This window comes from Myotis yumanensis, unplaced genomic scaffold (assembly GCF_028538775.1).
Source record: "Myotis yumanensis isolate MYYU_CA2020_CCGP unplaced genomic scaffold, mMyoYum1.0.hap1 SCAF_15, whole genome shotgun sequence".
NCBI classification, from domain to species: Eukaryota; Metazoa; Chordata; class Mammalia; order Chiroptera; family Vespertilionidae; genus Myotis; species Myotis yumanensis.
This window is the reverse complement of record NW_027223766.1, coordinates 45,743,685-46,882,860: the sequence shown is the minus strand read 5'-3', so window position 1 is coordinate 46,882,860 and position 1,139,176 is coordinate 45,743,685. Positions and strand designations below refer to the sequence as shown.

General features: G+C 40.6%; 10 protein-coding genes, 3 long non-coding RNA genes, 1 other non-coding gene and 1 pseudogene across 29 annotated transcripts; 5 read left to right on the top strand and 10 right to left on the bottom strand.

Annotated features, from left to right (window-relative positions):
* Positions 1-298,109: 298,109 nt before the first annotated feature.
* TRIQK (triple QxxK/R motif containing) lies at positions 298,110-748,280 on the bottom strand. Of its 7 annotated transcripts, XM_070392283.1 has the most exons (10): positions 748,232-748,280; positions 712,055-712,139; positions 611,551-611,791; positions 607,710-607,791; positions 606,554-606,764; positions 506,808-506,873; positions 496,875-496,972; positions 404,632-404,713; positions 396,127-396,212; positions 385,067-388,470 (listed from the first exon to the last, which is right to left on the bottom strand). In XM_070392283.1, exons 7-10 carry the CDS (start codon positions 496,935-496,937, stop codon positions 388,357-388,359), a joined length of 345 nt encoding a protein of 114 aa, XP_070248384.1. In that variant the 5' UTR covers positions 496,938-496,972; positions 506,808-506,873; positions 606,554-606,764; positions 607,710-607,791; positions 611,551-611,791; positions 712,055-712,139; positions 748,232-748,280; the 3' UTR covers positions 385,067-388,356. The 7 variants fall into 7 exon arrangements, with proteins under 7 accessions (XP_070248379.1, XP_070248381.1, XP_070248377.1 ...); XM_070392278.1 differs by lacking the exons at positions 385,067-388,470; positions 496,875-496,972; positions 506,808-506,873; ... (3 more) ...; positions 712,055-712,139; positions 748,232-748,280 and adding exons at positions 298,110-298,624; positions 306,618-306,830; positions 416,150-416,309; positions 422,539-422,577; XM_070392280.1 differs by lacking the exons at positions 385,067-388,470; positions 496,875-496,972; positions 506,808-506,873; ... (3 more) ...; positions 712,055-712,139; positions 748,232-748,280 and adding exons at positions 298,110-298,624; positions 306,618-306,830; positions 416,150-416,309; positions 422,376-422,528.
* Positions 476,133-481,565, top strand: LOC138993153 (uncharacterized). The gene is made up of 3 exons (XR_011468236.1): positions 476,133-476,300; positions 478,253-478,411; positions 480,258-481,565. It is a non-coding gene; the product is annotated as an uncharacterized lncRNA (long non-coding RNA).
* A 323-nt stretch (positions 748,281-748,603) lies between the features above and the next one.
* CIBAR1 (CBY1 interacting BAR domain containing 1) lies at positions 748,604-772,051 on the top strand. The gene is made up of 9 exons (XM_070392274.1): positions 748,604-748,682; positions 749,114-749,348; positions 751,983-752,051; positions 753,040-753,141; positions 756,219-756,224; positions 757,250-757,354; positions 763,080-763,193; positions 768,839-768,958; positions 771,035-772,051. Exons 1-9 carry the CDS (start codon positions 748,657-748,659, stop codon positions 771,122-771,124), a joined length of 867 nt encoding a protein of 288 aa, XP_070248375.1. The 5' UTR covers positions 748,604-748,656; the 3' UTR covers positions 771,125-772,051.
* A 2,329-nt stretch (positions 772,052-774,380) lies between these two features.
* On the bottom strand, positions 774,381-784,310 carry RBM12B (RNA binding motif protein 12B). Of its 5 annotated transcripts, none has more exons than XM_070392272.1 (4): positions 784,226-784,310; positions 783,340-783,607; positions 779,147-779,194; positions 774,381-778,576 (listed from the first exon to the last, which is right to left on the bottom strand). In XM_070392272.1, the coding sequence occupies exon 4, from the start codon at positions 778,546-778,548 to the stop codon at positions 775,699-775,701; it is 2,850 nt and encodes a 949-aa protein (XP_070248373.1). In that variant the 5' UTR covers positions 778,549-778,576; positions 779,147-779,194; positions 783,340-783,607; positions 784,226-784,310; the 3' UTR covers positions 774,381-775,698. The 5 variants fall into 5 exon arrangements, with proteins under 5 accessions (XP_070248373.1, XP_070248371.1, XP_070248374.1 ...); XM_070392270.1 differs by having other exon boundaries at positions 783,834-784,270; XM_070392273.1 differs by lacking the exon at positions 783,340-783,607 and having other exon boundaries at positions 784,226-784,305.
* A 2,579-nt stretch (positions 784,311-786,889) lies between these two features.
* Positions 786,890-787,487, bottom strand: LOC138993034 (cytochrome c-like; annotated as a pseudogene).
* Positions 787,488-798,542: 11,055 nt separating this feature from the next.
* Positions 798,543-838,502, top strand: TMEM67 (transmembrane protein 67). Its single transcript, XM_070392267.1, has 28 exons — positions 798,543-798,741; positions 800,572-800,660; positions 804,317-804,410; positions 805,625-805,724; positions 807,213-807,282; positions 807,392-807,466; positions 809,488-809,550; positions 811,331-811,485; positions 811,601-811,709; positions 812,868-812,954; positions 813,281-813,346; positions 815,501-815,657; positions 816,474-816,597; positions 818,517-818,622; positions 821,516-821,572; positions 822,591-822,689; positions 824,606-824,704; positions 824,891-824,977; positions 827,322-827,421; positions 827,518-827,657; positions 830,074-830,214; positions 832,921-833,001; positions 833,480-833,596; positions 833,888-834,004; positions 834,106-834,210; positions 834,755-834,857; positions 836,705-836,847; positions 837,306-838,502. The coding sequence occupies exons 1-28, from the start codon at positions 798,549-798,551 to the stop codon at positions 837,384-837,386; spliced, it is 2,958 nt and encodes a 985-aa protein (XP_070248368.1). The 5' UTR covers positions 798,543-798,548; the 3' UTR covers positions 837,387-838,502.
* Positions 802,529-876,400, bottom strand: LOC138993157 (uncharacterized). Of its 2 annotated transcripts, XR_011468238.1 has the most exons (4): positions 876,327-876,400; positions 851,368-851,456; positions 808,569-808,701; positions 802,529-803,798 (listed from the first exon to the last, which is right to left on the bottom strand). It is a non-coding gene; the product is annotated as an uncharacterized lncRNA (long non-coding RNA). The 2 variants fall into 2 exon arrangements; XR_011468237.1 differs by lacking the exons at positions 802,529-803,798; positions 808,569-808,701 and adding an exon at positions 841,071-843,307.
* Positions 876,401-876,696: 296 nt separating this feature from the next.
* PDP1 (pyruvate dehydrogenase phosphatase catalytic subunit 1) lies at positions 876,697-886,032 on the top strand. 3 transcript variants are annotated; one of them, XM_070392262.1, is made up of 3 exons: positions 876,701-876,778; positions 877,556-877,590; positions 881,764-886,032. In XM_070392262.1, exons 2-3 carry the CDS (start codon positions 877,560-877,562, stop codon positions 883,419-883,421), a joined length of 1,689 nt encoding a protein of 562 aa, XP_070248363.1. In that variant the 5' UTR covers positions 876,701-876,778; positions 877,556-877,559; the 3' UTR covers positions 883,422-886,032. The 3 variants fall into 3 exon arrangements, with proteins under 3 accessions (XP_070248365.1, XP_070248363.1, XP_070248364.1); XM_070392263.1 differs by lacking the exon at positions 876,701-876,778 and adding an exon at positions 877,264-877,283; XM_070392264.1 differs by lacking the exon at positions 877,556-877,590 and having other exon boundaries at positions 876,697-876,778.
* Positions 886,033-910,606: 24,574 nt separating this feature from the next.
* LOC138993170 (uncharacterized) lies at positions 910,607-921,810 on the bottom strand. The gene is made up of 3 exons (XR_011468240.1): positions 921,222-921,810; positions 917,117-917,477; positions 910,607-910,760 (listed from the first exon to the last, which is right to left on the bottom strand). It is a non-coding gene; the product is annotated as an uncharacterized lncRNA (long non-coding RNA).
* Positions 921,811-924,134: 2,324 nt separating this feature from the next.
* Positions 924,135-977,829, bottom strand: CDH17 (cadherin 17). Its single transcript, XM_070392257.1, has 18 exons — positions 977,722-977,829; positions 965,017-965,088; positions 961,530-961,628; positions 960,064-960,198; positions 959,060-959,198; positions 956,344-956,502; positions 956,041-956,240; positions 954,324-954,455; positions 953,879-954,029; positions 949,333-949,548; positions 944,460-944,536; positions 942,305-942,496; positions 937,415-937,659; positions 934,248-934,378; positions 932,705-932,935; positions 929,288-929,404; positions 929,038-929,151; positions 924,135-925,017 (listed from the first exon to the last, which is right to left on the bottom strand). Exons 2-18 carry the CDS (start codon positions 965,065-965,067, stop codon positions 924,917-924,919), a joined length of 2,490 nt encoding a protein of 829 aa, XP_070248358.1. The 5' UTR covers positions 965,068-965,088; positions 977,722-977,829; the 3' UTR covers positions 924,135-924,916.
* A 13,168-nt stretch (positions 977,830-990,997) lies between these two features.
* Positions 990,998-1,000,171, bottom strand: GEM (GTP binding protein overexpressed in skeletal muscle). The gene is made up of 5 exons (XM_070392844.1): positions 1,000,111-1,000,171; positions 998,404-998,734; positions 995,850-995,926; positions 994,301-994,505; positions 990,998-992,277 (listed from the first exon to the last, which is right to left on the bottom strand). The coding sequence occupies exons 1-5, from the start codon at positions 1,000,129-1,000,131 to the stop codon at positions 992,000-992,002; spliced, it is 912 nt and encodes a 303-aa protein (XP_070248945.1). The 5' UTR covers positions 1,000,132-1,000,171; the 3' UTR covers positions 990,998-991,999.
* A 31,049-nt stretch (positions 1,000,172-1,031,220) lies between these two features.
* On the bottom strand, positions 1,031,221-1,084,838 carry RAD54B (RAD54 homolog B). 2 transcript variants are annotated; one of them, XM_070392253.1, is made up of 15 exons: positions 1,084,658-1,084,838; positions 1,082,331-1,082,481; positions 1,079,795-1,079,915; positions 1,054,710-1,054,904; positions 1,053,152-1,053,433; positions 1,051,373-1,051,535; positions 1,048,478-1,048,703; positions 1,048,009-1,048,216; positions 1,045,045-1,045,184; positions 1,041,833-1,042,123; positions 1,038,384-1,038,559; positions 1,036,500-1,036,761; positions 1,033,570-1,033,636; positions 1,033,168-1,033,368; positions 1,031,221-1,031,517 (listed from the first exon to the last, which is right to left on the bottom strand). In XM_070392253.1, the coding sequence occupies exons 2-15, from the start codon at positions 1,082,463-1,082,465 to the stop codon at positions 1,031,297-1,031,299; spliced, it is 2,688 nt and encodes an 895-aa protein (XP_070248354.1). In that variant the 5' UTR covers positions 1,082,466-1,082,481; positions 1,084,658-1,084,838; the 3' UTR covers positions 1,031,221-1,031,296. The 2 variants fall into 2 exon arrangements, with proteins under 2 accessions (XP_070248354.1, XP_070248355.1); XM_070392254.1 differs by having other exon boundaries at positions 1,038,384-1,038,451.
* FSBP (fibrinogen silencer binding protein) lies at positions 1,064,639-1,069,797 on the bottom strand. The gene is made up of 2 exons (XM_070392255.1): positions 1,069,424-1,069,797; positions 1,064,639-1,065,266 (listed from the first exon to the last, which is right to left on the bottom strand). The coding sequence occupies exons 1-2, from the start codon at positions 1,069,795-1,069,797 to the stop codon at positions 1,064,741-1,064,743; spliced, it is 900 nt and encodes a 299-aa protein (XP_070248356.1). The 3' UTR covers positions 1,064,639-1,064,740.
* Positions 1,084,839-1,086,997: 2,159 nt separating the features above from the next.
* LOC138993604 (U6 spliceosomal RNA) lies at positions 1,086,998-1,087,102 on the top strand. The gene has a single exon (XR_011468319.1). It is a non-coding gene; the product is annotated as a U6 spliceosomal RNA (small nuclear RNA).
* Positions 1,087,103-1,088,385: 1,283 nt separating this feature from the next.
* Positions 1,088,386-1,138,322, bottom strand: VIRMA (vir like m6A methyltransferase associated). Of its 2 annotated transcripts, XM_070392251.1 has the most exons (24): positions 1,138,223-1,138,322; positions 1,132,287-1,132,402; positions 1,128,836-1,128,922; positions 1,127,698-1,127,746; positions 1,125,744-1,125,912; positions 1,123,626-1,123,748; positions 1,121,669-1,121,929; positions 1,118,613-1,119,753; positions 1,114,763-1,115,254; positions 1,113,631-1,113,785; positions 1,111,310-1,111,392; positions 1,108,342-1,108,435; positions 1,107,661-1,108,205; positions 1,106,881-1,107,116; positions 1,106,157-1,106,409; positions 1,103,296-1,103,513; positions 1,100,279-1,100,411; positions 1,096,929-1,097,081; positions 1,096,078-1,096,238; positions 1,095,349-1,095,445; positions 1,092,444-1,092,610; positions 1,091,072-1,091,403; positions 1,089,536-1,089,679; positions 1,088,386-1,088,937 (listed from the first exon to the last, which is right to left on the bottom strand). In XM_070392251.1, the coding sequence occupies exons 1-24, from the start codon at positions 1,138,283-1,138,285 to the stop codon at positions 1,088,783-1,088,785; spliced, it is 5,427 nt and encodes a 1,808-aa protein (XP_070248352.1). In that variant the 5' UTR covers positions 1,138,286-1,138,322; the 3' UTR covers positions 1,088,386-1,088,782. The 2 variants fall into 2 exon arrangements, with proteins under 2 accessions (XP_070248352.1, XP_070248353.1); XM_070392252.1 differs by lacking the exon at positions 1,096,929-1,097,081.
* Positions 1,138,323-1,139,176: the final 854 nt, after the last annotated feature.

Genomic DNA, 1,139,176 nt, shown 5'->3' with positions numbered 1-1,139,176 from the left:
CCCGGCTGGCGGCGGCCTCCCTCCCGCCGGCCTCGCCCTCTCGCGTGCGGGCTGGACGGCGGGCGGGCGGTCCCTGCGGACGCCTCCCCGGGCCGCCTGCGCCCCGGCCCGGGCGCCCGGCAGTCACCCAAGACGAGCGCTCGCCCCGGCCATCTGGACCGGAGCGCTCCCGGCCGCCCCGCCGGTGGCCCTGGCCGGAGAGGCAGCTCTGCTGGGCAGCCAGGCTCGCCCGGATCTCCTCTCTAATCCCCTTCTGTTAGCTGATTTAGACTATTTGCTTTCGCATTAGATAATAGCCTTGGAGAAAACAGTTATTTTTTCCCCCCTTTGTTTTTCTACTTCTCCCCTAGATGACCACGAAGAGGGGCCTCTGGCTAGCTGACGTTTTTTTGTGGGATGTGTTCCCCTCCCCCACACGTGAATATCAATACTTCAGGAGGGGGGCGTCCCCAGAGGACAAGATAGGGTGAAAGAATTCCAGATATTTCCAGAGTAAATAATCTCAGAGTGAACAGGACTGATCATTTGTTTAGACAGAGTAAAAAAAAAAAAGTCCTTAAATGATAATGAAAATATTAACATGTAAGTCAACTATGATCAGATCATGGCTTGCAATGAGGAAAATGGCATCTTTGAAAATGATAGAATGGTGCCACTGCAACAAACGTTATTATATTTAGTACAACAATTTGAAATCCTGCTCTAAACCCTGTTTTTTTCCCAACTGGCCTCAATCAGTGCAAAATATCCTGTGTACATGTTTCCAAATCTCGTCTTTACAAAGGAAAAAATGCTTCAGGCAGAGTCAGAGTTGGCCTTATACAGTGGGAACCGATGAGACGGTCCTGGATTTTAATTTTAAAAATGGCTCTTCAAATATTTCATATCCCTTCCCCCATCCTTTTAACCCCAGCTGGAGCTTCTAATTCTGAAGTCTTTTCATACTCCACTAATTTTTAGCAATTCATTTCCAGAAAATACTCATTGTACATTCTTCCCTCTCCTTGGGACATTTGACTAATGAATTATAATGGATTGGATTAATGAATTGTAATGTTAAGTCTTGGTATTTGATATTATGATGCAGTTCATTTGAATCTCAAATCTTATCAAGTTGTACATTCTGTAGTAGTTTCTGCATGTACAGCTCATTTTTTTCTATCCTTGCAAATCTTAGTATTAATAATCTTCAAACATAAAATTGTATGTACACTACTGTAACTCCATTGTGTAGGAGATTGTGTCAAAGCACCTTATTTTTTTTTTTTCAGAGAAAAATATTTTTATATTTTATTATCCTGTTACTTGTACTATTTTCTCTGTCCCCCAAATTGAAAACCAATAATTTGGATTCTGGAACTACACATTTATCCTTACTTAAAATTAATAAACTGATATCTGAATCAGGAATGATTCTTTTGAAATAGTGTTACTTCTAAAATCATTTTAAAATGTAGAATTAAAGTAAGTCAACAAATTTTAGGATGTAATAAACAGGGGGAGAAACAAAATATACATATCCTGCCACATTTTTCTTGTAAATTGCACCAATGTAATTATATTAGAAACATTAAACTTCAAAATCAATGTTATGTAACTTGGGGGAAATCAAAACAGTTTAACACTTTCAGGCTATATTCACAACAACAAGGCATGTATTTTATAAGATTCTACAAATCTTCCAGGATCTTCCCTTTTGCCAGTCATACTTCTGGAAAAAATAATATTCATTGTTCTAGTTATACTTTCTTTTTAAAAAATATGGTAATGTTTTCTACTCAATTTGGCTTTACATCAGGTAGAATATGTCACTAAATCTGAGACTTTTTTAAAAAATTGATTCTATTTAGGAGAGAGAGAGAGAGAGATCAGTTTGTTGTTCCACTTATTTATGCATTCATTGGTTGACTCTTGTATGTGCCCAGGCTTGGACTCAAACCCACAACTTTGCCTTATCAGGATGACATACTAACGAACTGAGCTACCTGGCAGGGCTCAGATTTTAATTTTTTTATTTTAATAACAGCAGTTAAAGAACTTGACTCCGCTTATTTCCACTTCCTTTAAAGGCCTGTGTTCCATCCACAAAACATAGAATGTAGTTTTCTGTAGGGTTTTTTTTTCTTGTATTATGTTCTAACTTCTTTATACAAATAATAACCATGTATATGGACCAACTGAAGCATGAGGTGAATCTTGAACTGCGAAGTCTAGGAAAATAAAACATTAAATGAAAAGGGAGGAGCTCATTGATATGTGTTGTGGGAGGGTGTGAATTACCTGAAAACAGCACAAGTCCACGAAATATTTGGATATCATAGCCTTGGGGTGGGAAATACACACCACATCACATTCATAACACAATGAACTATTAATAGATACTTTTTATAAAACTAATCTTAAGGAGACAGGGGTCAGTATTAAGTTATTTTACCTGCCACTCACAAGAGAGATCAGGTTTCCGTAGTTTCAAGACTACTTAGTTTGCTGAGCCAAAAAAAGTAATAATAATCTTAAAAATAAATTGTAAAAAGAGGAGGTTGTTTAGAAAAAAATAGGCACCTACTCACCCTAATGAAACCATTAAATTGAAAAATAAAGTAATATAATGTTAAACTGTAACAAACCCTTACCAGCAATTTTCACATATATTTAGTACACATTCAAGGTATGGTATAATGCATTATCTCTTAGAGACTTTTAAAATAAACAGATTTTAAATGAAAAAATGTATAAGTTAAACTAAAAATGGCTCTCGCTATCTGTGCCAATAATTTGATCAGATTGGTCTGATTTATCTTCAAGCCTGCAGACAATGAGTTCAATTTTCATTTATGATCTCTAGGTGTTCAGATAATCATGTGTGTTTTTCTGTAGTACTTTAAATCCAGTCTGCATCCAAAAAGCCAAAGTCGAAGAATTTCAGTTACTTATTTAATTTGCAAAATGAATTGTTGTTAAAGTTTCAATGTTTTACAAAATAATTCATAGTAATGTTTCTTCAAATGAAGAGTTTTACTTCTTAAGTATTTAAATATTTCTATTTGTCAGACGTTAACACATTAAACTGCAGGAATGTGTTTATTGAAAAATAGAAAACACACACATGATTGCATGCCATACATATAAAAGTGTTTTTATATGCACAACTCTGTAATCTATAAATTATCTCCTGTGATGGTTTATAGCTAATCCATGAAAAATAATGATGCCAAATAAAAATATTATTCATGTTTCTAATTTCAATTGACTATTTCCCACCTCTATTTTTGAAAGTTGATTATTTAAATACTATAAATCAGAATAAAATCATATAACACCCTTCCCTCACTGAAATTCTATATTTTTATTTTCTATTGAATGTGCCCAGAGGTTATTTTTCTTTTTACACTGTATTTTTTAAAATATATTTTTATTGATTTTTTCAGAGAGGAAGGGAGAGGAAGAGCAAGATGGAAACATCAATGATGAGAGAGAATCATTGACTGGCTGCCTCCTGCACACCCCTCACTGGGGATCGAGCCTGCAACCTGGGCATGTGCCCTGACCAGGAATTGAACCGTGACCTCCTGCTTGAAATAATGGTTAATTTGATGTGAAAAAAAATATACATTCTTATGTGTTTTTGTTTTAACTGTTTATAAGATTATTTTAGATTCTACGATAGACTATAATGTTTCTGAAATTTCTGTTTATTTAATAAGCTAATTTTTTTCCTTAAAAAACACTATGGAATGAAACTTGAACCTAGGGGGATCTTAGAAATAAGTAATTCTTTCCTTCTAATCATCTACAGTAGTTGAACTGTGTGTTCTTCAGTACACTCATCAATATGCAGTAAAAATTCATAAGCTGTTTAATTTGGAGCATGTTCTTATTATTTCCTTTCATTATTATCTCATCGATGGTTTCTATAATCCATATTGTTTAACGGTGATTATACTCCCCTAGTAATCACTTTTATTTGGAAATTCATGCCTTAGTTATGCAGAATAAATGTATCCATGTTCACACTGAATCCACCCTTTAAAAGATGCATATGATCCAGTATTTTAATCATTTCATTGTCTCTAATCCTTTAAAAATATCAATTTACTCTATGGAACCTCTAGTCTGATGAATCCCATATTAACTTCTAAGACTTTTCATGTGGGACTCACTAGTGCATCTACCCCTCAGGGGAAAAAAAAACAAAACAAAACAAAAACACAGCAGCCACCTGGCTCATAGCCTAGCTGTGGAAGAGAAAAAATTGGGGGGCAATAAATCTGTAGCCAATCTAGACTGCGCATAACCATGCTTGGCATCGAGCTGCTTTGCACAGTTCTGGCTTTCTTCTCAGTAGGCCTGGCTACCAACTGAGAGACCCTGGTGTCTCGGTGGCAGACACTAACGGTGCCCCCACTGCCCGAGACCAAGGGGATTCTCCTTCCTAAATCTCCCCCAGAGGTCATCTCAGGAGGATGTTTCTTCGAGGACATCCTTTGATCAACGTACCCTTAACTTAGGCACCGATAAACCACGGGACCTGTTATGGGGACCACCCAAATTGCCTACATGGGTTGCAATTTGGTCCAATCTCTTGAGTTGGGAAAAAATTCTACAAGACAGGAAATGTTGATTTGTCACGTTTTCTAGGAAAAATAATCACTTGTAGACTGATGTGTGTCCTCAATGCTCAAATTTTTATTTTTGTGTAAATATTCCCTAATATTTTTACAACAAAGATGTGTACCTACATCTAGTTTTTTACAATTTTAATACATCTCATAGAAATGAGACGTGGGTCCTCAATGCTCATATTTTTCTAATACAGAAGAACAAATAGATTTTCCTTTAGAGCAATGCATGTCAAGCATTAACGTGCATGCTAAGCATCCGGAGGATTGTGTTAAGTTGCAGAATCTGGGTCAGTGGGTCTGGGCTGGGGCCTGAGATGCTGCATTTCTAACAAGCGACTAGATAATGCCCGTGATTCTGGCCCACACGCTCAGAAACAAGGTTTTAGATGATTGGAAGCATGGAAAACGCCATACCTTACCACCATCCTTCCCAGAGCATTATTTTCACAGTTTGCACAAGAGCCAACAGCATTTACCTGCTCAGAAAATACACAGAACATCATATGGGGCTGTGGGAACCCTAATCAGAGTACGCCAGATGATCAAGGCCAAGGTGCCATATGCATGCGTGCAGGCGAGGACAAGGCAATATTATTAGGTGAAAGGCCCCTTTGCCCTACGCCAGTGGTTCTCAACCTTGGCTGCACATTAGAATCACCTGGGAATCTTTTTAAAATCCTGATTTCTGGGCCTCATCCTCCAGACATTCTGTTTCTTTGTTATGGTGTGAGGCCACAACATTAGTAACAGAGAAACAGAATGTCCGGAGGATGAGGCCCAGAAATCAGGATTTTAAAAAGATTCCCAGATGATTCTAATGTGCAGCCAAGGTTGAGAACCACTGCCCTACGCAGATGTGAGGGCAATGACTCAGCAGTGGCAATATACGTACTGCGCAAGCGCACCCTTCTGTAACCTGTTTATGTTAATGTAGCACGAGCATTACTAATTGGCACAGGCCTCTTCTGTTTGAGCGTGTGTGGAAGTTGCTACTGACCAGCGGCTACGCGGCTGCTTTTGCGGGGCTACTTTGAAGAACTGCTTTGTCTGATGGCTCCTGTAGTATGAAGGTAAAGGAAAGGCCCTTGGAGCAATGGCCCCTTGGATTATCATAAAGTCTCTCCTATATGTGCCTACAACTCCTCATGTCTTCATCTAATGCCCGGTGTCAGCTGTGCTCCCACAGGGGCTCTGAACCTATAACAGAAGAAAAGCACACTCAGATACGGATAGGTTCCTAACATCCCCACTAGCTGTTCAGGCACCTGCAATCAACAAGGAAGCCCTGTTATCAGAGAGTATTAAAATCACCAGTCACAAAACTGCTTATCTCATCAGGAGGGGAAGATCTTTACAAGTTGAGCCCTGGGTGGGTGATTATACAGGAGCGTCAGGTCACAACTCTCCCCTAAGGGGTCAGTGATAGCCATCCCTTGCCTGGGACTCTATTTGTCTCCTGCAATGTGTAACTGAGAAAAGCTACTGTAAACGAATTAATTCCAGGTGTGATAGGCAGCAGGTAATGGCACCAGGTGCATGACCAGTGGGGCCAGACCACACCTGGGTTCGGCAACATCGGTACTTGGGTTCTGGCTAGGAAAGAATTCAGAGCAAGACCCAACTGTAAGAGCACATTTACTTGGTAAATGACAGAGGTAGAAAAAGTAATTCCTAGAAGAAATGGGCTTAGGAAACAAGTTATGAAGACAAAAGAAGGGCCCTTGGAGCTTGAGAATGAGGAAGCTAATGGTAACCTGCCCGAGGGAGGTGCGGGAGAGGGAAAGGCGGGAGGTCCTCCTGGGAGAGAGAGCGCGCTGGCTCCTCCATCCTAAGCGTTTTAAGGGCAGAGATTTCCGGGGAGGCACCAGGGGAAGATCTCGATAGAATATGCAGCAGGTTTCCAGGTATGTCCTCTCAGGGTCCTGCGCCACTGATTGATCGGCCAGCACCGGGGCAGGGGGTCATTATTCAATGCAGCTGGTCCTGAGGTCAGCTGGGGCTGGTTTGCTGCTTATCTGGGCCTGGGGCTGAAATACAACTGGAGGCCTAGATGTGATCTCTAGGGAGGAAAGGTCAGGGGTCCAAACCTCAGGACCAGCGATCTGCCAGGGGAGGAACATCAGCCTGGGGTGGAAAGTCTCACCCTACAATTGATTGTCCATTGCTGGGCACCTGGGGCTTTCCATCCTGGTGACCTTCTGTACCTGCCCATCTTCCTGGCTCTGCTCACGTCTGTTTAACTGTCTACAGCACTATGATAACTTCCTGTGAATAACCACAGGCCATTACCCCCAGAGACACACACACACACACACACACACACACACACACACTCCCTTGCAGTGGTGAATGGAGGATCCCGAATCTGGGACATCACATCATGGACTCTGTGGCACATGGCAGGGCTGGGCCCTGCTCACCCACTCTGGAAATTACTTGACTTCCCCCTTTTGACATGTTATGACAATTATGCCACAGTGTGCTGGTTTAATCGAAAGGTATAGCGCCTTTAACATTTAATGACAGCTAACGATGACTAAGAAGAGAGAAATACATATATTTTTCCTAAAAGCAATCATGTAGGTATTTTTATTTTTCTACGCATTCTGTTTGGGACTCATAGAAGAGACTGGAACCTTGAGGGAAGGCCAGGCCAGATTGATTTCTTATAATTGGGTTCCAGTCTTTGGAGCTGGAGGAGCATCCACTGAAAGCCTTGCAATTGAAAAACAACAAAAAAACAAACACGTTCATGTCATCTGACAGTGGTTCTAACACAGACTCTCTTCCTATCAGTAATTGGGCATGTTTTTGTGCTACAGGCCTCTTTTTTTTTTCATCTCATTGGGTACCGTAATGGCAAACAATTTACGTGCAGTTTACCAGAATGCCGCTTCTTCCCATTTAAAAACACAACAACAATCACAACAATAACAAAACACACGGTGATAATCGGGAACTCTTAATAATAATTGCTTGCTGCAATCTAAACGAATCCATACTTTTTCCACCTCTCGCTACTGTTTCTAATATTGGAGGAGGTTTTACATTTTTTCTAAACAATAGATTTTAATTAAGAAGATTTATTAAAGACAGTTTTCATTCCCGTGATTGCATTTCCAGTTCCAGAGACATCTGCATTTCAAAACGCACCACATATTTTCATAAATATTCCACAATTCCCTCGGAGCTTTTTGGTATTTCAATTTCCTCCAACCTCTTCTTAACATCCTCACATGCATTTGCGTGTTCCACGTGTTTGTGCCCAGTCAGTATAAAACATGTCTTCACACAGGTATTGTGTTAGAAAGCAGATTCAAAGCATTCCCCTTCTCCGTGAATCAAGATTTTCAAAAAGGAACAAAGACAACCTCAGCTCAGTAACATGTGTCTGACAAAAGAGTTAGATTCCTTACAGAAGTTCTTAGGGTGGCGGGGTAAACAACCAGGCTGGGTTTGCTTTGAGGTTTAAATCGTTGTTATTTTAATAGAGTGGGAAATTCATTTAGATAGCGAAATCTGATAGTTACCCAATGAAAGCTCTCTTTGTCTATGCTAATATAGTTTTAAATTTCTAGTTTTTGAAACGCAGTTTTGCCAGAAAATTATTTGAAGATAGAAGCCGTTTTAGCGGCTATCTTTAGATGCCCCTCATGAGTGGCGGTAAATTGTCCACTGGACCTTGTGTTGTTTTTTTTTTGTTTTTGTTTTTTTTTTAAATATATTTTATTGATTTTTTACAGAGAGGAAGGGAGAGGGACAGAGAGTTAGAAACATGGATGAGAGGGAAACATCCACCAGCTGCCTCCTACACACCCCCTACTGGGGATGTGCCCACAACCAAGGTACATGCCCTTGACCGGAATCGAACCCGGGACCCTTCAGTCCGCAGGCCGACGCTCTATCCACTGAGCCACACCAGTCAGGGCTGGACCTTGTGTTTTATCTAAAATTGTAAACCAGCGTATTAAGCTTGATCCGAAAGGTTATTTCCTTTACCTCATGAGGGTTCATTGTAAGGATATGAGGGGACATGCAGAAGGCAGGGACCTGGCAGGGTACATACAAGCCTTACAACAGCGGTTCTCAACCTGTGGGTCGCGACTCCTTTGGCGGTCGAACGACCTTTTCCACAGGGGTCGCCTAAGACCACCCTGCATATCAGATATTTACATGACGATTCATAACAGTAGCAACATGACAGTTTATGGTTGGGTCACAACATGAGGAACTGTATTTAAAGGGCCAGAAGGTTGAGAACCACTGGCTTACGGGCTAGACTACACCTGCAGTGACCCGATTATCTTTTTTGTGCTTCCTTGGCAGCCACCCCTAATGTCCCGTTGGCTCCCTGCCTGAATGTGCTGGCCTTATCATGACCCTGTGCTCTCCATCCCTAAGCAACTGCTCCTTTCACTACCAGCTAATTGCTCGGTCCTCTCTACTTCTCATCGATACAGTTATAATGAACTATTTATTAGTAATAGGAAAGGAGCAAAGGGAAGGCCAGATATTATAGGCATGTCATGTAGGCAGCTTCACCAGGAAGCTACAACTTTCACTCCCTAGGGGTCCGACAGAGTGGAAATAGGTGCATGGCCAGTAACGTTGGGGGGACTTTCAGAGGTGCTTGCTGTCAGTCATACCTGGGGACAGAGATGGTTGGCCAGAAAGGGCAGGGCCACTGCAAGGGCTCAACGTTGGGCTATTTAATCCCCTGAACAAAGAAGTTCACTCTCTTCTGCTCCTGTGCTCTTACTGCTCTTGGGGTTCCTGGGACTGGTGTGATTCTGGGTTTGTGGGGCTCCCCTGGCTTTTGGCAACATGGCCCATGGCCATGCAGACCCCACACACAATGGACTAGCCGAGACTGACATGGACCCGGCTCCAACATGGAAAGCAAACTGTGGACATTGGCTTTGCTTCTCGCTTTACTAAAACCCAGTTACATTTCTTCTGTGACTGGACTAAGAGAAATGGGGCTTTGGAAACCCAGGAATGGAATTCCAAGAAATAATGCTTTCTACCATATTTCATCCTCCCGTGGGGGCTTATTCCAGCGGTACCCCAAGGACCCCACTTCCATCCGTAACAATAGATTCTGCTCATTCATTCTGTGATTTCTAATAACTCATTGCTTCTGCTTAATCTCATGTCTTTCAACTCCTGGTCTCCTGTGAACTAACTTATGAAAGGGCGAGGGCTAGGCCCTCCACCTTGCCCCAGGGTAAAGGCTACGCCCTCCATCTTACCTTGGCCACGTGCTTGGCAAGGAGCTTCTTCCCGGAAGTCTAAGACTCTGCTAGCCACACCCAGGAACAAGACATCAACTTGCGCCTGGCCAATCGGCAGAGCACAGTCCTTTCTCCTCCCCTTACTCCAACCCCCCCTTTAAAACCCGTCTCTAGGCGGGGTTCTGTCTCTCAGCCACTTGGCTTGCCATTGTGTCAGTGAGTCTGGTGGACGGGGAGCTCAAGCTAGCTTGAAATACAGATTCTTATGCTTTTGCATCGGATTGGCTGGCTCCCTGATGTGGTTTCTTGGGGATCTTGAAATCTGGGCATAACAACTTATACTCTTCTAAAATGGAGAGACAGAGAGACTGATGGGATCAGTCAACCACTGACTAGACTTGGGAACTAGGTCACCTTGCTGGCTGGAGGCTGGCTCAGGATCCCATCCCTGGTGCAGTCTTCTGTGGTCAGGGTGGTAAGGTCATGTGCACAACTTTCCTCAAAAGGAAGACCTTCTTCACAGTGTCCCCAGACTCTTCTCTAAAACACCAAAATAACATGAAGGTGCTTTGGAAAAAATGGGATTGTGTTTTTGTTGTTGTTGTGTTTGTTTGTTTTTGTAAAATATATTTTATTGATTTTTTACAGAGAGGAATGGAGAGGGATAGAGAGTTAGAAACATCGATCAGCCGCCTCCTGCACACCCCCCACCGGGGATGTGCCCGCAACCAAGGTACATGCCCTTGACTGGAATGGAACCTGGGACCCTTCAGTCCGCAGGCCAAAGCTCTATCCACTGAGCCAAACTGGTTAGGGCTGTTGTTGTTGTTTTAAATTATATGTGAGGGTTTATCCCAATACTGCTGGCAGTATAGGAGGACAGTAGGTCATCCACAAACATGGGCTCTGCAGCCCGAAATAAGCCAGCCGTTTATATAGGGCAGGACAAAGATTACACGGGGAAGTAGGGATTACAGACATGGGGAAGTAGGCAATTCTGGCTGGGGTGGGACTCCATTGTTTGGGCAACAAGGTTGTTAATCTTTCCATGATAATAGGCAGTGCTTGAATGAGAATGGACCACATTCCTAGGTTGACTACAGGTCCAAGGTTAACTCCCAGTTCCTCGGGGCATACAACTCAGGTTGGAATGTCCTTTCTTTAACCAGAACGGAGGCAATCACGGTTAACCGAGCATGATTAATATTTCCCATAACTAGTCCCCAATATTCTTTTTGCCCTTAACATCTCCCCAGAAAATAGGATTGTTTTAAGCTGACTAGATATTTGCCTGGTCTGAGAAAGGGGAAACAAATAAGTTAACATTGGCATTTAATGATGAAATGAATACTGTAGGAATTCTGAATATTCCTGAAAGGTTTTTCAGTTTCTATCCTGGGGTTCACTATGACCTCTGTAAAGACAGCACAGTATTAAGAAAGCTCTCGGGCTTTGCAATCTCAGAGACCTGGAACTGAATTGCTTTTCTGCCACTGGTAAGCAAGGTGGCCCTCAATTACTTCACTTTCTTTAAGTTTCCATATCCTCAACTGGAAGTGTTTACCTCTCAGGGTATCTACAGAGCACTCCTTCCATGTTTCCCCAAAGTACATGCGCCCGGCCGGCGTGGCTCAATGGATGAGCATCGACCTATGTACCAGGAGGTCACGATTCGATTCTGGTTCAGGGCACATGCCCAGGTTGTGGGCTCCATCCCCAGTGTGGGGTGTGCAGGAGGCAGCTGATTGATGATTCTCTCTCGTCATTGATGTTTCTATTTCTCTCTCCCTCTCCCTTCCTCTCTGAAATCAATAAAAGTATATTAAAACAAACAAACAAAAACCCAAAGTAAATGTGAGCTAGTATCCAGGCTTGGTGTGAAGGGTGGTGGATTTTTAGAATAATTTGCTGCTGCTTCTTTGGGAAGAGAAACCTAAATTCTTTGTACTTCCTTGCTCAGTAGGGATGATAAGAAATACAGCACTCTTTTTATTTGTCATCACTCCCCTTCAAACATCTTCATGACTTGACCTGTCTCTGCTTATATTAAGAGCTGATTCTTTTCTATATTTTAGCCACAGCTCTGATATTATTATTGTTGTTGGCTTTAAAATGGGAACTAGAAAAGGCATAAGTGTTGTGGAAAAATTATACATAGTTTATATGGCATATTTTACTTACAGTTTTCACTCTGTAAGCCATTTACTCCAAAACGTAATGGCACATACAACATACATATCTTTGTGCTAACAGTTGGAGAAATAGTATTACTAACTGGCCATTATAGGAAGTGAAATTGAGAGCTATATAATAGATTTATGGTCACTTGGAATATAACAGTTTATATATATACTAGTAGCCCGATGCATGAAATTCGTGCACGGGGGTGGGGAGGTGAGGGGTGGAGCCTGACCTGCACCCTCTGTCATGTTCCGGGACCCCGGCCACTCCGGGCCTAGGCACAGGCCTACAGGCTTGGGGTGGCCTGGCTCCCAAGGCCCCATTTTATCAAGAGAACAAAGTCAGCGTTAGTTACAGCCCTCACCGAACCCAGTACACTGCATCTGTGTGTACAACTGCCTCGTTCATGTGCCTGCTTCGCCCTACTGAATTGCTAACATCTTGAGGACATAGCTCTGTCTTATCCTGCTTCACCTTCAGTGCCTGGCCTGGTACCAGGGACCTGAGAGGGTTTGCTGAGTATGTGAATAATGAGTGAGTAAGTGAATGAGTGAATGAATGAGCGAGTAAGTGAATGAGCAAGCAGCTACGGGGCAGGAACTTCTGCCGCGTTCTCGCCCCACTCCCGGCTGCCTGACGCCCACCCCGGGAAGTTCCCGTCCCACTCCCAGTGGCCCAGCGCCCCTCTCCTGGCTGCATAGTTCCTGCTCTGAGCAGTGGCCCGGCACCCCTCTCCCGGCTGCGTAGTTCCAGCTCCCAGCGGCCCGGCACCCCTCTCCTGGCTGTGTAGTTCAGTGATGGCGAACCTTTTGAGCTCGGCGTGTCATTATTTTGAAAAACCCTAACTTAACTCTGGTGCCGTGTCACATATAGAAATTTTTTGATATTTGAAACCATAGTAAAACAAAGACTTCTATTTTTGATATTTATTTTATATATTTAAATGCCATTTAACAAAGAAAAATCAACCAAAAAAATGAGTTCACATGTCACCTCTGACACGCGTGTCATAGGTTCGCCATCACTGGTATAGTTCCTGCTCCCGGTGGCCCGGCACCCCTCTCCCGGCTGCTTAGTTCCCGCCCTGCTCCCGGCGACCCAAGCCCTCAGCCACTCCTTCAGCAGAGGCCAGGGCAAGCGGGAAGCTTGGCTTCCTACATCGCGGGGGCAACCAAGCCTTCTGCTTGCTCCAGCTCCATGACTGTTGGCCGCCATCTTGGTTGGGTTAATTTGCATATAGTCGCTCTGACTGGCTGGTGGGTGTGGCTTTGGGCATAGCAAAGGTATGGTCAATTTGCATGTTTGTCTTTTATTAGATAGGACTAGAGGCCTGACGCACGAAACTTGTGCAAGGGGCTCGGCCCTCGCAGCCCATGCTTCGTCCAGAAGGTCATCCGGAAGGATGTCCAGAAGGTCATTTGGCTGTCTGGTCTAATTAGCATATTAGATGTAATTACATGTAATTACATGCACTTTTACACATGCATATACCTAAAAATACCTAAATATATGCATGTGCTTAATCATATTACGTATGAATTTTCTTTTTTATCTTCATTTTTAAAAAATCAAATTATATCTGATTTCTAGTCCCTATCCCTGCATGTCAATGGGAAGTCCAATCGAGGGTGGTCTTTTTCTTTACACCCTGGGTTCTGTAGAAGCCTCTGAGCCCCACTGAACTAGATTTAGAGAATCTAGTCCAGTGATGGCAAACCTTTTGAGCTCGGCGTGTCAGCATTTTGAAAAACCCTAACTTAATTCTGGTGCCGTGTCACATATAGAAATTTTTTGATACTTGCAACCATAGTAAAACAAAGACTTATATTTTTGATAGTTATTTTATATATTTAAATGCCATTTAACAAAGAAAAATCAACCAAAAAAATGAGTTCGCGTGTCACCTCTGACACGCGTGTCACAGGTTCGCCATCACTGATCTAGTCCTTACTTTCATCCACACTGGTGTCACTGAGGTTTCTCTCGCCTAAGTCACCAAGGCCTCTTGAAACCCACAATCCGACTTCAATACTTTTCTAGGGAACAGGAATATTCGCAAAGGTGGTGAATGTCCCATCCCATCATAGTTCATGCTACATGCCAATCTCAGTTCTATGTAGCACTTTCCAGGTATTACCTCCCCCCCCCCCCCCGCCCACTCCTAAAACAACAGTGCAAGAGAGGTACTAATATGTCCCCAGGAAACAGCCCAGAGCTGGAGTAACTTGCCCAAGCCTTCTCATGTTGTAGGTGCAGGAACCGGTGGGGTCAGACCAAAACTGGGTTCAGCAACCTTGGTACTTGGGTTCTGGCTAGGAAAGAATTCAGAGCAGGACCCAAACTGTAAGAGCACATTAATTGGGTAAATGACAGAGGTAGAAAAAGTAATTCCTAGAAGAGATGGGCTTAGGAAACAAGTTATAGAGGTAACGGAAGGGCCCTTGGAGCTTGGGAGTGAAGAGGCTAATGGTAATGTGCCTGGGAAGGGGAGGGGGAAGAGGAGAGGAGGAGGGAGAGGTCAGGGTGCTTCTGGGAGAGAGAGCACACTGGGTCCTGGCCCATAGGGAGGTTCCAGGGGAAGATCTCAATAAAATATTCAGGAGCTTTCCAGTGTGTCCATTCAGCGTTGTTGGTCTCCACTGATCGACTGGTCAGCCATGGCTGGTTTTGTTGCTTATCTGGGCCTGGGGCTGAAATACAACTGGAGGCCTAGATGTGATCTCTAGGAGGAAAGGTCAGGGGGTCCAAACCTCATGATCAACCATGTGCTGGGGTAGGAAAAGGTACCCTGGGAGTAAGCTCCTACCCTACAATTGATTGTCTGTTGCTAGGCACCTTCTGTACCTGGCCCATCCTTCTTGCTCTGCTCTTGTCTAAACTACCTGCAGCACTCATGTCACGTAAATCACAGAAGCAGGATTTGAACCCTGGTGGTCTGGGCTAACGTAAGTCTAGTGCAGTCTCCAGGGCTTCCCCTACCCTCTAGAAGTTACAGTTGAAGTCTCTGGGATCAGAGTTGGTAAAAAGCAGTGTTTCCCTTCTCCTAAACTTCTCAGGAGAAAAATAGTCGAAAGAATCTCCGAGATCATCCCACTGATACCGAGTTCTATGAGCTAGCCTGCCTGGAATCAAAGAGCAAAAGGCCTTGGCAGTCTGCTGCAATCCGAGCTCTCTCTGTGGGGTCGGGAATCTCAACACTTGGATCCCTGAAAACTGTCTCTACTTCCTTAAATGGGAGTTGACAGAATGCTGGTAAAGCAATTTCTAACTCCGTGGCTGCTAACCTGGGCAGAAAACCAACCAACCAACAAACACATCTCAAGGTTATTCCAGGGAAGGAATGGCCTTCTTAAGGAAGAGGACATCTAACGTAAAAGTGTTTAAAATTATTTATGCTCTCAATGAAAGAGAGATTTCTAAAAGATTGAAAAAGAGAGAAAGAAGAAGAAAAGAATGAATGAGAAAAGAAAGAAGAGAAAGGAACTAAGGTCCAAATCATCTCTGCCCAGGTGTTTAGGAAAAAGTAGCAAAGTAATGCAAATGTCAGTATTATCTCGACTGTTCACAGTCACCACACCTCTGGGTAGGACACAAGCCAGCACATCCCACCCAACATGAATATGTTTCAAGGCTTAAACCTTAGCTTAAGGAGAGAATCCGCCCTTCAAAACACCTACTTTGCCGGTAGGGAAAGCCTTTCTGACTTCCTCAATCATCTCCTTTTGTTCTAACTGTGTGAGACAAGTACATAAAGAGTCTATTATTTTCCCCTGGGGTAGGCTCATTCATTCACAAATATAAGGATTTAGGGCCCCTGGATATTCTCTGATAACTGTATGAAATAGGTATAGGTAAGAAACATAGAGGATATATATCCTATATGTGTATATACTTTTAACACAATTGGTTTTTTTTTCTATTTTTATACTTTTCAACCACTATGATGTTATTTATTTTCCTTAAAGTAACAAATACTTGTATTTGGTGCTATTTTACTATTCTAGTTAAAGTGCCTTTTCTAGGGAAAAATGTAAGAGCCTCAAATATATTCTGAGATGTTACCTAGCATATAGACTCTTGAAAATATACCTACTAGCATTTAGAAATAAACATATTAAGAAAAGATTACATTATTGTAATTGCTGTAAAAACACAATTTTAGAAAGTGGTGATTACATTTTCAAAATTGACTTGAGAGTATTTAAATTCACCTTACGAGTTTTTCACAACCATTATCCTTCATGGCCTCACCTATTCTTTGGCAGCAAATACAATATCATGTGCTAAAAAAATTGTTTTCGCTTAGCCTGGTTGGCTCAGTCATAGAGCATCAGCCCGCAGACCGAAGGGTTCCAGGTTTGGTTCTGTTTAAGGGCACATACTTCGGTTGCAGGTTCCTCCCCACCCGGGCCCTGGTCGGGGCGCCTGCAAGAGGCAACCAATTGATGTGTTTCTCTCACATCGCTATTTCTCTCTGTCTTTCCCTCTCTCTAAAAATCAATGGAAAAATATCCTCGGGCGAAGATTAAAAAATAGTTTTTACATTCTTCCCAGACACACACTAAACAACATTGCCCAGGCCCCTGTACGTAGATTGGGGCTCTGGGACTGAGTTCTGGTTAATGAAATATGAGTAGGAGTGATATACATCACTCCCAGAGCTGAATTATACAAATCTCCCAGGCTTCAGCATCCGGTATTTTTGTTTGTTTGTTTTGTTTCTGTGGTGACTTTGGAGGTTGCAGGTTGAAGGCAGCATTGATGGGAGCAATCTGGATCCTTTCGTGAACATAAGGAGCATCACCCAATATCCCCCCTCCTAACCCCATTAATTTCATTGGATGGTATCCTTAGAGTTAAAATATTGAGTGTTAAATTACTGAGGGTTTTTTTTTTTCTTGCGAAATTACTGAGATTTGGAGGTGACCTGTTACAGTGGTTACACTACTCTGATTAATAATATTCTTAAACTTTGACTCTTTTTTAAAATTTTTCCACTACTAGTTGATAGTTTATATACTCATTTATCATCTTAAGATTTATTTTTATGGAAATTACACATTATCCTTGATTGACTTACCTCTTCTCAAATAAGTCAAATATCTGAGAAACCATATTTAACTGCATTATATGCTATTGCTTTTGAGTTTTAATATATAGATAAAGATATAATATATATATACACATACACTATATATACATGAACACATTCATAAATACAAACCCACAAGACATTATTATTTTTTTAAATAGTAAATATTTATTCAGAATTTCTCAGCTTCTGAATCTTGAAAAAAAAAAGGCCATATGTGGGGGACAGGAAGAATGGTGGTGAAGGGATTGAGCTGAGAGAAGAGAGAGAGGTCTTATATTTGTGACTATCTTTAATAAATCCTGAAATTTAAGAAGGAAATGGCATGGCTTATGTACCAATTTTAGTGCAGTAAAGAAATGGAGGATTTATCCATCATCTTACATATGTACTTAATATCTACTTAAGTTAAAGGGAAGGTTCAAACTCTTTGAGAAAGACTTAGTAGTCATCCTTTCTTTTCAACAATTCAAGCATTACTAAAAAAATTTTAAAAATCTATATTTTTTCTCTCTAGAGAATTATAGAATGATATATTGCTCTTCTTTAGATTTATCAAAATAGGAGACTGTTGTTTTTCATTATTTTGTTCTATCAATGATATTATTTGATTTTGTACCAAATAATGTGTTGTTACCTTCCTCTTCACCAGTTAGACTAGGGGTACAAGAAGACCAAATCAGAGAGAATGAACTCACCTATGGGAAGTAAGAGAATTAGTCATTAGGGTGTTGATAGAAACTGAAGAATTTCTGACCAGTGTGGCTCAGTTGGTTGAACGTCATCCTGTGCACTGAAAAGGTGCCGATTCAATTCCTGGTCAGGGCACATGCCCAGGTCGTGGGTTCAATCCGAGTCCGGGTGCCTATGGGAGGCAACCAATCAATGTCTCTCTCTCACATCATATATTTCCTTTCTCTCTCAAACCAATAAAGACATATTTTTTAAAAAAGTATTTCTGAAACAAACACTACAGGTATGAGGTAGATAATAACCAAATTTTCTAAGCAATTAAGCTACTTAAAAATATACTAAATAATTTTGGTGATCAATTTCTACCTGACTATAGAAGGGGACCAACGTAGTATATTGGAATTAAATAGACTGGGCATGCCCTGCCTGGTGTGGCCAGGTGCTTGAGCATCACCCCGTGCACCATAAGGTGGCCTGTTTGATTCCCAGTCAGGGCACATGCTTAGGTTGTTGGCTCGATCCCTAGTAGAGGGCATGCAGTAGGAAACCAATTAATGTTTCTTTCTCACATCAATATTTCTCTCTTTCTCCCCCTCTCCCTTCACCTCTCTCTCTAAATTCAATAAAAACATATTTTAAAAAAATAAATAGACTGGGCCTGGATCCTGCCTCCATCTTGAGAAATTTACTTATTCGAATGTAATAATGCATCTCAGAGAATTGAAGGGAAAGTTGAAGAACCACTCAAAGAAAATGACAAGTATCCAGTCAATACTTGAGGGGCAAGAGCAGGACACAAGTGAGAGTCTTAAAAGGCTGCTGCTGCAGTAATGAACATGCTCCAAATGTGTTTTCCCTCTCTCCTCATATTACTCTACTCTAATACCTGCCCATGCAAATGAATAGGTGTGTGTGCTTAGGTTGCATGTCTATCTCTTGACTAGGTAGAGCACTTTGATAAGAGCATACTTCCAACCTGAGGCTATACCCAGTGAGAAACAGCTAGTCTCCAAAAGAAGACAGGATGCTTTTATTTTTTATTTTTTTCAGAGAGGAAGGGAGAGGGAAAGAGAGATGGAAACATCAATGGTGATGTTTCCGCTCCTTTCATGAATACACAGGGAAATGACATGTGAATGTGATCTATGAAAATCATTACAGAACAAGGCAAAGTTGCTTTTAGGGTTAGTGAGGTGTTATATTGAATATACTTTATATTTGAGTACAAAGAGGAAGCTAATTCAGAAGAAACAGAAGCATAGCAGACCCCTGAAAATGACTTATTTAAGGACCCTGAGGACATTTAATAGTTTGACATAAAAAGAAAGCTCTATATCATTTTTTAAAAATATGTTTTTATTGATTTCAGAGAGGAAGGGAGAGGGAGAGAGAGATAGAAACATCAATGATGAGTGAGAATCATTGATTGGCTGCCTCCTGCACGCCCCCTACTGAGGATTGAGCCCACACCCCTAGCATGTGCCCTTGACTGGAATCGAACCTAGGACCCTCTAGTCTGCAGGCCAACGCTCTATCCACTGAGCCAAACCAGCTAGGGCAAAGCTCTACATCCTATCTAATAATAGACAAACAGGGTAATTGACCGTACCTTCGCTACACCTCCCATTGGCTAATCAGGGCGATATGCAAATTAACCACCAACAAAGATGGCGGTTAACTTGCATACGTAGGCTCCAAGCGGCAGAGCGAAGACTGAAGGTGAGCCAGAGCAGCGAAGACGGAGGATGGAAGGCGGCTCTGGCCAGAGTGAAGGCCTGGGCCCTGGGTGCTGGAGGAAAACCGGTGCCCGCAGCCAGGAGAAGGGAAGACCTATTGCATGAATCTCTTCGTGCAACAGGTCTCTAGTCTTATATAAATTGGTATCCATGGCAATTGATGCAGGATCCACTTTACACAATCTCTACATTAGTAACATATTCGGCCCTAGCCTGTTTGGCTCAGTGGATAGAGTGTCAGCCTGCAGACTGAAGGTCCTGGGTTGGATTCCAGTCAAGGGCACATGCCTGGGGCGCTGCTTTGATCCCAAGTAGGGGTGTGCAGGAGGCAGCCAATCAATGATTCCCTCTCATCATTGATGCTTCTAGCTCTTTCTCTCCTTCTCCCTTCCTCTCTGAAATGAATAAAAATATATTAAAAAATATGTAACAGAGTCATCAGCGTTGTTGCCTCTGGTTACCTCTGTTTATTCTTCCCACAGGTCCTAGGATAGGTGCTTCAGACCCCTGCTTTCCTTGTTTCTAGCCATTCTTACCCCAAAGTCTGTGTAGGATTTCATTGGTTGACTACCATCAACCCTCAAATGGTTCCATATGCCAACCCTGACGTTACCACTGTTTCCACTGATCCTTTACCGAGGGTTCCCAGTCTTTTCAGACTTTTAATCTGGTTCCTGTGGCTTTTGCTCCTTGGCTGCTCATGGCCCAAATAGCCTTCCTTCCCCCTGTGGTTGTTTCATAGCCCCGCTCGCAAGCAGATGCTCTGGCTCCTTCCACAATGAATCCTGCCAGTTTCACAGTGTTTTCTTGCTGCTTTTGGCTTAGCTCTCAACTTTCCAAGGTCCAATTGTAAGTCACCATGTGGGACAGACCAAAGAGGAGGGAGATGGTGGGTGAGGGGAGGGGATATTGTGAGCAACATGTGAAATAGAACTAAAGTTATTCTCAAGGCGTAAGTCATATTTTTCTATTGTTGATTTTCACATATTTCAGATGTCAGTTGATTAACAAGAACACTTTTCCTATGGGATAGGAAGAATACTGATCAGTGGGAAGTGTGCTTTTAAGGAATTAAATTCAAGGGGCCTGTTTTTGGCAAAAATTCTGTCTTTATTTTTTTTAAATCTATTTTTATTGATTTCAGAGAGGGAGAGGGAGAGATAGAGAGAAACATCCATGATGAGAGGGAATCATCGATTGGCTGCCTCCTACTGGGGATTGAGCCCACAACCCAGGCATGTGCCCTTGACTAGAATCAAACCGGGGACCCTTCAGTCCGCCGGCCCACTGGATGGATCGTTCAATCCACTGAGCCAAACCATCCAGGGTCAATTTCCTATTTTCATAACTATAATAATGATGGCGTAGAGCTGATAAGTTTCATTTATGCATTTTAGCTTGAATTAAAAAAACACAACTTGATTGGCCCAGCCAGCATGGCTCAACCACAGAGTCATAGTTGGATTCCTGGTTAGGGCACATGCCCAGGTTGTGGGCTTGATCCCCAGTAGGGGTGTGCAGGAGGCAACCAATCAATGATTCCCTCTCATCATTGATGTTTCTATCTCTCTCTCCCTCTCCCTTCCTCTCTGAAATCAATAAAAATATATTTTTTTAAAAATTGATTGATTGATTTTAGAGGGAGAGAGAGGAAGAGAGAGAGAGAGAAAGAGAGAGAGAAACATTGATTGGTTGTTCCACTTATTTATGCATTCATTGGTTGATAATTGTATGTGCTCTAACCAAGGATCCAACCTGCAATCTTGGTGTATTCAGATGATGTTCTAGCCAACTGAGCTATCCAGCCAGGGCAATACTTTTTTTTTTTGGTATCAATTTGAGGAGAAAGAAAGTAATTCTGACCTAATGATAAACTTTTTAGAGAGTCATATGCCCTACGACACATAATATCATGCCTCCATTTCTCCCATGCAAACTTCATTCAGCCCTCCTCAACATCTTCCCAAACAGATGTTAGGTAACTAACAGTGTTAACAGTGTTAACAGTTAACATTTATCAAATCAATGAAATCAATCTCTACAGTGGCAGGAAAAAATGCAGTTAATTTATATCTTTGGACTCTCTGCATTATTTCACTTTGCTTTTATTGCTCAAGGTAAAACTATTCTCTGTTGATCATTAATAACTGGAATGAGACTGTGCAGTATTATGGAAATGATATGGGATGGGGAGACAAAAAATATATATCACTATCTAGTTCTGTGACCTTAAACAAGCCATTTTAATTTGTGCCTTCGTTTCCTTATCTGTAAAGTGAGGGAGATCACCTAAAAAAACTTCTATGGTGCTTTCCAGATCCAAACTGTAAAATTCTATGACTTTAAACTATAGATTGAATATGTATAATGGCAGATGTTTATAATCATGGCCTCCTGAGTAGAAGAAAAATTTTGACAAGTCCTCAGTTATCCAATATATCTAATTCCTAGACCAAAAAAAAATCCAAATATTGAGATAACTTGTTTCACTTAAATGTGCATCAACTTCTATTTCCTCAGTCAGTTCTAAACCCATATTATGTTCATGACAGAGTTTGAAGCTATTTGCCATGTCTCCATCAATGAAAATGTACAGAAGAGAGTGCTTTCTAGAAGTTACCCACTATAATGATAAAAATCAAATGATTCTGCTGTATCAAAAGAGGGAAAATAATCTGTGCTTTAGACGAGGAACCTCAAAGTCTAGTGGAGGGCCGGCTGTGGTTCCATTTGTTTAAAACCATTTAACTTTTTAGGTTCAAGGAGTCAAAAAAAAAAAAAAGGTTTTCAGGAGGGAGAGAAACTTTTGATGGTTGGCCTAATAAAATAGAACTACACGTTAGTAAAACTGAATTCAAAGATGATTCCAACACAGATGAGCCTCTTGCTGGACGCCATCCAACCCCGACGGCTGCACACACTGTAAGCACCATGTGTTAGATGCAAACCAGATCGTCTCCATGTGGGAGAGGCCAGCCAGCTTTCTTGGCCAAGCTGCTGCCATAAAGTACACTCGCGATATGGTTTTTCATGTTTTTAAGGATATTATACTTCGATGCACAGTATACATTTGGTCTCAAATTGTCCAGAGCACCATTGCAAGTGCCTGGTTGATGACTGTTTTAGCAGAATTAGGTTATATATTGCCAAATTGCTTTGTGTCACCGCAAATCATTGCTCTACAATGCAAACTGCTGCTGCTTCTTCTTTTCTTTCTCTTTTTTCTTAACTTTGAAATCTTCGGCAAAAGAATACAATGTGCAATTAAACTCTCTCATTAGGACTAATTTGCCTGGAACAATGTACGTGCATCGGCTGCCTTTTGATATCATCTGTGAAAAGCAAACCATTATGGGATTTCTAAAAACACTGGAAACCTAAATGTCAAAACTGCATTTTTACACTTGGCTAGGAAAGTCCCTGCCTAGTACAAAACACCTATGTTCCCAAACCTGGTATTTGCTTTGGAGACTTATAAAGAGTTAACACGACTTGTCTGGCATCAGATATCGGTATAATGGGCTTTTACTGATGTAATTAAAATTTGCTTATAATTAATACAGATGAATTAGTTTCTGCACAATAATAGTTAGGAGATTAACAAAGGCCACATTTTGGCAACAAGACTACATTCTTTTCCAAGTGCTTTGGGACCTTATCCAATGAATGTCTGTCCAATGCGGCTGATTCTTCAGAGATGCCATATGGCACAGCTATGCATTCTGACATTTTTTTTTCCTCTAAAAGGCAGCCATATGACACAACTGATCTTTAAAACGTTGTCAGAAGGTATTACCTGGGTAGGCTTCGAGCCGCTTTCCAAAAACTTAGCAAGCACAGGGGCTATTAATTATGAGCAAAAGAAATGTGCACGCACACACTGGAAACTTGGCATTCTTTCCTCTCTAATCACAGCTGATCATCTCCCAGCCTGTTCTAGCTGGGGAAGTAAGAAGCCCTCCCATCTTTCAAACTTCCAAGAAAAAAAAAAAAAAAAAAATATATATATATATATATATATATATATTCTGCTTTAAAACATATATTCAGCATTTCATTATAAAATATCTGTGCAGCCCTGGCCGGTTTGGCTCAGTGGATAGAGCGTCGGCCTGCAGACTGAAGGGTCCTGGGTTCGATTCCAGTCAAGGGCACATGCCTGGGTTGTGGGCTCTATCCCCAGTAGGGGGCATGCAGGAGGCAGCCGATCCATGATTCTCTCTCTCCCTCTCACTTCCTCTCTGAAATCAATAAACATATATTTAAAAATAAAATAAAAATAAAATAAAATATCTGTGCACTTGCTTCTAACATCCAATTATTTCACCACCTGTATTTTCACTATGTTCACTGATTTTATTTTTTTAAATATATTTTTATTGATTTCAGAGAGGAAGGGAGAGGGAGAGAGAGATAGAAACATCAATGAAGAGAGAGAATCATTGATAGCCTGTCTCTTGTACATCCCTCCCTGGGGATCAAGCGTGCAATCCAGGCATGTGGCCTGACTGAGAATTGAACTGTGACATCTTGGTTCATAGGTTGAGTCTCAACCACTGAACCATGCCGGTCAGGCCATATTCATTGATTAAAAAAAAAAAAAAGATTTTTAAAAGTACTTAATTGTCTAGTAATAGCCATTTATGGTAAAAGCTTACAAAGATACTATACTTTTCTTGCTGTCATAGCAACTAGTATAACCACACAATTTTTGTCCCTGCCTGGTTGCCTTTAAATACTTTAAATATGAAATGTTAGTGCTCATTGATCTAGATATTTACTCCAGTGTGTATATTCAGGGTGGATTGTATCAAGGCCTAAAACAGCCGTTCTATTTTTTTTTTTTTTAAAACAGCAGTTCTTAAAGTATAGCTCCTGGACTAGCCATATCAGCATCACCTGAGAATGTGTCAGAGATGCAAAATTTGGAGTCTCGTCCTAGTCCTACTAAATAAGAAACTTGGGAAGGTTGGATGTGGGGGAGGGGGGCAGGGAGGGGAGATAGCAATCTGAGTTAAAACAAGCCCTACAGATAGTTCTGATACTTGATGAAGTTTGAGAACTGTCAGACTAGAGGATGCATTTGCTCAACACATTTGCAATGGTTACTTAGTAAGTACCTGGTTTCTTCCTATGTGCTAGGCTGTAACTTGGTCCTGCCCCTTAAGGAATATGTATATGGTGTCAGTTGGTTCTGATCAGAGAGACACTAACTGCTTTAAATATTTAAATCAGAGGAGATTTAATATAAGAATTGACTAGACAGGAAATGGAAGAGCTTCTGAAGACAACAAGTGATGATACTGAGGCATCCCAGAGATTATTAACAGCCAGAAGTAAACGATTACCCTTGGAATCCAAAGGGAGGAGGTGCTCAAAGGGAGGTGGTGTTCTCAGAGCTTATGGGTCAAGGTCACCTGGTAGACCTCTTCTGTAGGCGAAGGGAGGTACAAAGAGTGGTAAGTGTTGCTATAGACCCGAAGTTCCTGGGCAGAGAGCGTTGAGTGATATAGTCTGCTTCTTTTCCCCTATCATCCTCCCACTAGTAGCCCCCCCGCATTGTCCAAGCCCAGTAGGAAACCTGCTGGCCAAGGTCAGCCTACAGGTGATATTCTAGGGCAGCGGTTCTCAACCTGTGGGTCGAGACCCCTTTGGGGGTTGAACGACCCTTCCACAGGGGTCACCTAAGACCATCGGAAAACACATATAGCATATCAGATATTTACATTACGATTCATAACAGTAGCAAAATTATAGTGATGAAGTAGCAACGAAAGTAATTTTATGGTTGGGGGTCACCACAACATGAGGAACTGTATTAAAGGGTCACGGCATTAGGAAGGTTGAGAACCACTGTAGGGATCCAGAGCAGAGCGGAGAAGGCTGGGGAACCAAGAGGGCAACTCCCCCCAGCACTAGTACATGTACCTTCAGGGGATTATGATTATTATCCAAATGCTCTACCCGGACTCTTCTTTGTAAATTGCAAGTAAAGGTTGAGAAATACTTTAAACTTGCACAATATATGAAAAGTCTGAGTAAATTAAAAATAAGAAGGAATATTACAGGGAAAATAAAATTCCAATTTATTTTTTATCCTGTCAGTGTAACACATTTGCATATTCTCCCACATGAAGGAGATATTCAGCACGAAGGAGATATTTAGGCTCATGTGCAAATAAAATGGGTGAATTAATTATACCACATTTACTAGAAATTTATTTTTTTAATACTGACTATAATGACTTAAGCTCTCAAAAAGCTAAGCTCTCACACAAATCATGTCTCCAGTGCTTTGTGCTGATCAATAATTGTTCTGTTAATTATGCAGATATAGGACACATTAGGCCATTTATGATTCTGCCTACTGAAGAACAACTCTTCAAAGCTGAAAACACCTTTCTGTTTAGGTTGGCTTAATGCACTGGAAGATGAGTAGACCACATTCTCAAGTAATCTTGTGGCAAGCAATGTTTTCTTATTTTTCTACCAAGTATATTTTGATTTTGAAAAAACTAAAAACTAAAAATCACTACCAACCTACATATATATTTTTTTCCGACTGGGTTTTTATCTAGCTTTTGAGCATTTCTGTGAAGTGATCTTTCATTCATTCAACAAATATTTATTGTGTGCTTGTGTAGCATACAATGTAGTGGAGGAGAAAAACACTTTTAATAAGAATGAAACTTGTGCAGAGAGCAGTCGCCAAGGCTGGTTTTCAATAGCCTGCTGGTCAGATAGGCTCTACTTGTTAGATTTGTGACCATCCTTTAATTAGTTAACTTGTCTGAGTCCATTTCTTTTTTGGTAAAATGGGAACTGTCAGATCTATGTCGTAAACAACTAAGATAATTAAGAATAATATACTATGTTGTTATGGGTCTAATGCTGTGTGTAATACAGTCAGTACTATTGTAACAATAAATTTTAGTTTTCTTCTTAAGTTTTCTGCACACTTTGCCTCTCCCTAGATAATTTCATATTTTTATATTTCTTCTCTAATGCCCCCTAAGTCCCTCTGTGCCTTTCTCATCGTCTTTCTACATTTTTTACTATCAGAATGACTGACCAACGTTGGCAGCTAATCCCAGTGCAGAGAAGAGCTCCCTTTGTCATTTATAATCTGCTTTGACAGTGGCTTCATTCACTCAAAGATATTTATTAAGGGTCTGGTATGTTCTAAGCACTCTTCTGATAGGTCTGATTTCTACTAAAACAGACAAGATATTTTTCCTCATTCAAGTAAAAAGGCATTTCAACAAGTACTTACTAAGTGTGCTACATCTTTGCCCCATGAAATTGACGGACTCCAATTAGCAAAGACTGACAATAGGCCAATTACCAACCAATTATAAAATAGGCCATACAGCGGGAAGAACTTTGAAGACAAATACAGCAGGGTGAAGGGACTGTGGGAACGGTGTCTGATCCATGCCTCTTGGGCATAAAGATGCATGCAACAGGAGAATGGATGCTGGGAGTATCTGTTCGAAGAGGGGCTCAGGCTGCAGAGAGGCCGAGGGTCATGGTTAAATGCCAGGACAGGGCTGGCATGCAGGACAGTAGAGGTTGGTGAGGAAGAAGGGTGAGAAAGGGGCAGGGTAAGGAGATAAGGACTGAGAGGTAGTGGGACCAGTCCCCAATGGGCCTTGTGGGCCAAGGTAAGCACTCTACTGTCATTCTGTGAAAGGAGGAGTGGTTTTTCTGACTTCTGTTTCCAAAGGCTCCTCTTGGCTACTTGGTGGAGGACCTTCAGTGGGAGGCAGGCTTGGGAGTAGGGAGGTGGCTCCCATGGGACAGAGGTGGTGGCTGGGATGGCTTTAATAGAGCTAAAAGTGGTGTGGAGGAGGCAGATTCTGGATATATTTTATTTATTTATTTATGTATTTATTTTTAAAATATATTTTAATGATTTTTTTACAGAGAGGAAGGGAGAGGGATAGAGAGTTAGAAACATTGATGGGAGAGAAACATCAATCAGCTGCCTCCTGCACACCTCCTACTGGGGATGTGCCCACAACCAAGGTACATGCCCTTGCCTAGAATCGAACCTGGGACCTATCAGTCCGCAGGCTGATGCTCTAGCCACTGAGCCAAACCAGTTAGGGCTGGATATATTTTAATGGTGGGGCAAATAGAGCTTGCTGAAATTTGTACCAGGTATATGGGAGGTGAGAGAAAGAGAAGGCAAGTGTGACTTCATGGGTTTTGATTAGAGCAACTGGAAAAACGTTCTCATGGTGTAGATTCTGGTGAGGGAGGAAGGCAGTGAACAAATCCAATTGACCCTTGAGCAGCATGGGTTTGAACCACAGGTCCACTTACACATGGATTTTTAAAAATAAATATATTGGGAAAAATTTTGGAGATTACCTCACTACTGTGAAACAATTATATTGATTATACTAGGGTACCATAAAGCAATCATATTACTGCTTATTCATTATCATTATATAAGTCGTTACACCTATAAATAAATATGAATTTCTTTTCTATATTGCTTTGTATTTTGATGACTAGTGTTGGATATGTATAATATGTACCGTGTTTTGTATAAGACAATATTGATGTAGGTACTGACAGACAATTCATCCTGTAAACAGATGATGTAAACTCACAGTGTCAATAAATACAGTATAGGACTGTATATGTATTTTCTCTTCCATATGATTTCTCTAGATTACTTTATTGTAAGGCTACAGTATTTAATACATATGACATATAAAATATATATTAATGGACTTTTATGTTATTGGCAAGGCTTCCAGTCAACAGTAGGGTATTGGTAGTTAGTTTTTGGGAAAGTTAAAATTATATGTAGGTTTTAACAGCACCCCCCACCGCCGTGCTATTCAAGTGTCAACTGTAAACCTAAATGAATTGCAGTTATTAACTTGATGGGTGTTAATTGGAAAGGGGAGGTGTGGTCAGGGATCCTTTTCTGGGAATCCTAAGCTGAGACCTGGAAGGTGTGTGAGAGTTAGCTGGGTGCAGTATGCATATATGTCTTTAGGGAAAGGATAAGGGGAGGTGGGCAATGCACAGCATGCATTTCAACATTTGCAAAGACCCTGAGACTGAAAAGAGCTTTATCACACATCTGACTGTTGAATAGACTCAATAGAAAAACTCAGACTGGCTTGTTCGCTTCGATCTCTTCAACTAATGAACAATTTTTGCCCTAGTTTGTTTATTTTTTTCACATTCAGCAAAGTTTCAGTTAGGAGTTATGGTAATGTAGCTCTCTCATTTTAATAACATTATAGTTTTTAGCTTGGGAAAGAAAATAAAGTTAAAAGAACAATAAAACACTCATATGCCCACCACCCCAAATCAATAGGTATGAACCAGATCAGTTTCCAGTCTTTTTTTTTCTTTTCTTTTTTAAAATTCTTTATTGTTGAAAGTTTTACATATGTCTCCTTTTTCCCCCCATTGACCTTTTCCAGCCCACTCCTACCCCCCAGCCCAGGCCCTCACCTCCTATTGTCTGTGTCCATTGGTTATGCTTATATATATGCATACAAGTCCTTTGGTTGATCTCTTATCCCTTCCTCTTCCCCTCCCCTGCCTTCCCTCTGAGGTGATGGTCTGTTCAATGCTTCTATGTCGCTGGATCTATTTTTCTTCATCAGATTATATTGTTCATTATATTCCACAAATGAGTGAAATCATGTGATACATATCTTTCTCTGACTGACTTATTTCACTTAGCATAATGCTCTCCAGGTCCAGCCATGCTGTTGCAAAAGGTAAGAGTTCTTTCTTTTTTACAGCAGCGTAATATTCTATTGTGTAGATGGACCACAGGTTTTTAACCCACTCATCTGCTGATAGGCAGTTAGGCTGTTTCCAGATCTTAGCTATTGTAAATTGTGTTGCTATGAATATATGGGTGCATATGTTCTTTCTGATTGGTGTTTCTGCTTTTTTGGGATATATTCCTAGAAGTGGGATTACTGGATCAAATGGGAGTTCCATTTTTGTTTTTTTCAGGAAATCTCATACTGTTTTCCATAGTGGCTATATGCATTCCCACCAGCAGTGCACGAGGGTTCCTTTTTCTCCACATCCTCGCCAGCACTTGTCGTTTGTTGATTTGTTGATGGTAACCATTCTGACAGGTGTGAGATGGTACCTCATTGTTGTTTTGATTTGCATCTCTCAGATGATTAGTGACTTTGAGCATGTTTTCATATGTCTCCTGGCCTTCTGTATGTCCACTTTCGAAAAGTGTCTATTTAGGTCCTTTGTCCATTTTTTAAATTGGATAGTTTATCTTCCTTTTGTTAAGTTGCATGAGTTCCCTATAAATTTTGGAGACTAAACCCTTGTTGGATGTAACATTGGCAAATATATATATATTTTTCTCCCATGCAGGGTTCTCTCCAGCTAGTCTTCAGGATGTTTTGTTTGTTTGTTTGTTTGTTTTGTATTTTAGTTGTAATTCCAGTTTGGTCCTGGGAGCATGTCTGTGTAGCATCCACTTACTCCATCACCATTTTTAATCTCCCTATTAGTTTTTCGTGAAAATATTTTATGATTCAGTAAACTGGCCAATTTGATGGTAACTGAAAATTGAAGTGCTTTAATTTACCTATTTATGTAGTCATTGGAGTGTCCTAATTTTCTGTAACTTTTCTTTTAAGGAGATGTGACAACTGGCACCTATTATTTCTTATTTGGTTGGTGTCAAAATTCGTTGGCATACTCTGCTTCCTAAGGAGATAAAATAATCCTTAAATTTAAATACATTGTTTACATTGATGAAGCTAAGTAAATAAAGCACTAATACTGCTCCTATAGTATGCTGGCTTTCATAGTGAGAAAATTGGGAATTTTGGTTCAGATATGCTTCATATCTGAGTGGTGATATTAGTGTTTTTAGAATTATTCAATTTTTATAGTTAATCCAATAGGACACAATTTTTTTCCCCACATGGGTTGGTTTATAGTTTTTTTTTTAAGGGCTGGTTTATGTGATTTCAACTGAAATAATCAAATTAATTGAATGTAAATTTACTCTTTTTCTTTTCCAAATTATGCGTTCTTAGTTGGTCTGAAAAGGTTGTTTGGTTGAATTTACACAAGTTTAGCAATGTGCATTAAAGCTGCATTTCCCCAGAATAAAGAGATGAGTTTTCTGGCCCTAAAACACACCAGGAGTTAAATACCACTTATCCAGTCAAATAAGCATCACAAAACAAAAGAATAGACAAATATTATGGTCCAGTGATTCTGATAAATACAAATTATCCAAAACCTTCAATCCAGGAATCAATGATAAGCAATGCCCAGTTTTCCTGAACTCCCTGCATAAGAAGCCATAGAAATAATTGTAATGCTTAAAAGCATAACAAACAACAGTCTAGCGAGGTTCCCTGTACAATCTTTGGCAAAGACAAAAAGAACTTGCAGAGCCACGCCCATCGTGTAGGTGAGCATGTGAAGTTCTGATCGCTTGTCTGAACTCTCCAGCCTTTGGCTGTGTGCCCGTCTTGAGGGGAGACCTTGTCATTTTTGGCATGAAACAGAATGAGGTGATCTGAACCTAGGAGTCTATTTTTTTTTTTTTTTTTTTTTTGCTAGATGCATGTGTACAATTTCTATTAATTTTAATGAGAATTATGTTTGCACGTTGAAGCAGGATAAATTCAGGAGGAATCTTGCCCTTGGATGCATATTTGTAATTTCCATTACAGGGACAAAACCCCAGGGGAGCCTTGCAAGGGTGCCCAAGGGCAAGCTCGGAAGCTCTGCATAGAAAACACTGCACAGATCACCAGGTCTTCTTACACTTGTAATGTCAGAAATATAAGAGGTGTGTATGCACTCTGTAAGCCTGAATCTTGTATTGGATGTGGATTTCCCAGAGTATTACCTTTATTTTTTATTTTTATTTTTTTAAAATATATTTTATTGATTTTTTACAGAGAGGAAGGGAGAGAGATAGAGAGTTAGAAACATCGATGAGAGAGAAACATCGATCAGCTGCCTCCTGCACACCTCCTACTGGGGATGTGCCTGCAACCAAGGTATATGCCCTTGACCGGAATCGAACCCGGGACCCTTCAGTCCGCAGGCCAACACTCTATTCACTGAGCCAAACCGGCTAGGGCTAGAGTATTACGTTTAACCTGTGGTCATATAAATAAGAAATGACTACCAAACAATAAAATTCGATCTTATAATTAAAATATCATTAAGGAATGATATTAGGTGAATAAAGTCATGTATATTTTTTAAAGAAATAACATAGCCCTAGCTGGTTTGGATCAGTGGATAGAGCGTCGACCTGCGGACTGAAGGGTCCCAGGTTCGGTTCTGATCAAGGGCACATGCCCAGGTTACAGGCTCGATCCTCAGTAGGGAGTGTGCAGGAGGCAGGGATCAATGATTCTCTCTCATCATTGATGTTTCTATCTCTCCCTCTCCCTTCCTCTTTGAAATCAATAAAAATATATTAAAAAAAGAAATAATCCAATTGAAATAAAAGAGGCAATGAAAATTGTGTAAATGAGGAAATTGACTCTTGCTTCCAAAGCAGACATTGAAGATTATGGACAATTTAAGTCTGTACATTGGTGCGTCCTGTGTGAAAACTTTTTAAGTGGCCCTCATATATAATGAATAATCTCATAGCAGAGATCTGTTTGAAAGAGATATGATTGATGGTCTATCATTCCTAATTCACTGTTTATACTGGTAGTGAGACTACTGGGAAAATACCTCATTCATCAGGGTATTAGTGAATTCATCCAACGTATGGCACCTTCATTTTAACAAACTAAAGGAGAACAGCTTAATGGGGAGAATTGACAACCATCTCTGATTCCATGGTAATGCAATTAGGCTGCTCCTCTCCAGAGCTTTTGCTAATTCACAAAACAGCTTCAGTCGGCAGGTCATAAGTATATGATCATTTTTCACACTTTGAAAACTAATGATTTCTTGACATGAATCAATAAATCTTGGTGAAGTCCTTTATACTTTTTATGTTCAGCATGCAAGTCAGTTTTAAAACTCATGTGTATTAAATCTGACTTGCTATCCAGCCTGTGTTTACATAATCCAATTTAACAAAATCTCAAATAAATGTGTAAATGAAGTGTTTATAGTAAGCACAAGGAAAGTTTCCCTTTCATTGAGAAAGTGTGATATGGTGCATCAAACTATTTTAATTTGCGCCCTGAAATACCCATATTTGCAAATGTGCCACATACAGAGAACTGTTGCTCTTAAAATTTCTATATTAAATTTTGTGTATGTTATTCTCAATAGATGAGTAGAGAAAATTTACCACATATGACACAGGATGTACTACATTATTTATCTAAAATGAACCTACTGCAAACTGACGAACGGAGTGGATCCAAAGACATGGAAGCATGGAACAGAGTACGGAATCCCGGAGGGAAAGTGGGGGAGGGTGGGTGGTTGGGAGGTAATCAACCAAAGACCTTGTATGCATATATGCATAACCTATGGACACAGACTATAGCGTGGTGAGGTGAACGCCTGGGGTGGGGAATGGGCATGGGCTAGAGGGGGGCAATTAGGGGCAAAAAAGGGACATATGTCATACATTCAACAATAAAGATTAAAATAATAATAATAAATAAAATAAATTAAATGAATCTATTACAAAACATCCAGAAAATATTAATAACTAGTTTCTAGGCCAAAAAAAATGTTTGTTCATCTTTCTAAAACAATTGCATAAAAACAGGAAGAAAATGTATATACATGTATTAAGTAGAAAATACACATAGCAGGATAGCATTTTTCTAACAATTATAGTTCCGCATTCTCTATAGGGAATAAGAACATGGACAGGCTAATGAATACAGCAGGTAGCAAGCAGTCGAGGTTTGCTTAAGAATGAATTATCAAACCAGCTACAAAAGAGGTTATACTACGAAGTACACGGCATTTTATTTCTTATTCTTGGAACAGTTGACAATTTTCCTGGGTGCAAACTGAAATGATACTCAATCATAAACATACCTGCTGTGATGTCCTTCACATTAAGTTTGTTTTATTCACTGTCATGGTTGTAAAAATGATGCGCTTTATAACAGGGGTTGACAAAGACGTGGGCAACAATATGTTTTTAAATTAAAAATAAAACAATTGGCACTTGGCTCATGAGGTTTTTCACAGTTATTTGGGATTGTTGATGAAAATAAATTTTGCATGGAAAATTGTTTTTCAAGTGCTCACGCATTCTGCTGCACTTCCATTATTTAATATTTGCTATGATGAGTGATTGAGATGATATACTATCTTGAAATAGACTGTGTCTTTACAATGCAACACTAAGGGGGTGAGGGGACATCAATTTCAGTGATTGGAATTTCCATTTAGTCTTGTGCTCTATAAATCCAGCCAGAAGCACACATACTTCCTACAGACACCATAATACTGAGCAACTGTGGGAAATGGCCAACATAAATTACAGATTCTTAAACACTGAACATTTTTAAACCAGATTACTAAATTGCAAATCATGAAGATAGTTTGGGAAAGACATTTTAAGAACATCCTTCATGTGTTCACAATCCAAGAGATACTAATCAGCACTTCACAACTAGTATCACAGCGGGACTTACATTGTTCAGATCGCACAACACACTGATCTTTTGCACATCTTACTATAGTGGATTTTGGATTGATTTTGGGTAAAGGTTGCAGTTCCCTCTAAAATAACCAACTTTCTAACAAGACAGGCTGTAAATGTGATGTGAAACAACTTCTAAAATGATTGGACCTCATCTGGTGCCTTGCCCTCTAATTCTGATCATGAATCTGTTGGAGGCCTGGCATCCATTTTATGAAGGTTTTTGAAAGGAAAATATTCGGATTAATGGTATCATTATGTGACAATTTAGTGACAGTCGGTCTAACCAGTGATGGCGAACCGTTTGAGGTCGGCGTGTCAGCATTTTGAAAAACCCTAACTTAACTCTGGTGCCGTGTCACATATAGAGATTTTTTGATATTTGCAACCATAGTCAAACAAAGACTTAAATTTTTGATATTTATTTTATATATTTAAATGCCATTTAACAAAGAAAAATCAACCAAAATAATGAGTTCGCTTGTCACCTCTGACACGCGTGTCACAGGTTCGCCATCACTGGTCTAAACTAAGCTAAGCGACAGTAGAACTGGAAAAGCAAGCCAGTGGGATAGACTCGACTGTGGCTGTTGGGGCAGTAGCAGGAGTCACCCTGTTGGCATCGTCACTTTCCCCACTCATCAAGGAAGGTCAGACTTCCCGAATCATTTGCCAGATGGGCAGCTCGTCAGTTTAAATACCTGATATGAAGCCATCCATCATCTGATAAGGTGATCGTTGGGCTGCAGCTGGCTGGGTGCTCCGAAGCCCGAGCACACACGCGATGGACTGAAGCCAGGGAGGTGGACTTAGTCGGTGGCCCTCCCTTGACAGGATTTGCAGTTCTCCACTGGACCATGGAACAGGTGGAGGCTGAGGGAGAACCAAAGAATTACCACGTGCTGCAGGGATCAGCGCCTCACCAACTCACCACTCCACTTGAATACCAATCAAAGCCAGACACCAGAACTTGAGGCAGACCGATGTCAGGCGTGGCCAGAGGACAGAAAAATAGAAGAGATGCAAGTAAAACAAACTGGAAAACCTGGTTTCCTGTCGTCAGGCCAACTTTAAAACATTTGTAACCTGCCTACATTTTTTCTAAACCAAATGGCTGGAGATGAGATTTTTCTCTGAAAGTCAACTTTGTCTTATTCTTTTTTTTTTTAAAGTAAAAATAAACAAAGCATCTTGAGCATTTTTAAAGGAGAAAGGGGAAAGAGTAATCTCTAGGGAATCATAAAAAATGATGTTATTTTATGCTCACCATGGAGAAAAACTAAGGCAACAAAGAAAATTAGATAAAGACACAAGTTATGAGCTCTTAAACCGAGAGTGTTTATTGCATGCGAAATAGAATTATGCTGATTTCAAGTGCTTGCTGCTCAGACAGTCGAGAAATTACTGGAGTTAGGTCAAACCTTTCACTGGAGACAAAGGCTTTTGCTGAATTCTGCAGTAGTTTCGAAAAATGGGGCAGTGTAGAAGGGAGGCCTCACTCTGGTGGACAGCCCTGTGGAACTATTCTTTATTCGTAAAAGTTAAAATCCTTCAGGTGGAGAGCCTACAACTGAGACAACAAGGTAACAGGGATGACTTAATCCTTTTATGTCCAAGTGGATAATGTAAAAGTTTATTCTGCTTTGCATATGACACTCTTTATTGTCGCACTTTTAAAATATATATATATATATATTTTATTGATTTTTTTACAGAGAGGAAGGGAGAGAGATAGAGAGTTAGAAACATTGAAGGGAGAGAAACATTGATCGGCTGCCTCCTGCACATCTCCCACTGGGGATGTGCCCGAAACCAAGGTACACGCCCTTGACTGGAATGGAACCTGGGACCTTTCAGTCTGCAGGCCGACACTCTATCCACTGAGCCAATCCGGTTAGGGCAATTGTTGTACTTCTTAGCGAGGGACTATTCTAGTTGTTTGCAGTTCCTCACCAACAGTAAGCTCTCGCTCTCATTCTCTGTCTCCGATGAGTGAGTTGGTGTTTCCACCAGACATTACTTGTGACTGGCAGATACTTCCCCGTGAATGTGATTTTGCAGCTGTGAGGGGAGGAGCCATTTCTGAAGCAGATTCTACAGCTAGTTTCCACTTATTCCTCTTCCCATTTTCCGCTTAGGGTACTTCATCTGTCCATTCTCAGGCAAATGAGGAGTATAAATTCTCACAGTTTGGTCCAAAAAGCACTGTTCTGATTGGTCAGAATAAAGCTTCTCTGATTGGTTGAAGATGTTAATTAGGATTTAGCTGCACAGCTCTGATTGGATGATAACAGTCTCAATGTTATTGGTTGAAACATAATTCCAAGATCTCCTTTTCAAGGGCTGGCTCAGGTGGCAGGAGCGCAGTGGGAGGCTGGCAGTTCAGTGTGGTTCCTGGGAGAGGGCCGTGTTTAGGAAAGGATTCTAGCCACCAGGACTTCATTTAGTAGCCCTCTTCTTTCCCAGGGTCAACACTAGTTAATGTGAGTGAGCCACTAATATATCCTGACTGGCTCAGGTCTCACTTGTATTTATTTTATTATTAATATTATTAATACTTACAGGGAGCAAGTAACTCAGATTGATGGAAGGGGAGAGTTGGAGGGAGAAAGGAATTAGAATCACAGCCAAAAGTGAGAGAGAGAGAGAGAGAGAGACAGATTGTTGCCAGGCCCTGGAGAATCTCTAATATTAACCTAAAAAGTTCTGATGATATATTTTAGTCAATGGACATTGTTGAGATACTTTTATCAGGAGTATGTCTTAGATCACATGCTTAATAAATTATTATTGACGAAATGTGAAATTGCATGAAGCGTGAATAGAAACTCTTCAACAAATATTTTAAATCAATTTATCACACCCGTAGACCGTTGAGAGATCTACTTAGCCATGAAAGAAGCTGGCAACAAAAGATATGAATGAATCTATTTGTAGAGCCAAGGGCAACCTTGCAATCAATGACAAACTATGTCAGCCCAGGTGGAAATAACTACTGGTTATAGACTGATATCTTCAGCTCCTTGAAAGACATTCCCTGGAGCCTCCATATACTAGTACAACATTACTTTGGGGCACGTACCATGGAAACACTTTTGATGCAACTACCTTGAAAGGAGATCTTTTGCTATTTAATGACATAATTCTCTTGGAATTGGTCCAGGCTTTCAGAAAAACTTTTTCATTCCTGTGAGCAGTATTATAGCGAGGTTTTAGAAATGTTTACATTTCAAATGGACAGCTAGTACTAAATATGTCCTAAGCATGTTCTAATGTTGGGGAGACCTTGAAAATAGAGCATGAAGCATGTGATTGCCTCAGCTCATGAAGACTAGGCCAAATGAAGGTGTAGCTAATCACCAGGCTTTATTTTCCATCACTATTGTCGTCATTATACAACTTTGCTAGGGCATCAACTTTCAGTTCTTTAACATCATTTCTGAACTTATATTGTCTATGGATATCAAAAACCAGAGAAATGGAGCAGAAAGGAGCCAAAATAAAGAATGCAAGTAGTTTAGAAACAAGAGCATAAACCAAGCAACCAGCGAATTGTTCCATACTGACCACACATAAAAGAAGGTATTTTGATCTGTAACTCACTATAGTCAGATCATTTACTCCTCGGTAGACTTGGCTTTGTCTTTGTAACAATCAAGTGCAATTGTAAAAACGAGCTAGTAATCAACAAGGTGATGGTTGCCAGAAACTCTTAGACTGATGTTGGAGTCACCCTTTTGACCAAGCTTTTATATAGAAGTCCAATTGGCTACTGAGGTCTAAATAGACTTGTCGACTAGTTAGAGACAAATGACCCAGCGATGAGAATCTGTAACAGGAAATGTGAGAAGCACATACTCTGAGAAACCATTCTATTAAAAATTCAAGGGAGCAACGTGGGCACTCATCCAATGTTGTTTAGTAAAGAAAATGATTATGAGATATTTATATTCATAAAAATTAGAGAATTAATGTTTATGAAGGAAGAACACTGTTCAGTCAATAAATAATTAAAGCTGCACTTCCTCTTTGCTTCTACTGACCTTTCAGTCAGGAAAATAAAAGTACTTTAATTAAGCTTAAGATCTTCATCAGGTGGCTTAATTCTTTTGGAAGAGCTACTTGGGACTAATGTGTCTAGTACTCCCATTGTCATCAGTGGGAGGTCTGCCAGTTTCAGAATAGAAAGAACGGAATACATGATTATAAATGACTTACCCTGTTGGAAATTATCCCAAAAGGTAAAAACATTTTCTTGAGGATAGTTTTCTAACATCAAACTGCCCAGGGTTCTAATGTAATATTATCACTTTATGTATGTATTTATATATGTATGTATGTATGTAGTTATTTTTTAGTGCCCCAGTGCATCTATTCAACAAAGATATTTACCACCTGTACTAGTTTTGATGTGTAAAAGAGATAATACATGAGACATGCTTACAATCATGCCTGGCATATGGTGAGGTCTCAATATATGTTAGTTATTGTTGTTGAACTAGAGACCTAGTGCACAGATTTGTGGGGTCCCTCTGCCTGTCCTGTGCCCTCTCACAATCTGGGACCCCTCAGGGGATGTCAGACTGCCAGTTTTGGCCCTATCCCTGCAGGCCAGGCCAAGGGACCTGACTGGTGCACGAATCCATGCACTGGGCCTCTAGTATGCATATAAGATCTTTGGTTACTCTCTTCCCGCCCTCCCCCTTCCTATCTTCCCTCTGAGATGCATCAGTCTGTTTCATGTTTCCATGCCTGTGCATTGAGCGTCTGCCCCTTGGTGGTCAGTGCTCATCATAGCTACCGGTTGAACGGCCGGACGGTCACTTAGGCTTTTATATAGATAGATAGATTATGATATTAATTCTAAGTTAGGGTGGGCATGTGTCAAATAATAGGTGAAAAGTACATACTACAAGAAGTATTTGCCGGTACTATGATACAGTGCTGGCCATTTTCCTGTTAGATATGAGTAACCAACGAATGGCTCTTGATTTCACCAAATTCATTTGGCAGGGATTTTCCAGTGTTGTAGCAGCGAATATAAGTAAATGTGAGTCTGGAAGAAATGTAAGAGAAAGATGAAGATTTATGACTAAGAAGGGCCAGATACCCCTGAAAGAAGATTTCTGTGGTATTATTGAAGGAACACCCGACCAGAGTGAGAAAACTTCCATCTGCCTCCGCTAGACTACAAGCCCTCTCCTACTGGGCATCATGTTTTATTCTAAAGAGAACCCTCCATGCCTTCTACAGTGTTTGGTTCACAGTAGGCATTCAATAATTGCTAAATAAATAAATGAATAAATGAACCAAACATTCAATCTTATAAAAATCACAATTTATCTGAATCCCAGTATAAATTTAATTTCTTTTATTCTTAAAATTATGAGTTTTTTGCTACCAATCTTTACATTTTTACAAGATCTTCATATAGTAAATATCTCAATTATAAAAAAATTAGGAATTTCCTGAGAATTTGAGCTATTACATAGAACAGTGTGTCTTAAACTTTAATGCTCATACAACTCACCAGGTGATCTTGTTAAATGACGATTCTGATTTTGTAGATCTGGGGCTTGAAATTCAGAATTTCTAAAATGTTTTCTTGTGAAGCTGATGATTCTGTTCCATGGATCACAGATGTCAAATAGGAAATTTTCAGAGGGTTGTTGTGAATAGCCTCTCTTAGATCATTGGAAATAGGGAAGAGTGACTTTAAATATATATTTTATTGACTTTTTACAGAGAGGAAGGGAGAGGGATAGAGAGTTAGAAACATTGATCAGTTGCCTCCTGCACACCTCCCACTGGGGATGTGCCTGCAACCAAGGTACAAGCTCTTGACCGGAATCAAACCTGGGACCTTTCAGTCCGCAGACCGACTCTCTCTCCACTGAGCCAAACCCGTTACAGTGGGAAGAGTGACTTTAGACAGATACAAATACATTACTATTTGAGTTCAGAGAAGAGATGGAGGACTCTTATTATTTAGAGACTTCATGAAAGATATGACATTTGACCTTTAGTTGAAGGGTGGGTAGGATTTGTGACAGTACTTTACAATTTGCAAACTATTTTAAAATTTCAGATTCCAGTGGTTGTCTACAGAGATTTTATAGGCTCTTTTAGTTTTACAATAACCTGAAGAAGTGGACATAGATTTTTAGCTCCATTTTACAGAACTGGAAAAAGTACTAAAAGAGATTAGTGAGTTTCCTGGCTAGTGCATAGCAATTCTGAGGCTGAATCATAGGTAGCGTTTTTATTCAAGCACATCACATTTCCTCTACGTAGATAGGGCTAAGCCGATGATGCTATGAATTTGTCACTTATGAAAATTGACATTGTTTACCAGGACCTGAATAGTGAGGAAGCCCTAATGAACATCATTGCCATATGATAGAGTGAAGCCACCACAGAGACTATACCTACTTCTCTCTTTACTTACAATCTATTCTCAAGACTCAGCTAGGAAATTAAAAGGGACAGAATCAATAAGCTCTGATATATCCATTTTTTTTCCCTTGTAGAGAAAAGTATCCACGGAAAATGTCAAACAATATATTAAAGGCCTATGCAACTAAGAGTTTGTCAATAGATTTGGTCTCTAGCTCTTACTTTATAAGACCACACTAATACTCAGGCAATTGTTTTAAAATTTTGAAGAGGTTTTTGAATTTCATTATCCTATGTTTTTCCCTCTCAGCATTCATGAAGGCCAAAAGTACAGAGATCAATATGTCTGAGAAAACATCAAACATTAACAATGTATTAGTTAACCACCACATAGCACAGGTATTTAGGCAAAACTCTGTTCAGTTCTGATTGATCTGAAACAGCTTTGACTCCATAGAGATTTACCAACGAAGTGAGCAAAATGTAAATGCATTTTCAAATATTTTCCTGTGCTTCCAGGTAAATTTTTCCTATAAAATGAGAAGCAATGTATTCATTCTTACAAATGTAAAACAATTCCCATGTCCTAATTCTGGTTCATAAGGTTGCCCACAGAAGTGCTATCAGTGGGGTGTCCTCTGTGCCCCACCTGTTGCTGGTGGAAGTGGCTTCTTGGGGTGCTGTGGGCACAAGAATTCCCCGAGGCTCCCACAGGAGGGTGAGCGATCGTGGAAAGTGTTACCGATGAGGTCACATTAAGGGAGTTCCTCTCCAAGGTGCCACCATGGGAAAGTCCCATTTGGTCTTCAGCAGGGCTAGAGTCAAAGCCACCACCCAGAGTCTCACTCCACAGTCAAGTCCATTCCAGTCCAGTATCTGGCTAGCTTAGCTCGTGTTCCCAGCTGAAGTCCATAGGGCATGGGGTCCACATGACCGTGGTCCATGCAGCTTCTAGGCCACATGGTAGACTAGCATGGGTCACGGAAGAAGCAAAAGTGTAAGGAAGCAGGAGCAAAGCCAGAAAAAAGGGAGAGAGAATTCTTTGTTTGGGAATTTAACTAGGAGCTGAACCAATGAATCCTTCAGGATTTTGCATGCCTGCTGTGGCTCCACCCTCCCAGCCACCCCAGGATTCCCCAGCCTAGACTGACAGGCAGGCACCTTTCCTACGTCACCCCAACTTAACTGTGCGTGTGCCTGATCACCGTAGCAATTAGCTAGTTATTAATAATAGGAAAGGAGCAAAGGGGGAAGGCCAGACAGTGTGAGCATGCCATTTACGCAGCTTCATCAGGAAGCTGTACCTTTACACTCCCCAGGGAACCCCCAGCCTATTCCCTGCAAAACATTGGGAGAAGGGATCCAGCAAAGGAAAGATAGACGCATGCCCAGTAAAGTTGGGGTAACATAGGGAAGGTACTTGTCTGTCAAGCATACCTGGGGACAGAGGATGGAGATGGTTGGCCGGAATGGGCGTGGCCATTGCAAGCACATGGACATTTGGGAATACATAATCCCTTACACAAAGGAGTTCTCTCTCTTGTTGCTCCAGTGGCTCGTGGTGCTCTCGGCATGCTTGGCTGATGACTCTTGCGACTTTTGGCTTCCTTGCATTTGATCCTGTGGCCCATGGTCATGTGGACCCCCACACACAATGGACTAACGGAGTCTAGTGGGAAACGCAAACCCTGATGCTGGATTGGACTCAGCTCCAATATGGAAGGGAATCTCTGGCCACTGCCTCTGATTTTTAGCTCCACTAAAGTCCCAGCTACACTTCTTTTATGATTGGACTAAGGGAAACGGGACTTTGGAAACTCAGGGGTGTAATTTCTCCAAAATAAAGGTTTCTACAATATTCCATCCCCCACTGGGATTCTTATTTCAGCAGTACCCCAAGAACTCTACTTCCACACGCAACTGGGGGAGATGAGGCCTTCTCCTATCCTGTAACAAGCCCATCTTCCCTTTTTTTTTATTAATTGGTTAATTAATTTTTAAAAATATATTTATATTGATTTCAAAGAGGAAGGAAGTGGGGGAAAGAGAGATAGAAACATCAATGATGAGAGAGAATCATTGATCGGCTGCCTCCTGCACACCCCACATTGGGGATCGAGCCTGCAACCCTGGCATGTGCTCTGACCAGGAATTGAACCATGACCTCCTGGTTCATAGGTTGACGCTCAACCACTGAGCCATGCCAGTTGGGCATCTGCCATTTTTAGAACCTTCCCCCAGTGATCTGCAGGGAATGGACCAGTGGTTCCCTGGGGAGTGTAAAGTTGCAGCTTCCTGGTGAAGCTGCCCAGATGACCATGCTTATCTGTCTGGTCTCTCCTTTGCTCCCTTCCTATTATTAATATTAGCTAGCTAGTCATGATGGTAACAGAAGGTATCTGAAAAATAGCATATTCAGCTGTAACTATATGTTAAAAATAGCCAGGGTGGAAGCTATAGGATTAGTGTAGTGGCCTATACCACTCAAAAACATGCATTCGGCCCTAACTTCTCATTGCCTTGCGTTTTAAATCCGTACCAATTCTACTTTTGTGGGCCTGCGTGTAAAAATAACGAGAGCAGATTCTTCAGAAGTTGAGAAAAACCGTCTAGCCTCACAATTGCTCTCTCAAGCAACAGAGATGGTACCACAGGATTTGAGACAGATGGCAGCCAATCCAAATTCAGTATGGTAAGCAGGCACCACTCAATAAAACTTTAATTGATGCATATGTTATCTGCTAACTTGTTTAGAAAATGGATCTGCAGCATTAGCTCAAAGCATTTAAATGGCCTGATAGCCCAGGACAGCATGTTGGGCTGCCACCTGGAAGACCTAAATTTCATAGCAGATGCAACAGTAGTTGAATGAAGCTGGTGGTTGGTAGTTCTAGAATGGAGATGGCATAGTCAGCACCCAGCTGTTCCGCCACCTTTGCTGACTCCTCTTGTTCTGGTGTCGCTTCCACCGGTACCTGAAATCACTCACGTATGGCATTCTCCTCCCAAGGAGAGAGAAGCAAAGCTATACACCATCAGGCTGCCATGGGAAGGGGTGTATGTCCCTACTACACCCTGGGAAACGTGGAAGATGCTTTAGAATGCAGTTCAGTGAGGAGGGGAAAAAAAAGAAAAGATAAGGATCTGGATGAAGAATGCCTGACATATGTGCAAATTTGTGCCAAAGGACGGGAGCCAAGACGGAAGAGAAGGTTCCTTCTGAGAATGCCAAAGAGATCTTTGCAATTCATCACTCGCATTTGTCTTGCTCTGGCTAATAGTAAATAACACGTTACACAAGCCTAGGAGGTCAGCTTATCAGAGCCCTGACTTCAGAGAGAGATAAGGAGTGAAACTTATCATTTCTCAAAACAGGGACTCTTTACCCACCTCCAAGTTAAGTAGGGGAATGGGTAGAAGAGAAATAAATCTCAAGATCTTGGTCTATTTAAAGACAGAAAATATTAAAGGAACAAAGCAAATTGCTTTTCGGAATGATCACAGAGGAATTTTTGCATTTGAACATTAGTGCGCTGCTCTGCAGAACCCCAATCTAGGTTAAGAAAACTCACAAATGGCCCTAGCCGGGTTGGCTCAGTGGATAGAGCGTCGGCCTGTGGACCGAAGGGTCCCAGGCTCCATACCTCGGTTGCAGGCTCCTCCCCGGCCTGGGCCCTGGTCAGGGCGCGTGCAAGAGGCAACCAATCGATGTTTCTCTTACATCCATGTTTCTCTCTGTCTTTCCCTCTTTCTTTCACTCTCTAAAATCAATGGAAAAATATCTTCGGGTGAGGATTCAAAAAAGCAAACCCACCAACGCACTCCCCTGATACAATATTGGTTTCTGACCTAATTCATGACTCTATTACTCTCCATGCAAAGGTTTTGGAGCAGATGAGGGTCTGCAGTAGCTTGGGTACTTCTCAGCGGCAATCTGCATAATGTTTAGTATTCAGTGAGTTAAAGCAGGCAATGAAAGGGAACTGTCAACGCAATCTAGAAGATATAAAAAAAAAGGAAGGAGGGGGGGCAGCAGTATGCTAATAATCCACTCAGTAATTAAGTGAAGATCTCTGCCAAGCTCCACTGCCACTTTCAAAGGGTAATTTGTACAGGAAATCATAGAGTCATTGTCAAATCATTTCAGGATAAAAGGAAAGTCATCAACTGAGATAAGATAAATGCCGGGTGTCTGGCAGCATGTGCCCTAGGAAATGCCTTTGCTTTTCAATTTTTTTTTCCTAAAAAAAAAAAAAAAAAAATGCAAAAGTGAGGCCAGGAAAACTTGACAGGTTGGAATCTACATTTACTATTAATAACAGGGGCAGTCTATGCATGGGCACATTTTTAAATGGGTTACTCGAACAAAAAAATGGTGCAATAAATCTGTTAAGAGCACTTAACTTGTAACTAGTATACCATGTGTGGTTTTTCTGTCCGCCACCCCCACTTTTGTACCAGGAAGAGACTTTCAATCATTTTCCTTTCGCATCTCTATTTTAGCTAAATTAGGGTATTTTCATGTGCTATTAAGCATCCTGTTCTCTTAAGAAGACAATGCTTCCATTTCTGAAAACTTAATTTTTTTAAAAGAAAATCCAAGGTGTGGGGAGGGGGGGGGGGGGAACAGGTCCTCCCATTATTTTCCCTTTTATCCCTTGAACTCAATATTTTAATTTTGATCTTATTTGATCTTACACATAATAGTATAAGATTAATGCTTAAGTTGGTGAGAGACTATTGACATTCTGTAAAAGTAGAGAGCACAGCTTTTTTCTTTAATGTTATTCTTATGGGAAAATCTCAACAAAACGAGATGTCTATTTTCTTTGTCATTCAAATGTGCATGCTACCTCATCGCCCCATTCCGGCTAACCTGTGTTAGACAAATGTCTCCAAAAAGAATAAATGGATGCATGCATTTGCGGGTAGCTATTTCTACACAGCTAAATTGATTGCTTAGATGAAATGTTTCACCCAAATATTTTCTTAAAACGGATGTCTCCTGTCATGCTGGAAGAGAAGTCTGTTTGCTCTAGGGAGCAAAATGTCGCAATGTTTGAGACTCGCTATGAAAGGACTCTCTCCCTCTCCGTATGGCACTGCTCCATCCATAAAAGCATGGACGGGGAAAGTCAAGAGAGCAGAGCTTTAGGAGCTGGCTAAACATAGGAAATACGGAGAGATTGTTCATTCAAAGCATTTACCTCTTATTTGATTGCTAGACAAGCCTTTTTCAGATGGAACCACATATTTTATAATTTGTGAAGTTATTCATTTAACCAGCCTATAAAGAGTAACTATCACTGTGCCAGGCACTATGTTAAGTCACTGAGCAAAGAGTTTACTTCTAACGAGAGAAGGAAACAAATAATTAATGAATTTATTTATTCTATTGACCTTGTCTTTAGTCATATCAGTTTGCATCACAGGATTTGTTATTTGGTTCTTAACTAAAAAGGATTTTCGGTTAATTTTGTGTAGATTTCTAATGATTCCTTAAGAGGAGTTAGGAGCCTGTAAATTTTTCCTTCTTTTGTTCCTTTCTCCCTTTCTTCCCTCCTTCCCTTTATCCCTCCCTTCCTTTTTCCTTTATTTCCTTCCTGTCTTTGTCTCTCCCTTCCTTCCTCCTCTGCATTTATCTACTAATCTATCCATTCAACTCTATAGAGCAAGTACTATGTAGTAGATAGTATGATATATGTCAGAATATAAAGCATTTGTGCCTTTGAAATTAGAACTGAATGAAAAAGTGATGGGAAAGAGGACATAAAGTAAGGGAAAAAGAAGATGATTGTCATGAAACCTTAGCACTTTATTTTGTGAGTTAAGCAACTATGTTTTAGGTAGAGTTTACAGAATTCATTTTGACTATAAAATTGAAGGTATTGACTTAACAAGATCAATCACTTCTATTTATTTATTTTTATTAAATTTATTGGGGTGACATTGGTTAATAAGATCATACTGGCTTCAAGTGAACATTTCTAAGATTGACCATTTGATTCTCCTGAAAATCTTCCCTTAAAATGTAATAATATCAGAAAGCAGTTGAGGAAGAAGACCATAAAGCAGACATACAAAGAAGGCTGAGCTGACCATAATATTATATATTATTAATGTCCACTAGGAGAAAACAAAAACTGATATTCTTAATAAGGACCTGAATTGTCATGAACCCCTTAAAATATGTTATTCACTGTAAGATTAATTTTATAGGGTGCTCCCAAATTGAAATGTTGGGGAGCAGGGGAGATGAGCAACAATAAAATAGGCCTCAAAGTGCATAGAGCATATAGTAGGCAGCTTATTTTCAATCACATATTTTGGTTTGATTATTGTGCATTTAGATTTTGCTAATGTTTGGAGGATGACAAGCATATTTCAGAAGTGATTTTTATTTTTTAAATATTTTTATTGATTTCAGAGAGGGAGATAGAAACATCAGTGATGAGAGACAATCATTGATTGGCTGCCTGCTGCATGAATGGAGCCCGCAACCCGAACATGTGCCCTGACAGCGAATTGAACCCTGACCTCCTGGTTCATAGGTCAACAATCAACCACTGAGCCATGCCTGCCAGGCAGAGAAATGATTTTCAGGATCCAAAATCCTAAGTAGCCATGCTATTTAGAAACAAGAGCTATTAACTATTGTTTAAAAACTAAATAATTGCCATTTTTCCCAGCAGAAAGTTTTATTTAGTAAGGTTGATTTGCAATAACTGGATAATCAACTTGCAATGTGACTTGCGTTTCATAACTCAAATCATAAAAACAAAGCCCCTCTATTTCTCTAAGTGTCCCTAGACTCACAGATTTCTTAGTGCATGAAAATAGCTTCTCAAGCCTTTCTGTAAAAGTGGCCAATTCATAGACCTTCTCATTTGCTTTTTTGTAAATGAAGGTGATATTCATAACCTTATTGGAAATTCTAAAACGCTAGGTAGTACCAAAGATATTAGAAAATATTAGTTAGTCCAGTAATTTCAATAACAATTAGTGAAAATTATTTTGATTGACACTAATTAATATTAAATAGGAATAGGTTTAAAATAGCACCCTTTTTCTCGAGTATCACAGGAGATATTTACAAAGTAATAAGTTAAAATACTGGGAACAGTGTGACTGTGCTAGCAAATGAATTAGCCATTATGTGCCCAACAATAGCTCACACACGTATAAGTTATTAATGTCCTTGGAATGTACTTCATCATACTTACTTTTCACAGTGTTAAATTATTACCCTAATTTTTATTCCAAAGACTTTCCTATTTATCTGGTATTCAATTATTTTATTGAGTATATTACCATTTAATTTTAAAAATTACTATCATTTTAATTATTTTTTGAAGGAGCTTTCTAGTTCATTGCTCTGCATATAATCTCATGTGCCACTTGAGTATTATAAAAAATTTAAAAATAAGAATGGTATAAAAATTAATAATACAAGTTAGTTGCTTTATTTCTCTATTTGTAGCCATAATAGTCAATGGGTCTGTCTTTTTAAATTTGTTTTGAAAAATATGTATTTGTGTGTGTGTAAAATGTGTGATTACTTTTGTTCTTCTCTCATGAAACAAAAACAGATGTCTCCATGTTATTACATTAAAGATTAGACATATAATATTTTATATAATATGTTCATTTGTTTTTTTTTATAGTTTTTTTCATAAGAGAATTTTCAGATTAGCTTAGAGGTAAGCTACCAATATCAATGATTCATCTTTCAAAACCAATGTAATAGTTTTACCCAATCAGTGAGTGGCCAAGATTTCACAAAGGGTGCTTGCTGAATGCACAAGGTTAAAAACAGAACACTATATGCCGTGGCAATAAATAATGTTTGGTCTTACAGATCCTAATAATTTCATGGAATATCTGAACAGCAGTTATATATGTTCTTTGAACTCCTTTCTCTGTAACAATATTTAGATTTTTTTTCATGCTTCTGTGGGTGACATTTTCCAAATCAAGCAAAGGCACAGAAAACTTAATCATTGCAAAGCATAAAGCAATTTGTAAAATTATACAGCTTTTTCCTTCCTCTACCCCACTCTCCTTCCCACATCAAGTGTAGACCATATGCTGAGGCTACTTCTTAACTCTCACTGACTATTGTTACTGTAATAATCAGTCTGTGTCAGAGCAATTACTTAAATTCATCCATCCTGGTTGCTTTCCACCATCCACAGCCCACTGAGCGGAACAATGCAGCTGACAATCCAAACGGCGCAGATGGAAGGAGCACCCCGCACGCCCTGCCGGCCTGACAGTTACCTGCAGGAAGGAGGAAGGACCCTGTCATCTGGAGGAGCAGCTTTCTTGTTGCCCAAGAGGGAGAGCGAGAGCCCCCGTTGCACATTTGTCATCTAGGGACTCAGCAGCGACTTCCTTGTGGCACGTGCAGAACAATGACATGATCCTTCCGGGTGGGCCTTATCCATGTTGAGACACTGGCTTTACGGTAGGAAATGGCAGGTGTGGCTCTGTGGTTGGGCTTCATCCCTCACACGGAAAGGTTGCCAGTTCAGTTCCTGGTCAGGGCACAGGCCCGGGTTGCAGGCCTGATCCCTGTCACGGGGCGTGCAGGAGGCAGCTGATCAGTGTGTTGGTCGCACATCGATATTTCTCTCTCTCTCCCCCTCTGTTTTCCTCTCTCTCTCTCAAAAAGAAATGTCAATAAAAATTCTTAAAAAGAAAAAGATATTAAACCGGTTAATCAATGGGTGCTGAAGCCTTTGTAAGACCCTCACTAGCAGACCATATGGGTTCAAATCTAGTCATCTCTTTGCCTGTTACCAGATCAATATTTCCTGATTAGAAAAGTGTTTGTCTCTTATATATATTTCCTAATCAATAGTTGTTTGGGTGTTTGTGATGTGTGTGCATGTGTGTGTGCGTGCGTGCGTGTGTGTGTGTGTGTGTGTGTGTGTGAAAGAGAGAGAGAGAGAGAGAGAGAGAGAGTTCTTAGAACACAGCCATGCCCATTTATTTACATAATGTTTGGGGCTGCTTTTGACCAGAAAGCCAGAGTTGAGTAGTTAAGGCAGAGACTGTCGGGGATGCAAAGCTAAGCATATTGCTGTCTTGCCCCTTACAGGAAAAGACTAGGTCCATCTAGATTCCTCTTCACAAATCATTCTGCCTATTAATTAACACCTTTTCCTTAGGAATTGCATTTTGGGGCTTCTTTCTTTTCAAATTTTATACCTCTTGGATACGCTACTCCCATTTCTTCATACACATAAACTCCTAACATTTTGTTTGCTGCTTGTAGCTCTTTCTGTAGTGATGTTGTGGTCAGAAAGCCCGGATTCCTTTCTGGGCACTGCCCCTTACTAGTTGCCCGTCCTTGAGAAATCTGTCCTTACTCTCTCTGAGGCTATGTTTGACTGTCTGTTATAGAGGGATAATCATTCTTACCTCTCAACAATTGTGCTGACTAGCCCTAGCCGGTTTGGCTCAGTGGATAGAGCATCAGCCTGGGGACTGAAGAGTCTCAGGTTCAATTCTGGTCCAGGGCATATGCCCTGGTTGTGGGCTCGATTCCCAGTGTAGGGCGTGCAGGAGGCAGCCAATCAATGATTCTCTCTCATCACTGATGTTTCTCTCCCCCTCTCTCTCTCCCTTCCTCTATGAAATCAATAAAAATGTATTTTAAAAAAATTGTGGTGACCATGAAAGGACCTAAAGTCATACCTTGGACATAACAGGTTTCTCTTCGTTCCCTAAACTCGGTCCCAAACCAAGATTGTTTGATTCTCTGTTTGTACTCATGGGTGAACACAAGTTGAAACTGCTTTTTATCCATTCCCCTCATCAGTTATAGTGTTACTTCTAATGTTGCTTCTATAGCCTTTCAGACTGTCTTAAGGAGAGTATTTCTCTCATTAACATTTTAAAAAAATTTACAAATAGGTAGGTCAGTGACCACTACTAATAGCAGTGATCTCCTGAGAAGGGCCGCTGAAACAGACTGCGAAGGCAAAGAAGAGGTTATTGAATCCAGTTTGTAGTTGACCACATGCTTAGAAATAAAAGCGATGCCATGTTGTCTTATTGCTGAAAGCGAGTAAATAACCTTGCAAAGAAGTTCAGAATTAATTGAAGTTGCAATAACTATGGTATATATGGTGATAAGCCAGCCACCAGAGAAATGCAATAAAAAGTCAGGCCGGGTGGTAACAAATACATTGATTAACATATGTTAAGACAGCACAGAATGTAGCTGAGAATCCTAGAATTATGAAGGTGGAAAAAAAAACAACCGGTTTCAATAACAGTTTTCAGCTATAGCTCAGTTCTCTATTTCTCAGATCAGAGAGACTCCATTAAAAAAAAAATCTGTTTCAGTGAGAGAGAATTTCAGCCCGAAAGGCCAGCCTGCTGCATGACCAGCAAAGTCACTGATTTAAATGAACAAATGTATTTAATACGTACAGAGATACATATGTTGATTTTCCAATCAACCAATTAGTGGGCCATCCCCAGCTCTTGCAGTTTGAACGAGGCTTGCCAGGGTCAAACGAGGACCTCTGGACTCCTCAAAGCATCAAGTGATCTATTAAAGCTGAAATGCCTTCCGCTGGAGATCTTCAGAGAAACCACTGCACCTAAAAATGAGCCCACTGCGCACAAAGGGACTGGCATGTGACCGGTGTGTAGCCCAGAACGGAAAAGGAATCCTGCAATAGCCCATGTGGCTTTCGAATTTTCAAAGTGCTTTTCTCTCCATTAACTCATGTGAAAAGACCAGGCCCATGAACTTACTGAGAGAAAACAAGGTTGCTCTTTGCAGATACAAACCTCCTCTCACCCTCCCAATTTTTCCCCCCCCACAGAATATAGGACATGACTCAGTTTCTTAACACATTGGGACACATTTCTTCAAAGAATGGAGTGATGTGTGAAATGAAGAAACAGAAGGAGCATAAGGAAGACAATATGGTGACACACACTTAAGTTTCCAAGACTTGATAATATATCTCTTGCAAAATATCCCTGTATGCTAAAGTGCATTCTGTTTATTATAGCTCAGTGGCTCAGCTGGCCATGTAACATGTTAGCAAATGGCAGACAGAACATGTAGAGCGAGGTTGGACTGTGGGGGCCCTCATCAAGAGGGACCTCTGGGGCTTGGTGTGAGTTTATATAGTCTGGGGGGCATCAGAGAGTGACTAAAATTGTGTGATGGGGAAAGGGAACTGAAAAATGAAGAGACTGAGGCTCCCAGACTTAATCAATGGTAGCATCCCTAGCCCATCACAGAATCTTCTGTATTAGTAAAGCATAATTGTATCCTCAGAGAATTTCAGTTTAATTGAGATTCTTATTATCCAAGTCAATATGGGCTCTCCCTAGAAGAGAAGTGTCACTGTAGGTGAACATTCGTTTGATGTCAGCGTCTGCTGGTTGAAGGGAGGATGCTGTTCCCCACACCAACGCATTCAGAGGAGAGAGTGCCACGCGGCCTGAGCAGTTTATAAAGAACGAAGCCAGCTGGCCACATACTTCTATGGCAAGTGAGTTCTTGCTAGGGAAGTAATGACCAACATTTCATATTTTGCAAAAAGCCTTATAAGCATTGAGTGCAATATGCCCTCATCACTCTCCTGCTGTTTTCACCAACATTTATAGATCAGGAAACTGAGGTTCAGTGGCTTACAGAGACTTTCCAGTAATTCAGCAGCAATATTTCATAATATCACACTCTCACAATAACAGAGGAATTAAAAAATTGCCATTTAATTCATTTACAGAATGCATTATACCTACAAGGCTTTTTTTTTCCACTTGAAAAATGACATGTCTCTCTACCTCCTATACGCTGATCTCATTTTATTATTACTAGAGGCCTGGTGCATGAAATTCAAGCACAGGGGAGGGGGGTGATTCCCCTCAGCCCAGCCTGCACCCTCTCCAATCCGGGACCCCTCAGGGGATGTCCGACTGCTGGTTTAGGCCCCATCCCTTCTCACAATCTGGGACCACTGGCTTCTAACTGCTCACCTGCCTGCCTGCCTGATCGCCCCTAACTGCCCCCCACCCCCCACCAGCCTGGTCGCCCCTTACTGCCCCCCTGCCAGCCTGGTTGCCCCCAACTGCCCCCCCCCACCAGCCTGGTCACCCCCAACTAACCCCCCGCCCCCCCGCCGTCCTTGTCGTCCCATGCAACCTGCTGGTCATTACTGTTACTGTGATGGTGTCCTGGACAATTTGCGTATTCCTCTATTATTAGTATAGACTATTATTGTTGTTGTTGTTGTTATTGCTGTTGTTAATCCTCACCTGAGGATATTTTTCCATGGATTTTTAGGGCAAGTGGAAGAGAGAGGGAAAGACAGAGAGAAACATTGATGTGAGAGAAGTATACTGATTGGTTGCCTCTTGCACCAGCCCCGACTAAGGCCCAGGCTGAAGAGGAGCCTGCAACCAAGGTACATGCCCTTGACTGGAATCAAACCCAGAACCCTTTGGTCCGCAAGCCAAGGCTCTATCCACTGAGCCAAACCGGCTAATATTGATCTCATTTTTTAAGATAATAGATTTTTCAGAAAAAAAATTCCCCTTACTCTTGAAAATAAAAGTCCATTAAAATAACCCATAGAAAGAAGCAGAGCATATTGTATATATTATAATGAATATTCTTATGTTTATGATTATTCTGATTTATTTATCTTTTACTCAGCACATTGGCCAGTGTTTATTTTTAGAGTTGTGAAGGTTATATCCAACCACCAAATTCACTGCATCAGGAAAAGACAATTAATTGCTACTTGTCTCTAAGATTTGCAAAGATGAATGCTCCATAGTCTCTTCAAGAAGCCCTCTCAATTGGTTATGTTTTAATATCGAGCCATTTTTCAAAATTTCCAAGGGCATCTGAAAACTCATAATCAACCTCCAAGATCTCTGTGGGTCATCTGCTAACCAATTACTCCACTGTATCTTTATTCCCCAAACCCTTCATTTTTACAAGCCTAGCAAGTGCCTCCTGCAACTCTATACTTACTAAATTTGTGCTATTAAATTTGGACTACAAATAAGATAGTACTAAATATCCGAATTACCAAATTCAGCCCCTTAAGTTGTTATTCTCTCTTGGTTGAATAAGGGCTGTCATAAAAGAGAAGTTTAGAGCTATAGTCTCAACAGAGAAAATTAAAATTAAACTTCATTGACTAAGCAAGGTAAGATTCTTTCTGAGTTATAGTTCATGAAAAAATAAGAACTACATAGAGAAAGAATATGAATGAACAGATCTTTACCAGTGTGAAATATCCCAGAATTGTGTTTTGTTTTTTTTAAGATTTCAATAGTTTCATGATTAGGTTTATTTGATTTTTTGCCTCCAATATTTCACAATATAAATCATTTTGAAAATTAGTAATAGGTTACTATCCTTCACATTTTATTCTCATTTGTCCTTCTGCACAGAATCCTCACTGGTTCCCAGGTGCTGGAGGCAATAAAATTCTCAAGTGGTTTACTATCTAAGGCCAGTTTCTTTCTAGATAAACAATTTTTTTGTGATAGCTCAGCTGGCCTACTCATTGTTCCCAGAATATATCAACAGCTTTTCAAAATATCTTCTGTCTAAAATGTTCTTCCACTTTTCTGCCAAACCTTCTCTCTTCTTCAGAGTCCGGTGTAGGTCCCACATTTTCTATGAGACGACTCGGAGAACACTACCCTTTAATAACGCTTTCTCCCTAGCAGCCTTACGATTTCTTTTATTACAACATTCATGTAATATCTAATACATGCCACCCCTATTATTACGGATCTTAATCTTTGTCCTTTTAGGTTCTGTGTAGGTCATGTGTTGTGTTCTTGAGATCCTATTACACTTGATACTGTCTGGTGGCTTTGGTGATTGCTGACACTGAATACCGTGTGTGAGATAAACAAAGTGGACCAAGCACCTTACTAATATGAATTCATTTAATCCTCACAGTAATCCTAAGAGGTAGCTACCATGGTCATCTCTGTTCTAAAGATGACAAAACTGAAGTACAGTGCAAGTAAGTGCCTTGCCCTGTGCCAAGCAGCTGGAAAATGGTGTACTTGAGATTTTGAACCCAGATGGTTCAACTTGATTCCCAGTCACTTAAAGTGTAATCCTGGAGATTATTGATGGGAAAAAATGTGAAATTTTATAATTATAAGCTAAGCCCTAGCTGGTTTGGCTCAGTGGACAGAGTGTCAGCCTGTGGACTGAAGGATCCTGGGTTTGATTCCAATCAAGGACACATGCCCAGGTTGCAGGCTCAACCCCCAGTAGGGGCCGTGCAGGAGGCAGCCGATCAATGATTCTCATCATTGATGTTTCTATCTCTCTCTCCCTCTCCCTTCCTCTCTGAAATCAGTAAAAATATATTAAAAAACACAAAGCAAAAAAACCCTCACAAACAAAACATTGAAATGATTGACTTATCATTGAATATGTCCGATATATCTTTTTATAAAATGATAAGCAAGGCTGCCTTCATAAAAATACAACAGTTTAATGATGACAGATGTCAAAACTTTATCCATTATTTTTTTGTAGTTTTTCAAGGGACTCTAAGCAGCTGCCTTGCATATTGGACATATTGTGTCAACCTGGGCTGGACATGGGGATGGAACTGTTTTGATAAAAATGAGACCTGTCATTCAGGAGGCATTTTATTGGGGTGAGAACTCAATAAATATTTTAAATTTCCTATACATTAGATATCTAGAGATACCTTAATGTGTAAACTAATAAATGGCAACTCTTAATGTTTAATAATTTTTATTTTTACTATATATTTTATAATTGATATTTTCATTAAAATTAAATCATGTAAATTAGTAGATACAACAGTTTGTTTGAGAAGCCTTAAAACTTTGTGACCATTAATTTAACCTATAGGGATCTATCATTAGGAAATAATAAGAAATGCCAAAGAAAAAATTGGAAGCTATAATGTTTATTGTAGCATTACTTATAAAATGAAAAATAAAATCTCTGTAAATATCTTAAATTAGAAGAAAAAAATTACGGTACAGTTGTACAATAGAATATTTATGTAGTAATTAAAAATAAAGTGCTTTGCCCTGGCCGGTTTGGCTTGGTGGATAGAGCGTCGGCCTGCGGACTCGAGGGTCCCAGGTTAGATTCTGGTCAAGGGCATGTACCTTGGTTGCAGGCACATCCCCAGTAGGAGGTGTGCAGGAGGCAGCTGATCGATGTTTCTCTCTCATCGATGTTTCTAACTCTCTATCCCTCTCCCTTCCTCTCTGTAAAAAATCAATAAAATATATTAAAAATAAATAAATAAAGTGCTTTAATGACATGAACATGATTTTAATAATCAGTAATGTTAAGTAAAATATAGCACACAAAATTATATGTAGTGTGATTACAAGTACTAAGAGAAAAATAAATTAAAAAAATAAGAATAAGAGAAGAACGAAGATGACAGCATAGGTAAACGCCAGTACTTGCCACCTCCCACAACCACATCAAAATTACAACTAAAATACAGAACAACCATCCTCAGATCTGCCTGAAAGCTGGCTGGAAGCCCTACAACTAGAGAAGTAACGAAGAAAGCACACTGAGACTGGTAGGAGGCGCAGAACCGGCTGGTCCGGCACCCATGTGGGCCGCTTTTCTAATTGGGAGGGAGATGGCCTCTGCAGAGGCCGCCCGGAGAAGCAAGGGTCCCAGACCCCCAGCCCAGGGTCCCAGAGCTGGGAAAGAAGTCCTTACAGGAAGTAAGAACTAGGCTGCTGGAGACCCATGTGTCCCTCTTAAAGGGCCATGCACGAACTTACTCAGACTTGCTTCCTCTGAGCCCCAGTGCCAGGAGGTGTTGGTGGACCCAGACATATATGGGGAGGAAACAGATTGTCTGGCATCAGGGCAGGAACTCAGGGGCAGCTTTCTCCCAAACGGAGGTGCTTGCAGGGGTCATTGCTCCTGTGCTGGGACCTCCCCTGTCGCAGGGCTGACTGGCAGCCATATCAGTGTGGCCCACACTGTTTGCTCTGCCCTGGTGATTCCCTGAGACCCTGCCCCATCCAATTTGCAGCCCCACTCAACCTGTTTGCAACAGCTTTTTCCTATGAAGGGCCTGCCCTGGCTCAGGCTTCAGACTTTGCTAAAATATCTCAAACAAACTGTAGCTGGGTCAGTGAGCCCCAAACCTACCAATAAAAGGCCCAAGACCTGGCACTAGCATGAGCCTGCCTTGCTTCACAGCTGGGCCTGGTTTGGGCACCTCCAAACCCAATACAAATAGCTCCTACTGGGTGTCCCAGGAAGTGGCTGACTTTGTACCTCCCTGGAGGCTCTAGAGCCAGTGCACTCAGTGGACAGCTTCAGACCATAGCAGATTACAACTTTACACATCCTCAAGTGACACACTCAAGAGGCAGACTCAGTGAGCGCCAAAGCCCCACTGAAGCAAGTCTTACTCCATAGGGGTGTCTCCTGCACAGCAGCTCTCCCACTGTAGCCACAGCTGGTCCTCACAGCCAATTGGCCTGGAAGTCAACTCCTCCCAGTGACACCAATAGCAATCAAGGTTCAAGTACAAGACTGTGCACACAGCCCACACAGGGGTGCACCTAGCGTGCCTAGCTCAGGTGACAGGGGAGGCTGAGCCATTGGGCCCTACAGGACACCTACTATATAAGGCCACTCTACCAATTCCAGGAGACATGGTAGCTCTACCTAATACATAGAAACAAACACAACGAAGCAGCCAAAATGGGGAGACAGGTCACAAATGAAAGAAATGGAAGCAAGCAAACTTCTGGATACAGAGTTCAAAACCATGGTTATAAGGTTACTCAAGGATCTTCATGAGACTTCAAGGATCTTAGTGAAGAAGTCAAAGACATGAAAAAGAACCAGTCAGAAATTAAGCGTACACTAACTGAAATAAAGAATAATTTACAAGGATTCAACAGTAGTGTAGAGGATCCCAAGAATCAAGTCAATGAGGTGGAATAGGAGAAATCAAAAAACACCCAGTCAGAAGAACAAAAAGAAAAAAGAATCCAAAAATATGAAGATAGTGTAAGGAGACTCTGGGACAACTTCAAGCAAACCAACATCTGAATTATGGGGGTGCCAGAAGAAGAGAGAGAGCAAGATATTGAAAACCTATTTGAAGAAATAATGACAGAAACGTCCCCTACCTGGTGAAAGAAACAGACTTTCATATCCAGGAAGCACAGAGAGTCCCAAATAAGAGGAACCCAAAGAAGCCCATATGAAGAGACATCATAATTAAAATGCCCAGGGTTAAAGACAAAGAGAAAATCTTAAAAGGAGCAAGAGAAAACCAGTTACTTACCGACAATGGAGCACCCATACGACTGTCAGCTAATTTCTCAACAGAAACTTTGCAGGCCAGAAGGGAGTGGCAAGAAATATTCAAAGTGATGAACAGCAAGGACCTACAACCAAGATTACTCTACCCAGCAAAGCTCTGATTTAGAATTGAAGGTCAGATCAAGAGCTTCACAAACAAAAAAAAGTTAAAGGAGTTCATCACCACCAAACCAAGTATTACATGAAATGTTGAAGTGTATTCTTTAAGAAGAGGAAGAAGGAAAAAAATATGAACAATAAAATTGTAACAAATACATATCTATTAACAATTGAATCAAAAATAAAAATATACAGGAAATCTAATGAACAAAGTAAACTGGTGAATAAAATAGAATTAGAGGCATGGAACAGACTGATGAATCTCAGAGGGAGGGTGGGCAGAAAGAGATTAACCAAAGATCTTACCTATGGACACAGACAGTGTGTGTGTGGTGGTGAAGGCCTGGGGCGGGGTGAGAACCAGGTGGAGAGGGGCAACGGGGGGGGGGGGGGGGGGGGGGGCGGGGAGGAGGAACATCTGTAATACTCTCAACAATAAAGATTTAAAAAATAAGAAGAACATATGCTACATACAAATAGAAAAAAAGAAACCTATAGAAAAAAGACAAGAAGTAATTATGAAACAGTGTTTATATGGGTATCACTGCACAGTGTTATTATGGGTGGCCAATTATTTTCTTCTTTATGCATGCCTGTAATTTAAAAAAATTTAAATGTGGCTTTACTACTTTTATTATCAGAAAAATATCTTTGACTTAAAAATGTTAACTACAATAGAAATGGGTAGTGTTCAGAATAAGAAGATGACAAAATATGAGTTCTCACATTTTATTTTTTGAAATGATTATTGAAGTTATTAATGTCATACAACGGTCTTCAGAGCTATGACCAAGCAAAACCCATAAAGGCTTATCCATTGAATGGAAAATATTAGCTATATTGTAGGTAGCCTCCGGATCTTTTGTGTGTCTTGCTTATGATACCATTATTCAAATAGATTTCCATTATACGTTTATTAACAATTAAGAATTATGTAAAAATTCTTTCTCAAACTATAGCTATTACTTTGTGCAATTGTTTTGTGAATAAACGTCATGAGGTTATTTCTACAAAGCAGGAACATGCATACTTAATTACTTATAAAAAGTACCCTAGAGGCTGTATTATTTACTTCTAGCCTAATTCACTTTACTCAGGCAATTTATTCATTCAAAAATACTATTTTTTGAACCAACTTATTTGTCATCTCCAGAACTTCAAGGGAGAATATTTCTGACAAGGGGGTGGGCAGGATTATACTCTCTGGGCATCTGAGTGAAGCATAAGACTGAGTGATACCATGGTTTACCTGTGATGGGTCTACCCCTGAGTGATGTTTATACTAGAGAAATATATTTATAATTCTTGCTATCACTTTTATATTTCTAGTGTGTTCCTTTATGTATGTATGTATGTATGTATTAAAAATATTTTATTGATTTCAGAGAGGAAGAGAGAGGTAGAGAGTAATAGAAATGTCAATGATGAGAGAGAATCATTGATCGGCTGGCTGCCTTCTGCACACCCCACACTGGGGATCGAGCTCCAAACTGAGCATGTGCCCTGACTGGGAACTGAACCGTGACCTCCTGGTTCATAGGTCGACATTCCACCACTGAGCCATTCCAGCCAGGCTATTTATTTATTTTTAAAATCTTTATTGCTGAAAGTATTACATATGTCCCCCCTTTTCTCCCATTGATCTCTTCTAGCCTGCCTCCGCTTCCCCACCCCAGGTCTTCACCACCTTATTGTCTGTGTCCATAGGTTACACATATATGCATACAAGGTCTTTGGTTGATCACTTCCCATCCACCCTCCCTGCCCCACCTTCCCTCTGAGATTCGACAGTCTGTTCCATGCTTCTATGTCTCTGGATGTGTTTTGTTCATCAGTTTATTTTGTTCATTAGATTCCACACATGAATAAGATCATGTGATACTTTTCTTAATGTTTTTCATTTCTCAGAGAAGCAGTGAAAAAATATTTTTACACAAGACTTCAAAATTGCCTCTCGAACGTGTCTTCGCATAGAAACATGCATATAGAGGCATTCCATATGCAACATAAAAATTTTGGGGAAAGATGTTCTTTGCAGTATTATTACATTTAAAAAGGAGAATTCTTCTAAATATTCAGAATTGGGAAGAATGAAGTCCATTAAGACTTTAAATTGTCATTAAAAATATAAAGTACTATTTAAATGGAAAAATTAATTTTTAATGAGTAGAAATGTAAAGCCCCAAACCAGGATATAAAATTACTAATGGTGGTTAATGAACAAGTAAATTCTCAGATCTCTCAGTCTCTAATTGTTTCTTAAGACAAAAACAGAGTTAACTTTGTTTAAAGGAAACAGTCTTAAGTCTTTCGGAATGCTCCAAAGTCTTTTACTGACCTAAATGTTTCAAACTACATTTCTCAATAAGGAAATAATGCAAAGTAATACTCTGTTAGACAAACTGTTGCAGATCAAAATCATAATTCCAGTTGAGGCTAATTTAATAAAACTTCCTATATAGACTAAGCATTCAGAAAATATAGAGAATTTTGTGGTTGTCTAAATAGGTTTTACAGATGAGGAAACAATTCCAGCTACTTCTAAAAGGAGCCAAAAAGAGAAACAGATTTCCTTTTATCTCCTTGCTCAAGGCTCATTCTCTGAGACAAAGTCAGGCTCTTGTCTCTGGAGGAATCTATGTACTGTTCCTCAAACTGAGCGTATTCCTTTGAAATCACTATTCCTCTAAGCCTCGTTTCAAAACAAAACAAAACCCAGTCCCAAACACCATGTAAAGTGAAATTACAAATGTAACATTTGATTATCTTGATTTACTTTAAATTATCTTTTCTACTTTTTGTCTTAATGGGACAAAGGCAGTACAAACTTGTTAGATGCAATTAAGTGTAGTTATGTTCAAAGAAAGTGGAGTCCTAGATTAAATCTTATTTGGACTGACTCACAGTTCAGTGCATTACATGAAAACCAAAACAAATATAATATTTAAAAAAGCTAATGAGTTTTAGTAAAACTATCCTCACAGAATAAAGTGCTGGCAAATTTTATTGAATTGGGAGTCTATTAATGTTTTCCTCCCTCCATACAAAACAGCGTTTGGGGAAAGATTAGAGTATTTTGAATTCAAAACACTTTGAGCTGTCATCTCAAAGCTTTACTTAAAAATAAATCTATGGCAGAATTCTATGGAGCTTTTCTTAGAAAGAAATAAAAGCACATTAGAAAAAAAAAAAAGAAGCACGATGACAATAGCACTTTTCTAGGAGTTAAAAGAAATTAGGTCATGCTTAATGAAATCAGGCAGCAGCCCTAAAATCAACCGGAATGTTCTGCCTCCTTCTGCTTAGTTTTTGTGGGAAACAGAGTTTTTGAGATTCCTCTGAGTGTTTTTCTTATAAGCTTTTAATTAATATTTCAAAATATATGATGAGCAGCAGAAGTACATATGATGGAAAGGAAAGGAAATGAACATGTATTATGCAACTACTTTATGGGCCAACATCACTCTGGGTATGTGTTATTTTCTCATTTAATATAAATGGAGGGGTTACTATAGCTACTCAAGCCATACACAATGTAAACATAACAGAATAAATTCCATGTTGGCTGCAAGAGCAATAATTCATGTATTCTTTATTCTGTATCTCCCAGTGTTATAAGGATCCCCATTTAAAAGGCTAGATGTATTTCTATGCATAGAAACTGCACTTTTGCCATGCGACTTTGGGATAGAGGGGAAAGAGAACTACTATTTAATGGGCAACCCGTTTTAATTTATTCAAGAGGTATTTATTGAGCATTTACTATCTTTAAGACACCGTTAATAGTTATGAGAAAGAGAGATCTAAACAATGCAAAGTTATTATTCTCTAGGAGATTGGACATGCTCAGGTGAGGCCGATATTAAAGAGGTAAAGAGCCGTAGCTGGTTTTGCTCAGTGGATAGAGCGTCGGCCTGCGGACTGAAAGGTCCCAGGTTCGATTCTGGTCGAGGGCATGTACCTGGGTTGCGGGCACATCCCCAGTAGATGTGCAGGAGGCAGCTGATGGATGTTTCTCTCTCATCGATGTTTCTAACTCTCTATCTCTCTCCCTTCCTCTCTGTAAAAAATCAATAAAATATATTTAAAAAAAAAAAGAGGTAAATAAGCAAATGTGCCGGATAGTGATAAATGTTCAGCAAAGATTTGAACCGGAGTGATTTATACAGACTGGCTAGCCGTCTACTTCAGATGGGGTGGGCAAGGATGGTGTTCCTGTGGCTATGGCAATGTACAACATTTTATTTTACCTTTGCTATAACTCTGCAGGTAATGATAACTTTATCTTTACAAAGCTAAGTCTGTTTAAGTACATGTCACACAGATCACACAGCTATTACTTTTCCCTTCCCAAATTCATGTTGTGAACTCTCAAGATTCCTTATATAGTTTGATACTGGGGGTTTCTCTCTTTATATTTTGATAATTTTTGTTCCAGCATTCTGAGTTTTTAAAGAGCTTATAGTTTATGGAGAGCAAGGTGGGCTTTCCCCTGCCCTCACAGGGCAATGCCAGGACAGTGTGGTGGTTTTTCTTTTAGTTAATCCTCACCCAAGGATATATTTCCATTCATTTTTCTTTTAGAGAGAGTGGAAGGGAGAAGGAGAAGACAGAGAGAAACATCGATGTGAGAGAGACACATCCATTGGTTGCCTCCTGCACGCTCCCTGACCAGAAGCAGGGATCGAGCTTGCAACCAAGGTACGTGCCCTTGACCGGAATCGAACTCAGAACCCTTCAGTCCACAGGCTGACGCTCTATCCACTGAGTTACACCGGCGAGGGCAGTTTTTCTTGTTTAATCTAACAAAATAATTAACGGAGGAAATGACGCTTATCACTATCCTCAAACTTTTCAGCAGTCATCTTTCCTGTGGTGAACACTTAAAAACAAAGCTCTGTTTTCTGTCTGGCTGGTGTGTTTGTTTTAAGAAACCTTCTCCTCTCTGGAAAGCATGTTTGTGCTGGAAGGGAGTATCGCTGCCAAAGTCGCTCACTGAGGGCTGCCCCTCAGGATGGCCTCGCACAGAATGTGTGAATGTCTGTCATCAGCTGAGACGTGAGCTTGAACAATAGCCGCTTGGCTCCCCTCCAGCCCGAAATAAAGCTGTGGAGGGGCCAGGGATTCTCCCTGCGCCCCTGGGGGAGGCAGGGCAAAGGCTCGCAGTGTTTCTGATAACATTGAGAGACTCTCTCCTTAAGAAAAGCTCACCCCTTTCACCGGGGCCAGAGAACTGGGGGGGCCTCCTCTTTTCCCAAATGAGGTCATCAGTGGTGTGTTTTCCCTGTCGGCCCAGTTGTAGCCGGGGTCCTTCTAAGCCTCATATTTCCATGGGGAATTCCTACCCACTTGGTTCTTTTCTAAAGTCAGCGTAGCACAATCTTGTTTTCTTCCTCTTTTTCCTTCTAGGAAATGCTATCACATGACAAAGTTCGGTACTTTGCCTACTGCCTTCCTCCATCAAATCAAGGACCAGTTTGTAGAGCGATCACCTTTCATTCATGGTACAGTCATGGACTGGAGCATTTCAGTTATTATGTGTGGGGAGGGGGTTAGTGAATCAGACCAGACTTTGACCCTATCTTGTGATCCCTAACTTTCCCCCTCAAATGTCTATCCTGCATGTCCAGTTGCTGCAGGACATCTCCATCTTGATGTCCTACTTTTCCTCAAGTTACAATGACACCTCTCCTTCCCTGCTCCCTCTGCTGGTTCTTCTTCTGCGGTTTTCTGTCAAGAGTGTCATCAAGCCCTAGCTGGTGTGGCTCAGTGGATAGAGCGTTGGCCTGCGGAGTGAAGGGTCCTGGGTTTGATTCTGCTCAAGGGCACATGCCCGGGGTTTGGGCTCGATCCCCAGTCAGGGACGTGCAGGAGGCAGCTGATCAATGATTCTCTGTCATCATTGATGTTTCTATCTCTCTCTCCCTCTCCCTTCCTCTCTGAAATCAATAACAATATATTAAAAAAAAATAAGTTTGTTAAAAAAAAGAGTGTCATCATCTTTTTTTAGTTATCCCTTTCCAGTGGCAAGTCTCTCAGCTTGGTCACTGGACTTTGATAATGTCTGTTGTTGTCTTTCTACTCCAGTGTCAAGGATGCTAGTTGTCAACCTTATCAGCTCATCTGGGTTATTATAATAATTTAATTTGTCTCCCTGCCTCTGCCTGGTTTCTTTCCCATGCATCCTAGACACATGCCCCTGCTATCTTCCACATTCCAGAGCTTCTTGTTATCTAAAACAAAACTATGCAAAAATCTCCATGGCTGCCCGTTAGATTGGCTTTCAAGGTCTTCCACATTCAGCCTAACTAACTGCTAAAGTTCCTTCCCCAGGCACCCTTGCTCTGATACTCCCGGCCAGCCAGGTTAGCTACCCATGCCTTTTCACTTTGCCTTTTACTTCATGATAACCCATCCTTTGCCAATGGTTTACCACGGCAGTCCCGTGCATATAGCTTAATCCTGTCTTATACAACTTGGGTCAAGTCTGACTTATTTCCTGAACTCTTCTTCACGGTGTCAGATAGCGATGATTCCTCTCTTACCTACACTCCTATAGCACTCACTCTGCCCTGCTTTGCATTGCTACATGTTATGGACTAAATGTTCGTGTCCCAGAATTCATATGTTGAAGCCCTAACCACACTGTGATGGTATTTTGCAGATGGGGCCTTTGGAAGAGAATTTGGTTTAGATTAGGTGATAAGGGTAGAGCCCACAGGATGGGGTTAGTGCCCTTATAAATAGCTAAAGAGAAAGAGAGGAAAGTGAGAGGGAGGGAAGGAGGGAGGGAGGGAAGGAGAGAGGGAGAGGGAGAGGGAGAGAGAGAGAGAGAGAGAGAGAGAGAGAGAGAGAGAGAGAGAGAAAGAAAACCTTATGAGCATGTACCAAGGAAAGACTATGGGAGGACACAGAGAGATGTTGGCCATCTGAAAACCAGGAAGTAGGCCCTCATCAGGCAGGAACTACCTGCACTTGACCTCGGCCACCAGAATTGTGAGAAATAAACATCTGCTGTTTAAGCCACCCAGTCGATGGTATGTTGTTCTAGCAGCCCGAGCTGACTAAAATGCTATAGTCGCTCGACTGTATCTCTTGCCACCTTCCTCTTTGCTCAGTTTTTCTGGCTACTTTAGCGTCGAAGAGGTTTCTGAAACACATTTAGCAAATTCCTGCAAGGGGGAGCGCTTTTGTACTTAAAATTGCCTTTGTCTGGGACACGACTCCTCAAGACATGCATATAATTTGCTTGCACACTTCCTTTTGCTTTTTGCCCAACTTGTTGTTGTTTTTTAAATCCTCCCCTGAGGATATTTTCCCATTGATTTTTAGAGAGAGTGGAAGAGATAGGGAAAGACAGAGAAATATCGATGTAAGAGAAACGTATCAATTGTTTGCCTTCTGCATGAGCCCTGACCAGGGCCCAGCCAGGGAGGAGCCTGCAACCAAGGTACATGCCCTTGACTGGAATCGAACCCGAGACCCTTTATCACAGGCTGACGCTCTATCCACTGAGCAAAACTGGCTAGGGGTTTTGATTCCTTATCATATGAGCTAAAATAGTAACTTCCATCAATATCTCTTCCCTTCTATAGTTCTCTTCCCCGCCCCCCCCCCCCCCCCATGCAAGTTCCGCATTTGGCATTACTGTATATGATTATCCATTGATTTAGTGCATATCTCCTGCACTGCAGTGGAGCTCCATGCAGGCAAGGGTTGGTTTGCCTTCGAGGTGCATTATTCCAGCTTCAGAGCTTAACATGGATAGCAATGCCCTCAACAAAATGTGTTGAATAAATGAATGACTCTTTATGGTCTCCTACTTTCTTCAGAGTCAGAAAAACCTCGTAAGAGCATAGATTATGTCTTATCAGTCTTTCCGTGACCAGAACTGAGTAGGAATCCAGTTACCTCGGCTGCCACTGTCCACACGACTAAAATCACCCCCACTAAGGTCACCACGGTAGAACAGACACATCCGAACCCTATCTTCTGGCCTCATTGTACAATTTGTCGTCCTGTAATTATTGAACACACCCTACTTCTCAAATCCCTTCCTTTCCCTTGGCCTCTAAGACCCTGGTCTCTTCATCTGTCCATCTACTCCTCCACATGCCAAAGCTCCTCTGGGTGTCCTACAATTTGACTGAAGTCAGACACTATCTACCTACAGATAAGAGTGGGCTCACACAGGGCAAGGGCTGAGTACAACAAGACTTTGCTTGAATTAAAACAAGGAGGCCATAGACCGGGGTGGCTTTAATGTGGGGGCCTCCGTAAGCAAACTGAAATCTAAGTCTGTAAATGCCTCAAGGCTATGACATTGACACCTGAGGATAACCAGTCACAAACAGCCAACTAGGCTTGAAGCTGCAATCAATCCAATAATTTCCTTTGCATGCTTCTCTGTCTTTCCTTTAGCTCCTATGGGTGAGCACTCTTGACCACTTCCAGTTTGGTACTGCCCAGTTGGAATCGATGTTTCTCAAATAAACGCTTAAAAACGTATATGCTCCAGTTTATCTTTTGACACCCCCGCCCCCTAAGATACAAGCTGCAATTTGCCACTTAAGCTTCTGACTATCCTCAGTCACACAGTGGGGCAAAGTTATAATGGCCAAGACTGAAGCTTAAGACTGAAGAACAATACAGGCAACTCTATAGAATATAACAGAATTTATTACAGAGTAATTTCATTAAATGGATGTAGGGTCAGAGCAGACAGATGACCAGCAATCTGCAGATCACTTCTGCTAACAGACTCCTGTACACTACTTTTTTATAGTATAACACAGATACTAATGATTGACAAGACAATGGGACAAAGAATGTAATGTGTACCATGGGCCATATCTCCTAGCAGTTTTGTGACAGATGACTGTTTATAATTGATACTATCAGCAGTTTGATATTTATCTCAGTTGTCCATGTGATTCTAGTAACACAAATGATTGAAAGAATGTCATGTGGTTTTAATTTTTTAAAAAATATGCTTTTATTGATTTTCACAAAGAGGAAGGAAGAGGGAGATAGAAACATCAATGATGAAACATTGATTGGCTGCCTCCTTCACACCCCCTACTGTGAATCAAGCTCGAAACCTGGGCCTGTGCCCTGACCTGGAATAGAACCATGACATCCTGATTCATGGGCTAATGCTCAACCACTGAGCCACATGAGCTGGGCTGTGGTTTTAATTTTTAATTTAAGAACAGTGAATAGTGAATTTGAATTTAGAATACCTTAATTATGGAATCACTCACTTACCCCGCCCCCCCCGCCCCCGAACCTCAGCTTCTTTAAAACTAAAACGGGCGAATAATGCCCAAACCTGAGGGTTAGTGTGAGATGTTAAGGATTTGGTGCTTAACGTTCTCTTTGTGAACAACAGAAGAACACTATTAAATGAAAATAATTATTTTAGTAGTTAGGCCTAGTTATAAGGGGGATTTCCACTTTTGGTGAGAGCAAGATACTTGTCTCCTTCATCCTAACATCTTTGAAGTTGTCTCATAACTTGGGTCAGAGAAACCATTTCACCCAAAAGGCATAGCCTGTTTTTTTGTTTTGCAGAAAGCTCTCGAAGCAGAACATTTAATACATGTTTTACACTTCGACAAATAGTTCTTCACAGACAGATGCTGGCCACATGTCTTTCAAGATCAATGAAAAATGCCAGCAAATGGGGGATTGGAGGGAAGGCAGAACAGATATTTCCCGAAGCAGCACACCTCCCCGTTGGAAACCTTGGTGTCTGTGTGAGGGTCTGTAGCCATGTGCGGAGCACGCCGGGCTCTGGGTGTGGTTCTGTGCAGCTGACTGCAGTGTAACTCAATTAGGGAATTCTCAGTGGCTGGGCATCTGGGATCTCAAATGGTTGTTTATGTTCTCCAGATGGCCAGGGACAGCAGAGAGGATACATTTAAAAGGAAAGAATACAGGGGTGGGGAGAGAGTTCGAAAAGTAGTTCAGCTGCTTTTGTCTTTTCCTTCTTGTAGTCTGGTTTTGTAGGAAGGGTAATAAAAACTGCTCCAGAGAAAAACGCTTTGCACGCATTAAAGGTGCTTCAATATCTTGAGTGTTTCCTCATCATAAAAGGAAGCTCTCCTTGCAAAGAGGAGGCACAGGGAACAATGCCTTTTAGAATTGCAAAAACGCTTGGATTGCATACTCATTGTTTGTATAAGTCAATGCATACCTTAATAGTGGGGATAAGAAAAATCTTCCTAATGAAAAAAGGACAATGACTAAAGATCACATGGACATCTTTAAAGACAAAATAAACAAAACAAAACAAAACACCAGGATATATGGGGACATGTTTGAGGTGGGAGTTTGGTGACCTTTTCATTATAGCCTCAGCACCGATTATGCGGAAAGTTGGTGGAATATTTGAGACGAGGTGTTCTATGATTGGACAAGGTGTTTCTCCACAGATCAGTGTGATTCTTGGTTTGCCATCTATGTGGCCTAGAATGGGTCCCGCATCGGCGAGACTGCGTACCCAGCTGCTCGGCATTGTCTGGTCCTTCTCATCGCCTACCAGTTTAACCCAGAACGGTGCTGGTCTCACTTGAAGAGGCACAGGGGTGCCTGCGGGGAGGCTGCATGGTGTCACCTGAGGGCTATGACCACCTCCCCCATATGTTGCTGGAACCTTGCCAGTGGCCGCATCATCCTAATCCTAGAGGGTGGTCATAACCTGACATCCATCTGGGAGGACATGGCCGCCTTCACTTGTACCCTCTTTGGAAACCTGCTGACCTGCTGACCCTGCCTCACACAGCCCCCACTATCAAGGGCCCTGGCCTGAATCACTTAGACCCGTGGTCGGAAAACTACGGCTTATGAGCCACATGAGGCTCTTTGGTCCCTTGAGTGTGGCTCTTCCACAAAATACCACGTGCGGCACGCACGCACTGTGCGATTGAAACTTCATGGCCCATGCGCAGAAGTCGGTATTTTGTGGAAGAGCCACACTCAAGGGGCCAAAGAGCCGAATGTGGCTTGCGAGCCACAGTTTGCCAACCACTGATTAGACCATCCAAGTCTATCACAGATACTGGTGTCACTTGTGGGTCATAAAGGTGGAAGACAAAGAGGCACCCTCCCATTATAAGTTAATTTCTGAGGAGGTGCTCCAACCAGCCAATTCTGGGTCCACCAAGGGGCTGACCACGCCAGAAGGGAACACCGTGGATGCAGGCATGGGGAAGGCCACCTTAGCATCATCTGAGTAAGAGTTCACACCCGCCCAGACTAAGCAGAGCCAGCTGTGGTGGAGCTCACTCACGCAGGACCAGTCTGGACCAGACCCCCTCAGGGGAGGCTCAGGCACTGACCACCGGACTCCTCCAGCCCCACCTGTACGAGGAGCCACACTCCAGATATCCCAAGGAAGCTGAATCTCAAGAGCGTGGAACTAGACAGCAAGGCTCAGGAGGCCCTAGAGCAGTGGTTCTCAACCTTCCTAATGCCTCGACCCTTTCATACAGTTCCTCATGTTGTGGAAACCCCCAATTTCATTGTTACAAATTGAACATAATTAAAAGCATAGTGATTAATCACAAAAACATTATGTAATTATATATGTGTTTTCCGATGGTCTTAGGCGAGCCCTGTGAAAGGGTCGTTCGACCCCCAAAGAGGTCACAACCCACAGGCTGGCGACCCACAGGTTGAGAACCGCTGCCCTAGAGTCTCGGGTCCCAGCAGAGAAGTTACTAAGAGAGGCAGCTGGAGAGCAGGAAATGGGTGATTTAGTGCTGATGCATGCCTTTGGGGACACTGACCAGGCCAGTTTTATACTATGACACCACATGACACCACTGCCCTGGGGTCCCCATGTGGTGGCAGTAAGCCCCATTCTTGAAGCAGGCCTGCACATGACTCAACCTTGTCAGGACGGAGAGCATTCCAGAAGAATGGGTGTGTCTGTCTTGCTATGTGGTCTGTGGTGGTAACATCCATTCCCATAAACTCCAGGATCTAAAAGGCTCAAGACCCCCATTGGTCCTCAGCTACCTTGACCTGTCTACCTATTGTTACCAATGCCAGGCCTATGGACCATCACCGGGCTCTCCTAGATGCAAAGAACATCGTCCATCAGAACAAGTATGGGAAGGACATGTCCCAAGCACATGAACTCCCAGAATGCATTCTTCTTCTCCCCTTCCTGAGGCCCAAGACAGACCAGCCTTGGTTCATTCCAACCTGCACCTCCTTCCTCATCCTGAAGACCCTTTCCAACTCTGCAAGGTGCTGATTGAAGTGTAAGTACCTGTAAGAGGACCGTGATGCTGAAGTGTAGATCTCCCCTTGCCCACTGCTCCTGGTTCTCCCTCTACTCTGCCCCAGAAGAAAACAGGGGCAGCTCCGTGGCCCCAAGAGGGGGCTGATATCAAGAAGATAATACTTCGTAGGGAGGGGGGGATCAACTGGCAGGTATAGTGGGGTTGCATATGTAACAAAGTACAAGCTGTTACAAAAATAAATGTAAAATAAAATAGACAGCCCTAGCCAGTTTTGCTCAGTGGTGGGAGTGTTGGCCCACAGACTGAAGGGTCTTGGGTTTGATTCTGGTCAAGGGCATGTACCTCAGTTGCAGGCTCGATCCTGGGCCCTGGTTGGGGTGCATGTGGGAGGCAACCAGTCAATGTGTCTCTCTCACATTGACGTTTCTCTCTCTCCCTCTTCCTCTCCCTCTCCCCCTTCCTTCCACTCTCTCTAAAACTCAATGGAAAAAATATCCTCGGGTGAGGATTAACAAAAAATAAAAACATAAACAATAAATAAATAAAAGAAACATACTCGTGCTCCCGTATAAAGCAACTATGGGGTTCTAGAACAGAGCAAAAGATGTACACCGCTTTCCGATGCTGCCTAGGCCTTTATGCCTGGTGGAAACAGAAGTTGTGATTCAGGGAAAACGTGTTTCCACCATTCGGTAGCTTCCCTCCCCCAATGCAGCTGCATCAGCATTCGCTTTTTAGGTTCCCAGGTGAGTAGTATGGAGGTAATTACATTTTTGTGTAATCTTAGCAAAACCAAAAGAGCAATATCCTCTTTGAAATGCAATGAGCAAATGCTATGCTTTGTGATGGCGCGGGCCTTTGTTCCTCTGTAGACGCACTCTCAGCCCCTGCGTGAGAAGAGGAAGGGGAGATGTTGGCAGAGTACATCTGCTGCTCCTAAAGGTATTTGAGCAGAGGTCGCGCTCTTGCTGTGTGAGTCCCTCTCCAAACCACAAGCAACAGCACCTGGAAGCTTCCTCTTCCAACTATTGCTCAGGTTGTACAGATGGATGTTGTGGTGTGGCTCCCGTCAGATCAAAAGGAAGCACAGCTCAACCCAAGCAGGTTGCCTCTGCCCTTTAATATGTAAAAAGCAAAACCCAACAAAACAGGTGCCTGTGTTAATTGCTATTCCCAAGGGCCCGGCACTGGGAGCAAGAAAATGAGCTGCGCTTTAAAACTGTAGTCAGAGCAAACAAAGACCTTGAGAGACCGGGTTAGCCAAGAAAGATTAAAAAAAAAAAATCATCTAGTTAAAAATCTCACCAGTTGAATGGGATGACAGATGAATGATGGATGCAGGTGGGAAAATGGGATTCTCTTCAAAGCAAAGAGTGTGATGTGCAAGGCAATGAGGAAATTCCCATCCTGGAGGATGTGTGCATGGGGAGCAAATAATGCCTGTCTTGTGTGCTCATTGTATTGTCAGAAGCTGCTGGAATAGGTCCTCCGGGGAGCTGCTATAAAAGGAGGAAAAACCAAGAGCAATTTCCCATTTTGGTAGAAATTTAATGGAATTGTAATTGTCATTGTGCTACTCGTTAAGGTCAAATTTTTATGAAAGGAAGAACAAAATAAGCAAAACTCTGAAGACATGAGCTTTTAAGCCAGACACATGAAAACCCTGCTCCTCTGTTAACTAGTCGTAGCGTGCTATGATTTCTAACCTCCCCGAGCCTCCATTTTTTTATTCTGTAGAAGGAGAGTAACAATAATCCCCCTTCTATTCTTTTAAAGAAAGTAGCGATACTGAGTTTAAAGTAACTACAGCAGACCCCGAATAGGTCTCCCTGAATAATAGATATCATTTGGGTTCTGGAAAAAGTAAAAGAATATAAAACCTTGATGTCAGTGGTACAGCGGGTTTGCCACTGTATTATGTAGCTGAGCAGAACATGCTCTCTGGAATGCTAAAGGAGACGAATGGACTTGGGGATGAACGTGGCAGTGAAGAAAACACCTTCACTTTGTGGACTTGCATAGTTAGCTGCTTCGAAACACGGTGGTTTCCTTTATTGAGTTTCAAGTATAAGATTGCTGTAGTCGTATCGCAATATTCAGTGGTGAAACCTTGTTTGTTACTGCCATTCCCATCTCCTTTCACTTAGAATCAGGAGAAAGTTACATTTCAAATATTAAAGAAAGAAAGAAAGCCAGCCAGCCTTGGGTAAAGTCTTCAAAATATGTCTTATCTTGGATAGCCAATGAGTTCTATTGCTCTTTGTGTACTGGTAGGTGAACATCATTGATCATACCCGAGAAACAAACACCCAAATGAAAACAGATAGAAAAACAGCAACAAAGGTGAAAAGAACCCCAATAAGCCCAAACTAAAACCAGTACCCAAACAAACAAACAGAAATACTTTGGGATTTAAATAAACAAATTTGTATGGATTAGGAAAGTAGTAGAGCCATTCTTTTTTTTTCTGATTGAATTGTTTATTCTTTTGAACAGAACTACTTAAATGGTCTCCCAACCTAATATTTAATTTGAACGGAGTGCTGGCACTCTGTATATTTGTGAATGAATGAATATGTAAATGCATGAATGGATGTAGATCCTTATGCTACCAGATTAACTTTCCTGATAATCATTATTATCCTGGCACAGGAACCAAGTCCTGTCTTTCTCCAGGGATGAAGGAAGGTCCTACAGTCACAGACAGCCACGATCTGACACCTGGAGCCGAGTGAAAGAACACTCCTCAGTCCAGCAAGTTTTAGCTCCTTATTTTCACCAGCAGAAAACACCCTCAAAATATCCCCTAAGAAAGAGGTCAAATTGCATCCTTAGCATCCTTTCCCACCCCCACCCCCCTTTTTTTCTATGTGATCATCCTCCTGAAATCAAATTATTTCTAAATTTGCAGCTATGCAGTTCCCAACCACTCAGCTGCTGGCTTGTTTTTTTTTTCCTCTCAAGTTGGTACTTTGCCCTCCTTTTCCTTAATGTACAAGCTCAACTGTCAGTACCTCCAGCTGAATAAGAAGCTGTCAGGAATTTCCACAAATAATTAAAGCATGAAAATAAATAATTAATGACCAGTGTGAGAGAACGTTCCTTTTCTTTCTGTCACACACACTTTGTGAAGGATGAACGCCGGAGAGCCAAGATAATCAAAAGCCCTGCGCTGGTTTTCTCTTACACATTCACATTGATCCTTTATTTCCCATGAAGTATTTATTGTCTTAAGACAGTAACATTTTTATTTCACCAGCATAGAGAAACTGTAATTTGAATTGATTTCCTTTAAAGAAAGAGTAAGGTATATATCTATTAAAGTAATTAAAATATAGTTTTATAAATATTCTAGCTCAACTCTGGACAGACTGTCTCTCTCTGTGTCTTTCTCTCTTCTCTCCCCGTCTCAGAAACATCTTTCTTCCATATTTTCCTCCTATTTTCTATGTATTTGTCATTTGCAACAATAGAGAAAATATAAATAAGGTAGAAAAGGAGATTGGTGGGTCGAATGGGACAGCATTAACTTAGCTTCAAAGCAGAACTTTGAAACTATCTGTTGCTTGTCATTTCATTTACAGCTCAGAATTATAGACCAGAAAACATAATGTCTTTTTGTGTGTGTAGGGGGGGTGGGGGGGTGGGGGGGTAGGGAGTAGGGCGTTCACCACTGGTTGCCAGTTTAGTTACTGCCTTGTAAGGTATAGAAGGAAGAGAGTCATATAACTTCTACAGAAATGGAACAGATCCCCAATTAAAACAAAAACAAAACCAAAACCAGTAACTTATTAAGGAATGTATTTTATATTTTGTTTATTTACCTGTTGTTTCTTTTTTGTACTGAAAACCCCAGGAAGTCAGCAATCATATTTGTTTGTTCATGAATGCATTCCTAATGTCTATCAAACAGCAGGTTCTTAATATATATTTGCTGGGTGAGTGACAATAGCTCACATGTATTGATCACCCTTGTGTTATATCACAGCTCCTAACACTTTCAGTGAGAGATGAGGTGCAGGTGTAGATGACTTACCAAGGACACTTGCTAGTGAGCACAGAGCTGGGATTCAGACTCAGCAGGCTGACTCCAGAGCCTGCTAATAAATATCTCTTGGCTGCTTAGAATATTAAGATAAGATTTAAGTGGAGAGTATTTCCTATCTCCTGGGTAGTTCAGCAGAGAGGGGAAGGCCATATGATTTTATGTTCCCTTAACACAGTCAACAACCTAGATCAACAGTTAGATCATATCACTGAGGTAATATTTGATCTCAACGTGACTTAGTCATTTTATACTACTTTCATAGGTATTGGTTTAATCAAACATTGAGAATTCTTGCCCAAGTATTAGAGCTGTGTTCTGAAATATGAGCTGGTGGACCCTTTAGACTGTAAAAACCTTGAGGCTACAGTAACCAATTAATTTATTCATTTAACTTTTGTTGGGTACCTATTACATTCCAAGTACATGGCTAGGACAAGGTAAACATGTATTATGCATCTCTATATCTTCAGAGTCTAGCAAAGTACTCTGAGAATATACTTCAAGTATAGTGTTCAATAAAAGTTTATTTGCTCGGTGGATAGAGCATCGGCCTGCAGACTAAAGGGTCCCAGGTTCGATTCCAGTCAAGGGCACATGCCCAGGTTGTGGGCTTGGTCCCCAGTAGGGGCATGCAGAAGGCAGCTGATCAATGATTCTCTCTCATCATTGATGTTTCTATCTCTTTCTCCCTCTCCCTTTCTCTCTGAAATCAATAAAAATATATTTTAAGAAGTTTACCAATGAACAAATTCAATGATGTGGAGATACAGGAAGTGGGAGAGATTGGAGGTGAGAGATAAGAGTACAGACTGGACTCTGTTGTTTTGGAGGTATCTCTTGGACGCTGAAGTAGAGCTAGAACTGTGTGAGATTTCCTATACCAGCTTATGGAGTTAGAACAGAAGAAACCCAGGGAAAACTCTAAAGCTCAACAAAATTTAATAAGAGGTGGAGGAGACTGAGAAAAACGACTGGAATAGTAGGAAGAACATCAAGGAAGTCTGATATTTCATAAGCACAGTTTTAAACTTGAATTTCCCTGATCACCAATGATCACTAGCCCACTTACATGTGTTTACTAACTGTAAGATATTCTTTAGTATTTAGAGAGTTTAATAAATAATGGAGTTGGTCATGGTCAGTAGTGCCCATTTTTGAAGATCTCCATAAGAAATATTTCTTGCTTATTTTTACCTTCCACTTGAAAAAATTGTAAAATTGAACATATACACACAGATGTATAGACCACATAATATACAACTTATAAAGCATTACAAACTAAACAACCACATAGCCACGGACCGGGTCAAATATTATCCCAGAAGCTCTTCACGTCTCGCCTGCTTTCATAGGTTTGGGCTAGAGTCTGCACAAAGCTATTCTAACAAATATCCCAAATGATCCTGAAGTAAAAACAGATCCACTGTTCTATACCAATAAAATAATGCAAAAATATAAATCCATTTTCTGTATACTTCAAGTCCAGAATATATTTTGCTCTTAACTGCGAGTAACAAAGACAAAACTATTCATTGTTTTGGACACGTTCGCTTGAATTTCCTTTTACGCTTGTTTTAAAACAGGTACACCGTAAAGACAACCAATAGAAATGTACATGTTAGATTTGTTTGTAAGAAGAAATAGGAATTTAAAGGTGAGATCCTTTTAAAAATATTGTGGTAGGGCAAGCTAAGAAATAGATGTCTGGAGAAGATGTGGTTGAGTGTTTTCTCTCTTGGCTGAAATCTCAACAAACAACAAGCTACAGTGAGTAAATCATTTTAAATGGATGAGAGTAGCATCCAGATGTTTGGAAGCAAGATGCTCGCTGGTGATATGCTGTGGCTCATCATCCAGGCCCTTCCTGAGGGAAGTGATAGCAAAGCCAGACTCTCTGCTTTCTAAATATCCTCTGGAAACCAATCCTGTTGTCACCAACATCACAACTTTGTTTCAGCTGGCAATTTACCAACATCTGCTTGGCAAGGACTTACTGTCCTCAACTCTCAGATATCTATTTTCCCATTTTGAAGCCATGAACCCAACATAACAGCAAAAAAAGAAAAAAATGATTATTGAAAACACCATGACTGTATTTCTATCCACTTTCAGGAAAACCTCCAATCTTCTTATTTAGATATTATTTTTACCTCCGGAATCTTGGCAGCATAAATTATAAGCGTGAATATCACTAGTTGGGACTAATCCAAAGGAGTGAACACATATATGCATACACAACTACCCAGGGAGTCCTTTCCAGTTATTTGGACTTTTGTAAAGAAAAGGGGTCGGATGCAGCAGGATCACAGCATATCAAAACTGGCATTTTTACTAGCAATTCCACCTGAAGGGTTTATGGATTTTAAAGATGAAATGGTTGGCAGAGGGAAGATTTATGAAACATACAAAACCATCAGTAACATCCATTACATTTGGGCTGGGACAAGGTCAAACACACCTTTTCAGTTCTTTGACAATGTTAATGATGGCCAAGATGGTCTGGTCATTTGTTCAGTGTAAAACTAGTGTCATTAGGAAAGGAGACAGAGCATTTCTTTGGCTGCTCAGAGGCCAAGTTGGCCAGAAAGATCCCTTCAGCATTGCACAAGCCAGCTGAGAGATAATTAAGTCATTTGAATGTGAGCTTTCTTGGCTTCTCTTCCCATTTTTCCCTCGTCTCTTTTTGGAAGCAAAAACCATGGCTCTTGTCCCATATCCCCCCACCCCCAACTCTTTTTAACATCCCTTCTTCTGCCTGAGGTAAGGGAATGATATCTGTTCTTATTGAGAAAAAAGTATTGAGAAAAATTACTAGCAAAGATTCATAAGAGAAACCTTGGGTTTCTATAGAGCCCTGGGCATATGTTTCCCTTAACCCTATGTTATCTAAAAATGACCTACTTATGTATAATCTCCCCTTGAGACTGAATATTCTGCCAGGATAGGCATATCGTATTCCTTTTTGCACTCCTAGCACCTAATATAATAGGTGATGAAGAAATACCCCTCCGATCAAAATGAACCAATCATCGAATCCAACTTATTTTATGGGTAAGAAAACAGCCCCCAAAGGGGAAGTGATTTGCCGAAGTTTCCAAGTGGTAATGTCCTTCTTCTCTGCTGAAGAGTTTTAAAATTCAACTTTTTTTTTCTATCACAGATCATTTGTTCACTCTGTGCTGTGCAGGCTCAGCCAGAGAGGACCACGTTAAGCTCGGAGGTCACTTGGAGACATTGTTAAGAGATTCTGGGCAGTGGGACCGTTATTTGGCTGGTGATGCTTGGCTCTCTACGTTTTGTTCTGATAGTCCCAGATGGTAGCAGGACTTCACATGCCTAGTGCCTGGCTAAATGATTTTGTTCAAACTCAATATCAATGAGATAGAATGAGGCAATTTGGGTGGGGCAAATAACTTGGAACCAACAACATAAATAATCTGGCTTACTTTGCTTTAATGATTAAAATACAATTATAACTTGCTGTACAAAGGCTAAGTAGAGGTCAATTATATATTTTTATATCTTCAACTATAAGTAACTTTTAAAAATTTAAAACCTTTAGGTATTTAAGTCTTTAAAACATTGTCTTTGTCCAACCAAACTGATACTTTCCCATCTATTCTATATATATATATAGCCAGTGTCCATGATGACTGTGATGACCAAACAACCGGTCACCCCAGCCCACGAGCAGGGTGAGGCGGGACTGGGGACAGGCGAGCGAGCTGAACGGCTGACCTCTTGGTCCCTACCCCCAGCCCGCAGGCTCCGATGGATCAGTGATGGTGAACGGGGGGGAATCGGGGTGGGTGGTGGAAGGATTGGGCTGGCTGTCAGGCCGTTGGGATCACCAGCTCATCCCCAGCTGCTCGGGGGCTCAGGCCTGCGGGAAAGCAGGCACTGGCAACTTCACCTCCATGCGAGTGCGCTGGGCCGCCGCTGATGTAATAATGCGCTGAGGCGCTGACAGAAGCTGCGGGTGCGCCCGCAACCTACCCGCCCGTCACGAGCAGCCGGAGCTGGCAGCGTGTGATCCCAACGGCCTGACAGCAGAAGCAGAGTTTGGCCTGGGGACTGGTGACCGGGCAGAAGTTGGCCCTGAATGCAGGAGGCTAGGCCCTAGGGACCCTACCTGCACGATTTCATGCACTGGGCCTCTAGTTTATACATAATGAAGACAAACCTATAGAAATATTGTGTTAACAATGTGAAATGACTTAAAATGATGATGTTCTTGAGATGTTTGTTCATACATATATTAGAATGGCAGTATTTTATTACACTTAAACTCACAAGTGATGTTATTTTTTAAGAAATTATTTTGTGGTATTTCATTGTAAGTTAATTTCCCTTGAGTATTTAAAATGTTTTTTCTATAAAACTAAAGGTTTGACTTACTTTCTTTAAAAAATAGGGTGTATTATTGAAAATAAAAGGTGTTGGTTGCTTTCCAAAAAATTGGTATCAACTATCTCGTTCACATCTGATCTGTAATATAGCATTGTTTCTGTCTTGACTGCTGTTTTTACTTAAGCAGAATCATTCTCTATGTAATGTCCAACAAATGTTAAATTTGAGGATAGAATTATATATATATATTGGATTAAAGATAGTATACAAATAAATGCAGTATGCTGCTGTTTAAGGACTGAGGTGCACTGGAGAAGAAGAGGTAACACTATTGAAATCAACAGAATCAGGCATTCCCAGTCACCAATTTGGGCTGGAAAGTTAGCAACGAAGATTAAAAAAAAAAAATACTGGTAAAGCTGGCAGAATGACAAGGTCCACATACACAGCCATGCACACTCTACAACAGGGATAAAAATGTCTACCTAACAGAGGGGTAGCGACTAGGGAATCTAGTTTTTCTATAGTCCATTCTAAGTTGCCTTTGCATCATTTGCTGGTCTCTCACAGCATACCTATTTAGAGGCAATGGAACTACCTTGACATATTTTGTGCAGTGTATCCTCTTTCTGGCTAAAGGCCAATGTATGTGGTCAGGTTTAATTTATAGTCTCTCTGTTGTAAAGCTCAACTTCAAATTTGAACTATTTAAAACCAGGAAAAACTTTATAGAAATGAAAAAGTTGCAAACATTTGTTTTTTGCTTAGTTAGCAGGATATAATAGATTCAAAATGTGTATCACCTTGGTGCTTTGTGGTGTTTGGGTAGGATTTAGCAAAAGCAGACATTCTTGGCATTTCCAAGAGCTTTTATTGCTATTATCTCCAATACTTTAAATTTCAAAAAACAGTTTTGGTGCTAATTACTAGATTTTGACTTTTATGAAAACCCCACACCACATGTCCCGATTTTATAGTTGCATGTGGAATAGGAAATGTGGTTTCCTCAAAATAAACTTACACTTGGTATGCGGAATTTCACTTGTAAAATAGAGATCAGGATTTCAAAAACAAACATAATTTGCACTGGGTTTTGCTTGAAAAAATAAAACACTTGGCTGTGATCAGATGAAAAATGTACTCGAGTATCGGATTTCCTCTAAAACTCCTCTATGGCTGGAGCCAAGTGGACGTGAAAAGCGTCATCGCCCATGTAAGCACCTCGCCATCTCCTTATGTGATGGGCATTTTGAAGGAGGTTTTCCCCCCTTACCTTTATGTTGTGTTTTGAGATGGTCCTAAACTATCACTGGAGTGATTGGAGATGGCAATCAGGGTCCCTTAATGCTACATTGTCCCGTCAGAATTCTACATTATCTACACATAAACCTTAGTATAGAAATGGTTGTCAGAGATTATTACGTGTTTGTTGGTAAAGTTATACTGTGGGGCTAGTAGCCTATGAAAAGACAGACATGGGTGCTAGATATGGTGGAAGATATCCCCGGCTTGTAAGTCACAGTCACTACCTGGTCACCAAAGATTGTTCTTTAAAAAACAGGACTCCTGAAAGACAAGGATCAAGAAAGATCCTGCTTATATGAATATGCAGCAGATCTATGTACTGGAAGCTGCATAATTTGAATATTCTCATGATGTACTATAAAAGCTCCACAAATGGCAGGTTCATTCAGTTAGGTATCTCTGGAATCGTGGATCCTACCCTGATTAGGATCAACTGGCTTATCTCTGTTATGATATTCTGGGTGTGCTAGACAAATCATAAAGAATAGTCCCGCCCTAACCGGTTTGGCTCAGTGGATAGAGCATTGGCCTGCGGACTGAAGGGTCCCAGGTTCAATTCTGGCGGTCAAGGGCATGTACCTTGGTTGCGGACATATCCCCAGAGGGAGGTGTGCAGGAGGCAGCTGATCAATGTTTCTAACTCTATCCCTCTCTCTTCCTCTCTGTAAAAAATCAATAAAATATATTAAAAAAAGATTTTAATTACAAAAAGAATAGCCTTAATATAAAAGTTGACAAGAGAGGACTCAGACAAACATCCTTTTCACCTCAACTTATTGCTGAGCTAGTAAACAAGCACACTGAAAAGAGAAATGAATACATGAGGGTGGACATAGCTATTCAATGACTCCATGGTTTCTCTCCTCTAGGAGGAGTGCCTAAAATTCCGTGATCTATGTCTTCAGCACAGAGAGTAATTCATTGTGGCACATGAGATTAAAGACAGCTGAGTTTACTTCCTGTGGGCTGGGGTTGCAGCCATATCAGCCCACAAACTTATTACTCTAGGCCTGTGGTTGGCAAACCGTGGCTCGTGAGCCACATGCGGCTCTTTGGCCCCTTCAGTGTGGCTCTTCCACAAAATACCATGGGCGGGCGTGCATGTACAGTGCGATTGAAACTTCGTGGCCCATGCGCAGAAGTTGGTATTTTGTGGAAGAGCCGGTATTTTGTGGAAGAGCCACACTCAAGGGGCCAAAGAGCCGCATGTGGCTCGTGAGCCACGGTTTGCCGAGCCGCAGTTTGCCCACCACTGCTCTAGGAGACAATTCTTACTGCACTGAAGTCATATATTTGTGGGATGCCATTCTTGCTGTATCACCAGGGTGGGAGTAGGTCTGATTATGGATACACACCTGCCCAGGTATTTCATTAATATATTTTATTATCCAAAACCTATCCCCAGGCCAGTGAACAAGATAAATACGCTAAGCAGACACTAAGCTTCATTCCTAAAATGAAACATGCATCTGTGATGTTTTTATCTTAATTAGGTATTTTTGTTCTCCTAGTATGCTTACTTCTTCGTTTTTATTTTGGTTATTTTGCTCTTCCCAAATCTTGCCCCTGGTTCTGTGGTGAATGCCTTAGGAATGGGCCTGCAATCTTGCTTGGTCAGTAGAACATTAAGACTCAATCTCAGAACTTTTATGGGCAACACGGCACTCACTCTTGCTGCTTTTGAACAGGGGGTGATGTGAGGCTGGAGCTGTGGTGGCCAATTTGTCAACAGAATGTCCCTTTTTGAAAACGAAGCCAGCACAGTGGAAGAAAAGTCCAATGGTGGAGGCAGAAAAAAACAGTCTACTGATGATATCATTTTGTCCAGATGGTTTAGCCCTGCTTGTGCGTACCTGGATGGGTAAATCCTGTTGGCTTAAGAAAGTTTGAGTTGAGTACTTGTCTGTTGTAGAGTCCTATCATACAGCATGCCCAGTTGAAGGAGAATCAGTGGCTCTCATTCATGCACAAAGGGGGTGTATGTGTGCCTTACCTATGACCTTGTCCGCGTCTCTCCACCTACAGCACCGATTGTTTACACTCACTAACCGTAATCGTATTCATGGACTTCACAAATGAATGTGTTTCATAGTCTTTGTGGCTCATGAATCTTGCTGGACGGCTGCGTACCAGCTCTCAGAGCTTGAGGGGGACGTCCCCCTATTAGTGCTGCTGTGGCCAGCCATCCCGGCTTCAGACACCCCCTTACAGATGTCCCGTAAGTACTGGTGTGTGAAACACTCCAGCAATCCCGCTCTGTGAGTCAGAGATAATCCGAGTCATCTGAACAGGCCTCCCGTGCATCTGTCTCGTATGCTGCACTCGTGAGATGGGTGAGAAGTATCCCTCCAGTTTTCTCATAAAACGAACATCAGTGTTTACCTATAAACAGACGCAGAAGTAAATGCTGACTGCACTCTGCTTTGTATACAATCCCATTATACAAAGAGCCCAAGCCGCGTGTCTGTCTGCCGAAATGTGTGTATTCTCCTCCAGCTGCCAACCACCTAAATTATTCAGGAAGCCCCGATCATGCCAAGTTTTTTTTTTTTTTTTTAGTCAACAATGGAGATCCTGCCAAAGAGCTAATAATGTTAAAAAAATGTTTTTGACAATTAACAGAGCCTGCAGCCTGCAACACGCGTTGGACTCATTTACAAAGAAAAATGTAAATGATATGCTTTCTTATAAATGGTCCCACGCAGCCCATTGCTAATCAACCCAAGCAGCTTCCTTTCCCCCCCCACCTTCTCTTCGGTCCAATCCACCCCAAACGGCAGCCCCGTGTCAAGGCTCTTGGCCACTGACTGCTGTAGCTATGTGCGAGGTGGTTATCTATCACGACTCTAATCAGCGTAGGTCAAACTGAATAATTAGCTCCATCATGGATGAATAAGGCGCCAGCCCCTTATCTCGTCTATTAATAATCACAAGTATAAGTTCACAGCCCAATCAAGAGGGATGTTACTGCTCCTCGGAGAGTCCGTTTGGGGTAAAAACCCCCGTGACTACACCAATCTAAGTGGTGCAGATGGGACAGTGAGCCCATAATGATGGGTTGACAGCTGCCAAACCTGCAATTCCTTCCCCGCTCTTGGTAGAGAGAGAGAAAGAGGTTGATTGGGGAAGTGGGGCTGATTCTCTATGCCAAATAACTATTATTTACCAAATAATGGTTGGAGATAAAGGGAGAGGAAAGAGGAGAAGGAAGACAGAAGACTGTGGCTGGATCTTCAAATTACAGATTCCACAGCCCAGCCCAGCCCAGCTCATGGGCAGCACATGGGCATCACATACCTTCATTTTTTTTTAAGAAAATATTTTTTATTGATTTCAGAGAGGAAAAGAGAGGGAGAGAGAGACAGAAACATCAATGATGAGAGAGAATCATTGATCGGCTGCCTCCTGCATGCCCCCTACTGGGGATCGAACCTGCAACCCGAGCATGTGCCCTTGACTAGAATCGAACCGAGGACCCTTCAGTCCGCAAGCTGATGCTCTATCCACTGAGCCAAACAGGCTAGGGCACGTACCTTCATTTTAAAGCACGTTTTTCTCTGCTAAGCTACCTCACATAACTAGACTTTTCAGCCATAAAAATGTGTCATTTATAGAAATGATCCCCATTTGCCTTTTTAACGTAAATGGTCAAAAGCGTTTATAAGGAAAAACACAACTCGATATTTAGTATATTATACTTTTAAAATCAAGTTCTCGTATACACTGTGGTTTTCATTTTCTTCGGATAATACCCAGAAGTGAAATTGCGGGGTCATACGGTAGATAGATCTTTAGTTTTTTTGAGGAATTGCCAGACCTTTTTCCATAGTGGCTGCACCAATTTGCAGTCCCACCAAAAGTGTACAAGACCCTTTTTACCACATCCTTGTCAGCACATGTTATTTGATGACCTTGTGAGAATAGCTATTATGATTGGTGTGAGGCGCAGTATCTGATTGTGGTTTTGATTTGCATTTCCCTGATGATTAGTGATGTTGAGCATCTTTTCATATGTCTGTTGGCCATCTGTATGTCTGCTTTGGAGAAATGTCTTTTCATGCTGTTGGCCCATTTTTTCAGTTGGATTGTTTATTTTTTGTTAGTGAGTTGTATGAGTCTCATATATTTTTTACATATTTTGGACGATAGCCACCCCTTATCAGATAAATTAATTCCAAATATATTCCCCCATTTAGTTGATTGCCTTTGTTTTGTTTATGGTTTCCTTTGCTGCACAGAGCTTTTTAGTTTGAGCAAACCCCATTTGTTTAGTTTTGCTTTTGTTTCCCTTCTTGAGGGAACATATCCAAAAAGATAATACTCAGGCTGATGTCACATGGATTACTACCTGTTTTCCTCTAGGAGTTTTATGATTTCAGGCCTTACATTTAAGTCTTTAATTTATTTTGAGTCTATTTTTATACATGGTGTAAGAGAGTGGTCTAGTTTCATTTTATTTTTACATGTGTCTGTCCTGTTTTCCCAACACCACCTGTTGAAGAGGTTGTCATTACTTCTTGTATATTCCTATCTCCTTTGTCATAGTTTAGTTGACCATATAAGTGAGGGTTTGTTTTTGACTCTGTCTGTTTCATTGATCTATGTGTCAGTTTTTTGTGCCAGTTACATACTGTTTTTATTATTCTAGCTTTGTAGTATAGTTTGAAATCAGGAAGCATGGTATCTCCAATTTGTTCTCCTTTCTCAAAATTGCTTTGGCTGTCAGGGGTCTTTTGTGGTTTTAGGATTATTTGATCTAGTTTTGAGAAGAATATCTCTGGTATTTTGGTAGGAGTTGCATTGAATTTGTAGATTGCTTTGGGTGGGATAGTCTTTTTAATGATATTAATTCTTCCAATCCATGAGCAGAGTATAGCTTTCTATTTATTTGTGTCCTCTTCAATTTCTTTCTTTAGTTATTATACTTTTCATAGTAAAGGTTTTTCATTGCCTTATTTAAATTTGTTCCTAGGTATTTTTTTTTTCTTTTTGATGCAATTGTAATACAACTGTTTTATTAATTTCTCCTTCTAGTTTTTTGTTATTAGTGTATGGGAACACAATCTTAATCTTATAATGCTATTTTTTTTTTTTTGCACATACAGATACAAAACAACAATAACACCCCACATTTGTATTTGGAGGGATTTCCAAGAGGAAATGAAAATAGCATTGTATTTTTTCTGATATTCTCAAACAAGAAGTTAGCAATCATTTCTTAACATGTTTATTGTAGGAGACATTTATATTTGAACTGGAATCTCAGAGTTTTCCTAGTATCATGAGAAACTGATGGAAGAGAGATTTTGGCCAGGGGCACTTTCAAACTTTCTAAATCGACATCTGGCAGAGGCTACTAATTATATTAATTCTTCCGCTGTCTGTGTTGATCAGGATTCCTTTTGCTCAGAAAGAGAGAAACCATTTTCAAAATATTTCAGCCCCAATGTGGCATTTGTTGCCGCACATGACCAGATTATGGGAAGGTGAAGAGTAGAGCTGACCTTGTGGACAAATGAAAATGGGGATTTAAATGTCATCAAGCTTTCTTTTGCTGTATTTCTCATGCTTGTTCCTTTATGTGTCAGCTTTAATCTTTCGGACTGGCTGAACCCACTGTAGGGGATTCAGTGATAGGTGGCTCCAAATGTGCATCTTTACAGTGCCGTGTACATCATAAAAAGACTATTTTTCTCTGTCAGCACCATCGTGGAAAACCTCCCTGTGGAACAATTCTGATCAAGCTGGATAGATACCTGTAGCTGTCCCTGCAGCTCTCATTTTAGCTAGGCTTTGCCTTGCCTGTGTCTAATCAATATCCAAAAGAAGCGTTGGTCATTATTGGAATACTAGAGGCCTGATGCATGAAGGTTCGTGCGAGAATCCTTCCTCTGGCTGTTGGCACTGCCTTTGCTCCGGCCAGAACCGCCTTTCCGCCTTCCCATGCTGCCCAGAGGCCCGGAGCAGCTGGGGCAGTGTGGAACACCTGTGTCGTTGCCATGGTGATGATGCAAGCATCCCGCCCCACCCCTGGCTGCTCTGCGCCTACGTATGCAAATTAACGTGCCATCTTTGTTGGGCTAATTTGCATACTCACGCCTGATTGGCTTGTGGGCATCACAAAGGTATGGTCAATTTGCATCTTTCTCTTTTATTAGTGTAGATCAGTGATTCTCAACCTTCTGGCCCTTTAAATACAGTTCCTCATGTTGTGACCCAACCATAAAATTATTTTCGTTGCTACTTCATAACTGTAATGTTGCTACTGTTATGAATTGTAATGTAAATATCTTATATGCAGGATGGTCTTAGGCAACCCCTGTGAAAGGGTCGTTTGACCACCAAAGGGGTCGGGACCCACAGGTTGAGAACCACTGGTGTAGATGGTAGTGGGGAGGAAAGACAGGGAAGGTCCCAAACAACAGCACTACACAAATCTGTGGTTGTAAGACATTATAGAGTTGTTTTTCATGTTGTCTTTTTAAGAGCCATGTTGTATATATCATTTATTTAGTTTCTTTCAGTTAAGAATTAAACAGAAATGAAATGATTGTACCACTGGTGGGAGGGGAGAGAAAAAAACCCCACTGATACAAAAATTTGCCCTGTTTAATTTTTCAGGATAGTTGCACTTCACTGAGAGATCAAGTGTATCTATCTTTTTTATACTATAAAAGCATAAGGTGACCTTTATAAACCATATTATTTGTTTGAAATCTCTTTAAAGACATATCCAAAATATAAATACTTATATGAGATGCTCAATTTCAAAGCATGTGACAAATCAGTTGCTAAAGGGTAAATGATAGCCAGCTCTCAAAAGAAAAAAGATCTAAATTTTATTTTATTTTGTTCTTTTGAATAGCTTTGTAACTTTTCCCCAATCAGTCGTGGAGTAGTTTCATTCTATTTATCAGATGAATGGAAATCTCAAAATTCCTTCTTTCAGGGAAAAACAGCTGGAAAGAAGTAAAGTGAGAAATGTTTTCTTATTCTTTTGTGAATTTTATAGAGATAGTAACTTGGCACAGGTCCATATTTCTAGCATCTTACCCCTAAGGAGCTAGTTAGTGTAAAAAAAGAGGAAAAAAAAAAAAACCACTTGGGCAAATGCAAGCACCAATTTCTTCTCTCAAAAACAAGCGAATGAGAAATAATCCATTTTCCTGGTATGTTACCTACAAGTACAAACATGACTTTTGGTAATCATGCCTTTGTTGCACACAGGCTATAAAATATGTATGGAGACAATGTGATTTGGGTCAAAACATTAAATAAAGTAAAAGTTGCTTTATTCAATATGTGATGAACAGTATCCATATTAAAAACCAGAGGGAAAAGTGTTCAAATGAAAAAATATGTTTGAAACAGATTTATATGGTCAATGTTCATAAATGTTTTAAGAAATGCAGACAAACAAGTCTTAAAATCCATATTTACTGTCCACAGTTGAAAACCTAATTGCATTTATTTAATCCAAAGGGTGAAGTAACTAAAAATTTGGCTTTTAATGATCAACAGGAAATACTTTTCCTAAGAAATTACCAAAGTGTTTGTTGTCAACTAAGCTACAATATTATTACTCTTCTCTTGGCAAACTGCTAATGCTATTAAACTAAGATTGATTTACAAAGGAAGGGTTTCTGCCAGACCTGCAGAAAATCTTAAAATCTGCCTCAAAATTCTGTCTGGGTTAAGGGAATGTGTGTCTGAAGGATGGAAATTCAAGTGTTTACTTGAGACTTGGGTATTACTCAATGGCTATTATATAGCAAATTAAGAAATATTCACTCAGTGATATTATCGACTGCTGATTAGGGTCAAACTGTGAGGTCTTATTCTGCTGGGTTATCCTCCAATGTCTTTTCAGAATTCTTTTTTTTAAATAAGCTTGTTTATTTAAACAAAGAAGTAAAACACAGCTCCGCCGGTTAACTGTCTTTATCAAATCTGCCCTCTGTAGCCTACGTTTGGGGTTACCCAGTAAAAGTAAGGTTAAGTTGATTATGACAGTTTCACTCTCTCATTCATTTCATATTTACTAATTATTTATAAATTCCCTCTTGAGAAGAAACGAGTTATCTATTTTCACCAAAGCAAACTTCACATAGGTGTGAATCCAAATTTGGCCTTAAGCATTATACAAATTAGTGCGTGCTTTGCCTTCTGGTGTAAAAATTGCAATTGTAATTTAAATGAAAGATGTTGAAAAGCCTATATGACTTGGTTTGGGTAAGCTTGAATCAAAATTCAAGTCATAAACTAATAGCCAACATTTATTAGTAGCGAAGAGTATGGTACACATGAAGCCTGTACTACCTGCTAGGCACGGTTCTAGGTGCTTTATTTACATTAGCAAAGTGGTTCAAATAATTTTTGTCCTTGACTGAATCATGAAATTTTATATAACATGGCAAAGACATCTTCTATTTTTTTATTTTGCTTTTTATGGGCACAAAGCTTTGTGAACCAATACAAACTAATCATAGGAATAATGCTTATCTGTGAGAGGGTTTCATGAAAGAATAAGACAAAAAAGAGGCTTAAAGAATACATGCAAAAATAATTAAAATCATTATAGTTCAAAGGAAATTTAAAAGTTAAGGGATAGAAATTGCCTCTTTAACTAGGTGTTCTGTTTGCTTCTTGGATTCAGGATCTAGTTCTTTCCATCAGTTTGGGAAGTTCTCATCCACTATTTGTTTGAATAAGCTCTCCATTCTCTTCTCCCTCTCTTCTTCTTCTGGTATGCCTATTATTCGGATATTGTTTTATCTGATGGAGTCAGATAGTTCTTGTAGAGTGCTTTCATTTTTATGCTCAGGTCTCTCTCTTCTTCCCTCTGCATCATTTATAGGTTCCTGTCTTTGAGATCACTAATACTTTCTTCCACCTGTCAGCTCTGTTTCCTAAGTTCAGTAGTTTTTTTGCTGATCTCCTTAATTGAATGCTTCATCTCCAGGATTTACATTTGGTTCTTTTTAAAAGTTTCAATCTCTTTGGTATAGTACTCATTTTGTTCATTAATTTGTTTTCTGGGTGCATTCAATTGCCTGTCTGTATTTTCTCACATCTCATTGAGTGTTCTCAGAGCTGCAATCTTGAATTATCCATCGTTCATATCACATAGTTCCATGTGTTCCAGTTTGCTTCCTGGAGATTTTTCACTTTCTTCTTGAGTTGGCTTGCTACCTTGGTTATTTGTGATATCTGATGGGCTCCTTCTCTGTCCAGGCATCTATGTACTGGCAATTCTCTAGCAGATTTCTATGAAGAGGTCTTTCTACTATTTTCCAATAGGTGGTGCTGGGTCACAAGTTTTTAAGCTCTGTGGAATCCCAAAGTTGACCTTTTGGCTGCCATCAATATAGCTGCACTGCTTGGAAATGGTGACCCTGGACCTCTTCAGGGTCTCCCCCACCATGCACCCCAAATAGGAGATCAGTCACAGAGGGAAATAGAGATTTTGTGGTAATAGTTTTCAGTTTCCAGGTAATGTGCTCTCAACCCAACACCAAGGCTGACTGGACGTGACTTTTGGGATTCTAATTGGCGGCAGAGTTCTGTGACTCCATTTCTTTGGAATACCAATAGCCTGATAGCAAACAGCTGTGGTGGAACCCCTGTGCTGTGTCCTTGCCCCAGTCTATCCACTGGCTCAGCCACAGTCTGCACTGCTCACTTCTGATGGAGTGCCTACTGAGACTCTCTGCTCTTCCCAGCTGAAGGAAGCACCTGTTACAGCCAGCTTCCTCCCCTCTCTGGGCCAAGCCCACCATAAGCTCCCAGCTGCAGGTCTGTGTCCTTGGCCATATGAGCTCTTCTCCCTTCTTGCCTCCCCTATTTGTTCTCGTTTGTCCACCTTTAGATGGTTCAATGCACGCATCTCTTAGCCATGTCTTCATGTTGAGAAGGGATTCCTTTGTTGAGTTATGACTGGTCAACGTGTTGAAATTTCAGGGGGAAAGACCACGAGGATCTCTTACATCACCAGTCCTCTGATGTCACTGCTCTAAATGTTTTTGTCTGTAATTTATTAATCTACATTTTGTTAATCAGACTTACTTATGTACATATATTTTCCAAGAGGATTTATGATGGCTGGTTGTGTTTTATTTTACCGGTATTAACTAAACATTGTTGCCCACTCTTGTTTCATTTTTGTGGTGCTAGTTCTCCTGTTCAATGAAAATATACATGGGAAATATTGATTGAGAAAACAACCTGTCTAGGAAAGAAGGGCAGAATCAAGATTTGGAGGACAACCTCTGCCAAAGTCATAAGAAAACTTTTCTTTTACCCTCGTGGCTCTGAGCTTTCTCACGCCCCATATAGTGAAGATATCTATCACTCAGCGAGGCAGTAGCTATACCAGTGGGAGGATGAGAGCCAGCGATTGCTATACTGGCTGCTGAGCTCTGACAATAAACTCATAACTATATTGTGGGTTTGGTTCCCAGAGGAGAAAAAAAACAAATAAAAAGCTCAGGGCTCCTTAGTAAGTTATTTCAGAGATAAGATGAACAGTTATTAAAAAATTAGAACTTGATATTTTGAACAGATAAGTAGTCCATTCTCATTCCTTCCAAATTGTCTAGGTGATTTGCAGAAGAATGGGGAATTACTTGATTCCCCTTTACTTTCAGAAATAGATGAAGTAATTAAAAATCCTTCCCAAGAGAAAGCACGGGGCTCTGGAAGAGCTACAGGATATATCTCTAAAACCTTTGACTTAGTCCTCTCTGTAAATTTTCTTGATGAGCTCAATCACGTGAGGAACTCAGGTGGACTCATCCCTGCCAGCCCTGACCTTCAGACGATCTTAGTTACTAAAAGGAATAAAGATATAGAGATACCACATCTAGGTTCACACCCCAGATCAAAGTGGATACCAACTCTTGGGAAGGATCCTGACACTTCTGATCATTATTTGGAGTCTAGGACACAGTGATTGGGCAGTTGTTTGGAGTTGGGTCATTCTTTGCATAAGGTGATAGTTTGTTTTTAAGCCTGGATCCCAGTTCTGTTAAAATCACAGAGCACTAACAAACCCATTATTTTTCTATTTCTCAATGTCCTCAGGGCTGAAGTGGGAGGCTGATATTACATTACACCATTTTCCTACTGCACGAACACACACACACACACACACGGAAGGGACAAATAAAAAAACATCTTGCAGTGTGATTCCAATTATATGACATTCTGAAAAAAGCAAAACTATGATGCAGCCTGACAAATACAATCCATCTGTAGGCTGCTGGCAGGAGGATTGCAGGTAATCAGAACTGGTAGGGTTAACTAAAACAATAGCTGAACAAACAAATAAATCCAACAAAATATTGGGTATATCTTGGGTAAGTAGTGGGATGTGAAGTTCCCCCATCATTTTGCTTATATAGAATAGAACAAATTTAAAATGAGAAAAATAACATTGTATCCCATGTCCTACATGTCAGAAAGTAAATGGTAGGAAAGGGAGAATTTGGGGACAAAGTTTGAATGGGAAACTTTGCAATAGGACAAAGGGAAAGAGAAAAAATAACCTGAAGACATTAAAAGGTTCTTCTTAGCATTTCAACATAGACACATTAAGGGGTGTACTAAGGGTAGTTAATAAAAGAAATGAAAAGCAAGGAACATTTAGACTAAAGTGCAATGAGAAGTGCTTCATGTTAGAGAACTTTAAATTTATAAAATGTCATTCAGAGCAAAATGAGCGAAACTAGGATTTTTGGCATCCATTAAATGTTGGGCTTTAACAAAAGATTGTCTAATAATTTTCTAGGTGATAAAACTAGAAGCCACATGGGGCTTTTTTGCTCCCCCTATATTTCTTTATATAATCTAAGAATCAGTTTACCTATCTGTAAAGAGAGCACATTATCATATCAAAGCTTCTGTCTATTTTTACTTGGATTTAGAACCAAAATTACATATATATATATTTAAGTAATCCATTTCCTTGAGTCTGGTTGTTTTGCTCTAATATTTTTAACTACTTTATTCCTCTACTATTGTAAAAGTAGTATTACATTTTACTTTATCATTTCCTCCCCTATGTCTGTATATTTTTTCCCTTCACCCAGTTCAATCTACTCTGCTGATGTTTAGAAAGAATATTATAACTCAACCTTTGTGTAATGGTTTATAACCTCTTGATTTGTGATCTTTTCAAGGGCTCTGACAGGTAAATTATACTTACTTCAGCTAATTGTATGTATTTATGTCATTTTAAGTTTAACTTTATCACTAGTTGTCAAATTCACTCCTGTGGCCTTTTTAATGTTCTGATGTACTTGGCAATATATTTTTATTGACATTTCAATGTTGTTTTGCAGCGTGCTAAAGTTATAAGAAAACAAACGACGGAAAGTTAAACCTGAGCCAACCCAGGCTAAAGTTAAATTGTAGGACTCTTTGGGAAGACATTACTTTTGTTGAATACCTTGACTTCCGGACCAATTAGGACCAGGAATCATTCAACAGAGATCTGGATGTTGAGCTCTGTTTGGTAGGGCATAAGAACAGGGACAGGAGAGCCTCGCAAAACAAGTGCAAGGTTTAGATTGCATGACTAGCTTTACGTTCTCAGTTTTGGTTTGGTGGTCAGTGAAACCAGCTCTTTTAAACATGTTGGTTTGTTAGTGATTAGCATTCACCATTAGTACATTAATTAATATTTTGCTTACTTGTTTATTTTGTTTCTTACTCCATGCTCAGTTTAAGCCGGATGTTATGAATTGCTTTTTGCATCCTTTCTTGTCCTGATCTCTGCTATTTTTCTTGTGCACTTAGGACCATGCCTGGTCCTACTAAATAATATATGTTCGATGGTTTTCTGTTGCTATGTCTCTCACACAGACAATTCACACTTTAAACAGAAACATAGATTGCACAGTACAGATTATGATTTGTGTGTTTTTCCTTTAATTTTATTAATTTTTTGGGGGGTAGGAAGCAGTGAACTCTTGATTTGCTACTTCTATTGGCTGTAACTCCTCATAGCCCATGCTGTCCAACACAGTAGCCACTAACCACATGAGGCTATAAAGATTTAACTTTAATTGAAATTAAATGAAACTTGATTAAGAATTCCATTTATTTATGATTTTATATTCCTTTAGGAAATATCTGCTAGTTCATATCTATAAAGACATAGATATGAACTAGCAGATATCTATGGTGGCCAGCGGAACAAAATGATATTAACATTACTGTCATCAAAATCTCAGAATAAGATTGAAATGCCAGGAGCTATATTTGTCAAATGATTTTGTAGTGGTTCTTTGGTTCTTTTCAGAGCAGTTTAAATCATGCATCAATGTCTTTAGAGATTGGCTTGCTTTTTTGTAAGGGATTGCTGTTGGACAATGGAGGAATTTATACATATAGCATGTTTCTGGATATTCTGTCTTCAAATAGAGACAAAAATCACTCAGAATGATGAGAGTAGTGACCTCATCTCTTACGCTACCTCTCTTAGCTGCTACGAAAGGAGGTGTTCTGTTCACCCTAAGGAGATACTCATTTTTCAGTTGAGAGACATGAGGAAGTTATGCTTCCTGCCAAAAGGAGATTTAAAGACTGCACCCTCTGATTGGCTTATTTCGCTTAGCATAATGCTCTCCAAGGTCCATCCATGCTGCTGCAAATGGTAAGAACTCCTTCTTTTTTACCGCAGCATAGTATTCCATTGTGTTGATGTACCCCAGTTTTTTAAGCCACTCATTTGCTGATGGGCACTTAGGCTGTTTCCAAATCTTAGCTATGGTGAATTGTGCTGCTATGAACATAGGGGTGCATATATCCTTTCTGATTGGTGCTTCTAGTTTCTTGGGATATATTCCTAGTATAATGAACAACATAAACTGATGAACAAAAATAGATCCAGTGGCAGAGAAGCATTGATCAGACCATCAAACCTCAGAGGGAAGGTAGGGGAGGGTGGGGGTAAGGGGAGAGATCAACCAAAGGACTTGAATGCATGCATATAAGCCTGATCAATGGACACGCACACCAGGAGGATGAGGGCATGAGTTGGGGGTGGGGTGAGGGGGGGGGCAATGGGAGGATAAGGACACATATGTAATACCTTAATCAATAAAGAAAAAAAAAGAAAATGTTAAAACCAAAACAAACAACAAAAAGGACTTCACCCTCCCTGTATCATAAAGAGAAAACAGATCACCCCAAACCCAGATAGCAAATAACAAGGAGATCACTCTAATAGAAGAAGGAGATCTAAGAAACAGAGCCCAACCACTTTGGACTGTAAAAAAGAGAGAACCTTTAAGAAATCTCTTGTTGGTTCTCCTATAATAACCTCTTGATAAACTATACACAATGACTAAGATTAAAGGCCTCCATATGAAAAATTGACTATCATAAGCCAGCAAAGACCTACCTAGAAAAGTATGGGCTATTAAAACAAAAAATAAAAGAAAGACGCAGATGGAATCAGAACGCAAGCTGTTCTTTTTGCCATTCTAGCTGAAGGGTTTCACCAGCTCTTGATGAAGAGAAACTAGAAGTGGGTATCAGAAGCCCAGTATTTTCTCGTTAATTTTTTATGCGAACACTTTCAAAATGTGTTCTCTAGAACTACTGGCTATAGAAGAAAGGTTCCACGCTAAAGAAATTTAGAAAATACGGGGATAAGATTAAATAAGTTGGAAAAATAACTGAAAGACTTCTCAAGACTTGGTATACAAATGTTTGTTGTGATTCTCTAAAAGGCTAAAGGAGGGATAAAGTACTAGTATGCCTTAAGCTTTCGTAATATTTACTTGGGATTTTAGACAGAGCCTCGAGGCAGAGGAAACTTAGTGTCAGTAGCTTTATACTACTAAGGGTAGCTACTCAACACATTGCCAAAGGACTTCAAGGGTGACAGTCTGAGCATGATAACGTGAACATTTAATGAGTGGATACCTAGAAAACCCTTTGGGTCCTTGAGATCCAAGACAGCAGTGGAGTAGATAGAAACCACACTCACTTCTTCCCAGGACCAAACTGGAATTACAACTACATTATAGACCAATCATCCTGAATGACCAACGGAAGTCTAGTTGAAGAGAAGTCTTACAACCTAGGATTTCCAGTCATTCACCTTGAGACTGACTGGAAGGGCAGAGACATGAAACAGGACGGCCCTGTTCCCACGGGTGGCAGCTAAAATTCCAGAGGAATATTGCAGCTTTGGGGGGTTTGCTCTGAGAAGGCCATGATGGGCTCCTCAGCCCAGAGCCCAGAGCCAGGAAGAAGTGCCTACATAACATCTGGCTGTGAAAAGCAGCAGGGTTTCTTTCTGTTGGGGAGAGATGGCAGTCCTAGAGACATAGGTGCTGTCTTAAAGGGCCAATGTACCAAATTTCATTCAGAGCCACTCATCCTGGAGGGAGGTTGGAGCGGACTAGAGTGGCATGAGGAGAGTCTGGGGTTGGTGGTTCTGGGACAGCCCCCAGGATTCCTTTACTGAGCCACTCTCTCATATTGCAGACACAATCTTCCCTCCCTCTTGGTGAGTGTGGTCCTACATTGGCAGGTGTGTGATCTGTCATCATGCTGGGGTAGCCTTGACTTGACCAGTCTTACCTTCCTTTTTCCTCATGACAACTTGCTTTTCCATTTTATGTACATGGGTTCCTGCCTCCTCCTATTGTTGTCTTCATATTTGCAACACAGTGTCTCATGTTAAAATAAAAATCTTCCATTTGTGTGATTGCTATAACCTGCTGATGGGACTCGGGCCACCTACATTTCATCAGAATGAATGCAGAGGAGAGTGAGTGCAGCAAAAGCAGGGGAGCCAAAGGCAGAGCCTCTGATGGTGGGGCCCTCATCGCAGGCATCAGACTCATTTGGGTGCTGGTTGAACATTCAGATCCAGGCATCTTACAAAATCAGAGCCTTAACTGACACACCAGCCCATGAGATTCTCAGAAATTCAAGAACATGTGCATCAGGATATAGTTTTAAAGTGTAATATTGAGAGGATTTTTAAATTTAATGTACCTCACGCTTAAGCAAAATTTGGAAAATGCTGAACATCAGGAAAGTGCTTATAAACCTACAAATTAGTGAGTTTTCTTAAATTGTAAGCTTCTTGAAGGAAAAACAAAAGCCTTAGCATCATCTAAGCCAGTGATGGCGAACCTTCTGAGCTCAGTGTGTCAGCATTTTGAAAAACCCTAACTTAACTCTGGTGCCGTGTCACATGTAGAAATTTTTTGATATTTGCAACCACAGTAAAACAAAGACTTATATTTTTGATATTTATTTTATATATTTAAATGCCATTTAACAAAGAAAAATCAACCAAAAAAATGAGTTCGCGTGTCACCTCTGACACGTGTGTCATAGGTTCGCCATCACTGATAAGCTCAACATTAGAGGAGCTCAGAAAATAGACATCCAACGAATTGTATTTTGATTTAGTAACTTTGAAAAGCAGAAATGTCAGGTAGGGAACTTGCTATTTAGGCATTAGATTTTTACCTGGTGCCAAAGGCAATTTCTATAATTAATTGGCATTTTCTAGGGACACAGAAACTCCATCAGGGTTTAGCCCTAAGATTAATTGCATGCGCTGTTTAGCAAATTTTATGTTATTGCTGTGCCTCAAGGTTTTTATCTCTCAAATGGGGAGCATACTAGTACCTATGGAAATTTCTATTTCAGGGTTTGCTGTAAATTTTAAATATGGTTTGACATGGAAAAATGGTTTTTCAACTATATTTAATAAAATCCGTACCAAAGTATCAGTCACATTCATTTTTTAATCAGCAGTATTTACTTAAGTGGTTGCTGGTTCAAAATCTGCAAATCTCTTCCCATATAGGCCTTTAATAATTGCCTACTTAATGAGTGAATGATGTAATGGTGGACCCATACCCTGCAAAACATGCTGGCTGTTTTCATGGCACCCAAGCCTTTTTAAACTGCTATTTTGAAAGTTATTACACATCATCATTTAATTATTATATAGTTTTAGAAAATGTACTTTATCTGAATGTTGCTAATTTGCTTCAGCATGACAGCAGCAATATTAAAAATATTATCCATCCCATCAAGATTTGGATCAAACTTATGATCTTGTAGTTACTCTACAAATAAGTGAATATAGATAGTCCTCATCCTGCAGTCCTTAAAATTACCTTTTTATCTTATATGTTGTTTTCTATGGGTTTTGTTTGTTGTCCTTTCTCCTTCTGTCCCCATATTTTTCCCAGGAAAAGGCTGAAGAAGATCTGATCTTATGCTTTCTGTCTGATGGGGACCACAGTTAGGTCTGTTGGGAGTCTGGACATTTTCCCACCCCCTTCACGTTCCCAAGGCACTGGGGTGGAAAAGAGAAGAGAGGAAAAGGACCAGTGGGAGCACCTTTACAGCTTTCTTTTAGTTCCTACTCTGTCTGGTTCCCTTGCTGATTCAAGGATGCTGCCTTCTGCCCTGTCTCTCTCAGGGTTGTTAAGCAATACTCATTCCTGCCTCTTCCTGGGAACTCCAACATTGGAGAGGGTATACCTCAGGGCATTGGACCCCACCCTCAACCCTCACTGTGGGTCACTTGGTCAATAAGGAAGTGCTGCAGGCAATGGAACAGGTATCCTACCTCTAGTCTGCTCTGGACTGAGAAAAAACCAACCTTTTTCAGTGTTTTGCTAATGAATGTGCACTCTGCTAAGGAGTTTACGACTGTCCTATACTTAGGCATTATCCAGCTTATTTTTGACTGAATGTAGCTAATATTGCTGAGTATGCTTACCTAATACCTTCCTCCTAAAAAGATTATACTGCATTCACTGCATTGCTAAGGACGAATTCTATTTCAAAACAAGTTCCAGTGCAGACACTTCTTTTGTTTCCAGTATCTGGATTTCCATGCTCGTCATTCCTATAATTAACAATGTGTACTTAATGATTAATACAAAGCAAAGATTGCATTTATGAAAAAGAAGGAAATATTGCATTCTACATGTATTTAAGTCTTAATCGCACACAAAAGAGCCACACAGCACAGAATGTTATATAATTTAGAATATGTTCAGGGCTGACCATTGGGACAATAATGAAGTGATGTCACTTGCCTTTTAACATCCTTAGCTCCCATTTTCTGAGTTCTTTGTAACATTCTATACTGCATATCATTATTCTTAATGACCAAATATTTAAAAAGCCAAGTCAATGAATCTCTAATTGTTACAACTTTTTAAAATTAAAGGAGATATTGGGTGTTGGTTGAATTGTTTTGAAATCACAACATGGAGGTAGGATCCTGTAGTATTTGTGAGAAAGGGTGACCCGTAGCACTGGCCTCCCACAATCTTAGAAGTAAGGTCTCACATTTTAACGGCTGCAGAGTATAAACGAAGCAGAAATACTGAAATCATTCTTTGAAAAATAAAACCAGGCTAATAAGATGGCTGGCGCTCGTGTCCAGCTGCACTAAAGACAGAAGCCTCTTCCGTGTTGGTTCTGACTGTCAAGACACTCAGAGTTATCTCTGTACAGCTGCTGTCAGAAACGGGTGAAGACAAACTCTTGCTTTTCTCCTAAATTGTTTTTCTTCCTATCAAGGTAGGGACAGAAACCTCAGTTCGAGGTCTTCTATTAATATTCCAGAATAAGCAGGCAGAATTGTAAAAGGTTCTATAAGCCTTTAAATTTCCATTAGCTAATCAGAATCATTGTTCAGTGATAATTATCTTTTATTAAATGACCATTGAATCAGAATGTTCATACTGTTTTTCAATTAAAGTGTAGAATAGCCAGAACTGATTCAATAGCAACAATATGACCCAGTGAAGCAGCCATTACCCAGAGCTAATTGGCCACTTAAGAAGTTAACTTCTTGAAGCAGCCAGTTATTTCTGCTATCATTTCTAAAGGCTTTTCCTTTATAAGAAAGAGCATTCTTTTAAGCAATATAGCCTGTAATAGGGTGTTCAAGATGAAAACTGCTCATAATTTTTAAAATTTCATCAAAGCATGATGCTATTTTTTTTCTCATCATTTGTTAAAAATTCATACCATATCCTAGGGTGATGAAATGAAGAAAGGTGATAGCAAAATAGAGGCAATATGATAGTAAAGGACTTTATATTAAATTAAAATGTATTTACACACATGCTTAGACATACGCACAGATATACACAACTCTCTGAAAGATCAAAGCAATTGATGGCAAAATGAAAAACTCAAACATGACAATTAATTCAAACATGACAGCAGACTAACTTTACCCACTTCTTTCTCACAGAATTAACAGAATTGTCCTTTTAATTGTTTTAGTGTTGTCCCATGAAAAGTAGAAAGAGCCTAAATTTACCAAGATAGAATGAACTAGCTACCAAAGAGTTAAGTTTCCTATGGGAAAGAGAAACACAGTTAAATACTACATCACAAATTACCATTTTTATGTCACTAACCCAACATGACTTTAGCACTAAGCCTGCTACATCTTCACACTCTCATTAGGATATAATGCATATTCATGGTCCTAATTATATAGGCACTTTCTTGACTTGTTTTAATTGTGCATAAAGACACTGTGACAGGAGACCTGACCTTTTCAAGATCATTTTCTCTCCATTGCTTTTCACAAAGCTATTAACTTGTCTTCTTCCCAAGGATTGCAATAATTTATTTCCCATTAATAAAAAATTCCTGGTGCCATGCAAATTAAAATTTATTCAGCAAATAGAATTTTTTTTGGATTATTTTCTAATGGCTTTAAATACTTCCAGCTTAGAAAGAAAAATAATATTAATGAGTACAGGCTGAGTGGATAATTGCATACATTAGAGAAAAATGAATATACAACTGATGCTGTAGTTTGCTTTACATCAATTACCCAGAAAAGTTGCTTTACTTCTTTCCCTCCCCCCCCCGCAATATATTAAATCATTTATTTCAGGGGGTATTATTATGATCTTAAAATTATCCCTATTGTATGAAAAGCTCAGCAACTTACACATATAAATAACACATGTTGGTATAAGAAAACAAGACCAAGTTAAATGTGTGTAGGTGTAAATGAGATTATTTAAGGGGATCACTTAGCTAAAGTGGCAACTGAACTTCAATTTAACATAATCAAAGGATAAATAAAATACAAAGAATTAGAACAGGTATCTGCCTTGCTCTTTGTAATCAAGATTACCCCATGAGAGAGAGAAATATCAGAGAATGTTACTTTTGAGCCTCATTATCTTGAAGAAATATATCTTCTTCATACTATGCTTATTTTTCTTTTTGTTTCATGTTAATGTGATGAAACTCTGGTGTTCAAATGTTTATATACAAGATGTTTTAGACCTAAAGCTCTGGGGGTAGCACAAAATAATTACTGTCAACCTATTTACTCCATATAAAAATAATCAGTGCCTAAAGGGTGACATTTCCATATGACACGATACTGCTATATATAGAGAAAAAATTTACTAACACTGATAAATGAGTTCAGCAAAGTAGCAGGATACAAAATTAATATTCTGACCTGTATTCAGAAAGTTATAAGACATTCAAGAAACTGAAGAAAATATAAATAAATGAAAGCATATACCATGCTCATGGATAAAAAGAATTAACATTATTAAAATGTCCATATTACCCTAAAGTAATCTATAGATTCAGTGCAATCCCTATCAAAATACCAATGGCATTTTTCACAGAGCTAGAACAAATAATCCTAAAATCTATTTAAAACCACAAAAGACCCTGAATAGCCACAGCAATTTTGAGAAAGAACAAAATTGAAGGTATCATGCTACTTGATATCAAACTATACTACAAGGCTATAGTAATAAAAAGAGCATGGTACTAGCATAAAAACAGACACATGGGTGAAAGGAATAGAATAGAGAATAGAAATAAACTCACCTCTATGTGGTGAATTAATATATGACAAAGGAGGCAAGATCATACAATTGGGTAAAGACAGTCTATTCAATAAATGGCATTGTGGGAAAAAGACAGATATATGCAAAATAATGAAAATAGACAACCTTCTTATATACTATACACAAGAATAAACAAAATGGATTAAAGACTAAAATGTCAGATACAAAACCGTAAAACTCCTAGAAGAAAACATAGGCAGCAAATTCTCTGACATTGCTCTTAATATTTTGTCTGATATATCTCCTTAGACAAGGAAAACAAACAAATGAGACTACATCAAACTAAAAGGTGTTTGCACAGCAAAGAACACTATCAACAAAATGAAAAAACAACCTATTGAATAGAAGACATTTGCCAATAATATATCTAATAAGGGATTAATATCCAAAATTTATAAAGAACTCAGACAAACTCAACACCAAAAAACAACAACAAACAATCCAATTAAAAACTGGGAAGAGGACCGAAATAGACAGTTCTCCAAAGAGGACTTGCAGACAGCCAATAAACATATGAAAAAATGCCCAACAGAGAAATGCAAATTAAAATCATAATGAGATATCACCTAACAGAATGGCTATCATCAATAAATCAGCACAAGTGTTGGCAAGAATGTCAGGAGAATGGAACCTTTGCACATTGTGTTGGATTGCAAATTGGTGTAGTCACTACAAAAACACATTCTTTAATAATTAAAAATAGAACTACCTTATGATCTAAAAAATTCTGAAGAAATCCGAACCACTAATGTGAAAAGATATATGCACCACTATGTTAATTGCTTCATAATGTACAATAGCCAAGATAAGACAATTGGATAGGCAGATATATGCTATGAAACATTAAATAACGAAATCTTACCATTTGCAACAACATGGAAAGACCTAGAGCTAGAGGTCTTTATGCTAAGTGTATTACGTCAAACGGAAAAGACAAATACCATGTGATTTAATGTATATGTGAAATCTGAAAGACAAAATAAACTAACAAACAAAACAGGAAAAGTCTCATAGATACAGAGAACAGACTGAAGATTGCTACATGGGAAAAGGTGAAGAGATTAAGAAGTACAAATTGTTATTTACAAAAATTTATGAGAATATAAAGTACAGCATAGGGAATATATTCAATATTATCATAACTATGTATGATGCCAGGTAGGTACCAGAATTATTGGGGAATCAGTTCATAAATTATATAATTGTTTAACCACTATGCTGTATACCTGAAAATAATATACTAGTAAAATAACATGGAATGTCAAATGTAATTTAAAGATAAAAAATTAATAAAAGAATGACATTTCTTTTATATATTTTATTGATTTTTTACAGAGAGGAAGGGAGAGAGATAGAGAGTTAGAAACATCAATGAGAGAGAAACATCGATCAGCTGCCTCCTTGCACACCCCCTACGGGGGTTGTGCCCGCAACCAAGGTACATGACCTTGACCGGAATCGAACCTGGGACCCTTCAGCTTAGGAATCAGACAACCGGAGAAGAGAACATGAAGCCCACCTTTAGCTCTTACTGGTTTCTGCATTGCCAAAATTGCCAGTGTCTTCAAACATTGGTTTCCTATTTGGTAAACTAGGAATAATATCAACTAGCTCCAGGAGAGTATTAAAAATATTTTACAACTAGTATAGTATGGATCCTGACCGAACAGAATGAGTGCACTGGCCAGTCAGAATGAATACGAGCTGTTAACAACCAATATGACCAGACCAGTCACTGACCATCAGCCCTGCCTTGTTCACAAGATAGTAAAAACCAGCAGATAATCAACATTCAGTTGATAATGTGTTGAATGGATGGGCAAATGAACGAATGTGTGATCTGTCATGTTCTTCCCAACTCCTCAAGGCACGATTGTCTGAATTCCCACACACTGTTAGCTGTGTTTGTCTTTCGGAGCCCAGCTCTGGATTCTCAGTTTAATTCCTCTATCATTTCACCAATCACTGCTTCCCAGAGCGACCAAGAACCACATTAAAACATCAGGGGAACAAATATATCTTCCTCTCACTAAAAATGATTATTTTGCTTGACCAGGGTTCGTTTCTACCTATGTCATCTCATTATTCCTGTTTAAACAAAACTGTGACTTTTAAAAAGATATACCTTCAACAATACCTTAGCGTTAATCCATTAGCCCAACTTAACGAAACTCGTTTTCTTCTGCACCTAGAGAAAAGGAAAGGAAAGGATGCAGATTGAAACGGAAAGTATGGAAACCCTGCTGTTTCTCATTTGCCAGTGTAATCAAGACCGCAGGAGGAAGTTTCTGCCTCCATTAGCTCATGTTTTCATTTTCTATTTCTCTCTTATTCTTTCAGTCTTTATTTTTTATGCCACACACCTGCGTCTTTTACACCTTTTCAGCACAAAAATGAATTTTATTCAAGCTTACACTAGCCAAAACACTGCACTAATTGTAGTACAGCAACAGAGAATCATTGCAAAGGCATACAATGTGTTTTATTTTTATGAGCACTTTTCCTAAATAAAAAAGTATACGTGTCCATTTTTAGTAAATTTGGAGACCACAGAGAGAGAAGCACACTAGACAGCACATACAAGTGCTAGGTCAGTGGTGCTGACCATGAATAGCTCAGCGATGCGCTCATGACTGATCAGATAGAATCGGTGCTCTGAAGTTCAGAAGGAGAACCCTGACCTTTGTTATTTTGAAGGAGACAGCTCTGTCCTCACAAATTTCCTTAGTTTACCTACATTTTAATCTTTTGGTCACATTTCAAAAAGATTCCCTATTTAGCACCTTTTCTTACCCATCACTCTTCCGTAGCGTTTGATTCATTGCAAAATTTTATATTAGTCTTAAACAAAATGCTCCTGATCATAGAAATTGACATGAGAAATGCTGCCAAAACTTGGCAGACCTGTTTGGGGGATTTCTGTCAGCAAAGGCCATTTTTGTTGAAAGTGACTTCGCGAGCATTTTTCTGGAGATAGCCATGAGATATCCACCCCATACACCCATCCCCCTGAAAGGTTCTTATGGGTACCCTAGCATATGTGGCCATTTAAAACTATTGATTTATTGCCTAGCGGACCTGGAGATATGGATGCTGAAATCAGGACTGAATTATGGATTAGTTAGTTGAAAATTCACTCTGCGGATCCCTATCTGCTTAATTAAATAGAAGTCATATACTCTTATGTGAGACACTTGTTCAGCTTTGCTTATCAAAACAAGAATATAAAGCAAAGATGTCTGCTTAGGAAGATGAAAGGCCGCCTAATATAACAAGCCTGTAGCTATTGATCAGCCTCAAGCTCCAAAACACATTATAATTTGACGTACCCAGCTGAGTAACTAGTCTTTGAGTTCCACTTTTACCTCTGCAGGGAATTGTCTTAGCACTTCCTGGTGTATCTAAATAATGAGGCTGTTGCCCCTGTGAAATAATCATCACACAACCCACCACTACCTATGGGATGCTCAGTGCAGCAGATGTTTCAACTCTTTTCTACTGGTGGGCTGTTTTCCTCCTCACACTATTTGCTGCCTCTTCAATGCAAACATGTTATTTAATCAAATGAAAACGAACTCAGCAAATAGCATAAAATTCATTGGCACCTTCTTCAAACAAGCACTGAATACAAATGTCCTCATCTTCAATTTTCTGTTTGAAATATGGTATGAGAATAAGATGGTTACATTCAAGGGCACCAGAGCCTCTCTGCTAAATGATAAAGGGATATGAGAAACGGATGGAGACACCCATGGGTCAAATCTCATTATTCGAAAAGAAAAATCAACAAATCATAAAGTATTTTTTCTTTCTCACACTGAGAAAATGGCAATTTCATTAAACACACAGTGATATAAAAATTTCCCTTTTGGGTCCTATGCAAATTTCCACATATAAAATGCATATGTAGATTGGGACATTTTTGGACTCCAGGACATGGACAACTTTATCGTAAACTTAATTTTCACATAATTACAATATATATGTGCAGTAGAGTCTGTAAGTCTCTGAAAATAAATTCATAGTAATTTTTAAAATCAACTCATAATAATGCATCAATGATTTATGTCATAGCTCTGAATATTAAATATCTGGGTTAGCTTTCTCATCCTCCATCTAACTCTCTTCTAATTAGAGATTTGAAAAGTTTAAAACTACTTTTTTTAATGTTGCCTCGCAAACACTATTCTGATTTCAAAGTCAGAATTATGCTTAATAAGAGATTTGGAAGGTAGACTTCAGGAGAGGATCACCTTCTGATACCTCTACCTAGGTCAGGGGTTCTCTAATTTTGGTCCCTGGACCAGCAATAGTACCATGACATGGGATCTTTTCAGAAGTACAGATTCTTAAACCTCCTGAATCAGAGATTGCTGAAGTGGGTCCATCAGTCTATGTTTTCACAAGACCTCTGTGTGGTTCTGATGCATGCCGAAGCTGGACAACCACTGCAAGGTTGTTGGCAGTTCATCAACAAGATGGTAGACACGTATGCCTTCCTTGAAAACAGTCCATTCTCCAACTTCCTGGGTGTTGAGAAGAAGTGAGAACAGTGACATTTTCTTGACCTGATGTCTTAATTGAACAGATGGGTGTTCATGCTCTAGTTTTTTTGGATGTGAGAAGCAGATACACTCCTCACATTGGCATCTTGTGTTCAACAGGGTTCTGCAGGCTGATCTCCCAACCATAGCTGCCCTAATGAATCGCCTGTATTGTTCTGGAAGTCATTTGAGAGGGACCAGCCTAGAACTTGCTTCTTCTGTCCTTCTTGTAATCTTCTGAGCATCTGCCTATATTAAATATTTGATGCTTAAAATACCTAAAATGGTGTCTGTTTCCTATACTGACCTATGATTGAGTCACTCACCGAGGCAGTTTTGAAGCATGACCTCAATATTCCTTGAACTTGTTTTCATGGAGAGGCAAAATCTATGTGTTCTTTTCTTGATTTGGAGCTTTGTGATTGCTAGACCAATCACATACAGCAGAGGTGACATGGTGCTAAGGTTTTAAGAAACTGGCAACGTCCTGTCTCTTTGGGCACTAGCTCTTGCAACTTAGACACCAGCCTGTGAGGAAGCCAGGCGACAGCCAGCACTGACTTACCAACCATATAAGTGAGCCGTCCTAGGTGTGGAGTCTCCAGCCCCAGGCAAGCTGCCCCAGCTGATGGCACACAGAGAGAAGATGAACTTTTGCTGCTGAGAGCTGCCCAAATAGCAGACTCATGAGAAAAAAAAAATTAAAAATATGTTAAATGTATAGCAAATGTCAGCTCGTCATTTTAAGAAGTCTGATATTCTTGATCTGCCTTTCTATTATTCCTAAATCCATAGTTTTGTAATATATGTTACATTTAAGGTAAAGCTAATTAAGTGTAAACCTTGCTCCTTTTATTTGGATAAAGACCCTGCTATTGTTATGTCATGATCTTTTATGCAGCAACAGATATTTGGAACAGTCTCTAAGTCAGAATATTTGTAAAATAAGAACCAAGATGTCAAATATAGGCCAAAGTGTTGTCATAGTTTGGATTTCTCTAAAGTGCACCCAGATGGGAGGTCGCTGGGGTATGACGACATTAAGAACAAATAGGAAGGAATTTTGAAAACAAGAGGACCTACCATGGCTCTCACATCACAAAGTGAGTTCTAATATTTTCCCCATTTAAGCCTGGTTTTGTAAAAATACCATATTTTATGCCATGGAAGCACCTGTGTAGGGGATGTATGATTTTTTCCTTCTTACAGCTTGAGTGTTAATGTCTATTACAAACCTCTAGAATTAGGGATGATAAGAGGTAAATCAAGAAATAACAACTTCTTAGCCAACAGATGACATTTGCTGTAACCTGAACAATTTCACAGCAATAAGTCCGAGAATGTCACGTCTTCCCCTGGTAGATTCTTCTTCAGAGACAAACCATCTCACATATTTTCCAAGAGGCATGATTATCCTCTTTTCCAGATGAAAATACAGAAGTGCAGGAAGGTTAGGTAACTCTAACAACATCGTATGTTTAACAAGTGAATAAAATAATTAGGTACCTGGCCCTGGCCTCTCTGAACTCTAAGCAACATTCAATGAGACAGAACACGGTGAAGTGAAGCAGAGATGTGGCTATACTTATAGAAACTATAGGCTTTCTTAGTGTGATCAGGCAAATTATACAATTTGAGATTATAATAATTAAAACAAATTATTTATATCTATTAAGTATTATTGCCTTAAATAGGTCACATATATTTCAGTTGGTTTTCAAAAGAAAATATATGCGATGGACGGGGCAAGGACTAGGCTTCATGTATTTTATTGTAGTTTAGAGTAATAAGACTCAGAATGTATAAGAGATTTTCCCAAATCAATGTTTGACCTGAGTCATCTATTTTGATTATGAACATGGAGCAAATTTTGTGGGTGATTCCTAATTTTCCACCATTAAGGCATAACAAATAGGTCATTTTAGTACCCTTTATTAATAATTAATTGTTCTATGTTTTAATGACCCTTTCCTTTGAAATATTTTGTTTAATTCTATATTTATATCTTTACTAGAGGCCCAATGCACGAAATTTGTGCAAGGGGCTCAGCCCTTGCAGCCCTGGCTGCCTCAGCTGGCCCTCACAGCCCTTCACAGCCTAGGCCGGCCCTCGCAGCCCCAACTTCGTCCAGAAGGTCATCCGGACAGTTGTCTGGAATGTCATCCGGACGGTTGGTCGTTCGGCTGTTCAGTCTAATTAGCATATTAGCTCTTTATTATATAGGCTTTACTGAAGTTAAGGATTAAGTGTAATTAGTTTGAACTCTTTATTTTTTAAATAAAAAAATCATAGAACCACAGAAATTTAAAACTTGGAAAAGACCTTCAAGAAGATCTTTTCAAATGTTCCCTTTTACAAATAAATGAGGGCTCTGAGAAGTAAAGTGACTTTTCAAAGGTCAGGGTTAGATTATGCTGAGTGGGACCTAGGACTCATAATTTCTGACTTTTGCTTTCAAGACAATGCATAGACATGCTGTCTGCTTTAAGTGTGTGTACAATGCCTGTAGCAGTGTGGGCCTTTAATGTTTATTGAATAAACATTATTCAGAACCGACTGTTTTCATTTCTATGATAAGCCACTTGAAGGCAAGATTTATGTCTTATTTAATTTTCATTTCTTACAGTGCATAAGATGGATTTTAAGCTTAAATTAAATACCCAAACAATTGGTTGAATTTGATTTGAATGACAACCTCAGAAGGCACATCTGTATCCAATAGTAAGCCATTCCCTAAAGAAATATGTATGCTCTCTCCACAAACACTTTCAGTTGTCACAAAACGACTAACAACTAAGGTTTGTATGTCTTCTTCCAAAGTACTTTTGCATGTATGCTTTTATTTTTTCCCCACCACAATCACATGAAGGTTTGTGTGTGAAGGGAACATGTTTTGTAGAAAGTAATTGCTTTACGCAAAACTACGCAAAGCAGGAGATTTAAACCTAGCTTTGTGTTCCAGAAGTTATGCTCTCTTCAGGTCCTGCCTTACCAAGGGACCACAGAGAAGATCATGCAGTTAGGACAATGGGTCAAGAAAGAAGAAGTCACCCTGGCTGGTGTGGCTCAGTTGGTTGTGTTAAACCATGGTCTGGGGCTCAATCCCCAGTAGGGGACATGCAAGAGGCAGCTGATCAATGTTTCTCTCTCTCTCTCCCCCTCTCCCTTCTTCTCTCTCTAAAATCAACAAAAACAAATTAAAAAAGGAAAAATAAAATAAAAAGTCATGTTTGAACAATAGTTTTACCAAGCATATCCTGTCACCTCTAATAATTCTAATTTGTTTATGGAAAAACCCCACTTAAGACAATCCCAGGAGGAAGAAGAAAGGCGTGGAATGAATAGGTACTTTCCCCTTTGTATGTAGCGTTTCTAAACGCTGTGTTTCAAGACGAAAAATTCTAAGTCCCCTAACATTTCAAACTATTTTATTATCAAATAAAGATTTTCGATTGAATTTGAAAAAGAAGATAATACTTTATATAGGTACTAGGTTTCAGCTAATAAAAATGTGAGAATACTAGTTCACAGTGAATATTGCTTTCATTTCTTCCAGAGAATAAATAGCTGGGTGTTCGTGTTCTATCTATTATGCTATTATCACTTTATTTGTAGTACATAATAAAACCCAAAGAGACATCTCTTTTGTTCACAGTGTGACTCTGCAAAAGAGTTGGCCAGTCTGATATTCCAAGAGAGAAGGGCTGTCATTAAAATCTTGCATACTATCAAGTAAGAAAGCAGACTGATATTGCAATTACTTTCCTATTAGCTGCTGCCCATTGCTCCTGACAGGTATAAATTAGGTCTCACTAGGTTGCCTACAGATTAATGAGTTCCAAAATTGGCATTCAATTGTTTGAGAGTGAAAGGCAGAAAAGGGAGGTAGAAGCAAACTCTTTATGTACCTGTGATTAGAGGATATTTCCTTTCATTTCATATTTTTTTCTTTCTTCCTCAGGATGGCTTGGGTGCTAACTGACACTTCTATCCGAGGATTCCTTTCCACGCAGCAGAAACTTGCAGCTGAGGCAAGGCCAGAATTAATAATTTGCGTGAGCAAACACACAGCTGCTGTTTGTGGAGAGAGATTCTATTAACGAACAGTGAATTCTCATAATTAGCCGAGCGGTTTCTGCAGCTGCCTGCCTGACCCCCAGACTACGCAAATTGTGGGTGGTGTTCGACTTCAAAATCAATCTTACCTAATTACTATAAGCATGCTCCTCCAGTTCTAATGACTGCAAAAATAAGTAGACTTTTCTTCCTCATTTAAACACTCTTCTTATTAGATTCTCTTTTGTACTGAGATTCATATTTGTCTATTAGCCTTTCTAAGAGTGTACAGGTGTAGTTGCAAATCAGACACAGAGAAGTATCAGTTGTGTTTCTGCAAGCGTGGGCCCACAGACATCTCCCCTGTATAAACAAGAGCAGGGTCTGTGCTCCCTGAAACCATCCTTTCCCAAACAGCATTTAGAGAACATTCTGCAGGTTGGTAATTACTCAAGGTCCCACTTCTATTCTACCTCAGGCCCCCGTTCACTCACCTGCCACTTCTCCCCTCTTCCCTCCTCCAAGGCCCCCAAACTCTATTCAATTACAACAGAAGAGAGTGTGTGCGCGCAATAAGCCCAGCCTCCTGGGAATCAGGGTTTGGTTTGGTTTTTCTTGTCATCCTGTCACCTGAGATCAAACCAACTTCTCTGACATTGATTTTTCTTGACAAGGGTGTGGCCTAGTGCCCCACTCTCCACACTGCCCACCCACACTGCAGAATGTATAAGACATGGTTAGCATTAGGTTGTTCAGGTAACTCACTACATTTTCTTTGTAGAAGCAAATGGAACCGTCTCCCTGCTAGCCTGAACATCTTGCTAGTCTTCAGTCTGCAATGCCTGGGCATTCGGCATTGTTTGCTGCTACAATGGGAGTAGGTGCCTATAGCCCACATGGATTCAGCTATACTGTTTTTCACTGAATCTTAAGAAATGCAAGAGTGATGATTTTGAAGTAAGTTATTACACTCAGGCAGTGCACGGTTTGGGCCACATTGTCCTGTCTGCACTTAGAATAGGGTTTGAGTTTTTCCCTCCATAAATAGTCTTAGCCAGGTCTGAGATGAAGGGGTGTGAGCACCAATGAAATTAACTTTTTGGTCAATGATAGGATCATTCAATATTGAGTTAGTTATCTTCTGCTCCCCTCCCCATCTCCCTTCCCGCCCCCCGCCCCCTTCCCCTCTTCCTTCCTTTCTTCCTCCCTCCTTCTCTCCCTTCCTCCTTCCCTCCCTCCCTGTCTTTCTTTATAAAGTGCCTAGTATCTGCCAAATACTGTGCTAGGTATTAGGTTAACATATGGACAGAATCAATGTGTTCCCTCACTTCATGAATCTTCTACTTGAGAGGGGGAGACATAAAATAAATAAGCAAATACATACATACATTTATAATTACTAATTAAAAGGCGCAGTACAGTGTTATTTGACCAACATGAACTCTGGAATCATGAGACTTGCTGTTTGTAAACAAGTTATTAAATATATAACGTTTCATTCCTCAATTTCTTCATTTTTAACATAATAAAAATATGTGTACTCATTTTTAAAATGAGAAGTGAACTGAAAACTGCTTAAAACAAAGCATGGTTTGTTAGGTGGGAAGAAGAAGAATATTAGATACTATTATAATTGTTATGAAGGAACAAAATAAGCTTTCATACCAAATAAAGGGGAAACTGGATGGGAAGGGTAGGACTTTCATTGTAATAAACATTAAGCAGAGACTTCGAGTATGTGGAGGAGCTGACCAGGAGGAGACTGACACGTGCTCTCTAGGTAGTGAAACCATATAGGCCAAGGGTCTGAGGTAGGATATGCTTCATGTGTTGCAGAAACTAAAGAATGGCCAGTGCAGCAAGGGATCCATAACAAGGTAGATTAGAATAGTTGAAAGACAAGATGCTCCAAAGAGTAAGCATGAGGAATACTTTTTAATATTATTTTGAGAAATATATGTCACAATTCCATGGTTATCTTAAATTCTATTAGAATCTTTGATCTAAAGATGAGAGAATATAATCTTTTAAAATAACACTCTGATGATAAAAGAATTACATGTACGTTGTGAAACCATAAAAATCCTAGAAGAAAACATAGGCAGCAAAATTTCAAACATATCTCCTAGCAATATATTTGATGATACATTTCCTAGGTCAAAGGAAACAAAGGAGAAAATAAACAAATGGGACTACATCAAAATAAAAAGCTTCTGCACAGCAAAAGAAACATCAACAAAATGAAAAGGGATCCCACTGCATGGGAGAATATATTTGCCAATGATACATTTGATAAGGGGTTAATTTCCAAAATATAGAAAGAACTCATACAACTTAACAAGAGGAAGACAAACAATCCACTTTAAAAAAATGGGCAAAGGACCTAAATCATCGGTTCTCAACCTGTGGGTCGCGACCCCTTTGGGGGTCGAATGAACCTTTCACAGGGGTTGCCTAAGACCATTGGAAAACACATATTTGTAATTAGAAATAAATATTTCACAATATATAATTACATATTGTCTGTGATTAATCACTATGCTTTAATTATGTTCAATTTGTAACAATGAAAATACATCCTGCATATCAGATATTTACATTACGATTCATAACAGTAGCAAAATTACAGTTATGAAGTAGCAATGAAAATAATTTTATGGTTGGGGGTCACCCAAACATGAGGAACTATATTAAAGGGTCGCAGCATTAGGAAGGTTGAGAACCACTGACCTAAATAGACACTTCTCCAAAGGGGACATACAGATGGCCAAGAGACATATATATAAAAAGATGCTCAACATCACTAAACATCAGAGAGATGCAAATTAAAACAACAATGAGGTATTACCTCACACCTTCCAGAATGGCTACCATCAACAAATCAACAAATGATAAATACTGGCAAGGTTGTGGAAAAAAGGGAACCCTAGTACACTGCTGGTAGGAATGCAAACTGGTGCGGCCATTATGGAAAACAGTATGGAGTTTCCTCAAAAAATTAAAAATAGACCTGCCATTTGACCCAGTAATACCACTTCTAGGAATATATTCTAAGAAACCCGAAACACCAATTAGAAAGAATATATGCATGGAGGGACCTGGAGAATATTATGCTAAGAGAAATAAGGTAAGTATTTCAGAGAAAGATCAGTATCACATGATTTCACTTATATGTGGAATCTAATGAACAAAATAAGCTGATGAACAAAATACATCCAGAGATACTGAAGCATGGAACAGACTGACAAGTCTTAGAGGGAAGGGGTAGGGGATGGGAGGGCAGAGATTAACCAAAAAACTTACATGCACATATGCTTAGTGCATGGACACACATAATAGTGCCGGGAAGGCCTGGGGGGGGGGAGGGGGAGGGAGTAGGTGAAGGGGATCAACAGCTGGGGGGGAGGGGAGGGAAACATCTGTAATAATGTCAACAAAAAAGATAAACTTAAAAAATAATTTAAAATGAAAAAAAAAAAAGGTCCTAGTCTGTGTGTATGTGTGTTTTGCTTATTCCTATAAGGACTACTGTGGTGCAAGTTTTCTCTGCATTGTTTCTGTAAGTTAATTTTATTAAGTGAGTATAATATCCAGGGGTCAGCATTAAGTTACTGTTTCCAATTTTGAAGGAAATATTCTGATTTTTACTCTTCAGATATTGCTACTAGAAAAGACCCAATAAGAAAATGAGTACCCAGAGGGTGTAGACTTGTGTCCATTTGAAATAATGGGTTGGGAATCAACCCTCTGTTTGCTTTTCTCATCTTAGAAGAAAGAGTTTCGATGAGCATTCTCTTCCCCAGAGGTTTCTCAGACAGAGGAAAGGGGATCATCTACCTCTGGGCTGGCGAGGACAGCTTTTTCCAGGTAAGTTGGGGAAGAAACATTTCCTTCATTTAAAAATGTTTATTGTTAACCAGAGTACCAGAATGCTCCTATTTCTCACAATTGAGTTTGAGTTCCACATGTTCAGGGATCTATCAGGAGCTCCAGTATGAGGACGTATTATTCACAGTAGAAATATGTGTAATGCAAACATCCACTCATTAACATAAGAGAATTTGTTGGGCTAGCTATGGATGTTTGCTTTGCAGATTTGTACATCATGTAGACATTCATGCATAAAAATAAGTTCTCTGTGAGGTTCCATGGCAAGAAAAAGAAGCTATTTCCTTGACCATGAGAAGATGCTAACTTTTATCTGAACATTGATTTAGTCTTTAGGTAAGTCAATAATTTCACAAGACCTGTGAAATCTTTTTCTTCACCTTTCTATTCATAGGAAATAACTCATTGGGGCCTCATCTGATAGCTTTCCCTTTAGTAGGGGGTGTTAAATCCACTGGTTTTTGATGGTAGGATTCATTGCCTGGGGCCAGAATACTTTAATCATGTGGGCAAACCAACATTTATCATTCACTTCTTCCCATTTAAATTTCAAGAAAAGAAAGGGAAAGCAAGATGGAGGATTTTTCTTATATATATTCCAATATCTAAAACTGCTGGTTTCCTTTGTTCTAAATGATATAACAAGAATTTTAAAGACTTGTTTCAACCTCCCCAAACAAGTTCTGGCTTTATCTAATTTGTGGGCCCATTTTATGAGCAATAGAATTTTTATTAATATAGTAGCCATGTATTTTTGTCTTCTTTTATCTTCAATGCAGAGATGCATTTCCACCAATGAAATGTTTCAATAAAAGTCAAATTTTTCTCCTGTTTAAATTAAATTAGATATGATTACAATCTTTTTAGGTTTTATAAAATGTACCCATAGCATGACTATGTCTTGGTTTGGAAACAAAGTCATATAAATAAAAACTGACCTGCAATACATGTCATAATTCTTCTTGGATTCTAAAATAGGTTTGAATGCGTTATCACCTACTCAAATCCTTGATATGTGGACCATGAATCTTTGAGACCCATGTGTGTTTACACATCATATATATTTCAGAGGGCAAAATCACAACCATGGTAAAGCTTAAAAATCAACAATTTGATGAGTTAATTCAAAATGAATCAGAAACATATGGATGAAACTTCTCTTACCAAACACGTGGGTTTAAAAAGAAGAGAGAACTTGGAAAATGTTTTGAATTTTCTCAAACCCAAAATATTTGAAAAATAATTTGAAGCAATTGGTGGAATCAGATGTGTTTGATACCTCCCAATCGTGAGTTCACCTACCTACTGAGTCTGCAGGGATAACATTTCATCTTTTAGTTGAATAACAAATAGCAAGGAGACTCAGTTCTTCCTGGACATTCCACACATATGAACAATGGGGTACGGAGTAGGTAAGGGCATGGGTACTGGGTCAAGCTCCCTGCATTCAAATCCTGGTTTCCATTACTTACTAGCTGTGGGGCATGGAGTGAGATCCCTAACCTTTGGAAGCTTCCACCCCCATCTGTAAAATGGGAATAATAATATTAATATTGATATCATCAGGATTGTTCTGAGTATCCACTGAGATAATGCATGAAAAGAGCTTAGGCTGCTGCTTAGTAACTAGCTATGAAATCAGCTTTTAACATTATTGATAAGGAAAAGAGCCTTGATTGTAGGAATTAAAGGAGAGAAATGTCTGCTCTTTTACATACATCAGAAAAGTGCCTACTCTATTAGAACTCACATCTTAAATTCTAATTATTATATAAAAATAATGAATATTTTCTTAGAATTAACTAGAAACATGGTTTCATGCTTCACTTACAGAGAAGAATGAATGTAAGAAAAAACAAACAAGAGAAATTTCTGATGTAATTGAACCAGTTTATACACCCCTTCTAGACCACTTAATACAAGACACTTATCTGCAGAAAGGGTAATAGAATTCTGGTATAAATTTTAATAATTGCATCAGTGATTACCTTTAGATCCTGCAAGTTCATTACTGGTTAAACAATTCCAGAGGCTTTTGTTAAATGGCCCATGGAATGACTCAGGCGTAGAATTAAACCTATCTTTAGTTCCCTAAAGCTTATGTCCCATGAAGGAGTACTCATATTGCTGTGTGTCTATCAACCTATACCCTTGATTCTTTTTAAAAAAATATATATTTTATTGATTTTTTACAGAGAGGAAGGGAGAGGGATAGAGAGTTAAAAACATCGATGAGAGAGAAACATCGACCAGCTGCCTCTTGCACACCCCTCACTGGGGATGTGCCCGCAAACAACGTACATGTCCTTGACTGGAATTGAACCCAGGACCCTTCAGTCCCCACGCTGACGATCTATCCACTGAGCCAAACTGGTCAGGGCACCCTTGATTCTTTCAAAAAATATTTAAAGGGGTTAAACCCTGAATCTGGTTCAACTGACCCTTAAGTGATTAAAAGTGGAAAAAATCTGGCAGCAAAAATTATTTTAAATGACTACCATCTTTTTCTTGCAGCTACTTTAACTGCCAATTATTGGCTATGCTCAGTGGTTTGGTGCCAATTTCAAGGGAGCTGCCCTGTCCCACCCTGGGAATTATCTACAGGGGAGTCTTCAGGGAGAGGTATTTTGTGCAATGGAAGGATAAGTATTGGGTTAATAACCACTGAGGATATATCTTTTTCCAAAGCTTCAGTGACATTCAAGTGACATTTTAGTTGCTGAAAGTGTTTCTGTCTAATAGGGATACGGAAATGGGTTCACTGAATTTGTGAGAAGAGTCCTTGGCCATATAATTTTTTTTCTACCATGGAAGAAGTGAGCATTGCTGCTTTAAAATTGTTGTCCTGAAAGTATCTTATATAATAAAGGGGTAATATGCAAATTGACCGAAAGGAGGAATGACAGGTTGCTATGATGCGCACTGACCACCAGGGGGAGGACACTCATTGTAGGAGCTGCCCCCACCCCAGGGCCTGACGGCCATCCGTTTGGACCCTTCCCCCAGCAGGCAGGCTCCGATTGCCCGATGGCGAATGGGGAAACAGGGGTGGGTGGCGGTGGGGGCAGGGCCGGCTGCCAGCAGCTGGGGAAGATGGCCCTGATCTCAGGCCAGGCCTAGGGGCCGTACCTCTGCACGAATTTTGTACACTGGGCCTCTAGTCTTTAAATAAGATGCTATTTTAGAGACTTGCCATTTGTGAATTTTGGAATATGCTTTTTTTAGTCCTTTTTTTTGCGGGGGGGGGGGGGGGGAGCGGGCTCTAAACCATTATAGATTAATTGAATCTGAGGGTTTGCAGGAAATCTCATCCAATCTCTAAACCCATGCTTGAATCTTTCAGCAAATCAAATCACTTTATAATATGCACTTCCAATATTAAAGAACTCACTGTATCCCAAGGCAGACTATATATGAGGTAGTTATACATTAGAAAACTCTTCTATATTTTCCTGGGAAGTCAATTCCTTTATAAAACTTACCAAGTAGCCTACTTATATTAATTGACATCATACAGTATGGATCTAATTCCCTTTCTACATCTACAGTATCTGCTCTCAATTCAGTTTATTTCACATGCTGAGACTTATTGTGTGCAGGCAGGCATTGCTCATTTAAGGTCATTTCAGCTCTCTTACCATCTGGTTTACTCTTGGGATGCTCTAGTTCCGTGGTCGGCAAACCGCGGCTCGCGAGCCACATGTGGCTCTTTGGCCCTTTGACTGTGGCTCTTCCACAAAATACCACGTGCAGGCGCGCACGTACAGTGCGACTGAAACTTTGTGGCCCATGCGCAGAAGTCGGTATTTTGTGGAAGAGCCGGTATTTTTTGGAAGAGCCACACTGAGGGGCCAAAGAGCCGCATGTGGCTCGCGAGCCGTGGTTTGCCGAGCCGCAGTTTGCCAACCACTGCTCTAGTTCATCTTTGTCTTCCCTAATGGGTAGACAATGATATTCCAAAATGTGACCAATGCACTATATAGTCTTGATTATCATCAACTTTGGGCCAATAAAAATGAGTTATAGAACTGACTCATGATAAGCTTGAGGCTATTCCAGGACAAAGAAGAGAAGCAAAGAACAGACCTGATGCTACCAACATCCACCTCACACATGAATTCTGGCATTAACCTCACTCACAGACTTATGAATGTGAAAAGGCTGGGGTGAATCCACTGATCTCATAACTTCATGGAGAAACACATTCTTCTGTCATTCACCTACTTTGTCTTTTCCCAACCCTATACTGCTATATACTTTCCACAAAGAATCAAATGTAGAATTGGGTACTTACTGCCATTATCATCTTGTTACATTTAGAATGCTTACCAGATGTTTTGGGAATCTATTTTGTCATATAATGTATTCACTATCCTTCTCAGATTTTTTTATTCAGTTTGATCTGCTTATTGCCAATTAGCAACCAAAGTCATTCATATCCAACATTTACCAAAACTAAAGAATTTGATCATATTCCAGGTTCTGGTTCTACCACTTGTTGGACGGCTTCAGAAAAAGCAAGTTTCTTAAGATAATTTGTCCAAGACTTTGAAACCACAATCTCTAGGAGACATCAATACCCAGTTTTATTAATATTCCCAATAAACCATTTAAGGGCTTTCATACGAGTTAAATTGATGTGCAACAAACAAATGCACTTGTGATGGTATGGATCACCGACGCGTGATCTAAAACACCTCTCTCCTTGACATGGAAGACTTGGCTAGACATCCTTTATTTTATTTGTCGTGGATGTTTTCTCATAAGCTTGGAGTAGGTAAAAACAGGATAACAAGTTAGTTCACAGTTTGTAGGACCTCATGTATAGTTTTATATTGGATTGCTTTTATGGAGAACAGCACGGACCACAGTATTAGTTCTACTTACGTCCTTTAAGAAACAGGATCAAATAGGAATGAAATTTTCAAAACTTAAAAAGCTTCACAGAATTGGTTAAGATCTCTCGCCGTGCCCGATGGTAGAACTATTGAATAAAACACACATGCACATACACACACACACACACACACACACCCCAAAAACAAAAACCAAACCAAAACAAAACCAACCTCATTCACCCTAATCACTAGTCTTCTCCAGGTATTGATTTATTGGACTCTTTCCACCAGCTGTTTAGAGGCTACAGAAAATGCACCAGGCTTTGCTGGTGACCCCACGTGCTTTAATTCTCATGCTTGCATATTTTAACATTATTACAGAAAGGTTTCATTTGCAATTTTCAGGCTGAGTAGCAATGAGTCTGTTTCGGAGAGGTCAGTGCTTTCACCATTCCTCCGAGTGATGGAATTATAGTTTAAACAGCTGGAGCGCTGTCCCAGGAGAGACGCCGGGGTAGCGCTCCTTAACAGCAGAATAAATCCGTCAGACATATTTCATATGTCTGATAACATTAATAGATACCAGGGCGGTTTCAATATTTAATGGACTCACTCAGAGGCTGTTTACCAAGGAGTGAAAAAGAGCGATCAGAAAAGATGGTCACGTCGTTTTGATCTACAATGACAACAAAACCCGAAACCTCAGCCACTGACTTCTCTTTCTGGCCGCAAACGCCATCAGGGAAAGCCATTTGCTACATGACATGTTTCATTTCCACGGTGTGCACAAGTCTGTTTTTACTTTTGTAGTTCAAAAGTTAATCATTTCCATGTGGCGCACGACTTAATAGAGATGCCAGAAGTCACAGGATCGTTTTCAACTGGGATGGAGAAAACAGGAGAGGATAGACCATCGGAGACACACAGAGCCAACCAACGGTGTGCAGTGTACAGAGCCCAGAGGCTCTGGGTGTGCTAATGAGAAAGCATTCACTTGCAAAGAGCCAGCCAACAGGATTAAATTGTGGCTCCTGGCTACCTTTGCTCTCAGTCTTTAGGATTGCTCGCTACAGAGTCCTTGTGTCTGGGGATGAAGAATTGGTCATTAACAAAAACAAAATAATGGTCTGATATTCGGCACCCGTTTATTTTAGTCAGAGAGGCATTTTGTTTTGGTTTACAAAATTCTACGAAACGTGGTTTGGCTAGGCAGAAGAAAAATGGTTTTATTCGGTGGCTTCAGACGCCTGGTCGGTCACGCAAAAAATGAAACAATAGCTACATCTGAAATGGTGGGAAACCGCTGGCATGCGGTCCATACTGTCTGCTGGCGCCAACTAACACTAATGTTGGAAAATGGTTTATTGCCCACTTTCCAGAAGATTTTTTCTCTCTCAGTTACATTGTGTATAACCTGAATACAGTTCTTTTGATGGGAATAAAGCTATGGCTCGTCCTCGTGTACACCTTTGTGGTCTGTTCAAACACCTGAAAACTCAGCCTGGTTTAGAAGGAATTCAACATGCCTCCTAGACCTGGTTGAAAATTTCTGTCCATTTGGCAATTTAACTCAAAACCAGAGTGTGGATATATATATATATATATATATATATATATATATATATATATTAGTGGCAATTTTCTTTGGGGATTAAGAGGATCTTGGCTTAATTAGAAATGCATACTTTTTAAACATCTCAAATGAATGCCATTAGCATTATTTATACTCTGTTGTCTCTCAATTCTGTTTTGGTGTAGGTTTGCAATTTGTAATAAAAGCATAAGAAAGCAGATGGCAGATTTCCTGAGTGCATAGTGTTGCTCTGCTTTCTGAAGAACTGCCATTTACAGAAATGAAAAACCTATCCTAGGCCATACCTTTCCAAACAAGTCATTTTTAAGTATATAAAGAGTATAATTAATCACAATGGAAATATAAAATGTTTAATTTGCAGATGGACTAAAACAAAGAAACCTATGTATAAGACTAGTTGAAATGTTCAATGCTGCAAACTTTTAATATGCTTGTAAAATGGATTTTGGGGACCATGTTTTCATTTAAACTTGATTGTTAGAATTTTTTCTTCTTTTCAAAAACAATAAACAGCCCACCTAGCTGCTGTTTTAAGAAAGCAACCAAATCACTACCTGGCAGAAAAGAGAAAAGCCAGCTAAAGTAGCTTATATAATAAAAGGCTAATTTGCAAATTGACCTAATGGTGGAACAACCGGTCACTATGATGTGCACTGACCACCAGGGGGCAGACAATCAATGCAGGAGCTGCCCCCTGGTGATCAGTGTGCTCCCACAGGGGGAGCACCGCTCAGCCAGAAGCCAGGCTCACAGCAGTGCTAAGGATGTCTGATTGCTGGCTTAGGCCCGCTCCCTGTCAGTCAGACATCCCCCCAAGGGCTCCCGGACTTCAAGAGGGCGCAGGCCGGGCTGAGGGACAACCTCCCCCCAGTGCACGAATTTCGTGCACCAGGCCTCTAGTACATTTATAAGGAAACAGTTTGTACTCTTCAAATTCTCCCTATTATAATAACTGATAGCAGAATTTCTGCATGTCCTGGAAAAGAAGACAATGGTAGAAATGCTCTGTGGAACAATGTAGTTAGTGCACAAAAGGCACAGAGCTTTGATATGGATTATAACTTTAAATATTTTAAGTTAGTGCACTTTAGGAAAGGGAAAATTCTGACAGTGAAGGAGCAGGGAACTCCTTTTGGAAATCAAGTCTGGTTTGGACTAAATTCTGCAGCAATGAGAGCTGAAATTAATTTCCAGATGGAATAAATTGGTTCCAGAGTTTCTGAAATTTGGGTCAGCGTGTTGCACAGCTGCAGCTGATTCTTGCTCAGCCCTGTTACCACAGGAGAAGGGGAGGGAAGGGTGGGAACACTCTGGGATACGGTTCCCAAGAGAGCCCGAGGTTGGGCCGTTGGTGTGGTCCTGTTTGCTTCAGCTATCCATTTCTTTGTGTTTCAAAGGATGGTGGTTTATATTACGTCTCTGAACTTCATGTGGACTCTACTTCTGCCCCCACAGTTTGTCAGACAGACTGGCAGACACAGTCTGTCAGGGTAATTCTCCCGGCAATAGAACAGTAGAACACATTAGATATATGGACTCACCAGGCATTTGGTCATATTCTGAACGTACTGAAGTGGGGCTGTGATGTATGGGGGCCTGAGAACAGACAGATATTTCTTTTCTAGAAAAAAAAAAGAAGTAGATGCATTGCTAGGCACTTTAGAAAAGAGCTTTGAAACATCCTCAAGTAGACATAGGCTATAATTTCCTGAAACTGCGGCCGTCTCCTCATGGCATCATCATGGCGTGAAGGCCTAGAAGAGCATCTGATGTCCCTGGTATGACCAGGCCATTAGGAAGAAGGTTGTCACTAATGCCCAATGGGCAGTATCATAGCAATGACTGGGGAAGGCCCCAGGGTGTGGCATCTTATCTCCCATCTAAATAAGGCCCCCAAAGGGAAACCTCACTTTAAAGATGCCATTAAACTTTTGAAACCACTGAGGCACCAGTGCCAAAAATTTGCCACACAAGGTTAATAACATACTGAGTTGTACATGGGAAATCCTAAATAACTGATATTCCTCAATGTGGCTTATCTAAACCCAACAAGTACATTATTCACCTGAAGGACATAGAATGATTCACTCCTCTCACGCTTCCATCCTTCATGCCTTCACAAACACTTACAGATAATTACGCTGGGCAAAGAGGTAAGTGCGTGTCTATATAGAAGCCAAGTGACTTCTTGCTGACAGAGTTGCATGTCTGTGCCATGAATAAAAATATGAAGAGTCATTTGGAGAAATGAGTTATTTGACATTAATGATGTTTTCCAACCCACTCATGATTGCTTCCATTTGCAATTGCCATTAATAAAGGAAAATGTTCTATGTTTAGTATGAGTGATTCCATAGGAAATCTAATAGTTAACCGAAGCATCTAAGCTGTTTACATCTCCCAATTGTGTGAAGATGGCAATGTTTTCATCTTGAAATTTAGTTTTATACACATATCCCATGCCATTTAGAGTTTATACAAACATGAGGCAACTTACCTTTTGTGTTTAACAAATAGCACGGGTGGCACGTTTCACCTTCGTTATGAAAGCCTGTGTTTCTCTCTGCTCAGAGAACTCTCCCTAGTGTGTACATCTCAAAAGTGGTCTTTATATAAATACTCAAATTAGTGAGAACATTCACAACAATTATTGGACAAAGCCATGCCACATACTGAATACTGTCACATTAGTGTTTTAAACAATTTTCATAAACTTGTCATGCTGTTTGGTGAAATGAGGTAATAATATCATTGTACATGAGGCTGTTAGAATTACATATGTTAAATCTATTTTCACGAGTATTTTCATTTTTGATAGCAAAGGTAAGGGGTTTAATATTAAAATAAGCAGGCTTTTTACTTTTTATTATTCTTTTTGGGAAGCAATTTTTATTTTTATTTCTTGAGTTCCTACATCCAATATCTGCTCTCCAGAAAACAACAAACAAAACTCTAAATAAATACTTTGAGATTAAATATTATTAACCATCCCAGAGAAATTAAACCTCATGACTTCAGTTGCTTTCACAATTATATCTCTCTTCATCTCAATTGCCCCTCAGTTCTGTGATTTAAGCTCACAACATAGGGCCAACTTGTGAAATCAATAATCAACATATAATGACAATAGTTTGTATCATGTCATTAATCAACATTGATGCTGAACTAGGACTTGAGACTAGGTCTTAAAGATAAGGAACACACACTCTAAGAAGACAGTATATGATGTTTCCAGTGCAAATACAGAAGTCAGACATTTTTGGCTTGCATTAACTTTCAGGTTAACCTGGAATTGAGCAAGAGAGAAATAGGGACATCTTTTAAAATCTAGGTACAAAACACACGCAACACCATGCACACAGGAAAAGGTCATCCTTTGAGAGGTGGTAAAGCACTGAGGTTAAACGCACAGAGCCTGGAATCACTTTGCCTGGCTTTGACTTCTACCTTTGAATCACCTAATAATGCCCAACCTCAATCAAGCCTTTTAATTGCATGCGTATCTCAATTGTATTTATAAAGTGGATGTAAGGTAGCATTTAACTCACAGAGTTGTCCTGATGTTTAAATAAGGACAACTTATTTAAAATTTACTTTTATTGTTGAAAGTATTACAGATGTCCCCCCTTTTCTCCATTGATCCCCCTCCCCCAGGCCTTCACCACACAATTGTCTGTGTCCATAGGTTATGCATACATGCATATAAATTCTTTGGTTAATCTCTTATTTCTTTACCTTATGGAATATGACTCCTAATATTAACCAAATAAACCATGACTTCCTAGGGATTTTCAGACATGTCTCAATTTCAGAGATGTCAAATGTGAAAGAAAATGCTAAGAGAATGGATAACAATGTAGTCCATCTGAACACCTGGAACAGTGTCTGGCAAATTGCATATGTGTATTGGATGTTAGATGTTATCATTTGAAATGTTTAAATAATAATGACACTGAGAACCGTCAATAAGATGTGTTTGTGTTGTTTCCATTTTTAATTTTTGGAGAAGGGATAATTGTGTTCTTCCACAAAACAGGGCCTTTGGAAAGAAAAGTATTGCCTCTGGTCATATTCGCTAGCATTTCACTGCTATTTAAAGATGACTCAAGGGAAGTGCTGGTTGGAGAGGCCACACACCCCAAAGGCACAAACAGCGTCCAAGGCAGAGCTTTCTCTGGTGGGCGAAGGAACCATCCCTTAGTCTCAGTTAGATGAGGTCCTGCATCTCTTGCTATATATATTCTCAGGTCTCATGTATAAAGTTAATGAATGGTAGGAAAGACCATAGAAACCTTCATAAGATTAACTGTTTAGAAACTCAAAAATTACAGAAAATAAGATCAAGTTATTGATAGCAAGCAACTTATTCTTTTTATTAATGAAACTGAGACTTTTTTATGGGCTATGAGCATAGTATATGTATGCATATATGGCTTCATCCGTATTTTCTCAGGCTAACACTTAGATGATTTTAATAAAGAAAAAAATTAAGCGCCTGAAACAGTAGGTTCCTAAGTCCTTTTCTTCTGTAGGAAGCAGTAACTACTGTTTGCTGAACAGATGAATTAAGACACGAGGCAGCAAATTAAGTGAATGGGTTAAAAATGAGTACACGTATCAGTAAGCTCCTGTGGCATGGCAGGGGTAGGGATGTCCCATTTCAGCCAAAGTGCTGTCCTTGTCATCTCTCTCAGAACCAGGGTCACAGGGACAGGGAAGTATATTGCCTAATAGAGTAACACAGAAAGAAAGGGTTCGGCTAAGTCCCCGAAAGGTCAAGCAAAGAGTATACACTAAAATGGAAAGATTTGTTTCTGTGGCTCATGTCAGCAAGGTCCGGCATTTCCTTGGCTAATAGCCAGGGAACCAACGAATGGCACAGCATTAATGGATGTCTTAAGTTATGGGAAGGAATCGGGTTTCCCAAATGAATGTTCTTTCAATGCACTAAAAAGGAAATGATGGACAACCTAGAACTGGAAGAGCTTTTACATTAAAGAGTTTCCTTTACATCTTGAAAAGGGCATCGGTAGTTTAGTTAAAAAAAAAAATGAAATGAAAGATGACTAACCTCCCACAGGAAAAGACAGTACCATGTTCCTGGTGACCAGTTGGGCCACATCTCCACTCACGGCCAGTGGCCAGGATCCCAACTCTGAAACGGATATAATTCTAAAGTCCACGAAATTAAAACAAAAGCCTTATGGCAATAAGCCAGGGAGTGACGAGTTAAAAGTGATGGGGTTCACTTAAGTTTCGTTTTGCAGGTCTTAAATCTGTGGCTAAAAATTGGGCAAGATTTGTCTGAAGGAAAAAGGAAAGGATTTGGCTGCTTGATTTCCACGTGCCTAGTATTATCATAACACAGCCGGATAAGAAGGGGAGAGCTGTACGACCTCCCAGGGGTTGGAGAGAGATTTTTGACCTTCACATAGGATTTTTTGGTTGACTAGATATCTGATACCATGGTGGGATTTTTCTCTTAACCCTTAAGTACCTGTCTCTATTGTAGACAATAAAACTCATGAGAGCTATCACTGGACACACAAAGTCCAATTCATCATTCCACTGAATCACAACAGTGTCCTTGTGGAGCATCAAGTCATGATCGCTTTGTCAATCCCCTTAGCTGATGGAAAGTGAAAACCATCTTTGAGAAGGCTATTTATTGCACTCTAGGTTAATGGTACTTGTCCCTCTTTTCTAAAGAAGCAACGTGCTCTCTGGGGTCACTGTTTCATTTTCTCCATGTCCCGTACTGCAGATTCCAGTTTAGTGATACGCGCTGACTTCAAGGGGGCTTCATGGTGCATGAAGAAAGACAGACGTATGGCAGGAATATTTAAGAGATGACTTTACAAGGTCAAGTTTTCTTTCTTCAATTTCCTGAGGCACATCTCAAACCGTTTTGTCTTTCTATTTCAGGAACCAAGGGATGTGTGGTCCGTTTCTTATCCACAACCCTCATTAAAGTCACGAAAATGTTTTGTTTGAATTCTACACACGATACCATGGTTACATGGACTCTGCTAGTCTGTGCACGCAGTTCATATTGTCTTACTTTGAAGCTCTCTCATCAGTGCTCTGTGGATAAAATCTGAATTTCAATACTGACTTGTAGTCTCTGCCTCACATGTAAATAAATATACTTGCGAAGATGATGAAAATCTAAACCTAAAATGTTGCTTTTCTAAATATAGCATCAAATTCCGTTTCATCCATGAAAATTATTTTAGTTATCTCCTCCCCCCTCCCCTCAATTGTCTAATGCCATCATGTTGATAATGGTAGAGAATGAATGGATTTAAGACCTTATTTTCTGTTGAGCCTTGGGATAAAGTGCTTCTAAAAACATATTCCATTTATAGACAATTACTATACATGCATACACAATCTTTACCTATGCCAAAGCATGTTCCTTATTATAATGAGATGCTACTTTCTGAATTTTCTGCACAACCAGAATGCAGTTCAGCACGGGATGACACAGGTAAGTGCATGAGTTGCCAGTTCAATTACAAGAGAAAATGCCTGTTAAGTATCCATTTGTGTGACGTTCATTTTACAAGGAAGATTCAGAAAGCTACTCTCTCTCACACATTTCCTTTTAGATGTATATATGTATTTACACACATGTATGTTTTCACACTAAAATCGTAGACTTCATGTCACATGCTAGAGCTGCTGCCCCATGCACTGCTCTCATCCAAGAGAATATTGATATATATTGAAAATCCCCATGAAAAATAAAATGCTTGCATAAATTCATGTAGGGGAAGGGGAAAAAAACCAGCCAGGACCCAGCAGGCTGAGTCAATGTATAAGCTTGCATATGGAAACAATGACATGATTGCTTACTCACTGGTTTAATGATATGCACTGTCTCCTAATGGCAACATGGAAAATGTGGGTGCCAGATGCTGTTCTCAGCGCAGAGAAGAGAGAACAGGGGAAGGTCTACAGTAAGAAATTTATCTTAACACCAGAATGTGGTGTAGCTCTTCAGTTTATTAATGCTGTGCTTTATATATATAAAACTTTGAATGTTTGCAGCTTAAATTTCCATATTTTTGTAACAGTTCAGCAACAAATTTACATATTTCCTGGAATCTGCAGATATAAAAGCGGTAAAACACTCCAGGCATTATTAGACAGTAGATTATAACCCATTACTATTGTTTCCAATTAGCAATGTAAAAGTGACCTGCAGTGTTCAGATGACCCGCTAATGGATTTAAACGCTTTCAAATATTAATGCAGGTTTTATAAAGATAAATCCCAAACCCATTATTCCTGGAAAAACTGTGAGCTGAAAAGCTGGCAATGATTGTGTATTATGTGGAAAGGCTCATGGTTAATTAAATGAATACCTAGCATTACACTATTCACTTTAGTGCTACAACATTATTGCTCATTGATTTTTACATTCTGAGCCGATGATTCAATTTACTTCTGCAATTTGTGTTGCTGTGTCAATAAAAGGGAGCTGCTTGAAGATGGAAGCATTAGAGACTGATAAATACATTAAGATCCAAAGAAAATTGCTGCTTTCCTATTGTTTTCCTCTACTGAGATATCATTTGCAGCAGCACTTGGTTGCACATTATTAATACAATTTTTGTTTGCCTCCATCTGCTCTCTTTTACACTTTTCTATTCAGGACCTTGAATGCTAGCGATTCCTTGAGGGTGAGTAGCTAATTTTTCAGTAACAAGTTCTCTCAATATCAAGAACAAAAGCACCATCAACACAAATCTGTTATTTCATGTTAAATGAACTAGAAGGCTAGATTCTTCATCAAGGACAATGGGGGAGTTACCGTGTGTATGTGTGTGTGTGTGTGTGTGTGTGTGCGCTTTGATCTCAACAAGTAAATGGCACTCCTGTTTACTAAACCAGGAAAGCTACAAAAATAACAAATAGCTCTAACCCCATTATTCAATTTATAACATGTAAATGCCATTTAATGCATGTATGAAGTGCACATTTTATTTAAAAACCTTATTACACCCTAGCTGGTTTGGTTCAGTGGATAGAGCTTCGGGCTGCAGATTGAAGGGTCCCAGGTTCGATTCCGGCCAAGGGCATATGCCTGAGTTGTGGGCTCAATCCCTGGTTGGGGGCATGCAGGAGGCAGCCAATCAGTGATTCTCTCTCATCATTGATGTTTCTCTCTCTCTCTCTCTCTCTCTCTCTCTCTCTCCCTCCCTCCCTCCCTCTCCTTCCTCTCTAAAATCAATAAAAATAAAAATATATTAAAAAAGAGTTCTATCCTTTAAAAAAAAAAACAACCCCACCTTATTAGACATTTTACAATTAAATCTACATGTTTCTTTTCGCAAATAACATGGACTCAGTTTTGTTAAAGTCTAAAGTTGTAAGTTGAGGTTTGTTTTTAACAATTTTCTTTACTCCAAAATGTTGCAAACTTTCAGTTTCTTGATGTTGAAAGAGAACTTAGATGTGCTATCTTCATGCTATTTAGACTCATAAGCTGGGACGTGTTGTTTAGAATGTAAATTTAACTTTTCCTGAGAAAAGTAGGTTTACCAGTAATAGAACAATCACTATCTCATTGGAGATTACTGTGCTACAATTGTCTCCCTGGGGATGGCCAGTCGGTCTCATCACACTGCATGTCTGCATTTGTCTGTTCTCTACCTTAGACCCAATGGAGAATCAACTCTCAGCACAGGTGACACACCCTTTGCTAAGGAGCTCCCTTTTATTGTCTGTAACCTCCTTACAAGCCTTATCTTCAAGTTGTTGTTTTGCATATTGAACTGAGTTGATGACAAAATTTAGTTTGACTATTGATTTGATATCAAATGTACAACAATGAAAATTTTATATTGAAATCATTTTGCAAAGAGTGTTAAGAAAAGACCATCCAGTTGGAGAAAGACAAGTAGCATAGAACCTCACTCATAAGTGGAAAATAGAACTACCAAGCAAATAGAGACAGACTCATAGAGAGCAGACAGACAGTTTCTGGGGGTTGGACGTTGGGGAGATGGGTGGAGGTGGAAGAGGGAAGAGAGGGACAAATGGTGTTGGAAAAATAATAATAAACAAACAAATAAATGAAAAGATCATATACAGAAGTAAAAAATAAAGAAAAGAATACAAATGACCAACAAACACAATAAAATTTCAACTTCTCTTCATTAATCAATGAATGCTTATTTAAAATAATTAGCTATTTTTGCCTATCATTGTCAAAGGTGAGAAGAAAGAATATTTCCTATGGGTGAGGGAAATGAAGCATGCATAAACTTTCATTGCTGATGGACTATAATATGATGCAATATTTTATAGGTGGTTTGAACACATATATTTTTTTAATTTTAGAAGTTTTACATGCCCCTTTACTCTGAAATTCTACTTTTTGGAATTTAACCTCAAGAAATAATTATGAATGTGTGCAAAAATTTAGATATAGAAACTGTCATCTACACTTTATAGCAGTGGTTCTCAACCTTGGCTGCACATTAGAATCACCTGGGAATCTTTTAAAAATCCTGATCTCTGGGCCTCATCCTCCGGAAATTGTTTCTTTGTTACTATTGTTGTGGCCTCACCCCATAACAAAGAAACAGAATTTCTGGAGGATGAGGCCTAGAAATCAGGATTTTAAAAAGATTCCCAGGTGGTTCTAATGTGCAGCCAAGGTTGAGAACCACTGCCTTATAGTGTCATTCATGAAAATAAAAAAATTTAGACATGTAGAACACTCATGTCTAAAATAAAAAATCAGCTAATAAATTATAGTGCATTACTGTAATTGAATATCATTCAATGACTTAAAATAACATATAAGAATATTTGTGATATGGAAATACATTTATTTACAACACTAGAGGCCTGGTGCACGAAATCATGCACCAGTGGGGTCCCTCAGCCTGGCCTGCAGGATCAGGCTGAAACTGGCTCTCCAACATCCCCCAAGGGGTCTTGGATTGCAAGAGGGCACAGGCCAGGCTGAGGGACCCCACCCGTGCATGATTGGGGCCGGGGAGGGATGCGGGAGGTTGGCTTGCTGGGGAGGGACCAAGGGAGGGCTCCAGGGCATATCTGGCCTGTCTCACTCAGTCCCGATTGGCTGGACCCCAGCAACAAGCTAAACTACTAGTCAGAGCGTCTGCCCCCTGGTGGCAGTCATAGCGACTGGTCGACTGTTTGACTGTCTGCCCCCTGGTGGTCAGTGCAAGTCATAGTGAGCGGTTGAGCGACCTTAGCATATCATTAGCATATTATGCTTTGATTGGTTGAATGGATGACCAGACAACCGGACAACCGGACACTTAGCATATTAGGTTTTTATTATATGGGATTGTTGATTAAATAAAACATCACACATACACACACAAACACTCACAAGTGACCAAACTATATAATGTATTTGGTGTTTAGACAGTCATAGTATATAATTTCTTCAATAATTTTGAAGTTATTCTAAAGAATTTGAATTATTGTTTAGAATAACTTTTTTTTTTTTTTTATTAAAAAAGTAACTCAAGTCCAGCCAGTGTGGCTCAGTGTTTGAGTGTTGACCTATGAACCAGGAGATCACTATTCGATTCCTGGTCAGGGCACATGTTCATGTTGCAGGTTCCATTTCCAGTAGGGGACATGCAGGAAGCAGCCGACCAATGATTCTCTCTCATCATTGATGTTTCTATCTCTCTATCCTTTCTCCTCCCTTCCTCTCTGAAATCAATAAAAATATATTTCAAAAATGTAAAAAAAGAAGTAACTTAAATTCATTGCACCACAATTTAAAATGCCTTTAAATGAACCAAAAAGACCATCATGCATCTGTACATTCAGAAGGAAGGGTAGACTGAAAAGGTGCAAACTAAAATATTATCAAAATGATTTTTGAGCTATTTATGAGTTTTTCTTATATTTTAACTTACATATTTCAATATTTCTACATGGGTAACATTTTTTTAGTAGTTAAAGCTATGACTGAGAATTTTATTTTAGTTTTTCTACAAAGAAGTCAAGTGCAAAGAAGCCCTTGTAATGTTTATGGAAGGAAAGAAGGAATAATTAAAAACAAGCATAATAGAGGAAAAAATACTGATTTACTTGTCAAAACCCTGCATTAGAATGCTAGCTCTCTGAGTTACCAGCTGGGGGACCCTAGGCAACTCATTTAATTTCTCTGAACTTCAGTTTGCACTAAATATAGTACTTATGTCTTTTAAAGCAGCAATGGTCAAATGCAGAAAGAAAATGCCTGTGTAGTTGCATCTAAATATTGAAATATAATGACTTCTGAGAGGACTGCAAATGGGCTTAAATGTCACTGATCCCTTCTTCCTGTCCAGTTTACTGCTGTCTTCAGAGTCATGCACATTAAAAACCAATGCGACCAACCAAAAGACTTGTATGCATGCATATCAGCATAACCCATGGACACAGACAGTAGCGGGTCGGGGGAGCTGGGCTGGGAGGCGGGAGCGGGCAGGGAGATGACAATGGGGGAAAAAGGAAACATAAGTAATACTTTCAACAATAAAGAATTTTAAAATTAAAAAAAAAATAGTAAAACACAGACACATACACACACAATACCAAACAAAAAAACCAAACAACTTTTACCTTGTGATATTTGCTCCAAAGAATTTTCTGTCATTAAAATCAAATGTGCCTTTTCAGAAGAAAGTGGAGCAATAAGTAGCATAACAATGTCCATAACAATTTCACTCCTAATAGTTAATAACACATTATACTTCTTGTTTTGGCCTTTGGGTGACCTCCTAGAGGACAGGGTCTGTATCATATTTTGCTCGCACCTGCATGGCCTGGGTGTGCATATAGTTGATTCATATTGTCCAACAGATACAGACAACACACCCAAGTGAGTTTCAACATTTGAGCACTGAAGTTTTACTGAATACTTATTCGCCTCCATCGCAGCAAAGTTGAAACAAGAAACTAAAAAAATAATTACATAACACTTTGCTAATTATGTAGCTGCTAAATAAAAACGGTGTAATACTAAAAACAAACAAACCACAGTTGCTGCTCTTAGAAGCTGAGGTCATTGCATTTGGTAACTAGAAAACTAGCTCTTTCCTTTGTCAAAGGCCCTAACCACCCGCACCCCACCCCCAAGTCCAAGTTGCCCAGCTTGGAACTGGCTCCTTGTGCCCCGTAGGCAGAACCTGTGCTTGTTGAGGTGTTACTGGCTAGTGAAGAGGGTCAAGGACAGGCCTTTGGGCCATGCATGTAACTCTCTTTCTCTGGAAACTGGGCAAGGAGATATTTAAAAAAAAAAATGATTTCTTTATCACAGAGTTTTTCTGTATCCAGACCACTATGTAATCAGCATCAGTAAGGCTGACTCCAAGGATGACCAAACACACTTTTAAAAGATATTTTGGGTTCACGCTGGCTCTCAGTTCAACATATTAACGGAGAAGAAACCTTCGAAACTTACTACCTCAGTTTGCTCATCCTCAGAATGGGGTTATGACAACATACAAATCATCAGGTTGCTATGAAGGTGGAATGAGTTCCTGTGTGGAAAGCAGTTTAAAGAGTGAAGCCACCGAGAGTTAGCTCTCAAACACTAGTTCCTCTTTCTATGTCTACGACACGACTACTCCAGCTGGAAATGGGACTCATGTGTTAGGAGGTCTCCTCTGAGGTGAGACGGAGCAAATGGGAGTCTCCACAAACTCAATGGTAAAGTGAGAGGATGGTTGAGATCATTAAAGCCATGAAGATATTTGATATAAATTCTTTTACAAGTCCCCTAATCCTGTACGTGGTGCACACAAACATGGCTATAAATATGAAGAAGGCATCGTTAGTTTTCTGGCAGAAAGGAACCTCACGGGGTATTTAGCTGGTCACGTTACTTTATTCTTGCATCGGAGAGGTAGGATGTATCGCTGGGTGGTGCCCACCCAGATGCCGGATGAAACCTAGCTCTTCTCATGCTGCATGGGACAGATGCTACCGTATTTTTTTTCCTTAATGGCCTAGAATAGACTATCTTTCAATTAAAACAAACAAAAACTAACTACAAAAAAATCCCTAAGAATACAGTTGTATTCAAATCCTGAGGCATTAAAAGAGACACAATACTTGTGGTATTGCAGTATTGTATCTTAACAAATTACCTTATATATTCACAAAACACAGCACGTGCCTATACAGGGCAGAACAAAAGTAGGTTTACAGTCGATCATATGAACAATAACACAATAACTAATAAATAATAATACAATAATAAACTGTGTTTCATGTACTCACACCTGTAAACCTACATTTGCCCCACCCTGTATGCATGCATACCCTCCATCCCTAATTATGAACCAATATGCTGCCAGATCTGGGGCTTAAAAATACATTTTATAGAAAAAGTCAAGATTTCTATGTGAAACCACGTTTTCCGTGGGTTTTGCGGAGAAATGACTGGAATAATAATGAGGCCGGCTGGGTTGGTATTCAGGGCATGGGCGGGCCGTGCGGCAGTTGTCTTGTCAGGGGTTCTGGGAAATGCGGAGGGAAGGGCTCCTTGTCGCTGCTATACCCGGGAGCACCCGCTCAGAGCACGTGGCGCCCATTCATTCTGAAAATGCCAGGCAGAATGAAAGGGACCGGGGACGAGGCGCACAGCTCTCAGTCCCACAGAAGGGACTACTGTTGTCAGCAGATAGAACATTATTCTAGGCAGGATGGTGTCACCACCTGTACCTTCTGTAAGTTAACAGGCAACGTGAAACCCTTCACGTTCGCTCAAAATTCACACGAGATGGATTTTCGTTTCGATTTTGCTGAGATTGTCTTTACTTACACCATGACCTGGTTAATAAACAAACAGATAATAGGATACAAATATTAAAATAACGGCAACCTAACTATACGGCTAAATACAAATAGAGTGGAATTTAATAAAAGAGTACTACACAGCTGTAAAAAAAAAGGAGCGCCTACCTTTTGTGAAAGTATGATAGATCTTTTATGCTAAGTGAAACAAGGCAGTCAGAGAAAGACAAATACTATATGATCTCGCTTATATGTGGAATCTAATGAGAAAAATAAACTGACAAACAGAATCAGAGACACCAGATACGTGGAACTGACTGACAGCTGTCAGGGGGGTGGGGTGGGTGAGGAGGACTGGATGAAAGAAGATGAAGAGATTAGCCATGGACACTGACCACGGTGTGGTGATGGCCAGAGGCAGGGGCGGGCGGGGGGGGGGGGGGAGGGGGCTGGATGGAGGTGGGTAAAGGAGGGGAAATGGAGGGCATCCATAATAGTATCAATATATATTTTTTAAAAAGAGTATTTTATAATGAAATACATAAGGAGCATTTTAAACATGAATTTTCTTTTAGAAGTGTTTTTATGAAGTTGATAACTATATTTTATTTAAAGTTAGCGAATATTAACTTAGACCAAGAGAAAAACAAATCCTTTGTCTTGTACGATAGAAAGTATTATAGACAGAAAGAATCAGAACACAATAAATGATATAGATATTAGAAAATTACTGTCTAAGGCAGAGAGTTACACATTGATAAGCTAGGTGAAGTTGTATGGAACAGTATTTATTTAGAAGCGAGCTGAATAAAAATGCCAAAATTATTAAGATCACAAAAAAGATGTTTCACACAGAGAGGGAGGGGAAAAATGCTGGAATATGTAGTGTCAGAAATAAGCAAATAACAGAATTATGTGTTTGTGAAGACATATTGCATAAAAATACTTTTTTAATAGTTATATAAATAGCTTCATTTTTCAAAACAACAGGAAGTACATTATGCCTCACATAATCAGAGCAGCAAAACTGCATTTTTGTGCAAAGCTTACTGTGAATTCATTTTGTTTGTTATGGCTTCACTGGCCCTAGTCTCTCACCTCGAATCCTGACAGGCTCTTGGTTTAATTATGTTTCTCGTTCCAAAGATGCGTTAAGCACTTTCACAGGGAATTTGACTTTCATTGACCAGGGGTGGGGTGTGGGTGGGGGGGTGGTGGTGGGGAAGGCTATGATGTTCTGATTAACCATTTAACTGACCACCATCCTAGCTCCTTGAAATGGTTCTCTTACAGGCCTTGGAGTTAAGAAGCCAATATATAGACAGGATGAAGGACCTCCTCAGACACTCAAAACAACTGCAAAGAGTGTTATAAATTAGTTTCTCATTAAACACACAGAGAGCCAAAGAGCTGAAATGAGAGAGGACTTTAACTCCCCTGAGAGACCAAATGGTAAAGAAAATTACTGGAATGAGTAGGACAATTTAACCTGAACTGTTTTGTGCATCATATTCTTTTGTCCAGCTAAAAATCTATAATAATAAAAGTGTAATATGCTAATTAGACCGGACATCCTTCCAGAGGACCTTCCGGACGAAGCCGGGGCTGCGAGGGAAGCCCGGGTCCCGGGTGCCAGAGGGAAGCCGGTGCCGGCAGCCGGGGGAAGGAAGGCCTACTCTTGCACAAATTTCATGCATTAGGCCTCTAGTCAATAAATAAATTCCTCAGCTTCCTCTTGCAATTTAATTGGAAGGCCAGTGAAACCACAGAACAGCAAACATGAAATTAGGTCTGAAAATATGTAATTTACTTTGGCAATCAAATAACAACATACGGCATTCTTTTTACTTATATACTGAGCATGTGTTTTTAACATATTCTGAAATGCATGTCCACTCTGTACACACATATTATAGTTTTTGCAGAAAGTAACTGAAAAACTAAACATTCATTTGGAATACATATCAGGGTTCTGGACAGGGATTACTGAACTTCACATTGGGTTTTGTGGCAGGTTTTCCTATGTTGAGGCTGTAGGAAAGCAGATTTGATATTTAATGTTATTCTCTCTCCTAGATTCTCTAGATATGAAACTAAGAGCAATGATGTATACATATGAGAGAGCTTGCTATATGATGAACTTTCTTCAGAACTATACATTTCAGTGTAGACATGAATTAGCTCTGTGGATTTAACCCATATCTATTCTCAATGTTTATTTTCCAGTACAAGATTTGCTGGACACTATTTCAAATTTCCAAGTTCCTGCTGCTCAGTGAGAAAACACAATTTTCTGTGATCAATAATACAACATACTGCTTAATATAACCAGAGTTACTTGCCTACCTTTAAAATGAAAAAGGCAGGGAAATCATTTAAAAACAGGCAAGAAACACAAAAGGCAACAGCATGTGCCTTTAAATACTTAAGATTTAAAAATAAAAGTATGCAAAATCTATGGAAATGTAAAATATATATGTATACATATATGCACACACATTATATAGTATAATATATATGTGTATATATATACACACACACACACATATATATATATATATATATATATATATATATATATACATACATACATAAAACAACCTAATTTAAGATTACACTAAAATTCTATGAGCTGAAATTCACTGTTAATAAGAAAAGAACATGTTTGACTTTACTGGAACTTACCTTCATTGGACCTTAGTATATACAATATAATAAATTCACACTTTTCTATGTCAGTTCATATAACAGAAGCTCATAAAAATATATAGACTAAAGAGTAAGTCGCCTAATGAGATTTAATCTATATAAAATATGCCCAGAAGAAATGTCCTTTACTTTGATCATATCCCTTCAAACAAGATTCCCTGCTGGAAACCTCAATAAAACAATAATCTGTAAAAAAAATAAAAATAAAAATAAATAAAAAACTCCTCTGGCAAGTGAGCTTGCTTTTTAAAACAAAAATTTATCATGCCCGCCCAGCCCAAGATGCAGGAGTGGGCTTAATTAACGTCGATGAAGTCTCAAAGGTTCCCTGAGGCTTAATGCGTAAATAAATCTCAGTGGGTTCTCCAGGCCTTCTTCTCTGAGAGACTCAGATTGGACACACGGACACACACACACACACACACACTACATATGGGCACATGTGTCCACAGACATACACTCCACATGCACATTAGGTATCTATTTCCTTATGAAATGCCCTTTATAAATTGTTCTATATTTCAGAATAGGTTCACACATCACTTCCCCATCATTTTCAACATGGATTCCGAATGTCGACAGCTGCACTGTGATCCTATAATCAGGATGACTTAGCATATTGCTCTAAGTGGACATGATAACATTCCTGCCTTTCCTTTTGGTTCTGCCATTGACTCATTCTTATACCGAATCTACAGAGCTGCTTTCTCAAGCTTTACTGAAAAGAGATAACCCGGGTACCCGAGTAGCGTCTCCAGCTATTTTTTTCATTAAAATTTTACTTCATGTTAAATAATCTCTCATGGAATTAAAAGAGTTGTGTTTTTTTAAAGTACACAAGCCATTTAACTTTACTCAGATCAATGGGATTCTGGACCTAATTACATAACCATCTAGAGGACTCAAATGAATACAAATGCCAATGAAATGTTTAATTTTCTTTTATGTTGGTTGTGTATTCAATAAACATATCGAGAGCAGGTTCACAGATCACATGAAACCACCTTGTCCCTAAAAAATCTATAAGGAGGCTAGAGATCAGGTTTCCTTAATAGCTAAATACACAGCTAATGCTGATTCTCTGGCTTAAAAGTTACAATTCCACTCTATAAATAGCACGTGTGACTTTCAATGTGAAACACACACACATACACACACACACACACACACAGAGTTTCAAAATCATTAAGCTGCTGTCCAACCCAGGAAAAACCATCATATTCACACTGAACAATGATCATTTAAATATTCTCTTCCAGCTGTTCTCTCTTTCCAATTATGCCAGCCACATCATTTTGAACCTCTGTCCCAGCCACTTTAAAGGTTTGTGTGTTTTTTTTAAAAATGCAGATTTCAATTTTCTAAAGAGCTCAGAAATATACAAGTGGTCTTAACAAATATGGTGTGACTGCAGTGTGGCTTTGTGTGGGCTTTGTAGTTTCTAAGACACTCTAACATTATTTAATTAGCTAAAGTTTCTCTTCTCTTGAGAAATGGAAACTCAATGAAATGTCAACAGAGCTGTCAGTCTGCTTCAGGCTAAACTCATTACACAAAAACTAAAGGTAAAAATGGTCTAAAGCAGAATTCTTTGTCATAGTACGAGGCCTACACCTTATGACAATGAAATCTGTATGTGATTATATGAAAATGCAAAATTGGAAAGGGTCGCTAATAAATTGTCTCAACAGAGGCAATAATTGGCCAATCCTTGCATAGAAATTTATCTAATTAGCCAAGTAACATATCAAGTTCTGTTGGGGATTATCTGAGTACTACATTTATTGCTTGACGAACCTTTGCTTTTCACTTCTAAAAAGGCCAAAAACGTTCTGTGCTCCTTTCTACTCCTAAATGAATTTCTTCCCCAAGAAAGCAAAAAACAAAACAAACAAACAAAAAAACCCCATTGTCTTTTTAAGCCACGTAGAGCCAAGAACTGAAGAAAAATGTCCCACTTTATCTGAATTATCAGGGAGGGCTTGGGATCTATGAACGTATTACTAAAGATAATAAAATTTGGCATTTTTATTGTCTGAGGGTTTATATAGGCTAAATTTCATGATTTATTTGAATTGATGATAGGAAAGAGCAAACTACAAAAACAAGTGCTATCTACTGAAGGCATGTGAATTACCTCCTTCCCAAGGATGATGCAAATTAGAAGCATGTAAAGCTTTGTCTGCACCTGGGATCTTTAATGAGGATAAAAAAAAAAGCAGACAGAGATTCTCCTGGGGGAAGAGAGGATCGTTATTTAAATAACCTGCAGTGAATTCTAATCAATGCAACGTGACTTTGAAAATGAATGTGGTCTTTCAACCCGTTGTACTTGAGCTGTGATATTAATCATAACTTCATGGTACAGTAAAGCTTATGACAAATGATTATTCAGTGGACTCAGGAAAAGACTGGCTTGGGTATGCCAAAGAAATATGGAACCACGGAAATACAAAAGTCTTTTTATTTCCTCCTTGCCAGCCCTTTTATTTGCCGGTATATTCTATCTTTCTTTGATTATCTCAAAAGAGGTTGATGCAAATAGCATGTCATAACTGTAATTGTTTTTGTTTTTTTCCAAAGGTGACATTTACATGCAGCTTATTTCCTGACACACTCCTAGGAGTGTTCTTTAGCATTAAATTAAACCAGGATGCGGGTGTGCCAATATGCCATGAGTGCATTAAACAGCACAGCAAACCTCGGCCACACAGGAGGGAATTTTAGCCCTGCCCCATTAGTGCTCTGTATTCTCTAAAAGCGCATCTTTGACCTGAAGGTTGAGCACACATATAGCAGAATTCCTAGAATGCTAGGTAGAAAAGTGGTGCTGACTTAAATAATTTTCCAAAAATAAAAATAAAAATCAACCAAGTTTTCTGTGAAATTTGACAAGTTGATATTAAAAGAAGAAACATGTGTTAAAAGCCAATGCTCAAAAATCACACAAGTAAGGTAGAAAATGATAAAATAAACATCTTAAAATAATTGAAATAATCTTTTAAAAAATATATTTTATTGATTTTTTTTTTACAGAGAGAAAGGGAGAGGGATAGAGAGAGACATCGATCAGCTGCCTCCTTCACGCCCCTTACTGGGGATTGAGCGAGCCCAAGGTACATACCCTTGACCAGTATGGAACCTGGGACCCTTCAGTCCATGGGCTGATGCTCTATCCACTGAGCCAAATCAATGGGGCTAAAATAACCTTTCGTCAGAAAGTATTTCCAGGGAAAGAAGAGGCCTGGCATACTAGCTTTGGCCTAATGGAAATAGTGTTTAGTAATCAGTCGTCAGCTTGGTTATTGCAGTTGCTATAATCCACTGAAGAAAAAAATGTGTGTGACTCAGACTCACCATCCCTCATGTGCCATTACCTTGTTCATAAGGCAAAACAAAATTTAATTTTTCAAATATACATTTTCAGAGGGGAGCAGTTTCTAGATTTCAGGTATGAAGTAAAAGAGAATGTTAGGTGGTACTCACAAATCTGAGAGCAACCAAAGTAGACAGATATATCCAAACTTACTCTTGTTTTACAGAATTTAAGAACCAGAAGATCTCATAAGACATCATACATTTTATCTCTTGCTTTAGTGTCAAGCTCAAGTCATCATGTTCTCTGGGATATACTTACATGCATACACAGATGGCATATATATTGAATATAAATGCAATGTTTATAATTATGTGTGTGTCTGTATATGGACCAAATATGGAAGATAATGCCTATATATGGAACAAACTTACATATATATAGATATAATGTAGATAAACTTGAAGTCATACTCAATCACATCATGCACACACTCATAAATAGTTCTTAATAAGTATTTTTATGTGCAATTTAATGACATTTTATGGAGTTCTATTCCTAGACAAAATTATTAATCATGAATAATTTCAACTTGTTTGTGTGGGACTTTAAAATTTTAACCCTCATGCTGATGAAACCCAACTTTTTTTGGCTTTCCCAATATGCTAAGTTAAACACTGTATGAAATAGATACTATTTTTATCCCCATTTTAGAGTGAGAATCTAGGGCCTTGGGGTTACTTTCTTAACTTAACCCAAGTTGCAAGTGGCAGGGCCAAAAATCATATCTATATTTCTAACATTAACGCTTCATGCTTTTAAAAAACAACTCTATTGAGTTAAAATTTACATGCCACAAAATTCATATGTTTTAAGTGTACAATTCAGTGATTATTAGTAAATTTACTGAGGTGCAACCATGACCGTAATCCAACTTTAGAACATATTCATTTCCCCAGTAAGATCTCTCATGCCCATTTACAGTTGACTTCTGTTCCTATCCTCAGCTCTGGGCAGCCACTGATCTGTTTCCATCTCTATAGGTTTGCCGTTTCTGGACATTTCATGTAATTGCAGTCATAGGGGAAATGACACTGGGAGTGAGAGGAAGAAGATCTGGGGTTGGGCCTAGGACCAAGGCAAGTTAGATCTCGTTGATGCCTTACCTGTAAGATTTTGCTTACTGAGAAGACCAAATAAGATAAGACTCCTAATTGTATTTGTGAAGCCACATAAAATGATGATAGTTAATTATTGTATTTATTGCTTCATCATGAAGTAAATGACTCAAGTTTTCAAGATCAAATTACCTCTCTAAACTATAAAAACAAATTGGATCTGGGGTGAGAAAGGTTGATTAACATAATTTCAACAGTGATAAATAAATCTAAGATTCTTCAGTTCAGGTAAGCATTCTCTGGCTATAAATTTGATGGGAACTCTGGCTCAAATGTATATGCCACAAGTGGTAGTCTTTAATTATACAAAACTCGTAAACCATGCCCAATACTAGTCCAGGCAGCCCGAAGTAGTGACCACCAGTCCCAAATTGAGGAAACTGCATCAGTGAGAATCACCTGTGGTGTCCCTTTAAAATGCAAGTTATGGATTTAGGAGATTTGGAGCTGTAAAGATCTTCATTTAAAAACATTTTGAAGATCCATTTATACACTAAAATTTCAGAACTGAACTTGAGTGAAAACAGTTCTTAGATATGTTACGCGGGAACAGCGTGGTCAATAATAAAAGTTGAGTCAAATTCTCATTGTGCAGAGGTTGCTGTTGGCCTCCAATATCCATTCTCTCTTCTCCCTTACAGTACAATCATACCAGGATTTTTAATTGAGTACATGTTTGTCCAGCCTCCTTTGCTGGTCATTAGTGATACATGCTATGTTTAGGCCATGTCCTTAAAAAGAAAGTGGCGTGCTTTTTACTTCTCTCTTCCTCCTTCCCACTAGCTAAACTATGGATGGAGTAGCGGTGAGCCATCTATTACCATATGAATAAGGACAATATGAGTGAATCATCGGGATCAAAAGAATAATCTCCTGGACTGCCTACTAGCTCAGTCTAAAGTATAGAAAAATAACTTTCATTTGTTTTGAATTATTATTTTCTTCTCTGCTAAAGAACTAAACCGATAACAAATATACCTGCTAAAAGCATTCAATATTCAGAAAACTCAAGCAAGCTAACTTTCGGATGTTTTCATTCCCATGGGTATTTTTTTCTGAACACATTTACTTCACATAAAGACATGGGTTTCTCTGCTATTCTGTGCAATCAGATGCTCAATTTGAAGAGCCTGAGAGGTCAGAGGAACATGCCACCATAAAAGTTTGCGGAGGAGGTGGCAGAGAAACATCTAGTTTGTATGGCAGGGGTTTGTACATTTGGTCTCACACTTTTGGGCTTGATAAATGTAAGATCACTGGTCTGAGTGAACGGAGGCCAGGGGACTGGTGTTAGTGATCTTTGGTTTCTCCAGAGGACTTGGCACACCGTGAACACCCAAAACTATCTGTCGATTTATTAGTATCTTCAGGAAGGCCTACAGCAGGGAAGACTGCTGCACAGCATGAGTGCAGATAGAATGAAATTTGTAGACTCATCAGTAGTTAATGCACACCCACACTGGAACTATCTCTTTAAAAAGGAGATGTGAGAGTGTGCAATATTGGGCAGGTGGAACTGGCAATTGCTGGGTTCCTTCCAGCTCTAACACATCATGGCTTTCTCTCCCGCCTCCCCCAAATCTGTTGCTGATTCTCTACTATTTTAAGAATAAAGTAACCAAACCAAGTTGAACACCTTTCATAAATGCACCCAAGTTCACTTTCTTTCCAGTTTTATCTCTTTCTATACTTGCTCTGAATTTTCCCTGGCTTTTCCTGACCTCACCTTCTGTTTCACCTGTCTCCTCTGCTTGGGGACATATCTACCTATTAAATTCCCATCCACTCTGTGTGAGTGAATGCCCTTCAGTGTTGTGTGCATACAGAAATTCCCTGATGGCAGGAGAGGTAAACAGCCCTGACAGTTCCTGGACGTCATTTTAATAGATTTTGAATGATGATCTCTCACTGAAGAGACTCCATATGGCACAACTCCAAGTCAGAACCTAGAGCTGTAGATGCATGATGATCAATAAGGACTATGCCCATATTCCCGGTCACTGATGTGTGCCCCAGGTGGACTAAGATCAGAACTGATTCTCTGCCGTAGGCCTTCCTGATGGCTACTTCCATTTAAGAAATCCTGTGGGGACACTATCACTAAAGTACCTTCTAAATGCTCTCATCATCTCTACCATATCTGGGTACCATCCACACCTCCCTCACCACTACTGTCTTGGTCACTATTAGCTCCTACCTGAATTCATCTGAAGTACTGAAATAGCCTCCCTAATAGTCTCTCTTCTATTCTAATCTACCCACTCCAGTTTACTCTATACAAAAAGATCTGAATGACTTAAAGTCCACCAATGACTTCCCAATTGCACTGATCATATTACAACAACTCTAATTATCTGACTCCTACCAGTCCTTCTGACTTCATCTTGTACTACCCTCCCCGAGTCCACTGTACTTCAGTCACACTGACCTGTTCCTCAATATACCAAGTTCCCTGATCCACAGTCCTTGCATTTTTAGTATCTTCTGCTTGGAACACATTGTTCAGCTTTGCGTGGCTGGTTGCTTCTCATCAAACAAGCCTCAATTCAAAAGTTACCTCTCAGAGAGAACTGTACCTCACTAGCTAACATTCCTCTCTCACCATATCAGACCATTTTCTTCAGAGCACTTAATATTATTCAAAATTAATTTATTTTCATTGAGTATATTATTAAATATCAATAAATTGCTGTTAAGTAAATGAGTTTAGCATTATGTTTAAGAACTCAAGTTCTGGCCTGGCCAGCATGGCTTAGTGGTTGAGCATCGACCTATGAACCAGGAGGTCATGGTTCAAATCCCCATCAGGGCACATGCCTGAGTTGTGGGCTCAATCTCCATTGTGGGGCTTGCAGAAGGCAGCCAGCCAATGATTCTATCTCATCACTGATGTTTCTATCTCTCTTTCCCTTTCTCTCTGAAATCAATAAAAAAAAAATTTTTAAAAAAGAACTCAACTTCTGGAGCTAGTCTTTCTGAGTGAGTCTTGGCTCTGACATTCGAGATGTATGTGTCTGTGGGAAAGTTTCTTATGCTCTTTGTGACTAAGTTTCCTCATCTGTAAAATGGGGGCGCTAACAGCACCTATTTTACAGGATTGTTGTCAAGATAAGATAAATTAATACATGCAAAAGAGAGGAATGATGCTTACATCAAACATTTGATGCACCCAGAAAAGTCAGCTCACAATTTAAAGAATTATATTTAAACCTCTAACCATGATGAAAGCTGAAAAGTGTTTTGTTACTACATAGGTTTAAAAAATGCTTACAGCTCTCGGGGGAACCAGAACCCTTAGTGATCATTATATGCAAAAATTTTTGGCCCCTGAATTGTTCGGGGAAGCTGTTGTTGAGGGTTTTGATTTTTCCCTCATTAATTCCCTCATTTATCAGAGCAGTTTACGGAATTATTATATGTAATGGTTTGTGCTGGGTTCTAAAATAGATGGATTGCCCGTAGACTTGAGAACAGATAGAAACAAGCACTTACAGTGCGATGGACATCAAGATCTATGTTTCCAGAACCATGCGTACACTGAGGAGGGAGCATGGAGAAAGCAGTACCTACCCCAGCTCCCTTGGGGTCAGAGACGGCTGGCCAGTAAAGATCTTCGGTCCTTGCAAGGCAGACTCTAGCCTTGCAGTGCTTGAAATCTGGGGAGCACCGGTGGACTCCCCACTGTGGGTTCAAATACCACGCAGGAAATATGCAGTCCCTTCATTAGTGCACGTCCGGGAAAGAACACAGAGTGGTTTGCTCTGCCCAGAAGCACGTGAGTAAATGTGCCACACATATGTGTTTACACAAACGCAGCATGAAAGGCTTGCTCCGAGCGGGGAGGCGAGTGCTGAAACCTGATTGCGGAGCAAGCATTTCCTGAGGGATGCTGTCCGTCGGTCTGTTTGTGCTAGCTGACTGAAAGTCACATGTGGCTTTCAGATGTAGGAAAGGAAAAGTATTTTCATTTAAAGACGGGAAGGTTTTTTTTATTTATTTATAATGCTTGACATAAGCCACTTGGACAATCAAACAATATTTCTGGGTAAATCTTTGGGCACACATTTTTGGAAAACCTTCTAAAGACCATCTTATTGGTCACATCCCCCCCCCCCCCCCCCGTTTTTTTTTTCTCTGACCTTGTCCTCTTTCAGGAATGGGGTGTGTTCTAGCCTAGTGCCCCTTATTTCTCTATTTCAGGGAGATGATAAGGGGGTGAAATTTAGTTTCTCCCTGGTCTCCCTTTACTCAATACCAAATCTTACTACAAAAAAAAGTGAATGAGAAATAAAATTCTGGTAAGACTGATGTTGTGAATAAAAAGGTCTGAAGGTAAGTTTTTAAATAGGGGGTTGAGGCCTGTGAGAAGGACAGTCAAGAAATGTAAGAAGAAAAGCAGATGGGCTGTTTATCTAATTCTCTCCTAATGAAAAAGTAAACAAAGCCACCCCGCATTGCTCAGTGGTTGAGCGTCAACCTATGAACCAGGAGGTCACGGTTTGATTCCCAGTTGGGGCACATGCCCAGGTTGCAGGCTCCATCCCCAGTGTGGAGCATGCAGGAGGCAGTCGATCAATGATCAATGATTCTCTCTCATCATTGCTGTTTCTATCTCGCTTTCCCTCTCCCTTCCTCTCTGAAATCAACAAAAATACTTTTTAAAAAAGTAAATAAAGCTTCAGAAGAGAAAATGATACAGCCTTGCAGCTGAGTGTATTAGTTTGGGAGTCACCTAGATGTAGATCTGAAACTGGCCCGCTAGTTACTAATCATTTTACCTTGGTGGCAGAGCCAGTTAGGGGGCCTCAATATTCACCCTCTCTTCCTCCTGGGCACGTAGCCAGGTTGCATTTCCCAGCATCCCTAGCAGTTCCATGTGGTCACATGATTGAATTCTGGTCACTGACCATCTCCACCCTGATCCATGGCCAAACTACACTGGAATATCACCTGAGTTAAAAATAAAGTTTTGATGGGTTAGGCAGCAGAAATTTTGAGGTTGTTAACAGCTAGTCTATTCTTACACATTTGATTAAAATTCCTAAACTGTGCATTAGTTTCATGTATATGGTTGGGTTAACATCACTACCTTATAAGTTTATGAGGAGTCCCAGGTGGTTCCTTTTACTAGTCTTTCAGTTATTTTCTTCTTTCATATACTTATATTTTCCATTATTAAAATAAAAAAAATCATAGTCTTCATTCTCTGATGCCCACTCTGTTTGCTAGTTGGAGAAAACTTGTAAGAAAAGTAAAGTAAGCAAAGAACTGTGACTCTAAATAAGCCATCAATGGGAAGGAGGAGCAACCTGCTGTTAAGTCCTTCATTCAGTGTAAGATAGAAGCTCGGGTCTTGTGGGGCCAGTCTCTGAGCAGTTCTATCAATCAGAAACACAAGGTGAACCTTGGATGCTTTGAAGGTTAACACAGACCATGACTAATCTTCTCAAAAGGGATGCCACAGGGCTTCACACAAACACGCTGCACGGAGTTCCTCAGAAATACTTTCTAGACATCAGCCTCTCTCCTCCAATTTCACACTCACGCCAACCACTCAAAACCTCTCCCACGCTCTAATCCATTCGGTTTCCTTTCCATCAAAGTTATCATGGCCTCTGCTCTCTCCTCCCCCTCCCTGCTGTCCCCCCGCTGGAGGTGACGGACTTTCTGGCCCGACCCACCAGACGAGCCAGACCACACATTGCCTTGGGTCTCGGGTTTTATCATCTCCTCCATGGAGGAAGGTACAAGCCCTGGTAAGTATGGTTCTAATTTCCTCCATCAGCTGAACTTGTAAATCATTCACACAGGGTGTTTTCAGTGAGTAAAGTTCTCTTTTTGTTATATGATTTAATCGAATGGCTTCTCAGTGACCTAAGAAGAGAAAAATCAGAATGGGAATATTCAAATCTTCATTCTGACAATACTGTAAGCAGTTATGAAGCCGTTACTTTACTTCACTGTCAAAGTCAAGCTGAGAATTTATTTCAAGAAAAGGAAGAATGAATAAACCTGGCCTAAGAGGCCTGGGTAAAAAACACCAATCCTTGACCTCTCTGAAGGGGTGGGCAGAGCTAGTCAGACGGGAAGGGTTGGTGCAGTCCAGGTATACTCTGATTGAGTTCACTCAGGGAGAAGCCTCTCTTGCTACTAATACCTCTTGCTTGTGGCTTCCCGTGGTACCTGAAACGCCCACATTTCTGATATATAAGGATAAGACACTGTGAAAATGCAATTTTCATGTATGAGAGGTAAATGTAATAATCACTTCTATTACTTTAGACGGTCATGTTTATTCAGGTAATGGGGAACTGAGGTCCTGGGTGACTAACCTAAGTTGAAAATAGGACAAACCAACAACTTGGGGTCCCAGGGGAGTAAGCAGCTAGGAGCAATCCAAACCCTTGTGATCTCTCACACTACTGAAAGCATGGTTGTGAGGGATTGCGAAGGGTTTGAAATCTTGCTCTACTTCTAAACTACCAAGAGACATGTGATGGCTGAGTGAGAGAAGGAAGAATTTATTACTCATAGAACAGAGGCAGCATGAGCTGTGTGTGTGCCTGGGCTCGCCTTGTCACCCAGGTCCCATGGGGGGCACTGTGCGTGCAGTGGGTTTGGGGCATATCTGAGTGACATTGAAGTTAGGGGATTCTGAGAGTCTATAATGGATTGTAAGCAAACCTATCCAAACTTTTCCCCACAGGGAGATACTATCTTTATTATCCTGGACAGCAAACAAATTTGCTCTTTTCTCTGGAAGGAGATAGTAGCTCTACCTTTCAGTACTGTTGGCTCTATACACATCCTTGAAAAGACAGTCCTGAACAAAAGTTGGTCAGTGTCTGTTCAACAGATGTGCAGAAATTTGAGAGATCCATGGAGAAATATTTCCTAAGGGTGGCGGCAGTGGGTACTGAACCAATCATATTGAGAGTAGTTGAATCGACCTGGGTCCAAGTCTAGCTCTACCATTTTTGTTTAGCAGATTTCAAGGAAGTTACTTAAACTCTCCGAATTTCAGTTTTGTCATTTATGAAATAGGAAGGATATGTAAGGTTTCCATCAAAGTTGTAAGGATTAAAGAATATGCTTGGAGATATAAGGGTTAAATAATATGCTCTGTAAAGTAGTAACATGATTATATATGTATATTGTATGGGGAATGTATAACATATTTTAAATTTTATAATATAATGCTATATATTATTTTATTTTGTACTTATTAACATGCATTGTGTACACTAGTTAATATATATTTACTATATATATACTAGTAATATATATATATATGTTATATATATATATTTGTTTTGACTAATAAATCTAGTTAGGTTTGATTTGCTATTTAACTTGTTAATACTGAGCACTGTACAGAGCCCTGACAAGAAGACAGGGTACCTGGGTTCCAAGTCCACCACAAGCCACCTGTGAAGATTTAGCCCGTCATTAAAACTCACTGGTCAGAGGAGGAGACTGGACAAGCATTCAGAGATGACAAAGATGTGATCTTAGTGCCAGGCCTGAGCAATGGGTAGTGACTATCTGCAGAGTTGGATTGAGCAAAATTTTGAGCCCGTATCTAGGCTCAGCAGAAAAGTGTGCCCAGGATGAGTTAGCCATACCTTCAAAGTGCAGCCATATCTTTGTTGTGAGCCTGAGTGGGGCTGGGGTAGGGTGGGTTGGATGGGGTAAAAATGTGATAGCACCTGGTCATTGTTTTACGTATAACAGTTGCTAAGTTAATACGTGTTAAATTATTAACAGAGGAATTAAGCAGGACGTAAAGTGATTGGCAGGTGAGGGGGTGGCATGTCACTTTGGGATGAAGGGAGGCCTACTTTTAGTTAGGCCATGACCTCTAAGCCAGGTTAAGTACTTCTGGAAATCCCAAACTGTTATCGGGCTGTATGTGGAGCCCAGATGGTCTTTTTTCAGATGGCCTGGTCGGCTGATGCTGCCTCTGGTTTCTCCTGGGCTCCAAATTACTTCTATGAAGCAGCTGCTCAAACATTTTAATGGCCGCAATTAAACGTCCCAGAGGCTGACCTTTAGACATGGCAGTGGCTAACTGAGCCAACTGCCCTGGACGCTGCCATGGTTGACAAAGCCTATAAGTCCAGTATGGCTCAATATTTTGTTTGGGTTTCCAGCATATGTTTAAGGGGAAAGCTTACTTCCAATCACACTAGTAGAAATGGCAGCAACCTGGGGACGAGGCAAGAATTTTGAAGAAATACCAATGTCTTTATAAGAAAAAGATCTTGTAAATGGCAAATTTGAAGGGCTCTCAAAATTATCTAGACTTAATAAGTTATTATTAAACAGGTAGAGCCAAGCTTTACCTGGAAAAAAGTCGGGGGGGGTGGGGGGGACAGTGACTAAGAAAATCAGAAATGAAACAGGCAAAGTAACAGCTGACATCACAAATGCAAAGTATTTTATGAAAATACTATAAACAACTCTATGCCAATAAATTGGACAACATGGTCGAAATGAACAAATTCCTGGCAACATACAATCCCCCAAAACTCAATCAGGAAGAATCAGAATCCTGAATAGACCAATAACAACTAAAGAAATTGAAGCAGTAATCAAAAACTCCCAGCAACAAAAGTCCTGGACAGGATAGCTTCACAGGCAAATTTTAGCAAACATTCAAACAACTATCACCTATCCTCCTCAAACTATTCCAAAAAATTCAAGAAGATGGAAGACTTCCAAGCTCTTTTGATGAGGCCAGCATTATCCTAATTCCAAAAACAGATAAAGACACTACAAAGAAAGAGAATTACAGGCCAATATTCCTGATGAACATAGATGCTAAAATCCTCAACAAAATTTCAGGAAAATGGACACAACAATACATTAAAAAGACCATACACCATGACCAAGCGGGATACATCACATAAACCAAATGAAAGGTAAAAATTCCATGATCACGTCAGTAGACACAGAAAAAGCAATTGACAAAATCCAGCACCCATTTACGATGAAAAAAATCTCAGCAAAGTGGGAAGAGAAGGCTCAGACCTCAATATAATAAAGGCTATATGTGACAAACCTACAGCCAAAGACTACACTCAATGGGCAAAAAATTAAAAGCATTTCCCTAAAGATCAGGAACAAACTAGGGATGTACGTTTACACCACTCTTATTCAACATAGTACTGAAAGTCCTAGCCACAGTGATCAGACAAGTAGAAAAATAAAGTAAAAACATCCAAATTGGAAAGGAGGAACTAAAAAGCACATGACATGATATTGTACATAGAAAATCCTAAAGACGCCACCAAAAAATGACTAGAGTTAATAAATGGATTTGTCACAGTAGAATACAGAATTAACACACCAAAATCAATGGAACTTTTATAAAATCATGAACACTCAGAAAGAAAGTCAAAAGAATACCATTTACCATTGCAACAAAAAGAAATAAGGTTCCAAATCTTAGCTATGGTAAATTGTGCCGCTATGAACATAGGGGTGCATATATCCTTTCTGATTGGTGTTTCTAGTTTCTTGGGATATGAACAACATAAACTGATGAATAAAAACAGATCCAGAGACAGAGAAGCATCGATCAGACCGTCAAACCTCAGAGGGAAGGTAGGGGAGGGTGGGGGGGTAAGGGGGAGTGATCAACCAAAGGACTTGTATGCATGCATATAAGCCTAACCAATGGACACACACAACAGGGGGGTGAGGGCATGAGTCTGGGGGGAGGGGTTGGGGGTCAATGGGGAGATAAAGACACATATGTAATACCTTAATCAATAAAATAAAAAAAGAGAAAAAAAGAAAGAAAGAAGGTACCTAGGAATAAACTTAACCAAGGAGGTAAGAGACCTTTACTGAGGAAAATATAGGACATTGAAAAAAGAAATAGACCGAGTACAAACAAGTGGAAGCTTATGCTGTGTTCATGGGTTGGAAGAATTAACATCATTAAAATGTCTATACGACCCAAAGCAATCTACAGATTGAATGCAATATCTATGAAAACACCAACAGCATATTTCACAGATCTAGAACAAATATTTCATAAATTTACATGGAACCAAAAGGGACCCTGAATAGCCCCAGCAATCTTGAAGAACAAAGTTGGAGCAATCACAAACCAGATATCAAAGTATACCATGCACCCATTGTAATCAAAAGAGTCTGATACTGGCACAAGAACAGGTATATAGATCAATGGAACAGAACACAGACCCCAGTAATCGACCCACATCTTTATGGTCAATTAATATTTGACAAAGGAGGTAGGAGAATACAATGGATAAAGAGAGTCTCTTCAATAAATCGTTTTGGGAAAATTGGACAGGCACATGTACTCATTTTCTAGAAAGAGCACAAGCAAGGTAAATAATATGTGATAGGTATTGTGTTAGGTACTTGACATGTGTAAATAGCCATTCATTGTTTGGATGATGGTCACATTTAGGAAATGGGCATGATCCGCTACCCAATCAGTAGGAATTAACTCAATTAATTTTCTGGCATATGCTCCTGAAATCCAGAAATGATTTTCAGTAACTACCAACTGGAGTCAAAATAAAATTTCTGCAACAGATTTTTAAAAAGGCTTATTTTTGCACTTATCTAAAGGTGGTATGTGTTTTAATTGGCAATTAAGGCATACCTAACACACTCTGGGGCCGGAGGATGACATCTGGGAACATGAGCAGGTGGAATACCTGAGAAAACCACTTGTGTTTTTAATCTGGACCCCAGTAGTAATTACACAAGGTGTGTGTCAATTTCTTTAGAAAAACCTGAGTCCTTTAGTTGTGTTTTAATCTAACTTGTTCACTTGACACATTTATTCTAATTGCTATTACTTTGAAAATTGCTAAAAATATGAAAATACGAGGGGTTGCCTTACGAGGAGTTCTCCAGGAAACTCCTGTGAGGGAATACTAGTACATTCAATAGCTGGCTTTTTTGCACACAGGCTCACAGATAATTGTCTAAGTTCGCCTCACAAGTAATTCATAGTTGTATAGAAGACCCAAATATAAGATTTAGAATAATGCTTTTTTACTTCAGTTGTGTCGCTGACAATAGCCTGTAGAGAGGTAAGTCAAAAGTTAACAAAAATGTTTCTGGATTGAAACTTGCCTTCCACCTCATCAATTGTGGATTTATCTCAGGCAGCAGCTAACCCAGCCTTTGAATACTAGTAGCTATCAAATCATGACACTTTCACCTGAACCAGAATAAAGGCTCCTTTGAATCTTGTTTCCAAATCTGTAAGTTAAGGATGATGATAATATATACCTCACACTGCTATAGTGAAGATTAAATAAAATAAATGATCAATGAATATAAATCAACCTCAAAATTTAATTTAATTTTCTCCAATAATATTGGCAAAAGGCCTGGGAGGGGTGGGTGTAGGGTGGAGAGAATCAATAGAAAAAAAAAAAGTAGACATCTGTAATACTTTCAACAATAAAGATAAATTAAGAAATATATATAAAAACAAAAGCAAACACAAAACACCAAATTATATATATATGTATACATATATATATAATTTGGTGTTTTGTGTTTGCTTTTGTGTTTGCTTATATATATATATGTATATATATGTATATATATATATGTACACACATATATATACACACATATATATTATATACACACACACACTAGTACAGCTAGTTTTTTCAAATGCCTATATTCACAAAAGCCTGTGAAAATTGTCACAAATAATTAAGGAAATATTTAGTTTTTAAAGAGTATGTGTAAATATTTATAGTTTGCTATATGCAGATGTGTTAAATGTCTTCCGATGGAGACAGCCTCAGACATGCCTTCAAAGAAACACCCCTTTGTTTTCCTGTGGCTGGTGATGTGATACTCTGCCCTGTAAAGAGGTAATGCTGGCGCACTGCTGTGGCAATCTTTATGCCGATGGTTTTAGTAAAGTAGTCCCACAAACAGGATTGAGAGTTAGGGGTACGTTCAGGCTGCAGAGTTGGGAGTGTTGCTTTCTTCTGACCACAGGCAGGATTCGTCTCTTGTTCATCTTGGGTGTTTGTTTCTGCCTTGCACATGGTAGATGTTCAGTGCCTTCATCAGAGTAATAACCATCATTATAATAAGCATGAGGTCAGATTTACTTGAGGTGTTGAATGCTAGCATTGCCTTTTTAGAATTTATGCCTTGTACCCTAAAATGTCAAAATATATATTGAGGATAATTTCAGTTAGCTGCACTAATGTAAATGGACTTATATCTGTAGAAGAGTATGGTGAAAAGATACATCACACTCAGAAAGAAATACTCAACTGTGTTCAACCTTTGCGATTATAATGTATGAGGTAATTTTCAAAACTCAAGAAAAAGGGCAATGTAAGAGGAAGGCCAGTTATAATATATCTATGACCTCAAAGGAGAGATGATTTCGAAAGGTATTTTAAAAAAGTGATGGAAGATACTAAAAATATAATTTTAATAATCTAAGCATTAGATGATTGGGGGATAAGCCAGTGTAATCACTAACTATTTAAGTGATGCGTAAAGCCGCAACTATTCAAATGATTTGACAAACTTGGAAAACTAGACTCAATACATGTGTCCACTTAGAAGTCTATAGTGAATAGCTTAATGCCATGGTCATTCCTGGATATTTCAGAAAATATCGCTGTCTGAAAAATTTTTATTTTTTTGTTTTCCTATTTCCAAATTTAGAAGAAATAAACTGGCAACATCATATTAACATATTTACATGATGAAATATGTAGATGCAGTATAATTTTTTGCAGATGGCAGAATTAGAGAATCTATACTGAACAGGAGGAAGGCCCGATATTTGAAATGTCAGTCATGACACTATTTTTGAAATAAATTTCCTGATTGTTTTTTCATTAACGGAACTGAAGTTCTTTTATTAAAAGTGCTTTACATGTTTGTATAGAGTATTTGTATGCAGAATTTTGAAAATAAAGTCTTTAAAAGAAGGTGAAGTGATGGACAATTTAAGGTATATTCATGTGCACATTCTATTTGTCAGGCACTTCACTAGCCATTTAGTAAAGTAGGTATTACTTTACTACTCACAATAAAGTAGGTATTAACACTCCATCGTACAGATGGGAAACCGAGGCTAAAGAAAATAAATTCCTCTCCCAAATGCCCACAGATAGTAAGCGAGAGAATCAGAAATCACACGTGAGCCTGTCTAAAAGCAAAGTTTACTTCCTAATCTTCTAATCGTTCTAATTTTTTAACCTTTTAAACTTAAATTTTCACTCTATTCCACTGTGCATTTTCAGATTCCTGTTTTCTATTCTGTTAGCCCCTTCACCTTCTTAACAATAAAGCAAATCCAATGAACATTCTTCAGGGGGCTCTCAAAAGAGGTGAGCTCTAGTTTGTCATAATATGCTAGACGGGAAGTTCTTTGCAACGGTGCCAATTGCAAGTGCTTAATTTTTACCTCGTGACAGCTGTGATACAGAAAATGCAGAATATTTCAAAGATAGGCGTAGGAACGATACCAGCCTAACCAACTAACTCTTGACAGTCCTTACTATGTGTCACTCATTAGACCACGTGTTTTACCTGAATTATCTCATGTAATCTCCATAAAAATCATACAGGTTAGTTATTATTTGGACCCACTTTTATTTATTTATTTATTAAATATATTTTTATTGATTTCGGAGAGGAAGAGAGAGAGAGAGAGATATATAGAAACATCGTTGATCGGCTGCCTCCTGCATGCCCCCTACTGGGAATCAAGCCCGCAACCCCGGCATGAGCCTTTGACTGGAATTGAACCCGGGGCCCTTCAGTCCACAGGCCTCTATCCACTGAGCCAAACCCACCAGGGCTTATTTTGACCCTCTTTTAAAGATGAGAGAATTAAACTTAAATAAATTCCTCAGGATAACCCAGAATTTGGTGAAGAGCACGGATATGTCCATGTGGAATTGGTGTACAGGCTTTGTCTCACTGGAGCGCCCACCTATTTGTATTAATCGTTACCTCTGTGACATGGACATTTAGGAGGCATGGCACAGTTTTATTTATTTCCTGACTCAAAAGAAACAAAACTTACCCCAAATATTCTCCAACTGTTTAAGTTTTTGGCAATTTTCAGTGTCTGAGACATACAACTAAAATAATTTTATTTCCAGTTTCTTTTTTTTAATTTTTAAAAAAGATTTGTTTTGTAAATTGCCTATTTTTAAATATTTTTAATTGATTTTTAGAGTGAGAAGAAGGGAGGGGGGAAGGAGGGGGAGGGAGAGAGAGAGAGAGAGAGAGAGAGAGAGAGAGATGAGAATGAAACATTGATGGGCTGCCTCCTGTATGTCACCTACTGGGGACCAAGCCTGACACCTAGGCATGTGCCATGACTGAGAACTGGCAACCCTTCAGTACAATGCTCAATCACATGAGCCACACTGGGCAGGGCCTTTCCCAGTTTCTTAAATATGATATACTAAATATTTGAAAGATTTTTCTGTTCTTAAAGGTTTGTTTCCAATTCTTACCCTAAAACAACTGTGTCACCTTAGAAATGATTTTAAAACGATATGCACTAAGACGCTGTTTCAGTTTGACTTAGGAAAGCTTAGCATTTTAAAATGCTTCATAGAAAAAGGAAAAACATTTGAACTAAAACAGGAAATTTGGCAGTGTGAGCTGTGAGCTGGTAAAAATAGGTGTCTAATTCTGGAGAAATCCATTATTAAGCACTCCAGAGTGAGAAGATAAAAATACAGCATCCCCCCCCCCCCCCCTTTGTGTCTGATATTTCGCTGGGGCTCCTAATGCCAATTTTGATGCAGACAGTCAGTGTGCAGCAACCAGCCACAGAAGCGACTTTCTCTTCTCTTCTTGCTCTTGGGATTTAATTCGACACGTTGCCATCCATAAAATCAGGCCCACGCGCTTGGAAAGTGCTAGAGAGGTGGGAAGACATGCGATTCACGTGTGCTGGTCTAGGTGGATACACCCAAAGGCAATGCTGCTGAGCAAGCCAATGGCCTCGCATTCATCTTCCTTCTTCTTAGATACGGGCAATTAAAAGTTTTAAAACTTTACATATGCTGTGTAAAATGTTTAAACACCCTCCTTCCGCGGAGATCACTGGAAGAGTCCCAAGATTTTCTTTCAAGAAAACATCATATTAATATTCTTGTGTATTTGAGATTTAACATTTCCTAGTCTTTCCGCGGCACCTTTTCATTGTTCCTCTTTGCAGTGCACCTGAATCACATTGTGCACTTGGCAGAGAGCCCAGATTTCCCATTTAGGAACAGTTTGATGATTTCACTTTTTCTTCTTCTTCTTCTTCTTATTTTTTTTTCCCTCCCAAACAGCAGGTGCTCTACTTTGTAAACAATGCCAGTCGCCCTAATATTATTAGCTTTTGAATTTTTATTACATCCTCGCCTCCCTACATATTTTTAAACTTCAGTGCAAGGAATCTTTTGGCACCAGCTCAGCAGGCTCCTTATTTCATAAGGAAGATAGATTCCAGCAGATAGAGTGCTTCATTGTCATTTATAATGAGAAAGCATAAGATTTACCTAATCATAAAATTAGCCAGTATTTTCAGGTTTGTCTCTAATTTTTTCTTTCTTTTTTTTTTTTTTTTAGGTAATATGTGCACATCTGTCCCGTGCAGCATGCTAACTCCCTTTCAGTGCATTCATTTCACAGATGTTTAACCCTTTTCACCCATTATCTAAAGGGAGTTCTCCTTTGGCTTGTGTTCACTGTGAAGGCTGTAGTTAAAAGCTATATATATTTTTTAAACACTTCACAAATGGCCAAAGCCCACAAGAACCGATGCATTCAATTGAGTTATTGTAACAATCAATATGTATCACTGCATGATCGATTTGGCTTCAGCAGTCAGCATGAAATAAGGAGATGGCTGAGGTGATACAATTGACCATGCTTGTTGTCAAATGTAATTTATTATATTCCCAGCAATGGTGACCAAACACTGGGCAAGAAAAGTCTTTTGAAAATAGCAAGTGCTCAATAAGTATTTGTTGAAACAAATTCATATAAAAAATGTCCCCATTGTCCTCAGAATTTTAAGTTTTATCCCCTATGATACTATATATTTATGAAATTTTTGTAAAAAACTGTTTTCTAAAATCAGTTCAAGTCACTCTTGGAAATGCTGAATTCAGCTAATCCATGATGAATTGACAAGAACTGCTGTGTGTAACTGATGAGAAACAAGAAATGATTTCCAGCCCAAGTCTAGATATTCCTTTCATTTTCCATTTTCTGAGATGAATTTTAAGATAACACTCAGCATAAATAATATTAAAAATTTTTTCCCCTTCAGGTTGTGAGGGACTTTCCATGAGCTAACCAAAGGGGAGAGAAATCAAGCTATTTTAATTCTACAGCTATGATCTTTCCCGTTAAGCTGCATTTAGAGCTACATTTTTTCCAGATCACTTCAATAAGGGAAAGCCCAGCAGAGAATAGATGCAATAGAAGAGCCATACAGGAAGAAAAAAATTAAAAATCCTTTGTTCTCCCTGCAGATTTACCACCATAAATCTATTAGCATTATTTTCCTTTCTTCTCTCTTCCTCCTTTTTTTTTGTTTGTTTGCTTTGTTTTGTTTTGCTTTTGCATCCCAAGCCAGATCTCAAGTTCTCTGAAGCAACCCTTAATCAAGCTCCCCAAAGGCCTACGACTGCACGCAGCAATTTCTCCCCTGCTCTCAGCACAGATGTTTCAAGCACATTCCATTACACCTACATGCCATTACAGCTAATGGCTTACTCTGATGAAGAAAGCTGCTTTCTGCTCAGTGCAGCAAAGGGGAAAATTTCCTCCTGCACCGTTCGATCCCTGCAACAATGAGATGTGGGGGCAGGTGGTACAACAGAACTCTCTAATGTTAATTACATACTGTATTACCCCCAAATTTGGCTGGTCATTAATTATGCTAATTTACCTTCTTGAAAATGAGCACCATCCATGTGAACATTTGAGCAGATGATAGCAAAACGTAGCCTATCATAGCTGCTTGTAAACCTCTTGAACCCTCTGAGCCATCCAAAGAAATGCTGACCGGTCTTGGACATAGCTAACTTAAGAAGAAATGGTTTCTGGCTAAACTTGATACCCCTCATAATAAATATTCTGATTTTTCAGAAAAATAATAATGGCAGGAAGCAATTTCTGCAAGTCCTGGGTAGAAATGCATTTTATTTTTTTTTAAATGTATTAAATCTAAAAAAATAAGTATACAATCTAAAACACCAAAGAAAAAAGGCTAGTTTACTTTGCACTGAGTAAAAATCATAAGGTTCTTTTGGAGCAGAAAAGGTGGAGAAAAAGGGGAAAATAAAACTTCACTGGCAGTGTTTAAAATTTTCATGACATGGAGAGAGAGCTGCAGTGATTTTTTCCTATGCATTTTTCATTGAGTTTTGATAAAGGGAGATGAGCATTGTCTTTAACAGCCCCTACAGTTGTAGATTGTATTTTTAAATTTATTACCTCATAAAAAATTAACACGTGTCTCCTTCCAACTAAAGCTCAGGTTTTACTATATTGATCATCCGTGTAATAAAGTGCGCGAATCAGGGTAGGCTATTTTTCCCTGAGTTAAATACATATGAATTAAGTACAATTTCATTTCGATCTGTAGACATTGATTGGATTTCAGGAGTAAACAGGATCTCTTTTCTATGAACAGCCTCCCTTTCCTCTTTAAGGCTGCTGTTTCCTTCTCTCCATCTCCAAGAAGCCATCATCATATTAACATAGATGACAATCTGGCAAGGAGGTGCTGATCAAAGATAAATTTCACACTCTCACTTCGAATTTTCTAATTACACCATCTGTGTCAGACTCTTTCGTGGCAGTTCTGCCCAATCTGTCAAATGCTGCGTGCCTATGGGAATGCAGAGGAGCTGAGAAAACCTTCTTGTCTCCCCCCACCCTCCCCGACAATCCATCACCCCCAATCGGAGCTGGGCAGATATATTAGTCTAATTGGGGACTGGAATGAAGTTTACAGGTTGCATCAGAGATGAGGTGTTTTGGGGATGCAAGACATGAGACTGCAATTTGAATAATATTACAGGGCCTGCCCCAGCATGTCTCCGAGCAGGCGGAGAACAAGCCATGCATGCAGTATCAGGAGGGGCGGGGGGAAGCCAAGAGAACCATCTTTAAAGGAATCGTGAATGACAAACGTGTCTCCTCTCATTTCTCTTTTTTAAAATAAATGATTGTGAACAGGCACTGATGGAAGGCGTTTATCCTTTTATTGTAATGTTATAAAACATAAGTATAAGGAGTTAAACGCAATGACCTAGCTGATGTGGCCAGATCTATTTGAATCAAGGCCCAACAAATAAATACAATAGTTCTTCCTAAATCACACAAATTAGTTCTCGTGGAATATACATGACGCTCCCAATTGGACATACTAGATTAAAAACAAGAGACACTGGGGGCTGCAAATACATGTTGAATTTTAAGATCAACTTTGATCTTTTTTTTAAATTTAGGATAAAAAAAGTCCATGAAATACCAAAGAAAAACAAAATGACTGCCCTTTCAAACTAGAGTCATGGCATAGTAACTATTTCTAGTTATTGATTTCTCTCTGCTCCGTGTCACTGCCTGTAAGTCATGTTGCAACTGATGCCAAGGTATGTGACTAAACATAATAAATCATTTTTAACTTTTCAAGGGTATACTCTTATGTGTGTTTATCTAAAAATGGTACTGCTCTGAAACCCAGGAGATCCATCCTTTATTTTTTTCATATAAAAAGTTCTTATAATAATAATACTTCTGTTGCCCTTGAGAAATTTGTAATTGCTTTGTATCCTAGTCATGGTCAAATAAGAAAGTCTCTGGTCAAAGGGAAACAGGAAAGTAAGGTCAGACAATTTGACTCTGGACCAAGCTGTGTTCATTACTTTTCTGATTCTCTGCTTTCTATCAACTTCACTCTTCTCATTCCATACATTTGTGGCATACGCATGTAAAGGCATCTTAAAGATTAGACAACATCTCCAACACGATAATATCATGTTGTTAATGCATTTAATTATAGTTAATTGGAGAGATATTTTCCCAAATATACTAACCCAATATCCACATGCAGCAGTAGGACCTCTCCTGCAGGCATTTCACCCTCTGAGAAAGCAAATTTGGAAGAACAGGGCTACCTGTGACAATTCTGTCTTGCATATTGTATATGATCACAAGCTGTTTATTAAATAGCCTTCCTGGCATATTTAATATTCGCAAGGAAAGGAAAATGCTATTTGAGTCACGGAGCAAACCAGACTGATGATGCTGACATGACTGCATTTTAGGGAAGGAAACCTAACAACCTGTGCCTTTAGCATTTTCTTGCTTCTGAAAATCAGGACTTTGCCATCAAATATTTATGCAAACTTTGCAGGTTTTTTTAAGATTCTAGAATGTTTCCTTTTCAAATCATGGACAAGGCAAACTCAATATGGACAATTTCTCAACAACTCCCTTGTGAGGACATGTGTAGGTAAAATTTAAACCTCTGCTTATGGAGACTGTCTTCTGCAACCTTGGTAATAAATCCTTGGGTATACTGATTTTATCAGAATTTAGAGTTTCTTGATTTATTAAGATGTAAATTCACTATTAGCTTCTTTCTCATAAGTATATATACAAATATACACATTGATATATGTCACATCTATCTATCTATCTATCTATCTATCTATCTATCCATCCATCTATCAATCATCTTATCTATCAATCATCTTATCTATTATAACTTAAGTATTTAGAGAAAATGTAAAAGAAGAGCATTATAGATGATCAAGTTATAGCCCAGAGACTGGACATACAAAGAAAACACTAAATAAATCTATCCTTTGCATTGAAGAGTAGAAAGATGAGGAAAAAATTTAAAAACAGTATTCAATTTCATGACGAGTTATTGCCCATGGTGAGTAAAAAAAGTGTTTTTCATATCAAACCTCTTGAATACCCTAACATGGGCATCTGTGAAGGTTCCATTTAGTACATGTTGTCATTGAATTACTTAATCATGTCACCTGCTAATTCACATGTGAAGAACATTGGATATTAGCAGAAGCTAATTATCACCATTCAACAGCATACAAGATCTAAAACTTATCTTTGGTCTTATTCTCATGAATTCCTAGACAACTAGAAATAAAATATTCATAAATCCTGTGCACTTTTAGAGAAAGTAAATGACCACTTCCATCATTATTTGCAGAAGTGTACATTTTTGGAGTATTAACTTCTCTCCATTCTGCTTAAAGAACATCTCTCTATATAAAACCCTAATATGCAAATAGAGCAAATGGCAGAACAACCAAACAACCGGTCACTATGACATGTGCTGACCACCAGGGGGTGCACGTGGAACATGGTGGGCATCGGCAGCAGGCTGCAGAGCACAAAACATGGCAGGCATCAGGCATGGCGGGATGGTGGAGCAGGTGAGCGGGGGCGCCAGACCAAGGCGGGGTGCCAGTCACTGTCATCAGGGCCAGCCTCTGGTGGTTACTGAAAATTCTTTGCTCCTGCACACCATGGTCCCACCTGGCGCTTGCACCTGCTGCTAATGCCATCCCTGCCTGCACCCGCTGCCAGTGCCTGGTGCTGGCCCCAATTGCCCCTCAGGGATTCTCTACCTCCCCCTGCTCCTGAGGGGCGATCGGGGCAGCAGCTCCCACTTGCACCCACCCCACTCACATCCACTGCTGATGCCGGCCCCAATTGCTCTGCACCATCAGCAGGTGCGAGTGTGGCCGGTGCCGTCAGTGTGTGGGAGTGGCAGCAGCAGGAGCGGAGCTGTTGGCACAGACAGGGGACTGGAGGCCGCAGAAGGAGGGCCAGGTGGGGGCACGGAGGATGGGCCGACACCCGCTACTGTGCCCACCACAGCCTTGCGACCCACAGTTCATTTTAAGGTGCACGAATTCGTGCACTGGGCCCCTGGTTGGCTATAAAATAGGTCTGTTATAATGAATAAATCTTCAAATTTAAAATTGAGCTATTGCAGGTGATGCTTTATTTATATGAATATTTTTTCCTTGATAGATATTAGCTAGAACTTTAACAGCTTTCAGATATTTTCAATGTAGTTTCAGGTTTGAAAATACTCATGTTTAAATAAAGATCTTTGGAAAGTTCACTGTTTCATTTTATCACAAACACCTTAAAACACGAAATGCTTTACATCTTTTCTAAATTCACAGATAAAGCTAAGAAAATAGTTGATTGTTTTGAAGAAGGAAAAGGATGTAGAGACTTGGGAAAATCAATAACACTTTCTTAACCATTCACAGTCACTTCTGCAATTTGGTTTCTGCCCAAACACCCACTTCCATGTCATGTTTCCATTAAGCACTAAGAACTAAAAATAAAGTAAATATATCACAGCTATGTAACCCAGTCCAAGGAATCATGCATTCTTTTTCAGTAATGCTTCGATGTATAAATATTTTAAGATTAAAGATTATTTTGTGTTTTCTGGCTCACTAAAACTCTACAACCAGAAGTATAATATTTACAAAAAGAAGAGTAACATTTTGGGCCAGTATTCACAGAGCTGTCTCCTAGATAAGGCATTCAAGATGGTAAACCTCCAGCTTCACCTCCATCATCCTGGAAACTAAATGGGGAAAAGCCCTGCTGCCAATTCTATTTTGTCTTGATCACTGTCCAATCCCACCCCAACCTGTGTTTCACACCCCATTTAGAGCAGGCTGGGGTGGGGGGGAACACCCAAAGATTTGGAAATAGGCTCAAAGCTTATCTAGACTCTCCAGACATCAGCAGTGTTAAAAACAGGACTTTTAAAAATAACGTTTCCTGCTCTTCCTGCTTCTGGTCAAGCCAAAAATTCCATACAAACTGCTGTTCTCAGGGAATTTTGGCACTTCCTCTGCAAGACACAGCCAGAATCTTGAGGTGCAAAGGGATGTGGAAATTAAAACTGATTGAAAAGTTTCAAATGAGGACCACAACAAATGTTAGGAGAGCACATCTAACAGGGCTGGAGTTCACAAGAACACTAAATATAAGAGCATAGTTTCCCGGATTATATAGCTGAAGTCCAGCCAACCTCCCTATAATTCATTCTCATCATGGGTGTTTTAATCAGAATATATGGGGTACCCATGTAGATTCGCAACTAGCAACATTCCATTCAAACCAATCTATAATTTTAAAAAGTTTAAAAGGACTCTACAGTTAAAGGTGTTGCTTACTGCAACCAAACACGATTGAATGGCAAACAGAAAGAACAGTAAGTGTAAAAAAAAGAAATATTGCTATTAAAAAATGAAAAAATTTTCTATGAAGGTAACATGTTTTAAAAAGAACGAGATTTAATCATGTAAGTGCAGATGGTCCCTGACTTACAATGGTTTGATTTATGATTTTTTCATTTTACTATGGTGCAAATGCAATACAAATTTAGTAGAAACTGTACTTCGAGTTTTGAATTTGATCTTTTCTCAGGCTAGCAATATGTGGTAGGATACTTCCTCACGATGCTGGACAACAGCAGTTGAGCCACAGCTCCCAGGTGGGCACGTGACCACCAGGATCAACAACCATACTTGATAGCATCGCCATTGTGTTAGAGATGATTTTGCCCAACTGTAGGTGAATGTAAGTGTTCTGAGCAGATGTAAGGTAGGTTAGGCTAAGCCATCATGTTCAGTAGGTTAGGTGTGTTAAACATATTTTTGATGTAATGATATTTTCAACCTATGATAGGTTTATTGGGATGTAACCCTATCGTAAGTCCAGGAGCGTAGTTTCAGACAGTGATAAAATATAGTAACTGGAATGTACAGTGAGCATACCAATAGGTACTTAAGGATGGAAATGCAGGTTAGTAAAACTTTTTATTTTCCAAGGTATTCTACAAATGTCCCTCATTCACAGACATTTTTGTTTGAAAATTCCATTGTATTAATGGTCATTGTTTTGTGAACCTATTGATTTATGAAAGCATTGTTTGATGGGATGATAAAAAATGGGCAGTTAAAATTACAGCCACTTTTGGTACATTTTTTAGTCAGAAAACTTTATTCCCTACCTGGATTGTTTTCTCTCAAATGATTTCCTCTTCACAATTTAAAAATGGCATCTAGTTATGATCAGTTTTTGTAACTATCATTACTGGGGATGTGGCCCTTGTTCCACTCCTATCTTCTGTATTCTTGATGGAATCTGCCCTTTCCCAATGTACCCAGAATGTTCTTGACTCAATGTTGGAAATACCACGAGTGATCTGACTCACAGAAAATGGGTAAAACTTCAGTTTACTGTTTTATAATATATGCTCCTATTTTAGCATTCATTTTATGATAATCCCCAGTAGATACAAACAAATCTAAGAGAATGGAGAAGGTGTATTCTGTATACAACAATATTACAACCACTGATGTTGAAGTATCTAAAAAGGTTCTCCCCCAATTTTCTGTGGACAGATGTTTGCTCTCCCAAGAAATACTGAAAGCTATAGGCTCCCTCAGAAAACTGCTGTCCTGGGCAGTAGATTTGGAAGTATGTAGCATGTACCAAAATAGAAGATTTCTTTTCCTAGACTCCTTCTCTGAGGATCATAGCTTCAGTACTAGATCTTTGGATTGTCAAGGGATGTAAGAGAAGTCAGGCATGACTCTTTACACTGAAGGATCTCTTTAACCGGCAGAGTAAACAAGGAATTTAACCATCCAGGAGAACTATGAAGCTGTCTTCTATGTAGGCAGAGTCACATACAATCTGGCTCAAAGTTCAATATCTAGGCTTCTTTGCCTCAACTCTTTGTCTTGAAGTTACCTGATACATCCCTGCAGCAGCTATGCCCTTACAATGACCTGAGGGCAGGCCAGCTGTGCCCATCAAAACCATTCACAACGTTCCTTGATTTTCCTGGATAGTTGCCCAAATCTTTTCCATTGCCATATACACACACAATCTCATTCACTACTGTCTCTCCTATCTTAGACTTTGCTTTTTGCTTCCCTTGCTTTTAACTTTTGGCTTTATTGATAAACTTTAGTTAAAACTCACCTCTATGGCTCTTCTCATTCCAGGTTGGAGTACCTTGGCCAATATATCTTGCTTTTGCTGGGGGGGTCTCAAATCCTAGCTCTGTCTGTTGCCTGGTACCCTAAACCCAAACACCAGGTTACCAACCAAAGGAATTCAAGCAACAAAATGGTATCAAGTAAATTCTGATCTTAAAAAAAAAATACATGAGAAATAGTAATATTTTCCCAAACTTGCCTATTGTACATTGAGTTAGTTTTATTGTTCTGACTTACATTTTGGTTATTTAGGCATGAATGGAAAGTTGGATTAAAGTAAAGACCAGCCGAAACTGGTTTGGCTCAGTGGATAGAGCGTCAGCCTGCGGACTGAAAGATCCCAGGTTCGATTCTGGTCAAGGGCATGTACCTTGGTTGTGGGCACATCCCCAGTAGGGGGTGTCCAGGAGGCAGCTGATCCATGTTTCTCTCTCATCGATGTTTCTAACTCTCTCTCTCCCTTCCTCTCTGTAAAAAATTAATAAAATATATTTTAAAAAAAGTAAAGACCAAAGGCAAAAACAAACAAAACAAAAGACTGAGTTAGATGAAATATAAGTACCACAGGTGCTTGAGATTAGAGGAGGAGTTGGACTTTTATTCTCCCACAAGCACAGTTATGTTGAACTAACATTTATGGAACACTTTCTATACGGCTGACACTGAGCTAGGTGCTTATTCACGAAGTCTTTCTCTATCTTTTCAGATGGATGACTAAGTCCACTTGCGTTTATTTTCACTTACCAGCGATTCTCAACCTGTGGGTCGCGACACCTTTGGCGGTCGAACGACCCTTTCACAGGGCCCCCCTAAGACCATCCTGCATATCAGATATTTACATTACGATTCATAACAGTACCAACATTACAGTTATGAAGTAGCAACGAAAATAATCTTATGGTTGGGGGTCACAACATGAGGAATTGTATTTAAAGGGCCAGAAGTTGAGAACCACTGACTTAGGCCATGCTTCCTTTCATGTAGGTGCAACAAAGCTCTGCTCTGTAATATTCATAAAGTGTCCACATCTGCGTAACACCTTGCTACCAAAAGGAACAATAAAAGGCAAGTGAAAATGACAAAGGCCCTGCCCTCTGGCACTTTACAATCGATCACAGATGGGCGGAGAGGGATGGGAGGGGGACCTGGCCCTCAAATAAATACTCAACAAGCTGCAAGGTGAATGGAGACCCAGAATCAAGGTAATCCAACCACAGGATCAGTTGCCACTGAATCCACAGGGTCCGCCTGGGAGAACAACCAGCTAAAATTCTGTCACCGCGAGGGAGCGAGGGGGGAGGGTGGGGTGTAATCATTTTAACCTGGGCAAGGACAATCTACATAGCTTTAGATTTGTCCAGTCTCCTTACTCATCCGCTATCAGCTGTCTTCCATCAATTTGAAGCAAGGCTTTTAATCAGCTGTCAAATTAGTGAGTTCTTCTGTTCCTCTGAGTATTTTGTTTAGCTATCATGTCACTCTTTGCTGTTTCACTCACTGTACATGTGTGTTGAGAGGACTGGGGTGGGAGCCAGGCTTTCAGTCATGTGGACCATCTCAAGGCAGACAGTGATGGAAAAGTGGCTCAGACATCTATTTCAAAGTGACTGTGTTTTTTCAATAACGTTTCAAAGTAAAATAAAATTAGGAGTGGAGGCATAGTAAGGTGCTTTCCACAGTCAAGAAAAAGACATTTCTTTATATTTGAAAGCTTGGACTAACAGTAAATTGGTATAAATTGCCGACTTGGCTTCTTTCCGTTCAGCTTATTAAATAACAACATTCTGTATAAGGAAAAAAAGTTATGTGAGCTGTATGGCTATGCATGAACTGGCTAAAATATATTTAGACTGTCTGAAGGCCAAGAAAGTAAAGAGGGAGAGGGAATATTTGCTGGGGAATCTTCCATTGTAAACGCATTAAAATATAAGTTAATGGAGGAATTATCTTAGCCATGACATCACATAAGGACTACACAATCTGAAAATAAGAATGGTTATTTCCCGAAAATTGTAACCCTTTTCTTGTAAACAGCCTGGCAGATTCGTATTGCATTCACATATATACATTCTTATGCAATTGCTTACTCTAGAGGGAATTTCAGTTCTGTGAGGACGTGGGCACTGAAAATATGATTTTCTGTCTTCTCAGGAGAATTTTTCTTTTCCGAGATGCACTATCCCCTTGCAGCTTATTACTCAGAGAGAACAGTATTAATAAAGAAGCAGTTCCTGTCCAGTTCTGATGTCAAACTCTGCTGAGAAAATCAACAGCCCCGCTGGTCTAACAACCCAGCACACTCTTCCTTCTCCTGGTGGCTGTCCTCCCGGGCACTGACAATGACGTGCGTGTACGATGTCATTATATTGTCCAGGGGTTTATGCAACTCCATTGCATATTTCATTGCTTTCTCCGGGTCTACTTATTAAAACCACATGTTACATGTCTTAATAATGAAATCCAAATTGTACCAAACATGAAACCCTGCGGTGCAACGTTGGGGAATGACGCCCACGCCGTTTGAACGGATTCACCGACGGACAGGAGACTTGTGTGTATTGTAAGGAGCTGCGGAGGTGCTTCGGGCTGCTTTTCCACGTGTGAGGCTGTGTCACCTGCCTTCCTCTCGGCATCTAAAGCGCCCGGCGGCTCCCATGGAAAACTTGGATGCGTTTCATACTAGCTTGCTCTCATCCAAGGGAAGGCGGTGGTACAGGGAAGGGGGGGTGGGGGGTGGGGGAGGTTTGCTGTGGGTTTACAGATCATCCGAACACCCATGGGATGCTTTTCAGAATCCAAACAGAATTCAAAACATAAACATTCCACGTCATTTGTTGTTTCCATACATCATTTGCCTCTTTAAAAAAAAAAAAAAAGACTGGAAAAAAATGTGAACGTGTGACTACAGTGGCAGAGAGTGGGTGCCAACAGCTCTCTGGATGGCTTTTTATCTCATCCCCTTAGTGAAAACAGTTAACTAGGCACTGGTGAGAGATTCTGTAACTGCGCGACGCAAAGCTGGCGCCAATGCCAAGTGCACACGCCAGATGTGGGAATACGTTCCGGAGCGCAGCATCAGCAGCCCCCACAGCCAGGCACAGCCATTAATCTCCGGGCCTCTGGGAGTTCCCGGTAGCGCTGTAAAAGCCGGCCCTGCCAAGGCTGCATCAGATAAAGCTATCAATGCATTGTAAAAAAAGACACAAAACCTATTTCATGGGCTGCACTGATCAAGCAATTACAACCATTGACTACATTAAGCAAAGAAACAGTGGGGTGCCCTATAAAATTGACTGCCAACTTGAATAATCAATAGACTCCATGTAGAGTAAATTAAATAACTGAAAAACTATTTGGAAAAGCCGAAGTTAAAAAGCTAATCAGTAATCCCTCATCCATGGCAAAACAATACTGCTTCCAAAAGATGGCTGGGTTAGGTCTCATTCTTATCCCTGGGAAATCCTGGGATGGCCACTCGCTGGGGGAAGAGGAGGCTCTCCCCTCTTTTATTCTTCTCCTTTATCGCTGTACCTGTGATATGAATGCTGTTTACAATCCACTGATGTGCTCTTGCTGCCATCCGTAGCTGCGTGCACACCCAAAGCAGGAAGGTTTTTGACTGAAAGTCAACGTTCTGGCTAGAGGCATTCAGGTTTGACATGGCCCATGGCTGAACCTCGGGTTCACAGTAGCAACGAGGATTTTTTCTTCTCTACGTAGAATAATTTGGGATTTGGGGATTTGTAATCACTAGATTTTATTTAAAATAATGCCCTTAGGGCAAGAGATAGAGCTGCGTGAAAGCCCTTTTTAATATTTTGCTGCGCTACCTGGTCACCATGTTAGAAGACTGAGCAATCACAACCAAATTCCACATTTCTTTCCCCATGAGTTGTTTTTTTTTTTGTTGTTGTTGTTGTTTGTTTTGTTACCATTTTCTCCACTGGAGAGTAAACATATTCAGAAAAACAAACATTAATTTATACTTTATGTTACTGGTGCCAAGAAAAGTGTGCATTACTTTGTAAGAAATTATTTTTTCATTTGCACACACATTTATGTGTTTTGTTTAGGGCTAGAAAAAAAAAACATTTATAACCAATTTCCCTATTGTCTTTTTAGAAAACCCAGGAGAGAAAAAAAATGATAGAAATATGAAAATAAATTTTCCTCATATGCATTAAAAAAAACCCCACCCAAGTCATTTTAATGGATTTCCTTCATGATTAAAATGTAATGATAATAATTCCAGAGTTCAGATGTCATGTTAGTTGGTAGCATATATCTGGATAAAATTGGAAAAATTACCAAGATTTATGTGTGCTTAACAAAGATATTTTCCACCACAAGAGAAAAAAACATTCAAACCATTATTGCAGAGACAATACAATTTTCTTTGTAGTCAAGCCTATTTCTGAAAACAATATGTAATAGTAATAATACGAAGACACCTACGGCACTGATGAATATCGTTAAGCAGTCATTATTGCCATTCCCACTGAATGGGAAGATCACCTGATATGATGAACAATTTTCCTATTAAAGAAAATAATATTAAGGTGTATTTAATGTGGCATTTGAATGAACTCTTAACGACATTCAAGTTCTTTGGAAACAGGTAGTGAACAAACTGCAGGATGAATTTGAAAATAATTGTCCGTAGTGAGTCTTTGTGAACCAAGGTATCTAGGAAGTAACTTAGTGGCATTATTTTTAACACGCTGATGGGTTTTATCGAGCCTCCTACATTGGAACACAATAAATTAGGTGTCAATAAACAGCCTGTTTTAACAACATTGCTTCCTTTCCTATTAAATCTAATAAGGACAAAATCCTCTGAAATGGTGAATTTAATGAGCAAACTTTATTTTAAAAAAATGGCACAAGGAAAAGGAGAAATACAATGAACTAAAAATGATTATGTGTCACAGTAAAATTCTCCAACCTGTCTGCTGATGAGATGATAATGTTGCTCATAAAAGCAGGAAGAAAGTGCTGCTGAGCTCTTGATAAAATGTCTTCTTGAAAACTATTGTATTTACTTCTTATTAGATTCTGCGCTCAAATAGATCTTGATTGTTGAAAGCTTGGGTATTTAAAAGCTTTAAGATCATCAATTACATTACTCATAATTTCCACATCTGCTTTTTCTGCTACAAGTCAGAGAAAGAGAGAGAGAGAGAGAGAGAGAGAGAGAGAGAGAGAGAGAGAGAGAGAAGAGACTATTATAACAGCCTTCCAGCAACTTGATTACTCGGAGTCTCTGTTACAATGTGCACTTGAAATGCTGTTAAGATGTGAACCTAACTGCAATTTTCAGTTACATGGAACTGCTCCTGCATGGACAGCATTTGGTAATAATAGAAATAAAATGGCCAAAGACCTGCCTGATGAGCTGGGAGAGACAGAGGGCCAGCCGAACACCTAGACCCCTGCAGGGCCAAAGAAAGCTTACCATTTCCAGGCCCCCTGTTGTACCTTCCTCCTCGAAATTAGCTTTGTGGGAGCTAATGCGCATTTTGATTTAAACAAAATACTAATTAAAATGGCCATGAGGTAATGGAGCAGCCATTTGGTTATGTTTATGCCGGACAGAAGCTGGCTGTGGGAAGCAAGAGCCCAGAAGATTCTCACTGCCCATGTCGCCAAAGCAGCACAATTCCCCCTCTCCCCTCCAAATTCCTTGTTTCCTGATTCCTAATGGAGAGGACATCTTAGGGGCAGTTTTCACAATCTCCTGAACATTTGCTCTGTGTTCAAGGTTCAGGTGTCCCCACGGGAGTAGTTTAAAATAACCAGTTATCTTTCAATAAAGCAGCTCAAAGCACAGAATTGTACACATAGATATTTCCTTTGTTTCATTGGATCTTACCACATTCAAGGAATGGAGCATGGGATGGTCACACAGTTCACGAAGTGGGAATCCCAGGTTCAAGTTATGATAAAAATTCTGTATTCATTCTGATTGTGGAGTTTTTTTTTAAGACACAGGTTTGCATATACACATACGCAAACACACACATATGCATACATGCATGCACACACACACGTGCACAATTATGAACATGTTTTCTCAGAAGTACAAAAACAGCATATTTGAATGCTACATTGCAAATCTTGGGAAAGGGGGTGGGGAGAAGACTAAGGAGATATTTTTCTAAAAAATTGACTCCTCTTGGAGAAAAGTCTATTCTCTGCAATTATATATTTTAAATAATACTTCTCTCTCTCTCTCTCTCTCTCTCTCTCAATAATTAGCTCTGACATCACAATTGGAGAAGATCGAAGGTCTCATGTAGTAGCTATTGAACACAACAGCTAGTGAATGTTTTGGGTATCCACCCCCCAAATTTTAAAACATTTATTCCAAATATATAAGCACCCCTATGTTCATTCTGGCATGTTCACTGCGGCCAAGACATGGAAACAACCAAAGTGTCACTTGATAGATGACTGAATAAAAAAGATGTGATATATATGAATACTACTCAGCCATAAGAAAAGATGAAATACTGCCATTGGCATCAACATGAGTGGGTCTTGAAAATGTCATGCTAAGAGTCAGACATAAAAAATGAAGAATGTGATTTTATTCATATCCTGTATAATAAAAGTTCAGTGACTGAATGGCGAACAACCAGAACAACCAGTAGACCAGTCGCTATGACACACACTGACCACCAGGGGGCAGACACTCAATGCAGGCGCTGCCCCCTGGTGATAAGTGCATTCCAGATGGCGGGTCCACAGCTGCTCCGCTGACCAGGATGAGTGGTGCTCCCACAGCAGGCTGATCCCTGCAGGCCACGCCCCCCACCAGTGCACGAATCCTATGCACCGGGCCATTAGTATGGGATATAAAACTGAAAGCAACAAATGAACAAACAAGATAAACAAAAACTCAGAGACACGGGTTCCCAGAGGGAAAAGGGGGTAGGGAGCAGTTAAGGGTAGAGGGGGTCAACTATATGGTGATGGAAGGAGATTTGACTTTGGGTGGTAAACATACAATGGAATATACAGACGATGTATCATAAAATTGTACACTTGAACCTACATAATTTTGTTAACCAATGTCACCCCCATAAATCTCATTAAAATGTGCTCAATTATCACCATCACATTTTAAATGCCAATAATAAAGTTATGGAAATAAAAAAAATTTATTTCAATCACCATTATGACTCTGATTCTTGAATTACTTTTACTTAATTCCCTTCAGCTGACAGTCTAGCTTTCTCTGCCCACCTTACTAGGAGAGAATTTGCTACTTCTCTAGTCTGTCTGTTTCATTTATGAACTCAGATTCTTAGAAAGTTCCTCTTTAGAGCTGACCTACGCTTTCCCAAGTTCTTTATTGGTCTTATAGGAATAGGTCAACTTTCTCGTTTTTACCTGTGCCTTTCGAGTATTGACAGGAATGAATACATCTCTATCTGAGCTGACTGTTTTGCAAATTAAACAGTCTATTTATTCACCAACTGCTCATGTTATACCGAGGGCCACTTCCTGTTTTGGTTACCCTTCTCTTACTAAGTTTGCTTCAATTTATCTATATTTTTGCATTAGTCTATTACGAACTTCTACTCATTTTTTCTCTTTCATTTTTAACCCAAAGTTAATTTTTCTTTAGCATCAAAGTTCTGCAACTATCTTTACTCAAACTGTGGCAGGAGGCATCTGGATGGATGGAGATATATATATATATATATATATATATATATATATATATATATATATATATATATATATATATATATGCCATTGTCCCTAAGATAAAAATGTGGCATTTGATAGACATCATTATAGGAAGTGAGAAAAAATGATTTTTCCAGGTTGAATTTTCAAAGAAAATATGTGTTAATTTAGTAGAAAGAGCACAGGTTTCTGAGTCCAATGAACCTGTTTTGAAATGTGTTTCTATCCCTAGTAGTTACAGTGTTAATTCTTTTAAACCTCAGTCTTCTCTTGGGTAAAATAGGGAAAATATCCATTTTGCAGGGTTGTCTGAAGAATTAGAAACATGAGTCAACTGTGAAAAAACAGAGCTGAGCCCACTATAACTAATCAATAATAAGAGTTTCCTTCACTGCTCCAGGAGTGAAAGAATTGTTTCTAGATCATGTTGAATAATGATGCAAAATTGGGGAAAACCAATAGAGGTCCTGTCTTTAAGAACTACTTATGCTAATTACACACTTTTGGAGTATGGCTCTTGCCCACTAACAACAAATTTAAGACCACCATCAATCATTCACAGAGATGGCTCCACTGAGCTCACTCAGCACTGGCAGTATCTCACCCTGCTCTGCATTTGGCGTCGACAATACAAAGGCGAAGAGACCATGATGGGCTTTCTGTCCCCAGAACATCCCCAGTCCTTGAACACTGTGAATTTTGCATCATATTGTTTCATCAGTTTAATGACAATTGTGCTGAAATAACTCCTTTAGTCTGGGAATTTATTTTATTGTATTTTGTGCTTTTTGTTTCCTTATATTTTGGGGGGTGGCAGGGAATACATTCTGAATAGAGGACTTCAATACAAAACACTGAATACTAGTTTTTCTTTATATAATGCAGCTGAGAAATAATTATATGGATATTCCAGTGCAGAAATACCTCCTACCCTTAGTGATAAAGCAGCATGTATGAGACCATGCTGTCACAGACTCTTACTCGTGTGTATTTTTGTCTTCTCCACCCTGGCTTCTTTATACGTGGCATGCTGATTTTACATTATTTCCACTCTGTTAAAAGACAGCGTCAAATAAAATTAGTCCTCTCAACTCTGTGCTATAACAATGTCTATACAAGTGTATATAGTCTTTATTTAATTTATTAGCTACATTTGTGCCTATGTGTCTTTATAAATCATAATGAAAGCCCTAATGCATTTTAGAATCCAGCCACATGTGAAGATTTCTAAAAAAGGCCCTCTTCTGAATAAAGTCTCACTTAAATGGGAGGGAAACGAAGACATATAACCTTGCTGAGAAGAGATGTGATTTGAAGAAGATGGAAGATTTACCATTGCAGGGAAAACTTGTAACCTATACATAAATTACAGCATCTTAGGACGAAGCATCTGGTTTGTATTCATATTCTGCTCTGTGTGTGTCTGTGTGTGTTCCATGTGATAGGAATAAGCCAAGAAGTCATATCACAAACCAAAAAAAAAGAGAAACTGACAAGAGGAATGCATCACCTTCATAAGCATTAAAAATTATATGGGCTCTTTTACACAAGGCCAATGAATTATCAAACCAAAGGAGAAAGTTCTACATTAATGGCTCAACTGGACACTAGCTCACACTCTTCATTTCTAAGGTAGCTGACGATACCTTAGAGGGACCAGAGAGAAAAAAACCCTACTCTTCCATGTGTGTTTGGCAAGTAACTGAGCCAGTGGGGTAAACAGAGCTGAACAAGTGAACACATAAAACCCAGCACATTACACCCCTCATGGCCTCAGGCGAAAAGCAGCTAATGAAGAAGATGATAAGTGAGTTCAACTCACATTTCCATTCTCAGCTCTGTCTCACCAAACCCCCAGGCTCTGGACTAGATGTTCTATTTCCTGCCTGAGATCATGGTTCTCTGATTCCAGGATAAGCAAGTCAATGTCCCATCTGGCTGAAGCTTTGCTTTCTTGGAACTTCATCTGAAGTTTCTGTTCCGCCAAGCATGGTGACATCCTGCTTTCTTGGTTTCCTAAGACTGTCTTCTGATTATACAGCAAGTCAATGGAGTTAAACAGCAAATCCAAACTGTAAGTCTCAGGGTTCCTCTTCCTTGACCAATTTGTAAACATTTATTACACTTTGTAATATGGGTAATAAGTGTGATATGCACAAGCAAGGTATGCTTCCATGGACAAAAACCCCAAACAAACAAAATATCTATGTTTATGCCTGTACAAACTGCCACAATTAAGTATTTTCCGCTCATTTGGAAAAAATGTTATTGTAAGCCAGAAAACAGAATTGATGTTATGTTGTTGGGTTTTGTTGTTGTTTTTTTTTGGTTTTTGTTGCTTGAACTCACTTATGTTTTTGTTTGTACTTGAGTTTAGCTGGTTAATCACCACCCACTCAGTTTTATAAATTAGAAACCAGGATTCATCTCTGCATTTTCCTTTCAGCTCACTCCCTATAGCCCATCACTCCTCCCATGAGAAGGCTGCCTCTCTCCATACTGAGCTGTGGGGCTTAGAAGGGCTGGGGGAGAGGTGTTGGGGGTAATGTAAAGCTGCCTCCCCTACCCTCTTGAGTCAATTACTTCTTTTATTTCTGTGCTCCACTCAGCTGCTGTCATCCCTCACATGGAATGCTTAGCTCTTGGGAAGGTATTTTTATGTGGAGATAGTTGTTGACGTTGATGTTTCTAAGAGGTTATGGGTGCTCAAAATTCCTATACCCCTATACCACCGTCTTGCTATCACTTCCGTAACTTACTACATTTATCTCCTATAATAAAATGTTTTGAGTAAAAATTTTTGAGTAAACATTCTAGAATGTTTATCCTGTAAACACAGTTTTATAAAAATAATGTATCAGTATCTTGCAAATAAATTACACAATTATTCTAGAAAAGAAAATACATTAAAATAATTAAAGATCGTATTGCACCAGAGAGCAACATGATGACCAGTTATTGTTCTATAAATGTAGTCAGTCAGTCAGTCACTATTCAGGTACACAGGCAATTTTAAATGTATTCACTCAATACACATTTAGCAAATGTTACTCACTCTTGAACACAAAGATAAATAAGATACAGTCCCTGATGGAGCAACTCACATTCAATATTAAAAAAAAATAGTCAAGATATTCATTCAAACACTTGAAATTTATTGAGCACTACTGGATGATGGATAGTCAAAGATGAATTGTCTTTATGGCCTCTGCTCTTGAGTAGCACTCCAACTAGTGAGCATGATAAATCCCAATAATATGTTCAAAGCTTTATGGTAAAGGACAGAGGAAGAAACATCTGGCTCCCTGGGCAAAGCAGTGGTCAAAAGGAGGTGACAACTGACCTGGAGGATGAGTAGAAATAACATCATGGACAAAGATAGAAATATCTATTAGCAGGTTTGGAGACCTGGAAATAGTTCACAGAGTATAGAACCTGAGTGAAGGGAGAAGAGGCTGAAAAGTCAAGAGGGAGACAGACAACATATGACCTTTTACCTCTGTGCTAAAACCCTGGGCTTTATCGTTTTGGCAATGTATGATCTTAGATGGTTTTAAGTAGAGTAGTCACAAGTTCATCTTGCATTTTTTTAAAAAATAACTCTCATGGCAGCATGGAGGATATTAATAAAAATATGACAACCTAGAGAACATGTGTATCACAGAGAGGAGGGTGGTGTATGTAAGAGACATCCCAGAAGCAGAGCTAAAGGTATTGCCGGCTGCTTGGGTGTGTGAGGAAATGGCCAGTGAGTTTGTAGTGATGCTCTGCTAGCTACGGGATATGCAAGAGAACTGGGGGAAGATCAAGAGTTCAGCTTCCACTTGTTGCGTTTTAAGTGTCTAAGGAATAAACAGAGAAGAATGACCTTGAGGGCAAGGATCACATTTAAATCTCTATAGACCTTTAATCCAAATCCATAGCCTTGTTTTTCATCTGATGAATGGCAGTAAGACTGTTTTCAGAGTTATAAACGAAATGTGTTTATGTTAATGGTTACACTTTTCTACTGAAAGCCTGATAAACCCTTCAGAGCAAGAATAAACTCTGTGGTCCCTGTTCCATAGAGTATCATTAGTCCTCTGTGAATAGCTCTGTAAATATCCAAAGCCCCATTTCCTCCCAGGGAGTCATGCATTTTCTCCTCCTCTAAACACCCCACTCTTAACACTGACCACAAAACAATTAAAAAGAGATTTTAGATAGTATCTGTAACTAAAATAAACACTATAATTTTGAAATTTTAAAGAGCTGAGAGCTGAATTGATCTGCGACATCAGTCTTCTCTTCCTCTCTGTATGCAGTTGTTAGTAAAAGACAGTCTTATTTTAAAGTCTGAGTCAGGCCCTAGCTGGTTTGGCCCAGTTGATAAGAGTATGGGCCTGCGGACTGAAGGGTCCCCAGTTCGAGTCCAGTCAAGGGCACATGCTTGGGATGTGGGCTCAATCCCCAGTAGGGAGAATGCAGGAAGGCAGCCAATCAATGATTCTCTCTCATCATTGATGTTTTATCTCTCTCTCTTCCTCTCTGAAATCAATAAAAATATATTTTAAAAAATAATAATAAAGTTTGACTTGGTGGCCTTATTTTCCAAAGCGAACACTCTCATTATCCTGGTGTGCTATTTATTTCTTAAATAGCCACTTAACTTTTCCTCCTGTGCACACATTATTTCCCTAATTACATCACCAACTCACCGAGGGTGTATCTTTAAGTGTTTTTGTATCTTCAAAGACCCTCAGCATAGCACCATGTATGCAGTCTGCACTTAGAGATATTTGCTGATAGTTATTTTAACTAATCAAATGATATAATTAAGTATTTTAATAAGTCAAAGCTAAGCTGCAAGTCTCGACTTTGACAAGTAAGAAATCTGGATCTTCAAAATGGTGCAAATCTTAGAAAACATGCATCATGCCTCTCACAAAGTCAACTTCCCTAAATCCTTGTTGCTGCATTCTCTGACTTGTAAAAGGAAAAGAAGTTTGATTCATAAAAGGCGAGAGGGTAACTCATGTTTTGATACTCAGAGTGTTAATACCAATGTTTCTCCCTGCTATTGAACCTGATGATTTGCCAAAGAAAAGAACAAAAAAACCCCACAAATCCAACAGTGACCTCACTTGTGTCCTGCTGGCGAACCACTCATCATCAGGTGGACAGCTAGAACATTCCTCAAGGCCATAGGGCCTTCACAATGAATTGGTAGCCAGAGGGTCTGTTTGGGGGAACCTGGCACATTGCTATTGTCAAGGGACATTCCACAATCCCGTCCTATTTTACAAATTAGAATCAAAGCATGCCACCAAATTCAGGAGAGACAACGGTGATTTTTGGGATCAGCGAGGTCTCTGCCCTGAATATGGAGGACTCTGGTGAAATCTCCGGCGGCTCCTGCATGCGTAAAACCTTGCTTCCACAGAGACCTGCTTTTCTCCCCAGAAAGGAATTCATCTCCTTGTGGATGACCAGTGGAGCATGAGGAGTCTATTGTCAAACAGTGATGATCCCTTACCTTGAGCTATTTATGAGCCTGGAATGCCTCTGCCCACTAGGACAGGAAGCTTAAAGGTGGTAAAATTGATAGGATTTTAAGGTAATTCTCTAGGTAAGATAATATCAAAGCAACACTAACTTCATTAAAACTGAGTATTAAAGTAGAACCATTTCTCACCCAGAGAGCTCCCTCAACCCTAACTGAAGGAAGGGTTTAGTGCAGAAGATGTCAGATGACTAAGCCTCAGAAGTCTGCCGGGTTGTGTATAGACAGCTGGCTGGATCCTTTTATTGTATGTTGGTTCTTGTAGCACTTAAGACCCAGAATATTCAGAGACAGTTAATGCAAATGCTTCATGCTTTACCTACTCTACTTTGAAAGAATTCTTAAAGTTACCCATCACCTATTAAATCCATAAAGTTGATGTGTCAATTGGTCCAATTATTTGATTGCTGTTAAATCAGTGGTTCTCAACCTCTGGCCCTTTAAATACAGTTCCTCATGTTGTGACCCAACCATAAAATTATTTTCGTTGCTACTTCATAACTGTAATGTTGCTACTGTTATGAATCATAATGTAAATATCTGGTATGCAGGATGGTCTTAGGCGACCCCTGTGAAAGGGTCGTTCGACCGCCAAAGGGGTTGAGACCTACAGGTTGAGAACCGCTGTGTTAAATGTTTACTGAACTAAGCCACAATATAGCAAACATAGTATAGACCAGTGATGGTGAACCTTTTGAGCTCGGCGTGTCAGCATTTTGAAAAACCCTAACTTAACTCTGGTGCCGTGTCACATATAGAAATTTTTTGATATTTGCAACCATAGTAAAACAAAAACTTCTATTTTTCATGTTTATTTTATATATTTAAATGCCATTTAACAAAGAAAAATCAACCAAAAAAATGAGTTCGCGTGTCACCTCTGACACGCGTGTCATAAGTTTGCCATTACTGCTACAGTCTTTGTTTACAAAACCCCTTTGCATCTATTATCTCATTAAACCCTCATAATTACTGTATTTTTCTGTGTATAAGACACCCCCCACTTTTCCAACCCAAAATTAAGAAATCAATATTTTAAACATTTTGCTTGTTTTCCTCTTAAGGCCTTCTTCTTTTTTTGGTATTTTAAGAAGTTGTTCTTCCTGTTTTCTCCACTGTCTGATCATACACTCAGTGGGAGGAAGTCCAAATTGTCTCCCTGCAGCTCTATTTCCATGCTTTTTTGCATAGCCGATAACATTCAGTTTGAATTTTGCAGAGTAAGACAATTGTTTACCGGTGTTTAGTACCTTATTTTTTGACATCTTTATGGGCTCAGAACACTCTGGTCCCTGTTGCATCTGCGCACTCTCCACCTCCACCTCCAATTATGGCATCAGCTGACATCAGTAACAATAGGCTCATGACTGGAAGAAGCCTGTTTGACAAGGTATGGGCAGCTACGCTCCCGCGCTGCTCCCTCCTCAGCTGACTTCCATGTATATGATACCCCTCAATTTTTAGTCTAACGATTTTAGAAAAAAATAGCATCTTATACACGGAAAAATACGGTACCCTTTGAGGGAATGCTTATTGTCTGTATTTAACAGATGAGGAGGACAAAGCTCAGAAGATTGATTTGTCCAAACTTATGAGTTCTTACAGAGGCAGAACTTAAATCCCAGGGTCCTAGCTCCTAGCTTTAGAAACCAAAAATCATATCAGAATATCTGCTATAATCTAGAGAATAATCATGCTGTGGAATATTTCTGGAACTTCAGAGATCAATTCATAAAACACGAAACAGAAATCTTAAGAACAGGCTTAAACAGGAATGCTTCTAATTGACTTGTATTTTTTCAAAATATATCTTTACTGATTTTTTACAGAAAGGAAGGGAGAGTCAGAAACATTGATGAGAGAGAAATATTGATCAGCTGCCTCCTGCACACCCCCTACTGGGGATCGAGCTTGAAACCAAGGTATCCTTTTGCCGGAATTGAACCCAGGACCCTTTAGTTCTAGGGCCGAGGCTCCATCCACTGAGCCAAACTGGTCAGGGTTCTAATTGACTTTTTAATGAATGGGATCTGTCCTGGGATTCAGGACATTCATGTAGTCCATATCTCTCACTGATCTGCGTATGGAGATAGAGTGGAAGAAGTGACCCCAGCACTTCAGAGCCATTGTCCTTGGGGAAGTACTGAACCCAGAAATGTTCTCAGTGGAGATGGTAGAAAAAGAAAAGAAATATAACCTCTTGAGAGAAAAAAAAATCAAACTTTTCCTTCGTAATGACTGTAGTTTGCCAGGATGAAAGCCAGAGTGGGTCAGAGTCATCCTTACCCCAAAAGGCCATGGCAATGGCTGAGCTGGTAATGCCAACCCTGGCTAGGTTAATACCACTGGGCTAAAATAGTCTTTTGAACTATAAATGATAAAATACTGTTGCTGTTGTGATTGGGAGGGAGAGGGAGCAAAAGGAATTTGTTGTACAAACGTGCTCCCAGATGTCCTAAATTGTAATTAAAAAATAATCATTTGAGCTGTTTCATACAAATAATTTGTAAACAAATGTATTTGCAGTATTGCTCTTTAAAGGGGGATAAAAGACAAACATATCTTTTTTAAATTAATTTTATTGATATTTAGAGAGAGAAAGGGGGAGAGAGGCACGGGGTGGAGAGAGAGAGAGAGAGAGAGAGAGAGAGAGAGAGAGAGAGCGATGTGGGAGAGAAACACTGATCAGTTTCCTCGCATGTGCCCCAACTAGGGATCCGACAGCCACCTGGGTATGTGGCCTGACTGGGAATCGAACAAACCACCTTTTGGCGTACGGGAGGATGCTCTAGCCTAGCAACTGAGTTACTCTGGCCACCGACATTACATCTGAAGCAGTGAGGAGTGGCTGTTGGAGTTCTGCTTCAAAAGTACCAGATACTTTTATCAAAGACATGGCTCACAGAGGGAGGATGGACTAACGATTTGCTCATTTAGCCCAATCTCAAATTTCCTTACAAGATACAGTTGATCCTCATTATTTGCATAGTCCATATGTGCCAAATGCCTACTTGCTAAAATGTATCTGTAACCCTCAGATCCATGTGCACCACGCTCCTGTGGTCACGCACAGAGGCGCACAGCACAGTGTGAAGTGTGTGTGGCTCCTGGAGCACATTTCCAGCAGAAGCAGACCAGGCAACATGCTACCTCCTCGTTTAAGCTCTCCTACTGTATACAAGTTCTTTTAATGGTCTAGTTTCATTTTTTGTTTTGTACTTTGTGCTTTTTGTTGGTGATTTTTCTATAGAAAATGGACCCCAAGCCTAGTGCTGAAGAGTTTATTGTTCCCATGCACTAGAAGATTGTGTTGTGTCTTATAGAAAAAAATAATACATGTTTAGAAAGCTTTAATCAGGCACGAGTTGATGAATCAACAATATACATTACACAATATACGTGGTGTCTTTAAGCCGAAACTCATAAGACAAGATTATATATATTTAGAAATATTTTTAAATATATTTTTATTGATTTCAGAGAGGAAGGAAGAGGGAAAGAGAGATAGAAAAGTCAATGATGAGAGAGAATCATTGATTGGCTACCTCCTGCATGCCTTCTACTGGGGACAGAGCCTGCAACCCAGGCATGTGCCCTTGAATCAAACCTGGGACCCTTCAGTCCGCAGGCTGACACTCTATCCACTGAGCCAAACCGGCTAGGGCAACAAGGTTATGTATTAATCAGCTGATGAAAATGTTGTTAGCAGAGGCTTGCAGAGCAATGGTTAAATATTTGCTAACTCAGTGTTTGCAGTGACTTTATAGAACATGTAACCACAGCAAACAGTGAAATTCAACTATAGATTTGGCTTCTGGTATCCAGACATCAATCAGATAAAAGGTCAAAACAATAATTTTCATTACTGCTGAGAACTACAGAAACTATAGCTACAAACCCAAAATTGTGAATATAGTTGCAGGTTTCAAAAAAAACCCCCCATATTTTAAATATATGGTTCCAGGCATACCTTTTCCTTTTTAATAGGCATACAATTTGGAAAGCAATTCATGTTGAGTAAAACATTTCATAATGTTGTGAAAGGGTAATATCATAAAATAAAGTTTCAATAACCTCGAGTTGGTGTTATTGAAATATAAACACTACATACATATTTGCACATTAATGTTTATTGCTGAATAACAATAATCCTCTTATTTGTGTAGTTTTGCTGTGGTTTTAAAGCCTGTTCATGTGCATCAGACCCCTTGTATCTGTAGGAGGGTGGACAGACATTCAGGTATTACCACTACGATTTCGCTGATGGGAACAGTGGGCCTCTTCGGTCATGTGACTTGCCCCTAGTAACGAACACCTGCCATTGTCGAAATTAAAATTCAGAAGACCCCGGATATTTACACTTAGCCCCGTGTTGCCAGGCCAAGGGCCATTTCTAGCCTTGAGACATGTTTACCACATCTTATTTGTCTATGGATGAAATCAACTCCTAAGGCCATTTGACAACGTCGTAAATGGATGGCTGTTAAACATTTTTCATTTTTAATTCGACCTACCTATAGTTGAAATAGGGCCTTAAATAAGCACGTTTTATTTTACATTTTCTTCTGACTCGGAGATCCATTATATTATGTCTATTCTATGAGATGTATTTACTTAGCTACAAGTTGAATTTGTAACCTGTGTCTTAGGACTCCATGCTAAAATTACATTCCTTAGTTACACAGTAAATCCTCGGTGGGGCGGTGAGTATTTAAGTGTAGGAGACATGTACGTCTGGTTTATATCTTGTACCAAAGAATATTCAGTTTCCTTTTCTGGAGCATTCAGTTTTATGCTGAACAGAAAAAAACAAACAAACTTCAAAATAAGGCAAATGTGGCTGCCGTGAAAAATTATCTTTTGAAAACTTGCTGTCCTGTCACCCTCTAACCCAGTGGTTCTCAACCTTCTGGCCCTTTAAATACAGTTCCTCATGTTGTGACCCAACCATAAAATTATTTTCATTGCTTCTTCATAACTGTAGTGTTGCTACTGTTATGAATCATAATGTAAATATCTGAAATGCAGGATGGTCTTAGGCGACCCCTGTGAAAGGGTCGTTCGACCACCAAAGGGGTCTCGACCCAGAGGTTGAGAACCGCTGCTAACCAATTAAAAAAACTGTAGCTGTGTTTTGTATGGTAGCCACAATGCTAAACAAACGAGGGAAACGCATTTATTTTTGCCGGGGGTATGTGGTGGCACGTATTTACTTGCACTTGGCAGGTTATCTTATTTTCAATGGATTCAATAGTCAATGAGGGGGCAGATGTTCATGACAACAAAAGGAGGACAAATTAGACTTCGTCAAAAAGGGAGCATACGGGAATAAATACAACACATGGTTATTAGCCTACAGAGTGCTATAAGAAATCAAAACTTGACATGAATGAGCAAGCAGGGTGATGGTGTCTATCAGGGAAACAGAGAAGGAAGACAAGTGGCAAGATTTTGTCAAGTAAAAAAAAAAAAATTATGTGCCAAAATATCAACATCTCACGAAATACTTTTTATGATTCCATTCTCACTCACCTCCTCAACCCATCTGATGTAAAAGAAAACGTAGGACTGCGTAAACGTAGGACAGAACTCAGTGGTCAGACCTGAAGAACTTAAAGATTCCTCAGCAGTTCAACTAGGCCATAGAGTCACTTAGAATGCGGACACAATATTTATTTCCATCACATTTTCAGGGAACAACACAAAGTTAGCTAAATGGGTAAAGCCTGTTTTTGGTATACCCAGGGGACAGAAGTTTCTATAGTAAAGTTCAGGAGGTGAAGGGATGTAGTATACTTTGCTGTGAGTTTGCTGGGACAGGAAAGAACTTGGTTTCGTGAGTATTTGAAATCGTATGGTCAGGGCTAGAGATGGCTCTGCTCAAAAAACAACAACAACAAAAAACAACTCAGCATGGTGCAAAAGGGTAACCCCATGATGTTTAATTAGGATGTGTTTAGAGACCCTCTGTGATACGGTGCGGTAAGAGGCATTGTGTTAGAATTACTGCTGATTTGTTCAGTGTTGTTTTGACCCTTTGAATCCTGTGAGGTACCCTGCCAAAAATTAGAAGTGTGACTTAAACACACTGAAGATTATAAACAGCTTATGTTCAGTCTTCATGGAACTGATATTGTCAGGGAACATTCAGTTGTTTGGATGAAAAAGAGAACATGAAAGAAAGGAAGGACTAAATCCAGCCTTTGAATGAAAAATAAACGTGAAACATTTTCAGTCGCACAATAATTTAAATTTTCTGAATTAAGGTTAAATAGACCCTGTGGGAGAGGCAGGTAAGGCTTTACTCAAAACATTCCATTGACAATTAGCGATCAGCCCCCTGAGGCCGCCTCTATATACTAACATGGTGGATTAAGAACATGAGGCTGTTTGCCCCCCCCGCCCCCCCCCCTCAGGACATAAGAAGATACCATTTATTTTAGAGAGATATAGCTTTACCTAGTAGACAAATTCCTCAAGAGTTATTAAGTTTTTGTTCCTGAAAGCATTTTTGTGAGCATCCAAGAGACTGTACTGAATGTAAAACTAGTAAATTCTAATACTTATTTGATAGAGGTAGACGTTCAGATATGGCACTAATGCGAAGTGGAGTGGGCTTAGGCAGAGCTCCTAGTGAAAGAGTTAACTATGCAAGTGCCTGATTTATCACAGCGTTCCTTTAGGCTTTGGGAGCATCTGGCTCCACACGTACATATTTTTCAAGTACAAATTAAGGACTGAGAAGGAGGCCAGGAAGACGCTGTTCTGTGTAGCAATCGCAGAGTCGCAGAGAGAAAGAGAGAGAGAGAGAGAGAGAGAGAGAGAGAGAGAGAGAGAAATATCGCCTCAGATTTTAATAAGGATGAAACCCCATATATCACTAATGATTCTTTCTTTGAGATCTTGAAAACCTGCAGTCATTACACTGGACCCTTGCTTAACCGTGTGCATGTGTGAACCGATGTGGGTTGAGGTGGATTTAAGAGGGCGGGGCATTCAAAATAAGACTCCTCTTTTATATGAAGATGCTTATTAAAGAAAACTTGCTTCACGTGGCTTATCTTGCAATTTGTGCCAACATATGTATCTGCATACCCACTTATGTCTGCCCTGTATGATAGATAAAAGACTCAACAGTCATTTTGCATACTCTCCAATCATATTGATTGTCCATCTCTCTTTATATTTAAAAAAGTCAATCTTAGTTATGGTCAACTGTGGTGGTGGTAGTGTGTGTGTGTGGGGGGGGGGGCGGGGGGGGGGGTGAGCACAGAATAAATCTTTCGCAATTGCTTTATTTCTTCACAAATTCTCAAAATAGCCAAAATCAGTTAAAAGGGTGTTATGGGGGTAGGGGAACAGGGCAAGCTTTGATGAGAGAAAAAACAATGACGCTGCCAATAGGTTCTAGTTTCTCTGATGTCACATGATCTATGTGGATGATGCATGTTTCCTTAGATCAGAAATCATTTGTTCAATCTGCCCCAAGCAGAGTTACAGGCACGTGCTCAATTGTCTTGGGAGTGTAGGGAGATGCCTGCACATCAACAACTGGCTGTAGAATACATGGAGGTGCATGAAACGTGGATGGAAAAGCTCAACACAGAGAATGGTAAGGCCTGGCCATGGGTTAGCTAATGTTGATATTCGAGGTGAAATAAGAACCCAATCTCTGTGGAACCGTCTCCAGATCTGCTCCGACACACACACGACAAAACATCTCACTTTGGGAAATGGAACTCTAAAATCTCACTAAACACAATTTTGTTCTAAAGTCCTAATAGAAAGAGTTCATGGAAATACCCAAGAGGGACTATTTTTTTCAGAAGAGAAAAAGACAGGGAAGACGATGCTACCTCTTACTCTGCATTACAAAGGCACCCAGCCCTCAAGGTGACCAGCTTGACCTTCCTCTTAAGCACTAATTTTTTAAAAAGCCCTTAAAGATGCCAACTTGCAAATTGTATATAAAATATTTAAAATGTGAGTCCTCACTTTGAAAAGTTGAATTAATAAATTCATCCATCAAAGCCCCGAAGTCCTGAAAAACCTCTAATTTAGTCTTGTTTTAATCCAGTGAGAGAAAAGTAGCCTTCCTTTGGACAGCTCCACAAAAAATGTAATTAACTTGCTTTCGATGGAACAGGTGGGACAGTAAGTTGAGTTAGATGATAAATAAGATACACACACACACACACACACCCTGACACACAATTTTACAAGGCTCTTCCTGCCCAAGTTATTTTTAGGATCAAAATTTGAAAATGCCTTGGAACTGTAAATTACTTTAGAAAGATAAGGTGCTGTTTTTAGAAAGAAGATAGAAAGATAGATAGATAGATAGATAGAGGCAGACAGACATCAAAATGTTAACAAAATATCCTAATAATCTGTTATAGAAATTGAGCTATTTTCTTTCTTACTGAATTTTCTAATGATTTTTTTCAATTAAGATGTATTACTATGAAATAAAACAAGTTGATATACCAATGTTTCATTATTTTACCAATAGATACACACATAGCTGACCCCCACACATATATATTCAAACATAAAATTTGTAGCATATGGTCTGACAAATTATGTAGACAAGTCATGTACGCAATGGGTCAGATTTTCTGAAATGAAGACTGCCCATAATACAGATTTGATTCAGTTCAAGAAAGCTAAGAAGGTAACCCTCTTTCTGTAAGACTGAAGTGTGTAGATTAAAACGGGATGCTGTAAGCTCTTTCCTACCTCCCAACTCTTGTCTTTTCCTGCTTCAGGCCAGACTTTGCCTTTTTCCTCACTGTTTCTCAGTAAACCTCCAACTTTTTCTCTCCTTTGCTTAATGAACTCAAAGTTCATTTATATCTGATTCTAGTCCACATTAAGGCTTGACAAAAGCTTAGGAAGAGGGCGAAGGCATTTTGTGTCATGTGGACCATCGGGTACTATACAGAGAAGAAAGATTTACTCTTCCAATTTTTACAAGTTATTGCTCCCTTCATTAATTTTACTTCTACAGGTGAAAATGGGTGTACCATTTCTAGGAAAAGTAAAGAGCCCAATTTAAAAGGGGATAATCTATTCCATGGAGAAGAAATGAATATGCCTTCTTTAGCGTAAGTCACCCATATATTCCCGTGGCTCTGATTTCTTCCCAGGGTTGTTTTTTGTTTTTAATCTCACTCATTAAGGAATTTTTGGGGGCCTCTAGCGTTTGTGTGTATATATGTGTGCACATATACATATGTGTCTCAGAATAGAACCATAAGGGATTTGACATTCTTTTTCAATACAAATATAGTTTGTGTAAAACCTTATTTAAGCAACCAGGACTCCTGCATTACCTGTCATTTTGCTTTAGTACAGTGGTTCTCAACCTTCTGGCCCTTTAAATACAGTTCCTCATGTTGTGACCCAACCAGAAAATTATTTTCGTTGCTACTTCATAACTGTAATGTTGCTACTGTTATGAATCTTAATGTAAATATCTGATATGCAGGATGGTCTTAGGTGACCCCTGTGAAAGAGTCGTTCAACCGCCAAAGGGGTCACGACCCATAGGTTGAGAACCGCTGCTTTAGTAGGAATCACTAAATTCAGGTTGGAGTTTTAACATGTTCTTCTTTCTTTGAATATGCCCTTTCTCCAAATGATTACGTGTTTAGCAAAATAAATAAATAAATAAATAAATAAATAATAAAAAAATGTGTGTATTAGGGGAACGCAAACATTTTAATAAATCACAGCTCCAGAAGTTCCCTTTAAAAAAGATCCAGAATAAGTCCAAGAAATGGTTCTGCTTTGATGGATCAGGCTATATTTTAAAAGACGATCATAATGACTACATATCTAAGTATCATATGCACATATGTACACACATATAAATTATAAGAAGATTATACATATGTATAAATATTATCAAGACTAGTTTTGTGTGTATATATAACCAGAGGATAAATTGCGCACTGGGAAGGTTGTAGAACCATGCTCATCTCGCTCCCGTCCCACTTCCGTTCTCTAATTTTTTGTATTGGGAACAGGTATTAGTGGAAGACCTTATTGTTCCTGCCTTGTGTTGGTTAAAACCTTTGTCTTTGTGTTTGTAATAGGTCCCTGCACACTGACTGTGAAGTTCAACATGTGATAGAGCTGTTTTTCTTGAAGTAGTGAGCACATATGAGACCATGTAGGTGAGCCTTTATGGCTTCCTTCTCAATAAAAAGTAAATCTTTAGTTTTATTAGACCTTATAATTATTCAAACAAAAATGGTCAGAGTGCCATGAATAGGTTTGGCTAGCAACACAGTTTCGTACAGCAATGTGATTTCCCTCAGTAGGAGGACCATGAACTGCTAATTAGCATCTCAGACCGCGAATTCTCTAGCAACCAAGAGTAATATCAGCAATTCTCAGGTTTATGCAGAGTACAAGTCTCCAATATTACCAGTGCTCTGTTTCATTTGTAATTAACTGCAATCAATTATTAAAGTCAAGAAAGTATATCCTAATGCTCCTAGGTAATAAAATAAAAAGAAATATTGTTTGTAAAACTTATATACGTGGTATGCTGATTGACTGGAATCCTTTGAAAGCCTTGAGGCTCTGTATATATCAATTAAATGTTTTTTGTCTACACGGGTATCATTCTTAATTTTCATCTGTAACTTTTATTTCACAACTTAATTCTTTGTCCTTTGCTTGTAAACAAATATTTATTAGATTGGGTTTTGAATTCACAGATACAAAACAAAAATTTTTAAAGCTAGTAAGTAGGGGGAGAAAGTCATGATATTAGCTGATTGTTTCAAGAGATAGTTAATGCACATTTCTTAGGTAGGGATATGCAGGGTGGGGCAAAATTGGGTTTACAGTTGTTCTTTTAGGAAATAATCCAATACTTAATAAATAATAATGTTAAGAATAAACTCTGTTTTGCATATTCACAACTGTAAGCCTACTCTTCCCCAGCCTGTATTATGCACAGGAAGAATGGTTTATGAGGTGGAAATAAAGACATTTTATTAAGATTTTCCCATGAAAGTTATACTTCTGTGAAAGTCAATAGAAGTGTTCTATAAAAATTTAAAATGATATTTACGATGATTTCTTACATTTAAGAAGAGAGCAAACCCGTCTTTATCTAGAACTGTGAATTATCATTTCCTGTGTGATTTTTTTCTCCTACATAATTTGCCCTTTAATCATCAAAACTGTATTAACTTCACTTTAAGCTTTTCAGGTCCTAATTTTTATTGCTATAAGTTTACAGTTCTCTAAGTCTTATGAGTAAAATCTTAAGAGTAATAAAAGCAGATTTTTACAGTTTTTTTTCTGAATCAGTCCCCATGCCCAAACAAACTTCCACAACATAACTGCAATAACTTTGAAAAATTAGCCCTATATATAGAATCTGATGCTGATGCTACTATTAATGAATATACATAATATTCATAATATTCTAAATGTATGCCTGGCATCCCACTGTGACTGAAACCACTAACACATTTTTTTTCAAAGTATGTCATACAATGGCTTAATGCTTATGTATCTATACATACAACTTGAAATAAAACAAAATACGTATTTTCCATATAGTTCCCCTTTTTGTAATGTCTAATAGGCGGCTCCTGCCTTTAAGGAGATGACTTTTCTGATGTGCAGTATCATCCTAGTCGTGTCTGTTTCCTGCCAAGATTGTAAGGCCCAAGGACAGTGAGAGCACTTCCTTCTGGATCCAGATTACAGATCAGCTTTGTAGTTGTTACTAAAGTACACAGCCAGGAGAACACCAGACATGTAGTTGAAGAGTAATAGCCTCTGTTTGGGAAGAATAACTTCACATTCACTATATTCTCTGGAAAACCTAAGATGAGATCTTTGAAATGTTTTTCAGGATTGCTTTTATAGATTCTAGGAGATAATTAGAGCACAGGGCTACATCTGCTCATGAACTGTGGAAATGAAGTGACCTGAGGGAAAATTGGAAACTGCGGCATTACTTCCTGGGAAAAGGTTGGAGGCTGAGGCTTACCTTAGAAGGGCCTCCAAGCCTTGATCTGTCTTGGGTAATGAATCAGTAACTCAGGGGGGGAGAGGAGAGAGCTGGTCCCAACTTTGGGAGGCAAAGCAGGATGTGACCACAAAGATACCTATCACTGCATTGCTCAGAGTCAGAGGGCAGTGGTGGTTTGGTTTGTAGGGATGGTGGTGGGGGGGAGGGGGCGGGCATAGGGAAACAAGTTGAGGTGTATTCTGTAAATGTTATTGCATTATGAGCTAAGGAATATGATAATCAAGAATGTATTCCCAGAATATTACTTTCAGGCTGCCTATGAATATGCTACATCTCAACCAGGTTACTGGGCTGCCCTGGTTTTGGAGACTCAAGGATGGAGAAGTTGAGGATACACAGAAGATCTAGCACAGAAAGAACATAGAAGCAGACTGCTCTCTGCATTGAAGGAGAAAGGTAGTGCTGAATCTCCATTCTAATTTATCAATATTAGCTTCAATTTACTTCTGTGCAACGAGGGCAATGGATTCTACCTCATGGTTGCTATGAGGGTAGATAATGCAGTTCTTTGTGCATAGTAGATGTTCAATCAGTAACTGCGATTAGGGTTAGAGAAGGTGCCTCTGGTGGTGTTTAAAGAGGTTAGGAAGTGGTTACTTTCACAAGTCTCACAGAGCTACTGATGATGCCCTCTGAGCCTTAAACTCAAGAAAAGTCTCATTGTCCCTGGCTGGGTAGCTCAGTTGGTTAGAGCGTCATCCCGAGATGCCAAGGTTGCAGGTTCGATCCCTAATCAGGACACATACAAGAATCAACCAATGAATGCATAAATAAGTGGAACACAAAAATTGATGTTTCTTTCTCTCTCTCTCTCTCTCTCTCTCTCTCTCTCTCTCTGTCTCCCCTTTGTCTCCCTCTCTTTAAAATAAATAATTTTTTTGCCTCATTTAATGTAGGAAGGAAAGGATAATTTTCTAATTTTCAGATGATTGGGTACTCCTTGCAAAGAAGAAATTGATAAGAGAACTAAAACTTCTACCCTTTGGGGGAAACTAATTTTCCATCAATATGCTAGATTCGAATCTTAATCACATTAAAGTCAAAGTGAAGTTAATACCCTAAAGAACCCGAATAAATTGTAACACACCTACATTAGGCACATGGAAAGGAAACCTAATTTTCTCAATTAAATGAATCTCACATGGTCTAATAGTCCCATTTGCAACTAGTATTGTTGATTCACATGAATGTGAAAATGATGGCTTGAATCCAAGAACCCAGAAGACAATGCTAATTCCCTAAAATTAAAGTGATAATCAAAAGTCTTTTCAAAATGCCCCCTGCTCGTTTTTTGGTAAACTAATTAGAAAATAAAAATAGCACTAAAATTTGGAATTTGATTGTTGCTAAGTTGTTTGTGTATGTGGTGAGTTGCCTTTGAACATAGGCATTCTTCCATGTGTGAAATAAAAAGTCATGTGAGGTCTTACTTAGTCTTTTGTCACCCTGCTCACTTTGAATTTTGGAATTTATTGAAGAGTCAATGCAGGAAGACCTGATAGACAGTGTTTTACTTTTAATATTTATAACACGACTATTTAAACTTAGTCTGGGTTATTCTCTGCCATAAAAATAAGTATATCACGGAATATTATTCCTATGTACTGAAAAAGCTGGCCATGTTCTGGGTTTAGAAAGTAATTAAATACTAGTTTTTAAATGTTTTGGTTTTGGAAAGTTGCCAAATAAGTTTTGCCAAACACATTTTTCTGTCATTTCACACCCCATGTGTGTGTTTTAATAAATGTGTAATCTTATGTTCTGATTCTCTTAAACTTAACTTGACAAATCTCTTTTAAGAGTAATATTATGCCAAGAAGACTTTAGAGCTGTCCTAAGAAGCCACATCTTTTATTTTTAAAAGGGAGTCATAGTTGATGATGAATGAACAGAACTGATCTATAAATTTGGACTATATTTCTAAATCTGAGAGCCACATTTTAAACAACTCCCAACAGTTTTTAACTAACTCATGCTTAGTAAAATAAATAAGAGATTCAACTCTGAGTTGTCATTATTCTGTGTGAAATAGAAGGTATAGTGAAACATGGTACATCTTTCTACTTCTATTAATTATACCAAGAAGGAAGATAGCAATGGTGGAAAGACAGGAAGAAAATTGTATCCTACTATGCGTCTTTTACACAGCATACTTGACCTAGGAAGTTCCTTACACAATAATTTACAATACACATGTTTTAAAAAGAAAATAAACAAAAACAGCTTGGGAAAAGCAATGAATAGTGATGCGAAAGTAATGTGCTCAGGGAAATGCAGATACCAGCTAGAACCAGGAATCATTCTGGGCTCCACAATGAAGGGGAGATGAAGCCTGAGAGGGAGAAGGACCACCTAAGATGGTCCTGAGGTTGGTGGCAGCCCTAGAGCACAAGTAAGGAAAACAGAAATTTTCACTAGATGAAAGCATTGTCTATTGAGGCCCTCAGAATGTTTAGAGAATGATGTGATATGCTATTTATATGCCTAGAAGTTAAAACAAACCTAAAGTTATATGCAATGTGTGTTCACAACCTAAAAGAAGGAATAACACAAACAAAGCAATGGCAGAAGAAAGCAAGCTACCATAATTGAAAGTGGGCAGAAACAATAAATAGCAGATTAGATCTTCAGGCACTTTAGATATTATAAGAATCAAATATAGTATAACTAGAGGCCCGGTGCATGAAATTCATGCATGGGGGTGGGGTGTCCCTCAGCCCAGCCTGCATCCTCTCCAATCTGGGACCCCTCGAGGGATGTCTGACTGCCCGTTTAGGCCGGATCCCAGTGGGGATCGGGCCTAAACGGGCAGTCAGACATCCCTTTCACAATCCAGGACTGCTGGCTCCCAACCACTAGTCTGCCTGCCTGCCTGATTTCCCCTAACTGCTTCTGCCTGCCAGTCTGATCACCCTTTAACCACTCCCCTGCCAGCCTGATTGATGCCTAACTGCTCCCCTGCTGGCCCAATTGCACCTAACTGCCCTCCCATGCTAGCCTGGTCACCCCCCAACTTCCCTCCCCTGCTGGTCTGGTCGCCCCTAACTGCTCTCCCCTGCTGGCCTGGTTGCCCCCAACTGCCCTCCCCTGCAGGCCTGATTGCCCACAACTGCCCTCCCCTGCTGGCCATCTTGTGGTGACCATCTTTGATCACATGGGGGTGGCCATCTTGTGTGTTGGAATGATGGTCAATTTGCATATTACTCTTTTATTAAATATGAGGATTGCACATAAAGAGTTTAAAGAAACAAAAATATAATTTAGCCCGGCTGTTGTGACTCAGTGGTTGAGGGTCGACAAACCCAGGAACTGGTGATCACAGGTTTGATTTTTGGTCAGAGCATGTGCCCGAGGTTGTGGGCTCAATTCCCAGTAGGGGCATACAGGAGGCAGCTGATCGATGATGTTTTTCTCTCATTAATGTTCCTATGATGTTCTTTTTCAGGTAGTAAGTCTATGTATTTTTATTTTTTCTTATTTAAGTTCCTCACAATTTACCCAAGTATGTTATGTATATATCAAACATTATATAATGCAATCTAAAGAAAAAAAGGTTTAACAATAATCCTTTGGTAGTTCAAAGTTTTGAAACCTGAGAGTCAATTGTGGTAGATGCTAACACACCCTTTTTAATTTCCATGAAATAATAGATGACAGAGGAGAGGAATTCAAGAACTTTCTGGCAGGAATTTTGGACTCTGAACAAGCTACAGTGGGAAGTTATGTCTCCTGAGACACTTGAGTGTGGGTTTGACCATTATATATGTCTTCTGGGCTTAGGAATGGTCTTATTGTTCAAAGACTGATGTTCAAGAGCTACGTTAAATGACCTCTGTGATCCTCTTTAGCATATGGTCCTTGGTCTTTCCGTCTTTTCCTTTCTCAGGGCCTTGGCAACAGCATGGTGTCACCCCTTGCCTGTCTACCTTATCAGTCTGCCAGGAGACAGACATTCTATTTTCAAGTGAATGAATACCTTTTACTTGGACAAAACATGCATTAGAGGCAGCATATAAATCTAACAAAGTAAATTACTGACCCTGGACTTTGAACTGTTCACTTTCTTCAAGGAATGTTAGTGTCCCCAGGGACTAAAGAGAGTACATGCAAAGTATATCCATACTATGCATTATTATGTTAAAGAACCTGTGTGATGCCTTTATCAGCAAAAGATTCACGAAATGTATGCATCACAGCAAATATCTATGTAATTAAATGTATAAATATGCATTTTATACGCACACACAAAGATATACACGAAAAGCAATTTCTAAACAAGATCCTAAAACTACTAACCAGAGTTTTAAACAAAGTGATAATATCTGTATTGCTGATCTCTTGGTGGTACCTCAGCAGTATCTTGGCCAAGGAAGCCAACGACCCAGACCCCCAGTTCCCAGGGATGCCCCAGATGCTGCCAGCTTCATTTCACTACAAACACAGGAGGGAACTTCAGAATCTGAAATCAGCCACGTGCTTCTCACTTAGAGCACTTGTACTTCAAAATAATTTGAAGGTCAGGTACACAAGTATCTTCACACTAAACTTTTTAGGCTCATCAAACCAATCCAATATTCTCCCTCCCCAAACCCTCCTCCATGGCAATGTACATTAATATACAGCTTCACTTCTTGTAGGGTATTTTCATTTTGTGATTTAGGGTAGCTTAATGAAGTTATATTTTTCATTTGGAAAAGTTTTGGAGGTCTTTGAAAATCTGCTGACAAACAGATATAAGACTAATTTATTTTTTTATGGAGAGGAAATTTCAACTCCTTAGAAAACATCTCACTTATTCTATGTGGTGGAAGAAGGAGAACTTTCTTTTTGGCTCTTACAATAGAAGATTTTTACAATAACAATATATTCATGCATTAGTTGTGTCCCTTAACACAAATAAATGAAAACAGAGTAAAAAAAAAATAATCAGAATGAAATGAGACATGAGCAGGGTGTGTACTCTAACACACATGACCACGACCTTTTGTTTTCAAGGCAAATGTCTGTGTTGGATTTGCCACTGGAGTCTCACGGCAAACATCATACTTCCCCCGTCTACCCCACCCTCCATGCAGCAGCCAGCTGCAAGGCAGTCCCACCCAGGCGGAATGCAGGTGAAACATCAATACAGCGAGAGCCCAGTCAAAAAAGCACATGTGGAGTTTGGAGAGTTTTAGAAAATTTTATTGCAGGAACACATGTGTTCATGTAGCAGATGGAAGCAATTATGGCAGGAAAACTTTGCCCTGTGCTGAAAACCAAATTCCAATCGTGTGAGCTCAAGCTAATGACTATCCTTGAGGACAAGTAAAATCGGACCACAGTGAATTTTGAAGATCAACTTCACTTGCATTAGGTCGTGATCGGCACTGCTGAAAACTCATCAAAAGTTGGTATTATCTCTGCCTCATTTTTCATTGGAAAGGGATGTGACCTCAAACTCCCTCATCTAAAATTAATATGCTTTCCTGTCATTTCTGTTAAAAACCTCACCTCACACCGGTATTTGTAGTCTGACTTACAGAAAGTACAATTAGGATTGCTAGCGGATAGCATAACTATTCCAGACAAGAGAAACTTGCTTTGTTTGGATACTTCTGTGCATGGGGTCATTTCTAAAATGTTCTTCTTCTCTTTGAAGGAGACGGGCAGATCCCTGACATCTCCCTTAATAAATAGTATCATGGGAGTTAAGATGAAGACTATAAAGCAGAACGATGTTGAGTGCAAATCTGTGACCTATAAAGCAGTCAGAGGGATTAGAAATCAATTCAGCCCCATGAACTCTCTTATCTATGGGTTTATCCTATAGGATTGGGCACTACAGTAATTTTTCTCCCTCTTTGGTGTTGTCATATGATTACCTCTCCTTACTGGTAACTCAAAAAAAAAAATCTGACTGGTCATGGTGATGGATGTATAGGTTTATGTTTGTTTTACAGTGATATAGTATCCGTCATCACAGAGTTCAACTCCTTTACTATCACGGAAACACTGGCTGAAGGATTTACTGAAAAAGGAGCAGGAGTAGAAAGGCATGCACATTCAGGGCTGAGAAGGAATGAAGTAAATTGTCCAGTTTCTTACATTGTCTTCCGTGAATATGCACAGGCTAACTTTCTACTGAAAGATGAAATAATATGGATATTTAAGACTTGACTTTTAAAATATTTTGTTATTTTTTAAGTAGAGGAGTGAATGAGAATGTAAGCAAGTAGAATATTTGTTTTAAGCTGTTTAGTTAAAGACACAGGCCAAATTCCATAGGTGGTTCAGACAGTCACGCTAGCTCACTGCACGAACACAGCTGGGAGGAAACGTGAACGTGGCGTAGCAGAAAGAGCACAGCCCAAAGTTAGAAAGTGTGGTTTACATTCCTAATTCTTCCCCTCATCAGGCTTGTTCCTTTGAACAAGCAACTTTACTTCTTCAGTTCTTAGTGGCCACAGGCAAAATGGGAAGAATAATACCTGTGTATTTCTTTCTTTCTTTTTTTCTTTTTTCTCCTCACTGAAGGATATTTTTCCATTGATTTTTAGGGATATTTTTCCATTGATTTTTAGGGAGAGTGGAAGAGAGATGGAAAGACAGAGAGAAACATTGATGTGAGAGAAACACATCAACTGGTTGCCTCCTGCATGAGCCCCAACCAGGGGCCAGGCCAGGGAGGAGCCTGCAACCAAGATACGTGCCCTTGACTGGAATGGAACCTGGGACCCTTTGGTCCGCAGGCCAACGACACTCTATCCACTGAGCCAAACCAGCTAGGGCGCCTCCAGAGTTTCTTAATCTCCTTCCTACAGCTTCCTGGAAGGGAGTCTACGTGGTTTCTGGTTCACCAACAGTCCCATGCGGACCCAGCTGCGGTTCCAGGAAGGGTGCTCACAAGGATAATCCTGCATCACGGGGGCATTACGCAGCCTCAGCCTGTGCGCTGGGTGTGCGGTGAGGCCCTCGGCAGATGTTCCTGGGCAAGAGCGTTATTAACAGGGCAGCTGTGCACACATAAGGCAGTTTAAATTTCCACTGTTCCCTCCACAGGCCCGTTTGGAGTCTAATCTTCCATTTCCCCATCCCAGAGCCCTTTGAAAATTTCACAGTCAATTTTTAAAAAATTGAATTTAGAGGCCTTGGGAGATTCACCAATGCAGGTGCTAAAAGACAACCTATTCTAATGTGGCTGATATATTTTTAGGGCTGTACTGTAGCTGGGGGAACAAAATAAAGGCTTTTTAATCTCCCTGAGAGAAAACTTAACTGCTAGAAGTTAAAGCCATGTCTTCTCAGAGTGAAAATGTCTACCTCCTTTCCGGGCCCCGATCGCCCCAGGCTATCTGGGGAGAAAAAAGGTTATTTCGAGTACGAGGATACTTCTGCACTTGTACTTCCCAAGAAAATAAAACGCCTCTTCAAAAACCTGACAGCCCATGAGCTGGCAGGTATTCCGTTGTGGCCCCTGCTGAAAATGCCTCATCTAAGTGAATTTTCTTTTTCAGCTTGACTTCCCTGGTTTCTCTAGCTATAGTGATCACATTCACTACACTGTTGCCAGATCTACGCTTGCTTGCTTTGTTTCTCGGACATATTTTTAAGCTTAAGCAGAAGAATCATAAGCACCTCCAATGGATACAACCCAGGAGACACAAAATTTGCACACATACTTTGTGACCACCAAAGCCCGTGAAAATCCCGAGGTCCTGAAGCCAAATATACCTCCTCTCAGTTTTAAGAAAATGCTCTTCTATAAAAGGGAGGAAGAGAGGACCATGAGCAGAATTTTGCCCAGAGTACAAGTCAAGATTTTCAGTGTGTATGTGGTTGTGTGTGTGTTGTTATTGTTTTTTGTTGTTGTTAATCCTCACCTGAGGATATTTCCCATTGATTTTTAGAGAGCATGGAAGAGAGGGGGAGAGACAGAGAGAGAAACATCGATTGGTTGCCTCCTGAATGTGCCCTGACCAGGGCTGGGGATCAAACCTGCAACCAAGGTATGTGCTCTCAACCGGAATCAAACAAACCGTGGACCCTTCAGTCCTTGGGCCAATGCTCTATCCACCGAGCCAAACTGGCTAGGGCTGTATGTGGTTTTTAAAGGGTAAATCGGTTTGTGAGAACATTTTGAAGAGATCCATGCAGCATTTACAAAACAGAGTCTGAGGAAGGCCACACGGACTTTCTTCTGGTTTGACCATAGTCATTTCAAAGGGGCCGGGCAGGGCTAGTGGGAGTCAGTTGCTCTGGTTCAGCTCTCCCTCCAATTAAGGTTGCATGTTAACATCACTGTTGACTTTTGCTTTTCTTTTATGGTGGCCATTTTCATGAGTGTGTAAAGGTTACAGGGGTTAATGAGCGCGGCAATTGTCAGGTTTGGTTAACTACCCCGACAACCACTCTGACCCTCAGTGGCTTTACACAATGCAAGTCGATTCCTTGCTCCTGTCATGGTCCAGCAGGACCCTCTACTCAGGCTCCTCCTGTTGAAAGCCGTGGAGACCCCACACACCTTCCCTGCAGGCAGGGCAGAGTATAGAGGGCTAAGGGTTTTATTGGCCTGGCCTGGAAGTGGTACATGTCGCTTCTACCCACCTTGTACTGGCCAGAATGCAATCCCACAGCCACTCGTGACCATGACACAGGCTGCAACCAGTGGCCTCGCTGTGTGCTCGAGGGAAAAGCAAGCAGCTGATGACTAACTAGGCAGACTCTGCTATGAGGGCAAATAATAAAGGAACTGGTCTTTTTTACTTCACAAAACTACTTCAACACTTCTGCAGGTAGACACTCCCTTCAACTCTTTTTTTTTAAAGGATTGAGGAAGGAGAGCTATTTCTTTCAGAAGAAGACTCGGAGAAGACTAAGACGAACCAAGCACGCAAGCAAACAACAACAAAGCCACGTGGCATGGAATGGGCACACAGGCCACGTTTGTGGGGTCCAGCGAAGAAGAAATCACACTTTCTGCATTGATTCCTTTGCACGTTAATATGTTAATGTTACCAAGCGATTTTGTGAGCATAAAAATAAAGCAAGCTGCAGATTTTATAAGTGGGAAATCTCATTATCTTTGAGGTGAGTCGGGAAAGGAAGTAAAGGAAAAGTGTCTATTTTTAGGTTCTGAGCACAGCTGAGGAGCCCTCCACGCCTGCCAGCGAGACACAGCTGGGAGAGCAGCGCGTGACTGTCAGCCACCTGCACACTGAGCAGAGCACCTGGTGATTTTCTTGTCATGTTTCTGGTCCTCTCTCCTGAAAGTTATAAAAAGCAGAACCAAATATGACAGCGTTTCCAAAAGTGTTAAGTACCCTTTATGTGATTCTGATAAATAAAATATTCCAGGCAAGACCAGCACTCATCTACGGAAAGAAACCTCGTCTAGCTGGCCAAATTTAACTCTCCTAGACTTAAATGCATGTTATGAGCAGCAAGATACCTTAGTCTTGCTTCTAATCCTATTTATTCAGTGGTGATGGTTTCTTGGTCATTAGAAACCACATCCAATCTAAATACTTTTGAAGCATATGACCAGGACAGTTGCCAGGTACAGTAAACACCGGTTTAAAGTGGTATAACCTAGCACTATTTTATAAGACCATTTAAAACGGTAACCTGGCAACCAGCTTGCTTTTGTCCAAATAAATTACAGAGCCATAATTTGCACTCAGAATTTCCAAATAAGTCTCTTAAAAACAAAAGACACTTCCAAGTAAATATTTAAATGGGCACATACTTGGAAAATGTTCAGCTAGAACTTGTTCTAGAAAAAAAAATGCTTGCCAGAATTTCTCTAAGTAAATCAAAATGAGACAAAGATATGATTAATCTAATTTTATATACTAAAAGGTTCCAAAATCTTTAAAAAGTGAAGTAAAAGTAAGCTGAATGACATAGATAAATTAAGAACAAACCCAAGTAAGTAAACTGAATGACATAAATAAATTAAGAAACAAACTACTATTGGGTTAGTTGGGAGAAGCAGAGCTTTATTCCCCCTCAGACAGATGCCCAATGGCAATTCATTCATTCACTAATAGGTAATGAGCACCCCATATGTATCTGGTGCTGAGGTGGCACTAAGGATATTAACGATGCATAAACAGATATTGGCCTTGCGCAAAACCAGAATCCAGGTATTGACAAAGGGTGACATCTTACCATTCAAGCAGTCTGGCATAGCCCTGGGCAGGTGGCTCAGGTGGTTGGAGCACTATCTCCTAAACCTAAAGGTTGTGGGTTCAGTTCCCCGTCAGGGCACATTACCTAGGTTGTTGGTTTGATCCTCAGTTGGGGTGCGAACAAGAGGTAATATCTCTCTCTCTCACTCTAAAATCAATAAACATAGCCTCAGGTGAGGAAGGAAAAAAAAATCTGGCATATTCTGGGAGTTACCAGGAAGTATATTTCAGGAGAGGTGACATTAAAGCTAAATACTGAAAGATAGTAGAAGCTAGATAGGAGAAAGAAAATCGGGGAGGGTCAGGGTTGAGAGACAACTCTTATAGATTGTACAGCTTATTTAAAAAGATCTATAAATCAGAGAGAGCAGGACAAGTTACAATTCAAAGAAGTCAAAATGCCTGGAAAATAGTAGACAAGGCCCAAAGTGGTGGGAGAAGAGGTTGCAGAGATGAGCACTGGGTAGAGCATAGGAAGAATGTTAAACACAGGGACAGAAACATTAAAAAAGTGTAACAGCAACAACAACATTTATTCCCCTCATTTTAAAAAATATGTTTTTATTGATTTCAGAGAGGAAGGGAGAGGAAGAGTGAGATAGAAACACCAATGATGAGAGAATCATTGATCGGCTGCCTCCTGCATGCCCCACTCTGGGGATTGAGCCTTCAACCTGGGCATGTGCCCTGACCAGGAATCTAACCGTGAATTCCTGGTTCATAGATCAACTTTCTGCTATTACCCTGGCTACATCTGGAATCCCTTAACTTAGTGGTTCTCAACCTTCTGGCCCTTTAAATACAGTTCCTCATGTTGTGACCCAACCATAAAATTATTTTCGTTGCTACTTCATAACTGTAATGTTGCTACTGTTATGAATCTTAATGTAAATATCTGATATGCAGGATGGTCTTAGGCGACCCCTGTGAAAGGGTCGTTCGACCGCCAAAGGGGTCTCGACCCACAGGTTGAGAACCGCTGCCTTAACTTCTTTAGTTAGAATCTAATTAGCCTCATTTGAATAATAATAATCTGCTAGCGAATGCCTTCGTACTGCCAAGCACTTGCTAGCTTCATTCACAGTCATTATCTCATCAGATGAAGGTAATCCTGTGAGCTAAAGGTCAGAGTGGTTCAGTAACTTGTCCATGGTCACACAGCAAAAGAATAGCAGGTTTCCTGTGTCTAGGCTCTTTCTCCTCTTTCTACTTCACTACCGTTTGAGATAGGACTAGCTGCAGTTTACCAGCTTTTCCATGTATGTTAATATCAATATCAATAATCTCCAGGGGGCAGAGCTTCTTTTGAAATCACTTTGACCAAGAATGGCAGCATAAGGTTTAGTCAAATACACATCAAAATATCTTTATTGTACAACTGAGGGATTGTGAACTCATACTCATTCCACTGTCTCCTCACATAGTTCCTCAATTGTTCCAGGACTCAAGGAAGAAAATAAAAATGACAGTACTTTGAATATTGTATAATTTTAAAGTCACTGAAAAAGAAAAAATAAATTGTAATACTAATAAAGGTATTGCTACATTAAATTTTTCTCTTACTAATAGTTGAAATTAATTTAAAATGGCATACTATATGCATGCAAAAATGCCTGAAATGAAACATCTGCAATAAAGGATTGAAGTTTGAAGAACTAATTTTTTTATTTGCTATGATATATTGATATGTATACAATTTTTAGTCAGAGAGTAAAGATTAATCTATATATGTCTGTTGCCTGACATATATCAGTGGTAATATATAATGACCTGACAGACATTTCCCCTGCAAAAAAAAATGCAATGATGTATTGATATGTAAATATACTGCTTCAATGCATTGGTGATGAAGGAAAAATAAGATTGTCCAGCCAGTGAACAATATATTTCTCAAGACAAAATTAACTACTAGCAAGACTCTCTGTAGAACCTGACAGCAACTTCAGTCTCTGTAGTAAGAAGTCTGCCAAATTTTCTCTCTCCTGATTCTCTACTCACAGTCATTTAATGAACTTCATAAAAGCTAATATCCCAATGTAGTGGTCCCCCCATTGTGTTTCCCTGAGAAAACAGGTCGTACAATACAATAAACAAGCATAAAGCTGTAGGGCAAAGGTATATTCTGCACACAATTTTAATAAACACATGTTTTACTTTGTGAAGAAGAAATACATCTAGCAATAACCTAAAAATATATCATAGAAACCTGTGTGAGGAATCATCTCTCTCAAATATCAGAATTATGGTATTTCAAATCTCCCCATTTCCTTCCATCCATTAATTCAGGGCAAGGTTTATGTCCAAAGCAAAGACAGAGAACACGTCACAGAATGATGCTGAGATGTTCAGAAGGCACGATTAGGGCGTGAAGGCCGAAGTTGTTTGGAACCAGAATGGCGTGATGAAATTGGTGCCAATAAAATGTGTGCTACTTAGTCCAGGGTAGTCATTTTGTTAGCTGAGTGGGAAGGAGCTGGGGCAGATACCAGTCCATTCTAGCACACAGTTCGGAGCTGTGTTTCAGTTTGAAACTGCCAAGGAGTAAATAATAAAGCCCAAGAGGAACTCTGGGGATGGTCCACAGTGTCCAGTCCCCTCCTCACTCGAAGATTCTGATCTGCATGGGAATGTTAATTGAGGACTCCCAACAAGATGGGCCATCTGATCAACCACCATTCTCATTCACCAGGAGAATGCAGTTAGTATCTGGAGAGATCTCTGAATCCAGAGAATACTTCTGGGGATGAGCTCCCATTCCTGGAAAAACAGAGCCATCTGCCTAGTTGAGTAGGGCTTTGAAGAGTAATTATGTGTGTGCACGCATGTGTGCCAAAGTTCTTCGTACATAACGAGTACTGTACAATTAGAATTTATATACTAGTCAAATGATATTAATGAAAAGAAAACCAGGTAACTCTACTTCATTGATAATTCTGTTTCAATGCACATATTTATTTGTCTGCTCATATAGAGAGGCTAGCAAATTTAATTACTTTCCTTGTTTCAATGCCACTGCTTTAAAAAAAACCCAAAACTCAACAACAGCCGTCAACACATGTCTTTTCCCCTTTCTGGCTCCCTATAACCACATAGCTGCTGCTACCATCATGCCTGCCCTCTTCTATATTTTCTTTTTTAAAATTAAATCTTTATTGTTCTGATTATTACAGTTGTTCCTCTTTTTTCCCCCCATAGCTCTCCTCCACCCAGTTCCCACCCCACCCTCTGCCCTTCCCCCTCCCACTATCCTCATCCATAGGTGTATGATTTTTGTCCAGTCTCTTCCTGCACCCCCACACCCCTTTCCTCCCAAGAATTGTCAGTCCACTCCCTTTCTATGCCCCTGGTTCTATTATATTCACCAGTTTACTCTGTTCATCAGATTTTTTTATTCACTTGATTTTTAGATTCACTTGTTCATAGATATGTACTTGCTGTTCATAATTTTTATCTTTACCTTTTTCTTCTTCCTCTTCTTAAAGAATACCTTTCAGCATTTCATATAATACTGGTTTGGTGGTGATGAACTCCTTTAGCTTTTTCTTATCTGTAAAGCTCTTTATCTGACCTTCAATTCTGAATGATAGCTTTGCTGGATAAAGTAATCTTGGTTGTAGGTTCTTGCTATTCATCACTTTGAATATTTCTTGCCACTCCCTTCTGGCCTCCATAGTTTCTGTTGAGAAATCAGCTGACAGTTGTATGGGTACTCCCTTGTAGGTAACTGACTGTTTTTCTCTTGTTGCTTTTAAGATTCCCTCTTTGTCTTTTGCCCTTGGTATTTTAATTATGATGTGTCTTGGTGTGGTCCTCTTTGGATTCCTTTTGTTTGGGGTTCTCTGTGCATCCTGGACTTGTAATCTATTTCTTTCACCAGGTAAGGGAAGTTTTCTGTCATTATTTCTTCAAATAGGTTTTCAATATCTTGCCCTCTCTCTTCCTCTGGCACCCCTATAATTCGGATGTTGGTGCGCTTGAAGTTGTCCCAGAGGCTCCTTACACTATCTTCATATTTTTGGATTCTTTTTTCTTTTTGCTTTTCTGGTTGGGTATTTTTTGCTTCTTCGTATTTCAAATCTTTGACTTGATTCTTGGGATCCTCTTGTCTGCTGTTGGATCTCTGTATATTATTCTTTATTTCAGTCAGTGTATGCTTAATTTCTAGTTGGTCTTTTTTCATATCCTCCAGAGTCTCACTAAATTTATCGGCAGTTTCTAGAAAATTCTTGAAAAACCTTAAAAGTGTGGTTTTGAACTCTATATCCAGTCATTTGCTTTCCTCCATTTCTGTCATTTGTTACCTGTTTCTTTGTCTCCACATTTTTTATGCTTCCTTGTGTTGGTAGAGTGGCTTTGTGTGCTAGGTGTCCTATAGGGCCCAGTGGCTCAGCCTCCCCAATTACCTGAGGTGGACACTCTTGGTGCACCCCTTTGTGGGCTTTGTGCACAGTCCTGTTGTAGTTAAGCCTTAATTGTTGTAGGTATCACTAGGAGGAATTGTTCTCCAGGCCAATTGGCTGTGAGAATCAGCTGTGTCTATGGTGGGAGAACTTCTGTGCTGAAGACACCCTTCTGGGGCAAGACTTGCTTCAGTGGGGCTTTGGTGCTCACTGAGTCTGCCCCCTGAGTGTGTCCCTTATGGATCTGAGGAGTTGTAATCTGGATGGTCCCACTCTAACCACTGTGTACACTGGGTCTTTGTCTAAGGAGGTGCTAATTCAGCCTCTGCCTGAGGCTACCCAGCAGGAGCTACGAAGAGATCTGCAGATTCCCCTTCCTTGTTTGGGGTTTGGAGGTGCCCAGATGAGGCCCAGCTGTGAAGCAATGCAAGCTGTTCTGGGGCCTTGGGCCTTCTCTTGGAAGTGTCTGGCCCAGCTGCAGTTTGTTAGGTAATTTTCAGATTGCAAAGGGCCAGGGCATTCATATGCAAAAGCCTCTGCCGCAGCTTGGGTGGGGTGGGGTCTCAGGGAATCAACAGGGCGAAGAACACAGCTATGGCTGATCCTCAGTCCTGCCCTAAGAGGCTCTGCGTCTCAGTGTCCCGGTAATCGCTGCAAGCACCTCTGAGAGAAAGCCGCCCTCGAGTTCCGAGTTCTGCCCGCTGTCAGACAGTCCAGTTTCTCCCCATATGAATCTGGGTCCCCAGAGACTTCCTGGAACTGGAGTTCAGAGAAGTCGGGGGCTTGTGACTCCCTCCCAATTCAAAAAGACAGCCACGTCCTCAGTTGCCAGCCCTTGCCGCGTGAGCCTCTGTACCTCTGCACTTCCACACCTCCTCTGAGTCTCAGTGTGCTTTTCTCTTTCCTTCTAGTTGTAGAATTTCCACTCAGCCAGCCTTCCTGTAGTTCTGGATGATGTCCGTTTTGCCTTTTAGTTGTATTTTTGAAGTTGTTGTGGGAGGCAGCAATTTCCGGTGTTTACCTATGCCGCCATCTTGGTTTCTCCCTTTTCTATATTTTCATTGCAGCTGGTACTTTTATAACACTGAGTCCACTGGAATTCTATAAATATTTATATGGTGAATAAATATATATTTGTTCCACAGTACTGAAAGCCCACAATGGTAGGAGCCAAATTCCTTTGATTTGTTGCTGTGACTATGAAGTGACTATCATAATTCTGGTATATAGTAGGTGCTCAGTAAATATGTATTGAGTAAATAAATGAGTTTACTTAAACATCAATCAAGTTTGTGCTAACCACTGTGAGGGATTCACAAGTAAATTAACAAGGATTTTTAAGAAGCGATAAGTCATGTTCACAAAGAACTATACAGCAAAGCAGAATGTCATCAACATTATTGTAGAAATATAAGAACTAAGGAAGAATTATTTGTGGGGAGGGTAATTAATTCTGGTCACTAATGAAGACAGAATGATTTCATTATATAAACACTCATTAGCTTGTGTGGAGATCTGTAGACAGTGTGTAATCCACTAACTTCTTGATGGCTGATGCTGAATATTGTGTTTTACTTTTGGCGTATGTATCGGAGAATGGAATGCCAATTTGAACATTTACTTTATAATCCAAAAGAAGGCATTCTATAAACAACCGTACATAATGGAACAGAAGTACTAACTAGGAAAGCATGACTTCTCCATTATTGTAATTTTGCTCTTCAGATCCCATTCAAGGGTGACCATTAATTAATGCATCATATTAAGCTCCTTTAAAGTTGTTTGTGATTGTTCTTACTCACATTTCAACACAAATAATTAGAACATTTCTTATTTTAAAATGTAAATGAAAGATTTAACAAAGAATAGTCAATGAATATAAACTAGTAAATACACACATGCTGCTAGTAGGAAAGAACATTGATATTTCAGTTCTAAGAAAATTAACCTTAATACATTCATACTCTCTAAGAAATCTCATTTCAATGTAGCATTTATATTTCAAAATATTTATAGAGGATATGTTTATTTAAATTTTTATCTATAATAGTAAAAACCTAGAAACACCCACAATTTAAAAGTAGAGAATGGGTTAAATCATGGAAATTATGAAGCCATGAAAACCATGATCCCAGAAAACATATTCTCATTTTTTAAAACAAAATGAAATCTTATGTGAAATCCTATGCCTCCTACATCCATTGCCTAAACATGGTTCACAGTTAACTACTGCTAAGGAAGGATATTAATTGATGTGAGATTTTTTAAAAAATAGGCTGTTATAAAGTTGTACAGGGAAGATGGAAAGACAATCTCATCTGAAAATACATAACAAAATATTAACAATGCTTTTCTTTGACTAGTGGAATTATAGTTCACTTGCTTCTGCTCTCTTATAGTTTGCAAGTTTAAAAAAATATGCATTAACTTTGCAAATGTGAAGAAAAGTTATCTTAAATAATAAATGCATCCTTTTTTAAAAAAATTTTTTTAAGCCCAGCACTGCTTAAAATATGATGCTCCCACACTTTTCCCGATGCTCACTTCTTCTCAGGCCTCTTCTGGGAGCACAGAGGGAAAAAAAAAGGTCTGCAATGTGTCTGTGGCCCTAATTCTGGTCATTCTCTTTCAGCTGAATTAACATAGTACAGGAAACTGTGCGCCAGTACCAGGTCCTCATGGACGTGATAATGATTATGCAGAATTTTAAATCTGAATATCTGAAAGCGTATACATTATGAAGAAAAATCATCCTCTAAGTGAATATCTCACAACAAAATGAGCTCATACAAATATTTGGGTATGCAGATGCTATCTGAGTTTGCAAGTGCCAAATGGGAGGTCTTCTTTCCCAATATTAACTGTGGTGTTTTAATGTGTTTTGCCCCCAGAATAAAAAAAGTTTTCTTTAAAGTGATACCACCAATAAACAACCCTAAAATAACTTATGCCTTTTGGGCATGTGTGGGAAGGGTTGCCTTAAGGGGAGTTGGACAGGCTATTCATTGCCATCGTCTTATATTCTTAGTCTACAATGAGGCAAAAATAGAATAGTTCCTCTTCTCACTGACCCTAAAGCTTTCCTTTGGGTAGAACATGACAGTCTCAGCCAGCGGTAGGGGATGGATATGCAAGTATTGTTAGAATTCTGCCTAAACATATCCCCTCTGGCCTGCCTCTGTAGCCGACTTTATTTTCATTAAATCAACTCATATTATTGAGGGAAAAATTTTTAAAGTTATTTTTGTGTCATAATGTGCATAGAAAACATATCTGCCTTCCTGTAGTAAAATCATAATAAAGGAATGCTACCAAATTTTGGTTGGGTGATATCATCCACTGGGCCACTGTCCATAAAGGCTGCTTGTATCTTTGTAAAAAGAGATAGAATGGGGTTATAGGAAAGGAAAGGAAGGGTTGAATAGCCCTAATTTACTACTTCCTCCTACACTTACCCAGAAATATTGAAAGTGGATGAAAAGGGGATAATTTTTTAACAATGTAATTCACTGCTCTTCAGTACCATGCCTGTCAATCACCCAGCAATATCCCTTGTGCTTCCAGTGGTATGTGTCTCCTACTTTGAGAAGTGCTTATTTATTTTATTATATTTGTTAATCCTCACCTGAGGATATTTTTTCCATTGATTTTTTTTTTTTTTTAGACAGATCGGAAGTAAGGGGGAGACACACAGAGAGAGAAACATTGATGTGAGGGAGACACATTGATTGGCTGCCTCTTGCACATGCCCCATAGGGGCCGAGGATCAAGCTTGAAACCGAGGTGTGTGCCCTTGACTGGAATCAAACCTTCAAAACTTTAGTGCACAGGCTGAGCTCTAACCACTGAGAAAACTGGCTAGGAAAGGAATTTTGTTTTATTTATTTATTTATTTATTTATTTATTTATTGGGGGCAGGGGAGGATTCTGTTTTAGAATGATGTTGTGACCATATGTAATTGTTAACTATGATCTTCTTGCCTATATCTCTCCTTTCCCATTTTAAAAGGACTCTAGGTTGATTCCCTGTAAATTATTCTTCATTTCAGCTAGTGTATCCTTCATTTCTGAATGGTCCTTTTTTATGTTGTTGATATTCTCACTAAGTTCCTTGAAGTTCTCATTAAGTTCCTTGAGCATCCTTATAACCATTGTTTTGAACTCTATACCCAGTAGTTTGCTTGCTTCCATTTCTTTCATTGGTGACATGTTTCTTTGTCTCCACATTTTGGCTGCTTTTCTGTGTTTGTTTCTATGCATTAGGTAGAGCTGCTATGTCCCCTTGAGTTGACAGAGTGGCCTTATGTAGTAGGTGTCCTGTAGGATCCAGTGGCTCAGCCTCCCCAATCATCTGAGCTGGGCGCTCCAGGTGTGCTCCTGTGTGGGCTGTGCGCATTGCCCTGTTGTAGTTGAGCCTTGATTGCTGTTGGCTTCACTGGGAGGGAACGACTCCCAGGCCTATTAGCGCGTGGACCAGCTGCGACTACGACAGAAGAGCTGCTGTGCAGGAGACGCCCCTGTGGAGAAGGACTTGCTTCAGTGGGGCTTTGGTGCTCACTGAGTCTGTCCCTTGAGTTCAACTTGTTTGGGATTCTCTGTTCTTTCTGGACTTGTACGTCTAGTTCTTCCACCAAGTAAAGGAAGTTTCCTGTCCAAATAGGTTTTCAATTTCTTACTCTATTTCTTCTCCTTCCAGCATCCCCAATGATGCAAATGTTGGTATGCTTGAAGTTGTCCCAGAGTCTCCTTACACTATCTTCATATTTCTGGATTTTGTTTTCTTTTTGCTGTTCTGATTGGGTGTTTCTTGCTTCCTCATAGCCCAAATCACTTATTTGATTCTCAGCAGAAAAAAACACACAAAACTCTAACATTTCTCAGGGTCTTTGCTTAAGCTCATTCACTCTCATCTCTCAGCTTAGTTCTTATGCTCAATGGAAAAAATGGAATTCAGTATCTTATGTCTCTCTCATATATTTTCCTGTGTGTCTTTATGAGACTTTTAATATTTGGCTTTTCTTGAGACAAACTCTATGTTCAAATTCAGCCAGGTGCTTCACTTTCCACTAAGCATGGTGTGTTTTTAAGGCACTAAATAAATAATAAGTAATGCCAAGTCTTACTTTACTATGTGCTGACAATTTAGTATCTGCTTGTGTACCAGATGATGTCATTGCCATGAGCTTTAATACTTTTTTTTATTACAACCACGCTAGCATTATTTTTAGCACAGCAGGTGTCAAAAAGGTTTATTTTGAAAGAAAGAAAACATAAAAATGAATTATTTATGTGAGTTAAATCAAAATGTACTTGATATAAATGTTTAATCAGTTTTCCACCAACTTCTTTCCATATGCTCTGCCCTGCTCGATGGTGCAGTTCTAATGGAATTACTAAATATATCTTAATAGCTCAGCAGACAGCATTATGCAATGGTACTTACACAAGAGGATTATTTCAACTTATATTAAACAGGTCAAATAATAAAAATTCTGTAAAATGCTCACTGTTTTTACTGAAGGTTACCATTTAATCTACATGGAAAAATTCAGTGTTTGACACTTAAAATGTGCTATGTTGACTATAAAGTTTCTCATTCCTTAATAAACATGAGATTAGAAAATAACTTAATTTTTACTGTAATTGCAATTTTCCCCTGCTATTATAAGTAACCGGCAGATTTGCTGTTCCTCTAGGAATGTGAATGACACAAAATTAAAATAAGGATTCCAAGGAAAACTATCTTGTGACTAAAGGACAATTTTTATATTATGAAAGAAACTAAATTTCTAAAGGCAAGACCAATATTTTGTTATCTATGCCAGCTTCTTGACTGACTTTCAGCTGGTTGCTTCTATAATTCTGTTCTTTGATTTATTTACTCCTTTAAATTCAATAAAGTCTGATTCCTAATTTTCATTATGTCATTTTTTTTTCAGCCAAATCAATGTCTGCAAAACACTCCTCACTACTTTTATATCCAAACACTTCACACATCAAAAGTTTCCAATTTTAAGGCTATAATCTGAGAATCAAGTAAAAAGCCAGTGTCCAAGTCAGAAACTGATTTCACCATGAGGATGCTCAAACTTCAACTGAGTTATTATGATAATAATGATCAAAAGTATCTTATTAAATGCTTATTGAGGTCTTTGCACATGCCAAAAAAACAAAACAGAACAAAAAAAAAACCCACACAACAATAACAACAACAAAAAACCCCTGTTGAACATTCTCTACATTCTATAAAATATTTTCTCCATACAACCCTATATGGTAGGCACCAACGATAACCTTACTTTCCAAAGAAATAGTGGGAACATTAAGAAAGGGATACACTTATATATAAAAATAGAATGCAAGAAGGTATATTAGAAATAGCAGCTGAATCTCAAAAAAAAGCCTGAAGATTATTTGGGGTTGACAGTCAACAGGTAAACCTATGGTCTGACTTTGGGCCTTTATCTCCAATAATATCAGCAACACACATATCTATGTGTAGACTGTGCTCACCACACCTTAACAAAAATGAGCCAGCAGCAGAGACAATCAAGGGAAGAACAAGTAAAATGGTTAAAGAGTTAGAAGCTTTCTTAAGGGAATAGACTAAAAAGATGATCGACTTTCAGTACAAAAAGCTAAAGGCAACACAGGAATATTTTAAAAAATGGTAAAATGAAAAATGTGGATTTTATGGGCTAAGAGTTTGTTACCAAATTCTGGACTATCGGCAGTACAAGAATCTCCTTGAGGTGTGAACAAAAAATACACACCCACATATTTAGAAAAAAAGCTGAAGTAATTATGCTGCTAATTTAACCAACAAATAAACATAAGATATATCTTATAAGAAAGCATAAAAAAAAAAGCAAATCAGCCCAAAGGGTTAGGTAGAATGATCTAGCATCCAGCTAAGCACATTTTAAAGAAGGCATAGGAATATTTCCCTAATTTTCTGCAATCAACCTCATGAAGCATCGAAATTCCCTGCTACACAGCACTGACAGTGTCACCAAACCCAAGAACTATGGAACTTGATGCCATAAAGCGGAAATCTGTAATAGACAGAGAGAAACCATTGTAGACAAAGCCTTTACTCTATGGTTGTGTATTGACAATGTCCAACATGCTGATGGGGACCTATCCCTAACTTCCTGGCACCACAGACATGTAGGAGTCTTGCGGATTTGGGTTGAGAGGCCAGGCCATGTGTGACGATGGTGGGTGCTATTGGTGGAATCCAAGGGAGAATCTGGTTTCCTCACACTCTCTGGACAGTTTTTAGAGGGAGCACCTATTCAAAACATCTCCGTTTCCTACTTTAATCTCTTTTGTCTTTCCTCTACAGTGGAAAGTGCAGTAATAAGAGTATTGGCTAATGGTGGCAATAACTGAGAACTTGCTATGTACCAAACACTCTGGTAAGGCCTTTCATACATAGCTTCATTTTATCCCCTGACCACATGTAAAGAGTGTCTCCAGCTTTTGCCCGTTTAGTATTCATTCCCCTCTTCTTCTGATGCCAGCACCAGACCCAATGCTTGCTACTCCCTGTTTACATGACCCCAAGTCCCCTGGGTTCATGGGTGAGAATGGGGCTAGGTGATATTTCATTATTTTGGGCATGGTGACAGGTTCAGGGATAGGCAATTGTTTTGAGTCAAGTTCATAATAATTTGTCAGGGAAGCGTTGGTGGAATAATTGGGGAAAACAAACTTTCTTTCACTATATGTAGGGGTGATATGAACCTGGAAAAGCAGAGCTTAGAGGTTGGGAGAGAAAGTATGACTGTGAGAATAAAAATGAGAGCATTCAAGCATGTGTGTGCATACGTGTGTGTGTGTGAGGGGGAGAAGTTTGCTGATTGAGTGTGTGTTTCTCATATAGTCCTTACTGTTAATAAAAAAAAACTATGAAGAATGTATTATCATTTTACAGATGAAAAAACAGCCTCAAGAAGATTAAGGACTCACTCTTCCACCTGATATTGTCTGTATCTTTAGAAATCTTAGTCCAATTTTTCTCAGGTCTTGATTTTCAATTTTTGTATTTGAATCTGTTCATTTTTTTTTTTTTAGTTTTATGGGTTACTTTTTCTAATTACCCTTAATGAAGAGTTTTTGATTATACAACCAATAGAATGAAATCATAGTCCCCAAATTATCCCTGAAAGGTTTTCATTGTTCCTTGTCCTGACTCACCCAGGCGAATATCCACCTGAAAAAAATGGTTTACATTCACTATTTCTTCTCATGGTTTGAAGAACATTTTTAAAAGAGATGTGAATATTTATAGGCTTGGTGACATTACTACTGCATTTAGAAGCTTTTAAACCAAATTACAGATTCATGTAAAGGTTATAAATTAGAAGCTTTACAGAAAATGTCTAAATATTTATGAATTTAACTACATTTAGGAATAAATTTGCAAATTTTACACTCGCTTTTTTCACATTCATGAGGAAATATGAGTTTTCTAATAATCTATCAAAATGAGTCAGCACTCAGAAAAGCACAAACTTCAAATGGAAATGTTGTTTTGTTTCCTCTGGGCAACACCCTACCCCCTCTGTCTCTCTCTATCCTCTCCTTTTCTCTCCTCCACTCCTTTACTCACTAAAAATAGGACATGCAAAATTCACCAAGGAGATTTCAGTGCTTCTGACAATCTCTGGTATTTATAATTTATCAATTATATTATCTCTTTATTTTTAATCCTCTAATCAGTCATCCATCAATCATCACTATCCAGGAGGAAGAAAATATACACTCTGAGGTTTTTTAAATATTATGACCTTATCATTTAAATTCTTCTATGGTCCAACTGAAATAGTTGTAGATTCAGGCAAAGCTATTATTTCTTGTTGACCACACCCCTGGCGAGGGGGAAAAATAGAAATTTCAAGGTTTTCTGCTTCTTCACATCTCACCATTGGGAGTTAAGGGAGGTAGGAGACCATCTCAACTTCTGGTCCTTCAGGTTAGACTATCCCTCGACCAGTTTGCCATCTCACTGCTCTGCTATACTGAGAACCACAAAGAATCAGGTCAGCCAGCACCCAGGCTACACTCGAATGACCAGCTCACACCAGGGATCTTTTTCTGCACCCCACCATGGCCACTGGGCCTGGTCATCATGAATAGCTACACTAACACTGAAATCTCACCTGGCGTGCATCCTACCCCTTGAACCCACACACTTTTAAACATTTCTTTGGCCTCACTGGGACATTCAAGTCATAAAAACTATTATCTTATCATTGTTTTTAATCTATCGTATTATCTTAGACAGCTAACAGTTCATGGTCTGTCTTTATACTCATCTCCTTGAAACACTGATCTCTCTCTCTCTCTCTCTCTCTCTCTCTCTCCAACCTAAGTACCTAACAATTGTTGAATATTTTTGGAGATTAACTAGGTTGACTTTAACTTTGGAATAAAAAATATCAAATTAATATTTAACAGTTCTGACTCACACCTTCAGCTGCAGTGCTGTCATCCTTCCCGTGTTATTATGAACCAGTTTAGGTAACTCAGGACGACATCGCACAGAATGTGGAAATGGTCTAATGGGACTGGTTCGGGAATGGGCATGAAATACAATTATGGGAGATGAGGTAGAAAGGGAAATTTCATGTGGCTTTCACTTATTTCAGAGAGCCACCGGGATCTCGTTCTCCTGTTCTCCCTGTCCATTTTGAGTATATGAATCGCAGGTATAGAATAGGCTGCTTCAGCACTTTCCTACCATCAAGACAGCAAAGCCTCCTCTGCTTTATGCCAACACTATTAAAGATAGAGCAGATAAAATGAAAGAACTTAGATCCTTTCTGATATTTTTGAGTTTATGAATCATGTAGCTCACCCTACCTCCATACCTTAGGTAATAAAAACCCTTTATTGTTTAAGCTGATAAGACTTGAGTTTCCTCTTACATGCTATAAATAAGAACCCCAAACTGACAGACTTACTATGATTGCTTTCTTGCTCTCCAATAACCTTCTTTAACTGTCTCTCCTTTCATTAAACAGAGACATAAAGGGTTGTCAGAATAAATGTTTGCTTCGTGTTGTTTAATGGCTACTTAATATTTCACCCCAGGCTCCAGGATGCTGTAGTAAGGCCATTAGGAGAGATGTGGGAAAGTAGCATATGGGAAGAGACCACAGATAGTGATTTTCATTGTATTGGGGATATACATCTTGAAGTAACTCTCAACCTCAAAATTGTTTTTTTCCCAACTGGAGTCAAATTGGCATATAAAACTCTGCCACCTTCATCTGGGAAGGGCTGATGCTATGCTTAGGTATTGGCAGGCAGCGGAAGCTGTCAACAGTGTAGAGTACACACCAGAAGAAACCCATATTGAGTTATTGCATTAGTATAAGTCCTACAGTAGACACAACTCTACATAATAATAGGAGCAGCTACTATTCATTTAGAATCTATTACATGGTAGGCATTGTGCAATCAACCTAAGGCACTCTAATCCTCATAACAATTCTACAATAGGCATTTTAACCTCTACTTCACAAATGCTAAAAACTGAGATTGATCAATGCTAAGTGACTACTCAAGGCCACATGGATAGTAGTGGGTGGAATGGTGGCCCCACAAGGATATGCCCATGTCCTAACCCTCAGATCTGTGAACATGACCTTATTTGGAAAAGGGTCTTTGCAGGTGTAATTAGGTTAACTATCTGAAGATGAGATCAGCATGGACTTAAATGTTCTAAATACAATGACAGGTATCCTTATGAGACAAAGGCAGAGGAAGATTTGAGACACAGACACAGAGGAGCAATCACGTGAAGATGGAGGCAGAAATTGGAGTGCTGTATCTACAAGCCAAGGAATGCCGAAGACTGCTGGTAGCCACCAGAAGTTAGGAGAGAGGCATGGGACAGATTCTCCCTCAGAGCCTCTAGATCAGCATTTCTCAACCTGTGGGTCGTGACCCCTTTGGCGGTCGAACGACCCTTTCACAGGGGTCGCCTAAGACCATCCTGCATATCAGATATTTACATGATGATTCATAACAGTAGCAACATTACAGTTATGAAGTAGCAACGGAAATAATTTTATGGTTGGGTCACAACATGAGGAACTGTATTTAAAGGGCCAGAAGGTTGAGAACCACTGCTCTAGATTCTAGGCAGCCGTGGGCAAACTACGGCCCAGTTTGAAATGAATAAAACTAAAAAAAAAAGACCGTACCCTTTTATGTAATGATGTTTACTTTGAATTTATATTAGTTCACACAAACACTCCATCCATGCTTTTGTTCCGGCCCTCCGGTCCAGTTTAAGAACCCATTGTGGCCCTCGAGTCAAAAAGTTTGCCCACCCCTGTTCTAGAGTCTAGAAGAAATCAACTCTACCAACACCTTGATTTTGGACTTCTGGCCTCTAGAGCTCTGAGAGAATCAGTTTCTTTGTTTGAAGCACCTGGTTTGTGGCAATTTGTTATGGCAGTCTTGGGAGATTAATAAAAGCTGAAATTTAAACCCAGGACTGCCTGGCTCTTAGGAGTTCATTTATGCTTTGATTAAAATACCACATTAAATAAAAACTACTTAAAAACTGGACTTTAGACGAATACAGATAAGAGAATTGATTATTCAGTGAAATCAACATAGAAGCTTTACAAAAGAAATAACCATTCTGATGCACGCTGGTCCCAGGGAGAAATATAGAGGAGCCTTTAGCACAGAATAAGAAAAATACAAAGAAAGCAACCATGTTTTGGTTTTGTTTTTTTTAAAATATATTTTATTGATTTTTTACAGAGAAGAAGGGAGAGGGATAGAGAGTTAGAAACATCGATGAGAGAGATCGATCAGCTGCCTCCTGCACGCTCCTCAGTGGGGATGTGCCCGCAACCAAGATACATGCCCTTGACCGGAATTGAACCTGGGACCCTTGAGTCCACAGGCCGATGCTCTATCCACTGAGCCAAACCGGTTCGGCGGTTTCTTTTCCCTTTATTAATGTATTACATATGTGTCCTTAGCCCCCCATTATCCCCCCCACCCCCCAACTCATGCCCTCACCCCCCTGTTGTCTGTGTCCATTGGTTAGGCTTATATGCATGCATACAAGTCCTTTGGCAACCATGGTTTTTGTCACAAGTTTGTGAATCAATTTAGCTATATCATTACGTCAGATATGTGTATGTTGTTCATGAGTAAATAGGTATAAACAGACACATGTGTGCTTAACTAGTTAATTAATATTAGAACACTATATGAGTTTAAATATTAGCTAACATTTTGGTTGTCTCTTCAAAGTTCTGAGTGTAAATACTTGGTTTTAGGAAAAGGATTTCATGCGCTTTGAGTGATCCCTAAATTAGACACTTCACGTGTTATCAAAATCTTTGTAGCCAACAAGCACTGTTCTCATTTTCAAAAATGAGAAAGCTGGGCAGGGCCATCGCTAGCCTATGTAGCACCTTTGCGCACATTACAAATGCACGTGCCAAGGCAGATGGCTTAGCAAAGCAACAAACGGTTTAGTTCAGCTCCACGTCGTCCCCTGGCTGTGTCTATAAGCTTTTATGCAGAGCAGGAGGTGCACAGCTGCCTACACTGGTCCCAAAGCTACAGCCCGAAGAAGCATATTAACAGCGCTCAGGCCTAAACTTTAGTACATGTGTATGCGTTGGTTTGCACCTGCTTTTCTCTGACTCCAAATTCAGTATTTTCACTACTACATGACTACATCTTCAAATTACTTTAGATTGTACTCTAAAAAAAAAAAAGTATCTAAACTGCTCAGTGGAAGTGACCATTGCAGTTAATATGCTGGGGCAGGACAAGCAAGTAACCCTTCCGAAGAACCCTTCCAAAAGACAGGCCCACCTTCCCCCGTGGGCAGGACCAGCTGTTCAATTTGCAGGGCCCTGGGCAAAATATAAATGTAAAATCCTCGTTTAAAACATCGTTAAAAGCTCAGCCAGTGTGGCTCAGTTGGTTGAGCATCGTCCCATGCACCAAGAGGTTGCCGGTTCCATTCCCCGTGAGGGTGTGCAGGAGGCAGCCGATAGATGATTCTCTCATTCATGTCTCTCTCCCCCGCCACCTCTCTCTCTCTCTCTCTCTCTCTCCTCCCCTCCTATTTCTATAAAATCAATAAAAACTTATGTGTTTTTTAAAATCATTAAGAATGTCAATAAAATAACAGCAGGGCATGAAACTAAACGCAGTCCTTCTAAGTGGGGGTCCTGTGGGACCAGCCAGGTGGCACCCCAGTGAAGCCGGCCTTATACACGGGCCATGTGAAGCCAGATGCCTACCTTGCAGGGTAGCAATCAAAGGAACGCTGGAGGAGAAGATCTCTTGTCTAGGTCAGCGTGTTCTCTCCTTTAGCTTCTCATGCTCACGTGGGTTCCAGCAGTACTAATCAGAAGTTTGGTTGAGTTATGCTTTCTCAAAGCAGAGAGTCTTAAATAAATGCCCCTCTCTCACTTCTTAACACAAGGAGGCTACTGCCTTTTGATGAATGGATTTCTGTGTGACCTTAAGGTAAGGGACTAGAAATTCAAGTGCTTCCTCAAAAGTGTGTTTATGGTAGTGGTCTTTTAGTGAAATGGGTGAGAACTTCAATTGATTTATGTATGTATTTGGTCCAAGCTAATTGAAAAAATAATGGAGGATAGTGGAATAAAAGGGGGAATATCAAATTCCACTGCCCTCGGGGAGGCCGGATCTCTGTTCAAACGTCTGTGGGTGGCAGAAACGTTGCCTTTTGGTTTCTGTGAGATAGATACTCGCTGTATTTGAATCGTGTTTTCCGAAGTGTGTGCAACTGAAAACTATTTCGAAAGATTCTAAAAGGCAATGCATCAAAAGTGTTTTACGGTCAAATAAGTAGGAGTCTGGCATTCAACAGAGCGTTTTGCTACAGGATGTTTCTGAATTTTTACAAGCTCCTGTGCTGGCGTGAGATAAGGCAAGCGGCTTCAGCACAGAGCGTCTGTGGAAGGTACTGTGCTCCGCGAAATCCACTGTACGAAGCGCTTCTTCCTATGAGGCTGCATGATCAGAGGCCGGCCAAAGAGGGCACTTTCGAGCTCTGTACGTCCAGGCACACTTGTTTCAGAGCTCGCCTTCCTGGGAAAGTCTGATTTGGCCATTCTTCGCTCCTGACTTCCCCTCCCCAAGTCCCAGGTGGAGATCGGTACACCTGTTCTCACTGTGTCCTGGCATTCGGTGCCCAATTTTCACCTGAGGAGCAGATTATGTGTGTGAAGATGGAAAACCATTCTCAGCTCCTCTTAGCTGTGCAGTTAATACAGTTGTGGGGTTCTTTTCTGTGCAGACGGCACTGCTCAAAGATCCATCTAACACTCCAAATGGGGCTCCCCGAGTCAAGGCCCTGGAACCTGCCATCTCCCCCAGAGCTGGCAATGCGCCTGGGTGTTCTCCTGTAGCCCAAGGCGAGCTGCTGTGCTCTTCCTAATTTGAAGTGCACCCACAGAGCAGAGAGGGACTTGCCGTTGGATAGATAAGCATTTAGTTTGCATCAAGAGTGAGTTTTTCATTCCACGACATCTACAAACCCACCAGGCTACAAGAGCAGCCTTCAATGAGGAAGCATCAGCCCCGCCCATGTCACCTGGAGCTCTGCGGCCGGGCCAGATTCTCTGGGAAGGGGGTCTGCTCACCTCACAGACATCTATGTTGCAAGCAGGCCAGGCATGAGGTGGGTAAATACCAGTGTAGTCTCTGCTGGGACTAATCTCTCTTGGCAGTGTATGTGTTTGCTCATAGAAAAGGAAATTGAAACCAGAACTGCGTGCTTACTAATATCTGGGCTCTGATAAAGGAATAATCAAAGAAATTCAATATGTGATGTTCAAACTAATTTTTCTTTCTTCGCCTCAATCAAAAATCATTTTCTAGATTGTCTGAATGATTATCTCCAACTCCTTAATCCTTTCAAAGGTAAGCAAAAAAAAAAAAAAAAAAAAAATCAAGCAGATTTTATTCAGGAAACATGTTATTTAAAAGACCCAGGCTTTTTACTAGTACTGGTTTCTTGAATACTAAGAGCCACGCTTCTGGTGGTTTCTGAACAGTAGATATTGATGGCTGTCAGCTTTAATAACTTGCTGCTATGGCCACTGTTGAAAATCCTATAGGAAGTAAGTGCTTGGTATTAAAATATCCACATTTCTTGCTGCATCCAATTATTTATTTATTCACTTCACAGATATAGTGAGCCTGCCTTTTATACAAGAACGCTGACAGACCTATGAAAATAAGGGAACGCGATGGAAAAGGGCCTCAACCTCATGCTGAGAATTAGCATCTGTGATTGTTGTTTGCTCGAGGGTATGACTATGGAAGGAAGAACTGTGACCACTGCTGCCACAGGCCTGGAATATGCTCCGCCTCAGCATCCCTGATTTCCTGCTTCCCACCCCCTCAGAACATCACAGCTCACATCCCAACTTACCGAGTCAGACCCTCCCAAATTCCTATCAAATTATGATTGAGGAAGGAATACATCACGATCCTCAGTAACTCTAGGTTCCCTGCTGATTCAAAACTATAAAGTGAATTATGACTTAATTCACTATAGACTTTGGACACTTGGTCACTCAAAGGCAGAGTCAAAAGCTGAAACAGAATTCCCATCCTGTAATTCTGTCTTAGCTTTTGATCTGATCGTTAAGTCTTTGTTTCCTTCTATCCCTTCTTTATTGGTGATGCTGTGTATGGGCCATGAGAAAGCAATCCCTGCCATACATACTTGGTGGAGATGGGGATGGGAGAAAGCTACTCTATAACTAGAAGAAGGCTCACAACACAGGATGTTAATTCTAAGTATTGGGACTTCATAGCCTTTATATTCTCAAGATTATAAATTGTTACAGTATTTCATTTCTCCTAAGGAAAAGGATGATTGCATGCCTTCGTTAAATATTATAAGAAAAAAAAAAAGTGTGAAAATAGAGGAAGAAGGCAATTCTCTCTCACTGGTTTTTGAAGACCAAGAACAGAAACAACTAGAATGTATCTAATAAAGAATACCTTGACTAAAGGGGGAGTAAGAGAAAGAATGAAGGAAAGCAGATAAAAGTTATGGTAGCTGTATTAGTCGGCTTAGGCTGCTATAACAAAATTCCAGATTGAGTGGATTAAATGGCAGAAATTTATTTTCTCACACTTCCGAGGCTACCAGTTCACGATAAAAGTGCTATCAGGTTGGTTTCTGGTGAGGCCTCTCTTCCTCACTTATAGGTGGCTGCCTTCCTGTCGTGTTATCCCACGGGCCTCTTTTCTGTGTGAGAACAGAGAGAGAGCTCTGTTGTCTGTTTTTCTTCTTATAAAGACAACAGAGCTAAAGGATTAGGGCCCCACCCTATGATGTCACTTAACCTTAATTACCTCCTTAAAGACACTATTTCTAAATATAGTCAAATTGGGAGTTAGAGCTTCAGCATATTAATTTTGGGAGACACATTTCTGTCCATAACAGTGCCTACTGTATGGGCAGCACATAGCCAGGCTGAGCAATGTGGGGGTCATATGCCCAGTGGTTAAAATGATAGCTTCTGAATTCACACAGGTATGGATTTAAATGTCAGTTCTCCAACTTCATTTATGTAGGCTTTTATTCAGTTGTTGAACAAATATTTATTAAACATATATCTATGAAGGCCCCGTTAAATAGTTTAAGCACACTACGTGGATATAGGAATCTCAACAGACACAATCTGTGTCCTTATCCAACTGACAGACCAGTCAGCATGTGAGTCAATAATAAAAAAAACATACAAATATTATTTAGATAAACATCAGCTGTGAGCTCTTGTACAAGTTACTCAAACATACTAAGCCTCGATTTCCTCATCTCTAAAATGGGCCAATAGTGGTGTTTACATAATAGTGTTCCGTGGGGAAATGAAATGATAAGACGTATATAAGATGCAAGATAGTACTTGACATGTAGTTAGGGCAATCAAAAAGCAATAAAAACCAACAACCAAAAGACGAGACCACTCCCCCCCCCCCCCCCCACCACCCATCAAGAGGAAAATGATAAATTATAGATTGTTATAATCTATATTATTCTTCATGTGATCTAATTGGGGGTAAAGATGAGAATATTATTTTCTTTTTCTAACCCTTGCCAGGCCACGTTTCCTATGTCCAGAGGAGTTCTGAGAATGCCGTGTAAAGCCAAGGGTGAAAGATAGCATTCCTCAGTTCATCTGCTCCTTTTTCACTTTTAAAACAAACAATCTGCTCTTTGTGATTTATTACAGAATGAAAGATGAAAGCCAGGATGATTAACTATGGCCCTACTGTGCTTCCTTCTCACTCAGCAGACAGCTGGAGCTGGAGGTGGCAGCTAGCCTGTTAAAACGGTTCCCCCACAACTCTTAGAGGGATGACCATAAAATACGTGGACATGTGGCAATACAGTGTAGGAAAAATAGTTTTGAAGTGAGGGTAGGAAATCAAGAAATGGGAGTTCCAGTCTCCATTTGGTACTCAATGACAGACCCTAACCTAAGACCCATCTAAGACCACAGATGTTTTACTTAACCCACAGCAAATGTCCACTACTCACTCCACCCAGTTCTACGTCTATTCCAGATAGGGCCACATGCTGTCTGAGGAACAGAGCTGGCTGGACCTGCTCACTCCGCTGATGCCAGCACCGCCCCAGAGCTCCCACCTTAATCTTTAAACAGCCCTTAAAACCCCGAGTCCCTCACGGAGAAAGGGCCCCGTCTGGAATACACTGGATGTTCAAGGCCAAGGGCAAGGCCAATTTCCCAGATGCAGGTGCAAAAGCAAGCACACAGCAATCTTACTGTGTATACAAGCGTGCCCTTCTAGAACCCAAAAGACTGACATCCCTATTTGGGAAAGAGGCCTCTTTTGTCTAAGTTGGTATAAAGTACGTTACTGACCAGCCGGTGCTCTCTCTAGCTTTTATCCCTTGGAAAGTGGAAAAACCTTTTTTTGCTCAGTTCCTCTTCTCTGTGAAATCATTTGCGACCTGTGGCTTACATCGAGAAAGCCATCAGAGTGCACCTGACACTAAATAGCTGCATGACCCCAGGAGACAGTTCTGTAATTGTCCTCATCCATAGAAACAGAAGTGTATGGAGAGAGAGTACGAAGTCTAAAAATCCTAGGCTTTACTTAAGATTCAAGATCAGGATTAGTAAAACAACGTGGTCTTCTGTTATGTGACGTAAAGATCTTCATAATCGGACCAAAACAAACCAAAACAAAACCCATCCTTTCAAGATGACCTTAATAGTATATGAAGTTGCAACTTATCAAAGTCTACCCCAGCCCTAACCGGTTTGGCTCAGTGGATAGAGCGTTAGACTGCGGACTCAAGGGTCCCAGATTTGATTCCGGTCAAGGGCATGTACCTTGGTTGCAGGCACATTCCCAGTAAGAGGTGTGCAGGAGGCAGCTGATCGATGTTTCTCTCTCACTGATGTTTCTAACTCTCTTTCCCTCTCCCTTCCTCTCTGTAAAAAATCAATAAAATATATTTTAAAAAAAAGTCTACCCCAAGTACACTTTTTCTTCTCTGCATCTTACGGCATGTAGAGCCCCTTGGCTGTTCCACATACCTGTTCAGCACAGGGGCTTGGCGTCGAGGCTACTTGGTTTGGTGAGTTGACTCTCGGCCTCTGCCTGGCACACAGTAGACTAAATAAATATGCACTTAGGTCATGTTGAGTCAATAGGTAGTGACTCTGCTCTTTTCCAAGTATAGACAGCCCTCTGCGCCTTGGTTCCTCCATGTTAACATGGGAATAGAAATAGTGCCCACTCTATAGCCTTGTAATGAGGATGCAATAACTAAACACCTTGTTTGCTCAATTACTCTTCCCTGTAAATCCTTTCACACCCTGTGGCTTACATCAAGAATGCCAGCAGAGCCCACCTGACACTAAATTACTGCGTGACCCCAGGAGGGAGTTCTGTGAGTAATTTTCCTCATCTCTAAAAATAAAAGTGTATGAGAGACGATTCTAAGTCTAAAAACCCTAGGTTTTACATAAGATTAAAGATCAGGGTTAGTAAGACGACATGGGGCCCCATGACCATTCCACACCACAAGTGCACCAGAGATCAGCTGCTGCAAAGGAGTCTGCCTCAATAGTTCTCTGGGTTGTTTTCATTCAACAACTTTTAGTTCATCCAAAAGCAATTTTTTCAGAGAGGCAATAGACGCAGGCCAGTGTCCTGGCCAGAAGTGACATATCGAGCCCTGCTGAAAAGTTACCAAATCCCCCAGAAGAGGATTTTGGTAGCAACACTGCCTGCCACTTCCTCACTTCCCCTCAGAGCAAGCACTCCCTTTCTCTTTCCACTTCCTATCATTCGAGTCCAAGCAGTCTTGTCCTTCTGATTTTCTAAAGCACATTCTGTCCGTAGGTTAATAGTGGAGGGTCACAGACCTCCATCTCTTTGTACCCTGTCTCAGCCCCGCTTGGGAGCAGCCCAGGCCCCAGCTGGCGTGGGGTGAGTGGCAGTGAGCACACTGTTTGTGAGCCCAGCAGATGTACCGGGCTTGGTGCGGTGATCTGGGTGCACCTGTTGGTTTGTCGCCATCTGTTAGCCGAAAGGGTAAAGAGCCACACCCTGGGATGGCCAGCCGAGGAGAACTTAATCTCTTCCCCCACGGGTCTCCCGCTACAGGCTGCTGATCAACATTTTACAAAAGAAGAGAGACAAACACAAAAAAGAAACTGTCTGAACCCCCTCCTGGGGGAAACTTAATCTTCTGTCATCGCTGGGGTTTATGAGGCTAACAAGCAAGGGCTTTAAAAAGACATCTAGATAGTTATTACCTGATAAGAAATCTTGTCATAAACTCTTTTTTTATTTTTAAAAAAGATGCTGCTACAACACGGATGTTCATATTAAGCAAATTAAGAGGTAATAGTATTTTGGATGACTACTTAGTGAGGTAAAACCATTACAAGATGGCGAACGTTCGCCTCTGAGAGAGATAGGGCTGTAATCTCCGGTGCAAAAGGCTTGGGAAACCAGCCCAGAAGAAACAATTATCTTGAAGTTTAGGCCCTGCAGCCTCGAGGATTAGAGAAACATTCCCCTAAGTGAAAACAGAAACTTGGGTGACCTTTATCCTCCCATCCGCGCCTCTCTCTCACTGCCTCCATCTCACCAGGCAGAACACAGGTCTCACATTCCCAAAGGGTCAAGGACCACACAACTGAATAACATTGAACCAGGAGATAGCGTTTCAGAGCGAGGTGTCACTCCCCTTCGGCTGCATATCAGATAAGCATTTTGAATACGCAGCCTGAGATGGCAAAGATCTTTTATTAAATGACCGGCCTAAATCTTACCAAAGTTAAATTCAACTGGCATGCGCATCCCAGAGCAAATGTTGGCGTGCATCCTTGTCTTGGTTGAGAATAAATAGGGAACAAGAAATTGGTTTCCAAATGAAGCTGTAAAATAAGGTTTATTTTGTAATTGAAGATTTAAAAATAATTGTAAGTTGGACATGACTTCATCTAGCCATCAAGTTTGGCTTTTTACTTTGTTTTTTTGAGGGTGGGGGCGACAACTTAAAAATAGGGTGACCAATCTCTTAATATGGCCTCTTACCTTTCGTGTTGATTCTCTACTGTGCTTTTCCCTAACAAACTATCATTCAAACTAATCCTTAAGGAATCTTGAATAGAATTAACTCCTTTATACCAATCCCACTAGTGTGCCATTAAATTAAAGGGTTCACTTCTGCCCTCAAGCAAGATGTGGATTATAATCTTGAGATAAACCATCCTGAGGCAGTACGCAATCACTTTTAAAAACCGGAAAGCAGACAACATATGGCACGCCACACAGTATAAAAGTGTTTAAAAGGTATAAGTTCCCACCCTCCACGATACATGCCCAGTTTTAAATAAAACCCAGCGTCATCTGGTACACGCTTACACACTGAAATTAAAATTATTGGCCATATTGTCATTTTCAAAACAATAGCTAACGGTTTGCACATGTGCTGTTTATAGACCCACAGCCTGTAAACACAGTCACCAACCACAACTTCTCAAAGGTAAATGACAGCTTGAAAAATTTAAAGTCCCCAGAACTCCTGGGATTTCCTCATTTCCCCCCTTTTCATTCATTCCTTCTTCTCACCCCACCCCAACTCTAATCATAGACACAACAGATCTTCCTCTGCCTACCCATGTCACCACCACCACACCCCCCTACCCACACAACACATTTCCTGCTGTTGAGACCAGCTGGCATGTATTAGTCATGCTAAAGCACATCATGTAACACAGCAAAATATCAGGCAGCCCAGTGTCATGGGAAAAGAAAATCTACTTTATTATCTACCTAGGGAAAGAAAACAGAACTATAGCTCCAATGGGCCTGGTCTCCCCTTCTGTGTGGCTAATGTATATTTTATTAATATCATTAAGGATGTTCCAGGTGTTCGTGTCAGTGAACATGGTACATTAGGAAAGCATCGATGGTAGTACTGTGGCACATACCCATGCTTGGGGTCTTCTTTTTGTTCACATGCGAATTCCCTAAATGTTAAAGGATTTTAATTTACAAAAATAAGGGAGAAGGATACTGTTATCAAAACCAGGAACAAACTAGTATGTCCTGAAGAGAGTCCGTCCATGTCCAGGATATAATAGTACTGTTATAGTACTGAAGTTGACAGGGAAAACAATAATGTGTTGTGTGGCCCTGATGCTCAAACTTTAAGGTACATTTTAATGATATGGAGAGTCTAGTGAAAATGCTGTGTGTGATTCAGGGGCCTGATGTCTGCAACTCGAACAAGCTTGCAGGGGATGCTGGTGCTGTTGGTCCTTGGGCCACATTTTGATTAGCAATGCTGTATAGTAAAGGCATCATGTAGGACAGTTCTACAATACAGCCTTTTAGAACTACTGAGAATTCACATTAATAAAAAACCTGACACGAGGGAGCTGGAATATACCTGTTATTAAGAGCTACCCCTGGAAATGTAGTAGAGGACTTCATTACATTGTATAGCTAATATATTGTAAATTTCTTGAGGACAGAGATTGCCCCATTATTTTGATTTCCTTTCCGTTTTTAAAAGTGCACTCTCTCTATATATATGTGTTTATTAAATATGGTTGATTTTTGAAATAATTACTTATATTGAATCATTTCGAAGGCAAAATAAAACTTGTTCAATTAGCATTAATATCTGAGCGATGCTATTGTCTAAACGACTTTGGGAAAAATCCTTATTAGAAGAGATGTGTGGATGAAAACTGGCCACGTGATAACCTGACAAACTCAGAGAAGGCCTATGTGGCAGCCTTGCACACTCAAGAGACCTAAAATAACCACAGATTTTAATTTCAGGATGGTCTGAAATTAAAACTTTTTAACTAAAAACAGTTTGTGGTGGGTAGTCATATCCTAGACTAGAATCTTTCCTGACCTTTGTCTTTTGCATCTAGGATAATATTCCTTTGGAATGTCAAGGCAATGCCCCCTTTTTCAGACTCCTCAGGACTCAACCAATGTACCAGGACAGATGCCATAAGTCCTCTCATTGTTATTATTATCATGTTAATTGTTGACTGTTAACTATCCTCTACCCACCGAAGTAAAAGTTGTGTCTACCATTTTACTTTTCGTTCAATCCCAGAGGTTTACTCCCCCGTAACCCCCATTCCCCCACCCTCCCACCTTTTTTGCTTCACTTCCTCCCACCTCGCTAATCTATCAATGGATTTCTTGTAACCAACAGCATCTTCTCTTTTGATTATAATGTATAAAATAATGTGCAAAACTGCTATTCTCTGGAGCATTATCTCAATCCGTTGAGATTTTGCTTCCCAGCAATAGTCGACAGTTTGGCTCAAATAAATATACAAAAATTCTCTATAGGTTTGAATGTTTCTTACATTGACAGATGAATAAAATTTTATTATGTATACATTTATTATATATCACCTGTTTTTAACACTATAATATTTTTTAAAAATCACAAATAATAGAATTGGCATTCTAGGTTCATCTTCAAGTTTCCAAGTCTGTCAGCTTGATACCTTATCCCACAGGGTATCCAAGGTACTTGGAAGCTATGATGTTAGCTAATGTCCTGCTCCCCCAGCTTGCTCTATTACAATACATTAACTCAAACAAGTCTTAGCACACTAACTCTGAGCCAGGATTTCTGGGAGACAGGATGAAGAAATTTGATAGGAAAATATTTTTGACTTAATATCCTCCTAGAATCCTTTTCAGAACCACTTTCTCTTGCCCAACCACACATAAGCAAAAATATCCAAAGGAGCATCTTTGTGGTTAAGATTCAAAAACTCATCACGAACTTAAAGCTAGCAAATGTCAGCAGTTCCATGTTAGTTTTTTCCTAATGTTCTCAGAAATCTAAACTTTGGTATCTTGCCACATTTAAAATTCTTCCCTGTTTGCTTCAGTCCCTAATAATATCCTGGCCATGTACCTTCATCTATATTCATGAGTGCGCAGATGCAGCCAAATTAGTGGCAGCAAAGCACATTTTACAGTGTAGAAAATACAATCTGGCTTCCTTTAAACATTTTTTTGACAAAAAAAAAGTTTTATTAAAAGAAAAAAAAAGAAAACCAGACATTTAAATTCACCACCACCCATCAGAGGAGTCTGTTACAAACGCACAGCTGGCTTGATGATGAGTGACAAATCAAAAGTCAGAGAGAAACTTCCCGATCATCTGAGCCCTCGCCACCCGATTAGCAGAAGAGAAACAGGGCAGATGGAGGGAGACGCGGCAGTTCGGAGCGAACAGATGGCCACTACGAACTTGATATATGAAATTAATAACACTTTCTCAAATACAATTAGTAGCACGAATACATTACCTGAATTTTCATAACTGTGAGCAAGCTGACATTAAATGAGGTTTTTCAGATTAACAGTTGATGTGGCATTGATATTTGGAAGGAAATAAAAATATATAGCAATAAGAGAAACCTCTTGCTTTTTAGTGCCACTGATCAGAATGTTGCAATATAGGAAAGAAGTATTTCAATCCAAAGAAAACTCCATATTTAAATTTCCCTAATTAATTTTTTTTTCAAATATAACCATTTGGACCTCATAATGTATGAGATACTTAAGAGCCTTGCAGATGTATGCAGCATCTATTGCTGTAGATGAATTATTCTTTAGGAAGAAATTAAACCATTATACATTTCCCTACAGATAAACTTGGGGGAAAGGCAAACAAAAAGGGACTGGGCAGTAAAAATGTTCAAGATAAGAAAATCAAGAGGCTAGATTTTGTGTTTTTCAAATCTATTGGTGGTATGGTAATTCTAGGAAGGGGACTAAGCTTCCTCTGTGTCAATGGCCAGCCTCTAGAATGGGTAAAATGCTTATGCGATACAGCTTAATCAAAGCATTAAAAAACTACTTTGATTCCCAATCCATGATAATGACACTCCAGATTATGCTAACCAACCCTCTGGGAAGCCAGAACCTCCACGATCAGGGTGAGGTCAGTCCCTCACACAGGCATTTCTGAGGCATCTGTGCTTAATGGAGCCCAACCCTGGCTCCTGCAGGAGGCTGAGGCGACCTGGGGTGTTACAAGATGAGGCCACAACAGCAGCTGCTTGGGGACTGCACCCAAGGGTACATCCATGCTTATGGCTAACAGTTGCCGCAGATTCAAGGCCCGTGGGACAGGTGGGCTTGAGTTCTCTAGAGAGGTGCGAAAACTGGGTCTGATCCAGGGATAGAGCAAAGAGATCCAAGTACACCAGCCACATGCATTTATTTAAGGTGGCAAGAGGAGTCTCACACGTCCCAGGAGGCAGATCAACATGAGGATGGCTGCCTCCACAGCTGGTGGCTACAGAAACTGGCAGAGAGAAAAGGTAAGCTCATCTTCTCTTCCTTGAAAGGATTAACTGTGGGTATTCCAGCAAACACGGAAATCACAAAGAGAAGATTGTTCCATGCTAAGGCACTAGCACCCTCCTGTTTTTAAGGGAGAGACTAGAGACCCAAGACATCAAGACAGATTTCTCTCTCCTAAACAATCCCGAATACATACTTTACAAAATACTTGAAATGGGTATAACTGGGGAAGTCTAGAAGACAGAATGAACACAACGCACTTGACGAGGTGTTAAATGACATTATTTTTTACGTGCTATCTGAATTTGATTTTGTCAATGGAAGAACCTTTCAAAACTGTAGAGAATTTTTATGAGTTTGTTGAAGCCAAACTTATGACAATAGCTGGGAAGCAGAATCTCGACAGATTGAGAAAATGCTCCAGAAAATGACAATTTTACACCTTATTTTATACATGACAATCAAAGTGTTGCCGGAGGAAATGGTGTTCTTTCACAGAGTCTCAAAGAAAGCATTCCGAGAGACCCACGAATGGGAGGTTGAGGTTTCCTGGTAAGATTCCCTTGGGTGGGAATAGCTGCGCCCAAGTTAGCAATGTCTTATCTCCTTCCCTCCTACTGCAGGAAAAGTTCAGCCTTGTCTTCATCAGGCCTCAAGTAGGGCCAGTGTCCAGAATTCTGTGCCATCGGTTCAGTCTGTGTTTCTGTCCCAATCCAGCTAGCTTAGTCTGAAACCAGTTGTAATCCTGCTGGTGCTTTGTGGGGACTGGAAACAAGGAACTTACTTTGATATTCCAAAGGTATGTTATCATAGGTACAAAAAAAAAAGACAACAGTCTCAGTTGAGGTAAAGATTGACATTTTTTTAGGGAAAAATACTGGCCTAGGACATGACTATCCACCATGAACTGCTTTTTGTTAGAAAGTTTTAATTTCAGACCATCCTATGTGGTCACTTCCGGTCTCTGAGGTTGTAAGGCGGCGAGGCCTCTCCTGAGCTTGTCTGGTTTTGAATGTGGCTACTTTTCTGTCCACAATTTGTGGTTTTAACTGTGAAGCCAATTAGCAGTGAAACCTTAGATAAGTCACTTCCAAAACTTTATACTACCTAATGAGTATTCATATCCTATATAATAAAAGCCTAATATGCTAAGTGTCCAGTCATCTGGTTGGCCGTTCAACCAATCAAAGAGTAATATGCTAATTATATGCTAAGGCCACTCAACCACTTGCTATGACGTGCACTGACTACCAGGGGGAAGATGCTCCAACTGGTAGGTGAGCTTGCTGCTGGGGTCCGGCCGATCGGGACTGAGCTGGATGGGCCGGAAACGCCCTGGAGCCCTCCCGCAGTCCCTTCCTGGCTGGCCAACCTTCCTGGCTGGCATCCCTCCCTGGCCCCAGTGGGGTCCTTCGTCCTGGCCTGTGCCCTCTCACAATCTGGGACCCCTCAGGGGATGTCCGAGAACCGGTTTCAGCCCGATCCCGCAGGCCAGGCTGAGAGACCCCAATGGTGCACGAATTGTGCACTGGGCCTCTAGTATAAAATAAAGGGCTTGGGTTTTATTAAAAAACTATGATTTAAAAATATTCTATTTAATTAAAATACCGATGGATTGCAATACATGTCCACTGTAACCAAGAATAAGAAAGGTTAATACTCAATGTTCCTAAAAAGGTTTAATTTACTCCTAAAGTAGAAGATGTTGCTTTTCAAGGTGAATATGTTTTTCCTAATTTAAGACAAAAATAAGAACATCACACACATGTACATTAGTCTAGGGCAGTGGTCAGCAAACTCATTAGTCAACAGAGCCAAATATCAACAGTACAACGATTGAAATTTCTTTTGAGAGCCAAATTTTTTAAACTTAAACTATATAGGTAGGTACACTGTTATTAACTTAATTAGGGTACTCCTAAGGCTTAGGAAGAGCCACACTCAAGGGGCCAAAGAGCTGCATGTGGCTCGTGAGCCACAGTTTGCCGACCATGGGTTTAAGGAATGCAAGATAAGTATGAATTGAGTAGGCATGTTTCTGAGTTTGGGTTTTCCCGAAGCAGACCTTGACACAATAACTTGAGTGTAAGTAGTTTACTTGGGAAGTGAAAGAAAATACCAGTGTGGGTGGCTGTGGGGGAAATAAGACAGGAAAGTGAAGACAGCCAATAAATGTCACATTATCAAACCAGCCACCACTGCAGGTGTCTGCTGCCTGATCTCACCAGGAAAACCACTGGTGGGGAGGGGATCAGTGTAAAACACACATCCCAGTGTTAACCTACCGAGGGTGAGGAAGCTGGGGTATTTATGTACCAGTTTCTATAATTCACTGGTTAAGATCTACTCCTGCAGTTTGTTCATTCCTCTGTATTTCTGGTCTATGCTGGTGGCCAAGTGGGCTCCAGTAACTAGAGAAAACCCTAAGGCAAAGATCGCCAGGTGCTGGCAGTTGTAATTTGAGTTGCCGCACCTCAGGGTGCCACGGGCAAGGGAATATGTCAGGGTACCCATAGCATCTGTAATCATAAAAATACTGCCAACAAAATTCCCATCCAGTAGCTAGCTATTCATTCCACTAAACTATGCGGCCTGAGACTTTATATATCTCCCTCCTTTCACCTTTGGGAAATGAGCAGACCCCACTGGGCACCCGTACACTAAGCAGCTAGTGGCTCCTGCAGCCTCTACAGCCTTCACTCCCAGCTCATCTGGATACATCTGGGTCCTTCCTGAACTGCTTCTAGCTTCCAGAAGGTAATAATTTTCGTTTTCTGAGTGGTCCTCACTCCACAGTTGACTGTTCTCATTCTGAGAATGAGGAGTGAGACAGAGTTTGTAGAAAAGCTACTCTCATGACTGGTTTTACATCCTACTAAGGGCAAGGAAGCACACGGACCTGCTGAGAACTTGAGTCTCATTTAGAGATTTTTCTCAAGGATCCTCCTAAACACTGAATAATGATATGACCTCTAATCATGTTTTATTTTCTAAAATTAAAAAGAAATTAATTTCTAGGAAGTTATCTTTATTTGCTCAATCATTCAACAATTTTTTTAAGTCCTCACCCAAGGATATGCTTTTATTGATTTGAGAGAGAGAGAAAGAGAAAGAAAGAGAGAGAGAGAGAGAGAAACATTGATCATTTGCCTCCTCTACACACCCCGACTGGAGATTGAACCTACAACCGAGGTACATGCCCTGAGTGGGAATTGAACCTGTGACCTTTATGGGAAAAATGCTCCAACCAACTGAGCCACCCAGCCAGGGCCATTCAACAAACATTGATTGCACCCTACTTATATGCCAGGTACTAGACTAAGTAAACATGTCAGATAAAGATTTCTGCCCCTGGTGAGACCTGTCTTCTGGCTTCCAGACAGCTGCCTGCTTGCTGTGTCCACTCATGGCCTTTCTTCTGTGCATGGGAGGAGACAGATAAATCTGGTGTCTTTTTTCCTCTTCTTGTAAAGACTTCAGTGATACAGAATTAGAGCCCCACCCTTATGATTTCATTTAACCTTAGTTACCACCTATTGGACCTCTCTCCACATACAGTGACCTTGGGGGTTAGGTTTTTAACATATAATTTTGGAGAGAAACAATTAGGTCTATAAATGACTACCTTTATAATGAACTAAAGCAATTTAATTTCAACTCCAGTTAACATTAACTTTTATGTTTCCTTCACAGAAAATCTTTTTGAAAGTGTTATGAATATTCTTTCTTCTCCACCTTTCGAATTAATTTCTACCACTCCACTAAAATTCTTTTTTTGGGGGGGTCAGGTATAGCTGCTAAGCAATTCATCCCAGGACTTCATTTTTTCCTTCTACTGTCTTGACTCCTCTACATATTGGACACAGTTGACCATACCCTCTTTGCAACACCCTCTTCTGTTGGCTTAGAGTATACATGACTCTACACTCTCCTTGTTTTCCTCCAACTTCTCTGAAAACTCCTTTAAGTCACCATTCCTCACTGCTCTGTGAGATGTGGAGATTACTCAGACCCTGGGCCCAAACCCACCGCTCTTTTCTAGAGCAATCTGGCCCCAAGTGACCTCATTAGCTCTCATTACTTTACATAAAACTTATAGTCTATTACCTCCACATTTGTGTATTTAGCTGTGATTTTTCCACTTTGATCCAGACTTTTGTACCTAATTGCACCCTGGGTTTCTCCATTTAAATATTAATAAGTATCTCAAGATCAAGTCCAAAATAGAACCCTTGATTTACCCTATACCAAACCAGTTCCTCTACGGCAGTGGTTCTCAACCTTGGCTGCACATTAGAATCACCTGGGAATCTTTTTAAAATCCTGATTTCTGCGCCTCATCCTCCGGAAATTGTTTCTTTGTTATGGGGTGGGGCCACAACATTAGTAACAAAGAAACAGAATTTCCCAAGGTTCTCAACCTTGGCTGCACATTAGAATCACCTGGAAATCTTTTTAAAATCCTGATTTCTGCGCCTCATCCTCCGGAAATTGTTTCTTTGTTATGGGGTGGGGCCACAACATTAGTAACAAAGAAACAGAATTTCCTGAGGATGGGGCCCAGAAATCAGGATTTTAAAAAGATTCCTAGGTGATTCTAATGTGCAGCCAAGGTTGAGAACCACTGCTCTACGAGCTTTCTCCACCTGAGAGAACAGTGTTGTCATTACCTAAACTGCTCAAGCCTAACACCTGAGTTTTCCTCTGTCCACTTTCTTTTACTCTTCATGCTTAATCTACTAGCGAATCCTGTCATCTTTATCTCCCTCCCTTAATCCAGCTGTTTACTATTTGTTTCCATTGCAACCATCTACTGGTTATGAAACATAAAATTTCTAGTGTTTTAAAAAGATTTCCAGAACTTTTAGTTCAAGTGTATGACTCTTTGTAATTCCTTCACTAAATCAAGTAGCTAATATGGTAAGTAAATGAAGAAAAAGAATGTGTGATTTAATAAGCAAAGCTTGCTAAGATTTTTTTAAGAACCTAAAATACAAGGGAAAGAAATGTTATTTAATACCCCATGATACTTATTCCCTTGCAGGTATCCAGTATCAAGCAGAAAAGACATCTACCTGAAACAAAATTCTTTTTGTGGGAATTTACACTATTACCCATCTGGATCCTAGAGGGTAATATGAAAATCTTATAGAAAGTCAATTATGTAGCACTGCCCTTTCAAACCTGAAGAAGGAGGCTATTCATGCTAGTGGGGGACTACTCTGACATACAAAGGAAAAAGCCTTTAGGGGAGGAACAGAATATTTGGGGGCAGATGCTGGATTACTTTTTGGAGTCCTTCAAATGTAACTGCTTCAAGTACATTTGAGAGAGGTTATTTCATTATCGCTGCTGTAATAAGATAAGCAGAAGCTATTAAGAAGGGGGAAAAGACACCATCAAAGCGAGCAGAACTTTAAAAAAATCTATGAAATTATTATGCAGTTTTAACCAATTACAGGTCTGCTTTCAGTTAAAAAGTGCCAGGGGTTTGTTAAAACCAACAGCAGAAATGAATGAGAATGGAATTTTAATTGGAGACGGCCGGCCAGAGGCCAATGAAAAGACTGTTTGGAGAAAGCTGGTGGAGATCAGTGTTGAAGCCATTTTTGATTTACCTTCAGAGCTGCTACCATTCGCCCAGGGAAAGCACCTCCTCTGTGGTAGGGAGAGCAAACCCATACACAGCATCCTCCTTCCCGTCCACCACTGCTCAGAGTTGAAAGAAATTAAGAACATTCAACCTATCTATTGGGACCAGAGCTGACTAAATAATTTTCAGGGTTCAGCACATCTTATTTATAGTGTCTGAACTCTATAATGTAACAGTGATTTAAATATAAGTTCACTTTATACTTTTTCAATAGTGTGTGCATTGGTTTCTTATTTATTCTATCTTAAGATTATAAATATACTTTAAAATATTTTCGTCTAAGCTTTTCTTTTTCCCATCAGGAATTTACTTCTTTCTGTACAATGTGTGGAAGGGGTTCAATTTTTCCCCCCCCAATTTCTTATTTCTTAGCCACATTCATTGAAGGCAGTCTATATTCTCTTCACTAATTTTAAATGGCATCTCCATTATATTGTTTTCATGTACGTATCCGTAAGTTAGAAATACACGATTAGACCTCTGTGAGTTTGTCTAAGCTATTACCTCTCTCTAGAATATCTTTTCCTTGTTTACTTGCAAACATTTTACTCTTCCATTAAGTCCTAGTTTAAATGTCACCTCCTTTTTGAGATGGCTCTCGCCTTTCCATTCCCTTCTCTGTGTTGATTACAACTTTATTGCAACAAGCACTGTGTGTCATAGGCATTTCTATGAAGAAAGTTTTCACTGCCATAGTTTTAGCATTCTTGAGGCTAAACACATTGTCCTGCTATTTTGTAGTGTCAAACACCTTGTAGATATTTAATAAGCTAAACAAAATGAATAAATTAATGAGTGAATCTTCAAATGACACTGAGTACATCTGAATTGTTCGTATCTCTGGCCTATATTTACTTTGCTGTGTAGAGGTTTTAGTATCGTTATTATGAATGAAATATTTCATTCAAAAAATTGCTTCTTGTGTCTATGATTTGTGGTGCTATGATCTTACCTATCTTACCTATTGCATTCTTTATTTCTGTGTGCGTTGTTGTTGTTCTAGTAAGTGAAGTCTGGGGAGTAAATTAGCAACCTCAGGTGATCCTGCTTTATCCCCAAACTCCCAAAGCTGCCAGGCTGAGGTAGAAGACCAGCTCAGCATTCTAAGCACGTGCATACAGCTGAAACCTAGAAAGCACACCCAACACTGTGAACGCACCCCATTTTATTTAATAATGTTCTATGGTCCCCTCTAAAATGTAGAGACTCCACAAATATTTATTCAACCTTTGCATAATAATAAACATCCCTTTCTTCCCATACCTTCCTCTTGAGAGGAAATCAGGAGCACAACTGATTTCTGTACATTTTTTCCATCAAAGCCTACACATCCCATGAGCAGGCTAGGCATAAACGTTTTCAACATGACCCTGAAGTTTCTGGTGTGATTGAAAGTACATTTAGGCTACCTACTGTTGATGCTGCTTCTACAGTAAACACAAATGATTAACAGTCCTTTCTAGCTATCAATTTTGCTATTGACAAAGCTCACAGTAATAAACTACCATCAATCCCAACAGCTAAAAATATGGGAAAAACAATCTACACAAGAAGGCACAGTCATCAAAATCTCACACTCAGCCAGTCATTTAGGCTTCAAAGCACACCTTAATCTGGACGTGTGAAAGTGTGGCTTTCTTATTGTTACCAGAAGAAAATCAGCAAATCATGCAGTTAGCTCTGCCTTGTTTAAAGGAGTCTTACTACAGCCGATTACATACTGCTTATGCACCGAGTTCAGCTGTGTCTCTGATACATCCGATTCATTTAAGGAAAGAACAACCACTTTCAAGATTTCAACCACATCATTCTTTTAAGTCATCCCTGATGCCCTGGGCTTTAGATCTTTCTTTTCCTTATCCTAGAAAATATCACTTCATTGTTGGCTTTTCATGGTGTTCAGCCGATCTCATTTATAAAATTGGTCTTTTCCGTTCCTGCCTTGGTTAACCTATTAAACTCTTTAGGTTTCATGATTACCTTTTAAAACTCTTTTCTGACTTTTTTTTTTTTTTTTTTTTTTTTTAACACTCCTTGCTTCTACTCTTTTAAGCCTCCCTCCCAGCACATAAACAAAGATTGTCTACTTCCTTCACAATCTCCGCCTGCTGGGTCCAAATTTTCTCCTTCCCTTTTGTTTATTTCTCTGTTAAAAAAAAATCTGTTTTATTTCAAATTAGTGTTTTAAGTACCAAGTTTACATTTAGAGGGCATAACTCACTCTTATCTACAACCTCGGCCAGACTCTTCCTCTCTTTAGAGTTGTTTCCTGGTCTGTAAAACGAGATGGTTAGGAGAGCTGTGTAAGTCTGTGTCGGCAGAAACATTATGTTAGCCTACGAATCGTAGAAAAACCTGTCTTTTGGGTACACCGCCATTGATTACGGTTTTCTACCACAGACCAGGTGATCTCTGTCACCTGTAATGCCTTGAGCACTTTGGCTATCCGCACATTAAATGTAAAATTGGATCCTGACACGAAGCAGCAGCCGGTTTCGTATTGCAGCTGTCCTTGTCTCAGCACCTACATATACATGTGAAGCGGGCCTGGTTGGGAGAAGAGAACGCAGCACATGCGCCAGAAGCAGCTAACAGTTGAACTGAAACAGGATAGTCCCAGGCAAAGAGGTATAAGTTAAAAAGCCTTTATGACATCCCAGGAGACAAGCAAAGGAACTAGGCCAGCGTCAGGGCATCAGAAAGGGAATTGACAAAAAAAAAAAAAAGTAAAAAGAAAGTTAGAACTCAGTCACCAGAAAAATACCTTTTTCATTAGTAAGGTATTTCCTCAGATTGCAAGTTTAGGGGCCAATGAGACCACGTAACAGGCAAATCCAAAGTCTGCCAATAGAGTCAGCGTCAGGTGTAAAGGGGTGAAGCAGGAAAGGGAGTATGAGCCAAGAGTCTTTAGTCTTTTTTATCCCTCCCCAAAGAGCATAATGCTAAATGCAAAGGGCAGAAGTATATAGATTTTACTTTTAGCTAAGATATGTGTTAGACTGCCTCTCACTAAATCCTTAATCTGCCAAAACCGGTTTGGCTCAGTGGATAGAGCGTCGGCCTGCGGACTGAAGGGTCCCGGGTTCGATTCCGGTCAAGGGCATGTACCTGGGTTGCGGGCACATTCCCAGTAGGGGATGTGCAGGAGGCGGCTGATCGATGTTTCTCTCTCATCGATGTTTCTAACTCTCTATCTCTCTCCCTTCCTCTCTGTAAAAAATCAATAAAATATATTTAAAATAAATAAATAAATAAATAAATCCTTAATCATATGATGAGACTATTATGTCATTCAGATAATAAATGAAATGCAAGTGTATTTCCTCCGTTTTGTTTGGTAGACGGCATATCAAGAGATTGAAAACAGTCTACTTTAGAAGAACAATCTATTCTGAACAAGTAGAATTCTTAAAAAGAATTTCGAGCAGTGCCCTTGGCTCTGTCTCCTGCTTCAACAGCGTTTGGACGCACAGCCCAGGGCCGCCCCCGCTTCCAGCCTCCGCCTCCCTCCTGGTCCCATCCCGTCTCCACCTGCAGACCCACCCGCGGGCCAAGCCCGCACACGGGTTTCCCACCTTCACTCCTGATGCCGACAACCAGGAGCCCCACCTTCGCCAGAGTCACCCCCCGAGGTGGAGGCCGCGCCCCCCGCCCGCCCGGCCTCTGCGGCCCCACACCTACCTCTCCCGGGGCTCCTGTCCCCCCGACGGGGCGGCTCCGAGGGCGCGGGCCCTTCCCGAGGTGGCGGGGCCGCAGCTGAGGGCGCTGAGCATCCTCAAGAGGCGCCCCCAGCGCGGGCCCTTCCCGAGGTGGCGGGGGCCGCAGCTGAGGGCGAGGAGCATCTTCAAGAGGCGCCCCCAGCGCGGGCCCTTCTCTCCCAGGACGTGCGGAGGCCTCCCCGGGTGAGGGCCGAGCTCAGGGCCCCGGCCGCCGCCCCGGCCCGGCAGAGGAGCCCGGCCCGGCCCTTGGGGAGCCGCCGGCCCCGGTTCTGCCCCGCAGGCCCTCGGCTCCGTGACTTCCTGCAGAACCACTTCCGGGCAGGAGTGAAGCTCATCAAGAAGAGGGGCGACACCTGACCCCCCTCCGCAGGCCGCCGGCCGGGCTGGGCTGGGCGAGCATCTCTCCGAAAGGCTCACCCTCCAGCTGGACCAGGAGCCCGTGGAGCCCAGAGGCCTTTGGGGGACCCCTCTGCCTCCCCTGGGGTCTGGCTTTTACCTGAGTCCCTTCCCGAAACTACTAGCCATTCTTTTAACCGCCCTGAAGCCCTCTCCCATGCATTGGCCCAAATGAAACAATAAAGCTTTTTGCAGCAAAAAAAATAAAAAAAAAGAGAGAGTTTTCTATTTTCCCAAATAAAAATTGGCACAGATTATTTCTTTCAGAAGTTTGATTTATTGAAGTTTTTTTATTGTTCAATAAAATAAATAAACTGTTTTGAATTCAAGAATATATGTGTACAAATCCATCTGGAAAATGGGTGATTGGATTGGACAACTTTAAAGTTAAAAATTATGTAACTTCTCTATACTAAGGAAAGGTAGCTAACATTCCTAGACCCATTTTGCAAATGAAGGTATGGAGGTTTCCTGTGACTGAGTGAATTAAAACTGGTCACATAGAATAAGAAACAAAGCTAGAATTTAAACTCCTACCTTAACTTTAAGCTCTATGCTCCCAGCAGCTTTTATTCAGACTGCAATGTGTTTAGAAAGATATTCCTGCCCAACTTTCAACTTGCATGTACTTAGTAAATCAGTCATGAGAATGAAACAGACATAATGAATATTGAGCAGAATCACTGGATGACCATCCACCTCTTCTTTACATCTCTCCTCCCCAACCCTTACCTCACGTTTAGAAATAAAGACACTTTCCATCCTCCCTCCCTCACTATTTCTCTCCCTTCCCTACGTTTCTTCTTCCTTCCTTCTTTCCTTCCTTCCTTCCTTCCTTCCTTCCTTCCTTCCTTCCTTCCTTCCCTTCCTCCCTCCCTCCCTTCCTTCCTCCCTCCTTCTCTCCCTCCCTCCCTCCCTCCTTCCCTCCTTCTCTCCCTCCCTCCCTCCCTCCTTCCCTCCTTCATTCCTTCCTTCCTTCCTTCCTTCCTTCCCTCCCTCCTTCCCTCCCTCCTCCCTCCCTCCCTCCTTCCTTCCTTCCCTCCTTCCCTCCCTCCTCCCTCCCTCCCTCCCTCCCTCCTTCCTTCCTTCCTTCCTTCCTTCCTTCCTTCCTTCCTTCCTTCTTTCTCAGTTTGCTCTTGGGGTTTATATGGACAGTGGTGCTGTGTACACCAGAAAGAGGATTCACTCACTGACCCCTTAACTAAGTCATTCACTGTATATTAATGACACATCACTCCTTACAGTCCTGTGTGAGGCACATAACCGGGCTTCATAGAATGTGTATGCTAATGGATATAAGTTTCTTTTGTTTTACGTCATTGGAAAAGGTTTCGAATGGTTGAGGTTTGGAGGAAATGACAAAAACAGAATCTCAGTTCAAAGAATCCAAGAGTCCTGTCTGAAGAAGAAACTGAACTGATTCTCATTGAGCTTCAAAATACAGTCAGGCTTCTAAACACTCGTTTTCAAATATCAACGTGGAGAGACAGTGGCAAATGCCCAAGGCAATGTCATCTGGCGTGGTGTGTCCCGCTCCCCAACAAAGATGGCTTCCATTTGCCTCCCTCCGGCCTCCACCCTCGCGTGGGGGAAATGCCTGCTGAGGGCAATCTGGTCTTGTCGGTGTGCTTCATCCTTTGGTGCCCCCCTCACTCGGGGCTCACCCACGCTGGCAGGAGCTGCATTGACCAGGTTCTGCCTGAACAGGAGACATTCCTTTCATTCGTCAGCAGATAAGAAGTTTTGACAAGCCTCGCTGGGTGCAAAAGGGGAGGAACTCATACACAAAACACTGCCCTGTGACACTGAGGAGCACAAAGGGAAGGAGCCAGAGGCAAATGGAAGGAAGCTCGGAGGCAGCCAGGCCGACGGGGCGTCTGCTATCAGAATTAAATACGACGCAGTCCAGAGCCCCTCTCTCCAACTCTACCTGCTTCTTCTCAATGTCACTCTCAGCCGGCAGTCTGATACAAAACAGACCCCCCGAAGGATTCCAGTAACTCCTCAGGACCACCAGGGCAAAAAGACAAACATTCGGGGCTTGACACTTACCAGGGCAGCTTGCCAAGCTTATCACATGTGAAAAGAGCTGCTTGGAGAGAGGAATCTGGCTCATGTTCACGAGGCTGGGCATTGGGCCTGAGAACCCAGGGCATTTTCCATCCAGGGCAGCCGGGAAGCGACGGGAATAGCACTTTTCTATGAACAGGTAGAAAGGGCGGTTATACGTGTTATGGAAAGAAAGGTGAGAGTTCTTGTATGGTCACTGGAGGGGGAATGGACAGAATTAGTCTACCTTCTTGCTTTGCAGTGGTTCTCAACCTTCCTAATGCCACGACCCTTTAATACAGTTCCTCATGTGGTGGTGACCCCCAACCATAAAATTATTTTCGTGGCTACTTCATCACTGTCATTTTGCTACTGTTATGAATCCTAATGTAAATATCTGATATGCAGGATGTACTTTCATTGTTACAAATTGAACATAATGAAAGCATAGTGATTAATCACAAAAACAATATGTAATTATATATGTGTTTTCCGCTGGTCTTAGGCGACCCCTGTGAAAGGGTCGTCCGACCCCCAAAGGGGTCGCGACCCACAGGTTGAGAACCGCTGCTTTACCGTCTGAATGCACACCTCACACATTCTTTACCTAAGTCTTTTCTGCAAACCTGGCTCTGAGGAATTCTGACACCCAACCCAACACTTTCAACGATGCGTTTCTTTCTGTGAGTTTCACTAGAGACACTAAATAGCACACATTGCTAACCTCCCAGAATGTGCTAACATGGATCTTCTCTCTATGATCCTTGTACATGCATGCTCTCTGAGGCAGGTACTATTACTATCCCTGTTTTTTAGATGAGAAAATTAAGGCACAAAGAATACGGCCAAGGTCAGATGGCTAATGAGCGATAGAGCAGGGATGTACACCTGCTTCTCACTTGATAGTCACACTTTTGACTGTTGTTTTACAGGGACACCGACCTCATTTCTCAGGCTTCTCTGTTGGCTAAACTATCTTTTTGTCTCTAAGCCTTTCACCTCCCATGACTTCATTCTGTTGTCTTTCCTCTACGTTTCCCTCTAATAAGGCTTATTTTCCCCCAAACGGCAACAATTCTAATATGTGTTGTTTCAGGTTTAAATATAGGTTAGCTTGTACTAGTATATGTTACATAGCATATGCCCTACACCAGGTTATTATAATTTTTTTCAGGAGAATCATCTATCTGTACTTCATTCTTTATACTTCTTTATAAATGCTATGAAGTTTCAAGTTTTGGGCCTATAGCAATAAACCCTTATATCTCACATTGGAACGTCACCCCTCAGACATGGCTTTTTACATTAGCGCGACACCCATGCAGTCCATCCCTTATGCGAATTTGTCAAGAAGCTTGGGGAGGCGTTAGATTTTACACCCTTGCTCCTCTCCTTAGGCGGTAGGCAGCCATCACTGTTACAATCATGGCAAAATGGCAAATCTCTGTGCCCTACCTCAATGGCAACAAGTTCCATTTCTTCTTCCAAACTGGAGAATGGTCCCCGTTCTGATGCATCGCACCTTACTTAGGAAAGTGGTTGCCCTGGCCAGTGTGGCTCAGTTGTTTGGCATCATCCCATGCAGGGAAAGGTTACTGGTTAATGGTAACTCGGTCACCTCCTTAAAGACCCTGTCTCAATTCTAAGGTACTGGGGCTTATGGCTTCAGCTTGTGGATCTGAGGAGGGAAAACAATTCAGTCTGTAACACTGACCTAAGTTGAAAGGTCAGGAAGTCCTGACTAAGAAGAACATTAACAAGGAGAGTAGCAGGGAAGACATTGGCAGCCACATAAGTAGTTATTTAATTTTCACACATTTAACACAATGTGCCAGCTACTGGATCTATAAGCCTGAATAAGATGAAAGGTTCTCTCCTGCCCTTCGTATTGGCTAGGAGAGATGGAGAAGGGGTGGAATAATTAAAATATAATGTGGTTCATCTCAGGATGGGTTAAAAATAGGACATAGCTGGAGCATGGAGAACAGGAGCCTCTTACCCTGCGAAGGTCAAGAACAGCTTCCTCTGAGCAGATGTCATCCACCGTAGGTCTTACAAAACAAAAGTGTCAGGATAGTGAAGAAAAAAATGAAAGTGGGGAGAAAATTCCAGGCAGATACAAGAGCATATTTCTTAGAGGTTAAACCTGTGAGTGAAAGATAGCATAGCAGTTTTATCCTTCATGAATTGAAGAGGAAAGATCTTTGTATTTTTGAAACAACAGAGAACTTCTTATGATTCACTGAAGTACTTTCCATGGCTCTTTTAAGCAATATTGGAAGTTGGTCTCTCTAAATATCTTTGAAATAATCTCTCTCTGTCTCTCTCTCTCTCTCTGTCTCTCTCTCTCTCTCTCTCTCTCTCTCTCTGGTTTGTTCTCACCTATGAGAGAAGGTCATGGCATGCTTTCTTGACCATTATATCTCTAAATCTCTAACTTTGGTGTGACCTTCTCTGTTATTGGGCTTCTTGGTGCAAAACCAATGTCAAAAATACAATTAAAAAAAATTTGTCCTGTTTCTTTTTAAGTTATTTCAGTAGATCTCTTTCCTCACTGCCTGAAGGTATCATCCAAGAAATTCTAAAATCACTCTTATGTAGGTGTTTAGCTTGAAGAATAGGCAATTTGTCCAATGACATTATTTAGAAAGGAGAGTAACTAAAAAATAATGTTCATGCTATTACAAATAAGCTGTGAACATTTGAAGATTGGGCATTTTATCATGTATAAATGATAGATAAAAGACTTAGAGAGGTCCCACAAAACACTCATGAAAATCCTCAGGTGGGGTCTTTTTCTTAGGAAAAACTTTGGTTCAATGATTCCAAATAATGCGTATATTATTAAGAGCAAAAATACATTTGAGTATTCATTCAACAGTGTCTGCTTAGTTGCAGATTTAAGACTAGATGTCTTCATTTCTCATTGGCACTAAATAGCATTATATGAACCAGAGGAAAAAAAATACCACATGGATCTTTCCAGCCGTTAAGATTGAGAACATTTCACTTGAGGGTTTTCTGGATTATTAGATTGTTTTAGATTTCCATCTCTGAGGAGGAAATAGATTCTACATCATGGTAAGAGAGCATTGAGTTAGATATAAAGAACTTTGTGTGTCAGACTGATTAAATACTGAAGCAAATTAGCAGGGAAGCTTATGGAATCGCCATCTGTGGAGGTATTTTAAAAATGGAATTGACAATTTTCTTCTTTGGATGATTTAGGAAATGCCCCTCCTGGCAGGGAGATGGACCAAATGGGCTCTTGAAACCCTTTTTTTGGTTTTCTGCTCCTAAGAATCTTTCTCTACAGTTCTGGGAAGCATTTATTTCCAAAGTAGAATGTAGAACAGAATGCCTTTAGCTAAGGTGGTATGTGTGTGTGTGCGTGCGCATGTGTATTCGTGGACTTAGGTAGAAAAAAGAGTAGGGAACAGTGTGTTATTTGAAAAACAAAATGATCATTTTCTAACCAGTCACTCTTACCTATGCCAAATAAACAGGACTTTATCAGACTTTGTAGGAGCTTCCCACTTTCCTAACTACTCCCTCCCTGTCTTTTCTATGCTCACACTTCCAGTGTAGGCCTGATCTCCTGTCTCACTTTCAGTTCTTTCCCCCTCTCACACCTTCTCTGTCCCAAGGCAACTGTATGATGACTTGAGAAATCTGCCTCCACAGCTCTGAGTGATTTTCTGGGTTCCAGACCCACATTCCAACTTCCTGCCAATATATCTACCTGAGAAGATCAGTCAGCAAATTAAACTTGATATGTCCTAGACTGAAGAGCTGATTGAAGAGAAAAGGGTGATTTTATTTATTCTCCCTCCCCCCCCCCCCCCGCCCAAATTTTTAACATTGATTTGAGAGGGAGGGAGGGAGGGACATAGATTTGTTGTTTCATTTATTTATGCCTTCATAGGTTGCTTCTTATGTATGTGCCCTGAACCCATAATGTTGGCATGTCAGGACAATGCTCTAACCAACTGAGCTACAGGACCAGGACCTAAAAAGGGTACTTTTAGATCCTGAATCTCCACCCTCCCCTCCTACAGTTTCTCCTGTAGAAACTCCACCCACGCACCATCCCAGTAGTTCTTTCCCCCCAAATTCACTATCTGGTCTCTTGTCTCTTCAGCCCCATTGTACAGTGACACTGCCCCAACTCATGATCAGTCATGGAAAATTGTGCCTGACCCCCTTCTCTGGCCCTACACTGTTCCCACAGCTTATAGCTCTGTGAGCTCATTTGCCTTCCTTCAGCTGCTCATTCCTTTTTACTTACAGTATTTCTTCGGCTTTGAATAACCTTCCAGTCCTAACTATGGAATTCTACCTCTACAATGTGACTCATATTTCCAGTCTCAGCTCATCTTCTTAGAAAGTTTTACCCAGTCCTCCCCGATGTGCATTAATGGTCCCCCTGTCCAAGGACCCACAGCACTTTCTTTATATGACCCCAGAAAAGGCATATAGCGTACGGGGTGTACCACTTAGTGTCTTGTCTATTTACATTCCAGCTCTGAGACCCTGATGAATGACAACCTATAAGTGCCTCAGTTTCCCCAGCTCTAAAAATGGGAATAAAAATAATATTTTCCCTTAGAAGTAAGAATGAAAACACTCCGTTGGGTACTGGGAAGAATAAAGAGGTGACTGGTCCCTATAACGAAGGAGCCTATAGTCAAATAACTCTAATAATATTTGCAATAATATTCAAATAACTATAATAAGCTGTGACAGTATAACCATTACCCCCATCATCATCATGATCACAACTGAACTTCCTTTAGTACTTATCCTGCCCAGCACTGTTCTATCTCAATGAATCATTTGGTAGATATATACTAGTAGATATATATATATTAAAAAAAGTCATAACAATTAGGCAAAAAAAAAGGTAATTTACATTTGTTGACCTTTTTTCCTATTAGGACAAGATAATTCCCTGTAGCACATTCTTAAACAGACTCCTGCCACATTTCATGAATGGTTATTGTACAATGTGCAAGACAGAAGTTCTAGGAATTTATTTTTCTACTTTTCCACCAATCATTTCAACACACACACACACACACACACACACACACACACATACAAAGTAATTTTATTTTTAAAGAAATGCTGTTTTTGTTCAATAATTATGCCAAGTACTTATAGTTAGTTGTATCATTGTTTCTAAGTTTTTTCTAAGATGCTATATCATATTTACTCCTTTATTTTTCTAAGACATTAGTCCTAATTAGTCAAATCACAGTTATATTTAAATCTATTTGTATCTTCAAATTGTCTCCCATTTATTTAAAGTTCTGTGGCAAACTCTCAAAAACTTAAATATCAATTTATTTGGTGTACTGTGATAATAAAAACAATAAAAATGGTAGGAAGTAAAAAAAGAATATAACACAATGATGCCTTATATCAATTTACTATCTTATCATGTACAAAACACTTTTTAAAAATATATATACTTTTATTTATTTTAGAGAGAGGAAGGGAGAGGGATAGAGAGATTGAAACATCAATGAGAGATAAACATGGATCAGCTGCCTCCTGCACACCCCTATTGGGGATGGAGCCCACAACACATGGGGGAATGGAACTGTGACCTCCTGGTTCCATTTCCTCCGCTCAACTACTGAGGCACACTGGCGGGGCCGACAAAACACTTTTTACATCAATTACAGCGCAATAACATGGAGATTGAGCTCTCAGACCAATATGCAAGATGAGTATTGTCTACTGTTAAATTACCCTCAAGAAATCTCTTAGGAAGAGTCACATTTGATATCAACATACCATTTCTTAATAAGTCCAAAAATTTCTTTTTTCCTTCATCATTGGAACAGATCGCTGTGTTTTTGTTGTTTTTTTTTATTGTTTTGTGTGTTTTTTTTTGGTTGAGCTCCAGATGAAGAAGTTGGCTTGAATTTAGAGACCGTTTGCATGAAAAACCAGTATCTTTAAACACTAGACTCACACTCCTGCACCACTGGGTGCTCACACTATGGGAGCCACAGGGAGAGGAGACCTGAGCAGAAACAGTCTCTCATGTCCTTCTCATCCTCAGGCACATTCAATGGAGGGCTGGGTGGATGGCCCAAGTATTTCCCATTTCCTTCTCTGCCTCTCGTTGTGGCCGAATGCACGGGAGAACAATGAGCCAGCTCTGAGGGAGGAAAGTTTAACCTTTATTTCGCAGCTCTGCTAGTCCAGAGGACTTCCGGATCCAAAGCCTGAACTGAACTTGTGGGGAGGCTCTGACCCAGTGATGGCGAACCTTTTGAGCTCGGCGTGTCAGCATTTTGAAAAACCCTAACTTAACTCTGGTGCCGTGTCACATATAGAAATTTTTTGATCTTTGCAACCATAGTAAAACAAAGACTTATATTTTTGATATTTATTTTATATATTTAAATGCCATTTAACAAAGAAAAATCAACCAAAAAAATGAGTTTGCGTGTCACCTCTGACACGTGTGTCATAGGTTCGCCATCACTGCTCTGACCTGTATACCTCCTCCTGTGGCAGCCCCTGAGGGTCCCCACAGCCCCGCCCAAGTCATCTGTGGCGGGGCCCTGGGGTTAGGTTCTGCAGCTCTGCCCAAGTCAGTCAGAGTGGAGAAGTAAGAGTACAGTTTTAACCTGATACTGAACTAGGTTGCAACCCCCCCCCCCCCAACCCCCCATTTTCCTTTTCATTATCTCTGTTTGTCTCTCTTTCTGCTTCTGATTCTTTTTCCTCTTTCTTTTAGTGAGGTCGGAGGGGATAGACCTACAGCTGAATATATTTAAGTCCCCAAAGACTCATGACACTATTATTTTACCACATTGAGTACCTTAACAACCAGATGAAGTAGCTAGGCATTATACTCTTATTTTACAAATGAAAATATACTCAAGTTCAGAGTGGGGTTGCCAGATTTAGAAAATAAAAATATAGGATACCCAGTTAAACTTTAATTTCAGATTTTAAAAAAAGGAATAATTTTGTAGGATAAGTATGCCCTGTGTAATATTTGGGTCATTCTTGTACTAAAAATATTTTTTATTCATCTGAAATTCAAATTTAATTGGGAATCTTGGATTTTATCTGAAACCCCTAGCTCAGAGACAATACTCATCCTCAAGTCTTCTAGCTTCCAAACCCTTATATTAGATCATAATATTGATCATATTTTGGATGCATTCTCTTTGTATATATTTCAATAACTTGTCTAGATTGCATTTATGTTTGAAATGATTTTTAATTTGTTCTATGTAATAACTTAATGATAGAGTAACATATATGAATATATCTTCTTATTAAGACAGACAGTAGCCCTAACCGGTTTAGCTCAGTGGATAGAGCGTCGGCCTGCAGACTGAAGGGTCCCAGGTTTGATTCCGGTCAAGGGCATGTACCTTGGTTGCGGGCACATCCCCAGTAGGGCATGTGCAGGAGGCAGCTGATCGATGTTTCTCTCTCATCGATGTTTCTAACTCTCTATCCCTCTCTGTAAAAAAATCAATAAAATATATTTTAAAAAAAAAAGACAGACAGTAAGTTAACACTCAGATTTGAGCTGCATTAGTCCCTTCTTGACCAGGACCAAATGTCGCTTTGGTTTATTCTTTTAAAGATAAAACATACAGTGAGTTTGATTTCAGGGAATGATGTGAAAGCCAGGAAAAACTGTGAATATAGTGAAAGTTTTTGCTGCTCAGATGACATTGAAAAATGTTTAAGCTAAAAAAAAAAGAAGAAAGGTCATATTCATGTGCCTAGAACATTGGGCTTGTTTCACCATGACATCATTAATAGCCAATGAGAAAGTTCTCCTGGTATTCAGCCTGCTGACCCCATTTCACAGTCATTGGTATCGGTAGCATTTTATTGCTGCTATATACTTTGCCAGCACCAAGACCGATGGTTTCTGATTCAGAATATAAGTGATGCTTTAACCAGAAGAGCAGAAGGTCATGTTATTTTTTACTATGCCCAGTTACCTGGCAGGCCATTACAGGTCTGGACTTTGACATTGTTTTCCAAGAATAACAGCCATCTAATGTTTTCTTTGGCTAAAGCAGATTTTGTGATCAGCCACCTATTTGAGGAAAATAAGGCATTCCTGCGGGTGGAAGGTCTGAGGTCAATCATGACAGGTTTTAAGAAATGGGATAGTATGTTCTGTTGGCTACACTAGAAATTGTAAGAGATGAGAAAAATTGCAGAATAGACAAAGGTCTGAATATTACAGATCTTTTGATTACTTAAAACATCCCTAAAATGCTATCATTGGTGGGCAGGGTGGAAGGCTGTGATATTTCACTGGACCAGCTTCAGCACTTTATCTGAAGTGTGGATGATTAAGGAAGCATCCCCAAAGGGTCATGTGGACAGAGCAGCTGACATCAAAGCAGCTATTTAATCAGGAAGCAAATAGAGAATAGCCTCATGTTTTCTGAGCTTATGCCCCAAAGGATGCAAACTGGGATCATTATCAGCTCTGTGAACCTAGAAAATTTTCCTCTTTACGCCTCAGTTTCCTCATCTCTAAAATGGGAATAAATATAACTAGAAAAATAAAGTGCTTATCATGTGACAAAAACCAATAAAAGAAGCGATTGTTATTAATTTAAAGCTACTTTAGTACGAAGAAGAAGACTTTGTTTGCTTGTTTGTCAACTCTTTTTTTCACCAATCATTTCATGAGTGTTTTGTGACACTGTCCCGGTTACTGAAGAATAAGACCTTATAAGAGTAAGTTCTTTCCCTGGCACTTCTCCCACAACCTTTCAGTCCCATTTGCTACTCCCAAATCAAAATGTAGAAGCAGCCCAGCTGGTGTGGCTCAGTGGTTGAGCATCGAACCATGGACCAAGGGGTCACTGGTTCGATTCCCGATTTCGGGCTCGATTCCCAATAGGGGGCATGCAGGAGGCAGCCAATCCATGTTTCTCTCTCATCGATGTTTTTATTTCTCTATCCCTCTCCCTTCCTCCCTCTAAAAAAAAATCAATAAAAACACAGTTAAAAATGTAGATGCATACATAAGATTACAAAGTAAGTCATAGTATTAAATGTTATTCCTTATGCCCATAAATACATACTTCATTTACATTAATTAGTGTGTTCAACAACTATGTGGGATAAGTATCCTATCTTCAAAATGACAGATGAGGAAACTGAGGCACATAGCGTTTTTTATAGCGTAGCTAGGTTAGCGGACAGTAGAGCTAGGGTGTGTACCTAAGTTTGCATGACTACAAAGTACATTTCCTTAACGACTACAGCCAGGGGATAATGGTTAACAGCACTAAATAGATTACTCAACACCCTGAAGTGCAGAAAAAGGAAAGGCCATGCCTATTGTCATTTTTGTGATAACTAAAAGTTATCTTATCTTGTGTCCAGTATGAAAAGTCAAAGTCAATTCTTATATCAGAGTGCCATTTTACCAATTCCCAGATTCCCTCCCACAAGTATGCATTCATTAACATTTATGTAACTACTAGCTCTCATTGCCGATGTGATCAAAATCAAATGGGTAATGAACTAAGCCACCCTTGCTAAAAATAATTTTTTGCAAAGAGCACATGGTAATTCTAATGAGCTATTTTATAGCAAATGTACTTACAAAGAGCATGAAGGAAATAAAGAGACAGAGTTCTTGAAGCCAAATTAAAAATAAGCATAAAAAGGCCAATCTGGAGCCTTCATATTATATTTTAATCCTACAGTATTTTTTTTTTTTTTTTACCAAAGGCAGCAGAACAATTTATCAATGAATAGCTATTCTTAAACATTCACAGTGCAATTAGGCTTAAACTTTTCTAATGGGAAACTGAGTCACAAGAGGACTAACAATTTCTCTAATCTTCAAAATATGACGTTAATTCAATAAAAATCGATTTGGTCTAAGATGGCAGAGTAAAAGGAAGCTGCATTCAAGTCCTCCATGACAACATCAAAATTACAAATAAATTATAGAACAAGAAACCTGGATAGCCATCTGAGGACTAGCTGAACAGAAGTCTTATAACTAAGGATATACAGAAGAAGCAATGTGAAGACTGATAGGAGGAGCAGAGACTAAAAATGAGCTGCCCTGCCCTGGCCAGTGTGGCTCTGTTGGTTGGGCATCATCCTATGCACCGAAAGGTTCCTGGCTCAATTCCCAGTCAGAGCACATGCATGGGTTGCACATTCGATTCCCTGTAGGGGGCATTCAGGAGGCAGCTGATCAATGTTCCACTCACATTGATGTTTCTCTAAAAATCAATTTTAAAAAAATCTTAAAAAACAACAACAAAAATGAGCTGGCCCTGCACCCACTTGTAGTGATTGAATTTCCAGAGGGATATCTCAGCTGCAGAGGTCCCCCTTGAGGAGCAATGGGTTTCAACACCACACAGGCTGGCCTTGGACCGGCAGTCGGACATCCCCCGAGGGGTCTTGGATTGCAAGAGGGCGCAGTCCAGACTAAGGGACCCCAACCGGTGCATGAATCCGTGCACTGGGCCTCAAGTATAACATAAACACACATTGCGAACAATAAGCCATAATTTGTTTTATTTAAGGAACATGGTCAAAAGAATGTCAACTCCCACCCTGTTGCAAAAATACTTAGTATTGATGTCAACACCTTTGTAAAGAGAAGTAAGAATTTAAGACAAATTTCAACTAACTGTTGCTTACTATAATTTTTTAATGGAGATATTAACATGGTGACGTATATAAATTTTATTTTCTTTCCCCCCAAAAAAAGAAAATACTTAAAGAAAACATGTTAGCATCCTTCTTTAAAAAGAATAATAAGAAGCGAAGAGAATAGCATAATCAAATACATTAATTATTGTTCTGAAAAACACAGTGCAACTTAAGCATATAGTTTCTCAGAGTTGGAGAGCAGTCTATTTCACTGTATGTTCTCAGGCTTCCTGACATACCAAGAGAATATGAATGCCCAAGCAGAATTACAAATTGTGGTATATTGTGCCCTGGCATTGTGGCTCAGTGGTTACAGTGTGGGCCCACACAGGATAGCGTCTCAGGTTTGATTCCCAGTCAAGAGCATGTCCTGGAGTCGCAGGTTCCATCCCTGGTCCCAGTGAGGGCACATTCGGAAGGCAACCAATCCATGTGTCTCTCTCACATTGATGTTTCCCTCTCCCTTTCTCTCTCTCTCTCTCTCTCTCTCTCTCTCTCTCTCTCTCTCCTCCTCCTCCTCCTCCCTTTCCTCCTTCTCCTTCTCTTTCTCCCTCCCTTTCACTTGCTCTCTAAAAAAAAAAAAATTCAATGGAAAAAATAGCCTCAGGTGAGAATTAACAACAAAATAATTGTAGTATATTTTAGGTGTTAGTATGCAGCCAAATAATAATTTAAGAAACAACAAAAATGAGTGATTCTGTGTATATATCCCATTAGCACCCTTCATGACCAGGGTACATGACTCTTCTGCTTTCTACCAACCATCTGTACATTATTTTCATAACATAGCAGCCAGGTTTGAATCTGGACTAAGTATTGGGTAGCTGCAAATATGCTCCTTAGCATGGAAAACAACGTTACTCCACAAAGTCTTATCCGCAGGAATTGCCTGGGTTCAGGAGAGAAATTCAGTGTATGTGAGTAGCATCCTAGATGTGCCTCTATTTTTATCAGACTCTGCAGGGATGAATAAATTCCTCTTATTTCAAAAACTGGGCCTTGAGTCATATATATTCTAAATCTAAAGCAAAGAACAATCTAAGGCAGCCTACACATTTGCCTTCCATAGACAAATGAAACAGCTTTCACCTGGCCTTTTAATGATGTTATCCCAAACGAATACTCTTTGAAAAAGTTTTATTTATTTATATTTTTTTCCCCTCCGTGGGGTTACTCCTGTAAATTGGCACATGACGAGAAAGAACAAGGCCAAGAAATACTTTAAATATTTTAACGGCCCGCCTGCATTTTTGCAGGATGTTTTCTGTGTGTGGCGATCCACAAATATTAGCATTTCATGACAATGCAGTTTCATCAAGGTACGTCTCAATCCATGGGAGACGAGTCCCACACAACAGACGGAGAATTTGGCGCAGCCCCGCGCACGCTGTGTGTGTTACTTACTGGTTATATTGCAGTGGTCACACTGAGTCCCGTATGGTACCATATTAACAAAAGGCATGCAAGCACCTTCTGTTGAAACATCTGTGGCAGGCAAATTTCAGGCATTTTTCCAGATAATTTTTGTGTGCTGGACCAAATTTTCATTAGGACGACAAAACCTGGCAAGCAGTGTTGTTGTGTATGATTTTTTAATAAACTGGGACATGCCTTTGTTAAAGGAGTGAGGAAAAGGGGTCTTCGGAGACGCTCTTCTATTATAAAAAGTTCACAGAACATATGACAGATCACAAAATAACATCTCCCAACTTTTTTTTTTTTTTCCGCTGCAAGTTTCCAAGCTTTCCTAGACACAGTATAAAGAAATTCACAGTTTTGGATGCAAAAGCAAAAATGCAGATTTTCATATCTTGGCGTGAGTGATTCCAATGGTGGCTTTTCTTAAACATGTGTGTATTAAGAATGCACACAGCCAAAGGAGATATTTCTTATGTATTTAATTTTTGGTGCTTAAGGCAAAAATAAAATGTATGCAAAAGTTTTTACTGGCTTTAAGATACATCATATCTCAGAGTTAGAAAAAAAATAGAGCTTGGGCACATGCGTATTTGTGCTCAGAAACAATGGGAACATGCCCTGGCCAGTGTAACTCAGTGGTTAGAGCGTCAGCCTGCGTAGCTGCTGGGGGGTGGCGGGGGGAGGGAGGTGGCGAGGGGCGCAGGCTGACGCAACACAATCAATGTGTCTCTCTCACACAATGTTTCTCTCTTCCTCTCTCCCTTTCTCCCTTGCACTGTCTCTGAAAAAGCAATGGGAAATATATCCTCAAGTGAAATTATCAAAACAAACGAACTAAACTCAAAATGGGTGTTTCCATTTCTTTCCTCACTGCCAACAAACACTCCACTATAGTAAGGGAGACTAGAAAAAATGTCCTTTTGTAATTCTATTATTCCTGGTGTCCTTGCCGCATGTAATGTCAAACAAATAAGCTAGGCAGTGAATATGTGCATGGTCATTGTGTAAGTAGGCATGTTATCATTATATTTCATGATGATGTTCTTTGTAAAGGCTTTTTGTCTTCCTAAATATGTTATGACATATATTTTCCAATTTAAGTTATAACGTGTATTGTACCACTAGAGCTGTATAAACACTCCAGATCAGTGATGGCGAACCTATGACACGTGTGTCAGAGGTGACACGCGAACTCATTTTTTTGGTTGATTTTTCTTTGTTAAATGGCATTTAAATATATAAAATAAATATCAAAAATAGAAGTCTTTGTTTTACTATGGTTGCAAATATCAAAAAATTTCTATATGTGACACGGCACCAGAGTTAAGTTAGGGTTTTTCAAAATGCTGACACGCCAAGCTCAAAAGGTTCGCCATCACTGCTCTAGATCAAGGAGAACGAGTAGACTACCTATGACACACCGCAATGTTTCCCACCTATGCATATACGTATGATGCGAAGATGACTGAACAGAATAATGTTGCTGCACATTATACAACTTCACCGCAGCAGTAAACAGAAGCCATTGAAATTAATATCTGACATACTGCTCACGTTGACCAGATTATGGCATTTTATACTGACAGCATTATAAGTGGAGATGATACAGTCTGAACTCGATGAGATGAAGGGTCTAGTACCAGCAGAAAGTAGGCTGCATAGCTGAACCTTGTATGAACTAGGAAATACTCATGTCGCAGTCTGCTTGGAAATGGTATAACTCATTGATTATGTATAAAACCCGGAATCCCAAGGCAGGCGGTAATCTGTAAAGTTCCCGTGGGGCTTGATAGGCATGCAAGATGCATCGCCCATGCTCCTTAGTGAACTGCAACATGTATATGTAAGAGGGAATATGAACCTGCTATTGTATGAAAAGACCAAGGCATATTTCTTCAGTAGGAATTGGACGAGTATAGAAAGAATGGGCATAAGAAGAAGAAGAAAAAAAAGAAGTAGGGAAGGGCCTAGTACACTACCTAATTTATTTAGGCCACTAAACAAAACAAAGCTTCTGTGAAAAAGTAGATTTTTGGACTTATTTGTCTTCACATTGTGTAGTTATTAAAATTATTGGACATATCAACCATTTAGTATTTTAGTTCACCTATAAAAAAAAAAGAGCATGCCAATAATGAAAATAAGGAGGAGGATGTTCCTTTGCTTTCATTATTTTCTCTTTTTCTGGAGCAGGGAAGGTGTTAACTCTGAAACAAGAAGACAATTATATTTATTCTTTGTTTAAAATAATTCTGTGAATGTGTTTTCAATTACAGTTGACATTCAGTATTATACTAGCTTCAGGTGTACCACACAGTGGCTAGGCATTTATATAACTTACGAAGTGGGTAGGCATTTATATAACGCTCAATAAATCTAGTAGCCACCTGGCACCATACGTAGGCATATTATTGACTATATTCCCTGGGCTGTATTTTACATCCCTGTGACTATTTTTTTGCCAACTTGTACTTCTTAATCCTTTCACATTTTCACCCAGTCCCCCAACATTCCTCCCACTAATCTGGCAGCCATCAGTTTGTTCTCTGCGTCTGTGAGTCTGTTTTGTTTCTGTATTTTGGACCTTAGATTTCGCATATAACTGAAATCATATGCCATTTGCCTTTCTCTGTCTGACCTATTTAATTTAGCAAAATACCCTCTAGGTCGATCCTTGTTTTCACAAATGTTAGGATTTCATTCTTTTTTCAGCTGGATAGCATTCCATTATGTATATAGGTACCCCTTCTTTTTAATGGAGTTTTCATATTTTGACTATTGTAAATAATGCTACAACGCACATAGGGGTGCATCTATCTTTTCAAATTAGTATTTTGGATTTCTTCAGATAAATACCCAGAAATGGAATTTCTGTAAGTTTAAAACTTATTAGCTTTATAATATGATTTACAGGGTTTCGCAATAAATAAATTAGGCTATGTGTTTCATTTGCTCCCCTCACCCTTTACTAAGCGCTTATTCTCTGCAAAGCCTTTTCCATTTTAAATTGGTTGTCCAATGTTAGTAATCACACACACTATACCACTGAGGTTGAAGACAAACCTATGTGAGGGGTTTTAGATCCACAGACTAGTACATCAGACTTTCTTCTTTGACCCAAGAAAAACCTATTTCTATTCTATCATCAGATCAATGGTGGGCAGATGTTGCATGAAATAACATGATGCGTGTGAGAGAAAGTTCTGCGTAGTCTTCACTTGGAGAGAACCACTCTTCATCCTCCCTCCAGGCTTGTTCTTCACCCATCCCCTCAGCCCCAAAGCCTCTCTTTCCTCCTTTCTCTGTCTCATTTCTAGTTGTGTAAGCTGGCTAGGGCTGCCATAACAAAATACCATATACTGGGTGGCTTAAGCAACACAGATTTATTTTTTTCACAGTTCTGGAGGCTAGAAGTCCAGGATCAGGTACTTTCAGGGTTGGTTTCTGGTGCGAGCTCTCTTCCTGGCTTACAGGCAGCCACCTTCTTGCTGTGTCCTCACATGGCCTTTCCTCTGTGCATGTGCCGATAGAGAAATCTCTGGTGTGCTTTCCTTAACTTATAAGAATACCAGTCCTGTCATATTAGAGGCCTGCCCTATGACTAGATTGAAGGCCCTCTGTCCAAATAGTAGTATTGGGAGTGAGGGCTTCTATATGAGTTGGGGGATACAATTCAGTTTATACTACTAGTCATCAACCAAGTCATAGCTAACATTTTCTTTCCACCTGAGAGCTCTACCCATCCTAAAGTCTAGTTTCAAGTTAAGCCAGCATCCAGCGCCATTTTTCATGTCATATTAACAAGCTTTTTGCCTCTTTTCAGTTTCTTGGGATTGGTCATGATTGAGATCATATCAGTGTCCAACAAGCCTTGGTGAACGGATAGAGCTTTGCCTAGATCAGGTACATTATACGGAAAGCTGAGGAAACTTCTGTGCGGTGGCAACATGTAGAGCAGTGGTTTTCTCCTCCAGAAGAAATTAATGTCTAGAGCAATTTTGGTTGACACGAGCATCTAGGGGGTAGAGGTCAGAGATTCTACGGATCTTCCCACAATGCACAGGACAGCCTCCGATGACAAATAATTATCTGCTCCCAAACGTCAGTAGTGCCAAGCTTAGAAACCCTGATGGAGAGGTTAAGAAAAAGGGTTTTTGATTAAAATAGTCAACTAGATAATTCCTAAACCTGTAACCAAGGTTAAATTTGCTCACCTATAAAATGAGGATAAAAATACACATTTCTTAGTACTGTTATAAGAATTAAGAGAGAACATATGTTGAAATACTTATTGTTAGTTTAGCATAAATCAGGTGTTAGATGAACTCTAAAATGCTTAGTGCAGTGACACTCAGGAAGCATCAAATAAATATCAGGAATAATTTTGAGACATTTCTAAATAAATAAACGCACTGCTGCAAATGTATAGTGTCCACACTGGATTATGGATGCGTGTGTGTTATGTGAGAGTGTGTGTGGGGGGGGGGGGGCGTGCGGAGGAGGTTAATGAGTGTGTTAAACTGGGAAATTATTTCTCATTGCCCCGTCATCCTGAAAAAATGAACCTGTCTGATGATATGTGGAAAAGGGGAACTCAAATCACCAGGCAAGAAAATCCCAGTCAAATCCCACCCACATCTCTCGAGAGGTCAGTGGGGACCAGGGAGAAACATTGAGAGGATCAGAAGGCTCAGGAGACACATTAAAACAAGGCGAAGACAGAGGCGGCCAAGAGAAAAGGGGCCGAGATGGAGAAACCCGAGTGAAAGTGGGGGGTCCTAGAAAGTCTGCCAGGAAGCAAGGCCAATGTGGGGAGACTAGAGGAGTCTGGGTTGGAATGCTCAAACCAGTTTTTATCTTGGCCACAGCTTGATAGAAGCATCCAAACTTCTTAACTAAAAACAACAACAAAAACACGTAGTTTCCTTTTATGAAAATACTTGGAACACAATGGGTTTTCAGTCCAAGCTCTACTGTAGTTATTCTGAGCTGCCAGAAGTTTCTCTCTACATCAGGAAACTGCCTCCCTCTGCCCCCTCCCCCCCCCCCACACCTTTCCACTTTTTGCCTGTTCCCCTAAGGTAGCAGCCCACCTCTGGGGCTGAGGGACACAGAACGTTATTGTTCCCACCTGGGTGATGACTGGACGCTAGCTCTGTGGGGGGACAGCGGTCTTTTTGGCATCTGCAGGTCCGTGTGTATCAAGTTATATTCAGCATGAATCCCTGAGGAACTTTTAATTGTTTTTAAAATCCGAAACATAAAAACATTTGAAATTCCTGAAAAATCACCAGGGCTGGGGAATTGAGCCTAACTAATATCGAGATTATTGAAAAGCTGGGAAGCTTTTGATGTTAATTTTTTAATCAGTATATCATACTGCGACGTGCTTTGTAAGAGGCATCATATGTCCGTGCACAAAGGAATTGTTTTCTCAGAGTCTTTTCTTTTTTTATAGCTCAAATCTATTTCTGACGCCCTTTAACTGACAGCTCTCCCAGAAATGGGGGCCTTGAGAAGAAACAGGCACAATTGCAAACCCACCAGGGTCACCCTGCGCCTGAATTTCCCCCAACTCATTTCAAGCTGAACACACATTTCAAAAAATGGGGCGGGGGGCGCGGGGAGGGGTAACTACAAATGCTGGAGTAGCCTTTTATAAACAAGCCATTTACATTTCAGAGACAATTAGCCCCCTGTCTATTTTTCACTTCTGGATTTCATAGCCTTGGCTTTCCTGATAATTTACTTTTTGAAATTCTCAAGCCCCTTCAGCTGGCCGGAGTGAGCTCGCATTTCCATGTGCGGCTGCTTGGAGCGGCCACGGTCAGTTGGACGAAGTATACATCAGCCTCTGGCACCACGTATCTGCAATATCATGGACGGTCAAGGAGGCGCCTCTTAGAAAAATACACAGTGCGACCCAACGGAGGGGCTGCTCTTTCTCAAAAGCCGGGCGTAATGCATTCCTTCTGTTTAGGCTCACTTTCCAGCCTTTCACATTCTTGGTGAATAAGAGTTATAAAACAACCCCGATGCAGGCCAATTATTTTTACTTTGAAGGCCATTAATCAAGATTGACTCTGAAAATGAAGACAGCTAAGCAAAATTTCATATGTGACCAGAGTGAGATTAAAATAAAACCAGATGGGATGGACTGAGACACGAAGCCATTTTTATTTTTTTTTTAAATTTTTGGACTCGTGTAATAAATGTCTTTTACAAATTACAGCACTCTTATTTGCTTACAGTAAATCAAATCAGGCCATAAGGTACAAGTGGTCTCACTGATGAGATGTCAAAAATAGAACCTGCCTTGTTCTCCTGGAGTAATTCCTCAAATCTAAACCAGGGGCGAGGGCTCGCAGTCCATAAACCACGTATCTGTGCGCAGGCAGAACCTGGCCTGATGAATGGGTTTCTCCTGGCCTCTGAGCAAACTGCACACTGAATTCACAGAAATCTCACAACGAAATGATTCGTTTTGAATCAAGTTGTCAAGGAGTCTGGTGGTCCATACATTAAGAAAAGGTGGGGCGAAGACCTAGTAGATTTCCAGATTCTCTGTCATGAACATGAGTAGGGAAACAACAGACTCCTTAGTCAGAGACTTTAGGATCCTCAGGGCCTAATCTTGCTGCAGACTTATTACTGTGGCCACGGGAATACACGTTTGGAGACACACGTTTTAGGAACAAGAGTAGTAAGGCGTGTGTTTAAAAAATAAAATGAACTCCCCTCCTGAACTTTGGGGGGGGCCTTTTTGTTTTTTCCAACTTTGCATGGACAGCAAGTGTCTAACTCCCTTACTTCATAGAGCAGCGGTATCTTCCCTCCATGAGAAAATGACTGAAAAGAACCAGTTAGCTCAGCATCTCTATCGAAACACATGCCATAATCCCAAAGAATGTTCCCCGTTTACCACGGTCAGGTTCAAATGTCTGCTTAGGAAACAAGACTGAACTTTCTCTTCGTAAAACTCAAAGAGCCATTTTCACAACGTATTTAGAAAGGACGTAGGCTTTTTTTGTTTTGTTTCCTGAGACTTTTTTTTTTATTGTTGATCAGAAATAGCTCATAAACACATTCAAGCCTAACTGGTTCTTTTTTTGTTCCAGGAACAAGCCAAGTGCATTTCTGTCCTGCGGCCATTCTGCTGGCTATCTCCTATATCGAGAACATTAAAAAAATATTTTGCCAATATTTCGCAGAGCTGTTTGCTTCTTGACACTCAAATCTCTGTTTAAATGTCCCTGCTTTAACACTCTGCCTGAATTCCCCCTGGTCGTTGTCTGTTATATCACTTTATTTTGGCTATCTGCCCTTTTTCTTGTGGATGCGTTTATTTATTTGGCCACTATCTTTCAACAATAGAATGTAAGCACCATTTTGGCCAAGGCCTTGTCTCTCTCACTTAGCGCTGTATTTCCAGCCTTAGGTCTGTGCTTGGCCTTTAACAGGAATAAAATAAGTTGGTTGAATAAAGGAAGGAATGAGAAATGAAAAGGAAAAAAAAAATGGATATTAAGTCAACACACACACACACACAAAAGGAAAAGTAGAAATGAAATGGATGGAGATGAGATATAAGGAACTAATATTTCCTTGGGAGCCCAAGTCCACAGCTGTGTGCCTCCTTGGTGGCTTCCCCTTTTTAAGGGAAGAACTTGTTTTTAAAGAGACCGAGTTACACTGGACATAATCAGTAACTCCACAGGAATGCCTGTGTAAATCCTTCCCCTCTAACATTCCCACCTCTATCCAAAGGACTTTTTCCCCCTCAGTTCTCCGTGTATTCCTGGCTGGACCACCTTGTTCTGATCTTGTCTTTTCCCAGTCCCTTCAGGGGACAGGTAGCAATTAATCTTAGTTTGCATGATGTCACCTTCCAGTTCGAAACACTCTTCAAGTGGCTCTCATTACTAAGAGTAAAGGTCAAACATGTCAGTTTAGCACACGAGACCAAGGAGCTGCACCGAACAGGCTTCCCCGTGTTATCTCCCATTGCTCCCAACAGAAATCCATTCCTTAGTTCGGCCTCCTGAGCCACTTGAACTCACATCCTTCCCTCCCAATCCTACTCTTGCAACTCCTGCTTAAGAAGATTAAAATCTTCTCTTTCTCTTCTACGCAGCTCGTGACCAGTGATCATGGTCCACACAGAATCCTAAAGAATCTTCTTTACATCCTAAAATGCTTATCACCATTAGTATTTACTATATCTTTACCCATTACTTTTAAATGATTATAATTTTCTCATGTACACATCTTGGTTTTCTTGTTGGCTGAAAGTGTGTTTTACTTTACTTTTTTCCTACTTTCAGCTGGAACAGTGACCATATTATTGGAAATCATAGAGACTGAGTTTCCTCATCTGGAAAAGGTAGGTAATAATAGTAGTTTTTGTAGATTTTCTTTAAAAGTTAAATAATGTAATAAATTTAGCATGGTGTTTGGCTTATATAGAGTGTTATTATCTTAGTTTCTTGCAGAGGCAGCTTAGCAAATTAACTAATTTGACTTGTAGAAACCACATAAAACACAGCTGATCATGGCATGGATTTATTTAAACTGCAAGTACACCTCTCCAAAACATGCATATAGTAAACACTAATAAGTGAATCTCTTTTAATAAGGAATAACTTTTGATTTCTAATATCACCACTATATTTATTGACCTGATCCGGTGATTGTTAGCCTATTTTAGGGACAAAACCCTACTGAAAATCACATTAAAGCTCTTGACTCTTTTTTTCCCCTCTTGACTTTTTCCATAGAAAAAGACATGTTCATAAAAACATATAATTTCAAATGATTTTATGGTCCCTCATAGACTATGCATGAACTTCTGGGGTCTATTGACTCCCTAGCAAGCCATGAAATCCAATGTCACTCTTCCCATTTCTGGCTCTTTAAAAATGCGGCATTGATAACCAAACACCTATCTGCAGCAGAACATATAAACTCACCTTGTATTTTTGTGAAGACAAAATTAAATGAGCTAAAAGAAAACTAAAATAATAAAGAAATAATAAATGTTTCTTTTAACACGTTTTGCAACAAGCCCACTATGATGCTCTAATATTGGCTTTAACAAACATGGACCACTCACTGTGGGCTTGGTTTTTTTGTTATTGTTTTTTACATATGAAATAGAAAACTGCAAAACTGAAGGACAGCCCAGCCCAAGTTTAACTTCAAATTTAAAATTTTAGTTCTCATAAACTTCTTTCCTTCCTTCCTTCCTTCCTTCCTTCCTTCCTTCCTTCCTTCCTTCCTTCCCTCCCTCCTTCCTTCCTTCCTTCCTTCCTTCCCTCCTTCCTTCCTTCCCTCCTTCCTTCCTTCCCTCCTTCCTTCCTTCCCTCCTTCCTTCCTTCCTTCCTTCTTTCCTTTCTTCCTTTTTTTAAGTCCTTTCTTCCTTCCTTGAAGTAATTGAATGCTCATTCGGTGCTATGATGTTTGCTAAAAACTGGGCAGTCAATAATGAGCAACACAGTTTTTACCTTAACAGATTTTATAGTCTCTTGGAAAACACAATATTATTAAATACTCATATAAAAAACATGTACTCCCAATATAATATGTGCCAAAAAGACAATCAGTCATCAGAAACTGTATGTATATAACTCTTATCTGCATATATATATCAGAAGGAGATGATTTTGGCTAGACATCAAAGAAAACCTTTTGGAGAAAGACACATTTTAATGGGGATTTGAAGATTGAGTAGGAGTCAACTAGATCAAGTGTGTAGGGTGGGGGGCTGAGTGGTATTATAGGGAGTCACCAAAGCAGGAAGGAATATTTCAGAAATTCAGAAAACAGCAGTATTGCTGGAAGGTGGGAGACTTATGAGAGGCATCGTAAGCCATGTATTTCTGTTAGAAATACTTTTGATTTCAAGTAATAGAAGATCCTATTAATAGTGGTTTTTTTTAAAAAAATGTAGGTCCAGTAACCAAAATTTTATGGATAGGCAATTCCTGGCATTGTTATATCCATTACTTCCTCTGAAGACCTAGATTTATTCTGATTTGCCTCTGTCCATGATGAGTGGATTGCCATCTCATGGTCAAGATGACAGCTGAGCTCCAAGAACCACAGGCAGAAAGAAGTGAAGGAAATGTGGTAGCACTTGCTATATCTGTCGGTCTCATAAAAAAGCAAAAGTCTTCTCAGTTGTCTCAGCAGATTCCCAATTATACCTCACTGGTCAGAAATCTGTTCCATGACCCCAAAAGCTGAAAGCGCAAAAAAAAAAAGACTGAAGAAGTGAGTATATAGCTTTGCCAGATCTAGGGAGGAGGTGGGTGAGGGAGGACTCAGATAGAGACTGGTATGGGGAAGGCAAACATAATACCTGCCACTCATGTAAAAGGCATTATTCCTTATGGTAAGGAAACAAAAGGAGTGAAGCCATCAAGGGTTCTAATTTAAAAACATATCATCACTTAAAAACCTGTATCTCTCCGCTGACATGGGGCAAATTGATTGGAGGAGGCAAGAGATGATGTGAGGTGATAGAAAGTTATTGATCAAGGTGAGAGATGATTAAATTTGAGCTGAGGTGGTGGTGGAGAGGGAAGAGGTAGGCGGTTTAGGGTGGCTCTGATTATTCAGAGACTCTTTGTGTGTAGCAAATTCAATTATATATGTGAACTTCCTTTAAAACTATAATTTTTATACTAAATTAGTACATGTTAAAATCAGAATTTGACTAACTTGTTATTAACGTGCATGTAGTCTTTGAACTTAAAATTCTTCTCCATTAATGAAACTCTTGGAGATACACAACTGGTTGATTCATTTGGCAAGATAACATTACTTTCTGATCATTTGTCCTCACAGAATTCAAAGCTACACTTCTATTTAGTGATGCAGAAAAGCCAAAAAACAACTCCAGGCCAACTGTATTTGCTTCTGCCAGCTTCATAAAATAATTGTGCTTTGCTATTTACATCAAGGAAAACCCAAATACAGTAGATAAGGGATATCCTTAATGACATCAGGAAAAACTTCAGTTTCCTTTAAGTAAGGCAATTAATTTTGTAGGATAAAAAAAAAATAAAATAAAAGAGGGGATGATGGAATTAAACCCACATCCTAACATAAACCTCAAAGAAAAACATTTCTCAGGGTTTTCTGTAACTGCTATTCGAATTCACTCCTGAACTGAGACTTTTATTTTTTTAATTTCAACACTCACATTAACAGTTCAATAATAGACCCTTGATTAAAGAAAAAGTACCACAGAGAAAGGGTTGAAATAGGCTTAATTATAGAGGTGTGATTGCCATAGTGATAGACTCCCAGGCAATGATTTTAAAAATTTTTATAGGAAATGTTTAACGAGATGATTGCCTGACTATATAATGTCTCAGTATAAGAAAATAGTCTTTGAAAGCAGCATTGGGCCCTGTTGCACTAATACATTCATGAATGGCAACATTTCTTTTATATAGTTTTAATAAATGCTAAAGTAGAAACTTTATTATAATGATTTTGGATCCAGAACTGTGAAAATAGCAGACAGAATATGAACACTTTACCAGATCAATCAATTTTTATTTAAAATTATACTTATTGTATATTATATCAAACTATGAAAATGGAACACTTCAAACTAGTGATTTCTATTCTATCAAAATTGCAGTACTTATTTGAGTTTTGAAGTAGATAGGATTAGCATTAGAGATGGCATGGTGTAGTAGCAAAAAAAAAAAAGATAAAAAAGAAAAGAAATGCCTATCTTCTAGTTTTTTTTAATCTATTCATTCAACTTGATGACATTTACACCTGGCCTAAAAGTAGAAAACACTAAAATAAAAAGACTCCAGCTATTTCCAGATATTCTTCTTAAGAAATGCTCAGGTGCGATATGACCCAGTGCTCATTTGTAATGGTGAACATATAAGTTTGGGGGAACATAGAGGGTTGAAATAGGCTTAATTATAGAGGTGTGATTGCCATAGTGATAGACTCCCAGGCAATGATTTTAAAAATTTTTATAGGAAATGTTTAACGAGATGATTGCCTGACTATAAAATATCTCAGTATAAGAAAATAGTCTTTGAAAGCAGCATTGGGCCCTGTTGGCATGGTGTAGTAGCAAAAATATATGAAAAGAAATGCCTATATTCTAGTTTTTTTAATCTATTTGAAGTAGATAGGATTAGCATTAGAGATGGCATGGTATAGTAGCAAAAAAAAGATAAAAAAGAAAAGAAAGGCCTATATTCTAGGTTTTTTTAATCTATTCATTCAACTTGATGACATTTACACCTGGCCTAAAAGTACTATTTTTTTTTTTGCTACTACACCTACTCATCGCAGGTATGGAAAGGGGTTTAAGGAAATCTTCCAGTTAGAGGCGGCGCATCTCCTAAGACTTGGAATCTTATTATGGAATTAAGCCAGCTCAAGGGGGAAAAGGACATTAGGAAGCAGGACACTTTTAGGAAACTCAAGGAAGCAATTTGATTTCGCCCGAGTATAAAAGGTGTCAAGCAAGGGGAGAAATCAACACCGACCAATTCAAGCTGAGTTGAGTAGGAAAAAAAAATTCTCGAAGGGTATATAGAAGGCCTTGTGAAGAGCCTTAGCTCCCTCATTAAGGAATGTGCTCTTAATTCTGGAGACAATAAAGAACCCTTTGGAAAGTGCTATGGTCATATTTAAATTTGAAATAATTCATTTAGTTGACTCTATGAAGGGTGGATATAAAGAAGGGCATTGGGAGGGTAAACACAGTAGCCACTCAGTAACTTCAAATTAATTGATTCTTTTAGTTCCTGCACTAGCCTGAGCAGGCCTCAAAGTAAATTATGCTTGGATTCTAAGCAGGCAATAAGACACATTTCCAGTTTGGGGTATTATTGGTTCAGAATTACAAGAGGTGGTCCATGATTACTATGTCCTTTTACTCCCATACATACATGGAGGAAAAAGGGTTTGCCATAAACACAGTAGTTCCTCTGTCCTATAGAGTTCCACTTAGAAATGAAATTAGAGTGTGTGGTAGCCAAAATACCCTCCCCCGCCCCCCAAAAAAGATGTCCATGCCTTAATCTTTGGAAGCTACACACATGTCATGTTATATGACAAAGACATATAATATTACAGATGAAATTCAGTTTCTAATAAGCTAACCTTATATAGTCATGTGCCATATAACAATACTTCAGTCAATGACAGACTGCATATACAACGGTGGTCTCATAAGATTGTAATGGAGCTGACCATTTCTATCACCTAAGGACATTGTGGTCATCATAACATCATAGTACAACATGTTACTCACGTGTTTGTGGTGATGCTGATGTAAACAAACCTACTGCACTGCCAGTCATATGAAAGTATAACATATGCGATTACATACAGTACATAATACTGGATAATGATAAATGACTGGTTGGCATATATATGATACTATACTTTCTACTATCATTTCAGAGCATATTCTTTTTACTTATAAAAAGAGTTTGATGATGATGCCGAAGCCAGTTTGGCTCAGTGGATAGAGCGTCAGCCTGCGGACTGAAAGGTCCCGGGTTCGATTCCGGTCAAGGGCATGTACTGTCAAGGGCATGTACGTTGGTTGCGGGCACACCCCCAGTGGGAGCTGTGCAGGAGGCAGCTGGTCGATGTTTCTCTCTCATCGATGTTTCTAACTCTCTATCCCTCTCCCTTCTTCTCTGTAAAAAATTAATAAAATATATTTTTAAAAAAAGTAAAAATTAAAAAAATAAATAAATAAAAAGAGTTTGATGTAAAACAGTATGCTGTGCTACTCCAGCAGCAGCCTCATACCTCTCATGGTTACTGTGTCTCTGATTGCACACTTTTCTTGATACTTTATTTAATCTCATTTTGTTTTATTCATCATGGTCCCTAAGGATCCAAAATCCACTGCTGATGTTGCCAGTAAAAGGCCCCTTGGAGTGAGTCACCTGGAAATAAAATTAAAAGTGATTAAGACTATGAAAGTGGAACATCCACGGTGGCTAGTCAGGCACGTCTCCTTCCACCATAGCTACGATCTTGAAGAACGAGAACAAAATGTCAGAAGCTGTTCAAGGATCTGCTTCATGGAAGGCAACCAGGCTAACAAACATTTGAGAATGACCTATATCAGGCATGGAGAAACTTCTCGTGACCTGAACTGAAGACCAGTAACTGAAGCATATGTCTCTTAGCACCAGGACAACCATGGGCCAAGCAAAAAGTGTGTTCTCAATATTGAGAGAAAAGGCTAGACCCAGCTACCTTGTTGAATTTACTGCTAGCTCTGGGTGATTTAGACAATTATATAATGTGAAAGTGCATGTTGTTTGACTTCTTATCTGCCTTAATCTAAAATAATACATTAGTATTGTCTTAAGCCATTCACTTTGTGGTACTTTGGTATGGCAGCAATAAGAAAATTAATATACAGTCCTTGTTATTACATAATTTTCTAAAATAAAGCTACTGAGTAAAATATCTGAAAATTGAAAAATGAGGATGTTTCTCGAGCCTTGATCATTTCTAAAACCCCTTCATATTTTGAAATTCTATTTTCCCCATTAAAATATATACGCTTAAACTAAACTGACTCCCAAACCATAACTTTGCTTATGATTCTCCTCTATTCTTTTACCCTCTCTAACAATTTATCTTTTTTGTTTTCTCCATCTATTTGATTTTATCAGACTTATATATCTAGAAAAGGCATTTGGGGAGAAAAGTATGTTGATCCACAGTACACACCAACTCTTGACTATCAGCTTTAACTTTTCAGCAAACACACTTATTTATTGGCTACCTAGTCTCAGACCCATCTGTTAAAATAGGATAAATCCCTTATCATACCTACAAGTCCAGGTGCTGAAGTAACTACACAGAAATCCTTATAATCACTAAAGGCAAAAGTTACTCTGGGAAGAGATTTTTCTGTTAGTAACAAGCTCTTGACATGATCATTCCCACCATCCCGAAACAGTTTTTGGCTATCTTCCCAAAGGAAATGGGCAATCAAAAAAGGATGGGAATGTATGTTTTCACAGGCTGCAGTTGGGAGGATTTATGCATAGCTTATCAAAGCATAATATGGGGTGATCTTCATGGTCGGGAAAGTCCAGAATGAAGGCATCACATTTTCCAGAAAGACCTTTGCAAAGGTGATTGATTTTGAATTTGCAAATTATAGTTTTAAAAGAGTAGATCTTAAATGTTCTCACACACAAAAAAAACACAAACAAAAAAACACCCACAAAATATCAATGATATGACATTGTTACAGGCAAAAATAAAATATTGGGGACTAGAAGATATATCCGCGCCCCCCCCCCCCCCCCCCGCCCCGCAAACCTGGGAGTCAACCTAAGAATGCAGTTCATTCTCTCTCTCTTTTTTTTTTTAAATATATATTTTATTGATTTTTTACAGAGAGGAAGGGAGAGAGACAGAGAATTAGAAACACCGATGAGAGAGAAACATCGATCAGCTGCCTCCTGCACATCTCCCACTGGGGATGTGCCCACAACCCAAGTACATGCCCTTGACCGGAATCGAACCTGGGACCCTTCAGTCCGCAGGCCGACGCTCTATCCACTGAGCCAAACTGGTTATGGCTGCAGTTCATTCTCATTCAGGACCTGCCTATTAGCATGGAAAGATTAAAACCTTGTTGCCCAAACAATGGAGTCCCACCCCAGCCTGCATAGACTACTTCCCCATGCCTGTAATCCCTACTTCCCTTGTAATCCTTGTCCTACCCTATATAAGCAGCTGGTTCATGGAGAGCAGATTTTGGGGGATGACCTGCTGCTCTCCCATACTGCCGGCAGCTTTGGAATAAACTTCTCTGCTTAATTGACTCAAGTAGTGACAGGCAGCACTGACCCATTGGTTGTCTCGTTACAACATGATGCATGTGTTACCTAACACTATGGTGGTGATCAATTTAGAGTAAATAAGTGCATCAAATCACCACATTGCACACTTTAAACCTACACAATGTTTTATGTCAATTATATCTCAATAAAGTTGGACAAAATTTTTAAATTAAATTTTTTTCAATACTGTTACTGATTTTTTTTTTCTTGTTAAACTTACTGGCTAGAACAGTCCGCTGGTTTAAGAATTCTTTTTGCCTGAATTAAATATGAATGAGTAACTCAGACCCATTTCCGGTTCAACAAGCATTTTGAACTATTTTTCAAATATTGGGGATGGGAAAAATATTTTAATCAGCAATATCTTGCTTTATTTTAAACTCTTGTGTGTTCTAAAGGGGAATTTAACACATATGTTTCTGACTCATTTACCATGAACCTATCAGGCTGTTTCCTTGTTGCCACTCTTGGTAGGAGAGATGTTTAAGGGATATTTTCAGATACTTGGACAAATTTCTTTAAAAAAACAACAACAACAGGAAAGCTCACAAAACTCAGATATATTCATCCTATTGTGCGTTGGTCTCTGGTGTGTCTGAGAAAAAAAGACAGTTTCTCCTGTCAGAAACAGGAAGACAAAGAGCCAAAAAGAAAATGTTTCTAGCAACTCAGAAAAGGACTGTTTATGTTTAGGTACAAAGTGAAGAAAAAGAGAAATTGATAGAAGAGAAAAACAGAGGGAGAAAAAAAGAGAGAGGGATATTTTTGGAAAAGTTAAATAGTAGATGATTTCTTTGTAGTTCCGAAAGGACTCTTGGATACAGACCTTATGGGCACGTGTGCCCTAATAGCTAATCACTGAGAGTGTCCTCTGACTCTTGATACATTTGGAATAGACACACTTCACCTATGCTATAGTCACTTGCAATAAACTATTTTTAAATAAAGCAGTAGGCATCACTTGTTCTATTCCCATCCCTTATGCAATATGTTAATTTCTAGAAACTTTAAAAAGTCAATTATTGTCACATTTCTTCAATTTAAATTTTGTTTTACTCTAAACTTTTTGCATTACTTACCCTATTTTAGGAACAAGAAGTGCTAGTTAGAAAAGAAAAGGTACTGCATTATTTAATATTTTACATAGGCTTTTTTATGTACAAAGTTTTATCCAGGTGTGTGAGTATGTGTGTATAAAACTCTTGGCATTAAAAACGCTTAGTTTCAGAACTTTATTCTTTCTATCATTAATATTGCAGCTATATAAATTGAGTTAAATATAAAAATACCATGCCTGAGTCGTAAAAAATTTATAGAATTGTATAACTAAAATTATATTAGCCATTAAACAAATATGTATTGAACGCACTCTGTGCCCAATAACACAAAGTAGGCAATCATATTTTGTATATTGAGGTTATCACATTTAAAAAATTCCTCTGTTCTCTATGTGGAATCTAATGAACAAAATAAACCAATGAAAAAAATAGATCCTGAGACATAGAAGCAGACTGTGGAATCTCAGAGGGAAAAGGGGGCGGGGTGGGGGGGAGAGATCAACCAAAGACCTTGTATGCATCTATGCATAACCCATGGACACAGACAATAGAGTGGTGAAGGCCTGAGGGAGGGGCAGGCTAGAAGGGGTCAATGGAAGAAAAAGGGGGGCATATGTAATACTTTCAACAATAAAGATTTAAAAAAATAAAAGTTACTTGCTTGAGACTTCAAAAAAAATAAAAATAAAAATGTCTCTGTTCTCTCACTTACTTGGGCAGGTTAATTTGGTTCAATTCCTAAGCCTCCTTACTATAAAACCTTTTCATGTAGAGTGACCGGATCCCAACTGGGATGGGGTTGATAATAAAATCATATTCTTTAATAACCTTTTTACTTGTTTTACTGGAATTTTTTGGAAAATTTAAAGGAATTGCATGTTTTTTGTGAGTTTTTTTTGCTATTACTTCTGAAGGTTGTTTCTTAGCAATATTACAAATCTTCTACCAACTGCTGACTCTTTTTTTTTTAAAATATATTTTATTGATTTTTTTAATTAAATCTTTATTGTTCAGATTACATTTGTTCCTCTTCCCCCCCCCCCCCCATAACTCCCCTCCTCCCAGTTCCCGCCCCACCCTCCGCCCTCACTCCCCACCCACTGTCCTCATCCATAGGTGCACGATTTTTGTCCAGTCTCTTCCCACATCTCCCATTCCCCTTTCCCCCCCAAGAATAGTCTGTCCATTCCCTTTCTATGTCCCTGATTCATTATAATCACCAGTTCATTCTGTACATCAGACTATTTATTCACTTGATTCATAGATTCACTTGTTGAAAGATGCATGTTTGTTGTTCACAATTTGTATCTTTACCTTTTTCTTCTTCCTCTTCTTAAAGGATACCTTTCAGCATTTCGTCTAATACTGGTTTAGTGGTGATGAACTCCTTTAGCTTTTCCTTATCTGTGAAGCTCTTTATCTGACCTTCAATTCTGAATGATAGCTTTGCTGGATAAAGTACTCTTGGTTGTAGGTTCTTGGTATTCAGCACTTTGAATATTTCTTGCCACTCCCTTCTGGCCTCCAAAGTTTCTGTTGAGAAATCAGCTGACAGTCGTATGGGTATTCCCTTGTAGGTAATTGAGTCTCTTTCTCTTGCTGCTTTTAAGATTCTCTCTTTGTCTTTTGCTCTTGGCATTTTAATGATGATGTGTCTTGGTGTGGTCCTCCTTGGATTCCTTTTGTTTGGGGTTCTCTGCACTTCTTGGACCTGTAAGTCCATTTCTTTCACCAGGTGGGGGAAGTTTTCTGCCATTATTTCTTCAAATAGGTTTTCAATATCTTGCTGTCTCTCATCTTCTGGCACCCCAATAATTCTGATATTAGTGTGCTTGAAGCTGTCCCAGAGGCTCCTTACACTATCTTCGTATTTTCAGATTCTTTTTTCCTTTTGCTTTTCCGGTTGGGTGTTTTTTGCTTCTTCGAATTTCAAATCTTTGGCTTGATTCTTGCACTCCTCTGGTCTGCTATTGGGTATAATATTCTTTATTTCAGTCCGTGTGTGCTTAATTTCTAGTTTCTTTATCGTAGCATCGAGGGTCTCATTAGTTTTTGTGAGGCTCTCCACAAGTTTATTGCAAGCCCTCAAAATTGCATTTTTTAGCTCCATATCCTCCATTTCTGTCATGTTTTTTTGTCTCCGCATTTTTTATGCTTTCTTGGTGCACCCCCTTGTGGTCTTTGTGTACAGTCTTGTTGTAGTTAAGCCCTGATTGTTGTAGTTAATACTAGAGGGATTTGACCACCAGGCTGACCGGCTGTGAGAATCAGCTGTGTGGAAAACTTCTGTCCTCTGGGGAGGTGCTAATCTAGCCTTTGCCTGAGGGGATCCGGCAAATGGCTCTGCGCAGGGCTTGGGCAGGGCGGGATCAACAGGGTGGGTGGAGGGAGCAGTTATGCCTGCTCTCAGTCCCGTTCCCAGAGGCTCTGCTTCTCAGAACCCCGGCAGCCGCTGCAAACCTCGGAGAGAAAGCTGCCCTCAGATTCCAACTAATGCCGGACAATCCCGCTTCTCCCGTCTGAGTCTGAGTCCCTAGAGACTCGCACGGATCTGGAGCCCAGAGTCTGAGACTCCCTCCCGACTGAAAACGACAACCGCGCCCTCAGCCACCAGCCCGCTTTGCGCGCGCACCTTGGTACCTTTGTATTTTCCACACTGCGCCGCCTCTGAGCCTCGGTTTGCTGTTCTTTTTCCTTCTAGTTGAAGAATCTCTCCTCAGCCAGCATTCCTGTGGTTCTGGGTGATGTCTGTTCCATCTTTTAGTTGTATTTTTGAAGTGGTTGTTTGCGGCAGCAGTCTCCGGTGTTTACCTATGCCACCATCTTGGTTCTCCTCTATTGATTTTTTACAGAGAGGAAGGGAGAGAGATGAGAGTCAGAAACATCGATGAGAGAGAACCATCGATCAGCTGCCTCCTGCACATCCCCCACTGGGGATGTGCACGCAACCCAGGTACATGCCCTTGACTGGAATCGAACCCGGGACCCTTGGGTCCACAAGCCGATGCTCTATCCACTGAGCCAAACCGGTTTCGGCCCAACTGCTGACTCTTATTTTCACTACAAGCCCATGAGGGTAGAGCGACTTGGTTATTGCTCATCAAGTCTAACGTACAGTGATCATTCTTTCACAGCCTGTACATTTAAAGGGTGAAGTGATAGTCTGTTCAACTTCTAATTGTGCTTGGTCTGATCTCACATTTAGCAACATTTCAAGCAAGGTGCTACCTAACTTTAGTGGTTATGCATAAATGAAAAATGGGTCATCCACTTAAAATCTGAAGCTATAGGCTCCTCATGCCCCGCACAGAATCACAATCCCTTTTCACATTTTAAGTAAAACATTTTTAGAAGCCAGTTGATCGCCATTGTAACTGATGCTACAATGATTCTGTCCCTCAGCTCTTTCATCCTCAGATGCATATAAATATTTTCCTAAGCTGACAATTTTTTATTTCTCTTATTAAACCCAGTGTTTGTGAGCTGGGCGTGCTGTCTCTAACTGTAAAAGACTACAGACCACAATGAATAGTACCCGGGCTTTTTGTTACACCGTGGAACCAGAGCACTTGTTGTTGCTGCATTATTGTATTTCTGAATAAAGTCCCTATTCCCACTGTAACCAAATTATATGAGCGTGTGTTGGATCTCATTCTTTTGAATTGTGGTTAATGCAGTCCTCGGCTATGACATTAGTGATGGCCTGCCCGGGACTGCTGAAGAGTAGGCTTTGTGATTTACCTGACTCAGTATGTTGTCAAGCACCTCCATTATTGGAATAAAATGAAAACTTTCAAGATCATGGTCATGCAATAGAGGAAACAATTGTGCCTCTGCACTAAAGGTCAAATGCTACAATAGCCTACAGTAATTCTATATTACATTTGGAAGCAAGTCCTTCTATTCACTCAGAGATAACTGGTGCACTACAATAGGCTGCCGCCTGGCTTTCCCCCACATTGAGCAGAATATGCTACTCATTGCAAAGAACACTGGCAGGAGTGGGCTGACGTGTCTATGGGAATTAACATGGGCTTGAAGACCATTAGGAGGCTCAGTTCTTAGTATGAGGTTACAGTGGAACGTGTACTTAGGATATAGGACTCTCGAGCAAAACATGTCTGAGGAGATGATTACCTTCCTCAGATTTTAGTGAGAGATCTAATAAAAGATTCTTTGACTCCAGTAGTCCCGCCAGCACCATTCTGACCCAGGAACTGAGTTGCCTAGATGGGTTTGGCATCATTATGCAAAACAAACAAACAAACAATGATATAGTGAGCAAACACTACACATTTGCTTTCTATGTACCAGAATGAATTGTACTCTTTGCATTGCTCACGTTGTATCTTACATTTAAACCTTGTTTGCAGATTTAAATCAATCGCTCTAGGAATAAAATAAAATTAAAAATTCATTTTATTTAAAACAATAAAATTCTTAACTTTCTTAACTTGCATTTTTGGTATTCATATTTTTTATATCATAAAATGCTCCCTTTCATGTCTGTTTAGAAACTGTCACATACTAATTCCATAACCACTGTCCACTTAGCATGAGGAAAGGATAGCAATATAATAAAAAATAAGGTGTATTAATTGAACAGTGCTTTTATTTTTCTACTGTCATCATTTTTTTTTACATATTCTATTTTATCAATCTTCTCTAAAAATTGCATTGTGGGAAGATTTCTTTTAAAACATAATTTTGGCCTTTCTGACCTTTAATAAAGCAAAGGGAATCATCTAGAAGTGACAAGTTATTTTACCATTGACATCATTGAGTTTCTTAGTTAAAAAATCCCTGTTAAATGTTAAGCATTTAGGCTCAGAATGTGATTCTTGTCACTGTATGGTGTCAACTTTCATGCAAACAAGCTAAAATAAACATGAATGATCTAAAGCTTATAACTGGGAAATCGGCAGTATCTGGGGAATGTAAAAGAGAAGAAGTTGAGTATCCACAGCCAAGAGAATTCAAGAAATGAAAATTCCAGGCTAATCACTCCAGACATCATTGCTTGACTTGTTTGAAACATATGTTTTAAATGATGGAATAGATAGATTTAAAAATAGTAGGAAGTTGAACTACAACCCAATCCCACTATAGATTGAGAAATGAGGTCACATTATTCAAAGGGCATAACACAACCTGCTTTTTTCATCTTTACCTTTGTCTTTCTGAAATGAAATGACACCACTGTATCTAATGCAACAAAAAGGAAGGACATTGCATTCTTTTACAATAAAAAGAATATTGCGTCTGTTTTGTATGCGATGTGAAAGCAAAAAACCTTACTGGCTTTTTAAGGCTGTTTTACAGGATAAATACCATCAGAGAATTTTCCTGTCTATATCTTAAATGCTTAGATTTTGCTGCAGTTCTTTAGACTAAGAAGTGCTGAATAATGGCCATTATCAAGAAGACAAGTAATAACAAGTGTTGGTGAGGTTGTGGAGAAAAAGGAACCCTCCTTCAATGCTGGTGGGAAAGTAAACTGGCACAGCCACTATGGAAAACGGTACGGAGGCTCCTCAAAAAATTAAGAATCGAGTTATCATATGACCCTCCTCTGGGTACCTACCTGGAATACTCAAAAACATTTATTCACCAAGACATATGCACCCCTATGTTCATTGCAGCATTGTTCACAGTGGCCAAGACAACCCATGTGTCCTTCATCAGAGGATTTGATAAAGATGTATTACAGACATACTATGGAATACTACTCAGCCATAAGGAAAGATGAAACACTGTCATTTGCAACAACATGGATGGACCTTGGTAATATTACGCTAAGCAAAATAAGTCAGTCAGAAAAAGCCAAGAAGAACCATATGATTCCACTCACGTGTGGGCTCTAAAACTGAAAGCAACAAATGAACAAACAAAACAAGGAAACAAAAACTCGAAGACACAGAAAACAGTAGAGTGGTTACCAGAGGGAAAGGGGGTAGGAGGGTAGGAAAGGGTAAAGGGAATCCAATATGTGGTGGCGAAAGAACATCAGCCTTTGGGTGGTGGGCACACAATGCAATATACATACAGATGATGCATCATAGAATTGTACACTTGAAACCCATGTTACTGTATTAACCAACGCCAACCCAATACATTTAACAAAAATAATTAAATAATTACTAAATTATTTAATTCAAAAATAGTTAAATAAGTAAAAACAACTGCCGAGTGACATTCATGTGCCAAAACCTGTGTTATATTAACGTTCAAAGAAGGTACAGTGGGGTAAGACTTAACATTTAAGTGTTAAAACTATTCTTTCCACGTGTCCTTCTCTTCTGTCACTGGCACCTAAGTAGATGTGTGCCCTCACCCTTTCGAAGTCATGGTCGTTGCCTTGTGTATATTTCTACATCCAATTCCCCTTCATTTCTTCTCAGCTGCAGCCGAATATGCCACCCAGACAAGGCAGGAGAGGTTCGCATTCCAAAGTCATGAACGCAGAAGTGGGTACTTTGGAGGTAGAGGTTGTGCCATAAGCCAGCATGTCACTCGGGCATCGATACTTCTAAACTTCTGACATGTTTCCTTTTGAACTTCTCTTGTACAAATGCAGGCAGGCCGGAGAGACAGAATATTCTCTTTAGGAATATCATTATAACATTTGGCTTCGTCCCTGCTCTTCCACTGTGCCAGCCCTAACTTTTTTAGTTAGGAAGATGGAAGCTTTTAAGTAAAGCTTCAATACTCAGGGATATAGGTTCAGAGGATTCTTCTTTGACTTTGTAGCTTCTCAGCTGGAGCTGATATTAGGTGTCCCTGCCTACTGCCGGCCTTGGAAGATCTGTCATTCAGTCCTCACCTCCTGGATGAAACACCCCTGCCTGTTCCTTTGAAAGTCTCGTTGCTTTATGTTCTCAACATTTAGACTAGCGTCTCTCACATTGTTATCGACATGGAGTTCATGCTCTGGAAGCCATATCTTCCAAAGGATTTCTCACTAACATGAAGGTCCAAAGCAACCAGCCAGATGAAAAACGGTTCTTTTCCTTTATAGATATCCCTTTAAAAAGTCTCTCATATGTAAATATAACTTCCCTAACAAAACTTTTTTGGGGAACCATCTGGGATAATATGGAAATGTTCGTATGGAATCATTTCTTGGTTCCCTTCCCTTTTCTCAGATATCGTTGGCATCCACATCCAAGGTAAGCCTGGGAGGTGTTTGCCTCCTACCTCCATCTGTACTTTCTTAATTCGGGTTATTAAATACTTGACAACTGCAAAGCTTTGGAAAACTATAATGAAGACACGGATGTATTGGAAAGGTTATTTTGCATACTTCTAAAAATATTTTTAATGACAAGATCCTTTTAGGCACCCAATGTATACTTTAGGGGAGAGGTTTCAAATTCAAAGTTCTTGATGAGATGTCCAGGGGTTATGCAAAGCAAAAATAAGAATAACCCAAGTGGGTTTCTTCTCCCCCCAGTTTGGGGCAAAGATGACAGATCAGGTCTTCAACTTTCAGAGAGCAGGAATATTCTAGTTTGCTTAATTTTTGCTACTCTGTTTTTTAAGTCAGGGTTGAAGAGGTAAATGCACTACCTGGGTAGGTTAGTGGTCATTCAGCCCCCATGACCTGACTCATTCCATGTGTACATGTTGACATTCCCCATCCCGATAGCCATCACTCTCCCGTGAAAGGGCAGTGAGATATGAAGCTAACGTCTTCCTGGTAGTTTCCAGAAGAAGCATGTTCTCCTCTTCCTCTAGTACAGTGGTTCTCAACCTTGGCTGCACATTAGAATCACCTGGGAATCTTCTTAAAATCCTGATTTCTGGGCCTCATCCTCCGGAAATTCTGTTTCTTTGTTATGGGGTGGGGCCGCAACATTAGTAACAAAGAAACAGAATTTCCAGAGGATGAGGCCCAGAAATCAGGATTTTAAAAAGATTTCCAGGCGATTCTAATGTGCAGCCGAGGTTGAGAACCACTGCTCTAGTATAATACTTAATATGTGTTAAGTGCCACTTAGGAGCAGAGCCAGGTTTTACGTGTTCTAAAGCTATGCCGTTGGTGGTGATCTCCTTGAGAAAAAATATTGCAAAAATACTGCAAAGTTAATAATTAATGTTACTTTTTATTTTGCATAGAAAGAAATCACAATGAATTAGACATTTTGAAGTCACAAACACCACACCATTTAGAAAAAAAATAGCATACATTTTTATTAATTAATGGCCTGTCATATTTCCATAATACTCCTTCCCTTTATATTTTGGCTACATTTTTTTTCCCCAGTATCCCTTCATAGAACAATGTGCTATCATTTTCTTTAGAGAGAATAAAAAATAATTCTGTTTTTCTTCTAGCATGGGTAACTGAAATTTGTTGGTAATGTTTTTATATCACTGATCATTTAGAAAACTTTCTTTTAGGTTCAAAGTCATAGTAAAATTATATAAATCCTTAGGAGAAAACCTCTATCAATGTTATTTCAGATATGAGCTAAAAGATGTGGAAGAATTTTCCACTGATGAGCTTCTGGCTCATCCATTACCCAGTTCCCTTCTATCGTAGGGCACTTCCATTTTGAAAGCCACTTCCACTTTGGGCCATGGCTCAGGGTAAACTGGGCAGTTCTTCACATGAGTATTCCTGGCAGCCATTCATACACCAAGAGGGTTAGAAGTATCTTACCTAGAACTTAGTGTGAAATTAATATTCTTTTCTGGATCTCAGGTCAATTGCAGCCTCTAGCTCAGCGGTTCTCAACCTGTGGGTCGAGACCCCTTTGGGGGTCGAACGACCCTTTCACAGGGGTCGCCTAAGACCATCGGAAAACACATATATAATTACATATTGTTTTTGTGATTAATCACCATGCTTTCATTATGTTCAATTTGTAACAATGAAAATACATCCTGCATATCAGATATTTACGTTACGATTCATAACAGTAGCAACATTACAGTTATGAAGTAGCAACAAAAATAATTTTATGGTTGGGGGTCACCACAACATGAGGAACTGTATTAAAGGGTCGGGGCCTTAGGAAGGTTGAGAACCACTGATCTAGATAAACCAGTTACACTTATCAATGCAAAATCCCATCAGCCATGCTAATGCCACCCAACACTAGGAGGAGGAGATAAGGGGGCATGGGCGTGGAAAGGGACACTGCTCTTAACCGATTTCAGTTAAAATATCTCACTTTTGCAAACTTTACAAAAATTCATGACTGTGTAAGCATTGTTTACTTGCTTACCTAAGATGAGCTCATGCAAGTGAAGCATGCTAAAGCCTTATTACATTGACGCACAATCCATATCTGGAGCCAAATACTATTCAGATCTTCATGAGAAAAAAATTGAAAAATTTACTGAGATATAACTCACATACCATAATATTTAGCATCCTAAAGTATACAATGCAACAAGCTTTATACCAGCCAAGTATAATTACAAGGTTGTGCATCACCACTTTCTAATTCTGGAACATTTTCATCACTCGAAAAAGAAGCCTTGTACTTGTTAGCTGTCATTCATTTTTCCCTCCCACCAGTTTCTATCAAACAGCACTAGTCAGGGTTCTCCGGAGAAACAGAACAATATACAGAGAGATTTATTATGAGAGATTGGCTCACACCATTTTGGAGACAGAAGTCCCACAATCTGCCATCTGCAAGCTGGAGGCCTGGGAAAGCGGGTGGTGAAATTCCAGGTCAGATCTGAATGCCAGAGAATTGGAAGCGGACGACGTGAGTTCCAGTCTGAATGTAAAGGCCCGAGAACCAGCAGCCAATGTCCGAGGGCGGGAGGCTCGGCCCATCTGCGTTTCCAGATGACCTAATAAATTCATAATTCTTTACCCCTTTCGGCTTCGTGTGTTCCTCCTTTGGCGACCCTAACGTTTGGTGCCGAAACCCAGTAGGGTTCCACAGGAAGGGGAGCTGGAGTCAGTCACCCTGAGTTTGCTCCTCGGAGAGCAGTAGGCAGTGCTGGCAGCTTGGCCCAGGCTTACCTCTGAATCCTACTTGGGTGACATGATCGCCAGCCTCCATTATGCCTCCTTCTCTTACGGGCCCTCCAGAACCAGCCAAGGAGGGATCCAGATTGGGGGCCTCCCCTTCCCATTGCTGACCCCACACTCAACACCGGCTCATTTCATTTCATTAAGTCACTATTGGATCACCCTCCAGATTTCTGATCTGCCATTTCAGACAAAAGACCTAGCACCAGGCCAGAAATCCTCTCCAGTCCAGCCTGGGCCCAGGACCAGGTGCCACCGTCTTCCTCGTCACAGGGGACACCCACCACATGGATTAGACTGTCCTCCTCTCCCTGGAGCCCGACTAGATGGCAGGGGCGCCCTCTAACCTCGCTTCCTGGGTCTCCCTTTGCTGCTTACTTCCTCTTTCTAATTTACACCAGGGGGAATTATTTTTCTGTTCCCGCCAAAACACACTCCTCTGGGATGTCTCCTTCGTCCTTTCCATGGAGGTCCAGCCAAAGCACAATATAAATGAGACAATGATCCACACTGGCCCAAGAATGGAACTTTCAATTTTAATATTCTCCGGGACTTAAACCATTTCGGTCACCGCCATGGGAAATGGTCAGAGATCCCCTGTGTCCAGGCCTTCTTTCTTCTCTGCAGTCACCCTCTCTCTGTCAAGATTGCACCACTTACCAACTTCTTTTTCATTCCAATCCTTTCTCCTTCGGCTACCAGTGGTCGGCAAACTCATTAGTCAACAGAGCCAAATATCAACAGTGCGATTGAAATTTCTGTTGAGAGCCAAATTTTTTAAACTTAAACTATATAGGTAGGTACATTGTTATTACCTTAATTAGGGTACTCCTAAGGCTTAGGAAGAGCCACACTCAAGGGGCCAAAGAGCCGCATGTGGCTCGCGAGCTGCAGTTTGCCGACCACGGATACCCTAACCGAGATGGGTGCCTCAGCTCAAGCTCTGCTTTTGTGCTCTATTCGGGACCCCAACAGATTGGATATTGGCCACTCACACTGGTGAGGGTGACCTTCTTAACTCAGTCTAACAACTCAAATGCTAATATCTTTCCAGAAAAGCTTCACATACACACTCAGAAATAATGACAACCAGCTATTTGGGCCCAGTCAAATGGACACATACAATTCACCATTACAACCACCAATCTACCTTCTGGACATTTTATATGTCATTAAGTAGACATTTCGATGATCTCACACACTAACTAGAAAAACAAAACAAAACAAAAAAAACAAAGAACAAAAACGAACACCAGATTCTGGTTTTGTTAAAGAAAAAGTTCAAGGAATCTGTATTTAATCAAAACATACAAAACAATCTCCAGAGTCTGTCTGGCAACAAATTTAGGATTTGCAGAGCTGAAATGTTGATTTGCTTAGCTATAAATATTACCTTGATGAAAGACAGTCCAAAGTCTGTCTTCTACCACTTTACGTCTGATAAGAAAGTTACTATGGCATGTGTTTTCTCAGAAACCCATTAGATCTAACCTTTCTGGAAACATCCAGAAAGACATAATTATTCAACATGAAAAGAACGATTCAGATTTCACAAAGAAAATGCCTACAAAATAAGGGTACAGGAAATGAGAGAGAGAAGAAGCAACAAGAATGAAAATTGTATTCAAATCTGAGAACCAACCCAGCAGTCTTATGAAAAACAAACAAACAAAAAACACACCTCTTTTTGATGTCAACGAAAATTCTCAAGTTATGGCACAGAGCCCATCCTTGTCATATGTTAGCTAAGAGAAAAAAATTCTTTTCCAGGCATCTGCCTTCGTTTTTCTCCATTTTCATGGCAAGCTGTTTCAAGGTGCTTCACATAAAGCTTCTCAAAACCAATGTGTTCTGAAAGCCACAAGTTTGGTGGCTGATGAAAGTGTCACAAGAGATTTTTTGCAACTCTTCTTTAAGAGGGATCCTGAAAAGCCAAATGATTGGGAAACAGCATGATTCATCCTCTGCAAATGCTAACGTGTATATTCAACTGTCACCTACTGAATTTTGTAGAAGAACCTATTCAAAAGCTCCCAAAATATGCAAGTGCCATTCTGAGGAAAGAGTGGGAAAAAAAGAAAAGAAAAACTGAGTCATGAGAAATCTCATGCTGAACTTTCTTTCATTTATGGAAATTGAGTGTTTAACTGTTACAAATAGTCACATTTCTATTCACATTATGTGAAAACTCATACATTAAGTCCTCAGCTATACACAACTCCCTAGAAATGAGTTATTCTGAACAGCTGAGTGCTCCAGATGGCTTGAGGTTAATTCACTAAATTCTAGATGTAGTGTAACAAATATCTCCCCAAAAGACCAGGTTTTATCTATCTAAAAAATTTTCAGGGCTTCCATAGACTTTTGTTTCCCCTTAAAAATTCATGTGTTGAAACCTAAACCCACTGTAATGGGTTTTTAGAATATCAAACAATGTGAGATTCCAAAAAAGGCAGAAAATTAAGTGGAAGCTACACTGACATTCTCCCAGGACCAAACTGGAATTACAACTAACACATAGAAAAATCATCATGAATAACCAACTGAACACTAGCTGGAGAGAACACTTATAACCAAGGATGAGAAAAGGAGGTCATACCAAGACTGGTAGGAGGTGCAGAGGTTCGAGGGGGCTGGCCGGGATCCCACAGGCAGCAGCTGAAGTTCCAGAGGAGCATCTCACTGTGGTGGGTTCCCCCTGAGAATTCTGGGGTCTACACCCCAAACTGGGCTCCCCACCCCAGAGAACCAGCACTGGAAAGGTGCTGTGAAAAGCAGCAGGGTTTCTCTCTGCCAGAGAGAGACAGCTGTAAATGCAGACACTCTCTTAAAGGGCCAACACACACAATTTCAGGTGTGGCCACTCACCTTGGGCAGAGTGGAATAGAGCTGTGCAAGGAGAATTCAGGGTTGGTGGCTCTGGGGAGGGAGTATGAGGGGACACCTGCCTGGATCCCTGCACTGAGTCATTCCCCACCCCGACACCCCCTCCTACTGCAGAGGACTTCTTAATCAGAAAGACCTTTGCTATCCGGGCAGCTTTAGACTGGGGGGCGGGGGGGGGGGGGGGAGAGTAATTGCCCCACCTGTTGGAAACCCTCTGGGTCCCACCCTGCGGTCCACAGCCTAAGGTTCATGAAGTGACTGAGACTGACAATTAGCCTGCAGGCAGAGGCAGATCTCTGGGTGTTTTGAATCTTTGCAGGAGCTGCTTCTGGACCCAGAGCTAGGAAAAGCAGGCCTTGGTGTGCAACTTGGTTCTTTCCACAGGCATCCAGACCCAGCAGAGGAGCCACAGCTGTGGGCGTCTAATAGCTCCAAACAGGGTACTCAGGGCCAGTTAAAAAGAACATCTGACTTTGGCCTGCACCAGACCCTCCAGAGACGCCCACATCCAATAAAGCCAGTGGTCAGCTTCGGAACACAACAGGGCCGGATCCCAAAAGCTTCACAAGCACTCTCTCCACAGGGAGGTATTGGCAGGATCCAAACTCAGCCGAGGTGAGTTCCAAGGCATGTGGTAAGCACCTGGACAGCAGCCTTCAGGCGCTTTCGGGTTGAGCCTCACTGTCAGCAAGCCTGAGGGGCAAGCCCATGCACACATGAGCCCATAGCACGCAAGACTCAATTACAACGGGAAGGCCTACACAACGATCAAAAGGGGCAGTACCAGAGAAGCCAGGCCTGGTGATGAGGAAGACTGTGCCACTGGGTCCCACAGGTCACCTGCTCCAGGAGGCCGCCCTACCAAGACTGGGAGTTCCAGCACATCTACCTAACACGGAAACAAACCCAAGGAGGCAGCCCAAATGGGAAAACAGAGAGACAAGCCCCAAATGAAAGAACAAGAGAAGTCTCCAGGAGAAGACCTAAATGCAATGGAGAAAAGCACTTTATCACAGATAGAGTTCAGAGTAATGATTATAAGGATGCTCAACAGCATGGGAAAAGGTATATAAACTATATAGGTCTCTGTGGATTTATTAAATATTTTTTTTTCAGATCGTATAGCAACTAAATAAATAATAGAATGTCTTGCTACTATTCAGAGCTGGAATATTATCAACTTATAATAATGTATTCTTCTAGGTCTAGCATTTTTTTATAAATTAAAAATTTCTATTAATAGGTGTAATGAAATCTACATTACGCTTTGTTTGCAGAAAGGTTTTATTACTTGAAATTATCTTTGCTTACCTTCCTGAATTAATAAAATGTGGCTAACAGTCATCACACTCTTACAGGCCACAGTTGTTATGAAAATATGGTTGCTAGGATACCTTCATTATTTCATCGTCATGTTACACCAGTCTGTCAATTAATAAAGAACCGTTCAAGTTAATTCTCAGTCATATTTATATGCATTCTTAGCATATGATTTCCCTTATCTCCCAGTAACATTTCTCCCTTTAGCTTTCACCTTTTACTCCAAAAAATATTAAACATGAGGTTATCACACCAGTTTACAAATTACAGCAATGATGCATGTCTTCTACTTAACCTATTACCTTTCCATCATGGTGAAAGTCCTTACTGCAAATATCCCCTCACACAGTAAATTATTTTTTCTACTTCTCAAATGTATTTCCAAGAAAATTGATGCCTGGGAAAAAATACATCTATCAAATTGATATATTTAGTCCTTTCCCATTCTTTCTAAAGAAAAATGTGGAGCTAGAAATACCTTTGAAAATCACTCCTGCATCTTTACATATTTATAACTATTGCCAGGTTACTGCTTTACATTTCAGGGTTAGATTTACAGAGGTGCCTGATATGGGCTCTTATAAATACATATTTTATGAGTATTATGTTGTGGTTAAAAATAACCACATGCTGCCTTGTTAACACTTGTCAGGGCATTATAAAAGTAAATAAAAAATGAAAATAAAAATCTTTGATATGATAAATTTATCTCATTTGTAAGTTCAATTAAGTACTTACTAATTCCAAGTTTTGCTACTTAAATAAAATAAATTATAGTATTTTTTTCAAAAACCAGGAATGCAACTTATTCTGAAAATTGTCTGTAAAAAGAGAAAGTATTAACTCTAATTATAGACAATATGTAAATATAGAAATTTTCTCAATACTCACTTAGTTTTGCTATCTTATTTAAAAATCTGAGTTTAAAAAGTATGGTTAACCCCACTATACATGAAAATTGAGTAATATTTTATTAAGTCATTTGCAAAGTATCATTTAACAAATTCAATAGTTAAGGATAGAATTCATATTTACTAATGTTTACAATAGTCAATATTTGCATTTTAAAAGTTATATTCACCTTGTATACCTAGTAGAATGCAAGAAAATGTGGGGGAGAAAGGACACTCAATTCAAGGGGTTAATATCTCAACTTTTAAAAATATGTTGGAGCAGCTCAACATATTTTTATATTTATATGCAAATGGTTAATGAGGATTAGATCAAAACCCAGATTGTATAGATATAATCTTTCAAAAAATTTGCTTATGCCAAAGACTTCACAGTTGTTTTTAACTCACTAAAGTACATTTGTGGTCATCTTTTCAGATCAAAGAAAAATATTTTTCTCTTTTTAAATTTCCATGTGGCCCTGGGCTGTGTTTCTCAATGGTTAGAGCACTGGTCCATGCACCAAAGGGTCATGGGTTCAATTTCTGGTCAAGGGCACATACCTGGGATGCAGGTTCCATCCCTCATCTTGGTTGGTCTGGGTGAGTGTGGGAGGCAACCAATTGAGCTCTCTCTCTCTCCCTTCTTTCCTCCCTCCCTCCCACTCTCTCTAAAAAGTAATGGAAAAAATATCCTTGGGTGAGGATTAACAAAAAAATAAATAAATGAATTCAATGTGTGGTTTAGCAAATCATATAGTTAATGTAAGAACATATTTATATAAAATAATCTTTGTGTGTTTTTTTTAAATCAATTTTGATGTCCTGTGAACTGGGTTAAAACAGTCTTCTAATGAAATGTAGGAAATTTACTAATGTATTTGGTGCTTTATAAATGCCTCCCAAGTGTTACTTATATGTATTTTGAGCATAAGACAATCATTTTTTTTTTTTAACTTTGAGAATCAGAAATTAATGGTGAAGGCCTGGGGCAGAGGGTAGGGATGGGCTAGAAGGGGTCATTGGGGAAGAAAGAGGGACATATATAATACTTTCAACAATAAAGATTTAAAAAAATAAAAATAAATAAAACAACATAACAATCTAAAGCCCAGGATTATTGTCCTTTTGATGGAGTTCTTTGATTTAGAATTCTTTATGTTTCATATTGTATCAGTTTCCTCTTCATCAGAGATTGCTTGATTTTTCCTTAGTACTTCATTTCTCAGACAAAGTATCTTTCCGCTTCATCTTTATCTACATTTTTTTTTTATGTTTGCTACATTTTAAATAGTTTTCATTTGGGTGAGTGCTTGATATATGGTACAATCATTTCATCTTACTTCATATTTCATTATGAGTATTTCTCAAGTGTTACCTCCAGTTTCTCTCTTTATGTCTCTGAGAGAATAAGCTAAAAAAATAATTAAAAAGGAAAGCCACAGCTTTTTTTATCCACTCATATACTGATGGGCACTTGGGCTGCTTCTAGATCTTAGTAAAAAAGCTGTGGTACATTTATACCATGGAATACTATGCAGCTATAAAAAAGAAGGCTCTCTTACCTTTTGCGACAGCATGAATGGCCCTGGGGATTATTATGCTAAGTGAAGTAATCCAGACAAAGACAAATATCACACGATCTCACTTATACATGGGTCAAATAAACAAAGTAAACTGATGAACAAAATAGGTCCAGAGGCATGGATGCATGGAACAAACTGACAGATCTCAGATGGAGATGGGTAGAGATTAACCAAAGAACTTACGCATTTATGCATGGCCCATGGACACAGAATATAGTGTAGTGAAGGCTTGGGGTGGGACAGGGGTTGGGTGTAGAGGGGAAAGAGGTCAGAAGAAGATATTCACCAATGATACATCAAATAATGGGGTTAATATTCAAAATTTATAAAGAGCGCATACAACTCGGCACCAAAAACACAAACAAACAATCCAATTAAAATACGGGCAGAGGACTTGAATAGACACATCGCCAAAGAGGACATATAGATGGTCAATAGACATATGAAAAGATGTTTAACGTCACTAAAATAATCAGAGAAATGCAAATTAAAACCACAATGAGAACCATCTCACATCTGTCAGAATGGCTATCAGCAACAAATCAACAATCAAGTTTTAGTGAGTTTGTGGGGGAAATAGAGAACCCTCGTGCCCTGTTCATGGTTTGCAAATTGGTACACTATGGAAAACATCATGGAGCTTCCTCAAAAAACTAAAAATGGAACTGCCTGATGACCAACAATTCTGCTTCTGGGTATATATCTGAAGAAAACCAAAATACCAATTTCAAAGACTATATACACCCCTATGTTTATTGCAATGTTATTTACGATAGCCAAAATAAGGAAGCAACCCATGTTCTCATCAATAGATAAGTGGTACATGTATACACTGGAATGTTATCCAACCATAAAAAAAGAATGAAATCTTAGGAAATATAGAATCAATAATATTGTCCTAACTATGTATGGTGCCAGGTGGGTACTGAAAATATCAGGGGGAGCACTTTGTAAAGTATATGTTTGTGTAACCACTATGCTTATACACCTTAAACCAGGGGTGGCGGTGGGGGGTGGGGGAACGGACCTTTTTTCTGCCAAGGGCTATTTGGATATTTATAACAACATCATTTGCCGGTCATACAAAATTATCAACTTAAAAATTAGCCTGCTATATTTGGTCTAACATTTAATTAACTCACCTCTAATGCCTTGGCAGGGCCAGACCCACTGATTTCACGGGCCTTATACACCCCATGGGACAGAGGTTCCGCAAACCTACCTTCAACCAATACAAAATAACATTGATAGTAAACTGTAATTGAAAACTAAAAATTAAAAAAATGCAAAATAGTAAAATCTTACCTTTTGTGACAACATGGATGGAGTTAGAGGCTATTATACTAAGTAAAATAATAAATGCCATATGATTTCACTTACATATGAGCTCTAAAGAACAAAATAAATGAGCAAACTAAACAGAAACAGACTCATAGAGGTAGAGAACCAGTTGAGAGTTGCCAGTAGGGAGAGGCCTGGGGGTTGGGGTGGGTAAAGGGATTAAGAAGTGCAAATTGGTAGCTTCAAAACAGTCCTGGGGATTTGAAGCCCAGCATAGGGAATACAGTCAACAATACTGTAATCACCCTGTATCGTGCCAATGTTATCCAGGGGACCACTTTGAAAATCATAGAACTGTGACCTGAAATTAATATAAAATCAAGAACAAATAAAAAGGGGGGGGGGAGAAAATGTCAGGGAAAATTTTTTATTTATCTGCGTGTGATTTTTTCTTGGTTTACAATTTTGCATCTGTACTACAGTAAAATATTTTAGAGGTATCCTCCTCAAAATGGTGGTATTGGCACAGAGAATCAATATGTTTAAACAAGGTAATGTACCTCTTTCTGTAGATTCCCTACTGAAATATACACAGTGCAGTGAGGAACAACCTTCTCCGTGTTGGACTTCAAAAAAAACACAAGACAACAAACAAACATGGAGGATGGCAGCCACATCTGAATATTCTGCTTGGAGATTCAGTCTTCAAAATCACCCTGTTGAATACTAATACTTACGCTCTAATAAAAGCTGTCTCCACAAGGTCTCAAGATTCCCCTCGCTAGTCTCTGAGCCTCCGTATCCAAGAGGCAGTGCCTGAATTTAAATCTATTTTGGCAGGCTATTTCAAACAGATGACATTCCTATTCCAACGCTGGGCTTAAAAGATGCTCTAAGTGGCCCAGAATTTGGGGAAAGATAACTGGGACTTTTCTCTATTGTTCTCGGGGGAAGCATAACTTTTTATCAGCAATAATCTACTCCGCACACAGAATGGGAATAAACAAACTCCCCAAAGGACATTTATTAGGCAGCATAACATTGCAAGCATACTTAGCGCAGTATCAGTGGCCTTTCTTTGATGTAAACAGTGAAGATGCTGTTTTCCTGGTGAAGGTGAAAAAGGACTTGGCTGCCACAAAAGCACCATGAGTCCATTGATGTAAAACTGGACTATAAATTATTGTGCTCTAATTTACAGCACAATAAATTCTGGACTATGGTCCTGCAGCATACTCCTATTCCCACATTGAAATATGGTGGGTTATTTTAGGAACATTAGGGAGTAGTTGTGAAAGTCACAAACTATAGGATGTAAGTCTAAATCTTACAGCTCCCCACATATTAATATAATTTTTGTTTTTCTAATCCCTCTGCGGTTCACTTCTTATCTGTAAAATCTATTACGAAGAATTTAACTAGATGTATTCTGCTCCTTGGAAGTTCATGGTTTGCAGCTAAACAGTTGAAAAAAAAATAAAGAAATTTAAAAATGTAAGTTTAAAAACATATTATGCTGGAAAAAATGCTAATAGTCACAAATTTCACAATGATTTTATTTAAAATTTGGATAGCAGAGGCAAGAGCCCTTTAGAGTCTTTCAGGATTTCTGAGCTCCTCGTTAGCAATTCTTCAAAAATTTCGGAAGTATTTTGGCCTTGGGTTGGGTCTTCCATTTTTAAGATGAAAAAAAATAAACCATAGAAATGTTATCTAACTTTTATGTTCACATATTTATTCAGCAGTAACGTCAGAACTCAGAGAACCCCTGGGTTTCCAGATATAGCACATTTATGAACGCTATAACCCACACTAGACCCAACAGAATTTTTAAAGTGTAACTTTTTTTCCTAATCCTTTTCTGCTAACACTTGAAATAAATTCAACTGCAGGTGCATTAGCAGCATGGACCTGGTGATAGCATATAGAACTACAAATTCCGAGGAAACTGTGAGGAACTGTATGAGATCCTACAGTGTTTTTCTAGTAAGTTCTTGACTGCTTTATTAGATTGAAAAAAAAAGTTATTTGCTGCTCTGCAGCATTTGGCCATGTGATGATTTCTGTTGCTTTGAGAAGGTAATTCTTAAATCATATATAAGCATTTTTTAAAATTGATTTTAGAGAGAGAGAGGAAGAAGAGAGAGAGAGAGAGAGAGAGAGAGAGAGAGAGAGAGAGAGAGAAAGAAAGAGAAACATGGATTAGTTGCTTCTTGTACATAACCCAACCAGGGATTGAACCCACAACCTAGGTATGTGCCCTGACCTAGAATTGAACCTGCAACCTTTTTGTATACAAGAGGACACTCCAACCAACTGAACTGCCTAACCAGGGCGAACATGTTTTTTGTGGGTTTTTTTTTAAAGTTCTACCTGTCAATCAACTCAGAGATAAACATGAATATTCACTTGCCATTCGTTTGAAATCCCGAAATATGGACTTAGTGTAGCTCAAGTCTTATTGTTTTACAACATGTTTTTGAGAACATAATGAAAGAAATATTATTCATTTAATTTGGGAGAAGTGGCTGTCACAGTTTGGTGTGGCATGTGGCCTTTCTCTGTACACAAAGATGCCCTGCCATCCACCCGCTTTGTCGCACTGGCATGTCACCTGGCCTGTGGCATCTCACATGCTCATGCGCTAACACTTGTGTGGGGGCCAAACTAACCAGTGTCAGCCAAAGCCAGAGAGCAGGTGGGGCTCGGGCTTGACAGAGACCGGAATGGCAGGCCGCATGCTTCTCCAAGTGCTGTCAGCAACCAGGGCTTGTTTGGAAATTCTATCTTCTGGTTACAGTAAACAAGACTTGATGGAGCACCCAGCAGAGAAGTGTTGTAACCTTTTCTACAAAAAGAAAATGCAGAAAACAGTGTAAGCTATTAGTGACGTGCAGAATAATTGCTCAAGTCACCTGTTTGCTGCTGAGCTCTAAGTACAAGGCAACACAAAGAAGGCAACCTAATATCTCATGGCATAACAAATAAAATAACATCATAAATATAGGACATAAACCCCAAAATTTCTAAAATTCAGAGAGTAAACATTGGAGGGTATATTACCATAAATTGCATATTAAAACAACATAGCTTTTGAATTTTGTACAATAACTTCAAAGATGAATGTATCATTTTTTTTGTAGGAAAAGATTAAATTATAACATAGCATAATGAGTACCTTTATGAGTCATCATTATGTGAGTGATTAGTATTAAAAAAAAACAAACCTAGGCTCTAATCCCCAGCTCTACCTTCCTGGTTATTTATAACCAAGATTCAGGTTATGCAGTGATAATGTTCTCGAGAAGAACATGCCCGTCTCCCCCAGTTGCTGTTGGGGATGGGGTCCTTGTTGATTTCCAGACAAAAGGAATTTTCTGAGACTCACACAAGAGAACAAATGATTTTTATTTGCGTGGCATTCAATCCCTGCATTTCCAGAGTCCCCTTTCCCTTAGTCCAGTCATAGAAGCTGGGGTGTCAGTGGAGCTAAAATCAGAGCCAATGTCCGGAGTTTCCTTCCCATGTTGGAGCCGGGTCCAGTGGGGCACCAGGCTAGCTGCAGCCCATTAGCCCACGGTGTGTGGAGTCTGCATGGCCAACGGGCCATACGGGTGAACGCAAGGAAGTGGAGCAAAAGGCCCCCACGGGCCAGGGGTTAAACACAGTCCTCCAAGAGAGTGACCTTTGTTTAGGGGATTACATTTTCCCAAATGTTCATGCCTTTGCAGTGGCCATGCCCATTCTGGCCAATGACCTCTGCTCCTAGGTGTGACTGACAGTAAGCACCTTCCCTGTGTCATCCCAACTTTACTGGGCATGCGTCTATCTTCCTTTTGTTGGATTCCCTCCCCCAGTCTTTTGCAGGGAGCATGTCTATAACGTCTAAACTTCCCTTGGCTCCTTTTCTGTTATTAATAACTAGCAATGGTATCAATAATAGAATGATTTTACAAACATTTTGTCCTTCTACAATTATGGTTCTAAATCAACCAATTATGCCAGTTCAGCATCTTCAGTTCTCCATGCTATCATTTGCAGTGTAATTATCTTTAAGGTACTTGAGTAGTTTTTATCTACAAGGTAGAAGATCTGCTGTGATTTTTATTAATGAGGCTTCCTTCCTTACTGCTGAAAGCTTGGGCTAGATGACAAAGATAAATGAGACTTTTATTGAGGGCAACAGGGATGGTATCATTCTTTTCTGTTTTCTTTGAAATGGAAACACATTTTCAGTGAATTTCAATTATAATGTTAAAAGAAGTGTTAAACTATAGATGAGAAGCCCTTTAAAACTTTTATAAAATGAACAGAGGAGGGGAAAGCTTTTAATTTTCTTTTGATTCCCCACACTTGTTGCTAGATATTTGTGTATCTCTAAAATTTTCAGTCTACCTTATATGTGCAAAATATGGTAGAGATAAAAAGAAAAGTGATATACTAGTACATAATATTATGCATATTAGTCTCTGTTTCAAATAGAGCAAAATATTCAAATATAATGCCATAATAATTCTAATAAAAGCTATAAAGGATTAAAGGTGAGATAGGAAGACTGTATCTGATTGAGGAAATTATTTTTTAAAGCTTCATGGAGGAGGAAACATGTGCATGTCAGTAGAGTTTTGACAGGGAAAGAATGTGGAGAATATTTTAGGCAAAAGGAACAGCTTGAGGAAAAGATGTGAAGTGCCCAATGTGAGCTTGGAAATTAACCAGTGGGACAGTTTGTCACTTGAAAAAGGCAGGAGAGGAGGATGAAATAGCACTAAATGGGCTGGTTGGCTCAGGTCATGGGTGGTCTAGGATGTCAGGTTAAGGAATGTACTTAACAGGCAATGGGAAACTCTGAGGGTTGCTTGGGGTTGGAAAGTGATGTTCTGAGAATGGTTCTTTAAAAAGATTTAGCCTACCTGGTGTGGCTCCATGGTTGGGTGTCAACCCATGTATCAAGAGGTCACCGGTTTGATTCCTGGTCAGGGCACATGCCTGGGTTGTGGGCTTGATCCCCAGTGGGGGGCGTGCAGGAGGCAGCCGATCGATGTTTCTCTCTCATCATTGATGTTTCTATTTCTCTCCCTCCCCCTTCCTTTCTCTCTAAAATAAATAAAAACATATCATAAAAAAGATTGAATGGTCAGCTCTCTCCAGGAGAAGATAAATTTGAATGTGGAGAGCAGTTAGATAATATAATTTCAGGCAGGAAATAGAGTAACAGTCAGATCTGAGATCAAACTTAAGCTTTGTAAGAAAGTAGTTACATAAATTGGACCGTTTTGCTTAAGTTCCCTCATCTAGATGATCTTCAAGTTCCTTCAAACAATAACATTCTATGATTCAAGGTCATAGGAAGCTTGGACTAGTCCAGTGATCAGCAAACTCATTAATCAAAAGAGCCAAATATTAACAGTACAACGATTGAAATTTCTTTTGAGAGCCAAACTTTTTAAACTTAAACTATATAGGTAGGTACATTGTTATGAACTTAACTAGGGTACTCCTAAGGCTTAGGAAGAGCCACACTCAAGGGGCCAAAGAGCTGCATGTGGCTCGCGAGCCGCAGTTTGCCGACCATGGGACTAGTCCAATGAAAATAGGAATGGAAAGTTGAACATGAGCAGGAGGCATTTGCGGAGGTAGATTTTGTTTGCATTCCTTAAAGGGGCCTGCACTGATATTTTAGGCTCCACGATTCTTCAATATAAAGGATTAAAACCTAGAACTGCAAATATTTCCTCATCTCTGGTCTCTACCCACTAAACTTGAGTAATATCTTTCAGTCATTATAATAATCCAAAAGTCTCATATAGTTCCAAATCTTTCCTTGAGAAATATGACTACTGAGACTTGTCCCATCTACCACTCCACACACAATAACTATATAACTATGTGAGTCTATTTTAACTAATATTTGAATATAGTAGAACACTGCAAGACTCTTAATGCCTTTGATAGCCATGGATAATTCATGAGAAAAAATTCATGTTGGAAAAGATTATGTTTCATTTTAGACATATTGAATTTTAAGTACCAGTGGAATATTCAGATATACTATTTGGACTTGGGTAGTGAGGAGAAAAGAGAAAGAAGGAAAAAACAACAACAGCTACACAAGTTCAATAATTTGTCTCTTCAATCTTGAGAGAGAAAAAAAAATGGTTCTTGTTCAACTATTGAGATATTTATGAAATAAGAGGAAGTATTCTGTCCTCGCTGGAATCTGCCTACTTGTTCCATTCTTATTAAAACACTAGAGGTCCGATGCACAAAATTCATGCAAGGAACTCTGCCCTTATAGCCGTGGTGGCTTGCCTCGGCCCTCACAGCCCCGGCTTCGTCCGGAAGGACGTCCGGTCTAATTAGCATATTACGCTTTTATTATTAACGATACTTCAAATTTTCCTTTTGAACTTCCAAGAAACCAAAAGAAAATGACCATCTCTTGGGCATCAACATGTATCAGATGCTTGCTAAGCATTTTACATATGTATTTTAAATTGTCCCTTTGTCTCAGGTTGAATACCTTGCTCAGTATGACATAGTTAAATAGAAAAGGAAGACTCAAACTTAGTTCTGTTCATTTCCAAAACTGGGAATATTTTCACGACAACAATGTGACAGTTAGATGATTTGAGTTTAAAAAATCCATTCTGACATGAAAATTGCTATTATCTATTCATGTACTCTCCTCCAAGGTCTCTGGAAGAACAATGCTGAAGGAAGAGTGACTGGTGGGATTTTCAGACACCATGCGAGGCAGGTGAGTCACAAACCATTCATACCTAAAGTCCCAACAGGGACTACAAGCCTCAGCTTGAACAAGGACAGGATGATTTAGATTTGTTCATTTCACTTGCAACACCTTCCCAATGGAAATGGTTCTTTTTGTGTGTGTTTTTAAATTTATTTTAATATATTTTTAGTAAATTATAGTTGACATACAATATTATATTAGTTTCAGGTGTACAACATAGTGATTTCACATTTATGGACCTTATGATGTGATCACCATGACAAGTCTAGTGACCATCTGCCACTGTACCAAGTTATGATGATATGATTGACTGTATTCCCTGTGATGTACATTACATCCTCAGGACTATTTACTTTATGACTGGAAGTTTGTACTTCACCTATCTCCTCCCCTCGCCCCCCCTCACCACCCCACCCCCTCCTGGCAACCATCAGTTTGTTCTGTTTTATTTGTTTTGATATTTTAGATTCCACATATAAGTAAAATCATATGGTATTTGTTTTTGTCGGTTTGACTTATTTCACTCAGCATAATACCTTCTAGGTTCATCCATGTTGTTGTAAATAAGATTTTATTTTTTTATTGCTGAATAATATTTCATGAGTTAAAAAATAAGGATGTATTTGAAAGTGTTGCAATATAATAGCTGTTTTTATGGAACCGGAAACCTTTTTTGGTGCACAATATGATGCTCAACCAACTGAGCCACACCAGCCAGGGCTAGGTTCTGACTCTTATTTAGATCAGTCACTTAATGGTCAAAAGTTAGAAGTGCTCCCCAAATCTTTCTACCATGGACCCAGCCAGTTCCTATAATAGGGCCACTCTATGCAGCCACGCCTGTACAGCCATAATTTGCTAGACTTCCAGAAGCATAAAGTGTTTGGTGTCTTTAACAGGTGACTTTTATAAACAAAAACATTATTCACTAGTTACTTCCATTTTGAAAGTAACATTGACCTTAAATGTATTAAAGGTATAAACTCATAAACCTAGTTCTTTCTTAATCTATTAAGTTCAATTTTATATCACCTTTTGATTTTAATGATCAGTGTTTGTGCGCCCTTTATTAATTCTCTTATTATCCCTTCCTGGGAATTATTTTGGTATAAATATCACTTCTTAAATGCCAACCTTAATTTGAACATTCAAAAATTAATCTTATTGCTTAATAAATTCTGTTAAACTAATTATTTTGTTCAATCATTGGTTCTTATGCATCCCATTGGTTCTTATATTTCAGTGTTTTGATTCTTTATATTTTGTGTTGTGTTAATTCTAACTAGATATTTGAGATATCTTCTGTAATAGTTCCCATATAGTGGTATTTTATTTTTAACTGAAATCTATTTTTCCATATTGAATAAATAATTTGGTCTGCATTATTCTTACTTTGGAAATATTTTATTCTGTTGCCTAATAAAATGGTCAAAGTTTTGACTTTTCTATAAACACATGAAAGACAGATGTCTACTTTTCATATAGAATATTAATTTAATATATGCTAAATAGATCCACTACAATCATTATGTTAATGAGAACTTTCCAATGCCTAATTTGATTTATTTGAACTGTCATAAACTGATAAGCAGTGAATTAAAATTTTCTTTATTTAAAAATAATCACTGTTAAGAGGGCTTTCATAACTTGAGCAATTCACCTTAACCATTTGAGCTGCCTTTATAAATTCAGAATTTTTAAAAAGTATTTCACACTTTTTGACTAACAAATAAAATTTACCCAAGTAGTTAAATAATACTTGCACAACCAGTACATTAAATTTATGGATATGGTGAGACTTATGTTATCTTAAATGTTACAGTACTCTTTAATATATCAGATTCCATAACTTTCAAATAAAAACAGCAACCAAAATCCATCATTCAATCACATGCTTAAATTGAAATCTTCTAAATAACTTACTAAGTTAAATTCTCTTTTATACTATTACAAGTTCTTAAGTTATCAAGAATGCCTAGGTAATTCCTTATCACAAAATATTAAATTTATGAATTCTATTTGGTTCGCTATGTCTCCATTTAACTCTACATTTTCCCCAGGATTAAAAAAAAATCCACTCAAGAAACCAATTATGTCTGTCTAAATCATTTGGAGTTCCCTTTCAAGACAAATTCTTAGAATTGCCTTCCTAGTTAATCAGGGTTGTTTCTCAACCACAGATTGTGGCCCGTGTGAGAGCTGACGATGCAGACATCTGGGAACATTATTCTCAAGGTCATTAAGGACAGATAGAGCTGCAAATGAAGTGGTATCTGGCTTTGGGTCTACAGTAAAATTACACTTCACTAAATTCTTCCTTTCATTTAAAGAATTTGGCAGCCCACCCTTAAATTAGCTAACTTTCTTCATATGGCAGGGTTGTTGTTGTGTTGTTGTTGTTTTTTCATTATTTCCTTGGCTCTTTTAAGATATTAAGTGACATCAGAGTAGATCTTGCATTTTTTTCTTTTACTTTTCTGGCTCCATATCACACTTTCTAAGATCACTCTAGCATTCAAATGACAATACCAAATGGTGAAATGTTGTCTAAGCAAAGTGTGAAAGGAAAATCTGCCCTCATTTTGTATTCTTCTAATATGTCAATAAACCTGTTATGCATTATGCTCTGTTGAAAGTTAATGCATCTTGAGAATGTTACTGCGAACAAAACGCAGTTCTTGTCCTCACGTAATATACATCAAGTTAGGGAAAAAGACAAGCAAAGAAGAATTCGAAAGCCCCATGAAAGGGCTAGCTCTGGAACTAATGGAAGAGGACTGAGTTATTTTCTTAAAACTATTAAGAAATTTTTTCCAGAAAAAAAACACTTTCGATTGCAGCATTGACTTTTAAATCACTTTAATGCTTTCTCTTAGAGTCATGCTGAATAGTGGATATCAGAGTGCAGCTCCAGACTGGGAATAGCATCACCTAGACATTTGTTAAATATACCAACTCATCGTTTCAGATCTATTGAAACAAAAACTCGGGCGGAGCCCTGAAATATGGGTTTAGCAAGCCTTCCAGGTGATTCTGAGGCACATGGAAGTTTGAGTTTTAGAATAACACTAGGTAACGTTGATCTCAAATTATGTTCCAAAACCACCATGTTCCAAAATGAAAATATATATGGGATGTAAATGTGAAGAGTTACATAGGCTACTAAATTGGGTTTTGGATACTGAACTGCACTGGATACGAATGTTTGAACAAGTGGTGCCAGATGTCTCCAATGATAACTGGTCAAATATTTTGCGTTGAAGTGATTCTGAACCTGATGGCTGTGGATGATCTGTAGCAGTACTAGCAGCAAAACGGTGAAAATCTGAGTTAGGCACTTGACAGCAAGTTTAGTTCCTGAAAGCACAGAGTAAAAAGAAAACAGACAAAATATTACCAATTTTGGGGACGTTTTATTGTTGGGAAAAAATAAGTAGGGTAGGATGAGCAAGCTTTCAACAGGACAGTAACTCTTCTAGTGCAAAATCACTTTAGACTAACCCCATTTTTAATCGCTGAAATATGCTGCGTGAACAAAAGCACCAAAGGAACAAAAAGAGAGCAAACCATGGACAAAATTCTGACCTTCGCATCTTCCGCCATATTTAACAAATTCCAAGTTCATCAAGATCAAGATCTTTGATAGAGCATTTCCTCTCCCTGTCATCCCCACAGAACCATCAATATAATAATAATAATAATAATAATAATAGTAATAATAATAATAAATAGTTGAAAAATGTGACATATGAAACCATCAAATGAAAGGAATAACTTGCTCTCCCACCCCCTCAACAACAACAGATCCAAGATGGTCATTTAGCGTCCCAATAATTTTCCTAGATAATCCCCAGATTAAGGATAGAACAGGAATTAGGCAAATCTACATTTAGTCAGTGAGATGAACAAGATCTGGAGATTGAATGTAAGTGCAGTGACTATGATTTGGAATACAGTTGACCCTTGAACAATGTGGGGTTTGAGTCCTCAAACTCCCTTAGTGGAAAATCCGCCTGTAAGTTTTGTGCAATACTTGAGCTCACTGCAATAGCAACAGGAGGAAGCTACAGAATTATTAAAGTATTATTACAGTATGTACTATGGCTAATTCTATACATTTATGATTTAATACTGCATCTTTGCATTTGTTTACATTCCTCTTGACTCCAAATCACACCATGCACTATCCTTAAGTGTTTGCATATGTTTTGATAAATGTTAGCATTTTATACTTGATTTGTGTATAGGTCATCATAGCAAATGATAAAATAGACTAGTGTCTACACATACTTTATGCATTCCTGACATACCTAACATTTTCTTAATTTTAAAAAATATTTCTAGGCTATATGGTTTGTGTGTAAGTTTTTTCAAGTTGTAGCAAATCTCCAAAAATTTTTCAACATATTTATTGAAACAATACAAAAAGTCAGTAAATGACATATAAGTGGACAAGTGTGTTTAAACCCATGTTGTTCATAGGTAAACTGTACTTTATTATATACTTGAAAGTTAAGAGAGTAGATCTTAAATGTTATCACCACACACACCAAAAACGGTAGTTATGTGAGGAGATAGAGATGTTAACTAACATTATTGCAGTAATCATTTTATAATATATATGTGTGCATTACATCATCATGTTGCATACTTTAAATCTACATGTTATATTTCAAAAATCTATAATAATAAAAGCATAATATGCTAATTAGACCGGACGGCCAAACAGCAGAACGACCGTCTGGACGACCTTCCAGAGGAAGCCAGACACCGCGGCTGTGAGGGCTGAGCCCCTTGCATGAATTTCGTGCATCGGGCCTCTAGTATCTTAATAAATCTGGAAAATTATTAATATGACAATGTTTAAATGAGATAGTTTTAATGTGATAAAATTTGAGATGTTTAATTCTTACCAAAGTTTAGATTTTGGCTTTTTTGTGTGCGTTTTATTGGGAAGTCTGGGACAGAATGTTAGATTAAGTGAATCAACTCTGGGTTGCCCTTTTATTAGGGGCTATGTTAGAGGGACCAGAAAATAATAGAGTCAAATTTTGTTGTAGCCTTGAAAGCACACGTAGGGAGCATTACAAAACTGGTTTATAAACCTTGCTTAGACAGCAGTTAATTATTGTTTTCCAATCTAGTTGTGGCACTGGGCACACCAAGTGCAACGAGATTTTTATCAGCCAACCAGAAAACCACTTCTATATCACGAACAGGAAATTCTCCACCTTCACATAATCAATCTTCAAAACAAGTATTAGATCAGCGGTTCTCAACCTGTGGGTCGCCAACCTGTGGGTCGCGACCCCTTTTGGGGTCGAACGACCCTTTCACAGGGGTCTCCTAAGACCATCGGAAAATACATATATAATTACATCTTGTTTTTGTGATTAATCACTATGCTTTAATTATGTTCAATTTGTAACAATGAAAACACACCCTGCATATCAGATATTTACATGACGATTCATAACAGTAGCAACATTACAGTTATGAAGTAGCAACGAAAATAATTTGATGGTTGGGGGTCACCACAACATGAGGAACTGTATTAAAGGGTCGCGGCATTAGGAAGGTTGAGAACCACTGTATTAGATAAATGTAACTTATTCGCATCTAATAGAACACACACAAGAGGTCATTGTATGTTTCAGTTTACACACAATAAATTATGACATGAACTGGAGGAAGCACAGAAGTTATGCTTTGACAAGAAATGCTATCTCTATTTGAGTTCTGGTGCCTAATACACAGCTCTGTGATGAAACTTCCTTTTGTTCCTGGGATATTTTAATAAATACCATAAGGGCAGACATTCAAATGAAAGCATTTTGTGTGAAAAAGTTATTAAATGACATCTTATTCAAACCTGCTTGAGGCAAGATGAAAAATATGTCCGATTTCTTCACAGGCATTTCTCACATGGAATTATTTTCCATAGAAAGTGGCCACTTCCTAAATAAAGCACTCCTTTGCCAGTTGGTCCCTTTCCTTGAATGGCTGGGCTACTTCAAATGTCACCACACCCTAAATAATGAATCTTTGCAGCTTGCACAAGCTAATTCCCAGTGCAACCCGAGTTCCCAGCTCTTCACATCGTAAACTGAAAATTAACAGCAATTTTCCATTATGACACTGTGACTCCAACTGTGTTTATTATAAGTGTTTCAGAAAAAAAATACAGCATGATATGATTTCCTTATATATGTCTATTTTTTTGACGTTTCAAGTACAACATTTTCAGACCCACTTATATAAATGATACTCTAACGGGGGGGGGGGGGGTATTAATATATTTCATCTTCATGTTTAAGAAAGAAAAACCTCATGGCACAAACTTGAACTGGCACATTGTTTTCTTGATTTGCAGGGTTTGAAGAGACACTGGCTGAATAGCTCTCCCTAAAGCAATATTTCGTGGAGTTTCTATAGGTCTGCGGAATTTCTGTAATGCAGCAAAGTAAGCCTTGCCTCAGGTTCAATGTCTTCTTTTTATTAGCAGAATACTGTGCACCTGCTGAAGACACCTGCACACTTGAACTTCGCATTTTTAAGCCAAATTCAATCAAGTATGCATTAGCACATTGACTCACCATCGGTTACATTAAGGATTCAGGTTCAACTCATAAATTACGTAGCAAGATGGATGTCCCCTGTACCCTGCCTCCTTGTTGCTCTCCCAGTCTCACCACCCCATGCAGAGGATTATCTATCACAGTGGAGCAGTAGTTTTATCCTTACTGTCAAGTGGGATTAGGAGGTTAACTCTTGGAAGCAAATTCATAAGTCTCATAGCCTATTGATTATGAGAAATTTTATTTGTGATTATAAGTAGGCATATTTTCAGAAGTAAATGTCCATCAATCACAAGAATATAAGCCTTCTGCATAACAATGTGTTTTTTTTTCCATTTGTAACAGCAGCTGCCAAATGTGTTTCCTAGAGGTAACAGAAAAATACTGGAAGCCATTTTCATTTCTTCTATCTAAACTTGGGTTTATGGTTGTAGTTTCATGCTCTTTCAAAATATGTGTATTTAGCCCAGCCGGCGTGGCTCAGTGGTTGAGCATCGACCTATGAACCAGGAGGTCACAGTTCAATTCCTCATCAGGGCACATGCCTGGGTTGTGGGCTCGATCCCTAGTGTGGGGCGTGCAGGAGGCAGCCAATTGAGGTTTCTCTCTCATCGATGTTTCTATCTCTCTCTCCCTCTCTCTCTCTCAAATCAGTAAAAGCAAACATTAAAAAATAAAGAAGATTTATAAGGACTTTGGCTCTAGGTCCACAGCTTTGTTTAAATCAGTTCAGGAATGAGGCTGTTTCCTTCATTCCTGATCTTCCTTTCTGCGCCTGTATAAAAGGCCGGCTAATGGAGGTGTTGTTGGCATTTACTTCTTTGTAATATACACACATATTGCTTTGGTCATGATGCAATGCTGGAACTTTCTAATCACTTCGGAGGAGAAAAGTAGCAACAGATTACATACTTGATAGGTTAATAAACCCAAGTTTCAAAACCCAATTTTAGACGCATGATATAATCAGTTAGCAGAGAGAGGAGGACCAATAATGGAATTGAAATATCTGAGATTAGTCTCAATTAATAATGATAATAGCTAATATTTTCCAAGTGCTTACAAACCATATATCCTCCTGCAAGTTTACGTGCATTGTCTTAACATAATCCTTAAATATCCCTATGAGAAAGATAGGATATCTGCATTTTACAGACCAGGCAATCAGGACACAGGAAGGTTCATTGATTAGCAAATGTTCATTGATTAGCAGATGAGGGTTCATACGCATGCATCAGACTCCAGAACAACCTGTATTCACTGGGATGCTGCCTCTCTAATTACTTGCTCTAATTATTATAATGTTACCCTGTTTTCCATGTAGACCAAAAAAAGTAATTTTTTTCTGAAAATGAAATGAAACAGATATGCAATGGTGTCACAATGTGTTCTGGGTAAGATTGTTAAAGAATTCAAATTTGGCAAGTAGAACTGAGATGAAGGGTCTGTCATTCTCCCTCAGATCATAAATACTGGTGAGGAGTCGGGGAATGATTTCAGTTGGTCTTAAGTTGAGGTGAAAACTATTCTTTCCACTGAACAGGAAAATTCTTAGCTCTAAGAAAACTTGAAATCAAAACTTAAAGCAGTTTATTTAAAATTAAAAAAATAATACTGCACCATGTTAATACTTGGTAGCTTCTTTGTTTTGTGTGATAAACATTTTAAAGGAGAAAATTCATCTAATGATAAAGAGAAATCCATAGATATTAAATCTTGTTGGAACCTAGCAACTTACAATAAGTAAAATCTGTATTGATTCTATCTATGTAATCAAGTAAAGAAAGAAGGTAAATCACATATAAATGAGGTCCTCCATATACAAAACACTTGGCAGTAGTAATGTTGAAAAAGATTTTTTTAAAAAAAATTATGGTCAAAATAATAACAGTGTGACAGAAATTTGTCTTCTGTTTTCTTTTTTAAAATTATGCTTTAATTGCTTCTAAAAAATAGTAAAAAATGAAATAAACTCAACAGACTTTAAGTATGCGTTGTTTTGGAGAGATACAAAAAACACACAAAACAACAACAACAACAAAAAAACACGAAATGTTTTGACTAAAGATGGCCATTTGAAAGGAAATTTTAAAATTTGCAACACCAGCACATGGCATGCATTTTTCACATAGTAGGTGTTTGTTGGATGTTGACATTTTTGGGAAACTTTCCTGAAAGCTTAAAGAAATTTACAAGTAGTATCTATTTTGACATACAGAAAATAGGTCTGAGAAGGATGGAGAACCCAAGGAGTTTATAAGTAACTGGATTAATTTGCCTACACGTTAAATGGCAGAACTGAGGTCAGGGTTTTCAGGAGCAAAATGCACTCATGTGTTATGACTGAAAGGTGCGCTTCATGACATTCCACGTGACTCTTCATAAAGAATGCTCACCCACGTTATTGGACATAGCCTTCCACTGTTCTTACGAAGGCAGTGTTATAAGTATCTCCATTTCACAGACTAAGATTTAGAACCACCCTGATGTCAAAATAGGGTCTTGAACCTCAGCCCTCAGACAATTAAGACAGAGTGTTTTTCTCCACTAGAGTTTTTGTACAGTCCCTCAGTCCATCCCAACCCTTATTTTTCTAGTGAGAAAAGTCAATTCGACCTTGACTTGGGCATCATCCTGCTCAAGTGTGAGCAGCAGTCCCGTGTTCCGTGAAAAACAAAGCAATTCAAAAAGCGAATTTTCCACAGTCTCATCCCAATCCCCTGAAGTCCTATGGTTTTAACTACCTGGGAGGCCAGGCTTGCAGATTTATTGTATCATCCAGGGATAGCTGTCTTTGGTCCGTTTCAGACCATGGGGGTTGTCTCTAACCCCTTGCACCTGAGTGAGAGGTGAAAGCATCCTTTGCTCTGTGCATCCTGACTCTCCTCCTCCAGTAGCTCCCATTGTTGGGGCCCGACCTAGAGACATGGCCTGTGTTTGTTAGCACGCACCTGTGCCACTTCCGGTTGCTCCGTTCTGGCATGGTGATGCTCTTCAAAATCTTATTGGAGCAAGGAAGGCCAGTCATTTTCATGGTTAACTGGTAAAGAGCTCGTTGGTTTAGGGCGCTCCGTGGGGGCGAGGAGGGAGGGGTAACATGATGGTGAATGTTTTTCTTCCCTTCCTGCTCACGGAGCATGTCCCCTGTACTGATGGAAACCATGTCTGCCCCTTCACATGGAGAGGATTTTAATCCTTTAATAACTTTACCAGGGCCCGTGAGCAGTGTCTTTTTTCTTTCTCTCTCTCTCTGCTTTTTTTTTGTTGGTGGTGGTATTTTTTTTTTTAATTCTACCTGAGAATAGGAAAAACAGAAAAGAAAATGGCCCTCAAAATAGATGTGCACAGTAAGAATTATGACAAGGGTGCTCTCCAAGATAAATAAGCCACAGGCCATTTCCTCTGAGAATCCAGCTCTTGCTGTCATTCATTGGTAACTTAGGTTGACTTCTCTGAATGATTCATGAATCAGTGGCTTAAACGATAACTGATTTTTTAAAACCAAATGGCAAATGTCTACTACAGAAATGCAACCTGGGTTTGTTTTGTTTTTTAATAAGAAATTAAATTCTGAACCAAAGGATGCAGAAACTGTTCCCTAGAGAAATTCTTTCTTTTACCAAGTAGTTATTTAGATAACATGTTTATTTTAAAGCCTGTTCCTTTCAGATTAAATTTGAATTTTCCTAGCTGGGAAATCTGTATCATTAGCTGCTAGCTTAACACAATAAGAACATCATGGGGGGAAAGTGAAGGCAAAACAGAAACATGTAAGATTGTAGTTCTTTCCCATTTCCCTCCTTTGGAGTAATAGAATGTTGAAGTGAATAGTTACTAGAGGTTATGGGTACAGTATTTTTCCTTCTTTAAGTTGGATGACTTTATTTTTAGTAAGTAAGCATCCTTAAGCTTTTTCTAGTGCTTCCCTCAAAGAAATAATTGGAATTACTCTCTTTTATTCAATAATGGGGAGTGACTTAAGGAGGATCAAATGCTCACTATTAAACCTGGGCTCATCTCTTCTGTCGTCAAATCAGGAGGATGAGTTGCTGTGATCTGTGTGTAGTGCCTGTTTCTGAAACACGGTAGCTGAAATTCACATGCTGTAACTAGTTTACTACAAAATTAATTCATAACTAGCTTTGAAGAGGCAGTCAAGGAGTTATAAAATCCACGATTTCAAGGAATTTAAGATTCTTGGATTTGTGTATTGTGGGCATGGTTGATTTTTTATATCACAGGTAGTGGAAGGCTTAAATGAACCTTAACAGTTCATCATATTGTGATGGATTTTTACTATGGAGTGGTTACATTTCAAGGAACTAAATTTAAACATTTTAGATGATAGCAAGGTATGTCCCAACTTTTAGCTCTCATCTCTCAGCTCTGGGCTTTCCTTGTGTCTACCTCTAACGCAGTCTGATAGGACATGTCTACAAACACTTCAGGATCTTTGATTCGTACAAGTTAAATATTCAATCGTGATATTTAAAGGCAAATATCAATGAGACCACAAGAATCAAACCAAGGTCTTTTTAAATAGGTTGTCTCTAAATACGTAACCCTTTAAAAATGTTTAACTTGGATTGCATTCAGGGGTTAGATGCTAGAAGTCCCACCGAGCCAGTCTTGTGTAGGGAATTGTTATAATGTCTTGACGCCTCTACTGCATGGCCAGACTGGAAATGCAAGTAAAATTGGGGAACATTCATCCGTAATTACCAACTGAGGCTCAGCGAGAAGGAGGCATATCAAGGAAAAACAGAAAATACCTGGAGACGGGTGGCAAGGACGAGGTTGTGCGGGGCTGACCCGGCTTCCATGGGGACAGGCCGAGAGTGAGGAGGGAGCTCTCCACTAAGAAGACAGAGGCCCAGAGCCCGGGTGGGCCCCACAGCCCGCAGCACCAGAGCCAAGACCCGCGGCCCATGGAACATCCAGCCATGAAAGGCAGCAGGGCTTCTGGCTGCCTGGGAATCTGGAACCTGTGGGAGATAAAGCCACAGGGTTGTTCTGTTGTTTGTTTGTCTGTTTGTTTAATACTTCTTTTTTTAAAATATATTTTATTGATTTTTTACAGAGAGGAAGGGAGAGGGATAGAGAGCTAGAAACGTCAATGAGAGAGAAACATCGCTCAGCTGCCTCCTGCACACCTCCTACTGGGTATGTGCCCACAACCAAGGTACATGCCCTTGCCGGAATCGAACCTGGGACCCTTGAGTCTGCAGGCCGAGCTCTATCCACTGAGCCAAACCGGTCAGGGCTGTTTAATAATTCTTTATTGTTGAAAGTATTACATATGTCCCCTTTTTTCTCCCATTGACCCCTCCAGCCTGCCCCCGCCCCAGGCCCTCACCGCCCCATTGTCTGCGTCCATGGGCCATGCATATATGCATGCAAGGTCCTTTGTGGATTACCTCCCTCCCTCCCCCGCTCCCTCCCCAGTGCACAGGGTTTTCATTTGCAGCTACCACCTGAGGCTTCAGTGGAGAGAGGGTTGGCGTGGACTGAGGTGCCTGAGGAGAGACTGGGGTAGGAAGCATTGGGGGGAGATCTGGAGTCGATCCCACTCCCCATACCCCCAAACAGAAACAGCCATTGTTCCTAAGAGGTGCTGGCCCCTTTCAGAAGCCACAGCCCAGGAAAAGGGGAAAACCCTGCTCTCGGGATACAGCCAGCCCCGCCCTCAGGAGCCCCGCCCGCCACACCCTGCATCTTGACCTTTGCAGAGACTCACATCCATGAACATTTGTACTAGAAAGACTAAGTTATATGGTGTAAGCACACCCATGTGCCCTTAGCTCAGGCTATGAACTGTGAAGATTTTGTATAAGTAAAAACTGTCATGCTTACTTTTTCACACGCTATTTGTTCGTTCCCCATCAAACCCCCAAAGGTCCTAACACGTATGGAGAAGTATCTTTGATTTATGTACTTAATGGATATTTTGGTAATTGTGAAAATGTAGAATGAACACAATAGCCTATGTTTTAGTATCTTTCAGAGAGTGAACTTTGAACCTGGCAGACGGTGCTACTGGTAAAGGAGCAGCTCTTCTCGGGATGCAAATCCCCCTTTAGCACCAGAATTATTGACCCGCAGATGTCTAATGGTTCCTTCGTGTCGTACATCCAGTCCACTGCCACCCGGGCATGCTTCGTTCTTGTGCCTTGGGGAGTTGAGCGAAGAACACTGATGGAAGCCCACTCCACAGCTGAATGCAATCATTAGGTCTCGATTCTTGTCTCTCTGTCCCCCCAGCACCTCAGAGTACCCAGCTGTAATAATAATCAACACTGCACACGCACATAATTGGATTGAGGTCACAATTCAAACCAACTGCTCTGGAATACCAACTCACAAGCATCACTAAACAAGGGAATGCGTATGTCTTTATTCTGCACAGAGGATACGGAGATGCCGAGCCTCAGCCCACGTGACCTCTAGTGCTTCTGAATGCCAATGGTGTTCACTGGGCCAACAACTTCAGAAGAAAGAAGCCCAACCATTCAGCGATAGGAATCCTTAAAATAAACCCAGAGGTTCAGAGCTATGAATATGTTGATGTGCAGTTAATTCCAGTGGCACACAGTTAAGAAATCATGTTTCTTTGTGATTCAGCAACATAGTCACATGTGGGGCTTTGCCTATAAATCACAGTTGTTTGCTGTCCCTGTTCATTGGTATTATCAAGTCTATTAAAGGGTTACATGATCTAGATATGTGAGCAGAAGTATTGGTGATATTAGGAACTCCTGAAGTCTGTGTTACTTGCAAACAATGGGCATGACAAAGGATTTGCCTGGAGATTGCTGTGCTGTGTTACACAGCTCACACCCAAGAAAGGCATCTGCTTGAGTCATCTCCTGCTCCCATCCATATCTATAAAAGCTTTGAATTGTAAGCTTAGTATGACAACAGGGTGTCATACTAAAGTGCTGTCCGCATTGAACAACGGTCTTAAGCTCAATAATTCAGAGCAACTGACACCACAGTTAAGTAGAGTTTTAAACAACAGCCAATGAGTGGAACAGAACCTTTTGAGATACATATTTTGAAAATAGGTTAAACACCGTTAACTTTGAATACAGATTCTTAGTTAATTTTATATAAATTTGAGAGACAAAGAAATGCCCCATTAGACAAGCCCGATTACATTTCTCTTTGTTGTTCATGCTGGCAACGATAGAAATAGAATGACCAATGCACTTTTTTAGTTACACAAAATAGACCCCATCTAATCCAAAGAAGAGGACCGGGGATGCACCAAGATTCTGGTACATACCTTCTGACAATGGTTTGGTGAGTGACATGTAAAGCCAGGATTTACAAATATCACCCACGTGAACACAGCAATGGCACTCAGGCTGAAAAATCCTGTACAAATCCAATAAGTGGTTTAAGATGTGCAAATAGAGGCTTCGGCGGGGAGTCAGGTATTAGACGCCACCTGGAGCATGTGGGAGAGAGTGTATCCATCAATGTGGCAGCTGGGCTGAAATTGTAAGGAGAGCTGCTTTTTATTACATTTGTTTTAATGCATACATTTCCCCTGTCACGGGCACCCCAGGAAAACTACTAAGCACAGAAATGAATGGTGCCCATTACCGGATATTCATACTTGTGACAACAGAAGAAAGAATCACAACACAACAGTAAGCAAAAAGTAAAAATAAAATTGATATACAAATTATTTTTAAGTTGCTGCAGTAGGAAAAATCTTGAAAACCAATGGGCAATATTTTAATAGGAGAAGTGGGAAGGGAAGCAGCAGCATTTCCTATTTGATCATGAGTATCCTTCTCCTGATATCAGATGGACAGTCTCTATGATGATTTTTAAAAGCAAGGTCACATTTTAAAATCTATTTTGAACCTAAAGAGCAAAAAGTGGTTCTCTCTAATCTGAGACTTAATGTAAAACTCCGAGTATGGAAAATGTTAGGAGCCTACGGTTGGGTCCAACCCATTTCCATGTTAGGAACAGAGACCACGTTGCCTGCAGCCGTTCTATAACTGCTGGGCAGATCCATCCGTGTGCAGACCTTTCTAGAATTTTATGTAGCTCATAACTGAATAGCAAATGCCAGTGACTGCCTAATTGTGCTTTCATGATGATGGTACAATATACATGACATACTATTAACACTACGGTGTCGGGTGAATTTCCCGCCAAAATATAAGATGGCGCGGGCAATTATTTAGGTTTCCCGCGCAAAATCAGGGATTTTTATGATACCTATTACCCCAATGGGTATGAAACGGTTCGCATACGCAGGTAGGTATCTTTGTGAACGGCAAACAAACAAATATTTGGTAATACGCAGTTACAATCGGCCCGAGTTTACACGTTTCCCGCACTCCACCGCAAATCTATATGAACCGAGTTAAGACGGCTCCCGCGGAGTACGCGCAATTCACGCGAGCCGACTTAACTCGTTTCCCGAACTCCAAGTGAAGGTGATTTGGGAACAACATGGAAACAGCCTTAATAAAAGCTAGTTATTAAAGAGGCAAAACAAGTCTTTGGTAACCAAAAGGAGATCAGTGGTTGCTTGAAGTCTGGGGTGAGGATGACGTTGACTAGAAAGGGCAGGAGGGAAGTTTTGGGGGTAATAGAAATGTGCTCTATCTTCACTGTGACGGCAGGCATATAGATATTTATCATAGTTCATTGGCCTGTGCAATGAAAACAAATGTATTTCATTGTGTATAATTTATACCTCAATAAAGCCCTCACCCCCCTGTCTGTGTCCATTGGTTATGCTTATATGCATGCATACAAGTCCTTTGGTTGATCTCTTACCCCACACACCCGACTCGCCCCTGCCTTCCCTCTGAAGTTTGTTGGTCTGTTCAATGCTTCTCTGTCTCTGTATCTATTTTTGTTCATCAGTTTGTGTTGTTCATTATATTCCACAAATGAGTGAGATCATGTGATATTTCTCTCTGACTGGCTTCTTTTGCTTAGCATAATGCTCTTCAGGTCCGTCCATGCTGTTGCAAATGGTAAGAGTTCTTTCTTTTTTACAGCAATGAAGTATTCTATTGTGTAGATGTACCATAGTTTTTTAATCCACTCATCTAGTGATGATCACTTGGGCTGTTTCCAGATCTTTGCTATTGTAAATAATGCTGCTATGAACATAGGGGTATATATATATTCTTTCAAATTGGTGGTTGGGGATTCTTAGGATATTTACCCAGAAGTGGGATTGCTGGGTCAAATGGGAGTTCCATTTTTAATTTTTTGAGGGAATTCCACTCTGATTTCCACAATGGCTGCACCGGTCTGCATTCTCTCCAACAGTGTACGAGGGTTCCCGTTTCTCTATGTCCTCACCAGCACTTGTTGTTGTTAATTTATTGATGGTAGCTATTCTGGCAGGTATGAAGTGATATCTGATTGTGATATTAATTTGCATTTCTCTGATGACTAGTGACATTGAGCATTTTTTCATATGTGTATTGGCCTTCTGTATGTGCTTTTTGGAGAAGTGTCTATTCGGGTCCTTTGTCCATTTTTCAATTGGATTGTCTTCCTTGTGTTGAGTTGTATAAGTTCCTTATATATTTAGGAAATGTCTCATTGGCAAATAGGCAGTAATTTTTTAAGCCTAGGCTCACACCCAATACTTCTGTCTCCAAAAAATGTAGTCTCTCCAGGACCCAATGTGTTTACCTGTCAAACCCAACGGGAGTTTCAACAGAGTGGAATGCCAACCAACAGGCAACATTTCTGGAATAGCCTGACCTATGGAAACTGTTGGAAGGGCCAAAAGGGACAGGTCATTTTGTTCACCAAAAACTGTAAAGAACTTAAAAGTACTACAGGGTATTCTGTACTCTTGCAATTTTAAATTTGTCTATCTTCTTATATTTGTTGTTGTCTATTCTTTATTAAATTCTCCTGTAAAACACCTCGATAATGGGGCCTTTAAACAAGGATCAAGTAAACCTTAGGTTAGGTGAACAGCCTAAGTGACCTAACGTTGAGAAGATTGTAAACAGATAAATAGAATTTTCAAAAAAAATTATTGCAATCCTTTGCTCACTGACATCTTTTTTTTAAATATATTTTTTGTTGATTTCATAGAGGAAAGGAGAGGGAGAGAGAGATAGAAACATCAATGATGAGAGACAATCATTGATCGGCTGCCTCCTGCATGACTCCTACTGGGAACTGAGCACGCAATTCGGCATGCGCCCTTGATTGGGATCGAAGGGTCTGCAGGCTGATGCTCTATCCACTGAGCCAAAGCAGCTAGAGCAGCTCACTGACATCTTTGTTTTAAAAAGACTCTATCCATTATGATTGTCCTATAGCTTTTCCTTGACAGCACAGCCCAGGGCAATATATACACATGCTCAGAGATTCTGTTCCACCTGACTCCTCCACCCCCACTTCCCCCTTCCCTCCCAGAGCAGCTGACATACAGGTATGCGTAAAAATTAATGTTCTCATTTCAACTAACTCCTTTGGCAGAAACAAGTTTGTAAACCAATGCAAACATGGAAGTAGGGAAAGAAAATGCGTAAACAAGAGGGATGAAAGGGCATTTGGAGATTTTACAAAATGAATAGCTATATTATATACTATATAACAAGAACAGAAAAATACCCTACTTTTATCATTTTAAAACTTCTATTAAACTGATGCTACGCAGTTCACAATCACAAAGTAATGAGCAAAAATAAAGACCATTAAAATCAGAAGCAAGAGATACAGTTTACATTTGAATTACAAGGATTGTAATTTTGGATTTTCTGCTGAATGTGTATTTTTCCCATGAGAAATTTTCCCTAAAGATGAACCATTTCAGTATTTTTTTTTACCCATGCCCATTATGAGCATTAAAAAACATGAATTCTAAAACTTTCTTATGCACATTCCTCAACTAAACGGGAGTTTTAGTTAAAGCTGCTAATTCTCCTTATTGTCATTTTCTTCACCCTGAAAAGACTCACTTTTTGACAGTCCCTATAGCCTCAGAAAGTGTGCTGTGGGCCTTCAATTACCCAGAAAATACTCTGTGGGCGGTTTGCTGGCATAATAACAGTAGACTAAGTCACAGCAGTGTGGGTCATTAAATAATAAATATGTAAAGTATACTTTTAACATTTTATGTGAAATCATTTTAAAATACAAGGATAAAAATAATATAGAATTAACGGATTAGTCACATTTGGACTCTGCACATTGCCTGCGATATTTACCATTTAGCTGACTATGTAATAACAATAGCTATTAGGATTACAACTACAGGAAAATAATATTTAAAGTCATCTGTGCATACGTTAAATGAGGAAAAATAGATGAAATAATCAACTGGCTATATCTATTTTAGTCTCAAAAAATTAAAAATGAAACTTCATGGGGAAATACTTGGAGATGTGGATAGAATGTAAATAAATGATCAGACTACCCCAATCCTGGGCTTGAGCCGAAACGCTGCACAGTTACACCACCGCATTGATATATTGCCCTGTTTTAGCAGTGTGATCCTAGATCCTAGATATAAGATATATTTTTCCAAAGAAAAAAAAAATAGGTTGAAAATGTATATTTCTCCCCTGTCACATCCTAGTCTCTTAAGGAGCCAAAACAAAATATACAGCAGAGCTAGTAATGTGCAGCCCAGTACCTTTATCCTTATGTATGCCAATCTGTAACTAGGGCAGTAAAACTCTCAAAATCAAATGACCCTTTTTATGTCTACTTTTATTTGTCCTGAATTCCAATTGCAAAGAAAGTCTATGAAACAGTTGAACTCTGTAGCTTGTGATATTCCATTCATGTTGTCAAAATAATGAAGGAATGGCTGAACGTTAAAAAGAGATTTGTCTGTGACCTTCATTAGAGTAAGTGAAAGAACTTCATTCTTGAAAGAAACTCCACTAAGAATAAAATTTATCTAAATTTAACTTCTAGGGAATTAAAAATGGAATTCAGGACATTCTATTTTGTACAATATTCCTTTGAATTAAGTGCTTTCTGAGATTTTGTTTAATGCCAAAGATTAAATTATTCAATTATTTAAAAACATCTTCTCCATTACTTTATACCTTAGTTTAAGATTTAGAGTTTTATATATATATATATATATATACATATATATATATATATATATGTATATATATATATATATAAATGTATATATATACATATAATACATTTATATATATATGGATGTTTCCATTAATTGTAATTTCTGAGCAAGTGACCACATTGTATGATCAGGAAATTAGCACAATTAGAAACATGTCAATAGAATATAATGTCGTGAGCAAATAAAACTTCCAGAAATTAGTGTGCAGCACACTTTTCCAATAAGAAAAATCACAAGAGTAGTGCATGGCAGTTAGTCATAAAAATTATGCAATTTGTAATGTTGACTCAAGATCAGAATACTTCTACACATCACAAGAACATGTTTGGTTTTCCTCCTCACACTCTCCCAGAGGATTTTGTGTGTCTGCCAACTTCATTTGACCATTTATTGGCCGAGGATACATCCATTCTGGCCACTCTCTCAGCTCTGCCACAAATGTCCTGCCGGAGCCTCTCTCTTCCCAGCTCTGAACCAAATGGTTGAATTAACTAATCGTTAAAGCCACCTCTAGATGTAGGACTCAATATTTGAATTAGATTATAATCTTTGGATTTTTTTTCAGCTCTAAAATGTTGTTTTTCAATACCTCATGCTCTATAATCCTTCAAGCAGCAGCAGTAGCAAGGCTAGTCCACAGTTCATCTTGCAGAAAAGAGTGAACTTTCAGGGGTAGCCAACCTCCAAGATGACCTCCAATGATTCATACCTTTAATATCTATACTCTTGCGTAGTCCTGATCGCCAGCCAGGCTGAGGGACCCTACCCTATATATTGGGAACAGTCTCTTAGATTTAAAGATTAAAACCTGGCAAGGCTACTCTAACACTGAAAAAAACAGGATGATGCAGTGACGACACGCATGGACTCTGGCTTGCACATTTTGTGGTCAGCCCTGATTCTGACACTTATAACTGTGTGACAAAGCCAACTACTTAACTTCTCTCTGCTTCAGTTTTTCCACCCATAAGATGGGGAAAAGGTCCTACTGCCTCAGAAGGATCATGTTATGTACTACTTTTTATAATCAGGGCAAAAAAATGTAGCTGCCCATACAACAGCAAGATGCCTTTCACCTGTATGAAAAGTATGGTCACTGGTTCATGCAGCGTCCCAGATTGCGAGAGGGGTGTCCAACTGCCAGTGTAGGCCCGACATCCCCCAAGGGGGTCCCAGATTGCAAAAAGACACAGGCTGGGTTGAGGGACCCCTCACTCCCATGCACAAATTTTGTGCACAGGGCCTCTAGTTGATTCTATATTACCCAAAGAAGATGAATTAAATTAAATTTTCCTTTGTGTAATTCTGATAAATTGACATAACACATATTCAAAATATACTGGTTTCCTAATATTCTAATACATTTAAAGATCTATGTTTATATTAAAAAATCAAAATCATTAAGATAACTCTTTTTAAAAAAATATATTTTTATTGATTTCAGAGAGGAAGGGAGAGGGAGAAGGAGATAGAAACATCAATGATGAGAGAGAATCATTGATCAGCCGCCTCCTGCACATTCCCCACTGGGAATTGAGCCCACAACCTGGGCATGTGCCCTTGAGCAGGAATTGAACCCATGGCCCTTTAATGCATAGGCCAATGCTCTAATCACTTAGTGACATGGCCAGGGAAGGGATTTTTTTAAACCACTGCCTCATTAAAACTGTTCAGCTGCCTGGCTGGTATGGCTCAGTGGTTGAGCATCGACGTCTCTGGTTCGATTCCCAGTCAGGGCACATGCCCAGGTTTTGGGCTCAATCCCCAATAGCGGGTGTGCAGGAGGCAGCTGATGGATGTTGATGCTTCTCTCTCACCCATGTTTCTATCTCTTCCTCTCCCTTTCTCTGTCTCTAAAAAAATAACCAAACAATCAATAAAAATATATTTAAAAAACAAAACAAAGGAAACAAAACCCTGCTCAGTTGAAGAAGCAGAACATACAGGGTGGGGCAAAAGTAGGGTTACAGTTGTGAGTATGTGAAACATAGAGTTTATTCCTGGATTGTTATTTATTAATTATTGTCGTGAACCTACTCTTGCCCTCCCCTGTATTTCTTTTATTTCCCCTGGAATATTTGGGGTTACCTATTCATCTGGACAGCTTCGATTCTCTCACTACAATAAATCCGAGGCAGCAATTTAGTACTTGGTCTATAACAAGAATTATTTATAACAACACTGAATAATGTATGCATTTCTTGGATGTCTTTGTACAGCAATAATGAAGGAGCGTTATTATGGAATAACACCTTAGAAGCTTGTGAAAGAAATTCCAGCCTAATAGAATTATGAAGAAGTATCAAATATAAATGAGTCAGTTCCATGAACAGAAGGGAGCTCTAAGTGGTGCCCGTGCTAGGGCGGCTCTGCACCTGGGGGTTTATTCCTTCCTGTCTCTATTCTGTTGTGAAATGCTGACTAATATACCCTTTAAATTAGATCAAATAGACTTGAGAGTTTGTTTTCCCGTCTTAAATGTAAGATGAAGCTAAGGATTGGATAACAAATGGGTCTGCAAAAACCCCAGCAGCCTTTGCAGCTGTGTGGCTTAGGAGATATTTTTTAACTTTGTTTTTTCTATAGTACTTTTCTCTCTCTGGGAAATAGAATTTCCCCTGGCTTTGTCTTTGGAAAAAGATACAGTTGTGGTTCATTCAATTTAGAAAAGCAAGTTCATTGGCAAGTTAATATTAATAATTAATCATCGTGTAATAGTTTAAACTTATTTGAACGTGTCTGCATACTTTAACATGACTAGTTAGTAGTATGTTTAATCTTAAAAGGTCATTATACTGTTTCATTCAAGGCTTCAACACAGACAGCAAATTTCTAGATTATATCCAGAGTTAACAGAATGGATGTAACTTTCCCAGACACCTTCCATTTCTTTACATCTTCTGAAGGACTATATAAGTGTTATTGGTTCTTCATTGTCTCTGTCTTCATTGTCTCTTCATTGTAGACTGTCTACATCAGTGATGGCGAACCTTTAGAGCTCGGCGTGTCAGCATTTTGAAAAACCCTAACTTAACTCTGGTGCCGTGTCACATATAGAAATTTTTTTGATATTTGCCACCATAGTAAAACAAAGACTTCTATTTTTGATATTTATTTTATATATTTAAATGCCATTTAACAAAGAAAAATCAACCAAAAAAATGAGTTCGCATGTCACCTCTGACACGCGTGTCATAGGTTCGCCATCACTGGTCTACATAGTTCATACAAGAATAACTTACTGGCTTTCTAGTAGCCTCATTTTCTCTGTTCACAAGTAGAGCTGTGCTCCTGGTTTTGTCTCTTCCTCTCTCCAACTCCTTGGAGCAGAACTTAGAAATACTTCCTACTACTTTTTCCTTGGCAGTCTCCTCTCTAGGTATTTTTCTGAAAGGAAAAGACTAAACCGCAACAAACCTTCATAGCTGCTATAATCTCTAAAATACAAAAAATATAAAGCCAATGCCATGGGGTGGGGGGGAGTCAGTATTTACATCAGATTCATGGGATGAAAGGTGATCCTATTTTAGATATTTAATACATTTGCTTAACGATGAATTCCTTTGCCTCTAGAATGGTGATATAGGACTGAATACAAAATCATGAAAAGTCTATTTAAAATCAATAAATTATAGATGCTCCAAGCCAGGTTTTATATACACTTTGAATCAAAAGGCTTAGCTATAAAACTATCACCTCAGAGTGCAACTCTACTGTATGCCTTCATTTCACACCCGGGGAGCAAGCATTAAAATCCTAGATGGAGGAGATATGCACACAGGTTTCAGTCGGCACACACAGCTCGCCTGGAGTTGGGTACATTGCATATTAGTGTACAAATATAAGCATGTGTGCAGAGCAAGTGGGGATTACAGCTAAAAGACAGCGTAACTACTAGTAAATGCACTGCTAACGAAAACTTTTCAGGAGCAAACTAAAGGTGGAAAAATACCTTTAGGATAATAGAAACCACCAGCGTGGTTTCTGTGAGAAATTCCAGTGTTTTCTAATTATTACAATGTAAAAATAATTAGAATAAATAGAAACTAGTTTACACACACACAGCACACACACACACGACTCCTAATTATAATATGTAGGTGACAGACAATAGCCTTTTCTGTTGTCACTACATGGCAACTTAAAGCCCGTTTTTAGCAGTCCTCCTCCTCTATTATTATGATGCCATAAATTGCAGCACAATTCAGCACATCGATGTGTCACTTCCCCAAGGTTTTGTAAAAATTATTAATATAGAGCATTCCTGCAGAGGGCCTGTGGGCCTTTATTTTTTGTTAATAACTTAAACCCATGGACTTCTAACTGGCTTTTCAAATGACTTTCTTTTTTTTTCTTCCCTTGCTGCCTTCAGTTCGGGCCAAATTTTAAATAAATAAATAAATAAATAAGATGCCAGATGTCATGAGGCCAATAAGCAGGTGGGCTGAAACTTCTGTACCAATTCAAACTGGCACCACATCAAACCTGGTGGGTATAACCTTTAATTCACTGCTTCCCTGGCACCAGATCCGGTGCCATCTGCTCGGCATTGCTAAGCTGTGCTTGCTTCTGCGCGGGGACCATGCCAGCGAGGCAAACTGTCTCCTACATGTGCAGGGACTCATCAGTGCAAGTAGTTTTGCGAGCCCCATATGGTGGCATCTGCGAAGGCACACTGTCAGCATCGCTGCCTGTACCACCCTTCGCGTTTTAAGAATGGGAGGAGAGAGTGCCAGCTTGTAAGGCCCTGTGGAGAGCCAGGAGGAAAACTTTTTTCCTTTCTTCTTGGTGCTTCTGGGCAGGTCTTTTGGAGCGAGCACTCGAGACATTGAACGAGGCTTGACTTGAGCTCCGAAGACAGGAATGCTGGGAAGAAGCCTCATGAACTTGACCCCTAGAAAGGGTCGCCCCTAGAGGAGTCTAGGTCAGAATCTAAAGTCTTTCTCCATTCATGCACCCACACTCCAGAAGCCTGTCTTTTAAGAGTTCTTCCTTATTTCCATTACGACTTCACATAATAAGATTTTAATAGACGGGGGGGGAGGGGGGGGGGGGCACAGAACTTGTTTTTCCAGAAAATAAATGAAGGTAATTTTGGCTCAGTGGATAGAGCGTCGGCCTGCGGACTGAGGGGTCCTGGGTTCAATTCCGGTCAAGGGCATGTACCTGGGTTGCGGGCACATCCCCAGTGGGAGATGTGCAGGAGGCGGCTGATGGATGTTTCTCTCTCATCGATGTTTCTAACTCTCTGTCTCTCTCCCTTCCTCTCTGTAAAAAATCAATGGAATATATTAAAAATAAATAAATAAATAAATAAATAAATAAATAAATGAAGGTAAGAACACAGATTTGCCTCCATTCTATCCCATTCAGCGTGCCTGGGAGGTGCTGAGCATTCTTGAACTATATTTTTTTAATGAAGAATGACCCTTAATCTACGCACTCACTTTGCATTAGTGGGGAACACTGGTGAGGTGATTCGAAAGAAATGCACACACACACAGGCATGCACAGTGCACAGTGGCTGTGTGAAGTGACGGGGGGGGGGGGGGGGGCATCAGTTGCGTGTGAACTATCTTGGAGCCCAGAATTTCCAAGGGAAACAGCGAAGAGCCTTGCCTTCCACGGGACTTGGAAAGCAATCCCTCACCAGTACTCAGACAAAAACAATAAACTCGCTAGTTGGCTTTTTTATCATCTATTCCTCATACTAAAACTTCTGTGAAAGGAAGGATTTTGCTTAGCTCACCATCCTAAACCTACCCCAATACATAGTAGTGACTCAATAAGTATGTAATAAATACATTTATAAACACAGAAAAAATTGCTTTTCACCTTAGGGAAAATTATACATCTATTTCAGAATGCATGAGATATACCAATATTGGTAAAGGTAACGGGATTAATATTACTATTCGTAAGCAATCATGTACTAACAGCACGACTTACTGAACACTGACTTTCTATTAAATGTTGTGCTAATCAGTCCATGTTCTGCATCTTCTTTTATAATTTAGCAACCCTCCCAGTTACTAATTTGATCTCCATTGTACAGAGGGGAAAACTCGTCTGTGGTCTGGACAGCTCAGCTAGTAAGCATCACAAGCAAGAGTCAAATTCAGTTCTATCAGACTCTGCAGTCCAAGCTTTTCATCACAACATTCAATGGCCTCTCCTCTATCAAAATATTTGGTAAATTCAGCCTAAATCCAATAAAAAAAGTGCCAGACAAAAAGGTTCACGTTTCTACCATATGTTAAGTATTATTTTGAAAATTCCCTGTCTGTTAAATTCATTATCATTATTATTTCAATGGCTTGGGACAGGTATGTGTTTAACCTCTTATTTGTTTAAAGGACTTTCATATACTACCACATATAAAAGATATGTATTTCACTAAGAATCCTAAAATTTTCAAGTATAAAAAAATATAATTCTCACCCTGTTAACACTTATCTCTGATGGGTACGTTTCTACATAAATGGGAACTTCTGATTGCTGTATTAGTGATCTCAATACCATCTGGCAAAATAAAGACCTTCAAATACAAGGCAGAATGGTTTAGGGAAAGGATTATGATAATTTCAGTGCAATATTTATCACACATATATTTGAGAATTTTAATTCACCTGGTAAACATTAACAATCAAAGCTAGGAATAGAATACGTTCCTAAACATAAAATTACTTAAAAATTAATTATCACTGATTTTAGCTGTCACTGTGAACAGTGAAATAATTTAAGTAGCACAATCCAGAGCCTGATAGCATTGTCTCACCAAAAGAAATATGTCCCATAAAATCATAGTATAAATGCACGCCTATCTGGCTTCTGCCTTTAACCTCTAAGCAGGGGTCCTCAAACTTTTTAAACAGGGGGCCAGTTCACTGTCCCTCAGACCGTTGGAGGGCCGGACTATAGTTTAAAAAAAAACTATGAACAAATTCCTATGCACACTGCACATATCTTATTTTGAAGTAAAAAAACAAAATGGGAACAAATACAATATTTGTATTTGCATGTGGCCCGCGGGCCATAGTTTGAGGACCCCTGCAAAGGATCTCTTTTGGAACTTTATGGTTTTGTTTACTTTGTTAACTCAATTCTTACCCTTAATTCCTACCCTTCTCCAGTACACACACACACACACACACACACACACACACACACACACACTTTATCCTAGCAACAGAAGGATGGGAGGGAGGGAAGGAGGGAGGGAGAGAAGGAGGGAGGAGGGAAGGAGGAAGGGAGGGAGGGAGGAAGAAAGGAAAGGAGGGAGGGAGGAAGAAAGGAAGGGAGGGAGGAAGGAAGGAAGGAAGGAAGGAAGGAAGGAAGGAAGGAAGGAAGGAAGGCAGGCTAACCATCTCCTGTGATAGGGAGCATTTCTAGCAGAAATTCCAGGATGAGTTCAGTCGTGTGTGCATTTCTTCTCAATAATTAGTTTTGCTAATGCTCGTGAGATATTAGAACAGATGCAAAAGGTCAGAGAATAGGGAAATTTCTAAAAGGCAAATGAAATATTAAAAAGTAAAATTTAAAGAGCAGAGTATATACCCATCAGACAGAAAGGAGGTCATTTTTATGTACAAGCACAGACGCACACATTCTAAAAGCATGCTAGCGACCATGAGTCCTTTAAGAATATGCCTCCTCTCAGGCTGTGGTAATTTTTCTAGTTCACTGAATTGCTTCAAGGAGCCAATACAATAATGGATATGACACTGCGTTGTTCAACGTGGCGTGCGACACAAATGGAAGGCGGCTTCTTATAAACGTTATTATCGTTCCTTATTGCTGGCCATGGTCCAAACACTTTTGTCCCCCGAAAGGGGACGGGCAAGACTCTCCTCATCAGGAAAGTCCGACTCCAAATTGCAGAGGCCTAGAAAAGAACCAATTTGCATATTTAAGTTCCACCTCATCTCACACCAGAGCTGCCAGGTCAACTGCCTAGAGCTTCATGAGCCTGCATCAGCACAATTGGGTTCTCAGCGACCATCGTTCTCACGTGCAGTCAGGTGGGCCTTGCAACTCGGAATCTGTTCAGAATTTAAATCTCAATGGAAAACCCTCTTGATGGAGATTCACGGGAGAAGGTTAAATGTCACCAGTGGCAGCTTCCTGGGATGGCAGGGCTGAAGGTATGGAAAAGTTTAGAAGCCCTGTTGTCCTTTCTCGGTCCAACGTCTCACTCCAGACCTGTCCCTTATATACAGACCGCCCCAGCTATACACCGAGGGGTATGAACGAAAAAAATTAACAAGATTCTGCTCTCCTCTTTCCTCCAGCCTTGCTTGCATTATTTTGACCTTCCTTGACTTGCCAGAGCCTGCCTTTCTCAATTCTTTCAGAAATCTTCATAAAACTAGGCATCTAATAACACCAGCTCTACCCAGTTTCAGCAACAAGCGACCATGGGTCCTTTAAGAATATGCCTAATCTCAGGCTGTGGTAATTTCTCAAAGTATGGTCTGTGAACTGCTTCCGGTAACAGCATCATCTGAGTGCTGACTGAAATTGCTTGACAGACATCCTGCCCATCCTCAATGATAGTTTGCTTTTCATGTTTCCTAAGTTGCAGTAAGTTCTAGTCCCACCATATCTGCAGTGAGGTCTATGACTGCCATGCAAGGAGAACTGTTCATTCTCCAGGGGAAATGAAATGAAATTGACTCCAACACCCTATTATCCAACGTAGGGATCGCACCCACACTCAGCTTTCCGTAGACTCTCACTACAAGAGGAGTTATAATTTTCCCCAAAGCCTCACGCTTCCAGGTATTGATCGCCCTTCATTACCATACAACTCCTACAAATGACCAGAGCCCGAGAACTTGGGCTTCCTGCTGTCCAAGCCGTCTGTGTGTCCCTGTCGAGCTTAGAAATCACTACAGAGGAATATCCCTGTTCTGGAACACAGACTCACTCTACGCGTAGCCTCACACCCAGTAATCCTAAATCAGGTTATCCTTTGCTCTGATGACTGAAATCTTTCTTTTCCCAGAGTCCTTCAGGGTGCCCATTTAGTTCGGAAGTGGACAATGATGGACATTGAGGTTTGTAAATTGTGACACCGTTCCTGCACAAAGCACATATGTAAGAAAACGAAAGCGATTCACAAAAAGGTCCTGGGTGTAAAACTGAAAAATACTGGATGACTTGTTTGTCATTTCATTCACCTTGACAGCTTGCAGTCCCATTATGCCGAGACATCTACTTAATGAATGAGTTGATTATTCACTGCAAAATTATTGGTCTTTAGATCAGAATTATTTACTTGTGGATGCCATGAATTTGACAAGTTGACATGTCGACATGTCAGAAATCAGAAACCGGCTTCTTATAGGACAAATGCAACTCGCCGTCATGTTTCTCTGCCTTGTAAAGTTTTAACATGTTTGAAATAATAGCCAGGATATAAAAATAGAGAGATAACTTTAAAAAGTGGATTCGTAGCTTCCCTTGAAAAAAATCACTAGAGCTGGCACCGCAAGGCCAATGTTGCTTTTGGGCAACACCATCAGACCTCATTTTATTGAGCTTTGCTTGCACCTCATATGTTTTGCATTTCTTACAAAGTGAAAGCAAGACCCTCCACTAGCAAAAAAAATTTACAACTCACTTTAATTGAGTGAGATACTTGCTTTATGGCGGTGGTCTGGAACCAAACCCGCAATACCTACGAGGTATGTGTGCAGTCAGTTGATGATGAGTAGCTGTTCCCTTTGCACCTGACTGTTGGCTAATCTGCTTTATTTATTTTGCATAATCTCATTGGCCCTTGAGGGCATTAAGTTTGAGACACAATAAGTTATATTTCAACTATGAATAGTAATAAAGCTTGTATTATAACTGACACAACTATTAACTACAGAGGACCAGTGAAAAACTTCAAGAGAACTACTCCATAATCACCCAATAGCAATAGTGGAGCTTTTAGAAGGTAAGGTATCTGTCAACATCAATACATACCTAGGATTAGGAAGGGAGATAAAGAAGAATCTGAGGTGTCTAACGATATGGCATAAAATTCATGCAATAGAAACCATGGACTTGACTCTGAAGTGAGTACCCTAAACCCTAATTCAACATTGTTTTCTCTTATTTTAGATCATGCATGTAGAGAGCTTAGAAAGAGCAACCAAAATTCTACAAATAGTCCATAAAGCAGGGGTGGGCAAACTTTTTGACTCGAGGGCCACAATGGGTTCTTAAACTGAACCGAAGGGCCGGAACAAAAGCATGGATGGAGTGTTTGTGTGAACTAATATAAATTCAAAGTAAACATCATTACATAAAAGGGTACAGTCTTTTTTTTTTTTTAGTTGTATTCATTTCAAACGGGCCGGATCCGGCTCGAGGGCCGTAGTTTGCCCATGGCTGCCATAAAGCTATCATATAGAACACTCTTTATATTATACTACCGAGTCTCCTGGTGTTTTTAGGCAACTGTATGCAAATTTAAAAATTAATATTACATACTGTATGCGTACTACATACCTTTTATAACATTTATTCTCAATTAGTGCATCCTTCATTTTCTCTTTGTTATTATATTTTCTTCTTCATGATTTTCCTAAATAACTGTCGTATTCCACTATGTAGTAGCAATATGACTTATTTGGTCCAGCTTTTTCTAATTATTATTATTATTATTATTATTCATATTATTTAATAAACATCCTTGAAGATGAAGCTTTCCCTCTATATTCATGATTATTTTCTGACTGTAGTAGATGAATATAAACACACTATAAAGCACTGGAAGTGGGGATTTCTGGTTTAAATAATAAGCATATTTTTAAGACTTTGAATAGCTATTTTGGAAAGGCCTCTGTCTTACTTTCTTTGGGTTGCTATGACTGGATGGCTTATAAATCACAAACATTGATTTCTGAGTTCTGAAGGCTGGGAAGTCCAAGATCATGGTGCCAGAAGGTGTGATGTCCTCACATAGTGGTTGGGGCAAGGCCACTAATCCCATTCATGAGGTCTCCCCACTCATGACCTGATAACCTCTCAGTAGCCACACCTCAAAACACCATGATATGAAAGATTCAATGTCAACATATGATTTTGGGGGGACACAAGCATGTAATCTATAGCAGTGTCCCCCAAATGTACCCATTTATATTCTAATCAACAGCATATGTAAGTTCCCAGTGCATTAGAATCTATTTTCTCCAAACTGGGTATTGCCATTTTTTACCATTTGGATCTTTGAAGACAAAAAAAAAAAAAAAAAAAAAGACATAAGCCGATAAAAAAGAAACTAAAACTGGGGTATATTAGTGCCATTTAAGAAATAAGAAACAGCTTTATATATCCCTCAAAAAGTCCTGAAATTATCCCTGTATTACAGTGCAAGAATGGATACTCAAAATAATAGTGGGGAGCGGGCTTAAGCTGTCAGTTGGACATCCCCTGAGAGCTCCCGGACTGTGAGAGGGCACAGGCCAGGCTGAGAACTGCACACCCCCCCTCCCTCCAGTGCATGAATTTCGTGCACTGGGCCTCTAGTTAATAATAAGTATGACAATGTGTTTTGGAATCCATATATGTATCAATTATCCACTGCCACAATAATGCTGCATTATAAATAACCACATCAACTTAATAACAAACAACAATAAATATTTATGAAGCCCATGAGCCTATGGGGCAGAAGTTTTGTCTGGGCTTGCCTGGGAAGTTTAGGTACTGAATGAGCTAGCTTTCTCACATATCTACTGGTGAGTTGTCACGCTCAGTCGTGGCTGGATGAAATGAATCTACATGTCTCTCCTCCTCCAGCAAACTACCTAGTGATGCAATCAGGTTCTCAAGGTGATGGCAGAACAAAGGGAATTGCTCAAGTGCTTTTTCTAGATCCTTCTTAGATGACATGCCATTGGCCAAACCAAGTCACGTGGCCAAGGCCAAGCCCAAGTCAGAGTGAGGAGCTACGACAGTCAAACAGTAATAGGTGCTCCAGAGAGGTGTTACAGATGTGGCTATCGATGTAATCAGTGTTCCACTGTGTAGAAAATATTTCTAGGTTTTGCTATCTTTTTTTTGGATGTTATTCCAGTTCTTGAGCTGCCATTGCTGTCAACAACCTGATGTTTAAAAATATACTTGAGAATTCATTATACATGGGAAAGACTGCAAGTCTGTCTCCTCTTCATAACCCTACAAACCAAAAAACTATTGTATCCACGTGGGGGAAAAAAAACATATGTAAGAAGCATGTATTGAGATGCAGCTGGAAGAATCTGATATAGCTGGAGAAAATTTATTTTGACCTTGACTGACATGTATTCATTTCCGAACCAACTACCGAAAAGAGTGTCTGGTATTTTACAGCGTCTTTGTTACATTTTACTTTCAAGTTTGTATTTTATCATCCAACACTAAGTTAATTTCACATGAAACTAATTCCATGAGAGCATCAGATGGATATAAATGCTCATTGAGGAACCAAATACTGGATTTTATCCATTGATATTTAAATTGTGGGCTTACAACAAATTAATAGAATTTTCTGTGCCAGAAATAGATTATGTATGCATTTCCACTTCTCCCCACCACCAGACTAATTTTTGTTATGAACAGAAAAAATTTAAAAAAAAATCAGCTCTTCTATTCACAATATTATGCCTTGTCCAGGGTCTTGCTAACACACTAAGTTTGAAGAGAGTATTAAATGACAAAGCTCGGAGTATGAACAGTAGAAGGCCACGAGTGGTGGGAGGGGACACATCTATTCTCCCTCTTTAATTACTCATTGAGAGAGTAAAATAATGATCTTTGAAAGTTAGGTAACACATGTTAAAATACTTTGTTTCATCATCAAAGTGAAGATATTATTTAAGTCATTTTGAACTTTAACATGTGATTGAGATACAATGAATGTAGGTATAATAACATTGTGAAAGATGTTTTCTGGGTATTTATCCAAAGAAACCCAAACCACTAAATCAGAAAGACATAAATATCCATATGTTCATTGCAACGTAATAGCCAAGATATGGAAGCAACCTAAGTGGACGAGTGGATAAAAAAGAAGTGGTGCATATGGACAACGGAATAACCCAGTTAAAAAAAAAAAAAAAGGAATCTTGCCATTTGTAACCACATGGATGGAGAGGGTATTGTGATGAGTGAAATAAGTCAGAGAAAAACAAATGGCATATAATTTCGCTTAAATGCAGAATCTGGAAATCAATAAATGAAGAAGCAGAACAGACACATACAGAGAACATCTATACCTTTGCCAAATGGGAGCAGGGTTGGGGGACGAGAGAAAAAGGTGAACGGATTAAAAAGTGCAAATTGGCGGTTGCAGAACAGACATGTAAAGACTGTCGGGGATGTAAAGAACAGCACAGGGAACACGGTCAACAACATCGTAAGAACTATGTGTGGTGTCAGAGGGGCACTGTATTTATCGGGGTGATCACTCTGTAGGTTATATAATGTCTAATCACTGTGCTGTACACCTGAAACAAATATAATATTATATGGCAACTGCCATTGAAAAAATATTCAAATAAGTAAATCTCTGATCTACAACCAACTTTTAAAAATTCATATGGCACCCTGACCGGTTTGGCTCAGTGGACAGAGTGTCGGCCTGCAGACTAAAAGGTCCCAGGTTCGATTCCGGTCAAGGGCATGTACCTTGGTTTCGGGCACATCCCCAGTGGGAGGTGTGCAGGAGGCAGCTGATCGATGTTTCTAACTCTCTCTCTCTCTCTCTCTCTCTCTCTCTTCCTCTCTGTAAAAAATCAATAAAATATATTTTTTAAAAATCATATGGAAAAGCAGTTCCCAGCCCAGCTCCCTGAGAGCTGCCAAGAAGCCAGGTGCTTTGTGAGGACCCCTTTCTGAGCATAGCATCTGGGCTTCTAAGTTGTTCCTGAGGGAGGAAGAGGTACAGAGACCTACCACCGTGTGTGGGGCTGAGGTCACCGGCCTCTTCAGGATAATCGTACGGAAATGTTTTCTCTTCACCAAGGAGACTTCCAAATGGCAACAGAAACACAAAGGTAACAAAATATTGTGTGCACAAAAGTGTCTTTTCTGCATTATTTTTTAATTTATGTTAAGACTGTATTAGCTTCAGAGTGTTTAATCTGTGTCCCCAAGAGAGGATTAGCGGGGAACATTCTTGGAGATAAAACGAAAAGAACGATTTGGTGCTGGCACTGGAAAATTTTTCCTACGTGCAGGTGTTCGTCGTATTTGTACAGTTGGCTGATTGGTTTCCATCCAAGTGACTCCACGGAGGATAAGGTTTAGCGTTTCAGGATCGAGGGGTGCAGGGGCTGTTCCAGGGCACAATGCAAACCTGCCACTGGCCACTTTCGTGCCGGTTTCTGAAGAGGTTCATGTTCTGACTCTGAGAATATAAGCAAGCCTTCACGTCACGTCCTCATTAAATCTTTCTATATAGCTGATTCTTTTTGTTTTTTGTTTTTTTTTGCAAACCCCTGTTCTTTTTTTCACATCTTTTATAATCAACTCTGCATTCATCACATCATCAGGATTACAAAGTCAGAATATAGATTGCTACGGACAAACAATAAAATATACCAAGAAGCTTGTCATGTTTGCATGTGTTTTACAAGGGTGATGGCCAGAGGCTGCATCCACTCTCTTCCACCCACAAGACTTTGTGGGGTGTCTGAAAGCTCCCAGGCGCTGTGGTTGCTGCAGAAGGAATAAGGCTAATCAGAACGGAAATGGTCCCTGGCTTTACGAAGTTTATGGTGGAGGGGGAGACAGAAAACAACTGTCTCGCAGGTTAGAAGTTGCAACCATAAAACCAACGTAAACTGAAGTCTACATTCCACAAGATGTATGAGGCCACAGACTGAATGAGTAAATAATTGAGCCCAAGATCCCTCACCCTTGAAACCCTCCGTTCGCAGCGGAAGCCATGGAGTTGGGGGTTGGAGAAAGATTTGTTGGAAATGTCCCTCTGAAACAAGTGGTGCCATGAGTTCCCCAGACAAACACTGTATGATCTCACTTCTATGTAGAATCTAATGAACAAAATAAACCGACGAGCAAAACAGAACCAGAGGCATGGATACCTGGGACAGAGATGATGAGCGGATAAAGAAGCTGTGGTGCAATGACACGATGGAATGCTGCTTGGCCATAACAAGAAGGAAATCTTACCCTTTGGGAGAGGGTGGGTGACCGGAGTACATTATGCTAAGTGAAATAAGTCCGTCAGAGAAAGACAAGTATTATATGATTTCACTCATATGTGGGATCTAATGAACAAGCAAAAAACAGACAGGCTCATAGATAGAGAGCAGGCTGACCACTTTTTTGGGGGAGGGGGCAGGGCAGTTGGGAGTTGGGGGTTTGAGGGATTGAGGGGGAAAAAAGAGAGAGAAAACTCACGCACTCTGACAACTGTCTGGGGATTGCTGGGGGAAGGATGGGTGGGTGAAATGAAGGAGGGGATAGTGGGGTAAGTGATGATGGACTAAGACTTGTCTTAGGGTAGTTAACACACCATACGATGTACAGATGATATGTTGCAGACTGTGCATCTGAACCCTGTATAATTTTGTTAACCAGAGCCACCCCAATAAATTCAATAAAAGGGAAAAAAGAAAATAAACATGTATCTTATTTATTTTAATATGAGGTTAAAGTGAGAAAAAATATTAAAGCATAATAATATATGGATTACTTACTTTAGTTTTATAATAGAGAAAAGTTACATCCATTTTAAACTTTTGTTTAAAGAATCTAAATTAGAGGGAAATATTTGTTTACTTCTGGTTAATTAAATGGAAAAAAATGAAACTAGGCTTAATAAAAATTAAAATAAAAGGAAACAAAAAATGATTTACCAAAACATTATTTATTTGCAATAGGTTTAGTCTTTATATTATATAAATTATATATATATATATGTACATATATACAGTAAAAGGCCTTTGGCAGTAAAAGGCCTTTGGCTTCTCTCTAGAAACCTTTGGCACACCTACAAATTTATTTTATTTTACTTTTTTCCACACCTATAAATTTAAGCAAATCTTTCAATGCTCTTTTTTTTCCTGATAAGTTCTTTTACTACAAGTTAAATACTTAGAATAACAAACAAGTAATATTTTATATAATTGTATTACTTCTTAATTTCAAGAGTGTGTGTACGCCTGGATTCATCGCAGGCAATCTTCAGATGCGGGTGTTATGCTTTTGTTAATGTGTGATTCTGTACAATTAAAGTAACAGCTGCCACTCACTCAGCACCTCCTGTACCTGATGCTGCGCTAAACACATTACATACATTATCTCAATGCAGCCTCACGAGGCGCCTATGAACCAGAGCTAATAATTAATCACCATTTCACATGTGAGGAGCAGTAGCTCAGAAAAATTAAGAAACATAACTGAAGTCCGGAGCAGAGTTTTAATCTACTTCTTTATGACTTTAAAGCTTGTATATTAAAACGCCACCGTATACTGGTGCTTGCTTCCCTTAACTTGATACACGTCATTTGGACATAACTAATGTCAAACGGAAAAGGGGTGAGACCAGATGTTCCAGATGACACGGAGAGAAATGGTCCACAGCTTTACTGCGGCTCTTCCCATAGCCTGGATCTGTCTGGCTTAATGGCACTAAGCAATATAAATACTGAAATTACCTAGATACAAATTCCTACCTGTCACTAGGCTTCAAGTACAAATAATACCTAATTGCATTGTACTTTAAACTTGACTCATAAAGACCCCATTTCCCAAAATGTCAAATTAATTATGCATTTTTCTTCCCTCTATAAAAACCCTGCTAAAAGAACAGCAAATGTGTCTTAAATGCTACTGACTTACAAGGACAACAAGACAGGAGGAGATGCATCAGAAGTGGATGCTTTAATGGAAAAGGAAAAAATAATGACTTTAAAAATTACAAAATATGTCCTGGCCAGTGTGTTCAGTGGTTAGAGCATCGGTCTGCACACTGAGGGTCTCAGGTTTGATTCCTTGTCAAGGGCAGGTACCTGGATTGCAGGTTCAATCCTTAGAGCCCCCATCAGGGTGTGTGCGGGGGGGGGGGGGGGGGGAACCAATCGATGTGTCTCTCTGACATAGATGTTGCTCTCTCTCTCTCTCTTTTCCCCCCTCCCTCCCTTCCACTCTCTCTAAAAATCAATGGAAAAAATATCCTCGGGTAAGGATTAACAACAACAAATTACAAAATACGAAAATTGATACATCATACCTAAAATTGTATTTGAAAAAAATAAATCTCATCAACTATAGAACAAAAGGACAAAAATAAGAAAAGTATAACAGAAAAAGGTAATAATATTTTTTCAATTTCCTTCTAATAATTATTCTAGAAAGAGAACGAAGAAAATAAATAGGAGAGAACTACACATATAAAGTAAAAGACACAGTTTTAGATTGAAGGACACTACCCCCAGATTAAAAATCCTCATTGAATATTCAATAAAGTGATTTTTTTAAAAATCCCCCACACTGTCTTGAAATTTTAGAATGCTGGGAACTAAAAGGAAAGCTCCCAAAGAAAAGAAAGAAGCCTTCTAGCAGGGACCAGACTGTGGAATCTCAGAGGGAAAGCCGGGGTGGGTCGGTGGGTAGGAAGAGATCAACCAAAGAACTTGTGTACATATATGCGTAACCCAGGGACACAGACAATGGGGTGGGGAGGGGGGGCAGGGGCAGGCCAGAGGGGCCAATGGGGGAAACAGGGGACATATGTAATACTTTCAACATAATAAAGATTTTTTTAAAAAAAATTAGTCTTCTACGTAGAACAGGAACCAAAAGAGCATCAAGTCCTCAATAGCAATATGGATCCTAGAAGACAATGCAGCCATGTCATCAGCCTTCTAAGGGAAAAGTTAATTCTGTATACAGTATCACTCAAGTGTGCAGGCAAAGTGGAGATATTTCCAAGCACAAATAGTATCTTGTATTAGGTATTCTATTAGGGTATAACCACAGGCTACAAATAAGCTAGCTTGCATGTATAATTGAGTATTCTTCCTTGTTCTTCTAACAGACACAGTGGTATCAGCGCTAATAGGCATAACTCTGCTGTCATTCAGGAAACTGAGCTTAGAAGTCCCTGCCATCAAAAACAAGTACCTCCCAGGTTACCATGGCTTCTCTCTCCCAGTTACACAGACTGGAGAAAAAGTGGGAGGACCATCCTTGGCAGATTCATGAAAGTGGCACGTATCAATTCTCCTATTCCACTGGGCATAATTTAGTTTCGTGGGACAAGGGAATTCTCATCCCACCTAGAAAGAAGAAGTGGACTTTGGTGACTAGCTACCAGTCTTTGCCATACAAAGACTCCAAAACATACTTTCAATGCTCACTTTTCAAGAACAGGAATGAGAGAGCAAACCAGGAAAGAGGGGGCCCTGAGGTCTAAGACACAGGAGAGATGGGGTAGAGCAGTGGTTCTCAACCTTCCTAATGCCGTGACCCTTTAATACAGTTCCTCATGTTGTGGTGACCCCCAATTTCATTGTTATAAATTGAACATAATTACAGCATAGTGATTAATCACAAAAACAATATGTAATTATATATGTGTTTTCCGATGGTCTTAGGTGACCCCTGTGAAAGGGGTCGAGACCCACAGGTTGAGAACCGCTGGGGTAGAGTCACGAAGTCAGGCTCCAAAGAACCAGAGCGCAAACAGGCCCGACTGGAGCATAAGGAATACGCTGTTCTTCAGTCAACCACGTATGACTGTGAATTCTGTCCACAAACTTGGTGAAGATTGGTATGTGGTTATCGATGCTCAAAATATTTTTCTCTCCGTTCAGAGAAATTTCAAAACAGGCAACTTGGGTTTTGAAACTCCTGTTCACTCTTTGGGTTTTGAAACTCTTCCAGTGTCATTCCAGGTCCTCATTGCTCGCTCTCGATCCTGGTCTCTCGGATGCTACTGCACACTCTAGGTGGGGACTCACTCTTCCTCCTGCCCACCCCCCTCCCTCCCTCCGAAGAAGCTGGGAAAACCAGATTTGTTTGGCAACACATTCAGTGTCTGGGCTCCGCGTACCACAACAGGCTTCTAATTTAATTAATTTTTATTGGGCCTCCGCGAATTCTTTACTTTTCAGTGAGATCACTGATGTACTCTCAGGAGTGGAAGGGCCCTTTTCAGCAGACGAGCCATTTCAGATCTACGAAAATGTAGTTGGGACTGCTCTTATTTTATCCTTTTAACCCTTTCTGACTATTGAACTGTGTGGACATGTGGAAATAAAGATGTCATTAATGGGTACTTGTTCACTACTTCCAGTTTTATAAACCTTGCCAAAAGAAAAAAGTATGAACATGACCACATCAGTCCATAATTCATATTTCCAAGTAAACAGTGAGATTCTTTTTTTAAAAAAAAGTAAATTACAAAATAAAAAAGAAATAAATAAAAATAAACAATAAATAAAAATTAAAAAGCATTTATTATAAAGCAGACTAATTAAATTTTTCCAAAATAATTTCTTCCCAACCCTAAATAGCTCAAACCTATGTGCTCTCCTGTATATATCATGTAAACTATCCAGAGAACTAGTTCTTAAACATCTGCCGAACATAATCCAATCTAGTCGAGTTAACAGTAAAACTCATGGACACCCTCAAATGTTTTTCCATCTCTTTCCTATTCACTAGGACAAATTGGCCCACCATATGAATTGTCTTGCACTCGTTGGTCATATCTAACAACGGATGCTTGCAGTTTTCCACTCTAGTTCCTTGTAAATAGTTCTAGATTGCAAAATCTTCATTATCTGTCACTTAAAATGCTACCTTTTACCTAGGCACCAGAGGGGTGTTAAATGCTAGTAAGGGTTACAGTTAACAGATAAAGATGTTTTCAAATGTGTTTTTAAGAATGCTTAGGTTAATTAAGAAATGATTTGCCTTCCCCAAACAGGAGGATGGGTGACAGGCGCTGCAGGGCATCCGTTACTGTAAGGTGTTTGTAACTTACAACTTTGACACACTGTGATTCTGCCTCAAATGTGCAGTTTCTATAGCAACTATCATATCATCTGATCCTCCAACTATTTTTAGGATGCCAATACATTTCTTAAGGAAATACATGGGATCTCAAGGTAAATCTATTTTCTAAATCCACTCTATTCCCAGGGACACCAGCAAGAGGCTATTTTTGACAAAAATAAAATGCGAGAACAAGCATATTATTATGTATTATATGTATTAATTTTAGTGGTTATTGAAATTAAAATTCAAACTTATTTCAATTACATGTCGGGGAGAAATAAACTTTCCTCTACACCAGCGGTTCCAACCTGTGGGTCGCGACCCCTTTGGCAGTCGAACGACCCTTTCACAGGGGTCACCTAAGAAAATCCTGCATGTCAGATATTTACATTATGATTCATAACAGTAGCAATATTACAGTTACGAAGTAGCAACGAAAATAATTTTATGGTTGGGTCACAACATGACGAACTGTATTTAAAGGGCCAGAAGGTTGAGAACCACTGCTCTACACCCAAGGTTCTTCTGGTTGGTCAAATAATCAAACAGACACGAGACAGATTAGTAAGAGAAAATACCTAAATGTAATACATATATGTGTATGGAAACCCTACATAGATGAGAGAGTCAAAGACCTCCACATGCACTAGAACAGGGGTCCTCAAACTTTTTAAACAGGGGGCCAGTTCACTGTCCCTCAGACCGTTGGAGGGCTGGACTATAGTTTAAAAAAAAACTATGAACAAATTCCTATGCACACTGCAGATATCTTATTTTGAAGTAAAAAAACAAAATGGGAACAAATACAATATTTATATTTGCATGTGGCCCGTGGGCCGTAGTTTGAGGACCCCTGCACTAGAGGTTCTGAGACAGAAAGGGGGAGTGGGGTATTATGAGACATCAGAGCTTGGAAGGAGATAATGCACCTGGTGGGCGTCAGAAGGTCATTACAGGGTGCTAAGAGCAGATTTTAGTAAATAAACACTTTTTGTGCCATAGAGGTGGGTCAGAAAGGTTATCGCTGACAAGTCCTTATTGTGGGAAAGGCCCCTAATTCAAGTTAAGTCAAGGGGCAGACATTTCTCTCAATCCTGCCACTAGCTCCATGCAACCTGCATACCATAGGAGCACATCCGGGGTTCATTCGTTCTGGTCCACCACATAAGCATGTTCACTTTGTTATTTACTCATCAGCTTAATTGAGGTATAATTAACATAATAAACTGAAGATGTTTGAAGTGCGATATTAGATAAGTCTGGCATATGATACACTGTGAAACCATCACATCAAGGTAGTGAACCTATCCATTGCCCCAAAGGTCCTCTTTCCTCTCACTTCCCCAGTCAAATCCCCCACCACCACCAAGCAACCGCTGGTCTGCTTTTTGTTACTATCAGTTAGTTTACATTTTCTAGAATTTTCAATAAATGAAATGATACAATATGTACTATGTCTCATCTGGTCCATTTGCAACAGCATGGATGGACCTGGAGAGCATTATGCTAAGCCAAATAAGCCAGTTGGAGAAAGATAAATATCACACGATCTCACTCATTTGTGGAAGAGAATGAACAACATAAACTGATGAACAAAAGTAGATCCAGAGACATAGAAGCATCAAACAGACCGTCCTAACTCAGAGGAAAGGCAGGGGAGGGGGGAGAAGGGTAAGAGATCAACTGAAGGACTTGTATGCATGCATAAGAATAACCCCTGGACACAGACAGTAGAGGGGTGAAGGCATGTGCTTGAAGGTGGGAACGGCAGGGAAGAGGTCAATGGGGGTGGGGGGGAAGGAGACAGATGTAATACTTTAAACAATAAAGAATTTAAATTACAAAAAAGAAAGACTGACAGAAAAAAAAATAAAATAAAAGTGGTTATAAACATGTATATATGATCATTATGTGAACATATGCTTTTATTTCTCTGGGAATAAAATGTCTTGATCATATGGTAGGCATATGCTAATTTTTAATAAACTGCCAATTTTTTTCTAAAGTAATTGTTCCATTTTATGTCGTGTATGAGAATCCCAATTGCCATTCTTACCAACACTTAGCATGATTAGTGTTTTTAATTTTAGCCATTCTACTAGGTATGTCCTGGTATTTCATTTTTGTCTCAATTTGTACTTCCCCAGTAACTAATGACATTGAGCATATTTAATGTATTTATTGGTCATGAATATCTTTTTTATATAAATTATCTGTTAAGCTTTCATTTTATCTCTCCCATCCATGTGTTATTGTTGTCACAATAATTGTTCTACATATAATGTAAAGTCACGCTATATGATTACTATTCTTGTTTAAATGGTCAATTATCTTTCAATGGATTTTAGATAATAATAAAATAAATATTTACCCACATAGTTAATATTTCCAGGACCTTTCATTTTGTTGTGTACATTCATATTTTCATCCGGTATAATTACCCTTTCTTCTGAGAAATTACTTTTAACATCTATATATATAAAAGCCTAAGTGACCATTAAGATCAGTCGACCGAATGACTGGCCAATCAGTCGCTATGACGACACATTGCCATCAGGGGACAGACACTCAATACAGGAGCTGCTCCCGGGTGGTCCGTGCACTCCCACAGCCAACCTCCCATGATCCCTTCCCCCAGTTGGCCAGCCCCAATCTGCCCTGATCGCCCCTATTGCCAGCCAGGCCGAGGGACCCCACCCGTGCATGAATTCGTGCACCGGACCTCTAGTTTCTTATATAAATGAATTATGGTAATGAATTCTTAGAGAATTTATAGGTCTCAAGAAGTCCCCATATCACTTCCATTTTTGCAATTATAGTGAATAGAATTCATATATATATATATATATATATATATATATATATATATATATATTTACCTCTTTTAATACTATAAAGATGTTGCTCCACTATCTTTTGTTTGCGTATCTCTTTTCCTTCAGTATGCAATGTGCTTTTTATCTCTGGCTACTTTTTAGATTTTCCTTTTCATCACTAATTTTGAGCTACTTGATTATGAAGTACTTTCCTATAGTTCTCTTCATTTTTATTGTGCTTGGGATTCATTGAGCTTCTTAAAATTGTGTTTACAGTTTTCATCAAATTTGGAAAAATTTTGGCCATTATTTTTTTAATGTATTTTCCTCTAAACACCCCAGCAGGAAGTTGAATCACATGTGTTTTAGACTGTGAAGTCGCTAAGCTCTCACTTTTATTCCTTCCTCTGTGTTTAATTTGGGTAGTTTCAATTTCTATGTCTTCAGGTTACTAATTTTTTTCTACAATGTCTAATGTGTCATTAATCTCATCCAGTTAAAGTTTGAATCTCAGATATTGTAGGGTGGTTTGGTGATTATATATATATATATATATATATATATATATATATATATATATATGCCATGTCTTCACTAACCTGTTAAATCTTTTCTTTAGCTCTCGGAATATTTGGAATACAATTTAATAACCGTTTCAAGGTTCTTGTTTGCTTATTCTAACATCTGTGTTAGTTTAGGTTGGTTTGAATATATTAATATTTCTCTTCAATACGGGTTTTATTTTACTGCTTCTTTGCATACCTGTAATATTTGGTTAGATGTCAGATGTGGTGAATTTTGCCTTTTTGAGAGCTGAGCATTTTGCATTTCTGTAAATATCTTGAGTTTTGTTTTTGACATGCTGTTAAGGTACTTGGAAACATTTTTCACTCTTGCTTTTAAGATTTATAGGTGGAATCAGAGCAGTGTTTAGTCTGGGGCTAATTATTTCCTACTGCAGATGCATGAGCTATCTGAGTACTCTACACATGTCCTGTGGATTATTGGTTTTTCCAGTCTGGCTAGTGAAAACAGGCATTACCCCAGCCCTGCTTGAGCTTCCTGTACATTTTCCTTTAACCATTTTATTTGTAATTCTACTTTTGGTTAGTTTTTCACATACATGTACTAATCAGTACCCTTCTGAATACTCAGGGGGGACCATCGCATATTTCAATAGTTCATTCTCTCTGTAGCTCTCTCCTCACTTATATTCTGTCCTATGTACTGTAGCCACTTTGGTGTCACGAAAGCCTATTTCATCTCCTCAACTAAGATAGCAAGTTCAGCCTGGGCTCGCTCTCCCCCTGCCACAGCTAGGAAACTCTCTTAAGACCATAAGCTGGGTGATCATAGGGTCACCTCGGTTGTTTCCTGTCTCTCAGGGTTCAGTATCCTTCGTTCTGTTTGTTTCCTTAATTGTTTCAGGCAGGAGTATAACCCTTGTCCCTGACTACACCTTGTTTCAAGGTGTGAATGTACATTTTAATAGTCTAATAACATGAATTTTTCAAAGTCTGAAAAGCATATGTGATCCTGGAGAGATGGCTCAACAAAAATAACTAAGAATATTGATATCACAGAACGTGCCTCAGCAATGACGATTAGAATGCGTGCTTGTTCAACTCAAGGGTAGCAACATTTACGTGCTGTTTTATCTGGACGGAGGAATATTGCCCAGCACTAAGATTGTCTTGAATTTAATGTTTACCACAGATGTAAAAATAGTGAATTATGAAATTCTGCTCTTCGCCAGATTACCTGAAAATGGAATGTATCCCGATAGAGGAGGACATCTGCAATTACCAGATAGATCCAAAGCCCAATGATACTCAGCCACTGATGTTCGTCACTGTAGTGATAAATTCTATCGGTGTGTACAATAGATAAGAAAACAATCTAAAAAATGAAACCTGGCATTTTGCAACTACTTGAGAATATAACACAATTTGTGCACTGTTTTTATTGTACATGAATATTTGGACTTTTTCTAGGTTTTGGCTCTTATAAAATATGGTACAATCACCTGGCCGGTGTGGTTCAGTGGTTGAGTATCGACCTATGAACCAGGAAGTCATGATTCAATTTCCAGTCGGGGTACATGCCTGGGTTGTGGACTCAATCCTCAGTAGGGGGTGGGTAGGAGGCAGCTGATCAATGATTCTCTCTCCTCATTGATGTTTCTATCTCTCACTCTCTCTCTGATCCTCTCTGAAATCAATAAAAATATTTTTTAAAATAATAAGAAATTTAAAATAAAATATGGTACAATAAACATTTCAGTGTATGTTTCTTGGTGCACGTGGACACATATCCCTTTAAGGTACATATTTAGGAGTAGAATTCCTGATTCCTGTGGTATATGTATCTTAGATTTACTAGATTATGCCAAAAGTGCTCATACTAATTTATACCCCATCAGTAGTAACTTAGAATCACTGTTGGTTCATATCAAACCTACACAGTGTTTTTCCATTTTCACAGTTTTTAAGAAGTCAGAGAAAATGATAGAGATTTCTTTCTTTCTTCCATGTATTTCCTCATCACATCTATTCTCTTCTTCCCTTTTGGGTGCTCTGGATTCAAAGATGAAGACAATATGACCACCCCTTACCCTGAAGGAATCACAGACGAAGGGATACAGAATTAGAATAAAATACAAAAGATTCCATTTTATGCAAAGATAGAGGGTCGAAATGGAATCAATCCATTTGTAATCATATCGTATAACAATAAATAAAATTATTATCAAGAACATTCAAACTCTGTAGCTAGCCCAAGGTTTGCAGTTCATAATTCGGTTCATACCTAGGTAGAAAGGTGTGTGTGTGTGTGTGTGTGTGTGTGTGTGTAAAGGAGAGAGAGACTTTTTTCCAAGGACAGATAGGGAAGTCAACGTGCAACTTGTTGAAAGTTTCCTTCAGGTCAGAAAACTTCCAGTGAATAATGTAGGCTCCGTGGGCCATAAGGTTTCTCTCTATCTACTCCACTCCGCCCTGTAGTGTTAGAGCAGCAACAGGCATAATAAAAGGGAGCCCTCTCTTCCCCCTTCTGCCATGTGAGGGCACAAGCAAGCAAAGACAGCTCTCCCGGGGCCAGGAAGCAAGTTCTCACAGAAACTGAATCTGCTGGCACCGTGACCTTGGACTTCCCAGTCTCCGGAACTTGTTATTTAAGCCACCCAGTCTAGGGCACGTTGGTAATAGCAGCCTGGACGAAGACAACCTTACACTGAGATTTTTTTCAAGCTCTGTTCCCATCTTTCTCCTCATCCTGGCAAATCGATCATCCCCTCTTCAGGGCTTCCTGAGCACCCCGTTCCTGCTGCTATCACGGCACTGACTACACTGGGTGGCAATAACTGCCTTTTACATTTGCCTTTGACTCTGGGCTGTGGGCTCCTCAGGGTCAGGAAGCCTATCACAGTGACCCTCATGTCTCCAGAAACTTCTATCTATGGAAGGCACAGAAATATTTGATAAATGGTTGAATGAAGGCATGAATCAAAGTTTTCTCCCAGTGATGGTTTCAAGATGGTTTCCCCCGCCCCCCCCCCCCCAAAAAAATAGATAATAAGCAGCAACTCTAAAAACAAAACCTTTTAAAAAGATGCTTTCTTAATTGAACACATTTGTTTTGTTTATTGCAGACGTGTTTAAGCACTATTAGAGTGGTGCTACCCAATCATCGGCAAGCTCTGCAACGTAGAAGCCAGGCGAACACGTGCTAGTGGTCCCTGAGCTGCACATACTGTTGCTTTGTCTTCTCGGAGGATCTTCCATGGGGACACAGCTATAGCCCATTTACCTCCTCTCTAGTTTTAATAATATTGTTTAAGGAATCCTATATAATAAAAGGCTAATGTACAAATCGACCAAAAGGTGGAACAGCCAGTTACTATGACACACACTGACCACTAGGGGGCAGACGCTCAATGCAGGAGCTGCTCCCTGGTGATCAGTGTGCTCCCACAGGGGGAGCGCCTCTCAGCCAGAGCCGGGCTCATGGCTGGCAAGTGCAGCAGCGGTGGCTGGAGCCTCTCCCACCTCTGCGGCTGTCAGACATACCCTAAGGACTCCAGGACTGTGAGAGGCCGCAGGCCAGGCTGAGGGCACCCCGCTCCAGTGCATGAATTTCATTCACCGGGCCTCTAGTTCTTTATAAGAAGTTGCTGAGAACACGTAGGATTTGCTAAATATTTTCATAGTAGTTCTGCTTAAACATCTTAAGTGTTAGGCTGCATCAGGCCACTGCTTTTTTCTTTTGTTTTGTGTCTTGTTTTGTATGAAACAATGTAGTACATAGCACCGCTATTGTTCTTCCAAATAAAACGTCGGAAAAAAATTGCATGTTCAAAGCTTTCATCTTGCCGGATTAAATTGTAATAAGTTTACCATCTAAAAGCAGTGTTTCAACTTAACACATGGAATAGGCTTTTCAAAACACTACACTAGAGGAGGAAATTGCAAAGTAACTACTCATTCTTTTGCTTTGTCTTTCATGACATAAAATTCTTGGCTGAATTATTCCATTTAGAAAGTTTAGGATTTTTTTTGTGTGTGTTCAATTAAGAAAGCATCTTTTAAAAAGGTTTTTTTTCTTTGAGTTGCTGGTTATTATCTTTGGGGGGGGGGGGCGTAATTTGTTTGTTTTTGTTACAATGCAGGGTTATTCCTTTACAAAGGGTGGTGTCTCAAGAGGCATGCAGTAAAATCTGAGACGCTGCCAGTAATTAGGCAGCTGGATGGCCTAGAAATCAACTCCATCACACTGTTGTTACTTTGCCAGTTTTCCCTGCTCTCTGAAGAAGGAGGAGAAGAAGAAGAAGGAGAAGAAGAAGAAGAAGAAGAAGAAGAAGAAGAAGAAGCAGCTGCTGCATTTTTCTGAACATAGTTCTTATAGGCAGGATGAATAAACCTTTTTTTCACTTTCCAGAACATTAGCTTCCACACTGATGACTCATGGTCCTTGCTTTGATTTACAACCAATTGTCAAACACATGTTTAATGAATGACCAGGCTACGATATTTAATAAGTGAAGGAGGCTCTACTCACAAATCCATGGGATTCCTACATGTACATATATTGTCCACATGGGTTAATACTGTCTCCATTTTTTAAAACCAAAACAGTTCTGAAGTATGTATCACTCTGATAACCGAGATAATCTGTACCCTGTGCTTATAATAAACTAGAGGCCAGGTGCACGAAAATCGTGCACTGGGGGGGTGGGGGGGGGTGGGGGGGAGGTCCCTCAGCCTGGGAGCCCTCAGGGGATAGCCAACTGATGGCACAGTTGGACATCCTTAGCGCTGCCACCAGGGAGCAGCTCCTGCATTGAGTGTCTCCCCCCTGGTGGTCAGTGTGTGTCATAGCGACCAGTCATTCCGCTGTTCGGTTGATTTGTATATTACCCTTTTATTATATAGGACTAGAGGCCCGATGCACAAAATTCATGCAAGGGGCTCAGCCCTCGCAGCCCTGGCTGCCTCGGTCGGCCCTCGCAGCCCCTCGCAGCCTTGGCCAGACCTTGCTGCCCTGGCTTCATCCGGATGGACATTCTGCTGTTCAGTCTAATTAGCATATTAGCTCTTTATTCTATAGGCTGAGTGTCAGCCTGAGGGACAAGAAACAGCCTTTGCTTCCCTTCTTCTGTCTCTGTCTCTCCTTCCCTGTCCATCTGTCTCTCTCTGACAGGCTCTGCTTTCATTCCAACATGTAGTTGCAAGAAGTGAATGCTAGTGTGTGTGCATCTGTGTGTGTGTAGGTTTTGAATTCTTATTGGGGTGTGTGAGGGAATTTGTACAGTATGTAAGTGGTGCTTAGTAGGGTTTCATAACTGTTCACTGAACTGCAATGTGGGCGCTTGGATTTTTTTCAAAACTTTTTGAGGCTGGCTGTAGTGGTCTCAATGGTGGTCCCCTTAACAGAGATATTAACGTGCTAATCCCCAGAACACTTGCATATTTCCATATATGGCAAGAGTGAACATGACCTTGTATGGTGAAAGATATGACTGTGTTAAAGAGCTTGAGAGGAGGAGTTTATCCTGGATTATCACTTAAGCTTTACATGCAGTCCTGTCTGTCTTTGGAGGTTTACGAGCTACGCATGCTTCAGAAAGAAGACAATACCATCAACACATCACTAACCAGACATGTTCTTTGAGTGAGTTTTGTTTTAGTATCGACAGTGTTTTCTGATAAATGTGAACTCTCTCTCACACTTCCTGTACAACCAGCAGCACACGTTTATAAATGGCTGCCTTTGACTACAGAGGCCATTAGGAGCCTAGAGCTAGAACAAAGCATACTTGCACTCAGGTGAGATCAAATCAATGACCCTAACCTCATTAGCAGGTTTCCAACCAATGGAAAAGGCTACCGTGAACTCCTTCCTCTGGGAGAAGTTGTCAAAGCTGACTCTTATGTGAAAGTCTCAAAATCCCCTCTAAAGAACAAAATGAGACCAAGTAATGATCCAGTCCTTATATCTGACTTTTAGATCTACACTTCAGTCACTGATTGATCCAGGGACTACATAACCTCAATTTTATATTTGAATGTATCACGGATACCAGATTTTTAGGAGCATGAATGGGTTCAGCTTTTTAATGCTTTCTTGAGAAAAGGAAAAAATATATGTATTCAGGAGAGAGAATGTAATGAAAGGGACCAAAATTGTTAATTTGCACATCAGAAGATATATCTGTGACTACTTTAAGTGATTACAGGTTCTATTTCATATCATATAATTGGTTAAAATCATAGTTAGCCCACATAAAGAGTTTTGAAAACAATCTATAAACAGAACCACACCTTGACATTAAATGAATTCCATGCAAATGTACATCATAGACTTGATTAAATAATATGACAGTATGGCCAACACTGAGATCTTCAAAACATCTCCATTTGTTCTAAAATCATGAGATTCTCAAATGTAACAACAGCCTTTTCCAAATGTATGTTCTATCCTTTGGTTTTTGTACCAGAAGCAAATAATTTTTTAAAGTGCTAATTGGCAATTCTGCTAAGACTCCACAGTGCCCCCCACCCTAATTGCATCACCTGCAGAATTCTCAGCCAGACTCCACTGCCAACCTGTATTGTCAGGAAGTCTGATAGGAAAATGTATGCTGAAAATTCTCAACAAGGGGAAATTACAGTCTTCTATAAATATATGAAGATAGCTGAAAGCGATTTTATTTCATTCATTAGGGATGGTCTAACTTAAATAATCTACCCTATGCTTAAATTGTATGGCTGTGTTTCCTAATTTTTGGATAAGTACTATATCTATGACCTAGAGAAAGACAGATGAAATCAGGATATGAATTTGATAAATTTTCTTGCTACTCAATTGAAAAACCACGGCACCTTCTAAGAAAATTGCCATGAGCCAAACAATATCCTTAAGGCTCCAGCTACTCCACAAATCATTTACCCAATATGTTTCAAATCAAATAAAACAATTTGTTCCTCATATATATTACCCCACTTCATCGTGAGGTCACTTAAAGATTTAAGAGATTACTAAGAGAAATCTTAAATATCTCTTGCCTTACTTTTAGTATAACTGAATTATAATAAACTATATTAACAATTCTCAGTAGCATGTATAAATAATAAGCTATTTTTCTAACTATATTAGGTGTGTGGAGTATTTTAGTTTTATGTGTACACTAGAGGCCCGGTGCACAAAATCCGTGCACTCAGGGGTCAGGGGGTCCCCAGCCTGGCCTGTGCCCTCTCACAGTGCGGAAGCCCTGCGATCAATCTCCCCAAAGAGGTAGGCCCCGCCCACCCATCCGGGGCTCCTCGATGGATTGCCCCAAAGAGGTAGGCTGGAGCCGGGGGGCCCACCCCCAGCGTTGCCGTGCGGAGCCACAGAACCCGCCTCCGTGCCACACACGCAGCCTCCTGGTGATGGATTGTTATGTCATGAGGGCATCATGGCGTGAGGGCATGATGACCACATAGGCTTTTATTAGTATAGATAATAATGTATCATCAAATATATACTTATGTATATAATCACAATAAAGTCTGTCCATGTGCCTGTTTTACTAAAGCCCACCTTATTTCATGCCACTTTATACCAACTATTTGAATGGCTATTATCTAGAAAAGTACCATGAAAACAGCCTGAGATAGGCCCAAACATGACTCTGATAACTGCTGTATCAATGACTAGGAAAGCCATTGAATATTCTAGATCTTGGTTTCTTCCCCGATCAATAAGGGGGACGGGGAATCTACATCAGGAGGATGTTGTGAGAAATACATGGGAACTAAAGCAACTACTACAGTTCTGTAGAACAAGGGTGTATTCGTTCAACTTTAATCTCCCCTCCTTGTTCTTAGAATCTCAAGTCCTATTGTTACTTTGTAATTAACTAATTATTAATGACAGGCAAGGAGCAAAGGGAAGGCCAGATATTATAGGCAGCTTCACCAGGAAGCTACAACTTTATACTCCCCGGGGTCCAACAAAGGGAAGACAGACCCATGCCCGGTAAAGTTGGGATGACATAGGGAAGATACTTGCCTGTCAATCACACCTGGGGACAGAAATGGTTAGCCAGAATGGGTGTGGCCACTGTAAGCACTCAAAGATTTGGGATACAGTAAAACCTCAATATAATAGACTAATTCGGGAGACAGAGTGTCGTTAAATCTGAAGTCCATTAAATCGAGGTTCAAAAAATTGAGGGTTTACTGTACTCAATTTCCTAAACAAACAAATCCTCTCTCTTGGCTCTCTTGGGACTTGTGTAACTCGGGGCTTATCGTGTTCTCTTGCTCCTGCTTCTCTGCATTCGCCCCATGGCCCACAGCCTGTGGATCCCACACACAATGGACTAATGGACTGTAACTAGCCTGGTGCTGAACTGGATCCGGCTCCAACATGGAAAGCAAACTCTGGACACTGGCTTTGCTTCTAGCTTGATGGAAACCCCAGCTATACTTTTCCTATGACTGGACTAAGGGAAACGGGACTTTGAAAATCCAGGTGTGCAATTCCATGGTAATAAAGCTTCCTACCATATCTCATCCTCCAGAGGGGGCCTCTGGAAATGCTTATTCCAGTGGTACCTCAAGAACCCCACTTCCACCGATAACGCCATCAGTAAGAATTGGTTTGAAGTCAATGTGATTAGAATTAAAATTCCCACAATGACTTTATTAAGAATAATAATGAAAAGCACCATCTTCATACCCATATATAATTTACTTAATAATAGTATCTAATCCTCATAAAAATACTGTTTTCTTAATCTTACCACTGAAAAAATATTGCGGCTCAGACAGTCTGTGGTGATCTGCCTAAGGTCAGATACCGTCAGTTAACAACACAAGTTGGAATTGAACCCACCTTCTGACCTCATATGGTGATTCTGCCAGCTAGTCTCTTAAGTGAGGCTTATCTTAATAAAACTCCTCAGAACTTACATCTGGATAAGTGGGTTGTATTATGAATCGTTACTATGAAATAATATATTTATTATAAAATATTAATGTATTATAGTTATATAGAAAGTGAGAACTATCTGGAAGATGGTAAGGAGCTCTAGGGCTGACACCTGTCTTCTTAGTTGGATTGATTCTGCTAGGTGTTGCTAGGAGCCTTTCCTTTGTGGATAAACCATGCTCATCTACTGATAAACTTAGTGTTTAAAAAGAACATTTTCATTCAGTTAATTAACCTTCTAGCCAGACATAGATTCAGTGAAGAAAGGCTGTGGGAGAATCCAGTCAACTTTTCAACTGTGTACAAAAAGCGGAATAGAACCTGGTGTGTGTCATAAATATTCAGAGAGCCAATTCAATCAGAAATTTTAGCTCCAAGATGTTGATGTTGAGTTGGTTACCAATCCATTTTAAAGATGAAGAAAAAAATATTGTTACACAACATTAAAGTCACTGATTCTTTTGTTTCTTTGTTTTACTTTTTTTTTTTTTTTTTTTTTTTTTACTGATACAGTCATTTCATCGTTGCTCGTCCTGGACTCCAAGTGTTTTGATGTGACTACATTTCACGTGACAAACAGAGCAGTTTGATTATTGCTGAAAAAAAGGTGAGGCCAAAGGACAAGAGATGCTTCTCTCCTTTTCTGATATCAAGAACAGACCTGATAGAGAGTAAAGCAACACAGTGCAATCTGTAAATGTCAGCATTTACTAGTATTCTTGAAATTTCTTAGTTGCATAGGAATGAACATTCATTTCAAAGAAATACCTATCTTCTAGGTATTATTACCATAGGATAAAATACTTACGCATGACTTACACGTTGGGCCTTGAATGGCAAAACATACATATAAATTGTGAGATTTCTGTCCCTGCTCAATTTAAAATGTAGAATAATTTTCTATTTCCAAGCACCATTATTCATCAGTGCTTGCTTCTAGTTAGAAGATACAATCTCTGCAGAAGTCATTTTATCTTTTGGTGACGATGAAGCTTTTCCAAGGATGCTTTCGTCTTAACATGTCAAGCAGTACCCACTGCTGTACCTACTGGCCATGGTGCCATTCCACAGGCCTCCTGTCTTTCTTGTCTAGCCTCCATCAGTGCTTTGAAGAAAGAGAGAGACTAGGCTAAACATGTCTGGCAATGCTCTTGTTTGTTTGAACAGAAAAGCAATCTACATATCACTGTCATGCAGCACCTCCGGAGATGTCAGGAGGCAGACCACTTCTCTCTTCTGAACTGCTTTCACGTTTATTACCAGCGCCGTAACAAAATTATTGAAATGATTCAACCACGGTCAGGCCACCGCTACAGATACTTGTTGAAAGTAAATAATAAAAGCGTTTTATCTGAGTGGCTGTCATTTTCCCAGTGAAGGATGTATTTGGTACAAAAGTGTATTTGTATGCGTGTCTGCCTTCTGTGGACTGCTCTGATGTGGTTAGCCTGAGAGGCGCCATTGTAGCTTCATTCTAACAATATTAGCAGAAGCGAAGAGGTCAGTTGTTTTCAGACTGTAATTTGCAATCACTCCAGTCAAAGGAATTGTAACAAGATTGCAGCCTAGTAAGAAGGTATTTTAAGGGGACTTCCCAAAAGCGTTCAAACACAACAGGGCAGCCTGACAGTTAAAATCATCGTAAGCAAAACTCAGGAAAAGTAACAAGTTCACTGAGCTTAGGTTAAAAAGTTAGTAAGAAAGTGCAGGCTATTCTTAAAATTAGAAGCTTAAGTGCTTTTTATACAGAAAACTCATCTTCTAAGTTGTCTGAGGGCCGCGTCAATGGTAAAATTAAAGTAATACTTATGCCTTTTTTGTTGTCTTAAGTACCATTTTTCATTATTTATGATCTTAAGCAACAGGGACTCAAAGATTATTAATTACTTCACAGTTTTCTGTATTATTCCTACCGAGAAACCAAGAACTTTGCAGATACTTGATTAAATGAAATGTTTATTTTTCTTATATTTCAAGTAAATAATACTTAGTATTAGCCGAAGAAAAACTACGTAGATTGACTTATTAAATGCAAAGAGAGAATGCCATGTGTGTATGGAGTCAATTTACTTTAGCCCACAAATGTTTATTGAGTATACCCCCTGTCTCAGGCCTTTTGCAAAGAGCATTGTTCTTATGTACCTTATTACCTGAGAGGAGAGAGAAATCAAACAAGCAACTACGATGAAGTAGGCTCTATGTTAAAAATGAGAGAATGATGTTCATTGATATTGGGTGGCTAAGTTCCAAGAACTAGAAAGGCCTTATCAAAGAAGTAACGTTTAAATGGCTAATGAAAGATTAAGTAGAAGTTTGCTCCATGAAGAGACGAGGAAAGAGGACAGCACCAGAACAAAGAAACAACATCTGCCCAAATTCACTCCCCAAGGAGAATGGAAAGTTCAAGGAACAAAGGGAAGTTTTGTGTCGTAAAGGCGTAGACTACACGATGAGACTTCGGAATGAGGCTTAGACTTGTGGAGTTGGAGAGTTAGCTAAGTAGAAATCGAAGCCGTCAACCTCAGTGAGTGGTTTTAAGTAGCGGAGTAACATGGCAGAGGTGTGAGCACTGGACAATCATTCTGACTACAGTTTCAAGGATATTTTACAAAAGAGCATGAGCCCGTCCAGTTGAGAACTAACGGTGCCTGGCCCAGGGAGTCGGTAATGGGCATGGTTTAGGACATGGGACAGAGATTTGGTGAATTAATATAACAGATGATGAAAGAGAAGAATAAATAACCATGTTTGGAGGGACAATTTGATGTTTCGTAGTGCTCTTTACTGAAATGGGAAGCGTTGAGGGACAATCAAGATTGAAATCCTCAAATATTATAAGCATGACAGGAAATAAAAATGATTACCCTGCTATTTCATTCTATGTAAATATTTTATAAAAACTATATAAATATGTATTATTCTAATTTTTCTCAGAAAACCAGACTGCCTACTTGGTTAATCATTATTTTAACAAAATAGAGATCTAAAATTATTAATATACTTTTCCACAAAGGAAATTATAAAGCCCTATACAATTAAGTGGCATTCTCACAACATCATAATGAATGAAAAGGCTAGTCACAGCACAAATGGACATTTTTTAAAAAAATATATCAAATTCAAAGTTTTACACTGAAAATGCCATGTGAAGCTAACTTGTGTCTCCAAATTACATGTTTGTTCATAACACTGAATGTTGAACACTTAGACACTCAGTACTGCCTGCAGGCCCCAGGAAGAAAATCAAAAGTATAGACACAATTTATCTGACTTACATTTCCTTATAATTGCTTATGAATTCACTCACTCATTAATTAGTGCATTAAATCCAAATCTGAATCACCTTAAAATGTGTCTCCTACACCTGGGTTTATTAGTCTATGAAATATATCTAGTCTTACAGACCAACACTTCACACAAGGTAAAGATGAATAAGGTGGAAGGATTTGAAAGATTAAAATGTTATTGTAGGTATACACACACACATAGATAGCATCAAAAATTACGGATAAGTACATGAGACATCTCGCAATTCACATGTAAAATAATGTCTAAAAATACTGTCAAATTTTGATCTTCATAAAAGGATTTTAAAAGCACATAGAAGTATTTTTTTTTTTTAAATCTTGCACCACATTATACACAAGCATCCATCAGCTGACCACTTTCAATGAAGAAAGCTGAGTTGACAATACTTAATGGAAAACATAAAGGGTACATTTTTAATGGAAAGAGAACTATACCTGACCAGGAGTCTTTTATCCATTTCATCCCTGTGGTGCAGTTGTTACTTTGACATTGACGTGCACATGAGTTATAAACTGAGAAAGAATTTCCATAAAAACAGCTGGCTGGCTTTGTTAAGTAAAACAGGTCATTTTATCTTCACAGCCTAATAAAGAAGTGCAACGAAAGAACAGTGAATGAGAAAGAAGGAACCTGGTTTCCAACCTACAGCCTCTCTTACGTGTTTCTATTTTATGTACCTAGGAGGCTTATCACACCATTTCATAGAGACACTCTGATGCGGTAGCATTTAATTTGCTTTACACTCGAAAGTTTTTGTTTCGTTGGTTTAACATTTTATAAACCTTAGAGACACAAGTGACTCGACTTAGATGCTCTGTCTGCATCTTTCCCAGTAGACAAAACTATGCTCGCACTCTCTGGCTTGGTCTAAGCAACAGACACCTATTCAACACCTAGACTTGGGTGGAATATTTTACTAGGACTAAGAGGGAGTCTGTGGAACACATGGGAGAGGTAACCCTTGCTCTTAGGAAAGCTTACAAGATTTTTCACTGAGAGAAATATAGCATTGGAATGCACAAATCATTTTGTGTACCCAGCAATTAAGTGCTTAACTATAGCTAGTGAAATTAGAGGAGGCTTTGTTATTTGTGTTTTTCCATGAATCTACTTTATTCCAAGGTAATTGTCAAACAATCTGCACTCGTCTGCTCACGTATATAAATATATACATTTAATTATACCCTGAGATATAGTATTAATATGCTGAGAAAGAAAACTAGTTCGAGCCAAGTCTTATGTATCCTATTTGGAGATAAAAACTGGAAAGAGAATTATTATTTACTGAATGTTGGTTTACTAGGAGCTAGCTATTGTCCTAGTTTACAAAATAAATGATCTCATTTTATCCTCATTATTCCATGAGATATATATTATTCCCACCTTTTTAAATGAGAATTTAAGTTCAGAGAGATTAATTAAATTGTCATTCTCACATATCATCTAGATTCACTTGACTCTTTAGGTTTTTTTTCCTGTTATATGTGCTGAAAGCAAGCTCTACCTCCATATGGGGAAAAACACATTTATGATTTATAATACTATTAAGGAACGTGGGAAAATAATTTGTCAGAATAATGCCAGTTTGGGCATCAATAATAAGGATGGAAAATAAATTAAATAGTGAGGTGCATTTTTTATCCCAAAAGGATATCAATTGGTAATTTCAGGTAATAAATAAATGTTAAAACTTTACTAAAATTTGTGAGTCTTCTAAGGCCTGGTGAACTTCTATTCATCCTTCAAAGACCAGCTCAAAGGTGACCTCCTCAGGCAGAGCTCATCACTACCACCATCGCGCATTTCCCTGTATGTCAGTACATCTCACGTTGCATGTTAATTACTTATTCACCTGTTTCCCTTTTGATATGTTGAGCTTCACAGAGTTTGTATTTTCTTTTGCCCCTATACTTGGGGTTTTAATAAAGGTGTGTGCTATACAAATTGATAAATTATTGTCTATTAATGATCTGGAACGGCAATGTTTTCCAGCCATCAGTCAAACATTCTCAACCAGTTTTTTAAAGCTCTCTTTGGTTGGTGACTTATTTCATCTTAATATATCTTGGGATTTTTTTGACATTTAGCTGACATTCTATTCAATACATGTATTATTGAAATAATTCCTCCAAAATTCAGGTAGCTTTGCTTTTATATCACTGTGTTTATGGATGACACTAAGACTTTTTTCTTTGCAGCCCTAAAATAGATGGTAAACATAAAAAAAATTCAATCCATCACTATCTGTCTAGATTTTTCCCTCCCTTTCCATAAAATGGAGGAGAAAGCCAAGTCTATTATGAATTCCTTTAATTATCTACCTTTTTATTATGCGAGTGGTTGGAATACAAAAAAATATCTGTTTTAAAGAGCAAACATATAACCCCAAACCCACAAGTGTGTGAATAAATATGTCTCCGTCTATGGCACTATTCTTCAAAAAAAAAAACCTACTTTCTTTATTTCCGAATGAAACAAAAGAGCTAGTCATATGTAAGTTAATAAAATGAACACAAGGGAGATGTACCTCACATGAGAGCCAGACGGTGAATAACAGAGCAGGAATGTACTTCAGGCCTGGTACCAGCTCGTGACAAGGCCTGCTCTCTGTCTCAGCCCTCGGTTTTTGGAAAAGCTTCAGGAGCTATGAAAAGACTTTCAACCTGACAAGCACTCGAGGGCTGGGAAAGGCTCCTGTTTTAATTCAGACCAGATGTGGTCCTTAATGAAAGCAGGATGGTTCTGCAGCTGCAGTTGATGGCACAAGCATTTTTAAAAGAATAAATGATTGAAAAAGATTTTTGTTTTCCCGCCCAGAATCATGCTTGACCTGTGCTGGGTGAAATCTTAAAGCTACATTATCAAGTAATTTATGGTTCTGTGCCTTTCGTAGTCTGAATCTTGTACTAAACGTCATGCAAAGAGAGAGCTGTGAAAACTCAGGATGTATGGGCTGTATGTTTATCATCCTGACAAAGGGTGCCTAAGCCAACAATTCTCTTAAAGCTGTTTCAAGTGTGTGTGGTATGAAAATATTAAACCAACCAGAACACATATCCTCATAATATAAGTTAAATTATTTACTTGGACATTACTTGCTTATTCGTATTTGCATTTTATTACACTTCCTAGCAGATAGACATACACATACAGGACACAAATATTATGTATTTTCATTAAAATTTTTAAAAGTCATAAATACAAAACGAATGTCATTTTTAAAAGGCAACAATAAAAACAAGATCTCCTACATGGAGAAAGTCCACTTGAGTAATCTGACCTATTCCTTCAATATTGCAGAAACATAGCATGTGTGACACCTAAATATCAAGCTGACTTTATCTCCAAGTGAGAGGGAATATTCTATTTGGTGTGATTTGTCTTCATTGGTAAAATGAATGGACAACGTTTGGGGGAAACGGGAAGTTGTGCTTATTTTGAAGAATTCCTTGTTTATTGTTTTGGAGTTGCTCTAATTGGGAGGAATAAGTGGGAACTCAGAGAAGAGCTCGCATATTTATGGACACATTTGCAACAACATAACATTCTAGCTAAAGTAAAACCTCCATTAAGTCCATAAAATAGTTTTCAAGCTTTTATAAGAAGTGATTTTCTAAGAACAACAAGAAAAGCGGGGGTGGGGGGGTGGGAAAGGAAGAACCAAATGATTGAAAGGTATTAAATGATTCTGCTTGAGAGTAGGAAATGCAGGTTATTATTTGCTGATGGATTAATTCAGAATGAATTTCATCGTTCTTGCTACAAATGTGTTTTTTGACACTTTAATTATGAAGGAACTATTCAGAAACACAATATGAACAGAAGATACTATAAGTTTAAGTAAAATGCTATTACATCCTCATTTTACAAAATTCACAATCACACTGAAATTAAACATTTTTTTTTGTAGAGAGAAACGTTTATTACAAAAATGGAATACATGTGGTGTCACTGACATTTTAATCATTTTATTTTATATAGTATTTAGAAATAGTGGGAATTGAATGAGGATAGCTTTGCAATTTAATGCATATATACAGCACTTATGCATATAGCACAGTCTTGCATGACATAAAATGGAACCTTTTCTACTGCGATTTAGTGAAGCAAGATTACTCATTAAAGACTGAGGAGCAGCTAACATATGTTGGTACCTGAGTACATCTATACTCAGCTAAGCTCTGTGCACCCAGCTGGATTTTACTTCTACTACCCCCACCCCCATCCCAATTTACTAACAAAATCTTAGTTTGTAATTTATTTGATTTTATTGACTCCAGAACAACCAGCCACCTGCCTAGTAACCATACTTTAAACAAATAATCTAAAAGTCATTTTTACAAGCTATGTTTATTAAGCAGTGATGTATTGACAAACTTACCAGAAAATATAATGGCCTGTGAGGGGTCCTGATAAACATGCGTTCCAAATAATGCAGAATCAATGGATTAAGTGTAAATTCCCTGAGAATTCTCAACCTGAACTAATGTTGCAAATAGAACCTCTAGAGTTGGAAATCCCATTTTATTCTATTTTCATCCAGTGAAAACAGGCAATGATAAAAATTGGACCCTTAGAGATGACTGACATTAGATGATCATTTCACATTTTCACTTCTGTACGGTTATGCAGGCTCATCTCCAACACCTGGCAAGATGACTGAAATCATTATTTTCCCCTGTAGTGTTTGTCGTCAATACAGTTCTGTACAGTTTAGGAAATAGGGAAGCTGTGAGAGTATTCCCCCAATTACCACAGGCTGTGCTTGCTTCCCATGTCAACATGTCTGCCCCAATGCATGGAACCTCTCAAGACCAGAGCGTTAGCACTGCAGGCGTCTGTGTGTCAAAAGAAAGGCCAATTCAGGGAGCTCATTTCATTTCTAGACGAGTTTGAAAAATGTTTGACCAAGATTTTACTTCGTTCAAGGCTATTGGAAAAAAAAGCTAGTTTTGATTCCATTCTAAGAAAGATCCCAGCTCTCAAGAAGGAAAAGTAAAAAAACAAAAAGATTATTACATCAAGTGAGTTTGGCAACATGACCTTCTGTAATGTCTAATCTGATCGGGCCTCCTCCCCAAATGGTAACATATTCTGAAATTCCATACCCTAGAAGAAGAGGAAGATTGAGAAACTCAATTTCCGGCCACCCTCTCAAAAGCAATTTACAATAACAATATTATTAATAAATCATGTAATAACATATTAAATATTGTAAAACACATCTATAATAAAAGCGTAATATGCTAATTAGACCAGACGCCCTTCCAGACGAAGCCAGGGCTACGAGGGAAGCCTGGGTCCTGGGTGCCAGAGGGAAGCCAGTGCCAGCAGCCAGGGGAAGGAAGGCCTACTCTTGCACGAATTTCGTGCATCGGGCCTCTGGTATAGAAATAATTACCCATTTTATTCAGCTTGCACCTGTATAGACCTAGTTTAAGCAATATATATTACCCTGGTTTACAATATCAATCAATAAGTGCTTAAAAACTCAGGCAGTGGGTCAATTTCATTTTATAAATGATCCATTCATTAGGTTTTTTTATACCAGTTTTTTAAAAAGCCAGTTTTCAATATTTCACACATAAATGATCAAATATGTAACCTCATCAAAGTTAGTCTTATAAATCAAACAAGTATTAAGAGATACCAAATAATAATTTTTTATCTTAAAAAGAAAAGGTATCTTTGGAGATTAAAAAAAAATCCCTAGTTTTCTTTTTTTCTGGTGTGTTTCTTTAACCAAAGAAAGTATCATTTCAAGCTGCTTTGCCTCTTTAATTCTTTTTGTACGATTTGAACTTAGTGACGCATATGGTTCTGAAATTCAAATATAATGCAAAAGACTGTCTACATTTTAATCATTTGAATTCATACTTAATGTATTGGAAAATCAACAGAGATGGTATTTTTCAAAAATGTACATATACTACGTGAAAAAAAGCATGCAAATCCAATCTCCTTGGCTTTGTCTTGCGTTACTAGAGCTCTTCCAGAGAGCTTTGACTATGGCAAGACAACAGGATTGTATCCATCTCAGGGGCAGGAGGGCCTCCTGCTTGCTCTGCCCCTTTAACAGAAGAGGCCCTCAGTGAGCAGGGACACCTCCATGGGCAATATTCAGGGAAGCGAATGTGGTAGAAGCCGGCCCCCATTCTGAAGACACACACTTGATTTAAAGCCACTTACGGTTTAAAGCTGCACGGAGATATAATTAAATTTTATAGAAGCCACAGCTTTTAAATGAGGACACATGATCTATATGTATGTGTGAATAGACACACGCATGCAGTAAAAGTGAGACATTTAAAAAGTTATGCTCCATAATTATTGATATTATAATTCAAAATACAAGACATTATTGCTCAGATGATATGAAGGTTGTTTCTATTCAGATGATAGGTAGGACTCTAAGAACATATAAAGATAATCATTATTATACTATTATAATAGTGCTTTATTGAGCAAAATTGATAAATACTCTTCAATATACATTTTACTGTTAATGTTACCTATTCTTTATCTGGCTCTATACATTTATGGCAATGACATCAGTGAAGACAATGCTTTGATAAATCATGTATCTGTTGTTGTTTTTTGCTGCCTCTACATCAAAAAGATTTATTAAAATAAGGTAATGTTACTTAAATAATCCAAGAATAAAATTTACTTGTTTGAATGTGTAGATAATCCACAGTTTACTTGAAGGTGGGAAACACTACACATGCTATTATTATATATACTTACACAGTGTTCATTACATGCATCTAAAAAATTCCAATATGTGTGATGAATCAAGATACAAATCTATCACAAACCATCTCCTACCTTTAAACTTTTAATTTAGTCTTTAGGGTGATCTACACTGTTCAAATGTGATCCATTTTACGCTTTAACTAAAAGGGGAAAGATATAAATTAAAGCCCCTAAAGTCATTAAGTAAATGTCTTATGTGGGGGAAAAAAAAAATAAAAAACAAAAAACTCCTTTGTAGATGAAATCTTTGAAGAAGACCCTGTGAAAACTCTTCAGCCTGGCTTTGTTCCTTTAAAGTCTATTTAATGCCTTGGAGAAGACATCTTCTGTTTTGACCCCCACCCCACCCCACCCTTGAACCTTAGAGACTAGCTCAATAAACCATAGAAAGACCAAAAGTTTCCGAAATAATAGTCTTTAAAGCAAAAAACCCTTCCTCGGGCTATAACCTCAGTGTGAGAATATGCCCTGGGAGGAAGAAAAATCTCCTATCTTTGCCACCATTAATTATCCACTTAGCAATCTACTTCTGCCATAAATGCACTACTTCCCTACAGGGCTCTTCTTTCCCATGCAGGGAGCCATGGCTATCAACCAACCCCAACCTCCACCCCCACCCCCAAAGCCCTCCTTTGTTGTTCAAGATGAGTTGGGTAAATTGTGTAACCAGTTTTTAAAGCAAATCATTAGATCTTTATTTTTACCCTGAAGCTCCTTAGGGGCTCATATAATGAATTGTGTGAAGTCTGTTTGGGTCTAAATGTGCAGCATATATTTTTTAAAATTACTGTTACATATCAGTTAAAAATAATACCAATTCTTTATATTACAATGGTTGTATTGGTTTCTTCTTCCTTCCGACATTTTTTTTTTACTCCCTATACTTTTTAAAATCATTATAAGCTATATTCCATAACACTTTTTCAAGGTACAGAGAATATTCAGAAAAAACTGATTAAAAACAAATCATATACATTTGACTTCAAGTATTTTTTTTTTCTTTGTGGAAAGTAGTCACTATAATAATCAGATAGCCAGCTACATTACTAATAATCTCTTGCCAGAAATCACTATTGTGTTTTAAGTATTTAACTACTGAAGATGTTATAAAAATGCCAACAGTTGTTACCTACAGGAAATGGGATAATGAGTAACATTGATCTTCTTCTTGTAGTTTGAAACTTTCCACAATAAGTATTACATTTAGTAGCATAAAAATATGCCATTTATATTATGTATATTTACTATATAAATTTGCCTTTGTTATTTAAATATATTTAAAAATACAGTTGGTTAATACTTCAAAATGAAAGTAAATTATTTTATATAAACTAGTTTCATAAGAAGCCTTTTTTAAAAAATCCTCACCCGATAAAATGTACAGTGATTTGAAAGAGAGAGAAACATTGATCTGACGCCTCCTGTATGCACCCCAACAGGGGAGCAGACTGCAAGCCAGGTGGCAGGTACTATGATAGGTGAAGGAAATAGAGAAAAAATAAAATATGTTCCCTGTCCTCATTGCTAAATATTCCATGTTGTGACTCTTGATAATCACAGATGCTAATCCAAGAATGTCCAAAAGAACTGGAATTTGTTTTTGAAGAAAAGAAATCCAGTTCTATTGTCTTTCACATGCTGAGCAAAAATCTTATCAAAAATCCTCTTGTATGCTTAACAATAACAAATGTATATATAAGTCTGTGTGCAGCAGTTAATAAATATACCCATAGAAACAGATGCTTTACAATAATAGCTTCTATGTTTATTGTGTGGGGGACACTGTGTTAAACCCTTTTTTAGATCATCTGACTTTGTCTTCACAAGAATTCCATGAGCTATATTTTATCCCTCTTTTATGGATGAGAAAATAAAACTGAGTTGAATTTCAAGGTCAGACAATGCTTAGCACAAATTAGAAACTCAATCAAAATGTACTGAATGAGATAAGAAACGGGGACCTAAAGCCAGGACAATGCGAATACAAAACCTTTGTTTTAACCACTATGCTAAACAACTCATTAAGGGAACACCAATGAAAATAACAACATGAATAAAAACAAAAAAAAATCTGGCTAATGTTCAAAGATAAGAAGACTGGAATTAGCCAATCATGAATAGCTTTTGTTATCAAGATCAATTTTCTGAAATTTTTTCCTTTTAAGTAGAACTTTAATTATACATTTTAGCACACAAAAGTTGATAAAACTTGACTGGGATATGGAAGTCCCAAATATGAACTCCTCTAAGATTTTGATATCCAGTAAACAATAATAGCATTAATAAAGGCTAGATGAGAGTTTTAAATTACAATTAAGTCTGTAAATTTACATTCAAATAGAAGAGGAATTTATGTTTTTAAAAAACTTATTGTGGAAGATTATACACTATTTAGGCTGATACACTTTTGGATTTAGCCTTTGTTAAATAAATTTGAATTTGATTATGCATAAGCTATTATAAGTTATTATAACAATAAAATATTATTTAGTTGCTTCCTTAAAAATAAAAAAATAAAAGCTTAAGTAGCAGAAAACACTGACATTAATTTGAGTCTCTCTTGTTCTTATAAGTGAAATGATATAAAATTTAATTTTTCTTCTAAAGTTAAATGAGATGATTTAGCTTTAGAAGAAAAATTAACAACTTTCAAGTATATTATCATGTCTAATTAATTTTTATATGGTTAGAAAACATGAGGCAAAGTCATTAATAAACTCTGGCTATAGAGTATATAAGTTATAATAAAATTCATCAATGAGAAAATCAAAATTCCAGATTACACAAACAAGAGTTTTCCACATGAGGTCAGGTTAAGGGAAATCATAAGTGTCATGCTTTTTCTTTCTTTCCCTTCTTTCCTTTACTAAATTTTCTGAAAGTGAAATATTTTACCTCTTGAAACAAAATGCATGTAACAATAAATGAATACATTTATCAATTGACCCCATATATATTTTGTATTTAATGTTAATATCTTCAATTAAGAGAATCAGTATAATGTACTATTTGAATGAATACAATGCAAACTACGCAAAGGATATATTTCAGATTTATCCTGAAAGCAGTATGCCTCCCAGCTACATCCCAGACTCATCGGACCAACCAGATACTTCCAAAGTATCTGGTTCTTCTCCTCTCCTGTGCACTCTGGGTTGTTTTCCATTTTTAATGGAAATATTTCCCAGGGTCTAGCCCTATCCAGGCACAAAACTGATTAGCTCCTGCCATGCTCCATCCCTTCACCTCCATTGGAGGACATCATTATTTCTCCATACATCTGATGAGGAACGAACAGTTCGGTTCTGCCCAACTGCTTATTATAAAGTCTTAGAATTTTTCAGTCTCATCAACAAATGGGACTCATCCTTCCTTTACTCCATCTGTTATGATCCTTCCCTCACCTCGACAAAGTTTTAGTTTATTTCATGTGTTAGTCCCTTGCTGAGGTCAAATACATAGCCCTAATCATTATTCTTGATGATCCTGGTTGTGGCTCATATCCTTTGTACATGAGTCCCATGTGGTCATTGTTTAGTATAACATTTCTTTATCCTTCATGTTCCTACTTTTTAAATAATGACAGTACACAGTGATAATAGTAGCTGTTCTTTTAAAAACAGCAATGAAAAATCATCATTATTTTTTTCCTGGTAAAGAAAAATGAAACTTTAAATAGAAAATGTTATAAGAATTTATCTTTATGTAGGTTGTTTTGTGAATTAAAAAAAAAAAATAATGGGTACATGAGGTCAAATACAGAGAGATAAAATAATGAAAATAAATCAAAGAATGTGATCAAATTCCAGTTTAAAATCGAGTCTGCTTAATAGATTCTGATAGACTTTCCCTAAAATTCACTTTAAAATACTAAGCAGACCCCAAATATTGTTTTTATAATTAGCACTATTTCACAAAATTAAGACGTTAACATCCTTTGACCAGAATCAAGAAAATATTTCATCAGCTATAAACATGAGGCAGTAGGAATCTGGAAAATCTCTTAGTAGACACCTCATGCTTTAACCTCATAAACCACAGGTGGGAAACAAAGAAAGACCCTCTCAGGATTCTCCTATTTGTGAGAGTGGAGAAAGGGACTGTCACGCTTTCTGACCGCCTGCTTCCTCGGTTCAAAGTTCCAAACATGTAACAGTCCCAAATCTGGCTCTAGTTCTTTTTTTCATTATTGCTATTTTTTTTTCAAGTTACACATTGTGTTATTCCCATTTTACATAATTTTCAATATCCCTTCAGACATGACATCTTCCATAATAGAACAACACAGTTATGGGAGCGTACTTGCGGGACCATCTTGCATTCAGAGAAAATTTGAAGGAAGAGTAGAAAGAATGTTTTCATCAAAATGATCAAAGACTGTCAGGTGAAACGAGGCATGGCATTATTTAGGAAGGCTATTCCGGCTGGAGCATAGGGACAGTAGAGGAAAGGAGAAGGCGAGGTCGAAGATGCAGGCAGTGTAGCAGCTTTAGATTTCACCCCATTACTGAACGTTGCCAGAATAGGGTGTAAGCATGGGAATGATGGGCACTGGTTTATGCTTCTGAAAGGGCAGTCTTATGGTATCATGGAAGACGGTTCAGAAAGCACCAAAAGGGAAGGAAGGGAGACCAGACAGTAGGCACAATCACAAATCCCTTGATCTACTGGTGCTTTATTTGTGTGTCTTATGGTGTCCCTAGCAGGAAGTTATGGTAAGATAGTTATGAAACAAAGTTAGCTTTTAATTTGGATAAAAGTTACTTCTTTTTTTTAAAATATATTTTATTGATTTTTTACAGAGAGGAAGGGAGAGAGATAGAGAGTTAGAAACATCGATCAGCTGCCTCCTGCACATCTCCCACCGGGGATGTGCCCGCAACCCAGGTACATGCCCTTGACCGGAATCGAACCTGGGACCTTTCAGTCCACAGGCAGACGCTCTATCCACTGAGCCAAACCGGTTTTGGCAAAAGTTACTTCTTATTGATACTTTTGGCTGGCAAGATTTCCAACACTATATTAGGGGATGATCATATGATGTTTAGTGAAAGGATTATGGCCTGCATCATAAACCATTCTGAAATGTATTATAATATTAAAATCATTGGCTATTTAAAATATCATATTCAAATTGAATGAAAAATTCTTATCTGTCTACAAACTAGCCTGTCAAGTCTAAATTACATACTCAACCACTCACTTATTCTCACAGTCATTTTGTGCATGTGCCAGACACTGTCTTCCTGTTTCATTGGGTGTTGCTACCATATGCAGAGCACCTTTTAAAACCCCACAACAAATAGCTGATGGCTATAAATAGTTGCTATCCCTATGACTTTTTTTTCAGCATAGAAAATGAATTCCATTAGGTTAAGGATATCAAGAAAAGTCCTTCAAGTGTTGGTTAGTATAAGACATAGAGTCCTTTCTCATATATTCTCTAACTGGGACTATTAGTGCAATTCTTTCCAGCAGAAAATAGTTGCGGGGTGGGGAGGGGGAGGAGGAAGGTTGTTGAAGAGGGAAATGTGGTTATTAGAAGAGATTGGGGGTTATTATATAAAGAGTTTTGAGGACATATGATAGGGACAAAACTCTACTTAAAATGTTAATCGTTGTGGATTGCAAAATAGGAGGACTCAGCAAATAGAGGAGGAGACTGAAATGACAGGGCAGTGAAGTAAATTTAGTTTGCAATCACCGTAGACTGGTGTGTGCTATAGATCCACTTTGGGCCCATTTTGTGGTACTTTCTTTTAAGATTTTTATTGATTTCAGAGAGGAAGGGAGAAGGAGAAAGAGAAACATCAAGCATGAGAGAATCATCAATTGCCTGCCTCCTGCATGCCCCCTACTGGGGATTGAGCCCGCACCCCGGGCATGTGCCCTGACCAGTAATCAAACCATGACCTCCAGGTTCATAGGTCAACACTCAACCACAGAGCCACACCGGCTGAGCTGTGGTACTTTCTTGATAGCAAATATGTAGCCAATTCAGCTATTTATCACTTCACCAAACTCATAAAGTACTAGCCAGTGTTCTAACATACCCCAATGAATATTCAATAAATGCAAGATTGGGCTAAGTGGAAGCTATATATACAGAAAACCCCCTATTTATGCTATCGCAATTTTGCATTTTCTCATTTCCTGAGCCATGAATTTGTCTATGTTGCTAATGTACAGATTTCCTCCCATTTGCTATCCTTTTCAGAAACTGTAAAAATATAATCCCATGTTTGCTGTGAAATTACCCTTGAAATGAAAGCTGCTGAAGAGTACATAGCACCTTCTTTAGGTAGTACACACCTCCCCAGTTCCTCCTGCCTTCCCATTTGGGTAGAAAAATATATTTTTTCTAATCAGCGAACAAGCAGGCATTATTAAGCACTCTCTCTTCTAGGCACTGTGCTGGATACAGATACAAGGATTCCCGAGACAACAGCTTCCTCCAGAAGGCCATTCAAAGGAGGATTGTTCTGACTTAGGTTGTAAAAGGGTTACTCTCACTGCTGTGTGACGGTGCCCAGGGTGAGTGAGCCAGAGGAGGGAGCAAGAGGGAGGGCACAGAATCCTGTCAATGGCTATTGTGGCAATCCAGAATTAGGACAGTGGCTTTGGTTAGGCCATTATTAGTGAATATTGTGAGAAGTAGTCAGATTTAAGAAATACCTTAGGGGGCGGGGGGGATCCACGTGAGAAAGGGGTCAACTATGGTAATATGGTTTTTTTCTCTGTCTGAAAATGAGTGGTGATGTCATTTACTGAGATGGCGAACATTAAGAAAGGGGACTGTTGGGGAGGAATTAGTAAACCAAGAGGTTCATATTGGACATGTTAAGTGTGAGATGCCTCTTAGATAGCCAAGTGGAGATCTAGGTAGGCAGGGGAGAGGTGGGAGCTGGATGTTAGCTTTAAATATCATTAGCACATTAACAGTATTTAAAGCCACGAGACAGAATGAGATCACCAAAATGAGTAAGTTGTATAGAGAAGAGAAGATATAGTGGCAAGTTATCGCACTCCCCACAGTAACCTAGCTCACACCCAACCCTGGGTCATCTTGGCTGCTGGTCACTCACAGAGGATCCCAGTTCTTTCTTGCATGGATGTTGCTAGCATCATGCTAGTCTGGGTGTGAGCTGTGCTGCCGTCCCTTCACTGGCCTTTTCTGAGCAAGTATAGAACCTCTTTCCTTCATTCTCTCAACCAAAGGCACTGGTAACGCAGTGTTGGTGTGTTAGGAAGACTGACAAAAACCATTGTTTATCACAGGAAATTATGTTTCAGAGAAGGAAAACTTTCCTCTTCCATTTCTTCTCCCCCAAACTGTGCCTTTCCTAACCCAACAAGGCTACCTTTTTCTTTTTTCAGATCACACAATTTAGTTTTGCTTTTTCTTAACTTCCCCATTCCATACAGATTCTTGACACTATCATGGTATGCTTAAAGTTCTAGTAAAATGTTTTTCCAAACAAACAAACAAAAAACACCCCAGTTTTATTTCTAATAATAAATTCTGCTTGTCCCTAGAATTTGGAAAGTAATTCTTTTTTTTTTAAATTGGCATCTTTCATTTGTCTTTTTTCTAATTATATGCATACTAGAGGCCTGGTGCACAAATTCGTGCATGGGTGGGGTCCCTCAGCCTGGCTGGTGATCAGGGCTAATCGGGGCCATCTTGCCCAGTCTGGGGGGAGGGACTGTGGGAGGTTGGCCAGGCCATGGGAGGTTGGCTATGGGAGTGCACTGACTACCAGGGGGCAGCTCCTGCATTGAGTGTCTGCCCCCTGGTGGTCAGTGTGAGTCATAGCGACTGGTCGACCAGTTATTCGGTCGACGGGTCTTAACGGTCATTTAGACTTTTATATATATATATATATTACATACAAATGATGTATCACACTTCTAAGGGGATTCCTAAACGTATTCCTATTCATGCCTAGGTCAGGTACTTGAATAAGTTCTGCCAGTTGCCTGGGATAAGTCAAGTTTAGAAAGAGTTGTACTATTTAGATATGTAATAAACCAATTATTGTACCCAGCAGAAGTGAGCATATGCTCACCTTTGTAATTGATTATTTTCCTTTTTTACCTTATCATTTATTCCTATTATTATTAGTCCCTCCCTTTCATGACAAAAGTGAATTAGAAATAATTGACTGAGTTGTAGAAACAGGAAATTGCTGGGAAGCCAGCAACAGAACCTTGGAAACAACCCAGCTTGGGAACTAGGCACACTGTGTCTGATCCGAGCTCTCCTCATTCCGAGCTGTGTAGCCCTGAGGTGCTCATCCAACGGACCCTCCATTCTTCACCCGGAAAACAATGACCTTCACCTTGGAGAGTCATTCCGAGGACAGAGAAAAATATTTGTAAATATCTGCTACATGATAGGCACTAAGTCCTGATGATCACCTGAGATTTTCCACCTCCACCTTTTGGTTAGGACTGTAGGAGATGATGGTCTAGCCACTGGGAGAGCTGGGCAGAGCCACAGAGCTTTCATTTACACTCTGACCCGGGAAAATGCAGCCCAACGTTCCCTGGGTTGCCCATCTCACTTGTCAGCTCTTATACTTGACTCCCGTCTGCCATGTCAAAGTCACAGGACACCTGCACTTGGCAGTGAGCCCTGCCCTGTCAGCAGTTCCTGACAGGTGAGACCCACGGGCCCAAGATCAGAAAGCTTGCTTGCTTTGCAAAAGGACCCTCCTCACCTGTCAGCTGTCACAGTCACTCTATTTACACGGCTCCACTTCAGGAAAGGCGGGACCTCAGTCCTGAGAATAACAGCCTGCAGTTCTGAAGTACAAATGAAGTGTTGGCTGTTGTTTATTGGATTGTGCGTGGTGTTTCCTAGAACGGGTTTGCTTTCAATGGATACATTGAGAAATGGCCTCTTCCATGGCACTTCAGGGTCACACCTGAAGGTTGTGAGGCTGACTGCCTAGCTGCAAAAGTGGGGTTTGTTGCTTAAAAGGTCCCCAAATTCATCCGTCTATTCCAGGTGACAGGATGGGCTCAGGGTACCGCTGCTGTGGGAACATGGTGGGCTCCACCTGTCAGCTGGGTTCCCGGGCAGTCTGTCTTAGTGTAGAGACCTGGTTCTATCCATGAAACACTGAGCTGCGTAAAATCAGTGGTCTACTCTCAGCATCCAACTGAAGGAGAACATCCTTAAGAAACAGAAAATAATGTTCAAGAGCACAACCTGCCTCCTCAATACTCAATAAGCATAAGCACCATCTAAATTCTACTAAAACTATAGGCTGTAAGAACTATGGCAATGGTATCTCTTCAGCTACTGACATGCATAAACACACACACAAGGCATGCCCACACGCACACACGTGAACATGTGTGCATGCATGCACATGTACACACAAAGTTTTTCTTATTTTGGGTCCCCCCAAAAATCTACTCTCTCAGAAAAAGTCTTTCAAAAACCAACTACCTAAAATTAGAAATAAAATAATATCCCCAAATATTAGAGTAACACAGTCAGAAAGACAAAAACAACAAAAGGAGAAACAATAATAACAATTTTAAAATGCACAATTTTTGTTACACCAGTAATTCAAGAATTGGAGTGCATAAAATAGAACACTGACGTATCTTCTTCCCTCAACTGCTTCCAGAGATCCCCATGACATAGCTTTGTAATGCAGCTTTTTAACTCACACATTGACTCATTGCCTCTCCCCCCATTGAGATTTCACTTCAACCAGAGTTTACTGTTTGTCTAGCTCACCATAATTTCACCAGTGCTGAGCTCAATGCCTGGCAGGACTGAGGAGCAACAGTGCCTGGGATATGTGTGTTGTGATCTACTGGCCGCCAGGTTCTCAACAGTCATATGACCTATTGGTCCCCCTTGGGAAGAAGGAAGTATGGAGCAGAGACTATAAAGCCAGAAATAGTCCCTTCAAAACTCCCCAAACTGGGCCCTGGTATGGGAATCCTATCTAATAAAAGAGTAATATGTATTAACCGTCACTCCACAACAAAGATAGCAGCGCCCATAGTGGCCAACGCAGGACGCTGGCAGTGCCGCCCTGGCAACACGAGTCCAGCATCAGCACTCCAGCCGCGTGGAGGGAGGGGAGGAGAGGGGCCTCAGGCCAGAGGCCGGGGCGAGGGACGCTGGTGTCGTTGCAGGCCAGGCTGAGGGGACCCCCCACCACACCGCCCCCCCCATGCACGAATTTCATGCACCAGGACTCGAGTATAAAGATAAAGGATTCCTCCTTTAAAAACCTACCTGGCAGGACTGGTAAAACGATTAAATGAAGTATACATGGAAAGCTCCTAAATATAATTATCCACATAGTGGGTATTACATACAATTAGTCTAAAAGTAAGGATAGTACTTTAACTACTATGTCTGAACTCCAATGGGAAGAAGTTGCCAGTAATTACTAATTATTAATAATGACTAATTTTTCAACAAGCCCTTTAATCAATCCTTTTATATCATTGCTATCATTAAGTACCTAACAAAGTTTGTTGGCATAGAGCAATGAATTGCCTTGAATTGGAAACAGGCAGTAATTCAATAGAAAAATGTATAGGCAGTGTAGAACCCTTTAAATTGAATTGGATTCTTAAAATAGTGCTTATAGTACTCTTGATGTAAGCTTTGCTACAGCATTAGGGGAGTTAAACAAAGTCTATATTTTTGCACAGGTTGTTTTATGTTCAATGCTGTAATATTTGTGTTTGGCACTATTCGTTCCATAGGAAAATACAGGCTGTGCGTCTTTTATTCGCTTGATGGTTCAGACTCACTGATATCCAACCACCCAGAACCTCATTGTGCTGAGGGTTTAATGCTTAAGTGAGTGGATATGTAGGGGAGAGGGAGGTGGGTGAGCCAAGGTGCCGGATGGATAAGGCCAGGCAGAGTCAAAAGGAAGGAAAAGAGAAAAGTTCGCATGAAAGAAATAAAGTTTCTGTGTGGTTACATTGTTGTCATGTGAGAGAAAAGCTACACTCAGCAAATTGATCCTTGGTGTTTAATTTGTACCGAAGTTCTGAGCTATCCAGACTCTAGTCCACTGCCATTTACCAGCACGATTTCTGTAGGGAGAAACTACACTAATGTCAACTCAGTCATGCTGATTTAAAGGCTGTATGATGATAAAAAACAACAACCTGGGATTCAAAACGGTTCTTCCATTTTTTTTCCAATCTATCAAGTTGATTCTCTGCTTTAGAATCAGACACTGCTACATAAAGTGTTGCATGTTCCTGTAATCTTTTTAACAACGAAATGGCATTAACACTCATTATAACAGGTCTTATGCAAGAATTTGCTTTTTTGATCTTAAAAGAAATTTATGGGCATGTATATTGGGTTCATTTTATGAATGAGGAATTAAAAGCTCAGAGAACAAGCCAGCTGCCAAAGAACACAGAGAAGGCCGGGTCTAGTTCTCTTAAACGGAGTGGTGGCTACACAGACACAGACAGAATGAGACAGGCCTAGGACCCAGTCCCCGCAGTGCCCTTCACCATAATATGCCAGGCTCTGGACTAGACACAGGGACACCAAGAAAGACTAAGTTCCTTACACCGACTCTGCTAATGGCAGCAGCATCTTTGATGACCCAGTTCTGTGGTACGGGTCATTATTGAAAGCTCAGCCAACAGTCCATTTTTTCTACTCTTAGGATGATTTTGCAACCCATCGAATTCCCTGTAGAGAACTCCTTCCTGCTTAAAGAAGCCGGAGTGGATTGGTTCTCTGTTATTGAATTACTGATACTCTTGTGAGTTGAATGGGTTATTGGCATTTGTGAATCAGCCCACATCATTTACACCTTAGTATTCCCTAATATTTTTTAGACTTTAGACATCCCAATTTATGAAAATGTGTACCCTCGCTGTTTGTTTGCTGAAGTGGCAGAGGGTTTGACTTCTCTTTAAACTCAAAAAACCTGGCAAAAGATGGGACTAAATAAATTTTTTAAAATGCAGCAGAGGTAGTAGATAAGATGGCAACCAATGGTTTGTTTGTAGCATTTTTTCCTTCTTCTTACTTTGCTTCATCCCTTTGTGTGTAGTGAAAAGAGAAAGACCATGGAAGAGAATGGAACAGTCATAGAGAACATATTTTTAAAAAATAGAATAAAGAAAAAAGAATAGGAAAAAACAAACAATAACAACAACAACAAAACATGAAAGCCAATTCACAGAAAGTTTAAATATTGCTTAAAATTATCTCTTGATATTATTTTAAGACCTACAAATAGATTATAAAATGAAGGTTTAAACACACTGTTCTAAAGAGATGGTGTCCAAAGAAGTTCTAATTCCTCCCCCGCCTTTGGTTAGCAATGAAGTCCAACCACAGTTCGGAGATGTGTCTCTCCCACAACTCCTGCCTTTCTATTCTTCACTTATTTTCCTAAGAAGTCTTTAGTGTGTCCTATTAGTTGGAATCTTCCCACTAATATCAACCTATCTTTCTAGCCCTGCCCTTAACCACCCAAAATGTTAAACTTGTTGACTTTTTTTCTTATCCCCAAGATGTCAAGAAACCAAATATTAAAGTAAATCATGCCCAAACTTAAAGTAGCAATTCTTATGACAATATCCCTGAAGAATGGCCATTTCGCCTCGTCTGAATAGTTGGTTATGTTAATGCTTTTGTTGCGTAATTAATTAAGAAAAGGAATCCAGGTCAGAGGTGAAGGACAGGCAGGTATTCTTCCCTAAAAGCAATTAGCCACTTGGTTTTAACATTTATATTCCTTTAAAACATTATGTTTATTTACATGTGCTCCCCCTCTCCACCTCCCCAATTCGTGTGTAAACAAAGTGATAAAGTGTTAGCCATTTCTGGTGCATCTGTTAGGAGAATACTTGCTTCTAACAGCTGAAGATGACTGGACCTTCACCTCTACTCGAATTCCTGAAAATAACAGTTGTCAGATGCATAAATATGTCTATATAAATAAAACCTCAGAAATAAGCATATGCAGAGAATCATATGCTCATAATAAAATATCTTACCACAACTCAATTAATTGAGGTTTTAGCTTTTTCAAGTTCAAGTAATTGTCAAAGATCTATTCTGAGGCAGGTTGATACAGTCAAACACATGCAAATACAAGATAACTGGGAGCCCTTGAGTGTTTGGGTATGCTAGAATGAAATAAAATCGTTCTTCTAGACCGGGAGCAGGAGTTACAAACTCAAAAGGCTACAGGGGCCTGGCAGATGGTGGAAATGAGTGAAGTGGTGGAGAACAGTGGTCAGCTAAGGAGCCTGTAGTCGTACCCAAAGGAACTCCCATTATTAAGCACGAGCAAAGCTTTTCTATCAAAAGATGCAATCTCAGTTTTCTAGCTTTTTCTATTTTTTTAAGAGAAGCCAGGCAGCTTTTTTTTTTTTTTTTTAAGGAAATCTCTCATTTTTAAATGTTGGACACTAGCTCAATGAATAAGTAACAAAAACTCAAACAAAATCCTGGCCAAACAAAATATATATGCAGGCTCCTGTGTCTCCTTTTAGGTAAACTTGTTTTAGGCAGCTAGGCCAGTTTCAGCTCCTTCCCTAAATTTCAACATTTATATTCATTTATTTATATACTTACACATGAGCAAATTATTTTTTTCTAATGTTTTCAAAGTGCTGAAGTTAAATTAGATAGGAAATTTCTTCGAGCTAAATCATCTTAGATCAGTGTCTGCTAGTTAAGATACTGACAGTTCTGTTAGGTTGTGGAAGAAAGAGGGAAGCCAGAAAAAAATATTTCCTTGTAGAAATTTCTGTTAAAAAGCATTAGGGTCACCGTCCCATTGAAATATCTGCAATGATGAAAATGCTATACAGGATGGGGGAAAAGTAGGTTTACAGTTGTGAGTATGTGAAACACAGAGTTTATTCTTGTATTATTCTTTATTAATTACTAGAGGCCCAGTGCACAAGATTTGTGCACTTGGGGAGGGGGTCCCTCAGCACGGCCTGTACCCTCTCGCAGTCCGGATGTGGTGAGTGAGACTAAGCTGTCAGTTTGACATCCTTAGCGCTGCCGCAGAGGCAAGAGGGGCTCCTGCCACCACCACTGCACTCACCACGGCTTCTGGCTGAACAGTGCTCCCCTGTGGGAGCACACTGACCACCAGGGGGCAGCTCCTGCATTGAGTGTCTGCCCCCTGGTGGTCAGTGTGCGTCATAGTGACCTGTCATTCCACCATTCGGTCAATTTGCATATTAGCCTTTTATTATATAGGATTGTATTATTTTCCATATGAACAACTGTAAACCTACTTTTGCCCCACCCTGTATATCTGCTCGATTCAAAAAGTTGAAGGGATTAAGAAGTACAAATTAGTGTTACAAAATAGTCACAAAGATGTAAAGTTCAGCATAGAGAATACAGTCAATAATATTGTAATAACTATGTATGGTGGCAGGTGGGTTCTTGAAATAACAGGGGAAATGCTTTGTAAAGTTTATGACTGTCTATCCACTATGCTGCAAACCTGAAACTAAAACAAAATATTTTTTAATGTAAATTGTAATCAAAAGATAAATTGGAAAAATAGGGAATTCCTAGATTCTACTAAATCAGAGTCTTTGAGGAAGGGACCAGGGACATGCTTTTCAATAAAGCACCCCGTGTGACTCTTGTTCTTTTTAAAACACGAGAAGGCATTATTTAGTTGAACCCCGTGAAAACAGCCTGGGAGCCCCAAAGCTTGGGCTTTTGTCATTTGCAGGAGTCAAACCCGCTGGTGAACAGATCTGGGCTGAGACTTGGACTCCTCTGAAAGGTCATAGCTAATCCGAGTCTGAGCTTTCAAGACAGAAAGACTTGAACTCGAATCCTGGCTTTGCCACTTCCTTGCCGTTGAATCCTGAGGTTACCAGATCGCTGTGAGCCTCAGTTTCCTCCTGTGTAAGATGTGGGTACTAACGATAGTTACCTCAGAGGGTTTGGGGTGCTTAAAGGAGGTCATGATGCAGGTCAAGTACCAAGTATGACACCTGGAATAGAAGGATTGCCCAGTACATGGCTGTCATTTTCATCAGTCATCACTGTCATCTGCTCTCGGGAAAGCACTGGAAGTATTCAACTAATAAAGCGTTTCTTGAACACATCCAACAGTGAAGCTGTGGAAGGGTTAGTTGCTCAGCGGGACAATAACTAGAAAATAAATTTTTGACCTACAATTGGGGTGCCGTGACATTTGCTATCCAACCGGGCCTTTTTTGTCCAAGACAAATGCTAAAACCAATGGACTGTCTAGACAACAGATGAAAATTGGGATCTTCCCAGGAAAATCAGGAGACTATACGACTTACCCTGTTTATAGTCCAACCTCCATACTGCGAAGAGCCTGCCTTTGAAACGGAAATTCCCAATATGGCACAGTCTGTCATCTGCTGGTATCTAAAAAAAATGATCCCTGTATTTCCCCCAATTGTAGAATAAACCAGGGCTAATATTATTCTTTTCAATTTCGCATTAAATAAACTATCTCATTGTTTAGCAGATTGTATTTGCCAGGCAAAGTTACGTTATAGATTTGTCACCTAGGCACAACAGATACTACAATGGATAAAAATTACAAAAATTGGTGGCTAGCAGGTCATAATTTCATTTCTGTTGTTGTGGGGTGACGTATGGTGCCATGGAGAACCGTAAATAAGGATAGTTAAATCCCCCGGATTCTCGGCCTGGTGCCATCACCAGCTGGCTGTGTGATCACAGGGAAATGACTATGCTCTACTGTGTCACCCGGCTGCCTCAGCTGCAAAATGAGAAAATGCCACCTGCCCTAAGTTCCTCAGAGACTGGTAATAAGATCAAATGAGAATGTCAGAGTACATGCTTTGAAAAAGTATGACAGAAGAACGCATTTCCAGTAAAAGATGGAGCCTCACTTCTTGAGCAGAAAGCACCCACATCTCTTCTTCAGCTAACCAATGGTATTGAAAGAGGGCGGGTAGAATTATAATAAAGACCTGGTCTCATGGGCTTCATTTTCCTCGTGGCAGATGATTAATCACCAGGTTTGTGACTCCCCCTTTCCTGGCTGGCCACCCTAGGGTCGCAGCCACTTTTCAAACCCATCTTTGGGCTTGGCCGCTTTTCAGAGCAAAGAGCCTTCCCTGGAGTCAGGTCAGGCCAGAGCTCAACCCAGAAGCCCCATTAGCCTAATTGACAGCATGACTTTTCCCTGGGGAGGAGAGTAATCATCCAGCCATTTATCTTGTCTGCAGGTTGATCACCACGGTGCTTAGGCAGCGACGTTTGCATAGAAAGATGAGGTGAGGCCCATTTCCCAGGCCAGGTGACATGAAAGCCAGGTCGGGGGTCAGAAGAATGAAAGGGGGAGCATCTGGGTTTGTTTGTGGTCCTCTCTGCTGCTGTTTAATGTCTCAAGTGGCCTTGGAGTAAGTGGCTGCTCAGGAGGCCACTAAAGGACATCTCTTTGTAATTGGGAGCAGGCTGGAGCGGCGTGGCCACCACGAGCCATGGAGCTGCTGCCCGGAGGCGGCTAGACTGCTGCTTCTCTGCAAGGCAGGGGAGGCCCATTAGAACCGTGAATGGGGTGATTTCACTCTGCAACAAGATGTGTACAAATGTATGCCTCCTATTGAAACCCATGCAACAGCTTCCAAAGTTAATTAAAAGCTAATTTTCTAATGAGGTGGCAACGCTGGCAACATGTCATCAGTGTGAGAGTGGCAGCCAGCAGCCGGTGAGGGACCAGGCAACCTCCCTCCCTCTGACAGAATGGAACATCCTACCTGCATCTATTAATTAGGCTCCAGCAGTATCGCTTTAGCATTAGACACCAGTATAGACTGTCACAGAAATCATAAATTGCTTTAAACGGTGTTGCCAAAATATTGTTGCTACTTATTTTGCAGCAATACTCTTTCCAGCTATAACCTCACAGGCAATCAAATGCATTCTGGGAAATGTTAAACCCAGGCAGCCGTGCCATGTGACATGAGCATTTTAATCCTTTGGGCAATTATTAATTAAGCCAGAATTGCAATTAGCTTTAGTAAATAGGAAGTGTCTTAAATTAACTCCACCTACGTTGGTTTTTGCCTCTTATTTTGACTTCAAACACATAGTCCAAATAAGATGACTCATGGTCATTATCCTAATGATGTGGCTCTCCTGGCCATAGCCAGAATGTGCCAGACACCTGTGGCCATCCCTTGGCATTCTCCACAAGAGGTGTATAATGATGTTATTCAAGCAGATACTGACAATTATAAATCTATGATAATAAAAGCGTAATATGCTAATTAGACCGGACATCCTTCCGGACGACTTTCCAGATGAAGCCAGGGCTGTGAGGGAAGCCCGGGTCCTGGGTGCCTGCCTGCGGCTGGAGGGAAGCCTACTCTTGAACAAATTTTGTGCATCGGGCCTCTAGTAAATAAATAAATAATACAATTTCCATAGAAACTCCAGGATTCTGGCTATTTAAGACATAGCTTATTTGTTCAATTATTTCAGTAAGTATTTTGAAGACATATTTAGGGTCTCTCTGATAATCTAATAAATTGAATCGTTTATTACATAGTCATTGAGTAGTGAGCAGCAGTTAGAAAGATTCACTTTGAATGTGCTGCTTCTGTAGGGAGCTGCTTGTTCTCAGCTTAATAGGAGAGTAAATTTTTATTATGTGCACATCCTCTTAGAAAATAGGATAAAGTTAGGTCTTTTCAGTTGCCTGGTCTTTATGTTCGCTTTTCTCTCTTTTATTCTCAAACTCATTCTCTCTCTCTCTCTCTCTCTCTCTCTCTCTCTCTCTCTCTCTCTTAGCTTCTCTCTCCTCCTCTCATTCACTTCTTATTCTCTGTCTCTTGTATCTGTTCATTGTTTCTCTTTCGTCACTGTTGCTCTCTTGTACTCTCACATGCTAGTGCTCTCTAGAGTTCTCTGAAGGTTATAATATGGTCTATATTGTTATGTCTATGTTGTTACCAGTTCATGGAAACTTCAAGAAATGCCCCTCACTGGCCAATACTGAGTCACATATCCATATTAAAGCCATTCACCAGAAAAGGGAATGAAACCATATGACTAAATTGAATTTTAATGCCCCATTCCCTGGGACTGGGACTGGCCTGACTTCCCCTGAAGCAATGGCTGTGTGGATGTGAGGACACCTAAACAGATCTCCGGTTCTGTTAGAAAGGAGAAAGGAGAAAATAGCTGCTGAGTCAGCAACAATAGCATCTGCTAATGAGGATCATAAGCAATATTCAGAGGATGGCAGAGAGAGTAGAACAAGTTCTGAATAAAATAGCTCATGGGATTGTTCCCAGAAGAATGCAATGACTAAAGCTGGACCTTCTAGAGAAGGAGTCTCATATTCTGTGTAACTAATATCTACACGTATTAGCAGGTGTGAGGAAAACCTTAGCTTATTCTAGGAGGAATAAGAGTTACATATCATTTATATGTTCTTTAATAAATGTTGATTGGGTGCTTACTATGTGCCTAGCATTTCAGTTGACTTTTGGTTATGACACATGAACAAGACAAAGTCCTTACTCTCATAAAACTTACTCTCCATCAGGATGATGAGCAAGTTAAACACAAAGTAATTTTAGATGATAAAGAAAATGAAGCGGTGCAAAATAGTAGAATTCCTGGTTTAGAACAGGATCAAGAAACCTTAACTAGCTTTGCTAAGAAAGGCAACTCTGAGGAAGTGACTACAAGTAAAGGGAATTAACAATGAGTCAAGTAACTGCTCTGACTGCAATATAGCTAAAAAGCATGTTCCAAAGAATTCTTAACTTGCCTGGTGATGATTTTATTTCTGAAACAATATTGTAACCACTGTGGGATTTAAAAATCATTACTAAGGACATACCATCTGCTAAGAATTTGGGTACTTCATTGATTCATTCAATATGTATTCATGAAGCACCTACTATATGCCAGGCACTGTTCTGGACTATACTAGGAAATAGCAATTAACATATCTGCTACTGGGAATCTGACATTCTCATTAATCTATTTCTCATTAATTTAAAAATAAAAAACAAAGAAGTATATCCTAATCACATTTAGCAGATGGGAATATTACAATATTAGAGATTTAAATGCCTTCATTGACATAATATTTCAAACTCTTGCATTTTGCTACTATACATACTGCCTTTAAATAAACCAATATAAAAAGAGTTGTAGTAGAAAATGCAAGTGGTAATTAAATCTTATGAAAGCAGCCTTCAAAATATTCAGAGTAAAGACAGGTGTAAACCTATGATGTGAGATCTTAAAATAAATACCATTAAATTATTTCTATTAAAAATTTAGTTGCCTTAATACAATTGTGATAATCCTAATGAAGACAAAAATGAGAAAGTATTTAATAATGGAGGTTTTAATTAGAACTTTGTCCACAAGGGTTTGTGGATGAAAGTCATTATTTTACGTAAAACTCCTAGAAGAAATCAAAGACAGGAAAATCTTAGAATTTTTCTTAGTATTATTTTCTCTGATATACCTCCTCAGGCAAGGGCAACAAAAGAAAAACATAAGCAAATGGGACTATATCTGATAACTGTTCTTAATTTTTTGAGGAGCCTAAATACTCTTTTTCACCATGGTGAAACCATTTGACATTCATGGTGATACCATTGTTCTCAGCTAAGGAGTTTTTGCCCAGCAAAAGGAAACCATCAACAAAATGAAAAGACAACCCACTGAATGGAGAACATGTTCACTACTGATACATCTAACAAGGGGTTAATATCCAAAATTTATAAAGAAGTCATATAACTCAACACCAAAAAACAAGCAATCCAATTTTAAAAAATGGGCAAAGGACCCAAATAGACACTTCTCCAAAAAGGACATGCAGATGGCCAACTGACACATGAAAAGATGCTCAACATCACTAATCATCAAAGAAATGTGAATTAAAACCACGAGATATCACCTCACACCTGTCAGATGGCTAGCATCAATAAATCAACGAACAAGTGTTGTTGAGAATGTGGAGAAAAGGGAATTCTTGTGCACTGTTAGTGGGATTACAGATTGATGCAACCACAATGGAATACCTCAAAAAATTAAAAAATAGAACTACCTTAGCACCCAGCAATTCAACTTCTGGATATTTATCTGAAGAAACTCAAAACACAAATTTGAAAATATATACGCACCCCTTTGTTCTTTGCAACATTCGTTATAATAGTCAAGATATGAAAGTAGCCTAAGTGCCCATCAATACATAATTAGATAAAGAAAAAGTGGTACATATATTCAATGAATTATTCCTTGACCATGAAAAAAGAATTAAATCTTATCATTTACAACAGCAGCTGAACCTAGAGCGTATTATGCTAGTGAAATAAGTCATTCAGAGAAAGACAAATACCATATGATTTCACTTCCATGTGGAATCTAAAGAACAATATAAATCAACAAACAAACAAACAGAAGCAGACTCATAGATACAGAGAACAGACAGATGGTTGCCAGTGAGGGGTGAGGGAGGATTTGGAGGACTGGGTGAAAAAGATGAAGAGATTGAAAAATACAGATTGGTGGATACAAAATAGTCATGGGGATGTAAAGTATAGCATAGGAAATATAGTCAACAATATTATAATAACTATATGTTGTGCCAGGTGGATGCTAGCAATAACAGGGGGAACACTTTGTAAAATATATGACTGTCTAACCTATATGTAGCACACCCGAAACAATAAAAAATAATATTGAATGTAAATTGTAATTGAAAAAGAAAGAATTGTAAGACTAAGGCCCATAAGTTTAGTACCTATATTTTCTTCTATGTAATTTATTGTTTCAGGTCTTATGCTTAACTTCACTAGCTACTGGGGAAATGCAAATCAAAACTACTATGAGGTACCACCTGATAGAATGACTATTATCAACAAGACAAGTAATAACAAGTGTTGGTGAAAGTTGTGAAGTTGTGGAGAAAAGAAGCTCTCATTCACTGCTGGTGGGAATGTCAACTGGTATCACTATGATGGAAAAGAGTATGGCGCCTCCTCAAAAAATTAAGAACAGTTATCATATGACCCCTTCTTCTTCGTATACACCCCAAAACATTTATTCACAAACATATATACACCCCTATGCTAATTGCAGCATTATTCATGATAGCCAAGGCATGGAAACAACCAAAGTGTCCTTTGATAGATGATTGAATAAAGAAGATATAGCAGACATATACAACGACCTCAGCCATAAGAAAAGATGAAATACTGCCATTTGTGACAACATGAATAAATCTTTAGAATATTATGCTAAGCAAATAAGTCAGACAAAATTAGGAACCATATGATTTCACTCATATGTGGCATATAAAACTGAAAGCAGCAAATGAGCAAACAAGAAAAACAAACAAAAACTCATAGACACAGACAACAGTATGTTGGTTACCAGAGGGGAAGGTGGGGAAAGGGTAATAAAGGGAAAGGGGAATCAAACATATGGTGACGAAAGAAGATTTGATTTCTGGTCGTGGGCCCACAAAGCAATATACAGATCATGTGTCATAGAATTATAAACTTGAAACCTTATAATCTTATTAACCTATTCATCTCAATACATTTAATTAAAAAATAAAAATAAAGTCAACTGAACTTAAATTAAATGTGAATGTGTAGGGGAGGGATGTCCAGAGCTTCCATCAGATTCCCAAAGTTTGTTCATTCAAAATGTTCTGACCATCTCTTTAGAAATTGCATATGTCCCCAAAGGAAACTTTCTAATACATTTCAATGTTAAAGGGTTTCTTGAAGAAGAAAATTTAGCAGAGATTTCTACAGAGTACCATCAGGGAGTCTTAGCTCCTAAAGAACTGAGGTCAGTGAAAATCGTTAAAGACAAATATGAAAAAGTTTCACTTACTTATCTTTCAAATAACAGCCGGGAAGGTCCAGGTTTGCTGTTGCTCAGGTCCGACTGTAGAACACGGACAGATGACTAGTTGATGACAGATGTGATAAAATCCGACTTGTTGTCCTGCCTGGGTTGCCCAGCGGTCTTCAGATAGGAAAGGCAGGACAAATGCTGGGAAGAGGAAATGGAAGCCAGAAATCGATGAAAGACTGGAAGAATTCCTACCTGTAGCAATTGCACCTGTCTCTTAGCTTTCAAATATTATTTGGAACCCAAAGAACACTTCATATCAGCTCATTAGTCTAGCGTGGATATCCTTAAGAGATTATGAAGATTTGAAATTCTGGAAGACTGGAGGTGAACAAATTTAGCTCTGATATTCTAAAGCAGGTCAGAGAACTTGACTGAAGTCAAGAACCTGAAATGGACTGTTTAAACTAGAGCTCGTGAACACTTAAAGCGAAGCCAACCTATCTCAGGCTCATTTTCTTGTGCACTAGTGTTTCTCAAATAAAAGATTAGGAAAATGCAGTAAACATACTGCCTACCATAACATGTTTAATGAGTTCCCTATTTAGGAACATTTATTTTTTTTTCTAGAGCAAAATACTACATGACTTTATGGATGTTAAATATGAAAACTGGAAAAGTAAATGGAAGTGGTATCATCTACTCAGATAATGTCTTGCTGAAAGTTAACAGATTTAGAAACGAAATAGGCATGGTTAAAAGACTGGCTCTGGGATCAGACAGTTTTATTTTTGGAAACCCAGATCGATTATTTCTAGACGATGGCCTTGAAAAAGTCACTTTACTTTTCTAAACCTCGATTTTGATATAAAATGGGAAAAACAGTATCATCTACCTCCAGGGATTCTGTGAGAATCAAAGAAAATGACCTACATAAACGGTTCACCAGTGAGCCTAGGCTGGCACGGTGCTCAGTAAATGGTAGCTTTTGTTGCTTTTATTATTCCTAGCTAATTAAATGTAATGGTTTTGGTAGTTGCAAGCCCAAGGGATGCTCAAGGGAAAGGGGCCAATATAATGGCATAATAAATTTTAAAACTGTTAAAGGAATTATCATATGAGGAATATTAGTAATCAGTCTAATAAGCTCTAATCTCACATGTTAATATTAATGCTCCATTAAAATATAATTAATAATCATTAATGTTAATTTTATTTCAGAGTGAGGTTTGCCAAGATACTCAGAGAACTGTGGAGTCATACATAATAAATGTCTAAAACATTATAAAAACGTGAAATAACAGTATTGATATACATATAAATGGCTCGGTGAAAGTGACAAGATGATTGTGATCTGCATATTTGTAATTGTGTTTCTATACGTTAGCATCCAGTCACTCAGGGCTGTGGGAAGATGTCTACTTCCAAGTGACATACCCATCACTCACTGAGATGCTTTGTTAAGTACAGTATTTAAAACAGGAAAGGAATTCGTTTGCTCAGTCCTTAATTTGGGAGTGTGCTAGGCAGTTCTGGAAGTTGCTAACTAAATGACCTTTTCATAGTGACTATACTATGTCATTGTAATATTAGTACATTCTTCTTTATGTATTCTCCATTAGTTCATTTATTGACTTTCAGCTATATTATCTATGTAGCGCTGTGGTAAGTGTTTGTGAAAGGTACAGCTGAGGTGCTCTGGGAGGGAGGGAAAATGCCCCTCCAGTTGAGTCTTGAACCCCCCAGTTCTATATGTAGATCTTGGAGTGGGTTGGTGGTGAAAGTCAGGAAAGAACCTGGAGAATAGGGACAGCTTATTAAAGAACAAGAGGAAAGACACAAGTGAACACTGGGGAGTGAATGAGTTTAATTAGATTGGAACAAGGTTTCCATGTAGATTGAAGACTAAGGAGTGCTGAGAACTATGGATTGAACTCTGAGGAACACCCAGGAGGCAGCAAAGAATCAGGAGAAGTGAAGGAGGGTAATATGGTGTGACTGAGCCACGAGAATAAATGGTGTCAAGCAGAAGATAGCTTCCAACAGTGCCAAATGCTACCAATAGGCAAAGTCAAGACTGAAAATTGCCCATTGCATTGGATAGTTGGGAGATTCTTAGTAATCTCAGCTAGATCAGAGCTGGTGGTGATGTGAGGACATAAGTCAACTGCAACAGAGTAAAGAAATGGAAGTGAGAAGGAGAGTGAATGAATACAGATGAACCTTAAGAGAGATGCATTGGGTTATGAAGAGAAGACAGAAAGGGTAATAGGAAGGGCCCGGAAGACGTCCGCAGTAAGGAAGGAGAGGACAGAAGGCAAGTGAAAGCGCAGAGGGGAAGAGGCCAGGATGTGAAGCCAACAGCTAGTCCCTTGGCTAGAAGGGTGGGAAGAACCAGGCTTTTATACCAAGATGTGCCATTGACCGGAGTAGAAAACATTGGAGAGCAAAGACAATCGAGAAAGCAGGTATTGAACTCTTCTTCAGACAGTCTCAACCTGAGGTCCCTTTGAGTCCTCTTTTGTAGATCGATGGTCTCCAAAGTGGAGTTGTTTGACGATGTTTGTTGTTCGTTGACTGGGACACCCTGCAGTTTATGTGCATGTGTTGCATGTGGCTAATTGTATGACAATTAGAATATAATACTTTGTAATAAGATTAGAATGACAATAAAAATGTATTTATGACTTAGAAATACAGAGGTGATCTTGCAGTGTAGTACCAAAAGAGTGACAAAAAATATTCCACATTTGCTCACATTTTCTTTATTGAAACATTTTCTTCGCTTGGATATAGGAAACTATGCTCTGTTTATTTTACTTTTCCTATCTACTTTTCTAAGCTCTCTTCCCTAGAGGTTCCTCTTCTGGCAGATTTCTTAACATCGGCATGCTTAAGGACTTTTCCAAAGACCTCTCCTTTTCTCTATTTTCACTCATTCCCTAGGAGGTCTTCAAATTTTCTGACTGAAAGTGTCACTCCATACAATTCCAAAATTTGTATTTTTAGCATGAACTTTTCCTCCTAAACTCAAATCTTAGGTATTCAACCATGTATTCAACATCTCCACTTTAATCATCCCACAAATATATATATACTAGAGGCCCGGTGCATGAAATTCGTGCATGGGGGAAGGGGGTCCCTCAGCCTGGCCTGCACCCTCTCCAATCTGGGACAACCCTCTCGCAATCCGGGACTGCTGGCTCCTAACTGCCTGCCTGCCTTATCGCCCCTAACCACTCTGCCTACTGACCTGATGCCCCTAACGGCTCCTCTGCCAGCCTGATGCCCCCTAACTGCTCCCCTGCCGGCCTGACAGCCCCTAACTGCCCTCCCCTGCTGGCCTGATTGCACCTAGCTGCCTCTGCCTTGGGCCCCGCCACCATGGCTTTGTCCGGAAGATGTCCAATCTAATTAGCATATTACCCTTTTATTAGTATATATATATATATATATATATATATTTAAATATATTTTTATTGATCTCAGAGAGGAAGGGATAGGGAGATAGAAACATCAATGATGAGAGGGAATCATTGATCGGCTGCCTCCTACATGCCCCTCACTGGGGATTGAGCCTGCAACCCGGACATGTGCCCTGACCGGGAATCAAACCCTGACCTCCTGGTTCATAGGTCGACACTCAACCACTGAGCCATGCTGGCTGGGCCCACAAATATACTTTTTTAACTTATTACATGTCAGGCACTAGGTTTAGCATTTGTGATACGTTACAAAGCAAACATCTCTGCTCTTTTGAACCCTATATTCCAGGAGAGGGAGACTAAAAATGGACACTATGCATAATAGCTAAGTAAAATACAAATGCACAATGTTCAAAAGTAAGAAGTGCTAAGTAGTGAATAAGACAATAGTAAGTGGCCTGTGCGTGCTGGGGTAGGACATGTGGCATCGGGTTGCAGTTTTAAATTGAGAAGGTGACATCTGAGTAAAGATTAGGAAGAAGTGAAAGAGTCACAGAGGTGGTCAGGGCAAAAGTCAAGCAGGTCCGAAGACATCGAAAATAGCCTGAACTGTGCTGTGGTTGAGCAACTAGGACGAGTGGGGACTCTTATTCTCCGCCTCCCTCCCTTCCTCTTCTTCAGTAGCACTTCTCACCACCTGACATATTATGTGTACATATCTGCATTATTTTCATGTTTATTTCATGTCTGCTTACTTATTCCTCCAGAATATGAGCTCTGTGTTGACAGAGATTTTATTAGTTTTAATTCACTACTATATTTCCAGGTGCTAAAAAGTACCCTGTAGATAGAAGTGCAATAAATATTTGTTGAGTGAATGAATAAATAAGAAAGAATATGGTAATTTCTATATGTATGCATTTTTTTATTAAAATAGCAAAAATTTGGGTATTACTGTAGTCACAAGCCATTGAGGCCTAAGAACAAGTAAATTGCATATTTTTATAACCATATGAAGGTATCATGAAGTTTAGAAGGCTAAAAGCAAAATAACGAATATGTAAACATTATTAGGGCATATTTCTGGATACTATGACTTGGATTGAATTTTTAATTATATTTTGTACTTTTTTAAATCCTCACCTGAGAATATGTTTGTATTGATTTTAGAGAGAGAAGTGAAAGAGGGAGAGAGGGAAAAAGGAAGAAACACTGATGTGAGAAACATCAATTCGTTGCCTTCAGTAGGTGCCTGCAGCAGGGATTGAACCTGAAACCTGGGTATGTGCCTTGACTGGGAATCGAACTTGCAACCTTTTGGTGTACGGGACAACACTCCAACCAACTGAGCCACCCAGCCAGAACTTATAGTTTGTATTTTTTCTATAATAAGCATACAATTATATATTAAAACTACATTTCTGCATTTGAACTTTTTTTGAAACCAACAGTGGGTAAGTGCATTATTAAAGCTTTGAGTTGGAATCATTATAGTTGTGGTTCAGTAAAATAAAATTGTGGTATACCTCCACGAGCTACAATTTAATGAACCTGGAGCCTCATTTCTAGGACCAACGAAGTTTGGGAAACGTGGAGCTCAACAATGCTGTTTTGTTTCATTAAATGTCCTCCCGGCCTGTGTGGACATAGATGTGACTTGTCCCTAACATGATAAAAGGCAGCAGACATCATTAGTGCCCATCACATGACTCCCGGCACCTACTGGAGAGGCCTCTGTTTGCTCATGATCAGAGGTAAAATCTTTCTACAGATTGATCTGAAATTACTTCTTTACTGTTCAGATCTAGCCATGAAGCCAAGTGTGGCTTTCTATTTCATCCTTAAAAACCTACTTGTGAGGTTTTAATCATGTCAGCTCTGCTTTTCAGAATGTTCCTAGGGGGTAATCATGTTCACAGAAGAAGGCTCATGGAATAGTTTATTAGAATTTCAAAAAAAAAAAGGTGCCACCCCTTGATCTGCTCATTACTAGGCACAACCTGATGCCAGGCATTTATTTTTATTAAAACATTAAAAAGCTACAGGTTGTAGCTTTCTGAGGGGCTACTACATACAGTTAGATTTTAAGGCTTCTGCTGTTAGGTGTTTCTAAATATTTAATGGTTTCTGTACTTTCTTGACTTGTGTATGGTAGCAGAGCAAACTCATAGGAATTAGCAACAATAGAAAATTTTAGGTTTTCTAGACTTGCATTTTTTTTAAACTTTGTAATAAAATTATGTATATTAAAAAAACAAATTGCTGAAATTTAAGAGATTTTTGAATGTTTCTAATCTCACTTTATAAATATGAAAACAGAAAAAGAATCCTCTGAATTTCATGTTATCCTAGTAGGTACAGGCTGGGCGCACCAATGAAGACCTGCCTTGTGACATTCCATAGAACAGCAGCAGAAGCAATTTGTTACAAGCAGACAGACAGCTGAACACTAAAACGGACGATAAACTAGAATGAAACTAGATATTGAAATATATTTCTTTTAGGCTTACCATGAAATTTCAGATTTACACAAATAATTGCATTGAAAGAAGTCAGGGGAAAATGCCGTGCTAAAATGGGTGTCCGTAAAAACAGAACTTTACACACGCTATAGCCTTTATAGTCACCATTTACTTGGTTGGTCCAAATATTTACAGTTCATTGTTATGACTGCCAAAACTGGCAACTACAGGATTGTTGTCTCAATTAGGACAGTAAACAGACTGTCTCTCTTTTTTTTTTTAATGAAAAAAAATCTAAAATGTAATACTTCACAGTTTAACATGTTTACTCATTCAAACGAGCTAAAAAATAATGGTGTGACATCTGTTCGAGAGGCACTGGTACCTCAGATTTTGGCTGCTTCCCCACCAAATTGGTTGTTGTTTTTAAAAAATAAAGAATAGAGGGAGGTGCTGTCATCAAAAAATCTTCTAGCATTTAAAGGATCTATTTTTCTAGAAATAAGGATCTCGAGTCTGTTGCTGGTGATAAAAAAAAAAAAATTAACAAAGAGGCAAATGCAGAATACAGCAGCAGTTCTATGTTTTTACATGAATTTACTGACTCACTATGGATACTGCCACAGTGCTATAGTTATTTAAGTGACTTCCCCGGTTCCCTCTATATTTACCTGTATAAGCTAAACCCTGTACGAAATAGTAAGAATGTTTATGTAGGTACTGAATTCATCTGTTACAGCTGTTGTTCTGTTGTTTGTTTGTTTGTTTACTGTGGGTTGCAGTGATTCTAGATACGGTGTCAATGGAACAAACTCTAGCAAACAGCATTCTATAGAGGCGCATGGGAGCCAGTCACATAAAAGAAGGCAGTGCTGCTAAGGGCGAATGAAGGGTAGAAATCTCCCCAGAGAAGTTTCAGATAAGTGTCAACTAACTGTTGGTAAAAAGAAAACAAACTTATTTTAGATAGTCTCTGGCTTGCCAACCTTCTATTATGAAAGAAAAAAAATACATTAAAATTTACGTTTATAGAAGTTGACTTTTGAAGTTTATTTATCTAAAGCATACTTTGCACTACTGAATTATCACTGACTATACATTTTAGAATCTGGAAAATACAGTGCTTTAGCATTCATATAAATATAAACATCATAATGAAAATTTAGCATTACTTTCATGAGGAATGAAGATGCATACTGTGTTATATTAAAAACATTCGAGTATAGAAAAAAGGAATTTGTCTTTTCCACAGTAAATGTAATGCTGGTTTCTTGATATTAAAGAGAACCAGGATGAAACATATATACGTCCCAATTCAACCAATGACCATAAATGCTAAGTGTTAAGAGTTGATGAATATTGTAATTTTTAAATTTTATTTATTAGGTGCACATAAATTTGATCATCTAATACATACAAAAACTGTGCCAGACTCTAGGAGGACTACAAAATATTAACTGAAATTGTAACATGCATTTATTAAATACGTGTAGATCACTATATTATTGAAATTATAAAAATGAGTAATAACGTAAGAATATATTATCAGTATCTTACAATCATTGGTTGGGATGGGGGTACTCCTTCCACCTTTATGAAATATTGAAAAGATAGAAAATCTTCAAGTGTTTTGCCACCTTAAAACAATAACAAACCCCACGCTGCTACTAAGATAGACTTTTTGTTCATTTGTTTTAAAAGAAATTCTAGATGAGGTTATATTTTTACAATATTTCTTCTCAAATGAATTTTACAGTCTTTATTTTATATCCAAGCTTCATTCACATCGGCGATATGTTAAGTCTGCTGCATGAGTTGCAATTTATTCTGCAGAATACGTGAGCAGATTCTAACATTCTGAAAAGTCATTATAATTTTCCTGTATTTGTCTTCTGAGTTACTCTGAGCAGTCGATTATTGCAGGGGAAAAACCCATGCTTCAAGTTTGTATCTGGTGCCAGTCGCAGATTTATGCCAAACATCACTTACTACTCAAACGTGTAGCCCCCTGGAACTGCAGGCTGACTACCACCTACCTCTTCAGAGATTGAAACCAGAACACGATCTGGGGTTTCTCTGCAGAGGACTGGCTGCTTCCCAGTTAACGTGAGTATGCAATATTTGCACTTCACAGAAACAGTATTATATAAGCATATGTTGTCTCACTTTACCTGCTATTTATTAAAATCCGAGTTTAGCCTTTGGGACTTACGGTTGTCTGGGGCTATCCTAAGTCAATCAGTCATACAAATGGACTGGCCACAGGTTCAGGGTATCAGAAAACTAGGTCATGAAACTTTATTATTACCTAGTGGGTTTTGTTTTGGGTTTTTTTTCCACGATAATATTCAAACATTTCCAAGAGTATAATCATCTATTTTATATATTACAAATTCTGTTATATGTCACTTGGATTGGTATTTAATAAACAATTACTACATATCCTCTCATTTAAATTATCACTGAAATTAGCAATAACTTTAGTAAGACTGTTTTTAATGCCATATGGGAGGGGGAATAACTACATGAAAACTGTTCACGTAAATGGAATAGGAGTGGAGAAAAAAGTATTTCTTGACATGTGGCCTGTCACTTGGGAAAGTAAAAGGCCCATCAGATCCAAAATGCCAGCTTGGATATTCCCTTGCCACCCACTCCACAGACAGACGTACCACATGGCACTAAATGCTGTAACCTTTCCTAAAAATGCAATTTGGGTTGGTCTGCTGCGGTGACTGTAGAAGAACTCTTGGTCTGCCTCTGGAGTTTGTGATTTCAAGGGGAAGAAGCCAGTAAATAACACTGTCTAAATTTTGCCCTCAAATGTTTGGCATAAATGATTTGTGAGAATATTGGAAATTTTGGCTGTTTTCACACTGATGAATAACTATGCAACTTGAAAACATTCTGCAGAACATAATGCTATAGTCACATCCACTATCTGCAAAAGTCTCAAAGAATCTGTAGGGTATTTATGAAAGCTTTCTTCCCTTGGCAAGTATGGAAACAATTTTAACATTTTATTTATTCATCATAAATAGAATGCATGTACTATAAAACATTTTGTGCACGTTTCAAACTATTCCTTTTCTATAAATCTTTATATAAGAAAGTAGTTATCTATCAGTAAACAGTAAACACATATTCTTCCATTTTCTAACCTTTCTGTATTCACGTGTTCTAAAAATATGAAGAAATTCCATTATCAATAAAAATATTGAATATATTTGTCATTATAGTGTAACAAATGCAAAATAGTTTGAAAAAATTATATAAACAAAAAGCTGTATATGCCAGTAATGAGACATTTATTTCCTACTTATTTTTCATAAAAGAGTTCTAATTGGTTATCTGTCAAGAGAAAAAAATGTAATTTTGTAAAATACCTTGTATCGTTGAGCTTTAAAAGATAACCATGACCCACGAAAATTATTCTGAATAGGTAGGACTTCTCCTACTACCGTATGTGAAAAAGACTGCACAGTTATATGACAGATTGCTGCATAAAGCCCGAACAAGAGAAGCAAACTGATACCGCAAGCCGCCAGAACAACATAATTAAAACAGAATTCCAAGTTTATATTAATAGTCTCATAAGTTAATTAAAATCAAGATCAACTGAACTTTCTATTTACACCAGCTTAGACGGCCTAGGAGGAAAGGAACTCTATTTTAGAGACATATGTGGCTCTTTGCGCTTCTGTCATCCAGGTGCCATTTCTGATGGAGCACATGTGCACTGAACAGTTGGCAAAGAAGGAAAAAGATTACTGTAGCTGTCTGTGCAGATAGTCTCTCTAATGATACAAAATATGTCTGGAAAGAAAGCAAGACTTCTTTGTAAAATGAAAAATTTCCCATGACTTTTCGCTCCTTCTTCGGCCCTGGATGTGATTTGAGTATGTTTCTGTAAATAAGGATATATACTTTGACTTCTGATGTATGCATGGAACAAAAATAGGTTTAGTAATCTGTAAGTGATGGAGTTATCCATGTAGACTGGTAAAACATCTGAAGGATTTGGTATCTGTTTCCCATTTTATCTAAATGCGCCATGAACAGGTTTCCTGTGTAAGTAGGAGGATTTATGAAAGTATTCAGTAGCATACATTACACTACATTGCTAGGTTAAGGTTCTTTTCTTGATATACTACACAACTATTTAAAAAATATTTCTCCAATGTGAAAATACTAGCAGGAAGAACTCAAGATGTTGTAGTCTCAGTATTCAGAAAGCATTGCTCCCCAAAGGTCCTTTTATAAAATATTTTCTTATAATGCATTGATTGCTGCTCAGCTAATTTTCATCAGGTTCCAGATGAGGGTCAACATCTGTGGACAGTCTGAGATAAAAGAAAGCATAGAAAGCCAGTAGGAGGGCCAACAGAGCTGCGAGTACAAGGCCAACTTCCTGAGGAAGAAAAAGAAAGTAGACTTGAAATTGATAAAATGAGATTCGTTAGTGTTATCAGTTTCATCAGATAAAATAACCACGATTCCAGTCTCGAATGAACATTTTAAAACTAATAATCACATTCATTTGAACACGTTTGCCATTAAGAAGCATAATTTGACAATATCCATTTCAATGGCAAGTACATCAGTGAGTGCGTCATTCTACATTATTTTTATTTAATTTGTTTGCGTTTCACTAATAGTAAAATTAACATTTATACTTTTAAATATATTTTCATAGTTTGGATATCAAAATGTTAGGGACAAGAAATGTTGTTTGTGCCTACAAAGTTTATCTATTCTCTATTTGGTTATGTTTAATTTTATTTCTTGTTTCAATAAATTTATTATTAGTTTAGCACTTATGTCACAGATCTTTACAAATTAAATGATCATTTCTTTTCTAATGGGAAGAAACCATTGTAACCAGTGTCTATATTATGCCTCTTTAACATCTTTATTAAATACTAGAGGCCCAGTGCACAAATGGTGGGGTCCCTCGGCCTGGCTTGTGCCCTCTTGCGATCCAGGACCCCTCAGGGGATGTCAGACTGCCAGTTTCAGCCCAATCCCCACAGGCCAGACCGAGGGACCCCACTGGTGCATGAATCCGTGCACCAGGCCTCTAGTATGCATATAAGATCTTTGGTTAATCTCTTCCTGCCCTCCCCCTTCTCCCCTTCCCTCAGATTCATCAGTCTGTTCCATGTTTCCATGCCTGTGTGCTGAGCATCTGCCCCCTGGTAGCCAGTGCGTGTCCTAGCACTTGGGTTGCGGGAAACGAGTTAAGTCGGCTCGCGTGAATTGCGCGTACTCCGCGGGAGCCGTCTTAACTCGGTTCATATAGATTTGCGGTGGAGTGCGGGAAACGTGTAAACTCGGGCCGATTGTAACTGCGTATTACCAAATATTTGTTTGTTTGCCGTTCACAAAGATACCTACCTGCGTATGCGAACCGTTTCATACCCATTGGGGTAATAGGTATCATAAAAATCCCTGATTTTGCGCGGGAAACCTAAATAATTGCCCGCGCCATCTTATATTTTGGCGGGAAATTCACCCAACACCGTAGTGCTAGCTACCAGTCAAATGGTTGAATGGTCTCTTAGGCTTTTACATATATACTAAAGGCCCAATGAAATTAGTGCAAGGGGCTCGGCTCAGCTGCCTCGGCCCTCGCAGCCCCAACTGCCTCGGCCCTCACAGCCCCAGCTGCCTCGTGGCCCCGAGTCCTAGCCCACTGGTCATTCCAGAAGGTCATCTGGACGGTCATTATGGAAGGTTGTTGTGCTATGGGGTCTAATTAGCATATTGGCTCTTTATTATATAGGACTAGAGGCCCGGTGCACAAGATTTGTGCACTGGTGGGGGGCATGCCTCAACCTGGCCAGTGCCCTCTCACAGTCCAAGAGCCCTCGGGGAGGTGTCTGACTGCAGGCTTAGGCCCGCTCACCGTAGTGGAGAGCAGGCCTAAGCCGGCAGTTGGACATCCTTAGTGGTGTCGTGGAGGTGGGAGAGGCTCCCGCCACCACTGCTGCACTCACCAGCCGTAAGCCCAGCTCAGGGCTTCTGGCTGAGTGGCACTCCCCCTGTGCCACTCATTGAGGGCACAGCTCCTGCTATTGAGCATCTGCCCTCGGGTGGTCGGTGCGTGTCATAGCGACTGGTCATTCTGCTGTTTGGTCAATTTGCATATTAGCCTTCTATTATATAGGATAGATTATTTTGTTGAACCTCTAATTTTTATATTCTAAATTCTATAGATTATATAATGTGGTAGGACAAAACTGAACACTCAGTTCATGAAGCATGATCCAGTATAATTCATCACAACTGTGAAGAATGGCCCTGGATTTTTCCTTGGTAATTTAATGTGGGTCACATTAATCAATTATGTTGAAATAATAGTAAAAAAAATTACTACATATAAATGGCAATATTCAGACTATGTCTCAAAAAGTCTATAAAATTTTAAAATATAAACTCACCATCAAGGAATTTCCTCAATAGTAACATATCACTTGGCTAAATACAAAAAAGAGCAAATAGTGCCAGTTCCATATCCTAAAGGGCCTACCACTGCCTTCTAATTTTCACTCATTTCTCACACCCCTTCCTGGCATTATTTTACGAAGCAGTAATTTATTTGCACTCACATGAGTGCATTTTACATTTCATTAGAATGCAAAAGCAATAATTCAACATATGCCAACTAATAAACGTTAAAAACACTAAAATGAATATGTTGTGGTGAAAAGGGGGTCATGAGAAAAGCATTTCAGGGAACCACACACTGGCGGGCGGATAAGGTGTAATGTTAAGATTTATTGGAGCAAAAACAAACTGTGCCCAGGTGTCGGTGTCTCACCCACAGCTCTGTTCTGTGGCAGTCCCGCTTCTGGGGTCTCAGACCTGCACCTGTGCTCCCCAAGCCAGGAGGGCCAGGGTCCACTGATTCTCTGTGTCTCATTTCTCCACCTGTTCATCCCCCACCAGTGCTGCACTGGGGCCACACTTGGGCCTCAGCTTGGGCCATGTGAGTACTAGAGAGAGAGAGCAAGCACATGAAGGAATGAATGCACATGTGCTACCCCCAAGGGCCTTTGTTAAGCTTTGCTTATATGACATTGCTTTTGGGAGAGAGCAGGCTTTCTTTCAAACTCACCAATCTCTTTCCTAATCCTTCCCAGGTCTATGCTGGGTCCTTCCCCTAACCAATCCTTTTTCAGGATCTACTGGGTTTCCTGTCCCTTATCCAATCGGATCCTTTTCTGAGATCTCCCAGGTTAGGCTCTGCCCTTTATGTGGCTATTTTGGCTCCTACTGTGCATGCCTCAGAGTTCTGCCTCCTCATCTGGTTTCCGCTGCGCACGTGCTTCCTCCCCGTGTGCCATCTTGGTTTCTACTGCCCATGTGCCTAGCAAAGACTTTCCCAGGGAGGGAACTGGTCGTCCCAGGGGAGACGGGAAAGCCAGTCCCTCCCCACTACCCGCTGGGGTCGGGTGGAGGTGGGGGAAGGGTACAGGGGAGGGGGAGGTATGAATCCCCTTGGCAGGGATTCAGCAATCTCCTGGGGTATCTGAAGCTATAACTTCCAGACTTAGTCAGGCTTAGGCATAGCCAGTTCTGTTCCCGTTTCTTTCATTAATTTCTAACTAGCTGCCTAGCTGCCTATGCTAACAAACATGGTTTATAGTCAACAGGAAATGTTTACCTGATTGTTGAAATTATAAATGGACACCTTATACAGATTTTTAACTTCATAATTACATTTACTTAGATTTCCAAACTGAGAATAAATATTAATAAAAGCCATGGGGTTAAAAGATTCAGTGTCAACTATTTTTCTAAGATTTGATTTCTTTGATCTGATATATAATGTCAAATGAAAGTGAATTTTTCTTTGCTGCAGTTTGGAACATTCTGGCATCTCCAAAGGGCATGGTAGCATCAGACAGGTTTCATTCATTTTCTTACAGCCACAGCTGTGCTCCCAGACCCATCTGGTTACACAGCGACCAATTCTAAAAGGATGTATAGACAAGTGGCCCACATCCGCAAAGTCTACCTGTTCTCTACAGTGGACAACAAAGCTATCCGACAGCAGTGATGTTCATTCACACGTATTTAACGCAAGAATAACTTTTGTGCTCTTGATTGGAACCATGATTCTCATCTCATTGATAATCACCTCTAATGGGTGCTTTTCAACCTCTTCTTGTCCTTTCAAATAACTCTATATCATCTTACTGTACATTTTCAGAATATCCAGAGGCATGAAAAAAGGTCTTAAGGGTAGGAAGCAGAGAACATTCATAGGATACAAGGTCAGAGGACCCATTAATTCAATTAAGTCTATTCAATATATGGTGTGGGAGAGAGGGCTTAAAAAGTATTGAATGGGGAGGTATAGCAAATAATTTTTTTTTCAAAATGTCCTATTCTGTTAAGAAGATGCGTATTATAGGAACTGCATGTTTGGAGGGTTAAAACACGGTAAAGTTAGAAGATACTTCTTTCAGGATGCTGGTGACACTAACCATAACTTAGAAATCTGTAGGCATTTATGGCTCCACCCCCTGGCCATTTTTAGTTTTAACTCAGAAATAACAAAAAATAAAAAATGTTTCCAGCTAGCTCATCTGAAGGGGTTGTTAGAAGGATCTAGTTGACACTTGGATATTTTTGTTTATATAAAAAAGAAGTTTTTGATACTAAATTTTTTATTTTTATTCTTTTATTATGATTATACCTTTCAACTAAACATTTTACTAAACTAATTAACTATTTATTTAACAAATTCAGCTTATCTTTTTCCTTCTAAATACTAGGAAACATAGGTATTTACATTCTAAAAACATTTTTAGTGATTTTTGTAACTTTTGAAATATAATCTTTTAATTGGACAGCAGCCAAATAGCACATATTATTGTGCAGATATATTTTAGGTGATATTCATTGCATTAGTGGGCCATACATTAGGACATTTTGTTTACATTGGTAAGACACAGGAATAAAAATAGCTTCTCAATAGAAATTAATCCTAGATTCTGACTGCTATTCTTATTCTAAATAATGACTGTTTCCTTAAAACATTTTCTATTTCTAAACATACAGTTACAGAAAGTGCTAGAGCCTCTGAAGTTAAGGACCCTATTGTAAAATTCTTTATATTTCCAGCTCATGATTTCTCAATAAATACTTTTGACTTTACGTGGTACTAAAATCTGGAAATGATTTTTTGTATACGTTCCTCTACGACAATCATGTCTTATTAATCTTTCCACAGGTTCTACAACATCATGGTACTTACCGTAATTTTTAAATTAATAACAAAGGATTAAGATTTATACAATTTAGATGTAAAGTTTATTAAAATTACATAATGCTTTGGAAACTTTACATCAGTAATAATACTATTACATAACACTATTTCCACAGCAAAACTGAGAACATTTTGTAATATATAATGTAGTCACACAACGCAGACCTAGTTGAAATAAGGGATCATCAGGCCAGTGACAAACATCCAAGGAAAGTCTTATTCATACAAACCAGTAATAACTAACACAAACAAATACTTTCTCAATCTGCTAACAATTTATAAAGGACCTCTATGTGCTAGGTTCAATGTTAAGTCTTTTCCTTTTAATATTAAACCCTCCTAACAACACTGTGAAGTAAATGGCGTAATCTCCACTTACAAAAGTGCCAGCTTGAATTCAGCTGGATCACGGTAAGAGCAAGAGGCAGGAGGGATTTGACCCTGGGCCTCTTTATGTTGTGTTCATTGTTGTCATTTCTGTGATTTGTCTATTCCTTGCAGCTATTCATAGTTTCTGTAGATTTAAGTTATTTTAAGACCATAACTATAATTCATTTTAAAGAATAAGTAGTGAGGTGGTAAACTATTGTCATATTATGGCCATCCTGTATCAACCAGATAAGAGTCAAACATGTTTGATGTTCATTAGTCCCTAGTTGCTTCTCTGACATTATCAATATGGATAAAATGACTCGCTGGGGAAATTAATAGCATTAAATAGCAAGTGCTAAAAGAAACTTTGTTATTTAAAATCCTATGCTAAAATGACAATGTAATCAAACTTTGACAGGGCAAACTAATTGGTATGCCAGATTTGAAATGTAAAACACCTCCACGGTTCTGATTCTAAAAAGTTTCATATTATTTAATGAGCTCTTTACATAAATTTGCAAGCAAAGTAAACGATATTTAAAGTTACGGCTTTTCTCCCATACGCTCATAAACCAAAATGATATGCTAGCTTATTTTTAAAAAGTTATGTTCTGATGTCAGAAACTCTTCAGCACATACTTCAAATTGTAAATGAAATCTAAGAAAAATTTTCTCATAAATAGATAAACAAATTCCACATTGCTTTTTGAAAAGACAAATAATTGCACTATAAGGTAGATTCATCTCGCACTGGGAACAGAGTTATTTCCTTAAATTAAAACAACAACAAAAATAATAAGAGCAGCCCGGCCTGGTGTCTCAGTTGGTTGGAGCATCCTCCCATACAACAAAAAGATTGCGGGTTCATTCCCAGTCAGGGCACATACCTGGGTTTCAGGTTTGATCCCCATTGGGGGTGCATACAGGAGGCAACAGATCAATGTTTCTCTCTCACATGATGTTTCTCTCTCTCTCTCTCTCTCTCTCTCTCTCTCTCTCTCTCTCTCTTCCTCTATCTCTAAAATCAATAAACATATACATGGGTGAGAACTAAAAAAAATTATAAGAGCAAATAAAAAGGAGGATGTGTATGAGAAAGCGGCATATATTTATAGATGAATGGCTGCACTATTTCTCAAGTTTTACGTTACAGTTGTTCATTTTATTATGCCACGTGTGGAGTTAGCTGGCCCAATATTTTCTAAAAACAAAAACACAACATTGTGAAAAGTCAAAGTACCTATCATATTACCTCGGTGAAAAATGACTTCTGTAATGTTCTCATTACAAAAGACAGCAATCAGGTAACTAATTGTAAAAGAGAAAACTAAGCACTGCTTTTAGAAAGGTTATGTTATGGAAGTAATTTTTAAAATGAATGAAATTTCATATGAAATTAGAAGAAAACTTCAAAAGATTAATCATCTCTCTTTTAAACAAAAAGGCAATCTACTTTTTTTATTTTCATTAAAAACTGACACAGCACTAACTGAGGAGATTGAATTATTAAAACATATCGCATCACACGGCCATGCTTGATCAAAATCAGCAATCAGGAGTAAAAAGAAGCAGTGTTTCATCATAATAGCAAATTCTGGAAGACAACCAAATATATCATCTGGCAGTTCAACAGCTGTTACAGCTTGGTAGTAATACCTTGGCATTTGCTATAAGCTATAACTTTGAAAAATTGATTTTTCATCTGCCAGATAAAATACCCAAAATCTTCTTTTAACATTTTAATATTTAAATAAAATATATGTACTAGTCATTACAATTTGACACACTTGACAGTAAAGCCACCAAATTAATTTTCCTATTAATAGTTTAATTTGAGTATAAATACTTGGCAAAGAATTGACATGGGTAATAATGGAAATGCAATTTTGTTGAATTTCATTGTGCTAGCACAATGGTTTAATATCTGCTAATATCATTCTCAGTTCCTTTTCTGAGAGAACAAGTTTGGGAACATGATTAGAATTCCATCATAGAGAGAACTGACAACAATAATAATTCAAAGAGTAAATTGACATATATTAATGATCTAAGAATATATAATTACAACTAAAATTTAAACAACTGTCAAATGAAATTTACTGAAAATGAGAATTTTTTATTTAGGCCACATAAATCACTGAAATGTATATTTAGTAGTTGGAAAAATAAATTGCAAATTTAAGTATAACTGGTTCTTGCAAGTGACACAGTGTTTTATTTTAAGACCTGGTAAAATCTCGGGATAAGAAGGATGTTTCCCATTAAGTAAATCCTTTATAAAAACCTTCAATTCTGGCATTCGACTTAGATTTTGAAATGTCATAAAACATTTAGAACTCAACATTTATGCAATCCAGTGTTAGAAAACAAAGTGGCATGAATAGATCACATCTTAAAGTAATCAAGTATAGGTACCTTAATGCCTATTGCTGTTTTCTTTGCTTCTGCTTTTAATTTGGTTGCTCGTAAAATAGGTTTGGTTTTTTTATAATCCTGTTTACCTAGAAAGAAATAATTTCAGACAATGAGTTATGCTTATGTATACTTCAAGTTTAACAGCCATCTGAAATGTCAAAGAATGTTTAAATAGAGTAAAATTGGGACACGGTTGCAAAGTAGTTCCCAGTTATGGAAACCATAAACTTGTCTTCCTAAGATCAACTTTTCCTCCTCCTCTACTTTTTCAGGAAGAAGATTTGACAGGCATCTTTGATTTGCTGAGCAGTGATTATAAGAAAAGACAAAAACTTCTTTTAGCGAATAAGATGTTTAAAGTACAGAGAGTAAACCTTGTGGAAACATTTGGAAACAAATGTGTAAATAAATGAGTATACATAAGGTCCCATTAATAGGTAAAGCTAACTTTGTCTTCATAATTGATTATAAAGTCATTCATTACAAATTTATTTTATTATTTTATTATGGATAGTTTAAGTATTTAAGTAATTAACTTGAGAAATATTGTCAAGTTTTTCCAAGTAAGAAACTCAAAAAGATAAATAACTTTTAGTCACTGAATCTTCTAGAGAACATACGTACTTAACTTTTGGTTCTTTTAATAGAAGACAGAATAAATATGGCTAGATAAAAGATATAGGATAGCTACATTTAGGTATTAGTTTCCATTTTCTCTTCCACATTTCACAGCCAAAAATGAACAAAACTTGGTGCCACCAAGTATCTTTTTTTGGGTACCATCTCATGACCCCACTGAGTAATGCCTATTAGTCTGTAAAGAAAATAGACTTAACAATAACAACAAAAGCACTGACTAGAATAATACATATTTTTATTAACCACACTCTTAACTAAGAACTGGGTCAAATGAGTCTCGAACATAACAGTATGTTATTCTGAGTGGGACTGAACATTTGACCATATAATCTCTTCAGCTGTTTTATATTCTGTTATGTGGCCTTGTTGTTTCCATCTTAGTCTCTTTCCTTTCAGTGATCAGTTCTTTCCAAAAACTACCTCTCTTTTTTCATTAATTTCCACATCTTCCACACACTAAAAAAATTCGAAAGCGGTTGATCTAAACTAAAATACAGCATGAACATGCAATGCATGATATATTTCTCAATGTATCTGTGTGAGTGAGTAGAGGGATTGAGCAAAAAAAAGAAAAGAAAAAAACTCATGGATACTAGTATGGACAACAGCATGGTGACTGCAGGGGAAATGGGGTTGGGGGTAGATGGAGGAGGGAACAGGAGAGATAAATGGTGATGGAGGCATACTTGACTTGGGGTGATGAACACACAAAACAGTGTAGAGATGATCTGTTGTGGAACTGTGCACCTGAAACCTGTGCACTTGGCTAACTAGTGTCTTCCCAATCAATTCAAAAACGAAAAAAAATAAACATATAAATAACTAAATAACATTTTTAAAAATTAGAAATGGCAGAGAGGAGTCAAATGGATGGGAGCGATGAAGAAATGCTGTAGTTGTGTCCATTAGGCACATAAAAGTGTTTGCTTGGCTGGAGGTATGTTTTTTTAAAAAGAGTAATATTCACTGACTAATATTCACTCTGATTTCACATCTCAATGGTCAAACTATTCATGCCATTATTCCTGCTGAGATATGAAACTTTCCAGAACAATGAAAATGGCGACATATCAACTGCCTCTGACACTCACGGTTACAAAGCAAGTTTCTAATGAGAATCTACAGACAAGTTTACAGATTATAGGTTTGAGGTTAAGCAGGCATTCTTGTTCTATCTCATATGTGCCCTATAATAATCTCTAGATGCAATGGGGGAAAAATAAGCAAATGAAAAAAAGATTATCTTATATTAACCGGTACGCTTTTCATACACATATGCAATATTCTGGATGGTGTGTCTGCCATAAAACAAATTCAAATATACCTCAAAAGAGTAAATGTGCCCTGACCGGTTTGGCTCAGTGGATAGAGCGTCAGCCTGCGGACTGAAAGGTTACAGGTTCGATTCCAGTCAAGGGCATGTACCTTCGTTGCGGGCACATCCCCAGTGGGGAGTGTGCAGGAGGCAGCTGATCGATGTTTCTCTCATTGATGTTTCTGACTCTCTATCCCTCTCCCTTCCTCTCTGTAAAAAATCAATAAAATATATTTTTTAAAAAAAGAGTAAATGTTAAAGTGAGAATTTATCACTCTGCTTCACATCCCATATAACCATTGGTTAAATGTGTTCTATTTCGATTCAAATCCTATAATCTCAGAGAATATTGCAGATTTATATTACATTTGATATGAACATTTGAAACCGTATTATAAGTAGATGATTTAAAAAATTATTGTACATCTGGCACTGCTCCACATAGTGAATCTGTCATTAATTCAGTCTTCTCCTTGCTGACTATGATATCCAAAAGTATATACTGCAACACATGGTTTCAGTCTACTCAGTGAAAACATTTACAGCAGCCATCTATTAAGTTATTTATAACTAAAACCAGATCTTTCCATTATATCCAAAGAGGTTTTCAACATGTTATTTTTGTTATGGCTTCAAGAAGGAAACCAGCTGGCCGATGTGGCTCAGTTGGTTGGAGCGTCGTCCTGTGCACAGAAAGGTCATGGGTTCAATGCCTGGTTTGGGCACTTATGGGAGGCAACTGATCAATGTTTCAATGTTTCTCTCACACCGATGTTTCTCTCTCTCTCCTCTCTCACTCTCTCTCTCTCTCCCCCCCCTTTCTAAAATCAATAAAAATATATATCCTCATGAGGATTAAAAAAAATAAAGGATGCCATATGTTCACGATTATAAAAAGTATATATAATATATAGAAGGCCCCACCTTCTTCTAAGTACTTACATTTAAAAAATACTAGATTTTAGATATAGATGGTTTCTTGACTACATTGTGTCTGATTTTGGTTATACTAATAATGCAATAACCGAAGTAGCTATTTAGCAATTGTTCATTACATTTTATCTTCGGGAAAACCTAGATAACCCAAGCCTATGAAGCCAATCATGGGCAACTCTGCAAATCACATCTCCCTAGGATTTTTTCTTGCTGCTATTAATCTTCTTTTGTTAGTGTTAGTGTTTATTTATTTAATTACTTTTATGGTCTAATTCTGTAAAGTTTATGTTCTTTGTCATATACAGGCACTTAGCTTAATTTTCATCTGACTGACTGATAGTTTTCATATATGCCTTGAACAGTAAGTCTTCTGGCTTCACTGAGGGGCTGTGTGTGTATGTGGGGGGGGGGGGGGGGGGTATACATTTTCCTGGATCTGCCTTAGCCTTCACTTCCCACTAGCTTCCTCAAGATCATCAAGAAAAGAGATTATAGCCCTTTCTGTCTTTCTTGGCCGTGGTATAGCTGTGCACAGCCTTATGACGTTCTATGATTCCCAGGAATGTGTGTCAAAGATTTTTAAAGACTCTATGGACATCTTATTGCCCAGTTTTGTTTTGTTTTAGGTGTTTTAGGTCAGCCAATACTAGCCCAACTAGTGATGCTGACTCAGGTAGTCGTAATGTTAAATACACCATACTCATTGTTTTTGTCAAATGACATGGGAAAAGGGCTTTTCACAAAGACTGAGCTCTAAATCAGGTCAAATAAAGACAAGTTCTGAGAACGGGCTTTCAGTGGGCTGCCATCCAGGTCCGACAGTGACAATTCTCAGAGGATTTCTGCCTTCTCCAGTGCCTGCAGGATGTGGTTTTTCACAACCACTATAGTTGCAAGACGAAGGAGAGGAAAATGGAATTACAACAAGTTAAACAAAACAAAATACAGTATTCTTACTGAAATTCAGCTGTTTTTCTTGAATAAACATTCTATGGATTGTTGTAAGACTTTTGTTAATTTCCAAATATCTGAAAAAGTTGTTTTTAAGAATTTGTTGCCACTGTTCGTTTTGCTTTTATAAAGCACAATGTTCAGAAATAAAGATTTGGATTACTCACTAAAGGCAAAAGTCTCATCAAACCAAGATACTTGACAGAGACAAGAAGATCTAGAATGAATACTGAAGGAGACAGGTCATAAATTACAACTACTATGACCAACCAGAGAACTGATGATGATAACCTGAAACTATATTTATTTGCTTGCTCCTAGAGTGTAATGCCCATTTCCCCAGACAACCAATTACTCTGTAAAATCAGCATTATCAAATTTTAAAAAATATTTCTTCTTCTTCCTTTAGGCTGGGTCACAACAGGAGAAAGAAGGAAGGAAGGAAGGAAGGGAGGAAGGAAGGAAGGATGGAAGGAAGGGAGGGAGGGAGGGAGGGAGGGAGGAAGGGTATCACTCAGTATCATTCAAGATCCTGGCCTTAGAGAACAGCAGTCCCAGGCTTGGTTGGGAAACACCTGGGTAATTGTTGAGGATCTTCTTAGATCCTCTTCGGGTTTATCCTATATAATGAAAGGCTAATATGCAAATTGTCAGAAAGGCGAAACAACTGGTCGCTATGACACACACTGACCACCAGGGGGCAGACACTCAACGCAGGAGCTGCCCCCTGGTGGTCAGTGCGCTCCCACAGGGGGAGTGCTGCTCAGCCAGAAGCCAGGCTGACAGCTGGTGAGCGCAGCAGTGATGGTGTAGTGGCGCTAAGGATGTCTGACTGCAGGCTTAGGCCCGCTCCCTGAGGCATCAGTCAAACATCCCCCAAGGGTTCCCGGCTTGCAAAAGGGCACAGGCTGGGCTGAGGGACTCCCCCCACCCCAAGTACACGAATATCGTGCACCGGGCCTCTAGTTTTCATGATAAAAGACAAAAATCCAAATTGAAATAGCATGAAAATGAGGGAGAGGGAGGGAAAAGAGGAGGGAGAGATGAAAAGATTAACTGATTATTGACTGATTCCAGGAGTTAAGCATAGGAGTTTAATTGCGATTGGCCTGAATTCAAGTCTTGACTATGCAGAACTTTCTCTTCCCACCACCAGTTTCTGTTCCTTGCTTCCCTCTGGAATCATGGCTATATCCAGCTCTGGCTCACACCCCTTTAAAACTAAGACCAAAGTGTAATAGATACTTTTCGTTGGATTCATTTTAATTATTCTTATACCCCAAACCATTATCAAGTTTCTTCCAATTACAGAAGACTAAGATAATGTGTCTAGTTCCCACTGCAACCAACTTTAACAAATCAAAGTAGTTTGTCATTAATTTTTCCTGTTAAACAGAGACTGAAAAGATATACTTGAAAACGCATCGTACATAATCAACAGAATTTTCAGTCTTAAACAGGGAGTATGAGTATCAACTAAAAGCAAAATCATAACTAAAACGAAAACACTGATGCATAAGAATTTTCAAATTATGCCTGGATTTTTTTATAGCAAAGATGATACTACACATGTTCATATTTTTTATTTACATATACTTTGCAGACAATCTATGTAGTATCTGCTTTTCAAACAATATTTTAAAATGCCATTTTCAGTAATAATTTCTAATAAGTAGGTATTATCTGTTTTAAAAGTCCTTTCTTATTCAGTATAATTAATATATTTACCTTTAGCATAGGCACTGTTTCTATAAAGAACCACAAGTAGCTATAAAAACGTATAGTTAACAAAGATCATAAATAAGTTGGTACCATAATATTATCGTTTACTGTCCTTATGTTACATTTAGAAAAGGATAGGAGAATTTATATGCTCTATTTGATACAAAATAAAAACCTATGTTTATGTCATTATTTGATATTTAATGCAATACTCATTTACACCTATGCCACTGCTTAATGAAAAAATAGATTACGTAATTGCTTTTTGTATTTGCTTTTCGGTTCCTTAGCTTTGCCCACATAAGACTGCATCTTTGCCCTTGGTTGGTGTTGCTACCCAAGTTCATTATCATGTGAATATCTGGTTATTGTTTTATAAATGTTCCTCTTTCAGAAGACCAGTTTTTTTCTTTCTCGTCAGTGGACTTTATACTAACCACACTCATTATCATCATGTGGCAGCAGTGCTCTTTCTCTGCCTTAGCTGCTTTAAAAATTAATGCACGGTTATTTTCTGAATGCTATATAAGCTGCTTATGAGTACATTATGCTATCAAGCAAGCACATGCAGAAAAGCTTCCTAAACTGTTATTCTTTCAGTGAAAATACAGCTGGTTCTGCTTCAAAGGCACATCTTTTCACCTGCAAATGGACTTGCTCCTACACTTATTCCTCAATTCATTGTCTTTTATTTGTGTCTGGAAATCTTTAATTGCCTTTAATTAGAAAAAAGTAAACTCAGTGCTTTAATCTTGCAAATACATTCAATCATAATTCTGTTTGGGATGAATACCAAATTCTATTCACTGTCTGATCGCTATAACAAAGATATATAATTTATTGTCCATTGATATAGACCACACCAATTAAGATACAATAGAAAAGCAGAGATGAGTCAAAATATTTGGGAAAAAAAAAATCTGCAGTCTAAATTTAATTGCACAAGGAAATTACTGGAAGATGAGTTATTTACAGCATGCCATAAATATTGAAAAAAATTAAAATTTGGTAATCAACAGTAAAAACTTTTATATTTCAACATTTTTAGAATAGTTTCTCATCAACTGCTCCAAATCCTTTCCTCAAAAAGCAAAACACTATTTGGCATCTTATTTTTCTCATGTTACCAAAATTACTTATGCCAGGGCAGTACAATTTGGCACATAAAGTAATTTCTCAGCTGCCATAAGAACACAATTTTAGTTACTACATTAAAAACTACAAATAGCCCGGCCAGTGTGGCTCAGTGGTTGAGTGTCAACCTATGAACCAGAAGGTTATGGTTCGATTCCTGGTCAGGGCACATGGCCGGGTTGCGGGCTCGATCCCCAGTAGGGGGCATGCAGGAGGCAGCCTACCAATGATTCTCTCTCATCATTGGTGTTTTCTACATATAAATTTTTATTGGTTCTATGTATTCTAAATATTCTTTCACTTTGTTTACATCTCTTGTTTTGCAGAAATATATTTTATTTTATGGAGAGCACCTTATGTATTATATAGGGTGTCCCAAAATTCACGCAAGATTTGAATTTTGCATGAGCATTAACAACAACAACAACAAAAAATAAAAGCCTAATTTTACTTGGTTTATTGAATCAGATTCTAATATCTGTTGCCCTTTGATTTCAATCCCTTCAATTTGATAAGCATTACCAAGTACCAATTATGGCCCAGGAGCAGGGACAATGAAGACCAATGAAGACCACGGCTTTGCATATGTGCCAGCAAAGCCGTGGAGGCCATTTACCCGATGTGCTATTCCATACATAACCCTATACTGTATACTTTATGAATCCATAAAAAATTTACAATTTTTAATTATAAACCTGTGTTTTCTATCAAAATTACTTCTTGCGTGAATTTTGGGACACCCTATATTTATGTAATAGGTATATATTCTTTTGGTATCAATTATTTCTATTTATCTTCTGATTTCTATTGCAACCTCTTGTTTATTCTTCAGTTATTTAGAAGGTTTTTTATTAATTTTTTTAATTAAAAAGAGAAGTGGAATAGGAAGAAATGTGAAAGAACAGAGTGGGGGTTAGGTAAGGAGAAGTTACCTTTTTTGCTTCTGACTACTAGTTTATCACAATTTGTTCAGAGTTGTGGTGGTAGTATATTGATTCTTTAAAATTGGGGGTCTTGATTTGTAACTAGCATGTAAGTAAATTTTTTATAAATACTCCACGCATCCTTGAAAAGAATGGATAGAAAAATCCTACATAGAGTATAGTCTAAAACAGATAAGCTTCTTATCTTCCTATGCTGATGCGTGGCAGTCCACCATTTTACTAAGGTAAAAGTTTAATGGAGAATTTGAGGTTATCAAATTATTACCATTAATAAACAAGAGAATTACAAGTGGTTACATGGATAAAAAAGATTTAATAGATGACAATATTAAAAATACTGCCTATATAAAAGCAACTAGCCTTAAGAATAAACATATTTTTTTGCTTTTATTAAATTAATAAAAACTATAAAAGCTTTGAAAAAAATTATAGTTACACAAAATGTATTTCTCCATTGGCAGGCAGGACTGCACATTTTTTTTTTTTAATATATTTTATTGATTTTTTACAGAGAGGAAGGGAGAGAGACAGAGAGCCAGAAACATCGATGAGAGAGAAACATCGATCAGCTGCCTCCTGCACATCTCCCACTGGGGATGTGCCCGCAACCCAGGCACATGCCCCTGACCGGAATCGAACCCGGGACCCTTCAGTCCGCAGGCCGACGCTCCATCCACTGAGCCAAACTGGTCTCGGCGAGGACTGCACATTTTTGCTCCTTAAAAACTCTATACAGTCTTTTATTAACCATATTCTGTATGTTATAAGTATTAGGGGAAAGTTATTTTCTTAATACCACATATAATTGCTTTTTTTCTTTATCTTAATTTGCAGAAATGTACCAAAGGGAAATTTACCGCTTACCAATTTGCTTTCTGTACTGATCAACAGGAAGTTTTACAGTGGAGGCATCTTTTCTCCCCATCTTTGATCTCCAAAATGCCTTCTGCAAAGAAAAGAAAAAAATTATGATGAAATCCTAAAAAATCAAAAGCACTGTCTACAAACTTCAGGAATAATTTATTCCATAAACTTCATTTTTAAAGCAATGGGTAAAAGTGCCTTTGACTTATTCCCATTAGATATTAGTAAAGAACACAAAATTATTTCAAATAAATTATCAAGGATACAACTGCTGCTAATTAAACTTCCCAATCATTTGTTCTTGGTAACACTCATTTTATCAAGAACTATCAATGCTAATTAAACCACACAGAGAGGGCACGTCTGTAAATGTGGAAATAACGTAGTACTGTGTTTATTCACATGGTTTGAAGCTGCAGGCAGGCTCTTGACGGTGTGTTTCTCTCCAACTACCTCCTCTGCTATACAACGAGGCTAAAGTTTGAATCCCAGGTACTTCAAATTTTGTTTTATAAAGCATGACAGGTAACAAAAGTACATGAATTTGAATTCTAGTTCTGCCTCTCTTCAGTAAACAGTTTAAACTACTACTGCATATTCTAATATTCTTATTCTTACTACATTATAAGCCCTGTTTGATTCAATCTACCACATATCTTTCAAATCCTATTATTTTTATTGAGTTTAAATATTGTGGCAGAGACAAGCTACTCACCAAAATCCATATTCCCCTTTTCTTCCTGGCACAGAGTTACACTGTAACTCCTAACCTCAGTGCAAACACGTAACTGAGTTGTTGTTAGCAGAGTATGAATGGAAGTGATGTGTGTCACTTGCAGACCTGAGCATTAAGATCTCCCTTGTTGAGGCCCGAGTTTTCCTTCCCCATCTAATTAGCTAGGATGGAAATGATCCCCAGACTCCCTCCCTCCCTCCTTCCCTCCCAACTTCCTATAAAATCAATAAAAGCATATCTTTGGGTTAGGATAAAAACCAAACAAAAACCTGCCCCCGACCCCACCAGCACTTCCACATACCTGGTCCCCTTAACTCCCTAGAAACTCACTTGAATGCCTGACTGGGAAGTTCAGGCTTTTGAGCCATAGCTTTCCCGTTCTCCTTGCTTAGGGCTCTGCCAATAAAGTGACTCTAAATTCTCCACTGCAGTTCTCAGTGTTTAGTGTTTGGCTCTTGTGTGCTGCGTAGACTAACTCTCTGCTCGGTAACACAAGCAAATAGCTTCTACTGTCAGTATAACGGGCCTTCTTAGTAGTCTCCTGTGCAGCAGGTTTCATCATCATGATGGACCAAGACTCCTGTGTGTTTCCCATTCTTCTCTCTCAAAACAGCAGTAATTATTGGAGGTAAGACGCAGTTATCCTCTGCTTTACCATTATTTATTAGGGGACTAGTGGCCCGGTGCACGGATTCGTGCACATTGGCAGGAAATTAGAAGAAATATTTTAATATCGCTATTTGCCCTTTATAATAGAAGTGTCAATCAAATTCATGATCGACAATGACAGATCGAAATACATGCGTGCGACTGGTGCCAGTGAGAGCTTTATATGTATCGTGCATGTGCAAGTCAACTTAGCCTTTTATATATATACTTGCTTATATATATAAGAATAAACTTGCTTAATTAGACCTGCTTTCTGATGTAGCTAAACTTTTTCCACCCCAACTTCTCTTTCAGGTAATTTTCAGCAACAGAGCAGTAAATATCAACACGAAGGAGATTATTATTGTAGATCACGCAGGGAGAACAAGAATAAAATGTTTAACTGCAGCAGTGTTTGACCATATTCTGCACAGTGAGAAAACCTGAAATCATTTTCAAGTTCCACCATTTCTTACTTCTTTTCAGTCAAGTCAAGTTTCTAAGCTTTTTAAATCTCTGTTTTCCGGCTAATGAAAAGAAAATAGGATTCCACCGAGTGTCCTACCTACCTACTCCAGGAATTCTGTGAGGATCAAATGAGATGAGGCATGGGAAAACGCTTCACAGACACTTGGTTAAAGTGTGAAATGTTTGCACCTGGCTATGAAAAAACTGCGAGGCTAGTTGTTGGTAGGGAGAGGAAGCCGGGCGTTACCTGGATGGAGGGAAGGACACTTAGCATATTAGCCTTTTATATATAGAGATTGGTGAGACTGGGAAAGAGTAGGTAAATTTCATAGTCTGTAAACCTCAAGGAACCACATTCCAGTTTGAGAGGGGAGACCACATTGGCTTCAGATCTTTGACTTCTACTGGATGCAACGGATGGGAACTTCAGGATTTCCCTTCTGGGAAGGCAGGAAAGAGGATGTGCATGGCTATTTCATGACAAGAAAGATGGACTATAGGAAAAGCTGTTGGCTACTCAATGAAGTACATGTTCTCTCTGTTGTTTACGGAGCACACTGGACCACATTTTCCAGTTCCTTTGATGCTAGTTGTGGGCATGTGACTGAGTTTCAGCCAATGAAATATGAGTAAATTAATGTCTGCAACTTATTCATATGCTCCTCATTCAATTGGCTCAAATGGAGGTGACCTCCAGAGTGACACTGAAAAAAAATGTGATGAAGATGGCAAACATTACATCCTGGATCCTGAGTGACTGCATAGAAAAAGGCTATTCAACCAACTTGTTTTCCTCTTTCATGCTGACATGAGAACAAGAAATAAATTGTAGCATATGGGCCTCTGTCCTTTTTTGTATCTATTAATTATAGTCAGTAGTATCACCCTAATTAAAACAAACATGTTTAGATGTCTCCATATAAACTGATGTAATTGTCAAAGTATAGTTTTACTAATAAGCATTATTAAGGTTCTCAAATACCAAATGAATTTGAATACGTTCAGACCAAACTGTACTGTTCACATATGTATATGGTCACACAGAGCAATGTTAACAATGATCCCACTGAGTACAGTAAAAGGCATCCCCAAATTAATAATTTTTACGTATGTGTAAGAAAATTATAAACTCAGAAAAAATCCATTTTTCTATTCATAAAATCTTCATATTTAATATTATGCTAATATTTAAGAATATACAAATGAAGACAAAAGTTAAATTACATTTTCATTCTTCATAAACCATGTAGTTATTAAATACAAGCTAACACATCCTTAAAATTCCAGAAATGAAACCAGGACATCACCTAATCCTATTGTCTCACTTTTAATAATTCAGAACATTAAAAATTAATACTGTTAATATAAATACCATAAAAATGTCAAAATATATATTTATTCATATAGAAACTATTTGCATAGTGTTTTGTATTTCTTAATTGTAAAGAGGAGTCAAGTTATTTTAATTCATTGTGTGGGGCTAAAAAAGTATATTACTTCATTTTAAAAGTTAGGATAAATGAATAAAACACAGAAAACATTACTTCCTCTTCAATTTAGTTTTGCTTGTCACCTTATAGAATAACTTAAATTTTTAAAAATTACTTACACTATCCACTAAAACAGTCACTCACTATTCTTCCTCCAATTCCTTCCTAGTCATTTAAACCAACATCCTATCAGAGATAACATTTAGAGGCCAGTGTTTTATTGATTCATTACACGTAATAAACAATAAAATAAGGGATCCACAGATAGTATCTTTTCATCAAAGTAAATTGAATTTTATTTATTTTAAAATGCACTTTAAATAAAAAAATTATACCCCCAAAATCTTAAGAACCTAAATTTTTATAAGGACATACCATTTATGAACAAACACATTTTATATTATGTGACTATTAAAACTTTAAAAGAATTTTAAGCTAGGAAATTAATTCAAGAGAAACAAATTTTAAATTTTTGTTTCTATTTTTTTTAGTGGTTGGTAATCCCTACTCAAAATGTCAAAAATGTAAAATCTTCATCTTGTCTTTGAAATTATTATATTCTACTAGAGGCCCAGTGCAAGAAAGTCATGCAAGGGGGGGAGGGGTGGCGGGGGGGAGTCTCCTCAGCCCGGCCTGCACCCTCTCACCATCTGGGACCGCTGGCTCCTAACTGCTTGCCTGCCTGCCTGCCTGCCTGCCTCATTGTCCCTAACCATTCACCTTCCTGCCTCATTGCCCCTAACCATTCTGCCTGCCTGCCTAATCACCCCTAACCTCTCTGCCTGCCTGCCTGATTACCCCTAACTGCTGGCCTACCTCCTTGATCACTCCTAACTGCTCCCCTGAATGCCTGATTGCCCCTAACCATTCTGCCTGCCTGCTTGATCACCCCTAACTGCTCGCCTGCCTGCCTGATTGCCCCGAACCACCTCTACCTCGGACCCCACAGCTTCGTCCGGAAGGTCGTCTGGAAGGTCAGTTGGCTGTCTGGTCTAATTAACATATTACGCTTTTATTATTATAGATTCTTTGAGCAAAATGACAGTCTACCAAATTTTAAGATGAAAGTGCCTAGAGAATGCAGGCATGCATAAAGGATTCACAATTTATTAGCTACAACAAACAAGAAGTTAGAAAAGAGATAGCCATTCATGTGATGGTGACAACTGTCAGTGCCTCAGACATCTACAACCTCTAAAATAATCTGACTTTTCTTTGTTCTTCAAAGCCTTACAGTAATCACCATTCTTTTCTATTGCTGTGATGGTTAGACAGCAAACTCCCAAGAAATCCAGGGAGACATTAGCACATACAGCCCCAGTTTCTAATAAGACATCCATTTGCATACAGCATCGGCACAATTTAAAATGTGCTCTGATAGATGCGGAAAGGGAATAACAGATTTATATTAGCATGTACAATACCAAGATTGTTTTCACAATTTGATTCCTTGGAGAGGACATCTCATCACCTTCTTTTACAAAGAACACTACATTCCCTGAGGAACTAACTTGCTCTGATAGCTAAAGCAACTAAAATATGAATTAATAAGAAAGTATTTATTATTTATGGACATTGCTGTAGGAATAATTTGATTAAATCATCAGAGATTTTAACATTTTTGAAACTTGATAACACATACTTAAGAAGTTACTAATTTTATTAAATATCTAAAACTGCATATTAAAATAATTTATAATTTCTTATTTAATTAAAACTTTCTACTCTAGAACTTTTAAGATTAAAAAGTGTTTTTGTTTTGCCCTGGCTGGGTGGTTCAGTTTTTTAGAATATCATTTAGATGTTCCGTTTTTTGGAATATCATCCCAAATACCAAGAGGTTGTATGTTCGAACTCCCAAATATGGGAGGTAATTGATATTTCTCTCGCATCAATGTTTCTCTCTCTTTCTCAAAATAAATCAATAAACATGTTCTCAGTTGAGGAATAAAAAAAAGTGTTTTTGTTTTTAATATCCTTTCTTAAACTGGTTTTGCACATTAAAAAGTTGTTAACACCATTAGTAATCAGCAAAATGCAAATTAAAATTAAAGTTTAGGTACCACTACACACCCACTGGAATGGTTCAAATAAAGATTAACTATACACAAAATAATTGGGAGGATGTGCAACAACTGAAACTCTGATACATTATTAAAAAATAATAAAAGAAAAGAAAATGAAAAATTAAAATATGGAATTTCCTTATGACCCAGAGATTCCATTTCTGGGAATATATCCAAAGAAACCAGAAGCACTGATTCAAGAGAACGAATGCACCGCTATGTTCACTGCAGCATTATTTATAACAGTCAAGATTTGGAAGCAGCCCAAGTGCCCATCAGATGAGTTGATAAAAAAACTGTGGTACATTTAGACAACGGAATTCTACTCAGCCATAAAAAAGAAGGAAATCTTACCTTTTGTGACAGCATGGATGGACCTGGAGAGTATTATGCTAAGTGAAATAAGCCAGTCAGAGAAAGACAAATACCATATGATTTCACTTATATGTGGCATCTAATGAGCAAAATAAACAAAATAGAAACAGATTCATAAATACAGGGAACAGTCTGACAGCTTTCAGAAGGAGTTTGGGGGGGTTGGGTGAAAAAGTAGAGATTAAGCAAAAAGAAAACAAACAAACATCCTCCTAGACATGAACAGCAGTACGGTGATTACCAGAGGGAAAGGTGGTAAGGAGGTAGCAGAGGGTAAAGGGTATATAAATGGTGATGGAAGGAGACCTGACTTTGGGTGGTGAGCACGCAATACAGTATCTATATATATAAAACCCTAATGTGCAAATAGACCAAACAGCAGAACTACTGAACAACTGGTTGCTATGACATGCGCTGACCACCAGGGGGCGCGCGCGGAACATGGCAGGCGTCAGCCATGGTGGGATGGTGGAGCAGGTGAGTGGGGGCGCCAGACCAAGGCAGGGCGCCCGGTCGCTGTCATCGGGGCAAGCTGCTGGTGGTTACAGAAAATTCTTTGCCCCCATGCGCTGAGGTCCCACCAGGCTCTCGCACCCGCTGCCGGCACCCAGTGATGGCCCCGATCGCCCCTCAGGGCTTCTCCATCTCCCCCTACTCCTGAGGCATGATCGAGGCAACAGATGCCTCTCGCACCCACTGTCGGCGACAATCCTTGAACCAGCTGCTGGCGCCAGCCCCAACTGCACCTACTGCAGGCAGATGGGACTGGGGGCCACAGCGGGAGGGGCCAGGCGGGGGCGTGGAAGATGGGCTGAGACCCGCCCCTGTGCTCACTGCAGCCTCGTGGCTCACAGTTCTTTTCAAGGTACATGGATTCATGCACTGGGCCCCTCGTACACACATAATGTATTATAGAACTGTACACCTGAAGCCTATATGATTTTATTTACCAATGTTACCCCAATAAATTCAATAAAGAAATAAAATAAAATAGGGATATCATCCAAGTGGGACTGATCTAATATCAGCACTTTAAATCTAGAGGTCAGAGTCAGAGAAATTCAAAGTGAAAGGGATATGATGCACAAGAAATTCTCTACTGCTGATTGGGGCCACACTGCGAGAAATGTGTACGGCCTGGAAAAGGTTAGTCAGACGAGGAGGGAATGAGGACACCAGTCCTACAGCCACAAGGAAATAAACCCAGCCATCAACCTACATGAGCTTAGAAGTGGATTCCTCCAGAGAGCCTTGAACTGCCTGGCTGGCATTTGATTTCAGGTCTGTGAGACCCTGAGCAGAAGACATTAAGTTGGCCTGCTGATCTATAAACTTAGTGGTAAGTTGTTATGTGGCAACAGAAGCTAATACACACCTGAAACCTAATGGTAGGTTTCACAGATTTAAGCAATGTTCTAATCTTCATGATGATACTGTAAATAATTTAGATGTGAGTGCTAAAAAGCAAAATAAACTTTTAAATAATATTTTTGGTTTCAATTATTAAAAAGGAAAAATATACAAGTCTGACATAATCATATTTCATATTCAGGAAGGTAATATCTGTAAATAGTGAAACTATTTAATTTGGCATGCCAGCTATATAAGTCATCTCTACATAAATCCATAATCACATTTATTCACAATAAATCAATATATTTATTATAAAAATACTCTAGAAAATTTGTTATGTGTAGGTACATATACAGAACATATAAATACAAAGATAGTATGTGTGTACAGGCACAGACATTCATCCTAGCGCTATCTTGTGGTCAAAGAAATAGCTCCATGCATTAAGTTTAGAGCATAAAGTATAATTAATTTTCAGTTAAATAATAAAGTTTCTAAAACATATCCAGAGAAAAATAGCATCATTTGTGATAAAAAAAAAAAAAATAGAGGCAAAGAATAAAAAATAAAAAGAAGAAAATTATATCTTATAGTAAATAATCCTATATAATAAAAGCCTAATATACTAAGTGTCCGGTGGTCTGTTCAACCAATTAAAGTGTAATATGCTAATGATATGCTAAGGCCGCTCAACCACTCGCTATGATGTGCACTGACCACCGGGGGCAGAGAGATGATCAGTCGACCAGTCATTATCACATGCACTGCCCACCAGGGGGCAGACGCTCCGACCAGTAGGTTAGCTTGCTGCTGGGGTTCAGCCAATCCGGACTGAGCAAGACAGGCCAGAAACGCCCTGGAGTCCTCCCTCAGTCCCTCTCCGGCCTCAATTGTGCACCAGTGGGGTCCCTCGGCCTGGCCTGTGCCCTCTCGCAATCAGGACCCCTTGGAGGATGTCGGAGAGATGGTTTCGACCCGATCCTGCTCAATGCAGGAGCTGCCCCTTGGTGGTCAGTGCGCTCCCACAGGGGGAGCACTGCTCAGCCAGAAGCTGGGCTCACGGCTGGCGAGCGCAGCGGCGGTGGTGGGAGCCTCTCCTGCCTCCACAGCAGCACTAAGGATGTCCGACTGCCGGCTTAGGCCCCCTCCCGATAGGAAGCAGGCCTATGCCATCAGTTGGACATCCCCCAAGGGCTCCCAGACTGTGAGAGGGTGCAGGCCAGGCTGAGGGACACCCCCCACCGAGTGCACGAATTTTGTGCGCCGGGTCTCTAGTGTAATTATATACAAGAACAGAAAATGTTAATTTCCCAATGTAACAGATGCTCAGGGAAGAATGAAAATGACTAAATTATCAAAATGGAAAATTAGAAAGTGGTTTATTCAATAACATAGGCTAACTCTTAATGAAAATCTCCTGCATACCTAGAATACACTGATAAAATGAAAATGATGAGTAAATTATTTCTCAAGTGTGATATATCTAGGAAATAGCGCAGTGAGAAAACAGCATACAAACAGAAAAATTCACAGACAGAAGCAAAAGAAAAAAACTGTTTACACTGTATTCACATTAAAAATCAAACATCACTCTTTCACATTCTAACAATCCCCACCTCCCCAGCTACAGAAAGAAAAACAAGCCATGCCTTTAATATAATATTTTTTTCCAACCTAAAACAGCTGCAAAAAAATAAATCTTGTTGGAGATAAGCCTGTTATAAATATCAACACTCCCTTTAAATAAGGGAGTCCAGTTTTCATACCATCTGTCTCTTTTTAAAAGGGAAAACATGAAAATCATAAACCAGAACATTGTTTGAAATAAGGCATTTAAAAATGAATGCAGTAAAAAGGCTATGTATGAATGACTCTGAGCCCCTGTCTTTAAAACTGTCTTGTTTACCTCAGATCAGAAAGTGGGATTTCATGAAAGTAAACAACTCTTACTCCATGAAAAACCTGCCTGAAATAATGAACAAAGACCAGAAAGAGTATTCTCTGTAATGTGCCACACACACCACTGTTGATTTTTTAACTACAATTGTGTGACTTTTCTTATATCCACTTTTTCCAAAACTTTATTACAGTCCATTCAAATATGCTCATGTCACTGTATTTAAGTACAAAAAAATTGTTACTAACAGAACTGGACTCTTCTGTTAGTACAGGTTCTATCCTCGGCAAAAATCATTCCTATGCCTCACTCAACAAAGTGGTTCTAATACTCGAGTTTGGATTTTATCTTAAAACCTTCTTTCTTCTTTTGCCCTTGATTATTTTTCATTCTTTGTTAACGACCTTGTGATTGAACATTTTAATTTTTTCTCTACCACATCATTACTACTTCAGTAATTAAGTCCATAAACCATATTCATTATTCAACTCCTAAAAGCATTCACCAAAAAAAACACACACAAAAAAAACAAACAAAACAAAAGTGGATTAATGCGAGATGGGTTATCCAAGTAGAGGTGTTCAGACTAGTACACTAGATATGCCTACATAAAGGAATATGCAGTATGATGACACTCCCATAGCTTAAAGAAAGAGGAAGAAGCATAAGGTAGAGAAAAATAGCATCCTCTATTTTAAACATATATGTAAATGTTTAGTCCATTTTCTCAATTCCAGTGGCAGGACTCTGAAAAGCTACTGAAACAAAGGCACGTAGGGAGCCTGGGCATATTTCATCCTCCTTCTCCCCCTGCCTCTTTTTCTCACTCGCACACAAAGACACACCTCTATATTGCAAACAAACAAACAAAACAAAAAAATTAAATCACTTAATCATGAGCATTTGCAGTTATTTTAAAGGGCTAAGACTGCACTTAAGTGTGTCCTTCATAGGAAAAATATGTCCTAAGACATTTTTTTAAATTTAATTTCATTCTGTTTTAACTATGGACCACCTAGGCCTGTAAATATAAATATATATATATATGTATATATATATATATTTATACATATATATATATATATATCCACATACATATATATGTTATTTTACAAATGATAAATGACATTTAATTGCTTTCTTGGAATGCTGAAACTTCAGTGTATGAAGGAGGAAAGAAGATTTCTTCAACGTAATGGTCAATAATATTTAATCTGAAATTAATTATTTAAAATAACCATTTTACAGCAATCAATATTTCATCTTTTTGTAATCTGATGTAGGTACTACAAATGACTGTACAATTAGATTATCGGTGTTACAATAGAAAAGCAATTTACCTTAGACCTATCAACTATTAGCTTAAAAGTAAAAGGCTTTTTTTCATATTACATTTAGTCTACTGTTTATTTTCTAACTTCCTTCCACTAGAATGTAGTAACACAGGAGCAGATCTTTGTTTCATTCACTGAAGAATCCAAACAATATGGCATATAGTAGATACTCAATTTTAAGTAAATATTCTCCATAAGACAGTTAACTTAAACATCCATGTCATGCTTAATTCTTATAAAAAATAAAAACAATTTGAGTTTTAAAATATTACCATAAATTTTCTTTTATGAGAATATGAGCCTAATTAACTCTTTTCCTTTCTGGTTCTGTCACTTTTTATTTTTTTGTTTTTTTATTAAATTTATTGGGGTAACATTGGTTAATAAGATTATATAGGTTTCTTTCTTTTTTAATATATTTTATTGATTTTTTTACAGAGAAGAAGGGAGAGGGATAGAGAGTGGGTTTTATATATATATATATAAACATTGATGAGAGAGAAACATCGATCAGCTGCCTCCTGCATTCCCCTACTGGGGATGTGCCTGCAACCAAGGTACATGCCCTTGACCGGAATCGAACCTAGGACCCTTCAGTCTGCAGGCCAACGCTCTACCCACTGACCCAAACCGGTTAGGGCTATACAGGTTTCTATAATACATTTCTAACAATAATATGCATACTGCATTGTGTGCCCACCACCCAAAGTGAAATCATCTTCTTTATCATACATCTGACCCCCTTTATGCTTTAGAACACCACCTCCCTTCCCCCTGGCAACCACCATACTAACTGTGTCCATGAGCTCTTGTTTGCTTTTCTTGTTTACTCGTTTGTTGCTTTCAGGTTTATATCCACAGGAGTGAAATTTGATGGTTCTTACATTTTGGTTCTGATTTATTGTGCTTAGCATGATATTCCCAAGATCCATCTATGTTGTCACAAATGGCAGTATTTCATCTTTTCTTATGGCCAAAGACCACAAAATAGCACAAGTAAAATCATTTCCACACTGTTATACTGCTTTTCATAAGAAAAAACAACATTCTGAAGCCAGAAGCAAACAAACCAAAACAAGAAAAACAAAGTCAAATAAAACAAACCACAAGTCAAACAACCTTTCGCCAAACGTTAAAGCAAATACACACACCTTGCGTTGTGTTCTTGACACTGCCAGGTCTGAGCTGTGGAAAGCTGCCAAGGGCTAAGGTGTTTCCAAAGGCAAGATTTTTACCGAGGAAGCCGTGCTCCCATTCCTCGAAAATTCAACTCCAGATACCAATAATAATACTCTTAGTTGCCTTCTCTTACTGGAATTCAAAATAGAACATCAACATTAAATGGATCATCTGCAGTTCCCTAATTGTCCACAAAATAGAATCACTGTGGTAGCATCTTCCAAAAGCTCTTTTCAGGTGTGCTAATTCTGCTCCATGTTCAATTGGATTAAGTTTCTACAGCCAGAAATACTTGGAAAATGTTGCATAATATGACCCCTTTTTTCACAAGACACACTTTCATAAAAAGGTTTTGAGCTGTGCTATAAGAGAAAACCCTATTTAAATTTATGTAAACCAGTGTGTCCCAAATTTACTTAAGCGAAGACCCCTTTCTACTGTAATAAATAGTAATGTTATTTTTGCACATTATACTTTACGAACGGTACACTGTATAGCAAATATCTGAAAGGTGGTGAAAGATGCTTCCACAGTATTTTAAAGGTGAATATGAATGTAAAGAGACCGATACAAATTTATTTTCTGTATTGCAAGGTGTACAGAGTTGACCTATAAAAATAACGATATTTATTCAAACATAAACTTTTCAGTATATGTTAATTTTTAAACTAAATGTTCATTTAAAGAGCAACAAGGAAAATAATCAAATAATGTATGATTTACTCATTTTTGTTCAATGAATACTTACTAAATAACTATCATGTGCCAGCCACGAAATTATTTCTTGTTTATGCTACATCTGCTCTCATCTAGTTGAATATCAAATTTAAATGGTTCCAAACACTATCTACACTAATAAAAGAGAAACATGGTAATTAGCGTACGACCACTACCCTTTTCATTGGCTAACCAGTGAGTATATGCAAATTAACTGTCAGCCAAGATGGCGGCCGGCAGCCAGGCAGCTGGAAGCGAACAGGAGGCTTGCTTGCTGCAGACTCCAACATTCCCCGCCTCACTTGCTGGCCTCTGAGTTGCAACTCTAAGCAACTATGTACTATGTTGCAAATAAGAAGGTAAACAAAACCCCAGAAACCAGCTTTCATTCAGCCGGGCTTTAGCAACATTGTATCGATGTTTTCAGCAGCGAGGCCTCAGAGCTAAAGCTGGCCCAGAATAAAAAAGAAAAGAAAAAAGAAAACAAGGAGCGGTTGGAAGCTTCAGTCACTCGCTTCTGGAAAACAGCCCTCAGCCCCTCACCCAGACTGGCCAGGCACCCCAGTGGGGACCCCCACCCTGATCCAGGACACCCTTCAGGGCAAACCAGCTGGCCCCCACCCATGCACCAGGCCTCTATCCTATATAGTAAAAGGGTAATATGCCTCCCGGCACTGGGATCAGCAGAGCAGCGAGGCTCCAAGCACCAGGATCAGTGTGACAGGGGGCAGCGCCCAAACCCCCTGATCGCCCTGCGCCTCTGTGTGTGACAGAGGGCGCGGCCACAACCTCCCTATCTGACCTGCTCTGTGTCTGATAGGGGGGAGCTCCCCAATCCCCTGATTGCCCTGCGGCTCTGTGTTTGACAGGGTGCAGCGCACCAACCCCCTGATCAGCCCTGCTCTGTGTGTGACAGGGTAGAGCCATAACCTCCCCATTGGCCCTGTCCTGAGTGTGACAGGGTGCAGTGCCCCAACCCCCTGATCCGCCCTGCTCTGTGTGTGACAGGGGGCGGTGCCCCAGCTCCCCTATCGGCCCTACTCTGTGCATGACAGGGGGGAGCTCCCCAACCCCCTGATCGGCCCTACTCTGTAGTGACGGGGGCAGCGCCCCAACCCCCTGATCGGCCCTGCTCTGTGAGTGACAGGGGCCAGCGCCCCAACCTCCTGATTGGCCCTGCTCTGTGCGTGACAGGGGGTGGCGCCGCAACCTCCCCATCAACCCTGCCTTGAGTGTGACAAGGGGGCGGTGCCCCAACCCCCCAATCGGCCCTACCCTGAGCATGACTGAGGGAGGCATTGCAACTCCCCAATCAGCCCTGCTCTGAGCCTGACCAGGGGCTGCACTTAGGGATTGGGCCTGCCCTCTGCCACCCAGGAGATGGCTTAAGCCAGCAGGTCGTTATCTCCCGAGGGGTCCCAGACTGCGAGAGGGCACAGGCCGGGCTGGGGGACCCCCTCCCCACCTCCCCGAGTGCACAAATTTTTGTGCACTGGGCCTCTAGTGTAATAATAATAATACCAACTCAAAACATAACCCCAAATATTTGAAAGCACAAGTGTTACTCATTCTAATCATACCATTAAATAATAGCTTATCATTTGTAGACTAATATTAAATAGTGATAATAATCCAGGTCAAGCATCATAATATAAAAGCATAGTCTTCTTTTAAAAATGTGCTGCAAAAGAATGAAGGTGAACTCCTACTTCACAGCATCTACAAAATTTAGCACAAAAAATCAACTCAAAAAAAAAAAAAATCAGAGACCTAGATGCAAAGGCTGAACATATTAAATGCTTAGAAGCAAATATAGTAGTAAAATTTCATGACCTTAGGTTAGGCAATAGTTTATTAGACACAACACAAGATCCTATCAAACTGTTTCAACAAAACAGTATTAGTTAAACCTCCCAGTACAGAGTTTAACATTTCAAAAGTAAGAGGTAAGCTAAGAAATCACATTTTCTTTTTCATGAAAACATACATCTATCTCTATTGTTGTAAACAGACTTAACATTTCTATTGTATACAAGAGGATTACATGTATGTAGTATGTATAAAAAAAACTTGGCTCTAAGGCTCTATGATCCTTATCTGTTACGTAAAAAGTATCCTGAGGATATCAGATATGATAAAATGTGTATTACTATTTTCAATTATCATTTTAGCCATACTGAAAGAATAAAAACAACTATATTCTAAGCAGAATGTTCACTAAGACCTTCACACTTAGAGCCAAATCTACTGATATCAAAAACATGGATATATATATATATATAGAGAGAGAGAGAGAGAGAGAGAGAGAGACAGACAGACTAGGGGGGAAAGACTAGCTTCGTCTTTCTACATGAAGGAACTTCCACTAGAAGTGTGGTCCTTAACAGAGATGTTTTTGGCCTTGAAGTAGGAGAAAATTCTTTGAACTGGTGGATCTCAACATAAATCAACATAAATATTTAGCATCCCTAAACTGCAGGGTCTCAAAGCCAGTAAAGTGTTTTGAAGACATTGTTATCATTTAAGATCACCTCCACATATTTCAAATGGCCCAGAGGTATCACCCAGGATGGAAAGCTGGAGCAGTCTTGGCCTTCCACTCCTTATTCACAGCTTCCCAACAAGAATGATCAGATTGGTGGCAGAAACCCATTGGTCCATATTATTCCAATAGGTAGAGATTATAAACCTGTAAACACTAAAGGTTTGCTCGCTCACTCCCCCTTCCCCACTCCCCCCTTATCCCCCACTCCCAGCCCCAACAATTCAGAGCCAAACTCTAGGTGAGGTATCTGTTCTGCACAACGAAATTTCCTCTCGGCTGGACTCAAGTCTAGGTTCTGAGAAAGGGAGTAGAAGCAGTAGAGGGCAGGAGTTACTAGTTCTCCCATCTGGTTTCCCATCTAAAACAATATGCCCAGTGGGCTCTTTGGTAACAAAACTGCTATGGCAAACTCCACCTGTTTGTTCACAAACCCAAGAGAAGAAAAGAGCTATTAGTTACTAATCCCTGAAAAACTGCAATTCTCTCATCTATTTGTCCCTATTCCAAGTTCTCCACCAGAAATGAAGTGAGTAAAGAAAGGAAGAGTTAAATACTTGGTAAAAACAAGACAACAGGCCCAAAATGGGGTTGCTCATGCTAAGCCCCACATCACCAAACCCAGGCAAATACAAGTTCAGCCTTCCCAGATATGGAATCTTAAACCCTCTTATCAGGAATCACCTGGTCAGCACTAACTAGTTAGGTAATCTGCCTGAGAGGCCCCTGCCAGCTCCCAAAGGAGAGTAACGTGCAATAACCAACCCATGTGTTGGCCAGTACAAATCCCTTGTTCCCACTCCCCTCTACTCAGAAGGTTCTCATTTTGTACAGACCCTCAGAGCTCCTTCCCTATCTGCAGACTGAACGCTGCCCAAGTCAAACCAATTTTTGCTCAAATAAGGTCTCAAAATTTTCAATATGTCTCAGTATATCTTTTAACAAACTAAACCGTTTGAATAAAATTATGTGTTAAAGAAACAATTACTTAATGACATATTTACTGATGCCCGCTTTTATTGATAAAGCTGGATAAAGGAACTTCAGCAAAGAAAAAAAACTATTTTTAGTCTTCTATTTTAAAACAGAAATCAGGAAAAGAGCCACACTGGAACCATCCCTAATACATTTTTAGGGACAGGAAATTAAAATGTTATGTAAGATTATTCACTTAAATTTAAGAAAAGAGTTTCAGGAGTCAGGTAAGGATATTCCAGTGGCAAATACTAAATGTAACCAACTTTCCTTTGTCCAGAATGGACTTCGATTTAAGAGAAAATTTATGTATTTAATGTTTACTTCAAAAATACAATTTAATCTTTTCCCAAATTATTTGATACATTCTCTCTTCACTTCCTTAAATATAGAAATATGGTTTCAGAGAATGATCAAAGGGCATTTTGGAATAAAATACAGTTGACATGGTTTTGAAAGACAATAACAATTTATTGAACATTGGTAGTTCCTGTTTGTTAAATGTTTGTTTTTTGCTTTGTTTTTTAATCCTCAGCCGAGGATATTTTTCCATTCATTTTTAGAGAGAGTGGAAGAGACAGAGAGAAATATCGATGTGAGAGAAACACCTTGATTGGTTGCCTCCTGCAGGAGCCCTGACCAGGGCCCGGGCCCAGGAGGAGCCTAAGCTCTATCCACTGAGCCATACCAGCTAGGGCTGTTAAATGTCTTTAAAAAAGAAAAAGAAAACAGACTGGGGATTGGCTGAAGACCCTGAACTAAGATAAACTATGGTAGAGAAAAAAAATACCCAATTCTGCTCCTGGCTATGTAGCTTTGGACATAAGTTACCCAGTCTCTCTGTGGGGTAAAGAGTAATTTCCTTATGTCTTAAGAACTTGATAGAAAACACATGTTCTTAATCTAGCTTCCACTTACTTTTCAAATTGTGTCTTTTTCTAGGAGTAGAGTCACTAGCTTTCCTTGGCATCTCAAAGTGGTATACGTTACTAAAAAGACCATTCATCCCTGGATAACAAAGTACTCTTTTCCAATACTTCCAGGATACGTATATTCTTGAATAAAAAAACTAGTGATGTCAAGGGGGGAAAAGGTGTCATGCAGAACATTCCTGGTGCTCCCTAACCAGAACCGATCAACAATGGCGGGATGAATGGGTTTCCTCCCCATTTCTAAATAACTCCAAGATGAAGTTTGAGAAATGCTATAAGCAGGTGGATCACAATCGTGTGTGTTTACAAATTCAGATCATACAGACTAATGGAGAGGTTACACGTGTAATCAATAACACTTTACATCTGTGTAGATGATTGCTTTGAAGCTACTTTCACAACCAATTGCCCCCCTTACATCTAAGGAACCAAGGGCACACAAGCATCCTCACTTGATGGAGAACCATCTTGTGGTTTCTGGCCCGAGGACCGACATTCCCTAACCCGGCCAGCTTCCTGCTTTCTGGGCCACCGTCCTTCCCGGTGTCAACACGCTGTAAAGGCTTCCTTCTTGGAGATGCATCCAGGAAGCCGAGCAGAAGGAAGTAGCAGCAGACTTTTAGCTCCTTTGTTCTCTCTCGGGAATGTTTGTTCTGCCGAATCAGGTGGGACCAGGTGACGCGAGCAAAGAAGAGGAAGTTATTTGTGGTTACCGTCTCATAGCTAATCATTTAATATGGGCCAATGAAGCTACCATCACCCCTCCCCACAGCAGGAGCCGAAAGGGAGATCACACATATATTGTCCACGAATGCACTGCCTCAACTTCCCGAAAAGCTCTTTGACACAAAGGAGCAGCAGCAAGAAAAAGAATTCCGGAGCGTAGAAACCAGATCTACTCTGCTCCTGGTCCTAGTCACCCCCGTGGGCACCAACACCCTGTGGGCTCAGGGTTCATCCAGCACCAGGAAAAGACCCCCCAACCCCCATCACCCCCCTTACCCCCCAATAAAACCACCTCTCGCTACCTACAGCTCTCCTCTGCACAGGTCTTGGTCGGCAAATACTTGTTGATTAAGAAAGAAAGGCGGGAGGAGTGTGGAGAGGGCGTAAAATGGCAAAAGAAGGCCTTTGAGCTTGAACTCTAGACCCCAGAGAACGGAAAAATAAAATAAACGGACGCCAATTACCCTACCGCACAAAGGAGCCGGCCGGCCGGCCTGGGGAGGTGGGCGGGGCCCGGCTGCCAGAGCCCAGCAGGCCCCGCCCCTCCACGCAGGCAGAGCGGAAGCCGCGCGTTCCTTAGCAACCGTGGCGGCCACGCCCACCTGAGCCCCGAGTCCGCGCAGGTTATTCCCACCCGCGGTCCCTAAGTCGCCACCATCCCCCCGGGGTGCCCCGAGGCCCGGTTCCTCCTCTCCTCGAGCCTCCCTCAGCCCAGCCCGCCCCGCGCCGCCCCCGGGAGCGGAGAGATCGTCTCTAAGACGCTGTGGGGGCCCGCCGAGGAGGTGCGCCCGCCTTCAGTCCCGGACCCCGAGCTTCCGGGCAGGGCCTGCCCGCCTCCCAGAGCCGCCCTCGCCGGACTCACACACCTCAGCTCAGCCGAGGCGAGGGCCGACACACTTCGGGACCGGCTGCCAATGGTGCCCAGGGAGGGTCCTGTCACTGAGAGGCAGTGGCTGCACGAGCCGGCAGCAGGCACACTTCCACTCCCAGAGAGCGGGACGGAAGGGGGCGGGGCTCCAGGGGCGGGGGCGGGGCCAGTCCTCAGCCCGAGCTCCCATTGGCCGGTCTCTCTCCCGCCTCTGGGCCGTCCTGGAGGACGCCAATGCGTCTTCCCTGAGGCCTGAGCGTACTTTGGACCTGAATCCTAGGTTCAGATACCGACCTGGAAATGAGACTGTAGAAATTTAAGATAAGGACACCGCCCGGCTGGTGTGGCTCAGTGGTTAAGCATCGACCAATGAACCAGGCGGTCAGGGCACGTGCCTGGGTTGCGGGCTCCAGCCCCAGTGTGGGGCGTGCAGGAGGCTGCAGGTCCGTGATTCTCTCTCATCATTGATGTCTTTCTCTCTCCCTCTCCCTTCCTCTCTGAAATCAATAAAAGTATATTTTAAAAAATAAAATAAGGACACCTACTTGTGTTATAAGTATAAAACACGAAAGTACGTTCCTTCCATCATTGAACGCTTGTCATCATCCACAGTCTCCAGGGAGCACCCTGGATGCAAGTAGCACACTCTCAGAAAACAATGCTGTTGGCCTGTTCAAGCCTTGAAGATGGATGCATCGCCATAGGAAAGGTGGTTCCTGAAACATGACCAGCAACTGAGGGTTGGGGGGAAGGTCCAGGAGTCCAGTTTTCACATCTACAAAATCCGTTGGAAAACATTTGACAACTGAATCGTGTACGCGTTGTACTCATGTCATCCTCACACCACCCAACGAGATATATTATTATCCACAGGCTACAAAGGATGAAACTGAGGTTCAGAAAAGTTACCTTTATTCAACAATTTAACTAATGAAAAAGTGCCCGTAGTCATTATTTTTATATTTGTGGTACATTAAATTTAAAATTATTTCAAAAACTCATACAACTTCCAATTTAATTTTTCTCTTGCTCAAATGTCACTTTCCTTTAGGCCAGTCCAGTATAGCTTTAAAAAACATGCCTTAAGAAAGGAAATACTATACAAAAGAACAAATAGACTAACTAGAAGGTTCTCTGAAATCTTCCAGGAATTGAATCCGAGTAGGAGGTTTATTTTCTCTCCTCCTAAATCATTTGCTGGTCTCCAGTTCCTCCCACAGAAATAAAGGTACAGTTAAATGAGATTATCTTAGTGATCACCAGATTGGGGGGTGTGGAGTTAAAACAGTGAAAGTCTTTTCCAACTATATTAAACCAATACCCTGAAGTATTTACCTTGTTAGATACAGTGTAGTAAGAAAGGAAGAAAAACAAAAATACCTTCGGAGAATTGCTTTGAGATTCAAATATTAACCATACTATAAAATTATTGGAGTAAAAGAAACATTCCAGATTCTTCTGAAAGCTTGCTAACTACGAATACCTCTATCTAAATTTTTTTTTACTTATATGACTTACAACCCCATTGTTTCTTTAAAAAATATTTGGCTTTAGGCTAAAAATAAAGAGCAATCATATATATTAAGAAGTACATTATATAAATAAATACTGTAAGGTTAAATAAAAGTGGTGAATTATTTGAATTATTTTTCAATTGCATATTTAAATAAGTACAGAAAATACATTTGTTTGAATATTCTCACATATATGAGATTATACATTTAAATAAATGTATTATAGTCATGTAAATGTGTAATCATTGAAATAAACACAGCTGTATATTCCCATATGTATAGCTCCAGATGTTTGAAGCATACATTCAGAATTCTGGAGCTCGACACCTTGGTATCTGGTTAATCATCCAGTAGAAAATGCTGAATATGCACAGGAATACATCCTAAAACTCTATCAAGAGTGGGAAGAAAACAAGCTGAAAACAGTGAATAATGAATTTCTGCCCCTGAACAGATCCTTATGAAATAGCTTGTCCTAGCAAGTTGTTCTGAAAACAGTTTACTGATCTGTAAAATGGACCCTAGCCAGCTAGTTATAGGAATATGAGTATTGCAAAGTAGTCTTCCTGCATCTTTCTAAGTAATTAAACTCCAAAAAACAATGTTTAAATTAACATAGGTTAAAAATAGAAGAATATTGGTATAACGATATTCAGGATTTGTCAGAATGTGGTAAGAGTGAAACAATGCTGGAATTACTAAAGAAACCAGATATTAAGCTTTCTACATTGCTCTTTAAAACAACAAAATGGAATATATTTTATAAAGATTTTTTCAAATGTTGGAAACTTCTCTTATATTTGTCAATAACAAAATTAAATTAACCAGAACATCTGTGTCTCTAAGAATGCTAGTCAAGTTTGCTGTGATGCTTCTGTTTTATTTCCTATGATTTCTCTTTGTGTTTTCTCTGTAATTTTTTTTTTTTTTTGGTCAGATTTGCCAAAGATCTGTGAATATTATAGGTTTATAAATTAAAGGAAAACAGTGAAGTCTACTTTTATTATCACACCAAGTAGGATGTATTGATATTAAGTAACAAAAACTGACTTTGATTAACTAAAGCCATAAAATTGAATTTATTGCTGGGTCATAGAATTGAGAAATATGAGTGAGAGGATCTCAGAAGCACCAGCCTATGTATAATTTTCTGTTACTATTAACAGAAGAACTCAATTCCAGTTCTATCTACCACTGGGGAGGTATAAATTCCTCCCAAGATTTAAATTGCTGGAAGAAAGGATCCAACTCCTACCGAATAGCTCATTAATTATAATGTTTTTAAAATTTTTTATCTTGGTTTCTTAGGTTTTCTTGATATATGCAATTATCAGAAGAAAGAGGCAATTTTGTCTTTTCTAACCCGGTTTTCTTATCTTATTGCATTAGTTATTACCTCAAAAGTATAATGAAATAAATTACTTAAATTAAATTTCAAATTTATTTAATTCTTCTGCACTGTTCAAGGCTCAGAGGAGTTAGCAGAGAACAACAAGAAAAAAAAAACTCCTCCTAATGGAATTTAGATTTTAGAGGTCAATATGACGGACAATAAGCAAAACAAAGCAAAATATATAGGCTGGTATATAGTTTTTTTTTTAGTGTTGTTGTTAATCATCACCCAAGTATATTTTTCCATTGATTTTTAGAGAGAGTGGAAAGAAGGGTGGGGAGGGAGGGGGACAGAGAGAGAAAGATTGATATGAGAGAGATACATTGATTGGTTGTCTCCAGCATGACCCCCAACTGGGTGGCCAGGGATCAAACCTGCAACCTAGGTGCACACCCTTGACCAGGAATTGAACCAGAGATCCTTTGGTGCACTGGCCAATGCTCTAACCACTTAGCACACCGGTCAGAGTTAGTGCTATACAGTTTTAAGTGCTGACGATAAAAATAAAACATAGAGCTGAAACCGGTTTGGCTCAGTGGATAGAGCGTTGGCCTGTGGACTGAAAGGTCCCAGGTTCGATTCCGGTCAAGGGCATGTATCTGGGTTGCGGGCACATCCCCAGTAGGAGATGTGCAGGAGGCGGCTGATCGATGTTTCTCTCTCATCGATGTTTCTAACTCTCTATCTCTCTCCCTTCCTCTCTGTAAGAAATCAATAAAATATATTTTTAAAAAAACATAGAGGTTCATGGACAATGTTGTGGGTGGCTAAAAAGAATGATAACAAGGAGCATACCTATTTTATTACTCATTTTAGAATATAGAGTCTCACTATTTAGAATATTAGTTGTTGCTGAAAGTGTTCCTCTTTTATATTTCTTTTCTTTCAATTTCAGTTTTTAAAAATTAAGAAGGGCAGCTAAATTTGACCAAATTGTTTAAAGCATGTAATTATATATATTCATAAGGACTTCCTCCTTTAATTCATTAATGAAATTAATTTATAAATATAAGCTCATCCTACCTTTCCTGACACAAACTATATTTTATAATAATGTATGATTGTTTTTAATTTGCTATAGTCAATTTGCTAATATCCTTGAATTATAGCTTTATTTATAAGTAAAATTGGCCTACATTTTTCTGTTTGTCTTATAGTGATCAAAGAATTACTTCAATGAGGGATTCTCCATCTTTTCTATGGCATGAACCATTAAAATAGCTTCAGATTATATCTTTAATATAGGAGTAGCTAACATTTCTATGAAGAGTAACATAGACTGTTATCAGACTGTTATAAGCACTTTATGTATATTAATTTAGTTAATTATCACAGCGACTCTATCAGGTACACGTAATTATCCATATTTTACGGATGAGAAAAACCTCAGCACAGAAAAGTTACACAGCATATTGAAGTTCTTTTGGGTGTGATGCCCTTTTACCTATGGTTTCCAACTTATTTTATTGTCACTAATCTACTGACACTGTCTACCTCTTGGGTTGATATTATTAACTTACATTTTGCTGGAAAAACATGCATTTCCTCTAAGTTCTCACATTTGTTGCCAAAAGTTGCAATTTTTTTCTTTTAAATCTTTGTTTGCTTACATATCTCTGATTCCGTTTTTAATATTCAAATCATATGTATTTTTACCCTTATAACTTCTTAATCAGGCTCATGAGGGGACTTAGCTATTTTAGTGGTCTTTCTATATAACTTGCTTTCAATTTTTTATTTGTTATTCTCTGCCTACAGTTTTCTCATTTCAATCTTATTTTTTCTAATTTACTGAGATGAATGTTCCTTTATTTTTATTTATTTTTATTCATATTAAAAGGTTGTTAAAGCAATAAACATTTCCCCATACTTTCACTTTCAAACTTTTTGTGTCCTTGGATCTCAAGTGAGTCTCTTGTAGGCGTGACTGCTCTTACTGTGTCTACATATCCCTGGTATCTATTTGCTCACTCCTTTGTTTTCACCTTTTTTAAAATCCCTTTGTTTCTATCATTTCATATAAAATAATCACAAAACATATTTTTCTGTCCAGGCTGATATTTAGAAGAATAAATGTTTACTTTATCGCTTCTTTTCTTTCCTTTTTCTTATTTTTTGCTAGCTCATTTATTCCTGTTTTTACCTTTATTAATTTAGAAGTCCTAATATTTACATGTTGCCATTTTAGTTCATAGGGCCCATCTACTTTAAAGGTTCTGTTTGGTCTCTTTGAGAGCACAAATGTTTTCTCTCACCTACGCATGTCTTCATTCAACTCTGCTGGCTAGGCCAGGCTTCCTGAATTATTCATGTGATTGAAAATCTAAATAGTAGGTACACAGATTGGCTTCCTGTGAACAGGTGATGTGTAACTAGCAACTGTGAGGAGGCACCAGAAGGAGGGTTCTCCAATCTATGTTCAGTTAAATGTCTTAATGCAATTCCAGTCTTGGGCATAAGAATTATCTTAGTTCATTCGTGTGTCTTTCCTTGCAGTACTTCTGGGTCCTGGAAGATCCTGAATTGTTGTGCCCCTACTCCCACCTCTAGGATTTCGCATATTTCCTCCTCCACAAAAGCCCTTGGATAGATACATAGTGTTGCCGCTCTGTCGAGCTACTTGTCCTGTTTCCTGCATTTCAGAAAACATTTAGTTGGTAGGATACTGGGAATGTGGGTGTCCTGAACTTGTATGTTCTTGTATGTTAACTCTAATTTAAAAATAAACATTTATTTTAACAAAGAATATTATTCATGATTTCAGTCTTTTTATTTTGATTTTTGAACATTGTGTTATCATCCCTACCCTCTCTCCTGGCCAACTATCTTGTATATGTCACCACAAGGGAGATATGATGGAAAATAATTGTAAATAAGAATAATTGAAACAAATCTGTTGTGGGTCCATCAATCTTTTGTCATATTTAAAGAATGTATTACAGCAATATATCTCAATATAGAAATCAGAAGACTAGTTTGCTTTTTGCCTCTGATATGCTTTGATACTGAATAAAGCTCTTCAGCACAGTTAAAAATAGGAGTTTGTGAGATAAAGGATGAATGATTAATAATTACATTATGTAATCAAATATTAAATATTCAGCCTACTTAATATTGATATATTGTAATTCCCTTTCCATATTAATTTTAATCTCTCTATTAATTTTTTAGTGTTATAATAAAAATGGTTGTGAGAAAGAGAAATAGTTTTAAGCTTCATTGTGAGTATTTACATGAAGTTTAAGAAAGACAATTGGGCCCTAACTGGTTTGGCTCAGTGGATAGAGCGTCGGTTTGCGGACTGAAGGGTCCCAGGTTCAATTCCAGTCAAGGGCATATACCTTGGTTGTGGGTACATACCCGGTGGGAGGTGTGTAGGAGGCAGCTGATCGATGTTTCTCTCTCATCGATGTTTCTAACTCTCTATCCCTCTCCCTTCCTCTCTGTAAAAAATCAATAAAATATATTTTTTTTAAAAAAGAAAGACAATTGGTGGATAAGGTTGTTGGATAAGAATGCATTCTACTGACAGAGATTGGAAAATTTCTAAGGAGTTAGTGTTAGCACAGTAAAAAGGTAGAAAATAAAACTAAATCAATGCTTTTTAAACTTCTGTACTTGATAATTCATCAAAGACTGTCAAGAAACTTGAGAACCACCATGATAACATTAAAACATCTTTATTTTGTGAAACGGGCAGGTATTTTATGTGTAACGTAAGGTGAGTTGTAAGTAAGGATATAAGTACAGTGAAAGGGATGGGGTAGTGGAGATTCTAGCAATGTAGGTCCGGTGTGGACACAACTTGTGGGAGAGGAGAAGAGAAGAAGAAAGAGCAACACCAGCAATTAAGCATTTACTATGTGCCTAACCTTGGGCTGTACTTTACAAACATCGGTCATTGAACCATTGTCCCAAAACTGTATCGTGGGAAATAACCCTATATATAGATGAAGCAACTGAGGACTGAGAGGTTAAAAAACTTGACTCAAGTAGCACACTACTAATTAGGAAGGATAGCATTCAAATTTAATCTGAATATAAAGCCCATTCTCTTCCAACTATCCTTCTACTTGGAACCGCAAATACATCAAAACCAAATATAGGCCAACTAGTAGCCCTGCACACGAATCTGTGTGCCAGTAGCTCTCTGCGGGGCCTGGCTGCTCCGTGCCCACTGCCCAGAGGCTCTCCACGGCCCAGAGGCCCATCGCAGCCAGGGTGAAACGTTTGCTTCATCGTCCCCCCATCCCCCGGCCACTCCGTGCCTGCTGCCCAGAGGCCCTCCTTGGCCGGGGTGGAATGCTTGCCTCATCGCCACTCATGCTGCCCACTCTCAGCGGCTGCCCCCCTGGGACTGGGAGACACCGGCAGGGCTGAGAAGACTGGGCGCCACCATCTTTTGTGATGGAGTGATGGTTAATTTGCATATTACCCTTTTATTAGATTGGCTGCTAAGAGCAGAAGAGAAAAGTGTATGATGGAAAGTTGAGGGGAGAAAGAAGAAATATTTGTAAGCCTTCAGAAAACTATCTGGAGAGCAATCAAGTAAATATCTACTGCAGAACTATTATTAAGGCAAGAATTTTATTCTAAGCCAGGGGAATGATATAGGAATCAGAAATGAGTGGGAGGGCCCTGGCCAGGTAGCTCAGTTGGTTGGAGTATCATCTGGATACGCCAAGTTGGCGGGTTCAATTCCTGGTCAGGGCACATACAAGAATCAACCAATGAATGCATAAATAAATGGAACAACAAATCAATCGCTCTCTCCCTCTCTCTAAAATTGATTAAAAAAAAGAGGAAGAAATGAGTGGGAGGAAATATAGACTGATTTTGGACTCTTGAAATTGGATGTATCGATCTTACCCTGTACATCCTGAGCCAAGAATTTTGGTGAGAGGGCAAAGATCATATGAACTTTATGCATTAAAATGATTACCGTGTGTGTGTGTGTGTGTGTGTGTGTGTGTGTGTGTGTATGTGTGAAACAAACATCCTAATTAAAGTTTTATTCAGTAACTTAAAAATAATGGACATTTTTGTTTATGTGTCTCTCTTCCTCATTAGATGGTGAGCTTCTTGTGGTGTGGTACCATGTCTTACTGACCTCTGAACTGCCTTTGTCAGCTTACAGAGCCTGGAACACAGTATAGTATGTGATCAATACATGCTGATGACAGGAAGAAGGACCAGAGGAAGAGAGATTGGGAAGGAGGGAGAGAAAAGAGGAACCAATTTGAATGAGATAAAGGAATTAACAGAGGGTTTTCAGACAAGCAAATTCAATAAAGATTTTACTCTGTTACATGAATTTCATTCTCGAATCGTGTGTGGTCCATGAAATTAAACATCCCTCAAATTACTCAACATATAATAAAACTACAGAATATAAATATGCAGTTAAGCAGATGCTGTTAGGGTGTGTAGGTGCCAATTTTTACATATCCTTTTGTAACAGTATGCATGCAGTTTTCCTGTGTGTTTCCCCCCACAAAACAATCCATTTTTCTTTAATAATAATAATTGCTAGCAGCCCAACTCTAATAAACAGCCCTGCAATAATAAGTCAGTATGTGCCCACATAGAGGAAAGAGAAAGGATTACTTCAGAAAACAGATGTCAGCTTCAAGCTTCCAAGGATTTATTATAAACAGAAATGAGCAAAGAACATGAAAAATACTTTGGCAGTGCTATTTGAATACAGGGCTAATGAAAGGCTATATTCACCACCAAATGTATGCTAACAGCCAAATCGCCAGGACCTCTACTGTTTCGGAATGGCCTATGCCAAAACACAGACTACAATTACCCATAAAAAATGGTTAAACCAAATGTGAAACAGCAGGATTCACTTTCTACTGGGAAATCTCTTGCAGTATAATTGCATTCTGTTGTGACAAATAGGAAATACATAAAAATAATAAATTAAAAATCAATTTTGGATAAGTAGTGCTAAAGAAAAAAATAAAGTCTGAGTAAAATTTATCCATTAGCAATTATTCGGAACCACTTCTCTCTTCTTAATATTCGTTTCAATAAACACTTTAACAAGGTAAGCCCGTGTATAGCTAACTCTGAAAATGATTTTATCATTTTTCATCCTAGTCATTGTGCTACATAAACAGACTAGTAAAAAGTCTTAACATTTTTATTGGTAAAATTCAATATTTTTAAAGACACGAGTCTATTATGTAAAAGAAATGTTTTACATTTTGCAGTTTTGTAGAATTCATTGACTATTTTTTATTTTTGTTTTTGTTGTTTGTTTGGTTTTTTTGGTGATTCTGTTGCCGTTTTGAGCACCAACCAACTGATGCCATGAAAAGTAATTTAATAATTTTAATCCCATATATTTCAAATATCAAATAGACTATTCGGACAATGCACTGTTTAGAAGATCCTATTATTACACACAATAGTGTGGGGTGAGGAGATGCCACATTTATTTTGAGAGGAAAGAAAAATCTGTGTTTCATTTGTTACACTGCTAACTTCACTTTAGGTAATTGCATTCAGCTTTATTATTGCCCAGAGCAATAACTGATGGTTAGTTATTGAAGTCTGAACTGATTTTCTCACTTCCCAGGGGAGTCTAGAGATTTACATGGTACACAGCAGTAACTAATAGATATAATCTGGTCATAATGTAACCATATAATGTGTTATTTACTTGTGGAGAACATAGATGTTTAACACTTTAACAGTTCCTCAAGAAGAGTGGAATATTTCACTCAAGATACATAAATATGAACTGAATACTGTTCTACCAAAAAACTGACCAGAAAGATTTTGTTAGAACCTATGAAATTATGCATATATGTATATGCAGTAGTACATAAAGTTTGTTGTAATCTTTTACATTTTATTTTTTATTTAGAGACTCCAAAAAGTACTTAATATCATTTGAAAATTCTTTTCAGATTGCTAAAATTTCAGCTAAATCACATTTAACATATAGTCAAAATCATACTACAAAATAAATTTAGTGTGTGGTTAATCTGTGAGTGTTTATTTACTCTTTCCCCATTATAAATTTTTAGTTTTATAGTTTTACTTCCCCCGCACTCAGAAAATTAAATAAAAATAAGCTTTCTCTTCTTTTTCATCATGTTCATTGGAGGCTCAGATAGCTGAACACCGGTTTTAGAACCCAAACCAGGAATGGCATACACACAAACCAGGACAATGAAGAAACATGCAAGTTTTTGTCAAAATCCTCACTTTCATTGTACAGAGGCAATTGTCTTTAACATAAAGGTATTGGTGTGCTCTCATTGTTTGCAAAATGTACATGTAATGTAAATTTATTGTATGATTCTTCAGTAAAATGCTCATGGCAGTCTAGTATAATAGGGGCAAATGTTTTATTAAAGGAGGTTTCTCTGTTCTTTTTTTTTATCCAAATGATATAAATGTTTTATGAAGGTTTCAGAGTATTCCTCCTGGAAATATTATGAGGCCTGCTCTTCTCACAAAGCAGGAGAGATTTCTTTTGCATCTTAATGCCATTAACCCTAATGAGTGTTATCCACAAAACACCTTGTGCATCAGAAAACAAAAACATCTTTTCTCAACGAAAAAAATAATGAAATAAAACAAAACTTCCCTGGGCTATGCATAGAGATTCATATTCCTTAGCACTGAATTCGGTATGCATAATGTATGCTAAAAGCATGCTAATTCTTTTACTTATTCTGGAAAGCCTCTCTGATAATAGTGATCATGACTGCTTCTTAGCAAAGAGTTAATAGCAAAGAACATCAGTGAGGTCTCCTTTTATTCAGACTATAACATAAAGTATAAAGCATTCACCATAAATAATTTAAACTAGAGTTTAAATAAACAAAGTACACAGCAAACGAACAAAATACACTTTACAAAGCAATGTCCCTTCTTTAAAACAAAATACTGCCCACTTGCTAATTCAACAAGACAAATGCCTTGCTTTTCACTGTATCCTGCAGTATTGATATCATTGAGAGATTTTAAATCAGTAGACATAATCCTACCCTAATGAAAAATTCTTCGGTGTGACTTGCTTTATTTTTCTTTACGTTTAGAATATATCTGTACAAAAAGTATGAGACTAGACATAATCTTAGCGGTAAAGGTTGGCTAGGAACAGATCTCAGTCACTTGAATACCTTGTAGGTGGTACAATGTAGGTGGGGCACATGACAAAAATTGATTGAAGACACACTGCTTTTGAACTTGATGAGCCTGAAGTCCATTTCCAAGATTGGAAATAATTTGGGACAGGAATGAGATGAAAGAGAAAGAAATCTGATAAAGGAACATTGTGGCAGAAACAAAGGTGCTATTTTTGTATCCTTCCAGCTCTGTTTTTTGGGGGTGCATTTAGGGAAAATCCCTTCTCATGAAAACCATGAGTGGAGAAAGATGTCACCCCTCAGGGCATCGGATTTCAAAAAGGCGTTGGGACAAAATGCTGCCCAGGTAGCCAGGTTCTAGTTTGTGTATGCATTAATTTTGCTGGAGGATGTGTTCTCACAGCCAATATTCCAGCAGTGGTATGAGAGGTCTTGCCCAGCCCGTGTTGCTCAGTGGTTGGCCCAGGCCTATGAACCAGGAGGCCACAGTTGGATTCTGGGTCAGGGCACATGCCTGGGTTGCAGGATCAATCCCCAGTAGGGGGTGTGCAAGAGGCAGCTGATCAATGATTCTCATCTTTGATGTTTCCATCTCTCCCTCTCCCTTCCTCTCTGAAATCTAAAAGAGAGAGAGAGAGAGAGAGAGAGAGAGAGAGAGAGAAATGTTGATTGGTTGCCTCCTGTACGTGCCCACACTTAGGTATTTGCCCTAACCAAGAATTGAGCCCTCGGTGTCTTTGGTGCACTGGACAATGTTCCAACCAACTGCGCCACCTGGCCAGGGCGAAGTTTCTTTTCTTGTTCCTAAAATTTGATCACCTATATCTTTAAAAGTAGAAAGAAAAATTTATTTCCTAAGCAGAAGCATACAGGAAAGCTAATTTTTTCCTCCAAAGTCAGAATATTCCATTCCTTTAAACATTTCTCTCCAGGACCTAGTATAAAACAGTGATTACAAAGAGAATGGATTCTAGACTCAGGGTGCCCGTCACCAAATCCTGGCCCCAACACTCAGCAGCTGTGACTGGACCTTGAGCAAACAATTAAACCCCTCTATGACTTAGTTTCCTCATCTGTAAACGGGGATAATTGAGATTTGTTAACTCATTGGGTTGGGTTATTATTTGACAAGTTACCTTGTCAAAATAACTTGATGCATTATTTTCCATGTAACACATAGTAAGCAGTCAATAACTGTTAACAAACGGGCCAGTAACATTTTAAATTATTCATAGTAAGTTACATGACTTTGCACCTTTACGGCATATCTATTCTACGTGGTAGGTGTGCAAAATCAAAACACATGGGTAGCGATGAACACGCTGGCTAACTAACACATTGGTCTGACTGCATGGTTCTTGACCTCCTCTTCTAGTGAACACAGTGAGGCAACTAATTGTTTTATTTTGTCTTGATAAAGCTTCACCTGGAACATCCCTAGATCCTTAAGTCCTATTTGTATTTCATCTACTTTCTTAAATGCCAGATGCTGAGTATGATTTAAAAGTTTCTTGTCTACTGCAAAATAACGCACTTGCTTCTGGCTTTCCATTTTGTCTACATGCTTCTCATGTTTCTAGAGAAAATTGAAGCATTTTGAGAAGAATCCAGCTTACTGCAGAAAGAGTGCTCGTGTCAGCATACGACCGAGCAGCTGTGTCATGCACTGCAAGTATCAGAAGCAAGTGCAATCTACACGAATAAAAGACAAAGATGCTAATTGACCATACCTTCGCTACGCCTACCAGCCAATCAGAGCGACTATATGCAAATTAACCCAACCAAGATGGCGGTTAATTTGCATATACCAGCTGGGAGCGAAGACTGAAGACAACGTGGAAGTGAAGCGCTACAGAAGGGAGCAAAGGAGAGGCAGCAGAGACAGGAACGGAGCCAAGGCGGCGGAGGCGGGAGGTGGGAGGGGAACCCAGCTGGGCGGTGGAGCGGGAGAGGGAACCAACCAGCCACGCGACAGAGCGGGAGGGGAAACAAACCAGCCTTGCAGCGGAGCAGGAGCGCAGCCCGCCTCAAGGGGTTTCGCTCCCTTCGCTGCTTCGCTCCAGCTGCAGGAAGCCCTATTCTTGCAGGAATCTTCCTGCAACGGGCCTCTAGTTCCTTTAAAAAGGATTTCCCAGAAGCTCCAGCTGGAAGCTCAGTCATAGGTGGTCGAATTAGCCACCACCTGACCCTGCCATCTTGGCCACAGAGATTTCACTGGGGAGGGCAATGAACTCCAAGGCATCCACAGGCTCCTGAGATAGCATGGGTGACAGTCTTCCCTCAGTCACCACACTGATACCCAAATGAATCAGATCTCCCTCCCGGGTGGGATTGGGTTGGGAGGCACGTAGAATAGCTCATCGGTGGCAGAAGCAGAAGTGAAAACAGCACTGGAAGCCCAGGTCGCTGGAAATTAGATGTTGGCTGAAGAAGAGTGGGGCCCAGACAGGGGAGAAAGCAATGAGGTAACTTGAGCATCGCATTGGCTCTCAAAGGCTGAATCCCATTTGCCACAAGGCCTGGCTGTCCGTGGTTTCTTATTCTTACAGTTTTGTTGGTTGGTTGGTTGGTTGGTTGGCTTTCCTTGATGATGGGCTAAAATTCCATTTTTCTTATTTTTATAGGATTCCCTGTATGAGGAAACCTGAATACATCTCTGTTCCTTACAAATAAAAAACCTAAATAAGAACCAACACTAGAAGTGGTTAACTTTGGGACCTAAAATATGCACCACACTAGTGAGATTTATTTGTGTACCTATAATCAATTATGAAAAAAAAATCATTTACAGTATTTTGATACTAGGCAATCCTTTACATATTATAGCAAAATCTTTTTGTTTGCTTTTCATGACTAATCTATGGAGGAATTATTTCTGAGTATATTTCCTAATTGGTCCATATTTTAAGCATTTATATAACTATAACAAATTAGCTACTTATATTCATTTCCTATAGCAATATTACAATCATTATTGTTGTCATATTTTAAAACATGACTATTTTATTTACATTGCCCCTATTATAGAATTTTAAGGATATATAATTTCTGAAAAAATCTATTGTGCTTTAACTTATAAACAAGTGATTAGTCTCCTCAGCTATTATAAAATATATATTTTACACATTGCATTAGGCAGTCACAGTTTGAGTTTTTGTTCATTTACTTAAAATTATTCTCTAGGTATTGATGGTTTTGTTTTCCTGTATGGAGCGTATGTAAACATTTTCTTTTTAAATAGCAAAATAAGCCACTATAATACTGGGTTGTCCTCCTAAGTCCTTCCACAAGCATCCTATGAATTTCTATCTATTGAGTTCTTGCCTGCTTGCCAGTGTCCCTTGCTAACTGATAAACTTCTAGAGAAGAACTTTATCTTCTGTATCTTACAGCTCCATCATCAGGCACATAAGTAGAAAAAAACCCCACCTTTTAAAGTACTGCAAATGATACATTTCCTTCTAAGCTTATGGCAGAAACCAAATACCTCCATTGAATATCTACCTATGTTATTATTAAGACTTATAAGGCCCTTACGCTCCAAAGGTGTTGAAAACAGATGGTATATTTTGCAATTTAACCCCTAGAAGGAGAAAGAAGTTGATCAAAATTTGTCACCAGAGAACAAATTAATAAGGCATTAAAACATCATTTGGAACCTAACATGGTAGGCACTTCCTGTGGCTATTAGCAATTTAATTATTGATGATAATTTTTGAATTAGAGACCTTTGATACTGGAGATTGAAACCATAGCAACACCTGTCTTTGCATGCACTTTTTTGTGTGTATTTAAATATGAAGCACTACGTGCAAGCTAGTTGGAGGTGGGAGGGGAGACCGAGGTGGAAGCCTGCCACTGAATTTGAATTACGGAGGGAATGCAGCCGTGTTGTACTCTCTTGTCAATATCTCCATCCAGCTGGTGCTGACATAATTAAGCATATCAAGCACAGAAGACGACATTTTAAATTCCAAGTACTGTTCCAAGACCTGTGAGTAGCTACGAAAGGTGCATTCAGTAATCAGTAACACATGGTAAGGTGTGTAGTTCTAGTACTTTATCTATCCACTTTGGATCTGTTACAAAACACAAAGAACTAGAAAAGCCAAGATTATTAACTTCATAAAGAGTGGCCTTGTTTAAAGAATTTGACTTATCAGAGCATATTTAATTTTTAAAAATATACTTAGAATGGGATCTTTCAGCACCAGCATAAAGCAAACAAGTGAAACTCCCTGAGACCTCGAAGGTCAACCTCCGTTATTCTCAACTATAGAATCTAACATGGTGTGTATTCACCTTAAGCTGTCAATAGGATCTGCCTGGTGGAATGAATACCCTGTCCATAAAGTGGGAATATCCTGTGCATTACAGAAGATTTATGTGGATTAGAAATAAAATAGATAAGCATCTAAACATCTGTAGCAACAACTGATGCTCCATAAAGTGGGAGCAATACATAGTTATAATATACTAGGGGTCCAGTGCACAAATTCAGTCCACAGAAACGAGGACCTTGGGCCACATGAGGCTGCAACTGGCACAGGGGTGAATCTCGGCCTACTTTCCACACCCCTGGTCCCCTGTCTGCTGGCAGCCCCGCTCCCACTGCCGCTGCTCCCACACACTGATGGTGCCAGCCCCGCTCACACCGCTGACAGCATGGAGCAATTGGGGCCAGCGCCAGCAGCAGGTGTGAGCAGGGCTGGCACCATCAGGGGGTGTGAGTGGCGGCTACTGCCCCAATCGTCCCTCAGGAACAGGAGGAGGTGGAGAAGCCCTCAGGGGCAATCAGGGCTGGCAGCGGCCGCTCACACCCGCGGATGGCACCGGGTGTCTGGGGCCGGTGCTGGGCACCGGCAGTGGGTGCAAGTGGGGCCGTCGCCAGCAGTGGGTGCAAGAGGCAGCTGCTGGCCCCGATCACCCCTCAGGAGCAGGGAGAGGTGGAGAAGCCCTGAGGGGCGATTGGGGCTGGCAGCTATCACTCACACCTGCTGACGGCGCCGAGTGATTGGGGCCGACACTGGGCACTGGCAGCGGGTGCGAGCGCCGGGCAGGACCGTCGTGCACAGGAGCAAAGAATTTTCAGTAACCGCCAGAGGCTCACCCCAATGACAGTGACCAGCGCCCCGCCTTGGTCTGGCACCCCTGCTCACCTGCTCCACCATCCCACTGCAGCTAACGCCTGCCATGTTCCACACACGCCCCCTGGTGGTCAGCACACATCATAGCGACCGGTTTTTCAGTTGTTCAGTTGTTCTGGTTGTTCTGCCATTCAGTCTGTATGCATATTAGCATTTTATTATATAGGATAATTTAAATTATAATGGGATATATGCCTTAGCTGGTTTGGATCAATAGATAGAGCCTGCGGACTGAAGGGTCCTGGGTTCGATTCCGGCCAAGGGCACCTACAGTCGCAGGCTCAATCCCTGGTCCTGGTTGGGGCAATTGGGAGGCAACCAACTGATGTGTCTCTCTCATGTCCATGTTTCTCTGCCTTTCCCCCTCCCTTCCACTCTTTCTAAAAATCAATGGAAAAGTATCGCCGGGTGAGGATTAACAAATAAAAAATTATAATGGGATATAGTTATACATTTTGGCTTTTAAAAATATGACTCAGGAGTCTGTCCCTGACTGTCTTGCCTGACTCTCATTGCTTCTCCCCCCACCCCCCGCCAATTCTTCTGTTTCGTTCTTTTCCTGCCCTCTGTTTCCTGCACATTTGTTCAGCAGAGCAGTTATCATTTTAAAATTTGTCTTCAAAGCTCATGACTTGAAGGCCTCAGGTGCAACTCTAAAAGGCATACCTAAGTATTGTACTAGACAAGGACGATTATCTCCCAGGAAAAATGCTGGTGCCAGCTGAGATGAATTTTTCACCTGCTTCCGCTATGTAATTTTCCCTGTCATTCATAGAAAGTTCTGTCACGGTTGGAAAAAAAAATAAAAGACACCATATGGAACCAGGTCTGTGACTACCTTCCTAAAGCTTGTGGGGCTATACATTTAGTTTGTGATCCCAAAGATTGGAATAATCTACATGATGGTTTTCAAGATACAGGGTGGAATTCTAGGAGTCTCTGGGGAAGAGAGGTTAAACAGTTGGGTCTCTGGGCCCTTCCATACTAACATTTTTATTTGCTGAATAGGTAAGTATTTGTTGTTGTTCTTTTAATCTATACTTAAAAAGGTTTTAAAAATCGCTGGACTATGGCATAACGCATGAGCAGAATATAAGGCAGTGTTTACTGCGAATAAACTTTCACCTGTTTACAGCATTCTGCAAGATGAATTCCAGGAATAATTGAAGGCATGATCTGGACCACAGACTGCACAAGGGTACGTGGTTTTACAACATGGCATCTGTGTACATTACCCATCCATAACTTGAAACCAAGCCACAGAGTCAAAGCTTGTGGCGTGACACAAGCTATTCGTTTACGTGTTGCTGATAGTAAAAAGTGCCTCGCAGCCATAACAATGGGATACGAAAGTGTAGGGTGGGCCTTTTTAAAAAATTCTACGTGTTTGAAGAGAGAGAGCGCAGTCATTACGATTGTAGCCCTCCAGTAGCAGCTAATACTCTTTCAAATAAAATAAGCGCCCGATTTCCTGTCAGAAATGTTAAAAGAGCTTGCAAGGATTACTGAGCACATTCTCTTTGTTTGGGTCCTCTGAGAAGCAGAAGCCAAGGAAGGATTAGATGTTCAAGAGATTTAATGAGGGAAGCTGGTTGAAGGATGAGGGGAGGAAACAGGAAGGGAGAGCTGCACACCACAGAGCTACGCAGGCACCTGCCAAAGAGGAGGGGAAGAAAGGAGACGGTAGCCCTAGCCCATTTGGCTCAGTGAATGGAGCATCGTAGTTCTGTGGACTGAAAGGTCCCGGGTTCCATTCCAGTCAAGGGCACATGCCTGGGTTGTGAGCTTAATCCCCAGTGGGCGTGGAGAAGGCAGCCGATCAATGATTCTCTTGCATCACAGATGTTTCTATCTCTCTCTCCCTTCCTCTCTGAAATCAATAAAACAAATATTAAATAACTTTTTTTTTTTTAAACAAGGAGACAGGTAGAAAGTCCTCAGGCTGTGATGCAATCTTAAGAAAATTGTGGCCGGTCCCATGGAGTCCCTAAGCCAAAGATGTCGGTCAGAGGAGTCCTGTTCCCGCCAGTCCCTGCACATGACCACCTGGGGGCGGCCTGGAGGAAGTGCGGCCCTGGGTGGGCACTGGTTCTAGGTCCACACGGGCAGCAGCTGGGGACTGTCAGTCAGCTCTGCTCCCCCAGCAGGAGATATGAGCAGCGTGTTTCCCAGCGGCCACACTTTCCAAACAGGAAAACCCTTCATTTGGGGAGCACTGTTAACAATCCTACCCTGGCAGACAATGCATTCACTTATGCCTTTGAATCAACCTGAAAAAATGCGCCTTTCTCTTTGCTTTCACAGCATCATCTGTCCCTGTGAGTCATCTGTCCTGAGCAGGGAGACTTCCCTGGAAGGACTCCTGACTGCATGGAGAATTGTGTCGTTCACGTTTTGCAAAACTGGTCATTCTAGTACTGTGTTTATCTACTTGATGATCATAAAGTAATGGAGGAAGAGCTTCCTGAATGCAAGGCAAAGCAGACACGATTTCTTCCCAACCCTGAGAGGATTCTCATGCACGGAATATGCGCTCAGCAAATTAATTTCAAAATCCTATAAACTGGAAAATGCTCCACAAGTATTTGGTGACTGAATGGGCGAAGAGGCACCATTCTGGGCAACGCAATTCAGTCACCTTGAGAAGGCAGATTGTACCAGGACAGCTTCTCACAGGTCTCACACTCCTTTTTCAATACAATGACCTATACTCTCTACCTTAGAATCCTTATTTAAAATCATGTATTTTAAGCTAATAAAAAATTGGGAACTAAAATAGTTATGAACAGTGATTCAGTCATGTTACATTCCACCCCCCTCTCCCCCCCCCAAAAAAAATCTACTTTGGGAAGAAATGTTTGGTTGCATTTTTATGAATTTTCAAATTTGATTTTCAGGCTCCATTTTCTATAGTTTAATCTTGGAGGATAATATAAAACCCAGAATCCAAACCGCTCACTTAATAATGAGATTTCCTTGAACCCCAAAATGAAATATTTCTAAAGCCCGGGGCTTTTGAGCTTGGCTTAAACACATCTGACTTTTCTGTTTCCAGCTAATGGTATGGTTTTATAAACTCTGTTTCTAATAAGATCATATTCTATTAAGTTTACTAAGAAAAATTAATAAAACAAAACCATAACTTTAGAAACAGATGGCACCGGTCCTCTTTTCCAGTCATGACATATAATACAAAGGCGTTTTACGATAGTAACCCAGGTGAGAGTGTGGTTTAAAAAATCTTATTTCTTTCAATTCTATAGACTTTTAAGAGACTGAAAGAGTGTCTGTTATCACGATGTAAAAAAGCCAGGAGTACTAAAACCAGGCTCTACATTTACACACAACTTTCTGAAATCGTATAAATCGCAGCACCGTACCTTTTTTCACAGCTCTCTGGAAAGGCCATGGTGGAATCAACTCCGGGGTTTTAAAAGCTGAAGGCTCTGAGGGATTTGTGCAAACCATCAGAGGCTACCCAGGCATGGGAGATGGACATTTATTCTGTATTTGTTAGGTCTTGCTATATAAGCGCAATACTTTCCAATAATAGGAAATCATTACAGGTAATGATTATAAGAGATCTTGATTTGATGGATCAATTTGGGAATTAAGCCTAAAGTGTTTTTAATTGTTATTTTGTAAGCTTTTAGAGTTTCCAGTTGCCCCTGTCCATTCCAAAGAAATAACAAAATGCATTTCATGGTTCAAGGAAGAATATTTCCCTATAAAAAATCGTTTGTTTTTATTATTGCAAGAATTGGCTCACTGAACTTCGCTCAGGCTCCAAGGTCTCAGTGCGAATGCTATGATTAATGAGGTAGCCATTAATGTCAGTAGACTGAACAACCAAAATCTGATTATATTAAAGTGCTTCCCAAACATTAGGGTCACATTAACAGTTTATTGAAACAAGCTGATAAAATTTAAAATGGTCATCTAATTCCCTTGGGCTCCTAATTGTTGCATGATAAATCACTCTGCAGAGAAATCTTTTACAATGTTCCAAATGAGAAAATGTAATTTACTGTACCATTACTAGGGTGCTTGAAGCACTTCAGTTCTTTAACAGGAGGATTTTGCTAGAATAGCGGGGGGGGGGGGGGCGCCGGGGGGGGGGCGGGGGGAGTTCAGTTTTTTTTTAAAGAGTCTGGCCTTGAATAAAACCTCTTCATGATAAATCTTCCACTGGGTGAGAAAAATGATGCATTTTATGAGCCTGCATTATATAAGAACAAATTACATTTAAGCTCCTTATGAGTCAATTACTGAAAGTTCAGCGTGAATGAGCCTTTATTGGTGCTCATCCACTCTTTAGGTGGAAATCACTGTAGCAATCAACTGTACCCTATAAACTAGTTGAAATATTTCTTCTCTGTGCAAGTCTGGTCAAGTTCCCTCCACAGACCGTGTCTGCTTTGAAAGATCATTTTCAGGGGTCCGAGGAGAACAAGTCAAATTTTTGCCTGTTCAGGCTTCTGGTTATATGTCAATACCTGAATGCAGTATTTCCAGGAATAGCCCCTCAGTTTCATATATTAAGTATTTGAGACCATGTCATCATGTATTCCTGGAAAACCCCACTGGCCACGAGAAGGGAGAAGGAGGCGAGCGTTTCTGGAAATGGTCTGAAAAGGTGGTGACCCCCATTTTTTTGATGTAACTGATGACATAGTCAAAGGAAATGCATGTGAGCATGTGCAAATAATGGGTGATTGTAATCGATGCAGTGTTAATGATAAGGAAATATTCTGGGCTTTGACGCTCTAAATTACTATAATTGTTATTTAAATTGAAAGAAAATTTTTTTTTCTGGACAGCTTTTTGACCTCTCTTTCTCCCTTCTCAGGGTGGGCTTGGGGCCTTCCTCTCTGTATTCTAAGCTGACTGCATAAACCTGTAACAGAGCACTCACCAAATTGTAGTGTAACAATTTATGTGTTTCTGTGGCCTAGTCGTTTCAAAGACAAGGAATCTATTTTGAAACAACTGTTTTATCCAAGATACAATCATAAAGTCAATGGACAGTAAATGTTCAAGAAATGCTTATGGAACAATTAATGAACGAGTGAATGAATGAATGAATAAAAAATGAATAAATCTCCAAATGTCAAATTTGCCATATTATTTCCCCAGAACCCCATGAATATTTTACATGTTTAATTTGTGATCGAGATGACTAAAAAAATTCTTCTGCCCCTCATTTTAATCTTATTTTTCTAATTACCAGAAATGATTGCTTTGGTAACCTTTCTCTTTGGTTTGCCCGTATGTCCCACCAAGAAAGACGTATGCTTGGTGTTAGTACGTCTTGTACATATTTTAGTTAGTTTATTAGTTTTTGTTTTTACTGTTTTACTTTGCAATACTTTAAAATTTACAGAAAACTTCACAGAGCTATTACAAAGAACTCTTTGATACCCATCACCCAATTTTGCCATGTAAATGTGACCATTTGTCTTACGTATTTTATCATTCTTTTTTTTCCTCTTTACCCCTAAACACTTCAGAGTATATTTTCTAAGGACATCGTGAAATTTAACATAATACCATATTTTTTTCTAATTTAGACATTATTCAAATGTCTCCAAGTATCCCAAGAATGCCCTTTATATTTATTTATTTATTATTGAATTTATCAGGGTGACATTGCTTAATAAAATTATGTAGGTTTCAGGTATACAATTCCATAATACATTATCTGTATCAACAAAATGAAGAGACAAGACCGAACAAACAAACAATCTAATTAAGAAAGGGGCAAACATAGATCCAGAGACAAATGGCAGGGGAGGTGGGGGGGTCAGAGAGCAACCAAAGGACTTGTGTGCATGCATATTGGCATGACCAATGGACACAGACATCGGGACAGTGAGGGCTTGCCCAGGGTGGGAATGGCTGGGGCGGGGGGGGGGGGGGGGGGGGTCAGGCATCAATTGGGGAAGGAGGAGACATATGTAAATCTTTGGACAATGAAGAAAAAAAATGAAAGAAAGGACAAAGGACCTGAATAGAGACTTCTCTAAAGAGGACATACAGATAGCCAATAGACATATGAGAGGATGCTCGACATCACTAATCATCAGAGACATGCAAATGAGATACCACCTCACACCTGTCAGAACAGCTATCATCAATAAATCAACAAACAACAAATGTTGGCAAGGATGTGGAGAAAAGGAAACCCTCATGCATGGTTGCCTGCGAGTTGCCCATAAGAGTTGGGTCGGGTGGGTAAGCATTTCACTAGGGTGGGGCAAGTGATCCTCTCCAGGCTAATGCAGACTCCGATTTGGTCACAGGGGGAGGGCTCAACACAGAAAAGATGGTGCCCACCTGCTGGCTGTGTGAGAGGAGGGCTTGCCACACGGACAATGGGGGCTGTTCCTCCTGCCGTCTCCCTAACGGCGCACAACTCAGTTTCTCCCTGTTATGTCTCTGGCACCTCACCCACCAGCCACTGCCCCATTCCTGGAGCTCAGGGTGAGAGCCTGTGAGCAAGTCCGTCTGTGTGCGGGCCCTTCAAGAGAATGTCTGGGTCTCCAGATGCCGTCCATCTCACACTGACAGGTAAAATCCCTGCTGATTTTCACAGCCAGATGTTGTGGGAGTTTCTCTTCCTGGCCCTGGTGCTCCAACCTGGGGGCCTGGTGTGGGGCTGGGACACCTTGCTTCTCAGGGGAGACCTCTACAACGGGGATATACCTCCTGGTTCTCAACCACCACAGGTGGGTGTGAAGCCAGCCTCCTTCACAGCTCTCCTCTTCCTACCAGTCTCAGCATGGCTTCTTCCTCACATCCTTAATGATAGGACTTCTGCACCCTAGCTGGTTTGGCTCCGTGGATAGAGTGTCAGTCTGCTGACCAAAGGGTCCGGATTTTGATTCAGGTCAAGGGTCAATCGATGTGTTTCTCTCACATCGATGTTTCTTTTTGTCTCTCCCTCTCTCTTCCACTCTTCCTAAAAATCAATGGAAAAATATCCTCGGGTGAGAATTAACAACAACAAAAATAAATAAATAATAGGACTTCTGTTCAGCTAGTCTTCAGATGCTTATCCAGGTTGATTGTTCTAGAATTTATTTGTAATTTTGAAGTACTCATGGGAGGAGGTGGGGACAGCATTCACCTATTCCACCATCTTGCCTGGCACTCCCATTCTGGGAAACATCTTGAAAGCTTGAATATAAATCTGGCCATTACATTCCTTAAGTATTTACTCAAGAGAAATAAAAGCACATGTCCATGCTAATACTTGTACACCAATATTCATAGGATCTTTCTGGTAAAAGATAGAACATGGAAATAACTCACGTGTCCATTAATAGGCAAATTGATGAATAATTTGTAGCATATTCATACAATGTACTACTACTAAGCAATAGAATAGAATGAAATGAGAATACATACAACAGTAAGATGAATCTCAAGATAATTATGCTGGGTAGAAGAACCCAGAATTTTACTGTATGATTTCACTTCTATAAAATTGTAGGAAATGCAAACTAATGTGTAGTGCCAAAAAGCACATCAGTGCTTGCCTGGGGATGGGAGTGGTTCAGGGAAGAAAGTAGTATATAAAGAGGGCACGAGCAGACTCTGGGGGCTGACGGAATTGTGTGTTAGCTTGATTATGGTGATGTTTCCACAGATGTATATATGTCACAACCCTCAAAATACACACTTCAGGCATGTGAAACTTGGTGTGCATCAAAACAGTTGCAAAACAAAAACAAAATACAAAGTGATATCATCATGATTAATACGCTCAGATTTAATATTCTAAAGGAAAGGTGCTCTTTGATTTTTCTATAAAGAATCTGGGTAAGACAAGTATCACATGATCGCACTCATATGTGGAATCTAAGTAACAAAATCAACTGATGAATGGAGTGAAACCAGAGGCATGGAAGCATGGAACAAAGTGCGGAATCTCAGAGGGAAGGCGGGGGGTGGGGGGGAGGGGGGGGAGAATGGGTGGTAGGGAGGTAATCAACCAAAGACCTTGTATGCATAGATGCATAACCCACGGGCACAGACAATAGGGTGCTGAAGGCCTGGGGCAGGGGGCAGAGGGGGTAAATGGGAAAAAAAGGAGGACATATGTAATACTTTCAACAGTAAAGAATTATTTTTTTAAAAAAAGAATCTAGGTAATGTTTCCTGTATACATTTGTGCCTGGCAACTTCCTTGATTCTGTGCTATTTCTCATCAAACATAAATTCACTATATTTAATTTTTGTTTGGAAGCTTTTAAAATATTTCTAATTCATTACAATTAAAATTATTTAAAAGAATTAAAACTCACATTATATGTACATTCATAGATATACCAGTTTAACATACCAAAAATTACCATCATACTTGTTACCTAAATTTCTTCACATTTCCCTTTTTCTATCATGAAAGGATTGCATTATGCTTCTTGGAACTGAGTATGTCCAGATGTCACTTACCATGTCTCTGATACATCTCTAATTCACTTCTTATAGTTTACCCAATACCCTTGACCTCTCTTTACGCATAATTTTATCAGCCAAATGATTCCTAACATCTTTTGCTTCACTTCTAACAACACCATGAAGACTGTGACTCCTTCTCCTCGCCCCATAAATCCTGAGTAGTATGGCTCGATATCCCCTTTTGCCTTTTTCAGTAGCACAAATCACCCAGGAGCAGGAAATGTGTGATGGGCCATTGGTTATGAATGGCATAACTTCATTGTCTTCATGAAGTTCTCTTTGAGATGCTAAGAATAAGTTATTAAGATAGAGGGGGTGAAATTAAGGGAATAAAAAACAAAGAAAGAGGAACGGAGATAACAAAAGGGGAAAGCCACCAAGTCTGATCAACTTTATGTAGGTACTAAATAAGCCCCACACAGGTGATGCTTTACGAAGTGGGTCACCTTTCAAGAGCACTGTGGTCCTAACCGTGTACGCTGCCTGCATCCCAACACACATTCAATCCATGCTTAACAGCAAGAGCAATCTTCCACAAGTGTGTTATACCTCATACCTCTTCCACTCAAAGTCTTCCCTTTGCTTCCCACTCAGGGTGACTAGTCGAGCCTACAGCCTCCCAAATGTGCTTGTCCCTGCTTACTTCTCCAGCCTTGCTTTTTGCTGACTCTACTTTTTTTCACTTTTTTTTGACAAACCTCATCTCCATTAGCATATGTCACAGCCTTCACTCAGTGCTCTCCTTAACACTCCTGCTCCTCAGCTCACAAACTCCTGATCAACCTTCAGGCAGTTCTTAGTTTGACAGATGGACAGTTTGAGGCCATTGAGTAAAGTCTGCATCCCTACTATATACCCTTGTGAAAACTGTAAATTATGCTTTTCTTTTCTGGCATTAACTAATATTTTTTAATATTATACATATCTGTGTAATTATTTGTTCAGCGTCTCTCCTTCTACCAGATTGATTTTGCCAAAGACTGGTAAATAATTTGTTAGTCTGAATATTCACTAGGGTGTGCCCCTCAGGCCCACACATGCGGTGCAGTGAGAGAGGTCGGGCTGGACAGAGGAAAAATTTGAACTGCCATCCGTTCACAACAAAGGCCCCCACCCACCTCACGGGGATTGCTCTAGAGCCAAGATGGTCCTCCAGGGATGTCTGGCTCTGCAGCGAGGTGACAGGGCCTTTACGCCTCACCCCGAGATCAGTCATCGGATGTGAGCTGTCCTCAGGCAGGGGCAGTGACCGTGGACATGGAGATTATCTTCTGCTCAGGACAATATTCAGAGAGAGAATCAGCTGAGACCTGTCAGCTCAGGCCAACACCCCTGTCGTCAGGAGAAATGAGTGTCTGAGTCCTACAGGGGCATCTGGCTGTATCCTACAGTGTCCACTACAACTCTTTATTATACCCATCCCACTTATCATGTTGGAGTCCTCGTAGACTTTAATGAGGTCAATCTTAACAGAAGGCACCCCAACTTTGGTAACACCACAGTGTAATCAACATTTTAAAGCAGAAAGACAGAATAAAGTCCTCCTTGATGATAGAACATTATTGTTTTTCTCTAGGAAATGAAGTAAAAAAATACTGTATAACCCTTATTGGATTGCATAATTAACTTATTTTTTCTTTGTTGTTTTTTGTGTTGTTTTTTTTTTTGTCAAAAACGACATATGAAAACCTCTAAAATTTTATGAGCAGTAGCAGTAAGGAGCCTCCTGGACAGAAAATTTTTCTTATTTTAAGTTATGGCTGATGCAGACTCAAATTGCAACCTACTCTAGGACTGAGAAGATAAATTTTAAAATAAGTCACTATGTCAAACTGCAATTTTCGGGAGGTACCCATGGTCAGCTGCTGTCATAATACCGATAAATAACCAGAATTGGGTATTTCCTCCCACTCTGGTGACTGGAAAGTAGTATTTTAAGGCAATACAGTGTAATAATGGCATTAAACACCCTCCCCCCCCCAACACAAAACAAAACAAAACAAAACACCACACACAATTGCCTCAAAGCAGCATCTAATCTGTTATGTTTCCAAAGCATGCTATCCTGGTTTACTCATTGTCAGAGAATTTCCACTGGAATTGTAAGGCATGCCATTCTCCTGAGGCGCTCTCCAGGGATACCCTTCCTCATCCTCTTTCAAAAGGCGTTCTCTGGGAACATTGGCAAACCCCGATTCGAGGTATCCATACATTTCTCCCCCCAAAATCTGCTGTGAACATGTATTTGAGAGGTCGTTTTCCTAGAGATCCATTTGCACCGTGGCTTTCCCACCCATGTCAGCCTTCAAAATAAATCATTCTGTGTACTTCATGCGATCCTTTTAGAATGCAATAAAACAGATTGTTTTTAATGGCTATTCCGGCAATGAAAAATATCTGTGTGAGGTGGAAACAACAAAGTGATGCTTTTTCAATTCCTTTTAATAGCACGAGGATCTTTGCAACCTGCTGTGAAAAATATTCTCTTAATGATAAGCCTGTGGCACAACTTAAAGAGTCATCAAGAAATAAATGCGCCGCTGTCTGGTTGGCAGCTTAGTGTCCCTTAATTGAAGTGCTGTAAGATTTTGCGCGCAGGGACGCCTCCGGGGTTTCGCAGCTAACTGGCACGGGCCCCTCTGATGAGACGTGCAGATGAAGATGTGTCAATACAATCTCCACCAATTTTCCGTAATAGCAGAGACTGATTAATTTTATAACCATGGGTGCTTCTATTAGCGAACCTAAGGGATGATTTAGACTTTATTAAGCAACTTATTTCTATCTTTTTTTTTTTTCTTCAAGAGAGACGATGGCAGCAGAGTCTATCTCTGAGTGCTACATGATGGCATACTTTCGAATAAGGTCTCTAAATTTATTATGGAGGAGAGAATCATGAGCTCGCCCGGGCTCAAAGGAGCTTAGTGGCAACCACTTTTTGGACTCCTGAAGTTTCCAATGCACTGCAACAATCGGAGTTTTCCAAAACGCAAGTAACTGCATCTTTGAAGCAATGGAGTTGCCAGCTCTCAGATACATTTTTAATGGGCAGAAGAATGGAAGGAACGGAATCAAGAGCATGTGGCTGTATATTTTAATTTTTGCTTGATGTAAAATTACTTTAATATTTTATCATAATGGCCCTTGGACATCTAAGATCCTTTGGTTACCCATAATCAACTAATGCTTTATATTTTAAGGCTTTGCTCAATAAAAAATTAATTTTCATGCACGGGTGGGCAATGTATTTGGAGATCGAACTACATGAGTTTATACATAAAACAGGCTCCAGTTTATATATTGAAACCAAAAATTGCTGTAACATTCACAGTGCAATAAAAATCAGATACAAAGAGTCATTTAAAACCCCTGAAATGTGAGCTTAGAGACACACCTTTGGATTTTTTTAAACTATAAAAAGAAATGAACCTGCATTTACAATGTTCAATTTCCAGTAAATTTTTTTTTTAAAAAAAGAGACTGAAAACCCATTAAAAGCCATTTTATCCCGTGAGCAGTCTACACAATGAGACTATTATTAGTACTTAATACTGTTAGAGAGCTTGGAATTATAAAATGCCTATTGAACTAGTAGATGTGATATTCAATAAATGGCAGTCGACATCCTTCTCTCAGGATGAAGGAGGTTTGTAAATAGCCTTTGGAGGGAAGAAAGGGCACATCTCCGTCCCACTCCAATGTTCTCTTCTACTAGCGTGTGAGTCTGCAGAGATCTGGGCTCTCAGAGGGAGGAGGCATCTCCTACAGAATGCATGCGGGCCTTAAATAAATGCTTTACGGCCTTCCATATCAAACATTCACTGTAATATGTAAAAGTGGTGTTTTCTTTTTTAAAAAACATTTTTATTGATTTCAGAGAGGAAGGGAGAGAGAAAGAGAGAGAGAGATCAATGATGAGAGAGAATCATTGATCGGCTGCCTCCTGCATGGCCCCCTGCCCTTGTGCCCACAACCCGGGCATGTGCCCTTGACCGGAATCAAATCTGGGACCCTTCAGTCCACAGGCTGATGCTCTATCCATTGAGCCAAACCAGCCAGGGCAAAAATAGTGTTTTCTTGATTTTCTCAAACAAAGACTCAGGAGATTACGTTTAATTTCTGTGAATGTGACTATGGGAAGTTTAAAGTATATAAAGGATGAGTTCTAGCCAGTTTGGCTCAGTGGATAGAGCGTCAGCCTGTGGACCAAAGAGTCCCAGGTTTGATTCCAGTCAAGGGCACAGATCTTCGTCGTAGGCTCCTCCCTGGCTCGGGCCCTGGTCAGGGCGTGTGCAGGAGATAACCAATTGATGTGTTTCTCTCACATCAATATTTCTCTCTGTCTTTCCCTCTCTCTTCCACTCTCTCTAAAAAATCAATGTAAAAATATCCTCGGGTGAAGATTAACAACAACAAAAGTATATAAAGGATGAAATTGCACATGAAGAAGATGATACTTAAAATGGTCTTAGTACGTAAATATAGTGAACTTAAAATTACAGTTTTCTGCTACAATTTTGATATCATTTAGGATTGATGAACAACTCATTGCATATGGATAATGTTTTAGGAAGCTCTGGGAGCCCTTCTGTTGGCAGTGGTGCAAATGGCACCAGGTGTTAGACTGACGGGAGTCACACCCAACCTTGGTTCAGCAACCTCAGCGCTGGAGTTCGGGCTAAAAAAGAGTTCAGAGCCAAGGCTCAAACCATAAGAGAAAGCTTATTTAGAAAGTCACAGCTGGAAGACGTGAGCAGTAGAGGAATGGGGTCCGGAAACAAGTCACGGAGGCCAAAGAAGAATCCTTGAAGCTTAGGAGAGAGAAAGGTAAAGGTAATGGTCCTGGAGGTCGGGGGAAGGAGCGAGGAGGGGTGAGGAAGCCTGGGTGTGCTCCTGGGAGGCACAACCGCACTGGGCTTCTCTCGAAGGCTTTTATCTGCTCTCCAAAGGCCCGGATGCCAGGGGAGCCCCAGGGGAGGATCTCAAGAAAATATCCATCATCTTTCCAGGTGTGTCCTTTCAGGGTTGTGTTCTCCACTAATTGGTTGGCACAAGGGCAGGGGGTCATGGTCAATGCAGCTGGTCCTGGTGGCAACCTTGACATTGCTGTCTGGTCTTGCTGCTGAGGCCTAGACGTTATCGCTAGGGATTCATGCTCAAGGGAGTGGTCGCACAAGGGCCTTTGTGGGAGCTGCATGAGGCCACTTTTCAGCTCCTTGTTCTTCTTCATACGGGGTCTACCACATGACTGGCAACATGCCAGGGGAGAAAAGAGCAGGGGAGGGTCCTACCTGCATGACCAGCAATATGAAAGGTGAGGGGGTCTAAACCACATGACCAGAGGTATGCTTGGGGGAAGGGGGAGGGGGAGGAAAGGTTTCAGGGGAGGCGGGTTGTCAAGGTCTTTGTTTTCCTTATTTTACCAATTTCTAGGCACCTCGTGTTTTTTACACTGGTGACCTTCCGTACCCGGCCCATTGTCCTTGCTCTGCTCATGTCTGTCTAACTGCCTCCCGCACTTCAGCAGTGCTGTACGGAAAAGAACGTTCTCTCTTCGGTTGGGGTATCTCATGATGATAATTTTGCTGTGAAATTAGAGTTAGCTCCATTAATAATAGTGCACTTGTTTGGGGAAAGAGTAATAAGGTCTGCATCAAGTCATTTGTAAGATTACCATAGTTCTTGGCTATACTCTGGGCCAAATACAAGAACATACAAGTGAATGAAGAATGAACGAGTGAATGAGTGAATGAATGAATGAAGCAAAACTGCTCTCTCTGATGTACTTTGCATGACTGGAAACATTGTTCCCTGTTTAATTTTAACTTTTATAATAAGTCAATATGAAACATAAAAAGAAAATAAAGTCAACCTCCTATAAAGGTTTTGGGAAAAAAAATACAGTAAAATGTCCACATTAAAATAAATGAAGCTTCCTATTTGAGTTTTGAGAGTGACAACCGACCAAAACCTATTCCATGCATCACGTGATACAATAAAAATAGCTGCTCTGGCTACAGCTGAACGCCTCTGCAGCTGCAAAGGATACTTCTTGGAAATGAAGTTTGTGTTTACACAGGTGCAGCCATATTTAACCCCCCAAAAATGTTGTATGCACTATGCAAACAACTCCCTGTGTGTTTTCTTTGGCAGAGCTCTCTCCAACTGAAACCAGTTCATATCAAGCCCATCACTCTGTGATACCTATGCAAACTATACAGGAAAATTCCTGTACAACGAAGAGGGTTCTCACAGCGCATCTTTTAGATAAACGACTGAAGCAGGAGCCACTTGGTTGAAGCCTGCTAAGAAACTATGCCCTTAGTGAAATATTTAGCACCTAATATTATGTGTGTAAGCTGTTAGAGAAGCATTAATATTGCAGGGAGCAACTATCAGGGGTGTTCTCTAACTCTAGTAACTTGAAGGGAATAATGACTGGCAGAGGGATTGAAGAAATTGAACATTTTTCCTTAACAACTTAATATTCTATTCCCATTCTAGTCACATCATATGGATTATTTTTCGAAATATTGAATTTGTAAATATGTATTATTTTATTATGTTACTATTAAGAATTGACTAAGAATGTTATATTTCAAAAGTCACATGTTTATAAAATTATACTTTTGCAGACATCTCTCACAGCAATATTTTTGCCAGTTTGTCTCCTAGGGCAAAGAAAACAAAGGGAAACATAAACAAATGGGACTATATCAAACTAAAAAGCTTCTGCAAGGCAAAAGAAACCATCAACAAAATGAAAAGGGATCCCACTGTATGGGAGAACATATTCTCCAATGACACATCTGATAAGGGATTAATTTCCAAAACATATAACTCAACACCAGGAAGACAATCCAATTAAGAAATGGGCAGAGGACCTAAACAGACACTTCTCCAAAGGGGACATACAGATGGCCAATAGACATATGAAAAAATGCTCATCACTAGTCATCGGAGAGATGCAAATTAAAATCACACACACCTCACATCTATCACCTCACACCTGCCCGAAAGGCTACTATCAATAAATCAACAAACAAGTGTTGGCAAGGATGTAGAGAAAAGGGAACCCTAGGGCATTGTTGGTGGGAATGCTGACTGGTGCAGCCACTGTGGAAAACAGTATGGACTTTCCTCAAAAAATAAAAAATGAAACCTCCTTTTGACCCAGCAATCCCATTCCTGGGAACATACCCTAAGAATCCCGAGATACCAATTTGAAAGAATATATGCACCCCTATGTTTGAAGCAGTGTTATTTTCGATAGCCAAGATCTGGAAACAGCTCAAGTGCCTATCAGTAGATGAGTCAATTAAAAGCTGTGGTACATTTACACAAGGGAATATTACGCAGCCATAAAAAAGAAGGAACTCTTATCTTTGCAACAACATGGACCTGGAGAGTAGTATGCTAAGTGAAACAAGCCAGTCAGAGAAAGACAAATCTAATATAATAATAGAGGAATATGCAAATTAGCTGGGACGCCATAATGTCATTACTGATCTACAAGCAGCGGAGAGCTACAGGAGGGCGGGGCAGTGAGCTACCAGCAGCGGAGAGCTACCAGTGGCGGTGTGCAGGGTGGCCAACTGAGGCAAGCGGCAGCGAGCTACTCGCACATGGATTCGTGCGCAGAGCTACTAGTACCAAATAATCTCACATATAGGTGGAATCTAATGAACAAAAGAATCTGATGAGCACAATAGAAACAGAGGCATGGCTACATGGAACAGACTGACAAAGGTCAGAAGGGATGGGGGACGAGGGACTGGATGAAAGAAGGTAAAGAGGTTAGCCAGAGAACATATATGCGTAGCCTACAAACACAGACAACAGTGTGGAGATGGCCAGAGAGAAGGGGGCTAAGTGGGGGTGAGCAAAGTGGGGGGGGGGGGGATATGGGGACATCTGAAATAGTGTCAACAATAAAAATAAAGTAAAAAAATCATGCGTATTATTTTTATTTATTTTCTAAAAACAATTTATACAGTGTGCAATTTATTCTTATTGAAGTCAGAAATTATTTACAGATAGTGTGAAGAATGCATTTATCTTCCATTCCAATGTTTATGTTAAATTTTATTCATTAATTCAATAGCTATAATTATATTCTGGGCACTCACTGTTCTAGGCACTGAGAATACAGTATTCAATAAAAAAGACAAACTTTTACCTTGAAAAATGAATATGCTTTAGAAGAACATTAGAATTTACTGCTGTTGACCATGTGAAAATTAGTAAAGTTGAATCAGAAATGTGAATGACCCAAAGAAGTGATGGGGAAAGTGGTAGTGATGAAAAGAAAGTCTGACCCAAACTCTTTAGCGTGGTTTGCACATGGTGTATCAGTTTATTCCTCATCACTAATTTTCCCTGAAAAACTTGAAAGGGATCCAGAAAATGAAATTCCACGTTTCTCTAAACTATGGCAACTCTAAGAATAATCTTAATAGTCAAACTAGCCATGGGAAGAGTTTTTAAATAAATAGCATCCAAATTAGTATCCTGACCTTCTCTGAGTCATACAACCAGAGGCCAGGTTGGAATGGAATAGCATCTACAATGCTGAGAATCTTTCTTATTATAGTACCATAAGTATAGCCTCCAATGTCTTTTAATTGCCCTCTGAAACAAACAAACAAACAAACTCTGGATAGCACAGCTTGTCTGGCCTTTCACCCCATCCCTGGGTGGCTGGCTTTCTAAACTTATCTCATGCCATTTCTCCCCTCACACCACATGCTAAAATTGCTCTGAACTGCTTGTTAGTCTCACAATGATTCATGCTCCTTCTGGATTCTGTTCCTTTGAATTAGACCTTTGCCTGGAACCTTTGCTCATCCACTTCACTCCTTTACTGGCTAACTCATCTGTCTCTTGGGTCCCTGTTTAGATGCTGCTTATTTCTAGAGATCTCCTCTGACCCCTATGACTTAAACTCCCTTCATATGCACTTCCACAGCCTTTAGTCATTGCCATTGCAGCCCATTTCACTATGCATTATATTTGCTTGTTTACTTATCTATATCATCTATAAGACTGAGGGTGTTTTGGGAAGGAAGGAAGGAAGGGAGGGAGGAAGGAAGGGAGGGAGGGAGGGAGGGAGGGAGGAAGGAAAGAAGGAAGGAAGGAAGGAAGGAAGGAAGGAAGGAAGGAAGGAAGGGAGGAAAGGAAGGAAAGAAGGAAGTAGGGCAGTAGAAATGAGATCCACACCCCCTTATCTAAAGACAAGGTAGGAATAATATGACAGCAGCAGACCCTAGAAAAATGCAATCAATAAAATACCAGTCTTCTGCAGAAAATTATATTTCATTGGAAATTAGTTGGCAGGTCAGCTTTCTCTACATTCAATGATTCTCTTTCATCATTTTGCTTTAAATTTCTTTTGTAGACCATATATTGTAACTAGAGGCCTGATGCATGAAATTCATGCAAGGGGTTCAGTCCTCACATCCCCAGCTTCCTCAGCCAGCCCTTGGAGCCCCAGCCAGCCCCCCACAGCTCCTTGCTGCCTCGGCCGGCCCTCACAGCCCTGGCTTCATCCAGGAGGTCGTCTGGACAGTTGTCCAGATGGTCGTTCTGCTGTTCAGTCTAATTAGCATATTAGCTCTTTATTATATAGGATATAGTGTTGTTGTTTTCAATATTAGTGTAAGTTTACCAGTCTTTCTAGAGCAGTGGTTCTCAACTTTGGCTGCACATTAGAATCACCGGGAATCTTTTTTAAATCCTGATTTCTGGGCCTCATCCTCCAGAAATTCTGTTTCTTTGTTACTAATGTTGTGGCCCCACTCCATAGCAAAGAAACAGAATTTCTGGAGGATGAGGCCCAGAAATCAGGATTTAAAAAAGATTCCCAGGTGATTCTAATGTGCAGCCAAAGTTGAGAACCACTGTTCTAGAGGGATAGCTGAGTAAACATTTGTGAGTTATGAATATTGCACAAGTTGAAACAAATCTTTGTGTTTGGTGTGTGTATTGACATTAGCATTGATAGAGAAAATATGGTATTTACACGGACAAAAAAAAGAGACTTGAAACTTAGACTAAGACTTATCTATATATATATATATATATATATATATATATATATATATATATATATATATATAAAAGCCTAAGCAACCATTATGACCAAACGACCGATTGCTATGATGCACACTGACCACCAGGGGACAGCTGCTCAATGCAGGAGCTGCCCCCTGGTGGTCAGTGCACTCCCACAGCCAACCTCCTGTGGCCAGTGGCTGGCCAACCTCCCTCAGTCCCTCACCCCAGCTGGTCCCTCCCCCTGGCTAAGGCTCTTGGCACCAGAAAATCTGGGTGTGGGAAGCATGTAGGAGGAGAGTGACCCCAATGCTGGTCCAGACAGAGTAGCAGGTTGAAGGGGGCAGAAGGGGCAAGGCAGCTGCCTGACTGCAAAGACGTAAAGAAAGCACCACCGCCATCTTATCTCTGCCACCACACTGCGCCGCTTGCCCTTCTGCCCCTGCCAGCCATTTCTAGCATGGCCTTGTGCCTTTCTTGGCTCCCAACCACTGATTGGCTAGCGCTCCTATGGTAGTGTGCCACCATTGGCCGAAGTCAGCTACCTATCATGCTTGGGGGCGGAGCACTAAGAAAATGTGCGGCTGAGGTAGGAGAGATGATCTGTCTGTCTATCAGCAACTCCGCCCCAGGAAGAGTGAGGCGGCCCACATGGGCAGCGAAGTAGAGCTGTATTTCCGCCTCAGAGTGTAGCTGGTGTTCAGGCCATTTTGGGGCACTCTGTCTGTGGTCTTCGCTTGCCGCTACCTTAGCACATATTCACAACTAGATTGAGGCCTGCCGGCCAACCTCCCGGGGTCCCTCTCCCCCACCCCCACCCCCACCCCCACCCTGTACACGAATTCATGCACCAGGCCTTTAGTCCTTAATAAAGCTCAAATCCCTAATTGGGCTATGCAATATTTTGTCCAAAGTGATAATATTTTAGAAAGATTTTGAGAGACACTCTCCCTTTTATCTGTATTCTCTGAGTAGTACTGAATTTAGTAGAGTGTATGATCATCCATCAAGCAGATATGTATTTTTTTAAAGTATCTTTCCTTTAAAATATTTGAAGCATCATCTTGGTTCTTTTTCATGACATTTGCCTAAATTCTATGACTCTTTTAGCACCTAAGATTCTAGTTCGGTATTAGCAAAAGGTTTGTGTTAGCTCTTGGCAGATACTATTATGTAATTTTTCTTTAATTATCCAATGGCTTCAGCTTGACTAGAATCTCAGCAACCTCTCACCATTTCAATGGGCATTGCCTTTCATAAAAAATAAGGATAGCAGCCCTGCTGGTGAGGCTCAGTGGTTGAACATCCACCTGTGAACCAGAAGGTCGAGGTTCAATTCCGGTCAGGGCACATGCCTGGGTTGCAGGCTCCATCCCCAGTAAGGGTGTGTCTGTGTGTGTGTGGGGGGGGGGGGGGGGGCAATGATTCTCTCTCATCACTGATGTTTCTATCTCTCCCTCTCCCTTCCTCTCTGAAGTCAATAAAAATATATTTTAAAAGAATAAGGTTATTAAAAGAGAAAAAAAGACAAAAAATAAGACAAAACATGTCTTTTGAGATTTCAATAAAATAATAAGTCAATTTCATGTCACCATCTCGAAAATTTACAGCATTCAGCAATGGAAACATGTACTTGATAAATGCCAGCAGCTTGAAGCCTGCAAAGTTCATCTACTCATTTAGTGAGACAGATGTTTCATTTAATACGCTTCATACTATAGATTAGGATTATATTTTTTCTTTTCCTATTTTTTTTTTTTGTGAAGAGAGAAGGGGAAAGAATTTCCCGACATGCTACTAATATCATCCCACACTGTGGGCCAGATGGCGAAAAATGCAAAGGCTGCAGCTTGGTTTCTGTACTCTATTGTGGGAGGAAAGGAATTTTGTTTCGGAATGAGTTTCAGCTTGGTCATTTGTTCCTCTAATCTAAACATGAGTCAGTGAGCAAAACAGTACCAGCCAAACTCTAAAAAGTTCTTGCGAGTAAGTGCTTTGAAATGAAATGCATCTGGACGAAGTGCCTGATAGCATGCCGACCTACCACATCTGGAAGAGGCAGAGGATCAGACGTGAACGGCGGCTTTAGTGCCGGACCCTTTACACAGACATTTAAATCTTGCGTATTGTATACCTGCCACATTTTTACGAAGATGTTTGGAATGCTCTTCCTTCTGCTGTTACCATTGTTTGCATGTTTGAAATGAAGGATTATGACGGTCATGTCCCTGAAATCCCACAGCTTTCCATCAGGTTTCGGAAACCCCAATAAAAGAGCATAAACAAGAGTCTATGGGTCCTGTTGCTCTAAGTATTAGTTATGCCCAACCTGTACCTCCCCGAGGGTGTTTTGAATCACCTGTAGAATAGAAAACAAGCAGGGGGCATGTCCAAGAGACCACTATAATTTCCTAATTGAGGCTTGGTCTCATCGGGGAGAGGAAGAATATTTCTATTCTTTAAATACAATGAGACAAATGTTTCTGTTGGAAACAAGCTTATCTGTGGGGACACGGCCCTGAGGCCTTCATGCCTGTCTGTGTCAGAGGTGCGTCCATCCAGGTGCAGTAGGGACATCGTCCTGACCATTAGGGTCTTTTTTAAGAGAGTTGGTCCTGTTTCTTGGATTCTAAGTACAGCTCAGTGCAGATGCTAGGGCCCAAGGAACCTCACACCTAATGAGGACTCCACCTGTTCTTCTCCTTTCGGCTTTATTCTTAGCATTGTGCATGGCAGAGAGACAATGTACAGGTCTTAAAACAAGCAAAGTGTTACCAGCGTCCACGTTAACTTTTGAGTGAATCGTATATTTTTAAAAATACGTATTCACCTCAAATTCATCTCCCTTCACTGATAAGCACACATGGAAGCATATAGCAAATTTTATCAGTGATTAAGAGAGGAAGTCCCTTTCAAACCAGCTATACGCTTTCAGAGAAAAAAATGTATCTGTTTCCCAATATTTCACACATTCCGTAGGGTTACACAAGGTCAATAGCATGGGGATCATTGAGGGTAGCAGTTTTCAAGGGCTGGTACATGGTAGAACTTTTACAGGTTCACAGTAACATATAAAAAAAAGAAGGACAATGTAGCAAATTTATCAAAAAAAAGCTAAGTGCATTTAGTTTAAAGGCCCATATTACTATAGTTTTTATATTAAAATGTCATTTCTTCTGGGAAATGACTTGTGTTAGTAGGTGGTAACATTATTATAGCAAAATATATGCTAGCCATCCTCTTTAAGTAGCTCATGTTCTTTGAAACACTCTCTGATATATGAACTCCAGAAATCAGCCTAGAGACCACCTATTTATCCTAAATGAACCTTATAGACACGAAAGAGCCTAACTTTGTATTAGTGTAACTTCTAGTCCTTGGCAAAGCTCTAGTTCAATAAATTAAATTAGCAGAGGTACACAAAGATAAGGAAAATATTTTAGTTAGAATAGAATACTGCATTTCTTAACTAAGTGAAGCTACTACTCTTGAGCATAGAAAAATGCTTAAGAATTATAAATAAGAGAAATACAGTTATTCGATGAATATTTGTTTAATGAAAGAATAAACAAATAAAAATACTTAACCTAGACAACTTACTGGTGGTGATGTATGAAAAAAGATGCAAGTTGTACATTAATATGGTGCTTTTTAGTATGAAACATTTAAAACAAAGAAAAAAGCAGGCAGTAATTTTTAAAACTTACAACATGTACTCACAACAAAGAATTATAAATACTAATACTTTACCTTATTTCCTTAAAAGCCTTCCTCTTTAAGGAATATACATTAAAATGATGTTGAAATTCCTTTATCCTCACCAATTACACTATCTCTTTCTTCCTGAGAACTTGGAATAACCATTATTTTAAAGTTAGGATGTTTTATTATATGTATGCACCATTCCAAGCTATTTTTTAAAAATGTCTCCACAGATAACTTATAGCTTTGATTTAGGTAAAAGAGATTAAGAAGTACTATTTTGCATGGTTTAAAAAGTTGACTAAATAGTATTTCTATTGTAGTTATCCTTCAGCGAAGTGTTTTATACCTGTTTTTTTTAAGATATATTAATGTTGAAATGCATAAATCTAGTTAATTTATTTTAACCTACATAGAATATTCAATAATATGTATATATTCAACTATATTATGCCTTGCCAAATTACTCTCCAAATTATTTCTCAAATTTAAATTTCAAACTATATGTCTGAGTTTATATTTCCTCACATCCTCATCACCATTACGGTTAAATTTTGAATTTTTTGCACATCTTCTGAGTATGAATTTTTTCTCTGTTTTTTTTTTAAGTTGTTTCAAAAGTTGAGTAGATTTTGACAGCATAACTCAATGTTATTCTTGCTCATTTTTCTCAAACACGTAACAGAAAATACCCCCAAAACTATTTGTGGATCAAAACATTTGTCACATCTCTCAATTATTTAGTTTACTACAACTTTCAGATACACACTAACCAGTACCTTGAGGGTTGTTTTATATTATCTTGATTCTGTTCTTTGTTGAAGTTGTTAGAAACACAATGGGAGAACTTTATCATGTAGAAACTATATATCACTGATAAAAATTAACTATTTGCTCTGCAATTGTAAGACAAACTTCTAATACCTCTTTAGAGATAATGACCTTAGAGATATGATCAGATCACTCAAAGAAATAATGGGTTATTTTCAGATTTTAATAAATAGAGTAATCTTACTAATGATTACTAAATTCCTATATTTTTAGAAGAAAACAATTCATAAATACTTATTGTACTGTTATTCGCATATGTTTCAGCTTCCTACCATTGTAAACATGTAGTAATTATCACTAGAACCATTCTCTGAAATTAAGTACTGCAGATAAATAAGGAATAGGAAAGCCATTTATTTCTTTGCATTCTAAAGGCAAATATATCTACCTATAATCCTTTTAAATAACCTGACACAATGACAATGGAATAGAAGGTTGTCACAGTATAATAGTACCTGGCTGAGAAATTAATATTGAGGCGAGGCAAAAGCATTTATCAAAAATAAGTGTTGAAGTGAAAGGAAAATGGTGATTTTTTTTCTAACTTAGAGACATTGATCCTGCGATAATGTTCTATTAAAATGACTTTATTTCTGTTGACTGAATGTGACATAATTATTTTTTAAAATAGAACCTGATGTGCTGTAGTCCAATTTATTTCTAGGGATTTGTTTACAAGCTGTTCTTCCCTTTAGCACTATGACATGCATTTTCAAAGCCTGAAATAAGAGCACAGCTCCTCTATACACCTATTATTCTTCCTCCTATCCCAGCATCTGAACTTGAACAGCCTTTATGCTTGTTACTGAGTTCCTCTAGGTTCCCATGAGGGACACGACACTGGCCTGTGTATTTTCTTCTTTATTAGATGCCTAGCTCAATTTCCATTGAATAGGGTCTTGGAAAACATGAGTTCAACAACAGTCATGGTTGTCTCACTAGAATCTAGAAAAAGCACCATACTCCACCTTCACGCTTACCCCTATGGCATTGTACAGCTAAAAATATAACAATACAACCATAAAAATTTAGAACAGTCTCACATGGCCAACAACTCAAGACTTTGCATATTTTTTCCTACAAATTATTATTTAGTAGTTTCCATGCTTGAAAGATTATAGTTTTCTACAAGTATTTTTATACAAATTGCTGCCAGATTAATAGAATTTACAAAAAAAAAAACAAACTGGAAGTTATAAAGCATTGGCAATTTAGGGAAATCATATGATAGGCAAGCTATAAGTATTTGAGTTATCTTTGTATTATCAACCAGTTAGTACACAGGGACTTGTATATAGTATATTTTCAATAAATAATCATTTGCTAACAAAAAAATGTGAAAAACATGAAAATTCTATTATTTTATGAGATCTGAGCAAGCTACCTTAGATCCTGACCATCTCAGACTTCTCTTCCAACAGGGACATGATGTTAAGTAAGAAGAAAGAAATGTTTCCTTAGTAGCCAAGCAAATCTCTGAGTAAGAGACAAACATGTCTGAAAGTCTGATCTGTACTTAAATAATCCTTGGAAATACTTTCAAGGAAGCTTCGATTTAGGTAAAAGGCATTAAGAAGTATAAATTTCAAATTAAAAAAAAACACAAAACAAAAACAGCCACAGGGGTTTAAAGTACAGCATAGGGAATCTATATATATAAAAGCCCAGCAACCAAACGGCAGAACAACAAAAATAACTGGTCAACCAGTCGCTATGATGCGCACTGACCACCAGGGGGCAGATGCTCAACATAGGAGCTTCCCCGTGGTGGTCTGTGTGCTCCCACAGTGGGAACGCCACTCAGCTGACCAGGATGAGCAGCTGCTCCTGCAGGCCCAGGGTGAGGCCAAGTCTCTCCACCTACCAAATACCTGAGACAATCCAGAGTCTGGCAGCTGACCCCACCAGCAGATGCAGGCCCTCCATGGTGTGTTCTAGAAAGAGTGTGGGGAGCTGGCATAGTCGGATGGCAAGAGGGGACGTCACTGTGGACCCCCTGGGGAGACTGTCCTGATGGCTGAGGATCCTGGAGCACAGCTGCTGTGAACATCCCTGATGGTGTCACCGACCTGGCATCACACATCAAGGACATTCACCAAGTGGCTTTGGGGTGCAAAGCTCTCCACCAGGTTCCTCCAGGACACAGAACACATTACCCCGAACACAAGACATTACCCTGAAATTTCCTCATTCAGCAGCCGCTCAGTGTCCACAGCCGCTCGGCTGACTGGGATGAACGGCACTCCCACAGTGGGCCGATCTCCACATGCCACACCCCCCACCACTGAAGGAATCGGTGCACCGGGCCTCTCGTATAGTCAATAATATAGCAATAACTATGTGTGGTGTCAGACAGGTGATCACTTTGTAAGGTATATAAATGTCTAATCCTCATGTTGCATGCCTGAAACTAGTACAATATTATATGTCAACTGTAATTTAAAAATAATTCAATAAAAATATTTTTAAAAGAAATCAATGAATTATTCTGACATTCTCACTTTTGTCATCATAATTACCTTTGTTCTCTTTTTAAGGTATTGTTCTAGTTCATTAAATGCACTTTTACTGGCCTAAAAAAAATAAATGAAGTGTCCCTCATAAATAAGAAACTCTAACTCTTCAGAACTCCATTTTTATTTTATAAAATCAATTTTCTGAAGATGATCATCATATTTGGTTCATTTTCCCTACATTTTTACTTTTTGAAAGAATACTTCCTAACCTTATCAATGAGGCAAAAAAAAATAAATAAATTTTATTTTTAAATGATATAACAGAATATTGTCCCCCAAAATCTTGACCTAAGTTTTGTTTTATGCTTTACACACACACACACACACACACACACACACACAGTATTTCTAGAATTACAATTCTAAGCCTTGATTGTGTTCACATGAGTGACATTTTAGTCTAAACCACACCAAAGGGCAAGACAGTTACTTGGTCAATAAATATTAATTGATGATAATGATCATTGGAAACAGTCATTGAACTTGCTTGAAGAAATGAAACTATAATCAATATCTAGTATGTGAATTGTGCTTCACCTGAGGGAGAAGCTGGTCAATAGAGGTAATGTGCATAGCTTACAGGGTTAGCAGTTTTCTGTGGCTCATAAGGTGTTTTTCTTCCTTTGTACCATGGTGTTGTATATCTTGAGCCTCAAACACTGCCCACCTCCTGCGTAAAATTTACACAAGCCTTGAAAGATTGTGGAATATCCAAGGAAATAATTTTTCAGTCGATTGAGTTCTTAATGGGGAAAGCTCTCTGAATGCTATCTTACAAATTAGAAGATCCCCTGCTTTCTAAATAGTTCAATTGAAACCAGCTTTGTATTTATCCTCCAGGTCATTCAGGCTGAAATGTTAACTCTTACGTCCAAAAGTCAGACTTTTAGAGGTAAAATGTCAAGTCCTTTTAGGGTTCAACTGACCTTTTAAACCAGATTAGGGATTTGAAGCATTACACATGGATTTCTACATTTTATATCCCCATATTTAACAAATGATCAAATATAATTCCCAAGAATACTATTTTTACAAGCTTGACATTTTGGGTCTGAGAGGTGGCTGTCTTACTCTTTTTACATAAATTTACTGGTGGAAAAATACTTTGGTTTTTTTTCCACCTCCATTTCTTTGAAGAAACTTTGTGTGTTTTGCAGTATGAGGGACAATAGCCAATGCCTTAAAATAGTCACTTAAACATGCAAAATGACCACATCTTTACATCTCTGTAACTCAAGGCCTAGTACGGTGATAACAAGCACTTAATACAGTCTTTGTATTGATGATGGTGGTGATAATATTCATACATGTCCCAAATGGTAAGTTTCTTGAGGCTTTGCTTATCTTTATGTTCTCCACAGGGTTTTGGCCCATAAGTAATTTATAGTATTAAATCCTGTTGTCTATTTGCCACTGTTGCTCTTCCATACTCGTTCCCAACTTTGGCTTAACATTTCACTCATATGGAAAGATGATTTTAAAACACACAAAAGATATTAGGCTCAGGCTGAACTAAATCAGAATCTCTGGTCAACTAAATCAGAATCTCTAGGGATGGGATCCAGACATCAGTGGTCTTTAAATGTCTCCAGGTAATTCTCATGTGTGGCCTGGTTGAGCACCAACCTCTGAAACTCTAAGAACGATGTAGTCATAGATATTGATACATATTAGAAATAATTTAATTGTGATAACAAGGAGTAGGAGGATTGGAATACCTTGACCTTAATTGAACTTCTAATATTTGACAGGGAGAAGACCCTAATACTTATTTATTGAATAATTACTTATGTAGACTTTTCTCTATGCAGGACAGCATAGAGAACACAATGGTCCTTGCTTTGCACCATAAAATCCAGCAGGAGACATAGGACATGGACATATATATCTATAGTGCAAGGTTCCTTTGCACCTTTCAGACCCTCAAGTGTCTGCATGGACCATGGAGGGTGAGATTCATGTTTTCAAATATGGAGAAAAAAAATCTAACACTTCCCACCCTGACTCCTACATGGCTACATGCAACTCTATTCACTCCTTTGTCTTTTCATGAGTCAAGACAGTAATCACAGTGACAGATTAGTCATCTTTTTCAAGACTCTGCTTTCTTTTCATAGACCTCTTTTACCCAACGACACATTTTAGCAACAATTCCACAATGCAGTTGTGTTTCTGAATCTCCGTGAAATTCTCACTCCCAGAAAATGATGGTTTAAAAAAAAATCTCCCTTTCTCAGATCTTCTACCTAAATTCCTTTTAGGCAGTTAGAGGGGAGGTCCAAGGTTTTTGCTGAGTCTTTTGTTTCTTCAAAATTATCAGCTTAAAATAATCAATATCCCAAAAAGGCATCGTTTGGGATGGGAGAGTCTGCTTCCCTCCCATTGGTAATTAATCCTTTCGCGCTGTTTCTCTCTTACTGCTGTTGTCATTTCCAAAATGCCCCCATGTATTCTGTATCCAATGCCACAAAAGGAAGAAGCTGATTGTGTTCACTGTAGAAGTTCATCTGGAATGTTCCGTGGGGCAGAGTTCATGCCAGGCCCCCCCGCTGGCCTCCCATGGATGCCTCGTGTTAGCCTGCGGCTGGCTCAGGTCGAGGTTTTGGCCCAATCAGTTGGAGACCAGAATAGCCAGATCCCACGGCATTAAAAAGTGATACATTGCAGACAAAAAAAATTACTTTTGAGCAAATTTTCTAGAAAAGCACTTTTGGCACAACAAACATTTTGACTCTCTGGGAATTTCCACTATCATTTGGTATTTAATTAATGGTTGCTTTTTAATGACTTGGTGTGCATTTTTCTTATCTCACTAAGCAAGGTTATATTGGGAATCATCGCCTATCAACACTACTGTCCATACTGAATAAGCACATTTTGATGGGCTGATCAAATAATTAGGAGGAAGATCAGGGAGTGTAATGAGTTCAAAACAAGTTAAAATAGTTTAGATAGTGTGCAAAGATAATAGAGCACAGAAAAATTGGGGCAGCATTACTTAGGTAAAAGGCTACAGAATTATAAAAAGATGAAAGGAGGAAAAAGAAAGAAAATACTCATTGTATAGGAAAAATAAGGTCTCATGTTAAAAAAAAAAAATTATGCTAAGAAGAAAATCCCAGTTAATTACCTGAAGGGGATTACAGAAAATAATCACATAAAAATATACTGCAGATAAAAAAGAGAAGAAAACTTGCTAGAAGGAGGAGGAGGAGGATGTGTGATTGACACCTCTAAAACTGTAGCAAGTCTAAATGCAAAATATATTATAGAGAAAAAAATAATTGGATATAAAATAATTTTCACAAATGTCTTCCCTGGAAGAAACAAATACTTTAATAAATGAAGTAGAGGACTCCTCGACTTCCATTTTTCTATACAACAGAAAAAATGCCTAAAACCATCCTGAATAAATTGTCTGATTGTGGGTTGAAAAGTACTGAGATGATAGTTTGTGATTAACTTTTAATCATACATACTATACTCCAAAGTTTAAAATATCCCCCATTTGAGCAAGAAAAACACTTAAGTTTTCAAATCCGAGAGCACAGGCTCATCAATTTTAGTAACATCAATAACAACGTTTAGTTTAGTTACACTTTTTAATTATGCACTTGTTTTTCCAGATGGTTGTAGAATATTTATATCACAAAAGTCTTCTTCTTAATAATAATATGGACTTATTATTTTGTTATAATTGTCTCTGAAAAAAAGTGAGAAATTTAACTGAAAGGAATTTCAAAAATCTATGTAGAATTTCAACCAGTTTGGGGAAATAAATGTTTTCTTGCAATGAGTTTCTTGAGAAGAACGTGGTCAGTGAACCTCCAAGTTATAATTTAATGTCACCTACATTGTAAGATTAGATTTGCTTCTGTGCTTTATTATAGCACAGCAGGGTTGGAGCCTTTCCCAGACTCAGGAGGCTGGAGAGAATTCTCACCTCCCTCAGACTTCTGTGGTTGTGAGTCCCTTTCCCAACTACAGCAGAATTCTGACAATAACTCGCCATTGTCTTGAGTAATGAGCAAGGAACGTCTGGAGCTTCAGGCTAGAAGAGCTAAGTGAGTGTAATCTCCAATTTCACAGGCAGACAAGGGGGGGGGTCACTCCTGGGTTCATTCTAAAACTCTCTGTATCAGAGGCCAATCGATGTGTGTAAATTTCACAGCTGCATTATTGGGACACTGTGAATATATTCTAGGGATATATCAACTGTGAGAAGATGGCAAATTTAGTCACCCCATTTGTTTTGCTGTTATACCAAAATAGCAACAAATAATCTTACAGTAAAAGTAATCTATTTTATTCATCGGGTGGCCAATGACTCCGTAATAAAAGCAAGTTAGTGATTATAAAGAAAAGTTTTGCTTACATTTTGATGACAATTTTCTTTAATAAGGATATTTCTAGGCTATTAATCTTTGTAAACATGTTTCTTCTTGAAAAAGCTGAGAGCTTTTGAGTGAAGTGTTAGCTTTTGCACTTCAGAAAATGTTGTTATTTACAAGCGAGAAACTGGTAAAAGCCAAATTATTGTACATATTCAAACTGAAAAATACAAAAAAATGTTACAACAAAATGTACACTCAACTCTACTTGATCCTAAGTCATTTAAAAATTAAAAAGCTGTGACTTTCTCATCACACACAATACACACACAGGCATTGCACACACACACAGATTATCATTAATGAACAACAGTCTAATGATCTGATCTATGAACTAAATGAACCATTAATATATTTGCAAATATAATTGCATTTGTCTGTCATCTAATGTGTAAATCTGACCTTCATAATCATTTCCATATCAAATTCTTGAGGGTTAGTTATCAGTTTTTCTAATTACTCAAATATTTAAAGAAACCAGAGGGAATCAATCTAAATACTTTTAATTTTTAATAAATTTATTGTTGACAGTATTACAGATATCTCCAATGTTCCCCCCTTGCCACCCTCCACCCAGTCCCCACCCTTCCCCACATTATTGTCTGTGTCCATGGATTATGTATATATTCATATATAATCTTTGCCTAATCTCTTACCCACCACACTCCCCTCTGAGATATGTTATTCTGTTCCATGCATTTATGCCTCTGGACCTATTTTGTTCATCAGTTTATTTTGTTTATTAGATTCAACATATAAGTGAGATCATGTGATATTTATCCTTCTCTAACTGGCTTATTTCACTTAGCATAATAATCTCAAGGTCCATCCATGCTGTGGCAAAGTGTAAGAGTTCCTTTTTATGGCTGCATAGTATTCCATTGTGTAAATGTACCACGGCTTTTAAATCCACTCATGTACTGATGGACACTTGAGCTGTTTCCTGATCTTAGTTATTGTCAATAATGCTATGAACATAGGGGTGCATATATTCTTTATGACTGGTGTTTTGGGATTCTTAGGCTATATTCACAGAAGTGGAATTCCTGGATCAAATGACAGTTCCGTGTTTAATTTTATGAGGAAACTCCATGCTGTTTTCCACGGAGGCTGCAGCAGTCTGCATTCTCCCCCGCAGTGCACGAGGGTTCCCCTTTGCCTGCATCCCTGCAGGTCACAGTAAAAGAAGTGAGCTCACTGGGAAGTCAGGTAAAAGGGGGGCCTTGGAGACAGCTTCAGGGGGTTAGCCTGGGAAGAGCAGCTGCTGCCCATTGCTCCCCTTGTGGCAAGTCTTATGGGATTCCTTAGAGAAGCGGTTCTCAACCTGTGGGTCGCGACCCCTTTGGGGGTCAAACGACCCTTTCACAGGGGTCGCCTAAGACCATCAGAAAACACATATATAATTACATATTGTTTTTGTGATTAATCACTATGCTTTAATTATGTTCAATTTGTAACAATGAAATTGGGGGTCACCACAACATGAGGAACTGTATTAAAGGGTCGCGGCATTAGGAAGGTTGAGAACCACTGCCTTAGAGGTTAGGAGAAAAGCAGAAGAGATTCAAGGTGTGGACATGCTCAAGCAAGAGCACGTCATGGCTCCTTTGCCTCGAGGCTTTTTATCTTTCTCTGGCCAGCCGGAATCCTAGGAGAGGTCTCAGGCGTGGGTCTTAGCAGAATATTCATTAGCTTTTTAGGTGTGTCCTTCAATACGTTGATTCATCAAAATGTGCATATAGAGGAGTCAGGGATTATTTTCTGGTTATTTTCATTTTTAAAGGATATCATCAAAAATATTATTGAAGAGGGACCCAGATCGAGCCTGTTCTGTCCCGGAATGGTCTGGAATGTGTAAACCATTTGCTCTTAAGTGTCCTTGGTTAGAGGAGATAAAGCCTTGTGGCTCATCAGCTGACTATAAGTGCTCAGACCGTTTGGCCTTGATTAATTATTATGTCTCAGTTTCCCTTATTCCACTTGTCAAGGAATTTGCCTAACTTCTCACTACGCTGCCTCATGGGGAGAGGGATGACTGCTTAGGTGGTAAAATCATCCAAAACAAGCAGAAAGTAGTTACCATGACAGGCAGGGTTGTGGTCACCAGTGGTGGGGAGGAAGTCAGGAGATGGTGACTGGGAAGAGCCATTCAAGGGTGGGGAGAGGGTGTCTGAGGTATTGGCAATGTTCTATTTCTTTTCCTGGGTTAGAGCTACTGGGTCATAGCTCTTTGAGAATGAAGTCTCTCTATCCAGGACCATGCTATGGCAGCAGGGGATAATAAAGCACCAGAGAAGTGGGTACTCTCCATCACTCACTTGTCTCTCTTTTTTTTTTTTTCCGCTTGACTCTCTTTATAACCATAGCTCTGTCACTGTATTTCTTTCTTCTCCTGAATTTGATGCAGCGATGGAAGTAAGCTTTGGACCAGGAGAAAGTCTTTGAGATTGAATATGATATGATAAACAACAACCCTCTTCACTGGTGCCAGGACCGAAGTTACAATGCTTTCTGCGAGGCAATATTCAACGTCCCTCCTTACTGCAGCTGTTCGGGGGGTTATAGTTTCAATGCCACATTTGCGTGGACCACTACTTTGCAAGTTTTAGCTTGCATATGAACTGAATCTTAGCATGTTCATTTTCCTGGTCCCCCCAGGTCATTCTAATGCAAGTCGTCTCAGGACCACAGTTTGAGGAGAAGCCTAATGGGTTTGTTGCCCACAGGGCCAGCACTTTCAATGTTATCTCAGCCTTAAGTAACCGTTTCATGAAAGTTCAATGGTGAACGTTTGTTTCTGTATTCCTACCATCTTGTAACTTTTTCATATTTATAGCCTAAGTTAGATAAACCAATCTCCTGTAACATGGGGACATAAAAATAATAAAGATCAGAGAAGAAATAAATGAAATAGAGTATAAAAAACAATATAAAAGAGCAATGAAACCAAGAGCTGATTCTTTGAAACCATAAAAAATATATATAAACTATTAACCAGGCTCATCAAGAAATCTAGAGAACCCAAATAAATAAAATCAGTAATGAAAGAGAAGAAGTGACAACGGGCAGCACAGAAATATAAAGGGTTATAAGAAAATACTATGAAAAAAAAAAAAAAAAACCCACTTCGCAGGGTTCTAATAAGGTATCAGTAAAGTGCATAGCATTTTGAAGCACCCCAAAAGTTGTTTTTTTAGCTTTTTAAAAAAATTAAAATAGATCATTATTAGCAGAAATAGCCATCAGCAAAGAAACACCAAATTGTGTGTGGGAAACTGATTGTCTTTATCCAGATTTTTTATTCCCTCTACCCTCGTGGGGCATTAAGGTTACTTGAGTTCAAATTAAAGGTCAGTAACCCTGGCTTCCACCCCATAAGCAACATCCCATTTGATTCTGTGAAAATTACTCAGGGGCCTCTGATTTCTTGCATCTAAGATGGAGAGTAGATGTGACCTAAATATTTCAAAAAGGGTAAATTAAGAAATTTGACTTCAGTCACAGGAGAGTCTGGTGAGACTGTGGGGTAGCCTTCTGAAGCAGAGGAAAATTGCTCTCAGCTATTGTTACGTCAACAAATCTTCAAGTCTCGTTCTAGTCTTGCCTTTTAATGTTCATTATTTTATTCGCTTACTGATCATGCCTTTTTTTTCCCCTTCCCCTAATGTCTGATATTTCCTAGGGTAACCAACGGCAAAGGCAGATGTCAATCTTCCAAGATCATGACCACCCTCCCTTTGAGGTTGCTTTGGAAATGACTTGACAACCTTTCGAGAGAGGCTGCTGTTACAAGGGGTCAGAAGATGTTAACGAGAGACGAATGTGAAACAGACAGCAATCACATCCTATATAATAAAAGGCTAATATGCAAATCGACCGAATGGCAGAATAACCGGCCACTATGATGTGTACTGACCACCAGGGGGCAGACGCTCAATGCAGGAGCTGCCTCCTGAGAGTCAGTGCGCAGCAGCAGTGATGGCAGGAGCCTCTCCAGCCTCTGAGGCAGCGCTAAAGATGTCCAACTGCTGGCTTAGGCCCGCTCCCCGTAGGCCTAAGCTGTCAGTTGGACATCCCCCGAGGGCTACCAGACTTCGAGAGGGTGCAGGCTGAGCTGAGGGACCCCCCTGAGTGCATGAATTTCATGCACTGGGCCTCTAGTCATACATATTCTGTTAGAGCACAAACAAAGGCACTGGAGATCACAGGCAGTAGGGGAAAGTCATGAGTGATCCCCATTTCACGGCATCAGAACCTCTATAGGAAAGTGCATTTAGTATGAAAACATTCATGGCGTCAGTGAACCTAAACTTCAGCAGTTCTAGATGCTACTCTAGTCACACAGGCCTGATTTATTCAAACTCTGGGAAAATGTAAGCGTGTTGCTCAGATTTGGTCACAAAATTCTAGTTCTACATATTCCAGTTAGCACAGCTACCGTTTTCTGGTTTCCATATACTCCTAAACCCAGGGATTAGGCTAATCAGGACTTCTATATGCCCAGCCATTAAGAGGACTAGCTCTGTGACCTTGGATGAGTCATTTCACTTTCCTGATAAGCTTTAAAAGGATGGTATTAGATGCTGCAAAGATCACGTCTATTTCTATTATGATTAAAAAATGGTTTTCTATGTGACCCAGCCCTTTAGATATGAGAACTTAGAAAAATGCTTGATAAAGCTAAATGTTGCTTTAAGATTAATGAAAATGAAAAAAAAAAAACAGCAGTGCTGCATCTGGAAACCTGAGTGCCAAGGGATAAGTGGTATGTAATAATTAATAAAAAGTGGTTGTGAAGCATTTCGCAAATATAAAATGTAAGATAATTTATAAATATTTAAATAGTTATTAAATGTAATATGAATATTACATGGATACCATTTTTATTTCCTATGCCACTTTATTGCCTCAGACTGCTTCGCTAATATTAATTATGTTACTGTTGATAGTATTACTGTTAATTGTACGGTTCCTGAAGGGGGACATACCCAGTGAAGAGGAGGAGAAATTGGGGCAGATAAATAGCTGTATGACTTTACTCCTAGAAGGCGATATTTCTTTTCTGTTACAATGTACCGGAAGGTTAAGTTCAATTACAAGTCTGTTTCATAACTGACCTTTTCTCTTAGATCTGCTTTTGGCTTTGCTTCTTCTGATCTTAATTCATTCTATTAAAAAGTCCTCCAGCCCTAGCTGGATCAGTGGATAGAGCATCGGCCTGCAGACTGAAGGGTCCCAGGTTCGATTCTGGTCAAGGGCACGTACGTACTCAGTTTGGTTGCAGGCTCCTCCCCAACCTGGGCCCTGGTCAGGGGCTCATGCAGGAAGCAACCCATCCATGTGTTTCTCCCACATCGATATTTCTATCTTTCCCTTTCTCTTCCACTCTCTCTAAAAACCAATGGAAAAATATCCTCGGTGAGGATATTAGAGGCCTGATGCACGAAATTTGTGCAAGGGGCTCAGCCCTCACAGCCTTGGCTTTGTCCGGAAAATCATCTAGAAAGACATCAGGAAGGCCATGTGGAAGGTCGTTCAGCTGTCCAGTCTAATTAGCATATTACCCTTTTATTATTATAGACAAACGCCTCAACTCACGTATCATTGTATTCACTTTTCATTCCTCCACACTTTCTTAGTCTACCGTCTACTTGAAGGTTAAAACAGACAACAAACAAAATCACTTGCTAAGCTTTGAAGGGTTAGCTAACAGGGAACACCAGTCTCAGGGGCCTCACCTCGGAGCTCAGGTAACCCTCTTCCTCCAAAGCAGGCATCGTCAGCTCACTTGAGAGATGGAGAAACTGAGACCAAGGCAGGCTCACGGGGGCAAATGCACCCCCCTAGAAAACAACGGGCCAACTCTGTTCACTGCCAAAACGCCTGTCTTTTCCCATTATTGAATACCATCTCCAATTAATAAAAATGTGGAGTTGTTTGGGGCAGGTATTTGTAAGAAAGTATTGTATATATTATTATTATTATTAATTGAGGATTAGAAAAGGCTTTGGAAACTTGATTAAAGAGTTGGGGTTGGGGGAGAAGAGTCAGAGGAGATCATAATGAAGAAGAGGTCAAACAATAGACAGACCCAGAAAAAAAAAAAACAAGAAAACGTTGGAATAACAGTAATGCTGTGATCACTCTGTAGACAGGAAGACACAAGTACTCACCGGTCCCTGCAAAGTAGCGACCGATGTAGGGAAGAGGGAGGCTCTGGAATAGGATTTACCTAAATACCCTGCGGGCTGAGTTGTGGAGTGTGAAGGAGCCTGTCAACAAAACGGGAAAGCAGGCGCAGGACAGAGTATTGGCTCCGCCGATAAGAGACGGGAGGAGAGCCGGCTGCAGGTGGGCCCAGTGATAAGCCGAATATATGACGCGGCGAAGGCTTGATTGGAAGAGTCTAATAAAAGCGCGTGACGGTTGCCAGTTAGAAACTGAAAGTAAAATATGATGTGGCTGCTAATTTTGCATCCAAGTAGAATTATGCTGTGATGGGGCCCATAGAATGAGACTGGGAATCTGGAGGCACTGCATTGGAGTCACCATCCAGCAAGCCGCTGAAGAGAAGCAGCAAAGCAGCACTACCTCCGCCGGCCTGGCCCATGCCAGAGGCTCCTGCAGACGCAAGCTTGTGTGGAGGCAGCTGGAGAGGGGGAAGGAGGCTTCCCCAGGGACCCGGGAAGACAGCGCTCACCTCAAGACCTAGGCTGCAAAGGCTACTTAGTCTGCGAGAAATGTGACTTCTGAATGGGCCATATCCAGAGACTTTTTACTTTTTCCAAATATATTTTTATTGATTTCAGAGAGGAAGGGAGAGGGAGAGAGAGGTGGAAACATCAATGGTGAGAGAGAATCATTGATCGGCCGCCTCCTGCACACCCCACACTGGGGATTGAGCCTGCAACCCGGGCATGTGCCCCGACCGGGAATCGAACCGTGACCTCCTGATTCATACATGGACGCTCAACCACTGAGCCATGCCGGCCGGGCTAGAGACTTTTAAGAAAGTCTACAAATAATCCTTCTACAACCCACCAAGTGTCTTGCCCTACAGGAACCCTGTACTCAGTCGGCAGGCCTTCCCAGACGAACAGCCTGGGAACAAGTGCCTCTGTGATATGAGCCCCGGTGTTTTAAACCAAGAAGGCCCTGCCGGGGATCTCTCTGACTAAGGTCAGCCTCCACGCCAACTTCAGTTCATAAGAAAGAAGGAGAGTATTCAACAATGCACAGGTAACCGGGTGTCGGGGAACCCATAGAAACGGTCCAACCTGACCCAAGAAACAGGATATTCTCGTCTATTCTTTGGCACCGTTATAGTCTCTTTGCCCCCTAACTCCTGCCACCTCTCTCTTCTGCTCTGTTCACACTGGGGCTGGGATTAAAGGCTGCTTTACATCTGTTGTGTGTCCTAATTTCCCAAGAGTACATGAATTAATTTACAACAAAGGAACTCTCCTTTAATTTCCATCTAATGTGCTGCGTGGTGTCACTCAGCAGCTAGTGACATGTGGGCTGGTAATAATAAGGTCTTGCCTTTTGAAATAATCTGTGAACAATCCATATTTAACTGTTCTTCCTATTCAAATTAATTCAGATATTGAAATTATATTGCAGAGCATCTGAATTCTTAAAGCAACAAGCAACCTCAGGGTAACCTGGTAGTAGAAACCACTATTTATATTTTTTGAAACAAAAACTATGTAGCTAGTACTTAAAGTAACATTAAAATATACAAACCACACCCGACCTGCATTAAGGGCCTCTGCCTCCCGAAGCCTGCGTAACAATAGCTGGTTTCTCACCCTCATTCTCCCGATCCCGCCACCCTAGCATTCAAATCCAAGCACACAGGTTAACGGGGCTGTGCTGTTCTTTCTCTGAGGTGATACTTGCTTGATTTGGAAATACCAAAGTGAAACCTATTAAACAGATAAGATCGAATGTCTTCTACTTTTAAGTCAGAGGGTCTGGTGTTTGTTTCAGATTTCCTTAGTTCAAATTCATTTCCTAGCAACAGAGACACACAACATAAAAGGACCATACTCAGGCTCTTGAATTGTTATGACAGGGAACTAAATCTTGAGTCATTATAATGGTCTGATGCTGATTTTTTACTTTATTGATTCTGCAGTTTAATTGAGAAGGAAGCTGATTTGGTTAAAGAGGTCAAGTTGCTAGAGCAAATGCTTGTTGAATGAATGAGTAAATGAACAAATGATAGTAATGCATGTGCATAATAAATGCTAAAAAATACAGATTAAAATGAGTCTTATTCTACCTAATTGTCTTCTTCCTATCCTAGAGAAGTAATAGTTGTAACAGGTATCATTTTTTGGTGTATAGACATTCTTCCAGGGTTTCTCTATAAGCCTTTGTGGTGAGGATTATGTATAAATTCCATTTTCAGTCCCCAGATTCTAGTGCAGCTCATTGAACTTAGTAGAATTTGATTGACTATATTATTCAGAAAAGAGAACTCATGGACATTGTTTAATTGTTCAGGAGCTTCTTTTGAAGGCTCTGGGATTTTTTTCCCCTCCATTAGTCTTAAAATATAGCTCTTAACTCTCTCAACCGACACATTAAAGGTTGGTACACTTATTTCTGTAATTTTCTTTCTTAGCAACAAGAGAATGTTGACATGCCTGCATAGCTTAATGTTGTTTCATCAGAATCTTCTGGAGCATAGCTGATTGTTCAATTTGCTTATATATTCCATGGTAGATGTAGCCATGTCCCAGGATTCAGAAAAACAAGGCAGCCCCCGAATACTGAATCAGAATGACAAGAGCATTGGCCCCATACGCTCTTCCTTATGAAAACTTGTAAGTCAACACACATTACTTACAGAAAACTGAGAGATCTCCAGCATAATACTTCTTTTAGTGAAATAGCTACCAAATTCAAACCCTCAACATGTATAAAAGTGTTAGAGAATGCGCAGGCAACCACATTAGATCTGTTCTTCATTGAATTTTATGTTAACTGCGGCAATATTAACTGGGGCAATTGTTGTTGTTGTTCTTGTGTTGTTGGTTTGTTTTTTTTTTAAATAAATGTCTTAACTATTCCTGATTTAAGATAACAATGTGACCCGCTAAAATGGAAAAAGTTCCATAGGTAAAACAGCGTTTAGGTCAAACTTCTAAAAAGTCTTCCTTCTGTCCACACTTTGCTTGAAGGAGGGGCTGGATACAGGTTCTGACTGAGCAAGCCCGTGGGCACGAGAGACTCGGAAGATGAAGAGTTTAATATCTCAAAGGGGGTCCACCCACCGCACAGAGGATGGCAAACGGGACTCCGGAAATGGAATTGCAGGGAGCAGGGGACTGGTTGAGAAGGTGCGCTGAATCCTTCCTGTCCCGTGAGAGTTTCCTCTTCCTCTTAGATTTTTGTTCCCCACAAATTGAATCCTATTATATTTTCTTTTGTTCTGTTTTGTTTTCCATGCTACTCCCCTTCTTTCACTTTCCCCCCCTCTCTCCTTTATTTCTATGTATTCTATGTATAGTTTTTTTCCTATCGGCTTCTTTCTTCCTGTTTCACTGGTTATAACAAGGAGCTGAGGTCTATTTTTATTACTTTACGAACATGGAATAGTTTTAAGTTCTTCGTTTTTCATTTTATTCATGGGTAAGTTGGATAGCTTAAGGATATTTTTCCTCTCTCAAGTTAGTTCAGTTCAAGTTCCTCAAAATTAACATTTTTCTACAAGTTGTTCTTGAAATACAGGGTTGCCATCTTTTAGTCAATAGACCCTATAATGCATCTGCTTTTTCTCAGCTCCCTTCGCTGACAGATGCCATCCACGTGACCCGTATTTCAGCGGGAGACGTGAAATGCGGCAGAGTGCTGCTTTGCACAAAGCAGCAGCCATTCTGCTAAAATGCACGGCGAGAGATTGTGAAATTTTGTGCGGGGACCTAGATGTAATGTTCTGCTGCTGCATTTATCGAGTATAAAAGCGAGAGGTATTTTACTCGTGTATTTTTCCTTTAAAATCGCCTTCGGTGCCTAATGGGAATGTGGAAACATGTGACACATCTTCAACTCCATTTAGATTTTTGTTACCGACAAAAGCTAGGAACCTCGTTGAGGCCTCCAAATATATCCTCGTGATTCAGTTAATAACATTGAGGATAAAGCATATGAATTTCACACTCTTGCCAGCATCAAAGACAGCGGCCCCTCCATCCCGATGGGAACGTAAAAAATATGAGTACCTTGAAATTTTCTGATGTGAAGGTATTACTAGCGGTCAAGTGGTCTTCAAGCTATGTGACAATTTCTTATCGAGGCATTTTAATAGAATGTCATTTCTCTTAAGGAGGATAAAATATTTTGCATCCCGTATTATTTTCAGATGAGGAATACGCCTCGGAATTAATATCGAGATGCATTCCACGCAGAATTTTAAAGCATCATCAATCTGCCATCCCAGCCGCATGGTTTAGTACCTCCAGGCTCTTGCTGTAGTTTTTATGAACAGGATTCAAATAAATTGGTTCTTTTTCCTTGGTGGCTTCTTTAATTACTTTGTTATTATCGGAGGAACTGGCTTAATTTAAATGAACACTGTGTTCCTGCTACTACTACCCAGAGAAAACACAGACTCAGAACATGCTGTTTTGTAGTTAAAGTGTATTTCCCTGCATGGGGGTGCCAGAACCAGGAAGTTCAATGCCATCTTCCCATTAGACACAAAGAGAAAATCCAACCCATCTTGAGAAATCAGTGGCTTCCCTGAACTCTCTCTCTGCATTTCACTAGATACAAAGAATAAATGGTACCTATAGAAAGGAATGATTTGCTTGAAGTAAATCTGATAAGCATTTCTTTCAAGCCAGGCAACCCAGCAAGTCTGTCTAGTTCTTTTCTCCCTATTATCTTTATCGGAGGTACATTTTAAAACCAATTATGGGCTGAAGTTACTATGGGTAATTCAACTGTCCCCCACAACCTCCCAGATATTGACATTACAGAACGTCTTATTAAACACTTATTTGAAACTTAAGATGTTTGCAAAGTGCAGGATTCCTTCTCTTCTTTTTAGCTTCCACCCAATGAAAGTATAGAATAAATTTTAAAGAAATATATATATATATATGCCATAAAATATTTTATAAACACCATATAGATATAAAATTGTATTTTATTTCTTAAAATAGTTACTGTTTTCACCCCCAGCTCCATCTCTTTAAAAGCCATGTGTGAGGAAAGCAAGTTTAATCTGTGGAAACACTGTCGTTTGGACTGTCTACTGAGCCCCTACAGAAATCATGCCACTTCTGCTGCAAGTAGAATAGACAACAGACATGCACCTCTGCGGGGGCTGAGGCGGAAACGGAGCAGTTGGCGGAGGTTTGGGCCTGTGAACTTTCATTCATTTCCCACCTTTCACCTGAGAATTTAGGTTTTTGTCAGAGCATGGAGTCTTCCTTTTCTAACGTGCCAACTAAAAGGTGATCCTTTGCCTGAGGAGACAGTAAAACCTGTGGCACCGAGAGCATCTACGTGGCGATGGAAGAGGAGAAACACTGTCCCTGATTTGAGCTTCCGTAAGCCTTGGCTGCCTGGTTGGTGAGATGGGAGTACAAACAGCGCCTATCTATCTCTTTGGGTCCTATTGTGGGGATTCATCGTGAAAGAGCACTTGAGCAGCTGAGCATGGCTCCTGGCATAGAAATGCTAATATCATCCTCATCACTGGAGGAGGCTCAGGCCATTCCTGTGCGCGCCTGAAGCAAACTATCTGCTCTTCCCCTGGACGTTCGTTCCCCTGGGTCGTATTTCTCAAAACGTAGTTCTTGAACGACCTGCATCCAGGGTGCTGGTCAACAGTGTAAGTTCCTGGGCTTCACCCAGACACCTTGCATCAATACTTTGCTGACTTGCCTCTGCCAGAGAGAAAATCTCTTACTTTCCTCCTTGTAACCGGCTCGCTACGTTTGAAAACCACTGCTCCCGGTGAAGTCACCTCTCAGCCACTCCGAAGCGTGGGGCCCTGACACCAAGTACATTAACTACGACAGAGTCACCTCTCAGCCCCTCCGAAGCGTGGGGCCCTGACACCAAGTACATTAACTACGACAGAGCCAGTCGTTACGGATCCTTGCGGGGTTCCTTTTTACACGGGTTCAGAGTTAATGAGAAAATGGCATTAATGGGACAAGCTGCCCCCAGAACCCACTGGGTTTTCTCTCCCTCTTGTCTTCAGCTAGGAGGTCATTTTAAGTACCATGTCTCTTCTCTCTGCTGGCAAGTCCTGCAAACTCTTTTAACTCTAGCTCAGAGGCCCTTCTTCAGGAGAAATGGGAATACAATAGTGGGAGAAAGAGCTGTGTGTGGCTATGAGAAAGGAGAAACATCGTCATCGTGTGATCGAAGGCAAAACTAGAATTGCAGTTAAGAGACCACCTTCTGAAATTAAACACACCGAGATCTAAATTTTCACGTCCCCTGTTGCTCTGTGATTCCCCTCTCCCATTTTTGTGTTCCGACACCATTTCTTTCTCCCATTTGTGTAATTCTACACCAAACAGCCTCTGTAGAGGTCTTTCTATTAAATGCCCAGCCGGTGATGCCCAGTGGTTGAGCATCGGCCCATGAGCCAGGAGGTCACGGGTCGCTGGCTCGATTCCCAGTAGCAGACATGCAGGAGGCATCTGGTCAATGATTCTCTCTCATCATTGATGTTTCTCTCTCTCCTTCTCCCTTCCTCTCTCTGAAATCAATATATATATATATATATATATATATATATATATATATACATATATATTAATTTTCTATTAATCACATGCTACCTTGCTTGTACTGGTTTCTAAGGCTTACAATGTTACTTGCTCAGTCTCATGCAGAGCTTTGTCTCCCTACCTCTCTTATAGAGGGTATACATCTCTTAAAGGCAAATGCTCAATGTTGGACTTCCTAGGTTTCTCAATTGTCCTTGAGCGCTGAGCACCGGGCTCTGAAGTTTGTGTTCTGAAAAAATCTGTTGAGTGAGGAGGTACAGTTCCTTATGTACACACTTAAAGCTTCCTTTGAAAAGAATGAGAAATGGAGGTCTTGACAATTCCTCTGATTGATTTTAGCAACACTGAGTAGAGAACAAATAGATCTTACATGACTCCTGCTATGAGGAAATAGCAAATCTACAACATCACCCACAAAATATTTTCACCTAAAAAATTTTAAGCCATCAGTCAAATTCAGAGAGTGGGAGGAGCTGCCGGATAAATGATGAAACAGTGGCAGAGGAAAGAGAGTGGTGGGACATTGCTAGCAAGTCAATGTGGCTGTAGAGACTGCCTATTTGCAGTCTGTGGGACTTGAAGATATTCAGGGAAATTTGAATGTGACCTGGGCATTTCAAAGAAATGAATAATTGCTATTAAACATTTAGGTGTGAAAATAACATAGTAGCTGTATCTTTATATGCTTTATTCCATTAGCCACATACACTAAAATATTTATAGGTTAAATGGATCATTGTGCTTTAGAATATTCCAAGAAAAACTGTGGGGGATAGATGAAGCATTATCGGTGAAGTGTTGACAATTGTAGAAGCTAGATGATGGGTACATGGAAGTTTATTATACTTGGGGTTTTTTTTTTCTGCTCATGTATATGTTTGAATAATACAAACTTTAAAAGTATTTAGGCCAAAAATAATTTGTACTCATCTTTCAATATAATGAGAATAGAAATGCTTGTTTTCAATATAAAAGATCTTTCAAAGCAGAGAAAAAATTGTTAAACTGCTATTTGGAACGTTGTAAATGTATCATTTGTGTGTATACTTATCAGCTGACTTGTTTCACAAAGGATTTGAGGAAGAAGTTATGAGAACAGATAGAATTGCTACAGAAAACATCATTTGTGAATTTATCTATTTTAGGTCGCTTGGGGGAGGAGGCAGCACCAGAAGACTCTGGTTACACATACAAAGAGAAGGAGATCATCTAAGGGCCGCTCACCTGAGTGATTCTCCATGTCAATCAGGCAAAAGCTTGAATAGATGGACCTGAAGCTGTGCCCTGAAGGCCAGCTGACTGCCAGAGCAGAGGGCAAAACGAAGGGAATCGCAGGTCCTCCCTATTCGAGCTTTTCCTTCTGGCAGAAGCAAGTAAACAAAGTGCAGGTTTTAAAGCTCTGACTGACTGATTAAAAATTTATTCCATTGCTACTGCAAAAAGTCTTCGAAGCAGTATCATGAAAATATATTCTCAGGGCCTCTGCCAGGAAACGGGGTAGGATGGTTGGGGGGTAGGTAGGATACATGGCCACAGGAATGCCTGAACTATGCAGGCATGCCTGGAAAACCAAGATCTCTCTATGCCCTTGAGAGCACCAGCAAATGCTTCCAATATTGAGAGTTAAGACAAGGTTGAGCAGGTTCGTAAAGGACTGGAATCCAAACTTTATTAATTCCCCATAAATCCAAGCAGACATCTCTGAGCAGCTACTGTGTTAGAATGAACCATCTGAAATTGCCATTCACGATCATGTTGACCAAAAGCTTCGTACGATTCAATGTAAAAGTTCAGTTGTCAGATGAATTGTGGGGTGGCAGTTAGAAAAGGGGAAGGAACCGAAGAAAAGACACAGAGAAGACTGAGGAAGTATGACTGACAATAAGAGATAAATGGGACTAAGTCAAAATTTTTCTTCGTTTTGAGGCTGAGAACCTGGGAATATCATGAATTTATTACTAGAAACCAGAGAAGAAACCAGGACTAGGATAACGGGGAGGGGAGGATGATAAATTAATCATAAACTTGCTGGTTTTCAGATAATAGCAAAATACTTAGAAATGTCCATTAGGCAGTAGGATAGATAAAAGGTAATAATTGGAAAACAAGATCAGAGCCAGAAATAAAGCTAGCTACCAAAGCTATAGCTGGTTTCATGAGTGAGTAGATATGTTCAGCGAAGGAAAGATCTAGGAAAAGAACAGAAGCCACGTACTAAAACATGAGAGGCTAAGTGATGAATTAAGAGCATGAGAATAGGAAAGATGATTCAAAAGAAGCAAGAGAAGGCGATGTGTCATGATGGCCATTAAAACGATAGTTAGGCCTGGCCACTGTTGCTCAGTGGTTAGAGTGTCACCCCAGGCACCTAAGAGTCACAGGTTCAATTCCTAGTCAAGGGCACATTCCTGGGTTGCAGGTTTGATCCCCAGGCCCCTGTAGGTGCATGTGCAGGAGGCAACCAATCAGTGTGTCTCTCTCACATCCATGTTTCTCTCTCACTCTCTATCTCTCTATCTCCTCCTCTCCCTCTCCCTCTCTTCCACGCTCTCTAAAAAAATCAGTTGTTCAAGTGAGAAAAATAATATATTCAAAACATTTCAGCCATGCCATTGGGGTTTTCTAGAACCATTCTTAAAGTAAAAAGTATTCTCTCTCTAATTTTTGCATTCTGTCCGAATGTTAAATGTTATCCTTTCTTTTTTTTCTTCGTATGCGTGTTACACACCCTACAGCAATTAGCATGGTGGCAAACTGAGTAGCCAAGAGCAGGTAATTACAGCCCCTGCCTGCCTGGTACTATTTACATTACATGATTGGCTTGGAGCCTATCTCAGCTGTATGCTGAGCACAGCCAATTAAGCCTCCACAATATCCTGAGCAGACCTCATGCTTTTCTTTTTAAAAATTTTTTTTAAAGTATGTTATAATTACAGTGACATACTATGTTCTATTAGTTTCAGGTGTACAACCTAGTGATTAGACATTTACATGCCTTCTGAAGTGATCACCCCCATAAGTCTAACACTGATCTGATAGTTACTACATGTAATAGTTGTTATAGTATTCCACACTATATTCTCTAGGCTATGCTCTCCATCACTTTGACTTCTTTTATTACTACTTAATCCCTTTCACCTTTTTCACCCACCCCTCAACTCCCTTCTCATCTGGCAACCATTAATTTGTTCTCTGTATGGATTGGTTTGTTTCTTCTGTTTGCTTATTTATTTGGTTTTTTAAGTCCCACCTATAAGTGAAATAGTTCTGAGACATTGCCCTCCTGGCAGGGAAGGGAGCCATCTGTCCTGGACCCTCAGCAGCTGAGATCCTTCCCTCTGAGTAGACTTTGCAGTCCGTGGCCCTCTGTGGTATCTCAGGCAACTCAGAATAGCATCTTGCCCTCAACCACCCATCCTCCTCCCAGGATCGAAGCCATCTGAGAAGTGCTGAGTCTACTACTCTCTCAAAATTCTGGTAGATGGAGAACTTTTTTAAGCCACAAATGCTACACATCATAAGGACTTGAATGCAAATGAACCTGTTCCATGAATCTTGGGTATTCCATACCACCCAAGGCATAACTTTAAGCTAAATTAAAAATGAGTAAGTTTGAGTTACATTAGGGTTATACAGTGTTGTAAAGTCATTCAGAAAATATAGACTTAATAAAGAAAAAAAACTACAAAATTAGTGATAATATAATTTTCACGGGATTTTTCTTGCTCAACATATTTTTCAATTCCCCCTACACACACACACACACACACACATTGTTTCCTCACTTTCATCAAAACAACCTCTGCCCTACACGACACAAGGGAGCAGAACCACAACTCCCACTGCCATTGTGACTTGTCATTTCTTGGACACAACCTCTGAAGAGAGACACCACCCACTCGGCCCAGAAACAGTATTCTCACTCTCCAACCTCATAAACATAGAAAGCTGGTAGCAAACTCCAACCTGCTCAAGCAGGTCAGATCCCAAGTTCTTCCTGCAACTAGTTTCTGAAACTTGGACAAGGCCTCCTGTCCATATTTCTCTTGAGGTTTTATTGCCATAAATCACCTTGAAGAACGGCTTCCCCCTCATCCCCGCATATTCAATCTAAAATTAAAAAATCAAGTACATTTTAGACTTATATGCCTATGCAAACTTTTTTTTTTTTCATTTATAATTCAGGGAAAAGTACTTTCTGAAGTTAGTTGGAGGGATATTTTTGGTAGTAAGTCATCCGTGTCACTCTTTCCAGCAACCAGTTCCTTCCTGATTTGTGTAGTCCCCGAGGAAGAGCAAAGGTGAGGGCTCTCAGCAGCGCCAGGACTGATGCCACTTGGAGGGTTAGTCATTCAACTTGGGAAATAGCCAACTATGTTCCCAGAGTTAGAAACATTTTTAAACAAATCAATTGGTTCCGTCTGGCTGGCTTGGCTCAGTGGTTGAGCGCTGAGCTATGAACCAGGAGGTCACAGTGCGATTCCTGGTCAGGGCACGTGCCTGGGCTCCATCCTCAGTGAGGGGCGTGCAGAAGACAGCCTATCAATTATTCTCTCTCATCATTGATGTTTCTCTCTCTCTCTCTCTCTCCCTCTCTCTCTCTCTCTCTTCCTTCCTCTCTGAAATCAATAAAAATGTATATTTTTAAAAAATCAATTGGTTCAAGCAGCTTCTAGGTAATGAAAATGTAAATACAGTTATAAGGATCACCAATTTAAAAGGATAAATGCCAGAGCCATTCTGTCATCCTTCCAATGAGAAGATCACACCTTTCTTTTTACTCCTTTACAAAGAAGTTACACAATTGACATTCTCTAAAACACTTTCTTTTTCTCACTTTTGATTGGAAAAATGAGAGTGTTATTCTGGCCACAGTGAAACTAAGGTATCAATGGTTGGTACACGAGACTTGGCAAGTGTAAGAACGGACAGGCCACTTGTCATTGTAGCCTAATTGTTCTATTTATGTACAGAACTACCCTCTATCACCATACTTTAGTACTTGTGTACCGATAACTTGAAATCCCCCATTTTCATAAGCAGCAGTCACTTCCAAAGTAAACAGGCAGGTTTCCAACGTGTAACAAGGCACCCAGGTTAAGGCTGTGTCCCCGTTACTGATTTTCTAATTTTAGCACAGTTTCTGACCCAGAGTGAGTATTTGGCAAATATTTGTTGAACAGTCACAGGGAGCAGCAGCAGTCAGAATGTCTAGTGACATGGGGAGGGCCTACCTCCTTCTCTCTGAGGCTCTCCAGCAGGTGTTTGGTGAAACCTACTTGCAGAGAAAGCCTAGGAATCATCTGGGGGGAAGAAGAGGCTCGAGGTCCCATTCTGGCAGATGTTTATTACTGTTAGAGTGGCTCTAAGTTTACCCAGAACTGGTGCAACCTGAGAAGCCGTGGGCTGCCAATGAAAGAAGATGGAATAGACTTTTCACCTTTCCTGATAGAGCAGTGATGGCGAACCTATGACACGCGTGTCAGAGGTGACACGCGAACTCATTTTTTGGTTGATTTTTCTTTGTTAAATGGCATTTAAATATATATAATAAATATCAAAAATATAAGTCTTTGTTTTACTATGGTTGCAAATATCAAAAAATTTCTATATGTGACACGGCACCAGAGTTAAGTTAGGGTTTTTCAAAATGCTGACACGCCGAGCTCAGAAGGTTCGCCACCACTGTGATAGAGGGATGTAAAAGGTACTTCCTACTGAATAAGAAAATAAAGGAGAGCTGTGCCCGCCTCTTCCTGTGAAGCGCTGAAGCAGCAGTGCCCTCCCAGGGCGACCCAGGTCCTGCAGAGTAGGATGCGGCCCTACTGTGTGACTAGGGAATTGCATAACGGCTTCCCCTGCTCAGCAGTCTCCTTTCCTGTTACTCTCTCTACCCAATGAAAAGTAAAGACCAGACCTCTTCTGAAAATGCACCTAATAGAAAGCCTACCCTATGAGGGCTGTTCTGTCTTTAAAATTTCAGAAAACAGCCATTAACCATTGGTTACTGTTTTGAGCATTTAATTTTCAACAGAAGCACAGAATCTAAGCAAAGCTTTTGGTTTCTCATAAGCACTGATTAGAGCGACTGCTGGTGTCCCTAAGCCTTATCTGGTATCAACAGACACAGAGACAGGCCTATTACCCCAGACCCTGTCTCCCGAGCACACGAGGAGTGAGTTTGGCGGATGAGAACCATCTAGGGACCTAAAGGAAATCTAGAATAAGAGGCTGGAAATCATGGGATCAGCTTTACTGAAGATAATCGGAGGCAGAAATATTTTCCCATATAAACCTATATTTTTACCTTATCCTGAGCCTCTGTGGGCATCCATGGTTTGTCTCAGGCATGACTGTCCATACCTCCCTCTAACCTTTGAACGGCTCGGTAACCTTACTTCTAGTGAAAGCCCTCGAGAAAAGACTCTTGTTATATTTCCTGCTTTCAATCCCTGCTTCCTCTTTCTCTCTTGGTCAAGTAGAGACGGGAAAACAGTTTACTTATCAAATAACGTAATAGCGTATGAAAAAAATTTCAAAACTTTTTCTAAATAGTAGGGGTTTTTTTGTTTGTTGTTTGTTTGTTTTGAAAAGGACTCCAGTTGAGGTCACAGACATGTAGGTGGACTTTCTAGGTTGCACTGCCTTTATTTCTGATTATTTGGTTCAGTCGCTTGTTTGGGGGTAGGCCTCGTTTAGCAGAAAAGGGATTTTACATTTGCTCGCTTAACCTGGTCCAGCATGAAAGAAATGGGAATAATAAAGGTTTTTTTTAAGTTTAACTGAAAGCTGTTTAGTGTGACGTGCAGGGCTGAGTGGGGAGGGGGAGGGAGGTGAGTCATGCCAAATGAAATAGAAAAGATGGAAACCTCGGGAGACGGACATTTCAGAGCCAGGCTGTGCCAGATTAGTGGTGTTCAGCTCCAGTGGAACGCAAGAGAGCCACGGTGACCTCAGGAAGATCTGGACCCCTCCGGAAGGAAAGGAAGACCACCCTGTAGTCACCACGGCTGCACGCATGAAACCAAGCAACCTTCTGTGCGATCCCCACTCCCCTGTAGTGTTCTCTCCTGGCAGCAAAGGGCTGATAAAGGACATGCTTTGAAAAATCATACCATTGTTGTAGAGAGAAAACGGTGGACAAGAAATATGAGAGCTGTGGGGAGGTGGGGACAGAGGAAAGAGCATCTGGGGGCCGTGCATGACGTCGTAGCAGATTTATTCCTCACTGAGCCTGCTGTTGTATCATTTTACCCTTCCAGGAAATGGAGATGAAGTGCGCACTTATTACGCTTTGCCCAGGGAAGCTTCATACGTGGATGTAAAATACTCGGGAAATGTCACATAAAATCTATGAAAGACACACGAGATGTTACCGGGGATTTTTCTCTGGCAGGATGGGTCAGAGGGGAACAACCTGATCCAACAGGAACGGGCGTAGTTTCTAGCCACCCTTGCTGGACAAGCAGTGGGAATCATCACGTCCTCAGCTCTCCAGCTGCACGGCAGATGTTGGGGGAGGGAAGTCGGGCAAGAGCAACTGGTCTGGCTCTGGGCTAGAATTCTCATCCATGACCTCATTTCAAGATATTTCACTGGGACCCCCTTTCAGCTGGGAGTATTTAGATAGAAAAACTGCCCTGCCTACCTCCCAAGCAGAGAAAAAAGAATTGAGCTCCTTGAAAAAAAACATTATGTTCTAATTTTTTTTAAAGAAAAAAGATGTACCAAGGTTTTGGGTTTTGCTTTATTTTTGTGTGTGGGTTTCTTTTTTTGCCATGACAGTTTTCCAACCTGTCTGTGAAGTTTTATAGCCACATTTACAAACACAGACTCTACTGGGGTGATAGCTTTAACGCAGGGGAGGGAAAAGGGTGGAAGACAATCACATCTAACCCAAAGGAACAGGGAGCACTGCAGTGGGCGGGAAGTGCCTTCTGGGATGGAAATGTGTGGTTAGGAAGTTGGGCTTTGCTAGCCCACATGATCTGAGGAGACGTACCATCCTACCTTTAATAATGACACAGACACACTCCGATATGGGAGCTCCCCTCTCTGCCACCTTCTTGCATGTCTAAAGGAGGTTGGTGCACTGAACCTGCGAAGGACATTCGGAAGACAGCAGACACAGCTTGAACGTTGGGTGGTTGCTTTTTAATGGACTTGTCAGGCGCCATCCTCATTTGCAATAGAATCCCTCTCCTCCCTTACCCTTTCTCTGGTCTGCGCTGTTCCCGTGCTGAATAATTTACAAGGGTAGAAAAAGAACACTGTCACTATCACAGTCCCAGGGCTCTCCACTCACTCGTCTATCACATGGTCAAATGTCACTGGTGCCATTATTTGTGAGGGGGGAGATTAAGAGCCACTTGCCTCCTTCTTTATCTATTGTTAATGGCTCTGAACTCCAGTGGATGTTTGTTTAGAAGAGCTGGTAGCCATTTCTGCAACAAATGTCCCATCGAAGGAAATCCCAGTAACTGAACCCTCTCCTCATTCTACCGAACCCTTTCATCTGTCTTCATCTGCTTCTTCTTAGCTGGCATTTCCACCCACAGGACAAAAATGCAAATCCAGCTAGAACTATATTCAGGAGAAATGCCGGTGTTCAAAGTGATCCTAGGTATATTGGTTTTGTTCCTTATTACGAGAGGGAGGGAAGGAGAGAGGAAAGGAAGGAGGGAGGGAGGGAAGGAGGGAGAGAGGGAGGGAGGGAGGGAGGGAGCCATCACAGTTGCAGTGAGTCGCAGTGAATCACAGGAGTCAACAAAAGACCCCCTGCGCACAGATGGCACTTTGCAGAAGAGAAATCAGAGCGTGGCTCTCAGAGGAATTGGCCGAGCACAGAAAGGCAAGGGTCAACACTTTAAAATACCAGCATCAATCCTATAACAGAAAGAGAGAAAGAAATATAAAATTATGACAAGTATTTTAATGGACTAGAGACATGCCTTCTAGTTAGATGTGGATGTTACTACCATGAGAAATTATTACTGTCTGCTAAGCATGGAGTTCGGTACCATTAACGATAAGCAGGGACAGAACACCTATCCCTGATTGAAAACCAGGCACTGCAGAGAATGATTTAAGATTTTTAAAAGTTTCTATTTTTCAGGGTCTCAAATATGAATATACAGAAATAACAATAATAGCTAATATCAACTTAGTATTTACCAAGTGGATTAAATGTATGATTATTTTTTTCTCCTTCCTTCCTTCCTTCCTTCCTTCCTTCCTTCCTTCCTTCCTTCCTTCCTTCCTTCCTTCCTTCCTTCCTTTCTTGTTAATCCTCACCTGAGTATATTTCTTCCATTGATTTCTTTTTAAGAGAGAAAGTGGAAGAAATGGGGAGAGACAGAGAAAAACGTCAATGTGAACGAGACACATCGGTTGGTTGCCTCCCGTACACATCCCTAACAGCTCCCAGGATGAAGCCTGCAACTGAGGTACACCCCCTTGACTGGAATCAAACCCATAAGCCTTCAGTCTGTGGCCGAAGCTCTAATCAGTGAGCCAAATTGTCTAGACCTGTATAATTATTATTAATCCTTGTAAGTATTGCTGCTATTATTATCCCCATTTATAGATTAGAAAACCGAGTCACACAAAGTTTATGAAAATGGTCCAAGTAAGTGATGGTGAACTGAGACTAGCCCATAGAGTAGGACACAGTTAAACTTCCATTTGAAAATGTGTATTTATACAATACACATTGGGGGGAAACTAGAAATTTTAATTTAGTAGCTTAATTGATGTTAACAACCTTACAAAGACTACACCATTTGTTTCTGCTTCTCCTTGTTTGCGTGCCAATTGACTCATAAAATGCTTAAGAATATGTGGAATCTAATGCATAAAACAAACTGATGAACAAAATACATCCAGAGACACAGAGACATACAGGCTGACGAATCTCAGAGGGATGGGCGGGGGCACGAGACTAACCAAAAAACTTATATGCATACTAGAGGCCCGTGCACAAAATTCGTGCATGGCTAGGGTCCCTAGTGGCTGCCAGCTGCCGGCCAGGGCCTCTCTTCCCTGGTTGCTGGCTGCCAACCGGGGCCTTCCTTTGTTCCCCATCGCCCCCTGGTGGTCAGCGCACATCATAGCAAGTGATCGAACTCCTGGTCGGTCAAACTCCTGAGGGGACACTTTGCATATTAGGCTTATATATAGAGAGAGATGTATAACCCATGGACACAGATAATAAATAATGCAGTAACCCTGGTGGGGTGAGGATGAGGGGGTGCAGGGTGGAGGGGATCAATCGGGGGAAAAGGAATATCTGTAATACTTTCAATAATAAAGAAAAAATTTCTAAAAAAAAAAGGATTGACTTGCTACTGGCCTGTTGTGCAGGCTAGTTGGAAGTGACCACAATTTATTTTGCTTCCTGCTCTTGTTCGTGACACACAATTAGAACATGGCTCTGGTTAACTAACAGGCAGGCTACAGGCTTAAGTCCACCTGTCTCAACTTGTCCTCTCACCCTCTGTTTCCTTGTGCTTCCTTTTGGTTTGCTTTAGGGGAAACCCTGGCATCTTATCTCATGTGATATGTTAGAAAGGTAAGGAACAGAGCAGCTCTGATCTCATTAGCTGCCTGGGAAGGGCAGAGAGGAATTGCAATCTGCTATCTCATTTGCTGCTAACAGATAAATGCTCTCAAAGAGCTACAAAGGCAAAATCCCCAAGGAACTTACAATGAAGAAACTTGGATCCTCTTGTCAAGAGACTCAAGCTGAAACTCAGGAGCTGTTTTGTGAACACATCAAGTGACCTGGAGAATCAAGCTTGATCCTGAGCATACAGGTCACTTTTCCAAATGCCAAATAAAAACCTGGAGTTTTATGGTGAAGCTCTGGCACCTTCCATACAGGGTGGGGCAAAAGTAGGTTTACAGTTGTGCATAGGCGAAACTCGGAGTTTATTCTTGTATTATTATTTATTCATTATTATATTATCTTCCCTACAAACTACTGTAAACCTACTTTTGCCCCACCCTGTACAATCACTTGGATGTTATCAAGCCTATGAGCAAATTGAAAGCCTACACATAGACAGGGCAAACCCCGGAATCAGTCATTTGCTCCATCTGATCTCTGCTGGTGCTAATGGTGACACAAAATCACCAAAGCTGATGGGAAATCATCATTGGTAGCTATAACTGGGGATGGATAATGGAAATTAAACAAATGCTGAAAATCGGTGGTTTCTTCACAGTGAACCAAACTTCTCTAATTCTGGATACTTAAGGTGCTAAATAACAAACAAACAAAAACTGCTTTGAATAAAGGGTGTGCAAAATTATTGTGGGAAACCACTAATGGTTGCTCTTAAAAATATTAGTAAATATAGGTGATCTCAGGAGGAAAGAGAGCCCATTCTTTAAAAAAATAACCACTACTGAAAATTAAGTTTGTATGTTCCATAATGTCCGCCCAACCCCTTGAAAAACAGAGGCAACATGGGGCTCACAGAAGAATGACCCTGTGCAATGTTAGTGTCCAACTACATACGATGTTGTTAAAAACTAGACAGAAAGTTCAACTTGGGAAAGCTTTGTAAACACTCTTTGGAGTACAAATTCTGATAGCACAGAATAGCTATGAGATCCTGCTTCAACTTTCAAAATTTCCCTTTCTTCCTGGTTTATGATTAAGTTTTTCTAGCATTCTTCATGGGACTAACTCCAACCTAGTGGCTAAAGTCAGCAACATTTATCACCTCACAACTTTTGTGGTCAGGAATTTGGGAGTAGCTTAGGTAGGTAGTTCTGGCTCAGGGACTCTCACATGTTTGCAGGGAAAATGTTGGCTAGGGCTGCAGTTATGTGAGAGCTTGACTGGAGTTTAAGAATCCATTTCCAAGTTTGTGCCCTCACACAGTTCTTGGCTGGAGACCTCAGTGTCTTGTCCTGGGACCTCTCCAAAGAGGTGCTTGAGTTTCTTCATGACATAGCAGCTAGCTCCCTCCAAAAGAGCAATCCAAGAGAGATCAAGGAGGAAAACGTAATCTTTTTAATGACATACTAGAGGCCCGGTGCATGAAATCTGTGTGTGTGGCGGGGGGGGGGGGGGGGGGGGTCCCTCAGCCCAGCCTGCACCCTCTTGCAATCTGGGACCCCCGCGGGATCGGCCTAAACTGGCAGTCGGACATTCCTCTTGCAATCTAGTACTGCTGGCTCCTAACAGCTCACCTGCCTGCCTGATCGCCCCTTACCACTCTGCCTGTCTGCCTGATTGCCCTTAATCACTCACCTGCCTGCCTGATCATCCCTAACTGCCTCTGTCTTGGCCCCTGCTGCCGTGGCTTTGTCTGGAAGACTGTTCGGCTGTCTGGTCTAATTAGCATATTATGCTTTTATTATTATAGATTCTTGGACATGACACATGGTGACTTCTACCACATTCTAATTTTTAGAAGAGAGTCACTATACAGAGCCCACATTCAAGGGGAAGGCAATATAGGCTTCACATAAAAAGGAAAGGAGTATCAAAGAGCTATAGAAATCCTTTCAAATCACCATTCATAAATGTGATAAAGTAATGCTATGACAGCAAAAATTGGCGTCCTTAAACCAGGCTCGGAGAATCCTAAAGGTCTTCCCACAGAAAAGATGAGACTAGGAGTGGTAGCGAAGAGAAGTTCAAAAAGCACTCCAGGCAGAAGGGAAATATTTCATCAAATAAGAAAGTGTGACACAATAGGGTAACTGAAGTGCAAGATCTCACAAATCTATGAAGTTATCAATCGTCAGATACCCTTCATTTTATATATGACCAAAAAAGTAATATTGCTGCCACTTAAATATGATGAACCATCGATTGTAAAAACACATCTTCATTTCAGAATTATGCAATTATGAAATGAAATTAAAGTGCAGTTTAGAACCAATGAAGTTGTTAATTTGATATTGATAAGGCCTAGAAGGAGGTAAGAGAGTGTGAAGATTGAAGCTGGAAAGGTAACAGGGCCCAAAAGATGAGGGAATCTTAGAAACCTGTTATGCTCAGCCTTTAACTTATTGTCAGTGGGAAATTACAAAGGTTTTAAACTGAATAGTGAGTCATCAAATAATCAGATCTACTTTAGAAAGGCCACTGTGGTTGCAGTGCACAAAATGGATGGGAGGAAGGCAAGGATACCATTGAGCATTGGTTGCAGTAAAAATCCAGAACAGATAAGATGGTGACTTGATACCATTCACAACAGCATGGATGGACCTGGAGAGCATCATGCTAAGCGAAATAAGCCAGTCAGAGAAATATAAATATCACATGATCTCACTCATTTGTGGAATATAATGAACAATATAAACTGATGAACAAAAATAGATCCAGAGACATAGAAGCATCAAACAGACCGTCAAACCTCAGATGGAAGGCTGGGGGGGAGGGGTGTTAAGAGACCAACCAAAGGACTTGTATGCATATACATAATGGACACAGACAGTAGGGGGGTGAGGGCATGTGCTGGGGGATGGGAGCAGCCAGGGAGAGGTCAATGGGGGAAGAGAAGACATATGTATACTTTAAACAATAAAGAATTTAAATTTTAAAAAAAAGAAAAGATGGTGCCTTGAGCAAAAGTTAGTGGTAGTAGATTGACTGTGGAGATATTAAGAGAAAATGTCAACCAGAGTTAGTGGTTAAGCGGATGTGCAGGTGGGAGAAAGGAGAGTGGGCTCCATACTATTAAAACATTACATCACTATAAATTTAACACAATGACCAGAAAGGTTATAATACCTTTCTGATTATTAATTACCACTATTGGCATCATTATCCTTATCACTTCATATTTTATTATCTCACTGGGACAGTGAAATGTGCGGGGGCTTGGGAGACAAAAGAGAGATAGTCACAGATGCAACGCTGTCTTTACCCTGTAGGAACAAGGGAATCTGGGCAAGATGTGTGATCTCTCCAAGATAGTGCCCTCACATCCTATGTGGATGCAATGTCCCTTCTGCTGGTTGTTGTGTGGAACAGGGAACGTTTCTGTGAAGTGTCTGACTTAGTGTTCCATTGACTGACATGCAATGGCTGCTCAATTAATGGTCCACTTAATTGGACAAGCCAAATGGCCATTGAATTGGTCATTTTTCACAACAATTTTATGCACGAATGAAGAAGGTCTTGAAAGGGGATAAAGTCAATAAGGCAGGTGGGGGTAGAGGGATTCACATTGCTGCTTCTATCCTAGTCTGCCAGGAGTATGGCACAGTAGCGACTGTACATGTTAAACATCATGAGTCTGTGTGGAGCATATCCTGCCTATAGGTAAGGGATAAATTCACAAAGGCTATAAAACTCAAATTTTCCACAATTCAGCAGGATGTTAATGGGCATTTCATGAATTTTTAAAGACAGTTATTCTGGGCTTTTGTTAAACCAGTTTCTTTTTCTTTTTCTTTTTTTTTCCAGAATTTACCAAAGCTTTAAATACTCCCAAGCATGCTGTAAATCTCTAAGAAGAAAGATAAGATGCAGCATCTTCCAAACTAACTTGGCGACAGAACTCCTCTAAGACCAGTTTCCTATGAATACCAATTTGGGAAATTCTGCAGCAGGCTGTATTTTGTTGGATATCTGCATCTCACACATATCCTGTCTTTACCTTTGGAAATAGCTATCATATCTAGAGACACAGCAACAAAAAAAAAATGTATGACTTGAGAAAAGAAAACCTTAAAAGTACTAAATACAAGAAACTTCTTATTCCTTGACATTGTCAGAAAAAAAAGAAGCAATAAAATGTATAGTAAGTAACTGAGAAATTATTCATTCCCATTTTACTTTTCTGTGCATATAGAATAAGATAAATGATTTCTATGGTTAAGAAAATTATACATCCATGTGAGATATTAAAAAAAAATCTTGTCCTAGTATATACTTAAACCTTGTGGAAACTATGAAGCTACCAAGACAATAAGTAATTACCTTTAAAATATGCATCCAGCCTTGACCCGTTTGGCTCAGTGGATAGAGCATTGGCCCACAGACTGAAGGGTCCCGGGTTCAATTCCAGTCAAGGGCATGTACCTTGGTTGCGGGCTTGTTCTTCAATAGGGGGCGTGCAGGAGGCGGCTGATTGTTGTTTCTCATCGATGTTTTTGGCTCTCTGTTCTCTCCCTTCTTCTCTGTAAAAAAAATCAATAAAAATATTTTTTAAAAATATGAATTCTTATTTCTTATCTATTTATTTAGAAGATATCAGAAAGAGATATATAGGGATATATAAAGCATTACTGCTAATTATAGCAGCATACATATCACACTGGCATATCACACAAATCAGGGTAAGCTAAATAGATTCCAGGGGGAAAATGGATCAGTGGTTGGCTATTAAATTTCATTTTCAAGTAACACTGGCATTAACATCAAATCTAGTATTGGTAGTTGAGGAAAAGATGAAAGAGTCTGGTTTGGTGAGTACTCTGACTCATCCCTCATCCCATCATATCTTTGAAAATGTCCCCACTTTTCTCTTCAGTCCATCTTCCTGACAAGGCTGAATGGCCTTATTCCTGGCATTTTCCTGTATAGTTTCCTAGTTGGTCTGTACCTTTAGCAGTCTATGCAGCATCATATTTTTACTTGGATGCCTCAAAGTATATCAGGATCTTTTCCACTGACTCCTAGACAAGCTTTAGGAAATTGATCTTTCTTCAGAGATCACATGTCTTCTGTAAAACAGAGTTATATCTAGTGAAATCCTCCTTTCTCCAGATCACGTTGCTAGTGTTACAACAAGTTATCTACATATGTCTGGAAAGATAATGTCTCCGTGTAGCTCGCTCATCTTTGTTTTCTTTAACTCACGAAGCAAGCCTTTGTGTTGATTTTCCAAAGTCTATGTCCCGTGCATTAGATTCTGCCAACAAGCTCTCCCTGTGCAGTGATCCCTCGTATCATTGCGACAAATTGTCAGTGCCCCAGCGAAATGAAGATATTGATTTCACCATAACTCCTTTCACCACCTCCATAGGAGGCTCTTTCTTCACATACAGAAAACGCATTAAAACCCCACGCTGTCACAAGGTAGATTAATGCCCTGTGTCACAGCTCTTGCTGGAAACTGCTTCAAACACCAAGCATTAGAACTTGGCTTAGGGGTCACGGAGACCTTTGAACATTCCAAGATGATTCCCCTTCTCTTCTGCCCCATGGAAACAATGGCTCCAGTTGCAAATAAAGTCATGAAAATGAAAATGCCTGGGGACAGCCCTGCAGATTCTCTCATGCCAGGTCATCACAGACAAAGCAGAGTGGACAGGTATGCGGACAGTGAATCAGGCAACATAATCAAGCTGAATCAGAAAAGGCAGAACACTGGGGAGTGTCAGGTACCTAAAGATGCTTTTGAACTATAACACAGTAAAAAGATGCCGAGGAAAAGAAATGACTTAGCTGAGCAACTTCTTGACCCAGAAGAGAGGTTCCATTCTCCTGAAACTCCATCCAATAATTTCTAATTTCAGCTTTCTGAGGCAATAGCTTTTGTTTCTTAATGAGTTCCGATGGGGAATATACATAACGTACAGATGTATGTGTAGTATGTATGTACACATACACACGTGTGTATAAACAGACACAAATGCCCACGTGCATGTGTGTATATACTTTGAGTCTGACACTTTTCACTCAGACTATGCTTATCCATGTTTAGGTGTAGCTAAACTTTGTATATTTTTCTTGCTGTATACTATATGGTGGTATGTGTAGTATATTAATATACCACAATTTATGTATCCATTTCATTATTGATGAGTATATATATATATATATATATTGTTTTCAGTTTTGTCTATTTCTAATAATTCTGCTGTCGACATCCTTGTATTTTTCTTGTGGTGCACCTGTGCACACATTTCTGTTGAGTAATTAGAAGTAGAACACTGGGTCATTAATTGTACACATCTTGAACTTTGGTAGAAAATGCCAAACCATCAGTATAGCATGGTTTGTAAAGTGCTCATTTCAGCTGTTTGACCATTTTTCTATTTGGTTGTCTTTTTTTTTTACCTTTTATTTTATTTATTTATTTAATTTAAATTCTTTATTGTTTAAAGTATTACATAGGTCTCTTTTTCCCCCATTGTAGTTGTCTTTTTCTTATCTACACTAATAAAAGACAAAGATGCTAATTGACCGTACCTTCACTACGCCCAAGCCATGCCCACCAGCCAATCAGGGCAACTTCTTCCCTAAATGTTAAAAAAAAAGGCTTTGTTTCCATAATCCTGAATGATCCAAGAAGTTTCAATGAAAATAAGAGTAAAAATTCTCAAATTCCCATTTAACTAAAAAAAATTCACTTGAAGTTCAAAAAATCTCAAGTAAGTACAAGTGTTAGCACCCAAAGCAGCTCCCTAGGGTAGAAGTTATAAGAGAATTTCATCATGATCTCTTGAATCCAGAGTGGATCCCTGATCTACAAAACATAAAATCACATTTTGACCATTTGCATAATCTAAGCTACACAATTACATTCCAGGTCCCCATGATGCTTGGAAAGATAGAGGTTTTCAAGTTTTGCAATTACAAGTGTTCCATAACCAAGGCATATTTCAGAGGGACAACATATACCAAGTAATATAAACTAAAAGATAAACAAGTGCCCAGATGTGTGCATATGTAAAAATCCATATAGAAAAATATGTATCTTACTTATTTCGTACAGGAAGATAAATGTAATTTTGTGAAGTAATTTTTACAAATGATAAACCTTGAATTCAGAAGATTAAAAAACAAATAAAAGCATTTTAATCAGGCTTCAGACTCTTCCCCTGAGCCATTCCCTGGACTGCCCCGACATCTACCTCTACCTATTTAAGCTGCAGTGTGTACCTCCCAGCAATCCACGGGAATCGGTAAGGGGAGTGGGGAAGATGCCCACCTCACTTCAAGGCATCTGTTTGCCATCCCTGAAAGCGTACGATGTTATTTGTGGTGGCCAGTTTCCTGTAGATCACTCTCTCCCTCTTCTCCTCTTTCTCTTTCTTCCATTTCACATCTGTGTTTGTGAAACAACCTTAAGATCTTTTCACGAAAGCAAGCACAGCAGCTGGGGGTTGTTTGTTTCACATACCTTCTGGCAAGTGCCACTCCGCAAATGTCCAATTTGCACTTCTGTCCTGCTGGTCCGCAGGGAATTTTCTATTTGTGGCCTTACATGTGGCATTTCTTTGTGGTGTGTGGTTGCATGGAGAAGGGAGGGGCACCTTTGTGGGGAGCAACATGCTCTTTGGTTTCTGGGTGTAACTATCATCATTTGTGACAGGGAGGCCACGTTCAGTGGTTCCGTGGAACCACACCCACCTTCCTAACAGGAGAATAGGTTGGTTATGTATTAGAAACAGTTGTTTGCTACAGGGAAACAGCCAACATCTTATTTGCATCGGTGCATATCAACAATGCAATTAGGGAGAACTTCTTAGAGAATTAGATTGAGATGGTAATTAAAGAATTGTGTCGTGCATTTTAATGCGATTTTTAGAGAAGTAAATTACTTGGTGTTGCTATATTCTCCCATGTTAGAATAAAATGCCCAGGGACTCCTCGATGAAAATTCCCAAAATTTCACTGGTATAGGAAACGGATAGAAACCGAAACTGCTTACTTAAGATTCCTGTAGCTCCAAGGCTCACTATATTAGATTAAATTAAGTACGAGGTTGAAATTAAATCCCGCCACAATGGAGATTCTTGCAGTGCCGGAATGCAGGATACCCGGTAACACTATTCCTCATTTGTTGGAACTGTAGTGTAGGCCCTGGAGCTGCAGAAATTAGGCAAAAGTACTTCCATGTTCTACATAGATGTAGCAGGCAACCTCACCTTATATTTACTAAAACGTTATCAGCGCTCACAATGAATAACAGCTCCCATCATTCCATTCACCTACCTACATTCAAAGGGGGGGGGGGGGGTAAAAAAAAAAACCTTGTGTTTGAGCAATAAGGACCTACCAGTGAGTAGCTGCAAATGAAAATCCTGCGTTCTGAGTTTAACAAACAAAACTGTGGCTTTGTCTCCAACCAGCTCGGGTCTCCCCTAGGGCCAGAGGCCCTGCGGCCTTTCATGGCTGGATGTTACATGTGCTGCTGTTCTCAGCTCTGGTGCTCCAAACTGGGGAGCCTCTGAGGCCCAGGCCTCAATCCTCTCAGCAGCCACCCCCAACCCTCCCACATAGCTGAGAGCTCCCTCCTCGCTCCGGGTGCTGCCTGTGGAGGCTGGGCCAGCCCCTCTCACAACCTTGGCCCTCCCATAGGTCTCCAGGTGGTTTCTGCCCTTCCTTGCTATCAGTCTCCTCCTCAGCTGGACCTCAGTTGGTAATTCCGGGTGAATGTTCCCCAATTTAGTTTTACTTCCAGCCTGGCCCTGGGAGGCGGTGCCACAAAGGTCTGCCTGCTCTGCCACCATCTTCCCCTCCTCGAGCCCTTTTATTTATGTATATTTTTTAAACTATATATTTTCATTGATTTTTTTACAGAGAGGAAGGGAGAGGGAGAGTTAGAAACATTGACGAGAAACACCGATCAGCTGCCTCCTGCACACTTCCTACTGGGGATTGAGCCTGCAACCAAGGGACATGCCCTTGACCGGAAGTGAACCCAGGACCCTTCAGGCCAACACTCTATCCAGTGAGCCAAATTGTTTAGGGCTCCTGGAGCCCTTTTCTATCCCTTCATTTAACTTACTGTCTGAAGATTATGTTGATTCTCTAATAATCTGATTGAGAGCATTCTATGCAAACCGCATACAGGCTATCAACTTCAAAGAGTTAGAGAAAACAAAATGTTTGTTCCAGGTCAGGGATCATTTAACATAATTTTCTCTTTCCTTAAGTGGGTAAGGAAGGTCTTCCAGAAATTTAGGGCCATGCACTTGGAATTTACTTAATCGCGTTATTGTACAGTAAGCATGCATTTTTCAGGCAGCCCCCATAATCAACTTGAAAGAATGAAAACAAGTTTGTACTATTAAAACATGGCTATATTTTTTATAAACACCACAGTACTATCCCTTCTCATTCCGTTACACAGGTAATAATAACCACTTATTTAATTAATACGGACTCATAGTGAAAATTCAATCTGAATACTTATAACAACCACATTAATATAAAGAAGTTTCATTAGAATTAATACCACAATAAATATGAAATGAATTAGTAATGATCACACTATTGTTTTAAAGCATTCCTGTTTGCACTCCGGTATTCACTTTTAATCACCATTACTCTACCTAGCAATTAACAAAAGTGAGGAGGGGCGTATTTATGTAGGAAAAGCAAGGCATGCAAATGTGACCAAGTGCAAACCAAGTGTACATTTTCTCTATACTCATGCGTAAACGCACCCAATAGTACAGCAGGTTACTAAAAGCACCATCTTTATAGCATGGGTGAGGAAAAGAAAATCATCCTATAATGTGGCTTCCCCCCTGGTTTTCAACTATTGATTTCTTCTCATTAGCCACATGCTGATTCTAGATGCTAGCACAGTGCCTGGCAAATAGTAGAAACACCATATAGTATATTTGTTAAATGATTTCTGCGCCTCCTTGATCCATACTCATCTGGTTACCCTGAGTGTTTCATTTTAAGGTTGGTTTCAAAGAATCTGCCACTGATTAGCGATGTACACAGCCAATACTGAACAGAACTTATTCAGTAAGGGGAGGACAAGGAGAGGAGATGAGCTATGTGTCTGTCAGCTAAACATACTGAAATGAAAGAACGAATGTAACACATTCTAATTTTTTTGTTTCAGAAAATGTATCAGTGGGTTGGAAATTTAGGGAAAGAAACTATGGCACCTTTTTTACATTCTCTCTATTCCACCCCCCCCCCCTTTTTTTTTTTATGGCTGAACCATGATCTTTCAGGATGTTAGGAAACTGTCCACCTCAGTGGGAGCAACTCTGATGAAAGAAGGCATAAAGGGAAAGAGAGGATACCAAGGAAGCTCTCTTTCTCCCCTTTCATTTCCTTGCTAATGACGGACAGTTACACATTGGCTCTTTCAGGATCTTAAGTCCTGATCATATCTGAGTTTGAGAAAGCTCAGTAGAATTCAATGTTAATTCTCAAAATTCCGTTCCCTAAGAGTTGCCCCCTACATCACCTGCCCTTGCTTTTTAGTTGCTTTAATTTTCTGTTTTCTTCACCTATGTGACGATTTGGCCAGGAGAGAGGCTAGGAGTTTGCTGACTGTGGAGAGGGACTGTTAAGTGCTTCAAGACACAGGAGCCCTGAAAACCAGAAAAGCAATGAGCAAGCTAGTGTATTTGCCACACCATGGGACTCAGAAACAGTATTCTGGGTAAAGAAATTTGTCTAGTTCACAACCTGGCATAGAGCCACGTCAGGGTCCTTTCCACCTCCAGCTTGAGGAGAGAAAGGAGAGGAAATATTCTGAGTGGTGAAAAGTAAATTGGGAGTATTCCTCCCTTTCCAGTCTTTGTTCACCCACCAGGCCAGCACTCCTGTCTGACCTGAAAAGACTCCACCATTTGTTGAACATCTAGTTTGTGCCAGAAATTTTACATAAATTTATTCTTTTCATCTTTTCAATGACTTAACATGCTATAATCCCATTTATAGCTGAGATTCTATGTAAATAACGCAATCAACAGGTCCTATGGTGGTGTTACAAAAATAAAACAACTTTTAAAAACCCCCACCACAGAAGAACTATGTGTGTTTAGTCATGAAGTTTCATAACTAAAGAAAGTTCATGAACTGAAGGTCAGATCAAATAACAAAGGTGATAACCCACGCTGCCCCCCACTAACCTCATAGAGCCACCACGGTAGGCACCTATGGGAGGTGATCCATAACCACATTGTATATTAGTCCTTCATGTGCGCATGTGAAGTGGGTGAACTTTTCTCAGCACATGTATCAAAAATATTTCACTAAATACCATGTCTAAATAAAGAGTGCTGTGCACTGTAAAAGTTTTAAGAATTAGCTCTAATATGTGAGGACACAAGCCTTTCTTTCACATTTTGGATCAAGCTATTGCCTCTTTTCAATGTACATGGTAGATTCTGAGAGCACTCTTGGAGATCATAAAAGTACTGGGCACTCTGCCACCATGTACTTCAGTCTGTGCTGTGGTGGAAAGGAAAGTCAGACCAAGGCAAGTGGATAGACGAGAACCTAAATAGATGATACTCGAGTCTAAATAGATTAGGGTGAAAGAGAATGTAAAAATAAATGAAGGGAAGTGGAAGGTTTATAATAATAATAATAACAATAACATCTAATCTTTATCAGAGCTTACTATGTACCAGGCACAGTGCTACGTGCTCTGTGTACATTATGTAACTAAATCCTCACAATAATCCTTTCATTTAGAAACGATTACCACCCTCCAATTACCAATGAGAAAGTTGAGGGTAAAAGAAGAGTTAGCATCTAGCTCAAACTAGCTAGTTGGTGGTGAAGTCTGAATTTCATCCAAAGATATCTACCCCAGTGCTTGCATACAAAACCATCACGTGTCAGGAAGCAGGAGAAAAGAGAAGCTGCAATTACTTCCTGAAAAGAGCAAATGTGGATGTATGTTTCTAATGCTGTTGGCATGATATGGAGGCAGGAGCCAGCATGCAGGCTGAGCCTGGCTCCCTCGGAAGGTGGCCATCCACGCTGCTCTTCTCTCTGTTGTTATTTGCAGCCACAGTGGCTGACTCTCCTCATCTTTCTCCCTCTCCCTTGAGTTGGCAACACATATGTGCAGGGAAGTGATGGGCTATGCAATACATAGCTTTGGAGCAAGAATATATTTTTGTAAACTTGTTATTGAAATAACATACATACAGGTGAATCCAGCAATACACTTAAAATATCATACACTGTGATCGAGTGGGATTTATTCCAGGAATGCAAGGTTGGTGCAATATTCACAAGTCAATAAACATGATACACCACATTAAAAAGGGAAGGATAAAAAGCACATGATCCTGTCAATAGATGCAGAAAAAGCATTTGATGAAATCTAGCACCCATTTATGATAAAAACTCTCAGCGAAGTGGGAACATATCTCAACAGAATGAAGGCCATATATGACAAACCCACAGTCAACATCATACTCAATGAGCAAAAACAACAAGTGTGCCCCTTAAGATCAGGAATGAGACAGGGATGTTCACTTTCACCATTCCTATTCAACATCATACCGGAAGTCCTAATCACAACAATCAGAAAAGAAAAAAATAAAAGGTACCCAAATTGGAATGGAAAGAGTAAAACTGTCATTATTTGTATTTGACATGACACGGTATATAGAGAACCCTAAAGATTCCACCAAAAACCTATTAGTACTGATAAATGAATTCAGTAAAGTAGCAGGATACAAAATAAATAACCAGAAGTCAGTTACATTTTTAAAAAATAAGTTTTTATTGATTCTAGAGAAAGGAAGGGAGAGGGATAGAGAGATAGAAACATCGATGAGAGAGAAACATCATTGGTTGACTGCTTCCTGCACACTCCCTCCTGGGGATTGAGCCAGAAACCCGGGCATGTGCCCTGACCAGGAATGGAACCTTGACCTCCTGGTTCATGGACCGACACTCAAACACTGAACCACAGTGACCAGGCAAAATTTAAAAAAAAAAAAAAACCCTTTACAATTGCATAAAAAAATACACAGTAATAAAATAAATTTAACGAAGGGGGTAAAATGTGTGTACTCAGAAAACCATAAGACACTGAAAAGACATAAATACTTGGAAGCGCCTACTGTACATATGAACAGTGACTGTGCACGTGAATAGATACAGTGAACAAACTGATGATTGCAGATGGGAAGGTGTTTGGAGGGATGAGAGAAAAGGGGAAGGGATTAAGATGTACAAATTGCCAAATATTAAAATAGTAACAAGGATGTAAAATACAGCATAGGAAATACAGGAAATTTTCATGTAATAATGATTGATGCTAAGCTTCACATTAAACATATCCATTCTTTATCAGACATAAAAGTTTTTTACGTTATTTTAAACTAAGAGATTTTTGAAATCTTAAGAAGGAATGGAAGCAGTATTCAAACATAAGTGTGAAATTACTAATGTAGAGTAACTTTTCCTGAAGAGGGAGACTAATTATTTTTCATGGACATCAGTAGGTTTTATTTTGAAGGTACATAGAATGGCCTGTAAGTGCCATGTCAAATCCCCTAATATTTCTTTAGCCTATTAAGATCCAATACTTAAAATACTGACCTCTATAAATGAAGCTAGAATTCTCTACAATATATATATAACTGCTAATTTTCTGAAAGTCAGCTTGGCAGGATGGGGAAGCATCTAGAGACCTTGGCGCACTTGAATTTGAGGAATCATCTGAGGGTACAAGACTGCCTGTGGACTATGTGCCAACTTACGGTTATTTTATAAATTGGTCTAAGCCTAGTCTTGCTTCCCTGAAAATGCTTTTCCCAATGGCGACTCTGTCTGTAGAGGGCATACCCAATCAATAAATTTCAGCTGTCATCAAGATTGACGCGGATCACTGAACAAGTGACAAGATTGTGAAAATGATCAGTATTGATTGTAAATGTGTCTGAAATGAAGATACTGAATATACCATGGACTATTAATTTCATGAATGTGGAATACAGTCATTGAACCGTAAGTCTTTAATCCCATGCTGGTCACCTCATCTTGTGCAGACCAAAACATTTTTCTCCATTTTTCTTCTAAAAGAAGGAGAAACTTAAATGATTACATAAGAGATGTAGGTAAGTATTTAAGATTTCTTGAATTCAACATTTAAAAAGAGGGAAAAAATGCTCTGAAAATGACATACAGATAATAATCCTTCTTATCAAAGTTTGCTTACTGTATATATATTTTGCCCTAGACTCCTATGTAAACTCTGTGAGTGTAAAGGCAGTATTAACTAGTTAACTCAACGCTATTGATTGAGCAGGCATAATGTGTCAGGCACTTTTTACTTACAGAGATTCAGCTACTTTTCTAGGTGCTGTGATCAGATAGTGGCACGCCTTCTGTTACTCCCATAGTCTAGTGGGGAAGACAAACAAGACGAAATAGTCACATCAATGAATGTAAATGTGAGAGGAATGCAGTGCATGGTGAGCGCGGTATCGGGTCCAGTGAGTGTGGAATGGGAGAACTGCCTAAGTCAGGCAGAAGGATAAGCTGACTGAGGAAATAATTACTAGCTAATGCATGACATCCAAGTAGGATTTCACGTAAGAAACGTAAGTACCTGAGCAAAGAGAAGGGTGGAGCCAAGGTGGGTGCAAGAACAATCCAGGCAGAGGAAAAAGTGCTTCTGCAACTACTAGTCAAATGGAACAGCACATTTGAGAATTTGAGAGAAGGCTAAAGACAGAAAGCAAGCTCCTGGAAGGTGCAACATGAGGCTGGAAAGAGAGGCGGGAGAAGCAAATGCAGGCTCAGAGTAGAAGGACAGATGCCCACTAAGTCTAAGACAGGTTCAGTTGATGCCTGCTGCCCAGTGTAGTTAATAACAACACAGACTTTCACGTTTAACACATTGTGGACAGATCACGAGAATTCTTGCTTCACATTACACAGTGTTTTACAAAGTGTCATACTTCAAAAAGATATTAGATTGTAAGAACACGGAATAAATAACTTCAAAAGGCAATGGGTGTTTAATTTTAAAGTGTGCCTTTAACATTTATGTAAAACGTTTTTTGTACTCATTCAATAGTAACTTATCTGGCCACTGGGTAAAGCCAGCAATAAAACCACTGGTCCGCAATGTGCGAAGTTCATGCCAGTGCGCTGAGGAAATGATAGGCTCACCCTACTTAAAGGCCATATTAAGGATGGTGGTCTTCTCATAACTCAATAGGAAATATTTAAAATTGTTTAAGCAAGTAAGAGACATGATCACATTTTACGCTTGAAATGATCATTGTCTTTGGCACCAGGGGGTCTGCCTCTTGCTTTGATATCTATCCTAACACTGCAGAAGCAAGGTGGGTCACTTCTCCTCCTCCCAGGCTGCTCACTTACCATCTGTCAATGTAGGAAAAATATAAAAACACCGTACAATTATTTTCCTTATGGAAAACATGAATGCAAACTTTCTTAGAGCTAAAGTCTTCTTAGAGCAGCATAATCAGTTGCAAACTCTGCTTCTAAAATAGCTATGTAATACTTTCTGGGTATCTGAATACTTATTTATCCTAGTAGCACCTTATCAAGGACAAAATAACATACATCCATATAATGAAATACTATCTTTTTCTTCAGTGAGAGGAACAAATAATAGGAAAAATGTTATGCCATTCAGTAAATATTTACAATGATAATTATAACCTATAGGAGTAGTTAAGAAGGCAATAGAAGGGATAGAATAGGAATGAGATGTCTTTTATTATACTTTTGTTGTTGTTAATCCTAATCCAAGGATGAGGGTGAGAGAGAGAGAGAGAGAGAGTGGAGAAGGGAGAGAGAGAGAAAGAGAGAGAGAGGGAGAGAGGGGGGGGAGGGAGAGAGAGAGAGAGAGAGAGAGAGACATGAGATATATTGATTGGTTGTCTCTTGCACGTGCCTTGACTGGGATGGGGGAATGAACCTGCAACAGAGGTACATGGCCTTCACCGGGAATCAAACCCGAGACCCTTTGGTGTACAGGGCTGATCCTCTAACCATTGATAAACAATGTCCAGGGCTGAAAAAAAAAATTCAAAGGAAAGATAAAAGTAAGATAAAAAAAAAACAAAGAGCCCAGCCTGTGTGGCTCAGTGGTTAAGCGTGGATCCATGAACCAAGAGGTCACCAGTTCAATTTCTGGTCAGGTCACATGCCTGGGTTGCAGGCTTGATCCCCAGTTGGGGCTGTGCAGGAGGCAGCCAAACAATGGTTTCTCTCTCGTCGGTGTTTCTATCTCTCTCCCTTCCTTTCTCTCTAAAAATCAATAAAAACATATTTAAAAATTAAAAACAAAACTAAGATAAAATTTTGAAAATAAAAAGAAAGGAAGACAGTTGTTTTGGGGATGGTAGCAATGAGGTGTTACAGGGGTCAGATGAACAAAAGTGCCTCTCATACTATTATTATTATCCTACAGCTAAATATTATATATTGCTAATTTCTCAATGAGATTATTCTGCCACATTAATAAGTATAGGTAAAAGAACAATATCCTGAAGCATACCATTTAAAGCACAAATAAATAATAGAGACAGAGAGAGGGAGGGAGGGAGGGAAGGAGGGAGAGAGAGTGTTAGTTGGTTTATGTATGGGGTGGGACATATGGGATTCTTCAGCCAGCTAAATCATAGGTTGGCAAACTATGGTTCAGGTCAAATATGGTCCCCGATCTAAGTCATTATTGGTATATTTGACCTTGTTAAAAATTAAATATATTTTAGATTTTTAGTGAGCAAAATAAAAATAATAGAATGAATCGGTATGCTCAAAGCTTAGCTTTTCTTCATCAAATAAAGGCTATATCGGTTGGCTTTCTAAAAAGAGAAAAGACATACATCAAATAAGCACATAAATTAAGAAAAACTGGAGTATTGCTTTGAAATAGTACATGGGGGTAGGTGGGAAAAGTGATAAGACATTTTTTAAATCTTAACCTGTACTTATAAAAAAAAAATATGAGCTTACTTTTCCAGGAATCATAAAATACATTTGCTGAATTATTCGCTAATTCCTCTGGCGCCTCTAGAGAAACGTGTCGAGGATTTTTGAGTGTTCTAAATTTGGGTTCAGAAAGGTTAAGTAGCTTGCCTACGCAGCACAGCTCAGCAAGTTACCAGAGAGATAAAGAGAGGAAGCTCTGGGCTTGAATCTTGGTTGAACCTACACCGAAGAGAGTCCAGAATATTCTCTGGGGCACTTACATGAACTAGAGCCCTTTGTATTTTATAAGGAAAGGGATGCCACAAGCTACCGCCTGGAAAACATGTATTACCTGGCTCTACTCAGGTTCTCAACCTTCCTAATGCCGCGATCCTTTCATACAGTTCCTCATGTTGTGGTGACCCCCAACCATAAAATTATTTTCATTGCTACTTCATCACTGTAATGTTGCTACTGTTATGAATCGTCATGTAAATATCTGATATGCAGGATGTATGTAGGCGACCCCTGTGAAAGGGTCGTTCGACCCCCAAAGGGGTCGCGACCCACAGGTTGAGAACCGCTGCCGGATTAGCAAGACCTACTTCACCCTGCGGGGAAACCTCGGATTTAAAAAGATTGTAGGGCTCAAGTCAAGGAAACCGCAGATTTCCTGTTCTTGTAATGCAGCGCATCGTGGCTTTGATAAATAGCAAAATGGCTGTTGTCACTATTAGCCGTTTATGTCTTAAAGAAAAAAAACTCAAGTGAGCAGACTTGAGGCTGTTTCCTTCCTTATCCTGGGAACTGAAATGGAAGTGTTGGCAGTGTTCACTGCCTCACTGCCTTCCTCCGTGCAGCTCCCCTCCCTGGCAGCATGGGAGAGAGAAAAAGCCAACAACTTTGCTTTCTTTTCTTTTTCTTTTTCTTTTTTTTTTCATTGAGCTTTAGCCTGATCTTATAGGGAGCTCTGGACTATGAACTGTACCCTACAGCGTGTCCTGCCCAGACACAAGGTAGCTGACCTGTTGTATCCCCACATTAGCTGGTCATTCGCTATGGGCTACCTCTGGTAGGGTGGCCTATCCTTCTAGAAGTTTCAGTCAAGGTCGCCCCTGCAAGGTGAGAGGGCCCCCAGCAGTCAAAGGCAAAGCTCTAAGACAGTGGTTCTCAACCTTCCTAATGCCGCGACCCTTTAATACAGTTCCTCATGTTGTGGTGACCCCCAACCATAAAATTATTTTCGTTGCTACTTCATCACTGTAATTTTGCTACTGTTATGAATCGTAATGTAAATATCTGATATGCAGGATGTATTTTCATTATTAAAAATTGAACATAGCCCTAGCTGGTTTGGCTCACTGGATAGAGCGTCAGCCTGGGGACTGAAGAGTCCCGGGTTCGATTCCAGCCAAGGGCATGTACCTTGGTTGCAGGCACATCTCCAGTAGGGAGTGTGCAGGAGGCAGCTGATTGATGGTTCTCTCTCATCGATGTTTCTAACTCTCTATCCCTCTCCCTTCCTCTCTGTAAAAAATCAATAAAATATATTTTTTTTAAAAAATTGAACATAATTAAAGCATAGTGATTAATCACAAAAACAATATGTAATTATATATGTGTTTTCCGATGGTCTTAGGCGACCCCTGTGAAAGGGTCGTTCAACCCCCAAAGGCAGGCGTCCTCCAACTACGGCCCGCGGGCCACGTGCGGCCCGCCGAAAACATTTATCCGGCCCGCCGGGTGTTTTTGCCCCCGCTGCCTGTCCTGCTTAGCAACCGACTGGTCCCGGGCCCGCAGTGCGCATGTGTGGAATGTCTGAGGGACAGTGAACTGGCCCCCTGTTTAAAAAGTTTGAGGACCTCTGCCCAAAGGGGTCGCGACCAACAGGTTGAGAACCACCGCTCTAAGAGGTAAATGTAAGCTGTTATTAGCCACTGAAGCTCAGTTGCACTCTCTTGGTGAAGGAGGTGTGTTCAGGGCACCAACAACATCTACACCAAATAGCCAATAAACATGTAAAAGGATGCTTGTGCTCATTGGTTTTAAAAATGGAAACTAAAGCCCAGTGGAATACCACGTGTTTCATAAGAATTTGGGGCGGGGGGGGGGGGCGGGGAGTACATTCTGCAGTTGTTAGGGGTGGGTTTCTGTAAATATCAAGAAGGTCACATCTCTATCTTTTCTGCTTTCCTATCTACTTGTCCTATGAGTTACTGAGGAAAACTTGTTAACATCTTTGTTTATGGTTGATTTCTCCATTTGGCTTTTTATTTCGGTCATTTTGGCCTCATGTACTCGAAGTTCTGTTGAGATGCATATCTATTTAGACTATAATACTTTCTTAGTGGATTTGATACCATTATAACTAACCCAGTAATTAATTCATTAACAGCAAAGGAGCAGAAGGAAGGCCAGAAAATATAGGCATGCCATTTGTGCCAAAAAGCTGCGGTTTAACACTTTCCAGGTCTGTCCTCCCAGATTCTGGGGAAAAGGACTAGACCAGCGGTTCTCAACATCTGGGTCTCGACCCCTTTGGCAGTCGAATGACCCTTTCACAGGGGTCACCTAAATACAACCTGCATATCAGATATTTACATTACCGTTCATAACAATAGCAGCATTACAGTTATGAAGTAGCAACGAAAATAATTTTATGGTTGAGTCACAACATGAGGAACTGTATTTAAAGGGCCGTAAGGTTGAGAACCACTGGACTAGACAAAGAAAGAATAGACGCATGCCCAGTAAAGTCTGAATGATGCAGAGGGGGTGCTTGTCTGTCAGTCACAGCTGGGACAAGGCATTGGCAGAGCAGGCATGGCCCTGCAGGAAGATGGGATTTTACACTCCTAAGCACAGGGAGTTCTCTCTCTTGGCGCTCTTGCACTCCTGGCCCTGTGGCAAGGGGCATGGCCCCTGCATTAACCCATGTGGCCCACAGCACACGGAGCCCACATGCAATGGACTGATGGACTAAAATTAGTCTGATCCTGTGCCCGACTCAACTCCACCATGGAACGGAACCTCGGCATCAGCTACGCCTCTAGTTCTGCTGAATCCTCAGCTACACCTTTTCCTGGACTGGGTTTAAGGGAAATGGGACTTTACCAACCTAGGGATATAACTTCACACAAATTAAAATCACTCGTTCTCCCGTGTGAGTCTTAGAAAATTCTTTTTCTCAAGTTATCGTGAGAACCCAACTCCCACTAGCCACGGAGAGATTCCATTCATGTCATTTCTCCGATAAAAGATTGACCCTTTTCACCCTAGCTGGTTTGGCTCAGTGGCTAGAGCATCAGCCTGCAGACTGAAGGGTCCCGGGTTCGATTCCAGTCAAGGGCACATGACTGGGTTGCGAGCTCGATCCCCAGCAGGGGGCGTGCAGGAGGCAGCCGATCAATGATTCTCTCTCATCCTTGATGTTTCTCTCTCTCTCTCCCTCTCCCTTCTTCTCTGAAATCAATAAAAATATATTTTTTGAAAAGACTGACCCTTTTATCACTGCAACATTTTTTAAATCTCTAACAATACTACTTGTTTTGAAGTTTACTTTTGATGTTATTAATTGATAAACTGGTTAGTCATGTTTCCATGCTTTTTATTAAAAGAGAAGGAAATTCCTTGCCTTCTTCTCCCTGTGTGTTGGCTACCTAGTACCCATGCTGACCCGTGCAAATCACTGCTCTCGGTGTTTTCCTTGAAGAAAGTCACAGGGGCATTGCGTCATAGCCACAAGTTTCACTTTCCAGAAACCATGGTCCGTGTGCTCACTTAGAATTTGAGCCTATTTTAAGTTCTTTTTATGTATACAGTATCCCAGACTTTACTTATTCTTCTTGCCTTACACTGGATCGAGATACATCTTCATGTGAATACACAGCCTCAAAATTCATGATTCAAATAAAGACAGTAGTAGGATTAGCATTTCTTTTAGGAAACTAAGATTTTGGCAGAAGGAGGTTGGGGGTGGGGGGTGCTGTGGCTCAGCCATGTCCCACACAATATAGACAAATGCATGTCTTGATGAGTGAGTTCCAATTCGTTTTATAAAATGATTGATAATATCTAAGTTTGTTGTGCTGGTCAGGCACATGTCCAATTTTCTAATAATAATAGTGCACCTGTCCTCCTTTTTAGTACATGTAGTTGTTACAAAACTATATTAAATAGTAGAGACATTTTAAAAGCAAATGTATGTGGTATCATTATTCTAGGTTGTATTGTTTTAAAAAAAAAATGTTGTTGCTTTGATAACACTTTAATGCTGTCTTTGCTCTGACAAATTAATTTACAATAGATTCAACTTTGCACCCTTTGATATTTGTCAAAATCAAACTCCGAATCAGAAGCCGGGTCTATCCAGGTTCCTCCAAAAGCGCCCTAGACACATTCCTCATTAGGCATCTGTTTATTCCAAAACATACAAATACACCAGGGATGGAATTAGATAACACATTTTTGGCTTACTAAACGGGTTAGACTTAGTAAATATGGTCCTCGCTTTTCAACGGATTCTGCCATCTGTCAGCAAACTTACTGCTTCGAGCAGGGGCTTTTCTTGGAGTAATTTACAAGTTGTTTTTCTTCCTTTGTTCTTTTCATGAAGATACATGTCCTTAAAATTTAAGGGGGAATAACATAAAATAAATTCATCCACAAAACAGGAACAACAGAGAGCAAAGGGCTGCTGGCGAGTTAAAAAGCAGCCTGAAATGTAGTCACAGTTGGGTGTTGTCCCCCCCCCTCCCCCCCCTCCCCCCCACCTTATGGGGATGGAAGGAGAGAGAGTCTCAACAGTTTTGCAGGTGACTTCTTAGTCTCAGTCCCAGCTGGGAGGCATCCGACCAGAGGAACAGCACAAAGTGGAAGAAATTTATTTCTCGGAGAAAGATGCAAACAGGAGACTCCAGGGCAGGGCAGCTCCCCCTAAAGCAGTGACGGCGAACCTTTTGAGCTCGGCGTGTCAGCATTTTGAAAAACCCTAACTTAACTCTGGTGTCGTGTCACATATGGAAATTTTTTGATATTTGCAACCATAGTAAAACAAAGACTTATATTTTTGATATTTATTTTATATATCTAAATGCCATTTAACAAAGAAAATTCAACCAAAGAAATGAGTTCGCGTGTCACCTCTGACACGCGTGTCATAGGTTCGCCATCACTGCCCTAAAGCCATCGACAACAGGTTCCCCCGCTGTCCAAGCGCAGGACATTCCTATGAAAACTTTGTTAAGCCAAATAGCATGAAGCAAAGAAGCAATTATCATTCATGTATGTGGACATTTTTGTGTTCCCGCACCCCAAAATAACCTACCGAATCACACCAAACACGCTTAGTTACATTCAGTTTTACACTAAGTGTCATACCCTTAAGTGTCCTAAGCTTCTGCTACCTTAGGGCAGATCTTGCTAACAAAGGCACAAAATAAAAGAAGATAAAACACAGATGCTCACAAACACACTGAAGTTCTGGCGGCCCGATGCTGAGATGCTGAGTATAGTTCCAGGGGAAGAAGTTTGGCGGGACACTCACCTTGCTGGGTGCCGCTGCCTCTATAAGGCTCCCTGCAAAACAGACAATGGATGCTCTTTCCACTTGTTTTTAAATAAAAGTGAAAATCCTCTTTGGATTTCTTTCAGTTCTTGAAAACAGGTACTGAGTTAGGTCTTTCATAAAAGCAAAGTGATGTAAAGAGAATTTTCAAAAAGCAGGGATTTGCCTGTTGCCATGATAACAACAGCCAACTTTTGCCGAAGGCTTGCTCTATAACTTATACTAGCAGAGTTTATTATATTTTCTAAATGCCTAAAAGTGATCAGAGGGAATGAAAGGAATAGCCATACATTTTATTGATGCCATTGGGGGACCAGTTGCCATGGAATGAAATCAGAGGGAATAAAGAAAAAAGACTCATGAATCACATTTCAGCATAGATCATGAACCAAAGATCTAATAAAGCAATTGCAGAGGTGACAGACATATGAGCAGACCAATACTTTGCAATTAACAATTGGTTCAAAAAACTCAAGCTGGGGACTTTCGTTTTTAATTTGCATTACATGCTGATCTCTCTCTCTCTCTCTTTCTCTCTCTCTCTCTCTCTCTCTCGCTCTCTCTCTCTCACTCTCTCTCATATTTTGACCTAGATTAGTATCCCTTTATGCTTAGAACTGTTAAACCTGGCTGACTTCAATGTCATTTAAAGATTTGGTTTTGAGCACCTCACAAACAAGGGCTGTGTCTTTGCATGGGAAGAGGTCCAGGGTTGAATGGTTGTGTTCAGCACTAACTTCTGCATCCAGGCAGACATTCCTGGATAGTAACCACGGTTAACATTTATTTTGTGGTTACCATGAGTCACTCTCTGTTCTAAGCCCTTTATATGCACTAATTCACTAGTCTTTTAAAAATCTAATATAAGAAGTGCTCTAATTATTGTTCCTATCTTATAGATGAGGTAAATGAGTCAGAGAGATAAAGAAAACTATCGAGACAAAACCAGAATTTGAAACTAAACTGTCCTGCCTCGGCCTACACACTCTTTGCCACAACACTGCAAGGCCCCCGTCAGAATGTATTAGTGACCAGAAGAAGTTGGTGGGAATTTAGAAGTCTGAGCTAAAATCTCTGCTCTTTAAATATAAGTGCCTCAAATGATTTGATGCAGACGGTATGAGGACCATACACTGAAAAATACAGTTTATGGTAGTGTCATAGAAATGTTCTTAAGAACATTGTTATAGTTCACCAAACATTTTTACGTACATTATCTCATTTCATCTTCATAACAACCCTGCCAGGGTATTACTCTTTCCCATGATTCTGAATGAGAGAAGCAAGTCTCAGAGAGCTTACCTAGAGCCACACTAGCTGTCAAACACAGATTTTCCAATTCCATATCCTGTCTCTTCCTATGACACTGACCCCTTACTGACCTTTCTGCTTCTGGCCCTCTCCGACTCATAGTCCACACAACAAACAAAGGATCTTTTTTTAAAAATACATTTTTATTTATTTCAGAGAGGAACAAAGAGGGAGAGAGAGATAGAAACATCAATGATGAGAGAGAATCATTGATTGGCTGCCTCCTGCACGCTCCCTATTGGGGATGGAGCCCGCAACCCAGGCATGTGCCCTGACGAGGAATCAAATCGTGACCTCCTAGTTCAAAGATCAATGGTCAACCACTGAGCCACACCGGCTGGCCCTTTTTTTAAGGATCTTTTAAAAGCATAATGTCATTTCCAGTAGATTCTCATTACATTTGGTAAAATCCAGCTCCCTTATGATGGCCTCTCAGGATATGGCTCCTCCCTGCCCCCCTTGCCTAATCTCTTACCCTCCCTCACCCCCCAATGTATTTCAGCTACACTTTCTGCTTTCTAGCCATCTCACACCAACTTTTATTCTCCAACTGGACCTTTGTCCTTTTCCTATTCCCTTTTTATTCCATATCAGTATCTGAAATTAACCAATTGATTGATCATGGAGATGGTGAGGAAAGAGCTCTTGTCTGATTTGCTTAATAACTAACATTCACAAAGTGCCAGGTACACATCCAGGTACTTTATACACATTGATCTATGTAATCTTCACCACTGACAGAGAGCCTAGCACCATGCCCGAGGTAACCAGCTGTGACAGCTGAACTTCATCCAGAGTCTGTGCCTTTCACCACCTACCTGGACTACCCCTTGAAGAGAATAAGTGATTCCACTACTCTACTGTTTTAAACAAGCCTTTGTCTCTGCTATCACTCTGACACACAGCCCCCCGACTGAGGCAGCAGTGCCCATGGTTAAACTCATACTGACCAGAGACATGCTTTGACGAAGGTGTGCACTTGGCCCGCCTTTTCTGGCCTCATCCCCAAAGAAATAAAATGAAATCCAGGCAACAAAATTAATTAGAAACTACAGACTAGGAATCCAGCATGCCCTTAAGAAAATGCCAGAGGATGTAGAATTCAGAATCACTCTTTACTGGTTGGTAATGATGGGGTGGGGAGGTGGAGAGGGACTGTCAGAGACTCCACATGATCACAACGGAAATACTTCATAATAAGCATCTCAAACCAACCGAAGTAGAAGCCTATTAATCAAGCTAAAGCAGCAAGTGGCCAAACAACCATTTTCCCCCCTTCCAGACATCTCACTGGTTTGAAGGTCAAATATCTATTCTTCATCTAGCATAAAAAGCTGCCACTTGGGGGAGGTTGGGTATTGTATTATTGTTTTGCTTTAAGACATCTGTCATTTCTGAGAATAAATATTTCTGTTCTGTGGTTGTTAATAAGCTTCACAAAGTGGTTTTCCTGGCATATGAAGACATCATTTGAATAATAAAAGCTCATATTTATAATTACATTGAGTTAAATAGATTTGCTTAGCTTAGGGTTTGAGGTTATTCATAAACAGATGTGAGGGTCCATAAAACCTCTATCATTTCAATAATCTCACTGCTTGGGGGTTCTCAAAGAATTTCGAAGCTTCCATGTAAATTAAGGAAGTTTTCCTCAATTCCCTGAATAATCACAAAAGTACCTCCACCTGAGTCTACTTCTCAGAACCCTTTTCAGAAAGAAGGCAATAATGAGACTTATTCTGAGCTGGTGACATTCACTCCCTACGCATTCAGAGAGACTTTTATAAAATGCTTTGCTCTGTTCTTAGACTATGTTGATGACCCAAAGCCACAGTCTTATTTGCAGCAGTTGATTTCAAAACAGTGATGAAAAGAGGTCAGCCATCCAAACAGCACCTTAGGATCTGAACCTGCCCTTGCAGCCACCTCTCCTCTTGAAACTCAAGAGTCCTTTGAGCCATTGCCTTAGGCCCGTGGACGGCAAACTGCAGCTCTCAAGCCACATGCTGTTCTTTGGCCCCTTGAGTGTGGCTCTTCCTAAGCCTTAGGAGTACCCTAATTAAGTTAATAACAATGTACCTACCTATATAGTTTAAGTTTAAAAAATTTGGCTCTCAAAAGAAATTTCAATCGTTGTACTGTTGATGTTTGGCTCTGTTGACTAATGAGTTTGCCGACCACTGCGTTAGGTCCTTCGGAGGTGATGAAAGGGTTAATATTTTTAAAATTCTTGCGGCACATTGGTTGTAAACTGCTGCATTAGACATCTGTGCAAGCCCTAAACTTGTGATCTCTAAAACTCTATTTCTCAAGCCAAATCCAATTTAATATGTGTATTGGGTTGAATAGTGTTTCCTAAAAATTCATGTCCACCCAAAACCTAATTGGATCTCATTTGAAATGTGACCTAATTTGCAAGAAGGGTCCTGGAAGATATCATTAAGGTAAGGTTTGAGATGAGAATCTACTGGATTAGAGTGATCCCCAACCCCTATGGGAGTATCCAGTATAGGAATGGAGAAGACCCAAGGAGCTAGAGAAGAAAGCACTGTGAAGACGGAGGCAGAGATTGGAGCAATGCATGTACAATCCAAGAGTGCCAAGGACTGTCACAACCATGAGAAGCAAGGAGAAATGCAGCTTCCAGAAAGAACCAACCTGCCAACACCTTGATTTGGGACTTCCGGCCTCCATAACTCTTTTTCATCCACCAAGTGTGTGGTCATTGGTTTCAGCAACCCTAGGAAAGTTAACTGTGCTGTCTGTCACTTGGTAGGCAAATATTGGTGGAAGTGAGTATAATAAATCAGTTCAATTTGACACAGGGACTGATTAAGGAAAATATTTAGCAGTAAGTATTTAAGGAGGAGAGAGCGTGCTTATGGCTGGAGCTAGAAGAAACCCATTCATTTCTTCAACTCTATCCCAAGCAGAGCCACCAAGGGATGAGATGTTGGGTGGTTCGTGGACAAAGGACTAACTGGAGAAGATGGAACTACCTGAGGAATAACACAGCTGATTGAGGCTTTCTCCAAGATGTCCTGGCACAATGAGAGACCCTTCATTTTGTCTTGGGCACTTCAAAAAAATACAAAAGAGCATATGGTAACCGGTATTTTACATAATGTACGTAAAGATTATTTTAAGAATATAACTTTTCAATAATATTTGTTGTTATGGCTCGTATTATGGATCATATTGCCACCTTGGTTTTTATTTTTCCATCCTAGATCATCAAGCTTTTGGGCCGTGTTTTGTGGGTATACTTGTCATTTGTTTTGACCATGGTTTTATTCTAGTGAAATATCACTAATGGCCAAATTTCCACTTATTTAATATCCCTGAAGAGTTCTTGAAATGTAATGAAGTAACTACTTTCCCTGTAATTCTTGCATACATTTAGATACTAAACTGTAGTTTGATCAGAAGCCTTTGCCGTGTGTGGTATAATAACAATATCTAATGAAAATATGAAGTATGTGTTTCCTAATTACTCCAGACAGCTCATTTCAGTTTGCTTCCTACTAAATCCCAAAATTCCTATCTCCCAGCACCGTAAACACCTTCCTTCCCTTGTCATCAATCTCAGTTATGTAAATGAAGCAGGGGTGGTGGAACAGTTATTTTTTTCTGGATGTTATCAAAGGCCCCATTAGAGAAACAGCTGACGAGGGTGCCCACTCAAAATGATGCTTTTGTTTGCTCGAAAGACTGCAGCAGACCGAAAGCAGAGAGAATTTGCACGTTTTGCAGGAGCAGAACTGCCAGGGCCAGTGGACGCCGATATGCGCCCATAGAGGAAGCCACCCTCATGTTGGCAGGCCCAGGGATGGCCATGACCCCAGCTCAGTGCTCTACTCTCTACAGAGAACACGTGCAGAAAAGCCACCTCAGTGAAAGTACATTCACGATATAAAGTAAATCTCTGATTGAGTCCAGTGTGTCCACATAGTGAACGGACCCTTCAACTTTGCAGAAATCAGCACACCGTCCATCAGAGGACCTTGAACTTTCCGAAACATACGAGTTTATCCTCTGTGGAGATCAAATTCAATGCTGACTTCCAATTCCTGGGGAAGGCAGGGGCTAGAACAGCAGGGCTCCAGAAAAAGTATGACATTCTGATGTGCCTTGGAGCTGAAAACCTGGAAGCCTAGCAGATCATCTCAGCACTCAGACCATGGAAAAGCCAGGGAAGACCATGAGAGAATGAGAAAGGAAAAATATATAAAAGAAGCTAAGAAAAAAAATACGAACACACACACAAAAGGTCAGAGAAAATCAGTTTTCTTCACACTATATTCTTTTGTCCTTTCACAGTCTCCATCCTGTATGAACTAACGAAGAACAATGACAATTAGCTTCATTAGATAGACCACTATTGTTGGATTCAGTCTCGACTTGATCAAATGAGGCAGCTGAACTGAGAATGAATCTTGCCTGGCATTAGCTCCCACTCTTGAAGTGGCCAGGCACCTGTGAGGACAGGGGGTGATAGAGAAGATAATAATTGGGCCCTCATCTTTTATAATTATGTGTGTTTCCAGTAGATATGAACTGGGGGGTGGGGGGCTGGAGAAAGCTACATAAAAGGGGAATATTCTGATGTGAATACTCAGTCATTAACTCTTAGGAAAGGGAGATAACATGTTTAACAATAAAAGACTTGAGAAACAGAGACTTAAAAAATAAATGTTTACTGGGAATTAGGACAATTTTTTCATATCGTAAAGCATCTTCATGATACTAAATAATTACCCTAGTTATTGACTGGATGCACGGGGAACTGTTTTCCCTCCTTTATATGCAAAAGCCTCTGACGTCTCAGAACAAGTTAACAGTTTCTTTTTAGACTTAAATTTTCAAGGGAAAATGAAAAGTAAGTGAGAATATTTTCATGTGTTATTTGTGTGCGTGTGGATCATGGGAGAACTTTTAACAAAATATCAGAGAGTATGAGGGGATTAAGAGATCAACCGAAGGACTTGTATGCATCCATATAAGCATAACTAATGGACATAAGACACTGGGGGGTAAGGGAGGGCAGGGGTTTGTCAAGGGCGGGGGGGGAAAAAAGGACACTTATGTAATACCCTTTGTAATACTTTTAGCGAAAAATAAAAAAAAATAAAATAAAATAAAAAATATCAGAGAGTATAGAAATCTTTTTTTAATGTAGAACTTTCTCTAAAAATCTGTTCCTGTGATATTTAATCTATCTCTTAGATCTGAGTTTCTAAGCGGAATATAACTGAATTTATTAATTATCTCTTTGATATTTTGTTTGCAATTAGAATACACTTCTACAAATATATAGTGCGAGTTAGGGTTTAATTAGGGCTTTGAGGTCCAGACAGCTTTTCTACCGTTTATTAAAAGGGAAAAATTACTGTCTGTTCTCTCAATACAACCAGTAACTAGGAGTAATTTTAATTTCAAAGATACATTAATAAAGCAAGGTTAAAAAAAAAAAAGCAACTATGTAGGAAGAGTTCTACTAGACTTTAATCTTCGTGTTGATGGATTCCCATCCCCTAAGTCAGAGCCTTGCCTATGTCATTAATTCTTCATATGCCATCAAGTATTGTTGAATAAATGTGTAAATGGTTTTTCTCAATGTAGCATTCTCACTAAATTTTAACTAGGGACAGTTACTATATAATTTTTTTCTACCCATGGTTTTCCATCAGGCTTCTGTAGGATGGTTATGTCATCTCACCATGAATACGTGTCTAGACAAGAGCCTTTGGAGGTGTAAATACTACTAGCATTAGAGCTACATTGGCAAAAAAAACCCCACATTTTATCTTCTCTTACAATTGCTACTTCATAGACAAAGAGCTCTCACACCCCTTACAGTTAGTTACCTGGGGGAGGAAAGGCCCTAATTATCCTTCCAAGTTCTGGCACTCAGACTTTATTTCCTCTTTTGGCTTAAGACCAAACAAAATGTGGGGAAAATTAACAGAGCAATAGTACTCTTCTGTGTAGCATACAATAAAAACATTACTTCCTTTCTACCAAATACGGATATAAATTGTCTTCCATTTGATCAAAATTTTGCTATTTTATACAATGCACAGATTTACAAATAAGAGCCTATTAGCATACCATGTTTTCTTATTATAGAAGAGTCTTTTGAAGGGAACATATCATCTTCAGCTGAAAGTGATGTCTATTACCAAAGTTTAATTTTAAACATTTAAGTAGATATAAAGCATTTACTCTGTGTTTCTTCATTTTTCTATCAGGGACTACATTTTCTGTTTTGAAATCAGAATTGTTTAGTCTTTTGTCTCTTTTCATAGCCTGCTTTATTTCTCCTTCCACTTCCCTCCATCCCCAAAACTCTTTGAATTTATCTTCGATAGTCTATTCACATTTTTCTATTACTCTATACATTAACATACACAAGGTCCCACCTCTCCAAATTGACCTCACCGTTTTTATACTGTTCACTGTTTCCTTTCTGAAGAATAAAGAAGTTAGAGGGGATGGTACATAACTTTCTATTATTCCATTTCTCCTGCGCAGTAGCTTCCTTAAAGATCCATCAGTGGATCAGATCTATGCCAGTCGAGAAAAAGATATAAACTCTACATGCTGAAGTTTATACAAAAATATGAGTATGTATATCTTCTCTATTGAACTAAACACATAAAATGCTCCAAATCCAAAGTTCACAGCTACAATCATGGTTTTCTTAAACTTTATTATGAGCATGATTATCAATCAGCAGTATAGGTATATAACTCTTGTATCAAATCCATTCAAATATCATGTAAAATTTATACACATAGCACTGACCTTGGGGCATGGAAAATTTCCAGTCAGTGTTTAATAGATAGGCAATCAACAGGATTCAGCGACTCTCTCTGGATGAAGCATGGAAGATAAAAGGGAGATGGAGCGAGCTGGAGCTGGTGAAACAAGGTAAGGGGCGTTTCATGATATCAAGGGGTAAGTGGTGAGGATCTAAAAAGGTAGCAGAAATGAAAGGCAGGGCTAGACATATTTTAAAGCTAGAGAGGAGGGAAAATCTCTAGAATTTGTTTTCTGAGTGGGTTTGGGGTTAACAACCAGAGGATGACAGAGACAGGCAATTCCGGGTACCAGATGCTGATGTTTATCTAAAATGCTGATCATTTTGCCCTAGCTAGTTTGGCTCAGTGGATAGAGCATCCACCCTCAGACTGAAGGGTCCTGGGTTTGATTCCAGTCAAGGGCACATACCTCTGTTGCAGGCTTGATCCCTGGCCCTGGTCGGGGCACATGCAGGAGGCAATAAACCGATATCTGTCTGTCTCTCTCTCTCTCTCTCTCTCTCTCTCTCTCTCTCTCTCTCTCTCTCTCCTCCCCTCTCCCCCATGGATATTTCTCTCTGTCTCTTCCCCTCCCTTCCATGCTTTCTAAAAATAAATGGAAAAATATCCTCAGGTGAGGATTAACAAAAAACAAATAAAATAAAATGCTGAACATTTCAACAAATTCTATGAATATCGTTAGGGAAAACATGGGCATTTTATGAGTTTATAAAACTTAGGGAGTACACGTGTTATCAGCGGAAGTGGAGTTCTTGGGGTGCCTCAAGGAAAAGAATTTCCTGCGCCCTCCCCCTCAGGAAGATGGGGTTTCATGAAAAGCTTTATTGATGATGCAAAATTAAGGGGGTTCCCCTCCAATGTCCCATCTCTGTCCCTCTCACCACGGAAGAAGTCTAATCGTGTCCTCAGCAGGGTCCGAATGAATGCCACTGCCCAGAGCTTCTATTGCATATTGAATTCTAGTCCAGTCCAGGACCTGGCCAGCTTAGCTTGTGTTCCCAGCTATACCCCATTGCATGTGGGGTTCCAGCGTCTATGGGCCATGCAGCTGCTTAAGGCCACATGGCTACAGAGAGTGAACAGACGAGCACATGGGCGAGTGTAGTCACAGAGCGAGAGGGAAAAAGGAAACAAGGGCAAGAGCAAGCAAGAGAGGAAACTCTTGTCTGGGGATCTTAACCTTCCAAGATTTCATGCACTTGCAGTGGCCCCACACTCCTAGCCAATCATCCTCCTCCCAGGCTAGACTGACTGACAAGCACCATTCCTATGTCACCATGACTTCATTCCCTTTCTCCCCCAACAATCCCTTACCAGAGGGAAGAAGGGAGGGGGGAAGCTTCCTGGTGAAGCTGCCCAGATGACCATGCTTATAATGTTTGGCCTCCCCTTGGCTCTCTTCCGATCATTAATATTGACTAGCTAATTTGGAAGATAACACAAGGGCTGGCCATTCATTACTCAAGTATCTGTTTGCTCAAGTGTCCTTCCACTCCGTGACAGGGATAAACTTTTCTGTGTCTTTCTTTTTGTTCCTATTAAATTAATTAAACAAGGAGGCCATTAGACCGAGGTAGTTTAATAACCTAAGTTAGTAATGCCTCCAGGTTAAGAAGGTAAACCCTAAGGACAACTAAGAGCACACAGGCAACTAGGCTTTCCCAAATAAGGCATTCGCTTAAGCGACAGCCAATCCAATAATTCCCTTGCTTTACTTCTGCCTCTTCTCTGTAAAAGTCTTTCCCCTCCCTCCTGTTGGTAGAACTCTCCTAACCACTTTTACCAGTAGCTTGTCACTGCCCAATTTGATTACATTTTTGCTTGAATAAAATATACTCTTAAAGTTTTGAATAGGTCTCAGTTTATCTTTTAACACTCCCATTTAATCAGCTGCACTTAACAGTAAAAATGTCTTTTGTTCATTACATTAAAATACTTCTCATTTCAGTTCTTTTAACATTATTGACTCCTAATTGGATCTCTGCTTCCTGTCTGGCGGCCAGTATTTTCACTGTCACACACCTTTCCATCACAGCTCTCCTCTCCCTCCCCTTCCGGAGATTAGCAGGACAATCCAGTACAATCAGAGGTCAAGAGACGATTGCTAAATTACTTGTATAGGTTTTCATGGAATCGGTTTATTCTCAAGTATTTTCAATTAAAAATATACTATTCCCAAGCTTGCTTTCCTTTCTTTTTTATTATTTTTTTTTAAGTTTTCTCCTTCACTACCACCTGCCTAGATTGCCAGCACCAGATATGTTCACGTAGAACTCAGATTACAAGGAAGAAGGTTCACTCCCTGCTCCTTTTGTGCCTCAGATCACAATATGGAGAATCCCTCTACAGAAAGAAAGGATGGAAAACATATTTCTAATTCTTAGGAAGAGGTAATTAAAAAATTTCCTTTTATGATACTGTCTTTGTTCTCTTCTTGAAAGGAAAGAGCACCCCCTTTATCACTTTAAACAGGGCAAACTAGTATTCTAACCCTCCTCCCCAAGTTAATTAACATGTAAATACTTGTCAGTAAAAGGTAACACTTACGTAATTAGCATATAAATAGACCAGGGACAATATTCTGCCATAAAGGAAGACAGCTTGGAAGAGTTTACCAAATGTATTTGGAAAGAAAAAGATAAAATAAAGCCTTCATCATTTCCATGCAAATAGTTATGAAATAGAATGTCTGCTGGAGCTGGGGGTAGAGGTAGAAGAATTACCCTGCCTGGAGAGGATGGGGTGATGTTTACATACACAACTTGGTTTTACATACATGTTTACTCAAGAAGTGATGACGGAAAGTGAGTAATTGGTTACGTCCGGAAAACACATCATCTTTTAAAGGATACCATCCACAAAGGAAACGGAAAGCCAGAGATGGGAGAAGGATTTCAGGGCTAATTTTTCCATGTTGGGTGTAAGGATGAGTACACTCACAAAACAGTGTATGCAGGGATCACTTCTACTCAGCCCTGATTTTGTCTTCCAAATGAGGTAATTGTGCACCTAATGATCCATTTACACAAACAATTAACTGATTGTCATATGCCAGGTGAGCTTCTGAGAGGCAGTAAGACAAACCCACTTTTGGTTGGCATCCAGGGCACTCTATTTTGAAAAAAAATAATACGTAATCATATTATATTTGTAACATCCTTATTAAATTGTGCGTCCATGTGTAAATGGGATGGTCACTAGCCCAAGAGGAAAAAACATCTCTCCGACTGCACTGGCAAAGATGCTAGTGATTTTATTTTTATTTTATTTTTTTAAATATATTTTATTGATTTTTCACAGAGAGGAAGGGAGAGAGATAGAGAGTTAGAAACATCGATGAGAGAGAAACATCGATCAGCTGCCTCTTGCACATCTCCTTCTGGGGATGTGCCCACAACCAAGGTACATGCCCTTGACCGGAATCGAACCTGGGACCTTTCAGTCCGCAGGCCAACGCTCTATCCACTGAGCCAAACTGGTTTCGGCGATGCTAGTGATTTTATAATTATTACTGAAGCTACAACATATTCTAGTTATGGGGGGAAACACAGGATTTGTAATCAGAAAACCTGGATTCATCTCTCATGTAGCTTTCGATGTAAGAATTGTCCAAGCCTATAGATAATTTTTTAGTCTATTTGAGCCAAACCAATGACAATTGCTGGGAAGCAAAAATCTCAACAGATTGAGAAAATGCTCCAGAAAATGGCAATCTCACTGTGGTAGGCAGTTGGACAGAAGTGATCAGAGCACGGACAATGGACCAAGGACAGAAGGTCACCAGAGCAGAAGGTTGTGGATGTCCAGCAATGGGCAACACCGGGAAAAGAAAGACCTCACCCCCAGGGTAACCTTTCCTCCCCTAGCGTATTGCTAGTTTATGTGGTTTAGACGCCTTGACGTTTCATGTTGCTGGTCCTGTGGTTCAGACCTTCCCCTGACTTTTCCTTTCCTGGCATGTCCGTAGTCAGGGGCAGACCCCCTTAGAGGAGGAACAAGGGGCCTTCCCTCTCCCGCCAGGCGGGTTACCTTTACCCTTTCTTCCCTAACTCCAAGGACCCCTTCTGTTGCCTCTTTAATTTATTTCCTGAGCCCATTCCTTCTACAGCTCCCTTCTTCTACCTCTATGACTTTCTAAACACACTTGTTCTTTTAGTTTGAGCCTTTGCTCTGAATTCTTTCTTAGCCAGAACTCAAGTACTGAGGTTGATGAACCAAGGTCTGGTCTGACTCCACTGGTCTAAGACCTGGTGGCCTTTCAAGGCTGCTAACATTTCTACTTATTTTCTACATCAGAATCAAAGAGAAAGATGTAGGAGGACTGCATGAAATCTATTGGTGAAAGATTAGGAAGGCAAGAGAAAGCAAGGCAGAAAAGCCTCTAAATTGGATAAAAAGTAAAGATAGACACATACCTTTTTTTACATTAATGGGAATGCTAATTGGTTAATAATATTTATAGTACATAGAGATGGTATGTGGAGAACAAGATAACAATGAAGGGTTCTAAGGTCTTGTGCTCTGGTTGGAGGTTGTACCCTGAGGGGTCTGGAAAAAGGTGATTATCTCTGACATTCCAAAAGTATGTTATTGTAGATGCAGAAAGAGGCTCAGGTGACTTAAAGACTGACATTTGTCAGGGAAGATACTGGCCTAGGACATGCCTAACTGCCATGAGTCACCTTTAGTTAGGAAGTCCTAATTTCAGACTATCCACTGTGGTTACTTTAGGTCTCCTAGTTTGTAAGGCTGTCATGCAGCCTCCCCTGAGCTTGTCAGGTTTAGTATGTGGCTCCTTTTTTGTCCATATAACTATGTCAACTTCAGATATTTAAATTTAGGCAAGTCACTTAAAAGTACCAAATCACAATTCTTCAAAATAAAGGTAATAGTCTTGTTCATGTAGAAAATCAATATTATTATTATTATTATTATTATTATTCATTGCATCTGATATTACTAAATCTAAATCACAATACTAACTTGTATTAATGCCTGTCCCAGGTCAAAGTGAACCTGAGTGGAATTATCTCATCTATTAGTGTTGGTCTGTTCAACATACTGTTCTCTCTTCCACTTGGTGGGGTTGATATCCTGGGCCCCACCTCTCTCACCACCAGGTAACTGGTGACCCAACTCAATTGAAGTCATCTTTGACAGAATCACCCTTGAAGCCAGTTAATCTGACTTTCTCAAATCTAACAAAGTACCTTCAGGCTAGTCTAAGGGCCAAGGGTTGGGTCAAAACCAGATTAGTTTTCTCAATTTGAAGTGTGGGCACATTTTCAAGATGGTGTGATTACTATAGGACAATAGAGAGGATCTGCACATAAACCTCAACCTCCTCAGAAGCTGGTCAGTTTCTCCCTGGAATAAGTCAGTCTGTCTAATAGAACTTTATGCAATGATAGAAATGTTTCCGAATATGCACTGTCCAATGTGGTAGCCACATGTGCCTATTAAATAGGAAATGTGGCTGGTAGCAACTCAAGAACTGAATTTTTCATTTAATTTAACTTTAATTAGTTTAAATGTAAAGAGCCACACAAGACAAATGGCTACTATGTTAATGTAGCAAGAAAAAAAAGAAGATATTTTATCTAGTAGTAATTGGACACTATAGACTAAGAATGGCATCTACTGTCCACAGTTGTTTAATCCTACCCTTTAAAAATATTCAATGCAGGGTGAGGGCATGAGTTGGGGGGGGGGGGGATGGGGGGTAATGTGGAGGTAAAAAGAAGAAAAAAAAACAAAACAAACTATATATATATCTCAAAAAAATAATATTCAATTCCAATCCTCCTTTTCTACAGCAATCTATGATGCTTTTTAGCCATTCTTGTGTATTCTTGTATTTATCATCAACAACCAAAATAAATAAGGGTTTAAAAACTGCAGTTAATTTACTCTTGTTAGAATCCAACGTAAAACAAACAGATATCAAGGAAGTAGAAGGGTAGAGTTTTTCTGAAGTCTTTAATGTCTGCACTTGGACTGCTGATAGACATTGGGTGCGAGAATATTATCTAATTGAGATGGAATGTTAATCGGGGTTTGTGACCTAACCAAGTATCTAAAATTTTATGCCCTAAAAATTATGCCTAACTTGATTATGCTTTGAAAACAGATAAAATGATAACAGTTATAATAACATAGTAATAACAACAGTTCATAATAATTTATAATGTCTCAGGCACTCACATAAGAACTTTGCCTACTTTATGTAATTTATTTCTCATGACAGCCTTGTAGGATGCCTGTTATTATTTTTCCTATCTTACTTCTTGAAAAGCTGAGACTTTGAAAGGGCACATCACCTGTCCAAGGTCACAGCAAAAACAAAATGGCAGAGCTGAAGTTCAAAGCCAGATCAGGTGAATTCCAGAGCCTACTTCCCTAATCACTGAGTGATATAGTTTTGTATCACTTCAAGGTAAGGACATTCTAGACAAATCATGACATTTCTTAGGTTTTCACAGAAGAGCAAAAGTTTCCACGTTAGAAAACCAGTCTGCCAATGAATCCCTATCAGTGCATCTGAAACTACACAAACTGTTTTCTGGACAATTTAAGAAGATAGTGGGACAAAGGAGTAACTGGGCTGACCTTTCTCTAAGGCAAACAATGATCTCGCTTCTTCCTAAAGAGCTGGAATGGAATAAACCACTTGAGTCTAGTTTTGTGGGAAGGTTAATTCCCTGAAATGAGTAGATAGAGATGAGATCATTGACAGAAACACATTGATGCTTCAGTCAGTTCAGGGTGAGGACCCGCAGCCCACCATGCTCCCTGACAACCTCCCTGAGTTTTTTTTTGTAGGAGGTTTTCGATGCTCCTTATATCAGGCTCAGCTTTGCAAGTGATGTACAGTACCATTTGAGACTGTCATTCTTACTGAAGTGTAAACAAAGTGAAGAGGTTGTCACAGAATTTAAAAAAATTGTAATCTAATCCAAAATAAAAAAAATATTCATAGCCCGGCCCGTGTGGCTCAGTGGTTGAGCATTGACCTATGAACCTGGGGGTCACAGTTTGATTCCTGATCAGGGCATATGCCCAGGTTTGGGTTCGATCCCCCGTGTGGGGTGTGCAGAAGGCAACCGATCAATGATTCTCTCTCATCATCATTAATGTTTCTATCTCTTTCTCCCTCTCCCTTCTTCTCTGAATTCAATAAAAATTTTTTTTTTAAATATTCATAATTCTGGCTTCCAGAAACCAGGGATTTGAAATAGAGGTGGTGGATGTGAGGTGGGAGAGCAGGGCTTTCCTTTGATGTTATAAAAGACTTTAGTGTGTATGTGTATGTGTGCACACATGTACATTTCCACTTATGTGCACACTTAAGACCCACCATGCTTGCTAGGCTACCCTATACCTACCTGTCTGCCTATAAAACGTGTGATCAAATGAACTTTGGATATATTTTTCCCTGAATTTGGTCACAGCTATTAAATATTTGAAAATTTTTAGGGCCATTTAAAAATTACATTAATGAAACCTGTAGATTTGGGGGAGGGGAGTTAAATGTGAAATATAACAAAAATTGAGTGACAACTAAAAGTACTAACTTTTCTGGATAATAATTCCACCTGCCAGGACATCACTGTATCCAATTAAGTTGAGCTATATTCAATAATCACAGTGCAACTGGATAGACTCACAAAATAATAGGATTTAAGGCAAAAATAGAGGAGCTTATTAATACATATCAGATATCTTAAATGCATTAAAAGGAAAAAAAGACAGATTAATACAACCCATTTGAGGACAACAAAGAAAATGAAATATTTTAAAGAGGTAAATATATAGTCTGAAGAAACTTAGTTTGACATTTACAAACTTTGTTGCCCACTCATTTTCATCACTAACTTATCTGAAAATAGTTAGAATTAAAAAAAAGAGAGAAAGTGTTCAATGTGAAAACACTCATTCGAAAACTTATTTTTATAAGATCAGTGACCCCAGCTAGTCGAAGTTTGGTCTGGGGAAGCTAGGCCATTACCTCAGAAGGTCACGATGGCCCTGGACACATTGTTTGGCTTCTCAGAGAGAGAACTTTCAAAGAAACTCTGAGTGCCTTGTCATGCTTGAACTAGATATGAGGTGGCTAAGCTGAGAATCCAATATGGGAAATTAGTTGCCATTAACAGATTGCTTCAGGCAGTTCATTTCTCATCAGACAAGCTGTGCGGGCCTCCTGCTGTGGACAGTGAACATTAGCTTACTAAATACTTCAGCTCATCACAAGCTACATTACTCATGGATAGGCCTGAATTGTGGTGATGGGGGAGGGGGGAGAAGAAACAGATTAAAAACATAACCACTGGCATCAATCTGGGGAGAGATTGATGCTCTGGTCTGTTAGATAAAGACAATAAAAATTATTGTTCATTCACACGTACAGATATTCACAATGAAGTGTTAAGAGAAAAATAACCTAGTTACAAAACTATTTTTATAGGATAGTAGGTTGGGTTTAAAAACGTGTGTGTTTCTGTGTGTGTTTAATCTGGAAGAACAAATGGCAAAATCTTTACAGGGATGACTTTCTATAATTTTTTTTACCTATCTGTATTTTCAATAATATTACAATTCAATTTTTATATTTTATAAGAAATATTTATTATGTATAAAATAAAAAATAATAGACATGAAACAAAAGGTTATGCCTATTTTTCTCTGTTTTGAAATGTTTTATTGCCTTTTGTGGAATATTCATCTTGAGAGCCTTCCAAATACATGAAGGGAAGAATTTCAGATTGATTATGAATAAACTGTGAATAGAAATTACCATTTACCTTGGGGGCTGTGCTGTTCTAGGAGCTCTAGAATTGTACCGAATAGGGCAGCCTGTCACTGGCCTTTCTCCATCCCCAAAGCCTGCACAGACTGTCCTTTGTTCTTATGAAACAAATTGCATGCTCCAAAATAGTGCAATCTACATACCTAGAAGTTTGCATTATGTATGAGAAAAAGAATGGGTTTCGGCGTTGAAAGCTCTGGTTTTGGATCATAGTTCTGATCAATAAATAACAGCTATGTGACCTTAAATAAACAACCTAATAATCTCTGAGTTTTAGATCCTTTTAAAAATTAAAATACAGTAATATACAATATATTAATTTTATTCATTATTAATATATCTAACGAAGTGATTACCATGTTAACTCTAGTAAACATCAGTCATCATACATTATTATGATTTTATTGACTATATTCCACATGTTGTACATTACATCTCCATGACATTTATTTTACAACTGGAAATTTGTACATCTTATTCCCCATCACCTGTTTTGCTCTCCCGTCCCCCAACCCCTTTCCCTCTGGCAACCATAAATTCTCTATTTCTATGAGATAATTTTTGTTTTGTATTGTACGTTTGTTTTGCTTTTTAGACTCCAAATAAAAGTGAAATCACATGGCATTTGTCTTTCTTTGTCTGACTGATTTCACTTAGCATAATAACCTGTAGGTCCATCCATATTGTCACAAATGGTAAGATTTCATTCTTTTTTATGGCTAATATTCCATTGTAGGTATGTATCACATCTTTATTCATTCATCTACCAAGGGACACTTAGGTTGCTTTGATATCTTGGCTATTGTAAATAAAATGAGGCAATAAACATAGAAGGGCTTGTATCTTTTTGAATTAATGTTTTCATTTTCTTTGGACAGATATTGAGAAGTGGGGTTGCTGGGCCATATGGGTCATATTTAATTTTTTTAGGAACCTCCACACTCTTTTCCATAGTGGCTGCGCCAATTTATAAGAGTTCCTTTTTTCCGTATCCCTGATATAAGAGGAAAATCTTTCAGCTTTTCACCATTGAATATGATATTAGCTGTGCTAGTCATATCATATTGAGTAGTTCCCTCTAAATCCCACTTTGTTGACAGTTTTTATCATAAATGAATGTCAAGTGTTGTCAAATGTTTTTATTGCATTTAATAGATGATTTATGATTTTTATCCATCATTTTGTTGATGTATCATGTGATTGATTTGTGGATATGGAACCATACTTGAGTTTCAGATTATTTGTAAAAAAAAACCACACACACACACAAAAAAAACAAAAAACAACCTACCTCAAACAATTGCTTTGAGGATTAAATTTGATAATTAATGTAATGCTCCAAAGGGAGGTAATCTCTGAGTTTCAGTTATCCTTATTTTCTCACTTTTTTGTGTAAAGCTTAAAAGGGGTGACAATGGTAGAGCTTAAAATAGTGTAAGCTATAGGCAGTTTGCAACCCCCATACCTAGCAACGCAGAGGGATGGGTGGGAGTTTCTTTAAAAGTGCAGGTGTGACTGATGGATTGCCTATGGATTGCAAAATCCATTTCTGCAAGATGCTGAACCCTGCGCACTGAGAAGCAGCCTTCCTAGAAGTACAAGCTCCTTTGATAGGAGACAGAGAACCCAGCTTTGCTACCTGACCCCTTAGCCATATGATCCTGATAAATGTTCCCAGGATTTCAATTCCATTCTCTCCTCTCTACAATGGAGGTGTTGTCTGCTTTGTCCTAATGAGTTGTTATAAGACAAAAATTCTTTATATAGTGACAAAACCTAATTATTTTTTAATAAGACTTGTTTGCAAGTGACAGAAATCCCAATTAGAAAAAGTATAAGCAAGAAGAGGAATTTCTCATAGAATCAAGTTCAAAAACAAAGCTGGGTTCCAGGATATCCTAGTAAGGTGACCAATTCATTCCGGTTTGCCTGGAATTTTCCTAATTTTAACCCTGAAAGTCCAGTGTCTTAGGAAACGCTTCTGTTGCAGGCACACCAGGACAGCTGGGCACCACCCTCATTGCTGGGTCTTTCTGAGTGTCTGCTTCATTCTTCTCTCTCTGCTGACTAGCTTCTCCATTCTCTCTGTCCACATGTTTAGAACCAGAGTCGGTGGCAGTTCCGATCTCTAATTTTGTTATCCCCATGACCTAAATAAAGTTTACAATAATCCCATTTTTTAAAAGTCTCATCTTTTGTTTTCACACACCCCTATGTTCACTGAAGCATTATTTACAATAGCCAAGATTTGGAAGCAGCCCAAGTGCTCATCAGTAGATGAGTGGATAGAAAAGCTATTGTACATTTACACAATTAAATCCTCTGCAGCCATAGAAGAGAAGGAAATCTCACCTTTTGCAACAGCAGGGATGGACCTGGGGAGTATTATGCTGAGTGAAAGACAAAGTACCACATGTGGTACCTATCTTATATGTGGAATCGAATAAACAAAACAAACAAACAAAATAGAAACAGACTCATAGATACAGAGGAGAGACTGACAGCTGTCAGAGGGAAGAGGGACTGAGGGGCTGGGTGAAAAACATGAAGGGATTCAGCAAAAAATAAAAAATAAAATGGAAAGGAAGAAAGAAAAGAAACATCTTTGCAGTGCTTGCTGCTCCCTCTCAGTTGGGGGTATAGGTATTGAACTAATACTGAGATAGGACACTGTCCCCATCAGCTAGAAAAGAACTGACCCAGAAATGAAATGAGGAGGTAGGAGAGGCCCTGTCACCAATACCCGCCTGAACCACAGGGATCTGCGCCTCCTATCCACACACAGACTCTATGAGTTCCAGCAGAGTCACACCAACCAGAGGGCAGAGTAAGTGCTCCACTGAACTTGTAGCTGTGACTATTGCTAGATGACTTTGGGCTCCTCATGCCAGTAAGCCGGTTTTCAAGAAAAGAAAGAGAGGAGGGAGGGAGGGAGGGAGGGAGGGAGGGAGGAAGGAAGGAAGGAAGGAAGGAAGGGAGGGAGGGAGGGAGGGAGGGAGGGAGGGAGGGAGGGAGGGAAGGAGAGAGGGAGGGAGGGAGGGAGGGAGGGAGGGAGGGAGGGAGGGAGGGAGGGAGGGAGGAAGTCCTCATGGCTTAAGCTTTCCCAGTGAGCAATAGGAGACAGGAAGGTGCCCCCAAATCATTTTTCCTTTCCCTTCCACCCCGATGAACTAGTTCAAGGCATGGTGGTTCTGCATGGCCTGTCCAGAGACGTCTCACCTGTATTTCCCTGTGAGGCTGCAGCCAGCTTGGTAACAGACCCCCTATTTCCACTTTGCCTCCTTCCCTTCCTTCCTCCCTTTCTCCCCCACACTAGCTGCCATGGGATTTGGCCCTCAAGAAAGCATGTAAGGAAAGAGAAGAATCAAAATGATCTATCTGGCCCCTGTATTTTCAGGAGGAAAGCCCGCCTTGGGAGCCGGTAGGCTGGACGACTTCCGTGAGCATCTGGGATGACTTATTTTCAGATGAAACTGTTACGGGTGCTCTGGGCTCCTTTGCTCTCCCAGGATAGAAATCAAGAGAGAGCACCAGAGGAAAGCTCTGGCGCAGGCCCTATAAACTCGTGTACAAGGGAACCAGCCCCTAGGGAACGCGAAATGGGCTGCTCTCCGAACAAAGGCTGGGGAGTGTGTCAAGGAGAGTTAGTCGGGAAAAGCGACTTATAAGTATGTGGAGGCGGGCGCTTTTTGGCTCTTGCACAGTGGCGCTACCTGTGTCTTCATCGGTCACATGTCTCATTAGCATGTTAAATGTCCACCCAGGGAGGTGTTTTTAGCATGTAAATGAGGGAGGGTCACCCAGAGGACAGTCTTTCTTGCTGGCACATGTGTGAGCAAAGGAAATAAAAATTATGTTCCCCGCAGTGATTCTTGTGGCCAGCAGGGTCCTCCAGCCCCTGATTGGCTGTAAGGAGACGGGAAGGCACTGGCGGCAATGAATGGGTTCCTGGCTTCCAGCCAGCAAGGCCCAGGGAGCAACCTCCCTAGTTCAGAACCACTGAAACGCACTCTCGGATGCTTGCAAAATCATGGAATGCAAGGAGCATCCTTGCTTTTAAAGAAGCTTGATGAAAACCTGCTCCCCTGCCTGACAGTAGTAAGTTCTATGCAAACAGCAACCACGACTCTCTTGCTTGCCCTGTTACCGCTCGTGCTAAGACCCAGTCAACCAACGTGCATGAACAAATGAGGGAGATGGAAATAAAAACGTGAGAACGTTGATTGTTGAGATGTGTGGTATACATCCTCTGGGGCTTCCTTTCCTCTCTGAGTTTTTATCCCACAGGCATCGGGCCTAAATCAGCAGTCGGACATCCCCTGAGGGGTCCCAGGTTGGAGAGGGTGCAGGCCAGGCTGAGGGACAACCCCCTCCCCCCCCCCCCCGTGCACGAATTTCATGCATCGGGCAACTAGTCTATATATATAAAAGCCTAAGCAACCATCTGACTGTTCGACCATTCGACTGGTAGCTATGACATGCACTGACCACCAGGGAGCAGACGCTCAACACACAGGCATGGAAACATGGAACAGACTGATGAATCCCAGAGGGAAGGGGGGAGGGGAGTGGGAAGAGGTTAACCAAAGATCTTATATGCATACTAGAGGCCTGGTGCATGGATTCATGGATTCGTGTACCGGTGGGGTCCCTCAGCCTGGCCTACAGGGATCAGGATGAAACCGACAGTCCAACATCCCCCAAGGGGTCCCGGATTATGAGAGGGTGCAGGCCAGGCTGAGGGACCCCACCGGTGCACAAATTTGTGCACCAGGCCTCTAGTAATTAATAAATATCTCTGTGTTTTTTCTTTTGCTTCAGGCTCCAATATGGCTCAGCATGGCATTGCTACTGATCCTGCATCATTTACATATTTGATATTTTCTTTCTCATGTTTTTTTTTAATTTATTTTGACTGTGTTGTATTGATGAGAAGGTACACATACAGATCAGTAGAAGACAATAGAGAACCTAGAAATAGGCAAAACAAATGTGCTCATTTGATTTTTGACAAGGATGAAATAGCAATTCAAGGAAGGAATGATAGTATTTTTAATAAATAATGCTAGAGAAGTCAAACATCGTGGGCAAAACTAATGAACTGCAACCTAAGTTTTATATCTTATGCAAAAGTAACTCAAACTGTAATTTAAATATCAGACATAACATTTTCAGAAAAAAATAGGGGAAATCTTTGGAATCCCGGGTTTAGACAAAGAGTTTTCAGACTTGACGACAAAAATGCAATCCAAAATGAAAAGTTTGCAGGAATCCTATGTGTTAATAAATTAACAAAACCCCACCCTTTCTTCTCTGAAACCCCACCTCCTTCTACTGTTCTACTGTTCTGATCCAGGGCGAATGCCTGGTTCACAAAATGAAAGGTTGAGGTGAGTGGGTGTCACCGTACAAAACAGCAGAAAAACAGAAAGTTTACTATTTCCCAATTTTTATTGAAATGACAACCGAATATATACTTTGGGGGATAGGGCAAGACGGAGAACCATGTGAGTCAGCTCAGGAAACTTGCCAAATGATCCAATTAAGTTGGAAATATTAATTTATTTTAGTGGACATCTGTCAACCTTACCTCTTTCAATAAAATGCTATTTTCATATTGACTCCAATTTTATGAATTCTTGGTATAAGACTCCAGTCTTGCCAACCAACATTCTCAAAAATGTACCACATTCCCCAGTATATTTCAATATTATTTAATTCTGATGCGTATAGATAATAGAGACGTCACTGTTTTTAGGGATTTATGGAAAATGATTGTTTTATTGACATATATTATTTCAGAGAGGAAGGGAGAGGGAGAGAGAGAGAGAAACATCAGTGATGAGAGAGAATCATTGCTAGGCTGCCTCCTACACACCCCCTAATGAGGATCGAGCCCGCAATCTGGGTATGTGCCCTTGACCAGAATTGAACCCAGGGCAACCATCCTATCCTCATATGCTTCCAGGGATGTGGCCAATGGCCTTTCCTTTTCTGAGCTCCTGTAGTTTCTCTGTCTGTGACCCTCATGGGGCACTTGGGACCTGCCGGCTCACATTGTTCTTTATTTCTTTAGGAGTTGGTCTATTTCCAAAACAACCTGTGAGCTCTTTAACAACTGCTTTATATTGTCTGCCACAATGCCCTGCACAAAATGTTAGTGATGATAATAGCTGCAGTGGTACTAATGGTAAACAGTATTAGAAATAGCTGTTACAATGACTGTGCTAATATCTTTCTTATATATCCTTTATCCCATGCAATCTTCCTCCCGGGATAGCCATCATTATTACCTGCTATTATCTCCAATTTGAAAGTGAGGATGCTGTGTGAGACTCGTAGTCAATAGCTTGCTTTGCTTCTACTCCCACTGCCTGTAGGTAGCAGAGTTAACATTCAAGTCCAAGGGTTTCGGATTTCAGTGGCCAAGTGTTAGTGAGGAAGGTTTGGCACACGTTTCCTCAAGTGTTTTCCAACATTCTCAACGCTGAGAATTCTATCAAGATATTCAGGGCGGCAAGTTGTTTTATGTTTGTCACTGGAATCTTAAATTCTCCTGGCTTTTCTGATTTGACACCAGAAGTAAAATGGTTTATGTCTGGGAGAAGCTTAAGGTCATGGTAGCTCTGGTGAGGATATGAGTCTGAAAAGCACTAGATCTCTGACCAAATAGGTAGACAAGGAGAACAGAGAACATTGTCCAATTAGCCACTCACAGAAACGGAGCGCAGGCAGAGGCCAGAGAGAGCTGCCAGATAAAGTAGAGAACACCCAGCTAACTTTGAATGTCACACCAACAACAACGACAACATTTTCTAAGTATAAGTATGTCTCACATATTGTCTGGGACATATTATACTAAAAAAGGAATTCTTTTTAAAATACAAAATCCAAATGTAACTGGGCATTCTGTATTGCTGTTTGCTAAACCTGGTAACCCTCAGGGTACTGCGCATTTTTCCCATCTTTGGAGGTGCTGAGGAGGTACCAATCTGAACCGTAAGCCAGGAAGAAAGGACAGAAAGGGACATTTCTGTCATTCTTTTTACAATCAGGACTGCTGCTCAAGTAAACCTGACCAATCAAAAGAGCTAGAGGTTCTGCTTTGTTTTAAGTCTACATTGTGTTTATTCACAAGATCAAAAACAATTTAAAGAGAATATGCCCTTCATTTGTATTTCTCTCTCTTCCCCTCTCTCTCTCATACACATAACAAAAAAAATTTACAAAAGAGTGATTTAAATTTCCTTCCATGGGCAATAACTTATTTATCAACTTAATGGATTCGGCAAGGCAAACACAATAAATTGGATTCTGGTTCTGATGCATAGAACGTGTTCACTCAAAATCCTGGTGAACATTTGTCATGGTATTTCCATGGATCTTTGAACTGAAAAAGAAGTCTAGAGATCATCAAACCAATTTCTTCCTCTGGGAATGGCTGTCCTAAGTCATACTTGTCTGCCCATGTGTGGTTCAATCAAAACTCTGCCTACACCTGAATCAGGCAGCTAATCATATTTCTGATTTGGTCAATGTGACCAAATTTGTTCTAAACATGAAACTTACGATCCAAGTACTAGTTCACTGACCTCTCAGCTGACTGCAGTCACCCTCTGGGCACTCTGGGAGGATTTAGGGAGCTCAGACACATCGCACAAGACTCAGCTGCTCCCTTTCCAAGAGCTTCAGTTCCTGCAGTTTGAGAATTAGGACTCAATTCTTTTCTTCCCTCTTCCTGTCCTTATTTCCTATTCTCCCCCAACAGTCCTCCTTTACTCTTGGCATTCAATACATTGATGGGACATAGTGTAACCCCATTTCAAAAATCATAGTGATAAGTTCTTCTTGGGATGAAAAAAGAATTTTAGAGCCAATGTTCATATAGAAAAACATTTCAGAGGGACAAGGGAGCAAATTGGGCCACCCAGAGTTTTGTAATGCACCAGAAAGTGTCTTCTTTTCTTCCTACTTCTTTTAAACGTAGGTGTAAATTATTTACTTAATTCCTAAAGGTGAGCAATTATTTGGTGCCAGTGTTACAAATGGCCTGATTTCATCCCAAAGTTCTCCATTTTGTCAACCCAAGTAGCTCGTGATGGGTTATTTCTCAATCGCACTGTCAATCCTCTGAGCTTCTTTGGCTGTTACCCCTCCAAATTAATCCCATTGAAAATAAAGTGATTTTCACGTAATGAAACCAGGTTCTAAAGGAAACATTCAATCTAAAACATGGAACAAATCTCTTTAGGATTGGAGGACTCTAGCAGATCTGTGGTACGTGAAACCCAATGTCATTCCTGTCAGTTAATTCTTTTTTTAAAGTAAGAAACAACTGGTTTTTACAAAATAGGCAAAAATAAATTGAAATTCTGAAAATAAATACCCATTTAAGTAGGAAAATAATGTTGGAAGGAATTTTTAAGAAGTCTTTTCAATTGTTTATGATGAATGACAATGATTCTAAAAGTACACGTGTGAATAGAAACATTTGCTTCTAAGATTTGCTTTGTCAGCATACAATTTTAGTGTTTCAAAACGAAAATATGCTGCTATCTAGATTATAAGGTTGACAAACGATATATTTTGGAACAATCCAAGTTTTTACTTCAGAAAAATAGTAGTGTGCCAACAGATTACTTTGTTAGTATTTTCTTTGCTGATTGCCAATAATCTACTTAAATATTAACTCAGAGTTCTTTGCAGCACTGAAAATTTAAAGACTAACCTAAGAGGTGGAGTAATTAGTTCCAAGGCCCATGTGTCTGCCAGTAGCTTCTGCCATAAAGTAGTTAAAATAATCAAGATTCCAGGAATTTCACAGGAATATCTGAGCGTAATATCAGGAATGCCATGGATTCTGAGCATGAAATTCGTTTTCCACATACATGTGGTTTTCATCAGACACTGAATAAGTCTGGTATTATTTTCTCCTACAAATTGGCTGTAGCTCACATTTTACTTCACACTCCTTTTAGAGGAGACAAAGCCGGGTGGGACATTGCGGGAATCCAACATTCAACTGAGAGAGTACTTCCTCTCAAGTTCAGCAGCTGATGACTCTGCTTGTGGATGGTTTTGTGTTCTTGTCTTGTGTGCCAGCACCTGCTCTGAGGTTATAAATTTCTCATTAAGGTCTCCACTAGATGGAATAAAGAAAGGTGCCAAACCGAATGAAACAGTTAAGTATTCTATTGGACACAGCAGAATTTCCCATAAAATTGTATTATTAAACTGTGTGGATTTTTATGGCCGTGCTCATGAAGAAAACACAACTAAACAACTACTATGAATGAACTATGATAGGTGCAATGGAGAATACCATGGTGACACAAATACAAAGATGAAACTGAAATAGCGGACTGCTTTATAGTATGGATTCGCCAGTCTATACTCACAGGTAATCAAGAGTTGATTTCTTTAGCCTTGTGTAATGAGCTCCTTTATGCTCTCTGTGTGTCTGTGAATGTGTGTGCATATTATGCATCCACTTGGGTGTGTTTGCATATGTTTGTATGTTGTGTCTGTGTTTAACATGGGCCTAAAATCAGTTACTTTGGCTGTATGCCTCCAGATTAGATTACATGAAGGAACGAGCCCATAGCAGGTGCTCTTTCTACCACTACCCCTGGTACTATTTGCAGTAGGTACATAAGAATTGATGAGCTATAGCATTTTCCATACCCCCCTATCCAATGTTTATACCTAGTGCTGTCACAAGAACTTATGTGGATAAGAATTCAGGTTGCTGTATTACTTATATATAATTTTTTAACTTAGCGAAATATATTTGTAAATAACAAATAGTTTCCAAAAGCCTAAAATCATTTAGGCTAATTGGTACAACCTAATTGCATAATTGATTTTTTAAATGAATTGGTCCCTAAGTGAGTTTTGAGTATTCTGTAATAATTGGTTTCTAATAAGTGGTGTAAATAAGTGGGTGGTTAATGCATTTACATAGAAAGCAATTGATAGGTCTTTGGTCCCACTGAAAGACCCAGTAGATAGGTGCACAAAGTCCAGCACAATGCTAAGGATTATTTACGTCAGAATGTTATCATTATAGATTGGAAATTTTAGACTCTAATGAAAAATGCCCATCTTTCTTTGATCATGAATGCAGGTGATCACTTAATTTAATAAATAAAACATTTCATTTACTTTAGAACAAGACTAATTTAACTGAGTTGTGAGAATTGAGATGTTTCAAATACTTAGGTTCCCAGAGATTATCTCGGCGATGAATGAAGAGGGAGCAGTTTTCCTTACAACAGAAAAACATTCTGTCAGCAGAAGAACCTTCTACACCTGAAGAACAAAAGCCCATTAAATAAGGGGTGTGTTGAGGTTGTTTTTCAGCTGATTGGAAAGGATAGTCTCTCTTTTCAAAGAGATGTCTGACTACATCTAGGAGACTGCATGGTCACTGGCCAGATGTGAATGTCCAGTACTTTGAATCTCTGGCTCAGATCCAGTCTTAGAATCTCAGGATCTGTTGTTTCTTCTAAAAGACAACTGGTACGTGAAAGCAATTCTGACATCCTTTGTGCCAGTGGAATCTGCAAGCCAGACAACACAGGAATACGTAGATCTGTTGCACAGCTATCAGAGGTCCCTCTGCTATTTATTCACTGAAAGGATAGGACTAAATCAGTGATGGCTAACCTATGACACCCGTGTCAGAGGTGACACGTGAACTCATTTCTTTGGTTGATTTTTCTTTGTTAAATGGCATTTAAACATATAAAATAAATATCAAAAATAGACGCCTTTGGTTTACTATGGTTGCAAATATCAAAAAATATCTATATGTGACACAGCACCAGAGTTAAGTTAGGGTTTTTCAAAATGCTGACACACCGGGCTCAAAAGGTTCGCCATCACTGGTCTAAATCGTTAGTGAGTTATTTACTTGGTTAAGAGGGAACCCAGGCCATCACGTCCACCCTCAGCAGAGTCCTCTCAAACAAAACAAGACCGTGAGGAGCTCAGTCACCATGATGAGACAAGAAACCAGGCTCTGGGGCTCAGGGACGGTAGGAAGCAGAAGCTGCTGCTGGAAGTAACCCTGGGAATCGCGTTAGGGACACAGGAGGTGTTCACGCTGCAGAGGCTGCCTATCAGTGGTCTGTGGTGTGTGTTTATTCTTTTTCTTTATAACATTTTTTTAATGTTAAGAGTTTTGTTTTTACAAGTTACCATATATCTAAACACAATTACCTCGGAAAAAAACTGTGTTGCTTATCTACTAAAACAGCTCTTGCTTTTGAAATTAAAAGGAAAAAACACACACACAACGAAAATGTCATTTAAGTGTAGTTTGGGTTTTGAGTTATTTTCCCACTTAGGAATTGTCTCATTCTCGAAGTTCATCAGGGGTGCCACTGGAATTGTGCTCTTATTCACGTAATGTAAAAGACACTGACAGTCATTGTTAAATAAAGTGACTCATAAATAGAGAAGTATGTGAATCCTCAGAGCTTGGTGGAGCCATGGAAGCAACGCAGATTAGATAGAGGCCATAGCAGGGTTGATGACATCTGTGTCAGAGACTAGCTCATCCACAGCTATATCCAAAAAGCAAGTTCATAAATTACATACAGTAAATGGTAAACAGATGATCTCTACTTCCATACTGAAGATTTAAGCTTTCCGTGCTTGTAAGGTGAAACATGTAATAATGCAGTTATAGAAAAAATTTCTAACGCATGCATTCTCAAGAGAGAGAGTTTAATTTTTTCTGAAAGCTACCTTTTGTTTTTCTAATCATATTTAAGCTCTTCTCAATTCACACTCACCTATTATTTTCTTAGTAGTCAGGATCTACCCAGTGTTTTCTACAGGTAAGAGCTCAATTTACATGTATTGGATTAATTCTTAAAACAGTTGCCAGAAATTCAAATCAAAATCCATTCCTGCATATCAGCCTTTTTGTTTGTTTAATTCTTGCTAGCAGAACACAAATCATTCTCTCTTTGTTTTGATTTCTATGCTGAGCTGATTAATCCCCTTCCCGCCCTGTTCAACTTCTCTTTCTCTAAAGAATAGTTCTATTTCCAGACTCAAGGCGGTAGAGGTTGCCTGGCCTTTGTGCAGAAATGGCCAATGAATACACAGAGATGAAAAGAAGCTCACAAAACACGCAGTTAGGCAAGTACTCTATGGGTGCCCTGGGGCAAAGCACCAGTAGGGGCAATGGTTTTCATGTGGCCAATCAGATGAACTCCCTCCTACTGGGTCCTGCAGAAGATGGAGAACTGACCAGTCAGCAATGGGAAGAGAATGGGCGGAACAAGTAGAAGGGCTGATGATTGACGTATTGTTAGAGTGAGATGCTATGCTTGCCACAGGCAGCAGGTTCTTAGATTTTCCTGAGCTCTAAACGGTCTTCCAATTCCCATCACACTTATCCTTAAAATAAGGCTCCTTTTCCTTAGAGTGGCTTACATGAGTCTCAGATCTTACCAGCCAAGAGAATAAACCCTAACCTCTTTGGCACACTTTCACCCTAAGCACATCCCAATTCTCAGCTACTTGTTGACGCTGTAGTAGGAAGACAACTGTAAGGAATACGCTACCAATCCGGCATTACTGTGACAGAGATAGACCTGCCTTTTGTCCAATTTCACTACTCTGTACGATTGTGTCCCCATAAAACACTCTTTGCGTCATCTCCCAGTTCCCCAGCATGAACAATCTTAGGTCATTAAAAGCATCACCCAACCTTTATGTTATTTTTAAACCCACAGAGAAGAAACAAGTAGAAGCAGGCAGAACCCTTGCCTGGCACACACCCTGTGCAAACTGAGTTATTTGTACATAATGTTCTCATCTCCCACCAGGAAGAATCTATGCTCCATGAAACTTCTTAGCCCACAGAAGTTTGGGAAGTTCACTCCACGGGGTTTACACTCCTTTCAGCTCCCAAGATGTCCTTGTTTCACTTGACTAATTTTTTCAGCTGTACTGAATCCCCCTGGGGGGCAGACAGCAGCATTTTGTGTCTGACGAGGAAAGAAAGGATACACACACACACACACACACACGCACTCTTAGTCCTATTGACTAAATGCTACCTTAACTATGAAAGGAAGACAGCAAGTGTTGAAATTCATTACTTACATGCCAGGCAGCGGTCAACTACATTTTGATTTATGGCATCGATTAGAGTCTTACCTGACTACCTATGGGGAAATTATCATTTGTGTTTATTTACAGAGAGAGAAGGTGAGATGGAGTATGGCTTCTCAGCACTCCAAGCCAAACGCTGGCAGTGGAAAGCACAGAGGTGACCATGCATCCTAAAATAATCTCTTGCACAGTCGGTGTGGCTCAGTGGTTGGACAGCAACCTATGAACCAGGAAGTCACAGGTTCCACTCCAGGTTTCGGGCTCGATCCCCAGAAGGGGGCGTGCAGGAGGCAGCTGATCAATGATTCTCATCACTATTGTTTCTATCTCTCTCTCCCACTCCCTTCCTCGCTCTCGAAATCAATAAAAAACATATTTTAAAAAATAAAAATAATCTCTAGCCACTGGAACAGGCACAAGCCTTCTTGATCGCCAGGAATAAATGGCTGAGTGAGGTGGGAAGCGTGGAGCCTCCAAGGCCTTTAGCTCCTGGGAATATGTTGGTGCAATTTCCAGAGAAAATCCCACTCGAGCAGCATCACGTCAAGGGAGCTCCTGTGTTGGCAAAGAGCTACTGCAGTTCTCTTGCCCTCCTATCATGGAACAGCATTAGGCCCAAAGAGGAGAGCTCACCAGCTCCTGCTCTTCCAGGCTTCCAAATATTGAGCTACTATCCCTTATCTTCACGCTTTCTACTGTGTGCCATTATGTTATCTTTCTATGTGAGTCTGTTCATTCAAGTCTCCCAAACAGCAATGCTAACCAAGTCTGAGTTGGCTGTTTCCAATTCTCTCTTGCCTTGGGAACTTTAGGGACACCACCCTTCAGGGGACAGTAGAGTGAGCAATGTGACTGTGACTGTGGTCACATGGTGCAAATGGTGGACTTACAAGCAGACCCAGTATCTACAGTCCCCCAGGGTACGAATGAGTAATGGAATTTAGTCATGGAATTCAATATCATTTTCCAAATGAAGAGAGGTCATTTTAAGATCCCAGGTTGCATAACTTTACCATTCACCCAAATTCCATTCCTAGGAATCTACCCAAACGTAAGTCCAAATGTTCATCGACTGGTGAACAGAAAAACATCATGTGGTATATCTACATAATGAAATACCATTCATCCACAAAGAGGTATGCAACACTGATCTATGCTAGAACATGGGTAAGCATAAAAAATATTATGCTCAGTGAAAGAAGCCAGACATACAAGATAGCATATTACATGATTCCATTATATGAAAGGTCCAGAAAAGGCAAACCTATAGTGACATAAAATAGATCAGTGGTTGTCTAAAGCTGGCGGCGAGAACAGGGATTGACTGCAAATGGACAGGTGGAATCTTTTGAAGGAGGTAGAAATATGCTCTAAAATTGAACTGTGGCAATGGTTGCACAGTTCTGTAAATTTATTAAAGATCACCGAATTGTGTAGTTAAAATGAGTGCATTTTACAGTATGTAATTTAAACTTCAATATATTTTTCTGTTAAAGAAAAAAATCCAAGGTTGATCATTCAGCTTAAATAAGGTGGGGGATTTGGAAAGATGGCGTGCTTGACTTAAGTCCTCGTGTTCATAGAAATCGAGATCCCTTCTTTCCATCAGTGTGTTTTTATCTCAGTCATCCCAAACAAGTGGCCAGCATGCATTCACTTCTCTAAGTTATATTCTCTATATTCACTGGGGTCTCTTTCTTTGCCTACCAAATGTTCATAATCTCAGGTAGAAAGAATTGGGGAGAAGAAATGATCACCTTAACATTCCCATCACATCAACCTATGAACCAGGAGGTCATGGTTCTATTCCCGGTCAGAGCACATACTCCAGTTACAGCATGGTTCTCAACCTTCCTAATGCCGCAACCCTTTAATACAGTTCCTCATGTTGTGGTGACCCCCAACCATGAAATTATTTTCGTTGCTACTTCATAACTGTAATTTTGCTACTGTTATGAATCGTAATGTAAATATCTGATACGCAGGATGTATTTTCATTGTTCCAAATTGAACATAATTAAAGCATAGTGATTAATCACAAAAACAATATGTAATTATATATGTGTTTTCCGATGGTCTCAGGTGACCCCTGTGAAAGGGTCGTTCGACCCCCAACGGGGTCGCGACCCACAGGTTAAGAACCACTGGGTTACAGGCTTGATCCCCAGTAGGGGGCATGCAGGAAGCAGCCGATCAATGGTTCGCTCTCATCATTGATGTTTCTATCTCTCCCTCTCCCTTCCTCTCTAAAATCAATAAAAATATTTTTTTTTTAGAAATTGTCACATCAAGAAAGTAGAAAAAACATGAACATGGTATCACAAAATTGCTCTTTTAGTTTAATCATTTTATATTTTCTGTATGAAAGGTGCTTGTGCAGCCATGCCTGTAATCTTGGCTGGTATGCCACAACAGCGTGAAATATGTATGGCAGACGACTGCATGTATGACTGCTATGAAGATGGGAGCACTGTCATGCAGTGAACACAGGGAAGTCCGCTGGGGAGGAATCTCTTTCTCTCGCCTCCAGGGGCCCCTGACCCACAGCAGCCATGGTGTGTAGCTTGACTGAACATGTTCACAGATTGGTGAACATCAGAAACATTGGTTGTATCAGGTAGTTGCATAATAGCCTTTTATTTTTGATTATTTATGCATTAGCGGCAAGCCATGGAGATGTGCTATGTCGGAAAGTTATTATTTGCTAATTTGCTGCCTTTAAAATGCATGGCACACTATCTATTATGTATCATGCATTACAATTACAACAACAGTTTAATTAATCACTAGCACCCTGTTTTGTACCCGTCTACAACAGAATTCTGGGTAATGGTGTTGTTTACCATTTAGCAAGTAGCAACATTTCACTCTGTTTCACTACATTAAACTGCTCAAATAAAGCAAACGGATATTGAAAAGAGTTGGCCATCTGCCTTTATTTTCTTTTACTTTTGTTAAAAAAAAAAAAAAAAAAATCCCTCCAAAGAGAAAGAACACATCCATGAAACTGATAGTGACAAAAAGCACTCTTTTTTTTTTTCTCCTTTTTTTCTTTATCGGGTCAGAATCTCATCTAAATGCGCTTCTGATGAATAGTTTAAACCATAGAAAAAGGAACCTGCTTTGTGGATTTGGAGTGGGTCTCAAGACCCGCCGTGACGCCTAGTGATTATTTAACGGTGCCCCACTCCAGGTTGGCTTCTGTGAGCCTCGCCCCCCCCTCCTCCGCCTTAAGAGTTTGATGAATAGGTCTGGTGACAGCCATTTAGGAATAAACAAGAATTCATCAGTCTGCATAAGAAGAAGCCAGTCTATAGATTAAGTTTCCTGAGGTAATTCATGAGGTCAGTCTCATTTAGATGGAGACTATTAAGGCTTAGCTCTCGAGAGTGGCCATACAAGGGAGTCACTCCGCACGGACCCCCAGCTCCCACAAAGCCCCCTTTCAGCGAGCGGCCTGCCATTTTTATGACCCTGCTGCTAGGACGCACATCAACTTGTCACTGTGCAGATCTGCTAGGGCGAGACCTCATCACTCTATTAAAGAGCTCTGTGACCTATTGATTTGAAGTATTTAAAGCAGGGGCGAAGTTCAAAGCAATTTCTTTTCTATACTATTACTCAGTCGCTCTGTGTCTTGGCTCCAAAACATCTGCTGTCAGTTCCTTTCTGTTGTCTGATTCTGGAATCTGTCACTGGAGAACAGAGTAGTTTTATTTAAAATAAATTGGATTCCTTTGCAGTTTTCAGCATTTCACATTGTGATCAATGGTTCAGGCTCCTTCATCTGTGGGGAGACTTCCCTGCAAGTGTATCCTTTTATGTCTCTTCAGGGCGAGACTGAAGCAGCATTAGCCTCTGAGGTTTTATAATAGAACCAAGTCTTAGAAGTAAGTAGCAGCCACTAGCTCCTCTAATTGGCCAATCAACAAAAAATAGCCACCTTTCATTTAAAAAAAAAGTACAGCAAGAAGGAAGGGGGGGGGAATCTCCAACTGTGACTCCAGGACACAAATGCTAGCAGCATCTGTTTTTACTTTTATTTGCTCCAAGAAATGAAAACAGAGTAAACAACTCAGCTATTTTTAAATGTCAGCAGGTGAGGCAAAACCGGGGGCCAGTTTTGAAAGGTGCCTTGCAAACACAGTGCAGGCCGCCATACTTGTTCCACGGAAAGGCAGGAACCAGATACATTTGCAAAAGTTAATGTTGGGCATTGTGCGTTCACCAGCTCAGGGACGGGAGGAGACCCGTAACCTTCCACTAGGTTGGGAGTCTGCTCCAGCTTTTTGTATGTCTGTCCGCAGCCACAGTGTAATCAGGACATTGGTTTGAAATACAAACCTGAGTGAACACATTATATTAAAAAAAACACAAGACAATGATTTTTAAAAATAAATCTTTTAAAATCATGGACAGAGAAAACAATGCCAATTTCAGGATTGGTGCTCAGTTTCACATTGTTACTAATAAGTCCAAGAAAGTGATTTATCCTTCTGATTCTTCATGTACAGCCCAGGGTATCCAATGACAGTTAAACACAAAGCATTTCGGCAGCCCCCTGGGCGGCCCGGCTCTGTCTCCTGCTTCAATGTGTTTGGACGCACAGCCCAGGGGCGCCCCGCTTCCAGCCTCCGCCTCCCTCCTGGTCCCATCCAGGCTCCACCTGCAGACCCACCTGCGGGCCCAGCCCACACACGGTTCCCACCTTCACTCCTGATGCCGACAACCATGAGCCCCACCTTCGCCAGAGTCACCCCCCGAGGTGGAGGCCGCGCCCCCCGCCCCCCCGGCCTCTGCGGCCCCACACCTACCTCTCCCAGGGCTCCTGTCCCCCCGACGGGGCGGCTCCGAGGGCGCGGGCCCTTCCCGAGGTGGCGGGGCCGCAGCTGAGGGCGCTGAGCATCTTCAAGAGGCGCCTCCAGCGCGGGCCCTTCTCTCCCAGGACGTGCGGAGGCCTCCCCGGGTGAGGGCCGAGCTCAGGGCCCCGGCCGCCGCCCCGGCCTGGGAGAGGAGCCCGGCCCCGGCCCTTGGGGAGCCCCCGGCCCTGGTTCTGCCCCGCAGGCCCTCGGCTCCGTGACTTCCTGCAGAACCACTTCCGGGCAGGAGTGAAGCTCATCAAGAAGAGGGGCGACACCTGACCCCCCTCCGCAGGCTGCCGGCTGGGCTGGGCTGGGCGAGCATCTCTCCGAAAGGCTCACCCTCCAGCACGGCCAGGAGCCCGTGGAGCCCAGAGGCCTTTGGGGGGCCCCTCTGCCTCCCCTGGGGTCTGGCTTTTACCTGAGCCTCTTCCCGAAACTACTAGGCATTCTTTTAACCGCCCTGAAGCCCTCTCCCAGGCACTGGCCCAAATGAAACAATAAGGCTTTTTGCAGTGAAAGAAAGAACGAAAGAGATAAAAAGAAAGAAAAAGAAAGAACACAAAGCATTTCACTTTTCCTACAAATTAATTACTTTTTAGTGTATCTTCTATTATTCCTTAGACCCCAGAGTGGACAGTATCTCTCTAACAGGAAACATTCTCAGGGAGTCAGCTATCACCTCTCTTAAGATGACTCCCAGGCCTTCACATCCCTCTTTGATAGCTCTCCTTGGCTGTATCAGAGCTGAGGTCAGGTATCTAAGTCTGTGTATGTGTGTGTGTGTGTGTGTGTGTGTGTGTGTGTGTGTGTGTGTTTGGCGGGGAGGGAGTTCTCCCCTCCCTTCCAATACAACCTGTTTAAAATTGAATCCTTAGTATTCCTCATACAGTCTTCTTTTCAAAGTCCGCCTTCTCTGCTATCAATAGTGCTAAGTGTCTTCCCAGTCACCTACTCTTTCCCCCATAGCCTATCAGTTGTCTAGTCCTCTAGAGCTACCACTGGAATGTCTTCAAGCCCCACACCTTCTCCAGAGCCTGAAGATCTAAGTCATCTCCACCCAGATCTTCAGGACCCGTCATCAACAGTTGCTTCCACATTGGGTCATCTGGTCTTAGTTCTTTTCACTCGAGAGAAAGCCTCTGAAACCAAGCTCCGACCAAGCCACTACACTTTAGAAACTTCTAGTTGTTCCACAGAACCTAGGAATCAAAATCCAATTCAGCCTGATATTCAGAGGCCTCCTGATCCCAGCTCCTTCTTCTGCTCTCCTTTGCCTGTTCTATGTTCGGGCTAATGAAACCATTGGCCATGTTGGTCTTCATGCCTTCTCCCTCTACACGCTTTCCTTAAGGGAGCCTATTCATCCTGCAGGCTTTTGAGGTCATCTCTATGCTAAGGACTTCGAGCTTCAGCACTATCTTATCTCCTAAGCTCTAGAGTTGTGAATCCAACTGTCTGTTGGAATCGCCTCTCAGATGTGTCCCAGGCAATTAGAACTCAACAAAGCTTAAAGTTACTTCATCATCAACTATCTCAGATGGCTGCCTCTTACTAACAGTAACACCATTCACCAACTTGCTCATACCATATCCCTAACATCAAATCAATTATTGACTCCTCATTTCTTCTAGGGTCCTCATACCTCCTATCTCTACTGCCTCCACTCTGGTCAGGCACCCCCTCCTGCTCAGCTTGAAAACATCCTGACCCAGAACTCAGTTTAAGATTCATCATCTTGCTTCCCCAGAGAGAATGGATAATTATCCACTTTGAGACCCCACGGTACGTTGCACATATTTCTGTGGGTGTTTTGTGTGTGTGTGTGTTTTTTTGTTTTGTTTTTACATAGCAGGGTTGTGTATTTATTTGTAGGAACAACCTCATACAGAGGCACTGAAAAAAATGCTTGTTAAATGAAAAAATGAGCAATCAATACTAGCAGGAGGGACCAAAACTAACTTTTTTCTTTTCTAGTTAGGATGATGCAGAATCAATGCCTTTGTTAACTAATACAAGCTTAAAAATGATGATTGATAGTGTTTACAACAAAATTTAACCCATTTTCAGTTTCAGTACAATTTACTATGCATACTAATATGTTTAAGCTTTTAGAAAATAGCTTACTTTTATGCTAACTTTCCTTGTTTGCAAACATTCTTATGTTGTGCCTGTGGATGACAGTGGCATAAATATGAAAATTGCATCATTTATTCAATAGTATTTTTTAAAAAAACTAGTTGTACTTCAGCTGATACAATATGTTGAGTTCTTGTCGATCAGAATGCACTGAATGCTTTTTTAAAAAACCCTGAAAGTTTATCCTTTTTAGCTGTTTTATTTTTTTATATTTTTTCTAGCACAGAAATTATGCTACCATTGCTCTGAGGTTAACAGTAAATAAGTCCATTCAGGTTCACTGAAAATTTTCAATAAAGATAGCACAAAAGATTAGAAGGAGATAATAGTTTCTCTTCGCGTCCTCTCAGGAAGTAAGTAATAAGTGATACTTGACACCACTTCTTTTACCTCTAATTTGAAAGAGAAAAGAGGGGAAATAAACGTGTGGATGGCAATAGACTCAGAACATCATTACAAGTTGATATCATCTCGAATGTGCAATAGTGAATATGTTGGACTTTATGGCATGTGTTCACAGAGTGAATTTTCAAAATGAACTAGAATTTGATGGACTAACTGCTCTATTCAAAGAAAAGTTGGATGATAAAAAATAATAAATCTATCTACAAAGAACTGATGATTTCATATTCAAACACCTTTGCTATAAAAATCTAATGCCAAACTTCCGACCCATTCTCTTTGCCAACCTAATATCTAACAATTTCTAAACTAAGGAGAAATAACTGTGCTTATTTTTTCAAAAAAAATGATTTGGATCTCAGAGTAGACACAGAAGAAAGTTCAAGCAAAACTATGGATATGTCCTATAGACTCTTTCTTTTCTGCATATGTACATATAATAAAACATTGAAGCAAAATAAAAGAATAGAGCCTTTCTCTTCTCAAAAAGATAAAGGACACAATGGATTAGGTGTAAGAAAGTTAATTTCTTCATAAATCTCCTATATATCAGGTTCTAAATTCTGCCATTGTGTATGCTGATCTTTCAATAAAATCCTACAGAATGCTGTCAGCAGGAGAACCAAGATGGCGGCATAGGTAAACACCGGAGACTGCTGCCGCAAACAACCACTTCAAAAATACAACTAAAAGACGGAACTGACATCACCCAGAACCACAGGAAAGCTGGCTGAGGAGAGACTCTTCAACTAGAAGGAAAGAGAACAGCAAACCAAGGCTCAGAGGAGGCGCAGTGTGGAAAATACAAAGGTACCGAGGTGCGCGCGCAAAGCGGGCTGGTGGCTGAGGGCGCGGTTGTCGTTTTCGGTCGGGAGTGAGTCTCAGACTTTGGGCTCCAGATCCGGGTGAGTCTCTAGGGACTCAGACTCAGACGGGAGAAGCGGGATTGTCCGGCATCAGTTGGAATCTGAGGGCAGCTTTCTCTCCGAGGTTTGCAGCGGCTGCCGGGGTTCTGAGAAGCAGAGCCTCTGGGAAGGGACTGAGAGTAGCCATAACTGCTCCCTCCACCCACCCTGTTGATCCCGCCCCGCCCAAGCCCTGCGCTGAGCCATTTGCCAGATCGCCTCAGGCAAAGGCTAGATTAGCACCTCCCCAGAGGACAGAAGTTTTCCACACAGCTGATTCTCACAGCCAGTTGGCCTGGTGGTCAAATCCCTCAGTATTAACTAAAAAAAATCAAGGCTTAACTAGAACAAGACTGCGCACAAAGACCACAAGGGGGTACACCAAGAAAGCAGAAAAAATGCAGAGACAAAAAAACATGACAGAAATGGAGGATATGGAGCTAAAAAACGCAATTTTGAGGGCTTGCAATAAACTTGTGGAGAGCCTCACAAAAACTAATGAGACCCTCGATGCTACGATAAAGAAACTAGAAATTAAGCATACACGGACTGAAATAAAGAATATTATACCCAATAGCAGACCAGAGGAGCGCAAGAATCAGGCCAAAGATTTGAAATTCGAAGAAGCAAAAAATACCCAACCGGAAAAGCAAAATGAAAAAAGAATCCGAAAATACGAAGATAGTGTAAGGAGCCTCTGGGACAGCTTCAAGCGCACTAATGTCAGAATTATTGGGGTGCCAGAAGATGAGAGACAGCAAGATATTGAAAACCTATTTGAAGAAATAATGGCAGAAAACTTCCCCCACCTGGTGAAAGAAATGGACTTACAGGTCCAAGAAGCGCAGAGAACCCCAAACACAAGGAATCCAAAGAGGACCACACCAAGACACATCATCATTAAAATGCCAAGAGCAAAAGACAAAGAGAGAATCTTAAAAGCAGCAAGAGAAAGAGACTCAATTACCTATAAGGGAATACCCATACGACTGTCAGCTGATTTCTCAACAGACACTTTGCAGGCCAGAAGGGAATGGCAAGAAATATTCAAAGTGCTGAATACCAAGAACCTACAACCAAGAGTACTTTATCCAGCAAAGCTATCATTCAGAATTGAAGGTCAGATAAAGAGCTTCACAGATAAGGAAAAGCTAAAGGAGTTCATCACCACTAAACCAGTATTATACGAAATGCTGAAAGGTATCCTTTAAGAAGAGGAAGAAGAAAAAGGTAAAGATACAAATTGTGAACAACAAACATGCATCTATCAACAAGTGAATCTAAGAATCAAGTGAATAAATAATCTGATGTACAGAATGAACTGGTGATTATAATGAATCAGGAACATAGAAAGGGAATGGACTGACTATTCTTGGGGGGGGAAAGGGGAATGGGAGATGCGGGAAGAGACTGGACAAAAATCGTGCACCTATGGATGAGGACGGTGGGTGAGGAGTGAGGGCGGAGGGTGGGGCGGGGGAAAAAAAAGAGGAACAAATGTAATCTGAACAATAAAGATTTAATTTAAAAAAAATAAAATAAAATCCTACATATTTTTCTATAGAAAATCATGTCAAGGATGCTCATTTTATGCAAATGCATATGATTTGTAATTCTCTATATTGAGTGCCTCCACTATTGCCAAATGACAATAGTTAAGATATTTAACAAAATCATAAATAAAAATATTTTTCCATTTCTGAGAATAAGTAATTTAAATATTTATAGATTTAACCAAATTTTTTTCTTTGAAATCGTTAGTGAATCCTCAAGAAGGAAACATATTCATCCATTGCCTTTTTACTAGCAAAATCCAAACATTTCAGAATAAATCTTAGGTTTTTTTATTTTGAAAAAGAATATTGGAGAACCAATACAGAAGAACAATTTAGAAATTATATAACATCCTTCCAGTCACATTTTAATTAAAGATGCTATTGCTTTGCTATCTACCTTGATTATAAACCATTTACAGCACAATGGAAATAACTTGTTATTTAGAAATTAATATTTTATCCAAACTCTTAACACATCTCTATCTTTGTGTTATTGATATAATTATGTTTTAGATCATATGGAAAGCACTGGGGAAAACAATAAACAAAATCCAGTCCCTACATTCAAGGAGTTTAAAGTCTAGTTGATGGACTCATAAATTTAATGCATAAGCTTGATTATTTCCTCAGTATTGATATAAGCAAAACAAGCAACATAAAAACTCACACATTTGTTGAAGGGTAGGGATTATATAAATCAATTGATTACATTTTATTAGGAGTTGCTTTTGTATGCACTTATTAGACATGCCTATAATGGATTAGCCAAATGCACGTTTATTTTAGCATAAGAAGGCTCTTGAATGTCATCAGTGTTCCAGGATTCCCTTATGTTTCTGCTACTATGTCATCTCTACTATGTGACTTTCATCTCTGAGTTCATTTCAGGGTTATAAAGATGTCACTCCACATCCAAGATCACATATGTATTCCAGACAAGAAGAAAAAGAAAACACCAGAAAGACAGGGCAGAGACTATATCACGAGAACAAAGCTTTCGCAGAAATCTCCAGCACAATTTTGATTTGCTTTCATTGGCCAGAACCATACTTCATTTTCACTCCTAAATGCAGGGGCTCCTAAGCTAGGAATAGTGCGACACTAAGCAAAACCAGGGTTCTATTTATAAGAAAGAAGGGAATGTAGATATTGCTCAGATTGCTGGAAGTGCCTGCCATTAAAATTCGCTATGTGAATAGCTTAACTTCCCAACTTCTACATTCTCCCATAAACTCAGAATCCCTTAGAATCTCAGTATATTCGGTCCTGCTCTGGGCTTGAACTTGAAAGAGCCTACTCTGGCCCTCCTGTGCCATGCCTTTTTCTAAGGGAGAAGCGTTTACCGGACCGAGAGGAGATGTCTACACAGAAGCCATATCCTCACCCCTGCCAAGCATGCCCTTGACACTCAGGCCAAGGAATGACCTGCCCAAATGACTGCGGAGTCTCTTCAATGGCCTGGGTAGACCTTGTCCTTGGGTCTATCCTTCTGAAGTCTGAATTCACTGCTGGCATAAATGCCCTTATGCCCAAGGGAAGGCAAGGGACAGTGTTTACAAAGGGTATGGACAAAACTTGGACATAGAAGCAGGGTTTTTACAAGTGTGCATACAAAGATTCTCATAGGGTAGAAAAGAGCCAAAGGTGAGGACTAAAGGGGCAATACATTGACCTTGGGATGCCGACAGTGAGGAGTCAAAGAATTCTAAATTCAAACAGGTTTTCCAGTCATTACAAAAATGTATTTGTTGAGGCAGCAGGATAGGGCATGTTTTATTGAATGCTGTAGTAGCCAATTTATCACTTACATTTAAACCTATGATATGCAGGCCTCCATCTTTACCTCTGCCCTCAGCCATGCAACTGTTGGGGGTGGGACAGGGCCAAAAGTCTATGGGCTCTGAGAGAATGAGTACTTATCTATTAATTAGCATTAGTTTAGCATACTTCCACACTTTGAGAAGTTAGACATTGATAGCCCTGACTAGTATAGACATACTCCTAAATATTTAAATAATAGAACCAATAACCTTATCTACTCTAATATGTTAAGTCCTGCTAAATGTGCTTATTGACTGGTTATCTTTTTTCAATTCTTAGTATCTTGTGGAGAAAGAATATGCTCCCTTAAATTAAAAATTGAACCTAGCATATTGAGTAGTTTAACATGGTTTATTTAATTAATATCCAAAAGAGATTATGATGATGATAATAAAAAAATTCCATCTTGAACATCTATCATTCATTTAATCAACAAATATGATTATCCATAATTGTCAATAAAATAATAAAAACATTTAAAAATATTTTTTTATTTTTTTAATTTCTTATATTGAGTGTTTCTCCTCTTTATTGAACTTATTGGGGTGATACTGGTTAACAAAATGCTACTTACACTCTAATTGTAATTATATGACAGCTATAGATATAGAAAAAAATTAATGGAAAAATAGCAAATTGCTACAAATAGTTATGCCCAAAGGATAACTTCATGTATATTTTGTCAATTCTCCAAATTGGTTTAATGTAATCATATTGCTTTCATAAAAGAAAAATAAATTATTATCATATCAATACTATATAGCATCTTTGAAAACAAAACTTTACATATCTCTACAAATTGGTTGGCCAAGCTTTGAACGAAGTATTTATAATACAATTAAATTAAAAAGGGCTTTACTTTTAGAAAGGATTTGCATGCATAGGAAAGTGGAGTGAAACTGTGAGCTAATTACCAGGTAAATTCAATTAACATAGTCACCTAATCTAAATTATTCAGGCTCATTGTAGCTCCAAGAAAGCAAGGTCACCCGGCCCAGGACCAACCATGTGAAAACATGTTTAGTAAACCCTGTCAATGCAAATAAACAAAACTGATCATTTTCTTTCTATTCTAACTGCTTTCTTTTCATGTGCGGGTGTATGAAGCATTAGAGAATTCCTCAAAATGTTTATTTTCAAGGAAAACAGACTGAGAAAACCATTCCTACATCTATTGATTCTTATACATGTAACCCAGCTACAACTGAATAGTCTCAAAATTATCTGCCATAGGCCATGGTGACTGAAATTATAGGGCAATGAAATTGGAGACAAAAAATATTCTTTTCCTCCAGTTTGGGGTTTAAACTATTGAGGTAAGAAAATGCATAAGCCAGTATTTCTTTGCAGTTTGCTTGCAGAGCAGTTGCCTTGTGTCAACTTGAGATTAATTCGATACGATCCTCATGGAACAATCTGGGATTGAGGAGAGAGATGCACTTCCTAGAGCTTTTGCACAAATGTCTTGGCTGCTGGTCTTAACTTCCTCCTTTCTGGATAGAGAACAATATCAAGGTGCTATTTGGAGAAATAGAAACTCTATATCCCTTGTGATTGCTTTGGGACCCCTAGATAATCCAGGGTAATTCCCCCATCTCAAGAATCTTAATTTAATCAAATCCTCAAAGTACCTTTTGCCATCTAAGGTGGCATTACAGGTTCCAGGGATGAAAGCCTGGCTGTCTCTGGGGGCCATTAGGAAATTACCATATTAATGTTAATGGTTCTGGTGGCAGCATACTGAAGTGTGGACAAGTTCCACTGTGATAGTACAGATGATAAGAGTGGGGGTGGCCGTGGAGGCCATGTTAATGTTGACAAAGGCAAAATAATGATGTCACTGTGAGCAGAATGGCAGTCCTGAGGACATTCGTGAAAATGGTTTCGTCTCAACGGTAGTTTGGACATCTCAGTGCAGGCAGTACCCTTGACTGTCTCTCTAAAGGATGGACCAGAGTGCCCTCAGTGGACCAACAAGAACTTGGCCTTCCACAGCAATGCCAGCCAGCTGGGCAGCCTAGAGCAGCAGCTGAGACAGAGATAAAGTCCCAGGCTGGCAGGAGAATAGAACTTACATACTGAAACGATTTACACAGCAACCCCTTCAAACTGTATTAAAAAGGCAGATGGATGTGACCTATGAAATAATAAATGGTCGCACGGTGAATTGGTCTGTAACTGAAAAAAAGCTGTTGGCTCCTGGGACTAGGGTAGTGTGCACGTTAAGCTAAGAGAAAGATATGTCCTTTCTTTGTAATCTCCCCGGGACTTTCTGTACAATTAATTTTCCCAGTATGCGTGAGGGGGGACTGTCACCTCCAAGGGATATGTGTTATTCAGGGAGCTACTGTGTGTATCTATCTTTAGAGAAATTAATGATGTACTGCATGTACAGCCACACTGCCTCTCAACGCCGTGATTTCTGTTGACTTCGGGCAGTCTCTTTCTAGGACACAGCAGCCTCTCAAGCTTGATCTCTCAAGAGGCACCAAAATGCCTTCAAAAAAGGGAATTTGCCTGCACAATCACGTATGCTCCAGTATCTGGAGGCGCTTGTTCGTTCTCATTAATGGAAATGCTTTCCCTCTGGATGGAAGGTAGCAGGCATCCAGCAGCCAGGCCATGGATTTTGTCTGCACTGAGATGTCCAAACTACCATTGAGACGAAACCATTTTCACGAATGTCCCCAGTAGCCAGTCCATGGATTTTGACAGTTCGCTTCCACAGTCCCCTCTAAAGATGACAGTTAGGGTACCAGGCCAACAACAGGAAAGAAATTGCTCTGGATAGTACAGATCATCATTCTGAAGCCCGCTCCATCTTGGTGTGTGGGTGTATTCGAAATACTCCTGGCTCTACTGCCCTACGGACTAACATTTCGGAGAGAAGTTTTCATCCATCACCTCCAAACATTGCGCAGGTGGAGACTCTGATCTCTCCCTTGTTTCAGCCTGCTCAGCACCCTGTCCTGAGAAGTCCGAGTTGATTAGACATCTATTATAACTGACATCTTGTTGCAGAGGGGGTGAATAGATGCATTAGACAGATGATCTTAATTGGCTTTCTTCCAAAAGAATTTTTTTTTAAGAGGAGACAGCTGAAATTCATTCACATTTACCATGAGGAAAACTTGCTTTCATTATTGAAATGCTTGCTGAAACAGCAGCCGCGGCAGGGTGACAAATCCCGTTACCACGCTTCCTGCAATTGTCTCCCCAAAAGATGCCTATTGAGAGCATTGTCTGGGTTTGTGTGTGAGATGGACAAACAAGCTGTAGGCAGTGGGTGGAGGGGGCTATGCAGCCTGTGTGTGTGTGTGTGTGTGTGTGTGTGTGTGTGTGGTTGTTCAGTAAGGAGATCTAAGATTCTGGAAACATCTGAGGGCGCCCTATGCGTGCTAAGAAGATCAGTCATCAGGCATTAGCGGGATTCTCAGGCCTTTTGCCTTTCATTTTCCATTTTCTTGCATTTTTCTCTGTGAGCAATGGCAGGTGCTATTTGTCAGGCTGTTACTGGGCAAAATGGGGCTGGGGGGAGAGATCATTTCTTTTAAGTGAGCAGTTAACAGCTGAACTCACATGGCTGACAATAGAATCATGATGAAGGGCCAACAGAAAAGAGTATAAAGCAGCGGTTCTCAACCTGTGGGTCGCGACCCCTTTGGCGGTCGAACGACCCTTTCACAGGGGTCGCCTAAGACCAACCTGCATATCAGATATTTACATGACGATTCATAACAGTAGCAGCATGACAGTTATGAAGTAACAACGAAAATAATTTTATGGTTGGGTCACAACATGAGGAACTGTATTGAAAGGGCCAGAAGGTTGAGAACCACTGGTATAAAGATTATCCCTTAAGTCTCATGGAACAATGCACTGCTTCCTGAAGGGACTGGGAAGGAGTCACCTGCTTTGGGCCGAGCACCCCTTCTGGGCCAGGTGAAGGGACTCGACGGGCCAAGCTCATCTGGCACTGAAGACCAGGGAGCTTATCGAATTTAAAAATATTTTTCTCGGGAAATGAAGGTGATAGATAAGACCTCCAAATGTGGAGTGGAAGGAGAGAGAGGAAAGTGGAGAGGAAAGAGGCATCAGGGACGCCATGCTCACAATTCCTGTTGCTGTTTTCATGAGACGTGAGTCTCATTTCCTTTCAACAAATAAACTGCTCCTGTTTAAATACCTTTGTTTGTTTATTGAATTGTCCACATGTTGTTTTCTCCCATATTCAATTTGAGGGCTTCATAGTTTCTTTCTTGTTGGCCAATGTTCACCTAGAAGCATGTTGGTGGATACAGTCTGTGCGCTTCTGGTCTCCAGAGTCCTCCCTCTAGTTCTGCAACCCTCATTCCATCCCAGGGAAGCCTGCTGTCCTGATTGAAAAGGGGTCATGTGCTCAGTATCATGGCCATGTAGGTAGGACAAAGGCCCACGCCCTCCATTCCCACCTGTTCCTAACTTTCAGTGGATAAAGAACTCAGTGACTAAGAAAAAAAGGTGAGCCCTAACCGGTTTGGCTCAGTGGATAGAGCGTCGGCCTGCGGACTGAAAGGTCCCAGATTCGATTCCGGCCAAGGGCATGTACCTTGGTTGCAGGCACATCCCCAGTTGGGGGTGTGCAGGAGGCAGCTGATCGATGTTTCTCTCTCATCAATGTTTCTAACTCTCTATCCCTCTCTCTTCCTCTCTGTGAAAAATCAATAAAATATATATTTTTTTAAAAAAAAGAAAAGGTGAACAAAATTGCAAGTTAATTATCAGCTTGAATATAGTTTTATATTGTAAAACCATGACTTATGGGGTTAAAAAATAATTCAGGACTTTTGATGCATTTACTTTGAGAGCACATTTTATTTAACTAGAGCAAATCTATATAGACCACATGACTAGTGAAGACAGCACAATTTGCAGATGATACATGTATGTGTCCTCTTTCTCCCTAGTTGCATCGATGACTCACTCTTGAACTCACTGCAGGTGTGACTTAAAATCCAGTTATTGAAAAATTACTAAAAAAAATATAGACCAAAGTAGTGTTAACGCAAATGTGCAGACCTACATCTTATAGGGTTAGCCATATAAGCCACATCATACTAAAATTAGTAATGAAGCTAAACTAACAGTAATTTAGAATTCTAAAGCAAGATTCAATGAGAATCACAACAAACTGTTGATGTAATAATAACAATATATCTTTCCCCCAAATTGTGGGAAACCCATTTGATGTCTATGCACATGTCATTTATTCAAATATTTCAGTACATGCTCAAATATTAACCACCGCCTACTAGGTGCACCAAGCATTGTTTTGGGTATTAGGGATATGGCAATGAAAAAAAAACAAAGTCCTGCCCTGGCCAGGTGGCTCCGTTGGAGTGTTGTCCCATACGCCAAAAGGTTGTGAGTTGGATTCCTGGTCAAGGCACATACCTAGGCTGCAGGTTCAATCCCATTAGGGCACATATGGTAGACAACTGATCTATGTTTCTCTCTCACATCGATACCCCCCCTCCCCCATCCCTTCCACTCTCTCTAAAATCAATAAAGATATCCTTGGGTAAAGAAAAAAAATGATCTTCCTCTCACAGACTTAAATATTGACAAATATGTCCACTATGTAGTAAACTTCTGAGTCCTCAGTAAACTCTGGTGAATCTAATTTTGCTGTTAATATTAAAGATGATAGGTTGCTGTCAAGTAGCCTTGGCCATACATAAAAAGAGAAAATTTTACAGACCTGTGCTTTATTACAACTAAAAAGCATCTTACATTTTTGAATCAGTCTGTGGCCCATTAGGAGGGTAGTTGCTACACTCCAATAGACCACATGCCATACCTGAGAAACACTTTTCTAAGCATATCATTTACTAGGAGGTCTGCGGAAAGAACTTGACCTCTGACTTCCTGTAACAACTCAGACTGCTTTATCCCTCTGTGGAAATACGAGCAGTACATCAGCCCCACCCTCATCTATTAGAGCGTGAGATGATAAAAGGATGGCCTGTTTTTTTTTCAATTTGCCTAGGAAAAAATCAGGAATTCAGTCACTTCTTCTTCAATTAGGACCATTGGACATACTGGCCCCACCAGCTTTTCCTAGCAAAGAGGGTAGTTGCTGCCCCATCAGAGATGGAAGTTTGCTCGGTACTGGGGTCTAAGTTACACAAGGTTAAGGGGTTTCTAGTGCACCTGATCTACTGGGGTTCTCCTTATAGGATCTGTCTTTAAAATCCTATCTCAAATTCATCCATTTTACCTATTTAGCCTTCTGAGATGTCAAAGTTTAATTTTCAAACAAGTAAAAAATCATGACTCTTACACAAATAAAAAGTGAGCCCATGTCAAAAATCACTTAACTCGTTAATGAGAGAACTTAGCAGGACAATAAAGTTGGTTCAAAGACAAATTTGAGAGCCAGATATATATCCTGTCTCTCAGGTAAAGCATATTAAAGTAAGTCTGCAAATTTAAAGACAATCATGGTCAATGTCCTTTAGGACAATAAAATTGTAACCTTTAGGGTTACTTGCTCTGTAGATAGAATTATTTACATCTCTCCTGGCTGAGAATCTCTAAGTTGTCTTATGTCTTCACAGAGTCTGGGCCCTAGCCAATAGTATATAATAAATATTAAACAAAGGTTTTTACCCTCAAGAGGGCCTGTTAAACAATGCTACAATGTGACATTACAAGGACTTACATTTGCTTTATTTTCAAATTTCAATTATCTTTGCTAATACAGGGTTTTGCTTTTTTAAAAGACCAGAATAACCAACAATAAAAAGAACGTGTCTATGTTATCATGCTTGATTATTGGCTATGTTTTGAGTACTCATTTAACACCTGCCGTGATACCTTCAAAACCTTAGGCTAGTCCAGTGGTCGGCAAACTGCGGCCCCTTGAGTGTGGCTCTTCCACAAAATACCACGTGCGGGCGCGCACGTACAGTGCGATTGAAACTTCGTGGCCACACTCAAAGGGCCAAAGAGCCGCATGTGGCTCGCGAGCCGCAGTTTGCCGACCACTGGGCTAGTCTATAAAATCTTCCAGTCTTGTTAAATATAATGGTCTAGCCTCTGTGTGTGGGTGTGTGGGTGTGTGTGTGTGTGTGTTTACCTCTCCAGAGGAGGAACAATATATGAGATGATGAGGTGGATTTTTCTAGTGTTAGCATTATTGGTTCCTAGTCCCCTGTCTTCCAGCTAAAATTGCAACCTCCAGGCAGAATAATCTACTGGATAAGAAGGTGAGCTTTGGCTTCAGACAGCTCTGAGTAATATTCCTAGCTCTTTTATTAACATTGTCCCCTAGAAAGTTACTTAACCTTTCTGAATCTCAATTTTTGCAACTATAAACTAGAGAAACAATAGGATTGATGTAAAGATTACAACTGAAGTGCTTAGAACAATTCTGGCACATAGAAAAGGAATATAATAAATATCAGCTGTTGTTCCCTTGTATAACTTTATAAACCCCTTTACCACACAGAAAAATAGTACACCAGGGTCTTTGAGATAAAAGTATGCATATATTTTATAGGACCCTTAGGGTAATTACAACAATCACATTGCTGTTCTTAGTCTAATTTTAACAATTTTAAAGTGAGATATAGACTTCTTTTGTTTATTTTGCTTTCAGTTTTCTTTGACAGATTCTGCAACATGGATCTGGATCAACAAAATGAGGATGCTTTGCTGACATCAAGCTTCTCTATGCACTAGAAGTCCACAGTTACATGTGTTTATAACATCCCTCCTGATATCACTGGATCCATGGTTTTCTTCATGTCAGAGGTATTAATACGTGAAGGCATGATCCTCTAGGATTGGTTGGGAAAATAAGCAAATGTGCTCCTTGTGTTTTATTCTTAAGACCAATATATGAAGTTCTTCCCTGTATGGATATCTTGAGAGGCCTCCCCACATTAGAAATCATGGGCCATCTACTCAAATCTATAATTTACTTAATCATTTTAGGTAAAGAAATATATAAATTGAAGTAACATGTAGGAGAGAATCTCATTCAACTTCAACTTGCTCATAATAAAGTTTCTTTGGAAAGACCTGTGCCAGAAGCCAGTTTTAATTGCATAACTTTTAAATCATTTTTCTGTAATAGGTATTGTTTGTAACCTTCCCATAGATGAAGAAACACTAGAAGCTTACATTCTAGCAAGATGCAAAGTCAACAAACTCAGTTACAGATGCATAAACAAATTCACTATAATTGTTTCATGAATAAGGTTGAGGGACTTCAGGAAAGGTAGGGAATTGTGCCTTGTAGCTTGTCATGAGATTTACCCAGCACACCTATCACCCAGTTGGTGAATCGCCTTCTGAAAAACTATTAGAAAAGGAGAAAAGACAAGAAAGAATAATAACTCATTTTATAGGTGCAATGGAACTGTGTTGTTTGGCTCCTCTATGAATTTTTGTTATTGTCTAAATGAGGTAAAAGGCTCTAGATAACACATAAAAGCGTGAGGTGTTTCCATCTGACTAAAGTGTTCCCAGGCTGAAGAAACTGCAAGGAGGGAGAGGAAGCCGGGCGTTGCTATGTGACATCATTACCTGTATTGAGGGAAGGACACTTAGCATATTAGCCTTTTATATACATAGACTAGAAGCCTGGTGCATGAAATTCGTGCACAGGTAGGGTTCCTAGGCCTGGCGGGAGATCAGGGCCGATCAGGTTCCCTGCCTCCCCGCCTCCCTGACTCCTCCTTCCCTTCGCTCCCTCAGCTGCCCACTGCCACAGCTAGTCCCCACCATGTTCCGCACCACCCCCTGGTGGTCAGCGCACATCATAGCAAGCAATCGAACTCCCAGTCTCACAAACTCCCAAGGGAGAACAATTTGCATATTAGCCTTTTATTATATAGGATAGGCCCTCCCCCAAAGTTGTCTGATCCCTCTAATCGGGCTAGAACAGCCTTGGGCAAACTACGGCCCGCGGGCCAGATTCGGCCGTTTGAAATGAATAAAACTAAAAAAAAAAAAAGACCATACCCTTTTATGTAATGATGTTTACTTTGAATTTATATTAGTTCACACAAACACTCCATCCATGCTTTTGTTCCGGCCCTCCGGTCCAGTTTAAGAACCCATTGTGGCCCTCGAGTCAGAACGTTTGCCCACCCCTGGGCTAGAACAATGTAAAGAGTGACTTTTAATGGCAGTTTTCTGCATACAGTTTGGACTAAAGCCAGGACAGGCGGTGCAGCTGTGCACAGGAAGCTGACTACAGGCTAAGAAGTCACCTCGTGTAGCTGAACCTCCGAGAAAGGTGCTAGTCAGTGCAAATTCTCGCAAGTGTGAGGGTTCCTGTTTCACTAGACCTTGCTGGCTCACATTCAGTCATGACCAGGGAAGTGCAAGCTTTCGGCCAAGTCCAGAACCTGCTTGGCCCCTGGGGACTTGAGTTTAGCTCTTTTAAAACAACATTTTGATGAGTTGTGGGTAAATGAATCAGAAGCATATGGATTCAATTTTCCTTGAAGTGTACGTGGATTTAAAAATTAAGGGGGATACACGTGTGGAGCTTGAGGATGTTTTAAAGGTTTAGGGAAGAACGCAAGAAGCTTTGCAGAGCAGAAAGTACCCCTTCCTTCTCGAAGCCAGAAGAATTGCAGCAGATGTTAAAGTACAGGTGGGGTCTGCCCTTCCAGTGTCTGCTGTTACTCTGCTGGCAGCATCCTGAGATGTCCCAGGACCTTGCAAACAACACCCAGCAAATGCAAAGCAGACACCACCCAACCGGGAGGCCGAAATCGTATCTGAGCTGCAAATTAAATCACCAGGCAAAGCAAACAGATTTTCAAACAAAGGCCTTGCGCTCTCTTTTTAAGTTAATCTAATTCCAAATGGAGGCGAGTCTGCAGACTGAGACATAAACTGAAGCTGAGATACCTAAACCATAAATTCTATCTCCTGAAGCCGGAAGCCCCTCAAGGCCAGAGGACATGCATATCAATGAAATAGACTGCTTGGGGACTGGAACTTGGCCGGAGGAGAGCCCAGCTACTGAACCCGATGGGCCTTGGGGTCATGTTCATTGGTTCGCCACATCCTCACTCTGATCCTACCTCAGTGGCAAGAATCACCTCCATTCCAAGACACTGAGTTCAGACGTAGGGTTGCCAGAGGCCAGCCATGTTTTAAATCATTTAAGGATTGATATAAGTTCCGAAGTGAAAACATTAGAGCACCTTGTATCCATTGCAATAATAATTGTGTAAAGGCTAGGACACAATTTCCCCGTTCCCTGCCGATAGCGCTCTCACAAAAAACGGTGAACATTCCCAAAACCTGCAGAACTTTCTGTGAGAAGTGTGGCATCAACCCCACGGAGGAACACAGTGCAAGACGGACGAGGAGGCTCTGTGTGCGCAGGGAAAACGGCATTGGGACAGGAGGCAGCGTGGCCAGACTAAGCGATGTTCTGAGAAAAGGCTAAACCCACCAATTCAGCACAAAATACCGGCTCTTCCACAAAATACCGACTTCTGCGCATGGGCCACGAAGTTTCAATTGCACTGTACGTCCGTGCCCGCACGTGGTATTTTGTGGAAGAGCCACACTGAAGGGGCCCAAGAGCCGCATGTGGCTCGCGAGCTGCGGTTTGCTGACCACGGGTCTGGGGGAACCGCATCTGCAGGAGCAGAGTGGGGAGTGGAAATCGGGGTTTGGCCATTCGAGGGCCTCCCAGTCTCACCAGGCAACAAGGCAACACATAACAGCAGGCCTCAGGTTTTTTTGTTTTATTTTTTAAAAATATCTTTATTGATTTCAGAGAGGAAGGGAGAGGGAGAGAAATAAAAACATCAGTGATGAAAGAGAATCATTGATCGGCTGCTTCACCCACCACTGGGGATCCAGCCCGCAACCTGGGCATGTGCCCTGACAGGGAATCAAACCGTGACCTCCTGGTTCATAGGTCAACGCTCAACTCCTGAACCACACCAGCTGGACCAGGCCTCAGTGTCAGGTCTTATATCACAGTGGTACTTGAGACAAGTCTTGAAAAATGTGTGGGCTTTCCCTGGGTGGCTGGGCAGCGGTGGCATTCCAAACAGAAGAACAAGTGAGAACAAAGGCCCAAAGGCATAACACAGCCTGGAAAATTAGTTAAATATTTTTTTAAAAAATGAAGAATGTCTTTCCACAGATTTGTAGAAAAAAAACCCCACAATCTTTCTTTAAAGTTCAAAATATTTAAACATTAGAGCTAATGAAAGAAGAGAAGACATGTTAATTGAGAGCAGCGCGATCCAACAGAAATAGAACGTGAGCCAGAAATGTGAGTCACCTGTGTGAGTTTAAGTTTTGTAGTAGCCACATTTTCAAAAAGTAAAAAGAAATAGGTGAAATTAATTTTAATGATATAGTTTATTCGACCCAATATATCTAAAACATTATCATTTCAACATGTAACAATAAAAGAAATAGTCACAAGATGTTTATATTCTTTCTTCATAATAAGTCTTCGAAATAGAATAGGGTATTTTTAGAGTTACAGTATCCCTCAATTTGGACTAGCCACACAATTCAAGCACTCAATCCGCACATTCAGCTGATGACTACCATATTGGACAGCACAGATTTAAAGCATCTTGAATCAGCTAATTTGGAACAAAATGCTATATATTTTCAAATCTGTAAGTCAACTGTTAAAATAACAAGCTCACACAATTGAGTGTAAATTTTTAGATGAGGGATAGAAAATGCCTGACATGGGTATTATTACTGCACAAACTCCTTCCTGTAACAATTACAAATATTACTCCCTCCTACCAGTAAATGCCCACACACTTTCCAGCTAAGTCTGCAGGCTGCCACGCTTACATGGAATTGGCATATAGGAGGATCCCATGAGCCACCCCTGTCCCAGATATAAAGGTACAGCTTTCAGACTATAACAAATACACAAATCTTAAGTCTCCTTGACAGACTCAGCTTTAATCACTAGATTTTAGAACACTAGAAATGTAATGCAAAAGAAGCCACTGGCCGTGGGTTTATAAAAAACTTCAATTAATATCATTTATTAGATCCTTCGATGACAACTGTACTTAGCTACTTGAGCCAAGGACTACCCGTTTTATACCTGAAGTCAAACTGCACCATCTAAAAGGCCTCACTTCTTTTTGGAATCCTGCAGAGAACACTGTGGTAGTTTCCCGGGTTTCCTTATACTGATTTCTTCAGAAAGCAAACATAACTGTAGCAGAAGCCTTAAAAGCAGCAATCCAATGATTGCACACACATACCGTTGCTCTCCTTCAAAATATATATTTGAGAGGGCAGAAAATAACATCCTACCAAATTCAAAATGGTGTCTGCCCACCCCCCCTCCCCCGACACACACACACACAAACCCGCCATGTCTGAATTCTTTAAGAGATCCGCTTTCTTTTGATCTATTTTTACATATCTCTACTTTTATTTTCTCTCAGTAGAAATTCTCCTGGCTGAACCTAGATTTTTCTGTCATCTTAAAAAAAAATCCATTGCTTAAGAATTCACATTTCATGCCATATATTTGCTAGATGACATGGAAAATAATACCCTTTCTGACAGTGAGTGATAGACAGGAACCTAGGAAAGAAGATTCAGAGACCTTGTTTTCACATCGTCCTTAGTGTTTCAAAATGAAACACACATGCACGCGTGCACACACACTCACACACACACATGCACATGCACATGCACACGCACACACACATGCACGCACGCACGCACATGCACGCGCACACATACACACACACACATGCACATGCACATGCACACATAAGACAAGTTCTTACATATGTGGATGTAATCTCACTGGAGAAGTGTTGTGCCCGACAGGTATAGAATTCAAAGCATGGGACAGTAGTAGAAAGAGGTCTCAGTGTAGTCCAATGACCATAGTGCCTTGATGTACTGGGATGTGCACTGTTAAGGTGCCATTTACAGGACTGTTCAAATACCTGGGAGGTGATTGGAGAAAGCTCTCCTAGAGTAAACTAATAAAATACTCCATAGAACACCCTACGAACCGAACCAACTCCATTCTCAGCTAGTAGGTATTTGAACTGCTTTCTTTCTGATTATAGAAAAGGTCTCTTGCTTGACTAATTTTTTTCCATAAAATGTATATATTTCAGCGTGAAAATGCCCCCCAACCCATCACTTTAAATTTTATCTTTGGCATACCTTAGACCAGTGGTTGGCAAACTGCGGCTCGCGAGCCACATGCGGCTCTTTGGCCCCTTGAGTGTGGCTCTTCCTAAGCCTTAGGGGTACCCTAATGAAGTTAATAACAATGTACCTATCTATATAGTTTAAGTTTAAAAAATTTGGCTCTGAAAAGAAATTTCAATCGTTGTACTGTTGATAGTTGGCTCTGTTGACTAAGGAGTTTGCCGACCACTGCCTTAGACAAATAGAAAGAAAAAAAGGAAAAAGTAATGAGGGGTCCAAGATGCTTGAGCCGTTTCCACATGGGTGCTCATTAGTGAGCCCACCTGAAAATATCCCCAGGAGCCTGGGATGGGGGGTGGGGGGTAATGCAGACCGGGGTCAATAACGCAGTTGACCCTGTGGCCGGGCCACCAATACCACAGTCAGGCCGTGGGTGAGCTCAGAGGGAGTCTCCAAGTGCTCCGCCTGAGAATAAAATGTCAATGAAGTAAAACCATGCTAAGAACCTCAAGGTTATCTCATACACACACACACACACACACACACACACACACACTACTTTTCCCCCCAACTTTTTGGTTCAGACTAAGCAGCTCTTTCAGGGTTTATACCCGCCTCGCCCCCTACCTTCAGGCCTGTTTTTACATAAAGTGAAACGGGATTTCTTACATGTGCTGTGGAAATGTGCGGTCTTCATGGAAACACTGGTCCAGTTACATAAGCACATGGAGATGATTAGCTGTGAAATAAGGCTTTAGTCCACAGCCTCCCACACCACACGAAATGCTCTCCGATTACAGGGACTGCGACCTCTGGAAGTCCCTTTTGTGAAATGACAAGCCTGCTGGTTTCGTCTTTGGATACAATGCCCAGCTGTGTTTTTTAAGTACACTTGAGTTTCATCGGCCAGACCACAAATACTGCTGGTTGAAATGCATTCTGTAAAGTCCCTAGGGGGAAAAAAAATAACACTAGTAGTTCCATAAATGAGGGGTAAATAGCACTATTATGGTAATTTCTGGTTTTAATGCTTTCAGCTAACACGGGAAGACTATGATTTGGATGTTGCAGCGGAGATATTAGGAGAAACACCTAGACACTTCACTAGACGTGCTGCAGAAATGACAGCATAAATTGTGTGCAATTTCACACTCCCCACCCACTCCACTGCCAGAAACAGAACACACATACACACACACACACACACACACGCAGTTCATGGCCTTATGGGTATGTATGTGATGTGTGGTGTATATTTTATTATAGGCATTTCTAAGGTTCCCTCATTTAAGCCATTAAGATTGCATCAGATCAAGTCAAAGCTGCTCCTCCCTCAGCCAGCCCCCCCCCAACCCCCCCCCCCCCCCCCCCGAACTGAAATGAGTGCTCAGGGATCCAGATTGTTCAGAGCAAAGGGGAACGCTGAGCTCCCCACATGGACCCACCGGTGTCCACATGCCCAGGAGAGTCCCAGCTTTGTACTTCGCAAGGCCAGACTGGGCTTCCACTGGGCGCCAGTGACCCACTTACTGGACTAATGATGCGGCTTCCTCAGACTTCTCGGGCGTGGAAACCAAGTGTGCCCTGCAGGAGGCAGCACAGCGTCTGGAGACAGCTTGAAGCCTGCCTGCTCACGAAGGCCCTGGGTCTCTTCTGTCTCTAAAATCAAGGCTTCCTACAAAAAGGATAAACTGCCCTCCCTGGCGTGGAGTCCGACGACCAGGTATTACACTTAGAAAGGTGGAGTCTCCCCTGGCCGCCCGGGAGAGTGCACAGCTGTCAAGAACCAAACAACAGCTTTCAAAAACCTTTCTTGAGAACCAATGTGCCATTCGAAGAGCAAAATAGGAAGCCACTTCCACTAGCACGGCAGGAATGTTTAAAGCGAATTCTGTTTAAGAGACACAACCTGCCCATATTCATGAAAAACATCTATGGTTCAGATCTTTTAAAAGTATTATTATAAAATTTAACATACTAGAGCTTTCATTCCTGCGTAGTAAGTTTTTCCTTTAAACGGCAGAAATCATCTAGTGTCCTGATTTCTCACTATAAAAGGCATTGTTAACATTCAGTGAAAAGTGAGGGGCTGTCCTCCACAAATATCCCAATATATGCTCTTTTTACAAGTCGGATGAAAATGTCAAAATTAATTGCTATGCTATGTCTAAATCTTGTTACAACAGAAGTTTGTTCCTATCATACATGAGGGTTCTCTTATCTCTGTTCATTTTAATGCACTAGGGGGGCTCAGTTGTGACTCAGAATTCGGGTACTCCTGAAATATCTGGAGGATGGTGAGGACAGGGTATATGGAATCAAGAGCGCCCTTGAATGACATTGGGAGTTGGAAACGGGGGAGGGGCAGCAGTTCTGAAGGCAGCAAGACAGCCCTCATTCATATTGCTCTCTGCCTCAGCCTTCTAGGCCTCCTGCCTGGGTCCTTAGGAAAGAAATCTGCAATGAAACACAGTAAAGTTAATACATAAGTAGATAAGAAGTGCATATATAAATGCATGCTTAGATGCAATGGCCAATGTTCAGCAAGGATTTGCTGAGTTCCTGGCAATGAAGAGGATGGTGGTTAATCAATGAAGGACACAGAAATGCCTGACCACCTGGATTTATAATCTGATGAGAGTAGGGAGTAATGGAGAGAGAATATATTTAAGTGAAATTGGTAATATGCAGTTGGGAATACGTGAAACACAAAGTTTATTCTTGCATTATTTATTAATTATTTTTCCATACAAACAACTGTAAGCCTACTATCACCCACCCCTGCATTTATATTCTAAAAAATATATAATAATAAATCAGGAAAGAGAATATGCAAAGATTAAGGAGGTGTGTTGACATTTTAGGTAGGTTGGCCAGAGAAGGTCTACCTGAGATGACACTTGAGGAAAACACTGAAGAAAATGAGGGATTCCTGAGGCAAGTTTTTTCCAGGCAGAAGGAACAGCAAGTGCAAAGGCCCTGAGCAGGACTATGTCTGGGATGGTCAGGGCACAGGAGATTGAGTGGGTGGAGAGTAGTCAAAGATGAGGTCAGAGTGAAATGGTAAGGACAGGCCAAGCAGACAGGACCCGACAGGCAAATGTGACCACATCTCCTTTCACATGATGGGAAGTTATTGAAGGGTTTGAGCAGAGGAGTGACATGATCTCAGTAATGACATGATCCCAACAATGACAGGACAAGGATGGCGCAGAGCGGCTTACCATCGGGAAGAAGAGACATTGGAGTTGAGATACTGATGAAGAACAAGAGTTAGCTGGAGTCCAGTGTGTCTGGGGGAGGTGGACAGAAAGAATTTTAGAGCCAGAACAGTATGTGAGATGGCTGGGTGGGGTTGGTGCTGGTGTTTTCTGAACCAGTGGCCAATGATGGTGGTGATGAAAATACTTTCTACTCCCTCAAAATTGGACATCAGTTTTCTTTCCATGAAAGTATCGTGATATCAGTTCCTGGGCACTGGCTTTTGTCAGGACTAAAAGTATGCTCTGGTATTTGTCCCTTGCATGCCTGGGACCTGGGTTTCAGCAATGCTGATGACATGGCTACCATGAGGTGAAGCCGAAGAGAAAAAGAGTGGGAATGTCCCATAGTAGTAGGCAGCAGAGACCCAGCTGACAAATTTACAATTACTAAGACCTGGTCCTGGCTTGGGGCCTTTGTGAATGCTGTTCCCTCTGCTGGAAAGCTTTTTTAGATATATCTCAATTCCTTCAGTGCTTTAAATGTGCCATCTCCTACGGTAGTACAACTTATCATTACTGGAATTTAGGGACTTAAAAGCTGGAGTTTTCCAAGATTAGATTAAAGCAAAGCGAGAGAAATAGGAAACAGCATTGTAGAAACATGGGCTAAAGATGAAAAATAGTTGGATAGTACTTGTGAATGTTCTCAAACAGCTTTTGAATGCATTGCTTTATTTTGTCCACGCAAGTAACTGTAAGTTAAGGAGGGAGAGTAAAGAAAGTAGGCCACAGAGAGTTAACAAATTATCTAACACCACAGAGAGAATGAATGGCAGGTGGGGGGATTTTGGTAACCAGTTCAAGTTCTTTTAGATAAGCCTTGATATAAATAAACAAGTCCAGCCTGGCTGGCATGGCTCAGTGGTTGAGCGTAGACCTATAAACCAGGAGGTAAGGGTTCAATTCCCAGTCAGGGCACGTGCCCAGGGTTACAGACTTGATCCCCCAGTAGGGAGTGTGCAGGAGGCAGCCAATCGATGATTCTCTCTACTCATTGAAGTTTCTCTCCACCCCCCCTCCCCGCCTTCCTCTCTGAAATCAAAAATATATATATTTAAAATAAAATAAAATAAATAAACAAGTCCAGAAGGTAGGAAAAGAGAGGGAAGAGAAATGAATACAACTTACTTATAGAAAGGGTAGTCTGCATCTCCCAGAGCAGTGACATAAAAGAGCCGTAGGTTGCCATAAACATTATTTCATGCAGCACAAAATAAACTTTAGCATGTTTGTCAAGATGGTGTGCCACTTGCCTATAGGAGAATGAATTAGTATGAACGTTCTAGAGGAAACTTTCTGATCTCAGAATTCTTAAAATCAGAATTTTAAGCACTAACAGCCATGAATTCTGGTTACCATATCAGTTGATATTCTTTGGGCTATATGTAGCCCAAAGCCTCAATCAAACTGCTTTAGAAATGAGGACATATATAGACTCGCATAAGTAGCTGTGAAAAGGTTGAGCAAGTTAATGTTTTGACTTAGTCCAATGGCTCTACTTCTGTTCCCCGTGATTTCCTATGTTTGGCCTTGCCCACCAGACAAAGAGTAAAGAGTCCTGGGTACAAATGTAATGTCCAAAAATAGGAGATTGATTAAAGTATGATGGACTATTAACACATCTGTAAACATATGTTAGAGTACTTTAAAGACTTAAAAATATGGACACAATAAATCAGAAAAAGCATACGTCAAAAATATAGTTTGTTCAACGTGATTCTAATTTTTGTTGGAAAAAATATGCTCTCTGTTTAGAAAAAGAACTAAACTTATATACTGAAATGTGAACAGTTGTAAATTATATCTCAGAAAATAGGGAGAAGGGATATTTTTCTTCCTTTTTGATAGTGGTCTTCCCTACATTTTCTACAATAAGCACATCTTGGAAGAAAAAAATAGATAATTATTTTAATGTCATGTAAGAATATTTTTGAGTCTGATACTTGAATGTATGTGTAAAAATGCACGCAGAGCTTCACTCTCTGCAGTCCTCATGCCTGTTCTTCTCAGAGAGCTACATGGTTGATTCCCTTCTCCAGCCCTCAAATCTCCTTAGCACTGATTCCACCCTGGGCCTCCATCCCCAGCCTGCCATCGATGGTCTCTTTTCTGATGTTATCTCAAACTCAGCCTGGCCCCGTGGGAAGCCCCAGTCTTCAGAGAGCTACACTCCCAGGTAGACTCAGAATCACGACAGCTAAAGGCATTTATAAAGTTACTCCTATTTTTTTCCAGTAATATTTGAAACACCATTTTGCTGTTCTGGCAACCTTAACAATCTATTTATTCATCCTTATACACCAATTTTAAATTTTAAAAAGCGTATCTCTTAAAAACCAACTATACCCAGGACTTCTAACAGAACAAAGCTAATTCATAAATATGCAGAAGGACTAAAAGTGGTTGAAATGAGACTTCACCTATGGTCTTTTCCTCCCCATCAATTGATACCCAAAGGAGAAGCTACCCAATTCTGATGTTTACAGAACGACATCCATCACACAGGTAATTACACATCCATCTTCATGCTTCCTTTTAAGTTTGCCCTTAAGGAGCCTGTGATCTTCCAAGTCAAGGGCCTCGGTAAAATCAATAAAATCTCGTCCTATCAGGCCACTAGCCAGATCATTTTCCACCTTTTAACAAGGCAGTGGTTATTAAATGCCTTGTTTGAAAACCCAACTGGGATCACCAGACTTTCATGATGAGGATAATCCATCAATTGTACATGTGCTATCTTTTCAGTGTCTTTGATATGAGTGATAAAGTAGGTAATGGCTTACGGTTTTTCAATATCTAAACATGTTCTCCTTTTTACATTGGGTTTGCAGCAGAGCAAAGGGAATTTCATGGCTGGAGGAGGCTTGTTAAGAGAGAAAGGAATTTTACCGTGGTGTTTCGTCAATGCATAGGATACTACATTCACTCCAACTTTGAGAGCTAAGCTCTAAATGCCTTCTTTAGTCTTTAACCCAGCGGTTCAATGACCAGAGATTCTGAATCTGTAAATTTACAAAAAGATATGTCTTATCATAATAACTCAAGCCATACTTTTTTATTAGTTGGATTATTGACCTGAATTTCTAGGAGAAATTAGAGCTCTAGGATCATAGAAATTAAGAAGTGTCCATTAATGTTGGACTCTTCTTAAATGCCAAACAATCTTCAACAGCATCAGCAACAACAACAAAACAAGTATACTTTTGTGGGTGCCTATGAACATAAATCTGTCTTGAATACCTTTCTGGAATCATAACTGCTAAAGACTTGTGTTCTGAAATCATCAGGCAGCTATATGAATGAGAAAAACAATCCATCACTTGACAAATTAAATCTTCTCTCTTTATTCCAGAGCTGCTTGATTTGGTTGGGGAAGTATTTTATGGTCATGTATTTCCCACTTAAGATATAATTTCTTTTATTGTTTCACATTAATGATGAAATTTAAAGGAGACTATTTTAAAACCCTCACTGCATTATTCTGAACTTACACAATTAATTAAAAAAATTGAATTTGATATATGATAATTTCCAGTAAAGAGCAATTATCTGACATTCTACTGATTAAACATGACTATGAAGCAGTGATAACAGGAATAAGTAGGAGATGCAACGTCTTCATTGATTCATATTCTGTTTGGCCTGGGTGTTAGAGCTTATTTCTGAGGTAAAGTTAAGATAAGAACAGCTTACTGTCTGTTATGCTCTTATATTCTGGAAACCAAGCCTTTGGGCAACTAAATAACCTGGTAACTTGAGACAACCAACTACACCATTTGTGGTTTACCTAATTTTAAATACTTAAAGTACAAAAACATCCTATCTATAATAGACAGACATGGTAATTGACCGTACCTTTGCTACACCTCCCATTGGCTAATCAGTACGATATGCAAATTAACTGCCAACAAAGATGGCAGCTAATTTGCATATACCAGCTGGGAGCGAAGACTGAAGACACTATAGAAGGAAGCCAAGCAACGGAGCTGAGATAGCGGAGACGGAGACGGGCAGGAGAGAAGCGGCAGAGACGGGTGGGGCAGGAACGGCAGAGACGGGCGGGGTAGGAGTGGCAAAGACGGGAGCAAAGCACTATTCTTGCAGGAATCTTCCTGCAACGGGCTTCTAGTACTTAATAATAGGATGTGGTGGGAGTGATAGTAAGTTACTTCTGTGGCTAGGTCATGAATGGCACTGCTGCTTCAGCCTTGATCTTTTGAATTGCACATTATGGGGGAAGCCAGCCACCATGTTGTAAGGAAATTCAATAGCCCCATGGGGATATATATCTACATGGAGAACAGCAGAAGCCCCTGGCCAGCACACAGCATCGATCTGCCAGGCATGTGAAATGAACCATCTTGGGAATGAATCTTCCAGCCCAACCAAGCCTTCTCATAGCTGCAGCCTCAGTCAACATCTGACTGCCACTTCATGGAAGACGCTTAATGAGAATTGTCCGTTCAATACACTCCGAAATTCCTAACCCCCAGAAACCATGCAAGAAAATAAGGCATTATTGTTCATATTTTGGGATGATTCGTTATACAGCAATAGATAACTAATTCTTTCAAATAAATGGCATGTGCCTAAATGTGACCTAAAAGGCAATCTAGCATAGTGGTTAAGAAGAGTTATTAGAATTAGGTCTGGGGTGGAATCCTAGCTAAGTGATTCTGAAAATTATTTCACTTTTCTAGACTTGTTCCCTCATCTTAAGAATATGGATAATAATAGTACCTACTGCCCTGGCTGGTGTGGCTCAGTTAGTTGGAGCACTGTCCCATCTACTGAAAGGTTGCAGGTTCAATTCCCAGTCAGGGCACATATCTAGGTTGCGGGTTTGATCTCCAGCCAGGGCATGTTCAGAAGGCAGCCGATGGATGTTCTCTCTCACCCTGATGTCTCAAAAAGGCCCAATGACACTCTCTCCTCTCTCTCCCTCTCCCTCTTTCTCTCTCTCTCTCTCTCTCTGCTTTCCCTCTTTCTAGAATCAATGAGCATATCCTCAGGTGAGGACTAGGAAAAAAATTAATAGTCCTTACCTGTTATTGTGCCCAAGAATATACACCAATAGGCTATAGGCCAGGGGTAGGCAAGCCTTGGCACGTGTGCCAAAAATGGCACACCAGTAACTTTTGCTGGCACGCGAAACCCTCTCTTATAATCTTCCATTTACAACTTTTTTCTTAATATTGACTTTTTTATTTTTCAGATAAATTCAGTGTAGGTGCATCTTAGATAAATAAATAATTTCACATAACATGTATATATTAAAAAATAAATGTATTTTTCATCATCATATACTGTGTTTTTGTCACTTGAATGAATTTTATTATTTCTTTAAGGTTCTTCACATACGTACACCTTAAGAGATATCAAGTAGGCGCAACATTTTCTCAAAATATTAGGGTTGACACGCAGAAGAATTTTGAGTCAGAGATTTTGCTGGTTTTGGCACGCACTCACAAAAAGGTTGCCCACCCCTGCTATAGGCTATATGACCTCTAGGATCCATTGAAAGTCTAAAATTGTGGATAATGTGTGTGTGTGTGTGTGTGTGTGAGAGAGAGAGAGAGAGAGAGAGATACAGGAGGAGAGACACAGTTTATTAAGCCTTTAGTCTCTTATGATTACTGGACCCAATAGGAACTTTAAGGCTTCCTTTGAGTACAATATTACTTGATATCAATAGGCATCAAATCATGTAAAATTGCTGCCTCTCCCTCTTTCTGGAGGGAAGAATTGGTCCAAGAAGAAAGTTGTCGTGATAAAAATCACTGATTGTAATCAATTTCTTTTACAGCAAATTAATATTTGTGCAAAAGCTGAAGAGTACTTCATCAACCAGAAACAAACAAACAAAAAGCTTTATTATAGCCTAGTAGTGAGCTAACCCTTTTATACCTCAGGGACCAGGCCAGGTAATCAATCCATGCAAATTTACTGCCCAAAAAACTGCGGCTTAGAGGGCAGAAGCTTAGCCCCAGGGAGGCACACTGCAGGTCTTCACTTCCTGAGAGAACTTCTGGCCCACACCAGCACTCCCCTGGCATTCTAGCTATTGAGGCTGTGCTTTGACTTATAAAAACAAAACAAACAAACAAAACAAAATGATTAAACCAAACCTTTGTTACTGAGACCTGAAAACTCGCTTGGTCAGAAGTATTTTTTTTTTATGTGTTCTGATTTGAAACCTTATTTCGTGTTGTGTTTCTCTTGTTCTCTTTCCCTTTTCTGCTCTTCCGACAGTTTCTGGTAATCATGGGAACCTGCGACATTATCATTCCACAGCCTCTTTCTCCTTCTTTTTTTTTTTTTTTTTTGCCAATTCCAATTTGTTCTGAGTCCTGAAGTAAATTAAATAAATAATAAATGAAAAGGCCAGAGGCAATGGCACCGTCGCTCCACACACCCAGGGGAGGACCCAGAGGTTGCAGGGAGCTCTCTGCAGAGAAAATGGAAAACTGTGTCTCAGGAGCCCAATTATTTACTGTAGCTGCTGAAAGGAGATGATTTATGTCGATGACAAGGCTGTCCTGGAAATCGTAACCAACTGGTATAAATTTAGATCAATTATTTTTTTAAAAAAATGATCCTTGGACCAAAAAGAGCCCAACATAAATAGAAATTAAATGACTCCGGATTGTACATACACACACTGCACTTTATATGTATAGACAGGCATTGGCTGCTTAATGATTTCTGGATATTCTGATATTTAATTGATAGAGGGTCAAGGAACTAAGAATATAAACATTATGTGTCTCAAATAACTTGAGTTAGGCCATAGGTGGAAGAGGGCATCAGGTTGCTGCAATGTCGAGATGATAATAAAAATTTCTGGAGGTGTATACAATCGGTTAAAGAAAAGTGAGCAATGTGTTACATGAATGTATGTATTATCATTTATAAATATATATGCTGTACTATATATCATGTACATGATAAAGCACATGCAAAAATAAAAACTTAGGAAGCAACCATGAATACATGTATGTTTCTTTATATTTTTCCAACATCTCACCACTGGTTACAAAGACTGAGAAATGAAGGTTACAGAAATAGGGCTGGGGTAGGGGTGGCAGACAACAAGTAGGAGGCATCAGGGACCACAGACACTTTATGCTTGCCTGCCTAGTACCTAATGCTCAAGCAAATAGTGAGTGCATATGAAGTACACCAGTGTAATTTCCACCCCTTCAAACAATACTTTATTCCTTGTGATTGTCCAGGACGGTACCCATGGGGAGTACCATCCTGACTTACTGCCATTCCACCATTTCTTAGGCTCCACTTTCCTGCTATCCACATGGCAGCCGTCAGGCCAGTCACTAAAGTGAATAAACAAAGAAATAACGCCAATGAACCCTTCCCTTGATTGTGGCACTAACAGGACTGCTACCAGGATTTTCTCACAGACTGTCTGCCCATCTGTGGAGCCTGGTTCTCAGACCCAAATCATCTACACAGAGTAACTGTTTCAAGTGCATGTGTCTGAACTCTGTCCTTCCTCCTGGAAATTCCGCTGTGGTTGGTCTGCTGTAGGCCTGGAATTCTGCATTTTAGACTTTTCAGACAGTGCTGAGGCAAGTGACTGACAGTAACAACAAGGAAGAGGCTAGACTTCTGGATCCTAAATCCTTGGGCATCCGTTCCACCACACCCATTTTTCTAAAGACAGCAGATCAGAAGATGTTGACTTTGAGGTGTGGCCAGAGACCTTCTTGGGAGTGGTCAAACAGGGCATAGTTGAGTAAGCCCCAGTGCCCAGCATTACATTAAGATTCATGAACGCCCTTTAACACCACTGTGGCAATCTCCTCTAGTGACCAATCTGTGGGTGCTGAGCTCAGCCATCTTACCCTTCAGCTCCATCCCTGACCAGGAGCATTTCTACACAACAACCGCAGCCCAGGACGCACACTGGGTGAGGAGTTCTGGGACAGCCTTGGGATACTGCGAAGAAATGGCAGTATGAGGAGCATCGTGGGGCATGTGGGACTGAGAGAGGATTCAGGACTTTGGGTCTGTGGCGAGGAACAATAGGGGTGCTATTGACAGGATTAGAAATCTACACAGGAGAGACATAGAGAGCACTGACATGCAACTATGAAGCTGCATATCATTTAGTAAGCAATAAGAGCCCCTAGAGGTGTCTCCAGTGGGTACATAAGTACAATAAGATGAGATTGGGGAAATTATCAGAGCAACATGAATGATGTATAGGAGACGTGGATTTTGAATGGAAAAAAAGGCATACTGATAGGTTCAATAATTCACTATTTTTGACATCTTATTAAGGAATTAACTGAGGAATTAATAAGGCCTTCAACACCAAGCAACCTAGTGATAGGGATTATTTGCTTTCATATTTGCCTTCCCCATCAACTTGAGCTCCTCAGGGTTAAGGAAGTTTGTATCTTCAGGGCCTAAAAGAATTGTCAACACATAAGTGGCGCAAAATGTGCTACCAAACAAGTTGGTGATGCTTCCTCCATTGTGCCCCGTGTAGCATCTGTCAACACCACCTTCACAGCACTTAGAAAACTGCACTGCAATTTGTGTTACGTGTTTCTAAGACTCTCTGTCTACGAAATTAAGGCAGGACTAATATCTTATGTGCCACAGGCCTACCATAGATTTGTCTGTATGCTCAAATCCCAACTTATTCCAAAAAAATGCTTTTATATGCTTTGTACCACATAGAGTACAAACGGATAAAAAATAGATAATGAACAAAATAATAGCAAAGGGTAAAGAGGGATAGGAAAATTTATGTGAAGAGGACAAGGGTGAGACGAGTACATAAAACAACCAGGAGAACATCCTATCCTCTATCTGTGAGAAGCGAGCCATTAACTTGGCTCTGAACTTTCCAGTAGTCAAAACAAAGATGACCACATTCTCCATTACAAAATGCAGTGTCTAAGACAGGGGTCCTCAAACTAAGGCCCGCGGGCCACATGCAAATACAAATATTGTATTTGTTTCCGTTTTGTTTTTTTACTTCAAAATAAGATATGTGCAGTGTGCATAGGAATTTGTTCATAGTTTTTTTAAAAACTATAGTCCGGCCCTCCAACGGTCTGAGGGACAGTGAACTGGCCCCCTGTTTAAAAAGTTTGAGGACCCCTGGTCTAAGACATTCAAGCAAACTGTTTTCTTGAGGCAATGGTGGTTTGTTCTTGTGTTTTGAATTTTTATTTATGTTTTCCAGTTACCCATCGGATTTTTGTTTTGTTTTGTTTTGTCAAGGCAGGTATGATCACCATGAGCACATGTTTGCTGGAACATTTACATATAAAACCAGAAACTGTGATTAAAAGGTAAGAGGTGAGACCTCTTCTTCTAAGCTCCAAGATGAAGGTCCAAGAGATTCACAGCAGACAGTGGATATCCACATGAATTACAACAGCCTTCAAGGGATCTCTTTCCTCTCAGTCCCCTGATGTCACCAGCACAAAAGTGAGGGCACGTGGACCCTAAGATGCCTTCAATGAAGATCAAATTAAGGTGGAAGTTATCTCTCCTAGCTGGTCCAGAATGTCTCCCTAATAATGGCATTCAGACATCAACCACCAACTGGAATGTATGCCACTGCTTCTCACACACTGGTATCAGACCAGCTACATACAAATTACCAAATGGAATGCATTTTTATTAGAAATTCCAGGAAATTCTAATTTATTCTATCCTGTTAGGACCTCAGGAATCTATCTATCTATATAAAAGCCTAAGTGACCATTACGACCAGATGACCCAACAACTGGCCGGTAGCTATGATGTGCACTGACCACCAGGGGGCAGACGCTCAACACAGGAGCTGCCCCTCTGGTGGTCAATGCACTCTCACAGCCAACCTCCTGTGGCTGGCCAACCTCCCACCGTCCCTCCCCTCAGCCGGCCAGCCTCGATCAGCCCCAACGGCCCTGATCACCAGCCAGGCCAAGGGACCCACCAGTGCACAAATTTGTGCGCCGGGCCTCTAATATTATTATAAAACCCTTGATCAAGTGATTCTGATCAAGGCTAAATTTGCAAAAACCATCAGCATATTCCTTGATATAAGAATACAAAGCAAAATTCCTACCAGAATTATTTTTTAAGTTTCGTAGGTTCTATAGTTTAGTAAATTTGTTCCCAGAGTTACAGCTATAAGGAGCAACCCTTCCAGTCTTCAATGGTGGGATGCAGGGCCCTTCAATTCTATAGCTCCACCCTTCAGCTTTAGAAATAGTTAACTCATGGTCCCTAGATTATCCAAACAAACATTATGTGCCATATTAGTGGAAATATGAAATTTCTAAAACAGACTATCCAACACGCCAGCAAATCAGTCTAGAAATCAAAGACACAGCTTCCATTATACAACACCAACAAAAACTGACAACTATCAAGTACTTCATATGGTCAACTATGGTTAAATATATTGTATCCTAATCAAATTGCTTTCTATTTTCATACAAACAATCTAAAGCTTAGGATGTACTATGCACTTTATAGGGTCTTCATTTAATACCCAGAGGAGCCCTGTGAGTCAGATATGACCGTTCACGCTTCATAGACAAGAAAATTGAGATGTAAAAGAGCTCAGGAACTTGCCTAAAGTTACACAGATAGAAAGTGGCAGAGCCAGAGTTTGGATCCAGGCAGTCTGACTTCAGAGCCCATGTTCTTAACTTTCTAATGATCCTGCCAGCAGCCAGGAGCGACATTTTAAACATACCAGATATTAGAACAGAAACCCCAACCCTACTTGGCTAAGATTTTTTTTTACCTTTAACAGACTTGGAGAAAATATTTGAAACCTTTAATAAAAGTGAATGAGTCTAGTGGAATTTAGCAGACATATAATACTGAAAAACTACCCAGAAAATACTCCTCCTCAGGATATCTACTTCTTCGATCCCAACTGGACATGTTTCAGGAAAGGAATTTTACAGTGCCTTAAATACTATAGGCTTCTAACTCACGCTTAGTAGTAAATGAAAGCATGAAAGAATGAATGCATGAAAGATTAGTCATTTCAAACTGATAACGGAGAAAATAAAAAGAAGGATAGGGCGAAGAGATGTGAAATATATTGTATCCTAATCAAATTGCTTTATATTTTCATACAAAAAATCCAAAGCTTACAATATCCATTTCATTACTCTAGACCTTCTCTGTGAAGGGAAGGGTTTGGCTCTTATGATTATTATGTTTTCTTGTAGCTTTTTTAAAAGATGGGTTCTATGTCCACTTACACCTTGCATCAAAGCAATTTCCAGGAAAGTCTGTAATTTTTTTCCCTATTTTACTCACATCACCAAAACAAGTTGAAAGGGCAGTTGCAGTATGATAAATCCTTAGAACATTTTTGCTATACACACACATGTTCTCTAAGAATTGCTTTCATATAAGGCCAGAAAATTAAAGTTGCTAGGTAAATAATGATATCGGGGAATTATACTAGTGGGTTTATTTATACTGGGACTCCTGGGCTTTGGACACACAACAAGTTCCATGTGTTTCACACAGAGAGCATCTGAACTGCATGCAGCTTGTTCAGCTGATGCATTTAACTCTTAGGAATTTTCATCTGGACAGGTGCACTTCCATATGCCAGAGTTCTAGAATCAGAGAATGTGATTAAGATCCCAGAGAAACACCACACATTCCATGAGACTCCAAGGGAATGAGTATGAATGAAAGAGGAACATGGAAAAGTCTGCACCAGGTGAAAGTCCCAAGGAATTCTGCATCCTTGTGTCTATCTCTGGGCACATTCATACCCATTCACACACATGCATAAAAATAAACAAACACACACCTGGCAAGAGTATGGGAGTCTCCCCAGAGTTAGGTGGAGACCTTGGGTCTGGTGGAAGAATCGAAGTCTGGGGTACTCCTACCCTGGAATCCAGATAGCACATTTGTCTCCTTCTCCAGTTAGCATCATGAGATAGGGCTTGCTTATTCATTTGTATCCTGCACTGCTTGCACAGCCTGAGCACATAATCCGTTTTCAAAACAAATTCACTGAAATACTGAATAAATAAATCAATGAATGAATGAACATTGGATTAAACAGTCCACTATAGGCTACAGCCTCCATAGAATGACTATGCCAGTCTCCTAATTGCTCTTGTAGCCTGGAGAGGAGCCAGATGATAACAGTGTCCTCCATTATTAGAACTGCTTTAAACATTCCTGAGGAAGCCCATGTCTGCTAAACTCATCCCCATAACAACCTCTTATGAAGAGGGCAGACATCTTGACCTTAATTTTTACTTGTTAGGAAGCTACGGGCACAGAGGTAAAGTCATTTGTCTACGTTCACACATGGAGCCCAGCGATTCTTTCATTAGGGCATGGAGATCCCAAAGATAAATAAAAACAGAGATTTTTGTCCTCAAACAGTCAAAATTTAGTGTGTGATCCAGGCAAGTAGACACAGACATTGAATATGATGAGCACAGCACTTGAGTGAACATGCAGCACTACGGGACAGGGACACTGTGAGCCTTGGGCACACAGTTAAGAGGGTTCCCAGGATGGCTGCCCTTGAGCTGAGTCTTAAAAAGTGGGCAGATTTTGCCGAGTGGACAGAAGAGAAGGGTGTTACCGAGAGAGGGAATAACAGGTTCAAAAGCCCAGAGATGGAAGAGAGTGCTCCCCCTCTAGGAACCCATCTATTTCAGTATAATTGAAGTATAGGAGACTAGATGGAGGGAAATGGAAAAAAATAATGTCAGTGGGGGGAAAAACAAGGTGGTTTTTTATGCTAAAGCGTTTGGGGTTCTCCTGAAGACAATGGAGAGACCAAGAAAAGTATGAGGCTGAAAAGTAACAGGTCTCGTTTGTGTTTCAGAAAGATTATTCTGGGATGAGTGTGAAGGCATGAAGTTAGAGACAAGAAGGTTTGCTCAGGAATTGGACCTGCAGATATCTGTCACTGTTAAGCTGGCTGTGCCGAGAGAATTCGCAGGGACCCTGCCCTCAGTGATCCCAGCGTCCAAGTTATAGAGCCCCAAATCACAACGGACAGAGATATGCTCTTTCTTGAAATAAATGTGTTATGTTTGCCACCACTTTGACACAAGAAAGAAGTGCTGGCTTCATAGAAATCATTAATCCTCTTTTTCTGACACTGGGATAAAAAAAAAAAGAAGGAAAAAAAGAAATAGAGGTTATAACAAAATAAAATCCAAGGCAGATCAAAGGGGATGTGGCAGAGAATTCAGCAACTGCCACCCTCAAGTTGCAGAATAATCAAATGAAGAAGCCCTCAAATAAATTGACTTCATTAGTCAGTTCTGTGCTCCGGAATATGAAAAAGATACATACATTATATCCATTTACCTTTTTTCTCTTGTCCTCACAGGAGGATATGTTTATTGATTGATTGATTGAGAGAGAGAGAGAAACATCAATGTGAGAGAGAAATATAGATCAGCTGCCTCCCATACGTGCCCCAACTGGGATCAAACCCAAAACCTAGTATGTGCCCAGACTGGAATCAAACCCCACGCCTTTCAGTGTATGGGAGATGCTTCAATCAACTGAGCCACCCAGCTAGGCCCGTTTGTTTACCTTTTTTAAAAAAATTAAACTATCTTTTTGGTTTTGATACTCCCAATATTGGTTAAATCTGCCATCTGATTTCTGAAATTTTAGCCTCCATCTTCCTTACTTCAGCCTCTGCACTCCAGTTACTGATCCCACCGAAGAGAGAAACGATTTCTACCCGCGCCCTGACCATCAGGGAGCTGCCTTTCACCATCAGCAGGCAAGGTGGCGACCACAGCAGACAGTACCCCCAGGGATCTTGCCTTGTGGTCTGGCCACAGGGAGGATTGTCTCTGCTTTCTCGGGGAGAGGGGCCCTGACCTTCCTTTCAGCCAGAGCTTGCTGCTGGGAACTAATTACTAATGTGCGAAAAAGAGAGACTCGGTTCAGGTCAAGGTTTCCTCCAACATTGTTTATATTTGATTTTAACAATAGCAGAATTGACATTTGCAGCTCGCTGCCATGTTCATTTACAAGGTTTTAGGTTCTTCTATTCTCAGGTTAGAAATGTTTGAGGAGGTATTTATCATTAAAGCCGTGGCCTTTGCTCCTCCGGCTTTGCCTCTCAAGTACAATAACCAAAATTGCTCATTAAAAGAGGGGAAACAACCCCGAGCGATCACAATGGGGCGTCTCTTCCTGTGGGCGCAGAACAGCAGGCCAGCTCCTGGCAGCGCTCCGGGAGGCTCAGTGCTGGGAAGCCCTTTCTATCCACCCAGGGCATCCGCCTAATGCTACTGGTTTAAGAACATGAGGGGAAAGAACGGCATTATTCTCTTATATAATAATAATCCAAGGTAGGCGAGGTGTTGCACAAAAGCAAACAACTCCTAGATCTCTGTGATTGAATCCAGCGAAAGTTCATGTCTCACGGTCACAAAATCCTCTGTAGGTCCAGGCAACACTCCGGAGCAACCTGCCCCCAGAGAGTGGCTCTGTGCTCTAGGCTGACACAGGTGCGACTCTCTTGTCCGTGTCGCATCAGGACTATTGTCCCCTTGTTCTATCCAGCAGGGAAGAAAGTGTTAGTCTCACAAGTCATTCAATGCTTCCTCCAGGAAGGAAGACATGACACAGCTCAACAGCCAAACTAGTCACATGATCCCAACTAACTGGAAGAGGGCAAGAAAACAGCATCCTCCCAGAAATTAGATGAGGAGACTCAGACAAAGGAGAGCACGAGAGTCTATACACAACACCTCCCTATACGTATGGTCCTTCTCCGTTTATAGAACTCACATACAGTGTGGGATCATTGTTTTAAAGAGGGATCCCTTTTCCTTTTTATTTTTAAATCGAATTTGTTGGGGTGGCATTGGTTAATAAAGCCACACAGGGTTCAAGTGTACAACTCAATAAAACATGAATTCAGCCCTGGGTGGTGCCCAGTGATTAGAGTGTCTGCCCATCCATGGAAAGGTCTCGAGTTCGATTCCTGGTCAAGGGCATGCACCTGGTTGCAGGTGGGGGAGGCAATAACTGGTTCTCTCTCACATCAATGTTTCTCTCTCTCTCTCTCTCTCTCTCTCACCCACCCCCTTTTCCATTGTCTCTAAAAATCAATGAAAATAATATCCCTGGATTTCAGAAAAACAAAGATGGTCACTGGAGAGAGACTGCCAGGACTCCAGAGGGAACGTGCGGAAATCTGCGGGAGCGGTGGGTGGCCAGGCGTCACTGAATACGACTGAAAACTGTGAAGGAGTTAGAAGTGGGCCGAGAGGAGAGGGGCCAAGGACGGAATGCACAGCGGCTTGGCATGAGTGTGAAAGCTCTCAGAATCAAGGAAGTCCCACCAAATAGTACAAGTCTATGTCAGAAATGCAGACTGAGAGAGAGAGAGAGAGAGAGAGAGAGAGAGAGAGAGAGAGAGAGAGAGAGAGGCCAGAGTCACCTCCACCCGCATGGCCCTACCCGTGATGAAATGCCAACTAACCTAGGCTACCACGATTCAGACACATGATTTAACAACTACCATGGGCTACCGCTATTCAGATACGTGCTTTAACAACATGTTTCTTCTTTAGAAGTTTTTCCTCCGTTCCGTAGAACAAATCAAAGAGATAACAAAATTTGTCTGATCTGAGTTCTCTTTTTTTCCCCTGGTCCTAAGAATTTTTAAACAATACTTAGTCCCCTTTCAGCTTTCTCTTCTTCAGATGAAATAGAAGCTCTTTGTTTTGACCTTTACAGCTTGTCAAACTATTCTTTTTATTCTAAACTTTCCTATGATAACAAAGAGTTGTAAACTGCAGACTCTGGCACATAGCTTAAAGGGCATAAGTCTGCTGCACCACCAATCCGGTGCTATTTAAAAGGGCAGATGTGATACTGACTGTAAAAATACTTGCCGGGTGTGCTGTACATATGAGTGTTTTGGGGGGTTTCCTGGTCTGGTCTTTATAATTTTTGGTTTACTGGGTATTTTATTATTTCTAGCTAATATTCGAGTTGTGTTTCTGGTTGCTCTTAGAGGTAGTAGTGAGTTTGATTTTTTTTAAAAAAAAAAACACAAACAAACAGTTTACTTCCCCTAGAAACTGGTGATCAGGTCTCAGCTAGCAGTTCTACGGAGCCTCCTATAAAAGAATTTAATAAAGGCTTTTTCTCCCCTTTTGCAAGAGGTGAGGCCTATTTTATTGCTTCTCTTCACCCCATCGTAATAGCGTTCTACGTTATTAAGAAATCGTCAACATGTGCATTATTCAGGAGCTGTGACAGATCACTCTCCCACCAATTAGTGCCACTAGAATGAGTGTTGGAAGCCACGGAGGACAGGAGAGAGAGAAAGGGGAGTTTTCTTGGAACTGCTATTGTCTGCATCGGAGAAGTGACAGATTAGAGCCACCACACAGGCCATCTCCCCTCCCTCCCGCCAGTGTCCCTGGGAGTGGTAGCATTGTAATTAACCTGGGTGACCAAGGGAAGGTACTTGTCTGTCAGTCACATCTGGGAACGGGCCATTGGCCAGAGTAGATGTGGCCACTGCGCGAGCAGGAAGATTTGAGAGACGTAAGTTCCTAAACAAAGGAGTTAGGGCTCTTGCCTCTTGGCACATTGCCCTTAACTCCTGGCTTGAGGGGCTCTCGTGCTCCTGCATTTGCACACATGGCTCATGGCCATGTTGCACCCCACACACAATGGACTAATGGGCCGCAACTAGCCTGATGCTATACCGGATGCAGCCTGTAGGTATTACTTAAAGCATTGTCTAAAACCCAAAAGAGTTATCTAGGCACCCTTCCCAGCTCTCTGCAGAGGCACTGCAAACAATGACAAGCAAATTGGGAGAGCTGGATCCATTCAATATTGAAATAAATCCAAGAGAATCTTCCAAGATTGCCTAGCAGAAGTGGTTAGTTAAGAGCCAAGTGTAGGTCCTGGGAAACTCTGGTTTTGCTTCCAGCTCCGCTGAATCCCCAGCTGTGCATCTTCCAGGACTGGATTAAGGGAAATGGGCCTTTGGAAACGGAGGGATATAATTCTATAAAAATAAAACTTTCTACCTCGTCTCATCCTCCTGTGAGGGCCTCCAGAAATTCTTATTCCAGCGGTATGCCAAGAACCCCATTCCCACTAGCAACAGAGAAAGACCATCCACATATTACTCTGCTAACAGTAGGACATCCAGGGGTCTACCTCAATCATGAAGCCTGGAGATGGGTTCAACTGGCTGGTGCTCCATCTCAGCCACTTCGGGCCTGGATTGTCTCTACCTGCTCCTTGCGCTAGCCACAGTTACAGAAGAAGATAGAAGACATAGCTGGTCACCCAGGGGTAAGTTCCCACCTGCTGAAATGTGGGAGAGCATGTATATTAGTTTTCTAGGGTTGCTGTAACAAGGTCTCAGTGAGTCTCTTTGTCCAAGGGTTTATAAATGCTGGCAGCTTCTTTGTCTATACATGCTGCTGTCTAATTGGACCCTTCCTCATTTTATGTCCCCCATGTTTTTTTCCAAAGTGGCTGGTTTTCCCTTCCCTAGCTGGTATCAGTTTCAAAGTTTCAAAGCTCCCCGGGGGCTGCCCCCTCCTCTTGTAAGATTCTGCTTTTCCCTGTGCCTGTAAAATAAACATTCTAGAGGTTTGGAGCTGTCTCCGCCCATCACGTATGCATTCCTTTCCGATGGACCCTTCCCTAACTGCCTCTTCTTTTCTCTAAACCCTTTCAATACTTGAGAGCTCTCATTGGATTCAAAAAAATATATTCTTCCTGTGCTTAGTTAATTTTATAAGCCTTTTTAAATTTGGAAATATATAAAGACTTTACTTTGGTATGAAGATGAAGCAGCCATCCAGACTGGAAAAGATACCAGGTTGGGCCTTCGGAGACCTGGGTTCTCTGCCCAGCTCCTAATTAGCCATGGGATTCTAGGAAGGCATCTTCACCTGGCTGGGTCCCAGTTTCCTCATCCATAAAACGAGAGAGTTGGATAAGATGATCTCTGAGACTCCTTTCAGCGCTAAAATTCTGTGATCTGATGAACCATCTCTTTTCAATTGATTAAAATGAGTGGTAAGAGATTTCCTAAAGTAAACAAGCCAGGCATGACTCCAATTTGTTTTCCCATTTTTACTTTTCATTCAATTTTCCACCTCAGAGTGTTTGGAGGGATGCAAAGTACATATTTCTGAACTGTCATTAAGAAATGGCACCTGAAATCTTCCTTCACGATGCCTAACACATTGCCATTTTTAAAGTCGTTTAGACAGAAAATGTAAAAGGAAATAGAGTCTGTACAAAAGTTGACTTTGTTTTAGACATGTAGGGATTCAACGACCTTTTAATTAGTTATCTGAAAGCTTGTAAGTTGGAAGAATATCAAAGCAAAGAAGGGTTGATGGGAAAATAAACCCTACTATTTCTGCCACCAACTAAGGAATGGATCAGTCCATACCAGTTTCATGTAACTGGCGAGCGAGCGCCTTTGTGGACGGTCACAATCCGTCAACATCAAATGACCTCATTTGTTGACTCAGTGGTTTAAAAGAAGCATTCTATTTCCCATGGTTGTGCTTCAGCGTACTCTACTCCATAGGGGTTGCTGTGGCGTAAGATTTCAGCCAAGTGTAGCTTTCTGGCACAATTTTCATCAGAGCAAAATTCATAGTCTATTATGGCCCGCCAAATATCAAAATATTAAAGTTGTATGTTGTATGATGAGTGGCAAAGTGAAATGATCTCAGTGACTTAGTTTTCTTTTTTAAAAATAATTTACATTTTAAAAAGCATTTTAACAGCATTAAAAAAACTACAACTCAAATTTTGATGGAATAAAAAACAAATTTGTGCCCAGCCAGCATGGCTCTGTGATTGAGCGTCAACCTATGAACCAGGAGGTCATAGTTAGATTCCCTATCAAATATGCATAGGTTGCAGGCTCAATCCCCAGTGTGGGGCATGCAGGAGGCAGCCAATCAATGATTCCCTCTCATCATTGATGTTTCTCTCTCTCTCTCTCTCTCTCTCTCTCTCTCTCTCTCTCTCTCTCCTGCTCTGAAATCAATAAAAATATATTTTTTTAAATGTGTGGGGTTTTTTGTTTTGTTTTTTACAGCATGGTATGGAAAGGGAGCAGGGGGTAGGGAATAAAAAAGGATAGAAGAATAATCTGTGTATGAAACTTTAAAATAAATGAGATAAAGTCTATGGCAGAATTAAAAATCTATGTACTCCACGGGAAGCAGGTATGGGAGCAGAAGGAGGAGCAATAGTTCCCCTTCAGTGGAAGAACCATGTGCAGATATTCACAAAGACATTCATTAGAAGTGGCCCCTCATTTTCACTTGTAATCTCAAGTTGAGAATTCAGAGTTCTTTTGAGAGCATTAATATGTGCCTATTATTGGTCAGACAGAACTGGCTACATATTTTAAGGGGTCCAGAGCAAACTGAAATCGCAAGGCGCCTTGTTCAATTATTACAAAGAGTTTCAAGATGACAACAGCAAAGCATTAAACCAAGGGCAGGACCCTGAGCAACTGTACAGGTCACGGGCTCATAAAGTTGACCCTGATGCCAGGCAGGTTCACAGTCATATTAGCTCCCATTCTCTGTCTGAACTGGACAATAGTTGTGTGCCATTATCTCGGCTTTATAGATGGCCATTGAAGTTGAGAGGTTTACTGAGGTCAATAGCTTGTTAGAGCTCAAATCTCCTCCCAATAGGCCTAGTGCTTCCCACCACCTCAGCCACACACAATATACGGAGGCCAGTGAAACGATATTATACTTGAATTTTTAGTCCTCCTTCAGTCAGATATGACTCTTAATCATGCCTTACCTCTTCTCTTTGTGCTTGGCTCATGGTTTTTGCACAGAATATTATTAGCTAAATAAATAAGTAGGTAAACATGGCATTCATTAAACTAATTGTATACTTTGGCAATTCATTTTAATGTTTTTGAAAGCATTGCCACATGCCTTATTCTTCAGTGGTTGTTATTGTTGGGTGTTTTAAATTATTCTTTTGATTTACAAATCCCTGGCAATCTGAGCCTGACAGAGGACAAAAGAAATGTCTCGCCACATTCATTCAAACTATTTGCTAAGCCCTGTGCTAGCCACTGGAAATAAGTACACACATATGTACACACCTTTTCCCTTAAAGGCCTGGCCATCTATTAGAACTGACATGAAAACTAGAGAAAAACACAGCAGTGTAATAAGCACAACAACAGGGTGTGGACAGGCTCAGCACAGAAACAGAAATAAATCAGACTGGAGACTTTGAAAGGGTTTTCAAAGAACAAGATTCTTTTCAAAGGTGAGTAAAAGGGATTTAGATGAACAACTGTGGAAGAAAATTTCAGAAGTAGGAACAAAAATTGCAAAGGTCTATTAAATGCCAACCGTGGAGAAAGCATGCCTATGCCAAGTGGTGGCAGACAAAATGAAGGCAGCTCGGGGGCAGACCGTCAAGGGACCTTGAGTACAAAGCCTAGGATGCTGGCTTCGCTCCTAAAAGCTTTAAGGAACCATTCTAGGAGCCAAATGGCAAAAGACATGGCTCTCAAGAAGAAACCACTTAGAAATGGGAATCCTGGGCTTCGTAGTTAAAACCTGGCCCCAGTCTTCCCAGCTGTATTCATAACAGTTCTCCATAATCCTTATCTCACAAATGTCCCAAGGATCCTGAGAATGAGAAGAACCGTACTTCATGGACGTCTTATAAGAATGTATTGCATGCCCGAATACCCCTCACTACCCCGGCTTTGGTCATGCCAGCCCGACCAGCTTCACCATGCAACTATAGGCATACCATCAGACCTGCGTGATGGAGGATCTGCAGGTCTTGGAGGATCCAGGATCTTCAAAGCCAGAGTGCCCTTTGTGGCAATTCTGTAGGCTTAACGGACCTCTCAGTCACCTTTTATGCACTTAATCTAAGTCCTTCCAGTTTAACCCATTAGTTATTTCTCAACCTTACCCCCTCCATATCTTGTTCTCACTACCTGTCAGGAAGGGATTTGTCCTGAATAAGCATATAACCTCCCATCTGACCTCCAGCTTTAGTTCTCCTGTGCTGGAATTCACCCTGTGCCCAGCTGCTGGAATAACACACACAAAGCACGCATCTGACCAGTTCTATTTCCTGCTAAGATCTTCTTCATCCTCTACTTGAGGAAGTCCAAGTCCATTGACATGGCATGTAAGGCCACTCATAACTAGCTCCTGCCTACTTCCTGGCCTTGATTATCCCCCTACCTCTCTGTCTGCATTCCTCGGAGACATAAAACTGCTTGTGATTCATGCATACACTTCATGCTTCACCTTCCCATGCTTTTCTCACTGATGCCCTCTGCCTACAATTCACTGGACAGTATTTTCCTGGCTGATTCTGACTTGCTCTCAAAGAGTTGATTTAGTCAGCATCTCCTCCACAACACTACATTTTACTCTCCCAGCCCCAGTGACAGGTGTCTCTCCTGTAGGACCCCATAAGTACTCTTCATATAGATCTTCCCGAATTGCATCATCATTCATCATCACTATCACTTATAGATCCATCTCCTTTTTGGACTGTGAATTCTTTAGGACTCTCGCCATATCAGAGTGCCTATACCCTCTGATGTGTATGTGTGTGCATATCATGGCTTTCTAAATTCGGGGTCCCAGGATGGAAAGGAAGAAACGAGGTAAGACAGGTAGAAATAAATGTTACATAACCATAAGGGACCACCGAGGAAATAACTTCCTGTTGTTTTTCCCTGCTGCTCAGATCTAGAACGCTTACTGAATAAAGAAATTCCGCAGAAAATCACGGGAAAGAAGGAGGTGATTCTTGCTCTACCTTGGATTCCCCACAGAAGAGGGTTTTAAAATAACCACCACCGCTCATGAAAATCAAAAAGCAAATCGTTTTCCATTTCCCCTGGACAAGGTAGGCCATGGGATGCAACTCTATTAAGACAAAATTAACAAAGCATCAACAGCCCTAATGTGTTTTTACTTTCTTTACCTAATGAGATCGTTCAAAGGCAACCATCCATTCTGAGATGGTAAGGAAGTCTCACTTGAGGTGGTAAGACAGCCAGGAAGATAAAGACTTTTTTTTTTCCTATCGTTTTAAAGTATAGCTCAGGACTAATTGGAGGACGAGAAACAATTCCAGTGCCTTGTAAATTGCAATCCACACTGCAACTCCTAGCACAGTTAGAAGTCAATTAAGGGAGGCCCAGGATTAAGACGTCATAGAGGCTAAATTATCTCACGCCAGCAGGAAAGACTCGTTTCTTCAGTTCAGGTTCCTGGTCTTTGGAGCAGAAGTGGTTTCAAGGGGGAAAGAAAACACAGACAATTGTGGGTTGTTGATTTCTGCAAGCTAAGGAAATAGAAAAGATTCTAATCTAAATATTTAGCCAGCTCTTCAATATTCCTTAATTAATGAATTTCTTTTTTAGACACTTCAACTATAAGTTTCAGATCTTTAGGTTCATTGGAAAAGTTAAAAAATACCAAAACATGGAATAAAGCACAACATCCTGTGGTTTCCTCCACAGTTTTTTCCCCCTATTTTATGGGATAAAATAAGTGAAATACAAGTTTAATCATAAGAAATAAAGTGTCAGCAGTGACGTTCACAGCCAATTTCTATACTTGGAATCATGTAGCATGTTTCTATGATATAATTGTAGGGGTTTGCTTATGCAATAAAATAATTCCAACAATAAAAACCATTAGTATGCAGGTGTTCTACAATGTTCTTAGAGAGCTTGGCAGGAGTTGGCATGCATCTGATAATTCACTACCAAACCCCAAGCTTCTATGCAGAGACATGGTTTCACATGGAAGAGGCTTTTCACACACCTGCAGTAATCCAGCAAAAACAGAATGGGAAGCAAGGGGCCTGGGGAACACATGTCCTGCCCCCTTTAGATGAATGTTGAAGTATTAAGAAGACCTCACACACACAAAGGCAGCATTGTCATTTAAGTTCCAGCATAAAGGGAACAAGCCACATTCTGATCTCACTGCAAAAGTAAAAGTTATAACATGACATTTAAAATAACTGTGTTGTCTTGTAGTGAGGAGACATTCAGTCAATTGGTCAACAAACATTCACTGAGCAAGTTTCTTATGGTGACCTCTTGTACTGGGCTTAACAAATAAAGATGATACCCTGACCGGGTGGCCCAGTTAGGTGGAGTGTTGTCATGTACACCAAAGGGTTACTGGTTCGATTCCTGGCCAGGGCATATACCTAGGTTTCAAGTTTGATCCCCAGTCAGGGTGCATATGGGAGGCAACTAATCAATGTTTTCTCTTCTCTTCTCTTCTCTTCTCTTCTCTTCTCTTCTCTTCTCTTCTCTTCTCTTCTCTTTTCTTCTTCTCCTTCTCCTTCCCCTTCCCCTTCCCCTTCCCCTTCCCCTTCCCCTTCTTCTTCTTCTTCTTTCTTTCTCTCTCTCTCTCTCTCTCCAATAAAAACATATCCTCAGGTGAGGATTAAAATTAATATCAAGATGATGTGAACTCATACCTCCGCCTTACCTTACACTGGATTCTACGAGCCAGCAAAATCCTTTTAGGGGGTCTTTTTATGCATCATCCTCATTTAAAGCAGGTTGAACCAAAGCTGCCTGGTTGTGATGCAGGGCAGGAACCCTCAGAACAGCTCTGTAAACCCCTGCTGCTCAGCCTGTGTGCAGAGCCTGAACCCCAGCAAGAGAAAAATCCTGATACATGTTACACAATAATTTCATGAGGGACATGTTACATTTCTAGTTTTTGAATGTCTTATTTCTTTCCCTTTGTCTTGTTAGCCAGCGTTGACTTGAGCCAACTACCTCCAAGACTCGACAACCTGGAAGACACTGCAGTTGGCATGAAGTCAATTCCCTTAGGTGATCGCCCTCCCATCAGCTCCCTCTCCCATTATGTCCTGAGGGTCCTCTCACAGAATGAACAAGACAGACCTGGAAGGGACATCCCTTCCTTCAGAGTCTGAATAGCCCTTGGGAAGGAGAATTAGAATGTGGATTGAAAAGAAAGAAAGCTCTTCTGGTTACATCCAATTCCAGCTCCAAGAATTTTCCCTGGAGCCCTTAGTTACAGTGGTTCTCAACCTTCCTAATGCCGCTATCCTTTAATACAGTTCCTCAAGCTGTGGTGACCCCCAACCATAAAATTATTTTCGTTGCTACTTCATAACTGTAATTTTGCTACTGTTTTGAATCGTAATGTAAATATCTGATATGCAGGATGTATTTTCATTGTTTGCGACCCACAGGTTGAGAACTGCTGCAACAGGGCCCTGTCAGGGCCTTCCTCATCCCTCCCTGTTCCGTCTCATTTCCTCTTCACCCTCCCACCACTGCCCATCATTTCTGTGGGCAAAAACTACTGATATTCTGAATTCCTCTCACTGGGGGAAATCCTGACCATGTGGCAAGTCCATGAGGAGCTAAAATTAGGTCAGGGCATCCTACCTAAGAAAACTCTGAAGAAAAATATCCAAAGGGTGAGTCTAAGCCAACGTATGTCCACATGCTAAGGGTCCAACATATGTCCAAATGGCTAAGGGACCACATGGCTAATGCCAAGTTCAAAGGGAAAAGTTGGTTGCAGAGGGCAAATCAAATCAGAGATCAAGATCCAGGAGGAGATGGGAGGAGAGCGGAATCCGATCAGGAAGTAAGCAAGGTGATTCCGGGCGGCGGTCCTGCATCTCACTGGCCTCGGTGACTCACCCACGTGGGTTATCAGGCCCATGGATGGAGGTGATTGGCTGAAAGGTACAGAACTAGGGCCACTGTTGACTGCTTTCGAAAACTCTTAATTATTTGTTTTTTTAATTGTCACCTCTTTAAGTTATAGGTACTTCTTTACTACCCATTGAGAGTCTAACAGTGAAACAGATGAAAAATCTGATTCTCTCTGATCCTGAAGGCCAGTGGTTAAAGACCAAAAAATCTTTCCCCTGTTGGGGAAAAAAAGATAAGAGGGGAGCTGTGGACCCTATGCTATGTCTAAGCTACCCAAAAGCTTTTCTTCTGTTATTCCTTTACATTCAAGCCCTGTGTTTCCAAACAGGGGACTACGAGCTTCCAGGACATAAAAAGCATTCATACAGCATCAATCTGAATCCAGCCCTGAGCTAAGTGTTGTAGAAGTCAGGAAAGTTGCGAAATACAGTCCCTGCCCCAAAAGCTTTTACAATCTCAGTAGAAAGACAGGAAATTTATGGATGAAGCTGCAAACGCAGGTATGTTTCAACTGGATTTTACTAGGTAACAAACCACACCAGAACTTCATGGCTTAAACGAATCCTTTATTTGCTTACTATTCTGTGGATTGATGATGTAAGTTGCACTCTATTATCTCTAGGGCCTCAGCCAGAGCAGCTAGCTGGCAAGTCTATATTGGATACACCTTTCGCTCCACAGGAGAAAGAGGGCTGGCAAGTTCATAGAGTGGACACGTTGCAAGGGTGAAAAGGCAGGGAGAGCCTACAAGGCCTCTGGAGGATAAATTTACAACTTGCACATTGTACAGGCACATTCTAACGGTCAAATCAAGTCATGAACCGGCCCTAATTTAAGAGGTAGAGAGCCAACTCATCTCTTTATGGGACAAGCCACAGAGAATCTTTGGTCTTATGCATTTATTTGTTTATTGATATTGATTAAGGGAGTAGACATGTAAGGGGTTGGCTTCTCAGATTGTCCACCCAGCCCAGTGCTTCAGGATGAATGGTTCCTGATTCGTAGATTGTCCAGCTCGCCCATGGATACTGTAACCCCTTACAACTGCGTACGGCTTAATTTCTATAATAAATCTCTTATCCCCCAATACTCACAATGGCTCTGCTTCCCTGGCTGAACCCCATCAGAACCAAGGTATGTCAGAATATGACATCATAGGATAAGCTCCTGAAGAAAATCTCCTACGTGGGCTTGCTATTGAGGAGTGCTACGCACCCCCACTCCCGATGTTACAGTGGTTCTCAACCTTCCTAATGCCGCGACCCCTTAATACAGTTCCTCATGCTGTGGTGACCCCCAACCATAAAATTATTTTCGTTGCTACTTCATAACTGTAATTTTGCTACTGTTATGAATCGTAATGTAAATATCTGATATGCAGGATGTATTTTCATTGTTCGCGACCCACAGGTTGAGAACCGCTGAAGAGGGGGAGCTCCATCAACGAAACTCTCCTGGCCTCTCTCCACCCCCAGTCTCTCTCCCAGTTGGTGAGCTTGGGATAAGGAAGTGGGACTGTACAGCTGTCCTTTCCTCCTCCCCCTGGGAGTGAGCCTGCCCACAAGAGCGTGCATTCTGCCACTCTGACGGGGCACTCTCTGCAGTGGGCCAGCTCTTCCAGTCCTGGGTGATGAGAGCCACTTGACACCTCCAGCCTTCTCAGAATAAAGACTACATTTGGGGGCTTCCTCTGCCCTATTTCTGTATATTTCTCAACTGGTTCGGAAATCAGCTGGGGAAGAGAAGTGCTTCATTGTGGGCTCCCTGGGGCCCCAGAACAGATTACTCAAGGAGAGCTGCCTGAGAAAGCTTTCCACCAGCTCTTAAAAAAGGTCATGGGAACAGAATAAAAGAGACATGAGAAGGCAGACGAGGAAGACAATATGAGCAAAGAAAAGATTCAGCAGGCAGGAGAAGGAAGATCCGTTTGAGGAATGGAACTGAGTTGTTAAGTGTGTAAATGAGAAATAATGAGGGATGGAATGTGACAAGGAACAGGACAGTGAGGCACCTGATGGGCCTTCAAGACTAAATATAAGTTTTTAACGACAGTTATTCTAATTTTGTGTCGATTATTATGCTTTCTCCTAAAATTAAATTTGATGATCATCTTTAATTCCAATTTAATGAAATGTGCAATTGGCTCTTTTATTGCTTATATATGCTTCTTAACAACTAAGTCAGAGAGATGAACTATCAATGTAATAATGGTCACATACTCTGATTTGTAAGGGTCCCTCCCAGCAACCTTACTTTATTTGACTTTACTTAGAATATATTATGCTGCCTTACAATATTAAAAAATGCTTACCAGGAGTAGAACCCCTTTTCTACATGATAAAAAGTTAGTTCATGGTGCTTTAATAAGGAGGACAAAGGAGAGAGGCAAACAGTGTGATAGAAACATTGTAGCCTGGCTCAGTATTTGTCAGGAATTTAACCAATGAATTGCTTCTCAATGTCTAAGTTCATCTGTGTGTTATGCATCACCCTGTTGGAAAAATGTACCAATATTTCCCTTTGGTCCCCTTTCTATCCTGCCCCTCCCACTCCTACATTTAAAATTCATTTTTCTTTCTGGTCCAAGCCTAATGAGACTATGATCAATGTACCTCGAACTGACCCTGTCTTCAAGTCTTCAATCATACCTTCTCTGTCGGATCCACTACTCTCTCCTCTTTGTCAACTGATGGATTTATTTAGTTAAGAGAACTAAAAATGCAGTCACGCCTCAACTCCACAAACAGGCCTCTGGTTTGATTTTCTGCATTTTATGAAATCCAGCCAACTGCAGAAACGAAACTATGGCTTCACAGAATCTGTCTCCAGGCTGGTAATATTTTCTTCCTTGGTGGAAACATTTTATAATCTGCCTCTTTCCCTCAAGGCACTTCATGGGGGGAGTGGGGAGGTGGACTCCCCTGGGTTGCTTTCCTGAGGCTAAGGTTCTGAGGTTAGATCTCAGAAGCTCTATTCCGAAGCAGTTTTGTGTTTGTTTGTTTTTTCATGAATTAGGTGTCCACGGTCGCTTTCTCCTGAACGGGCTCCGCAGGGTCAGCGCCCACCAAGGGGATGCCGGGGTGGGCCGCCTAGACACCAACTGCCCGCTGCCCACAGAGGAGCCTAAGGACTAAGGACTGGGGAGGGTTGCCATGACCGCAAACCTAAGGCCCTTTCAGCCGGCCTTTCCCACTTCTGTAGTTGCACCAACTTCACATTCAGCCTCAAAAGGACTTTATGTTCGCACACTGTTTGATGACTTGGACAAAATGCTTTGACATATACTTTCATGTAACTTGTTATTTCAGACTTTCCTGTAGGTCGCCCTTTTCTTTAAACTCTCCTTTGGCAGATGGATAGCCTGAACTTTTGACAGGTTAAGTTACTTGCCTTAGTTAGCATGACAAACAAGTGAGGGGCTGGTTCAGACCAGCTTCCTGCTTCTTCCTCCTGTGCCAGTTCCTCAACCTCCTGATTCTGCTCTGACCCCTGCCACCAGCACTGTGCGGATCTCCATTCCAAGCCCCCACAATGCCATCTCCACAACCACAGCCTTGATCTCTTGTTACTCCTACCACTGTGCTTCGTATTCTCTGGGCTACAGCACACCCTATTATATGGTGGTATACTCCAGAACACATTGATTTCTTCCACTATTTTCTGGCCTAATGCATCTCTTCTTATCTTTTCAATACTTAACCCCCTGCACCTACACCTACAATATCCATCACCAAGACCATCTCAGATCCCATGAGCCACCAACCTTCCCAGGTGACCTTGCTTCAAGTCTATTTCCCAAGGATGGCCTTCACCTCATGGGAAGAACATAGAAGTTTCATCTTACTAATCCAATTGAAATGAAATATTCTCCAAAAGCAATCAATCTCAATTAAATTGATCTCTCTTTTGTCATTGGTAGGTCATTGCTTTGATAAACAATCATTCACATTTGGAAAGGGGGAGAATCAAGTAAAGCCTAATTGAATTCTGAAACCACTTGGGAAATAGAGTCATGGCTGTGAGAGGGTTGCGATGGTGCAAGGAACACTAGGAAAATCATTTGTGTAGCGAGCACATTGTACGTTTTATCTGGACAAGGTTCATGAGAGAAAACACTGTGGGGTCAGAAATCAGGCACATTTTCCATTAAGAGTAAAACACATCCTCCCTCTGCGGGTGCTTCACAGCAGCAAAGCATTGGGAAAAATAGCTGTCTCATCGCTGCCTCAATACTCAACCAGGAAGACAATAAAATTCTAATTTTAAAAAAGCTGAGTAGGGAATAATTAGGAGGGTAGGGTTCTCGACTCTTTAATCTGCATTGCATTGTTTCACTGAACCCCAATCCCAATTAGCAGGAGAAAGTTTGGAAATATCTCATCCCACTTTCAAAAATCACCGATATAGCACAGAATACATAAAAATAATGTTTTATATTAATCTAAATATTTTTATACATTCTTAGTATTATTCTCTCCACAACCCTGGGAGGCAGTTGGATAGTACGTTATTTTTGCAAGTGAGTAGCCGGGAGAGAAAAATCTTCTGCCAAGTTTGACATAGCTGGTTAGTGACAGCATTGGATGGAAACCTGAATTGGCTGAACATTCGTCCAGAACACCCAGATTCACACCAGCCTTTTATGCTACCTCCATACTCGTCATCATCTTCCAGGCATTCCTCAGAATCGATAAAAATTACATTTTTAATTGAGATCTTACTGATTAATTGTGCTCTGGGTGTGAGCCAAACAAAGCAAAACTATAATTTCAATAAAACGGGCGTTTAAATGTAAACAGATCCAATGTCTCGCATGAAAGGCTCCTGCCTTGCATTTCTCGTAGCACCTCTCTTTCAAAGAGCTAAGGAAGGTCCGCAGCCCCTTGCTAATCCTCCCAACATGCCTCGGAAGGGCCCCGTGGGCAGTTTTCATGACGCCTGGCACACACATAGAAAAACCGAAACCCAGATGGTGGAGAGTGACGCTGAGTAAGAGATTTCCCAGAACCACTCGACAGAGCAGACCCGGGCCACTGTTTTCCAGGCCTCTCCATTTGACCACATTTTTTAAGTTAAGATACTTCCAATGGCAGATGATCATTAAAAACTCTGTTCTCATTTGCAATGCACACATTCTTGAAGAAGTAGGAAAATGAAGAGTTCAGAGTATGGGAATGTTGTGAGGGGCAAACAGTATGTATGCAACGTGCTTAGCAAGAGTAGCTAGCGGGTAGCATGGACATAAGAAATGGCAACAGAAATTAGTCTCTGCCTAAAAAATAAAAAATAAAAAATAAAATGAGGCTGCTGATGTAGATACTTAAATATTTATGGGAGAAACGAAGGGGAAAAAAGAAAAGTGAGAAAGAAAGAAAACTTTTTAAATGGAAAATGTGGCTCATTGTCCTTTTCCTGTGGCTTGTTATTCTTGTAAAATGGTTTTTTTTATCTTCTGTAATATGGGGATTTGGTGATCTAAATGTCATTTTAAAATGTGTATTTTGGCTGTAACATTTTTTAACGGTGCCTTTCATGGAAGTCAACTCCACCTCAACGTACAGACTTCTTTATTTGAATTGCCAATAGTTACCTCAACCTAACCAATCAATTTTATGCAGACATAGTCTATCTATCGTGGTTGGTTTCAACTTTAGTGTAAAAGAATTACAAGCATTTTAAAAATTAACTAAATACATTTAACTAGATTGCAATAGTCCCCGAGGTACTTTTTCTATTTTTTTAATCCTTTTCTTGACTATCTCCCAAAATCAAACATCTTTTTATTTATGCCCACGACTGGCAGATTCACTCTGATGTATGGAGGGTCTATGATTAGGATGATGAAAACTCTGCTTAGCAAATTGGAGGAAAGATGTTAGAAAAATTCATGTGCTTCATTGGCCATTTGACTTTCTTTATGGCTCACGTCCATCTTTTACCCCTTTATTCTAAGGCAGAGCTCCTGACCACTGGGGAAGCCTCGAAATGGTTGTCTGTCTTCTGGTCTGTCAGACTCACTCACTCTGCTCAATATGATACTACAGCTACCCTTACATTAAAAAGCAATGAACAAACATGCTTTATGGCTCAGAAGGATGGATTGCTAAATGAGAAAAATTGAATTGCTTTTAACCTTCCCTAGGCAGTGCAGGCAACAACGACTCTTTCCATGTTTAATCCGCTATTCAATGTGTGAAAATAAATAAAACGCGCTAACAAAGGTGGCAATATAATATCCTTTCATCTGCAGCTCACGGTGCACTTAAAAATAATGATTTCGAAAGGAACGTTTGAAAACATTGGGTCTTAAGAACGCATATTTTGCTTATTCTTGTGTTTGTTGATTTGAGCGCTTTGCGGTCAGCCCAGTAAATATTCCGTTTGCTTGGCACAAACTGTGCAGGAATCTAATAGAAAGCAATATTGTTGAAAATGGATATCAATTGAAAACAGAGAGCAGTGTCAACTATTCCCCACTGGGAACAGACAACAATAAAACCAGTCGAGCATTACACAGCAGAGCCTGCCAAATGTCATTAGAATGGAGAAAAAAGGAAAGGAACATGGTTGGGAGAGAAGCACTTGGCTTTATTCCCCCTCCAATTTAAAGAAAAAAGGAAAGGAATATGGTGGGGCGGGGGGGGAAACTTGCTTTGTTTTATTATTTTTTCCTCCAATTTAAAAAGAAAAAAAAAAGAACTGGTAAGAGGTAAGAGGAGAACATCTAAAGAATAAGGACAATAAAATTATTCCAAAATTGTCCACGCCAGTTTCATCATTATCTTAGGGCTGACATATTCTCTTTTCCTTCTAAAAGCAATTATTATAAAGATTTTCAAATAAGTTTTCTTTCTCTTCCACTGATCCTTTTGCCCCCGGTGACTCTTTTAAGCAGGTGCATTTGTAGTCCCAGAGTTCTCAATTTTTAAGCCAGCATCTTGATGTTCTTCATGGTAACGCTGTTTCTATCATCATTTAAGTAATTGATCTGAGTTCAGATTTGGGGAGGGGGGGCTTTTTCACATTTATACATTTGTATTGTTATCATCAAGCTTTAGTGGAGAGTCTTGCAGAAGGAATGGGCTACAAAGAAGCTCTATTTCTGGGTGAAAAGAAATGTGCACAGGAGCTCTGAAATCTGTTCATTGATAGCAACATACAAGAATAATTGCTGGGCAGCGGACAGGGAGGACACACACGTTACCCACCACCGTCCCCACCTGAAGGCAACCTGGAAGCTGCTGTCAGATCTGTGGCATTTTCATTGATGATTTGTAAATTTTCAAACAAAGAAAAATTGTCTTTTACAGACAATGGCCAAGCCTCTGAACAGCCAGCCAAGAGCTCCCCCTAGCGAGGTTACATGCATAATAGTGTGAACTCCCACCTATTCTCACACACACACACACACACACACACACACACACACACACACTTAGACTTGACTCTTTAGTCCAAAATGATGTGCAGTCCCACATTCTTCTAAAAAGACATGGCGGGGGAGGGGGGGGAAATCCCCAAACTCTCCTGGATTTTTCCACCCATTCATTGTTAAACCCCGCACCCAGCATTAGTGAGGTCTCCCTTACAAGGCAAAACTGTCATTCTGATCATATCATTTTGGAATGGTAATAATCACATACTGGCTCCAAATCTGCATCCTGAAGTAGATGCTATCAACAGAGAAAGTCCTCGGGGGCAGCATATTATCATGTCATTAGCATAATAACTTGGTTGTGTAAACAAAATAAGACAGCCTTACATATGAGAAATAACGTCTTCTACTGTACTGGTGTCTACAGCTTCTACAGGAAAAAAACCTATTGTCCTTGGCCAGTCTTTTATTGTTGTTGAAGCCCTGCTGTGATTAAACACCTACTAATACATGCAAGCAGCCTTCTATGGAAGTGCCCTGCAGTTGCACGCATGCATACACATGCCCATATATCGTATTGAAGAACAATAAACAGAACACTCATCCTACTCATAGTTAACGGAACTAATTTGCTATAACAACAGCATTGCATCTCCCAGATCAACCTTAATTCCTTCAAATACATTTTGGCTTCCTCCAAAAAGACCGTTCATTGGTTTTATGAGTCTTGATAGGGCTCAGAAGGAAGAACGGGCATTCCTCGGGGGAAAGAAGGGAGCAAATGTAGAAATCAGATGCAGAGATGAAAGGGATTTAATGTTTTACTAAAAATTCTTTGAAAGCCATATCAAGATTTTCAGCAAAATGCAAATGATGGACATTTTATAAGTAACTGCTGCGGGTGTTAAGCATCTAGTTCTCCCTAGCTCCTGTTAATATATTTTTTTTCTTAAACTACAGATGCACAAGACCAGGAATAATAGCTCTAAGATGACAAAGGTGACCTGTTTCCCTGGGAGTTTTTAAACCTGAATGCAGTTTATGAGATGCTATATGTTTATATGCAAACCCTGAAACCCTCAGACATCAAAACGACACAGGATAGGTTATTTTTTTTTTTATGGAGTGTCACTTTTTGTCATCAAGCTCCTCTGAGGAAAAATCATGTGCATATGGAAAACTAAATTTGAATAAATCCATTGGCTCATAAATACTACTACTTACCTCTGAGGAGGATGGCGACAGTTAACGCTAAAGTCTTTGAAAAGCTTTAGTGAGCCTTAGCTGGTTTGGTTCAGTAGATAGAGCATCGGCCTGTGGACTAAAGGGTCCTGGGTTCAATTCCAGGTCAAGGGCACATGCCTGCGTTGCATGCAGGAGGTAGCTGATGATTCTCTCTCATCACTGATGTTTCTATCTTCCTCTCCCTTCCTCTCTGAAATCAATAAAAATATGTTTTTTTAAAAAAGGAAAGCTTTAGTGAGACACACACATTCATATAAATATAAACAATACTTTTTTGTTCTATTACAATATTTTCTAGTTGGTATTTTAATAAGTTCATATAATATATTCAGATCTTTGTTCTTCCTATGATTCTTACACCTCTACCAGACCAAAAAAAAAAAAAATAGGTGAGGTGATTGGGGTGTAGGGATGGGGAAGACAGCACTAAGAGCCATTCCATGGGATAAATGTAGATGTCACCAATTTTACCACCATTGGCCAAATGATGTGTCCAGAAACTTCACTTTCCTAAAACCGGCATCAAAGATGAGCTCCTCTACAATTCACTGTGAAACTGTGGGTGTATAACTCAGCCTTTGAAGACTGATTTTCTTCCCTTACAAAGGGGGAATTATAATCTTAACACCTCCCTGAATCAACAGGAAGCCGCTATATAAAGAACTGAAATTAGACCTATTAAGTTAATTAAAATTCTGCGGGCATCTCTGAGAGTGTAATTTGGCCCAATGTGTTTTAAAAAAAAAAAAAAATCATGAAAATTAGCTAATGAATATCGTGCAGTCGCTTTCCTAACATAAAATAACTCAACCATTTAAATTGCACAAATTCCAAAATGGTCTAATTTATAATACATTGTAGTTTCCTTGTTGTTGTTGTTTTTTAGAAGTGCTTAACCTAATAACGTGGTGAGATTGTATTTTTCAAAGAAAATTCCAATCTTTCATGAATTAACAAGGTATTTACAGCTGAATTTTCGTATGAGTTTAGCTACAACCTTCCTAAATACTGACCTCTGACAGTATTTACTCCTACTGAAATTCATTACTCAGAATTTGGTGCTGCTGTTTCCACTAGTTGGGGATTCAAAAATCTCAGGCTTTCAAGCCAGTGTTGACAACTACCCACTATTGACCTTGAGCAGCCATTGTGTCCTTGGATTCAGCTTCTTCATCTGTAAATTATGGTTAACATCTCCCTTCAGGCTCCATGGGTCACTATGGGAATCAAATGAGATAGTATGTGTCGTAAGTGCTTTACATATTAGAAAGTGCTAGAAAAAAATATATGCACTGCTATTTTGAAAAGTAATATCTTAATTAATGACCTGTGTAATCATCTTTTAAGACTTTCTCCCAATGGTTTCTCTAAGGTTCTTTCTTTTTCTTTCAGAAAAACCATAAATGTTGACTTTTTTATCTACACAGATTTATTTTTGAAAAACACAACACTAGAAAACAAATGAACAAATAACAATCCCTGGTACCAGTGGGAATTTAGTTTGGAATCAGTCCCAGCCACTCTTCTCTCATCAGAATTGTCCCCCAGTGGTATGAGAACATGGTCCATATTTATAAAACATCATGCTCCTTTGGTTTCTTTGGTTTGGTAGCAAAAAATTTCATTTTCTAGCCTGTCTTATCCATGAGATGACACAAGCCTTGTGAGTGTAGCTTCTTTTATTTAGTATGAATATATTTGAGATTTACCTATGTTGTGTGTATCAGTAACTTATTTCTTTTTATTGCTAAACTAGAGGCCCGGTGCATGAAATTCGTCCAAAAGATTTCAAGCATAGTTTATAGGTTTCCTCCATCCTCACCTAGCCCCTAGAGCAGTGGTTCTCAACCTTCCTCATGCCGCGACCCTTTCATACAGTTCCTCATGTTGTGGTGACCCCCAACCATCAAATTATTTTCGTGGCTACTTCATCACTGTCATGTTGCTACTGCTATGAATCGTCATGTAAATATCTGATATGCAGGATGTATGTAGGCGACCCCTGTGAAAGGGTCGTTCGACCCCCAAAGGGGTCGCGACCCACAGGTTGAGAACCGCTGCCCCAGAGAGTGGTGTATAACTTTGTTTTATAGGTGTTGCCCAATAGGTATGGGAAAAGGTCCCATTATAGGGAGCTGTCAGTAAAAAATTTCATTTTGGCTACAGGAGGTCACTTAAATTGAATTCTGAATGCAATATATACCCAGAAATATCAGATTCAAGGTCCCAAAGAAGACAATATAAAATAAATGAATCAAAAATAGCCCCTAGGTTTCTGCCAAAAACTGCAACCCAGATACTGTACAAGTGGCTGTAAAGTGTCCTTCCTTTTTAAAGATTGGGGTTCAGCCTCCAGCTTCAATTCTTTTCTTATCAATCGAATTCTATCACTTATAAAACAGGCAGAGGAATTAGCAGGCAACTCCTTCCTGGGACATTGCTGCCAAAGGAACTTAAGGGGGGGGGGGGGGGTGCAATTTAGAGTGGGGGGTTGTGAAGGAAGAGTACAGTACCCCCTCTTTCTAAATCCCTGTTCCATTCCTTCTGTCATATAAAACAATGCCTAAACACTATTGCACTGAAAATACAATTATTTGCAGGTGTCTCAAAGCCATTTTAGGCACATTCACTCTTCTCCTCACTGACATTGGTTTAATCTGTGAAAATCAGATCACAATCATGCCAGGCTTTTTACCTCATTAGTTTCCTATTGTCTGTTCGGAGGCATTGCATACATTTCTAGCTCCAGGCAAGACTGGCCCTTGTCTGCCCTCTGCTTCTATCCCTTCCCCATTTTCATTCTTATAAGTAAGAAACCCTTTTGACTCAATCATTTAATTACCTCTGGAGATAATTCAGAAAAATTTTACCTGCATCCTTTTTTTTTTTTTAACTGGCAAGCTTGGGAGATAGATATATTTGTGGTTTTTATTCAAATCCTACAGGACATATACATGAAATCCATACTCCCAGGATTTGCTCTCTAGATAAACAGTAATTCTCTGCAGATTGTAAGTTATATAAAATACATAAAACATCATTCTTCTGTGTGTTAAATCACAGCAACACTATTTCTTGGCAAATTCCAGTCTCTTGTATGTCTTTATCAATATGAATGGTGAGAATTACCTAGCATTATTTAAACTTATTTGGATTGGGGTTAGCCAGACCCATGACTTCGTACCAGGGACGTTAATGAGAGCATGGCAAACCCTTGATTTTAAGCATTTACTACAGCAATTTTTACTTCTCCAGATGCCACTCTCTACACATAGCAGATAAAGTGCTGAAATGTCTTGTCAACTGATTACATAATAAGAAAACGTGTCTCATATTTTGGCTTCTACACTGTTCCTGAATGATTCTGATACATAGTGGAGGCTCTGAAATCTAATTTTCTAATTTGGGGCCCAGGGTCAGTGACTCTACGCCTCAGAAACTGGGGTCAATAAAGAAAACTGCTGAGAGTCATCTGAGTGACTGTGTAGTTCAGTGTTCGCTATGCTATTTCACTGTTAAAGAGATCTGTTACATTTAGACAATGGCATGAGCAGCTACATTCATTGTTTATTTCCTTATTGAATATCAGCAGATTATCTGCCATACCACGAGCTTCAGACCTCCTGAATGCACACGTTTTCCTTCCTTACAGGGAAAAATACAGGGATAAGAACCTCTGACTGTATAAGAACATCACAATCCACATTGTCATTCCTGACTCGGCCTGTGCCAAGAACACAGGACAATTTACATATGCGCTAATCAAATATTTGCGGGCTGGGGACTCTGGCTGCATAGCTCTAAATCAGGATTAGGTGACGCGTCTTGGATTCCAGCCAGGTTGGCGGCTCTTCGTTTTTAAAACAATAACCACCTGCCTAAAGAAGCAAGCAAGCATTTCCCTCTCGCCATTCGTTAGCTTTAGGATCAGCGGAATCTCCCTGCTGCTCCGATTGAAATGCAAGAGCTGCGAGGTTGAAAACTGAAATCTTGCACTAAGCACTTCATTGCTGCTGGCTTTTAATTTTTTTTTTTTTCTCTTCGAAAATTACATGCACAAAGCAGCTTTAGACTCTGTAATCAGATATTTTGCCTCGTACTACTGTGTGGCTTGGGAGGCTTTCTTTTTCTTTTTTCTTTTAGAGAACTAGATGTGCACAACCAATACTTTTGGGGTGTATGCTTACAGTTATGCTACCCAGGGAATTGGCCCCTCGTTGCTGCTGTGTGACATTTGCAGATTCTGACCAAGCAAAATGAGTAAGATAAACTCAGACTGGTTAACTTTTCTGGGGCCAAAGACCTTCCCCTCAGATTAAGTCAAAACTCACGTTCCTTTGCTTGCTGTCCAGCATTTCAGACATAATGGACCCGTGTGTGGCAAGGAGAGGTCTTGGCAGGGGAGCAGCGAGGAGCATAGAGAGGCCAAAGCAAGCATGTCAAACTCAAAGGCTAACACGGGCCAAATAAACAAGGTTTAAGTGTATGTGGGCCGCAAAAAAAAAAAAAAGCTTCAATTTTCATAGAAACATAGATTTCAATAGAGACACACTGAATACAAAGGGCTGAAATAAATGAGTCATCGTTAACATGAAATAATAGAACATTTTAATAAAAGTTAATATTTTTTTCTTGAACATTAACTTACCAGACACTGAATAACTGCACAAGTTAATAAGCGTAACGCAAATAAACCTATTTTTTCTTGTTCTCTGAAAGCAAAATATTTCCTGTTGCGCACACCCAACAAGTCAGTTCAAGATTAACGACGTGGCCATTGGCTGCTAAAATATTCGCTGCAAGTATTAGTGGAGAGAAATGGTGCGTCTGCGCGTAAGGTAAGTAAGGGAAATGAATGCAACACGATTATAGTCATCAGTCATTAGCAAACGTGTAGTTCGTTATTAATAATTATGTGTAACAGGATATTGTAAAAACTAAGTTACGAAATTTTTATTAAAACGTTTCTTACATACCATTATATTGGCTGGGCCGAAAAAAATATTCGTTGTGGGCCACATGCGGCCCGTGGGCCGTGAGTTTGACATGCTTGGGCCAAGGGAACTGTTGGACTTGATCTCAGCTTCGAAGAGTTGCTGTATAGGCAGCTCCGATTTTGCAGGGTCATGGAACATCCCCAGGTTAGCTGAGCGATGGGGGATTTGCCCATGTGTCCTCTATCTTTTCTCCATGCTGGGCTGACAAGGGTCCATGAACCTATAGTGAGAAAGCACTTTATAAATACCAGATATATAAACTTCATAAACAAGCAACAAAAAACATTTTGGGAAAAAAATGTCCAATTAAAATGGCATGGTATTTATAATGTTTTAGGCCCCACCCCTTGACACTGACACTTTCTCCTCAAAATATATATTTATAAATATGCTCAGTGGTTAATATCAGTATTTCCAAAAGGCGAATATAGTACATTACTTCAGTATACGGTGGTACTACACTCCCATGTACAGAAATTTGAATTTACAAATTTTTTGAGTTCTTCAAAATGAAACTTTTTTTAAAGTATCTACTGTGTGTGTGTGTGTGTGTGTGTGTGTGTATTAATCAGTTTTTTCTTAAATGCCTTCTGACCTTAGACTTCACTTGCAAAAAAAAAATATCATCCGTCCTTTAGTTCTCAACTTTCCACATTGCACCTCATCTATTTGCCCAGGATTAAACCTTTGAAATCATCTCTGAATCCTCCTCTCCCTTCACTTATATAGTTATCAGAGAATGAAGGAAGTAGGCAACAGAATTGGATCAGGAGATATTTATATATGTTTCAACTATTTATCTTAGCATGCTTATAAAGCAACTACATAGTAAAGCAAACTGAAGCTAAGGAGCAGAGAGATAAGACATCAAAAAAAAAATGGGTTGGACTAATGGACGGAGGCGTGGAAGCTGCATCACTGTGGGTGTAGCACAGACCTTCCAGATGGATCGTGTGGACAGGCTGGCCAAGAGTGGTGGCTGACCTGGCATGGACAAGTGTTGGGGGTTATCAAACATCCAAAGCACAGACTTCACAGTCAAGTACTTTTGAGTCTGGACTCTGCCACTCTGAGCACGTTGCTGAGCCTTTGGGAATAATAATGGGCCCTGACAGGGCTGCTGTTAGAAGTGAACAGTGGCACAGAATGAATGCTCCAGGAAGTGGTAGCTGGCGTCATCACCACCGTCATCTTCTTTATCATCAGATACTGAGAATTTTCTTCTCCTTCTGCTAAAAGTGAAGCATCTGGTGCACTCATTTCGTCCGCTGAAAGATTTATGTCCTAAAAGACGCTACTGGCTGCCTTTGATAGAACTCCTCCGTCATAACAGGCCCTCTGCTAAAAGCATTTCTCGTGTAATTGCCACAAAAACCCCACAAGGTAGATATTGTCTGCATTTTACAAATCAGAAACATCACTGAGGCTGAGGGGGGTCACACGGCTCCTCAGAGGCAGAGCCGTGCTGTGGCCACCATCATGTCCGGCCGCCCGCCGAGGGAGAGCCTCATCCTGGAGACCTTGTCCGTAGTGTGGAGTGTTGAACGCGGAAAGAAAATGGCTATGTTGACAACGTGTTTGAATTATAATAAAAAGAACTAAGTAAAAAAAAAAAAAACATATAATAAAACACTTATAATAAAAAAGAACATAATCATAAATGTATCCTTGACTTTAGGTGAACAGATTTCAACATATCTTTGATCTGTTGTGAGAAAATGTCAATGTTTGGGCAGGGGTTGGGAGAAGGGAAAGAGAGATCTGTTACCATGGACATTAGAGCATTTGGGTGGGAGACTATAATCAAATTTCTGACAGTAAAGTCAAATATGGTCAAAGGGGGAAACAGGAGAGGAAGGCAATAAAGAGGTAGGTATGTTGCCGTAACCGGTTTGGCTCAGTGGATAGAGCGTCGGCCTGCGGACTGAAAGGTCCCAGGTTCGATTCCGGTCAAGGGCATGTACCTTGGTTGCGGGCACATCCCCGGTGGGAGGTGTGCAGGAGGCAGCTGATCGATGTTTCTAGCTCTCTATCTCTCTCCCTTCCTCTCTGTTAAAAATCAAATATATATGAAGTAGGTGTGGCTACAGAGGGATTTCTCTGATGAAGTTGGAAATATCCTCAGGTATGTATGAAAGTGCCCAGTGTGTTCCAGAAAGGTGAGAAGTTCATTTTGCCTTGACTTTAGATTCATAGGGGTAAAGTGCTAGGAGATTGCCAGAAGCCAATTCCAGGGCTGAATCATCTGGAAATGGCTGAGGGCATTTCCCCAAACCTGAAAAGGATGCATAAAATGATTGCTTGCTGCCAGACAGCTAAGGGCATTTCCATCTACATGTTATTGCCTCCTGCTGGCCAAACACCTGAACAGCCAAAGGCAATTCCTCCAATCTAACAATGGATTCTGTATACTAAACCCTGGCCTTCGATGTATATCTACCTTACCTTAGGACAATTTGTGTTAATAAAAAGCAAGGGGTCCTGAGATAAGGGAGGACTTAGTTCCTTTAGCTAAGTCTTCTCTGACTCCCCAAATTGCCTTTCAAAATTATGTTTCGTCTCTGGACTCTTGATTAATTTACACACAGCACCTTCTCCAGAGATTCCTGAACCCTTCCTGATGCCGAGAAACACACACCAGCAGGAGATGAGATGGAGGGCCAAGGCAGGAGCAGCATTTAAAGGGTCCTCAAACCCTGGCTGGTTTGGCTCAGTAGATAGAGTGTTGCCTCATGGACTGAAGGGTCCCAGGTTCGATTCTGGTCAAGGGCATGTACCTCAGTTGCAGGTTCAATCTCTGGCCCAGATCGGGGCACGTATAGGAGACAATCAGTCGATGTGTCTCACTCACATTAATGTTTCTCTCTGTGTGTGTCTCCCCCTCCCTTCCACTCTCTCTAAAAATCAACAGAGAAATATCCTTGGGTGAGGATTAACAAATAATAAATGAAATAAAATGCTGAACATTTCAACAAATTCTATGAAAATCGTTAGGTCAAACATGGACATTTTATGAGAAAGAAGAGAGAAAGAAAGAAAGAAAGAAAGAAAGAAAGAAAGAAAGAAAGAAAGAAAGAAAGAAAGAAAGAAAGAAAGAAAGAAAGGGAAAGGAAAGGAAAGGAAAGGAAAGGAAAGGAAAGGAAAGGAAAGGAAAGGAAAGGAAAGAAAAGAAAAGGAAAGGAAAGAAAGAAGGGAAACTAAGAAAGAAAGAAAGAAAGAAAGAAAGAAAGAAAGAAAGAAAGAAAGAAAGAAAGAAAGAAAGGAAGGAAGGAAGGAAGGAAGGAAGGAAGGAAGGAAGGAAGGAAGGAAGGAAGGAAGGAAGATAGATAGATAGATAGATAGATAGATAGATATGGTGCTCTATGCGACACGCAGTCTATCAGGGAACAGCGGAGTTTTGTGATTGGCGAGATATGTGCTGGCCTGTTTTCAGATGGTTCCCTCCAGCCACAGTAAGGAAGATAAACCAGCACAGAGACTGATGAGAAATGATGTGGGCCAGGGCAGCAGGAAAAGACATCGCCAACGAAACAGGCGAGGCTTTCATGTGCAAACATTCCTACCTTGAACACATTCCCTTTCATCTTGGCATCTCAAATTCAGTCTAGAAACTCTCCTGTGAAGCTTGTTAAAAAATACATTTTTCTGGGGCCCAACCTATGGATTCTCCCTCCATCAGGAGTGAGGAGAGAGGTTCAGGAATCCGAATTGTAAGCAAGTACCCCTGGCGAGTGGCTTTCCTGCGGGTGACAACTGAAGACAGACTGGTCCCGGTGACCCAGATTCTACCCTCCTCCTGAGCACCTCTGTCGTCCTCCGCAAAACCTTTCCCACAACTCCAGTCGCCGCCGACCAGTCAGATCCAGTTTCCCCGGTGCTCACTGTTTATATGTGAATTTCTTAAACCTCAATGCGCAGCTCTTATTAAAATGCAGATCACATTTCTAGCAAATTCCCAGGGGATGCGGATACTGCTGGTACACGATTCTCGCTTGGAGGACTAAAGTCACTGTATTATGTGTTGGTACCACATTACAGTGACGATCTCTTGGTTCTTTAATGTAAGTGTCTTGCCTCCCAACTTGACTGTAAATTCCCAGAGACCTCGCTGGGATGCCTTTGGGGACTCACATTGCTAAGGGCTGGATATACAGCTGCTGCTTTACAAACACAAATGGAATTGAATAATTCAGAGTAAAACAGCAATGACGTCTAGATTTCAGGTTGGAAATAAAGAATAAGTAGAGAACCCCAGCATTAATTCTTTATTATTGTTCCCGTCGGGCACTTTTATAAAGCCACTCCCCAGAAACATAGAATAGCCAGAAAGAAAAAGAAAAGAAAGAAAGAAAGCGTGCTCAATGGGGAATTCAAGACCAAAAATCTTAGATGCCTACATTGGAAATGCAGAATGGAGAACATATAGCTTTCATAACTTAGAGGGGAGCTGTACTTTTCTCAAAATTTCTGGAGTGTCATCTCAAAAGTTTCATCAATTCTGTAACTGGAGTCCACAATTTTGGGGCCCTCCACAATGTAGATAAATTACTGGATTCAGTGACATACAAACCAGGTCCCAGTCTCAGAACGTTGTGGGGGGTTTTGTTTTGTTTTGTTCTGTTTTTACCTTTTAGAGTCATGGAATTATCTAGACTCAAATAGGAATCCCAGACTAACACTGATGCTCCTTCAGTGTTAGGTGGATTCTATAGATGTGTCTGAATAGAAATCTTAAAAATTCACTTAAGCAGCACAGAGCCACACATGGGTAAATTAGGTAAAGCCTGCTAAAACCATGTGCCGCTGAGAACCAGAAGGACTTCATAAGCAAGGAAGTATGGGAGACGGTTTCCTGAACAGAAGGAAAAGGGATAGACAAGGAAGACAGAAGAGACACATTTTCACCACTCAGGACTGCTCTGCCATCCTGTCCGAACTCCAGGACACAACTTATTATCTTTTTTTAAATATATTTTATTAATCCTTTACAGAGAGGAAGGGAAAGGGATAGAGAGTCAGAAACATCTATGAGAGAGAAACATCGATCAGCTGCCTCCTGCACACTCCCTACTGGGCATGTGCCCGCAACCAAGGTACATGCCCTTGACCGGAATCGAACCTGGATCCCTTCAGTCCACAGGCCGACGCTCCATCCACTGAGCCAAACTGGCCAGGGCACAACTTATTATCTTAAAGTATATGAGCACAGAGCATTACCTAAGGCCACTTTGAGTACTTGACATCATACTAAACCAGTGATGGCGAACCTTTCTAGCTCGGGGTGTCACCATTTTGAAAAACCCTAACTTAACTCTGGTGCCGTGTCACATATAGAAATTTTTTGATATTTGCAACCATAGTAAAACAAAGATGTATATTTTTGATATTTATTTTATATATAAATGCGTGTCAGAGGTGACATGCGAACTCATTTTTTTGGTTTTTCTTTGTTAAATGCCATTTAACAAAAATCAACCCAAAAAATGAGTTCGTGTGTCACCTCTGACACGTGTGTCATAGGTTCGCCATCACTGTACTAAACTATGCCCTTCCTTGGGTCTTCGTTTAAGAAGACATGTTAGACATGGGGGGGGGAGGGAAATGGAATATAAGAACATGATCCACCTCTGAGCACCACATATGTCAAAATTCTAAATCCAAGGAGAAGAGCTATACTTTGCTGCTAAAAAAAAAAAAATGTATTGCTACCTGTATATAAAAGAAAATTACTCAAGTCCCTAGGAAAATATGCCAGACATTACATACTCTTAATATAACAAAATATTTTAGGCACGATATTTTAAACCACTGTTACTAGTGAAAGGATGATTTAATTTTAGCAACTGTTTATAGGATGTTGTAAGGAAATTAATCTATTATTATGTTATAAAATGCCTTGTTTCACAATATCAATTTTGCTATTAGGATTTGAAACAAGATTTTTTTTTCCCTAGGCATATACATTTTTACACGACATTAAGGTCATTTGTATTATAATACACCCATCACTGTGATAATTATTCTTTTGTGCAAAAAACTTTAAGTAATGCTTCCAACAGAACATTAAAAGATTGTAATGTGTGAGCGAGAGAGGCTAATTCACCCAGGATGCCAAGCCCATTAGGTTTCCGCAAGAATCTCGGAGGGTAGGTGATTGGACACGGACGGGCCATATCTAGCACAGTGAGTGGAGGTGGGAATATAGGGAGCAAAGCAAAGCCTGAAGGACATAGAAACTTTTTTCTGCTTTTCATGACAGACGCTTGAATGGATGGCATCAAATCAATATGCCTCCGACCAAGCGGCTTAGTTCGGAAAACCCAATTATGCCATTTGTTTATAGTTTTCTAAAGATATCTCGCTGCATTTCCATCAGCATTGCGTGCAGCAAGCATGGTAGAGATTGGAGGGACAATCAACTTCCAAGTCTATCCTAACACCATGCTTATGTCCTGCTGATGGGATGGGAAGCTAAGGGCAAACCATGTCTTTTCACCAATATTGATACCAAATTCTAACCTAGTCATAGCAACAAGATTCAGATCCTGCCTAGACAAAAAAAAAAGATATCTAAATGTAACATTGTGTTTCCTCTGATCCAGAAAGCTTGCCATTTTAATATAACCAGCATTATTTTTTAATGGTAGCTCTAGGGAGACTTCTGAGAGGAATCTCTTAGAAGTTCTATTTAGCTGCCTCTAAGCAGTCGGGTAAATTTAGTCATGTGCATTGCAAAACAGAAGCCACCCTTGTGGATGGCGCTTTGGCCCTGGGTTGAATGTTTGCAGGGCATGAGAAGGCTCCCATCCACCCTAATCAGCTTTGTGTGGACACGATGCAACATCCAGTGTTGCCTCCGATCAGCACAAGCGTCAGTCACTGAGCAGATTCTTGCCCACGGACCTGTGGGCAGAACGAACGTGGTTTCCTCGGGACAGTCCCCTTTTGCCTGCATTCCGGATGTGCCCACCGCTGACAGGCTCGCCCCGCTGTGGCACTGACCATATGGCTCAACTCCACCCTCTCTCTTGATAATTCCATCTCCCTTGCTGTCCAATTCACCCTGTTTTCCTGGAGGGCATTTATTTATAGGCTCTCCCTCAAAATACCCATCCTTACAGAGGTATCCGGGGTTCCGGTTACAGGAGCGATCTCTTTGCATTCGCACACTCACTGAGATGTATCTTGCTGACCATGACTTGTGTCGTTTATTTCTGAAGGGAATTAATTTAAAACTGCAGTTTCCTTTAATGTCCCAGCTTCAATTTCATACCATTTAATTTCTTATATTGTGAAATATAATTGCTTTGCACTCCAAATTGTCTAAGGCTGTTGATTTTGATTCTGGCATGTGTTAAATAAATTGGGCCTTTTCTCAATATCTTATTTTTTTAATTTAAATATCATTTTTAAACACTTTCTTTTACTTGCTATCTGCCCTAACAGATATATAAACATACATTAGAATATTTGAGGAAATTCAAGTCTATTAAAGGCTCCAGGAAGCCCTGAAATAAAGTAATTGTTAACATTATTTACCTCCCCCATCCCCCAAGATTTCCCAAACTTATTTTTTAATAGACCTTTTTATCTAATACCTATTGTCTTCATCTAATCTGGATTGCTATAACAAAATGCCACCAACTGGGTAGCTTATAAACAACATAAATTTATTTCTCAGCATTTTAGAGGCCAGGAAATCCAAGCTCAATGCACCAGCATGGTCAAGTTTCAGTGAGCACCCTCTTCCCGATTCCTACCTGGTGCCTTCTGCCTGTGTCCTCACCTGGTGGGAGTGGCTAACCAGTTCTATGGGCCACTTTTATAAGGGCACTAATTCCCTTTATGAGGGCCCCACCCTTACCATCCAAGTACCTCCCAAAGCCCCCACCTCCAATACCATCACATTATGCATTATGATTTTACATATGAATTTAGGGGGACAGGACACAAACATTCAAACCTATTAAGAAATGCACCCATTCCTCAATGAAAATCTAAAGAAACTATTTTTAAACACCCTGCTAGTGGGGGGGAAATTCTCAAACTCTGCTGGGCTCTTTATTTATTTTTACTGATTTCAGAGAAAAAGGGAGAGGGTGAGAGAGATAGAAACATCAATGATGAGAGAGAATCATCAATTGGCTCCTCCTGCATGCCCCCTACTGGGGATCTCGAGCCTGCAACCCGGTCATGTGCCCTTGACCAGAATCGAACCTGGGACCCTTCAGTCCACAGGCTGAGGCTCTATCCACTGAGCCAAACCGGCTAGGGCTCTGCTGGGCTCTTAGCTCACTGCTTCCAGGATGATCTGGTACACCATGAGCAGCTGGGAGAGACCAAACCCCACCAGCCTTTGCATCACGCTCTGAACCCCCACTTTTGGAGAGGCAACGTTTGCTTGAGTTGCAGCCTAGCTGACACACGTAGGACATGTTAACATGCAGTGCCATGAGAGAAAGGGGGGGAAAGGATGACCCATCACCCTGAGTGTTCCTTACATATCTCACTCCTGCATGTTCTCCCTGGAAGTTCAAGTATTTGGGCCAGATGATAATTATTCTTTTAGATTCACCTCAACATATTACTGAAGCAATAAGCAAATCAATTGTTTGAGGCCAGGCTATCCCTTTGGCCACCACACTCTTTCCCAATGGCCTTCTTCCAGATCTAAAGCATATCAAGCTCTTTCCTGCCTCTGAGACTTCACATACGTTGTTCCCTCAGCCTAGAACCTATGGGGTTTGTTGCTGGTTTCTTCCAGTTTCGGTATCAGCCTCATTGAGAGGCTTTCCTTAATCATCTCGCTCTTTTCTTTCATGGCTCTTTCCCCAATTTACAATTCCACGTTGATTTGTCTCTTGCTCTTTGCCTGTATCTCCTTTTAGGCTCAAGCTCCATAGGACAAGGGCCCCATGTCTCAGTTATCCACTCGTGTATACCAAACCTAGCAGAATACCTTGCCCAAAAGAAGCACTTGATAAAATAACTAGAGGGCTGGTGCACGAAATTCATGCACAGATAGGATCCCTAGGCCTGACCAGCAATCAGAGCCGATCTGTGGGGTGATCGGCAGGGTGATCAGGGGCCCCCGCTGGCACCCGCCTTGGCCGGCCTGGGGCCTGTGGGCTGGGGGCAGCTCCTACATTGAGTGTCTGCCCCCTGGTGGTCAGTGTGCATCATAGCGACCAGTCGTTCCACCGTTTGGTTGATTCGCACATTAGGCTTTTATTATATAGGACAGTTGGACAAATGAATAAAAAGTCTGACTCTCTGGGAAGAGCAAGAGTGCCATTTCTCATGCTTGCGTTGGCCTCTCAGAGCCTTCATAAAATGATCACTTCATCAGAGGGACCTCTTTCTGCTGATCCCAGGTAGACCCTTCCAGAAACACATTCTCTAGGCTATCTCTCATCAGCTAGCATCATTAATTTGGGGGCTTTGCAGCCAGCTTATCCCATCGGTGTTCGTGACACAGTGAATTCTGGCCAAACGCATGCTAAGAATTCTCAACATTGTAAATTTTTAAAAATTCAATTATGCTCCATGTCATCCCATGCCTTTCCCTCGGGTGCAAGTCATTTGCCTCTAATCGGTGTAGCACACAGTCTGTTGTGTGAAAGCAACAAGAACCAGACAAGATTATATGGAGTTCTTTTCCTGTATGAGGAATTAGGCTGTGAGACCTGTCTATCTTGTCTCATTTAATTAATTCTCACAACAACCCTATGAAATGGGCAGTATCCCATTTAGTGGACGGGAAAAGTGAGGCTCGTCAAGAGAAAGAATCCATAAACAGGACGGGCTCGTGTTCTTTCTGCTACACCACAGTGTGTGAAACAGAATGAGCGAGGGCACACACACACGGACAAGGTCTTCCGTTAGGCTCCGTTCCCTTGGATATTATCCTGGATGTATCTGAGCAAAGTCTTTTTGGTCAGGTACCTCTCAGACTTGATACGTCACATTTATGTGATTCTAAGACATTTTTTATACTTTTATGCCTGCAATCAAGATGTGCTTTATGACTGGTGCGATGTGTTTGTGTGTTTTTGTCTCCCCAAGAGTTATGAATTTGAGGACATTACAATCAAAGGTTACTTGGAATCAAAGAATTATTGACAGTTCCAAGGTAAAAGAAACCCACACGTTTTCCCCATCTGCTCCTAGTCATATTTAAAATAAGATTATTGCCCTAACTGGTTTGGCTTAGTGGATAGAGCATCGGCCTGCGGACTGAAAGGTCCCAGGTTTGATTCTGGTCAAGGGTATGTATCTTGGTTGTGGGCACATCCCCAGTAGGGAGTGTGCAGAAGGCAGGTGATCGATGTGTCTCTCTCATCGATGTTTCTAACTCTCTATCCCTCTCCCTTCCTCTCTGTAAAAAATCAATAAAATATAAATAAATAAATAGATAGATAGATAGATAGATAAATAAATAAATAAGATTATTACTAATAGAGTATTTACTACCTACCCAAATATTATACTAAGTTTTTTAAGCATCTTATTTCATCATCATCATCATGCTAATACTACAGAGTGGGTTACTACATTAGTCCGTTTTATAAGTGATGAAACTGACCCTCAGAAAGGTTAATTAACAAGCCCAAAGTCACACAGCCATTCACTGTCAAAGATGGAATTCAAACACAGGTCCACCTAACACTGAGGTCTTGTTCTTAACCACAATGATGCACTGGTTCCTAGTCTAGCAGCAAAGTGTTCAAGGCCTTCCACATTCACAGCAGGACACTGGGCAATAGTGGTTAAATTTCTATCTAACAAGACACCCATTAGCATGTCCAGCATGATGGCCTAAAGCAAAGAAGAAAAAAAAAAAAAGAAAAAAAAGCATGGAGAGATAGCACACCCTCCACTGAAGCATAATTGCTCTCTACTCAGCAATGCCACGGCTGCTGTAAGCACCAGGGTTACTGAAAACTTCATGGTGGTCAAACTGTTACTCCACCCAATACAACCGAACACCAGTTAACCAAGGACAAGAGTCCCACAAAGACTCAGGCATCTACTGCTTCAACCTTTTCCAGAGTCTAACTATAGGTGTTTATGTAGAAAGCAGCTAAAAACTCAGCGGATGTCCCTACCTATGATTGCCAGAGTCCACAGGGCTTATGTGCGAGAGGAGGCATATGTACTGATGTCTTTCACCTTGAACATGGCATCCTTTCACCGTGATTACACTTGATAGGCATTTCGCTCTTCACAAAGCCCTCTCCTGAGAAGATTGCCTGAAGCACCATGGAGCTGCCACTGATTCCTCCTCCCTGGCCAACAGCGGGGCCGGGTGGGTGGTGATCAGGTCTGAATCCAGAGCCTGCCTCCAGGTTCTCTTAAAATGATGAATAAGGTTTTCGCTCTCTCTTGATGATCATTTTGGCCAAGAGCTGATGAGGTGTTTGAGTTTCCAAAGGTTTACCCAAGCAAAGGAATAGAGAGAGTTGAGAAGTCAACACAGGTATAATTAGGTACATCCTTGTTGATAGTGACTCTGCCAGATGCCAACAAAACGGGCCCTTAAAGTGAGTGAATGCTGGGGGCAGCTCCTGCATTAAGCATCTGCCCCTTGGTGGTCAGTGCTCATCATAGCGACTGGTTGTTCGGTCGATTTGCATATTAGGCTTTTATTATACAGGATAATCAGCCATGGTTGGTGCACTGTCCCTTCCATCATGATGAACCCAGGAATGCTTACCAGGATGGGGAATATCTGTGGCTGAGATGAGAAGCCTGAGGACAGTGAGCTGTCCAACATGATGGAAGGGACAGTGCACCAACCATGGCTGATCATCCTATATAATAAAAACCTAATATGCAAATTGACCGAAAGGCAAAACAACTGGTTGCTATGACGTGCACTGACTATCAGGGGCAGATGCTCAATGCAGGAGCTGCCCCCAGCCTGCAGGACCCCACCAGCAGTGGCGGTGGGGGATGAAGCCGGTGAGCACGCAGCGCCAGGCCAGCCAAGGAGGGTGCCAGCGGGCCCTCCCACCCCCGATCACCCACTGCTGGTTGCCCCACAGATCAGCCCTGATCGCTGGCCAGGCCTAGGGACCCTACCTGTGCACGAATTTTGTGTACCGGGCCTCTAATGAGGAAATAAAGGCTGACCATGCACATGCCCACTGCCATCTCTATGATGTCTGTTTCCTGATATCAGGTGGTCAAAGACCGAGACGTCTCTGGGAATACTCAGACAATTTGGAGGGAGTCCCTGGGGACATTGCATCTCTCTTGCTTCCCCAGCACATGTCTCAGGTTAGCTTCCCTGGTCAGGGCAGGAGCTCGGCACTGTCTTCCACACCCAAACTGAAACCCCAGGCCTACCATGGAGAATGCGAAGTCCCTCAAATACTTGCAAACACTCTAAACATGGGCATGCTTCTTCCACGAAAAGAGATTCTCTAATTGAAGGATAAATAAAAGATAATTATTAATAGAGCATCAGCCTGAGGACCAAAGCATCCCCAGTTCGATTCCAGCCAAGGGCACATACCTTGGTTGCAGGCTCCTCCCCGATCCAGTCCTGGTCGGGCCGGGGCGTGTGCAGGAGGCAACCAATTGATGTGTTTCTCTCACATCGATGTTTCTCTCTCTCTTTCCCTCTCTCTTCCACTCTCCCTAAAAATCAATGGAAAAAATATCGAGTGAGGATTACAAAGAATAATAATAATAATTGTTAACGTCTTCTCTTTCACAGGAAGGAAAATCTGCCAGATCCTGCTGACATAGAAATGGTCCCAGATCCCGTTCTTTTAAGAGGAAAAAGAAGACTAAGTCTAAAATTGTGCTTCAAAATCCCTGATTTACCTCTTTTAACTTAACACTTGAGTTAAGCAGGAGGCTGCAGGAGACCACGTTATTACTAAATTATGCTTTTATTTTCCTTTGATATGCCTGATGTGGCTTGCTTGCACCTATCGGGGTAGTTAGTAAATGAACGCTGGGCCCCGGTTATTTATTTATTTGCCAATTTCCCTGGCATTATCAAAAGCGAGGAGCAGCTGTGATCTCCCTGGTTCAGACACACAGCTGAATGTTTAAAAGGCCTGCCTTTGCCCGGGCCCCTGCGTAGTGTAGAAACGCATTCGAAAATGCATGAACACTGAAGAACGGATGTCAGAGCAAACCTGGGCTTTTGGCTTCAAGAGGGTACGGTGACTAAAACCTTTGGGCTTGTAATGCACTGCTTACTGATCAGTAAATGGAAAAGGCAGCTGACGGTGGGCTTTGGGAGCCTTAGACTCCTGGCTAGCTCTTCCGGAAGTCAAAGGAGAGAACAATAAGGGATTTCTACCTCCCTACTCCCACACCAGGGTCCGTGCCTTGTCATTCAGCTGCTGCTTCCCGAAAACAGCTCCTCTGAACTGGCCTAGGGCTGACATTCAGGTGGGAGGCACGAATGGGCCTGCTGACTGTGAAAAGATGGACGGACACAGCCGATGATTCGCCTCTTCCCTGAGCTCCACTCGCATCGTATGCTGCCCCACCTTTTCTCCCAGAGCAATCTGACCCCTCCTCAATCCAGCAGCTCGGGCCTCCTCGGCCCTGGCACCGCTGCACGCCTCTAGCGCCTGCTCAGTGACGAGGCTACTTCCTGGGTGGCCGATGTCTGTGCCATCCAGACTCATTAGATATGTTTTATCATTCCCTCTTCATCGGCCACACTTAATACTCCTTACAGGATCCCAACACAAATGGACCGTTTCCCCCAAGTCCTCTCTATAGCAAGCAGAATTCTAGAAAGATTCCTGTGTGTTTACGTTTTCCAGGTTATATTCGTAGTCTCTGCCCTCAAATATAGTGGGTTAGCGATTCTCAACCTGTGGGTCGCGATCCCTTTGGCGGTCGAATGACCCTTTCACAGGGGTCACCTAAGACCATCCTGCATATCAGATATTTACATTGCGATTCATAACAGTAGCAGCATTACAGTTATGAAGTAGCAATGAAAATTATTTTATGGTTGGGTCACAACAGGAGGAACTGTATTTAAAGGGCCAGAAGGTTGAGAACCACTGGGTTAGATCAACACTTCTATCACCGCCTCTGGGCATTGGGCCTCTGGGTGTGGCTCAGCTGGATGCTCTGGCTGAGGGTCTCACAGCACGGCACCACAGCACCAGCCGGGGCTGCAGGCATCGCAAAACTCAGCTGCAGGAGAATCTGTTCCCACGCTCACAGTGTTGGCAGGATTCAGCTTCTCGCAGGTTTTTGGTAAAAGAGCCTCAGCTCCTCCCTGGCTACTGGCCAGAGGACACCCTCAGTTCCTCGCCATGTGGACCTGCCCGCAGGGTGGCTCACAGCGTGGCAGCTGGCTTCATCAGAGAGTGAGTGGGGGCTGGGGGTGGAGGAAAAAGGGTATGAGGGGGGAGAGAGGGGGAAAGGAAGAGGGAAAGGAGGAGGGGGAGATGGAGAAGAGTCATTTAGATCAAACCTACTCCCCCCCCACTCCACCATGAAACACCCAACTTACTGTTCTTAACAGAGACATCACATGATATCTCCTACAGATGACATCCAACTTGTGAATGAATCAGATCCCAGGTACAAAAGCAAAAAAAAAAAAAAAGAAGAAGCTTTTCCATTCCATTCATCTAGCCTGAAAATTGTCACTTTCCCACCAGACCAGGGACATAAACATATTTGGCCTTTTTAGTTTAGAGTAGACAAGAAGCTGCCATCACAGCTGGTTGAGGAAAAGCAAACGGCTAGTTTTAGGAACACGTTTGTTTCTGCTGCCAAAAAAAAAAAAAAAGCTTATCATGGAACTTGCTTTTCCCTTTTTCTTCCACCCCACCCCTTCTTTCTCCATCACTGGTTGAACCCGCGCTCCCATTCTCGCCACATCATGGCCCCTGCCATCCCAGAGAGCCAGACACTGGAAATGAAACAGGCTACATGCAGATTGGGTTTCAGCACCTGGAACACACGATGCAGCAAGCGGCAGGTACGCGCAATTTGGAACCTCCTTCGGATGTTTCTGAAAACACAGAGACAATAAGGAAACCCAATGGACTGTCAAATAGTGTCCGTCCCGGCTTGGAACAGCCAGCCGGGCTTCCCCTGTCTGTACAAAACCCGAAGATGATCAAATCTATATTTCGACTTCTTTATTAACCAAGGCACATCTGCTGGGCTAAACGCAAGAAGACACATACAAAGAAACAAAGCAGGCGCGTTGAACTCCTTGGCTGTGGGAGAATGGGAGGGAGCCCGGTAAATGCACGTAAGCCCAGCTCACCTGCGCTCTGCTCTCCAGCAGGTAATTGCCATAAATCATCCCTTGCCCCGCGATGCCAGCCTAGTGAAGATTAATGGCAGGAGACACTAAAGCTGCCAACTTGGAAGATTTTGGTGCTGGTGGAGAGGAGGCTGCGCGTAAGGCACGTGTGATAAAATGCTTCGCTGGGACCATAATAAATGGCTGGACGGGAGCCGAGGTCCTCTTCTGTAATGCAGAGGCATTAAGGCCTGTCTGGTTGTGATGACAGACAGGTATTTGACTGAGCACACGGGCAGCTATAAAAAAAAAATAGCTGAAAGCTAATGTCAAGATGTAATGTGGACCTGCCACCTGCCATCAGGAGTAATTATGGCTCCGACCACTGGCTCCCAGGGAGGGCAGAGGAAACAATATTGTATCTGACTGCAAGGAGTCGGCGACATTTGATGTGTGGCCCTGATGACATGACTGGTCCAACTGTCGCCCTTCGTGATAAAGCAGCAGAGCCAGACGCTGGCAACTGTCCTCGCTGGAGAGCATTATGGCTGACGGGCTTTCACTCACTCCCGTTAGGAGGAAGCGGGTGAGGAGAGGGAAAGATAGCCTGGAGACATTAACTGAATACTCTGTACTCAGGGAAAGGCCAGGTCGGACGAATCACTAGAGATGTGGACATGAGTCCCAGAGCCCCTTTCCGAAATGCGGGTTTCAGGAAAGCAAAGACGTGTGCAAGGCACAGGCCAAACATCTCAGAAGGCTGTTCGCTGTGGACGTGGAAGTCAACCTGCCCACGTGGAAGGCAACGTGCTCTCAGGCACAGAAAGGGTGATTGTCACCCCACAGGCTTGAAGCTTTGAGTCCTGATGAGGAACCAGGAAAAGGAGTGGAGAGTGGGCTTGGAAGGGGTTCCTGTTTCATTTGCTCGGGCCGCCCTAACAAAGTACCAGAAATGTATTGTCTCACAGCCTGGAGGCTAGAGGCCTGGAATCAAGGAGTTCACAGGTTTGGTCCTTCTAAAAGCTCTCTCCTCAGCTTGCAGATGGCCATCTTCATGGACACCTGGCGTTCTCCTTGCATATGAGTCTATCTCCAAATGTCCCCCTCTTTTAAGGACATGGGTCATATTGGCTAAGAGTCCACCCTGATGATCTCATTATATCTTGATGATCCCTACGCTGACCCTATCTCTAGATAAGGTCACCTTCTAAGGCACCAGGGATGAGGACTTGGGCATATGAATTTGGGGTGGGACACGAGGCCACTCATAACAGGCCCTTTGAGGAACCCGCCTGGCCAGTGCATTGGGAATAAAAAGTTCTCACTAGTCTGAGGGGAAATGGCCAGGTGTTGTTCCAGTGAAGGGAGCTCAGGTCAGCAGGATCTGGGGTGAAGGCGAAGATTGCCAGGTATATGGCACAGGTGTGGGTATCATGTCCACAGGCGAGGCCAGGCACAGGAGGGCAAGAACCACTGGCAGAGCTCAAGTGGAAGCAGGCAACGGAATGAGCAGTTACCAACTGGAAAGACAGACTTGGGGTCCCAGACAGTATCAGTGGACAACCTAGAGTTAAGCTCTGATGTGAAACAGAAAGACCCAGGAGTCTTCTTAATAAAGATCAGGAATTTTAATATACTTCCGTTTTCCCTGGCTTAGATGTTTTTTAGTCAACCCCTTATAGGGTAGGGTCAGTTACACAGGCCGGATAAGCTCATGCTTATCTACCCAGAGTCAATAGGTTTGTGTCTCTGGGGGTTGGGCATTTTCACGAGGAGGATTTGATCCTCCATGAACGAGGTAGGAGGTGCCTTTAAAACCCTCACAATTCATTTCATGGAGGTATTTGTCTTCTGGGCCTTCCTGGGCAGAGGGCAGAAAACTGATATGTGGATTCTTGACCAGTTTTTGAAAGCCCCATTATGAATCAGAGGTGACATTACCATAGAAACATTTGACACTCTCACTGGAGATCATTAGAAACCCAAAATTATGAGGGCAGCAGTAGGGAAGGACAGGGGGACAGAGAGAACGACTTTGCCATGAAAGGGAAGAAAATACAATCACTTCATAGGCTTTATCCCCTTCCATCCCTAATAACGAAATTTGAATAATGTAATAAATTTTCAGTTATTTGGTCTGAAACATTGTCTTGATAGCTCACTAGGAAAATGGAAATATAACAGATATCTCACCTTCAAACTATGACTTCTCAATAACTGTTTTTCAGAGAAGGAAAACATGTCAAAGGAATTGTCTTCAGAATATAACTGGTACCGTTTTAATTAACTCATAACTTTTTTAAATGTTCTTTAGAATGAAAAGTTTTTATTTCTTGCCAAGGTGTTTTGGGAGTTTGAAGATGAGATTTGAGCTTAAATCATTTCAGCTATTAAATATTAAAGAGAAATATTCAATTTCTGCTTTTGGTATAAAATATTCTTTTTAATAATGCAAGTAACTAAAGTATCTAATTTTGAAACGTGGAACCTTGCTTGTCCATAGTACTCAGTGAACTCAGTGTAAAAGAAATTCTACTCAAGTTTGAAAGTATCAGAGTGAACATTTTTATCATTACAACTATTATACAATCAATGACTGAGTATGTAAGTGAAGCATTTTTCTGAATTTCATATCTTTTTATCCAGACAGATATTTATGGCACACACTGACCTTCAACCAAGCTCTTATTTCTTTGAACAAGAGACTATTATCAATTTTTTAAAAATCAAGAGCAAAAGTAAGATTACTTAGCAAAATAATTCCCCTAACAAAAAAAATCTTGATGTAAGTCCCCTAAATAAATTCACATTTATGTATTAATTCAACTTACTGCTACTACCTTTTAATACTGTTATTTATTAAGTACCTAATGTGAACTTAATAAGCTTGGTAAGCATATTGATGAGTTTAATAAGCACTGTCACATAACATAGTTTCTCATTGTTTTTTAATAAACATACTATATGGGAGATAGTATTATTTTCAATTTGATGCTCAGAGGGGTTATGCCCCATGACCAGGAGTACCTTATAGATGCAACCTGGATTCTCACCCCTGGAATTAGGCTGTGAGTAGAAACCAAGACAACATGGAAAACAAGGCTGGAAAGTGGTGCTTTGGAAAGCAGCAGAAAGGGAAGAAACCACGTTTAGTGGTAGAGAAATCATTGGGCAAGGAGAGAGGTGGTCGGGATTTTCCTCGCCTTACACTCAGGCTGGCCTTACTGGCTTGCCTTTGGCCAATATGAAGCAGCTAAAGTGACATCCTGAGACTAAAGAGGAAAGACCAGAAGGGACTTGCAGCTGTTGTGTCTTGAAATGCTGGCTTTGGGGAGCTCGACTCCCATGGCTGTGAGCAACTCAAGACACATGGAGAGGCTGCTAGAACAACTGGAGGTGCCCCAGTCAGCAATCCAAGCTGCACTCCCCGTCAGTGGCCACCACCAACATTGGTGAGCCATCCTGGTCAAGTCACCATGGGAGAAACTCAAGCGCAAGTCTTCCAGCTGACCCCAGTCAACCCACAGAAATTGAAAAAAGAATAATAGGTTATCCTCAACCACCACATTTAGGGATGGTTAGCACATGACATTAGATAACCAGAACAAGCATTAAGACACTCCTGATTTGTTGTTCTTGTTTTTATTTACTAGGTGTTTTTTCTACTGACTCAAGAGTAGCCAGTCTGTGGGCAATAGGTCCGTTGATTGAACAATAGAAGGAGTGATTTTAACTCCAGGCCATTACATTTTCATTTAGGTGTTATTAACTTAGTCTACATAAACGTGTTCACTACTAACCAATGGACAGGATTTGTTTAAGGCAAAGATAAACCTCTTACTAAAAAGTAGTATGTCTGGGAGTTGGCTTCCCACCATGACCTGCCCAGTTAGGAATTTCTGATCAGATCACCCTGAGAGGTTACTTTCAATAGAACCCCTTATTTCTTTTTTGTCCACACCTTCAATGCATATTTTGTAAAATTCTAGTCTATTACTGTCAATGAGAATCTGTGTCTGAAATTAAGACCATTCACCATGAATTCACAAACAGCTTACAAGTTCTCCAAGTCAGCAACTATCAGATCTGTTGCAGAAATCCTAGCAGACGTGATTTCTGGAGGGCAGCCAAGAGGGCTGAGAATCTGTTCCGAGTTAGCCAGACTGTTTCCACTGAGCACATCTGACTGCTAACATTTAAGAGCAGGCACTCCCTAACGTAGACCCTTGGACTCGCCCGCAGGAACCAATTGGCCAGCGCAGTCCCTGAGCCTGGCCCTGAGGGTTATGGTTTATGTACAGAATCAAATCATGGACTTGGACTTTTCTTCCTCCCGAGGGATAAAGATGATTCAGGATGAAGCAGCTGAGAAACATGGAAATCATTAGCAAGCTCAGCTGTACACGACAACCAAAGTATTAAGAACTCTCGTAAACAAAATGACCAGCATTTCACACACACACACACACACACATACACACACACTCCGCCTCTGAGGTGCTCAAGCTGAGAAACGTGGCTAAGAAAACAGCCATCCCCGATCCAATCCTTTCCTTCTGCAGGTCAGGAGAGCGTGCTAAGATTACAAGGTTACTTGTGGCCCAGCAAAGACTAGCTCCAGACCTCCTTCCCCCTTCTCTACCACTAAACGCTGCTTCTACCCCTTCCGCTGCTTTCCAAAGCACCACTTTCTAGCCTTGTCTTCCAGGTTGTCTTGGTTTCTCCTCAGCCTAATTCCAGGATGACCTGGTAATCTGGGCCTTCCATGGGATTTATGTGTTCCACGGTGGGGGGGGGGGGGGGATTGCTGTTTTCCTACTGTCTTCTCTTCTCCCCTGACCAATTTGCTTCATAATGCCATCTTAGCATTAGTAGGGGCTGCTAGTATATTCACACCAGCCTTCAAACTAATTGATTAGTAAAAAAAAAAAAAGAGGATTCATCAGTTCACTGATATTATCTGCTCATCTCCATGGACACCCCTCCCCAATAGTGACCTTCGGGTATGCATAGGGGTATTTCGTTGTTTGCAACAATGACCAGAGCACATACGCACAGCATTTCATGAGTACCAGGGATGCCAGACACCCAGCGATACCCAGGACTGTTCCTGCAGCTAATCATCCCACCCAAAATGTCAACAGCACTCCTCTGAGAACCCCTTCCTCCTCTCTCAGTAGACTTCCTACACAGCTCCTTCAGTGACAACTGGACTTGGACAAATCACAGTGTTCCCCAGGCTTTTTTTTTTTTTCATCATAAAATGACAACAAATCATCTAATTCATAGAGTGATTGTTAAGGATTAAATGACAATGTCTATAAAATTGTTGAGTACCTATGAGTGTAGAAATGGAGAGGATTTTGTTCACCAGATTTCCCAAGAAAGAAAAACAGAGAAGGAGAGTGGACACTGCTTCCTGGGGAAGCTGCGGGAAGAGGATATCCCAGCGGGACTCAAACTTGGCCTTTAGAAGACGCAGGAAGTGTGTGTGCACTTGTGGGTGCCCGAGGCTAGGGAGCCGTGGGAGGAGACAGTGAGCTTGAGGACCCACTGCCAGCAGGATACTAGCAAAACACTGTTAACTGCCAATGCGGCCTCCAAACCTTCAGGAAAAGTACTGAAAAACAAGATCTTGTGAGGTCACATGTCTATGAACACTTGCAAGTCAACAATATTTTTTAAAAAGGAAAATAATATTAACCATAAAACATAAAAAAATAAAATTGCAAGGAGTAAATTCAAGTCACCTCAGAAACAGAACCCGTGCGAAGGCAGGAAGAAAAATCTTGAAATCAGAAGAGATGTTAACCAGAACACAAAGCTGGTGACTCCAACCTAGTTTATCTGAATTTCAAAGGTATAGAGAAATGGCAGGTCACAGTGGGATCAAGTAGGTACTGTGTGTGTGTGTGTGTGTGTGTGTGTATATATTAAAAGCATAATATGCTAATTAGACCTGATAGCCGAACAACCTTCTGGACCACCTTCCAGATGAAGCCAGGGCTGTGAGGGCCAAGCCCCTTGCACGAATTTCGTGCATTGGGCCTCTAGTATGTATGTGTATGTGTGTGTGTGTGTGTGTGTGTGTGTGTATTTTTTTCTAATTTGAATTAAAGCTCAACTCTCCCATTCCGCACCCCATTCTGCCATTGAGTCTCAATCATAACATTGACCAGTGCTTATTGAGAACCATGGACAAAACATTGAAGAGACTATAAAGCCACTAAAGGTGCCATCATGCCCTCAGGTAGAGTGGTTTAAAGAGTGGGCTTTGGGGTCAAACACACCCACATGCAATTCAGCTCTATCGTCTTCTTGCAGCCTCCTCCGGGGCTGGTCTTTGTAACTCTTTGACTCCTAAAACCTCACTGCAAAATGGCAATAAATAGAGTACTTACCTGTAGAGAGCAATGTTGTGAGAAGGACATAAAATAATTCGTGTAAATATACACTATTGCTCCTGGTACTTCATGGGGCATGGGACTCAATAAATGTCTACGAAAGTGCAAGGAACTAAGGTGAACGGAGAATTCTGTGTGTTTGCCCTGTTGCTTTATGGCCGTGGCATACTTCGGTCATCTACGATGGAATTGAGTCAGAACAGATCCGGAGACACAGGAGCCCGGGTTTGTAAGCCCTTCGATTCCTTGATGCTTTACTGCAATCGCGGCGCAGCACTTTTTGAAAATGAGAAAGAGTCCCATTAAAGGATTTTTTTTTTTTTTTGCAATCATGTAAATTCACTAAACAGCACTGCTCTCAAGCAACTCTCTTCCTGGAGAACTGAGCAGACTCTATGCTTCCAAAACCCTTCCAGAACCTGGCATAACATGGGCACGGCAACCGTATTGTGTCATGGATACTTTAAGTGGATCCTCCAGCTGTTACAATCATCGACGATGCCCATGAAGGTGCTTCCCAGTCTCTATAGGCTGAAATGCTTTCTATTTTGAAGCAAGTTCCACAGAAAAGTCTGGATAAAATGAGCTGACAGTTTGTGGGGCCCAAATATGTGACAATATGACCTTACAAGGCTCCTCCTTCCCCTAGTGCAGCGGTTCTCAACCTGTGGGTCACGACCCCTTTGGCGGTCAAACGACCCTTTCACAGGGGTTGCCTAAGACCATCCTGCACATCAGATATCTACATTACGATTCATAACAGTGGCAACATGACAGTTATGAAGTAGCAACGAAAATAATTTTATGGTTGGGTCACAACATGAGGAACTGTATTTAAAGGGCCAGAAGGTTGAGAACCACTGCCCTAGTGGATGAAATTGTGCCATGACACATGAAACCTGCCATTAAATTATTTTCAGTGAACACAGAGAAGTTCCTTTTGCATGATGAGAATAAAAAAAAAAAAATAACTAAAGAGAAGCTTCAGCATCTAAGCAAAGAAAGTTCTCTCAAGTCAACCCATTTTTTCCAGGCCTGTGGGCTACATCCAGGTGCTGCCCTAAAGAGAAAAGGATTTCAGGGAGGTGACCGACGTCCTGAAAACCAGGCACATGACCTCTACCAAGCTTGGTCATCAGGCAACCTGTGTAGACTTCCAAGGTAGACTCCATAAAGGTAGCTGTAGACAAATTTTTTCACTACCGAGTCTCAGTGGCCAGCACAGTGTCTGGAACATAGGAGGTGTGCAATAACTACTTTAACGTTAATAAAAACAGCACAACAAACCGAATCAGTCAAGTCGGGCATGTCTTTAGTGCCATCCCTGCACTGAGCCGCTGGTGACTGGGGGTGACGAGGTCTCCCCCAGGGGCCGCGGAGCAGACTGTCTGGGAGGCGCGGTTATCTTCCCAATGCCTGCCTGTCCAGGGGGGTGGGGGCCCCTGAACAGCTGCTGTGCTGCTTTGTAAACAAGTGGGGGACACACTTCTGTAACCTGGAATCCTGCAGCTAAAAAATATGTTTCCCTCTCCGAGGATTTGGTTGGAAATGCTTCAAAGATTCCTGCTTGCCCCAGCAAGCTGGAGCGCAGCGGGAAGCGATGTGTTTCATCTCTCGGAGCAGCCTTCTCCTTGGGCGAGGAGCGCAGGGCTCTGCAGCCTGACAGTAAATAACTTTCTGACTTGGGCAAAAGCACGGGCCCAGATGACCTGGGGGGGCGGGGGGATGAAACGCCGCTGAGCTCATGTGCAGAGCACATGGGAAGAAAATGCTCCCACCCGAGGTGGGGCCGGCGTGGCGCTGGTGAAACGCGAGGGAGACGTTTCCAGGGCCTGTGGTGAGGGCTGGATCGTTTCCAGAGACCAGTGCCAAGGCGGCCTCTGGGCAGCTGCAGGCTCATTACCGCCCCCTCCCTCCCGCCCAGCCCTGGTGCATGTGCGTGTGTGCGTGTGCGTGTGTGCATGTGTGTGTGTGTGTGCGTGCGTGTGTGCCCATGCATGCACCAGCCAAAAACAGTAATTAGCATGCTTTTAGGTATTAGAGCTTAAAAGCCAACAGGGCAGCTGTTGTCTGGAAGCCAGTGAACTACATTCAAGGCGCAGCTCTGTCATTCGGCCACAGGGCCTCTGCCAAGTCCTCGTCCCCCTCTGAGCTTCGGTTTCGTCATTTGTAAACGAAGATGATATTATCTAAACCAATTAACTCGGGCTTCTGATGAAGAGCCAAACCGCCACAAGAGGACTAGAGGGACGTGTTCCTCGAACCCGCAGGCCCTTCTTTTCGAGGTGTGGCCCCGGGACAGCAGCACTGACTTGACCTGCCCTTTCCGGGCCCACCTGGAACCCGCTGGATCAGAACCCACGTGTGAACACCATCCCCCAGGTCATGAAGAGGCGCATTCGAGTTGGAGAAACACAGCTCCAAAGCTCTATACAAATGGGTTTACAGATTTGTTGCAAAGTTGAATAAAACCCATCTGACTCCTGGCTACCAAGCTTGCAGTCACACAACTGACTTTCCCCACCGGCCCTGCTTCCTCTGTGAGGCTGACGTTCCCAGGGGGCAGCAACACTGTGTCAATTCCCAGGGACACCCAACACAATATGAATAAGGCTCACCTCCTAATGCTACGGCAAATAGAATTCTGGTGCAAGATTTGTGACTGTATGGCTTATACATAAAAACAACAACAGCTGGGCTGGCGTGGCTCAGTGGTTGAGCTTCGACCCATGAACCAGGAGGTCCCGGTTCAATTCCCAGTGAGGGCACATGCCCGGGTTGTGGGCTCCATCCCCAGTAGGGGACATGCAGGAGGCAGCCGATCGATGATTCTCTCTCATCACTGGTGTTTCTATCTCTCTCTTCCTCTCCCTTTTCCTCTCTGAAATCGATAAAAACATATTTGAAAACAAAACAAACGTACGCAGGCTTGAGAAATCCTACCAGACCATCTGGCCTGCCAACATTGATGGCATCTACTACCCGCCCCTCTCCTTCCAGGGCTGCCTCATTGGCCTCCCTGCTGGTCCTCGGATATGCCAGGCAGCTTCTGGAAAAGAGGCTTTGCATTGCTATTCCCTCCGCTTGCAATGCTCTTCCCCTCAATCGCCACAGAGCTTAGGCCCCTGTCTCCACTCAAATGTCAATGCCTTCCTATTTCCAATTGCGACGCCTCCTTTAACTCGCATGTATTTTTCTCCATAGTACTTATCATTTTCAAGCACACTGAATACTGTAGTTATTGACCAGGCTTCAGTAGCTCACCCTTTCCTTCCCCAAAATATAATACGTTCATGAACGCAGGAATTTTGTCCATTTTGTTTACTGCTACATTTCCAGTTCTTGGAAAAGTCCTGGCACACAAATGCTTGGCATTTATGGAATGGAAGGATGGGTATACAGGAGAATCGCTTTGAACATGGGCTCTGTCATCAGATAAAGTGGGTCTGAATCTCAGCTTTGTCACCATTAGCCGTTTGACTCTGGGAAAATAATGCATGTGCACTGGGACAGTGCCCAGGCTATAGGAAATGGCTTCGTAGGTATTAGCTGTCATTATTAAAACATAGTTATCATTAAATATCAGCCTCATTCATTCTTTCAAGAGAATGATTAAGTTATCATTTATGTGAACAAATAATCAGATTTTTAAAGAATATTTCGCATCAACAAAAACAGGGGTAAGGACTGTGGCTCATTTCTTAGCAGCCAATTCTTTCTGCATCAGTAAAAAATAAACAAAAATATTAAAAATTGCATGCATGGACATATTTCACTTAAAGAAGAAAGCTCCCTATCTTATTTTTAGGGGCAGGTCAGAAAATATTGGGGTTTTTTGTTACATTTTCAAATAAAATATACTGTCTCACATTAGATGGGTGAAAACTTGGGCTGAATATCAAGGAATCAGTTGACAGTGTCATTAGACTCTGACACTGACCACAAGATGAGGTGACTGTCCTAATGGACGAGTCCCTAAAACACACAGGAAAGGGAGCTAGAAACTTTTCCCTACATACTCAGAATCATTGCAAATATTCATAAAATAAATGGCAAATTTCTCAGGATAGTTATTCAAGGTATTTTTCTCAGGGGTAAGAATTCAATATAAATAGACTCTATCTAAGTCTATTGGCTCGTCCTTTTGGTCTTGAACAACATTCCTTCTCCCTTACCCTGGCTCCATCCAATTCATCAATCCGTCCTACTGATTTGACTCTAAAATATATTTTAGATCTGTTCACCTCTACGTTGATCACGGTGACATGTGCTCACCTGGGCCAACTCAAGAACTCCTAATTGGCACTTTACTCACCTCTCCAGCCCATGCTCCCACAAAAAAAAAGCTAGCGTGGTTTTTTGAAAATAAAAATTTGCCTCTATTTATTCCTCTCCTTAAAACCTTTCAATAGTTTCCCTTTGAACTTAAAATAACATCTCAAATCCTTCACGTGGACAAGAACATGATGCACCAGCTGGCAGGGGCTCTCCCTGCCTCCTTCCCCTCCCTCATTTTGTAACACTCTCCCCTCCTACTACCATCAGCCCACACCCTCTTCTTTGCAGGTTCTCAGCTGCATTCTGGTCATTCCCGGGTGCTCATTCATCTGCATGCCCCCGAGCCGGTCACTCTTCCCTTCCAATCCCACAACAGTGTCTCCTCAAAGAGGCTTTCTTGGATTCCTCCTTGTAACACGTCATAATCTGAAAATATGCATCCCTTTATGTGTCTCCTTGTTTATGTCTGTATCTTGTTTATGTCTGTATCCTCAAAGAATAGGACAGTTTGATTTGTTCATCACTATATACTGTACCCAGCACCCAGCAGAGTTCCTGGCATACAGTGGGCAACAACCAATATTTGTGGAATAAATGAATGGGTGGATGAAAAGCATGATCAACTCCATCTATGAAGGGAAAGTCAGGAATACCAGAGCTCTCTTCCTTACCATCTTATGAAGTCATTTAAACACAAAACAATATGAGTTCATGAAGAAATATTTTTTTAATCCAGGGCATTATTTTTTTGCCATTATATTCTCAAGGAAATTGTTCATAGATCAATTCATCAGTAGGGTTTTACTGGGGGAAATATTCTAAAGTTCTGCTTATATAAACTTACTATCAAAATATGTGAATTCATATTCTGATGACTCAAACACTATGGTTATAGCATTATCGAACCTGTAACTTAAACAAGTCACTTAGTAAATAACTATGTGCTTAGTTCCTATCTTGTATAATCCGATAAAGAGCGACTGAGAATTTATTAAAAATATGCCCATTTCCTGTTTTATTGGAGTTAACCACCAATAGAAAGAATAAGCTAGTCTATGAATATACCAAATGCAATGAGTATACCAAAAAGGAAATCTGCAATTGCAGTAACTTTAAATATCTCTTATGTGAGAGGAGTTAGGTAGCATTGCAATTATTACCAGAAAAATGGCCTCCAGTTTATTTTGCATAGTTTTTTTTAACCTTTTCTATTCCCTTTGGGTTAGGTTCTCTAAATTTCTGGAGGAATATGTTAGATAATAAGTTAATATTTTTTCTTATAAAAGGTTGGCAGTGTGCTATGACAGTAGAAGGGGAAAAAAACTAAGCAATGACTTGGAGTCTGAAGAAGGTGAGATGGGAGTAGGAATCCACTTGGGGGAAAGCCTGAGTGAACATGAAGATGCAGCCACAGGCTATATGGCAGCGAGGATGAGTGGGTAGGCACATTTCCAGGCCCGGGCAGCTGAAAATAAAGATAATGATCCCTGGTCCTAGCAACCAATGAGGAATACTGTGAGAATAAATTGCACACAGTTTTCCTTTGGAGAAAAAGCACTATATAATTTATGATATTGTTATTATAATCATTAGTTATCTTTGCCTAGATTTATGGAGTGACTCATCCTAAATTAAGCCTCTGGAACAATGAGAAGAGGGAAATTTATGAGACCTGCGATGATTTGCTGGTCTCATAAAAGATCATAGTACTTGATTCTTGAGATGTTGAAATATCTCTGCCTCTTAACAGGAGGCTACAGGGACCATCCTTTGATTCATTATTTGATAAGTTTTTCAAGTCTCTATCCTCTTGCTCCTCTGGGACTAATAATTCAGCAAGCATTTTAACGGTCACCCTGGCTGTCAATAAATTATTTTAATTTACCTTTAGGGTATTTTCTATTTCTCTCCTCTTCCTAAGAGAATAGCAGTTATTACTTTTTTTATTCCTCATGGTTTCTCTATGTATTCACTTAGTATTTCTGAGCATGTATAACATGCAAAGCAATGAGCGAGGTGTAGGGAGTAAGATCCTGTCCATCCTCGAAGAGTTGATCCTCTAGGTGGGGAATATATCTAAGAGGATCAGCCCTGAGCGCTAGTTTAAGGAAGAATTTTTACATTGTAGGGACTGATTTGATTCAGAGTGTGAAAGAGAGGGGAGAATGCAAGGTTTTCTCTCCTCCTGGCAGATGAGATGGAGAATGATACCACTAACCAGATCGGAAGCAGATTCGGAGAGCAGTCCGCTGTTTCAGGCACATTGAGCTGAGGTTGAATAAGATATCCAACAAGAAGCCTGATCCACGGGTTCAGAGCATGGGAAGGAGGCCAAGAATGGGGATTCGGGTTTGAATGTCATCCAAAGGCAGATCCAGGGGATGAAATACTCAGTGCGAGAACATGAAACAAGAAGGAACAAGGGAGTCTGCTGGTTAAAGGGGAAAGAAGAAAAGAGACTAAACAATCTTGGGGAGAAATAAACAGGATCAGAAGAGCTCATGAGAAGAAAATGAAGGAGAGGAAAAGATAAAAAACATGAGGGGGAGGAGGAGGAAGAGGAGGAGGAGGAGGAGGAGGAGGAGGAGGAGGAGAAAGAGCAGGGATTGGAAGAGTCACCCTTGGAAGCAAGCCTCCTGCTCTTTCTTGGAAGCAGGAGGCAATAAAGAGTAGACAAGTACAGACATAATTGGGGATAAGATACAGTAGATCTAAAAGAGAGGAAAGCTATTGATCGAAAGTATGAAAAGCTGGATAGAAAAGATGGCGATGCTCAGAGAAAACAGCCTGTGGAGAAGAAAAGCATGGGCTTTCAAACTGACTAGACCTGGATTCAAACCCCAGCTCTCACACTTCTCATCACTGAGACCTTGGCCAAGCACCTTTAGCGAGTTGAGCCTCGGTGTTTCCTTTGTGGAAATGGCCAATAACAAAGAAATGCTCTAGAACAGCGGTTCTCAACCTTCCTAATGCCTCGACCCTTTAATACAGTTCCTCATGTTGTGATGACCCCCAACCATAAAATTATTTTCGTTGCTACTTCATAACTGTAATGTTGCTACTGTTATGAATCATAATGTAAATATCTTATATGCAGGATGTATTTAGGTGACCCCTGTGAAAGGGTCGTTCCACCCCCAAAGAGGTCGTGACCCACAGGTTGAGAACCGCTGCTCTAGAAGGACGTTTTGAGGATTAAGAAAGAGCATGTGTGTGAGAGGCCTAGCTCTGACCTGGGCTACAGTGGGCGGGGGGCAGGGGGAGCCGGGGGTGGTCAGGATTGCCTGGACCAAAAGACAGAGCAGAAGCTCTCACACTTGAATATACACCAAAATCCTCCAAACACAGATGCCTGGCCTCACTCAGAATCCGTTTCCTATTTAGCAGGTCTGGAATGGGGCTTGAAAATGTGCATTTCTAATAAGTTCCCAGGTAACGCTGCTGCTGCTCTGGGAAGTACAGGACCTCTGAGGTAGAGGAAGCCCCTGAGAGAAAAGATGTAAAGGAGTCAGGGGGATTTTTTGACACCAGGACATATGTTCCAGACGAAGACGGTCACACCTCTTTCTAGAGTTCATTTTCCACTAGTGCACTTCGCTTCAGCTCTAGAACCCTGCCCTCCCTCTCTTAAGAGCAGGCACTCTCTTTTACCCCAGAATGCCCAAAGCAGAGCAGTACCTGAAATGTCACAGGAACGTATCCAACTGAGTAGCTGGCGTGGTGGATGAAGAGAGAAAGGGTAAGTTGGGTTGCCTAAAGGCGCCGAGCAAGGACCACCAGGAAGTGTGAGAGCCAGGCTATGGCAACATGGCTTTTTAGAAAGTAGAAACTGTCAAAATTTATATATTATTTTAATTTTGCTCTGTGTTTTCCATATTGCACAGGCCAAGTGTTTCATATTTCACACTCTCCCCCTTTTTCGTATTAAATTACTTTTTATTTTTCTTATTCTTTTCCCTTGTCCAAAAGTACCTTTATTGCTAAAATGGTAGTTTATAACCCTTTGCCATGGATCAGATTATCTTTGAGCCCTCCTTTTTCTTTTTTTGGCTCCTAATTCCTTCTCATTGTAGTATTCAGTTAGTCCATTTTATTGCACCCGTTACTCACTACTTTTTTTTTTTTTCTAAAGTTGATGCTGCAGAAATTGAACACCCTCATTTTTCATCTCTTGGTTGGAGTTACTTTGCAGAAACTCAACTAGATTCTGACTTCTAATGCACTAACGCTCTGCTGAGTGCACGCTGCCTGGCATTTTTGAGTTCTTAATATATAAAGTTAAGTCCAACCCTGTCTCTATTCAAGATTCTCCTTTCGTATACCATTTAAGAAAATTACTCAACCAAACTAGCTTGCTTCTACTTAGTCTCTGACTCATATCCTGACTGCTAAATGCCCCATCATCCTTCCGACACTTACATTTTTAGTCAAGGGAAGAGCAAAGTTAACAAGACATATAGATACAGAGGCTGTGTTCTGCAGCCGGGGTCTGGGGAACAGCAGGGACCTAAGGACAGCACTGGTGAAGACGTTAGTCGGGTACCAACCCTTTCTCCTCTCTGCGTCCAGCTCCAGCTACACCCCACCCCCCCGTGATCTCTTTCATCAACAAATTTTTAAAATTATTTTATCTTCCTTAAACAGTGTGTAGTCTCTGACTTTGTGCATGAAAAAGACTTCAGACCATGAACAGATGAATGACTGCATGACAAATGAATGAAACACAGACCCCTCACAGCCTGGTCTTGTCTACTTGCTCTCGACTGCCTGGCCATGATCCCCTTTTCCTGGGGATATGTCATCCTGCACTCCTCCCAGTTCCCTAAATGTGTCATGCTCACCCAGGCCTCTACACCATTTCATGGGTCACTCCCTCCCCACCCTGCTTTCTCTGACTAGTTTGGCGTCCCTTCCTTCTCCAGAAAAGCATCCCTGAACCTCTGCCTGGGTGGGGCAGCATCTGTGTCTGCTGGAGATGTCTGAGCGTCTTTGCTTTAAACTACCACTTACACTGTCAACTTGTCCTGCTCCGTAACCACACTGGGGACAACTTCGAAGCAGGGAGTGTCTCTCGCACAGCTGTCATCCCAACGCCTAGTTTTATGCTCAAATGACGGTGTTTGGAACGAATATGCAACGTCCAGGTGAAAGGCAGGGGACTTCAGGATGCATCACTGCCCAGGGCATGGAGAGAAGCAGAAGGTGTGAGAGGCAACAGAAAGAGTCTCTGGCCCTAACCGGTTTGGCTTGGTGGACAGAGCGTTAGGTCCCAGGTTTGATTCCGGTCAAGGGCATGTACCTTGGTTGCGGGCACATCCCCAGTAGGAGGTGTGCAGGAGGCAGCTGATCGATGTTTCTCTCTCATCGATGTTTCTAACTATCCCTCTCTCTTCCACTCTGTAAAAAAATCAATAAAATATATTTAATAATAAAAAAGAAAGAGTATCTACTAGACGCAGGACAACGAGAGGGAAAAGTAAAACAGGGCAAGTAGGGCGCTGGGAGGGTGCTTTCCCATCTGCCACAGGTGATCTCAGGTACCCGCTACCCCCTAAACAGAGACCGGGACATGTAAATTTCCTTAACGGAACAGTAGTAGCTTTAGACCATACAGCCCATTCACTAGCTTTTTTTAAATAGGGAAAGGTATTCTTTACTACAACAACACAACGCAATGCTCAATTAACTTTTAAAAATACCAATACAAAGCAATACACAAGTAGTTTTTAAAAAGCCTTAGAACCGAAGAGGGAGGCCATTCACAGTAAAGCAATTTCCTCATTTTCTCTTTTCTTTCCTTCTTTCCAGTACAGACACTGCTTTTCCAGGAAGCTTTCCAGCCCAAGCAGGTGAAATTACACCTGTTAAACACTGGAGTAACATTTACTCAAGCCTTCGAAAAACAGCACAGAATCACAAGACTTAATTTCTCCTTTTCACAGTAATTAGCCCCTCTCTTTAACCGCCCCCCCCCCCCCAATCTAGCTCATTATCTCCCCTCTCCCTGTCTCATTTCATATTTGATCCGACCATTTGAGTTGTCTTCACACGAATGGAAATGTATTATATAGCAACACGTCCCTAAGCCTCTGCTGTTCCTCGATCCAGCCCCTGCCCATTCTATTCTGGGGAAAGACACTCATGACTCAGCACTGGTTCCTAACTGCGACGTCATCCGGCAGGGGCTGGGCGATTGTTAAATCTAGGCCTGTCTCATGAGCCTTCCTTCTCTGAACCTGCGTACATCCTGATTTTCCTTCCAGATCTGGCATCCAACCCCTGTCTTTCAGCCAACGAACCCTCCTCTTCATTCTTAGAGAACACATCTTCGGTAACAGTAGAAAAGAAGTGCTTGTCTCTTATTTTGGATAGTTTCTGAAAGCAGGAGCTAGTCTTGCTCCTGGCATATATGTCTGAGACGAGATGGCACTCAATTGACTCAATAACTACTCGCTGCGTCTAATGGCCTGCCTCTGTGCCAAGCAGCGGCCTTATTCCCTAGTGGGAATAAAATCTGGGGGATGTTTCTGAGGACATTCCACAGGAAATAGGAGTTAGTGCTGCACACAAAAGGTTCCTACCTAGGTTCCATATCCTTACTACGAGGATATGACTCGTTTCTGTTCCTACCTAGCTAGAGAGCTAAGTAGATGTTTTTCCCCCTTGCTCGGTAAGATAGCCCCATTACTCTTCATCTAAGAAGCCTTCACGGACTGCCGGGAGCCAGTGGATTAGGCGACAACATCACGGTAGTAAGGAAAGACCCATCTCCAGCCCCTCTTCCCAAGCCCCTCACTTGCACACTCGCACACAGGCAGCGGACAGCCCCGCCGGCTGCTGGGTGGTGTGAGTGTGCAGGGCCAGCACTGCTCGTGCTGCTGTCGCCTTGGAGGTAGGGCGGGTGCAGGAGGCCCCGTGTCTGGGAGGATAATTACCCTAATCATGGACGCCTCCAGACAACTTCAGCACGTTGTGTAGCATGTAAACAGCCGAGAAAGAACAACGTCAGCAGTGTCATTTCTCACGAGGGGAAAACAATATACGAAGCAGAAAAAAAAGACCAAAAAAAAAAAAAACAAAAACCCAGCCAGTTGGGCTAGCCGCTAAATATCCTGGCAGCCATCTGCACCGTCCCCCCCTCCTGACTCCCTCTAGCAGCAAGAGTCCCAGAGAGGCCCTGATATTGGCACCGATGGACCCTGGAGGCCAAGGCTTAGAAAAAGTAGAAACCATGTGATTGTCCGACCTAGAAAATGTAGATAGTTGCTACACAGCTCCCTCTACTTTCTGTCTTTTCAAAATTTGGTCCAGAATTATCATACACATATGAAAATTCATAGACATAAATTACACCATAAATATATAATTTATACATCATTTTATGTGTGTGTGTGTATATATATATATATACACACACACACACATATAAATAACACACACATATATATATATATATATATATATATATATATATATATATATAATTTATCCAGAGAGTATCTTGTACCATATTCAGTTATATTTTTCTTTTTCAGTTTGTTCATTTTAATTTAACTATTTTATGGTCAAAAATGTATCTTGGTAAAAGAGATTTTCTGGCCTTTGCAAATGTTTTGAGGTTGTGGAAACTATGCTTTAATAAACTGACAAAGTAGTAAGGATCTGGTGTGTGTGTGTGTGTGTATTTTTACATGCCCAGATTGGCAACATACACAGTCACACATATATTGCAATATATATTGGCATATGGCATGTGGCAAATAATAAAGGCAAATGCACGCCATGGTGTAGCCGTCTCCTCTGGGAGCCCTAGCCACGTTAGCAAACACCCTTCTAGCCTGAGCTTCCTCACTGAACACCCCTCTTCACTGAAATCTGGCTCTCACAGGAGACCCTCCCACCCCCTGGGGCCTTTTCAGATGAGTGTGCTCATCCTCCTCCATTCCACGTGCCCCGTCTTTCACTCTCAGTCGGCAAAGCCATCCCATGTAGACAGCACTTCCGGAACAAGACCTATTTTCTGCTTATTCTTAGTCTCTAACAACTCTGTTATTCCCATCCCCTTGAATTTATGAACTCTGTTCTTCTTCCCTGAACATATTATTCTATTCTTGACCTTAAAGTGCTGTTATGTTTATTCTAATAACCAAAACACGCCTCCCTTTAAAAAAAAAGTGACACATTCATTGTCTATACAAAGGCAATTGAATGTGGCTTACATACAGTATTCTGTTATCTGGATACAGTAAAAAATAAATTGGATTTTCTGTACATGCTTGATTCCTTTGCACGCATGCTTTTGTCCAATTTTGACATAATAAATACGGACCTTCTCCATGTGGATGCCAATTGATTAATTAAAGGGAGGTTCATCGCAAAATCGCCAGCTGCTGGAACAGAGGCTGGGGGGTCAGGCGCTGAGAAAGCTAGCATTTCTAGAGGCTATGTCAGAATTTTGTGGAAAGTGAATCCTACCTCTCAGTTTGAGCCTTTTCTTCATTCTACTTACCTCTCCCCCACCCCCCCCTTCTCCTCCAGCCCCAATGCATGTCAAAAAAAAGAAAGAAAACAGAAATGCATGCAAGACAGAAATACCAGCACACTTCATCAGCATTCAAAGGCACACCCAGAAGGGCAACCCACTTAGCACAAGACCATGGTCACGGCCCCTGAGGGAGAGAAAGCTTAGACAACTTCCACTGGCAAGCTCTCTGAGTCATGCGGTTTCAGACTTCTGCCATCAATGGGGAATACGCTTGGCCATGTGGAATTTCATATCCATCCAGAAAGGTAGAGAAAAGAAGTTCTGACCAAGATCAAGAGAAAGCATGTCAAGAAGCAGGGTTCAATCCAGGGGCATAATTAGAGATTGTGGCAAGGCAGCATGGGAAACAGTCAGCAGAGGGGAGCTTCGCAGGAGGAAGGGCTCCGAAGCATAAACTTTCTAAGCAGTTGTGGCACTGACGATTCCTAAAAGTATCCCCTGATCCTCTCGTAAAAGCTCAAGTTCTCCATGAGCATTCCACCTCGCCAGCGGCTCATAAATCCGGGCTCTGGCCCAACCATGATGGAGAACTCAGCTGGGAGAACAGGTTACCCCCCAGCCGCTGCGCATGGCACCGGGGGCCCCCTGTGAGTCACAGCCTGTGGGCGTCTGGGGAACATCTGGTGGAGTTCATCTCCCGCCACCACCGCAGGTTTGACTCTGTGTTACTTATGTCTGTTTTCATGTCTCTTTCTCTCTTCAACACAGCATCTTTGGAACATCAGGATGTTGCATAATAGCCGAGTGGAATCCAAGAACCAAGCCACACATGTAGAACTATGGGGAAACCACATGTGGGAAGAAAAAAATAACCCCAACTTGAATATTATTTTTCTTCTCAAAGCAGTAAATGTGTTGGCGGCCACGTTGACTATTTGATACAGACTGAGAAAGGGTGAAAATGTGCTGTGCTTATAAACTTCCACACTAAAGGGACTTGGGGAGTATGTCCAACCTAATCTTAATAACTACTACTAGCTGCCTGCCTACTAAGTGTTGGACACCTTACACACCTTATCTCTGATCCGACAATGTGGCCACAAAGTAGTTGTGATTAGGTTCATTTTTCTAATTACCAAACTAACTAATGAAAGAAAATAATGGCCCTGAGTGCCACATTGGACCCGTTTGGCTTCATAGATGTTTTAGAACATTTCATCCAAAAAACAGTAGAGACCCATTTTTCTCAAATGCATATGGAACATTTTCCCGGCTAGATCACACACTGGGCCACAATACAAGACTCGATAAATTTAAAAAGGCTGACATTATATCAAGCATATTTTCTGACCACGATCACATGAAACTAGAAATCCAATGCAGGAAGAAAACTGAACGAAATATGTGGAGGTTAAACAACGTGCTACTAAACCATTAATGGATCAAAGAGGAAATGACATAGAAAATAAATACGAGCCCTAACCGGTTTGGCTCAGTGGATAGAGCGTCGGCCTGCAGACTGAAAGGTCCCAGGTTCGATTCCAGTCAAGGGCATGTACCTTGGTTGCAGGCACATCCCCAGTGGGAGGTGTGCAGGAGGCAGCTGATTGATGTTTCTCTCTCATCGATGTTTCTAACTCTCTATCCCTCTCCCTTCCTCTCTGTAAAAAATCAACGAAATATATTTTTTTAAAAAAAGAAAAGAAAAAACAGCCTTGAGACAAATGAAAATGAAGACACAAGTTTACAATATTTATGTAATCCAGCGAGAGCCTGTGGTGAAGGCTGAGAAGCCAGTGTCCATGAGGGTAACAAGGGATGCTGACTCACAAGGAGCAAGAAGAGAAAGGCTCAGCAAGCCAGGGCCAGTGCACAACGTCACCCATCTACACGGGGCCAGCCGCAGGGATGATGGGACTAGAGAAGAAGCCAAGCAAGTGAGCTCAGGGACACCAGGCAAAAAAACGAGCACATAAAATGCCAAGACCCTGCAGAAGGGAGACTGCCCAGGAGGGGGCGTGCTGACGATGGGAGACTGCCCAGGAGGGGGCGTGCTGACGATGGGAGACTGCCCAGGAGGGGGCGTGCTGACGATGGTCACTGCTTGCTCTCAGGAGCAGGGCACTGCTGCAGAGTGGAGCAAACCAAGGACAAGAAGACATCGTGCGTGTGCCCATTTCTCTGTGTGGATCCAAAAGATGACCAGCCCCAGGAACAAAGCCTTTGTCTCCTCCACATTACCTGTGCACACAGTGGTTTTTATTTATTGTAATTTTTTTGTTAATCCTCACTGGAGAATATTTTTCCATTGATTTTTAGGGAGACTGGAAGAGAGAGGGAAAAACAGAGAAAAACATTGATGTGAGAAAAACACATGGATGGGTTGCCTCCTGTATGAGCACCGACAAGGGCCCAGGCGGGGGAGGAGACTGCAACCAAGGTACGTGCCCTTGACCGGATAACCCGAGACCCTTTGGTCCGTAGGCCGAGGCTCTGTCCACTGAGCCACACCAGCTAGGGCCACACGGTTGTTTTTAAAGAGCTGTTGATTCACCCTGTTTCCTAAAGCATGAAAACCTCATCTTTCCTCCAAGTGACTCCGAGGTGTTTATACAACCATCAGCTTGGCAGGGAGCCTGAGCCACTGGCTGATGGGCAAATGAGGACCTAAGGAGATCTAGCCTTTGGCTATCTTGGCGTTGTGGCCCGGATTTGATCATTCCACTGAGGTCTCAGTCCCATATCCCACACTACTTCTATAAAACGGATTCATCCTGTTAACAACCAACATGTCAACATTTTACCTTTAAGAATTTGCTGAAGGGCTGTTGCTCTTGGCGACTATATTCCAGGCGTCAGATGCCACCACTAAGTAATCTGTTTGCATTGCTCTCCAGCCCCCTACAGACTCCCACGAGGGCATAAAAACATGTAAGGGACACAAACAGAACAGAGGGACAGTGCCAAGGCCACAACGCAAAGGGGATTCCTTTTCCAAGTTATCTTTTAGCCAACAGGGTCCTTTTGCCATTTAACAGATCTACAGCTTCTGTGTAGTGATGCCAAGTTTATTCTCGGCGCAGTTTTTTTTTTTTCGTAAATCACATCCAAAATATGATTTGGAAAAAAACCGCACCTTCTTATGAGCCCACTGTGTACTTGAAAGACCCAGTGCACAAATCATTTGCACCTGTACCATTTCCATCTCGTTCCAAGATAATTTTTAAAAGGCTCTGAAAGCCTGCCAACTGCACATGTGCACGGAAGATAAAATGTAATAGCAATTAATCCAATCATCTCTGATTTAACGTTAATTTAACCCAATGGATTATGCCTTGTTTTGTGTGCAACTGTGTTGATCCTGCTCCATTTCAGAGAGCCTCCAAATCAATCAAGTCACAACCCCTAATTGCAGTCAAAATGGGGAATTCCACTCAGCAGGGCCCTTCTCTAGAGCATCTATTCCTCCCAAAGAAGAAAGAGGAGTCAAAGAAAGAGGCGCCCCTAATAGCAGGTTGCTAACATCACAGCTGATGGTGTCAGGGCTAGTGAGAGAGCTCTCCTGTTTGCTGGCACATTCAATTGCCTTGAGGCTCCTTGCCACAATGAACAGGCAAGGGCCGTGGGAGAGAAGCCAATACCAGCAGACTGGTTCTTTAAACCAGAAACAAGCAACAACAAAAATAAAATACTGGGGCTACAATGCTTTTCTTTTCCTTTATTTGCAACATGGGCTGGATGACTCTAGCAATTAAAGATCTGAATTAGGACATCTGTAATTAACCATGCTCCCCTCCCCCTTCCCTCCCCCTGCCCCGCCCCCCTCCCCCCCCCCCCCCCCCCCCCACACACACACACACACTGAAACTGATTTAACTGGGTTAGAGTATAGATCTGCATCCTTGGAACCAAGTCTGATGGTGAGAACATTTGTATTATGTGCAAGGAATAAAGAAAGTTGCAGGTTGCTAATTACTTCTGTTTCCCTTTTATTGAGAATTAAAATACATAAAAAGGGTTACCTGGGCTCAGGGACAGCCCCAGAAGTTCAATTGTAGTTCAGCCTTAGTTAAGAATTAGTTAATAGACACTTCACATAAAGCGCTACCATGTTCTTTTTCATAATTTTTCTCTCCCCTCCTCCCTTCCTTTGCAGCTGAGAATAATTAACTGTTCTTTTGTGAGTGTCATTTGTTCTCAAGGAATTAAATGCCACCTTATTTCCCAGAACAAGAATTCGACTGTCATAATTATAGCTTCATTTCAGAAGCAAAAAAAAAAAAATCATAATTTATTACAGATTGTTCAGCATGTGAGATAGGTTTAAATGTCATTGGAAGTAAATTGTGACATGTCATGAAGGAGTTTTAGCCACCACTGTAATTGATTTATAATTTTACGTTTAAAATGAGCAACATTCACCCATTGTTCTTGTATTATATAACTCTGACAGCAATCCTTTGAAAATGAGGCATTCAACTCGGTCAATACACAATAATAATAATAACAACAACAATGATATGCCAATTTTAAAGATAAGCAGTGAAATCAGCATAAGCGCTAAGAACATATGTGTTAAAAATGGAAGCTCAATCTCTAGAATAAAGGGCAAAAAACTATATTAGAGGGAATGCATTTGGATATTAGCATCGAACTTCATAAAACTAAATGACCCTCAGGGGTTTTAATGAAACTTATGAAATTAAGGCCCATCAGAATTTTAACTCTTCTCTACTCGGAGTTATAAGGAAAGATACAATAATTAGAGAAGGTTGAGATGAATTTATCTGTTTCTAATTTTGAAGATTAAGGACAAATTCCATTCTGAACAGTAATTTACTAAGTTTGTAGTATAAACCAAGTCCCCTAGGGTTACACAGTGAGGAAGGTGGTCCAGTGTGGGGGAGGGTCATACAAATACTTGGTTAGACCATTAAATGCTTACAGATCTATTTTGGTGAAAGATGAAGTGATGGTTCTCATACCTCAAAGTCGTGGATTAGTGCCACCTGGATTTGCATATAGAAACAAGCACCAACACACACTGGTGGGGACACACTGTATGTTGGTAACCAAACCACACGAGCCACATTTCAGCGGCCAAATCAGAACCTTCCCAAACTGCCCCTCAACCTCCGATCCATAGCCTTTTGAAATGCCCTCCTTTTCCCTTCTGGGAAAGCCACTGTTTTATCCTTTGTTTTTAAAAAGTCAATATGATAGTCTGGCTATGGAAAAGCCTTTGAAAGGCAAGGTGTAGGCTGAATAATGACACCCCAGGATATCCATGTCCTAATCCTCAAAAGCTGTGAATGTAGCAAAGGGACTGTGCCGCTGTGATTGCATTACTTAAGGGTTTTGAGAAAGGGAGATTATGTTGGATTATCCAGGCGAGTCCAAAATTTACTCACAAGGGTCTTTTTCAGAGGGAGAGGGAGTTTTGACTACAGTAGAAGAGAAGGCAATGTGGCCATAGAAGCAGAGAGTGGAGTGATGCTGCCAGGAGCCAAGGAATGTTGGCAGCCTCTGGAAGAAGAAGAAGCAAGGGACAGATTTTCCCAGAGCCTCCAGAGGACGGAACCCCGCTGATGTCTTTATTTTAGCCGATAAGATTTATTTCAGACTATGATCTCCAGAATGACAAGAGAACAGATTCGTGTTGTTTTCAAGCCACTGCATTTGTGTAATTGGTTGAAGTGGCAACAGGAGTTAATACACAGAAAGAATCTGATTCACTATAAAGTTTGTTCCAAGATCCAGTTAGCTCCAGACTGAGGGCCAACCAAGCGGCCAAGCCCCACGCTGGCTTTGAGTTGAGGCTTCCACCTTCAACGGGATCTGGACTCCTCCTTTGCTGGCATTCAGGCAGTTCCTGGAGTTGTCCTTTTTGAGGAACAGTAATCCCAAAATTTGACAACACTGCCAATTTAAGAAAGGAGTGACGTTTAGCTTGATTTAAAAGAGTCCCTTTTTGGAGAGTAAGTGAATGTAGTGCTCTGAAATGAGCTGTGATCGTATTTATGGCTTATAAAAAAGAAATTGCACTTATTTGAAGACATTAATGTGTTACAAGATTTCCAAAATGTACAGCTTATGATTTTGCCAAACAGTATTCTCTTGACCTGGTAAATGAATGTCCACTTAGCATTCAATAAATGTTCGTAGTATGTTAAGGAGTTACAATGCAAATTTTAGACCCAGTTTTTTAAATAACTGCTTATTTAGTCTGACATAATGAGAAAAAGAAGAAATAAAATACTTTCAATAAACTATTGGGATAATATATAAAACATTTTTTCTGAGGTCACTGGACAGTAATTTTCTTTTGCAAATATGTTAGGTGAACATCTCATCCATTTTATTGGACCCTCCACCAGGGGACACCTTCCTAGTGTTTTTGTAACTGTTGTACTTTGCTCTCCTCACCTTACCACTGGATATAGGACAGCCACTACTCGACCTAAATTATTAAAAATCAAACTCAGCCTCAGGGGGAAAAAAAGCAAGACTTGGTTGAGTATCATGAATTTTACTGATAGGTTAGCCTTATGGTCATCTTTCTAGCATCATTCCAATCATTCATTCATTCATTCATTCACTCACTAAACAAAGATCTACATTGTACCCACCTTGCGCGATGTCACTGAGGGAAATAGAAAGTGAAACAGAGAAATCCTACCTAGTAAATACATAACTATATTCGGTAATGACTACCATTTGTTGAGTACTTCCTTTGTGAGGGACGATGACAAATCCCTTTACCTCATCCATCTAATATAACCCATGATACAGTTTCTTAACTCCTATTTACAAGTGAGGTAGGGAATAAGAAATTCATCCAACTTTTGAGAAATAGTTCAGTAGCAGACCCTTAGTTCAAATTCTGTTCTACCTATATAAAGCCTGTGGTCTTTAACCTCATTGACAAGATAAAACAAATTAATTGCCATATGAATAATATAAAGTACAGGGAATGTGGGTATTAATTATATCCCCTCGGTGATTGGGAATGACTTTGTGAAAGACGTAGTACTTCGCCTCGGTTATGAGAACTGAGAAGGAATTGAGCATGTGCTGATGGGACAATGGATGGATGTTTCTCGGCAGAGAGAAGAACCAGAGCCAAGACACTGAGGTGGGAAATCATGGGACGCACACAGGAAAAGGGAGTGGCCCGTGTGACTGGAAACAGGAGTCCGTACAAGTAGCAAGGAATGAAGCTAGAGCTGTTGTCTGGTGCCAGGTCACAGAAAGCCTTGAGTACAAGTATACACCTTGCTCTAGAGCAGCGGTTCTCAACCTTCTGGCCCTTTAAACACAGTTCCTCATGTTGTGACCCAACCATAAAATTATTTTCGTGGCTAATTCATAACTGTAATGTTGCTACTGTTATGAATCGTCATGTAAATATCTGATATGCAGGATGTTCTTAGGTGACCCCTGTGAAAGGGTTGTTCGACCGCCAAAGGGGTCGCGACCCACAGGTTGAGAACCGCTGCTCTAGAGGGAAGGAATGGAGTGGTAGTGTCAAGACCGGATGGGGAAATAGAACATATCTCCGTTGATGGCGTAGAGTTCTGTTGCAAGCAGCCAACCGTCAAATGAATATCAAGCATTAAATATTTTATTGAAAAAAGTAACAAGGGCTTTTAAATAATTAGTATCCCACAAACTGAAACATGAGAGATGACAAAGGGAGAGTGGTGTTCCAAATAAATCTTTGTTGTTCCCGCAGCATAACCACCTCTGCTCTTCATTTCAGAAAATGAGTAATGTGCTTTGGCAAATTTCCAGGCTTGTGAATCAGAGAATACAAAAACTCCTGCCATCCAGGAGTGCACAGTCCAGTAGGGGAAGGTGATCGACTGCATTATAGTTCATGGTATTTGCTGCCCCTGCCTTCCACGGAGCACAGTACATATCCACTTACGACATGCTTTGGCTAAGGAAGTACAGCAATGTCTCTAGGCAGAAGTATTAAAGCCAGATGTGGTCTCCCTTATATGTAGAATTTTAAAAAAAGAACGGACAAATACAGAGATTAGATTGGTGGCTGCCAGAGGTAAGGAGAAGGGGGGTGGCTAAAATGGTTGAACGTGGTCAAAATGTCTAAACTTCCAGTTATACAATAAGTCCTAGGGAAGTCATGTACAGCATGGTGACTGTAGATACTAATACAGTACTGTATTTTTAGAAGTTACTAAGAGAGTAGATCTCAAAAGTTCCCACCACAAGAATAAGAAATGTGTGGCGATGAATGGTAACTAGACTCATTGTGGTGATCATTTTGCAATATATACTTATATCATTGTACTGTACACCCGAAACGAATATAATGTTATATTTCCATTATACCGCAGTAAAAGTCAGATGTGACCCTGGCCAGTGTGGCTCAGTTTGTTGGACACTGTCCTGGCACCAAAAGGTTGGTGGTTTGATTCCCAGTCAGGGCACATGCCCCAGGTTTTGAGCTCAGTCCCCAGTAGAGGGAGTGAGGAGGTAGCCAATCAATGTATCAATGTTTTTCTCTCTCCTCCCTTCCTCTCTCTAGAAATCAGTAAGAAATCTTTAAAAAACAAAGAGGTCAGATGTGTACTTTGTCGTATTTCCCTTTGTCTTCTGTCATGAGCTCAGCAACATCAGAGAGAAATGGAGGTTGCTCTTCATTAGCCCAGGTCCTGACAAGGAGCAGAGCCATGGCCAGCTCATGATGGAAATGTGACTTGAGCAAGTAGTCAGCCTTTGTCGTTGTAAGCCAGGAAGATATGGAGGTTGTTACTACAGTATCAACAATGTAAGCTGACTGATACAACACACGAAGATGAGAGCATACATAGCCACCGTAGTAGGTTAGAGAAATGTGGGATTTCAAAGGAGGAAGAGACCATTGATGCCTAGATCACATCAGTAGCAGCCCAGACCAACAAGAAAAAAATTATTTTTTCTTTTCAGTGGCTTTTTGTTTTGGTTTGTTTGGCTTTGCTTTGGATTTAGCACTCAGTAAAACGAAGACCGGACAACTAACTAATCAGCCAACCTCAGCAGACCAACTCTTCTTCCCTCATCCTCGCCTTTGCACTGAACCCTACACACTTTAAAGGTCTGTCATCAAGACCCAGAGGAAGTGGTGCTAGACAGTGAGTGAGTCACTCACTCATTCACTCAACACACACTCCTTGAGCATCTACCACGTGCAGGTTCCATGAGCTCCAGAGACTCAGAGGTGGAGGAAGAGTCCCTGGTGCTCAGCAGCTGGTAAAAACTCAGACCAGAGCTGCTCAGTGACAATAGAGTTGCCTGGGTCCACCTGGCTACCAGAGAGGACTTGGAGCATGAAAAAGAAACGTTTACGCAGAGACGTGGCCATAGGAGGGGGCAGAAGTAGTATCAGGAAACACTTCCTAGATGAAGTGTGTCGACATAAGAAACATCCAAGCCATTAGAGGTTCTTTGATCAGAATTTATTTGGGCCAACCTGCCGACATATGCTGAGGAGCAAGATCTCAAAGGCTCCTGAGATTAATCATCTTGCAGCTTCTTTTATGCCTCTGCAATTAAGGAGAGGCTGTGAGGAAGATTGCATGCAGGCAGGGATTGGATTACAGGATAGTTAAGATGATGTGCTCTCTTGGGGAGTCTGAAAGGGGCATTTCCAAGGTGTGTTAACCTAGATGCACAGGAACAATGGACAGGGCTTACTTAAAGCAAAGGTAAACATTTTACTAAAAAAGTTATATGCCTTCTCGAGCTTGACTATCCCCCATGACCTGCCCAGTTAGGAGTTCATCATGAGATTACCCTGTGAGGTTATTGTCCATAGAACCCCTTCTTTCATCCACAGCGAACCCTGAACTAAATGTTGAAGGAAGAAAGAAGTTAATCAGACACAGAGAAGTAAGAGACTATCACTTGCGAAAGGCAAGAGCAGGAGGGCAGCCTGGCTTTCAGAGAGGTGCTGTGTTTGGACAGAGAGTGAGACGAAGACATGAGGGAGGAACAACAGAGAAGGGTGAGATCCAGGAAGGCCTTGTAAGCCACACACAGAGGTTTGGATTTTATCCTAAAGGCAATCAGATGCAACTGGAAGCTTTTACACAGGAACATGGCAGGATCAGATTTGCATTTTGGAAAGGTTTTCCCACCAGCTTCTAGGAGGAGGGTTCTGCGAGGGGCTGGCTGCTCTTGGGTCAGGGAAGTTGGTGAGAAAGCTCTGGCCATCATCCAGGTGAGAAATGAGACAGGGCCTGCATCCTACTCTGAACTATGGGGAAACTGGAGCTTCTCAAAGACATTTAAGAAGGGAATTGAGTCACAGCTAGTGAACTGCAAAGCCAGCAAGGAACACCAAAGCTTTTCTGATCTGCTCTGCCTCACTGAAGTGCTCTGATTTTTTTTGCATTCATATGGTATCTTTCGTAATTAGTTTCAAACTCACACCTTGATTACTAATAAAATTACTCTCCCACTCTTTTCCTCCTCTAGGCTCCTTTCTTCACACACACACAGGCATGTAAATATATTCCTAATAAGTGTGTCCATTCATTCATTCATCCCACAAATTTTTATTGAGTACCCACGATATAGTAGGCCTGGTGGTAAGTGCAGGGTATAAAAAAAAAAGTCCATGCCTCACAGAACTGCCAGTCTGCTGGGGAGACACATGATAAATAAATAAATACATACATACATACAAAATGCAAATCTTTGTGACAAAACACCAACAGAATGCTCAACTCTAAAACAGCAGGAGTGCACGGCTACACAAAGGAATGTCCTGAAAGGCTCAGCCAAGAAGTCATCAGCTGAGATGGGTGAATTAATATATTTGCATTTCATTTCTATCAGTATAGTTCTAGAAAAGAAATATTGGTACATCTAGGCTGCTGTTATTATTGATAAACACTGGCATTTAAAACACGAGGTCATAAAAAAAATCCTATATAATAAAAGGCAAATTATCCCCTCAGGAGTTCAACCAGGAGACCGGGAGTTCAATCGCTCGCCATGATGTGCGCTGACCACCAGAGGGTGTCGTGGAACATGGCAGGCGACCAACAGTGGCGGCAGGGTGCTGAGGGAGCGAGGGAAGGAGGAGGCGAGGAGGCAAGGAGGCAGGAAGGCAGCGAGGCAGGGAGGCGTGGAACATGATCGGCCCTGATTGCCGGCCAGGCCTAGGGACCCTACCTATGCACAAATTTCGTGCACCGGGTCTCTAGTAAATAAATAAAATACAAGATCATAATCTCCAAATAGCAAGCAAGACTTACAATTACAAGAGCAGGGAGTGGAGGGTGGGCATGGGGAACTCTGGCCCACAGGAAAATGTGTTTTCCATCCCTGGGCTTACTGAGGCCACAAAGCTCAGGGGATCTCAGAAGAGGCTTTCTGGAGACTTCAGTATTGATTCAGCACCTCAAGTAGGTCTGGAGGCCACGGTGACACTGGATCCGGTGGCGCTGACGCACTTAGGGCTGAGTTCTAAAGTTAGTCGATGTGCACAGTCACAGTTTATTTTCGTGAAACGGAGCCCAAATCCTTATTAAAGCTTTCTTTTAAAAATGTCACCAGTTAAAGAGAAATTCTGTTCTGCATTAGTTAAAAGTCCTCCTTATTGATAGCTCAAAGACTGAAATCCCTAGATAATGCATGGCTCTTCCATGCCACCTTTTCATCTGTCATAATTTCCCCAGGCCCAATAATTTAATAAAAAGAGATTTGATTAAGTATAAGATTTATGAGGTTCCACCTTGAGAAAAATTGTAATATAAGTCCATTCTAGTTAAAGGGCTAGAATATGAACCACATTCTTTATTCCTTTATATATACCTCTACACACACACACACACACACACACACACACACCTACACATAATGTTTGGTAACTTGTCATTCAGAAAGACTCATGACAATTATTCACTTTGCGAATTTGGCAGATATAATGGGATACTACTTTGGCAGTGATCAAAAATCATCTTCTTTTATGGTTCTTAATCAAAAATTTATTTCCCATTGACTAACCCCAGGAAAATGTTATCACCTACTTCAGTCTGTACTTATTTCACTACTAACAAGGGATTCTTTTCTCTCCCATCCTTAGCAATGCAGAATTACTATTATTCCCAAGACCTCTTTGGGTTTTTTGACCAGAAGAGGCATTTAGCTATGTCATCCATGATATATTGCACATTTAATTGCACTATGCAGCTATTCAAAAAGCATTCAGAAGTAATCATTTAGCATTAATATCCCAGGGCAATCCAAGGTCACAGTACATTAAAAACTAATTCACAGTGGTTCAAGAATGCATTTTTCATATATGGAGTAACATAATTCTTTTATGATGAAAATGATAGTGGTGTTACAGAATGATGAGATACAAGATATTCTGAATATCCATCATTGGACCTACTGTACAAATGGCAAAGTCAGACCTTTGTTCTTCTCATTATTTAACACATCGCTAATCTGTATTAAACACTGCTGACCATGTTAACCTCTTATAAGACTGACTATGTTTTAAGGAGCAACAACTCCTTATTTATTATCACAGACAAAGAAGAATTTAATACTTATTGTGATAATTACCCTCAAAAATTTAATAATCTCTCCTCTTGTATGGTCATGCTACCATCTAAAATCATAACATTTTGCATCTGTCACATCTGTGTGTGTGTGTGTGTGTATCCTATCAACTGTCTTCCAGGAATGCTACGGAGGATAAATTTATTATAATTTGCATCAAACATCTATCACGCTAAAACAGTAGTGTCCTGAGACAATAGGCCCCCTATACAATGTAAAATGGGCAGGCTCCATTCTCAAGGACCTATTGTCTCTCACAGCCTATACCAGGGGTCCTCAAACTTTTTAAACAGGGGGCCAGTTCACTGTCCCTCAGACCGTTGGAGGGCCGGACTATAGTTTAAAAAAAACTATGAACAAATTCCTATGCACACTGCACATATCTTATTTTGAAGTAAAAAAACAAAACGGGAACAAATGCAATATTTGTATTTGCATGTGGCCTGCAGGCTGTAGTTTGAGGACCCCTACCCTATACCATCAGCAATGCCAATCACAATTTGCTACCATTCAGCAGGCAACCTATCGGGAATTATTTCAGCACTTCATTGCCAATATTGTTCTTTGTTAATATGCTAAACTCTACATTCAAAGATACCAAATGACATTGCCAACCCACTGGGGGTCTCTTTGGTTTCTGTTTCTTTATATTTCACATATAGATTGTGCAGAAGTCAGAAGGTTTGTCCTACTCCCAGGATCATTGAAGAGGATTGTAAGTATTACCATAACCGTGTGGTAGGGCATTGTTCTAGGTGCCAGGTGTGAGTTGAGGTTGGGCATACTCATGATGGACACAAGCTATTGACTCATCAAACATAAATAAAAGATAAGATTTGGCCAGCGATAACAGGAAACTGAAACAGCCATTACATGACTAATGGCCAGTGAACAGTGCAGATGTTCAAGTGCTGAGTTTGGACTCAAGAACAGCACTGGTCTCCAGCTGTTGTTTCCCTCCGCCCTCAGGACCACCATGGCTCCTGGAACATGTGCTCATGGTTCACCACATAAGCCGCCTTTCTCCTGGCCCCTGAGAAGTTTTTTGCTCAGGCCTGCAAGGGAAAGGGAGAGTCCTGAGAATCTGATGAAATAAGAAATGTATGGGATCTGGGGAACAAGTTTCAAACCATGTTTAATACAAAAAAGCTACCTTTGGGGGAATTAGGGAAACCAGTCATTCTGATCCCTCCTACTTTGTTCTTCTTTTTCAAGATTGCTGCAACTGCTCAGGGTCCTTTTTGGTTCCATACACATTTTTACAGTATTTGTTCTAGATTTGTGAAATATGCTGTTGGTTCTTTGATAGGGATTGTGTTGAATCTATAGATTGCTTTAATGATGTTAATTCTTCTGATCCGTGAACACGGTATATGCTTCCACTTGTTGATATCTTCCTCTATTTCTTTTTTCAAAGTCCTGTTCTGAGTACAGGTCTTTTACCTTCTTGGTTAAGTTTTTTTTTTTTTTTTTGGTTTTTTTTCTTTCTGAGAGTTTATTATTGGTGTATAAAAATGCCATCAGTTTCTGGGTGTTAATTTTGTATCCTGCTACTTTGCTGAATTCATTTATTAAATCTAGTAGTTTTTTGATGGAGTCTTTAGGGTTTTCCATGTACAATATCATGTCATCTGTGAAAAATGATAATTTCACTTCCTCCTTTCCAACTTGGATGCCTTTTATTTTTTTCATATTGTCCGATCACCGTGACATTGTCAGTACTATGTTGAATAATAGGGGTGACAGTGGGCATCCTGTCTTATTCCTGTTCTTAAGGGAAATGCTGTTAGTTTTTGCCCATTGAGCATGATATTGGCTGTAGGTTTGTCATATATGGGCTTTATTATGTTGAGGTATGATCCCTCTATTCCCACTTTCATTCTCATTGCAAATACCTTTAAATAGAAAGCTTTCTGCATCCATATAATTGACTATCAGCTTTCCTAGCTATCGTCCCATCACAAGCCAACAGAACCTAGGGGAATTCTTCAAACACATAGACAAGGTCCTTTGGCCTCTCAGCCTCTTGATCTTACCCAATTTTTTAAAATATATTTTTCTATTGATTTCAGAGAGGGAGAGAGAAATAGAAACATCAATGATGACAGAGAATCCTTGATTAGCTGCCTCCTGCACGCCCCCCACTGGGGACTGAGCCCATAACCCAGGTATGTGCCCCAACCGGGAATCGAACCGTGACCTCCTGGGACACAGGTCGCCGCTCAACCACTGAGCCACGCCGGCTGGGCTTACCCAATTTTCTATACTATAAGATTTTTAAGGACTTAGAAAGATTACATCAAATTCAGAAAAAAACAAAATAAAATGTAGTTTGGTACCTAAAAGTCTCTCAAATGAGGCAATGTTCCATTAAATTCATCTCCTACGTTGTTTCCAAGTAGCCAGCCTCTCCATTAGAGATCCAGTAAAACCAGTAAGATTGACGGATAGAGAATCATATAAATCTAAGAATAGCATTGACTGGAATCTGAATTTTAGCATTTCTCATTGAAAGTGTCTTCAGTGTGCATACCCTGCCTTTCCCACCCTCCTGTCCACCAGCAGCCTTAGACAAATCTTCTAGTGTCAGACTATCTAATAAAACAAGTTCCTTCTAAAATAAAGTAATTCTCCTATAATATTCTCCAGCACATTTATTGTTATCTTTGCCCCCATCAACAGAATTGTCATCACCAACATCTCCTTATGCTTGTGTCCCTAGCAACAAAGGATGCAGAAAGCTGAGAGAAGAAAACTGGATAAGAACTGCCAAACCTGAGTTTTAGTTCACTATTCAGCTTCCTGGTACTATACAAGTCGTTTAAACACTCCAAGCCTGGTTTTCATCATTTCTAAGATGGATACATTCTTGTCTCCCTTCTAGAAAATTTTCTACAATATTTACTCTAATTTGAAACATTATCCTTGGGCAAAACATACGCACTTGGACAAAGCTGACCATGGAAAAATTTACCCAGACACTAACTCTAAAAGAGTAAAAGCATGTCGTTACTCTTTCATTAAAGGTAATGAAACGGAAGGAATTTTTTTTGAAGGGGGTTGATAAAATAGTTAAATTACCTGCCCAAGGTCAGTAAGTTTATGAGGGGTGGGGTCAGTAATAAAATTCTGATTTGGTTGGACAGAGCCTATGGGGTTATATTTGGGTTTTAATTTTGGTTCTACAATTTGCTGTGTGACCTCAGACAAGTTGCATAAGCTCTCTGAGCATTGATTTTCTCATTAAAACAAATGGGAATAATATAGCACCTATATCTTAGGATTATTATGACTTAACACGTGAAAAATATCTAGCTAGTGCTTGACACATAGCAGAGGTGCACAAAGTGTTAGTTTCTTTTCTGAGCTACAGGACGCTGCCCATGGTATGCCAGAAGGAAGGTTAAGTGCTTGGTCCAACACTTGAGTACTTGTCAGCAGCCATTGTTGTAGTGTCTGGTTGACAGGGATTTAATCTCTGTGTCCTACTGCCCTCTTCTGGATATCAAACATCAGATCTGCTTGTGAATTCAGCTTCTTGGTCCTAACAGAGCAAGCTCTGGATCCGACTCAATAATGCCTACTCCAAAGATGCAATGGAAGCAATTGCTAGATACAACAAGTGTGCATTTGCACAGAACTAGGAGCTGGAAATGATAATTACTAATTACTATACCTGGTGGGTCGAAGCTATGATGAAGTAGCTCAAAGTACAGTTCCTTTAACTGTACTTTAATGTGTGTGCCAGGTAGTCTAACTCTGTCTGACAGTTCTAAGTTAGCCACAAGCACTGACCAAACTGTGGATAAACAGATATGAGTAACCTGAAGAATACTTTGAGATGGACTTGGAAGAGAATCCTAACCTATCTCACTATTTGTTCAGCCATCCGCCAAGCTTTTAAACCATTAATTGCATTTATTCACATACATATAAACCACCTGTTTCTAATTTATTCATATCTTTGGTAATAAACTGCTGTTTTGTACCAAGTTGATGTCCAAAAAAGCCGAAGACATCCTTATAAGTGTTCAGATGTTTAGAAGTTTTTCTTAGGTAAACATGGCGAAATGTATCAAATAAGTTATGAAATATCTGGGGTCCAAGGCATATCAAAGGATAATTTATAGAGATTGGAAATATTAGAAGAAAACAACTATTTCAGGAAAATAGAGAAATTCAAATTTCTACCTAAAATTAACTGAAAAGAAATGACCTGTTATGTTCCCTGATGACTTACTGAAGGTATAAGTGATCCCTACTTTATTATTAAGAAAAATATAGAAACAACTAGGTAATATCTTGGACTTTTCAACCCTCAAGATTAATTTTTAAGTTGGTTTTACTCAATATCATTACAATTTTAGTGGTAAAAAGAACTCTTGACTTGGAATATATGGATGGGTTATGGGGTGAATGGACAGATGAATGAATGGTTCAACAGAAGGAATACCCTTAGGATTTTAAATTTTTAATGTATTTTCCAATTGCTTCCATGATCCATACATTCCAAACACAAATCATTTTTCTTATTATTTCAAATAATTGTTTTATGATCAATACCATCTAAATGGAGATATGCATTGCTTTAAAAAGCAAATACTAACACAGAATTTGAGTCAAATTACATTTTAAATGTGCTAACGAAAAATTATCAACATTCTGGAAATAAATCCTTCTTTAAAGTGAAGAATAATTTTATGTACCTAATAACAACCTCGTTTATGTTTTATAAATCTCTAATATCACACATTGAATGTGTTAAAGCAGAACTTGCAAAGCAGTATAACATATTAAAAATACTAAGATCTGTCCTGGTTTAGACTTGATATTCATAGATAAGAAATAATATTTTCAACATCACTTAGCAAAGGAGGGATGAAGTTAGAGCCAATCTCAGGACTGCAAGATATTAGACATCTGCTATGTTCCCTTCAGGAACACATGCACACTTTCAAGGAAACACACACACACACACACACACACACACACAATTCAGATGCCCATGTTCTCATTTAGCAAACACTAACGGCCTATCATCAAGACCCAATTCAAAATTTATCTTCTAAACAAATCCCCCAACATTCTCCAACAGAATAAATGCCCTTTACTCTGTTATCCTGCTCACTTGTTAATTTTCCTTTATTGCCTTTATTACATTACTAGAGGCCCAATGCACGAAATTCGTGCAAGGGGCTTGGCCCTCGAAGCCCCAGTTTCATGTGGAAGGTCATTCTGCTATTCGGTCTAATTAGCATATTAGCTCTTTATTATATAGGATGTTATAATTACTGTTTATGTGTCTGTCACTTATCTAGACCATGAACTCTGCAAAAGTATGGTCTCTCTGTCTTACTCAGATTTTTAGCCCCAGCACCTAACCTGATGCCTAGAACATAGCACATGCTTTAACAAATGTGGTTGCAAACATGGATAACTTGTTTGAAAATCTTTTGGTTGTTTTGTCTGTGTATTGAACACTAAACATCTGAGTCAGCTGACTTCCAACAACAGTTCTCTGCCCAAAGACAAAGCCACCTCTCCATTCATTCAGTGCAAGTGGTCATTTTCAGTCACACGTGATGTTCAGCCACAGGCTGGCAAACAATGTGGTGGGAACTGAGACACAAAGTGGATTATTTCAGCGAGGTAACCTTTCGGGTTCCTTCCCAACATGACCTCCTGTGATTCTACTGTGGACTGCTTTCTTTCTCATCTGCTCATTTACCTTCTTCTGACTTTGAGAGAACCTCCTGGGGCAGTGACACTGGATTCCTCAACACCAGGGATGTCTTGAAATACTGGGGAAGCTAAAAGGTAGTAGTCATGTGATGCTGGCCCTATACATCACCCAGAACACTTGGGTAAGCTGTCTCCTCTCTCTCTCTTGGCATCTCCTAAATTCTAAGGCTGTGCATCGTTTTTACTGATTCTGACTCAGACTCCCTTTCACATTATCCAGCTGGAGCTTCTCTCTCTTACGTTGGTGCCCCAGTCACATTGATGCTCCCACCAGTTTTAACCACAGCGACACAAGTACTACTATGTATGTGGCACGGTGCTGGGCACTTCACCTCCACTGCCAATATGCTCCTGTGAGGTAAGTACACTGTGGTTTCCACATTAAAACAGCAAGAAACTAACACTGAAAAACTTGTCCAATCCCCACCACTAAAACGTGGTGGGGCTGCAAATGTAGCCCACGGCCTACCTGCTCCGGGGTGCGTGTTCCTAACCACCAAACTAGTGCTTCTCAAACTTTACCGTGTGCTCAGATCACCTGGGGATCATGCTTATGGTCCTACATACAGATTTTGTAAATTAATAATCCACACATGAAACCTATATGTTCATGCTGACTAATGCCACCCCAATAAAATTTAATTTAAAAAAAAAAAAAAAGCAGATCTTAGCCCTAGCCAGTTTGGCTCAGTAGATAGAGCATTGGCCCATGGACTGAAGGGTCCCAGGTTCGATTCTGGTCAAGGGCACGTACCTTGGTTGCAGGCTCTATCCCAGGCCCTGGTGGGGCACGTGCAGGAGGCAACCAGTTGATGTGTCTCTCTCACATCAATGTTTCTCTCTCTGTGTGTCTCTCTTCTTCCCTTCCACGCTCTCTAAAAATCAATGGAAAAATATCCTCGAGTAAGGATTACCAAAAAAAAAAAATCAGATCCTTATTCAGTCAATCTGGGTTGGGGCCTGGGATTCTGCATTTCTAATACGCTCCCAAAGATTATCTGTTGACCCTCTAATTACTCTTTGAGTATCAAGTAGTAGCAACACTCCATGCTCTTTCTAAATGCTGCCTTGCTTCAGGCATTAAATAACCAGTTCTTCTTGACTTCAACCCAGATTCAGACCCAACAAGAAGATAAGACAGCGTGGCGGTGGGTTAACCACGTCTGGCACATGCACTCTCGCCCATACAGTTACCTACTCACAGGGCTAAGCAGCACCATGGCTGACCACACAGAGGTGCCATGTCAGCATCTTCAGTCCACTACAGAGTGGAAAGATCGCCTTATAACTCATTCTCCTCTGACCTAAATTTACCAGAATTTTAATTTATTATTACTGCATCAAAAGCAATAATAATAATAATGCATTGAACCACTGAACAACATATTATCCAAAATAGGTACTTTTTGCCGAAACCGGTTTGGCTCAGTGGATAGAGCGTCGGCTTGCGGACTGAAAGGTCCCAGGTTCGATTCCGGTCAAGGGCATGTACCTGGGTTGCAGGCACATCCCCAGTGGGAGATGTGCAGGAGGCAGCTGATCGATGTTTCTCTCTCATCGATGTTTCTAACTCTCTGTCTCTCTCCCTTCCTCTCTGTAAAAACTCAATAAAATATATTTACCAAAAAAAAAAAAAAATAGGTACTTTTTAAAAATAGATTTTATTGATTTTTGAGAGTAAGGGAGAGAGAGATAGAAACATCAAAGATGAGGGAAAATCATTGATTGACTGCTTCCTGCACTGAGCTGGCAACCCAGGCATGTGGCCTGACCAGGAATCAAACCATGACCTCCTAGTTCAGTGATGGCGAACCTTTTGAGCTCGGCATGTCAGCATTTTGAAAAACCCTAACTTAACTCTGGTGCCGTGTCACATGTAGAAATTTTTTGATATTTGCAACCATAGTAAAACAAAGACTTATATTTTTGATATTTATTTTATATATTTAAATGCCATTTAACAAAGAAAAACCAAAAAAATGAGTTCACATGTCACCTCTGACACGCGTGTCATAGGTTCGCCATCACTGCCCTAGTTCATAGGTCGACGCTCTGAGCCACAATGGCCGGGACAAAATAGGTACTTTTTAAAGCACTTGTTACTAAAATGAAACTTTTTTAAAGCTAAAGAAGAATACCAACACTGAAGGAAGATCAGGACGAGCAAATTTAATAATTTAACGTTACAAGATATGAAATCAATCGACTTGAGTAACTTTTAATTCATTATAGTGCAAATATGCCAATTATGCCTGATTTATTCAAGAAGTTCAGCAGCACTGGATCCTGATATAAACTGGTTGCCATGACATCCAGACTTTACAAGGACACCGTAAAGATCATGATGATAGTGGCAAGGTATTAAGTTTGACCTTCCATTGATTTAATGATAAATGATAACACTGTTGTATTATCCTGTCAAAGAACACTAGTCAGACACAAGGTATAAGCATAAAGATTTTATATATATCCAGCTTCTTCTTTTATTGGAAGTAGTTTCAAAGCAGCTAAAAGAAAATTGTGTCACTTAAAAGCAAGACTGTCTGTGTGCATGTTTGTATATATGCATGTATACTTACACACTTACATATTCCTATACCACATGTTCATATGTACATCTCATTGACAATTTCATTTGCCATTATATTCAATTAAAGAATAAATTTGGGAGCCTGGCTGGTGTGGCTTAGCGGTTGAGTGCTAACCCAGGAACCAAGAATAAATTTGGGGGCAGGAGGAACAGGTGAAACACAGGGATTTTTCAGGCAGTGAAACTATACTGCATGATACTATAATGATAGATATTTGACATCATGCATTTGCCAAAATCCATAGAACTATATGAAACCAAGAGTGAAGCTTAATATAAACTATGGACTTCAGTTATTAATAACGCATCAATATCAGTGTGCTAATTATGATAAATTCATCACTAGTACAAGATGTTAATAATAGGAAGATTCTTATGGGGAGCAAGCTGTGTGTGTGAGAGAGAGAGAGAGAGAGAGAATCTCTGTACTACCTGATTGATTTTTCTGTTAATTTAAAAATGTTCTAAAAAATAAAGTTTATGAGTTTTAAAAATACATGCACACACTCAAATCATAGAGGAACCACTAGATATAAAGATCATAAACTAAGGTGGCATGGTCAAGAAATCAGTGATACTGCCAGGTAAGAAACTTAAAAACTGTAAAGTAGAAAACATGTCTCACCAACTCTCCCCTTTTCACCTGTCACCCTCCATCCCTTCCTGCATTTCCAACACGCACAGGCACACACACATTGTGTCTTCACGCAGCCCGGGGCTTGACTGGAGCCTTCCACCACCCTCACCAGGTCCTGACCAAAGTCCATTCATATCCTAGGCCTCAGCTTACCCATCCAAACCTCTGCTCCAATTCCCCAGGGCTTCCTCACAGAGACAATGCCCAAGAGGAGGAGGTGGTATTCTGACAGCATTGTCTGTACACAGCACATGCATTACTGCCACCAGATAAAGCCATGGTCCCATGGCTCGGCTCAGTCAAAGATGCGTGTCTTTAGCAGGCTGCCGAGACAGTGATGGGGAAATTTCCTGGGGCTGAGAGACCACAGGAAGAAGCTGACGACCTTATCATTCCACTAAAAGTTTCTAAGGGAACTTACAAAGGAGACACATGGATACCCTTTCTCTGTGCAGCAGGTGCTAGGAGCTTACATAGGGCTGGGCGGGACAAGTAGGGGTCCTGGGGCATGAGCCACCCCAGGTAAGGGGAAAACACCCATCGTGATTGTCAGGCAGGAACACGGCCTGTTTCGGGGACTGGCACAAGCCAGCATGCTGTGGGGGACAGGAAAAGGGTCAGGGAGGGGGTTGGGGGAAGCAATTCCTGTTCTGCCCCAGATCGAGCACAAGGGTCTGGCCACTCATGTCATGGAATAGTCATTCCTCTACTCCCGAGAAATGCTATTGGCACAGGAAGTATTTATCGCTCAGATTCCAGCAACAAGACCGGAAAAAGGACTATTTTGCAGCATATGAGCCACCTGACAGCTCCAAACCCACCACAAGTAGCTCGAGAGCTGCTCTCTGCCTTTCATTTTAAAAAAAGGAAGGAGTCTGCCCTAGCTGGTTTGACTCAGTGGACAGAGCCTCAGCGTGTGGACTGAAAGGCCCCAGGTTCCATTCTGGTCAAGGGCACATGCCCGGGTTGCAGGCTTGATACCCAGTAGGGGACGTGCAAGAGGCAGCTGATCAATGATTCTCTCTCATCATTGATGTTTCTATCTCTTTCTCCCCTCCTCTCTGAAATCAAAAATATATTTTTTTAAAGAAAAGGAGTCTACATTCTGCGCCAAGCCTAGCACATGTCAATGCAGACTGTCACCTGAAGGAAAGACAGCCACTCTACTTATGTGTTTATTTCATGACTAGAGGCCCGATGCACGAAATTCGTACAAGAGTAGGCCTCCCTTCCCCCAGCTGCCGGCACCAGCTTCCCTCTGGCACCTAGGACCTGGCTTCCCTCACAGTCCCAGCTTCATCCGGAAGGTCGTCCAGAAGGTCATCCAGAAGGACATCTGGTCTAATTAGCATATTACGCTTTTATTATTATAGATGGCTGTCCTGCCTTGGTCCTTGGTCCTTGGTCCTTGGTCCTTAGTCCAAGCTTTGCAAAACTGCCGCGTGCTCCTAGAGGCAGTTCTGGTGGTGATCTCTGCCAAAGATCGTTGCTGGGGTTGCTGGGTTGGGGAGAGAGAAATGGGAGAGGGTTTGGTGCTGAAGAAAGGAAAGAAAAAGTGACGAGGCAAACTGCAGCTCTTCGCCAGTTAATGAATTTCTCGGCATACCTGCTGGAAGGCTTCCTACCCTTTAAAAAATCCTCTCTTGGATCGTATCCGTCTGTCCACGTTTTCTTTCCCCGAGTCCTCACTGACCGCCTCTGTGCGTCATGGGCAGCACCGGCCCCAGGCTGCACAGTTCTGCTCTGCTCCGCGTCAGAGGGGAGCCTGGGAGCCGCGATCCCCAAAAGAATCATCTTCCACCCGCAGTCACTGGTATAAATGCTCCTCGGGAACTCACAAGTGGCCGTCTGGTCTTTAGTTTACCTGAGAGCAGTCTTGGCTTGTTTTCTATTTAACAGCAAGGCAGGCAGAGAGCACAGTAAATGAAAAGGTCTTTCCAGCCAGGTTCTCAGCGAGATTTACTTTTCAGCAAATCAAATACCCCTGGGAGTAAACTGCTCATCCTTGGAGATGTACCAGTACAGTTCCTATCCTACCTGTCAAGTCGGGCAAAGAAACTATTTGCTAAGTATCCTGTTTCCCTGGAAATGAACGCTTATGTGAACTGCTTCCAGCACTGTGTCCTTCTCCTCCTGGATCAAATATAGATTCTGGGCCTCCTCTCAGGGACACCCACCTCTCCCGTTTCTCTGGCAGAGTCTCTCTCGCCATCCTGATGGGCTGTGCTGTGGCCAACTGGTCAACTGCCTCCTGGCTTCCCTGGCTGTGCACACGACAGCCTCAGACTCTGAAAATGCCCACTGCCTCCACCATCGACTGGTCCCGTCCTCGAAGATGAGTTGAACTAACTAAACCAAAATGTTTATCCTTTCCTGGAACACCCCACTAGCTCCTTCTTGTCTGCCTTAATAGCGAGCAGATCATTGTCCATTTTCTGTTCTTGGAAGAGCCTTTACTAAAAATGGACTAACTTGAATGGCTGGCATGGCTCAGGGATTGAGTGTCGACTCAGGAACCAAGAGGTTGTCAGTTCCATTCCCAGTCAGGGCACATGCCTGGGTGGCAGCCTCGATCCCCAGTGGGGGTGTGTGCAGGAGGCAGCTGATCAATGATTCTCTCTCATCATTGATGTTTCTCTCTCTCTCTCTCTCTCTCTCTCTGAAATCAATTAAAAAACAATGGCAAACCCGAGAGTATATGCCGACTAAAAATATTCAAATCTATTTCTTACCAATACTTTTCAATATTTCAAGCTACCTTTGGCCAAATTCAACTATGGAGCCTCAGTTTGTAATCTTGGTAACTAACCTTTCTCGAGACTCTACTATCTCAGTTGCTGTGAATGGACTACGAAAACATCTTACTTTTGGTCTCACAGCAAAGCCTTGAGGAGACACATCATCACTATCTCAATTCTAATCTCTAGCATTTTCTTCAGTTGTGCCACTAAGAGTTCGCCTCAGGAATGCTGACCATTCTCCAGTCCCAGGTGGAGTTGGCTTTTAACACCACTGAAAATTAACTACCTTGTTATCGGACTTCAAGATCCTGGAAGGAGACCACAGACCCTGCAGCCGTTATCCTGACTCCCTCCCCTCTGGCTTGTAGCCTTTCTTCCTTATCTATAATAAAAGTGTAATATGCTAATTAGACTTGCTGTCCTTCTGGACGACCTTCCGGACAAAGCTGAGGCTGCAAAGGAAGCCCGGGTCCCGGGTGCCCTACTCTTGCACAAATTTCATACATCAGGCCTCTAGTCCATATATAATGAGTCAGGTAGCAGAAGAGGTAGAGCAGAATTTACAGGATGACCTGCTGTTCTCCCCACACTGCCACCATTATTGGAATAAATGCTCATATATGATTCAACCCTGTCTCTGCTTTATTTGGCTCAAGTGGTGATAGGTGGCCTGGATCTGTTTGGTGTCCGGTTACAAGAGGGACACAAAACCTCCCTCCTCTCTACACTGGGCACTTCCACTTAACCATTTGGACCCAACAGATACCCTCTGTGCACTGATCTTGTTCACTATCTTCCTGCTCACATAAGGAGGTTAAAGTATGACCTACGGTTTATCTAGTTTTATTATAAAGTTAGGCAAAAATTTTTGAGGAATAATTAGTACTCTAGAAGGAAAAGAAAAATACTCACGGTATGTTAAGTAAAAGGGTCAGAAACCCACACCATATATACAGTATGATTTCAATCCTGGGAGCAGAGTTACCTTTTGTTGATTCATTTTAAGGTGGTTTGGATTTTATCTAGATTGTTCTCAGTCTTTTCAAAGGCTCAATTAATTATTTAAGAATAAAACACATAATGTTCTTCGTTTCCTTTCTAAATATTATCCAAATCCTTGAAGCTGATCTTCCTCCATTGTGTAGCGTCCACACATTCTGATTTGTATCTCCTGACCTTAAATCCTAGCCTTAATTCTCCTCCTCCTCCGAAAAACAGAACCTCTAACAAGAGCCATTGTAAATAACACATTGTGGCTCCAAGACTGCTAGACTCTTCTCAGGGTGGTGGCTTTGTTTAAGAGAGACTTTACAATCACTTTGTCCTTGTCTGTGAACGGCTTTCTTGTTTAGCCAAGTTACCTAATAATTAACACAGATCAACTAATTAGGCTAACATTCGCCCAATGCTTGCTCTGAATTCTGGCTTTTTTTTTAGTGCAAATTAAAGCCTACTAATTAAATAAACTTGAATGCCAACAGATAAAGCACAAGAATTGAGTCAAAAAATACATTCCTTTCGAAATTGATATGAATTCAAAAGGAAGGGGAGGGCTTCAAATTTAGCTGCCTATCTGATAAAAAGATATTGGATGTTAGAATTCACAGAACTGAAATCAACTGAAGCAACACACTCTGCTAGTAAGTGAAAGGGCACTAGCCCCATGGTTACTTCTGATGCAATATAAGTATATTATGAACAGGACAGAGTCCGATGCACTAGCTCAGTGCTTGCAATGCATTCATTTCACATGCCCATGATTCCTGGGATCAGGGTGTCAGACCAGGGGGGAGGGTCACAGCATAAACTGACACTAGCGTGATGAGCTAGTTTTAAAGTTGTGTCTAAAACTCATTTGCTGTGCTTTAGATTAAGGGTGTGGACAAAAAGGGGCCACGTGGTAACCTGATAAGCTCAGGGAAGGCCTGCATGGAGGCCTTGTAAACTCAGAGACCTAGAGTAACCACAAAGGACGGTCTGAAATTAAAACTTGAACTAAAAGCGGTTTATGGTGGGTAGTCATCTCCTAGGCTGGTATCCTTCCTGACAAAGATCAATTTTGATCTTAACTGAGCCTACTGTCTTTTTGCATCTACGATAGCATACCTTTAGAATGTCAGGGTTACTTCCCTCTTTCCCGACCCCTCAAAGTACAACCAATGCACCAGGGCAAAGGCCACAAATTCCCTCATGGTTGTGGGGTTAATTGTTGACTGTTCACTAGCCTGCACCCACCTATGTCAAAGAAGCATGCGTCTATCATTTTACTTTTTATCCAATCCCAGGGGTCCCCCCCCCCCCCTTTGCTTTCTCCCATCTCCCTTATCTATCACCAAAGGAGTTCATGTAACCCACTTCCTTCTCTTCCTTTGATTGTAATGTAGAAAACACAAGAGGCAGATCAGAAGAGGGCATTTATGGACTCTGCCATCTGGTTTAAGGGGGATATTTCAAGGTGGAGAGTTGAGATTAGACAAAGTTTATCACACAGTCCTACAGGATTGGTGAATATAGCAACACATGTCTTAAAGAAAATAGTGATAAATAAACGGATTAAATGAGCAATCTATCATCCTGTTAGAACTGTGTGCCCATGCAAACAAACTCTTCGTTCAGATAAACTAACTTGCAAGAATTTCCTGAAGTAAAGAGTAATTCACTGGTTTTACAGTTTTATCTTACTGAGGAAGAATATCCTAGAACAATTAGGTCACGCTCACAGTTATCTCACTTCCAAACGTCTCACCACTTCCTGATTCACAGCTAGTCTCAGGCTACGGTTTATAACAAAACGTTCTTGAGTTCTTGTAGGATAAGAGAGGAACAATGCATAGAGCCCCCTTTTTTCACTGTTAATGGCAGTTATTCTTGGAGCGCACAGACCCTGAGGCCAACTTCAGAGTCACGGTTTCACTCCCAAAATAAAAGACAGAATGAAGAAAATGCAAAAGTGGAAATCGAAGACCAATGGACAAGGTAGCAGATCAGAGGGAAGCTAAAGGGAAATCATCCACTTTTATATATATATATGTTTTTATTGATTTCAGAGAGGAAGGAAGAGGGGGAGAAACATCAATGATGAGAGAGAACCATTGATTGGCTGCCTCCTGCAGGCCCTTGACCAGAACCAAACCTAGGACCCTTGAGTCCACAGGCCAATGCTCTATCCACTGAGCCAAACCAGCTAGGTCCACTTTAAGCGCATCAATCCTGGGTTGCCATTATATTGGTTTGTTGAAGTTTTTGTTGTTGTTTTTGAAACTCTTTGGTAGCATTTCCCAAGTGAAGTCTCAAGGATCATGTCCATTTATGTGTGAAGCCCCAACAAGCTGAAAGGGGATATTGAGGTCATGTGATCTACTCAATATGTGATTTTAGAACATACCTCATTTTATTGTGCTTCGCAGATATTGCATTTTTTACAAATCAAGACCCTTAACCAGCAAAAAGATTACTACTTCCTTTTTTGCAATGGCCTGGAAACGAACTCACATTATCTCTATGTCTATAATGACTACTTCAGGGAAGCCATGTTGAAACTGGAGTTTCTGAAAACCACCCCCAAGGCCACTAAGTCAGAGAGACATCGCCTTATGTTCATCAATTTATTTGTCACTATGCCGAAAGGTTAAGATGCTGTTATTATAGTTGCTGACGTCGTAATTATCCCCCAAAGCAGAGCTTGTAAGAACCTGTTTTCTGGAAGAATGTCTTTCCCTATATGGGTTGATATTCAACATCAGCTTGTTTTTATTTTTAACTTTTTATTGCACATTACCGCTCACTGCCCTAAACACAGGCGTACCACACACACACACACACACACACACACACACCTTTCAGACTGTGGCCTCTGGGAGAGCCAAGCAGACTGCAAATGAAACTTCCCGATGGAGCAGCACAGACAGGCATTCCCTTTGATTTTCCTCCTTCCAACACACCCTCAGGAGCACTCAGAGGTGAGTGAGGTGAAGACAAGGACGGGGGAGGTGGAGAATAAACGCAACCCCAGACCTCCTCCCTGGAGGTCATCTTCTCAGAGAACCTCCAAAGCTCGCCCCGCAAGCTGTTAGGTCAGACCAAGCCTCATGTTTCCGGGGTGTCATGAAGGCTGCAGAAGTCATAGAAACCTACTTACCACTGTCAAAACGCATCTGTTGGCAGGAAAGTTTGTGGCAGGCATTCCACGGCTCCTATCTGTGCGGAAACTGGTTTCCTCTCTAGAGAAAATGGGCTTGTTACTCCTAAGCAGAGAGATGCCCATGGTGTGGGAAATGACAGGAGCCTGGCTGACCTGGCCAGGAGGTGGTGCCGCTCAGCACCTGAAGGCGAGGGGAGCCCGGGAAATCAAAGCAGAGGCCCCATCTGCCAGGCTGCAATGATGGTGCTATTTGGAGGCAGAAAGGTTGGTCTGGAGCAGCTGGTTCCTCGCCAAGTGACCTTTTAGAGCTTCTGCTTTTGCTGCCTGACAGATGTGTCAGCTCAATCATTTCAAAAGCCCCAGAGTAAATAACCAATCGGGAGCGAGGATGGCCCAAAGTGATGACACAGGGGCTGCTGCGCGCTGCACAGCGCGGAGCACAATACCCAGGGACGCAGCCAGGAACATTAGCAGAAGGAGAAGGACACGTTAGCCTTTAGTTTGGACTAAATGGCTCTCCTACCTTCACATCAGTTGCTTTGAAGGGGTGAGGAAAAGGGAAGGGCGGGCTGAGCGCCAGCGCTTCATGATGGCGGCTTTGCCCTCGAAGACCGGCCTGCGCTGGGTGCGGGGCTCAGGTGGCACGGGGCGCTCTCACTCCCACCGCTGGGAAGCGCCAGGGCAGCGCAATTGGCAGCGGGAGATTGAGGGGCTGGGGAGGGGCCGGGGAGAGGCAGCTGCAATCAGGTCAGGTCTGATGGCACTTCAAGTCTTGCAAGGAGTTTGTAGAGGCAGCGCAGGTGTTGCTGGGCTGTTTTCTTCAGGGAACTAGGGAGAGAGGCGGGGGCGGGTTGGGGGGGAGCGGGTGGGGGTGGGAGGGAGAAGCCAAAGGTGAAAGGGCCCAATGCAGCCCTGGCTGAGCTTCGGGGCAATATGATTACCCAGGATTCCTCCAGGGGGGGACACAAAACACTCTTGCATGGAAATCTGAGTTATTCAACATATGCATCCTCCACCCCCACCCCGGGTTTCTAATCCCTTCCCTGCTCTGCTGGGAGCACCATGAGACTAAGGCAGTGGTTCTCAACCTTCCGGCCCTTTCAATACAGTTCCTCATGTTGTGACCCAACCATAAAATTATTTTCATTGCTACTTCATAACTGTAATGTTGCTACTGTTATGAATCGTAATGTAAATATCTGATATGCAGGATGGTCTTAGGCGACCCCTGTGAAAGGGTCGTTCGACTGCCAAAGGGGTCGCGACCCACAGGTTGAGAACCGCTGGCTGAGGTCAGGTGAGCTGTGTTCAGCTACTGGGCACTGCGGGGCTCCTCTGTCCATGGAAGAGGCTTCTGGAATTGCACTTTCCAAGACACGGAGGTTCAAATGTTCTTTCATTTTTTTTCTACTTTGAAAGTGTTAGGGATTTTCTCCAACCCCACCCCTCGTTTTTTAAATTGAGTTACATACATTTAGATTAAATGGAATATTCTCTCTCAGAGGCAAATCTTCCATGCCTTCCTGCCCATCTTTCCAGAGACAAACCATTATTACGAGAGAATTAATGTACAGCAGGTCCCTGAATAATGTCATTTAGTTCAACATCGTTTTATTACAACGTTGATGAGATACCATAGGAACTTAATTCTTGTTTATGTATCACTTAGCCTACGGTAAAATTGGTGTCATTATCTGTGGCTTCACTTAAAGTTGTAGAACCTATCAACGACGTTAAGTGAGAACTTCTAGTAGCACAAGCAGTTGTGTGCTGACGCCAGTTCACACCAGCTCCCAAGAGTCAATGTCAAACTTTTAGGAGTTTTGCAAACTGATTCTTAAATTGTCGGTAGCATGATATTGGTTGTAGTGGTAGCGTTCACACCACAGAAATCATCAAGACTCTTTCGCTCTAGAGTAGTGGTTCTCAACCTTGGCTGCACAATAGAATCACCTGGGAATCTTTTTAAAATCCTGATTTCCAGGGCCTCATCCAGAAGTCAGGTGAGCTGTGCGCAGCTACTGGGCACTGGATGAGGCCCAGGATTTCGTTTTTTAAATTGAGTTACATACATTTAGATTAAACGGAATATTCTCTCTCAGAGGCAAATCTTCCATGCCTTCCTGCCCATCTTTCCAGAGACCGTAGGCTAAGTAATATATAAACAAGAATTAAGTTCCTATGGTATCTCATCAACGTTGTAATAAAACGATGTTGAACTAAATGACATTATTCAGGGACCTGCTGTACATTAATTCTCTCATAATAATGGTTTGTCTCTGGAAAGATGGGCAGGAAGGCATGGAAGATTTGCCTCTGAGAGAGAATATTCCGTTTAATCTAAATGTATGTAACTCAATTTAAAAAACGAAATCCTGGGCCTCATCCAGAAATCAGGATTTTAAAAGATTCCCAGGTGATTCTAATGTGCAGCCAAGGTTGAGAACCACTGCTCTAGAGAGCTGGTTGTTGACACATTCACCTGCTGACCACTGACACAGGTGAGTCTGAGCATAAGAGAATACTGCCATTTGATCATGATGAGATCAGCTTCCTCTCTTTTTCTCCAAGTTTACATTCAGATCCTACCTTCAATTAATAGCAAAGCTGAGGTTGATCAATAACATGAGTATTGCTCATTGAAAAGAGGTTTGAGAAATTTTTAAGGATTCTAGTTATATTTTTTTAAGGAAGTTTTGCCTGTGTTTTACAGTTAACATGCTTCAAAATAGTTTAGAGTTCTCTGTTTTGGGGCCTTACTTTCATAACCTTAGTCAGCCTGCTCCTCAAAATAAAACTTCTGCTCAGTTTTGGCTGATCTGGTTCCTAAAACACCCAGAATACTCCAAACTCATTCCTGACATCTAGCCTTTGCTTGTTTATGTACGCCCTGTCCGAGCCACATGTGCCTGATCCAATACCTACCCAATCCTGTGCACTCTTCAAGGTCCAATTTAAACCCACCTGCCACAACTCTTCTCTCATAACCCTACTCCACAATGTGCCTCCTTTTGCTTATAACGCTCATGGTTTTTTGTTTTTGTTTTTTTGCTTCTGCCTCTCACTTTTGCTCTTAGTCATGATATACTACCTTGCATGTTTATTTTGCTCTTCTCCGTGAGAATGCCTTGTCTACTCAAATAGAGTATTATCTCTTGCAGAGCAATAACTTTGTTACATGAGATAGTATTTATCTTCCTCAGCCCCTGGCACAGCACTATCTATTCTAAACCCATAGTAAGTCCTTAAGGCAGCGATTTTCAACTCTCTGAATATAGACTCTCCAACAGAACTTTTACTAGATACTGTCCTCTGGGCCTGAGCCCTCACAGATCCTGATTGAGTTTGGCTTGTTGTTTTAAAGTTTCCAAACAGTTACATATCAACCTAGCTTATTGCTACCCAGTCCAGAATCCCCTGGTGATTCTTAGATACAGCTATGATTGAGAACCATGACTTAAAAGATAGGGATGGATGGATGGATATGAAACTAAATTATGCAAAGTAATTATCAGCACCTTTTATTTTTACCAAGGTTGACACACAGCTAACTGAAATATACAGTATGTTCTTTAGAACTCTCCACTTGACCATGAATTTTTTGAGAATGGAAATCTTGTAGCAAGCTCTCCATCTATTGCAATGTCTGCTACCAAGCAGGTCTTGCATCCATATGTAAAGATAGCATCACCCTGTCTATCTACTTGTTTCTCCTACCCCACCAATCTGGCTGGTAAAACACTCCATCTATCAACTTAGGTGGGACCAAAATTAAGAGTGTTGTTGTTAAAACTATGTTTTTAATAATAAAACAAAAACATGGATAAGTTCATTGCTTGATGAAGATGATGAAAGAAAGGAAGCAGAGCAATTCCCTTCTGGTTTGCTTCCATTTTTCCTCTATGAAGGAGAGTCATAGGCTACAATGAATGAAAGACAAATCTCAGTAGAAGAGGTAGTAAGGGAATGTCTAGGAGCTTTAAAACGTGTTCAAGTCCAGATGCATTACATCTAAGACAATTAAAACAATGTACAGCTGTTACCACAGCTGCTCGTGTCCTAGGGGGGGAAAGTCGGAGGCAATGGGAAAATTGCCAGGAGATCAGAGCTAAGCAAATGCCTCAGATTTCAAAAGGGGGTTTTTGGAATCTAAAGTGAGATGAGTTTGACTTCCATACCCAGCAACATTTCAAAGTGTGTTCTTCACTAGATACGCTGTATGCACTTAGTAAGCAAAGAGGTGATTCAACCGAGACCAACATGAAGTCACCAAAAATAATTCCGTGAAAACTATCTTATACGGTCATTACAGTAGAAGGGGAGTAGATGGAAATACTATCACACAAGGCCCATGCTACTGTGTTCTAAACTTTTTGAGACACAAATCTAACATTGGCTCTCCAGCCACCTCTGACCTTTCACATGAATGGCAAACTCCAGCCCTGACACTGGTCCTCCACAGCCCCACCCCCACTATTCAAACTCTCCCTTTGCCACCTCTATCGCCTGTTGCCTCCAGAGTCCTCTTCCTTTGAAAAATTTTCCGTGCTCAAGGCCACTGACAAATTTTACTTTGGGCTCTGAGGATGACTGCCCCATACCTATGACCTGGGAATTCCATTGTGATAGAGGCTACAGTCTTTAACCACTATTTTTAAAAACATCACTCCATAACCTCATTCCAAGACTCAGTCCCTGACCTTCCTCCTTTTGTCTCCTTTTTGCCCTCCCTATTCTTCCAAGAAAGTTTACCGAATAATTCTGCATCTAATCTACCCGCTGCCATGTTCTGTCATATTGTATTTCTGTTCAAGCTATTGCCAACTGGGTTTTTGCCTCAACTGTTCCATTAAACTGGCTCTCACAGAGGTCAGTAATCACCTACGGGTTGACAAACACAATGGACACAGTCTAGTTTAATTATTACTCTATTCTCCCCGCAGCATTTGTCATTGTTAACCATTCTCTTCTTTTGTAAATTCTTTTCTGCGTTAATCTTCAAGATTTTCCTCAAGATGGATTGACTCTTTTTGAGTTTCCCTGTCTCTCTCTCCAACAGCCACCTAAAAATTGACCTTTACCACGATTTCACTTTCAGCGCTTTTCTTATCTCATTCTTCACACTCTCCCTTAGGTGATCTTATCCATACACAAACTGCAACCAACGCGGACAGATGACATCTGACCTCCAGACTCACATCTCTGCTTGCATAGGCTATAAGCTTATTACTTCAAGCTGACCAAAATGAACTCTATCGTTTGCCTTGCCCCTAACCTATCAAAAAAAAAAAAAAATGAGGCAAAAAGTCCTTTTAAAAACCTAAATTGTTGGGTTTTCTTATTTGGTTTCACCCTTCTGCCACCACTTAGATTCTGACAATGGATGAATAAGATGTGAAATAATAGACTATTAAGAACACTTAGCAGATAGAGACTATAAATTGTGTTCTCAAAAAGTGACCAAAAGCCAAGTTAGTGTTTCTTCAGATCCCTACCATGACTAAAGAAATGAAATTAGAAGGGTAGCTATCATCTCATGCAGTTGCCAGTGCATAATTGCATTTTTTTTCAACAAGTAAAAACTCGGACTCCAAATTAGAACAGACACACAAAACTCTGGAAACTCAAGTATTTTGTTTAGGAAAAGGGACTTTTTGTGAGCAAGTGTGCACACTGAAGCTCACTAAATGCCTCCTCCTGTCTTGACAGTTTACATGACAAAACAATATAAACCGCTGTGCTTCAAGAAAAGAAAATTTTAAAACTCTTCTAATGGTGCCTGGCTGGTGGGGCTCGGTTGGTTGAGTGTCATCCCATGCACCAAGAGGTCACCATTCCATTCCACTCAGGGCACATGCCTGGATTGCCGGCTTGATCCCCAGTAGGAGGCATGCAGGAGGCGGCTGGTTGATGTTTCCATCTCTCCCTCTCCCTTCCTTTCTCTCTAAAATCAATAAAAGCTTATTAAAAAAAAAAAAAAAAAAAAAACTCTTCTATGCCAAAACCGGTTTGGCTCAGTGGATAGAGCGTCGGCCTGCGGACTGAAAGGTCCCAGGTTCGATTCCGGTCAAGGGCATGTACCTGGGTTGCGGGTACATCCCCAGTAGGAGATGTGCAGGAGGCAGCCGATCGATGTTTCTCTCTCATCTCATCGATGTTTCTAACTCTCTATCTCTCTCCCTTCCTCTCTGTAAGAAATCAATAAAATATATTTTTTAAAAAAAAAACTCTTCTAATGCTTTTTATGTAAATGCAGGTGTGAATGTGTTGTTGGAAGCAGTCTTCCTTTCATGAGTGAAGCGAAAATCTTCACTGATAAGGTCAGCATCTTTTTTTCTGCTGTGAATCCTCTGATAGAGGCTGCCATCGCAAAAATGAAGTCATACAAAGGAAATCCCAGACCAAGACTGCATATGCCAAAGTATCATGCATCTCAGCATATGTGTAAGCCTATTTCTCCACACCTGGTGCTATGCCAGTGCAGATTTTAGAGAGAGAAAAAAAACAGAAATAGTTATTTTGACAAATCAGTGTTATTGGTTGACATGCAGTAAAAGCTGCTTGAGATCCTAACAACTTCCCTGTGTAGAATATCCACCCACATGACATTCTTTCTTTAGCTAAAGTCTTATAATAGCAAATTTGTAATTACATTTTCTATTTCATTTTTCCCCAGGAACATTGTTGGCCTCTACTGTATAAGAACTACAGTGCATCTGTCTCCATTAGTGTTGTCACACTGGTTTTATAAAATCATATTACAAAATGTGGGTCAGTGATCACCGAGTCATGTAATTTATCGAGACAATACCCAGATGCACTGTTTGACATTAATTTTGCAGGGATGCAATCTACTGATATAAACAACTCTGCAACGCCTACCATTCTTCACAAGCAAAGGCCATTTACAACGCAGGGGGTGGGTTGGCGAAGCAATAGCCAGAGTTTCACTCTCAAATATGTAATGTCCCAATGTTTTATAAGATAATATATCAGTAAAAGCTGACAGGATACCTCCATTGGATAATACATCATCTCTTCAGCTTGACCTGCTACTTATGTCTCCAAATCCAGAGTTTAAGAACCAAAAAGGACATCGTCTCTTAGCCCAGCCCCCTGATTTTGCTAAGGAGGACACTGAAGTTCTTAATACATTACTGAAGGACAACCAGCCATTGGTGATAATGTCTAGAACTAAAGTTTTGCCGAACACAAATTCAGTAAATACCAAGTTCAATTATTTTTTAATTATATTGTCTCTCTATTTCCTTCATCACACTGTTGGAAGAGAATTAAATTCTTAATCCTGTATTTCATGTAACTAAGTCAACATTTTTGTAGTAACCTGCTATATACCAGACATCAAAATAGATTCTGGAAATAATAGAAGTACCCTCCCCTATGTATCACCAAAGCAGGACTTTCAAGAATGGTGTGAGCTAAGAGGCAAATGTTCCCCTCTTATCTCTCTGACAGTTTCTTCTCAGTCGTATTTTCTGGTACCTCTTCCTCTGTTGCCCCTTAAAATTCGCTCTTCTTTTTGCCCATTTTCTCTTATGACACCACTCATTTTCCCTCATGATCTCATCACTCACAAGATCTTGGCTATGACCTTAACCCTGCTTACTCCTAAAGGTGTTTTTTTCTGAGTCCTGTTCCCATATAACGAGGTGTTTGCTGAATCTCCACTGGGTGTCTTACAAGTTTCTTAAATTAAACTAAGCATATCCATAGGTGAAGATATCATCTACAACCCTTTGTTGGGATTCTTATTGGCAAGGATGTGGGGAAATTGGAATGTAAATGGTACAGCTCCTTCGGGAAATAGTATGCTGGTTCCTTAAAAAATTAAACATAGAATTACAAGATAATCCAGCAATTCCACTTCTGAGTATGTACCCAAAATAACTGAAAGTAGGGTCACAAAGAGATATTTGTACACCGATGTTTCTACCAACATCATTCACATTAGCTAAAACATGGAAGCAATCCAAGTGTTCATCAATGGATGCATGAATAAGCAAAATGTAGTATACACACACCGTAGAATATTATTCAGCCTTTTTTTAAAAAAAAGCGGGGGGGTGGGGATCTGATATATGCTACCACCTGGATGAACCTTGGGGAGATTATGCTAAGTGATAAAAGCCAGTCACAAAAAGACAAATATTATTTAATTCTACTTATAGGAGGTACTCGACGTAGTCAAAGTCACAGAGATGGATTTTTATGTCAAGCTGGGCAGCCGTTTCCCCACCACAAATCCTATTCTACATCGTAGGTGCAAATTCACGCAATATTATTGACTTAATCGTTCACAGTATAATTTTTACAAAACAGACCAAAAGAATAGTCTGCCCTTTTGGGGGGAAAAAAAGAGGGGGAGAGAGGGGAGCAGCCTTTTATCTTTCCTTACTACCCAACAATCTCTAGAATATCCTTTCAAAAATCAATACCACCTTGCTGTTCCACACTACATGTCCGATGTTTCAATGTGATATCCTACAGGAAGAGCACAAACGCTTTAGCGGTAGCTTTTCTCTTGTGGACTATGACTAGACTCTATTGCTTCTATGAGAGAGAATGGTTTAAAAAAATGTGAGTCTGGTGCCATTTATTACGCTTTTGTCAGCCTTTGATTTTTATAAACAGAAACCATTTATGAGGCAAGTGACGTGATCTCAGTATTGATCCCTGCCTTTTAATGGTCCTTCAGCACCTTTTACTGTAATGTCAAAAAGGGTTCAAAATGGATGGGAAATGGGCTCTTAACAGAGCAGGTTACAGCCCCAAATGGTACAACTGTCCTATCCCACCTACTCTTTAATTGTAACCCCAAACCATCTGATACATTTTTGATAACCTGAATACATCAACTCCTGTCTTAGCACCCTTTTTCATGCTGATGACATAATCCTATTATCATTCTGAATGTGGCCTCCAGGAGCCACTAAGCTTATTGGGCAATTACGACCGTGAGGAACAGCTCAATATCAATTAGACCAAAACTAGGATCACTGCTTTTGGCAAACACTTTTCAGCATTTTGATAGCAAATACAGAACAACCCCATAAAAAGATTAACTCATTTCATTATTTAGTGGCACACGTTGCTACTCATCCAAACAGGCTCTTTTGGAATGCAGTCCAACACAAAATTAAATATCCTACAAGTTCTATGCTGGAGACAAACTACTAAGAAGGCCAGTTTTCAAGTCTCCTGACAGCACCTACTTTCAAAATTGGAGGCTGGCACAAAGGCCAGAATGACAAGATGCTGGTGGTAGATCCATTTGTTGCCTCACCCAGATTCCTTTATGACCTTCCCACCATTCCTGAGTACCCCTTCCGGCTCCTGGGTGCTTTCACTCCCAATATTTAGCACTGGTGTGTTCTTTAAAGGACAATCCTCATGGCATTAGAGTCCTTTGCCCTGCATGGGCAGAGAACCAGAAGTGCCTAGAAGATTATATCCCAGCTCCCACCCACAGACAGTCATTGTCAGTCAATTTGAATACTTGATGCAAGGGTATAAAAGCCCAACTCTCCTGCCTCAGGTAGGAAAATTCTTAGGTATAAGTTACACTGAAGTATAAGTTCTTTTGTGGATCAGGCAAAGCTACCCATATTAGTCAGAGTTCTCCAGAGAAACAAAATCAATAATAGAAGATGAATAGATGATAGATAGATAGATAGATAGATAGACAGATATTGATTATGAGGTATTGGCTCATACAATTTACAGAAGCTGAGAAGTCCTACAATCTGCCATCTGTAAGCTAGAGACCTAGGAAAGCCAGTAGTATAATTCAGTCTTAGTCTGAAGGCCTGAGAACCAGGGGAACTGACGGTTGTAAATCCCAGTCTGAGGGCAAAGAAGATGCAATGAGCTGTCACCGTGAGGCAGGAAAAAGGGAGTGAATTTCTCCTTCTTCTCTCTCTTGCTCCATTCAGGCCCTCGATGCACTGAGTGATGCCAAAGTTGCATCTTGGGAAGGGCAATCTGCTCTACAGAGTCCAATGATGCAAATGTGAATCTTATCCAGAAACCCTCACAGACCCTCCCAGAAATAATGTTTAATCCGGGTCCCGCTGGCCAGTCAAGTAAAATTAACGGTTACACACCTACACAGGACTCTGTGTGAGACCTTCACCTTGCCCGGCTTCTTTCCCTGCCCTGGCCTGCTTCTCCTTTCTCCCTTTCTCCCAGGGACATTTACTTAATGAAGCCGCCACATCCAAACCCTCATCTAAGGGTCTGTTTCAGCAAAACCTGATTTCAGACAAACTCTTAAGAGTTTTCCACTTAGGATAAAAAAGAGCTGTGGTACATTTACACAATGGAATACTACTCAGCCATTTTTCTCTATTATTACAGGAGAACTTTAAAAGTAGATTAAATAGGTTGCAATTTAAAGAAAGGTTAGATTTTGTCACTAGCCTACAAAAAATTTTAAAGAAAAAAAGGATGCCTCTCAATACCAATCACACCTATGAGCACATATTTATTTGTCAAATCTGTACTTTGTGAATATAGACTCCTGTTAATATGTCTGCATTCAATATGTTTCACTTTAACCCAGAAATTGTCATGAAATCATTAAGTTCTATTTATTTATGCCCAAATACGTACAGACAGACAATTTGAGGTGTCAAGGGGAGACAATGGGACAGATCTTTATTAAATGAAAGGTGACTAAATGTTTTTATTTAGAAAAAACATAGTTGTTAGCCTTATTGTAAAGCCTTCGACATCTGATCTAAATTATACTTAAAGTCAATATCTTTATTATAAGAACTTGATAAACAAAGGTATTGAAGCCATTGTTCTCTTAAAGTTTTACAATCCTGAGAAGTAATTCTAAACAACTACACTTCCAATAATGATGGCTTTACTTTTTTTACTTTATGCTGAAAAGAAAGGGAAAGAAGGCTGACATTCATTGAAAGCTACATGGTACCTGGCGTTAGATACTTTACTACCATTATGTATTGTATTTGAAAGAGGCATCTATTGAAATCAAAATTATAATCATTTTGCCGTATCTCTAAATCACTGTTCAAATCATGACAAACATTGGAATCAGAAAACAATTTGAGTGTCTCTAGATTTTGCAAAATAAGAATATATTTTTGCCCTAACTGGTTTGGCTCAGTGAATAGAGCATCAGCCTGCAGACTGAAGGGTCCCGGGTTCGATTCCGGTCAAGGGCATATACCTTGGTTGTGGGCACATCCCCAGTAGGGGGTGTGCAGGAGGCAGCTGATTGAGGTTTCTCTCTCTTTGATGTTTCTAATTCTCTATCCCTCTTCCTTCCACTCTGTAAAAAAATCAATTAAAAATATATTTTTTAAAAAAAGAATATATTTTGTTCCCCGACCTAGTGCCCTTGGTGTTGTTTGAAAACACCAGAATATTGAAAGATTTTGACCCAAATTGTATCAGATTATAGACAATTCCATTGCAGCGATAAATTACACCAAAAACAGGATGGAATTTTCTTGCTTGTGAGGGGAGAGGAAACTTTTTTTCCTCTTTCTATTAAGTTTTTTTTTTAATGTAATAAAAACCTATTAATATATAGTGACACATTTCGGTGCGAAAAAATGCAGGCTGTGCAAAGCTTACGGTTCTCACTGTACCAACAACAGACCCACATTACACAGATGGAGTTCCCGTCCTTATTCGCCTCATAAATGTTACGAGTAGCGCACACAGCTTTTTCCCTGCAGATGAACACTTGGTAAACACTGTAATTGAGACCTTGAACTTGAGTGTTTCCCTGGGCTTGGTGTGACTAAGTTTGTATCCTCAATGCAACAAGAGGAAAGATTTCTCATTGAATTCATCTCTCCCCATAATTGTGGCACATTCCCAGTGGTTGCTCTCAGCACACGGTTAGTTGTTAGTTTTCATTTCTTCTTCTTCTTTTCTCTTTTTTTGTTTTAATTTCGAGAAAAGAAACTAATGAGTTTCCAGAAGCAGTGTTGAGTGCTTTAGGGCTGAATGTGATTTAAAACCAGCAGTAAAAGAAGAGACAGGGAAGGTAGCTGGTTAATTGACCTTTATTGTGCCTTCTGGTTCATTTAGAAATGGAAATTAAATTAACATGATAATTCAGTCCTACTGTGTTAAGGCTGCGATAAACCCATTAAATTTTATGGCCATTGATTTAGCATTTTTTTCTATTAACTGGGTTTAATTTTCAAAATTGTCATGCAGGTTCTGAGAAGTGGTTCATCCATTCTGGTTCCTCCAACTTACTAATGTGTAGCCTTTTAGTACTCAATTATTCAAGCGCAGAGGGCCCAACTGCCCTCAAATGCCTGGATTAATTTAGAAACTAAGCCATTTGAAAGTCTTTATAAGAAGCAAGGAGAGTTCAGGGAGGGGAAAAGTCAGTGAAATTTCCTAGGGCATATGTCAACTTTCTTAAAGATTGTATCCTAAACTAAGCCTGACAAAAGGGAATATTTTGGAATTCTTGTGTGTGTGTGTGTGAGATCAGGAGAGCCATGAAAAAACTTTGCAATTGTTTCTCTTTTTACCACTTCTTGATACAGGTATCAAGGCAAACTGTAGCACATAAATTGTTCATGGATAACTTAGAGCTGATGTTCCTTTTTGCACATTTGATGAGAGATTAATTTTTAGATCAGCCCACACTTTAAATTCCCAATAACAATTTCTGGGAAAGTTTTCCTTAGACTTGAGTAAGACAGGTATTCATCATTCTCTTTTTCTCCCATGGAAAATGTTCACTACGTAAGGGAATGAAGAACATGGTACCACTGATTCATGAAATTCAAGAATTGTGGCAGCTGCCTGGCTGGTGTGGCTCGTGGTGGAACTTTGACCTACGAACTAGGAGGTCACAGTTCAATTCCCAGTCAGGGCACATGCCCAGGTTGCAGGCTCAATCCCTGGTTGGGGGCATGCAGGCGGCAGCCAATCGATGATTCTCTCTCATCTTTGATGTTTCTATCCCTCTCCTTTCCCTTCTGCAATCAATAAAAATATATGTTAAAAAAAAGAATTGTGGCATCTGAGGACCAATTTTTTTTAAATGTAGATCTGTTTCAATCCAACAAATATCCATTAAGTTTCTACCCTTTGAAAGCTACTATTCTGGAGGCTGTGGGGGTACTACAAGCTGAATTTTTCCCATGCAAAAGCAAATTTTCTCAATCGTGCTATGAAGGGTTCTTTTTATATCAAAGTTGGCAGGAAATAGAGGACTAAAATTGTTTCAAACTGTTGTTGGCAGTAAGCTTCTGTCTGTGTTAATTACACTCTTTATTTGATGCTCTTCACTCAGTCAACAGTCAATGCATTGTAGCCTTTCTGTGACTAAATACCAAATTACTGTGTGTGGCTTTTTGGGTTTCTGAGTATATCTAATTTATATCATTCCCAAATTTGATGATCTAATAGTTTGGAGGTTTTCCCAACTCTAACTCCTTTGATAAACAACTAATCAATGAAAATCTTGAGTGCAAATACAGATGCATTCAAGAGGAAGGGCTTAAAAGTTTAGACTCCTTTAGAAATACAGATTTTATGGTAGCTTTCTGAACTTTAAATTTGAAAGCATAGATGGCTTGTGGGGAAAAATTTTGCATCATATTTTAATATTGTCTAGCTATACATGATTACATAATGCATAGAGACATCAACAAAAAATGTTAACATAATTTTGGTATGTGTGCTTGTACATTCTTATGTACGCATGCATTCAGGGTGAGGGTAAGAGAATGAGCTACTAAAAATAATTCAAGGTAAAGGCCATAACAAATAGAAAACACAAGTTTTGTATTGCTTACTTTTAGGTTCAGTTTTCAATTCTCAAAATACATGATATAATAGGTAGCTATCTATATAAAAGTCTAATATGCAAAGTGTCCCCTCGGGAGTTCGACCGACTGGGAGTACAATTGCTCCCTATGACGTGCGCTTACCACCAGAGGGCAGCGTGGAATGAAGAAAGGCCCCAGCCAGCAGCCGGTAGCCTGGGAAAGGGAGGTCCCAGCCAGCAGCTGGCAGCTGCTAGGGACCCTACCCATGCATGAATTTCATGCACTGGGCCTCTAGTTTTAACATGAAAGAGAGCATTTACCCTTTAGACTGCTTATATTCAGAGGTGTGCTGGAGCCAGCCTGTACCAGCTTGAACAAGCCAATTTTATGCATCTTTTTTTCAGCTTCACATTCAGCTGCTTACCATGGATAACTTGAAATTGGCTATGGTAGAAGTAGTTGCACCCCAGAAATTGGCAAATCCTATACATCCGAGCTTTTTTTATTGTTCTAGTATGGTTGATTGGTAAACATTTACCAGAACACAACAGTGTATGTATATGTGTGCATGTGAACACACACACACACACACACACACACACACACATATCTTAGGGAATAGAAGGCTAGACCAAAATGTAATGTAGGGATTGTTTTATTTTTGTGCCTTCACATTGGACATTGGATAGCTCTTCTTGTTATTACTAATGGATTTATAGATAGATGGTAAATAGATGATAGACAACGAGGGGTGAATGACTAAATAATAAAATTATTACTACAAAGGAAAATAAGAAAGCAAGCAAATGACTTAGTGGTTACTAAATGTAGAAAAATGACAATGGTTTTACTGAAAAGAAAGAAAAATTTTAAAGCACTTCATAAACTTGTTAGAGCTAGGAAAATAACTTTGTTTACATCTAACCTAATCACCCATTTCACCTATAAGGAGACTAAAGCACAGAACATTTAAGAGGCTGAGCCATAATTATAAAACTAGGCAAGTAACAAAGCCAGAATGAGACACAAGTTTCCTCACTCAGATTTCTATGGGTCCTTGAGACCTACTGTGTTCCCTTTCGTGGTATCCTAACAGACTGGACTTTCGAAAACAAACATCAACTTTTCCAGCAAATGTTTTTCATTATTAAAACAAATACTATTTTTAAGAGAGCAAGTGGAAATATATTACAGATCTTTCTTTTTTTTTTTTAAATATATTTTATTGATTTTTTACAGAGAGGAAGGGAGAGGAATAGAGAGCCAGAAACATTAATGAGAGAGAAACATTGATCAGCTGCCTCCTGCACACCCCCCACTGGGGATGTGCCCGCAACCAAGGTACATGCCCTTGACCGGAATCGAACCCGGGACCCTTGAGTCCGCAGGCCGACGCTCTATCCACTGAGCCAAACCGGTTCTGGCTACAGATCTTTCTTTAAATAGACCTCTCCCAGATCCTTCCAAGTCTTGACTGGAGTCACCAGCATCTTCTAGATCAGCAGTTGCCAACCTTACAGACCTCACGGACCACTGGTTGGTGACCGCTGTTCTAGAAGGAAAGATTAGATCACAAAATTTTAGATGGTAAGATGATTTAAGTATTTTCTTTCATAAGATTTCTCTTGATCAGATTCGCACTTTTCTCTACCATTTAATGCAAAACCAAACAGATACGATTTTTTTTAATCTCTAAATATTAAGCTAATTTTAAACCTTTAGGAGATGAGAAGCTGCCCGGTACTGCTGTAAGATATGAATTTGTTAAGCTACTGATACAAATATCTGCCAGGTTTATGACTAACATATGAATCGCCTGATGTTCTCTAAAATACCCAGTTCCAAGGGAACGCTGACACCTGGACAGTTTACACTATGTAAGCTGCAAGATTGCTAGAAATTCTACTCCTAGGAAAAGAAGAAAGCTGGTTTCCATCCCCCTCCCAGTTGTAGAGCCCTTTTATCAAGCATCTCTGCTGGCACACGCTCTATCTTCTATGTTAACTAAAACATCCATGCATTCACTAAAAATAAGTTGAGGAAATAAAGCAAAAAGAATAGGTTTTAGATCAGCCGTGGGCAAACTAAGGCCCGCGGGTCGGATCCAGCCTGTTTGAAATGAATAAAACTAAAAAAAAAAAAAGACCGTACCCTTTTATGTAATGATGTTTACTTTGAATTTATATTAGTTCACACAAACACTCCATCCATGCTTTTGTTCCGGCCCTCCGGTCCAGTTTAAGAACCCATTGTGGCCCTCGAGTCAAAAAGTTTGCCCACCCCTGTTTTAGATCCAAACACTCAGGTTCAAATCCTAATTCAGCTATTTCCTAACTGTGTAACCTGGGAAAAGTTACTTAACCGCTCTGAGCCTCAATATCCTTATTGGTAAATGCCTAAAATGATCGTGTTTAGAATTCATTTGATTTGTTAAGATTAAAGAAATAGCCGAAACCGGTTTGGCTCAGTGGATAGAGCGTCGGCCTGCGGACTGAAAGGTCCCAGGTTCGATTCCGGTCAAGGGCATGTACCTGGGTTGCGGGCACATCCCCAGTAGGAGATATGCAGGAGGCAGCTGGTCAATGTTCCTCTCTCATCAATGTTTCTAACTCTCTATCTCTCTCTCCCTTCCTCTCTGTAAAAAATCAATAAAATATATTTTAAAAAAATAAGAAATAGCATTTCTAAAGTAACCTGATACATAATAGATATTCAACAAAAATTAGTTTCTTCTTCTTTCCCTTTCCCTTCGTATCTCCTCCACTGGAGTTACAAAATTTAATAAACCATAATCCTGCACTCTAAGTAATACAACAGGAGAAAGGATTTCTAAGTGACTGATTCTCGCACAGTATAGTTTGGTAAATCAATTAGGATCTCATCGGGAAACAGATGGTACCTCAAACTGGGTAATTTAAGGAGGGTCTCATAAAAGGACTATTTTCAAAGGTACAGGCATGGTGAGACAACCCACGAGAGATAGTGCGGCATCCCAAGGCTAAGAACAAATGTGGCACAAGCCTCCCACGGAAGGCCTAGGGGAAAAGCAGATACAATTACCTGGAAAGAAAGAATGGAACAGGAGCGGCTGGAGCTGGTTTGTGCCAGCTTGAGAGAACAGACAGCATACATCTCTTTCCAAGTCCACACGGAGTGACATCACCCAGCTTGAAATTGGTCAGAGTAGGAGTATTTCTACTATAGAAATGGGCAAACCCCATTTACCAGCACATCACTAGGTACAACATTTGCTCTGGGGCACAACTAGCCCAGACTAGCCTCACAGAAAGGAAGCGAGGGAATAAACATCCCCGATTTATTCTCCTGTGCCCTTCTTGTATTCTCCAACGTATCCTGCCCCATCCTATTGCTCTCCTCACTACTCCTTCACCCACCCAACTCTCAATCTCCAGAAGCAGTGAGTGGTTTTTTGAGTTCTGACATGGACCAATCTTGCTTTCTCCTTTCCTTCTCTTCACCTGGCCAACTCCATCTTTTCTTTTTTAACTTGTTGGCCCACTTCATCTTAACCTTCCGATTCAGCCCTGACGTCACGCCCTCCTCGAATGTCCCGGACTTCCCCTGCCTCCTTCCAAAGTTATTTCCTTACCTCCAGGAGTCATTGTAAGAACTAAATATAGGTAAGTTAACAGAAGTAAGGTGCTTGGTACAGTGCTTGTTACATAGTAAGTACTTTCACACACATACACACACACATCTACTTGCTGTTATTATATTCTTAATAGCCATATGAGAGGTGATCATGGCTTACACTAAGGAAATGGATAGGTTTTAAATATTTACTGTGTGAAAGGTGAGAAAAAATGGGGGGATCAAGAATGACTACTATGATTTGACTCTGAGCAGACAGCTGACTGATAATGGATAAGAGACGTGGAGGGAGACAGCTCTCCTACCCTCAGATGTGAGCCTGAACATTCCCCAAGGCTTGCTTTCCAAATGCTCCCCTTGGTTATTGAAGCTTCGAGAAGCTGGGAAGTTTTTCAACTGCTCTAAGCTTTATTTCTTTATCTGTGAAAAGGAGATAACAATAAAGTATACATGTGCACTTAATTTATGTGCATTTAACTCCATGATCTCAGCAAAAGAGGAAGAATAAGAGTAAGCAAGAGCAGAAGAGAAAAAAATAATTTGAATTATATAGCCATAATTTAAACTATTCGACTCAATGAGCACAGCTCTAAAAGGAATTTAATAAGGAATACAAGAAGCTGCTACTGACTCAGTTGATTGGGTTCCCACACGTCTCCTATACTGTTTAATTTTAAAGGTTAAATGTACTTTTTTTTCATATGGTATGGCCCTAAATGAAATCCAGTACAACTGGGACCAGTCATTGGAAAATTGATCAAAATGCCATTAAAAAAATAAGTTATTTTTTAAATGAAGCATATATTTTTTATTTGTTTTAACTTAAAACATATAAATTTATTATCCTGTGTTTTATATAGAGTCAAGACAAAAAATAATTTAATTTCTTTATGTTCTCTTATATACAGATCCACTGACTGGAGTCCCACACCATATTCCTAGAATAAACTTTAATATTTTCCAGTTTACAGTAACAATACAACTTTGTGAGTCAAAACTAACAAGGTTGTGACCAAAGAAATAAATGAGGTGATATCATAGCTCAGATATGTGAGTTTAAAACACATTTCCTTATGAGTTACAGTCCATGATCTGTCTCTTTAGGATGACATTTCACATCTCTTAAAGTATGTTTTGTGCTACACCCCACCACCCCACCACCCCAATCCCTGCTAGTTTCAGTCCTGACTGGCAGAGCCTATCCCTCAGTTCAAACACTCTAGAGTAGATGAACTGTTGGATTGATATTATTCTGCCATACGTCTCCTTCTTTGTGTCCCCTCTCAACTTTAATCATAACAACATCAAAATGAGCAACTAATCCACCTAAATTGCTTCCCAAAGAAAGCACAAGATTATATGACTTCATTTCAAGTTATCAGCTGCACAGAATACTCAGGAGGCATCACCTGAAGACACCAAACAGTCTCTTCTTTCCTCCACAAAGAGCCAGAGCGACGTCCCACTGCCAGCCAAAGGGAAAGCCAGACAGGAGAGAGACAAATGCAGGCACTGGAGTCGAAGACCTCTGGGCTGATATGTTCTGACTTGACAAGAGTTAGCACTGGGCCTAGGCAACAAATGAAGCCATTTAGGCCAGATTCCGTGGGCCCTAGCCCATCTGTTCAGCTGTACATTCGTAGTTAGTATTCATGCCTTTCATCTTTCCACCAATCATTCTCCATTGTGCCCATTCTCTTTATTCCTCCCTCATTCTTATAGAGTTAACGCTCTGTTTTGCTAAGTACAAGAAGGGATGTTACCGATTATCCACACTCTCCAGTACAGATAGTCCTCAGAGTGTACTTGCTGTCCTGGTTTACATGTTGCTTGACTGCAGCTCCTTAGGGACCCTCACCTCTGTGTTCATTGCCAAGCCCAAGGCATTTCCTAGTTTTCTCCTCTGCATTCCCACAGCCACTTCCTTAGGCCAAGTCCCATTACCTTAAGCAATTGCCTCTTCAATAGGTTCCCAGCTACTCCCTCCTTTCTCACATTACCACTCAAGTCGAGTTTCTATTTCATTATGTCAAATTCTTCTCTCCAAAACCTTCAGTGGTTCCATTGCTTGGGATGAAGTACCAGTTTTTCAACAAGACATATCAGCCTGTCCCAGAACACATGTCCAGCCTCATCTGCAGCCAATCTGCACTCCCCAGTACTCTTCACTTGATTGTCAACACTCCAATTTATCCCATTCCTTTATCCAGATTGTTCATCCTATTGCTTTCTTTCTGGAATGACCTTTTCCCATCAAGATCCAGCTTAAGTGGAACCTACCTGAATTCATTCATTCACTCATCCATTCATTCACTGAGCCCCAGCCATGTGCCAGTCACTACCCTCACTGGTTTGGCTCAGTGGATAGAGCGTCAGCCTGCAGACTGAAGGGTCCTGGGTTCAATGCTGGTCAAGGGCATGTACCTTGGTTGTGGGCTCAATCCCCAGTAGGGGGCGTGCAGAAGGCAGCTGATGGATGTTTCTCTCTCATCCATGTTTCTAACTCTATCCCTCTCCCTTCCTCTCTGTAAAAATTAATAATATATATATATATTTTAAAAAGACCCAATCTATGCTGCACAGTATCAAAATACATCTTGGAACTTGTATTTGCCATGGAGAATCCACAAGTTACATAAACTCAACATAGTAAGGATAAAATCCGCCCATTTATACCTGGTCCTGACCAGCAGACCTCCACCCCGGAATCCCTGTGCACACACCCCAGCTCCAGCATAACTTGGCCTCGCATTAGAGAAAGATTGCCACCTTGCTTCCAGATTCTCTAAAAAAATAAATATAATTTAAAAATCATATACACTTAATCATTATATATTTCTGTTTGGAGATAGCCATGAATATTTTCTTCTAGGAACATTATGTTGATCCTTTTTTACATAGATTCTTGAGTTGACATCATAGTTACTATTCCTAACTATCTGCATGTTTGGCATCATTAATATTACAAAAATATTTTTACTTGAGAATTTTGTTCTTTATGTGAATACTTCAGTTACGTTAGTTGCCAGAATACACACAAGTGCACACACATATAACAGGAAAGTATTTGTGGCAAAGTAATAATTTGAGAAATCAAGCAGCATGCATTACTCATACACCCTGCAACACTGCATTCAGACCAGGAGACATGAGTTACAAAATATCATGAGGAAACAGTTGCCCCTATCATCAACCCAACATCAACCCAAGGGAGGGAATGAAAAAATTGATTTTTTATTCTAAATCTGAAAATATATAGTTAATATATTATAGACAAAGAGCAGCAAAAAGAAATGCCCAAATCTTAAGTTTGAGATAAAAGACCTACTGTAAGGAAAAGGATACTGCTACATATTTTCAACAGAGGGGAGCTGCTCTCCACCCTACCTCCTCGCCTTCAACACCACTGCCTACTCCTCACTCCCATTCCAAAGCGTTTGAGCATGTGAGAAGAAGAGAGATAATGGAATCCAACTAAAATTGAAAGAGGAAAAGAATGAGCAGGGGGGCATTTTTGACTCTTGTCTACCTCTGGCCAAACTAAGTTCTTGAGGGATACCAAGGCATTCTCCTGTGATGTGTGAAATGTCTGCAGAGAAGATTGCTAATACATTTCCCAGATTCAGTTGGAGAGTGACAGTCCTTGTAAAACCTGTCCAGCCGTTTCGGACTTGAAGGAAACAAGAGTGAGATGGCATTGTGCACACAGACATGAGAGGTTACCCGCCCCAACCGGCATCAGCTGCAAAGCGTGGAGATCTGCAAATACCTCATGGGCCCAAAGTGAAGACAAGCCAATGAGCAATTCTAAGAGCCTCCATGTGGAGGAACCTGTCCTGGGAGGAGGAGGAGAAGGTAGCTACCTGGTGTGATTCCTCCAGATGTCAGCCAAAGCAGGATAACAGGCTACAGGAACATCAGCAGCACAGAAAATGGGGGTGACTTCTTTCTGCCTTCAACATCATGAGAGGAACTCCCCCCACCCCTCAGTGCAATTTAGGTGTTAGATCAGGAAAAAGGGAGAGACAGAAACTTTACAAGGGAAAACAGTATTGATGTAGTTGAACACTGAACTAATTCAACTATAAACTCCACGATGTCCATTTTATAGGTCGTGACTAAGCACTTAGTGCGTTGGACAGGTTTAATTTGAAAACAAGCTGAAGACTGAGAGGCAGAAATTAAAGTCAGTCTAGAAATAGAATTACTCTTTGGAACTGAAAATGTATGACCATACAATTAATACCAATTACATGTACATATCATACACTACAGAATAATACAGTAGTTTCCTAGACACACAATTTTTGGCCTGACGCTTTTGGAGGTGAATGGATGAGACATGAGCATGAAAAGGAATGTTCAAAGGGACCATTTGCTAGAGACTAATGACAGCATTTGGTTTGCCAAGAAAAGCCAAAAGGCAGGAGATTGAGCCTTGTAATTCAAGAGTTTGAAGTGTCAGCACGTGAACAAAGAAACTACTCCTTATGCAACAGCAACTCAATTAAAGGGAATTAAAAGTTGATTTTTACTCTTAATCTGAGAATAAATGTAGTTGATTTATGGGTGTAAGACATCTTCTTCTCAACTGAATCCTGCCTCCTCCATAAGATCCACCTTAAGTGTTGGCAAAAATGCCACTTGAGAAAATTACAGTAATCTATCCTGGCTGCAGACAACTGTGCACCCAATCCTTTGGAGCCAAACAGGATTTCTTTCTTTCTATACTTTGAAGATGATAATATATAAGTTAATTATATTTAAACTGTTCTTTTCAAAGCTAACAAGAGAAAGCTGCAACTCTCCCACGCCAACCCCTCGTGAGAAAGACAGGGAAAGAAACCAAAATCAAAAACGCTTTTACTAAGATCTGCAAAAGTCGGGTTTTGGTTAGTTGTTTTTACTGCCAAAAATTAAGTAACTTCCCCCCCGCCCCCCCTCCCACCTCTTTACCTCTGTCTGTGTTGGCTTTTGGCCACTGGAAATCAGCGTTAACGGGGTGGGAAGGAAAGGGTTTTGCAGTGGGGAAGAAAGAGGAAGAATTCACCTGGCTGTGGTTGAATCAAAACATTCACAAAGATGAGCATCACCTGCAAAGCTAAGTGCTCCCTCTCAGGGATGGCTCCTCAGGGCCGTGCAGAACAGCAAACAGTAAAGGAGTGGATCCCAGCCAGGCGGCAGGTGGAACAGGTGCAGAGAGACGGGCGTCTTCAACGCCAAGGTGAAAGTGGCCCCTCCCCCGTCCTCCTTTGTTCTTCATTTTGAGCGTGGTGACAGTTCTCCTGTATTTACATTTCTTCAGGAGAAAACAAAACCAAGGCTTACGCTTCACAATTTACATCACTGATTTCATGTGCTGTCATGGTTCATGATTAATTAGCTTCCAACAATTTCAAAAACGTTTTTTCCCCCTGCACCTTGGAGACTCTGGGAGTGGGTGGTCCGCAGTGTAAATAGGAACTTGGTGATATGGCAAGCCTGGTATCCCACCAGCTGGCCTTTGCCTACGATGGGTGTCCTGCCTTGTTCTAGCCACTCTTCCTTTCAGGGCCTAAGCCACTTCCAGGCGTGGCCACACTTCCCTCCTCTATTGGGATCCCTCTTGGCCTACGTCCAGCTTGAACAGGGGCCCGCAATCTCTGCTCTCCTTTAGGCATGGTGCCTCTGCAAACTGAGCCTGCACAGGTTCCATTCTGTGACCTGCCATCGGCAGAAGGTTCCACCAATGCCCAAGCTACCCCACCTCAGCTAATCTGTGCCCCAAGTCCCCTGCCTCTCGCAGTGGGCACGTGTCTGATTGAAGGAGGGAGCGTATCCCAGCAAGACATGCACTCTCCACTTAACTCCTGGATCACACGTTACCTGCAACCTCCTTCTACTGCCTACTGGCCTCCACAGGGGGAGAACACTGTTTCAACAGAACACAAACTTCAACTCCATTTTCTCACTGAGTGCCACATGTTGATCCCCACGCTTTTAAGAGGCATTGGTGTTGACTAAGTGGTACTTGTATAAGTTCTCGGATTGGCGTTTGCTATTTTCCCCAGTGACTGTGCCACTCCCGCCACTCAGAGTCCCAACATCACAACAGGTTCATGCATTCTACGTGTCTCTTCCTCTTTCATTGGGTGGCTTTTCACGTGGCCTTTTCTGCAGATCAGCCCCTCAGAATATGCCGGCTGGGAAAACGGTGAGTGGAAACACTGCTTTAAATTAAAAAGAAAAAAAGTAAGAAAAGAGAAAGAGACTTTTCATCACCCTGAATTAGACCCAGTTTTCTCACTCTGTCACCACCCTCACAGAAGCTGGCACACTCTTCAGGAGCTGTCCCTCTTTTTACTATGACAGAGAGGAGAGCAGGGTGGGGAGAGAGGGAGGGAGGGGGAGAGAGAGAGAGAGAGAGAAAGAGCTTGATTCAATGCATTAGATAGACTTGGCTAGACTGACGTCATTGCTCATTAAGAAAACAGGCAATCTACTTCTTGTTCCCATTGGAGAAAATAAATCTGCACAGAGCCAGGCCAAATAATGTGTAGCAAATGATCAATGTTAGCTGAGGGAGATGATTGATCCTTTATTTCTTACACCCTCTCATGCATAATGCATAAGATCCGGGATGTTCTCAGCTTGCCTCAGGCCCCGGCCGTGATGTACCGCGTTACTATACAGAACACTCGTTCTGAATTGCTAGTGACAGTCTCTACATCCCTGAGCAAGTGGGAGCCAGGAATCCTTCAGAATCCCAGAGTCGCCGATAGTGCCGTGATGGATTTTTGAATCCTTCCCAGGCCTTTTACAAACACACGCATGACTCAGGGAAAGTCTCAAAGAGACTCCGGGCCTCACTGTTCCCTAATGCAAAACAGAAGGGACAACACTGGCCTTTTTCAGAATGTCAAATATAATATTATAAAAATGGGAATCCTTTGAAGAACCAAAAGTGAGGGTGGAAAGTGAACTGTTTCCTTTTCACAATAATGATTAAGTTTCACAGAAGCCAGTTAATCCTTCGTGATTTTAGAAGAAGCTGGCTTCTCAAATGTTGTATCTTAAGTTGAGATTCTTTTGCTGTTATTTCTCTAGACTCAAATGGCAGTGATGATGATGAAGATGATGATGTTGATGACAGCCATGATGGCGGCTACTTTTTTAAACACTGATTTGCTGGGCTATACATGCATCATCTTCTGTACCATCAACGGAGGCTTAGAGAACCTAATTAACTTGCCCAAAGCTCACAGCTAATAACCACTGGGTTCCAGAGCCAACACTACTCATCTGTACATGTGAATGCTGCTGGGGTGGGACTGGGGTCAAAAATCAAAGAATCGGAGTATCAGAGTATAAGGGGCCACCTTCAGTAAACAGGCTGGGAGAAGATTTTGTAAACTAGCAAAAATTGAAAAGAACTGATGGGTTTTAACCCTTACTAGGGGCCAATCATCATAGTAGATTCTTTACATAAGTTTCAATAAAAATAATGGTTAAGATGATAACCAATTTATGGGGTAGGTACTATCACCCCTGTGCTAGTCATTAAGCAATTGTTTCTCTATTTCAAACCACCTCTCCACGCAATGCTATGCGGGGGCTGGGACTCTGAAGACTACATTTCTGCGTCATCAGCCGAAGGCTCCCTCGTACGCCCTGCCACTAGGGGGCATCAGAGAGAGATTGCAAGGCTGCAGGAGGAAGAAGGAAGGGGCTTGATCGTTCCGGTTTTATTTTTTTGCTTTTGTCTGCATCGTCCCAGCAACACTTCTGAGGCCTGGCAGCCACAGCTCATCCCATCCTGCAGCAGCAGTTTCCATTCCAGGAGCAACAGGGAGTCAAGTGTGCAGCTTCTCTAACACTTGGAGAACCAGCCTCATGGTCTTCGCTTCAGGGACACCAGCCCAGCCAGCCAGCACGCCCACTTCAGAGATCCACATCCACCCTACGCAGGGCCTTGCCTCCAATCTTCTAAGTTTGATCACTGCAACTTCGTCCTTTCGTTTCCCCAGCCACGAGGTGGTGGCTACTTCCTGCAGAATCACCTCCATGGCACCGAGGTGTTTGTTTTTTAATTATTTTTGTTTCTCCATAACCAGGTTAACAATTTTTTTTTAAATATAGTTTATTGATTTTTTACAGAGAGGAAGGGAGAGGGATAGAGAGTTAGAAACATCGATGAGAGAGAAACAATGATCAGCTGCCTCCTGCACACCCCCTACTGGGTATGTGCCTGCAACCAAGGAACATGCCCTTGACCGGAATCGAACCTGGGACCCTTCAGTCCGCAGGCCGACGCTCTATCCACTGAGCCAAACCGGTTAAGGCAACAATTTTTAATGTTACATTCCTTCTGTCGCTTACCCAGTTGGCATGGCTCAGTGGTTGAGCATCAATCTGTGAACCAGGAGGTCACTGCTCAATTGCCGGTTGGGGTGCGTGTCCAGGTTATGGGCTCCATCTCAGTGTGGGGCGTGCAGGAGGCAGCCGATCAACGATTCTCTCTCATCGTTGATGTTTCTATCTCTCTCTCCCTCTCCCTTCCTCTCTGAAATCAATAAAAATATATTTTTTTAAAAAAAGAAAGTTCTTATGACACTTGAGATACACACACACACACACACACACACACACACACTCTTTCTCCTTTCTCAGAAAACCTTGCTATTTTCCAAATCACTGGTGCATGGTAGTAGTATGTCTTGCTTTTTACTGTGCGTTAAAGTGTAAATACAATGGGAGAGACTATTTTTTTCTTATTATATTTGCAAATTCACCCAAAGGCCACATTGCAGGGAGCCGATCTAAACCACATGACACACAACAGGCATCTACACTAATAAAAGAGAAACATGGTAATTAGCATACGACCGCTACCCTTTTCATTGGCTAATCAGGGCGATATGCAAATTAACTGCCAACTAAGATGGCGGTTAACTGCCAACAAAGATGGCGGTTAATTTGCATATGTAGGCACAATGCAGGGAGGCGAAAGGGAAAGCAGGAAGAAGCCCCCTGCCACTGACAGTGATGGGAAACCCAGGGGGGAGCTAAGAGCCAGGGGGCAGGGCCACCTTTGCCCTGCCCCCCAGCCATGATCGGAGAATCCTGCGCCTTTGCCGCCCTGGGAAGCAGGGGTGGAGCCAGCGATGGGAGCTGAGCATGGGCGAAGCTGGCAGTCCCAGGAGCTTCCCAGCCCCACACCCAGCTTCTTCAATCCGTGACCACAGAAGCTGGGTGCGGGTCAGGGAAGCGTCTGCCGCCAGCATCCCGGGCCGGGGCTTCCCAGCCCCTCACCCAGCTTCTGCGATCCCTGACCGCAGAAGCTGGGTGCGCCAGCTCCCCAGCCATGGCTTCCCTGCCCTGCACCCGGCTTCTGGGATGGGTGACCGCAGAAGCCCAGTGCAGGGGCGATCACAGAAGCCAGGTGCGTGGGCAGGGAAGCAGCCTCAGCCAGCTTCCCTGGCTGGGGCTTCCCTGCCTCACACCCGGCTTCTGCAATTGGTGATGCCTATTTCTGCATGACACTTAACTGACTACCCTCCCTTGAAGCACAGAAGAAGAAGAAGCCCCAGAAGAAGAAGCCGCCCACCTTTGGTCCTGGCGCCAGTGCCTGGGGCTGGCTGCAGCCCAGGAGATGGACAAGCTACTGGCCAGAGGTCCCAGGCTGCAGCCACCTGGAGAAGCTACCAGCCCTGTGGTCCAGGGCGCCAACGCCTGTGGCCAGGGAAACAGGTTCCCTCTTCTCCTACTGTAGTCATTACAATATTCCCCTTCTGAATTTCTCTCCTGTGCTGCAACCCAACTCCACTTTTTATCGGAAGGATACGGAACAGAGAGAGCAGTGTTAAAAGCTTACATTTTTAAGCCGGTATGTTGGTACTTAAACATATAAATGGAAAACTAGAGTCCTTAAGGTAACAAAGGCTACAAAGGACAGGGACAGCGCATGACCTATTATATCCAGCAATCCATATGGGGACTGAAAACTTTGCAATGATGACAATTAGTGAAGATATGAATCAACTAAAATAGTTGACAGGGACAATTCTTCCATCTTTGAAAATATCTACATCAAATCTGTTTAAATAGATTTTCATCTGCATAATATAACACATTCTGACAAGACCACCACCTCCACTAATGTGGTCAGTGTTGTGCTGTAAAATGTTTAATAACTGAGGGACCCCCCGCCCCTCGAGTGCACAAATTTTGTGCACCGGGCTACTAGTATATTTAGAAAATCCTAAGAGAATCCCTGGGACATAATGAGCAATTTGACCAACCTGATGTCCCAATTCACAGTGAAAGGAAGAGTGGTAAACTGCAGAGAAAAAATCGTCACCCTTCTCCCTTGTAATGTTTCATTCTACATAAGTGCCATTGGCAGCACCTAGCACAGTATCACACATCCAGTGGGTACCTAATAAATACCGGTTGCCTCTGATAACACTGACATAACACGGAGGCATTATAATGAATAGTGGGTGATAGAAATATACGTAGGTAATAGTTTAGTAGTGGTCGTGTCTTTCAACAGCAGTTTAGAACAAGAAAGCCTGCTATTACCTTGTAGACAGATAACATTAAATGTGCACACTCTAACTCCCTTGTCTTGTGTCACCTAAGGAAAATGAAAGTAGATGAAAGCACAAGTTCCCTTTCAGTAGCATAAAAGACGTCTCTGCTCATTTGGGGGCTGTACTCAAGAATACACACTCTCTGAATGTGGAAACAGGGTCAGGAAACAACCACCCATTCAAACCAAAAGTGGTAAGAGTCAGCATACATGGGATTACCATAGTCAGTGGTCCTACGTGTCGGTGTATAAATGTGTTGCTGCATAGACTCAGGAATACATCAAGTCCAGCAGCCAAGGGCTCAAATGTAAGGAAAGTTATAACCCAATCAACTGTATGTGAGAATAAGTATAAAGAAGAGAGGTGCGTGTGCAATCAAGGAAAAGAATGTGAATTTGTCCACGTTTATCCAACAAGAAATAGAGATTGTATTAAGAAACAACTATTCCTGTTACTGAAAGAGTGACTCTATTTTGGGGTGCAGAGATATTTAATCCAGTTGTAAGAGACAGAACTATGTCAGAAACTATTCCCAGCATATACCTAACATAAAGAATGCCGGGTTAAAGAATTAAAAAGGAGTCTAAAATCAGTAAAAACATATTTTTTAAAAGGAGTTGACGCTGATATATTTTGCAGGTAATGGATGTTGAAAAGGTTGTAGATGATCCCAGACAAGAAAAAGCTGAGGAATTCATCATCACCAAACCAAGAAATGTTAAAGTGATTTCTTTAAAAGAAGAAAAATAAAAAATATGAATAAGAAAATATCCCAAAGGAAAAAAGTCTCACTGACAAAGGCAGTGGATTAACCAACACTAAAGCTAGTACAAAGATTAAAAGGCAAAAATATGAAGATCATGATTAAATATAACAGTAAATTAAGGGATACACATGGTTAGGGGTAGGGTTAGGGCAAAGGTTAGGGTTAGGGTTAGGGTTAGGGTTAGGGTTAGGGTTAGGGCTAAGGTTAGGGTTAGGGTTAGGGTTATGGTTAGGGTTAGGGCTCGGGCTAGGGTTAGGGTTAGGTTTAGCATTAAAGGTAAAGATTGACTTTTGTCAAAGAAGATTCTAGCCTAGGATATGACTAAACTACTTTTAGTTAAAAAGTTTCATTTCAGCCGAAACCGGTTTGGCTCAGTGGATAGAGCGTCGGCCTGCGGACTGAAGGGTCCCGGGTTCGATTCCGGTCAAGGGCATGTACCTGGGTTGCGGGTACATCTCCAGTGGGAGATGTGCAGGAGGCAGCTGGTCGATGTTTCTCTCTCATCGATGTTTCTAACTCTCTATCTCTCTCCCTTCCTCTCTGTTAAAAAATCAATAAAATATATTTAAAAAAAAAAAAAGTTTCATTTCAGACCATCCTTTGTGGTTACTTTAGGTCTCTGTGTTTGCAAGACCCCCATGTAGGCCTCAATTGAGCTTGTCAGGTTAGCATGTGGCCCCTTTTCATCCACAAGGGAAACACAGGACCTCTCTATACATTTTTACACTTCCTGTGAACCTATCATTATTTCAAAAAACAAAGCTTTAGAGCGATGAAGGCCTGGGTTGGGGTGGGAGCCTGATAGAATTAGATAATGGGGGGAAATTGGTGGACAACTATAATACTCTCAACAATAAAGATAAATGTTTAAAATATATTTTAAAATAATTAAATAAAGATAATTTGTGGATAACATTGCTAGCAAAAAAATTTAGATCTGTATGTATTAACATTTAAATATGACATCATAATATTAAAGTCTATTGCCAAATAGAATTATAGGATGATCCTCTTATGAGGTAAAAGATTGAGAATATAAAAAGTTAAAAGTGGGAAAAAGAAGAATTTAACTTTTTACTTAAAATACTTCCATGATGGTTGAATTTTCTCCTTGCTATTCTTTATAGTTTGATTTCTTTACAGTATGAACACATTACTTTTATTATTTAGTTTATTGATTTTTATTATTTTTATTTTTTGAAATATGCTTTTATTGAGTTTTGGAGGGAGAGGAGGGGAGAGAGATAGAGAGTTAGAAACATCAGTGATGAGAGAGAATCATTGATTGGTTGCCTGCTGCACGCCCCCTACTGGGGATCAAGCCTGCAACCTGGGCATGTGCCCTGACAGGGAATCAAATCACGAACCAATGACCTCTTGGTTCCTGGGTCTACTCTCAACCACTTTATTGATTTTTAGAAAGAGAAGAAGGGAGAGGAGGAGAGAGAGAGAAAAAAAAACAAACAAACATCAATGTGAGAGAGAAATCAATCAGCTGCCTCCTACATGCCTCCTGCATGCCCCCTACTGGGGATCAAGCCCATAACCCAAGTATGTGCCCCGACCTGGAATCCAACCAGCAACTTTTTGGTGCAAGTGATGATGCCCAACCAACTGAGCCACACCAGCCAGGGCAAAATAACTTATTTTTCTAATCTGTGAATATTCTCCCCCCAAAAAATTTATATACTATTAAGTATGCAATTTTAGCAATCTCGTGAACCCAAAGGCCATCCATGGATCTCTTCAAGGGTGTGTGACTCCCTGACTAGGTGCCCTGCTTTTAAAAATGCATGCCTGCACGAGTGGAGAAAAGTAGGTTTAAGGACCTATTTAAATACATTATGTAATCACTCTGGGCTCTAATTGCTATGAACCCCAGCCATCCTCAAGTGAGAAATAAAGGTTCATTTCTTTGTTTCTTTGGAAGTGACTAGATGTGGAACTCTGGATTGCAACTTTAGGAACTGCACCAAGGATGAGCATAGCAAACATGAAGGAATAAATTAACATATAAATAACTTATTACTACGAGTACTTAGAACAACATGAGGAAATAGAATGGTTCTTTTAGCATTTGTTTACTAGCCATATTCCAGGCAATATGCTAGGCACTGGAAATTAGGCAGTATGAAAAACAGGCTTGCTTTCTACCTAGAAACTACCACGTGCCTACAGGCATGGGGATGGTTTTGGCCTGCTTAATGCAAATCATCTCATCTTGTTGAAAATCTTCAGTACATGAACAACATGTATAAAGGATATAGAAGAATTATGGGATCAAAGTGAAAATATTTTATATCAGTCCCTAAAAGAAATATAATAAGAAAATACATGAAGAAATATCTGGTATATGCATACGGCGGGGGGGGGGGGGGGGGGGGGGGGCATTGGGTATTAAATAGCTATGCTAATCAAGAACCCTAGACAAACAACGGTTTCTATCTTTTGACTCAAACAACTCAAATAGGGCAGAAAAAGCAAAATAATTCTATAATCCAGACAAATGACATCTTGGTTTTGGGGGAGTTCTTTTACAAAATGAAGGCTCGTTAGAAAAGTGCAATCGTACATTAACAATAATAGGACTGATAAAAAGACAGGAGAAATATTTAAAATTTTTGAAGTTTAGAAGCATCAAGGCATAGAACGCACATGACTAATAACACATATCCTGTAGCCAGACCTCCTAGGTTGGAATCCCACAGCTGCCACTGAATAGCTCTGTGACCAAGGGAGTTAGCTTACTTTCTGTGCCTCCATTTCCTTACCTGCAGAATGGATGGATGCATGACAGAGCTGTAATGAAGACTGAATGAATTAGAGTGCTATACACATGTTTGTCAAATAAACTTAGCAGCAAACATTCCTGGAACTAAAACCAGATGCTATGAGTGTTCAGAGGGGAAAAATTTCCTGGGAGAGGAATCCTTCAAACAGGTAGGAACCTACCAGGTAGTGAAATTGATGCCGTTGTCCTTTAACCTGGTTATTAACAAGAGGAATGGAGCAAAGGGAAGGAAGGCCAAAGAGTACAGGCATTTATTTTGTGCAGCTTTGCCGGGGAGCTGCAGTTTAGGCGCTCGCCCAGTAAAGTCTGGGTAAAATAGGGAAGGTACTTGCTTGTCAGTCACACCTGGGAGCAGGTCATTGGCCAGAGGAGGCGTGGCCACTGCAAACACAGGAAGATTTGATATTTAATCTCCTAAAAAAAGAGTTCTCACACTTGGTGCTCCTGCTTGCTGAGCTTGGCTCCTGCACACAATGGACTAATGGACTGCAATTGGTTTAATGTTAAGCTAGACCCGGCTGCGATAGAGAAGGGAAACTTTGGACGCTGACTTTGTTGCTTCTAGCTCTATTGAATCCCCAGCGGCACATCTTCCAGGGCTGGACTATGGGGAATGGGACTTTGGAAACCAAGGGATATCATTCCACCCAAATCAAGCTTTCTACCACATCTCCTCCTCCCGTGGGGCCCTCTGGAAGTTTTTATCCCAGCGGTACCCCAAGAACCCCACTCCCACTAGCCATGGAGAAAGGCCACCCACGCCTTCTTCCCAGGATGATATGAAGGGGTGCTCTTCCAGATGGAACGTTGGCAAGGCCAAGGCAGGAAGGTGAGAGCTGATGTGGGGAAAATCCGTCCTGAAGATGTGCCACACACAGACAGCGACTGGCCTGGAGGGGCAGGTCCGAGTCTCAGCAAAAGAGACACTGCGCCTGCCAACTCCTGGTTTGGGTTTCACGCTTTAGGAAAAGTAACCTGCCCCATGATTTAATGAGGAGATGGGAAAACCAGGCATGAAACCAGAGTATGAGAAAAGGCCAGGAAAAGAATAATCAAGGCCAAGGCGGAATGGTGACAAGGAAGGTGAATAGGAGACAGAAATGAACATACCTGAGTAACGAGACAGAGCGATTAGAAAAAAAAATATGGCTGTACCAGGAAAAGAAATAGAAACTAAAACTAGACCTGTGATATTACTACATGCCAGACATGCTAGGCAATTTCCCATAAGCTTTCGCATTTAATACATCACACAACCAGGTAAATGTAACTGTGGAGACTGGTAAAAACGATTCCTTTATTTGCCTATAAGAAACTGAGGCTCAGAAGAGTTAAATTATGTGCCTCGGGCACATGGCCAGTGAGAGGCAGAGTCCGGATTTGAACCCAAAAGTCCCTGATCACAGTTGACGCTCACCCCACTATTCCACGCTAGTGTCGGGGGCGGGGGAAGATGTCAGCTTCATTTTTGGACACGTTGCTTGAGCTCAATGAATATTTTCAACAGGTATCTGGGGAAGTCTGAGGGTGGGAAAAGGGTTGGAGAAGGGAATTTAGAAGCTTTATGCAAGTTTTGTAATGATCAGTGAAATCGCTGAAGTGAATAATCGATAACAGATTATTTATCATTATCAACTTGCACGTGTCTGAGCTGGGGTGTCATCATGTTTGTCTGAAGAGCCCACGCAGCAGTTTTAAAGGGATTCGCAAACAGAAGAAAGCTGCTGTTCTCGCCAGTAAGCAATATTTTAGCGGCAAAACAGCCTATGGACGGTCTGTGAGTACAAAGCAGCAAGCATGTGAATCACTTTTACCATGTCACGTTCTCCCCTTCCACTTGGGGAGGGAGCACAATGCTTCCATAAGCAGATCCTAACGGCACAGATGCTGGTGCTGATTTGAGCATAAACGCTGTCCCGCACACACACAAAAAAGGAAGGAGGGGAAAAATTCCAGAGTGCCATGCCTGCATAAATCTTACATTTTTATGAATCACTGCCATTATGGCAACCACACAGTGAACATTTGTGCATGAGGATGTGAATGGATCCTTCTAGATAGTTTAACTTCTCTCAGACTCCTCATCATTTATATGTGTCCATGTATCATATCCAAATAGGACTTTGCCTCCCAGACTGCTCAGGTAGCAGCCGGGACCCTGTATGATGAACGTTGGAAAAGATAGTTTCATTGTAACCCAGAGGAGCGCAGTCTTGCCTCTGTTGCTATGTCATCAACATCCGACCACAGACTCAACATTAAGTTTTCCATTTCCTATCAGCAGCTGTTTTCTAGAGCCAACAAATATCTTCTACCATCAAATTTTATGCTTTGTAAAAGGTGACCTATACTTTCTTTTCCAATGCAGTTTCTTCAATGAAAATATTGTAATGTCAGTCCATGCAAAGCAAATGCATATTAATATGCGTTTACATCTGTCTCGTATTAATATTCATGCCTGAATCCACATCCCTACACAAAGCCAATTTTCTGACCATCTGTGTGATGGCTGGTGGATGCAATGAATAAATTTTATTTGTGAGGGGAGTGATAAATCATGTATCTTCGGGTTTTTTTTCACCGACAATCTTCCCTTTTAGGTGCAAACATGTTTTCATCGTGGTTTGGAATATTGAAGGAAATGAAAAGGATTAACCCTTTAATGTCCCTACATGCTATCTCAATCTCATAAAGGCCATGAAAATGCACTCTCAACACCTCTAATCAAACACAAGGAGAAGGAACTACCGATTCGCTTCGTTAGATTTGACATCTCTGCTTCCTCTGTGAGTCCCACTCTTTAATAATCCTCTTTGGTGTTGTTTAAAATGCACACTAGCTGCTTTTGAAAAATTTCACAGAGAAAGGCAAGGTCTTGCGCAAAGGGTGTGTTTCTGAAGTCCTTCCAGCCATCCAAAGTATCTTAAAAGTCACATGACGTGTAAGCATAGGCAATGGAAAGATCTCAGAGAAAGTTTGACAATATTTCTATCATGATCTCTGTCCTGTCACTTTGACCCCCCCACTGAAATATCAAGATTTCAGCGGTAACAACTTGTTTGCAAATTTGGGGATCTGTTGGGGACCATTGCATCCAAATCACAGAAACCATGACCTTTTAGGACAGGAGACAATTGCAGTTAATTAACCTGGCACACAGAACCCACTCAGAGGGTTAGACTGGAAAGCAATCATATCATGGCAGAGAGAGCCTGAGAAGCTCATACACTAAGGAAAGAAGTGTCATCAGATGGCCTGAGGAGCGAAAGCCGCGTCGGGCTAAGGTGGTTTCCTCGCCTCTTCCCTGAGATGCTTCCTGTGAATTCTAATCGGACTGCTAGATGGAATCCAAACCCAACGTTTCCATTTGGTTTCATTTGCCGTCTCGGAGTTAGACAGGGCTTCTCTAAGGTCCCTGAGAACGCCACGTGTAGCACAAATCATAACTTCCAGGTCACCGCAGAAATAAATTGAAACTTGGTGTTCTCGCAGGCTGCCAAACATTCCTATTTCTGCTTTAATGACACTGAACAGAGCAGCGAGGTCAAATGGGAAGCCACAGAGCTATAAGTCTGCTGTAGACACAGCCCGTTAGCAAATGGACACGCAAATGGTAAATGGAGCAGTCAGAGAAATCTTGTCTCAAGAAAGCATGTTACTGAGTAAGCACCTGCTACTTGCAAGATACATCATGCTGAGACTGAGATTAGATGCCGCGCTGGCCTCATAAAGCTTTCCACCTATCTAATAGTGAAGGCACGTTCTCCCACCAGAAGATTCTCAACAGTGAAGTTAGAGGATGATCAATGCAACTGAGCATCATAAAAGGATGAAAAAGACAGTGAGATTCCCACAAGCCCAGGGAATCAAGGGACCTCTCCAAGGAGATTTTAAGATCAATCTTGAAGGCTGAGAAGATTCAGATGGTCAGAGAAAAGAGCTTCTTTGGAGAAGCTCTACAAAGGCCCAGAGCAGGAAGTATTTAGTGGGAGGAAGGAGGAGGAGTTGGAGAAACTTATGGGTAGACCTCTATGGTGACATCTGAGAATTAATACTCAAAATTATGGGAGTCAAGGGAAATGATTTTGAGTAGTATACATGTAGGCATTAAACAACATTGAATTATAAAGCCAGAAAAAGAATTCCTTAGAACTGTTTATTCTCCTGTTGCCTCAAGAAGACAGTCTCTCTCCGTTGGATGCTAATATACCTTTCACACCACTCCAGTACTTGCAAAATCCCTCTTTTTAACAAAGAGAGAGCCAGCCTCAGGCTTAGTCTACAAACTAGAACTTAATAACATTGTTTGCTTTCCTGGTTTTTTTATTCTTAGTGGTACTTTACTTTATTCCAAGTAGTACTCACTGGTCTTCCATTTGTGATAGTAATATAAAATTTCCCTGTAGGAAACACTTATTTAAGATTTTTTCAAATTACTTGTTTTTTGAGATAAGTAATAGAATGAATGAACGTGATGAAAAAACTAATGTGACATAGTAACTGGCAAGATGGAAAGACGGGTTGGACTCAGTCTAGAAATGCCTCCAGATAGAAGCTAACTGGGTTAAACTACAGCCTTGGGTTTCAATTCCATTTTTTTAATCCTCACTCAAGGATATGTTTATTGATTTGAGAGAGAGAGAGGAAGGAAGAGAGAGTGAGAAACAGAAAAACATCAATGTGAAAGAGAAACATTGATCGGTTGCCCCCCCGGACATGCGCCTACAGATCAAACCCACAACCTTTTGGTGTACAGGACGAGGCTCCAAACAACTGAGGCACCCAGCAAGGACTGATCTCAATTCCATTTGGTAATTCTGAGTTTCTTGGTTCCCCTCCTATACGGCATTGCTGAGATTGTGTTTATAAAATCTCTTTCAGGCCTAGAATTTTTTTAAATATACCTAAACTTTTTTTCATACAAATACAAAAAAAACATTATCTAAATGAGATATGGAAAAAACATAACAGTTCACTATGATGTTTCTCTCTATCCCTCAGAGATTTAATATGAGAAATCAACATAAACTGCTTCACCAGAAGCAAAAGGATGTAGCTTTCATGAGATCGCTCCGGATTTCACACCATATACTTAAGTATAATTTAGCATAATATTGATAGATGTTTATATTTGCCACCCACCTTTTTCAGAGTGATATTGCAAGGATTACTGATACAATATTTGGTAAGTCTTTTCAGCTCTTGAAGAAAATATACACCATAAAATTAAGGTAATAATAATAGTCATTGTCATAACAGCAATAACTGTTCATACATGTACATTTTCAAACACGGGCCTGTGTTGATGGAAAGAAAAATTAGGCTGAAGCTAAAAATGCAGACTTATCAGCTGGTTAGAACACACAGACTCAGGACGGAACCATCATAATGCTATCTACACTTTATTGAGGTCTGGAGTGGGGTCTGAGATTCTGCATTTGTGGGAACTCCCAGGTTGCCAGAGCCAGATCTTATTCAAGAAGCTGGAATGATAATGCATGTACTGGCCATTGACACCCTCCTTGGGGGGAACTGGCCCATGAGGGCTATTGCTCTCTGTGGAAACTACCGGGGTATCCAAGACAATGACCTCGGCCTCCTTTTCTTCTCTACTGCAGATCCCAGTGGTGGAAGGTCTGCTCACCTTCCTGCTCTCCTACACCACCTTCCTGAGTGTCTTTTCTCCCCATCACGATGTGCTGTGGAGATGACACACTCTCTACAGAACTCACCCCTTCCGGTTGCCACAAAGAAAAACTCAGGGGCCTTTATAACCCAAATGTCAGCTGCCTGGATGTCTCCATAAAATTTTATGGCAAAGGGGGCAAAGATGGTGGGACAGCATCCGTTTTAAAAAAAATGCTCAAGCATGAATTAGCATCGCTCCACTCTCTCAGGCCTCTCAAAAGAATTCTACTATTTCCCAAGTCTCCCCTTGCTTCTCCCCAGCCCACATCCACACCAATGTCACATGTGTCTGCTTTTTCCTTTTCTCGCTCCCACAGATGATGGCCACTGTACAAAGGGATAAGGCAGAGTCTTGAGAGGGACAGAGGACCTTCGCTACAACCAGCACCGGAAACAGCTGAACACTTACCATCGCAATTCCTTTTACTCACAGTCCACCAGCTCCAATCTCCTGAAATGAATTTTTTCCTCCTCACAACACACTGATAATCACCCTGGAGAAAAAAACAAACAAACAAAAAAAAACTTTAAAAAAGCAAAACACAGGAAGCATGGACTTTAGACCTATCATTCTGACTCTCTTTTCTCAAACGGCATCAAAGCTCAGTTAATCAAAGATTCGCCTGCTTTTGTTGTTGTTTCTCCAAAGGATGGCCTCCACCATCCCCTGCGTGACATTGGACTGAACCCCTTATTCTTATAACGAACCCCCAACCCTAAAATGAAGATGCAACTCAGAGATATGAACTATTACCTTTGTACGTGCCTTCCCCCAGTATGTGGTGGGCGTGTCCAAGCAACTCCATAGTGGAGGGTCCCACTTCCAAATACTCCCATGCTCTCACCCTAATTGATTCCTATCGCTTAGCTTTCCTTCCTCTGCTGGATTGGAAATCCTTTGGGGCACATGCCCATGGTTCTTACTTTTGTGTCCCTGTGCCCCCAATTCTTAGTCCTAGTCATAGAAAAAGGCCTCATGTCCTTATGCACTGACTGATTCTTTTGTTGTTGCTGTTATTCCTCACCCGAAAATATTTTTCCACTGATTTTTAGGGAGAGTGGAAGAGAGAGGCAAAGACAGAGAGTAACATCGATGTGAGAGAAGCACATCGATTGGTTGCCTCCTGCACAAGCCCTGACCAGGGCCTGGGCCGGGGAGGAGCCTGCAACCAAAATACGTGCCCTTGACCGGAATCGAACCCAGGACCCTTTGGTCTGCAGGCCAAGGCTCTATCCATTGAGCCAAACCGGCGAGGGCTGATTCTTGAAACCACACCCACTTATGAATCAGTTTTTTGCTTTCCTCATAACTGACCTTACCCACATGCACCCATACCAAAGGCACCATATGTTAGTTCTCATGTTGAACTGAATAAAGAAAAGAAATTTAGAAAGAGCTGCACACATCACCTGGGCAATTATTCTGCATTTATAACAGAGCAAAGAGGTTTTGGCTACATGAGCTGAAAGTAAGACCCATTGTGTTTTTAAAAGATTCTTGGCAATCTGTGGGTTTTGCCTTATTTGCAGCCAATCAGGTCAACGTTGATATCCTTTAACCACTGACTTTATTTGATTATTTACAATAGCTAACGTAACGGCACTGGCAATATTTCCTACAGATGCCACCTCTTCTGTTCTCCCAATTTTAAATAAACTCTCAATTCTCCTAGTCTCTGAACAGCCCTGGGTATGTGTTAGCAATTGGCTTTAATGGCACAATCTACATCTACCTCACTTGCAAGGCACAGACAGTGTACACACCCTTGGGGTTATGAGCTTGTCTCGTTAGGAAGAAATGTGGCCCTAGTTATATTTTCAGAGATCTCACATAAATAATTCTTGGCTGCAGAAGAAGCAATTGAATCATCCCTTAGGTTTTATCCCCCCTTGGAATTTCTGGGTTGGAATTTCCGTCTTTGCCTATCTTGTTCAGGCTGTATTTCATACGCCTAGAACAGTGCTTTGCCCATAAAAAGGGTTCAATAAATATTTATTGACTAAATGAATGACCATGTGAATAAGTAATAAACTCTATTAAGAGCTAGAAGATCAACATATCCTTGGATTCAAACCCAAAATTTAAAATGCTGCTGTTTTATTTTTTTTTTTTGGTGGAATTGGCCTTTAAATAAATTGTTCCTTGTTCATTTGGCACTTCAAAGGGGTCAAGAGAAAGATATGTCCTTCCCTTACCAATAAAAATAAAATGGTTCACCGTCTGGGGCCTGTAAATATTTAGGTGCTTTCTTTCAAGCTCTGAGTTCGTGTTATGATGCAGTGTTTCTCCAGGGAGGCGCTACTGGCGTTCTGTAGGATATTGCTCCACGCATTGCAGGACATTCAGCATCACAACTGGCCCCCACTAAGGGTCAGAGGTACTGCCGAGTCAATGTGACTTCCCACAACACCCTCACATACTACTCAATCTTCTCCGTAAGAACCTATTCTAAATTTTTATTGGATGTGAGTTATATCCAAGACTTCCTCGTTTCCTTCAGGACAAAATTCAAACTTGAAGTTAAACCTGGTCAAGTCTTCCATGACTTGTCCTGTTACCACCAGCAGTGTTATTTCTCGTGGGAGCCCCACCTACCCTTCAGCGTCACCCCTCCACCTGCCACTGCACAGATGTGCCTTGTTCTTGCCCGTCCCTGTGTCCAGTCATGCGGTTCCCTCTGACGAGAATGTCCTTCTAATCCCTGCCTCCCGCGTCCACCTGCGAGGACAGCTCAAGTGTTTCCTTGCATTGGCTGCACGTCCTGACAATTGCTCCACCTCAGCCACCACTCAGAGATGTTAGGCTTGTTTGTTTCCTTGTCAGTCTCCTCCCATTAACCGCTGGGCTCTCTGAAAATAAAGAGTTTGGCTTCTTCATTTCTGATTCCTTAGTACCTAACACTGCACGCACTAGAGTACACGACACACCAGGCCATAGTATGCAGTACGCCTTGTGCCACATAAAGGATGTCAATCGAGGACAATGTGCTGCAGCCTGCCGTGTGCTGCCCCGTGCTGGGTTCTGGGGGTGCCATGGAGAGGGAATGAGACAGACAGGAGCCCTTCCCTCATGTCTAGAGGAAAGGACGGACATTAAGTCATTTCAACTGTGATGTAAAGTGACAAAAGAGGAGGTTCAGAAGGAGGGCGATGGGAGAGCACAGCTTGGGGCTCCGTCATGCCTGGGCACCCATGGGGAAAGGACCATTCAGGATAAGTAGGTATTAGCTGGGCAAGGACGGGTGAGAAGAATGCCCCGGGTGGAGGCAGCATATGAAGGGGCCGAAAGTGACGGGCTGTCCATTCTCCTGTATGGCTTCAGAAATGTATTCAGAGTCAAGTTCCGAAGTCCAACTGCCCAGGTCAGCAAGCAGGCGCCGCCATTTCTACTCCGCATGACCTTGGGCCAGTCCCAAACCTGCCTCGTTCTCACTTCTTCTGTAAAACGGGAATCATAATCTTACTCTACGCTGTATTTGCTGTTAGGACTAAAGAAGAGCATAGATTTAAAGTGCCTAGCGTAGAGTCTAGCACAAAGTGTTCTGTAAGAGGCAGAGCTGCCTCAAACTGATTGTCAAACTGCAGTGGGAAGGCCAGGGAGGGTTGGGGGACAGGAGGGAGGGGAGTAAGAGATCAACCGAAGGACTTGTATGCATCCATATAAGCATAACTAATGGACATAAGACACTGGGGGGTAAAGGAGGGCAGGGGTTTGTCAAGGGCAGGGGGGAAAAAAAAGGACACTTATGTAATACCCTTTGTAATACTTTTAGCTAAAAATAAATTAAAAAATAAAAAAAAACAAAGTGTTCTGTAAATATCACCTCATTATTTTTTGTTATTATCCAACAAACATTCATTATTCAACAAATGCCAAACCTTATTACCTGCCACACACACACACACACACACACACACACACACACACCTTCCGGCTCTGATTTAGTACGTAATGAGAGTGTCTTGCCTTATTTACTGCTTTTTCAGAAGTGGCACTAGAAAAAGAGATAGGCCTTTAAGTGGGGTGTTCTGCAATCTCAAAATAAGGACAATAATGGGCCTGTGAATCCAGTCCAAGTAATCAAAGAAGTCTCAAAACTGGCCAACAGATCAGGTGGCACCTTGGAGGCACTGAATGGTAGTTAATGTATCATAGTAGTTGCTAAACACAGATTTCCCCATCCCTATCCCAACTAAGTGGTGTGAAATAGCAGCTTCATTCATGCCATGGCCTCTGTGAGTCAGAGATTCAGAGAAGGAAAAGGAAGCCCAGCCTGAGAAGACTCAGGGTTCTGTCCACCGGAACCCCCACATGGAGCCTCCCCAGCATGGCAGGCTGGGGGCAGTGGGATTTCCTTACTCGGTGCTGGCTTCTCCAGAGTAAGCATCGCAAGAGAACAGAGGGAACACTGCATCTTTCCCCACCGAGCGTAAGGATCATGTGGATTCTGTGGTTCTAAGCAGCCACAGACCGACAGAGATTGAAAGGGGAGGGGTGTGAGCCTGCCTCTCAGTGGAAGGGGTGTCGTAGAGGTTGAGCGATAGGTCACTGGTTTCTTGAAACCCATCAAAAGTCCTCAGTGATGCCTGTACCTGCCTAGAGAATATTCTGCTTCGTAAAGCTGGTCGCTAAAGTCTTCAATTCAGAAGGAACTTGTTCATCCTGTCCTTAAATTCTTCAAATAGGTTTAAAAAACACTAATAATGGTTTACTCGCCCTAACCAGTTTGGCTCAGTGGATAGAGCGTCAGCCTGCGGACTGAAAGGTCCCGGGTTCGATTCCAGTCAAGGGCATGTACCTTGGTTGCGGGCACATCCCCAGTAGGGGGTGTGCAAGAGGCAGCTGATCGATGTTCCTCTCTCATCGATGTTTCTAACTCTCTATCCCTCTCCCTTCCTCTCTGTAAAATATCAATAAAATATAAAAAAAATAATGGTTTACTCATCTTTTTGGTTCACATAAAAATAAGGATTAAAATCTTCATAATACACAGATTATAATGATGCCTTTTTTCACTGGATATTTTCTGTAAAGTATTCGGTCTTAAATACAATATTGTGACACAAAGTTAGAAGAGATGAAGGATGAATGTTCATCCTAATTCATGAGTCACATATACAGTCCTTTTGGCTCTTATCTCCCTTGTTTAGGCATTAGAACATGTTTTAGCAACGTTCCTGTCCACACCTATGTCACACAATCCATTCAAATGCCTAACCATACATGCACATATCGTTTTATACTACTTGGGATTACATACAAATTAGATGTGTCAGATTTTTGTGCATTCTGATGACATGACATTAAAAAAGTTGAGTCCATAATTTCACATTTCAAGCACAGTAATCACTTTGTTACAGTGAACTGCACAGATGCAGGAAAATAACAGCAGCCTGTGTGTATTTTCCCCACACAGCCGTCTTCATTTTTGTCCTTCCTTCCATGCAAAATTGACTCAATTCCTATTGACATATTTAAGAACTCTCACTAATATGAGATATCTTATCACATTAGTAATCATATTCAGAGACAAAGTCGTTTTAGACCTGGGAAATGTCAATCCAGCTCGGTGGCTATAGAACTCAACCGGTGCACGGCTGCCAACCTAACTGCGTAGGCCCAATCACACAATCGTAACCTTTCCACGCTGCTCCTCTAATTTGATATTGCTACCTGGTTTAAATTACCATGGAGCTTTAAAGAAGATTGCCTATTTGCTTTGAATACACAGTGTATTTTCTTCTAATTACATTCTGATCACATTTTACCGAGGAAAATACATCTGGTCTATCAGTGGCATAAAATGGGGATTTCCTCAGGGGTGTGTAAAGTGTATATAAATTTCAGCTCCTGCCTGAGGTTTGCAGAGATGCTAATACACAGGTCACTTATGTGCTGGTTTTTCTTTGTGATTGGGGAGCAATGCTTGCAAGCTCCGTGCGATGTAATGAGCTCATGGGCAGTTTGGCTTACACGCATAAAGATTTAACTCTTCTTCAAGGAGTCCCTCTGCTGTGGAGCATTCGGTTCCTCCATTGCTTTCATATGCTCGCCTCCCACCTACATTTATTTGGGGGAGGAAATAAAAGCAGTGCTTCCTTTAGTTTATTCAGACTAAACAGGAACAAAGTTCAGATTTAGGCATACAGTTGTATGCTACATGGATGATATGAAATAAAATTTATTTATTTATGATATTAAATAAATACATGATAGCAGCTTTCATTTTTAATGGCTTGATTTTTTTCCCCCCCTTTGATTGCCTCAACCAATAAAAGTGTAGTCTGTAGAAAAGCACCCTTCTGGATAATCCATTGTCTCATTTTAACTCATTTTTACCAAGCAATTCCCCCTGCAGCAATCTCCACAGCCAGCCATTAGCTGTGCACATCTGCCCGCAGTAATGACCGCTCCTGTGTACATACCTGACTGCCATCCAATTTAGACCTCACCCGTAGGACACTAATGCAACGTCTCCAGAGCCAGCTAAATTTTATACTGTTGACGCATTACAGTTACTGCATTTGGTCTTTGGAAGTGAATTAAGAGTGCCTGAGCCCGGCCGGTGTGGCTCAATGGTTGAGCGTCCACCTATGAACCAGGAAGTCCCAGTTCAATCCCAGTCAGGGCACATGCCTGAGCTGTGGGCTCGATCTCCAGTGGGGGGGGCATGCAGGAAGTGGCCAATCAATGAGTCTCATCATTGGTGTTTCTATCTCTCTCTCTCTCCTTCTCCCTTCCTCTCTGAAATTAATAAAGCTATTTTTTTAAGTGCCTGAGGTGGAATATAATTCAAATGCTTATGCCTGGGGCCCCATCTGACCCATATCCAGTGTCATGTATGTTCTGACACAATGTATGTCACATCAGAGCCCTCAGAACTCAATTCACTTGCGGCCAAAATGAAAGACTTTTGATCCAGCCCCTCTCTCCATACAAGCACAAAACATGAATATGTTAGCGTGATCACAAAGAAACGTGCATTGTGTATCAATAAATAAACCATATATTAAAATGTGTTCTATCTGAATTTTATTTCTCTTTGCTCTGTTTTCTTCTGTGAACATTTCCAATTTAAAGAGATCATTTTTGAAAACAAGAGAAATTAATCATTCCAAAGTTCTTGTAAAATGCACCCACAACCTTGTCGCCAGACCCTGACCTTTTCGTCTATCCTACTAGATGGCAAGGGCCTAGAGGGCAGGGGCCACAGGAAGACCCTGTATTCCGTACTAAAGGAGAGGGATTGTCAGAAAACATTAGGACAGTCCTCGGGTGACACTACAGGATTTATTGAACACATGCATTCCTAGAGACGAGAATGGTCAGGTGACTGCCACACTGATCCAGACAAGGAATCACAGTGTCGTGACTAAAGCTGAAGATGTCTCAAGAGCTATTTTGGAAATAGAAGTAACAGAACTTGGATGTGGACAATGAGGGACAAGGCGTGAGGCGGGTTTCCATCTTAGCTCTGAAATGCAAATATCTCGGAAGTCATCATGCCCATCCGTAGAAGAAGAGAAAGCTGGACAGACCGAACACCCATTCCTCTTCTTGGACCCATCATAGAGCTGAAGCAGCAGGGCAAACATCTCCCTGAAACGTAGGCACATCCCAGGGGCTACTCCAACCGAGGTCTATCTCCATGGAGCAGACGTGCATGAGCCACAAACTGGTAGGAACACGTAACTAGTCTTGTTCACATATTCCTGGACTTGCAGACAAAACCTGGCCATTCTGTGCTGGTCTACCGCAGTCCCGCACTGCTGGCGAAGCTTCGCTGTCACCTGTCATGTCACTCTTTCATCAGCGTGACTTTGACTTCCAACCTCCTCTGCCCTCTTCTAGTTTGCTGCTTCTTAGCTGCTCTGGGGTGGGGGGGTGGAGGGTGGGGGTGGGGGTGGGGGCGGAGCAGGGGAGACAACTGAAAATGTTAAGACTAGAATCCTAAATAGGAATCGAGAAGAGAGGTGCTAAGGAGCCTGGCTTTCATGCAGGGACGTGAATCTCCTGCCTCACATCTTCACACGCCTTTTCTACTTACTCTTTCAGATCAAAGCTGTGCTCCAGACTGGCCTCTAGACACAGGACCTGCCACCATATATATCTTGAGTTTTCTTAAAGCAAAACAAGTAACAGCCTTCCCTTTGACTCCAGCATCATAAGCAAGCTACAGCGAAAGGAACATGTCACTGCCCCCTAAGAACTGGGTAGAGGAAAGTTGTTTGAGCAGAAAGTATTTTTTTATCACATTTTCGCAACATGTATCCCTAAAATTAGCAGAAATCGTCACAACTTGTATACGTAGGTTTTCTCCTTCTTCCCTCTGCTTTCACCCTGTACAACATGAACCCATCCACAGAACTGGTGACCCGCTTCGGGGCGACCCCAACTTGGGGGAGCAGAGAGGAGCTAAGGAAGCAAATGCCCATTTAGCTGACTCCTGAGGAGCGCCCCAGCCACCAGACGGAGGAAGGCGGGCGGCGACGACTCCCTCTGTACCAGCGATCTCCACTTCCATTAGAAGCCGCAAATGGCAAAATCAATGTCCAGAGATGGAAATGGAACATAAAGAGGCTTAAAACTGCCTCAAATCACTGCTCTGCCCTGGGAAGCCTGAGCAGAAAGTCCTTGGAGATTTTCTCCGAGAAAGGCTCTGCTATTCCGCCAAAGCGCTGAGCTCCTCTAAAGCCTGACTCCCCAGGGAACGAGTAAGCTCTTGGCACCTCACAAATCATCCGGGGAGCAAGTAGCGTCCATGCATCGCGCATCTGTAGGCCCCCTCCCAGCGTGACCCCCTCCGCAGGGGAAGAGAGAAAGACACAGCTGCTCCGCTTGGTGATGGAACCGGGGTGCTCTTCCCTAGGCCTCCAACCAGCAGGATGGGGGCGCCATGGGCAGGCAGCAGGTGTGTAAAACAGAGGGACAGGAAGGGCTCCCGCACTCAGGCTCACTGTGCTCCCCCAGTAAAGTGTCCTTTGTCATCGAGGGGCGGGACTCACCCTCCGAGAGACTGTCTTCTGGACCCGGTGATGCTCTCAGCAGAAATCTTTTTGGAAATATCCTACGCTCTCTTCCCCCATATTCATTTTTTTAAATATATTTTATTGATTTTTTACAGAGAGGAAGGGAGAGGGATAGAGAGCTAGAAACATCGATGGGAGAGAAACATCGATCAGCTGCCCTCTGCACAATCCCCACTGGGGATGTGCCCACGACCAAGGCACATGCCCTTGACCGGAATCGAACCTGGGACCCTTCAGTCCTCAGGCCGACGCTCTATCCACTGAGCCAAATGGGTTAGGGCCCATATTCATTTTTTAATCATTCAATAATCCATTCATTAATGAATTCTAAATATTTAATAAACTCTTAATATATGCCAGATAGTTTTTCCAGGGGCTGAATCCCTGTATATCCTAGAGAGAGAACAGAAAAGCAAATAAATATGTAGTAAAAAAAAAAAAATCAGTATGGAGGTTACCAGAGGGAAAGGGGTGGAGGAGGTAGTAAAGGGCAAATGAGGTCAAAGATATGGTGTCAGAAGAAGATTTGACTTTGGATGGTAAACACTATGCAATATACAGACCAAGTATCGTAGAATTGTACACTTGAAACCTATATAATTTTATTCACCAATGTCACCCCAATAGATTTAATTAAAAGAAAAAAAAAGTCAGGTGCCATGAAAGAAAATAAACAGGATTAGGACAGAGAAAGCAGTGAGACAGAAAGGACCTCTCTGAGGAGAGAAAGTCTGAACAGAGACATGGAGAACAAGGAGCAGCAGCTCTGGGCAGATCTGGGAAGAGAGTGTCTACTCGGGAATAGCAAGTGAACACAGAGCTGCTTGGAGCTCCTGGAGCAGGAGGCGGGGTGCCCGGGGCCTGGGAGCAGCAGGCGCGGAAAGAGATGATGGAAACAAAGAACGAGATGTCTATGGGCCGGATCGGGAGGGACCTCACAGGCCATGGGTAGACCCTGGATTGTGTTTTGAATGTAACCGAAACCCATTGGAGGTGAGCACAGAGGAGGGACGAGATCACTCTGGCTGGCTGTGGAGAGCCTGTTGGCAGGGGCAAGAGCGGAAATGAGACCAGGAGGAGGCCCTTGCAGTGATCCAGGCCAGAAGCAACAGTGGCTGTGGTTAATCTGGACATGGTAGAGGAGAAGTGGTTAGATCCAGAGCGGAGACAGGCAGAAATGGCAGGATCTTCTGAGGGCTGGGAGCAAGAAAAGAAGCAAGGAAAACTCCAAGAAAGCAGGCCTGGACACAGGGATATGTGGTGGTCCTCCCAACAGAGGCTGGAAAGAGAGAACACAGGGATAAACAGTGGTCCCGTTGTACAGATGAGGAAGGACAATATCTGTACGCCCAGGGCACACTTCCTACCACCAAATGGCAATGGCAGATCGACAGGCTCTATGACACTGTGCTACCTTACGGTGGTTGTGTGGATTACAGAATGCATGTAGAATGCTCAGCAAGGTGCCAGGTTATAAATACCACCTGTTATCTTATCATTGAATTCAAAAAGATGAGAGTATGGCCCTAGCCTGTTTGGCTCAGTGGATAGCGCGTCAGCCTGCGGACTGAAGGGTCCCAGGTTCAATTCTGGTCAAGGCAACATGCCCGAGTTGCAGGCTCGAATGGGGGGCGGTGGGGGGGGGGAGTGCAAGAAGCAGCTGATCAGTGATTCTCATCATTGATGTTTCTATCTCCCTTCCTCTCTGAAATCAATAAAAATAAATTTAAAAAAAAGAAAAAAGAATTAACCTACAGGGAGGGAACCATAAAATAGAGGAGGAAATTTTGTGACAGGAGTCAAAACAGAATGATGTGGAAAGGACAGAGGAGGGGCACCTCGCTCTGTGGCCTCAGGAAAGGAGGAAGAAGATGAGTACAAGACAAACAGTGAATAGAAGAGGGAGATAGCACTGCATCCCATACCCTGGGGGCAGCCACTCGCTGAGATCTGGAGCAAGTCTCTCCTCTGTACCTCAGCTCTCCCATCCATAGAAGAAGGTTCTTGGACTGAGTGATGAGCCCAGGACCCCTGTGAATACTATCAGCAGAAGGTCATCCTAATTCTTTTCATTCTTCAGCCTCCACCATCAATCTGCTGGGAATGCTTATCAGTGCTGCCTTCGATGTATATATCCAGGATCTGAGCTCCTCTGGCACCTTCCACCCATCGCTGTTACTATGACCTGATGGAGACACGTCACCACTTGCTTGGATCAACGTGATGGCTTCCTAACAAGCCCATTCTCAAGAGCAGTCAGAGGGAGCCTGTTCTCTTGGAGCACAGCTTTCCTCTGTTCAGAACATTGCAATGGCTCCCCATTGCTCCTGGGCTCACAGAGTAGAGCGATCTCTTCCCCTCCTTCATCTCTTCTGTTACACGCCCCCCTGCACACTCCTCTCCAGCCACACTATCCTCCTTGCTATTGTTCCAACACCCTTGGCATGGCCCGTGATCCAGCAGCTCCCTCTGCCAGAAAGGCTCTTGGCCGGGTTTCATTACATTGGTGTCCTGATCTCCTTTAAGGCTTTGCTCAAATGTTACCTTCTTTGTGAGTCCTACTCTGACCGCTCTAGGAAACCCTACAACCTACGCCTACGTTCCCGAGCCCCCTGATTATCTGATAATTTACTTATTCGATTTGTGTATTGTTTATTGTCTCTCTCCTGCCCTCTAGAATGTAAGTTCCAAAAGGGCAGGAGTCTTTGTCTGCTTTCCTAACCGTTAGCCACTGTGTCTTAAAACAGAACCTAGTACATATAGGGACCTGATACCTATTTGTTGAATGAGCAAATACATCATTCTAAAGACAGACACAGAAGCAAATAAATCACAGGATCTACTGGTAAGACCTCTGGCCCCTCCTCTCGCACCCAGCCCACTGTGCAGTTTGCTAGATGATGGCAGAGGAGAAGGGTGGGCACTCACAAAGCCGGTGTGCCAGAGAGCCTGGTGGGATGGAAAGAATACTGCATAGAATGCCAGATCGGGATTCTAGTGTGTGGTTTCTTATCTTTAGAGAGAGAGGAATGGAGAGGAAGAGAGAGATAGAGGGAGGGAGGGAGGGAGGGAGGGAGGAAGGGAGGGAGGGAGGGAGGGAGGGAGAGAAAGAGAGAGAGAGAGAGAGATCAACATGAAAGGGAAACGTTGATCAGCTGCCTCCTGCATACCCCCTACACCAGGTATCAAGCTTGCAACCCGGGCACATGCCCTGACCAGGAATCGAACCAGCAACCTTTTGGTGCACTGGAAGTTGCCCAACCAACTGAGTCACACTGGCCAGGAAGGGGTTCTAGTTTTGATTTTGCCACTATTACCTGACCTGGGCCTCAACTGTCTTGTTTACAAAAAATGAAAGGTTAGGTTAGACCACGGAGTGGTAAACCTCTGTCCTCAGTCCAAATCCAGCACACTTTGTTTTCGTAAATAGAGTTTTATTCGAATACAACTGTGCCCATTTATTTGTAGATCATCTGTGGCTACCTAAGGGCTACAATGGCAGAGGTGAGCGATGACGACAGACAGTATTGTCTGCACAGCCTAAAACATTCACTATCTGGCCCTTGACAGAAAAGTTTGCCAACCACTGGGCTAGCCCACCAGGATATAAGAACCAGAATTTCCCCAGCTCTTAGAGCTGTGCCTGGCACATGTAGGAATTCAATACGCATTTGGAGGTTTTCAAGCTGCTTCACTCAGCCGTCAGTAGCAAATAATAGCAGTAGCTGACAGAAAGCACCACAATGCATTTAATTTACATCAAGTCCTTTCTTTAATCCTCACAACCCTGTGAGGCAAGTTTTATCCTTATCATCCCTATTTCATAGATGGAGAAACTGAGGCACAGCGAGGCTAAGTGATTTGCCCACTTAACTAAATGGGAAAACTTGGGACCCGAACTCAAAACAGTCTCAGACCACAATTCACATTTTTACCCACTGCACACACAGCCTCTCACCTGGGCAAAGGGACTACCGCAGCTATTCGTTTAACCCCGTGGTCGGCAAACTGCAGCTGGCGAGCCACATGCGGCTCTTTGTCCCCTTGAGTGTGGCTCTTCCTAAGCCCTAGGTGTACCCTAATTAAGTTAATAACAATGTACCTACCTATATAGTTAAAAGTTTAAAAAATTTGGCTCTCAAAAGAAATTTCAATAGTTGTACTGTTGATATTTGGCTCTGTTGACTAATGAGTTTGCCGACCACTGGTTTAACCTGTTTTATCTGTTGGCTTCTACATGTGTGGGGTTTTTTTATTATTTAAAAAGGGGATCTATGGGTTTTAAAGGTTTGAAAACCACTGAAATCAATCTACTTGAGTCACTTTAACACTCTAAAGTCTAGTTTAGCAAGAGCTGCTCTACAGAAAAAAGTTAACAGAATTGCACCCTGAATCCCCCAAAGACATCCTGGTAGGACTCACTCCCAACTACGGAAAGTGTAAAAGACTCACTGCGTCTCAAAGAAAGAATAACTCAAAAATCAATTTTAACTTTTAGCCCATTGCACCTTCCAAAAAAAATATAAGAAGAAAATGGATTCAAAGGGACCCAGAATCTAATTGGAACTGTTCATTGTTTCACTTATTGCAGAAGCTCAGAGGATGGGAGGGAAAAGTGCACAGCGCATGCAGAGTTTCAAAGACTGGATCTGACGCCGGTGGGACCGTGGAGTAGTGCGTAATTTCACTCCAGACTCCGGGGCTACTGCTCTGGCCCTGAGCCTCTCTTATTTTTTCAGCAGGAAGCCCATATTTGCCAACACACAGACATCAATAAAGTCTGGCCAAGGATCATCTCTAGGCCATTCATTAAACTCTATGTACAGGCATGCACACGGTATCATCATACGTAGCATACGGAGCCATAAACGCTACATGGAACCAGCAACGATAAATTATAGGCCTAGAATTCCCTTGAGTTCCATAAACCATAAAAATGAAGCTCAAGTGGTTTGTGTAGTCATTTGAATCCCAGAAGGAAATACGGCACCACGAATTCAAAAGTTGCTTATTGTTTATTTTTATATAATGGATGGATCCTACTTCTCAATTCACACATGCCCTCCTCCCATAGGGGCCATCCATTCTCATGTTGACTCTCCCTGTCAGCCATCCCCTACCAGCCTGGCTCCCTCCCCAAGCTCTCCCCTCTTCACAGAAAAGCACCCCCTCCCCCCATGGCAGCAGCCTGATGGGAGTGTAGGGTTGTATCTCATCTCATTAACAAATTTTAATAATTCACGATAGTAGCGTAACTCTGGTGAATAATCAATGGCTTTTCCCCCCAATGGGATGCAGCATATGTAGCACCGCATTCCATGTATGATGACATAGTTATAGATTATGGAAATACACAAGAAAAACAATAGCTACTGAGCCCTAATTTCTTGGTGAAAGTAGGGCTTTAGTAAATGATTTCTTCCCATGCCCCTGTCCTCAAACGTCTCAAGTCTCCACTCAAAACTATCGTGTTCTTTCCTTGAGTCCCATACATTCATCTGCGTATTGACCTAACAAGAAGAAATCAAATATTTATTGATCACTGACGCTGCATGCTTGGAAATATCCAGTAATTAGAAGGATGCTTTCTTCCCTCAAGGATGTGCAACCTGGTTGCAGCGTGTGTTTATCTGCATCCTTGTAGCGTTCAGAGTCCCTCTTTATTCACAGGCGCCTGTGTTCAAGCTATTTCCCATGTGCTGAGTGCTGAGTACTTAGTCAGTTATAATACCCAAGAGTGTAATGGCACAATATGGAGAAATAGCTAGACTTAAATTCCAATTCTTCCAATAAATACCTGGGTTTTTATGCTAGAAGTTACTGAGTCTTGTTAATCCTCTGTTTCCTTGCAAATGCATGTAATGACCTTTGAAGAAGCATTTTTAAATGTTTAAATCGTCAGGGCCTGGATTCAGACAGCCGGGGGTGTCAACACAGACCCCACCATTTCATGGCAGTATGACAGTGAGCCAACTAATGGAACTCTATCATCATCCATTTCCTCCCACCATAAACTGGGATGGTGACTGTAACTACTACATTCTCTTCTAAGGCTTTTAAAATCATGAAATAAAATACCCCTTGAAAGAATTAGAAATGGTCTCACAAAGATGTAGGTTCAATAAATATTATCTATTATAAATTTTTAAAAAAGAAAAGAATGTGCCATCTGGTTAAAAATAAGTTAAATTAAAGATGAATTGCAATACATTACACCGCAGTGGGAAGAGCATGGAACTTGGCGTCAGGAAAGCTAGGGTTGCATTTGAACTCTGCTGCTTCGAAACTGGGCAGTATTCGGTGTGTCACTTCATTAATTAGAACAATATCGTTTTCATCGGAATAAAGAAAGATGATGATATCTGCCTTTCTGAGTTGCTGTGAGAGTTCATACATACCTCTTACTTGCTACATTTTTACTCATTGGCTTCCACATAAAAGTAAGATCATATGTGTGTCTTTCTCTGACTGGCCTATTTCACTTAGCATAATAATCTCCAGGTCCATCCATGCTGTCGAAAAAGGTAAAAGATCCTTCTTTTCCTACTTTGTGTGCATGTATGCATGGCCCATGGCCACAGACAATGGGGCGGTGAGGGTCTGGAGTGGGGGGCGGGGGCTGGCTGGAGGAGGTCAATGGGGGGGAAATGTAATATGTAATACTTCCAACAATAAAGAATTATTTAAAAATTAAAAAAAAAGAGTTCCTTCTTTTCTTTGGCCGTGTAGTACTCCATGGTGTAAATGTACCACAGCTATTGTATCCACTCATCTACCGATGAGCACTTGGGCTGTTTCCAGATCTTGGCTGTGGTAAATAACACTGCAATGAACACAGAGGTGCATATATTCTTCCAAATTCGAGTTTTGAGTTTCTTCTGATATATTCCTAGAAGTGGAATCGGTGGGTCAAAAGGCAGTTCTATTCTTCATTTTTTGAGGAAACTCCAACACAGTAGCTGCATCAGTCTGCATTCCGACCAACAGTGCATGAGGGTTCCCTTTTCTCCACATCCTCGCCAACAAACTTGCTGTTTGTTGATTTTTTTATGCTGGCCATTCTGGCAGGCATTACTTTTACTATTTTTTAAAGGGCCCTGTTTTCATAAAACAAAGAGACTATTTTTAAAGTTACTTCATTACCAGGACAGGAATTTTCTTTAAAAAAACAACAACAACAACAACACATAGTAAGTTTAATTATATACAACATTCAGATGGAAATGAGCAGAATGAAATCTCCACTCAATGAACTGAACAGCCCCCTCTGAGGGAAAGAGCAACTTGGTATAAGCATTTGAGAAATGTCTTTTAAGGTCCCTGTGTGACTTTTAAGAACAGGAGACATATCCCTTACTCGCCCTCTCCCCACTGTGGTGTGCCTTGGGCCAAGACTAGCTTCAGCCCTTTCCCTACCAGAAAAAGACTTAGAAGACTCGCGTTTGCTAAGAGAAATAGTCCGAGGTGCTTCCTAGTGTCCTTTGAAGGGGTGTTGACGATTCTACCACTATACATACTGCAACTTTGCAACAAGAAATCATGACTTCAGGTTGAAGGAAGCTCCCACTCTAAATATGCATTGGTAGTGAGCCCAGTTACATTAGGGAATCGTGATAGGATAGAGGGATGCTCTTATCTCTGCCTCCAGACGATGACTTTCAGGTTGTTATCATCCTCGCAAACACAAAGAGGAAATTGAATCCCCCGAAAGCAGGCTTTCCCACTCAAGTGTGGATGCCACGGACAGCACTGCGGCACTGCGAGGGAGGCCCCCAGAACCCAGAGCTGCGCATGGCCGAAAGGCTCGGGGGAAACAAGAACTGTTGAACCATTAAGGCAGTGCTATGTCAATGCTGGGCTTCCTGGGGGGGGAAATTATTTCTCAGGCAATCAACAAATAATTTGCTATTGGTGGACCACCCACCAACTGATCATGGAGATTTTCACAAAATGCAAGTCATAAAACTCCAGGAAATGAAATTTAAAAAAAAAACAACAACAAGGTAAATCACCATCAGTATATTTATGTTATTTATACCATTTTAATTGTGGGACTCGAGCTAAAGATGATCATCCCAACAGCGTTCTGGAGGCTTCACCTCAGTGCTCCCCACTGTTTCTAAAGGCACATGTGCTCGCGCTAGCATCCTCTCCAGACACACAGAGCGGCTCGGCTGCGGGCCCAAGACGGAGACAAGCAGAGCTGTCCTGCCCCTTCGGTCGCTGCACTACTAGCACCTCTGAACGTTAGGCTCTTGGGATTTTAAACAAACCTAGGAGAGCACTCACCTCATAGTTCCGTCCCAGAAAATACAAACAAGAATTATAGAACAAATTCTGGAAAGGACTCACTGTGTTCTAAACGCCAGTCCTAGACCCACAGGCAGAGTAGACTGGGGAGCGGTGTTGGGGGGCTGGGTGAAAGAGGTGAAAGGATTAAGAACACCAATTCAAAGTTACAAAATGGTCACGAGAATGTAAAGTATGGCATAGAGCACAGAGTCAATAATATTGTAATATCGATGGAAGGTATCAGGTGGGTACTTAAATATAGGGAGGAATACTTGGTAAAGTATATGATTGTCTAACCACCATGCTAGACACCCGAAACTAAAACAAAATAATATTAATAGTTTAAAAAGCACATTAAAATAAATTTAAAAATAAAGAAGGGCTACAGAAATAAACAAACAAACAAATACTGGTCCTGAAACCTGTAATATACAAGATGACTATTTCACCAGTTCAAGGAAAAGTGAGAAAAAATAAGAACAAGGAGATGAGTTTTTCAAAAGATAAATTTGTTGAATTTAAAGAACTGTCTTTTTTCTCTGATAATATATGCTCCCTATAGTTCACATATTGGAATGTCATCTATAATAATAAAAGAGTAATATGCTAATTAGACCGGACAACCGAATGACCTTCTGGACAAGGCCGGGGCCGTGAGGGCCAAGGCAACCCGCCGCGGCTCTGAGGGCCGAGCCCCTTGCACGAATTTCGTGCATCGGGCCTCTAGTTTTATTTATAAAAATAAAGGTAGTGCATCCTACCAGACTTTTTATGGTTTTACATGAATGATTTGTCAATTCCCAAACATGGTTTTTGAGATATTATTGCTTGATGCAATTAGACAGATTAGGAACGACTCAGTTGGTCCAGTTTGGGGGGCCACGGGGGCAGAGTTGGGTTAAGAGCACGCCTCAGTTCACAGGGCACTGCCCTCATCAGGGCATCTTCTGTATCATCTTTCTCCTCATTCCTGCTCCGCATCCCTGCACTCCTCCACATGAGTACCCACCGCGTAGTGAGGAGTGGAAAAGATAAGCAATGGTCTATGTGCACTAAAAGCTCAGTGACACACAGGCAGCATCACATATTTTATAAGGATCCGTACAAACCAAAAGTCCTGTCTCAGTTCTCTCACTTCACAACTGGCGTGACTGAGGACCAGAGAAGGGAAGTGACTTGCCCACAGTCGCAAGAAGATATGAGTCAGAGGTGAGCTATGAACCAAGCCATTCTGCAGTCTCTCTGTTTTTCAGTAAGGTTTTTAACTATTTTCCGAAGTGAAAACACACATGTACGCACTATAAAGCAATTGTGAAAGAAATGAAATCATCACACACCTTCACAGAAATATTCATTAGATCTCAAAACAAAAACTCTCTCTGAGTCTAGAAATTTCTATAAGGTTACTTTACCACTTGAAAGGTCTTGTAGACTTGATCCATAGGATGTAACAAATTGGAAGAAGATGTATTAGGGATTTTTCTTATTGCGATATAACTGACATATAACATTGTATTAGTTTTAGCTATACAACATAATGATAGATAGATAGATAGATAGATAGATAGATAGATAGATAGATGATAGATAGTATCTCAAACAGGTATGTTATATATATGTATATATATAACAAAATAATTGCCACAGCAAATTTAGTTAGCATCCATTACAACACATTTTTCTTTGTGATAAGAACCTTTAAGGTCTATTCTCCTGACAATTTTCAAATATGTAATACAGTATCAAACTATAGTCACCATGCTGTCCATTACACATTTTTTTAAAAAACTGTAATGTACATAAATCCCTTAGGGATCCTCCAAAGTGCGTTGATAAGAGAGTGGGGAACACATTAACCACAGCAATCTAGAAACTTGTCTAGGATGCCCCTGAGCCCGCCCCATCCAAGCCCCAGGCTCCATCGTCCCTGGCATCCCCATTCCAGATGGCAAGGAGCTGTATTCCCTGAGCAGTGGACGTTAACACCCACTTACAGGGTCATTGTGGCCTGCGCTCCTGCCTTGTTGCACCATCGGCTCCTGGCAAAAGTATCATGTGATTTACGTTCGATAGCTAAATGAAGAAAAGAAGGAAGGCATGAGGAAATAACGAACAAATCCGCCCGCTTGGAATAAACGACAAAAAGGAGAACATATGTAATCGGTAGGCTTAGCCAATGCAGTCATAGCGTAAGGGCCTGAAATTTAAATTCAAGTGAACTCTGCCTAATCTGAACTGCTTCCTTACATGCCCTTTCTTCCCATGGCCAAGGGAAGGAGGAAGAGGAAAAGAATTAGAAGTTTTGGACCTGGTTCTCCCCACCCAACTGGCCTTGCCTCCGGTAAGGCCAGCATCTGTGTGCTCCTCAGCCTCCTCTCACGGCAGCTTTCCTATTGGCCCCTGGTCCTCTGTGTGTGTGGCTCAGGCAGCGAAGTCCACACTTCCTACCCAACTCTGCGAGGCATCCCGAGCACACGGAACATCTGGCAGCATCCCGAAATCACACGTCTGGATCTCCATACATTACCCTCCTGCTCTGCGGGGAGAAACGTTCTTTTTGGTTGAGATCACTTTTTCATTTATCCCAGGTCAAAGGAAGTTCATTCTCCCCACTGCTCAATTTCCCTCTGAGGCAAATTTTGTCTCATTTTAAAATAAGCTCTTTTATATAGATATATAGCAAAAAGCAAAGGCATGAGATTGAGCCTAATTTACAAGAATGAGTACAATAATGAAAATTAAGCCTTAGTTTAAATTGTAATTCACCATGCAATGTCAATGATTTCTACCCAACCATTAATCACACAATTTATCAATACACCTACCATTTTTTTCAATTTCAAAAAGATTGTTATTCAAATCCGCCTTCATACTGGGAAGAAGATCACCTACTGGAAAGTTTTAACTCAGCACCAAAAAGAAAGAAGAAATGGATTTACTGTAAAAACCCCAGAAGTCAGCCAGTGACTTAACAACTCTCACAAATGATGTTCATTTTAAAGCTAAATGTCTAAGTTCAGAGTTTTCAAACAAAATTATAAAGCACTCTGTCACCTCTAATTACTAACAATATTATAAAGCAATGTTCATACCATTTAGAAGAAATCCATGTTCTTCCCATTTCTGTGAATGATGGGAAATTTTATAACAGATTAAAAGATGCATCAGAATCTGGTTAACAGCTTTCCCTCAACAACAACCACACTATTGAATGATGTTCTCATACACTTAATATTTTAAAATATTGGTGTGCTGAAGACCAACCAATAAAGACATGACTGAAAATGGATATAATGTTTCTTTTAGAGGTGATGAAAAATATCCTCAGGTTAGACTGTGGTGGAGGTTACACAACTCTGTAGATATACTAAAATCCCCTGGTTTGTACATTTAAAACAGTGCACGTGATGGTATGTAAATCATCTATATATATAAAAGCCTAAGCAACCATTCCAACTGGATGACTGGATGACCGGCCAGTAGCTATGACGTGCACTGACCACCAGGGGGCAGCTGCAGTGGGCTTCCAAAGCCAACCTCCTGCAGTCCCTCCCCCTGGACTGGGCGAGACGGCCCCAATTGGCCCTGATCGCCAGCCAGGCCAAGGGACCCCACCCATGCACGAATTCGTGCACCGAGCCGTCTAGTACCCCAAGAAAGCTGCTTTATTGAGGCTGAGCTTCAAATCACACACCAATTCTCCCCCTTTCTCTCCACAGAAGGGAGGGACCTACACACGAACAACCACCTTGCGTGAAGATGGCTCAGCGGTGCAGTCACTGGAACTCTGAGTGAGGCAGAAAATGCCAGCAACAATAATAAAACATGGTGGGTGATTTGAAGAAGACCATCAATACCCTCAACCTGGGGAGTTTGAGATACACTTGGCGATGTAGCCATGGTCACAGTACGAACACGAGGAAAGTCACCAGGTGTACATTCCCCATCCCAGCAAACACCTCCCAGCAGGGACAGGGCCATGGGGGCACTCTCTGGAGAAACAGCGCAGCATCTGGGAGTTGCTTCGTGACTTTGAACGAAGACGGTGTGGAATCTGAGTCGGTAAAACGAAGCCGGGCAGTGATGGCAGGAACAGAGGGAACGAAGGAGGTATTGTCCCAGAAAGGACGCTGTCACTGTGGGGAGAGTAGTAAGGATCACACCAGCTGGGTCAGATTGTTTAAAAATCTAACAGCAGACACAGACCCCGCGGGGGGGGTGGGGGGGGGGGAGTGAGGGCATGTGCGGGGAGGAAGGGGGGAGGGGTGGCTGGGGGGAGGCCCATGGGGGGAAAAGGATACATATGTACTACTATTAGTAATACTTTAAACAATAAAAAAAAAAAATACTTGAAAGAATTAAATAGTAATATACAAGAAAAAAAAATCTAACAGCACCCCTGGTTTGGCTTAGTGGCTAGAGAGTCAACCTGCAGACTGAAGGGCCCCAGGTTCGATTCTCGTCAAGGGTACATACCTCAGTTGCTGGCTCAATCCCCAGCCCTGGCCAGGGCACCTGCGGGCGGTGCAGGAGGCAGCCTATCAATCGATGTGTCTCTCTTGCATGGATGTTTCTCTCTCTCTCTCTCTCTCTCTCTCTCTCTCTCTCTCTGACTTTCTCCCTCCCTTTTACTCTCTCTTAAAAAAACAATCAATGGAATAATATATCCTCAAGTGAGAATTAACAACAACAAAAAATCTAACAGCAAATTCTATATTTGCTCTTACCAGCAACAGAGCTCAGGGTAAGACTGGGGGAAGGGGAGAGAGAGATTAAAAAGCAATGTTGTAAAAAGACTCATTTAAACTTTAACCTATCAAGTAGGATGTGAAGGGGAGAGTAAAAACATGTATTTTAATAATCCAAAAAGGAATTCTTTCAGGGGAAGAATCAGTGACCACAAGGGTTTAGGGAAGGGACAAGAGAGAGAGGAGATTCTAAAAGCCACTAGTTTTTAACCTGAAGGAAGAAACATAAATTAGGGGATTAAAAATACTGCAGCTCGGAAGAGAGAAAGGTCGATTTATGCCTGGGATATTGAACTTGAAAACAGAACATCTGAGGGGAACTGTTTTGTCAAATCATGCCTGGTCCTGGGAAACCGCAGGGGAAGGGAGGAGGAGGAAAGATTACCTCTTCCTCACCTCTTCTTCTCTCATTCTTGAAAGGGCGAGGGCTAGGCCCTCCACCTTGCCCCAGGGTAAGGGCTACGCCCTCCATCTTGCCCCAGGGTAAGGGCTACATCCTCCATCTTGCCCCAGGGTAAGTGCTCCATCTTACCTTGGCCACGTGCTTGGCAAGGAGCTTCTTCCCGGAAGTCTAAGCCTCTGCTAGCCACACCCAGGAACAAGACACCGACTCTTGCCTGGCCAATCGGCAGAGCATAGTCCTTTCTCCTCCCCTTACTCCAACTCCCCCTATATTACCGGTCTCCACACAGAGTTCTCTCTCTCTGCTTCCTGCTGCTGTGTCGGCAAGGTGGGGGAGCCGAGCTAGCTCGAATAAAGACTCTTATGCTTTTGCATCGGACATGGCTGGCTCCCTGATGTGGTTTCTTGGGGATCCTGAAATCTGGGCATAACAATTCTTAGGTTTAAAAAAAAATGCAGCTGCGTCCCAGTCTTCAGAACATCAGCTCTGAAAGCTATTTGGTTTCCTCAAGTACATTGAGTTATGAAACAGCTAAAGTACGAATTAACAAGAATTCCGATGTCTTGAAAATATAATTCAACAACTATATACTATTGCCAGTTAAAGCAATTTTCCAAGGCATGTACTGTATTCGTTTTATAAGCACATCTGCTTCGTGTGTTTTCCTTCTAGAAAATTAATAATTGGGGCCATGGGTCTGTGATGTGTTTCCTAACGTGCACTGTAGAGGATAGTGTTGCAACTGCCGCTGTGTTGACTCTGGCTCCCGAAGATGCTTTCTCACCGACTACGTTGGAATTTTAAACTGTGGGCCTGGCCGTGGTGGTTGCCAGACGGCAATATCGCAGAGTTAGGATAAAGTAAAGAAATTTTTCTTGTCATTTTGGATTTCTAGTTTTATTCAGAAAAAAAAAAAACATACCCACACCTACATAATCTCAGAATTGCAGGCATGGGAGGTGTAGACTAATATTTTCTTTCAGATGAACAGTTTTCGCTAGTTCTGAGAGATCGGTGGGGCACATGCCATTGAAACAGCTCATTCCCAAACCAAGCAATAAATCTAGAACTGACAGCTACACAAACCGGTCAAGGCACAGGGGTTCAGTGTGTAGGCATTCCGGCAACTGACAGGAAAATGACAGGACCCGATGTTGGGAAAGAAATCAGGTGTTTTTTAGATTATAATCTATTCAAAACCATCAGGTTTGAGAGTATATGGAAGATCTTTAAGATTTTTTGGGTTTTTTAAAATATATTTTTATTGATTTCAGAGAGGAAGGGAGAGGAGGAGAGAGATAGAAACATCAATGATGAGAGAGAATCATTGATCGGCTGCCTCCTGCACGCCCTCCCCCGCCCCACCCCGCACTGGGGATGGAGCCCACAACCCGGGCAAGTGCCCTTGACTGGAATCAAACCTGGGACCTTTCAGTCCGCAGGCCGATGCTCTATCCACTGAGCCAAACCAACTAGGGCGATCATTAAGTTTTTTAATGATAAGCACACAGCTTATCAAAAATTTAACTTATCTCCTAAAATATGTTTAGATTACCCTCTCAAACCATGACACCAAGAATTGATTAATTTTTTAATTAAAAAGACGTTTTCCAGAAAAGCTAATATACTCAGCGTTTTTTGAAAAACTATGAGGTTTAAAAACTTTTTCAGGAAAGTTAAAGCCCTCTTATTTTAATTTATACATTTGGGTTTTGGGTTTTATATAGCATTGAGTTAAATAATAAGAGGGTGAAAAAGAAGAGAGAACTTTTAAAACACATTCAATGAAATGATGGAATTGTATACGGGGAACACCGGTCACTGCAGATACAAAAACTATAAATTTATTAACGGTAAGAAAAATTTCTTCAGATTCTACATAATTTTGTTTTTCATGAAAATTCTTTTTTTTTTTTTTTTTTTTCATGAAAATTCTTAACACACTTCCCATGAGCATCTTTGAAATTCTTACAAGGAGGGGAGGGGAGGGGGAGGACGGGAGATATCTGTAATACTAGCAACAATAAAAAAAAAAAATTTTTTTTTTTTTAAAGAAATTCTTACAAAAGGTAGGCAGACCTTCCCGATGGCACTGTACTTCTCTCTTGTGGAGATGCATATCTCTTCCTGGATCGGCATTAGGGAGAAAATGGCAAACTGCTTCCAGAAAACTGATTCCCAGTGGCATTCTTTAAGACTAAAGAATATCTTATGGCTTAAAGAGGGAGGGAGATATACACAGGCATCAAAATCAAATGGGTGAGACAATTCGAAATGTTTCTTCAAAAAATTAGAAACTCACCCTGACCGGTTTGGCTCAGTGGATAGGGTGTCGGCCTGCGGACTCAAGGGTCCGGGGTTCTATTCCAGTCAAGGGCATGTACCTTGGTTGCGGGCACATCCCCAGTGGGAGTGTGCAGGAGGCAGCTGATCGATGTTTCTCTCTCATCGATGTTTCTAACTCTCTATCCCTCTCCCTTCCTCTCTGTAAAAAATCAATAAAAAATATATATTAAAAAAATTAGAAATTCAAACATTTAGTTGGGCGATGTTGTCGATTATACAAGTTTTGTTTTTGTTTTTTTTAATCGTTACCAAAAGGCGCCATCTCCCTTCCTCCCGGGTGTGACATGAGGTGGTGACGTTCTCTAAGGCAGGGAGCCCGTTTTCCTCACCCGCTGGCATCACCGGGAGAAAATAACTCTCCTACAGAAATGTCTGCAACGGGGAGGCACTGTTTGCGTATTTTACAAAAATGCGTGAAATGACTGCCTACGAGATATGATTGCCAACAAATGAAAATCAGGCGTTTCTAACGCTAAGGTGGTTCAACACAGAACTTGCTGGGGGAGACCTGGGAACGCGGATGACAACCACAAACACCTTTTTTAATAGTTGACCAGCGCCATCTACTGTCTGGAAATTGCAACTGAAGCCATTTCATTCACGCCGTGTGGAGGGCTCTGGGGGGGGGAAGGCAAGGCTGTTACAGGTGCAGGAAACCAGGGTGAGCCCTGGCTGGTAAGGGACTGAGTATTCTGCAGAGGAGGAGGAGGAGGAGGGAGAGAGGAAAACAGGAAGAGGCAGTTGCCTTGGCAAATGTGGTGACCTTGTGGCAACATCTGGCCAGCATGAGCCTCTGTGGGAGGTAAGAAGGAAGGAGCACAGCATCCTGGGCAGTGTCACCAGCATGAATTCCAGTTTCCCTGAGCACTTGGCTCTTTTCGGAGAAACCTCTCCTGTGCTATTTACTTTCTATGCCTTTCTTTCTTTTTCCTTCTTCCCCTCCCTCCTCCCTAATGGCACCTTCTGCAGATCTTTTAGATCTGGAAACCTGTCGACGATCCAAGGTTTTTTACAGTGCTTCCTAAATTAAGGAATTTCTGGCTTTGAGACAATACAATAACCTTTTAAAACTAGACAGGTCCTGCCCTAACCGGTTTGGCTCAGTGGATAGAGCATCGGCCTGCGGACTCAAGGGTCCCGGGTTCGATTCCGGTCAAGGGCATGTACCTTGGTTGCGGGCACATCCCCAGTAGGGAGTGTGCAGGAGGCAGCGGATCAATGTTTCTAACTCTCTACCCTTCTCCCTTCCTCTCTGTAAAAAATTAATAAAATATATAAAAATAAATAAATAAATGTTCCTGCAATGTGGCCACGCCTACAAAATGTTCCTCAAAAGTTTCACCACCCCCAGCCTGTTTGTATTTGTTTTGCATATCTTTGGAATTGCAGAGGCTACATAAAAATTATACATTTCTCTCGTATGTTTTCTGAGAGCTATTTTGAGGAAAATCAGAATTTAATGTAAATACATAGCTACAAGAGAAAATAAAACTGGCAGTTTTCTCGAAGTTGATGTATCCCATACATTTCTGAAAAGACTACACTGATTTAACTCTGAATTTTGTGATTTTATGGTCTTTTCTAACACAATACAACAAATGAAACACCTAGCTTTTTATCTTTAATTCCTTCTATCTTTATGCAGCTCTCTGCCATAACGATGCCATTTATTATGAAATGAAACTTCCTAGAGTGTCAGGATATAATCTTTATTTTTATTGTAAACCAAGTAGCTTCGGGTGACCTGGGTATTTGCCTTTATGGTGAAGTTTCTAAATATTAAATTTGACTAATCAATCTTTTAAAGATTTATTTTGTCCTATAATTAAATATGCAATGCCTCTGCCAGTCAGTTACCATATAAACCACAAAAGTCACACCTTTTAATATGCACTTTATCTGCCAGAATAAAGCACCAAAGATACCTTTCCTTTCGTGAGATGCTTTATATATTCATCTTTTCTTTCTTTTTTTTTTTTTTCAGGAACTCCCTGGAGAGGAAATTTCCAATGTTAAAAAAAAAAAGAATTAGCAAATATTAAGATTGTTTTCATTGTAATCCTTCTATAAAGAAGAATATTTTCCAAATTGATTCTAAGTATAGAAGCTGGCCATGTTGAACTTTACCTGAGAAAGCAGTGAAGGTTAATGGAATTTTCTTACCCTTTTGTGTCTGGAAAATGGCTTACTACAAAACCACCCTTCTCCCATGACTTAGGTAAAACTCATCAATGCTTATCTTCTTACCTATGACAAAGCTAGCCTTTGCCTCACAAGTGATTAGCTGAACCCCGTGTCCCATTGATCAGAACAAAATGCTTGTTAACCAAACTTTGGTTAACCTATCTCCGTCCTTTAGGTCCCTGAACTTGAGCCTCTGATCTACTGTTCTGTGAGCCATCCTTTCTCTTTTTGTTGTTGATTTGTTTTGTTAATCCGCACCTCAGGATATTTTTCCCCTTGATTTTTTTTAAGAGAATGGAAGAGAGAGGGAAAGACGGAGAGAAACATCAAGAAACACTTCGATTAGTTGCCTCCTGCACGTGCCCCAAGCACATCTGGGGCCAGGGAGGAGCCTGCAACCAAGGTATGTGCCCTTGGCTGGAATCGAACTGGGGACCCTTCGGTTCAGAGGCCAACACTCTATCCTGATCCAAACCTAATAGGACCAAGCCATCCTTTCTTTCTTCCCACTTCCCCACACCCAGGTCTTGCTAGCCTTGTTCACTTCTCTTGTAAAAGAAATGCTCTGTTTGCCTAACTCCTGACATATGTTACAGTGTTCTCCCTAATGCAGTAGCCCCTTACAGCATTGCTATAGTCCCTTTCCCACCTTGAAGTGATCCCTTCAAATAAAGTCTCTCCATACCAAGTCTGGATTTGCTTTTTGTTTGACAAAACCAAAATTCTGATTAAAGCTGAAGCAAATGGACTAAATAAAACACCGGGATTATAAGAGAAAGTCTTCTTGCTCTAGAAGCAAAATCATACAACACCTGTATACTCTCTACCCAAGATAACATTTCAAAACTGTTCAAGGGCCATGCTTTCTAGAAAAAACTTGCATTCAAATGAATAGTGATTTTTTTTTTATTTTTTTTTTACAATTTCTACTAAAAGTCCCAGTATTCTCCAAATTTCCTCCTGGAGTTTCCAGTTCCCCAAATTTGCCCAGATCCAAGCTTTTCTTCAATGAGTGAAAAAAAGCTACTTATTTACTGTTAGCTCACTAAATAATCTTCTTGCAACTCACTCTCGTACAGTGGGGTGAGAAATCAAAATACCTTTATTCAAAATGCCCGTCAATATGCTCAGTACTCACTTGTTTACCAAAATAGAAATGTTATCGAATTTTTCAATGACAAAACCGCAGATCATAAGGCCCAGGGCTGCCACAAATCTTCAGGACGTTTCTATGGTCAGAACTGACCGGTACCATATGCCATATCATGTAAACAAACACGTACCAATGGGCTCAACTCTATAAACCACAGGGGGAAACAAATACGATGAGCTGAACAGATGTCTTAGAAGCATCATCATTACTCTGACAATCCATAAGGCAAAGACCTCTGATTCCCTTTTGTCAGTGTAAATAGGTTGGGAATCTTTATAGACCCACTCTTTATTAAAAGTATATATATATATATATATATATATATATATATATATATATATATATTGCAAACATTAATGAAACAATTAGTTGGCTTTTATTAAACTTAACAGAACCAGGTAAAAGTGAATTAATTTAGCTAGTGCCCTTTTACACATGTTGGAAAGAACCATTCATTTCCCTTGAATTCGTTCTGGGCTCAGATCCAATGTCTATATACTCTGATTCATTTCTACTATAGTTATTTAATGCTGTTATTTAGTTTTTCCTTTATTTGTTAAATATTTAACTGGACAGCTACTATGTGCTAAGTACTTGAGCTACAGTTCTGAACAAAATAGATAAAAATCTCAACTCCTCATGGAACTTGTAATTTAGACCAAAAATGAACCAGATAAATGAATAAAATATATAGAATGCTGTAGAATTTATAACTCAGACAGAAAAGGAAACAGATAAATAAGTAAAATATATAGAATGCTGTAGAATTTGTAAATCAGACAGAGAAGGAAACAGATAAATAACTAAAATATATAGAATGCTGTAGAATTTGTAACTCAGACAGAAAAGGAAACAGGTAAATAATTAAAATATACAGAATGCTAAATGCACTGAGAAGAAAAAGATAAAGCAGGAGAGGAAACTGCAACGTGCAGAGGGACAGAAAGATTTCAGGGACTGACAGGTGATGTTTGTTTTAATATAGTTTTTATTGGTTTCATAGAGGAAGGGAGAGAGACATAGAAACATCAATGATGAGAGAGAATCATTGATTGGCTGCCTCCTGCAACCTGGGCATGTGCCCTTGACTGGAATCAAACCTGGGACCTTTCAGTCCACAAGCCAACACTCTACCCACTAAGCCAAACCAGCCAGGGCCTGACAAGTGGTTTTTGAGTCAAGACCTTAAAGAAGCAAAGGAGCTAATTGTGCAGGTATCTGGGGAAAGGACACTGTCAAAGGCAACAGCGCGTGCAAAGGTGCAAGGGAGGAACACTGCTTCGTCAGTGCTGAGCACTGCAGAGCATCCTATCTAATAAAAGCCTAACATGCAAATTATCCCCTTGACCAGGAGTTCGACCAGGAGTTCGACCAGGGGGGCGGCGGTGGCAGGCAGCCAGGGGAAGGGAAGCCCTGGCCAGCAGCCACTAGGGACCCGAATTTCGTGCACTGGGCCTCTAGTATAAAGATAAATAAGCTTAAAGAGCTGGAAATCTGGTAAGAAGAAAGCCTAGAACACAATGTACTAAAACTGGTAACAACTAGACTCTTTTAAGAGTTGGATGAGAGATACAAACATGATTCCATAGCAGTTCAGATTCCATAGCAATAACATAGTTGAAAAATGTCAACAGGCAGGGCAAGGTGGGATTGAATTGTGTGTGTGTCGGGGGGGGGGGGGGGGGGGGGGGGCGGAGAGGTCCAAGGGGGAGCTCAAATCTGAGAGGGTCTGTACAAAGCATGTAGGCCCATAAAGCAGCACCCACAGTGCCAACTAGAGTTGGGACCAAAATATAAATATGAAATACCAAAATATAAATATGAAATGTTATGTGTATATATATTATGTAAATTTATAAAAATAAATATCTTACTAATAAAAGCCTAGGTGGTCCTCACACTGTCACGTCATGATGCCCTCATGCCCTCACAATATGGCTGCTCGCACAGTGGAGGCAGGTTCTGGCGGCAGCTTCCACCAGGGTCCCCGCGGCCCCACGCCAGCCGCAGAGGTGGAACCCCCAGCTCCAGCCTACCTCTTTGGGGCGATCCATCGAGAAGCCCCGGATGGGTGGGTGGGGCCTACCTCTTTGGGGCGATGGATCACGAGACTCCTGCACTGTGAGAGGGCACAGGCCAGGCTGGGGGACCTCTCCGAGTGCACAAATTTTGTGCACCGGGCCTCTAGTTGTATAATATTTCCATTATATATATGAATTATGTTTGCACAGATACTAAATATATCACATTTCCCTGGGCATAGAACTTTCCTCAAATGTATATATGAAAGGGGCCCTCCTTATATTTGTTGTTCAAGAAAGGGAAGTGGAAAGTTCTTTGTCAAATATAAAGTCCTATCAATGGAGGTGAGAGGAGGGGTAGGAAATGGCATTCAACTGTTAATTTAGAACCCAGAAGAGTCCAGATAATTACTTTCTCTCACCTTAGCAAAAGACAACCATTTAGCAAATATCATGAAATGTATATTTTTTTCACGGTCCCTACCCTCCAAATGTAGGCCTTTGACATGACCATACTCACCCCTTCTTACGTCAGGAATTTATGTCTTGGCTCCCTCATCAGGGGTCCTTGCTGTGAACATCTCTCTTCCTCCTCAGCCCCAGCCCTACTTATCCTTGGGTGAGGATTAAAAGTAACCCCAAATTGCCCTCGCCGGTTTGGCTCAGTGGATGGAGCATCAGCCCACTGACTGAAGGGTCCCATGTGCAATTCAAGTCAAAGGCACATACCTCGGTTGCAGGCTCAATCCCAGCCCTGGTAGGGGTGCATGTGGGAGGAACCAATTGATATGTCTCTCTCTATCGATGTTTCTCTCTATGTGTCTCTCCCTCTTCCTTACACTCTCTCTAAAAATCAATGGAAAAATATCCTCAGTTGAGAATTAATTTTTTAAAAAGATGTAACCCCAAATCTTCATGTACAGTATCTAGCAAATATACTCTTTCACAACTCAGAAAACCTAAATTAATATTTAAGTTGGAGTTGGTGGTCATTTTCCACACCACTTTCTTCCTTTTTAAAACTTTAAAAAATATTTTATATACATATATTTTAAATTTCATTTCTAATTAAGAATACATAAGCATAAATACCCATTTTATTCCATTCTCTGCTTCTGAAAACAGCAAATAAAACATATGTAAAGAATAAACACATTCTGGCATCTTAAAATATAAAATCAAAGTGGAAAAATATTTCTGATGCTGATATTTCAATCAATGCAGATCAAAATGATGATACTCTTTCTGTAAATTTATGACTTCAAAGTAATATTTTAAATGTTACTTAGAGCATAACAGTAATTAATTTTACTCTAAAAGATAAAGAAAAGCTCAGAAAAGACTTTCATTTTCTTATTTGAGGGCTTATTAACTACAATTAAACAGTTTAAAGAGCAATAGCTTGCTGCCCCCTGGATGTACAGAGATTTCTTATCTTTCAATAAAACTACTGTTTTTAAAAGAATTACTGTATATTGAAAAAGTGGAGAAGTTAGGAAATGCATTACCTTCTATAGTTATCAGAGTACTAATTAATACTGATTAAAAACATGAACTTTTAGCCCAGTTGGTGTGGCTCGGTGGTGGAGTGTTGACCTATGAACCAAGAGGTCACTGGTTCGATTCCCAATCAGAGCACATGCCCAGGTTGCAGGCTTGATCCCCAGTAGGGGGCATGCAGGAGGCAGCCGATTGATGTTTCTATCTCTCCCTCTCTCTTCCTCTCTCTAAAAAAAAAATCAATAAAAATATATTTTTTAAAAAAACAAACAAACATGAACTTTTAGATCAGACTGCCTGGGTTCAAATTCCAGCTCTTCTGTGTACTAGCTGTGTAACCTTAGTCAAGTTCTTGAATCTCTGTTTTCACTTCCTAATTATATTAATAAAGATAATAGAATAATAATGCCTACCTTATGTGGGTAGGATGAGAATTAAATGAGTTCATAAAGTGCTGCAGCTGTTTAGCTCGAGTGTTGGTTATCAGTAGATGCCATACTTAAAAACAACAGGGCGGAACTGGAAATTGTCCACCGTGGCACCAGCACAGCTAATCTTTCTGACCTGCTCTACTTTTTGTCTTCTGTTGTAGCAGTCATTGCCTTCTAACATACTACAGAATTGGATTATTTACGCCATCTAGTATTCTTTGCCTGCATCGCATCACTAAGTAAACTCAAGGGCAGTGGTTCTCAACCTGTGGGTCGAGACCCCTTTGGGGGTCGAACGACCCTTTCACAGGGGTCGCCTAAGACCATCGGAAAACACATACATAATTACATATTGTTTTTGTGATTAATCGCTATGTTTTAATTATGTTCAATTTGGAACAATGAAAATACATCCTGCATATCAGATATTTACATTACGATTCATAACAGTAGCAAAATTACAGTGATGAAGTAGCAACGAAAATAATTTTATGGTTGGGGGTCACCACAACATGAGGAACTGTATGAAAGGGTCTCGGCATTAGGAAGGTTGAGAACCACTGCTCAAGGGCACAGGGATCTGTGTTTGTTCTCTGATGCATGCCAAGCACCAGGGCAGAGGCTAGCACATAGTAGGCACACTTAAATAGTTGCTATTCCGTGAATTTGATGCCATTATTTTGTCAACATTTATATAATCCTGGACTGTTAAAGTTGCAAAAAATCTCAAGAACAGCACATGCATTCTTCAACCTTTTGTGGGCTTACTCTGTGACAGATGCTATTCAAGGGGCATGGTATACAAAATGACGATGGCACAATTTGAGATCAAGGAACAAGCAATCACAAAAACAAAGCATGTCAACACAGTAATGGAATTAAGAACAAACGCTGAGGATTGAAAATAAGAGAGTGTAAACCTCAGCAGCAGAGGCGACTGAGCTCTAATGGAGGCGGGTGGGGGGGGGGGGGTGCTCTCTGGGCAGCGCACATGTTCCAGTACAGGAACATTTTGAAATAGAACCACCAAAGAGGACACTGTATCTGAGGGACGACAGGAGCACTGTATCTGAGGGACTACAGGGTGCTTATGGTGGGAAAAGGAAATGTATTCCTATAATTATTGGCTGTGAAGCTCTCAGGCATACAAGGGCCATGTTTGTGATTATGGGTGTTACCAGTTTTAGGGTTGGATTGGGTTGGGTTGGGTTTGAATGAGGCAAGACTACAAGCTGAGAGGAAAGGTACCAATGAGAGGCAGGGAACAGGCGAGCAGATAACCCAGGTTGTTACAGGCAGATAATCCAAGAACAGGTCAAGGAAGAACCAGGAAATACCAAGGAATGAGGGTAAGAGGAAGTCATGGAGAACATGGAGAGGAAATAACTATGGCTCTACTCTGTGTGGAGGTATGATGTATTATGAAAGTGTGTTTCATTCGATTTTTTTAAATGTTTTATGGATCCGTGTATCAGAACAACCAGCAGGGAGCACCAACCAGAGGTGGGCTGGCAAGAACTGGGACAGCAAGTAAGAAAAGTCTTCAGCCTTGAGCCAAAGTAGAACCAGCTAGTAGCCTCTCACGAACAACCTGAATGAGGAGGGGTTAACATGAACCCATTATTGGCTGAGATGATCCTATTGTTACACATTTGTTTTATTTGATTTAAATATTTAAATTCCCTGGCTGCCTCAGCACAACCTACTCAGTAAAGCCTTTTGATGTCTCTGGAACCTCAAGTTGAGCCGTCTCTCCTGGTATGAAGAAGGGGAACCTGAACTAATGCCTCTTAACTACCATTGCAGCCACCACCCTGATGCCCAGCGAAGGCCAGTCAGCCACAGAATGCTGTCCAAACGGACTATCCCTGCCTGGCTGTGCCTCCTCTTCGAAGGCCAGGCAACGCACCCAGCAGGCGAGCACGCTGGCATCATATACAAGAAGGCCCGAGCTTCCTGAATAATAGAATGTTAGTCCAGCACTGGGTGTCAACAATCATCATGCCCAGTCTTCCTGCTCTGAGACCTTATGATGTTAGTCACACTGCCTGCTGGTAATTTACACTACTCGGCCAAGTTGCCCCTAGGCGAGGCAGGGTTATAGTGGGTTGAGGGAGAGAAAGAGAAAACAAAAACCTTCAAACCAGTTACTCTGTACACAAAATGATGAATGGGTTGATGGATGAATTTTTCTACCTTTTGTATTCTTTTTCTTGGCACAGTACAGAGGGCTACACTCTCACGATTTAAGTACTTCCCAAAGGCCCACCTCCTGATACCATTCATTATCTTAGGGGTTAGGATTCTAACATGAATTTGAGGGAGACACAAACATTCAGATCAGTCAGCAGAGGCTTTGAAAGGTTGGCATGATCTGATCTACATTTTTTTACTTTGCACTGCAGTGTGTACCTGTGGACACGGAGAGACCCGTGAAAAGGTTTGTAATAAAGGTGAATGATGGTAGTAGCCTGGATTACAGTGATGGAGAAGAAGAGAAGAAGAAATGACTCAGAATATGTTTTGGAAGAGCAACTCACAGGAATCGCCAGTGTGCCTGGGGAAAAGAAAAAAATGACTACTAGTTTTTTGACTGGAACAATCAGCTGGAGGGTGGTACGATTTTCTGATAAGTGTAAATTAGGTAGAGCTAAGAATGGGGTTGGGGGAAGGGCAATTTGCTTACACCAGGGGTGGGCAAACTTTTTGACTCGAGGGCCACAATGGGTTCTTAAACTGGACCAGAGGGCCGGAACAAAAGCATGAATGGAGTGTTTGTGTGAACCAATATAAATTCAAAGTAAACAACATTACATAAAAGGGTACGGTCTTTTTTTTTTTTTTTTAGTTTTATTCATTTCAAATGAGCCGGATCCGGCCTGCGGGCCATAGTTTGCCCACGGCTGGCCTACACTGTCCCACTCTTTGAACTGTTTTTCCCTCTTTCTTCAACTAGTTAGCCCCCTCCCAGTCCCTTGGGATCTCAGCTCAAATGTCACTTTCTCAATGAAGTCCTTTTCCCCGACAACACAGTTCAAACCAAACTTTTGTAAAGTGTGTCCCAAAATTCACGCAAGAAGTAATTTTAATAGAAAACACAGGTTTATAATTAAAAATTGTAAATTTTTTATTGATTCATAAAGTATACAGTATAGGGTTATGTATGGAAGAGCACATCGAGTAAATGGCCTCCACGGCTTTGCTGGCACATACGCAAAGCCGTGGTCTTCATTGGTCTTCATTGTCCCTGCTCCTGGGCCATAATTGGTACTTGGTAATGCTTATCAAATTGAAGGGATTGAAATCAAAGGGCAACAGATATTAGAATCTGATTCAATAAACCAAGTAAAATTAGGCTTTTATTTTGTTGTTGTTGTTGTTGTTGTTAATGCTCATGCAAAATTCAAATCTTGCGTGAATTTTGGGACACCCTTTATTAAGTACATGCTCTCTTGATACTGTGTACTTTTTCCGAGTTATTTGTGCTATGTTGCTGCAAAAGTGCCCATTAACATGTTGCCTCTGTTGCCTCCGTGAGGCCATCCTAGCTCATCCAGCCACCAGCAGACCTGCCAGCTGGCTAAAACGGCCCAGCTGAGCAGACGGATAGAATCCTGAGTTAGCTAAGGGATTGTTGCATGCCACAAGGCTTTGTGTTGGTCTGTTAAGGAGCAAAAGTTGATACAGTAGCACATATCTCATTTGCAATCTATAATAATAAAAGCATAATATGCTAATTAGACCGGATGTCCTTCTGGGCGACCTTCCAGATGAAGCTGGGCTGTGAGGGAAGCCCAGGTCCCGGTGCCAGAGGGAAGCCGGTGCCAGCAGCCAGGGGAACGAAGGCCTACTCTTCCACAAATTTCGTGCATCGGGCCTCTAGTATTAGATATTTGTTTGATAACTGCCTACTCGTGCAAGAGATTGTGGGTTCTATAAAAGCAAAGACTCTTCTAATGTTGGATTACTAGCCATGCTCAGGGCCAGGCACAATATCTGGAATACACCAGGCATTCCATAGGTAACTGGATGAATGAGTAGAAGGGGAAAAAACAGTTATTTATTGTAACATGAGAGAATAAAAGTTCTAGAAGAGAGGTGACAAAGGACTCAGGACATACATTTGTCCCAAACAAACTTTTATCAGTACATGGTACTGAGGAATATAACAGTAAAATTGCAAGTTGTCAGGGGAGATTTCTTGAGAGAGATAAAGGTTGAAAAGGTGTTACTTGTAAGAGCAGCACAGATGAGGCCAAGAAAGCCAAAAAGACATGGGTGTTTAAAGGTAAGGAAAAGTCTCCAGTTTGTTATTTACCTCAAAGTACTGTCCCGGTTTAAATATCTGTCTCCTGAGGGGTGGAGGTGGGGGGGTGGGGGGAGCGGGGGGGGGGGGTGTGTCTTCTTATGATATTTGAATTATTCTCAGTGTCCAGCACAATTTTTTTCCACAAAATAGGAACTCAATAAATACTTACCTAATAAGTGAAAAGTGAAAGATGAGGTGGAAAGCACTGCTCCTTCCAACGGCAAAGGCTCACATTTCCAGAGTGAACACGGAACAGGTTGAGCACATGTTTGAAGACTAAATGCCGCAGACGCAGACGGGCCCCCACAGGCCTTCAGTTTCGCGTTTCTGGTGGGCTGGCCTGGCATTTTCCTCCTTGGCTCACACTGGCCCAAGGCGCGCTGTCCTTCAGAACCTCACTCCGGGCTCCCGCCGACTCCAGCATTGGCTTCCGGGACGCGCGCCGCGTTGCCGTGGAAACGCCGGCAGGACGCGGCGGCGCGCGGGGCGGGCTCACGGGCTCCCGCTGCCGCAGCTCGCGCCCCGCGCATGCCCGGGCCCTTCGGATCCGGTCGTTGGGCCCCGGTCCAGGGTCCCGGTGGTGTGCGAGGCAAGATGCTGAGGCGCAACTTGGAACACCGGTAACCGCCCGAGCCCCCGCTGCCCGGGGGGGTCCCGCCCGCCAAGGCTGGGTGCGGGAAACGGACCCTCTCCCTGTGGGGCCTCCGCGCCGAATTCGAGCCTCGGCCGGCGGCGGGGTCCTGCACGCGGCGCCGTGGGGCCTACCTCCCCCGATCGCGGGAGACCCGGTGGCGGCCGGGCGTCCGGGCTGAGCGACCCATGCAGCCGCCACCCGCTGCGATGCGGCCGCGGGAGCCCGGCCTGTTCGTGCGCCCACTCCGGCGGGGCTTTGAGGCCGGGCCCGAAGGGGGACGGGGGTCCTAGCGGAGGGGGATCCGCCTCGGAGGAGCTGCAAAACGCCCCGGGAATGTTTGCCTGTCAAATTAACGTGGAGATGAAGCCATCTTGTCCCCATTGAGAATGACTTGCTTTGTGTCACCTTTTCCTCTAGGGATGCTCAGACCAGACAACTGCAAAATGCCGTCACCAACGTGGAGAAGCATTTTGGAGAGCTGTGCCAAATATTTGCTGCTTACGTGCGCAAAACTGCCAGACTACGAGACAAAGCAGACCTCCTGGTGAATGAAGTGAACGTGTACGCCGCCACAGAGACCCCGAATTTAAAGCAGGGCCTGAAAAACTTTGCTGACGAGTTTGCCAAACTTCAGGATTATCGACAAGCAGAGGTATGGGGCGCGGTCACAGCGTCATTGTCAGGAATGAGCCCTGAAGTAGGTGGATGAAGGAACCAGGAACACTCCCTTGATGACAGACCTACCTTGTCCTGTCTGTGACACTGTGTGAGTCTATTAAAGGGAAGCTTCCTGTTATTTTACCATTTTCAAACTCAACATTGGGGTGTCTTGAAATCTAGACTTTCCCCATTTCATTTTCCAACTTTTGGCCAAGGAGGAGGGTCTTAAACATAGTGTCCCTGGGGAAGAAGAGGAGCAGGACTTGTGTCTTGTGGTCAAGTAAGTGTAAAGTATATCTGGAGATGGACGATGTGGGGATGGTCATGTAAGTGAGTAAGTAAATGGACCAGAGATCTCCGCTGTTTCTTTGCTCAGGGAAGTTGACCAGTGTTCCACTGAGGGGGAGGGAGGGGCACTGATCTATATCTTGAATGCAAACCAGCAGTGAGACTTTGTGGTAGTGAAATTGTTTTCCTCCCAAAAGCCCATTTTTCCCTTTAATACCTCACAAGCACTTTCACTTATATTTATTTAGGTTTCAAGACACAGGTTAACTTGTCAGAAGTTGTCCAATTGGAGCTGCATTGCTTCTTTGGCCCTTTTCTCCTTAGTGCTTTTGGTCTTTTTTTCTAAAGCCTTAAACAGAAATTTAAATTATAAAACAAAAAAACAATGCAAAAACAAGATGAGTATAATCATTTTTGAACCTATAATTGCTATTCTTACAGAAATTTTAGTTACGTTTGGGTGTACTTTTTTGGAGAGCTGTTGAGTTTTGTCATATACTTCTGTAATAAACAAGCAACTCTCACAGTTACACATAACTAACTGGTGACTTACTATTTCAGAAATAATTTATACTGACAGATAACCCTAAAATCCCTTGTTAACCAGTCATTTCCATGTCCTTTTCTAGAAATCCTTTATGCTATTTGTTAAATAGCAAAGTGAATTGATTCACATTTGTTCTCCTTTTTATTTCCCTTGCTTACCAAATGGTGGAGGTGCTAATGAACAAAAGGTAGGCAACAAAAAGGAGAACAGAAAAAAGCCTTGGCTAACCCTTCCACTGAGTAATCAGTGTATGGATTATTCAAAATGGTATAGACCAGTGGTCGGCAAACTCATTAGTCAACAAGGCCAAATATCAACAGTGCAACGATTGAAATTTCTTTTGAGAGCCAAATTTTTTAAACTTAAACTATATAGGTAGGTACACTGTTATTAACTTCATTAGGGTACTCCTAAGGCTTAGGAAGAGCCACACTCAAGGGGCCAAAGAGCCGCATGTGGCTCGCGAGCCGCAGTTTGCCAACCACTGGTATAGAAACTATCCTGAATATTCATGGTTTTGACTTTAGGATTCCTAACACTGAAGTGCTCAATGAGAACTTGATTTCCTTTGTTTTTCCTAAAATCTTTTAAAATGAAACATTCAGATACATTTTATTTATAAAAGCTGAAGAAAAGTCAATATGAAATGTACTCACTGATTATCTATCTAAACATGTATTATCAATAAAAGCCCTTTTCCTGCTACAGAAGTAATACTTGTTCTGAAACAATTAAATACATGTCAGCTGGTATTACCTATCCTGGAAAAGAAAATTTTAATGTCCAGAAGTTATTTTTCTTATGCTATATACTTGCTTTTTAAAAAAATCCATTTCTTTAAAAATCTGTTAGTAAAAGAATTGCCCAATATGTGATAAAAACTATAATGTTTCCTAAGTGTTTACTTCTAAATAAAAGATCAACCGTACAGGTGACAGCTCAGGAACACCTGAGACCATTTATCTTATTCCCTACGCTTTGATGATTGATGAATGGCTTCCTAGAAAAAATTGCAGCTAATACAGTGGTCTCTAAGCTTTCCTGATTTTGAGGTTTGTGTTGCTTTAAAAGTTTCCAATATGCTGTATCTTTCAGCTTTGCTTTGCTTTTCTTATCTGGAAGATTGGGCTATTACATTTTGGAGAATATATATTTAAAGTACCCAACACTGTGCTTAAACACACTCAAACTGGTAACTGTATTAAATTTGAGATGTCTTGCCGCTGGTGTGGCTCAGTAGTTGAGCCTTGACCTATGAACCAGGAGGTCACAGTTCAATTCCGAGTCAGGGCACATGCTCAGTCCCCAGTCGGGGGACAGGTAGGAGGTAGCAATCAATGATTCTCTCTCATCATTGATTGATGTTTCTGTCTTTCTCTGCCTCTCCCTTCCTCTCTGAAATCAATAAAAATATATATTTTTAAAAATTTAGATGCCTTAAAACTTACCCAAAAGCTACTTACTGTAAGGTAAGAAAGCAATAGAGAGATGGTGTGGCAAGGATGAGCTCCTTGGAAACCTGAGGGATTTTCTTATATCGTGCACCAGGTGATTTTCGGCTTTAATTGTTACTGTACAGCTTACCAGTTTTTTAATGTGTTTAAGTTTAGATTCTGAGTCTTATCAGTTCTGGTGATTACTGAAAATAAGTTAAACTGTGACATTGTAATTTGAAAAATTTTTAAATTAGTCTGTATAGTAATTATTTTTAGGATAAACAGCACAGCTTTTATTTCAGAATTGAAATTTTGATCTATGTTTCTTTTCAGTTATATTTTATAATTTTAATAGGTTGAGAGACTTGAAGCCAAAGTAGTTGAACCATTGAAAGCTTATGGAACCATTGTAAAATTGAAACGAGTAAGTAAATTCATTCTTTTTCTACTATTATTAGGTAGCCTAGCAAAAAGTATAAGATTCCCAATAATTGTTCTTTTAATAAAAAGTACAAAGTAGTGTTTAATCATTTTTTATACACTCTGAAGAGCTATTTCTTAGAACTTTGAGAATAAAAAGATGTTTTTAGTGAGCCTACTAAATATACCACTGTAGCAACATAAAGAAATATTTTGTTTATTGTGGATACTTTTAATATTTATAGTCATGAAGACTATATGAGCAGAAATTATTTTACTAAATACATGAGTTTATACTTTTGTTTTAGAGCAGGTAATAAAATGTAGACTAAAAATGGATATAGCAAAATTCTATTTTTTAATTGAGGTATAGTTGACATAACATTAGTTTCACATACACAATGTAATGATTTGATAATTGTATATATTGTGAAATAATCACCACAGTAAGTGGAGTTAACATCTGTCACCATAATTACAATTTTTAAGTGTGTGTGAATAGGGTTTTAAGGTCTACTCTCAGCAATTTTCAAATATGCAATACAGTGCTATTAGCTATAGTCACGATGCCGTACAATACATCCTCAAAGTTCTATTTTTTAAATAAACTTTATTGAGGTATAATTTACATGTAATAAAATTCTCCCGTTTTAAGTCTCAATTGAATTTTCACAAATGTGTCTATATAACCACTATCAAAATTATATATATATGTAAATATATATGTGTATATATGTATATGTATCTGTGTTTACATGGTTATAATTTTGCATTGAAATTATCTGGTCATTGTAATTTTGAGAGGATATTAAAGAAATACATACGTGTGCATTGTCACATACAGAGGTACACACTAATTCTGAAAGCAGTAATTCCTGTGGTAATGATGCCTGGATCAAACAAGACCATTCTCCCATTCTTAAATCAGAGTGTGTGTATTTTATTTCTAAAATCACAGGTTATTATTAACAAAAAAAAATGCCTATTTGCAGGATGACCTCAAAGCAACATTAACAGCAAGGAATCGAGAAGCCAAACAGTTAACTCAGTTAGAAAGAACACGCCAGCGAAACCCATCTGACCGACATGTCATTGTATCCTTTGAATTTTGATCTTTAAAAAAACATTTTGTAAGGTATGCAGTACAAAAGTAAATGTATATGGAAATTATGCATTTCTACTTTTAAATGTGCAGAGAATCTAAAAAATAAAAGCATAATATGCAAATCGACCAAACGGCCAAACAGCGGAACGACCATCCGGATGAAGCCGCAGCTGCGGGGGCCAAGGCTTCGAAAGCCTACTCTTGCACGAATTTTGTGCACCGGGCCTCTAGTTTGAATATAATGGTCGAAAAGAAATACACATTCATGAATTTCCACAATAAAAATTAGATTATTTTAAAGAGAATACACTACCTAATTCAGTCCCCTTATATTGTTTTTCACAACAGGTAGTCAAAAAATAAAACACTCATAAATGTAGATGTTTTTATAAAGAGTACAAGATTCTGAGATTTTTTTTTGAATGATAATGACTAAGTATTAATTATAAAATTAAAGATCTATGATTAATTATAATTTAGCAATGCCATCTGCCCTGTTTTTAAAAAAGGAAAGGAAAAATCTTTTTTTTTGCCAAATAATACCCTTTATCTTAAAAAACAAAACAAAAACACTGTATGAAACCATAGTTATGACTGCCAGTCAAAATCCTGAGGAGATTTAAAGAGTATAATTGATGGCCACAGCTGGGCACAAAGTGATCTAGAGAGGAGTGTCTACTGTAACAAAGTTCTTCTGTTAGAATGACTGTTTCTTAAACTGGATTGTGCCTTGTTCATGACTAAACAAAAGAATAGAAAATTGCCAGCAACTGGGATAGGTGCAATTGTATAGAAAGTACTAATTTATCCCACTGCCTCTTTTTCCCATTTCTTATGTCTCCTTCCTACTTCCTTAAGGTTTTTACTGCCCAGCTCAGCCAGAAACCACCTGAGGAGTGGCTCTTTGGGGTCACTTGAGGTTCCAGAACACCTCCATTCCTGAGGGGAATCCCTTGAGCAGTGATTTGGGGCTACGCCAATTGCCTGGTCCTCCTTCCTTTGGACCTAAGGTACATATGCCCAACCTTGTAATAAACAATAATGGGCAGCCACAGGACTGGGACTACCCATTGGCGACTAGGACAGGAACATCTAGACCAATGATGGCAAACCTTTTGAGCTCAGCATGTCAGCATTTTGAAAAACCCTAACTTAACTCTGGTGCCATGTCACATAAATTTTTTTATATTTGCAACCATAGTAAAACAAAGACTTATATTTTTGATATTTACTTTTATATATTTAAATGCCATTTAACAAAGAAAAAATCAACCGAAAAAATGAGTTCGTGTGTCATAGGTTCACCATCACTGATCTAGACAGTACTTGAGGCTTAAGATCAATGAACTAGAGATAATAGAGGCTGTGTTTTAAGTAAGTCAGACAAAGAATGCTAGAAAATTTATCACTGACAAATAGGGACTAAGGCAGAGGCCAGGGGATGTCACTAGTTTTTAAGAAGTCAGAGGTCAAAATTTTGTTGTTTGTAGAAGAGTACATAAAGGCAGAAAAAAAAGTCACGTCTGAAATCCTGAGTGGTGGGCAAGATTGAGTGAGGGACATTAGTATTGACACTCAACACAGAAATGAATCTATTCCTAAAACATAGATGCTACTGACTTAGATGCTGTTCTTTAAACACTGCTGTGGAGGAGATAATCTTGTACCATAGATAAAGCAGGTCTGCAGATTCACATGGGGAGAAAAATGCAACAACTGAATAGCTTATTGCTAGGTGAACTGCTATGCTCACTGGGAAATATCTGTGAATCCAATGGATTTTGACAACCCCAGACAAAAAAATAAAGGACAATCTACATATAAATGTATTTGATGTAAATATATTCAATCATAGCGTAATAGAATATTAATCAGGATAGGCCCTTAAAATATATCAGACTATTCTAAAGAAGCACATTAAAGTCCAATGTATATATATAAAGCTATATATATAAAAGCCTAAGCAACCGAACTACTGTTTGACTGGTCGCTATGACGTGCACTGACCACCAGGGGGCAGATGCTCAAGGCAGTGGCAGCTCCTCCCTGTGCTCGTGCACTGGGCCTATAGTGTAAAATAAAACAGCGTAGCTCTGGTACAAGAGGGTAAGGTAAAGAAGAATCCTAGGGCTCTGCCTCCTCACTCCCTAAGACCCAGGGGGCTTCTAAACAAGCTGCCTGGATCACAATTTGAAAAACACCAATCTGACTCACCCCTTTATACACTGTTTTGCACTCATGAGATATAATGATACTCATAAAGTCATATCGTATTTTAATTAAAACCATTTCCTACTCAAATTAGTATAGGATTTTGAAGAATTTTCAACAAAAAGAAAAAACAGATCTATATCCTCTTTGTTAAAAATAGCTGTGTAACTTTGGGCAAGATGTTATGCTGGAATAAAAGGATTTGAGACTTTAAGAAATGAAGAATAGTTGTTGGGGGGTGGTAGATTAAGATACTGATTCCTAATAGCTTCTGCTTCCCCATTCATTCCTCCTTTTGCCAAATCTACCTACCCTTCCAAAATCTAAAATGAAACTATCAATAAGTGGGAAGGGGAAAGACGTGAATCAAAAGAAAGTACTTACAAGTAAAGAATTGCCTGAATCACAAATAATACTAAGAAGTTAGTCCGCTTGAAACTCCCATTAGTAAAAGTTTAACATATACATCAAATAACTGTAAGAAATTTTTTCATTCTAATGAATCTTCTGGGGAGCTCTATTTTACTTTTGAATTTCCTGTGATGAAGTTATATTTTTTAAAATCCCGAGCCCAGTAACATAGAATTGTTTTTGGTTACTAGTTATGATTAAAGTTAAAAGTTTGTGTATTTTTTAAAAATTTTACACACAAACACATAGGTATAAATGAATATATTTTTAAATGCTTATTATCTTGAAATTGTTTTTAAATTAACCTAATTGTAAGAGTATATAATCAATAGTTATAATTCATGTATAATTGTAAGAATATATAATTCTTTGAGTATATGATTTTAATTTATTGAAAAAAACTGTTCTCTTTGAAATGTATTTTTCCTTTATGACAAATTTCAGTCACAGGTGGGTAATAAAGTGGTGTGTCAAGATGGATCCTTAGAGTAAACCATTTTACTTATTTCAATTTATACATTTTCTGGAAAAAGAAAGCAAGGGCTAAATGTCAATATTATGTGTCAAAAATGGTGGCAGACGCAAATTTTCCCCATGAATTAACTATTAAATGACTATATGTGATACTTTTGAGCCATTATATTACTAGCATAGGAAATAAAACTTTATTAAAAAGAACTGAATAAGAAAATTGGTCTTTTAAAATATCTATGTTACTGTTTAACAAAAAACTTAAATATTTTTGGTTAATTGTTGTCTTTGGAAGAGATGCTTCTTTAAAAGAAATACATGATAAGATTGGAAATGTTCTGCACTTTACAGAACTGCAGCCACAGGCTATGCTATTGAGCTCTTGAAATGTGACTAGAGTAACTGAGAAACCAGATTTTAAATTTTCATTTAATTTTAATCAATTTAAGTGTAAAGAGCCGCATGTGGTTAGTGCCACCATTGTTTGTACAACACAGGTCTAGATAGTATGAGTACTTATTAGAGTATATGAAGTAAAGCATTAAACTTGTCATCTAATTTATTAGTTATTGGTATATATAGTATTTCATGTAATAAGCATTAACTAATAGTAACAGTGTAATATTGTCAGCTTATAAGAATATACAAATAGAAACTCAATATAGTATATATTTTACTCCACCTGATTAGAATATTGCAGAATTAGAAATATAGTAAATCATCCAAAGGTGATATAGGAGGGAAAATGATTTAGTAGAAAGAAAGGGAGTTTTGTTTTCTTTTGTTTAAGATCATGAATCATGTAACTTCATAGATTTAACTTTATTCTGCATGTGCTTTTTATGTAGATCATTTTATTTTATGTAGCAAAAAATATTATCAGACATTTATACTGTTAGGCCAAAAAGCCAATACTGCAATGGTAGTATTTACAAATTGACTCAAATTAATGGATTCTGACTTGATTTTTTTTTCATATCTTTTGTTGGGCAATATTTTTGTAGGCAGAAACCGAATTGCAGAGAGCTACAATGGATGCTACTCGAACAACTCGTCAGCTGGAGGAAACTATTGACAATTTTGAAAAGCAGAAAATAAAGGATATAAAGGTAATAAAGTAACTGTTAAGGTTCAAAACATGTTTTCTAACCTTTATGTTTTATTTAAATTTATGAAAAACTTAAATTACTGATTTATTTTTTAATTACAGTTGCCATTCAGTGGTATTTTATATTAGTTTTGGGTATACAGCATAGTGGTTAGACATTTACATAACTTACAAAGTGATTCCCCCCCATAAGTCTTGCAACCCGTCAGATACCATGTATAGTTATTACAGTATTATTGACTACATTCCCTAAGCTGTACTTTAAATCCCCATGACTATTTTGTAACTGCCAATTTGTACTTCTTAAAACCTCCACTTTTTTTACCCAGTCCTCACCTTGTGGGATTGCAAACTGGTGCAGCCACTATGGAAAACATTATAGTGGTTCCTTAAAAAATTAAAAATAAAACTACCTTATGACCCAGCAATTCTACTTTTGGGTATTTATCTGAAGAGATCCAAAACACTAATTCAAAAAGATATATGCACCCCTATGTTCATTGCAGCATTATTTACAATAGCCAAGTATAGAAGCAGTTTAAGTGTCCATTGATAGATGAATGTATAAAGAGGTGGAAAATATATACAATGCAATAATACAATCCATAAAAAAGAATGAAGTCTTACCATTTGTGACAACTTGGATAGATCTAGAAGATATTATGCTAAGTGAAATAAGACAGGAAAAAATCAAATATAATATGATTACACTTATATGTGGAATGTAAAGAACAAAATAAACAAAACAGTAACAGACTTATAGAGAATAACTTACTCTGATTTTTTTAGCCGAGTGTGTGTGAAAAAAGATACTTAAGAAATCTTATATCAGATGTTACTTTCTTATGGAAAAAAAAAATGGTATAAAGGGGCTACACATCTGCCAAAACCGGTTTGGCTCAGTGGATAGAGCGTCAGCCTGCGGACTGAAGGGTCCCGGGTTCGATTCCGGTCAAGGGCATGTACCTGGGTTGCGGGCACATCCCCCGTGGGAGATGTGCAGGAGGCAGCTGGTCGATGTTTCTCTCCCATCGATGTTTCTAACTCTCTATCTCTCTCCCTTCCTCTCTGTAAAAAATCAATAAAATAGCCAAAGCCGGTTTGGCTCAGTGGATAGAGCGTCGGCCTGCGGACTGAAGGGTCCCGGGTTCGATTCCGGTCAAGGGCATGTGCCTGGGTTGTGGGCACGTCCCCGGTGGGAGATGTGCAGGAGGCGGCTGGTCGATGTTTCTCTCTCATCGATGTTTCTGACTCTCTGTCCCTCTCCCTTCCTCTCTGTAAAAAATCAATAAAATATATTTTTTAAAAAAAAATCAATAAAATATATTTTTTTTTAAAAAAAAAAAGGGGGGGGGTTACACATCCAACCAGAGACCAGATATTCGATTTTTTATGTTTCAGGCACTGTTCCAGGCACTTTATATAAATTATCTTTTAATCCTTACAGCAACCCCATGAGAATGAGTGGCATTATCCATATTATATAAAAAAATTAGCATAAGTATAAAGTAACTTATCCAGAATATAGACAAAATTTGAACTATAAACCAATTACGTATTTTAAAAATCTGTGCTTCCCATTATAATAAAAATACACTATTATTAAAATCTTTATAGCATAAAGCTTTCTAATAACTACACATTTTCAAATAAGGAAGTAGGGCAAGGATAACCAGCCATGTAAACTTGCATCCATCATGATAAGGTGTCACAAGAATTGCCTTATTTTATTGTAACACATCAGTCAGTTTGAAATCTTGAGGATCATAGAGTCCAGGCATCTTGGAAAGATTTGAGGATTGCTTATGACCATATTATGTCCTTTAATACAAGTCATTTGATTTACTGCGGATTTTCCTGGAACAAGTATTTTTGTCATTTTACAACTATTAACAAAGAAACATCCTGCTCTCAAAAAGTTATGTTCTTATCAATAAGCATTTTTTGCCATTTAATTATATCATTCTTCTCTACAATCTGTGAAACAAAATCCATTTGCACCTTTAATTTCTTTAATTCCCTGCCAGTGTCAAAAGATTTCAGAATTTCAGTTTCACTGATAGCCAGGTTCTGAGGTCTCCGGTTTGGTCCTGAGGACCAAAAACCTTTATTAAGCCTCAATTCAGGCTTCATTCTGCTGTGTAATGGTAGATTGCTACGCATGACAAGCATCTCAGGAACCTGCGCCCTGAGACAAATGTCTTTACTGAGATGGGAGAGCAGGAGCAGGATAGAGTATTTTGGCTTTAACCTAAAAAGTGAGAACAGAGACTTGTGAGGTGTGCCTGATTCCGCTGCCACTTAGATTCCCGGGAATCTAATTCCTTTCTCTCACCAGTGCTCCTCAGGCCTGCAGACTTTTCCTTCACACATGGCCATCCGTGTCTCCGATCTTTGGGCTCACTTGAGTGTTCCACCTGCATGCTGATGACCTCTGCAGGTGTTTTTAATTCCCTGAGCACCACCAATCATAAACAAGGCAAGAGTGAGTGCAGTATTCCAACTGCAATTTCTAATACCTGGGATTTCCTAAAGCAATAGGGCATGGAGCGAGGGACTGCACAGTGGAGGGTGCACAGAGAAGAAAAGGGCTTCCAAATTTTTCTTTGCCTGCTGTATCATGCCCCTGGAAGAGGCAAGGCTGGTGGTCACACACTCAAAAAAGCACATGAAGAAACCCCTTTTTAAGAAATTCATACACCATGCAATTCACCCATTTATAAAGTGTTTTATGTCTTCAGATCTGTGCAACCATCACCACTCAATGTTAGACCATTCTCACCATCTTTGAAGTGAAATCTAGTACCCTTTAGCTTCTGCCGCCCTGCTCCCCCCGTAGTCCTATCTCAGTCCTAAACAACCACCTCTACTCTTAGGTCTCTGAATTTGGCGATTCTGGACATTTCATATGAATGGAATCCTAAGATATATGATTTTTGTAACTGGTTTCCTTCACTTAGCGTAATGCTTTCAAGGTTCATCCATATTTGTAGCATGTGCCGGTGCTTCATTCCTTTTACAGCTGACTACTCCGCTGTATGGCTATTGCCACATTTTACTTTTCCGCTCCTCAGGTGATGGACACTGGGTTGTTTATACCTTTTGGCTGTTATGGTTATAAGTCATCCTAGTGAGTGTGGAATAGGATTTCACTGTGGTTTCGATTGACATTTCCCTGCTGATGTTTATTAGCCATTTAGTTTATCTTCCTTGAAGGAATATCTAAATTCCTCACCCATATTTTAATTGGGTTGTCTTTATATTATCCTATCCTATATAATAAAAGGGTAATATGCAAATTGGTCACTATGATGCACACTGACCACCAGGGGGCAGATGCTCAATGCAGAAGCTGCCCCCCGCCCGCAGGGGACCAACCTCTCAGTTCCTTCCCCCCCGCTGGCAGGTTCCAATTGCCCAATGGCAAACAGGAACCAGGGGTGGGGAATGGTGGTGGGGGTGGGGGTGGGGGGGGCAGGGCTGGCTGCCAGGGAAGATGGCCCTGATCGCAGGCTAGTCCTAGGGATCGTACCCATGAACGAATTTTGTGCTCCAGGCCTCTAGTATTAAGTTATAAGAGTACTTTGTATAATCTGATACGAGTCCCTTATCAGATGTTTCAGATGTGTGATTTGCATTATTTTCTCCCATTCTGTGGCTTCTTTTCACTATCTTAATGGTGTTCCTTGAAGCATAACTTATTTTTAATTAGTCTGTTTCATTGCAATAGGATTTATATGCTAGTGCTTTAACTTAATGTGAGTTGAGAGTAGTATCTCTAAACAGAATTCTACCAGCAAAAGTTAACTCAGAACAGACTTCTCGGAGCGTTTTTAGTTTTACATACATTTGACAGTCCAATGTATGTTTTTCTTTTGTTGCTCATGCTTTTAGTGTCGTACCTAAGAATCCATTGCCAGATCTGAGATCATGAAGATTTATCCCTGTTTTCCTAACCGTTTTTAGTTTTTATTATTTCATATCTTTGATCCATTTGAGTAAATTTTTGTATATGGCATGAGCTAAGGGTTAAAACTTCATTTTCTTGTATGTAACTGTTCAGTTGTCCCGATACCATTTGTTGAAGAGACGATTCTTCCTCCAGTGAATAGTTTTGGCACCCTTGTTGATCTTTTAAATATTTTAATCAGTTGATACGGTTTTGTTTCTGGACTCTTGTTGACTTTCTTTGATCTATAGGTCTATCCTTATGCCAATACCATACTATCTTGATTAATTAGCATTACTTTGTATTAAGTTTTAAAATCAGGGTGTGTGAGTTCTTCCTCTTTGGTATTTTTTTAAATATATTTTATTGATTTTTTACAGAGAGGAAGGGAGAGGGATAGAGTTAGAAACATCAATGAGAAAGAAACATCGATCAGCTGCCTCCTGCACACCCCCTACTGGGGATGTGCCCACAACCAAGGTACATGCCCTTGACCAGAATCAAACCTGGGACCCTTCAGTCCGCAGGCTGACGCTCTATCCCAGCCGTGGGCAAACTACAGCCCGCTTGAAATGAATAAAACTAAAAAAAAAAAAAAAAGACCGTACCCTTTTATGTAATGATGTTTACTTTGAATTTATGTTAGTTCACACAAACACTCCATCCATGCTTTTGTTCCGGCCCTCCGGTCCAGTTTAAGAACCCATTGTGGCCCTCGAGTCAAAAAATTTGCCCACCCCTGCTCTATCCACTGAGCCAAACCAGTTAGGGCCCGCTTTGGTATTTTTAAAGATAGTTTTGCCTACTCTGGACCTGTTGCAATTCAGTATGAATTTTAGAATCAGTTTGTCAGTTTCTATAGGAAGTCAGCTGGGATCTGATAGGGATTGCATCAAATCTGTAGATCAGTTGGGGGAATACTACCATTTTAATCCATGAACATGAGATGTTTTCCAATTATGTGAATCTTCCTTAATTTAACAATGTTTGTAGTTTTCTCAGCATATGGATTATCTCACCTCTGTTTAGGTCAACATGTACATCTTCATTCTCTTTGCTTATAATATTCCTTGTCATAAGTTGTCAACATGTTCATAGAGATTACCTGCACAGTTTATTTGTAAAGGAAATAGTTTCCAGCAAGAACAACACAGTACAATGAGCAAGAACTATATAACTTCTGAAGACTCAGATTCAAACCTCAACATTCCAATTGAGCAACACTGGGCAAGTCATATTTTCTAAGCTAAAAAACTCTATGCAAATGTATAATGCTATTATCAGTAGTAGAAATATCATTATTACCACATAATTCCTTTGTTGTTAGAGAATGTAAATAACATATAATAAAAAAATATGGTGGGATGTAATTCCTGTCCAGAAAACATTCTATTGTGCAAACATCAGTTGTAGTTGCTAAAAATACCAGCTTCAGAACTGAGCTGCTTTACCTAATACTTATAGGCATGAGGCAACAGTACATAATGGCATACATTTAACTCAGAATATTTTTTATTACAAATGTCAATTACAAGGCATAAGTAGAACTGTCTAAAAAAATAAAAGGTAAGTAAATGGTAAGGTAGGAAATATTTTGCATAATTTGAAGGTTTTGCTGCAAAAGGTCTTGTAACTATTTTTCTTTGCCCTGTAGTAAAAAAAAAGATACCTCTGTATTCCATAAAATGGCAAGACTATATATAGAAAGGAATAACTTCAGAACATTCACAATGCAATTCTTATGATTGTTTAAATTCAAATCTTTGTGTTTTTTTAGACTATATTTTCAGAATTTATCACTATTGAAATGCTGTTTCATGGAAAAGCTTTGGAGGTCTACACTGCTGCCTATCAAAACATACAAAAGATTGATGAAGAAGAAGATTTGGAGGTAGGATTTTGTCTATTAAGCTTAGTACTTCTATTAGTATCGACATTTTTAAAAGAGAGCATTAGTTTATTTGGGTAAAAACATCTTAAATCAGAATTCTACAATGGTTAATGTGTTAATTTTGTTATTGTACTGAATACATAGCAGTTCCAAATAGCTAAACTCATATGATTTTTTCTCTTTATTTTTAACTTTTCAAATTAACCACAGTAAAGTTCTAAGAGACAACTTATTAATACCAGTAAAATATAATCTAAATAAAGCCATTACATGAAAAAATGCATCATTTTAATATAATGGTAATATAAGTCATTTAAGTGTGCTAAAAGCATTCCTTTGAACTAACATCTGTTTACACCATGCACAGTACCCAAAGCTTTATGTGCATTTTCTCATTCACTCCTTAATCCTGTGAGGTAGGTGCTGTTATTCTCATTTTAGAGCTACGGAAACAAGTTTCAGAGGCTTTAAATAACTTGTCTATGGCCACTTAGCTAGTAAATAGCAGAATCAGGATGCTAACCAGTTTTCTAGGACTTCATCAGTAAGCCATGAAATAAACATAGGTATATATATAATAAATATAGCTTGCTTTGTACCAATAGTTAAACGCAAATAAATCTGATTGGCCAACTAACGTTAGAGCAACTAAATATCAAAGCTTGGCTACAATAAGCATATCTGAAGAATTTATGTATGTCCTACCCTCTTACCTTACAAGGGGAGTGGGAGGGGAGGCACAAAAGTATTTTTGCTAAAATAGATAAAATATTTGAGACATACTTTGTACATATTATATCTACAAAAGAAGTGAAAAAAGCCATGCATTCTCAAGATATAACTAGAATTCTGTATTAAGTGGTGAAATTTGGGAGTGTCTGCCATTTGACAATTTTGAGGATTCCCCCAATTTCTTTTTTACTAACTTAAACTTTTACAGGCTTTATACTACTCCACTGGTCCAGGAAATTTAATAAAGCCAGAGTATATGAAAAATGTACATGGGGTTTAGTTCATGTAGTTTTCCAATGTAAAATCTGTTTTGTTATTCATACATGACCATATTTATATTTACTGTTTGTCAATAGATGGCTTCCTAAGTGTCCATTTCTTCCAAATACTAAAGCTGTTTCTTAATTTTCACTTCTTTTCATGTCCTATGTTTTTAAAACTAGGTTATCAAGCTTTTACCTGTCATTTGTGGAATAAAATAGCAAGTGTTTACTTTGGACCAGCTACTGATCTATGCACTTTATTTTAATCCTTACATCAACTTTGATAAACTTTGTCCTTTCTATGGATGAGAAAACCAAGGCACAGTGAGGTTAAGAAACTTCCCAGAGGTTCCCATAGCTCGGATCCAAATCCAGTACCCTCATAATAGACACTTCTTATCCTCCCTACACTATACTGCCAGAAGCATGGTTCTTCCTGAGTGACATGAACCATTAGAAAGTGGGAAAGTGATATTAAAATGCTGCATTGAGTAGAAGGTTCAGAATTGATCCCCCACTCTTCCTGGAAGACTGGAGCCCCCTTTACAAATATTTTCATTCTCCTTTTTCCAATACCCTTGACATGCTATTTAAGTGGCACTAAAGTTCTTTAAAGACCTTTGGACCCCAGGATTTTCCTCATTCCAGAGGTCCTAAGATACATTTTTGTCCCACCACTTCCTTTACAACTTCTCTTACCACTATTTTTAATCAACTAGATAGGTAGCTTGTGGAAGAGAATCATAAAAAACTAAAGTTCTCAGGGCTGTGTGGTAGATGCATCATGGTAGGTGCATTTTTTAATATCACTTTCCCACTTTCTAATGGGAAAATGTTAAGCAAGTTAATTTTTCCACACTTCAGCATCCTCATCTCTAAAACAGATTCTTATGGCACTTACCTCATAAAATGCTTATTCAACAGCTGTTTACTGAGCACATATTATAAGCCAGGCACCATTCTAAGTGCTGAGGATTTAGCCTTGTAAGTTGGAAATGGTCTGACTAGAAACTTAAAAATCTACCATGGAGTTCAGACAATAAAAAAAATATACTGTGTAACTAAATTTTATAATGTGGTCAGTCTCATAGAGAAAATATACAATGTGCTGTGAGTGAAATGTGATGGAGGATTCTAAACAGTCTGAAGCATCGAAAGAATGATTTAATTAGAAGCTTGAGGATGAGTAGAATGACTGGCAACAACTTCTAGGCACAGGGAGGATATACAAATGTTCTGAGGCATGATGAATTATAGATATCAACTATTACTATTATGCCATACAGAAATTGTGGAGAAGGGACAGTAGCCTGGGAGAGTTATAGGGCCAGGGGAAGTAAAATTATATCAAACGGATACTGAGAAGAGGAAGTATCCTTTAAATGCAAGGTTTCTTGGAAACAAGTAGAGAAAATATGCAGAGGAACAGAGAAATTACTTGATCTTCTTAGGTAGTCCATGCTTTATGAGAACCACCACGACTTATTCTGGCAGCACCTAATTTTTCGCAGTTAGGCATCTAGCTATATCAAACCATCTTACCTTATTTGTACTTCACATAAAAAGTACTTACAGGCCCATTTTCTCTGTGCAGTCACTTCAGAGCATATTCAGATCTTGAGACTCACTCCAAGAAGGTTCTTGGACCATATTGGAAAATGCATTATTGCCAGTAAATCTGTTGTTTTGCAGTAAGATTAATATTTAACTGGCTTAAAATTTTATCCCAGGGATGTATATTGTCTTCTACTTCCTACATTTTACTTCATTTTGTTAGAACATTATTTTTTAAACTTTTCTAGCAAAATGATGTTCTAACAAAAATATATCCCTTCCAAATATTAGTTGATAAGTCATCCAGTTTTATATCACACCGGGATGCCAGTGTTCCATGTCTGGCACCAAAATACAATTGGGTCCTTGGTAACCTGCTAAATAACCTAATTAGCATACCTGAATTTCCCTAAAACACATTCCTTGATTCCTTCTGTGTTCTTTATTTCTGGTTAAAGAAATGCATAGATATCCTCTAGTTGGGTTCTCCTTTTCCCCAAAAAGTTCAGAATTAAGTTTATGTTATCATTAATTTACCAGGTCGCTGTCTTCTGCTAGGAAAATTCGCAGATAAAACAGGGCTCCTTCAGGGGTGGGGAACCCTTTTTTCTGCCAAGGGCCATTTGGATATTGATAACATCATTCACAGGCCATTTAAAATTATCAACTTAAAAATTAGCCTGCTATATTTGGTCAGGCATTTCATTAACTCACCCCTAATGCCTTGGCAGGACCAGACCAAATGATCTCAAGGGCCTTATATAGCCCGTGGACCAGACGGTCCCCACCCCTGCTTTAGAGGAACTTAAAACTAGTTGTGGAGACATACATAATTACAAAACGGTGTGATGAAAGCTGTACTGAGTATATGAACAGTGGGAGCTACTGGCTAGAGAATAGGGGAAAGCAGAGATGGAATTTGACTTGGCTTTTGAAAGATGAGTAAGTTTTCTGGAATTCCAGGATGAGAAACCAGCATTGCAGAGTCAGAGTACAGCATGTTCTGCATGCAGGTATATAGGCTAGAGCAGGGGTGGGCAAACCTTTTGACTCGAGGGCCACAATGGGTTCTTAAACTGGACCTGAGGGCCGGAACAAAAGCATGGATGGAGTGTTTGTGTGAACTAATATAAATTCAAAGTAAACATCATTACATAAAAGGGTACGGTCTTTTTTTTTTTTTTTTAGTTTTATTCATTTCAAATGGGCCGGATCTGGCCCGCGGGCCGTAGTTTGCCCACGGCTGGGTTAGAGTGAAGAGTGATGAGTAGGTTTGGGTGATCTGAAGCCTTGGATGTCACCTAAGACATTCTGACTCTGGGTAGTCAGGAGCCACAAAATTTTTTTATATAAGAATCATATTTTGGTCTTTAATAAGATAATTCTAAGTAAACCATAAAGAAAAATGTATAGTTAAAAATTAAAACAGAAATAGCTCAGGTGGCAAATTTAGGGAGAATGATGCCCAGCTTCTAGCTCAGTCTACTAAATTTGTGGTACTGTCTTTCATTATAAAGATAAATCTAGAGATATACTGTCCAGTAGATTAGGCATGTGTGGCTATTTAAGCTTAAATTAAAATTAAAAGCTCAGAGCCACATGCAGCCTTTTTGGACATTCTGAAACAGTAAGCATTTCCATCATTGCAGGAAGTTCTAGTCAACAGTGCTGGTCTAGGAGAACAGAAGGCATTGGGTGTACAGATACAACTGTCAGAAGAGAGTCCATAGAGAATGGTGGAAGGGGAGCCATTAAACACTGCAAATAAGATCTTTCAGAGAAAGGTGTCAAAAAAGGAAAAGTCGCCCTGACTAGATTGGCTCAGTGGATAGAGCGTCAGCCTGCAGACTGAAGGGTCCTGGGTTCGATTCCGGTCAAGGGCACATGCCTGGGTTGCAGACTCAATCCTCAGTTGGGGGCGTGCAGGAGGCAGCCAAGCAATGATTCTCTCTCATTGTTGATGTTTCTCTCTCTCCCTCTCCCTTCCTCTCTGAAGTCAATAAAAGTATATTTCAAAAAAAAGGAAAAATAGCCTAAGGGAAACTGTTTAAAAATATTTACAGTGTGAGATGTGAAGGAATAGGGTAGCTGGCACATGAAGAGTATAGCAATGGCATGCATGGAAGGTTAAGTTTCAGTACAAGGTCAATGAAAAGGACAAAAAGATAACTAGTGATTTTGTTGGCAAGAGCAATTTCAGTGGAAGGTGAAAGCTTAATTGTAGTTTATTGACAAAAGAATGGAGAAGTAGAATATTTGAGAAGTTTCTTAAGGAGTAGTTATATCTTGAAGTGACTAAAAGCAGGAGAGGGGAGAAGATTGATCTTGAACTTGTTTGCTGGGGAGGGAATCTGTGGAGAAATAAAGCTTTTTGTTGGTTTGGTTTGAAATTTTGGACAAAGGAAAAATGTACCTTTGAAAGAATCAGAATATTTACTTTAAAAAAAAGATGGGGTGAAGTTAAGAAAAAAGGGAGGGAAGTTGAAGAAATACACATCTGATAACCTTACCCATCAGTCTGCATGTTAGAGAAATGGGGGAAGAGAAAAGATACCGGTAAGGAGGCTTAAGGGAGTGGTAAGATTTGGAACCACAGAAGTTAAGGAAATTATGGAAGTTAAGGAAAATTAATTTGAAGTTAAGGAAAAAGGACTGAAAGTAATGGCAATCCAGATCCTAGTGAGACTGGAATCCATAAATTATAATGGTTCCAGTTTACTCTGATGTGCTGTACTACAGTGAAGTTAAATTGATAAGAGTTGAGATGAGGACCAGCAGAACAGAGAGAATCAAAGGGGAAACTTGCAGCCTTCCTACTGGATTGCATATTCTTTGAGGGTAGGAACTTGCACATTTTCCCAGGAAAATCACTCGAATGTTTCAGGGCTCATCATCACATATGGTTCAAATAGATTTTTTTAGCCTTCATCTTTACAACTTAAAATATTTTTGGTATTTTCGTTTTAAATGTACAATAAGTAATAGAAATTTTGTACCAGGGAATTGGGGTGGGTGCTTTTAAAAAATAACATGTAAGAAGAATTTAACATGGCGTTCTAGATTTCCATTGTTTAATATCTCCTTTCATTGTAACAGGTTTTCCGAAATACTCTGTATCCACCAGATTATTCATCTCGTTTAGATATTGTAAGAGCAAATTCAAAGTCACCACTTCAGAGATCACTGTCAACTAAGTGTGTATCTGGAACAGGACAGGTGAGCTAGAAACCATAATTTAAAAAGAATTTGAGCCGCTGCCTTTGGAATTGTTCAGTACTAAAAATACTTCCCATAAGTCATATGACCTCCTAAAACTACCCTTTCTTGTCTCTTAGGTAAAATGATGTCAGATTGCACTAAGTGAAGCTCTGTTATTTCCTATTTTATTGTGTATATTATAATACATAATATTCTCTAAAGCAGAACACTTCAGAGCAAAGGTGGAAAGGACAGGAGAATGCTAATCTAAATTTGTTCTCTGGTATAGTAAGAAGAGCAAATTCTGAAGTCAAGCTGCTTAAGGTTTAAGCCCCACTGTCACCATTAGTAATTATACCTAAAAAGGGCTTTTCCTGAACATTATCATAGATCCAGCACAGGTCTTTAAAGAGCCAATTTTCCCATTTCTTCCATATCCAGAAAGTCTAAATTACCTGGTATATAGAACATGAAGAGGTCAACCACCTTTTTCTCTAAAGGACCAGAGAGAAAAATAATAGATTTTGTGGGCTACATGGTCTTTGTTCCTCTATCCCAACTAAGAGCAGCCATAAACAATACATTTTTAAAAATCAAGCCCTAACTGGTTTGGCTCAGTGGATAGAGCATCGGCCTGCAGACTAAAGGGTCCCAGGTTCGATTCCAGTCAAGGGCATGAACCTTGGTTGCGGGCGCATCCCCAGTGGGGAGTGTGCAGGAGGCAGCTGATCGATGTTTCTCTCTCGTCGATGTTTCTAACACTCTATCCCTCTCCCTTCCTCTCTGTAAAAAATCAATAAAATATATATTTTTTTAAATAATCAAAATGGTCCTGACCAGTTTTGCTCAGTGGGTAGAGCATCAGCCTGCAGACTGAAGGGTTCCAGGTTCAATTCCAGTCAAGGGCACATCATTGATGTTTTTCTCTCTCTCCCTTCCTCTCTGAAATCAATAAAAATATTTTTTAAAATAATTTGAAAAAATAAAAATGGCTGTGCTGTAATAAAGCTTTATTTTTTAAAGAACAGGCAAACTGGGCCATAGCTTGCCAATTCCTAATTGAGAGAGCTGTGTTTTCATATCTGCCTTCAAAATTTAAAATTGAGCAAAATATTTTCAAAATACAACTTTTAGGTAAATTCAACCCAGTACTTTTGTTTTCATCTGACTCTCCTCTAAGCATTTGCTTACTACTTTATATTCATGCATCTCTCCCCTTAAACAACTTACATTTTTATGATTCCAGCATTAAGTGCTATAAACTAAATAAATTTAGTATTAGAGTACATATAAAGTTTTGTTTGACGTACAGTTAATGATGCTACCCAAGTTAGCTAACATCTGTGTAGCACTTTAGATATCCCAGGGTTTCTCAACCTTAACACTATACAGACTTGGGGCCAGACAACTTGGTGGTGGAGGGGGTAGTAGTGGCCTGTGCTTGTAAAGATGTTGAGCAGCATCACTAGTCATTACTAACAAGAGACTAGTAACACACACACACCCAGTTCTGACCGTTAACAGCGTCACCAGACATTGCCGAATATCCCCGAGGAGGTATAATCACTCTCAGAAAGGTTTGAAACAAGATGACCCAAGTGATAATACTAAGGACTTGATGCTAAGTGATGAATTCTGTTTATCAACTCATTCCATTTAAATCACACTATTTTTAAAGTTTAATATTTCAGTTGCCTTGTTGAAATACCCTTGTTTTTGCTATCCCTTTGATCATTCTCATTCAAATACCTGTTTTGAAACCCAAGAACTGTTTAACCTAAACTTATTTTGACATTCATAATATACTGAAACTATACTTTTTTCTGAAAGTATTTTACGTTATTGAAGTACTGGTATCCTACTGAAATGATTAAGTTCACATTTTTATTCAAAAAATAACAAGCAAAAAATCTTTTGACTGTTCTTTACCTTAAAATACAGTAATTCATAGGGAATTTTCATTACTAAAAATTACTACTTACATTTTTCTGAAATACTTGTCCTATGTACCATTCTTTGTAAGGGCACATTTAAGATACCAAGCATGTAAAAATATTTTTAAGTTAGAATTCTTTAAAATGTGCTTCTTAACAGGTACCCACTTGTCGACTAAGAAAGGATCAACAAGCAGACGATGATGAGGAAGAGGATGAAGACTTAGATGTAACAGAAGAAGAAAATTAATTTTCTTAAACTTCACATTTCCATTTTTATCTTAAATGCCTTGGAATCCAGAATTACTAAATTGTAAAGCTTTATACTGGCTTGATACAATCAAACTTCAAAATGAAATCCTTCTAGTAATGTAAAATAAATTTATGTTGACAAAAAATGGAAGCTTTAAAAAAACATTACACACCAGTCATTTCAACATCCTATCTAGTGGTATGTGATCATTTTGTATAGGTTCCTTTTTTTTTTTTTTAAGACTATGTATTTTAAAAGTATTTCATATTAATGCACTATATATACCTAGTTGAGGTTGCAATAGTAAATAGGTGACAAAAAAGAAAAATATTTAACAATTCCACTGGCTTCTCTTAGGTTAAGACACAAATTCCATTCCATTAAGCCTTAATAAAAAAGACATCTTTTTTTCACTTTTACTAAAACCTGAAATTCCTCCATTTAATACATAAATTTACTTTTCAACAAGAGTATAGTCACTCTTGATTAAAAGTAATGGAAATCTAGGGTATCAGTGTTTTACAACTGTACATACAGTATATATTTCAGCTTTATAAAGAAAGCCACATTCAGCCTGATTCTGGTTTTAAAGCAAAACTATCATACTAAAGTTGTGGTACTACAACTTCTAGGAACCTGTAATTTGGTGAAATGTTGCTATGAAAGCATCATGGAAAACCATAAATCATTAAACATTCTATGAAAAATGCTACCAAATTACCATCTAATAAAATTGTTTTAAAATTTCACTTATTCCTGAAAAATTAAAAGTTTAATCAGAGCCTTTCAGTATGCTGCTGCTTTTGTTTCTTTGGATAGGACATTGTACTTTATTTCATGAGTCCCAGTCCGGCATATAAAAACTATGAAATTTATAGTCATTTGGGAAAACTACAGAAAAATAAAGACTTTCTAGAAAGCTTTTTTGACTGTTATTCATGGTTCTGTTCTTAACAAAGCACTGCTTCCTGAGAATAGTCCTATGTGGTAAAGTTACTTCAGAACTTTAAAATATTCACATTTTAAAATCCTAAATTGATATTAAGAAATTGAGAATATTATTGCATTTTTATCTCCCAGTATTTAATCTTGGTGTTGCAAGATTTTTGAGGAAAAAAACAGGGTTATAGTATTTATCTTGCTGCTTACAATAGCAAGTCACTTACTTTCCCTTGAGCATCGGTTGCCCTTTCTGTAAAGTCAAAACAGTGTCTGATATATAAAGCAATTTGCAAATGATTCTGATATAAAATGTATGCTTTGCTTACCTCAAAGAAATATTCTGAGGACAAAAGGATACTATAGATGATAATACCTTTCATCAATGTAAAATTAATGTTTCTTTTAGACCAAATAGAGATTGGCAAACTTTTTCTTTAAAGGCTAGATGGTAAATATTTTTTTATATTCGTGGGCCGAGAGACAAAAATCAACCATTTAAAATGTAACCACCTTTAAAAATGTTAAAACCTCTTTTAGCCTTTTTGTAAAAAGGAAACAACCACCTTAACCAGTTACATAGCCTACTTCTTATCTCCAAAACAGGTTTTAGGTTCTTAGGTTCTTGGGATTAAATGATATAGTTAACTCATATATAATTACAGATCATACATATATATTACCTAATGCAGCTCAATAAATGATAGCTAACATTTAATACAAATATGGAGGTGACAGAGTCACTCCTTAATAGATGATATATGGACTAAGAACCACTGGTCTTGACCATGTTCTCAGTAATTGATAAAAGTAGACTCCTAAAAAGATTGCCCAACTACTGGTTATGGGATTGGTTACTTCCTATATATGACTGATATTTTTCACATTAAGAGAAAGTAAACAAAACTGGCTATGAGATGATAATTACTGAAGCTGGATGATGGAGATATGAGGATTTAGCATATTATTCTCTTTTATGTGTTTGAAATTTGGTGGTTTGCTGGTAAGCTGGCTCTCTAGAATAGAAAGCACCCCGATTTGTTTCATTTGCCAATTTCCGTGTTGTAAAACTCCATGGCTAATTTCAATCATTAACATCACTGGAGGCAGAGCTGGGAAAAGATGGGAAAAAATGGCTCCCAACCAATAGAAGACAGCTTTGTATAATAAACTTTTAAAAAAGTTTTTTTAAATATATTAAATTGATAGATTATGGAATAAAATTATTCATATCAATTCATTAATCTTACATTTATAATCTAAATACAAAGCTTATGTTTACATCTCGCCAGGTGACTCAGTTGTTTGGAGCATCCTGAACACCAAAATGGTTATGGGTTCGATCCTGGGTAGGGACACTTATGGGAGGCAACTGATCTCTCTCACACTGATGTTTTTCTCTCTCTCTCTCTCTCTCTCTCTCTCTCTCTCTCTCTCTCTCTCCCGTAAAATTAATAAACATACCCTCCGGTAAGGATTTTTTTTTAAAGCTTATGTTTACTATTGTTGGCTTCAGCTACCACTATCACACCACCCCACCCTACTTTCAGCAGTTCCACATTGTGATATTTCACTTTTTAAGCTTCATTTTGGCTTTTAATATGTATTTGGTATGTTTTTGTCACCCATACATTCCTTAAGAATGCTGGTGAAATGAACCATCTATATAATCTTTAAGCACTTAAAAATATCTATTTTGTTCATTGTGCTTGGTTTGGGTATTAGTTTATCATTTTCCTAGCTACTTAAAAGCTTACTAATTTAAGGAGTCATACTGATGTGCTTTTTTTTAAAAACAAATTTCCCATTTACTCATTCTAGCAGCAAGCAGGATATTCATTATTAAAAAAAAAAACAAAAAACAAAGTTGGCTTCCTTTGACTTTAAATCACTGGAGATGAATCCAAAATACTTAGAGTACTAACTAACTAAATATATTCTACTTCTGCAATACCCTATTACTAAATGATAACTACAGTATATAAACTCAAATTTTATACTTATTTGCTCAATGTGGATAATCTCTGGATCACAGAATTGAAAAAATTAACTTCCTTTTATGTAACTATAAAAGCCCACAATCAAATTTAGTTTGGTAAAATGAACAATTTTAAATAAGCCAATATGTAATGTTAGTATACAAGAGAAACCCTCGATATATAAAAACTTTTAAAGTTACTTTGTTTATTAATAATGTTTGAGAATACTAATTTTATTTTTAACGCTATTTTTAAAACAATGGAAGAAAATAGGGCTCATGCTTGAAAATATTTTTAGCATCGTCTTACTAAAATTTAAAGTATCATTTAACAAAGTTAGCAGGCAAAACTGTTAAGAACATGAACTGAAGTCAGCAGTGAGTCTGTTGTAACTGGCTCCATGATTTACTAGCTATGATTTAAAGTGTTATTTAACCTCTCCAAACTTCATTATCTCATTTGTGAAGCAGGGGTAAATAATACTCATGATTCTTATCATACCGAGATCATGCATGTAAAGCACTTATCTTTCCTAGCACAGAGTAGGTGCCCAGTATTTTTTAGCCATTATTATTATGGGTATAGAAAAATCAAATCCAGTATTTGCAAAAATGTCTACACTAAATGTTGAATATCAAAGTCAAAATTCAATCTCACAAGTCTCATTATATTTAGTAAGTCTTTTGATACAAAGTTTTGATTTTTAAAAAATGAGAACCTAAGAGTAAATAGAAGTTATATGGATCATCAGAAAATTCTTCCTAGAAACACAAACTATATCCATTTATCAGTTGTTCCCAGCATAAGCCTGAAAGTCTCCTTGAATCTACAATTACTTTGTCTTTTAAGTATTTTGAGTTAAATTATCAGTTTGTTTGATGAGATGTTGAAGAAACCATAGAACTATACATAACACTCTGCACTAATATAAATATTTAATGTAGCTGCTGAAAAACTTCACAAAAGAAGCTGTAATTCTTTTTACCTTTTATACAAATACAAGTTAATTAGTTGGTCTCTCCAGTTTTAATTTTTTTATTTTTATAAAACTTTTCAAGTTATGAACATAGAAACTAAGAATCTCCTAACTTTTTTACATAACTAAATTTCAAGTTCACAGTATGTTCACTTTGAAGTACTGATAATGGGAAGCTTAACAGTAATATCTCAGACAAGAAAGAGGGCATTAATTCTGCAGGCAGTCCCCATGAAAATGTTAAACCTGAACAACCAGTTACTGACCATTTCCTTATACATTTTTTAGTAAAAGATGCACACTACAGAATGCAAACAAAAGTGAATATAAAATGTATCTTATTCAAATACAGCTCTACTTCATACAGGTCTTGAGGTTTACCCAGGATATCAACAAAAACACTAATGCACTCAGGGAATTAGTCCTCTTCCCTACTGTCAATCAACAACAACCAAAAAAAAAAAAAAAGAAAACCATATAATTTTAATTAGAAAAAAACGACAATTTGCAAGCAAAAGAAAACTAGACTTACATTCTACTACTTACATTTGTTCTAGTCACAGGTCAATTTTAAATGGTTTCATTAGATAATTAAAATAAACACTTTTTAAAAAAACATGAAAGCATTTTACTGTATCAATACTGGGAAGAGGTAACTCCGGCTTCGAAAGTGCTCTCTAGAGCAAAATTAACCGAACCTTGCGCGGGCCAACTGGCCTGTCATTTAAATCTTTAATAGCAGCCATGGCTTCGTTATAGTTTATCATAGCAACAATGGCTTCCCCTGTAGGTAATCCTTGCTCAGTATACTGTATCCTAACTGAATCAGGTATAATTCTATAACCATGGAAAAAGTCTAGAATTTCATTAACATTAGCTTTAAATGGGAGATTCATTATTTTAATAGGTGTTATTCTACCTGAACTACAATTTAACTTTGGATCAGGCATAAATCTCCCCTCAGGAAAACTTCCCACGTTACGCTTTCCAAAATCAAATTTGCCACCTTCTGGGCGACCAAAATTCACAAAAGGACGGTGACTTCTAAAATCATCGGGTGGGCTCCGGAACTCCTCCCCGGGCGGCCCGAAATGGTCCAGAAGTCTCGAGTCGTCCTCCGGAGCCTCCCCGCGCTCTTCCTCCGGGAGCCGCCTGAAGTCCTCATCAGCAGGGCGTCTGAAATCTTCCTCCTGGGGGCTCCGGAAGTGCTCCTCACGAGGGTGCCTAAGGTCTTCATCCGGAAGGCGCCGGAAGTCTTCATCCCGGGGGCGCCTGAAATCCTCCTCCAGGGGGTGCCTGAAGTGCTCCGGGGGCGGCCTCCGGAAAGGATCCTGCCGTCGGAAGTGCTCCTGGGGCCGCCGCCGCCGCCGCAAGTCCTCCTCAGGAGAACCCCGGAAATCCTCCTCGGGAGTCCGCCTGAAGTCCTGATCCGAAGGCTGCCTGAAGTCTTCCTCCCTGAGCCGCCTGAAATCCTCCTCCGGGGGCCGCCTGAGGTCCTCCCTGGGTCGGCGCCTCCACTCCCCGTGGGGAAGCCGCCTGAAGTCAGCCTCGGGGGGTCGTCTCCAATCCTCCTCCGGGGGGCCCCTCCAATCCTTCTCCAGTGGCCGCCTGAACTCGCCCTGGGGAGGTCGCCTCCGGTCTTCCTCCGAGGCCCACCTCCAGTCCTCGGGGGATCGTCTCAAGTCCCTCCTAGGAGGCCTGAAATCGTCCTCTGGTGGCCGCCTCCAGTCCTCCTCCCTGGGGTGACTTAAGCCCTCTTCCCGATGGTACCTGAAATCCTCCCAGTGCCGTCTCAAGTCCTCCTCGGGAGGCCTCCGGAAATGTCCCTCTCGCCGGTGCCTGAGGTCCTCTGGGGAGCGCCTGAGGTCTTCTGGAGGGCACCGCTCGGGCCGCTGGAAATCCCCCTGGGCATGCTTGAAACTGTCCTGCTGCCTCACGTCTTCCTGCTGATGCCTAAAGTTTACAGAATGGCCCCTTGTGTATCCTGGTGGGTCATCTGAGTCAAAGGAATGGGCAGGGTCTTCTCTATCACATGACTGTGAATGGTCTTGCCTTCTCTTACTGGAAAAATTTACACCAAACTCCTGCATTTGTGCTTCAGATATGAGTCTTAACAATACCTCTGTCCCCAAGAATCTTCGACGATTTAGACGTTCGGCTTTCATGGCCTGTTCTTCTGATTTGAATTTCACCAATGCTTCTCCCAGACCAACTCCTTTGTCATCATAAAGCAAGTAAATGTCATCCTCAGCAAGAGAGAAGTCTGCAAAGAACTTTTGCACTTCAGCTTTTGTAACATCAAATGGAAAATTTCTTATATATATGCACAGTTTCTGGCCAGAGTAGCCTTCTTGAGAGTATTTTTGTGAAACACGTCCAAGCTTCTCTTTCTCTATTGATGCTGGTCTTTTCTTTTCATAACATTCAATGAACTTCAACATTTGTTTTCTAGAAATTGGATCAACAAGAACTGGACGATATTGTAAAACAGTCTTATGTAAACCCAGAGCACTGTTATAGTCTTTCAGAGTCTTGAACATCACAAAGGCATATCTTGTTCTTCTTTCATCTTTATATAAAAACCTAATCTGTTCATTAGTCAGATCAGTATCTCTAAAGAAATTCCTTATATCTCTTTTGTTAATACTTAGGGACAGGTTTTTTAAGTGAACATAAAACCCGAGAGGGGAACGAGAACGTGTTCTTCTGGGAGATTTTGAATGAGATCGTTTTCGAAAATGTCTATCATTGATTCCTCTTGGTGGAGAATGTTCTTCAGTTCTCATAGGAATGTCACCCTCCTTAACTGAACTACCACCAAAATCAATCCACTGTTGTTCTGAGCCTTGCATTACTTCTATAAATCTGGAACCCATATAACTTCTATGACATTTAAGACCTCCTGAAGCATCAATACATGAAGCAAATTTTACCATGGCATGACCATTATTTCGGCCATCATCATGTTTTAAGAAAATTACTTCATCCACACACAAACCAGAAAAAAAGACACGTACATCATCTTCATTTACTACGTAAGGCAAACCTCGTAGAAACAAATAAGGATTCACAGCCTTCAATGGCCGTGTCTTTCTTGGCCTTAAATCACCATGTCCTGTACCATTAGCATGAAACCCAGCATCTTGATTAATCGGAGAGCCATATCCAGAATTACTTGCTTCTTCTTTAACATCCTCAACAAAATTACTTAAGCAGCCAACCCTTGATGCCCCAGATCCTGGCCGCTCTCTTCCTATGTGATCAGTTCTTTTCATTTCTAGAATCTTCTGCATTTCTGCCTTACTGCTAAGAAAGAGCTCTACAGATGAATCCTTGATAAACCCTCCAGAACGACTTACGGCACGTCTTGCATCTTCATCTGTTGCAAAAATAATAAAAGCCTCCCCCATTTCCCCTCCAATTATATGCACTCCTCCATCAGGAATAGTCAATCCCGTGAAAAAGTGACGAACATCCACAGGCCCAGCAATAAAAGGAAGCCCCAGTAAACGGATGACTACAGCCATGCTGAGCTCAAATCACAGCAATAATGACCTGCAGACAAAAAGGTACACATAATAGCAAGTCTTATTTTTGAAGTACCTTATCCCACACTAAGCTTAATAATTACTTGGTTCCTACCTTCTTCAGCATAAATGAAAACAAAATACAAGTTCACAAAAATATTGACTGCATCCAATTTTTAAAAAAGGAATAAACTTCCTCCTATCTAAACATATAAATAAACCAACTACTTCAAAGATACATTTTCATATCACCTATCCTATATAGTATGAACAATAAAAATATCAAATCTTCTTGTAAGTCTGCCAAGTGCTGCTTCACACCAAGACCAAACTATTTTCAAACTCACTAAGAAACATTATCTTCTATTGACACATAAGAGAGAACTTTGTGGTTTAAAGAATTTTACCACAAGGAATTTTACATATTCACAAAGCCATCTATGGTCAGTATATAATTTTTGCTCGTAAGTTGCTTACCACTAGTGCATCACTGGCCAGACATAAAGTACAGAAGGCATGGATACCTAAGATGTATTATTTTACTTTTACGCTTTTTTGTCAAGCCTCTGTAAAAAGCCTTAAGCTCTGAATGTCTTACCTTTTTATTATTTCTTGGAGACCTGTTAATTCTGTAAAAGCAACTTAACTGTGGAAAGAAAATGAAATATAATTAATCCCAGAACCCTGTAACTGATCTTAAACAACGCCAGATTAGGATAGTCACTTCAGAATGACCTACTTAAAAAGTGAAGGAACCACAACTACGGACATTACAAGATGACCTTTTTTATTCCAAGAGGAAATGAATCATCCTTTAGCAAAAAGGGGGTACACGTTCAGAATAGACATCTGCAAGTTATTTAAAAACAAAAGCCTTTTATAAACTAAACTTGAGATGGTACAAGGAAAGGCATGATGAAAATGTTATATATTTTAATTGGAGTGTAGGTTACATGGGTGTATAAATTTATTAAGACTAAATGAATTCTATCATTAAGGTCTGTGCATTTCACTGTATACAAAATTTTACATTCACTTAAAAAAGAAAAAGAAAACTGCTCCACAAGTAAAATGACAATTTAAAAACACCAGAAAATTCCCAAAAACTTTCAATCTCTTCCAACCATGAAAAGACCCAACACCTAACTTAAGTCTGCCTCTCTTGCAATTCTCCTCCCTTTCAAAACATAAGACCAAATCAAATTTAAAAAACAACCATTCAAAATGACAAAATAAATTAATGAAGCACTAACATTTTAAATTCAAACACTAATTTTTAAAGCAAAATCCAAACAATGGCTATCATTTGGATACAATGTTAAGTTCTACATACACAGCTCACACTTCCAAACATGGAACCAAATATAATTAAGGCAAATAGTAAAATATCCCTAAAATCAAAAATCTCAACTACTACCACTCCCTATCTTAAACTCAACTACTACTCCTTAAACTCCTAAAAGAATTACTATTAAAATTCACTTCAAGCCCTAACCCAGCGGTTCTCAACTTGTGGGTCGAGACCCCTTTGGGGGTCGAACAACCCTTTCACAGGGGTCGCCTAAGGCCATCAGAAAACACACATATAATTACATATTGTTTTTGTAATTAATCATATGCTTTAATTATGTTAAATTTGTAACAATGAAATTGGGGGTCACCACAACATGAAGAACTGTATTAAAGGGTTTCGGCATTAGTAAGGTTGAGAACCACTGCCCTAACCGGTTTGGCTCAGTGGATAGAGCGTCAGCCTGCAGACTAAAGGGTCCCGGGTTCGATTCCAGTCAAGGGCTTGTACCTTGGTTTCGGGCACATCCCCAGTGGGGAGTGTGCAGGAGGCAGCTGATCAATGTTTCTCTCTCATTGATGTTTCTAACTCTATCCCTCTCCCTTCCTCTCTGTAAAAAATCAATAAAATATATTTTAAAAAAATAAAATTCACCTCAAGCCAAACAGAAAAATGTTCAGATAATCTTCTTAAGCTATCTCCTGAGTTCTAATGAAGAAACACAAATGACAATGTAGGAAAGTAAAAATATAATAAAAATACATTAATTTGGAATGTTTGGGAACTATCAGTATTAACTATCGAAAAATCCCAACTTAGTGTTTAAGGAAATTCACATCTAATACTTTGAGATACCCAAAGTAGTCTTTCCAAATAAGTTTTTATGACCTGCTAATAATTATAAATTTGTTCTTAATGGGCAAATAAATGTTGTTTTAATTCGGTACTTACAGTTAAGTACTACTCTTCCACAAAGTAGGATCTGAAGTCATATTCTTTAAGGTCTACAAAGTTTATTTTCTCTTGAAAAGGGTCCATGGGTTAAAAAACTATTAGCTAAACTAAAAAAGTTATCAAGAAATTATTTGTCACAGTCTACATCTTAATTATCAATGTCAAACTGGTATTTAAAATATTGTGATTTACTATTAAAATATTTGCATGGTAGGTATATGGAAATCTCTGTACCTTCTATTCAATATTGCTGTGAACCTAAAAAAAAAACTGCTCTAAAAAAAATGTGTATTTAAAAGAAAAATCTGCACAGTATCAAAAAAATCAAGTACAGCCTAATTTATTCACTATACCAACATCCACACCAGCAATTTAACAAAAACTATAAATGGCTTCTGGAATAGTTGTCCCCATTCAAGTTCTGAGACTCCTTCTTATGCAAACTGAGTTAGCTCCTTTTTTACTTTTAAAATATTTTAGAAAGCAGTGTAAGTACACATCATTTGTCCTTGCCAAATTTTTATTATTTTTTTTAATATATTTTATTGATTTTTTTTTTACCGAGAGGAAGGGAGAGAGATAGAAACATCGATCAGCTGCCTCCTGCACATCTCCTACGGGGGGTGTGCCCGCAACCCAGGTACATGCCCTTGACCGGAATCGAACCTGGGACCTTTCAGTCCGCAGGCCGACGCTCTATCCACTGAGCCAAACTGGTTTCGGCTATTATTTTATTTTTTAAAAGATTTATCCTGAGAACAGCCGAAGCCGGTTTGGCTCAGTGGATAGAGCGTCGGCCTGCGGACTGAAGGGTCCCGGGTTTGATTCCGGTCAAGGGCATGTGCCTGGGTTGTGGGCGCATCTCCCAGTGGGAGATGTGCAGGAGGCAGCTGGTCGATGTTTCTCTCTCGTCGATGTTTCTGACTCTCTATCTCTCTCCCTTCCTCGCTGTGGAAAATCAATAAAATATATTTTAAAAAAAAATCTTTAAAAAAAAAAAAAAAAAGATTTATCCTGAGAACATAAATAAATCTACAAGAAACATTAGGGATGTTTCAATGAGTAATTATATGTCAAATTCGAAAGATTTCTAGTAATATATCCTAATTTAAAAACAATTATTTTAACTAAGTAGTTAAAATGAGTGCAAATTTTATAAATTCAATTTAAGCAGACTATAGAAAAATTGTTTCAATTTGTCACAATTAAATATAAGAAATGCTTAAACTTTTTTGCCTTGAGATACTAGGGCAGTGGTCGGCAAACTCATTAGTCAACAGAGCCAAATATCAACAGTACAACGATAGAAATTTCTTTTGAGAGCCAAATGTTTTAAACTTAAACTATATAGGTAGGTACATTGTTATTCACTTAATGAGGGTACTCCTAAGCTGACCTTTGCTAAAAACGTCCTCAATCCGATTGAGGTACATTCACTGAGGTCGACCCCTTCCAACTCTCCCATCCACACTCGTCTGGTATACTTGTCTCGTCCGTCTCCTTTCGTTCATCCTCTCTATATGTCCTAACCATCTCAACATACCTTTTCTCAATCCTCGACACTACATCTTCTTTCACTCCATAACGTTCCCTAAAATTAACTTAATAAACTTTAAAGTTTTAAGTCTTAGTTAAACTATAGGTACGTTGAATAAAACTTGATATCATACTTACTAACGATATTATTTACTGATAAAATTAAATTCCTTACAATTTACCTTACAATATCCGTAAAATTAAATCATGACAATGACTGGCCCAGGCCGAAACCCACTTCTGCGCATGGGCCACGAAGTTTCAATCGTACTCTACCTGCGGGCCCGCACGTGGTATTTTGTGGAAGAGCCACACTCAAGGGGCTAAAGAGCAGCACGTGGCTCGCGAGCCGCGGTTTGCCGACCACTGTACTAGGGTAATGTACCATTTATCTCTCTATAATAACATAAGAGACCACCAACTACCTGTAAGAGATCAGTTCTCAAAATAAGCACTTTTCCTGTAGTTGCCATGTAATTTCCTTAAGTAAATTCTGCAGAACTTCTATTCTTAGAAGATCACACACAAAAAAAACAAAACACAAATACTCTAAAGCACTTAAAATTTTACTACTTCTGAGTGCAACACAAGTACTTTTCTAGACAGAGATAGGTTAGAACTTCTAACCTATGAAAAGGAAATGGGTCCTTAAGAGCTCACTTAAGGGTAAGTCAGTGAAATTAATAAACTTATTTTGCTGCTATTTTTAGCCAAAATTCATCCCCCTAATACCATTATCACTAAACAAGAAATGAGTATATTCTAATAAAACCGGGGGGGGGGGGGCACGACTGGAGGAGGGCTAAATTTAAAAAGGCACGATTTCAGATCCATTTGATTTTAACTAGTGAATAACGAGTCATTTTCCAAGCGTGGTCAAGGAGAGAAAAATGCGACAACTTCTTAAAGCCCGAAGTTACGATAAAGCACATTCAAACTCTAAAGGCGTGAGTTTCCCCTGCAGGAAAGGATCTACCCCTTGTCCCCAATTATTCGTGATGATGACCTGCCTTTTATCCTTTGATAATGTAGCTGGTTAAAATGGAAACCAAAGGCCTGAAGGTACAGAGCCGGGGTCCCCAACAGGCACCGAAAATGAAGACGAATCCACGTGGCACGGGTTTTTCCCCAAACACATCCATCCATCCCCAACCGGGGCGCAGCCGGAGGCACGGCTTCCAGAGCCCCACGGCCTTTGTCCAGCTCCCGGGGGTCGGGACTTCCTGCCTTCGCGCCGGGCCAGCGCCGCTCTGCACGATCCGGTGCCGTCGCCAGAACCTTCGGACAAAACCAGCTTTCACGTTAACGGGACCGCCCCACCTCCGTGCCTTTCCGTTACCGGGCGCCCAGGGCACGCATTCCACCGGCACGCGCCGCGGGGCGCACCGCTCGCTCCCGCGTCTAACGCTCCGGCCCCTTCTCCTGCGCCTAACGAGCCGGGCCTTCTTTCCGGACAACACTGACTACGATGACAGAGCAAAGGGAGGGGAAAAAAAAAAAATACCTAGGAAATCCGACGAAATCTTCACTTTTAAAGAAACCTGGGGAGCGCACACACAACAGCACGTGGAGGCTGACGGGAGAGCCGGTGTGGAGCCAGGGAAGAGGGCGGCCTCACGGCAGAGCGGTGCCCGACGCGGGCGGGCGCGGCGGCCGGCCCCGCCTTTCGCGGTTCTTCCGTCTCCGTGGCCGACCCCTCCCCACCCCCGACGCCCCCACGGTAACTGCCTTCGCGCTTGGCAACCAGCACACACCACTGCCGCCGAGTCGGACACACGGGCGGCGGGGGGGTGGGAGGGGGAAGCGGGCAGGAAGAGGAGGGGGGACACTCCTCGTCGCGGCAGCCTTCTCGGAAGGGCCCCTCAGTGAACCTAGAAGAAGATGGCGCCCACTCACCCCTCCACTCCGGACAAACGGACGTACAGTTTGCCCATGCGCTCTCCCGGCGTCACCCACCGGCCCGGCGCCCCGGCCAAGTTTGCGCACGCGCCGTGACGCTCACCCACTTCCTGTTGTCAGGGGGTGGGGGCGGCGCCAGCCCGAGCCCGCGCGGCTACGCGGAGCTTCTGCGCATGCGCGGGTTCCAGCCAATCACGGAAAGGAGAGATTCTGAGCCAAAACTGGGAGGTTAGTTTGTGGCTCCTCAGAAGCTTCCATAAAGAACTGCCTGAGTACAGCGCCCAAACGTTCCCGATTTCGAGGAGTTAAGGGATGTAAAGGCAGAGAAAAGTTGGCGGTTTCTTTTTTTTTTTTCTTTACAGCGCTGCACAGTTATTTGTGTGGTGTAAACAACTTCCAAAAGGATCGTTGTAAACTCTTCAAAGGCCACAAAATGTTAGTTTTACTGCCTTTACATATTTCCCCAAGTGCAGTGCCAACACCCAGGGGGCTTAATAAATGCACACTACATTCAACTTTATAGACATTAATAACTTTATGCCTGCATTTGTTGGTCGTATTTTATGGTGTTTTGAAACATGAGAACAGAAAGGCCAACCATGAAAATTGGGAAGTAAAAAGCACAGTTACGGGCATGTTCTGCAATGCCTGTTCTGTAATAGCTGGTGAACCACCTCGCATGTGATGTTATTTTATTGTTTACAAATCACAAAGCAGCCCACCGTGTTCATAGTTATATATGCATTTATCCCTTGATTCAAAGCTCACTAAGAAAGCAAACATCATATGTTTAAAGTTTACAGATGAGAAAGAAAAATTGAGTTTTCAATCCCTAGCTCACTGCAAAATACCTATTCTTTAATTTAGTGATATGATTGAGAGAAAGAAGAGGCAGTTTAACAAATGGACAATAGGTGGTTCCTGGAGTGAGAGCCACCCTTTACTGACTTGGGCACATTACTTATAGAAGTAAATACGTATCTGAGACTACATAAGTATTAGTAACTTTTTTCAAATGTCAAGGTGATCCAGGGACAAGCCCTTGGGAAGCTAGGCTCACTGACTAGGTGGCATTGACCTTGATTATTCCCCACAGTCCAGGTTTGGGTCCTGGCCTGGCAAGCTCAGGAACCTGAACTTAAAGGCTAACATTTATTGAGGGTTTAACAAAACTATAAATGGCTTTGTATGCCAGGCCCTGTGCAGTATTCTCTCATTCTGTTCTTTCTTCCTTTCTTCCTTCCTTCCTTTCTGTCTTTCTTTCTTTCTTTTTCTTTTTTTAGCATAGTTAGGACCAAAAGATAAAGTGGACCCTGCCAGTGCTTATCTTCAGCCCTTGCCTTTAAACAGGCTAATGATGCCCTGACCGGTTTGGCTCACTAGATAGAGCGTCGGCCAGGGGACTGAAGGGCCCCAGGTTCGATTCCGGTCAAGGGCATGTACCTTAGTTGCAGGCACATCCCCGGTGGGGGGGGTGCAGGAGGCAGCTGATCAATGCTTCTCTCTCATCGATGTTTCTGACTCTCTATCCCTCTCCCTTCCTCCCTGTAAAAAATCAATAAAATATATTAAAAATAAATAAATAAATAAATAAACAGGCTAATGAACACATGTGCAACACAAGCAAGTCTTGCTGTTCTAAGAGACAGTAAAAGGGATTTCCTCAGTATTTAAACATATTAATATAACCAGCTATATAAAGCTAAATATGAAACCAATATCTGCCACGACCTTCGCGGCAGAGTTCAGGATCTGAAGGAGGAGCCGAGGCACAAATTAAAATGCTATTCAAGAAATATGAATTTAGAAGGCATTGGGGGCCAGGTGGAGCCTCTTTCTTGAAGAGACACACCAACTTCTCGCCTGGTCCACTTTTTATTTACTTGAATACACATTTGCCCTTCAGCAATGCATACAGGCAGATCAAAGGTAAGTTTGGTAAACAGTAAAAGGATTATCAGGTTAGGAAATTGCCTTGACCCATTGAACCCACAGCAGGGCAGTATTATGCTGATTTTCAGCCCTGCTGAATATCAGGGTCTTCCAATGTTTTCTTTTTGCATTAATATGCTAACTGCTATTGGCTTTGGCCTCCAGCAAATCTCCTACAGGTTTTGAGATGACATACCATCTCTGTGAAAAGTTGAACTTTACTAATCAAGTCCAATCATATTTTTAGAAGGGGTAAACAATGATAGCACTTGCTGAACCAAAATTACCATCAGAGTTCAAAAAGCTGATCTTATTCATTTAACCCAAAACTAATCTTATTTAAATCCGGACTGCCCAAAAGAAATGTCCTATCAGCTATTCGTGATCTAAATTCTGGTGCTTGAGGTCAATTTAAATTTGTACACATAGAAGAAGTCATGAGACATTTCTGTTTTGTAATAAATAAGGCAGATGCCAGAACCGGTTTGGCTCCGTGGATAGAGCATTGGCCTGCGGACTCAAGGGTCCTGGGTTCGATTCCGGTCAAGGGCATGTACCTTGGTTGCAGGCACATCCCCAGTGGGGGGCGTGCAGGAGGCAGCTGATCGATGTTTCTAACTCTCTATCCCTCTCCTTCCTCTCTGTAAAAAATCAATAAAATGTATTTTTAAAAAAAATAAAAAAATAAAAAATAAATAAATAAATAAGGCAGAGGCCAACTATTACTCACTAGTAAGTTTTTTTTTTGAGGTAAGCTATCAAGTCTGCCCTTTCTGCACTATTCCTGATGCAAAGATCATTTTTATTTCAGGGATGCAAGTCTTGGAATTCTCCAAATACTCTATCAGTGTATCCCCTCCCCAGGTGATGCCTTTGCTCTTGTTGACATCCATGTAAGAAAATCCAGGAGCCTGACCTGTCTTTCACTCAAATAGACCTTGGAGATTTGGCCCAGTCTTGTGCTTGCCTCCTTTTTTTTTTTTTTTTAATATATTTTATTGATTTTTTACAGAGAGGAAGGGAGAGAGATAGAGAGTTAGAAACATCGATCAGCTGCCTCCTGCACATCTCCCACTGGGGATGTGCCCGCAACCCAGGTACATGCCCTCGACCGGAATCGAACCTGGGACCCTTCAGTCCGCAGGCCGACGCTCTATCCACTGAGCCAAACCGGTTCCGGCTTGCCTCCTCTTTCCACAGCATGGCACTGGGCACACTGATGAACAAAAATCTTCTGGCCCTTCTCCACATCACCCTTTTTTAAATCACGTTTCCGTCTTGAAATACAGCTCCTACTCGCAAGTCGGATGTCCCATTCTCTCTTCATTCTTACAACTGCTTGTGGGGATAGATTTTCTATTTTACAAATAAGGGAAACTGAGGCATAAAGGAGTGCATAGCTTGCCCGAGGTTACATAAATAATACAAGCCCAGAAATGAATCCTGGTGATTTGCTTCCAGAGGACACTCCAGTCACACCTAGGAAATATTGTGGGTTCTGTTCCAGACTACTGCAATAAACCTAACACCTCAACAAAAAATTCCCATGAATTTTTTGCTTTCCCAATGTATACAAAAGTTATATATAGTTTATACTATAGTCTATTAGGTGTGCAATAGCATTATGTTTAAGAAACAGTACACACCTTTATTAAAAATATTGTATTGCTAAAAATACTAACCATTATCTGAGTCTTCAGGGAGTCGTAATCTTTTTGCTAGTGGAAGATATGGATGAATTTAAAAAAAGGCCACATGCTAACCTGACTAGCTCAGGGAAGGCCTGCATGGCAGTTTTGCAAACTCAAAGACCTAAAGTAACCACAAAGGATGGTCTGAAATTTAAAATTTAACTAAAAGCAGTTTATAGTAGATAGTCATTTCCTAGGCCAGTATTTTCCAGGACAAAGATCAACTTCGATCTTTACTGAGCCTACTGTCTTTCTGCATCTAAGATAACATACCTGTGAAATGTCTGGGTAACTTACAACTTCCCTTTTTCAGGACCCCTCAGGACGCAACAAATGGCACCAGGGCAGAGACCACAAATTCCCTCATTGTTATTGTTGTCATGTTAATTGTTGACTGTTAATTATCCTGTATCCATCTATGTAAAAGAAACATGTGTCCATCATCTCACTTCTTATCCAATCCCAGAGGTTTCCCCACTTTGCTTCTCCCACTCCCTAATCCAGTGGTTCTCAACCTTCTGGCCCTTTAAATACAGTTCCTCATGTGACCCAACCATAAAATTATTTTTGTTGCTACTTCATAACTGTAATGTTGCTACTGTTATGAATCTGAATCATAATGTAAATATCTAATATGCAGGATGGTCTTAGGCGACCCCTGTGAAAGGGTCGTTCGACCGCCAAAGGGGTCGCGACCCACAGGTTGAGAACCATTGCATCTATCACCAATGGATTTCATGTAACCCACTTACGGCCCCTCCTTTGATGGTAATTTATAAAAACGAGGTAAAAACCCGCCGTTCTCCAGAGCACTATACCAATACATTGAGATTTTGCTTCCCAGCAATTGTGGACAGTTTGGCTCAAATAAACTCACAAAAATTCTTTACAGGTTTGAATGTGGTTTTTTTGTTTGTTTGTTTTAAATATATTTTTTATTGATTTCAGAGAGGAAGGGAGAGGGAGAGAGAGACAGAATCCTCAATGATGAGAAAGAACCACCTCCTCCTGCACGCCCCCCACTGGGGACTGAGCCCGCAACCCTGGCATGTGCCCCCGATCGAAATCGAACTCAGGACCTTTCAATCCGCAGGCTGATGCTCTATTCACTGAGCCAAATGGGCTAGGGTGAATGTGTTTTGTTTGTTTGTTTGTTTGTTTGTTTGTTTTATGTTAACAAAGGTCTTGCCTCTATGTTGATAGCTGCTGACGGATCAGAGTGGTGGTTACTGAAGGTTGGGGTGTAGGTGGCAATTTCTTAAAACCACAAAGAAGAATTGAAGTTGAAGTCAATTGAAGTCAACTTCAATTGTAGTCAATTAAAGTTGGCCACATCAATTAACTCTTCCTTTCATGTGTGATTTGTCTGTAGCATGGGATGCTGTTTTATAACATTTTAGGCACCCTCTTTCCAAATTGGAGTCAGTCCTCTCAAACCTGGCTGCGGCTTTATGAAAAGCGTATGTCATCTTCTAAATCCTTTGTTGTCATTTCAACAATCTGCACAGCATCTTCACCAGAAGTAGATTCCATCACAGGAAACCCCTTTCTCTGCTCATCCATAAGCAGCATCTCCTTAAGCATTAAAGTTTTATCATGAGATGCAGCAATTCAGTCACATCTTCAGGCTCCACTTCTAATTCTAGTTTCCTTCCTGTTTCCATCACATCTGCAGTTACTTCCTCCACTAAACTCTTGAACCCCTCAAAGTCACCCATGAGAGTTCGAATCAATCTCTCCCAAACTTCTTATAATGTTGATATGTTGACCTCTTCCCATGAATCATGAATGTTCTTAATAGCATCTAGAATGGTGAATCCTTTCCAGAAGGTATTCAATTTACTTTGCCCGGATCCATTAGAGGAATCACTACCTATGGCAGCTATATATAGCCTTGCAAAATGTATTTCTTAAATAAATAATATCTGCTAAGCACAAAAAGCAAAGTGCAATAAAATGAGGTACGCCTGTCCTCTGTTACAAAGGGAGGGGATTCTGTCCTCCGAGGCAGACTCCCTTTAAAAAGTATACAAAGGAGCTCTCTTGGGTCCTCGCTTCTAAGATAACTAAGAAAAGAAGGAACAATGGTTGTGCCAAAGAAGGCCGTGGCCATGTGCAGCCTATTCACTGCACCAGCTGCACCCAGGGACGAGGTCATTAAGAAGTTTGTCATTCGAACCCTGGTGGGTGTGGCTCAGTTGGTTGGGCATCATCCCGTGCACAGAAAGGTTGCCAGTTCCATTCCCAGTCAGGGCACATGCCCAGGTGTCAGGCTCGATTTCCACCAATAGGGGGAGTGCAGGAGACAGCCTATCAATGTTTCCTCTCACATTGATATTTCTCTCTGTCTTTCCCTCTCCCACTCTTTCTAAATTGAATGGAAAAATACCCTCGGGGGAGGATTAACAAGAAAAGAAAGGGCATAAAAGGCCCCTCCCTCACCTCAGCCGGCGGGGCACTGATTGGGCCCGTTGGCCGCTGCAGTGCGCATCATAGTGAACAGTTGTTCTGGTTGCTTGGCTTTTATATATATACTAGAGCCTCGGTGCATGAAATTCGTGCACTGGGGGCAGGGGGCTGTCCCTCAGTCCAGCCTGCACCCTCTTCAATCTGGGACCCCTTGAGGGATGTCTGACTGCCTGGTTAGGCCAGATCCCATGCCCAATCCCTGTGGGATTGGGCCTAAACGGGCAGTCAGACATCCCTCTCACAATCCAGGACTGCTGGCTCCCAACCGCTTACCTGCCTGCCTGATTGCCCCTAACCGCTTCTGCTGGCTAGCCTGATCACCTCCTAACCACTCCCCTGCCAGCCTGATCAACACCTAACTGTTCCCCTGCTGGCCCAATCACCCCCAACTGCCCTCCCCTGCCGGCCCAGTTGCCCCTAACTGCCCTCCCCTGATGGCCTGATCGCCCACAACTGCCCTCCCCTGCTGGCCTGGTCACCCCAAACTGCCCTCCCCTGCAGGCCTGGTTGCCCCTAACTGCCCTCCCCTGCAGGCCATCTTGTGGTGACCATCTTGTGGCCACATGGGGGCAGCCATCTTGTGTGTTGGAGTGATGGTCAATTTGCATACTGGTTGTGACTAATTAGCATATCTAGTCGTGACTGTGAGGGTGTTATGACCAATTTGCATATTACCCTTTTATTAGTATAGATAGACTATTTGGCAATTCTGATACCAAAATACAATGGAAATAAGTGTTTGATGAGAATGAAGCTAATAGGATAGGAGGGAACAGCAAAAAAACTTTGCAAGCAGGAGGCAGATGGGAAGGTGATCATTTCTTTCAGGAATTCCAAAAGGTTGAATCCTAAATTGACAGTGGGGAAGCTAAAAGGCAACTTGATATGCACCAAATAAGTTGTTAAAGATGTAGGAGTCCTCAACAGCTTCTCCTGGGGAAAGAGATGAAAACAGAGTTCATTGAACATCAATTTATAAAGCACTAAAGACATGCATTTAAGACTTCCTTCCCACCAAGAAACCAGCTAGAGTAGAACATTGAAAGCTTATTCTCCAGAGGAAGTATGACTAGGGGACAACTGATACAGATGAGATCAGTGGGTCTATATATAAAAGAAGGACATTATGTGAATGATGAAACTGAATGATGAAACTCACACCCTATTTCCCCACTAAACCTGGCAAGCAGCCAGGCTCAAATCGTCCAGGGAGAGGATTCTTTCTGGGGAATATGATGAGCACAACAGTGGGGTGAGGAGGAGGGGAAAAATACTGACATGGGAAATGCCCTATGACCAGCCCAGGCAAATCACAGCACACATTGTAGTCCAGTCAAGAAACCCCAACTATTCTTGTAGACACCAACATAGTGGTTAAGAACATAAATAAATGCCCGAGGCAACAGAAGCAAAAATAAACAAGTGAGACTAAATCCAACTAAAAAGCTGCACAGCAAAGAAAACCATCAACAAAAATAAAAAGGCAACCTATGGAATGGGAGAAAAATCTTTTCAAATCATGTATCTGATCAGGGGTTAATATCCAAAATATCTACACAACCCAGACAACTGAATAGCAAAAACACAAACAATCTGATTAAAAAATGGGCAGACCATGTAAATAGTCATTTCTCAAGAACAAAAACATACACATGGCCAACAGGTACCTGAAAAGGTGCTCGATATCACTAATCATCAGGGAAATGCAAATCAAAACCAGAGTGAGATATTATGTCACACCCGATAGAATGGTTACTATAGAAAAGATGAGAAATGACAAGTGTTAGAGAAGATGTAAAGAAAAGGGAACCTTTGTGCACTGTTGGTGGCAATGTAAATTGGTGCAGCCACTGTGGAATATATTACAGAGATTTATCAATGGACTAATGGACTGCAAGTAGCCTGATGGTATATCAGACCCAACTCCAACATGGAACAGAAACTCTGGACTCTGACTATGTTTCTAGCCTTATTGAAGAGATGTAATTCCATGGAAATAATGCTTTCTACCATATCATATCTTCCCGTGGAGGCCTCCAGAAATGCTTATTCCAGCAGCACTCCAAGAATCCCACTCCCACTAGCAATGGAGAAAGACCACCCACGCTTTTCTCCAATAACATAACTACCACTTGGTCCAGCAATTCCAGTTCTGAGTATTTATCAAAGAAAATGAAACACTAACTTAAAAAGAAATATGCGCTCCCATGTTCTTTGTAGCATTATTTACAATAGACAAAATATGAAAACAACTTAAGTGTCCATCAATGAATAATAGACAAAGATGTGATATATATATAATTTAGCCATTAAAAAAATGAAATCTTGCCATTTGCAACAACCTGGATGGACCTTGAGGGCATAAACTAAGTGAAATAAATCAGCCAGAGAAACACCAATACCATACAATCTCACTTATATGTAGAATCTTAAAAAAAAAGAAAAAAGAAATCAACCAACCAACCAAACAAAAAACCCAAGCTCATTGATAGAACAGATTAGTGGTTGCACAAGGCAGGGGGTGGAAGGTAGGCAAAATGGGTGAAGGGTATCAAAAGGTACAAACTTCCAGTCATAAAATAAATAAGTCATGGGGATGTAATGTATAGCATAGTGACTATCCTATATAATAAAAGGCTAATATGCCAATTGACCAAACAGTGGAACAATTGGTTGCTATGACGTGCACTGACCACCAGGGGGAAGATGCTGAACGCAGGAGCTGCCCCCTGGTGGTCAGTGTGCTCCCACAGTCAGAAACTGGGCTCACAGCTGGCGAGCACAGCAGCAGTGGTGGGGGCCTCTCCCACCTCTGTGGCAGCACTAAGGATGTCCGACTGAGGACTTAGGCCCGCTCCCCTGAGGGCTCCCCTGAAGGCTCCTGGACTGTGAGAGGGCGCAGGCTGGGCTGAGGGACTCCCCCTCCCCGAGTGCATGAATTTCATGCACCGGGCCTCTAGTAGTTAATAATACTGTCCTGAATATTTGAAGGTTGCTAAGACAATAGATCTTAAAAGTGCTCTTCACAAGTGTTAATGTAAAAACATTCAAATCTGTAAAGAAATTTTTATGAGTTTATTTGAGCCAAACTCTTGACAATTGCCAGGAAGCAGAATCTCAACGAATTGGGATAATGCTCTGGAGAACGGCAGTTTTTTATCTTGATTTATACATTACAATCTAAGAAGGAGATTGGTGATAGATTAGGGAGGTGGAGAAAGAAAAGGGGTGGGGGAGAACCTCTGGGATTGGATAAAAAGTAAAATGATGGACACATACTTCTTTTTTTTTTAACATACTTCTTTTACTAAGGTGGATGCAGGATAGTTACCAGTCAACAATTAACATGATAACAACAACAATGAAGGAATTTATGGTCTCTGTCCTGGTGGCGAGATAATAGGCTCAATTAAGGTAAAGACTGACCTTTATCAGGGAAGATACTGGTCTAGGACATGACTATCCACTATAAACTGCTTTTAGTTAAAGTTTTAATTTCAGACCATTGTTTGTGTTTACTTTAGGTCTTTGAGATTGCAAAACAGCCATGCAGGCTTCCCTGAACTAGTCAGGTTATCATGTGGCCTTCCCCCACCTCCCCCCGCCCCATCCCATCCATGCAAGAAAAGAAATTTTGCCCTAACCAGTTTGGCTCAGTGGATAGAGCATCAGCCTGTGGACTGATGGGTCCCAGGTTCGATTCTGGTCAAGGGCATGTACCTTGGTTGCGGGCACATCCCCAGTAGGGGGCTTGCAGGAGGCAACTGATCGATGTTTCTCTCTCATTAATGTTTCTAACTCTCTATCCCTCTCCTTTCCTCTCTGTAAAAAAATCAATAAAATATATTTAACAAAAAAAAAAAAAGAAAAAGAAATTTTGTAATTATGTATGGTTGTATGGTGATGGATATTAAACTTATTATGATAATTTCATAGTATATACAAATATCAATTCATTATATTGTACACTTGAAATTAATATAATGTTATGTCAATTGTAACTCAATAAAAATAATTAAATATTTTTAAAAAAAAATATATATAGATTCTTGGATCCTAATACAAGTTTTTATTGATTTTCTTTGTGTCTAAATTCCTCATTTATAAATTCGGGACAATTAAAGGGCTATGATGAGGACTAAAAGTAGTTAGAGGAGAACCTGGCATATACTAAATGTGTTAAATACATTGAAAGAAGAGTAATAGTTCTGAGGAAAAATTAGAAATTAATGATAGCACTTGATAAGTAAAGAAGCAAAGATACCTACATTAGAGAAAGATAAAAAGTGTGGCATGGTACATGACTCAATTGTAAATAGCACTTAAGTAGTCACAATAATGGAAAAGGACTTACTACTGTATCTCTAAATTTTAAAATAAATATATTAGAAATATGAAGGGATTCAGAAAATGTGGTAGAAAGCAAATCTTCATCTTTCACAGTGTGCAGTCCATTGTTAATGCTGAAAACTAAAAAACTAAGTTTTAAAATAGGTCATTGCAGTAATGAATATGGGAAAAGATAGCATTTTTAGGGTGGTAGTGATGGTTAGAGGTTAAAAGAATTTAAGGCATTTTGTGCAGTAAATGCAAGAGATATTTAGAAGATAAAAATCAAGAGGTCGCCCTAAGTGGTTTGGCTCAGTGGATAGAGCGTCGGCCTGCAGACTGAAGGGTCCCAGGTTCGATTCCCGTCAAGGGCATGTACCTGGGTTGCAGGCACATCCCCAGTAAGGGGTGTGCAGGAGGCAGCCGATCAATGTTTCTCTCTCATCGATGTTTCTCTCTATCCCTCTCCCTTCCTCTCTGTAAAAAATCAATAAAATATATATTTTTTTAAAAATCAAGAGGTCTTGCTAATGGACTGAAATGAGTAGATGAAGGGAAGGAAAGCATCAAAAGTCACTTCTAGATTGCACAATGGGAAAAGGACAAAATTGGGGGTTGGATAAAGGATGGAGATCATGAGTTGTTTGGGACACCTTGAATTAAAAACCCTTCATGCCCTAGCTGTTTTGGCTCAGTGGATAGAGTGTTGGCCTGCAGACTAAAAGGTCCTGGGTTCGATTCTGGTCAAGGGCACATGCCGAGGTTGCAGGCTCAGTTCCCAGTGGGCAGCCGATCAATGAATCTCTTTCATCATTGATGTTTCTCTCTCTCTCTCTCTCTCTCTCTCTCTCTCTCTCTCTCTCTCTCTCTCTCCCTCCCCTCTCCCTTCCTCTCTGAAATCAATAAAAATATATTAAAAAATATAAAGTAAAATAAAATATAAACACTTCATCCCACCCAATTAGAGTTTTAAAGCAAGCAGTGGAGCCCTAACCGGTTTGGCTCAGTGGCTAGAGCGTCGGCCTGTGGACTGAAGGGTCCCAGGTTCAATTCTGGTCAAGGGCATGTACCTTGGTTGTGGGCACATCCCCAGTGGGGGGTGTGCAGGAGGTAGCTGATTGATGTTTCTCTCTCATCCATGTTTCTAACTCTCTATCCCTCTCCCTTACTCTCTGTAAAAAATCAATAAAATATTTTTTTAAAAAATAAAAGCAAGCAGTGGAAATACTGGTTCAGGGCTCAGAAAAGATACTTGACCTGGAGATATATAATTACGTGAGTCATCTGCAAAAAGTGGTCATTGAAGTCATGGATATGATTGACATCACCTAGGAGGGAAACTAATTGTATCTATTTTTAATCCTTCTCCTACAAATAAGCTCTCTAGCTCTTTGGGAGCAGTTTTGCTAGGTGCAGTGTCCAAAGGTCTTACACAATCGTAATTCCACTGTTAAGTAACAACAATAGGTTTGTACTGTTGTAGAAGATGCCAAAATATTCCACAAAAATGGTTAATGGATTGAAAAGATAACAGGTTTCAGAGATAACAAATGGAGGTAAATTCTAGTTTCACCACTTCTTAAATAATGTAACTTTTTTTCTTTTTGGTTAATCCTCAACCAAGGATACTCTTCTATTGCTTTTAGATATAGTGGAAGAGGGGAAAGGAGGAAGGGAGAGGGAGAGAAAGGGAGAAAAAGAGAAACATCCATGTGGGTGGGGATCAGGATAGAAGCTGCAGCTCAGGTACATGCCTTTGACTGAGAACTGAACCCTCGACCCGTCAGTGTGCAAGCTAGTGCTCTAACCATTGAACAACAATTGCCAGGGTGATAAACTTTAAAAAATATATATGTATTTGTTGATTTCAGAGAGATGGAGGGGGAGAGAGATAGAAACAATGATGAGAGAATCATACTAGTACATGGGCTGCTCTCTCACGCCCCCTACTGGGGATCCAGCCAGCAACCCAGGCACATGCTTGACAGGGAGTCGAACCATAACCTCCTGATCCATGGATCGATATCCAACCACTGAGCCATCCCAGCCAGGCTAATGTAACTTTTTTTGATCCTCCGTTTCCTTTTTTGTAAAAGAATTCAAAGAAATAGTATTGCCTCAAAGAGTTATTATGAAGAGTTAAGGTTAATGCTGTCAAGTGCCTAGCACAGTGCACTGTGTGGGACACAAAGAAGACCATCATGACTGGGAGGTCTTTCAGTACTTTAATTATATAGTAGGCAATGCATAAATTTTATTATCCTGATCTTTTTTTTACAGAGCATATAACAATAGTATGCATTTCATTAAGGAAGACTAACGTTATTCACCCATAGGAAGCTTGCATATTAATCTACATATTAATCTCAACTATTCTCACCAGACCCTTTCTGAGTCCCCATTAACATTTATACAGTCATATGGTTTTACAAAATTGTATTCTGTGACTTCCACTTCAAATTAGACACTTCAACAACACAGTAATTATTCAAACATTTTTAAGAATTCCTCTTTAAGGGTTTTCAGAACATACACCTCCTGTGTCATAGACATTAGTGACTGAGTGAATGCTGATCTTTTGGGGATGATCATGTGAGAATAACTAGGCCTAACGGTGCCAATAAAGTTATCTAACATCCTTAGATGCATTTTTCATGGGCATTGAAAATATTGTGTTATTTTCCTTATGAGTGACAAATAATCATTTTTATTGCAAAATGTGTATTTTTTTGTTTGTTTTTGAGAAAGCCAAAAGTCGTTTTATGCTGTTGCTGCTGAATAAGGTGGTTTAAAATAATGCCAGGCCATTTGGGGGTGGGAGACAAAAATAAAAAATACAACAATAACAAGTGAGATTTAAATATTAAGAAATAAAATGTTCTTTTATGACCTATAAGCGGGCTCTGAAGGTCATTTTGAATTGTTTGGGGTTAATAGCCTCAGAGGGTGTCTACTTTGCCTTAAAAAACATTTTTTTTAGTTTTTTTTTAAAGGGTGTCTACTTTGAAAGACAACATTCATGTACGTATAAATTTGATTTTAAAATATGAGTTTCCTTCTTTATTCACAGGTGGGATACATATGATCGCATTTTACATACATGATTTCCTATGCTCAAAACAAGGAAAGTAGAAACGCAAAGAAAGGTCTGGCAGCAAATACCTTTCTTTGGTTCATTGCATATCAGTATTTTGCCCACTTTTCTGACAAATGTATTTTGCTAAATACTTTTTTGGACTGTCTCTTTTAACACGAAATGGCCTAGTCTGGATAAACTCTGATGTAAATATCATATAACAGTTTAATGAAATGAGGGAATAACAAATATTTCTATTGATTTCAGAGAGGAAGGGAGAGGGAGAGAGAGATAGAAACATCAATGATGAGAGAGAATCATTGATCGGCTGCCTCCTGCATGCCCCTTACTAGGGATCAAACCCGCAACCTGGGCATGTGCCCTTGACCAGAATCGTACCGGGACCCTTCAGTCCGCAGGCCAGTGCTCTATCCAGTGAGCCAAACCGGCTAGGGCTGAAACAATACTTATAATTTGTGCGATGCAATCTGCTATTTTCTTTCCGGTGGTATTTTATTTCCCGACCTCCACATTGACTTCACGTCCCGCCTATGGGTCGCGCCCCAGAGTTTGAAACAAACCTGTGAAAGAGAGCGTCTCCCTGCCGGGCTTCAGGGTTAGCGCACCCCCAACCCATCCTTTTTTAGGACCAGCCAGCTTCCCGCGCGCCGCTTTGGTAACCTAGCAACCCAGCAGCATTTGCAGACACTTCCGGAACCTCGGGCGGGAGTTGTCCAATCGGCTCTGCAGAGTCGCCGCAAAGGCTGACGGGGCGCTGCAGCGTCGGCTCCATGGTGACGGGCTGCCGCCGGCTGGGGTGGCGATGGCTCTCGGGTCCAGCTGGGCGGTCGCGGCCGTGACCGTGTTCCTCCAGTGGGTCCTCCCTGGCGTCTCACAGGCCCAGACCTTCTCCTTCCCTTTCCGGCAGCCGGAGACCTGCGGCCGCAGCCAGTACTTCGACATCTCCGCGCTCTCCTGCGCCCCGTGCGGGGCCCACCAGCAGCGGGACGCCCGAGGTGAGACGGCGGGCCTGGCCCCGCGGACACCCCGGCTGGCTGCTGTGCCCGGTCCCCGACGTCGCTGCAACACCTTTCCGTCCGTGGGAAGAGTCTTTCTGGACAGTTAACCGCCAACGCCAGGGCGGATTTCCTTGGAGGATTGCAGTTTGGGGGACCCCCAGTCCGCTACTCGGCGCCAGTGTCCCCCCTTCCTCCGCCTAAGGGTCTTTAGGGAGCACCCAGAAAGCTGCCTAGCGCAGGGAGAAAACATGGAGAAGCCATCTGAGGTACAGAGGAGCAGGCGACAGGACAGGTCCGGGAGGGAATGCAAATGAGCCCTTGGGACTGGGACCACCGTTTATCTTACTCTTCAGAAGCCAGAACCTTAGAGCTGGAAGGGACCTGACACTCCCGCAGGTCCCGTCTCCTCACTGTACAGATAAGGACATGGAAGCCCAGGTGAGGTTGTAATGTCCTCTTGGCCACCGAAATTGGGGACCTGAAGAGCATGTCTCTCTGCCCTGAGCCTGGACCTATGTATTTCCACTAGAGCATGTGTCTATAATATTACAGGTTTCCCTAGGACTAATTCCTTTTATTACTGATTATTACTAATTGACCTTAAGGTCTCTTTCAATGAAGCCTAATTTTTATCTATTTTTTTTTTTTTTTTTTTTTGCTTGAAACATCCATCATTTGGTCCTGGTTCTCTTCACGGAAACTGCTTAGAATAAGACTTTTCCTGTTCTAAAGTCTAAGATGTTTTTTGTTGTTTGTTTTTTAATTTATCTTTATTGTTGAGAATATTACAGATATCTCCCCCTTTTATCACCCCCTCCACCCCACACCTGCCCCTCCCTGGCCTTCACTACACTATATGTCCATGGCCTATGGATATATACATTATAAGTTACCCTATTAATCTCTCCCCACCCCCCCACCCCCCCATTCCCTCTGAAATTTGTCAGTCTGTTCCATGCTCCTATTTATCTGGATTTATTTTGGGTGACCAAATCAATATTGAAAAGTCTAAGATGTTTTCAATCTCGATTTGGTCACCCATGGTATTAAATTTCTGCCATCTTCAAAGTTGACATATCCCCCTTTAAGTCATCATATAGGACAGATCAGCCCCTCTGGTGAGGAGATATAAATAAGAAAGAATTTCACAGACTCTAAAATGCCTGGTGTTAGTTTCATAATTATGAACCCGGATATATGCATTCTAGTACAAAGATTCCTACAGGTGCTGTTTCCACTTCAGGCTTCCTTAGAGAATGATGCCCTTACCAGCAAATTGAATAGTGATTATCCCATAACGTTTACTATCTGTGCAAACAGAAGAATATGGTAATTTATTGGAATGAATGTAACTTTTTGAAAAGGTTTTGTTTTGACAAAGTAAATTTAAATGTATTGGATATGTGTGTATGTTTGGGTGAAACAGAAATGTGAAATTTCCATACAGTCAATATTATTAGTTTAATAGTTCAATAATTTATTATGCTTGCACTAAAAATGGTAGCGAACACCATACCTACTGTATGCCCCAAACATTCTAAGACCTTTACATATAATAACTAATTTAATATTCATATTAACCCTATGAGGAAAGTATTGTTTTTTCCACTTCACCAAAGTGGAAGCCAGAGCACAGAAAAGTTCAATAACTTGCTCAAGATTAGAACCCCAGGAGTGTGTTTCTGGATTTGAACCTAGGCAGTACTGGCGCCTGAGTCTTGCTCTAAACTACTATATTACTTATCTAGATCTTAAGAATTACTAAAAGTTTCCCTGTCTTGGAGTTACATTTTTATTTACCAAGCTCACCATTGGTTTTCTTTTTAGGAACTTCATGTGTGTGTCTACCAGGATTTCAGATGATCTCTAATAACGGAGGAGCTGATATTATTTGTAAAAAGTGCCCAGAAGACAAGGTATGGAGTATTTATCTTTAAATAATTTTACTGTGAAAGTAGTAAATTAAATGTATTTTGTAAACTACCACTTAATACTGTACACTACTATTTCCCCACAACCTTTAACATTATAAAGCTAACTTTTTTTTTTATTAGAGTAAATTTTGGGAGATTGGTAAAATTTTATGCAAACTTGGAGTACATGGGAATCTATTGCTTTACTTTTTTAACATTTGAAATAAAAAACTCTCACAAAAATGGTGTGTTTTTACTTTTCCTCATAGAGTAATTCAGTTATAGAGAAAAATAAATGAATGATACATATATGCAGCAATTTGGAATATGTGTATCCTTTGGTACAAATTGAGTTTGGTGTCTTAGACCTATATTTCAACGTTTTATATAATAATTTATGTTTGTAATGATATTACATTGATAAGTTCATGAAATGCCAATTTGCATCGTTAAATAGGTTAAATAATATCTGTGCTATTCTCTTAGTCATTTCATTATATCATAACTAGAGGCCCAGTGCACGAAATTCGTGCACTGGTAGGGCCCCTAGCAGCTGGCGGTGGCTGGCTGGAGCCTCCCTCCCTTCCCTTGGCCACCTGCTGCCGGTCGGCTCCGCCCCCTGGTCAGACTCCCAGTCAAGGGGACAGTTTGCATACTATGCTTTTATTATGTAGGGTTTTGGGAAAATTAGGAAGCTAACAGTTATTATATATGATGATTCTTAACAGGAATATATTTTCAATCATTTAGGATAATTAAGAGTTTCTGTGTGCCAGTTCTGACTTTTCTAATAATATATCTTCTCATTATCTGTGATAAAAAAAAACCCTTGAATTTGGGAATATAATACACAGTTACCAGTTGTCCTACTTTATGGCTAGTACTTATAGATTTGATGATCATTTCGATACTTATTTTTTACTTTTGGAAATATTGACCTTATGATAGATAGCCACTATTAGGAAATGATGCCAAAGGAGATTTGTTTTTCAATGACATTACTAAGAAGTCATAATTTTTAAGTAGTCTTATATAAATGTGCTGCCAAATATAGAAGCACTTATTGATAGATCCAGTTTTTCAACCTAAATTTAAAATAATCTGTGGCATTGTTTTTTTATTGCCATTGTTCTCTTTTAATTTTGGCTACATTCATGTTTGTAATGTAATTACTGTACTTTTGTCTCATAATTTTTCTAAATCATTTAATTCAAGCCCAATTTTGAATGATGTCATATTTTACTGTTACTATTTTTTTTTTTTTTTTTCTTTTTTTTTATTTTTATTTTTATTTTTTTAAATTAAATCTTTATTGTTCAGATTATTACATTTGTTCCTCTTTTTTCCCTCCATAACTCCCCTCCTTCCAGCTCCCACCCCACCCTCCACCCTCACTCCCCACCCACTGTGTTCATCCATAGGTGCATGATTTTTGTCCAGTCACTTCCCGCATCTCCCACACCCCTTTTTCCCCCAAGAATAGTCAGTCTATTCCCTTTCTATGTCCCTGATTCTATTATAATCACCAGTTCATTCTGTACATCAGGTTATTTATTCACTTGATTCTTAGATTCATTTGTTGATAGATGCATGTTTGTTGTTCATAATTTGTATCTTTACCTTTTTCTTCTTCTTCCTCTTCTTAAAGGATACCTTTCAGCATTTCATATAATACTGGTTTGGCGGTGATGAACTCCTTTAGCTTTTCCTTATCTGTGAAGCTCTTTATCTGACCTTCAATTCTGAATGATAGCTTTGCTGGATAAAGTAATCTTGGTTGTAGGTTCTTGGTATTCAGCACTTTGAATATTTCTTGCCATTCCCTTCTGGCCTGCAAAGTTTCTGTTGAGAAATCAGCTGACAGTCGTATGGGTATTCCCTTGTAGGTAATTGAGCCTCTTTCTCTTGCTGCTTTTAAGATTTTCTCTTTGTCTTTTGCTCTTGGCATTTTAATGATGATGTGTCTTGGTGTGGTCCTCTTTGGATTCCTTTTGTTTGGGGTTCTCTGCGCTTCTTGGACCTGTAAGTCCATTTCTTTCACCAGGTGGGGGAAGTTTTCTGCCATTATTTCTTGAAATAGGTTTTCAATATCTTGCTGTCTCTCATCTTCTGGCACTCCAATGACTCTGATATTAGACCGCTTAAAGCTGTCCCAGAGGCTCCTTACACTATCTTCACACTTTCGGATTCTTTTTTCATTTTGCTTTTCCAATTGGGTGTTTTTTGTCGAATCTTTGGTTTGATTATTGTACTCCTCTGGTCTGCTATTGGGTATAATATTCTTTATTTCAGTCCGTGTATGCTTACTTTCTAATTTCTTTATCGTAGCATCGAGGGTCTCATTAGTTTTCGTGAGGCTCTGCACAAATTTATGGCAAGCCCTCAAAATTGCGATTCTTAGCTCCATATCCTCCATTTCTGTCATGTTTTTTTGTCTCCGCATCTTTTATGCTTTCTTGGTGCACCCCCTTGTGGTCTCTGTGCGCAGTCTTGTTCTAGCCAAGCCTTAATTGTTGTAGTTAACACTAGAGGGGTTTGACCACCAGGCCGGCTGGCTGTGGAAATCAGCTGTGTGGAAAACGTCTGCCTTCTGGGGAGGTGCTAATCCAGCCTTTGCCTGAGGCGATCGGCAAATGGCTGTGCGCAGGCTTTGGGCGGGGCGGGATCAACAGGGCGGGCGGAGGGAGCAGTTATGGCCACGCTCAGTCCCGTTCCCAGAGGCTCTGCTTCTCAGAACCCCGGCAGCCACTGCAAACCTCGGAGAGAAAGCTGCCCTCAGGTCCCAACTGATGCCGGATAATCCCGCTTCTCCCGTTTGAGTCTGGGTCCCTAGATACTCGCCCGGATCTGGAGCCCAGAGTCTGAGACTCACTCCCGACAGAAAACGACAACCGCGCCCTCAGCCACCAGCCCGCTTTGCGCGCGCACCTCGGTACCTTTGTATTTTCCACACTGCGCCGCCTCTGAGCCTCGATTTGCTGTTCTCTTTCCTTCTAGTTGTAGAGTCTCTCTTCAGCCAGCCTTCCTGTGGTTCTGGGTGATGTCCGTTCAGTCTTTTAGTTGTATTTTTGAAATGGTTGTTTGCCGCAGCGGTCTCCGGTGTTTACCTACGCCGCCATCTTGGTCTCTCCTCTACTGTTACTATTAATGGATGGAAGGAAATAGCCTCATAATTTAATTTTAACAACTTTGTTTACATATCACTTATATACCATAACATTAGCCTATTTTGAATCATAACTTAATTTTTAAAAGCTAATGTATTTGGATTATTAGAGATTAGACTAATTATTTTAAGACAAGTAAGACTAAACTTAATTGGCTATTTATTAAATTCTGTTGAATGTTGTTTTATCTTTGTAAATGAAAAAACTGAATGACAGTATTAATTAAAAAGCAAGGACTCATTTGAACTGAAAATCATGAAGAAGAAAGAACTATTGCCCAAAGTTAATAGTAGCCAATATATGGTTATAAATGTATATCTTAATTTTGGAATATAAACACAAATTGGCTACACAGGACATTTTTAGGAGGCCTATATGTATATTATATATGTGAATAAAAACTACAAATTATACAGTATTGTGGCTTTTGGACTTACATGATCAAAAGGAGGAAGAAGTTAAGAAGGAGAAAATAATTTTTTTTTAATTTAGAAAGGTGTTACCAAAGATGGCTGGAACTGCATTTCTTGCCCTGGTCGTTTGACTGCAGAAGGAAAATGCCACTGTCCCCCTGGCCATATTTTAGGTAAGAAGTAGATTTCTTATGAAATAGTAACACATCTTTATTTGTGTTTGATAAGGGCATTAATTGAAATAGCATGGTGATTTCTTAACAATTTCTTTATTACTCTTTTTCAAAATGTAATGATGTTTGAAACAGCAGCAGGCATTAGGAAGAAGATAAAAAGCCCTATCTGATTTTTAATAATTCTTAATAATGTAGGATTAGATGGATACTTCCTTACTATAATATGACAAAATATAAGTTTCAACTCAAAAGCCAACATGATGCTTAATAAGGAAAAATAGTAAGCATTCCTCTTAATGTCAGGACCCAGCAAATGGAAAAGAAAAAAAAAAGCTGGGGTAGCAATACTCATCTCTGACAAACTAGACTTCAAAATGATGGCCATCACAAGAGACAACAAAGATCACTACATAATACCAAAGGGATCAATGATACAAGAGGATATAACGCTGGTAAACATATATGCACCCAATAAAGGAGCACCTAAATATACTAAAAAAATCTTCTAGAGGATTTTAAGGGAGAGATTGACAACAATTATCATACTAGGGGACTTTAACACCCACAAATTTCACTGGATAGATATTCCAGACAAGAAAATTAACAAGGAAACAGTGACTCTAAAGGACACACTGGATCAGATGGACTTAATTGACATTTATAGAACATTCCACCCCAAAGCTGCAGAATATACGTTCTTCTCAAGTGCACATGGGTCTTTCATAAAAATAGACCACATGTTGGGTTGTTTTCTAACAAATACAACGCTTCAATGAATACCCTTATACACATGTATATATGTTTCAGTAGGTTAGGTCTCTAAAAATGAAATTGTAGTGTTGTAGGGTATGTGAATTTAAACTTTTAATAGATACTATCAAGAGCCCTCTAAGTGGCAGAAACTTAGCAGCCGTCTATAAAAATGCTTGTTTCCCCATTCTCAGTATACAGGAACATACAGGTAAAGAGGTAAGGAAATTTTTCAAGAAAAAATATTAATTTATTGTTATGAGGATTTGGAGAATTCGTTTTTGTATTTTTTTATGTGAATGGGGGAGAATTTCACTTTTCAATATAATTGAGGTGCTTCACATGCCTTTAATGCAAATAATGTTTTGAGAATTATTAGAATTGCAAGTGAGATGTAATAAGTATGTACAAGCTTAGATATTGACTATGAATTACATCTGAATTTTGCTTTTATATTTTAGTGGAAAGGGATATAAATGGAGCGTTGTTGTCTCAAGCAACTTGTGAGCTCTGTGATGGAACGGAGAACTCTTTTACAGTAGCAAATGCCTTAGGAAACAGGTAAGCAGTGTGCTGCGTGCCGACTGCATTAACATCATTTTACATTTATGCAGATTCTGTACCTTTTTAAAGTGCTTTCCCATATCATTTGCTCCTCACAATAACCCAAGGAAGGATAGAAATAGACATGAACAGCTAAAGAAGCTGAGGCCTAGAGAATGAGATAGAATAGGGTTCATATGTTGTCTCTTATCAGTTGTTTGACCCCGGATAGCTCAATAGGTCAGTCTCCTTGCTTTAGAGTGGTTTATCCCCCCCACCTCATAGGCTGTTATCACAGCTTAGAAATAAATATGTAAAAAAAAAAAGAAAGAAAGAAATATGTTAAGTTCTTTGCATGGTGCTCCAGAGTAAGTGCACATTAGCTACTTTTGTTTGTTATTATGTAATTTGTATGTATCCATAATACAATATATAATAGTAACTTCTATTTACATCGTACTTACTATAGACCAGGTACTGTGCTTTATATATTATGTTACATAAGAAAACATATTTATAAATGTAATGATAAATATAATAATTTAGTTACACCCTTGTAGCCCTCTTCTCTATTACTTCCTGTTCCCCCTTTGTGCATGCATATGTACACACCAAGCATGCATGCACACACACCACTCCCTCTCTCTAACTCAGACACATTATTCCTATTTCAGTTTCTTCAGTTTTAGAGGTTACTCCCCTTTAAGTACAGTTTTCAGTTCGATTGTCAAGTTCAAGAAAGAAAATACTTGAGCAGCTTCTTCTGGGGATACTTTGTGTTGGATCATCTTTTCTTTCAGGCCGCCCTGCATTGTAGCTCCCAAATACGGACTACTGGGCATGTCCTCAGATCCTCCCCTCCAGCACCTCTCTAAGCCTAGTTAGAGTTCTGTGCCACCCCGAGCCCCTCCTCCTACCTGCTCTATCTTGCAGGTAATAAATATCCACCTAAAACCCTCAGTGTCCCCACTAGTTTAATGCCCTTTGTCCTTATATATTGTTCATTAATGAAAAATATGTTTTCCTAAAATAAACAATGGTGAATAGACTTTAAAATTGTTGGTTGTAAGTTTGATAAGTGGTAGATACATGTTTCTTTTCAGCATGTTACTTTTTTGCTTTGTGGCAGATAAAATAGGGAAAGTATATTTGATACAAGTACTTATAAAAATGGATTGGGTTTCATTTATATGAGTTTGTTGAGCTCTTTTGTTAATTGAGTGATTTATCCATCTTTGCTATTCAGTATTTATTTATTCCTTACATCCCATATGGTTTCAAAAGAACATTATTGGTTAATTTTACTTATTTATACCTTGCCTTGTATTACTAAGAGTGGGATAAAACTATTCAAGTCAGTGTTAATATTTTTAATTTGTTTTCTTACTACAAGTAATTGTGTAGCTGAATGAATCTAATCTAGTGTTTAGGAAGACAATTCTTGATTAAATTCAGCTTTAGCATAATTCATTGACATTTTAAATATTATTTTTCTTATGTTGACAGGTGTGTCCGATGTGAGCCAACATTCATTAATACCAGCAGGTCCTGTGCGTGTTCAGAATCTAACATCTTAGTAAGGCTAATCAAATTGATAAAGTATATATTTTAAAATTAAATTGCTTATACTGTTCCAAAAACTGTTTTATTTATTTATTTATTCATTTGTTCATTCATTTTTTTAGACAGGGGGCTTATGTTTCAGCAGCACAGGGAATTTTCCTCCACCTATGATTTCACCTGCACGTTATGGAGAGCTTGTGAGTATGTTTAAACTTTTTGTTTCATTGTTAAGAATATTTCTGCAGCCGAAACTGGTTTGGCTCAGTGGATAGAGCGTTGGCCTGCGGACTGAAAGGTCCCGGGTTCGATTCCGGTCAAGGGCATGTACCTTGGTTTCCGGCATATCCCCAGTAGGAGATGTGCAGGAGGCAGCTGGTCCTTGTTTCTCTCTCATTGATGTTTCTGATTCTCTATCTCTCTCCCTTCCTCTCTGTAAAAAATCAATAAAATATATTTTTAAAGAAAAAGAATATTTCTGCATTTCTTTGATAATTAATTTGGGATTAAAATAAGGAACATATATGTGTAAATCACTTTATTTATTATTATTATTATTTATTTTAAAAAGTTTATTTTATTGATTTTTCACAGAGAGGAAGGGAGATTGATGGAGAGTTAGAAACATCGATCAGCTGCCTCCTGCACACTCCCCACTGGGGATGTGCCCGCAACCAAGGTACATGCCCTTGACCAGAATCGAACCTGGGACCCTTGAGTCCTCAGGCTGACGCTCTATCCACTGAGCCAAACCAGTCAGGGCCACTTTATTTATTTAAAAAAAAATGTCTTTTATTGATTTCAGAGAGGAAGGGAGAGGGTGAGAGAGATAGAAACATCAATGATGAGAGAGAATCATTGATTGGCTGCCTTTTGCATGCTCCCCACTGGGGATCGAGCCTGGAACCCGAGCATGTGTCCTTGACCAGAACTGAACCTGGGACCCTTCAGTCCGTAGGCCGACTCTCTATCCACTGAGCTAAACCAGCTAGGACTGTAAATCACTTTAAAACAGAAATTATCAGTCTAAGAAACAGACTAACAACTCAGCATTATACTTTATAAGTTCAGTTCCTGTCTTCTCTACTTTGGCTCATTCCTTTTTCAGTGAATCTCAGAATGTTTAGGCTGAAAGGTCCGTTATAGGTCATGTAAAGAATGCAGTATAATTTAGTTAGAAGCACCAGAGACTAGATTTCAACTCTGGATTTACCAGTCATCTGCTTTGTATCTTTGGATTTAGTTAACATTTCTAAACTTCAGTTTCATTGCCTGGAAATTGGGCATAATAATAACACCTACCTCACAGTGCCTGTACATGGTAGTCACTGGAAAAATGAGGATTATTCATATCCAGCCAAGTTCTTTATTTATAGGTGAGGGCATGGTGGCATAGAGTTAGAGCTTTTGCAACAGATCCTAGTGATGCCAGCATCTGGGATGGAAAATGGGAAGTATGAATGAATTGGAACTGAAGAGGTCACAAATCCAAGAGAATAGGAGTTAGATGACTGACTGGGAGTTAGTTATAAGCATGGAGGATGCCCAGTATGCCAGCAGCGCCAGGCCGGCCAAGGCGGGTGCCAGCGGGGGCTCCCGATCGTACCATCCCCCCTATCCCCCCCGTCACCCCACAGATGGGCCCTGATTGCCGGCCAGGCCTAAGGACACTACCCATGCATGAATTTTGCACATCAGGCCTCTAGTATTAAATAGGAGTTTAATTCCAAAGGGATACCTTGGAGTTCTTTTTAATCTCTCATTTTGAAGGTAGTGAAACCTTATTTTTAAAAAATACATTTTATTGAGATAGGTATATACACACACACACACATATATAAATATATATATATATGTATATATATATATATATATATATATAGAGAGAGAGAGAGAGAGAGAGAGAGAGAGAGAGAGAAATACTGCCTTGAGAAACATCGATTGTCTGCCTCTGGTACAACCCCTGCTGGGGATGGAGTTGGGAACCTAGGCATGTTCCCTGACCAGTGCATAGGACAATGCTCTAACCCACTGAGCCACACCGACCAGGGCTAGAATTAATTCTTATATTCCCCATTAGAACCTATGTTTTTAATCACATTGAGGAAGTCATGTTAGTCTTTTTGCATTCAACAATATGCATATTAACATCTTCCTAACATTGTAGTATTAAGGAATTTTTATTTGAATTTAAAACTAAACTTCATGTTTTTGTTTGCAGGGCATGTCCATCACTTCAGAATGGTTTGCAAGGTATTTGCATTCATCAGCAGCTGCTTGTTGGGTAAGTTTGAATTTTTAAAAGATAATTGTATATAATTTTGAAGAATTACACTTTTTTTCCCCCTCAGATCACAAAAGTTAGATCTAAGTAGATTTATCTCTTTGACTATTAGAAGAATAAACCCTTTTTAGTGGATTGAATGAGAATATATAAAGAAAATGATTTTAATTTTATATTTTGTTATATAAGATTGAATGAATGTCTCTAAGCTTATTCATCTGAAACTGATTCATACAGTCATTTAGTAAATGTTTATTGATGACCTACTCTGTTCCCAGCCCTGTTCTGAAATCAGGTTATGTATTTCAGAAAAAGACATTTAAAAATGTCAGGTGATGCTAAGTGCTATGAAGACAAATAAATCAGGATAAAGCACGTTGAGAATGGAAGAGGGTGCTATTTTATATAGGGTGATCAGGACAGGCATCTTTGAAAAGGTGATATTTGAGGGGAAATCTGAAGGAAGTGAGAGTGAACCACGTAAAGTGAAGAATGTTCTATGCAAAGATCATGCAGATACCGAGGTCCCAAAGCAGGAGTTATCTGGCTTGTTCATGCTTAAGATACAGGAAAGAGGCTGGAGTGGCAGGAGCAGAGAGAGCAAGGGAAGTGGAGAAGTGAGTTCAGGGATGCTAGGAGTGGCTGTGGCAAGGATCTGGGGTTTACTGTAAGGGTGATAAGGATTTCCTGCAAAGGAAGACATGATTGAACGTCAGGTTTTAAAAGGACCGCTATAACATGGAGAGCAGATTTTGTTGGGGCAAGGACAGAAGCTGGGAGACCAGTTAGGAGAGTATTAGGGTAATCCGAGTAAGGGACAAGGATGGTACTGTGGAAATGATATACTTCTGCTTATATTTTGGAGATTGAGCTGGCATGATTTACTAATGATTTGGATATGGGAAGGGAAAAAAGAAGATCACTCTAGTGTTCTGATTTGAATAACTGTAAAAATGGGGTTTCCTTTTTCTGATGGGGAAAACTGAGAAAGAAGATTGAGGGGCTCAACAAATGATCTTATTTTATTATTTATAAAACAAATTACTTAATACACACACACACACACACACACACACACACATATACACACTAGAGGCCCGGTGCACGAAATTCGTGCACAGGTAAGGTCCCTTGGCCTGGCTGCCAGCCAGGGCCTCCCTTCCCCAGCTGCCAGCTGCCAGCCGGGGCCTTCCTTCATTCTGCAGCCCCCCCGCCCCCTGTGGTCAGTGTACGTCATAGTGAGCAATTAAACTCCCGGTTTCCCAGTTGAACTCCCAAGGGGACACTTTGCATATTAGCCTTTTATATATATAATATGCAAACAAATTATTCTTTCAAATATAATTATTCTACTTAACAGTTTTTTAAAATGTCATGCTACATCCTCAGTGGGAGATGTGCAGGAGGCAGCTGATCGATGTTTCTCTCTCATCGATGTTTCTAACTCTCTATCTCTCTCCCTTCCTCTCTGTAAAAAATCAGTAAAATATATTTTTAAAAAATAAAATAAAATAAAATGTCATGCTATAAGTTTTTAGTTCTTTCAATTGCTTGTCTTTAATTTCAGCCTAACTTTACAATTAAAATGTACACATTATTCTTTTGCCATATAGAAAATTCTTTTGTACTTAAACAGAGGAAAGGTATCAAAAAGTAAAAGAATACCCAAAAGAATAATTTATAGAATAGGTAAAATTAAAACCGAGAATAATCTATTATACTAACTTTTCTTAGGATATTGAAATCCATGTTACATTTCTTTGTCATTGTTCTCTTGTAGGTATATGCCAATCTAACATCTTGCCAAGCTCTTGGAAATATGTGTGTGATGAACATGAATTCTTATAACTCTGCCACTTTTGATGCATGTCGACTATTTCAGTTTGTCTTTGAAAATACTGCTGGACTACGCACTATTCATTCTGTTTCATTTTGGTGAGGATAGTCTGATGGATGAACTGCCATTTTGCCAAATTCAGTGCAGTTACTTTCACAAATATTAATATAAATATTGCTTCCCCATTATTAAAACAATTGTAATTGTCCATAGGAGACAGAATCTTCCATGGCTGTTCTATGGAGATCAGCTTGGATTAGCACCTCAAATCCTCGATACTACACCTCTTCCTTCAAATTTCAGTTTTAAAGGGCAAAACCAGGTACAAGCATAACGACATTTTTATTTTCAATTTGAAAAGGGAATAAGAATGTTACTAGTCATAAGTATTGCTTCTTTAGGTTGTTTTTCAATTTTAATTACTAAACTTAATCTAAGTATCAGCTATTCATAGTAACTAAACAAAACAGAGTTTAGCTGTCTTACTTGAGTACATATATGTGTGCCTGGATTATGTGATTATGGCAGCAAGTACTACCTGTGGGGTTGGGAAAGGTAGTTCTCATCACCAAATGCAAAACAATCTCTGTCCCTTTATATCTCTGCATATTTACGAAGTACTTCCAAACACAGACCAGGGCTCTCTGCCACTTCCCCAGCACTTCACGGGTCCCAGTTCTCGCCTCCAGCTTTTTGACTTTGTGGAATGAAGTAACAGATGATTCCCTCCCCTATCCCTACCCCCCATTTAACAGGCTTGAAAGGAGGTTGTCACTAGCACTGCCCCTCAATTCTGAAACAATAGATTTCATGCCAAAAAAACAACACAAAATCTGGTCCATTTATTTTAGGTGTGTTCCGTCATAGAGACACTTGGATTAATTTTGCTTCAAAATTAAGATAACTGAATTTAATATTTGATCTCTGGAAAAAGAAAAGATCAGTCAGTCATCAATAACAATTTCTTTATAGAATATTAGTGGCCCAGTGCATGGATTTGTGCACATTGAAAGAAGAAATAACATGAGATAACAAAAACATGACATAAAAACAACACTGATAAAAACAATGACTGATAAATTGATTAAACTTACTCTAATATCTCCCTCTATACCACATTAAGAGGAAAAACACTTTCAGAGTACTTGACTAATTTCCCTTGTGATGAAGTATTTACAACTTTAACTAAAGCCACATGCTCTTTGAACTTGAGAGAAAGCAACATATAACTGACCATGTCCAAAAATGGGTTCAGGTAAGAATATGCCTACTCTGCCTAGATTGGCGCAAGAGCTTTATATGAATCGCCCATGTGCAAGTCAACATTTATTTTTAAATTGCCATGTGCGTCATATGTACCGGCCGGCCAGTCGGTCGGACGGTCAGATGGACGTATGGCTGGTCACTTAGCCTTTTATATATAGAAGTTTATATTGCTTTTAGAGTATGTGACGTTATTTTATTCTTTTTCTTTAATCAGAATACACAAATGAAGTTTGTTGCTGCTTCCTATGATGTAAGAGGAAATTTTCTCAAGTGGCAAACTTTAGAAGGTGGTGTTTTACAGGTCAGCATGATCCTAGCTAAAGAATTACTTAAGTGCCTTATTTTTGCCTGAGGAAAAGATTAGTTTATTGCTTGAATAATGGAGTATCAGTTGCATGCGACAGTTGATTTTTTCTTGTGCTTTAAATTGGAATTTCTCAAAAGCACCTTGTTAGGGCTTTCATTTAACTTTTTTCCTTCTTAACTTTTATACCTTTAATACATTAGGTAAGTATTATATAAAGTATAATACTTTATATGGAGATCAGCTTGGATTTGAGAATTGTTGACTACAATCCAAGAAAACATTTGTGAGAGATACTTATCAGTTGTATTCTTTTGCTGTAGCTTTGTCCAGACACAGAAACAAGGTTAAATGCAGCGTATTCTTTTGGAACAACCTATCGACAAGACGTAAGTTTACGTTTGAACTGCGTTAAACAGTCTGTATTTTATTTTATTTATTTATATTTATTTATTTAAACAGTCTGTATTTTAGTTTCATTTTCACATTAGCATAATTGGAATCATCTTTGAATGTTTGAAATTGGAAATGTTTTTAATAGTAATGAAGAACTTCACTGATTGACATTTTTTTATTACCTGGGTACAGAAAATCTTAATTAGCATGAAGAGAGTACCTTGTCCTCCACAGAGTTTTATACATCATATAATGTTAGATTTTAATAATCAGTTGTTGATTCGCTTCTAGGCATATAGGTCTTCAAAACAAAGTGTACTTCTGAGAGTTTTGGAATAAAATAAAATTGTTACTTTGTTTTTAGTGACTAATAAAAACGTTACTCACTCCTCCCTCTCACCCTCCCAGTAACAAATAAAATGCTTTTTTAAATCTTTTCCTTCTCCTTCCTTCCCTGACCTTTCTTCTTTTCATAATCCATTTCGAAATAACAGCATTGTACAAAGGAATATTATGAACCATTAAACATTCAGTAGTTTACAAAAATACTTCTTGATTAAATGCATATACATACAGCATAAAACAAAACTGTGATTCCACTTTTGGTAAAGCCATGATGAGAAATCTATCATAGAAAACACTGGAAGAAAAGAAACATTTTTAATGTGGTTATGTCTGTATGATAGGATTACATGTGCCTTTTTTATATTTTGCAAATTTTCTATCACGCATATGAATTCACTTTTATTATCAGAAATGTCATATATTATTTCCCCAAAAAAAGAAAAATAAATGTGTCTACCACGGCCAGAAGAATCAATACTTGTTAAATGCCTGCTGCTGTGTGTTCAGCATTTTATCATTGTTATCTGATCCATGAAATACCTATGAAATTATTATCTGTGCTTCACAGAGAGGAAATGGTGCTCTGTGAGGTTAGGTAATTTACTTAAGGTCTTGCATCAAGTAAATTGTGTAGCTAATGTTCTGTTAAGTTAAACAGTTGTGGTTTTTCCATTGAACTTGACTGCCTCTCAAGTACTTCACAGAGTAGTAGAGAAAACAGCTATATAGACAGAAACTTGGAAAGAATATGGTAAGTGTTGATAGGTATGGACAAGGTACATCGTTGGCAGTTCCTGAGGGAGTAGAGAAGGGCTTCATACTTGGGCTCGTAGAATGAATATGAGTTTTCTAGGAGAACATAGTGGGGAAGGGACTGTCAGGCAGAAGCAACATTTGCAACGATAGAGACATAGAGTAGCCTAGCATATTTAGGAACAGCAAGTTGATTAGTAGGAATGGACTATAAACTGGTAGGGAGCAGTGAGAAATGAGCCTGGCTTTGTTAGGGGAGCCAAATCACAGACAGCATTGCACATCAGGAAAAAGAATCAGGACCTCATCCCTTTTCTCTGCTGTACCTTTAATGTTGAGAATGAAGGCATATCCTCTATAGCTGGGTTGTAGGACAAGAGCCAGGCAGTTCCTTACTGTTAGTTTTCTTTGGCCCTTATTTTTTATTGATTTTTTTTTTTACAGAGAGGAAGGGAGAGGGATAGAGAGTTAGAAACATCGTTGAGAGAGAAACATAGATCAGCTGCCTCCTGCACACCCCCTACTGGGGATGTGCCCACAACCAAGGTACATGCCCTTAACCGGAATCAAATCCAGGACCTTTCAGTCCGCAGGCCGACGCTCTATCCACTGAGCCAAACCGGCTAGGGCTAGCCCTTATTTTTTAAAAATCATATTTATAGCCGAAACCGGTTTGGCTCAGTGGATAGAGCGTCGGCCTGTGGACTGAAGGGTCCCGGGTTCGATTCCGGTCAAGGGCATGTACCTGGGTTGCGGGCACATCCCCTGTGGGGGATGTGCAGGAGGCGGCTGATTGATGTTTCTCTCTCATCGATGTTTCTAACTCTCTATCTCTCTCTCCCTTCCTCTCTGTAAAAAAATCAATAAAATATAATTTTTAAAAAAAAATCATATTTATAGCTTCATGTTTTGTAAGGCGCAGGAAATGCACATAGACAAGGTAATTTAAAGATACTTTATTTTATAAAAATTTAAAAAAAACAGTCTTTTAAAGATAATAAACATGCTTTGTAATATTCAGTTGGGATGCTTTTATTTTTATTTTCCAGTGTGTGATTCCTGTCTCTAAGATCTTAACTGACTTTCCCACTCCTATATTTTATGATTTATACCTTGAATATACCGATGAAAATCAACACCAATATATTTGGGCTCTGCCTGTGTTAAACCTAAATCTTCAACACAATAAAATATTTGTGAACCAAGGTAAGACATCCATATATACCATTCTTTCTCTGAGCTGAACTCAATAAATAGGTCAACCAACCTGATAACTTAATATACCACAAATTATAAGAAAGGTAATAGGTTCTCTCTTACTTTTTGGTTTGATATAGCATGCTAAAAAGTGAAACAATTAGATTGCTGGTATATTTAGAAAATTTTACAAAATGTGTCAGGCTTATTGTTAAGAAATTATATTATTGCTAAAAGTGTGTCCTGAGAAAAAGGTAATAGAACTGGGCTTCTTCAAGGTGTCCTGAAGCTGCTTTTGGGACAAATTCATTTCTTTCATTGTTTCCCATATTATAAAATTCTGCTTATTCAGGTAATTTGCAGGGACAGTTCTTCCAAACTGATGAAAAGTCCAAACAATCAGAAAACATTCCAATGAGGTAGAAAAATCTAGTAGGAATTTCTTACAATAGGTGTGCTTTGTGTGTGTGTTTGCAATAATTTTATCTAAAACAAAATGTACTAACTTTGTGTGTTAAATTTATTCAGTAAGCTCCTTGAGAGCCATCTTGAACAATTTTTTAAAAACATTTTGTATTGATTTCAGAGAGAAGGGGGAGAGAGGGAGAGAGAGAGAAACATCAATGATGACCCTGCACCCCCCCCCCCCCCCCCCCCCAGTGGGGATTGAGCTCGCAATCTGGGCATGTGCCCTGACCGGGAATCAAACCAGCAACCTCTTGGTTCCTGGGTCACAGCTCAACCGTTGCGCCTTACCAGCGGGGCAGATCTGGAACCATTTGAAGGTACTTTTTTAATGCCATTTTTTTCTCTTTATAATAAAAGACAGTAACTCTGGCAAGTGGCTTCTGACTCGGCGCATTTTCTTAGTGGATGCACTAAGTGGACGAGAAAATGACTTAGGAAGTCAGCCGAGATTAATTCGAATTGCTACACGGATATCCCTGAGGTAAACAAACGTCTCACGCACTGAATTAGGCTTGAAGCATAGAGCAAAATGTCATAAAAGAACATGTTCACCAGTAGTTACCAAATGAAAGCAATAAGGACAACTGAACTGAAACAAGACCTAAGGTTGTTTTAGATATCTGTGCAGTAGATTGGTTTAGCCCGTGGTCGGCAAACTGCGGCTCGCGGGCCACATGCGGCCCTTTGGCCCCTTGAGTGTGGCTCTTCCTAAGCCTTAGGAGTACCCTAATTCAGTTAATAACAGTGTACCTACCTATATAGTTTAAGTTTAAAAAATTTGGCTCTCAAAAGGAATTTCAATCGTTGCACTTGTTGATATTTGGCTCCGTTGACTAATGAGTTTGCCGACCACTGGTTTAGGCCGACAGAGGTGAGGAGCCAAGAGGAGAATGACCACAAGAGCTCATAGAGCTTTATCAGAATTCACGTTCTGTGAGGCCTCCCTCCAGACGTGCTGAATGAGAGCGGGTGGAGAGGTGGAGGGCAGGGTGGGCATTAGTGCGCTGAAATGGGTGTGTTAGAAAGAGCCTGCCAGGTGATGGCGGTAGGCATATCTTCATCCCCCCTTTTTGGCTACTTTAAGGATGACCCAGTTACTGCACCATGCAGCCCTCATTTCTCTCTTTTCCAGTGTGAGATTACTGTCTCTAAGACCTTAACCACCTTTTCCATTCCAATATTTTATGATGCGTACCTAAATACGCTGATGAAAATCAGCACTGTCATCTTACGTTAGTCTGCACTTCAGGATATATTATTTTTTTCACTGCTGTTTTATTTTGATTTTCATAGCAATCTTATGAGGTAGGCAGTACAGAAACTTTGTCTTGTATCTGGCTGAAATCTAAACGTACAGTGTTTGTAGTATCCCCTCAACCTGCTAGTGTATCCCTAGTAAAAATGAAGTCAAAGCTAGTCAGGCCGAAACCGGTTTGGCTTGGTGGATAGAGCGTCGGCCTGCGGACTGAAGGGTCCCAGGTTCAATTCCGGTCAAGGGCATGTACCTGGGTTGCGGGCACATCCCCGGTGGGAGATGTGCAGGAGGCAGCTGATCGATGTTTCTCTCTCATCGATGTTTCTAACTCTCTCTCTCTCTCCCTTCCTCTCTGTAAAAAATCAATAAAATATATTTTAAAAAAAAAAGCTAGTCAGGCTTGACTTGATTTTAGTAAAACCATGCTGGCCCCTGGAGCTTGGCAGTTTCCTTTTTGAGTTTACAAGCTGTATATTACTAATGCATTGAATTCAGCAAAATGTGCCCTACTATGTGCCATAAACAGTACTAGAGCTGATATGTTGTTTTGTTAAGAATTCATTGAACATTAGGATTTATCCACCTTTCTCTAGGGCTTATGTACCACTAACTTGAATATTTCTCAAAAATGGTTCACAATATTTCAGTGATTTCATTTGTAAATTTCATAGAATCTATATCAATAAGAGTTTCTAAATTTGTCTCAGAAGGTTTATTTCCTTAATTTTAGAGAGGGAAAGAGAGGGAGGGAGGGAGAAACATCGATGTGAGAGAGATACATCAATCAGTTGCCTCCTGTAATGCTCTGACCGGGGATAGAACCTACAGCCTAGGTATGTGCCCTGACCAGGAATCAAATGCGTGACCTTCTGGTATACCAGTACAGGACAACGCTCCAACCAATTTAGCCACACTGCCCAGGGTTCAGAGGGTTTATTTTCATATTAAAGTTTTAACTACTTAAGATAGCTTGTGTTATTACTACTAGTTTATGTTTAATTTTTCCTAGTCTTTATTAACTGGTTGGTTCTGAGATTACCAAAATTGTCCATGTTAAGTTCAAAAGAAACGATAAATGATAAGTCAAATATATGTTTAAGGGCCTAGATGTACTTATAACAAGAAATGTATTTTCTTTTAAACAGCATCCACCTTGTACCCAACACAAAAAAAGGAAACATCTACCCTCCCTTAATTACCATTGGCTACAGTGACATTGATGTCAAAGATCCCAACAGCCAGCTTGTGAAGGTGAATCTTTACTAATCAGTGCCTCTATGTGCATTCATATGGGATACAGTTCACATTACAGTCAAAGGACAATTAGTCCTTTTTCAAGTTTTACATAAACACTGCTCATTATATAGTCAAGTGTTAATTGGTTTTTACTAACGATGGTCAGAGGTGAGTTCTTATGGATCCTGAGTATTAAAAAGGCAAGACTAAGGTTTTTGTAGACATTGTCACCACCAGCTGGGCATCCCTGTGAGGATATTGAGGCAGGCTGAGACGCAGAGTCTGCTGCTCATTCTCTTTGGCCGCCTTGCTGCTGTTAAGATTTTGTCTTCTCCTTGCCCCGGCCTACAAAAACCAGCCAATGGAGGCATAAATAAGGGGAACAACAAATTGATGTTTCTCTCAAAATCAAAAAATTAATAAAATAAAAGATTTTGTCTTCTTTTCCAATTAAACCAGGAACTCAGACTTTACGGTGGGTAGTCTTGTCCACTTGAAGACACACTTCAACAGGCAGAAAGAGATTCCAGTGATCAACTTTATCCCTAGTGCTCAAATGAACTACAGAATGCAGCTTGGACCTGCAGCCAAGTTGGCTTCCTACTACTTCCCCAACTCAATTAATTAAATTTCACTGCAGAGCTAAGGGCCTCCCCTGCTTGGCAGGGTCTGTAGATGGGAGAGAGACCGTCTAAACCCTGACAACAGGCTACACCAAAGAGCATGAGCCTGGAAAAGGCTGGGCCATCCATGCTCAGTGTCTCCTCTCCAGTAGATAAGGCATTTCTGCTTTGAAGAGGGGTAAATGCAAGAGGATGGAGACTCAAGCCAAAGGTGACCCTTCTCTGCTTTTTCCTCAGAGAGGTTACGTGGTCATCCCCTTGCCTCTCTAAAAACATGAAAAATGGGGGGAGAAGCATCTCTTCCCTCCAAGACTCACGAGTAGCTTTTAATTTCCACTGTTTTACTTTTCTGAATTGTAATGTTCTGGCTTCTTCAGCCAGTGCTTTTGGCCTCCCTGTGGTGCTGGTACTTGTACTCAGGTACTATTGGGTGTAGGCTTTCCTTCAGCAAAAAGAAGGCACATAACATAGCTTTTCTCTAAAAGATGTTCTTCCTCATTTGTATTACCTAATCCAACGTTAAAATCCGTTTTCGTTGTCTTGGCTTACATACACTGTAATAAGAGAAGGAGAAAATCCAGAAGCATGCTTAGTAACAAAAGACTGCTCGGTTTAAACTTTCCTGGAGTGATAATTCTCGGGTAACCAAGAGTATGAGTATATTTATTTTAACATAAAACATTTCTGGATCTTTTCTTCACATATTTTTCTTGTCCAAAATATTCCAAACTAAGTCTTGACAAATTGGGAAAAAAGAGAGTTGAGAGAATCATAAAACTGTACTGACAAAGTCCACCTCAAATTCATTCTAATTGTAGAATATACAGTTCTTTCATCATTTCTTATGACAGCTGTTAAAAAATTCTACATTAGTTTTAAGCATTCAGCTACATCTCTGCTCTCACCAATAGCTAATAAACTTCCCTCATATTTTACGAGGATCGAGACTATTCAGTATGAATTTCCTCAGATTTCCTCTCTAATACTCCAGTGTTTCATTGTCCTTCCTGTCTCTCAATCCTATTTCTAAGGGAGAAAGAAAAGATCCTTCCTCCTTTCTTCAGCTAATGTACTTGTATTTGTTTATAGACTTTCTACAGTGTTCTGTTTCACCCCAACCCCTTATTCAATCAGCTTCTGTTAGTCCCTTTTTTTTTGCTTATAACAACTTTCAGGTTGCCCCATCTTAAAAGCGAACTAAAATACACAAAACAATAAAATGCTTCCTTAATTTTGTTAGCTTTTCAGCTTGCTATTGTATATCTTTTCTTGATTTTTCCAACCATTTATTCTTTCATCATTTGCAAGCCACTATAATAAAAACAACATAAGAACAGGCATGTAGATCAGAGAACCCAGAAATCAACCCAAACCATTATGCTCAATTAATACTTGACAATAGAGGCAAGAGCATACAATAGAGTAGAGACAGTCTCTTCAATACATTGGACAGGTACTTGCAAAAAAAAAATGAAACTAGACCACCAACTTACACCATACACAAGAATAAACTCAAAATGGATTAAAGACTTAAATGTAAGTTGAGCAACCATAAAAATACTAGAAGAAAATATAGGCAGAAAAATATCAGACATCTCACATAGCAGAATTTTCACCCGATACATTGCCTATGGCAAGAGAAACAAAGGGAAAAATAAATAAATGGGCCATTTTGATCCTTTGAAAAAATTCTTTCCATGAAGGTCTGCAATGAATTTCACATACAATAGCTTTATTTCTTTAACTTGACACTTAGACACTTGACACTGAACTCTTGTTCCTGAACCTCCCTGACTCGCCTCTCCTACCTCTCACAATACTGTTTCTCTTAATCTTTTACCGGTTCTTCTTTCTCTTCCTGTCTTAATGCAGAGGTATCCCTAAGATTCTTGTTCAACCCTTGTTTCATCTGCCTGCTTAGGATGTGATTGTTTAGCCAGTTGCTAAATTCTCGATACTATAAGATCTGTCACATTCCTCAGTTACAGAAACCTATCAGAAAATGAAATATGATTAGTTTGGACTGACTGCTGTTAATGAACTAACCTAGCTTCTAATGAAACCCCTTTTCCTGAACGTGAGTCCAAAAGGAATATTTAAGCAGCATGAATAATTCCCCAAAGCATATCCATTTATGTATAAGTTAGGGTCAACTCTAGTAAGTATTAATAATTAAAAAATATGGCATTTAAGGTAAAATCCAGCTATAAATGTATTTTTATAGTAAAAGTAGATTTGTGTTATATAATTTTAGTATGGCTAATTTGCTTTATTTTAAATATCAGGTTTCTTTCTCTGTCGAATATGAAATGAATCAAGAAGAAGCACGTATCCAGACAGATGTGAGTTTATTTTAACCTGTTGAAATATTTACAGTATAATTTTTAAATAAAAAAACTTAGATGGACAGGAAAGTTGTCAAAATAGGTTAGAATTATATCCTTCACCCAGCCTCCCCTTAATATTAACATCTTACATAACTCTAGTACAGCGATCATAACCAGGAAATTAATATTGATATGAGCCTGTTAACTAATCTTTGAATTTCACATGTTTTTTACTATTCTTTTTTTGTTTAGGATGCAGGCCAGGGTTGCACATTGCTTTATCCGTCTTCTCCTTTGATCTGTGACAGTTCTTTAGTTGTTCTCTGTCTTTAATGCCTGACCCTACCATTTTTGAATTATTATGGCTCTTAATTGGGCTTATCTGATATCTTCCCATGATTAAATGTAGTTTTAGAACAGATACTACAGAAATGATACTATGCCCTTCTCAGTGAATCATGTCAGAAAATATTTGATGTGCATATGTCTTATTATTGACATTAACTGTGATCGTATGACTAAGATGATTATCTGCAGAGTTCTCTACTGTATTTTACCATTTGTAACTAATAAATATCTTAGGGAGAGATACTTTGAAATTATGCAGATATCACAGTTATTCTTTTGACCTCTAATTTTAGCATCTATTGACAATTCTTGCCTGTAAAAAGTATTACTGTGATATCTGTGTGATGATTTTCTGTTTCCGTCGTTTCTTCTATATTTGTCAATTGAAATCCTATAAAGATGAGCTGTTCTTTTGCCTACATTTATTTATTTATTTATTTAAATCAGTAAGGACTAGTGGATACCTATTTATTCTTGTGATTATAGTCCATCACCATTTTCTTGCTCAATTTGTTCCAGATGTGGCCACTGGGTGGGGGGTGGGGGGGTCCTTCAATTTGGCTCCTATGTTCTTTGAACATACCATCCACCACCATTTTTTAGTACTTTTAGACTTTATAGTGTTCTTTTTGAACACTGATGAGGGAAATTACATAAATCCCTAAACTGTCTTTTCTGTCCTTAGATTGCTTTGGGTGTGTTGGGTGGGCTCGCTGTTTTAACATCTCTTTTGAAGACGGCGGGGTGGAAGAGGCGCATTGGGAGTCCTATGATTGACTTACAGGTATGGTCTCAGGAGGTCTTAAGTACTTTTTTATCTTTGACCATTGCATGTTCTTCTGATAAGACACAGCTAGTGGATGAGTAAAAAGTTTGCCTGGAGTTTCTCTGGGTAGAAGCATACCTCCTTCCCCTCCCACGTTGCTGCCCTCCAGTCTGCCTCCCCCCTCAGCGCTGCTGTTGCCTCCTCCCGTCCTCGCCAGCACTTGGTATTTTTCCAGCCTTTCCATTCCTTGCCAACCTGGGGGTGTAAGGAGTATGCCGTTGTTGATTCAATTTTTATTTCTCTGATTACTCTTCACATGCTTCATGCATCACTTGGGTTTTCCCTTTTGTTTATATCTGTTGCCGGTTTTTCTATTAGACTTGCAATTGTTCTTATTTATTTAAAGGTGGTTGTTTGTTTTTTGTATTTTCTAAATATGAATCCCCTTTTGTTTTTTTGTTGAAATTTCTTCTCCAAGTGTGACCCATCTGTTATTTATCTGTGTGTTCCTGTGTTTAACAGAAACTCTTAATTTTGATATTGTCACATCTGAAGTTTTTCATATTACAATATATTTTGCTTTTAAGATCTTGCTTAAGAAAGCCTTTGCCATCTCAAGTTCAAAAATATATTCTCCCATGTTTTATTCTTTTAACTTTGCAGTTTTACTTCTCTTTTAATGTTTAAAATAGATTTTGTTTTAATTTTTATCTGTCATTTTTGAATATTTGCCATGTGCCAGGCACTTTGTTAAACTGTACATGTATAATTCATTTAATCCTCACAATAGCTGTATGAAGTTGGGTATGACTATTCCCATTTTCCACAGAGGAAATTTTGGCAGACATTAAATAAATTTTATACTCACTTAATTTTTATAGCAACTCAGTAATAGGTGGTACTTCCATCTATCTGATTAAGAACATGAAAAAGCAACGTAGTAACTTGTTTGTGCTGGGATATCTTTGTGACTCCAAAGCGAACAGGCCAAGGGATCAGGGGAGGGGGCTTTGACTTACATCTGGGATGGTGAGGAAAGGCTTCCCAGAGAAGTGGGGTGTAAGCTGGTATATATTTTTTTAAATATATGTTATTGCTTTTTTACAGAGAGGAAGGGAGAGGGATAGAGAGTTAGAAACATCGATGAGACAGAAACATCGATCAGCTGCCTCCTGCACACCCCGCACTGGGGATGTGCCCACAACCCAGGTACATGCCCTTGACCGGAATCGAACCTGGGGCCCTTCAGTCTGCAGGCCAACGCTCTATCCACTGAGCCAAACCATGGCAGCTGGTGTATTTTTATCTGTGATTTCCACTGCTGGGTGCCTGGCCCTCTACCAGGTGCGAGGGCAAGTGGCAGTGAGCAAAGACAGACGTGGCCTCTGCCCTCAGAGTTTACCAGAGAGAATAAGGGAAGAATTTGTGATGAAACAGTACCCATTTCATTCCACAAAATATCTGAGATGAAGGTGTGGGGTGGCAAGTCATTAAACGGCCAGCACTGGCAGATAGAGCTAAAAAAGTTCGTTTGGGTCTAGGTTGTGAAGGACCTTGTAGGTTAGGAATTTATATTTCAGTGGAGTCACTGGTGAAGAGTGACAGTCCGTCCAATTTACACTTGAGGAAGCTGACTCTGGCAGTCGTGTGGAGGATAGACGAGGAGAAGGGCTCCAAACTGGGAGAAAATTAGGAAGCAATTCTGCCTCAGGTGGTGAAAGAGGAGGAGGGTGGAATAAAACAGGCTATCGGGAATGGGACCAACGGTAAGGACCCAAGGGTGTCTAGGAGTGGCCGCAGCTGGTCTTGCTAACTAATCCATGCATACATGCAACAAGGCTGCCAGCTTGAGAAACTGGTACAGAATATGTTGCTCAAAGTGGTAGTGTAACTGCACTGAGTCTATAACAGCTGTCATTCTTTTTAAATTGCAGACAGTTATGAAATTCATGGTGTACTACGCTGGTGATCTGACCAATGTATTTGTTATCATCACTGTGGCCACGGGTCTTTATTGGCTTATTTTCTTCAAAGTAAGTGAGTTGCTGAATTTAACCTGAATGCCAATGACTGACTGGTAGGTGCTCGTTCTAAAGGAGCTATTTTTATTTGGGAGGATTTCTGATTTATTGCGAGCATTACCGCCTTCCTTCGGGTTAGAAAGTATGCTGAGTAAAAGCCGTCTATGCTTGTATTTACTGGTGTAATTTTTGTCACAGGCACAGAAGTCTGTCTCTGTGTTTCTACCAACGCCGACTCAGGAAGAACGTTTTGGTACTTTTGTGGGATGTGCTTTTGCTCTGAAGGTATGTTTCAAAGGACAGGGTAAAAACTGTAAAAGGCCTGCTAAGGCACTTGTAAGTCTTTAAAATTAAAGTACAGTGGAGTCGTGGTTCTCCACCTTCATTCATTTCAGAAGGCTCTTCAAGGAGCGATTTGATTGAAAACTGAATCATTTTTTTCCACTAGAAAGAATGTAGATTAAATTAATCCGTTCCAGTTTCCCAAATAATTCCACGTTTTAACCTTTTTCAGTGGCCTGTGATCTTTGTTTTGTGAGCACTTTCACACCCTTAGAGACATCAGCATTCTTAATGGCCTCTTTATGTTTTAAAATTGTGCTAATCATCAGTTTCACCATGCCAGTCGGTAGCCAGATCAGACATGCAAACAGTTCTATCATACTTTGCAATTATTTCTTTTTTAAGCTCTATCATTATTCTCACAGCTTTCCTTTTCACTTTGCTGCTGTCACTAACCTTCTTAGGACCCATGATGACTTACTGTATGTATTTAATAATAATAAGCAGCAACAAAAGCAAAAAAATCCCAAAACGCCCCACTGAAATATTCACAGCACAATTTCCTGAGATGTTAACAAGGGAAGGTTTACTGGTAAACGGACTCATATTCGCGCATTCTCGCCTTTATCACCTGGAAGACGTGTGAACCCTTACAGGTATCAACATGAAAGGGTTGTCGGGTGGAGAACAGAAGTTTTGTTCAACAACTGAGACATTTTTTTTAAAACAACTTTGTCGAGAACCGATTGTTCAAGATGAATATTTACTCCGAGAACTGAGGTTTGACTGTACTTTCAAAATCTTTGGAATTTAGTTTGATTTTGAAAGAAAGCATGAGTTACTGTTTTACACAGGAAGTCTACTTTTTTTTAAAAAAAAATGTATTTTTATTGATTTCAGAGAGGAAGGGAGAGGGAGAGAGAGAGATAGGAACATCAATGATGAGAGAGAATCATTGATTGGCTGCCTCCTGCACGCCCTCTACTGGGGATTAAGCCCGCAACCCAGGCATGTGCCCTGACCAGAATAGAACTTGGGACCCTTTAGTCTGCAGGCTGACACTCTATCCACTTAGCCAAACTGGCTAGGGTTATACCACTTTTATGGATAATAGCTCATTTTGAAAATCTGGTTTAAATAACTTTCTAGGGAGCCATAAATATATTTGAATTAAATGAGTTGTAGCTAATTTGATAAAATAATATTTCATTTTATGACATTCTTCTTTAAAGTCTGATGATGCCCTCACAACAGGGACAAAATGCCTTCAGGCGTGAATTTTGTTTCTGTAAATTGAAAGTAAAAGGTACTGAAATCTTAGAATTTGTTTTCTGTCTCCATAGTCCATTCCTCCTCTTCCCATAGCATCCCTTCTCCTCAGGTCATTGTTTGTCAGTGTATGTGAAGCTCTTTGCATGCCTCTGTGGTAGATCTCATCTCGTTGTACGGTGATTAGTAACTGCTTTTCCCATTTACTGTGACCTCCCTGAGGAGAGGAATCATCCCATACTTAGATTTTTATCCTTTAATTAATAATGCATCAACTAGGAAGAATGCCTCATTTTAAACATATTACTTTCTATAAATGAAAAATGTGTCTCAGCCACACATTTTTTTAAATCAGAAATCTCAACTCCAGAAATAGAAAAAAAAAAAGGACTATGAAAATATCTTAACACTTTAATTAGAACAAGCAAATTATAGTGGGAAAATATCTTCACTTATAAAGAAGTCAGATTATCTAGAAAACAAAGTCTATTTCTAGAAACCTTGGAAAAGAGAGCCAATTACGCAAGGCCCATGTATAGGAGAGGCAGTGTATCTCCTTTTTTCATATTCTTATTGCAAACAAAGATGGAAGAAGGGAAGATGAAATAATATGTGTATAAAATTTCTGTGAGTTAGGTGGTTCCATATTACTTTATGAACTTCTAGTGACTTCTGATGGTATTACAACTTTGTCACTTGTGAAAATTATATGTTCTTAGGATTGCAGTATATTTGCTTCTAATGAATTAGTATCGGTGCCCTGGCTGGTGTTGCTAAGTGGTTAGAGTGTCAACCCGTGTACGGAAGGGCCGTGGGTTTGATTCCCGGACAAGGGCACGCACCTGGGTTGCAGGTTGGATTCCGGCCCGGTTGCGTGTATGGGAAGCAAATGATTGATGTGTCTCTCTTACATTCATCTCTCTATCTCCCTCTCCCTCTCCCTCTAAAAAAAAATCAATGGGAAAAATATCCTCGGGTGAGGATTAACAAAAAAACAAACACACAGAAAATAATTAGTATTGGTTTTATAAGTAGGTTTAATGTGGATGCTTTTAGGTGTTTTGTTTGTCATTCTCAGGCTCTGCAGTTTTTGCATAAGCTCGTATCCCAGGTTACCATTGATATATTCTTTATCGATTGGGAGCGGCCTAAAGGAAAGGTTCTTAAAGCTGTTGAAGGTAACACGTAACCATTTGTGCCAAAATTCTCTTGCTATCTATCCTTGCAGAACAAAGATGAAGTAACCCCTTCACTCATTTTATCTCCCTGACCAGGTGAGGGTGGTGTGAGGAGTGCCACCGTTCCCGTAAGCATATGGAGAACATATTTTGTAGCAAATGAATGGAATGAAATTCAGACTGTGAGAAAAATCAATCCACTTTTTCAAGTACTTACTGTCCTCTTCTTTTTGGAGGTATAAACTATTTGACATAATTGTATGCAACTTGTGGGCACCACATAAATGTTCATTTAATTTGATTCCAGCCAAGTTTTCATGTGAGCAGAAGAGTTTTCTAAAGATGGAAATATTGTTCAAACAATTAAAAAAAAGGAGTGGCTTTGCCCTGGCCGGCTTGGCTCAGTGTTTAGAGCAGGGGTGGGCAAACTTTTTGACTCGAGGGCCACAATGGGTTGGTTCTTAAACTGGACCGGAGGGCCGGAACAAAAGCATGGATGGAGTGTTTGTGTGAACTAATATAAATTCAAAGTAAACATCATTACATAAAAGGGTACGGTCTTTTTTTTTTTTTTAGTTTTATTCATTTCAAACGGGCCGGATCCGGCCCGCGGGCCGTAGTTTGCCCACGGCTGGTTTAGAGTGTCGGCCCTGGACAGAGGGGTTGTGGTGCAGGGCACATGCCTGGGTTGCAGGTTTAAACCCCATCTCCAGTCGGGCCACCAGTGGAGTCGGACTGCAAGTTGGAGGCAACCAATTGATGTATCTTCCTCACCTCAGTGTTTTTCTGTCTGTCCCCTTTCCCCTTCCTTCCACTCCCTAAAAATCAATGGAAAACGTATCCTCACTCTTTGGGTGAGAATTAAATTAAAAAACAAACAAACAAAAAACCACAGCAGTGGCTTTTCAAAAATCATGGTAAAATATACATAATGTGAAATTTATCATCAACCATTTTTAAGTATACAGTTCAATAATAAGTACATTCACATTGTTGAGCAAACAATTTCTAGAACTCTTTTCATATTGCAGAACTGAAACTGTGCCCATTTAACTAGTAACTCCCCATTCACCCTCTCCAGCCCCTGAAAACCACCACTCTGTTTTCTGTCTCTCTGAATTTTTAAAAAAATATATTTTATTGATTTTTTACAAAGAGGAAGGGAGATAGATAGAGAGTTAGAAACATTGATGAGAGAGAAACATTGATCAGATGCCTCCTGCATACCTCCTACTGGGGATGTGCCTGCAACCAAGGTACATGCCCTTGACCGGAATCGAACCCTTCAGTCTGCAGGCCGACGCTCTATCCACTGAGCCAAACCGGTTACAGCTGTCTCTCTGAATTTGATTGCTCTGGGTAAGGAGTGGCTTTTAAACCATTGGCTTATAGCAGAATCCCCTGGGAAAGCTTTTACTAACCAAAAACCTATGCCTTGCCTCATTCCCTAGAGACTATATTTGATTCAATAGCTCTGAGGTAGGCCCAGGTATCTGTATAGCGGGGCCTTGACTTACGAGTTTAATTCGTTCCGTGACGGAGCTCGTAACTCAAATTATTCGTATGTCAAATCAAAAAGTGAACGAGTGAGACACGTGATGCTGGCCTGATGTTGTGGTGTTCACTGTGATGTTCACTGCGCCAACTAGCGGTGGGGTATCTGAAGCTGGCCTGTAACCCCAATTTTAGCTCACAACTCAAAGCAAAAAATCGGCCGAGAGGCGGCTCGTATCTCAAAAAACTCGTTAGTCGGGACACTCGTAAGTCAAGGCCCCACTGTACTTTGAAAAAGTCCCTTCGCTCCATGATTCATATTCTTACTCCTGTATTAGAACCACTATTATAAGGTTGAAATTTTCCAACAAGTTATTATTGAAGTCCTACTATGAACTGTGTCCTGTGTTAAGAGCTGAACGAGACACAATGAATGGGTCAGTGCTCTTTATAGCTATTTCATGGGTCTCGTTGGAATTATTAAAGGAAGTATTCAATACTGAATATGGGACTGAAATATGGAAACTATTTATACAGGTAACAGACTTCCTCAGGAATCATGAATCTTCTGTCTGTCTGCCTTCCTTCCCTTTCCCTTCTTTCCCTCCTTTCTTCTTTCTTTCCTTTTCTAAAGCTAGGAGAATGTGTGTGTCCCTAGGACGTACGAACACTATCTCAATTATTTATAGTAGTGTTTTTCAAAGCTTTAAAGGGAATTACATGAGAAAGAAGTTTCTATCCAAGTAAGTTGAGAAAACACTGGATTCAATAGTCATGTAGATTTCTTTACCATAAAAAGAATTTTGCATGGTGTCTGGCATATGTTAAAATCTCATGAAATGTTGGTTTCTCATTGGTAGTTTACTGAAGAAAGTTTTATTCTTCTGACAAATTTTTGAGCTTTTTCAGTGTATATGATAATAGGGTTATATTTGGCCTTTATTTGTATTGAAGAAAATACCAGATGAACTATTTTATGTTAAGTGTTTTGTAATTAAAAATACCAGATAATTGTTTTTATCTAGATTTTCTGCTGTTTGTATGAACTTGAATATTTTCATTTTTTAAGGTAAGTAGGGAGGAGTATTTAATTTTTAAACTAGAGAAGTTTCCTTCATTCTTGTCTGTTTAAATTACTATTTTTCCTTTTCACTACAGGTTGTGGGATTTAAGAACTTAGCATTAATGGATTCATCCTCTAGTCTTTCCAGAGACCCGTCCAGCTACATGCCTCCTTATAGTCGCATTTTGAGATATGCAGTGTCTTCCGCTCTCTGGCTAGTGATTGGAATGATACAGGTAACAAGAGATTATACTTTTTTATTATTATTATTTTTTACAGAGAGGAAGGGAGAGGGATAGAGAGTTAGAAACATCGATGAGAGAGAAACATGGATCAGCTGCCCTCTGCACACCCCCTACTGGGGATGTGCCCGCAACCAAGGTACATGCCCTTGACCAGAATCGAACCTGGGACCCTTCAGTCCGCAGGCCGACGCTCTATCCACTGGGCCAAACCGGTCAGGGCAAGAGATTATACTTTTAAGCAACATTGCCTCTCTATATTTATAACTGTTTACATACTGATTATCCTTCAATATTGACCACATTCTGATAACTGACAATAAGACCAATAATAGCTAATAACTAATTCTTATATAATGTTATAATCCAGGCACTGTGTTAATTGCATTGTGCATGTTAACTTTTTAAATTTTTATAGTAGCCCTCAGAGATAGGTCTATGAGTAACCTCATTTTACAGATGAGGTCCCTGAGGCACAGAAAGGTTAAATAGTTGCCTGAAGCGATACAGTTAGAGCTTGGCAGAGCTGCAGCTGGAGCCCAGGCATTCTGATTTCAGAGATACATTCTTATCAATAGGAGGCTCTGGAGTCTTCCGAAGTCGGCAGCTTTCTAGTCAGATGATGGACTCCTTGTTTAGCATATGCATAACTACAGGATGGCTCATTTACCTTTAATATTCTTTTTTCCTCTGAAATATAACTTCTTTTTTTTTTTTTTTTTTTTTTTTTTAATTAAATCTTTATTGTTCAGATTATTACATTTGTTCCTCTTTTTTCCCCCCATAACTCCCCTCCTTCCAGCTCCCACCCCACCCTCCACCCTCACTCCCCACCCACTGTGTTCATCCATAGGTGCATGATTTTTGTCCAGTCACTTCCCGCATCTCCCACACCCCTTTTTCCCCCAAGAATAGTCAGTCCATTCCCTTTCTATGTCCCTGATTCTATTATAATCACCAGTTCATTCTGTACATCAGGTTATTTATTCACTTGATTCTTAGATTCATTTGTTGATAGATGCATGTTTGTTGTTCATAATTTGTATCTTTACCTTTTTCTTCTTCTTCCTCTTCTTAAAGGATACCTTTCAGCATTTCATATAATACTGGTTTGGCGGTGATGAACTCCTTTAGCTTTTCCTTATCTGTGAAGCTCTTTATCTGACCTTCAATTCTGAATGATAGCTTTGCTGGATAAAGTAATCTTGGTTGTAGGTTCTTGGTATTCAGCACTTTGAAAATTTCTTGCCATTCCCTTCTGGCCTGCAAAGTTTCTGTTGAGAAATCAGCTGACAGTCGTATGGGTATTCCCTTGTAGGTAATTGAGCCTCTTTCTCTTGCTGCTTTTAAGATTTTCTCTTTGTCTTTTGCTCTTGGCATTTTAATGATGATGTGTCTTGGTGTGGTCCTCTTTGGATTCCTTTTGTTTGGGGTTCTCTGCGCTTCTTGGACCTGTAAGTCCATTTCTTTCACCAGGTGGGGGAAGTTTTCTGCCATTATTTCTTGAAATAGGTTTTCAATATCTTGCTGTCTCTCATCTTCTGGCACTCCAATGACTCTGATATTAGACCGCTTAAAGCTGTCCCAGAGGCTCCTTACACTATCTTCACACTTTCGGATTCTTTTTTCATTTTGCTTTTCCAATTGGGTGTTTTTTGTCGAATCTTTGGTTTGATTATTGTACTCCTCTGGTCTGCTATTGGGTATAATATTCTTTATTTCAGTCCGTGTATGCTTACTTTCTAATTTCTTTATCGTAGCATCGAGGGTCTCATTAGTTTTCGTGAGGTTCTGCACAAATTTATGGCAAGCCCTCAAAATTGCGATTCTTAGCTCCATATCCTCCATTTCTGTCATGTTTTTTTGTCTCCGCATCTTTTATGCTTTCTTGGTGCACCCCCTTGTGGTCTCTGTGCGCAGTCTTGTTCTAGCCAAGCCTTAATTGTTGTAGTTAACACTAGGGGGATTTGACCCTCAGGCCGGCTGGCTATAGGAATCAGCTGTGCGGAAAACTCTGTCTTCTGGGGAGGCGCTAATCCAGCCTTTGCCTGAGGCGATCAGCAAATGGCTGTGCGCAGGCTTTGGGCGGGGTGGGATCAACAGGGCGGGCGGAGGGAGCAGTTATGGCCACGCTCAGTCCCGTTCCCAGAGGCTCTGCTTCTCAGAACCCCGGCAGCCGCTGCAAACCTTTGTATTTTCCACACTGCGCCGCCTCTGAGCCTCGATTTGCTGTTCTCTTTCCTTCTAGTTGTAGAGTCTCTCTTCAGCCAGCCTTCCTGTGGTTCTGGGTGATGTCCGTTCAGTCTTTTAGTTGTATTTTTGAAATGGTTGTTTGCGGCAGCGGTCTCCGGTGTTTACCTACGCCGCCATCTTGGTCGACTCTGGAACTCCTTTTCTGAAATATAACTTCTTATTAACAATTACTTAAATATCATTAAAACTCACTCAGATTGCCAATACTCCTTGTGAATGTTCCTTTAAAATATTTATTGAAATACCTGAAGCTAAAAATAAATCTTCTCAGCCTCAGGTCCCATCTGACAGAAGAATCAGAAATGAGGAGGATTTTATCCCATAAGAACCATTAGGGCCACTGTGTTCTTGGTCGGAACTTCTTTTGTCTTAAGATACTACACTGTGACTATAAAAGAAAATTAAATCCTAAAAGCTAATAAGCACGAACGTGGCTTAATGTTTCAGATCGTGTTCTTTGCTGTCTTTTATGAGAGATTTATAGAAGATAAAATTCGACAGTTTGTGGATTTATGCTCTATGAGCAATGTAAGTACTTTCTGACTTTATCTTGCAACTGTTATTTTTCCCTTTTTAAAGGTCATGAATACATTAAGAGAGGCTTTAAAAGTGATTTGGTATAATTGGATTTTTAGTCTAATTTCCACTGGTTGTTAATTCCAGAGATAGTTGTAATGAGTTACAAGTTAATATTTTCTGTCTTCATTTTTTCATTTTTATTTGCAGTTTCTTAATTATGAATTCCTTATGCCACCAAATAGTTCACCCAGCTGAGAAAAGTTTTCATATATCAACCTTATTTCTTCCTTTCTTAGAAAATATCTTCAATCTCTTCTCCATCTACTTTTTAAAAATAACCTCACTATCCTTTATTACCTTATCTTCTTTATATATTTTCCAAGAATTCCGCCCTCATTATTTTGAAAGGAAGCAATTTTAAGAAAAGTTACTTTTCACTGCTTTGCAGATGAGTTGCTGATTGCTCCTTATTCTTTTCTTTTTATAGATATCAGTGTTTCTGTTATCCCACAAATGTTTTGGATATTACATTCATGGTAGATCAGTACACGGGCATGCAGATACTAACATGGAAGAAATGAATATGAATCTGAAAAGAGAAGCGGTAGGAATGTACTTTACATCTTTTTAAGTTGAAGGATAGGTTCACTTTTCTTAATCTAGGATTTGTAATAATATACTTTTATAATCCTCATTGATTACTTTGAAAGTTGCTAGGATACCAACTCATTACCCTGAACATTGATAAAGTAGCAACGAAAATAATTTTATGGCTGGGTCACATCATGAGTTTTGTAATATGTGATACCAACTAAAAGAAAAAAGTTGTGTGTTTTTTTGAAACAAGAGAAATTTCCATAATCTTGATCTTGATTTAAATCCTTTAACTTTTCAGGAAAACTTGTGTAGCCAGAGAGGTTTGGTGCCCAACACAGAGGGTCAGACTTTCCAGATTGCAATTTCTAGCCAGATGAGACAGCACTATGACAGAATTCATGAGACGCTAACCAGGGTTTGTATGCAATATAATTAAGATACATTTTGCCAGTATTTTATGTTTAAATACCAAGAATGTAAGACATTTGTATTTATTCTTGTCTCTTTTCACATTAGAAAAATGGCCCTGCTAGACTATTGAGTTCATCAGCAAGTACTTTTGAGCAGAGTATAAAGGCATATAATACTATGAATAAATTCCTTGGCTCATTCATCGATCATGTATGTATGTCAGCATTTATATTTAAGCTAGAATCAAAATGCAGTTTAAAAAGTTAACCAAGAATACCAGTTATTTCTTTAGCTAAGCAAGGTGGTGGATTTAGGATAGTCCCCTTCCCCCCCTTTTTTTTTGCTGTTAAACTTAATAATGTGGCTTAAGGATATAGATTTAGATTATGTAAAAGTAAAATGAAATTTTACATGTCTGTTAGCATATTGTCTATATGTCAATACTGGAATTTTGTTACCCAGCTACCAAAATCTTTTATATTATTCATTATAGAAATATGTTATGCTATGGCTGTATTCCTGAAAAACTTCTTAAAAATTAATTGTCAGTATATCTAGCCCTAATTACTACTAAGGGCATTTAAAAATTATTCCTAAAAGGAATTTTGTTATAAAGCCTAATGGAGTAAATTAAGTCTTTTTGAAGAACAGATTTTCTGTATGTACTATTCATTGTTTTCTTTTGATAAAAAAAAACTGGGAAACATTTATTTCAATGCTATTTGTTTAAATGACTGTGGCTTTTTTGTATTAGGTTCATAAGGACATGGACTACTTTATAAAAGATAAATTGCTTCTTGAAAAAATTCTTGGAATAGAATTCATGGAACCAATGGAAAAAAGCATCTTTTATAATGGTATCGTTCAACTGCCTTTGCAGAACTTGATTACTATTTTCAAAGTTTGAAAGAAAAAGTTGTCGTAGTTATTAATTTTTCTTTTGATTTTATAAATTTATATAAAGAAGAAACGGTTTCAGTTAACTTCATGGAATTATAGTAGTTTCTCATTTCTATTTTCTCATGTCATGTAGCTAGAAACAAATACATAAAACAGTTACTCTACAAGAAAGTAAAAAAGCTGAATTTCAAAAGCAGTGGCGCACATAGAAGAGATAGTAAAACAAATAAAATTCAGATTTTATTGGAATGTCCATTCAGTAGCAAACTTATGAAAGACTTGAAGAATAACATTTGTGACTGGTTTTAAACATTTAATTTTCATTTTATCCAAATTCTTAAAGATTGCAGATAATCTGTGATGGGAATAGTGACTAAACATATTTCTTAACATTAAAAAAATTACTGTCTGTGCCACTCTAATGCGACTGGTAAGCTCCTGTCTGGCTTGGTAAGAAGGGCTGTGAATAACCAGTGTCCTGGCCCAGCTGCACTCACCCGTGCCTCACTGAGTGTCACATGTCCCAGTCCCGGAACACACAGACCAGTGGTCTCTCCCTGGAGCAGCCTCTTTAGTAGACTAGGAAAGGTCGGCCTGTGAATGGGGAAGTGGAGAGATGCTGGAATAGATGTCCGCAGGCACAGCTTACACTGGGTACAGCAGGGAAAGCAGAAAATCCAACCACACAGGGTGAAGCCAGAGAAGTTTGAGCTGGGTCTTAAAAATAAGTTGCTATTGTCAAGCAGGAGGGACAAGGAAAGAGAGGCAAGGCATTTGTGCAGAGGGAGAAGGGCATTATGCACTGAAGAGCTTTATGAGTGAAGCCTCGTATGAAGTGGACACAGTGAGAGAGTCCTTGAGGGAGAGAGAGGCAGAGACCCAACTCCAAGGCTTTGTCTGATACCCTCAGAGTTTTACTCTAGCCTGCAGTTTCCAAAAAAGTTTTTTGTTGTTTTTTTTTTATTTTTGTCCCATAGGAGGTGTGCAGGATGCTCCTTGGAGATGTGAGAAGAAAATATTAAAATGTCTATTTGTATATTTGCAATTCCATTTTTAATTTATATATTTTTTAATGTATAATATATAGTAGTAATTAATAAAATCTGCCTACAGTGGGGTGCATGCTCAGCACTGTATTCTGATAGAGATACATGTTGAGAACAATTTGGAAACTACTGTGAAGGAAATGAACATGGATGTCATCAAAAAGTCCTAAACAGATCTGATTTGTAAATTGTGTACACACACACACACACACACACACACACACACACACGCCTTGTAGGGATATAACATAAAGGCCAGGGAACTTTCACAAACTGAATAGAGCCCTGTAACTAGCACCTGCACAAAGAAGAACATTGCCAGTACGCCAGGTCAGTGGTCTCTGAACCTCCCTGATGTTGTGTGCAGGATTCGCATGTGTGTACTTAACGGTTTCTCCTTTTGGTGAAAGGTCTGTAGCTTCCATCAGAATCTTAAAAGAGTGTTTACATCTCCAAAAGGAAAAACCTTTCCTTGTGAAGTGAGAAGAGGTTTCAGAGCAGAACCTGAGAGGACTATTTGAGACACAAATTATAGTCCTTGTTGGTTTTGTTTTGCTTTTTTAACTCTGCGATTCTTTAGCTTTTGTTAGAAAGGGATGTTCATTACTTGGTCTTTGAAAGGTATTGATGATAAACTTACACTACTTGCAATTACCAACCCTTGATGCAGATGTTAAAACTGAATTTTATGAGCAGAGTTCCTTGACTGATCTTTTTTGATTTCTAATTTATATCTTACAAATTGTTTTTTTTAATAGATGACGGTTATTCATTCAGCAGTGTTCTGTATTATGGAAATGAAGCCACTCTTCTTATTTATGATCTGCTGTTCTTCTGTGTTGTGGACTTGGCTTGCCAAAACTTTATTTTAGCAGCCTTCCTTACATATCTACAACAAGAGGTAAAGTTTTATGTTTTTTCTGGGTTTCTTTTTAAAAAGAAAGTGTTGGAAGTAGATGTGTTTATTTTCATAGCAGAAAATGATTTCAATCGGAATTTGTAAAGGTTTAGAATATGATTAACCCTACCCCCAAAATGAATAACATTTCAACCACTGTCATTCTATACTCTGTCGAGTCAATGAAATACTGGGGTCTTATGGAGGGCATAAGTTACTTGAGTAGATGTGAAAGGAATCCAGTAGGAAGACACTTACATTTTCCATATTCTAGGTGCCAGATGTGAGCAGTAATTAGAGTCCCATACACCCTCTGTACCAGATGCTAACATAATAAAAAGGCAAACACTAAAGATCTAGCCCAGGGCCAGTTTAATTTAGATATTATAATTGATTTGCATATTTAGTTTTCTTTATATATACATTTTTATAATTCTGAATTGTTTTATTTTTCCCCCCAGGTTTTTAAATTTATTCGTAATATAGTAGGACAGAAGAATTTGGCATCCAAAACATTGGTGGATCAAAGGTTTTTGATTTAATTTATTGAATAGATAACTTAAAAACTCAATATAATCATAGCCAAAAAAGGTCATGATTATCAGGTTAGTTTGCCATATTTTTTAATACAAATTATTATATTTTTATTTGTTTTTAAACTACAGATTTATTTTTATAATTTGTGGATACATAATTTGCTCTGAAAGTATATAATATGATATAATGGAAAATATTGTGTTACCATTATATGTAGTATTTAATTCACCCACTCATAGATTAGACAGCACTGTCAATGGGGCCAAAAAAATCCAAATGTTGCTTTCAGCGTAACACTTTTTAATGATTTCAAAACAGTGCCCATCATTTGTCTCTGGATTATTTTTAAGCTTGGATTTGCCTGCATTTTCTCACATTGAAAAAATTATTTGATTTCAAGTTCAAGCCTAGTTTTTAGTTTAGTATTTTCTTGTTTTACATATTTTATGATTAAATAAATGTTGAGAAACATTTTTAAGTTTACTTGGAAATTTAAATTGTATATTGCTGACTCAATTTACCTCATCTTAATTGCTCACCCTGCTTGGCAGTGGACTAATTGACTATTTGACTAATAGGCATGTCAAGACATGGTACATTACATATTCATTCCATTGTGTACCTGTATTATTAGGTCAATACACTCTTTTCATGAAATGTCATTTATCTTAATTAAGATATAATGGGTGATATTTTCCCCAATATAGTTTTTTAATACATTTTAAATTACTTAACATTTTAAAAGCACTACCAAAGTTTTGCTTTTCTAATATGTTTAACGATTGTAAATAATAAATAAACTGTATATTTGTCATGTTATGTTGACAAGGTGGTTTATTGAAAGCAAGCTTAGTCTTCATAAGACAGTAGGCTTGTGGGGCTATATTTTTAAATAAGGAAACACTATTAGGATCCAAAATATACTTAATGTAAATTCTGAGTTATGTAGCTAATAATTTTTTATTATATGATTTTTTTCATTAAACTTTTTAACAGTCTTTTTCATTTATACTATGTACTTGAAAGGTACCTTATATTTCAAGGATAATGGTGATTAATCCCCAAACCAACATTTCTTACTGCCTTCTATGTGAATGCTATGTAAATACTTACATGTAATGCTATGCAAATATTGTTTATATTTTTGAATTAAAAGTACAGAATAAAACATTTGGTGTTTCTATTTCCTGTTTAATTAATGTGTCTTTCATGAAATAGCATTTAGGGACGAATACAGCATATAGGGGCAGAGATCCCCAGCCATTGCCAAAGTTGCATCTTACACATTTCCCTGCATCTTGAGAATTGTTGAAGAGAAAGAGGGAGGGTTAGTAAGTCAAGTATTTGAAACTCCAGTATCTGAAGGGAGACATTACCAGAATCCCTTTATAAAAGCTGCAGAGATAAATAAATATATGAGCACAGAATTTTAAAAACCTACACAGAAGCATATGAAAGAAATTTAACTCTTATTCCACATATACAAAGTTAATATTAGTGTGAATGTTTTTAAATGGAAATTTCAAAAAAATAAGGTTAGTTGATTGACCTGCTGATAAATTAAAACGGAGAAAAGACACTTAAAAAAAATGATTCTGCACTAGTTTTGAACAGAATTAACTTTTCATTTTGGTTAGAATCAGAAAAATGTGTTCAGATTTTCATACACTGTTGACTCCTTTGCTCACATTGCCATAATTTAAATTTTATGGTCACATGACCACCTTCCCACTAGATTTGTAATCTTGTCTATCTATTTCTGTAGCACCAACTCACTGTACTTTGCATCTGTATCCCTAATTTTACTGATTACTAGAACCGTGGATACGTCTCTCTATCCTATATAATAAAGAGCTAATATGCTAATTAGACCAAACAGCAGAATGACCGCCAGATGACCATCCAAATGAAGCCGAGGCAGCCAGGGCTGCAAGGGCGAGCCCCTTGCACGAATTTCAGGCATCGGGCCTCTAATCATCCTATGATAAAACAAACTCTAGATTCACCTAGAGCAGTGGTTCTCAACCTTCCTAATGCTGTGACCCTTTAATACAGTTCCTCATGTTGTGGTGACCCCCAATTTCATTGTTACAAATTGAACATAATTAAACCATAGTGATTAATCACAAAAACAATATGTAATTACATATGTGTTTTCCGATGGTCTTAGGCGACCCCTGTGAAAGGGTCGTTCGACCCCCAAAGGGGTTGCGACCCACGAATTGAGAACCGCTATTCTAGAAGATAACATAGAATATATTTATGATGTTGTATAGGACAAGATTTCTTAAGATTCCCAAAAGACCAATTTTTTTTTTTTTTAATATATATTGATTTCAGAGAGGAAGGGAGAGGGAGAGAGAGATAGAAACATCAATGATGAGAGAGAATCATTGATTGGCTGCCTCCTGCATGCCCCCTCCTGGGGATCGAGCCCGCAACCCGGGCATGTGCCCTTGACCAGAATCAAACCTGGGACCCGTCAGTCTGCAGGCTGACACTCTATCCACTGAGCCAAACCAGCTAGGGCCAAAAGACCAATCTTAACAGAGAACATTAGTAAGTTGAAGTTTACATTCTACATTAAATTTACACTTATGTGTATTTCACATTAAATATAATTTTTCTATTTACATTGAAATTAGGAACTCTGTTCATCAAAATATACCATTATAAGAATAAAAAGATTAACCTCAATATAAGAAAGAAATATTTAAAAACATATCTGACAAAGCTCTTCCATTCAGAATAAATAATTCATATAATCAGGAAAAGATGACAAACTAAGAGAAAAATAGGCAAGAGACTGAAGATACATCTCTCAATACAGGGTTTCCAAGTGACAAATAAGTACATATAAGGGCTTAGTATGAGAATATAGCCTTTATATGATATGAGAATACAAAATAAAATAGATACCACTCACTACAAAACTACCAATACAGATAAAATTTTAAAAGTTAGAATACCAAGTATTGGTAGGATGTAGATGGAGCAAACGAACTTTCCTGGTACATTTATTGTCAAGTGAGGTGTTCGGTCTTGGTCTGTACACTTTCAACAGGGCTAGTTTGTAAATTCAAGACATGAAGTTCGTGCTGTTTGATGGAAGCCACGGTGACAGCAGATGGCAGTAGAGGGCGCACTAAGCTCTTCAGAAGGTTTTCCTGAGGGCGGTGAGCTCACAGGACCACAAAGCCCAGAGAACACCGTGCTCCCCCTCTCTCACTTCACTGCCTGTCACAGTGCTCACACTGTCCCTCCCCTCGCTCACCAGAGCACTGGGCCGCTCAGATGATGAACTGTACTGCTCCATATGTAGTGTGGAGGCTTTTCAGTTCAGATTTGGGAACTGAATGCTAAAAATAAAGATATACTTTCATCTATCTCCCAGGGACAGGGTCACAAAATAAGTCACGTCTCAGGGAAAAACAAAAAGAGCTGATTAATGATTATGGAATCCCCTTCCCTCATTTGAATGCAATATACATTTACAGGAAAACTTTTAAGAAAGCGAACCATTACCCAGAGTAGTAATGCCTCTTTTGCAAATACAATCTCCTCAAATGGAACTCTTTGTGACAGTTTTCTTATATCAGGTGATACACATTACATCATATATGACCTATTATGTTATATATTTACTTATTTTTAAATATATTTTATTTTTTACAGAGAGGAAGGAGAGGGATAGAGAGAAACATCGATGAGAGAGAAACATCGATCAGCTGCCTCCTGCACACCTCCTACTGGGGATGTGCCCAAAACCAAGGTATATGCCCTTGACCGGAATTGAACCTGGGACCTCTTGGTCCACAGGCCGACGCTCTATCCACTGAGCCAAACCGGTTAGGGCTGTTATATATTTACTTTAATGTGGCCACTTTAAACCTCGCCAAAGGCAGTATGGTTTCAAAGACCAGAAAGCGCACTTTCTTCTCTTCGGTTCTCTGTTTTATTCTAAATGAGTCTACCATATTAAGCAAGACTACCAGAGATGTTTTTCACATGTATAAGTTTGTATTAATATGTGTTTTTTACTCCTATTTTTGTTTATAATATTTGTATACTTCTAACTGCTATTATGCTATTACTTTTCTAATCTACATCTCTTATATTTATTTTTTTACTTGATGGAAGCAGAAAACGAGAAAAACAATCATACAAAGTCTTGACCTGAGAGCTCTGGACAAGCCCGTTACTGGGTCTGGTCTCTGTCAGTTTCCCTTACCTTGTACCTGTCTCTTCTCCTTTGGGAGAGAATGGTGAGATGCACATCTAGGGGGCCAAGTTGTTTGGCATCGATGCTTACTCAGACAACTTTCTAGTAACCATCTGAACTTACAGTCAGCTTTTCTAATACACACCTTCCCATTATAAATCGACTGTTTTGTTTTGACCAATGACAGCAAAGATAAACACGGTTTTTCACCAAAGAATTACTTCATCCCCTTCATCCCCATCCGATTACTTTGGACACTTAGGCACAACCATGTCAGAGAAAAGAAAGCTACTGGTAGCTGGTGGCGCCGCTTATAAATTCTCATCATTAAGGGGGAAACCAGGTGTGTTTCGCTCATTCTTATCCCAATTGCAACAGGAACATAACAGTAAATGAAGGAATTAATGAACCGGCGTTCTGGCTGGGCTTATTGACTATTATAACGAGGAGCCCCTGGGTGAGATCTCATAATGCCATTACTGCTTACTTCGATGGAGCAGAATCAATTTACAAATATTTATCCGGTGCTTACAAATGCTGGGTACTAGATGCTAGAGATACAGAAGCCTCTAATTGGATGGAGCTTATGGTTGGACAGAAAAGACAGAACACATATCGTAAGTACTGTACTAGTTTCTTATGGCTTCTGTGAAAAATTACCACAACTTAGTGGCTTAAAACAACACAAATGCATCCGCTTACAGTTCTGGAGATCAGAAGTCTGGGTCTCACTGGGCTGGAACAACGTTGTCAGCAGGGCTGTGTCCACCCAGCGGCTCCGAGGGAGACCTTTCTGGCCTTTTCTGGCTTCTAGAAGCTAACCGCTTTCCTTGGTGCAGGGCCTCTGCCTGTTTTTCAAGGCCAGCAGCACAGCACCTTCAGATTTCTTTCTGACTCTGCCTTTCCTGTCTCCCTCTTTCGCTTATAAAGACGCCTGTGATTGCATTGGGCCCACCAGGCAATCTTCATCTCAAGATCCTTAACTTGATCACACCTGCAAAGTCTCTTTTAACAGGTAATAAATTCACAGGTTCTGGGGATTAGGATATAGATATGGCAGGAGGTGGGGGTGGGGGTTAGGGGTGGAGGGAGGGCATTATTCTAACCACCACCAGCACCAATAAGCAAATCTGCAGGGCACAGAGCACAACACCTAAAACAGTTTGGTAGCCTGGAATGGTCTACGGAAGAGGAATTTTAGCAGCTGGGAGGGACAGGTGGGAATGAGGGTGAAGACGCTCCGATGGCAGGAACAGGTGTGCCAAGTCCCTGAGGCGGGAGCTATTTTGTTTACAGAGGCTCTACATTGGTCATGGGACAGAACTGACCAACAGGAGAGAAAGACTTTCCTTAAAGCAAAGGATATCGTGTCAAAGCAAGAAAAAACTAAGTGCTTGATTCCATCGACTTTGTCTTTTTTATCTTCCCCATTGCAGCAACCTAAGAAGATGGTGTTTTGCTTTAGCTAAATGTGCTTCTGCCACTGAACGTTTCTCATTTTCCGGAGCCTTTCTCAAAGCCGTCGTCACACAGAGTTTCAAAGGATCATTACCCAGAAAGGGAGAGACCAAGCTCAGGACACAACGCCGGAGCCAGTGCCCTCGTCCCACTGGGAAAAGCCTGCTGCTTGCCGGGGGTCAGCTGCTATTCTGATCAGGGTTTCACGTTGGCGGTTTCTTTTGCATCCACTCTAGTTGTGAGGAGCTGAGGGACAGAACCAACACAGCAGGAAAAAGCAGTTGTTAGCAGACCGGGGTATTTTAAGAAATAGTTTTAAAATGACTGAAATTTTCACAAGCCAGCTCTGATTGGAAATAATCATCGCCAGAGTTTATGTGGCACTTTGATTCCCAATATTTTAATTATTATTTGAGTGTCGCTACAATGGATGCTTTTCAGCTGCCTTGTTTTCGAAGAGCACAGCAATGCCAGCTGCCAGGGAGACATTTTCAATGATACGTACTAGGCCACTTAAGCTCTAAACCCAGAGGGTAAAGAGTTATAAGATAGATTTTAGGCACCAGAGTATCTAACCTGCCAAACCAGAACTCCAAACCCATTTCATTTATTCTGTCCACTTTCCTTGGTTCTTCTAAAGCTGCAAGAAGAGCCCTCATTTAGTCCTTTTTGCTTGTTTGTTTTTTGTTTGTTTTCTGTAAGCCTAGGATATAGAGGCAGAGTAGAATTGTAGATAAGAGCAAAAGCTTTGAATTCTGAGAGACCTGGATCTGAACTCCCCACTTCTCTGTCCTTAGTGTGTGATCGTAAGCAGACTCTTCCACCTCGATGGGCCTGTTCTTCGTCTGTAAAACTGAATAAACATCTGCCTCAAGAGGGTCATTGTAAGAATTGAAGGAGAGAATAGAGTTGTGAGCACGGTGCCTAAAATAGGAAGTGCACAGTAAGTATAGTACATCATTGTAACTGAATTATTATTTTGACAACCACAAAGCCAGTTAATGGGACATGCTTGCATGTGAAGGCTTCTGTGGTACCCGAGGTAAGTGTAGATATGGCAAGCCAGAGGAGATCTGGCCCAACAGCAATGCTCCAGGAAAGAGTAAAAGCTTCAGCTGACAAACAAGCTCACTATGAACAACACAGGATGAGGCTGTTAATGAAATGTAAGGCCCATTCATTGAGTGTCCAAAATAAAGGAGAAAATGGCTCTACTATGTGCTGTTCACATCTTACCCATCTTTAATAATAAAAGCATAATATGCTAATTAGACTGGACAGCCAAACAACCTTCCAGACGTCATTCTGGACGTAGTTCCTGAGGAAACCATGGCAGCAGGAGCCGAGCCAGAGGCGGTTAGGGGCGATCAGGCAGGCAGGTGAGTGGTTAGGGGCGATCAGGCAGGCAGGCAGAGTGGTTAGGGGCGATCAGACAGGCAGGTGAGTGGTTAGAGGTGATCAGACAGGCAGGCGAGCAGTTGGGGGTGATTAGGCAGGCAGAGGGATTAGGGGCGATTGGGCAGGCAGACAGAGTGGTTAGAGGCGATTGGGCAGGCAGGCAGGTGAGCAGTTAGGATCCAGCAGTCCTGAATTGCGAGAGGGTGCAGGCCGGGCTGAGGGACACCCCCCCATACATACCCTTGCATGAATTTCGTGCACCGGGCCTCTAGTGGTATAATGTCTAGTTCTGAATGTACTGATTCTACGGGGCCTTCCTAAATCAGGTTTTATTTGAAGAGTAGTGATTAGGATGGGAAGGATCTAGAAATGCCCTGGGAGGAATAATAGAAGGACTAAAAAAAAAAAAAAAAAATTAACCAGAACCAAGATGGCTTTCTTCACATACTTGTCCCATGAAAGATGGGAGTTAACATTCATATAGCTCATGGGGCGAGGGTTGGAGGGTCAGCTTTTCTGGTCAGATCTGGAATGAGTTGCCTGGAGCCCTCCTCTTGAGACAGCCCCTGAATGGGAGTCACCGAGCCCAGTTGGAGAGCCGCCGACTTGGAGCAAGAAGAGAAGGGGGAGGATTACTTGCCATACTCCATCGACAAGAGAGCTGCTTACACAAAATCAGACTGGCATTTTCACTGGGGACTTTTTTAAAGCCGTTTTGAAACTCTAATCCTTTCGGAAGCCTCGCCCAGTCCTATGCAGCACTAATATCTTTCCCAGCCCGGTTCTGACTGCTGCCTGACGCTTACAGTGTCTGCGCTTGCACACTGGCAGCCACAGTGCCATTCGCGTGAAGATCGCCGGCCGAGAGCTGAGGCTAATCTCTCTTTCCCAGCCCATGCACACTGGTTCTCATCCCCTGAGGATGGGTGTGTGCACATCTGCTGGACTCCTACCACTGAGGTAACTGCATTTACCACAATCACCATGAGACTCTCATGTGATCTTTAAACTACAGCTGTTTAATAAAAATTGCCCTAGATATGTAACATGTACGCTTAAAAAAAATTGAATCAATTGAACTTTTTCTCCTAATTAAATCCATTGAGTCTGCTTATTTCAACACTGTCCAGGCCTTAATCCCAAATCCAATAAAAGCAGTTTGGTTTGGTTATTATATCTGAAAGACCTGCCCGGTCCACGTGGTTCAGTGGTTGAGCGCTGACCTATGAACCAGGAGGTCCAAGGTTTGATTCCTGGTCAGGGCACATGCCAGGGTTGTGGGCTCGATCCCCACTGGGGTGGGGGTGGGGGGGTAGGGGAGGGCGTGCAGGAGGCAGCTAGTCAATGATTCTCTCTCATCATTGATGTTTCTATCTCTCTCTCCCTCCCTCTCTGAAATCAATAAAATTTTTTAAAAAGAAAAATAAAAGAGAAGGAAAGACCTACTCACATGATAAAGAAAGACAATAGGATCAAGGAAATGAGAGCAGGAGATAGGACAATCGGTGACATATCAGTGGCTACTGTTAAAAACAAAAATAAAAATCTCAGTGATGTAACACAGTATAAGTTTATTTCTCACTCCAAGTTCAATGCTGTGGATATTTATGACTGGTGTGTGGGCAGTCCTCTCATGACTTGGCCTCAGGGTCCTCTTGATTCTTAAGCAGAAGTGAATTACCATGTTTTCAAATGCACCAAAAAAAAATGTTTATCACTTTAATCATAAGGCTCAATTCAAAACATTATTTTTAAAACACTGTATTGCAAATAATGAAATAAAATGTATTTGAGGCAGCTCAGCATCTATAATAATAAAAGTGTAATATGCAAATTAGACCAGATAGCCAAACGACTTTCCGAACATCATTCCAGACGAAGCTGTGGTGGCGGGGCTGAGGCAGAGGCGGTTAGGGGTGATCAGGCAGGCAGGTGAGCAGTTGGGGCAATCAGGCAGGCGGAGTGGTTAGGGGCAATCAGGGACTGCCCCCACCCCTGCACAAATTTCATGCACCAGGCCTCTAGTTATTATATAAATGTTTCCATTACAGGCTTTTCAAAAAAAAATCTTTTTCACATTCTTACCCCAAAAAAGAATTTTAAACCAGCTAGACACATTCCCACTGAACCACAGAATAATTGGAATTCTGACAGGAAGATAACCATAAAGAAAATCTTTAAAAAAGAGCACCATTCTGCTTTATTTAAACTCCACAAAGCAGGTGAGCGTTTTATGGGTCAAGAGTTTCTATAGAGAGTTATGCAATGGCTCAGCTTAGAATAGGTCTCTCCTTTGTTCTGCTTGCGCACCATGCACATGTCATTTGGTGACATCCTGCAAAGGAAAGGTTATTCTACATCATGTATCAGAGAAAGCTTTGATGATTCATAAAGTTAAAGCCTTGGGTTCCTCGCAGGAGAGACTTTGCAGCGGTCGTGTTGAAAGGCGAATGGCTGTGTAATAACTTGCCCCTGGTAGAACCTTCCACCCCAGCTGGCTTTTTGCAGGAAGGACCAAGCCCCAAGCCAACTTTGATTAGAGAGCTTTTAAATAGCACAAAGAAGACAAAGACATGTTCAACCCACAGAAAAGAAACTGATGAGTGCCAGTAAATTCACATGCTCTAGGAAGTATGAGGATTGTTCCGGCAAACGTTTCCTGGTGAGGAAATCTACCTCAGGCTTGTGTCCCTCATGGGCTGTCGTATACCAATGAGTGGTCCATGCCACTGAGGTATGTCTGCTAAGATAAATTTTGCCTCTGGAAATAAAAATTGCCTGGCTGGCATAGCTCAGTGGTTGAGCATCGGCCTATGAACCGGGGGCCATGATTCGATTCCCTGTCAGGGTACATGCCCGGGTTGTGGGCTCGACCCCCGATGTGGGTTGTGTAGGAGGCAGCCAATCAATGGTTCTCTTTCATCATTGATGTTTCTATCTCTCTCTTCCTCTCTGAAATCAATAAAAATATTTTTTTTAAAGAAAAAAATTTGCATTAGAAAATGTGGTGTAAACCTGACTTCAAATTATACTACAGAGCTATGATAATCACAAGGCTCTGACAAGAACCATGAAAAGATCCTCCATGATCTTTTCAGTTGGCTTCCTGAAGGTGTGTACAATGTCTGTCCCAAGCCTGGCAAATAGTAAGTTGCTGTCATCACCATCATTATTGTCCTCATCAGTGCATTCGACAAGAGGGGAGCACAGGAGTGGCTGAGCAGAGGTGCTCTTTTAGGAAGATCTGTCCAGGTACAGAATGCAGTCTGGGATGCTGAGGGTAATATTGTGAAACAGGGGCATAAAAAAGGATGCTTTGGAACAGATGGGCGCTCTTTTTGTTTGATAATTTCTTTCTTTTATTCCTTCCTTATTCAACTTACTGGGGTGGTGACAACAGACCGAGGAGGTAGGCAAAGTCAGGAAAGGCTTTCTGAAACATGCCCTAAAGAATGGCCTAAAATGAGTCTTGACAATGAATTAGGAGTTAGCCAGGGCAGTGGGAAGGGAAAGGAATGCAAGGCTAAAAGTATCCCGGGGAAGGCGAGTGCAGCCTCCGCTAGGAAGCTGGGTAGTGTGGTGGGGATGTAGGGTGAGGGAGAGATGGGCCTGTGGAGACTGGCCAGGAGGCTCCTCCCAGCAAGGGCCTGCCCCCTGCGGGAAACCTCACCTCGTACCCTGCAGGTGGCAGGAGACGCCAAGCAGGCCGGTGGCAGACCCAGACTGGCTTGAGGAGACGATCACTCTGGAAACTGACAGGGGACAAGGCTGTGGAGCGACCCGAAAATCAGTGACTAGGGGTGTTGGTGGTTAACTTAATGTGCCAACCTGTCTGCCCAGATATGTGGTTAAACATTATCTTGGGTGTGTGTCTGTGAGGGTGTTTCTGAATGAGGTGAGCATTGGAATCAGTAGGCTCAGTAAAGCAGCCTTCAATCCACGGAAAGCCTGGCTGGAATAAAAGGCTGGAAGACTTCCCTCTCCGCCCATCTTTGAGCTGGAACATGGGTCTTCTCTTGCCTTTGGACTGGGACTTGGACAGCAACTTATGTCATTGGCTCTCCTGGTGCTTACGCCTTGGGACTCGAACTGGGGCTATACCCCCAACTCTCCTGGGTCTTGACTTCTCAGTCTATACAGGCACGTGAGCCAATTCCTCACAATAAAACAGAACACACACCCTCTTGGTTCTGTTTCCTTGTAGAACCCTGACTAATAAACTGGGATAACCTATAACCCGTAGTCCTCACTGGTCTGCTTCCAGGCTTCCCTCCTTTCCACTTACCCTTGATATTTCTAGCCAAGTTCTCTTTCTAACATACACTGAGTGGCCAGATTATTATGACCACCCCATCAGTACTTCATTGACACTTCCAAAAATACTGAATATTGAAAACTTCCTAAGCAAATAGTCTCAAGGTTTTATTATTATTACTATTTGCATAACTAATTCACTTTATTGTACTGATGGGGTGGTCATCATAATCTGGCCACTCAGTGTATATCTAGCAGGCCAGGTCCTCCCTTGATATTCTTCTCCAGTTCCCAGTTACCTATAATTCCTAATTCATAGCCTGGAATAGGACAACTCTTCCCTCTCCCCGTGCCCCTCTCCTGGGAGGTGAGTGGGATTGAGACAGAGGCCAGCAGATGTGCTGAGAATAGGGCCGAGCCGAATGGCCAGAGGTTTTGCTCTGGTTGACGGCCTGGCTGGCTGCTGGGTGATGTGGAGACCGTCCTTCATAATCTGCCCCCAGAACCTGCCTACTGGTTCAGCCTCCCTGCCTCTTCCCCCCTCACCACCCTAAACTCACCGTGGTCTTTCATGCATCGGTGGCATCATCAGGAGTGTCCCTCCCCCTTTCTCTCCCTTGCTGGCTAACTGCTAGTTAGCATTTGAGCTCCATCTCAAGTGTCACCTCCTTGGTAAATCCACCCCTGATTCCCCAAAGCTTCGCAACCTGAGCCTCATTCCATTTTGTACCTGTCTCCATTGTGGCAGGTATTACAGCTCGTCATAGTGACTCATGTAGTGTCTATTTCCACCAATTCACAGAGTGTTTCTCAAGGGTACAGACCATGAAAGTTTCAGTTTGGGATTCCAAGAGCTTAGAGCAGGGGTCCTCAAACTTTTTAAACAGGGGGCCAGTTCACTGTCCCTCAGACCGTTGGAGGGCCAGACTATAGTTTAAAAAAAAAACTATGAACAATTTCCTATGCAAACTGCACATATCTTATTTTGAAGTAAAAAAACAAATGTTTTCGGCGGGCCGCATGTGGCCCGTGGGCCGTAGTTTGAGGACCCCTGGCTTAGAGTTTAGTAGGGACTCAAGTCCCTAAGTGTTGAAATGCTAGGCATGGACAGATATGTGAACACATGATACATGAATGGAAGAGACAGAGTGGGCAGGACTGAGGATGCTGACCCCACTTATGACAGCTCATTCTGCTCTTTAAAAAATTTTTTGTTGTTGTTGATTTAAAGAGGAAGGGAGTGGGAGAGAGAGATAGAAACATCAGTGATGAGAGAGAATCATTGATCAACTGCCTCCTGCACACCTGCCACTGGGGGTCAAGCCCGCAACCGAACCCTGACCTCCTGGTTCATAGGTCGATGCTCAACCACTGAGCCACACACTGGCCTTTAAATGTCCTGTTACATGAACTTCATGATTTTCTTTCCCAGGAACATTATACACTGCATTCCAGAAACAGTCAATAATCAACCATGAGATTGTTTCTATATTTTTAAAATTCTTGTCAAATTTTACCCAGTGTCTATTTGGGCTTGAGGAACCTGGGCTGATTTCTGGGACGGCTCTTCTCCCTCCCTTATTATGATTTTGTACTGGAGAAATTTCAGGAACTCATTCTGATGCTTTTCAGACTTTCCTTCATAGCATTGTTTAATGTAAAGCTAGCATTTTAGAAAGGACAGAATTTCTGGAAAAATGAGTTATAATTAAATCCTTTTCAGCGTTTTAAAACTCAAGCTCTCTAACTTGTGGAAAGGCTTTAGAGAGGAATTACACTTGTTAAGAAAAGTTGGAAACTTATGAGATCAAGAAGGGGGCAAACTTATTGTGGCAACTGACTACTGTAGGGCCTGGTGAGCCTCAGATCATCCGTCCCATAAGATGAGAGGAGAAAAAGCCCAAGTATAGGATCTTCAGAATAAAACCCCAGCAGGCGCAGCAGAGGTTGGTTTAACTGTTCTTAAAGCAACATCGAGACTGAAAAATGCCTTCAACCTTCCTAGCACATCAAGTAGTTGCCTCAATGTTTTGCTGCTGAGCAAGTGGGGAAATGAGTCTTTTCACTGTGGCCAAAGGCTTGCCATTTACCTTCTGACTCACCCTGTGTCTTCGTCCTAGGAGCTTGGTATGCAGAAGAACATGGAAACTCCACTCCCTCGTTTATAGGTAAGCCCTGTCCGTACGAAGTCGGGCTGCTTCAGGGTGAGTTTTGTGTGACGGTTCAATTCCAAGTATATTTTCTAGGGCCCTTGATATTTGGGGTAAGGAATGATTTTTCATCTTTAACGTTTTGTGTTTTTTTTTAAATTTTTACTTTCTGTTAATCCTCACCTGAGGATATTTTTCCATTGACTTTAAGGGAGAGTGGGAGAGAGGGGGAAGACAGAAACATCGATTGGTTGTCTCCTGCACGAGCCCAGACCAGGGCCTGGGCCGAGGAGGAGCCTGCAACTGAGGTACTTGCCCTTGACTGGAATCAAACCTGGGACCCTTTGGTCTGCAGGCCGATGCTCTATCCACTGAGCAAAACTGGCTGGGGCTCATTTTTAACTTTTTAAGAGATGTAGACACAATGTTATACATTAACAACAGCAACAACCACGGACATATTCCCCTTCTTGTTCTGCACTGTGAGCCGATGTACATACATACCAGCACCGAGACTCTGGACAAGTAATTACTATTTCTGAGCTTCATTGTCCTCATCTGTAAAACAGGAGCAATATCGGCCACACTAGATTCTGCAGGAGATAAATGAGTGAATATATGAATAAATATATAGCTTAGTGCAATGTCTAATACATACTCATTGTTCAGTAAACAGTAGCTGTTGTGGTGGTGGTCGAAGTTGACCATATATTTTTTTTTTAATGTATGTCTTTATTGATTTCAGAGAGGAAGGAAGAGGGAGAGAGAGAGAGAAACATCAATGATATGAGAGAATCATTGATTGGCTGCCTTCTGCATGTCCCCTACGGGATCAAGCCCGCAACCCGAGCATGTGCCCATGGCCGGAATCGAACCTGGGACCCTTCAGTCCACAGGCGGATGCTCTATCCACTGAGCCAAACCAGCTAGGGCCGAAGTTGACCATATTATTAATGATGTGATGGGAAGAACATTGGCCTGGAAATCAGAAAATTGAATTTTTAAAAAAGTTAATGACATAACCTGTCAGTACACCTATGTTACTTCCTTAATGTATTTTGAGCTATCTTAAAATGAGGAGTTTGGTGCAGACAACTTTCCAACTTTAGGATTTAAGGCTCTGACTAAACTGAGCAGCAGAGGGAAGTGCTCCCAGCCCCAACCCTGAAGTCCCGGCCCCTTTCCTGAAATATTCCTCAAACACAAATGAGTATCTCTCTCTCTCTCTCTCTCTCTCTCTCTCTCTCTCAGGTGGCCGGCTCTGTGTGGGCCCAGAACAGCTCTGCAGAACTGAAGAGGAAAAGACTTTTGTGGGTAATGATTTTCAAATCCAGGGACATAATGTCTCCAAACCTATTTTTAGTGCTAGAGGGTACAAAGGTAACATTTAGACTGATCTCCAAGAGATACTGTTCCATTGTGAGTGAGAACTGGAAGATCAATGCCTAGTCCCATCTGGAGGGAAGTTAACCATTTTAACTTGGAAACAAAGACGTTTTTACCTGGGGAAAGAAAATTCTCCAGGCTAATGCCAGTTAATCACAGGCCGCCGTAACAGCACAATAATTATCCCTTGCATGTGTATGGCTTGCTGCCTCTACAACGCCCTTGGTTGTACATTGTGCCATGTCACCCCTACAACCATGTACAGGCATGCAGGGCAGCTGTGAACATTCCTATTGCCGAAATAAGGAAGCTGAGATCCACGGAGGTGGTGTGACTTGCCTCAGACGACACGGCTCCTGAGGGCATGTGCCAGGCCAGAGAGCACCGTGCCTGACTGGCATGGCGGGGCACCTCGCAACCTCCTTACATATGAGCAGGTAACTCTGTCTTTCCCCACTGCTTTCTTTGGGGATCTGGCAAAACATTTCAGGATCTCCATCAGATCATTAAACGGAGAAAAGTTCTCAAAGAAGGATGTACCAGGACAGCTTCTAGGCATGCCTGCCAAGTAAGGGTAAGAGTAAGGGGAGGGGAGGCTCTACGCTCATTCTCTATCAAGAGATCCTATTCATTGATCATTCTTGTCAATAAACACGTTGAAAAGGGCTGTAACACTATATACATTCCAATATGCACAAAAATTGCCCAGGAGGGTCACACTTATCTCAAAAGTACAGTCATTTGGGACATTTTTATAGGGAAATTTCTCTGCTTGGTATAAAGGAAAACCAAAGCATTTTATTAGCTGAATCGATCAAACACAGCAAGAACACAATTGGGTTCATAAATCAGGAGGAAGCTCATTCTTGGCCTGTTCGTAGTTTTGCTTAGTCAGTTCTGATGGCAGATAACGGCAAAGGACAGGCCTTTCTCAGATTTTCCTTGTTTGGGCTTGAATGAGAAAGGAGCTCCTGGTGGCTTCCCGCTTGCGCATTCCCGCACATGTCCTCTTCATCCAGGACCCTGAGGCGGAGAATGTGAGCTAAGAGGTCCTGGGGGTGTTGGGTGGGCAGCTGTGAACATTCCTATTGCCGAAATAAGGAAGCTGAGGCAAACCTTTGTAAGGTTTGGTTCAGATGGAAGGAACAGGGGAGGCAGGCAGGCCCATCACACACAGTGGTCTTTGGTCCCAGTTCAGTGTCAGCAGGAGTGCCCGGTTTGGGGTGCGGTGAAGAGGGAACCTTTATTCAGTGCAAACAGTTTCAACTGTGATCCAGCGTGGCTGTGGAACAGCTCAAGGATGACAGCTCCATTATGAAGCCGCACAGCTTGGCTGTGAGGCAGCCCTGGGGCCAGGTGGCCGGGGGCCAGGTCACTCTGGTTTGACAGCTCTGCTCTGGTGAGGTATCTGGTGTGGAGGCTCCAGCGGGGGAAACTCAGTCTCTGAGCCAGAAGGGAGGTGACATACTGACAGAAGTCCCCGCCCCTAGTCTCTGATTGGTTCATCCTCGTGCAAATGAGGACTCCAAATCCTTGAAGCTTGATTGGTCCAAAAAGCATTGTCCTGGTTGGTCAGTGAAGATGCTGATGGACGGGATATAGCTATGCAGCTCCAATTGAACGGAAAGCCTTAGTCCTATTGATTGAAGTACTGTTCCAGGAACTCCTTTGTAAGGTTTGGTTCAGATGGAAGGAACACGGGGAGGCAGGCAGTTCAGTGCAGGCTTCTCCCTGAAGTGCAGTTTGCAGGAGAGGCCCCTGTTTAGACATGGCCGCTAGGCTCCGCTTTTAAATTTGAGCCCAGTTGGCCCAGCTGGCCTGGCTCAGTGGTTGAGCTTAGACCTATGAACCAGGAGGTAATGGTCAGGGCACACATCCGGGCTGTGGCTCAAATCCTAGTGGGGGACGTGCAAGAGGCAGCCTATCAGTGACTCTCATCATTGATGTTTCTCTCTCTCTCTCTCTTTCTCTCTCTCTCTCTTTCTCTCTCCCTCTCCCTCTTTCTCTCTTCTCTCTCCGCTCTGAAATCAATACAAATATTTACAAAAATGAAAATAAAATGTGAGCCCAGTTAGCCACTAGGAGCCCTTCTCTGTAGGTATCTTCTTTCTCAAGGTCCAGAGATAGCAGAGAAGCAAAGCTGGATGTGGAGCCTTTGCGAGGCTGGACTAGATGGCTCTAAAGGGCCTTTTAGCTGGAAGGTTGGAGACCACCCCTTCCCCTGCTGGAATCAGTCACCCAAGAGTGTCCGTCCTGCGCTTGGTCTTTCAGCAGGCACTGTACTAGTCCCCCAGATAGAGGAGTAGAAGAAGGAACCCTCAGGGACCGCACCCTACTTCCTCCTCACTTTGCCATGAGCAGGTCCACAGCCATGGTCGTCTGCTGGGAGAGAGAGCTATGTCGGTTTGCGTACCACTTCCAAGCTGTAGGAGGCATGGCAGGCAGCGAGGTTTGGGGATGGCAGAATCCTGCCAAGCCTGGCCTGCCAAGGTGGCCACATGGGAGGACCCCTTGCCGGGCCAGGTGCCGAAGTGTCCCAGAGGTGCCCAGAGATATGGCTCTATCAACCCACTTCACCAGCTTCCCAAGGCTGGGGTCATCTTATTAAAGCCCTGGCGCTGGCTTTCCTTTTTTCCAATCTGTCAATTTTTTTGCAAATCCTGGCTCATCAAAATCCAAAAGCATCCGAATAAAAAGCCTACAGACAAGTTGTGAACGCACCACCATTGACCTCTGGCAGCTTTAAAGAGAATAATGACGTCCACTTAGCCGAGGGACAGCTTCACACAGAAGCAGCCCTTGTCTGTGTAACGCTCTCCTCGGCCTCGCGAGGTAGGTGCTATTACTATCCCCCCTTCACAGTGGAGGAAACAGATTCAGTATCACGGGGTCATTAATGTCACTAAAAGGTGGTGACAAATGTAAACCCAGGCTCCTACCTTTACCCACCAAGTGACATTTCTTCTGGATGGACTAACACGGCAATTTTTCAACCCTTTTCACCTTGTGGCATGCATGCACTAATCACTAACATTCTTGCAGCATGCCAGTTGAACATGGCTGAACTAGAAGGACCAGAGCTTCTAGCTAAAGAACTGGCTCACCAGAGGGACTACTTTATTCAGTTCCTTTCTGATCTGACCTGCACCCCGCTGTCTAGAAATACAGCTGCTCTCGGAGACCTTAGGAAATACAGAGACAAAACTTGGAAAAGAAAGTTAGAGTCATGCGTGTGATGGGGCTCAGTGTCAAAGTGTGTATGTGTGTGTGTGTGTGCGCGCACACACACACACACACACGCACACATGTAAACTGGCCCTGTGTCATGGACTCGCCTCTGTGAACATGAAGGAGAGAGAGGGACCTCTGTGTGCTCCAGGGAGTGCTGCCCAGCATAGCCTGGGCCTGGCAGTGCCTCATCCCCTTACACACAGCATCTCAGGTTGGTCCCGTGGCCCACCCACTGCTCTCTGCCTCCCAGCTCGCCTGCCTTCCTCCTGCCCTCTGCCCGGTGGCCAGTTGGGCTTGTACTTCCACAAGCCGAATCGCACTTCCTCTCTCCTCCTCTGGTCTCTGTAGCACCTGCTGTGCCTGCTCTCTTCCAGCCTCTTCAGGGCAAGTGTGACCCGAGGACAGCCCGGACCAGGGCTGCTGCCTGATGCCGCCGTGGAGCCAGCGGCCAGCTGGCCCCCGAGATGGTACCCAAATAGCAGTGCTCAGCTCTAAGGCACGCTGTGAACCCCAGCTCTGCCAGTTGGCTGGTACTTCCCTTCCTCGGACTCAGCTGTGTTATCTGTATGATGGGTACAGCAATCCTTGCTCAAAGAGTTGGGAGTGTTTAACGATATAATGGTCTGAAACACGTAGTATGTGACAGCAATTGAAAAATTGTAGCTTTTACTAATATTATCATTATTATGGGTCTTGTTCCTCATGTAACATGGTCTCCCCTCATATTCACTCCCCAGCCCAGCATTTACATGAAAAGAAACATTACCTCACTGACCTTTACAAACAGGTGTTACTAACCCAATTTACAAGGAAGCAAAGTCATAGACGGGTTATATAACTTTCCCAAGGTCACACCGTTTGGACAAAGAACAAATGGGATTAATTAGTTCTGTCTCTGACTCCTTCAGGAAACATTTACTGGGCGCTTCGAATGCCATGAACTCAGCTAAGGGCTGAAAAGACCACGGTGATCCGACGCAGGACTGGGGGTGGGAGGGTTTACAGTCAAATGGGGAAAGAGGCGGGTGAATGGGTAATTATGGAATACTGTGAGAAAGGAGTTCAAATAGGCAGCCAGGTGGCAGGACTCCTGTGTTGTGTGGCGACTCCTTCACCACAGAGCTAAACACTATGGGGCCTAGACTGTGTCCCGCTGTCCGGCACTATCGGGTCCCCGGAGGAGAAAGGGGCCAGTATAGGGGACCAGCAGCCAGCTGTCGGAGACGGCTTTCAGGGGAAGGACGTAGGGAGAGATGGGAGGAGAGGTCTCTAGGTGGTAGGACGAACGTGAGCAGGAGGCTGAAGGCCAGAGGATTCCTGGTGGGAGGGATGCTGATGATGAGGGTGGGGCCGGGTCAAGGAAGAGCCTGCAGTGGCAGGCTGAGCTCTTTCTTTGTTTTTAAATATATCTTGATTGATTTCTGAGAAGAAGGGAGAGGGAGAGAGAGATAGAAACAAAAATGATGAGAGAGAATCACTGATTGACTGCCTCCTGCACGCCCCACACTGGGGATCGAGCCTGCAACCCGGGCATGTGCCCTGACCGGGAAGCGAACCATGACCTCTTGGTTCATAGGTTACTATGACAGAGCCGGTGGTGGTGGCATAAGACCCCCAGGACTTAGATAAGACCTGAGAAGGGAAGGGAATGGAAGGGAGGACAGAGTGCGGTCGATCAGAGCGCTGCTGCTTTGACTAGTCAAACATTTCTAAGAAGAAGAAAACACCAACACAGAGAGGCAAAGTTGGCAGTATCCAGAAGGGGTTCCATGACCCCCTAAATTCAACAGCTTTGTCACAGCAGTGGGTATATTTTTGCAGTATTGTGTGTCTTGATGCCATTAGCCTTTCCCTTTATGTCACCGTCTCTCCATGCTCTGACTTTATCTCCTAAAAGAGCAAGTCTCTCCTTGCTCTTTGTAAGTTATCTCCTAGTGGTAATTCTGCTTTGCATGTAGCTCCTTCTGCAGAGGAACAGAAACCACTGAGTCACCAACACAAACATCCAGTACATTTGGCAAGAGGCAATGGGGAGTAGTGGTTAGGAGCATGGTTACCGAGTTCGAAACTTTCTAGCTGTGGGTGGCGGGAGGGAGAGGAGGCCATAAGGGGGACAAATGGTGATGGATGGACACTTGAATTGTGTGCTGTTTGTAAATGTTTACTTCACACGATTCACACTGTAATCTTGAATAAGAGTTGAGACTTAGGAATGAATTACTTTCTTTAAACAAAAAGAGAATGAAATCACTTGCAAAGTCACATCCAGCCGTGAAAGAATGCAGCTGCTATAACACTAAAGGAAATTACCTCTAGGCTTCCATCCAGTACAATGCAATTTTCGGCAACTAAGATGGAGGCCTCGAAAATAAGACGGATTAATGGAAATGTTGACAAACCCATCATTCCCAATGCTGGGTGAATGGCAGAGAAAGACCAGAATAATAATGACATCGTGTGAATTTCCCGTGTTTTTATCTAGCGTGGGCAGCAAGTGACTGAGCAGGCTTTCCTAATGACAACATAATTAAATGACCAAGTGTCTACCTAAATAATTTCTGAAAGCCAGGGAAAAAATAGCGTTATCTAATTTTGGAGGGGATTTCATTTCGGGGAGGTTTTTACTTTCTGCCCGTAAGTCCGAGATTTCCCAGATGGGCCACCACCCTGTCCTGGTTTACAGGCCCGGTGTCCACTTTGGGTCGCACCGAGGGAGCCGCGGAAGGCAGAGGCATCTCTGTGTACGTGTCCCACGGAGACCTGTGGGCCTGGGGTCCTGGGAACAAGTGCTCTTTCAACTCGCTGATCAGTGCTTTTCCCTTCGGGGCTTTGACACGGTTTTCTCTTTGAAGCACAGGGACATCAGGAAGAATGTGGATCATCTCCATTGATGCTGCCCCTTGCCTGCAACCCCCTCCCCTCCCCCGAGGCCTCAAAGGGCCTCCTCCTCCAGATGGCCAGAGCTGGCCCAGCAGGAGGGGCCGGCTGGTTTGAAGGTGCGGCTGCCCTCATTCATTACAGAACATCCTCTCTTCTTATCTTGCCTTTTTTTTTTTTTTAATAAGCCTGAAGGACAGAGAGTTTTTGCTTTTCCTCATTAATCTGCTCCAGTTGGTGGCCTATCCAAATTATGAAATCATCTGTCCTATGACAATTGTTTTTTTAATGCATCTTATTTTATGTAAATTACATAAAATTAAAACCTTTGGACCATCAATTATTCAGACAAATAAAAACGAGGACAAAGAGGATAACTGTGAGAAGCGAAACAAAACAGCCCGTTATGCCAAGAATGGACACATGAGTCATGATCCAAGATGAAGTCTGAGGAACCCTATTTTCCAAAGGCCGCATTTCTCCTGTTCTGTCATGACCTGGGACTTCCTCCTCGCCAAGTCTCTCGGGTTCCTCAGCCGTCCGACGCTGACTCATGTCTGGACTGAAAATGGTGGACACACAGAGCCTCAGACTCGCAGGGCAGAAGGGACCTCAGGCTTCACCTTGCACATCAGCTCCCCAATCTTGTTTGGGGGTTGGAAAAAGAAGGATGGAGCATGTTATAGGTTAAATTGTGACCCCCGAAAAGATATGTCAGAGCCTTAACCCCTACCACTTATAAGTGCGACCTTATTTTAATAGGGTCTTTGCTGATGTACTAGTAAGCAAGCTTGAAATGAGGTGGCTGGGCTAAGTCCTGCCCAACGTAACGGCTATCTTCCCTAGAGGAGAAGAGACAAGGGGGCAGACAAGGCAGAGAGGACACTATGTGACCACAGAGGACATTGAGCTGCTGCAGCTGCGAACTGGGATCACCAAGGAACTGGCAAATCACCAGAAACAAGGAAGAAGCGAGGAAGATTCTTTCCCCCTAGAGCAGTGGTTCTCAACCTTCCTGATGCCGCGACCCTTTCACACAGTTCCTCATGTTGTGGTGACCCCCAAACATAAAATTATTTTCGTTGCTACTTCATCACTGTAATGTTGCTACTGTTATGAATCGTCATGTAAATATCTGATATGCAGGATGTATTTTCATTGTTACAAACTGAACATAATGAAAGCATAGCGATGAATCACAAAAACAATATGTAGTTATGTATGTGTTTTCCGATGGTCTTAGGCGATCCCTGTGAAAGGGTCGTTCAGCCCCCAAAGGGGTTGCGACCCACAGGTTGGCGACCCACAGGTTGAGAACCGCTGCCCTATAGGTTTCAGGAGGAGCATGGCCAGCCCATGACACCCTGATTTCGACTTCTGGCATCCAGAACTGTGAGACGATACATGTCTGTTTTCTAAGCCACATTGTTTGTTACGGGAGCCCTCGGAAATGCACACAGAGAGTTTAGGCAGATTGCCCACAATCACAGGGCTGTGATGACAGAGGACACACCACAACGAAACACTTGTGAGTCCCACTGCAGTGTCATCCGTGGTCCCACATTTACTCCCCGGAGGTGTGGCAACTCAATTGTGTGCATGTGTGTTTTCTTACATCTGTTTTTGCAAAAAATAATCAATGGAGCCACTTAACAATGGAGCTGGACCTGCAATGCCAGAGGAACTGCCTTTCACATCTGACGCCTCACACCCTTGGAATGTCTGAAACGGGGCAAGATAACCCAGGCAACACTGTGTCCCAAAGAAGTTTGCAAGAATAGCAAGAAAGCAGATGTTATGATTACCATACTGATGCCTACCAGACTGAACATGCTTTAGAACGAACACCGCCATGTTATCTGTGCCTTCCTTCTGATAGGATTGTCCCCCTCCCCTTTCTCATAACACCCATTGCCTTTGCCTCCTAACCGGAACATTTTTTGGGTTTCTGCCTGAATCACTGCATTTTGAACAGCTATTCTTGGATCTCGAATAGATGTTCGCTGCTTCTCAGTTTGAAAGGCCTTTTATCTTTAGGTTCACATTTTCATTGTAGATTTCCGTAATAATTACCTTGAAATCGACTTTCCTTGTCTCCGCCCTTTTTATTTTTACAAAGTTGAAACCTACAGATAAGGTGAAAGAATAATACAATTGACACACACATTCCCTTCACCTAGATTCAACAATTAAGATTCTGTCATGTTTGTTTCTCTCTCTCCATATGTTTACTTTTGTTTGGAACCATTTGAAAGTTGCAGACCTCAGGACATTTCGCACCTAAAAATGTCAGCATGTGTCTCCTATAAATAAAGACATTCTCCTTCATAACCACCAGATTCAAGGAACTTAATACCAACACAAAAAGATTATCTAATAAAAAGATTATATTCCAATTTCCACCCAAATATCCTTTATAGAGACTTTCTTCCTTGCTCCTCTCCTATTCTTCATTTTTGGATTTAGCACTCTCGTCATTCAGCTGCCCATCTCCATAATTCACACATCTTTTTTTTTTTTTTTTGTCTTTCACAGCATGAATATTTTTGAAGAGTCCAAGCCAACTGCCTGACAGAATGTCTCACCGTCTGGGTTCCTCTGCTGTTTTCCGAATGACTCGATTCCGGTGAGACATTCTTTGGTAAGAATATGACTGAGGCGATGCTGTGTACTTCCCATTGCATCTCATCAGAGAGGACATGTCAGTCACGAATCAATATCATTGATAATGTCATGAAATCAACACAATTGGAAGTTACCACTTTAACTAGTATAAGAACAGGAAATCACCATCATTGGTGATGGTGCTATCTGCAGATATCTCCACTGTAAAGATATTATTTTTCTGGTTGTAATGAATGAATACTCTTTATGGGATATTTGCGAGAAAATGTGTTCTTAACTGCTTAATACAGCACATCCGGAGTTAAACACAAATGTTGACTTGGTATTAGATATCGCACCGGTAGCTGAAATGCAACACCTCATGTGCCCTGCTTAACGTACTGCTTGTTTTTTTAAGGGTGCGGGGGAGGGTGTGTGTGTTAAGCTTCAAGCTAACCCTCCTCCTTTACAAGCCACCAGCCTACAGAAGAAATCTGAAGGTCGTTCTCATGACTTTCCCAGCACACAAACGTTACCCAGGTTTTGGCCTCAGCCAAGATTTTCTGGCTCATTAAAATTTACATTGAAACATAAGAAGCCATACCAAAACAAGCTAAATATACCAAAGAGTAAAACCCTAGGTAGGTAAGGCCAACGCTTAAAGCGCATTACATTAGCTAAATCAAAGGTTTGCTTCTCAGCATGTCAGTATCACAGATAGCTCGAGTATCGTGGATAACAGAGCTTGTACTATTGCACCGTGTCAGGGTGCCATATTCCTTGTTGGCTACCACGAAGGACATAAACTTGAGAAAGCAAGACAAAAATAGATCTCCAAAGCCATGTCAATCGTCTCTGAGAGGTCAAAGACCTCTCAACTGGAAGTTACTGCTTCTAATTAGTATAACGATGTGAAAACACAGACCCAAGTCTCTGAATATCAAGCACGGTGGTAAAGGGGCACAAGCCACTAAGCCCACCCTGAGGATGTTGCTATGGCTCAACTATGAATGCCTGTGGCTGTCTTCTGTATTGTTTTCCCCACTAGTTTATAAATTCCACGAGAACAGGGACTTGGTCCTGTTTGATCTTCCGTATTCAGAATAACGTCTGACACCCAGAGTGCCAAAAAATTATTGGTTGCCCTAGCCGGCTTGGCTCAGTGGATAGAGCATCAGCCTGCGGACTGAAGGGTCCCAGGTTCGATTCCGGCCAAGGGCACATGCCTGGGTTGCGGGCTCCATCCCCAGTGTGGGGTGTGCAGGAGGCAGCCAGTCAACGATTCTCTCTCATCATTGATGTTTCTCTCTCTCTCCTTCTCCCTTCCTCTCTGAAATCAATAAAGAAATATATTTTAAAAAAATTAATGGTTGACTGGATTAATGACTCAAAATAGTGTTCCTCACGGTTAGGTCATTTCAACATTTCTAAAGAAGAGAGATACAACCTTGTGACCTCTCGACCCCCTTTTAATTTAATTACAAAATGTGCTGCTCTGGACTGTGTGAATAAAGGGGCCTTCATAGCTCCTCTATCTCAATCTCCAACAACTTAGCGAGTCATTTCAGGACAGACAGGCATCAAGGCACACCTGTGTGCCCGATCATGTCATGATCCTACCCCTCGAGATCACGTGTCGAGGTCTTGTATCTGTTTTTTTTTTTTTTGCAAAGCAGGAAGCAGAAAGGATGTGTAGTATTCCACTGTCCCATCAATACTAGTGTTAACTCCTTCCAGTAGTTCCATTGCTGAGTTGCTAAAAGTCATGGGGAGAAGAAAGTCTGTGGATTGTAAATAGAATATGTAATTTGCTTAAACACTTAACACTTTTCTCTACATGATTTTTGCCCAGAGATAGTTTTATTAACTTGCTTAAATATGTGACAGTTAACCAAAGTAAGTGATCTGCCCATAAATGCTAGAGTATTTGTTTTTGTTCGTGTACAGATGCTTTAGTGTCACCGGAGCTGAAAGAATCAACTGGTGCGCATTTTCTCTTCGAATCAGCACTCTCCAGACTCAGAGATGGTAGACAGCGCACAGGACAGAAGGAGCGAAGGGGCCGGAGAGAGGCTCTCCTCCCAGACGGAAACAGCAATAATAAAAATTAAGATATAAGAATAGTAGTGGGTTGTGCTTATTGCATACGTATTGCTTTGTTTACAACAGCCCTACAGAATAAGGGCTATTACTCCCATTGCAAAGAGGAGAAAACTGGGGATGAGCAAGGGTGGACCCGACAGCAAGGTGTCAAGCAAGGATTTGAAGGGAGCACAGCTGACCTCAGAGCCCTCTTGCTTTCCTAGACGTAGGGAGAGCTGCAGATTGAGAACCTGTTGTTTACAAGTGTTGTCTGGCAAGTTTTCAAGGAAATCTTTGATCATTTCTTAAAATACTTATGTTAGGAAACACTCAGGACAGATAAACGGTAAGGTCACTGCCCAGGGTTCAGATAGAGGAATCCCTATGCTCCCGTTAAACATCTGCTTGTATTATTCAGTTCCTTTATCACCTCTGTCATTCTCCTTGATGCCCTCTTCAAAGGTGACACATCCCTCAATTTTTGGAAATAGCTCAATTCTTGAGGGACATCCCTTTGCAAATAGATAAAAAGCTTTGCTAATGTCAGTGAAATGAAGCCCAGACACTGGGCCCAGCCAGCTTTCAGCCTGGCCACCTTAAAGATTTTCTTCTCGCTGCCCTACTCAGACTCACAGACATGAAGGCTGTGTTCCTTCCATCCCCTTGCCAAAAATTAGCGGGGGGAAAGGGCCCATGCATACAAAGGTTCTTATGTTTTAACCTAACTCTTAGAAAGAAGTAGGTTTATATTCATCAAGCCTAATTACATCTAAACTTTGTAAGATTTTATGGGGGAATTCCTTCTAAAACCAGTATTCATGTTGGCAGCAGCAGCAGCTTCCCGAAGCTCCAGTTCAAATTCTGTACCACTGAGGGCACCGGTTTTCTCTCTAAAATCCACCTTCCCAAGTCCACACTCCCCCAAACACATATGAGGAAGATATTCCAAACTGGTTGCAATTTCCTTTAAAGTCTATATGGTTAAACTGCAGGCAAACAGCAGGAACTCCTTTACACAGGAGTATTTCTCTCCCAACCCCAGCTCAAATGTAACTATAACAATGATGTCCAACCTTTGTCATCTCACGGCACACATAAATTACTAAAATTCTGCGGCATACCAGAGATTGTATTTTTTGCAGATCTGCCCCACCCCCCCAAATAGGCATAATTTTGATTCATTCACACTGGACGGCTATTGTTGTGTTGGCTATTGCCATTTTTTATTTGACAATCTAAGGGGAAACAGGTCAGTGCCCCTGACTAAATAGTCAGGTACTACATGTTTTAAAAATGCTTGTAGCACCCCGGTTGAAAATTGCTGATCTAGAACAAGGGCTCCTAACCTTTTAGATTTTAAGGATCCATAAATGAATGAATACAAGAAAATGCAGACCACTCTGAGGTTGACAAGTTTTATTTTGCAAATAAACAAATACTAATACATATTGTCATTATGACTATAAAGTAAAGGACAGTGTAACAGAAAAAGACACATCTATATATATAAACGGCTAATACGTGAAGTGTCCGACTGTCTGACAGGTCGCTATGATGCACATTGACCACCAGGGGGCAGACATTCAATGCAGGAGCTGCCAAGCTGCAGTGACTTGGCAGCGGCAGTTCTCGAGTGACGTACCCCGAAACCAGAGAGGAAGCCCGATTCCTCGCGGGGCCACATGATTCCACCTTTGGCCATGAAATATGTTGTTGCTGGGGCACTGTTGTCCCTGAATCTGGTTTACTGCACACTTGTGTTTTGCGTAACACACCCTGTACGACAGCAACTTTGCAGAGAGCCGTCTTGCACTCCAGGACCCCTCGGGGGATGTTGCACAGCCAGTTTCAGCCCGATCCCCGCAGGCCAGGCTGAGGGACCCCACCTGCCGGAGGGACCGCACTCACTCCTCAGATGCTGGGGAGGGACCTTGGGAGGTTGGCTCCAGGGCGTGTCCGGCCCATCTCGCCCAGTCCTGCCCCACCGGCCACCTTCTAATTAATTTCCTTTTAATGTGCACAAATCCGTGCACTTGCTCACTAATAAGTACTTAATTTCAGGCCAGAGAATTGCTTTAAATTATAAAGGTAGCTTATGGAATTCAGTTTATTCACAGAAAAAGAAAAAACACCACGAGAATATCTCTCCACTGTCCACCACCAGGAAAAACTAAATTCCTTCTCCTTTCTCTTCAAGCATTTTGTGAATATTTCTGTTATATCACATGGCTTCATTATGATTCCTGTTAATGTTTACCTAGCAGCTAGACCACAGTTCTTAAAGGCACAAAGATGGTCTTACCCTTTTACCCACTGACAGAATGTAGCATAAAGCCTAGAACACAGTAAGCATTCTAAGAGTATTTATTCAGCCCTAACTGGTTTGGCTCAGTGGCTAGAGCATCGGCCTGTGGACTGAAGGGTTCCAGGTTTGATTCTGGTCAAGGGCATGTACCTTGGTTGTGGGCACATCCCCAGTAGGGGGTTTGCAGGAGACAGCTGATCGATGTTTCTGTTTCTCTCATCGATGTTTCTAACTCTCTATCCCTCTCCCTTCCTCTCTGTAAAAAAAAAATAAAATAAAATATATATATATATATATATATATATATATATAATGTATTTATTCATTTGTACATAAGGAAGTCAAATGAAAAGAGAAAGTTCTTTCTCTAGACAAAATTGATAATCTTATTTGCAAACTGGCATAACACATTAAACCAGTGATGGCGAACCTTTTGAGCTCGGCATGTCAGCATTTTGAAAAACCCTAACTTAACTCTGGTGCCGTGTCACATATAGAAATTTTTTGATATTTGCAACCATAGTAAAACAAAGATATTTTTGATATTTATTTTATATATTTAAATGCCATTTAACAAAGAAAAATCAACCCAAAAAATGAGTTCGCGTGTCAGAGGTGTCATAGGTTCGCCATCACTGCATTAAACCCTGAAGGGAGACCCCAGAGATGTAAATAAAGTTATAAAAACATTCTAATACCACTGGCACACAGCAATGACTTGCAAATTTAAACTTAAGTTGGAAGAATTAGTCAACACCATTGTTCTGGAAAACAATCTCAGCTAAGAAGTTATTTTTCAGCCGGGTTGTGTTTAAACATTGATAGTGACGTTGATTTATGAATATTTTAAATGAAAATGAGAATCATCAAAAGGTAGGGTAATAGCCAGTGGCAAATGAGATTCTCTGTGTTCATTTATCCAGGAGGTTTATTGGTGAGTCATGGATCTGTGATTTGAAGTTTGAAAACTGAGCCAGCAGTTCCCTGAATCCAGGAAAACAACATGTCCCAATTTATTTCCCTGACAAAATTTGGCTACAGTTCGGCAATGCAGTAAAAATATGTCCCATAAAAATATCTTTATGGATTTTTCTCATTACATTGACAAATGAGGAATGAAATCGTTATGCAGGGCAGAATTACAAAAACTTTTATCCTTTCTAAGCATACATCTCCCATGAAGCAAAGAACATAAAAAGTGAAAGGAATTAAAATTATAATCATTTCTTGCACTGCACTACCAAATTCAGAGAATATAAGCATATATAGTGTTATGTTAGTTATTATTTTAACTCCTTGGTGGTATCCAAAAGTTAAATTAAATAATCCAATGATAATATTTTATCTTAAGGATAAAATTTTATTTACCTTTAGTAGTGATTAGAGTTATGAAGCTAGACAAAGCTTTGCGGATGAAATTGTGACAGCATTGGCAATTATAAAGCAGGATCAGCCTGGCCGGTATGGCTCAGTGGACTGAGCATTGTCCCATGCATCATGAGGTCACTGATTCAATTCCTGACCAGGGCACATGCCCAAGTTTCAGGCTTGATCCCCAGTATGGGGCCTGCAGGAAGTAGCCAATCGATGTTTCTCTCTCATCAATGTTTCTATCTCTCTCCCTTCCTCTATCTCTAAAAATCAATAAAAACGTATTTTTATTTATTTATTTTTTTTAAAAAAAAGGCAGAATCGAGGAAGAAACTGGAAACCCAGAGCAACACTGCTTGCTGGTGTTCATTTTCCTAGTCTTCAAGATGAGAGAAATAGAAACAGTCTGGGGGCAAAATTTGAGCATGTTTTATAACTGCATCATCATGCAGCCTCATCTATATTATTTTTTAAAATTATTATTATTTTTGTTAATCCTCACCCGAGGATATTTTTCCATTGATTTTGAGAGAGCATGAAAGGGAGGGGGAGACACACAGAGAGAAACATCAATATGAGAAGAGACACATCGATTGGTTGCTTCCTGCACGCGCCCCAACCAGGGCAGGGGATCAAGCCTGCAACCAAGGTACGTGCCCTTGACAGGAATTGAACCAGGGACCCTTCAGTCCACTGCCTGACACTCTGGCTCATCTACATTATTTACTCACCGTGGTTGGCAGCCTCCAAGATGCTCCCCAACGACCCCTACCCCTGGAATTCATACCCTGGTGGAATTCCCTCCCAAATTTCCGTGTTGGTTTGTGTGACCAACAGAATAATACAGAAGTGGCTGTTGTCACTTCTGAGAAGAAGGTATAAAAGGCATTGCAGCTCCTGCCTCACTGTCTCCCTCTGTCACCTGGCTTTGAGGAAACCAGCTCCTGTCTGTGAGAAGCCCTACAGAGAGGCTCGCAGGACAAGGTCTGCCACGCTGCTCCCAGGTTCGAGCCTCAGAAACTGAGTGAGAATGTAAATGTTTGCTGTTTTACATTGCTAATTTGGGGGGCGATTTGTTACCCAGCAATAGACAACTAACACACCCACTGCGCTGCTGGCTAAGTTGAGACACTGAGCCTCTGCCTCCTCCGCTATAAAGGAGGGACTAATGTACTTACACTATTCTCCTTTGTTCCAGAATGAATTTATGACTACTTTCAGGGATGTATTAAACACAGGGCTGCACACATTAAAAGAGGATAGAAAAACAAGGGTGGGGAATATAAAAAAGAAATGGGAAAAAGGCTAAACAATAATATATATTACACAATCTTATAACTGGGTCACAATTCTGGCTCTGAAACTTCTACTAAATCCTCCAATTTCTTCCCGCCCGACCCCCACACAGACAGAGTCAGGTATTTATTCAGTTCAGAGTCCAACATTTAAAAAAAGAAAATCCAACTACTTAAAAGACATAGCATTATCCTTAGGACTAACATGGATGAGAATTTCCTCGGGCACTGCCCTAAAACAGACACACGTGGAGTACACGTTGAGGCCTTCACATACAGAGATACATAGACTGTCTCCCATCACGCAGGCCTGAAACAGGCTCTCACAACAGGGCCTGCTGTTACTACGCCCATTCAGGGCAAGTTTTACTAGTGCTACAGCTCGCCTCTAAAAACTTGCCCTTCACAGGCTACTCTTGACTTTTCATCATCATAAATACGAAAAACAACCAAATTTCAGCCACAAATGGAATGGAAACAGTTTTGGAAAATCCTGGATATTCCAATTATTTTCCTATATTCCTTCCATCTCAATAAGAACCAACGTTGGTGGACATTCTCATGGTCACCCATACACAAAGCTTTGAGCCTCTTTTGTTGTTGTTAATCCTCACTGGAAGATATTTTTTTCCATTGATTTTTAGAGAGAGTGGAAGGGAGGGAAGGAGGAAACAGGGGGAAACATCAATGTAAGAGAGACACATCGATTGGTTGCCTCGTGCATGGATCCTAATGGGAGGATCAAACCTCTGCCAACAGCCAGAACCCAGCCCACTGAGACCATGCCAGACTGCTGACCTCCGGAATGATAAGGTATGCATGCTGTTTGAAGCCACTAAATTTGTGCTATTGTTACAGCAGCCATAGGAGACTCATTTAAGTGCTAAGGCTTGGTACTATTTGCCAGCCATCATTTGGCATTTTCACTTAATTACCATTAATCCTTACAACTGTTAAAAATTGAAGCTATTGGGTAATTCTGGAAAGATTGCCTGAACTCAGGTCTCTCTGATTCCAATTTATACTCATTTCACAAAACCATGCCTTAAGAAGGGATAAAATCACAACCCAGAAATTGTGCCTGAGTAATATTCTAAATATTCTGATTAGACTTCTAGTTCCCACTGTTCCTAGCAGTAACTGGATACATAAATAGCTATTAAATTCCTTTTATCTCCCTGTCTTCTCTCTCCTTGAACTTTTCTCTCTCCTACTGATACTGCTTAAAAATAAGACATTTTAAACTGAATATAACTCTTAGCTTTAAACCGATTAAATTATTTCACATATAATTAACTAGAGTTTATTACTAGATATAACTTGACTACATTAGGTATTCACTTACAGGTACTCATAATTATTGGCTTTGAAGGAAAATAACCTGTTGCAGCCACAATTGGTTTTCCTGAAAAAACATAACCAACCAAACCATGCAGCGCTCTGATAAGAGTAGTCATTCAATGGCGACACACTGAGATGTGCAAAATTTATTGCTGGTCACAGACACAACAAACATAGGTAGAAATTCTGTATTTATAAAGGTATAGTTTCAAATCCATGATGAAAACGTGAAACTTTCTTTCTTTAGTTCTTTATTCCAAAGCATTCACTTGTTGCAACCTGCCCCTTTTTTCATCTGAAATAAGTTTGTTCATTCATTCTTGGGCACCTAATGTATGACAGGTGGAGACAGCAGTGCCTATAGCATAGTACCTTAGGGTGCTGGGATAACTGATTCTTCTACTTCCTACTTATGTGACCCTGAGGCAAATTACCCTAATGAAGACTCAGTTTCCTCTCCTGTGAAATGGATAGAAGAATAACACCTATTTCAGGAGCATTATGAGGATACTAGAGGTCTGGTACACGGGAATCGTACACTGGTGGGGGCGTGGCCTGCAGGGATCGGCTTGTTGTGGGAGCATCGCTCATCCTGGTGAGCTGAGCGGCTGTGGACCCACCCTCTGAGCAGCTGCTCCCTGGTCCGGCATCTTCCGTGGAGCCGGAGCACTCGCTTCTCCAGGGACCCGGTCAGGGCCAGGCCCAGGGACAATAGCACTGAGAGGCGGCCGAGTAGGCCTCAGTCCAGCGGTGGCCACAAACCCGCCTCCCAGCCTCTGGGGTCAGCTCTGTGAGCCTGGCAGCAGCGGCCTGCAAGCATCCGGAGGAAGAGGAGCCCAGGGCGAGGAGGCGATGATTGCAGCCTGGGTTCCTGCCTGTTGGCCCAGTTCGCAGTGGGAGCAGCCGTTCATCCCAGTCAGCCGATCGGCACTCCCACTGTGGTAGTGCACTGACCACCAAAGGGCAACTCCTGCGTTGAACGTCTGCCCCCTGGTGGTCAGTGCGCGTCATAGCGACTGGTCAACCGGTCGTTCTGCCGTTCAGTTGCTGGGCTTTTATTATATAGGATACTATGGCAATGCATTTAGAACAGGGGTGGTATAGAGTAAGCTCTCACTGTTAGTTTTCATTATGTGCCAGGTGTTGGGGGAAAGCCCCAAAAGTCTAAATTCAGGATCAATTCTGCAGGACAGATCCGCAGCCTTATTCAAATTCATAAGCGCTCTCATAGGAGAAACTTACATACACAGGCAAAAGCAGCTGCTCGCAGTGGTGGCCGGACAGAAAAAGCCCACACCCCTCCCAGGAAAGGACCCCTTTTTACAGGGGGTTAATAGTACCACCGTATGGAGGGGAGTCACGTAGACCACCAGAAAAAACAATGCATTCCTAAGTTAACAGATAACGCCAGGCTTTCATCACCCTCTATACATTCACTAACCTCCTTCCTGGGAGCATGACGCTGATTTTTGGGTGGCATTCTGGTTTTCTGGGTAGTAAACTACGCATGAGGCTACAGAGAATGAAACAGAGTCCAACATTTCCCAGAGGCCTTTGCTGCGGGACCATATTGCATCTGAAGTGAGTTCCCCTATACCAGTTCATGGGCTTCTATCAGTGCATAAGAAACAAGGTCCCTGCTCTTGAGAAACCTATGCTCTAGTAGTTAAAGTGTGCAGGTGAGCAAAGCATTTTGGTTTTTAAGGCGTGTTCAAAGCAGCAGCTATTTTTGAATCAGAGCTTAGGGGTTCTTGCTGAAGACTGCAGGATGGCATAACCTGATTTAGAGGCGCCCGTGACCTGGCACTTTACTGTTAAAAGTGCTCTAGACCCACCCCAACAGCTCAGTTCCTCTGAAGTCCTTCTTGCACCTTTACCCTCTGCATTCTGGGGAATCTACAGAGCTACACTGAAAGGAAAATTAATCTTGCCAGACTGCTCTATGGCTAGACAACACCACCACTGCCACCCTCACCTGCCCCCACCATCATGTCATCTTTAGTATTCAGGAACCCCCGCTAACAGGGATTCTGGAAAGATGTGCCCTTCTCAGGTTGAGATAGGCTAGTAAGCCAGGACAAGTGGAACGGGGAAACTGAGACAGAGACTTAACCGCCAAGCAGTTTGCAGCCGTCTAGCAAATAGCAGAATCCTATCTTCCCTACCCAGGGACACTTCAGAGTAAATGGTTTGCACTTCTCCCCAACCAGAGGGTGAATAGCTTAAATCTCCCTACTCAGGAAGACAGATACAGAAATCCAACTAGCGCCATTTGCCAACCACACCCAAGGACAGATGAAGTTAAGAGAATAAACCTCATTTTGGTCCATCAGCATAAAGCTGATGAATATTCTATTGAGATCCTCCCCTAAGACCTCTTTGTCCAGCCTTTAAAACCCCTCAAAACAAAGGTCCCAGCCAGCGCTCTCCCTCCCAGGAGCACACCTGTGCAAGGCTGGCAGCCAGGACAGCAACGGGCAATGGCAGTTCATCCCAGGCAACCCGCCCTGAGCCTGGCCCCAAGGCCCCCTTTTCTCTGACTTCTTAGTGAGCCAAGCAGCCCAGCCCAGGCTCACTTCCCCAGCCCTTGCTTGTTTCACTGCTCCCAGCTTTAACAAACGTCCTCTAAAGCAGCGGTCGCCAACCTTTCGGACCTCACGGACCACCGGTTGGCGACCGCTGCTCTACAATTCTCCTGGACTCGTGTTGTGAAATTTTTCCTGCACAAAGTCAAGAACCCACACACTACCCTAGGCAGACCCGCTCCGGTCCAGGTCCCCTTTCCAGTAACAAGGCCCAGAGACCTGCTGCAGTCCTTAACATACTGTTGTCTTACGCATTCTGATGAGAACAGATTACTTTTAAAATATGAAATAAGATAACCGTGAAAGCACTTATCACAGCCTCTGGCCCACAAGAGGTGAGCCAGAATACCTGCTGTTTCTTTCTTACAGATGATTTGCCATTCTCAGTGCATAGCTCTAAATAACTTAGTTTCAAATAAGCAACTCACAACACAGGGACGGTAATAAAACAGGTACCTATCGCTTATGTGCTTCATAATTACGTGCTGATTTCCTATCCAAGACCTGGAGGGCAGTGGGCACTAAAGAGGAGTGTGGTAGGCCAGCCTCTCTTCCCTTGCTGATTTCGGCAAAGGCCACAGTAAGTCACTAACCAGCAGACCGACAGCACCTCAAACCCTCATGCGGGTCTCTTTAAGCCTCCTGGCCGGTGCCACTGAGATTCTGCTGGGCCACTCCAGGCTGTCGCAGCTAACCTCCAACACCCCCAGGGTGTCATCGCTCCCCCACAAGAACACCGGGCCAAACTGGTTGAGCACTTGCCCATTTCCAGGTTTACTCTAGGGCAGGAAAATAACTGTTAAGGGTCATTCGGGAACTGTCTTTGCATTTTTGTCACCACAGAAAGCATGTGTGCAGACAAAACAGGTACTTTTACTAGCACACAGTGCTTTCTTTGGACCGTGCTATTTTTAAAGCCCCTTCCCCTCCCCCTGCCTGCCCTTCTCTACAAAACTCCTGGGTTGTTTCAGGGCTACTTTCCTGCACCTTCCAATGTTGAAGTGTCAACAGGTGTTCCAGTGGCTAAAACAGTCTGGGGTCAGAGCACCAAACCCAAGGACCTGCCACAGCCCTGGCCAGATGGCCGTGTGATGATGACAAACAGCATTTTTAAAGCAAGCCTACTGGGTGGCCAAACAGAGCTCCATCCAGAGACAGGAAGAAAGCCAGGCCAGAAAGGAGAGACCAGGTCGAGACGCCTAAGAATCACATCCCCACCCCCCAGTGGTACAAGCAGTTACTGCCTCTGCAGAAGGACTGGGACTTTTTTATAATATACAGATTACAAAATCATACCACTCTGCAGCTAAAGAACAAAACTTATACCTCTAAACGAGTATTTCAAAGCTATTACCTTGGTGAACCTTTCTTCTGATTCTAGAAATATCTTGGCCTTGCCTTCAATACACATGACAAGTTCTTTTAACTATATTTAGCGGTGGCAAATACCAATTATTTGCAAGTGGGTGTCATTTTTAAGCAACAGCTAGGTCATTCGGAACTAAGACTCATAAGCTGAGGGAATCAATACTATTTTGGTGTAAAAACCAAGGAGCTGGTTATAGTAAAACAAGTTGGCGTTTCCTGGGCAGATCCAGAAACAATTTGAAAGGTAATTTTAAAAGTGCTCGGAATAAAGGCAATGTTGGTGTCAAATAAGGTATGTGCTACCAAGCTGACAACTCTGAAGAGATCACTGATGTGGATACACAGCGGGCCCTCCATAGCCACGCGTTTCATATTCACGGCCAACCACTGACTGAAAACAGTGTTTTCCACCTGCGGTTGGGAGTCTGTGGGTGCAGGGGGCCGACTGTATACATCATTCTATGCCATTTTACATAAGGGACCTGAGCAACCGTGGGTCTTGGTATTAGTGGGGAGGGGGTTTCTGGAACCAATCTGACAATAATGAGGGATGACATTCTGGAGTCTCATTACTCTATTTCCACAATCGTTAGGGAAAAGGTTATAGAAAACAGACACACCTACTATAAAACTCATTTCTGAGTCTCAGGCAGAAACTTTTAAAATAAAGATGAATTCTTAACTTCAGTTAACTGGTCTCCATGTCTTCAGAGTAGGGGCTAAGAAGCAGTGACATGTCTACTAATACATAATCTAACTTTATTATTAATGCCTACTAATTCATAATCTAATTGTATTATTGTCTACTAATACATAATGTAACTCTTAAAGCAAGCCTATTGGGTGGCCATATTGCACTTGGGAGTCTGGGTCTCCGAACCTCTAGGAGTCCTTAATCTAACAGATGTACTGACCTGGACACATGTCTATAATACTAATAATAGCCCTACTTACATAGCCCTTACTACTACCTGCTTTGAACTTTCTTAGCATGATACACTAAGCTTTATATTAACTCAATATTTTGACTATTTTTACTTATATTACTTTTTTATTCCTATCTTCCATATGAGAGAACTGAACTAGAAAGATGTTGCCAAAGACCAAAGCTGGGATTGGAACCATGGCAGTCTGACTTCATCTATGCTCTGACAATATGCTACACCACCCAACATGCCTCTGTGAGACAAGAGAAAACCTGGTACAAATCAAATAAATAGGATAAAAGACAACGGGGAGCTCATTTAAGAAGCAGAAAGGAGGGGCGAAGTGAGGCAGGCAGATGGACCCGTGTAAACCAGGATGAAAGCCACGTAGAGGAGCCACAGAGTTCCGTGGCACCCTGGGGACTGGCAAAATGGCTTTGCCCTTATTTATTTAGAGAAAAGAGGAGGCAGCTGGAAAGACCTGGGGGTTATGAAGAACCAGTTTCTGGCACTGTTCTCTGTATATAAAGTTCTTCCTTTATTACATAAAAATCAGATAATGCAAGATTCACAAAAATAAAACTCCAGCCTGGCGGCTGTGGCTCGGTGGCTGAGCCCGGATCCATGTGCCATGATCCGGGCTCAGCCACCGAGGTTCAAGGGAAGACACTCCAGGCTCCACTTGTTAGATCGCCCGGCAGGGGGCGTGCAGGAGGCAGCCGATGGATGTTGAAGTTTCATGCTTCGCTCTCACCTATGTTTCTCTCTCTCTCCTTCTCCCTTCTCTCTCGGAAAAAAACCACACACAATAACATTTAAAATAAATAAAACTCCATGATACTGTTAATATGGCAGCTTATATCCAGCGCACATCACTTTGCAAGCTTTACTGGCTACCAAACAGAGGAAGGCTCAGTGGTTCTCAACCCTCTGGCCCTTTAAATACAGTTCCTCATGTTGTGACCCAACCATAAAACTATTTCCGTTGCTACTTCATAACTGTAATGTTGCTACTGTTATGAATCATAATGTAAATATCTGATATGCAGGGTGGTCTACCAGTGGTCGGCCAACTGCGGCTGGAGAGCCACATGCGGCTCTTTGGCCCCTTGAGTGAGGCTCTTCCTAAGCCTTAGGAGTGCCTTAATGAAGTTAATAACAATGTACCTACCTATATAGTTTAAGTTTAAAAAATTTGGCTCTCAAAAGAAATTTCAATCGTTGTACTGTTGATATTTGGCTCTGTTGACTAATAAGTTTGCCGACCACTGCTCTAGGCGACCCCTGTGAAAGGGTCCTTCGGCTGCCAAAGGGGTCGGGACCCACAGGTTGAGAACCGCTGGTCAGTCGCCATTAACTCGCTAACACGAGGCAGGGTGAGTGCGATGATCTCCCCGCCGCCCCCAAGGGGCTTTCAGAACCCACCGCCACGGCCCCGGTCCCCGGAGGAGCGGGTGCGTGTGGACGGAGGCAAGTGCACGAGCCCTGGAGGTGTCTTCCCTTGAACCCCGGGAGGCCAATGCCATCCCAGGCCTCACCTCGCCTCCCAAGGCAGGAATGACCTGGATGAAGTCCTCGGACTCCACGTCCGGGGGGGTGGGGGTGGGGGGTCTTCCCCCTGCAGCGCCCGATCCCGCCCTCCCCCTGGTAACCGTGCAGGACACTCATTCCAAAGCCCTCGGCCTGCAGGAAACGCGAGCACACGCCGGCCCCGCAACTTCCTCCCCCTTCATTTACACCCGGGACTCTCCCTGGGACCCGACACGTGTCCACAAGGCATCATCCGAGTTAACGCTCCTAAAATCTGCAAAGTAACAAATGAGCGAGGCGACCGAGAGGATGCGACGACGGGAGCTGTTTCCGGGTAGGCAGGGAGCCGCCCCCAGCCGTCCATCCATCCATCTCTCCAGGCCTCAGCCCACCGGCGAGGCGCGGCGCGGCGCGGCGGCCACACCCCCGGCCGGTCCCCCGCCGAGGTGCCAGCGATTCGCGGAAGCGCGCCCGGCGGGGAGCAGCAGCGCCCGGGGCCCCACGCGCGCCGGGGTGCTGGGGCCGCGCCAAGTCCTCCCTCCTTCCCGGTCCCACCGCCCACCTGGTCGCCGCCAACCGCCGGGTCCCCGTCGCCCAGGCCTGCAGGTCGCGGGTGCCCCCGGCGGCGCCGCCCTGGGCGCGGTCACGTGAGGCGGCCCGCGGAGCCAATGGGCAGCGGTGCCAAATGGAAGAGATTGTCTGACCCCCGTGACGTCACCAAGCCGGCGGGCGCGCGCCGCTCCCCCGACCCCCCCAGCCCCGCCCCACTCGGCCGCGCTCCTCCTCCCGCCGCGGCGCAGCCAATCACGAGGCGGGAGGAGCCCCCGAGCGCGCGGGCCGGGCGGGGTGGGGCGGGGCGCGGCGCGGCGGGTGGCGGCCGGCAGGGCGGGGGCGCGGAGTGGGCGAGGACCCGCGCTCCCGGAGCTGCACCGGGCTTTGTGGAGGGAGCGTCGGACGGTCCGCGCGGCCGCCGCCTCCGCATCGGGAAGGAACGGCTCCTGCCTGCCGTGCCCGGTTCGTATTCCCCGCTCCAGCCCCGCGCCGCCTCGATGGAGTCCTCCACCCGCGCGGAGCGGTGAAGGGGGAGCCGGCGCGTGGGGCGCGGCGATCGAGAGCGTGGGAGGACGGGCGGCGGGAGCGGGCGGAGGGGGTGGGGGACGGGCCCCGAGCGCCAGGTGTGCGCGGCCGTGGGGGCGGCGCGGGGGGCGCGCGGGCTCGGGGTGGGGGTGGCCCGCGGAAGGGCGAACTGCTGGGAGGTGCGGCGTCTGCGCCTGAGGGCCCCCCCCTTACACACCCAGGGGTCCGGTGGCTCCACGAGAAGCCCGCCGCTGGCCGCCCCGGGTCTGAGCTGAAGCCGTGGCCGGGTGGGCCCGGGCGGGCCGCGGGCGGAGGCCACTGCGTGCCGCGCCCGTGGGCTCCGCGCCCGGGCTGGATGGAGGGGCCGGTCCCGGGGCGCGCCCCGGCTGGCGTCTGGGCCCCCAGCGGCTGGGGCCGTGGCTCTGCCTTTCCCGCGGGCTAGGTTGGTTGGTCTGGTTCCCTCCTCCCCACCCCTTTCTCCTTCCGTCCTCTTCCCCCGCTTCCCAGCCCGGCCCCATTCACCCGGCCCGATCGAGACCTCGCCCCTCCCCCGCCCCCCGCGCTCCCGGCCCCCCCCCCCCCCCGCGCTCCCGCCTCCCCGCCGCCGCCTCCTCTAATGAGCATCTCTGCCTTGCTTCCAATGGGCCGCCGCTGCTGCCGCTGCTGCTCCCCGCGCGGGTTGTGGATGTTGTCGGCTCCGTGTTGTGATGACAGGAGAATGTGTGTGTGCCCCGGGCCCAGGCGGATTGGTAGGTATTCGCGGGGAGACCTGCGCTGGGTGGCCTGGCAGGATGGTGCCTGGTTCTGTGTGTGGACGGACGGCTGTAGGAGGGTCCGCTGTGGAGCTAAGGGGGTGAGAGAGAGCAAAGGGGACACAGGCTCCCGGGACCGGGGTTGCTCTGATGCCCGGGGGAGTGCAGGTCTCAGGCAGGGACAAAGGGAACTCATCAAACAAGTGCTGGCTCGGAGCTTGGCGTCTTCCTAAGGAAGCCGGAAGGGTTTCTTCTTCATTCGTGTAACCAGAAGGAACGGGAGCTGCGAAATGGCCAGGCATTTTGAGAAAATGCTGAAAAGTCGCCGTCGTCGTTATGCAGGGTGTCCAGTGCCGGGGGATTACGTAAACTGAGGTTCTGACACATTGAATAACGGGTCTAGCATCTTTCCCTCCTTTGACAACAGAGCTTTGCCGAGCCGAAGAGCTCCAGAGTCGGTGCAGTGACGGCATTTTCTAATTAATTTGTTCTGTGGGTTTATTGATGAAGCGGAATCATTTCTTTGGCACAGACTCCTCCGAGCACATCAGTCAGATGGGTCTCTTTCCAGTTTCGGGTTGCAGCGCATCTTTCCTTATTAGTCATTGGCAGAATCCACGTAGGACGAAGATGCTGCATATAACACAACAGGGCTGGGTCTGGATCGAGGATAGGAACTTTTCAGTACAGACATGGTCAGGAATCATTTGAAAATTTGACACGGCTCCAGTTTCCCGACCACTGGATCGTGTGTTGCTGTTCTTTGCCTTTCGAGAGCTTTCTACTTCATTTGTTTAGCTAGTTCTTCAACGAACGTTGTTTTCGTGGGCTTTTTGTTGTTGAGTCAACTGATACAGTATTTAGAAAGATGCTCAGTGTTTGCTCACTTAAGGTTTCTGAAAACATTTGAAAGTACTTTGACTTCTCAGGGTATCTGATCTGATGGAGAGACTATATCACTTGTACTGGTGATGGCAGGACACTAACTAATCACAGAGCAGGTTTGCATGAATTTACTAAGAATGTGTCTTTTGAAGGCATGCTGGGAGTTGGGGGATTGAGATGCAATCTTAGTTCATAAGCTAAACTGGATAAGTGAAAAATGCAGTTGATAAAATTTGCTCTGCTTTTTTGTTTTCAATCTCAAGAACCTTTGATTTGAAGGGAAAATGTAGTATATTATTTGGACATTTCAGTGCTTGCTGTTTGAATGTACTGTATTAGTCCGAGCATTTCCTGTATGACTCATTAGTTCCTGTGCCACAATATTTCATTCATTTTGCAATCAACTACAGAAGCATAAAAATTTTCAAAACAAAGAAAGTGCAGGTTTCCTGGACTTATTTCCTTGATTAGACATACAGGGTGGGAGCAAAAGTAGGTTTACAGTTGTGAATATGTGAAAGAGTTTATTCTTGTATTTTTATTTACTAATTATTGCATTTCCCATACAAACTATTATAGACCTACTTTTGCCCCACCCTGTATAATAAAAATCCTGTTATATATCTATCAAACCCCTTTTTCCAAACACACACACACTACTTTGATTTAAACTACATTTCATCAGAAACATACTGTTTTCTTCTCTGTAGGATTAAGTTTTAAAGTAAGCACAAATACAAACATATAAAGTTATGGAGAAACTTTCTTTTCATTAAGATTGGCATCTGTTTACACTTTAAGTATATATATGTATATATGTATATATATATGTGTATGTGTATATATATATATATATATATACACACACACACACACACACACACATACACATTTTGATTTCAGAAAGGAAGGGAGAGAGAGAAACATCAATATCAATAATGAGAGATAATCATTGATGGGCTGCCTCCTGCATGTCCCCCCCCCCAGGGGGAGTCCATAACCCGGGCTTGTGCCCTGACTGGGAATCTAACCGTGATCTCCTGGTTCATAGGTCGACGCTCAACCTCTGAGCCATGTTTACATTTTTAAAACTAGAAAATCTTTATACAGAGCATGAAATTAATTTATGTGCTTTCTGAGTGCAAATAACAGATTTGGTTTATGTTTGGAAACCAGTGTCATGTGGCCCAACATTTGAGCATATCTCCTGCCTCAATCATGTATACTTAATTTGGATGACTGAGATATTCAGTTTGACGTACTATTATTTAAGTGGTTAGTCTTGATAGATTGCTCCTCTTCTGGAATTTCTATTTTTTATTACTGCATTTCAGAATGCTTTTTAATTATTGATCTTATTTTAAAAATTCTAATCATTACCTTTTATTGCTTAATCTTGCCTTCAATTTTATAAACAAACCCCTTCTTCAATAGTGCAGTTAAGGGAGAGATCAACCAAAGGACTTGTATGCATGCATATAAGCCTAACCAATGGACACAGACACCAGGGGGTGAGGGCATGGGTGGGGGGGGGAGGGGAGGACAATGGGACGATAAGAACACAAATGTAATACCTTAATAAAGAAAAAAAATAGTGCAATTAAAATAATGGTACTTTCTATCACTTGCAAAGGGGGTTCTGTACGACTGGCTGATGCCATGTTTATTACAGAAGCAAACAAAGGTCAGCTATTCAGTGTTTGGTTTTCTCTGCTCCCCCACTTATCACTTTTTCTCTAATTACTCTTCAAAAGAAAGTACTCAAAAATAATGTAATATATAGCTAGCTAACACTCTGATACCTGTAAATTTTTTGTTCCTTGATCGGTTTAACTTTCAGAAGGAGTAGTTGATAAAAGATTCAGTTAATTTTATTTTCCTTATTTCTTTTTGTTTACTGTATTTATTTCCTTATAAAAGTGTTTGTAAAGCCTATTTCTTTATAGGCCAAATGAATACTTTGAGGCAATACCTTAAGAATCTAGGGGAAATATTATCGAGGAAGTATAAAGATTTTTTTTCTTGCATAAGTTATCTGGGTTACTGGTGAACATTCATTAAATTTTCTAGATAAATGTCCAACAAAATCTTTCCAGTGTCATATACTGAGTGATATGATTTAGATTATAATTCTGTACCTTTTTTTAAATCTAAACCTTAGACTGTTTGGGTATTATTCTACTATTCTTTATTGCTTCCCACAGACAAATATATACTTTTGTCTTTTAACATAAGAGAAAATATTTTTCTAGTGGTGAATTCTACTTGGGATCCGTAATTGATGAAAATAAAATTTCTATAGCTTTCCCTTATGGCTGATAAACTGAAGAAAGTGCTACCAAGTATATTAAATTCTAGAACTGAGGCTGTTTATGTTACTAACAGTTTTGGAGCTACTAAAATACTTGAACTTTTTTTTATGAAGGACAGAGTAAAATTAATGAATGAATGAAACCTGCATTTGATTTCAAAGCCCCACTTCAGCAAACAGTTATAAAGACATAGATTCCTAGAAGAGGCCTTAGATAATCTCTGTTCCGATGTGTTCAATTACATCTTAGGAAAGTGAGGCCCAAAGAGGGGAGCCAGCTTTTACAGGATTAATTTGGCAAGTTGGTGGAAGACCTGTATCCCTAAACTCACCAAATTGATGTAGTGGTCTAGAAAGCATCGTTTGCCAGACCACTCACTGGGGTGTAGGAAGGGAATATTGGCATTCCTCTTTATTCGCTATGTAAATGTTTTGTATATGTTATCACGAACATTATATTAATAGAGTAGTATATATGTGTAACTTAAAAATAGTGTATGAATACGCTTATGTTGGGGATGCATCCTAACACTTTTTTGGTGATAGCCACGTATAATCAAATGCTGACAATTAACCACAGCTCTAGAAATAGGATGTTCATAAATGGGTAAGTCCCTGAGCAATATGGAAGATCCAAAGCCTCTTTTAAAGGTAGAGAGGGAGAAGGGTGATTGGCCGGATAGACTTCCACTGCATAATGTTATATAACACTCATCTCCTCAGCTCTCCCCAGCGAAAGCTATTATACATTGTGCACAGTTTGTGCTACACAAAGAAATACGATGAAGAGAGAAAAGTAAAGCCGGACGTTCAATCCTGGCTCCATAAATGACTGGGAATTGTGCTCAGCAGAATATGCCCTTAGAAATAGTTCATGATGTAGGTATAGAATACAGTGTCTCAGAGCAAAGATCGAATAAGTAATCTGAAGTGTAACTTTTTCTTTGTGTGTACCTGTGTAATTTGTGTTGTAGGAATCCCCGTCAGAAGTTCCAGCCTGCCACTGTTCTCTGATGCCATGCCAGCACCAACTCAACTGTTTTTCCCTCTGATTCGTAACTGTGAACTGAGCAGAATCTATGGCACTGCATGTTACTGCCACCACAGACACCTCTGCTGCTCATCTTCTTACATTCCTCAGAGCCACCTGAGGTATACACCCCACCCGGCGTATGCTACCTTTTGCAGGTCAAAGGAGAACTGGTGGCAGTACACCCAAGGAAGGAGATACGCTTCCACACCACAGAAATTTTACCTCACACCTCCACAAGTCAACAGCATCCTGAAAGCTAACGAATACAGTTTCAAAGTGCCAGAATTTGATGGCAAAAATGTCAGTTCTGTCCTTGGATTTGACAGCAATCAGCTACCTGCAAATGCACCCATTGAGGATCGGAGAAGTGCAGCAACCTGCTTGCAGACCCGAGGGATGCTTTTGGGGGTTTTTGATGGCCATGCAGGCTGTGCTTGTTCCCAGGCAGTCAGTGAAAGACTCTTTTATTACATTGCTGTCTCTCTGTTACCCCACGAGACTTTGCTAGAGATTGAAAATGCAGTGGAGAGTGGCCGGGCACTGCTACCCATTCTCCAATGGCACAAGCATCCCAACGATTACTTCAGTAAGGAGGCATCCAAATTGTACTTCAACAGCTTGAGGACTTACTGGCAAGAACTTATAGACCTCAACACTGGGGAGTCAGATGATATTGATGTTAAGGAAGCTTTAATTAATGCTTTCAAGAGACTTGATAATGACATCTCCTTGGAGGCCCAAGTTGGTGATCCCAATTCCTTCCTCAACTACCTGGTGCTTCGAGTGGCATTTTCTGGGGCGACTGCTTGTGTGGCCCATGTAGATGGTGTCAACCTTCATGTGGCCAATACTGGTGATAGCAGAGCCATGCTGGGTGTGCAGGAAGAGGACGGCTCTTGGTCAGCAGTCACTCTCTCTAATGACCACAATGCTCAGAATGAAAGTGAACTGGAGAGGCTAAAATTGGAACATCCAAAGAATGAGGCCAAGAGTGTGGTGAAACAGGATCGGCTACTTGGCTTGCTGATGCCCTTTAGGGCTTTTGGAGATGTAAAATTCAAGTGGAGCATTGACCTTCAAAAGAGAGTGATAGAATCTGGCCCAGACCAGTTGAATGACAATGAATATACCAAGTTCATCCCTCCTAATTATTATACACCTCCTTATCTCACTGCTGAGCCAGAGGTAATCTACCACCGATTAAGGCCACAGGATAAGTTTCTGATACTGGCTACTGACGGGTTGTGGGAGACCATGCATAGGCAGGATGTGGTTAGGATTGTGGGCGAGTACCTAACTGGCATGCACCACCAACAGCCAATAGCTGTTGGTGGCTACAAGGTGACTCTGGGACAGATGCATGGCCTGCTAACAGAAAGGAGAGCCAAGATGTCCTCGGTATTTGAGGATCAGAATGCAGCAACCCACCTGATCCGCCATGCGGTGGGCAACAACGAGTTTGGGACTGTGGATCATGAGCGTCTCTCCAAAATGCTGAGTCTTCCTGAAGAGCTCGCTCGGATGTACAGAGATGACATTACAATCATTGTAGTTCAGTTCAATTCTCATGTGGTGGGGGCCTATCAAAACCAGGAATAGTGAGATCTTACCCTGGCAATTTTCAAATGAAATAGATGTAAAGGACAAATAGATTTTAAAAAGATACTAAAGTAATAAACATTTCTAGTGGGTCATTCTAAGCATTTACCCATTTGATCCTCTAGCTAGTCAAGAACTCCAACGGCCTTGGCAGTAGGGTGGCAGGATAATGTGAGTGTCGTGCTGCCTGGCTCAGACCTCACAGTTCCTGCACTTGAGACAAGTCAGTTTCTTATTGCAGATTTCTTGTGACATTGGTTTCTTGTATCGGTCAGAAAATTAGGATGACCTGCAAGTAGGATCTTGAATACGTCAAAAGCCAGGATCTTGCTGGGCGCATTTTCTTGGTAAAAGAAACCGCACTGTTCACATCTGCAGGCTCCTTTTGTCACTAAGAATATGGTGTACGTGAGAACATTTATTTATTGCATGATTTCCTAGATACACAATCTATGCATTCGTATAAACTTCCTTTATCCTGAGGTGGTTTCCAAATGCAGTATTTTAAGCCATAAATGACCGAGAACCAAGCAATCTGAAATTGTGTTTGTGATTATTTGGAATGCTTTTGAACTGGGAAAACAAACTAATCACTTCCCTACCTAATTACCTAATGTTATTGAAACATTCTATTTTGCCACACACTTGAAGACAACAAAGGTTTTTAGTTTTATCTACTCTTATATTGGTAAATAAAGAAAAAAATAATTGTTTTAGTTTGTATTAATGAAAAGCTTTACTTAGTTGGAAATAAAAGATGCAGGAAAAAAAGAAGAGACTAATATGTTCAACTGTTGTCACATATAGCCAGCATGTCACGTATAGCCCATTACACGTGTAATTCCCAAAGGCTTGGCATGCTGTAAGTGACTGGGTGATAGAGCGCTGCTGGTAAATCACACTTCTAATTTCATAGTGATAAGGATTTTCATCACTTGGAATTTTAAGGATGACATAAAATAAGTTTAAATACCAATTTGGGGAGTAAGTTGAGACAGGAGGAAAGTTTTTGTCTTTCCCTGCTTAGATATAGGTCAATTAAAATACTTGGTTTAAAAATTACTAAATGCTTTAAACATACTGTAGCTTATAAGTAGGAGTGTTGCGATATATAAATGAGAAATTTTAAAAGGTAATTATTTTGCATGCCTGATGCTTAATAGAAGAACACTTAGCATCAAGTGTTACCTGCAGCAGTCCTCGTACTTAAATCCAGTCCCTTCTAATGCTGTATCAAAGTAAATGAAAATAAACATTGCAAATTAGCTTCTGGAGCTTATTTGATACACAGCAAATGGCAGTTTGTTCCTGTGTTTCCTGGTGACCTGTGTACAGCTGTACATACATTTTCTTTACTTATTCTAGCAACACCGTTAAGAGTGGCTATGACTATGTTTGGTATTCATAGAGACTTTAATACAAAACATGATCAGCTTTCCCTTGTGTCATTAGTTGAGGGGTGTTTAGGAGTCCTTTCAGCTTTCTGTAAAATGTGAACTAGATGTTCAAGGACTCCGCCTGGACTGTGGACACTTGAGCAACGTAGATCTGACTGCAAAACTTGTTCCAGTCGAAAAATAGATTCAGGAAGATCGCAGCCCAGACACCATGTAGTGTTTGTTTTCTGAAGTCTTTTCCCCTTGTTTTTTGTTTGTAGTTTTGTTTTTTTTTCCTTCCTTCATCAGCTTGGAACTTTTTTTCCAGGCAGCATTTTCGAAGAGGAAAAGGCTGTACTATATATTTATTTCTAAATGTTTTGACAGAGACTTATTCTTTTAACGAAATATATGTAAACTGCAGTAGCAATTAAAACCCATTCTCAGTCGACTATTTGAATTTCTCTTGAAGAGTCCCATATTATTATATACTTTAAATAAAGTCGCATTTCTATATAGTATAGTGTATATAAATTTAGTTTACTGTGGTCATGATCAACATAGTAATTTTTTTTTTAAATCCTTACCCAAGGATATGTTTATTGATTTTAGAGAACGAGGAATGGAGAGAGAAACATCGATCAGTTGCCTCCTGTACGTGCCCCAACCAGGGATCCAACCCACAACCTAGGTATGTGCCCTGACTGGGAATCCAGCCCACAACCTTTCGGTGCTTGGGACAACGCTCCAACCAGCTGAGCCACCTGGCCAGGCAACATAATAAATATTATTACACAAGAGTCTTGTCTGCAGTCCAAAAGCATAAAAGTGCAGTGTGGAATTCAGATGGTTGAAATGAAAATACTTGGATGTTAGAAATCTGAATGTACTATCATCTGAAAACAGTTGTGATTTTATTGTAATTGGTTGTCATGTGATGTTATATGTAGAGTATAGAAGATATAACCTTACCTTGTATTTAGCCTTTCTTAAGCTTTTTTTTATTATTTAAACTTTCTAACATGTATCGACTTCTGTATATTTAATCAATGGCTCATAATATTTATAATACACTCTCAACTAGTTAAATGGAATAGTGATATGGTACACAGTATTTGGTAGAAAAACTGTCTTATAAAAGATGTATCTTGTGAAGACATAAGAAAAATATATAATATAGAGAATGGCTAAAGAAATGCCCACAGTGAATTAAAGTTTCATATCTGCTTTCTGAATTGCCTCTGTTGGTTTTTTTGTTTTTAATTTATTGGGATAAGCTTGGTTAATAACATTATATAATTTCCAGGTGTACAAGAGTATCATTTGACATCTGTGCACTATATTGCGTGCTCACCATCGGAAGTCTAATTTCCTTCTGTTACCATATATTTGACCTCATTTAACCAGTTTGCCCTCATCCCACCTCCATTCCCCTCTGGTAACCATTTTTTGTCTGTTTGTGTTGGTTTTTAATAATAGTAAGATTCGTACATTATACTTTAGGATCTAGTTAGATAAACAGTACTTTTTAAAAACTGAGTTATAATTTTCATTCAATAAAATGCACAGATTTTAGATGTATCATTTGAGGTTTGGTGACCACAATCCCAATAAAGATACAAAACTTCCATTACTCCAGAAAATTATCTCATGCCCTCTCTAGTTAATCCCTCCCCACATAACTATTGTTCTGATTTGTATCACCACAGATATTGTTGCTTGTTCTATAAATTTACATAAATAAAATCATATGTATGTACTCTTTTGTGACTGACATTCAATTTTTTTATATTTGTTGAGTATATGCATAGTCTCTTATTATTAAGGAGCCTTTCATAGTATGAATATAGAATTTATCCACTGTTGATAGACATTATTATTCCTTTCCTCCCCTTTTAAAGTTATCTTTTAGATTAGCAATTCTCAGGAATACTGTTTGGTTGAAGTGTAGCTTTAACTTTGCAAATGCAATTACAGTTGAGTTTTATCTTCTATACCTTAAAAGGAGGACTTTCTTTTTTTTAATGCCCTTCAAACAAGTGATGAAAGTTTTTCATGGTGAGAAGTTAGAGAGTGGAAGGGTTAGAGAGTGGTCCTTTGATAAGGACCTCTCCCTTTCCCACTGAGAATTTTGTTGAGTTAATTCATCAAATGATTGCGCTAATGACTTCCTATAAGAACAAGGCAAATTACACCTTGTTATTTGATGGTCTTGGTTTAGTACTCCATCAGCCATAGCTCTGATTAGGGATGAGGAAGGAAGTGGCTTGATGCTGACTGTTAAATGAGGACTGGAATGGCATGACTTGACTTGAGTAATTCTGCTTTTATTAAACAAGATTCACACTACCGAGAATGAGCTTCCCTGTTTTCTAGTCAAACGTGCCTAAACATAGGTTATTGTTAGCTTTGTCCTTAGCTTTGTCCTTAGGTAACTGTACCCTTCGTCTGTAGGTTAACATACCTTAATTCTGACCATTTTCATAAATAATAAAGACAATTGCTGTTTCTTACAGAATGTTTCAGATCTTCAAAAGCTTAGTCCTGGACAAGCTGGGTAAATGAAGATACCTTGATGGTATGTGAATTGACTTGTTACAGTATGAAGGTCATTACCTTTGTTCTTTTCCAAATTTACTTTGAAAGTCAAGCTTAATTCTGTTAAGCCCTGTCTGCCCAATTCTCATGAAAAAAAAAAAATGTATACCTTGGATCAAATCCTAACGGTTGTTTTCTAAATAAATTAAAAGCCTTCAAGGTGAATATAGTACAAAGGAGGCAAGAGAATAAAAGGGAGTAAAGATAGTCTCTTCAACAAATGGTGTTGGGAAAATTGGACAGGTACATAAAAAAGATGGAAGTAGATCACCAACTTACACCATGCACAAGAAAAAACTCCAAATGGATAAAAGAATTAAATGTAAGTTGCAAGCCATAAAAATCCTAGAAGAAAACTTAGGCAGTGAAATCTCAGACATTTCACGTAGCAGAATTTTCAGCTGTATGTCTCTGAGGGCAAGAGAAACGAAAACTAAACAGGGATACATCAAACTGAAACACTTCGGCACAGCAAACGAAACTATCAAAATGTAAAGAGAACCCACCACAGTATGGGAGAACATATATGCCAATGACATTTGAAAAGGGGTTAATATCCAAAATATATAAAGAACTCATGCAGTTCAACAAAAGGAAGATAAATAACCCAATTTAAAAATATACACAGGACCTAAATTGGTATTTCTCCAAAGAGGACATACAGTTGGCCAATAGACATGAAAAAATGTTCAACATCACTAATCATCAATGAGGTGTAAATTAAAACTGCACAGCTGCCAGAATGGCTACCATCAATAAGTCAACAAACAAGTGCTGGTGAGGATGTGGAGAAAAGGGAACATTAGTACACTGCTGGTGGGAATGCACATTGGTACAGCCATTATGGAAAACAGTATGGAATTAAAGAATGAAAAATGAAGCTACTGTTTCACCCAGCGATCTCACTTCTAGGAATATATCCTAAGAATCCCGAAACACCAATCAGAAATAATTTGTGCACCCCTACGTTCATAGCAGCAGTATTTACAATAGCTATGATCTGGAAACAGCCCACTCATCAGTAGATGAGTGGATAAAAAAGTTGTGGTACATTACACAATGGAATACTATGCAGCTGTAAAAAAGAAGGCTGTCTTACCCTTTGCAACAGCATGGATGGACCTGGAGAATACCATGCTGAGTGAAATAAGCCAGCCAGAGAAAGACAAATATCAGATGATCTCACTTAGAGGTGGAATCTAATGAACATAATAAACTGATGAACAAAATAGATCCAGAGGTATGGAGGCATGGAATAGACTGACCTATCTCAGAGGGGAGAAGGGTGGGATGGGAAGAGATTAACCAAAGTATGTATATGCATACTAGAGGCCCAATGCATGAGATTTGTGCAAGGGGCTCAGCCCTGGCAGCCATGGTGACTGCCTAGGCCTGTGGTTGGCAAACTGCGGCTCACGAGCCACATGCGGCTCTTTGGCCCCTTGAGTGCGGCTCTTCCTAAGCCTTAGGAGCACCCTAATTAAGTTAATAACAATGTACCTACCTATATAGTTTAAGTTTAAAAAATTTGGCTCTCAAAAGAAATTTCAATTGTACTGTTGATATTTGGTTCTGTTGACTAATGAGTTTGCCGACCACTGGCCTAGGCCCTCGAAGACCCCCCTTCGTCCAGAAGGTCATCCAGACTATCGTTCTGCTGTTCAGCCATCCTGTCTAATTAGCATATTACGCTCTTATTATTAAAGATATGCATGGCCTATGTACACAGAATTTACATACATATATGCATAACCAATGGTGCAGGCCTGGGGTGTGGCAGGACCTGGAGGAGGAGGGTAAAAGGGGGAGGGGAGTTAGGAGACATCTGTAATACTGTCAACAATAAAGAAACATTTTTAATTGACTTTTAGAGAGAAAGCAAGGGAGAAGGAGAGAGAAAGAGGAACATCCACCAGGGATGGAGCCTGCAACCGAGGCATGTGTCTTGACCAGGAATCCAACCAGGAAGCTTTTGGTGCACAGGACCACACCCAACCACACAGGCCATGGCTACCAAGAAATTTTTAAAGCCAGCATTGGGTTTTAAATATGACTAAATGCCATTTTCATGTATATTGAACTGCTCTTTTTTTTTTTTTCGTTTTTGAAAAGTATTATAGCATAGGTTTATAAAAAAAATTAAAATAGCTTTTTAAAATATGTGGTTGAGTTTGATTAGCTAGTATTTTATTTGGAATTTTTGTACCTTTATTCATGAATAAATTGGCATTAATATATAAATAATTATTTTTGGTTGTTATCTTGGTCAGACCTTGATATTAGGGTAATGCTGACTTTACAAAATGGCTTGGGAAGTGTTTACCCTTTTATGTTTTTTGATATAATTCACATAGCCTGGAATTGGTAATACCTACCTGATTGTGAACCCTTCCTTTTTTGAAGATAATTCTTTGAAAAGTATCCAATTTTTAAAGTGACAGTGTGTTCAACTTTCAACATCTTGGATAAATATTGATAATTTACATTTTCCAAGAAAACATTCTATCAAAGTTTTTACATTTATCTGTCCCTATATTCCTTCCTTTTAATGCTTTGTGTTTATTTTCCTTTCCTTTCCCTCAATAATTATATTTATTAGAGGTTTTTGTTCTAACTTTTGTCTTTGCTATTTTTCTCCAGCAAAGAAACAGGCCTTGAACCATTTACAGTTTTTCTGACTAGAAATTAATTAACCTTTGTTTGGATTTGTCTCAGTCAAATAACTAATTTCTTAAATTGAATAACTTAAGTTGAGTTTATTTTGTTGTTTAATAATAAAAGTATTTAAGGCTATTTACTTGCCTCTGAGCATAGCTTTGGTGATATTTTATTTATTTACTTTTTTTGTGTGAATCATTACCAGAGGATATTTTTTTCCATTGCTTTTCAGAGAGAGTGGAAGTGGGGGTGGGGGTGAGGAGGAGGGTTGAAAGAGAGAGAGAGAGAAACATCAATGTGAGAGAGATACACCGACTTGTTGCCTTAGTTTGGGGAGATAAGGTCTTGCAATTCACTAGCTGGCTACAAGTTGTTAAAATTGTTTGGCCTTTAATTTTATTGTTTCAGTTTCCCCATTCCACTTGCCTAGGAATCCTCCTAGCTTCTTACTGTCCTGCCATACTTACACCTTGTGTTCTCTGTAAATTTTTGTTATTGTTTTTATTTTATTTTTTTTAATTTATTTTATTTATCTTTTACAGAGAAGAAGAGAGAGGGATAGAGAGCTAGAAACATCGATGAGAGAGAAACATCAATCAGCTGCCTCCTGAACACCCCCCACTGGGGATGTACGTGCAACCAAGGTACATGCCCTAGACCGGAATCGAACCTGGGACCCTTCAGTCTGCAGGTCGACGCTCCATCCACTGAGCCAAACCGGTCAGGGCTGTAAATGTTTTTATAAATTCTAAACATGTTTCATTGTTTTTGTTTACAAAGCAATCCATCTTAACTATAGAAATATTTAAAAGGTCAAAGGATAAAGAAGAAATTACTCTTTTACAGCACCTACAAATATGTGTGTGTGTATATTTGATTGATCTCAATGTTGGAAATTTTGTTTTTAACATGTTCCTCTTGTAATTAATATTGAGATGAACTGCACATTTATTTAGGATAAATCCTTGAAGTGGAATTACTGAGTCAAAGTTTATATTCATTTTTAAACCCCCGTTACATATTCTCCAATTGCTTTCCAAAAAATTGCATCAGTTAACTATCTCAAAAGCAGCATTAGAGAATACTTGTTTCCTGTACCATTACCAACATTAGGTTTTGTGATTTCTTTTTTAAAAAATGTTTGTATCGATTCCAGAGAGAGAGGAACAGGGAGGCAGAGAGAGAGAGGAACATCGGTGAAAGAGAAGCATTGATTGCCTCGGCATACTCTCTACCGGGGGTTGAGCCCACAACCTGGGTATGTGCCCTGACCAGGAATTGAATCAGCCACCTCTTGGTGCATGGGGCAACACTCAACCAACTGAGCCTGGTGGTATTATGGTTTCTTAAATGCCATGAAAAGAAATAGCAAGTCATCCTTACCTAAGCAGGTCACCTTTCGCTCTCACCTGGATGACTTGCAACAGCTCCTTGATTGTCCTCAACTATCACTACCCCCATTCCAATCAATTCTCTATACTTTACCCAGTGTGTCTTCTAACATGTAAATCTAAGCATGTCACTTCCCTGCTTGAAAACACACGAATCCCTTCATAGCCCAGAGAATGAGCCCTCAACATCCTATGGCTCATAAGGTTCTTCATGCACCGGTTTCACCCATCCCTCCTCTATCATCTCGTCATCCGCCTCTATGCCCCAGACGTATTGAACTCATTTCTGGTTTCAGGAGTTATTCTCATTCTCTCTCACTCTCATTCTCTGTCTCTTCCCCTCTCTCTGCCTTCTAGTCTCTACAAATGCAACTTCCTCAGGTTGGAACACTTTTCCTCTTAGTCTAGCTAACTGCCTCCTCTTCCATCACTTGTGCTTTTTCAGGTATGAGATGTTCAGACTGGTTTTTGGCATTAGGCAACACCGCCCCCTAGAGGACCAACTAGGCCAACCAGGTGGTTAATTCCAGGAGTGCTTTGGGAACTTGGCTCTGATAGAATATTCAGGGATCCTGATTCCTGCCATATATCCCACCTCATCTCTAGTTTTCGCCCCCTTCATTTTCTCTGTTTCAGCCATAGTTTAGCTTATTAAAATTAAAAGTAATAATAACCTAAAAGGTATCTTATTCTCTTTGGACGTAATGGTCTCTGCCTGGAAAACTACTCCTGCCTCCCAAACCCCCACACATTGACCCACACACCAAACTCCTCTTTGCCTGATTAATTCCATCTTATTATGCAGATTTCAGCTCAGTTACTTGCCCTTGAGGAAGACTGCCCTAACTGCTGGGTGCTATGATCCCAAGAGAGCCTGGTACTTCTGTGATAGGCTCCTTATCATACTGTATTGTAAATGTTTCTTAACTTTTTTGCAAGCCACGTTAGACTAAGACATTGCCCAGGTGCCTGGCACTTACAAGCAATTCAGTCAATATTTATAGAATGAATGATTGAATACATGTCTGAGGTATGTTTGGCTAACCAGCCGTGGGCAAACTACGGCCCGCGGGCCGGATCCGGCCCGTTTGAAATGAATAAAACTAAAAAAAAAAAAAGACCGCACCCTTTTATGTAATGATGTTTACTTTGAATTTATATTAGTTCACACAAACACTCCATCCATGCTTTTGTTCCGGCCCTCCGGTCCAGTTTAAGAACCCATTGTGGCCCTCGAGTCAAAAAGTTTGCCCACCCCTGGCACTAACCCCATTTGCAGAGCATTTCTGTGTCTTGTCCAAAGTCAGCCACAAAACGGGGAACAGAATTGAGATTCAAATCCAGGCCTACCAAGTCCTAGTCCAGTGATGGCGAACCTTTTGAGCTCGGCGTGTCAGCATTTTGAAAAACCCTAACTTAACTCTGGTGCCGTGTCACATATAGAAATTTTTTGATATTTGCAACCATAGTAAAACAAAGATTTATATTTTTGTTATTTATTTTATATATTTAAGTGTCATTTAACAAAGAAAAATCAACCAAAAAATGAGTGTCTTAGGTTCACCATCACTGTCCTAGTCCAATGCTTTTTCTAGTATCTTTTTTTTTTTTTTAACTTAAAACTTACAATACCTTGTCTGGCTGGCATGGCTCAGTGGTTGAGCTAGACCTATGAACCAGGAGGTCATGGTTCGAGTCCCAGCCAGGGCACATGCCTGGGTTGTGGGCTCGGTCCCCAGTGTGGGGGTGTGCAGGAGACAGCTGATCAATGATTCTCATCATTGATATTTCCATCTCTTACTCCCTCTCCCTTCCTCTCTGAAATCAACAAAAAAAATATATTTTTAAAAAACCTTATAATATCTTTTTTCCCAAATTAAATGTATTGGGATGACAGTGGTTAATAAATCTTCCCAGTATTTCATAAGACTTGACTTAAGCCTGGCTTTTCAGGAAGGTGTAAGGGAAACATGCCCTTCACATGGAGTATCATCACCTGCATAAATAATTAGAGAAAAGCCTGGAAGAAAACACACGAATAGGAAAACATAATTATCTCTGGGCAGGTGGAAGGTAGTGAGTGGGGTCTTGAACCATCCTTGTAATTTATCTTTTTTTTTTTAACTGGGTTAAAAATTAAATTTATAAAAGGAGTACTACCAAAGGATTTTCTGGACCATGGTCTCTGGTTGATTAATTTTTCCACTCAAAGATTTGGAATTTGCATTGATGCTTCCTTTGCTTGCTTATCCAAAAAAGAAGAAAAAGGAAAAGAAAACAATAAAAAGACGTTGGCTAACATAAATTTAAGTTTTTTAAAATGTTCCCCATTACACTCAGTACTAAAACTAATTGAATGGAGAAGACGGACGGCGGCCAGTGAAGTGCGACAGTGACTAGACTACTTAATCTGTTTGTTTCTTTCCATTTATGACTCTCCTTTCGTCACAGGCAATTTGTCTTGAATGCTTTTTTCTTTTTTGCGTGTTTATTTCTAGTCATAAAGCATCTGGTCTGTATAATTAAGGGGTGCTGAGAAGATATTAGCTGGACATGCAGGAAGTCAGTGGCAGGTCTTTATGACAGAAATGTAGCCCCAGACCATACTGGATGGAGACCTCAGTCATGGACGCATGTGGGATTGCTAATGCGGAGAATCTCTCCATTCCCAGAAGGCATATCCCATAGAGCGCCTCCTGGCGGTTGATCTGTTTAAAACCCACCGGCACAAGCTGCTTCTTTGCCCCTCAACCCCATTCCTGGTTCTGGGTGCATGTATAAAACTCTGCACTTGGCTTAGGAGTGCCCACAGGGAATGCATATAAACATGGGTCAAGGTCTAGTTCAAAAGTAAATGCCATTTGGACCGAAAAGAAGAATGCCAGAGGAAGAAGTCAAAGCAACAAAAGCAGCAACTTCTGGATAACCACAAAATCCCAGCAGGTGTACACCATACCATCTTTTGATTGGAGCATTAAGCCATCTACATTTAAAGCGATTATTGATAGCTATGTATTTATTGCCAGTTTATGCTTTTAACTGTGTTCCTTTGTTTTTGTTCTTCTTCTTACAGAAGGCCCTTTAACATTTCAAGACTATCGTTTAATCTGCTGAAAAAGAAAAGTTTTATACAAGCACACTTATGTGCACACACATATATATATGCATGTGAACTTGTATATATTTAATAAAAATTTGAAGCAACTTGAGTTTTTATTTACTAAGCTATTTTGTAAAAATCACCATGAATAATTACTTTCAACAGGCATTCGTTTACTCTTAGAAATGCTTGCAAATACTCTTGGCACCTAAGCATAATTAAAATGGGGAAGAGCAGAGGAGACACAACGGAGGGGTGGCTGGCAATCCAATGTCAGCTTGTCATCACCTGGCCCAGCCCAGCTGCTCATGCCGATGAAGGCCAAGGACACGGGCAGTGACCAGCGAGGCTTCAGATTTGGCATCTGTGCATCAAATGACTCATCGGTCGAAGCCAGATTTTTCAAGCCCTCCTCTGCTGAAAGTCCCCACTTCCCTGTGCGTCACATCGTGTTCTGTTTGTGTGGAAAAGAACATCCAAAGAGATGCACGTTGATTGATTTCCTTGTCTGACTCTTTTTTCCTTTCTGGTTCTAAGAAGTTTCTCTTTCACTCTCATAAATCTGCAGTTAATTTAGCATTTGAAGTAGGAGTTTCTAAAACAAACTCTCATGAATTCTGCATAGCCATGTTTGGTTTTGCTGTTCTCTTAAAAATCTCCTTCTGGTTTTTGTTAATATTCAGAACCAAAAATGAGAAGTGGGGGTAGAGGGGAGGGATTTTTCCAATGTGTTTCCAAAACAGCCACTTTTAGACAGACATCAGAAAGGCAAGATGTTGTTGTTACTATTATTATTATTATTATTATTATTATTATTATTACTAGAGGCCTGGTGCATGGATTTGTGCACCGGTGGGGTCCCTCAGCCTGGCCTGCGCCCTCTCACAATCCAGGACCCCTCGGGCCAAACCAGCTAGAACAGGGCAAGATGTTCTAATGCTGAAGCTTTGCAGGCACCCAAAACCAAGTAATGTTAGAGTAACTTCAACAAAGGTTGCTGACAGCTTAATCATTGCCTTCTTCTCCTGGAGAAGTCACAACTGTCAGGCACTCTTAAAGACTGTAAACTTTTCTGTGCTCTTAGAGATTGCCAAATTCCAATCTTCATGAGATGCATGTCAATATTTCCAGAGCAGACAAAATGCCACGCTTCTGCTCATCAAGAAAGAAAAACTATACTTATTACAGGTGTGATAACTGCTTTGTACTGAATGCCTGGACTAGTATGCTCACTTACTCACTCACTCACTCATTCATTCATTCACTCATTCACTCCATATTCATAATTAGCAATGAACAGGTTCCTGTTCTAATAGATATTACAGGCTGCTGTGGGAAGTGACTGGAGAATGTAGACAGACATTGAATAAGTACTTCCAAGCGCACTTCATTTTATAGAGACGGCGGGCGATGCTTTATATAATAGAACTAACCTACTCTGAAGAGTGTGGAGGATTGATGCAAAGAAGGCCGCTGGCTTTTCCTTTCAATCCCCTAAGCCAGTGGTTCTCAACCTTCTGGCCCTTTAAATACAGTTCCTCATGTTGTGACCCAACCATAAAATTATTTTCGTTGCTACTTCATAACTGTAATGTTGCTACTGTTATGAATCATAATGTAAATATCTGATATGCAGGATGGTCTTAGGCGGACCCTATGAAAGGGTCGTTTGACCGCCAAAGGGGTCGCGACCCACAGGTTGAGAACCACTGCCCTAAGCACTTACCACTCCAAGAGAGAGTCCGTTTTCCCTCTTTTAGTCTGGGCTGGCCTCGTGATTTGCTTGGATGAGTAGGAGGCAGCAGAAGGGACTTCCCAGTATAGTGCTTAAGGTGCCTTGCAGCTTCTGCTTTCACCCTCTTGGGAGCCAACCACCTTGTAAGGAAGTCCAGTGGAGAAACCTCATGGAGGGAGAATGGGACCCTTTCTCGGTCCAGGTCAGGGCACATGCCGCTCAGGGAAAGTGGATTATTTCTTGGGAGAAGTTGCACAATGGGTCAGTATAGTCAGCTTACTGGAGACTGTGCTAAGAAAAGCCCAGTTAGAGTCTTACAGCGCTGACCATCCTCTTGTCTGTTTATTTTTAGATTTACTGATCTATTTAAAGCCTGTCAAATTGCCTCTCCCTTCCTCTCTAAAATAAATTTTAAAACAAAACAAAACAAAAAAACACCTATGAGTCAATAGAGATGATCGCTAAGGGCCACTTTAGCTCCACGTTCTGTTATCACAGAGATTGCGTTGGGAAGGTAGAAATGTTTGAGCAGAGCTCTGATTCCTCCAATCCTGGGTCCAGACTCACAGATATCTAAGAATGGAGACTCTCTAAGATGGTCCAGGCCGAATGACTTCTTTCAAGGAAGGAAGGGAAAAAATGTATTAAATTTTGTTTTGTGCCAGGAAATCGGCTAGAATGTTTCCCTTATGTTATCAAGCCTAAATCTGGCAACCCAATCCATCAAGGCTCAATTTGGCCTGAAAGCAGTTAAATACATATATCCTTTTTATCACTGGCACCTGTTAGTTGTGGAATAGCAGTGGCTGAGGTGGGTAGGCATCACTCATCCATGCACCAAAATACTTGATTAACTTGAGATGTAATATGCACATCAAAAACTGGGAGAATTAAAGAAAAGAGCTTGGTAAGCAAGTAGAACATTCCAGGGCTGTGGTAGGACACCCCAGACAAATTCTAGACAAAGAAGGAATATCCAGCCATCCCTGGGGGTTGAGGGTGGTATGACTGGGCTTCGATGGGAACCCAGAAAAGTGGATAAAGTCTGAAGAAAGGACAACAACAACAGACACTACAAGAAGCATCCAGAAGAGACGACAAAAGCAATAGGCAAGATAGTGACTGCTGTTTTCCTACCGGGAGCCTGACCACACAAACATCTGGCTACCTCTTTGCTATGAATAGGAAATGATGGGACCAGCAGTTTCCTTCCTGCCTCCTAAGGACAAATATGAAATTACCCTGTCTCAATGCAAGAGTTAGTCACACGTAATTTAATCCTAAAATTAATCCTGGAGTCAAAAGGCTAAAGGAAAGTGGGATACAGAGAAGCAGAGCCTCTGGGGCCCTACAGAAAGCTCTTGGAGAGGAGATGACAGCTGTCTGACGTAGTAAACAGATGGAGCTGGGGGGCTGGTCACCCCTTTGATGTCAGCAGGGAGCAGGACAGTTGAGCAGAGAACTCGGCTTCCTGCCAGCAGCAGGCATCGGTGCCGTCAGTTGCAGGCTAATCCAATTGACACACACACACACGCCACACACAATCCTGGTAACTCGGTCAGAAAAATATACTTGCAGCCTGAGTAACGCGTGGGCCGCTGATGGCGCAGTGACGCGTGTGGATCCTGCAGAGGCTCTGACGTAGCCCAGGACAGAGCCAGCCCTTTTTCCGCCTTTAGTCCTTGAGGAAGATCTGTGTCATGGAGAACCAGAGGCTTTGGGAAGCACAGGAAATCTGTCCCTTTAATTGAATTGACTTACTTCTATTAGTCTCCTTATAAATGATCTCATCTGTCCAGAATTGGCATCTTCTCTAACGGAGAAAATATTTTTGCTCATAAATGAAAAGAAACATCAGCTAGAAATGTCCCCGTGGTAGGGCCTTGGAAAGGCAGCCTACAATGAGTAGTAGGGCATCACTCCTGGGGGAGCTATATTCTTAGTGCCTGAAAAGTAATAGGTGTGCAATAAGTATTTTTGTATAAATGAGACTGTATGCCTCGGTTTACTTATCTGCAAAAGAGGTACCATAATATCTACCTAGTAGGTTTAACTGTTACAAAGATTACTAGTAAATGAGATGATGTAAAGTTCTTGGAAAACAAGAATTGTTGAATAAATAAATATATGGTAACTATTATTATTATTTTTAGAGAGAGTGGAAGAGAGAGGGAAAGACAGAGAGAAACAACAATGTGAGAGGAACACATCGATTGGTTGTCTCCTACATGAGCCAGGGCCTGGGCCAAAGAGGAGCCTGCAGCCGAGCTACATGCCTTTGACCGGAATTGAACTAGTGACCCTTCAGTCCACAGGCCAACGCTCTATCCACTGAGCCAAACCGGCTAGGGCTGGTAACTATTACTTTTGTTGGCGAACATTGCCACTGTCCTCTGTCGCTGTACTCCTCCTATGTGAACCTGAGACCTAACTCTATGGACTTCTCCAAGGGCGTCATAGTGGCTGTTTGTGCTCCGCCTGCCCTCTCTACTCACCATCTAAGTGTCTCTATTTGCACTCAGAGCTATTCAAGGGGTGTCCTGATTGGGGAAGCCCCAATCAGAGATCATTATCACTTCAGCGTCAGGTTGGAGACCTGGCTTCTAACAGCAGGAGAGACAGCAGCCTCAGTGTTCAGCCAGTAAAAAGGCAACTGGCTGCCCGGCTGGTGTGGCTCAGTGGTTGAGCATCAACCTATGAACCAGGAGATCACGGTTTGATTCCCAGTCAGGGCACATGCCCGGGGTGTGGGCTTGATCCCCAGTGTAAGGTGTGCAGGAGGCAGCCAATCAATGATTGTCTCTCATCACTGATGTTGCTCACTCCCTCTCCCTTCCTCTCTGAAATCAATAAAAATATATTTTTTAAAAAAGGCAACTGGGCCCTAACCAGTTTGGCTCAGTGGATAGAGCGTCGGCCTGTGGACTGAGGGGTCCCAGGTTCGATTCCGGTCAAGGGCATGTACCTGGGTTGTGGGCACATCCCCAGTAGGAGGTGTGCAGGAGGCAGCTGATGGATGTCTCTCTCTCATCGATGTTTCTAACTATCCCTCTCCCTTCCTCTCTGTAAAAAATCAATAAAATATATTTTTAAAAAAAAAATGCAAATGGCTTGCTGGGAGCTAGACCTATTTCCAACCATCTCCTTCACCCGCTTCACCCCGGGTGGGGCACAGTGGGAAACCACGGCCGTCTAAGCTCAACCCTCTGAAAGGAGCCACCAACCAAACTCCAGATTTCAGAAGACTTCCTGGTTGGAAAGATACTCCCAAAACGAATCCTGGCACTGGTTTCCTTGAAGTTTATTTTGGGAAACATACCAATGGAGGTTTCCAGCTCAGGACTGAGGAAATCATTCACGTAAATCTACAGGAGATAAATGATTCTAGAAGCTCAATGGGGGTTCAAAGCCTCAGGAACATCTAGAAGCTCCCAGGAGGCAGACACCTGAAACTTTAGAGCTCTGTAAGATGAGTGGAGACAATTTTCCTTCCAGGATGCTTAAGGACAGCCTTGCCTGGGAAATTCTGCAAGAGCCACTCAGCTCTGTGTTTCCGTAAGAAGATGGCACAGAGAAAACCCAACAGCAACATGACTACCTGAAGGCGGTTCTTCTGTTTGGATGGGGATGGATCGGAAGCATCTTTTAGGAAAGAGACAATGATGAGGACACTCTGCTTGTGTAGTGCTTTGACATTTCCTATCAATTTTATATCTACGTTACCTGCTTTTATCTTTAAACAACTATGTAAATTAGGTACACGAGCAACTTTAATCCCATTTTACAGATGGAAAAACTGATCTTTAGATGGCCTAATTGATTATTCAGACTTGCATTTAATTAGAGGTAGACCTGAAATTTGTTTCCATCTACAATGCTTTCTAATGCTCCATCCAGCCTCCCAGCTGAGTCTGGACTAAGTGAAAGGAGTTGAAAGTTGGTATGGTGCTGGCTCCTGTAACAGAAACAAATACACTGCTGTGGCTCAAACCTTCCTTCTGAGGAAATACCTTTTCCAAATGTTTTCATTAAAAAGAGTCAAAATTCATATCCTATAGAAGTTAAATTGGAGTCTCTTTCCTTTCAAATTCTATTAGTTAATTTCAATTATGTGACCACTATTTCCCGAACGTGACTTCTGAAATATATATGAAGGAATGTCACCTTAGGAAAAGAATTTTCTCTAAAAATTATATAAAAAGTTGTTTCATATAATTTGAAACAATTTGGCCCATGATTGATCCTTGGGATTCTTCCTAAAATAAATTTTTAAAAAATAAATATTGTTATTGATTTTAGAGAGGAAGGGAGAAGGATAAAGAGATAGAAACAGCCAAAACCGGTTTGGCTCAGTGGATAGAGCGTCGGCCTGCGGACTGAGGGGTCCCAGGTTCGATTCCGGTCAAGGGCATGTACCTGGGTTGCGGGCACATCCCCGGTGGGAGATGTGCAGGAGGCAGCTGATCGATGTTTCTCTCTCATCGATGTTTCTAACTCTCTATCTCTCTCCCTTCCTCTCTGTAAAAAATCAATAAAATATATTAAAAAAAAAAAAAGAGATAGAAACATCAATGATGAGAGAGAATCATAGATTGGCTGCCTCCTGCATGCGGGCCCCCACTGGGGATCGAGCCCAAAACTCGGGCATGTGCCCTGACCAGGGAATCTAATCATGACCTCTTGGTTCATAGGTCGACGCTCAACCACTGAGCAACACTGGCCAGGCTGAAATATGTTTCTTAAATTTCATACATACTAGTATTTACTTGCTTGTTAGTTTTGACAAACACATAATCTAGAAAGCAAAACTTTCTTAAGATGAATTTAGCTGTGATTGACTTGATTGTTTGATTTAACAGCTTGGTAATTTGCAACGTGAAGTTATAATCACATACTTTTAGTCAGAAATAACATGTCACAAAGTCCATTTCTTCACTCTTGTATCTGAAGAGATTTTTGAAAAAATTAGCAATAGGACAATCCCTTCTATTAGAATAAATGTGAGAGTCAGTAGTGTATTATCTGGAAGGCTTATGGGCCTTGGAATTCATTTGAATGCCAAACTTCATTTGTTCATTCATTTATTTATATAAAAAAAGTCATCCTATAGCCCAAGCATTGCCATCTAGGCATAGATGATGGTGAATAAAACTCATGAATCCTGCCCTGTGGCTTTACTCACTGTGTCCTTGGGGCAAGTTACAGTACTCCCCTGAGGTTTTTTAAAATTATTTTTAATATATTTTATTGATTTTTTACAGAGAGGAAGGGAGAGGATAGAGAGTTAGAAACATCGATGAGAGAGAAACATCAATTCAGCTGCCTCCTGCACACCTCCTACTGGGGATGTGCCTGCAACCAAGGTACATGCCCTTGACCGGAATCGAACCTGGGACCTTTCAGTCCGCAGGCCGACGCTCTATCCACTGAGCCAAACCGGTTAGGGCGAGTTTTGTTTTTAATTGTAAATTATATAATGATGGACACTAAAATACCAAAATGAGGGAAGATACCTTCTTCCCCAGACTGCCGTGAAATAATGGAAACAGCACACAGCACCCGATTCCTGGCAGGTGGTCAGTAAATGTTGCCATCAGCCCAAGTTAATTAAACGAAGTTCAGCAGCAGAGGGCAGTAGAAGCCCTGATGACCTCTGTAGTCTGAATAAAATTCCCACAACTTGGTTTTTACTCTCAAAACGCTGCTCACTGGAACTGCTCTCTCAGACCTCCAGTAACTGGAGGTTTCATTTGGCGTTTCCCTGGCCTCACCCTCTTGCAGCTCTGGGCAGGGCACTTCTTGCATCGCTGATCTCGGCCTCCCACTTGTACTCTCCCCTCCTTGGCTTCCCTAATTCCACGCTCTCTCTCTGGAAGCTCTTTCACTTTCCAGCTCCTTTTCCTCCTCTTCCTCCTCCCCTCCCCTTATATGTGAGTGTCTCAGTGCACACAGTACCTGCACTTCTTCGCCGGCCATGACCTTTCTCCTGCACTCCAGTCTTATAGGTTCAACCCCGAGTCAGACCTCCAGCTGAACAATTCCAGAACTGACTCCATCATCTTATCCTCAAGGGGACCTCCTCCTCCTCCCTTCTTATTTCTATTCATTTAGCCACTTAAGCTCTGACACCCTCTTTGGAAAACCTGGAATCTTTCTGGACTCACCCTGTCCCTCGGTTCCCACATCCAAACAAAGATCACATGTGGATTTGGCCAAGTCTCCTGACTCCATCTTCTTCCCATTACCCTTGTGCAACCTCTCATACTTCCTTCTGAAACTCCAGCAACAGCCTCCTGCAGGGCCCTGTCTGCCTTTCTCCAGCCCACCTTGCTGATTGCTACTAGACTCAACCCCTAAAGTACACCTCTGAGCCCCTTGCTTTGTTGCCCAAAAGCCATTAATGACTCCCCAGAGCATACAAAACCATTCCAACGTCCTCAGCCTGGCGCCTCAGCAGTTCTTCACAATCTGACTTCAGCTGACATTTCTCTGTCTTATCTCTTTGGGGACCTGTAGCCTCTTCCCCACACTCCTGCAATTTATAGTTCAGTGGGGGAGAAAAACACTAATCAATCGTCACATGCCTAAGAATTATGACAAGGGTTCTGGATGGTAAAAGAGGATGGTTTCAGATGACAAAACTGAGAGCCTGGCTTGGCAGACAGAAGGTTGGAGAGACGTGAACAGAGGGGATAGTGTATTGATTTCAGAGAGAGGAAGGGAGAGGGAGAGAGAGAGAAACATCAATGATGAGAGCTAGTCATTGATTGGCTGCCTCCTACACACCCTCTATTGGGGATCGACTCTGAATCCTGGGCATGCGCCCTTGACCAGGAATCAAACCGTGACCTCCTGGTTCATGGTTGACGCTCATCCACTGAGCCACATTGGCAGGGTGAGGCCAGATCCTCTACACCAGCAGTAGCCAACCGGTGGCCCGTGAGGTCCGAAAGGTTGTCAACCGCTGCTCTATACCTCTCTATCTCTACTCTAGGACAACGTTAAAGGCTATTTTGACTAATGAGAGCAGCATACTCAAAGCCTCCAGAGCAGTGATTGTGAGCCTATGACACGCGTGTCAGAGGTGACACGCGAACTCATTTTTTTGGTTGATTTTTCTTTGTTAAATGGCATTTAAATATATAAAATAAATACCAAAAATATAAGTCTTTGTTTTACTATGGTTGCAAAGATCAAAAAATTTCTATATGTGACACAGCACCAGAGTTAAGTTAGGGTTTTTCAAAATACTGACACGCCGAGCTCAAAAGGTTCGCCATCACTGCTCCAGAGACTACCTCTGCAGACTGATAGATTCCAACTTGAATTGCCCCCCCCCGCCCCCCCAGGCAATCGTCCTCAGGTGTGGCAGGAGTTTTTTCAACAGGTTGGGGCAGTTGCTTCTGCCTGGAGCCTAATTGTTATTTTTAATCTCTTAAATGGCTTCAAGGCAAGGTGTTTTCCAATAGGGTGTGTCAACTGTCTTCCCCCCCAGGCAAGGCAAATGACCATGTGGGGAAGATGTCTATGAGGTAATGACTCAGCCCAGGAAACTTGGGGTGTCTGCCTTCTGAGCTCTATCCCCTGAGTCCCCAGATCTGGCTTCTGCTCTCAGAGCTCCAGTCCACTTCACCCTCCCTCTGCCAGAGCACAGGGAATTTTGTGCGTTGGCCCTTTAAGAGGGTGCCTGACTTTTCAGCTGTCACTCCCTGGCAGACAGCACCCAGTTTTTTACAGCCAGATGTTACGTGGGTACCCTTCTCAGTTTTGGTACTCGCTGCTGGGGAGCCCAGCTTGGGGATTAGATCTCAGAGTTCTCAGTGGCAACCCCCCAGGGCTGAGATATCTCTCCGGGATTTCAGTTACTGTCTGTGGGCCCCCGGCCAAACTTTTCACGGTTTGGCCCCTCCTACCAGTCTCTATGTGGTCTCCACTTTCAGTCCTCGGGTATCAGGATTCTCTCCTGTGAGTTTTCCATTGATTTTTCAAGAAGTTTTTCTGTATTTTAGCTGTAATTCCAGCTTGTTCCGGGAGCATGTCTGCACGGCATCATCCGGGTCCCAGACCTTAATGCCAGTTCCCAGAAGGCCATTCTGGGGCCCAGGCCTCGAACCAAGAACACAGGCCAGTATTGGGGGACAGACCTATACCTTTAGTTCAGACTACCATTCCATGACCTAGAGGTCCAGCCCCTGACCCAGACCTACACCGGGCCCAGACTGTTCTCAGTGCCCAGACCTCCATTCACGACCCATACCTCCATCTGGGCTTCAGACCAACATCAGGGTCCCAGACCCTCATGCCGGGGCTCAGAAGTCCATCCTGGGGACTCGAACCCAAATTCTAGTCCATTATTGGGGTTCAGATATCCACAGCAGTACACACCACCATTTCATGATCCAGAGGTCCTGCCCCTGACCCAAACCTCCGCCCGGGGCCTAGAGAGCCCTGTAGTGCCCAGAACTCCCTCCCAGGATGCAGACCTACATCTGGGTCCCAGACCTTCTAGGCGGGGCCCAGAAGGCCATCCTGGGGCCCAGACCTCGAACCCAGTGTGTAGTCCTTTATTGGGGTCCAGACATCCACAGTTGTCCACACTACCATTTCATGATCCGGATGTTCTGTCCCTGACTCAGACCTCCACCCCGGGCCCAAATAGCCCTCTAGTGTTCAGACCTCCCTCCCATGACCCAGACCCAAGACCAAGACCTCCATCCGCGGCTCAAACCTACATCCGGGTCCCAGACCTTCATGTCAGGGCCCAGAAAGCCATATCCGGGCCCAGACCTCCGAAAAAGCATCCAGTGCAGTCATGTTGGCTCAGATATTCATCCGTAGTTCTAACCACCATTCCTTGACCCAGAAGTCCAGCCCACAGGCCAGACCTCCTCTTATGGCCCAGACCTCCCTCGAGGCCCAAACCTCCCTCCAAGGACCCACACCTCCATCTGGGGGTCTGACCTACTTCCGGGTCCCAGACCTTCATGCCAGGGCCCAGAAGGCTATCTTGGGGCCCAGACCTCGAACCCAGTATCCAGTCTTTTATTGGGGTCCAGACCTCCCCAGTAGTACAGACCACCATTCCATATTCCAGAGGTCCAGCCCCTCACCCAGACCTACATCCGGAGCCCAGATTGCCCTCCAGTGCCCAGACCTCTGTCCCAGTTTTCATACCTCCATCCGGGGTTCAGACTTACATACCGGTCCCTTCAAGCCAGGGACCAGAGGACATCCGGGGCCCAGACCTTCAAACCAGGGCCCAGAAGGCCAACGCGGGGCCCAGACCTCAAACAAAGCATCTAGTTCAATAGTGGAGGCCTAGTACTCCATTTGTAGTTCAGATCACCATTTCTTGATCTAAAGTTCCAGCCCACAAGCCAGACCCCAGCCCCCCGCTCCCCTCCCGCCCCCTCCTCCCAGGGCCCAGACCTCTCTCCGGGGCCCAAGACTGCCCTCCCGTGCCCAGACCTCTGTCCTAGGCTCAGATCTTCATCCATGGTTCAGACCTACTTACTCTTCCGCCATTTTTAATCTCTCCAGATATCCTATATAATAAAGAGGCAATATGCTAATTGACCATCATCTCCTCACAAAGATGGTGGCACCCACAGCCACAAGATGGCAATGCCCAGACCCCTCAGCCCCGCTAGGGGGTGGCAGGCGCATGGTGCAGCCGGGCCCGCCCCCAGACAAGCCTGGCTGTGCCGCAAGCCTGCCGCCGGAGTCCCTCAGTCCCCTCAGCCCCACTGGCAGTGAATTTTCATGAGACCATTTTCTTTTTGATAAATCCTTACACTAGGATATGATTATTTCTTTTAGATCATCTGTTCTCAGGGAGCAGGCCTAAGCCAGCAGGTGGGCAGTCCCCAAGGGTCCCAGACTGTGAGAGGGTGCAGGCTGGGCTGAGGGACCCCCCCGTGTGCATGAATTTTCATGCACTGGGCCTCTAGTGTTAAATAAACTTTGATAGTAAAAGCGGCTGCTATGGAGCTGGATCCCCTACAGGGACTTCTATTTACTGTGAAGATGGAGGAGGTTGTGGGGCGGGGTGTGTGTGTGTGTTTGTGTGTGTGTGTGTGTGTGCACACGCACGTGCACGCACAGAGAGAGAGAGAGAGAGAGAGAGAGAGAGTTGACAGGAGGACCAGGAGGACCAGGATCAGGGCAGGGAAATGAGGCTCCTGACTTCCTTCTTTCTCCTTAAATGTGGAAGGATCTCAGAGCAGGCTGGGCTCATGGGGATCACTAATACTGTTTTTATTGTTATTGTTCATAACCAGGAGGGTGCCTATAAGTTGTGCTTCTTGCAATTTTAAGATCCTTTGTTCCAAAAGACTCGAAATTGCAATGATGATGTTTGATGTACATTTTCATTTTTTCTTCTACAGACTTTTTGTTTTTGTTTTGTTTTTATTGATTTCAGAGAGGAAGGGAGAGGGAGAGAGAGATAGAAACATCAATGATGAGAGAGAATCATTGATTGGCTGCCTCCTGCCCGCCCCACACTGGGGATTGAGCCTGCAACTGGAGCATGTGCCCTGCCTGGGTTTTGAACTGTGACCTCCTGGTTCATAGGTCGACGCTCAACCACTGAGCTACCACAAACGGGCTAGACTTTATTTTGATGGTTCATAGAAATGTACTTAGGTATTGTGCAAATATTTTGGTTAGGACTCCAACATTTAGCACAAGAGACAAAATATAAGAGCCACCACATGAATGTGAGAGATGACAGGCAATTCCCTGACAAGTGAGAGATTTTGAGTAAACAGTAATTATGGAGCAAAGACCTAAGTAACAGCTGCAGGGAAAATTGAAATAAACAGAGCCTAGAGGTTTGTTTAAATGCAGGGTATAACCTGGTGGAATAATGTAGTATCTGGAACAAGTGAAATACTACTGACTCTATGTGTATCCTCTAGATGGAAATTTTAAAGAATGAAAGTACTTCCATGTCTTCTTGGAACATTTTTAGCCATAATGTTTACCTTTCAAAAAGTAGGGGTGATTTTATAGCCAGCTGTGTGGTTTACTGATGTGATGTATAGTAATAGTACAACATACGTATCTTTATTTGATATTGTCAGAATTGTCAGTTATTTCCTAGCCTGAGTGTGACAGCAATTTTACATTTCCTCGTCGTTTTTATTTAACAGTAATTTTTGAAAAGATTTCAACACCTATGGTAAATGATGAGAGAACAAAGAACTCTAGAAAGAGGGAGAGAGAAGAGAAAGTAGGCAAATGAATAAGAGAAGAGAAGAAAACAGTCGAGTTAAGGGCCAATAAGCGTAAAGATTAAGTGAAAAATCTTGCATCTGTCTCTAATGTGACTTTTAGGTAGAATCTTTCCTTATTAAAAATTTGCCAAGAAGGTATCAGGATCACCTCTGGCCAGAGACTAAACCATCTTTGATTGACATCAACATGACGTACTTGTGCAGGCCCGTGGGTAACAGAGTGGACCCTTCATTCCAGACCAAGAGGACTGACTGCCTGGGAACCTTTGCATCATGTGCATAAGGATCTGGACATGGAAAGAGAAGATATAGCCTTCCTCCCTACAAAGTACTTCCTGCTCTCTCATCATCCTATAATTGGGAGTTCATCATCTTTTTAAATAATTCTTTTCTAATTGCTGTTTATAGAAATACTAGAGGCCCGATGCATGAAATTCATTTAAGAGTAGGCCTTCCTTCCCTTGGCTGCCCACACCGGCTTCCCTCTGGCACCCAGGACCCCAGCTTCCCTCACAGCCCCAGCTTCATCCGGAAGGTCGTCTGGAAGGATGTCAGGTCTAATTAGTATATTACCCTTTTATTATTATAGATGCCTTTTGTCACTATTGAGCTACCACTTACTGAGAGCTTATTTTGTACCCGATCTGTTGCAGATACCATTCTGTAAGGCCTCTCTACTCTATCCACTAGGCAAATATCAGTGGACTCTACCCATTTCTTGTACCTCCCCTTAGTAATACTTGAAGGACATGTTTACTTGAAGTCATTATAAGCTTAACAAAAGGATTTGCTGAAAATAACTGAACTTGCATTTTAGAATTAATATATGCAGCATAATCGTCTTGATATGCTTGTGGGTTCGATCCCTGGTCAGAGCACATAAAAGAAGCGGATGGAGCAAGAGGCTGATGTTTCTCTTTCACGCTCCCTCCCTAAAATCAATAAATAAAAATGTAAAAAATATATATGCAGCATAATAGCATACTTATTTACAAATAGTACATATTGTGATTCTAACAGTAACATCCACTCATTTCACAGTGGAATGTAAGAGAAACTCATATTCCAGTATCACTGGAACCATTTGCCATAATATTTGAATTCAGATCATATTTTTTTTTTTGGTCTTAGTCTACCTCTGGTCCTATTTCCCTGACCCATGCTGCTCCACTAGATCTATTTCAGGATGATAATTTTAACATCAGAATGTATGTGATTTGCAGAAGGCATTTCGTTTTTCTCATCGCAATTGCTCAGAATTTAGGTATTAGAGTATGTTAAATGACGTGTCAATTTTCACACTTAAGATTCCCTCTCCGTGATCCTTGCCTTTGTATGTGGAACTCCTCTGTCTGAAATCCCACCTTAACTTTCCTGTTCGACACACTCCTGTATGCCTTTCCAGACCCCCTTCAAATGTGACGCCCACCCTTCGCTTCCCAGCTAATCCATGCTTCCTCTGAGTTCCCAGCGTCCCTTCTGCATAGTAGTGACTGGATCGCAATGATGTGCACATGTTTATTTCTCCCATGAAGTGTGAGCCCTCTTGAAGAAGGGAGTGTGTTTATCATTTCTATACCGTTAGCCAGCGAGAGTTTCTGGCACATAACAGGTGATCGAGAAATGACTGGGGAGTTCCTGGGGCAGCTTTTTACCTAATCACCTGCATTTCTGTTCTCTAGTTATTTCCAACCTCTTTGCTGTTAACCAAGCATGTGTAATGCAGGAAGCGCTAAGGTTGTGTTTATGGAACCATGTCAATGCTGACGACTTTTACCAACTGTCCCCGAATGCCTTCTACAAAACTATCTTCTGAAATTATAGTGGAAAGAGTTTTATAGGGTTTATCAATCTGGATGAAAAGCCCAATTTGGCTGCTTAACAGTCGCATGTTCATGACTCACGGGAAGACTCATACAAACCCATGTGATCCCAGCCAAAGGCAGGAGCAGCAGAAATCCACAACACATCTTTTCAGAGCCTCGGGGCTATTCCTGGAAGCATGCACCGTCGGCTGGTCAATACCTCATCACTTTGAAAATGTTTACGGCTCTATGACCAACTGTCAAAATAGCAGAATGAGGGCCTGGAACTCTGCCACCCAGAGGTCTGGGTCATGCAGACAGACCCACAGAAGTAGATGCATGGAAGAAAGGCTTGCTTTTGACTTTTGCTTGATAAGCTCAGGAAATGGGGCAAAGCCGCCGAAGTCAGGTTCTCCCTGGTTCGCTCTCGGCACACCGGGGTTTTGCGGTTCTGCGCGGCCTCACATGATTCCATTGCTTTTCCAAGCTGATGTCATCCTGGAGACGGGCTCTCACCCTGACTTGGCAGCACACTTCCTGCCTGTAAGAAGATCACTCGGGGCTCTACGCTCTTCTCACATTTATCTTTGTTTGGGGTTATTGAATGCTGAATCCACGCCTTGGCCACTTTATCCCTCCACTGTCCTATCTTTTCTTGATAAGGAGCTAATGAAAAGTAGATGGGTTATGAGTTATGTTGTTAATAATCTCTCTCTCTCTCTCTCTCTCTCTCTCTCTCTCTCTCTCGTTTGATCATATATTCCCAGTCATTAGGCAGAATTATAAACTGGTAGTTTCAAGGGGCTTATCCAACTTTTCTCTCAGACTGTCCTCTCACCTCTGATGGAATGCTTCCTGGACAGAGGACTAACTGTTGGAAAGGCAGCACCGCCTATGAGATGCTGCTGGTTTTGGAGGCAGAAGGTCTGGATTTGAGTCTTCATGCTGTGATTTGCTGGGACATATTTCTGGCCTCTCTCAACTGACCTCATTTGTGAAATGGGCTAATAAAGCATTCAGTATCTGGAGGGCTCAGGGGAGGGTCTCAGTAGAATATTCACCAGTTTTCCAGGGGTGTCCTTTCGGGGTCACAGTCGCTACTGATTGTCAGCATAGAATAGGGCAGTGATGGCGAACCTTTTGAGCTCGGTGTGTCAGCATTTTGAAAAACCCTAACTTAACTCTGGTGCCGTGTCACATATAGAAATTTTTAAATATTTGCAACCATAGTAAAACAAAGACTTATATTTTTGATATTTATTTTATATATTTAAATGCCATTTAACAAAGAAAAATCAACCAAAAAAATGAGTTTGCGTGTCACTTCTGACACTCGTGTCATAGGTTCGCCATCACTGGGATAGGGGGGTCATCAGTCATTACATCCGGTCCTGAGGCGGCCATGGCACGGCTTTGATTTTGCTGCTTTTCTGGGCCTGGAGCGGAAACACAACTGGGGCCTAGATGTCGTCTCTATTTGATCAAAACTCTGTCTCTGTGGCCAGCAGACCGAGGTGTTGTTCCGAAGATTATTGAATGTGGGTCAGAACCTCACTGTCCTGAGGACTTAACGCTTAAGGGAGTGGTCATGCAAGGGCTTCTATGGGAGTCCTGTGAGGCTACCCCCACCCTTGTTCCTTCTCTAAGGGGCCTACCACATGACTAGCGACATGCCACGGGAGGGAAGGTCATGGGAGGGTCCAAACCACACCACCCATGATATGAGAGGGGAAGAAAGGTCAGTCTGGGCATGAGTTCTCACGATACAATACTTGTCCTCCCCGTTTTGCCAATTGCTAGGCCTATTGTTCCTGCTCTGCTTATGTCTGCCTAACCGCCTACTATGTCATATATTAATTATATTAATTATATCTTCTATAATAATAAATGTGTAATATGCTAAGTAGACCGGACAGCCAAACGACCTTCTGGACGACCTTCCGGACAAAGCCGGGCTGCCAGGGCCAAGCCTCTTGCACAAATTTCGTGCACTGGGCCTCTAGTATATATATAACATTGGGATATTTGTGTTGTTTCCACCTATAGTGAATAGGGCTGCTATGATCACTTGTGTGCAAGTATGTGTTTGAGTCCCTGTGTTCAAATCTTTGGGTATGTCCCTAGGAGTGGAATTGCTGCTACCCGTCCATTGTTATGTGTGCCCCTTTTACCAATGCTGCAATTTGAGCCCCAGTGACTCTATCTGCCAATGTGGCTTCCAGAGAAAAATCAATAACCCCTTTAAATTAAAGATCTGTGAAAGGATTTGAGATGATCACCTAAATGCATCTCAGCCAAAGCTAAAGAAGTTGGCTCCTGGGAAGAGTAAGGAAGCTGCCCTGCATGCTTCCCTTGCCTCCCTTTTCTTCACAATAAAGATCTCAGCCAGATTGTGAACTCCTCAGATGGGCTGGGTGAAGTTGGCTGTGGTGAGCCCATGGATGTGTATAAGTCTGAGCCCAAGTGCTGGATTTAGGGACATCTATGGAACCGTTTCCAAAGGGCAAGCCCGCAGGGTGTCTCTGTACCCTTGTGTTTGTATTCTCTTGTTGGAAGTCGTTCAGCTGGCTGACTTATTGTTTATACTGGCTGCCATGTAAGCATTATCTAGAACAAATTTTGAAAATTAGAACAGCAGAGGGGAAAATAGAAAGGACTTGATACTAGCCAAGCTTAAGGTCAGTTCTCTGAATTACAACATGCTACCTGTACGGTGACGATCTGGGTTGCAGCAGCAGGTTTTCTGTCCTCCACCATGTGAATGCCCTGTCTACTAAATTTGGAAACACTTCACTGTGGCAGTTTTAAGGCCTTAAGTCACCCTTGGCTTTGGTTAGGACTAATTCTAAGAAATGGATGCTGTTTTAAACAACACAGGTCCCAGAGTTCTCCGTTGGCAAGCTGCTCAATCTTGGAAAGTTAAGCGTGTGCTTTATGTCAGTCAAAGGGATGAGCACAGGGACATACAAGGTATTAAAAATAGTTGTGGGCAGTCAGGAGTCCTTCCCTCACCTTGGCCTTTTAATTCAAGAGCGGTTACTTCTGATGCAGGCAAACGGTGGCCAAGTGCCTCTGCAAGAGTGAGGGTTCTCACTCTCTGGGCTGTGGTGCCCCAGCTGCTGTGAACCCTCAGAGCTCCCCCCACCCCTGAGACTCAGATTTTCTGCTGTGACAATGGGGCAATTAAACAGAGATGAGGTCGCTAAGGTAGTTAAGTTTCTGTCCATAAATCTTGGTGAGAACCTTGCACAGGCCCTGCTTAAATTCTTTTTTTCTTTTTTTTCAGAATCCCAAGGTCAACAGGAAAAACCCTTTGGTAGCCAGCTTGCTATTTTGATTCGTAACTATCCTCTTCATCAACCTGACAAAGTGTTTTAACTGGTGATGGTTTTCATACGAAAGCTGCATTCGCACCTGGGGATTTTGTGCAGATTTTAGTAAGGTATGCAGACGGAAAACTGCAAGGAGGCATCTAGAAGTACAGCATTCAGATCTAGAAAAATAACTAGCAAACAATCCAAGGAAAAATTCGAGTTTTAAATTCTGTGGTTCCAAAGGAAGCTTCCCTTGCCATCTCTCCACAAAAAGCACGAATTTCGTGCATCAGGCCTCTAGTATCAAGCCTGTGGCACGTAATAGTTTGCAAAACCCTTTCATTTACTGGGAACCAGGCATTGTGCAGTGTAATCTTCTCCCAAACGTAATCCCTGCTTTACAGAAAAAAGAATTGAGAATCTGGAGGAAATAGAGCCTAGTCATCAGCAGTCTGGGTTCAGAAGTAAACTGAACTAGGATTAAATCCTGACTCCACCTCCATCAAGTTAATGGATTTCTCTTTGCTTAGTTTCCACATCTTTAAAATGGACCCAATGAAACCTTAGTAACTAGGTCTTCCGGTTGCCAAGGGGGTTAAATGAGTTGATATGTAAATGTAACTTAGCAAGGAGCGTTCAGAAAGGGGTCCTTCCACTACCCTCTGCTGTGACATGTTTTTGTTGTTGTTTTTTAAATATATTTTTATTGATTTCAGAGAGGAAGGGAGAGGAGAGAGAGAGAGAGAAACATCAATGATGAGAGAGAAACATTGATTGGCTGCCTCCTGCATGCTGCCTACTGAGGATCGAGTCCACAACCCGGGCATGTACTCTGACTGGGACTCGAACCCTCCTGATCTCTTGGTTCATAGGTTGATACTCAATTACTGAGCCACCAGCCAGGCCGCCATGACATGTTTTAATCCTTTGGCTTCTGTTCTCGTAATAGGCTCCTATCTGTTAGTATCCATTAAAGGGAGGCTACAAAATTGAGTCCATCCAACCATCCACAATATAGGCCCTTTCATTGGAAATATTTCACAAAACCAGTTTTTCTCTTTGCTGAAATGGTGATAAGAATGGTTTCAATCTCAATGGGCTGTCAAGAGGATAAAGTGAGATAATAAATTCAGTGCCTTTATCAGGGGCAGAAATAGAATAGTGGGGATTAGCTATTATTATAAGAAATATTAATCATGCTCTGTTAACTGTGATTCTTTTGTTCTGATTAAAGAAAGCACATTCTGACCTGGCTGGGAGGTGTACACCCCGAGACCTGGGAGTTAACCTCGAAATGCCGTCCATTCTCCTTATCTGAGAACTGCCTCTCATTGTGGAAAGATGAACAACCTTGTTGCCGAAACAATGGAGTCCCAGGTTGCCACCACCTAGAGGCACTGCCCTTTGCAACCCCCCAGCTCGCATTGCCTGTAACCTGTAACCACTATACCCATTCCTGTCATACTTCTCCCTGTAATCCTTTTCCTTCTGCCCAATATAAGCAGTTTATGGGGGTGGGGGGAAGAGCAGATTTTTGTGTGGATGACCTGCGGCTCTCCCATGTTGCTGGCAATATTGGAAAATAAAGCACTCACATATGATTCAACCCTGTCTCTACTTAATTGACTCAAGTAGTGGCAGGTAGCCTGGACCCATTCGTTGTCCGGTTTCACCTTTAATCAATATACTATTTACTGTCTATTATTATTTTTACTATCACTTAACCTTTAAAATCTATACTGATTTCCTTACCATTCTACATTTCTCAAGGGAAGAAACGATCTGTCCTTACTTTGCAAAAGAAAAATTTACAAGAATAATTATTCTTAAACCATATCCATTCATTTTCTATTTTCAGACTTGACCATTGACTTAATTGCGCCATGTACACTGCAATTCATGTACGAGAGGACCAAGCATTCTGGAACGACATCTCCAAAGCAGCACTATTTACAGTGTGGCCTTGGGCAAGTCACTTGACCATTTTGTGCCTCGGTTTCTTCAGCGGTTAAACAAGAGGATCGAACAAAAGTGTCTTTTAGCACTAAGATAACATGTTGAAAATCTTGCCATGTGTGTAGATACAGATGAGTATTACCTCTCCATCATAATTATTTTTATTGTTTAAAACTGATGCCGTTGTAATAACCTGGTTATTATTTAACAGGAAAGGAGTGAAAGGGAAGACTAAATAATGTAAGTCTGCCGTTTACACAGCTTTACCAAAAAGCTGAACGTAACATTCCCCAAGTCTATTCCCTGCTGACTGATGGGGGAAGGGACTGTTCAAAGGCAGTTTAGACACATGCCCAGTAAGGTCCGAATGACATGGGGAAATGCTTGCCTGTCAATCACACCTGGAAACAGGCAATTGGCCGGGGTGGGCATGGCCATTGCAAGCATGTGAAGTCTAAATATCTACACAAACTTCTAGGCCAGTGGTTCTCAACCTTGGCTGCACATTAGAATCACCTGCGAATCTTTTAAAATCCTGATTTCTGGGCCTCATCCTCGGGAAATTCTGTTTCTTTGTTATGGGCTGGGGCCACAACATTAGTAACAAAGAAACAGAATTTCCGGAGGATGAGGCCCAGAAATCAGGATTTTAAAAAGATTCCCAGGTGATTCTAATGTGCAGCCAAGGTTGAGAACCACTGTTCTAGACAAAGGAGCCACTCTCTCTTGGCTCCAGGGTGCCTGGCTCTTGGGACTCCAGATTTAGAACTAGATTTCCTTACAAAGTTGTGACGTTCCCTCAACACATTGGGAACCCTCTTAATTACACCTTTTCCTTGGAGATTTCCCCCGTTCTTTTTAATATATTTTATTGATTTTTTTTTTTTTTTTTTTTTACAGAGAGGAAGGGAGAGGGATAGAGAGCTAGAAACATCAATGAGAGAGAAACATCGATCAGCTGCCTCCTGCACACTCCCCACTGGGGATGTGCCCGCAACCAAGGTCCATGCCCTTGACCGGAATCGAACCTGGGACCCTTCAGTCTGCAGGCTGATGCTCTATCCACTGAGCCAAACCGGTTAGGGCTTCCCCTGTTCTTTTGCTCCACCTCCTCTGGCTTCTTTCTAGGCCTATGGGTAATTCTTGGAACTTACTTCCACCATCATCCTGGTTATCCTCTTAGTTGCTTTTTTGTTCCCTACTCCTTGGATTCTATGACTTGGGTTTTTTCAAGTCTGGTGATTCTTGGCTGCCTGTTCATAGCTAAGTGTGGAAGCTGTGTGTTTACAAAAACATTGACAGTCAACAGACTGATCACGTATTATATTCCAGGCACTATTGAGTCCTTGGGACTTAAAAGAGAACGTGCAAATGGAAATAATATAAATCTAGAACTATAATTATACGTACAGATCTATAAATGTTTATATACAAGGGACAGTAGTGGCACAAAGGAGGAATCAGCTCCTCTCAGGCAGACTGCCCTTCTATACTAATAACGATAATAGCGTCAATAGCAGTATCTGTATTTGGTAAACTCCTACTCTGTGCGCGTACTATTAAATCTCTATTTAAGCCCAGCTGGCATGGCTCAGTGGTTGAGCATCGACCTATGAAACAGGAGGTCACAGTGATTACAAGCTGAGCTAAGAGGTTTGAGGAGAAGAAATGCAACTTGTGCCCGGCCAGTGTGGCTCAGTTGGTTGAGTGTCATCCCATGCATCAAGAGGTCGCCAATTATGATTCCTGGTCAGGGCATGTGCCTGGGTTGTGGCCTTGATCCCCAGTAGGGGCGGGATGGGGGTGCAGGAGGCAGCTAATCAATGTTTCTATCTCTCTCTTCCTCTCCCTTCCTCTCTCAAATCAATAAAACATATTTTTTAAAAACGAAATGCAACTTATAACTAGGACACTTGACATACACTGCAGGCTTAGGTAAGGCTTTCCCATTAAAGGGAAACTTGAACTGAGACCTAGATATTGAGCTAACTAGATGAAAGGCTAAAGAGAGGGGAGTCAGGAGCAGAGAGCTCCCAATAAAGAGAATAGCATGTGCAAAGGTCCTGTGGGGAAGAGACGAGAGAACGCCGAGTTTGAGGAAAGCCAACAGCAAATGCTGACTGGTTTTGGGGACAGCACGAGGCAGTGCCAGAGCCTCTGGGAGGGTGTGGAGATGGATTACGATTTGCCAGTTGCCTTCACACTTAGGTCTCATGGTAGAGAAGTGCTCTGGCATGAAGGATTCCAGACTCCGGCTTCCTGCGGGAATTTAATGTGCTCATGTGTTTCAGCATCTCGTGCTATGCTTGCCCAGGCACCGGTATCTGCTAGTTTGGGTCTTCATCTCCCGGGCCCCCATCCTTCCCTTCTGCTACATCCTGGCTCTGTGGCTTAGACAGAAGGGACCAAGAACGCCCCGTCTGCACTAAGAACTGGGAGGTGGTGGCCCCAGTTTCTCTGCACTCTTTGTAAAGAGGCTTCCTTCCCTCCCCCCCACGCCCCCGGGGCATAGAATGACTCACCATAATGGAGAGGCAGACAGCTGAAGTACATTTGGCCAAAGCCAGTAGCACATTGTGTTGCAGAGTTCGTTGGCTTCCCTACGCCAGGCTTTCAAAAGCAATTCAAATAAGAGATGGACCAGGTGCCAGGGCCCATCGATCTGCGTCTGCTAGGATTGAGGTGGATGTCAGCCATGTCCCCATTTGGCACTTCCCTCCCGGACCTCGCCAGGAAAGCACTGGAGATCGCCTGCTGATGGAAAACGGGCTGCCTGGCTTGCATTCACTTCGTTTATCTGGGTCTCTGCACAGTGGCATGGCCTTCCTCCACCATAGAATTGCCATGTTCGGATCATTTGACTTTGGCATTTCGTTTTTATTTCTAGAAGTAAAAAATATTGATAATAATCAGAGGCCTATTGGTTATTGGAGAACAGCCTGTAAGAATTACGGGGATCAGTCAGCCCTTGACCCGTGGAAAGAAAGGAAACACATTCAGAGAATGAGAAGGTCCAGTTGAGGAGCTGCAGTGAAAGGGGGCGAATGTTAGCAGCATTTCGGGGTCCTTCCAAACCTCCCTCCAAACTGGACTGGCTCTCTCTCTCTCTCTCTCTCTCGCTCTCGCTCTCTCCTGGTCCACTCCTCATTTGGAATGCAGCTTCAATACACCCCATTTTGCTCTACTTAAAAAACAACACTGGACTGGCTTTGTAGAGCTCAGGGCTCTTACAGCAGAGCTATTTCTTTCCCCGTGTGGGGTCCTAAACGCTGAACCATATATAAAACAACACACTCATCACCGAACACGAGCCCAGCCCTTTCGGGGTCCTGGATCCCAGAAGGAGGGCTCCCAATGGAGTGGGACAAGCATTGATCCTCGACCTCGGCGGGACCTCCAACTACCCTAACACGTGACATGACATCGGAGCGAAAGCCAGCCACGTTTGCATGGGGAGGCCCGAGAAAGCCTCGGAAGGCTCTCTGGTCCTCACACCCTCGTGGAGAAGGGCCCCGGGCAAGCCTCTCACTTCACAAAGAACTTGTTGACAACGCATGACGGCTCAGGGTCCCCTAACTCTGCTTCTCTAGCTGTCGTCACTGCCGTGTGCCCTCACCAGAGAAAGGCTGCCGATGGGGCTCCTGGCTTCGTGGTAATAATTAACATTTACTGAGTTCTTATCAGGGGCCAGCCACTGCCCTAAGCAAACCCCATCTCATTCCATCTTAGAACAATCCCATGAGGCAGCCTGACGGAAAGATAAGAAATCTAAGAATTGGAGGGATTCAGCTGATTGTCCAAAGTCCCCAGTTCAAGGCAGAGGCTGTAAGATGGGCAGTCTGGTGGCAGGGACTTTGCTCTAAACGGGAGCTAGCACACTCTGCCTGGTGGGCCATATCTGACCCACTGCTTGTTTTTGTGAATAAAGTTTTATTGGAACCGAAGACATTTGTTTAGTATTGTCTCTGGCTGTTGTCATGCTGCAAAGGCAGAGCTGAATAGTTGTAACAGAGACCCTGTGGCCCACGGAGCCTAAAACATCTGACTCTTTTCAGAAAAAGTTTGCCAACCCCTGCTCTTGAGCACGACGCTAAAAAACCTCCCTGCGGATTAAATCCAAGTCCCAGACTGCGCATTCATCCCCGCCAGCCCCTCAGTCTCCAACCTGGGAGATTCCATGATTGACCTTACACTTCAGGGGACCTTAAAATGCTTGCTCAGCTAACTGGATTTAATCCGCATTTAAACAACCCCAAACTTCCTTCTAAAACTGTAAACATTTAGGCAAAAAATTATATTTGCGGCAGCCTTCAGTGGGTGAGACAAATCCTGGAGGTCAAGACTAATGGCTCTGACCGTGCGACAAGGACAGCCTTGAAGAACAGCGAACATCTGTAGCAGTTTCTTGTAAAATGTGTTATTCTGTGCATAGCTCTGCCATAAGCTGACCAGAAAGAAGAAAAAAGACAATTTATCGCTCAGCACTTTGGAAAATAGAATATGTAAGCAGAACCTCAAGGAGACAGGAATAAATAACAGCCTACACTAGTCCCTGCCATCTTGCAGGCATCCCAGGAAGGACAAGCAAAGAATGAGGGAGGAAGTGGGTGTCTTTTCCCAGCGGTGGGAAGGGGGTGTGGGCAGTGGGCACTCAGGCAGGCCTGAAAAGGGTTGTCCCTTTTGGGGTGGTGCCTCGGAACCAGATGATACCATATACCCCAACTCCATTCAGTCTTTGCCATGGGGTTTGCCCATATTCAGGGTCACCAGTGCTGCAGTGGTGCGGGAGGAAGATTGGGATGGGAGGCCTGGGGTCAAGTCCCAGCTGTTTGATCACGTGTCACCTGAGGAAGTCAATGAAGGTGTGTCTGACAGAGTGAGATGAATACAAGTACTGGAGCCTAATAGTTCTGTGTGTAAATCTCAGCTCTGCCTTTACTTCCAATGTCTTATGCAAGTGACCCCTCTGAAGGCAAGGACTCTGTTTATTCATCCCTGTGTTCCCAGCACCCAGGAAACAACAGGTACTCAATGTTGAATGAATGAATCTCTTTAAACCTCAACTGTGAAAATTATATGAGTAAGTAAATGTCAAGCCTAAGCATTTAGCAAGTGCTCAATAAGTATTACAAAGAGGACAATGGGCCCTAACTGGTTTGGCTCAGTGGATAGAGCATCGGCCTGCGGACTGAAGGGTCCCAGGTTTGATTCTGGTCAAGGGCATGTACTTTGGTTGCGGGCACATCCCCAGTAAGGAGTGTGCAGGAGGCAGCTGATCGATGTTTCTCTCTCATCGATGTTTCTAACTCGCTATCCCTTTCCCTTCCTCTCTGTAAAAAAATCAATAAAATATATATTTTTAAAAACAAAAACAAACAAAAAAAACAACAAAGAGGACAATGGGCCCAGCTGGCGAGGGTGAAGAAGAGGACCCTCACCAAGGAGCTAGTATGTGATGCTGCTTTCCTTACCCCCCAACTGAGAGGCATGACGAATGTGTCTTCTGAAGAGCAGGCGTTGGAGCCAGATGGCCTTGTGAAAAATAGGCCAATCTATGCTTTGGAATGTTCTAATGTGGAAACCCATATCCAAGCATGGGCTATGAAAAATATTATCTTTGCTATTTTTAGAAGCAACCACCATCTTTCTCTGAGTAATAAGCCTAATGTTCAGACTTATGACTCAAGCACTGTAAGCGAATGAAATCTTTATCAGATTAATATTTTCAAAATATTATCCCTATTGCACTTGCAGTCTTGCTCAGGATAACTCTGCCAAGAGGGATTCATTTGCTGGAGAGAGTTACAAATGAAGAGGAGAGAGGGCCTTGGGGGTGGCGGTGAAGGCAGAGAGCTTGCTGGCCACTGGGCCAACCTCTTACAGCTATAGAACAACCTCTGAGGACTTAAAGCACCTCAGATGGCCAGGCTCTTTGATCCCCAAACACAGCAACCACAGTGAGAGGCCCACAGGGCTGCTTTAAGAACACCTGTGACTGCCCTCGTGGCTCAGTGGTTGAATGTTGACCTATGAACCAGGAGATCACGGTTTGATTCCCCGTCAGGGCACGTTTCCGACTCATCCCCAGTGGGGGGTCTGCAGGAGGCAGCCGATCAGTGATTCTCTTTCATCATTGATGTTTCTATCTCTCTCTCCCTCGCTCTCTGAAATCAACAAAAAATATATTTACAAAAACAAAACAAAACACCTGTGACCAATGTTGTCCAAAGTAGAATTCTGTATAGTTGTGATTTAAAAGATTTTTTTGGGGGGGAGGGTCCCCTCTGCTTAAAAGTCTTGTCCTCATGGTTCTGTTTAATACCAGAAACATCTACATTTTGGAATGTCCCTATGATCACACATCTGGGTCTTAAGGCAGCTAGATCCAGGCCTTGATGAGAGAAGGAAAAAACAAAAGAGAGAACAATAATGCTATTGAATATCACTTAGCATACACTCCCTATCTGTGATACTTTGATCAAAGAAATATATATTTGGTCTTTGTCCCATTCTGGGCACATCTAGCAGTTCTTCTTTATCCACAGGGGATATGTTCCAAGACCCCAGCGGATGCCTGAAAACACAGGTAGTGTCCCTAAATATACTATCCTACAGAGACACACATACCTTTTCACTTTAAAGACGCACTTTATAGCTTCTCTTTGGCATATCCAAATTGCCAGCATCGCTACTCTTGTACTTTGGGGCTTTATTATTTTTCCATTTTGCTTTTGGAACATATGATGTAGTTTAAAAAGCTGCTCATGTCAGCCCCAAAAGTTGCTCATCTGAAAGTAATTCCAGTTGAGTAATGTAATGATTGAAACATTTCAGAGCTTTTTCCAGGGCGTCCAAACTCTTCTTCACATGGCTTAGAAATTCTGCATCACTCTCCGACTGTTCCCAGCTGTTGGGAAGCCTTGACCAAGTCTCTCCGTAGCTCCAAAGGGGTTTTCATACCTTTAACTTCTTTAAAATATTTTTCAGTTGATCTTATAATCAGGCTCTGATTGCAGCACAATGCCAGAGACAGGAACAGTCCAAGGAGGGTAAATATTATTGTAAACATTCGTGGAATCATCTGGTGGGAGAATTTTTGAACCTGGAGTCTGGAAACATCTAAAATTCTTTCTGAAGACCTGACAGGATTCTGCTGAGTGAGAAGATTAATGGAAAGAAAACTGCATGGGAAAAGGCTGTAGTGGTTGTTACCATGACTTCCTGTCTGCTTATGAGGAATTAAAAAAAAGTAATTAATAGTAATTGTGAATTAAATGCATAATTCATGAATCCAGAAAAGTTGATCCTTAGCTAAATGGATAGTGTCCTAATTCAGGGAGCAAATATCCTGTCACCCACCAAGATGGCTCTATGGCTAAGGCTCTCATAGCAGAGCAGGCTCCACCGTGTACCGTCAGGGTGAAGGCGTGCTCACCCTCAACAAATGCTTTTTTTCCTTCATTTTCTCTCCTTTCCCTCACTCTCAGAATTTGCCTATGCGTCTTCTATGTTCTGAACATGATTTTATAAAAGGGCTAAGGGCATTACTGATGTTAAGCTCTATTCAAGAGCTGGACATAAGAAGAAAACTCTTCAGGGCAGAATTCCAGAAAATACAGACCCAAAGGACTTCATTCCTAGCCAAATTCTCATATGGCTCCTCAGCCCAGGAATTAGGGTGTTTGGGGAAACCATTATGGATGCTGACCTCGCTTTTACTGTGCATCACTGAGCAACTCCCAGTGTTCAGAAAACACCTCAGACGGCCATATTTTAGAACCCCTTCAAGGATTTTAGAAGTAGAGATAGATCTCACCAATTATAGTCAACTGTTCCTGCCCCCCTCCCCCCCACAGGTATAATAAAGCACATGATTTGATTCACTTACTTTTTTAAGTACTTGCACAACTTAGAATTTCATGGATTTCCAGACCATATATTTTGAAGGTCAAGACTTGTTACTGTTTTACACATGTTCTGCCTGCTGTTCAATAGGCATTTATTTATCTTACTTGTCTGGAAGGATGTTTATTATTCTTGTATCTCCAGAGAGTATCAAGTCTTGCTTCATTATTTGTATATGTGTCCACTGGTTTTGGTTTATATGGTTAACAGGCAAAACGTTCAACTCAACAGAATTGAGGCAACTTGTTCTGCCAAAAAGAGCAAATAACTGAACTTCTAGAACAGTGGTTCTCAACCTTCCTAATGCCGCGACCCTTTAATACAGTTCCTCATGTTGTGGTGACCGCCAATTTCATTGTTACAAATTGAACATAATTAAAGCATAGTGATTAATCACAAAAACAAAATGTAATTACATATGTGTTTTCCGATGGTCTTAGGCGACCCCTGTGAAAGGGTCGTTCAACCCCCAAAGGGGTTGCGACCCACAGGTTGAGAACCGCTGCCAAAACCAAAGGCCTTGGGAATGCTTTGGTCTTTCAGTAATCCTACATAATAAAAGCCTAATATGCAAATCAACGAATGACAGAACAACTGGTAGAACAACTGGTCACTATGACGTGCACTGACCGCCAGAAGGCAGACACTCAATGCAGGAGCTTCCCCCAGCCCACAGGCCCCAGGCCACCCAAGGCAGGTGCCAGTGGGGGCCCCCCAATTGCCCCACCGGAAGCCCCAAAGATCAGCCCTGATCGCCGGCCAGGCCTAGGGACCCTACCCACGCACGAATTTCACTCATTGGGCCTCTAGTGATAATATGATTTCTTGAAAATAAGCAGGACAAGCAATAATGCAGTTTTTTTTAAGTGACCTAAATGTCAGGTCACAGTCACTCTTGGCCAATAACACACAAGCAAAAATATCCATAGAAGCTGCTGAGGATGTTAGACTATCCCTTAGGTGGGGGAACCATTTGTGAAGTAAATACGCTTTTGGTGTTTCTGCATTTTGTTCTCTTTGGTTTGTCTTTTAATGTGTGGTGATACAGGAGAGAACCTCACCCATCATGAGCCTCCCAATGGCCTCATGTGGAAAACAACAACAAAACGAAACACAGGTGAAGAGTTCGAAGCACAGGATACAAGAAAGCAATCCTGAAGTCTTAGAAACAGAGTTTGAATATTTTCTTTGGTTTTCACTTTTTTTACTTTAAGAATAGAAACCCACAAGCAGGATTATTTATGAAAACTATAACTCCGTGGCCTGCTTCAGCCATGACTGTAAGAGCACCTTTCTTAGATCTGAGTTCTTTTCAGAAAATTCTGAGAGGTTGTGTAACATTGAATGCTTTCAAGGCTCAAATCAGGAGTCAGAAAACAAACAACTCTGGGACTAGAAATGCTCCCAAATCTCTAAGGTTCTCATTTAAATTTAAAAATTTCTAGCATATTTGCCTTAAACCCATTCCATGGTCACGAGAGCAGTGACATTTTATTTCCCCGTAGACCCCTCCTCTTGGGCTAACTCTACGTGGAAGGCCATTGTGATGAACAATAGGTAACCGTTGTTATCCAGCCCTTTTCTCAACAAATGCAAGGAACGAGGAAGCAGAACCAAAGAGATTCAGGCAACAAATCCAACCACAGCCAACATTTATTCTTGATTTTTGTCACGACTTCTTTCATGCTTCCTTATTTTCCTCCACACATTAAATATACAACAACCAAAAATTTTATTAATATACACATAAAGAAAACATGGGCAGCACGCAAGTGTAGTAGGTAGTACGTAAACCCAGCCAGGGGCTGTTTCTGCCGTGGGCCTCTCTGTGGTCTGTGGAGGGCTTGTGGCGCTCCCAAGTAGAAGAACCGCAAACGAAGAGCAACACAAGCCACACTGAACTAAAGAAGACTAACAACACCCAAGAGTTTCTGTTCAAACTAAGGGACAAAGTTCATCTTTTAATTTTAAATAAAACTTCACTTTGTTTTTTTTATCCAACAAATGTTTTTAAATTACTGAAATACTAAAGGAGAAAGGAAGGAGACGAAGGATGGATAAGAAGCATAAACTGAATCCAGGAAGTTCTGTGGTAGATGACTGATAAATCTCCTTGATAAAGAAAAAAAAAACCCAGACTATTTCATCATCCCATCTTTCCCTAAAGGGGAAAAACACATATATTTTGTTTTGGGATAAATAGCTAAGGCTTTTGCAGAGGGGAAAGTATTGTGAGAAAATGGAAAATATCTCTGATGTCTATAGCACACAAAATACCTAAAAGTTATAAAATATTAAAGGGCAAGAAGGCATATCTGTAAAAAATTACAGTGCATATGTTGGATGAAAAGCAAAAATTGTGGGATTAAATGGTGGTGTTATCCAATGGCACTTGGGACAAATATTTCTTTTCAAATTCAGTTTCTCAGAGGTGTGGCTTCAGATCCCTGAGCACTTTCAACATTATCTTTGCCTTTATTCTTCTTCATTCGTATAAACACAACTGTTAAAATTACACCTGAAAGAGAAAACTCAGGGTCAAATAGATGGAATCTTAAAATGTACTGTCACATTTATTTATAAAGCAGTAAGTATCCTGGTAGGAAAAAGTGACTCATACAACTTCATTTACGCTTGTGGTTCAACAAAATTGTTTTGTCCTGGTGAAAAGGGGATTGTGGGCCTTGACCTTCTTAGATAAGTAAGCTTATCACTTTTCTTATTTTCAGTAAGTATGCACCAAATCCTAAATCATATCTAAGCTGGTAGCTATTGCTTGGTCTCTATCAAAGAATATTGAGTCTAATGCCTGCACTACTCTGAAAATTAAGTGTGTAAGCATCAGACAGAGTTCCTGAGCTTTGTACATAATCAATAAATGTTGATTCCAGTCTTTCATCCCTTTCCACAGAAGAAATAGTCCAATCAGAACAACCAGAAAGTTGTTCTCAGACGTGTTCACCTGCCTAAAGCCTACTTTCACTGTGTCCACATCAAATATCACATTTCTTTGTCACCTTCCTCATGGCTCCAGATTGAGACTATCTAACCTCTGAGATTTTTCCTATTTCTGAACTCCTTTAAAGTTACATTGTGCCTTTTAGCACTAAATGTGTACTACAAATCAGAGACCGATATGGAAAAGGGAGTAGTTGTATTTTAATTAATGTGGCAGCTAAGTTCACAGGAGGAATCCTGGCAGAAAAGACTGGATGCTCAGAGACCCATTTAGAAACTTAAACAAGGACCCTGGCAGATGGCCCTTGGTGGTTCTGGAGCCCCTCCAAAGAAGTGCCCCAATCTGGGGGGGGGGGGGGGGGCTACCCCCACACACCTCTGCCACCCACAGCAGAGGCCTACACGCTACATCAGTGCATCAGCAGCAGTTGCAACTGAACGCCACATCCAGCTGAGCCAGGGGTCTGTCACACATACCAGTGTAATCGTGACAATTGTGCCACTGGGCCCCACAGAACACCTCTACATAAGGCCACTCTCAATGCTGTAAGACATGGCTGATCTACCTAATATGTACAGTAAACACAGAGACTGAGGCAAAAGAGGAGACCGAGGAATATGTTCCATACAAAAGTACCAGACAGAACCCCAGAAAAAGGGCCCAATGAATGGAGATAAGCAATCTTCCAGATAGAGTTCCAAGTAATGATCACAGGATGCTCACTGAGCTCAGAAGTATGGATAGACACAGAAAGAACCAAAAGATGGAAAATGTAAAAGAGAACCAATAAGAACTGAAGAATACAAGAAACTGAGATGAAAAAAATGCACAGAGGGAATCAATAGCAGATTAGCTGATGAAAAAACAAACAAACAGATAAGTGATATGGAAGACAAAGTAATGGAAATCACCCAATTAAAACAGCAGAAAGAATAAAATAAATTAGGAGAGTATCAGAGACCTCTGGGACATCAAGTTTACTAACATTTGCATTAAAGAGGCTCCATAAGGAAAAGAAAAAGGACAGAAAACCTATGTGAAAAAATATCAGCTGGACAATCTCCCTAGCCTGGCAATGGAAACAGATACCCAAGCAGGGGTGGGGAAACTTTTTTCTGCCAACAGCCATTTGGATATTTATAACATCATTTGTGGGCCATTTAAAATTATCAACTTATCAATTAGCCTGCTATCGTTTGTCAAACATTTAATTAACTCACCCCTAATGCCTTGGCAGGGCCAGACCAAATGATTTCGAGGGCCTTATATGACCTGTGGGCCAGACATTCCCCACCCCTGAACAGGAAGCACAGACAGTCCCAAACATGATGAACCCAAAGAGACCCACACGAATAATTTAAATGTCAAAAGTTAAAAACAAAGAGAAAAATCTTAAAAGTAGCAAGAGAAAAAAAGTTACATACAAAAAAATCCCCATAAAACAATCAGCTGATTTTTCATCAGAAACTTTGCAGACCGGAAGGGAGTGGCACAATATATTTAAAGTGACGAAAGGAAAAACCTATAACCAAGAAATACTCCACCAGATAATCTTGCCCTTCAGAACTGTAGGAGAGAAAATGAGTTTCTCAAACAAGCGAAAGCTAAAAGAGTTCATCACCACTGCACTGGCATTGCAAGAAATATTAAAGAAACTTCTGAGAGCAGAAAAGGCCAAAACTAGATATAAGAAAATATATAAAAGGAAAAAAATCTCACTAGCAGAGGCAAACATGTAGTAAAACTAGTGGATCAACCACTTATAAAGCTAATATAAATGTTAAAAAAAAAGCTGTAAAATCATTTATATCAACAATAATTAGTTAAGAGATACAAACATACACACACAAAGAAAGATATATAATGTCAAAAACATAACATGGGTGAGGGATAGAGATGTAGTACTTTTAGAAAGCATTTGAACTTAAGCAATCAACAACTTAAAATAGACTATTATATACTATTATATAATCTCATGGTAACCACAAACCAAAACCTTTGATACACACAAAAATAGAGAAAGAAATCTAAATATAACACTAAAGAAATTCATCAAATCACAAGGGATGAAAGCAAGAGAAAAAGAAAGGAACAGAGAAGAACTACAAATATAACCAGAAAACAACAAACAAACAAAATGGCAAAAAACACATACCTATCAATAATTACTTTAAATATAGACTAAATGCTCCAATGGGGGGCTGAAAGGAAAACATATCAAGACCTATACATAATGTTGTCTACAAAAGACCCACTTCAGATATTCAGATATTCACAGACAAAGTGAAGGGATGGAAAAAGACATATGCAAATGGAAATTAAAAGAAAGCTGGGGTAGCAACACTTAGACAATATAGACTTTAAAACAAAGATTGTGAGATGAGACAAAGAAGGGCATCACATAGTGATAAAGTGATTAATCCAACAAGAGGATGTAACACTTGTAGACATCTATGCACCTAATGTAGGAGCACCCAAATATGTAAATAAATAAAATACTAACTGACATAAAAAGAGAGATGGACAGTTATACAATTATCGTAGGGACTTTAATACCCCACTTTCATCAATGAATAGATCATCCAGAGAGAAAATCAAGGAAAATTTGACCTTAAAGGACATATTAGACCACATTAACTTAATAGATACATATTAACATATATATTTTTTTAAGTGCATATGAAACATTCCCTAGGATAGAACACATGTAGATCACAAAACAAGGCTCAATAAACTTAAGAAGACTGAAATCATATCAGGCATCTTTTTTTTACCACAACGGCATGAACTAGAAGTCTACATGGGGGATAAAACTGGAAAAAACACAAATACATACAGACTAACCAACATGCGTCTAAACTACCAAGAAATCAAATAGGAAATTAGAAACTATCTTGAAATAAATGAAAGCACAACTCTTTGAAATGTATGGGATGCAGCAAAAGTAGTTCTAAGAGGGGAGTTCACAGCTATAAAGACTGACTTTAAAAAAAAGAAAGAAAGAAAAGAAAATCCCAAGTAAAAGTAAAAAATCTAACTCTAAACCCAAATGAACTAGGAAAGAAAAAAAAGAAAAGGAAAAAAGTAAAGAGAAGGAAAAAATAATTAAGATTAGAGCAGAAATAAATGAAATAGGAATTTAAAGAAAAAAAACTTAAAAAGAGGTGGTTCTTTGAAAAGAAACAAAATTGATAAAACTTTACCCATACTCAAAGATAAAAAGAGAAATGGCCCAAAAAAATAAAATCAGATATAAAAGAGAAGGTGCAACTGAAACCACAGAAACACAGAGGATCACAAGAGATTACTATGAATTATAATTATACACCAACATTTATGCTTTAAAACCTCATATTTCCCAAAGTAACCCATCAGGCAATGATAGGAAGAGGTTGATACTAAAATGGTACCTCCAACCAGGAAGGTTTGATATGGTTTACTGGTGATCTATATTCTTGGCTATAGCCCAGGTTGCCATTTGAGCAGCCACCAGAGCAACCCATTAAGACAGACCCTTAGGTGAGCTAATGTTTCTAAGGACCAGAACAGAAATCCTTGAATCTGAGAGATTACACTCACCAATGACCAAAAATGTGGTCAGGAGTATGCCAACTGTCGCGCCCACAGTAGGTATCCCAGGCATATGACCTACTGGCCGGAAACACCTCCCTTCCACACACGAGCAGAAAGTGACTGAAAAGCAGAACAGGATTCGGTAGTTTAGGTTTTTGAGTAAACAATTGCAGAACCTCATATCAAAGGTGACACATCTTTCAAACTACGCTTGGAAACAGACACTATCCCAGGTTGTCTGCAGCAAAATGCCTACCTGATAAAGAGACAGTCGCCTCCAAGGGTGGCCGACCTCCATCGTTGATGCGGATTGGGACGTTATAAACTTTCTCCTCGAAGCCGGTGTGTTTGGTGGAGAGTCTGGCATGGGTGCCTGTCAGAATAGGGGTAAAATGAATGGCAACTTCAGTACCCAGATCAGCAGGAATCAAGCTCATATTTGTATCACATACTGAGGGCGACTGGGAAACCGTTAAATATGAGTTAAACTGCCCGAAGTTTCTCCACTCCACATGTACCTTCCATAATGTCAAAAGGAGTTAATGCATTTTTTCAAGTCCTCAGTTTATGATTTAGAAACAAATACTAAATACAGTCAGTTATCATAATCCCCAGCAGTTACATTCATAAAGTTGCCATGAACACTGAATGATAAAGAAAAAATATTTGAAGAAATTATTGCTAATTTCCCCACCCCCAAATTTAATAAAAACTAAATTCTCAATCCAAGAAAATCAGCAAATCTTAGGGGAAAGGAAAAAAAAAAACACCACCACAACTATGAAAAGGCACATAATAATCAAATTGCTTAAAGTTAGTAATAAAGAGAAAATCTTAAAAGCATCCAGAGTAAAAAAGACACATTACATTCAAGGGAATAAAAAAGAAAAAAATGCAATGCAGAATACAGTGGAGAAATCTTTAAAGTACTGGGGAAAAAAGGCTCAATAAATTGAAATGTATTCCAGACAAATGTTCTCTGGTCACTATGGAATTAAATTAGAAATCAGTAACCAGAAAGATATAGAAAATACCCGAATATTGGGGAACTAAATAACACACTTCTAAATAACTCATGGGTCACAGAAGAAATCTAAAAAAAAAAAAAAAAAAAATTAGAAAGTATTTTAAACTGAATGAAAATGAAAACACAATACATAACTTTGTGGAACGCAGTTAAAGTGACACTAGAAGGTAAGTTTATGGCACCAAATGCCTATATTAACAAAGAAAGAAGTTCTCGAGTTAATTACCTCAACTTCCACCATAATGAAAATAATACAAGAACAAGTTAAATATAGCATAAGAAGAATAAAGAAAATAATATATATATCTACAAGCAATGAAATACAAAACAATAACACAATAGAGAAAAGCAATGAAATCAAAAGCTGGTTCTCTGAGGATATCAATAAAATGAATAGCCTTTAGCCAGATTGATCAGCGAAAAAAAAAAAAAGAGACATTATTTTCCAATATCAAAGTGAGGTCATACCACCACAAAGCCTAAAGATGTGAAGAGAATAATAAAGTAATATTACAAGTAACTTGTGCCAATAAATAAATCAAATGAAATAGACAAATTATTTGAAAGATATAAACTACAAACTCAACCAAGAAGAAGTCTATAACTTGAATAGCCCTGTAATCTATTAAAGAAGTTGTATTTGTAGATAAAACTTTCTACAGACAAAACTCCAGACAAATACCTTGGCTTGTTCCTGATCTTAGGGAGGAAACTTTCCTCTTTCACCATCACGTCTAAAGTTAGCTGTGGGTTTTCACAGACGCCTTTTGTCAGGTCGAGGACTTTCTCTTCTATTCCTAACTTGCTGAGAGGGTTGTTTGCTTTTTAAAAATTAGGAATGAGTGTTAAAGTTTTCAAGTGCTTTTTTTTGCATCTATTGAGATGATTGTATGGTTGATTCGTGTGTGTGTGTGTGTGTGTGTGTGTGTGTGTTTAATTTGTTAGAAATTAAAATGCACTGTTGAAAATGAAAACACAAGCCACCGCCTGGGAGAAAATGTTTGTAAACATGTACCTGACAGATCATGTGTATCTTTACTAGACAAAGAACGCTGATGACTCAACAATAGATGCCAAAGAGCCAATTTTTTAAAAATGGGCACAACATTTGTCCAGACACTTCACCAATGAAGATATATGAATGGTATATAAGTACATGAAAAAATTCTCACCATCATTAGTCACTAGGGAAATATTAATTAAAACCATCATGAAATACCATTACACTCCCACTAGAATGGCTAAAATTAAAGAGACTGAGCATAGCAAGTATTAAGGAGAATGCTGAGGACTCTCACACAATGGTGAGACTATAAAATGTTATAGACTACTTGGAAAGCAATGTGACGGTTTCTTTAAAATTTAACCATACAGCTACCATAGTACCCAGCATTGCACTTCTAGATATTTAATCAAGAAAATGGAAGTATATGCTCCAACAAAATACTTCTTCACAAATGTTCATTGCAGCTTTATTTGTAATAGCAAAAATTGGAAGTCGCCTAAATGACAATCAATTAGTGAGTGAATAACAGATTGTGATAGAGTCATACCATGGAATACTACTCTGCAATTAAAAAAAAAAGATGTATTGATACACACAACAACATGGCTAAAACCCAAAATAAATATGCTCAGTGAAATTAGCCGGATGAAAAAAGATTACATATTGTATTACTTTATTTTGATAAAATTCTTGAAAATGCAAACTAAACTATAGTAGATAGTAAGCAGATCAGTAGTTACCTGGTGATGGGGGAAAGGCAGAGTGGGCTGAAACTGGGGACTCTAACAGCGTGTAAAACTTTTTTTGGGGGGAGGGGGGTTGAAATAGAATTATCCTGATTGTGCTGACTGCATTCAATGGTGTTGACATATGTCAATTTTTATTTATTTATTTATTTTATTTTTCAATATATTTTTTTATTTCAGAGAGGAAAGGAGAGGGTTAGAGAGATAGAAGCATCAATGATGAGAGAGAATCATTGATCAGCTGCCTCCTGCACACCCCCTATTGGGGATCGAGCCTGTAACCTAGGCATGTGCCCTTAGCCGGAACTGAACTTGGGACCCTTCAGTCTGCAGGCCGAAGCTCTATCCACTGAGCCAAACTGGCGAGGGCATATGTCAATTTTTATAAAATTGTATGCTTTAAATGTGTGTTGCTTATTGTATGTCAATTATTTATAATAATAAAAGTATAATATGCTAATTAGACCAGATGACCTTCCAGATGAAACAAGGGCTGTGAGGGAAGCCGGTGCCTGCAGCCAGGGGAAGGAAGGCCTACGCTTGCACGAATTTCGTGCATCAGGCCTCTAGTATTTCAATAAAGCTGTTTTTAAACATCATTATGAAATCTGTTTCTCAGCTGCCACTGGAAATTTTGCAAATGCTACTCAGATTATCCAACTATCCATCTCCATACACTATAGGGGTGGCTGTGTGTGAGCCATCTTTCCTCCCTCCAAAGCCTGGGGCTCTCTCCCCTCTGGGGAGCTCCCCTCTGCAAGTTCCCAAAGCAGGCGGCTCCTCCCTGGAGCCTGGGGGAATGCCTCGTGCTGAGCGCTGCAGGCCCATGGAGGCACACAAAAGCCCATGTCATCATCCACCAGTGTTTTCCTCGATGTGCTTTTGATAACTCACCATTGATTTTGGAAATTTCCCAGTCGTTTTGTAAGCTTTCACTGCCAAGGGCAAATGTAAACTGAAATGAATGCAGATCATTGTCCCTCGCCTGGATGATGTGGCTTCCGGGCGCGCTGAGCGGGTGGCAGAAGAACAAGCCTGTGTACTCCTTCGCTAGCCGCGGGGGGTTGTCGTTCACGTCGGTCAGAGCCAGGTGGAAGCCCGCTGCGGTGCTCAAGGAAGACCCACCTAGGGAATTGAGTGATTGAAACGGAATATCAGCTCTCTCATTTCCTCTTAGTAAGAAAGAATATTTCTTTCTTTTTTTTTAAAATTACAATTCAAGTTAGTTGGGTATATTGAGGTAGCAGAAAGATAACAAACATTTAGAATCAGACCTGGTTAAAAAGCCTTCATGATAATAATAAGATTGATGTGCTAATGTCTTATAGTCATTACTTCAAAACGGCTCTGATTTGCATTTGCAGGTAGAAGACGGAGGCCCAAAGAAGGTGTGTGACTTGCCCAAGGTCATACGGCAAGGAAAGCTTCCAGCCCAGGAGGCCTGAGGTCAGAGCCCACACCTTCCATCGCTCCTCAACACTGACTCGGGCATGTCTGTTATGATTTCTCAGCCTCGGTTATTCGGCTGTCATGCATGTGGCTCTGGGAGGACCCCACATGCCGCGTTCTTAGGAAAGAGTGAAGGCCTGCACAGTAGTTACTCACTCTGGTAGGGGGGCGAGAAACTTGGACGCGGTAGCCTAGGTGGTTGGTAGCTATGTGATCGTGAGCAAGCCGTGTAGCTGCTCAGTGCCTTGGTTTCCTCATCCATAAAATGTGGTTGTTAACAGTACCTACTTCATAGGAGTAAGTCATCACACCGAGTGCTTCAAACACGGCTGTCAGTGCAACATAAAGACTATGTTCTCGTTCTCCCTGACTTCAACGCAGATACTGTTTCTACAATTTCTAGCTCCAACCCGCTTCAATTACAGTGGTCCCTGTCTTCTTGCTTTTCTTTTCAAATGTTTTCTATGCCCCTGACTACACTTGAAAAGCTACTGTGCTCTTGGGTCATTTCATCGAATATTTCAGGGAGCCAACTGCCAATTGGAGCAGGGTTGTGAACCTGGTTTTGATTCATCAATCTGCTCAATGCGCAAGGCCTTTAGGACACATGCAGAGTGAAGTGAAACATCAAGATGAGAGAGAGAAACATCTCAGAGAGAGAGAGAGAGAGAGAGAAACATCAATGATGAGAGAGAATCATTGATTGGCTGCCTCCTGCAGGCCCCCCCCCCCCCGCCCCCCCCGCCACTGGGGGTCAAGCCCACAACCTGGGCATGTGCACTTGACCGGGATTGAACCTGGGACCCTTCAGTCCTGAGGCTGACACTCTATCCACTGAACCAAAAGCAGCCAGGGCTCCCTTCACTTTTGTATCCTTCTTGTTCTTCCACTCTAAGCTATTCTGACAATCTGACCCACTCACTTTCCCTCCCTCTTATTTCTATTGGTGTGTCCCCTATTAATTTGTTACTTTTTTTTTTTTGCTCACCTACTTCAGTTGCCACCACTTGTACGCGATACAGACTTTCAGCTTCCCTGTCCAGTGGAGCCGCACTGAAGATCTCGCCAGTGGCAGGGTCAATTCTCAGCCAGCCTCTCGTGTCGCCTCTCAGGGAATAACTTCATAAAGTGAAAAGAGCAACAGAAAGCCCATGTTACTTTATGTGGAAACGGGAGGATAGTTTATGCATCACTATGCTGTTATGTCCACATTAGCCCTTGCATCTTATTTATGGCAGATTTTAAAGATCATTATGTAATACTATTAATGCTTTATTTGCATATCTTCTATCTTCAAAACGGGGATTTGCTCATCTTTACAAAGCGGTAGTTGTACTTGTTTCATTAGAAAATGTATAGCCACAAACTCAGGGGGAAAAACAGGTAAACTTTTCTGGCAATCAAAGAATTCTAATGAAAACAACCTGGAAACATCTTTTAAAATGGATTAGTAAACCACCCTTCTAAGAAAACCTGAGCACCCAGTGGTGGAGATGTTGTGTGAATGGGTGGATACTCGGAGGCCACTGGTGGCCCCGTGAACTCTTTCATTCAACAAACATCTACTGAGTGTTTAGCAAACATCAGGCAGACAGATTACAAAAAGAGGCTCTCGGGCCAGTAGAGGAGACACACAGAGATAAATAACTCCAATGGAAAGTGGTAAAGACAGTGAAAGGGACCCTATGGAGCCCCAGAGAAGTTCATGGGAATCAGAGCAGCCTTTCTGAAGGAGTAGCTGAGGTAAGAAAAGGAGCTGCTTTGAGCAGAAGGGACTGCACGTGCTGTCACTTGGAGGCCAAGGAATAGCTTGCCCTGTGGGAGAGTCAGGCGCTGCAGCAGTGTCGGGGTAAAGATGGGAAGCCGTGGATGGAAAAGACGAAGCCAGAGAGCCTGGAATGAGCCAGATCGTGGGAAGCAGTGGGCAGCCTTGGAATGGTGTTCAGCAGGAAGGCAACCTAGTCATATTGGTGTTACCAGTGGCACTCACTGGTAGGTGTGTCAGATGAATTTGAGAGAGACAAGACTAGGACCACAGGAAAAACAATTGGTACAGCCCTCTGTGGAGCAACACATCATAGCCATAGGCTGTTCATTTCTTTAGATCAAAGCATTTCACCTCTGGAAATTTTCCCTCAATAAGAAAAAACAATTTAATAGAAGTTATAAAAGAATTACATGCATACAAACATGCAAAACATTTTATGTAATAAAAAAAATACTGAACACAACCTACATGCTCAAGAAAAGATAATGATTAAAAAGTTATGATGTGTTAGTTCAGCAAATTATTTTTTCCAATTATAGTATATTCTATATGCCAAGCACCGTGTTGGGCTGTGTGTGCAGGTGATGCACAAGAAACACTTTGTAGCCAGGATTTCATCCCTGAGTGAGATGGGAACCCTTTGGAGGGGGTCTCAGAGGAGTCATGTGATCTGATTTCCGTTTTTAAAGGACTATTCTGATTGTAGTAAATGGACTCAGTGTGGGGCAAGGATGAATCCAGAAAAGAGATGATGGTGGCCTGAACCATGGCGAAAATGATGAGAAGCACTTGCATTCTGGATGTATTTCAATGAAAAAATCTCTAATCTTTACTGGTGGATTGGATTAGTATTCATGGGGTGTTGATGGTTTATAAGTTTATGGAGCTGAGAGAAAGAATTAACTTATTCAGGCCAAAATCTTTGGAGTCATCTTAATTCTTAATTGACTTATCACTAGCCTCTGAACTGCTCATTGTTCTTTATTCTTAAAACACTTTTCTCATTTGTCCTCCAAGACTGTTTCTTACAGGACGCTGTCCTCAGTCTTCTTCCTCACCTTTCTAATCTCATTTAATAGTATATACATTCTATCTTTTCCTTGATCTATCTGAGAGTTTTTTTAAATGCCTTTGTTTTCCCCACTCATAAACTTAAATTTTATTCTCTTGTCTTTGACTAATGATTTTTCTAGCATTCTCATGAAGGAGGAAGAAGCATGTGTTAAACAAGAAATGGTTGTAAAATTATAAACATGTCCCCCATCAGAATTTGTGACTCTGATGTATAGAGTGTATCTATACAAACCATGCAGTTTAGCCCCCACTGTACTTTCCTTCTTTATAAAACTAGAGAAGGGCTAAACTAGAAGACTAAAACAGTAGGTGAGAACTTCACTCTTGGACAGACAATCAGAAAAAGGTCTTAGCACTGATTCCCAGTGCCTAAATGACAGCTTGTGGGGAGACAAGATTCCCCTCACATGTTTAGAGAAACTTAAAGAATTGTCATCATAACCATATGCATTGGTTATGCCTTATACGGTGAGACTGTCATATAATAGAAGCAAAAGATCTGGGTTCTAGTCCTGTTTATGTGCTCATTAACTATGTGAACTTAAAGAGGTTATATATATTGACACAGATAGAGATATATACACATACATATATTTCTTGGGCAAATTAATGATCATTGTACATTTTTAAGGCAAATCTTTGTGAATCCTATTGTACTGGGGGGGCGGGGGGGAAAGATTGCGAATTGCTAAGATTTATGCATTTGTTTAACCACCTTGGCCTGAACGCTAGCCTTGCCAGAGGTGTGCTCTGGAATGGGTCGTGTTACCCCAGACCTACTCTCTGGAGAGGTAAGGAACCTGTACACTCTGCATCCAGAATGTTCCCTTAGTTGTGTCAGGTGGCTGAGTCTGTCCAGTTGGGCTTTTGCTTCATTCTCTCTGTCTAGACCTCCAGTCAACCTTAGGGGCTGGGCTGGAACTCTTCCCCAAACCCTGGCCGCGGGGACTGGTTCAGACACAGGATCTGGTTTTGGGTAGCCCTGTCTCTGGACCTCATCTCCTGAACTTACCAGCTCTCAGTGGGACTGCAGTGAGTGGGCCGGATGCAACCTGACATGCTTCCCACTTGTCTGAGCCTGGATTTCCCCCACTCCCCACGCAGGGTACTGACCCCTGCAGGAACCAAGGTCAAGTTCACCATATGCACTGCAGATGGCTTCAAATCGCTGGCTGCTCCCTTAGGAGAGAGCCTTGGAGTCAGGCCAGGTCCTCTGTGCCCCCCACCCCCAGCCGCACCCCCACCCCCAGCCCTTCTTCCCTCCCACTGGCCTTGGTCTCAGCACAGCTAGGCTTGCCCAGCCTGCTCTCTACCTTATGTCCAGACCTTCCGGATCCTTGGCAGTCATGTTGCCCACTTTGGTGCCTATGGCCACGTCTTCACTGACTTTTGCTTGGAATATGTGCAGGGGAAATTGAGGGGCTTCGTTCACATCTGTCACAAAAAGGGTGAACGTGGCGAACGAGCTGGCATTGTACTGAACACCAGGCACCAGAGGCTCCGGATTTTCCGCTTGGAACACAATGTTGTGAATGGCTGTTGTTTCAAAATCAAGAGGCTGTGTGGGGGGAAAAACACAGAGAAAATTAACTTGGGGAGGACTCATTCCCTGTAAGATTCATTCCCTATTCTCCTTTAAACACTCTCACAGAGCAGCGGTTCATTGAGTCAGTGCCAGCAAACACCTACTTCTCACAATGATAATGGAGTCATGAAAAAGTCTGTGCTGCAGGATTTATCAGAGCTTTTAAGGCGCTAATATGCATGCAGACTCTCCTAGAAGAGCCAATCAATGCAGCACTCCTCCAATTTATCTAACCCTGGGACAGTTCCTTCACTCATCCAGCAGAAACCTATCAATTCTCTCAAGCGTGGAAAATGCTTAGAGATGTCCCCATTATATGGAGAACTATTTTAGAGGAACCTCGGGATCCAAATCCCCAAGTAAAAGTCCTTAAACTCATGGAGAGTGGGAGAGGTTAGAGAAATGATCGAAAGATAGATGACCTGCTCTTGTTCCAGATCATTCCAGACAGAGCCAGAAATGAAAAAATCAAAAATCCAATTTTGGTTTAGTGTGAGGAAGAATTTTAATAGGGCTACATAGAAAGACAGTCAGAGTTGCTTCAAAACAGTTCTCAACTCTGGAAGGTTTCAAGAATGGGCTTAAACAACATGCGACAACCTAGCACAGAAAGGACTGAAATATCATTTTTAAGCAATTGGTTCTATGGGACTTTGAAGGTCTCCCTAAAGGCACAGAGTCCACGATTCTATGGGAAAAACTGCCAATCCTAAAGAGTGGAACCACCCCTAAAGGTGGACTTCTTAACTGGGATTGAAGGGCTTCTGGCGATCTATGAACCCCTAGAAGCCAACATCTAAATATTATATGTATGTGCAGATGTGAATTTTTTTCTAATGATAGTTATGTAGTTTCATGAGAGTCTCAGTGGTACCCAGGACCTCAAAAAGATGAAGGAACTGAAGCAAAGCCCCAAAGGCACATTCTAGATTATGGAAACCGCACTATTTTGTTCATTCTTCCATGCCTACAGCACCCAGGACTTCTTGGTGAGCTGTCAGTCCTTTAGTTTATATCTATTCATACCATTGATTAAACAAAAACGTTAATATCCATTTGTGAAGAGAAAAACTCATGGAGGTTTGACACATGATTGCATTAGCTCAGCCTGCCCTTCCTTAATATCTGAAAAAAACTCTCGCCCTGAGTCAGAAGTTGGCTCAGTGCTGTCCTCTCCAGGTTGGCTTCCCCGATCCCCACCCTCATCCCCAAATGGATGAACTCCACATCCTCTGCAATCTCAGTACCCGACCAGGATTCTAATTATGTTATTATCTGTTTCAGATTCTACTGTCCATGAGTTCTCTGAGAGGAGAAATGGTGTTATGTTCATCATTGCTTCCTGTCTCTTCCTTAACACGCAGTACCCATGGTGTATCAGTCAAGAAACATAAAGATGAAAAGGCCTTGGTCCTTCTTGAGCCCTAGAGCGCCCCACTAGAAAAGAGTCCAGAAAAGACCTCCACTTTCCAGAAAACCCTCTCCTCCATGCACCCACAAACACACACAATATCACAACCCGATTTCTAGCTCAATAGAAAGTACGATAGAAAGACTGCTCAGATGGAAGAGAACGAATTGTATGTGAAGATACCAAGTTATTTGAGACAGAAAATAAGAAGCAACTGACAGAATACAAATATACAGGATATAAAATGTGATAAGCCAGCTGAGATGTAAAGAGAGAGAGGTTGTTCACAGAGATAAGCACTCACTGTCTGCAGGGTATGGCCCCACAATGACCTCTTTTTTAAAAAAAATAAACATATTTTTATTGATTTCAGAGAGATAGGGAGAGAGAGATAGAAACATCAATGATGAGAGACAATCATTGATTGGCTGTCTCCTGCAGACCCCCTACTGGGGATGGAGCCTGCAACCCAGGCATGTGCCCTTGACCAGAATTGAACCTGGGTCCCTTCAGTCCGCAGACTGATGCTCTATCCACTGAGCCAAACCAGCTAGGGCCCCACAATGACCTCTTGATCACTACCACATGGTCTAATGGGGCTCCTCATCTGGGGAGCAGGGGGGAGGGGGAGGAAGCTGGAGCTTCTGACACCCAGAGACCCAATCGCCATCTCAGGGGATGAAGACAAAGGCATCAAATTGGCAGAAATCTTGGCAGGTGAAGCAGAAAGGCAGCAGCCCCCAGAGCAACCCATGATAAGGACAAAGGACATGTTTTCTGTCCCTTGCCGGTCCAGCCTTGCCCAGGCCCAGGCAGGCAGCGTAGCCATCTGTGGGCTCAGGCAGAGGAGGCACCTCCCATCCTCACCACCAAACAGGTCTTAAATCTCCTCCCTGAACTTCTATCCCATCACTGTGGCTCCCAGAGGTGAAGGGTAAAGAAATGAGATGGTACCTCTTCAAATGAGAAGTAGCCTGTGTTACCAGAACAGAGTTAGAGAGTTAGAAAGAGGTGGTGGAAAAGACGGTGTACGTCAAGCTGAAGAGCTGGGACTTTATCCTTGAGGAGCAGAGAGAGGTGGTAAGCCCCAGACGGACAAGGTCAGATTAGTGTTTTAGAAAGATACCTCTGGGAGCAGCCCTGTGAGGGATGGATTTGAGGTGATCCAGACCCAGGCAGGGAGACCAGTTAGAGAGATGGCAATGCCTCTTAAACCGTATCGAATGGAAGAACAAAGGAAAAACGGAGCAGCCTGTCATCGATCAGCCTGCTTAACTTTCACACCAGGAAAAACACTGAGCCAAATCCTCCAGGGAAAACATTAGCAACGAAAGATACCAAACTAGCTAATGATAATCAGCAAAGCTTAATCAAGGGCAAGTCTGTCGAACCATGTGTATCATCTTGCATAATGCAGGGATACGCTGCAAAGCCAAGTCCAGAGACCCAATACGGCCTCTTGGGGTGGCCTCACATCCATCTAGGAGACACAGTCATCAAAGAAGCTGAAAGAATATGCTTAGGCCCACAGTTGCTCTTCTGCACCCCAGGGTTTGAAAGGCCAAACCTTGAGACTTAGACTCAACCTGAAGACAGAGATAAATGCGCTGAGGGAGCGGAGTTGCAACGGGGAATATTTAACATGAGAAAAAAACTGTGCATTCGTTTTCCAGATGACACTTGGGCTGGCTGAATAATAGGTCCTGTACCCAGGATTCTAAATACCAGCTATCATGGAGAAGTGACAAAATTTGCATTTTAAAAAATTAAAGCTAAAATGAAACGCTGAATTTCAAGAAATGGAGTCCCAGGAGAGATGTTGATGAGCTGGCAGGCCTCAAAGAAATAGCCTTCCTGCTCCTGACACCCCGTTGGCCTTGAGAGTAGCAGGATCTACCACACGACAGGCCGGAGCTTTGGGTGGCAGTCAAACTGAGTAGGACAGCATTTCTATAAAACTTGTTTAATCCTAAGCATCACTTGGGGCAAATAAAATAATAGAAAATACATATATTGGTCTTTGACCCCAGTTCCTGGCACAGAAGCGCCTAAAATCCTTGTAATTTCCTAGGTGATAAGAGCACAAAGAGCATCTTTTGTTCTGATATTTGGCCTTTGACCCCAGTTCCTGAGACTGAGCACCTAAATCCCTTGGAATTCCCCGAGCAATAGAAATGTCTTTCGTGCTAATGAGGCAACTCTTGGTGAACTCCTGGGTGGGGGCTAGTCACCAGAAAGACCAAGGCATGATTAGAAGCTTGGAACGTTCCACCCCACCCTACCATCCCCTCCAGGGAAGGGAAGGGAAGCTAGAGATTGAGTTCAGAATCACTCCTGTCTACATGAGGAAGCCTCCATAAAAATCCCACAAGTACGAGGATCGGAGCGCTTCTGGGTTGGTGAACACATCCATGTGCGGGGAGAGCGGTGCACCCCGAATCCACAGGGACCGAAGCTCCTGCACTCAGGACCATTGCAGTCTGGTCCTTTGTAGCTCTTCATCTCGCTGTTTGCCTGTATCCTTTACCATATCCTTTAACACATAATAAACTAGCAAATGTTAGTGTTTCTCTGAGTTCTCTGAGCTGTTCTAGCAAATGATGGAACCCGAAAGGAAGAGGTGGGTGGAGAAGGGGTAAAAAGGATAAACTTGTCTATTCAACCTTAAAAGGCTATCTATCAATTTCCAATCTTTTTTTTTAAAGAGGAGTCTATGGCTGGCACTTTAGAAGAAAAGGTCTATAGTCTTAAGTGCTCATAGGATTCATCCAGTCTAACCCACCCCCCATTTGCAAAGGGAAAAGTAAAGCCCTAAGCACACACCCTACCCAGACTTAGCAAATAAAAATCTAGAACACCTTGTTAAATCTGAATTTCAGATGAACAACCAAATTTTTTAGTATAAGTTTGTCCCACATATTACCTGGGACACACATATACTAAAAATTGTTTATTGTGTGTTTTATGCATTTAATATGACAATCCTCCCTCCCCTCACAAAGCTCACTTGGTCAGCTAATGACAGACCCAGAACTAGGTTCCTGGCCTTTTGCCCTCTGGGAGGACAGGAATGACTGAGATTACTCCAGGGTCCTTGGTCTGCCTGAGAGGTCTCTGCCGATACATCACCTCTGCTTATAGGTCCTTGCATAGTCATAGGGAAATTAACCAAAGGAAAAAGGCAAATTCCATGAAAGAGTCATGTACCTTTTTAATTATGACATATCCAGTGTTGTTTTGGGGATCGGTGTCAATCCCCAGTCGCCCCTCATCATCTCCCTGTGTAATTCGATACAGGATTTTAGAACTCCCAGTAAACGGCTCATCAGCATCCGTGGCCTGGATGGTCAAGATGGTGGACCCAACGGCTGTGTCTTCGGCCAGAGTTAGGTTTCCGTACTAAGAAGGAAACAATAAGAATGTGCGTCGTCATCAAGAATAATTAGCTGTCAAAGGGCTATTGTCTCTTTAGCTTCAGAATGGACACAGTCATAATTTGCATCAATATTCACCACGCATGTTTTTCCTATGGCTAAATATGTTGTAGTTGATTTTGACATCAATCATACTCATAGACTGATATTCATTGTACCAAGAAACACAACATCTCAGAGAGCTACTGGTAGGATTCTCAAACAGATTCCCACTCCCACATCCAATACATTTACTAACCTTACTTATTATATTAGTGAGGACAAAAATAAATACTATATTTTGAGCACTTATCATGCCGCAGGTACTTTTACATACGCTTTTTTTTAATTAGTCCACAATCAACCAAGGAGTAGTGGTTAAGAGTCTGAACTTCAGAGTCAAATAGTATAAATCCTAGGCTTGCCACTTACTAGCAGGGTGACTTGAAGCAAATTATCTAACGTACTTAAGTCTCGGTTTCATCATGTCTAATGGAAATAATAATAATAGAACTACTTCATGTTTGCTGTGACGATTAAGAGATAACGCATGGAAAGTCCCTGGCGCCTGGCACATAGTCAGTACTCAATAAAGATAAGCCGCAACCCCTACTGAGTAGCTATATCATCATCTCCATTCGACAGAAGAGCAAAGGATTGGAGAGGTAAAACTCACCTAAGACCACAGAGAATTGGGATTCATACCCATGTTGTCTAACTTAAAGCTTGCGCTCGTAATCACTGGCCTAGACCAGCGGTCGGCAAACTGCGGCTCGACAAACTGCGGCCTGCGAGCCACATGCGGCTCTTTGGCCCCTTGAGTGCGGCTCTTCCACAAAATACCGACTTCTGTGCACGGGCCACAAAGTTTCAATCGCACTGTACGTGCGCGCCCACACGTGGTATTTTGTGAAAGAGCCACACTCAAGGGGCCAAAGAGCCGCATGTGGCTCTCAAGCTGCAGTTTGTCGACCACGGGTCTAGACCATCTAGGATTGCAATCTTAAAGAGGGCACTAGCCAGGGCCCAGGAGAAGGCTAAAGCAGTGACAGCAGCAGACTCATTCTCTAGAGCCCAGTGTGCCCTTCCAAGCCCTGACACTCCCAAAGCTGGATCTCACCTTCAATTTGAAACCACTGTCTAGATGGAACACCAGGATGGGCACATGGGGGCTGAGAAGCAAGTGGTTCCAGCTCCTGCTTGCTTTGCCTCAGTGCCCGTTACACAGGTACTGTTCACTCACACCTCCTACTTCCCTGAACTCTCCCATAAATCAACTCCCCTTCTTTGCCACAGCCTTGTCCCTGTTTTGATGTATGAACGTTTTGATATATGAACAGGGTTCTGGGCTATCTCATTACTTCGACAACAAGTAAACATTTTTCTTGATGTCCTCAACTGAATCTTATTACTCCTGCTTTTTCTGCCCAATGTTCCTAATTCTTGCAAATATCGAGCGCGTTTTTCATTGGCTTACACCAGAAATCAGTATTTTTTCTTCTCCTTTTCTCTTATCCAAATACTGCAAAATGAGTTTAAGTTGCCAATATTCCAAATACTAAACTTTTTACAAAAAAAATGCTTGTTTGAAACCTAGCAGGAATCCATTTATCATTCTACTACACACAAAATATATAAAGACAAACTGCACGTAGCCATTCGACTCCTTTCAATTTGACAAAGATTGTGGTTGCAGCTTTTAAGCAGCCCTTGGAGTAAATGAGCCATTGGCAGAAGTTTATAAACAGACGTTCCCAGATACTACACCAGTGAATGTCCCCCCAAGAATTTCACTGGAGAAGGTATCTGGGTTGTTACCAGTGCATTGACTAAGGTTACCCATGAAGTCTGGCATTTTCCCTGCATACTGTCTATGTCTTGATTCCAGAAGTAGGGATCAAGTGATACGAACAAAGTAAAGAAAAAAACAACAGGTGACAACTACTCACATCTGATTTTTCAAAGATGGGGATCTGATCGTTGATATCAATAACGTTGATTTTCACTTGACAGAGGGTCTGGAAATCTGAAAATCAAAGTCATATCACAAACATTTTTTTTCGCTAAAAAATCATGCATTAACATCAGAAACCTGCAAGAAAAGCATTGGCAAGTGAAGTGGCAGCCGTGGCCACAATTTCGCTGTTGACAGGCAATTTGTGTGGAAACGGGATCCTCTGCTCCCCACCTGCACCCACAAGCTGGTCACAGGGAGGCTGAAGAAAGTCCTGCAAGAGGTTCGCCTGGGCTCCCCACGTCCCTCCACCTGCCCCCTCCAGGGTAAGGGTTGTTCTCGAGCCACACTGTTGCTTTTCTGTGAAGCAGCCTCTTTTTCCGAACTACTGACAGTGACGCAGCCCTCAAAGCCCAGTGCAAACCTCTCCTTCCAGAAAACCTTCCCCAAGCACCCCAGCCGGCTCTTTCCCTCTCTGACTCTCCTAGCACTTACTGTCCTACCTCTCCTCTGCTCCCACGGTGGGGAGGAAGGGTCAGGTGCCTGCTCCCTGCCTCCAAGTAAGGGAGGAAGTGGCACAATTAGTCCCCTTCAAATGGCTGACCGCCCAGCTTGCTGGAGGCAAGACAGGGACAGAGGCAGCTCATGGAACCCTGGGGAAATGACACAGGCTTTGAGGAAGAGGTTTGACAATTCAAAGTCCTAGTCAGAGACAGCAGCTTCAAGCTGTGTCTAAGATGAGCATGGCATGTGGATGGGAATGGGGTGCTCAGGGAAATCTACACTAATAAAAGAGAAATATGCAAATTGACTGTCCCTTTGCAATGCCCACCAGCCAATCAGGAGTGAGTATGCAAATTAACCTCATCGCCTTTGTGGAGACTGACAGCAGGGATGAGGCAGCTCCCAGCAGGGAGGAGGCAGCTCCCAGCACGGCCTGCTTGGCCATCGCCGCCGCTACCTGGGAGCAGGCAAGCCCGGCCCACAGGCAGCTCCCAGCATGGTCTGCTTGGCCATCACCATGGTGACCCAGGAACAGGCAAGTGCAGCCCGCAGGCAGCATCCAGCACAGCCTGCTTGGCAGTCACTGCGGTGTGGAGCAGGCAGGCCCCACAAAGAGCAGAGAACCACAGGGAGCAGGCCTAAGCCATCAGTAGGACATCCCCTGAGGGCTCCCGGATTGGAGAGGGTGCAGGTCAGGCTGAGGGACACACACACACACCTGTACAAATTTTGTGCACCAGGCCTCTAGCCTTATATAATAAAAGGCTAATATGCAAATCGACTGAACAGCAGAATGACCGGTTGCTATGATGCGCACTGACCACCAGGGGACAGACACTCAATGCAGGAGCTTCCCCCTGGTGGTCAGTGCACTCCCACAGGGGGAGCACTGCTCAGCCAGAAGCTGGGCTCACAGCTGGTGACCGCAGAGGCAGTGGTGGTAGCCTCTTCCGACTCCATGGCAGCACTCCATGACTCCAGGGAGCAGGCCTAAGCCGCCAGTCGGACATCCCCCAAGGGCTCCCAGACTGCGAGGAGACACAGGCCGAGCTGAAGGACCCCTCCCTAAGTTCACAAATTTTGTTCACTGGGCCTCTAGTATTGAGAATAAGAAAAAACATGAGAATAAGAAAAAACATGACAGGTTCTTTGTTGGAATCACCGTCATTCTAACAATCATGATGTCCTGTATCATAGAAATATTAAGAACCTGGACTCTGGAATCCCACTGCTCAAATTCTGGCTCTGCCACTTGTCAGATGTGTGAGAGCTTGATTGTGTCACTCAAGGTCTCTGGGCCTCAGTAATTTTTTGTATAAAATCTAGATAACAAAAGAACTGAGGTCTTGACATCATACAAAATTGTTAGCACTGTCTAGGTACCAGGCACTGTATAAGTGCTTTACCTGCATTACTTCTTTTATCTTCACACTCACTTCATGATGTAGGTACTGTTGTCATTCATTTGATTCACAAATGAGGAAGCCAAGAGATAAGGAAGTTAGGTAACCTGACTAAGGTCACACAGCGAACTAGGGGTCCAGCCAGAATTTACAAACCTACGTGCTCCCTGTGTCCACTACACCTACTCCGCACCCTCCTCCCTGCTCTGTGTCAGGGAGGCCCACCTTATGAACTGCATCCGTGGGCATTCTGGCCCTTTGGGTACCAGTTGGGTTCTGCCAATAGGAACTCTGGCAGGAAGTGGGAGGAAGGGCAGGAGGCGAAAGGTTTGGTGGGGTTCCCAGGGCCAGCGGCCTTGTGGATAGCCACAGGCCCGGGGCTTGCCACTTCCGGGAATGCTCCCTTCCCTCAACCCTTCATGCCTTAGGGTAGGAAAGGCTGGCCACTGTGCGTCACACTGCCTGCTGGTTCCTTCACCTTGCCCACAACCTTTCTTTAAACTCTCTTTGGCTACTCCTTTTGAGGGGGCCCCTCTATTTCCTGCTGGGATCCTAACGAATAGACTCAGGCAGTCTTACTCCAGAGCTCCTGCTCAGAGCTCCGGGCATGTCAACTAATCATAATTGAAGTCTAAATAAGTGGATGTTGATTAAAGCTGGGGCTGGTCCCCAGGACATTTATAGACAAGAATGGCTAAAGACTGGGGGTGCCCGGGACCTGTACTCACAAACCTCATTAGGGCCAGCAGGGGGCCGCCAAGGTACTAAGCCAGTGGTTCTCAACCTTCTGGCCCTTTAAATACAGTTTCTCATGTTGTGACCCAACCATAAAATGATTTTCGTTGCTACTTCATAACTGTAATGTTGCTACTGTTATGAATCGTCATGTAAATATCTGATATGCAGGATGGTCTTAGGCGACCCCTGTGAAAGGGTCGTTCGACCACCAAAGGGGTCTCGACCCACAGGTTGAGAACCGCTGTTAACTAAGCCCTCCCTGATTTTATGTAAAACTATGCTAATTACAGCCTGGCGTCTAATTTTCTGTAGCGTATACTAGAATGTTTAATTTCATCAACACACATATATATTTATGTATACCTATATTTTATCATATATTTTCCATAGGCGTGTTCAGGTACAGAGACAACATGTAACCTGATTTCCACTCTGTGCTCGTCCAGCCTTAAACTGCTTCGGGTCCCCCTGCACTTTCACCTCTTCCAGAAAGCCTTACCCTCCCTCTCCCTCCTATGAGTCACTCCTTTCCTTCACAGGCCACCTTGCACATGTTTCTCACAGTTTATTTATGCGCATGTCCATCTCCTCTATCATGAGTGATCCTTCAGGACAGACAAGGGGTCTTATCTACGCCTGTATCCTCAGTAGCTTCAGGTGCCGCAAACAAGGTAAACGTTCACAGAATGGATGTCTATCCGTGTGAGATTGTTCATTCATCGTGGTTTATTGTACTCATTATCACTTTTGTTGTACCTTTTAACATAATGCTAGACAAATGTTAGGCCCCCGATATTTGCCAAATTACTAAGTTTCAAACATTCTGCACTGGGGGCTGTTACACCCCAGCCCTCTCCTGTGTATCAACATCTGGGTAAAGGGGGGGGGGGGGAGTGAAGCACAGTATGAAATGTCGCCCTTTTTGCCTCCATGCCTTTATAATCTATGCCTCCTAGCACACCTCGCATAACACTTAACTGAACTATTTGCTAATCTAAGATTCAGCTGTAACTCCAAGAAAGATTCTTTCCTTGGAGTGCGCATGCCCCTAACATAAGTATGTCTTGGAATTCATGTATATTCTGTGTCTGCACATTTGTCTGAGAATGAGTGCATTGGTTTGAGAATGCATCGTTTTCTTCAGATTCTCAAAGGGTCTTGTGACCCAACAAAAATCAAGAACCACTTGCTTTGAAACTGTGTAAGGAATATGGAAGAATGTTTCCTGATATTGTCAAGTGGCTAACTAGAAGCTAATAGAACAGCGGTTCTCAACCTGTGGGTTGCGACCCCTGTGGGGGTCTAACGACCCTTTCACAGGGGTCTCCTAAATACATCCTGCTATCAGATATTTACATTACGATTCATAACAGTAGCAACATTACAGTTATGAAGTAGCAACGAAAATAATTTTATGGTTGGGGGTCACCACAACATGAGGAACTGTATTAAAGGGTTGTGGCATTAGGAAGGTTGAGAACCACTGTAATAGAAGATCAAGCTTCCCAAAAGATTCATTTTCCCTCCACTTTCACACGGTAGGACACTTGGAGTCCGAAAGGAAGAATTGGGAAATACAAGTAATTTTTTTGTTTATGATTATGGTGGCCATGACAACGTGCCTGGCCAACCTCCAACAACAGGGACATTAAAGGATGATGGCCCCACTGCTACACTAGGTAATCCGTCACCACATTTGCACTGAGGCCTTGCTCCTCACAGCTGCCCCCAGCCAGCGACTGAAGAAGGCAGCCATGCTCGGGGAGGCCCATTCTTAAAGATCATGGACTCCATCAGTGTCCAATTTCGGACTCCCTGATGACCGTGCCAACCTTTTCTTTGAGTGCTCAGTGGTCTATGACACGCCCACCAGCCCTCTTGCCTATCTCCTTCACTTGGGGTCAGGTTTATATTACAGTCTGATGGTTCTCCCAACCTCCTCTGTATCTTGCCCCACTTTTTTCTCAGAGGCATCTCTCCTCATAGAATTCTCCTACATTTAATCTCTTGACATCTGCTTCTTGGAGGATTGGGACCAACACAACAGTGTTGCCTGACCTGTCATTGGACCAGCTGCCTCTGTGTTGCACGTGTTTCGCATAGGAAGCAGGGACTCTTACGCAGCATCCTTCTTTAATACTCCCAGGCATCAGAACAGCCTAACACATCGCAAGAAAAGGGAAGCAAGTGTTTTTCACTCTGGACAGCAAATGTGACACTAACCTTTGTCGGACACCTCCACGGTCAAGAGGTACTGGGAAGCGTCTTGCTTCTTCAAGGACTGCATGGCTAACTGGAACACCCCCGTGTAGCTCTGGACGAGGAAGAGCCCATCTTTGGGAAACTTAGGGAACTGATCCACAATTTTGTAATGTAGAACACTGTTGACAGTGTTTTCTTCATCCATGTCGTGGGCAACCAGCGTCCCAATACTGCTCACTGGGAAGAAGAAAAGAAGAAAATTCACCCATCGCAGACTCTATTCCAGCCGTGGGCAAACTACGGCCCGCGGGCCGGATCCAGCCCGTTTGAAATGAATAAAACTAAAAAAAAAACAAAAGACCGTACCCTTTTATGTAATGATGTTTACTTTGAATTTATATTAGTTCACACAAACACTCCATCCATGCTTTTGTTCCGGCCCTCCGGTCCAGTTTAAGGACCCATTGTGGCCCTCGAGTCAAAAAGTTTGCCCACCCCTGCTCTATTCCATCTATTTTATTTTTTTAAAATATATTTTAGTGGTTTTTTACAGAGAGGAAGGGAGAGGGATAGAGAGTTAGAAACATCAATGAGAGAGAAACATCGATCAGCTGCCTCCTGCACACCCCCTACTGGGGATGTGCCCGCAACCAAGGTACATGCCCTTGACCGGAATCGAACCCGGGACCCTTAAGTTCGCAGGCTGACGCTCTATCCACTGAGCCAAACCGGCTAGGGCTCCATCTATTTTAAATGGTTCCACTGGATAAGCAGGTCCCTGGAACGCTCTGTACATAACTTTGAACGGCTGACTAAAGTCCTTAGATTTCTTTTGGTTCTTCTAACCCTCCCCATCGTGTAGTGTGTTGAGTCGTGTATTAGTTTGATAGCGTCGCCATCGCAAAGTGCCACCGACTGGACAGCTTTAACAACATAACGTTATTTTCTCACAATTCCTGGATCTCACAGAGGCCTGAGATCAGGGTGTCGGAAAGGCTGGTTTCTTCCAAGTCCTCACTCCTTGGCTTATACGTAGCTGTCGTCTCCATGTGTCCTCACATGTTCATGCCTCTGTACATGTGTGTGTCCAGATTCCCTCTTCTTGGAAGAACGGCACATCAGGGATGGATTCAGAATGTTTTCCTGAGTCTAGTCTACACTCTTAGGGTAAAAGAGGTACAAACAATGCCCCTGCCCTTTGGGGGGCTACGGTCTAGCTCAATAATATACTAACTTATTCCTCAGTATATCAACTTATTCCCTGTATTAACGTATTCCTTAGTATATCTATATTCTCCTGTTTGGTGTCTTATATTAGCCAGAATCTTGTGGGACTCATGTCCCCAAGCATTATCAATGCCAACATGAGTTCATAGTGGATTAAGACCCACACTAATGACATTGTTTTCACTTTATGTCTTAAAAGACCCTTTCTCTAAATAATAGTCAGCTTTTGAGATAGTGGGCATTAGGACTTTACCTTATAAATTGGGGGGTGGGGCAGAGGTAATCACAATTCAGCCCGTAACAAATAGCGTCCCACAAAAATTCGGGTTCACGCCAAACCTCGTTGTGACCTTATTTGGAAACAGGGGCTTTGCAGATGTGACTAGTTAAGGATCTTGTGATAAAATTACCCTGGATTTAGCGTGGGTCCCAAATCTAATGGTTAGTGTTCCCATAAGAAGAGAAAACACAAAGTCACACACACGGAGGTGGAGGCCATGTGAAGCAGGAGGCAGAGACTATAGGGTTGTGCTACCACAAGCAGCCAGAGCGTGCCAAGAGCCCCCAGAAGCCAGAACAGGCCGGGGAGGATGCCCCTCCAAGCAGACGCCTTGATGTGAGGCTTCCAGCTTCCAGACTATGAAAGAATACACTCTCGGTGTTCTAAGCTCCCACCTTTGTGGCACTTTGTCAAAACTACCCTCGGACACTAATATGCAAGGCAAATGGTCTCACTGAAGGGCAAGCCAACAGCGGACTCCACCCCAGAGATAACACAGGGCAAAGAGCAGGCCCGCACGCTCCCTGCCTCGCCGCCTTCCTGGCCCCGAGGATTTATTTCTGTGAGTGTGTCAGTCCAAGGCGTTCCCTGAGTCAGAGGTGATGACTCAGGACTTCACCCAGCTCTGGGGGAGGTATGATCGATTCTGGATCATCTGGCTCCATGAAATGGGAACCGTGGGTTTCTCTACACGCAGCTGCAACCCCACAGTGGGACTGAGACTTGATTATGTGCCACTTGTGGTTTAGGCTTGTCCCCACCTCCCTTATCAATTGGCATCTGCTGACATATGGAAACGTGAAGGAATTTTGTTATGGGGAGGGGACTTCCTATGTCAGTCTGTAATGGAGCTGTGCCTCAGGGGCTGAGGAAGGAGGGCATCGTGAGCAACAGAGCGGAGAAGATGATGTATTTAGTTCAGTAGCTGCTGCTATTTCTGAATCCATCACGACCAAGTCATCTTTGTGGCACATGCCTGCCCTTGCTTTAAAAAAAAAAAAGATCTGCGTGCTGGAACGAGTGTCTTGCTGAATTCTGGGATCCTTTGATGTCTGAGCAGCCCTGCTCTGGACCATCCCCCAAAACAAGTGAGCACAACACCAAGGACACTGCTCTCTCACTCCACAGGAAATCCCAGCCGCCAGAGGCCCCCCCCCCCCCCCCCCCCCCCCCGAGCTGTCGACATAAGTGACCGGGGAAATTCCAGGAGGGGTGCCACTCAGGGTGAGTATAGTATTTGTGGATGAGAGGAGAAAGGAGTGCCATGTCTCTGAGACAAAGGCCAGGACCAAGTGGCATCTCAAACTGATTCTTGGAGCCCCCGGAAATACTTTAGAGAAGTGGTGCTTTATGAAAGGCGAATTCCTATATGAGCACATAGGACTTGGTAGCAAGTGGGATTCCAAAATTCCTGTTGGCGTTGCTAATACTTGAGCCTCATAAGATTCTGGCTAATATAAGACACCAAACAGGAGAATATAGACGTACAAAGAAATAATGTAGTATTTTTTGAGCTGAACAGTAAGGCCCCCTCCCCCCCCCCCCCCCCACGGGGCAGTGGCATTGTTTTACATCTCTTTTAGCCTACATATATAGAATCAATTCAATCTGTGCTGATTTATAAGAATTCCTGGCCCATTCCTGACTCACAGAAACTGTAAAATAATAAAAGTTTGTTGTTTTATGCTGCAATCTGTTATGCAGCAATAGACAACTAATAAACTAAAGGTTAGACCTTATGCAAAGAGACTTGAGGCATCATCTGGAAGGGTCTTCAAGGGTCTTCTTCCTTCACTCGGCATCACAGATCATCCCAGGTTTCCAAAAAGTGATTCTCGGCTACTGACACACATGCCATTATTACGCAACTGTCACTGTTAGAGGATTCTCCCTTAGAATTAATTAAAATCCTTTAAGTTGTCATTTTACAGTTCCAGTTGCAGCAAGGATTGGCATAAATGAAAAAGAGAGGACCTAAGCAACACACACTGACAATACATAGCCTACCTATGACTCCTGACAGTGAGGAGTGAAATGTAAGCATTGAGCAAGCAAGCCATGCAAGCGGTGCCTACCGAGCCACCAGGACTGCAGCCACTATGTCAAAAGTGTGTGGCAAGAAGAGAGAGATAAGAAGAAAATGATGAGAAGGTCCACAGACATGTGAGGATCTGCCCAGAAGGGCAGCAGAGCCCTAGGCATCACAGTCATATAAGACACTGTTAAACCCTCTGAAACTTACAGGAAACAACAGACAAAAACATTTCAAGAAAAGCCAGCCTGCTCAGCCAATTGACTCAACATCAAGGAGTAATAGACAAGAGTTTACCTAAATCCAGGAAAGTAATAAAACTTCTAGAGAGCATAATGTTCTCCTAGTAGTTGTCCCTGTGCAAAACTAAAGCTACCATGAGACACAGTAAAAGAAAACAAAGCAAGTCAAGAACAAAAAGACCAAAATGGATAGGACTTGAACTTCATCTACCAGCCAGCCTCCTGAACTATTATTATCAGCTTCCTAGAGAGGGAGCATCAAGGGTCAAAAGTCAATTTCCATTTGTTGTGCTTATTTGTTGCAGAGTATCTGACCTTGGGTGTAGATGCTGATTTAAATTATTTATCAAATTTGGTGCAGTTTTATCTGTTACTCAGTTTGTTGGAGGGAAAATAAGGATCTATGTAAAAATCTTGCAAATGAGATAATCTTATATATGTACATAGGATAGTGGTGTAAGTGGTTATGGTGTTAGTGCTAGTGGTAAGGATGGTGTAGTAGTATTAATCGTGGTAACAGTACTAGTAGGGGTAGTAATAGTGGTAGTGGTGGTGATAGTAGCCATAAATGCTCCAATTTAAGAACATGACCCAGATAGTAACTGAGCCAGAAAACTATACTTGTGTGAGTCTCAAGGTGTATTCAACCTCTACACTGTGCTAGTGGATAACTGATCATCAATCAGGTTTACCTGTCCACCTTCTCCAAGACAGAGAGGATAAAGGGAGTATAGAGTTAACACAAGAAAGACAGTTACACAGCTTTGAACAGCTCTCATTCCTTACCTATTCGTTCATTCTCCTGGACCTCAAAGACCGGCATTGTAGGTGGACACGTAGGTGGGTTATCATTAATGTCTTTAACTTTCACATGAATTTGCAGTGGGAATGCAAGTGGTTTCCCAAGCTCATCCTTTGCAATCGCGTAGAAAACGTACTACAACAGGAAGATCAGCGTTAAGACATGACCCCATCATTGCCTTTAAAAGGCAGAGAAAATGACTGTTTCAATTCTATTTCGTTTAATTCCCTTATTTCCAGTTTACTTAGAATTGGGAAATAAGAAAAAAAATGGATCAGATTTGTGGGGATATTATCATGTCTTGAGATCAATAATGTACGGTTTGGGGTTGTTGTTACTGGTGTTAAGTAAAATCTTTTCTGCTCTCAGCTCTCTGTGAGCACAGCACTTGGTCTTGTCCCTTGGGAAACTCCTCCCAGTTTTACTCACTGAATCCTTTTCTTCTCTGTCCAAGGGCTGAGTCACATAAATATCTCCTTCCTGGTCAATTGAAAACGGGAATCTTGGCAGCTTCTCCTTTTCGACTAAGGAATAGTGAGCACCTGGCTCATTCCACCGCACCTATGGGGTCAAAGTGCATCGTGAGGAAAGATACCAAATTGTGTGGAAAGGCAGTGGGTGTGGCACCCCAGAATTTTTTTCCTTCGACAGCCCCGAAAGCAAACAAGCATATGCCTTCTTTTTAGCATTTACAAATCCTTATGGGGATAGCCTAAATGATAGATAGGAAGACTTCAGTAAAGGCTCCAAATCTGCAATTGTCATGGAATTGAGTCCTGACATACTTCTTCATTGGTAAAGCAGAATAACTCTGGCTTTTGTTCTTTCTTCCTCCTCCTGGTGAGGTTCATTAATTCAACATTCAATAAATAAAAATTCTTTTAAGTTTCACAATATATATGGGGTGGACCATCCCAGGGCCTCTTGACAACAGTGTCATTTTAAAACAGTCTTAGGGGAACCACAGGCTGGGACTCACTCATAACATGAATCTCTGTTACCCACGTTCACAGACACGACCTCTTATTTAATCTCCACGAAAACCCAGAGAGGTGTTATTATCCCCATTTTACTGTTGAGAAGTTGGGGCTCAGGACAGTTAAATGACTTCTTCTATGATCAATCATTAACGTAATGGAGCAAGGACATGGTTTCGGTTATCTGCTTCCAAACCCGGTGCTCTCTCACTAACCCACAGCTTTCATGTCAAGGGAACTCCTGATTTTCCAGAAAAGATCAGATCTGAGTGGAGCCAGCACGTATTTACAGGAGCTAAGGGAAGAGGGCACTCAGGGTGAGAGCATCAGTCACAGAGGTGGGAAGGGGGAGCATGTGAATGAAGAGGAGAGGTGGAGTTGGGGGAGGGTGGTCTCCAAAGGTCAAGAGGCTGCCTACTCAACTCTCGGTCAATCCTGTCCGTGTCCCTCCATCTGTGGTGGGATGAGTCTACTGCAGTGATGGGGAACCTTTTGAGCTCGGCGTGCCAGCATTTTGAAAAACACAAGCTTAACTCTGGTGCCGTGTCACAGATAGAAATTTTTTGATATTTGCAACCATAGTAAAACAAAGACTTATATTTTCGATATTTATTTTATATATTTAAATGCCATTTAACAAAGAAAAAGCAACCAAAAAAAAAAAAAAGAGTTCGCGTGTCACCTCTGACACGCGTGTCATAGGTTCGCCATCACTGGTCTACTGGATAGAGACTTTCCCCACAAGAATAAGAAGCAGCTTTTCAAAATGCATATCATATACATGTACATGATGTGTGTGTCATATACAACCCACTCTAGTGCAGCCAGACTACTGACAGGGAACAACAAACATCAATGGTATCTTGGGAATCTTAGATGAGGTTCTCTTTTAAAGATATATAGGTAGATACAGATACAGATGATGGGAGATGGAGATGATAGATAGATAGAGTGAGAGCTAGAGATATGAATCCAGTTTGGTCAGAGTTTACCCATGATAGTAAACTCCAGAGACTTGCGGCCAGGAACTTTATCTATTTAGTTTGCTTTATAATTATGCTATGGAAAAAAAAATTACATAATAAATATACCAGTGAAGACCATGAAAGTGGGCTTGTACAAAGGGAGAGCATTTATCCAATGGGCTCTAGGCATTCCTTAGGCACTACCTGAGTGATTTTGATGGGGTGAGGATCAGTCGAGTTTTCTACAATCTCCACAGGTTCGGGTGCTTTCCAAATATTCTCCATCACCGTGATATCCACAGATGTGCTGTCACTGAAGGAATTCTCAGTCTGGCCTCCCATGTCCTTCACTGAGACCACCAGACTATAGAAAGGGTTCTTACTGGGATCCAATTCCTTCGATCCTATCGAAAGTAGCAAAGAACAGAAAGGGAAATGTGTCTGAAGCTGACACAGATAGAGGTCCCTTCTTCTGAATCAGCCCTATGAAGGCATCCGTTGACTTACCTGCAAGGGTAAGTGATATTGCCCCTGTTTTGTTGTTTATCTGAAAGTACATGACATCGTTGACCTTGGGAAGCTGCATGACAATCTGATAAAAAAGCTGGCCGTTGGGAGTGTCTGGATCATCCAGGTCTGTAGCATTGACATACATGAAAGGCTTTCCTATTTAACAAAACATACCCAGACAGAGAAAAAGATATTAATGGAAACACAAACCAACCAGAGCCACTTTGGCCTTCTAAGATGCAGAGACAGATTGGGGGGTGGGGGGAAGGGAGGGAGATGCCATAATTTATATCAGTGGGAAAATAAACCTTTATTCTGCTTCCTTTCCCCAGGATGAGGTTTCTCAAAGTATGGTCCAGGGACCTCTAGGAGTCTCTAAGACTGTTTTTAGGGTCAGTGGAGTCTAAATTTATGCACATGTAAAAAAAAAAGATCCTTGCCCTAACCGGTTTGGCTCAGTGGATAGAGCGTCGGCCTGCGGATTGAAGGGTCCCGGATTCGATTCCGACCAAGGGCATGTACCTTGGTTGCGGGCACATCCCCAGTGGGGCGCATGCAGGAGGCAGCTGATTGATCTCTCTCACTGATGTTTCTAACTCTCTATCCCTCTCTCTTCCTCTCTGTAAAAAATCAATAAAATATATTTAAAAAAAAATCCACTCGAAGCACAAGTTAATTTCATGGAGTTTAGTGTAAAGGCGTACCCAAAGAAAAGGCATTAATATGGTTTCAGATTCCACATGGTAACCAGCTTTTAAGAAACCACCACTTGTTGAGTTTAGGTATAGTATCAAAGAATATCCATAGTTATCTCAAAATGCTATTATGATATTCCTCCCTTTTCCAAGTACATATCTATCTGAGGCAAGTTTTTCTTCATATGCTTCAATCAAAACAGCATGTTGCAAAAGAATGAGTACAGAAACAGGCATGAGAATCCAATTGTTTTCAATTAATTCATACACTAAAGGGATTTGCAAAGAATAAAACAATGCCACTCTTCTTGATAAGTCTTTTTGTTTTTTTGAAAATATAGTTTTTATTAAAATGTTTATGATTTTAAAAGAATTAATAAATTTTGAAGTTTCTCCGTTTTAATTTCTAACATGATAAATATCGGTAGATACAACTAGTGATGTACTGGAGCCAGCTCGAGAGAGCTAATAGTTGAATTTCTAGAAGTTTTGTGAGCAAATTATTAACACCATTGATAGCTTAAAATAGGCCATGGTAGGAATATTTTTCCCACAGAAATTGGTAAGTGCTATAAGCAGGGCTTCCCCCGCCACCCCCCCCCCCCCCCGCCCGCTCCCACCCCCCTGCCCAGAGAGACAGCTATTAAACATTTACCAGCACCCCTCTGGATGTAATCTACATATAACACCACTGAATATATCCAAAAGTTCATTGGAGTCCTTAATAATTTTTAGAGGAATGCAAGAGCCCTGAGGCCAAAAAGTTTGAGAACCACTAATCTAGAACACCCTATCGATGAGGAGAGGAAGGGGAAGATGTGGAAGATGCTTATGTGGCAGAGCTTATTAGAGAGTCTTTGGTATGAAATTTCAGGGGCAAAGACAGTGAAATTACTCCACATAATAAAGTGGACAAAACACTTTCCCCGAGTTATTGGAAGTGGCCATTCAAGAATGAGAGGTGAGATTAACTAGCGTAGAGAGAAACTTGACAGTGAGCTGATGGACATGGCCAAGAATCTTTCTGAGAACACAGAAGTCTAATACTCATGTTTATTTTGTGCACTGTTATATAATGCTCTCTCATCTCCCCACATCTTCAGTGAAGTCTGTGGCACACACCTGTGCCTTTTTGGTTTTTTGTGGAAATGAAGGGTAGGAGCATAGTGAATGGATATAAGTCTAGGGTTGGAAGTAGAGAAGAAAAATAAATGGGAGCCAACAGTTGACCATGAGAATGTAAGATTCCTGAGAGGATATGGGAGAGTGAGCTCACCTTTCCAGAGTATTCTAAAGTGGTACAGACCTCTAAGGTCTTCTAAAGCTCACTGTAAAATAGCGGTTCTCAACTGGGGAACCTCAGGGAACATTTGACAATGTCTGAAGACATCTTTGTTGTCACAACCTAGTGGTAGGTGTTGCTACTGGTATCTGGGGAGTAGATGTCAGGGATGCTGTTAAACATCCTACCATGCATATAACAGCACCTGACCAAAAAAAGAGAGGATTATCAGGCCCAAGAGAAACCATGCCCTATCAGTGGTTCTCAACCTTCCTAATGCCGCGACCCTTTCATACAGTTCCTCATGTTGTGGTGACCCCCAACCATAAAATTATTGTCGTTGCTACTTCATAACTGTAATGTTGCTACTGTTATGAATCGTCATGTAAATATCTGATATGCAGGATGTATTATTTTCATTGTTACAAATTGAACATAATTAAAGCATAGTGATTAACCACAAAAACAATATGCAATTATATATGTGTTTTCCGATGGTCTTAGGCGACCCCTGTGAAAGGGTCGTTCGACCCCCAAAAGGGTCTCGACCCACAGGTTGAGAACCGCTGCGCTAGAGCAATAGGGATAATAAAACAACTCCCAGAGGATTGCTGTGAACTTTAAATAAGATAGGAAGCGCTTAATGAGTGATGGCTGCAGCTGTTAGCCACATAAATCGCCCCCTTCTGCCTGATGCCCTTCCTGCTTTCCGTAAATACCTCCGGACTCCCATTACCTGCGCGAGAATTCTGCCTTACTGAGCCTTCGTATTTTGACTGGAGAAACGTGGGTCGATTGTCATTGATGTCCTTCACTTCTACTGTGATGGGGACCGGACCCTCCACCGTATTTCCCTGAGCATCCAAGGCTGAGACCTGATGGAGAAAGGAAGGAAACCACCGTGGTGAACCTGGACTTCATGTCACTCAACAAAAGTCATTTGAGAGAAATCAAGAGTTCAAAGAACCAGCGGAGAAAGACACCCATCAAAGCCCAAATCGGGAGCGGCTAGGACAGGGGCCCTATCAGGTAAGCCTGGGCGATCAGGACTGTTTTCCAGGGCTGGGGTATGCTGTACGCTAGACATGCTTCTTTGCTAAGTAGCTGGAGTCAGTGAAATCAGAGCACCTTCTCCCTGAGGCTACGGAAGTGGCACGATGGCCGCTTACAGAGGCATTTTAATGGTCAACCTGCCGATCCAATAGAAGTTACTACATAGAAAGCTTTCGGCTTGCTCTCCCTCCCCTCTCCCCCACCCTCCAATTAGCTCTCTGTCGTGCCTGCATATTCAGATATCACACACAAAAACTGACCATTGGTTATTTCTGCTTCTTGCAAGCTGCAAAGAAGCTCCATCCCCGCACTGATGCTGCCTTCTCTGTGGATCCAGAGCCCACACAGCAGACACAGGCAGGCGCCAGTGAAAATCACAGACGTGTTGGCTTGGTTTTGCTCCAGGTGCCTGAGCATGCCATAGTTGAATGAGTAATGCCATCGGAGGGCCTTGGCAATGTAAACTGGGTTGCTGTGGTCAAAAAGCCTAAGGAAGAGGGGACCTTCACCATACCCCTCTGTAGCTGGTGTAAAAAAAAGGACAAATGAGGTTTACCGAGTATACCATTAACGCCAGAAGAGCCCTAAGAGGGTTCTAGGCAAGGGGTGAAGGTGCCAGTGATACGTCCAGGACAAAGGATGCTCAGAAAGGTTGGAGTTAGGTGACTTTTCCTGGTCTCAACTCACCTGGAGTTTGTGAACAGCCCTTGTTTCCCTGTCCAGAGCTCTGTTGTGATATAGAAGCCCATCTGGTTGTATCTCAAATATTCCATCTGTCTCCCCGGTGAGTTTGAAAGTCACAGCAGGAGGACGGGCCTTAAACTGGGAAAAAGCAAAAGTCAGATGAGGTGAGGTTGTAAGTAAAACAGTGTTGTCGATTTTGTAGAAAGTCACCAATTCCAGGTAATGCTTTCATTTGTACAATCGCTTCCTCTCCAAGGGAATTCCTAGCAGCCGTTTAGCTGGGCCTTTGCTGGGACACCCCCCACCCTGGCTGTCTCTGCAGCCCCCTCTCCCACTTCCTTCTCCTTGCCCTCTGCTCCCATGGCTCTGGCCTTCTGCCCTCTCCCAGCACAGGGCCGGTGTCCATGCTGGGCCTTTCTGGGACACCCCCCCACCCCGCTTCCTCTCCAAGTGAATTCCTAGCAGCCGTCTAGCTCCCAAAGCATCCGCTCCTCCCTCCCTGTCTGACTTCCCCGACCGGAGAGGTCAAGACCTCCCTAACACCCTGCACGCCAGGCGGGCAGAGACACATGGGCACCCTGCCAGCCATGCCCTGGGCCCTCTGCACGAATCTGCACTGATACCAGATGGAGGGGACAGGCGGCAGCTCCCAGCCTCTCCTCTGTGGGCGCAACTGTCCAACAAACCAGGGAATGCACCTGCCGTAGGAGGCAGCTTAGCAACCTCCATGATATAGGGGGGTGGGGTCATAGGCACCACCAGAGGCTAATCAAAGCATCCCCAACCACCCTGAGGCCAAGCAGGCTTCCCAGGGGATTTCCAGTAAATGCAGTGGCATGTTTGTCTCCTCCATTACATTTCTGGGATTATTTCAGAGCCCTTTATAGCTGAAGCCTCTCACTCCCACCTGCAGGCCCCCCTTTAATCCACTGCTTTTCTTGGTTACCTGCATAAAGGACAGGACTGCCGCCCAGGGGGCCTTGGTCAACCACAGGCAAGGGCCCTGGGGCGGGGGGCGGGGGCACGGGATGGGGGCGCTCAGAGGCGGTGGTGAGGAAGAGCAGGCCTTTGGCCAGACGCATACTCCGGAGAACCCACACTGTCAAACACTTCAAGTAGCAAGCGCACTGAACAGCCAGCCTGATGGTTGGCCATCCCACTCCTGAAAGTCTTCTCACTCTTGGGGGGGAGGGTAGTGGGGGCGGTGGGGGCAGAGCCTACAGGCACCAAGATCCCTGCTCCCAGATGGTAGAACTCGCCCCAGACACAATCGAGGAGGCCCAAATGAGGATGTCAGGTACAAGGCCTCCCAACACTGAGGCCACCATCCCTCTGTTTAACTCAGCTTCTGAAATCCCTTGTGATAAGGAGAGCTGCCGAGCCCCTATTTTATTTCCCGCTGCACAGAATAAAAGTCTACTGAGAGAGCACGAGAAGTCAAGACGACAGCAAGCGAAAGTGGTCATTACCTGGAATATGATCTGACTCGGTTCTTGGCCTTCGAAAATGGAGAACGTCATGGGCTTCAGGGGCCCACTGAACTTCCCCTCCAGGCCATGCCCCGTTGTCTGTTAAAGAAAGAAAAGTTAGCCTCGCCATCTATTACGAATAGATCACTTGCTAATTCCAGGACTGACACGGGAAACGTAAAACCTTTAACCTGACTCAAGACCATGAGAAAGCCAGTCACAATGGGCAGAGAGAGGTCTAAAATGGGCGGAGGGTCTACCATGCCAAGATGGATCGCTAAGAGCCTTGCCTTGCTTTTCTCTTCTGACCCCTCACGTGTGGCCCTCCAGGGAGACTGTTCACTCCCAGTTTGCAAATGAAGCTGAGAAGAGTGAAGCTACTTCCTCAGAGTAAGGGCTGACACAGCACATACATGCGGATCTACCTGAACAAAAGCTCGGGACCTTCCCACAGTGCCACTCTGCCTTCTACCTGCTATCAGTGGTTCTCAACCTGTGGGTCGCGACCCCTTTGGCGGTTGAACGACCCTTTCACAGGGGTCGCCTAAGACCATCCTGCATGTCAGATATTTACATTACGATTCATAACAGTAGCAACATTACAGTTATGAAGTAGCAACGAAAATAATTTTATGGTTGGGTCACAACATGAGGAACTGTATTTAAAGGGCCAGAAGGTTGAGAACCGCTGTGTTAGATGGTTTTGCACCAGCTTCTTCAACCCCTCCCTTCACTTCCATTAGCTTATAAGGAAATTCATGCAAGAGTTGCAGCCCCCGAGAATCCACAGTCTCTCCAGGGACAACTGAATGTTTAAGGGGAAAAAGAATATGCAGGTGTGTTTAATACAATGCTTGCTTGGCACATAGTAAATTTTAGTCCAATTTGGTCTGAATTTGAACTGTAACTTTAAGAAAAACTTACTGTTTCATGTGTGGCAGCCGTGGGACTGGACCCTCCACACACATCATTCCTTCTGGTCCTCAACCACATCAGTCAGGAAACTATCTCCAGAGAATTCCCCCAGCGGAGACACTGATACTGCTACGTGGGCTAGAGCCAGCCCTGTCGGATCACAAGCCCCATCTCTGATCCATGTTGCTACACTGCCTTCCAGGCCATCACAGGACACGTGCAACGGGCAGATCTGCCTGCCTGGTAGCCACCCTCCTTGCACTTTCCAGCAAGAGTTCTCTGCATGGATTATATAGAATCGATGCCAGACTATTCTTCCTTCTGGGAGAAACATGGTCCCAAGCAAAACTCTAACATGGGTGGGTTCTGCTTGATTTCCCTGCCTCCTCCCTTTCCCAAACCCTGGATTCCTTACGTACTCTCTCCTCAGTGCCCTTGCAACATGTTCATGCAGTGGTCCTAACCTCCTTATGAAAACCAGTTCTCAGAAAATAACAAGAGAGCCGTTGGCAGCACAGAATATATGACTGGCAACCATTTTAAACTACTCTCTCGGTTGAAGAAGCCTTATGCTAAAGGCAAGACGCTTCGACTACACTTCCGTTCCTCGTTGCAAAGGGCCTGGGAGTAAAGGTGAGTGGAGGCAGGAGAGAGCAGGGGCTCCACCCCAGTGACCCTGAGATCCCATCGCACAGGCAGCAACTTCCTCCATCCACCAGAGACAGCTGAACTGCGGCTGCCTCCTGAGCAAGGCTCCTGCCATCAGCCCTGCTCAGGCAGTGTTTCTCACTACAGGTAGAAATCCCACTGGAGTGAAAGTCGAGAGAAGAAAATGCTATTTTCAACTTTTATCCAGGAAGAAAAATGTATGTCCCCTTCTTAGACAAAAAGCAGAAGAGCCTGCGAACATCCAACTATTGTGATAGATTCTTCTCTCTCTTCGATCTAGTGTTGCTTCCTAACATAAGCCCATAATTGTGAATTTTTACCGGGTTCCTGGTACTGCGCTATGTGCTGTGGCTGCAAAGATGACTATAACACAGTCTCTTCCTCATGGAGGTCAGCATCCATATGAGTGCGGGCACTGAGTATTTAAAATGCTGTAGTCATGATCATATAGCTAATATTTATTGAGTACTTCGACTGTGCCAGCCTCTGATCTGAGGGCTTTAAAAAGGCATTATCACATTGAATTGCCACAGCTTTCTATAAGGCAAGTACTCTCATCAGACCCATTTCACAGGGCAGAAAACTGAGATGCAACACAAGTAAATCACTCACGATCCTATCACCGGTAAGCCACAGTGCCGAGTTTGAACCTGGGTCCGACTTCACCACAGCCCTCTGATAATCTAGGTAGGACATTTCAGGGGGTGGGAAGAGGGCGGAAGTCACGTGGGGGTGTTTGCCCAGTCTTGCAGCAGTCCCAGCAACAAGCTCTGAGCTCCTGGGCTTTGAGGATGAACTGCAGGTTATCTGCCCCTCCATCCTCCCACACTGGGAGGAAGGCTATGACAGCTTCAACAGGTTCGTCCTGTTTCACTCTGTGACTATGTTGAACTGTGTGGGCTCCAGGAAACTCTCTAGGTCTTGAAATTTGACCTGTTATTTTTGAGTCACAGATGAAAGGAACCCAGACTTGAGGTGTGACCATCTAGAACCTTCCATCTAAAGAAAGAGCAAAGCCTTCCCGGTAATCTAGCTTCATGATACAAAATATTGGCAGGTATAAGACATTTGTGAGTGATGAGTGAAATCAGGTCAAGGGTTGCATTTCTCCAGGTTTCATCCAGCTCCAACCTCTAGCCTGTCAGTCAATAGGTTTAGCTCAACATGTGGCTAAAGACAAATTTAACTAGAAAACTCCTAAATAGATATGGGAAGAAAAATACTGAGCAGAGCAGGGTGGAAAGTAAACAAAATGCTTTTCTGTGTGTTTTAGTGGTTATTTTTCATGGTCAAAGTAAAAAAAAAAAAAAACACGTCATGATTAAGGGACCTACACTAAGACCTGTATCAGTGTGCTTTTAGCTATACATGGCGGTTTAAAGCTAAGTAGGTAGATTTGTTTTAAACCTTACCCAAGTGCTACTGGCTTTTAAGAGCTGAAGAGAAAGTACAGACACACGACTTGTAGCCATTTCATCAAAAATATCACCTTGGGGAAAACTGTGTCCTTTACAGCAGGAAGGCCAGGGAGAGCTGGGGGGCTCGGGGGGGTGGGGGGGGGGTAAGAGATCAAACGAAGGACTTGTATGCATGCATATAAGCATAACCAACGGACACAAGACACTGGCGCATAGGGGAGGCCGGGGGAATGTCAAGGGGGCGGGGGGGGTGGGGGGGTGGGGGAGGAAACATGTAATACTCTTTGTAATACTTTAAGCAAAAAAAAAAACATTAAAAAAATAAACACTGTTGTAGATAAAAAAACAACAACTGTGTCCTTTGTATGAGATTTAATTTTGATAGACTTTTTAAAAAAAGTGGTAACCATGGTTCCTCTGGTATGCAGTGGAAGAATGGCAGGAAATATTTTAGTAAATAAAGGAAGAGCATGCTTTTTTCTTACCAAATAAAGTGTGAGGAGACACAAGCAGTGCAGCTGGGCTCGGGCCATCATGGTTTCCTTTTATTCAATCTCCTGTGAATAAACCAGACATCAATGTGATTAGCTACCAGTCTGTTGAAATCAATTTTTTTTTAAATGCACTCATTTTACCAATATTTCAATCACTTGATTATCGTTAGGTATTATAGATTTTATTGGTTCGCTCAATCTTTTCTGTATATTTTTAAGTTTTTATACACTGAACATTCCACTAATATACTCAGCATAGAAAAATGGCTATTAAAATTCCAAACCACTTTAAAAATGTAGGCCCTGAAATTTTTAAATGCCTTACATTTAGATAGCTTATAATTGAACTTTTAAAAGGTAAAAGTACTGCCCCATTTTAGCCTCCCAAATGCCCTGAGAGTTTAAGAAAGCATGTATTCAGCTCATCTATGTGGTAGATATTTTTTTGCTGGGTCATGAGGCAGCATTTTTATTTTATTTTTTTTAATATTGCCCTGGCCAGAGTGGCTCGATGGTTAGGGTATGGGCCTGCATGCCAGAGGGTCACAGGTTCAATTTCGCATCAAGGGCAGGTACCTGGGTTGCAGGTCCAGTCCCCGCCTCCAGTCAGGCCATGTGTGGGAGGCAACCAATCTATGTGTCTCTGTCACATCATATCTATGTTTCTCTTCTATCTCTCTCTCTCCCCCGCTCCCTCCCTTCCACTCTCTTAAAAAAAAAAAAAAATGAAAAAAATATCCTCACTCCCCCGGTGAGGTTTAAAAAAATTTTTTTTAATGTTGACATTATTGCAGACTTCCCCCTCTTCCCCCTCTTTCTCATCTCTACCTAACCCTGCTTCCCCCACTCTTGGCTTTCACCATACAGTTTTCCATGTCCATGGTGTATGCATATATGTTCTTTAGCTAATCCCTTCAACTTCTTCATCCAGTCACCCCCATGTCCCTCCTCTCTGGCTCCCACCAGTCTGTTCCATGTGTCCATGCTACTGGTCCCATTTTGTTCATCAGTTTATTTTGTTCATTGGATCCCACATATTAGTGAGATCATATGGTACTTGTCTTTCTCTGACTGGCTTATTTCACTTAACATAATACTCTCCAGTTCCATCCATGTTGTCACAAAGGGTAAGAGTTTCTTTTTTTTTTTTTTTACAGCTGCATAGTATTTCACTGTGTAAATGTACCACAGTCTTTTTTATCTATTCATCTACTGATGGGCTATTTCCAGACCATGGTTATCCTATATAATAAAGAGCTAATATGCTAATTAGACTGGATGGCGGAACAACCTTCTGGAATAACCAGTGGGCGGGTCCACGGGGCTGCGAGGCAGCAGGGGGTCCTGAGGGCCTAGGGAGCCGGGCTGTGGGGGCCCTTGCAGGAATTTCGTGCATCAGGCCTCTTGTTGTAAATAATGTTGCTGTGAACATAGCGGTGCATATATTCTTTCTGATCCATGTTTCAGGATTCTTAGGATCAATATTTCAGGATTCCCAGAAGTGGAATTCCTAGGTCAAAGGCTGTTCCATTTTAAATTTTTGAGAAAACTAGAGGGTCGTTTACAAACAGAATAACAGTGGTGCAGAAGATGGACTCAGTCAGCCAGCCTGAACTGGAACCCAGCTCTCCCTGTTGTTAGTTGTGTGGCCATGGATAATCAACTTAATATCCCTGCGCCTCAGTTTCCTCAAATGGAAAATGCATAGCAATTACTCAATAATAAATGTGTGCTCTAGGAGTTTCTCATAGGCAAAATTAGGTAGGAATTGTTATTCTTTATATATATATATATATATATATATATATATATATATATATATATATATATATTGAGGTTCAAAGGTAAGCAATTCACCTAATGACACATAACTAGGAAGTGACCCTGCCAGGCTTACAACCAGATCTCTCAGATTTCAAAGTCCAAAACCTCTTTGATTCTTTCTACTGTAATCTATCGCGTGATAGCTGCAGGGAAGTAGATGTAGTCACAGAGAGGTGGAGATATAAAATGTATACATGCTATATAAATTAAGTAGCTTGCCCCAAGAGTCTACAGCTATTTTAAGGAAGAGCCTGGGCTAAAACCCTACCGAACAAAGTCTTTGAATGTTGCAAAATTAGCGTTTGCCTCAGAATTAATGTGGTTGATGTGTCCAAACATCATTGTCGAATTGGCTCATTTTGTTAAACACAAAAGAGCTATATCTCTACTGCTTTAGACTGCTTTTGCGGTTTGAAAACACATAGAAACAAATAATGATCCCAGGTTCTCGCATATTGGATTATAAAATAGATGTAAAAAAATAAGTTGCTATTCTTAAGTCTAACTAGGTGCGGGGTTTTTATATTAGCAAAATGAACATGATCAGCAGTCACCAATATTTGCTTAAGAAAGTAAAAATATAGCCCAGCTGGCATGGCTCAGTGGTTGAGCGTCAACTTATGAACCAGGAGGTCACAGTTCAATTCCGGGTCAGGGCACATGCCCGGGTTGCAGGTTCGATGCCCAGTGTGGGGTATGCAGGAGACAGCTGATCAATGATTCTTTCTCATCATTGATGTTTCTGTCTCTCTCTCCCTCTCCCTTCCTCTCTGAAATCAATAAAAAATATATATTAAAAAGGAAAGTAAAAACATAGACAATAATAACACATTTGGAGATCTTTCTCTTCAAATTCCTCAGTAACAAGATTTTCCCAATGCAGAACTCAATTTACTCCATCCAGCCTTATCTCCCACTCCCTGCCCACACCCAGGGAGCCATACACCCGGATGGACTTTGCCCCCTGAGCCTTCCCCTCCCCCTGCTTTGGCACTCTCTGTTCTCCCCACCCAGCACGAGGCCCCGCCCGGAGTCAGTGGACAATTCATATTTGCTTCATGAACTTCGATGGAGAGTATGCGTCCTCACCTCTACTTCTCCTTCTCATATCTTATCATCTAGCTCCAAAGTATTCGTGTATTTGAAAAGCATAGAATTGTTATAACAAGCTCCTATCAAGCTCCAGACCCTGTGCTAAGAAGTAGGATCCCAAAATAAGAGTACAGTGTCTCTCTTGGTGGCGCTGGAACTGAAATCTCACTTCCTTCGTGAACTCATCCCTGATTTCCAGCCAGAAGTATCTTCTCAAAGCCGCTCCTGCCCACATCTTATTTTTCATCTTATTTACACGTCTGTGTTATTGCCTTGACTAGGACATAAAACCCGCCAAGGCAAAGGCCTGATTTCAAAAATTATTTCTTAACCTCTTACAGCTCTTCACACTATACCCGTGGTCGGCAAACTGCGGCTCGAGAGCCACATGTGGCTTTTTGGCCCCTTGAGTGTGGCTCTTCCACAAAATACCACGTGCGGGCGCGCGCTCACAGTGCAATGGAAACTTCGTGGCCCATGCGCAGAAGTCAGTTTTTGGCCTGGGCGAGTCTATTTTGAAGAAGTACTGTTGGTATTTGGCTCTGTTGACTAATGAGTTTGCCGACCACTGCACTATACCCTGCATATAGTAAGGCCTCAGCAGCTGCTTGTTAGATTCTAAAACATCGGTGGTTGTCCAACATCGATAGCCTGTTGATGTGTCCCATCTATAAGAGAATCGATTTCAGACTAAACATAAAGTGTTAAAGGAAACTAACTTGAGATTTAAAGATTTATTTTGATACAAAGTAATGAATTTTTAATTGTCGACAAAAGGACTGTTTTATTTTGTTTTTTAATCCTCACCCGAGGGTATGTTTTTCTTGATTTTTCAGAGAGAGAGAGACAGAGAGACGTCCATGTCAGAATCGTACATACACTAACAAATATCTGCTTGGTAAATAAGTTAAGAACTGGTTTATATGTATCAGCTCTCCTTAAACTGATTTTTCCTTTTAGCATTTTTAAGCTTCCAAATGCATGTCATCTGAATGATAGAAAAGCAAATAAAAATAAAATAAATGCCTTCTTTTAGTCAGATGCTCAGGCAGGCCACCTGTTGGGGTGTCTTGATTGAATCTAAAAAGTAAAAGCTGCCATGCCCTGGTCCTTTATTTTGTCCTTTACATTTAGTCTTATCCCTCCCAGGAGGGTTTCCAACGAAAAATGGAAGTCGTTCCTCTCCAGTCTGGTGCTAGGGTTCCATGCTTGATTTGCAGACAAAGCTCCTGCACAATGATGCGATTGTTGGGAGCAGGAACCCCGGCTTTAGACTGCCCAAAGTGGATCCTGGCTCCTCCACAGGCTCAGGTCTGTTTATCCATAGAGCAGGGATAATAATAGTATCCACTTTTGAGACTTATGGGATTCCGTGAATTCATATTTCTAACCGTGTTTGCCAAATGAAAATTCATTCTGCCACCCAAGTTTGCTTAGACACAACCTTAGACATCGCCTGCAAGTGTCTCCTTTCTCAATGCCCAGCTTTCTGTGGCTCCAATAATGAGATTGCTCAAGAAGCACCCTTTTTTTAAAAAATGTTTTTGAGGAAATGCCATACTGTTTTCCACAGTGGCTGCACCAGTCTGCATTCCCACCAGCAGTGAAGGAGGGTTCCTTTTTCTCCACATCCTCGCCAGCACTTGTCGTTTGTTGATTTGTTGATGATAGTTATTCTGGCAGGCGTGAGGTGGTACCTCATTGTTGTTTTGACTTGCATCTCTCAGATGATTAGTGACTTTGAGCATGTTTTTATATGTCTCTTGGCCTTCTGTGTGTCCTCTTTTGAAAAGTGTCTATTTAGGTCCTTTGCCCATTTTTTGATTGGATTATTTACCTTCCTTTTGTTAAGTTATATGAGTTCACTGTGAATTTTGGAGATTAAACCCTTATCGGAAATAACATTGGCAAATATGTTCTCCCGTGCAGTGGGCTTTCTTGTTGTTTTGTTGATGGTTTCTTTTGCTGTGCAGAAGCTTTCTATTTTGATGTAGTCCAATTTGTTTATTTTCTCCTTAGTTTCCATTGCCATAGGAGCTGTATCGGTAAAGATATTGCTATGACAAATGTCTGCTATCTTGCTGCCTATGGCTTCTAAGATTTTTATGGTTTCCCATCTTACATTTAAGTCCTTTATCCATTTTGAGTTTATTTTTGTGTATGGTGTAAGTTGGTGATCTAGTTTCATTTTTTTGCAAGTATCTGTCCAGTTTTCCCAACATCATTTTTTGAAGAGACTGTCTTGACTCCATTGTATGCTCTTGCCTCCTTTGTCAAATATTAATTGAGCATAAAGTGGCATAATTTCTGGGTTCTCTGTTCTGTTCCACTGGTCTATATGTCTGTTCCTGTGCCAGTACCAGGCAGTTTTGAGAACAGTGGCTTTGTAGTATAGCTTGATATCTGGTATTGTGATCCCTCCAACATTGTTCTTCTTTCTCAAGATTGCTGCAGCTATTCAGGGTCTTTTTTTAATTCCAGATGAATTTTTGGAGAATTTTTTCTAGGTCTTTGAAATATGTCATTGGTATTTTAATGGAGATTGTGTTGAATTTATAGATTGCTTTGGATAGTATGGACACTTTAATGATGTTGATTCTACCAATCCATGAACATAGTATATTCTTCCATTTGTTCATGTCTTCCTCTATCTCTTTTTTCAGTGTCAAAAAATTAAAAATGGAACTGCCATTAATACCACTATTAGGAATATATCCCAAGAAAACAGAAACACCAATCAGAAAGGATATATGCACCCCTATGTTCATAGCAGCACAATAGCTAAGATTTGGAAACAGCCTAAATGCCCATCAGCAGATGAGTGGATTAGAAAATGGTGGTACATCTACACAGTGGAATATTATGCTGCTGTAAAAAAGAAGAAATTCTTACCATTTGCAACAGCATGGGTGGATCTGGAGAGCATTATGCTAAGTGAAATACACCAGTCAGGAAAGATAAATACAACATGATCTCACTCATTTATGGATAATAAAGAACATTTTAAACTGTTGAACAAAAATAGATACAGTGACAAAGAAGCATTGAACAGACTGTCAAACTAGAGTGGGAAGGCAGGGGAAGGTTGGGAGGCTAAGAGATCAACCGAAGGACTTATATGCATGCATATAAGCATAACCAATGGACGTAAGACACTGGGGGTGTGGGGGTGAGGGCAAGTGCTGGGAGGTAGGGGAGGCTGGGGGGAGGCCAATGGGGGAGGGGGGAAGGAGACATATGTACTACTATTTGTAATACCTTAAACAATAAAATAAATAAAATTTTTAAAAAAGAAGAAGAAGCACCCTTCACAGCCAACCACATCAATGCCAGGATTATGCCAAAAGAGGACTTTGGCCTCTCCAACAAGTTTTGCCTGTTTCCTCTTTGCCTGGACATAATTCCATGAATGAATATCACATCCTGGATCCTAAGGCTGCTGGGAGGAAACCATCGTTTGTAACTAAAATTGCCTAAACCACCCAACCATACACACTTGATAGAGTCCCTCACGGACACTACTTGGAAAAGGACTGGAGTAGCTTTTACCATAATTCAGTGACATTTTATCTCAACTACCTGAAATAATTGATCCAATCATCTGCTTGGAATTTTTGCTATTTGCCAGGGTTTCCCCCAGATTCAAAGACTAAATTCAGACAGTTTCTACAGCAACTATCTGAGAGGCCAAGCACATCCTTAGCAACACAGGTCAAAGGTTTGGGGGAAAAAGGCGTGGGGGGGGGGGGGGGCTTTGAAAAGCTGCCACCACTTGCTTTGACCATGGGCCACTAACAAATAGGGGATCAGGGCTGGCAGTCTTGCTGTTTACAGCTGATGCTTTCGTTTAATTCACCACAGCCCACAAAACACTGACATTCCTCCGCCGCCTCAATCTGTGTTCAGGCAGAATAACAACACAAGGGCGACTAACATTTATTGAAAACAATTTGCCACATACATGCTGAGACTTTGATATGAATTATCTTATTGATTTCTCACAAGAACTCGATGAAGCAGGTACTACTAAAATTTAGCTCTTAAAGATCAAAAATCAAAATGTGAGGGTCAAAAGAAGTTAGACTTGCCCAAGATCACCCTGCCTGGCTGATTCCACACCTATGCTTTCGTTCATATAGTATTCTCCCTCTGAAGGCACAAATATCATATCACCACCTGATGCCACTTTATTTGTTACGTGTCTTCCCCAAAATTCAATAAAGTTGTCATTTTTCATTCAATGGCTGCTCTTCCTCTGAGATGCTGACATGACTCCCCTTCACAGAGGAGCAGCACCCAGGAGGTTTAGCTCCCACGGCACATATATTTCTCCTCATTTCCCTTCTGACCTTCATCTCAGCAGTCTCCCCCTTTTTAAAAAAAATTTATTGATTTTAGAGAGGAAGAGAGAGATAGAAACATCAATGATAAGAGAGAATCATCAATCGGCTGCTTCCTACACACCCCTGACCGGGGAATCGAACCTTGACCTCCTGTTCATAGGTCAATGCTCAACCACTGAGCCACCCCGGCCGGGACCATTTTTTAATCAAGCCAACTGCTTTGGGTTGAATAGTGTCCCCCTCCAAAAAAGGAACTCCTCATACGTTGGAGTTCTAACTTCCAAGTACCGCAGACTGTGATCTTATTTGGAGATGGGGTCTTTACGAAGGTGATGAAGTTAAAATTAGGTCGTTAGGGTGGGCCCTGATCCAATGTGACTGCAGTGCTCATAAAAAAAAAAAGGAAATGTGGGTCCAGAAATGGGCCTAGAGTGAAGACGATGTGCAGAGATATGGGAGGACGATAGCCATTCATAAGCCTAGGGGAGAAGCCTGCAAAAGATCCCCAGGGCCCCAGAAGGAACCAACCCTGCTGACACCTGGATTTTGACCTCCAGCCTCCAGATGGGTGAGACAATATATTCCTGTTGGTTAAGCCACTTCATCTGTTAGAACAGCCTTTGCAAACTAATACACAAAGAAACTCGTTTTCACTGAGAAAGATGCTGCCATCCCAGGATAGAGGTCATCTGGGGGGAGCTTTATTCAGCTACTAGAGGCCTGATGCACGAAATTCGTGCAAGGGCCTTGGCCCTGGCCCTCGCTGCCTTTTCCAGGGACCCCGCCTGCTGTGGCTTTGTCTGGAAGGAAGGATGTCTGGAAGGACATCCAGTCTAATTAGCATATTATACTTGTATTATTATAGATTATACATGCAGCGCCCACAGCACCAGGGGGTCTGCTTGAAGGTTGGTTGATTTTCCTGTTGGGCTCCAACCCTCCCAAGAGGCATTTTCAGACAATCCTGTCACTTTCCCATTTGTCTGAGTGAGGACAGGGAATTCTTCTGTCCCACGTCTCAAAACTTATAAGTAACTTGATATATATGCATCGATCTTTTTTCCCTTATAAAAAGCTAAGTTATAGACAAGCTTTAAATAGAGTCAGCTATTTCTCATCATTTTTTGTTTTGTTTTGAAATATATTTTTATTGCTTTCAGAGAGGGAGAGAGAGATAGAAACATCAATGATGAGAGAGAATCATTGATTGGCTGCCTCCTGCACGTTCCCCACTGGGAATCGAGCCTGTAACCCGGCATGTGCCCTTGACCGGAATCGAACCCGGGACCCTTCAGTCTGCAGGCCAACACTCTATCCACTGAGCCAAACCAGGTAGGGCTCATCCTTTTTGCTTTTTTTTTTTTAATCCATTAAGGGCTTGGAATTAAATTAATTCATCCTTTTCTAAAATTGAGCCATTCATTTCTAAAGAACAATGAAGGTGCAGAAAGAGAGGACTGCAAAATTTGTTTTCAGATATCACAGGTGATGTGGGTGGGAAAGGATGGGACTGGAATTCATAACACCACCAGCACCAAGCAGCACCAAATAGCCTGTATGCCATTTTTTCACCTCTGCATTGCACATTATAAATTATAAAGCAAGACCAGGTATGAATAAAAAGCAGATCAAAAGCTCACGCACACCATTGCTCACCAAGTAAGGTTCAGACCATCATGCCCCTTGTGGCCTCACGCACAAATCCCTGGCACCATTGCTGTCATTTAAGGTTTAGACAGATCGCACAGGATCGGACCACTGGCACCTTTGACAAATTAGAGGCCCAATTAAAGTGGCCATTAATAAGCTAGAAACAGGCCGACATAAAATCAGGGCTGCTGCTCACCCTTCAGGCTGATGAGGACGGGAGGAAGCCGGAAAGGAGGGGTGGATGTCCCCCCTCAAACTCACACCAGACACCCCTACCGTGGCGTCAAACACACGAGACACCTCAACCCCGAATGGAAGGGTCGTCCAGACTAGGTCAAAGGGAAGGGAAGACCCACATGGGTACAACAGATGGCTAGTCTGCCATGGTGCTTCCCTGACCCTCTACACCGGCTGGCAATGAATTCCCTGAGGTGTACGGGCTTATAGCGCAGAAACCCTGGGAGGGAGCAGGCAAAGGACTCTGTCCTCCCTATCGAGCAGAACATCACAAGGGCTTCCCGGGACTAAAGAGGGGGGGTAGGAATCACTGTTCCTCAAAACAGGCGCCTTAATTATTTTTGACAGTGTTTCTTCATGTGTTATACAGCATTTCTTTGTGTGAAAAAGTGTAGAGATGAGCATTTTGTCACATTCGGGCCTTAGAAATTCAGTATGAGGCAAATCCAAATTAGATCCCATCCGCCTGGGTTTAGATACTGAGATTTCAAGAAAAGGGGGGGGGGGGGACTCACTTTCTATAATACTAGTTCCTTTATAAGGTGAACCTGAGGCAAGATTCCAATGACAAAAATGTGCAATCAGGTTCAAGTGTGGCAGGTTAACTTTCTGATTAATTTAATCAAAACCGACAACTGGGATGGACAAGAGAGTAAGGGGAAAATAAGTTACTTCTAGTTTATTGAGGGATCGCATACCATATGACATCTCACTCATGAGCTGGTTTTTTATCACTAAAACTTCAAAAATAGCTAGCATTTTGTGAGCATTTAAGTTAAGCACTTTGGACAACTTATTTCATTTAAATATCCCAATTCTATAAAGTAGGTCCTGTTGACATCCTACAGGGCAGGAACCAAAGGCAGGGAGGTGAGGAAGGTCGAACTGCCAAGACCAAGCACAGGGCCCTCCCTGTGAGGAAGGTGTGTCCACCTTCTGTTTAAAGATTCTTTTTGTTGTTGTTGTTGTTAATCCTCAACCCGAGGATAATTTTCCATTGATTTTTAAAGAATGGAAGGGAGGGCAAGAGACAGAGAGAGAGAAACATCGAAGTGAGAGAGACACATCGATTGGTTGCCTCCTGCATGGGCCCTTACCAGGGCCGGAGATTGGGCCCGCAACCAAGGTACATGCCCTTGACCGGAATCGAACCCGAGACTCTTCAGTCTGTGGGCTGACACTCTGTCCACTGAGCAAAACTGGCTAGGGCTAAACATTAAGAGCAAAAATCTACCATCCTGACTTCTCTTTGTTTCTTAATCAAGAACTACAGGTCCCGCCGAACCGGTTTGGCTCAGTGGATAGAGCGTCGGCCTGCGGATTGAAAGGTCCCAGGTTCGATTCCGGTCAAGGGCATGTACCTGGGTTGCGGGCACATCCATAGTGGGAGATGTGCAGGAGGCAGCTGGTCGATGTTTCTCTCTCATCGATATTTCTAACTCTCTATCTCTCTCCCTTCCTCTCTGTAAAAAATCAATAAAATATTAAAAAAAAAAAAAAAGAAAGAACTACAGGTCCTAATGTTTTAAAATAATTAAATTATGGAAAGAAAAGATTGATTCCGAATATCACAAATAAGAAAATTCAATATGTCAGCTTTACAGAATATTTTCAGAGAAATTACGTTTTCTTTGTGCCATATATAGCTTGTATAGCCTGGTTTCTTACATATGCTTAAGTGAAAAATCATCTTCAGTATAATTAATACGTTAGATGCTGAATGGCTAACTGCTTTTAGTAACAGCTCTTGTACCTAAGGAAACAGTCCTGCTTGTTCTCACAGGGAACACAGGTAGAGAGATAGTCCTCTAACAAACTTCAAAGGATGCCACACCCACACCTCACCAAAAGACTTCATATGCAACCACACAGGGGCTTTAAAAACCTCCTAAAGAAGTAAACCCCAACTGTTTGATCATTCTCTTCTATGGTTGGACCCCACTTCCTTAACGTCGAATTAGTTGCTCCCTTATACGATAAAGATATAATTATTGTAGCGTGAAAGGGGTTCGTCCTTCTTCCCGAGAGAACAAAACAGCAACTTCTCAACTTGACCCGCCACCTAACTTGAGCTTCCTTGTGGAAAGGGGAGCTCACAGCACTGAGTCCCTTACTTGCTTCTCTGATTTATTCTCACAACTCCGTGCGTCAGCAGTGTCTCCATTTTATAGATGAGAAAACCAAGGTTCGGAGGGTTCAAGCAATGAGCTCAGTGCCTGGCTGCTGGTAAATCATAAAACCGGCCCAACCCACTGCCCAGCCCAGAAGACTCATGAACTGTACGCCCTGTAAACCATGATAAACTCTCATTCAGTGAAAGACTCATTTTGTTTCCTGAGGGAAGCCAAATGCGATCATTTGCCTTGTCATCTAAATAGGTACTCTCTTCTTTCCAGTTATTTCTCACTTGCTGTCTACGTTCTTGAAGAAAAATAAAGACAAGCCAATATCAGAGAATGCTTTGTCCTCCCAATCTCCTGCTCCCCATCCCCTATCGCAGAAGGCTCTGTCCCCAGAAAGTCACTGTAAAGAAAGAAAAAAAAACAGAAACAGAGGTAGGGACTGGATCTCCGGAGGCACTGAGAGGCTGTATGTGACTTGACATCTCCAAAGAACCACCCATTACCAGATGCTGCCCCCACCAGGGAGGCGGCAAGGGCGTGCCAGGAGCCGGCAGACACACACATCAAGCCCAGCTTTCCCGAAGGGGAAAGCAGGTCTGTCGCTCTGTTTTCAATTCTTATTCCGGTGCTTTCATTTATTATTTATTTTATTTTTAAAGACCAAGATCTTTGTTTTCATGACTTTTAAAAAACTATAGTTGACAAGCAATTTGATATTAGCTTCAGGTATGCACCATAGTGATTCAACATTTATGCACCTTACAAAATGATCATCGCCGTCAGTCTAGTAACCACTTGTCAGCACAGTAGCTATTGGGATATTCCTGACTATACTCCCTATGCTACACATTGCATCCCCATAACTTGTTTTTACAACTGGAAGAAAGGCTTCTTTTCTCTCATACATTTCTCCTCCCCTGCTGTGTCCCAGACAGTCGTAAGGATTCCAAATGGAACCTCATTCTCTGAGGAACAGTTAGAATGCTCAGGTGTTGAAGAGCACATCTGAGAGAAGACGCCGTGTGAGCGTGAGATCCCAACCCCAGTTTCTAGGAGACGAGAAGCAGAGCGTCTTGGGGCAAGGCACGTCCATATTTCAATCACAAAGAGTGGCTGTAAGACTTATTTAAACATCCCAGACCTCAACCTTGCCTTGATTCCACTATCAAGTTTGACTCAACCGAAGCCACTTCATCAAATGAATTTATGGGAGGCAGGCGAAGGGAAAGAAAGTACTTAAGAAATTGTGCTCTTTGAAAGCAAAACTTGTCCTACCAGGAATAAACTTCCCTTCCCGGCAATACTCTGAACAAGTTTATCAAGGGATAAACTTGTTCAGAGACTTCTTAAGTACCCTGCTCCACCACGTATTTTGCCATTCTTAAAGAAATACGTTATCAACATAGTTCAGACGTGCCCACTCTTACCTTTCTGTGAGTAAATAACCATTCAGCTGTTGAGACTCTTGCTGGGACTTAAGGTTCTCCCCAGAGGAGCAGGCCGTCTGCACTGCTCTGCTTCCCCGGCAGCCCGCTCCCTTCCTCTTCAGTCAAACATTAACCATTGACTGCCTTCTGGATTTCAGGAACCATCAGATGTCATAAACCGGGTTACTACATTCACTCCAGGAAATTAACTTGCACCGAAAGAAGTTAATTCACAACGAATGCACCTCAAGACACGTTTCTGAATTTTCTGAAGGTAGATAATAAATGAGAAGACAAGGAGAAGGTAAAGTATAAAAACTCGCTGTGTGCTCCACTATCTCTAGAGTATGAGCTCCACGACATCAAAGACGGCGTTTCCCCCCTATTCTGCACCACCACCCCAACAGGGAACAGGGTTGGCACAGAAACTCAGTGGGCAAATATTTGAGTAGATCCCACTTCAAACACAAGAGCGCAGGATGCCATGTCTGAGCAATGAGGCAGTTCATCGATAAGCAGCCGTAGGACACATAGGAAATGACTCAGAGAGCACCACAGAGACACGATCTGGCTGCACCTGTTTCTGAGGTCCTAGGGTTCCTTCAACGTCTGCAAGAAACAGCCAGGGGTCACCTTCGCTTAAAACACAAGCCGAGCCCTTTGCGGTGGGAAACTGTTTCAGGAAACTGTCCAGCTGTCTGTCGTGAAGCTGGACTCAGGCCAGAACAGAGGTTGCTTTCAGCAACGCCCCCCGTAGACACTGATTGTAATTGATGTTCATCCTGACATGAATCAGCTCTCCGCCCACACCTCCTGTTAGGAGCTGGTTCCTGGAACAGGTTTTGTCCTGAACTGGCCAGTCAGCTACAGCAATGAACCGTACCCGGTAGCATTCACGAATGAGTACCATGACTATCCCCACTTTATCCTCCAAAATTCTTTGGCACCTGCCACGCTGTGTAAGGATCCATTTCCTCTTGCCTTATATATAAATTTCCCTTTATAAACTCTATTAATTATCAAACCAAACAGCCTCTTTCTTCAGTCTTTCCCTGTCTCCTGCTTACAGAGCTAGACGGTCAGTCTGAGGCCTTTTCCCTGTGTCTGCGTGTAGGAGTATCCTTTTCCTCACGATTCTGAGAATGGATTCACCTAACAAGCAGTTACTTTTTTTCCACTCAAAATGAGATTTCTGATTAAACAATAAAAGCCAGCCTGAACCGGTTTGGCTCGGTGGATAGAGCATTGGCCTGTGGACTGGAGGGTCCCAGGTTCGATTCCGGTCAAGGGCATGTACTTTGGTTGTGGGCACATCCCCAGTAGGAGATGTGCAGAAGATAGCTGATTGATGTTTCTCTCTCATCGATGTTTCTAACTCTCTATCCCTCTCCCTTCCTCTCTGTAAAAAAATCAATAAAATATATATTTTTAAAAAGCCAATAGCTCCAGATTTCTTAAAGATTTCTCTTTTAGACGGATTTCTGATTCCCACCCGTCAGTCACTCTGGGAATCCACACTGAAGAGAAGAATCAATGTTATTGTTTTGTCCAACGTGTTACCTGTTACCATGTTTTTGTTGACCTTCTGATATTCATTTCTGGGCTTCTCCTGAGCTGTGTTGTGTTTTCCACAAGAGCACAGCCCCCTGTTTAGATGGGCTTCCTCCTTTCCAGATCCCTTGAGAAGACCTCATGATTGCTCTCAGTCTCATTCATCTTGAGGATCCTCAAAGTGAAACCATCTAATTGCGTGCAGTGGTCAACACACCGGGTGGACCAGCAGGTCCGGGAAGGATCCTTCCTCCCTTTGTCTCACTGCCAACATAACTATGTTTAGGGAGATGGGGTCAGCAAGGCTAAGCAGTTCTCAAATTCTTAACACCTGGGTCTTCCCATTTGCTGAATAAAATGACCTTGTTCTATAAATCAAATAGCTTCCACCTTTGGGTTTCACATCCTGGTGAGAGGAGTTAGCTTGACACACAGGCAGGCAGGGCAGGGGTCCATTGGGAAACTAGGGCAGGTGGAACACAGGCAGGGGCAGACATGGCAGTGTGAGCAAGCCTCATCCCAGGAACCAACCAGGCAGAAATAATAGAATGTTTTTAGACTCAGAACGGGGGTATGTGAAACTAGGCAGGGTCTGCAACAGTAAGGTGAACTGACCCATAGGAACAGAGAAAGTTCAGGTCCATTGCTGGGCAAGAACAATTGAGGGAATCAATCAGGTGGCCACACAGGTAAATGTCTAACAGGCTTGTAGCAAATATAAGCCCCTAGACCCTAGACCAGTGTTCTCAACCTTGGCTGCACATTAGAATCACCTGGGAATCTTTTAAAATCCTGATTTCTGGGCCTCATCCTCCGGAAATTCTGTTTCTTTGTTATGGGGTGGGGCCACAACATTAGTAACAAAGAAACAGAATTTCTGGAGGATGAGGCCCAGAAATCGGGATTTTAAAAAGATTCCCAGGTGATTCTAATGTGCAGCCAAGGTTGAGAACCACTGCTTTAAAGGATCATTAAATGAGTTAAGACTTAGGTAACAAAATAAATCACTAGACCCATACGTGACAGGTGGCTATACCTTCTCTCAATTACCACTACATAAGAGAAAACCAGTAGCAGTTAACAACACAGACTTGACTGAAAGCTCACCGAAGTCCACTACTTTTTTCTATCCCCCAAAAGAGTTTTCTGAATACAAACAATAAATTTTTAGTAGCAGGACTCTCAACCGTGGCTGTACAGAATCATAGGGATTGTGATCTGATTGGTCTTTGGCGAAACCTGACAACAATCATTTGTAAAGTTCTCCTCACGCCAACAGCTGAGGTTGAGAGCCTCCGGGTTAATGTGGAACCTTTGCCAGGCACTTTCTGTAGAACCTCATTTAATCTTCTCAACAACCCTGTGAGGTCGTTGTTGTTATTATTACCTTACAGATGAGGAAACCGAGGCACAAAGAAGATAACAATAGATTTTCCAAGGTTTGAATCTAGGTCTTAATTTTTTAAAACAACAAAACACTTTAACAGCTACCCTCAGCGGAGCTCCAGTAACAGCCTGCTGACTGGGTCTCCCCCACCACCCTCGTTACCTACAAGGAACCGCAATCAGGGTGGCTCAAGTCCCCTAAGCAGATCGATCAGCTCACGGATCCACAGACAAAATATCGATACCTCCAAACCCAATAACAGTCCCACCCCCTGTCCCTCCTGTCCCCCCTTTTCTGAGAGACTTCCATCGCTGGGACTCTTGCCCCAATTGATCAACCTACCCCGACAGCATTTCCATGAACGGAAAACACCAACCACTTTGTCCCAGGAACAAATCTTCTCTCCACCTGATGTCCTCTTGGATTTCCACCTGGCCTCCTCGCTCATGGACCAACAGTATCACTCGGCTGGCGAATATCCAATTGTTGGAGTAGGCAGCTAGATAGACATGAGCTGCGAGAGTAGTTAGGGCCTGCAGGCGATACGTGGGAGACATGACAAACCAAAAATAGCAAAGAATAGCAGAGCCAAATATGAAGAAAGTGGAGAGGAAAAAAAAAAAACACAAAAAACCCTCCAGGATGTGGTCTAACTGATAGCACAGCATCTGGATAGGGCAGCCTTGAAGCTTCAGGAGATGTATTTTTCTGAGACATGAGAGAGGGGGGTGACTTGCTCCTAGTCTGGGGGCATTCCAACCTCGGTATATACATCCTCTGAACCCCCAAATAAGTGGGGCACTTGGTTTGATTTCAGCCGGCTGAGTTGCACACTCAGACTATATCTGAGTGTATTCCTTTTCTGCAAATAACTTCTCACCTGCTTTGGCTGCTATCGGTCGCTTGTTTGAATTTGTTCCTACAAGAAGACAAGAACTGAAGATGCGGAGTACTGTCTACCGCTGGCCCAATCTCTCTCTCAGCTGGTCTGGAGGAAGGCCACCCTCTCCCAGAGCTAAGGAGGAAGTGGTCAGCTTTAGTGTAGCTCAGTTCAGACGAGCCAGGTCTAGCAACCAATATTGTTCAAAGTGTTGCACCTAATGTGAGGTACGCATTGACCCCAGCGATAACCGGATAGTTCCTGACTCAGTGGGCTTTCTAAAATGTACCCCTACCCCATGATGGAACCTTTTGTCTATGGCTGGGGTATCCTGTGGTCCCCACTACAACAATGCTGAACTGTAGACTTTTGTTTTGGAATTTAACATTGGTCTACAGCAGAGATTTTCAACTGGTGTGCCTCAGCACACTGGTGTGCCACAGACTTTTTAAAACATTCAATACCTGACTATTTCGTCAGAGGTACTGAGCTCTTTCCCCTTAGATTGTCAAATAGAAAACTGACAACAGCCAACTCAATAGCCATCTGGTCTGAATGAATCAACGTTATAGGTATTTTTTGTCAGATCAGCAGAAAGTGTATTTTTTGGTGTGCCGTAGAATTTTAGTACAGTGGGGCCTTAACCTACGAGTTTAATTCGTTCTGTGATGGAGCTCATAACTCAAATTACTCATATGTCAAATCAAAAAGTGAACGAGTGAGACACGTGATGCTGGGCTGATGTTGTGGCGTTCACTGTGACGTTCGCTGCGCCAACTAGCCGTGGGGTATTTGAAGCTGGCTCGTAACCTGAATTTTAGCTCGCAACTCAAAGCAAAAAATCGGCCGAGAGGTGGCTCGTATCTCGAAAAACTCGTTAGTCGGGACACTCGTAAGTCAAGGCCCCACTGTAATTAGTTTCTGTGTGCCATGAGATGAAAATGGTTGAAAAGTGCTGGTCTACTGGGATCTTGAACTTTAATTTTCTACCTTGGGAATACAGAGCTCTTTGGTCCTTTTCTTTTTTGATCATGAAGCAAAGGAAAGCAGGCAGAATTACCAGGGAGTCTTGGTGTCAGTGGCATATTTCCTGAGCCTGACACAGGCAAAGAGAACTCACTTCCCCCATCTTTGTTCAGATCGCTAATAAATGAGCTGACTGTTCTTTAAGGGAGGGTGTTTAAGACCACAGACTTTGGGGCTTGGCAAATTGGGATCTGAATCCCAATCCTAATGCATTTCTTTGACTTCCAAATGTCTCCCCCACCTGGATGTGGAAGTCTTAGACTAGATCTTCAGTATCTCACCCCCAACTCTGTCCGTGCACAGAACTGTGTGGCCTAATCAAGGAGTAAAAAACAGGTGGATTAGGGATCTTTGTTAGAGGGGAGGATCTTTGAACGCCATTGAAAACTGATATCAAGATATTTAAGTATATTGATGGTGGAAAGAGGAGATCTAAATATTTTCCTAAAGAGCCTTTCAACTTTATTCCACCTGCCTTAAGAATATTTTCCCAGCCCTAGCTGGTTTGGCTCAGTCAATAGAGCGTCTGCCTGCAGACTGAAGGGTCCCAGGTTCGATTCCAGTCCAGGGCTGGAGGGCTCAGGAACACACCTGCAGCAGACCCTGGAGCGTGCTGGCATTATTCCATGTGAGGACATGGGCCCTCCCAGGAAGATATTTATTAGCCTCGTATTATAAATGAGAAGCCATTTCTAATCTGAAGGTTCAATCACCACCCAAGATGACTCAACAAGGAAGAGGTGGACCGGGTCTGTCGGACTCCAGTTCTGAGTAAATCTAATTAGGTGCTCAGAGCTCTGAACACTTATTACTGATATTCCAAACTCCCAGGCCTCCTGGGCCGTGGTGTTTCATTGTACCTTGTCCTTTTTTGAGGGCTGGAGAAATGGACTCCAAGCCCCCCGATCCAAATCCTCCCATCTCATCCAAATGCCATCCCAACCATCCACCTGGGACTTTTCACCCCCGTGACCAGTCCCCTGGGCTTCCCTCGTCCTGTACACCCTTTTTCAATAAGAGCCAGTGCCTCGGGGCTCCTGTGGCACCTGCCCTTCCCCACCTGGTGGGACTGGGCCCTCCGGTCAGGAGCTGGGACCAGCCCCGGAGCCCTCCGTGATCAAATTCCGCCCCAAGAACCGGTGCTTCTCCCCAGAGCCTGTGCTTGCGGGGAAGCTCTGAGCAAGCCTCACATGCTCCCGCGTGTTCCTCTGCTTGTACAGGAGGGGGAATCCAAGACAAGCTTTGTTCAAGCCGGAGATCACAGGGATGTCAGGGCCTCAGAAGAGCAAAGTCCACAGCTTGTGTTCCTGCCTCTCTCTCTGTGCCAATTGCGGATTCGAATCAGCTGTGTCCACTGGAAATTTTCCCCTTGAAAATCATGCTCCTGCCCGAACCGGTTTGGCTCAGTGGATAGAGAGTGGGACCTCGCACTGAAGGGTACGGGGTTCGATTCCGGTCAATGGCCCGTACCTTGGTTGCGGGCACATCCCCAGTAGGGGTTACGCAGGAGGCAGCTGATCGATGTTTCTCTCTCATCGATGTTTCTAACTTTCTATCCCTCTCCCTTCCCCTCTGTAAAAAATCAATAAAATATCTATTTTTTAAATTATGCTTCCTTGAGAGAGGGGGAAAAAAAGTGTGCCACCTGATTTCTCTTTCAAATGCCAAACGAACAGGCTTGGTTTTACCTTCCCAGGTCTCCGGGGACGGGAAGGGAGACAACTAAGCTCATGAGTCCCCCACCTGTTGGCTTGTAAGTCTCATACTCGCACTCTCCGTTCTGGAAGGAGCCTGACCTGCAGTTCCCTCCCCCTTAGCAGAGGACATAAGCCTTAAGCATGAGCGAGCCTTGGGGGGCGGGGGGAACCAGGCCGGCCAGATAACCATCAACTGAATGTGAACCACCTCCTCTTCACACTAATTGCAAACCCAGCCCCGAGCCTCACATTTGTAAGGAACTTTTATCATAATTAATCATTTTATGGGAGGGCGGCTATGGAGACTGCGTGGCTCAGGTCCCAGGGCTGGGGCATGCCTGCAAGTCTCTCCCACAGTGACTCACCGATGTAGCCTCACGCCCGTCTCCATGGGGGCTGGGCCCTTCAGCCACTAGCATCTGTCACCTGTGGGTGACCTCTCCAGCTTTCAAAGCTTCCTCTTCTGCAGCCCTACAGCTTGTGGGTTCCTCTCTGGGCTGCTCTGCTCACTCCAGGGTAACTGTTCCTGAGTTACCTTAAAAGGTCCCTCCAGCCTCTACACCTCCCACATGCTTCCTGTTAACAAATGAGCTTTTCATGGTTGCTTGCAAGGTCATTAAAATTCAGGGCCTGGAGGGTCACCTTTCTGAGGGCAATGAGGGCCCCAGTTACCAGCCACTCACTGTAAAGAACCATCACTCACATCCGGTGACCTGTCAGCCTTACTTTGAACTTTGTAAGACTAGAAAATCACAGGTGTGAGTGGGAGCAGAGGGGAGAGTGGACACACCGGAGGGATCCAGAAGGCTCCCGGCCTCGGGCTAGTTATCGTTTGTATAAGGGAGACCCTGTTGCCTGCCTCCTGGGGTTTGGAGATGAGATGAAGTGCCTAAAAACAAATTTCAGGTGTGAGCTGTGGTTGCCCCGGCTGCTGGGTCAGCTCTGTACCCTGCCCTCAGGAGCTAAGGTCGGGTCCGGCCAACTCCCTCCCAAAGTGGTTCCTCAGGTGAGCTAGTTCCATCACCTTTAAACCTCCACTCCCATCTGCACCCATGTTTCAGCCTCCCCACGGTGACATGAGGCCAAGCAGAAGCCCCGAGGAAGAGGCACTGCCTGGCCAAGAGGTTAAGTGTTCTCGAAGCCTCCAAGCGCTGGGTAAAGGGAGCAGCACAGGCGGGCTTTTGGAAGAAAGGCCCAGGGAGAGGGAGGGAGGTGACAGCATCTCTTCAGGAAAATGACAGGTGCTCCTGTCTTTCAGCCCACTCCTCTTGGGGCCGCTGGGCCTAAGGGGCCTAGGAAGTCTATCATGTTCTCCCATGAAGGCCACAACCTGCCCAAGGCCTCTTCACAGCCTGCTCCCCAGAGGCCTTTGGCTCTCCTTCCTCCAGGAGTAGCCCAGCAAGGACCCTGCCAAAGGCACAACCTTCAGCTCTCCGAGAGGGAACAGAGTCCATTGTCCTCCCAGTGATTCCAGAAGGCGGGGCAGCGGAGCGGGATCAAATGCCACTGACAAGCTGTGTGACTCTCTGCAAGGCACTCAACGTCTCTGAGCCACGGTTCCCTCCTCTGAAAAATGGCAATACTAGTGGTACCTATGAGATTGCTGTGAGACTCCATAGGTCATGTGTGCAGCAGGGCCCAAAGAAAGTACTTGGCCGATGACAGCTACGCTCCCTGGGTGGGAAAGTCTGGGAGGAGGGAGCGGAGACATAGGCAGCAAGCGACAGAGCCAAGAGCCTACAGCCCAGGACTGAGAATCAGAAAAATCTGGATTTAAATCCAGTTCTGCTTCTTCATAGCCGAGTGTCCTTAGACAAGTCACTTGGCCTCCACACCGTGGGAAGGATAACATCTCTCACAGAGCAGTAGCAATAACTCACGGGAGAGCACAGTGTTCAAAGGCTGCCATGAGCCAGGCATCATTTTATAGACTCACAGAATGTCGGAGTGGCCAGCAGCCTTGGACATCATCTCTACAAGGTCCTGTACACGCTTTGCTTAAGGTCACATCCTGCTAGCGTAGAGCTTGCTGCATAATCAAAGCTCACTCAATGTGTATTTTTGAACTAATAGAATTAGCCCAACCCTCTTCACTTTGTAGAGGAAACCATCCTGAGGCATAGTGGGCACAAGACATTTGTGGAAGAGCTGAGGCTGGTCCCAGGTCTCCAGTTTCTTGCCCCCTGGTTCACTCTGTAAGCACTGTCTTCAGGCCCAGAAGCATCACCACAGCGCATTCCCTGTGTCCCAGCTCGTTGCATTCAGCATGTGGGTCATTCATCCCCAAGCCTGGCCCTTTGGGAAGCAAGGCTAGCCAGAGCCTTAAGAGGCTCCTAGCAAACTCCCAACTGCTCCCTCCTGAAACCAGTCTTCGGAGAGCCCCAAATCCCTAAGTCTTGGAATTTAAAAATTGTCATTCTCTTGCCCTGGACAGCATGCCCAATGGTTAGAGTGTGGCCTGTGCACGGAAGAGTCATGGGTCAAGGGCATGTTTCTGGGATGCTGGCTTGATCCCCAGTCCCTGGTTGGGGAGAGTATGGGAGACAACCAATCGACGAATCTTTCTCACATCAATGTTTCTCTCTCCCTCTCTCTCCCTCTCTCTTTTTCCCATTCTCACTCTCTCCCGCCTCCTTTCCACTATCTCTGAAAAGTAATGGAAAAATAGTCTTGGGTGAGGATTAAAAAAAAAAATTGTCATTCCCACCTTACCTGGAGTTGATGTGGTTGCTATGGTCCTGGTGGACAGCCATTCATTTCTCAAACACCAGCATTTGTGAAACGATAGAAATATAGTTGCCTACATGGAATTTGGAGAAGCAGGAAGAGGGGGCATAGAGGGGATAAATGGTAATGGAAAACATAAAATAAATAATAAAAGAAAAAAATTTGCAAAAAAAAAAAAATAGTCCATGAGTTCGTTACTAAGATATCCAATCCTTGGTGACATTACCAGTATGTAGTCCCAGAGATTTTACTATTTAGATTGTCTTTTAATTCCTGTGAACTATCTAAAATTATTCCAGTAATTACCCTATCTCAGTTTCTTTGCTTGCAACCAATGAACTCTAGATTATGCAAGAAACCTATTTCCCACATGGAAAAAGAAAATAAATAAAGTTAGGCCCTTACTTTACACCATATACAATAATTAATTCAAAATAGATCAAAGACCTAAACATAAAAGTTAAAACTATAAAACTCTTAGAAGAAAACACAGAACCTTCATAACATTGGATTTGGTAATGATTTCTTGGATATGACACTAAAAACATAGGCAACAAAAAAATAGATAAATTAGACTTCATCAAAATTTAAAATGTTTGTGCATCAAAGGACACTATAAGCAAAGTGAAAAGGCAACCCACAGAACGAGTAAAAATGTTTCCAAATCTTATGTCTAATAAGAGATTAATACCCAAAATATTATATAGCTACAACTCAAGAACAAAAAATCAAATAATTAGGTTATCAAAATGGGCAAAGAATTTGAAGAACATTCCTCCAAAAATAGTATATGAAAATCCATAAGCACATGAAAAGACCCTCAACATCACTACTCATTAGGGAAAGCAAATCAAAATCAAAATGAGATACCTCATCACACCCAGCAGGATGGCTATTTTTAAAAATCAGAAAATAGGAAATGTTTTCAAGGATGGGAAGAAATTGAAACCCCTGTACATTTCCTAGTCGGAATGTAAAATGGTGTAGCTATCTATTCTACCTAACAGAAATAGTTAGAACGGTAAGTTTTGTTAAGCATATTTTATACATAGCAAAAGGGTCCCCCAAGAACACACTTTGGGAAAGGTTGGCATGTGACATTGTGTCTGGACGTTCAAGGATAGAACCCCGTGGCCAAGCAAGAGGAGGGCTTCACCTCATGGGAGGAGAAACCTATTGGGCCCGGCTCTAAGGGAGGACGATGCCAGTGTCTCACTCGGTAAGAACTAGGACTCGGAGGGAAGCCAAGAAACGCAGAGCAGAACTGGCTTCTGCTTCTCTGAGTCTTGACGTCCAGACATCCGTGAGGTAGTTCCTGAGGAGGGGGACTGCGGGAAAGCCTTTATTGGAGGCAAGCTTTGGAAGCTTGGAAACCAGGAATCCAGGCCAAAGGCCTGAGACAGTATGCACCCAACATACACCCCCCTCCCCCCCCCCCCCCCCCCCCCAGGGATTAGGGCTAATTACTGCAGTCATTATAGACTCTACTGTTTACATTCAGATTTCAGGTTGCTTAGCAACCTCAGGATTTAATAAAGGCCTTTTCCAATTTTTAACCTGTTTTCAGTTGCTAAGGGGAACTCCTTTGGCAGGGAGTTGGGCCCACCCTTTGGCCAGGACATGAAACTGAATTACCCACCCCAATGGTACTAAGATTGCCCTAGGGAAAGATGACAATTGAGAATAACAAAGAAAGACAGGATCTTATTAGGCAGTCCCTCACTACTTCCTCCTCGCAACTAATTTCAAGAGGCTCTGGTTTTCATTTGAATAAAGAAAATAATACAACATAGCTAAAAGCTGTTGAGCTTTCATCGTGTGCTAGTGTCCGAACTTTGTATGCATGTTTCTATTTGTTCCCCATAAAAAACCCAGAAGTAAGTACCCTTTTTATTCATTTACTCAATTTTTTTATTTAGATGAAAACAAAAAAAACAAGCTTTAAAAAGTTTTTACTTGCCCACATTAGCCAGCTGGGAACAGGTGGAGCTGGGATACAGACCCGGGCAACTAGGCTCGAGTCCCCTTCCTCATGGCCATGTCATCTTGTCTTTCAGCCACCCTTGCACATGGCTGCACTGTCTGCATCTCCCTTCTCGGTCACAAGAGGTGGATTCTTTGCGTGCACTTCTGTCTTCTTTCCCACACTCACAGTTAGAACCGGAGGCACCCGGGAAACCCTCGGTCTATCTGTTGAGTGTTGTTCCGCATAAAAGCAGGGGAATGGAAAAAATCAAACTGACTTTTTATGAGAAAAACGCCCTCATCTTCAACACCTAAAATAGCATTTCTCGTTGCCCAATCTGTACTCTCAAAGGCACAATAAAGGAAATAAAATTAAAAGTTCCTTCTGTGGCTGCCAAGAGTGTTGGCATTTTCCCAACTGCTAATGTTTTTAACTGGCTTCATACATTCCAAGGGACAATGATCAAGGCCAGTCCAATGTGTCAGCAAGTAGGTGAGTGTCTCCACGCTGGAATCCAAAGGGTGAGGTGGGGGTGGGCACCGAGAGACCCTCCTACTCCAAAAGATACACACCTGTAATTTCTCCCTCAAACAATTTCAAGCCATTGATATGCAAACAGCCCCTAATACCCTCTTATACGTGCATGGCCCTTTAACAACCTGATGAGAGTTGAATACTCTTGAGAGATTACCCAGCACTCTACTTGTCTCATCCTGTCATTTAAAAAAACCTTCGGTGTTGGTGTTACTTTTCTTATTTTATATGTGAGGGTTTTAAAGCTCACTGGCGATCAGGAAAGCTGGGACTCGTATCTAAGCCCAGTGTCCTCTGGATGTAAGGTATCTGCAGTTATGAACACTCTTTACACAGTTCCTTCTCCTGGCAGGAGCCTGAGCCCGTGGCCAGGAAGTTTTGATAGATGTACTGAGAGGGCCACGTCCGGAGGATGGCACAAGGAAGAAGGAAGGCCCCAGTGGGGTGGCAGAGCTCCTCCCTGAGCCCAGCCGAGGTGGCTCAGGTTCATAGCATGTACTCTTGTGGGAAGACATGGCACTGGGGTCTGGAGCCCTGGGCTCCAACTCAACTGGGTAACTAAGTCACCCTGCGCCAACCGCACTTGCCAGTCTCCATTTCTCTCTGTGCAAAAAGGATAAAGAGGCCTGGTATTTCAGGTCCGCTCGAGCTCTTCACTTGAGTCATCTTGTAGCGTCAACAGGTCTGCAAGTGCTACTGTGGGACAAGGGTAACCAACAAACATTATTGTTGAGAGTTTAGCTAAACTCTTCCATGGTAATGCTGCCTCTGCATCCATTTTTTTTTTTGGCCAAGTGACCTGATGGGGGCTTTAACCTGACACTAGTCCCCTCATACAAACACATGCCATGCATAGCAGCCCACAGAGTAACATGCAAATGGAAGTTTCTGATATAACTTCCCAGCAGCCCTTGTGAGTAAGTCTCCCCCACACCCTTCCTTACCCCGCCCCTTAGGTAAGAGCCTCTCACCCTTTACCAAAACCCCTGTTCTTTTTGTTTGAATTGACTAATCCTGCCTTAGCCTGAGAACCCCCAAAACATTCTACAAGCTATCAAAATATCTATAATAAAAGCATAATATGCTAATTAGACCAGGCGACCTTCCGGACAACCAGCTATGACACTCACTGGTACCAGGCCAGCCAAGGCGGGTGCCATGCGGTTGATTGGGGGCCCAGCCATCACGCCATGATCACCCCGCAGAGAGAGGCCCAGGCCACCAGCCATATGGGGCGATCAATGGGGGGGTGGGGGGCTCCACAATCGCTCCAAAGAGGGAGGCCCAGGCCACGGACTGGCAGGCTGCAGCGGGTGGGCGGGGCCTCCCTCTGCGAGGGAAGCCCAGGTCCTGGGTGCCGGAGGGAAGGAAGCCCTACTCTTGCACGAATTTCATGCATCGGGCCTCTAATGTAATCATAATCATCTTGTTTGGGGAGGAAAAACATTTAAGAATGCCTTTTCTCAAAGATTTTATTTCTTTTATTATAAGATATATAGGTAAACACTTGCATATTCTAAAAAAGATATAAAATGATAATAAAATGGACATTTTTCTTATTAAGAAACATGTCATAAATATGCTTTATCAAATGTTAAAATGGTTATTATTTTGCAAAATAATAAATAGAGCAGAGATGTGGGATACAAGAGTCAACTCAAAGTACTGGAAGTATTTATGTTTTGTGTCATAAAAATTCAGGCCTTTGATTACATTTAAAAATGTGGCACTTGGCACTCCAGATTCTCAATAATTCAGATTTTAAAAATATTTTTATGATGGCCCTGTGACTGTAAAAATAATGAAACATAAAAGGTGGTTTGACTAAGTTAATCTGATTAAAATAAATTGCCCTGAATAAAAAATTATAAGACACAGAAGTGAAGATATAATTTTTGAAACCCATAGTGGTACATGTATCAGTCCTCAAGTCTACAAATTTTTGGATCCCCAACTGTGAGCACTTGAGCAAAAACCGTTTGCAAGGTTTAGTCTCCAGCAGGTCCATCATTTCTTTTCACAGCTTGAGGGAGCCATAACAGTCACGATGAGCTCGATTCCACAGTCGTAGCTCCACAAATATAAGGAACTTCCTCCCTGGAATAAACGCTCTTCTATTTGTTTATGACCCAGTGGCCTCAAATTCAAATATCAGAACCCTGGGGAAAATTTTAATAACGAACAGTTATTTTTCTAGGCATTCTTTTAAGGCTTCAATTCTCTACTGCCCAAGGGAAAGAGGAAACACGTGTGAACACCAAACACATCCTCTAATGTCTTGGGTGTTCAAGTCGCAAGGTCAGGCTTTTCCTATAAATAAACAGCAACTCTTTACAAAGATCTTTCATCTCCCACGCATTTGGTGGCCCATCAGGCCAACACATACATTCCCAGCTGCAGAAGGGGAAGCCGCACCTCACAATGTGTAAGGATTCAATCTAATATAGATTATCGGTCCCAATGGCCTCCAACGATGCCCATGAGGGGGACATCTGGGTGACTCGGGGTGCCTAGAGCACAGAGAGGTCGTGGCAGGATTTGGACTTCAGCTTGAAGGCCATGTTCTTGTTGTTTTTGGCCACGATCTTGCCCCAGAAGCGCCTGGCTTTCCTGGGGATGCTCTCCCTCCTCTTCTGGTAGGCCAGCCGCCGCTCGTTCTTCTCCTTGCTGTCCCTCCGGAGGCGGACCTGTCGCACAATGCCCTCAAACAGCTCCTTCACGTTGTGCTGGACCGCCGCGGAGGTCTCGATGAATTTGCAGTCGAACACGACCGCACACGCCCTTCCTTCTGCGGGGAGAGGAAGGAAGAGCTCAGAGGGGCTGCCCAGTATGACCCCACCCAGCACACAGCCAAGCTGAGGATTCCTGGTCTTAAGTGGCCCTCACAGTAACTCTGAGTCAGTCGCACATGCAATGAGTATGGGAAGCCCCTCTGACACACACATGTCCTCCCAGGGCATCATCAGAAGCAAGGAGTCTCCTGGAAGAAGATTCCTGGAAGCGAGAGAGGTGCGCTTTAGACCTGGCCCACCAAATTCACAGCATGAAGGTCCCAGTTCATCAAAATAGTAATATTTATTGTAACAGTCAAAACCATAGCCTTAATGTATTGCACTTACCACGTGCTGGGAACTGCTTTGTAAACCTTTTTTAATGCAGACAATCTTGGAAAATACATTATCCCTCTCAGATAGATAAAGACACTGGAGGAAGGGCGGTCTTTTAAAAACTTGAGGGATGGCAGAAACCGGTTTGACTTGGTGGATAGAGCGCCGGCCTGCGGACTGAAAGGTCCCAGGTTCGATTCCGGTCAAGGGCATGTACCTGGGTTGCGGGCACATTCCCAGTAGGAGATGTGCAGGAGGCGGCTGATCGATGTTTCTCTCTCATCGATGTTTCTAACTCTCTATCTCTCTCCCTTCCTCTCTGTAAAAAATCAATAAAATATATTAAAAAAATAATAATAATAAAAATAAAAACTTGAGGGAGTTTACACTGCCTCTGAGTGGCATCTGTGAATCCAGGTCTGCTTCATGCTCAAGCTCATATTGATTTTTTACAGAGAGGAAAGGAGAGGGATAGAGAGTTAGAAACATCGATGAGAGAGAAACATCGATCACCTGCCTCCTGCACACCCCCAACTGGGGATGTGCCCGCAACCAAGGTACGTGCCCTTGACTAGAATCGAATCTGGGACCCTTCAGTCCGCAGGCCGATGCCAGTGAGCCAAACCAGCTAGGGCTCAAGCTCATATCCTTAACTCTTCCTCCTGACTCAATTTCCTGAATTGAAAATAAGAATCCTACTACTTGGCTTTCTCCCTTTAAAAAACTTTTTAAAGTTTTGATAAGCTATTTTGAAAAAAATAATTTGAGGAATTCACAAATTCAGCAAACTGTCCAAGCTTTTCGGGAACAGCCTCAACTGCAAATGTTTCATTGTGTTTAATGACCATGTGTCCAAGGTTTGGTTTGAAAAAAGTGATTACCACAGACACTCATTTCCTGACACTCCCAAACAAGGTGTGTCCGTTAAGCCTTTAACAGATATCTTTTCTCCTGAGCAGAGTCTGGTAATGCAGTATTTTATTTTTTAACCATTGTACCAAACCCAAAAGATATCTTAACTGAAATTTAGGAAGCAAAGGGTAGGAGGGTGTTTCTATGGTCTATAGCAGGGGTCCTCAAACTATGGCCCGCAGGCCACATGCAAATACAAATATTGTATTTGTTCCCGTTTTGTTTTTTTACTTCAAAATAAGATATGTGCCGTGTGCATAGGAATTTGTTCATAGTTTTTTTTTTAAACTATAGTCCGGCCCTCCAACAGTCTGAGGGACAGTGAACTGGCCCCCTGTTTAAAAAGATTGAGGACCCCTGGTCTATAGGAACTAGAGGCAGCCTGAGTAGAATTCTTATCCTCAATGAAATTCAGCTCCCCTAAGTCAGGTTTCCCATCCTTCTTGCATGAAGATACTACCTCTACTTCTCTGAACTCTTTGAGATTTCCCTGGAACACAGAAAGGACGAGCAGAAAAGGTTTGGGATTGTCAGTAAACCCTTGAGTATGATATCTTCCCTAAAGGAATCTCAGGGAAACCTTTGGGTGTGGGGAGATTGGAATCCTGCAGGTAGACCAGGTGAACAAGGGAGCAGCACCCAGCACAGGGATGATTGGCTGGGGATACATAAAACTTCATAAAGCATTTGAATGAGTCCCTAGTTCCAACTGCATGAAAGAGCCAAGGAAGAATACCTGTTAGAAAGAAAACCCAGAGAGTGTTTCTATGGTATTAGCACCAGTCCTCTTACCTGAAATAGACACTTCCCGGCACCGCACCAGGTCACTTTTGTTGCCAACCAAAATTATAGGAATGTCCTCTGTCTGCCGGGCCCTGCGGAGCTGGATCCGCAGCTCGGATGCCTTCTCAAAACTGGCTCGGTCTGTGATGGAGTAGACGATCAGGTAGGCGTCCCCGACCTGCATGCAGTGGTCCTGCAGCCACTCGTTCTCCCCCTAATGGAATGAGAAGGTCTCCCGTGAGCGCAGGTTGGCCTGGTGAATGAGGCTTCAGTTTGCAAAATAAGTGTATCCCAAAGTACCCTTGCTGGTCTGAGATAGAAATAAAACTTGTTCCAACTCCCCAAAATGCACCATGTCTGGTGGCTGTAAAGACTGCTAGCCCATAAAATACTTGCCAAAAAGTTCTTACTGTCCAACTGAGTTGATAACTTATACAAAGACTCTGCCAAACATTCCCATTCTCTGTCTAAACTACTAAAAATGCGCCTTTTCTGACTTCCCAAAAACTCCCTTTGCCTTTCCCAGGTGATAAAATTAAGAATCGTCTTGCGAGAATTAGGAGGCTTTTCGATAAACAGAACGTCTAGCATATATACACAGAAGCCCAAATCTTTAAAAAGCAAATGTTGAAGGCTAGCATTGAGACTGTCAACTTTATATAATGTGGTTTTATGTAGTTTAAAATTACCATTCACACTTGTTGGCTCTTTCCCTAAAACAAATATTTGTAAAATATTTTTTAGTGGAGCTGAGGGCGAATCACTGCAACTTGCTTATTATTCAGAGCTCATTTGTGAATGATCTGCTCCTTAGAACAGTGTCATATTTCATAAGTAAAAGCTTTTTCTTTTTTGTATTTGGGAAGTTAAGTCATTTTATTTTATTTTATTTATCTTTATTGTTGAAAGTATTACAGATGTCCCCCCTTTTTTCCCCCACTGACCCCCTCTACCCTCCCTCCTCCCCCCGCAGGCCTTCACCACACTATTGTCTGTGTCCGTGAGTTATGCAAATATGTATAAAACTTCTTTTTTTTTTTTTTTTTTAAATATATTTTATTGATTTTTTACAGAGAGAAAGGGAGAGGGATAGAGAGTTAGAAACATCGATGAGAGAGAAACATCGATCAGCTGCCTCCTGCACGCCCCCTACTGAGGATGTGCCCGCAACCAAGGTACATGCCCTTGACCGGAATCGAACCTGGGACCCTTCAGTCCGCAGGCCGACGCTCTATCCACTGAGCCAAACCGGTCAGGGCTGTATAAAACTTCTTTGGTTATTCTCTTCTCATCCCCGCCTTCCCTGCCTTCCCTCTGAGATTCATCAGTCTGTTCCATGCTTCTATGTCTCTGGATCTATTTTGTTCATCGGTTGATTTTGTTCATTAGATTCCACATATGAGTGAGATCATGTGATACTTGAAGTAAAAGCTTTTACTCAAGAAAATGAACCTACCTCATCTGGAACATCAAAAAGTACAAGGTCACCCTCGTACCCAACAGCCTATTGGAAGACAAACCCTAAAGGAACTCACAGAGCGCTCTGGGCTCTGCATACCTTATTTTCCCACATGTCCAGGAGGATAATTGTTGCACTTTCGCCATCAACAATCAATGTTCGCTCATATGTATCTTCTAAAAGAGAAAGAACAGTGATATCGGTCAGGCAAATAGTAACACTTTTATATTAAGATGATCATGCAAAAAACGATGCTAGAAAATAAATTGACTAAGTATATAATTATGTAAATAACCAGATATTCATTAGGCAGATTATTATCTTTTATCACCTTGAACGGTATTCTACATATATTCCCCCAGTACTTACAAGCAGAACACCTCTGAATATGTATCACGAGACCACTTGCCGTGAAAGGCACCCATTTGCATCATTCCTGGATCTTTTTTATAGGAAAACCCTGAGTACAAACTCACTTTAGAGCAGTGGTTCTCAACCTTCCTAATGCCGCGACCCTTTAATACAGTTCCTCATGTTGTGGTGACCCCAAATTTTATTGTTACAAATTGAACATAATTAAAGCATAGTGATTAATCACAAAAACAATATGTAATTATACATGTGTTTTCCGATGGTCTTAGGCGACCCCTGTGAAAGGGTCGTTCAGCCCCCAAAGGGGTCGCGACCCACAGGTTGAGAACCGCTTCTCTACAGCTTTTGACTCAGATTCCAGTTCCGATGCCAAGAGAAAACACTAACTACCCCGTGGAACTGTCAGCCTCGTCATAAGCCTTCCAACCCCCCCTGCCCTCCAGTGGGGTGGCTGCTGGGCATTCACTGGCAATTTCAGGAACTTTGAGCTCAGAAACTTTTCTCTTTTTTTGAGACATGCAGGAAAAAAATCTTGAGACTGTCCCTGTTTTCTTCCTTAAAAAAATACATTTCCTTCGGAATAAGCAGGCAGCAGCCTCCAGCTCTACTTGATAATGGAAACTTTCCTCCCTGCACTTGAGCTCAGATTGAATGTAGATGAAGGGTGAGCCAGTGTAATGGGCCAGAGCAGCTCCATCCCAGAAAAACCACTGGGGCAGGGGATTCACCGAGTTTACTGGAATTTTTGCAAATAAGATTCCTATCATCTCCATAATTGAGCCCATCCCACTCTATTTTCACATTCGTCATTTAAAACGTTTAATTTTTATAATTTTTTCTTTTACCATTTTTCTTGCTGTTCCTTTTGAATCTGTTCCCTCAAATATCCAAAAGACTTGTTCCCTTACCTCCGTCTGGGCGAGGCGTTCCCTGACCATCTATTTAAACACCTCTTCTCTGCTAACATCCCTTCCCCCCATTCTATTTTTCTTCATTGTGCTTATCTCCGTCTAACATGCAATCCCTTTAACTAACTTATTTTATCACTTGATGTCTCTCTCCTCTGAAAGTGAAGACATGGACTTACATCTGTGCTGTTTACTGCTATAACCCCCAGCACCCAGGACAGTGCCTGGAATATTGCGAGTGCTCAGTAAATACTTATTAATTGAATGAATGAATTGAATAAAAATAGCCACCGTCATCCACCAGCCTTCACAAAGAAAGAGAAAAGCAATGGTACCGTTCTGACCCTCTCTCTCCCTTGACTCTTGTTTAGCTATCGTCCCTGAGAGCCCCGCATGAGAAGAGAAATCGATGTTCTAATGAGTCATCATTGATAGCCCAGAACCGGAACTTGCCTTAAGATGCAGTGAGTTCCCTGACACTGGAGACAGTCAAGAAAAATAAACATTTCATGAAGGTGGGGAGACAGTACTAGGGATGGAGCAAGATTCCTATGCAACAAGTGCAGGGCAGAGCTGAGTCATCACTGGAGCATCTTCTGCTCTGTGGAGCCCGTGATTCATCTGTGACTCGCAACTGAAGGTACAGACAGACCATGCCCCCTGGGCAAGCACTGGAAGGTTCTCTCTTCCTGTCTACAGCTGCAAATGGGGACATGCAGCCACCCTGGCCGGGTATGCTGAGACGGAAACCATGGCTGAAAGACACTGTATGAATACCATGGACACTGCATGAATAACAGAGGATCTTCCTATCACGTCCCAGAATATGGCGCTATGCTTTGCACGTACCTGAGGCACCCATGTATACTTTGGCATATGTATCATTATTGCTATAATGCAAAAAAACTTTTTGCACGATTTCAAATACAAATTTTAAACTATTTTACACCCTCAAACAAACGCTAACATTGGTGGAAATAAAGTGATGGATCAGTTTCTCAAATCGACTTCGATTTAGGAATAGCCACGGAGAAAAGCCGCCGCTACACTGAACTCTTGAAAAGTCCAGGGCAGAGTTGGCAAGAGCCAGAGGTGGGCGCCCGACCCTCTAGCTCTGTCCTGATGAATCAGTGCCCCCAACCCGACCCCGCTCAGCCCCGTTAGAGCTGGGACCTAAGAAATCCCCTCCCGGCCCAGGGTTTTAGCATTTTCATCTCATTGTCCCGCCGGCCGGTGCCAACAGGCCAGGGCTTTTCGGTGCCAAGAATGCATAACTGCAGCGCTCAGCTCTGTGGATAAATGACCCGCCCGCTGGCTCCTGCTGCGGGGGCTACTGCGGGGCGGACAGAGGCCTGAAGGGGCGGGGCACCTACCTCCCAGCACCTCGCAGTCGCTGTCCATGCTGTCGTGCACGCCCGCGAAGATGTTGGCCAGCGTGGACTTGCCCACCCCCTGCTCCCCGATGAGCACCACCCGGTAGTAGGTGTTCTCGGACTCGGAGGAGATGACCGAGTCTGTGGAGTCGGAGGACCAGCTCCGGCGGCAGGGGTCCTCGGGGGCCGCGGGGCGCTGGCCTCGCTGGCTGGGCTCCCTCTGGATCATGAGGTTCCGGCCGTCCGCCGGGACGCTCCAGCGCTGCTGCTGCGGCTGCGCGCCCACGGGGCCCGGGCGCAGGGTGACATGGTTCAGAGTCATCGCTGGGTCCTGGGGAGCAAAGCGGCGGCGTGTCAGCGGGGGCTAGAGTGCTGAGCGCCGAGCGGGAACGCGGGGGCTCGCACACACCGGCCGCCATCAGCGATCCTCCACCAAGTGGGCGAGACCCACGGAGTCCTCACCTAAGGGACGTCAGTGACACAGCCCCAAGCGCAACAGGCTTTCTCAACTGGACACACACACACACACACACACACACACACACAATTAGCCACCAGCTCCGTGGCCGGGTTGTCATTTGCAAAGAGGAAAAAAGTACCGTTAGCATCGCCCAGCGCCCTGGATCTCCCTCCATCCTCAAGGAACCCGTGGGACACCCCGCCACCACTCGGGGCTGGCACAGAGTCAGCCAGAAGGGAGCACAGCCTCCGGGATGGCTTGCAAACCCGGGAGTTAACGGCGCGGGGGCCCGGGGGGCCCGGGGAGCTGCTCTGGTCTGGTCATGGCTCTGGATGGCACTGGCGCCCCACGGGCCTGGGTGCCGGGAGGGAGACACGTGGCAGTGACGTCACTCCTCCCGGGCCGACCGCACCGCACTGATAGGAACTTCCATGTTTAGTCAAGTTGCCCCGACGCTCCCCCGCTGCCCGAATCAGCCGTTATCTGGGGGGAGGGGGCCGCAGTCACAAATCTGTTGGAGGTCTGTGCCTCCGCGCTGCCCTCTCGCCCGCGGGCACCACGTTTGAACGCCCCCGCCCCCAGCCTGGTCGTCCGGGCAGGGACAGGATCCGCTCCCGTTCAGACCCCATCAAAGTTGCAGAGAAAACGCCGAATTCTCATCCGACGAGGCCCACTCCTTTCATGCCACTCAGACGCCCAGCTTCTCGAAGCAAACAGAAGGTCAGAGGCTCGCCCTGCTCAAAGGGCATGCAGCGACTTGGCAACGGCGTCCCCTTGGCCAGACCCCTCCCCTGGCATGGAGGCCTGTCCTGCAGGCTGCCCGCGAAATAATAAAGTATCAGAGAGCAGAAGCTTTCTCATCTTCATCGGCCAGACCCACTCGTGAAAACACGAGGAGCACAGACACTCCCCTTTCCACATCGCCCCACACTCCGCACCCCAACACGCCGGCCGCCGGCCAGGACGCCTGCTCGGCGCGCCCCCCTCACCCCCTCCCCCCCCCATGGACATCCCAACAGAAGCCAGAGGTGTCCCCGACGGCTGCCCTCGGCCCGCTCGGTCTGCAGGAGGGTGACCTCCCCCTGAACCGGACTGAAGAACCTGCCGGGAACCGCTCCCCTTGCACCTTGCAGTCGCCTCCGCCCGGAGCGCCAGCCGCGGCTTCCAGGACTCCGCTCTCAACTTAGACAGTTTCGGGGTCTGGGAAGCCCACCCCCTCCCCAATCACCCCCTGGGGAGCCCCTTACCTGGCCGTGCCACGTGGGCATCCACGCACCGGTGCGCGCCACGATCGCGGCGCAGAGCGCGGTCCTGCGCGGGCAGCCGTCCGAGCCGCGCCCGCCGCCGCCCAGGTTTATAGCGGCCGCCGCGCCGGGCTTTTCCGTGACGTCACGCCCCGCGGGAGGGGCGGCTCTGCGGCGAGCTCGGGGTTGCAGCCTCTCGGCTCAATCAGTGACTCGCAGTCATGTGACCTCTCTCCCCCTTTAAAAAAATAACGACAGTTCGATCCGAGCTGCTTTATTTTGTTTTCTTTTACCTGGTGGACGCAGGGAGACGGAGAAATACACTGAGGGTCACTTCATCAAGCTTCGTGGCCAAAAAAAAAAAAAAAAGCATTTGCAAACGGTCGGGAAAAGGATGGAGGAGGCGGCAGGTTTGAGTTGAGAGCCCAGCTTTGCCAAAACACAAAACCACGGGCCGGCCAGGCGCACGGAGACGCCAGCGTCCAGCCTGGGCTGCAGCCCCTGGGGCGGCAGGGCGGCGTCTGGGGGAAAATCCGCCCGTGCCCGCCCGGCACCTGCTTGGCCGAAGTGGGGGCAAGGGGAGCCTGCACGACTGTTTATTTCCCTTCTCGGACAGGGATCCAGAGAGAAGGAACCAGAGGTGAGGGCTGGGGACAAGACCTTGAAAGGGGCAGCTCTGAGAGATAACTTAGTTAGGCTCCATCCGTTTGCGCTAAATGCCCGCCTTCCTGCTCTGGGTCAGGATGCTGAGGCTCCAAGCAGGGAATTTAATCAGCGTCGGAATCAGCAACATTGTGCCAGGAGCCTGGGCCCGGGCATGGAGCCAGTCCATGCTCCCAGCCATGGGGAGGAGCCTAAGCTAGACACTGGGGTCCACTGTCCTCCCCCCCCCCCCCCCCAGATCCTGTGCATAAAGGACAAAGGATAATCACCACCACCACCACCACCATTTACTAAGTCCCTCTGAGTACCTGTCATCTGTCGGTACCTTTCGCCTCTGCAGTACCTCAATCCTTACCCAGTTCCACACGGTGGATGTATTGCTACCCCCATGCTGTGGAGGGGAAATGACCCGGCCAGAGATCCTACCCAAGGTCACACGGCTCATGCAAGTGGCGGAGTCGGGATCCAAAACCTGGTTTGCCTGACTCTTTGCTCTGCACCACCGGCTGAAGGTTGTCAGTGACCTCCTTCTGGGGACACAGGCGCCTCCCAGATGCTGGGTTTGGTGATGGCCGTGGCCGTTCCAACACTCCCATCCTCTTGTCCAGCCAGCTTCATCTCCGTGTTGGCTGGTGGCTCCAGGAGGCAGCCAAGGCACCAGCATCTATGTTAGTGGCCAGATGGCTGTGAGTGCAGTCCATTTTGTGATGCTGCAGTCAATTCCCTGCGTTGGGGATGGTCCACGTTACAGCTGCTGAGGGCTGTCAGGTGGTCCTACACCGGCCAAGGTGGGACCCACAGATTTTAGAGCTCCTGTAGTTCCAGGCGCCCAGATCCCAACCTCCTGCTTCTTTTATACACGAGGAAGCAGAGACCCAGAGGGACACCCTCCACTGAGTGAGGAGATGACAGAGCTGGAACTAGAGCATGGCTTTCCTCATTTCCTGGATGGTGCCCTGCACTTCGATCAAGTTTTTCTTCTGGGCTTAGCCAGAAAGAAATGGCAAGAGATGTGGGGAAAGGAGAGGGGGAAAGGGAGGTTAAGGAGAGAGAGAGATCACCAAGCAGTGTATTGCTGACTCCATGCTAAAACAAAAGAAAAGTAACTTGTGAATTCCCTTTATCTGCATTTCAGAATTATCCATGCTTTTTTTCCATGCTGAGCCTCCTACTTTGCTGACTGGTCTCAAAAGAAACATTATATGGGTAAAGTTAAGAATAAATCTGAGTTTATAAGAATATCAAATAACCTTTCAATTCTACTCTTACCCATTGATAAGAACCTAATTCTCCACACTAATAAGAACCAAATTCTATGCATAGGCAATAACCACTATGAACTATTTTTCATTGCTATATGTGAGGCACACAAAAAAAATCAAACTCTATAAAGATTGGGGAGAAAGTTTGCATTCAGTCCAGCATGGATTGGGGCAGTATGGCCACATTGTGTTTGAATTTTTAAAAATATGCTTTCTTAAGTTTTCTGTCCCACAAGAAGCCAAATGAGAAAACAACTACTTAGGAAAAGTTGCGACTGAATAGCAGTTAAATTTTGAGTGAATATTTATACCAAAATCACAGTTACACCTGGGCAAAAGCATATTTGAGAGCCATATGTTATCCAACAGAGTCCCAGCTACCTCTTCCACGATTCCAGCTCACTGGGACCAGCTGAGGGTATGAAACTGGGGAGGGGGAAAAAAGTGGAATCAGGGCATTTGGAAAAAGTGGCAAGTTCTTAAGAGGAAAAATTGGCAGAATGTTGTAGTTTCATATTCTATGAACTAAAGGCCTGGTGCACAACATTTGTGCACTGGCAAGAGGGTCCCTCAGCCCGGCCTGCACCCTCTTACAGCCCGGGACCCCTCAGGGGATGTCTGCCTGCTGGCTTAGACAAACATCCCCCCGAGGGGTCCTTAGCACTGCTGCAGGGGTGAGAGAAGCTCCCCCCCCCCCCCCCCCCCCCCCCACCGCTGCGCTCACCAGCCATGAGCCCAGCTTCTGGCTGAGCAGCACTCCCCCTGTGTGAGCTCACTGACCACCTGGGAGCAGCTCCTGCATTGAGCATCTGTCCCCTGGTGGTCAGTGCACATCAGAGTGACCAGTTGTTCTGCCATTCGGTCAATTTGCATATTTGGCTTTTATTATATAGGATTATTCTGTTCATATTCTTTCTGCAGCATTTTAAGGCTTCCTTGGTTTCTAGCTAACATAAAGAAGGGTATGGCTAGGAGACAAACTCAAAACAACAAAAATACCATTTACTGAACTCTATGCATGCCTTATCTCAGTTAATCCTCATCACCACTGCACTTACCCATGTTTCATGGATAAAGATGCAGAGGAGTGAGGTGAAATAACTTGTCTAAGGTCACGGAGCTAATAGGTAGTACAACTGTGCTCCCCAGGCCACAGTCTTACCCACTGTTCTATTTAGAGTGGAAAATAGACTGCAATCTGGTTCCCATGGTAACCCCAGTTCAGCCCACTCCCTAACTCCTCTTCAAAGAGAAGTTTTTACTTGATTGGCCAAAGCCCGTGACCTTCATTGGGCCACATTTCATTAATGGGGAAGATTTTTCTACTTAAAGGCACAATCCATGCTACTGAGCGCGGAAGTGCTTTGTTAACCACAGAGCGCCGTGTAAATGTGAGTGGTTATGATTATGATGCAGGCGCCAAGGATTGGAGCTTGGCCACTTGCCCTGGGTTTTGCTGCCTGTCACAACTCAAGTGAAATTGATCCAGGAGAATTCAGGACCCATGAAGCAGAGGGAGGAAGGGTGGGGAATATCCTCATATTGCTGTTTGTAAGGAAAAGTAATGAGCAAGGAGAGTGGTATGGCCAAGTCCCCAGCACACGGAATAGGTGTCCACCAGCGACAAAGGCTGATGAGGAGCCGAGTGAGTGGGAGGTCATGTGTAAAGAGTTTGAGCACAAAAAAGACCCACCCGCCCCCTCTGGGAAGTGTAAAGAGGGAAAGAATTACTATATGGAAAATTATTGCTTTACAGAAAGGGAGCGGGGGGGGGGGGGGGGGGGGGGGGGGCGGGGGGAGCTCCAATTGCAAAATCAAAACAGCCCTGATTAAGACAAAACCGAGACTGAAGAAAGGATGGCTAAGAATAACCTCTGAACATCTAGAGGCCTGTGGGATCCAGATGGATATTTCCTCCAGCTGCAGCCTTCTGTAGGCCAGTCCCAGCTTCTCATCAGACCCCTGCTCAACAGATTTAATTTTCCATTGAAAGAAGTTTGTAGCTGTCACTTGTCCTCCACTTCATTAGCTCAGCCTGCTACAGGCCTTTAGAGAGTCCTTCTGAAATCCTGCAGGGGGCCGGTCTGGTGTGGCTTAGTGGTTGAGTGTTGACCTGTGAATCAGGAGGTCATGGTTTGAGTCCCATTTCCCGGTCAGGGCACATGCCGGGGTTGCAGGCTTGATCCCCAATAGGGGGCGTGTAGGAGGCAGCCAATCAATGATTCTCTCTCATCATTGCTGTTTTTCTCTCTCTCTCCCTCTCCTTTCCTCTCTGAAATCAATTACAAAAATAAATAAAATAAAATGAAATCCCTGCAGGGGAAGTGCAGAATTTATCTCAAAAGGCCCGGGGAAACCTCCTGAAGAAAGCAGACATTCTCTGTCCAGGTCCTCCCATTCCCGCATTCACTACACAACAATAACCATGAGCTTTTGCTTTATGCCTGGACATGTTCTAAGGGTTAGGGCTAAGGTACTTACACTTGTGGGATGTATAGTCTGGTGGGAAAAATAATAAAGTATCACCATATTCATTCATTCATTCATTCATTCACTCATCATCTGAGTATACTACTCTTTAGCGTAAGTTTTCTCATCTGTAAAAAGGGAATGATACTACTGGAGAGGATATGCAAAGTAAGGGTTAAGTTCACACCCATTCAGAAGTCTAACAGTGCCCCAGAAACAGAGCAATTTATGACCAGGTTCCTGTCCTCAAGGAGCGTCAAGTATGGTGTTCTTTTCACCAGAATCTACTGTTGACATGATGTAGGCATTCCAGGGATCCAGGAACCCAATAGTGCACAGCCCACAGTGGGTTCTTGGCTTCGCACAGGACAAGCCAGCATAGAGTTTAAAGTGAAAGAGAGTTTATTAGTGAAGCAGTAAGCCTTTAAATGTAATAATACTCATAACATGAATGAGAAAAGTATCAACTTACATTTACTGAAATCTTTCCATGTTTCAGGCTCTGTGAATGTGGATTATCTCTTTTAATCCTTACAACTACCCTATGAACTTTAGGCACTATTAAAATTACCATTTTGCAGATGAAGACATTGAAACATAAAAGGTTTAATTTGGCCCTGGCTGGTTTGGCTCAGTGGATAGAGCGCCGGCCTGCGGACTGAAGGGTCCCGGTTTCGATTCCTGGTCCAGGGCATATGCCCAGGTTGTGGGCTTGATTCCCAGTGGGGAACCTGCAAGAGGCAGCTGATCAATGATTCTCATCATTGATGTTTCTATCTCTCTCTCCCTCTCCCTTCCTCTCTGAAATCAATGATATATATTTTAAGTTTAATTTGCCCAAGATCCCAATAACTAGAAAGTTATAAAGATTTTAGCTCCTATTTCTGATTCCAGGAACATGGACTTTATCCAGTAGCCTATTGGGAGCCATCAATTCTACAATTCAACTCAACAAACAGATGTGAAAAACCTATTCCATGCCAGGTTCTAGGCTAGGAATACAGGAAAATAAGAGACGGTCCCTGTACAAGACAGTTGGGAAGAAACACTGAGGAGTTAACAATATGAATAGCTCCCCTTTACTGAGCTGGGTATTTTGCTAAGTAATTTACATGTATCATCTCATTTAATTTTTCAAGAACCCTTTTTTATCATTAATAGTATCTATTCACCACTTCTCCTTTCTCCTCCTCAATCACTTCGCTCGTCTTCACTCCTTTGTCCTTGCTCTACATTATTCTTCTGAGCATCCAATACACAGCATCTATGGTTGGTGCTCAGCCAGGGAATTCTCATCTATACCCAACGCAAAACAGTTGGATGGAGAACAGATGTTTCTGCCCATTAAAATTTATATCCAAACTATAAACGCTCCTCTGACAAGTGAAATAAGTAAAAGCTTCCGAGAAGTTGTGACGTCATCTCCCTGGGGAATTCAGCAGGACTGATACATAACCCAGTGGCAACTGAGCTGCCATTTTCCTTTCAAAATTAAAGCACAGTCTAGGGCAGAGGAAAGAAATTTCCTGCAAATGACACATAGACCCAATATTCTTATCGATGTTTCCCACATGAGGGATTCACACCATGAGGATTAAAAGATTGCATAGTGAAGGTATCATCATCATAATTAATATCCTAAAGAATTTTATTAGGCCGTAACCGGTTTGGCTCAGTGGATAGAGCGTTGGCCTGCGGACTGAAGGGTCCCAGGTTCGATTCCGGTTAAGGGCATGTACCTGGGTTGTAGGCACAACCCCAGTAGGAGGTGTGCAGGAGGTAGCTGATCGATGTTTCTCTCTCATCGATGTTTCTAACTATCTCTCTCCCTTCCTCTCTGTAAAAAAATCAATAAAATATTTAAAAAAAGAATTTTATTAGGCATCTATCTATTTGTAAGCTCAGATTTTATTTTTATAGTTTTTTTTAAATTGACTTCAGAGAGGAAGGGAGAGGGAGAGAGAGATAGGAACATCAATGATGAGAGAGAATCATTGATTGGCTGCCTCCTGCACACCTCACATAGGGGATTGAGCCCACAACCCAGGCATGTGCCCTGACTGGGAATTGAACCATGACCACCTGGTTCATAGGTCGACGCTCAACCACTGAGCCATGCCAGCCGGGTTTGTATGCTCAGATTTTATAATTTACTATGTGATAGCATTTCAGGTTTTATATTCTGTGTGGGGTTTTTTTTTACATTCAAATTGCAACTGAGAAATGCAATCTATTCAGTCTTTCACTCAATACATTTTGATGGAGGACCTATTAGGTATTGGGCCAGGTGCTAGGCTCCAGGGTAAACAAATAAAAACAACACAATCCCCGCCCTCCACAAACTCACAATCACTGAGCCCACGTTTTGTACTAAAGTGTGTTTTCACCAAGAAGGCCAAGCCCTGTCAGCATGGATGGGCAGGATCATAGTGAGACTTTAATTGGGGGAAGGGAGACCTCTGAGCCTGACGATTGGAGCAGGGGCACCCCAATCCTACTGTACCAAGACGGACTGACTTCCAGGAGCACAGCCATGTACAAAGTAAAGGTAATGAGAAGAGAGAACAGCAGAAGTGCCTTCAAATAGAAATTGGTATTTGGTGATTGAAGATCTAACTTCATTTCATTATGTCAGATTCTTCAGGTATATTTGTTTGTTAGTCTCTTCTTTTTTTTAAAAAAAATATATTTTATTGATGTTTTACAGAGAGGAAGGGAGAGGGATAGAGAGCTAGAAAGAAACATCGACGAGAGAGAAACATCGATCAGCTGCCTCCTGCACACTCCCTACCGGGAATGTGCCCGCAACCAAGGTACATGCCCTTGACCGGAACCGAAACTGGGAACCGAAACTGGGACCCTTCAGTCCGCAGGCCAACGCTCTATCCACTGAGCCAAACCGGTTAGGGCATGTTAGTCCCTTCTTGACACAAGAAGATAAGAATGCTCAGCTAGGCCCTGGCTGGTTTGGCTCAGTGGATAGAGCATCAGCCTGTGGACGGAAGGGTCCTAGGTTCGATTCTGGTCGGAGGCACATGCCTGGGTTTCAGGCTCGATCCCCAGTAGGGGCGTGCAGGAGGCAGCCAATCGATGATTCTCATCACTGATGTTTCTATCTCTCTCTCTCTCTCTCTTCCTCTCTGAAATCAATAAAAAATATATTATAAAAAAAAAAGAATGCTCAGCTGGGAGCTTATTGTAAGAGGGGAAAGAAACCCTCTTGACAGCTGCCCTTCTAGACTTCATGAAGCACAATTTCATACAGGTTACCGCGCTGTTTTCATCTCAACTCTTCATTGCAAAAACTGGGCACTACCTTAAGCCACTTAATCATTTAAAAAATGGTGGTGGGTATTATAAAACCACAGGCGCTTGAGGCACAAAGGGACACCTGTGAGGGATCGGAGCCAGGAAGTGGAGATGAAGGATCAGAAGCCAAGACTCTTACACGGCCTCCCTCCCTCTCTCCGCATGGCCTCTCCATGTCTGCTTCACGACGCACGTCTATTTCTTCCTTTCCTCTCCACATACCAGCCTTGCCATGGCTTCATGTCCCTTTGCTCCAGGCACAGGCAGAGACAGCTCGAAGACCCAGTTCCAAAGTCCCAGAAAAGAGCATCTGATTGGATCAGCTCGGATGAAACCTCCATCCTTGGCTTCAATCCCCTGGGGCCTGGAAGGTGGAACTACATAGCACATCATGCCTGTCCCTAGGAGCCTTCAGAGCGTGAAAGAAGGGCAGTCTCAGTGAAAGGGTTAGCCGTGCACTAAGCCACACTACGAAAGGTGTCTACTAATCTTTGGGTGTCTTGTCATCTCTCCACAGAAAGCGTCCCTTGCTCCCTGTGCTGGAGGCACTGCTTTATGGTGACTCAGAAACTGACAGTCTCTGCTGCTCTCACCCAGTTTCTCCCCTCTCTTATTCTCTACCTCATGGCGTCTGCTTACCTACAGTGATTACTGTTTTCTACTTACTGCCAGGCTCCCTGTCTCTTGGCTTCTGCGTCACTTGACTGGCCAACATCTCTCTGAGTGAATGGAATTCACTCTCCCTCCCCAAATATAGATTGGGGTGGATCTCAACTGACCTGTAGCTCTCTCTGGGTCAGTCATTAATCCATCAGTTCACCAATCCCTAGTCCTATCAACTGTGGCCCGGGTAGTGGAGTTACGAGTCTACAGAACAGAAACCAGGAATAAAGAACTGTCTGCTTCTGCTTTTCCCGGGAGAGAACTATGGGCCTGTCAGTTTTCCTCCAAAGGTACCCTGGGCTCCTAGGACTCAGACCATAAAATACCTGCTCTGTCGTTGGACATAAAATGAGCTGCTTAGGAATCTCTATGGGCTTTTTAAATTTTCAAACAATAACTAGTTTCGCATTCCTTATATACTCGCTAAAATTACTACTGTACTATCCAGTGTACCACTGCACCCTCAATTGGTATTTTAATAAGACTTATACTCTTCAATTACCTACTTCTGAGAATCTTAAGGTGAAAAGGGGAAAGTAATTGACAGATTAAAGGAACAAACTCTTCACCACAAAATTATGAAGACTGTTGTAGTACTTCTTGGTGACTACGGCCTTACGTTCTTGGTGGTAAGATAGTGGTTCTTCTTGTAAAATCCTCTGTAAATGGCTTATTTAAGCAAGTAGAGACCAGCAGTATCTCTCTCCTGCCCCGCACTGAGAAATATGAGCTAATTAATATTAAATGTTACACTGTTTCAACTCTCCCCATAAATTAGGGGGAAACGTAAATTAGGGGGAAATGAAGTCAGAAGCAAGAATGTCACTGAGAACAAAACATACTCCAATGGGAGTTCTAGAAAGAGACAGATACATCATGTTACACAAGATGTGTAGGATCTTACAAAAGATCCTAAATATTTTGATCTTCTAGATACAAGCCCAGCTTCTAATTCATTTATGGCCTAAAATATCCAGTTACTGGTAAGTACTTCTCTATACCAGAGATTTTCAATCTTTTTTATCTCCTAAACTAAACTAATTACTAAAATTCTTCAGCACACCAAAAAAATATATTTTTTGCAGATCTGACCAAAAAAAAAAAATAGATATGATTTTGATTCATTCACACTGAATGGCTGTTGTTGTTTGGGCTGTTGTCATTTTTTTAATTTGACAACCTAAGGGAAAAAAGGTCAGTGCCCCTGACTAAAGAGTCAAGTATTGCATGTTTTAAAAATTCTTGGGGTGGCCCTGGCCGACATAGGTCAGTTGGTTGAGCATCGTCCTGTGCACAGAAAAGTCACTGTTCTATTCCAGCTCAGGGCACATGCCTACGTTGTGGGTTTGGTCCCAGTCGGAGTGTGTACGGGAAGGAACCAATGGAAGTTTATCTCTCACGTCAATGTTTCTCTCTCCCTCTCCTTCCTCTTTCGCTAAAAAAATAAATCAATGAAAACATATTTTTTATAAAGGTCATGGGGCGCACCACTGCGCCTGCTGCAGCACATGGGTGGAAATCACTGCCCTATACTGAAGAAGCAGAGCCCTGCCGTCAGGAAGGCCTCGTATCCAGGACTAGAAACAAGCTAACCCTAGGTGCACCAGCCCTTCTCAGGCTTGTCGCTGGAGAAAACTCCACTGAGATCTGGTGAGATTTATCTGATGAATAGCCACAGAAGTGCAATCTCTTCTACACGCCACTCAAGAAATCTTGGGCAGGGGAGGGCTCATTTGCATCCCTGACATGTATGGTAATCCTATTATGGTAATGAAGTCTGATCCAACTTCATACCCTCTCTCCGCAGGGGGAAACGCTGGTCAGAGTCACTCTCCTCTCTTGATATGTCTCACAGTTACAGTAATAACCCTATGCCACCACCATTGAAAACAGTTACAAAGATTTTGCTCATGCTCTTCCATTCTGGCTCTGTTCTAGTTGTTGTTTTTACATTTATCTTTTCATTACAGTTGACACAATATTATATTCATTTCAGGTGTGCAACTTAACGACCAGCCGTTTACACACCTTATGAAGGATCAGCCCAGTAAGTCTTTGTCTAAATCACCAGGCAGGTCCTGAGAGGAGACTACAAATGCAGCAGCTAAGACCTCAGTCTTTGAGGCCACACATGTGGGCTTGGATCCTGGTCATGTGACTGGGGCAAGTTATTGGAACTCTGTACCCAGTTTTCCTGTCTGTAAAGGGAAAACAATAAGACTACTACTTCCTAGGGTCCTTGCAAAAAGCAAATATAATGATGCATATAAAATTGTTAGCACACTGTCTGGAGCATTATAAGTTATTTACTATTGTACTCATCATATCCAGGGCAACGCCACAACCTACATTCATGTCCCCGCAAAAGGCTTAGTATTCCACAGACTCTCAGTAAAATCTTAAGGGAACTGAACCAACTATAGCTATTGGAGTGGAGAGAAAGGGGGGAGGCAAGGATACCTAAGAAAAACACTCAATATATTCAAAGGGAAGCAATTAAAGAAAATAGCCCCAGCTACTAAGACTTGCAAAGTACCTACAGATTTTCTAACAATTAGTCCCTTATGAAAGGTTTTGTTTGTTCCTTGGGAAGATTCTGAGATTTAATTTAATTGCCTTAAGTTTGGTCCCAGGTCCTGGCAATATTCTTCTGGCATTCTCTACTGCTTGAAGCTTCGGGACAGGCCAGCCACAGCTCAGCCCTGGAGCAGTTCTGTTCTCCCCCAGCAGCGACTCTCCATTGTTAATTATGGAGGATTTAAAAGAAGAGATTGTTTAAGGGATGGTTGGCTTTGTAAACAGCCCCGAGACAGTGGGACTAGACCCTGGCTGGTATCGGGAGCCAGTTCAGAAAGGAACCAGCCCTGGGGCTGGGGGGAATTCCAGAATGAGCAAACTTTATGATGGCCTCTATAAACCCAGCTTGTAACAAATCCAGAGGAGAGCACACAGGACTTGCATTCAGGGGATTAAATTAAATGTTGATCCTAATTCAGGCATCCATAGTGTCTGAGCATATTCAGTAAATCTCATTCATTCATTCATTCATTCATTCCATATTTGTTGCTCACCAACCATGCTAAGTACTGGAAATACAGAGACGAATAAAAACAGTTATCTCTAAAACATATAGATATTGTTAAAAAATAAGATAACAGGCCCAAAATGGATAAGTGTGCTAAATCTGATGTCGCCAAACTGAGTCTTAACTTAATGAATTTCGGCTCTCCCAGAAATGCAATCTTAAACCAGGAATCACCTGATCAGCACTAACTGCTTAAGGTAATTTTCCCAACTGACCCGTGCCATCCCCAAAAAGGAAAGTGACCTTGCAACAACCAGCCTGCTTTTTGCATAGCATAAGCTTCCTTGTTTCCACTCCTCTGCCTGCAAAAGTCTTTCATTTTGTACAGCTCTCAGAGCTACTATCTGCTAGATTGGCTGCTGCCCTATTTGAATTAATTTTTGCTCAGTTAAACTTTAAAATAATTTTAATATGTCTCAGTTTATCTTTTAATAGGTGCTATCAGTCCAAAAGATGACTAGAAATGAACCACAATGGGAATTGGTCCAAAAGGCCAAAGACAAATATGAAAAGTTGAGAGAAATATTTCCAAACATATGACAGATGAAAGTTGTCATATAAAGAAAGATCATACATCGGGGTTAAAAAGATGGATATGAAGCTTAAGTGGGAAATGGACACGATCAGAGTGCTCTGTAAATGGAAAGTAAAAGTCATGCTCAACTTCAGTAATAATCAAAGAAATGCAATTTTGCAATAATAATACCACCACTCTGCCTATCAAATGGGTAGAGATCAGCCAGTGTGTGTGTGGGTTTAGGGTAAAAGGCCCTTCATGGGCTGCTTGTGGGAATGTAAAACGGGTCAGTGTTTTTCCAGAGCCATCTGAAAATAAGTCTAAAAGCCATTAAAATCAGAAAATGTTTATATTCTTTGGCCTAACATACACACTTGAAGGCATTTATCCCAAGGACATAGAAAGATATAAAAAACTTTTGTTTGTAAAAATGTTCATTAGAGTTCTGTTTCTAATACTATAAAATTGGAAAGAACCGAAATGCCCAACAACAGAAACTGATGAAATAAATTACAGTTCATTAATATAATGAACTAGGATGCAGCCATTTTTTCCAAATATATTTCTGCCCCATCCTCTTTCAGAGACTCCCATTACAGATATGTGACAGACCACTTGAGTTGTACCAGAACTCACTGATGTTCACTCTTTCCTCTCCGTTTCCTGAAGACATTACTGCCCTGGAGTTTTCAGCCTGCCTGGCAAGTGGGGAAAGTGAGCCTTGGCAGCCAACAGCAGTCCTCAGGCAAAGAGATGGGGTGTTGGCAGCTGGAAGTAGGACAGGCGTAAATGGAAATGGTGGCCAAGGAGATACCGGCAGAGCCCCAAAGGCTACTTTTATCTCAAACCTTCCCTTTCGTAGTTCCAGATCCCACTCTGACTTCTAACCAACATCACAGTCCATTGATAGACCAAGTGCATCTTCACACTGAGGTAAAAAATCATGCCCTGAGCAGGTTCAGGGGCAGGAAGGAATGCATGTACGAACCAGGAGGGGGAACGGGAAGCCGTATTCACAGGGGTAAGCTGTGCGCTGGTGAAGGCTGTACAAGAACCCTAGCTATCTCCTCCTGCTGCTGGGTGGCCAGCCACACAAAGGCTTCTTCATCTTTGTCATGTCCCATCCTGGTACTGGCAGGTGATGCTTGGCAGATTACATGCAAACCGGGCAGGTAAGGAGAATAACTGGGGCCGCTGTGGGCCTGTGAACTAGGGTAGGGAGGCTGAAAGGAGTCAGATAGGCAAGGGACAGGCTGATTGACAAAGGAAAGGGTGCCAGCACTTACAGGAGGGGCCTGTCAGGAGCGTGGGAGGGGTTGTTCCTTGGCCAGAGGAGAGAAACACTGACCATGAGGAGGTACTTGTTTGAAAAGAACCGCTTGATTCAAAGTAAAACAAAAAACAAAACAAAAAAATGTTATCTCTTGAAAAGCCAACTTCCAGCTAATCTCTGGCATGAGAAACAAACCCCCTATGATTCAATGCCATGCCCCTGGGTGGCAAAACACACACACACACCTCTCACCCAGCTGTAAACTGGTAAACCAAAGACGTCTTCTGTGGGCATTTTAGTATTTATGAACCACTTGACAGCTGATTAAACCCAGATGTGCACTGCACACACACACACACACAAAACACAACCAAACAGGCCTTCCCAGCATGCCACACCCTCCCACCCCAGCACTGGGCCTCTGAGTGCCAACTCCTGTTACTGTTACATCAGGATCTGGGGCTCTGTGACACAGGCCCTCACATCCTAGTCCAGGACTGGCCATGCCCCTCACTCTCTCCATCCAGATATAGTCCCGCCCCTGCCACCATTACCACACTTTCTACCACCACCTCCATCCAAGGAGTTGGGAACCTAGAAACCTGGGGTTCACCATTTCTCTTGGAATCCCTCCATTTTTTAAAAGCTTTTCAGTGAATTCTGCCATGTATACTAACCAAAATTTATTACCTCTGGATTTATCAAACTGGGGTCCATATGGACCTACTGACATGGAAGCTACAGGCTACCCCAGGGGCGTCTTCCCAACGGTCTATTTCACTGGATGCTACTAATTTAACACATTGTACACTAAGAAGAAAGATTTGTCTTGGAAGAAGACACGCAGGGATGGGGTTGGAATGCTGATGTGAGAGAAGTCTGGGCCAAGGCCACCCCAATGTCAGTGAGGCCTACATGCAGCCATGCTCCTACCCGAGGCTGCAGTGGAGTTACAAATACCACCGCACCTCCCTGGGAGAGCAAGCTCTGGCCTAGGGTCCAGGCTTGGCCAGTGTCCTGAGGCGGTGTCTGCTGAGGGAAGCAGGGGCTGAAGGGTTTCATGGTAGCCAGGGGCTGAGGGGAGAGGGGAGTGGGGTACAAATGTTCAGTTATAAGAATAACTTTTGAGGATCTAATGCATAGCACAGTTACTATAGTTAATATGGTATTATTTACTTGAAAGTAGATCTTAAGCATTCTCACAAAAATAAAAGTAACTTTATCACGTGATGTACATGCTAATTATCTTGATCTTTGTAATCATATATATATATATATATATATCATCATATTGCACACTTGAAATATATACAATTATATTTTTCAATTATTCCTCAATAAAGTTAAAAATAAAATTTACAAAGTATCAGCCTCCTAAGAAACATCAGAGACAGCCAGACCCTACCAAATTTATTAACGTTCATAGGGACCTTAGAGGCCATCGACACCAATGCTCTTGTACTGAGAAGGAAAACAAAGTCAAGAAGTAAACTGACTTGCTAAAGCCACTCAGTTAGCCCTAGCCAGTTTGGCTCAGTGGATAGAGTGTCGGCCTGTGAACTGAAAGGGCCCAGGTTTGATTCTGGTCAAGGGCACATGCTGGGGTTGTGGGCTTGATCCCCAGTGGAGGACTTGCAGGAGGCAGCTGATCCATGATTCTCTCTCATCATGGATGTTTCTATCTCTCTCTCCCTCTTCCTTCCTCTCTGAAATCAATAAAAATAAATTTTTTTAAAAAAAATAAAGCCACTCAGTTAGCTAGGAACAAGGCCGGGACTGGAGCCCATGGCCCATAGCATTGGCCTCTCCCACGGTAGTCTGTTGCATTGCCTGGAATCCCAACATCAGAATTTCCCCTTCTGAATTCACGAGCCCTAACTCCGCCCATAAGCGATTAGATGTCCCTGTCGAATGTGCCAAAGCACACTGCCCCTCCTCTTTCACCGGTGTTATTATTGCCTGTTTAATTGTCTGTCCTGCCCCCCAAACAGATCTTCTTGTAAGCGCCATCCAGGTAAAGAGAAGGTATTACTTGCTTGCCGTTAGAATCTAGTACACAGTGGGTTCTCATGAGTAATATCTTCATAGTCACTGTTTGGAAAAATAAATAAATGAGTGAATGATCACCACCTCCTCCTAGCACAGCCCTGTCAGGCTACAGGGGGCTGGGTATAACCAGCTACCGTCCTCCTCAACGCTAGCCGAGACAAGGTTGATGATTTGATGAGAAAGAGAGGAAACAAATCCACAAGAGCATTTTGAGGAAGACAGGCTGAGGCGAGAAGGCCAGCGGAAGCATAAAAGTCCAGAGCACCCAACTCAGATCCAGAGACTCGAGTTCAATGAGACGGAGGAGCACAGGAGGCCCCGTGCAAACCGCTTCTGTGTAGGACTCGGCCCAGCCAGGGCCCGGTCTCCCCATGGAGCAGCAGGTGTTTTCGGCCAGAAACCTTGCTCTCCTTGCTCGTGTCCTTCTCCTTCACCAAACACAACTCCTGAGCCATTAATTTTCTTTCATTGTGCAGGGAGCATGCCAGGACTTTCCTGGAGCTGATGAGTCATGTTCCCTGAGCACAGAACATCTCCCGAGGGAAGTGAGGGCTGTGGGACATCCCACCCCCCCAGGGAAGCTCTGCCCAAGGGTGCTCAGACTCAGAAGCACCCGGGAAAGGCCCTGTCGGAGGCGCTGGGATAAATCTCGCAGGTGCCGTGAAAACTTTGCTTGGTGGTCGGGGCTGAAAGAACTCAGAGCTGCAGGAAACCAGGCACTACTAGTTGCTAAGGTTAAACAGAAATGAGACATCCAACCTATCTTTGCTTTCTGTTCCTTTGAGTTCCATTTCCCAGGAAGGATTACTACGAAGAGAGCGCTCAGAATGTCTTCTTGACTGTAGACCCGAGTTCATCTGGATTTGCTGGCGGTAGACACGTAGGCTCTTCACTGATGGAAAACTTCAAAGGCAGGAGGGACAGGAGAAAAAAGGGCGGCCTTCATGACCTGGGCTGGCACCCACAGAGACCTGCAAAACAAATGCAGAAATCGCGGCCCCTTAGGTTTTCACACACTTTGCAAGGTTGTCTTGACACTGTGGAGCATGCCTACTTGTTATAATCTCACGTGAGTCCATTTAGTCAGCCCCTGCTGGGTGCTGGGTGCCAGGACTGTGTTAGATGTGTGGTTTCCAGAAGTTATCCAGAATCTTTTGCTTCCTTAAAACTCTAACATGTCACCCACCTAATACTGGTCCTGCATGTTAATGTTCCCTTTGGGGTATGAATACAATTCCTTTGGCCCATATGATCAGGGCAACAGAGACAGTCTGGGAATTTGCTTCCATTCCAAATGCGATTGTGTTCCCGGTTTCTTTTTCTGCTCTCAGCTTTCTGTGGAATACACTCCCTTTTACTTCTCTCCTTCTGTTTGTCACACAGCCTGATACAGTCACACACACCACACACACACATACACACAGAGAGATAACACACACAGGGAGCTAAAATAGTGACAATAATGGAAAGACGCTTCACTCTTGGTATTTCTGTTTCCTCGTCTGAAACTGAGTGTGTTGAAGAAGACAGGCTCTCAGGACCCTTCCAAGTCTCTCCCTGGGATCCTGAGGTTCTATGCAGACAGGGCTAAGCACCCAGGATCACGAGCAAAGTAAAGATCAGAGACGCTAACATTCTTGAGCTGCTGAGCTGCTCTGCTCTGTGCCCAGCATGTAATAGTCTGAATCACAAGAGACACTCGGCACAGTTGAGCCATGTCCAGAAAAGGAGGAGAGCTAGTCTATCGGGGGAAGGGAATAACAGTTAAGTGATGAAAGGATCAACAGCCTTTAGGTAGCTGACTTGTTTCTAGGTCTTTACCCAGAAGGTGGCTCTGACCTGCGATTGGGGAGAGGAGCCTGGGTTGGCAGCAAGCGAAGGGAGAGGAGGCAAGAAGAGGGATGGCTTCTATCCCTCCTTCAACTGGACGTGAGCCAGGCAGCACTGATGCCTGGCCCCTGGAAGCTTCATCAAAGCTGTGAGGGACCAGAACACAACCCACCTCCAACCCTTATAGAACCAGACAGAAAATATTCTCCCCTCTCACCTATTCCTACAGTGTAACCCCAAGGAATGGATAACGGTGCAAATAGAGAAGGGACAGTATAGCCCAGAATGACAACGTTGATTGGTATTAAAAGGGCAAGGACTGCCCTAGACAATTTGAATCAGTGTTTAGAGCATTAGCTCTCGGACCGAAGGGTCCTGGGTTCAATTCCGGTCAAGGGCATGTACCTCGGTTTCAGGCTCAATCCCCAGACCCAGTCAAGGCACGTGTAGGAGGCAACCAATCGATGAGTCTCTCTCACATGGATGTTTCTCTCGCTGTCAATGATAGCCGTGCCTTCACAAGGTCTCGTCTTTTGCTGGGGCTTCGTCCTTTATGAATCCAACGTTTGCTAGAAAGTCCTTTCTCTGAGAACATTCTTGCCTTCCTGAAACCACGGACTGGCGGGGAGAAGCCAAATAGCTTCTTTTCAAATGAAGGTCATTCATTATTGCTCATCAACAATCATCATCGGTGTGACCTGCCTGCCTCAAAGCCTTGAGCAGAACATGTTCATGTGAGGCTTCGACCCAGAGCAGAATGGCAGGCATTCGGAGGGACGCAGCCCCTCACCTCCCCTTCCACAGGGACATTGGAGAATCCAAATGCTTGTTTACTGCAGCCAAGAGGCCTCCCCACAACCTGCCATGTTGTAAGCTGCCCCTGCTGATGTTCCTCTCGGGAATCCCACTTAGCACCAACATCAGGTGCTTGGTGTTGTGCACTGAAAACCTACCATGAGCGACACTTGCACATTTTGATGCTGCCAGTGAATGCTACAGGAGGGGCCTGTTCCCAACCGCTCTACTTCTGGCCCGGAGGACAAGCAAAAATTGGGGTTGGGAAGCTGCTTTGGGGACTGTCAGCTGCAGAAGCTAAATGCTGTCCCAACCTCCAAAAGATACTGGCATTGAACATTAGCCTCAGATATCTACATAACAAACACTTTTCCTTGCAATTTTACTCTAAAACAGGAGGGATGTTATCTCAATTGTGTTAGAGGTTTTGTCTATCTCTGAAGAATGGCACTATTTAGGAAGCATTTGGGGGGGGGGGGGGGGGACCAAATAGCTTTTAGCACAATCCTATCTTATTAGGCCAGACATGGAAGGAGTCTTGTCCTGCTGTGTTACTGAAGCCCAGGTTTGCTCCTGCCTTTCTCTGATCCCCTGGGTATCTCCATTTTATTATTTGACTCCTCATCAACACTGCCCCTGAAGGAGGAGCAAGAGAAAACAGAGGTCTCCGGAGCTGGGTTGGTTAAGTTCCTACTCCTTTGGATGTCTGCGGACAATATTTCCATTTTTAATGTGATGTTCCTCCTTGATTCAGAGAAGTTAGTCTCATGGGGATTTGATGTGAGACGGCAGGTGAATTTTGAGCCAAGGTTAAAAACAAAACTTTAGAACTCAATACAAAAGAACATTCCTTCACTCTTCCAATGATAAAAAGTGTAAAGGATTTTCCGAACGACATGCAAAAATGTGGAAGGTTTTTTTCCATGGGTTGCTTTACTTGTAGTTGATGTGAAAGAAGAAAGAAACTGGATTCATGACCTCTGGGCTCTCGGTCCAAAGATATAGAGACGCAAGCTGGAAATAGAAAGAAAGGGAGGCGGCTGTCTGGGGTTAGGGCAGACTGACCAGGGCTGACCATCTGTGGACATCAGACGAGGCTGCTCCAAACACAGCAGCCAGAGAGCAGCTCTGTGATCTAAGGCCCTCGTGATGTCTTCCATACTCACATGAGAAGGACGTGTTGTGCCTCTCACGACCCTAATTTTACTTCCAAAGGTTTGAAGGAATACACACTTAACTACGACGATGAATGAGAGTTCTTACAGCCTCGAGTACCACACCAGCCCTAAGAGCCATTTCCAGCAAAGTCTGACCATACTGTCATCTATGGTCATTACAAATAGGCTATCAGAACCAACCCCAGAAATTGCAACCATTTCCAAAAAGAAAAGAATAACTACATCCAAACCGAAGCAGGCTTCAGTGATTAAAAAATGCTTACCCTGTACCATCAAAAAGTACTGTGTCATAAAGCAGGATTAGAGGCTCTGTCCCACTTTAGGCATATCTTCCTGAATGAAAGATGGTACATTATTCTCTGTGGCTACTTAATATTACATATCTGACAACTAGAACCCGTAACTCTGAAGAAAGACAACAGCTTGATCATTTGCACAGTCATTTCTCCAAGGTTAACTGGAGCAAGAAACATTGAGGAGAAGCATCTGCTGTATTCTCCATGCCAAAGGGAAGGAGGGAGTGTATTGATTGGTGACCGGGCTGTTTGTAGGGTTATCATTCACTTGGCATTGGAATTACTTTGTTGAGAACGTAAAGGTCAGAAGCTTGTGGATCCTTCCAAATTGGCCCAGAAACATGTTCAGGTTCCAGGTGGCCAGGACCAGACACGCCTGCAACAGCTCTCTGACCAGACATGATGTAGGTGGGGCGGCATCCGCATCCCTTGACAATCGATGGAGACTCCTGGCAGGTGTCCTCTGAGAAACGCAGAAAAGAAGGGAAGGGTTTCACAGCCTGTATTTGGGGGAGAGATAATAAATTAAAAGTCAGTATGTCTGAGTCAGAAAAGGGACTTTACCGGGGTAAGTAGGTACTGACCATATTGGAGATCTGGGGAGAAAACAAATTGCATTTGGCAGCATGACCAGGAAAGGTTCCACGTGTCAAGGTTAAAGAAAATTCTCTCCTATTTGAAGTGAGACTTGCATTGGAACCTGCAGAAGGGCTAGCACCTGGGTAGGAGAGAGATAACTTTATGAACTTAAAAGTGGTATGTTTCATCCTAGCTGAAATAGAGAATTAACATGGAAAATAATGAGAAAGCAGTTAAGTGAGAGGTCGGCCTTCTATCTCTGGCTGTAACAACATGAGAAATTTTATCCTGAGGGCAACTTCCCTCCATTGGGAGCAGCTGCCCAGAACGATGTGTCAAGGATTCTAAGGCAGTGTTTGCACTTCTGAGGAAAGAGTCATGATCAATCAGCAGTGTCTGCCCTGGGCGCTGGACGGGGATGCCCAGGCTGCACGTCTGCTGATCGGGTCTTATAGTAAGGAGCACCTTAGAGGTTTGAAAGCAAGATAAACTCCATTAAACAGAGATCTGCATGTTTACTGCGAGAGAAAAATTGCCCCCAAATTTTAAAGTGTCAAACCTTGTGCTGAAAGAAAGATGCAATCATGACAAGACTGTATCTTAGATTTAACTTGTCTATTGTTTCATTCGACAAATGTCTTCGTATGCCTGCCCGCCAGAAGCTTGGCACCAGGAATAAAAATGGGCAAGACCAATGGCTTCTGAGTTCCAAGAGTTCACAGTCCGGGAAGGGAAATCGGTAAGTGAACTGACTACCAGAGCTGCAGGGGGGTCAGTTGAGGATACTGTAGTAGGTTGGAAAATGGAGCCCAAAGATATCCACAACCCCAAACCTGGCCCCTGCAAACGCAATGTACTAGTTTATGGAGAAAGGCGGGGAGAGGGCGCTTTGCAGATGCGATGAAGTTAAGAATCTTGAGATGGGAATTTTAGCCCAGATTATCTGAATGAACTGTATGCAAATGTATGCACGTATATCCTTATGAAAGGGATGCAGAGGGAAATTTGGTACATACCGAGGAGGAGAAGACAATGGGACCACAGGGCAGAGAACAGAGTGATGCAATCACAAGCCGATGCCGAGGAATGATGGCAGCCACCGGAAGCTGGAAGCCAGAAGAGGCAGGGAACAACTTCTCCTCCGGTCTCAGCGGGAAGCAGGGCCCCACCACCGCTTTGATTTCGGCCTAGTGATGCTGATTGCAGACTCATGACCTAAAAGAATACATTGCTGTTGAGTCCACACATTTTCTGATACTTTGCTATGACAGTCATAGGGAATTAATACATAGTTTGCAAGCGTGTAGGAGAGTGGCTCATTCAGGGTTCCTGGGTCAAGCTTGGGGGTTGATTCTGGCTGACTTAGGCCAAAAGACTCCCCTGGAAGGCTCTGCAGTTCTCTTATGTGATGATTATAGGACCTAGAGGAGCTGGGAGAGCAAGCTCAGAAAAAGGGGATGATCCCAGCATTAAAAAGGATTACTACCCTCTCCATTCTTCCGTCTTATTATTTCCCTCCTGATTTCAAAGTGTGAAGTCAATCCAAAGGGTTTTGGAAAGGAAAAAAGGAGAATTTGGGGTTGAAGCAAAAGAGAGACCATGTATGACCTTTCTGTACTTCACTGTACTACGTCCTCGGCTTTTTGGCTTGGAATCCCCCATCCATCACCAACATTGAGAGCAACTCAGGAAGTGTGTATTACGTTGCTTAGCAACCGGCACTGTTTGTGTGACTAACTCCTTGCCTGGACATATATGAGTATAACTTTGTCTCCCTGCAGATTATAACTGAGTCACACGTCTGATTTTATGAGATCAGGGGAGAATAAAAACATTACTTGCCCAGGTGGTGGCCTGCAGCTACTGAAATGAAGCAGAGCTCTAAGACCTTCAGGTGAGATGACTCAGAAGACTACAGGGAGGACAATGAGGATGAACAGGGATGGCAAGTTTCAGGAATAGACTGGAAATAAATCCTATTAATATCACCCTTCCAAAGAGGCACAGAGAGATCCAGTCTAGGGGTATCTGTCAGCCAGGGCACCAGTGCTGGGCTGAGATGGTCAGTAGAATCAGTAGGATTTATGTCAGACACAGTTGATCTCTTGCCATTGTTCTTAAATTGGGCCTTAACACCCAGAAGTTTCTTGGGAAGATGTAATGCTCATGACCTATGGATAAGATAAAAAAAACAAAACCACGCTGAACATAAAGCATACCCAGCTATTTGCATATACGCTATATTGCTATTGGTATCAATAAGCCTATAAGCGAGTGATTCGCATTTAAGCCACTGGAACTCACTGTCACTGGGGCCACAGGCTGGTCCTCGGCTGCTTGGTCTGTCTCTCCCTTGCCCTGACATCTTCTTGTCCCATCATCAAGGAGGGGTGCCACTTAGTAGTTATACACTATAAGCAACTCTCCAAGTCCCAACTTCCTTATCTGTAAACTGGGCAAAATACAGGACTTCATTGTCCTGGAAATTTGATGGGATAATATAAATAAAGCATGTATAACTGCCTGGCTCATAAAAAAAACCAAAACACTCCATAACTGGTAATCATTTAGATCAGGTTAGAATCCTAGCTCTATCGCTTACCAGCTGTTGATCTCGTACAGACTTTTCACCTATGTGAGCTTCCATGTCCTCCTTCATAACAATACCAATCACATAGAATCCTTGAGAATATTTAAATGAGGTAACATATATAAATGAGCCTGGCGCAGAATGGGGACTTCAACTAGTATTCATTAATCAGCGAAATAGCTTTTCTGTTTCTATCCATTTGTTCCCTCTCGTGTGGATGAACCTAATGCTTGCATAGTTGGGCTTATTTGGCTCTTTCCTCCAAAAACATAAATTTCTCTAAGTTAATTAGACTTTTATAAGCAACTTAATGAGAGAGATCATTTGTGCTACAGCTTGATGTCCCTGGTGCCTGGCACATAGTAGATACACAATAAAATAAAAAGTAAAATTAATTAAAGTAAAATTAGAGCTCTCCTCTGTCCCTGACTTCTTGCCCTACACTACCTCCCAGCAGCCCCCAATTCCACCTCATAATGTTTCTTGAAATCTTATTTATTGGTTTGATGAAATAGAGGGTAGACTCAGAAAGCACAATAGTGACAATAAAGATTAAATTCTGAAACTTATAGATTATTTCCTTTCCTGTGATTAGAGTTAAGAGAATAACTAAAGATGTCTTTCTTTAAACTAGTTAATAACCAAACCATTATGTGGGATTGGTGTGGTTGGGTGAGAGGATGCGATTCATGCATCCCCAAAATTACACAAGTTGACCCACTGGGGTATGGGAAATATTAGAACTTTAATTCAATTAGTACTGTAGTAAATGTACAAAATGTATAAATAAATGAGTTCTATTTTGGGGGGTGCATACCCATAAACTGTGATGGAGTTACAGCTTACACAATCAAAACAGTGATCATTCACTTAAACCACATCTTTAATGTTACAGTCCACCATTATTCTTATACCCAAAACTTACCATTTTAACTTCATTACTTTGGATGTGTAGTTAGAGTTACCAGCTTTTGAGGGTCAAACACCTTCATTATATTTATGGGGAAGGAAGGGAGAAACAGACGGGATGGGATGAGAAGAGAAAAAAGAAGGAAAGAGGGGAAGAGAAAAGACCATGTGGATTAAACTGATAAAATCTCCAGAGAAGAACTTAATCACCTCATGCATCCTGCTAATAATATTTCTATGACCAACACCCCAAGTGATAGACAATGTAGAACAATACACAAACAAAACCCAAGTTTTGTCAGCCGATGTAGACAAAAAGTGGCCCAAATGGAGTCAACAGAGACCAGCTTTCTTCCACAACAACACAAAGCTCAGTGTGGTCCTGGCTAGATGTCTCATTTGTGCTCTCTTCATCTGCTGGCCTCTCCTGGCCTGTGATCTGGACCGGGTCCTTGGCTATTGACTCCTGGGGCTGTTTATAATGATCTGTCCTGCTGCTCTCTGCTTTTCTGTTCTCTGAAAAGGGATTAAGTCATGACCAGAGGCCCCAAGGCTTCCCCAGGCATGTATAGGGCAGTAGGCCATTCATTCAAAGTGGCTAAATGGTTAGAGAAGTTACCAGAGGCCTTCTTCTTAGAGCAGTGGTTCTCAACCTTGGCTGCACATTAGAATCACCTCCAGAGGATGAGGCCCAGAAATCAGGATTTTAAAAAGACTCCCAGGAGATTCTAATGTGCAGCCAAGGTTGAGAACCACTGTCTTAGAGGAATGTTTTTGTTAGATATTAAATATTTAAAATTTTCCTCCACTCCGTTATTGAAGCTTCTCATTCTACCTAGCCACACAGGCATGAATGTAGGTGCCATATCTATTGTCTACAACTACTAAGAGGGTGAGGTATACCCTATTCCCATTGACATTCTTGCCCCAACATTCAGGGGCTACTCAGGGCCCATTAAAGCTGGTTTCTGGACACACTCATCTTCTGAGAAGTATTCCCTGTCTGTTATCTGAATAACCATTATTAATAAAACGGTCCACTGGTGAGTCAGCCCAGTCTTGCTTGGGCAAGTCATGACTGACTAAGTCAATTCTCAGACTTGTGACCCAGGGGTTCAGTGCCAACATGGAATAATTGCTTTTTCTTCTTTGTCATTTTAGGGCCAAAGTTTTAGCCAGCTGAAACATGAAGTTAACTAGTATGGAGACCAAATTTAAAATAATATTTCAATACAAATAAAGTTTTTCATTGAAATAAAATTTCAAATTCGGTGTTACAGCCACGCACCATTTAACAACGGGAATATGTTCTGAGAAATTCGGCGTTAGGCAATTTCGTCCTCGTGCAAACATCATAGAGCACAATTCCACAAACCTAGGTGGGATAGTCTACTACGATTATTTGTGCTGTGCTTTTATAGGACTGGTAGTGCTGTAGGTTTGTTACACCAGCATCACCACAAACACATGAGTAATGTGTTCCGCTACACAGAACAGCTACTACATTGCTAGGCAATAGAAAATTTTCAGCTCCATTACACTCTTACGGGACCAACATGGTATATGCGGTCCATTGTCCATTAAAATGTCATTATGTGGTGCGTGACAGTATTGTTAAAATGCTTTCATGACTTTTCAACACTTCACTAAGGCTCTTCTTAAGGACATCCATGTACCCCCATCCATCCTCTTCTACTTGGATTTCCGCTCTTTTAGAACATGTCCCCTCTCTTCCCCACCTTGAATCCTGAGCCATCTGATCCACCCGTCCACATCTACCCAATCAGCAACATTTAATTCACTTCACATGTCCTCCTGAAGCTTTACTAATGTTTGCAGCCCACATAAATTCCCCCTCTCCCCCCATATTTGTAACAGCCCATGCACAGCCCCGTCAATTTAAGCCACTCTATGCTATTCTCCAGTGATACAGGGAAATCTTGGATGTGTTCAATGAGCACATTCGATAAAACTCAGCATTCATTATCATACTAAGTGTGTACGAAGCTGTCTACAGCCAATCAGCATGTTTAGAACTCTGACCTTAAGGTTGCCTGTTTCTCTGTTAATCAGAGGAGATGTGCTACCATGCCAAGAAGAACCCCAGTATGAAGAAAACGCAAGCCCTGACCGGATTGGCTCAGTGGATAGAGTGTCGGCCTGCAGACTAAAGGGTCCCGGGTTCGATTTTAGTCAAGGGCATGTACCTTGGTTGCGGGCACATCCCCAGTGGGGGGTGTGCAGGAGGCAGCTGATCGACGTTTCTCTCTCATCGATGTTTCTAACTCTCTATCCCTCTCCCTTCCTCTCTGTAAAAAAATCAATAAAATATATGTAAAAGAAAGAAAATGCAAGGTCCTAGAAACAAAACATACCTGATAACTCCTTATATTTATGTGAGAGAATTTCTCCAGTTTAAATACTTTAATGTTACTGAAGAGTTTCCATATCCCAGGCACTATATTACTAAAAAAAAAAAAAAAAAAAAAATCTTTTAGGTAGCCTATATTATCCCCATTTTAAAAATGAGGAATCTGAGACTCAGAGAAGTTAAGTAACTGGCTTAAGGTCACAAGAAAATAAATTACAGAAATAGGATTTAAATAGGTTTATATGACTCCAGAGCCAACCTCCTCAATCTCTATACTGCTATATATATGTGTCCTGTGGATCTGTGTCTGTTAATTTTGTTTCTCCACCAGAATTATAAATCTTTTGAGGGTTTATAATGATAAATAGAGGCCTGGTGCACGAATTCCTGCCCCAGTGGGGTCCCTTGGCCTGGCCTGTGGGATTGAGGTAAAACTGGCTCTCTGACATTCCCTGAGGGGTACCGGATTGCTAGAGGGTGCAGGCCAGGCTGAGGTACCCCACCAGTGCACAATCAGAGCTGGGGAGGGACACGGGAGGTTGGCCAGCTGGGGAGGGACCGTGGGAGGGCTCTAGGGCGTGTCCGGCCCGTCTCACTCAGTTCCGATTGGCAGGACTCCAGCAGCAAGCTAACCTATTGGTTGGAGCATCTGCCTCCTGGTGGTCAGTGCATGTCATAGCAACTGGTCGACCAGTCGACTATCTGCCCCGTGGTGGTCTGTGCACATCATAGTGAGCAGTTAAGCGGCCTTAGCATATCATTAGCATATTACGCTTTGATTGGTTGAACGGACAACCAGACGACTGGATGACTGGACACTTAGCATATTAGGCTTTTATTTTATAGGATACTGTTTATCATAATAAGAACTACCACTTATTAAGTACTTACTATGTGCCAGGTGTGCATAACATTTGAAAAATATATTTAATTTCATTTAACCCTCACACAACCTGATTATTGAGGTACTAGTCCCATTTCACAAATGGGGAAACTGAGTCACAAAGCATTTAAATAGCTTGTCCAGAGTCATACAAACAGACAGTGGAACAAACCCAAGTTCTCCAGGGCTTGAAGCTTATGTAAGTTGTAGTAGGAAAGCTCTCCTAAAGAAAAGATATTCAAAAATACAAAATGAAAATATGAAAGTGAATATTCAAAATAAAATTAGAAACCACAACTGATCACTTGAGTCTTAGATATGCAAGTTTCTCTCTTCTGAAAGGCCTTTGGACAATTTCCCTGAGATGCTTACATACAAAATGCTTCCTAGTTGCTCCCTAGCTTTCCCTCACCATATAGAACACTGTAACTCCTTTCACTCACAGGGGCATACAAGGAAAGGGGTTTTAACCTGAAGCAGCACTAGCTCATGATAAACCTGCCTCCGGACAGACAGGACTTAATCCTGATCTGCCCTTCTCCAAAGCCCGCATCCAAGGTACCATTTTGAATTTGCACAGTCCAGAGGGCTGTTCTTAAAAGCAAATTTATATTTTGCACACATCATGCATTATATTAAGTCCATTTTCTTATCGAAATGTTCCATATATCAAATCCCAGGTTTGTTCTACAGTTCTTGAACAAGAGTTATTATCCTCCCTCTATTGTTTTCATAATAAGGTTACAATTTAAAATAACAATATTCAAGATATGTCTTTGTTAGCATGGCAATCAAAAACTCACACCACATATACTTTGGGGATCAACAGACATCTAAAAACAGTAGCAGCTTCTTTTTCCAATGGAGAAATATAAATTTTGCCTCTTCATGTATGATTTATCTTCACTTGGGAAATCATCAGGAAATCAAAAAAAGGAGAAATGTTCATTTCTAGACTATGAATCATATGAGAAAATTGCAGTAACTCTATATCTTTTCACACTGGCCTGCTTGAAAGACTATTTCGTTTTTTATCCTTATTTCACATTTAACTAACATGATTAAAATAACATAATCACATGATTGTTATTGAGGAAAAAAAGACAGACTAAAGTTATTGTCTGAGATAAATATTGAGGTCAAAATGTCTTTTATTTCTGTTCTTCTATTAAGTATGGCCAAAAAAATAATCCTCAAAATAACCATACTTAATGTCTCATTTGGGAATAGTTCACTTCCCCGTTGACTTTCGGAGCGTCCCACAAGCCACTGTTTCTGTTTATTTTGGTTAAGTTATCCAAATCTTCACCCAGTATTCTGATGAGTTTTAAGAGTGTACTTCCAGTATCAATTTATTTACATTGCTATCAAATGTATGGGGTTAATGATGTTGATACAACTAACTGACCATCTGGAGAAAAATTAATTAGATACATCACTTCTTACACCAAAATAAATACCAGCAGAATCGAAGACTTACATAGAAAAAATAAAGCACAAAAGTACAAAAATTATATAGGGACTTCTACTTTTTGTAGTAGTAACTTAGGTAATTCAACTGACTATCCTGCTGAGAACAACAAGGCAAAATATTTTTATATACACACTTACCACAGAGGACCCAACTATTCCACTCCTAGATATTTTCCCAAGAGTAATAAAAGCATCTGTTCACACAACGATTTTAACATAAATGTTCATAGTTTTATTTATAAAAGCCCAAAACTGGAAACAATCTAAGAGGCTGTCAGTCTGTGAATGTATTAAAAAAAATTGTGAGTACATACACAAAATAGAGTGCTTCTCGGCTTTAAAGGGACTGAACATACAACACAGGTGAGTCTTAAGATAATAAAGAATCCAGACAAAAAAGAATACATACTTTCATTTCTTTAAAATTGTATTTTTTAAAATATATTTTATTGATTTTTTACAGAGAGGAAGGGAGAAGGATAGAGAATTAGAAACATCAATGAGAGAGAAACATCGATCAGCTGCCTCCTGCACACCCCCTACTGGGAATATGCCTGCAACCAAGGTACATGCCCTTGACCGGAATCGAACCTGGGATCCTTCAGTCTGCAGGTCGACGCTCTATCCACTGAGCCAAACTGGTTAGGGGTAAAATTGTATTTTTTAATGAGCACTTTGTTAGGCATAAATAGAACAACCAAAACATTCATTTATTTTTTTCTACTTATGGAATAAACATTAGGGTTTCCACATTTTCAAAGCCATCTGACAGTCAAAGAATTCCTTAGTAATGTTTATGGAAGAGAAATGAAAAATAGTTACTGAAGGACTCTCAAACATTCTCAATAAAACAATAAATTTTTCATTTATGCAAGTCAGTTCATTAAACCTATCTTCATCTTACAACTAAAGTGTTACTGTTTTTCAACATTCTATGCATTCGATCAGTTTTTCAAAGGTTGCTCACTTTTTATTTAATTTATAATTTAATACCTACCCCCACAACCCATGGGGTGGGGGGGAATAAGTGTAAAACTCTGCTAATACAAAATGCTCTTGAAAAAATCCTGTCAGTCATATTGGTAGTGAGAGTGACTTGTCCATTTTTATAGCTATCACAGCAGCAGCCTATGGTTTGAACTCATGAAAACAGAGAGCTCTATGCTTTAACCTTGCCTGGAATGCCTAATGCGTTGAGACATTTGTGATCTGTTGCTGCCACCAGCAGGTCATGCTCACAAAATGATATTTTCCCCTTTGTTTCTGTTTTGTTTTATTTCCAACTCATCTACAGATATTTCTTGCCCACCAAATCCTTAGATAAAATAACAAATCTCTCTCATAGGTATTCTCAGTAACAGTGACTCCTAAAAATATATACTATACAAAACCTTTTCTTTCTTTCAGAAATACATCTAATCTTCTTCCTTGTCTTCTATTCCTTCTTTCATTTTCCTTCATAATCCCCATACTTTTTTAAGATCATTTTTCTGGTAAGTGTATTCCTTTGTTGAGTCTGTCCTTCAAAAACAAAAACAGCATGTCTACAAACTGCTTTCGATCCAATATATTAATTTGGGACCAACTCAGAGAAACAGTACCATCTGTTGATTATACACATTGTTGACTGCAAGTCACGAATTTCCTAATAATCCCAAAACACCAATCAGAAGGAATATATGCACCCCAATTTTCATAGCAGTGTTATTTACAATAGCTAAGATCTAGAAACAGCCCAAGTGCCATGACTAGATGAGTGGATAAAAAAGCTGTGGTAGCTCTAGCCAATTGATTCAGTGGTTAGAGCGTTGGCCCATGGACTGAAGGGTGGAGGTTCGATTCCGGTCGAGGGCATGTACCGCAGTTGCAGGCACATCCCCAGCACTGCTCAGGAGGCATGCAGGAAGCAACCATTTTATGTGTTTTTTTCACAGCGATGTTTCTTTCTCTGTCTCTCCACCTCCCCTCCCACTCTCTCCAAAAATCAATGGAAAAAATATCCTTGGGTGAGGATTAAAAAAAAAAAGAAGAGCTATGGCACGGTTACACAGTGGTACATTTACACAGTGGCTGTAAAAAAAAAAAAAGGAACACTTACCATTTGTGAAAGCATGGATGGACCCGTAGATTATTATACTAAACTATAGTTTAAATTTATCAAGTGATTCAATTATCTGACACATCTATGTCTAATGTTCCTAATCAGATTAGATTTTCCAAAAACAGGTATTTTACCATTTTTAATATTCCTTATGAAAATTCCTTAGTGGGTACTTGATAAAAGTGCATTAATTATGGAATTACTAATAAACAATTACATAATGATAGATGTCTTTAATGTTTTCACATTTAAGAATATATGCCCTACCTGGTTTGGCTCAGTGGATAGAGTGTCGGCCTGCGGACTGAAGGGTCCTGGGTTTGATTCCAGTCAAAGGCACATGCCTGGGTTGCAGGCTCGATCCCCAGCAGGGGGCGTGCAGGAGGCAGCCGATCAATAATTCTCTATCATCATTGATGTTACTATCTCTCCCTCTCCCTCTCCCATCCTCTCTGAAATCAATAAAAATACATTTTTAAGAAAGAATATATATAAAAAATCAAACAACAGTGCTGTATCAAAACTCTGATACACTTTGCAACAAATTTATTATTGTAATGTAAGTAATTCTATCCAGAGACAGAGAAGCAAGGAACAGACTGTGGAATCTCAAAGGGAAGGCGAGATGGTTGGGTGGGTGGGAAGAGATCAACCAAAGACGTTGTATGCATATATGCATACCCCATGGACACAGACAATAGGATGGTGAAGGCCTGGGTGGGGGACAGGGGCAGGCTAAAAGGGGTCAAGGGGGGGAAAAAGGGACACATGTAATATTTCAACAATAAGGATTTAATTAAATAAATAAATAATTCTAATCATTTTCAAAACTTACATTTAATTACTGTTATTTTTTAAAGGGGGGGCAAGGGAATGTCATGAAGGAACCTTTCGTTACAGAGCAGCAGTATTTTGATTGGTTATATTCTGAAAAAAGAATGACACATTTCCTCTTATTCTGTCAAGAAAAGGATCTTTAAGATTTAACTGATCTCCAGAAAAATGTTTCCATTGCTTCAGCTGTGACATGGAGAGAGGTTTCAGGGAGTCAGCCTTCTTGTGATGTGGGCCAAGCTGACAATTTCTAGAGACAGGGAATTTTTCCAATGAATCACCTGCAATAAGCAAAAGAATGAGAAAAATCCTTAAGCCAATCAATATTCTACTATATACAATACTTTTTATTTTATGATATAATGGGTTTATGCAATTTATTACATTTTGTTCTCTGATCGCAAGGACCTTCTGGTCTAATAGGATTCATACATTAAATAAATAATCATCCAGAGATATGTTACAGGGCTGCTATCCCTTATCTAACACCTTTGGGACTAGATATATTTCCAAATTCGGAATATAATTGGAACAATCTGGGACAACACTCATAATCAAGCCCATTATACAGAATATTTAGAACTAAATAATAAAAAACCTGCATTTCAAAATTATGAGATCCAGCCTTGGGGAACATTTACAGCCTTAAATACCCATTTCATAGAAGAAGACTGAAAACCATTAAGCTAGGCATTCAACTGGAAAAATAAGAAAAAGAACAGAGTAAAGACAATGAAAAAGGAAGAGAAGATAAAAGCAAAAATTGTTGTTGTTTTTTTAAAAAAAAACATAAGGTAGAGGACCCAATATTAATTTATATAAAATATAAAGTTTCCATGTCAGTCTTGTACAGTCTAACTTCTTAACCTACTCAGTATAATTTATCAAGTGACTTCAAACTCTTGAACGCCCAAGTCCCACTTGTGATCCAGTTCCTATGTGAATGGTGTTAATTACAGAGGACTGATGTTTGTATTTATTTATTTATTTACTTACTTATTTATTTTAATCCTCAATCGGGCATATTTTTCCATTGATTTTTACAGAGAGTGGAAGAGAGAGGGAAAGACAGAAATATCAATGTGAGAGAAATACATCGACTGGTTGCCTCCTGCACGAGCCCTGACCAGGGCCCGGGCCAGGGAGGAGCCTGCATCTGAGGTACGTGCCCTTGACCAGAATCAAACCTGGGACCCTTCGGTCCGCAGGCCAGCGCTCCATCCACTGAGCCACACCAGCAAGGGCAGGACTGACGTTTTTAGCTTCACTTAACCAACACTAGCAGTTCATCAAGTACTGGGAAGTATGGTGGCCCCTGCTAATCGCCTCAGAAAATATGTTCCCATTATGATTAAGGTCTACATAAATTAAAAATAGAGTAAGCTTATTCTGTCAAGTGCATGTTTTGAGGGAAATAGAAATAAGGATTCTAATTCTGAAGCCATTATGCCAGAATTTGAAAGATTTCTCTAAGCTAAATTTCTCACAGCTGTTTCAGAAATAAGAAGCGAACCTTAGCTGGTTTGGCTCGGTGGATAGAGCGTCAGCCTGCGGACTGAAGGGTCCCAGGTTCGATTCCAATCAAGGGCATGTACCTTGGCTGCGGGCACATCCCCAGTAGGGGGTGTGCACAAGGCAGCTGATCGATGTTTCTCTCTCATCAATGTTTCTAACTATCTCTCTCCCTTCCTCTCTGTAAAAAATCAATAAAATATATTTTAAAAAAAAGAAATAAGCGAAATGGAGAGATTAAGGTTCTAATTAATATTTTCTCAAATACTGATCTGGCAGTTGCCCTCTGACTTGAAGGGGGAAAGAAACTAACATATACAAATGGTAAATATTTTAGTTATTCTATATTTAAATACTTCCAACTACTGCAGAGAGACAAATGAACTTTATCATCAGAACAGAATTAACATACAACAAACCTGTATGGTCTCGTTCTCCGGCACAGTCACAGTCAAGCAGGTCATGAGTCACACAGTGTGAACCTTCGTGTAATGTGAACAAATTTTTAAGCTCCTCTACTGAAAACTGGATGTGCTCAGATGTCTTGGCCAGGTCTACAACCGCCCCAGAAAGACCTTGCTTACTGATCTGCCTTTGATAGATCTTTTCTTCTATTGTACCTGAAGGGAAAACATTCATTAGATTTACTGCAGATTCTTATGTCTGTTATTTCTGCAGGGTAAAATAGGGTAAGCATATAGTTAACAAAATAACAATAATTCCTAACACGGAAGCACAGATTAACAATAACAACAACAACAACAATTCTTTTTATATTATTCAAAGGGATACATTTTTTTGGCACACTGACGGGTTATTACCTGTGGTTAGGAGTCTGTAAATATGTACTGGATGTTTCTGACCATCTCTCCACACTCTAGACATTGCCTTAGAAAATAAATGAGAATTCTGAGAGTACAGTTGAAACTAATAGCCTTTTCCCCATAAGCAATTTGCATCAATACATTTAAGATTAGGAATTCTTGATTTTACTTATAGCTTCAAAAAACAAAGCCCAGGCATGTCAAAGCATTCTCCATTTCCTATCCTTTTCCTGAGAAAAAGAAAGGCATGGACACCCACTGTGGGGCTATGAAATAACTAAAGGGGCGTCAATAAAGTCAGAGGGCCTACCTGCATCAATGAATGGCACAGTGAGTTTAGATAGCAAAAATGCAAAGAACTGCCCTGCCCGGTTGCTCAATGGTTAGAGCACTGGCCCATGGACCTAAGGGGTCACAAGTTCGATTGCCAGTCAAGAGCACATACTTCAGTTGCAGGTTTGATCCCTGGCCGAGTCAGGGCACATGCAGGAGGCAACCATTCAATGTATCTTTCTCACATCGATGTTTCTCTCTCTCTCTCTCCCTTCCATTCTCTCTCTCTAAAGATCAATGGGGAAAAATATCCTTGGGTGAGGATTAAAAAAAAGAAGAAGAATGCAAAGAAGCCACGTGTAGCTTGAGCACAGAGGGATTATTCCCAGTCCAAGTAGCTCATGATCATCCCTAAGGAATCCTGAGGATGCCTGCCATCAGTTCAGGCTCTAGGTCAGCGGTTCTCAACCTGTGGGTCACGACCCCTTTGGGGGTCGAACGACCCTTTCACAGGGGTCGCCTAAGACCATCAAAAAACACATATATAATTACATATTGTTTTTGTGATTAATCACTATGCTTTAATTATGTTCAATTTGTAACAATGAAAATACATCCTGCATATCAGATATTTACATTATGATTCATAACAGTAGCAAAATGACAGTTATGAAGTAGCAACGAAAATAATTTTATGGTTGGGGGTCACCACAACATGAGGAACTGTATGAAAGGGTCATGGCATTAGGAAGGTTGAGAACCACTGCTCTAGGTAGTTCCCTGAGGTTTCAGGACCAATGACACCATGCAGTAAGGGCTGATGTGCAAATCCTGCACTTTCCAAAGAAAGGTCTGGCCTTCCCTCCAGCTCCAAGTAGATAACCGCTAAGCCCCTGGCATATCCTGCCTGATGAGAGGGTCTCTGTCTCCCTGGGCCTTGCAGCAACTAGATCTTTTATGCTAACAGTGTGATTTAGGGGAGGGCTTTGGGCCTGTCCTGTCAGTGTGCCCTCTGGTGGAGTTGGAGACTGAATAACTGAGGTCAGTCACTCAAGTACTTCATGGCTACGTGAGCAACCAACAAAAACTCGGGACACCAGGATGAAATGAACTTCTGTTTGACTGTACTCATCGGTGCTGGGGAAGTTAAGTGCTGTCCATAGAGCTCCAGTAGGGGTGGAAAAGGGAAGCTTGTGACTGGTCTCTACCCCATGTACCTTTTACCTTCACTGATTTTAATCTGTAATACAAACACAGATACCAACTGAGGTGCAAACGTGTAAGTAGAAATCTTAAAACACATAAAGATGGACTGTATTCTGCAGTAAACCAAAGGCTTCTTCTGAACTATTTTCCTAAATAAGCTAATTTTATATCTTTACTATACTCTGCACAAACATTGATCATAGCATCTGTAATACTTAATTGTCTCCCTCTGATGGTCGTAAGCATCCTGATGTCCCAAGATGCAAGTGAACTCTGTTTGACAATACTCATCGATGCTAGGAAAATTAAGTGTTGTCCATAGAACTCCGGTCGGGGAGGAAAATTAGGCCTGAAGTACCTGCAGTAACTTAGAGCCTAGACACATAGAGACTTGGGTTTGAATCCTGGCTCTGCCTTTTATAAGCTATTGTTAGGGGCAAAATTAGAATATTGGGGACTAGCTGCGGTTATGGGAAATATTAATCATGCTCTGTTAACCACGATTGCCTTGTGTTGGTTAAAGAAAGGACAGCTGACCTGGCTGGGAGTTGTGCGCCCCCAGGACCTGGGATTCAACCTTGGACCTGGGAGTCAGACTTAGACCTGGGAATCAACCTTGGAACCATTCTCATTCAAGAACTGCCTATTATTGCCCTAGCCGGCTTGGCTCAGTGGATAGAGCGTCGGCCTGCGGACTGAAGGGTCCCGGGTTCGATTCCGGCCAAGGGCACATGCCTGGGTTTCGGGCTCAATCCCCAGTAGGGGTGTGCAGGAGGCAGCCGATCAATGATTCTCTCTCATCATTGATGTTTCTATCTCTCTCTCCTTCTCCCTTCATCTCTGAAACCAATAAAGAAATATATTTAAAAAAAAAAAAAAAAAAAAGAACTGCTTATTATCATGGAAAGACTAACAACTTTGTTGCCCAAACAATGGAGTCCCACCCCAGACTCCTATTTCCCCATGCCTATAATAATCCCTACTTCCCCATGCCTATAATTCATATTTCCCCGTGTATTCTTTGTCTTACCCTATATAAGCAGCTGTCTTATGGTGGGGTGCAGAGCAGATTTTTGTGGATGACCTGCTGCTCTCCCGTACTGCTGGCAGTATCGGAATAAACGCTCATATATGATTCAACCCTGTCTCTGCTTAATTGGCTCAAGTAGTGACAGGCAGCATGGACCCACCGATTGTCCAGTTACACTATGTGACCAACAACAAGCTTTCATATCTTCATCTGCAAAATGGGGCTATCTACACTTAGAAGGATTATTGTGAAAACTGAATAGATGTGAAGCACTTAGCGGAGTGCCTGATGCAAAATAGGGGCTCAGTTACCATACCTCACCAGCATTTACCATACATCATCATCTTTGTATCCCCAGCAGGTATATCCCCAACAGGCATTCTATCGTGTTTATTTAATGCATAAGAACTAGTCCTACCTGGATATCAGTGGCTGGATTCCAATCAATGTCATAGAGAATTAAGTGAGATCCTCCAATAAGGTTAAGTCCCACGCCACCAGCTTTTGAACTTAATAAAAAAATGAAATCAGAAGAGTATTTACTATTGAAGCCATCAACAATTTGCTGCCTTTGAGAGACTGGTGTTTGTCCATCAAGTCTTGTACAAGCATATCCATGACGCTTACATACTTCTTGTAAAATATTCAAAGTTTGTGTGTAGTTGGATACCAATACCACCCTGTCAATCAAAAAGAAAGATTCTGGGTATATTTGAAGAAAATTACCAAATAATATCATCACTGATATTTATAGAACATGCAACAATGACCATATACGTTAAAACTCAGGTTCTCCTTCAAATTCAATTTTAAAGTCAATATCTAAGAGATTTTCCAGTTTTAAGGTAGTGAAGTAAAAACTTTTCTGCCTTCTTCACTTCTCTGAAGTCAATCTAAAAACAGCCAGAGAATGAGAAACAGAAATACAAACTCTATCTTTTTTTTTTTTAAAGGAGGCATTTATATATGAAAACAGAAAATGATGAAATAGTGACCTACTTACGAGTACGGAGAAGGTGAAACCTAAGTGCCCAAAGCGGGAGATTCCAATAAGAAACAAGTGCAAGTTCATTCACCCCAGAGAATCTCCTTAAGGTGCCCCAGAAGGAAGGAGACTGGAGCTCTTACAAGAGCACTGATAATAGAACCCAGGCCCTATCCCATGTAACCAGTTGACTTTTCTTTCTCAAATACAATGTTTGTTGTCTGGAGAAAGTAAACCCTAGAAAAAGACTAGAGGTATTTAAAAGACAGGGCTATAATGACTAATCAGAATGAAAGTACGCATACAGAAGATCCCAGGCCCCTGTTCCTGCCAACCCTAGAGCAGCAGCAGCCAGGCATCCCTCTTACATCCCACCCCAGGAAAGATATTACTGGAAGAATCCTCTCTGAGGTGACATGAATGAGAAAAGATCCACAGAGAGAAGGAGTCCCTCAATAAAGAAGCCAACTCGCTGCCTAATTACCCATGAAGGAGACCCATCAACAAGCCTTACCCACGCACACATCACATTCAGTAAGTTTCACCGCCTCACTCTCAAATATAAATGGACACCACAGATCACCAACTATTTGCGGTGAGTCTCCAACATTAAAAACAGAACAAAAGAGGAGAAACCTGAATAAAACAGCAATGGAGGAAACAGAAAACAACATCAAGTAAGAGATAACATTCACAAGAAGAGGAGGCAATTTAAAAAATCAAGAATGAGAGAAATACTTTGTAAATTTAAAATGACGCCAAACTGTAATTTTCACTGGAGATTTTGCAGATAATAACAAGAGAGTCTGCCCAGAAATAGATGAAAAAGGAATGTAATGACCAAGAAAAAAGAAAAAAGAAAGAATTACATTTAGATGTCCATTAATGAGTTAGAAAGAAGGATGTGGAAACTAGAACAGAGGGCTGGACGAGAGTGACAAACTTGGGATATATGGGTGATAGTTAAAACTATGGGGAGTAGAGATAACCCAGAAAGAGTGTTTAGAGTAAGAAGGAGACTAAAGAGAAAACCCTAAGGGGTATCAACATTTAAGGGATGGTAAAAAAAAGAATTTGAAAGAGCTTAAAGTACAAGCTAGGTGTTATAAGACTTCTCTAGGGTTTTTTTAAATATATGTATTTATACTTAGTTTTTTCTTAAATAAAAACTTACAGACGCTGATCATGCCCCAAAGAAAACAACTTATTTTTAATGTTTTCTTCTTTTGAAAGAAAGGAGGGGCAGGGGAGTAAGGCCATACTCTAAGCCAAAATTCCAGGAGCACTTACAAGCAGGTTATTAAACTGACCACTTACCTTTCAGTAGGACGAAGTTCGTGGATAACAGCTAGGAGCTTTGTCAGCACTTGAAGTTTTCCTGACTCCTTCTCAGTAAACATGAGAGGGTTATAATCAGCAGGGAACACATTTAGCAAGCCTTCATATAAACTACTCTCTTCATTTTCATTCCAAGTTGAGCTACATTCTTTTTCCTATTCAAAAGAATGATTAACACTGGCTCATGTTTGTTTGTTTTTAATTAGAAGAGAAAAATGCTCAAATTATGGGAGGAAAGATGAATAATAGCTTCCTGAAAAGACCAAGCTAACTATCATGTAAATGTTGTTGTTGTTGTTAATTCTTACCCAAGGACATTGATTTTTAGAGAGAGTGGAAGGGAAGGTGAGAGGGGAAGAGAGGAAAATGAGAGGGGGAAGGGAAGAGAGAGAGAGATAAACATCTATTTGAGAGAGACACATCGATTGGTTGCCTCCTGCACTTGCCCCCACTGGGGCCAGGGATCGAACCTGCAACTCAGGTATGTGCCCTTGACCAGGAATCAAACCCACAACCCTTTGGTGCACAGGCCATCACTCTAACCACTGAGAACACTGGCCAGGTTGTTGGTCATATTTTAAAAAAGTAACATGTGTCCTACTGAGTTAATCACAGAGCAGTTCTAATGCAGTCTCCTAATGCCTGCTGCCTTCACCCTACAAGTGCAGAATCACTGTCTGGATGTAACAGGGGAGGGGGGCGTGAAGGGAGACAGAAGCAGAGAAATAAAGGAGAGGAAAACAGAGGGCAAATAGTGCTACAAAATCTATCCTCTCCAAAGCCTGAGCTGTCTGATGGTTGATACCTTTTTCCCTCCCCACAATGAACTTTTCTCTCCTGATTTGTGGGCTTCCACAGCCCCTCCCAGGTGATACTCAAAAAGGAGCACAGTAGTTTTCTCCATCTTATCAATTTCTTCTGCAAGAAGGAACAATCCTGTCAATAAGTTGGCAGAAACTTATTCTTACTTACAACAATATTTTTATTTTACCATTAGTTTTTAGAATCATTTTATTCCAAAGCGATTGTCAGCACCTCTGAAATCCTACTCTAAAACTGCCAAGCTGAAATGTAAACATATAACTAGAGATTATATTTATTAATGACTTCATTACTTTTTAGATTAGATTTCTGGGACTGGCAGGTCTCCCTACTCTTTCCCACATTTACCAAATTTATCACTATTACCTGAACATGGGGGAGACTCTTTCAGCTATTTTATATGGATCCTTACTTATAGTATCTTATGCAGTACAGTATGCCTGTTATTAGTTAACTGATACATTCTAGATCATAAGGTCTTCCTTTTAAGAAAGAATTTTTAGCTTCTATTTTTGCTAGACATCATGCCCAAGTATATAGATTCTGTTTCTTAAAATGTTGCTTAATAAATAGTTCTAATCCTGTCTACTGCAGAGTTATAGAAGCTGACTTCTATGATAAACTATGTAAACATAACCCATTGCAGGATAAACTTCAAGAATTCCAGTACAACACTGGATTTTCTAAGTATATAATTAATGACTTCAAGCATCATGTGGCACCCAAAGGTTTTCCTGTGTTTGCAAATTATCATTTTACTATTTAAAGAAAAATATATCAGAATAAAAATTGGTAAGGGTAAGTTGGAGATAACAGGCTATCACTGTGCAACTTCCCATACTATTTCATCAAACTGCCCAATAACATTATCAGGAAGTTATTGTCTCTGCTTTCCAGCTAAGAAAGCCAGGCTCGCAGATGTAACCTGGCCATGGTTAAAGAACTGGCAAGTAGTACAGTGGGAACTGGTACCTTGTTCCAATTCGAAAAAAGAACTCTCACTATACTTCAAGCTGCCTTATGTTCATTAAATATCCAATGGTCAGCTCAACTATACAGCCATTAAAAATCATTTCTGTAGAAGGTACCTAATTTGGAAAAATGTTCACAATTTATTGAGTGGGAAAATAGGTTTTAAATAATAAGCACAGCAGCAAAATTAAGTGTCTCTATAAAAAGATTATATATACATATCTCTGAGTCCCTATTTCCCCAACAAAAAATTGGGAATAGTCATAACAGTCCCCATTACATAGAATTTTATCAAGAATAAATAATTCGCCAAAACCGGTTTGGCTCAGTGGATAGAGCGTCAGCCTGCGGACTGAAGGGTCCCAGGTTCGATTCCAGTCAAGGGTATGTACCTTGGTTGTGGGCACATACCCAGTGGGAGATGTGCAGGAGGCAGCTGATCGATGTTTCTAACTCTCTCTCTCCCTTCCTCTCTGTAAAAAATCAATAAAATATATATTTAAAAAAAGAATAAATAATTCTAGCCCTAGCCCGTTTGGCTCAGTGGATAGAGCATCGCATGCAGACTGAAGGGTCCCAGGTTTGATTCAGGCCAAAGGCACATGCCTGTGTTGCAGGCTCAATCCCCAGTAGGGGGCGTGCAGGAGGCAGCCAACCAATGATTCTCATCATTGATATTTCTATCTCTCTCTTACTCTCCCTTCTTCTCTGAAATCAATAAAAGTAAAAAGTTAAAAATTAATTAATTAAATCATTCTAGCCTGGCTGGTGTGGTTCAGTGGTTGAGCATGGTCCAGGAGGTCACTGGTTTATTCCTGGTCACAGAACATGCCCGGGTTGCAGGCGCGATCCCCAGCAACGGGCATGCAGGAGGCAGCTAATTGATAATGTTTCCCTCTCTCCCTCTCTAAAATCAATAAAAACATATTTTTTTAAAAAAAGAATAAGTCAATCTAGAAAAGTACTTCATGTCTGGTACATGATAAGTGCTTAATAAGTGCTAGCTAAGATTATTATTATTACTAATATCAAAATGTGGTTTTCTCTGGCTGGAGAGCATTATTTCTTTATACTAAATTTCAAAAAGTGGTATGCCAGGTCACAAAATATACAAAATTATAAGGCTTTTGATACATATTACCAAACTATCTTCCATTTATTTAACAATTTGCATTCTAACCAGTATATAATTTTTATTGTCTTTTTTGTGATTTTCTGAATTTCATACAAAAATCATGTGTTGCTTTATAATGAAGAAAAAATAAATGATTTTTAATGGCAAATTTTTTATTTGTTAGCACCAAACAAACAAAACTGACTGGCTCTATTAATCAAAGACAGGAAGAGAAACCATGACAAAGTACTAGACAAGGTACCAAAGGGCACGGGGCACACAGTCTAGAAGGCAGAACCTCAAACCCATTCCATCCCTAGTTCAGCTCTATGAACGTGGACATGCTCTGAAGAACAAAGAGGGGTCGAACCTGCTCGAGAGCAGAACCATCCTGAAGAGACTCAGATCCTTGGGGAAACCCACAAATACAACCCCAGGAATTAGTCCAATCTGCCCTCTTAGCTTCACATGACATAGAACCCTCAGCTCACATCCTGACACAGTCCCACATGCTACTTACCTTTATGGAGTTGAACAAAAGGCAGGGGTGATTGCACAGTTTCTTAAGAGCTCCTATGCATATCAGATGAGGACTGTTTTCCAACGACCCTTGAAGACAGAACCTCACAGCCTGAGAATTCAACAGCTTTTGATAAAGTTCAAGCTGTAGTGCCCCTGGTCGGCAAAAGACTACATTCTCTATTTTAGGTGGAAGATATTTATTTATGACCTCTTGGGTTCTTCTAAGGAAAAAGAGTCCAGTGAAGCAAACAAGTTCAGCTGCTCTTTTCTCTCCTAACTCTTGTTCTTCCTATGAAAGAAATAGCAGACTTAAAGTTTACTTGCAGTTAAAATGAACATTAAATATTTTACAATGATAAACTAGTTACTTCAATTCAGAGTTTTGATTCATCAGAATAAATAAAGTACAAGTTTGTGAAAGGAAAGCCAACCATCATCTCTTTACTAGTAAATGTTCAGCATAATCATTTAATTAAGTGAAGCCACAGTTTCCTAAATTTTTGTTTGTTTGGCTATTTGGCACCAGTGAGAGCAACCAGAAATCTATACTCTACAAACTTAATTATTCTGAAAGGAAGTTTTTATGTGAATACTGTAATGGTACATAGTCTTAAAATCAAAGCAAAGAGCTGATACAGCAAAGTCTTGTAAGCAAATATTTTGACAAGTTATTGATCCTAAAATTAACCCTATAGGAAATTACTGGCACAAAGCACTACTGATTCTTTCCAAATTGTTACACATTATTCATTAAATAATAGTACAGTTTTAAAATCAAAATACAGTATGAGTAAAACATGTCCCAAATGGAAGAATATAATAAAACTCCAGAAAAAGAACTAAACAAAATGGGGACAATCTACCAGATGCAGAGTTCAAAACACTGATTATATAGAATCTTTAGAGTATACAGAACTTCACAATGAAGCTTAAAATAAATCCCATATGTGTATATTTGTTTATATATATGCATCCCTATGTTCAGTGCAACATTATTTAAATAACCAAGATATGGAAGCAACCTAAGTGTCCATCAGTAGATAAATGGATAATGAAGAAGTGGTACATACACAATGGACTATGGCTCAGCCATTAAAAAAGAGTGAAATGGCTCTGGCCAGTTTGGCTCAGTGGACAGAGTGTCGGCCTGCGGACTGAAGGGTCCTGGGTTTGATTCCAGTCATAGGTACATGCCTGGGTTGCAGGCTTAATTCCTGGTGGGGGGTGTGCAGGAGGCAGCCGATTGATGATTCTCTCTCATCATCGATGTTTCTACCTCTCTCTCCCTCTTCCTTCCTCTCTGAAATCAATAAAGAAACATATTTTTTTTAAAAAAAGAGTGAAATGTCATCTGCAACAACATGGATGACCCTAGAGTAGTGATGGCGAACCTATGACACGCGTGTCAGAGGTGACACGCGAACTCATTTTTTTGGGTTGATTTTTCTTTGTTAAATGGCATTTAAATATATAAAATAAATATCAAAAATATAAGTCTTTGTTTTACTATGGTTGCAAATATTAAAAAATTTCTATATGTGACACGGCACCAGAGTTAAGTTAGGGTTTTTCAAAATGCTGACACGCTGAGCTCAAAAGGTTCGCCATCACTGCCCTAGAGGGTATTGTGCTGAGTGAAATAAGTCAGACAGGGAAAGACAAATGCCGTATGATTTCACTTATATGTGGAATCTAAAAAACAAAATAAACAAACAAAACAGAAACAGACTTATAATTAGAGAAGATTTGGATGGCTGCCAGATGGGAGGGGGGTTGGAGGCTGGGTGAATAAGGAGAAAGTATTAAGAAGTACAAACTGGCAAAGGACTTGTATGCATGCATGTTAGCATAACCAATGGACACGGACACTGGGGTGGTGGGGGCTTGCCCGGGGTGGGAATGGCTGGGGCGGGGGGGGGGGGGGGGAGGGGGGTCAATCAGGGGAAAAGGAGACATATGTAAAACTTTAGACAATTAAAAAAAAGAAGTACAAATTGGTAGTTACAAAAGAGTCATTGGGATGTAAAGTATAGCATAGGGAATATAGTCAATAATATTGTAATAACTATGTATGCTGTCAGATGGATACTAGATTTATGGGGATAATCACTTTGTAAGTTATATAAATAATTATTATACACCTGAAACTAATATAGTATTGTATATCAACTTTAATTAAAAAATAAAATATCAGCCCTGGTCAGTGTTGCTAAGTGGTTAGAGCTCTGGCCCAAGCACTGAAAGGTCTCGGGTTCAATTCCCAGTCAAGGGCATGTACTTGGATTGCAGGTTCAATCCCTGGCCCCAGTCAGGGCACATGCAGGAGGTAACCAATCAATGTGTCTCTCGCACATCAATGTTTCTCTCTCTCTGCCTCTCTCTCTCTGTCTTCTCCTCCTCCCCCCGTCCCTTCCATTCTCTCTGAAAATCAATGGGAAAAAATATGTTTTTATTGATTTGAGAGAGAGAGGAAGGGAGAGGGAGAAAGAAAGAGAGAGAATAATCGATGTGAGAGAGAAACATCGATCAGTTGCTTCCTGTATACATCCCGAACAGGAATCAAACTCACAATTTAAGTATGTGTCCTGACCAGGTTTCAAACCCATTGACCTTTTGGTGTACAGAATGATGCTCCAACCAACTGAGCCACACTGGCAAGGGCCATTTTGGTTTACTTTTCAATGCCAGTAAGGATGAGCCTTTTTACATGTTTACTATCAATTATAATTCTTTCTATATGAAGTACCTGTTCATGAAATTTTAAAAAGTGATACTATTATTTTCTAAAATAAGGAATACAGGAGTTCAAGGATTGTGAGGGGGGAAAAATAACAATACTAATTTAATTTCTCCTAAATTAAAACTACCCAAGTTGCCGAAACCGATTTGGCTCAGTGGATAGAGCGTCGGCCTGCGGACTGAAAGGTCCCAGGTTCGATTCCGGTCAAGGGCATGTGCCTGGGTTGCCGGCACATCTCCAGTGGGAGATGTGCAGGAGGCAGCTGGTCGATGTTTCTCTCTCATCGATGTTTCTGACTCTCTATCTCTCTCCCTTCCTCTCTGTAAAAAATCAATAAAATATATTAAAAAAAAAAAAAAAAAAAAAAAAAAACTACCCAAGTTATAGAGCATTTCCCCAGGCATACTGCTCTTTTTATTTTTTTCATACTGCTCTTTTTTTTAACCTAAATTTATTAAAATTAATTATACCTTAGAAGCAGAAGGTTGTCTTGATATAATGATGGGTTCTTCATATATTTTTCTAAAAGATGACAAAGAGCCTAATATTCCTGGATTTACAAAATCAATTAATGCAAAAAATTCTTGCAGATCATTCTGAACTGGAGTACCTAAAGAATTAAAAGTGATGAGGTCAAGTTAGTGTTTTACAATCACAGACCTACATAGAAATTTGTACTTACTTCCTTAAACGGACTAACTTTAAGCAAAGTCCCTAAAATTGAGGACAAACGAGCAATCAGATCAAGTTGAAATAATATATTAATAATTATATAAAGTTTTAACTCTGGTTTTAACTGTATACTAAATTCTTCTTTAGTGCAGCATAGTGGCTGAGTGCATGTTCTGGAGTCTGCTTGGGTTCAAATCCTACCTGCATCAAATCCTACCTGAGTGACTCTGAGCAAGTTTCTTACCCCAGTTCTATCATTTGTAAAATGGGAATAATCATAGTAGCTCCTAGAGTTGTATCGATCAAATGAGATAATCCATATACTTACTTAGAATAGGGCCTAGATCACCATAAATGTTCCATAATCCTTAATATTATTATAACTGTGTGACTTCAAATTGCCTTAGCTTATCTTTAAGTTAAATTCAGGATTTGTTTTTTTCACTTATAAAGTGGGAAGATAATACTTTCCCAGGGGTATTACAAAGAAAAAAAAATAGAGACAATGTATGTAAAGTGACCAGCACAGTGCCTGACATTTAGTAAAACACTCAGTGAATGGCACCTACTGTTATTGTCTTTCAAAGTTGCCAGATCAAAGTGGGATCTTCATTAATCTGAAAGGTTGACAGACTGGAATGAATTAATATACCCTGCATATATTACATACTCAATAACTTTGGCTAACTAATATTCAAAAGAACATTAGCATGCTTCAATAATTATATCAAAAGAACATATAAGTCAGCATAGTCCAAGAGTATAACAGACTAGAAAAAATTGTCCAAAGATATAAATAATAAAATTTGTTTTTAAAAATGCACTTATTTCATTAACATAAACAATATGAATTTTACAATGTCAGAGAGTTTAAGGATCACTTTCTTCAAAACTAAATGGGTCAACTCCAGGTTGGACCAATGCTTACCAGGTTTGTTTTGTTTTTAACACAGCTAATCAATTCTATATTTTTACACACATCATAGAAAGACTAGAGAAAATATATTTATGTTGTGTGCATTTTGTTGTACTTTTAAAAGAAAATCCATGACAATGACTAATAAAGTAGGGAGAATGGGGAAAGCAAGAAGGAAAGGGGAGAGAGAGCTATAAGGATCATTGTGGTTGGTTTCCAGGCATTCACCTAGCCCCAACTGATGAACCCAAACCAATCACAATAGTCCCACCCTTTGCCAATGACGGATGTAGCAAGGGTTTGTGTCTCATACCGGGTTCCTCAGAAGCAGAGCCTGAGATAAGTTATTTGGCTGCACATGATTTAGAGAGGTAGTGCTCTCGGAACAAACAGAATAATGGAATCCAAAAATAGCAGAGGGAGAAAATAAGCAAGGATAGCCTCATGCTAAATTATAGGGAGGCTTGGAGCATAAATTGTACCATAAAGTTGGTCCTGAAATTACTCTGAAGCAAGCGGGCTGGCATTTTTCACTTTCCCTTTTATGAGTCAATCACTGGCCAAGCTATAGGTGACAGAATAAGCGCTTACTCAACCAGGGATCATTCTCCAGAAGAGATGGGAGACATGAGTTGTTTAATCAATAGTCATAGCAGCTAAGAGATGGGTGCAACCAGAAAGGGGAGCTAGGAAAGGCACCGACAGTTTCCACCAACATCATCTGACCCACCTTGTCCCAGGAGACATGAGAGGAAGTGAAAGAGGGACTTCTGGGAACGTTTCCTCACTCTTGAAAATACAGAAACAGGAAGAGCCAGTCTCCGCTCTCCTTGGGACATCACCACATCTAGATGTGGTGCCTGGAACCGCTGCAGTCACCTACCACCAGCCTGAGGATGAGGCCAGCACTGGCACAGCAGAAGACAAAAAGAACTAAAATCATTGTGGATATTGTTGAGCTGCTGTATCGCACACCTGAGCCTGCACTAGCTCTAGACTTCCAGTTATGTGGGAGAATAAGCACATTTAATTCAGATGTTACTTGTACCTGAAATCACCCTAAGTAATACACAAAAGAAAGAGGCCAAAGGAAAACTTAAAAAAAAAAAAAGGCAGAATACAAAAAGGTGTTAAGACAAAAGGATTTCAGGAAGAAAAAAAGGAAAAACAGAGAAGGGTATGTGGCCACAAGAGAAAGCAATATACTAGGACAGTGTCATCCTAAGAAGTCACAAAGGCTGTCTAGACCAGGGGTGGGCAAACTTTTTGACTCGAGGGCCACAATGGGTTCTTAAACTGGACCGGAGGGCCGGAACAAAAGCATGGATGGAGTGTTTGTGTGAACTAATATAAATTCAAAGTCAACATCATTACATAAAAGGGTACGGTCTTTTTTTTTTTAGTTTTATTCATTTCAAACGGGCCGGATCCGGCCCGCGGGCCGTAGTTTGCCCACGGCTGGTCTAGACTCTGCAGTCCCTAATTCACTCTAGAATTAGAGCAGTACTCTTCTCTAATTCTAGACTAGGTAGAACTTGTAGAAGAAGCTACTAGTAAATAACTTAATAAAAGTCAAGCAGCTATGTCCTGTGACAAGAAAAAAGGAAACGCTAATGACTAAAGTCAAGTCGGCATGTTTACTAAATCCATTCAGAGCTTTGGAAGAGTTGGGGAATATTACATAGGGATTTGGAAATTCAATCCTACCAAGGCTTTATTAGGATGGGTTTTTAGCATGAACTCCATTCAATAACATGGATTCGTTGGATACTAAGCATCATATTACAAGTCGTATATGTTCAATAGGCAGCAATTCCATCACCTCCACCCAAAAGTAAATACTGACCAGTGAGAATTATTCTTTTCTCACAAGCGAGGCTAATGAGAGCTGTAGTTGTCTTAATGGCACTGTTCTTCAAACGATGCCCTTCATCACAGATGAGGAGATCAAATTTTATATTCTTAATTTGATCCAGGGAACGAAGTAACATTTCATAACTGATGATCAGAACAGAATATAATGGAGATTTGATGAATTCTTCAACTTTGTGGTCCTAAAAAAAGGAGAACATAATATTTAACCAATCTTGGGCAGAAACTGCATGAAATAAAATTAAGCAGCATATTTCTCACAGCCATTAAGCAAATATTAGAATATGTTAGCTCAAAACCAAAAAGATTCCACTTTTCTGCAAAGGAGATGCAGAGTTACATACACTTGAGAAACTGCTACATTAAAGAGTGAAAACTGCAGTAATGATTTGAAAAACTACAGATTTAGACAATGACCAAGGCTAAACTTTTAAGTTTCTTACCTGATCAACAGTAAATATCTTGATCCTTTCACTTCCTAACCATTTTTGAAATTCTCTCCTCCAATTATTCACCAAACTTCCAGGTGTGACAATAAGTGTCTTCTTTATTATCGGCTTGCCTCCATAAGGTCCCTGACACTGTAGAGTCCAGAGGAGTGAAATACATTGCAATGTTTTCCCTAAACCCATTTCATCAGCAAGAATAGCTCCACATCTGCCATTCACTCTGTTAGAAATAATTATACTTCTTTAATCACAATAGGAAAATATTTTATGGCTCTAAAATCCTCACTTATTAGTCAAGAACCAGAAGCTGATATTTTATAATTAAAATAATTCTATTCCCTAAATACTTTTTCTAGTTTTTCATTCAGCTGATTTACATATCTCTTTTGCATCTTTGATAATTGTACTCATTATATATTTATTGCCTAAGAAATTACTAAAATAAATCTGAAATTAGAGTTGAATCTAAATCATTTGTTACTAATATGTATATACTCAGATTAGAAATGAATCTCAATTTTATATCTACATATGAATACTTGAACTGTCCTTATCACTAACAGTTCAGCAGTTTTTATCAGTCTTGTTAGTAGTTATCAAAACAGTTTAAAATATATTGTAATCCTAACCATCAACAGCTATCAAGCAGTATTTATGATTCTCTGACAGTAAATAAAAACTTCAACCAAAATATCTCCCTGCACTATAAGAAATATTAAATACTAAATATTTAATCTAATACACATAATTTATTAAGAGTCTGTTATCACAGATCTACTAAGTTAATGCAATTTAAAATTAAACAGTACAAGAAGCCCTGACCGGTTTGGCTCAGTGGATAGAGCGTCGGCCTGTGGACTGAAAGGTCCCAGGTTCGATTCCGGTCAAGGGCATGTGCCTTGGTTGCGGGCACATCCCCAGTGGGAGGTATGTAAGAGGCAGCTGATCGATGCTTCTCTCTCATCGATGTTTCTAACTCTCTATCCATCTCCCTTCCTCTCTGTAAAAAATCAATAAAATATATATTTTTTAAAATAGTACAAGAAATATTTTAAGTGGCATCCCATACCACTTTATAGTTTTTAAAACCCTTTGACAGATATAGTTGATAGATATTTTAAAGGTTACAAAGTCCAAGGGAATTGAGGATATTATCAAAAACATAAGTATAGTCTGTTAATCATTCTATTCCTTATTGCTAGAAATAATAAGCAAAAAGCAATTCTTAAAATATGTTTTCCATTGCAAAGTATGGAAATAAAATTGCAAATATGAATTCTAGCCACTGTTATCATTTTTCATCAACAGTTTGCCAAGGCAAGACCGAATGCCAGTTGAGATATTGAGTGGCAGAGAGAAAATAGTAATGCATCTTTCATGGTAAAGAGAAGAGCACAAGAAAGGCTTCCCTGAGAAGATGCACCTTGAGCAAAGTTCTAAGAGATGAACAGGAATTCACTACACAGACTGAGTAGTTCAGTATACTTGGTCCTTGAGTTGAATTCCAAGCAGGGAAATACAAGGCTATGGACCTGGCAGCACAGGCAGAAAGAAGACAAAAGATGGGGCTACTTATCCTTGAAAGGTCAGACTGTATCTTGTAGGTCAGTGGCTCCCAAACACCAGGCTTTCATGACCACCATCACAATTTTTGCCATATGTGTTATTATTTCTTTATTATTTTTCTTTCAATCCGCATACTTTTTATTTAGATGTATTTGAAAAGAAAACTCTTTCTACACATAATTTACCCGTGAAACCAAAAGTTAAATGTGCTGTTTTTTTTCCTAATAATTCATTGGCTAAAATACACTACTATTAAAATTCAAAAACAAAGCGTGCTTATGTATACCTAAAATTACCCAACATACCAGCAGGGGGTGCATATCACAGATTAGGAACACTGCTCTAAGTTCTCAGAGTCTGAATGATTTTAAGCAAGGGGATGCCACGTTCAGAACTGTTTTACAGAAATACCAAACGAGTGGATTTAAGGAGTATGAGAAGCAGATATGCAAGGTAGGAGTCACTGCAATAGTACAGATAAAATGTAACTTTACGACATCGGCTCCCACAGCTGCTGCAGGGTTTGATTAGACTGAGAAGGTGAAATAGAAGAAATCAAAGATGATTCCCAGGCCACCTGAGATAAGGTCTCCAAAGAGAAAAGCAAATCTGAGCGAGAACATGAGTCTGGACAATTTCCTGGAGACAACATTCCCTTAACTTGTTCTCAGAATTTTTAGGAATTGACATTCCCAACTCCCTGTTAAACGGCCAATTTAAAAATCAAGGGCCTATGCATTAAAGAAAGAACTGGAAGGAAATACACCAAGATGTTACCAGGGACATTGACTTCTTTTGTTTCCTTTGTCTGGATTTTTGGGGGGATTGAGGTGGACTTCTATCATATCTTTAAGAGAGGATACTACCGTTCTTTAATCAGAAAACTCGATTTAAAAGGAAGGGGGGAATCTTGGTCATCTTTTTTAAGTAGAGGCGAGATAAGACAAAAACCTTTTTCTAAAATTCTCATAAGGGGAATTAAGGTTTCTTCCATTTTGCACCCATATACCTTTTTCATACTAGTAATGAGCTCTTATTGTATCCCATTAAGGTTGACTGCATTTACTTGTTTCTTCAAATGAAGAGTGAGGGCCATGGTCCTGACTCCTGTATGCCCAGCTCCTGGCAAGATGGCTACTAGATGGTATCCATCAAGAACCACTTTTGAAATAAATGCACACATTAAGTACCACTCATCATTCCAACTAAATTCATGATGGACCCTCTGCGAATCATTGTATCAGACTCTTTCTAGAAAACCATTATGTTATGGGCTAAATCAAAACTCAGATTAGACTCAACTCAAATGATTTCTTTTCCTACCTCATTCCCATCATACATTCATAAAGGAATATGATTCCTTCTTTCTGATGTGGTCGAAGATAATATGCAAGGTGCGGATCTATCACAACATCCACAACAGGGAAACAGTTTTTATTGAACATCCACTGATGATTTTTGTCTGGTCGGGGCATAACAAGGGAATCTTAAGAAAAAGGTAAAACAATAATTATAAATGAATTGTAATTTCACTTTGTTAGCAACTACATTATCTTGTTTTAATTACTCATAAGATATAACTGTTTGCCATCATTTGTGGCAAAAAAGAAAACCAAAACTCTTCAAATTGAATAACATTAATGCTAAGCAAGGGTACAAAATCCTATATAATAAAAGGCTAATATGCAAATAGCCTGAACGGCTGAATGACCAGTCGCTATGACATGCACTGACCACCAGGGGCAGACACTCAACGCAGGAGCTGCCCCCTGGTGGTTAGTGCACTTCCACAGGGGGAGCGCCGCTCAGCCAGAAGCCAAGCGAGTGCAGCGGCAGTGGCAGGAGCCTCTCCCACCTCCGGGGCAGCGCTAAGGAGCAGTGAACAGGCGGGTGGTAAGAAGCAAGGGCACAGGCTGGGCTGAGGGGCCCCCCCGAGTGATGAATTTTCATGCACTGGACCTCTAGTTTAAAAATAAAATCTCATGCCTTATTGATGTAAGATTTCATGCAAAGAATTACAAAGAGTTTTCTAAACTTCATATACTCAAAGTGCTCTGAAATTCACTATTTCTAATAAGAAATCCACTAAGCCACAACATTTAATAGTTCAGTACTCAAAGCAAAGAGAACTATTATATCCAACTATCCAAACGAAAGCATAGGTTGGAATTTTGCCAACATGTGCTTGCAAAGCTCACAGCTTCTTATTCTGGAAAGGCTGCCTACATTTAACATAAAGACTCTTTATTTTCAGTCCTGTACATACTAACAACGACCACTACTCCTATCAACCGGAAGAACTGAGAATTTTCCATCGACTTCACCACCACTATTTGCTTCAAGTTAATCACTATATTCATGAATGTCAAAATAATGAATCTTTGCAAAGGAGCATGAAGTAACCATAGAACAATAATGTGATTCTTTAGAAATATGCTAACACAATTTAAAAGTTTTATTAAAATACCACCCAAAATTACAAAATCAAATATAACTAGATAGCAGGTCTCAAATGATAAATCTGAAGTCATCATTGACTGGCTGCCTCCCACATGCCCCCCACTGGGGATTAAGCCCACAATTCGGGCACATGCCCTGACCAGGAATCGAACCGTGACCTCCTGGTTCATAGATCAATGCTCAACCACTGAGCCATGCAGGATGGGCTAAAATTTAATTCTTTACATGACATCTTATTATTCAATATTTTAATATGATAAGGCATGTAATCAAGACATAGTCTTCAAAATGGAAGTATAGTAAATATAATCCTCATTCATCAATTTATTAATTTTTCTCCTTACTAAATGTCATATTTTATGCAAAATCATACACATGTATGTCTGTGTGTATACATCTACAATTTGCATATTTTCCTTCAATGCATGTACAGAATTTTTATTACTGTTTCTTACAAAATAATTCTCAAACCACATTGTTACTCAACATCAACATTATCCCTTACATCAGATTATGTATCTGAAGAATAATATATACATAGTTTCATCTGAAAAGTTTAAAAGAAAATTTAAAGTTTAAATTCACATACCAAAAATCTTTGACAGGAGAAACAGAATATTCAAACTAATTTTTAAATCTTACTTGGTGCACATGGATCATGGCGTGGTTTGCAATTTTGGAAACTATTCTGCCTATTTTCCTTTGAACTTGGTTTATAGACACTTTTTAAGGGGTTAGAAAAACACTTCTTGGCAGCTTGAGAAGAACTTGATATAGCAGGACCTCCTCCTCCAAGCTGAAAGCATCTGCCACTGCTGAAGTCATCCGGGGAGATCGAACCCATGACTTCTATTTCTTTTCCGCCAATCATCATTGCATGGCCCTCTTCAATCTTTTCAAGCTCTTTGAATTTATATCCAGTGCCTTTGAATTGAGAACAAAGAAAGTTAATTTCCTGATACTCTAAGATGACTTAATTACTGATACCATAGTCACCTTCCCATAACTATACAAGAAAACTGTGCTTTGAATGCAAATAGCCTTGTGTAACCCATTAGCCAGAATGAAAACGTAATTTATCACTTCGGTAAACAAAACAAAAAGAGACAAAAAAAGACTAAGAAATCAGAAAAAATAAATAATAATAAAGTTATAAAAAATCAGCCAAGTTTTAGCCCTGGCTGGTGTGGCTCACATGGTTGGAGCGTCATCCTGCACACAGGAAGGTCGCAGCTCAATTGCCAGCCAGGGCACATATCCAGGTTGCCAGGTCCATCCCAGTCAGGGTGTGTATGGAAGGCAACAGGTCAATGTTTCTCTCTCACATCGATGCTTCTCTCTCTCTCTCTCTCTCTCTCTCTCTTATCCATCTCCCTTCCTCTCTCTAAAATCAATTTTTAAAAAATTTAAGTGGGATATTTTACACCAAGTCTGTTTGAATTATTAATTCAACAGGCATTTATTAAGTGTTGCCATGTGTAAGGTGCTGATGGAATGTAAATATGAGTAAGTCAGTCACAGTTTGTTCAAAATGAGCTCATTAACCAGATAAATAGTGAGAAACTTTTAGACTCCTATGCCTGTCTACTTTAAATGCATATCGTTATTGTGTGATTACAGGGGGGTAAGAACTGTGTCTACCATAAATGTTTTTAAGGCTCTAAAAAATAAAACACTCACATTTTAGAAAATATGACCTGTTTAAACTAGCTGGAAATTGCTACAATTTGCCCTATTAAAACTGGACTAAAATTTACAATCTGTACCAACTGGTAACATATATACATTCTTAAATGCTTTATAATGGAGCACTTTTTAATGTTAATGCTCTAATAGAGGAAGAAATTAGTTAGCTTCTATTCCAAAATGCCAAAGACCAGCTGCTCTATTCCCCAAACTATCAGAATTCAACAGTAGTCTTGACCTCTCCACATTAATGAGGATTATAGTTTTATCTTCATACATAATAGTCCCCCCTTTTCTTTTTTTTGAAGAAAATGAAACTACGAGATGGGATCTGCTTCACTGAGCTAGTATACATAAGACTAAACATTTTGAGAGAATTTTATGTTTACGAGAAAATTTCGATATGAACATCTTAAACGACCCCTTTATAAAGCCCAATTAGATTTCAATGATGTAACCAAAGATAGATGCTAATCTTAGGCCAATTCATAAACATTAGGTAATATCACAATACCTCTTCCAATGTCCTTGCCTTCCAGGTCCTTTAATGTAAGAGATTTTCCGTTGACAATGAGAACAGCATCGCCTTCCCACTTTTTGTGCTTTTTCTTTGAAGCCTTACACCAAACAACAGTGAAATATTTAACCGCACTACCAGGTTCCACTTCTTGTCCCGTAGACACTGTTAGGTCTTCAGGCGATGAATAAACTAGAATAAAAATATAAAACATAAACCATATTACTAGAGATCGCTTTAATGTTTAAAAGTAAAGCCAAACAAAAAAAAACACACAAAAAAATCAGACTGTATTAAGAAGTATGAAAGAATATTTGACATTATCATGTTAGCATTTTATAAACTGAGAAATTCAAATGTCAGGTACTAGCATTACCATGAGAGCAATAAATACAATTTTTTTATCTCAAAGTCATATAAACTCAGTTAAAGTAAAATAACATAATAATCACTGCAAACATTTTAAAACTCTAAGAATTAAAAATATTTCAACAGCCAATGGGAAAATAGCTAAAATCACATGTTTTAACAACTGATTTAATTAACAGTGATTCAACAAGTCAGGGTAACCTAAAATAAGATCACAAATTTCTCTGAAAGAAAAATCTGTAGTTTTTTCAAATAAGAACAAATGTAAAACAGCAAAGTAGGAATGAGACTGAATTTTATTTTTTATTTTTATTTTTTAAATATATTTTATTGATTTTTTACAGAGAGGAAGGGAGAGAGATAGAGAGTTAGAAACATCGATGAGAGAGGAACATCAATCAGCCGCCTCCTGCACATCCCCCACTGGGGATGTGCCCGCAACCCAGGTACATGCCCTTGACCGGAATCGAACCCGGGACCTTTCAGTCCGCAGGCTGATGCTCTATCCACTGAGCCAAACCGGTTTTGGCGAGACTGAATTTTATTTAAATACTTTTGTGTCCCAGTTAGAGAGTAATCATGCTGGGCCACTGATTCTAAGATTCTAGGTTTTCCATCTTACAAAAGCCTGTACTTTTCTCAAAAACATTTTCAGAATCACCTTCTAAAAACATATCCAATGTTAACTAGACTTATAGTGGTGATTATTTCAAAATATATATAAGCCCTGGCCAGTTTGGCTCACTGGATAGAGCGTCGGCCTGGGGACTGAAGAGTCCCAGGTTCGATTCCGGTCAAGGGCATGTACCTTGGTTGTGTGCAGGAGGCAGCTGATCGATGCTTCTCCCTCATCGATGTTTCTAACTCTCTATCCCTCTCCCTTCCTCTCTGTAAAAAATCAATAAAATATATTTTTTTAAAAGATATATATATAAAATATTACATTGTACACTTGAAATTAGTATGATGTTATATGTCAGTGATTTTCAACCAGAGTGGTGCAAGAATTTTTAACACATGCAATACCTGCTGGACTCCCTCTGGCCCCACCCTGTAGAGCTTACCCCTGCTGAGTACAGCCATAAGCTCTTCCTGTGACTGCAGCTATAGACAGCCAGCAGGCAGGGCAAGGCCAGGTGGGGGAAGGCAGAGGTGGATCTAGGGTTGCCTTAGGATTTTTGCTGTCCTGCCCCCAGGCCCGGTGCTGGTTAAAACCAGCATTGGTGGGCAGCTTGGTCCTTCCTGCACGCACCCAGGCCCAGCAGAGGCAGCTCCAACCTATGGATCACTTGTAGCTCTGAACAGGTTGCCGAGGACCAGTCAGCCACGGGCAGTATCTTACATTGGCCAGCACAAGAATCCCTTCCAAGAGGCCCAGAACTAACACACCCAGTGGCCAGCTTCAGACACCAGAGCAGGAGCCAACAGCTTCACAAGCAGGCACCAAATCCTCCTGCATGCCCCTCGTTCACAGGTCGACACTCAACCACTGAGTGACACCGACCAGGTCAAAATTTACCAGTTTTTAGATAAATTGATAGTTGTCACATTATTTCGGTTGTTTTATCAACCTTGATTTTCCCAGATTAAGTTTTCCGTTTTTAGCATTAACAAAAAAAGACAGATACTTTGATTAGTTTTTTTAACTCTAAAAAACTTTGTGGTGTGCAATTTTTTGTTGTTAATCCTCACCCAAGGATATTTTTCCATTGATTTTTAGAGAGTGGGAAAAGGAGGGGCAGAGAGAGAGAAACGGCGATGTGAGAGAGACACATGATTGGCTGCCTCCTGCATGCACTCTGACCAGAGCCAGGGGCCAAGCCTGCAACCGAGGTACAGTGCCCTTAACCGGAATCGAACCCAGGACCCTTCAGTCCTCGGGCCACCTTTCTATCCACTGAGCCAAACTGGCTATGGCTGTGGTGTGCAATTGTAATTCATTTTCTTTTTCCATGTTTTCTACCAGTAGCAGTTACTATGCATTAAAGGAAAGACTGATATCTTTCTGCACTTTTAAAATTTGTTCCTGTTTTATATTTGGTTATCCAAGAGAAAAATGTAATTCTTAGGATCACTATAAAACGGGGGGGGAGGGGGGGGGAGCGGCGGTATGTCTTCATCAAATGGCTGGGTAAAACATTCTAGAGCAGCGGTTCTTAACCTGTGGGTCGTGACGCCTTTGGGAGTCGAACGACCCTTTCACAGGGGTTGCCTAAATACATCCTGCGTATCAGATATTTACATTACGATTCATAACAGTAGCAACATTACAGTTATGAAGTAGCAACGAAAATAATTTTATGGTTGGGGGTCACCACAACATGAGGAACTGTATGAAAGGGTCGGGGCATTAGGAAGGTTGAGAACAGCTGTTCTAGAGTCAAATATCCTGTTGTGTTCCCAGGACCTAAAAAAGTGACTGTTATGTCCAAGGCCCTTCCCCTGCCAAAAAAGGGAATACAACAAAAGACAATAAATTCTGAGAATTCAGAAATTACCTATAATTAACTTTGAAATACCATAAGGTACTCAGACTTAGATATATCCTTTCTTCTGTACAACAGCAGGAGGGTTAAGAGCATGAGCTAATCTGGCTGGGTTTGAATCTTGAGTCTGTCACTTACTAGCCATGTGACCCTAGCCAAGTTCCCCTCTATGCCAGTTTCAGAATCTCTAAGTAAATATGATACTAACACCTACCTCCCTTGTTGTGGGCATTAGGTTAGCTAATATGTGAAAAAGGCTTATTGCCCTGGAATAAGTACTCCTTAAATGTTACCTACCATCATTATCATCTTGCCCTTGTCAATTTCCCACTTAGTCCCATTTTAAATGCAGGATTTAGGGTAGGAAAGGGGAGTGAATAATTCCATAAAACAGAATGAAGACAATTGGAAATTAAACACATATCCAACATAACCTCCTATATCCACCCTCCTTGTATTATATAAAATAGTGACTAATTTGAAACATCGAAGGCAAACCACCCCTAAAAATTCCACCTTAACTGTACTTTTTATTTCTAAACTTGGTTCTGATCTATTTTGCCTTTGACCCTATAATGTACTTCTCAAATCAGTAACAAATGGTCTACAATAAAAAAAAAAAAAGGTCTATATACACAAGAAACTTGAAGGCCTTTCAGCAAGATTCACAAGGAAAAGATGCATAAAACCATGCTTTGAAAAAAACAGAAAGAGGTAATTTCATTTTTATATTGATGGTGGACATTATAATCTTAATGAATCATCAGCATAGTCACTCTAGGATTGGATGGCTTAATTGTGCATTACATAAACCCAAGTCTTTAATATTCTTTCTTTCCTTTCAAAAATTCTCAATAAACACATTGTTTTCAAGTGAGCATACAAAATTTAAAATGTTTTATATAATCAAATTCAATAAATAGTGTAAGTATATATACTCTTGCAGACTATTTTTTTTGAGTTTTAAAATTACCAAAACATACCAGAACTTTTAATATGTATTAACGTAACTGTAATATAAAAGTTTAAAATTTGAAACATAGTTTTTATTACACTAAAAACATACAAACATTAATACACAAATTTTCTTTATCTAATAAGAAAGATTAAATGTCAACTAAGTACAATTACCATTAAATATAAAATAAACCTAGAAGGTATTTTTTTTTGCATTAAAGGTCATTTTCAGAATAATACTTTATGAGCATGACAGGGACTCATCTCATCACATCATATTTCTCAATACCTCTTGTCAAAGCATATATGCAGTAAGTGCTAAAATAAAAAATGAATAAAACTACAATATTTCCAGATATATAATTATCTGCCCAGCATTTCAAATTCCTTTAAATATCAGAAAAGTTATTCATCAATTTCAATTCTGACATTCCAATCAGAGAACGTGCAAAACTTTATTTTTTAAAAATACACTATAAATGGAAGTTTAAATGGTATAATCACTTTGGAGAAAAGTCTGTCTCTGTTTTTTAAAAAGTTAACTGTATACCTTCCCTAATCCAACATTATGTCCATAACAAATTTATACAAGAATATTTGTAGAACCTTTATACACAATAGCCAAAATCTAGAAATAGGCCAGAAGTCCATCAAAAAATAATGGTATTTTATACAATGGGTACCACTAGCAACAAAAAACAGTGAATTACTGACACAAGTGAATTATTAAAAATGTTAAAATGCGTGAAAGAAAATAGAAACAAAGGGTACATGCTATATGACTCCAAGTACTGAAGTTCTAGAACAGGCAAAACTTATGCTTTTCAAAAATTAGAAAAGTGGTTGCCTATGGTGCCAGAGAACTGATTAGAAAGGACAAGAGAAAACTATCTGGGGTGATAATGTTCTGAATTTGAGAGGGTTTTAAGCTACACAGGTGTAGTCATCTCTCAACACTCAACACTTAAGTTTTGTGTATTTCACTGTTTATAAATCTTACCTTAAAAAAACATACACAGCCCTAGCTGGTTTCGCTCAGTGGCTAGAGCGCCAGCCTGTGGATCAAAGGGTCCAGGTTTGATTCCAATCAAGGGCAGGTACCTTGGTTACAGGCAAGAGGCAACCAATCGATGTGTTTCTCTGTCTTTCCCTCTCTCTAAAAGATCAATGGAAAAATATCAAGTGAGGATTAACCAAAATAAAAACAAAAAAAAAGAACCAACCATACATACACAAGTAAATATTGAATTCTAGTTCATAATACTCATGCTGAAGTATTTAGAAGTATTCTAATTCTGCAACTTGCTTTAAAATGTTTTCTTTAGGGTTCTCCATATGCACTATCACAACATCTGCAAATAATGCCAGTTTTACTTCTTCCTTTCCAGTGTGAATGCCTTTTATTTCTTCTTCTTACTTGATTGCTGTGGCGAGGACTTCAGTACTATGTTGAATGAGTGGTGAGAGCGGACATCCCTGTCTTGTTCCCAAGCTTATAGTTTTTGCCCATTAAGTATGATAGTGACTGTGGGTTTGTCATACGTGGCCTTCATTTATTGAGGTATGTTCCCTCTATTCCCACTTTGCGGAGAGTTTTTATCATAAATGGGTGCTGGATTTTATCAAATGCTTTTTCGGCATCTACTAATATGATCATGTGGTTTTTATCCTTCATTTTGTTTATGTGCTGCATCACTTTTTTTGATTTGCAGATATTGTACCAACTTGAAATCCCGGAATAAATCCCAGTTGATCACAGTGTATGATTTTTTTTTTAATGTATTGCTGGATCCGGTTTGCTAATATTTTTTTGAGGATTTTAGCATCTATGTTTATCAGGGAGACTGGCCTATACTTGGGGGGAGGTGCTTGAGGGTGGTATTTTTATCTTATTTATTTTGCTTTCCATTATTTACAAATAATGGGGGGGGGGGAATGAAGGAATTGAACAAAAAAAGAAAACCTTAAAAAATAATAATATAGGTTTTCTTTAAAAATCAATTGGTGGCCTTTTGGTTGAGTGTGTCCATGCACCAAGAGGTCGCCAATTCAATTCTGGTCAGGGCATATGCCTGGGTTGCAGGCTCAATCCCCAGTAGGGAGCCTGCTTGAGGCAGCTGATTGATGTTTCTCTCTCATCAATGTTTCTCTGTCTCTCCCTCTCCCTTTCTATCTCTCTCTAAAGTCAATAAAAACATATTTTAAAAAATGAATTGATAGATGGATAAAGGAAATATAGCAAAAAATTAATTGCAGAATTTAGGTGACAGACACGTTTACTGTAAAATGCTTTTGATGTTTTCTATGTTTAAAGAGTTTCTTAATCTTTGTAACAGAATTGAATTCACACATAATTTAAAAATATGAAAGATCTGCTAACAAACGTACAAGTCTAATGATATATATACTTTAAACTGTTTGGGCTGACTTGGGTGGTATTTTTATCTTATTTATTTTGCTTTCCATTATTTACAAAGCAATTAAAAATAACAAATTCAAATTACAGTTACTAGTTTTAATCAAACAAATCAAAATTATATGCAAAGACTTAGCATAACTGTTAATGATTAACTAGGTTGCATGTTTTAAGATTTTAATCTTTTGTATTAAGTATTGCAACCATTTTTCATCTAATTATTTTTTAAGTACTTGTAATCAAATTTACTATCAAATATTTAATAGGTTTTTGAGAATTTGTGGATCTTAATATTTGAAAAATAAATGTTATATTTAGACATGGTACATTTGATATCTACTATACCACAATCCTGTAAGTAAATTTATTTCAATTATGCCTCATCATAAAATTTTACCTCAACAGTATTGAACTCTTTGTCTTATGACACAAAACGAGCACACAAATCAGTATAATGTATTACCTTGTATTTAAAAGAACATGTATTAAAACATTTAACCATGATCATCAACAATATATATTAAATACATTTTATCACACTCTAAATGATTTAAACATGTCTATTTAAAATTTGACATTACTCTAAAAGAAGGCACATGGAAACAATTTAAACATTTTTATATAAGTAAAAATGCAAAGGATAGAGTGAACCTTTCAAAAATGAAGTAACTCCAAGTTGATGTCTCATTATCATACATAAAAATACTTGATTTGAATATTTTAAGAAATCTGCTAATATCTTTAGAAATGAAAGAGCTTCATTACCTTTCAGGATGTCATTATAAATACCTCATTTAGAAAATCATAAGTTGTAAAAATAACAATGTACTCCCATTGGAAAATAAAGGAGAAAAAAAGAATTATAATAAAATAAAATAAAAAACCTACAATGTACCATTTAAGTTCATGTGGGTAAGAAAAGATATAGGATGGCAACAACAATCTTGACCAATACTGGAGAAAAATCTGACAGTAGCAGACTATGTTTACAACTTATGGGCAGCAAAAGAACTTCCAAGGGCAATTTTGTATACACATATTTACCTTCAACACTAATTTTAGAACCTAATTACACAAAAAAGATTCATGTTGTACTTTTTTTTAACACAAAACTCTTTCCTAGAAACAACTCACAGAATTATTCTCACAGGACATATTTTGGAAAACTCTGATTTAGCTGCTCAGAGTAAATATTCAAATTAAACATTCATCATCAGTTCTGAGTAGTACATGCTGAGACTGTAATATGAATTACTTTATATACAGTAATTTGCTTTCAATAATCTCAAAAAGTTAAACTATTATAAGAATGCATTTACTAGAATTATATTGTAAAAACATCTCAAATTACAATTATAAAATTCATTAGACTCAAATAAGTCATAGTACAGATTAAAGATGATGAAATTGTCAAAATGATATATATTCAAGGCATTTTTATAAAATATTTAAATCTAATAGCAGATATAAAATGTCGATGAAATTAAGCAATCAACAAGCTAAAATAATATCCTAACTATCCACTCTATTTTTATTATTTCTATTTCTATAGCCATAACCTAAATTTCAGACTTCCTTTACTCTCACTACAAGATGCTATTATAACACTGAGAACTCTAATTTATATCCCCCTAATCAAAAGCCTTCAATGGCTTCCCATTTTACATTCAAGTCTGATTCCTTAAAAAGTTTACTTCTTATTTATTGATTAATTTGAGAGAGAGAGAGGAAGGGGGAAAGAGAAAAAAACATCAATTTGTTATTATACTTATTTATGCATTCATTGGTTGATTCTTGTATGTACCCTGATCGGTGATCGAACCTGCAACCTAGGCTTATTAGGAGGACACTCAAACCAACTGAGCTACCAGATCAGAGCTAAAAATAGTTTTTAATATAATCTATAATCTGGCACCAACCAACTTCCAAATTGATATCCCTTAACTCACTTTTACTCCTCTTTCAACAAAATTTTTTGAGAATCTAATATGATTTAGGCACCAAGCTAGGTTCTAAAATATTCTGTCTAGTGGTTCTCAAACTGAGGGTTTGTGAAAATATTGCTGGACTCCACCTCCAAAGTTTCTAATTCAAAAGGCATGAATTTACATTTCTCACAAGTTCTCAAGTGATGCTGATACTACTGGTCAGGATCTACTCTTGGTGAACCACTGCTCTACTCCTAAGGCCACAAAGGAAGCCCACAGGCTGAATGACATCCACTCACATATTTTGTCAGTGTAGTGTTTTAAACATTTTAAATTATTTGCAACATTTTAAAATTGGAAAATTTTTCACATAAAATGCAGATCTCTGGCTTATTGTGCATGTAAAAAGTCTCCCGGATCTAAACAGTAGCTACAGTCAAGGAAGATGTCTTAAGATTACCACTATCCTAATGAGCCCTCTACAGTCATGTATAATCATCTGGTTTAGCACTGTATTTGCGCTTGTACACGATGATCCACTTCTCCCCATTCTCTAGGCCTTTTTTCATGCTGCTCACTTTGACTTAAATGTCCTTTCCCCACTGTACTGCTAAAATTCTGCCTACCCCATTCTAAAGCTTGGCTTAAAAATCCTTCCTCAACAAAGCTCTAGCAAAAATAGAAATCGGTAAGTAATATACATACTAAAGATTTAACTTAAATTTAATATGTGTGCTTTAAGAATGAAAGTTTTATTTCCACAAATACTAAAATAGCAATATTTAAAAAAAATTACAGATTATATCATAAACTATAAATATACTTTTTGCTACTTTTAATCTATGTAAAATTTTAATTTTGTTCATTAAAATTTTTACTGTGAAATCTTTTCCAGAATAAGACATTGAAAGTGAATTAAAACATTAAATCTTACAGCCAAGATATATAATAGCTCCAAGAGATTATCTTATTTTTCTGGCAAAAAAAAAAAAAAAAAAAAAAAGGTGGGTGGGGGATGGGGATAATTGTAGTGAACTGGTACCAGCCTGTGCCTCCTCAGCCAAGTTTGCACTATAGCACACAAAAAAGCATTATAAAATGTAAATCAAATTCAATTCCCCTGATTTCATAACCTCCCAATTTTTAAAAACTATTTTAATAAAATAAGCACCTCCAATTTTTTTAATATGGAGGTTAACTTTAATGGATCTTTATTTCTATGGAATAGTAGGGGGGGAAATTACAAACAAAAACTCAGTGCTGGTCCTTGCTCTGCCATAAATAGCTTTGTTATATCAAGTAAGTCATTGAGTTCTTTCTGGACTTCAGTTTTATTAGCTTCTAAATTGAAAAGGGGGTAAAAAGTGATCTCCAAATACTTTCCATCACTAAAGTCATAGGACTTACTCCTTCAAAAAATGAAAGCATAAAAATCAATGTCATAAAGACAAGCTTCCTGTTATTGGGCTAGTATTGTTTCTAAATTAGACTGAATTAAAAACCTTGAACTACAGCTTTTCAAAGCTCTAATTTAAAATGTTGAAGATAGAGCTTTGAAAGACTACTTATGTGTTTGTGTATATATTTATGTATGTTATATTTTAATGATCAAAATATAACATCTTTTGTAAGGCCAACAATTAAACTTCTTAGAAAAAAAACAGAGGAGACAAAAAAAAAAATAAAACCATGCCATACAATAAAAAAATTATAATATATATCAAAAGAAAATTAAATAATTTTAAAAATGTCGAAAGTTTTTTTCATAATAGAGATTAATGATACATTATAATACATATTCTGCTTTAAGACATTCCCAAGAGAAAGCAACGGCCAAAATTAAAATGATCATATTGTGAAACTGAAAAAAATTTAGAAACGATTATATTCAGGCAGATCATGCCGTAAGCGAATTGCTTTCAGCTTCTCCACTTCAATTTTTGCTTGTAGCAGCTCTTCTTCTAGCTGCTGCCTTCTTTTCAATCCATCCCTCTTCTCCTGAACATATAATCCAAAATTTTTTTGATTTTCTAAAATTATCTGATGCTCCTCTTTCAGCATTTGCAGAATCTGAGGATCATACCCTAACTGTGACCTAAAGTGTCCTCCACACTCATGATGAAAAAAGTCATCTCTCCTTGGGATGGAAGATGGAGACGATGTCATTCTCACATCAACAGAGGAAAGTGACGGCGACACAGATCTGTCCATAACATGTACTAATTCATGTTCTTCTCTTTGCTCTAAAGTATAACTCTGTTCCGAATTTAAAACCAGTGGAGGAGGGGGCTTAATGTCTTCTTCTTGCTTCACCTCCACTGTAATAGCAACTGGATGCTGATCCAACATTACCTGTAGTGAACTGGTACCAGCCTGTGCCTCCTCAGCCAAGTTTGCACTATAGCACACAAAAAAGCATTACAAAATGTAAATCAAATGAAGACAAGAGTATATTTACACCATAATTTCATGTTTAATGTACATTACATTATTAAGCTTTAAAGCTATACAGAAAATTATGAAACAAAAAAATTTAATCCTTAGAATAACAAATTGAAAGTGAGTGACTAAATTTAGGATTTTAATAACATATACATATGTTATTTCCCATCCTTAACTTTAAAATATGGCTCTTAAAAGAACATGAAATTATAAATACTACGCAAATGACAATGAGGTAAATAAAAAAGAAAAGCCATCTTTAATGGTTTCAAAGAGACGCAATTGCTCCTACAAGCCTGACCTTCTTTAATTGTATACTGGGCCTTGCTGTCCCTATCCCTTTGCCCTTGATCTGCTTCTGCTCTCCTGGACTGATCTAAAAATCACCAAGTTCCAAGACTTCTAGGAGGATAATGGAAGGGCATCTATGAGAAGCAATGTTTTCTGCATTTGTCCAAAAAAAAAAAATCAAGATTGTGTATGGCTTCAGATGCCATCAGGGTTATCCTAACTATCTAATTTCAGGTGCAATGGTGTTTAATCTTACCTATCCTAAACCACATGACTCAGTTGTTCTCTCAGTCTCTCCACCATTGGTAAAGTTAACCGGCCAAGGGTTTATATTGACCACTACATCCCAGCACCTAGCATAAGACTATACTTGAAATCTGGTAGGTGCTCATCATATGTGGCATGATTAAATATAGATAAAACGGTTATGTTAGTGTAATGTTTTTAAATAGGCTATATCCAATACACTGAAAGTTTATTAAATTTACATGTTATTTTCATAAAACTGTACAGGCATCTACAGTTTTAGCATAGTTTATTAATATTGTATTATGTAAATATAATGTACCTTAAAGTTCTGTTTTTAAAAAAATAATTTCAGTTATACCATGAAGCTGTTAATTAAGAATATATAATCTTGTTTCCCACCGAAACCAGTTTGGCTCAGGGGATAGAGCGTCGGCCTGCGGACTGAAAGGTCCCAGGTTCGATTCCGGTCAAGGGCATGTACCTTGGTTGCGGGCACATCCCCAGTAGGAGATGTGCAGGAGGCGGCTGATCCATGTTTCTCTCTCATTGATGTTTCTAACTCTCTATCTCTCTCCCTTCCTCTCTGTAAAAAATCAATAAAATATATTTTTAAAAATTATTAAAAAAAAAAGAACATATAATCTTGTTTCTTGAGGGGTATTTTTAAATTTTTGCTTCTGCCTTACTTAAAAATAAAAATTAGAAAGGGAAAGAGATTATTAGAATATTAATGGAAGTGCTATTTAACATTACAGAACATTTCACAAATGATAAGTAGCATAGTTTAAGTAGAACTTAGAAAAAAATTTAAAATCCCCATATGTCACTTACTAATGGCATTAAATTGTCAATAATATCAGATGTTTGTCTAAGGGATACAAATGAAATATATAGTATGTTATAAAAAATCTATTTGTAGATTATATAAATCCATCCATTTTCATAACTTCTTTTGTCATCTTATAATTTTATTTTAAAACATATTTTTATTGATTTCAGAGAGGAAGAGAGAGAAGGGGAGAGAGAGAGAAACATCAATGATGAGAGAGAATCATCGATTGGCTGCCTTCTGCTCGCCCCTCACTGGGGACCAAGCCCGCAACCCCAGCAATGTGCCCTGACCAGGAATTGAACTGTTTGTTACCTCCTGGTTCGTAGGTTAATGCTCAACCACTGAGCCAAACTGGCTGGGCTATCATCTTATGATTTTTGAAAGCAAAACGATAGAATATAAGTGTAATTCAAATTGGTAAGATTTACTTTTATTAACATCTCTAAAACCTATAATGGAAAAATATTAAAACTGCAGGTTAAATTTTAAAAATTTACACAATAACTACTCCAAATTAATATGTACAATAGAGTATAATACAATTAGACATATACATTATACTCTCATGTAAATTAAAAAATATGCCTTATATCTGGAATATTCTATTCCATTTTAGTGGAAACATTATAAGTAAGGTCATCATATAAAAAATGTTTTAGAGAAAGTCACAAAAATGATAAACAGAAGGGTTTCTAAAATTTAGAAATATGGATTGTAAGGATCAACTGAGTTACAAAAACACAAAATATAATTTGATATTCGAAAGAAGTAAAAGACATAAATCAATGTGTTACAGAGATAGCCTAACCAAATATGTGTATATTTTTTAAATATATTAAATAATATAAACAGTAAGATTTTCCTTACTAAGAATGGAGAGACTGGTGAGATTAGCAGGCATGTTTATATAGAAGCATAATTAAAATTATAGAATAATTATAAACTTGTGAGATAATTATCAAGATTCAAGATGATGTCAAATAAGTATAAGCATATTAAATATATCAATATATTACATGAAAACACTAATATGAAAAATGACAGTGTAGACACTAACATAAGCAAGCATTAAAATGGCTTATTTCTAATATTCTTCACTTTAAAATATGAAAAACTGTTATTGTTTAAATAGTAGGTATAAAAATACGTGAATCAATTAATTCCTTTTATCAGAGAAATGTTGTCCCAAAAGATTGTATGTTACATACATACACATACAAATGGTCAAAATATAAAGATACTTTTATCTTATTTCTCTTCTATACTCAGTTTTTAAAATATGCAACTAACTGAAACTATAGTTCCCATGTGTAGTTTTCAAATTACAAAGGTCTATACTTAATACCCAAAAGATGGTTTTATACCTGAAATGCAGAAGCAACTTTTCTTATGGTTTGAGGAGAAAAAAATGTAATAACTAGCACAGTATAAAACAGTCCTATTGTGGAAGTTTCTGACATCCATCATATTAGGATTTAATCATTTGTCATCTCAGTGAACATTTTAAGCAGTGGCCTCATAATTTAATACATTGTGTATCCATGTCCTGGATTCCCACTAGTGATATTTTTTTACCATGCTATCAACTAGAAATAAGCAGTAGATGCTAAGAAGCTGGGCTCAAAAAATGATCCCAGTAAATTATCAAAATAACAAATATATTTGGTTAAAAAGTTCTTTTCCCTGTTTCTCTCCTAACTTCAAAAAGATTTCACAGGTAATCAATAAATGTGCTTATATAATGACTCTCCCACTAATAGATAAGCACATTGTAAAGCTTTATTTGAAAGGTCTCTCAACTAACAAGAAGTTTACAACTTGTTTAAATTACCCTAAATGGTTCAGAAAAATATAGCTACCATTTTTATCTTTTCCCAGGGGTTAAAATTTGAATCAGTAGTAAGGTAATAGTTTTTAAGATTCCAAGGCAAGTAGTTACGCAGAGCATAAATTTAAAAACAACAAAATGTTTCTAACACTTTATGAAACCAGTTGCTCTTATTGGTATATTAAAATTCATAGTTTGATATCCTTGCAAAGCAATTTGTGAAAACCTGTCCTTTCCTTTGTGACCCACGATCAATGTGAAACTATACCATTAATAAATACACAAAAACTTTAAATTTTATTAAGTTACCTGAATCCCTAATTAGGCATTAATTCCTTTCCTTGTGTTTATTTTAAATATGTTAGAAAAATAACTTAAACTGTCTTAACATATGCAATAATACCATTAAAAAGTTTACTTAATTATTGATTTTAGTTTTTTAGCTCAAAGAATATTCAATAAGTGGAGACAGTGACAATTTCACATACAAGCAAGGGTTCCATTTCTCCTGCAACTAACTTTCTATGAGACTGAAAATTCCAATGAAATGTAACCTTAAATGAAATCTTAAAAGGTCTCTCTCTCAGCTAATTACATAATTTAATTTTAAAGCTTAAAAAGTTTATGAACAGATGTCACAAATTTCATCCCAATTATTCCTCCCTAACCTTTACTTTTTAGAAACTACAGAAGGAGGGAAGGGGGAAGGGAAGACAATAAAAGTGACTTAAATGAAATGCAGCAGGAAAATTCCTTATAGCCTCACTTTTCTTTTTTTAGAACGCAAAACAAAGACACTATTCATTGCTCCCCTGTGGGGATGCTTACTATGCATATCTCTGTCACAACTAAGCCAGAGCCCAATAGATAGGAGGCGCCATAATTTTCCACAACAAAATAAAATAAAGCTTACCTTTGTATGTGGTTCCTGTCTCTTACCAGGCAAAAACTGGAAATCTGGGGAATCATCTCCATAACTTTCTTGGTTGGCTCAGAAATACTGCTTTTTAAATCTGATTGGGTATCTTTTTGCTGCAATAGCTCCTGTTTGGCATATTCTTTGAGCCTTTTGTAAAGGGTGCGTAGGCCCTGCGCTGTTCGAGGAGGGCGGTCTACTCCAATTGCATTATAGTTAACTGCTATGATATCCCAACATCTATTCTTTTCCACTATTACTGAATGCTTATTAGTGTGTTCTTCGAGGATTTTCACATATGGCTTCACAAGTTTTAGCAAATCAAGCTTTTCAGATAAGGTAAAATTGGAAGATCTAGCCTTTCCTACCATTGTTCTTTTCTCAAATTAAGGAGGCAGTTTCTGAAACCACCATGCAGCCTTCAGCTCTGCTCAGCTCTTTTCACAAACGGAAAAAGATCAGGCTTAACTAGGCTAGCCTCATTTAGGCCCACGCCTACAGGGGAGGGTTTATTAAAATTCCTCCAGCTTAAGCTGACGCAGGTTCAGGAAATCTGCTTAAGCCAAGCCTGACCTACATAAAGCTTCTCACTGAAACAGACAGGAAGGCACAGGCAAAACACACTTGTGTATAAAGAGAGCAGCTCAAGATAGGATTTAATAAACAACGGTCTAGAGATAAGCATGGAACACAGCTAAAAATTAGCTAATTTGGTGAGAATATCAGGTTTCCACATATGTATGCTTAGCTGATATTGAAACTGCACTGCAGTATCACTTTAATAAAAACAAAAGAGGAACTGTTTTGTCCTATTTGTTTACAAATCCAGAGGACAGAAAAATAAAAACTAAGGACATAAGTGGTGAATGTAGTGATTCCTAACTGAGCAAGGCCCACGGTTTCTGAGCTGCTATTCTCTCTTACAAAATCTGCATAATGCTGGTCCTGCTGTCAATCAAGAATTGCATATCGTCTAGCTAGTTAGGTTACACCCAGACTCAGACTCCACAGTAAAGCTAAGCTTCTCCTTCATTTTACAATCTACAGGATCCACTGCGGTGTGTGCTTTTTTCAGTTACTTAAGAATAAATTTTTGTCAAACAATGAATCTAAAAAGCAGATAAAAAAAGGCTTTTAAAGCAATGTATTATTCTAGCTGTAACACATGTGAATATGCTAGCCTGCTCTATCATGTGTAAAAATCACCATCCACGGTGAAAACAGCATAATCTCACCTCAAGACTGCACACAACAAAATCACTATTTTGCTATTCTTAAGGGTGGGATTTTCATTTAGCTATACTCACACAATCTCAACTACTAAAGCAAACAGCCATTTGCAAGGCTACCAGTTTACATGCTTAGAATATATTTTCTAATCCCTGTCTGAAAATATGGTAAATAACAATGTAGGCAAAATAAAGTTTTTTTTCTCCTGATATATATGTTTATCCAGATAAAAGAATGAATTAGAACATATTTGAACACAGTTCCATTCAACCAAACAATTACTCAACAGCCATTAAAAATCCTCCCAAGCACTGTGCCAGGCCCAAGGAAAACAAAGGTAAATCTACCTGATACAGCCCCTATTCAGGAAGCTGTAGTTCTGCAGAAACACCGTAAAATTTCAATTCCTTGTTTTTCATTCTTTCAATAGAGAGAAGCAAATTAAATGTATTGAGTTCTCATATGAGCCACACAATGTGCAAGAAGTTTTAAATGTGGATCCGTCAGGGAAAAAGGGAAAGACTGCTGGGTGTTCTAATGAGATAGAAAGAGGACTAGGTATGCAGACAGGGACCACATGGAGATAGGGGGAAAGGAAGTCAGATATGGAGGCAAAACCCGGCTGGGCTGGGAAAACTTGACCCTTGACCTGGCCAGGTGGGAACAGTGATGTCACCTGGGACCTGAAGTGGCAGTCCTTAATCAGGTCCTCCCAAGGTGGAAACTTGAACTTTGATATAATTGGATATTGCCAGAATTCCTTAAAGCAGTGGTTCTCAACCTTCCTAATGCCGCGACCCTTTAATACAGTTCCCTCATGTTGTGGTGACCCCCAACCATAAAATTATTTTTGTTGCTACTTCATAACTGTAATGTTGCTACTGTTATGAATCGTAATGTAAATATCTGATATGCAGGATGTATTTTCATTGTTACAAATGAAAGCATAGTGATTAATCACAAAAACAATATGTAATCATATATGTGTTTTCCGATGGTCTTAAGCGACCCCTGTGAAAGGGTCGTTCAACCCCTAATGGGGTCGCGACCCATAGGTTGAGAACCGCTGCCTTAAAGGGACCAATCAGAAGCTAACAGAGTATATAAACATCCCCTAAACAAATAGCTTAAATGGGTAACCCATTTGGGGACCCCCTCCTGCTGTCTTGCAGCAGGAAGTCCACATATCTCCTCCCGCAAGCTTTGTTCCCACCTCCCCCTCCAATAAATTGTTTTCTTCCCACCATTTTTGTCCCTGAATCCATTCTTCAGTTTTACAAGACAAAGAACTCAGACCTAACCACATTTTGGGGCATATTTTGGGTTTCACTATGGAATGCAAGGTGTGTTGTCTGGCATACCCTACTGAGTAGTCTGATTTGTTAGCAGTTCTAGCTTTTCACTGCCTTTCGTCAGTGTTATTGCTCAATAAATTGTTGTAAATAGTAATGATTATTGTCCATAGAGATGGGAATTGAAAATTAACTCGTCCCAGCAACCTGACCACAGATATGCAAAGAAAAACAAGAACACAAGATATATACTATCTTTAAATAATATTTTGTTATTTTTGGGAAAAAATGCAGATATTATATTAAGAAACAACATACTAATAAAAATATGAAAAACCATTCAATCTCACCAAATTATCAAGGAAATGTATAATAAAAATGACTTTCTCCCATAAGATTGGCAAAATTCTTAAAGACTGAAAATGTCAAGAGCAGGTAAGGGGGCAGGGCAAAGAGCACTCTTCGGTGCTGTTGATGGACGTGTAAAGTGGAATTCTGGACATCGATCTGGGAAAATCCATTAATATTTTACATTTGTAAAACCTTCCAAAACTGTTAACCTAAAAATAAATTAGCGAAGTGAGAGACAAGTATTTACTTGAGGATCAAAACAATAGCTATTCAGGAAGCAGTGATTCAGACAGAAACCCAAAGTCTTCCAATTAGGAGGTGAAGGCAAGGGGTATTTATGAGACAGAAAAGGGGAATAATTACATGAATAGAATCAAGGGTGCTAATAAGCTAAGGAAGGAATTTCTGTAGATGCAGATAAGCTAAAAGAGTGATGCTGATTCTTAAAGATGTCTTTAATTTTCAGTACAGTAGTCATAATAACTGCTCTCTTGTTATCTTTGCAAATAGTTCTGTGGAACACAATGTTGCTTTAGGCTCAGATCAAATACTGTTTTGTCCAGTTTTAACATTCCAAAGATTTGAGGACTAAGACATACAGGCAAGGCAGTTCCTCTGGGATGACAGCTCCAACTCCATTTTGAAATGGCTCCATTTATATTACTTTTTTACAATACTATGGTCTACATTAGGCAGCATTAAAATGAAAGAGACAGATTGCTTTTTTAAAATATATTTTTATTGATTTCAGAGAGGAAAGGAGAAAGAGAGAGAGAGAGAGAGAGAGAGATGGAAACATCAATAATGAGAGAGAAGCCGAAACCGGTTTGGCTCAGTGGATGGAGCGTCAGCCTGCGGACTGAAGGGTCCCAGGTTCGATTCCGGTCAGAGGCATGTACCTGGGTTGCGGGCACATCCCCAGTGGGAGATGTGTAGGAAGCAGCTGATCGATGTTTCTCTGTCATCGATGTTTCTAACTCTCTATCTCTCTTACTTCCTCTCTGTAAAAAATCAATAAAATATATTAAAAAAAGAAAAAAAAAAAAAAAATAATGAGAGAGAATCATTAATCAGCTGTCTCCTGCATGCCCCACACTGGGGATAGAGACAGCAACCCAGGCAGGTGCCCTGACTAGGAATCGAACCATGACTCTTGGTTCATAGGTTGATGCTCAACCACTGAGCATACCAGCCAGGCTTCAATTTTTATTTTATTTTATTTTTATTTTTTTACAGAAGAAAACAATGTTTTAATATATGTGCATGGGTAATTTCAGAGGTATGAAAATTCCAAAGACAGTGAGGCAACACTGGGTATATAAGACGTTTTGGACAAAGGAGAAAGGGTTGGAAGGGAGTTTTAGATTTCAGAAAAATGGAGGATTTACAGGTAGTTGGGGAGAAGGGGAACATACCTGGCAGGCAAATTCTTGCTAGGCAAATCAGAAAGAATGGGACTTAAGGGGTATCTGCCTGAAGCCCTCTGTTTACCATACTTAATTCAAATTAGGCTAAGGCCACATCACTGAGGATCTGTATAATTCTGATTTGATTTAAACTGTAGTTTTAAAGCCATCATATTTTTCTTCTCTCTCTCAGCTAACTTCACTGCCCTGATGATTCCTGACTCCTGAGTCAGCAGAAGACAATAGCCCAGTTGAGTAATGGTCACCCCAAGGTTTAATCCCCTGGCAGGCTAAAGATAACAGCTCCTGAGCCCTAAGGCAGGAAAACCCTCTTGGTTACTTGTTCTTGAAAGTAGTTCTGGACACCCAGCTGACCTGGGAGTTGTCCTCAAGACCTGAAGGAATGATTTATTACCCTTATCTCGCCTCTGACCAATCAGCTCCTACTATGACCCTGAACCCCTAGCCCTTGGTGCCTTGTGATTTTGCCCTACATAATCTGTAACCTATGTCCTGGAGGAGTTGGGTCTTTCAGAGTAGGAGCCCAGAGGCCTCCAGACTGGCCAGTTCAGATAAACCAATTCCTTTTGTTAGGGACAGAAATAGAACACTATCACATCAAGTTTGTTTTTGTTTTATAATTACAGTTGACATTCAATATTATATTAGTTTCAGGTGTACAGCATAGTACTTAGACTTACAATTTACAAAGTGATTTCCCTGATAAGTCTAGTACCCACCTGTCACCATACATAGTTATTACAATATTGACTATACCTTGTTACTATTTTATAACTGACCATTTTTTAAAATATTTTTTTATTGATTTCCAAGAGGAAGGGAGAGGGAGAGAGAGATAGAAACATCAATAAGAGAGAATCATTGATCGGCTACCTCCTACACGCCCCCTACTGGGGATTGAGCCTGCAACCGTGCATGTGCCCTTGACCAGAATCGAACCTGGGACCCTTCAGTCCACAGGCTGACACTCTATCCACTGAGCCAAACCAACTAGGGCTGTAACTGACAATTTGTACTGATCACAAATCACAACAAGTATAACAGTAATGAAAAATTCTGAAATATTGTGAGAATTACCAAAATGTGACACAGAGACACAAAGTGAACAAATACTATTGAAAAATGGAATCAACAGAACTGCTCAATACAGGGTTGCCACAAACCTTCAATTTGTAAAACACATTATTTGCAAAGCCCAATAAAACAAAGTGCAATAAAATGAGGTATGCCTGTATGTACTTTCATATAGCTTGAGCATCACAATAAATGATATATGCACTGTTCATACATTGCTGGTGGGAATATAAAGTTGTAGTATCTTCAGAAGGCAATTCATCATTATCCATCAAAATGACAAATGCACATACCTTGAGACCAGCACCCTACTCCAATGTATTTACCCTATTGATATAGTCTTACCTATGTTTATAATACATAGATATTTGATCAGACCGTCAAACCTCAGAGGGAAGGTAGGGGAGGGTGGGGGTAAGGGGGAGAGATCAACCAAAGGACTTGTATGCATGCATATAGGCCTAACCAATGGACACAGACACCAGGGGGGTGAGGGGGCAATGGGGGGATAAGGACACATATGCAATACCTTAATCAATAAAAAATAAAAATATATATACTGTATATTCACTATAGCTTTGTTTGTAATAACAAAAAAGCTAAGCAATCTAATAAGGCTCTGGTTAAATATACTTGGCAAATCCATACAATAGGATATTATGTAGTTTTTAAATAGAAAGAGGTAGTTCTAAATGTACTGACAAAAAGATTTCAAAGATAGACTGTTACAGTAAAAATGCAAAGTATAGAACAGTGCAGCTAGTGAACAATAATTTGTATGGGGAAAATATATTACATACAAATGTTTCCATATGTACAAAATATCTCATAGATACCCAAATACTGGTAACTGGTTGCCTCTGGAGAAAGAAACTAGATGGCGAAGGATCAGGGAAAGGGGACTTCTTACTATTACTGTATTCTTCACGACTTCTGAATTTTTTACCATGTGCGTTCATTACCTATCTTTTTTTTTTTTAATATATTTTATTGATTTTTCACAGAGAGGAAGGGAGAGGGATAGAGAGTTAGAAACATCGATGAGAGAGAAACATCAATCAGCTCAGCCGCCTCCTGCACACCTCCCACTGGGGATGTGCCCGCAACCCAGGTACATGCCCTTGACCGGAATCAAACCCGGGACCCTTCAGTCTGCAGGCCGACGCTCCATCCACTGAGCTAAACCGGTTAGGGCTACCTATCTTTAAAAAAAATAAATAAATAATGTCACAAGGAACTATATATTGTAGGATTCTATTCATATGAAATGTCCAACAGGCAAAACCATAGAGACCGAAAGCAGATTAGTGGTTACCAGGGCTGGGAAGAAAGAGGGGAATGATGAGTTGACTGATTAATTGGCCCTGGGATTGCTTTTAGTGTGATGAAAATGTTCTTATACTAGATATTGGTAATGGTTGCAAAACACTGTAAATGTGCTAAATGCCACTGACTTGCACACTTTAAAATGGTTAAAATGGTGAATTTTTGCCTGGCTCATTGTGGCTCAGTGGTTGAGTGTCAACCCATGAACCAGGAGGTCATGGTTCGATTCCTGGTCTGGGCACATGCCTGGATTACAGGCTCAACCCCCAGTAGGGGACATGCAGGAGGCAGCCCATTGGTGATTCTCATTGTTGATGTTTCTATTGCTCTCTCCTTTTCCCTCTCTCTGAAATAAAAACATATATCTATATATGTACATACACACACACACACACACACACACACACACATCTATAATAATAAAAGCGTAATATGCTAATTAGACCAGAAGTCCTTCTAGACACTCTACCCACTGAGCCAAACCAGCTAGGGCTCCATGCTTTTCTATATGCAACATCTCTCTTCATCACTATAGAAAGCAAGATGCTTCTTATAATGCTCTTTTCCCCAATTAACCTCTCTCTCTGAATGACAGGCAGTGGGGTGTCAGGAGGTTGGCACAGGTTCCCCAGTCTAGTAAATGCATTAAATCAGAGGATTAAGGGATTAAAGGTTGAATAAATTAAGTAAACTCTTCAGTTTATCTTAACTCTCTTCTCATAGTTAGCAGGGAAGAGAACAAGAAACCATAGAACACAAATGAAACCCCAAACCAGTAACAAGGAATGTAACATACTGTAGAGTCTAAATATCATTCACTGGGGAAGATATTAGTTACCATGATAGAAAAAACAAAAACAAAATAACAGGCATGCATGGATCATTATCTGCCACAGGCCTGACAGTAGAGATGAAAGACTGGGAAAATAGGACATTCATCTAACAAAGATAGAAGAAAAGGAGAAAGTACGGTAGGAAGAAATGAGAGCAAATCAGTGAAACATGGCAGCGGCTACACTGCCATGCCCAGAACTGTTTCTACAAATCTCCCTGAATTGGTACCAGCTCCAAAAGTCCTTCCCCACTTTTAAGTTCTGAGGAGCATAAATGGTACCAATGATTCTGGCCAATTGGGGAAATACAAAATTCCTTTCTGCCCCACCAAGAAATGAACCATTTATAGGTAAAATTAATCATCACCAAGCTCAAGAATATCCTTGAAGCCCTGGCCGGTTTGGCTCAGTGGATAGAGGTCGGCCTGTGAACCGAAAGGTCCCAGGTTCGATTCCAGTCAAGGACATATGCCCAGGTTGTGGGCTTGATCCCCAGTGGGGAACTTGCAGGAGGCAGCCAATCCATGATTCTCTCTCATCATGTATCTTTCTATCTCTCTCTTCCTTCCTCTCTGAAATCAATTAAAAATATATAAAAATATTTAAAAAAAAGAACTTACTTGACAAAGGTTAAGCAATGAAGGCACTTTTTGTTGATTTACACTGGTATCTTAAGGATGGGGCTCTCTCCCTGAATATGCTTATTCAACCAAAAATTAATAAAATACAATTTGGAAAACTGTAGTTTTGATGTTGGTTTTCACAAGGCCAAATAAACATCTGTGAACAATCTTCATTATTTTTTTAATTATCTGAAAAATACTGGCCTATTAGAATCAAAAAGAACCATAGCCATTATTTTAACTCAATTCAACAATGGGGAGAGGGAACATTTGTTAAGTGCTTGCTTTTACTGCAATTATATACCTTCATAATTCCCATCTAACTGATCAGAAGTTACTCCATGGACTATAATGATTTAACAATTTCATTTATTTCAAGTTCACCTCTCCAATTTTAGTATTGTTAACATGTTTTTTTAGAAAATTTGTTATTTTAATCTTTAAACACCTTTTGGTACTTGAGGCAAAGACCATATTTGACCAATACCTTTATAATGAACAGTATTAGACATACACCTATTATAAAGTACAAGATTTGAATTACATGATTAATGCAATCATTAAAGATAAATCATGACAACAATAATCTAAATTGCCAACAATCTAGTAGTATTGTATCAGTAACTTTCAAATGTACATATTCATTCTAAGTAATCAATTTAAATAATCTACACTAATAAAAGAGAAACATGGTAATTAGCATACGACCGCTACCCTTCCCATTGGCTAATCAGGGAGATATGCAAATTAACTGTCAGCCAAGATGGCGGCCGGCAGCCAGGCAGCTGATGCGAACAGGGAGGCTTGCTTCCTTCAGTGACAGAGGACTCCAACGTTCCCCGCCTGCCTTGGTGGCCTCAGAGCTTCAGTTGGAAACATTGTAACATTTATAGAAGATAAACAAAACCCCAGAAACCTCCTGTCAGTCAGCCGGGATCTCAGAGCTGGAGTCGCAACATTGTTTCGAATACAGAAAACAAAGGCCAGAAACCTGCTTTCAGCCGAGCCTCAGAGAGAAAGCTGGCTCTCAGCTCCAGTGACAGCCATAGAAGGTAAATAAATGCCAGAATATAAAAAAAAGAAAAAAAGGAGAGGTTTAGAGCTCCAGTCGCCCGCCAGCCTAAAAACGGCCCTCAGCCCGTCACCCAGACTGGCCAGGCACCCCAGTGGGGACCCCCACCCTGAAGCAACAAGATGGCGGCTAATTTGCATACTGAAGGCAGGCGGCAGCAGGCAAGGCTGTCTGCGGTCTGGGACCCAGATCTGTGACCCTGCCGGGTGGGATCAGCAGAGCCACAAGGCCTCCCAGCACCGGGATCAGGGTGACAGGAGGCAGCGCCCAAACCCCCTGATTGCCCTGCGGCTCTATGTGTGACAGGGGGCAGCGCCCCAACCCCCTGATCGGCCCTGCTCTGTGGGTGATAGACGGCGGCGCCCCAACCCCCGCCACGGGCCCTGCTATATGTGAGACGGGGTAGAGCCATAACCTCCCCATCGGCCCTGCCCTGAGTGTGACAGTGGCAGCGCCCCAACCCCCTGATCAGCCCTGCTCTGTGCATGACAGGAGGCAGCGCCCCAACCCCCTGATTGGCCCTGCTCTGTGAGTGACAGGGGGCAGTGCCCCAACCCCCTGATCGGCCCTGCTCTGTGCGTGGCAGGGGGTGGCGCCGCAACTTCCCTATCGACCCTGCCTTGAGTGTGACAGGGGGCGGTGCCCCAACCCCCCAATTGGCCGTACCCTGAGCATGACTAGGGGTGGCATCGCAACCTCCCGATCCGCCCTGCCCTGTGCATGACAGGGGGCGGCGCCCCAACTCCCCAATCAGCCCTGCTCTGAGCCTGACCAGGGCTGCACCTAGGGATTGGGCCTGCCCTCTGCCACCTGGGAGCAGGCCTAAGGCAGCAGGTTGTTATCTCCTGAGGGGTCCCAGACTGCGAGAGGGCACAGGCTGGGCTGAGGGACCCCCTCTCCCCCCCGAGTGCACAAATTTTTGTGCACCAGGCCTCTAGTCCTATGTAATAAAGAGCTAATATGCTAATTATACTGGACGGCGGAACGACCTTCTGGAACGACCAGTAGGAGGGGGCGGGGCCACAAGGCAGCCGGGGCTGCAAGGGCCGAGCCCCTTGCACGAATTTTGTGCATTGGGCCTCTAGTACTGTAATGAAACTGGTCAAGTGTAAACCTGATTACTAGAAAGCACAGTCTTACCTGTATGATGTAGGTTAAATGCTGGCACTGCAGATGTTTCCCCGTGATTCATTTCTCTACCACTGTCTTCAGCAGGCAGAGGATCAGCTTGTGATTGGAGAAAAGTACTATTTGCAGCAACCTAAAAGAACGAAGTATGTATTTTATGCAGAAATTCAATCTAATTTTCCATATTTTTACATAACAGATACCTAATTTTAAAAGAGCTACAAGTTTAAAAAAAAAGAGCTACAAATTTAGTTTCTCTACATATACATAGGGGATACTTAAAAAAAATAACTTAAAATTCAATTTTTATTGTTTTTTAAATTAGTATTAAAAGCTGAGCCCAGCCAGTGTGGCTCAGTGGTTGAGTGTCGACTATGAATCAGGAGGTCGCAGTTCGATTCCTGGTTGGGGCACATGCCTAGGTTTCAGCTCGATCCCCAGTGTGGGGTGATTCTCTCATCATTGATATTTCTATCTCTCTCTCCCTCTCCCTTCCTCTCTGAAATCAATAAAAATATTTTTTTAAATAACTGACACAGAGAATGAAAATTGTGCTTATAATTATAGTGTGCTTTTTAAATATTTTTATTGATTTTTTTAGAGAAAGAGGAAGGGAGAGGGAGAGAGAAGCATCAATGTGAGAGTGAAACATTGATCAGCTGTCTCCTGCACGCCCCCCCCATTAGGGATTGAGCCTGCAACCCGAGCATATGCCCTAACTGGGAATCAAATTAGAAACCTTTCAGTGCATGAGACAATGCCCAACCAACTAAGCCACACTGGCCAGGGCTCCATCTTCTACTTTTAAGGACAATTATATGGGGCGGCCAAGACAATCCAGGATAACTACCCCACCTCAAGGTCCTTAACATTAATTACTTAGTCAAAAAGTCCCTTCTACCATGTGAGGTAACATATTCACAAGTTCCAAGTATTAGGACATGGATGTTTTTAATATGTTTTTATTGATTTCAGAAAAGAGGAAGGAAGAGATAGAAATATCAGTGATGAGAGAGAATCATCAATGGGCTGCCTCCTGCATGCCCCCTATAGTACAGTGAGTCTGAAACCCGGGCATGTGCCATGTTGGGAATCAAACCACGACCTCCTGGGTCATGGGTCGATGCTCAACCCCTGAGCCACACCAGCTGGGCAAGATATGGACATTTTTAGAGAGCCATTTTTCTGTTTACCACAGTATGTTGGAATTTTTTAAAAAATAACAACTCACAATAAAAAAGAAAAAAATGTATTAGACTTTAACCTCCATAGCATAAACAGATCAGAGAATTACAGAGTAGCAGAAGTGTGGATTGCCTGTTTTATATATTTTCTATTTAACTTCTATATATCTAAGATCAAAACAATTCCTTCTCTTAGTAGTAAAGAGCATATATTAAGACTGCTTCAAGCATTTACTTTTTTTTTTTTTTTTTTGGTTAATCTTCACCCAAGGATGTTTTCCATTGATTTTTAGGAAGAGTGGAAGGGAGAGCGAGAGGGAGAGACAGAGAAACATCGATTGGTTGCCTCTTGCACATGCCCCAATTGGGCCCGGGGATCAAGCCTGCAACCGAGGTACTTGCCCTTAACTGGAATCAAACGCACATCCCTTCAGTCCAAGGGCCAATGCTCTGTCCACTGAGCCAATGTGGCCAGGGCACATTTACTCTTTATAAGTAAAATGAAATGTCCAGAATAATGATATAAGTCATCATTTACATGCTTGTCTTTAAACTGCCTTATCTACAATTTTCATTTATTTATATGGTATCTTTAAAAAGAACAAAAATTACCCGGGCCAAGGTGGCTCCCTAGTTAGAGTGTCAGCCACACACTGAAGGGTCACAGGTTTGATTCCCAGTCAAGGGCAAATACCTGGGTTGAGGGTTCGAGACCCAATCCTAGTCAGGGTGTGTGTGGGAGGCAACCAATCAATGTGTTTCTCTCATCAATGTTTCTCTTTCTCTCTCTCCCCTCACCCCCTCGCGCCTTCCACTCTCTCTAAAAATCAATGGAAAAAATATTCTCGGGTGAAGATTAGAAAAAAGAAAAAAAAGAGCCCAACCCGTGTGGCTCAGTGGTTGAGCATCAACGTATGAACCAGGAGGTCTCAGCTCAATTCCCAGTCAGGGCACATGCCTGGGTTGTGGGCTTGATCCCCAGTAGGGGGCATGCAGGAGGCAGCCCATCAATAATTCTCTCTCATCACTGATATTTATATCTCTCTCTCCCTCTCCCGTCCTCTCTCTAAAATCAATTTAAAAGAAAAAAAAGAACACTAATCAGAATAATTTTTTACAAGAATCTCCACCCCTTTCCTCACAGAGGTATGGTATTTTTTTACTGTTACCAGAATTTTATTTTATGGACCCAACTGTATGTCATTCCTTTTTTTAAAAAAATTGTAATAATTTCTAAGGCGTTGGTAGGACTTTGTCAACTGGAAATTCCTATAGGCAGTAAGTATTGTTAACTCTTCAGATGGCATTTTTTAACAAATACATGCTTCTCTATATTGCTTCCTTTAATTTTTAATTTTTTTTACCTCAGACAATTGCATATCTGGATCCAGCTTTGTAATCTCTTCATTCAGACTTGGATTACTTCTTGCTGGCGGTATAAATTTTGGTTTTTTGAAGGGTTTCCCCTGCAACTGACTTGGTGCTGCAGATCGTCTCATGTTCAGCAGTACTAACCTGAAAAATACCAAAAACAAAAATCTCCCATAAGTCTGATTAGATTCAGGTCTTTCTGCCTCAGTTTCCGTGGTGAGTGGGGGCATTCACATGGTCCTGGAGAGCCCTTAGCGACAGTTTGAGGGGTTAGCAGTGGAGGGCATTCTCTACTGTTTCTTATTCAGGGGCAAAATAGATCTCTATTAACACAATCTTAGAGCAAATTAATGGTTTTAATTAAAATTGGTTTGTAACTATATGTACTTGAGAAGCAGTATTTACCAATAGCAGTGGTCAATACAGATTCTGTCTAAATAAGTCATGCCAAAATAACCTCACTAACCTCATCCCCTTTAAAATGGGCCAACAGAATATTACATGTCCCTGGATACATAATTGACAACTGCAACATGATGAATTACAACATACAAATGTTAGGCCCTTAATGGTCAAATGAAATAGAATAGAAAGTTTATATGGAAAAACTCAAGGGGCTTTTAGATGACAATAGCTCAACTGAAATAACAAGATAATGATGAGTCTACTTAATTAAAGTAATACATTCTCGACGTCATTAATAAAAATGATGTCCACATCATGAAATTAGGTTTTATTTTCTGCATTTAGTCAGATCCCCCTGTAAAACTCTGAAAATTCTGACCAAAACCGTTTTTAAAAAGAACACTAGAAAAATACAGTAGCTAGAAACTTTGGGCAAACTATTTAAACTCTCTGGATATCAATTCCCTCATCTGTAAAATAAAGAGAATGGACTAGATGGTAAAATGTCTTTCATCACCACCTTAAACCCTGAAACCCTTCCAGACCTAATACACGATTTCTAATTTTTCAACCCTCCTATTTATCCTTTTTTTAAAAAAATGAATTTGAGAATGTAGGCAAGTGAGAAGCAGCACCGAGTGGTGGTGGTTCAGAAAACAGATTCTAAATTGACCTGAATTCTAGCTCTGCCATTTACATCCATCAGTCATCTAACTTTATTAATGCATTTAAAAGTAAACTGCAGGCATCAGTAGATTTCCCCCTTAAATATTTCAGCTTCACTGCTACCTCTTAAATTAGAACTGAGCCCTTTAAAAAGGCCCTGGAAATAATGCCCATTTGGCTGTAGCTGGTTTGGCTCAGTGGACAGAGCGTGGGCCTGAGGACTGAAAGGTCCTGTACCTTGGTTGCGGGCTTGTTCCCCAATAGGGGGCGTGCAGGAGGCAGCCCACCATTAATGTTTCTAACTCTTTCCCTCTCCCTTCCTCTTTGAAATCAATATTTTTTTAAAATAAAAAAATAAAAATAAAAATAAAGAAATAATGCCTACTGGGATGCTACAAGTTCTGAGATGATGCGAACACCCTACCTGCTTCTGTCCTCCCTAGTCAATGGCTGACAGCTGCCACACATCAGAAAGCCTGAACTTTGGGGCAATGCAGAGAATAATGACGGACACAGCTTTGAAGGTAAGTGTCATGTCGTCACTAAGAACACAGCTTTAAGGGTAAAAACCTGAATATAACGTGAACACCTGGCCTGACACTTCCTAGAGTGTGAGGATGCACAGTGCGCCTAACCTCTGTGTCTCCACTTCTTCGTCTATAATAGGGGGTACAGCAATCATAATGACTCACAGTGCTGTTGGGTTAAATGAAACACTGCAAGCACTTAGGACAAGGCTTACACACAGTAGGCACCCTAGTTATCTGTGATAATACCATGTCTAATTACTACTGGATGCTTAAGACACAAGGCCCTGTGATGAGGGTCCCACGAGGCGGGGCAGTGAAGGATGTCGACCAGGGGGGTCGTGGCCGAAATCTGTGGGTTCGTGTGGCTTTGCAGGTGGGAGGGTGCTCCCATCCGACCCCCGGGAGCAAGGGTGTAAACAAACCACCAAGAACCGGCCACGGCCGCCTCTGCAGCGGCTGCGCTGCGGGCTTCACCTGCTCTTCTGACGTCATGGCCCCACGGAACCGGCCTACAAAACCCTCCGCTAATGATCAACACCGTGAGGACGGCGTGGGCCAAGCGGGGAAGAAACGCCACGGGGCAGAGCCAGCGACGGCCCGGCAGAGCGGGCGCGGAGGCATCACCGCCCGCAGTTCCGTCTCCCCGAGGCTCCGCCAAAAACGCACCCCTCACCGCCGCCCCCCGCCCCCCAGGACCCGCGGCCAGGGGCGCCCCACACCTCCGATCGCCCCCGGGACCCGCAGGAGGCGGCCCCGCCTGCTTCGCCGCCGACCTTCCCTCCTCCCTCGGAGGCCTGCGGTGGCGCCTCTCCTCGCGGAGCTCCACACGAGCCTACAGGCTGTCGCCGGGCGGTTCTCCGGGGAGGCCACAGGCGAGGACCCGAAGGAAGCGGAGTTGTCTGCGGGAGGAACCGGGGTAGACAGCTCCCCTCACCGCGAGAGCTCAAAGACCCCGCTTCCGCGCAGCCAATGGCGGAAGAGCCCGCGCGCGTGCGCACTACCCCTTGGCGGCGCCTGGCCCAGCCCGGCTCTGATTGGCCGACCTTCCGGCACGTGGCCCTTTGCATTTCTCTGGAAGCGCTTCCAGGTTTCCTACAGGTTGGTGGTTCAATTCAGAAAGGGATTTATGCCCTGGCCGGTTTGGCTCAATGGGTAGAGCGTCGGCCTGCGGAGTGAAGGGTCCTGGGTTCCATTAGGGTCAGAAAGGACTGGCAGGAATTATTCAAAGTGATGAGAAGACAAGGAGCTACAACCCAGATTACTCCATCCAGCAAGTCTAACATTCAGAATCAAAGGACAGATAAGAGCTTCCCAGACAAGAAGGGGCTAAAGAAGCTCACCACCACCAAACCATTATTATAAAAAACATTAAAGGGTCTTTTTTTAAGGAGAAAAAGATAAAAAACATGAATAGCCCTGGCTGGTGTGGCTCAGTTGGTTGGAGCATTGTCCCATATACAGAAAGGTTAAGGGTCAGGGCACATACGGAAGGCAACCAATGGATGCCTCCCTCCCCCACCCCCTCACCCCCCTTTAAATCAATAAGCATATCCTCCAGTGAGGATTTTTTTAAAAACATGAGTAAAAATGGCTATAAATACATATTTCTCAACAATTACTTTAAATGCAAATGGTTAAGTTTTCCAATGAAAAGACATACTATGTTTGAAGCGATAACAAAGCAAGACCATTACATATGCTTTGTACAAGAGACCCACTTGAAATAAAAGACACAGACTGGAAGTAAAGAGATGGAAAAAGGTATTTTATGAAAATGGAAATCTAATTTAAAAAGCAGGGATAGCAATACTTATACCAGACAAAATAGACTTTAAAACAAAAGCTATAACAGGAGACAAAGAAGGACCCAGCAATTCTGCTTCTGGGTATACATTAAAAAAAAACACACACACACACACAAAATGATAAACCAAAACTATTCATTGCAGCATTGTTTGTAATAGCCAAGATATGGAAGCAACCTAAGTGTCCATCAGTAGATGAATAAAGAAGTGAAGCACACAAATGGAATATGACAACCATATGAAAAAATAAAATCTTGCCATCTACAACAGCATAGATATATCTAGTGTGTGTTGTGCTGAGTGGAGTCAGAGGACAAATGCCATGATTTCACTTATATGCAGAATATGAAAAAGAGTATCTGAACAGGCAGAACTGAGACTCAGATACAGAAAACATTTTGATGGTTGCCAGACGGGAGGAGGGTTGGAGGGATGAGTGAAAGAAGTGAAGGGATTAAGAAGTACAAATTGGTGGTTACAGAATAGCCATGGGGATGTCAGTACTATTGTAGTAACTATGTATGGTGTCAGATGGGCGCAAGATTTATCGGGGTGATCCCTTCTTGGGTTATATAAATGTCTAATCACTGGGTTATACACCAAAGACTGGTATAACATTGCACAGCAACTGTAATTGAAAAACAAGTTGCTTTAAAAAAATTAGAAGCTAGCCAACATGGTTTTAAAACCTGTTATCACTTTGGAATCAAGTTCCTACATCTGTAAAATTAGGATAATACCTCCTTTGCTGGACTGTTATAAAGACTAATAATGCATGAAAGGGATAGTCAACATGCTGAATTCCTTAGCTTCCCATTTATCTAAGATTATTAGGTAATCAGGACATTTTTAATGATGCACATAAATGGAATATGACCATAAGAAAAATAAAATCTTGCCGTCTACAACAGCATGGATATACCTAGTGTCTGTCATAAACTTTATTTCTGTATGTAAAGTTCAGATTTTATTAGATATTTGGATTCCCAAAATAACTATTAGGACACACCTCATTTTAGGCTTTAGATAACTGTAATAAAATAGCAAATGTAGGTATAATTTGCTTCTACAGTACTAATTTATTACTTTGGCTGGCATGAATTCCTGAGTGTTACACTAACAAATAGCATATACAGGGGCTCCAGTGGCGCAATCGGTTAGCGCGCAGTACTTATAAGACAAATAGCATATACAACACTCTGATATTTCTCAAAGATTATATTCAACTTAAAGCTAAAAAACAAATCAAGAAATGTACCTATAGTCGGCGGTACATATACTAAAATTGGAACAATACAGAGATGAGCATGGCCCCTACACAAGGATGACACACAAATTTATGAAGCATTCCATTAAAAAAAAAATGTACATATAGCCATATTTTAATAACAAGTGTAATTACTTAAGAAACAATTCTTACAGGTATTTGGTCAGGTATTAGGGACAAACTTTGAATTCTATCCAATGTGAATAATGTTATCTTTAGAGATGAGCTTATTAGGTTTGAGAATTGAAAGGGGTTTAGTTATCCTGGTTTTTTTTGAGGCCATTAGGGACATGAGATTTCCTTTACTTTTCACTTAAACATCACAGTCTTTAGAGCTGAGCTTTTATTAAAGGCGTTCTAACAAACATCGTGTTCACTCACAAATAGTTCAGCAAAACATGATGATAAAGGAATGAAGTGAGACTCATACACACTTTGTTGTTTAAGTCTTTATTTTTATTTATTTTTTTATTGATTTGAAAGAGAGGGAGAGAGAAGAAACATTGATGAGAAACATCCATCGGCTGCAGCTGCCTCCTGCACCTCCTGCACACCCTCCATTCCCTCACTGCCCACCCCCCACCTCCCGGGATCACACTTGCAACTTGGGGGTGTGCCCCTACCAGGAATTGAACGGGTGACCTCTTGATTCATGGGTCCACACTCAACCACTGAGCCATACCGCTCAGGCGAGAAGTCTCCATTTTATGTCAGTTATATAGGCTCAGTGTTATCTCTTGGGAAAAATATGGCTATTTTCTGTTATAAACTTTATTTCTGTATATAAAGTCCAGATTTTATTAGATATTTTGGACTCCCAAAATAACTATTAGGACACACCTCATTTTAGGCTTTAGATAACTGTAATAAAATAGCAAATGTAGGTATAAGTATAAAGCTGAAACACAAAGTACATACACATTTCTAATGTACGGAAGAACGTTGTGTTACTTTTGTTACAAAAAGGTTCCCCAAACTATGTATCAGGGCACCCTAGTAAATTAGCAGAAGGGTCAGTGTTTGTTTCAAATTTTTGAGGGGAACACATCTATTGGACATAACACCAACTACTAGGGTGAGGTAGTTTATATTTTCAATATTAGGTGGCTTTATATGTCTTCCCATGACAGTGTATCTTTTAAAAACTGGGTTTTCAGCAGTTGTGATCAAAAGTACTGTGCAAAAAGCATAGTGATTAAGCAATAAAGAAAAAAGGAAAAAAAAAGCATAGTGGAACAGGAAATGATAGTAGCAGTGTCGATCCACGCTGATTCCAAGGGGTGAGAAGCTGTACAGTGTCCACAGTTACTAATGCTTATGATATAAATTCTTATTAAGTTGTTTGGACATGACTGCTTAATAAATGGAAGTACTATGCATTTCTTTAGTCCTAGATGTGCCAAAAAAAAAAAAAAATTACTGAAACGCTAAAGGGCACCATGAGCTGAGAAAATATTGGGAACATCTGTGGTATAGGCAAGGTATACACTAAGACAAAAGTAATTTCATCATTCATTTTTCTACCTAAGAAATTTTCTAGTCTTGTATAAGAAAGAGAAAAAATATATAAAACATACATACAAAGTTTGGATTTTTATTGAAATCTTGTGTTATGTATCAAACAAAATCTGCTTTCTTCAGATAAAAATATTTCTTCAGAGTTTCCAGATAACTGCTAAAAGGTTAAGTTGGTCCTTCAATGTCTTATTTTATTGTTTTTTGTTGTTGTCATGAAATGTTCATATACACTTAGGATGTTCCCAAAATAACTTTTATCGTGTAAAGGACCGTACATGACGACCTCTACCACTGCCTCCACTGACAAACTTTCCTCTTGAGCCTCCACTGCCGCTATTTGCACTTGCCCAGGAAGGTCCAAGTCCCCCACGGCCTCTTGAAGCCCGGTCACGAGGACTTGGGCGGTAGCCTATAAAAGAAAGAACACAGTGTTAGTTGCAACACCCTTTCCTTTCCCATTATATGAAGACTCATCTGTAACACTGAGCTCAAACCAAAAGAGAAATTATTCTTTGCTCCTTTAAAATCCACATACAAGTTCTATGAATGTGTTAAAGACCAGTGTGAACTGTCCTCTTTAAATAGGTAAATTGTTTCATATATGAGAAAAACATCTCAAATAAAGCTGTTAAGGGTTATATGCTTATACACACAATAGAATACAGTAACTGAAAATAGAAGACACCTTATGAAGATATGTCTGTTCTTAAAATACTTTGGTCAAAAATGTACCTAAGGGTTGGCTTTCATCATTAAAATATAAAAACAGTGCAAATCACCATGAAACTGCTCAGACTATACACAAAGTTCAGAATCCACAATTTTGATTATTTCTATAGAAAATGTACATTGGGCACTCATTCAGATATAAAATTAAATTGACTTTAGAATTACACGTTTACATTCTAAAATATTCTCTCCCAGAATCAGAGTACATGACATTTAACGATTTGATAATGAGGATTCACTCCCCTCTCTCAGCAATACCCAGTAGGAAGAATGTTTACCTGCAGAACTAAGCGGCCGTAAAGGTGGAAGAGGGCCCCTATTAAAATTGCTCTGGCCTCCGCGACTTTCACTGTAAGTTCCTCGAGGAGTGTTCTGAGCGCTCCAACTGGAGCCTCTTGTTCCCTCCCGACGGCTGTAGTTTCCTAAAGGCAACACAAGCAAAATCTTTTTTCACAACTTCAGTTGGATTAAGAAAGACCTGACAGGTTTTCCTTAACCTTCCAAAGGAATGGAAGATAAACTGAAATTTTTGTGAATGAAATATACTGTAGAGTGGCAGCACCGTACGTGGTTAGGAGCAGAAGCTCTGGAGCCAGACTGCCAAGTTCACATACTGGTTTCACCACTTACACTTACGTGTCCTGACAGTTTTCTCTTCTGTAAAGTGGTTGTATTAACAAAACCTACCTCATGGGGTTGATGTGAGAGTACTCTATGTCAAGTGCTTATAACCATCCCTAACACAGCTCTGTGTTTGCTATTAATGTAAACTTCTATTCTTTTCCACTCCTACCCTCCACAGCAGCAAAAAAAACATGTCCTCAATCTACCGGTGAAGCATAATATCTATGAATAAACTCAGTTTCTAAAATCTTGAAACAATTTAAAACATTAAATATTACATTAGGAATCAAGTACACAAGAGAATCAATGGTGAATATACAGAAAAATCTTCGGGAAATTGTTGATAAGTACAGCTACAAAAATAATGTATAAATATTATTCAGAAAAGATAAACATAATTCTTAATATAAAAACGAAAATAATTAGCCCAGACTTAATTAAACTTATCACTAAATGTGCTTAAATTAAGCAAAGGTTAATTTAAATAAGATTTTTTCCCTTTCCAATAAAATGCTCTGCAAATAGTACCACTGCAAATAGTCAAGAGGCAGCTTAATTTTAGTAACAGAAAAATACTTTATCTGAATCACTACCATCTCAATAATTTCTATTTAATATTCTAATATTCCACTATTCTAACCCAGCAATTTTCAGCCTTTTTCATCTCATGGCACACACAAACTAATTACTAAAATTCTGCAGCACACCAAAAAATAGGTATAAATTTTTTTATTCACACTTGACAACTATTGTGTTGGCTGTTGTCATTTTTTTTATTTGACAATCTAAGGGAAGAGGTCAGTGCCCCCAACTAAATAGTCAGGTAGTGCATGTTTTAAAAACTCTTGCAGCACACTGGTTGAAAATCGCTGTTCTAACCCATTAGAAAATATTACAACCTTGGCTGGTGGTGATCAGTGGTTAGAGTGATGGCCTGCGACTTGAAGGGTCACAGGTTTGATTTCCAGTCAAGGGCAAGTACCTAGGTTGCAGGTTCCATCCCTAGTCCCAGTCAGGGCACATGCAGAAAGCAACCAATCAATGTGTGACTCTCATATCAATGTTCCTCTCTCTCTCTCTGTCCCCCCTTCCACTCTCTCTAAAAATCTATGGGAAAAATATCCTCAGGTGAGGATTAACAAAACTAAACAAAACAAAAAAAGAGAAAGAAAACATATATAAGTAGTTACCTTTTGAGGCAGGCGGTGTGAAAAACCTATTCTGACTGTGAAAAGCTCCCCGTCCTCCTCGATTGCCTGAAAATCCACCACGAGAAGAAATCTTCTGTGATACTTTGAGTGGCCGTTTTGGTGGGGGTATTCCATCTTGCGGGACCACTTCTTTACTTTCAGCTGCAACAAAGTCATCCACGTGCATAGATGGTGGTCTGCTTGTGTTCTGTTTTCTCTGACGAAAAATATCATGGGGTCGTATGCCCTGTCCAAATCCTCCCCTGCCCCTTCCTCTTGGTGGCGGCACAACATGAGCTCGTTTGGCAGGTTCAATGTACTCGGATTTTCCACTATTAAAACAAAAAAATAGACCATGAAAACATTTAAAAAATATATATATACTTCCAATGAAAATATAAATCAATCTTTGCAATATGAAAACTACATTTCAATTATTTCTTATTCCAATTGTGGTTACTTTGCAAATATTTCCATTACAGGCAAACTTTGCTTTAATGTGCTTTACTTTACTGAACTTCACAGATATTGCATTTTTTACAAATTGAAGGCAAAATCCTACATCAGTAAAAAGAATGACTCACCGAAGGCTCAGATGATAGTATCGGTTAGCAGTCAAGTATTTTTTAATTAAGATATGTACATTGGATTTTAGACACAATGATATTGCACACTTAACAGACTACAGTATAGGGTAAACATAACGTTTACATGCACCAAGAAACAAAAAATTTCATATAACTCACTTTATTATGATATTTACTTTATTGTAGTAGTCTGGAACCAAACCTGTATATCTCCCAAGACATACCTGTACTTTCCATGGAATACAATAAAACTAGCTAAGAATAGCACTCACGTTTTATTGGTATGACTAACAATTATTTTAAATAAGCCAATTCACTCTTGTTCAAACCTTCCAAACTCTCATAAAGTGGAATAATAAACAAATGTACTGGGTATGTATTGGCCAAATTATTATCTTTAAAAAATTTCCCCCCCAAAAATTTATTTTCCAAACAATATTCATGATTCAAGCATTATGGCAACTTCCTTTATCCTTTTTAAAAAAAATAGTTTATTGATTTTTAGAGAAAGAGGAAGGGAGAGAGAAACATCAATGTGAGAGTGCAAGACTGACTGGCTGCCTCCTGCACACCCCCTACTGGGGATCAAGCCTGCAACCCCGGCATGTGTCCTTGACTAGGAATTGAACCGGCAACCTCCTGGTGCACAAACAACCCCCAGCCAACCGAGCCACATCAGCCAAGGCTTCCTTTACCCTTTAATGGCCATGTGTCTAGCTTAAAATACATTAAAATAAATAAACGTATGTGACCACAATCAAAATCTTCAGTAGAATAAATGTTACCTTGAAGTTATAAAGGTCTCATGCTTGTGCTTCCCAAGTTTGAATCCTTTGGTGGTCTTGGTTCTCCCTGGAGATGATGGTTCTGACAAAAATGAGCGCTCTAATTCTGAGTGCAAGTCAAAGTCACTACAGCATTTTTCAGAGAGTTCAATTAAGTCCACTTTCACCTGCAGTCATAAAAATTAAATAAAATTAAATATACACCTTAAATGTAACTATTAATGTAACACTTGACTATGGAAATTCTTACTTCCTATAAATTATATGACTAATTATTGGCCTGTCTCTTTCCCTCATCTTTTCAAAAAGCAACATCACTGGTAGTTAAAAAAAAAAAATCTTAGGAATTCAATTGTGGGTTTTTCTTGGTGGGGGGATGGGTTTGGCATGCCTCCTCACAGAAGTGTTATTAATCTGAGACCTATGCTGCCTGACAAAAAACTCTGGATTTCTCTATATAAATTAACAATTTAGTATCCCCAGTACTTTTCCAAAAGAATATGAAAATAACATATTCTGCAAGCCTTATATAGTCAACCTATGCGCTATAAAAAGATTTTGTGCAACAGATCTCAAAGTTCTATGCATTTAATGAGGTTCCAACCTAAGTTTACTTTCAGAGAAATGAAAATTACGTTTACTTAGGTTTTATTCAAATTTATCAAACCTAAAAGACTTAAAATTTCCCTACAGCATGTAAGGTCACAGTCATCACTGCAACACAGTTGTGATTCAAAGTGAAGTTTATAAAAAGAACAATTTGTAACACAAATGTTTTATGTGATGCCAATAGGCACTAACCACATATACCTATATAATTTTAAATTAATTAAAATAAAAATAAAATACAGTTCATTAATCACATTAGCAACATTTCATTGCTCACCAGTCACATAAGGCTGGTGGCTACTTTATTGGGCAGGATATGGAACATTTCTGCCACTACATAAAGTTCTATTGGACAGCACAGTTCTTCTAAAGAATCAATGACCAATTTCCAATGAAAAAAAATTAATTCTTTTTTTATAAATATGTTTTTATTGATTTCAGAGAGGAAGGGAGAGGAAGAGATAGAAGCATCAATGATGAGAATCACTGATTGGCTGCCTATTGCATGAGCCCACAACCCGGGCATATGCCCAACATGGAATTAGACAGTAACCTCCTGGTTCATAGGTTGACACTCAACCACTGACCCACACTGCCGGGCAAGAAATTAATTGTTTAATGAGATTTAAACTGATTTGTATGTGATCTTTTAAATAAGGAGAAAGAATCCTCAATACATTAAATATACTTTAAATGTAAATCATTTTAAAAATTTTATTGTACATGATGAGTATTAGCATTTTTTAGAACAGAAAATATCAAATATGCATATTTATTTGATCAAGAGAAAAATAATATACTAGAGGCCTGGTGCACAAAATTCGTGCATGGGTTGGGGAGGAGGTCCCTCAGCCTGGCCTGCACCCTCTCGCAATCCGGGACCACTGGCTCCTAACCGCTCACCTGACTGCCTACCTGATCGCCCTAACCCCTCTGCCTGCCAGCCTAATTGCCCCTAATTGGTCCCCAGACAGCCTGATCGCCCCTAACCACCTCTGGCTCGGTCCCCACACCTGGGACCTGGGCTTCCCTCCCTCTGGCCAGCCGCAGGCACCCGGGATTCCCGGCGCTTGGCCCAAACCAGCCACAGACACCCAGGACCCCAGGATCCCAGGACCCCCGGCGGCTCGGCCTGGGCCAGCCACAGGCACCTGGGACCAACGGCAGCTTCACCCAGGACCGCCAGCAGCTTCGCCCGGGGCCCGGCTTTGTCAGGAAGGACCTCCAGAAGACGTCCGGTCTAATTAGCATATTTCCCTTTTATTAGTATAGATCAGGGGTGGGCAAACTTTTTGACTCGAGGGCCACAATGGGTTCTTAAACTGGACTGGAGGGCCGGAACAAAAGCATGGATGGAGTGTTTGTGTGAACTAATATAAATTCAAAGTAAACATCATTACATAAAAGGGTACGGTCTTTTTTTTTTTTTTTTAGTTTTATTCATTTCAAACGGGCTGGATCCGGCCCGCGGGCTGTAGTTTGCCCACGGCTGGTATAGATGGTACCATAAGATGTAGCCGAAATCATCCTCCCTAATATATCTCTGAGAAGCACAGACTACACTGAATTTTCAGTCTTAGTGTAACTATACTATTTCCTACTCAGCTCTATATTTAAGGATGTCAATTTGCATTAGTACTACATTATTCTAATAATGTAGTTAGAATACATTCTTATATTTCCTCAAATTAAGAGCAGGTAACACAACACCATTCCTCTCCTTAAACACAAACACAGGAATGATTATTAATTTGGGGGGATAATTTTCTTATATTCCTAAAAATATAAGAAAACAAATTACTTAAGAGTACTTATGCAAAAATGTGATTTTTCCCTAAAATGTCTCATTCTTGCCCTAGCCGGTGTGGCTCAGTGAATACTAGTAGAGCGTTGGCCTGGGGACTGAAGGATTCCTGGTTCCATTCAGGTCAAGGGCACACGTCTGGGTTGCAGGCTTGATCCCTAGTAGAGGGCGTGCAAGAGGCAACCAATCAATGATTCTCTCTCATCATTGATATTTCTCTCCTCTCTCCCTCTCTGTTCCTCTCTGAAATCAAGAAGAATATATTTAAAAAAAATAAAAATAAAATGTCTCATTCCCATATATACAGATCACTAACCAGAAAGAAGTGAAACAAGTAGCATAAAATCTGAGTTTTGGACACTATTAAGTGGGTGACTGACATAAAAAGTATGCAGTACTGGTCCCCAAATGAACTTGTAACAGCTATATTATAGAGCTAACAATACACAAAGAAACAACTTTTTTTCTAAATATTTAGTAATAAAATTATACCAAATCCAGGTCCCCATCAATATCTTCAGCCTGAAATGGAGTAAACCACATAGATTTCAATTGATCATCCATGACATCGGCTAGTACATACGCAGTCCTAGAACAAAAAAAGAATTTAGAAAAAAGAAGAAATCCAAAATAAAAATTTTAACATCTTCCAATTAGAATAAAATCTGTTGAAAGTACAATTTAAAATGTCACCCTATAAAAGTATTGGAAATTAGCACTTAAAAAATTAATTTAAAAAGTTATTTAAGAATTAAGTATCCTTAAAAATCAATAACTTGGAAACTAATCTTGTAGTGACAAATTTTGACCTTTCAGTAAAATAAAACAGCACTGGATTTACTTACAAAAAGTCAAGTTTATTAAAATGTACCAATGTGTACAAAAAATGTCCATACTTAATTTTTCTAAATTCAGAGATTAATTCCATTACAATGAATAGTCATTATGCTCTGAAAGTACAGTGCTCCAAAGACCAAGAGGCACTGCATAGCAGGGATAAGTAAACTATGATCCCCATTCTACTGGCTTGTTTTGGTACAGCCTACAAGTTAGAAATGGTTTGTACGTAAAGAAGAATATGTAACAGAGGCTTAATGTGGCCTGCAAAGCCTAGAATTTTACTATCTGCCCCGTTACAGAAAAATAGCAAGCTGGCCAGTTATAGACCTCCAGCCATTAATACACTATATCTACTCAACCACAAAATATTGCTTGGTTTACCTATTGTTAAACAGATTCTGGAGAGATTCTGGAGCTGAAAGTACTGGCTCTATGTCTTGGTCACCGAGAGGTAAAGGATCACCTGATGACTCAAGCATCTGCTTAAGTCCAACTACATTGTCCAACAACGAATCCAGATTGTCATCATCTTTTGAATGTTCCTAAATACAAACAAAAACAAAATAAGAAGACGCAGGTAAAACTAGAACATTTATGCCCCAAATCTATTAACTTTTTAGTAGAAAAGTTTATATTATTTCATTACTTAAAAAATTTGGAGTACCATCAGGGAATTATCAACTTAACATTAAACATATTAAAATAAAACAAACACCAAAAACACTTATTATTTTATTTCTAAAGAATGGTAGCAGGGGCACCTGAACTCAAACAATAAACAATTCAAAAAGTACTGCCTTCATATACTCAAGATTCTTCACAATATGAAGGACTTCACTCTAAATTATTAATTCAGAGTTATTTCACATGCTACAATACCCAACTGAGGATTCACTGTTTTTTGTTGTTATTAATCCTCACCCAAGGATATTTTTTCCATTGATCTTTAGAAAGAGGAGAAAGGAGGGAGAGAAACATCGATGTGAGATACATCGATTGATTGCTTCCTGCATGCATCCCAACCAGGGGATCAAGCCTGCAACCGAGGTACATGCCCTTAACCGGAATTGAACCTGCGACCCTCTGTCCATGGGCTGACATTCTAACCAGAAGCAAAACTGGCTAGGGCAGGATTCACTATTTTTAAAAAGTCACTAGAAAAACTTGTGCTAGTCAAATGGAAAAGAATGCACTGTTTTTATTTTATTTCTGTTTTTATCTTTATTTTTTACCAAAACAAGTTTCTCTAGTTCAAGGAACAAATTTTCTGGACTTTCTTCTTTGCTTTGAAGAAGCTGTTTTAACTCTGCAGCATTAATACTCATCGTCCGTGATGGATGAGCTCCCTCTACTTCCATGAGACCACTATCATCTCCACAACATCCCTGTAAATGTCACACACAAATCAAATTTGAGAACGAAATTTGCAAAGGTGCTTCCAAACTTTGAACTCAGATATTTAAGTCATTTTTCTGCAATCTTCCCCTTAATGTTTTGGTTTTATATCAGTACAAATGGCTAGTTTCAAGAAGGATTTAGTCACTTCAAAATTGAAGTACGTTTTCTTTGAGTAAGATTCACACAATAAATAGGTAAACACATGCACTCAACATACTGGCACCAAAATTTCTCAACAAAAATATCCAATGGAAAATACACTGGTACATGCAGAACACATAATATACAGAATATGGGGGAAAACAACATGGTCATCTCAGTAGAGACGGAAAAGCATTTAACAAAATCCAACACCTTTCATGATAAAAACACTCAATAAGAACTACAAAAGGAAGGAAATATCTTCAGCCTCATAAAGGGCATGTATGAGTAACTATAGCTAACATTGTATTTAATGGTCAGAGATTGAATGCCTTCTCCTTAAGATTAAGAACAAGATAAAAACATCAATTCTTGTTACTTGTATTCAACGTATACTAGAGGTTCTTGTGAGAACAAGGCAAGGAAAAAATTAAAAAGGTATCCAGATTGGAAAAAAAGAAGGTAGACTACCTCTATATATGACATGATCTTGTATATATAAAATCCTAAGGAAACTAATAAAAAACTTCAACAAGGTGTCGGACACAACATCAATGTATAAAATTTAATTGTATTTCTAAACATAAAGAACAATTCAGAGATGAAATTCGGAAACAATTCCATTTATAACAGCTTTAAAAAATTCCCAATTTAGAGGCATAAGACTTATATTTTTAAAACAATACAACATAGTAGAAAGAAATTTAAAACAACCCAAATAAATGTACAGCCATCCCACTTTCCTGGACATGATGATTTAATGGTAATGCTCCCAAAATTGACCTATAAATTCAATACAATGCCCTTAGTGGCTGCCAGGAGGTAGGGGCAAAAGAGAATGGGGAATTTCTGTTAATGGGTACAAAGGTTCTTTGGTGGGTTATGAAATCATTCTAAAATTAGGTAGTGATGATGGTTTCTATGAATAAACTAAAAACTACTGAATCGTCATTTTAAAAGGGTGAATTTTATGGGGTGTGAAATTCATCTCAATAAAAATGTTACAAAAAAGGAGGAGCAAGAAGGAAAATTTTAAGGTAGAAGTGGTGAAATCAAAAGAAGAAATCCTATATAATAAAAGCATAATATGTAAATCAACCGAACAGTGGAACGACCAGTCGCTCTGACGTGCGGGGGGGGGGGGGGGGGGGAGGGGGGGGGAGGGGAGCAGACGCTCAATGCAGGAGCAAAAGGTCCTGGACTGTGAGAGGGTGCAGGTCAGGCTGAGGGGACACCCTCACCCCCAGTACATAAATCTCGTGCACCAGGCCTCTAGTAAAGTATAAAAGGTTTGTTTATAAATTAATGAAGAATGAGCAGCTGCTGAAAATGATGAACAGAAGAGGGAAAACTGGCTACTATTTCATGACTTCTATCTTGAATGTCAGGGAAGATCAATGGCATAAAAACATAAAATAAGTTTGTGGGGGAAGATAATGAATTTTATTTTTGATATTCAGAAATTCTATCCATTAGCTAAGAGCAAGGGCAGGAGAGAAAAGGAATCAGATAGAATATTAGAAGGGAGATCTATGCCATAGATAGAAATGAGGTAATGTAGGGAAACCTTTTTCCTGATTAAGGAAGAAAAACAAGAGATTAAAAAGAACAAGGAAACAATCTAAGAGGGAGTGAAATGATTTAGAAATTAAACAAAATGACCTTAATCTTCCTAACGAAGCAGGTAAGAAAAAAAAAATGCATTGATAAGGGATAAATAAAAAGCATTACTCAGCAGTACTTGAGGGCCCAGCAGATTCTGGGTATCATGAATAAACACTGGTTGGTGGTTTTTATTAGTGACTGTTTAACTGATCATATGTGTAAGAAAACAAAATCTACCATACTGTTTTATTAGCAATGTCACTTATGAGCTGGTGAAAATAATAAGTAGTAAATCTCTTTAGGATAGCCACAGTCCTACTGTTAAATATGTCAATCTTCTAAAATCAAAACATCTGGTAAACTTAATCACTTTAAAAAACTATATGTGACACAAAACTAACAATAATTTAGCAATGAAACTGGCACAATTGCTAAAAATAGAATAGGCAGCCAAGAAGGGCTTATTGAAGTAAATATTTTCAATATAAAATATATGCATAACAGAAATACAGTAAACAGTAAACTTAATTTTTTTCCTCTGAAAACCTTCCATATTATATTTATTTGGTAACACTGTACTAAACAGTCCTCTACAACTCTTCCCAAATAGCAATCTTAAATATGAGCAAAATTTCTTAAATCAGTGTTGACAGAATACTAACCCACGGAATATTAACAAGTGTGCACGTGTACACACACAAACACACACACACACACAGAGGTATTTTGCAAGCAATACGTTTAGACAAAATTGGATTAGATTGCAGTAAAGCAAGTCTCTATTTATCCGGAACCTCTTAGAGCTTGTAATATACTAATGTACCCAGTTAAGTTCCATCAATGGAGACGTTTCCAAACTTGTTTGACTAGAAGCACTTCCTAAAGGCAGGCCTATTAATGGCTTCTGGAAATGTGTCCACGAAATATAGCACAATTTTGTAAAATACTAATAGAAACTCTTAAGATTTTAGAACTAAATAAGCTTTAATTCATATCTAAGATGAATCCAAAATAGTCTAGTATAAATACCCCAAACTCACAGCAGCCAAAACACAATCAATAAATTCTCATTTAAATGACACTAAAGAAATAATTAAGACACTGATAAAACGTGACTATTCTGAGTGACCCTAGCAAAGCAACTCAATGTGAAAAATACAGTATGGATAGTATTTTTCTCTTTTTAAGTTGAAAAATCAGTATTCATAAATTAATGTCTAGTAAATGAGAATTCAGTAAAGACTACTCAAACATCTATAATTTTTAATAAATAAAAAAATCTGATTTCATAATGGGGGGGAGAACACAGAAAAAAAACAAGATTCTAAATTCCAAGTTCCAAAAAACATTATTCCAAGATTTTTTTGAAACCAAGTTATTTCTTCACTTATGATAAACGTTAAGAATACAAATACATATGATATACATACATACTTACCACTGTGTCAGAGTTAAGAATCTGTCTCATAAATTCCAAAAATGAAGATGCCAGTTCACCTGTGTCCTTACTAAAAGTGCTGACCACTCGTTTCAGTAAACTATGCAGAGCATTACTGTTTTTCCTTAAAGAACTGTAAGTTTTAAAAGAGAGAGAGGAAAAGTCTTAAAATTTGAACATATAAATCTAGTATGAGAAATGAACTATCTCAGTTCAGACAGAATAAAACTTAGTCCACCATTTTTTAAAAAGCAAAAAATACTTTGGTGTGTCTGTGTATACAAACCATGTATCAAAGCATTATTTATAGTTATTTCCTTTTAAAGATTAGCTTTAAGCTCTTAAAAAGAAAATTTCAGTTAATAATAATATGTCAAGGTTAGTTTCTTAATTTTGATATTCAATGAACACATGAAAATATGTGATATAAGTGACAGAGAGCTCAAGACTGCAGTTCTGAAAATACTCAACGAGATGCAAGAAAATGTAGACAGGCAATTCAATGCACTCAGAAAACAAAATAATGAACAAAACAAGAACTTTACCAAAGATATTGAAACTTTTAAAAAAGCAAGGATCAGTGGCTGAGCATCAACCTGTGAACCAGGAAGTCATGGTTTGATACCTATTTAGGGCACATGCCCGGATTGAAGGTTCGATCTCCAGTGTGGGGCATGCAGGAGGCAGCTGATCAATGATTCTACAGAGTTATGATAATCAAAACAGCATGGTATTAGCAGAAACACAGACACATAAATCAATGGAACAGAACTGAGAGCCCAGATATAAAATCACACATATATGGCAGATAATTTTCAAAAAAAGGAGCCAGAAACACACAATGGAGAAAAGAAAACCTCTTTAATAAATGGTGCTGGGCCCAGTCAGAGTGCTCAGTGGTTGACTGTCGACCTATGAACCAGGAGGTCACGTTTTGATTCCAGATCAGGGCACATGCCCAGGTTGCGGGGCCCAACCCCCAGTAGGGGGCATGCAGGAGGCAGCTAGCCAATCAATTATTCTCTCTCATCATTGATTTCTCTCTCTCCCTCTTCCTTCCTCTCTGAAATCAATAAAGTAAATATTTAAAAAAATAAACAAATGGTGCTGGGAAAATTGGAAAGCCACATGCAAAAGAATGAAACTAGATTACAGTTTATCCCCATGTACAAAAATTAATTCAAAATGGATCAAAGACCTAAATATAATATCTGAAACAATGAATTACTTACAAGAAAGCATAGATACTAAACTTATGGACCTTGGTCGTAGAGAACATTTTATGAACTTAATCCCAAAGGATTTTCTCTCATCATTGATGTTTCTCTCTCTCTCTCCCCATCTCCCTTCCTCTTTGAAATCAATTAAAAAATATATATCTAAAAACATCACATATAGTCTGGGCAGCATGGCTCAGTGATTGAGCATCGACCTATGAACTGGTCAAGGCATATGCCTGGGTTGTGGGCTTGATTCCCAGTGTGGGGCCTGCAGGAGGCAGCCAATTGATGATTCTCTCTCATCATTGATGTTTCTATCTCTCCTCCTCTCCCTTCCTCTCTGAAATCAATACAAAAATATATTTTTAAAAAATCACATATAATACTGTGGCAGAGGTATGCAAAGGATATTTGTGAAAGCACCTAACCCAGCCAGTAATGGAGGGATTTAGGAAAGATTTTTGGCTTTCTTGGAAGTGCAGTGTATAAGGTGAGTTTTAAAAGATATAAAGTAAACTAGAGGCCCGGTACACAACATTTGTGCACTGGGAGGGGGGAAAGGGGAGGGTCCCTCAGCCCGGCCTGCGCCCTCTCACAGTCTGGGAGCCCTTGGGGGATGTCCGACTGACGGCTTAGGCTTGCTTGCCTCAGGGAGTGGGCCTAAGCCAGCAGTCGAACATCCTTAGTGCTGCCGCGGAGACGGGAGAGGCTCCTGCCGCCGCGGCCGCGCTCGCCAGCCAGCTGTCAGCCTGGCTTCTGGCTGAGCAGCGCTCCCCGTGTTGAGCATCTGCCCCCTTTAAAGACTTTGGTGAGAGACTGGGAAATGGGGAGGGTAGGAGAAAAACTTGGGTGTTCAGAAGGTGCCACCAACTAAGAAAGACCATATATTAGAAGAGATAGTTTTTTTTCAGGACAAAGAGGTGGAGAAGAGTAGGAGCCAGCATCAAACACAGTACCTGGAACTTAACTTTTCAACCAATGTTACAAGAATTAATGAGAAGCACAAATATATGTTTCCTCCTTCTTTCTTTCTCATAACCCTACATACTCCTACAAATTCCCAAGAAAATCTAGCCAGCATGAAGAAAAAGAAGGAGGCATAGACAGAGCAGAAATTATGTCTGAGAGACTGAGCAGCATGAGATTTATATCATTTCAAATTAATTTAATCTCAGCCATTCCTCTAGAAAATAAAAACCATAGAATCAGCACTTTTAGGGGCCATAATACCACACTATCACCACCTTTCAAGGACTAGGGTGAATATATCAACAAACAAATTATCTTAAAGCATGAATTAATATCCCTGGAACAATAAGATTTCCTTAAATACTCTAAGGAAAATACTTAGTATTTCCTTAAATACTAAGCCAGTGGTTCTCAACCTTCTAGCCCTTTAAATACAGTTCCTCATGTTGTGACCCAACCATAAAATTATTTTCGTTGCTACTTCATAACTGTAATGTTGCTACTGTTATGAATCGTCATGTAAATATCTGATATGCAGGATGGTCTTAGGCGACCCCTGTGAAAGGGTGGTTTGACCGCCAAAGGAGTCACGACCCACAGGTTGAGAACCGCTGCTCTAAGATGTCCACATTAATTTGTCTATTCAATTTACATTTTTATTCCTGTGATTTTATTAGCACATGCTACTGCTGACCAATCTTCTCCATAAATATAGAGAAAGAAATCACATCTTCAACCTTCTGGAATAGCTATGAATATTAATATTGGGGGGGGGGGGGGTGGTAACAGTGAAAAATTAAGCCAAGAGTATATTAAATAAAACATTACCTTTTTAAATGAAATAGTCCATAATCATGCTCTGTAAGAAACATCATTGTTCTGACACATGTCAATAAACAGTTGTAACTGCTCTCAGAGTTGGCTAGCATAGCCAGTAGACAGTCACAAATTGAGGCCATCAATTCTTTGTTTGGCAGAGAATTGGAGAGCTGCTCTAGTTCAGAAATTGAACCTTCGGAAGAGTTTGGCAAAATAAGTGCAATGTCCTGTAAGGGAAGTGGAGAAAAGGAAAAAATAATTTTAAAAAATTATTATTATTATTTTTTTTTTATAATTTTAAAAAATTATTATAGTATCATTTTTACTTCAGGATTTCATAGCATTTAATACTTAGTAATTATCTCATCAAAATATTGTTACAGTCCCATCCTATACATAGATTCAAACACATTAAAAACAAAGGAGTCAGCCCTAGCCAGTTTGGCTCAGTGGATAGAATGTCGGCCTACAGACTGAAAGGTCCCAGGTTTGATTCTGGTCAAGGGCACATGCCTGGGTTGCAGGCTCGATCCCCAGTAGGGGGCGTGCAGGAGGCAGCCGATCAACGATTGTCTCTCATCATTGATGTTTGTCTCTCTCTCCCTCTCCCTTCCTCTCTGAAATCAATAAAAATAAAAATAAAATAAAAACAAAAAACAAAGGAGTCATTCTGCCCTTCTATAAAAGTTAATACAAGTATAATAACTAAAGAAAAAAATATTTTATTTTACAATATTTTTACTTAAAAATGTTTTCTTTCTGTATTGCACTGTGTAGTTTATATCCTCAACTTGTTAACTGAAGTACTTTTGGTACTAAAATATTTTTTAATATATTGTTATTGATGGAGCAAATAAACATTTAACCACATCTTCCAATTAAATATTTTCCTCTAGTTTTTTATATGTTTAAAATTCAAAACTTTCAATATTAAACAAATTTAGCTAACAATAATTTAAAATTCCCACTACTCTTTTTATAGAGGCAGATTTTACCAGAACATTTTTAGGTATGTCTCACAGCCTTTAATAACTTCAACATATTGCAAACCTACTTAGGTTAAAACTGTAAAACAAAGCTAGAATGAGAAGGGAAATATAACAATTGAGGCCAAGAATGTCTATGTGATCAAAGCAACTAGGATGCTATAGTTCTCTCTCTTTTTTTTTTAATGTATTTTATTGATTTTTCACAGAGAGGAAGGGAGAGGGACAGAGAGTTAGAAACATCGATGAGAGAGAAACATCGATCAGCTGCCTCCTGCACACTCCCCACTGGGGATGTGCCCGCAACCAAGGCACATGCCTCACCAGAATCGAACCTGGGACCCTTGAGTCCGCAGGCTGACGCTCTATCCAATGAGCCAAACCAGCCAGGGCGCTATAGAACTCTTAAGCATAATCATAAAAGCTAACATGGAATATACAACAAACACTAGTTAAATGGACATTTTGAGGTATGAGAACTTAAAATATCCTTTCTACCAGGTCCCAAACTATTTTCACCAAGTACCCTTTTTGTGAAAACAAGTCACACAAAAACTGTTCCTTCTTGACTAGAGTGTTAAAATATAAACAAATGGAATTTTTGTTAGCTAGAAAAGATAATTTTTCAACACTGAAAAATATTTTGCGTGAAAAAAAAAAAGCACATCTAATGATTAGACAGCAGGAGCATTTTGTCAAGCTAGAATGGGATTAGGCACAGAAATCTGTAAAGATTCCAATCACAATAGGCTTTCAAAGTTAAAACAATTCTCATTAAATCATGAAACTATAAATTAAAAGTCAATAACATAGACAGCTGGGAGAAATACTAATTTATTTATTTTTATTAAATTTATTGGGGTGACACTGGTCAACATGAACTTATAGGTTTGAAGTGTTTGGGGGTTTTTTTTTAGACATACTACCAGTTTTACTCAGAATCTATAAAGTACAGTAATCAAAAAAACACTAAAACTGTAGTAGCCTTTGATGCCTTCAAAAACTGTCCTCACAGAGTATTTCTCAGCCATAAAAAAAGAATGAAACTTTGATGACATTTGCAACACGGATGGACCTAGAAGGTATAATGCAAAGTGAAATAAGTCGGACAAAGGCAAATACCATATGATTTCACTCATATGTGGAATCAAAACAAAAATAAAGGAATAAACAAACTCACAGGTACAGAGAACATTTTATGGTTGCTGGATGAGAGGGGGGTTGTGAGGACAGGTGAAAAAGGGGAAGGGATTAAGATGCACAAATTGCCACCTATAAAAACAGTCAAGGGATATAAAGTACAGTATATGGGAATATAGCCAATAATATTGTAATGACTATGTATGGAGTCAGATGGGTACTCGGCTTATCAGGGTGATCATAAATTATATAAATGTCTAATCATTAAGTTGTATAGCTGAAACTAATATAATACTGTATGTCAACTGTAATTGAAAATTTTTTTTTAATATATTAAAAAAAGTTGCCCTAACAGGAAGCCATGATATTAATTCAACTAATCATAAAGCCATAAAATTCAAGAATGAATTGGTGTTTAATATAATTAGAAATAAAATAAACATACCAGACAAAACTAACCCCCCACAATACTGTGGCACATAAGGCAACTATGCAAGGATGCAATTTCATAAAGAAAAGGAAAAAGCTCTTCAAAGAAACCTATAAAGTACAAACCCAAAGGAAGCTTTGAAGCACCAAATCATTTTATTGTTGGTTCCTAGTCAAATTCATCTCCCTAAACAGTAGGAGGAGTAATAAAACAGGTGAAATCTCCTTGTTCACAGCTAAGAGTTACATCAACAGCTTTACATCAACAGATACACACACACACACACACACAATTTATAAAGTAACCATAAATACCTGATCACAGAGAGACTGTAAAATGGATGTGATATATTCAACACACTGTTGGCGAATAACACTGTCTCCAGGAGACCGCACCAGAGTTAACAGATCCTGGAATATCTCTGCATATTTTTCATCACCTTTAATAGTTCCATTAATTAGATGCAAAATAGCTAATTTACAAGCTTTGTGTGAGGCCAGAGCATCAAGAAGAGCAAGCAACCTGGTGGTTTGGCTAGTATACTGTTTTTCTTTATCTTCTGAAGTGCTGAAATAAAATCAATACATTTAATAAACAAAGTTCTTAATTTTAAGGTATTATTTAACTAATATTTGTTTTTCAACACCTATCAACTTACACCAATCTTGTATAAAACATTTCAAAATGACAACTTCTCTGGAATTTTACAATTATAAAATTTTGTAAATTTAGGTTTTCAATAATATATTTTCTTAAATCAGAGTACTTTATGGTTCACCTTTCAAACACCCAAAATCAAGGCCTTCCAAGCAATTTGCACATGAAATAATGAAATAAAAATATTCTAATCAAAAATAATCTAAATATACTCGTACAGGTGTGTGTATATGTATATGTGTATTTGTGTATATGTGGTGTATATTTGTGAATCTTATCTGAGCATTCTAAACCCTAGTTTCCAAATTCTAAGTGAAAAAATATGTATCTGTCTGTGTCAAGAATAACTTGAAAAAAAATTTAATGCAAAATGAAAAATACCTTTGCAAGTCTTCTACAATCAAATCCAACACAGTTCTCATAATCAGAAGTGCGGTTGGTGAGGCAAGGTCACACAATTGAACACAAATACGCCGTAACATATGTTGAATGGGCTGGCAGGTTGTGCCAGAGAAAGAGCGAACTATTTCTTGGAGCAACTTTGCTTGAACATGAAGGTGCATGCTCCACAATTTTCGGGTGTTGAGTGCCACTGATATATCATGTGGCTCAATAACCTGTTAAAAAAGTATAATGTATGTGTTCGTAGATTTTTTAAATATTTATTTATAGTCACAAAAACCTGTTCAGGAAGAACTATTATGAAAAGAACATCTTTACTGCATGCTGAAAACATTTAAAGTGCTTAAAACATCTATTATACAATTAAACATTTGCTTGAATTCAATGCATTTAAAAAAATCTTATTGTTCTCAGGTTAGCAGTCAGTAGAGCAGAGTCCATTGGTGAAGTGACCTAGTAAATGGCAAATTCTAGTACATAATAAAGGAGAAAAAAAGATTTAAAAATAACAAAAGTACAAGTATACATAACAGTGTAATAAAATTCACATTAACAAAAATTTATTTTAAATGGCACCCTCATATTCCCTTAATGACCGACTTGCTTCAGTTTTATCTCACCCTCATCCAGTTATTTTATGTCTGTTTTAGGGAAAGGGGATGAAGGTTTTGTTTTTGTTTTTTTTTTAACAAAATCACTGGCTTTTAAAAAAGTGTTACTGCAGTCATTTATAAGATGCATGTTATATGGAAGTGATACCTGAGTTGTTTGCATGGGCAATGGTAGAGGCAGCAGCTCTGAAAGGAGTATGAGTCCAGAAAAAAATCCTTCAGGAACCTTTAAGATTGAAGAAAGAACTTCTTTTAACATTAAAGACCAAGTATTATTGGCCAGAGTCTCTTCTGAGATTGTGAGTTTTTCGTTAACTCCTTGTGTAAAAGTCAGTAAGATATCAATGATATCATTCTGAATTTTCTGTTCATCACTGTCCAAACGACCTGAGAGGGGGATAGAGCACAGGAGCATGTGTAAAGTCACAAGTGCTGAAGGAACACGCATATCCTTAAACTCAAAGGAGCCACCTCTCAGGAGTTCTGTTAACATAGTTTTAAGAAGAGTGAGTGTGCAGCGAGCCATTGAAATAGTAGTAACTCTGTGAAGAGTAGTCCCCATGTTGACATGGAGCCTCCAAGGCTGAGTCAAAATACTGTTCAATTTTTGTAGAACCCGAATAAAGGTGTCCATTCCTTCAGCAGAAAAAAGCTGAATAACAGCAAGATTCCATTTCAGATCTTTCTGTTGACCTTTATATAAGATAAAAAGAAAACTAATTAATTGCATGTTAATAATCAGTTAAGATTTTTGAATATTTTATTTAATAAATGATACTCATACTAGGCTTAAAAATTAGTAGTTTTAAAAGTATAATAGCCATATTACCTTCAACAGGGGGTGGTGGGCATGCCACATTACAGAGAACACGCAAGGCTGTGGTAAGGCCAACTCCTTCCGGAGTCATCAAGTTATCAATATTCTTTAAAAATAAAAATAAACAAAGTTTAATTTCTTGTTACCTATCAGATCAAGAGAAAATTCCAGAGAAGGCATTAGTTAAAAATATGAGTTTCAAATTTACATAAATTTCTGAAGTTAAATAAATTTATTTAAAACTTAAATAAGGCTGATAAAGTTTATAAAAGTTATCTGAACTTTGGCATATGTTGTACCATATGATAATATGTAAATAAAATAAATAATTGTAAAGTACAAGTATGTTAAAAAGTACTAAAACAAAAGTAACATACAGAAATGTATGAGACTCTCTGTAATAAGAATTTAAAGTAGCTCCTTTTTGTATATTCTTTCTATACATCCTCTCTCCCAAAAATGAACCAATGACTAATTTTACAAAGCACTACAGGTAATAAACCTCTTTCAAAACTGAAGAAGCAGCCTTAGCCAAGTGGCTCGGTTGGTTGAAGCGTCATCCCGTGTACCAAAAGGGCTGTGAATTTGATCCCTGGTTTGGGTATGTATAGGAGGCAACCGACTGATGTTTCTCTCTCACATTGATGTTTCTTTCTCTTCTTTCCTCTCTCTGTCAAATCAATAAATATATCCTCTTATGTGGATTAAAAAAACAACAAAGAAAAACTGAAGAAGTAATCAGAAATGTTTAGAACTACATAACATACATTTTTTAAAAGCGCAGATACCATAGGAGTCTAGTTATGATGGTGAGTTGGGGCATGGTTAGAAGAAATAAAAATACAGTTGTTATGTCCTTAGCACTGTTTCCTGACAACAGGTAGTTATGATTAAATTTCTTTTCTTTTTTACTTTCCACAGGGCGGCATATAGATAGTGTAAAAAAACTTTAAAGAAATAACATTAAAATGTTACTATTTCAATTTTAACTTCAAAAGAAAAACTTAAGTTCCTTTCCCTTATAGTTTTGCACCTTAGAGGATCTTTTCTTCCTGTTGACTTATAACAATTCCACAAATTACTATGGCATCAGGGAGCCACACAGTGAAGTTTCAGTCTTAGATCAATTGTTTTTAGTATATCTTGGAATGAGAGTCGCTTATAATAACCATAATTAATGGGATAAGGATTTACATAAAAACAAAAAATCTTTTAATTACAGCATGTAATTAATTCAAATTTCTATAACTAAATTTCTTTTTGGTTAAATACTTTTATGTAGGCCATCTGATATTTATTGGCTACTTCATATGTTCTCCTGACCTTGCACAAGCACCCCAAATACATGACCATCTAAATTTACAGGACATTACCATACTTCTGCTAAATTAAAGACTGAATATAATGAAAAGCCATAGATGTTCACCTGATGCACAGAGAAAGAAACAAAGAAGAATACGATGGTACCATGGGAGGTGAAAGTACTCCCAGAAGAGATGGAGTAAAAAGAAAAGATAAGGGCAGACAAGTCGGTTTAGAAAACTCTAAATCAGATAAACCGAAATGGACATGTTGTTGCTGGGTCATAATAGCAACAGATTTAAAATGTACTGCATACATTTCAACTGCAAGACCAAGATTATTTATAAACATGCACACACATACACACATATATGCCATACACATAGCTCATCTGTTAAATGAAAGGAGATCACTCAAGGTCCATTCTGCCCCTACAGTATTAAACTTTTTTATGTATTTATAAGCACTTTTAGGCCTCAATGTACATCTATACACATTGTGGTAACTAAATTTTAAACATTCAAAACTAACAATGCCAATGATTTTATTGAATTTTTCATTACGAATTACTTGAATCATATAAATTTTCAACTGTAATATTATAAATTATACTAGAGGCCTGGTACCTGACATTCGTGCACTGGAGAGGTGGGTGTCCCTCAGCCTGGCCTGCACGCTCTCACAGTCCGGGACCCCTCAGGGGAGATCCGGCAGTCAGACATGCCCCGAGGGGTCCTTAGCACTGTGCAGAGGCAGGAGAGGCTCCTGCCACTGCCACTGCGCTCACCAGCTGTGAGCCAGCTTCTGGCTGAGTGGCACTCCCCCTGTGGGAGTGCACTGACCACCAGGGGGGCAGCTCCTGCGTTGAGTGTCTGTCCCTGGTGGTCAGTGTGTGTCATAGTGACCGGTCATTCCACTGTTTGGTCGATTTGCATATTAGCCTTTTATTTTATAGTATGATTTTCACTTTTTATGAATTCTTTCCTTTAAAAAAATGTTTTATTGATTTTCTAGAGAGGAAGGAAGAGGAAAGAGAGATAGAAACATCATTGAGAATCACGGATTGGCTGCCTACTGCACGCCCCTCACCAGGGATCAAGCCTGCAATCTGGGCATGTGCCTTGACCCAGAATCAAACCAGCAACCTCTTGGTGCACAGGATGACATGCAACCAACTGAGGCACACAGGCTGGGCAGGATGGCTATGAATTATTTCAATTGCAAATCTGACCATCCCAAATTAACAAAAATAAAACTAGCCCCCACTGCAACTGTCTGGAACTGACTCCATCACTTTTCACCTAAAAATTTTATAGAAAATTCTTTTCCAATAAAGCTTAACTAAAATGATTATATGTTATATTCTTGTAGCATTTAACTTTAAAACACTCTAGTAAATGTCATCAAAACAGTAGGCAATATTACTCTGATCTGATTTGAGAGAAAAAATATGACAGAATCTGATAGTGAAAAGCAGTAGAATGCACGAGGTTGTGTGCATGTATGTTCACGTATATACACACACCCCTACATTCATGTACCAATCTATAAATAAAAGTCTAGTAAATCAAGTAGTACACTTATCAATTACTACATTATCTACACAAGTGATTTAATGCACCATTACTATATACTACCATACAGTTCATAAAAACAGGCACTTTTTAGTTTTACTTACCTGTTTAACATATTCAATTAAGTTTGGGATGCAGTTAATTTCAAATCTAAGGTTTTTCAGAGGTTCAAGCCACTTGCCGAGTTCTTAAAAACAAAAAGAGTAACTTGTAATACATATTTTAAAATAAGAGCCTTTATAACAAAGGAAATAATGATACTCTTTTCTGAAGATAAACATTATCAGACCATACTGATTTCAATAATCTAAATTTCATACAGGGATGAACTTATGTCTAATTCCTTAAACTTTAAAATGAAATATAAACGCACTTTTAGTATTTGGTATCTGAAAATGTAAATGTTTATAATTCTTAAATAAGATAATCTAATTAAATTGTTTTTGTAACATTGAAAATTTTTAAATAAAACTGATTGCTTATAAACTAATAACACAGAGTTTATTCACCTAGTGCTGTCACTGCTCATACACTCTAAAAAAAGCATGCACAAAATGTATTAATTTCTAACAGGATCAAACCCATGGGGGGACATTTACTGAGTGCCTTTTCCCTTAACATGAATTTTTAATTTTGTCATTTTCCTAATTTGCCTTTATAAAAGTACACTATCACCCCAAAATAATAATAGCAAGCTTTGTTTATAAAACAAACGTGAATGAAATATATCATTCACAACTGAACTCAAAACTCTCCTAAAAGGAATGGCCAACACCTATACTTTATCACCGAATGCTTTTTAAAAAGCATTCTAATACAGCCCTAACCAGTTTGGCTCAGTGAATACAGCGTCGGTTTGCAGACTGAAGGGTCCCAGCTTCGATTCAGTCAAGGGCATATGACTGGGTTGCAGGCCGATCCCAGTAGAGAATGTGCAAGGAACATCTCTCATCATTGATGTTTCTATCTCTCTCTCTCTCTCCCTTCCTCTCTGATATCAATAAAAACATATTTTTTTTAAAAAGCATTCTAATATAAAAAGTAATATACCAGTTCCAGACACTTTATAGCAATGACTAAAGGAAACTAAATACTGTCATGTCTTCCTTGGTTCTACACTCCTTCATGAGGATTACGTCTACGTACGTGAGTATTTTCCTATGCATTTTAAAATTAACTCTTTCATATAAACAAACTATATTGCTCAAGTGAAAAATATGAGGAATAATAATAAAACAAATACAAGTACGCCCATTGCCCAGAATAAGTTAGTAAAGCATTAATAATACCTCTGAAGATGCTGTGTGCCCTCCTTTTATAAAGGCATACTTCAGGGGGAAAATCTATTTCCAGTTTGGAAGTTGAGTTTACAAACCAACTTTTACCGGTAGTATCACATATAAAATTTACAGTTAGAAAGAGAAAAAGGCTCTAGCTGAGTAGCTCAGTTGGTTAGAGTGTCGGACCAATACACCAAGGTTGCAGGTTTGACCCCCGTCAGGACTCAACCAATAAATGTATAAGTGGAAAAATGTAACCTCTCCCCCCTCTCTCAAATCAATAAATAAGAAATTTTTTAAAAAGAAAAAAAAGCCACATGCTATTTATAATATTTACTCGATGTTATCAAATTTTCTCCTTGGTAAGGTCAGCAAGCCAGGAACCAAAATAAAATAATAAAAACCTGTAATTAGATACCTTAAACTTTTTAAGACTGCCCACATAAGGCTTGCCATAAACTTCATTCAACATATTTATATACTTTAGAATGTAATAGTCATATTCACTATTCTTCACTTTTAAGGATTACACGTGTTTATCAACCGCAAATGGTTAAGTTGTACTTAGAACAGCGTTGTACTTAGAAATACATATATAGCCGAAACCGGTTTGGCTCAGTGGATGGAGCGTCGGCCTGCGGACTGAAGGGTCCCAGGTTCGATTCCGGTCAAGGGCATGTACCTGGGTTGCGGGCACATCCCCAGTGGGAGATGTGCAGGAGGCAGCTGATCGATGTTTCTCTCTCATCGATGTTTCTAACTCTCTATCTCTCTCCCTTCCTCTCTGTAAAAAATCAATAAAATATATTTAAAAAAGAAATACATATATAGAAAAACATACACATGCAAACTATACACAAAACTGAACTTCTGAGTTTGTTTTTAAACTACTTCTTCCACTTTTATTAGGAACCTAAACTAACCACCAATTTTCATGACTTTCCAGAAAAAGGTACTTTCAGCAATTTCCTAAAAATCTTTTTAAGAACACCATATAAAATACGTTCATAAAAGGTACTTTCAAGGAGTTAAAAACAGAGTATTACTAGGTATATTATGAAAATATAATAAAGTATTAATTACAGATATATAAAGGCTTTTTCCTTCACATATCATAAATGCTTAAAATAACTCAAGTACCATACCTTGCAATTTAGCATTATTTTCATCTGCTTTACAAAGCTTCAAGAGAGATACTGCATGATGTTCTAGCATTTGGACATCACTGGAAGACTGAACCACCACCAAAATAAGTATGCATGCATAATTATAAGCTACTGACTTCTTAGACTTGGAATCACTGAAACAAAATAAGATTTTAAAGTTTTTGGTACAAAAACAATTTTTCAGGAATAATTTTAAACATTTTTTTCTATTTAGTTTTAAAGAGACCAAGGAATTTTACAATGAAACCTGAGTAATTTCCTGAAGACTTTAAAAACAAGGACATTCTAATTCACCTAAAAACACTACTTAAAAAAGTATATATAAACAAAGCATATCACAATGGGAGTGAAATTCTACTAAGAAATAAGACAATAATAATAATGAAATATTAACAAATATACTTCATTAGCAATGAAAGATTAGAAAGTAACACTTTAAAATGTTTGTCCTCTCTGGATAAACAGGAACAAGTATGCTGAATCAATCTACTGCCATCATCCAGTCTTCCACTACAGAACTGATTAAGATACAGCTCCAATAGAGACCACTGCTGCCTGCTTTTCCCTAAAAGACCTGTCACTCAGAGAGTCATATCAAGACCCAGCTGCGAGGCCAGTTAGCTGGATGCCACTGCTTTGTGTGACACGAGCCAGGAAGAGCATGTTTCTCTGCTCATGCGCTAAAACCTTCTGCCCTACTGGACAGGCCTTGAAAATGATCATCATTCTCAATTCCCCACCCAGTCAAAGCAGTTCTTAAACCAGAGCACCATGAATAGGTTAGAGGGCAGAAGACAGCAAGATAGTCCTCATTACTCTCAAGGTACATATTCCTGTGCTTGGGATTCCCTCCACACAAATTAGCAGGAACACTACAGCTGCAATCTTTGTCAGCACCACAGGAAGAAGCTGCTAAAAGATCCACTTCATTGTCACAGCCACTTTTTCTATTTTTTAGATTACTGTTATTCTAATCCTTAAATTAATAAGTTATGTGTTATTCAACGCAATAGTTCTAGTTTTTACTTTCCAAGCAATACCTTCTAAACAACCTGCCCATTAATGATGTAGTTTTCCAATATAACAGAAAATTGAATAAGTAGGAAATTACCCTAAGGCTTCTTTGGAATAGTACTCCATTAAAGTGATAAGACTTTGGAGATTTTTCTCAAGACTAAAAACATGGCCAACAGCTGATCTTCCCACAGGATTAAAAGTAATCAAATAAAGGTTGTGAAGGGTTCCCAAGAGATCTGAGTGGTCAGTTTCTTCACTGGCTGTACAACGCTGGAAATGGTTGAACAGTTCTGTAATACACTGCAGTGTTTGTGTGGAGTCCTGTAGCCACAAGGCAAATGCATCATCAATAACACCATCAGACTGGAGGCCTTCCTCTTCATCTTGATCATAAAGGTGACATAAAGACCGGATCAATAAATTTGTTGCTTCATATTCTGACATAAAAAAAAGAAGCCCCTTTTGTGACTGTGCAAGAAACTTTAAGACATCTTTTGTGGCTTGCAGCACACCAGGATGGGCACTTGTTACTGGAATTGACAGGAGCAAGGTAACCAACTCCAAGAAGTGGTGACTGTGAAGATACCTGTAGAAAAATTGATATATATTAAGTCAGTGCGAAACGTTCATTTACTCAGTAGTCATGAGACAGGAGAGGTAAAAATTTTAATGGCCATAATCCTTATCCTCAGCAATATACTTTAACTAAAAACATAATGTGAGTAGCAAATTTTCCCTCCACGGGGTCAAAGAAACATGAAAGTTCTGTGAGGTTTTTCCCTGATAGCATTCAACAGATGTTGAATAAATGTTGACAAGTTTTCTCTTTCCAGGATCAATCCTGACTTTAAATTCTGGTCCTTTTTACCAGGCTATTTATCAAATGCTCCTTTTTCAGCATAGTCCTAATTTACCCATGGCACATCTGAATTAGTGTATCTAAGAAAATATAGAACATATACTATAAAAATTTGGATTTATTATAGGTAATTAGTACCTCTAAAGAAAAAAATGTCAAATTATCAATTTTAAGTATTTGACTAGTTAATACCACTATACATAGCACTCTTTTATCAAATCCAAGAATCATTTCTTAGCATACATAGTTGTAGTAGAAAAATTCCAAATTTACTCAGCAGCCCAAAATAGACCCAACTGCTACTGATACTGAGTATTTTCATTGTCCTAAAAATACTTTATCCTCCACCTATTCATGCCTTCCTCCCCACAACCCTTAGAAATCACTTATCTTTTTTACTGTCTCCAGTTTTGCCTCTCCCAGCATACATATAGTTAGAATCACACAGTATAAAATCGTCTCAATAATATTATTGCTTAAATTTAGGCTTCTATTTCATAATAAACACCCTTAGTAGCATTACATAAAGGCAAACAGAATTCTCAAGAAGACAAAACTCCATAATTACTCTGCTCTAAGAACATCATGAACTACCTTATTCAGAAACCAGTTAACATGACAGGCCTTTGACTGCTTATTCTTAGAAAGGATTGCTTGCAAGATTGGCCTTTGGTTGGCTTCTGGGATTGAATTTGGGGAGGGTTCCCACCGCCCAGCTGTTAGGAATACTCACTGTGCCTAAACTGTTTGTGCAAACAATATGTAATTTGAAGCCTTAGGGTAATTTCCTACTTATTAAATTTTCTATTATACTGGAAAACAACATCATTAGTGGGTTAGTTGTTTAGAAGATGCTGCTTGGAACATAAGCTTTCCTTCGGGGAGTCTGGAATTCTGGTTCATGCTACATACTGGGTAGCTATTACCCAGTAAGCTTGGATGCTGATATTCTAATGAGATCCTCAGATGGCAACATTTCACACATGTTGTCACAATTTTTTTCTGGGGAATTAACTGGGTTCTGTTTAATTCCACTGGCAGAGGACTCTGGAAGCTTACAACTGGTTCCCCAGGCTTCTCCCTATGTATTTTCTTCCTTTGTTGATTGTGCTTTGTATCCTTTTTCTGTAATAAATCATAGGTGTGAGTACAACACTGAGTCCTGTGAGTCCTAGCAAATTTTGGAGACCACAACACAGGACATTAGAGTACTGCCATCATTTCAAACGAACACTTCCAAAATGCAATTATTTCTCCTTTCAAAATTCATTCTCCCTCCGATTTACCAGTTTTTGTCAACAAAACCACCACAGTTCCAACAGTTACCCTAGCTAAAATCATATTTAACTCTTTCTCAGTCTTTTACCTACTTGTCAAGTCCAATAACTGCTCTTTTACAGATTCTCTTGATAGTTGGATAATATTTGTCTTTCCATTCCCTGTAAATGCCATTACTTAGGCCAAGTACTTACCACAACACCTAGTACCTAGAATCTTCAGACCAGTTTATCTAACCAGTAACTCCAATTTCTTTTCCACTGCAATACATCTTGCAACAAATAATCTTTGAACACAACTTTGATCATATCATATCGATATTCAAGATCTTTCCACATTCTAAAAACAAAATCTGAATTCTTTAATGTAGAATTTCAGGCTCTTTATTTCCTAAAGTCTGATACCCAAACATACCTCCTTCAGTTATAGTGGAAAAAACAAGATTTAATAGGCATTAATTACTAGTTTCTCCTGAGTGACTATTTGAAAATTTCCTACACTCACTACCCTCAGTCATCCTCAGTGCATGACTTTACCTCCCACTTTACTAAAAATAAAGTGACCAGTGAGAAGTGTCTTGGCTCCTTTACTTCTCCATACTATAAATCAGTGGTTCCCAAACTTATTTGGCCTACCGCCCACTTTCCAGAAAAAATATTACTCAGCGCCCCCTGGAAATTAATTTTTTTAAAATTTTAATAGCAATTAAACAGAAAGATATATGTATTAATGTTTCTACCTTTTTCATAAAATATAGTAAAGAAAGGTGTAAATTAGAAACATTGAAGTTTGAAATTATGAAACTATTTATTGAACTCAGAATAGAAAGGTAATACAAAAAAAGTTAAAACAAATGCACCTGTGGCCATCACCGCCCCCCTGGATCGCTGCAGCGCCCACCAGGGGGCGATAGCGCGCACTTTGGGAATCACTGCTATAAATGTATATTTATGTATTCATAAGGTTTCTTTTATCTTGTTCTAAGCCAAACCCCTACAATTGTACTCTTGGCCTCATACCAGATAACTGTTTTCGCAAATATTATCTCTTATTCCTCCTTATAAGAACTCAAACTAAGGCAAGATCTGTTTCAGCTAAAAACAAGAATGGACAGGCATAGACTTTAAGAGTGAACAAACACCCTATTTTGTGTTACTGCACTATGCCCCAAATCAAGGCAAATTCAATCAGATAAATCACAGATATAGGAAATAAAATAATAAAAATAGCATTTTTCCATTAGTTATGAAATTATTTACAGACAAAATGCCCCTAAAAAAGTCTCAAAAACTAAAAGGAAATTTAAAAAATCTACCGTGGGCAAAACTCTATCAACAGATAACAAGAAAGTTAGATGGCAGAAACAAATGCTAATTAAGCCTTAAAGATATGTTTAACCAGGACTTTAAAGTTAAGTTAGTAAAATATAAACTTAACTTACAATATATTAGAGGAATAAAGGTAAAAAGAGGTTCATACACAAAAGCTCTCCTTCTTATGTCACCCATCCTCTTATACCACCTTTCTAAAAGCAACTCAGCAGTTTCTCATTTATTCTTGCTCATAGATGTGCTTAAATAAGCACTGTTGTTAATTCTATATTTAACTTAAGCTGCTATTACTACTTTAAATGCTAACAAAATACAGTTCACCCACTATAACATACTTCTCAGTCTCACAGCTATTTTGAAATATCAAGTATCCTTACACAGATATGCATTACATAGACATTTTTTAAAAAAATCAACCACATTTAATTGCCTCTAATCATCTGTGAAATAATTTCCCCAAACCAAAGCAGCCTTACCTAAAGAGAACAGGATATGGATCATCCCTCTCTGGAGGTCCAGTAATACGCGCCATCGTTGGGAAAGACTTAACAGGAGGTTGGACCATTGTATGAGGTGCAGTTTCCATTAAATGGAAAACTTCTTCCAGGAGATTAATAAGCTTTTCTATTTCCCCTTCACTTATATTTGAGGATTCCAAAAGATCCATATCCATTGAAGCCTCTACCTCATTTTCATATTCTGTGTTTGTTCTTTCAAGTCCAGTATCTGTGTCATGATCAGTTTCACTGTGGTTATGAACAGATGAAGTCTTCTCTGCTAAATGGTCACCAAGTCTTTTAATCTCTGACAAGATTTCATAGAAATGGCACTTCTGAAGGATAGCTGAACCAGCAGTGACAACCCTCACAGTCTGATCCAAAAGTATGAGCTCCAGAAGTTTCTGATAGCCACTTTTTTCACTCTGTCTACCTCTTAAAAAAGCTTCCATTCCTTCTGTCATACTAATGACACTGTCCAAAGCTTTAAAAGCATTTAACTTAAGGGAAGATGAGACATGATCAGCAAACAGGAGCTCAAATAATCCATTGATCACTCCTGCTTGGAGCAGTGCCATGACTCCTTGAGCTCCACATTCTGCTAGTGAGGACACTAATTTGGTCCCAGCTTTGAGCTGTCGGACATTTAAGGCAATGGGTTGGCGAAGGGCTACTTGTAAATTTAAAGCTTGCATGGTCCAGTCTACCAACTGGTCAAAGGAGTCTTGTTTCGTGTTTTTCAATTGCAAATAACTTAATCCTTTTATTATTAAACTTGGAATTTCTTCTAAAGCCGTTACCCATTTTGCACCTCTGTCTTCCCGATATAAATCTAGCAGTTCAGTTAACTTCACTGAGGCTTCTATTGCCCCTGAATTTTCTTTTTCTGGACCTTGATCCTTCATTCTACTGATTTCAATTTCGAAAGTCGTCTTGTATGGACAGCTAAAGTATAAAAGTGGTACAAGTTCCCTATCATATGGATCATATGTCATAGGAGGAACTGAAGCTAGGTCTTCTGCAGTGTATTCAACATCAAAGTTTGGATACTTAAATGTTTCACGTTCCAAGTCAGCAATTCCATCTTCATCACTGGAAATTTGTTCATAACCATCATCCCCTGAAATTAGTTTGGGTAATATTTAAATATTACATCATTGTTGTTTCGTGGAAAAAATCTAATTAATCAAAAACAGTTTATTTAATAGCATGGCAAAAATAAGAATGATTTCCTCAACAAAATTAACTTCTGCCCCAACATCTTAACAATTACCAGCATTTACAATAATTATGAAGAAACTTCATAAGCAACGCCTTCTATTATCTCTGCTCAGCTTTACAACTAAATATGCTACAGGTATCTTTTCCTCACACACAAAAAAAAATTAGAAATTAACTAGCCTTATTCTCTCATCTTCTCTACTAAAATGTCCTCTGATAAAGATAACAGACTATCTGAAATCTAACTACTGTTTGCCAGTCAAATTACAATACATCTAAAAAAGGATTACTTGATGTTCTGGGAATGGGAAAAGCTAAAAAAGTATCACTCGCCCTGGCAGGTATGGTTCAGTTGGTTGGATACCATCCCATGCACCAAGAGGTTATCGGTTCGATTCCTGATCAGGGAACATGCCCAGGTTGCAGATTCAAATCCTGGTAGGGGGTGTATAGGAGGCAGCCATTTAATGTTGCACTCTCACATTGATGTTTCTCTCTTTCCCTCTCTTTTCCTCTCTCTCTAAAAACCAATAAACTATTTTTTTTAAAAAAGGCTCTTCTTTAAAAAGAAAGTATCACTCAACCTAATTATTTGTACCTTGTAAAAGGGCCTCTGTGATGCTGAAATGAGCCTTACTCTCATGCAGAATAACTCCAATCTTCACTATTATAGAAAAAAACAAGGCAGATCATCTGTCATTTTGCATAAATGCTTTTATATGCCATTTCTTGGACAAATGAGGAGTCCAACAGCTTGAGTATCTTTCTGTTTTTGCTTCTAAAAAAAGCAAAGCCTAAAGTAGTCTTTAGCATCATGCCATCACATATTTCTGTACTGAGATTCTTTTCTCCCTGAATTTCTAAAACTAATGTAGCTTTTTGCTGAAATATCTAGGTGGCAGACATCTTTAGGAACTCCACCCATCTTACAACAACATCCCTTACTCTTAGTCACTATGTATTTGCTGCATGACCCTGCTTCCCTGATCAAAGCTGATGGTATCAAAGCATAACTTATGGCATAGCAAGCCAAACAAAATCTCTCTCCCAGGAAACTGGAAATGGAACCGAGATACAGTCAGGTAAACTGGTTGAATAAAAAGAGGAGATTAAAGCTGTGGGGTGAATAGAAAAACTAGTTGACAGAATATAAAATAACAATATAAAGCAAAGAAAAGACAGAAATCCAACCTCTAGTCAAGTCCGGAAGCCCAGTTATATTCCAACCCGTGGGTTTCTTAAATGCCTATCTATAATAATAAAAGCATAATATGCAAATCGACCAAAGAGCCAAACAGCAGAACGACCGTCCAGACGCTATGGCTATGACACACACTGGCAACAGGCCAGCCAAGGCGGGTGGGATGTGATTGCTGGGGGGGGGGGAGGGAGGAGGGAGGGGAGCTGCAATCGTCCCACAATCGCCCCGCAGAGGGAGGCTGAGGCCACCGGCCAGCGGGGTGATCAATCCGGGGGCTCTGCGATTACCCCAAAGAGGGAAGCCCAGGCCACCCTCTGCAGAGCAATCGATCGGGGGGCTCTGCAGAACAAGGACCAGAGGTGTGTGGTGGCAGACGCAGGCAGCGTCAGACCAAGGCAGTTGTGGGCAGGAGGCGGGGCCGCGAGACAGCAGGAGCTGTGAGGGCCCTGGCAGCTGGGGCGGGGAGGCAGCCAGGGCTGCAAAAGCCTACCTTTGCACAAATTTCATGCATCGGGCCTATAGTGTTTATTATAAATTCTTTTGCATAGCTCAAAAGTACATCAAATTAGCTTCTAGCACTTAAAACCAAAAAGTCCTAGCTGATATAACTCACCTTCTTCATCATCTTCACCTTCTTCCTCTTCATCTTCCTCTTCAGGAATACTGTCTACTGTTTGGCGATCATCCTCATCCTCATCCTCTTCTTCCTCTCCATCCACATCATCCTCATCATCATCTCCTTCTTCTTGCTGTTCCTCTTCTACTTCTCCTTCATCAGAATATTGACCTTCTTGGGGAACAGAATTCCGATCAGGAGAAATGGGCTCAAAGTAATCTTCTCTATGTGGAGCATCCTCTTCCTTGTCACCAGACACTGAAAAATTGATTTAAGGAACAGATTATTTTTTAAAATTTACTTTTCATTTACAACATACAATATTATTGTATTCATCTCAGGTGTACAGCAGAGTGATTAGACGTTTATATACTTTAAAAAGTGATCACACTGATAAGTCTAGTAACTATCTGACACCATACACAGTTATTCCAATAATACTCACTATATTCCCAATGCTGTACTTTACAGCCCTATGATCAATTTATAACTAGCAATCTGTACTTCTTAATCCCTTTCACCTTCTTCACCCATTCTCCTAACCCAGCCGTGGGCAAACTACGGCCTGCGGGCCGGATCCGGCCCGTTTGAAATGAATAAAACTAAAAAAAAAAAAGACCGTACCCTTTTATGTAATGATGTCTACTTTGAATTTATATTAGTTCACACAAACACTCCATCCATGCTTTTGTTCCGGCCCTCCGGTCCAGTTTAAGAACCCATTGTGGCCCTCGAGTCAGAACGTTTGCCCACCCCTGTACCTAACCCCTTCCATCTGGTGGCTATCAATTTGTTGTCTATAAGTTTATTTTGTTTCTTCATTTATTTCTTTTTAGATTCCACATATAAGTGAAATCATATGGTTTTGTTTTTTTCTGTCTGACTTAGCACAATACCCTTTACGTCCATTGATGTTGTTGCAAGTGGTAAGATTTCATTCTTTTTTTATGACTGAGTAATATTCCATTGTATATATTTATCATCTCTTCTTTATCCATTTGTCTAACAATGGTCACCTAGATTGCTTCCATATCTTGGCTACTGTAAATAATGCTGCAATAAACATGTGAGTGCATATGTCTTTTCAAATTAGTGTTTTGGGTTTTTTAGGATAAATACCCAGAAGTGGAATTATTCACTCAGATAGTTCTATTTTTAATTTCTGAGGAACCTCCATACTGTTTTGCATAGTGGCTGCACTAATTTATCTTCCTATCAACTATGCATGAGAGTTCTCTTTTCTCCACATCCTCACCAACACTTGTTGTTTGTTGATTTACTGATGATAGCTACTCTGGCTGGTGTGAGGTGATAGCTCATTGTGGTTTTAATTTGCATTTCCCTGGTGATTAATGTTGAGCATCTTTTCATATGTCTATTGGACATCTGTATGTCCTTTTTACAAAAACATCTATTCAGGTCCTCAATGCACAGATTATTTTAATAGTTTAAATAACATGAGGCAGCAGGACTGGAAACTGCAATTAGTGACATTTTGAATGATTTAGCTTATACTTTTTATAAAAAGCTTGTTTTTAAAAAATATTAAGAGTATATACTGTACAACTTTATATAGAAAAAGTTAATTAAGTATAATATTTTATGTTCTAACACCATAAACTAGTTCTTTTCTTCTTATCTATTAAACATGAAGACTTTTATCTCTTCTACTATAAAGTCCTATTTTTACTGGTACTCTTCTGTGCATAACACTATAACACATTAACACTTTATTTTCAAAGCAATGTTGTGACAGCTTTAAATGAATTAACTGATTTTTTTTTAAAAGTTCATATACCAACAAAAAAATATAAAGAATTATACACAATAAGAAAGGGGGAGGACCATTCATCAAGATTTTATTACTAGCATCAAATTTCTTTTCTTTAATCAAAAAGCACTATTAACATTAATCAGGAAGGTTAAAAAAAACTAGCACTGATTTTATTTGTACCTGGCAAAGGCATAGGATCATCTTCATCATCATCGGGTGGAGGGGGTCCTGGTGGAGTTCTTGGTCCCCTTGGCTGTGGTCTTGGAGGGCTTCCATTAAACTGATCTTCCTTCTCCCCATCAGCTAGAGTTTTATTAGAAACAGAAAAAGAACTTTCAAGTTATTTAAGTATAGAGAAATGAATGCATGACAAAAATACTACTCATGATTTGAGTTTTTCATCTTCAGGATTTATTGATCAACTTTTCTGTCCTGATGTCAAATAGAAATTTTGCTAATTTATATTAATCAAAGTTAGAGTTTCTGACTTTCCACATACCAAAATATAATGTGTATACTCTTGGACATTATCCCAGAGAAATTAACTTATTTTTCTGCAGGAAGGTGTACATGAATGTTCACACCAGCTTTATGTGCAACAATCAAAAATGGAAACTACCTAAATATCCTTCAATGACTGACTGGTTAACTAGACTATAATTCATTCATACAGACCTAACCGGTTTGGCTCAGTGGATAGAGCGTCGGCCTGCGGACTGAAGGGTCCCGGGTTCGATTCTGGTCAAGGGCATGAACCTTGGTTGCTGGCACATCCCCAGTAGGGAGTGTGCAGAAGGCAGCTGATGGATGTTTCTCTCTCATAGATGTTTCTAAATCTCTATCCCTCTCCCTTCCTCTCTGTAAAAAAATCAATAAAACATATAAAAAAAAAGAATGATCTATTAATACATTCAACAAAGAGGATGAAGGGTACATATAATGGAATATGACTCAGCCACAAGAAACAATAAAATCTTGCTATCTGCAACAAAACAGATGCACCTGCGTACTGTGCTGAGTGAAATAAGTCCGACAGAGAAAGACAAATGCCATTTGGTTTCAGTTATATGTGGACTCTAAAAAATAAAATAAACAAGTAGACTCAGATACAGAGAACATTTTTACTTTTGCCAGATGGGAGGAGAATTGCAGAGATGGGTGGAAAAGGTGAAGGAATTAAGAAGTACAAACTGGCCCGAGTCAGTTTGGCTCAGTGGATAGAGCGTGGGCCTGCGGACTGAAGGGTCCCGGGTTCGATTCGGCCAAGGGCACATGCCTGGGTGGCAGGCTCAATCCCCCCGAGTAGGGGGCGTGCAGGAGGCAGCCAATCAATGATTCTATCTCATCATTGATGTTTCTCTTTCTCTTTCTCTCTCCCCCCCCATTTCCCTCCCTTCCTCCCTGAAATAAAAAAAAAAAAAAAAGGGTCAGGGATGATTGTTCTATGTTTCCAAAAACTTAAAAGACAACCAAATGCTTGATTGGATTCTGGTTCTGGAAAAATAAGCAGCTTAAAAAAAAAAAGAAGCACAAACTGGCAGTTGCAGAATAATCATAGGGATGTAAAGTACAACACAGAGAATACAGTCAATAGTATTGAATGAACTATGTATAGTGTCAGATGGGTACAAGATTTATTAGGGTGGTCACTTTGTGGATTATATAAATAAATCACTGGCTTGTACACCTGGAACTAATAATATTACATGTCAACTGTAATTGAAAAATAAAAAATTATTTTTTAAAATGAGTATCCCAAAAATATATACCAAATTTATTGCCTATTGTTCAATTCTTTTATTTTTAATGTTTTTATTGATTTTAGAGCAAGGAAGGGAGAGGGATAGAAAGGCAGAAACATCAATGAGAGAAAAACATCATTGATCAGCTGCCTCCTGCACACCCCCTACTGTGGATCAAGCCTGGAACCCAGGCATGTGCCCTGACCAGGAATCGAAACATGACCTCCTGGCTCAACCACTGAGCAATACCGGCCAGGCTTCTTCAATTCTTTGAGAGATAATTCTTACAGTAAACTATGAATAACCACTTGATTATATCATCATTTACATATTTACATTTTTAAAAATAATTTTTAGAAGCACTGTAGGAAAGTAGAGGAAGAAAATAAAATGTAACCAATATAAAAAGAAACTCTTATAGGAAAGAATGGGAAACTGACAAATACCTTGTCAAGTCTTAAGCAACATTCAAAAGATAGAAGAGCTCTTTGTATTACCTTTTTCCTGCTATAATGAACATAAATGTCACTGACAAAAGCAAGGTTAAAGTTCTCACCATGTTTTGGATTCTTTTTCAAACTTGGCTGTGGTTGAGGAGGTGGTGGAGGTGGAGGTGGTGGTGGTGGAGAGTCTCTGTCATGACTTATCACTCTATCCACTGATCCGTATATCGCCAGTGTCAGACAATTATACCAGCCTCTTAGCACCAAACCATCAGTATTCACCTGATTTGTTAAGGGAAAATATCTTTCAAATTAATGTTTTAATATGCTAGAAGTAAACTGATATCAAATTACTTTGTGGTTCAACTAAAGTCCTTAAAAGTATGCTGAAAATGGAAAGGTCAATATTGGTGAAAATTCATCCAGAGGCACAGCTTTTATATGGCCCTCTAGAGTTACCATCTCTAACTCTGTCTCAAGGACATCACCAGTCCCACACCATATGTGAATCCTGTTCAAAAAGCGTAACAGATTCCTAACTAAGGGATTAGAAATGAGAGTGAAATTAAGTGGGAGTTACTGCCAATTAATTAATTAAATTCCAATAGTTACAGGGGTCATGGAGGTGCACAAAAGTATAAATTGTGCTCAGCCTCAACATTTATAAAGTCCATAAAATTATATAGCATTCTTTTTACATGCCCAACTCAAACTTTATGCAGGTAATATTTTATGTAGCCATGTTGTACTTACAAAGCATTAAACGAATTGTTTTTGCTCTGTGGGTGGATGGGATTATTCATTAGACAACAAAGTCCTAGAGCGTGACACATGACATGACACCACGGTGTCTGTGTCACTAATCTGCTCACAAACGTCAAATGGGGTGAATGATTACCAAAGATTTGAAGACAATAAATTGAGGGAGGACATATATTTATATATGTTACATCCTTTATTTAAATACATTAATATGCAAAACTTTCTCCTAAAATGATCAAAGACTTTATCAATGACATTAATCTTCAATACTCTTATAAAATAAAAATGACAATTTTTTCCAGAACTTATCTACATTAATTCCTCTATATTCACAATAACTATGAGAGGTAGTCAGAGCAAATATTATCAACAAATAAGGGGGGGGGGAGGACACATATGTAATACCCTTTGTAATACTTTAAGCAATAAATAAATAAATAAATAAACAAAAACAAACAAAAAACAAATAAGAAAATCAGAGTGTTAGTAGAAAAACCTGGACTAGCCCCTGACGTCTGAGTTCCCATTACACCTACCATGTTAGGTAAAGATGAAGTAATAAGTGGTAATATAACCCCTTCTAGAGGTACAATAAGGAACAAATTATTATTCTCCTGGCTAACTCTAGCAAACTCCAGGAAAGGGAAACTGAGAACAAGAAAAAAGGCTTAAAGACTATGCCCACGGATTGACAGACTCTAAACAGAAATCCAATTAGAAGGAAGATAAAGAAATAAGGAAGGACATTTTTAGTCCAAACAGGGCACAGAGGATTAAACACCCATACCCCACCAAAAACAAACAGTGTGCTGAGTAATTTCGATCTAGATCACAATTATTTTTGCATTTAAGATCTTCCATGATTCAGATCTAGTGCTTCTAGAATGACATTTGGTATATCAAGAAAAAGGGCATACTTTTGATATGAAAGGAAGAAATATGAAATATGTATTTTTTAGGAAACCTTAACTAAGGCACAATAGTGTTTAATATTTTTATTCTGCAAATAAGATGACCTATTTATCATCTTCTGAACTTACCCACCTAAATATAAGAAGGAAAGCACAGACACTGACCTCTTCCTGACTCAAATATAAAATTAGGAGAAAAAAGAGCTTTATAGGTCAAGAATGACATTACAATGTCTTTGCTCCATTTTAAAATAGTTTCTGGATACCAGAGGAAAGTAATGATGATATCCTGCAAATAAGCTGACAATCTGCATCACTGGTTTACTTGGACCAAAAACTCTGAATGGAGGTGAAAACAAACAGTAACAAATTGAAAAATTATTTCCACAATTACCTTTGAATTGGGTCTAAAGATGATAGACGTATTCTCATCATATTCCAGGCTGCCAAAAGAATAGGAATAAATATATAGGCTCAAATACTGAACATTACAGTTCGTGAAGAAGTCTTCCTAGTTTCATATATTTTAATAAAACCATGCTAAATGTTAATTTAATAAACTATGAAGTTTGGGTTTTATTTACTCCCCCCAAAGTGTTTTGTGTGTGTGTGCGCGCGTGCGAGTATGTGTGTGTGTGTTTTAAGTATAAAATGAACCCTGTAGAGATTTCTAATATAATTGATTTGGGGTGAGTATATGTATCAGTATTTTTTAAAAATCCCCCAAGCAATTCTAATGTACAGCCAGAGTAAAGAACCATAGCATTATAGTCTTCAAAAAATTTACTATACTGGGACCAAAATTTAAAAAGGCACCTATTTTTATCAAATAGATACTGACATAAGAAAAACATTCTACAATATTAAAAATTAGCTGCTTCAGATGATCTAGCTTCCCATCATTAAAAGGTTAAATTATCAATATAATTTAATAATCAATGAAAGACTAAGTCTAAAAAAAACGGTTAATTCCTGATAAACATAGAAATGTTTCCTTTTTTTCCTGCCTTTTAAATTTTTTATTTTATAAATGAATTCTAAGCAAACCCATTTAATGGTCAATTATTTTGCAGAAATCAAAGCAACTAGTTTTAATAATACCTACATGTATTAAATAATCCAAAAAGGAATTACCTATTAACAAAATTCTCATTGGAATTTTAAATTATGCAGTAGTGATATAAAAAACAGACAAAACATTAGCTTTCAATATACTTACATAGTTTAATAAGAATCAAAAGGCAATCTTTTCCAAATTAGGTTATTATCAAATCATGATATGTATAAGAAATGAATACACCCATAAAAAGCAAACAAAAGATGGCTAATGTTTCATACAGTTAAAATTTTATTTTGTAAATAAACTCAACATCTTTTTAGGAGCATGTCACTTCTTTAATATTGCCAACTGATAAAATTAAACCCTGGGTTCTGGAGTCTACCACCAAATATATCCTTTGTCTATCTAAAAAATGAAGAGGCTTGCTTACTAATTCATGAGTTTCTGGTGAAATTACCCAGTAGGTACATACCTTCCCAATCTATCGAAAACAGGAGCACTTGGTTTGCTTACATTGTTAAAGAATAAGTCTAACTGAAATGTGTGCGGAGATGTCTCCCTGTGAATAAAACAAAGTTGAAAATGTCAGCCTTTGCAATAAACAGTTCAAATTATAACCAAAAAAAAAGTAATTACAAACTTAAGATCAATTCTAGAATTAAGATATAATATTCCTAAGATTTAAATAACTCTTGAGGACTCCATGTTTGACATGAGCACCTCAAAGAGACGGTCTCCTGGCAAGGAACTGAAATGTCCTGCCAACAGAAGAGTTCAAAATAAATTACCCAGCCCTCGTCAAATCTTTGGACTCTGCAGCCAGGCCCATAACTTAACCATAACTTCAAGAGGAAACTTGAGCCAACTATGCGACTTCCAGATTCCTGACCCTCAGAAATAGTGAGATAATAAATGTTTTACTGTTTTAGGCTGCTAAACTCATTTAATTTGTTATACAGAAATAGATAACTAATAGACTGTTCTTAACCAAAAGCAATACAATTAGAGTAGACTGCAGGATACACTATCATTACTCCTTTCCCTTCTACAAATTCTCCCTTTATAGGAAAAGTAGGAAGAAAAGAAATTAGAAAAACCATTAATTTTTATTTCCTTAAACATGGAAAAAAAGAGTCAATCATAATGATTTCTCAGCTTAAACATTAAATATTCTTGTTTTGTTTTGCATTTGTTTTACTTTTGAATGACCTGAAAATATGTGAAGATTTTATATCACAATTATGAAAAAATGAGTCCTTAACTTGGAATCTGTACCATAACACTTACCACTAAGTAGCTGATTTAACTCCACATAATAGAAAATGAGCTATCACAGCATGCACATAATGAAATGTGGTATTGATACATAAGTTTAATACGTAGGCTATATGCTAAAAATCCATATAGTTATATTTATTATATATATATTCATGTTTCCACAACCAAACTTTAGTTTAGATCTCCAATTCATGTAATTAAAATCAAAAGATGAATATTCATATTACAAAGATCAAATTCCTGTTTTATATCAGTTGTTATAAAATTATCAGCAACTCCATGTTAGTGACCATGTGTTGCATTTTATTTCCAACAGAGCCTAAAAAAAGAAAAGCGCCGTGACTGGTTTGGCTCAGTGGATAGAGCATCGGCCTGCGGACTGAAAGGTCCCGGGTTCGATTCCAGTCAGGGGCATGTGCCTTGGTTGCGGGCACATCCCCAGTGGGAGGTGTGCAGGAGGCAGCTGATCGATGTTTCTGTCTTGTCGATGTTTCTAACTCTCTGTTCCTCTCCCTTCCTCTCTGTGAAAAATCAATAAAATATATTTAAAAAATAATAATAAATAAAATAAAAAATAAAAAAAGAGAAGCTTCAAATAACAACTTGCTAAGTACAACTAATGGCTAATGTGAAGCTACATATTTTTTAAAAGACATATGTACCAGGCTAAGAAGATTGTCAATAAGTCAGGAAAACTATTATTAAAATAGTATTAAAAAGTATAATTACATAATAAAAATATATTTCTAAATATTCAGACTAGCCAAAACCGATTTGGCTCAGTGGATGAAGCGTCGGCCTGCGGACTGAAAGGTCCCAGGTTCGATCCCGGTCAAGGGCATGTACCTTGGTTGCGGGCGCATCCCCAGTGGGAGGTGTGCAGGAGGCAGCTGATCGATGTTTCTCTCTTATCGATGTTTCTAACTCTCTATCTCTCTCCCTTCTTCTCTGTAAAAAATCAATAAAATATATTTTAAAAAAAATATTCAGACTAATTCTTATTTATTTTCAAGGAAAAAGATTAAAAATACTTCATCTACTACATTATGCCACCCTAGAATATTTTGGGAAATTACTATAAAACTATTTCCACTAATTTAAAGGAAAATGAATAAAGAAGAAAAATTTTAAACTAATACTTAGGCCAAGTAATTACTCTTTTTAAGTTTATAATGATATATGAATTATACAGAAAACCTAGAGTCAATTTACAATGCAACATAAAGATTTAGGATTTATTCTGTTGATATTTTTACTTATAAAATATTATCTTAAAATTTTGCATTTAAAAATATGCTTCCTTTGATATAGGACCAAGACCTTTGCTTTTAACTATGACAAGGAATACAAAGACCTTATAGTAAAATTTATTATTGACTTGTCTTTAACAAGTGTTTCTAAAACGTTAAATTGAACTTTCAGAGCAACAGTTCTTCACAATTAAAATGCTTTTGTTCATATAACATTTAACTAAATTACATAATTCAAATAGCAAAGACAATTGGTATGAAGAGCTTTGGGAACAAACACAACTGAGGCTTCGGAAGCATATAACTCTACTGGCAGAAGCTGAGCATGCAGAAGTTTTATAATCATTAATAAATGCTGAAATTTATCAAAAGCTTTTGCTGCATTTATCAAGATCACTATTAAAGAGTTCTATTTAGTCAATACAGTGAGTTACATTGACAGAATTTCTGAAGCTAAATAAATCATCCTTACTTGATCCAATATTGTAACATACTGATGGATTTAGTTTTATATACTAGAGGCCCGGTGCACGAAATTTGTGCACTGGGGGAAGGGAGTGTCCCTCAGCCCAGCCTGCACCCTCTCCAATCTGGGACCCCTCAGGGGATCAGGCCTAAACCGGCATTCGGACATCCCTATCACAATCCGGGACTGCTGGCTCCCAACCGTTCGCCTGCCTGATTGCCCCTAACCACTTGTGCCTGCCAGCCCGATCACCCCCTAACCACTCCCCTGCCGGCCCGATCACCCCCAACTGCCCTCCCCTGCCGGCCCGGTCACCCCCAACTGCCTTTCCCTGCTGGCCTGGTCACCCCTAACTGCCCTTCCCTGCCGGCCCGGTCACCCCCAACTGCCCTCCCCTGCTGGCCATCTTGTGGCTGTGGGCGCTGCCATCTTTGAGGGTGTGGCAGTCAATAAGCATATTCCCTCCTTATTGGCTGTTGGTGCTGCCATCTTTGAGGGCTGGGAAATTAGCATATTCCCTCCTTATTGGCTGTGGGCACCGCCATCTTTGAGGGCTGGGCAGTCAATTCGCATATTCCCTCTTCATTAGATAGGATGTTGTTTAGGATTTTTACATATTGTTCATAAGTAAAATGGACTTACAGTTACCTTTCCTTATGCTGTCTTTATCTGGCTTAAGGTAATACCAGCCTAATAAAATGAGTTAGGAAGTTTCCCTCTCTCATTTTTCTAAAACTTATAATAAAACATTAATTTTCTTTCCTTGAGAAAAAAAAAAGAACGTTTCTACCGAAATCTATATAATTTTTTAAACCAATGTCACCCTAATAAATTCAATAATTTTTTTAAAAAATACATAAATTACCAAAAAAAAATATTACTAGGAAAACCTTTAGTCAAAAATACTTTTAAAAGGAAAGCTGACTTACCCGTATGCTCTATTGTCAGGCAGGTTGCTATGGGCTCTTACTCCTGGGGGTATGACTCGGACTTCATTGATATAAACCACACATGGAAAACGAACCACATCTATATGAGAACTTTGCTTTAAAAAGGGGAGGGGAAGGACATACTGTAAGTAAAACACTGTCTAAGTCAAAATTTACTCATCTTCAAAAAAAATTATTCATCTTCAATTTGTTTCATTCAGAATGTCACAAATAATCTTAAACTCCTTATCATTAAAACATTGCTATTATATTACTTATAATACTATATAAATCATTCTTTTTTAAAATAGCTGATGATAAAATGTACCTAGTTAAATCTTTCCATTTGTATAATAACATTTTCTACAGCGTATTTTCCTCCCTGATGTTTTGCTTAGGCCAATACAGACCTACAATCTCTTATTGGAAACCTCTGAAGTCAGATACCTTTTAGAATCCTGACTTTTTTCAGATCTTTAAAAAGCTAATATGATACAAATACTGCTTATTATTTAACACCCACAGTGGCTTCTGGGACAGTACGTTTTCATCAAAACATTAATATTTCTGCAGTTACATATATAAACATTCACACTAAATAAAGATTCGAACTAGCATCATGTCAGTTCAGATCAGATTACATGCTCAAATGAATTCAGGGCAGATTTTTCTAGCATTTTATAATTTCTGAATTATAAGGGATTGTGGATCTGTATTAAAATTAGCTTAATCTCTTAAACGTAACACACTAACTACTATCAAGGCACAGAATAGTTGAGGCAAACCCTCTCTGAAATTTAAAAAAGAAAAAATTACACAAACTAAGTTTATCATAATAAAAGAAATGGATAGCATAAATTTAGTATATACTTATTTCTTTCTATCATTTAACATAAGATCAAACAAATGAAGCTCTTATAATCAATAATTTTAAAAGAAAGCTTCACACTGTTTTTGGACTATTTTACATCAATTTTTCTTAGGAGTTCAGTCAGTCATCATTACCTAGTGGTCAAAGTTCATAATGAGAAGAATGGTTCACATTATTTGCATCTAGAAAGACCGAGTCTTCAGTCTCTCTTGAAGCTGCAAAGAATATTATGCATATCAACAGACCAAAATATTGTTCAACTTTGTCTTTCCTAATATGTGACAGAGAGATGGCATTCCAATTTTGCAATGTAAACTCAGAGATTATAATTAAATATATAAGGCATAGAAATCTTAATATGTTTATTATTAAAATGCTTTAATTCTCAAAGATATAATGTCATATATCCAGTCCGTCATTGACCAAAATGTTGTTATGCAACATGACTGTACATAGAAGCTCCTTTACTGACATGGTTATACATTCTCATTAATATTTTACAAAACAAGCTTAGAACAAAAGTTTATCAATTCTATCCTCCTCTACCCTGCCTGCCACTAATTAATGAATGGTATTAGTAGTAGTTAGGGTATAGACACTATGGACCTACAAAAATGAGCTTAAGCTTTTTACAGCCTTTCAAAATCTATTTTGTTTATAAATAGAAAATTTTCTGTATTAGATGCTATGACTTTTATTCAATAATTATTTCTAAACATCTATTAAATGTCTATTATGTCTCAAATTATACTAGGTCCTGTGGATACAAAGGCAAGACAACCTCTGCCATTAAGGAACAATCTATTGTGGTAGACAAATAACTTACTAAGATACAGACTCACACAGGAAACTATGAAAATTCCAAGGGGTACTTACCTAACTCAGATTTGGGGGCGGGGGGTAAGTTTTCCCAAAAGAAGTAGAACCTGAGCTAATTAATTCTTCAAGGAAACAATCTCTTACACTGATGTCAACTTTATCAGTGTAAGAGAAGGAAGGTCTTTCCAGGCAAAGGAAGAAGTATGCACAAAAGGAAAGCAAATAAGAATGTGGAAGGGTCAAGGACCTGCAAGCATAATTCATCATGGCTACAGGGCAAAACAGGGGAGGACAGTAGGACAGAATAGCTAAGTATAATCAACATAATTACAAGAAATAAGATTTTATCTGCTGCCAAAAGTCAACTCCAAATCCATTATCTCCATCTAGGACCTCCGTCCTGAGCCCCAGACCACTATATCCAACTGCCAACTGGAAATTTCCTCGTAAATGTGCCTCTAGAACAGCGGCTCTCAACCTTCCTAATGCCGCGACCCTTTCATACAGTTCCTCATGTTGTGGTGACCCTCAACCATAAAATTATTTTCGTTGCTACTTCATAACTGTAATTTTGCTACTGTTATGAATCGTCATGTAAATATCTGATATGCAGGATGTATTTTCCTTCTTACAAACTGAACATAATTAAAGCATAGTGATTAATCACAAAACAATATGTAATTATATATGTGTTTTCCGATGGTCTTAGGCGACCCCTGTGAAACCCCCAAAGACAGGGGTCCTCAAACTTTTTAAACAGCCAGTTCACTGTCCCTCAGACGGTTGGAAGGCCGGACTATAGTTTAAAAAAAAACTATGAACAAATTCCTATGCACACAGCGGTGGCAAAAACACCCGGCGGGCCAGATAAATGTTTTCAGCGGGCTGCATGTGGCCCGCGGGCCATAGTTTGAGGACCCCTGCCCAAAGGGGTCGCAACCCACAAGTTGAGAACCGCTGCTCTAGAATCTTCCCAAACTCCTCTGTCACGCCTTTCAGATGTCAACTTTATCTTGAAATATGAGCCAGATCAAGTCTAGATAGGTGCCTCTCCCTTGTATATCCAAAATCTCCAATCAGCTGGGCTACTGTATACCCTTTTGTACCTTTTGAATTTGTACCTCATACATGTACTACCTAGTCAAAAAAAAAAAAAGAATGTTTAAGCCCAGCTGGCGTGGCTCAGTGGTTGAGCATCAACCTACGAACCAGGAGGTCAACAGTTGATTCCCGGTCAGGGCACATGCCTAGGTTGCAGGCTCAGTCCCCAGTGGGGTGTGTGCAGTAGACAGCCAATCAATGATTCTCTCTCATCATTAATGTTTCTCTCTCTCTCCCCCTCTCCCTTCCTTCCTATCTAAAAATCAATAAAAACATTTTTTTTAAAAAAGCTAACAATGATTACTGCCCATTTGCTAACTCCAGCTTTCACTACTCCTCTAATCTTTTCATCATGATTTGTCCCCTCTAAATATTTCTGAACCATTTTAGATATTACTGATAGATTAACCTACCTAATATATTTTACTAATCATATAATTTACCTGCTTAAAAGCTACCCATTTCCTACAAAATAAAGTTTACACTCCTTTGCTGAGCATTCAACAACTTCTATGATCTGGCTTAGAACTGTCATTGGGGGGTCACTGTGTACTGCTCCTTTCCGCATACACTATGGAAGAGTGACTACTCCAGAATGCTCTCCTGTCTACAATTGTGGAACAGATCTTTCACCCAAGACCAAGTTCATACGCCGACTGCCTTGATAATCTCTTCCCTGGTAATCTCAAATGAAGAGTGATCTCTCCCACCTCTAAAATCACATAGCCTTTATTTGAACCAACAAAGGGAGCTAAAAAATATTAAGGTCCTAATATGTCAGCAAGCGATGGGCATTTTGGAAATAAAGGTGATAAACCCCAAGGAATTCCCACTCTGTCTCTTCATGCAATCGTAAGATTCTAACCTGAGTTATAATGTTGTGGACCTAATCTCCAATACTTAAGTTATAAACGTCTTAAGAACAAACAACTCAATATTCCATATCTCCCCCCACAAATCTACTTCTTCAAGACTCAGATCAAATATGATCTCTTCTAAGCCTTTCCCAATCATTGCCTGAAGAAGGTATTTACTACCACACAACTGGTCCTATCCTCTCCTGGTCCTCAATGTTTGTCTAAACGTAAAGAAATATGAGCTTCTTAAATATGTAAGTGGTGAGCACCAATTTTCCTACACTAATTCATCATATGCTTGTTTCTTTCCTTTTTAACTGTTCTCTACTTCTGTACACATAATAGGTTTGTTCTGATCCAACTCTACTGCCTCCATGATGAGTTTTCTAAAGCCTCACTGTAATTAGTCAGAAAAGTATAATCACTGAACAGAGCTAACTGACACATATGAAATGAGCGACCACAAATGAATTCATTGTTAGTAAAACATGCTAAAGTTTCCAAACTTTTTTTACAGACCCATAAACCACTTGTTAACATAATTAGAAAGCCAACATTGTTGAGTTTTTACTTTGTCAAGTAACGCATGAAGATACAACCACTACCCACTATCATCACAATCTTCAAAGAAAGAACAGTTCTCTAAAATGATTATGTTTACACTGAAAGAAAATGTGGGTTCCGAGGTTTTTTAAAATTTCTCTATGGCCTTAATGTTCATTCTCCCCCGCCCCCCCCCCCCCCCCCATGTTAGATGTTGTGTGTACACAACACAGCGGTGCTATGCCAAGTTCCCTTCTGGTTTCTAAGTCAGTCTTGACGAAATCATGACGTTGATCTCCCTGCTCCCATACTTTTTCCAAAACAGGCTAAGAACCGACACTCTCCTGCTCTTCTATGTTGCCCTAACCCAGTGATGGCGAACCTATGACACGCGAACTCATTTTTTTGGTTGATTTTTCTTTGTTAAATGGCATTTAAATATATAAAATAAATATCAAAAATGTAAGTCTTTGTTTTACTATGGTTGCAAATATCAAAAAATTTCTATATGTGACACGGCACCAGAGTTAAGTTAGGGTTTTTCAAAATGCTGACACGCCGAGCTAAAAAGGTTCGCCATCACTGCCCTAACCAGTGGTTCTCAACCTTCTGGCCCTTTAAATACAGTTCCTTGTGTTGTGACCCAACCATAAAATTATTTTTGTTGCTACTTCATAACTGTAATGTTGCTACTGTTATGAATAGTAATGTAAATACCTGATATGCAGGATGGTCTTAGGCGACCCCTGTGAAAGGGTCGTTCGACCGCCAAAGGGGTCGCGACCCACAGGTTGAGAACCACTGCACAGGTGGCGCAAAAGTACATTTACAGTTGTTTATGGATTTAATGTCCACCCACCTCAGATGATCATATTGAGAAATAGAGAACGTGAACAGTTAACAGTAATAATAATAATAATAATAATAAAGCAATGATTATAACAATAGCACTAGTCACAGGGGTAATATTAACACTGGCTGTTTTATCGAGCATTTGCTATGTACCTTGTACGTGTCAACCTCTTTAATATCTAAACCATTTTTGGGTATATGATTAAGCTTTATGTGGCAGGCACTATTATTAAGTCTATTTTATAAGTGAGTAATGTTCGTTCTTAATGTTCAGTTCATTTCGAAAAGATTCCGCCACAATCCCCCACCTTCGCCTCTCAAAACGACTACACTAGCTGGACTACAATTATCTGAATATCCCCTCCTCGCGGGCAGCCTCCACGCAAAAGCCGATCCGTGCACATATGTCATGTCCCAATGGGCGAAGCCTAAACCGAACGAGCGTCACACCTGGGCAGCCTAAGTCCCGTTAGAAAGAGGACCCGGGAGGAGGGATTTAGGGATCAAGAAGCCATCGTGACCTGCTCGGCCTCCGGAACAGCTGTCAAACGCGGGCAGTCTGAGACCCTCCCAACCACCGCCTGAGCTGAACCTGAGAACCAAGGTATTCCCAAGGCCCAACGTTGACGGGGGGGGGAGAGGGATCAAAGGAGCAAAGCAAGCAGAACAGCCAACTCAACCAAAGAGGCAGGAGCCTAAGATAACGCAGAGGAATGTCCTGGCCAGCGATGCCCTCCCGCAGACGTGGTGCCCACACCCAGCTGGGGGGAGGGGGTGTGTACGTGCGGGATTTAAGGCCTCCGGCAGGACGGAAAGTCGAGGCATGCCTAAGCGTTTTTTGTAAGCGTCCCACAGTCGAGAAGCAGAGTCGGAATCAAAACGCGAAGTCTTACCTCCGCGCTGGGGTGTTTAAAAGTATCTAAAAATAGCAGTTCCATCGCCGAGTCCACCGCCATGTTTGCCGCGGACGGGAGGCGCGCGGAGGACTTCCGGGGCAGCCCTATAACCTCGGCGGCGACGGCGGCTCTGGAGAGGGAGAGACTGCAGCACTTCCGGTGCCTGAAGTGCTAGCGCCGCAAACCTTGGCCTATCCCGCAGCGCGGTGCTGCCGGAAGTGGCTGGCCCCGCCTTCTCCAGCGCGGCGGAGAACGGCTGAGAGGGGAGAGGCGGCTACGGTGGCTCCCGTGGTCCAAATCAGGTCGTTGTCTCGCGTTACCTCGCCACGGCGCCCGAGGGGAATGCTTCCAACTCCGGATACCCAGGGCTGGCAGGAAAACGCGGCAATCAGTGAAGAATAACGACTCACAACGAAGAGGTTGGGTGTTTGTTTTTTTCTCTCATCAGCAAAATGTGAGTATTACCTAACCCACAGACTTTGCGAGAAATAATTGAAGTAATATTCCAGAGATGGTATAACGGCCGGGCTGGAGTGGCTAGGTTGGTTGAACGTGAGCGTGGTCTTGTGCACAGAAAGGTTGCAGGTTCGATTCCAGGTCAGGGCACATACCTGGGTTTCAGGTTGGATCCCTGATCGGAGCTCCTAAGGAAGGCAACGGAAGGGATGTTTCTTACATCGATGTTTCTCTCTCTCCCTACCCTTCTCCTTCCACTCTCTCTAAAAATCAATGGAAAAATGAACTAATGCCATATCTACAAATGTGGATAATCTAAAAAAAAAAAAAAAAAAAAAAAAAACAGGGTAAAAGAGGTTGAATATGTACTGTATAATTTAAAACATGCAATGGTTTCCTCTATTAACTAGCAATTTATTCCTTTACTATTTGTTTTTTTTTTTTGTTTTGTCTTGTTTTTTCAAAGAACTAGTTCTTGAATTCATACTTATTATT

Excerpts from the sequence above, each read along its gene's own strand:
- CIBAR1 (XM_070392274.1), top strand. The coding sequence starts at position 748,657 with ATGCTGAGGCGCAACTTGGAACACCG. Across the intron at positions 763,194-768,838 it reads ATGAAGAAGAAGATTTGGAG|GTTTTCCGAAATACTCTGTA; the intron begins GTAGGATTTTGT and ends TCATTGTAACAG. Across the intron at positions 768,959-771,034 it reads GTGTATCTGGAACAGGACAG|GTACCCACTTGTCGACTAAG; the intron begins GTGAGCTAGAAA and ends GCTTCTTAACAG.
- RAD54B (XM_070392253.1), bottom strand. The coding sequence starts at position 1,082,465 with ATGAGACGATCTGCAGCACCAAGTCAGTTGCAGGGGAAACCCTTCAAA. Across the intron at positions 1,079,916-1,082,330 it reads CAGATATGCAATTGTCTGAG|GTTGCTGCAAATAGTACTTT; the intron begins GTAAAAAAAATT and ends TCGTTCTTTTAG. Across the intron at positions 1,033,637-1,036,499 it reads ATCCAGCCACTGATATCCAG|GCAATGTCTAGAGTGTGGAG; the intron begins GTAGGACTAGTT and ends TTATTTTCTAAG.
- RBM12B (XM_070392272.1), bottom strand. The coding sequence starts at position 778,548 with ATGGCTGTAGTCATCCGTTTACTGGGGCTTCCTTTTATTGCTGGGCCT.
- CDH17 (XM_070392257.1), bottom strand. The coding sequence starts at position 965,067 with ATGATGGCCCGAGCCCAGCTGCACTGCTTGTGTCTCCTCACACTTTAT. Across the intron at positions 961,629-965,016 it reads GTCTCCTCACACTTTATTTG|ACAACGGGGCATGGCCTGGA; the intron begins GTAAGAAAAAAG and ends TTTCTTTAACAG. Across the intron at positions 925,018-929,037 it reads GACCACATTTTTGGTCATTG|GTGTAATTTTAACAGTTGTG; the intron begins GTGAGTGTAATC and ends TTTCTCTTTCAG.
- VIRMA (XM_070392251.1), bottom strand. The coding sequence starts at position 1,138,285 with ATGGCGGTGGACTCGGCGATGGAACTGCTATTTTTAGATACTTTTAAA. Across the intron at positions 1,127,747-1,128,835 it reads GTTTTCGATAGATTGGGAAG|CCTGGAATATGATGAGAATA; the intron begins GTATGTACCTAC and ends TTCTTTTGGCAG. Across the intron at positions 1,106,410-1,106,880 it reads ATTGTAGAAGACTTGCAAAG|CACTTCAGAAGATAAAGAAA; the intron begins GTATTTTTCATT and ends ATTTTATTTCAG.
- GEM (XM_070392844.1), bottom strand. The coding sequence starts at position 1,000,131 with ATGCCCACGTGGCACGGCCAG. Across the intron at positions 995,927-998,403 it reads CGACTGCGAGGTGCTGGGAG|AAGATACATATGAGCGAACA; the intron begins GTAGGTGCCCCG and ends TTTCTCTTTTAG. Across the intron at positions 994,506-995,849 it reads TGGACATGTGGGAAAATAAG|GGGGAGAACGAGTGGCTGCA; the intron begins GTATGCAGAGCC and ends TCATTCCATTAG.
- FSBP (XM_070392255.1), bottom strand. The coding sequence starts at position 1,069,797 with ATGGTAGGAAAGGCTAGATCTTCCAATTTTACCTTATCTGAAAAGCTT. Across the intron at positions 1,065,267-1,069,423 it reads GACAGGAACCACATACAAAG|TGCAAACTTGGCTGAGGAGG; the intron begins GTAAGCTTTATT and ends TGTGTGCTATAG.
- PDP1 (XM_070392262.1), top strand. The coding sequence starts at position 877,560 with ATGTGTGTGTGCCCCGGGCCCAGGCGGATTG. Across the intron at positions 877,591-881,763 it reads CCCCGGGCCCAGGCGGATTG|GAATCCCCGTCAGAAGTTCC; the intron begins GTAGGTATTCGC and ends TTTGTGTTGTAG.
- TMEM67 (XM_070392267.1), top strand. The coding sequence starts at position 798,549 with ATGGCTCTCGGGTCCAGCTGGGCGGTCGCGGCCGTGACCGTGTTCCTC. Across the intron at positions 807,283-807,391 it reads GTTCAGAATCTAACATCTTA|ACAGGGGGCTTATGTTTCAG; the intron begins GTAAGGCTAATC and ends TCATTTTTTTAG. Across the intron at positions 833,002-833,479 it reads ATTTATGCTCTATGAGCAAT|ATATCAGTGTTTCTGTTATC; the intron begins GTAAGTACTTTC and ends TTCTTTTTATAG.
- TRIQK (XM_070392276.1), bottom strand. The coding sequence starts at position 496,823 with ATGCTCTATCCACTGAGCCAAACGGGTCAAGGCTGGATGCATATTTTA. Across the intron at positions 404,714-496,772 it reads GCTGGATGCATATTTTAAAG|AAGGCATTTTGGAGATCAAA; the intron begins GTAATTACTTAT and ends TTTTCTTTGCAG. Across the intron at positions 298,625-306,617 it reads TCCTTGCCACCCGTCTCCAG|GAACTAAACTTGCTGTCAAG; the intron begins GTATTTTCTGTT and ends CTGTGCTTTCAG.